Source organism: Corvus cornix, chromosome Z (genome assembly GCF_000738735.6).
Source record: "Corvus cornix cornix isolate S_Up_H32 chromosome Z, ASM73873v5, whole genome shotgun sequence".
In the NCBI taxonomy this organism is placed as follows: Eukaryota; Metazoa; Chordata; class Aves; order Passeriformes; family Corvidae; genus Corvus; species Corvus cornix.
In genome coordinates, this window is record NC_046357.1 from 16,619,090 (window position 1) to 17,772,522 (window position 1,153,433).

The 1,153,433-nt window shown below is 41.4% G+C and overlaps 4 protein-coding genes across 23 annotated transcripts; 2 read left to right on the plus strand and 2 right to left on the minus strand.

Moving 5' to 3' along the window:
- The first annotated feature begins 9,577 nt into the window (after positions 1-9,577).
- LOC104694818 (aquaporin-7-like) lies at positions 9,578-23,000 on the plus strand. 2 transcript variants are annotated; one of them, XM_010408266.4, is made up of 7 exons: positions 9,578-9,906; positions 13,607-13,732; positions 17,279-17,405; positions 19,263-19,400; positions 20,149-20,267; positions 21,647-21,864; positions 22,667-23,000. In XM_010408266.4, the coding sequence occupies exons 1-7, from the start codon at positions 9,721-9,723 to the stop codon at positions 22,824-22,826; spliced, it is 1,074 nt and encodes a 357-aa protein (XP_010406568.1). In that variant the 5' UTR covers positions 9,578-9,720; the 3' UTR covers positions 22,827-23,000. The 2 variants fall into 2 exon arrangements, with proteins under 2 accessions (XP_010406568.1, XP_019146710.1); XM_019291165.3 differs by having other exon boundaries at positions 17,279-17,330.
- On the minus strand, positions 16,348-45,960 carry TPGS2 (tubulin polyglutamylase complex subunit 2). 3 transcript variants are annotated; one of them, XM_019291168.3, is made up of 8 exons: positions 45,805-45,960; positions 41,233-41,316; positions 34,298-34,374; positions 33,147-33,234; positions 31,641-31,772; positions 29,390-29,503; positions 27,585-27,745; positions 24,524-25,987 (listed from the first exon to the last, which is right to left on the minus strand). In XM_019291168.3, exons 1-8 carry the CDS (start codon positions 45,875-45,877, stop codon positions 25,760-25,762), a joined length of 957 nt encoding a protein of 318 aa, XP_019146713.1. In that variant the 5' UTR covers positions 45,878-45,960; the 3' UTR covers positions 24,524-25,759. The 3 variants fall into 3 exon arrangements, with proteins under 3 accessions (XP_019146712.1, XP_019146713.1, XP_010406562.1); XM_019291167.3 differs by lacking the exons at positions 24,524-25,987; positions 34,298-34,374 and adding an exon at positions 16,348-18,562 and having other exon boundaries at positions 41,237-41,316; positions 45,805-45,957; XM_010408260.4 differs by lacking the exon at positions 34,298-34,374 and having other exon boundaries at positions 41,237-41,316; positions 45,805-45,954.
- A 139-nt stretch (positions 45,961-46,099) lies between these two features.
- Positions 46,100-217,993, plus strand: KIAA1328 (KIAA1328 ortholog). Of its 2 annotated transcripts, XM_039566615.1 has the most exons (11): positions 46,100-46,197; positions 50,566-50,601; positions 52,285-52,424; positions 56,190-56,284; positions 64,558-64,673; positions 114,658-114,785; positions 159,939-160,624; positions 163,400-163,495; positions 181,349-181,533; positions 188,151-188,259; positions 214,687-217,993. In XM_039566615.1, exons 1-11 carry the CDS (start codon positions 46,146-46,148, stop codon positions 214,901-214,903), a joined length of 1,860 nt encoding a protein of 619 aa, XP_039422549.1. In that variant the 5' UTR covers positions 46,100-46,145; the 3' UTR covers positions 214,904-217,993. The 2 variants fall into 2 exon arrangements, with proteins under 2 accessions (XP_039422549.1, XP_039422550.1); XM_039566616.1 differs by lacking the exon at positions 46,100-46,197 and having other exon boundaries at positions 50,568-50,671.
- Positions 217,994-261,639: 43,646 nt separating this feature from the next.
- CELF4 (CUGBP Elav-like family member 4) lies at positions 261,640-961,814 on the minus strand. 16 transcript variants are annotated; one of them, XR_002047480.3, is made up of 15 exons: positions 961,385-961,814; positions 869,858-869,940; positions 567,421-567,469; positions 366,727-366,855; positions 361,898-361,977; positions 343,066-343,209; positions 332,028-332,175; positions 327,211-327,360; positions 316,049-316,129; positions 314,972-315,037; positions 313,244-313,324; positions 306,879-307,022; positions 285,414-285,580; positions 265,020-265,107; positions 261,640-263,014 (listed from the first exon to the last, which is right to left on the minus strand). XR_002047480.3 is itself a non-coding variant. In XM_019291156.3 (14 exons), the coding sequence occupies exons 1-13, from the start codon at positions 961,662-961,664 to the stop codon at positions 285,453-285,455; spliced, it is 1,560 nt and encodes a 519-aa protein (XP_019146701.1). In that variant the 5' UTR covers positions 961,665-961,814; the 3' UTR covers positions 261,640-263,161; positions 285,414-285,452. The 16 variants fall into 16 exon arrangements, 14 of the variants coding, with proteins under 14 accessions (XP_019146701.1, XP_019146702.1, XP_019146703.1 ...); XR_002047479.3 differs by having other exon boundaries at positions 261,640-263,161; XM_019291156.3 differs by lacking the exon at positions 265,020-265,107 and having other exon boundaries at positions 261,640-263,161; positions 366,727-366,852.
- Positions 961,815-1,153,433: the final 191,619 nt, after the last annotated feature.

The following is a 1,153,433-nucleotide window of genomic DNA, read 5'->3' on the forward strand; positions in this document are numbered from 1 at the left end:
GAGTTTGACAACACCAGGATTGACAACACCAGCAAACCTCCCTGAAGACCTCCTGAAGACAGCTTGAGGAGGCACAAGAGCATGCCCAACAGGCAAGAGGAACTCTCCAGAATGCTCTACTCTCCTGGTCATCAAGAGGTTTGTCTGAAGGACACAGGCTGGGTTCAGGAGCAGGTGTCCAAATCTCTCTCCAGTACCCTCTGTACTGTGGTTCTCCCTTGGCCAGCCAGGGGAAAGTGCTGACCTCTCCTGTTCAGGTCATCACCACCTGAGAAGGTCATGGGCCTGTCTGGGAGTCTTCTGGTCAACCCTCCAATGAACTATTTCATCCCAACCAGATTAATTTCATGAACATCTCATGACACTCAGAAGTGGCCTGAAAATATGCACAGCTGTGATACTTATTTTGGTGAATTGCTGGTGAATAGGAAGTAGAGGATGTGACTTTCACTGTGACAAAATGGGACTGAAGTTGGAAAGCACAGGGTTTGCTCAGCTTGTGAGTACTGTCTATACGTCATTCAACTGGTGGTCAGATAGAGAAGGTCCTGGCACATCCAAGTCTCCAAGTGTTCCAAGGATTAAAGCATGGGGACTTGGTGGCAAGACTAAGAGAGAGTTCTGCGGGACCCCAGCATGGATTAATTTCCTGGACAGTCCCACACGACATGTGGGGTTGATTTTCCTTTCCTAATCATAGACGGAAGCTAGTGCAAACTCAAAGCAAGGTGAGTGGCACTGCTCATCAGCTGTGCAAGGCTTGAGGCTGCGATTTATCAAAATATGAATATCGATCTAATATTGATATCCAACTGACACGGACAAAAACTCTCTAACGGTTTAGAGTTAGAAAGTGTATGTTTCATTTGGCACCAGACACTGCTTGGGATAGCTCCCTAAGACACAGGGCCCTGATACAAGAAAACACAAAGCTTTTTATTTACAAAAGTTATGAATATCCAAAACACAAATGCATATTCATAACCTTAACTCCTCCCATTCTTTGCTTCATATGGAAATGAGCTTAAATGTCATTAAGCATGCCTAGTGTGTGTCCTGAATTGAGTCGGTGGTCTTGAATTGGGTCAGTGGTCCCAAAAAAGGTGAAGTAACTCATCTTCCTCATTTTGACCTTTTTGCTTTTCTGAACTTTAACAATCCTAATTACTTTAGTGACCTGTAAGTTTCTTCTTGCATGACTTTTGGATGGGTTCCCACCAAGGGAGGAAATTGGTAATTGTCCTTGTTCCCTACACCAACTTATCAATGTTTCTATTCCTTGTTCTAAGCATAGCTAAGCAAACATGCAAATAACAGATCATCAGTTATTTGGTAATCAGTTACTAACATCTTAAAACCCATTTCAGGTCCAGCTCTCCTAACTATTTTAATTAACTCTCACTGGGCCCAAATTCTTTCCTATTCCCACTAATCTCAACACAGCTAGCCTATAACTATAATCTTTATGTTTCTTCTAAAGCCGTGTTTCAGCTGGAGATAGACATGGTACTTTTTGCACTTACAAATTCCCCAAACTGACCTGAGCAGGGTTCATTGAAAGCTGAACTGGCATTTACCTGGATGCTGGAGACCACCCTTAGTGGGAATCATGGAATCATGCAGCAGCACTTCAAGGGGAAGGGGTGAAATCACCATCTCTGGAACTGTTCAAAAAAATATATAGATGTGGCACTTGCAGACATGGTTTAGTGCTGAGCATGGCAATGCTGGGTTAACAGTTGGACACGATGATCTTAGAGGTCTTTTCCAACCTAAATATTTCTATGATTCTAGAGCTGTAGAGAGAAGGATGTATTTATTATTCAGGCAGGTAAAAGTACCTGAGCCATAGACATAGTGCTCCTTCACTGCACTCCTTTGGGTGTGTAAGCACATTTTGTGTGCTTCTTTCTATGGATCAGACTCAAATGCAAAATATCCAGGAAATCTGTGCAAATAACACCAACGCACTTTCAGACAAACTTGTTAACATATTTCCTACTGCCAGCAGACTGCTTCTGCCTCATAAACAGTGAGGTGGTCTTTGCAGCCATGAAATCTTGTAAACATGAAATCTTGACCCCATTTTTGCCTCTGGACACAGTCTGGTTTCCCAGCTGGTGCCAGACGTACATGAAACAGGTCCTGGGCTGGGACCAGACATGACAGGACACAAGGCTAAGGCGGTGTGGCCCAGTTGACAGTAAGGCATGGAGGGTCAGGATGACTGAGACAGCGGTCAAGTCCCCATGGCACAAGGGTTAAGGCCAGACAGGTTGGCACTTACATTCCCCATGTCCACATCTGTGTAGAAAAGCGGCTGTCACACAGTCCTTTAAAGTCATCAAAGCAGCTTCCTGGTAAATAAACAGAATGTGAAGGCATGCTTATGCCAAACATTCCTCTCTGAAATCATGAAGTAGATCCTGGAGCAAGGAGCTTGGCCAGGAGCTGTTCCTCCCTGCTACCCCAGGCAGAAGCCCTATGTGCTGATGGAGGAGGGTACCTGCAGTGTGGTGAGATGTTGCTGTGTGAAGTGTGTGAGAACAGACCTGCCCTTCCTGCCTCTCCCACGGCAGAGCTCAGGTGTGGGGAGGACTATCTGTGCCTAGCACCTGTGCAAGGGTGGGTTCTGTCCTGGACTGCCCCAAATACAAGCTGTAATGGTGGAAAGAGCAAGTTTGGGCCCTGAGGGACAGCAAAAGAGACATTACCTGACCTCTATCACCCAAAGTGGAAGTACCTTCCCTGTTGATCCTTCCCACCCCTCCTGCTGAGGGAAGACTCAAAGCAAAAACAGTCTGGCATGGCTTGCAGCTCCCAGCAAAGAGCAGAGGGTCTGGGAGCCACCACATGTGGTCCTGGGCTTCTGTCTCTCCTAGTTCTTCTGCATAAACAGTACCACAGTGACTCTGGGCACAGGGCCCCCTGTTTCCTGGTTTTTCCTCAGACAGCCCCTCGTTTCCCCACTTCTTTCCCCCGCTGATTCCTCTGCTTTTACCCCTGCCTATTTGGGGTGGTTGGAATGAGAGCTAAGCCAAAAGCTTAGCTGTGAAGGTCGTTGCCTGTCTGAGGCCAGCCCAGAGCAGGGCTCAGAGCAGGGACCCATCCTGCAGAAGAAATCCAGCCAAGATTGCTGTGTGGAGGATGACACCAGAGCTGTGGGATCTCTGCAGTCTGGCTGTTGGCTTCAGGCTGGGGCCGAAGGCACCATTTCTGATTTACAAGCCTTCTGTGACAGAGCTTTGATCTGCAGATTTCCAGCTTTTGAATTTTTCAGGTGCTAAATGCTGAGGAACTGAGGTAGTGAACAGCAGCTCCTGAAGAAATGGGGCATACTTGAACTTGCTGGATCAGTCACATTTGGTGTCCCTCCTTGGCATAAGGCTACAACACAACCATGCTGGCAGGTTGGTTGGAGAGCAGCTCCGGCAGGAATATGCAAAACATTTTTCCAAAGGGCCTTTGTTTGCTCTCCAATCATCGCCTGAAAAAGATACTTCATTAAAATACGTTTTACTGAAACTGAGGAGGGATTGGACTGGAGCAAGGTAGTGGGGCAGATAGCTATAATGCAAGAGAGTGGCCCATAGCATGTTTAAGTCAATCATTTATAGAAACCACGAAAAGGAAATACGAGTGCAGGAGAGGGACTACAACAGACAATTTTGTGGCATTTTCTGTAAGCAGCCATTGACTGATGCTCCAGTGACTCATTCACATGGCATTTTCCCAGATCTGATAATATCCTGGACTATGAGCAACTCTCCTATCTATGCAGATTTTTTTTCTCTTAAACATATTTCACGCACCTTTGTGCATAACATAGCATCGTTATGTGTGTAATTGCATATTCGAGATCTCTATCCCCTGTTTCTATCCTTTGCTTACGTTTGCCTTGGCTTACGATCCTATCATGTGCTGAAAGTTGAGCAGGTCTGATCTGGCAGGACAGGTCAGTGCTTGAAAGAGAAACCTCTGATTAAACCTCTGAGTGCTGCAGCAACTGGTGACAGCATCTGTGAGGGATGAACTCCTTTCAGACAGGTTGGGTGGGGCACTGGGCGTGGGAGCACCATTTTCCTTACATACCTGTGGTCATCCAAATCAACCACCAGCTGAAACTGGTGGGATTTGCAGTTTTCTTCCCAGTTCTGGGTTGTCAATGGCAGGAAGAAATTTAAGGCATCAGGACTGCTTTTTCAGGACCTACCTTCATTTTAATAAGTAGATGGGTGTTGAGTTAGCTGATACAAAACTCAGAATAATGTAGATTTCGACCCTGGGTTATGGATTAGGGTCAGTCTGTTGAGAACTTAAAGATGATCATGATTCATTAATCTCAGTTTCTCTGTTGATCAGTCTTCCTATCCTGTTAGCAAGTGTGAATCACCAAATGCAAATTATGAACATGTTTTTTCCCTCAGTGCTGACAACCTAGAACATAACATGTTTATGTCACTCGTGGTTCATATCTTGCTCTATGCAGATGTTGATCAGGGCATGATGTCTCCCATCAGACTATTGCCTATGGGTACAAGGCATTGTGATGGATTATTTTGGCAGTGCTTCCAAACAAGTCAGAGTCCAAAAAATATGGGGCAATTGTATGACAGAAATAACTACTAACAAGAACTTATCCAAAACTCCTGAACAAACACATGCTTTGAGAGTCCAGCTGCAGCCCAAGGAGATCATGGTGGAGCCAGACATCTGTGTTCCCCCATACCACCCTGTGTCTCCAGTGCTGTGCCCCACACAATTGCTGGTTGTAAAATTTCCCCTTTGCTGCTTCTAAGGGAATTGCCCATGTGGGCTTTAAAAGAGGTCCTGTGAGTCCAGAGGATCTTGTTCATGTCCTAAATTTCCAGGATGGCTCATGGCAAGCCCCATGGCACTTGCAAGGGAGTGAGACCCTGCTATGATGCTCCTATTCCCTGCTACGCTGCAGCTCCCACATGGATCAGGGACTGGACTGACCAGGAGGGAGGAGGGAGCAAGTTCTCACCCTGGGCACAGAAGAGAGAGTGTGGCCAGGGGTTCTGCAATGCTCCCAGGGCTCTGGCAGTGTTTTTCTCCCCCAGGCCCTTGATGACAGCATTGTGTGACTGCAGTGTGGTGGTGTGGCATCCAAAGCTGCCATGCCATGGAACTGAGCAGAAGAGAAAGTGCAGGAGGGGAGATGGTACTTGCACAAGGGAGGTGCTCTGCTCTGCTAGCACACCTTCTCCCGTGAAGCACTGTACAAACAGCAAAGGCCATAAAATATGAGATGAACAAGACAAAGTCAGATATTTACTGCCCTAAGCATGATTGTTCCCCATGGTGAGTTTTCAAGTGCCTTTGGCTTCATGTCTGCTTTTAAATGACGCATGTGACGTGGCCTCCTCAGCTCCTGGAGGGAAAGAGAAAAAAAGCTCTACCACAGTGCAATAGATATCCCTCATCTAAAGCTTTTACTGTATCTAAAACACCATTGAATTGCTGCATTGCTGTAGGCATTATAGTAAGTGCTCTGGTGAGCTGAGGAGTTGCTCTGCTGGCTTGACCTGTTGTGGATTTGAAAGACACTCCCACTTGCCCTTCTGACCACTGACCTCACCAGTGGTGAAGTGGATGTCCTTGGCTGTCTTGGGGCTGGAAGAGGTCACTATCTGCACTGCACAGTGGAGAAAAGAGTAGTGAGAAGGGTGACCCAGCAGCTGATGGGACTTCTGGCACTCAGCTGGGAGAGGTGTTTTAGCAAGGATCACATAACATGCTGCGTGCAGGTGCAAATGTCTCCTCTGCCCACCACAGGCTGCTTCTGAACAAGGTTTTTGGGCCACTCCCTGGAGATAGGAAAATGGGTAGGGAGGAGTAGATGCTCAGGTGTCACACTGGTGAACAGTAGAGCTGAGAATATATTTTTATCATTTTCATGTCATCTCAGATCTGAGCAATTCAAGAACAGCAGCTAGTAAACTCTGCTAGTCTTCTGTTGTGTGACTTAAGTACTGAAGTGGTGAGCATCCCATTCCACTGGACAGCACAGTTAGTGGCCACTGAGATGCGTTGGACCCATGAAGAAGATCCATGAGAGTGTGATGTGAGAAGAGTATGTGAACAGGAAAATTGGACAATGTACTTCCCCAGAATTATTTCACAATCTCCAGTGATTCATGGGTCAGGGACCACTTGTGTTACAGGGCTGTCCATGTTTAATAGCCATGGGTAGATTTTTACCTTCATGAATTTGTCTAACTATCTTTAGATGTCTTTTTAGCACCTTCAGCATCCTGTGTCAAGGGCTTTTAGACATTCATTACATAGCCTAGTGCATGAACAGCAGTGTGAGCTTATTCTGAGCAAAGTCATTGCAGCAGTCACATATTTCCCAGCAGAGTCTTCACTGGCTGCTCCTGTAGGCACTTGCTGTGCCTAATGCTGCAGTTTGGAAATGCATGAGCATTTGAGGTGCCAAATTGCTACTCATAGCTTCATAGATCTGTTGTGGTTTGCATCTCATGGCTGTGTTGTGGTCAGAGGCCCATCACATCAGGTCCTGTACAAATACACCCTGAGGTGGTTCCTGACAGCTGTAAGTGGTTCATGTCGGGAGTGAGGCACAGATCCTCTGCCATTCTCATAAGATTATACATTGTTCATTTGATTGGATAATGAGGTTCTTATGAAGTCAAAATTCAGAAGGTGGTGTGTAACAGTTACTTCCTCACTAGGAAATGGCTGATAGGGATGTGTACGTTTGAGTGTCTGTGTAAAAACAAACATAGGGACAATAAAGACAGTGACAAAATTTAGTAATTGCCATGGGTTAGGGATATCTGCACTGTCAGTGGTGACTGATATGCAGTGTCCTGTGCTTAGGGAAATAAGCTGCATGTCAGTGCTGTGCTTAATATGGGACAATTCATGAAGCTGCCACTTGTGTAATCCAGGACTTGTGCCAGGAAACTACATGAGCTAGGAAAACTGCCTCGTTTTCAGGGCCCATCAACAGATGGATTTTCAGCTTCTCTGAGTTCCTCTGGGTCAATGTCTTTACATGCAGGAACTGAAAGAATGGGAATGACCAGGGAGCCATCTCCAGATCCACACCTGGCCTCTCTTTTCTCTGTCTTGAAACAGCACAAGAGGCAAAGGGGGTTGGGGGATCATGAGGGTGGTGAGGTCTAGCTGATGATGGAGGAAACATCTACTCCCACTGAAATGCCTGTGGGACTCCTTGGTGCTTGAGGAGAGGCTGGGCAGTGTCTGAGGGGATTTGTGTGCATGCCTGAAAGGAATCTGTGGCATGTCTCCACAGCTGAGATACTGGGAGCTTATCGGGGTTTCCTTTGGATGCCTTCACGTCCGCACTGGCGGCAGCCCTCTGGGCTGGGGTGGGCTGACACTGGGAAAGCCGACCCAGCCATCTACATCCCAGCATTTCCCTCCCCTGTGGAGAGACAAATCCCACAGGGCAGGCACTGCTCAGCACCAGAGTGAGTCATGCCAGATGCTATATGGTCTTCAGACACTCCCTAGCAGGTGTGATATGGGAGAGCACAGTCGTGTTCTCGAGGAGATAGCTGGGTAATTCACTGATTACACATATAGGCAATGATTACACATATAGACAATGATTAGTGTCACCAGTCGGTTCCTCATCCCACAAAACATGTGGATAACAGACAGCAGCAAAGATGGACTTTTTACAAGGGCCTGAAGTGATAGGACAGAAGCAGTGGCCTTAAACTGAAGGAGGGCAGGTTTAGATTAGATATTAAGAATAAATTCTGTGAGGGTCATAAGGCCCTGGCACAAACTGCCCAGAGAAGCTGTGGCTGTGTCATCCCTGGAATTGTTCAAGGCCAGGCTGGATGGGGATTTGAGCAACCTGGTATAGTGGATGGTGTCCCTGCCTGCAGCAGGGGGTTGGAATGAGGTGGTGTTTAACGCCCTTTCAAGCCAAAAGGTTCCATGGTTCTGTGACTCTATGGTCTGCCTATGGGTTTAGCACCATCTCTTGAAAGGTTTACAGGTGTAACTTTTATGAGTGGAATGTATGGATGCAGTACACCTGTAAGCACCTGGTGGCTGTGAAGGACTGCGTGAAGTACTACTGGCTCAGCCTTTCTCTGCTTGCTCAGCAGCAGGGGGAGCAGGCATGGGTGTGTGGCTCTTCGGGAATGTCAACACAAGCTTTTTCATGCTGCTCAAGTGGATGTTGGGTGGGTGTGTCTTTCAGACCATCCTGGACTGGAGTGCCCAGGGAAGAGATGACTTACTGGAAACTGGCCAGGGAGGCACAGCCATGCTGTGCTGTCTCTGGGTACAGTCAGAGGTGGGGAAGTGTTCAGAGCAGTGTGCTGGCATCACCATGCTCTGCAATTTCAAAACCTCTTTTCCCTGACCCAGTGTCTCCTCCCCCAGCCTGCAGCCTTTCCCCCTTAATCTCTCCTTTCAGAATGTGGGTGTTTGTGCTCCCCTAGGAGAAAGCCTGGCTGCTCTTATCTCCAGGGTGATGATGTACTGTGAGCTCTGTAGTTTCCCCAGCTTTCACTTTATCTGTGGATTGAAAGCAGACCTGAGCACATGGCTGAAGGCTCAGTGAGAGCACTTGAACGCACAGAGCCTGCTGCTCTCTGCCTGGGCCTGGGCAGACCCATGGCAGGGTCCCAGCACAGGCAGGCAGATGTTCTCACACAGGGGTATGGTGCAAGCACGCCCCTGAGCAGGTCAGGAGAACAAGATGCTCATGGAAATGAAGGATGATGGCAGATGAGGAGCCAGCATGACCTTGTTGGAAATCTCATGGGTGCCTTGTGAGACCTCTGCTGCTTACAGTTCTGGTGCCCCAAACATAAGAAGGACATGGAACTGCTAGAGAAAGTCCAGAGGGGACCACAAAGTTGATCAGAAGACTGGAGCACCTTCCCTACAAAGGCTGAGAGGGTTGGAGAAGAGAAGGTTGTGTGGAGACCTCATAGGAACCTTCCAGTACCCAAAGGGGCCCATAGGCAAGCCAGAGAGGGACCTTTTGTCAGGAACTGTACTGATAGGACAAGGAATAATAGGTACAAATTGAAAGAGGGGAAATGTAAGCTAGATATTAGGAAGAAATACTTTACTGTGAAGGTGGTAAGATACTGGAAGAGGTTGCCCAGGGAAGCTGTGGATGCCCCATCCCTGTCAATGTTCAAGGCCAGGTTGGATGGGGTCTTGAGCAATGTGGTCTAGTAGGAGATGTCCCTGCCCATGGCAAGGGTGGATTGTGACTGGATGTTCTTTAAGGTCCCTGCAAATCCTTAACATTCTGTGGTTCTGTGACCTGATCTACTCCTGTGCTCCCATTTCACTCTCTGTTAAATATTTGTGGGTGGGGGAGACTCTCCAAGGCTTTTCACAGGTCAAAGCTGGTGGGTGCCTCAAAAACCATTACTCTTTTCTCCATATAAGAATGACTTCATTCTGTCTGATTAAGTCAGACAAGGGCAGGAGGAGTGTGGCCCAGCATGGGGTGGATGGGTTCCTGGTGACCAGGAGGGTTCCACTCTGTTGCCCAACAATGAGGCCAGGGCCACCCCTGGCAACCCTGTCACACAGAGCCCTGCTCTGCCCCTAAAGACAAACAAAGTCAAGTAATTCTGCTCCTGCCAGCAGCATCACCTCATGGTTTACCTCCATCTGAGCAGCCCTGTAGTTGTAGCAGCCCGGTAGCTGTAGCAGCCTGGGGCAATGCAGCACCATGCCCAAGGCAGGACCCCACCAATGAACCGCCACATCCCTCCGTATGTCGCTCCACCTCCCTCTTACGTCCCTTCACGTCATCCTTCTGGCCAGTATGACTGGAGCAAGCCTGATCATCCTTCTGGCCAGTATGACTGGAGCAAGCCTGATCACACGGAAGAGCAGCATGTGCAGGTGATGAACCTTTGGCTGGCTTCAGGGCAAGGGACAATGGGTGAGCTGAAAGGCTGTGGAGGCTGTTATCCTGGGAATGGAGAGCAAAGACATCTGGTCAGAGACAGGTGGGGTGGGTGAGACTTGCTTGGTGCCTGCCATCCATAAAGAGGAGAAGGAGCAGACCATGAATGTGGAATGTCAGACTACAGGGAGCGGGTGTTCCAGGGTATGTCAAACAGGGTCTGCCCTGGACAGCGAAGGTCATACCAGTGCTGTTATGATCTCTCTGGCTAGGTCTTGTGTCCTGAAGGGCACTGGAGATATTTTGGTGCTGTGTTCATTTGGTCCGATTGAGGAACAAGCTGTTCTTGCCTGTGGTGAGCAGCTCCTCTGCTCAGCTGTCTGCTCGTGCTCTTGGCCTCTGGGGAGAAAACGCTCCACCAGCAGGGCTGAAACAAATGGAGTGGCAATGTTCCACCTGCTGATTAGCCCAATAAATAGATAAATGGGCTCCTGGGTGCAGAGGAAGCATGTGCACTGTCAAACAGAGTCAGAGAAATTATTCCTTGCAGAATGCCCTGGGGTGCCTGGGTACTTGTTCTTCGCAGGGCTGCTCTGGCAGGACCTAGGGGCATTGTTCTCCTGGTTCTTCATTACCATGGTTATCAACACCAGGACTGTTAGTGGGCCTTGACTGTGCCAAAACTTTCCTTTCCAAACTGAGACGTTTGTGACTAGTGCTGAAAGCACACCTGTCTTGAGGGGGAAAGTGGGTTTTGTTTAGCAGGTGGCTGCTTAATGTGCAGTGGAAAACATGGCAAAATCATCATAGGGCCAATGTTGAGTAAAGTCTCAACCTGTGAGGGAATCAAGGCAAACATTGGGAGGTGGTGTGGAGCTAAGCATGAGCAGCCAATGCTCTTCTAACAAACCTCATAGGAACACTTCAGGTGATAGCACCTGCAAGAAATAAGTTAACTCATGACTGTGACAGGCTAATGCTGCACATGGACAAATGGCTTTGAGAATTTGGCCTAAAATTAGAGGAAAGTGTCTAATCTTCAGAGCAGCAAATTCTGGTAACAGGGTCCAACAGGAGGAGTTGGGCAACAATCGTCTACCACTACAATGGAGAGTGGCCAGGTCACCAAAGGGCAGATGTGGTGTGGCTGCCTGTGTCAGTAGGGGACTGTATTTAGTGACCCCGGAGATCCTTGTCAGCCCTGCGGGTAAGTGAAACCGAGCAAGTACAAGCAGGTTGCTGTTGGGAAACCAGCAGATATTCGCAATCCAGCCCTTAGCTGACTCACATGGCTCTCACTTGCTCAAGATCACCACGTCTGGATGCAGGGAGAAGGGGCAGTCCAGCCCACCTGGCGGTCATGGGGGTGCATGGTGGAGCCCTTCACTCCATGTCCCTGTGCAAACACCAGAGGGAAAGTGCCAGTATCTAGCATGACTCATAGGTCAGGCCTCGGATGCTTATTTTAGGTGGGGAAGAATTGCCCTTTGGAGCTGCCTGTTTTTCTCTGCTGATTATAAACTCAGGCACAGGCTCACACACTTTGGGTTTGTGTACTCGCAGAGCAGAGGTGCTCTGGTGCACATGACCCACGGAAAGGTGATGGTTTTGTTACACTCCTTGAACACCAGCAAGTCTAAAAATGGCCAGCAGAACCCCAGAATTAAAGGATTCTCATGTTTTCAGCAGCCAACAGAGGAGTCCTTCTGAACACCTTAAAGGGGGAAATTAATGTCTCAGTGCCATCTTGTGGCATGACCTGTATGAGAGGACAAGCTCCTAGAAGCATGCTGGAGTTTTACAGAATTTGGTGGTAATATTGGAAATTATGCGACAAATACTATCACCAAACCAAAGATTTCTATTGCAAACTGGGATTGCATTTTTCCCTGAGAAGACTGCAAGTCTATGGGAATCCGGTGTTCCCAGAAAGTACCTATCCATTTTTCAGCCCGAATCAGAATATTGAGATGCCTAGAATTAATGCCTGAATGCAGGAGACAAAGCCCATCAGATACACAGCAGCTTCACTGTTTGCCCATAGGGAAGGAATCCACTTGGAAGGCTCCCTGAGATCTAGGAGTGAAAAACAAAGTTGTAGGTCCAGTTGTGGGTGTTACCGACCCACTGATACCTTGCCCATCTGAGAAAGGCTGTGCGATCTCCTGTATGTGGCGATGCAAGGATCTCAGGTGACATGTAAAGTCAACTGGAAATCACCATGTGCAGAAGAAACTTGAGGGTCTTGTCACCACCCCAACCTGGTGCTCCAGGACCCATGTTTGTGCTCCACCAATAAACACTTGCATGGCAGAGAACAAAGTGACCTAGAAAGGTTTATTCTGTGCCACAGCATAGCTCGCAGACCCACAGGACAAAAACCTTCCCACCTGGAAATATGCTGTAGAAACACCCTGCGAGCAACATGATTATCATCCATCATAATTAATGATCCTTAGTATCAGAGACAGGGCAGTAATTTACTGCATATTTAGCCAGGCGTTCACTGAGGTCAGTAGCTAATCTGTCACTGGAGGAGGGATTACCCCAGTCCATAAAACTCTCCCTGCCACAAGACATACAATCATCTGTGGAGAAGAGAGGAGAATCAGCTTCCCAGGTTCTTCCATACAGCTACTGAGTGCCCTGTGGGTGAAAGAAAAGCTCATGAACTTTTGCCACGCAGTAGAGAAGAGGAAGGCAAGGCTAGGGGCAGCATGAGCAGAGCACCATGTCCCCATTGGGGCAGCTGCTGATGCTTCTGCAGAGCTGTTCCCTCCAGGGCCACAGAGAAGCTGCAGCAAGTTGAGAGGAAGGTGAAGAAAACCAGCAAAGAACCAGAAAATGCTCAAGGGAAAAGGTCTTGAGTGTTCAGTGGATATAAGTTTTTCCATGATTAATCAAAGGTGCTAAAACCTTTTCATTGTGGAGAGATAAGAGCACCTGGTGAGCAGGGAGATAGACAGAGGGAATCCAGAGATGGAGGAGGAATCAGGGCAGCAATGGTTCTGCTCTGGCAGCCAGGTGAGAGGGAAGGTCTCTTGAGACCATTGCTGAGGTTGGCTTCTCCTTGCCCTACATGAGAGGACAGATGGGGTGGCTGGTAGAAAGGCTCTTTGTGAGTGTGACGGCATCTGCAGACACAGGTGCATTCAACAAGAGCAAATATTTGACCTGAAACAATGCATTGTGCTCCTCCCAGCTGCAGACAGCAGAGCACACCAGCTCCAGGCAGAGCATCCTCACTGCAGAAGAGGCATCCAAATAGTCCTGCACAGGCAAACGGTCCCAATCCCACCTGTTTAAAAAAACTGGCATCAAACCACCAGTCAGTGGGTTACAATGCAGAGCCCAAATTCCTGTTCAGTTCCTACAGAAAAGGTTAAGGAGAAAGACAGGCTTTAGGAGCGTATCAAGGCTACTGACAGCTCCACTGTTCTGGGGTTAGGCTGCTCCTGAGCAGAGGGACAGTATCACCAATGCCCTCATGACAGAAATATTGCACTCCCACCATACAGCTTTTATAGGATGACATATGGGGGGGGAGGGAAGCGGGGAAAGACTTTGAAGCTAGCTGCTGCTTTATTGGCTTGTTCATGGTTAACCAAAGGAGAGAAGGTGTCTGGGGGTGAAGAGAGGGTGCCAAGTTTCAAAGGGTAACTTGGCTCAGCGCAATGAAGTGTGCCGTCACAACAGGAGCAGCGAGTCAGCTTTATGGAGGTGGGGAGGACAATGTTGGAGAAGACTAAGAAGGCGATCAAGATTCGTAACTGTACCATGAGGGAGCTGCTGGCAGAAGCACTAGGAACATTCATCCTCATGGTAAGGAGGAGTCTGTGTGTGTGTGTGTGTGTGTGCAACCAATTAAGGCAGCAATTTGTAAGGTCAGTGGTTTCCTACCACATCCTCGGGATTGCTCAGTGGTTGGTTGCTACTGCTCACCCCTCTGCTTTGGTGGGATGGCAGTTTCCTGGCAGGCAGACCATGTGCCAAAAACCTTCTGGAGCACAAAAGTAATGCAGGGAAAGGGAGGTGAGTGCTGGGAGAGAGTGAAGTAGGTGAATCATTTCAGTTGGGAAAGACCTTTAAGATTTCAACAATTAACTCAGCACTGTCAAGGCCACCGACTAAAGCATTTCCCTAAGTGCCACATCTACATGTCTTTTAGACACCTCCAAGGTGTTATATATATGTAATATCTGTAAAAGCCACCACTTCCCTGGGCAGCCTGTTCCAATGCTTGACAACCCTGTTGGTGAACAGATTTTTCCTCAAATCTAATCCTCCCCTGGCACAATTTGAGGCCATTTCCTTCTGTCCTGTCACTTGTTACTTGGGAGAAGAGGCCACCCCTCCCCTCGCTACACCCTCCTGTCAGGGAGCTGGAGAGAGTGATCAGGACCTCCCTAAGCCTCCTTTTCTCCAGGCTGAACATCCCCAGCTCCTGCAGCTGCTCCTTATCAAACTTGTACTCCTGACCCTTCCCCAGCTCCACTGCCCTTCTCTGGACATGTTGCTCTTTCAGTTTTCTTCTAGGAGAAAATTGAGGAAGCGTTTGGGAATGAAGTCAAAGATCAGTGTCTAAAATGATTGTGCCACACCCCCTGAAAGATCCCAGAGAGTGAATTGAGGCTTTTATTCCTGCTGTGCCAGAGGTGTGGTGTAGCTGGGGAGCAGACTCTGGAAAGCAGACCCTGACTCTTCTATCACTGTCAACTGTGAAATGAAAACAGCATTCATCCATCTTCCTCTCGGGGTTGCCAGGGTAATGAACTTTCCAGAGAAATTCTCCAAAACCACAAGCCAGCATTAGGAAATATAATTACAGGGTGTGAAGCATGCCAGGATTTCACTTTTGATTTTCTTGCTGCCAGTTGAATAGTGCTTATGTAAATCATACATAAACTGCCTCTGTGCTTATGTAAATCATACATAAACGGCCCCCTTGCCTGAGGGATGTGTTTCACAAAGAAATAATTAAGTGGGTTGGAGCTCCTGGGCTGCTTCAGAAGTGTTTGGGTAGAGGACTAGGAAGGTTTTGCAGTCAAGATTGATCCCTGGTGGGGGTGAAGTACCCACTGAGACCAGAGACTTTGATTGTTGGATCAACATGGCAGAATGAGATCCTCCCTCTGAGAAGGCCCACTATCTGTCTGTGCCAACTTGCTACAGCTGGACTTAGCCTCTGCTGAGACTGGACAGAGGCTGGCATGCAAAGGCTGGGCATAACCCAAATAACTTGTACTTGGAGATTAACAGAGGAGGAAGTTAAGACTTGTGTTAGCATAGGGACCTTCTGACACAGCTTTCTGTACCAAGAAAGGTGCTCATTTCCAAGGGCAACAACTGCCTATGCAGAGCACGGTTGCTTTTTATCTCATCATTTTGCACATTTAGCTCTTCGAGTTACACTCCCAGGTAGTTTTGCACCCATAGTAAGTCAGAGTACAGACATCTGTGACTCATCTGCAGCAGCTTAGCAAATCATTTTGCTTTTTTCATTCTCTGTTATTTGGTGGTAGAAGTTCTTAGGTGACGAAGGACAACTTCAGGGTTGTCCTGCCAGGGACGCAGTATGAGGTGGAGACTTTACTCTGCACTCTGACAGTTCAAGGCAGATTTTGCAGCCTGCAGCTCACATTGGCTCTTCCATCACTGATCCATGAGAGGGAAGAGAGAAAAGGAGGGCACTGCACATGGGCTGAAGACAGGAAGCATCCAGCATCAGAACAAAGCATACAGCACCCAACTCTTCAGCAGCGCCTTGGCCCTCAGTGCAACAGGCAATGTGCTGGATGCATCTCCAGGATGCCTGAATGGCTGTTATTTGGACCACAACACTCACCCCAGGGCCTCTCAGTTTAATGGACAGGCAGCATTGGTAAGAGGAACCCGGCAGCAGGACTAAGCAGCACAAGGACTAGGGAAGAAGGAATTAAAATAAACGATGTTTTGGGACTGTGAGGATGCAGGAAAAGACCAGAGGTTTGGATCTGTGCTGAAAAACAGATTCTGTGGCCTATCATGTGTTTTTTTCAGGATAATGCTGTTTATGCTCAGTCATGTCTCCTGCCCTGCACTGCTCTCTCTGCACATGTGTGCTCTCCTGCAATACCTGCGCCTTACACATTTGTTGTCTCTTGGGTCTGGCTTTGGAAAAATCAGAGATGCATATACAGAATTTGTGTAATTTGCAGATGTTAGGGGGACATCACAAACTGTTTCTGGGGGCTTTTGCTGAGGCAGACTGAGAAGGGCTCACACTGTGGGGGCTGTAGCTTTGCGCAGAGCACAGTGTGGTCTGTGTCTACAAGAGAGATAAGAAGAGCAGCATCTCTGGAGAACAGGGGATTTGGGTGATGTCTATAAGAAATGAGGGGAAGCAGACACATGAGATAAAATTTGGATGCAGGCAGAGTAGCCAGAAAAGATCACAGTTAAACAGTACAAGCCAAAGCAGAAGTTTATATGCTGGAGAACATACTGACTTTCTTGTCTTGAAAGACATATCACCTTGGATAAACATCAGTGCAGTCCAAGTAACAGGATAAACTTTCCAAATCCTCAGTGGTTTTTTAGGCAGAAACCTGAAGAGATGCCTTGTCCTTCTCCAGACTTTGGTGTAAGAGCACGCAAAGAACTGATTTTTCCACTCTTACCACATCAAAAGCATGAAATAGAATTCCCTCTTTCAGGACAGAGCAATGCCTTGAATATATGTTTTCCTGCTGGAGAGTGTTTACTTTTAGTTTTTTTCTCTGATTCTCCTTTAGTCACTAAAAAAACATTGAAACTTTGGCTGTTTCCAAACTGAAAATATATGCGTTTAATGGAAAAGTTAAACCAGAATTTCCTTTCTTTCGCTGAAATGTTACCAAAATTAGTGCAGAGTTTTGCAAACAGCTGTACGCTGCCTAAACTACATTTTTAGTCAATAAATTGCACACCAGGAAAAGAAGGACAGTAAGAATTTGCACTCCCTCCTTCCATCTGTCTTGGATGTTGTCTCCTGGTGGTCCACAGTGATGCTCCTCCGGTTCATGTCCCTGGTTTCAGGGTGAGGCATCTGCAGTGTGGCTGTGTGAATGACCCCCATGGACCCCCAGCTCTTGGTGTGAGTGTTCGGGGTTTGTATCCCCATACCCAACCATAATGAGAGTGCCTAGTTTGGTTTGATGGGCACCAGTCTCAGACATCACTTCAATTTTTGCAGGGCGAGGTTGTTCTTTGTCTTCAGACCGTGGTCACCTTAGAGACTTCCTGTGTTTTGGAGCTCATTATTTTTGCAGAAAAAATAGCAAAGAAGCTCAGTCTACCACAGCAACAAGAACACTTTTAACACTCTTTTCTCTCTTTCTTTTTACACAGGTTTTTGGCTTGTCCTCTGTGGCACAAGTGGTATTGGGAAAAGGAAACACTGGTCAGTATCTGAGCATCAATATGGCATTTGGCATTGGTGTTACCATGGGCATCTATGCGGCTAGAGGAGTATCTGGTGAGCAGCACACTCAGGCATGGGACATATCCATGTCCCATAAAGGCCACGTGCGTTGGGGACAGGAGGAATGGGGTGTGGAGGGGGGCAGTGCCTTCACAAAAAAAAAAAGCAGTCCTAGAGCACCCAGGCAAGAAAAGCAGGAGAAGCCAGGCACGCCCAATATACCTTCAGAATACTGACCCCAAACTTGTGTTCTGAGCTGTGACAGGGCAAGTGGGATAGGGAGAGTTGAGGAGGTTTGGCCACCCCCTTCTGTTGTGGCCAGGAGAGCCAGGTTTCAGCAGCTCCCCCATTTGGCCCATGCCAGCATGGCCCAAGCAGACAGGGAGCTCCCAAAACGTGCTGCTGATATGACCCATGGAGAAGTAAATAATTTATTGCAAAGGAGAGCTTACTGCTGATGTTGCAAAAGGAATGGTATGCAAATTTTCTCCTTATCACACACACCCATGCACAGATGCCCCACATGAACGTGGGAAGTGGTGTTTTGGGGCCATGGGGTGGCATCCCCCACATGACAGGAGCATTACCTTTGCCTTCTGCAATTTCTGCATTCGTTTCCACCAGGAGAAGACATTAAGGGCTCTAATAGGCAGAAAATTAAAGCAACTTCTTGCTCTTGAACTGTTGGAGCAGACAGAGGTCCAAATTTGGGGCTGGCTTGGAAAGGAAAATTTTTCCATGTGAGCAGTTAGGAGCAGTCAGCTCTTGATTTTCTTGTCCTTTTTGGAGCTGGTGGAAACATCCTGGGGAAAGCAGACTGAGGAAAGCAGGACCTGCAGTCCCAAGTGACTTTTGAGAATGAGCTGATCTGTTGAGGAGAGAGGGCAGTGCAGAAGGGATCTCAGTTCAGTCGGCAATAGTATGGTTACAAAGCAAACTTCAGACCTTCCTGACATAGTAATTTGGCTTCATCTGTGTCACAAGATGCTTTTTGTGATCTCTGAAATGGCCGGCCATACTCACATAAGAGCAGAGGATCAAAGAAGGGATCTACCCCCATTCCAGTTATGGTTGTTGGACTGCAGCAGGTGGTACATGCACTTCACTCTGTCCTGCACTTTGATGAAATGATGGGTGTCTGCATCTTACCCCTTTTGGAGTAGAAGATGGTCATGAAGGCTGGAACATTTACTGGCCCCCAAAGTTTATACCTAGGCAGGAAAAAAAAATATTTCATTTAGACTCCTGGGGATAGGAGGCCTGAAGAACACATGCGGTTTGCACTGAGGGCACCAGACCTGGAACCATTTAGTTTTCAAAAGCACTATTGTGATGCCAACCTCCTTGACAGAAAGTGTTCCATCAAAACACATCCTCATCTACCAGTAGCCACATAAAAAGTGCTGAGGTATGGGCTCTTTTTAAGCTCAGTAGGGAGAAGCCCCTTGAGAAACTTATAGGGAAACTCATGCCATCCCAAGAGAGGTATGTCTGACAGGTGAGATGACCCACTCTCTGGGGGCAGCCTGTGGTCTACAGAATTTTTAGAAGACTAGCTAGGAGCTCTTTGACCTGCATGATTCAGCTGTTGAGAGAGAAAGGCTCATTTTGTGTCTGTGCTGGATTAAGACCCTGACCTGAGAGAGTCTTGCTGTTCTGGGTCAGTGTCTGGGTGATTACTGTGGGGCATGGGGCATAGAACCACAGAATATTTTGGGTTGGAAGAGACCTTTCAAGTTCATCCAGTCCAACTGCCCTGCAATGAGCAGGGACATCTTCAACTGCAGCAGGTTGCTCAGAGCCCTGTCCAACCTGGCCTTGACTGTTTCCAGGGATGGGGCATCCACCACGTCACATGTTCCAAAACAGCTGCACCAGTGTTGAGGCCTCTCTTTTTCTGTGATTTTGCAGGAGCTCATCTGAATGCTGCCATCACCATTACACAATGGGTTTTAGGAAACCTCTCCTGGACAAAGCTTGCAGCTTATATAACCGGCCAGTTCCTGGGCTCCTTTATGGCAGCAGCCACCGTCTTTGCCCTCTACTATGGTAGGGTCGTGTCTTTTATCACAGAGGTTGCTGTAGGTATAATTTCATTCAGCTCACACTCTTGTCAAAAATACGTCCTTTTACAGTACCTAGCATGATTTCTGGGTGAGGAGGGCAAGCTCCTGGCTTGTGGGACAGACTTCACAGCTCAAGTTCAGAGCAGGTCCCAGATATACCTCTGGGAAGGATACACAATTCCTGGAGAACACAGCTCCTTTTACTCAGGGCATTCCCACTTTCCAAAACCTGTCTTCAGCAGAAGGGCAGTAGCTGCATTTTGTCAGCATTTTGTTTCCAGGTCTGCAGGAGCTTTATTTACATGAACTACCATGCATTAGGTGCTGCTGGAGGTCTGGGGGGACTCTGCTGGTCTGTGGAACACAGGTTTGCAGCCATCAGGGGTTTTGAGCTGTGAGCAGAGGATCCACCACCCACTGTCTCTAGCATGTCTCAGTCTCTGAGGGGCAGAGGGTTGGAGGCCTCCACTGCCTGCAGACCATCCAGGCTACCCCAGGCTCCTGGAGCAGAGATAGGGAGCTGGTAGGTGTAAGGAAGCGACTGCAGATCAAAGTGTGTGGGTAACAGGTATTGGTGAGTTCATGCCCTGCGAGGAGTGTATCACCTCCATCACGTCTTCCATTGCCTTCCTTCTACCTGATGTCTGTGCTGGCTGCAACAGGTGGACTTGTGTGTGTGTGTCCTGTGGGATCAACACTGTGCTAACTTCCGTAATTCCCACTTCTCCTAGATGCTATTTACGACTACACCCAAGGAAACCTTACAGTGTCAGGACCAACTGCCACAGCGATGATCTTTTCCACTTACCCTGCTCCCAGTGTATCCTTGCAGGGAGCCTTCTTCACAGAGGTCAGTGGGAATGGCTGTGGTGTGCTAGGAGAAGGTGGGTAGTACAAGGTGCTGCTGCAAGGCTGCTACAGGGTCCCCACAGCCCTACATACACAGACACAACCACAACCTCTTCCCCAAGGAGCCCAGCATCCAGGCAGGTGCCTGAAAGGCAAGATCCGAGGCATCTTGGTGGCGGGGCAAGCCTAAAGGGCTGGGCCTAAAGGGTAATACCTGAAGGCTGCTCCATAGCTTGGTCCAGGGCCTCTCCAGACACCTTCCCTGCATGCAGCACAAGCAGTGGGAAGTGAGAAGCTGAGCTGTATCACCAGCCATCTCCTCTGGGTTCTGGGCTGAATCCCTATTTGGATTCTACACCCAATCCATGCTCCTTGGCAGCTGTGCTGGGTGTCTCTCCCCAGCATGGAGAGCCTGGGACTGTCCCCACATGAGCACAGCCTGGATTGAACCTCTATGTTTGAACAGACCCACTGAGACTGTGCAGTGGATTCCCAGCTTACAGCACAGTGTCCAGATGCCCAGAAATGGGAAAGGGATGCTTCAGGGGATGTGGGGCACTGAGACACCAGGGAAGGAAGATTCACTTCCAATGCAAATCTGGAAGTCTATGATTTTGACTCTGAGCTGACAAAACTCCTGCCTGGGCATGATGAAAAGGATGGTGGGAGTGGAAAACCCTAGAAGTGGGGAGTGGATCCCCTCAGCCTCCTGTGGACCAGGAAGTGTCCTTGATGCCCAAGAAAGCAAATAAGAGTGACAATGCCTTGACAAAAGCTGCAGTTTCTGGTTTTGCTGGTGTCTGTGCAAGCAGTCCATGTCTCTCCAGCTGCATTTTCTGAAGCAGGAAGATACAGGTGTCATCACCTCTATCAAAACTATGCTTCTTGATGTCCCAAGCACTGCAAATCTACAAATACCAGCTATGTAGTCACTGATGGGAAATTCAGTTTCCCAGGTGAGCATCTGGTATCTGCATACAGGCTGTATAAAACATCACTTCCTCTAGGGAGGATCAGGTTTGTCTCGTGAGCAGTTTGTTATGGCTCTGCTTCTATTCGACAGAATGTACTTAAAATAACCCATTTCCCTGACTTGAAAGATGGAGAGAGAGAACATTGCTGAGAAGTTTGTATCAGTCTTGGTGATGAGGCTTTTTGCTGAGAAAACCTCAGCAAAGGTGATGAGGTTTTTGCTGAGAGAATTTTCTTCAGTCCACCTGTGAGGAAGGAATAAGAGTTGGGTCCTTCCTGCCTTGACCAGACCATGAATCTCATCTCCTCTTTCATTCTGGGAAGTCTCTCCCTCTTTGCTGAGCAGGATCTTTCAGCCTTCCCCATTCTCTCTCCTGACCGGTTCTTCTCCCTTGTCTGTTCCTGCAGTTTACAGCAACAGTTATGCTGATCCTGGGCGTTCTAGTCATCCATGATGAGAAAAACAACGCAGCCTTGAAAGGCGCTCAGCCCATGCTCTCGGGTATGCTGGTCCTGGGCATTGGTCTGGGAATGGGGCTGAACACAGGCTATGCCATAAACCCCTCCAGGGACTTGCCCCCCAGGATCTTCACGGCAATGGCTGGCTGGGGAATGGACGTCTTCACGTGAGTGACCTGTTCTGCTCTTACACTGCTCAGCTTGCCAGGGGGGAGATAAGCACAAGATTAAATGTGTCATGCAGCCTTTTTCTTTGGACCAAGTGATGATACTACTGCAAAGTGTGCCTAGAGGAGCCCTGTGCATTAGGTACACAAAATTTAGAGTACCCTAATTCTCCTGCACGGGATTCCGCGGCTTGGCACTCAGATACCTGTTTGGGCACCAAATTGTCTGCCTGTTCACTGGAGATCCAGCTGGTTTTTGCAGTGACCAGAGAGCCAGAATGCAGCTGACTGAATGCAGGTGCATTGCTCAACAGGTCTCCTAAATTTAGAGTCTGAATTTGGAGATGAAACCCTGCCTTCCTCTATCTAGTAAGATGGTGTCGGGCTTTTCTTACAGTGAGATCATTACCACAGTCTCCTGTCCTGGACACCCATTTTCCTTAAATTTCCAGAAAATGTATTTGAGAACTCTGTAGAGGAGTTGCAGATGTGATTGGAAACAGGGAGGCAAAATGCCTATGTCTGTCTGAGAGTCCACTCATCAAGACCACACAGCCCATTTCTTTTGGACAAAAGAAACCTGCAGTGTAGAGCCACCTTTCCACACTGATGGGGAAAATGACCTTCCCTCCAGCAATCATGTGAGAGGACAGTGAATTTGTGTAAGCCAATTGTAGGCTTAGTGCCTGGAGTGGGACAGACTCCTCTGCTCACACAGCTCACTCCTGTCCCAGCACGATGTGGTGGCAGGGCAGTGGTTCCAGTCTGGCTCACCAGCTGCCTCCTCTGTGTTTCATTTCAGGGCTGACCATTCCTGGTGGTGGGTCCCAGTTGCAGCTCCAATTCTGGGATGTCTTGCTGGTGTTTTCATCTACAAAGCCTGCATTGGTTTTCACAACGAACCTGACCATGAAACTGAAAATAAGAAAGAAGAGGCAGGCACAGAGACTTCGAAACTGTGACGGCCACGTGCTTTGATGACACATGTGAAGGGCACATCTGTTTATCCACCATGAAGGTGGACAGACGAGGGACTAGATTTCAGTAAACCTACTCTGCTTAAATGGACAAACTTGGTATCTGAGATATTGGGCAGACCTGCACAGGGCTAGACCAGACTGTGACCTGAAGAAATTATTCAATCTCTCTGTATGAAAAAAAAAAATAAAAATAAGATAAACCAAAACTCAATCCACAAACAATCATTGTATTCTGAAGAAAAGCAAAGCAGAGCTACAAATCTCCAGATACATATATATTCATATAAATCAAAATACATGCATCAACAGTGGCAGGACCAACATGATTAATTTAATTAACACAGAAATTTTCATCTGAAATATACTTTGGTAAGAGGTAGATACTACAGTGATGGACCAGGGGCCTAGGCTTTCATTTGTGTATCTGTCACCCTAACAAACACCTAGTTTGGCAGAGCACAGAAGAGAGAAGAACAAGGACAGTCTAAAATAGAAACATGAACCTGTTGGGTTGTTTGGGTTTTTCTCATACTTTTGTTTTTTTTTGATCTGAACATTCAGGAAGCATTTGAAAAATTAGTAAACTAAACTACAGGGTCTCCTGAATCCTGCCACAGTTCTGCTGGAACATGCTGGCATCAAAGAACCATGTGTGTTACTGACACTCTTGACTTGAGCTACACCAACTACCACCACAGGAAAGAATTCGGACAACTTCTGTGACAGCGTCTCCAAAAACCTGAATACTCCCACCCCCCCAACACACTTTTTAAAAACTTTTTTTTCTACTCTGAATGCATGAGAAATATAAGAGATTGCCCTGCTGCTGCAGGAATTCTGCTACCTCCATCTGAACGAGGAATTGGGCCTGCAACAGCCTTACAGGTTTGAGGTGTCACTGGATTCAAAGCAGAACAGTATCAGAAGCTGCCTGTTCCCAGGAGGGTGACAAGAGTCAACTTTTCTAGAAAGTGCTTAAGCAAGTATGGTATGTATGTCAAGCACATAACTGCAGTTCCAGGGCTGGGTGCCATGAACAAACACAGAGATCTCCAAGAGCAGGAAGTGACAGAACATCTCTACTGCACAGAATTCCAGGGCATTTACTGGCTTTAATGATCATTCCCATCCCAATATTAAAAGGGTAACTGATGGGTTGCTACGGTATGGGGTGGGGTTGGGTGGGAGGTACTGACATGTGTGCTTTCTCATTAGAGCTGACTATATCAGTGGAGCAGCTACAACAGACCTTCACCTGTCTCAAGATGCACATGGGCTTGAGAGGCTGCATTAGAGCATTTCTTGTCATCTGAGGGTGGCAGAGAGTGGCTGCCAGGCAGTGCAGCAACTGCATTTGAATGTAGGCCCTGGGCAGTGCTGGAAGCCAGCAAAATACGCCTGAGCAGGGGCTGCTGGCTGCAGAGATTTTGTACAGTGACTGCAGGACAGAAGTGGAACAGCTGTCACACAGGTCAGTCTTTTGGCCTGTGTGAAATAAACTGGGAATTTCTGAGTAGCTCAAGAGGGATTAGCTAAAAGCACTGTAACCCATCCCTTCTCAGTGAAAGATTCTCCACTGCATTAAAGAAACACCCCGAACAATCTGTCCGGCACACTGCTCTTTCCACACATCCTTTGCATCCCACGAGTTCCCAAAGCATCTTCAAATACCCAATCACTCTGAAGGAAAATATTCAAATATTTATTAAAATACTATTAAGCATTTACAGCATAGCTTCATCTTTCTGAAGGCCATACAAATACTCATGAAAGCCTCACAACATCTCTGTGAGGTAGGCTTGTCTTGTGTAATTATGTGGTCATTTCAAAAATTAAAGATGATGCTGTTTAAATAGTCAATGCTTATTTGAAAACAGTGATTTTGATTTCTGTATTTAGGCACAAAGTATGTTGGGTGCTACCATGATTCCAGCATATTTGGAAGACAGAATAGCATAGAAAAGTAATGGAAATAATCAGCTGTAACTGAAAACCAGCAGTGAACGGGTCAAAGTGCAGTTCTAACCTGAAAACGTACAGTATAGAAAACAGCATCAGGGGCTTCTAAGACTGTAGGATCTCAGTGGCCCCTGGTGAGATCCTGCCTAACTGAAGAGTGTCAAAGGCTGTTTCAATGGCCAGCTTTGCAATGAATGTGTGACAAACCAAGGGGTCCTCCTGGCTGATGGGACCCAACACTATTGACTCTCTGCTCAGCAGTTCCCACAAAAGGGAGGCAACAAGGGATCTTGCAGCTTCTGGCTTCACGATTATTGCAAATCATGTCACCATATGAAAAGATACAGCACAAAGGCCAAAAAGTGGTCTGGGCTGCAGAGCAAGTGGCTAGGCAAATGCAGAGACATAGAAGTCCCAAGTCCCATTTTACCATGAATCTCAGAGCAGAAGCTGGAAGGAGCACAGGGAAGTGCACAGTTTGATTCTATCTGGAGTGAAAGCTACTTCTCTGTCCAGTGGGTTCCAGCCTGCTCCCACAGCATGCAAGATCAGGACAGTTTTCTTTCAAAGGACATGGCAGAAATATCTTCACACCCTCTACTTCAGCATGGGTCTGTTAAAGTTACTGTGAATTACATTTGCTTTCATTTCACTGCTGCAGTTGTACAGGAACAGAAGCTTCCTTATGGAGCAGTGACATCAAAGGTTTCTTCATGTCCTCGGAAAAGTATGTGCTGCAAGTAGCAGAAGGGAATAAAATCGATGTCTCGAGTTTTTTTTTAAGAGTCTCCAGGAACTACATCCACATGGCTGCTATATTTCATGCAAGTGCTGCAATGTGTTTTCCATGGGCACATCTATTCATGCACAAGGAACTTGGTCTGAACCACTGAGACTCTGCAGCAGAAAACATCAAAGCTTATTGCAAATGTTGTCCAGGGTCAGATCTGGCGGGCTCACTTCCTTGAAGAATTCCCAGCTAGTGAGGATGTCTTGGCAGAGGTCATGCTCGTGTGACTCTTTTGGGAGCCTGGTGGCTGTGAAGGTGGTTTCTTCTTGAGCACTGGAGTTTTGTTCTTGCTTTTAAACACTTTATTGGGGTCCAGCTTGTTCACAAAAGAATCAGCTTCTTCAGTCAGCAGTGCTGTGTTGATGGTTATGGGTTTATACATGTTAAACCATTGCTGAAAGGCAGGATGGTGGGGAACACAAGTTAAATTCAAACTGCAGTTAGACAATTCCACCTTGCTCCCCATCTTCCCCAAGACATGATTTTAATCCTATGCCACTTATGAGTTTGCAGTTTACAGGACTTGGAAGAGTGCTTGTGATAAGGATACACAAGGCATGGCTACAGCCCCAGTCCTGGAACTGCATTCCAGACAGGGAAGAGGAGAACCAGACACAACCCTAACACCACCTTTCCTGCAGTGTAACTCCTATCAGGAGCGATTCCTGATTTAAACCACAGGAGAAAAAGCAAAAGGATGGGATGAAACTAAACCACATTTGTTTAGATTCAGATAAGCACAGAAGATTAAAAACCCTTGGAATTTAAATGTACTTATAAACTGAAAACCAACTAGTTGAATTTCTCAAAATGTAACCTTCCTCCCTCTCTTCACACATAAAATAACGAATATTTTTAACTCTTTACAGAAAAAATTTTGTGTTTGTTTGTCTTACTCTTTCTGCTTCTATCTAGAAGTAATTACAATGACTTGGGTTTTTTTTGTATCATTTCTCCATTGACAAAGTCAGGAAATAATGGAGTAGGAGTTATGGTATTCCAAATCAAAGTGAAACCATCAGCAAAATGTTGAACAAGATGAACAGAACATCAATACTGAAATGTAGATAGCAATCTACTAACATACTGCTTAGTGGAAAACAGCTTTAATATACCCCCTTGAAAACCTTTAAAAATGATAATGGCTAACGAAGTAGGAGGATTTTAACCAACAGGGGCTGCACATGTTTAGGGAATAGACAAATGATTCCTCTTAAGGTTTGTAAATATACTGAACATAATAAAATACTTATAGCAGGTAAGTTGCAGAAAAGCAGAGCACAGTGCACGTACACAGCCTTGACTGATACAGTACAGTGCAGTGTAACAGGGAAGGCATCAGGAATGAAAAGAACCAAATTCTAGAGCCACTATTTGATGGGAAGTCAGGAGTGATTTTAGTAATTCTGATGTGCACACAGGACCAGGGAATGCCATGCTGGTAAGAGAGCTGTCATGTCTGGGTGAAGTGCAGGACACTCACTGATTCCCAACAGGCCTTGCTGAGGTGCACTGACACTGTGCTGTGTTCAGTAGGATCATCAGCTCCATTGCCTGACCTCTCACAGCCTGGAGGCAGGGATAAGGCTGAAGGCCCAGTCAAACAGAAAGAGAGCAGAAGCCTCTAATAGCAGGATTTTGGCATGGCAGAATAGTATTTTTAGTAATAAGTGACTGGAATGGTCATAAGGCTTTATGTAGACGTCTTCTGTAACTACCTTTAGGACTTTAAATTGACCTTTTCTGGGCATAATTTTTATCAAGGCCCAACTGCCTTGAGAAAAGCAGGATTAACACAGTATTAGTGAATTCAAATTACTGTGAAGCAAATGACTGTTGTTAACAAGTCACAGGGAAAAAACTTGTGATCCCTTCCATAGGTCACCAGGAAGGTCCCCTTGAACCTAGACACTGCTTGCCAAAAGGTGGGAAGATGTTTTTCCAGCCTATACTTATGCAAAATATTGACAAGCTGGACGCTGCTGTCCTACCTTGGCCTGGGGGCTGACTCCATAGCTGGTGAAGGCGTACTGCCACTGTGGGAGACCCAGGTGGGTGATGAGCAGGCGGTAGTAAGCTGTGAAGGTTTTGGTGAGGAAATGCCAATACAGAGCCCTGTCCAGGAACCAGATCTCTGTGTCTGGGGAGACCACTAGAATAAAACAAGCACAAATTACACTGTTGCTTTGCAGTGATAAGATTAACCCCTGGCCACTGTCAGGTGGGAGACACAACATATCAGAATGGCTGTTTTAGGTACATCCAGGGTTGCCCCAGCCCAGGTACAGAATCCAGCACTTGTCTTTGTCAAACTTCATATGGTTGGTGGTTGCACAGCTCTCTAATTTGTTGAGGTCTCTTTGCAGGGCCTTTGAGGGAGATATCAGCTCCTCCCAATTTAGAATAATGGACAAATTTAATATCCATTACAGTCCTGTGTCCAAGTTGTTTATAAAGACACTGCAGAGCACTGGGCCCAAGATGGAGTCCTGCAGAACCCCACCAGTGACCAGCTGTCAGCCTGATGTGACCCCATTTACTATAACCCTTTGTGCCTTACCCATCAGCCAATGTTCACCCACGGCATGAGGTATTTGTCTAGCTGTGTGCTGGACAATGAATACAATGCTGTTCCTTCACAACCTGGGAGTGACACGCTACATGGAACATTCTTGGACATCAGCAACTTTGGAGTATATGTTCAAAGTACAATTATGGCAAACATTTATCTGCCCCACAAAGTAAAAAGCAACTAACTCTATTCAGTAATCCAGATGACTGACAATAGAGTCCAGAGTCTGGAAGTCATGGGAGTGTGTGCTGCCAACAAAAACACATTTTGCAAAATCTTTCTACAGTGATCAAATACTTCTCTGGTGGTGACATCCTTTGTAGCATAAAAAGAAGTTATTTTCTTGGGAGAGTGAGATGCTGAACACTGTCCTTTAAACAGACTGCCCCTGTGTTGACATTGACACCTGTAACCAATGCTCCCTTTCCTTGCCCAGGTTATCCATGCGCTGAAATCACTAACACTGGAAGGCAAGAGGACAAGAACTTCCTGCCATGGCATTTGCAGTCACACCCAATGAAAGACACAAGATAACAACCCAAGATTTTTCTTAAGAACCTGTATATTGCAAGTGCAAAGCCTGCACAGTAAACACACATACATCTAGTGACCTGTGCACTGTGTCAGATGACAACTATTTTATGAGTGCCTTGGGTGTTTCACTAGTCACTCAACTGATAACAGTTATCTCTGTATCTGTCAGAAGAAACAGCTCAGCTCCCATTTCTCACCCTCCCATTAACCCTTCCTGCCACATTTTGACCTAGTTAGAGCCTGGAGGCTGTGCACCCATGCACAAGGTGGAATAACCAGTCTAATTCTGTTTCAGCTTTTTTTACCATCTACACTTTGTTTCTAAGCAGAGTTACACCCTTTCTCATCAAAATGTAATGGCTTTGTTCCGAGACATGCAAGCAACCAGAGACAGATTAGTGGAAGTCTGTATTAATTTCAACACAATTGTCTGTAGGTCACATGTGAATACTCCCCTGTTTCTATGCATGCAGAAATCATAAGTTATAACTCAGACTCCAACATTAAAAGGAGTGAAAATGTTAGATCTAGCTAAGGTTTGACTCCTGACTTCCGTGGATACAGGACATCCCAGTAAAAGTTTCACCTACAAATTGCAAAGAAGATAGACATACAGGGTAACTCTCCACGTGTGGCCTCCAGATACAACCCACAACAAGAGATAGCTAACTTTACTTTCTTCAGTCTTACCTGGTTCAGCATGCTTATAAACAAGACAGACTTTCCCATTCCCATTGCATGGGTCTAATTCAAAGATAAGACTACGAGAATCAAAGTGCGGCTTCTCTGGTTTGTCTCCATTACCTGAAACCAAGGGAAAAAAATCATGAAACATGTCTGGAAACTAACTGTGACTCAGTTGCAAAGAGTCAATCTGTTTTATACTTATTAATAAATCAGCTGATGAAGAACTGAATCAAACCATTACATTTATACTTCTTGGAAATAATTAAGTTCCCTACGTTTAAAATAAAACCAAGGAAAAAAAAAAAGTGAGAAAAATATTCATTTCTGTTAGGAAAACAAACCACAGAGTAAAAATCAGATGGCTGAAAATAGTTCCTCCCTGGCATTAAGCTTCTAGTTCCTCCCTGGCATTAAGCAAGACAAGGTTTACAGATGTCGCTCCTGAGGTTTGTCTAATCTTTTCTTAAAGTCCTCTACTGTTAGAGAAGGCACAGTCTGTAGGCAAACAATCCAAATCCATCACTTATCACTTAGAAGTTTTCCTCATGGATCCAGAATCTTCCCTGCTACAGCTGAAGCCCATTACTTCTGTTGTACATACCATTTGTTTTTTTGTCCTAATTTATTTTTTTCTAAGGAGGACAGGGAGAAAAAAATTATTCTTTTTCTCTTGGGCCAAGACATTAATGAAATTGCAGTCATATGTTTTTCTCCATACATTCCAGTGTGACATCAGCATCCTTCTCAACAACCATGTCTGACTCTTATTCAACCTGTGACCCTCAACCACCAATGAGCATTTCTACAAAATAATTTTGGGACTGTGTAGTTGCAAGTTCTTGCAGAATGCAATTTTGAAACCTAAAGCTGATGGGGAAGAAGTGGACATAAAAGCTGTACTCTTCAGAAGAATTTTCCATGAAAGTCAGGATGAGAACTTCTATGAGGTAATTTTTTCAGTGTACCTTATAAATGCATCAATGAAAGTTTAAGCCACTAAATAGAAGCAGAATTTGGTGCATTTCATTACAATGGCTAGAAGATCAGGAGCAGCCAAACTGGAATGTGCAAAAATACTTTCAGCCACATTTAGAAGCTAGAAGAGCTTATAGAGATGCAGAGACAAGACTGAAATCAAATTGCATTCTTTTAAGAAATTGGTGTGACACCTGGCTGTGTTATTATTCTCTTGATTTTTCCAGCTGGACTGTAAGAGCTCTGACAAAATGAGTGGGCTTTTTTTTTTCTTTTTTATTTTCTCCAAATAGCAGCATTCCCAGCATTTTTAGGCAGCCTGGAACACACATTACCTCATAGTTATATGCATGTACCAGTTACTTTTCCAATTCCAGCTGTCTTTTCACTACCAAAACAAAACCCGTTATCTTTTGTTCATGTAACACCATAAGCACACAAAGACTTTGGAAGCTGAATCACTGGAGCAAGGCTCAGGTGAAAGTTTAAATAGGGAAGAGGCAGAACAGGAAGGCTGACAGGCTGTTAGAAGAGGATGCAAATAACACTAATCCCCATGACATTCACAGCATACAGATCTACCTGTCAAGGCTGTAGGGGACTACATAATAGATCTAGCCCAGGAGACAGGTAGTCACGGAATCACAGAATGGTTTGGGCTGGAAATGGACTTTGAAGATCATCTTGTTCCAACTGCCTTAACACGGACAGGGACACCCTTCTCTAGACCAGGCTGCTAGACCAAGCAATTCCCATCTACCTGGAATGACCTTTTCTGTTGCTGTATGGTAGAATGGAAGGGACATTACAGATCATCTTGTTCTAATTCCCCTGCCATGGGGGATAGCTGAGGTGCTGAGAGAATTGGGTTTGTTCAGCCTGGAAAAGAGAAGGCTTCAGGGTGACTTAATTGTGGCCTTCCAGTATGTGGAAGGGAGCCTATAAGAAAGAAGGAGAGGGACTTTTTAAAAAGACACATAGTGACAGGACAAGGGGCAATGGCTTCACACTGAAAGAGGGTAGATTTACATCAGATATTAGGAAATAATTCTTTACTGTGAGGGTCATGAGGCACTGGCACAGACTGCCCAGAAAAGTTGTGGATGTCCCAACCCTGGAAGTGTTCAAGGTTATGAACACTTGAATGTTGGATGGAGATCTGAGCAACGTGGTCTGGTGGAAGGTGTTTTGGCCCATGTATCTTGTGCTATATCCTAACATTAAAAGAACAAAAGGGACGAGGCAGAGCAGCTTTTCTAGCCTGTTAACAGTGCCTTACCTTCATCATCTGTGTCATCTTCAAGGTCAGCGAGAGTTGGAGCATTAGGCAGAGTGTACATAGAGGAACCCCCAAGCCGGCACAGCTTCGAGACACTGTTAATCACCATGGAGCCCAGGGGCATTGGGGTATCTGCAACAAGGCTGATCATTAATCACATCCAGTGTCAGGAAAGCATGGGAGGTATTTCTTTTCCTCCAGACATCAACCTCTATGGCGTGAAGAGATGGTTATACCCAGCAGACCTGGACACTTAAGTAAGACACTACAGGAGCAAAAATGAGGCTTTTTCAAACACAGACTTGCACTTAGATGTGATACAACACCATCTCAGAGATGTAAAGGTATGAGAATTACACTGCTGGCCAAGACTGTGCTGCAGCTGTTAGCTCAGTCCTGTGAAAAATTAAAAATCCTGGCTACAGGATTTCAGCTACAGCCTCTTCCTCAAAGCTCTTTTCCCTGCTGCTGCCCTTCCTATCAGAAACCACCCCACACATGCACAGCTTACTGGGAAGCTTGTCCTCTTCTACTCCATGTACCTGCTTAGGGTACATCCTCTTGGTTGCCAGTTTCACAGAGGATTTTATCAATGCATCAACATGTGGGTGTTCCTGAAAGAACACTTGAGGACTTGTCACTTGTCCCTGTTTCTGAGGACTCAGACTGTTACCAGACATCAAGGCAGCAAGCACCCTGTTCAGCCATGTCCCAGTGTGATGGGACTCAGAAGGCACTGCTGGATGTTTGCTCAAATAAGACAGTTGTACCAGCAGCCTTGGTCTCTGCGCACTTGTGAGCCCTGAAAACAAGACTCTTTAGAGCTCACAACACAACAAATCCTGCTTGAAACATGACAGGAGTCACTGCAGGTGCTACAGCACTGATGTCAACTGTCTCTGAAATGTCATTTCCCCTCCTGAGGAAGACCCTGTATTTGACACCCATCTCCAGAAGTGAGCAGTGTCCACAGCCCTACTTGAGAACCCTGCCTGAAGGCAGTGACAGCCAGGATAACAGCAGCAGAGTGAACAAGCTACCTGATTTTTGCCAAACAAGGATGGAAAACGAAGCTTGGACTTTAACTGGTGGAAAGCAGAATCAGGCTCCAACATGTACCTACACATTTTAATGAGAAAGAAGCATTATCAGAGGGTGACTCTTCCTACCAATTTATCATGGGGTAATGAGCTACAGCTGTTTCTCTCTACGTGAACTACAGAGGGAGTTAAGGTATGAGGTTTAAATGACACACCTAAATCTGAGTGTCAACAGATGGTCAGTGTATTACAGAACAGTATTTATGTCATGAATAATTAGCTTCTTGCCAGTGTTCAGTGTATGCACCTCTTCTGTGGGAGCCCAGAACACACACGCAACAGATTTTGCCCTGAGAGATGTGTATCAATTGTGCAGAAAATAAGTTTGAAACTAAAGAGGTTCTGCAAAGGATGGACCGGCTGCAATGAATTGGTGTTGTCAGTGGAGAGGAACACGGGGACCCACCATCGGTCTTCACACTCCAGGTCATCTGGAAGCCATCAGTCATCAGATAGAAGTTCTTTAAATCCTCTGGTAATACACAGGAGTTTTTCTGCAAATCACAACCAAAGTGTTACGGGAAAATGCAAAACATGCCTCAAACCCTCAGAACAACTGAAAATTGGTACAGAAAAAAGTGCCGCCAAGTTTTTTTCTTAACTCCAAGGTAACTCAAATCGGCTCAAATATCTCAGTCTAAAGCCTTGAGAGAGAACTGCATATTTCTTGGGACTCTATTAGTCTTAACAAAGGTAGCTTGGGAAAATTTCACAGTGAGCAGTTAGTCATCACAAAATTATTACAGAATTGTTCCCCAGCTGAGACACTGTATTACTTCTGAGATTAGCAGCCACTCCAAGCTCACATAAATCAGAGCAATCAGCTTTTTCATATATACAAGAGTAGTAGGGTTTTGCTTTAAGTGGAATCAGACTAAACTTACCTGTTCCACTAAAGCATGTACAATATTAGCACAATGACTCTCTTCTTCTGAGGGATTTCAGTTCCAAGTAGGTGAAAGAAGCATGGACTCAAAAGCTGCACATACTCAAACAGATTTGACGTGCCACTTAACAAAAAGTATGTGTGCAAACATATGCAAAGCCAGACTCACAAACCTGCTGATCTGGCTTCATCCCTCCAAACTTCAGTGCATGGCTGGGGCTCCTAAGCCTGCTTCCTTCTGAGCCAGCAGTGAAAGAAGCAATCCCAGTGAGCTCAAGTTTCTCAGAACCAGAACACTTCTCCTATACCTGTCTTGGTTGTGGAAGGAGTCTTTCTTAACTTACTCTTCAGCTAAGCAGCAAATACAAGGAAGGAAGGATAAAGGCTTATTCCTCAGAACAAAATGAAGCCCAAAGAGCTATAGGCATTTGTAGACCCTGCTGCTGGGAACAGGACTGGCTGTAAACCAATGACCCTGTGTTCTTGCTGAAGTGTCAAGTACACACAATTAAACAGGATGGAAGCCTGCGAGTTTTAATAAGCCAAGCAACAAGCATGACTAAAGGAGTTACCCGTTGGTCTGTTTGTAACTGTTTTAGAGAAAAAACCAAATTGACTCCAGTGAATTCAAATTTAAAATAGTCACACTCAAGCCTCCAAAAAAATCAGACCTCAAAACTCAGGAGAGGGTCTGAGGATGAAGGTTCCACAATCTGTGCATGTTGACTTATCTGAGGGCTGCACCACTCTCCTTGTGGAAAAGTTTCATTTAATAAAGACAGAATATTCTAGTAACCACTAGCTAAGGAAAAGGAAGATGCACATGCAGTTCAAGTATCTTCTGCTTCACTTGGGACATTTTTTTAACATCTCAAGAGAAGCTTATCTGATTCTCCCCGACATCTTCAACTTGCATATACTCAATTATCTTTCCTAATGTTGCCTCAATGTATCTATCCAGCAGGAGCAACCTGCCAGCTGTGCGTCTAGCTGCAATGCTGGCCTATAGTCATCAGCTGCTGGCTGAGCAAGGGAAAGTGCTGGTCTCATCCCATCCACATGCCCTTCCTCCCCTAGGACCAGAGCAGCCTTTCTGCCTGTTAAAGCCTTATTCACAGCCACTTTCTTTGGGTTGTTGCAGTCTCTGTCCCCTCAACTGGGGTATACACACCATGTAGGACCCCTAACCTGCCCACAACCTTGTGCTTGTTAACTTACTTTTTGAGCCCACCCATTATTGTTGACTGACTGCTACTGACGAGTCCCAGACACTAATGGCTTTGCAGCTTGCAATAGGGCAGGTCACTTTACTTGCCTCATCGAGCAGCCTGGTCACGAGCACAGAGCTTTCCTAACCCAGGCAGGGAAAATCTTCAGGGTTCACAGGTCTTAAAGCAGATAACCTGGAACTATAGACACTGCTTTGAGAAGAATTTACTGTCCTTCAACAAGATCCTGCTCACGGCTGAGGACCTGGTGGTAAGTTTAAGGTGATTACTAAACCACACAGACATATCTGAAGTTCTTCAAACGCCTTTAACAAACACACCTTCTTCTGTGGGTTCTCCTCAGTCCTAAGTATTTATAATTTCATGCTGTGCTTTCATCACTTCCAGTTTCAAGCTGTAGCTGTAAGCACAGTGACTATGGCTAAAACTATGAAGAAAGAAAAGTATGACAGACCTTCTACAAAGCCTCAGAAGAGTACAAAACGTTTACATAATACTTTCAATAAATTTCAAATCCCCCAATTTTAACTAATGTATTGCAGCAGTAAAAACATGTATGTGAGTGGATCTCCTGGCTTTGGTGGGTGTTCTTCTCCAAGCAGGAGAACCAGATCCACTAGAATGACAAAATCTAAGATTTTAAAACTTCCACTGTAATATCCAGATAAATACTCCTACAACTCAGGCACAGACCAATTTAGCAAATATAGCTGACTAAGACAAGGGAAAAATCACATCTGAACAGGTTTTCTGCTCTGAATCTTCCTTTTGAAAAACATCAACATGTGAATGTTTCTGCAGATGGCTACTCTCCCAATTTTTTTCAGAATTCTCTTAACCATGTCCCTCTGTATGAGTTTCCAAACTATGGTGCAAAATATATGGGTAGAAAATTCAGTATCAGAGCAGGTCTGGGGTCTATAGGAAAATGCCTGTAAATAGAAAGCTTCATTAACACCCATCTCTCTCATCTGACTGACTGATCCGTCATATTGTGCTTAGTCACATGACCATATGACATCAGAACAGTAATCTTCTAACAGCAGTCAGAGAAACAAGCCACTATGTATTAAAAAAGGCTTATTAAACTATGTATTCCTCTTGCTCAACTGGCAGTTCTCAGGGTTGTGATCTCCAGCCCCATAAAATACACTATTCCTAAATAACATGACAGAACTGGCTTAACCACAGACCTGGAAAGCAGCTGTTTTCATTCCAGTCATCTGGTTACACTCATCAGCTCATAAAACAAAATATCCCAAGTGCCCAATATGGTGCATGAGGTCTATTCCTTTTGCTTGGTCTCTGTAATATCTCCAAATAGTCTCCCAAGAAAGCAGTCTATTGAGTACAGAGAAAAAATATTAAAACCAGGCTAGTTTTGCTGCCAGAACCTGATTAGAACTGGATCCAAAGCTAAAACCCCTGACATATGGCAATTCACTTGAAGCACTGTTGAAACAATGCCTCTCAAGAAATATACTAAAGAAACAGAAAGCAATCAAAACATACAGCTCTAGAGAGACTTCTCTAAAAAAATGAATGAGTTTTATCCGACTTCTGGGAGAGAAGGAAGGCATTCTCAGGGCTTCCAAGTATCAGACATCAGGAGCCAGCTTTCTCTCTCCGTAATGTCCTGCAGTTTCATGGCTGGTTTGCCTTAGCTGCCAGGGAATGCTAATGTTAATTTATGTAAGATACTGAGATGTTCTTTTTGCACCTTTAATAAATCTGACCCACAGGACTCCCAAGAGATCACCTTGATCTTCTGGGGCTGGAGTAGATTTGATCCCCCCTCCTGCAGAGAATAGGATTTAAAAGTTCTCTTGAGAATACTGTTGTGCAGACAGTTTTCAATATATTATAAAGCTTAACAAGAGGGGGAACACTGTGTAAGGAACACTGTATACTTCCCAAAAGTCCTCCAGCCTGTTCCCCATTATGCAGCTTGAAGAACACAGCTTTCCTCATGCGCTGGCCCTGCTGGATCCACTTCCCCATCACTCCCACAGTCAGAGCCACAAGGCAAGCTCAAGGTGGGTAGATCCTGTGCTCATGGGGATCAGGGATGGCAAGCTTGGCTAATGCTAAGGGAGGACAAGAAGGATGCCAAGAAGATGAGCACCCTGCTGAAGATGAGCACCCTGCATGCATACTTGGGAGTCAAAAAGAGATGCGCTAGAAGCAAGGAGGATGACATTCCAGATGTGTGCCACAAACAGTACAGAGTAGAGAGGGAGCAGCTCAGGAGTGTGTAAGAAGGGTTTGAATGAGGAACCAGGAAACTACAGGCCTATCAGCCTCACCTCAGTGCTGGGGAAGCTCATGGAGATCTTCTTGAATGCCATCACATGGCACGTACAGGAGATCCAGGTGATCAGGCCCAGACATTATGGGTTTGTGAAAGGCATAACTACGTGACCCGATCTCCTTCTATAACAAGGTGACTCTCCTAGTGGATGAGGGAAAGGCTGGGGCTGTCTGCCCAGACATCAGTAAAGCCTTTGACACCACTTCCCACAACATTTTCCTGGAGAAATTGGCTGTTCATGGCTTAGATGGGTGCACTGCTTGCTGAAACTGATATCCCTGCCCAAAGAGTGCTGGTGGATGGAATTACATCCAGCCGGGGCCAGGCACTAGTGGTGTTCCCCAGGGCTCTCTGTACTAGGGCCAGCCCTGTTACTTTTATCAATGATCTGAATGAGGGAATCAAGAGTTCCCTCAGTCAGTTTGAGAAGAACACCAGGTTGGGTGGCTGGAGGGCAGGAAGGCTCTGCAGAGGGATCAGGACAGGCTGGATCCGTGGGCCAGGGCCAAGTGTGTGAGGTTCAACAAGGCCAAGTACCGGCCCTTGGGTCACAACAACCTCCTGCAGCTCCAGGCTGGGATAGAATGGCTGGAAAGCTGCTGAGTGGGAAAGGACCTGGAGGTGCTGGTTTTCCGTGGCTGAACATGAGCTGGAGTGTGGCCAGTTGGGCAAGAAGGCCAATGGCACCGGGCTTGTGTCAGCACTAGTGTGGCCAGCAGGACCAGGGCAGTGCCCATCCCCCTGTGCTGGGGGCACTGGTGAGGCCACACCTCAAATCTTGGGTTCAGTTTTGTTTCCTCACAGCAAGAAGGACACAGAGGTGCTGGAGCATGTCCAGAAAAGGGAAGGGTCTGGAGCACAAGTCCTGTGAGGAGCAGCTGAGGGAGCTGGCGGTATTCAGACTGGAGAAAAGGAGGTTCAGGGAGACCTTCTCACTCTCTACCACCAGAAAGGTACTGAAAATACCTGAAAAGACACGTGTGGGTCAGGCTTTTCTCCCAAGTAACAAGTAAGAAGGACAAGGGAAAACAGTCTCAGGTACCTCTGTGTCCCTCTAACAAAATGCAATTTTCTATTTTTTGAAAACCAAAGCAATAATGTGAGTGACTAATTTTTGTTCTGGTTGAGGCAAAACAGAAAATGTGATTCAGGCACTGCACCAGAGTGCCTCCTACCAGTATTTTAGTGTAACACCTATTTCTAAAAACTGCATGTGGGGGGGAGTAGGGCCATTGCCAGCCTCATTTTAGGAGTGGGAAAGGGTTCATAGGATGGTACACAGTTATTAGCACTGGTTTTCTGGTGACCAGGTAGCTCTGTCTCTACTCCCTCTTCTATTGCTTGTCTCTCTTTCTTGGGGAAGAGGTAACATCTGAGTAGGTTTATATATGAGGAAACATTGAAAGACTATCTGGTTTTATTAAAATATATTGAACTGCTTACAATTTTTAGGGAAGTGATGCTTTACCCATGTAAATACACTTGGCAATCATATATCTGAAATATTTTTATGAGTGTGCTGATTTCCAATAAATTCTTCATGAGTGATTTCAAGCTTGATTTCCTGAAGTGTTACACTTAACAGCTCTTTCTGCCTTGGGAAAAATCTCTTCTGCTTTCCTACTGTCTTACTGCACTAACTCCTGTCACAAAGCTCAGTTTCCCCTGCAAAGCTTCGTGGCATCTAAGGGACATTAAACAAGCTTAAGATTTTAAAGATTTTTTAAATTTTTAAGATTTAAAGGTAAGATTTTAAAACACCATAGTATCCAGGTACATAGTAGCACAAACATGGCACAGCACAATTTAGAAAACATGGCGGATGAAAACAAAAATTGTGTATTGCCAGCATGAATAAAGTATGTTAATTAATAATTTATAATTTTAAAAAGGTTGATTTTCTTTTAAGAGCTTCTGAACACTTGGATTTTTTTCTCAGTAAAGAACCCTTTCCCTTGCAAAACTGAAATAGCACTGGTAAAATTGATTCCATTAAAAAATAATCTAAAGAATAAAGCTTTTATTTGGTGAGTCTCAATACAGATAGAAGTTGTTGGGGGAAGAATAATGTAATTTTTGTGAACAGTTTCACCAGTTTTTCCTACATTACAGAAGAAGTCCTCAAATACTTCCATAACCAAGAATGTAGAGGGAAGTTAAAAATACATACTCCGACAAAATCTTATTAAAAATCCCAACTATGGAGAAATGATTATGCGTGTAAGTATTGCCACCTAGTGGCCTAAAGCCCGATAAAAACAAACACTGTATTCAAATTCAAGAAAAGTTTGAGGAAAAATGAGGTACAAGTTCATCCTAGAAGGCTTCGTGAATTGTTGAGTTGCACTTAATCATCATGGCAGGACATTTTCTCCTGCAATTGTGAAGATTGGGTTAGACTTAGACTTCATCCCCAGAGCTCATGGGACACAAAAAAAAGAAAAATATCAGTTACCTTTCAACTTGAGAAGGGAGCTTTAATTTGTCAATGCAACTGGAACCAAAACCAAAGAAATAGACAGCGAAGTCCTTGACTATTAGAAGTCCAGCTTAACTGGAGCTCTAATTTTCCACATTTACTTCCACAATTGACTTAGTCCATTGCTGGGCAGGGGGGGAGTGGGAACTGAAATTTTGTTTTGGCTTCTCTTGAGTGAAGTGCTTTGGCTATAGCATTTGTTTGGCTTTACAATAGCTCAGTTTTGAAATAAACCCGTTTTAGTTTAGAGGAGAAGCAGCACTGAAAATGAGAGGAATGAGCACTGTGTCCAGGAAAAGCAGTCCTCTCTATTCAACAGAAGAATGAGCAAATACCACTCTGTTCCCAGACCTGAGCTGGCTCACAGTCATGGTGCCTCAAACTTTCCAGTCCAGTTAACCCAACACCTGAACAACAGCTACAGGAAACCAGGAATCAGTTTACACAAACCTGAAAAACAAGACATTTCTCCCTGACCACAACTGCTGGCTACTGGACAAGTTTCAGTAAGTAACACACACGTTTACATCACATACGTTCCAATGTGGACAGATAAATTCTTGATAAATGTCACTAATTGGAATAGGGCATCATAGGAACTAGTGCAAAACTTTTCCTCACTGTTTAGGAAAAACAGTAAATGGCAAGGTGTCAAACGGGAAGCTATTTTATGCAGTGGTAGCAAGAGCAGTTGCTGGGAGCATTTGCTTTAGGCCATAGCTAGGACTGGAGCAGAGGGAGGATGATTCACTCAACTCCATCCTCTTGCCATGTCCCTTTCCAAAGGCCAGAGAGCTTCTACTGTCCCATTTCTACACGAGTGACACCTACCAAACACTTACTCCACCATGGCCATGGGATTAACAAAGAAGATACGTATATTCCAAAAAGGGAGTGAAAATGCCACCTCTGCCCACAAGAGTCACACGACAGTTTTCAGGAGCCCTCTGATCACACAGACTGATGCATTAAGGTCAGATAATGCAGAGTGAAGGGAGCGTGTGTCCTTCATAGTCTTCTAGAGGCAACAGGACATGCCCTGGCCAAAAGATTAGGCTGGGTAGCCAAAGAGGAGGTGAAAGAAAGGGATATGAGAAATTGAAGCAAATGGCTGAGACTAAAAAGAGAAACAGATAACTGGAACAAACTGGGTAGGTCAGTGTTATTTGCCACCTTGACACCTTTACCTTTAATGGCCATGGATAATAAAGCACTGCTTCATTTTGTTTGAAAGGGAGCTGGAAAATGTTTTCAGACGTGAGTCAGAAAAATGTTTGTTCCCCACTGAGTCACCACTGTAGCTGCCTACTACAGTTATGTGGTTTCTTTTTAGAGCTGTCATCCTCAATGTACCCACACTCATGATGTTTCTCTAACAGATCAGGTGCACCTGATGGCCTAACAGAGTGATACCTGATAAAGAAAAAACCAACACCACCACCAACACCACTGTTTAGGCTGCACTGTACATCAAACTTGGTAACAAGCTGTATCATAAACAAACACAAGGTTGCCATTGCATTTGACATTCTCCATGGGCTGCTGAACATTCAGACTGACCTCATTGCAGTTTTATCAGGAAAATACTCACTTGCTCCCAAGAAACGATTGTGTGGCGTTCAGCTGGCTCTTTTTCCATGAACGTCACTTCAGCAACTCCTGGAGAAGTCTCTGAAAGGAAAAGAGGAACATGTTTGCAGCTGGCACGGGTGACGCCAACACTGTGAGACAGACAATTTTGCAAATTAATCTGAGTGACAGCCAGGGAAAAGGCATTAATGACTGGAAGCATTGTGCTGGTGACTGAGCAGTCACTTTCTTTTGTCTGTAACTCTACTCAGCATGTCTTGGCATGAGGATGTCTAGTGTTGCACAAAATCTTATCCTTTGAATTTTTTTATACATACATATGCACATACCATGATGTATCTACACATACAGTGATTTAGTGGGTGGCATTCCCCCCCAGAGTGGGAGGGGTTAGAACTACATGATCTTTAAGGTCCTTTCCAACTCAAACTATTCTATGATTCTATGGTATAAACACAGACAATTTGTCTTCAAGGTCTGATCTTTTGCAGAGGTTTCATGAAAAAAAAAAATCTGTGATGGGTTCTGAGGTAAACTCTTAGAGGGGGATGAATCTTTCTTTATAAGCATGCCCTGTGGTTTCTGTTGGGTGGGATATCCTCAGCTTGGGACAAGATGTAGTGCAGCGCTGCTGTGAACTGCTAGCAACCTTATTCCACAAGGACAGGCACACTTCAGCTCTGGATTTAGTGAGTTGGGACAGACAGAACCTGATCCTGCCAAAGGGACCTGCAGGACCAAACATTAGCTCTCTGGAACCCCAGCTGGACATATGAAAATTTGTTACGAGCACTGAGCTTGTAATCCATAAAAATCATCTGAATATTTTATGGGAAAGAATGCTATATAAATGTGAGATACTAATCCACATGGTGCTTTCAGGTGTGTGATGGTAAAACAGACTCCCTTATACTTACTATTTTATAATGTTTTTATTCATCCACAGCCAACTGAAATAATTCCCACAGAGATAATTCTCTTTGGATCAAGTCCAGAAGACTACTAACTTGTTGTGGGAACTGCAAGCCCAGCAGACAGGGCCATGGAATAGAACTGATAACTATGCAGGGCTTTCAAGACTGGCTCTGCTGTGAAAGTATTGGCCCCTAAAGCAGTCACGCACATTATAATTGCTTTCTGGTAAAACATACACAGTGCACCAGACAGGAAAAGCAGGCACTAGAAAGCTTTGGTTTGTTTTTTATCTTCAATGCCAGGCTTTTAATTCTACCAGTAGCATTGTCCTTGTCTGTTCTGTTGGTGGAAGAGTGGCACTCAGTTCAGGAAGCCTAAACTCCACTTCAGTTGGAAATATTGATTGGTACATTGGTCAGATAATTGAAAAGATAAAACATGGCATCAGAAAAACAAACTCCAAGTCAAAGACATTAAAAAAAAAAAACCATAGTTGGTCACATAGGTAAATTTGTCTGGCCAAGGGGGACCCCCAACATACAGAAGACTCTGATGTTTCACCAAATTTCACTTCTGGTAGGTGGGTCCAAGGCAGGGTGATCTGTCTCTTGCTCACATACAAGCTGTCTGAACAAGAGAGTGGAATCAATAACCTAACTGTTCTTTTCCATCTAAGCTGTGCAAACCTTATGACAAGTTGAGGAGATTATAATAACAGAGTAATTGTTATTTCTGTGATCAAAGAAAACATCAGGAATGTTTAATTCATCATGCACAACAGCTGGGCTGGGATGACAGAAGATTAAATATCATAGCAGTCAAAGAAGATGTCTAGGAATGAGAGAAATGCAACTTCTAAAGAGGTCTGAACCAAATCCAAGATCAAAAGAACGAGAAATTCCACCTTAAAAGCCCGAATGTTATATTAAAAATATCCTGTGGGTAAACTGAAGACCATGTTTAACAGGTGTGTATGGGTATGGATGGGAGCTCCACTGAACATTTAGGGTTAACTTTGCCATGAGTTGCTTTTTCATCCAGATGGAAGAAATGAAGCCACTCTGGTGGCACCTAGATACATGATAAAGCTTAACTACTTCAGGTGACTCCACCTCATTAATTACTCTGAATCAAGATCATAGTAAACTCTGCCCTATTTTCAGGACATTTTATCTGGAAGCTTCCAAAACCACTTTGCAGTATTAATCAGAAAGAGTCAAAGTAATGGTGGGACACAAGGCTGAAGCAGGAAACCACAGGATTTTCAGTCTTTACAGTACTGCTAACACTGCCTATAAGTTGGCTAAACTCTCAGCATATTTTTCAAATGTCTGAATAGTTATGTTCTTATCTAATAGAGAGTGCTAACAGTTAAGTATGGTTTTGCCCTGGGCAGTCCAGAAGAGCTAACACCTTCCATTCTGACTTAGTTATGAATAATAAATCTTTCTGGAATTTTCTATTACTCACAGAACTTCAGCAAAATGAATCATATTGGCAATAGGAAAGATCTCTCCCTTTTCCCCCTCAAGTTATAGCCTCCACATTGCTTGTAAGAAATATCCCTCCTTGGAGGGACTTCCACAGAGACTAAAGTTAAAAAAAAAAAAACCCAAACCAACAAAACAATGTCTGATTTTACTTTATGGTAGGTAGAAAATGCCAAGTGACTTCATAAGACTTTCTAAAAGATTTAAAGTAAGATAGTTTCTAGTACTACTAACTACTGAGCAAAGCATTGTTCTGAATGAGATACCTGTTGTTATTTGAAAGAAACAAGCACTGAACAGACTGGTAATGTTTCCCAATTAGCTAAGCCATTCTAATTAATTTGGTGGCACAGTTGAAATGCCTTGGACTACTTCACTGGAAAAAATGTGCCAAATTCCCTGAAGGTGTGGAGAGAGAGAGAGAGAGAGAGAGAGAGAGAGAAAAGAAGTGGAGTAAAACATCACTGTGATGGACTTTGCTGTATTGCACAATACAAGTTATCAGAGACACAGAGAGAAAGACAAGAAAACACAAACCAGGAAACACCTTCCATCTGGTCGGGATGTTACAGGACTTTCAGAGCCATACTTGCATTGCCATGTCTATCCAAAACAGTTTACATGGCAACACTACATTTGGACACAGTTCACATCTCACAGATCTTACACACCTGAGGATGGTGAAAATGTGGGCAGAGCTAGTCATTTTTTAAAAAGAGCTACTTCAAAGAAGCTTTTGCCATGATGATCATCATCGGTTTCACTCATAGAGTGATAATGTTATCCTGACCTTACAACTAACAAAACAAACAAACAGAAAAAAAAAAAATCCACCCACCCCTCCTCAAGAAGTCAAATAAGTCAGTATGACAACACTGATCAAAGATTGAGGGTGAAATCCTGTCCTCACTGAAGCCCAGAGAAAGAATTTAGCCCTGATCTTTTAATCTCATCTGTCTGAGCAGCTATCCAAACCCACGTGCAACTATAGATACACTGAGGTTACCAGGTGAAACTCACTGTCCTGCAATAAAGCATCAGGGTGAGGTAATTACAGAGCTCACTTTGGCTCTAAAATTCCCAGCAAGAAATTCCAGGACAGGAATTTGTAACCTTGTTGTACACATGGTTTAGGAGAGATGTACGGTTTTCCAGCCTTACAAATAGGGTAGTCCTGTGCTCTGTGCTGCTGAGGTATGAAAGGTCTAGTGCTGAAATCCTTTGCACATGCAAATACTTGCACAAATCCTTGTGATTCCACTGATACAAATAAAGTTTTGTCTGAGAATCCTTCCTTTGGATGCCTTGCAGTCCTGCTGAACTTCAAAAGGAGCTGAGGGGATGCAAGAAGGCTCAAGATCTGAGCAAAACCTGGAAATGGCAAGCGGGGCATTTTGTGGAACAAGTCTCACAGTGTGGGAATTAGCTGCAGGGAACCTGTTTATGAGGATCTGATCCCAAGGAGATTCACAAATTGGCCTCCTACCAGAACACTGCACCATGCTGAACTCCCCTTCATGGGCCACACTCCCTGCTGACCCCACACTACCACAAAAGATCAGATTTAGGCACAAATTGCACATGAAGAGTGTATGGAGACCTCATAGAAACCTTCCAGTATCTGAAGGAGGCCTGCAGGGAAGCCGGAGAGGAACTCTTCATTAGGAACTGTAGTGACAGGACAAGGAGTAATGGGTACAAATTGAAAAAGGGGAAATTTGGGTTGGGTATTAGAAAAAAATCTTTACTTTGAAGGTGGTGAGACATTGGCAGGTTTGCCCACAGAAGTTGGGGATGTCCCTCCCCGGTAATGTTCAAGGCCAGGTTGGATAAGGCCTTGAACAATCTGGTCTAGTGGGAGGTGTCCCTGCCCATGGCAGCAGGGTTGGGAGTGGATGATCTTTGCGGTCTCTTCCCACCTTGTAACACTAAATGATTCCATGATTTTGCATAAAACACCACCTTCTCCTCCTGTGATACTTATGAAAGTCTCAAGTCGAGAGATTCGGGATTCCTGCCGTTGCTTCCAGAAACAAGGATGTGTCTTGAGTGTGTGGAGACTGCTCAGCAACGCCATTCACAGGAGGGGCCGTGACAACCGGGTGGCTCCCCCCGCCCCCGGCCTGCCCCCGGCCCCGTGGGGCTATAGCTCAACGCCACTCACCCAATATCCTTGTGACGCCCAGGGTGAGCTTGTCCAGGTAGGGCTTGATGCCGGTGGGGGGTCTGTCCTCCATCCTCCGCGGGACCCTCCTGCCTTTGCCCAGCCCGGCAGAGAACAATGCTTTTCTGTCCTTACTGCTGCCCCGTAGCCGCGGGGTGCGGTGGGAGTAGTAGTTCTTCCGGGCGGTGCCCCGGTCAGACTATAGCGACTGCCTGCTTTTAGAGGACCACGATTCCCGGCATGCCTCGCACCCCTCCGTGTGGCCTCCGGCGCAGGCAGCCAATGGGCAGTGAGCGCCCGGGGGGCGGCTGGGGTATGCAGGGAGTGGCGGCTGTTTCAAGATGGCGGCGGCGGCCGCCGGTGCCGATGGAGGTGTTCAATGGGGCCGGGGCTGTATCCTTGCCTGGGACTCGGTGTGAGGGGACAGCGGCGGGAAGGGCCGCCAGGGATGTGCGGGGCGGCCTGTCGGGAGGTTTGGCGTGGAGTCGATGCGGGGCTGTGGGTCGGGTGGCACAGGGCTATGTGGGGGCTCCGCTGGCGAGTGTGGGGGGACTTGGCCTGGGGAGAGGAATTGGATATGTGCCTGTGTGTAGGGGGTACGAGGGGTTTCAAAGCAAAAGTGACCTGGGAGACAAGGGAGGGTGGTAAGTCCTCTTCACTGTGAGACAGCTCTGAAATCCCGGGGCAAGTAAATATATAGAAAATGGGGAAACTGCATTCAGCTTACGGGAACTTGTAAGGGAATCAGTAGAGAGAATGAGGTTGTACAGCCTGGAGAAAAAGAGGCTCAGGGGTGACCCTATCGCACTGTACAACTACCTGACAGGAGGTTGGTTGTAGCCGGGTGTAGCCGTGACAGGATAAGAGGACGCAGTTTTAAGCTTCTCCAGGAGAAGTTCAGATTGGACATTAGGAGGAATTTCTTCACACAAAGTGTGACTGGGATTTGGAAAGGAGTTCAGTCATAGGTTGGACTCGATCATCTCAGAGGTCTTTTCCAACCTCATTGATTCTGTGATTCTCTGAAAATGAGGCTAGAGGCTGAGCAGGGAAGAGATGTGTCTTTTGTGACTGGCACGTAAGCTTGACTACAAGCACAACATTTTGGGTGAACCAGTGTGGAACTTGCAGGGCTCTGTCTTTGAGGGATGAGGGTGAGGCTGGGTGGCTTCATCTGCAGAGGACCTGCAGGCTCCCACTGTGGGAGACTACCTGGGGCTGGACACGTAGATGGAGTGGGTGGTGGCTGTGGCAGGGAGCTCAGCCTGTACAAACCTGGTTAGAGAGAAATGAGTTTGTGTGGCTCAAGACCTGGTGTTGGTGTTTGGGCTTGTGTGGCTGAGTTGGAGGCTTGGTGACTTGAAGTCATCAGGGTAGAACTGACAGTCTGGCCTGGTGGAAATACAGGAGCTGACAGTTTAGCTCCAGTTGAGGGGTTTGAGGTGTTGCTGTTAGTCAGACTGAGAGTAGGATTTCAGTATCACCTGGAAGTGATTGGATAGAAGGGTATGTGTATGTGCTCTTTTATTTATATTTGACTGCACACCCACTGGGACAATGTGCAAGTGAAATGGGCCAACCATCCCATGGCCTGTTTAAGGAGCACATCATTATGATTTCCCATCTGTGTAAAGTAAAAAAGATGGTCTACAACTTTTTCCGTGCTGTGAATGGGATGAAGGTGCGTGGCCACATATCAGATTTGTTGTCACTACTCTTCTCAGTTGTGGAAGCGTTGATGCATTTATATTGACAGTTAACTATTTTTATCAGTTAACTACTGGGTAACAGGTTGTTTCTCATGACTTAAGTATGGTTTCTTGAGCCCAGCAGTAGCCTCATGTATCATGATATTCCAAGGAATGAAGTTCTTCCTGACGACCATTTCTATTCCACATGTTTTGGTGAATAGGCAGTGTTGCCTCTGACCTTGGAAAAGTTTAAATTCTTAGAAAAGCATATGGAACAATTTAAAAATAATGGTAATATATGCTTTCAGAAAAAGAGGAGTGGGTGGGGAATTTGGCAGATTGGTATAAAAGATTTGGAAAACTGAAGTTTTCTCCATAATTGTTGAATAGACTCAGCTCAGCAAGGCAGGTTGTGTATGTGAGCTCTACCCAGGTGTTGAGTTTCTCCAATGCCTCTCTCTGCTGTTGCACTGAACTTTAGCTGTGGTGGTACAAGGTTTATAACACTACGCTTGCCTTACTGGCAGTCGAGAGGCATGTGGCAGTGGACTAATGTTAAAAGGTTGATGCTGGTGCTGTCCCCAGTCTGTTACTCTGAGGCAAGGACATTGGACCTGCTTATGAATCAGCCTCTGAGTCACTGTGATTTTCAGGCCAGCTGATTGATGTAACCTGCTCTAACTTTGAGGTATTCTAATACACTGGGCTGCAAAGCTTCACCACGAGAGTGGTCCTGGTAGCTGGGGGGAGTAACAGCAACAGCCCTGACTAATCTTTGCATCCTGCTACTAGGAATCTATCCACAACAGCTGGCAATACCAGAGGCACACCCTAAAAGCAGAATGTTGTTTAGGCAAATCTTTTTATTTCCCATAGCCATGTGTTGACATGCAGATTAACCATATGTCAGTTAGTAGGAACTGCCTGTGCTGAAGTTTGTTGTTTCCTGAAGCAGTGTGAGCTGAACATACACTTCTCAGTACCCTGCAGTTTGCTGTTGTGGTTGTGCTGACACAGCTGGGCTGTGATCCAGACTCGGACTTTTGATCCACCTTGGTGCTTTTGAAAAGAGAGTACGCACAGTGCCTTCCTCATAGAGTTTGTTCAGCTTCCTTGCCTGGTTCGTGCTATGCCCCCACAGTGTGTTTTGGCAGCTGGAGATTGCAGTCTGCAGCTCACAAGTGAGAACAGAAATGCTCTCAGTGTTTGTAGAGAGAGCTGGCTTTGACAGCAGTACTCACTGAGTGTGTTTTTAAACTGGTATGAGGCTGGTGAGTGATAATTGTTTACAAGTGATAAAGTGCATTGACAAGATCTTAAGTGAGCCTGTGATCAAGCCCTTCCAGTGTGACAAGTACCAGTTGTGTGATGGACTGTGGATGTTGACTGAAGTTGGTGTCCACAGGAGGAAGCTCCTAGAGTTTTCCCAATTTTCTCCACTGTGTGGTAGTTTACTAAATTAAATTTTTGAGATGATGTTATCAGAATCAAATTGTAGTTAAGGCAAGAGTTTGTATAGGGTTATTAAAATATTTTCACAATTTTACTTTATTGTATGAATGCAGATGCAAAACCTTAAATGCATTTATCTGTCAACAGTACAGAAATTAGATAATTGAATTAATTGGCCAACCATAGAAGGTTGAGGAAAGTAAAGGGGTATAAACAAAAAATAGTGGAGGAGAATTTTGTGCCCTGTGCTTTTGTTTTCCACTTTAGTATTGCCCTGGTTTCAGCTGGAATAGAGTTAATTTTCTTCCTTGTACTTGGTATGCTGTGTTTTGTATTTAGCATGAGGATAATGCTGATAACACACTGATGTTTTGGATATTGCTCAGCAGTGCTTACCCAAAAACATGGACTTGGGTGACCCATGCTCTGCCAGCTAACAGATACAAAAGAAGCTGGGAGGGATCATGTCCAGGAGAGCTGACCCAAACTGGCCAAAAGGAGATTCCGTAACAGAACATCATGTCCAGTCAACTGGGGAGTGTTGGCTGGGCGCTCCCAGTTCCTGCTGGGGGAAGGGCTGGGCATTGGTCAATGAGCAGCTGTACTGTGCGTCACCTGTTTCTTTTTGGTTTTAATCCTCTCTCCCTCTTCCCTTTATGTTATTTTGTTTCAGTTGTTAAACTTTTCTTATCTCTACCCAGGAGGTTTACTGTTTCTCTCTGGGGGCAGGGAGTTGGACAGGGAGTGGCTGTGTGGTACTGAGTTGCTGGCTGGGGTTGAGGCACAAGAAGTATGTTAGTTATTTATGTGGGAATAAATCTTTACGTTCAGCTAAATGAAACTGCTTCTTTAAGGAAGACAATATGGTTTACACCCTTCCCTGAATTATATTGAGTCCTATTTTTAGTGGCTTCTAAGAGGCAGGGATTCAAGTTCAGTTACTGCTAACATAGCACAAGATATATGGTGCCCTGTTGCTTCTGATTTGTAAGTGTTTTCTGCGATCAAGTAATTTAATAGTTAAACCTCTGGGATATTTGAAAGTTCTTGAAACTTCTTAAAGAAAATCAGTCCTCAGGCTTTTATGTATTACTCATCATGTGATGATCAGATGGGAATAACCAACTTCCTTTGAAATCTTTTGCATTTATCTGCGTTTATGTTTCTTAGAATGTATCACCCAAAATGTATCTCATTGCAATATCAATAAACACTGTTTCAGAATTTGCCTGCCCTACAGATCAAGATGTTCCCTATATACTGATAAACTGTTTAAATTTAATAAATATTATTAGTTCATTATCTTAATTGCTCTTGTAATTGCTCTTGTAACTGGGACTGGTCCCTGGGATCTGCTGCAAAGGTGACCTCTAAGATAATCTTTACAGGCTGAAGGTTAATGCACAGTGAAGAAGGAGTAAGGCCTTTTGTTTTACCAATCGCTGTGGTGATGTTTTTTTTTCTAACCAAGTTTTCCTTGGTTTTCTTGCTCCCAAAGTGTTGACAGTTTGTTTTCTTATCAACAGCTGTGTAAAATTAAGAGACTAAATACTTCTTTTTACAGTTCAAAGAGCCAAGCTTCCTCTCTTTTTATTTCCTTTGACAAAGCCACATGCAGCTTCTGATGAAGAAGATCCACTGGTATTTGTTTCAGGTATGACCTTCTAATAGACATAAAAAAAGGTTTCTTCCTGTGGATGATAAAATTTGCAATGTCTTTTCAGGTATGTGGTTTGTGTATGTAAGTGTGTGTAAGGTAGAGAGTCATCATAAGTTGTAATGGGACATATATGATTATAGCAGAGGATTTATGCTCTGCTGCTTAGATAAGCATACTGTATAAGATGAATAGTTCCAGGGGAGTTGTTTGTGTTGCAGGTACAGCATGACTTTATCCAACTTACAAGGCAAGCTGAATTTTTAATGTGGTCTCCAAGGAATGTTGAAGCATTAGAGGTGTTCAGGTCTCTTGTAAATTTTGAAGGTATCAATTGAAATAAAGATTCATTGTGTACAGATAAAGCAATTTTTTTCTTATTAGTTCTTTTGACCTTGATTTACTGAGTGCATGCTTGTGTATATTGCTGGGGAAAAGATGAGACTTCTTCGTTCCCCTTCAGAATTCTCTTAATTGTTTTCAAATGCAGCTCTTCAAGTGACACCAGGTCCTGAAAACATATCTGGGGATGGTTAACTCTAGACTGAAGTTGTGTGTGTGTCATTCAGTAGTTCTAAGTTTTGAGGAATTGTACTCTCTGGGTTTGAGGTAGCGTGGATACCCTTTGAAAGTACTGGCCAGACATCTCTGTTGAACTACAAAACACATGCAGAGATTTTTAAGCCAGGAGATGTCGGATTGTTTTTCTCTGTTCCCTGGAAAGAAAGCATTGGTCCTAAATGATGGAAATCGATTCACTCTGGGAAGTTGTCTTCCCCTTCTGTGGAAGAGGATTTCAGGAACATTGTTTTCCCTTGTGTATGAGCATGGAGATGATACAGCTTATAATTTAGTTCTTTTGCTTGAATTGCTGGTACACTTCTGAAATTCATTACCCAAATAAATGTAATCTGTCTGCTAGTATGAAGTTAATATTTTTTGTTCAAAACTTTTTGCACTTCTGACCAGAGAAAATTCAACCCTTGAGGCAGTACCAAGAAGCTATGGGCTTTAATCTGGCCTCAGAGATTTTAATGTTAGTGTCAGTGTTGGTACTTTGTAATTGCAGCATCAGGATTTTCAGTGCTTTCATGTTCTTACCGTTGGTAGTGGTGATCTAATTCTAATTATGGCAGGAAGTGTTTGACAAATGATCTGTGGAGTGTGCACTGCAGTGTTGCCTTACTCATATGCCTGGTCCTGAAAGGAACAAACAGCCTGAGCATCAGTAGGTTGGCTGTGTAACAGAAAAAGTGGTATTTTATTATATGAGTGGTACTTTTAACAGCTTTACTGCTGGTTGGTTCCTTACTGTATTTGGGTATCAAAGCAGAAGCTCAATTTTATGCTTTTGCATCTTAATCAAACACAGTTTTTTTTTTCATTGAACCTCAGTCTGAAGACATAATGTGCATTTCAGAATTTATGAAATGTTCATTGTGGCTGGGTGTGCTTCAGTGCCACGCACCTCTTTTTCTGCTGATGTATTCCTCTTAATGAAATTTTGTATGGAGTGAGAGGATGGGGGGAACTGCAGACATATTCATGAGGTGCTTATTCTTTTCAAAAAAAAAGAGCTGCTGCGGCAAGGATTTCTTTGTGGAAGTCTGGTTATACAAGGCAGAGTAGGGCCCCTTGTCACTTTATGATCTGCATGTTCTGCTTGTCTTTCATTTACAGGAGTGTCTACAAAAGGAAATTTAAGAACAAGGTGTTTGCCAAAATATCAAACAGGTCAAACTGAACTGAAGGTGCCTGTAGCTGTTACTTCTGTTTCCATGGATCCTGATAGAGGTACAGGAGGTCTGACAGGGCAGCAGGTCAGTAAAGACAAATTTTTCTTACTCTTAAGAGTGCCCATAGTAGGAAAAATGGCTGAAAATTCTTAGATTGATAACTTCTAAACAGTTTTAGAGTACTGTTATTTTTACAGTCTCTTACACTTTTTGCCTGCTCTACATGGTGACTTTCTAGCAGAAATTATCACCTAAAGAGAACAAAGGCTGAATGTGCTAATTTATGTAAGTGGTGTGTAAGTGGGGCTATGTAAAACAGATTATTTATATTTCCATGTGGTGTGTATTTGTACAGAGACAGTGCATGTAGCCCTGGGTAGTGTCTAATTTTACTAGCTAAACATGCAAGAAGTTAGGTTCAGTTTATTCATTTTCAGTGCTTTAGTCATCTCATTTAGAAAAAACACGAGTGAAAACTCATTTTAGAGACCTTTTTGCTGAGCCTGCTCATGTTAGAAGGGTAAAAGCACATTTTGTTTTTGATAGTAAGAGTTCAAAATGCATTTTAGTAATAGAAGTAGCTTTGTCAGTTGATGTCAGCTGCTTTGAATTGTGTGTTCTCCTCCTGTGACACTAGGTGATGTTTTTCCTACAGTTTCTTGCATTAGAAATTTCAAAGCAGCGGGGATTCCTTTGGAAGGTTATTCTGTGTTGTGATAGATGCTGTGATGTTCAGAAATCTGTTGAGACATGCCGTTTTTCTAACATGGTTTGTGTAGTACAATGACTGTGTAAGTCATTTGAGTACTGTTAAGTCTCTTACCTAGCAGTCATCTTGGGCCAGCTGTAAATCACTAGGGTTTGGCATCCTCCCACTTGCAGGCAGGATCTAAAACCTTTGACTGCTTCTGCATTGCTGTTTTATTGTCATGCAGTTAAATCTTGTTCTTCATCTGAGCTAAGATGTCCTTCTGTGCCTTCTGTGTGCTGAGTAAGTGCTGTGTGCCTCACATGTACATTCAAAACTCTGATGTGAAGGCAGGTTACTCAGTTCTTATTGCTTTGACCGTGTCATTGTCCTTCAAATCCTTCAGCGTGACACATGACTAGTTATTAAACTAGTATTAATTTTTAGTGCTTTTCCTGGACTTGTACAATTTCCCTTTCTCTGTTTATCAGTACTTGCTTTTAGAGGCTGGTATGTACCTCTGCTTTGCAAATGATGCTGTTAAGTGGCATGCAGATAAATTCCACAAATAGCCCCCATTATGCAGAGTCTTTATGTAGAAGCATCTCTTCATAAGTATCTACAAGCCTGCTGCCTCACAGATGCCTTCATATGTCACATTAAAATCTGTTTTGTTGAATGGTGCATTGATTGCATTACTTGTTGTCTGGAGAGTTTTTACTCCTTTTTTGTGAAAGCCATTGTATAAATGGGTTTTGGTGTGCTTTTTTTTAAAATATAATGCCCAATATGTGAAATCTTAATTGGTGACTCGTGCTTTTATATTATTGACAGCAAAATGCGTTCAAAGCTATGTTTTGGTTTTGTCTTTTTAAACCTTCTGTTTTTTTGCTTACCTTGCTAAGTCCTCCTGGGAGCTTTGTACTCTGAAGATAAGCTTTGAATTACTTGAAACAAACAGAATAAATGTTTTTACTTATTATTGAAGAAGAACTACTTTTGCATGGAATTTTCATCAACAACACAACTTACTTTCTGCAAAGTGTTGTGTGCATGTATAGGGAGAGCTGATGGCTTTGCTTTGGCGTACAATCAGAATAGTTTGAGTTGGATGGGACCCTGAAGATCATCCAGTCCAACACCCCTGCCATGGGCTGGGACACCTTCCAGTAGTGCAGGCTGTGCACAGTCTCATCCAGCCTGGCCTGGACTAATTCTGAGTAAAATGCTCTAGGCTGGAGTAGGTGAGCTGCTATGGTCCTTTCTGTGATTCTGTATGATTTTGTCAAGCAGATTGTCACCTTCCAAGATGTGGAGAGTATCTTCTCAATACTGAGTTCCAAAACTGTGTTCTATCCTGAACTGTGTAGAAAGGACAGAAATCTGGGAAAAGGAGACAAAAGAGTCTTGGCCTCTACCTCCTTTGTCCTCTTCTTTTGATGGTTGAGCTGTTGCTGTGCATTATTCAACAGCTTCATTTTGATGTGTGTTATGGTACAAGTCTGCCTCTGAGAATTTCTTGTGTACCATCTATGCATAGCTATGGGTGATAGAAAAAACTGATATTCTTCTTCATCCCACAGAGGTTTGTCTGACAGTATGTACCTCGTTTTGGGTAGTAGGTTTAGACACCTTCTGTTGCAGTCTCCTTCACTAATGTGATCCAGCTTCATTCTCTTTTTCGAGAACTGTAACTTTCCATTTTTCTTAAAGAAGTTCCATCATCTGTCTGCTAAAAAAAAAAAAGGGTCACATTTTTAGCATGGGAAATGAAATTCCTTCAACCATACGTTTAGTTGAATTCAGTCAAGTTAGACACTCTCTCTTCATTTGTAAGTGGCATATGTTTGGGAAGGAAACTGTGAAATCAAATGCCCCTTGAAAAGTACTGAAATTTGCCTTGTGAAATTCCTTTCCCTTCACCCCTGAGAAAAATACACTGAAGTTAAGAGCGTACTGAAGGGTCAGGCGAGAGTAAGATGACTCTGTATGAAAACATCACTTCTTTTAGTAGTGGACATTTTTCTTTAATTGTTTTTAAGACACTGTTTAAGAAGCAATTAGCTAAGAAGGAGAGGGGTCACTTCTCTCTGGTGTGTGTAGATCAGCTGCTGTTACTGATAATGAGAGGAGAGAAGCCCAGTGTTGGCTTTATATTCTTTTGTGCACTACTGTGTTGACTTGGCCAAACTGCAGGGCATTTGGTGGCGTTCTTTTATCTGATGTTAAGCACTGCATGCACTTGGGGAAGTTGGTAAAAGTATAAACTGAAACTCTTTCAGATTGAGTGGAAATACTGAAACTTGCCAAAATCCTGGACAGAACATCATGGCTCTTACTGGTGCTTTTATCTTGGGGTTCGTATTTCGTGCTTACCACTAGCACAAAAGAACTGAACACCCGATCGCAGGAACTTTGGTGAATAAAACCGGTTTAGAACCGCTTCCTGCTTGGAAGCAGCCGAAGTATGGAATGCCGGGCAGTAGAGTGTCCTCTGGTGGGCACAGGTAGCAAGTGCAGCGGTTCTCTGTGTGCATTCCTGGGAATGCGTGGAAGATCTGAAGTGCTCAGGCCTGCTACAGCTCTCTTTTGACGAGTATTATTTACGAAAGTGGCAAATAAGCCTTAAAACCAAACAGTAGCCACGTGTGAAGGTGTGTGTGCTTTTCTGTGTATTAGAAAAATTAAATAAGGGATGTACTGTCTACTAACAATATTTGCTGTTTTGTATGCTTTGGCCATAAATGCTAAGGCAGCATGTTCTGTTTTTTTTTTACTCCCTGCGTTGTGATCCTAATTGATAAAGTTCAGAGTTGGATTTGGATATTGCTGCACTAGATTTCCAAGTCATGAGAACCTACTTCTCTTTATCTAGTATGAATCAAGGAGTGGTGCATGTCTTAAAACTTTACCCAGCATGTTTTAGTATTGAAGCCAGCAGCTTGCATTTGAATTACAAATCTCTTAAAATAATTCTTCACAATTTGGTAATTTGTTTCACTGAAATGTACTTACGTTTTAAAAAATATGAATTTTATTTCTAGTTGGAATTGATCTACTTTCAGCTTCTAATTATTAGGTCTTGAAATGTTTTTAATAGCTTATGAAATATTTGTTTTCTTTTAAACAGTACTTTCTAAAGTGTAACTTTAAATTTTCAGGGCACTAATGAAGGAGGAATGAAGAGTGCTTCTTTAAAGGATTTGTGTCCTGAGGACAAGAGACGCATTGCAAACTTAATTAAAGAACTTGCCAGGTAAGAAGAAGCATCACCTGAAAATGCATTAAGTTTAAAGAGAGTCATTTCTCTAATTAACATCAAGCAATGTAGAACTGCATTAAAAACCTGAATATTTGCACAAGGCAATTTTTCTTTCTGGAAGAAAAATTTTTCTATGAAGCAGCCTGGTTGGTTTTTCCTTGCTTCCTCGCCCCTGAATATATATTTAAGACAAAGGCCAAAGTTTTGTGACTAGCAGTAATTAATCTGTAATAACCTAATGATAGGGCTAGGATTATGTTTGTTGTGTGTATCAAGTGCTATAAATAAACACATTCTGCTTTTGGAAATGACAGACTTTGTTGCTATGAAACTTTGTAGTGCTTGTTATTTGTCAGGGGTAAGCTTTTATATGGAAGGCCACATTAAAGGTGCATTGCTGATCTTGTGGCTGAAACATGTTGATAATGATTTGCCTGTGTAATTTTTACTTACCTAGCCAAACTTCTTCTTGCTACCCTTAATTTCTCCAGGTTCTACCCATTCCTTGAAAGGAGAGGCAGAAATAGTGCAAGTTTCTTAGCTTTGGCACATCATTTTCTAAGTTTCATTCCAGTGCTAGTTACATTCTCAAAGGTAAAGGATATGAAAAAGAGGTTGAATTAGAGTGAGGAGATTTTTGTCCTACTCTGTCTCTAACACCTCAGAATCTCTGGAAATCTGTTTCTTACAGAGTGGCTGTAAAAATGAGGAGGAGCACATGGGCCTTTGGCAGGGTTTGCCACATCAGCGGGAAAGGTCTTGTGAGATGATCCCAGGTCCTTTGGGCTAAAAGTTAGTGTACATACTTAGACTTTTTAAAGGAAAAATTTTTCTAGAACAAAATGTAGGTTCTCTGGTAATAAGGAAATGATTTCTGACATAGATCCCTTATGTCTGTGCAATAACTGGCAAGCATTACTGTCCTTTTTCATTTTATATAGGAAAATTTGGAAAATTAGAGAAATTAACTTAACTTGCTCAAGGTCATGCAATAACTCTCTGGTGCAGCAAGGAATATTTTCTTTCTGATTATCCTTATCCAGTGAACCATTTTACCTGCTAATAATTTGTACTAATATAGGATTTCTTGCCATACAGTATTTTAGTAATTTCTGAAGTTCTTCATGCTTGCAACTCTATTTTATCATGCCTTGTGTTAGAAAATGTATAGTTAAGACTGTCATAAAAAGTAGATTGGTGGGAAGCCTGGTTACAAATTGTCAGATGTTGGAGCTATTCGGACACTGTTGCCACTGTTGATATATAGAGGTATATTCTAATATTAAAAAAAGCCTTTTATTACATTGTTCCTCATAATACACTGCTCCCTAGTGAATAGCAGTACACTAATTCATTCGAGCATGGGATTCTTCTTAAATCTCAGATGCTGTGATTTTTCCCTGAGGACAGTTTGATATTTCTGCCTGACATTTCTTTGAAGAAAAATAGAAGGTGCAGCAACATTAATTTTGAAAAGTAAAATTAGTGGAACACTATTATTTTATACTTAGTTCTCTTTTATTTTTAAACCTAATCATATTTTTATTGGATGTAATTAAAAGTCCTTTGCAGAGTAATAGGGAAGTTGAACTTTAATTCCGCTCACCTCGTCACTTTTTTAAAACTCTCCATAATTTTCATTCTTAGTTGTGCAATGATAGAGAGTTTTTACAAGCAGTAGAACATTCTTTGCTACTTTGGAGAAGAAAAAGGAACAGCAGAATGCTGAAAGTTCTACAGAAACACTGTCCTGCAGTAAATACTTGGAATAATAAAGGTTTCACTTGGGCTATACCTCACTGTTCCTTATTTTGCTACAATTTATGGATGGTAGTTGAGGCTAATTTGTGCACATTTGTTGCAGGATGGTGAAAAGAAATAGATTGATCAGTAAGTAGTTGTGTGAAGGCTCTTGTAAAGTGGTAAAATTCTGTTTGTGTGGAAAGCTGTTGCAAAATATGATTGACTCCTGGGGCTTGAATTTTAGCCAGGTCTTGCTTGAGCAGTTCAGAGTAGTGGTCTTTCCCCTACTTCTGTGACTGCTGAAGGAGTGAGCTCTCTTGTACTTTTCTTCCTCTTCCTATTTTTTACTTCTCTTCTTTCAACTCTCATTCCCACTGCACTTTTGAACATTGAGGATGTGTGTGCCAGTGCATTTGTTAATTTGCTGAAGTGTCAGACTTTCTCTTGGTACGAGTAAATTCTGATGCTGGCTACATTAATATCATTTTCTCTGAAAAAAAAAATAGTTTCTGGGCTGTAAAGATCTGCTGCTGGGGATTCCAATGGCTGACATTACCTTAGCTGTTCAGAATTTTATGGAACTGGATTTTGAGATGGGATCAAAAGAAAGGACTCAGCCGTATCCTTTCTAATCCTTCTTTCTAGGCTAAATAATCGTAGTTTTTGATCTGTGCTGCCACCTGTAAATCTAACCATTATCTTGCCTTTCTTTGAATGTATCCTTTTAAGGTGAAATGAGAATGGGAGACTGGAGCCAAAGTTTAAAACACTCGAATGTTGCAAATTTGAGCTTTTTAATTTGTGTCAGCAGAGTCTTTTTAAATTGCTTTTGTAGAGGAATTTCTGAGAAGAATGAGTCATGTCCATGAATACCAAAGTGCTTTGTGAGTAAATGGGGGATTCTTGAGTGTGATCAGTCATTATTTTCAAAGACAACCAGTGTGGCACCTTCATGTTTTCAGTAAGGTCCTCCTGGCTTGGTGGTGAAAGTGGCACAGTTAGAGCAAATTTTATCTCTCCCTATGAGCAAAGTCCTTTCAAAAGAGGCAAAGAAGACTTTCTCTGAGCTTTTATTCCTGCAGGCTGCTCCTGAAGCAGTCATCAGCTTATGTAATGAAATGAGCAGTGACACGGTGAAGACACAGAAAGGTTCTTGTGCTCGTAGTCACTGCCAATGTCAGGACATATTAGCCTCTTCTGAGAAGGAGCAGTGCAGGGCCCGCTGGGACGTAGCCAGTTGACTGTTGAACATTAAGGACTTGCTAGACACCACACTTAGAATGATTATGAAGTTTTCTAGAGTGAGATACTTCAAGTGATACGCAGATTTTGAGAGCTCTCTCTGTCTTGGCATTTGACTGAATGGAGAGGATCATAACTCCTTAGCAGAGAGAGTGAATGTGTGTGTGCTTGCAAGCATTCACTTCTTTCCTAACTGATACACAGCCATAGTTCTGTGACTTCGGGGTTCCCAGTATGGAATGTACATCATAAATACTTCTCCCCTGATCACAGATGCCTGTACAGCTCACATATGAAATTTGCCTTTTGAGTGAGCAGAGGCATTGACTAAGTGATGTAGAATGGTTCATGAAAGTTTAATTTTTGTTTTCAGTGGCGAAAATTGGTATATATTTTGCATTCTTTCTTTCTTCAAATAAGATAAACATGGAGAAAGCTGGCTTCCTGTTGTATTTGCAAACAAATCTTCAAAAGCAATTTAGGTAGAAAGGTATCATAATGCCCTTATGTGCCCATGGGAGGGAGTGATTTCCCTTTCCAAATGAGAGACAAGATGGTTTTTGCTATTATATTAGTGTTTTTCTGGTCAAGATCACAGGCATGCCCAGAATGACTTGACTCTAGTAGCTGACAGCTACTACAACAGCCTTCAGACAGTCCTTTATCCCTTTTTGACAAAATGCTTCCCTCCTTGGATTCCTAAACTCTTTGTAGGGTGCTAGCAGTTTGGGATACTAGTCTTTTCTACTGTCTTTGATATGAAGTTGAAATTGATAAACTAAAATTGAAATTCTCTAACAAACTGCGAAAATGGGCATCAAAACAGAATGTTAATTTGGTCACAGAACTGGAAACCATTGCAGAAGTTTCAGTAAAGCTATTATAGTGTGTATGTGTATATCTGTTTTTTCTTACAGTTCTTAAGATCTTTGAAGGAAAACTTGCCTGTGGTTTGTATTACAAATCTTGTGTGTTTGGCCTCTTGGGTTGCCTTCTCTCCTGAAGATACTTCATATTTAACCAAATTGTTATCTGGCTTTAACATCAAAATCTTTTCTCTTTTTTTGTGTGTTACTTTAGAAGCAATTTTGTGCTGCAGTTTTCTTAATTGGTCAGGCAGTGAGACTGCAAATGAGATATCCCTAAGCTTGTCTGGAAATTACTTTGTGTTGATAGGTAAAGCATGCCCAGGATTATTGTATCACCAATCACACTTACCTTCTGTGCTTAAAAAGTCATTTGTAGCTATAAATTCATGCTGTGAAATCTAGTTTTGTATTTTTCTGGTTGCATATCATAAAATTTATCCATTGTGTAGCAATTTCAATTAGGTTTGGGGCCCATAGCTTTTTTTTGTTATTTTTTTCTAATGTGTACAAATGACACATGATACTTGAGTAAAATTTATCAAATTTTTGAATGCTGATCCTTGGACAAAAATTCTGTTTCTGTCTCTTTGGAGTGCTTCTTCATTTGGAATACCTGGTTTCGTTCCATGACATCTGTATGTTCTGGGCTTTGCATGATGGTCTTATCTTGGCCCTTGCTTGATTTACTTCCCCCCCCCCCCACCCCCCCCCCCCGGGCTGGCATGTTCCAGATGCCATTCTTTGCTTGGAATTGAAAACTTGTAGTTTTCAGGAATGGTCACCAAACTATTCTCATCTTTGCTGGCCAGTTGGCAGATTAATACCAGATTGGCATTTATGAAAAGATTAATGTTCCCAAGGAGTGTAGGACTGGTCAGTGAAGTTTTCAGTGTCTATATCTCTAGTTTAGTTTGTCTTCTGTCTTAACTAGCTGAGCCGCAATGTCCTTAATGCATTTCACATTTCTCTTGGTAAAAGCTCATTTTTTAAGATTTTAAAAAATAGAAGACATTGTCTTTAATTTGCTTTCTCAACTTTGCTTTCAGTCAGAAAGGGCTGAGTTCTGTCCCTAGTGTAGTGCTGATCTGAGTATTATCATCGCTCTTTTTGTACATGTCAGTTTTTCATTAAACAAAAGTTGAAGTGCTGTTGACTTGTGCAGTGCTTCAAAAATTCCACCTGGAGAGCATGAGTCCTGCTTACTCAGTGGAATGAGTCAGTGTCATCAGCAAACTCCTTTATCAATTCCTTCTTTAGATCAGGCAGAAATACTAGTATCAGCAGTGGACTTGGGACCATACAATAATAATTGGAACTGGTGAAATAGGAATTAATTTTAACCCTAAGGCAGATGTCCTAGGAGGGCTTTTTGTCAATATATTTGCATGATGAGTTTTTATTTTCCGAAAGAGGCGCCTGTAAAATAAAATATTTATTTAAATGCATCTAGAATTATATAGGCTTTGAATTGTTGGATTTAAAACAAATCTTGAACAAAGATGGTGCATGTCCTGTGGCACAAGGTAGGTGAATGTGAATTGCATGCAAGAAAATGTTGCAGACACTAAATGGAAGGAACAGTTCCACTGATTCATTGTCTTTGCTCTCAGCTGTCAGTCCTCTGTTTGATCCTGGAAGCAAGAACAGTGGAGCTGGACACCAGCATGTTGCTCAGTGGAGCAGTTGTGCCCTTTGTAGTTGTGCCTTCATTCTTTCACTGCTCTTTTCTGACCCAAGTGGGTGAACAGAGGGTGAAAATACTTTTGAGGAGCATTATATGAGCCTTGTAATGTTTTTGTGCAGCATCAGTGAAGCCCTCCATAGTTCTGCTAAAAATCATATGTTCTTTACTGCCAGAAGGCAAAGAAATAAGTATATAAAAAACCTCTCACTGAGCTATTTATAGGAAGTGACATAAATCCAGCATAATCTGATGACATTCTTGTATTCCTTTTCTCTAACTTCCTTTTGCCACCTCCTGTGAGTAACCGTCTTTTGTATTTCTCCTGCCCTTTATGGGCTGTCTCCTGCTTTGTGATACATAAACACATACTGCCACATTTCTTCTAAGATCACTTACTGTTCTCAGTCATTTACTGCACAAGATATGTGGCACAATATATTCATGTGTCTGGGAGTGTGACAACTTGCTGTGATCTGTGTTAAATACAAGCACAGCACGTGAATGTGATGCACACTGATACAAGCAACAAATCACAGAATCTAGAGATGAGTAAAGCCTGCTAGGTTTAGTCTGATTTCTCTAGTGCTCTGTTCTTTCATACTCTTTTTTTCTTATACTGTTGTTCAACTTTAGTGCTATTGGGTGCCAGCATAGCCCAGTGTTTGTTACCCCAAACCTTTTTCTCATGCAGCATCACTCCTTCAAGTTCCTGAGTAAGGTTCCTTCCTTCCATAGCATCTTGGAGATGGTACTTGTTCTCTCTTTCCTTTCCGGTTCCCTGCCCTGCTCTTGTTCCCTTACTGTCTTTGATCCATATGGTCATTGCAGTCTTCACTGTGGTTTTCAAATTGACTCTTTTTGTTTTTGCATCCTTCACTGATTATGTGAAGGAAGGTCATACATGCTGTAGTCATTTAGGTGGTTGCACTGGACTCGGAGGAAACAAATGGGCCATGGTAAGATATGAAAGCCTCGGTCTGCAGCCTGTGGCAAATGTACTGTGGCTGTTACTGCAAGGATGTGTAATGGATATTCCTCAAAAGTTTGTTGCCTGCTTAGCTAAGGAACGCAGAGGTGTTGTTGTGGGTCCAGAGTTGATACAAGTGGTTCTCTTTACCACGTTTCTTTAATGCTGCGTGCACAACCTTTTTGACAGCCTGTGAATGGAGGGGAAGGGGCCTAGGAACAGGTTGAACTCATCACACTTTCCCAGGCCAGGCCCAAGGTTGTAAGTGAGACCCTGCACATTTGACTATTAGAATGCTTTTACACTAAACCTGCGTCTTTTTTTCCCTGTATTTTAGAAACTTTATGATTAATAGTTTGATCCAAGCTTTCAAACTGGCCTAATTTAAAGAATTTGATTATGTGGTATTTGTTGTTTGTCTCCCTCTAGGTTTGTAGAGAAAAAGTGTGAGTTTCAGTATTTTTCTTTCCAACTTCATGCAGTCTGCTTGAGCAGATATGGGAAGGGCTGTGGGTTGATCTTGGAGTTGGGGAATACTGCTTGTCTGTAGTTCATCCTAGGGGAGTGACCCAGTTGTGGTACTTATGACTTTTCCACTGGAAGATCAAAACAAATCTGTGCCCTCTTAAGGGAAACCATGGTATCAAATGTATGGCTCAGTCCTTGAATGAAACATTCTGTTGAGAATATGAGTCTGATGGGACGAGTGGAAGGCTTAGTCTAATACTTATATATATATATATATTTCTTCTTTCCCTCCTCTTTCCTCTTCCTGTAAGATTGTTCCACTTAAAGGAAGTTAAAATTGGAGTTTTCGAAAAGTTGTATTGCTTTGGTCTCCTGTCACCTGTGTTGTGGCAACTGTTTCATCATCATTAAAGACTGAACTTTAAGAGCCTTCAGCAGCAGAAATCGCCTAAGTGCAGAGCAATAATATTTATTAGTCTAAGCTCATTACTTAATATTTTTGTGGAGCTTTTATAGAACCATGATTTCCATGCCACGTTTTCTAGCATAGTTACAGGATCATCTGTGCATAATGATCTTCTTGCCTACGTGATACCAGAATAATTGTTTTTACAGCCTGCTCTTAAGGTGCAGAATAAATGATCATTGTAAGCCTTTCTCACATTGTCATCTTTTAATCTTGATCCAATTATTTACACTGAGCAGCAAGATACAGGGTGCCATGCCCCAGACAGAAAGGAAAATTTACTCCTGCAGCTTTATATTTGAAAATCCTCAGAAAAGGACAAACTGTTTTGTTTGGAGAAAGCTAATAAGAAAAATGATTCTTTCCTGGACTTGTACTTGACCAGTAATGGTGAAAGGATTAGTTCATAGATTAAGAAACAGAAAAGTTTTCCAGATTTTCTTCCTGTCATGTCAGCTAAGCTCTCCCATGTGAGTTTTCTGTCTTCATGTTGTAAGTTTGTAAGTATCCCAGTGAATTTTCATTATGGCTGGAGGGAATCGGACTGGAAAAACCCGATTGTGGGGTTCAGGTCCTTACTTTGTTCTTCCATGCTGCCCATTAATGTGCCTGTGCTCTACTGAGACCAGTGTTTTTGGAAAAAAAAGAGATGTATTGCATAAAGTCTGCGCATCTTCCTGTGTAATATATTAGAATAAACATCATGAGGAACTAACCTGCTTAAGGGTGGAAGGGATGTTATCCATTTACCTGCAAAGTGGCGGAGGAGTTGGAAGTCAGGCACTGTGGTTATGGGCAAATATTTTATTTTTCTCAAATTCTTTTCAGGGTAAGTGAAGAAAAAGAAGTGACAGAAGAACGGCTGAAAGCTGAACAGGAGTCGTTTGAGAAGAAGATCAGACAGCTAGAGGAGCAGAATGAACTTATCATCAAGGAAAGGGAAGATATCCTTTAAAAATATGTGCAATGGCTCACTGAAATAAAAAGTGAAATAATTGTTCTATAATTCTATATGGCATAGAATAAATCTGCATGTGCTGCCATTCAAAAGCAATCAGAAAGATGACTTGTCAGCATGTGACACTGGTTCATTTGAGCTTAAAACTGCCATCCAGCTGTTCCTGTGATGTTGTTTTGCTATGAAATAGATATTTGTCAACTAGAAATGACAATAAGGAATTTACACATTAAAATATGATTATAGATTTTTATTTCTTTTTAATTAATTCTGTTAGGTGGCCGTAATTTAGGTCTAAGACTTGCATGATATTCCATTTCTCTCCATGTCCAGAGAAAGAGAATCTACACTAAATGCATATGAACTAAATATATGTACTAGGAGGTTTAGCGAGCTTAGACTTTTTGTTTGGTGTAGGGTTGGTTTGTTTGTTTGTAGAAACAGTTAGCAGTTTCTCTTTTCTTGCAGACTGTGACTTGCATTTCTTTAAGCTGCATATCTGTAGTCCCAATCCTGGAATATCACATGCGAGGTCACTATTGCAGGAATTGCAGTTTTTCTTTCTGTTGTGTGACACAGCTTTACAAAATCCTCTTACTCATTTCTCTTCCAAGTCTCTGATATTGGTGCTTTGTTGTTGAATTTCTCAGAGGGCTAAGGGTTGGCTACAGTGGGATAGGGAAGACACAGGGCTACAACTGCAGCAAAAGCAAATAGTGTGTGATTCATTGGGAGCTGCATTTCCAATAGGGAGGGTAGTAATGCTGTTTTAAAAAGCACGATGGAGCCCAGTATGCAGTACTATTTTCAGTCCTGAGCCATCCCATGTTCAAGTTAAAAATGAAGTTAGTGACAGAAAGAGGCTGTTCAAGCTCTGGGCCAGTGTTGATAATTCAGAAACTTAAACATGAATTTAGAGGAGGGTTCTTGAAAATTCAGGCAATCCTATTTCACAGTTTAGCACTGAGAGGCTTAACAAAAACAGTGCTTTCCTTATGATGGAACTTGCTTGGCTTAGGAAAGGCATTCAGTGATGTGTGGTCTCTCTCAGCAGGGCGTTGCCCCTGATGACCTAGAACATCCCTGGTAGCCCACTGGGACTTAATTTTTTAGGAAGAATTTTGTCTCTTTGTACTAAATAATATATTTATCAACAAATTTAGCTGGCCATGAACAGTTACTGGAAAATATTAGATCTGAGGTATTTCAAGAACCATTAGGTGTGACAACAGCTCTTTGACATTGATTTCACTGGAGCCAGTATTTTGTTGTATATTAGAGCTTGTGTATTCAGTGAACTCATGAATGTGGGTGGGATGCATGTTCCCAATTTTTTTGTAATTTATCCACACAAAGCTTTCACTAATTCATACAAAGCTTATTTGGCTACTGGAAAGTAGACATGCGTGCTTGTTTTATTGTTTGGAGTTTTTTCCCTTTATTTTTTTCTTTACCAGAAATAGATTGCACAAGCATGAATACTTTTCCAGAAGTCTGGTAGACATGGCAGAAGGTTAATGCATGCAATTTTACACTTCATAAAACTCTGTAAAACCTAGATATATAAAACAAGGTTATAATTTAAAACAATGTAATTTTAACTACTGCAATACTTGCCTATCATACATGAATGATTCAAGATCTTCAGTGTAATTCTGATCACTTAATTTTTTAAAGCTTGTTGCAGAGACAAGGAATAGTAGAAATTACTTGCTGATGCTGAATACAGATTATGGCTGTTTCAAGTAATACAGCAACTTGAAATTCTTTAAGTTCTTCTGGACTGTAGTGTCCACTTGCAAATAAGATATCAGGGATATAGTACCATAAGAAAAAATCTTCAAGTCTGTTAAAATCAATTTTACTTTTGTTCTTCCCTCTGCATAGCTAATTTGTTCTCTAAAAGATTACTTTCTTTACTGCAGTATTTAAAACTGCAGTAATAAATTGGTGCTTCTGATACAACTGCAGCTGTCCAGCAAAGTGCAATTTCAAATTGGTAAGGGTTTAGTTCAGTTAGCATGGGGATTGTGTTGGGTTTTTTTCAGCAACATGTATTTTGTTGTTTTGTTTTTTTTCCTTGAGACTCTTGGAGGAGAAGTATTGTTTGGTGCTTGAAATCCCAACTTTGAGGAAAATCCATCCTTACTTTGTTGTGGTTGCTTTTTTTCCCCCTGAGAAGCTGTGAGGACCCCCTCTATTCAAATTCGTTGCTGGTGAATTATGACAGAAGCTTTGGGGGTAGAGAAATGTGTGGTATGCAATGATCTCACTACAAAACTTTGAGTAACTTAGCAGTATTTAAAAACCAGTTTCTGTCTGCAGCCCAAGCTCACATTTGCTTTTGAACTTCTCAGTGCCGTCTGGGTATTATATATATAAGTAAAATATATATAAAATAGAAATAATATATGTATAATATATATTATATATAAATAATAATAATAAGATATAATAAAAATACAAATAAATATATATATAAACTATATTTATAATATAAAATTTCATGCAGATTTAGAAGTCAATTCTACCCTTCCTTAGCAGTTGAAACTTTGAAAATTGAGTACTTGGTACTAGGGCGTGCTGTTACTGGAGAACAACAGTGATGAGCATGCTGTCAACCACAAATAGTCCAGCCTGTTGTCAGGGTTGCCAAATAATTAGTCTAACAGAATTAAGGAAAATTAGGGATTCAAATATTTAGCTGGTCTACACCTTCTTCCTAAAGCGGTATTTAAGCCTATCATCTTATAATTTGGTCAAAAGTAGATATTTTGGCTTGGCTTGGTCTCATGACATTTATACTTCAGACTTAACTTCAAAAGAAACTTCATCCAAAGTGTTTCAGACAAAGTGTTCCAAAACCAAAAGAGTATCAAAACTTTGTTTTGCTTATAATAAACTCTTTTGCTTATAATAAACTGGAAAGATCTCCTAAGAACTGCTGCTGTTCTTAGGAGATGTGGTGTTAAGGTATGCATGCTGGGATGACATCTCTTGCTGTTTTTACTGAAATTTGCCCAATTGGGCTGAACTGGATAATTCAGTAACAGCTGCTCCCACTCTTTTGATGCCCTCTTACAACTATGAAGATGAGAAAGTGTGGGGAAAAAAAATCACTTTCTGAAAGTGAAGTTTATGTAAAAAATAAAGGGAAAAATGTAAATGGAGTGTGTATTGGAAAAGTGAGATCTAGAACCTGTCTGGAAGGAAGGATTTGGAAAAGGAGGTTGGGCTGGACATGATTGATGTGAAAGCAACAAAAGCCTGTGACTGATGGTATCAGAAATGTTTGGGATAAGCAGTGAGGGTTAGTAAGAGCCAGGATGGTGGAAGGTGACATAGGATCAGTTAGACAATTTTAAGGCAGCTGATGCAGGCAGGGATGTGTCTGTTCAGGGTATTTGAGCGCTCTCAGAACTTTTGTAACAGAATTTGGGAATAACCTCATGTGAGAAGAATTGCCATGTGTAACCTCCTTTGATGTCTTCTACAGCATCCACTCTTGGTATTTGTGTTCTGTTTGCTGCTGTATGGTGACTAAACTGCTTCTAGTGGCAGTCTAAATTCTGGCATTGGCTTTGGAGTGTGTGACTCGCAACTTCCTTGTTCTTATTTGTGTTATTTCATTTGCATTTTTACAGTAAGGGATGAGCAGTGTGTGCCATGTTATGCACTTAGACTACTTGTGCTGCTTCTTTTTCCACTTTAGCTAGGAGCTGCTAATAGAAAACCTTGTGACTTTTTTTTTCCCTGACATATTTTCAGGCATCTGTTATTAATTTAGGTCCCAAATATAATTTAATTTAACAATCAGGAAAATATCCTTTGTAAGATGCCCCAATACTGTCAAGATATGTGTCTTAGGAAAAAAGTTGTGATGGGATTATTAAGAAACAAATGCTACTGATATTTCATAGCTCAAAGAAATTATGTTGTGGTCTTTAGCTTTTCTTGTTATCACCATTAGGGATTTTTTTTCATGTAAATTTGATGGTGCTGCATAAATGAAGATGAAAAAGCAGCCTTAACATTTCTGTGAAGATTTATTAATAGGTGAAGCAGGAACTTCTTTTAAAAGAATTTAAAAATCGGTTATTGAATTCTAAGCTCTGCTTGAATTATTATTATGTAGTCAAAGAATAGGCAAATAAAGGGAAGAAGAGAGGCTATTTATTACGAATTTTTTTTTCTTTTTGTAGATTTAAACTAATCAGTTGTACTAAATTGCTGTTTTAATTTATATTTAGGATATAAACTTAAGCTGGGTTGCTTAAGCTTTTTGTTGGAATTATTTTCTGACTGAACATAGACTTACAAAATAGTTTGACCCTGAAATATCATCCAGGTCCAACCCCTGGACAGGGACGCCTTCCAGTAGACCGGCTTGCTGAAGACCCAGCCAAATTCACACTACAAATCCTGTATGATTTACTTGGTTAGTCTTAAAATTGATCACAGACTCTGTTTACATATGTCCTTAATATTATAGAACTACTTAATTAGTTGGTTTTGCATGCAGTTAACATGAATATTAGTTTAACTAAAACAGTTCATTTGCTTATAGTGTTAGTGAGACATAGAATATTAATTTGCTGGAAGAATAATGAGCTTTATAAGCATTATCTAGAGACTTTAATAAAATGCTTTTAGTTTTGCCATAGTACTGTTCATTACATTAGTCTTGCATACATAAATTAGGGCCACTTACATATTTTCTCCTTTTCCTATCTTACTGTGTTAATGTAAAATTAGTAGTATTTTTCAGAAGAAAAAGAGTTACTGACTTGCTTAATGCAAAGAACAAAATGGTAGAAAAGGAGGTATCAGAGTAAAGAATTTACTTGCTGCCTTATTTTCCCTATGATGTTAAATTTGATCTTCTGAAAATATCGGCTATTCTGCTTCCTTTCCTTTTTTAATTGGACTCACCAAGTTGTCGTCACAGGTGAGGGAACAAAGGTGGTCTTGCACAGAAAGGCTGTGGCCACGTGTTTTGTTGCATGTGTGGTCCCAGTGTCCTGCGTGGCAGATTCGTGTGTGTGTGCCTCCCAGATGCTGCTGTTGGCAAGGGGACAGTCTGCACTCAACATGACAGCACAGTGTCAGGGGGAGGTGGGGTGTGGACATTAACACTGGAGTTAAGCCATCTATATATGAAAATGGGTCCTTGCCTTGATGTGCCCCCTGCCACTCCCTTCCAAAAAAAAAACCAAAACAAACCAAAACAAAAAAACCCCCCAAAAAAACCCCCCCAAAAAAACCAAGAAGAAAATTTCTGTATAGAGGCAAATTTGCCATTTGCAGGAAGCTTGTGCTTTTGAAAGTCAGGCTATTTATTTAAAACTCAGTAACAATTTTGGAGATTAACTTTGGCTAAGTCTGTTCCTGATGGTATAGTTTCTGACAAGTTATGAACTGAGGGTCTGAAATGACCGTCATTATTTTTCTTTTATTTCTTAACTTGGCTCCCTCAGCTTATCATTTTATGTTTTTTCCCTTTCTATTTTTCATATGTGAATGCATACTATATATCTTCTTGTGCATCATAATTTGTTTGAAGGTGTGTGAGGAGAATGAAAAATTAGTATTTTGCTCCTTTCTTCCATTTTATCCAACTACTTCACTCTTTGAAGGTGTTTCTCTTACTGTTATTTCAGGTATCCTACTAGTAAATGTTTCTAAGCAACCATTGTGGTCTATGGAAAAGAAGCTGCACTTATTAAAAGGCCCTGAATATTTATATGCTATTCTGTAACTGCAGTATTGGTTAAATAATGTATGTATTTACAAACTTAAATGTAGAAGAATCAGTCAAGGACTACTGGGTAAATAAGATATTTTAAATTTTTCATGAACTTTTAAACTAAAGCAAGGTGAAACATACTGTAATGTTGAGTGTTCAAATGGATCAATGGTTGGAGATCCATTTGAAGCTTTCTGTGCTTAATCCCAGTTAGTTCCTTAGAGCCCAATCTAACCACACTGCCCATGTTATGAAAATACCCAGAATCAGCAGGCAGCGTCTAAGCAGTCAACAACTGCCTCTGTAGAATATGAGCTGGACAGGCTTTTTGCCCTCAAACTCTGCGTTCAGTGATGCAGGATTGTCCATGAGATTGTAGTGTCGGCATGGAAATACAGCTGTGGAATGGGAGATGCAGATTTGCTCTGTGTTTTATACTAAGGGTGGAATGGTGTTCTGTATGTGTCTGACTGAAGAGATGTTCCCACCTAACAGCTCTTGTATAGAATTCTGGAATTTCCCTGAGGTGAGTGTTGAGGGCCAGTAGCCTTCTCTCATCTCCCATGTTTCATAACGTTTTTACACTGGGATGATCTCTACCTGACTAGAGACTTGATGATTTTGAAACTCAGTAAGATCTGGAGTTCTGCTCTGCCAGATTGTTGATAGCCATGGGTAGCTATATGGTTCCCAGACAGTGTGTCTCCTAGCTCTGAGTATCTGAAGCACAGATTTATGGTATTATCTGTATTAACTGTGTGGTGGGCATGTCAGAACTGGATATGTCTAAACTGAACAGGAGACACCTGTCACTGGAAATGCACGTTCAGCCATGGCAATCTCCTATATCAGTATCAGGTATTTTAAGAAAAAAGAAGTGAAGCAGTTCAAGTAAAAAAAATTCTCTGTAGGAGTCAGGCTGGTCAGTTTAAGTGTCTCAGGTGAAAGACAGATCTTCCTGCTTTTTCCAGATACTTGTACTGAGCAGGCTACTTACCTGGCTGAATTTTACCCCGGTTCTGTGGTTATTGCTGAAACATTTGGCTTTAGACGTGTGAGCTTTCAAAGTGATGTTGGAGTTAAATTTTTTCTTTATGATATTTGGCTCATTTGAAAACAAAGACTGAGATCTTTTAAAAGGAGGCACAAATGGGAAAATGAGATCATTAATTGTTGAAGCTGGTACTGTAACAAATTGACTAGAAATGTGGATTCAGAGAAATTGATGTACTTTGTCCTTCTAAACTAAATGAATTCTCCATCTGCTTCAGCTTCTCAACTGTAATGAGGACGTAGGGCTGACTCTGCTATTGGTTTCTCTGTCTTCCTGCACTATTTTGGAAAGTTTAAACATTTCTTGCATAATTAAATACACTTTCAATAAATCAATCTCATAATAATTGTTGTTCAGGAGAGTTCATTATTCAGTTCAGTCTTTTAAATTACTGTTCTTCTTTAAAGGATTCTTCTGACGTAATGGCTTCTTCTAAATCCATTTGCCATGCTCTGGCTTGTAATTACTTTAGATTTGAAGAATAAAATGAATGGCTTTATTATTAATCAGTAGCAAATTTGTCTTACTGTTTTTAGAGTGGCCTTCACTCATGAAATAGTTTTAATGGTCTAGATAGCAAAACACTTCATACCTCTCTTTCAACAGAGATTTAGTGAAAGCAATCAGATAGTTTTGTGGGTTTTTTTTATTCCATCTCTCTCCCATCAAACATTTGTCACAGTGACTGTCATCATGTGTTTGCTGTTGTATTCTGTGAGCTGCTGGCCCTCTGAAAGCCTTGTTTTGCTGCCTGCTTTTAGATTGGAAATTTTTCAGGCTGGGATAGGCTTTATTTTTGCCTTGTGCTGTGCATTGCACTGAAGTGCGTTGCACTTAAGCGCATTGCACTTAAGCATAACTTTAATTTAACATTGGCTTTTACAGTGGACATTGGCCTGTAAGAACTTTGTCTCTCTTCAACCATGATGAAAACTGCATCTGTTCCTTAACCCCTCTCTGCTGATGTGGGATTTCATGGACCTTAGTGACAGTGCTTTTGTAGTCGAGAATTACAAGTCTATCTCCCCATAGCAAGGTGCCATCTTGTTTTACAGTAGTTGAGACTGGACAGGTAACTGTCTTACATGAATCTTTTCTGTTTGGCATCAGTTCTTTGTCCGTAGTCTCTTGTAAGGTTGCTCAAATCCATCCTTAATTTTAAACTGCCAGTCAATGCAAACTAATATAAATGCATTTTTAGCCTTGCTAAACTTCTTAGGATCTAGTGGATGTTACACTAATATCTCATTTCCATAGACTAAGAAAATGAAAGTGGGTTAGTTGTAGAGTTATAGACACTCAGTAAATCTCAGCTTTTAATTTCTTTAGGAATTCATTACTATAACAGCACTCTGGGTTTTGTTTCCCCTATCAGTTGTGATGTTTAACCAGGGCTGAGAATTTGGAGTAACGCTGAGGAATTGGAGAGAACATCGAAAGAGGAATGAATAGCATCCTTAAAGTCTTAATTCCATAGCTCTCTAGGAGGTTATTGAAAGCGTAAGTGTAAAACTGGGTGGAATTTATCCGGATACAAGAATTTCATTGAAGGCTTTTTACGTATACCTTTTATCCTTACTTCTGTTGGCATTACACCTTCTTTAGTCTAGTTTCAGGAGTTGTAATTTTTCATTTCACATTCACAGTTTTCAGTTCAGGTCCTAGTATGTATGTGTTTATTTAAATGCATTTTTAACTGTGGAAATGGTAAGCTTTTACTGATGGCAGTATGGTCACTTTCATTGCACTTATGGCAAGAGATTTGCATAAAATGTCATCCCCTTCTTGGGACAAAAAATACCCCAGGGTTTATAGCACAGGGAGTACAGTTGTAGTAATAAGGATTATGTTGCTGATAAGTTCCCCTCAAGGCCCAGTGATGGTAATACCCCTATATTTTGTCTTTAAAGAAAACTGCTGAGAGGCAATAATTTTTTTTTGTATGTGTCCCATTTTCATTAATGCATGGTAATTGATGGAGTTGCAGTGACTTGTAACAGTAATGAGTTCTAAACATAAGAATGCACTCCTTTCTAATAAGTGAGCACTGCTGGGGTTTAAAAGCGTACTAAATCAGTTGCTTTAGTATGAATTTATTAGTTTTTTTCAGCATTAGCTTTAATAGTAGTTATTTACATAAGCGTACATCCCATTAACCGCCATCAGGGCTGGAAAACATGCTGAACTGTTCATATTTTCATATAATTATTGAACATAATGGTATCATTTGCATTTCTAAACAGTGATGTTTCTGTCAGGCTTGGAAATAGTGTCTTTACGCAGTCCCTATTTCACATCCACTTATTTGACATCGTTAAATTTTATGCTAATGTGCTTCCCTAGAATGTCATCAGTAGGACAGATGCTTGCACTTTAATATACAAATCAGTGGTGCTTTTCCCTCCCCCCTCCCCTGAACTGCAAAAGAAATAAAAAAGCATATCTGCACTTTTTAGATATAATTTGTTTCATTCTAAAGAATCTGTAAGAAATGAAACTTGGCTTTCACCCCCGTTAGTCACTTCCGAATGTTGTAGTAATAGATACCTTCATTGTGAATGGTGGAAGACTGTCCTCTGCCTGAAGGAGGAAGAGTCTTCTAAAATTCAGGGCAATTATGTTAAAATAAAAATTGTAGCCTTGAGCTTGCCACCTGTGTAAGGCATGGAGCCTCACAGAGCAAGCTGCCTGGTCAGACAGTGGTGCATGGATTTCCTGGCAGCAGAGCATCACTGTAAAGGTTTAGGGAGGGAGCAGTTTCACCTGCTAGACTCTGTCAGCAGAAGTGCATTTTGAGTTGTACATTGTCAGGTTTTTGGTTTTACTCTTAAAATATTTTTTTCATTTTGCAGACAGGCAGAGGTATATGAGCTCTTGCTAGCTAAGTATGGATGGTAGTTGTTGTATGAACAGTGCTGACTTCTTAAAAAAAATACATAAGAACTTTGATACTTGTACTGAAATCAGCACTGAAAGCAGAGCATCAAAACCCTGAGCAACATTGCCAGTAATTGTAGGTTTGAATGTGGATATGATGGAATAAAAATAAGTATAATCAGCATCACCACCAAAACCACCCTGCTTTTCTTCCATTTGAAAATGAAATAAATATGTTGCATCTGGTTCTGTATGAACTTTATCTCAGGATGACTTCCTTACCATTGCAAGTAGAGTGCTAAAGGTAGAGCAGGTGAGTGCAACCTGCAGTATGCAGTTGAGATCACAGGAAAAAGTAACTACTGAGATACAGAATGTGTTGCTTATGAGCCAGACATGATCCATGTGAATGAGCCTGGAAATCCAGTGGCTCTCCAGCCCAGTTCTCTGCTTTTCCCTGATTTACCAGATGTGGCGTCGGGCAATTCTGCTGTTTTCTCTCCTACTCACCTATTTAAAAGTTTGTAGTACTTCTTGCTGGCCTTTGTGTGACATGAAGGTTAAATGTATGCATGTTGCTCAGTTACGGCACTTCATGGACACACTCTGAAAATTTTAAATAAAACCAAGAATTTTAAGGTCAAGGAAAAGACTGAGAGAGGTATATTACACAGGTTTGCCATTTTCATTGTTTTATACATAAAAATACACATTAAAGAATACCTTTCTTGGTCATGTCTTAGAAGAGGTTGGAAGGAGGCACCCAAGTAGAAAAAGGTACATGGAGTGAAATGAAAAGGTTTGTTTTATGCATAAAGGGCTTTGTGAGCAAACTGGAGATGTACTCTGATGGGTTCTGGGCTTGTGGTGTCTTTAATTATAGATGATTAACAATTTGCTAGTTGCTTTGCAGACAAGTATGGAGACAAAATCCCCTGCTGGGAAATGCTTGCAGTCTAAGACCTCATTCTGGTGGTGTGTGTAGAGATGTGTTTTTAGTCATGAGAAGTAGCAATATTAAAACAACAATAAAAATTTTGATGATATTGTCTCAGAAAGAACCATAGGATTTTTGAAGGGTTCCTATCAGAGTTTTGAGCTTGCAATAGGACACTCAACCATTTTGTAGCAAACAATTTGGAGCCAGGTGCTTTTTGGTACACCTTTTATTCAGGAATAAAATACAGATGCACCAATGTAGAGTAGCAAACTGGTGAGCTGTGCTAATTTCAGCTGTGAAGTATTGGGAAATTTAAAGAGAGCACCTCTGGCATTCAGAGCAGACTGTTGTGCTGCAGAGAGTCTGAGCTGACCTCTTGTCAATGTCTCATTTAAATCCTGAAAAGAAGACTCTAGGTAATTGGCAAATATCCTTATTTTAATATGCGGCCATAAAAAGGTAACGTATGATGATTTTTAACATCAGAAGATTAACATTTTACCTTTAAATAAAATATGATTAACTGGTACAGAATTAAAAGTAATAGAACTGAAATATTCAAACTATGACTCTGTGGTGTCAGCTTATGCATCAAGTGTGACAGTTTAAGTACTGAAGTGATTTAAAAAATGAGTCAGCTGAAGGATGTATATTCCAAGTAGTGAGAATAAAATCGAATAAAACAACTGTGGCTATCAAAACTTTCTCAAAACACCCTGGCTGAGTGAACCAGGAGACCAAAGTGTGGCATTGTTTACAGTGTCTGGGTCTTGCCCAGGTGCCAGGGCAGGTGCAGTGAGGGAGTAGTTGGCATGCTGCTGTAATGGCATCCTAATCTGTGATTTTAAGCCACCAGGTCATGATTATGCTTAAATTTAGTAGCCAGGCCAAGACTCTTCTTGGCTTCTGGATTCATCTACCTCCAGGAAGGTTCAAATATGATTGATTTAGCAATGTTTCAGCAGTTTGCAGTCAGCCAGGCTTTTTCTTACTGCTGTACAATTTCATTTCTCATGGATTGGCACATGTTTTGATACATGAAGCTGCATGTTTGCCATCTGAATTACTTGGTGTTACTGTTTGGAAACATGAAAATGCCAATGTCAAGGTTTGTCATTTGACTTCTGCATATTTTAAGTCCTTGTTAGTAAAAATGATGCTTTTTTCCCGCCCAAGTAGTTCTGTAAACTCAGCTTGGAATTTTACCATAAAGTGGCCCCTTGCTGTCTTCTGAAGTCCTGTAACTGAATTTTTAGAGTGCAATTTGGGCATTTAGTAGTCTTGTAGAGGTTGTTCTCGGCATGTTTGTTCACATTAAGCTGTGACACTTTGAAATTGTGTAGGAAGAACCAAGAGGAGGATGGCTTATTTCAAAATGCAAAAATAAAGAAGTGGTAGAGAAAATGTATTATGGTCACAAAGAGTGGCAGGTCTAATTTTGTTTACATCCAGAGAACAGAATACTGAAGTAAGTGTGTTGCTTTCAAATAGTTTCTTCAGAGAGTAGAATTTTAGTAATCATATAAAAATGCAAGCAAAGCATTTAACAGCCTTTATAATACATGAACTTTTCCAGAGTGGATTTCTTCATATTTCATTATCTTCAGGGAGAAGTTTTTGGTTTCTATAAATATTGCTGGACACATTGATGAAAGATCCTTAGATGATTTTAAAGATGTTACTCATCATCTCTTAATGGTGCAGAATAAGACTCAAGTGAGCACAGCTTTTAATGTCCAGCTGTCACTTCAGGTAACTGGACAAATCTGGTGAGGCCTTATTGCTCTGTTTCAGTGCAAATAACCATATTTAACTTGCCATTGCTCTTTGCTTTAACCTGCTAATAAATCTATTGCATAAATTTTTCCTATGAAAAGAGGGAAGTTAAAAATGAGAAATATGTTTCTAATTATCTGCAGAGAGAAGTTATGGGAGCCAGTAAAATGAACTTACCTTCATGACCAAATTTGATTATGGAGAGGATTGCCTGGTATTGTCTCTGGTAGTGTGGGGCTAGATTTGGTAGCCCAGAAAGGCTTGTGGTTTCCCCAGAAAGCCATCTGGTATTTCCTGGGTACATCTGCTCTGATGCACACACAACTTGTGAATCCCAGTTGATTTTAATGAACTGTTTATATTAAATTTCTCTTATGTTGGAAAGGTTCATGTTAGTATATTATGCTTGTCTTTCTGGAAACAACCACAGGACAGTCCATTTATAGTATATGTAGTATATATATAGACTAGTCCATCCAGTATAATTGCATTGTTCTGACCAGACAGTGAATGCATCAGAAATTCTCCTGGCTCATCTGTGGGGAACAGATGAGTATCAGGAACCTTCTGGCCCTTTCAAACAATCCTCTTAACATATTTCTGTTCCTAAGGCTGTAAATATCTGCCTTGGTTCATTTGTTAGTTCTCTCCTCTGTGCCATGTTTTAAAGATCAGTGTTTTAGAAGAGCTTCTGATGGGTTTTTTTTGACACCTCTTAATTTCCAGGCTAGACACAGTCACAGCTAGCTTAAACATGCTTGTTCTTGTGCCAGTGTTTAGCTTAAATAGATCTTCCTCTATTTCACGTTTATGTAGAAGTGATTAGAGCAATAGGCATTCTCTCTCTCAAGGGGAAAAGAGGACAAAGTGAGAGAAGTTTCACTTGTTGTATGAATGATAGGAAGTCTTGGCTTGTGGATTAGAACGGGCTGGAAATCTGAGTCAAATGGAACAAGGCTGAGAGGGATTGTGTGACTGAAAGGTCAGAAAGCTTGGCAAAGTCAGAACAGCAATGTGGATTAATTGGGATTTGTTTACTTTTTCTTGCATATAGAAGTTGTCTTGATGAAGTTCATCTTTGCAAAGCTACATAGAAAAACTTCTGGTTGGTTTTACAGAAAGTCCCCAAAGGTCAAACTTAAATGCACAAGTATGTTATGATTAAAGGTTGGTCCTCTAAAGTGACTGAGATGACTGAGCAGACAAATTACAGTGTGACTTTAAGCAGGCCTCTTGACTTCCCCCATGGCAAAGGTGTCTTTTTGTTCTTCTCGTTAAGAATCCTGTTCAGTCTTGCTTTATCATCAGTCAGGGACATAACTGTGGGTATTCTTTTGCTTGTTGCTCAAGGCCATTGGGCTGTTGTGAATGCTTTAAATTTTCAGAGAAAAGGCATCATGTAGCTGGATTTACATTAACTGTGTAGCTAGTGGTGTCTCAGAACTGTAAGTGGTGCTGTCCACAGTAAAGTCAGGATTTACTTCCCAGCATTATGATTTTTACCTTTTAAATACCAATAATAAAATAATCAGAGGTTTGGGATTTTCATCTGCAACAGATTTATATTTTACTTGCCTTTCATGGTGTGAGTTTTCTCTGTGTGTGAGGAAATAAACATGGCTGAAATAATTCTGAAAGAAATTACAGGACAACTGATTATTAATTCAGAGTTGCTAAGTGCTGTCCTTGGGTGTTTATTTGGGCTTCATCTTTGTCTTGATCTGTCCCTCTTTTGGATGATAAGCAGCTTTTTGCCATTGCCATGTATGTTGCTCTTTGTAGGCAGTAAAATAGATTCTGATCTCATATTTCATACAAAACATATGAAAGGAAAGCTCTGCAATTAATATCTTACTGAATGGATAACTTTCTGCTGGTCCTTGAAATTAGGTAAAGTGTGGGTAACTTGAATTGCAGGAGCTTTGCACTGCAGTTCATAGTTTTGACATGCAATTACTGTGGTTGTGCTGAATCAGTGGTATTTTTGTCTCTTTTACATCTTTTTGGCCTCAAGAGCAACCCAAAATGTGTTTGTGAGCTGTAATAAAGACTTGGTTCTTTCCCCTAGCTCTCCCCTCTGTCAATACAGCATTGCTTAAGATGTTCTTCTACTTCCTTTTTCTTTCAATGTCAAGAATTTTATTTTAGTAGGACTTGTGAAATCTGGAGACTTATGGAAGATTACTAAATCTGCCAGAAGTTTATAAGGCTCATGAAAAGTATATGAGATTATACATAAACTCTTTTTCACTCTTTGGATCTCCTTGCTAGATGATGTGAAACTTCATTGCCTAGGAAAGAGACTTTCTGCTCAGGAAAATAGTATGGTATATTCTCCATATTTTCCTAGAAGATAATTAGTCTAACTGTCTTAGAAGTGTGTTCCTTAATGTGGATCTATTTTCCAATGCTGTTTATTTTGAAAGGGTTGTGTTGTGTATTGGCTGTAGGTTGATTCAGTTTGTGTTACTTTGTGTCATATTTTGTATATTTTGGAATTTAACATTATTTTTTCATGTCTGCTTGTCACTGAAGATCGTTTTTAGTCAGGAGAAGTATGGATGTAGGAGGGGGCAGGAAGTTTCAAGGGGAGGCACATAATGGTGTGAAGCACAAGGCTTTGTAGAGTTTCTTTGGGCAGCTGCATGGAGGACAAGCATTTCTGTCCGTTGTGGACTGCAATTAATGCTGTTACATCACACAAAGAGAACTAGGGATGATATCTTGAGTTTCTACTCCCGGCATTCTGACAACATCATGCTTGTGGATATATTATCTCTGGGACTTTCTGATATCCTTCCTAAGCAATAAAGATAAGTGATGACCCATGTGCTGTCCATGCAGTCTAAGTGGTGGTGAACTCCTTGGAGAGATGTGCTGGAGGCCAGTTTGCTAAATCCTGCCTCTCACCCGTGGCAGCATTTGCCTTGCCCACCTTGATCCCAGTGGCATCTGTGATCCAGTGCTTTGGGTGGGCCTGCCACTGATGTGTTCAGAGAGTGCCTCATGTGTCTGTACTGTGGGCATGTCCCAGAAAGGAGTGCAGTAGTCAGTCACAACACAAATTGTGAGTGAAGCATTTGGAATTGTTCTCTCCTGAGGAGACTCAGCTATAAATCTATGTGAATGCATGCAGTATTTCTTCATTTTTCTGCTCATCTCCCATTTTTTTGTCAGTTATGTAGTAATGAATTTACAAAGAATGGAGAAACTGAGTTAGTAAGTACTAGTTTATTGTATTAGATGCATTTCCCCTGAATTTGTTAAAAGTTTGTTGTTTATCTTTGGAATTAGGGTTCTTTGATCTCAATTTCATGTCAAGCAGAGTGAGTCTTCGAAAGTCATCTGGGTAGTGGACAGTAGTTCTTCAATGCTTGTAAACTTTTATATCAGAACAATCATCATCAAAACACTTTTTTTGTTGTGGACTGTGGACATAACAGTTTCGTGTTTACAAAGCCAATTTGAGAATCAAATGTAGTATTAAGCCTAGTGCCAAGATAAGTGTCTGATAAAAGGAGAATAACTCACTGTAACATTTTTGTGTGTTAGGCTGCACTGAACGCACATTACATAGAGGGATGGTGTCGCACTGCAGGATGTTTGTCAGGTTGTTTTCATTGGCCTGACAGAACTCCAGTATGAAAGGTACAGAGTAGGGACAGATTCAGTAATGAACTTGCATACCAAATCATCTGTCGGAACCCTGGTCAGCTGGGAACAGACTCGCTGACAGACGTGAGACTCCTAGTACAGCTATGTGGTGCTTTGTCTTACTTAAAACTCAGTTGGCTCCTTGGTCTGTAAGTTTTAATAGAGATGCAGCCTTTATTGCCACAATGTCAATTTTGCTGTAGTTTATCCTGCAGAATGTTGAATGCTATATGCCCTGCTCTGTGAAAAGGATGCATTAGGAGTCTTAGAAAATACAACAATGCTCAAAACAAATTTTGATTAAGATTCATTTACAAAAGGAGTCTCCCACAGTTTTTATAGCCTTGAACAGACAATGGTTTGGTGAATAAACTGTTATATGCAAAAATTACAACAGAATTTATAGTGGTTAGACAGCCTTGGTGCAGTGCTAGGAAACTGTTGTTAATTGATCCTAACATTTTATTATGATGGATCTTGTGTAGAAAAGAAAACAACTTCTAGTATGTTATATATTTTATTCTTTCTTTTTCAGTTATTTCTTAGATTAGGAATAGAAATCTCTTCCATCAGCCTTTTGGCTTATATAGTAGTTGTTCTTAAACAGGCATTGAAAATTAAAGACAGGCAACATTTTTTTTTCATTTAGAGCTGATCAACATTTTAAATTTCTATTTTGCAGGCATTGTTAATACTTTGAAGTGCAATTTTGTTTCACTAAAATGTATTTCAAACAAATTCAAAGATGCCATGTTTTGATTTTATGTTCTTTCATGACATAGTGAGAGACTCATGTTGTGATCCTGCTGTTCTGATGATTGTGCTCTGACATAATGGAAGTGATTTATTTGTTTTTTGAAACTATGTCAGTCTGTCATTGGCAGCGTGCATAGTGTATCAATACTGAATCAGTCATCCTATCAGACTTTCAGCTACTGCTGAAAAAAAATCATTTTGGGTTTTTTTTTTTAATAATGAGAAAAACATGACAATTTGTGATGAAAGAAAACTTCTACAAGAAAGCAAACACCTGATGCAAAATGAAAATACTGTCTTCTATGAAAAAGGAGAGTATTTTCTTAAAATTCAGCGTGTTGCTTTTCTTCTTCTGTTTGAAAAGTGATTTTGACAAAAGGTTAGTGTTATGTTAACAGCATATATTAGAAAAAAAAAAAGGGAAAGAGATCTTTAGGCATCCTTTTCTTTTCCAGCAGAGGATGGATCACTATCTGTCTTTCTCTCTGGCTCCTAGTTCTTTGTACAGATAGCCTGAATTTAAGTTTAGATTTTCATTCTGATTTGGAGGCTTTACCATAGCTGTAAGCCTTTGTCTAGAAATTTGAATTGTTTCTCACTCAGCAAATTAAGCTCTGCAGTGTCCACTGCTGATAAGCTTTTCAAGCTGTCACAGGTTTCCTCTGTCCTCAGTTGTGCTTTGTGAAATGCATTGTGGTTTGGGTACCCATCCCACAGATTTGTGGCAGGGGTCTCAGAGATGGTGAAGTTGGGCAGATTTCAAAGGGCCTTGAGTATATTGTGGGGAAAGTGATGGGTAGGCTCTTTGATCAGCATTAACTACAATGCCAGTGAACCTTTAACTTAGCTTCCATTAATTCAGCCCGACTGAAATAGCATTTAGAGTTAATGAAACTAGTTTTAACAGAATCTGCAATGCTTTCTGTGTGTGAACGTGTGACATTTTACAAGTGCATTGCAAAGACTAAATTGATTCTTAGAAGAATACATTTCTCTAGCCCAGACAAGACCTAATAGATCTTTTTCCTAGATAGCAGACTTAACTTTTTCTTAATTTTCTCTCTTGATTAAAATTCTGAATTGGGGGAGGTTTCTGCTAAATGTCTGCTCAAAACAAGCTTAGAGAAAATGGAATGTCAGCCTTAAAAATGTCACTTTAATATGGTTTGACAGGATAAGGTCCTAGAAGTCTCCTAATGATATATATGCAAGTATGGAGTATGTATGCTTGCTGTATTTGGAATCAGTGTGTGCAGGAATGTATATTCAAAAAATATTGATGACACTGTGCTGGGGAGAGTGCTTGGAATAAGGAGCACTGGCAAAGAAAAAGGACTGGCGAACACAAGATAGAGAGGTGGATGAAAGGCAGCTGAATATTCCATACAGGCAGTAAAAAGGAAGTATCAGGCTGATGGGGCAGAGGTAGATCTCCTATTAAATGGGAAAAAACAGTTCTCATAAAAAAATTTGCCCATTAATCCTTAGATTTTATAAGGGAAATGATACAATTCTAAAGGATATTTATACTTTTATATGTGAAATGGAAACAATTTCCTTTGTGTCTCAGTGCATGTGCACGAGCAGTTGTATTATTCTAACTTATTTTTTGTAGTGCTGACTATGTTTTTAGCACAGAATGTACTCTAGTTTTGGTAAGTTAATTTTTGTCTATCCATAAAATTCTGCTGACTTCTCTTTTGTGTCTAAATACTTGACTGATTATTGAATTCCATGCATTTATGTGTACTTCAGAAGTCTTATTTAACAATTAGCGTCTGGAAAATCAAGGAAAGGCACATGTCATGCATGTGCCACATATTTAAATCACACTTTAAAAAAAGCCGTCTGCTCAACACTTCATTTTTAGGGTGTTCTCTGCTCTACAGAAAAGTGTATCATTAATAAGGGTTCAAAAGCAACTTAGGTACCTATTAGGCATAGTTTAATTTTATTTTTTAATATATATCGGTGTGTGTGTGTGTGTCTGCGCGTGCGTGTGTGTGTTATTACCAGATACATTTCCAAAACACCGACAATTTAACCTAAACTCCTGAGGGTGACATTTTGCAGCTAGTAAGCAAGGTGATAGAGTCTGGACTAAGACAATAGAGCTTCACATTGAGCTGTGGGCAGTACCCACTCTTAAAACTCAAAATTTTTATTTGTGATTGTTTTTCTGCTCTTATATAGTTTGAAATTGGGTACCAATTCTTTGGAATAAGCTATGTATGCGTTTTAATAATACAAGGTTTTGCAATATTGTCCAACAGTTCTTGAATTTATTCTTTATTTTCTTGGTTTAGAGCAAGCACATTGCAGTTACACTTTGTTTATCTGAAACTGTTATCTAAAACAATATTATGGAAACCAATTATTTTGTGTTTAATGTTGGTGGGCAAATTCCCCAGACCATCTAGGCTTGTTTAATATCCCCTTGCAGTGTTTGGACAATGGACTGATGTTATTAGAAACTATGAATCAAAGTTAAATTGAGGGTATGAATCATGTTTAAACTGCAGAACAAAATCATGATGATGTGAAAGTGCAAGTAAGTAAAGGAAGCCATAGGATAAAATAATTGAAGCTTCTTACTAAAGTAGGTGCAGACTGGTTAAATCCTTCCTGATGGATGTTCAGCTTGCACAGATGATGCCTGCCCTGTGCTGCATTTGCACTGTGTTGTTGTGACTCTGTTCTGAAGGCACCTGTTCTGCAGCCTGGCCGTTGGCTGAGCCAGTGTGGGGCTCCTCTGCTCCTACCTCACATGTGAAAGAGGGGTAGAGATGCTGCAGATGGTCAAGGTGTCCCTACCTGCAGCTGACGTGCCTGATGCAGTCTGTGCTGTGGTCCCTTCTGCTAGCTTACTGTGCTGTCATTCCTACCAGGAGACACTTGAGGGGATGATATGGAGAGGGTGCAGGGGTTTGCAGGAGAAGCGGTTGTTTCTGTTTTTAGATCAAGAGGCAAAAAGGACTGAATAAAATTAAATTACTTTTATGCTATTAAGGCTTCTGTGAGTTTGATCAGTGGATCTTGGGTTAGAAGAACAGAAATAAGTATTTGTCGAGCTTACAAATTTCTGTGTTTGCTTTTCTTCCAAGGTAGGGTAGGTGATGTGGAAGCATTTCTGTATGAGCCTGATGTTTGCTTTTCCTGAAACATGCTTTTTGTGTTTTCTGCAACTGTGGAATATTTTTGTTTCCTGTTGGCTACTAGTAAGTGATATCCTTGTTTCTGCTCCTGCTAGACTCTGAGTATTTTTGGTGTCCCACTGTCTTCTTTGAGGGAGTGTTTTGGTAAGAGTTGGTTTGAGCTTATTCAACATGAAAACATGTGCGTATTTGAATATGCACAGGTATGTGTCCAAATACTTAGCTAGCAGTGCCAGAGCAGCAGGATATATGCATTTCTGCATCCTCTTGGATATATCTGTCTCTGCATCCAGTTATGGATGTCCAGAGTAGATGCTTGTTGGTGTAATGACTTATTTTCTGAACAGCACAGGCCACGTCCAAACTTTACAATTTGTTGTATCTGACTGCCTCTAAACAGTGTGAGAAGTGTTTAGTGCAAAAGCATGGAAGTCCGTCTTGTAAAGTGTTAAGTCCAAGAAGTGCAAGGAAGAGCAATGAGAAATTTAAAATAAGAAAGTTAAGTGTAATTCAAAGCCACACAGCTCTTCAAACAATAAACTTCCTTCTCACAATCTGTGTGTTAACGAATTTTGTGATTTTCAGTTGAACTCTTGATGCATGTGTGCTGATCTCTATGCAGAATCTTCTCAGTAATCCATGCTGTTATCACTGCGTTGGTTTTAAAAATGTTAGCTCTCTACAGCACTGAGCAACTGCATGGTAAACAAGCCTTTTTACTTATCCTTACCTTAGACTTTATGTGCAAACCTTAATACCTTATTCATATAAGGTCTGACCTTTCCTACAGTTGCAAACAAACCTCCAAATAAACCTTGAATTATTAAAGTACCTTTTATGTGAATGTAATGCAATTCTCATACTATTTTATATTTCTCTAGCTTCCATGCTTGTATTACAGAAGTGCATTCAAATGCCAGATCTGTCCTTCATAAGCAAAATAGGTTTGTCTTTTCCTGATTAGGCAAAAAATTCAGTCTAAAGGTTTTGTTTGACCGGAACTGAGATCCTATAATAAACATTATAGGCATAGAAGAGACTTCTATTCCCTTGTTAATAGATGTGTAAGGATCTGTTTCAAGTTGTATTACAGGACTACCATATTAAACGGTGGAGACTGATGTTATTATTTTAGAAGACAATCTTGTGACAGAAGTTCATGTTCTAGTAACTTGTTTCTGTTTAGTTATGTGCATGTGTGAACCAAATATTGTCGGGTTGCAGTGGTGTGTATATTTTTATTTGCATTGTATTAGCAATTCATGATGGGAAGGTGAAACCAACAGTCATGGGCTGAGGAGCTGTTAAGCCAAATGTAGCTTTATCTTCCTTTAAAGGCCCGCTTTCTCTGGTAGTCAGCTTCATGAATTCCTGGTCTTGAATGCCTGTGGATTGCAAATGGAACTTTGGGTTTTGTGGTGGGAAGGGAAGAGACTGTAGAGATCAGTAAGTGGGAGTGAATGTATGAGGACAGACACACATTGCTTGAGTTTTCAGTTGGGGAAAAAGAAGAGCCGTATTTCAAGTTAAGCATTTTAGGTTTCCCTTAAGTGCCAATCTGAAGCATATTTGCGGATGTTCCTGTTAAACAGTGGAAAAGTTTGACTTGCATGGTTTTTGGTGGCATTCAAAAGATTTCTGTGCCCTCTGGAAGAGTGCTGCATTCAGTTATGGCTATGGCACATGCACAGAAATGGAGATGGCCTCTATTTATGCTGCTTCATTGCATGCATCTCCTTGTTTAAGTCAAGTTCCTAATTTAAGGAGCCAGCCAGTCTCCTGAACATAAAGGAAAAAAGGACAGGAGAAAAAATTATGGTTAATGTTTCTCAGGTTGCTATGACTTCTATTAGAGGCCCTAGGAGTTGAAATTCCCTTTAAGAGAACATATGACAGTTTGGGACAGCATACGTGAAGTATGGATATGTTAATTACAGTTAATGAGAGATGTGAGAAGGAGCACGAGTTGTTGCTTGTTCACCTTAACATGCAGTAACAGGAACCAAAATACCCCAAGTTTGGGGGGGTTGTTAATGAATCCAGTCTAAGAATTTTACAGCAGCTTTTAGTGAGCTTTTTGCATATGTAATGTTAATAAGTTCATTGAAGATTTTTGATGTGTTTCCTTTTTCAGTTACACATGGTTTTATTTTACTGGTTGTAGTGAATTGTGTTGTCATACAGAATGTGTGGTATGACTGAACTCTGAATTTTTACATGCCTTGCTGCTTGTTACTTTCTTCTTGTGAACCTTAATGGTGGATTAAAATGTTTGCATTTATTTTGCCTTAGGTTTTGATATATTTTAGTGAAGTTGACGACCTTTACATTGTTGTCATAGGAGACACAGAGAAGGTATTCAGTGTCTGAAAGAGACCACTTTAGTGTATCTCACAGAAATGCTCGAGAATATAGAAGAATTTCTGTTCTAAAACTGTAATTCTAGGCTTGTCATTATTGCTTGTCTAGGCAATAATTCTAGGCTTGTCATCCTAGAAAGGCACCTTCACACATCTTTAATTTCTGGAAGTAGTTTTAATAATTTCCATGGGACCATCCTGAAAATAGACCTTTTCTCAGCTATGCCCTGGTTATGCAGGTCAAATTGATTTATTTTTTGCTATCACTTTATTTTAGTGATCTAGATAAGCATGCATAAACATGAAATTATGGATATTAAGCTGTACCTAGCATTTTATATTCTTTCCCATGGAACTTCTTCCTTTTTCAGAGGACAAACCATAAAAACAACCTGAGGAATACTTTACTTTCTGGGCATAGCACTATGCAATCTACCCTGAGAGTAAAGAAACTTTGGCAATTCTAAGAACTGTTAAGCTTGTAATTACATTGTGTAGAACTCTCATGAACTGGGAAACTATGGTGTGTCTTATTAATTGCAAAATTACGCTTAAGTTTTCGAGGAAGAGGGATAGTGTTGTAGAGGACATGGGAAATTTCAGGTGGTTTTTGTACTTTTCAGTCAAGTCTAAGAATAGCATGAAACTTGGATTTGTATGCATCATGGCTTTTTTTTCTTTCACTATTTATAAAATTAGAAAGGTGATCTGTACATATGTCTCTATAAATATTTCAGGCTTTATGAGAACATACAGGGTTACTGAATTGAAATAATGTAGTTGGAACTTCATGGAATGGTCATCTTCTTTTGCAATATAATTAGGAAATACAGTAACTTCTATTTTGTGTGTGCAAACAGAAAATGTGTGTATGGAGCCAATGGGTATGTATCTGTATTAAACTTTATATTTACTCAAACCTTTTGACTGTATTTGAATCTTCTTCTAATTTCTTTCTTGTAACTAATTTACATAATGCTGGTGCTCACTTAAAATCAGCTTGTTCTAAGGACTGATATAATGTGTTGTGCTAATCTAGGTCCTTTTGTTCAGGGAGATCAGAGTGGTTTGCAAATGCTCATAATTCTGTCCTCATTCTGTGAGTTAAAATGTATTGCTGCCATCTCATCTTCATAAAAATGAAGAAAATGAAGTAGAAATTTGAGAATTCGTTCAACATATTAAAGGAAGGTTGTAGTAGAACTGTGTTTAAAATTCAGATGTCTTTATTCTGTCACTTGTGTTTTCAGGTTTTTTTTTTTTTTTTTTGGTCTTAATATTTCCGAGCTTTCACAGTAAAACTCCATGAGAAAACTTTTGCATTTACTGAAGGCAGAAGGACTAGGACTTCATTCAAAAACATGTGAAGATGAGTTCCTTTGCCAATTAGGACAGCCTGCAGTACTGTGTAAAAATACCCTTTTGCTCACAAAGAAAGGGAACTTCAAATTTCCCATCCCATATTGTTTTTGAAGTCCCTTTCCTAAAGATGTGGTATTAAACCTGCTTATGTCAAACTGTATCATTTTGCTACTTGCAAGAACCTATCTGACAATGGTTCTTTCAAGTTACTTCTGCTTTTGTCTTCCTTTATTTTCATTTCAGACTCAGCCTTAATCTCCTCCTGGAACATTTAGGCATTTTCCATTTGTCTGCACACGGACATTAATTCCTTAGACAGCTTTAGGGTTTCTACAAAATCAAGTGGTGTAAATTGAAGCAGTGGCTTTTGCCATTTCCATGTTAAGTATCTGTTTGGATGTGTGGCTGCTGATATTTTATCTTGTTCTTGAACAACTTTATATTGCAAACTTAATTTATTGTCTAGTGGCAATACAGTAAGTGCAATATGGTATCTGTCACCTTTGGCAACACGGTCCTTGAATAGGTGGAGGGATTTACATCAGAGAAAATATCTTAATACTTGTATGTTGAAACTTTCCTTTTCCAGGCAGAGTAATTTTAAAGCACAGAGGAACCTGACTGATGTCTTTTCTGGTTTCTGTCTAGAGATCTTTGATAACTTTCCTTAAATTAAGTTACTGCAGAGTGTCCAAGAGCAACCTTTCTTTTTGTTTTAATCATTACATTTTTGTTCTCTCTGTTAAGAGGGTTTTTTTGTTGATTGGTGGCAGTCTGTGTGAGGAAGCTGCATACAGACCATGTCCAAAAGACTTTTTTGGAACAATATACACATCTTCAAAATATTTGGAGTATGCTTTTGTAATTTTTCTTTGTATGTACAATTTTTATATCTTTGCAATGATTAGAAAACATTGCTCCCTTCCCTCCTATTCAGGGAGGGAAAGAAAAGACTTGCTTGAGACTTGGTGAGGTTTGTGACCCAGCCTGCATGGTTGGTGGGATGTGCACAGATTTCTGTTTGAGCTGGAATTATGTAGTGGGAGAATTGATTAAGTGCATGATGCTAGGGCACTTTTTCTTACTTACCTCTGAGGGGAACTACCACTAGGCAGACAGACATGCAGCCTGGCGAGATCCAGGCCTAACAGAAGATCTAAATTTTAGGGCTCTAATGGAGCACTTCTAAAATGCAGAAGGCCCAGTTTGGCATATGGAGAGATGTAGTGGTTTTGGGGTATGTAAACAGTGAAAGGTATGGGAAATGTGAATTCTCTTTTAAAACTGAACACAAATTGTCAGCAGGATATCTTTACAATATCAACACTTTAGAATTATTAAGTTGATGTGGTCCTCACATGAGCAGGCAGACAGCTGTGGATAAAGAGTGATCTGAGCAATAGTCCTCTTTCCTTGATGTCAGGGAAAGGCCTTCTGCTGGCTAAAAATCGTTTGTGTAGAGAATGCAAATGAATTCTTCTTTGTTTTTGCTTAAGCCCATGAGGATGAAATTTCTGGCTCAGAATTGGAGCTTTTTGAGGACATTTTAGAGTTCAAATGAAAAGATGCCTGAATTCTCTCATTAGCAGCTCATCTGTGCAAATGCAGGGGACAATGGCATCCAACAGGCACCTTTCAAGTAGCAGCAACCCTCTGGTTTTTAATGCCTACACTGTATCTTCTTACTTAAGACTTCGAAGTTGCTAAAGTTACAACCAGTCTTGTTTTGGAAGGGAATATGTGGCTGAATATGCAAAGAGTGGAAAGGATGAGGATGAAAGATTGCTCTCCGAGCAGTGAGAGGTGCAGGAGAGTGGACAGCTACTGTGCCCTCAGCCTTTCTGTGTAGGCTAGTCTTACAGAATTGGTAAAGCACCAGTGGAGAGGGATTACCCGGGGGGAAAAATGCTTCTGTTGCCCTGGTTAAAAGCACAGTTCTTTTGCCAAAGTTATAATCGACTCTGATTGCACGAGAATGCTGTGTTGTATGCTAGAGGCAGGATGTTCTGTTCAAATGAGCTGCATTTGGTTTTGTTTAAAGTAGTCAGTTATGCTTACATATTAGTTTTGAGGTTAATACAGGGTGATGTAAGCTCTCTTGTGGTAAATGTTGAGAGTAAACACCGAGTAGTATCTTACCCCTCTTCAAAAAGACATTCCATACCTTCCGTCATTGCCTTCTCTTTGCAGATGATTTTTAAGAAAATAAGTGATGATATGATATTTAAAACTTGTTTGTCCTGTAATTTTCAAGACAGTTCTTTACCAGAGAGTGATCTTTATGATGCTTTGTCTAATTATTAAAGATGAAGGTCATAGTTCAGGACCTTCAAGTAAGCTCCAGACTGCCATACATTAATTTGCATCCATGCTTACTTTGAGCCAAATTTCAGTTAAAGCTTAATTGCCCATATTGTGTGTTCTGATCTCTGAAGGTGGCAGATTCTTTTCAGAATGAACAGCTTCAACATTATTGCTTTGGGTAATGATATCTTGTAGAAATCAAAAAAGAAGACTCTGCTGTTCATCCCACCCTGAGGTTGGGACCATTCTGTACTTTACTCAGAGATATTGTCTTCAAACAGGGTTCAGCTTTGTATTACAGTAATCCCAACAAAGATGTGTAAGGCTTTTTTTCATGGGTGTCTAGTCAGACACAGTTAAGATTATCCATGTTTTTCTACATCAGATAATACAAACATGAACTCCATGAGGCATTACCCTTATGAAACAGATTTCCTCTTTTGGGAACCAAGGGAGTAGAAGTAGATAATAATGTGGTAGTATTAAATTCAGCAAAAACACAGAGTAATACAGTTGTGGAAAATAATTCAAGTTGCATAGTAGGTATGTATTACTGGTGTCAAAAGTGTTAAACATTTCAGGCTCTCAAATTCTAAGACCTTCAGGGTTATTGAACATACTGAAAGCGAAATCTTTGGACAGAAATGTGACAAAATACCCCAAAGTGGCTAATGATGTTTATGGTAGATATTGCAAGTCTGAGTTTGAATTTCCTTTCATATCACATTACGAGAGATGTCCCACCCTTAAGGGGAAGGGAGCACCCAAGATTTGTAGATGCTCATGATTGAAAGGAACAACAGAAGTCAGAGGGTCTGCAGACAATCACAAAGTTATATTAAAAATTACACACTTGGCATGGAAGTTGGTATGTTAGTCCTTCGCCTCCTATAAGCTCATGGCAGTGGGTTTAGGATAAGGGGGTGAAGTGAAAGGGAAGAGAGAGGGGGAGAGATATGATTTAAAGAGGGGGAGAAAGAAAGGAAGAAAAAGAGAGAGAGAGAGAGAGGTCACCAATCCTGGCTCCATTGCTGATGCAGCTGATGGGGAGTGCAGGGTCCTGGGGTGCACACACACCTGGGCTTTGTGGGGGTACCTTTTTATGGATGAGTTTCTGTGCACTGGAGGTAAATTTCTCTCTTTCTATGTAATTCAGTTACTGTGCACAGTCCTCTCTCCCAGACCCTTCCAGAAATGGGCTGGAGGCTTCAGGGTATTCGGTGGTCTCCACATCCCCCTACAGTCCATGCCTGCTTCTCGACCTTGGGGTCCCCTTCTAACCCAAACCATTCTGTGAGTCTGTGACTGAGCTAAGAACGTGCAGTGTGTTACTGCAGGAAAGGGCAGATTTGTGGGGCATCGAACAAAGTACTGTGCTCTGTGGAAACATCTGGAAAAAGCTCTTTGTTTTTATATCCCCGAAGTTCACATTTGTGGTGAAAAAATAGATAAAATAAAAGGCAGAGGAAAAAAGGGTAGAGAGGAGATGGACTCACAAAAACAATAGGATGAGTAGGCGTTTTTATCCTGTCAGGATAGCAATTACAGCTCTGTGGGCTGTTGTTGGTTTGCAATTTACTGTATGCATTCAGGGAGAAGAGAATTTCTGATCTTTATAATTTAGAATCATGATGGTGATTAGCCACAGAAGAAATCAATACGTTTCATGTTCAAATTGAGTTTACCAACTTGATTATTACACCCCCTACTTGAGATTTATTTTGAAAGCCGATTGGAATATTCTGCTGGAGCACTGCTTGCTGCTTATTGCAGCCGTGTGAGCCGTGCTGAACATGGCACACTGGCGATCTCTGGTCTAGTGCCTTGTTTCACCCAAAACTTATCTTGAAGTGCTGGTGTTTTACTTTCGCAGCCTCAGTTTGTCTGTTTCAGATGTGACTTGCTTGGAGCTGTATTTTTGCTTTTGTGTTAGGCACTTGTGTTTAAGGTGTTTTTACTAGGATATTTCCCATCCAAATACCTTTCAAATCAAGATAATTAAAAATGGAAACTTAATAGATGAGATTGTAGGGTAAACATTAATGAGGAGGGCAAGCTGATATTAATGCCTATGCAGAGCATCTTTGAAAGCAGATGCAGGTCCTCTTTGAAGTCCGGAGAACAATTGGGAATAAAGGCCGAAAACATTGTGGTAGCAAGGTAGAGAAGTAAAGCACTGAAGTGACAGGGAGAGATGGAGAGGCCAAGAAAGGACAGCTGAGACACAGACACAACCAAGATTGAGCATTAGATCGAACTAAAATAATGAATTCCTATAGCTGACTGAATTCAGGATATGTTTGGGGAATCTCAGAGAAAATACAAACTCCAGCAGTTGTTTTATGATCATGATGAGGAAAGAAATAAGGTGCAAAGTTTTTCTGCGAAGATTATGTTCAAGTGTGAATTATTTGGAGCAGGTACAATCTTTCTGTTCTGCATCCAAATTTCTAAGGCAGTAGATACTTAGTTGGAGTGATACAGGCAGTGGACAGTGATGAAAGTTTACCTGAGTCTTACTTTCTAGTAAAAATGTGCATAGGAAGGTAGAAATGTGAATAGTGACAAAAAAAGGTGGTGAAAACAGTTGCAGTCAAACTGGCAGAGCCTATGGAGTAAAATGCTCAATAACAAGATGACAGTGGTATGAGGTTCCCAAGAGTTACAGAAATGGGAGAACAATTGCATGTCTTGTGGTTCCAATTAAAAATTTACAAATTGAAGAGGACATTACAGATTTAAAACAACAGAAAACACAGCAAGCTGAATGTGTTACGGAGACCTGCTGAGGGAAAAGTGATTTGATTTTGATTGTCCTCCTGACTTGTGACATTTTTGGAAACAAAGAGGCACCAGAATGAGGATGCAGGGACTGTGTGCTGTATTTAAGGATGCAGCAAGTTCATGAGGAAAAAGTGTTCTGTTTTACTTAACCAAAGGAAGACTTTCAGTGACCAAGGTCAATCTGTTGTTGGAGAATTACAAGAAGAAATGTCAAAATCAGCTTAATGATACTTGCTAGTCAGAAGGAAAAGAAATCAGAATTAGAAAGGCCTGAGTTTCACCAGTATGGCCATTTGTAGTGGCAGTATTTAGATTATTTAGAAAAATCTGCATGTGCTTTGCAAAATCTTTCCTCATACAGTTAAAGAAATAAGCCTGATGTAAGTCATCTTACTTTTAATTTTTGTCACTAGTGCTAAATCACAGGGTCTCAATTTTTAGTTAGTTTATTTATTTATTTATTTATTTTATTCCAAGTGCGTCAGGCTTGCCAGGCCCTTTCGCTTAAAATTGTAATCTAGAATAGTTGAAACTGAAGAAGTGTTAGTAGCTTGGAGCCAAGCTTCGAAGAGGATTTTGTGGCTTCAAAGCTTTGTCATTCCTGACAATCTTTGTGCTTATAGAGCTGATTGCATCAGTATTTTTAAAAATTTGATACTTCAGCTATGGCGTAGTTCTTACTACTTCTTCAGACTTCTGTTCTAAAGTGGTACTCCCAGTTGGCCAAAAGGATTTTAAAGCAACTACCATATAACTGTGTTGTATTTGAAAAGGTGTTGTGCCAAAAGTGGGAAGTTGGAGCTATGCATCGTCTGGAGAGTGCCCTGGGATGCTGCTTTGCTGCCTTCTAACAAAGCCCTTGTTTCATATCAAGCCTGTAGTACATTTTCCTAAAATATTAACCTGCTGTGGGTTTTGTAGGCTTCTGTTTCTCATTTCCATGAGCAGGAAAGGGTATGGGTGCTGTGGATCTGGGAGGGTTGCATGCCTGGGTTCTGGAATCAAGAGGAATGGTCCAGCTGTTTAGAAATGCCTTTGTGTGGGGTGGGGGATCCTCCCTGGTGCATGGGGAGGTGTGGTGAGGAGCGAGTACATTATTCAGATTAGGAGCATAAGGGCATGTGGTGGGAAAGGACATTGATGTGGCTGGTCAAATGCCTTTGGGAGGCTGTGAACTGCAGAACAGTGTAATGTCTAAGTGAGTGTGATGTGGCTAAATAGTATCTCTCAGCTGTACATGCTCTTAAGCTGAGAGTCTCCCAAGGAGGAGCTGGGCTGTAGGGGTGGGTTACTGGGAGAGAGAATGGCAGTGTATCACCTCTCCTTTAGGTAGGTTGAGAGTTGCTGTTCTTACATTTGCAGATTAAAGGCTGGAATCTAGCTCCTGACCTCTCTTCAATCTGGTTGTGAAGTGGTGTTCTGACGTGCATGGCTCTGTGTTGTTACTCTACAATTCTTGTGTTCTCTTTTGTCCTGTTCCCAATGAAGTACCTATTTCCCTTGATTATTTTACTCAGAAGAACTGGTTAGATATGAAGCTTTTTCTCTTGATTCAGATAGGTGTCTCATCCTGCTAAATTTCATGTGGCTCCGTCAGTAAGACTTGTGTGTTTGTCTGTGTTCTGTTTAAAAAGCTAGAAATTACCCGTAAGTTCCTTGGTATGTATTTAGGTAAGTTTCCGTTTGTCTGGAAGAATGCCTGTGACTTGGAGGCTTTTTTTTTAATTGATCTTGAAGCAGCCTTTAGTGGATTTAGCTGGAATTAATTTTAAAATTGCTCTTTATCTACTCACTAAAAATGAAGTGCACTACGTTTAATTCTGTTGAATATGTCTTGGTTTGAGGTTGGGGTTTGTTTTTTTTTTTCCTTAGGGGGAACAGTTTATTTAAAGTGTTCTGGTGACTCTATTTGGAAGGACTGCAGAAAGCCATAAACACAGAAAGAACAGGAACCGGAGAGGGGATTTTCTGTTTCCAGAATGATGGTCCAGGAGCTGGTGGCTGTGGAAGGGGACAATGTGGGTGACGCTCCTGAGCCGCGTTTTGCGGAGCTGGAGCTGTTTCGCCGCTCCGAGTGGCCACCAGGTGGCAGCGTTGGACAGCGAGTGCCGTGTCCAGGTATCGGGACTCAAATGATGGCTTCGGGCTTTCTTTTGTTCTCCTTCTTCCCCTCTTTCCTTTTATTTCTTCATTATCCTCTGCAGCCAGGAGCTCCAAATTTGAACAAACTGCAGGTTTCATCCGTCTCTTGCAGTGTTAATTTGTGAAAGGGTCTGTTTTTGGCCATGGTGCAACGTGCTAAGAAATTGTTCAGAGGAGAAAGAACAAAATTTCTTTGCAGGAGGGTGCAGAATGAGGGGAGACACTCCTTTTTTGCTTGGCTCAAGAAGGTTCTTTCTTATCCCAAACCACATATATCTGTCCTTCCTCTACCTACTTACAGTACAAAATGTCATCTGGAAAAAAAAAAAAATAGTTATAATGTAGCGGCAAAACTGTTGCCTGGAGAGTGTGCCTGCTGAGAGCCAGCCGCAATTTGGAAACAGTAATAAGTTTCCCTTGATAGGATTATTTTCACTCTGCTTTAAGGGGGAGAGAGGATGGAGAAGTGTTTGTTCCTAATGGGAATGCCCTTGAAAGAACAAGTAGACGCAATCAAGGGAAAAATATACATATTCTGCAGTTAAGATTGTAGTTCTTCTACAGACTAGAATAGATTCTAGTTAAATTAGAAAAGAGGTGGATTATGTGCCTAAGTTCAGTGCAGCAGTACCAGCCCCGCAGCAAATGTCAGCATCTCAGCTGTGATGAGTGGTGTGTGGTGTTTGTGGTATGAGATTATTTTAGGGTGCTTAGTCAATGACTTCATTTATGTAGCAGGAAATACAAGACACTTGTACCAAATTTATATTATCCTTAATGCAAAGAATACATTAAGCACCTTTTTTTTTTTTTTCCCCAGTCCTGTCTCTTGTAACTAAGACCCCCTCAGTTTTTTGGGATGAAAATAAAAAAGCATTAGCTACATTGCATGTTTTACTCTGGATGTTGAAAGTCATCTTTTGTTTTTGCTGCCTTCCCTGACAGTTTTGCATCCCTCCTGCCTTGAGGAAGCAGAATAAAAAAGCTATCGTCTGTTTGTGGTGGTCTATAACTAAATTGATTGCAAAATATGAGAAAATTATTTTGGTGTTCCGTGTTGTACAGTTATAATTATGGGTGGGTTTTTTGTATGTATGAGGTAGTTGGGGTAGTTCCTTTTGTTCTTTGAAAATACGTTGAGAACAAAGTGGTAGGCTTTGAGAATGGTTTAGAAACCATGAAATACCAACTTCTCCCCTCAGAAAGAGTCCAGGTAGATTTGAAGAGAGGTGAAACTGCAGGTGGGAATGGTCCTTCCTCAAGACATTGGAAGAAAATAAAAAAGAGGAGATACATGAAGTAATTTTTACATGTTTGTTACATGTTCGCATTGTAAATATGCAATGCTGTAGCTTTGACACAGTCAGTATTGCACTGGGCCTGGTGGTAACGAGTGCTGTAACATTTATCTTTGCTTTTTTGTCACTTAGTTTGTACCTTCTTTACTTTAAATAATTCCTCATGAGAGAATCCCTGGTAAATCAGGGCTGCATATTCCAAGTTGCTTATTACATTAGTGTGAGTCTGATGTATAATTCAAGCAAATCAGTAGTAAAAGATTTAAACCTTTGTCAGTTAGCTATAATGACTTCAGCCAAATTTCTAACTAGTTCACCCAAAGAAGTGCTGATCTATCTTGTACCTTTCTACAGTATATGGAAGGTTTTTCCATTAAAAGTAGAATAAGTGGGATATATTCCCTGAGTTGTGAGGAAGGTGGCAGCAGTGCAAGTGGCATCTGAAGGGGGTTGTACCGGTTACTTTCCCAAAGAAAGGCTAGTTGTGGTTTTCAGACTATTTGACTTTCTGGCATGAGGCACTAGGTGGCTCATATAGGATCCATTTTATTATTGATTATTCTGACATACATAAATCTGATTCTGCTTTGGATACCTGCTGCAGAAGTGCCAGTCTCTGTACACCTTCTTTGGTGTGGTAGTGTGGAGGCTCCCATACCTTTTCTGCTGAACACCAGACCAGGATATACTGTGTTTTCATCACTCCTCTTTTGGGACTGAGGTTCAGAAGTCTTCTCTGAAGAGCATTTATTCTGGTTTTGCAAAGCATTTTCTTCCAATTATTGGTTGCCTGACTCTTACTTGTTAAATGTGACCAGTTTTAGAGTTCTGTCCCTGCCTTTGTATATTTCTGCAGGAATTTTAGGTTTTGGAAATTAAAAACAGTGTAAGGACACATTATCCAATATCAGCGCGACGCTGACCAAATTAGTGCACATTAAATAGAATATTGCTGGTACATAATGGACTTGAAGAATGTGATTTTTCTTTTTCTTTTTTGTGCCATTTTTGTTCAATTTCAGTACAAGCTACAAGAAACAAAGAATAATTTATAAAAACTTTTTTCAACCAAAATCAGTTTTTGGTCAGTCAAGATATTTTTTTATGTGTTTTGTTCCATGTTCATGGCTTTGTTGTTTGTGAATCTGTTGTCTTGACCCTTGCTAGGAAAGATAATATTATTACTAGTTCTAGACTCTAGCTAGGAGAGAAAAGATTTCTAGTTCTGTGTTTGGCCTCAGACTCTTCAACAAATATGATCATGTTTTTTTGGGGTGGGGGGGGATTTATGAAGAACTGTGAGGATAATTACATAGTTGAGCTTAAAAAATATTTGCCATTTAAATGAGAATATATAAATTTGTTGCATTTGAACATAATTTGATGAATTTGGCATCTCACTTGCATGTTACATGGAAAAGCTGCAAGGACCGACATACCATTGACATCAGACAAGCTGGGCAAACATACTAAAAAAAAAAGCCTAAAACCCCAAATACTAATACTTTCCCAATGCAGCAGTATACAGATTTACCAGTGTCAATGAATATTGTTCTGCTAGTATATTTCTTATTTCATGCTTCATTTTCTTTTCTCCCAGAGCTAGAAGTGTCATAAAGTGTTTTGCATTCTAAGTACTAGAGATATAGTGTAGAGACAGTATTTGCCGTGTTCTTAGAAACAGAAGGCACACAGTGAAATTTAAAAAATTGAATAGACAGTTACACCTCTACCATTTTACAAAAGAAATTGGCAAGAAGTAAACATGTGGGCATTGGGAAGAAACTGTGCCTGTATGTGGATGACTTCTTTTTTTTCCCCCTGTGCATCAGAACTGAGAGATGCACTTGCCATAGTCAGGTCTATACTTAGGCTTTGCGTATTAGCCTTCACAGCAGTTAACGATATTTAGGTTCAGCCTAGCTATCAAGAGGCAGGGAAAGGAAAAAATGCAGTAAAGAAGTGGCTCAGCTTCTCTCAAATGGGCTTTAATTGAGCTTTTTGTGATGAAAAGCTAATGCTATCTGTTTCCTAGAGATGACTGATTCTGTGTTCCAGTTGTTAACTGAAGAGATAGGACTGTAGTTAGAGACAGCTTGTACCAAAATACGGTAGCAGGCATTTGGTTGTTGACTAAAGGTTTTAAATATATTAAGTTATGCTGGAGGGGGAGGAAGAAAAAACTATCTATTTTTGTTACAGGTTGTACACTTAGCTGTAACAAATAGGAACACTATGGCTGGTGCTAGACAAATATTTTTAACGTGGCTGTTTCCTGCCCTAGTTCTTGGAACAGGAAGTAAACATCTGTATCAGAGAGGATTTGCTATTACCACTGATAATTGCAATGATTCTCTTCTATGAAAGCTACTTAACTCCAACAGCATATTTAACTACGTATTTTAACATATTTGTATGGCGTGCATACAAATAAGGTCTATTTTCAGTAGTATTCTATACCTCATTTCTGCATTTATCAGCTGTAATACATTCCAAGTACTTCTGTATATCATTGAAATGAAAGATTTTACTGCAACTTAAGAATGAACATTTATGTTTCTGACTTCCTCTGTTTTTCTTGCCAAGGTTTCTTTGATCTAAATACGGTGAGGTGCAGAAAGAGGATAGTCCCAGAGACCACTGGTGTTCAAAATGCCAGTGCAGTGCCTGAAAATGTTGCCTCAGATTGGTAAGCTTATTCAGGCAGAACAAATGAGACCAAAAATGCAGATTCTGTCAATAAGTCTGCACTTCATCTCTTGCTGCAGCAGGGAACATTACTAGATCTCATGTTGTTCTGCCTGATTAGCTCTATCTGGAAAAAGGGAGCCTTTCCTGCTGCTGAGTTAGAGGTATCTGCTTTAACAGTCACAAAGGAAATGTGAAGAAGTCAGACATTTAAAATGGGTTGTAATGTTTATTTGTGAATACCTTGTGCTTAGAGCTGGGGAATTTCTCTTCTCACAAGAATTTCAGTCTAGGAAGTGGCATATTGGCAGTAGTGTTCATTTTCTTCTTATACTACAAGCTGGAAGATACTTAGCTCCTAGAACACTACTTAAGTTTAAGTGTGGGGGGTTTTTTACCCCTCTATTTTACAGCCTTGGAAACTGGCACATTATAGGCTCAAAAAGTTACACAGGAGTGGATCTCTCAGTGTAGTGTAAATGGAAGGGACTCTGTTCGTGAAAAAGGAAAACACAGGAAAATCTTTGTATCAGTTCCTGCATGGCTGAGTCTGTAGTGAGCTTCAAAGGTCTTGCATCTGAGGAAAGTGATGACATGAAGAAAGTGTTCTGTGTGGAAGATCACGTAGAGATCAAGAGAATTGGAAGTGAAGTCAGCAAAGTAATATTTCTAAAGAAAGCCTTGCGTAAGAGAGAAAATAGAAGGTAAGTTGGAAACTATCTCTAATATGAAAGGTTTTAGGAACAGAAGGCATGAAGGTGAGAGCTGAAGGAGGAACCAAAAGGAACAGTTATGGCCATAAATATGTAATGATGACTGTAGCAGGACATGAAGTGAAAGAAGCTGGGTTTTGTAGGACTGAGTGAGGAGTGGATCATGAATTCCTGTGTAAGGTACTGGGCAGAGAACTCACTGTTGAGGTGAGACCTCATCTAGCAGCTATGAAATCTGAGGGCACGTGCTTGTACTGGGGGCAGTTCTGCTATTCCATTTAACATTTCCCTTGGGGGGTGTGTGCACAGCCCTCTTGATTTGGCGCTGATTCCCCCTGTAGAGGCTGCGTATCTCAATGAAACTCTGCATCAACAGGCCTGCTGTAAGCATCTAGTCCCACTAATAGAGCTATTTCTAGCTCTTCAAGTTGTGAAGAAGGTGGCTCTTCATCTCCCAATCAGTATGCTGCTGAGTTGCATGGCCTATGGCTATGTAGACTGAAAAAATACTGAAGGAGTCCGAACTTCAGCATTCATCTCCGAGAGGTGACTAAAACTCCTTGTCCCTGTCCATCCATTTCAACAGCAGAACTTTCACTGAAAATAAAAATTTGTGTTAAACATAATTCAAAGCCTTATAGTAAAACATGTCATGTGGTTAACCTTTAATACAATGTAGCATTTAAAGAATAGTTTGCATCTTTTGCTGGTAAATTACTACATAAATATTTAGATTAGGTGTGAATAGGAATGTGGCATTATTTATGGATCCATATTTCTCTGGCATTTCAGATGCATGGTTGTTTTGCTCCTTAATAAATGCAGACATTAAAAGAACAAGCATACACAAAGTGCTAATTTTAAAGCTTTGCAGCTCAGAGGAGAAAAATCTCCCCATGTTTTGTTAGAACTGCTTGTCGTCTCCTGTTGCATGATAGAGAGAAATCACATAAAACACTAGAAGTTGCATTAAGCTCCTTTATTTCTAATACTTGTCATGGAGTGACATGTCTCACCTGCTAGTAGCAGAGCAACCTGTCAGATCTGAAGACGTTCACGCTTCAGAGGCAGATGTGATATGGTACAGTTACTGCTTTAATTTTTGTCCCTATTTTGCTTCAGTTCTTTCTCATGTTAATTCTTGGGAGGGGAAGGCAAGACTAGATGAAATGTCTTACTCAGGAAAACTTGAAAAAAGAGGAAAGTACACATGCCTTTTTCCTGGTTTAGCTAGGGATTGGACTGTTGGGGAGGCTGCCCAGAAAGCCACGTCAGCAGCATGGAGTGCAACAGTTCAGAGAATGGTGCTGACAGAATGGTACTGCAGGCTCTTGTGGAAGCACTCTTGGGTCTGATACATGTGAGTTCTCTTACTTCTGTGTAGTCCTGTAAATCACATACCTTGTCTGTAGCTTGGCTTCCCCCATACCAGATGTGACTTTCCCTGCAGAGTGAACATACAGGGATGATGACAATAAGTCTGTTGATACCTGTGAGCTGGTGAGATACTGCAATAGTGAAGGTTTCTGGCTGTTAGGAGGAGGAGTAAGTTTCCATTTGAGATGGAAAAGGTATGGATGTTTCCTTGATCTGTTGAAATTAAGGAGAGGTACCTAGCAGTTCTGCTGCAGTTTTGGCTTCTAAATTAATCCTGCACTAAAGAAGTGAATTCTTTGGGGGCTATTAGTCCTCCACAGTCTCCATGGTATTTATCAGTGAGAAAATCTGATTAAATGTTCAGTGCTTTTGTGCCCTTGCAAGGTATTCACATACACTAATTATCCTTTCCTGCTTGTTGGCAGGAAATAGGCATTCCCATATAAGCTGGTATGCAGGTTACCTTGATCACCTGTTGGTCTGGAAGATACCCCTAATTTCTCTGATTTTTCTAGGCCCCTGTTTTATAAAACCTTTCAGTGTTTGATATCTTTTTCCCATTTCCTTTTATTATACTTGGTTTGATGGCTCAGAAATTTATTATAACCACGGGAATGTATTTTACAAGAAGGCCTGTTCCATTCCTGAGTTGACTAAGCTCTTCTAAGCATCCATGGTGATCCCTGCGTTATCAGCAGTGGCTGTATGCATGGAGTCATCTCACTGTGATTCTGACTGCATTACAATAAGTAAAGAATTTGCCAAAGAACTATTTGCTTACTCAAATACTAATCCTGTGAAAGGAGGATATCTGAAAGTATCATTTTCTTGCTGCCAGTAACTGTCTTTATGCAAACTCTTTTCAGCTGTTTTTTCTTCTGATGAACACTTTTGAGTTTAGATTCAGGAGTTCCTGTCTTCAGGAGTAACAGCCCTCCAGCACTGATACCCTCAAGGCTAACACATAGCAGTATTTCTCTAAGACGAATGAAGAACTGTAGTGTGAGGGAAAAAAAGTCATAGCTATGGAGATGTTTTCTCTCTTCCCCAACAATCCCTTAGACTTCCTTGGTTCATACACATCAGCTGGATACCTTGGTATGCTCCTTGTAAGAGGCCAAGAAAACCTTCAGGATGTCAGCTAATTTTTAGTGATATTAAATGTGAGGATTTAGGGATGAGTGTTTTTTCTTGCAGGAGGTAGCAATTTCCAAAACCTCATGACTCTTTTTACCTGAAAGCATGTACAATTCCTAAAAGCCTGAAGTTCAGTGTGAATGGTTCAGTGTCACCCTGGCCTGTCCCAGCAAGATGCATTTTCTGATACATAATAACCCAGCCAGAGTAAACATCTTTATCTCCAATAACAGTAGAAAAAATCCCAGGAGCTGTACATTTGGCCCATGGAAGTTAAGTCTTTGCTATCAGTACTTCCCAGGAGAATCATTCCAGGTCATTAATTTTCTTTCTCTTCAATAAGTGTTAACCACTTGATTTGAAAACTTTTTTGTTATCATAGGGTAGCTTCAGAAAGTGTGAGGGAAAGGGAATTTTGTGAACATGCTTTCTAACAATGTACAAGGGGTAGCAATTCTCCTCAGATGGTTGCAGAAGAGGTATCTTCAGTGTTCTTAAAATGTTTTAATGTTTAACTTATTAACTGTAGTATGATGAGAACATAAAACATCTGTATTGTGTTAAAGTCCAGTGTTAAAATACGGTCAGTGGCCACAAGCATGTGGCAAAGTGTAAGGTCAGGATAAGCAAACACTAATACCTGCTCCCCAATGTCTCACAATGTCTGGAAACCTGTAATTAATAACTGCAGTCAGAATGTTTCTCTGTGTTTGATAACACTGGATGGTGGTGGTGGTGGTGTTGTTTTTGGGGACTTGTTTAGGTGAGTCCCTATAAACATTTGCAGCCTTGTGTGAAGAGCAGTTCCACAGCTTAGGGGAACTAGGGCTTGTAAACACCTGAATCTGCTCGGTTGCTGGGCAAGTGCATTTTCTCTGTCCTGATATGCTTGCAAGCTCATAACAGTTTGTGCAAGAATAGGGGCCAACCCTCTTTGGTGTACTGATAACATAAAGGTGGATATCTTTTCCTCCCCTTCATATAATTTTAAGGTACATTGTTCTGGTCTGCCCTCGTGCATCTGTGGACACAAAGGAATGTAATCTGGGAAAGTGTTGTACTGTTCTTACCTTACTCTTCTTCTCTGATCATCCAGATCTGAAGACTTTTTAAATGCCTCTTAATCTGACAAGCTATGGGTCACTACCTATTTCTACATAGGTAAACTCAAACTGTCAGGAGGAAAGGATACCATTATTCATCAGATGGGGAAGGCAGGAGTTTCCTGTCTTATGTGAACGGTCTGGGTGTAAGGGAACTGAAATAAAGAAATGAAATCCAGAGTGTTGGCAAAACAAATGATTTTTATTTTAAATTTCTCCCAGTTTTAGACAGCCCTGTTTACCTACCCATGTCTCTAATTTTGAGTTGTGAGGCTTGGTTTTGAGCCTATCACCAGGAAGAGCCACAGAACACACCCAGTTTCAGGCAATACTGTTTGAGACCTGAGTGCTGTAAATGACGTAGAAATGTGCATGTATTAACGAGGGGTATAATAGGTTTGAGTGAAAGTGGGAGATAAGATGTGTTAATCTTGTATATTAAATAGTCCTACAACAATGAACCTTACAATGAGGCTGTTATTAAATCTTTCCTTCACTGGCCTCAGTTCAGTGAAACCAGTGCTTCTGAGTTTGGCATGTTTAAGGCCAGATTTCACAAGAAAGGACCAACTTTCTGAGGCCTTTGTCATTTTGAAGTACTTATCAGAAATGTGTACAGCACATGGTGGAAAAGATCTTTCCAGCACTCCATCATGGAATATTTTCCCTTTTTTGGGCTTGTGGACACCTCCCTTAATACTAGTGTGCTGGTATGGAGTCTGTTTTGACCTCAGCTGTGTCTTAGGAAAAGGAGTACTGTGTTTCTCTCATCTGCGTCGTGCAAACAGATTGTGTTCCAACAGGGTTAGAAAGACTGTCAAAATAGCAATAGTTTTAAAGGAAAAAAAAATTTATCTAGAATGATCAGTGATTTTTACATTTGGTGCTGTTATAGCTATAGCACTGAAGACAGTTCCATAAGAAGGGCAAGGTTTCTTGGCTCACTGGTATTTATTTTTTTCTATTTTCGTCCAGCAGCATTTACAGATTTTCATCTTGTCTCTTGCACCATTTGCCAATAGTCAGATTAAAGTCTGCATGCTGCTGTCTGATTATGTTCTAGTTTAAAAGAAGGAAATAAGAAAGTTTAATTACCCAAACCTGATGCCCACTGTGGAAGATACAGAGAGGCAACCATGTTAGGAAGCAGCAAACAAAAACTTCCCCTAGCAGCCAGGTTTCCTTTCCAGTAAGGACCCAGACAAGGATTTTGTTGTTCTGAAGGTGGTGGGAGCTGGGCTGAAGGAGAGACTGCTTTTCTCCATCAGCATTATTCGTGTTTGAGGGTAAGGCAAAGGTTCTGTGAGAGACATCAAATATATAAAATTAAGAGTGATGATTGATTGTTTCCTGCAAGGAAGCAACAAGACAGACACTACTGTGTATTCTCAGGTGATCCCCATTCTGATAGTAACCAAGACCAAACCTGATTAGCTTAGTTATAAAACGAGTTGATGTTTTTGTGATCGTACATTCTCATTCCCTGCAAAGCAGACATCTTTTTGATTTAATATGCATGTTCTTTAATTGAGATGGAGGTGGTGTAGCTCTGCTCTCAGTAAGTTCAGCTTTTACATTCCATTTCTCTTTTGCCTCTTCATCCCCTTTTGTCCTTGCATCTGATTCCGAGCTCACATTTATCCTGTTAAATAACTCCTCTTACTGTGTCTAAACATAAGAGGCTGGAGCATCCTTTCTCAGATACCTCAATTCCCACCTTATCTCTCCTCAGGCTTCTGCCAGGAGCCCCATTGTCAAATTAGAGTAAGGAACATGTCTGTTTTAATATCTAGTAGTACTGAGATGACAAATGGCTTTGTGTAAACGGTGACGGTGGCTACTGTGAAAGATTTTTTTAATTCTCACAAAGGCCTGCAACTAAATCAGCAAGTGTTCCCAGTGACGGGTATGTCACGTAAAGCCGCGACTGCCTCTGCGGATGGGGGAGAGTGTATTTTGAGGAAGAACAGTGGCAGGAGGATTGCACGGTGGATTTTCACGTTTCAAAGCGATGCGTTCGATCTCTTTTCTGTAAGAAAGTGAACCCGAGCGTTTGCCCGGGCGCGCCGCCGGGAGCGGCAATACCCGGGACGGGCACACGGTGGCGGCACAGCCCCACGTTTGGCGCGGCCGGGACCGGTCAGTGCCGCTGCCGGCTCTGCAGATGCACATATGGCACAGTATTATCATTTTATGGTTACAATTATGAGCAATTTGATAGAAAATGAAAGCTAAATTATGCAGTGTTCCTTTTATTTGTTTAATTTTGCGCTCTAAATATGTAGAAGGAAAAATAGCGCCGGTTTTGTGTGGGATGGTGATAGGTACAATGCCTCCTTTTGGCTTCGTGTTCTCACATAGCGCAGGTTGTGATTATTTTCTCTCGTACATGATGAAATGTGTGGAGTTGTTCTCAGGTGCTGGGACTGTTTCGCACAGAAATTGTGTATGTCTGAATCTCCAGGCTCCTTTCTTCCATAAAAAATGCATGGTACATTTACTGGTGGGTAGACAAATACATAAGTAACAAGTTCCTTCGCAGTTTCCAGTGGAAGAGTCTGGGTAGCTGTGCCGTTTAAGCAAATGCCAAAGGAAGTCTTTAAATTCTGAAAGTCACTATAGTCATTGGCAGAGCTCCCCTGAAAGGAGCAAGTATGTTCTGACAAATTCCTTCTTGCCAGTGAGAAAAATCTCCTGCCATAGCAGTTCTTCAGCTAAAAGTAAAAATTTTCATGGCCCATGCCAGGACCTGTATCTTGTTATGATGATCTGTGCGGTCTGTATTTTGTGTATTCAGGTTTTTAGCTTATCTCTCATCAGATCCCTTATGTTCATTATTATTAAAATGCATGGTTTTCCCTGTATATGTAGTGGCATAATTTGTCTTCTGTATGTCATGTTCTTCCTTCCTTTTCAGTAAAAGAAAGTTGTTTGCAGAGCCAGGCTGTAAAATAAATCTTTGTTCTATTTTTTTTTCTTTGCTGGTAAGTATTCTTTTGTTTGTAGTAATGAAGGTAAGGCTGGAGATGTGCTTTCCACTTGGAATAGAAAATGTGAGCTCTGAGATGGTATTTGCATTTATCGATCCAGGCACATCTGTTGGCATACGATGGCGTGTGATATTTTTGTCCTTACCCACCTTTGAACCAGAGAACATGGCAGATAAGCTGTCCAGTTTGATTAGCATATCCTGTGGAAAGGATTTTCAATACATAGGATCAAATCCCCTACCCTAAACTGCTTTTGCATTTTGAAAGTATGCTAGAGACTTCTCTGAGTTTATCTGCTATATTGGGAATTAGTTTTAGGTTTAAATGCTTTCCTTGCTCTCATGAAATCATACGGGCTATCTTTTTCTTTGGCCAATTTTAGATGCACTATATTTGTATTGTGCATCTCAATATTTTCCAGAGCGTTAAAGCGAACTTGGGAATTTCATCATCTGTGTGGAGCAGAGCATCTTGGTAGATGATATAAAACTTAGGCTGTCTATAAAAGAAATTACAAAATTACAAGTACTTGGATAAATCATACTGGTGAATTTAACCAGGGTAGGAAGTTTTTTCTTTACTGCTTTTTCTTCAGGATCAGTTTTAACAGTGGCTCTACAGGTGCTGTAGAAATGGAAATGGAAAGATTATTTTTTGAAAACAACTCTTCAGCTGTTTAGGACACTGTGTTTTTTATTTCTGTTCACACCTGACATCTGTGAGTCCAGAGACTAGATTTGAATTTGAAGTTTTACATGTGCTTTGTGAAAGCTCCAAAGGACCGCCCTGGCTTTGTCCCTAACTTTCTTAACTCAGTAGCTTTTCTGTAGGTAGGTAACCATAACTTAACTAATTTGTATGCACCATATGCAGTCTCAGCTCACTTCAAAGTGTAATCAAGTCATGAACTAATTACAATACCATATTCCCAAAGAATGTAAATTTAATTTCCCTTCAAACAGAATGGGAATGTATTAAGCAATTCCTTTATATGAGAGCTGTGGCATTCAACAACATAATGCTGATGCTTCAAACAGGAGTGAAGTTCTTAACTTTTGTGGACCTTCTGACCTTTTCCCTATGCATCTTCCCTTTTTATTCTTGCATCTTGAGTTAATTTACTGACTGGATAACAACATTAAAATATTCAAGTGTAAATTAAAATGTAACTGCTGGGCTTCAGATTGGAGATCACTCCAATCTTATTGTATGTGACTTGCTTCTTTATAGTGTTTTCAGAATTGTGCTTCCTAAGGCATTTGGATCAGAAGGAAATTGTGTTTTGAATTGAAGGCTCATAAGGTTCAGACTCTCACCAGATGATTTCTTTAATACATCGAAAAGTGGATGTGCAGAAAGTTCCCTACAGGTTCTTAGCATCACTGTGCCAGGGAGTCCACATAAACTCAGTTATATAAGAATGAGCGAAGTGAAGTTGTTCATAAAACATTTTATTACCTTCAGTCTTTGCAGCAACTTCAGAGTTTAGATAATAAACTTTCATAGAAGTTACTAGTCTCTACCCTTTCTCAGAACAATGATTCACATAGAGTCAAACCACTCATTTTATTTCTCTTAATTTTAAAGGCAGAAGAAACATGTTAGGGTTGACTTTGATCCGTGCCTGGATAGTCTGATTTCCAAAATGTAGTCCTGTTGCTCTTCTGAGATGAGATTGTCAAAGCACAGGACTGTATGTATTAAACACAAGCAGTAGTTTAAAATTAAATGTGGGTCAGCTTCCAATGAAGTATGTAATTGTTAAATGCCAAAGGAAAGAGCTTAGAATATCTTAGTTTATATTTGAAAGTGTTCCTTTTACATGTTAATTCATTAATACCAGCAGTTTATTTTTATTCATATGACTTTTCATATGTAAGTAGTTGAAGCTGCATTATTTTAATCCTTTCTTTGGTTAGGAAGAAAAAAGCCTGCAGGTGGAAATCAGAATGACATACGTATTGCTTCTTTCCCAAAAGGCACAGTATCTCTCTCCTATTGATATGCAAAATATTAAGGCAGAAAATGAACCCCATTGCTTCATGTGTCAAAATACTGTGAAAAATACATGCTTGGGTGATGCATGAAAAAAAAATGTGGGTCCGTTCAAGCTGAGCACACTTGTAGTGGAATTTGTTGTGGGTGTTTGGGGCTCTGCAGACTATAATTAGGTTCCCTTGTACTATGAATGTTTAGATGTAGCTTGATCCTTAGTTGTAGCTACAGGGATAGCATAGTTTGGGGACCCAGCTACATGGGTCTTGGGCTTTGCCTGAGTTTGATGAAATGCTTTCTTACTCTTGCAGCATTCTTTAAAGTAGTTTTTGGACTACTGAGTAACTGTACAGTGAAATTTTGTAGTACATGGTGCCAAAGTTATGGATGCAGTGGTGTGTCTGTTAAACAGCTGTGAGCTTGCTGTGACATTCTTCAAGTGCCAAGCACAGGCCAGCTGCATTCTGGAAGTGGTGTAGTGTTGCTGTTGCTGCCAAAAAGACTCTAAACCCCAAACAAACCCCACAAAAACATCGAAGCAAGGTAAGTTAAAGCAGGCACGTGGTGCTTGATGCTGTGCTGCTGGGACTGTGCATGGCTCCTTGAATGGGTCTGGCACACGCACCTGCTTGGAGAGCATGCAGACAAGCTCAGTTCTGCCTGCAATTTATCTGAGTAGATTTTTCTTGGGAGACCAAAAACATCTCAGTGCTCAGTGTAGCTTCATCAACCCACTGTCAGTGACATTGCCTCAGCATCTCCTTCCTTGTCTAGTTTTTATCACAGCATTTGTCTTCAAGGGACTACCTGAGGCAGTGAAGAGAGTTAAGTCTTTGCTGAAACTGCCAACATGATGATAACTAGTCGGGTTTCTAGATGCATGTCCTTAAGCAGAAATTTAAAAAGACCAGTGTTTTGTGGCTACTGGGTCATGGTTGCAGATCCCAAAAAACTTTCTTCATCACATCACTGAAAGTTTCTTGTATCTCTACCACAAAGTTCACATTAATGCTGTCTGATTTAAATTCCGATCCAATTTGTGTGCGTTTGACTTTTTCTTTCCTTTGATTGCTTTATTTATCTTTGCATATCTCTGTAATAGCTCTGAGTCTCTAGAGAATCTTCCATTGGATATGGGGACTGATGGGACTGCAGCATCTTGTGGCTGAAGATGAGATTCATCTCCTGTGTTCTCTTCTGGCCGTGGATCAGAGAATGTAGCCCTGAGTGAGAGGAGAGTCCAAGCTGAAGCTACAGTCAGGGACTACAGGAATGAGTCATCACTGGGCATCTTGTTTGATGCTTGGGAGGTCTGTTAGGGCTTTTATGCATGGGTGAATGCAGGCAAACTCTGAGCTAATCAGGTGCAAGATGAATCTAGTCTGTTAGTGCTGTGCCTAAACTGTGCTAACTTACCCTGCAGCTGCAAGACCTGTGTCCTGGAGCTGGCTTCTGGAGCGTGTGGCTGCTGGGCTGCACCTGTGTGCTCAGACATGCCCAAAGACTCCCTGTGACACAGTTTTCCCATGTGTAAAAAGGGAACAATAGAGCTACTGCCTGACCCGAAAATGCTCTTGGCAAACCAGTGAGGAAAGTGTCACTAGGTGGTGAGTTCTCACAAACACTCTGAAAATACAGAAGGGCCTTTGTTACTAGATTGATTGCAAAGAATCTCGTTAGCTGTGTTCTCTTCCCTTGCTAGTAGCTTCTAGAAAAGTTTTTTCCAGCCTCAGTTTGCTGTGATCAGAAGCTGCTTTAAATTTATATATTTTTTAAATAAAGTGAGATAAAACTAAACATTTCTTCTTAAATGATAAAGGCCCCCAAAGAAGTCTTTCTAAGGAGAAGATTCTCTGTCTTCGGGCCCGGTTGTCTTTTTCCCTCTTACAGAAAGTGATACAAGAAAAGCAGAATTTTGGTAAATAGTCCTCATGGAGTAGCCTGGTGTTGGCTTCATTTGGAAACCTGGACCTGAAGAGACCAGCAGTTGTTTGAATTGCTGTAGCATGAATGTTGCTTGCAGAAGGATGTGGACGCTGATGTGTAGAATTCAAGAGCTTCTTAGGTAGATGCTGGATGCTCTACACTAAAACATTTCAGATTTTAATTGTATATTCACTTATATTCAAAGTGGGAGTGGAAACAGTGGAGTGGGAACAGTGCAGGAGGTCAGTGGGTGTGCTAGAGACAGGCCCTTTCCCTCCCAGTTTCTGGGGAAGCAGGAACTGCAGCTGTTTGTTCTACCTCAGCCTGTGGGAGGCTGGCAGTATTTCAGCAAGGGGTAAGCTGTGAGTACTTGATGTAGCCATGGAGCCTTAAAGCCTGAGGATTAAGAATGGAACTGAAGGAAGGGTAGGGTTGAGACTTTGCAAGATGGATAAATATTCCCAGACTGGTGCCTCTTGCTGGAAGAGGTGTCCTCTGCTCCCAGCTCCCACTCCCTCTGCTTGCCTCATGCTGGATCTTGTGCCTGGCCATCCCTTTCCCTTGCTGGGTCAGTTTGCTCAGGCCCATAGTGAGGGGTCTGGGGTGGCTGCAGAGCTGGTGTGGGTGGAAGGAGCGAGTGGGAGAGTATCTTTGGAAGCAGTTGAACATGAAGTTGGTTGTACCTTCTTGTGAAGCTTCACCCCGAAGGAAAAGCTCTTTGCCTGGCTCCCTGGATATCCATCCCTGGCTTCTGTAAACGTGTCACCACTGTGTGCTGGCAGCCCCTCTTCTCAAAGCCAACCATCTCCACTGAGGTTATTATCTCTTAAGAGCCACAAATGAGCTCTTAGTTCTTTGATTTACATTCAGTGAAAAAATTAACTAATTTATTCTATAAAATATGTAGTACTTGCAGTATGGCACGTAAATGTGGCTGTTGAAATCCTAACCTTTGCATTTCTAATTTTGATTTTTTTTTTTGTTCCCCCCCTCCACATACAACCTTAATACTTTACTAATAAACTGCATAAAAAGTATTACTCTAATGCATTCAGATGCATATTTCCTGGACATAAAACTACTGTTCAGTGAAATGCCAAGTACCACTTCTCCCAGGTAACTAGCATCTCGCAAATCCAATATTTGTGCTCCTGAACACATGAAGAATTACCTAATGTATGCATTTAGGTGTATTACTTTTTTTGGAATGCAAATTTATAGGACTATATATACTGTTTTTTCAAACTTACAACATTTTTTTTAAAGCAGATTATGAACATATTTATCATAACGTATATATTTGTCCAAAGACTATATTGCCTTAGTAGATGCATGACCTTATTATATCTGAATGACTTAAATGTTTTTGTGGCAGTGTTGTGTATTGCCCGCCTAATTTGTAGGAGAAAAAAAGAGATCATCTTGCTGCTTTTAGCAAAAAATTCAATAGAATGAGGTAGTAAGGTCTAATATTAAGGCTTTCTTTTTTTTTTTTCCGTAAAGAACACATTCTGCAGTAAATGTACCAGCACATTTTTGAGAATTGCCATACTTTCAGCTATTCTGCATATGTCTTAAACAAATGAATTCTTTTTTCATATTCAAAGCTTCATGTTTACTTAGTAAGCAAAGCAGGGCTTTAAACTCTTAGACTGTGGTGGCTGTAACAATACTTTACTTAATGTAGAGTGATTGTGTGAATGAACAAGGTTTTAATCTTCTAATGCACCAAGTTTTACTGTGGCTGACCAAATGTCACAAGAATTTCAGGGGCATCTGCCATTCAAGCTTGTGAGTTATTGCCCTTCCCACTCATGACTGCATAACTGGCCCTTGGACAATCAGGATTTGCTTGCATACTTTGCTGATGTTAATTTTGCTTGTCGTGTTTTAAATGAATTTGGCAGTCACATGCAGAAGGTGTACAGTGACGGCAGTCACATGCACATCGTGTGTACAGTGACGGCTCTGCAGTCTGTGAAGCACAAATGGGGCATCTTTTTAATGGTGCTTGGGAGTGAGGGGCAGTCTTGCCTGGCTTTCCAGTAGGACTGACACTAACACTGTGGCAAGAGTGAGGGTGGCTGCCTGGCCATCACTTGTGTGCCCCAAGGCTGTTCAGGGTACTCATTCCTGGTGCCAGCAGTGTGCTAGCTGGAGGGAGGAGAGGGCAAAATCTGTTTTGTGGGGAAGGGGTTGCTGGAAGCAAAGTGAATTAAGAGGGCTGTAAAAAATTGATAAAGATAGATAGGACTGTCCGTTTTTATATTCTGCCACATAACATGGGTTTAAATGAATTTCCCTATAATTTGTCTTCAAATACCGACATTTAACTCTTAGGCTGTATAAATGAACTGGCTTTTGCTAAAGTAAAATTCATGCCCTGCGTCCAGGCTAATATGTTCACCTACTATAAACATTACTGCCTATGGTTACAACTGGAATAAAAAATTCCTTTTATATACATCATAGCTGGCAGAGACTCCTGAGACCACCACAAATCACTTCAGCCTTTTGGTGCTCTCTGACGAAATGAACTGAAATGTAAAACAGCTCTGGCTTCAGGCAGGCTGGCTCTGGAATGCAATTAGCTTGTTAAGACCATTGTTTGTACCCTCCCATATTTCCAGGTGCTTAGCAAAGGTGTTATGAGAGCTCTCCTGATTGATTTCAACATTGGGGTTTATTAACCTTCCATTCCTTCCTAAAATGTTTTGCTTATTCTCTCTGTAGCCTTTTATTTAAAGGAAAGAAAACCAACCAAACAACAACAAAAATGAAGCCTTGGCAAGGCCACCCGTCCTGGAAAAAGAATAAAGGGGGGTGGGGGGGGGAGGGAAGGAAAGGCAACAAAACTGAACCAAAAAAAACCCCCTTAGGGTCATAACAGGGAATAACAAAGCAGTGAGTTATTTATGCAGCCATGATTGGCAAAAGTGATTGCAACATGAATTTGCCCAGAAGCAATGATTAGATCATAAAAATGTTAAGGAAATCTGTAACTCAACACCGTTTTATAGATTGAAGAAGTTTTTGTTCCCTACCTTAATTGCAGTGACTTGTTATTAAAGTATTTATTCAGAGTAATCTCTTTGGACAGCGAGCCCTTATCCCATCTGCATGCATAATTAAAAGTGAGGGGGGAGAGAGGGAGCATAAATGGTTTACCATGCTACATGAGCAAGGGAGGGAATTACACAATGACAGGTGAAGAGCAGATTTATCTCCTGTTGGAATTTCAATGCTGCAAGCAAGGCAGGACACTGTTGCTAATATCCTTGCAAACACCAAAGTTGCTGCTTCTCCAGATTACTGTCCAAAAATTATTGCTGGTCTGTAAAAGGCCTGTAGCACTGCATCTGTGACTGTGGGGTTTTGAGCCACTGGTGCTCAAGCAAAGAGATTAGATTTGGGTATGTGGGCTTGTGAATCGATGTCTGTGCTTAAAAATGGACTATTTACTTACTTGGCTGGCTATTTATTTATTTATAAATAAACACTTGTAATGGCTGGCTTTGCTGAATATGAATCAGAGGCTTGTAGTTGTTCCAGCTGAAACAATGTCATCACCTGCCTCCTGCTGCTGTCCCTTTTCCGATGATAAAAGAATTTGGTGCAATTCTTCTTTTTCCACTCTGAGTAGAAAGAAGGTTGTACTTGAACATTCATCTCTAAGCAGATTTATCATCATTAGGCGCTACTTAAACCCACGGTATCTGTTTTTAAATTGAACTGTTATGGATCTAAATCAGATTTACACAGAGTAAGTTGGTATATATTTGGCTATAACTGTTTGCTAAAGAGTGTTTTTCCCTTAACTTCTGATGTCTCACCTCTGCAGCAGCAGTATAGAGAATGCCAAGAACTTTTGAGCCTCTATCAGAAGTACCTGGCTGAGCAGCAAGAAAAGCTATCACACTCCCTTTCTGAACTCAGTGCTGCCAAGGAAAAGGAGCAGAAGGTAAGCTCTCTTTTGCCATCTCCTTTTTTTCTTTCAATGACTTAGTCAAAACATCTTTTTGTTGCTGTAAGTGTATTATCTTGCATCATAAAGTATTGAATCCTATTTTGTGATTGGTTTCCTGTGAGTCCTTCCCTTAATACACGGATTGCAGGAAAACAAACAAAAAAACCCCCACAACTTTTGGGTCAATAATATAGGTGAAGTTAATTGACCATGTTGTAATGGAGTAAGAATCATGGGAACCCACACCTTTGCCAAGGAAAAAGTTAAGATGCTCTTCTGTTTTCTGTTCTGTTATTTAAACAGGAAAATAATCACAGTCACTGAAGATATAGCCTTTCACATTGTGGCTTTTGATGATTGAAAAGGGCATTACAGATGATGTATTTGGTCAATAAAAGCTTTCTCAAGTCCGTAAAGCAGCTCATCTCATTTGAGCTATTTATAGAAGACCTATAGTTCTATATGCAGTTAAAACCAGAAAACGTTGGCTAGGGGATACGTGTTAAATTAAGTGGTAAACTGTTTCTCTGATGTAGGTGCCCAAAACCTCGAGAACATGGTTGCTTGAAATTTTTTTCTGGTAGGTAGGTGCTCGGTTTGCATCCCTGCTGATGGCAGATCATACCCTGGAAGAGAAGACTGCCTATGCAAGTGCTCTACCCCATGTTCTTGCTTGCTGTTCGCTGGTAGCAGCTTCCATCTGCAGATCTCCAGAATCCATCTTACATTAAGACCATGCCTTTTTGTAGAGGTTATGCCCTTGATCCTCTCTTCTGCTGGAACAGTCTAAAAGGCTTATTTATAACAGGGCTAGAAGTAAAGTCATCAGCACAGAGTATCCAAAAGGAGGCCTGATTCTGGCGTCTCAGTGGTTCCCTGCTGTGAGAATTATACAGCAGATCCTGCTTCTCAGGAGACTGTGCAGGAAAGAGTCTTTTGATTCTCTTCAGGAAGCAGGTAGTAATACTCTGACTTCATTGTCATCAGGAGTGGGGTTTTTTTGTCCTGATGATGTGGTTTTTTTAGGGTTTTCTTAGCTTTTTTTTTTTTTTTGTCCAACATTGTTAGACATTGAGCTGGTTGTCAGGCTTTTAATCTTTTGTAAACATTTCATTTCTATTCTTTTGTGTTTATATCTGCCATCCATTTTTGTGATGGCATTGAGTCCAAAACAAGAATATCCTCCTCCCAGAATGGGTGATGTCTGTGTTGTTGCTTGTACGGTATGCAGCTTGCTGGGGATCTCCATGGAAAATTGTCCAGAGGAGTCCATGTAGTCCAACAGCACTGTGGCAGCTGTGTTTTGGGTGATGCCAATCCTTCCTTCTGGTTTTGGCCTGAGTGTTTCATCTCTAGTCTTTCAGCTTCAAATACATTTATCCTATACTAGGTTAGACCTTTGTATTGAGGGATCCGGTGTCATCACATCTACAGAACAAAAGCATGGAAGCAGATAATAGGAAACCTTTAGCCCCCTGACTGTCAAATCGGTTCAACAATCCACGTTCATCTCCTCTTGTTCTTCTGTCTTCCTAATCACTCTATCAGTATATACAAAGAGAATTCTTTAAAGTTGTTTTCTGGTTTCATGTGTGAGGTTTTATCAAGCTCATCTTTGATTCCATTATTTCTTTTCTCTATACTTACAGGTACTTTTGTCCACAAATGCAAATTCAGATATTATATCGAGGTTTGCCTTGAAATTTCATTTATAGTTACATACTCTACAGCTCCAGCCTAGCAAGTCTGAAATTACCCTGGTCCTCTTGTTGCGTGCAAAGCTTTGTAGGTATAGATTAAAACCTGTCAAAACATGCTTCAACTGGTTTTTCTTGTAGCATGCAAAATGTTTCTGATGTTTCTAGCCTTCCTCTTTAATTTTCTCGTTCTTTTCATTTGGCTCTATAAATGGTTACCGTTTTTCACCCAAACAAGCACTTTGTGCTGTTTCTCCTCACAGCTCAGAAACTGTGGAGAGGTGAGCAAGACTGCACCACTCTGTCCGTTCTTTTCCTCACTCACTCCTTCATGGGATAGCTTTCGAAACCCAAGAAAGGTCACTGGGCTGCTTCTTGATGGACTTACCTGTTATTTTCACACATCTTTTAATACCTGAACTATGAGCTCTCACTGTCCTGATGGGTCTCTTTGTTCTATTTCAGTGTTGTCTTAACACAGTAGTTCAGGCCGGCGTTGTTCTGTCTGCCTGGATGGGGTCTGTCCCAGGGGAAACACAACAGGGGAGGGATTTTTGAGAGGAAAGAATTGGAAGAGGACAGACCCAGAACACTTTCCTGCTGTTCCGACTGCTGCCCATGCCAGTTCTTATTGCCCCGCTGAAGCTTTTTCTGTTTTAAGGTGGACTTTTACAATAGCCACCTTACTGAAATATTAGGCTAATGAAAGTCTTCCTGAGTTTTGTTTGAATCCAGATGCATTTGAAATATTTTCCTTGCTCGTTTTTGTCTGAGTTGAAGAAATCCTGGATTTGTCTGTGTTTAAAGAAAGACAACTAGTTTGCTACATAGTTTTGTCCTCAGAGAACTGTCTAGGAGACATAATCAAAGTTTCCTGTTTTAGGACACTGCTGATCTTACTGGGGTGTCTGTATTTCCATGTGCGATGTTGTTCCGATTTTCCCATGTCTTGCAGAAACCTTGGACAGCACAGTTGTAATCTGTAATGAAGCACTTCTTTGTTCTGCCTATTTTGAGCTGTTCTTTCTTGTTTCTGTTCGTTTTCCTTACTTGTTTGGAGTAATTTCTAGAGCTACACCTATATCTTAACACCTCCTGCTTCTGCTTTCACGTGCCTGTCTCCCTCATTCTTACCCTACCATAATGCTGATCATGAGCTACCACTTTCCCCTGGGCTTAGATAGGTATTTGAAAACATCTCCTTTCAGTGTTTAAGTGCCGGGTTTTCTGTCAGGATAAGATAATTAACAAGTAAAGAGAACTGCAGCATTATGAAACATCGATGGCATCGTTGTAAAAAGAGGTGGAGTTCTATAGGATGTAAACGACTGCAGTAGCTGTGTGCATGTGGCTGAAATGCAGCCCTGGTTTGTAGCTGTACTGAACTAATGCTGATGCTTTGGTGTGGACTTCTATTTTTGTCTGTTTTAGTATCACCTAACGATAGCAGTAACTCTGAAACCATGTTTTTCCCTTAGCTAATATTGCTTCATTATAATGAAAGTCAGCCCTCAAAATGTGAAGAAGCATCCTGGTAGTAGTGAAATAAAATTGCTGGGAAGATGGTGGTAAGATGATTTAAGTCAGAACTCTCATGGAGTCAATAATCAGTAACTGGAACATGGAACTTCCGTTTTTTTGTGAGATAAAGTTAATTCCATTTGAAAAGATACTTAAGGTGACATGAATTGAATTATTCAAACTGGCCTTCTCAGCATTAACTCTAGGTTAATATCTCATGATGCCTCTGGTTTCATTATAGGAGTTTTAAGTACATAACTTTTTATAATAAATTCAATACCTAGAAGCCGAACTGAAATTGGTTTACCTTCTACCAACCCATAAAAAGAAGCATTAATTGTAAAGTGAATATTAAAGTGGTCACTAAAGTTGACTCAGATTCAGAGAGATAGCACTTTGGTAAAGGAAGAGCTTTACTGCAAAATAGGCTTCTGCCTTGCTGTTAATAGAAAATATAATTCATATTAAAATGCAGTTAAACTTTTCTATCAAAAATGATTTTTGGATATACTCTCTGCAGTGCCCAAATGTTCAGTCTTTGTCAGAAGCTTTACACAGACATGTAAAGAAAATTGCCCTTGTTCTAGGTAATCATGTCTGACCTAGTTTATATACTTGCTACTTCACTGCCATCTCAAACAGTGGCAAGAATCCAGTTTGCTTTGGCAAGTACTGGCTGATGAATCTGTAGATGTTTTGCAGTGTAGGCTAGGACTTGAGGCTCTGAAGTTGGACAGGCAGATAAGTTTCTGCAGAACTGGGGCTCTTGAGCTCTATCACCTTAAGGAAGGATAATACCTGTGGTCTCGGCCCTGCTTATTAATGTTAATCTTTGAATTTACAAGTACAGCTGGCAGAGTTTGTTTCTTATTTGTGGAAGATTACCAACACATCTGCCAATTCCCTCGATTCACGAAGATTCTTGTGTGTGTGTGTGTGTGTGTGAGGCTTCAGTTCTTCCTTGTGTAGAAAAAGCATGGATATGGAGTGGGATTATAAATGGAAGGGAATATCAAGAATTTATTTTCAATGGTGTATCATTTCCCCTCTCCTTCTGTGTTCTGATGTCTGCCTCCTCTTTTGGGGGGTCTGCCAGTGGCCTTCATCAGGAGGAAGGTACTGTTCAATGCTAAGCACCATGCAAGCGTCCTGAAAAACATGGTCTGCTTTGGATGTATTGTAAAATCCTAACAAAATTGACTTTTGGGAAGGCTTTTTTTTTTTAACTTTTTTTTTTTTTAATGTTGCTATTTCTCTTTTATCACTTCTTAAAAATTGTTGAATGCAGTTGTATCACTTCACAGTAAAATCTGAAAAAAGCCATAAGCCTTGCTTTTTTTTCATATTGGAAAATAAGATTCGTGCCTTTTTTTTTTTTTTTGACATAATAAGGATGATTACATATTAAAACTTCAAACGTTACTTACTTGATTTATTAATTTTTTTTCTTTGACAAAGATATCGAAACATACCAATCTTCAGAAGCTTTTCTGTCCCTAAACTTCCCCAGTTCGATTTTTTTTTCCAGCACAGGTCACCTTTAAACACATTCTTAGCTTGCTTAAAGAAAAAAAAAAAATCCCACACATGCAAAGGGTTTTGAATGCTATAAGGTAAACCTGCATGATAGAATTGACTTTGTCTGTTTACCCAGCTGTATGGGAACAATGGATGAGCCCATCTGAAAGATACTTGAAAACTGGGATAATAAATAAAGAACTAATTTGAGTTGGGACTCAAGGGTATTGGAATAATTTTGCAAGGCCAACAGAGACAGTTTTAGCATGAGTAACTGTCAGGAATAGCCTTGCATTACCTGTGTTACTTTCTGCAAATCCTCTGATCTCTCTCTGTGCCTCTCTTATCTGTAAAAATGAGATAATGTTTTTATCCTCATTCTTTCTGTTTTTTTACTGAGAATGTCAGATTTCGGGTGCTTTTTCATGGGTGTTCAAAGTGATTAGCAGTGATATTTCAAACATAGGGTGATCTGGAATAGACTACCCTATAATAACATGAAGAAAAATAATGTTTTTTTCCCTTTTACCTCTAAGATACTAGGTCATAGTTCATTTACCTGTCTTTTCTAACAAATGTTAACACTGAACAGGAATGCAGATGGATATAAATATTTAAGCAAAAAGGAAATACCAGTATTGCAATACCTGTGTGTTGCTAGCATTCACAACAGAATTCCACCCACACTCAATCCCCTGGAATGTGTGCCAGAGTAGAACTGTTTGGCTCACCCTGTCTATTTTCTTGATGTGGATGACACTGTATTCCTAGTGATAAGCACTTCACTCTCAACTCACTCAGTTCACTGCTTAACTGAGATTGGTGCCAGTTCACCATCTCTTTGTTCTACAGTCTTTAATCAGTCTTGTCTCTAGTCTCCTTAAGATATTTTGATTTTCCTTTTGTTTTCTTTGAATATGCCTCTCTCAGTTTTATCCATTTAGCTTTAAAAACTGTCCCTCCTGTGGAAATCTTTCCTTGGGTGAGCTGTCGTGTCTGGTGTATATTTTTCTGTTGGGGGATAAATCTGGAAAGAAGACAGTGCCTTTCTTTCCATTCTCCAAGATCAAAACATCCTCTTGGCTTTGTAGGCTTCTGATGATACTGTTATACTTGCGAAACATCACCTCTGGATTTATACGAGCATTTAAATTTGCAGCAGAACTTCCTGTCCTTGAGAAGCACTTTGCAAACTCTTAGATCTGATCTTGCAATTTCTCCGGTCTAACTTGTAGTGGCTCTTGGGAGAATGCATTGTGGCCATACTCACCAGCATCCTCTCACTTTGAAGCGGGAGTAAGGCTTTCTTCAGTGGATTCAAGGCTGCATATGAATGCACTTGCTGTCAAAGACTTTGTATTATGCTACAGGCTGTGAGGAAGGAAACTTCTGTTCTATCCATCACTTTGTGGAGTTGCTGTTTACCTGGCAGTCATTAGGAGTGTAGCTGCCTAGCGATACGCTGGCACTACTGTTGTATAGTCCATTTCACCTATGCACGTGCCCTTTGATTCAGCAGTATTTAGCCTTTTTCAAAACTTGAGACTTTTGAAAATCAGTTTCTCATATACTTACATCCTCAATTCACCAGTTCCCAGTTCCTAGACGTGTCTGATTCCTCCAAGTGTGGCATGTCTTTCATATTGTCATTAACATTACCTTCCTGAACTTCAGGAAAGTTGTTCCTGGTAGCTTTCAAAGTCCAGTTGAACCAGGAACCTAATATACTTTGAAGCTTGCCTTGTTTTGGTGAGGTGTAGACCAGATAACTACCACAGTACCCATCCAACTTGAATTTTTCAGTGACTGTTGTATATTCTCTCGTCACCTGCCCTTCAAGAGGGAGATGATTCCATGAGAACATATTTTGGTAAAAAGTGAAAATGCTTCTGCGCCAGTCCAACAGTTGGAATCCTATTTCTGAAAATGCAGACAGTTAGAGTTGTCATTTCTTGCTGTTGAAATGAATATAGTCTGTAGTTCATCTAGGATTTCATAATCTAAATACCTTTATTCATCCCTGTAGATTACAGATAGCGTGATATAAGCGATTACTATATTGAAAGATAAATTGCTTGCCATCTCTTGCCTGCAAAGCACACATTTTTGTGTGTTGATCAGGGTGTTTAATTAGAAGTGTCTTTATTTAATGAAAGCCAGGTGATTATCAGTTCAGGGCACTAAAGGTTGGTCTTTGTATGGCAGAAAGATTTTTCATGAGAGCCGAGGGTGTAATTTTCTTTCAGCTAAGAAGGTGGGAATTCGTTATCTGTCTGTACCAGGATGATTGCCTGCAGAAATATCTCTTCGAGTTGGTTCTGAATACCCTAAGATTTAGCTTGAGTCTTTCATTTTGAGCTGCAAAAAGTTCAAACTTAAAGTTTTTCTGATGCACAGTTTGCCATTTGAAGTTTGTAAGGAGTCTCCTTCTGGGATTTTACCCACCATAGGACAAATTTCTTAAGTTCTTGAGACAGTTGGACTCATCTCCTTATATAAGCAGAATGTAACTGGTGAGGTGGCATCAGCACAGGCCATGCATCCACAGCATTTACTGCAAGTCTGCATACATACTGCATGTGATTTTTGGTTAACAGCAGCATGTTTACCTGTCTCTGATCCAGTGAATGCATTAAATATCATTGCATAACAATTTTTGGTTGCCGTCTATTTATGGCAAGTGCCAGAAAATGTCTGCCATGTCTCTCTCTTTGGCTTATAGTAAGACACATTGCTCTTCATTTTGAAACTGTGCTTGTATAATTTCAGATTTTGGAATGTGGGTAGAAACAGATCATGTAGACATTCAGAGCCATCATGTGCCAAAGATGTTTCATAGTACTGTCAACAGAAAAAGGGGTACATGAGTTTCTCCTGTCTATGCAAGAAAATGGTCGATCTGAAACCGAAGTATTCAAAGCTACCCACACATCTGCATGGGCTCTCAGGCTGACTGAGTTACTTACTAAGATTTAGAGTGCAGGAAAGCAAATGATGTCCTCTGACCTCTCTTGGAAGTCTGGATTACCTTGAAATTGGTCTCTGCCTTGAAATAAAGTAATTTCTCATTAATCTTTAATAGATGCATTTAATTCCATGTTAAATCTTTCCCCATCTGTTCTCCATAAATGGTAGCAATTCTATTGACTGGAGCAGACCAAAAAAATCCTTTAGGATGTCTTCTGTTTTCTGGTGTGTAATTTCAAAAACTCCTCTTACTCTCTGGAGCTGAGTCATGACCATCAGTACCTTAGTTGTACGATGCATCTGATGAATGTCTCTGCTCTAAAACTTCAGAGGAATTGTTGCAGTGGGGTCTCCTGCAACATCCATAGGCAGCGAGAACCCATGGAAAGAAATAGGGAGTGATTCTTGATAGAAGTTTCAGAGATCTTTATTTTCCAGCCACATGGCCGGGGGACTGCCGAAAAGACTCTGGAATCACCGGACAACCAGGGTCCTCCCCGGGCAGGGGAACACAAAATAACCAATGGGGAACAGGATTAGGGTACATGTGACCAGGGATCAGGGAGACCCTGTGCCTAGGCCATGCCCCTAGCCCAGGGTCCCCTCTCCCAGGACCCCATGGCAGGGGGGAGGAACCCCAACAAGGAATTTTCACAAAGAAGACCTGCTTGGTGGATTAGGCTGGAGATGGTGTCTACCTGGAATTTAGTAAAGCTTTTGACCCTGTCTTCTGCAACATTCTCCTGGAGAAACTGGCTGTTCATAGCTTGGATGAGTGCACTGGTGACTAGGGAAAAAAAAATAGCTGGATAGCCTAGCCCAAAGAGTGTTGGTGAATGGAATTACATCCAGCTGGGGCTGGTCACTAGTGGTGTTCCCCAGGGCTCAGTACCAGGACTAGCCCTGTTTTTTATCTTTATCGATGATCTGAATGAGGGAATCGAGAGATCCCTCAGTCAGTTTGAGAAGAACACCAGGTTGGGTGGCTGGAGGGCAGGAAGGCTCTGCAGAGGGATCAGGACAGGCTGGATCCGTGGGCCAAGGCCAAGTGTGCGAGGTTCAACAAGGCCAAGTACCAGCCCTTGGGTCACAACAACCTCCTGCAGCTCCAGGCTGGGATAGAATGGCTGGAAAGCTGCTGAGTGGGAAAGGACCTGGAGGTGCTGGTTTTCCGTGGCTGAACATGAGCTGGAGTGTGGCCAGTTGGGCAAGAAGGCCAATGGCACCGGGCTTGTGTCAGCAGTAGTGTGGCCAGCAGGACCAGGGCAGGGCCCATCCCCCTGTGCTGGGGGCACTGGTGAGGCCACATGTCAAATCTTGGGTTCAGTTTTGTTTCCTCACAGCAAGAAGGACACAGAGGTGCTGGAGCATGTCCAGAGAAGGGAAGGGTCTGGAGCACAAGTCCTGTGAGGAGCAGCTGAGGGAGCTGGCGGTATTCAGACTGGAGAAAAGGAGACTTGGGGGACCTTCTCACGTGCTGCAATGACCTGAAAGGAGGGTGTAGCTAGGTGTGGGTCAGTCTCTTCTCCCAAATAACAAGGGACTGGACAAGAGGAAATGACCTCAGGTTGTGCCAGGACAGATTTAAGTTGGATATGAGAAAAAATTTCTTCGTCGAAAGAGGGGTCAATCATTAGAACAGCCTGCCCAGGGAAGTGGTGGAGTCACTTCTGTATCCTGCAAACATATAGAAGATGTGTAGATGTGGCAGCTGGGGACGTGGTTTAGTGGTGAGCATGACAGTGCTGGATTAATGGTTGGACTTCATGATCTTAGGTGTCTTTTCCAACCTAAAGGGTTGTTTGCTTCTGAGAACCTTGGTCCCTTCTGTGACTAGGTCAAGGACCTACTCTTGCAGGCTTTCACTTTTAAACCTCAGCAGAAAAGCTTTTATTCACAGTCATATTGAGAACATCATTTTAGTCAGGAACCATTTAAGTTCATGGCAACAGAGAATGAGACTGAAAATTTTAACGGAGAGTTTGTCTCATTAAGTGAGAGCACAAGACTGCAAAGGTAGTTGCCTGTGAGCAACTGAAGTCACTCTTTTGGATGTTAAGTGACAGCTGTGGAGACCATTTTTTTCCTGAGATCCATATGCCGCTCATATAAAGCACAGCATTCCACAGTTAATGTGGCTTCTTTTTGAATACTTATCCTTCAGAACTTGTTCAGCTAGGCACTCTGGGACTCCTTGTCATTTGTGGTTTTGGTGTATTTGAGAGTGTCCCTTTTAATGAGTGTGTACGTTTAGGCATGGGGTTGAAGGAGACAGAATAGTTATTTTTAGCTGTAACTTTTGCATTAGGTGTGAGCACACTTCCTTGGGGTCCCTGGAGATCTTGAGGTTGGGAGGGATAGAGGACCTGGGATGCACAGTGGTGTTCTTGTATCAGCAGACATGTGGGAAGGACTTGCTTCTGACCAGCACCGCCAGTGAAAAAGCCTCCTGTTCTGTGTATGTGGGTGCATGTGCAAACATCACATGAATGAATACACTGACTTGTAAGTAACCTTGTTTTTAGCAAACCCATATTTAGCACCCATTGAAGACACAAACTTATGGCTGAAACATCAGCACAAGTTCAGCATTCCCACTTGAACTGATATGCGTGTAGCAAGCTTTGAATATAATACCCTCTCTGGTTGTGTGACTACAGTATTTTCTACTTTTTCTAAATCTTAACACAGAAATAAGTCCCAGATTAATTAATTTACTTATTTATAACTTGGACATTCTGGTTAATCAGCTGATGTCAGCCTTTTGAAACATTATCTTATGCCCTTACTATAGATTCCAAAGGTTCAGGTAAAATCAGAGCCAGGAATAGGTCTGGAGGTAGTCCTTTTTACTTGCAGAAATGAGAGCTCAGAAACACATTTAAAAAGGTCTTTAAATATTTAGGCCATTGTTTTTCATTTTTTTTCCATGGGAATATCATTAATGGGACATGAGAAGTTTTGATTAATATTTTTCATTACTTGTGCTGACTATGAGAATTCTGCATGCAAGTGTGCAGCTGGGACTGCTACTGTGGTCTACCAGGTAGGTGAGGGCTGGCAAGCAGATGAATTGGGATCTAATTCTGTTCTGTTGCTGTATTGCCATCAAGTTATTTAATTGCTTTCTGGATTAGTTTGTGGCTCTTTAAATAGGAGATGGTGCCCAGTGTTTGTTAGAGAATGTAAGCTCAGTGAATTTAAAATGCTGTGTAAATGCAAAGTTGAATTGTAGGTCTAGTTGTAAGATAATGTAAGGAGAGCTCAGTTAGCAAGTATTCAACATGGGGAAAACTCCTCCCTCCAATGCTGTATGATATAAGGCAGATGCATATGGTATGATCCATTTCATGGACGTGTTTATTCATCAGAGGTAAAAAGAATCACATCATCTGAAATGGGAGAGTATGTGCTTCTGTGAGTAAAATACAAGAAGAAAACACTGGAGTCCTTTATTAGGTAGACGCATCCCTATGCATTTTTATTATCAGTTTATTTAAGGATTAATTATACTATAACAGTTTACTGAAAACACTGTGGTTGTAATAGTGTGCTTATTTAAAAAGAAATAAATTTGGAGGACTATGGATTTGCTTTATAAAAAGTATTTGAAAACTTGCAGCTTTTCCCTTTCAGTGCTTTGTCAGTCAAGCTGAGTAACTTGGTGGACATGTACGTATTGGAAAGTTGCTCCCTGATTCCTTCTTTGTAATGATGAGTAACAGCAATGTCAGTCACTCTTGGGTCCCTGTGTACATGGCAAGAGTGAAAGTGTGGAACACCTGCAGAAAGTTACTCAAATCCAGCAGGTGATTCAGTTTAGATGAATCTGGGCATCTTCTTTTTGAAGTCCTTATTATTTTTTATTAAATATCAGGATACTCTGTTTACTTTTTCATGAATGTTTAGATGGCATAATCACTAAGATAACTAACACTGCACATAAAGTGGACAACCCTAAGTAGTAAGAACCATTTTTTTTTTCTGGTCTGGCTTGATTTTCAGAAATATTATTAAGGCTCTTTACATGTTGAACTAATCCCTTCTCTTAAAATTAATAAGTATTTTAAGTATTCCTTTTAATTTGTCTTCAACCTGTTGGGTCCATAAGTCTGCACTTCTGTATGGGAACAAATTCCAGATAGAAGGCTGCCAAACAGACCTGGCAAAGTTAGGGATCTTCATTACTCACTTTTAACCTAATAGAAGCAAGTTAAAAGATTGAATTAAGAGATTAGTGGTTCTGTTAAAATAAACACTAAATAAAAAGTTTAAGGATATTGTGAAAACACTTTGAAATGTCAGAAACACTGTAAAGTGGAGGGCTGGTCATTTTTTAAATTATCAAAAGTGTAGGAGAAACCTCTTCTTACTTTGGGTGTGATCACCAATTTTCTTTTCTCTTTGTGTTAGTGAAGAATCTTTACATATCATGGTTTGATAGACAGGTTGACCTGAGTAAGAGCTAAAGTGGAAGTTGCCATCCATCACAGTAAGATGCACTATTTCACCGTGGTAGGGGGCAGAAAAAAGTTTATCCTGGGGGCATCTGTGAGCACATAAGGCTCAGTTATTTGGATGGCAGATGCTGTTTGAAGTAGGGAACATCTCACTGTGTGTGCTAGCAGGCGTGAACTGGTGCAAGGCCAGTAAGTTGTGGGTACATGTGACAGCCCTCTGGGAACAGGAGGCCACTGTTCCCTTGGTGCCTGCACAGAGCCAGGCACAGACCTGGGAGGTGATGCTGTCAGCACAACCATCACCACTGTGGGTTTGGAAAATTTCCTTTCTCTGATGGTCGTATTGAAGTAATGAAGATTTAGACACCTCTAACAGAAAGCTGTTCCTCCCAGAAACTGATCCTCACAGTTACAGTTTTTACATGTATTTATCTCTTTTCACAAAGGGGCAATTAAACTCCCATAAGTCTGCCAAATTTATTACATTCTGTCTACCTAAATATTTCCTGTCATTTCAGTTGAATGTGGCATTTTCCGGTTCTTTTTATCTTGCAACTGCTTAACTGTCACACATTCTTTCTGAGCTGGCTAAATGTCGAGGGTGGAATAAATTATTACTCACATACTGTTATTTGTATAACTGTACTATTTGGATTGGGGACCAATATCCTCTTGTATTAGGTATGCATCTGAATTTGAATCTGAATGATGGTCACTGTTCCAAAGAAGTCACAATGTTGATGTGTTGAAGCATTTTTTTAAAATCAGTTGGATATGAAAGCTGCTTTGAAGATAAATGCAGCATGATTAAATTAAGTATTACTTACTGATATATATTTCTTGCATAAATTTGATTTTCTATTTACATTGCTTCCTGAAAATGCCATTGTTAATAGAGTTCTGACATCTTATTTCCCTTATTGCTGTCTCAGTAGCATTTTATTTCTGATGCTTTAATAACTCAGTGTAGACTGAAAGGATAAAACTGAGGGAATTGACTGAACTAATTAGACCCTGATTTGTCTGGCTGTCCAGCGCCTGACAAACGTGTCTTTGACATAAACAGAATAAAACATTTCTGCCATTAGCCACTTACAAATATCTATTTTGGCAGAGCTTTGAAACTATTTAATTCTCAGGGCATATTGTGCTGGGTAAGGAACCAATTCAGGATTTTTCTTTTGCCATTGTGACTCCCCCTTCCTGTCTGTGTTGAAATAGAGTCATATTTAGTAGCTTCACAAAAACTCAAAAACAGTTAATGCAGTTATCACCCTAACAAACTGAGTATTTCTGAGAAAGTGGAAATGTTCCCATTTCAGTTTCTGGTTAATGACACACTTGAGTATGGGATCTGAAATGTCAGTCTTTGTATTTTCGAACCTGTAGAAACTTGAATAAAGCTTATACATAAGAGCAATCAACTCTTATAGCAGTAGGCTAAATATCAATTTCTGAAAATAAATTTTATAGGAATCTATTCTCCAGACAATTTGACTTTTAAATGTTTAAAAATGTGACATCTTTATATAAGTGAATATAGATTGAGGCAGGAGCTATAAAAACTTGAAGTTTCCATGATCACCTACTTTCCACTATCACCTGTTAAACAGCACAACTGGATACAATGTGGCTTTACTACTTTCCTTGCAATAATTTACTGCCCTTCTGACCTATAAACAGATAACCATTAGCATGACTTGATACTGTTAGATGTTTGGATACATTCTCAGGTGTAATTCACGGTTTTAAATATTGTGTGTGTGGAAGGTTTTATAACCCAGCATTTGGAAGACGGCAGCATTACATTTCCTTTTGCAGTGTTTTGGGAGTAATGATTTGTCACTGCAGCCTTGTTACAGGGCTTCCTGAGTGAGCATCTTCTCACCTCCTCCTGAATTGTTGTATCCTTATGTAAGGACTATTGAAAAATTCATTAAACACCTTCCCTTTTGTCATTGCTTTCTCTGAGGGTGACTTCACTGCAGTCTGCATGCAGAAAGTTTTTGGTGACCTCAGTTATTGATTTACACTTACAGCTTCATTGCAGTAAGGGGGGGGTGGAATTTGGGAGTGAATGGAAAGTGGGTCCTTGTCCTGCATCTGCTACTGATTCACTCTGTGACCTTTGGGTAATTACTTCAGCTTTCTGTGCCTAAGCTCACTATTTGTACAGTGAGGTCAACAGTGCTTCCCACCAGCAGTTGTAAAGCTTTTCAAGTTCTGTGCTTGAAAACCACAAGAACAAAGCACCGTCAAGATTCATAACGGCATTACTCCCTTTGCACCAAAGTCCTCTATTGAAATAAGAACAGTTGGGCTGGGGCAAGAGTGGTGAATCAAGTCTGTAATCCCTTTTCTGGTTTTGAGATATAAAATAGCTGTAAGAAGTGTTCATGCAAAATGGCAAACCATTTAAATGCCAGCAGGGTTTATTAGACTCCTCAGGTTGCTGCTTTTGAGCACTGTGTCTCATTTTGGTCAGAAATAAGGTGACACATTGGTCAGAACACCCAGGTGATGCATGGGTTTTCACATCTAATTAAACTGAGGGTGCAGTATTGTGCCTGAGCTGTGCCTGTTAATGGAAATCAAAGGGTTAGCACCAGGTACAGGTGCTGACTAGGTAGTGAGCTAAAGACCAGTGAGCACTTGGTAAGGTTCATTTCATCATTGTTCCAGTCAGTTATTTAAAAAGGTTAGGGGCAGGGGAAGTAATCTTGAAGCATGTCAGCTGAAAGGGGTGTACCCTTTGAAGAAGAATGCATGGAAGGATCTTGAATGACTAGCTGAAGACTGTATGTTAGTGAGACCTCAGGTGCTTAATCCTCATTTCTTTTATGAACTTAGTTTTTAGAGCTTGTTTTAGGACATAATTGAGAAGAGGGCTCATAGTAGTCAACAAAGCCAACTTTACTTGGTAAGCCAATATAGATTAAGAATGATTGAAGATAATCAGAAGACTTCTGACATTCACGTAATGTTTACCTAAAGCACGCATTGTAACTTGTTTGTTACAGAAGTTATTGTCTGGAGATTAACAGTGAATGGGTGAAATGGGAATATAAGACCAGAATGAGAAAAAGACAAAGGGTAGGAACAGGGAGATGTGTTCAAGTGGAAGAACAGGGAGGTGATGTAGCCATGCTCTGTTGATACTTGTGAACTATGATAATGCTATTTCAGTAGATATTTCCAGAAGAAGAATACATCCAGGTTATTGTTTCTTGAGAGGGTAATCTTCTAACATAGGCATTGTGAAGAATATCTGTAAGTGCATGTAGTGTTGGTAAGAGGGCTTTGTGGATATCCAGACTTGATATTTCTCTCAAACTTGGAAGAAATTCTGTCACTTATTCTATAACTAAGAGTAAGTATGTGCATTTGCTACACAGCAGGTGTCTTCAGTTTGCCAAGTTCAGCTGCCCATCAAAGATGAGATCATTTAATTGAAAAAAGGCTTTTATACATTTGTAGTAAGCTGTAGAGACAATGTGGGTAGGGAATAAAATGATTGGAGGAGCAGTAGAAAGTATGCAGCACAGGTCAATGAGAGGTCCTCTGTAATGACAATAATTGTTGGGAACATTTTAAAATACACTTAATCAGTATTGGGATTAAAAAGATTTAATATCTGACAGGCAGAAGTTTGTACATAGCTGTGGTTAGAGAGCTTGCTTAGGAAGTGGAAGATCTCTGCTGAACTAGTGAAGATTGGGTTAATAAGGTCTGACTGTGGCCCAGTTTTACATCTTTAAGGTTTTGGAGGCATGTTGGGATTTGGTGTTGCAGTTATGCTGCATTACTGAATTGAAATTAGTTTTTCATACATCAGAAGCAAGTACTGCACACTTGTAGTTTTACTGAAATATTAATAAAAAAAAAGTCCTTTCATTCCTCAAATGCTCTTAAAATGTTCTTTCTAACAAGATAATAACTGTAACCTAACAATTTTATATGCATAACCTTTTGTAGGCCATGCAGCGTGTGCAAGCAGAAATGGTGGGTTGTAAAAAATTAGTGTGGTTGTTTGTATTGTGTTAGTGTTTCGAAGATCAAGCTCCATTCTATTAGGGATAGCATAAATATTAAAGGAAGATACAGATTTCTGGCCCATGCTGCAATTTTGCAGGAGCACAGCTTGATGCTCATACCTGTGTATGGCCTCTTTACTGGGCAGTCTGGTGGCGTTCTGGGCAACAGGGTCCTTAGCCTGGAAATATGTACTGACAGCCAAGGGAGTTGTCAGGTTTTGTGAACTGCTGTAATAAACTAGAAACAAAATTCAGATTATCTGCTTTATTTGTGTCACTGCAGAGGTGCTGGAAAATGGAGGGGCCACAATCATCAGTCTTGGAGTCATTTAGGCAGGTGCTGCACATGTAAATAAGACAGAGTTCCTGTCCTGTCCAGTTTATGGTTTGGGGTGCAAGCAGCAGAGAAATGAAAGAAAAATATGTAGTGGTGGTAGCAGAGATGGAGAGACAAGGATGTCCACAGACCGTATTGCCCTATGCTTGCTGGGAGCACAGTGGTGCTCTGTGCCTGCCTTACTGTTATCTTCTAGCAGTAGTAACCAGCAGTTGTTAGCCCTAGCGGGGCTTGCTATTCTGATTACCGTCTTGCTTTTTCCCCCTCAGCTTGGATTCCCATGTAGTTTTAGCAATATTCTTATGGAGAACTGTTAGAGCAAGATAGGAAGCGAATGTTTTATGGCAGTTCAAATTTGTGCTGGAAAATGGCTTAAAGCATTCTCTTTTAACCTGAGCACTTAGTACAATATTTGTGGCAATCAAGAATGCAGGAAATGAGGATGCTTTGTAGCAGAGTTAATGAAGAAGATTCCAGTGTGTGCAAACCCTTGGCTGCAGTTACGCTAGTGCTCAGAAGGTGCTTATTTTCCTGTCTTTCAGTAAGTCCTTCCCTGATCAGGCAGTCTTGCAGGAGGATTTTCCGTATGTGGCAGATGAGGCACGGAGGAGAGGGCCTGTGGGAGATCACATGCTGGGTCAACGGTGAAGAAACAGGATCTTTATTTGTTGTTTGTTATCAGAAATGAATTACTTGAGGGCATGGTTGTGCCCTGCTTTGGTCAGGTGCCCCCTGAACAGGCTGATACGTTGTACCACATAGTGGTATTAGCTCAGCTCCCAGAAGCAGTAGAGCTGCATCAGTAATTAGTTCTTCTCAGCAAGCTTAATTAGCAGGCTCAAGCAGATACTGCACTGACATGGATACTTAACTTCTGGTTCCTGAGCCAGCTTAAGTATGTGTGCAAGAGCCAAGCGCTGTGCAGTGTGAACTTAAAGTTTTGCCATCTTTGCTTTATTTCATTTACAAAACAGACCTTAAAACTCCTTTTAAACTTCTTTCCTCAAACTTCAGCTACAGCCAGTGCATTTAGAGGTCCTTTTTATCTGTGTGGATAAGGAATAAGTACTGCTTTAAACAAGGCCCACACGTGTCTGATAGAGAATATTCTTTTTGATTAAAATCCATTGGTTAATTATTCAAACAACTTTTTGTTGCTTTTATCATTGTTTTTTAAATCAAATCCCATTTCAGTCATCTTTTTAGGCAAGAGATGACATACATAAAATGATCTTAATGTTTATTTGAACATCCAAATGCAATAAATCTGCTCAGTATTTCAATAGCATGCTTATTAATAGAACACATTATTCTGTTCAATATTGCATTGTCTTTAAAATTTAGCAGAGCATTAGTAGTGATGAAACTAGCTTAAATCAATATATCCCTGTTATGAGCCTATCTGTGTAAGAAGAAGAAAATTCAAAAATTTGCCTGTAGCACAATAACTAGGTGATAGTTGCACAAAGAGATCTAAAAGGAAGAGTTTCAGTGAACTTTTAGTTTCTAATTTAGAGTGTGTGCAGATCACAATGTATTAACATTAATTTTAATAGGAATCTTTTTAGAACAAAAAAAATTCCTGAGAAAATACTTTGATTGCTTAGAATTAAATTTTGGTTTCACTGTCAATAATGAAAAGCTCCAACTCACTGGAGTAGGCTTTATAACTACACCACATGCAACGCCTAAATTGAGTATTGTGAATACAGTCCAGAAAATATCACAGATATTTTCCTATTCAGTTGCAGAAATTGTGTGAAAAAACAAGTGCGCGAAGAAAAACTAAAATTAGATTTAACATTCTCAGCTTGGCAATCGCACGCTTCCATTAAGTGTATGGGCCAGAATTTTTATACTTAGATGTCTAAAATTAAACCCCTGAATAAAAGACCTGATTGTAGAAAGTGCTTAAGCACAGTGTTTGTAAAGAGATGCATGCCCTAGTTCTGATAGTTTAATTTTAGTTTTCTTGGTGGGTTACTGTCACTTCATTTAACTCAGTTTTGCCGCAGAACAATGTCTTGTTCTCTTGACTTAAGCTGGTTGAGTTGAACGTCAGGGAGTGCAGGGATGTGCCCTTGCAGCACAGCGACTCAGGTGGGTGTAACTGTGTCTTACACCACTCAGTATTTACAAGTAAGGAAGCAGAGAGAAGACTATTGAAAGTCAGACCTCTCGTTCCTTCTAGGAAACTCTTAAAAATGTGAAGTAACCCCAGTATTGCTGTGGGGAAAAGCTGCCTGGTTTCCACTTTTGAGAACCAGACTAACATTCTACCCAAATTGATTCTCCAATTTCTGAAAGGCAGTTTGGGGTTGCATCTCAGCAGTGTGTTTGCTAAGAATGCTCTCATATTGAACACTTGCTGACTTTTAATGTGTTTTTCATTGTGTATTGCCTACAATTTTTTGCATTGATTTCAGATTGCTTAAATCCTCCAGAAATATCCAGTACCCACCAAAAATCAAACCAAAACAAAATAACCCACACCAAAAACCCCAACAAAGACCTCCAAAAATCCTCTCCCAAAACTTCAGCGATACTGTGGAGGAAGCAGTTTGCTCCTCTTCTCTATCATACTCCACCCATGGAGCTGAAGGTCTTTAGCAAACGTCACCTCACAGTGCTTTTGTGAGATGGGTAAGTAGTAAAGTGTTACAGATGGATATCTTGAGTCATGGATGGGTTGAGTAATTTACTGTTGAGATATCAGTGGAAGAGGCAGATGAGTGACAGCATTCCTGCTCATGAACTTGCTTGCTCTTTCCCCTTCTTAAGATGTTGAAATGTAATGAAACTTAAACATTTTTAAACAACTTCCAGATTAAATTTTAATAGGAATGAAAAATGAACAATATTCTTACAAGTAAGAAATGGTCTTCATTATTTTTTAAAGTCCATATCATAAGGAACAGCACCATTAATAAGAGGCTTGAGTTTTTTTATATTATGTACACTGTTCAGATAGAAATTTAACAGGGAATTTTAATGAAATGATGGCAGAAATCACATTTTTATTACATCCCTTTGCAGAATATTTCCTGCGAGACCAAGATAGAGAGAGGCCAAAATTAATGGCTTTTCATAGGAACTGAGTGATAAGTTATGGAAAGCTTATAGGGATAATAATTTTAGGCTGCTGTTTGGATAGCTAAACAGCCTTATGGAGAAGTGCTGTTTAATAGACATATCATGGGAATTAAAGACATTTGGATGTTAATTTGTGTACTTATTTTTGGTATAGGACCACAAAGAGAAATTCATTTTACAGATACTTTGCCTGCTGCTCTGTAGAGAGAGGAAAAGAATTCACTTATCGGATAGTTCCTGTCACTCGACCACTTAAGAGAACATGGAGAGTTGTCAGGGGGCTGCCTCTCTTTTCCTTTTTCTCCCCTCTTGTGGTTTTTAATCTGAACATAAGAGAGCATGATAAGATCTTGCCATGGTTTTGTTCTCATTAAAAATTAAAGAAATTGTTATTTTGGGAAATGAGAGTTATGTTTAGGGAAAATAAGCACCAAAAATATTTATGAAAATCTAAGCAATCTAGCATATTATGTTGACTTAGAGTCGAGCTTGTATTGCCCACTTGGCAAATATATTTTACCATATTGCTGTACAACTATAATAATAAATGAACATATACAAAAGCCCCCATCTACTATGGCAACTGGCGTTTTAAAAGCACTTCACGTGCTCAGTTTCCTGTATTTTAAATGCAGATGTTCATCCAAGTTTTAATACCAATGGGAGGCCCTGTTCAAAACCTGCATTAGAGTGAAGCACAAGGTGGCAATAAACTTAATTTGGGCTTTTATCTTTCTTGGTTCCACCTCAAAGCTTTTAAATATTGCAGTTCTGAAGTGCGAATTTCTTTTGTGTTAGTCATTTCTGTGAACACCTGCGAGCGGCTGGGTTTAATTGGCCTACAGCTGGCACTGACTGTATGTGCAGGGGCTGGGGGAGGCACTCCTGATCGGCTGCCTTCGCGGAGGGCATCATTATCTCCTCGCCTTCCTTTTCAGCTCCCCTTTTTTTTTGTCTTATATACAGGTTAAAAAGGTTTAGGGATTAGGGACCGAAAATAGAAGGGGCTCCAGCGAGATTTGATGGCTCCTGGATGAAGTAATTTCGCCAAATATATCTGCATGCATCAACACCTTATTGAACAAGTCAAGCGTGGATTTGCTAATCTTGTTAGTCAATTTGCAATACTTCTGTGGCTTTCATAGAGGTGACTGTGCCAAGGGCCAGGGAGGCCGAAATGCACAGCAGTGACAACAGGATGGAAGGAGGGAGGAAAGATTTTAAAAGTCCCTTCTCCGTGTTAGCTGTTAGCAGTGAAATGGAAGATGTCACCTTGTATATGCCTGAAACAAAATGAGTACAGGTTTGTGTATAGACATTTTTGGTGGGATGGCTTTGCTTTAGTCACTGATAGTCTCATTTCACTGAGACTCTGGATCTCAGTAATTCAGTTCAAATTAGCAGACTTTCTGTTTCCCTGAGTGTCTTGTATGTGTCCTTCAGCTTTAAAGTAACTATTGCTCTCCTTGTAGTTGATTTTTTCAGTTGATTTTCAGAAATAGGTCCTGGCATGACAAATCTTCTTATTTCATACAAGAAACTACTGCAAAGGAATTGTTTAAAAGTTAAGAGGAAGTAAAAAGTTGTTTATCAGCTGCTGCTTTATAACAAATCAGTACCTTGTTCTCTACCTATAGGCTACCCTGGGCTTTACAGATGAAGTTGAATTATATAATCTTCTATTGAAACGGAACAAGGGAAGAGAGAAATGCAGCCAAATGACTTGAACTAAGCCAAAATGTCCTAAAGGTCATATTTCCCAGTGCTAAGAAGGAGAAAATAGTCTTTATATGGAATATTTTATTCTCTACAGGAGCCAAACTGGAGTTTTGAATCTAAATTGAAAGCTGAATCTAAACTGAAAGCTATGAACAGCCACAAGCCTATAAATACAGATTTTGGATTAGTCTTTGTGTGTCCCTTACAGATGGTTTGTAATTTGGAGAAGGGTGTAGTTTGTGAATCTGGTGAGTTTACTGCATCCGCTGTTACCAGGTGTATTTCCATTAGGGGTTTGTTGTACGTGGCCTGTAAGGGCCCTTCATGCTACTGCCTTGTGAATCCTCTGTGCTTTGTAGCTTAATGGTCTTCTGCCAGGTGAGACTTACTCTACAACAAGAAGATTGCTTAAATGGGCATGAAAACTACAGAAATGCCTCTTCACTTTCTTATTAAAGCACCACATATAATACTGTAGCTAATTTCATCATTTACATGGGCCACAGTCTTACTGATGATTGACTTTGTTCCAGCAAAAGGCATGCAAGTATTATTTTTGAACAAATGGAGTTTCAAAAAATAAATGCACACTGGATGCAAAGTGAATACTAGAGAAATAAGGTCAATTAATAACCTTTCCCAACTTTAATCCTTGTTTTTTTCCCTTGTTGTTGTTTTTCTGGGATCTCACTCCTACTCTTTATGTCAAGCTTGTTGCTTCCCTTTAAAATATTTTTCAGTGCAGATGGATGCTTTAGGGAAATATCATGCTAAAGAGAGCACCATTGCTAAGCAGAAAAGTGATACACACTGGAAAGAAAGAAAGGGCAACTATAAACTGAGTCTGTATGGGTTACTCTGTTCAGATACATGGGCAATATTGGTGAGATTATTTAGGTTGGGGAGAGATGAGTACGGGAATTTTTTTCAATCTGACTTCAGTATAATGTCTTTCATCCTTCCAGGTTTCCATTAAACACAGTTGGTGTGACTGACTGCATGCCCGAGAAAGTGTAGCAGCACCCTCTAACTTCAGGACAACTTGTTCAAGTTTCCTATTTGCGTTACCCAATTGTGTTTAACTGGAATACATTAATATAGCAGACACCTTGCCTTCGTCTAACCGGATTTAGGGCTGAGAATGAGTAGAAAGGTCTTATCTTAATGAAAATGAATTTTCTTCTGTCTGAACAATAATGCAATAAAATGATCAACCTTCTTTTTTTAAGCTGTTAATTGCCTGCATGTGTAATGCTACCCAGCGACATTTTTAGCAGTGCCTGGCGAGGGCCCTGCTGTTGGTCAGAGATTTTCAGAGAGGGCTGAAAGATAACATTATTAGTAACAATTAAGACAAATGTTTCTTTTGTGGCTCGAAGAAGGCTCATTTAGCAAAATCTCTCAAAGGCAAGGCGCTGAGCATTTGCAAGGCTTTATTTATTTTGCAGGAAAGTAAATTGTTTGAGGGAGGGGAGGAACTGGAGTGTACATTAGACCCAGCATAGCAGCAGTCAAAGGCATTCCAGTAATGGCACCAGTGCAGGCCCAAGTGCAGAGCAGTGGGATTTCATATACAGTAAAGGGGGAGAAACTGCTACCTCAAATATTCTTACAGTAACTGAACGCTTTAGTTCCTGAATTAATTAATCAAAGGCCCTAGACTGCAATGTCATTATGAATAGTCAGAACGTTTTCAGCTTGGTGCTTGGCTCATCAGTCTGGCAGACACCGAACTCTGTCAATCCCTATTGAAGTTGTGCCAGTCTTCTCAGATGAAGCTGATTGATGTGAGCCCTTTCCTCACCATTCATTTGGACAGCCAGACTGTGTGTGACTAAATTCTTGGCCATCACAGACATTCAGATGAATTCATTTTGATTAGTTCTAGTTGAGACTTTGGGGAAACATGAAGACTGAATTGCTGTTCTTTTTCTCCCTTGCCCCATGTCATTCTTGAGCTCTTCCCTGGTCCATCCACAATCATTATGCTCATGCACGTGTGCAAGTGAATGCACATGCACACATCTCTGTTGCTAGGCATTAATCCATGGGTCCAGAGTTCAAGAGCTTTTTTATACTAATTGTCTTTTACCAAACTACTTCTCTTCTCTGTACAATGTGATATTGGAAAATTGTGCTGTTTTCTCAGTTGCGGCATTTTAATGCTTGCTCTGTCTTCAGTGAGTTGCTTTGCTTTTTTCCTGCTATCTGGGACAAATTTAGTGTAAATTAAATGACCAGTTCATTTTTTTGCGCTTCATAGGCTGCAGCAAATAATAAACAGCTTATGTAATCTCCTAATCATCAACTCAGCCAAAAAATGTCATAAAACTCTGCAGTATACAGCACCTCGCAATGATTTTTGTAGCCTGCAGAAACCGTATATTATGAATATGGTTTGCTATGGGTTTTTTTATTTAAATTGTCATTATCCTCCATTTGCAGAAAAGAGAAAGACTTTCTTTTCTTATTAGATGTTCCACTTTAAATCCATATTTATTGCCTTTCTGTGTGCTTGTTAATTCTACTTGGAGATTGTTGCTTGCTTTCATTGAATTGGAAAAATGATGTAAATATCAGAAACATTAGGGACGAAGAACTTCTCTAGCCTTTCCTTCTCTGTCCCCCTCCCACCTAGAGTGATATGGGCTTCTCTCAAATTTCCAGTTTCACTTTTGGTAATTCACCTTATCCTTGCATTCTCCATCTATGTGTGTAACCAAAATTTTCATCTTCAACTCCCTACTCCCACTGTAGGATTTTTGTCCTTCCAGATCTTCTTTTAAACATTTTTGTACAGCCTAAATAGCATGAAAGTTGGTTTCCATTGCTTCCCATGGGAGGCTTCTTTTGTGGTTTGCTATCACAAGGCATTTTCATAGCCATTATTTTCCATTTCATCACTTCACACCCCTTTTTAGTAACCTGTATAACTGTTGCCTATTATTTGGTATTAACCTATTAGTGCATTATGTTTTTCTTTTTTAAGTGTTTGTCTTTTAACTGGATCACTGGTGTTTTAAATTGTTGTCTGTATCTTAATACAACTTAATTTTTTTTTAATGGTAGTACTTTGAGAAAGCGTTATAAACAACATGCTCTGTTCCAGGCTCTGTGATATGAAATACAGTGTTGAGCATTTTCTTCTGAAACCCTTTTAGAGGTAATTTTTTCAGTTTTCATGGTGCTGTCATTGATGCCAGCTGTATCTCAGCCAGTCTTCCTTAGTGCAATGCATTGAAGAGAATTGATTTGAGCAGAATGATAGATACAGTCTAAAAGTTACTTTGGGGAAACTTTTTAGGGTGATCCTACAGTATCAGAAATTTTGAAATAGATTTGTGTGCCTTCAGTTATAAAGGAATACTGCCTTGGGATTCTTTGGAAGGACTTCTTTGTTAACTCTTGGAAGGGTGATTTGCTACTCCCTTGCAGGTGATCCTCTGCCATGGGAAACTGGCCCTCTTAATTCTGTTCTGTGCAGTTTTCATTTATATCTGTAGCTTACTCTACATATTTAAATATATGTTCAGATAAAGTGATTTGACATGGGCTTGAACTAATACTGCTGATTCTGAGTGTTCTTGACTCTTTGAAATTGTTGAAAGGTGGGAGCACTCAGCTCCTTAGCACCTTTCCAAACCACTGCATTGCTCAAATGTCAGAAATGTATTTTATATGGGCGGCAGAAGCTGCCTTCTGGTGAACCTTCTTCTTTCTTTATAATTTGAGCTAAGCAATTGCTCAGTGCCATTTGATGAAATTGTAGTGAATTATGTATTTTCAGGCCCTACTATTTCATGAAGGAAAACAATCTTTTAAGGTGAGCTGATAGGAGTCTGAGATGCAGTACAACGTAGCTGGGATTCATCCGAGAGAAGTAAGTGCAACACGCATTGAGGAGGAAGTGCAATGGGAATCATTTTGGAAAAGGAATTGCAAATTCCTGCCTAATGCAAGGAGAGAGGAGAGAATCCTGGCTCTCTTCTTGTGGTGCTGTAGATACTAGCAGAGAAATCCACATACAGGTTTATAGGTCGTCATTGCCTGTGGTACTCTTGCTAAGTATCTTAATAGAACAGTGTTTGGGAAAGGATACAAGTTTAAATGCTTTAGTAAACTACAGAAAGACTTAAAAGGGGGAAAACGTGGGTGTTCTAACTACCTACAGCTTTGGCACCCTGTCTGCTTGTTTAATTACTATAACACATTTGACACAGTTGAAAACTTTTGAGTCAAAAGCTTTGTGTGTATTTTATATAGAATGATGTCTTTTATATTTTCTTCTCTGGATTGATCAGTCATTTTTATTTAGGCTTTATTGCTGTAATACAGCTGTTGGTTATTTTTCTTTTTAATGCTTAGCCCTTGCCCAAGGTGCTTTAAGGGGAGGAGGAGTAGATCAAAATAGTAATTTTTCTTCTCCTAACATTAAGATAGGAGTTTTTAAATGAGTAAAGCCAATTTATTGCAGAGTAGATTCATTGCGGATACACTCAAAATCTATCGGATTGATTGACGATGCTGTTCTATCAACATGTCTGCTCCAAAAGAGAATGTGGGATAATAGGTTGAAGATTTGATGAATACCATTTTGTTTAGAGAAAATTATGTTTTGGTGCATTTAGTATATTTGTAATGTAGGAAAGACTTTGAAAGTTACCTTCAAAAAGTGATTCTAGAAAGGCCTCCATTGCTGATATCAAGCCTTGTGGTAATGGAGGGGTTTGGCATCGCTCCAGTTCCAGGGAGATCCCACTGCTGGAAAAATACAAGCAAAATACATTGCTATGGCTTTTGTAGAATGAAGGTTTAAAAAACCCTGACAAGCAAATCCGAACTTTAGTTTGAACTTGACTTGTGTAGAAGTTGTATATGCTCCTTTCAAATATTGGTGAGTTAAAGTTGTGGTAATGAAAATGTTTATAATTTTTTAGATCTCTCTTTTATAAGCAAGCAGCCTAGCTCATTGCTCTTGTGAAGTGGAAGGTGATACTTCTTTTCAAATTCTTCTAATTTATGTAATTATTTTTGTAAGTTTTATGAAATAATACATTTTAAAATTAGTGGAATTCGTGAAATCAGATGGTATAATTCCTAATAATCCATGTGAACTCTTAAGATTCACAGGGAAATAAGCTAACTGATTTCTCTTACCATTGTTTTATTGAATTGATTCTTCCATCTATACTTGGGAGGTAAAATGTGTATTAGATTGCATATTGAAAGTTCTTTTTCATCTTTTCCACATTAGTTTTACTTTCTGAAGCATGACGTCCCCAAGTTTAAATCTGAATTTAGAGCAGAGGCATATTCTGAGTAAAGCAAGTAAGACACAGAGGAAGAAAAGGTTTATTTCCAATTCTGTCTTCTTTATGGTTTATGTATAGCAAAAATGAAAGGCTTTTCCCAAATGAGCTCTGTGTGAGATGTTTGTTTTAAGTGTTTTTTGACATAGCTTGCTGATTTCATGATTAAGCTTTCTGTCCCACAAGTCTGTGGCCTGGCATTCCAGCCATCTAGGTTAAATTGGCTCCAGGCTCTCCCTTCTATATTGAGGGGAGGAAGAGTAAGGACCAACAGTTGTTGGCCCTTCCTTGGCCATCTCTTCGGCCACTTCTACTGTAGCCTTAATTTGAAGAGTCCCTAAGCTATGGCTTACTCCAGCATTTACACCTTGGTCACTGGTCAGCCTGGGGTAAGACAGAGAAAGCCATGTAAGAAGTGAGGTTGTGTTAGCAAGCAGAGAGCAAGACTCTTTGCCCTACTTCTCATGCACCTTCGATACACATTCAGTAATACCCATGGCTCTGTCTCTGCTCCATGTACATGGGAGAATGGAGATTTCAGGAGGAAATGGGGCTCTCCAGTAGAGAACAGCAGCAAAGGATTATTTAGTCCTGGTGCCCCCCTTCCAGCAATTATCATAATCTCATTTATTTTCTTCTCAACTCTGATATGGCTACTGCAGTTTTCTGTACTGAAAGAAATTATGACTATTACTTCGATTATTCTACTTGGGTACTGCCATGAGTGCTGTACACACAGATGCCATTTTTTTTTCAGTTAGAGAATTGAATTCAGAGGTTGATACTGATGCAGTTGAACACCTACAAATTTCAGTACAAAATATGAGACTCCTAGAGTTCTAGTTAGTTGCTTTTGATGAATTGAAATAAATTCATATTCTCTTATTAAAAGCCCAGAGAAGAAACTGAAATGCAACTCTGTATGCATGATTCTTTTTAAAAATGAAGGCTAAGAAAATCCCAATTGATAATATAAGACATAGCTTTTTAATTTATTGCTCAAGCATATGCAAAAAAGGCATTAATTTTCAGTAATACAAAATTCTCAATATGTAGTGCCTGGAGCTATGGTTTTGAACCTAAATTGCATGTATTTACTAAGCCATATAGCTCTGCAATGTGGAAAATGGAAGTGCATTTCAAATATGTGCAGGGGTTGCCATTACTAAAACCAGTTGCAATTTATAAGTGAGAAAAATAAAGCTTCAGATGGCAGATGAAGAGACACCTTTATTGACTCCATATGCTTGACTGCATGAGGTGCGTTCCTGAAAATGGGAAGCAAGTGCCATATTTTAAGGAATTTCAGAAGTCAAGCATCAAGGGGTAATAGAGTTGACCTCTAATTTCAGAAATCACAGGCTAACGTTTGAGAACATTTCCCTTCCAATCTTTATTTAAAGCTCTGCTTAGCACTCAGTTTTATGACAGTAAGGATTTTTGGCTGGGAGGCACATCAGTTATACTGTTACCTACCTGGCTTTTTCACTTTAACGGCAGACACCAATGGCCTCTCGGAATGAAATGCTGCTACTTACAGACTATGCAGCGGTGTGGCTGGACTGGCCTTCAGTCCTTGGTTTCAAATGCATGGTTTTGCATCCTCTGTTCTTTTTGCCTTGAACAAAGTACACCGTAGTTGTTTGATTTGTTTCCAAGAGGAGATTTTTTTCATTCTGGAAGGCTTGTTGCCTTCTTAGTGTTAAAATATTTTAACTGGCGTTTTTCTATCCCCCACTTCCTAGAGCGTCCATTATCCATTGCTGCCATATGTTATCTAAAGGCTGAGTCTTGGAATTCTCATTAGGCAGTTCTCAGCACGGGTGCTGCTCACCTTACAAAGGTGTTATGGTAATACAGGGTTTGGATGTATATTTAGTGTAGAATTTATTCCACGCTTGGTTCTCTCCACCAAGAAGTAAAGATTCAATTTGAACACAGTATTACTCTTTCCAAGATGATTGAACTTTTGCTTTCAGTACAGGTTTGTGAATTTTTAGAAAAGGGCAAGTTAAAAGTATCCATTTTCCCATTAGGTCAGAAGCTTCAGTACAGGTAAGGTAAAAACACCTGCTCTTAACTTCACCATGTTCTTGTATGTGTCTTTTTGGTATGAATAGAAAAAGTTTTGTCAGCATGGTTACTGCCACCAGTAAGATACAGGAACACAGTTAAACATCCCTTTGCATGTTCCAAGTGATTATTAGTGTAACAAACTACCCGTCATCCTTTATGAAAAATGAAGGGAGGAATTTAAATGTATTTTCAGTAAAGCAGTTTTCTTTGAGTTATTCATAAATATCCATATCTGCTTTCTGAATATAGAATTTGAGCCTTGTTAACACATAATACATAAATTTGTTCAGTAGCAAAAGATTCTTTTACCATCTGGACTCTTAAAGCGACAGGTTTAAAGATGATCAGAAATACTGTGGATGAATATAGCTTCCATTTAAAAAAATACAGTATAGGTGTAAAAGCAAATGTGGGATAACATTTCTAGGTAGGTTTACTATTTTTTGTTAAACTAGACAGATAAGCCTGGGAAAATTAATAACGTTCTGGACAGCTAAACTTCTTTTGAGATCTGAAAAAAACCCAGCAGATTTCAAAGTTTAATACAACTTGAGAGCAATTAACAGTTTGTTTAAAATCTAGTTAGGATAGTTAGAGTTTTGTTCATCAAGTGTAAAATCCTAGGTGATCTTAGAGTTACTCAGCAACTCCTTTACTAGAAGTCGTGGATAGATTTCTTATATACTACTTAAATTTTTTTCAAGTGCAGTTGTCTTGTACAGATACACAGACTATTCTGTGTTTTTAGCAGTCTGCTCTCATGCTTGATAGTGCCTAAAAGCTGCAATGCTGTTCACAGTACTGCTTGTACTCTGCTCAGATTTGGAGGAAAGACGGCATTAGTGCTAAAATACAAAGTGATTAGTGGCAAAGTCAAAAAGTTTTTTCTACTGAATTAACTCCTTTGTCAAATGGCACTTTTATTTAGAGGCAGGCCATGGCACTTTTATTTACAGGCAGGCTATTTGGACAACTCAAATGAACTTGAAACAGTCCTGATACTTCAGCACCACAAATTGGAGATCGGAAAGTAAGAGGAGAGAAGGCACCGTTTTCATGCTGAGATTCCTACCCTGCTCTACTGCTGAGGAAATGACCTGCCACATCTGCTGTGCTGTGACAAGATCTGGACAGGATATGTCCAGAAGACTGTGTGGGAATAGAATACAGGCAGATGATGGAATTGTTTGAGCTGTAGGCTATCTATGCTGTCACATTTAATGGCATCCATTCAGAATCATCACAAGCAATAGTGAGGCAGAACACAAGTATGTGAAGCAATGCTTTTCCCCCCCCCTTTTCAGAAATTAATTTCTTGTATTTTTTAATTAGACTGGTGGAGAAACACTGATTTTCTTGATAAGGGTATAGCAGCAGTGCCAAGAACATGGCAATTTAAGCATTTTCCAGTTTAGCACTGCTTAACTAAACCTGAATAAAAGAAGAAACTAGAAATGAAAGCAGGTTCCTGGTAGATGTTTTGCAGCAACCTTAAAAAGTGAGTATCGGTGTAGCTGATTGGATTGCTCTTTACATATAAAGTTACTATTGTTTTGGATCTGGGTTGCAGTTTTGATTTAATTTTTTTTCCCAGTGACTTTATATTGACATTCAGATTGATTCTAGCTATCAATATCAGACAGATTAATTTATGAATGATTTTTTTTTTTAAATATAAAAATTGTTCGTAATTATTTTTACTCTTTGGAACTGGTAAACCAGAGTAGCCCTTCTGCATCAGCCTCCTGTTGGACTGCAACTGGAGCTATGGGTTTTTTGTTCCTCCAGAATTTGTGCCACTTCAGCTCTGAATTTACTAATACCTAATGTCTTCAGCAATCTATTTGTGACTGAGATTCAGAGAGGTCCTGTGTATTCTTTGACCTCAGTGTCGTCATCTACAGAACAAGGAGAAGAGTGTTTGTTACTGCCAGGAATATATAAATACCTCTAAAGGTTACAAGTTCTCTCAAAGCGCCTTGTATTTCTGCTGATTTCACGTTAAGCAGAAAACTGTGTATATGTGTAGTAGGGGCAGTGGGGGGAGTGCAATTATCAGATGTCAAGTTTTGTTTTATTTTTGTAATGATCTGTGTGGTTGTTAATCGGCAGCTGACTCCTCAGAGGGAACTTGAGGGAGATCATGTATTTAGAAACAATCTGGCTTCTAGTATGTTTCTCTCCATTGTAGTTTTCTCCCTTTGTTCTTTTGTTCTCTATTATGAAGGACATTTGCATGAAAACAAGATTTTTGTTTCTTAAGAGTTCAACTGCTCCTGCTGCTTATTCCCCACCTGGCCATAATCTTCTGTTTGTGACATCTCAATTGGTGGTGGTGCAAATGATTATGATGTCAAAGACAGGATTATGACTTCAGGTGAGAAACAAACAGCAGGAACTGGTGAACTCAGGAGAAATACACATCTAGATTTTTCTCTAACCATTTTTATGCTAAAAGCACAAGGAAAATGCAGACAGTAGATTATGTATGCATATGTAAAATAACTGATATATTAGCAAATTGTATCATACCAGTGGGTAAAATGACAAATCTATTCTTTAAATTGCTTCATCTGTTCTTATCTAGTTTCATCTACAGAAAATTACAATAGTAGAATAGTATCCAAAGGCAGTGTGGTTAGGACATAGTTACTTGGTTTTACCAAATAACTGCAGCTCTTGTGAGAAACTTGTTTTGTTATAGCATGAAGACCTTAATTTGGTAATAATAAGGTTTGAAGAAAAATGTAGAATCAGACCCAAACTGTGGACTACGAATGAGTTAACCAGGGTCCCGGGTGACAATGTGGTTTTGGACCAGATCAAGTTGATACAGTGGGAGGTTCTTGGATTTGTCTGAGTCCTTACGCTTGTTTTTTGTTTCCTCCTATTTAATATTGCACTTCCTATGTGTTCCTGAGGCACCCCACTGTCCCCAAAACCTAATTTCCTAGAGGGTTTTTGCACCCTATCTCCTTTTGTAAGTTCTTGTCTGCAGTTTGAAGTCCTATGACAGCAAATGGCTTGCATGGCTCTGCAATCATTTGCCACTGTGCATCAGGGTAGTGGGAGGGGATATTTCCTATAAAAGCTTTACAGGTATAAGAATTACAATGCAGGGAGAGGGTGTGTGTGTGTGTATTGTAATACCAGTTGATGTAACGCCCCTGAGATTGTCTCTTCAGTAAGTTAGTGGTGGATTCTGAAGACATTGCTCCACAGAAATCCTCTCCAGGGAATTAGCTCATGTGCTTCTGCTGTTGGAGTTGTTACAGTCAGGGTTGCCACTTCTGCTAGCTAATTCTAAGGTCATCGCATTTGCAATTTTTGGTTAGGAAAAATTTCCCCTTCTGCATTATTTCAAGAATGCCTGTGTATAGGTGCGTCCTGTTCTTCTTTTGAGGTATATGTCGCTTTTTTGGATGTAGTTTGTGAAATGAAACAAAATGGAAGAAATGGTGTTATCCTATAAGCACTTAATGTCCTGTGTCAGGATGACTGGGTGAAAATAGAAGGGAAGAGAGGAGTTAATAATCACAGAAATAAAGACATGGAAAATCATCAAATCCACAATTTTGGTATTTGAAGTACCCCAGCTTCAAAGAAAGCATGGGGAGTGTTTTTGTTGGTTTTTTTTTCCGAACAGAATTGAAGTAGTTATCTTCAGGAACCCAGTAATTAAAATTAGAAAGTTGGTAACATTTTTATTGAAGGCAATTCTAGTGGTGAGATTAACATTAGATAATCTTATCATGAAATAACCAGGCACCCTGTGATGATCTGACACATGAGAGGCTGCACAGAGCTTCTGGTCCCCCAAGGGCTGTGATTGTTTTATGGTTTTATCTTATGATAACTGTTCTTTGGTTTTGCCCTTTTCTGAGAGTTTCATACGGTACACATTCCCTCCCACCCCCCTGTAAATTTGTAATTTAACACTACTCTAGGAAATGGCAAATCAGCATGAAACTATTAATCTTATCTCGTATCATGAGACAGACACTGATCCAAGAGATCTGATTACTTTGCTTCTGGTCATTATCCAGACTGAAACTGGGCTTGGGCATTTGTATCATCAACAGTTCTGCCATCAGAAAGCAAAAGATTTCAAAAACAAGAGGAAATTCTATAATCAATCCAGTTTAACATTTCATGACAAAAATACAGTGTGGAACCAAACTCCTTTTACTCATCACTTAGCGATCCTCTGTGGTATTAAAGCCCTCATTTCTGCCCTGTGTCTACAGCTTCTTTTCCTGGGCATTTAAAGCATAATAAAGGACTTGAATGTCAGGCATGAAGACTTTAAATAATCTGTAGTGATTTTAATGAGTTCAGTCACAATTTCCACAGGTTTGTCGTGCTTCATAAGTATTTCTGAGATGGAGCTTGCAGTCAAGAGTCTCTGCTGCCAAGTTGCTTTTTGGTCTTTTTGAGAAGGACGGAAACTGGCTCCTGTTCAGTCCTGCAGAACTGAGTCTGTTTTAGCTTGAACTGCTCTGGAAATAGCCAGCTGCATCCCCTCCCCTCCAATGAATATACTATGAACAAGAAATCCAGTTTTAATTTGCATTACAGTTCAGCTAATTAAAGAAAACTCATTTTAAATACCTGACTGAACCAATGTGATTTGGGTTTCTTCTTTACTCTTTTCCCTTCTTCCTTTCTTTTTCCCCTCCAACTCAGTTCTTCTAAATACTTGTGACTTTGTCTTCTCCCCCATCAAGTTTGTGACACTTCAAAAGATGTACTTATTAAATATGTAACTATGAGGGAGGCTCAATCTCTTTTTTTACTTCTCCAGTAGGCTAGAGCTTTCTGCTCTACGACAATATTTGAATTTATTTGTTTATTTATTTATATTTTTTTTACTATTTACAAATCCCAAGGAACTTTACAGATATGGAAACATGTGGTGAGAATTTCTTCTCTGCTCAACTGGATGGTTCAAGCTCTGTTCCTGGAGGGAGTGAATTTTACTGTTGACCTAATTCTGCTCCCGTTAAAGTTGGCACTGAGTGGTTTTAGAGATATTCAGCCTCAAAGTGTTACTATTCTTTGTTGAATCCAGAGTTTAAGGAGGAGAGCTGAAGTGCAGCTCTTTCAGATGGAATAAGAAAGGCTTAAGCCTGGTAATCAGAATACATTTATTAACTAACTCTATCCAAAGAAGTGGCCTGGGAACCCAGATAGAGAGTTCAACTTTGCATTAGAATTTTATCAGAACTTCAAAAATTTATACCTTTTGGCATCGTGGCCTGTCTCTGCTTTCTGCATCATGGGCTGTTTCTGCTTTCAGCATTTGTGCAGACTTACTGTACAGACTGAGTTCACAAAGTGGGGAAAGAGAAACCAGAGCAACGGTAAAATATAAAACCACAAACTTCTGTGCTTTACCCTGGGAAAAAAAATTCCCATCAAAAATTGGTTCCCTACTTGAGAATAACTAAGGTCAAATTTCAGTTGTGTTATGTATCTGCTACATTAATTGCTATCATGTGGGGAAGATATTTTTCTTTTTTTGTATGCAAGTCTGTTAAACATGCATATAAACATGTTGGAAATAGCACAAAAGAGGTATGAGCGCCTGCTTATCACAATAGAGCTCTTAAATTGGCACAACACAACAAAATAATGGTTCTCTGTTGAAAGGAAGGTCCACCTCTGCAGCTTGAAAAGACTGTAGTTTAGGGGTTCACAGCTGCAAACTGTGCTTCTGCGTCGCTGTCTGACGGCTTGTAAGCAGGGCACAATGTTTTGCTAGCTATTAATGTGAGACTATGATCACATATTTAATTCTTTTGCATATTTTTGTGTGCTTATGACCAAGGCCCAGCTTTGTGCAAGGATGTCCTTTCCTCTGGCTCATGCAATTGCTGAGACTTTGAGAGCTTTACGAAGCTGAGCTCACTTTAATAAACCTGTGTGTGGGTTTACTTGGTCTGTCTGTCCAGACTGCAGTGCTCCAGAATGAAGGCAATTGCCTCACAAAGTCACTGCTGCCCTGGAGTAGTGAAGGGCCTTTCAATTTATTCCTGTTCATGCCTTTTTAACTTAATGTTCTTCTTCACACAAGCTGGTAGTGATGGATGTCCATTCAGACAACCTAATGGCCTATGGTTACTATAGAAGAGCCTTTATATCAATATTCTGCAGCTGAGACCCATCAGGCTGGACTGTCAAACTGCTGTACAACACATCTAGCACTTTATGCAAATAATAGCTGTGACAATGTTGCTATACTTTATGGTGTTACACAGGACTGTAAAAGATCCATTTCCATAGGTCAAGAGGTAGTTGATCTTTGTAGCTTGATATATCAGAGGTTGTTTCCCTCTGTCAGTGGTTGCTACTTCCAACAATACTAAACCCACTGCAGAATGCCCTCAGCTCTTAAGGAGCCTCAGCCATACATGGAATATCTGATGGGACATCCAGTGCAGTGTTTCAAGTGTGGTGGGAATGTTGTGGAGTCAGCATCTTCATGGTGAGCTTCAAAAGGCAACAGCTGGCTTACCCCGGGAATGAGAGATTGCTATTTGCTCCATGCCTGTTCCTATTCCTTGATTCAACTTTGCATGCAGTCTTTCATTAGTTAATTTATATACCTGTTTGAGATACTGCAAGCATGCCAAAGAGAAGACATTTAATCTCTCACTGAAATCACAGCCAGTATGCCAAGAGAACTTTGAATTTTTATGTTCAGCAAGCTGAGCCTTCCAGACTCCTGTGAGATCATTTGCCTGTGTTGCTCAGAGGTCTCAGGGACACGTGTCCAATGCAGAGACTGTCAGATTAGGTAACAGATTATGAGATATCATGCTTGGGTGGAACTTCTACAGGGGTGGTCATATTTTGCACAAAACTTCCAGCTGCATATGTTGTTAGTCAAAAAAGTTCACGTTCTTTCAATATGCAGAGTGCTCTTCTTACATAACTGTAATCTAAGATGTTGACTTCTTGCTAAGGGAGGAGAATCTGACAAGAGCAGGGATATGAATTACGGGAAAACTGAAGCAGGAAATGGAATCATGATATGTATGTAATATCTGCCCATGACAGGGTTGTGCCACCATTCAGAGATGGCTTAGTGTTCTAAGCGCTTTGGTGGCAACTCACGCTTCCTTTCTATTGGTTCATTTATCTCTCTGTTGCATTGTACCCTTCAGTGTGTTGGGAGCATGCATGGTTTTTCAGTATTACTCTAATACAGGAAATAGTCTGTGCTCCCATTTCTTTGGATTCCAGCAGGTTAATTTGTAGTTTCTTCACTCCCTTATTTTAGTATGTTGTTCTTGGTAATTTAATCACCTTGGCGTGATAGCAAGTTTCCACATGACAGCAAGTTTCTGGATGTCAGCTGCTTCAGACTGGCTGTTTCCTCCCTTAGCTTCATACCTGAGAGAGATGTGAGGACCCCTCTTGTGTTGACTAGGAGTTAGCATGGGGTAAAACCACACAGGCTGGGATCTCAAAGCTCGCAGCCTCTGTGGCTAATGAGTCTGTGAGCAGTCAGTTATACAACTTGCTGTTTTCTAAATAGTATAGGAACTTTTTTGAAATGTGGAGAGGTCAAGTACCAGGGTTCTGACTTGATTCTTTTGGAAGATGCTCTTAATTTTCTGCTACCAAGACTATTTACCACGTAGCTTTGTCTTGCACACCAGCATTTGGCCAGTTAATGTAAAGCTCTGTACCAGTCAGGACCTGGTGCATTAGTCTTGTTCCAGTCTTTGTTCTGAAGAACAGCGTCATTACAAAATAAAAGAGTCTTTCTAAAAAGCTTTTATTTCTTGTGTGAAACTTCCTCTTTGACAAGATGAAGTGAGTCAGCCTGTCTTTAATGGGATTGCACTGAAATGTCTGCAACTCTTGTTGTCATTCCTTGGCATGATCGTTACTTGAGGGGCAGATTAGAGGTCAATCAGCCAGAGCCACGAGGGTGCCCACAGCTAGCCTCAGGATACTCCCTACAAATGTAAGATCAAAAGGGCAGGCATATGAAAATTACTGTTTACTTTTTATGAATTATTTCCCAGAGTTGGGATCATTAGCAGAATCTAAATCCTGCCTAGCTCTTAGTGCAAGGACACTCCTGACAGAATGCACTCGCTTGGGCACACCTTTCCGCTCTTAAAATCAAAAGATTTTCTGCTTCTGCTTGTGTGGAATTTCTTTATTATTTAAATAACTTTCTGGTTGTTTTGTGTTTGTTTTTTTTTTTTTCTTCTTTTCCTCAAAGCACTGTCCCTACTTCTGAACATGCTTTTAATTCCTAGATGTCATCTATTCCTTTCTTTGTGCAGCGAAAGTATTTCAAAACTTTCATCCATACCCCAGGGATGCTGCAGGAGACACCTGAAAGAAGTAAAACTTTCTGTAGTTGTCCTGAGTGAACAGTGGCTGTTGCTTACAATTCATCCCTGGCCAGTGGGTTCCAGAATTATCCCTACTGGAAATACAGGGGAAAGGTGATATTGGCTGTCATGGTGAGGTGCATGTTGGCAAATGCTGATTCAATGTCTACTTCTGCAGTAATCTTCACACATCAAACTCTGCACCTTCTTATCCACATAAGTATCTGGCTTCTGTTTGATCACAGTAATCAGGGCTATTTAGAAGGGTCACAGTATATTTGCCCTTTTGTCTTGTGTCTGGAGCTATGAAAGCATGACTTTGGAGCAAATGTTCATTGAATTCTAAAGAGACTGGCAGTAGCTGGGAACACGTGTAGCCTGTAATACGCTAAACTTGCGATTCCAAGTGGAAAACTGTTTGCTTTTTAAAATAACTTCGAAGAAGTTACCTTGAAGAACCAAATACATGGTGGATATTACTGTTTAATGAAAACCAATATGAACTTCCCTCTTATCGTTCAACATGTTACTACCCTTAATGTGAAATAATCAAATGCTGCCCAGTGTTGGAATGAAGCTAAATCTGGCTGCCAACCAAAATAAAATCCCTTATAGCTATTTTTGTATGTTCTTAAAATGTGTGCTGAGAGATTAGGCAGTTGTCTTTTTTCCTCTTCTCTGCTATTTTTCTTAAAAAGTTTAAAAAGTTTAAAAAACCCCAGAGAACTCTGTTGCAGCGCCCTCCTATGATAAGGTCATGGAGCAGAAAATCCAATGTTGTGTTCTTTATCTAAATCCTTATTCTTGCTAATCCGGTTAGACATTTTGGATAGGTGTGTTTTTACTTATTTGGCATGATGTTTTCTCAACATCATTTTTTTTGGCATTTATCTTGACAGCAGTAGCTAGAGAACTTCTTGCTAGTGTTTAAATGGATAAGCTGAGCATCTCCTTTCTATCTTTTCCTCTTGCTGTTGGATAGATCTCAGGAAACTTTTTAATCCTTGCAAAGCAGTGAGCAAAGGAAATGTGTGTGCAGATGAATGGGGTTGCTGGGTCCTCCAAGACAGGGTTCTGCAAGTGACCATCTGGAGGAGTGGGTCTGGGGTTTAGTTTAGTAGCCTTCAGAAAGCTGAGGCACAGGTACTATAAAAATAAGTGTGTTGGTGCTAGGTAGAGTTTAGGCTTGTACTGAGCACGCCCAGTCTCAGAAGTTTTCTGCCATATGACTTGGACTTCTCAGGGTGGATCAGCAGTAGATAGGGGTCATGTTCACAGGCTCATGAAATTTGGAGCCAGGATGTGGCATGCTTGCCATAGATTTCCTGCAGACTTCACACTGAGGCAGAATCAAATATCTAATGGTGCTGTTCATTTCATCATCTTTGTTGTGATATCTTCTTGTTTTTCTTGTAGTCATCATGGAAAACCATGGTTTTAAATGTCTCTTATTATGTCTGTGCTTTGGAGGCTGTTACGTTCACCTTTTTTTTTTTTTTTTTATGATGTGGTGCCAACTTAAACCTCTCTGAAGTGTTATGTCTTGAAGCCAGTAACCAAATCCTGATGGGTTTCCAGATCACTGGTGTCTCCAGTGCTTTTGGGACAGAAGAATGGTGGAAGTCTTTTTGCCACCCAAATGGTGAGGAATATGAGATATACCTGTCAACTGATAGCTGTTAAATTAACATTTCCATTTCCCTCTGTGTAGCCTTATCTTTATAGGCAGGTGTATCTGTGTTGGGAGAGGGGCTATTTTTGGCTCTGCTGTAGGAGAGCCTGAAGGTAATGAGTTGTGCATAGTAAATCTTGCTTACTCCATAATTTCCACTACATTTCAAATTAAGGGCCTAAATTAGGGTTAGTGTCAGACTTGCTCTTTTGCTATGTCCTAATTTTGTTTTAAAAGCACATAGCTAAGGACTTTAATATGTTTTAGATTCAAGGCTTGTAAGTTATACTAAAATCCCTAAGGGAGGCAAAATAACTTATTAAAACCTTGCAAATGTTTTTGACTGCTGCATTGTATTATTTTCTATTCCAGTGGTAGCATACAGCCTCTGCTGCTGATGGGTGGAGGAATGCAAACCTCCAGGGCCCATTAGACTTAACTTGTTTACTGCATTGATATCTATATGTTAAATGACAAGAGAGTTCAGGTTATTGAATAATTTAAAATTCAGCTCTAATTGGTGTCATATGACCTGGAAAAGGCCATGGATGACGCCAGGAGCATGCTGTGAAATTCTTATAAATAATTCATAAATTAGATCATTCATTTGCCTGGATGTCTTGTTAAATGCAGAAGTTTGTAAGTAATAACTGATGATATAACACCTGTAAGTATTTAGTTCATATGCTGGAAGGTAATCTACCTTGATGATCTTCTAGCACAACCTGCCAGAGTACAAGAGTTAATTGCACTAGGGAGAATGCACTACATTTATTTGGGATGGGCTTTGGCAAGCATACGGTGCAGATGTTGCATTACACATTCTCTATCAGCTAGACAACTATTCTGTATATGCCCATGTTAAAAATGCAGCTCATCACTCTTCTGCCCTTATTTCACATGAACTCCAAATGCACTGGGAAATGGTAGTGACCTGCTCTGCTCACAAATAGTATAGTTTTTGAAATATTTATCTAGGTCTTGAACTACTGATTCTTCGGTAAAATAAAGGGCAGAAGTAAAAAATTGAAGTCAGAAGATTGGGATTTTTTTTTTTTTTTTATTATTTTTATAATGTTGGCAGCACATTGAGTCTTAATAGTTGGACCTGGTGCTGTCAAGATTAGTGTAGTGGCATTTTTCTATAGTGCAAACAGGAATGATACAGTTTTGTTTCAAAAAGCAAATATGTTTGCTTAAATGTAGTGGCTAGGTATTGCACTGCTGTGTGTGGGTGCTGTGTGGGCTTAATGGACACTTTGCTCACAGTGACTTCCAAGACTCAACACACGGGCACCTCGCTTTAGTTTTCTTGGAGCACTGTATTATTAACTGCCTTATCAGGCAGTGTAAAACCAGTCTGCTGATCTGAAATGGGAGTCTTTGTTAGAGATTATCTACAGTGTTTGGGTAGCTGGAGAAGAAGGGTGGCATGTTTATGAATGCAAAATATACGCTTAAAGCTGAGTGCCAGCAAATGCTCACATGCTACTTTGAATGCAGGTTTTTTGTGCACCTGGCCTGCCAAGTGCAAACCCTCTTAGCAAAGAGGAGAAAAAATACTGAAGGCAGCACAAACATAGGAGGTGTTCCTCTGCTATCGTCTAGCAACTATAGATTCACTTTTTTGTGATGTGATATTACTTTTTTTTAGCTGTGCCTGTTCAGTATGTTGAGTTCAGTAGATTTTTACAGGAAAAATACAGGTTGGTGACTGTCATTCACATTATCTTTCACTTGAGACCACTTGTTTTATTCAGTGGAATGTGGCAATCATAGCTATACATAATTTCTACAGAAAGTAGTGCTTTGTTTCTTGCTTGAAAAATGGTTGGCTTACCTTAGGAGTTATCTACTGTATTTATCTTCGGTAGTGACAGAGACAGTTGTTGTACTGTTACATGGCACTTTGTAATAACTGATATTGGGTTATTTGTGGTACAGATTTTAACAAAAGATTATGTGATTTAAATAATAACATTTATACACTCCAGTAGATCCTACTAATATATTTTATAATCTTTACCCATTTTCATTCTCCCTGATAAATTCTTACAGAATCTTGGAAAGAACAGCTCCTTAATCACTAATAATGTACTTCACATAGTCCTATAATTCGATGTAATTGTTCTTAAAAACAACATTTCTGTTGCCCCAATATCCTATCTGAGCTTATTTAGAATATACACCCTCCTCATTTTGCTGACAAAAGCAAGTGCTTATACCATCGATAGACCTGAAACCCAAAGCCAGGCTTTGTTCAGATGAGACCCATATATATCAACAATGCAGAGTGGTGACTGAGTTCCAGGTTTAGGTTATATACCCTAGTGAGGGTGTCAGCTGGGTCACTGATGGAATCACAGAATTGTTTAGGTTGGAAACCACCTCTGAGTCCAACCATTAACCCAGCACTGCCAAGCCCACCACTAAAGCTTGTCGCTAAACAACCACATCTGCATGTCTCTTAAATACCTCCAGGGCTGGTGACTCTGCCACTGCCTCTGCCAGAGCTTGGCAACGCTTTCAGTGAACAAATTTTTCCTAATAAATTTTGCTGACCATGCCCAAAGAACAACTACACTGGTGAAGAGTATGTGCCCTTGGTGCTCTTTAAGGTGTTTCTGTGTATGGTAGCCTCTGCTTCATCTCTAAAAATCTTTACAAATATTTTAATCTCTGTATTTCTCCTCTGGTTGCTACTTTCGTTCATTCTCCTTGGTTTCCTTCAGAGTCCCCCCCTTAGGTCAGCACAATGGACTAGTTCTGAATCAGTGTGTTCCTTCCACTGTTTCTACCCCACCAAAAGAAACCCCTGAGCTGAAAATCCAGATTAGAGAAATGTCCTCAAGATACAACTGAGAATGATTTTACTTAATTGTCTCTTTTTCTGTATTCAAACATATTTCAGCTAAAAGCTACAAACCCAGGTGCTATGAACTGAACTCCTAATGCTGTTAACATCTCTAGCGATTTTGCTCTGCAATGTATTTTGCTGGGACCCCAGTTTTTGCCCCTCAGAATGCAGGACATCTCAAGGAAATGATTTTGGGCTGTTTCTTAAACATGTTTGTACGTGCAGTAAAATCTGTTCGTACATGCAGTAAAAAAAGACCTTCCTGTGCTGCGATTGTAAAGATCTGCCCAGTTACTAGTTCATCCCTTGCAGTACAAAGCCCTTTGTGCTGGAGTCAGTCTGTAACTGTGCTTCCTCTGCCAGCACTGTGAGTTAAAACTGCAAAGCACACAAGTTGCATTTAAGAACAATTTGCAGGATCATAATGATGCCTGCATAAAACTGGTGCACTGTTTGTCTGTTCGTAGGAAGTTTTAAGGACTGGATGTTTGTTTAAGCTCTGCACTGAATCCCTGAGCAAAAATTACTGGGGTTGCAGTAAAGACTTTGTAGACCTCCACACGTGTCTCCCTCTTTAAATCCTTCTAAAGATTATTAAAACCATTTTTAGTATCTCCTTTTTTCACAAGAGTTTCACATCAGATCAAGTCTTATTAACTGCTTACGTTGCAAGGATTAGTCTGAGTTTGTTTAAGCCTCAGTTAAAGGAACTTGTATCTTTAAATACGGCACAGCAAGCCTGGAAGAGCTCCATGGAGGAGAAAGCACAGCTGTTCCATCATGGTCCGTCATGGTTTCCATGTGTCCCATAGGCAATATCTTTCTTAAACTCATCTTGTAAAACTATCTGATTCCTTATGCTTGTGTGTCTTTAGACTCACAGTAGTAGGTGGGTCTTTGGAATATTCTTTTCTCTACTTTTCTACTTCACCTAGCCTGCATCTTACAGATCTGTCATGTCATGTACCAGTCTCTTCTGAGCCCTCATACGTGTAAATGCCAGTCCATTTTCCCTGTAACATCTACCATACAGCTGTATTTTCAATTAAGGCTTTAGCAGAAACCCCACAAATTACTAAAAAATTTGTTGACTAGTTTCTGACTCCCAATAGTTAATTTTTCTTTGGGGTTAGACCCTGCAAAGTGCTGAGTAGCCAGCAAAGGCATGTTGGAACTCAGTCTTCTGCCTAACATGACCTCCCTCCTTCTAAAGGAATAAAAAAATCCCACTCATATTCAATGACATTAATGAGAACTTTCCCCCCTGCAAACATATTGTAACTGTGAAATAACATTAAAGTTTCTCTGCCTTGTTATGAAGTCTTTAAATGTCAATGCCATTTCTGAGACCATCAGGGCAGACTTAATGGTGGCCAAGGTCAACAAATGCTAACTGGTACCTCTCTTTTAGGGCCTTCAGGGACTCTTAATGGAGTCTCAGCCATGAAGTTAATTTGCAATGTGGACCTTTATTCTGAAACCTGATGATTATTTTGTAACATCTTCATTCATGTGCTTAGATTTCTTAACATTCTCTTGTCTCTTCAGTTGGTAAACTATTAAAATAAAGGTATTTTCATACATTTCATCTTTTGAGTTTCCTTTTTTTCTGGTGTGTTCTTTTTGACTACTATTTATGGGCTGCAGAAGGACAGGTGTTTGCTTTTTGCCGACCACCCTACACTGCCAGCCCAGATAGGATGCTCTAAGAATGCCTTTAGATCTGAGACCTTCTGCTGTCCCTGGGGACTGGGAAACCTTCCACCTTGAAAACCTCTTCCTGTAGGTGCCCTAAATGCTCTATAACCAGAAGCAGGTGATGTGGGAAATGAGAGACTGCATCATCCTTTTCTGTATTGTCTAATTTAGATTAAAAGGGCTCTGTAGCCTTTATTTCTCTAGAAAATATTGCCAACAAGGATGGCATGCTACAAATAATAAATAACAAAACTCCGTCTTTTTGGCAGCATGTTGCATTTCTGCTCAGTTGCCCTGCCAGCCCCTATGACTTTAAAATATTTAGTGTCCTGCACTTTTCACCCAGTTCAAGCACCAGACTTTCCTCAGACATTTAGCACTGACATTAATGCAAATGCCTCCAACTCATTGGGCCCTTTGGGGCAAAACATGACATCCTTGACTTTCAATCACATGGCAGAGATTTTTTTGTATGCACGAAACTGGAAATAATAAAATATCAGTATTCAGGTGCTAATCCACATTAATTTACATTCTGTGAAGTCTATAAGAAACTTGTAATTGGTTGTCTTGAAGGGCAGCTGAGTATATTTGGTATTTTATTTATTAAAAAAAAGAATCTAAATTCTACATGTAAATGCTGCATAGATTTGTATTTTATCTCTCTTCTAATCATTGCTGGACGCTTGCTTGCATCCCTAAATTCGAGTATTTTGGGTCTGGCTGGCTGGCTGGCAGTCTATGTGCACAATACCTATCTATTGTAAGCATTGCCAGAGGGCAAATAATACATTTTTTTTTCTTCAGTGGATTCCAGATTTCCCTGCTAAACCACTTAGACTGCAGTGGTTTTGCTATCTTTAACAAATCTGGCTTCTGTAATTAAAAAGCTCCATATCTTTGTGGAAGGTCCCAAAGGCTGGAGGAGCTTAAATTCAGTTTGTTATTGAAATTAATGCACGGTTCTAGCAAAAGGAATGCATGTGCCTGATACACTGCTGTTGTGATGTGCATAAAAGCTCAAATGCTTAGCTGCCTAGATGAACCTTAGTGCAAAGATACTCCAGGATGTAACTACGATTGTGATGTCTGTTACATAATATCCATGACTGTAACAAAACCACTAGAATTTGCTTGTACTGGGTTGACAAATGTGAATTACAGTTGCTTGCTTTCTTCAGAGTTTTATCAGACTATAATCACTTGCCCAGCTTAATTGAAAAATCACTTACGTTTATAGCTGTATTTAAACATGTTTTGTATTTAAATGACAGCTTTTGATGTACAACCATTTTTTACAGAAAGTAGTCGGGTTTTTATCTGTGTTTCTGTAAAGATATTTCAAAAACTCTCATCAAATTTCCAGCGGTAAGTAATATCCCATTCAGTGCAAGGTGAAATGTTTTACATCAAATCTCCTGCTGTGTAATAGCCAATCAAAGAGTATTTATAGTGGCTGAATGGATTTTTTGGCTTGGTATTCAAAATTAAACATTTTCAAACCTTAACATTTAATGTTTTTTGCCACTCTTCAAGTTGATTTTATGTAACCCTAGATGCTCACAACTACTTGATACTCTGAAGTGACTCATTTTATGCTGAGGATCCTGCAGACAGTAGTTTTACATTTATTACACTTGTGTAAATGGAATGAAACATAAATTTGATAGCAAATTTGTGTCTGTGTTCTGGTAAACATTTTGTTGGGTTTGGCTGTATGTCCATCAACATGGACCAGCAGCTCTGTTTCAAAGAGAGCACGTTTACCAAGGGAAATCGGTGAACAAAGATGAATTTTAGTGATTTACAGGAAACTGTTTCTCCTATTGCAGGTATCGAGTAAGAAGAGCTTGTGCCAACAGCCTTCTTTGGGGCTGGACAGCTCCTTCTTGGGTGTTGGGGGACCTTGGACTCTTCATAAGAACAGTGGAGCATCGAAGGCTGGAAGCCCAGCCCGTGTCGTGTTGTCTCAGCCTTGCAGGAATAACCATGATTACAGGACTGAAATGCATTACAACCATCAGGAGCGTCTGAAGGAGTATCCAATGGAAAATGATTTGCACAGAAAGTGCAACAACGTTATTTCCCCAGCCAAGCAGAGGAGCCCTCACCATGTAAAGCAAGCTCAGGAGATGGACCAGAGAGCAAGTGAATTTCAGAACACATGCCCTCAGCAAGTGAGAGATGGCTGTGCCTGGAGGCATGTGGGGAGCTCAGGAAGCATGGAAGAGAGCTGCTGTGTCAGCCAGGTGCTTAGAAAACACTCTGGGACAGTTCACAAAACCTGTGATCATTCCAGGTTCATTCGAGGTTCTGGGCTGAATCACAGCACGGACTCAGGGCCTAAGGAAACAGAGCTGGCTAAAAGGTTGTATGAAGAAAGACGGCAGAAGCTGCTTCTGCAAAAAATGGAGCTGGAAATCGAAAAGGAACGACTCCAACATTTACTAACTAAGCAAGAAGCAAAACTGCTCCTAAAACAACAGCAACTACACCAGTCCCGTATGGATTATAACAGGTGATTTTGAGACTTACAATTAAAAAAAAAATCTAAAAATTTCTAATGAGCACATGGGCAATAATTGATTTAAATGGTGGAATAGAACCAAGGCAACAATAGATAGAGTAAAACAAGACCAGTGAGGCTTGTGGCACAATTTCTAACAGTGATTCAGAGGAGAGGCGACTTTTTAGTATGTTAGTGTATACTGTTGGGAAGCAGCATGACAGCTGTGGAAAGCAGCAGAGGAAAACAGTATGTGGTAGAAAGAAAGGCGGAAGAAAAGCACTGCTAAAAGACTAGGTAGGAAAAGAGAAGCAGTAGAAGAAAATGAGAGGTTGATCTTAGTGCAGGCACTTGAAAGGAATACAGACATTTGTCAAGAGGCCAGCGTGAGTGTGGATGACATAGATGTGGCATTCTCCCTTCTTTCCTTGGAAAGGTCGGTTTTGAAGTGTTGCACCTCCTAGGTTGGGACTGGGAGGAGTGTGTTTTACAGAAAAGATGGAGATCATTACATATGTATACACACACACATGCACACCCCCACGCACACATATGTATGTGTGTATATATATTTTTTTACATATGGAATGTATGTTTTTCCCCCAAACATTTAGGGAAGAGGAAGGGAGCACTGTGTAGCAAGGACATTTGCTTTCCAGGGATGTTAGTGAAAAGGGAGAATGCTAAGACTGAGGCACAATACGTGCTTACAACTTGAAGGGAAATGGAGCAGCCATAGAAATGTGAAATGTGGCTTGAGAGGCCAGTGAGTTTATTGCAGAAGGTAACACTTTTCTGGCAATGTAAATGGAGTCTTTGAGAAAGAGGGAACAACTGTTTTGTTGGTATGATGTTACTAAAGTGAGAGAAGCAATGAATGGGAGCAGGTTAAATTAGCCACTGTAACTCAGTTGAGTACTAGCATTTCAGCATTAGAAAGATAAAACGATAGGGAAAAATCTGCAGTCTTTCAGAAGAGGTGGTAGGAGAGTTTCACAGGGATGGATATTTCTATACTGTTTTAATATGGCAGCTGCTGACAGCATCCCATGAGGGTGTGCCTTAGATGACCCACTTCCTACATCGTGTACTATAACTGCGATGGAGGAATACATCACTTTCCCTTCTTGATTTCAGCCCCTCAGTTACTTTTCAAACTGTAAAAGAGAGTACTGTAATCTAGGTGGTATTTTGTTTGTCTTCTTGGATTGTTGTTTACCTTGAAGAGAATGTGTTTATATGGCTTTAAAAGTGCCTGTCTTAAGAAGGAATCACAACTCTGTGTGTTGAAAATGACTGAGGTCTCTAACAAAGGATTATGACTTCAGGTGAGAATTAAGTAGGAACAGATGGATCTTAATCATCAAATACCTTAATTCTATGCATGCATCCCTCTAATGAAAAGCAAGTAGATATGAAGGACACACAAACTAAGCTTTTTGGCAGATTTTTTTTTTTAATGGAAATTTTTCAGGTTTGAAGGCATAACAGAAAAAAATGCACCTCAAATACCTGTAACGATGTGGTTGTTAGTATCATTGTATCTATTTTACCTATTTTTATTTCTGAAAAAAAAAAATTATGATTTACAGAGCTTTAGTTACCTAAAAAGAATTCTATGAAAAATCATGTATGATCAATCTGAGGACTTTTTGTGATCTCTTTTCAGGTGTGCATGTGAAGTCAGATTTGCCATATTCTCTCTAAGAAAACAACTAGAATATAATGTGCTTTCTCTTAAAAATATTTTGTTATCTTTAGAATTAAATGTTTGATATCTAGAGGTAAATCTCTTAGGCATCACAGTTCTGTTTCAGTTCCAGATATATAATTCACTTTTGCACTTGGTAACAGGGTAATTTTATATACTGCTAACAATAAAAATTTGTTTAGCTAAGCTCAAATACCCTTTGCTTCATTGTCAGGAGATTCTAACATAGTTAGAACATCATGACAGTATAAAAAACAATACAAAAAAAATCCTTTTCCAGCTAGTGTTTATTTTTGTCTGTCCTTCTGCCTGGGTGGAGTGCTGCTAAGGTCCATTGTCATTGAATGACAAATAAGAGGTTTGACCATTTGCAATTACTGGCTATTAACTTTTCTAATCTTTTAGCTAAAGTGTGAATTGATCCCCTTTTATTTTTTGCCATGCTGCAACATAACTGCTTTTAATTTTCCACATTTCCCTATTTAGCCTTATGTGACCATAGTACTTACAGTTCGCGGTTTCTCTCCATGTGAAATAGTTGCTCAGCTATCAAAAATTGTGTGTGTATGTGCAGGCCAAGGGGTAGTTCAGTGGCTCCTCCTGGTTCAAGCCTCACTGGAGCAGGCCAGTAACAGCAAAGCTTGGAAACAGGAGTTTTAGTCAAATGAAAACAAAATACCTCTGTCTAGACTTTTCTGTCTTTGTTGGAGAGAAGGGAGAAGGTGGAGTGACCTGTTGAAAATGGAGCATCATTTGTGGGCCCATAGTTTGAGGACACACAACCATCTTAAACAAATTCTCTTCTATGTATCTTACACGTGGTGCCTTTGAGCTCCGGTGCTGTAATCTGTGAATGAAACTTTTCTGTTTCCCAGTGATAACCCTTAGAAGCAAAGACATTGGGCCTAAACCAGCCTTCCAATACAAAAGTGTATTTGGAAGTGTGAAGAAAATTGTGAAAGCTTCTGCATTTAACGTAAGTGCCCCATTTGCAGACACTTAGATCACCTTTGAGTGGTAAGTTCCTGGTGTGATGATTTGACCAGCTGCAGAACCAATTAACTCGTCTTTTCCAGGATTAGAGGCCATGTACCTGGCTCAGAAGATGTGCCCATTGCTGAAGCACCCGGAGAACTTGCTCTGATGATGAACGGCAGCAGCATGGGGTTTAGGTAATTTCTCTCTTCACTTGTAAGTGCTTCACAGGGTCGGTATATCTTCTTGACAGTGTGCTGTTGCCTGCCAAGTGTATTTGTTCATGTGTTTGTTTCAGATTAAGAGCTTTTTTCTGCAGGAAGGGTAAAATTCATTGACTGCTGTGTTTTATGAGTCAACTCAATAGTTATGCTGACCTGTTATTACTCAAAGTTTAGCGGCTGACTTCCTGAAGAGGCTTCAGGTTTTGTGTGCCACCTCTTAGCCCAGTGCAAAATGGAGTTTTCACAAAATGTTGGTTTTAGTTCTTTGTTCTAGGTGCTGCTTGTTACTTTTAAATTAAAATCAGGATGTCTCTTTAGTCTTTATTTGGACTTGATGTAAATAATACATTATCCTTTAAGTCTCAGATAGGTCTTCCATGGTTGGTGACAGTTACTTGTTTTTTAAATACCTCTGCATTGCACCTCTGCTTCAGTGTGATCAGAGCAAACCACCACTGAAATAACTGGAAGCAGAGTCAAGCCAATATTTAGCTCTTTATCTCCATCCTGCTTGCTATTTAAAACTTCAATCAGTACACTATTGTACTTTCCTTCTGTCCTACCCTGTCGCATTCAAGTTAACACTGGAAGGAGATTCAGGCTTATTAGAAAAGCAACAAATAAAAACTGTGGATTTGGCAGAGTTTTCTCCTTTTCTCAGAAAGTAACAGCTTCTTGTTCTGTGCTGTAACTATAGGTGTTCTTTTGACCAAAGAATGGTGGGCAAGATGAGCTGCTGTGCTTTCAATGACTCCTTCTTTAGCGACAGGACAATACCTCAAAATAATAAATTTTTCTGTTCTGAGAATACTGGAAGAACTGATAATTCTTTTATAAACCAAAGTTCCAATACTTTCTTTTTTCTTACTTTTTAACTTTGTTATACTAATTTTATTTTTCTTTTTGAGATCCTTTTTCACTAAAAGAGGATAAGCCTTTTTTTCTCCAGAATAACAGGAGTTGTTAGTTTCCTTGGAATACTTCACTGCTAACCAGGTGCTTGGCTGCTGTGAGTTACTGGCATATCTTTATTGTATTCTGATGCTTTTTTCTTTCATTTTCATACAAACTGAAGTGATCGAAGTATTATCACTGTAACAAAAAAGATGGAGAGTCATGACATGTTTAAGATGGAGTAGCATTAAGCCCCTTGGAGGAAAAATGTAACCTAGAACATCTGTAGGGCTTCTTGGCAACAGTTTACCAAAAACGTGCAAATATCTACATACCCTAACAGGGAAAATGAGGAAAACCTGTGCTGTTAACAAAATGAGAGTCCCAGACTTCAAAAGGTTCCCCACCCTCTCTTCATTCCCCTGGTTTAATTTACTGTAATTTTTCGAAGTTATTTTGTGTTTGAGCAGTCTCAAGGTGCCATGCCAGCTGGTTACAAAGTTTGGCAGCAAAACACTTGGAAGTTTTTCTTCCTATATGCCATCTTCAGTTTCGCAAAGGTTACCAGATGAATGGTCCCTAAATAATTTACTCTAATGTAGGGCTTAAAGAGGCTGTGGAAGACAAGTCCATTTGTCTCTTTTATGCATTTGAATATGTAAGTGATGTTTTCTTCAGTACAGAGAGGGAGAGTGTAAGTGTGTGGCTGGGTCTTAGAAAAGAGAAAGAGCTGGTAGACATACATCCTTTTTTTAACTGTCTCTTTTGGTGTTTTTTTTTTCCTTGCCTTTTTATTTTTTGGTTTGTTTTATTTTATTTTTTGGTTTGTTGTTTTTTTGTTTGTTTTTTTTTTTCCCATGGTGTGGGGCTTTTTTTCTTTTTTCTTCTTCTTCTTTTTTTTTTTTTTTTTTTTTGTGATGGTGGTGTTTGCTTTTTAATTGACCTATCAAACAGTTCTTGTTACGGCAAATGCCCACAGAACGCTAATGGAAAATCAGCCCTCGGACTTCCAGTTCATACATGAGAGCTCTTCTAGCAAATCTTACAGCATAGAACTTGATTTCAGTCTTCAAATAAGCAAAACTTAGCTTAAAAATATACTGGTATTTTAAAGGAATTGGTGAAATACCTTTAAAATACAAAATTTGCTGTAGTGAGAAGTAAAATAAATAATATAATCAAGAACTGAAAAACATTGTTTTTTATATAATTAACAGCTCATTTTGAGTTAATTATCTACAATTACAAAAATCTAATTGCAATTTATCCTCTACTATCTGTGGGAAGAATTGTAGACAAGGGAATGTGCATCACTGCCAGGCATAAATGCTGTAGGATGGGTACAAATAATAGAGGAACCCTTAATGAAAAAAAAGCAAATAGGAGCATGCACCTGTGCCAGACTATTGAAAGGTAATTGTAGTCAGAAATGAGGTATGTAGTTTAAAAGGCATCTTGTCATCTCCTGTAGGGATTATTTTTTTCCCTCATTGAAGAAAGCAAAAAAGATTCCACAAGCAAATACAGTACAGAGTTTGATTTCTGATACAGATTTTCCTCACAGTCTGTTAGTGAAAATGAAAACTTCGATCTCAGGGGCTACTACAAATTATAGCCAGATTTTCAAAGGGCTGCTTGTTTCGTTTTCTCTTCTACATGGGATATTAAGGTCTTTTCGTTGTCATTGTCAGCAAGCATTGTCCGTTTCAGCCTATTTGGTATGAATTTGCAGTGTTGGATTTGTCCTTTCCCTCATGTTGAGAAGAAATGTGCCTGTCCCTCTGCCTACTTGCAGCTGGGCCAGCATGTGGGACCTGAACCACCTTCAGATGCAGGATCTCCATTTCTCTAAGGTGCAGCAGTCAGAGCAGGTTTTATTGAGGACGGTTTTCAGTAGCTTGGAGTGCTCCTCAGTGAGCCCACAGCCAATTTGCAGCTATGGAGATGGTAGCTTGTGCAATTAATGGCAAGTTGTCTGTATAATTTCTTTTCAAGTCTGCCCCAGTGTGCAAGATGCTTTAAAATATTCAAAATAAAAACATAACCTGATGCATTTGTTTAGCATAAAACAGCCTTTTACAAAGTGCTTTCCATCTCCCAGACGCAGATGCTTGATACATGCTCAAGTACCCACTCCATGCGTATTCAGTAGGATCAATACACCCAGCACCTGCTTTTGTGTGTGCTCCTGACATCTGCATCTGGGAAAGGAATTTTAAAACTCTTTCCTCCTTCATTTAATCTTAACTTTGGATCTGAATGGCATGGAAATAAGCTGTATTTAGTGGCATCAGCCAGAGGAGACACAGTTTTCTACTTTGCAAGCACCCCTCTCCAGAGTGCTGCTGCGTGCCTAAATCTTAACATTTGAGGTTCCCTGTTTTTCTGAGTCTTAGGCTTCCTATAAGGCTCTGCCAGTGTGGCTGCCTTCTCTCTAACGGGCATCTTTTCCTCAGATTTCACACGATTCTGCCACTGAGCCTCTACACAAACCCGTGCAAAGTGTTCTAAAGAGGAATTGTTGGATACAGCAGCTATCAGTTGTGTTTACAGTTATTTGCAGGCACTCTTTCAATGTGTGCTACCTGGTGAAAGGATTCTTTCCTGGTGTATTAAAGATTTGCAGGTGGAATTTGCCACCTTTAATTTCGTTGAAGGCTCTTTATGTTTGTGTGCCTCATTCTACATCACCCGTGTGTATTTTTGCCAGTTTGTATTTTTAGTTACTTGAAAATATCAAACACAGGATTCAGCAGTGCTTCCCCTGTACTTGGATGCTTATTGCTATGGTGATAGTTCCAGGAGGGAGTGCTGTCAGGGGTCTTTTAAAAGATTTTTATGTTTATGGTGTAACTATTTTTATTATCTAGTGAGAGGAGGTGACAATTATCTGTTGCTCCTTGTTTAATGCTTTGTTATGAACTCTTTTCTGAGGCTTGTTAGACATGCAGGCATCTTTCTGTGGTGATGTGCAAGCACACTTATGTGCTTTTGTCCAAATATTCAATGCAATTAAACAGACCTGCAGAGGAACGCAGACTCGCAGCTCCCCCTGCTGTCCCAGGCATATCCAGGTTTGTTCACACAATTCCTCCCTCCAAATAATTTAAATATAAAATAAAAATCAGATGCAATCGCACGGCTCTGCCACTGCTGACCTGACTTTAGCTGGCCCCATTACTCCTGTCTTTGAGGAGAAGAGAATTGAAAAACAGTGGTAGCACCCGTTTTGTTTCCTATGAGGAGTTTTCTTCTCAGTTCTTCATTCCAGCGTGTCACCGCCCAGGTCCTGAGGTGTGTCCAGGACCTGAGCCTCTGAAAGAGAAGCTGTCACCAGAGCTGCAACTGGCTCATTGTCCGAGACTCCCAGGCTTCGAGTCATCTCTGAGTTGTCCTTGGTCTCTCTAGGTGTGTCTATAAAGGACTTGACCAACTTTTAGGAACGTACTGAATAGTTTGTTGGCATTTTTAATTTTTTTTCTATTTGCTGTTTTGGCAGACTGGCACATTAAATTGGGATGAAATCAACTGTGGTTGCAAATGGCCCATAAAATCTGTGTATCTGGAAGCTGCTTACCCACCTGTTAGTGCCTCTTTTAACAACCAAGTTACTTTCTTGTTCCAGATAATTTTACATGGAAGTTTGTATCATTTTTAGATAGGATATTTGTGGAGCGAACGCTTGTTTGGCTGGTAAAAAAAAAAGTACTCGCAGATCTGCCAATAGTGCACATGCTGAATTAGGTGCGGATATGAGTTTTTCTTTCTCTCGTGGTGGTGTCTGGCTATATATAGGCACAGCATCCTTCCAACAGATGGCTGCTGGAGTCTGCTGTGACGTATGGGAGAGTACAGTCAGACACACATTTTTGCTTCATTAGTGCCACGTGCAGACTCTGAAGGTAGTAGGTTTTTTTGCACAGGGTGAAGGTTTTTGTTCTGCTGTGGTTACTAAAAGCATAAAGGGGAGTGTGTGGCAATTTTTTACATATACCTATGCATGCATTTAATGTTGGGGGTTTTTTGTTAGGGTAGGCAGTGATCCTTATCGGACTGGAGAGAGAGGAGTTCATTTCTGCTGACCTGGTTCCTTTACTAATCTAATTTTCAGGTTTACTTTCGACTGCAACAGTGATTTCAAGCTGCCTATCTAACATTTACCTGAATTATGCTGATTCTGTTCTCATTATCACGTCTGCTGCACACAGCAGTATTACATCATTCCCATTGCAGTCCAAAGTAACCTTGAGCAGGAAGCCTACTGAGAGGCTGGAGCTTTAAGATGTAAGCAGGAAATGCCATAAGTAGTTTCTGTAGGCAGATACCCTCACCCTGTAGGTGAGGTCTTCAAAAAGCACGGACACTCAGGTGTTAGAAACACTGCTAAGCTTAGAAGGGCAGTTGGTGAAAACAGGCTTGTCAAAACACAAGTGCTTTGGTATTTTCACAAAACTTGCATTTCCTGCCAGTGTTCTGCATGGGTTTGGTTCAGTAATATCCCACACCAAAACTAAAAATGCTTGGAGAGTTTTTTCTTTGGGTTGAAATATTGAAATGCATGCATCTCCTGAAGGAGTTTGTTCCTTGCCAACACTTGCAGACAGTGAGAGACATTTTTGCTAGTCATTTGCAGATGCCTCCTTTATGGGAGAATGTAGACACTGTTAGTTTACTGCTTGAATTGAATTTTGAAAACCTGAATTCTATTTTTATAAATTGGAGTGGATTACTTTTTCAGACATACCATTTTGTTACTCTTTATTTTTATGTGTAATCTTGGATGAAGAGAATATTATGTTTAACCTAGACATTCATATGTCCCAGAAACTTATCAGTTGGAAAAGTTAACAAAAACCTTATAAAACAAAATGTTCTGGAAGGAGTTTTAAATCAGGAAATTTTAAACCCACCTGCACAACTTTCATGCCATTTAAAAGCTTATATCAGAACTGATGGGGCAGGACTAAGAACAAAAGCTATAGGTATTACAAAGTTATGCAAGAAATCCTCTGTACCCTGCTGTTTTGCCCATGATCACAACTGCATTAAGCTAAAACCCACTCCACCACCCCTCCTGTGACCTTGGCTGCACTTCAGCACACAGAGAATTGAAGCAAAAGGCAAACTTTAGTAAATATTGGGTTCTCCCACTTGGAGATTTGCAGACTATATATAAAGATAACAGCACACATGCTCTCACTCACTTCCCAGCTCTTGCTCTCTCTGAAGTGGACTTTGTATATTTGCCACTGAATTATTCTGACATAAAACTTCCCAGACCGTACTGTTGTATAGAGTTGAACTCTGTGGCTTTGCACGGGTGCTGAGGCTTTGCAAAACTACCCATTATATTTTTAAAAGTGCTAATTTTTGAGAGCCACACAGAGAAAATTTTAGATTCAGCCCAGCTGATTTGTTCTTCACACTGCTCCTGCGGTGAAGAGGATTGATTTTTGTGTTTCTTTTGATATTTGGCTTCATTTCCTCTGGTACTCAGTGCTTCAGGCCTTAATCCTTTAACCTTGAATGCGAGCATCAATGCTTCAGGAGGGATCAGGCCTTTTGATGGAGAGAGGACGTCTTTTGTTGTACCAAATGGTTGGGAGTAGTATAAGGCAAGACAGATCTCCAGACAGTATATATTTCACTGTTGTGTTAGAAGACTATAAACAGAGGGTGGGTTTAGTGGGGATTATAAATAATCTGGAGGAAGGTGGGGTATTAGAAGCAATGGAAGAGAGTTAATGACTTTTTCTTTAACATTTGACCAATAACCAGTCTATCATGACAGATGTGTACTGGGTTGCCAAATGCTATAGTCTGATTTGGGTAACGGTTCAAAGCTCAGCGTGTCATGGAAATGGCACTGTGGTCCCTGATGGAACAGGGGAAAAAAAGCTTTTGAGCTTCTCAAAGGGCAGTATTTGTGGAAGCAGATGCTTGCTTGCCCTACCCAGCATAAAGAACAGTTCTGCGGGCAGCCAGGAGAGTTCGTACTGCTGGATTTTTATAGGATCATTAATTATATGTTATAAGGCAGCTAAGCATGGCATTCCTAACTCGATGAATTCCATTATGAATGGCCTTTTCATATTCCTCATCTCATTATATTAAATGCATGTGACCTGAAGTTTAGCTAAAGTTATTGTTCGGGTTAACTTTCATTTAGTGGTTGCCCTAGTTTTAGAAACGGTATGATCTTTAGATTTTATGGAAAGTCAGGTTTTTTTATGCATGTTTTTGCAGCACTATTTTAGATAATTTCATTTGAAACTAGGTAGGAACCTCTGAGGTGGCAGGGAAGGGATTTAGTCACTCCTTGATTTGACTGGAGATTTCTGTACCCATTGGATGACAACATCCTGTTACACGGATTTGGCTATCATCTCTCTGCCAATAACTCTTAAACCCTCTGCTCTGTTCTGTCTAATCTTGCATATCTGACTGCCTCCCTGACATATAATCCCAGTTGTTTTGCCTTCAGATCATTCCTAATCTGGCTGAAACAGAACTCCTTACTTTTTTATACTGAATCTCTCTTCACTTCTGATTTTGATAATGCCACATCCTCCCTGCCACTCAGACTCATAACCTTGGGGTCACTCTTCTCTGCACTCATCTGGGCTGCTGACAGCTATTGCAGCTTCCTTCTCCCTCACAGCCAAAATATCCTTTTGGTGTGTCAACAGTTAAAACAACACCCCTTGCTCTAGTCCTTCTTCTTGCACCTTGACTACTCTGAAGTCTTCTTTCACTGCTCAGTATTCATTCACCTACTTCAAAATAAATTTTCCAAATGGGTATCTTGGCTGCTTATTCAGATCTTGTCTCCTTTGCTTCTCTTAGACTCACCTTCAGGTTCCCGTTGTCTGTGAAAAGCTGTTTCTTATTTTATTTTCTCTGCCACCATCTCTTCTTTACTCCTTCTGTTATGTGGCACTCAGAGTTTTGTTGTGTGGGATTAACTTTCAGCCATGTGCTCCTACTACATTCCCTAATTCTTTCTGTCTTTTGGAACCACTGGGTCATGTCATGGTGATTTCTGCCTCCGTCTCTCTGTTCTGACAATGTCTTTCTTGTTTTACATATACCAGTTTGAGCTTTTTTTTTATTATTTTTTTCTTTTTTTTTTGTCCTAAGCTTTTTTGGAGTGTTTTTTTCCTCTCCCTACCCTCAATGCTAGTTTGGTGAGTTTCAAACTAATGTCTTTCTTTGTGCTAAACACAAAGATGGTCTCTGCCTGGTAAATACACCTAAAATCTACACTGTGCTCAAAAGATTTCATTGGTGACCTGGGGAGAAAAGCATTAGAACCCAACCACAGTGACAAGTCATCAGCTCTTCTTTGTAGAAACATTTTCATGGGGCTCCTAGCATGCACAAGAGTTTGAAACAAAACAATTTGCAGTGTCTTCAGTCTTCTGTCAATAGTGCCAGGCTTCACCTCTTTGTATAACTACATGCCCTTCTGTTTGATCAAAGCATAGTTAATCCTTCTTTTCTTTTTAATTCTGTGTTCCCTTAATCTCCATTTACATCTTTGCATCCTTTTTGAGCAAACAATGTCTCTGAGAGATAGTTTAAGTTTATATACCAGCTGTGGACTCAGTAGGGCTGAGGTGGTTTGGCAGAACAAATAATGCAAACCTCTGAATCCACATCATGGTGTCAGAATGGCACTCATGGCATCTGCTCTGGACAGATGTTTACACCAGGTTGTAACAAACTTATGCAAAGGTAGACTTTCATGCCCAGAAATCAATAGTGGTAGCTCTAAGATGGCAAAAATCACTTATATCTGGACTAAAAGGGTTTCCAGAGGCTGGGAACTGGCAGACCAGAGCCCAAAGCTTCACAGCAAACAGCCTTGTGCCAGGATCTCTTCCCTTTGTTCTTTCTCTTGATGCTGGACATTAGAGCAATGCCAATACATATCTCAGTGGTATGTGCCTTTTAGTGAGGCAGTGGTTTCTGTCTGGTTTCAATTCTATTCTATCTGAATATTTTCTAAATATGAGTGCAAAAACATCTTAAATCTGTTCCGTAAACATCCTGGTTGAGTCAATATTTGGTGGTGCTGTCAAATTCACATAAAATATATGCACTGAAAGGAAATCTTTAGTGTGTTGGTTTTTCTGTGGGGCCCAGGCCATGGGTTTTATAGTTGTATGCCATTATTTAGGCATCTAAGTCTGTATTGCTCTTGCAATAAGTACTTGATTTTTCAGTCACTAGCCATCAAGCATGGTCTGTGAAATACGTAACTTCAGTGAATTTAAGGCAACTGAAGTGGCTAAAATTGTTATTTTAAATCTTTACCAACAGCTATCTTGTCAAATCTACATCTGTTGGGCATGGTAATCTACTAATCAAAGTAAAGTCCAAAGTCTCAACTTCTCTATTTACTTCATTTCAGGCTAAAGGATTTTTTTTAAAGCAGATCAATAAACAATCTCAGTGTTTTCATTTTACTAAGCAATATAATATGGATGAGTACTAGTGTAGTGGTAAATCATTAATATACTCTTTAATCATAGAGTGACCATGTCCCACAGATGTGATTTAATCATGGAGAAATGGCCAATGAAGTGTGAAGATGCATCATGAAGGGTGTTTCTAACTGATCTGGGATAGTGTATGACACCATTTTAAAAGATGCTGTAGTATGAGAGTATTTGGGATGCCGTGTACATTTGTAGTTAAAGACCTGGCAAAATTCTAACATGATTGGTTTTATCATTATAAAGCAAAAATCAAAACCTAGGTCAGGTTTGTTTTTGGCAGAGGAGCCAAATGGCTTTTTGGAATAAGAAAAGCACTGCAGCTTCCAGATTCACTAGTCCCAAGATTTGTAAGACTTTGACACTAACAGATCTATAACCCTAAAAACCTGTAGTAACCTGGCTTAACATGCATAATTTGATCATCCTGTGATACAGATAAAGGTGATTAGAATAAGAGGACAGAAATTTAATGGAAAGAGATGGGTCTTGCAAGGGTGCTGCTGTGTTGTTTTCAGTGGTAATAGTTCCTGGTTAGAGAAATCAGATTCTGCAGCCTCAGAAGAATAGACAGTATAAAAATTCTGATTGTGTTTGTTATGGAATTTGATTCATTCATGAAAGTCTTTCCCTGCGACATGTTCCCTGATATCAGGGGAGCTGTCAGTGACCCAGAAAGTCACCTCAGGATCCTTAGGGGTATGTGTATTTGCCCAGTTTAGTGGTTATCAATTTTCATTGCTGTTGGTGTGAGAAGAAACTTTGTTCCTTCATTTCCTCACTTAGAAACCAGGAATGAAAATTTATCTTACTGGTATCTTGAGTTTTGAAACTTAGCATCAATCAAGTGTAACTTTTTCAAGGAACAGAAGCAACAGTAGTTGTTACATCTTTTTTAACTGTTCTGATCCTCCAAAACTGCAGATTTTCTGTGCATGTATAACTTAATCCCCGCACAAAAAAGTGCAATCTTAAATAGCTGTTGCTCTAATTAGGAATTTCTTCAGAAATGAAAACCCTGTGAGTATCTACTATTCAGCTCTCATTGTGTCCCACCTCTGCTGTATAGTCACTTACCCTTGGCAATTGATTGCTCCATGATGTGATCCATGATCAGAAAAAGGGCTTTTGCAGTTGCTGCTCATTTACTGGAAGCTGCTCTTATCAACACCTATCAGCCTGTCTGGAAACTTCTATAGAGGAGAGAGTGCTTGTGTACTGATAGTCTCAGCAAAGGAAAACATGAGGTGGTTACCTGCACACCCAGACCCACCTCTGCCACAGCCTGTTTTGAAATGCAGCCCATCTACTGTGATTTTGTTCTGAGCAAGCCAAGTTGAGAAGAGATGATGTGTTGTTCTTCTATGCCTTTATCACAACCAAATTGCAATCCAATTTGGGGCATGTTTGTTCAGGAGATAGCTTGCATATGGCATTTCGATGGGTATCTTGTGATTGGGGCTGGCTCTCAGCCAAATGCTAGTGATGCTGGATAAAGCACTAAGACTGGCATTCACTTTGCTGAAGAGCATGTGATTCTCCTTCTGAAGGAGAGAGTGATGCTGCCTGATGTACTGAAGAAGTTTAGATTTAGTTCAAAAAGTTTGTCCTAAACAGGGTTTTGCATCATTCCTCGTGGTGCTTTGACTGGTGACAGCCAGGCAGGCTTTTCAGGTATACAGACACTGTTTGGAAGGATTGTTTTTGTACCTGTGACTTGACATTTACATGACTTCTTTTGTGAAGGCTGACAGCAGAGTTTGCTGGAACGACAGCTGCTCTGCTTTGCTCTATAAGAAAGGCCAAACACACAGTCAAGAGCATTTTGCCCTGCTAAAGCTTGCCCAGTCTGTTTCCTGTGGCCATTTCTCTGTGACTGTCTGAAAACCTTTATGCTATAATTTTCTTTGAATTCAGAAAAGAGATAGAAAAGTAATCACAGCTATAATTTTGCTGTTTTTTAGGAAAACTCAGATATGTTTGAAAGGTGCTGGTAGGGAGTTGAAATGTAGTGAACTTAAACCAGAGGAAGGAGAGGGCTTCAAAGGGAAGGCATGCATATAATTCTAGGTTAAATTTAGCTTAATACTTGTTACAAATGGACCTCTAACCATGCATATTAAGTGAAGTCCTGACTTCACTGAAGATAAAGACAGTGTTCTGACTGATTCAGTGGGGCTAGGGTTTCACCTATGACTGGTATGATCTAATAGGTCATCGCTAATTAAGAGTATATGTGGCCTCAATTCCTGCTGGTGGAATTAAATATCTGAGCACCAGCCACTGAGGGAATGGGGAAGGAACTGGTCTCTGAAAGAGTGGTCTGGGGAAGCTGTGCTATGGATTGCTGTACCCTGGTACAGCTTCAGATACAGAAAAACTTTTAGCGTAGGTACCGGTATAGCTCCTCCAAGGTGACAGAAAAGTAGACCAAATGCAGTAGGTTCAAGAGACAGAGCTCAACAGGGGTGGAAAAAACCCGAAAAACAACAGAGAAACCTGACACAGCTATGGGCATTACTGGATTCAAGGGCATTGAGCCTGAAGAGTGCTGTAAGAGATGAAATCTCTTCATGACAGCTCAGCAATATGTTGTCTGCATAATAACATGTAGATTGTAGGCAATCACTGTCTATTTTCTGTGATGAAAAATCCTTTTATTACAAGCAGATTTGATAATATTTGTATTTCAGTTCCAGAACTCTCACTGACTGTTGAAGTGTTTCCCTACCTGTCCCTGCCTTCTTGCCTTTTGCCTAAAAAATGTGTGAGAAGGGAGATGGACATGGTCCTGAAGACAGCTGGAGGAGAGGAGGTGCTGAGAAACCTTGACTGCACCTTTTCAGTGGTTAAAGTGGTCTTTTCAGAAAGATGGGGACAGACTTTAGAACAAGGTCTGAAGCGATAGAACAAGTGGTCATGCTTTTCAACTTAATGGACAGATTCAAGTTAGATATGATGAAGAAATGTTTCACTATGAGAGCGGTGAAACACTGGTACTGGTTGCCCAGAATGGTCATGGATGCCCCATCTCTGGAAACATTCAAGGTCACTTTGGATAGGCTCTGAACAATCTGTTCTAGTTGAAGATGTCCCTGCTCATTGCAAGGGGATTGGAGCAGGTGACCTTTAAAAGGTCCCTTCTAACCAAAACTATTCTCCGATTCTGTGGTCTCAAATGCACATGCTTTCTAGAAAGGAAAGCAGCTGTTTCGTATTGACATTCACTGGATACTAGCAGTGCCATTAACATATGCTGATGCATCTAACATAAGCCTCAAAATGCCAGGTTTCGTAATTGGCCCATGAAATCTCACTCTGGTCTTGAATATGGTCTGCAATGTCTGTATTAGAATATGACTTTTCCTGCTTCTTAAAGGGAGGAAAAAATGCTAAGCTTTTTTCTTTTTCTCTAGTGTTCTAGTTTCAGTTTGATAGGCTTTAGATTTTTTAAGAGTGTGGTTTTAAGGTTGTTGATCAGCTGGCGTGAACAGATTGGTTTTGTGGGGAGGAAAGGAAGGGTGACGGCATCCAGGGATGAGAGGTTGCCCTGAAGTTCACACTGTGCTTCTCCTCCTCACCTGCAACTCTCTTACCTCCCTTCCAGCTCTGCTCAGCTGCCCTGTGGATTTGTACATTCTGCACAAAGAAGTAACAAGTAGACCAATCTCCCTTCTCTTTCCCATGTACTGCTCTGCTGGCTCATACATTCTGATGTGTTTCTCCTCAGCTCCACTTGAGGGGACTGGAAAAGTTGTGGTTGTTCAGTAGACCACTGCCATTTGTTTTCAGATCCATGCATCCAAAGCCTGCAGTGCTTCTTTTCTCCCTCCAAATATTTTTTTTCTTTTCTATGCAGACAAACAGCCTCCCAAGCAGCCCTGCTTTGAAACGGGTGGTTTTCAAAAGTGCTGTTTGATAACAAGCTTGATGTGAACTAATATAAATTTGGACCCCTGCTGGAAAGAAGATCCTGACACCTTATCCTTTGTCCCAGTGCTTGTAGTGCTGCTGCTTTATACTGAGCTGACTCTGGAAGCTGATCTGGCTGGAAAACGCTCCCAGCCAAAGTGGCAGGGGAGGAAGCAATTTTCAGCCTGTTTGTCAAACTGTATCTGAAATGGCAATTTGGGTTCCAGCTACAAAAACGTATTGCTTGGGTTGTCTACTTATCACCAGTTTTGCATCATTAAGTGTTATGCATTCTTGGCCTGATATAATTGCAGCAGATTGCACACATGAACTGTTAATTATTTTATTTTTAAAACAGAAATTACGGAACAGGAAAATAACATTCCAGCATGTTTGCTTTTGGAGCTAACCTACCACAGCAATCTGTTAGTTTGATAATGGTTAAACTCGCAAGCCCTTGCCTCAGCAGAGTGCAGTAGGGTACCATTAAGGCAGCCATCTGTTGAACATACATACTGGAGGCATGAATTGCCTCACGTTTTGGGTTTCTGAGTAGTTACACCATAGTCTTATTCTCTGAATGCCACTGATCTGCACTGAAAAATGCATGGAAAGATCAGAGTTCAGTGAAAGGTGAGCATCCAAATCTGGGATCAAAGACTGGGAACCCAGTCAGCCGAGCTGTGGATGTGGAGCCGGGAAGAGAGGATACCTCATGAGCGAGGTAGATCACATGCTGATCGTAAGCACGGCTCTGGCAAGAGCTGCTTGGGTTGCTTAGCGATTCAACAGATCTGCAAAACTCCATTTGCAGACCAAGGCTGCCATTACGTTGGATTGATTCATCAGGATCAGCAGCTAAAACAAGTTATATTCTATCGGAGTTTTTCTGCATTAGTTTACAAATGAATTTACTTGGCTCTAAGTGGACATTTATTTTAGTATCTTGAAGAACTGACTTTCCTCTATTAAAGTAGAATAATGTATCTATATGGTGCCCTAACTTGAACAGTACATAAAGATTAGTAAATAAGACCCCATTAAAAATACTTATAATGTAAGTAACATGGGTCCCAATAGCCTTTCTAATGTCCATTAATGCTTATTCTGAGGATCAGAGCTCATTTTACTGAGCCATTTAGTCAAACCGTGTGATTATTTAGAAAGTTAATTCATGCATACTAAAATCTAGCTTAAGTAATGCAGAGGGTAGGAGGTAAAACTCTATGGAGACGATAGTCCTTTTTGTTATTTAATGATCAGCCATAATTAACTTGCAAATTTGAAATAATTAGAACAAATTAAAGGTATTTAACTTTGCCTCCCTAAAGAAAAATTCAAATTGCACCAAATGCAGCTTTAAATTATTCAAGTCTCAGAGGTCTGTGCCGGGTTTTTTTACAATGCCTTTTCTATGATGAGAATACCAATCTGCTTTTTGTCAGAAAGCATCCTATCAAGTAATTGTTCTTTGTGTCTAATAAATGACAGCTATTCTTCTTTGTAAAAGTATTTCAGTCTCTGAAGACTACATCAGCATTTCCATGGCATTTTAATTCAATAAAACAAAAGGTTAATGTTTTTCTACTTTTTAAGGAATGCAAATACTAGCAGCATTCAATGGGTCCTGAATGACATTTAAAATTTGCCATTCATGCTCAGCAGGGTTATCGCGATACGAGGCTCAGACAGGATGGAAGGAATGTTCAAGGTGTGTTTTCCTTTGGTGATGGTGTACTTGGATATTCATAATGAGGCAGCAGTGTTGAGACTCGCTTCTTTTCTGGTGACACTACATCTCCTGCTTCGGTGTAGGGTAGCTAGGTTAATAAGGTCTTTATTTAGAAAGTCTTCTCTGTTGTGTACTTTCAAGGAGTGCCATGAAAATTCATTGGATATTGTGGTGCCCTGCAGGAAGTCCTACTAACCATGGTGCCTTTGAGTGACACAATAGGTAGTTGGATATGAAAATACAGAGGAACCTCTTTTGCTGCTAAATCTCTCCAGATATAAATAGCTGATTCCTTTGGACCATATGTTGAGTTTAAATTTCCAGGTTGGATCAGTCACATCATTCGTTTTACTAATTATTCCAGAGGTGAATGAGTAATTATGTTCAGAAACAGATTTTCCTTATGTCTTCTTTGTTTAATTGTGGTAGATAGTTAATTACTAATTTTTTTTTTTTCTCTGCATTATCCCTTTCCCTCCTTGGTCTGCACACCTTTCAGATTAAGTGCCGTTTTAAGATTTGAGACTCTATCCTTACTTGAGCAAAACTTTAGCATGAGCTGTCTTCTATTAAATACTAAACAATAATGCTCTAATTGTTTATTACAATTATAAATGCAAATACACTTACTTTTGTTATTCATTATACCTTAGCTTATGTAGCTTCTTCTTGGTGTCTGCCTCTGCCACTGCATTATTTAAAACAGAACTCAGTATTCTAGAGGCAACTGCACCATGTAGAAGATACTGCATTCAGAAGAAGAACCAGTTGAGTAATCACCTCTGTATCTGCAAGCCAAAGGTCACTGTCTTCACCTGAGGCCTGTAGGCTGTAATCAAAAGTGCTTTAAACAACTCAAAAAACCATCCAAATAATGACAACCTCACTGTTTTTTTAAATGCTGTTAATCATCCAAGTACAGGCAAATGGAATATGAGGTCCTGTTTTGTCAGAGAAATGTGGTCAAGTATTACACCTTTAAGACTCTTTAAGCAGTTGCTTGTATCCAAAACCGCCTCTTTTTGCTCTTGGGGTTGCAGGAATTAGTAGGTTAATAATTTCATATAATTCAAATAAGATAATAATTTAGTCCACCATAAATTTAAAAAACACTTTGCAGTATTATTAGTGGTCACACAGTTAGAAGCCCTAAATGGAGGTTATTTGGAGAAGTTATATCCAACACTTCAGTCAGTTATTATAGGTCATAAGCCATTATATACTGTTCTGCATTAATAATACAGGAGTAATACTAATTGTCCAACAGGCTCAGTGGGCCCTATTAAACAATGTCTTATACAGCACATTGATGTGAAACTTTTAATTTAGCTATCATTTCCTATTTTTCCCTCAGATCTACAGCAACTTCAGCAGTACAAGCTTTTAGGTAAAAGATTCCTGTGATTCAGCCTCCATGAAGCTGTATCCTAACTAATACAATCTCAGTCACACTCTTTGGGTTGCCAATGTAAAATTGGTGCTTAAACAGTAAAAAGATTTATCACAGAAGTATAGAATGGTTTCGGTTGGAAAAGAACTCTAGGATCATAGAGTCCAGCTGTTAAGACTTGTTTAATCTTCTGATAACTTAGGAAAGCTGTTTGTCACTTTCATGACTGCAAGTAGATGAATATAATCTTGGGATAAATTGTATTATTTCATGTGGATAATACAAAGATACTTTTAAATATTTTTAATTTCTTTTATAAAGGGGCTTTTTTTGACAAAGACTAACAACTTACATATGTTGAGAATTGTCATTTAAAGCAGTAGTTACTTCCCAGAGAGCAGAATTTGAAAGCAGTAGGTTTACTGCTTTCAAATTCTTTCAAAAGTCTTTACTGAGAGAAATGTGGGTCTTCATAGCCCCTTGTCCACCCAGAACATTTTGAGATGCCTGTGTCTGCACAGTTGAGGTCATGATTGCTCCCCATCACCAGATTTGCCTCCTGCCTCTATCCATGCAGTGATTATGATCTTGTGTGAAGTTCATCTTGAATCATAATGATTCTGGTTAACTTTCTCTTTTCTTACTTTACTTGAGGTGCTGCACTTCTGCATCAGATGCTCTCCCACCAGTTTGCTCATGCATTCTCTATCCTCTTTAAAAGTACCTCTGTTCATTCATCTCACTTTGTCTCCTCTCTTCTCATCCATTTTCTTCTTGAGTCAGCTTCTCACCATCCCTGGAGGCTTTTAAAAAACATGTAGATGTGGCACTTGGGGATGTGTTTTTGTGGTGGTCTTGGCAGTTGTACTCAGATGATTTAAAAGGTCCTTTCCAATAAAAATAATTCTGTGATTCTATAATCTGCTTTCCTTTTGCAAACTAAAATTTCGGATTTCTCTTCAAGTGATCTTCAGATAATCTTCTCTGTTTCCGCATTCTAGCGAAGTGAGCATTTTTTGAACTTCTCTTTTTTCCAGTTTTTGCCCATTGTGCTGGACAAAGTACTTTGCATGTCTTCATCCCACTGGTCCTGTCCTAACCACTCAAGAAATCCAGGACCTAATGCTTTTAAGGAATGTGCCCAATGCCACAAAAGTCCAAATACAGTTGTCAAGAGTGCTGCTTGCTGCTGATAATCAAAGACTCCTGATAAAGTGGGTTGGTAACTCTTCAAGCCTTAGGTGTCCTGCTTTCAGAAATTATAAATGGATTCAACAAGAGCTCAACCAGCAGCATGATGTTTGTGCTTCTGGAGAGTAGAAGTAGGGTAGAGAGCTGGGTGCAGTGTTAATGGGCTGAGCGCATCATGTAACAGCACGATCTTTCTTTCCTCCCAGTGTCCCGGTGTTGAAACATGAAGATTATTTATTGAGGACACCTCCAGTGAGCAAAAACTCCAGAAAACCAGGGAGCAGTCGTGGGAGCAGTTCAGGGAAGAAAATGGTTGGCTTTGGCGCAAACGTGGATGATGGGCAAACCCCTCTAATGCAGACCAAGAGGGAAGGCACCAACTCCAGGAAAGGTAAGGGGAAGCATACTGTATTGCAGGGCTGTGAGTGTGCTGGTGTGTTCAAAAGGATATCAGTAAAATGCACAATTAAAGGAAGAGCTTTGCAGGCGTTTAAAACAACATAAGAGAAGGTGGTAGCTCCATTTAAAACAATAAAAAATATTTTAAATAACAAATGGTGATCTTGTCTGCTGTTCCTGATGAAAGAAAAAAATAGCCCTTAATCTAAGAAAGCTCCTTCGATGATTTATTTTTTAACTTTCCCAAAAGGCAATGAGAATAAGTGCAGTGGGGTTTGCTCTTTAAGTGTAATCTTTGCATTCTTTTCCTCCTTGAGTGATGACTTCACCATCACAACCTGCTATTTTGCCACACAGGGATGTCTGTACTGCTAGAACCTATCCTGCCCTTAGCTTAGTGCCTCCACTTAAGGAGCAGAGAAGCAATCTTTTCTCTCTTAGGAAGAGAAAAGGTTGGGAACAAAAGCAGCTTGGATGTTTCACTGCTTAGCATTGAACATAATCCTTGGTTCAATTATGAACTAGCTTTTTTTTTTTTTTTTTTATTTTAACTTGTCAGCCAGTTTGCCGTATATGTCAGCATAAAAATAAAGAAAACAGCAAAATGAGAAGAAATGTGGTGCAGTTCTCAAAGGAACAAATAACTTGTGTTATTGGTTAAGACCGTACCAACATTAAAAAGCAGTCCCTGTGAAGAAACTTTCAAAAGGGTATCATCAGCCTGGACCCAAACAGTGGCTGAGGTTAATCTCTTCCAAGGCACAGCTACAAAAGTTGGAAGCCTGTAAAGGGCTTGTGTCCAAAAAAATCAATTTCTAATTTGAAACAAAATCATTTTTGACTAACAGGGGTTCAGGACCCATTACTTTTGCTGTATAGTCTGCTGACATTTCACACTTTCTGTTGTGCACAATGAATCCTAATAGACATTTTATAACATTGCTACACCAATCAATTTAAGCAAGAGAAAGCCGTTACAATTCTGCAAAGTTTCAGGGGCAATTTTCACTGATGGTTTTCTTTTATGGTTTTTTTCAGCTATCATTTTTTTTCTTCTCTTTTCCTCTTCCTTCTGCCCCCCTCCTTCTCTATTCTGTAGTGATAAAACTAGGATTTTTCACAACTGGATGATGGGTTTTGTTCCTTGGATGGGGATAGTCCCCAAAAAGTAATTTATTTTCTATAGATTCAGGGGAAAATATCCAAGCTGGTCTCTTCTTCATTCATTCATTCGTTTCATTTTGTAGAACTGATGAGAAGTTACAAGTTGCATCTGGCTATTGCACATAGCAACTGAGCTGCACCTATGCTGGTTTAGTGATTGTAGTGGTCAGCATGTGTTGGGGCTCATCCCCACTGTAACAAGCATGATCTCTGAAGATGGTGGGCATCTTTTGCAAGCAGTTACTGGCATTGCTGGCTTTTATGGTGTAGAGCTGCATGGCAAAATTTGACTTACAAACATTGGCACTTGCTGTGATAGCAGATAAAGTTCAGAGGAATGCTTTCAAGCTGTGGAACAACCTCAGGTCTATTACTGATTTGAATAGTTGTTTATCACAAGGCAAATTACCTAGCACTAATCACTGAAGTTGAAGTCTTCTGTATTTAGTACCTTTTAAATTGGCTTCCTTCTGTTATATATTTGGACTCCTTTAGCAAGCACACACACATACCTGTAAAGTGTTTTTTCCATCTTAGGGGATCACCAGGACACTATGTCAAGGTTTTTAATTCCGGATAGCCTGGACTTAGCTGGCTCTGTCCTTGATTTTGCTGGGTATTCCCATCTGCTGCTGACCTGGGATTTCTGGTTCAATGCAATATGAGAAAGGGGAATGAAGCCCACAAGATGATATCTCGAGGCATGAAACTTGATGTCATTTAGACACATACCTGAAGGTGGCCTTTTGGTTGGAACACAGTAGTGCTGTGTACAGAAAAATGTTCAGCTGAAAACTTCTCGACCATCAGATGCTGACCTATTGCTACAGAGGTTTATTTTTTTTCATACCTGTATCAGTCTGGTCTATTTAAATTATATGTTCTCCAGGATGGTGACTCTATCCAAGCACACCTTAGTGCAGTGCCAGTGCTGATGTGGGCCTTTGGGCACTCTGTTACCTTGCTGTTCCACTGGGAATGGTGGCTGTATCAGTAGTAATGTCCCTCCAGAGCAACATAGGCACTTTTATCAAGTTTAAAATTATTAATCAGGAAGCTGTCCCCATCCTGGACTGGTGGAAGGCTTTCCTGCCTACAAGACTGCTCACTTGCTGTGACAACAGTGGGTTTGGAAAGGGTGATTTCCTAAGAAATCCACTTCTTCTTTCTCCCTGATGATGGTGAGTAATGGGGAGAAGAGCATTGATAATGTGGTCCCTTCACCTCCTGGAGTGGAAAGGGTCACTTCTGCTCTCTTTTCAGGGTAGAAACTCACTGGATCAACTTAGGCAATCAGTTTTTATTCCCTCACTGTTGCTTTTTTGTCTTCTGTTTCTGCTTGCTCCTTAGTTTTTATTCCTGTGCTTTAGCAGGTGTTTGTGTCTTGGTAGTCAGACTTTTCTAGTTTTACCAGCAAAACTTTAAGCAGTTGAAGCAATCCTGAAGTCTTAGATCCTTTCAGCAGTAAATTGTTTTTATTGGTGGCACCACCAGCTATGTCAATGTGTACTAAAATCTAACAACTTGTCTAGTTAAAAAGCACTGGAATACAGAAATGTGTGTTTCTCTTCCTTTCTCCTCTGGAAAATTTTGCTGTGGGGCTGGGAAACGTACATCCATTGCACTGTGCAGTACTGGGCAATTCTTTACATTTCTGTTTAAAGTATTCTTCTTTATGAACCCTTTCTGAAACATCTCTGCATTGAAATGAAAGAACTATTTTTCCCTTTATTTCTTCTTGTTGGACATAGTATCTCCATGATGTTGTATAGCATTCATAGTTTCCTTTCCGTGTGTGAAAGAAAATGCCAGAGAAGGCAAATGATTTTAGCTCATTTTAGCCCTGTACTTTTCCAGGGGCTGATTTCTCTAGATAGTGTTTGTTTTTCAGTAGTTTTTCTAATGTAGCTTCTTAGGGATTCAGGATCTTGAACTTCTTCCCTTGAGGGAAGACTCTTCCCTACAATTGAATAGAGCAATTAGTTAATATTAGTGAAGTGCTTTGAAGATGTGAAGTACTATATAAATGCTAAGTCTTATGAATATTACTTTTATTCAAGTCATAAAGATTTCTTTTATGATTATCAACCTAGATTTCCCATTGCTTACTTTCAGTCCATTGCTGCTTGAACCAGCCTCAACCATATTTCTTCATTCTTAGTGTTTACACTTTTAAAATAGAGACTGCTGTATTTCCCCATTTCATAGTGTTTTAGTTGTCTGTTTTTCAAGCAGAAATATATGGCTGTTTGAGTTTTCTCAAATGAATCTTTATCTATTTTAAATCATTCTTGTACCAAGTTAGCCAAATTGAAAATAGTATTCTTCACATTACCATTTTGGAGGCATTTATAATTGCTTTAGGGGTAGCTTGCCTTGCAAGCTCATGTCTAGGTTTTTTTTTTGCGATTCTTTGCTGCTCCAGGTTCTTTCCATTGATGTCAGGATTTAAATTACCACACTATGCAAGAGCTTTTTGTCTTTTCCAGGGGTAAATGTGTCTATTCTTTTTCCACGTTTCTTGCTTCTCTAGATCATCTGCAATGTCTCCAGTCTCATACTGTCTTCTAACACCTGCAATCTAATTAATTTGCTGTCATTTGTATCACCCCAGTTCTCTATGACTTTTCATAAATAATTACCAGTCACTTCATAAATTCATTAACTAATTCCCCTTAGCCCTGAAATATATATCCTTCAGACTAAAGACTTTGTATCTTTTTTTTTCCCCTGGTAGTTTCTTTTCATCAGCTTTATGTAGGCAGGTATTATACATCAACAGGGTCTTCATTATCCTCTACTTGCCAATTTTCCCTTCCTTGATTTTTTTCTCATAATATATTTTAAAATTAGTAGTAGCTTGGACATTTTGGGAAATATTATTGATTTAATCATCTTTATATATTTGCTTGTTCCTGAGTGTTTCTTTTCCCTCAAAAGACTTGCATGCTTTTTCCAAGATGTGTTTTTAAACTTTTTTTTTTTTTTTAGATATACATTTATTTGGGGTTTCTTGATGCTCCTGCTTTATGTCTGTGCAGCCTAACAGCCTCAGTAAATTCCTGCTGAGTTCCTTTTCTTGTTTTCTGTTTCAAGCTCTGGTAATACTTTCAAACTTGGGTCTTTGAACAGTCCCCTTTGAGGCTGGGTTGGCCACTTCTAAGTCCATATATTGTCTTTCTTCACAGAAATACGTCTCGTTTTCTGTGGATGTAGTATGTTGACGGTGTGCCAGTCCTTTCTTGAATTAGCAATTGAATATTTTCTCCCATCTTAACAAGGTTTTTATTACTTTGGTATTAGTTTCTTAAAATCCAGCTGCCTCATTCCACTGTCACATGAAGTGATTTCTAAATATCTCCTATTCGTTCATGAAGTCAGAACTCTAAGCAAGAGGCTTCCAGTCTTTATATGCATACCCACTCTTCTCATCATGGATTGGCACACTATCAAGTTACCAGGGACACACAATCAGCATATATCCCCATGATAGTTCCAAGACTTCCCTCACTGATAATTAACTCTTTCTTAGGCAAGATTTTTTCACTGCATGGTACTGAAGCACAGTTCATTCTAAAAGAGTGATAGCCCATTTTTTGTTAGCCTCCCTAAAATGCATCTTAAAATGTGTGAGTTTACTAAATTGTATATATTTGCATAACTCTTAGATCAATGCAGTGTTTTAAATAATTCCTTGGACATCTGTAAATTTTGCACTGAAGCTGGAATTACAGCTTTGTGTTGCTTCATGTTTCAGCATGGCTGAGAGATAATGCTGGTGTTCACAGAGCTGAGAAATATTTGGTCACCATAGGGTTACATAAAGAGATAAACACTGGTTTGACTTCAATTTTTGCTGATATTTAGTTTTCCCTATAATAACTCTTTAGTTAAGTGATGTTGGTTGCACACAACTAATTAGGGAAGCTTAAAAAAGCCCCAGTCCACAGGCTGTTGTTGGTAGATCAGGTAGCTCCAAATTTTCCTATTGCCCTTTTCCTCTCGTTTACCTGTATGCTATTTGTCTTACTAAATCTGATCAATGAAACTCAGTTCTCAGGTGAGCAAGTGAAAAATTGGCTGGACCAGCAGCCTTCAAGGGTTGTCTTCAGTCCAGCTGGCAGCCAGTTCATAGTGGTTAGCTGCTTAACATCAACAGCCTGGGCACCTTCAGCAAGTTTGCAGGCTTGAGGAAGCAGGCAGTGTGCTGGAGAACAGGGCACAGTATTCAAGGGACCTTAACAGGTTGGGAAAATGGTTTGACAGAACCCTGTTTAGGTTCAGCAAAGGGAAATGCCAGATCCTTCAACTGGGTTGAACTGATCTCCTGTAGCAGGACAATCCTGAAAGCAGTTTTTCCAGAAAAGAACGGGATGTCCTGCTGAACAGCAATGAGTCAGTGATGTGCCTTTGTGATGGAGTAACAGAGCCTCTTCCTGGGCCATAATCACACAATTGTGGTCATCAGAGTGCTGAAATGACACTTCCCCCCCCAGTCAGCTCTGTGAGACTGTGTCCATAAGCAGTGTGTCTAGTCTGGGACTCCACAGTGCATGGACAACAGTACAAACTGTAGGAACTCTGGCAGAGGCAGCCAGGACAACCATGGGGCTGAAGCCTAGGAACTGGGAGAGGCTAAGAAAGCTGAGTTCATTCAGCCGTAAGAAGAGATGATTCATCATGGATCTTCCTTCTTGCTTCAGCTGCCTTAGAAGAGGGTGTAGGGAAGAGGGAATGAGGCTTCTTGGAAGTCATCATCAGCTGCTCAAGAGACAACAGGGAAAAGACACAACTCAGAAAATTCTGATTAGCTCTACAGGAAACATTTTTCACTATGAGGGTGGTCAAACAGTGGGACCAGAGGAGTTGCCCAGAGAGGTTTTATCAGTGGAGACATTCAGCACCTAATGTGACAAGTAGCCTGAAAGCCGTTGATGCCGTTTGAATGGAGGATTGAACTACATGACCTCCAAACTTCACCTGTAAACCTAGATTATTTTGTAATTCAAGAGCTATTTGGAGGTGGGAAGAAGGAATGGACTCTTAGTTCTATTTTATTTAAACGAAAATACTGTTATAGTGATATTTACACTTGGAGAACGAACGTCTTATAGCACGTCATGAGAACTGCATCTGTGAAACGAGCTGAATCCTGTGGGCCACTTAAGAAATTATAACAGTGCAACTCTGTCAAACTCTGGGCAGTAAGATGGAGGCTGTAGAGTGTGTCTTATTCTACAGATTTGATTCTGCATGGTCCTGAAATGGATGCTGTCCATAGTACTGTTGACTGATGAGCTCTTTGTAATTTCTCTATGTATATTTGTCACTCAAAAACTGTTTCAGTTTTTCATCCCAATGTTCTGTAATAATGCAGAACTGAGAAACATCTATTCCAAAATCGCTAGCTCCTGATGCCTGGCTTGTCTTCACTTCATTCCACAGGGACAACTTCAGGACCTAGGAAAGATGCAGCCATATCTCCTGGGTTGATGGGCAGCAGCAAAGCGCTTGCAACCACAGCCATATCACCGATTCAGCATGACCCTTCACGGTAAGCTGCTGGGTAATCTCTGGTTTAAGATTCTGCAAACACAACCATCAAATTCTCCTAGATGCAGAGAAGTGACTGAATTTCTGTGATGTTTCATATTAGCACAAGCCGAATAATATAAACTAAAACCTACCATATCCTTTTGACATTTATAGTAAGCCTTAAGTTGCATGTTAGAATAAGAAAAGCAAGAATATGCCAAGTTCTAACATACTAATTTTACTTAGATTTTGAGCAGAAAGTATTTTATGTTGCAAGTCCTGACACATTATTTACACCTTTGTACATAATTTGAATTGACAGTGTTAACCCCATTAGGTTTTACATCCACTTGAAGATTTTAATCCCTCTGCATTTGCCTGCCTCCTCCCCCCCCCATTTTTATCAAATGGCATTTCTTTTAAAATGTTTTGTGTGAGAGTTATTTTATGTTTAATGACAAGCAACAAAATCACATTAAGTCAGCAATTCCTGATTATACTATATATCTGCACTAAATGCACTGGAAAAGCAGCATTATCACTTCTGTTCCAATGAAAAAACTGAAAGCAGCATTGTTGTTATACTTACGAGTCTGAAAACAACTTGCCTTCTTTAGGCAGGATTACATTTCTAGTGGTAAATGCCTAGAAGTACAGTGTACAATCCATGCTTTTCTTTATCATATCCCACATTTTCTCATAATAAAATCTTTAGTTAAGCAACAAAATACAAGCAGATTGAAATATGAACTTGGAGTGTTTTATACCGCTAGTTAGATAACAGTGCAGTGGCATAACAGGAATGTGCAGTCATTCATGAGAAGAGTTAAATGTTTCTTGGAGGATGAGAGGGCTAGAGTCAGATTTAATCTTCTCTTGGCCCAGTGGACTTGGAAAATGTATGCTTGATATCATCCCTGTATTCTTGGCAGCAGCTGGCAGTTTATTTCTATCTTCTGAGAGAACTTGCGATATATAATAGGTGAGAAACTGCTATCAATATTGACAAATTTGTACTTACTTGCTATGGAAACACTTTTTTTTTCTCTTCTGATGGAAAGGATGATAATTCTTGGAGGATTTAAGAACTGACTTAGACTGGGCTGTTTCCCACAAGTAGCTGTATGTTTAAACTAACAGAAACCACAAGATTGCCTAAGCATTTCTCTTAGAAGCAATGGTTACCTTTGCAAGGCAGTCATAGCAGATAAAGTGTGTGTAGAGATACTGCCTGATAGTGTCTAATAGTGCTAAGTTGAGATTCCATTCAAACACTGAGGAGTAGATATAATTATGCACGTCATATGATGACTGCTCAGAAAAAGAAATTTTATTCAAGAGGATTGATGGTCTATTCTTTTCCACAGAGGGGAGTAAAATATTTGTTGAAATATGCTGTTAGAAATCATATCAGGTAAAGCGATCAGTAAAAAGAGTCTGATTAGCTGTCATCCTTAAAGTATTATTTTACCAGTTGATGAAAAATCCTGTATTTCTAGGCACTTTCTCCCATGCTTCTTCCCTTTCTTTCTCACCATTGGTGCTGTAGGTATAATTCACTAGGTTAAACAGCCATGTTGTGCTTTCCCTTACTCCTGGCTCTCTGTAATTGAAAATGGTAAATGGACAAGTATTTCTGGGGAGACCTAAAGCTGATTCTATCCTTCATCAAAAAACCTGCTTGGGCAGCAGGTCAGTCTCAATTTATCACTGAATGGTTATAAGCTTAGACTGCAGGTTTAACTAACTAAATTAATCAATATTGAGAATTATTGCTGCTTTTGTGCCACTAAAGTAAGGGTTTGTCAGCATGTTCATTATGATCTGTGATTTGGGGGGGTTAACAGCTTAACCATAACAGTTGGCACGGATCTGAAACTTGCAACACAAAGCCCTAGCCTAAGAGCAAATTTATTTATTCAGCAGTACGTGTAAACCTAATTACTTTTGACTATTTAAATTTATAGGACTAGATTCAACTCGTGTTTGTGCCAGCTTTAACTAGCACAAACCCTGGCACCCGGCAGCAGCAGCAGTGGAAAGCCTGCCAGAGAGAAGGTGTTGGAAAGCGACAGAAGCTCCCTGGCAGCGAGAGGCATCAGGGTGCTAGCACAGCTTCTGGGAAGGGCTGGCTGGGTAAGCAGGCATGGCAGGTAGAAGATGTGTTGGCGTGATAGCCTGCCTTGGCAGGGCTCAACTGGAGGCTTCAGTGTGTTACAGATACCTCCTGCTTGAGAAAGAATTGCTGCAGTCCTACTTTCTTCTCTGTCTTGGAATGAATCATGTCATGAACAAGAAATAAGTGTCCCTAGAAAGTAGATGTAAACCTTGAGAGCCTTAGTGCTAGAGCTGTAAAAGGACCAGACTTGCAAAACTAGTGTGCACAAGGTGATTTCAGTTATATCTCTGAAAGAAAAAGAAAACCCCAGCATTTCCTTGTCTGGCCTCTGGAGATGGGCTAATAGTGTGAATTTGTTTGCCTGTCAGGCTTCTGTGCATGCCTGTCGCTGCCTTCCATAACACAGCCAAACACTGCAAGTTTGGTTATCCAGTGTTCTTAAGCCAAGTGTCTACACCTGCATGAGGCCCTTGAAATTACGTTCACAGCAGGTCTGGAAAACTTTTCTACTCCGTGTACTTATTTATCTAAACCAAAGCCACTATATTTGGGGAAAAACATCGCAGGCATGATTGGGGCCGGGCAAATTTGGAAGAGTAGGTTTGTTCCTGAAGGATGGTTACTCTGATTGTGTTAAATGTTACCTTTTTGGTGACCAGGTACATTTTTTCATAACTGGTGTTTGCCTAGAAGAGAGAGTCTGTGTTTCTGGTGAACTGAAGGGGAACTGGACAGGGGAAGTAGTGGCATATTTATGCTTTCATTTAGTAGTGAAGAAGTTTTTTACATAAACTACATCTTAACTATAATCAGGTACTGATTTCAGCAAAACAAATGTTGTGTTGCATACAGAAGTGAAACTGCTCTAAATTAAAGTATTCAGCTATTTTTGGGGGAAAAAAGGAATCTATAAATTGTACATTCTGAAATACCATTTAATTTGATTACAGCCCTGTTGCAATTGTTAGGCTCTCCCCACGTAGTGTTGAGTTTGGCACAGTAAGTCCTATAACACTGCAGAAATTGAGCATTTAAAAAGACACAGGTGAAGTTTCTTCTGCTCACCATGGAAACAGATATCTCTCCTGTAGCACTTTTCACTTTGGACAAAGTGAATTTAAGAACAGTTAGGCGAATTAAGGGACTGTGTGATAGTCTGGGATTTCAGCACTTAGTCTGTGGTTTTTTGGTTGCAGTTTCAAATCAAAGCTTTCATACTTGCTGAATGCATTGTCTTGGAGCGAAGTTTCTTGTAGCCATTAAAAGAAGTGATTTAGAAGTTCTTGCAATATGAATGCTGTATTTGAGCTGTATTATTATCTGTTAGACTACAGTGGCCTGTTGGAGTTCTCATAAACAGATTGTATTGTGTAAATTTGTGTTTAGGGACATTTTAAAAACAAAACTATTTACCCGGTTGCCCAGCATATCTCAGGTGAATGTGTATTCAGGGACTTTTAAGCAAATTAATATCTGATGTAAAATATAATGTGCAGAACTATATACTTAATAATGCACACTGGAATAGTCTAGCATAAATCTGTTGTGCTGATTGTTAGGAAATAGGACAGTGATGAGATTCAAGCTTTTGTCTTACTTATGTGGTGGTTGATTTTCACATCTTTGCGTTTGGGATGCTTAAATATGGATATCAACTTAAGATGGTCTCTGAAGTTCCTTATACTTCAGAGTCTAAGCAAGCAGTGCCAAAGAAATAGAACTGCTTTTTTGCACTTAGAATCAGACACCACTCAGGTTTTAGAAGGAGCAGAAAACTTTCATTCTAGATTTAACTATGGAACATTTAAAGAGATTAAAAGTGTGGTTGGAGTGGGGTGGTGAGTTAATTTCTGAATGTTGTAGGAGACGCTAGTTTTGCCTGCTCCCCGAGAAAGCCAGCAGTGCAAAAAGTCCAATGTAATTCCATATGCAAGTGACAAAACCAGACGTTGGCAAATTAATCTCTCTTATTCAGAGTGTAGGTTGTTAATTGTTCTCTCTGCTGGCTGTCGATATAATGTGAAATTTTCATTCCCCATTCAAGATGGAAAAAGTTGTGGCTGAAAATGTTAACATTTGCATTTTTATTTGTTGATTTATTTAAAGGACAGCCTCTCTTACAGCAATCCATCACTCAGTGACACCCCAAATATGAATAATGTATTGTAGACTTGCGGTTACAATGTGTAATAAGTGCCAGAGACAGTAGAAGAATGTTAACTATGTTGCAAATGTAATATTTATCGACTCATACTTTATTGCTTTCGAGGTTCAATAATACTGACCATAGGACATTAATATCACTTATCTTGATTTTAGTTGGGCACCTCTGTATGTAGAAATAACCCATCTATCTCATACTTACAAAATAAATGTGAATTTTACAGCTCTTTGTAAGAAGTGCATTGTAGGTTTCTTGGCTTATGGCTCAGAGTTCTCCTTTTCTGCCTTCTCATTTACTCGTATCTGACACTGATCCCCCTCCAGTTGCCTGACCCAGGTGGTGAACACCTCAGCACTCTTCTAGAGGCTTCATTTACTGGCTGCATTGTGATCTTGTGCCTCAGATAGGATTTGGACCAGGTTTCTTTTCCTATTAAAGACCAGTATGCAAAGAGTTTTCTATTGCTTCTGGCTGCAAAGGCAACAGCTGAGAGGCTAAAACAGAAATACCTTCTCTTTTGGAAGGACCCACACAGCAAATCTAAATCATCTCTTTGAGGATTACAGATATCAGAAACAGAAGTGTTTAGTAAGTTCAACATTTGTTATAGACATGGAACTTATGTACAGAGAAATTTTTACTTAGTGAATAGCAATAAGTTAGAGCAATTTGGGAAGATTGGGATTTAAAATTCAGTGGGTTTGAGAACCAAAATTTTATTGATAACCTGCTTAGGGAAAGAATTTGCAATAAGGTTTTGCCACAGTTGCAAATCCTTCAGTGGTGATTCTTCTTGTCTTTAGTAGTTTCTTGAGAGCTCTGCTTTGGAAACTGATACAACCTGGGCAAATGCTTCTCCTTATCTGCTCTGCTTGGTTACAGCCACTGAAAGCTTTGAAGTCTCGGGGGGAAAATGCAGATGTGAACCCAGGGCTGGGATCTAAACCAAATTTAACAACGGGAGATTTCAAGCTTGTGTTGAAATCAGATTTCACCTCTGAAGCCTGGCTCTTGGGAAACTTGGAATTGGGTTCGGCCATGAAAATGATAAGCCTTGATTATATTTTGTGTTGTAGACATCAAGTAAATTTTGAAGTGACATTCTGTACTTACATCTGAGGTTATCAAATTTAACCCGTCATTGGCTTCTTTCTTTACTGTGTGTAACAGGAACACCTATTTGTGTCAAAGCAGCCTACCTAATAGCTACTTTGCAATAACAGTTTCTGTGTGTCCATTGCTGACAATGAAAATCATATTGGGAAATTCTGATTCACAGTGCAAAAGGATTAATGTTAATTACCAACTGTTGGCTGTAATTGTCACCCTCATTAAAATGCAGAATTATGTATTTCTTAGTTATAAATAACCCTTCTAATTGTACTTGATGTATGCCAGTTTAATCAAAAAGTACACTTGCAGACAAGCAGATATTTGCATTAATCTAGCACTGGATCTTTGAGTCTTTTTTGATCGTCTTTTATTCCAAACTTGACTCTAGTTGGGGGAGGTCTATTACAGCTACATATCCTTTACACTTTTTTTTTTTTCAGCTCCATGGATCTGACAGGATTTTGTATTAAAATGAGGGGAAATGTCTTCTGGGAATGCTCAGTGCAACAGAAAACGTGTCAGTTTTGAAGTAGTTGGCAAGGTTTCCATCATTCAGTGGTATGGCAATAACTTGATTGTAGTTTGAAAGTAATAATAAGCAATGGAAAATAGAGTGCAAATCATGTTATGAAACTGACTTAACTCTTTGCATCATTTTCTTTGTTATTTTAATTGCTATTTTTTACAATTTTTCCCCATGTGCATTTGCAGTTTCTCAAATACCACGTTAAATCTTAAGAGAATGTTAGTTCATTGGATGTGATTCTTGTTTGCATTTGTAATCACAGCAATGAAAACAGCCTCAAAATATTTTCAGGTTCCTCTGTATTTCCTCTACTCCTTTGTCAAAAAAAATTATTTTACTGACTCTTTTTCCTGTACTGATAGCTTGAAGTGTTCTGCCTTGTACTTTTAAAAGCTTTTTTAGAATTACTGTGATGGCAATTTCTACAGAGCTTGGCAAGGTAAGATCAGTCTTGATTCCTGTCTTCATGGTTCTCTAAGCAACTGTTCAGTTCCTAGTACTGTAGTAATTTCTCATCTTTCAGAGGCATTTCCTCTTGTTTTTTTTGAGGTTTGTTTTATTTTTGAGATGGGAGGAATTGATGAATAATATATGCAGGATAATTGCATCTTACTTTAAGAAGCCTATATCCCAAAAGATGTCTCTGCCATCCTTCCACCAATATGTGTTAGTAAATTCCCTTTTTCTTCTCTCCTTCACTTTCCTGGGCCTTTCAGGCTGTCAACTCCTTAGGGCAAGATCTTGCCACAGCATGTCTCAGTGCTTGGTTGATCCATGCAATAATGGTGTTTAACTGTGATGATGGTGTAGTTAGGGTGGAATTTGTCTTGCTTATCTTGAGACAACTGAGGTAGTTACCCTCAGTTCCTTTTATGATTTATTTTAGAACCAGCTAAATATCCTTTTGGTGATACCTGTTATCCCGTGAGCTGCAAAATAAGCCTGGAGTAACGTGCACTGACACCTTACTCCTCTTGTAGCTGGATATGTTGAACTAAAAATAAGTTGTTTGTCATTCATATTTCATTATGGATTGGAGGCAAATGCAGGGTTAACCTATGTGCTGCACGGTCACTGCCCTGATTATTCATATACTTTTAATGCGTGCACTATAAATCAAAGGGCTTAGGCATCAAAGATGCCCTCCACTCTGGGAGAGGGAGTCTATATGCCTGCTTGTGAACATGCAGCATCTGTTTCAGCAGCACATGAGCTTGTGATGTGGTAACATGTTCAATAAAAACTGTGGTGGTGGAAGTTTGGCTTCTTTGCAGAGTCCTGTTTTGAATGGTTGTGACCTGGTGACGCCCTGTGACTTGAACACCGGTGACTGTGGTACTGCAGTGATTTTAGGTCTGAGCAGGGCCTTGCACCAGTCCTGTCTCATCCCTACCAGTCAAAAGTGCCATGCACCAGGGGAGGGTCTCAGCAGGCAGACACAGCTCTGTCTTCTCAGTTACTTCATCAGTTATTTCCAGCTGATGAGTTGCCTGCTTCAAAAATAAGTTCCTGCCTCTCTGTCACTTAAGGACGGTAACCAGTGCTTTATAGTGTCTGAGTTGCCCCATTTCCAGTTTTTAATGTACTTTTTTAAGCCTTTGTGATATTCTAGTTTTCTGCCCCAATAAAGACATACAGTTTTCTTTGAGCGACCATGAATAGCATGGTATCATCAGCAAAAGTCTCTTCCTTTTTTTTGTCCTTTCTCTAGTCAACTTGTAAATGCATTAAAGAGTTCAGGCTATTAACAAATTTCTGTGAGGCTCCACTGGTGACCTCTCTGGCCACTTTATAACAGGCCAGTTTTAATGTTTTCTCTTATTTTCCTGAGTTTTAACCAGTATCTACCCATTAATGGATTTTTCTCTTAGTTTATGTCAACATTTAAGTCTTTGGTAATAGATTTGCTGGAGGGCTTTTGGAACTCCAGATAGACTATATAAACTGTATTTTCCTTTTATTAGAGGCATAATAATCTTACGAATCTTGTAGAGGTCCCCAGTGAATGAGGACTTTATATTAAGTCTCTGCCAATATGTCAAGTTTATTGATTCTTTATTATAATTTCTATCAATCTGGTTGTTCGAAACATTAGACCTCTTTATTTGTAGATTTCTGCATCTTTCCAGATCACTTAAAAAAACCCAAACAAACCTGCATTTACCCAGAACTGAAGCAGTTTTAGGCACTTAGTTACATGCTAGAGTTAATAGTTCAGCTGTTTCATACCTGAGCTCCTTCAGAAGTCTGTGTGAGTACCAGCTGATCCCAGCAATTCATTATTGTTAATTCATGCAGATTTGTTCTGTAATTTATTTGCAGGACATTTCAGCTTCAAACAGGTCTTTCACCGTGTCTTCTGTAGCTTCAGAAACTTCGTAAGTTCCCACATGGTGACTGTATGTTCATCTCATTGAGCTTTTCTGCTGTGGCTTTATCATCCTGTTCCTTTGTAACTTCATTTCCTCCTAGCTTTAACTTAAACTTTGTATATTTTATATACTTAAAACCAGGATTTGTTATTGGACCTGATGCTTTCAGCAGAATAACCTTTAGTCTTTGGCTGGAATTCTTTGTGGGGTTTGGTTTTGTGGGTTTGTGGTATTTTTTTTCTTTCCTTTAACTAGCAATTTGTTTGTTCTATTTTCTTTATTTAGACCTTACTAGATGACAGGTTTCATTTAAACTGGTAAGGTTCCTTTTCATCCATCTGAAGTCTTTCTCCATAGGTTGAATCTCCATTTTTGGAGCCCTAGTATGACTATTATTTTTAACAAGCTTTCTCATTTTTATATTGTTTCCACTTCTGAAGTGAAAGACTGCTCTAGCAAATTTTTGCTCAGTAATGGTTACTGTGTATTGGTTGTCACATCTGGGCAGTGCAATGGATGGCTCCCAGATGTGTGACAGCTTTTATGGAATGAACAGCACAACTAGGACTCTTCAGCTTGGAAAAGAGGTGGCTAAGTTTAGGATACTGTTAGAATTTAATAAAATCAAAAGACCTGCAGAAAATGAGTAGGGAACAATTCTTTATTGTCTTGTCTACTGGAAAAACTGCCGGGCATCAGGCGGAGTTGTGAGATGGCACATTCAGAGGATGTAAATGAAGACAGATACCAGCAGTGAGCTCATGTCCTAACCTTTTATCATTATTGTGTTTCTTAACTCCACGTATTTCAAAATTGTTATTGTCATTTTCTCTAATTTATACAGCTTCTTAAAGTCATCCTTAATATATGGATTATAATAATGATTTTTAAATAGCTGTCTGTTTTCAAATAAATATTGTCTCTTATCATCCTTGTGAAGATGTTTCTGATTGGGAAAAACCCATGGGCTTATGTCTCAATCATACAATGTTGCATATCTGTCATGAGTTCAATAGGACATAATAACAGAAGGTTTGGGCCCTGATTTTTCCTGGATAGGGTAATGAAAGCGCCAAGGTATCATCCACATTTGTTCAGGGCAAGTAATGGTGATGTTTCAGTGTAAAGAATATTGAACTTGGAACTGCTGAACTGAATATGTTTTTATTTTGTAAGCTTAACTTTGGGGAACCCTGAATCATGTAAGATGATGCCTTTAGCTTTCAGGTACAGAGTTGAAGGAAACAAAGGTGATGTTGTAGTCTCTGGTTACAGATCTTTGTTCAAGCTGAGTGCACCAGTTTTTACTGCAGGTGTGACTTTTTTCTTCATAGGCCACATTTCCTTTTCAAAACCATGTGCTACTGATCATTGTTAAGTTTGGCTTTGTGATGGGCTGTGACTAGAGCACTGAAGCTATCTCTTCAACGTTTAGATAAGCGTTTAGGAAAACAGTGTCTTGGTGTTTTTTTTCACCATTTATTTAATTGTAGATCCTGATTATATTTAACATTTAAATTTCTCAATGCAACATGTTTCTATCTCCCCAGTAGTTTGGGGCCATGTACGTTAATTTTTATCTGTTTTGGGATGGTACTTTCCCTCTGAGGGGGAAAAAAAAAAAATTTCTTTTAGTCTGTGTGTGTTGGGAGGGAAATCATTTGGAAATATGATGGAGAACTAAACCTTTTACTGAAAATAATCTGTATTTGTTTCTACCCTGTACTAAGTTAGCTGTCTCTCTTTTAATGGTGGTGATTTATGTGTTGTTTTTCATGTTTGTTTCTTCCCACCTGTAAGTTTTGAAATATTTTGTTTTGTTCCATACAGGTGGAGAACATAGTGAAAATTACCTAGTTTAAGATGTCCCTGCTTATTACAGGGGATTAGACTAGATGACCCTTAAAAGTCCCTTCTGACCCAAACTGTTCTATTATTCTAAAGAAAAAAATTGTTGATACAGTTCTTTTTTTTTCTGCAAAAACCAATCAAAGACATTTTGGATTACTAATATATAATTTATGTATTTAACAGCTTTTAAAGTATATTCTCAAAGCCTCTAATGCCATTGTACTTTTAACTTTCGTTTTTGCTTCATCTGCGTTGAATCATCTTTTACTACTTAAAACAGAAATTGGGTTTATTGAAACATTTCAGTTCTGATTATTTTATAATAAAGATGAAGAAGTCTAACCTAATGAAATCACTGGAATGAAATGAGAAAAATTTTTAAAAAATTAATAAGCTGAAGACTTGAAGTTTTTATTAAGTCACATTTGGCTGTATGTTTCTCTGTGTGTACCGTCTTGGATCAGTAAGATGAGAAACATGTCTTGTAAGGAATGACCTTTGCACTGTTAGACTCACTTTCTCTGTTACATTTCCAGAAGGGTTACTGGAAATTCATTGCCAATAGTTCTTACATGTGTTAACTTCTGTGTTTGTGATCACAAAATAGTGGTTTGAGATGAGCAGGATTACTGAATTCCGATTCTTCCCCCACCATAGTTCAGACCTGTAAATATATTTTATAGAATACATGCATGTCTGTCAGTCTGTTGGGTCCCTGTGAAACATCCTAATGTACAAGCAACTTTATGATTTATGAGAGACTTTTCTATACTCTTAGAAATAAAATGTTTCCTGCTTCCTGCAGATTATCTGGTGATTTCCTGTGGGACTGTGTTGCTGGATCCGCAGTACGAAGGTTGCTTGCTTTGCAGGTGTCTGATGTGGAACAGTCTTCTAAAGTGTCTGTGCCCCTGTGCCTGGCTCTGCCCAGAATTTTTCAAGCTCCTTTCTTGTTCTGATGACCTTGTCCTTGCTGAGGAGCCAGTGTTCTTCCAGCACTGCCTTTTCTTTTTACTGTAACAGGTGAAGCAATTCCTAGAAGGACTTTAACAGTGCTCCAGCTGCTGCTCATCCCAGCTTCTGCTTGACTCTGTTAATTGCTCTGTGCGTCCCTGTTCTTATCCATATGCTTGGAATTTTGAACCTGTCTATCTACCTCGTTTGTAGGCAACAAACTGACCTCATAAGAGAGTTGTTCTCTCCCTCCCCCTTCCTTGCCAGTCTTTTTCTTATCTCCTAATGGCCTCTCAGCATCTAGATTTCTAGACATGAAAGAAAAGTGTGTTTTCTTAACTCAGCCTGCACTGACAGCCAGATTCGACTGTGATGAGCACCTTAAGGGATGTCTGGATCACTAGAATGTACAGGTCTATTGTAATTAGCTGTACAATTTTCTTGCTTTTGCTTCTTCTGTTTTGTTGTGAACTTTTTAGCAGCAGACCCTTTCTACCAGTGCACAAACCGTAACATCACATGACATTGACTTTACTCAAACCAGAAGATTTTTGTGCCAAGGTTGTAACATTGTATCATTACTTCATTGTATCTGTGTGAAAATTTTAATTTCACGCCCTGCGGACTTCACTGTCTCTGTGCACTCTCATCGTGTTGTTGCATAGAAGGGTAAGTCCCTGGGTCACATTCATTTTGTAGTGTATTTTTTTGAGTTTGGTTTTTTTTTTTTTAAAGTTCTGTTTCCTTTGAGAGATCTTGCTGTAAAGTTAGCTCAGGACTTCTGCCAGGAAAATATTTGCAAGCTTAAAGGGCAGATACGCAAACTATTTTTTGTTAAGTTTTTTACAGTGTGCCTATTACCATCTTATTAAAAAAGAAAAAAAATGGGTATGGCGTTTGGGCTACTCTATGATCAACTTCCATGTGAATAGTTGCAAGTGATTTGGTGGAGCATGTGGGAAAGGGAGGGAAAACCCTTGTTTAAATATATCTTCAGGTTTCCCATAACCCTGGTTTACATGAGTTGCAAACTTTTCTGGGCAGAACTCCTTGGTTAATGTTTAGATTGGTTTCTGGAGATTCCTGGTTTGCAGGCATTGGTGTTTTAAGCTTCCCTGTCTGTATCATGCCTGCACTGCATGGGGGGGTAGGTCAGTGTCCAGCCCTTGGTAGTCAGTGTTTGCCCTTTTGGTCTGTGTTGATGAACAACCTCTCTGGGCAGTCTGTGCCAATGTTCAACCACCTACATAGCAAGAAAACCTTTTTACTTCCGTTTGAATGGAATTTCTTGTATTTCAATTTGTGCCCGTTACCTCTTGTCCTTTTACTGGTCACTCCAGAGAAGAGCCTGGCTCCATCTTCTTTCCTCCCAATATCAAGTATTTATACCCATTGGTGAGATCACCTTTGAGCTGCATTTGCTCCAGGTTGAACAGTCCCAGCTTTCTCACATTTTACTTTTGTGTCAGATACATCAAAGCCTTAATCATCTTCATTGGGTCCATGTCTCTTATACATGTACAGGATACAGCAGTCCAGCTGTGTCCCACCAGTGCTGAGTTGAGAAGGAGGGTCAACTCCCTCAACCTTCCAGCAGTTCTGGCCTTTGCTGGCTTCTGTTCAGGGATTTTGTGTACCAGGACAGCAAGTATCCTGGTCCCTCTCTGCAAAGCTGCCTTCCAGCCCGTCAAACCTGACATGTGCTGGTGCCTGGAGTTATTCCTCCCCAACTACAGGACCAGGCATTTCCTGCTGTTGCATGTTGTGAGATGCTTGTGAACTCATTTCTCCTGCCTGTTGAGGTCCCTCTCTATACACTTTCTGGCTTCTCTCAGCCTAGAGTATATTCTGAAGAGTATGGGAATGAGAGACTTAGCATCAGTTTCTTGAGTTGTTAAGTGCCCTGCCTTATTTTGTAGTGTATTAATGACCTTATGTAGTTTCTAATGGAATCATGGACTGTTCACAGGTGTGTGGTTATCGAAAAGTAATCCTGCAGCAGCCGAGATCATCTTTGCTAGTTACTGCTGGGAATGAGCAAAGTAAAATTTCACTTCCCTGCCCATCTGTTCAGCAGCTGAAAGTAGGTAATTTATCTCGGTGGGACACCTACCACCTGTGTAAAGTTTTTGAAAGAGGTTGTTAGCTTGTGATGACTATAGCCAAGGGACACTAGGCCTAAGTGCCTTGTGCTCTGTGCCTCACAGCTGTTTTTTCCTGTAGGGTGCCTTACAACCCGGTACTTGCACAGTGTCAGACCTGCTCGGTGGCTGTGTTCCTGTGAAGCTTACAGTGGCTGTGCCTGCTCTGCCACACGACCTGCTCCGGTGCCGGCGGCATGCGGCTCCTTGCCAGCAGTGCCCCCTCTTTGACATGCTAAACCAGGCACCACCAACACGCCGTATTTTTTACAGCTACTGTTTTATCTCAGTGGCTCCTCTTGAATTATGTATCCTCATCTTTGATGTATGAAATCTCAGCTGATTTAAATATTACCCCAGAGAGTTCAGCACACCTGGAAATGAACAGAGTGACAGATAGTCCGGTCTTTCCACACTGGAGCACCGAGTGGGAAGTTTTACAGCAGTTGGGTACTGGAATACAATTTTTATGAGAGCGTTGTTTTTTCACATATGGTCTGCACCCAAGCAGTCAGTGCGTTGGGATGCCAAGTATTTGAGCTCAGTTGCAGTGTTTGTTCCTAGGCAAATTGGAGGGAATGAGTTCATACAAAGAGCTGATGCATAGGGAGATCATGGGCTGTTGTTCTGTTAGGAGCTGGGCCCCAAAGGTTTCTCTAGATAAGATACCCAAAATTGTGTGCGCCTGTCACTGGGAGGTGAGCAGAACCGAGCAAATGAATGCAAATCTAGCTGAAAAGCAGTTGATATCTGATGTCAGGCTTCTGAGCATGGTATGAAGATAAAAAAGCAACTGAGTATAAGCTACATATATAATGTCAGCAAGATCACAGGTATATAAGCACTCTAGCCTATGAAGCATACTTCAGTTTCTTCTGTGTGTGTTGTGGTCACTCTGCTCCCTGCCGGAATAAGACTTCAAATGAACTGCAAGAACCTATTCACCTCTCCCATGCTAGCATAAGATGATGCCAGTTACTATGTCATAAACAAAGCAATACCAATTAAAAGCTGAGAACAGCAAGCAGGACTCAAGTTTGTTGCGCAGTCTGGTCTGAAAAATGAGCTTTTTGCAAGACAAGCCATATTCAGTCTTTATATTTTGACTGTTAATATACCTTAAATTTAAATTCCTCTGGATTTCTACCCAATTTCAACTTACTAGCTCTCTACCACACCTCACTATGTGGTTACTTCTGCCCTTTCCCTTTTTCTCCCTCTTCCCTACCAAGGGACTGCTAACTCAAGGACAGGGTCTATCATCACAGCCTTGCTTCCAGGGATCAGAGGCTGGGAGATGTTTGCATTTACCTCTGGAATGTAATTCTGAATGATGAGTTCTTATCAGGTTTGTGAAGCCCATCCATCCAATTGTCTGTTTCTGTTTTGAACACCAAGAAACGATAAAGTTGAAAACGGTGTTGTAGTTTTGGAATCTGAAATTTCAGACAATGCATTTATGAATTATTTATGAGGAATGTGTTTTCAGTAATGTGCGGCATAAAATGGAATGAATGCGTATCCATACTTGCCCTGAACTCTCCAAAGTGCATGCTAATAAACAGAATGATAACCTACCATCACTTTTGCCCTGTAAGATTTACAGTGCAAGCACTTTTTTCTGTGGTTTAATTCAAGTCAGTTTGTCAAGTTAAAGCTCTAGTGTTTTGTTTTAAAGTACAACTTGGTGAGTGATTTTCTATTACTTAAAGAAATCGAACTGCTTCCCCCCCCTTTCAACCACAGTTACTGTCTAAATTTTTCTAGTCCAGTTGGCATACAGCCACCCTAAATTATACTTTAATTCACAATTAGAAAGGAAGTGGTAACTGTGCAGAGCAGCGAACCTTTCATTTAAAATTACCATTATATAAGATCATGATTCTCCAGGATGATTAAGATATTGAAGAATAATTTAGATATCCTTAGGTTTTTGGCCATTTAGAAGTGCTGGGCTTATTTAATTTTTTAAGCCTCCTTGAAACAGCTTTTTCCATAATGACAGTAATGCAGGACTCTGTATTATCACAACTTGATGTTTACTTGTATCTGAATTGTCTAATGCCAGCTTGTTTTCACTGATATAGCTGACAGGGCAGAGATAATTAAGAAACAGAAGAATTTGAGTGCTAGATTTGCTATTACACACTCCATGCCACCGCAGAAGAAATTAAGCTGACAAGCAGGAGAGGAAGGATCATGCAGAACCACAAGAAGAATTGCTGTTTAGGTACAGCAATTGATTGTATGTAAAATATTTTACCAGGATAGGGAGGAAAAAAAAAACCAAACAAAATAGAATGGTAAAATAAACTATTTCCAAGCATTCTGAGCCATCTTATTTCCAGGTTGTAAAATAGAGAGCTTGCAATACTTATTCACCCCAGCACAAGAAATGGCAGGGAAGAAAGCTAACCCCAGTGAAATGGTGGCAGAACTTCCATTGGCTTCCATAAGGTCACGATTCCACCCCAATATATACTTAAAATTACTGCAGTCTGATTTTGCTCCTCTGCTCAGTGAGGTTTTAAATCTTGCACAGCTACTTGCAGTTCTTGCCACAATGGTTAGAAAGTCAATGAAAGCTCACAGTTCAGTAACTAAATGACAAGGTAAGAAACTTTGGAATCATAAAATGGTTATAAATGCTTGACCTAAAACTATGCGCATCTCCCAATGACTGTACAACTGAAGCAAAAAGTTGATTTATTATCTGGCAGGCTGGGAATTTGGACTGAGCTTGCGAAAAAGACAGGTTGCTAATCCATGTAAATGGTGATAGACTTTGCAAGCTGTATGTGGTGGGGTTCTTTTTCCCCTAAGCCATGCCCCTTAAAATTGTTCCATAGTTATTTAATACCCACAAAAGTTCTAGGGAGAGGTAGTCCCAGCTTTGCTTAAAGCATGCTAGGAAGAAGCAATGAAAAAGGGAAAAGAAATCAAAACTTAATGAGAAACACTGAGACTGGCAGAGAGGAGGTGCAAGATTTTACCGTGACTTACATATGCAGACCTTTGTCAGAGACTTTAGTACATTATAAAAGAAAAGGCACAATTTTGAAAATGATTTGTTGAATTAGAGTTTGCTTTGAGGGGAAGGATGCTTGGGGACAAACTTGTAAGAGTAAAAAATTGAAAAGAAAGGCTGTTAAGGCAGGAGATGTAGCGGGATGAAGTATGGCAGAAAAGATGATGACAGCTTAGTTTTGGCCCAGAACAATAAAGGGTGAAGATCTTGCTGAAGATATGCTGTGATGACAGAGTGCTTAAAGGGAATAAAAGCTAAGCGTGCTCTGAAGTGCAAAGTTATTATGTAATATCACAGCAGAATCAGGGCCCCAGGTGCTGTACATACACCAAGGTTCATTTTCTGATCTGAAGAGCTTTCAGACTTGATGACACAGAAACGGGTGTGTGGGAGGGGAGAGAAGGACAATACAAACAGAGTGATTGCAGAAGGTGGTTGTTAAACTCTGTGGTAGTTCCCTGGTTCTGTAATTTCTCTCTTTTGTACAAAAACTTCATTCTAAATTATTCTTCTATCACTGGCAGATCTGATTTAAAAGGTTTCTTTACTTCCCAGCATTCATGTCATTGTTCACCCTCCCCCTTCCAGAATTATTACAACCTCAGTTATGCCAATTCAGCTGCAGCCTGCAGCCATACCTTAAAGGAAATGATCTGTGGTATTTCTTATTCTTGGTCTTCAGTTAGTTATTATTTAGCTATGAAAAACACACAGAGACAAAAACAATGAAGCAGCACTTTCAATTGTATTTGACGTGTTGGTAACACGGCAGCAGGGTCTGAGTCCAGTGGGGAAATAACAAAGGCTGAGTTACCAGGAGCAAAGAGGTAGGATAACTGAAGATTGGGAGCATTGAGATGGGAGTGTGGGTGGAAGGGTGAGGAAAGCAGGTGTTGGTCTCTGATGAGCAGGTAAGTGAAAATGTCCTGCTTGTGTACCAAGGAGGAATGAGAGCAGCAGTAACTCCTGTTTCAGTAATGACAGCTGCTTGGATGCCATCACAGGTGAAGCCAGGGTGAAAACTGGGGGGGGAAAAAAATCTCTTTATCAGCCCTGCCTTTGGGCACAAGTTTTTTGAGATGCTGTTGCTGGATCTGGTGTCCTTTAGAGCACTGGCACTGCTTGGTAGGCAAAAGGCCCGGGACAAACCAGAGTCCTCAGCCTCTTTCAAGTCCAAGTCTTCTTTAGCTCTTTACTACTGTTAACCATGCTGGGGAGGGAGGCTCATCCCAAAACGCTGCCAAGCACAGCACATTTCAGTTAGCAAAGGTGTGATACTCAGTTCCTCTGCTTCCCTCCAAATTCTCCTATGCAATGGCTGTAATCTCTGATGTTGCTTTCCACAAGGTTTGGTGGTAATTGTTAGTAACCCCAGAAAATGAGGCATTGAATTCACTGCTCTGCAAGACCTACAGGTAAAGGAGGATCTGTGGAGAAAGGAACCAGCAGCAGAAAGGCTGACTGTGCACAGACAAGCATTGCATGAGTGCTGGAGGGAGTTGATCTCCTCTCTGCTTCTGTGTAGCCCCTCCAGAGGATATGGTGCTTATTTCTGGGTGATTGCTTACTGGAAAAAAATTGTCAAAGATGGAAGGAGAGTGGCAAAATCTGTTGCAGTGCTGGAGGTATTGATTTATGAGAGAAGATTAAAATACATGTGGCTCAGATAAATGTTGACTGAGACTGGAGCAGAACAGAAAAAGCAGAACAGAAAAGTGTAACATTGTTTAAATACTTAAAGTGTATTTGCACCAAAAAAAGAAGACGAATTTCTCAGTAACATGCCAGATCTTTAGCCACAACTAGTAGGGTGAAGTTTGGAGGAAGAAAATCCTCTTTGTTTATCTCTAGGTGACTGTCAGAAGCATGTTCTTATGCGTGACACATACCTTTCCCTCCCACCAAACTCTGAAGCAAAAATTCATGGAACATCAGTGGCACTTCCCATGCTATTCTGTTCTCCTTAGTGGTATGTTATATGTTTCCCACTGGGCTTTGACTTACCTCTTTTGACTGTGTGCTCTTTTGGAGAGAGGAGTGCTCTTACAAGTGGTACTAGAGTTGGTCCCCCTGATCCTGATCAAGGCCCTTTAGGTTATACTGTGGCCCATAAATAAGTAATAATGGTAATGATAGCATGAGATATATTTGGCTGTGGAATGGCTTCCCATGGAGAGTAGCGAGAGGCTGATTGTTAGCAACAAATGTGAGGAAGCACACTGTAGGGAGCAGTTCTGTCAGCAGGGAGAGGGCTGGATGATCTAATAAGTCTTTTCCTTCTCTAGGTTATGATTCTCTGAATACTGCCTCGGAGAGCTCTCTAAAAGTCTCTGATAGTGTAAGCTCTCTATTACGTGGGTGTGGGTTTTACAGCACTCCAGGAGGGTCTTGCTGAGGACACTGTATAAATATATTCTGTTTTACATTGTGTGATATATTTTAAATAAAAGGGTCAGATCTTTTTTTAATTGCTTTGAAACATTCTGCAGTCTGATCTTTTTCTCTAAGAATTCAGAAACTCTGAAATGCTTTTGGAACATACAGACCATGCAGGTGAAGAGCATGTCTCCACCTGGAGTTGGTTTAAATACATATATAGCCCTGTTAAATTTGCCTCCTCCTGTATCCCACAGTGAAGTATCTGCTCTGAGTTCCAGCCTGCTTGAAAGTAAAATGGGAATCTCAGGCTGTCACAGTCCCTTTCTCTCATTCTCAATTTAATCTTTTTCCTTCTCTTGGTGTTTCAGCCTCATGGATTGCCCTTCACTGTGTTGGTTTTTCTTCTGTTTTGGTGTCTTGACATTCAGTAAGTGGGAATATTCCCCCAGGGTGTGTTTTGGTCACTGAAGGTGCGGTTCACCTTAAGAGAAGCTCCCTTAAGCCCCCTTATCTTGATGTGTGGCCTTTGGGGGGGGGGGGGGGGGCAGGGGGTGGGATGACTGCAAAGTCAGCTTCTCTTTCTCAGCTTTCATTTCCTACCCAACCAGCCTCTAATGTTCATTGACATATTCATCTCAGGTTTCCTGGGCCAATTATCCTGCTGGTTAAAACTTGGATTATTCTCACAGAGCAGGGAGTGGGGAAGAAAGAATCTGAGGTATCAGCTCAGGCCTATGGATTTTCAAAAGGCTTTTGCCAAGGTTCCACACAAAAAGTTGTTAAAGAAATCAAGTTTCTGTAGGATTGGAGGACAGTTCCTTCTAGGGATTTACTGGTGGTTAAATGATAGCAAGCAAAGTGACTTAATGTTCATTTTTTAGAGTTAGCAGAGGGATCCCCCAGAAATCCACTGGGCTGGTTCTTCATCAGTCACCTGGAATGAGAAGTGAACAGCAAAATCTCCTGGGTGACCTAATAAATTTGTGTGTGATACTAATTCTTTCAGGTAGTCCAATGATATGTCAGTAGCAAACAACTTCAAAAAGGCATCAAAACTGAGCGAGTGAAACTGTAATTTATCTGAGGAAGAGTCATCAACACCATGCCTACATGATACTGAACTCAGAGCAGGTGGTGAGGGTTTGTGGAGTTCAAAGCTTTCCGAAATTTGTCAACAGCTTGTGGATATATAGGTCTTGTTGCACCTATGTTTTAATTCCAGTTGGTCTTTGCCTCTCAAGAAAGGTGTAGTGGATGCTATGAATGGTACACAAAACAATTCATTTGATCAGCAAGATACAGGAGTTGCCATTTAAGGAGAGACCAAGAAGCTGTGACTTCAGATAGGAAAAGGCTGAGAAAATGATCAGGGGTGCAAAACTGTGAAGGTGGTGGATAAGTTGAATGTGCAACTGTTTTTTACCGGATTCCACCACGTGAAAGAGACTTACTGGAGTCAATCCTTAAAAAAAAACATTTGGCAACACTAGCAAGATGTTAAAACAGAAAACAAAAGTATGTCTGTCAATAGCAGTGAACTTCCTGAGCTTGCTGTCACAGGACATTGTGGAAGCTGCAGGTTGAAAAAACAATTAGGCAAATTTATGGACAGTGGGTTGATACATGGATATTGAAAGGACAAGCTATGGAGATAATCTCTTATCAAAATTACATTATGCTCTAATTTTGTATGTCAGAATAAAGATGGTAGAAAGTATTTAGGATCCTTTAATTTGGGTTGAGTTCTTCCGTTCACCAATAGAGTTTGGGTTAGCTTGGGTGTGGGTGATTAGCTGTTTCTTCCAGATAACCCCAGGATGTATCACTAGTATGGTGTCTTTAGATTTCAGGTACTTTGACTGCCCAGGCCACTTCTTATGTGCATCTGTTTTTTCTCTGCTTTTATTTGCCCTGTTTGTTCCAGTCAAACAGTGATTTGATATTTGCTCTATCATAACAATAAACTGTTTAATTTTCTGTAAAATGGGTCTGTTCCCTACCCCTTGAATGTGTTTTTAGTTGTATTTAGCATTTGTAAAGTGCTCAGGGGCAGGTGGTGTTTTATGAATACAAAATAGTGTTAGGCTTTGTACTTAGGCACAATACTGTACCGTAATTCAAAGGCAATTCATGTAACATTAGTAAATCACTTTGAACTTTATGTTGAAAATACAAGCAGTAGTATAAAAATAAACCTTTTTATTTCCTCTGGTACATACAGTTAAATAAAGTAAGCCCATACAGCTACAAAACTGTATTGCCAGTATGCTTTGTTGAAATGCCATCACCTTGCAAAGAGACATTCCATGTGTTTTATACATGTTTATGGTTAAAGAATAAATTTTCAGTGCGTGTAAATGAAAAGATGTCTCTAAATATAGTGATCAAATAATATCCGACAATGCTTGTTTGAAGAAATACATACATCTTTTACTGCCAGAGTATTTATGACTCTAATAAGTTTAGTTGTTTTGCCTCATAAGGAGATTCCCGCTCCTCCAAATATCAAACTTGTTGAAGTTGTGCTGTTTTTTTTCAGGAAGGAACAAATGATATTATTAGCTAAATGGGATTGCATGATATGAAAATACAATAGTGTAATTTAAAAATTGGACAGCGTGTAAGAAATATATTTTACCAGCAGTGGGAAATAGACCAACATTAAAAATCCATTGGCATATCCCAAATGTCTAAATAAATAAACATCACTGTTCAGCCAATTGAGGCAAGTAAGCTTTGTGGTTACCTTCAAGAGCACTGTTCTTTCTAATATCCTGCACAGTTATGAGTTCTGTGCATCACTCTTGCATAATCTGACCATTTTTTTGGTACTGTACATTGTGGGGCTGTCTGAGCTCTGATTGCCCTGTAGGTTTTATCAGAAGGAATACCAAGTGGTTTCAGGTCATTTCTCACTAACCATTCTGGGCATAAGCGGTCTTATGGTTCCCAGAGTATCAGCCATATTTGTATGTTCATCAAAAAAAAGTGAAAGCCTTCCTTCCCTTTCAGTTTGGAAACATGGGACAAAGTAAGATGCACCTGTAGATGTTCAGAGAGCTGTATTCCTGCTGCATGAGCAGTGAAAAAGAAACACTGTGGAAAGAGGGACTTGGGTCTGTGCCATCTTGTGTATATTTTTGTTTTTGTTTTTAAAATGTGAATGCTTAATGATCTGTTTTGAATCATAATGGTTTATGATGCTTCCTGTTATCTTAGTGATAGACTACAAAACTCTTTTTACATTAAGAGTTTATAAACTCTACTACATACTTCTTTAATTAAGAGCCAATGCTGAGAGTTTCTAATACAATTTCCAAAAGGGCTTTTTGGTGGCTGAGAAGACAAATTTCTAGCAGCCTGTTTTAGTAGTACAGAGGATGTGAAGGGAATGCTGTCACAGCACTGTGCAATGCCTGACCAGTTCTTCTCTGACCCGGCTGTACCAGCTTGATCCCAGTGGCACCAACCTCTCAGATTGGGCATTTCTGTGCTGCTCTCTTGAGCTGTATTTGGAGTTTTATATTCTACAATAAAAGCAAAAGTGAAACTTCTTCATTGAAAGAAGAGTTTCAAAGCTTACCTTGGCCTGGTCTCCCTGCTCTCATCTCTATCTTCTTGCCCACAGCCCTGCCTTCCTTCTGCTTTGTACACTTATTCTTAGTGTTGCCTCTCCTGATGAATTTTTTGGAGACTTTATAAGATTACTTTCACAAACTTTATCTGTCTAAATAGTTAGACTTCTAATCCAAACTTGTAGACCTTACAGATTTTCTTCTCCCATGATGAAACATGCAGACTTTCAAGCTCATTGAAGTTAGATGAAAAAGTATACATGGGGGAAGTGTCAAAAAAAAGAGATTATTTTCCAGTTTGTTGCCGAGATGCTGTGAGAGACTGGACTATTAATGATTAATGATTCAAAACATTTGCCTGTTTGTGGAGGTGCCAGGGTGCTCTTAGGAGGCCAGGTTTGCATCCCTCGAGGGAGGAGGTGAGTTTTTGGGTGTGTATATGCTAGTCTGCATGAGACAGACGAGGTGAACTATCACAGCCTGGCTCCTGCAAGGCAAGATGGTGCTTCTTACTATGCTAATTGCTCTTCCTTATATAACTCCCTCAGTTGTTAAACTGCTCCCTTCCCCCAAGGGAAGATAAGATGGGGCATTATCAGGTCGACTGAGAGGCGGCTGAGAAGGGATCATAAACTATCAACCCCCAAAGTGTCCCCAGACTAATTTCTGGGGCCTTGCACCAGAGGAATGAAAGCTCCCCCCCACTCAGGGGAGGTACCTGGGAATTCCCACTGAGCGTGAGTATATTTTAACCCATTTCATTCTAATCCACTCCAAGGAATGCATTAACAAGAACCTGGGTTACTCTCCCCTTGCTCATTGACCATCCAGCACACTGGCAAATGTACCAAAAAAGTGAGGACAGCCTGAATTATCACCATACTTAAAGGGACAGTTGCCCATGCCATCTTCCTTCTGTTTGGAGGGCAAAACCTATCCAAGCAAATGTGTGTAAGCAAACTTCTGCAGAATGTTTGGGATTTTTTTCTGGTTGATAAGCAGGAACAGTACAAGGGGACCCTTGGCCATTAGTTTGCTTGTAAAAATCATTCACTATCACAAGCCAAGTTTGCCAAATCAGTTTTCCTGTTTGAAATGTGCTGACTCTTGGGTGGCTGGTCCTGTAGCTTTGACTTCACTGAAGCTATTAAGTGTTATATCAGTAATAATAATAATGAAGCCTGTTTTTACTTATGTTGTTATTCAAGTCATGTGAAGGATACATACCCTGGTTTTAGAGAAAGTTGCATTTCAGGATTTGACCATTCTGACTGTGTCTCTTTAAATATTATGATACAAATAAATGGTGAGAAAATTCTTTGCAAGTTTCAAACCATTCTAGGTCTACTCTGTTGCCTCCAGCCAGATGCTGTCTGATGTTACTTAGACAAACCAGGGCAAACCATTATCCTGGGATTAAACACTAAATACCTGCAAGGAGCATTCTCTTTATCAGATAGCGCTCTGTTAGCAGAGTTCATTCACTTTATTGCATATATGACTGTGGTGTCAAATAGACTGATTTACAACACCTGGTCTTTTACATAATCTTTGCTATTTGCTGTGCTTGTAATCTGCCAAATCATTTAGCCTTCCCGATAGCAGAAATGCTGTAAAACTTAGATAAACTTGCAGAAGAAATGAACTCGAAGGTACTGCTTAAATCTAGGGCCTGCACATTTGCTGTAAATGCAGTGGCTGGTTTGGTTTCCCCTGCTTAATCTGTGATTGAATATGGCTGCTGGAGAAATTGAAATTTTATGATAGCACTACCGTCAGAGGAGATAAGCATTTGTATGCTAGACTAGATTAATCTAAAAAGAAGTTTTAGGTGTGGCTAATGAAAGCAGTGTATATGTTAACTGGGTTTCTTTGGGGTTCAAACCATATGTGTGTATCTGTATAGAGTCTAATCCTAAACTTTCTCCATGTGAAAAGTCTCATGTATCTGTGTGCTAGTTCTTGCTATCAGTGCAGCTTATTCCATTTTATGTTATCTTTAGATATTTTTAAGGAGTTTCAGTTTTTAAAGGGTACTTTCTGAATGCTAGTACAAACAACATATTTCTCTAAAATGATCTGGTTTGGCTACGCAAAACTCCATGTCCTTCTGAACTTTTTGGTTGGGGTAACTGAAAGACATTACATTTGCTTAAGGTTAGCCACGAACAAGATCCAATTGAACCAAAAGTTGTATTTTTTCATTTTGAGTCACTCATTTTTTGCTACTTAGACAGATAATAGAAAGACATGTAGACAAGCTTAAAATGTGGAAAAGAAATTTGCAAATTGGCTTTCTGATTGTGAGTGAGATTCAAGCTAGCACATTTGTAGGAAAATAAAACAGTCTGTAGTCAAACAGAGGAGAGAGCCCTATGAGGCAATAAGGTCAAGTCAGACTGTATTAGAAACAGTGCTGACCATCAGATTGGAAGAAACAATAAAGATTGAAGGAAATAAAAGTTTTTATAGCATAACTTCAGTAGTCACCATTACCATCAATATTAACCCATCAGTACCACTGCTAACTCCTTTGACCTGAGGGAGTAGTTCTGTGTCTCAGACACAACAATGAGTTACTTTGTCATGGACAAAGTAACTTGTCATGTCAAGCACTGGAATGGGCTTCCCACGAAGGTGGTGGAGTCACCATCCCTGGTGGTTTCCAAGAAATGACTGAATGTGGCACTCGGTGCTCTGGTCTGGTTGGCAGGGCAATGACCAGTCAAAGGTTGGACTTGATGGCCTTGGAGGTCTTTTCCAGTCTAAATGATTCTGTGACAATGTTCTGGTGACGGATGGGACGTAGCACTTACTTGTGGAGATAAAGAAGGGTGTTTTCTATGGTATGGCTAGTTCACAGAAGGAAAACCTTTTACCTGCTGCTGCTGCACAAGGCTGTTGGACAGCACAGGTGGGGGTCTGCCTTTAGGCGTAAATTGGCCACTACTAATCTCTCACATCCATAAACTGTTGTAGACATTTATTCTTAAGAATTTTTCATCCCATCTGAGTTGAGAAACCTCCCCCAGCTGTCTTAGTTGCTTAGTCTTTCTAGGTTCCTACAGTCATGAAAGAAGAATCAGAGGCTTTTCTCAAAGCAGAGAACAGCTTGAGATGTTTCCTCATGCTATGGATGAGCTCTTTTTGCTTACAAGAAAGGTACCCTATGGATCCAATCACCTGTGCTGATAGTTTCATTTGGGTGAATAAAGAGAATAATGTTTTGTGCATGAAAATCTTTGAATGTGTGAATTACTTCAGGATTGGGAACATCAGGTAGGTTGGTGCTAACAACAGCATGGAACAAAGGGGACTTTTGGGTAAAACTCTGGAGCGATATCTCTTACATATATCACGGAGAGATCACTGGAGAACAGTCTCCGTGGGGAAGCAGTGGAAATGGTATTGTTTAAGACATTTAAAATTGGACAGGAGGAAATATATTGTACTGATCAATCCTGTGCTGGTATTTAGATCAGGTCTTGTCTCCTGTGAATATTAATAGAGAGTCCCTGTCTGAAATACCTGCCATTATTCAGTGCACATTACCAGATAATATTGGCTTGCAACCTTCCCCCACATCTGCACTTGCACTTAAAGGACAGTCTGAATGATGCTTAGCACCTTTACCTTTTCTCTTGGTGCCTCAAGTGTTGATTTTGTATTACCTTGCTTAGATTCTATTCCTTCAGTGCTTCCACCAGACAGACTCCATATAGTACACGGAGATTTACAGGAAGCACATGTAGTTTGTGGCAATAATAATAAAGTCTCCTGCTGTTTTCAAATCCCCAAGAAACTAAATCAAGTGTAGAGGTCTATTCAAAAAAAACCAAACGTGCAGCATAAGTCACTTTACCATTGCTAGCGTGGGTCTGCCTTGTACCTGTTTGGTGCATTTTGCTGTCATCTCTTTGAGGTCTGTGTTCAGTCTCCAGAGTGCACCTAAGACATTACACACCTGAAATGGAAAAGCTGATGAAACAGCCTAAAATAGCCTGAGCACCCGTGCTTTGCTTGCCTCTTTTTTAGTACCTCTGTGTTGTGATTACTGACATACAGCAGTTGTGGAGTCCATACAGCAAAATTCGTTCTGTGCCGGTGGCCCCTGTCAGACAAATCTAGGTCTAGTCTGGTTTATGGAGGCAGGAAAACTGGATTCAATTCCTTCATGGTGCTGTGATCTTAATGGAGCTGTGTTTTCTCACTGTGTTTCTGTAGGTACGAAGCCTCTCTCCTTGACCTGGTGGAAGCTATGAACCCAATATCAGCCCCGGGACACCTCTGCCGAGAACCTTTTGACAGGAACAACGCGCACACGCCCTGCTGTGCGAGCCACAGGCTGTCGTCATCTTGGTGCCAGACCCCCTGCAGCCCCAGGAGCAGAGCAGATGAGCTGGAAGAGAGCCGGCTCCTCAAGGAGATCTTCTTCATTTGACACAACTCCTTGGTCTACAGCTACTCTTAAATTCTTTGAGTGATCACTGCTTGTTTTCCCTCTTCTAAAACACAGCTAATTAGCATCCAGTTTCATTTTGGATTTAGTTATCATGATGCAAGTATATTGTTGGGGTAGGCCAATCAGGAATTGTTAACTTTTTTTCCTAAACCTTTCATGTGCCAAGTAATCAATTTAAAATAGCATTTTTTTTAATCTACAACATTTTCTAATAGATTGAAGTCACAGTTTTGCCAGCCTTATATCGGAAGTATATTTCATTATCGATTTTTTTGGCTCTAAAGCAGTTTGCAAGAACTGCCTAACATTCAAGAACCAGCAGGTTCAAAGTAGATTATTTTCTAATTAAACAAGTCTGTTTAAAACCTGGCATATTATAAAGGTACAAGCACTTTAGTACTTTTTCACTGATTTTATGATCTACTTTTTCCTTCAACATTCTGATATTTAACACGCTGAGTTTTTAGGGGATATATCGTAAACTCAACTCTACAGTGTCTGATAATGTTAATAGTTGATGTTGCAGGTTGATGTACTAGGCACAGGTTTGAATTATATTCCTCTTTAAATCAGTGCTCTTTGACAGAGTTTATGTGCTGGGTAACGTAGCCCTGAAATAGAACAGAGTCAGACATTGTAGAGATCCAAAACCTATTTGATGTACTTTTCAAGATGAAATACACACTAGTGCTAGTATAAGAGCAGTCTTAAGACATATTCACTAACTTGCACTATTTTGATCCTGCATCCAGGTTCCATTGTAAATAAGACAAATCAGTAATTATTTCCACTAGCAGCTCGCAATGCACACTTTCCTGCCAGCTTTAATTATTCATGTTGTATCTATTTCAGTTTATTTAAATGCATTTCCATCTACTGCATGTACTTGGTTATTTAAAGAAATGTGCCGAATTGGTAAAAATGACTGCACATTACAGGATTAATGGTCATTTTCTCCACAATGCAGTGTTCATATTTTATTGTAACAGTAGCCACCGGCATGTGTTCCTAGAAATATGAGACTAAAATACTCATTTTGCACAGTAAAATTGCAGCGAGGGAAAGGTAGAATTGATCCAGTATGGGCAAGTTCTAGGCCATTTGCTCCCAAACACCACTTCATGGGCCAGTACTGCTTTTCAAACAGTCTCTTTAGGCAACCATGCTTATCTTAATAGCTGGGTTGAGTTGCTGTACCAATGCTTGGGGTATGGCTGCTGCCTGCCTCCCTGCACTGCTCCTGTGCAGTGTGTGATGCTCTACGAGGTGGATCTCAGATGAGAGCACCACAGCCCCTGGCAGCACCGTGCTCCTCTGTCAGTGAAACGAAAGGAGAGTGAAGGGGAAGAAGAACCTCAGGTTACTCTGGGCTGCTTCATTCAGGCCCAGTCTTAATCACAAATTAGGTGATATCCTTTCTGTGCATCCCAGCTGATTTTTACAAGCTGCTTGGAGGAGTTTAAAGGAGGGAAGCAGCATTGCTGGACCAGAAAGTTACTACTGTGGAAAGTCCTTGCATGGTCTTGTCCTGCTTTTAGTGAAGTGTTACAGTTTTTTGGAATATGTCCATCTGCTGTTCAATGTCCCTCTTGTTCTACTCGCTGAGCCTGTGAAGGCCCAGGTTTCTGCTAAGAGTCCCAAAGATGAATTCAGTACCCTGGCCCAAGCAGAGCAGGTGGGGACATAAGTTTTCTCATTCTGTTGGCTGAGTAGTCTGCTGCTTAAAGAGGGCAGGAAAAAGGAGGAGAAAGAAGAGAAAAATGTACAAAGACCAGCAGGAAACTTGGGGATAACTGTCACATAGATCGTAGGGTTTCGGGTTGTTTTATGGCTTTTTTTTTTTTAGCTTTGTTGGTGTTTTAAGTGTTGGCATTTATAGAGAAATAGTTCTCTGATATCAGTCCAATTGCTTCTCGTCTCTTTTCCAGTTTGACTGAAACTTTAATTGCCTTTTCTAATAAATGCTAACTGACCTTTCAAAACAGCAAAAAATACATGTATATTTCTTGAAAGGTGCCTTTGTGTACCCAGTTGAGAACACTCCGTGGGAGCATTCTGTTCTTTGATTCCTTTGTGGGTGCCAATATTTAACTGCTTTAGGATTCCTTATGATCACTTAGTCCATAAAAAATTCTAATTCTGAAGGTGACTTTTGGCTTGAATTGTATGTTTTGGTTGTAGCTCTTTTTAAAAGGACATTGTCAGGGTTGTGGGCTCTATGCTCAAGGTGCTGTCCGTCAGTCTGACCTACATGGGGGACACACCTTTGTGAAGCAAAGTTTTCTAGTGTAAAGATGGTTGAAACGCCTGATGGGTGAAGAGCTGTATGCTTTAATTCTCTATGAGATGTGGACAAAAGAAACAAAAGCTATTAATTCCGTAGACCCTGTGGAAAATCATTTTTTATAATGCTGGCTCTTGCTCTAGTTATCAGCAGTACATTAGGAATAGTGTTTAGCAGTCAGTGCAAGCAAAGATATTTTGCCATGAGGCACTACAAAGTTGAAGTTATTAAAACATTTATAGCCTTAGAAAAAAAATCAATGATTGTCAAATAGGAAAGGACAAAATCAGTAGTTGGTACTGGGAGGGGAATTGTTTTCCATCTGCTAAAACAGTAGAGGAAATGCAAAACTTAAACTAGCAAAAGCAATGACGTGACAGTGTCCTTTTAAGTTTGAGCTTCTATATTGGGAGCTGCTGCTGGGGAGTTGGTCCAGCCTTGGACGGTTTGTCCAGAGGGAATATTCCCAGTGAATATCCTTCAGCTACACATCAGACTGTGTTTTACATGAGGCTTTGTGTAGTAACATGACTGCTGCTGAGCCTTCTACCCACGCCTTCAGTTTGTGTCCTTCCCACGTGGTTTGTGCACACACACTTGCTGCCTGTTTTTGTAGTTTCTGCTTTTGTGCACCTTGCACATCACAGACCTGTAATAATCACACCCTTTTCATTTTTAGCCTCTCCAGTCTTGCTGTTGAATCCCATCTTGAGCACGTATTTATATGTGTGAGTTCTTAAACTAATAAATTATCTGGGGATTTAATTTATTCTTCCAGACTTTTATTTGGCTTATCTTCTGATTTTTGTCCAGCTCAGATGTCAATACTGCCATTGACAATGTGTTCCACTTCCCACATCATCACATCATATATGTTGTGAGTCTCCAGTTTGCTAAGATACATGAAAAACTTGTCTTAAGCCTTCTCTTCCTCTCCAGGACATGGGTCTTGCTGTGAGAAGGAGCAAGACCTCCTTTGGAGCATGAGGTAGGGGAGAGGTCTCAAAATACAAAGGAGAAGAGAATTGGAGAGCCAGCACCATGCTTTGGGACAAAAAAGTGAATTAAAGTGTAAGGAAGAAAGGATGGAGATGAAGGCAAGAAAGGACAAAGATGCAAGGCAGAGAACTGTACCAAAGGATCACCAAAGGTCGAGATGAAGTGGGAGCGAGCCAGAGGGCGGGGATGAGTTAAACTATAGTAAGCTGGCAAAGGAGAATTGTGTGCTTGTACTTTAAAGTGAGAAATGTCTTCAAACACTGGTTCCCATAAGAGCCTTATGACTCCACACCGTTTTCCAAATCATGTTCCTGCATTTGGGGAACTACTGTCCAAGGGATGCTTGGCAAATGAGGGAAAGATGGAAATTACCTTGACCTACCTTTAGCCTCTCCCCTTTAGAGCAGCTGGACAGAGAGGCCAGAGCACATGGAGAGCAATTGTGCAGAACCCGGGTATAACCCAGGGCATGGACTGAATTTAATTGCTAGCAAGGGATGGTGACTTAGGTGACTGAAGAATGTGAGACTGGATATAGCAAGAATCAGAATAAACAAATAAAATTTGCAGTGATCCAATGAGCTATGGAGGTTTGGTGTTAAGGAAGGAGAGAAAGGGTCTTAGCTGCACTTCAGAGAGATTGAGCCTGAGATATCCAAAAGACAGTCCTTGAAAGTGCACGTGAGCCTGGAGTTAAACTCTAAAAGCTGGAGCAGAGATTTTCTCAAATACGACCTCCAGGCTGTGTTTGAATTTGTACCATCTGTGGGGGAGAGAGCACAGCCTAGTTAGTTAGAAACCTCCTTTTTCACTGTTACTAAATTTATGAAATTGTGTGCTAATTAGTGTATGATTTATAAATTTACATAACTACATGCTACATAAGACAACACAGAATATTGAATGAGGTGATTTAAACCAGCAGAAGCAAGGAAGTCTGCTCTGACTGGGTCGCTTTCCTCTGGAAAATGCCTCTCCCGATCTGGAGCTGCTCTCTGCATCATTTGAAGGCTTGTCTGCTCACAGTAACAATAAGTGTTTTAAAATATTGTGGCTTCATGTAGCTGAGAGACAACTACCATGAGCATCTCTGGCGTGGCTATGTAGCAGAGCTTCATGGTGATCCCTGACAAGGGTGTTTGAAAGCAGAATTCATCTCAAAAAGAGCAAGAAACCCAACTTGGCCTGGGCAATGTTGATGCTTGAAGACTCCCACATTTGTTAACGGGTGGAAGAGCATCCCAATTGCAGGAAAAGGATGGGTTGGGGGGGAACTGGATTTGTTTCCCAGCTCTGGGGAAGCCGCTTTGCTTCCCTCCACAGCATGCTGTGGATTCTGTGCTGAACTGTGTTTAGTGCCACATCTCAGAGGGGCTGTGACTTATATTAGTGCCCACAGCAGAAGGCGCTGGAGGTATCCACCACCAATTTGTGAATGGTAATCTGTAAGAGCAGAAGCATATGGGCCAGACATTCCTACTGAACAGAAGCTGAAGCTCTCAGACTTCATGTATTTTGAGGCTTGAAGGAGTCATTTCAGGCACTGGGGAGCTAAACTGGATACGCTCAGATGTCACTGAGAGGTGAAGTCCTGACATACATGAGGTGAGAGATGCCCAGGTGGTCCTAGGAGACAAACTAATCCATAAGCTGCAGTGGGAGCCTAGTTTCCTTAATTCAAGAGTCATTCTGAGTATGTAAAACAAAATAATTTTCACTCAGAACATTGAATAACCAGTCTGAGTTCATTCTTTCTGGTCTCCTGTCTACAGACAAGAGGAAAGTGAAAAGCAGAAGAAAGTTATTTTTCTTGGTTGCTTACTGGCAACTACAGTAAAACCTTGAAGCATGGGTTTGATTAAAGCACTTGCCCAAACACAAGGTGTTGAGCATTGTGAGCATTAAGAACAGTGTGGGAACTCCTCTCTTCTGCTAGGCCTGATAATGAAGGAAAGGACAAGATGGATTCACAGACACAAAATCTAGTTCATTCTTGAATTAGAGTTGGCTGTGAGGAAGTTGCAGTGAAATTTTAAAAGTGCCTTGTCAAAATCTTTCAGCATGCAATTATTCTTGCTGCTACAAAACTGCCTTATTTTGAGGCTGAGGTTACCTACCTTGAATTTCCAGCCACTGGACTTCGTTGTGCCTCTGGAAACAGGATTACAAAATTGCCATATTGCCAGACTGTGAGTACTCCAAAGGCAGTGATAAACTCCTGGTCCAGCCTTCTCTTTGTTGAGATGGCATCCTTTATGGCTTGTGTCCTAATGTCTTTTCCAGCCCCTGGATGATTTGGAGGGCCTGTTTCTGAACTTTCTCTAGCATTTATGCATCTTGAAGGGTTTACAGTAGAGCAGGATACCCAGTTCCAGTGCTGCTGATGTGAAATGGTGACAGTGTGGCCTCATTTCTGCACAGCGTTTCCTTTCTGCCACTTTCAGAAGCCTTTTTTGTTTTGAGGGGCTGGGTACCTGATCTGGTTGCACTTCAGATCATGTTTCTGTTTCTTGAAGCAGAAATTCTGTAAGAAGTGAAACCAGGAGACCCTGCTGAATTTAGAAGAGTTGATGAGGAAAGAATAATGTGAAGTAGGAATACCAAGCACGAAAGAAAAGGATTGTGTGACTCAATTTGGGATGGAGCATGAACTTGTGGGTGCAGTACCTGTGAACTCAAACACCTTGAAAACAATCTGCCAGACACGTTCTTGATGGGATGGGGGAGACCCAGACAACACAAACTCTCAGAAGGGGAAGAGTGAACAAAGCACAAGGCGGTGATAGCAACAAAAACAGACGAGAAGATTTGAGCTGCAGGTGAGGAGGCGATGACATCTCTGAATTGCAGAGGAAACAGCTCCTTGTCAGTGGAGCTGGTGCCCCTCTATTTGCACTCATGCCTTTAGCACAGGAATCTCATTACCAGAGAGTTTACTGGCAGATTGGAGAGATCTCAGTGAGGAGTAATAAAAATGATCAGGGACTGCTATAATTGACATAATGAGGAAACAAGATGAGAAGTCAGATATTTATAGCATGGGTGAGAGAGACAATTAAAAGGTGGGGTGGGAGATGGACTGGATGACCTGAAAGCCTTGTCTGCTTCTAATAACTCTGTGTCGTCTGCTGAACAGAGGACTTGAATTTACCGAGGCTGTCAATCTGACTCTTAACAGCCCTAACTTCCCGTGTTGAAATGCTCAGGTGGGTGTACTCTGGCTGTATTGACACTGTCAGAATGTCACCAGTACTGTACTTTGTTTAAAAAAGTAGTCATCACCCATGTTGTGGAAAAAAATTGACGTGCTGACAGTAAAAGGAAAAAAATTAGGCTTTCATAAAGTAAAAAGCCATAGAAGACCTTGCTGAGTGAAGGGCTGCCTGGGAAGGGCTGCCTCATTGTTCAGCTGATGATGCCGAGCTCTTCCTGCTGCAGGGTGGCCTGTGGAGAAGGAAGGTCCATGGGGAGGGAGAAAATGTGAGAATTTTTCTCTGTGAGCTGGCACCCAGCTGTGCACGCAGCTGAGCAAACCCACTACTCCCCAGGACACACAGATGTGCTCTTGCTGTTGTCTCCAACAGCTGCTGAGCTCCACAGACATCTCTTAGGGCAAGTTCTGGGCCAGGCAAAAACTTGCCAGTCCCACTTATGGCTGTGGCCACATGTGAGGTTTCACTTCCCTTCCTACCTCATGCACGCGTATTCCTGTACGGGGGCCAGGGTGAGAGTCCAGGCAGTTTTTTAGAGCCCCAGGCTGGCTTTAGACTTGGGAGACTGCAGCAGGATTGGAGGCAGCCAAGCTGGAGACATCTCAGCTCCTGGGTTGCAATCAAATTAAAACACTGCTATGGAAAGCAACGGGGCTGTGTGCGTTGGAGGCACTTTGGGGAAATATCAGAGCGGTGCTTGTTGAGTCTGGTGGTGGAGTAGCCGCTCTGTTTTAATGATACCTGTGTGCAAAGGCCACAGCTGCTGTCATCTGTTTCACATTAGTCTGACTTTCACAGAGCAGACATAGCCTAGGGTGGTGGAAAGGAGAGAAAGGTGACCAAAAAAAAGGAAGAAAAAAAGCCATTCATTTTTCACCACTTTTTCCATCCTTCTGAGCTGCGATACCAGTCTCTGGCTGAGTAACAGTAATCTTATCCAGCGTACTGTTGATTTAAGCCTCTTGGATTTATATAACTTTGGAAATGGTAAACTATATTAATTTGCTGTGTTTTCAAGGGAAAGTTATTTATTGAGAGACATTTTTAACTCAAGTGCCAGGAGCCTTAAATCATTATAATAAATTCATGCTATTCAGGGTTTCTTACATTGTAATAAATTTGTTTTAAACATGAATGAGGAGATCCATGATTTCTTTAATATACTGTTATGTATTTCCTTTCAAAATGACACAGCTCACTATATCAAGTGGGAGAATAATAGTGAGAGATTTACAGCACTTAAGAATAACACAGCCTGGGAATGTGACATGTGAACCAACATGGGGCAGGGGGGCTGGAAGGTGCAGGGAACCCACCACTGCTCCTGGTGGCCCTGCTGAGGGTTAAACAGCAGCAACGGGTCAAGATCAGTGACTGAAACCCGCAGCTTCTTGGGAGGCTCCCTGCAGGGTGGGAATCACAGCATGGCCTTGTATTTGCTTCCCATTTTAATGTGCAATGTGCCATCAAAGCACCTGAAAGGTGACAAGGACCGTCTGACCTGGAAGGGTGACTGCCCAGGAGCTGCCGGACTGGGATGTGACCTGAGCCAGAGGTTTGCTTGCTCTGTATTCCCAGGGACCCATCCCCTCTGGCTGTGCTGGCATGTGGGGAGCAGACCCCTCAGCGGTGGCCAGTGGCCCTGGAGTGCAGCAAGGAAGCGCCGGGTAAGCACTCAGATAAATTTCAGTCTCTGTTCTTAATCCCTGACCCTCCACTAAACCCCCGCTGACCCTTTTGCTCACTCTTACACACATGGACAGCTGTGAGCACAGGACAATAAAACTTGCAGCTGGCTTTACATCAAGTCCTCCCAGCTTCACAGGGAGGAGGAGCTGGCACAGACACAGCCTCGGTGGCGTCAGCATCCGAGGGCTGAGACAAACCCACTTTGGCAGTGCAGTTCTGGCTTTTTTGGGAAGCAGAGCCCCTGTGCCCCACATAACATCTGCTGAACTTGTGTCCCAGCTTCATCTCATCATGGAGTGCTGCAGGGACGAGGTCTCATGTTTGTGATGACCTTGGGATCAGGGTTGATTGGGGCAAAGCATCACAGTGCCCAAAACTACAAAGGCCAGTTGGTTTTCTAGTATCTAATGAGAGCAATTACCCCCCAAGATACCTAAAAACCTTCCAGCTCCTCAAGGCACAGGCTTGCTGTAGGGAAGTGAGGAGTTGACCTGTCATGATGTGAAAATCTGCCCCTCTGGATGCCTGTGCTGGGAGGGAAGAGCATTTCCCTGGCTATGAAGGGTTAAAGGGTCTTTGGTGGGTGTGGCTGTAGCAGAGGTTATTAAATGCTTCTAGTTCCCGGGGGTGGCCCTGCTGCTGATCCTCACCTGGCTGCAGGTGAGATGTAGGACACTGAGGACTTCAGCTGCCTGGGGAGGGCTGATGGTGCACTGAGGATGTCTGTGGGCTGCTGGCATCACGGGGTTGGACGTCTTGGGAAAGGGGAGGAGGGGAAGGGAGAGGGCCTCTTGTGCTCAGAGAAGTGATGGCAGGACCTCATCTGTCAGTGCAGAAAAATGTCTGGCCAATAAACTTGCCAAACGTCCCTAATAAAGGGCTGGATGTGTTATCATGTAGAATGGTTTTATAGGGGACAGCCATAAAACGTGCACATTGCCCTTTAAAATGCCAGGACAAGGATTGATTCCAGCAGGGCGGAGAGAGAGGAGGAGGGGAAATGAGGCTAATTGGAAAAGGGGGATAAATCCAGGGGCTCATTTCTCTGCCGTGGGTCCCCAGGGCAAGGAGCAGTAACAAAGTGGGATTCACTGCCTTATGGGCTGTGCGTGAGCCTGGGCTTCTCGGCTGTGTCCCTTCCACCCCAGTGCTCTGGTGTCCTTTCTGGCATCTGTTCCTGCTGCAGGACTCTTGCTCCTCCTGATACCCAGCCCAGGGAAAACTGTGGAGATACCTCCATCAGCCTCCTCCTCATCTGTGCTTCTCCTTTTAATCCCAGGAGTCCAACACCCGTTGCTTACTCCTGCCAGTTCCAGTAGCTGTGTCCTGCCTGCCCAGTGGTCCCTTCACCAGCTTGTCTCTCCATCTCCTTCCTGGTGATTTCAACTCCCCTGTGTGTGTGAGTGCACCACTGCTGAGAGGTGAAACACAGAGGCTGGGGCAGCAGTTTTGGGTCCCCTGTTCTATAGACAGGGCACAGCCTGTCCTGGGGATGCAGGTGTGTGTGTGTGCTTTGAGCTCTGCTTGAATAAACAGGAGAGAGGAAGCTGGAGGGAGGCCCAGGGTGTGTTTAGTAGAGATCAATAAATATATTGTACTCCAGCTCACTTTTAATGCTGCAGAAAACAGGCAGTGATTTCACTTAATAAATGTAGACAATGTTGCAGAGCTACAAGAGCATTTATCCTGTGAGACAGAATTTCTGCACCACAGGGCTGCACATGACCCGTGCCTGGTGTTATCCACAGCTGAGGCTCATCTGCTGCCATGGGCACAGGGGCCAGCTTCTGCTTTTTCATTTTTTCTTTCAACTTCCCTGGACAGAGACACTGGGCAGCCAAACCTCCATGAGATCTGGTGGAGGGAGAAATGAAAAAACCCCAGTCTCCTCCTCAGAGTCACTGAAAACCTTATAGACTTGACCACTGGGTGGAAGGTGGGCAGGTACTGGAAAGATGGAAAAAGAAAGAGATGGGAAAAGCCAGATTTTTTGTTGGCCAGGACTGCTTCAAAAAAGTTCATCAGTATGGATTTGTTGGTGTGTGCCAGATCTCACTTGTCTGCCCACTCTGTGCATGTGGTACTGCTGGATTTCAAATTTGCAGAGTCCCTGGCAATCCCCATTGGAGCTGGAGGAGACACCCCTGGGAGGGAGGAAGGGAGGTGCTGCAGGCAGGGCTCCTGCATCCCCTGGCTCTGAAAATACTCTTTGGCTACCCATGGTGATTGACAGAGGTTTTGAATTCCCCAAACTGAATGGTGCTCAGGTCCAGGTCTTTCATCCCTGTTCCACAGTTGTGAAGTTCAGAACAATGTCCAGGACCCTAAGCTCTGGATTTGCTTCTTTGCTCCCTCTTGGCTCAGGCCCATCTCTACTGCACTCACCCCAGTGAAATTTTCATTGAACACAGTTTTAGTTCTGGATTTGTAATTAAATTTAAGGGCTGGTAAATTTTGCTATGAACATTTTTCTGGCTCCCTTCCTAAGCATTTAGTCTGTTCAAATAGTACTTAGTGTTTTGCAGATGCTGTTGGATGTTACACTGCCAACCACAAGTATGAAAAAAATGCATGATTTGGAAAAATACTAATGCATTTGAGGTCTTGTTTTTGCTTTTATTATTACGCTTCAAAGCTTTTTTTCAATGTTTTTTCAGTTATAAACTTATGCGGCACATGGGAATATCGTCCTAACACTTGACTCCAAGAGCTGTGACCTTTCCACTTCATCAAACTTATGATCAAACCATGGGCATGGCAGCACTGCCCATAATTGCTTTCTGAATGAAAACATTTCCTCCAATCTCCAGTAATAAGGAAAATGAAATCTTCAGGTGGGGTTTAGTAGTTCACCCTGAAAGAGTTCCATCTCATTCTAAACATTAAGCCACATAGTGATTTCTGGGCACCTCTCTGCTTTGAGACCTGTGGGAGAATTAACTCAAATTCATTTTTAAAAGGGATTAATTAAACTGAATCAGGACTCTGTTTCAACACTCAGAATTAAGATAAGTTGAAGTAAGACCCCTTCAATTAACCAAAAGAGATGAGAGACCTCTTTGACATTAAATGAACGTGCCTGTGGAGCTGCTGGTGTGGTGTGACCAGTCCTTTTTTCATATACTTTATTCACACGGAACGACCTAGTGTAGACAAAAACTGGGAATATCCACCTTCCCAGGTGTTCTGTGAGGGGACAGAAGGTGTGTAAGATGGAGGTTGCTCTATAAAAAGAGACAATCAGTCTTGGTCTGTTCAGAGTCCAGTGACGCCATGGAGCTTTCAGAGGTTTAGCAACAGACATACTCCTTAAAAAAAAATCAAAATTGCAAGTCTTTCATCAAGGATGGGAAATCTCAATAGAGAAGGTAAACAGGAGATAAGAGGTCCAAAACTTTTGTTGTCTGACCAAGTTTTGTACCATGTCGCTTTGACTGGGGTCTCTTCTTTGTTAATTTATGGGGAGGGGTTAAAGTTTAATCAGCTTTTGTGTACATTGGGAAAAATTTTACTTTTGAGTAAAGACTCAGACTCCTTTAGCTAATTAGACACCAAGGTGATGTGTGTACTGTGTACACTTCTGATAGTTTCTTTTTCTTATCTCTGCCATCAGTTACTTGGCTGTGAAGTCTGATGTCTGAAACTCTGCCAAGATTTCTGAATGGAGTCCTTCATGTGGGATTTCTCCACCTTTTAGTTCCCATTTCAGGGTATAAGAAGTTTTCTGTTTACTTTTATCTTTTTCTTTCCCTGCCTTCTGTTTTCTTCCAGCTGGGGATCTGACACGATTTACTCTCAGTATTTGGAGACACTCTCTAGGTATCCGTGGGCACTTCTTTTCAAGAGGAGAACTGGCCAACTCACTTTTCCACAGCAGAGGGGTTCAGAGTGTAGTGAGAGTAGAGGAAGCTCATGAAATTGTTCCTTCAAGCTTTGTGCCAGTGTGTATTCATATGGGATTTTCTGCATATCCAAATAAAGCTGTTAAATTCTCGAGTGGGCTGTCTGAGGAGCATCCCATGGCTCGGAGCTCAAGATCCACCCATGGCATGAATGTTCCAGTGGGCCTCAGTGTAAAGTCCAGCAGGGGAAGGACAGATTCCCACACTGCCACCCCAAAACCCACTTGCATGTCTCCTGATCAATAACCCAACAGGCAGTGTAAGACACCAGACTTGCAGAAGAACTACCTAAGTACGTCCTAGAAAATGCCAGGAAGAGGTGTGGGCCAGCCTTTGTGGTCCTTTGGAGAGCTAGGGCAGCCAAGGTGAGACATGCCAAGGCCACTGTGGACCCATGTGGATGGTGGGGTCTGGCAGGGTCTCTGAAATCCCTGAGTGGTGTGTGCTGCACTGGCAAGTTCCTTGAGGGGCTGGGGGTGCTAAGGACAGTGTGATGTGCTGGTCATCCAGAGTGATTTGCTAGAGGTCATTTAGCAGGTGCTGGGGGAGCTTAAACAAACCCCACAGGTCGCTGCCTGCTCTCACACAGGCCTGAGGATCACACAGCCTCTCCTGGGTCAGTGCTGTTGGACTGGTGCAGTGTTCTCCCACCACAACACTGAACCTGGAGCTGAAGGACACATGAGGATATCCTGTGGGTGAGATGAGGTGCAGGAGGAAATCTCCCAGAACAGCCTGAGAATTGGTGTTTTTGCTGGTCCCGAGCAGGGAGGCAGGGGACCTTCCTATCCCTTCACTAAAGGAACAGCGCAGAATTTTCTGAGCTGGAAAATTAAACTCTTTACATCAGAGAAATCCAAAACCAGGAATTAATTTTGGAAGAAGAGCTCCCTATTTTACAAATTCCAGCTGCATCTGAGCAGGTTCAGTGTGGCTTTGCTAAATGCTTCTCTGAGCCCTGACAATCTTTGGAAAGGAACATGGTCCTCCCCGCCAGCTCCCCAAGAAGGTGAGCATCAGCATGGGATGTGATTTCTACAACTTCTGCACAAAGCAGCTTAGCAATGGGCTCACTGGCTGGTGTAAAAGCTGCTGGTGCTCCACTTCATTGCTCTTTCCTGAATGTCAGCCACAGCTCTGCAGAGAATTGTTTGCAAAAAAGGCAAATGAGTCCAAAGGGAACATGGTAAATGTAGCCTTGCATTAAACTGGGGATTTTTAGGGTGAATGTACTCCTCTCCTTCTAATATTAGCACTGTCCTGGGTAGGGTGTGCTCTGGGCCAAATACTTCAGGGGCAAACTTACACTTTTCCTGCTTCCCATTGCCTACCCCTGGATGGGGTACAAGAGGCTGTACCAAGATAAAGCATGAAACCCAATGCATGAATCCAATGTTCTCACAAATAAAACCGGAGCCAAAGTCTGTGTTTTTATTTTTAAAAGCTGATATTTTCCTTCCTTGCAGAAGCAGTTGATTGACCAAAGGCTGCTCACTTGGAGTTTGCTTTGACACGAGGTTAGAAAAAGAGAAAGCCTGGACAGGGTAAGGAGTTGGGAAGCAAGAAGAAATTTTCTGAGGTTTGCAGAATGAGAATTGCTAAAGATTTAAGGGGACCTGCAGTCAAGGGCCTTAGCTGAAAATGTTTCATTTTGACACAGAGCACACAGACTCATTATGGCCTGCTTCCCAATTCTGGTTGTTGCAGAAAATTCCTCAGAGGAAAGAGCCATTCCCAGGAGTATCAGGATGCTGGAGTAGGCAGAGATGTGCTCACTGAACAAGGATGGTGAAGCTGGCTGTGTGACCAGAGAGCAGAGACATAGGTGTCTGATTTGGGTTACAAGATAATTCAGGTTGGCAGGGACCTCAGGAGGTCTCTGGTGCATCCTCCTAAAAGCAGGGCCAGCTCTGAGATTGGACCAGATTGCTCAGGGCTTTTTTCTGATGGTTCTTGTAAACCTCTAGGAATGGGCATGCCATAGGCTCTGGGATGGATAAGCTGTCTGGGCAGCTTTGACAGTGCTTGACTGTCTTCATGGGGAAGAATCTTTTTCTTATATCCATCCCAAATCTCTCTTTGAGCATAGCTCAGAGCAGTCCCTTAATTCTGGCACCACTTGCAAAGTCTCATCCTTTCTCCAAGCTGTTGTTGAAGAAGTTGTTCCAGACTGATCCCAGAACAGACCACTCCCGTACTCCTTTTGCCTCTACTTTAGAGATCTGCTGGAGAAACGGATCTTTTCCCTCCCTCTGTGTCACGTGCTATCGGCTGTGGGCGCACCCCAGATGTTCATCACATGGGCTTGGCTCATCCAGCCAAAGCTATAAAGATCCCTTTTTTGAAGTAGTTAACATCCATAAGAGCCAGCTAAAGGTGATGGCTATTTTCACCAAGTATTTGCCTCTCCTCCCCCACCCTCATTCCCTCTGCTCTCCCACCAGCAAATAAAGGGAGAAGAAACGACCACTGGAGTCCAGCTGGGGAAAGCTAGACTGAGCCATTACTAGGTGAGGCAGTCTTTATTGGGATCAGAGGGTTATGGAAAACAGAGTGCAGAAATGCTAAGAGGAAATAACAATTGCTCCCTTTTAATTTTTTTTTCCTCCCTCTCCTGTCACTGGTTTTTCCTCCTAGGTGTTGGGGTCTTTCCAGAGGCAATCGTTACTGTTAATGATTTTAGCTTGTTGGCTATTATCACATTTGTGCCTGGGGACTGCAGCTGGCTATCTGGGCTCTGGCAGGCCTTGACAGCAATCAGCTCCTTCCAGCTTCACACTAATTTTCTCGGGGGAGCTCAGAAGAAAATACTTTTTCGTTCATTTTCCCCTCCTTTCCTGCTTTCCTGCCTCCCATCTCTGGTAGCTCTGCCCCAGGACAGGGGCACACAGGGGAGTCTGGTGGAGAAATGTGCAGTGAGGTGCGGGGCATTTGGATGTATCCAGGGGGGAAACATCTCCAGGGAGGAAGCACCCCAGCTTTTGCTCCCCAGGCTGTGTTTGGGCCCAGGTTTGCATGGCTGCTGATCCCCCAGCTGTTACAGAGACAAGGGGGGATCACTGTGGTTATTTCATGAAAAGTGTATGCGGATCTTTTTCAGTGGCTCAGCCTGAGTACAGAGCTTTTACAGCCTTGAGTTTAATATTCTCTTTTTTCCCTCCATCATCATTTTATATTATTCAAAGCAAATCAGACAGCCTTTGAAGAACGGCTCAAAGCCTTTTTTCTTACTTTCTTTTCTTCTTTTTCCTTTTTTTTTTTAAAGGTGGGAAAGAGTGGGAGCCACCTGGTACATTTCCTTTCTCAATTCAGTGATTTTATTCATTGGGGAAGAGATCGCTTTGCATCTTGTTCTTTAAAGGAGTGTAGAAGGCAGGTAAGATCTGTATTTCTAAAAGCCCCAAAAGAGAGTGCTTTTCTGTAAGGGTGACCAGCGCCTTCCTAGCTCTGAAAGCAGCCTGGCTGGTGAAAATGTGACTACTCATGTGGGGACGTGCTCTGGTCTGGAACCACTGTTACACTTGGAGCTGCTTAGCAAAATCATTGCTCTGAGGCATTCCACTGACTGTCCAGACTAATCTGGCAGGCTGAGAATCTCCAAAGACCACCAAAGCAGGTGAAGTGACCATCAGGAAATGTGTTGCCCAGGTATAAGTTACCTTTTGGAGGGTTTTTGCTGGTGGGCGCTCTGTTGGCAAGGGGACCTTTTCCGAGGGTAAGTGTTTTTCCCACTGGAGAAGGGGAAACAGAGATCTGAGGCTGCAGCTTGTCAGGGGTCAAGGCAGGTGTCTGCTTTCACAGTTGTCCTGGGATCCACCAGGTGCCTGGTAAAACCCTCCCCTCCACAGTGTGTATGTGGCAGCTTTTGGCCCTGCTGAAACTTGGGCTCGTAAAGGCTGAGAGAGGGTCTGCAAAGGGATTTTACCCAATACCCCACTGAGACCGCTGAGACACTGGTGCTCAGTGGGTATTTCCTCAAAAGAACCATTTCCACCTCAGTCAGAGTTAAAACATGCTCTGAAATGTGGCATTTTAATGTGTTTAGAAACACCATGGTGTCACATCATCCCCCACCCCTTACAGGTGGTAAGGACACTGTGTGGCACTGCCAGAGAATGTCCTGCATGCTTTTGTTTAGTTGCCACCCTCCCTTTCCCCCAATGTCGTGTAGCAGAAAAATCCCTGACAAAGAGCCATGTTCCCTACCAACTCTCTACTTCATGTCTTCTTGCTCCCACTCAAAAGGTCCCTGCTTGGGGCTGTCCCAGGGCACATGGTGGTTCCACATGGTGGTGGGGGGAAAGCAGAGATCACCAGAACACTGGAAACGTGGAGATGTGGAGCTTCCTCTGGATCTTCCCTGTGCTGCTCAGGACCTTCCAGACCTGCCCAGCTTTGCTTCTCTCACCACTCTGAGAGGTGCATAAAACAAGTCATCAACCCCAAAGGTAATGGCCTCTCTGGGCATGCTGCCAGTCTTTTAATGTCTTCGCTAATCATCTAGAAGTGGGAATAAACAACATGTTAATGAAATGTGTGGGTGAAGCTAAACTGGGAGGAGCTAGAGGGGCTGGTTTGGACAGTGGAAGTAAAACAAAAAGATTTGGGGAGGCTGGAAAGACAAGCAGGGTATTATAGCTTGATGTTTGGCTTGGGAATAATGTGAATACAAGTGGGCAGGGAAGCAGAGATAAAAGGCCACGTGAGGACATTAGGCACCTGGGGGTGCAGAGCAAATGCAGCTTCTATCTGTCACACAGCTCTACTGCACACTCCTGAAAATGGGGATGCAGCAGTCTGTGTCCATAGAGGGATGGGCACAGGAGCACACCTCTGGAGCAGTGTGTGATGCCTTTGGCCAGGAAGGTGCAGGGAAGACAGGCAGCAAGGTGGAGAGAGAGCGAAATCATAAGGAATGCCTGAAACACTACAAAAAAGTCTGTGCCCCACATGAGTGGCCTTTGATGGAAGGCCTTTGAGTAAAAAACACTATCAAACCTGTCTGAAATAGCAGCACATCAGGGAGAGGGAGGTTTGTGAACAGAAAGGAGGCTTTTTACTCAAATTCACTATGTCAGTTCCCAATGGCAGGATCTGCTGACTATGGGTTAGAAAAAGAGTCACTTCACTACAGGCAGAGAGGGCCTAAAGGGTTTGGTTTCCTTAGCCCAGCTAACTGGGGGCCAAGAGAGGACCCAGTGATTCCCCAAAGATTCCCCTGTGGTCAGAGTGGAGGAAAATGCTTTGTGGAAGTGCTGGAACAGGAACAAACTGGTGTAAACGTGCCTTGTGTGAGGAATCTAGAGGCAGTTTTCCAGGCTTTTGTGATGATGGCTGGCAACAGCCTGATCTGGACAAAAGAAGGAGCAAAAAAGGAGCAAAGAAGGAGCATGTTCTGAGGATGTCCCTGTACCAGCAGTGGAAATTGTTACAGTGCTGACAGGGGCTGAGTGGGTTCAACAGTGGGTCCCTGCAAGTCCTGTGTGGACAGGGGAGTCTAGGTGTCCAAAGAGGAGATGGCCAACAGCCCAAGGGGCCACTGTGGAGGCACTGGAAATAAGATCAGAGATCGGTCAAAATCGTCTGAATTAGAATTTTCAAGTGACATTTCTGTTGACATTTTTGCCAGATATTGGAAGATTTTGAATGTGCCAAATCCCTTTCACACTTCCTTCCCTTCAGCTTTCCCTGGAAGGAAAAAAAAAAATCATATTAAAGAGAAAATGGATGAATATTTAATGAAAATGTGCAGCCAGTTCTCTGCTCTGTTCACTACAGAATAGCTGTTGCAAGGAACCAAAGCCCCTTTGCCCTGGTCTCAGCTTCCTCCTGGCTTCATAGATTGCTTTGGACTCATTTCATACCTGGTCTGGGTTACTAAAAAGATTTTCTGTGTTCCTGAGTTGGATGTAAACTTTTCCCACATATCTGAGAAGTTCCTTAGAAGAATTTTATGAGGGATGCACACAAGAAGCTCAAGAGTCTGAGTCGTGGAGGTGAGTTCTCCTGTAAGGAGTTAAATGTCTGTGCCAGAGCAGGTAAGATGACAGGCTGAAATTAGTCAGTAAGTTTGTTGTCTCCTCTTTCAGTAGGAAAACAGAAGGAATTTGTGATATAAGGGGCCTGAAAGGAGATTGATCTAAAATTCAGTCCCAGATGTGGACTCATTGATTCCAAACCAAGGGATTTTAAGGGGAGGAAGGATGGCAAAGGCTCATTTCAAGAAAATGGTCCATATAAAGGTATCAGAAGCATGCCCATGAGAGAAGGACCTCCATATGTGAGGAATTTAAAGGCAAAGCAGAGTGGAAGATTTACCAGGAAAGGCAAGACGGCCGCCTCTCTCATCTCTGCTCCTGGCTCAGGTCTTTCCATGTCCACCCAACTCTGATGCTTTTGCAGCTCTCTCAGGGAGGGAAAATAAAACAAGTCATCAACCCTGGAGATCACAGCCTCCTGGGCAGGCTGCCAGTTGTTTAATATTGCTGCTAATGATCTACAAGCAGAAGTAAACAGCATGTTAATGAAATGAGTGAAGGAGGCTGAGCTGGGGGAAGCTGCAAGGGCTGGTTTAGAGAAGAAATTAAACACAAAGGTTTGGGGAGGGCAGAAACTCACCAGGGAGAATCAGGAGAGAATTGGTTTGGGGGTGGTTCAAGGGGATATAACAGTGGGAAAGGTGAAGAAAAGAAGGATAGAACAGCGTTAGGAATTTTCTTATAGCAAGTGGCTGGCAAAGGCCCCTCAGTAGGTATGAGGAGACAGCTCTGGATAAGAGAGGTCAGGAGCTGAGATTGCCCATCAGAAGTGCAGCCCAGCTTGTTGTCTCCTCTCCACCATGGCGACTGCCCATGGATTTACCTCTCATGGGAGAGACCCTGACCTGGAGCAGAGTATAGCATTGCTCTTGCCCAAAGCTCCTTTCCATAATAACCAACCAAGAGGAAATGTACTTGCCCAGCATGGTTGCCTGGAATTGAACCAGGGAGTCTTGAACATAGCTCAGTGAGCCAGAAGTGAGGATTGTAAATTTTACATTAACATAGCAGATCTGGAACTCACTGGATTTATGGATCCTGCTTGTCTTGAGTACAGGTAGTGGGAGATAGAAGCTCTCACCAGTGCCACTACCCAGAGACAGCAGTGGGATGAGTTTGTTAGCATCCAGTCCTTGTATGGCCTGCAGGGAGGGGGAAGTCACTTTGAATAAGTGGTCCCCCCAAACGTTTCTTTTCTGCTGCTTTTTTTACCCCTCCCTCCCCCTCATTTGAAATTCATTGGCTCTAATTGCAGAGGTAGTCAAACTTTGGCTGCTTCTGAACTGCAGGTCTTCGAGGGGACCTGCATGCTAGACAGTGAGATGAATGATTTATTATTATATTATTATTTATTCATTTAAATTCATGAATGCTTATCCAAATCCAAAATTGCCCAATTTCATCCAGATCTGAATTTATAGATTTTCAGGCCAGATGGGACCGCTCTGATCAGCAGCCTGACCTCCGGCATTGTGCAGGCCAGGGAACGCCACCCAGCAATTCCCACGGTGAGGGGAAGCTGCACCACTATGTAAATCAGCATTATCAAGCTCAGTGGCTTCTCTGAAATGGTCTCTAGTGGAATCTGTGAAACTGCCAGGTGGTTTGCAGCTCTGCTTCCCAGGATGTGGCTGTGCATCCCAGAAAAGGCAGTTTCTGCTCTGCTCCTCTGTCTGGGAGACAGCTGTGGAGAGGGATACCAGCAGCACGTAAGGGCCAGGGGATCAGGCACACTTCCCTACAGCCGTGGGATGGAGAAAAAGTGCACAAAACAAATAAAAGTCCCCGTAGCGCTAATGTGAAAAAAAGTTGCTTTGGCTACAGAGGCTTCCAGGAGCCCAAGGGAAGTGAACACCCCAAGCCAAGCATGGTGTTTTCTGGCTCAGGGGAAGTCTGCATGGACATCTGAGCACAGAGAGCTGTGGCCTTTACTGTTCCCATTTCTTCTCTCTTCAGGTATATCCTTCTCAATTTCCTGACTTTTTTCACTGCCAGTGTTGAAGTCCCTGAACAGTAATACACCACTGAAACCTCAAAAGCCAGGTGGCATTTTCTGTGGATTGCCAAGAGTTTGGGGTTTGGAATGTGTTTGGGAAAGAAATTGGGAAGTCTCACAGGAAACAAGTGAGTCATTAAAGGCAGATAAACTTGATAGGAGGCAAGCTCAGAATGAGATCCAGCCTACATCAAAGAGTGGGATAAGTACCCCAACTCCCAGAAGTTCATTAAAATGTGTGTGTCCATACCCCAAGGAAGTGCTAGAAATCCAGCAGCAAAAACAAGATAAAGGAAACCCCAGAGAGATTATCTTATTTGGTTTCCAAAGACTTTGTGGTTTTGCTGTAAACCAGTTACTTGGAAGAATTTCTCCCCTCTCCAGACACTGAAACGTTGATTCCATTCTCTTCTTTGCAAAAGGGTCTGGGAAGACACCATGTCTGCTCACCTCTAGTGCCACAGATCCTGCAACCCTGGATAGCAAGTTCAGGCTGTGGAGTGGGTAGGCAGGCTGAGCAGAGAGACCAGTTTTGCCTTCAGGCAATGGTCCAATCCTGCCAGAATCCTGGTTTATTGCAGTTTTAATGAGAGGAAATCCCAAGCTGGAGAGCTGGATTTGCACACCTAAGTCGTCTTCTGTAAGACCATATTTATCTTCCCAAGTCCATTAGATCTTCCTGAGCCACCCAACTTGTGTTCTTATAAAGCACAAACTGGAAAGAGGTTTGTGCTATGCAGGTTTTTAGGTGGTTCTTATGTCTCCTTCTTGGCTGAGATTTGTTACCTGCTGCATGGCAATAATGATTCTGGTGGTTTGCTCTCTCTGGTCTCATGGAGATCAGAGCTGGCTTGGTGGGCTCAGCAAGAAAGGTGCACCAGCCTTGCAAAATGAATAATTGTTTTGAATATTTTAGCACACATGAAACACAAGCCAGATAGAAAGAAGAGACCCTAGTGGTATGTGCTGCAGTTGTATCTCATGTGGCCCTTCAAAGGAGCTCCAAAGACTTCATACACTCTAACTTTCAGAAATTCAAAGATCACCTTATCCAGGATCAAAAGACAGAACCATTTCAGTGGTCCACAGCACCAATTAAAGATTAGAAGCATTGTGGCTTTCTTTTGCAATTCAGGCTGGTGAAATTGAAAGGAGGAGGGTGCAATCATTGCCTGGATGTTGTCCAGGTCTCTGAGGCTGCATCTATACCTGTAAATTAACTGTAGCTAGGTCTGCTCTCTTGTGCAGAGGCCAGCTGGCACAGGATATCCTGAATCTGTACTATTGAATTCTCTCACCCTCCAAAAAAGGGGGATTGCATCCAAATTGACTACTGAGAATGGGCACTAGTCTGTGCTAATTCCCAGGCTGTGTCTAGGCATCATTTGGGAGCATCCTAGCTGGATTGTGCCAAAAACATGCCAGGTAGTGTTTTAACAACTTACAATACAGAAGATCAAGTTCTAATGTCCAGGGACATCTTCACAACTGTCCGTTCAGGTGGTAAAGATGTAGTATAGGAGTTTATTTTAATGCTTTACCTAGAATATCTTTGGTTTCTGTGAGTTTTGCTGCTTGGTGTCCTGTCCTCATGTCCCCTCTGAAGGTCAGTGCACTGCTGGGATCTTCTTTGCCCACAGGTTTCCTCTGATCTCCTGGTTGTGGTGCGACACATGCTTTTGCCATGCTGTGGGTAAAATAGAGGCAAAGGGGACTCAGGAGAGAATCTGGCATTGCAAAGTACTTCAGAACAGCATCGAGGCCACAGCAGTTATCAGACATTGGTCTTTCAGATCTTCAGTGTCTTTCCAGACCTCTTTATAGAGAGACCTGGGGAGTGCTGAAAATAGTCCTGGGGCACAGAGGCTTCGTGAAGGAAATTAAATAGAAACTGTGACTGCTGTGGACAAAGTTCATACTATAAAGCCATCCACTCCACAGATTTTGTGACTGCACTCTTATGTGCTATCTCAGAAGTCTCCCTACCAGGAGTGTTTCCCATCTTGTAGGAGAAGCTGGCATTTGGTGCAGGATCTGGACTGCAGTGTGCTGTAAGCTGATGGCATCTCTCTGGCCCAAACCTGGGGTTAAACGAGGGAAGGGTCACAAGTTTGGCTGTGAAAGCTGTGACGGTGGCTGTCAAAGGCTTTTTGGGAAGGAGTGGGGGTGAGCCGACCCCTCTCACCCTCGCTGACACCCTGCACCCTGCTAATGGCAGCCAGGATGACTTTCTGCTAATGCAAATGTTCACAGCTGTATGCTGGATGTTGCTGAGTGGATAATGGCTGATGAGTTTGCCTGTAGACAGTCACTCCACTACCAGTGTGTAATTAATTGCTATGTAAAGTGCTCGGAGATGCGGTGCTGCTGAAACGCCGGGTGTATAAATGCCATCCCCACACAAAAGGGAACAACATGCAAATTCTCTCAATATATTTTTAAATACGAGCATTTTTCAGCTGTTTGCTCTTTTGTAAAATTTATTAGGCCCCCTCCTGGGAACGGGGAGGCAGCAAGGGCAGTGCGCATGGATGAGCTGGCTTCCAGGGGCTCCGACTGCTCAAGCTGCTCAGCCCCAGACTCCGGGGGGTCATCTGTTTTTCTTCTCCTATTCCCTTAACCTCTGCTTAATTTTTGTTTCCCCTTTTGCTTGCTTGCTTGCATGGTGAGCTGCTGCCTGCCTGCCTGCCTGCCTGCCTCCCTGCCTGGGGAGGACAGCAGGGAAGGAGAATGCTTTTTGTGCAAAGGGCAGAAGCTTGTAAAGGCTCCAGCCTCTGTTTCCTTGTGAATCAGAGAGGTTTTTGTCCTGCTTCCTAAGAAAATGTGTTGTCCCAACTGGATGCAACCTGGACAGGGGTGGTTTCAGGCCATCGGGAGCTGCAAAGGCAGTGTGGTGTGATGGCAGCAAAGGACAAAACCCCACCTGGCTGTTGCAGAGATCTAGCACGAGTTCCAAGAAAGGAGTTGGAATGATAGAATGTCTTCCCTGGAAATATGTCACACAACGAGGCTGACAAGTCTCAGCAAGGTGGCCTGAATGGAAGGCTGCGAAATCTTGAGTGCTACTGATCACATGAAGAAGGCAAAATGACTCACTGCTTCCCATGGGGCAGAGAGGAGAGAACATCCAGTGAAAATATCACATAAAAGTTTAAAACAAAAAAGGGGAAGTTGTTTTTCTTGGGGCATACAATCCTGTTAGGGAATTCATTGTGACAGTGAACAACTAACAAGCAAACAACTTAAAAAGAAGTAGAGTAATTGAGGTCCACTGCTGACTGGAGGACCCAGTAGTTTGGTTGCCATTGCTGCTCCTAAACATCCTGCTGCCAGAAGTGTGGAGAATTTGTAGGGGTGTGAATGTGTTGCAGTTCTTGCAGTCATTTCCTAGCTCTCTGTTGCTGTTAAATGGAGAGAAATAGGATATAAAGACTATATGGACCGGAAATCTGTTTCTTTTATGTGCTGATATTTGATAGATTGAGCAATGGGTGGTTGACAGATCTTGGACAGAAATTATGAGCAGGAAATCTGTTTAATGAGCACCTTCCTATGGCATTCCTGAGAAGGCAGTCATAACTTAGATGCAAATTAATGTTTCCATCAATGGTCTGGAAATACATAAAAACAACGCTGCTGGCTAAATTGTACAGATAACCTAAAGTTTGGAGGAGTGATTAATATGGCTTGAGGATGTGTGAAAGGACATCATCAGTCCAGGCATGTAGGACATACATTTTCACAGCATCCAACTGGGAGAGAGAATAGGAAGCAGGAGGACAGATGGAAGTATGGACTGGTGAACATCAGCATCACAGAGCAGCTGAGGCTGGAAGGCACCTCTGGGGATCATCTACTCCAACCCCTTCTGCTCAGAGTAGGGGCAGCCAGAGCAGGTTGCTCAGGACCACATCCAGTTGTGTTTTGAATATGTCCAAAGATGGAGACTCTACAACCTCTCTAGAAATTTGTTGCAGTGTTTTAGCATGATCACAGTTAAAAGAGCTTTTTCTTGCATTTAAATGGAATTTCCTGTATTTCCGTTTGTGCTTCTTGACCTTTCCCTGGCACCACTGAGAAGACTCTGGATCTATCTTCTTTACTTGCACCCACCAGATATTTATACTTACTGATAAGATCCTCTTAAGATCCCCTTCTCTTCAACACACTGGCCAGTGCAGCTCTCAGTCTTTCCTCACACATCAGACGCCCCAATTCATTCATTGTTTTTGTGGCTCTTTGTGGGACTTGCTCCAATACATTGTTCACTGTCTGGTACTGGGGGCCCAGAGCTGGACACAGCACTCCAGGCCTGTCTCACCTGTGCTGGGTAGAGGAGAAGGATCCTGAAAAGATACCTTCCAGATCCTCCATCTGCTGGCAGTGATCAGCCTAATGCAGCCCTGTTGGCCTTGTTTGTGACAGGGGCACATTGATGGCTCGTAGCAGCTTGGTGTTCAGCAGGACCCCCAGGTCCTTCTCTGCCAAGCTGATTTCCAGCTGTCCAGTCCCAGTCTGCAGAGTGCCTCTGGAAGGCAATGACTCTGAAGGAGATTAAGAGGTCCTAAAGGGAGGTCCTTCATCTGGACCTGTATTTTCAGTAGGGTGGTGGGACCAGCTGATATCAGCTTGAAGGGGACTGGTGAAAGGACGGGACTAGTTTTACCTTTGGAAGGGGTCGGACAACAGAAGCCCATCTCCAGTCTGGGGACATGTGCTCTGTTAATGAAAACAAGAAATTGGAGAGGATGCAGAAACCCACACAAATCTGGGCTAGAGAAAATGCTTCCAAGAGAGCAATTTGTTCAGCTCATCAGCAAGCTTGAGTGGCAGCCTGCTGTGTGTGTGCACCTGCTGCAGAGGACTCTTAAACCTCAGAGAGAAAGAAAGGCACAAGACAGAGCGGTGCCCACAAGCCAAACACAAATACATGTGAGCAGGGATCCAGGCACTTGTTGTGTTGGTCATTATCTCTAGGAGCAAATTGCCAAAGGTCTTGGAAGACATTTCACCTGCGGAAGCCTTTGAAGCAAGGCTGTGTAGCTGAAGTTGAACCCAGTCTATCAGGTGGCTCACTGGGGTGCTGTGAAGCCTGAGATAGAGGGCTGTCCTCCCCTTGCTGTGGTCTTTGGCTCTGACTTGAATGTCCCCTGAGGGGGTCATGAGCACAACACGTGATGTATGGCCTTTGCCTACTCTCCACATATCTTCCAGGCCATGTTTAGCCCCTCTTGATGCATTTTACCCTGCACAGGCTGGGATTTCAGGTGGTTTAGGGGGAGGAATAGCAGGTGAGTTTGGTACAGAGGGTGGATTTTACGTGGGGATTTAAGAGATGCCATCACTCACAGAACAGCAAGAACCCTACAGAAGGCTTCTAGAGCACCCAAGGGGGCAGCTGGCTGTAGTCCTTCAGTCTCAGAGGACAGGAGAGACCAGTAGCAAGAGGCTGTCATTATCTTAGGCATTGATTGGGCTACTGAACTTGAAAGGAAGAAGCTGTGGCATCTTCACATGGCATAAGTGTCACTATATTGCAATCCTGGTGGGTTTCTCAATTCTGTCATGCCTCTTTTCTTGGGTTTTCCTTGGGATCTCTGTTGCTGCTGACAATAGCAGTGTCTATGGCTAGTAGTGGGTGTCCTGTGTGTGGAAGACCATTTACTCAATGATAAGCAGACCCAAAATTTTCAGCCAAGTGCCTCTTTAAGCCAACAAGGGCCACTTCCCATAGGTACTGCTGTAGCTTCCTGCAAACAAAGCAGAAATAGAGTTGCAGGACTATGATGGGGAGAAATCTATAGGCACAAATATATTTCACTTTTTCTGTGCTTTTACTCATCACCCACAACAGCTTCTATTTCTTACCCTGTGTTTAAAAAAACCCAAAACAAACCCCTGAAAGTCAATATTTATTTTTCAGTCTCCCTCTCCCCTGCTGTTCGTCTCTGAATTTAATGCTTTTGAAAGGTGAATGATTGACGATTTACTGAAAATGAAGTTAAAATATAAATAATTCCACGATTTCACTGCTGTATTAAGCAGGCATATGAGAAAAGCCCAGAAGACCAAGGTTGGCTTTTATTATTAACAAGGAAAGAAATTAAATTTAAATAAATGTAATATTTATTAAAATTTCCTTTCACGCTGTTACCTGAGGTTCATAAAACTTTTGAGCTGTGTCAGCTTTGCACTCCCCAGTACATTGAACTCCAGGGAAAACTATAAGCAAATTCTTAAGATCAATGCAAACTACTTCTCCATTACTCAAAAAAGGGAATTTTAACTATTTTTGAAGGCCCCAGGACTCCACTAATCTAGATATAAAGACTTTTTTCACCTTCAAACTTCACACTTCCAACTACCCTTTCACCTTCTCCCATCCCTACCCCAACACACACAGCCCTTTATGCACTGAGGAGAGTGACTACATATCCTTTAACTCAGTTTCTATCTTTCCCATGGCCAGTTACCAAATGAAATTTTCCAAAAGGTGGAGAAAACCTCTCTGAAGCTGCCCCTGTCCCCAGCCTGCCCCCATGGCATTGCCACTGCTGAGGAGAAGAGATGTAAGGCTCTGCTAGGTGGGGATTACCAGTTGATCCAGGTTTGGATTTTAAAGATCCTGTGGGATTTGCCTTGGTGTTTTTAATGAAAGCAGACCTGTATGAGGTAGTCTTGCCTGGAACACAGCTGCAGACCAGTCTGGGCCTTGAAAACTTTCCTACCTATGCCATGCAGATACACTCATGCTTCTAGAACTTGATAGAACATGGCTGAGCTCTTCCTTAAAATGGAAGAAATCAGGGAGTAGTTTTAACAGCTTTGAGGGTGTGGGGCTAGAGGCTTAGACCTAGTCTTGGGTCCAAATTTTCCTTCACATCAGCTGTGTAGATACCTATTCCTAGAGTATCTGTCACCTGAGGGGACCTGGGGGCTACATGGGGAGCAAACCCCACGTTGTAGCACCTTCAGCACTGCCCTGTCATGTGGACAGGCTGGCTGAGCTGTGCCCAGGCAACTGGTCTGAAAGGACTTGACAATTAATTGCCTGAGCCCAGGCTGCCTGCAGCACGGTGTGGTGGCCACAGGACCAAGCCTTCAGCATCTCTCTGGTGACACCAGCAGAGCAAAGCACTTGTTTGTCTGGGCTGAACATCCTGAATGCAGCCTCTGAATATAATGCAGCATCCACCTCTGGTTCGGCTTGGGAGGTAGGAGAAATTCAGAGATGAGGTAGCCGTCAAAATTTAGCTTAGGCACAGTGGAGTCTGCAGGAGTATCAAATACAAATGCTCTGTCTCAGAGAAATTCACCTATGAGTAAGAGATCTCAGTCCCTGTGTTAGTATGTCAATACTGCCCAGACTTTGAAAAAGATTTTGTGCACAGAGGCAAGTTTTGGTCCTGGTGAAGTTACTGGATGTGGAGAGAAATAGTGGTTTAGAGTTTGCAGGAGTGGATTCAGAAGAAAAAAAACTACTACTGAGCTGTAGGAGAATGTGCTTTGATGTTGATAAACATGCCTTGTGAAGGCGCTAAAAAAAAGAAAAAGCAAGAGAAAGAAGGATGTTGAAAAGGATGATAAAGCAAGAAAAAGATCCATGGGATTTGGAAGCATTTGAAGAAACCTTTTTATAAAGCTGTGCTAGGCACGTCCTGTCAAATCTCTCCTGCTGTGAGGAATTTTCATGTTACTTTGCAGATAAACTTGTTGAGAGCACGCTGTCTGCCTCCATGGTGACAGAACGGCATCTCGAAGTGAACGGCCCTGCATCATCATTTCTCCTTCAGTTCCAGGCAGCATCTGTCACTGCAGAGCTGGGCTGGGAGCTGTGAATTAGACCCATGTCCTCCCTGGGCTGCAGAAGCTAAGCAAACCTGCACTTGCTCCATTTTAGCCTGACTTTGTCAGGGTTTCCTTTGGGCTTGGTTGGGCAAAGCATCACTTGTTCATGAGGGACTTGTTCCTTAGGTCTCTGTTCCAAAAACCAGCTCCTGATAATCTTTTTAAATGCTGTTTTCTGTCTCAGGTTTTGGAGGGAGGAAGGGAGAAAGAGGTGAAGCTGACACAGGATATAAGAGAACCCAGGACTGGAGTCGATCAGGCAGCATGCATGAACTATCAGGCAGAGGGAGGACGGGATGTGTGTCACCAAGGTCTGGCTTCTTAAAGGTGGAAGCGTTAATGGGATTGTACTTCATGTGCCATTCAGCTGATTGGTGCCCCTCTAATGCTAACTTTTAACTCCTTTGAAGAAGGTTTAGGTAGAGGAGAAAGAAATCTCGAAGTTCTTAAGCTCCTGCATGTTTTGTGAAGAAAGGTATGGAGGAAGGGTGTCCTCTGAACTGCCCCTGATGTTCATGAGTATTATCCCTTCATAGGCCCTGGTAGGCCCAGGATTCTCATAACACAAAGAGAGACAAACACACACACACACACACATACACACACACACACACACACACACACACACACACACACACACACACACACACACACACACACACACACACACACACACACACACACACACACACACACACATACACACACACACACACATACACACACACACACACACACACACACACACAGATACACACACAAAGGGACTTGGTCCTGAGTCAAGGGAAATCAATCTTGATGCTTCAGCTCACAGAAACTTTGGGTGGCTCAATTGAAAATGAGGAGGAGAAAAAGGAGTAGCAGAAAATGAAAGCAAGAAGAAAGAAATATACAACAGCAGAAACTGATCCAAGTGAGTAGAATATTTTGGATATCAGAATAGGTAAGGTGTTTTTCATTGCAAGGGACTGGCAGCTCTGGGCTTTTCCTGTGTGTTCTCAGCTCACACCTTTTCCCTTGAGACCAGCAATCGTGTCAGTTCTCCATGGTCTGGCATTGCAGGGGATAAGGATGCTTGTCTTTACCACAGATCTGTGTAAGTCAGCTGGACAAGTGTCTTTGAGGAGGAGGCAGTTCATACCCTATCTGCCTCTTTCCTGCTCCATCCTTACCTACGTCACTGTCACTGCACTACCTTGAGAGGTCTGAGGCTCTTTCTCAGATAAATGTTTTCTTAAGGTCTGGTAGAAGAGACTGTGTTGGACATCTCTGAGTTCCTGCATGGAGCCAGGCAGGGCATACTTGGCTGGGAGGCAGCTGTTTTCACACATGCTCTGCCCTAGGGCTGTTCTCTTGTGGTGACTGTTGTATCTGTGTGATCTAGTTATTCACCCCACTACTTGTTACACTCAGCTCTTCCCGAAATGAGACCCCAGCTCTGTAAGCCAAGGATTGCTTTGGTTTAGTCAGTGATTGAAAGGCAAGTAACAGCTGACAGCCACAACTGAAATGTATCCCCTGAAAATATTTCTCATCAGAAAAATGGCTTTTTTCCATTAAATGGAATCGTTATATAAATCAGTACCAGTTCTGCAGAATTTTTCTACTTTTTTCTTTAACAAAAAGTTTTTCAGCATTTTGGTTTTCTTTCCCCTTTTGGTAATTTGAAAATTCTCTATGTTGTTCAGTTTAAAACAGGGAAAGTCCTACAGAAATGTCTTCTGGACAGAACTTCTTCACTTTTTTATTACTTTGGGTTGTAGAACAGTGAGTAGGTCACAGCTGCTCCCAGTGTAACACTGGCCTACAGAAATGTCTTCTGGACAGAACTTCTTCACTTTTTTATTACTTTGGGTTGTAGAACAGTGAGTAGGTCACAGCTGCTCCCAGTGTAACACTGGCCACTCAAAAACGAACTCACCTTCACTTAGCCAGTCATATGCTCCAAGTAAATGAATGAGGTCAGTAGTTTAATAGAGCTCTGTGTGATTTTGAGGGGATTGTTTTTGAGTTTGTGGGCTCAAATTGTCCTTTGGACTGCAAGACATTTGAGTTTTGCATTTCTTCTGAGTTTAAACCAGTACCCTGGAAAGGAGAAAGGCAAAGCGGGAACGGAAGGGATATGGCAGAGGATGGGAAGAGAGGGGACAAGAAGGAGAAGGTGAGCATGTGTAGGAACTCCAATGACAGTTTCATGATCCCTCCAGCTTGACTTTTAAGGGATCAAGTCTTCCAATTCTTACAGGATGGTCCCTGAGGCCATGTTAAGTCACCCTTGCAATTATTGTCTTTAAACAGAAAATTTGGAGCGCTTTAAGAGCGTATTCCCTCATATTAAGAGACAGTACAGATATGAAGCAGTGTGCTCCAGTGAGCTGGAGTTAACTCCCCATTTTTCCACCTCTGTGACTCTGGTACCAATCTCTGGTAATTTTGCTTTAGCAGCTCGGCTGTGGCGCGTTAACTTCTGCTCTGTGAGGTGAGAATACGGGTATTGCTGCGGACCACAGCTCTCCTGCAGCTGTGCTGAGCTGGGAGGGGCTGCAGCTCTCCCCACATGTCAGACAGAAGTGTTTCAGGCTAAGCCTTTATGATAAATTAGGGAATGTGGTCAGCCAGAAACAGCCGGAGCGCTCTTTTATTAATCTGCGGGTGGATAACAATAAAAATGATGAAAGATCTAATCAGCTGCATTATTACCTGGAGGTTGGTGGGGCCAGGAGAGAAAAGGGGTGTGTGGGTGATGTTGGTGCTGGGGAGAGTTCAAAGACAGGGAGAGGCAAGAGCATTGTCTTCAAGGACTGTCAGACAGTAAAATGGAGGGGTGAAAAACCTTGCTAGAGATGATCCCTTCAAAATTTTAGCCTTCAGCACCCCTTTCTCATTTGCCATTTTACGGCTTTTTAAAACTGGGATACATTTAGCAGACAAGTTGCCCTTTAGTGCCTGATGCTCCCTGTCTTGGTTGCACCTTCCACCAGTTCCCTTGGGCAAGGCCATGTGAGGACACCAAAAAGACATTCCCTTCCTCTCTGGCAGAAGGTGGGGAGATGCCCCTTTTCTGTACTGCATTTGTCTGGTGTGCCTTTAAATTTTTCTTCAATACTTAGGGGACTTTGGTGATAGAAATTAGAGGGGTGGGCAACTCAGTTCCCTTTGTCATTCATTATTAGCTGGAGGGGTGTTGTACACAGTGAGTGGGATGCTTATGGTGGTGGATAAAGCCTTTTGTGTATTCTCTGTGTCCCTTTTCAAATTCGGTACTTTTCTCTTTCTTTTGGTGTAGTCAGGTAAACACAATACAGGAGAGTCCTGCCTAAGTACCTGGATATGGAAGAACTGGAAGGCTCCAACTCTCCATTAAAGCTTTGATTTGGCAGCATCACAAAGTCTTGCAGTCAACACATCTGTATGCAAATGCATTATGGACAGATAAAGAGACTCTGTTCTTCTCTCTCTGTCATATTTTGCGTATTATTTGCTTACAATTCATGTCTCTCTCATAGTCTCTGTGGTAAAAGCATATTGAGGAAAGTCATCTCCTTTCCCAGCAATTTTCTCAGCTTCTCTTGATCATTAACATGCTGGAAACCACTTGAAAGAAACACTGCAATTTTTTAAGGGATTTTATTCATTTATTCATCAAGGTTAAGGACCCTGAAAAACTGCTGTCTACATCTTTTAGCACTTACTTCTTTCAAATCTCATATACATTATAGTCCTCAATCTGGAGTTCTCTTTCGCTGTGAGGTTTTCTCTGCCCGTATCTTCTGTTGCAGTCTGAATATACAATAAACCCCTTTAAAATTAGTTATACTGCTACAGTTGTCAGGAGAACTCACGTAATCTGATGAATTTAGTAAGAATTCCAGGCTGTGAAACAGACACAATGAAATTCTCTCCTTCAGCCTTCTTGCCTCATTATTAAACCTTCAGTTTATAGTGTGCAGACAGTCGTGCACTATAATTGAGGTTGAATTGCCATTCTCATTATAAATCCCCTTTTCTCACGTGCTCATAACTTCAACCAACACATGAGCTGAAACTGTGCTCTCACTTTCAGCCCACACTAGAATATTTAACTCCATGATCTATGGGCTTTAGCTCTGCTGCCATGGTCTGCTGCCCCATATATTTCACCATAACAGGAGCTTCTCTTGAGGTTAAAATACAAAAGTTGAGCATTAGCAGGTGTGCCTGGCTTAGGCACCAGACTTGCATCTGTATTTTAGGTGGCTGGTGCCCTGGAGGGGGCAGTGGCGTTTGCTAGCCAGACATCAGAGAGGGTTTTTTTCAAGACCCTATCTGACAGTTTCAGTAGAAGTTGTTTCCCTGAAGCCTTGAAATGGAGCTGTTCTGCCCCACTGGCTGGACAGGAATTTAGGTGTTTCCTTCATTCACTGCCTAGAACTTAGGTACAGGTGAGATCCAGCAAAACTATCCCCGTGCTTCCTTCTTCTGTGAGGGTGAGGTCTATAAGCCTGGTCTGAACCTCAGCAGGGGATCCAAAACTGTTGGCTGGATCCACTTGAACTCTCAGCAACTCTGGTAAGTCCCCAATGCCAGGAGCAAAGACCTCCTTTCCTCTCTGTACACTTACGTGTTTTGACTCCCCTCTGCTTTTCTGCCAACTCTGGCATGTGGAGGGAAGCACTTGGATGCAGTTTCACACACCTTGGTATCAAATCCTCTGGGAAAGGCTCAGGTCAGGTGGACAGTTCAATGTTGCATCTCGGTCTGCAGCCAAGAAGAGCAGAAAGGAGCAGCCTCATGGCTGCAGCACTCAAGGAGGAAGCGAAGGTTTGGGGTTTGGACCTCGGTTCTGGTCTTTGTCACAGATTTTGTGCATGCAATCTGATGATGTAGTCAGTTCTGATGACTACAGCTCTGCTGACCCACAGTGATGATCTCAAGCTCAGATGGTGGTATTGGCAGCTAGATGGGATAATTTCCACTATAACAATGCTTGAAGTGATGCCTGCAATGAAATAAAACAGAGTATCTACAGACAGACCATGCTGGAGTGTCCTGGGCACATGCCCACTCCATGTCTTATCCACTCTCCACAGCCAGAGGAAGAGTTCCCCTGCCCAGCTTCAACACAGTGACTTCTCTCAGGGTGCTTCATGGAGAAGACTCAAGAGCTGAGCTTTGATAGAAACTCTTACTCAGAGTTATTGGAGTGAAATGTGAAGGATAAAGAAACACTAGTATTTGTCAAAAAACCTGAGCCAAAAGGATTTATGCCAAGGCTTGGTTGTATGGTTGCTGTTTTTTTTTTGTTTTGTTTTGTTTTCTTTTCTTTTCTTTTTTGGTAGTTCTTGGTGTTGTTGTTGTTGTTTTTTTCCCTCTTATATTTATAATGGGGAGGAGGAGGTGGAGGAAAGACTTTTGCTTGAAAAGGAATTTGTTGGGTTGGGAAGTATGAGGTAGATAAACAAATGACATCTTGCAGCCAGGGAAACCATGGACCAAGACCAGTCCTGTCTGAAGACAGCTGGTGTAGGGGAGTGTTTTTGATGCCTGCTGTCACAGAGGCTGTGGCTGTTCACTAAATCCCTTCCTCTGCCCTCCCTGCCATGGTCCAACACCTGCTCAGAGAGCAGACACGAGCAGTGAGGGAAGGTGCTGCCATTTATCCCCACAGTTTATTACCAACCTTTCATTCCTGCCTGTCTCTGGGAGTCTAGCATCTCATCAATTTTCCTTGGTCAGGGCTCCAGACTCCTCTCCATCTCCCCCGATGTGTGAGGGTGCCTGTGGCAAGGGCTGAGGATGCAGGAGCACGTGGCAGGACCTGAGGACACCATGGCAGTATTTGTAGAGCTCATCTGCCAGTGCCTGAATCCCTGTTCTCCTCCAGGCGAACAGCTCAGCTTTCTCACACCTCTCCCCCACTTTCTTTGCTCTCCAAGCGCTACTTGTGGGAGTTGAAAGTGAAGTGACAGAGCCCGAGGGAAAGGGGAAAATACAGTCTGTGTCTCTGAAAATGTAAAAGGGACCCTTCTGTGTGTTTTGTTCCTCTCCTGATACTCATCCCTGTCCCCAGCTGAACCACTGTGACCAACTGCACTGAGAATTTTGCTCCAAAATTGCAGTGGAGATGAGAAAACAGCTAAGGGTGGGGGGGAAGGAAAGTGACTCCTATGCTGTTGGTACAGGGGATTTTCTTTGATGTAAACTTTATTTTGGGTGACAAGGCTTAACATTTTCCTTCATGCTGTTTCCTGCATTTCAGGTCCCCTCACTCTCTGGAAGCTGGTGGTGTTCCCTTGTGCACTACGTGCGTGTTTTGTGACGGTGTCAGACATCCTGGCATTTAGGCAAAGCACTTTCTAGCACTTTTTCCCTCCCTCACGGTGGCAGGAGGGGCTGGGCAGGAGCTCTCCAGGCGGCCCTGTATCACGGGGCTTAACAGCTCCTTTCAAATCCTTTCCCTAAGAAGTACTTCTGGCAATCACTGTCCACATAGGCCCGGGCTGGACAGAGTTTTAAGAAGTAGGTTGTGTGGAATAAGGTACCTCTGAGCTTTGCTGACAGTTATCCCTAGGAACCATATGAAGGTTTTCTGCAGCCGCCAGAGTTCTTCTGAATTTTTAATGAATTCAAAAATCATGCCTCAAACTGGGTCTGTTCCAGAGACAACGTGTAACAAAGAATCACCTCCAGTGAATGCCCAGCCCAGAAAATGAATATAGGGTGTTTTGGGTAAATCCAAGTTTCTCTCTGTTCAAACACTGCTGCTAAGAAAATTCTGCTGCTCTCCAGTTTTGACCATCTTATGATGGCTTACATGCAAGACAACTAAGGACACACCTTCTAGGCTGAGTGGTTGGCTGGATTTGTGTATAAATTTACAGGTGTGGGGATATAAGAAATATATGAAGATATGTGTCAACATAAAAGACTAAAATTCCTGTGGAATTTGGCTCACTCATCTCCACCCCATTGTCACATTCCTCTGATTGAGCCTTCCTCTAATGAACTAACCAGCCTCTGTAGAACTGTGGTAGCGAACAGGAGGGCAAAATATTGTGTGCAAAATATTGTGTCAGGCACCATCACTGGGTTGACCCAAATAGTTGGAATGCATTGGTTTTGTTTCTGTTGTTGCTCCTCAGTGTTGTTTTTAAGCTTTGTGTGCAACACCATTTTGTCTGTGTTCCTGCAGTGAAGGGTTTTAGGCACACAGAGTGTGACAAGTCATATTATGACCACTGGAGAAGGACAAATATTTCCTGGTGAAATATTTTTCACAGAGGTCCATCTTGAGTCCTTCTCTATCCTTCAACTCCTTTGTAATCACTAGTAAGAAAAGGTATTTAATTTTGAGCTTGCTGGACTTAAAGGACTTCATTATTGGTTGTGCAGGTCAAGGTCCATGTGAAGTGCTGCAATACCTGACAAGACTCAGTTTGTGTAAGCCATTCTTCCATCCTCCCATCCTCTGCCATTTGTTCTTTTCCTTCACCAAGGGCCATTTCCCATGAAATACTGGAATATCTTGCTAGCTAGCAACTTTTCTGTCAAGTTTTGCTGCTTTTGATTGAGCAGTTTTCTTCATTAAAGGTTCATATGTTTTCAATATTTTGGCCCCATCTGGGCTGAAAAATGTAGATTTTGCAGGCTGGAATTTTTTTTTTTTTCCAGTGTGGTCTGCTATGGAGATGTGTGGGAGAGTTGGCTCCTTCCTTCTTTCCTGGCAAAGTTCAAGTTGGTCAAATGCTACCATCAACGTTCTAACTTTATCTTTACTCCTTCAAATCCCCACCATCCTCCTGGACTTGACTTTACAAGTCCTTTCATGTCACTTCAGACTGTCGTAGGAGGAAGTGAAAATTACGGACCACAGGCAGGGTTCCAAAAAGTGCTCTCTCTCTCTCAGAAAGGGGCTGGCATCTTTCCACGGGCCTTCATTGTCTTTTATAGCCATACTACAGTATTTAACAGCATAATTTAGTAAGTGTCGGTACTCTGTCGTGGAGTGTGGAGAAACTGTCTTATTCAACCCCTGGCGACGTGTGCTGATTCAAATAATGCACCATGAGGTTTTCTGGAAATGGAACTGGAGTCAGAAATGTCCTTTTTGGCCATCAGCATAAATACTGTTGTCATGCTGATCAGTGAGAAGAATTCAAAACCTTTTGCCCTTAAAAGGTGACTCTCTCTCATGTTTTAATTAATACCCCACCAATATATGAAATAATTAAAGAAAATCAAAGTCCTTGCCATGGATTAAAAGTATATCCTAAAAGTATCTGAAGACCTACTGCAACACAAAAACTTAGTGAAACTGTTTCTCACCCTTTCGACTACGGTGTCTTTTCATTCCTTGTCTGCTTTTAATGCTTGGGGGAAGATAGGTCTGGCTGGGATCCTAGATTGCTATCTGATTTAGGGACGGGAAAACAATGACTCTTCTGGGCTGTCACAGAGACCATTTCATGTTTACCTCATCTGTGCAGCTGCCATCTGTGTCTTACTTTGATTATCAGGGAGGTCAGCTGTCATGGAGTAGGAGGAGGCAATAGTTGCATAAGAAGCTGGTCAGATATCATCTCCTGAAGAGATTTTAATATATTCTCCAGACCAGAAATCTGCAACAGCCCATCATAATTTCTATCTGCCTTACCAGAGCCTTACCAGACTCTGTACTCAGATAAAAAAAAACCCAAACAACCCAAACATCAAATCCATGTAAAATCATTCATCACACTTTTGGTCACAATGTCAGGCCCTTCCTGCAGAACTGGTGCAGTTTGGTTTATAGTGTATTGATTTCTGACTTGTAGCCAGGTTTAAGCTGAAGTTTGCTCTGCTTGTCAGCCAAGGAGCAGTGGAAGTTCCCTTAGCTTAGAGCTGAGCTGTACTTGGGATTGTGCCTGGAAAGTGTAAGTAGCTCGCAGATGGTACAGGTGGACTTGGCCTGGCGAGGACAGCCAGTGATGGGTTATCCATGGTACCTCTGGGAACCACCTATTCTCCACTGGGTGGTGGAGCTGCTGTGTGGGGGCAGAGTAGTTCCTCATAAGGTGCACGGAAGTCCTGGTCCCTCTGCATACCCCAACATTTCTTTGGGTGCTTGTTTTTGTGCTCACCACTCACCCTACCCACACTGGTTTTCCTGGAAGAGAAACGCAGTCCAGAAAGGAGATGCAACAAACCCTGGTTCATCTGTCAGGCTGGAAAATGGTGAGGAGAGGGGCTGCATTGGGTGCCTGTCCCACAGCATAGGTATGACTGTGGTCATACAAATTTACCTGTGTAGCCTTTAATAGCTTTAGCTTTATTTTGTGAGAATAACAAGGGACATACTCAGAAGGCCCAACCTAATTTCAGGAGGAGTCTGGATGAGAAAACCACAGAGGTCCTTCCCATCAGCACTGTCATGATTTCGGGTCTATACCTGCTCTTCTGGGGAGGTTCAGAGGGTTGGTGTCTATCATGGTAACATATGCATCTGTGCACACCTACAGCAACCACAGGACCACAGAATCATGTAACATCCCATGTTGGAAGGGACCTAGAAAGCTCATGTGGTCCAAATTTTCATGGGAAAGGGATCTTAGATGAGGTTACCTAGAACTCAGTGCAATACAAGGGCATCTTGAAAACCTCCGATGATGGGCACTCTACCACATCCCTGGGGAGGTTGTTCCAGTGGTTGATAGTTTTCCCTGTAAAAAATGTCTTTCTCGTGTTGAGAAGAAACTTTTCCCAGTGCAACGTGTACTTGTTCTGCTTTATCTTCTCCTGAGGTTCCTTGTGAAGAGTGTCCGTCCTCTTTGTAGCCACTTTAAATTAATAGTGTAATTCCTCTCTAGCCTTCATCTGAAATTGTCAAAGTGGGCAGGGTTGTATTGTAACAAGAATGAGCTAGATGGGCAATGGCCTCTGCATTTTTAGAAGTGTCCTTTGTAAATCTCAAAACCAGTATAGGCAAAGGCATATGTCATTTCACAAATGGGTAAAGTGAATTGATGCAACCCAGAAACGGTGTTGAGCAGCACTGCCACAGGCTAAGCACTGGTCCATAACCTCCTCTCAAGATGGCATGTGGCTTGGTAACTGTCCAGCTTCACCATCTGCAGAGACTGAGACTCAATTGCTGTTAACGAGAATGAAATTATGGCAATATTAGCATAATTAAAATGAGAAGAATCCTAGTTCGGGGATGATTGATACCCATGGAAAGCTTTGGATGAAGGCAGAAAAGGCAGGTCCAAAGCTGTTGGCTCAGATGTTATTTACCTGCATGATTTCTCCAGGTACAAGGGGAAATGTCCTCAAAAAAAAAAAAACAAAAAAAAACCGCAAAGAAAAAAAGCTTAATGTTGCTAGTGACTGGTATTAAATAAATGATGCATGTAGGCAGAGCAATAGATGAGAATAGTGGAAAACACATTGTGAAAGGAACCAGAAGAATTGCTGTCATAAATCTCCCCAAACTATTCCAGTCTGAGAGAGGCTTGAAACTAAGCAGGTTAGTAGGAGCATAAGGAAGGGGGCTTTAGTAGAAACCCACGGCCCTGTAGGTTCATTGACACAAGTTTTGCTAATGTGTCCACCCACTTGGAAGAGAAGGGATGGATGGCCAGGGAAAGGAAAGGGTTGTGGAAGTGTGACATTGCCACTTGGGTTGTTTGTCTCTTGGGTTTTATTTTTTATTTGAGGCAGGTTAAAGGAGCTCCAGGTGTTCTCTCTAGAAAGAAAGAGATTAGAAGGCAACATTAATCAAGTTTACAACATATTCAAACAAGTAGATAAAGAGGAAAGAAAAAAATACCCTGAAATGCTTTTGTAATGAATGCATATTTTAGCTGAAGAATTCACAGGGGTCGACATGTATATATGCAAAACTAGGGTTAGAAGACAAAGTGGGATTATTTTCAAAGCTCATAAATAATTTAACTGTTGGAAGAAAAATGCAGAGGTTTCTGTTGATCTTATTGCCAAAGAAATGACTTTAGGTCTGATAAGGCAAGGGGCTAAAGGTGTTTTCACACAGAAGAATGACAGATCATAGCTGTTCGTCTATTACAGCTTGTCACACCAATCGTGGATTTTATTGGGTAAAAGATGGGCATGTTGGGACAGGATATTCTGGCTCCTTTGACACACTAATATTGCAGTTTCTTGTTGACTTTTGTAAGGTGTTCACTGAAAACAGTTGTAAATGTTCCTATTAACTTATTTTGCTGCAGAAAGAGGCCATTGATGAATGCTTCTGACAACCCTACTTGGAAAGACATGGGAGGAGCTTTACAAAGGACCAGCCACAGGAAAAATTTGTGGAGCAGTGGTCCCTCTTCACTTGTATTTCCAGTTACCATGAAAATTGTGCCACTTCACAGTGACCAAGGCAGGTCATATAAGACCCTTGTGATCTGCTTAGCACGTGCAGTGCTGCATGCCACCCTCACACCCACTCAGTCTCCATACCAGCCACACTGTACAGTTTAGTCATGAAGTGAAACAGCTGAAGATCTCAAAGTCTCTGTTCCATATAATTTCTGTTCTTGCCATGTGATGCTGACCAATACCTGTCCCCTGGCTTGAATTCCAGTTTTGTCCCTGTTCTATATTTGTCTTTGAATTTCCATTTCCAGAGAGTGGGAGAAGCTGGATTGATGCCCCATGAATCCTGCTTTCCTGTGAACCTGTGGTCTCTTGGCCTTAACACACCTCAAGCCTGTTGACTGGGAGTTCCTGCTGCTCAGCTCAGGGTGCACAGAAACACCAGCACTTCTCTCCTGCAGGCAGAGCCTGACCACATGTGCACTCTCTGAGGCTGTTTCAAATGGTGAGTACAATCCATGGCTAATCTGTTTCACTTCCCGCTTCACTTGGCTTCTCTCAGCCACTACCTCGCAGATGAGATTTACTGGTTTCCATCTGCACAGAAGCTGTTTCCTAATTTAGGCAGGTGGAATGCTTGGCCATGACCATCCACCCGTCACCTGTGGGACAGGCGAGGAGGCTCTGCGTGCTCAGGCCCTGGAGGACCAACCACTGGGAAGTGACATCTCATGCATTTCCTGAGTCTCCAGCTGAAAGTGCAAGAAAAAAGCACCATCTGGGCTCATGAGCAGTGATAGGGACCCCTCTGATCCAGGACCACCAAAGATTTCACATGACCTGGGAAGAGGCCACTCAGGCCAAGTTTGTCCTCTCACCCCAGCTGCAGAGCTCTGCCTGCTGTTATTCACCATTTCTGATTTGTGGGGAGGGAATGTTCCTTTAAATCTGATGCATGAAAACCTGTCCTAAAATTTAGCATTTGGTTGTATCCATCCCTCCATGGAAGGAAAAATTCCCCAGTCTCTGATTAAACTGGATTTGAACTGTAAGTCTTTCAGGTAAATGTGTTGCTTTATGTGGATTCCTTACTTCTAGAAAAAATAAAACACCTTAAATGTCCAGTATTTCACTCAAACTCAGCTACCTCCCAGCACTGCAAAAGCTTGGTAACCAAGCAGAGAAAATATTTACTTAGTAAAGCTTTAAGGTCAAGCTTTTGGGCTGGAAACTGAAGGTGTAAACTAAGCCAGATACAGGACAGCTCCTGCTTAAACTACAGAGCTTAATCTGCAGAGCCACGTAGCTCTCTAGCTCTTTATCCAGTTTGGGCTTGGGTTGCTCTGTACAACCCAGAACAGAACAGGATTTTTGACTGAGTGGGATGCTTAGACTGGGCAGAGGAGCCTGATAACTGTTCCCACACATAGGGCCAGCCTGCTCTCCTCAGTCTTCTGTGTGTCTCAGTCTAAATCTTATGTTTCTTCTCTTATCCTACACTTGGCTGCTTGCTGCTTATCAGCTATCAGAGTTGTGAACAGGGACTCAGGACCTTCCTTGGTATTTGGGTTCTGGAGCACAATTAGAGGTGTTCTGGTTAGCTGTCCCTTGGGGGTAGGAGAGCTGGGTCTAGAGGGGAAAGTGTCTCATATCAGTCTCCTGGTTGCCAGTCCTCAAACCAAACCAGCCTGCACCCCAGAGCAAACTCTGCTGCACTTGTCTGAAATGTGGTGCAAAGTGCAGTTTGATGGTTATTGTGAGAAGTCTGTGTGGTCCTGCATGCTCTGGGGTTGCTACAGGAAGCAGCAGTAAGAAAACAGACCAAGTGGAAGGAGTTAAAACACGTATAAGTTGGGCTGACACTTTTCATCTGTGCTTGTGTGCCATTGTAACAGTGTCTGGGGGCTTCTATTGGCTTGGCTTAAAAAAGACATTGCTAATGTCTAACACTTGATGACAGATGGTTCACCAATGCTGCTAGGCCCATTGTCTCACTTAATAGCTCTTTGTTCTAGCTGAAAGAAGGTAATCTTTTCTTGTAGGAGTTGGTAGGAGGATCTGTGTACAATATGCCTTCCGACAACCATTCCAGTTTGGGAGAGTGTTCTGTAGCTCGCTGAAGCGGAATCGTCTCTCTTACCCTCTGTAGGAGGGACTCACAAAGGAGGCATCACAGTCATGACGGCTAATTTGTGGGTGTTTTGCTATCTGGTAGGACTCACCAAATGGAATTAGGGAATTGCATTCTCTGTGCTGTGTATGGAAGAAAATAAAATATGTGATCCGATCTGCCTCAAAGGGTGAGGAGAAGTTTAGGGCCTCTCCCTCTCCGGGGGGGGGAACATGCACCCATTTTTGGGATGTCATGCTGTGGTTCCCCACTGGGGAGAGTTAACCCACCCACTCACCAGCTGACTGCAAACCAGCATGTTTGTATCTCTTCTTTCTGAGCGCTGAAAGCAGTATCTGCAGCCCAGCAGCCCAGCAGCCCAGCAGCCCAGCAATGATTGCACCCCAAGAAAATGCCACGAGGAGCAGACTAAGGAGTACCAAGGTGAGAGCTGGTGTCCTGTATGATGTATATCATATTCAGGAGTGGTGTTAGGACCCTGGGTCTCTCTCCTAGGAGAGGTTATGGAGTCACTCACTCCCTGATTCCATTTCTCTTTCCACCTTTCTAAACAAGACAAGGCAGATCAACAAGAGGAGTTGTGAATACCTCCCTGGACTGACCTACCGTTTTATAATCAGGGCTATCTTCTGTGTCACAGGAGTCTCAGGGGGCAAACTTCATCTGGATGGGAAGGAATCTGAACCTGCTCTTCTTGTGTCTCATGTGGATGCACGGCACCCTGCAAGGCTGCTGTTTACAGGTGGAGGGCATGTGCTTACCTGTACCTGTGCAAGCAAACACTTTCCCCCATCTGTGCTTGCTTGAGGTGGTCCATGCTAAGTTCAGAACTTACCAGATTGAGACCCAGAATTCAGGATGACTGATGAATGCCATGGTGAGAGGGTGTTTGCTTTCAGGGTATTTCTTCCTACCAGAATTTGTTGTGTGTTTACCAGCGCTGATGTTACACAGGTTCCTTAGTGGCTCTGTAGGGACGGTTTCAGGTTGTGCGGGCTTTCACAGAAGCTTTCACAATGGTGAAGACAAGTGTGCAAAGGCGTGAGGTTCTGAGCAACCTGATCCAGCTGGAGATATCCCTGCTCACTGCAAGGAGGGTTGGACTAGAGGACCTTTAAAGGTTCCTCCCAACTCAAACAATTCCATGGTTCTATGAGACACCAGAGTGATCTCACACCCTTAATAAATGAAACACAAGGGCTCTGATTTGGAACCTTCTGAGTGTTTTTGGGGATGTGTTTACTTTAAAGTGGGTGTTTACTGTAGTGAGAGAGAAGCTGTGGTACTGAAACCTGTTTTAAGAACTGATTTCCTCAACAAGTAATAGACAGCAGTGCTATTCCAAAAGACATTTTCAGACTCAACAGTTGGCTGCCTTGAGTTTGCAGCCTGTCCCCATTTCATTGTCTCTGGAGTTGCAGGACAAGTCAGGCCATTTCAAACAAGCTTTGCTAAGGAGCATTACTAAGGACAAGCATCAGCAGCTACCTTCTCCAAGTGGTGCAGAGCACAGTCTTGCAGAGTGTTGCACTGAAGCACCCGGTGATGAGTATCCCCACCTGCCAATCCCCATGTGATGTGTGAGGTATTCCTGGGACCACAAACACCTTGCATGGTTCTAGGCCTATAGGACAGTCATTGCCCCCAGGTCATATTTGGGACAGGGAGAAATGTGCTATTGGAAACTGAAATACTGGAGGTGGAAAAGTCCTCACCTTGCTTTGCAAGGACATTTCCAAATGTTATTTTAATATTTGTTATACAGAGGGAAAACAGGCATAGCTCTGCAGCCTTGTTCAAAGTCCATATCATCTCTTAATAAAAGAACATTTTCTAATGGATATCTGCCTGGAGTGGGGATGGGATGGAGGTGGGGAGAGGAATCATTTCACCCTGTTGCGTGCAAGGGGAGAGTGGCTCAGTAGCTATGTCAAGAAATGCTGATATGGAAAAGAGACTCCAGAAGGGAATTAATTGCTTTCTTAGGGGTATGAAAATGTGATTTTTGGTTGAGGTGTCTCCATGGGACTCCACAAACAATGACAGCAAACCGTACCCTGTTCTTGTACCAGATGTTGCCTTCAACTTTCAACTACTCATGGGGATGGGATTGCAATTTATTATAATCAGGGTGGTACCAAGGAGAACATTGGTGAAAGATGAATATTTGACCTTTAAAAAACCCTTTAGTTTCATGTAATGTGATTTAGCAGCTACAGATTAGAGAGAGGAGCCAGCATCAAACATGCAATGGCTTTTGTAATACAGTGTTCTGTGTGCTGATGCACACACTGTAATACAGTGTTCTGTGTGCTGATGCACACACACATGCAGCTACAGGCTTTCAGGTAGACCTGGGTTCTCTCTTAATTTTCATTGTTTCACATGGGATGTTTCCTTGGTTAATTGCCTGCCCCAGCAACACAGCCCCATGCTGAGCAGGCTTGTGCTGCAATTTGTTTTGCTTTGCAGCACCTGCAGTGGAAATGGATGAACTTCTTCTGGAGAGAAGCATGGAGTCTCTCTGATACCAGCACTTAAATCAGGGCTGACGTGTCTGTACACCTTGGAGAAGGGTGTTTTAACCAGCCATAAATTCATGTCTACGTTTGTGCTTCAGCCCATTCTGTTCTAGTCTGTGCCTCTACCACAACAAGAGAGCTGAGTATGGCAAGTATCCATCCCTTGGTTTAGCCAGCAGTGTGGTGACAGCAGTGCTTTTTTTCCCCAGCACACCAGTGTAAATGAACCTCCAGTGTAAACGGAGGCCCCTTGTGGGGCCTCTCTGTTCACTGGGGGCTGAACTCAGAGATTTGACCACTTTTTGAGCTCGCAGTGTAATGCATGGGGATGTAATGGGAGAAAGGTCAGGACTAGGCATAGTCTCTCTTTTGTCACTGGTTGTCCCTGCTTATCCTCACATCCAGATTCCCCAATCCAGTTACCCCAAAGGCGTTTCTGTAAAGTGAAACATTTTTAGGGGTATTGATCTAAGCCATAGAGTCATCTTTAACAGTGTTTTCTGGTCTCCCCTTGGGAGCTGGTTGCCCTCCAACACTGGATATTTTATTTGCTGTGTATTGCAGGGTACCTGAAACAAGACAAATCTTGTCTCACAATCATCAGTCAACAGCCCCCAGCTGTATCTCATTGGCCAGAAGTGCTCCCAGCTGGATGCCCCAGGGGTGCAGCCCATCCTGCTTGGATGAAATGGATGTGTTCTTGCAGATACATCAGGATGTGACTCACACCACAGAGACAGAGCATCTACCTCGAGGAGGATAGGGAAGAGCTCTGGGGAGATTGAAGGTCACAGGGGAGGGTGGGGAAGGTGGCCTGGGAAGTGGGGAGACAATCAGGCAGCACGTTTTAGTTCTCCCTTTGCTATTCCACTTTGGGAAATTGAGTCTTCCCTGTTTGTTGTGGTGTTTTCCTCCTTCAAGTAGTGATTTTCATCAGCCCTCCCCCACACTTAATTCTCAGCCTGGACAAGGTGAGAGGTTGTGCTTTTTGTCTGTTCATCCCTGCAGCTCAGGATGGGATGCTGAATAACCTTTGGAATAGAAACCTCTTCTTGCTGGAGATCTAGTCCTCATTTTCTCTCTCAGAGATATCTGAGACAAGCTCCCACATTTTTAGCCTACTCTGTCCTCTGCAGAACATCTTTGCTGAAAAGCAGGGATGGGTTTGGTACGTGTGCCCTTCTGTATTTGCCTTTACATTTGGAAGAAAAGCAAATACTGACCATGTTCATTGATGAATACAATACTCATTGTATTCATCATCTTGTTTATATTTCATTTCTTTCTACTGCCCCGAACAGACTTAACTAACTCATAGTATTAATAATAGGAGTTTCTACTAATAGAGCTCCTTCCATCTGTGGAGTTCAAATTATGGACAAACACATTAGACTCATTTAAGAGGTGGATTTAGCCTGTGCAACGTGTCCAAATGCAGATGTGGCTGCAAGAATCAGGGAGAAAATGCAAAGGCTCCTGATCTCAGCCCTAGCCTCAGCTCAGCTGATCTGGTACAGCCATTTCAGGGGAAAGAAAAATAACCATTCTAAAGACAAGATGTGAGGGATGCTCAGGAAGAAATTGAGCCTCATCTCTGGAGACTGCTGAATTTCACAGGGTTTTCCCAAAGCAGCAAAAGGAGCAATGTCCCGAGCTTTGGCCTCTATAGTTATCAGCATGAAAAAACCATGAGCGTGAAATCAAACAACAGGCTTCAAATGGGAGCTACAATGACACTAATTTGTATGTACCATTATTTGATCTTCCTACCTACTAGGTTTAAGGTAAACCACACTGGAATATCAAGCAGACATTAAATGAAACAGTGTCATTAATTCAATCCAATGAGATACGTTTTATATAACAAAGGGATTTGTTCTGATACTCAAACAATGTATATTAATGAAAGAGTCGAAATGGATTCATTTTGTTCTCAAAGCAAACACATTAAGGAAAGCCATCAAGAAGTAAAGAACACGGCTATTTTTTTTTTTTTTTTAAACTGTGCTTTATTTAGGGCTAAGCTGGAAAGCGTCATTCAATAATTACAGAAGATTACAAGGAGTTTTAGGGAATTGAGAGTGAAAGAGCAGTTGTATGGAACTGCAGCTGCGTTACACATCTGTACTTCCTAGCTGTGGGCTCAGTTTGCTTCAGTCCTTACTCTGGCAAAATGCTCGTTATATCCCCATGAGAGTTTTGGAAGAGTAAGGACTGCACGGTCAGGCCCAGTATGTAATCAAAATTAACACTAGAAAAAAAAAAAAGGAAAAAAAAAGAAAAAGGAAAAAGAATAAAGAAAAAATGTTCGAGATTGAGATTAAAAAATACTGAGAAAAACAAGCAAGAGCATAAACTGAAATATAACAGAAGTATAACCAAATAAATAATCAAAAACAATTATCACACTGCTCAATCGATGCAAACAAGTGTGAGAATGATGTAAATCAAGTTTTAAGACTGTGAAAATAAATTATAATAAATATGATATACTTTAAAATATATGTGTTCTTAAATAATTCATTGTTTTTTCTGAGTCAGATTTTTTAAAGCAATGTCTTATTTTTAACTGCTCTAAAGTCATTTACCAAAGATAAATATCGTGCTTTCATTAAATAGTTTTCCTTGTTTTTTCTCTATCATTACAATTAAAAGTCCTACAAAATATGCAAATTTATTTACAGAAAACAGAGCCAGCATCTTTTTTTTTTTAAACATCCCCCTGTTTTTCAAAATTCCTTGTAAACAGTTTCAGAAATTCTTCAAAGAGATTGTTTCTTTAGTTTACTTTTTATGTTTTTTTTTTTTTAGGTTTTTAAAGTTTTTTTTAGTTTTTTTTTTTTTTTTCTTTTTTAAGATTAAGGTACTAGGCTAATCCCTTGCCCTGAAGGTTTCTAGAGCAAATGTGGAAGCTACTGAAGCATAGGATGATGGGATTTTTGCGGACAGCAGATCATGAAGACATGAAGCGTTTAGCTGTGTTTTGTTGTTCAAGTTAGAACTAACGTCTGATAAAAAGACAGCTGTTTTTTTCCCATTTGCATTGTCTACAGAATTGAGTCTTGTCTTGTTTATTTTTTAATAGCTGGAATGCTTGCAGTTAAAAAAGCTGCCAAAATAGCCATTTTTCTCCTTTTTCTCCTCGATAAATAACAGCATCCAACAGCAATTGGCAGAGAGTAGGAATTTATGCTCAATCTAAACTCTACAAAAATTACAGTTCTACAACATCTTTGTTTTTAGCATTAACGCTAACTTCTATGTAGTATTATTTTTTTTTTGCTTTTTTGTTTTTTTTTATTTTTATGTTGTCTAATTTTTTCTATTATATAGGTATTTTAAACTTTCTTTTTTTAAATTCTGTACAACTATTAGGATTTTAAATGGGGAGAGTTAGAAGCATTTACAAACCTTTTTGTTTTCCATTTAATATCAACCATCTTTCCTTTCTCTTTTCTATGCCTTTTTATGTACTTAATTATGTATTTATTTATTTACTTTTTTTTTGCTTTTCATAGATATCCATCTTACCTGCCTTTAACAACGCAATCCTTGCGTAGTATACAGAAAACCATATGAAAGCTTCATAGACTCTAATTAATGTATAACCAAAGAACCTCCCAAAGTATCAAAGAACTATTATCTTGCCATTTTAAAAGCATTTAAGCATTTGTAATTTTTTTGTGGCTTTTTTTTGTTTTTTTTTTTGTGGCTTTTTTTTTTGTTTTTTTGTTTTTTTTTTTTTTAAGGTTTTTTTTTTTTTTTTAGGTTTTACATATTTCATATAATCGCTCTCAAAAACTGTTTTAGGAACAGCTCAGAGAAAAGGAAAGAACTTCCATATTTTACATACAGCTACAAGTCTGCGGTAAAAAGTTTTGTCCTTTGGTCCCTATATAGCTAAGGAATGACAGATAAAGATGCTCAGTGGCTGTTACCATGGGTCTCGCATGGTAACTGCATCCTTGGTGGCAAACAGGCACTCCTTTGCCAGTATCCAGGTTTGCATCTCCTGTTTGAAGAAAAGCCGCTGTGGTGATATCAGTGTCTCTTCAGAAATCCCGGTTGATCTTCCTCCTGCTCTGATTTTACTTTATGTGTTTGTTTGTTTTCAAGCGCATGTCCTTCGAAGTCAGCAGATGTGATACTTTTCTTGAAGAAATGTTACAGTCTAAACAATCAAAGAGAGAATAGGTCTGAAGTCTTCAGCTTGACTGATATTTGCTGATATGTCAAAGGTGTAATCCAACAGTTCACTTTTTTTTTTAATATATATATACTTTTTTTTTTTCTAAATGTGGCCCATTCAGCTGCTGCCCTAAAAAATGAAGAAGATCATTGCAAATTAAATCAAAAAGGGGAGGGGGAAGTAGGGAAGGTGTGGGGGGAATATTTGAGACAGGGGGGAAAAAAAGACCTAAAAATGAAAATGAAATTAAAATCAAGCCTGTTCTTTTTGGCCCAATCCTGCTCCTGTTGAAAGTAATGGATGTTTTCTTCTCCCTTCAATTGGGACAGGATGGGGCTTCTGCTTTGGTGTTTTGCTTTTGAAGGCCTTGGCTCTGATTCTGCTCCCACTTAACATCAACAGAAGGATTCCCCTTGACTTCAGTGGGAACCGGATCAAACCCAAAGTAAGCAAGGTAGTCACGATCATGATAAAGAAAAACACAATTGTTCCTATTAGTAATAATAATAAATCAAAATAATATTAGGGCGTGTCTATGTAAATCTGTATCACTACGTATGTGAAGACAGCGGCATTTTAATTATTTTTAGGTGCCGCTTTACAACGCCAGATCACAATCTTGCTTGGCAGGCTTTTGTAGGGTGAAAGGCATCAGAAAAGGGTAGTTCTGTATTTTAATGGGGTGCCATCTCTGACAGTGTATGAGCTTTCTGTGGAGACGTAGCTGCCAATAACATCTACTCCTTTGTGAATGTCAGAAAGTAAGACTTTGAACAGGCAATTTATAGGAGGTAAAATAAAAAAGACTGTTAGAATAAACTTTTTTTTTGAAAAAAATTAAAAAAATAAAGCTAACATTTCTTAAATAAAAAAAAAAAATTAAAAAAAATAATCATGATCCGACTAGGCTTGACATTTAAGTAGGATGCTTAATCATTAAGGATTAGCTCTTATCTCCTTCTAGCAAGCAGGTTCTTCTTATACACTCGGTGATTTATTACATCAAGAAACTTAGAAACTGCAAAAGGTCCACTCTGGTGGAAAAGTGTCATGCGGAATATCAATCCATGCTGGCAGGTTTTCACACTGTTGGTTCAACAAACAGCAAACCGTACACAGCAGTCTAAACAATTACAACACCAAAAATAATAATATAATAAAAAAATAAAAAACACTCGTCAAGGACCCTTTTTCAGTTGTAAACAAAAAGATGCATTTTGCTTTTTGATCTGGATGGGTTTTTTTCCCACTCAATGCCTCCCTCCCTCTAAGCAATTAATTTTTGCTGGAGTTGCTGTAATACGGCACCTTAGAATTAGGAATTCTTGAAAAGACATACAATGAGGCTTTTCTTGGGGTTGCTTTTTTTGATTACTATAGTTTGAAAACTACCATTACTATCATTAGTCTTTTTAGTTTTGATTTGGTTTTTCCGGTTTGGTTTTTTTTTTTTTTTTTTTTTTTTTTTTTTTAATTTTTAGAAAGTGATTTGAAATATCCTAAGGGGAAAAAAAAAGGTGTCAATTGAAAAAGGCCCCAATTCTCCGGAAAAAAAAAATAATCACAAGATTTTCAGTGCAAAAAATTAACCACACATTTTTCTCTCTATATTTTTTTCCAAATTATCTGTAGTTATAACAATCCCATTTTTTTTCTAAAGAATTAGGAATCCATCTTTTTTTTTTCCTTCTATGTGACATCTAAAGAAGCATAAAACGCTGACGAGAAATCAAACGACAAATAAAGAAACCACTGCAAGCACCAAAAACGAAACGAAAATGAGCACAGCAAAAAATTGTGGCAGCACAAAGTCAAAAAAGGCACATGTGATCATGACTGGCCAATCATCAACTGATACAACATCCAAGAAAAATGCTTCAATCACGGCACCTGCACGAAACTTGACGGCATGTCATGCAACCAATTCTTAGCTTGTTACATGACGCCATCATGTCACACTTTCAACTTCGAGTTGATTTGAACTTACGGCCTGGGGAACTGTATTCTCCACTTTCATGTCATTACGAGAACTTTTTTCCTAGCTCAGCGCGAGACTGTGGTGGATTTGACTGGCTCTTGGTTGGAATTTGATTGAATGACAAAAGAAGAAAAGATTTTTTATATATATATATTTATATATAGTGTGGAAAAGGGGAAAGGTGGGGAAAGAAGATATATATAAAAATAATAATTAAAAAAAAAGTTACAAACACAGCATCAATCAAAAAATTCTAATGAAAATACTTGCCATTAAACTATAGAAAACGAAACAAGAATGAGAGCAAAACAAACTAACTGAACAGAAAAAAAGAAAGGAAAAGAAGAAAAGAAAATAAGGAAGAATGAAAAAAAAAAAAAAAAGGATGGAGGAGGCCTAGCCAGAGACACACACATAAAACACACACTTAAATGTGGACACACGGTCAACAGCGAACAGGAACAGAGCGTGATGCAGTGGCTGTTGAGGAGAGCATGCACTGAATGGATGAGCGCAGACACAGATCGGTTTGCGGAGTCTGGAAAATAAACACATTCACTGCCAACCAGAATGCTTTCGTTAGCACCGGCCTTCCCCACACCACCCCCAGCCACCTGGGCTTCACTGGATGGCTGGTCAGAGTCCTCTGGGAGCCTCTCCATTGCCTTGGATGGACTCCGGAGCAGGTACCGCTCGGATTTGGTTTACATCACAAGTTTAAAATTGTGGGGGAGTAATAGGCCAAGAGCTGCTGTGGCTACTGAGAATAAATAAATAAATAAATAAAAACCCAAACCAAAACAACAACAACAAAAAAGAAAAACAAAAAGGAAAGCAGCTACTGCTGGTTGCTGCATGTCCATTTAGCAGTTCACAGGACGGCGGGCTCTGAAACAGCAATGCTGGTATGGTGTGGGAAGCAGACTTGTAGGAGGACTCGGATGATACAATGGTCCCTAAATCAGCGTCATTAAAAGAAGGACATTTACTCCTTTGGAATTTAGCTCTGGCCTGAATTGAAAAGTTAATGGAAAACAAAAGGAATAAGAGAAAGAGAAGAGAAAAGGAGAGGAGAGGAGAAGAGGAAGAGGAAGAGGAGAGGAGAGGAGAGGAGAGAAGAGAAGAGAAGAGAAGAGAAGAGAAGAGAAGAGAAGAGAAGAGAAGAGAAGAGAAGAGAAGAGAAGAGAAGAGAAGAGAAGAGAAGAGAAGAGAAGAGAAGAGAGAGGAGAGGAGAGGAGACGAGAGAAGAGAAGAGAAGAGAAGAGAAGAGAAGAGAAGAGAAGAGAAGAGAAGAGAAGAGAAGAGAAGAGAAGAGAAGAGAAAAGAAGAGAAGGAGATAAAGCAGAAATGAAAGAAAAAAAAGAAAAAACAAAAGGAGAAAGGAAAGGAAAAAGCAAAGGACAAAGAAAAAGGAAAAGGAATAAAACCTGCCAGGGGCTGGTTGCTACAATCTGTAGAAACACCCTGTTCCTTTCCTATGAAGGAAAATGTCCCTTTACTGGGCCACGGAGTTTTGCCTCAGTACACCAAAAATCACTGCACAGAACAATACACTTGTCTCAGTCAGCAGCTATGCACCCTGTTCCTCAGGTATTGCCTTTCTGTCCCTTGGCAGGGCTCATATCTCTCCTCGCAGCCTATTTCTGAAAAGTCACTGCACACGAATGAAATTTCACCTCCTGTCGGGGTGTCACAAGAATATTGTTGGCAGTTCTTATCCTGAAGTCATGCACACTGGCTAGCGAAAATTCTTTCCCTAGCTTTTTGTTTGTTTGTCTGGGGTTTCTTTACTGTTTCTGTGAACTGAAACATGCTTTCTTGGCTACAGCAGCTATGCTCAGCTGACAAGAGATGATGCTGAACTAAACCCCTCATCTGAGCTCTGGCTTCAGCTACACACTTCCCAGTGTTGGCTGCTGTTTTGGTTGAAGCTGACTCCTTCTTGATGGCCTGGCCCCAAAGTCTTGCCCTTTGGTGATCTGAAAGTGTCAACCTGAGCTTCCTGGGGTTTGACATAGACAAACTTTGCATCTGCCTGGTACCCCCAAGGCAGATGCAAGATCTGTGTCTACAGTTATTTCACAAGCCCAGATGGGGAAAACTGTCCTTTTGAAGATGGCCCAGGATAGAATTGTTGTCATTTGTGTCCCTAGGTACCCAAGAGCAAATAGTGTCAGCTATACAGCTTCCAGAAGAGGAAAAGATCTCTGGCATCCCTCTTACCCCTCTGGGCTTTCTGGCCATGTCATAACACAGGAAAAACAAGCAGCTGGGAAAGGAAGGAGAGCTGTCAGCACCATCACAGCAAGACCTGTCTCTTTCCTTACCTCAGCTGTGCCAGTAGGAAAAGGAAGGGTTAACAAGCTTTGATTCAATGGATGGATGAAGGCAGCAACAGGAATGGGAGAGATCTGGTGGAGCAAACAATATCCTGCTCTATTCCTGGGGAGTAGCAACAACATGTCTCCTCTCTGGGGTTGTAGTGTGGGATAGCACCCGCTGCAGGGTCAGGAGTGCAGCTTAGTGGGCAGTGGGTTTACACATGGATGCTAGATCCAGGCAACTGTGCTGAGGAGCTGCTGGGGAGAGGTCCTTTGCTGTAATTTTACTGAGGAAAAGATTTAATGTGCAGAGTGGGAAGGACCGGGCTGGTGTGCCAGTGACCACTGCTTTGGAGGTGGTACTACCATCCCTCTGCCTGTCCTCCACAGACACCCTCAGACACTGCAGATGAAACACATGCGTGCACGCACACACACACACACACACACACACACACACACACAAACATTTATATGTACAGATGAAAGATTAGGACTTGCTGAGGCTAAAGAAACAGAAAAAAAAAGAAAAAAGCCACCTGAAAATATTCTTTCACACAAGAGTTACATGTGGTCATCCTGTCTGCATAACTTGGGTCTGTGTTTCAAGCACCAGATGAAAAGCGGGGGTCTGCAGCAGCTACCTTGTTAGTGGACAGGAGAAGATCCTTTGATAGTCTCAAGGGACATGTCCAAGATCTTGCTCCACTGAACAAACCATAGACAAATAAATCTGGTAAACGCCCAACTTCTTCTTGGAAGCACCTAAGTCCCTAACAGCCTGGGACTGTTCTCCATGAACACTGGAGAGAGATAAGGGCATGAAGTCCTAATGATGGGATTCAAGACATCTTCATCTGAACAGATCACTCTAGGACAGTATTAGTAGAGACACACAGGGACTGTAGGTCCCAAATCACTCCTGCTTAGGAACTGTTTCAGATAAGACTGTGAGTCATGGCCAAAAGGACCCAGTATCTCTCTCGTGGTTATAATGAGGACCCTGACTGACTTGCTGTGAAGGGGATAGTTACAGTGTAGGTCTATACCATCAGGGAAAATGAATCTTGGTTAAAGCCACGGTTAGACAAACATAAATCTAGTCATGTCCTTGCAACCTGTGCTGTCAGCACCGTAGTCCTAATGCTACAAACACCTCTGTTGCAGTAAAGCTTTTAACAGCAGTTCCTGGCTGGACTGTGAGGATAAGCTCCGCACTGTGGGAGGCACTCACTGCCCACGAGTGTGGTACTGGGTGCTAAGGGAGCTGGCAGAGGCCCTCACTAAGCAACTCTGTTGCTTATCAGCAGTCCTGTTAACCAGAGAAGTGCCAGTTGATGTAGGTTAGCCAGTGTGATGCCCATCCACAAGAAGGGCTGGAAGGAGGATCTAGAGAGCTACACATCTGTCAGCCTGACCTCAGTGCTGGGGAAGCTCATGAAGCAGATCATCCTCAGTGCCATCCTGCAGCACATGCAGGACAACCAGGGGATCAGGTCCAGTCAGCATGAGTTTGTGAAAGACAGGTCCTGCTTGACCAACATGATCCCCTTCTGTGACAAGGTGATCTGTTTAGTTGATGAGGGAAATGCTGGGAATGTGTCTATGTGGACTTCAGTAAAGCCTTTGACAGCATTTCCCACAGCATTTTCCAGAAGAAACTGACTGCTTGTGGCTTGGATGGGTGCACTGTTGCCTGGGTAAAGATCTGGATGATGCTTGGGCCCAAAGAGTGTGAGTGAATGGAATGACATCCAGCTGGGGCTGGTCAGTAGTGGTGTTCCCCTGGGCTCAGCACAGTAGGAGGCTGAGGGGGAGACCTTATCACTCTCCCTCTGAAAGGAGGTTGCAGACCGGTGGGGGTCAGTCTCTTCCCCCAGGTAACCAGTGACAAAGCAAGAGAAAACAGCCTTGGGTTGCAATAGGGGTGGTTTAGATTGGATATTAGGAAAAACTTCTTCACTGAAAGGCTTGTTGGGCACTGGAATTGGCTGCCTTGTGGTGTCACCATTCCTGAAGATGTTTAGAAAAGGTGTAGCTGTGGTGCTTAGAACCACAGTTTAGTGGTGGACTTGTCAGTGCTGGGTTAATGATTGAATTCAATACTTTTAGAGGTTTTTTACAGCCTAGTCTATACTATGATTCCATGATACCCTTAAAGCAGGTAGGTGACCTGAGAGGGGTGTGCAAGTTGCTGCATAAGCCTAACAGTCCCTGACTATCTGGTGAGTGCCACAGCAGCAGTCACTGTATATCTCCTAAGCTGCAAAGGCAGCCAGAAGCAGGTACAAGCTTGCTCTCTGCCTTCACAGGACCACAAATTTGTCCCAACTCTGCCACCATCGTGGTGGGCTACCAGGTTGAGTTCTTCCCCTGCAGAAATCTACTGCCTCCAGTTCCACATCGTTTCTACCATGTCTCTCCCCTGAGTCCTTATTAGTTAAGTCTCCACTGATCATCTCTGTCCCTCTTTTCTTGTCTTGGAGGTAAGAAACCTCCCCCTGAAGAAACTCAAAGGCTGTCACTTCTTCCAGCAGCAAAGTGACAGCATCCTGTACTCACATGGAAGCCTCTGATCGTGGCATATACTGACTTCTTCACCTTTATACAATATATAATAATCTCCATTTACACACACATGTGTGCCTTTGTACCCAAAACTGCAGTCAGAATCCTGTCCTTCTGTCTGCTGGAGCCTGTGGCCATGCACACCTACTGGAAGGAACTGGACATGTTTTTGCTGCTGGTGATAGATCTTCACAGCTATTGCCTCTGAAGCTGATCAATATTATTAAAATTCCAGCCAATGTTTTTCTCCCCTGCCTTTTGTACTGTTTCTATAGCAATTTCCCTCTCTGTTTTTGCCTTCAATGCTGGATGGCTCTGCTTTCCTTATGCCTCAGTCCTCCTCTTCACTGTACCCCAATACCAACCCACACAGATTCTCCCCCTCCGCCCCCCCCCCCCCCCCAGCTCCTCCCCGGAGTGTCTGGCAGAGGTGGAAAAAGGAGGCAGGGCTCTCCAAAACAGAATCCGTCCCTTTGACAACCACTGCTAAGGCTGTGTGGTGAGCCCAAGATTAGGAGCCCAAATGTGTTAGAGTGGGAAGGGCAGTGCAGTGAAGGGGACTTTGCAGCCATGCTAGGATTAAAAGAAGCCTGATCATTTATACCAGACATCAACACAATCAACACATTTACCTGGTCTCTTGGGGTGCTCTTTTCAGTGGGGGGGGGGGGGGGGGGGAAGAATGTTTTTGTCAGATGCTTCAGTTCTAACATCTGAAGGTTAAAAAGGAGGCAGATTGTATCTATGAGTCTTTATATACATGAAAATGCACAGCAACAGACCCACATGTATATGTACAGAGGTATTACATATACATACATATCAACAGAGACAATTGCACACACACAACAGAGAAGCCAGTGTGGTCTAACAGGGAGATGGAAGTCCCGCATTTTAAATGCTAATGTTTTCTCTGTTTTGTTTTTTTTTTTTAATATGCTCGATGACCCTGCCTCATTTTTCCCATTTATAAATTTAAGGTGATGATAAAAATTAGGTCTTAAATTGCAATGCCCTTCTTTCAAATAATTGTATGACTTACTTGCTGTACAGTGCTGTTACTAGGATTGCTCTCATTTAACTATGTTACATTAAGAGCTAGTTGAAAAATGACAATTATTTTCCGGAGGAAAATTGTCATTATTTTGGCTTTCTTTCATGTGAATATTTTAGTTAATAAACAAAACAAATCAGGGATGGGGGAGGTGGCCAGAGAAATAGATTAATTTTGCCTTTTTTTAATCAGTCTGAAAACCAGTCCATTTTTAAGAGGAATTTAGTGTTTTGAAGGCCAACATTTTTAATCAAGACAGTTATGCTTTTTGTGCTGTTTGCATTTCTTTTTTAATCTACTGGAATGAAAATTTGCTGAGGAAACATCCAGTTTGGTCAAAATGTCACTTTTTGGTCATCCCCTCCTCCCCCAGCTTGTTTGATGAAAAATTGTCAAGCAGCAATAGCTGTGCCACCTCTGATTTATCTATTTTTCTAGAGCCATTAGTCTCAAGCAGCAGATGAAAATGCACCACAACAGAGCAGCTGCTCCTGGAGAAGCCAGCTTGGACAGTCAGAAAATGTCATTGGCTCCCTGAGCAGTGTTGCCTTTTCTCACTCTGCCCCCGAGCAGTGGCAGAAGAGGTGGCCACAGGGTGGTGGGGGTCACAAGGGTGGTGGAGGAGTCCCAAAAAAGACGTGGAGGTGTGTGGTGGGAGGAAGGGCTGGGCTGGGCAGAGTGGGATTTAGGGTGGGCTGGTGCAGGAGGGAGCTCTGCCCACTGCCAGGGCTGCAGCTGGGAGCAACTAAGGGCTTGGTAAGGTCTGAGTGGTCACAGCCCTGTCCACCCTCCTCAGCAACATGCAGAATTTACGTGCTCATGCAGATGTAGCTATGGCTCTATTCCTCTCTCAGCTCTGTTTTGCCAACCAAGAGCTTTGCAGGCAAAGTTCAGTGCAATGAACTCAGGTCATTTTGAGAAGCAGCGATGCGAAAGGTCAAATGACTGTTATATGGCTACTTATCCAGCAAAGGATGCCACCTCTTTCCCTCCCAATGGCCAAGCCAGTGAGTCCTGTGCCCTGAGGAGCATTTATCCTGCCTCATACCAAGTGCTCACCCCTACTTTCGCTGCAGGTGAATATTAGGTGAGAGAGGAAATTAAGCTTCCTTTCTGCATACAATGAAAGGTTCTTTATTACAAGGGGGCCTCAAGGAGTTTTCTATCTCCTGAGCATTGTACCAACAGTTTAATTAAAAAAATGTACATGGTTGAGAACGAAGTCTAATTGGGAAGCTGTAAGAAAGCCTCTGTCCAGTCTCCACCGTTTCTGCTTTTTCCCTTTATAGATTGAGTAGACCTTATCAAAATGATGATGAAACCAGTGCTACACTCTCCTGTTTTAGTTGCTGACCATTAGATAGGGATGCCTGCTACCCTTTTCCTTTCCTCAGCAGACCCCTAGGATGACCTCCTGATCGAGTCCAGCTCGTAGATCTCAGGAGGGTCAATTAGGTTGCCTGTGCCCTCCCAGTAGGTTGCCTGATATACCCCACCAGTGGCTGCAGTACCTGCCACAAGACATGAGAGCCCCCAGCTCCTGCCAGGCTGGGGGGGGTAATAACTTGGTCTGTAGTTGCTCACCAGGTACAGGAAGGGTGTGTTGGAGTGGTGCTTGTGGGGGTTGCAAAGGGAGGAGACCCCAGCTCTTCTCCCAGCCTGACATCCCTTTCAGGAACATGTTCTCCCTCTCAAAGCTGGTCCTGTGTGACTTCACTCTCCTTCTGCCAAGGCTGTTCAGCTCCATTCCTGGTCTCTGTACCCCTTTAAATCAGAATGCAGCCAGGAACACATACTCCCAGCTTGCAACACTCAATTACTCCTTCTGATATTTTATTTTTTTGCCTGCAGCTTCAAATTACCTTCAAGGTGCACAGTGCAATTAGCTAAAAATATTTCCTGCTTCATTTTAATTGCACTAAAACTCTGATGTACCTCCAGTGAGGTGCTGTAAGGTAGAAATTGGTGCCCCAAATATTTCAAATTGATTAAAGTCCAGGATGACTCAATAAGCTTACATAGTTCTATTAATTATTGAATACTAATAATTTTTTGTTTAAAACCCCACAAACATTTTTGAAGCCAAATTCTGTATGAAGCTTCTAAAAGAAGATACTTTTACTAAGGAGATGGTTACTCTTTCTGAGTTGGAGAAAGATAAGACAAGAATTCCACCATATAGTTGGAGTGGTTTCCATCTGAAGAATTCACATCCCCTGGCAAATTTTAGTATCTCAGAATTTGATTCTGAAAACACTTATGCATGTGACTTATGTCTGTGACTCATTTCACTGCTATAGCTGAGGTATTTATATGATTCTAATTTAGAATTGGATCACATTTTTGTTTAAAGCCTTTCTTGGTGGAAAATGCAGGTGATCAGTCAAACGTTATCACTGCTTAAAAATAGTCAAAACTTTCTGTCTGAGAATTTAAAAAGAAATCCAAAACAAAACATTTTTTTTCTGAAAGCACTGAAAACCAATGTGCTGATTCCGATGATGTCTGCTTCATAAGACTAATTCAATATACGTTGAAAAGAGTATTGAAAATAAATCCCAAATTCTATTTGCATCCAGTTGAGTCTGATCAGTCTCAGTTCTTTAGGTTTCTTTTTACCTCAGATAGCCTGTGCTTATGAAGCATGTCCCCTTGTGCCTGCAGCTGTGCTGGCTTGGGAGTGCTATCATTCCCTGATCCACAGAGCTGAACCAAGCAAATTCAGCAAGTTTCTCACCAGTCTCATACAAATGACAGGATCAAGTTAACCTAAGCCTTTTATGCTCCTCCCTCTGCCTACAAATTTGGATTAACCAAATTGAGGAATGGTAGTGGGCAAGAGGTGGGATTCAGTGCTTGGCTTACCCACTTCCATGGCTGTGAAGGAAGCCTGATAGCCATGGTGGAGTCCAGGGTAAATATCAGAAAAATGCTGCCCACCCTGCAACTCTCCCTCCCTCTTTCGTGCTCACCAGGGCAAGAAAAACCTCTGACCATCGCCAGAGCAGCTCATGTCTGCAACTGATTCTTACACAATTTTGAGGGAAATTGAAGGCGTTCAGCCTCTTGCCAAAGGGCACAACGAGAAGGTGGATCTTGGAAAAAACCCAAACCCACCAGCTCCTTGCTGTTGGTGTGCAAGTCCATGCACTTTCTTCCTCTGAAACAGAACTCCAGGAAGGCAGGTATTGGCTCCTCCTTCCCCTTGGGAATACAGGAGATGGATTAAAGAGTAGGGGAAAAAAAGTTATTTCATCGTTAGCCTGCCCCGAACAAGAAAAGGTTCCTGACACCAACAAACTAATCAACGGTGAAAGCTCATGAGGTCAAGCTTTCCCTTCTCCTCCATTATTCTTTTGATTTTTTTCTAACTGGCTGGGACTCGATAGCTCTGGCAAGTCTATAAATATAAAATCCTTTCTTGTCTTCCCCTGGAGCACACCAAGGACCATTTGAATACCCATAGGGACAAGTTAAAACTAAACAAAACCAAAGCAACTTGCAAGGAACAAGTCGTCCAGCCAATCTTCAAATGCTGACCATTCTGTAAGTCAGTCCCAAGAAACTTGTCTCTTCTCAAAAGGAATTGGGAAAGGCAGCTCTCCCTCTTAAGAGCACTCCCTCTGGGTTCAGTGTTTTGTGTGGAGATTTATGGTCAGGAATGTTAATGCCTAAAAACTGAGCTGGCTGAGCTGGAACAGGGTGAGAGCTAGGCCTGAAGGAGGCAGCCCCAGACCACCAGGGTTAAGCTCTGGCAGTGTGGGCTGCCTCCAGCACCTCAATGCCTGTGCCTGTGCCTCCTCACCTGTGCTGCCTTGGACAGCCACCAGTGCACGGCTGTAAGAGTTTCCCTGACCCGACCACCAAGAAGAACTCAACCTTAGTATAATCTGAAAAGAGGGAAACATTTGCCTGTGGAAACACTGGCCCCTACCCTATAGAATATAAAATGGTCCTGAAGTCAAATGAGAATTGTTTGTACACCATCTTGGTATGGAGGGGAAATGGTAGAGGAACAGGGAAGATTTATGGCTTGTACTACATTGGAAATACCCAAAGTTCCTGTCCCAAAGCACTGCCCATGTTCTCTCCATTGCAGCACAGGGAACTTCACTCGTCAGTCTTCTCATGGCAGAGGAAAGGCTGCTCCTTGCATCTTTCCTGTCCTTGGGCTCTCTGCTGAGATCTGTGCTCCTTCAGAGCTCTGTCTGGTAGAAAAGGAGGAAAGAAAAATGCCCCTTTCCCTACCAACAGCTGACATACAGGAATCATAGCTGCAGCATAAGCTTCTCTGATGGATTCTGCCTCAGCAAAATGAAATTAAGATTTCAGCAAACAAGCTCCAATTCCATGGTACCAGTAGAACAAATGACATCTGATAATTGCTAACTCCTTTTGCTTATTCTTTGCTCTGTTCACCCCATCAGTCTCTCCAGATTATATTTTCAGCTGAGTTTAATGAACGCCATTTATTAAACTAACACCAGGGTTCTGCTTTGGCCTCAGACAGATGTGCCTGCTAATATGAATCATTTTGTTCAATTGGATTATTCTGATGGAGAGCAGATCCCTGCCACTCTGAGGAGCACAAACAAATGGGGAACAGCTCGCCTCCAGTTGTGACCAGCCGCTTGCCTTCATTAGGAGGCAGCTCCAGGCTCCGCAGGCAACTTGGCAGGATGGTGTCCCTACTGCTCCCATCAGCCAGCATTTCTGCTCCTTTCCATTTACCTCTCATGTGCAGGGAGAGCTCAGAACTCAGTGTGGCCCTGAGCCTGGCTTGTCAGGGGGACATGAACATTGCTGCCACCTTCCCTGAGTTCACCAGAGGCGTGGGCAACAGGATTCACCTCTTCCTTTTTATGATGAACATTCCTTATCTGAACACATACCAGACTCCCCTAACTGTGTATCCTTCCCTTCCCAGTATGGAGTGTCTGACCTCCTTTGCACTGACACCTGAGAAAATGTAGACTACTTATTTGCTATTGATCCTTCTTTACTCTGATCTTCTCCAATTATTTGGGCAAAGGGACAGGGATGATATGCTTTTAAAGGCTTGTATTAATCAGAAAAAAAGGAGATAAAATCCATCTGAAATCTCCCAGACAGAGATTCCCTCAGTCTATCGTTTGGGATTTTAGTGTTGAAAATTTTGGGTCAATCTCTGTAATACATTGTGTTCAGGCACCAGACATCCATCTATCTGTCTATCTCAATACAAATCCTGCCTTCTGTGAACCATAAAACTCCTATCAGAGTGACATTACCACTTCTCACTTCGACAGAACACACTGAGCACACACAACTTGGGGAAAAAATTACAGAGGCAATTTGAAAGATTAGAAGAGAAAAAGCAGAAGATTTCTGCTCCCTGAGCACAAGTGGCCAAATCCCGTGGCAAGTGTTTAGTTGGCACAAATAATCATCGCTCCCTTAAAGCCTACATTTTTTCCCCAGCTGAAGGACAGGCCCAGCACTTCTTCAGATACCTGTGAACCTCAGGACAACTCATTTATTCTAGAGCATTTCGGAAGAAAGAAATTATTTCCATTTTAATCCTAAGCAGCATCCTGGGGTTACTTCCAGGAATCCCTGGTGAGTCCCAGAAGTCAGACTCTCAGGAAGTGGGTCTGTGCTGAAAGAGGAAAGACCCCAGAGACAACCATGGTGCCAGTCTGTGTGCCTTTACTAATTACTCACAGCACATTAGCATGCTCCTCAACAAAGCCATCTAAGGACATAAATTCCTTCATTCAGGTTTAAGTGTAGGAATACCTCTCCAGGAGTGAGCTATTCTTTTACTCCTGATGAGGATCTGTACACCTTCATCTAAATTGCATTACACTGGTCTTCTTGGGTAATGGGAACAAGGCCAGTAGGAATTCCTGTTGGGATTTTGTGTAACAAGGTCTGTATGGTCTGTACTAAACAATGCCCTTGTAACCTCAGAGCAGAAGACAGAAACCCCCCAAATAAACCCCTGTCTGAAAGCACCAAGTCTCTTAAAACTGACATGGGAGAGCCCAATTTCCCACAGTTGGCATTGGTCTGCCTGCCTGGTTTCCTTTCCCAGTGTCCCATCTGCCATGATGGAGAAATATGTACCATGCAAGGAGAATGCACAGAGAAAAATAAAGAGCATGGAAAGCATTCATGTGTCATACATCACGGCAAATGGGATGCAACCTCTGCTCATGAGTGGAGATGCTTCAAGAGAGTAGAGAAAAATAGAGAACCTTATCCATCAAAGACACATTTTTAGCTGACTGTACAGCCCATGGGTTTAATGTCCCAGTTGTTTCCAAATCCTTAGAAATCAAGGTAGTGAAAACCTATTTTCTTTTGGAACAACCTGCTTTTAAGAGTCTACCATAACAACCATGGTCTACAGCACATCCAAATCAACCAAAAGATATCTTTGGCTTCAAGGACTGGACATCATAAAGCCAGAAATCTCAAAGGTAGGCATCTCGTCACTGTGAGGATTTTAGAGTGTTATTGCTCTGCATAGAACAGATGCTTCAGGCAGCCCAGCTGCTGGATCTGTTTTACACAGGAAAAAGGGATATCTGAAGAGCTGGGGAGGGAGGATGTATCTCTCAATAACGGCAAAAATCTGCTTTCTAAAGAGGATTACTTGAGTGTGGAACTGCAGCTTTCCATGGGTGCAAGAGATTTTCTTCTGTTTGCAAGTCATTATCATAAAAAGGCATTTTTAAAATGAGCATGGTGATATTTGGAGATAGGCATGATCATTCCCTAGTCTCTCTGCTCCAAGAAGATTTGAGCAGCCAGAATGGTGACATTGCATCTCCCTCTATAATTGCGAATAATTGAAACATCTCTGCTAGGAGAACATTTAGAGTTAAGTAAGTAATAGTGGGTCTGAATCCTTGGCTGCCATAAATCAGTGTCACTTCACTGGCTTCAGAGCAGCTGGTGATTGGTGCTGCTCAAGAACTTATCCTGATCATGGTTGTGGTTAGTACTTTTCCAGACAGAGCACTGAGTTTTCATTTACTCTGCTTCTTGCTTGGGAAATGACTTGACTGCTGTTCTCCCTTCCCCTCCAGCTCAGCCTTCTACCCAATATTTCAAAAAGGTTGGATGAAGCTCAGCTAAGTGGAAAAATGAACAGTTTGAAATAAAAACTCTCCTTTTTTTCATAACTGCAGTCACAGGGCAGGATGAAAGACACCTAAGAAGCAGGGTTTGTACCGTAAACCTTCAATTCTCTGCTACAGCTGAATCAAACACTTCAGAGACCAGAGTTTTGATATTCACTTGTAGCTGGCCAAAGTTACCGTACCTATGAATTATTCAAATATGCAATTATTGCATTTGATATATCACTGGGTATAACTGTGGAAACGAGAAACAGTGTTCTAGTGCAGCTGATTGTATATGCCTTCCAAACCATAAGGGCATCAATTTAAGGTGCTCACATTGATGGAGTACTCTGCAACCCCTTATTAAGATTCTTGCCAACTCCTGTAGCAGTTTTCCCCTGCAGAGTAAATTTCATGGAGTTTTTTAGCCTCCCTTTTCTTTATCTCTACAGCGTAAGTGCCAAACACTACCCCACAGAGCTTCAATTCATGGTTCTGCAGTAGCTCTCAAAGGTCAGTGACAAAAAGATCAGGTCATGTTCAGCTTACTGATCAGTGCTGCACAAGTGACCCAAGTCCAGTGAATCACATGTTGGGGCTGACTTGTAACTCTGATTTCATTGGGAATTTCCAGTTTCCCTGGAAGAAGGTCTTCTTAGACCTAGAGGGCTGTGCCCTGCCTTTGGCCTACACTGTTCACATTGTCTTTACCTGGACAAAAAAGCATGTTCATGGTGCTGATGTTTGTATTAACTGAACACACCAAAGACAGCTCTATCTGCCTTCAAATATGGGGCCATCTGAGAAGAATGTCTCTGAAGTTCTAGACCTTTCTTTGCTCTTTCCCTGAGTAGCATTTGCAAATTGATAGCATGCCCATTTCCTGTTTGCTCACTAGTGAGTACTGGTCTCTCTAGTGCTCCAGTATCAATGGATTTTGCTGAGTTGTAATTTATTTGAAGGGCCTGCAGAAAAATGACTATGCTTGTTTTCTAGGACTCATCCTGTATTTTCACAATCCTCTTTCATTGTGGGTCTTTGCCTTCTCTCATTCATTTTGTACATATTTTATTTAGCAGGGGATTCATTCTGTCAGTGTTTGCTGCTCTGCTTGAACAAAAAATTTGGCTATGGATGTCTCCTGTGTTTTTCCATCTCTTTGGCTCTCATTTCAAGTCACGGCTGTTTCAAACACCTACTCTTTCATTTTCTTATATTTTCCAGTTTTTCGTCAAGTTGCAGTTCCCTCATGCACTGGCCTGGCAAATCTCTGCTGAACGAACCTTCTAAAAATGTTCCTTCAAAGGCCGCTCTTTTCAGGTTACTGCAGCTGCCCAGTAACTGATGCAATTGAAACTCACACTGAGCTCAGAAAGGCTCTAAAATCTGACTTACTCAGGTAATTTGTGTGAGATTGTCCATATGAACTCCTACACTAATCTTGGTCAAGTGGCTGAATATGACATTACCACCCTCCAGTCAACCCTGCAGCTCTGGTGGTTTTGCTGTTGGAAGCCTTTGAAGAGGGCACAACCCTAACAAGCTCCTGGTCTTTTCACAGTAGGAACAACTCAGAAGGCTCTTTGCTGGCTGAGTTTTGGCAAAAGTTCTCACAATTCTCCAGAAGTTTACTTCAGAGTGCCAGGGCCAAGAGCATCACAGCAGGATGAGAAGTGGGACGCTGCTTTAATATCTGTTATTTAATTCTGAAGTATTTATATTATCTAACATCTTTTTAAAAGTGGGGATATGGGTTTTAGTGAAGAATTCCTGCTCCAAACTGAGGGGAAGTGTTGTGGTATTGCTTTGTGCTGCTCTATCACTCCCATGACAAATGGCGCGTATCCGTTAGTGACCTACATGGACTCATTTAGATGCAAACACAGCAATACTCCTGAAAAGCTGCCCTGCTTTGAGGAAGAACAAGTTCCAAATATTGCTGAATGGAATTCAGTCTCAGAGCAGTAATTACTGATTGTAATTTTGGAGTAAATGCAGTAATTAATTATTGTCGTTTTCCATCAGTGCATTATATTGAGTGCCAATCTTAGAATAAAATAATTAGCAAATGGGATTTTGCATGCTCTGGTATTGAAACTGTGGTTTGTAGAACAGACATGAGAATTTTGCCATAATAAAGTTATCAGTAATTTACATGGACAGACAGGTTAAAAATTATCAGACAGAAGAAAACGATTTCCTTGTCAGTCTTGCAAACGCCTTCAGGAGTCCTGTTTTAGCCTCCCCCAGTACAATTCACTTCCATTCTCTGAGTACAAGAACAACAGCACAAAGTTTGGGTTGCAAACACAGTGAGGGATGCTTAATTTAATCACGGGTGTCAGTGGAAATGAAAAACAAAAGTAATCCAAAGAACAGAAAAAAATACTGGCTGAGGTGATGTTTTTCCAGTACCTGAACAGACTTTCCAAAATTAAGCTGTGCTGATTTTTTTTCTCTCTTTATTCCCTCATATTAAAGCTTGTGCTGGAGTACTGTTTTGATGCAATTATACTAGTGCAAATTTCCATAATGTAAGCAAGTCCTAAGCAATCTAAGTGATGACTAAAAGAGGGAAACAACAATAATCTGTGCAGGTGGAAGAGGAGCTGGTTAGCATGATTGTAGGAGGCACAACTACAAGAAATGGTATTTTATCTTGAAAAAGGATATTTGGGATGAATCTCAAGATGAACAGCCTAATAGAAAACAGTGAGATCAATGCAACTGCAGAATAGCCTCTCACTAGAGGTAATAGAGAGCTATCTGAGAGGCATAAGCAACAAAAATTTCAGTAAAAAATACACTTTCACTGGACTTTGCACTGAAGCCATCTGAAATGATGAGAGAAGCCAGAAATTTTCCACTCACATATTTTTGTTCATGGCTATTTGGCATTTTGCTTGTTTGTTTATATTTGGCTGATAGTATATGCTTACTTTAAAAGAAAGTTTGGGTTGCTTTTATTTTTTTCTCTTATTAGGGAAAAAAAAGAGAAAAATGTAAAGTTTTCCAGTCTGGTAAACTATACATTCCAATTAAAAAAAAAAAAAAAAAAAAAAGAAAAGAAAAAAAAAAGGAAGAAAGACATTTATTCAGAGTAAAAATACCACCTATTCGAGACAGCTGCAAAAACATGCATTTCACACATTTTACAATAAACCACACATCAGTCTGTGCTTAAGAAGCAGTGAAGGAGGACCTGAAAATGTCTTTTTTTTTTTTTTGTATTTGAGCTTTGGCCTATGTTATTTCCCCTGGTGTTTTGGAGAAGCAGGTTGCTTGGACAGCGCATTAATTTAATGTTTTGTCGCTACTCAGGAACACAGCTAAAAAAATCTAGTTGTTGATCTTTTCTCCTTTTTTTTTTTTACTCTTCTGTTTCCCTTTTGCCTCACTCAATTTGTCTTGCTCTCACTAACTTTGTCTCACTCAGTTTCATGCCAGTCAGTGCTCTGGGTTAGTCTCACCCAAATGTCTCTGCATCTTTAGCCTTAAATAAAACTTCAGCAGCAGAGTGTCTGTCCGAGGTGGAAAACATCACTTTGCCAATGAGCAGTCACTGCAATGAAGCCACAGAAGGAGAATGGGCAGGATTTTCATGGCTCTTGTGTGCAGTGCCTTTTTTTGATCTTTGGATGCTCCTGGGCTGCTCTGCATTCTGTCCTGAGCTCTGGAAGAGCTGTGTGCCGTGCAGTTTTTCAGGCAGTGTTGTCCTCACATGCCTGCCTGTCCCAGCAGTCCCCGTGGGCCCAGGGCTCACGCACAGCCCCAGGCACTGCAGGCTGCACCTGCAACTTTGTCATAGCACAGGCCACTGAAGGACTCCTAGGAATGGCCACCTCAGGGAGCTGTGGATTTCAGGTTGGCTTTTTCTTAATTATTTTGTGCATTCACTATCTGAATGACACATGGAGTGTCTCTGAGTCCTTGCTTCCTAGTCCTAAGGGGGGATTGGTAATAGAATATATTGATTTTGGCAAAGTTGCCTCAAATGATCCTCCTCTCTTTTGCTTTCTCCCAGCCCATCCTTCCTCCCTTTTTTTTTTTTTTTTTTTTTTTTTACTACAACCACCTCTTTAATTATAAAGAAAAAAGAGAATGGGACAGCCATTTTGCCATCTAAATTCTTCAGGGCTTTCCTTGCTGGAGCTTTGGGCTTATCTGCCACATCACAGAGACCCTTTCAGTGTTCGACAGCAAGTTTAGAGCACTTGCAAAGAAAACAAAGGACTTCAAATCACTGTGGCCTAGACTGCTTGTGTCCCAAAAGGGAGAGTTATAAGTTAAAAAAAAAAAATCGTGCATCCAGAATTAAAATTTAGTGAAGCTCTTAGTGAAGCTCTTTCTTTCTCAGTTAGGAAAAAAGCACCTTGGTGGATTATATCAAACCAGGTGCTGCTTTTTTTTGTTGTTGTTGTTGTTGTTGTTGGCAACTTCTTATTTTTTGAAAGCAATTCAATAGAAAAAAGCCCTTCCTTGGAAAAATCCCAATTAAAAAGTTTCTTGAGCATCCTCTTGAAGCACGAGTAATTGCCCTGATGTCAATATGGTTATGCACATGCTTCAAATTGGAATTGAAGACACTGAAGAGCTGCATCCAAAGTAAAGATAGATGAAACTCACAGCGGAGTTGTTGTGTTTCGATCAGTTAAAGGAAGCTGCAAATCAAGCCAGCAGTGGAGGTACAATAATACTGTGCTGAGCCAAGAGCAGATGACCTGTCTCTGAGTCAGGCTTATTCCTGAGGGCTTAGCCCTGTGGTGGCCACTATTGCCCAGCCCTGGAGGGAAGCTGTCCTAAGGCCACCGTGACTGAGAATCCTGCCTGCTTCTGTGGTGCTGGTATTGATGCTCCCAAGCCCTGGGAGGTAGATGAGCTAAAGAAAGACCTGGGTTCAAGCCCTGCTGACATTCTGGGTATCCTTGCTGTCACCGAGTGTCCTCTAGAGTCTACTGTAGCATGGTTTGCCCTGTGCTAACCCAAATCCTCCCCTGGGGAATGTTCCTGCAGTGTCCTCTGGGGCCACACACACTCAGGCAATTCCTTCTGTTAGGTGGAAAAAGACATGTATAAAACTTTTTTCCTGGAGAACTCCTTTCTGCTAAAAGTCAGGTACAGCTCCTTCAGTGGGCTCAACAAGGTGCGAGTATGCAAGTGAATAAGGACCTCTGAGATACATTTTGATAGGGTCTCTAAACAAGGCTCCTCTAAGCCAAGGGTGGAAGTGATCTGGTGGTAACAACTGAATGATTTTTCTTGCCAGCAGAGCACTAAAGCCAAAGTAAAAGCCAGAAAGGCTAAAGGGCTTCCTACCTAGAGGCAACACTTCAAGAGTGTTCTGCTTACTACAGGCAAAGGAAAGGAAAAAATACTCTAAGAGAAATGTGTGGGATTTTAGTACTATTTTACCTGCTGACTCCTTTTAATATAATTTACTGGGGGGGAAAAAATACCCAAACAACAAATCTTAGTCCTACTAGTGAGTAAACTTTTTGTAGGAAACAAGCTGAGACCTCAGAGCACTTCCTGATGAGCCACAATAATAAAAAACACTGCGGACTCATACTAGTGAATCTTTAACAACACAGATATCCACAGCCCTCCATCTTCTTACACCACCATGAGAAACAAGCATAACCTCAGTGAGCACAGCTATGCTAGGACATACAGCTTGGTGCCTAACTAAGGAGACCTTTGTGTTCCTTGATCCCTTTGCAGGTGTCATGGAAAACCCCCCTGACCAATGCAGCCCCTGCTTTAACACAATTGCATGCATGCACGCCCCGCCCTCCCCCAGCAAAGCCTGCAGAAAAAAGCCAGTGTGATGAAGCAAAAAGCATTTGGATATGGCAACATGTTTTGGTTTCAAGCTTCCAAGAGGCCTTTTCATAAGCAAGGAAAAGAAAAGAGGTTTTTGAAGGGGGAAAATGCTTTTACAGTTATCTCCATATAGTCACATATAAAGGAGATTCTACACTATGGAGGCCGTTTCTTGCATATGCACCTAATATATTTACTGAAAAGTTTCTTAATCTCCTTTATGTTGTCTTCAGTGCAGCACCTCTTTCAAAGACATTTTGATCCCATTCCTGAATTCTCACTGGAAAGGATACTGCTCTGAAGACTGGAAAAAATACATTTTTCAAAGATATTTGAGATGCCAGTGAAAAATTAAAACACTCTGTTTTTCTTTGGGAAAGTTGAAGATAGGGATTTCCTGCCTGTCTTAGATGAGTCAAAAGAGGCCTGAATAAAAATCACAGAATCTTAGACATTACAGCTAAAACGACATAGAAAGGTCACCTAACTGAACTCTTTATCACTAATTCAGGAGTACAAATTGCTTAGGGCCTCCCTAGGTGCTGAGTTTATTGGGGAATCTCTGGTGTGGAACAGCTTTAACAATAGGGAGACTTCCTGTCTCTGTAAACAAGCACACAGGGGTTTATATTTCTGTTTCTCAAAGATTACCTAGTGGAAGAGCCAGCCAGTGGTGGAAAATATTTCCGTTTTTGGAAACATCTTCATTTTTGTTTTTGGTGATACATTGGGATTCCAATGAAACCAACTGCTGCTTTCTGATATTTTTGGTGTTGTCACATGTACTAGAAGTTTCCTTGGAACATCCAGCTAGCTTCTTTCCAGCAATACGTGGCACATGAGTCTGAAAACAAGACCCCAGGTCCTCACTCCAGCTAAGCTTCCTTGGCTTTGGTTGGGTTTTATCTACACACAGGAGTTTAAAACAACTGACCAAGAAGTGAACATGGATCCTTCTATTAATTTCTTGGGTTTGTGAAGAAATAAATCAGGGATTATTTAGTTGTCAGGGAGACATATTTACATTAAGTTATTATGCTGAGATGGAATTGGATACAGACTGTACCGCATGAAGAATGAAGAATGCTTTGAAACGTTTGCAACACAGAGCTATTGAGACAGACACTGTCCCAGTCCAGTCACCTGGGATTAAACTGCAGCCCAGTCCCACCTCTTAATTGCAGATTTTCTTCAAGCACCAGAAATGCTCTCTTTCACTGAGTAAGTGGAATCAGGACAGCTGCTGACTCTCCTCTAGTGACCAGAAACACTTTCTAGAGATGCAGGATGCCCCTGGGATGAGGAAGTTGTCTTATCCCTTGGTAAACATCCTTCCACCTCTTTTTCTAAAGAGACACACACAAACAGTTCCTGGTTTATGTGTGAATGTGTGTCTGAGCAGAGTGGCTCTAGCCGGAATCAAAAAGGCAGAAGATAGAGAGTCACAGAGCTCAATCTCCTTGAGGGTCTAAAACACAGAGAGACGCTACGAGTGTAGCTGACACCCCCTTCCCCATGCAGTTACCTGTGCTAGTGCTGTGTATCCAGTGGTTCCCACAACCCTTCAGTAGGGACGATTAGCATCCTTTGGCCTCTTCAGCTGCACCTTCAGCCTCTTCATGCCAATCTGGAATCCATTCATGGCCTGGATAGCAGCTTGGGCACTGGCAGGATTGTCAAAACTCACAAAACCTGTCAAAACATGAGGCAAGGCAGGGGACTTAACGAGCTGAAGGGTGCCAAGGCATGTACATGCAACGACCACTGAGAATGAACATGGGGAAGGGGGTGAGGGCGCTGAGAGGGGGAAGTGAGCAGGTAGGAGGGTGGGCAGGTGGGCAGGAGAGTGAGGAGAGGATGGCTGCCAATGTGGGACAAAGGATAGGAGGGGTTGTTACAGATCAGTGTCCCAGGACACTGCCTGGGCTGAGTGCCAGTCTGAACACTAGACTATGTGGAGCACAGGGATCCAAATGTTGATACCACAAGATTTGGGTCACCTTTGAGCTGCAAGTCAGCAGATGTAGTGCACGGTCTCAAGGCATTCTCTCTTCCTCCATTTCCCTCCATAGTGACTGGGGTAAACCTCTAGGCCTTCCTTAACTTGCCAGCATAACCTTTTCTTTGCCTTCCAATACTGATGATGAGGGGAGCCCGATACACCTACTGCTACTTCCTTATTATGGCAATATAAGTAAAATGTGAATTTAATAAATTCTCCATTATCATATTAATTGGCATGAATAGTTTGATTGTTGGCCAGCCAAGCAATATAAAGAGCTTTAATCACTGGGAATTTCTGCAGACTCCATGTTGATTCTGCAGTTGAGAGATGAACACAAGTGCTTTCCTAACATGGTTTCCCTATGGAATTTCATACTTTGCCAGCAAATCTTCCAATCAACAATGGAGCACATCCAGCACTAGAAACAACTATAGTGACTCAATATTTTATTACAGGTCACCTAAGATGTTTTTTGTCTCAGTTTGTTCTCTAACTGTCTGATGAAATAAAATAGGTCAGAACCACACAGGATGCAATGCAACTAATGCATTCAGCTTCAGGAAGGGCTTTTGGCATGGATTTACTTTTTTTTTAAAAAGTATTTTAAAAACTTTTTTCTTATGTTAGATCCAAAAAAAGGCCTCATTTGCCCAGACTGTATGTGGCTGTAGCTGGAGCAACCATGGGTCTGAGGTACTAGTGAGGCAGGGGGCCATCACACTGTACAAGCATTGCCTCTGCTACTTTTGCCAGAAATGTCCCTGCGTGCCAACAACATTTCTGAGCACAAACCTTGGGTGAGACTAGCCTGGACCAGTCTGCTCTCCAGACAAAGCCATCTGTTTACCCACCCCTGCAAGGCTCTGGCAGCACAAATCAATCCTAGGAGCCTGGTGTTGCTCAACAGACAGGCTGAAATGGAGAGATGGTTTTTGTGAGCCCCTCAAAAAGCTAATGCTGAGTGCTTGCTGCCAGCTATACACCTGCTCCTGACAACATCACCAGGCCTGGCTTACAGCTTTGGGCTGTGCTGTGGATGCATTCAGCAGCCCTTCCTCCCTGGTCTAGTTCCTCCTCAGAAGAAAGTCTCACAGGTGACACAGGGTGGCTTGCATCTGAAAAAGACACAGAGCCGTGCATGCAGAGGCACCTTCTCACTCCTGCATTAAACTGTGCTCCCTGACCTTGGCTAATAATGTAACTTCATGACAGGACATAAAACTTATGGTCTTAGTCTCTCAAAGTGATACAACAGGGTTTACTGAGTATATAGCACATGGGGTTTTAACAGGGAGGCCCATGGACTAAACAGGGAATCTTCTTTGTTCTCCCCTTTTGAAGCCAAGGCTCCGAGTAAACTGGCTGTCCATGCAGTTTTCCTGCCAACCACCTGGATGAGGAGGTACCAACACTGCAGCTCTGAAGATGAACAGACAAAAAGTACTCTCAAGCCCCACAGCAATAATCAATTTCTATGGAGAAAACTGGAGAGCTATAGTGAGTAATGAGCTGTGGTTTTATTCAATAGCAATGGATCTGCTCTTGCCATCACTTTTTAGCCAGTACGCACCTGGTGATGTTACCAGTTAACATCTGACTACTTGAATAATCTATCAACAAAGTCCTATGATTCCATCTCAGCAAAGGAATAAACTAAACACTTCCTGGTTTCACCCAAATGCATTCAGACTTAAAATACTTCTGGAAACTCCCTTGGGGATGCCTTGCTTGAACTTTGACCTTAAATATGTTGTCTGTATACTTCACATCTTTGAATATAGGATGTGGTGAAACCTATTTCTTTTTAAAAATCACATCTGGAGTGCTGATAGTCCCGGCCAACACACACCAGTCACACCTAAAAAGTAGACTAAAGTTGTGCCAGGGAAGTTCAGAGAAACTGGAACCTAATAATCTGTACTGCTGGGTTTTTTTGACTTGTGTTTAACACCAAACAATTCTTGAGCAAAGTCTGAGTATTAGCACAGAAGACAGGCTGTATTCAGTGGTTAACTTGGATGGGCCATGATGTTCTGGAAAGTGAGAGGATTTGATAATTTGGGTGTAGGCCATTTTGTGCCAGCAGTTCCTAGTGCTAGGGAGAAGTGCCAGGTATGCTTACTTTTCTAATATATGCACAGCGATCAAAACTGAGTTGGCTGCAGCTGGATGGTTGCTTAGCTCGTGTCTTTAGAGAACATACCTTGCCTGGGAACTTTGATTTCTACTCTTGCAACAGGTCGTGTTGGGATGTCCCTCCTGCTGACTAAATGTGCACACCTAGATTGTGCCTGCACATTCATCCATTTGTGAACAAGACACCTTAGGACCCTACAGTAATCAGTGGAGGTCCAGCCAATGCAGTCAACAGAGTGTAGGGCAGGATTTCTCTCTTTTATCAGGACACCCTTAGCTGTGCTCAAATCACTGGTCAGGCACCAGTGCTGGCTGCCAGTGAAGGCAGGCACCCAGCTTAAATCAAGGCACCTCTCTTGCAGGATCTACCTGGTTCCATAGTTAGGAGTGACATCTTAAGGTGAAATGTTAACTGTCTAGTACCTGGGTGGGTCACACCCCAAGGAGATGTTAGTTGCTGAATCAAACCTCTCCAGAAATTCTGCCCACTATGACAGAAGACTGTTATTTCTCTACTTTTGCCAAGACTATAACTTCGAGGGATAAGCCCTTGTGGTGGGGTGCTAATATAGTCGTACCTCTGCAAGAACCTTGCTGTGAGATAAGCTCACAAAGCTATACTAGTTTTTATAATCACTTTGCTTTTGAGATGAAATTCTAAGCCAGTTTCTTCATTCTGTGCAAAGCTGTAAATAATACAACATTTTAACAAATGGGACTAATAAGAGAGATCAGAAGAGCGTTTGCTCACTATATTTCATTTAGACCAGATAATGAAGCTGGGAGTTGTACTCTGATTTTGGTATTAGTTGCCTATAGATTTGGACCAGTTTTTTTTCTCCTTAGTTGTTCTGATATTCACTGATGCAATATAAAAATCTTGACTGGCTGGATGCTGAGGGTAGAGGAACTGAGCATCGAAAGCTGTGGAAAGAGACAGGCAAATGCCAATAACTGTATTTTCTTTGTGAGAACATTCTAGGGACAGAGCAGCTAATTACTCTAGGTTCATTTCACTGTTTTAGTTTTCAGGGGCCTTGATATGCTCAGAATTTGCTGGTGCATTCAGTTCTCCTGCTCTCCTGAGTTATTTATGTGTAGGTGTGTTTCATATTGTTGAAGGTATTTGGATGAACTCCAAAGAGAAGAAAAGCTATGGCTTATCCTGAGATTTGAGACATTACAGTGGATAAGGGATAGGCAGTAGACAGGCACGTTGGGCTAACAACAGCATGTTCCTTTCTCTTCGCAGGTCAAATACCTACTGGCAGGTTTGACTTTTGTTGTTGTTGTTACATGTAGTATTGGCAGTTAACCATCTTTGTTTCTCCTCACCTCTGTCAGCAGGATTCATGTTCCTATGACAGGTTTAAATATGTTTGACGAGGAACAGCATGTATGTACTGGGAAAATAGCTTAAATACTTGGCTCCTAAATGGCTTTAATATTTGAGCCCATGGGCTCAAAACATGATGGCAGTACTGCAGTTGCTATCTGTGTTTTGAACACCACCCCCACATTGTCATCTACACGCTTGAAGGACAAAAGAGAAAGGGAGAGGTTAAAAAGCTTGAAGCTCTTTCTGTTCATCAGGTAATTAATAATCAGAGAAATATATGTTCTGATCTGAAGACAGTTGGTAGGAGGACAGCATTTTGTGATAAATCTACTTTATGGGGGGGATATTGGTGGTTTTTTTCTTTTTTTCCTTTTTTTCCCCCCCAGGGATTATGTAAAAATGCTGTTCTAATAAATGATTTATCAAAAGCAACAGAGAATGGAGAAAGCTGCTAGGACAGCAACCGAGGGCATCTAATCTTTCTGATTCTGCACAGCATCTTCCAGGAAAGGTACTGTTGTTGGAGTTCACTACTTCTTCTGCTCTTTTCCCACAGGACTGTACAAACTACTAGCAGACAGAAGCTGGGGTAGAATTTTGGAATTGCTTTATTTTCTCCCCCTTTCTTCCACAGAAAGTCCCTGTAGTGTGGTGTGTGGAGGGAGCTTTGTGCCTTTCTCATGACACGATCACCGTTGGCTTTATGTAACAGATACAACCTAAGGGCTGTTTTTCTGTTTTAATCCGCCAGGATGATAAAGAAGGGAATTCACAATCTATCTCAGAGTACATCTGAAGACTGTTTTGCAACTGTAAACTTTTTGTTTAGAGTGCGTGTTGTCTCTGCATGTCCATGGATTAGTTTGTGCACTAAGAGCAGTACTGAATGAGCACATTGTTACGTTTTCATGGATCGTTAATTGGTCCGAGTTTTCTGTTTCTCTTTGCATCCCGCAAGGAGAATTAGTGTTTAATGTGCAAAACAGCCTCTTGATAATCTGCTACCAGGTTGGAACAACATGTTGTCTCTCTTGGGCAGGAACTTTCCTCTGGATGGAGCCCAGTGCACGGTAACTATGCTGAACTTCCCTTAAATCAGGAGTCAAGACCACAAATGAGGTCCAGATGCAAGTTTTTCATCCAGACTCCTGAACTGGGGGCAGGTGATCCTACAGCAGGTCCACTCATGTAACTAGGTTGCCCTCAGGCAGAGGAAATGAAAAGAGGGACTTCAAAGAAACGAGTATTATACTTGTCTTAAAACTAAGAAGAGTATTTTTAGCTATATTCCAGACACTTGCTGCCATCTCAGAGATAGGCTTTGCAAGAGATTGCAACAGAAACAAGTAGAAATTGCTGCTTATTGGCTCTTTTTAGGCCACATATTTTTTTACTAGTTCTGCCTATCAGAGTATTTGTCTGACTGCCATAAGGGATCTTTCTTGGTGCTTCTTGTTCCTTCAGTTAAAAAAGTCACTAGCTAAGGAGAGCATCTCTGAACTTTTTCCTTTTGACATTCAACCCATACTGATTTTACTAGAGGGAAATGAGAATAACAGAAGACCAAGGATCTGTAGCTCAGCCTGTGGGAGAGAAAGAGAAGAAATGCCACGCACATGGCCTAGGCATTAGCAAAGGAGAAGTCCGTGCCTCTTGCTTCTGTTCTGTCCAAAGTGCTTCTACCCAGGCCATAACTAGGGAGCTTGGCCAGACTAGAACCAGGGAATCATAGAATATCCTGAGCTGGAAAGGACCCACAAGGTTCATTGGGTTCAGCTCCTGGCCCTACACAGGATAGTCGCAAGAGTCACACCATGTGTCCGGGAATATTAAAATGGAGGGACCTGCGGAAAGCACTGGTAATTGGTTAGACCAGAGACCTTACTTTCCTGTCCTTCCTCCAAGAATCTGAGTCAATAATTAAGGAATTAGTTATTGATACAATTGGTTATTAATATAACTGTCCCCTTAGTGCATGGTTTCCTTGCTTTTGTTACTGACCAGTGAAAGGTGAGATCTAGAGAGGCATTCTTTGCTCTGAAGGCAGCAATATGGTGCTCACATCAAAGCAGTCTTCCTGTGGGAAGGATGTAGTTCAGTGGCTGCTGTCCATCTCTCCCATCAGGACCTGGCCACGTACTTCTCAGACCTTCCCTGCTACTTCATTCTATTTAATTCCTACAACTGCTCAGTTTCTTTTTCTCCGTGTTTATTAGTCTTATCAGAGAATGGAGGTTTTCCTTTAATTGCTTTGCAAGGTCTTTACCTTGCTGTGTTCTTTACACAATGTACTAGCTGCTGCCTCGCAATTTTTTAGTGCTGTAAAGAATTTCAGGATACAATCTGTATGTAAGTAGCTCCATAATGTATATGTGCATTGGAAGGTATTGTATTGTAAGGTGATTTATGGGTACTGGAATACTCAATAAAGGAGTGCGTCTGCAGATCAAGGGCATAGCACTTCAGCTGTTTTCTGGTGTCTAATGGGGTTGGATGACTTTTTGGATTATTTAACCTTCCACTGCTGTTTAATCATGTCCAAGAGAGATCTGTCTACCCAGCTATCCATCCCATCCATCCATCCATTTATTTTTTTAATGTATGAACAGTCAGTAACTGACGACTGTGCTAAACAACTACTACTAAATGTTTCCCATCTGTGGGATGAGATAATTGGAAACTCAGAATATTCAAATAATTGGCTCAGAAATTTGCAGAACCATTAATGTTCATTTTAGAAATTTATGGAATATTAGAAAACCTTCAAAATATTTCAGGAAAATAAAAAATCTATTATTAATTTTTAAGGGTGTAAACTAGGTGACCTGATAAACTTAGTTAAACTTTCATAAGTGTCAGAAAAATTATAAGAATTTTGATATGAGATAATATGACAAAGAATTTAAAGACACAGAATTAGTACCAATCATCCTGGTTTCATGGAACATAGGATCTATCAAATGAAACTGATTGCATGAAATTGCAAGTTTGATGAATAAAGTAAGTTATCATAAAATGTATTTAAACTTTGCTGGAGTATTTGAGACAGCACTTCTTTACAGAAAATGAAAACAGCTCAGAAATGACATCACCAAAAAACCTGTCAATTGTGACAAATAAAATTGCAGAGATTCTAGTAGGCTCCTTCAGCAGTGTGCTGAAAGCTCTGTGCTATTCACTTTCTCTAGCATTACCTGAAAGACATTTGAAGTAATTACTGGTAAAATTGGCCAATCATACAAAAATGGTGAAATAATGACAGAAGTAAGTGACCTGGGTCACTGCGTAGTCTGGACTCAGTTAAAGGGTGTTCATTTTAATCCAGTCAAATGCAAAATTAAGTATCTGCAGGAAAAAGCAAGTGGGTCACTCATAAAAAGAGGAAATCCTCGTTAGAAAAGAGTGCTTGTTAAGAAGAAGATGGGTGTCATAATAACAGCCAAATATATGAGCTCTCAGGACTGTGTTGAAATTCTCAAAGTCCCAAGAGTTAGCACAGTTTTGGGATGAAGTTGAACTCTGCTGAACAGCCTCTAGAAGTAACAAGGTAATGTTACCTCTGAGTATGGCTCAGGAAAGATTCTTACTGGAGTTCTGCATTTAGTTCTAGTGATTGCTCTACAAAACAAATAAGTTTTAATACTTATTCAGAAATAGAAGAGTAATTCTAGGTCTGAAAGAGTAATGAGAGTGACTACAGTTTATTGAAGTAAAGGTTAAACATACTTCTGGCTATAGCCTATAAATAATACCTACTAAAACATGTGGTCCCTTAGAATAGGGGGCAAAAAGAAGAACTTACTGATTTCTTCTATCTGGAAGCAGGCATTTGATGAATTTAAAATGGAAATAAGACACCAAGTCTGCATTTTTTTAAATAGTGAAGGTAATTAACTATTTTGGAAACATCTTGTTTAGCAATAGGGGTGGAGAACCTATCACATGAAACCTTGATTAAGAGATTTTCTAAAAGGGATGCTATGACTCAAGCAGAAGGTTTTAACCTGTCACATGAGCTGAAGCATCTGGCATATGTTATTTCAGAGTTCAGGCCAAAGGATCAGAACAGTCTCTTCTGATACTGCATATCTGTCTGATCATTTTGCATTTCAGATATTTAGAAAATCAGTTCTTGCCTACTAATCTGGGATGGATTGAAGTAACAATCATGATAGAGGTGACAATTGATGTTAATGCCTTATAATAAATGGCCCCAAAGTGTGGGCTGCAGACCACTGAGAGGGCTGACTGGTACTCGTTCTTCATCTTGCTTCCAGCTGAGAGAAACCGAACAGATGGGAAGGGGAGATTAAATGAAGAGTGAAAGTAGATGGCATGATTAACTTTCTCTAAAGGTCAGAACACCCAGTGCAGAAGGTAGCTTGAAATACACAAGTATCTTCCTTATGTCACCTTCCTGTCTTCCTGTGCACGAAACTACCTCTCCACATTGCATCGGTATGAGCTGGAGCATGCAGAGAAGTTGGTCCCTGTTTTCTTGCATTGCCTGTTGGATGCTCACCAGATAGAGAGATTACAGTTAGAAGAAGCAATGTCTTCTCTGAAAGCAGAGGGCTATAGATGCTGAACCTGAATATGGTAATTGAGATCAAGAAGGACTTTTCCACCTAAGAGTCTTCTCTTTCACAGTCTGTATGGTGTTTGATTGTTTTTCATAGGAAAATTGTTGTCTTGACTCATGTTGAAAGCACAAGGGTAAGACTCAAGATTAGACTAGAATTTTGACAATTTCGAGTACTGCATGGTCAGATCTCATTTGGGTTCGAACTAAAAGAAGGGAAATTTAGATTAGATGTATGAAAGAAATTCTTTACTGTGAGAGGGATGAGACACTGGCACAGGTTGCGCAGAGAAGTTGTGGATGCCCCGTCCCTGGAAGTGTTCAGGGCCAGGCTGGATGGGGCTGGGAGCAACCTGGTCTAGTGGTAGGTGAATGAGATGATTTTTAAGGTCCCGTCCAACCCAAACAATTCCATGATTCTGTGATCCAAGGTTTTGGCTCACATATACATCTGGGCACATGATCAGGACCAAATTTTTCTAAAAAGGTAGTAAAATATTTGATACAGAAAACCACAACAGATCTCTCATCATAAGAATGGAGTAAAGATTAAAACTTCTCTTTTTTCCTGTAAATGGAGATTTTCTAAAGGATGATCAATTGCTTGTCTGATGCTATGGACTACCCATTCTTAGGAGCTGAAGCCATCCAATGAATTGGTGGAAGAAATGAAGGATTGAGGCTTCAACCATTTTTTGGAGAGCCCATGAATCACATACTGGACCAGTATACATACGTGTCTGATGTGGCCAAAAAGCACTGTGGTTCTTCTATAAGAAACATAATGTTCCAGTCCAGGTGATGATGGTGATCTTCCTCACAAGGAAAAAACAGCCAGTGATGAATCACCCACAGATGAGTAATAGTATTTGTTCTCTTTCTGAATGATGAGTAGGACTGAAGCTATTTCCTAACTGCTCTCAGAAATGGATGGAACTCTTCCTGACTTGTTTTCGGATCCTTCCTTGAAAACATCTGATGTCATCATGTGCCAGTATAAGGTTTATGGGGGAAAGCAGATAAGGTTTATGGTTGAAAAAAGCAGGTGAACTTTTGAGGATACATGTTCTTCTCCAATGTGAAACTGGAAATAAAGAATGAGTATAATGCACGGTTTACACAAGTTCTAAGTAGATGCTGATGCTCAGTTAAGGATGCACTGAGATTGTTACTGAATCAAAATGAATGCTATTTTTACATTTGTCTTGTTGAAGTTTCCAATATAAACCAGATGAAAATAATTATTGAAGCTCCCCCCCAGCCATGTCACAATCTATTTCTCATCTAAATCTAATTTCTTTACTCCCAGATTCTCTGTTGGACCCTGCTTCATTTGTGACTTTTTGATAAAGAAACCATGTAAGAATGAGGCAACTACTGAAACCACCAGGGATCCTTCTTGGTCTACAAGAAACAAGCATCATAAAAAGTGACCTTCTTCTTGGAAATATCTCATTGTGGGTAAGGAAATTCCTTCCTGGACTAGTCAAGAAAAAAATTCCAAAATCCAAAAACCAAAACACCCAAACAAACCACGAAATCCTGTCAGGAAGGTGCACTGTGAACTGTACTGGTCACTATTTTTTGGCACTCCTCTCATGTCCCAGGGAGCCTCTGAAATAGATCCATTCTTGGTGCAGCAAGGCACAGAATCTTCCCATCTTGCTCTTGCTGACCATTACTTAGATGGACAACTACCCACCCTTTCCCTTCCAGTTGCTGAACACCTGATATCTTATTGTGGGTAGTTTGGGACAACCCAACAGAGATAGAAAGGCCTGAAGCTTCTCTTGTGTGGAAGTTCCTGTTCAGAAGCCAGAAGTGGTGATGAACAGTTTTTGGCCATGACTTTTGAAGGAATATTTTACTTTCTATGGAGGCGACTGTGTGAAAAACAGCTAACCAAACAAAAAGTGAACTCAACAGGAAAACAAACCTCCTCACATTCAGTGAGTCATTGGGAAAGGAAAAGAGAAAATCTCTCAATATCTAGGCCAGGAGGTTGTGAACTGGCACTGGCCTATGATGGATAGAAAGGAGAGAAAGTAAAGAGTTGTACATGTGCATTTTAAGCTGGAAGATAGTAACATTTCCAGATCCAACCAGCTATTACATTTGTGGTACTTCCATTGTCATTGTAAGACCTCCATGTTTTCAACCACCCCTAAAGGACAAGGAAATGATTGTCTGGCTTCTTTTTTCAACAACATCAATGGGAATGAAACACCATCATATTATAGCAGAGACGCTGATAGATTCCTGTGGGTCTTCCAGCAGAACATTCACCATTAGTGGCCTTCAAAGGCCTGAATCTTGGAGATCTCAGTGAAGAACCATCTGCAGTTCATCAGAAGAGTGACATTCAGTCTGTGGGACCTGAATCATATCACAGATTGACTACCTCTTGATCTAGTACTGGCTCTTGGGCCTCTGCCCAATGACCCATCTGAGCTCTTGATCCACACTTGGACAGAAGATTAGAAAATAAGCTTGTGGTTTAATTACTGAAATAAGAGGAGTAGAATTATATACTAAAAACATGGTTTTGAAAATGCCTTTGAACAGAAAAATTAAAGACCTGGGAAATTCATGATGTTTACTGATAGTTTGGAGAGGGATCTTAATTTGAAGAGATGGGGCAAAAAGCCACCCCTAAAAAAAACCAAAACAAACCAGTAGCAAAAATTCTTCTTTCCTTAAAATTTTTAAAAAGCTAGCAACACAATTATCCTTCTGGAACTTCTTCAGCCATGTCAGAAGATGCACAAAGACCTGGTAAAGGGTTTACAATTTCTGAAAACCCTTCCAGAGAAGGATTTTGAAGGGTCAGTAGAGACCTATCTGTACAATATTTAATTTCACCTTTAAATGGTCAGAACACAATCAGATTTTTAGGTCATGTTGTCCAAAATGGAGAAAATCTGTTTCCTGTCAGAGTTCACGGAGCATCTGGATGAGGCTCTTAATCATATGGATTAGTTTTAGATAGTCCTGGGAGGAGCAGGGAGTTGGACTCTGTGATCTTTATTGAGTCCTTTCCAACTTGAGATATGATTCATAGTGGTGCATGGTGGGAGAATGAGAGACAAGGGACATAAATTGAAACAACAGAGGTTCAGACTGAATACAAGGAAAAGCTCTTCCCCTTGAAGGCCAACAAGCATTGGAGCAGATTGCTAAAATCCAAACAATTGTTCGGCAATTTTCACTGCTTTCAATAACCTGCGTCTGCAAGTTTTTATATTCGTTATTGAATAAATGTATGTCTGGTACTTGTATAATGTACATACCTATGCAAATCTTATATTTTATATATATATAATGTAAATACTTATATATGTGTGATATGACAGATCAACACTAGGGAGAGCAGAGCTGATGCTGAATTGTTTTTGGGGATTTGGTATAGATGAAACCAGAAATGGTTAAGAATGATATACCTGTTTGTATGGGGATCTTCAAGTTGTTACCCTGATGACAGCTTTCGAATATGTCAATATATACTATTTGAGGATGCTAATCTTATCTGGGGATATTTTGATTTAGGTTTACTTACTTGAAAAGGGAAGACATCATATACAACCATAAATTGAAACAATGATAATGTTGCAAAATGAAGCACTCAAGTTAGAAATGCAAGAAATTATGTTACCTATAAAATTTTAATTCTGTATTGCTTTGTAGATGCATAAAGGCATTGCTTCTAACCACACATTTCTGTATTTTTCTCTTTCATGGCATCCTTGTTTTAATTACTGTAGAGAATGAATAACATAACAGGGCAAGGAAAATGGCAATGTATCAGACTTGTTATTGCAAGTGTTGGAATTTAGACAGTAAATAAGGCAGAGAAAGGATGGTTTTGTAGTTGTACAACCAGATGTTGCCTTGGAAAACTGGAATTTGTCCCTATTTCTGCCATGACATCCCAGTTACGCTAAGTACATAATGTATCACAGAATTTCTTTAGTAAGACCTCTAGGCTGTTTTTTAACAATTAAATAAAATAGAGCAGGTTCTGAGTGCCAGTGGTACACCATGGCTCGAATCTATGCCATTAAATTCTCTTATCTCTCAAAAGTGTGTGTCCCTGTCCCTTGTCATTGCTGAGTCATGCCCAAGCAAGGTCCAGCCATGGCTTAATTGTCATGGCCCAAATTGAGATAATGGCACACAAACATTAAAAATATATGTTAAATGGTGGCAGAGTGTTTTTTGAAGATGTGTAAGGCCTCTCTAGTTTTCAGTGAAGATGAAGCTTTACTGGGTGTTCCCTTGGTGCATGACCTGAGATTTCACTGGCAGAAAAGCTGCTGCCTGTACCTGCATCTGAAGCAGACAAAAACACAGCATGCCCTGCATTATGCTGAATTCTTAGAGAAAGCAGGCAAACAGACTGATCAGGCTTGTGGCAACTCAGATCAGGAATCCAAGACCAATAAAGTGTTTTGGATATCTTTCTCTGCCTCATCATCCCCTTGGTGAAATGAGGACACCTTGAGCACCATCAAAATGCTGTTACTTAGCTCTGTGAATGTCTCAAATGCTCTGCTGGGAAGGGCCTTAGGAAAACAGATGAGGAAATAAAAATAAATTTGTATTCATGGCAGAGCTTGAATATGGTGTGGAAGGAAGGCTTAGGGCCAAGCATGAAGATGTGAGGATCTATTGAACAGTTGCTCAGTAACTAAGTAGCCAACAGACTTCAAGATGCTGAAGGGCAGACCTGTGCAGTGAATGAGACTGAATGGGTGGTACAGATACCAGATAAAGAAGTTGAAGATAGATATATGGGTGGATGGATGGCTGGATGGACTGATAGAGACTCATCCATTGTACAACTTGAATTGTCCTTGCATCAGAGATCCTGGGAAAACAAATATAAATGCAGATGCCAAGGACAGACAAAATGCTGTAGTGGATCTGCTGTCTCACAAGAGTAGGAAGTGTTAAGTCTGCACTCCCCAAATCCATCACTTTGAGTTCAGAAGTGGGCCTGCCCATTGGAGGGGTCATTATTCTGACTTCTGAACAGAAGCTTCGGACTGGAATAAAAGTAGCACTAAAAGTCTTCCTCTGGTGTTAACTCTTAACACTGGTTATTTCTATTAGTCCGATAGTGACCACTTCCCCTTTAAACATCACTAAAGGAGAAGCAGTAATGAGTTCCTCCATCTAATTACCCCAGGAGTAAGAACATTTAAAATGATGGTGTAAGTGTGCATGTGAGTAGGTATGTACACACATACCCATAACAAAAATTCTGGGCAGACTTTATCACTTGTGGGGAGAGATGGATAGAATAGTGATAGACATATGGACAGCCAGATAAATAGAAGACAGATTCTGCTAACATATTCTTGTCTAATAAATTGTTGAGCTACAAAAGAAAGCAGAAGTCCCTATGTACAATGTATAGATTTTCTTTAATGTGAGTTATTGGGAAAAGACAGAGCTGTCCCTTTAACTAGAGAGCTGCAAACAGCTGTTCCTTATGCATACATGCTTGCTTGGTCTGAAAGTTTTGGTAAGTCAGTGCATAACTGACAGTTAGATTTATCTCCCCAATAAGCAATCAACATTATAATAAAGGAAAAATGCTTTCAGTGCACCTTTGAGAGTGCATCAGAAATTAATCTAAACATCAAATTAATTATAGTTTGTAAATGAATAGTGGCTCACAGCCCTAATACTTCTCCCACTCCTCCTCCTCCCCCTAAAGCCTCCCCCAACCAGCTGCAATGGCTGGAGGTGCTGTACAGTGAGTTTGATGAACAGCTCCTTCTCTTTCTTACTCACACAACTCTTTCCTTATCAGCCGGAAGAGTTCCATCCTCACTCTGCAGACCTGAAATCTCAGAGCCTGGCTGCTTTGGAATATGACAGGGAGTAGCTAGCAAGTATTAAACTTCTATGCCTCCTTCCCCTTCTCTCTGAGAGCTCAAAGCACCCCTCTGAGGGTGTCCTACTCCCCTTGAATTAGTTTCCAGCTGAGCTGGACACACCTTATGGATCTCTCCGTGGCTCTGTGCCTGTGCCGGGTCCTTCAGAGTGGAGAGGACCACAACAAACCAGTGCTGATCTGAACTGAAACATACCAGGGGGTCAGGCATGCTTAATGTGTCTGGAAAATCAGTTTTGTTTTGTCTAAACTTAGGCACTCAAATGAGTGGCTTCTTCCATTGCTCTTTGATCTTTGATCTCTAGGCTGTAGCCATATGGAAATGACAAACCGATTTTCCAGGGCCCTGAAACAAAATGAATTGCCACTAGATCATGCAAAATAAAGGACAGGCCCCAAGTCCATGGGCTACAGGGAGAAAGGATCAGGTAGAGACTTTCTTTAGGAAATTTGAAATCAGGTTAATAGTAAAAAGAAAAAAAAAAATCAAACTTAATCATAGTACTGGTAACAGCAACAAAGAGAGATACATACCTCAAGTCCTTTCTAATAATGCATCTATCTGGTGAGAATTTCCTGTTTTCCTAAAGAAGAGTCAGAAAAGAAACCCCCAAACCTTTTGATCTGATAAATAACTCTCCTCAACCATGAATCCTAAAGTCCTTTGCAGAGGAGTCAGTGTACGGCACCAAGAAGGGGAACCCAAGCTGCACAGCTAGGTTGACCCATGATCACCCATATGGGCTATGAACATGCAACTGGAATTTCCTTCCCTTACAACGCCTTACTTCTGCACCTGCTCATTTCCCTGGATGAACCCGAGGAGAGTTGTTGCCTTTTTTTTTTAAATATTTTTTTATTAAATGAGAAACTGCCATATTTGGCAGGGCATATTGGAGGCACATTTTCAGCAGGTGCTGAACAATGTTTTCCTAATGTACCTCAGGGTCCCTTGTTCCACTCCTATGTCTTGTGGAGTGCTGCCAATGCACTTTAGACGTAATATGCAATGCCCCTGGTCCCAGTGCCCTGTACAGCTTTGCCAGTGTCCTATTCTCTTGATGCATCTTTTCTCTTTCTATTTCAGCTTCCAGATTGAAACTCTGTAGATCATCACAACCTGCCTGCTGCCTTGCATCTCCCACTCCACCTTTTTTGCCACCACACTGCAGCATTTAACTGCCACAGCATGTTTTTAATAACAGGATACAAGGTCTACGCATTCCTCAGCCCTTCTCCCAAGCTTCACCCCCTCCTGTGTTCAGTTCTCATTCCTCACTGCTTTTCTCACTTTTAATCTCTCTCCTTTGTCTCCCCAATTTCTTTTCATAAGCTAGGAGGAGTTTAGTAGGGAATATAATTATTTAACAGCAAACTTAATTAACTATTATGACCCTCATCAAGTGATGCTATTTTCTCTATTTTGGCATCTTCAGAGAAGAATGGATGTTTTTCCAAATGAGGTGGCCCATTAGCAACTTTCAAATGCACTCCCTGCAGGAATCTGGAATGAAATTCAATGTTCACGTTGTACTAGGAGTCAAACAAGACTTTAGGACACATAAACCTATGGTCCTACCTAAGCAGCCCTTGCAGTTTGTAAGCTAGAATGCTCCTTGTTTTGTTTAATGTGGGTCATTTCAAAAAGGGGTGGGACACTTTGCGATGTGAAAGTGCATCTGGAATGTGCAGAAAAGGAGGAAAACATCTGGCACTCATGGGTTGCTTACACCTGGGGTGTCAGAGTGTGTCAAGCTGAGTGGAGGGAAACCACAGTGTCTCTCTGGGAATAAGACAGGTTGTTCACAGCCTTCTGGAGTCACTGTCCCTTGGGGAGAAACTGAAGCTGCTAAACCAGTGGGTATGGAGAACAGGCACATGCCAAGGAGACATGTAGGGGACAAAGCAGGGACATGGAGCAGAACTGGCCTGACCGTGTCTGCTGCTCAATGGTGTGCAAAAAGTTGGCAGATCCAGGTGCTTATTGCTCTCAGAAAGAGGTGACCGGAGCAAACCAAGTGTTCCAGTAAAGCAGTTCCTTCAGCTTTAATTTATCTACATCTTATTTGACACTTTGGAATAACCATTTGACCTCTGCTTCTCCATCCGTGTTCTCATTTTTCTAATTTCTGACATGTCTTCCTAATTAATACTGCCCAAACATGTCTTGCTCTCTCTCCTCTGTTAAAACATTTCTCTAGAATATGTCTGTCTCTGTATTTCACTAACTTAATGTCTTCAAATGCTTTCTTTAAATGTGTCTTATGAGTGAGTGTTCCTGGGCTGTGTTGTAGCATCACCCTATGACTGGGGTAGAGTTAGCCATGTGTGGGCAGGGTGAAGAGCTGCCCTTCTCACATTGCCTACTTGCCTTAACAGCCTTAATAGTGTTATTTTACTGGAGCTCTCTTTTAGCCTTGTACACAAACTATTCACATTTAAACTGTCTACATAACTGAGAGGGAATTATCACCAGAACCATTGAGACCAGCGCAAAGATGTAATCCATGTCCTGTGACATTTAGCACACCTACACACAGAACAACTTGCACACACGTAGAGGGAAGGTGAGAGACCCAGTGTAAACCCTGCCTTGTGCAGACACAAGCTCTGGGTTCCTGCAGATGTTGACATTCAGGCTGTGGCACACTTTACCTCCATGCAAGTCTTCCTAGACCAGCCCACTGTCTTCAAGGAGTGTCCATCTAAGTGTTATTTTTCCCTGAGTGAGACAGTGAATCCTGCTGCGGCCCTTCCATTTCACTGGGAAGTGATGTGCATGGCCCAGTTGGAGAAACATGCTGGCTGCAAAAGGAGTGTGTGGGCAGAGGCTACAGGTGTGAGCTGGGCATTGAGTGAAGAACAAGTGAGAGAGGAGAGAAAAGGGCAGAACGGTGAAGAGCTGTGAAGGTGAAATCACTAAGTCTGAATATAAGAATGGGGATAGGACAGTGCCTGAGGAGAAACCCAAGGGGGTGCAGATATGGTCAGTGATGGAGGCTCAGGCCATGGGGATAGACAGGGTGTTGGTGAATGGGAAGGAGAAGGATGGTCTGCATTTGGCTATGTTACAGCTGTATCAGTACAGGGACAGGGGAGAAAAAAAAGCCACAGGTTTGAAAAATTATAAGAGAAAATGAAGGATTTGGGTCTAGCCTGGATGTGTGCAGCAGAAGGAAAGTCATAGGCAAAGAAGCCTCCCAGACTAAATTACTTTTTTCAGTGAGAAGTCAGGGTTGTTTCTCAGGCAGTCTTACACAGTAGAGCAGGCAGTCCTGCTAGGGAAAACAACAGACATACTCTGAGCACCTCACATTTTGTATCTGATATTGGTGTTTGCTGTAGCTGGCATTCCTTGCTGCCCCTTGTCAGCCAGGAGGCAGTGGCCTCTAAACTGGAAACGCCAAAGGCTTTCTGACCACAGCATGGTTTCTTTAGCATGTGCAGGTGCCAGTGGTTCTCTGCAGGCTCATGGACTCCAGAAACCAGGAGAAAGGCTTGTTTCTGCTCTCATTTTCTTCCTAATACTCCTGTACCTGCCCCAACACTATCCTGCCAGTAGTGGCCAAAGGAGATAAATTTGTGTTCAAAATGCAGGCAAGAATTCATAGTCAAACAGTAAGAATAAAACTATAGAATGGTTCGGATTGGAAGGCACCTTCAAGTTCATCAAGTTCCAACCACCCTTGCCCTGTGCAGGGGTGCCTTCCACTAGGCCAGGCTGCTCCCAACTTCATCCAACCTGGCCTTGGACCTTCCAGGGATGGGGACATCCACAGCTTCTCTGGGCAACCTGTGCCAGAGCCTCATCACCCTCACAGTCAAGAATTTTTTCTTGATAGCTAAGCTAATTCTCCCCTTTCACTTTAAAGCCTTGTCCTATCTGAATATGGTTTTCTAAAAAGTTCATCTCAGCTCTCTTGCAGCCACTTTAAATACTGAAAGGTGCTATCAGGTTTCCCTGGAGCCTTCTCCAGGCTGAACAACCGCAATTCTCTCAGCCCATCCTCATAGGAATGGTGATCCAGCCCCCGATCATCCTCGTGGCCCTCCACAATTCTATTTTGACATGCTGTTGTACTCGTTCAGTTTGTGCCAGCTACTTACAGGTCGTTCAATAGTGAGACAAAGGTGACAAAGAAAGTTTTTTCTGTTCCCGTGGAAAAAAACATGGTGACATTTTTCTCCATAGAATTTTTAAAGTTTGTCTAAAGCAGGACTTCCTGACAATTTCTCGACAACCTGGGGCTAAACTCTGTTACAGCAATTTATTTGGGATCTGCATAGCAGATATATTTTAAAAGGTCATATAATAGTGGAATATCTTTCTGGGGCCAGACAGAATTGTCCCCCCAGGCTAGCACTTGGAGAGCTCTAGCTGCACTAAAAAAAAGTGAAATAGAATGCAAATGCTATGTTCTTACATGTTGAGTTTAGGGAAATGTTTAAGGAGAAAGAAGGAATTTTCTTACTTTCAAAGTTAATAAAATCCCTTCTTTTCCTTTAGGAAAAGTAATTTTTTTTAAAATTTAAATTTATTTCCTGAACAAAAATGCCAGCTTCAGTAGACTTAGCAAAACAAATGAAAGGCCTCATTTCCTCTAATACCTTTTACATTTTTACATTGCTTTAAATCTGAAGGTCAGGAGGGTGGGGAGGGTTTGAAAAGCAGAGTAACCTACCTGTGACAGTTGGCTACCTGTGCTTCTGCTATTTCTATCCTTTTGGAGGTGGTGGACGTGGAAGCACAGTCAACATATTTGTCTGAGACCAGCTGTCACAGCAGGCACTCAGCTCTGGGAAACTAGGTGAAATCCAGAGAAAACTGGGACTTGACACCTGGGACCCCAAACTAACTGGATTTGGGTATTTGTGTCTCAGAAGCTAATATAAGGTGACTAAGATCCACCAGCAATCTCTAATTCTTTCTTTTACTTGTCTATGTGCCTGAGTCGACACTTCCAAAGGGCACCTTCCTATTTCAGCCTTCGATATCTCACAGTAAGTTTTGGAGTTCACTTCATCCATCAAGCTGATGTTTAGTTTCTACCAGTAACTCAGTGCTAAGAAAGATTTTTGCTAAGACCTCTCAATTCTTGCTTAACTCTGAGCCTCGATCTCACAGTACCTCAGAAGCAGCCCCAAAACCCTGTCCACAAATAGGGTATGTGTCATGTCCTCACGAGGCCATTGTAGCCATGAGCCTTTGAACTGAGTGGCGATAAGGCTCATAGATGTTCAGAAGGCATTCTTCCTTGCTGGGCTTGTCTCTCACCTCATTTCTCCATTTACTTCTCAGTATGTGGAGAACCAGGCCCAGAATTCCTCTAAATATCAATGACAATTTCACTGCCAAACATCCATTTCTAATTCATGGATCTCTTTGGAGCATTTGTTTCACTGTCACCTAGAACTCTGCTGGTCTGCTCAACTTGTTATGAGATTTTATATATCTATATAATTATGTAGATACATAATTTATATATAAAAAGAAGGTGGGCTCTGGATTCATTGGGGCTAATTCACAGCTTTGAGTTCTAATTTGAATTTGCCAACTGCCCCTGTGTGCCAGACTCTTTGTCCTTCATTCCTCTTGTGCTGGAAACTGTAACAACCCAGTGACTCCTGGTGACTGGGAGGGCTTGTGTCCCTCTCATCAGGGGTCAGGGTTCCTTCAAACAGAAGGGAAAATAGCCTGTTCAGGCCCTCTGTGGATGGGCAGGAGAAACTGTGCATAGAGAACGGGCACAAAACTCTTGAAGTACTCTCTGACATGCACCATGGGCAGCAAGGGATGAGGTAAGAGATTTGGGAGGTGGGCTGTTCAGGAGGGGAAAGGGGAAGGCAGCATGGAAAGAAAGCATAGTGTGGAGATTGAGAGTGGTTTTAAAATCAAATGAAAACTCCAACGAGTCTTAACTCTGGAAGTTTGCCTGAGAGACAGAGTCCAGATTAGCTGCAAGTAACAGGAAAAGAAAAGCAATAGTTTGTTCTGTTGCACTTCCCAGGGAGGGTCTGCAAGAGGCACAGGACGGCAGATAATCAAAAATTACAGGTCCTGGTGGTGGGCACATGGCTGTGGGAGATCCCCTGTCCACCAGGTGTGATGGGATCAGATGTGGCAGGGTCCCCATGCTGCCACACTGCCAGAAGGGACCCTTAACAGCCCCAGCTTTGCAAATGGTGGTATCCCAGTGAGAGCCCATACATACATCACCCCATGGCTGTTGGCTGGCTGAGCCCTCCCGTTGTGGGTGCAGCTCAGGGTGTCCCTGCGTGGGGCTCACAGGCAGCTCAGGCTGTGCTCCTTCTCCGCCCCAGCTGGTGAGGTTGAACCAGCAGTGAGGCCAGAGCTATGTGATTTGGGTGAAGCTTTCAAACCCAGCCTCTTAGCATAGACTGTCAGCTGAGGCACAGGGCTACCTCAGCCTATCTGTATCTGCTGGGGTGCTGCCTCAGGTCCAGTGGGCTCAGAGCATGTCTGAATGGTATCCACCAAGCAACCATCACCCTCAGAAGACCAGGCTCTCAGCAGATGCTCAGCCCTTATCTGCTGGCAGTCTAAAGCATCACAGATGCAGGAAAGCTGCCCTCACAACTCTGTCTTCCCTTCAACCCCAGGACCTGTTTCTCCTTTTCCTTAGGTACAGAAATGCCCCTTCTGCAACATGATCCCTCTGCTGATTTCATCATTTCACCTATGCCCAGCCCCCTCCATTTTGCTCCAGGTGCTTTAATCTTTTCTGCACCCTCCCCACCTCCCCTTATATGGGGCGATATTTTCTGACCCCACCGGTGTCTGCAGCACCTTGCTGCTTGTGAGATGCCAAACCTTCACCTCTAAGGAGCGCACACAACTCTGAGCATGAGACAATCAGGAGAGAAAGAGGGAAGGGGGAAAGTATTGACAGGAGTAAATTGAGAGAAATCATAAAGCTTAAGCAGAAAGAAAGCAGTTTGAAAGGTAAAGTATTCAGAGAAAGCCCTTTCCTGGATGAATCTAATTGTTTTGTTATCTTTACCCACCAAAGCATTTACTTTGGTTTGTCGCCCGATCCACAAACACTTTCGAGGAGATGACATTACCGAAAGGCAGGAACATCTGCATCAGCTCAGCATCCCCAAACTCCTGGGGCAGATGGTAGATAAACAGGTTACAGCCCTCTGGTCCTATCAAGAGAAAAAGAAGACCCATGAATGAAGAGAAATAGGATACAAGAAAGCACATGGTGGAGGTTTACTTTGGCATCTTCTCTCTCTGACTGGTGAGTGGTCACGTTAGGAAGCAGCCTGTAGATTCTCGGAGGAATGGACAAAGTAGAAGACCAGGAACTCAAAAAGTCACCTAGATGCTATGGTAACTTCAATAGCTTTCCCAGGACACCAGGATAAAATCTAGAGAGAGAGGAATGCACCAGCACATGTGGCCATGGAAAGCACAGAGTGGAGGAATAAGAACACAAAGAATGAAAGAATATGGTTCATAGATTTTCTTTGTCCCTCATAATCTTATATAATCTGTAGAATTTTGGGTGACCCACACTATCTCTTGCCTCTTCCCAGCATCTGCATGCACAAGTTCGTTATCCTTCTTGAATCTGTCTGATGGCAATAACATCACACAGATGATGATAATAAGCAGAAAGGTACGCACAAACCCACAGGCTCATCTTTGTAGAATTCATTCCCCCAGCCTGACTCAGCCCAAAGACACCCCCAGATCTAGACAGTTAGGCCATGTCCTCCATTCTAGAGGGCTCTGCAGGAGAGATTTTAGGTGGATTTAAATCCAAATTATGAGACAAGAGGGATTGGCTTTTTTGCCTCAATTCTGTAACATATAATCTTACCGATTTCAGAGGGTGTTTTGGAAAACATCCAGAGAGGAGTCTTTAGCTGGAATGTGAAGTTAAAGAAGGGACCCTCAAAAAATATTCTGTTGAAATTGTATTTTGGGGCAGAAGGGGGCAAACCTGCCTCTGGTCAAATAGCCTAGAATGCAACTTTTCAACTTGACTTTTATTTTTATGTATGCTATCCTTGAGCAACAGTCAAAAAGGGGCAGGTGTGTCCAAGTGGTTTTGTTAAAAAAATTCAACATTTAAAACCTTTGCAGTGTTCTACAGCAGAAAACAGTATAGTTTGATGAGACAGGGATTGTTTTTTTCATTGTTTTATTTCTAAAGGTACTTCCAGCTGCTGCCCAGCTCTGCACTGACCTCGACAGGTAACTCCAGGTCTGCTTGACTCAGAGGAGTCGAGATGAAGGGGATACATTGTGTGCCCTTTGCCAAAAGGGTTAGAGGTGAGAGAGAAGGAGGGTTTCCTCCTTTCCCCTAGCCCATGTGTCTACAACCCTGTGACCTGACTCAGTCAGCTTTCCCCTTTTTACGTCTGGGGCACAGTGTGGGGAAGGAAAGGGTTTTTTAATACTCTCGTTTTCTTCATCAGGGCATAATTACAGTGTCATAACACAGCAAATTACAACTTTGCCTTTCCTGTTAGGGAGAGGAGTTCGCCTAGATGCTCCCACCTTTTATTACCCATTACTCATCCCCCCGGCTGGCAAGAGAAGTACGGCAAAGTCAGGATTCTGGCAGATGCCCATTTAAAGCTCATTAAAATTCCTGGGCCTCAGCATGATTGAAGTCACAGGCTCTCCACATTTCCTTTTGGATTAATGGAAAATGAAGCCCTAATGAATATTTGCTAAGCACAATTTTCCCCACTAATTTGCTAAAAGGACTGTCATGAAGGAACAGCTGATCCTTTGCATCTTGTTCATTTCCTAAAGGTCATGAGGATGGTAACAGGGTTTCTTCCAAATGGGGGGGATAGTAGTATGGTGGGATAATTAACTAATTAGGCACCCGGTCATCTGCTTAGCTAAATTACTTTTGAACCTCAGTGGCCCATAATCAGGCTCCCCTATTTCATGCCAAGCTTTTCCAGCTTCTCCCCACCTCCCGTCTGCCTCTTCTTTAATCTTCTCACTGAGCAACTATCCCTTTTCCAACCCTTGCTGCCATCCATTTCCACACAATATAGAGTTATTGGCATAATAAGCTAGATATGAAACAGTCTGAAAGTGTTAAACAAACACTAACCCCCTTAGGTGTCTGTTAAAATTGAGAAAATTCTGCCCAGGAGCAGACCACGGTCCAGAATAACAGGGAAAAATTTTATTCCTTCATCTGAACGTGCCCCAGAGCACTTCTGCTGTGGGATTTGAGATTCACATTATAATAAAATGGGTAAAATTTTGGCTTTGCTGCAGTTGGTAGCAAAATTCCCACTGACATCACCAGAGCCAGCAGTTTGCACTGTAAAACTGGCCAATTCTTTCAAAAATACCAGCTGCATTTCCTGGGGTCTTGGATGTGTTGTGCATGAGTAGGGATTCTGCCTGTGTGTGCTGAGAAACACCTACCAAGGCATAAGGCAGACCAGGAGGCACACAACTTTAACTGCACCACCTTTAGGCTGGGCTTAAGGAGAGAACAACCCTTAGTTCACCCTGAAAACAACTTTTCCTCACACAACTAAGAGAGCAAGAGGAAGATACCAGGGAGGGTGTGAAAAAGCAGGGACCATTCTCAAAGACCAACTCAGGTCTAAAATGTGCCTGGGAAACCTGTGCAGTGGCTTCCCCTACTGACTCAGGCATTCAAGGCCAAACTCACTTTGTTCCCAACTACAGAGGAGTTTTTCCTAACTACCAATGCTGAAAACTCCACTTGCTTCTGAGAAAAAAAAAAAAAAAATTGGGATAGTTTGATTTGTTTTGTCACCTTCACATATGAAATTTCTGCCATTAGAATTTAACAAGTGATTTTTTGTTAAATTCTTCTGTAAGTTACCTGTCACAGTCAGAGCCCTTGGTAAAGAACTCACAAAACATGATCTGTTTGCCTCAGCCCTCATAGCTTTTATTTATTTATTTATTTATTTATTTTTGCCTGATTCAAGTTACTTTGGGCACTCCATGGAAGGCTGTGTGTTTGTGTGTACGGCTGTCTTGTTGTATACTGATGTATATTTTTAAGAAACCAAAGACAAGATCATAAGGAAGAAATTCTTTACTATGGAAGTGATGAGACGCTGGCACAGGTTGCCCAGAGAAGTTGTGGATGCCCCATCCCTGGCAGTGTTCAAGGCCAGGGGGGGTGGAGCTCTGAGAAAACTGGTCTAGTGGAAGGTGTCCCTGTCCATGGCAAGGAGCTGGAACTGGAGGGTCTTTAATGTCCCTTCCAACCCAAAATATTTTATGGTTCCATTTGTTGTTCATCTCAGAATGCTTTAAAGATCTTAGTTGGTTCTCAGTGCACAAATGCAATGAGTTCTAAGGGACTTGCTCAGGATACTGCAACAACAGAAAAACCACAGCTACTATGGAAAAACCTTATTGAAGACTCCAATTCTCTTTTTGGGGAAAAGGTTCTTGTTTTGGACAGTTTTTAATGGGTTATTGGGGATTATCATACTTGGCAGTTCAGGACCGAATACAGTAATAAAATTATTTACTACAGGCTTTATTTTTGTTTTCAAATGTAGTGCAGCTTGAAATCTAACCCCCATGACACACCATCAGAAAAAATGAAGTTTCATTTCAACACTGATGTCTGCCACGGCTCTTGGTTTTACGACATGTATACATATTATGACATATATGCATTTCTGTTCATTTATATACAAGAAGCACAGTTAGCCTTGATTTGGACAAAAAGGCAAGGAGAACTTTAAGGACTGCACAGTTTATGGATGTTCTGTAGATTACAGGCAAACTATGCTGGATAATGGAAAAACCTGTGACCGAGGGCACAGAACCACATGGTTGGTTCAGCTTGGTTGGACCTGAGCTACGCCATTAATAAGCCATTGCTCTGCCCGTGCTCCTCACACTTGAGCTCATTGCCAGTTTTTTAGCACAGGGACAGCTGCAGACTCAACCTCTCCCTGCATGCCCATCAACGTAAGTGAACTCCATACACCTGTTCTGACATCAGCTGTCCATCATTGCACCCCACCACCAGGAGGCAATGTCATGAGGAAAGGCTATGATGAGGCTTGATTTCCAACAGTAATTAAAACTGGGCTGTCCCATGAAGTCAGGCTGCAGCACTATGGTCAGCTGCACACCTCACCTCTACAGCTAACACTCAGAGGTTGGAATTTCATTGCCTCTTCTGCATCTGCTTGCCCAGTATGTTTGAGTACAGCACAGATAAGAGTTGCAAACTTGTACCACAAAGTTGTACTTCCGAGTTTCAGAAACTACATCAAGATGAGTGATACCATACAAACTTAAAATCGCCTCCAAGTTTTGTGTGGTTGACATAGCCTGAATCAAGATTTTTATCTTAAGCTTTGATAGTTTTGGATCTGTTCCACCCTATGTGCCCTGTCAGCTGCAGTAGTCTCAGCGCTCGTGTGGAAGTGATGACTCATCTCTACAGGAATGTTCCAGCAGCAAAACGTCCCAGGCTTGTTATCCAGTGGGGATCTAGGAGTGGAGCTAAGATTGTTATTAACAATGTGATCACTGGTGTTATGGTGGTGCTAGGGCTGGTTCACTAATGAATCAGTGTTTGTCCACATCCTTGCAAGCCTAAAGTACTCTCCTCAGCACTGAGCATTGTTATTACTATTGTTAGACTTCCCTCTGGCTGTGCTTTCCTGTTAAATGTTAGAGACGCTTAAAGGTCTTGACCCTCTGCTAAAGGGGAGTGTTGTGCTTTAGAGAATTTCTCTCTAGCAAGAAGCAGAGAAAGCCACAGCCTCTCAACGGTGCAGGAAAATGAGGGACACTGGGAATGGCAACCTGCATTGGACTGGTGGTTCATCTCATGCTGCTGGTCCCCCATCCATGCTCATTCTCAATGCCTGCTGCTTACAGGAAGGAGCAGAGTTATAACTTGTCCACTGGGTGACACTCACTCCTAACCCACAGAGACACACTACGCCCTGTGAACCCAGGGGTCTTCAGGCAGAGGGTCTTCAAAGTGTGCACCACAGCTTTCCCCTGCTTCTGGTGGTTCCTGGCACAGTGCTTTGCTGAGCAATGATCTGCTCGCCATTTTGTCCTGTGCTTAATCTAGCCCCAGTAAGTAACAAAAAGCAAAGTCCTTCAGCATGGGGGAAACATCTCTGTAATGATACGATAGGTCTGTGCATCTGTTCTCACAGCAGGCACATGTACTAGAGCTAATCAGGAGCTGGAAGTTGTGTTCCCCAGGAAATTCTGACATAGGAAAAAAATAATTCCAAATTAGATGGAAATGACAACATTTCTAATTTTCTTACAAAATGAGATTTCTCCCCCAAAGTAGTTTTGGATCATCAGAACGCTTTAGTTTGATAGTGTAATCTAGATTAATTTCATTCTGACTCTTACACAGTATTAAAATATTAAATGTAATTACATACATATAATAACACATATAATATAGAATATGTCTGAATTAGTGATCTAATAGAGGATAAAATTTAAAATGTAACTATTTAAAATGAGAGTTGCTACACTGGAGCACCTGACTTTAATGTCTCACTTAGGCAAGCAGTCCCCTCCTTCTTGTCAAAAGGGAGCAGTGGACTCCTTGGAGGACAGCTGGAATGGAACCACCCAAGTGGGTTTCCTCTGAGGATTCCACTGCTCCCCACTGACTGTAAAGGAAATATTACATGGCACAGTTTTCTCCCAAGGCATTTACATGCAAAAATGCTAGATTCACCTCTCCTTACTCTTCATGTCTTCTGTGAAGCCATCCAGTCCTGTGCAGTAGATTACCCAGGCAACTCTCATAGTCATTGCAAAGAAATAGGAACTTTTACTGTATGATTTTTCTCATCCTGATAGGGATTGTGCTCTACAAGGTCTGATTGCTGTTTCCAGATTATCAATGGAGGCTGAAAAGCTGCAAGGACTAGATCAGCTACTCTAAATAGCAAGGCCTTGTTCTCCAAATAGAACGTGTCTGAAATGACATTACTGGCTTTTAATAGAGGGCCACTAGTGCTTTGTTTCCTGTAAAGCTCTTTATTCCAATACAGTTGCATTTTTATCTGCATTCTTGTTGCTTGTCTTGAACAGAGGCCCCCACTGGACGTTAATGGCTATGTTGCTAGGCGGTCTTTCCATGTCCCATGCACACCAGCATGCTCTCCTCCCTGGAGACTGAAGAGATCTCATCAGCAATTCCCCACATGGATGTTCCTCCACAGTACCGTTGGCGACAGTGGCACCATGCCACGTGTAGAAATGCAGAAAAACCAGTGGACCAGGGATTCAAAGCAATTGGGTGTTTAATGGACACTCTTGGTGCATGAGGAGGGAAGCCAATGAGGTGGGACGGCTTGCTGGGGTCACAAAGGAGGATATCACTTTTACTCACCTTCTCTCTGTTGCTGTGGGATCATGGGAGGTGGCTGTGGGAACGCTTGGCTAATCTGGCCATAAGCAGCAGGATAAGCAGCTACAGGGGAGAGAAAGGGAAAGAAGAAAGAAGGACAGATTTCAGTGTTGGGAAGCAAGGAGCTTTCTCTCCAAACCACCACACCAAGCTAGATGTGGGCTTTGCCCGTGTGTTTTGGGTCTGTGAAGGGCCATCTTGTGCAGCCTGAGGTGTGGCGTAAGGGACACGGTCATGCTTCAGGAGGTGCCGCAGGGCCCTGAGCGTCCTCCCTCCCTCCAGCTCTGTCAGCAGTGGCACCCAGGGCAGCCATGCAGTGTAAAAGGGTACTCTGCTGAGACCACTCCCAGCAGAGATATGCAACCATTCCAGCTGGTGAGACAAACACCTTCAGGCACGAGCTCAGTGCAGAGATGCCCATACTGACAGCCATGCGCAGAGCATGCGCACACCTTTCCCCCACGTCATCTCTGGCACCCTGATTAACTCCCATGCTCATAAAAACAGCGCACACGTGTGTTTCCCACTTCATGTGCCCACAGGCTGTATAGACACAGTTGCACGTACACTCTCGGATATACATTTTCTTTCACGCCCATAGAGACTTCCTTTCTCTCACACAAACACAGGAGAAACAGTGAGCTGCAATTAAACAATTTTCTCCATCTCAGCTCCCCCACCAAGCAAACAAGGGGAGCCATTCACTACCACAGATGGTAGATGATGTGCCTTGCTGCTAAAAATACAGAGTATGGGTTGCCTGCAAGACCAGAGCGAAGAGGATAGGGGCCATGTGTGTGCTGAGGGGTTAATTAACAGCTCAAAGGGTTGAGTTGCTTCCCATCTATCAAACCTCACAAGCAATAAATGACAATAACTAAAACACCGGCAAATGAAGCCCTACATGGAGAATTAAATTAAGTTTCCAGATACAGTGCTGACACGAGATAATAGCCATTCCTCAGCAGGAACCCATGATTGCTCCAGTTACCACAGGAAATAATGACTTTGGGGTGGCAGCTTCCTCGCAACGTTGGCCATGGACACCTCGTGAGGGGAGGCTAAACACGGCAGGGTCGTGGTCTGCACCAGGTCACTTTGGCTGGTGTCAGTCCATCAACTGCAAAGGAGCTGCTCGGCATACAGGACACACAACTGGAGGCTGACCCACGGGGAGCTGTGGTGAAATCTGCTGAGAAGCAGGGGAATGTCTGGATAGCTCTTAAGCAAGGCTCAGACTGACTAACTGGGGCAAGGCCAGCAGACACACCCTAAGAAAAAGGGTGTGGTGCAGGCATTCCATACCCTTCCAGGCACAGCAGCAGTGGGTCTGCGGGGTGTGGCTGCCCATCTTCCCTCTTTGCTGCAGCACTCAGGAGACCTGTTTTAGAAAGTGGCCTCCAAAGCAGTGGCCTGATTTTGCACTTGTGCACTGTGCTAAGGCAGACCAGACATGGTCATGCTGATGAAGCTTCACTGAGGTGCAGGTCAGTGGGAGCCTTTCCCTGGGAAATGGAGGAAGTTGTCTCCTCAGTGAGAGAAGACCCTGGGTATCTCGATGTTGTTGCAAATTGAATCTGGGAGTCTGTGGCCTCCAGCTTGTTCCTGTATCAGTAAAAACCTCCCTTCCCTCAGCCCCCTGAGGTGTGTTCAGAGGGTAATGGCTTTAGAGAAGAGAAAGGTTTATTGGGAGAAAGTGTTAATACTAACGACCTGCGTACTGCTGCACTCCAGCGTAGGCTTGCTGCAAGGGGTCTGCTGCAGTGGGGCTCTGTGCTGTGGAGACACAAGAGAGACAAGGAATTAAGGGGTTAAAACATAAGGCACTCTCCCCTTATATTTTATCATCAATATGTGTTATAAAACAGGCAGACCCAGGGGCTGAGGGTTGAAGAGGAGCAGCTCACTCACCCTATGGACAGGAATGTGGAGAACCCCCCAGGATGGCTAAGAGGGGTCTGTCCCCCAGCCATCACCCTGTGAGACCTTGGAGCAGAGGACAAATAAACCTCTCTCCTCATTTCCCAAGCTTTAATTATGGATCTGCACTGATCATGCAGATTTTTGGCACTAATCAACCCCAAAGAACCCTCATCTTAATCCAGGACTAACACTGTGCTAGGTGCTGTGCAAACTCAGATCTCAGTGACAGCTACAGTCACATGAAACTTTCAATCAGAGCAGAAAACAACAGGGGCATAGCAGGAGGAAGGAGAAGAGAACAAAGCAATGGCTCCTGTCATCCCCACATCCCTTCGAGGGGCTGTGTTGCTGCCAGGCAGCCCCCAGTGAGAGAGAAGAAGCTGCATGGAGGGGAGGGGGACACCACTTCTCTGCTCCAGGGAGGATGCTGTGAATCTCTGCATAAGGCATGCAGTCTCTTGCTGGCTTCAAAGTGTATTTTCTCTCTTTACAAGTGTGCATTCCTCCCCACTAAAACTGTTTATTTTTGTGAAACTTTGAAGTCTTGCTCAAATACAACCAAAGCTAGTTAAGATTTTTTTTTTTTTCTCCTTTGGTTGATAGGGAGAAAAAAAAGAGAGAAACGTGTTGGATAAGCTCTTTCTTTATCTGCATCAATAAAAAATTTAAAGCAAAGCTTGGCTAAACCTCCAGTCCAAATGTCACCTTGGCCCTAATATTTCACTTCTTGCTATGAGTTTAATTTGTATTTATTGGTACTGCACAGTTCTACATTTATGCAGTCCCTCCAACCTATTCCTTGTAGGATGATCCCTTAGGGAACTGCCACTTTCCCACATCCATCCCACCTTTTTTCCTTCTTACCCGCACAGAGGTGTGGCTGGAGGCAAGGCTTGGAGGATGCAAAGGTGGGGGCCTCTTGGAAGGAAATCTGGTGCCATACACCTATCCAAGGAAAGACACTGACTGTATGGCAAAGTGTGGGGGAGGTTGTCATACGTGAGTATTACATACCCAAGGAACATGGATAAAGTGTTTTCTTACAAATAGAAATACCAGCTTGAAACTTAACTTTAAAGATCACCATTGGTCATGACGGAACCTTGCAAGGTCTTGCACTTTTCTCCCAAAATACAAGGAGGAATGGTGAAACGACCAAATTTGAGGTGGCAAACCCAATTAGCTGGCTAAGGCTTGGAAGCTCCTGTTCGTTATGGGTATTACTGGATCATGTGGACTTTGAGGCTGGGGTAGTCACAGGAAGAAATAAGTGGGATTGCAGTCTTAGGCTGGAATGGTTTCCTAGCTGACTTTTGGCAAGTCCCTCAATATGTGTATGTGTGAAATGGGAAAGCGCTGTCTTACTGTAAGGATTTTCATTTCTTACAAAAGGGTGTGAGGAGAATACATTAAAACCTGTGGGAGGTCAGTGGAAGGCAGAGTAGAGATTCTACACTACATTTTTTAAAGAGTAGCTTTTCCAGGAAAATAATGGAGGTAATGTTCAGAAAATATAAAAAATGTTTTTACTTACTCCATTCTTCTTGAAGAAGAAACCAACTAAAGTCTATTCTTTTTAACCTCTGCTCAAAACTGTTTTCCTCGAAGAACAGAATATTGGTCGTATCGTTCCACAAGAAAATTGACTATCTATGGAAAGTTGAGTAATACATCAGTGCCCTCACCCCTTTAGGAGAATGGATCATAATAACTTAGACCCTTCAAGTCCTGTCAGGTAGAAGATATCTCCTGAGAAAGGTGAGGGAACCTGTGGTGAGTGAAGCAAATCTTTGTAACTATGGTTTTGCAGACTGCAGTGAAGCAGAGGATCTGCCATCTCTGACCCAAAGGCAATTGTCCTTCCTTCATTGCATAGTGGAAGCAGTTGTCTGCTGCTCAGGAAATGCAGTTACAGTATTTCATTCCTCCCCAGATGAGGCTGATTCGGGCATGCTTGTTCTCCCCCTGACCTTCTGATAATTAGCAGTGGCTGACACTTCACTGATACAGGAGAAGTCACTAGGCAGGACCTGTCTGACTGTGATCCTTTCCTTTATTCCTTGCCTTATCTGGGCACATGTGGGAACTGCCCAACCTCCCCGCTACAGCTGAGTCTATCTCCTGGATACGACCACCTGTCTCACTGCAGAGCTGCTCTGCTTATCCCACCTCTGGATATCTCACCTGCCTTTGGAACCATATTTTGACCATCAGAACTAAGACATTCTGCTTAAGAAAATTACGCTGATAATCATGGCCCACCTTTAAATATTAGAACTGGGCAAATACTTTATTTGAAGTGTTTGGGATAACAGGCTGTGAAATGCAGCCTTTCTACCTTCCACACTAAAGCTTTCAGAGTTCATTATTTTCCCAACTATTAATGACTTTCTACCAAGGGTAATATCTAACTGAGTATTTCTCACGAGGCTGCCTTGTGACCCAGGTCATGCATGGGGTTACCTCTTGGCTCATAGCGCATGTAAGCCAGTGGGAAGGCTCTGCCCTGGTTTCAGTCAGCTTTGCTCCAATCTGGAAATCACTTCCTCATGAGAAAAGAATACACAAAGTAGCTGTTCTAACACACAGGGCCCTAACATTGACCCAGCCATCCCTGGATGCTCTTGAAAAGCAGAGTTCAAAGCACCTCTGGGGAGGCAGCAACTCCTGGCTTGGGGCTCTGTTTTACTTGTAGTCTCACACCCTGCCTTGGCCATTTGGGAAAAGCAAAAGTTGTGGTGAGTCACAAGCAGCAGGAATTTAACTTGGCACCTCTTAAAAGTGATGACCTCTGCTCACTGAAGAACTCGCCTTCCTTAGCTTGAAGACTGTGTTTACTCAGCAAATGAAGATGTGACTTCAGCACAGTAGATGTGTCCGTGCTGGCCAACATGGCCTATGAAGATGCAGGGACACAGACTTCAGGGCTGGCTGGACACCCTGGCAGGAAGCCAAGGCATCTTGGGCAGCCATGAGCACATCTTCATGCTGCTGCTCACCCTGTAAATGAATCAGACCTAGTGAAGGGCATAACTGCCTGTGCTCCCAGACGTAGCATGGATGAAACCAACAGCTGGTATTGATCCAGAAATCTCAAGACACAGATTAGACATTTGAGGAAGTTGTGGCCATGCTGTGTTCTGTAAAGTGACAGTCCTCTTACATGTTAATGACCTATGAGGAGTTCATTATGGGCTCAGATACACAAGGAGCTCACAATTCAGAGTCAACCTACCACAGGGGTTAGGTTTGGCTGTAGCCCACCACGTGCTAAAATTCAAAGTGATTGGGAGATAGGAGTAATTTCTCTGTCTCAGCACCAGGAGAACATCAGGTAAGGTTGCTTTATTCCTCCATAAGATACACATAACTTCATAGGGTGGCCTTCACATAGATCATTAGTGAGAGAGTTACCCTGCCTCAGTCACCCTTTTTCCCCATCCAGCTTGCCAGTCTTCTTTGATACTGAAAATATTAGTTGAACACAAACATTCAGGGCTGGGAAAACACCTCAGCTCCTCTGTGTGCTGTTTGTGCCAGGGTGCAAGCCCACAGTGGCACACAAGGTAAATGGGTGTATAAGGGCTGGTTAGCGCTATTGATGAGAGACGTGGATGTCACAGAGCACCTTAAAGCAGCTTTTGGACCAGAATCAGCATGTATCTAAGTTGTAACATCATCCAAAGACCTTGGATGTGCTGACTCTGTGCAATTGTGCCTAGGGAGAACATCTGAAACAGCTTTCCTTGTGACCAGACCCATGGAGGTGTCATGTCCAACATACAGACGTTTCTGAGATTAAAGGTGGTGTAATGTAAATGCTGAGAATCAGCTGGTGAAGGAAAAAAAAAAAAAAACAGAGAGGGTCCTGAGAGGACAACCATCAATCATGTCAGCCCCACTGAAGTCCCTGTGGCCTTGCTGCTTTCCAGGAGCTGAGGATCTGGCCTGGCCAGGGCAAACTAAAGGTGTACTGTGAAAACAGATGCTAATAGTAACTTCATTTGGCAGCTCAGGGCAAGAGCCTTATCCCCAGACATCTCCTCTATATTAATTTGATCATTTCCATATCTCCACGGGAAAAATCTTGCTCAAATACAATTGTCTCTTTGCAAGACAATCCTGGCCAAGATGCCACAAGGTGACCATGGCAGATAACCTTCCATAAACCTGGAGACATAAAACAAGCCAATGACCTACTATATGGCCATAAATATAAATTTAACGAAGGCAGCACTTATTCATTAGGCAGAAGTCAAGAAATGACTCCCAAGTCCTTCAAAGAAAGTAGATCCGTTAATGTCACTTTCCAAATCCTCTGCCTGATGCCAAAAAGCGAGGATGATTTCCCAAGTCAGCATGAAAAACCAGTGCTTTAAAATTAACACCAGGAAACTTTCTTACTCCTGATATATCTCTAGATTGAAATCCAACTTTTTAAAGGGGCTTTCAGTTAGTGTTGGGTCTGACATTTAGCTTCTGTCAGAGAATGAATGGATGGAGGTGGCAGAATGAAGCCTGTTGTTAAAAATAAATAAAATTGGTTTAAGTGATATTCTATAAAGAATCCTTCCTGAGGTGTCAGTAGCCCGGCTCCAGTGTCTGTCCAAGACAAGCAGTTATATGGGTGTCCCAAGTGAAAATGGTTGTAGGGGACAGAGAGCTGGAGTCTGCTGTGGTATTCAGGGGTGTAAATCAGGAGGATCTGCACTGAAGTGAGTGGGCTGGTGAGGAAAAAGGATGACAGTTACTGCCTGAGCCATCAAAAGGGGCCTTCCAATGCTCTCAGTGGACTATGGGACAGCCTCCCTGTCCCAGCTCAGGTAGGAGAAAGCCAAAGTGGTCTGTTCTCTGAAACCAGAGGAGTCCAGTGCTCCTGAAAGACAAAAGCAGAGCCTGGCACATTTTGCAGCCCCTAAGGTGCCTTGTGATTTCTCTTTGGTGGAAGGAGTAGTCTTACTCCCATGTGATATTCTCTCCACTCCTTGCTTCTGATTATCTGTGCATTTTGTGACTAACATGCTCAATTCCATCTATTTCACTCTATTTTGCAGGGATGCTTCCTGTATAGGTTTGAAACAGCATATTATGAGCTCTGCCCCATCTATCCATTCCTCTCACTGTCCTGGAGGTATTCCACACCTCTCCCAGGAGCTGCAGCTTGGCCACTATCACCCTTGGGAAGGTGGATGAGGGAGGAGGGCAATCAAAGAGAGGCAGTGCTGTTCAGTCAGTGTGGGGGGGTAATAACATAATGATAGGAAAAAAAAAAATCTATGTGAAGGCCAGGATTAAAATAAATAAATAACTGAGTGGGAGGGCTCTATTCACCTTCTCCTTAAATCCAATTTAAATCACTCTCTACAGCCCTAATCTATATCCATAATTATATCATTTCGTACAACAAGCTTGCGAGAGGTCTTAAGAAATTTATGTAGATTAAAATTCATGGGTGCCATAGTACAGATTCCATATTATTAAGATTGATTAGGACAGCTGATGCTGTGATTAAAGAAGCCAGCGCTTACTGTTGTAATTAATTAGGTATTCAGACACAACAATAACTGCAATAACAGAAAGAATGTGCTGATCTGGCAGAAAACAGAGGCTGATCCTGTGTTTTATAGTCTCATTTTGCCATTTAGGGGTGGACACCACTCAGTTAAAGACATGCTGTCCCTCTGTCTTTTCCCCTACGCATCAAAAGAACAAGGAAATCCAGGGCTTTTATGTCCTCTGCTTCATCCTGTTAGTAGGAAAAAGCCCTCTTGGTAGCATCCCCAGCTACTGTAGGTGTTTGTTTGGGACAGCATATGGACCTACTATAACATTCATCTAGTTCAGTCATGGAAACCAGGATTATCTTTATTATTTTCTTTAAAGTCCCACCTCCAAGCCCCATGCCTAATCAGGTTGCTTCTGAGATGGATGCTGAGCAAAAACATGATAGGAGACATGTCTGGCAATGAAGAGCTTCCAGATAACACAGCAAGAAAGACACAGACAACTCAGAAATGCAGACAGGTGGACATGGCTAGTCAAGGTGACAACCATTCAACAGCAAAGTCAGGACCAGACTTCCCTCTCTTTGTTGTAGGCCATAATCACATATGTCAGGGTCAGGTTTTGAAAGTTTTTAAGGCACTCTAAATCCATATTTTGGGGGAGCTTAGTTTAAGTCATCTTTAAAAATAAAGCTCAAAGTCTTAACTCACATGGATGCTACTGAAAACATCAGCACAGAGCCTGATTTGTGTTTACACCTTCCTCCAGATCAGAGGAGAAAACCCTTTTGCTCTGGAAAGGCTCACACAACCGTCTTAAACAACCTCATTCATTACAGCTGCAGCATGGTCTCTGGAAGTACATGGCATCATTAAAGTGGCTTAGACTGCAACTGAAGATGGCAACTTGTTATCAAGTTTTTAATGAGTTCATTCCTCCACTTGTTTATTTTACCAGTAAAGCATAGTTTATGGCACATGGCAGATTGTTACAAATGGGTCAAATGAATGCTTCTGACATAATGATGTGTCTCAGGTGCTCACTGCTGCATTTTTGGGACTGCTGATACAAAATATGAACAGGAAAGCTCTCACGTGGAGATTTAGGGTGGTCAAACAGTACAGAGCCAGAGATTTCCTGCAGTGAGGAACTTAGCCTCAGGGCAGCTGAGCCAGGCACATTTCTAGGCTATAGTGTATGTCTGGACCAAATGCTGTGGAGTTTGGTTTTCATCCTGGACCTTCTACATGTGCAGGCAAGTCACTATTTTTCTGTTCTCCTGATTTACCTTCTCTCTAAACTCTTCTTGTCTGACACCCTTCAGGCCTGAAATATCAGGATAGACACTGGGGTGGGGGAAGCCAGTCTTTTCCTCTCCCTGCACTAGTGAAGAAGCCCTGCTCCTGCCCAGTGTCACTGGATGGTGCCTGCCATGATCAGGAATGACACTGGACTCATTGGTCTGGAGCAGCAGCCTGTCCATCAGCAGTGCTGCTAATTGACAAGCTGATGGACAAGGCTGTCATGACTGCATGCTAGCAACTCCTCCACTGCAAAATTAACTTGGGTAATGATAATAATTACAGATGGAGTCTGAATGCTGTCTCTGCTGGCAGTGGGTGAAATTGGTACCTCTTTGTTGAGCCAAGGAAAATGAACTGATGGTCATAGTTCAGTTACAAAGACATGAGTTGCTACAAAACAGGAATTCCCCTGTGAAGTACACCTTTACTGCCTGTCTCGGTGACTTGGAAAAATGTGGGCATGAAGGCTTGGCTGCCCATTTGTACTGACAGCTAGTCCTCACCAGAGAGGGCTGGACCCTGAAGAGGATATGAGGTGGAGGTTGCTGTCTTGCTAGCCCAGATGTACCCACTGTGTGCTAAAGGGAGTGGTGGTGGAGAAACTTGTGCTGGGTCTGCAGAGTGGAGAGATAGAGCCAGTCCTGGAAGGGGTGAGCAGTCAGAAACAGAACCACTGTGTGCCTGAAAATAGTAAATGAGGTGACACACTTTTAATGGATTACAAGGAACTGAGGGGAATTAGCTTTTGTTTCCTCAGCAACCTAAATCCAGACCAAATGTACTGAATTGGAATCCCAGAATATCCTGAGTAGGAAGGGATCCATATGGATCATCAAAATCCTGCTCAGGGGAACCCCAAGAGTCATACCATGTGCCTGAGAGCATTTTCCAAGTGCTTCCTGAACCTGTCATGCTTGGTGCATTGTCCTAGGGAGCCTGTTCCACTGCCCAACCACCCTCTGGGTGAAAAACTTTCTCCTGATATCAAACCCTCCCCTGACAAAACTTCAGGCCTTTCCATCAGGTCCTGTTACTGGTCACCAGAGGAGAGATCAGTGCCTGACCCTCTGCTTCCCCTTGTCAGGAAGCTGAAGAACTCGGCACCTGTGAAAGCATTCCCCATCTAAGGCTCCACAAAGCTGCCATACTACTGGCCCATCCCTGGCTCTGGACATCCTTGGCCCAGGAGGAATAAGGGGGATGTAAGATGCTATGTGATGTATTTCCACTTCTTTCTGGGCACATCACTGGATGGAAGATTATGGAGCAGTCCTCACTTTTCTGGGAGCTCTGCTTTGTTCCTTCTTCCAGTTCTCTCATTTCACTGATAGGCTGACAGGCAAGCCCTTCTCTCTCTTGTTTGCTGCCCTTCAGTCTCATGATTTTCTCATGTCTCCATCCCCTTCTCTTACCAAAGAGGCTTTATCTTTGGAGTGAGAATTTTGTCTAGTCCCTCACAATGCAATTCAGCAGGGCAGGACCTGTTACCAGAGAGCAGAATTCTGATGATCTGAGACACAGCAGAAGCCAGTGCAGATGGTCTCTACTGTTACTGTACATCACACAGGGTTACAAGAGAGGCTCTGGGCTCTGGGTGGCTAAGAAGCTTTGGCAGAAGAGTGTAATCCCTGCTACTATGACTAATGTGGAAATGGCAAACGCTCTTGTGCTGCTGCAAAGTGACTCACAAGATCATGGCACAACAGCTCTTTGTCCCCACTATATATTGTGACACTTTGCCACGTTCAATAGCTCTGCAAACTGAAAGATTAAAGGGCAGGAATTAATACACAAAAAGGTCAAATCTCCAAAGGGGCTTAGACTAGTGGAAGGGGAAATACTTATTGCCTTGTTATTCACTCTGTGGCAAAAAGTGCACTGAGGCATTATGTACTGTCTGATCTTGGAGAAGGTGAGACCCTGGCTTGCAAAGGTTATGCCTGCAAGGAATGGTTTTCTAGTGCCACTGCATGGATCCATAGCCTGACCAGATTAACAGAGAAAGCTAATTCCTGCAGGGACAGGGGCTGTGATCAAAGCCCTGGTGAGTAGGGATGTTCAAAGTACTCTGGCCTTTGCCACAAATCCATGGATAGTTTGGTAATCGGACTGAAATGATACCATGTACGTCCCTTTACCAGTCTAAGGGAATCTTAAAAAAAGAGCACAGGGGAAGACAGAAGAAAAAAAGAGTGAAATTACAGACTAAATACAATTATTCAATATGGACCTGTTTTTATAAAGACTGTGGTATTCTGGAGTCCTTTGGATGCAGCATCAAAAATACTATGGCTGGTCAGAAGAGTGAACATGTAGACAAACTGCACAATTAATGGAATTTATTAGGGTCTGAATGATATGGATGTCATGCCTCTAGAGATGTTCATTGTCCTGTTTTGCTGTTTTCAGGCAACAAAGAACATTCTGCTACAGGCTGTAATGGTGTGAACCCACATTTGAAGATTTTTTGTGGAGTATGAAAGAGTATCTGAGAGCAATATTCAGGATTTAAACAATATGTGGCGAGTCATAATCATAGCAAGACTATGATTATGTACATAATACTGCCGCAGTCTTAGCCACTTTCAGAATGAGAGATACGCCATAAAAGAAAGTTGTTTGGAAGATGCTGCCTTTGGATGGGGACTGTCATGATCTTCCCTTCTCTATAGTGTTAGTGCAATTGCCTGCTCAGCTGTAATATTTTATTTCTACCCTTGCATTTAGAGATAGAGCCATGCGGAACCACAGGGCAGTAAGAGATGCAATAGAGGAGAGTGAGAAAAATCCCATAATGATGGAACAAGCTGCCCAGTGATGAAAATTTCTTTCTAACCCCAAGCAATTAGTGGCTGGCTTATATCATAAAGCATGAAGTTTTGTGTCCTATCTACATTTTTATCCAGTCTAATATGGCTGTGGATGTTCTCATTACCCGTATAAATGTCTAATCCTTTTATTTTTTATGCTGCTAAGCTCCAGGACTGAGTAAAGCCTGTGGCAAGCAGGAGAGGTTTGGAGAGTGCATAAATGCTCATGAGAAGGAACATGATTAGATGGAGCAAATGCATGATGTAAGCTACGTGGACTTGCTTTCAGCGTTTCAGGGACAGATAGAAGCATAATGAGAGGTGAGTGTTTGACCTGCCACTGTTCCCTTTACACCTCTGCCATAACTTAAGGTGTCACTATGTTATGGGGAAGCTGAGCAATGAGAAAGACAAATATATTGCTGAAGTTACCCCAAGATAAAGCCAAACTTTACACAGCTCAGACTGTTTGGATGTCAGCTTTACTGGCAGAAGGGAGTCTCTGCCCACAGCGAAGAGGGGCAAGGATGACTGTCAGCTTTCAGTGTGTCAGCCTGTTGGTGTTTGTGCAGGGACTTACTGTGAATTGCTGCCTGAGCAAGTCTCTCCGAAACTCAGAGGGAATCAGATTAAGGCCATTGACTTTTACAAAACCATGGATGAAATACCTAACTGAAAGGCTTCTTTGATTATGGGGATAGTTGGGGATAGTAACAAAAGCTCAAGCCATTAAGATTCACCTAGAAAGAACACCTTTTCTCTGGTACCCACAGTAATGGATCATCAAAATTAACTAAATAAACCAGAAAAGAGGAACAGACATGCATATAAATGGATGAATAAGCAGAGAGATGATTGACTGGAAAACAGGTAGATACTGAAATAAATGGACAGAAGAACAGATGGCCATGTTTATGTAACCTTAAAGACAGAATGCTTTCTCAGTGCTGTGGTTGAGCTCACTGAGCATACTAAGGGCTCCCTGCAATCTTCTGATGCTTTCATAAGACTCCAAAAGCTCCCCAGCCCTTCAGCTGCTCAAACACTTATACACATGCCTAAGTTTGAGTGCAGTAAGTCACTTGATTTTCATTCTGCTTAGAGCTGAACTCAAACGACCTGTTTGCAAAGTGTTTGTTGGGAGGAGGATAATTATTTGTCAATACCTAGGAAAGATTCTGGTATTTCTATGTTATGTGATATTTTTCCATGTAGCTCAGAAAGTCCCCTATGATGATGAATCTTCTGAGTTTACAGGACTGGCTAAGATTGAAAGAATTATTTTTTCTCAGAGTTTTTTTGGGCTTTTTGGCTGGAGCATCTAACTCAGTATTTGATTTCCTAACAGACTAGATCAATCTATCAATTCCCCAGGGTAAAATACTCCTTTGCCAGCTGGTGATTAGGATCAATTAGTAACATTACTTAATTTTTTGTTGCTATGATTGTTACCATTAGTATGTATACAACAATGGTAAAAAATGTCTTTCTAGAGGAAGTGTATTGGAGGAGAGAGCTATCTCAAATCTCAAGGACACTGAAAAAATGTAGGTGCACATTAAGGAATGGTAAACTCCTGAGTTCTTGGTAATTACAGCTTTAGACTGTATGTATATTTGTAAATACAGGTACAGGGGCAGGTATGTATCCTTGAGTCTTCCTCATTCACCTCTGACTGCCAGAGCTTGCAAAATCACTTCTTTAGTGCTGGCATCTTCAAGCTGGACACAGTGTGAATCCCAGCAGCAGTTCTCCTGCACCCACCAAAGGGTTACCCTGAGCCCATTCACAGGCTGTATTGATGGAGCTTCACTCTCCAGGCCTGCTAAGGCAACAGGATTTGTGTGCTGTGAGCATTTTGGAGATCAACACCTGCTCCCTTCACACAGGAAGCCGTTTGGGTCAGCAGACATGTAGACCCTTTGGATCATCCTCCCAGAGCCATCTGGCTGCAGGAGAATTCCAGCAGGAGATACCAATGCTGCGTGCAAACAGGCTTAGCACAGCTCCTTCGAGGCTAACCAGAAGCAAGACCCTTGGGAGTACTGTGAGGGGATCTGCCAGCATGAACTGCTCAGGAGTCATGTCCATTTTCAGCTGAAGCAAAACATGCTGGTTGTCCTGACTGTATTCACCAGACATGCTATCCAGCAGATGAGCACTCAAATATTCAGTACACAGTTTTTCCACCTCCAACATGCCCTTGATGTTTATCATCCAGATTGAACCGTTTAACACTGTAGCTGCGTAAGACACAATACACCAATGCTATAATGAGCCCTGGTGGTGTGGGGTATAATCTTGCTGAACCTATGCCACAGGCTCCTGTTGGGCAAAGCCTGTGGGTGTGGACAGTATCCCTAGGACTGAGGGAGCAGGCTGTGGGCACAGGATTGGTCTGGCTTACCTGGATAAGGGTGAATGCCATTAGCAAAGACGGCTTCAGCAGCTGGCTGCCCATTAGCCTGCGGCGGGAGGCCAGTGAAACCATTCACCCCAATTGGAGATGGGATGCTAGGCACAGCTGGTGCAGTTATGCCAGGAGGCGTGCTTCCACCTGCAAATGGGGAGGACACAAGGGCAGAGCTGGTGAGTACTGCAAACAACAGCTTCATGGAGGAAACTGCCAACACAACAGCTGTGACCACCACCCGCAAAAAAAACAAGACATGAGAAAACTCCCAAGCTGTTAAGCAAATAAAGGGACTGCTTGCCACTGCTCCTGTGTTCAGAAAGCACTCAAGAAAAGCTTGAAAAACCTCCAAAAACTGTCAGCCCCAGCTTTCTACAGCAGTTCCTACAAGATTCCCTTTGGATCTCTGTGGGTGTACTGATTTCCAGGACTGCTCTGTCTGCACTCTCTCATGAAGACACCTTTCATGTGCAAACTCATTCTGAACTTTCTCAGCACTAGGGATCCTTAAAAGACTTGTCAAGTTTATTTGTAGCTTAAAGGTAGCCAGTGATACATTTTTTTAATGTCACTGTTTGGCCCAAACTTGACTTCATACAGTTTTAACAGATATCTCCCAATGAATGGGGGCAAAATTTGGACTAGATTTGTTACTTTCATGGCATCATACTTCTTTCCTTCTTCCCAGATGCATCCTGTGGGGGACTGTAATCCTGCTAGTTCAGAAGAACAAATTAGTCTTTATGTTCTGAGTGGGATCTTGTTACCCATTGGCAGAGAATTCTTAAATTTCTGGGGAGAGAATTAAATCCCTCTGCTACCTCACTGTCTCCTCCTATGTATGTGTAAAATGACTGGACTGTCTGTTCTTCTTGCAACATGTTCAGGATGATTTCAGGAACCAAAAATGAGTTTTCAATGAGCCTGAAATCATATTTTTCTCTTGCTAGGTATGCATGGGAAGTTAAACTGTCTTATCTTCAACATTATCTTTCTGTGTCAGGGTATACTACTGATTGAAAGCACCAGTTTTGCAGTAACCTCTCTTTTAAACCAAGTGAAGATACTTTCTTCACCACAGCAGCATTCCATGATGGATTAGTCCAGTAACACTTTTAACAACTGTTTAAATCTGTGTTGGTGCTTTAAGAAAGCCACTATGGATACATGAGATGTTTTAATATGTTCAGATTTGAGTAGCCCAAAAAAAAAGGCACTGTTTGAGCTCATTTCTTATACCCTGGGCAGACAAGCTGCTGCTTCCCCTTTTCTTATTTAAATCGTGTTGGCCTTTAAAAATGTCCTCTGTGGAGGTACAGGGAGCCAGCAGTGGCAACTGAAGTCCAAAGGCAATGCTCTTAGCATATGCCATCAGCTTGCAAATCACAAAGGCTACTTAAAATTTCAGTTGCTTTTCTGGATCTCTCCTTTATTTGCATAGAAAATGTAAATATATTTTTTTTCTAAAATTACAGCAAGGGATTTGTGCTTGCTATTTTGTGCGTGTCTAAGGAAGTTTAGGCATATTTACTGGAATTCTTTAATTTTCTTCTTATAAAGAACCCCCCTGGAGAGGTCAGGTCTGTAGCTGGAGTAAAACTGGCATAATGCCACTGTGGAAAACAAATGGTGGTGGTGCATGCCAGTTGTGGATTTCATCCCTTGTTTGAGGTCTCTTGCTGTAGCTACACCAGGTGCAGATTTACAACATGGAGAGAGAAGGAGGGAGGGAGGGAGGGAGAGGATGAAGGAGGAAGGAAGCCCAAATAAAATTTCATTTCCAGCCGCTCTCTGCAGGTAACAGGACAGCAGACCCACTGCCAGACCCACTTTTCACCCAGATTGTAGCAGTAAATGTAAAAGAAGAAAGGAGGAATGTAAAACCTGAACCAAGCTCTCAGAAATGTCAAATTAATTACCTCACAGTTACAGACTGTTGTGTGAGATAAACCTGACTCTTGATGGAAGACTGTTAAAATGACAACAAACAGCATTAAAGTTTTCTTGGTCTGAATTACCCACAAGGAGTGCTTATTGCACTCCATTGACTGCATTTCAAATTAGATGTCTAAGTTTTGTATGGTTAAAGCCAGGTGAGATGGATACTCTCTCTCATCTGTTAGATTTGCCTGGATCCAAAACTCTGAGCTCCTAGTTCCCATGGGGAATGAATTAATTTATGGTCATATTCCCAGGAATCCACTCTCTCAGAGGTGAGATGCACAGGAAACCAGCTGGATTAGGGGGCCTGAAGACACCTGAAGCATGAAGGCACTGTGCTGAGCCAATAGCTCCAAAGCCTCTAGGACTTCTGGGTTACCAGAATCTTTTTTTCTGGCACAATTTTTCCTTTGCTTTGGAAAGATCAAAATGCTTCTTTTTCTTTTTTTTTTTTTTTTTTTTTTTTTTCCAATGTTCCAAACACTTTTTCTAGTGCCTGGATTTTTTTTTTTTTCCTGAGAACTTTGAAATATTTCATTTTCCTTCCAAGGCAGAACAAAGATATACTTCAATGACTAGAAATCCTGCTATGAAGCAGAATGATCATTTTCCATTTGGCTTTCTGAATGCTAACAAAAGCCAGCAGGAGAATTAATGTTAGGCTTCAGATATCTCCTGGCTACTCAGAAATCGCTGCTAGTGTTGTAGGCTTGCTTGCTCAGACATTATTTGAAACATTCTCTATGCATCTTATCACATGCTTTGTGAGTGTTGTAGTAATACAAGGAGTAATTTCAAAGTCTAAACATTTCTCCTTAGGAATAATTGTCAATGGACATTTCCACAACCCACCACAGAGATTTTTCATGAAGGAAGCTACTCATTCAAGGTAAATCTGCAATAACACCAAAGTGAATAGGCTCTGTGATTGAAAATATGTCATTAGGAGAGTTCAAAATTGGCTGCCATGAAGACATCAAGGGATCATCTAAACCAGCATCTTATTTTCAGTAATGACCAGTCACGGGTGATCCGGAAAGAGTGTAAAAAACATGAGTTTCCTCTCCTGTATTCTGACAGTGAGAGTTTAACAGTCCCCTCATCCTGTCAAACACTGGAATAGGCTGCCCAGGGAAGTGGTGGAGTTGTCATCCCTGAAGGTATTTTAAAGGCACACGGACGTGGTGTTGAAGGATATGGTTTAGTGGTGGGCTTGGCAGTGCTGTTAATGGTTAGACTTGATGATCTTAAAGGTCTTTTACAACCTAAATTGTTTAATGATTTTATGACTCTGAAAGAGGAAAAGTTTACACCAAAAAAGAGCTGGGATACTTTTCATAGCTGGATATCATGGTAGGCACAGAATCTGGCTGTTGTACAGGTGTTTTCATGCCCATGACACAGAACCGATCATTTTCAAGAATATACTTATGTGTAAGAGCTTGTGCTCTTTTGTGGTGGGTCCATGGCAAACCACTGCCTGGATTCAGCTTTCCAGGCCCTGACAATATTTGAATTCCAGGCAGTCTTTGTTTGATGTTCTCTCTGCTCCCACCAACACAAAACAAATCTAGCTAATGCAAATATGATAATCTTGCCAGCAGCGGGTTTAAAGGGTGCACATATAATTAAGCCACTTTTTTATTTGGGTTTGCAGTAACTCCATCGACTTTTTGTTTATACATTTATCATTGTGTAAACATATATTTTGAAATGTGCAGTATAAGGTTTTTGAGTCAAGTGCTTTTCCTTGGGTCTCCATAAAGTCTTGTGGAGTGAGATCTGACTTTCTTACTCTCCCTTCTCCCCCCAGTCCCTCGTGATATTCTATTACAAATGGTCCTTTCAAGATGTACCTTTGAGTCCTCTTCATCCCTACCAGACTCTAGTATATTGCAAAGCTTTCCAAATCCTCACTTCTTTAAAGGTTTGGCCCCAGTTTTCCTGCTTCCCTACTTCCCTGCTGTTAGGCCATATGTCAGTTCAGGACTACCAGAGCTGGTGATTCCTTGACCTGTTCCTGACCAAATGGTAATCTTGTGCTTCAAGCCCCAAGAAAAGACAGTCCTGTTTCTGTCTCAGCTTATTTCTCTGCCTGCTGAGCCATATACTGCAGCTCCTAGAATGGGCTTCTTACAGCCTAACCAGATCCTGACAGCCCTTCACTAGCTGTCTCTGTTCCAGCAGCCAGAAACCCCCTCACCAACCACCCTCATTCCAGGTAGCACCAGATGTCTTCCTTGAGTACCTTCTGTCCTATTTCACAAGAAGGGGAAAGGCTTATGTGTCCCAAAGGCAAAATTTATCTTGTTAATGACATTGCATCTCACCAGAAACCATGTTTTGTTTATCTTTGGGCCAGCCTGGTTGTGACAGCACCAGCACTGACGCCTTGGACACATATATGCACCAATAAACCAGTGTAGGTCACCGTGGGATGTTCTGTGACGTTTGGAGGGTTCTCAGAGCTAAAGAGAAGTTGTGTACGGGATTAGATTGAGAAAGAAGTGTCACAGAATCACAGTATAGTTAAGGTTCTAAAAGACCTCTAAAATCATCGAGTCCAAGCATTAACCCACCGCTGCCAAGTCCACCACTAAGCCATGTTCCTAAGTCCCACATCTAGGTGCCTTTTAAATAATTCCAGGGATGGACACTCATTCACTGCCCTGGGCACTGTGTTACAATATTACACCCCTTTCAGGAAAGAAACTTTTTCTAATATCCAATCCAAACCTCCCCTGATGCCATTTGGGAGGGCAGACTGATCCTCACCTGGCTATGGAGAGCTAACTAGTCCTGCCAGGCGTCCTGTGGGATGTGGCCAAATTTCCCTGCCCTTTGCCCTCTCCAGCCCACTGTCCCCTTACCTGAGGTTGGTGTCATGGGGGCGGCTGCCAGGCCGTTCATGTTCAGAGCCGCCATCTGCTGCATCTGGGCCGCGGCAAAGGCTGCCATGGGGTTCAGGTATCCACCCTGCGCCACCGACGCCATGATCGCCGCTTGCTGCTGCATCAGCTGGAACAAAGAGAGCAGGGAAAAAATATCACGCGGTCACTGGCAGGGCAGCCTGTGGCACCGGCACCAGGAGGGCACCCGGTGAGGGTGGGATTCATCCCAATGTTTTGGGGTGTCAGCACACCACGCCTGTGGTACCCCCCAGGCTTGGCCGTTCTTCTCACTACAGGCACTGGAGGCAAAGGGCATCTTTGCAACTTGGGGTGTTTACGGTCCCCACCCCATCACGTGTTCCCCAGTGTGGAGGTCTCCTGTGGCCTGGACTCAGCTCACCAGCTCCTTGGTACTTCTCTGGTCAGAAAGGCAGAGAAAAGGCTTTATACAGACAAAACACTATATACCTGAGCAGAGTGGTTTCATGGCTTACACTGCTTATATCAAAATTCTGGAAAAGCCTGGGCGTTACTGATGAGAGACCAGTGTGTGTAGGACAAGGGGATTCCTTCTCCAGAGCAGGAAGTTTGACTAGTTCTCTAGGGACAGCCTGACGATTTTCCATCTGTCAGTGACAAAAATTACTTTTTCTTGTGCTGCTAGGAGGCTTCTGCTGGGTACTGAGCAAAACCATGACCAAAACTTCTAACTAGATTATACCACCTATTTCCAACACTGCCAAGCAGAGACCCCTGTAAGTGCTGTGCAAGAGAAGGGAGCTCCCCTGCTTTAGTAAGATTAATATCGTCTAATGGGAAAACCCCTTCCCTGTAGTATTGAGCTGGGTTGACTTTCTCAATTAATTTTTTTCTAGAAAGTGGTCAAAATGCTGCTTCTTTCAGGGCACCTACAAAAGTCAGAAATAAGGAACCTAGGCTACATTTTCAGGCATTTGGGGCTAAAAAAATTTTGGAGCAGAAGGCTGGTAAATGGTTATGAATCCTGGAAATGCTTCTTTCCTTAAAACTAGACTTTGTCATCATTATGTTACATTCAGAACCCAGCACACAGCGGGTGCAGTTCATGTACAGTATGGCTGCAGAGAGATTTTAAAATGGTCCTGGTGTGAAGGATAAGACAGTTTGGTTGAAGCTGCCTCTTGTGTCCTTCCCTGGAGCTGTACAAAGAGCCAGACAGGGTGGGTATGTTTGCCACTCATCAGTGACCAGTGATGGATGCTTAGAGAAAGTGTGGGGGAAAGAAGATGTGCAGAAAGTGAAACCTCACTCTGTACATTGCCCAGCCTCTGGTAAGCTGTGACTTGATGATAATAGTGGAGAAGAGAAATGTTTTCTGTGGTGATTTTTGAAGTGAGTCATGTCTGTGCTGTCTCCAGTATTGGAGTAACTCTGTTTTGCTTCTCTCTGTGATTTCACTCTCTCTCCCCAGGAAATCACCCTCTGATGCTGTTCTTTAAGCACATGCTTCTCAGAATTAAACAGACCTCAGAAGTCATGGCAAGGAACAGACTGTTCCCTTCTGTTCGCTTTAATATTGAAATATCAGCTAAATTAGCTGTTCATACACATACACAATGAAACAAACCCTTGAAATCACTGTACCCATTCAAATGCTGAAACTTTCCCTGTCACCATCCATAAACAGTCCAAAGTAAAGGGTGCTCTGACAATGACTTGCTGAATAACCATGCACAAGTTATGTAAACTTGCCTTGATTTCTCCAGCTATAAAATGTAAAACAGGATACCTGACTCCACACATCATCAGATCTACAGGTGAAATGTGTTGTACTGGATTTGAGTGTTATTGGTTTTTGAAGCCTAATGCAGATTGGTCGCAAAATGGTGGCTTTCCCTTTGATTGTTAATTACCCTTTTTTTATTATACCATGCATAAGGCACTTTTGCAATTTAATTAGTGATATTTTGCTCTTTGCAATTACTGATGGAGTGATTAGACAATCTTTTCTATTATACACTATGTTGATTCTCCTTTAAGGAGTACATTTGAACCTAGGCATCATTTAAGATTATTCTCCAGAGGAGGTACTGAGCAGGCGATATTAGGAAGTATGCCAAGGAAGTGAAGGAGGAAGGAGAATCCATCCATCTTTAACACTGTATTGACTCCAACACTAGCTGTGCTGACTCACATTTCATTTTCTGTTCTGGGTGTTTTTACCTGGATGATGCCTAAAGAATTTTTTTTTTTTATAATAGATTTTTCATATATTTGTAGCTTTGTAGATTTTTAATACATAGTTTTATAGTCTCTAGCACCTTCTTACCCTTTCTCAGACTTTTGAACAGTAACTATGTCACATTCTTGAAATCCTTTTTAGTCTTACTTTCAAGAAAATAATTTCTAACAAGGACACTGTTTTGCACGAGAACTTAAGAGACATAACAAGATGCAGGGCAAAGAAGCCCCTGGAGCAACCCCAAGGAGCTTACCCAAGGGTGGGTAGCTGGGGCAACTGGTCTCTTATTGGATGTACCTGCTAGATACACTAATTAATTAACCTCATAAAAATTGTAGAAATCCTGTATCACATATGTGCACAGCCATATTTGTGCACCTGAAAGCTCTCACTTAAGAATTGCTTGCCACTTTAACGTTGTTTGGAAAAGATTTTTTCTTTTGATTCTAGGCAACATAGGGACAGGTGAGGATGTAACTGGCTTGTTGCAGAAATGACGGCCAAAGTATGTGACTACAGAATTTCTGGAGACAAAAGAAACACCTCTCTGAGATGTTTGGTGCAGTTTCAAGGGCTGGGGACAGTTCCAGTCTGGCCCTTGATGACTTTTCCCAGTGCTTCTCCAAAGATGACCAGACCTGCATGCATAAACCCACCTCAAAACAGAGAGTGATGTATGGCTGTTCATGTGGGTGCCATGGTCAGTCCTGCTGGCAGATATCAACCTGGTACTGGAGACAGACACCTTCCAGGGCAGGCTGGGGACTATATTTTTGGCATTTCCCATTGTCAGGTTCAGTGAAATAAATACAGATGGAATTTCATGAGAGCTGGTCACTTATTATGGCTGAAGTGATAACAGGCAGAGAAATCTAGGTCAAGATTCATCTTTCAGTACCCAAATGCTTCTGGGCAGACAAATTGCAGCTTTGTTTCTCCTTATTGTCTCTATGTGGAGTCTCAGGTGATTGGTTCAGCTGTACCTACCAATAATCAGAGGAAATATTTCCCACTGCTTACCTGGCTCTCAGCAGATATTTTTGGATCTTAGTTCACATCCATTTAAAAGAGAGGTGTTTATCTTATTTTTGTGTTTCTCCTGTGTTTCTGCTTCTCAGAAACAGGGCTCTATCCAAAAAGTTGCTGCATTATCAATGGTAGTGCAAATGATTGTACTGCTACAAAGACAACCTCCGCTTTGCACTCAGCAGAGCTGGACAGTCAGTTGTGACATTAATTACAGCTTATGCAACTTCTCCTGTTTATGGATGTCTCTGAGCTGTTCAGAGTTAGCAGTGGCAGGTGTTCCTCCTGGTTTGGAAATCAGGCAACCTCAGTGTGTCACTTCCTGTGCCTTTGGAGGGATTATAAATTTGCACTGGAAGGTGCATGATTGCAGAATATGCCTTAGCTACATGCATGTTCCTTTTTGCAGTGTAATGTCATTCATGCCCTTCCGTTACAGGTCTTCAGAAAGAAGAAGGTGTTTTCGGTCTCCTTGTGAGAAGAACTAGATTATCCTGATCTACTGATCTGTGCTGAAGGTGCAGAGTCTGCATATTTCAGTGGAACAGTCATTTAAAACTGGCCATACTCCCACAGAGACTGAATTAGGACCTTGAGGAGCAAAGAGGTTAAAAAGTCAATGCAGTAAAAATAAGGTCCTAACCTGTGATTTGGGAAACTAGATCAGGTGCTTCTGCTGCAACAGGCAGAGAACAGTCATCCAATTTCTTTTATCTCAGTGCTCTGTGGATGTACTGTCCAAGATGTCCTAGAGACCTTGGGAACCCCTCTGGCGTATTGAAATGAGCCCTTCACACCATGACCCAGAGGACACAGACCTCTCTGCAGCCTTCAGAGCTAGTCCATTAGGTAAAAGTGGGATTGCCCGGAGCTGGAAGGAATAGAGCATTCCACACCTGACTCCCAACTAATGGCTTTGCTTCCTTGGCTGGAGAGGTGACTTCAACCATGTCCCAGTAATGTCTGGAAATTTCAACCCTTGACAACCCTCCTGCCACAATTCTGAGGTCACAGATCCCATTCATGCCCTTCCCACTCTGGTTGAAGTCGCTCAGGGGCAAAGTTTAAGGGGGAAGAAGAGGGGACTTATACCCAGCCCAGTGGCTGATGGTCAGAGCTTGGCTGAGTGCAACAGCACCACGAGGGTGGGAGGACGGGATCTCAGTCACCTTGAAAGAAGCTGACAGCATCAGACCTACCTCCTTCCCTGCAGGGCAGCTCTAGGGAAATTTATAGAACAAGTCCTGTAAGGGTCACCAGTCTTCCTTCTAAAACTTCCAAGGCATTCCCAATGAAAGTCACCCCACTCCTTCCCCAGCTCCTCCTGAAGACAAATGTCCCATCCACTCTCCTTTCACTTTCAAAGAGACCCAGTGTATGGTCCCAGTTAATAAAGCTGTAGAAAGTGAGGCAGTGACCCCACCAGAGGCAAATCAATAGCAGCAGGGCCCCTGGGTATTGTGTACTTTAAAATATGCCATTTGAAATGCAGATTTTCCCTGCCTGGGCTGGGGCTACAGAGCACTAATCAGGAAGGCAGCAGCCTTATTATCTCAGACTGATCCAAGGGGACAGAGAGGAGCTTTTCCCTCCCTTAGCTGAAAGGACGTATTTCCTTTTGCTTCTCTTACTTCCTTGGCATGACCTTTGCCTCAGTATTTAAAGCTTTTTCCCATCCATTTTAAAGATTCATTCCTTCTTTCCTGCTATCTTTTCTGTCGCTCAAATATTTATCTTCTGAGGAGACCAGGAGATGCTACCAGACTGGTTCCTGCCCTTGGACAGCACCCCAAGAGACAAGAGCCTGCAGTCACCATCCCGATGCTTGAAACAGGTGGAGAGGCACTGGAAAAGCCATCCAAAGCATGGGAAGGGGTGGCAGTGTTGGCTGATCGATAGAGACACATGTAAGGATTTGTCTCACACATCTTTTTCCCACTTCAAGTTGCAATGGTACTCAAGGGCAGGAAATACTGTCCTTTTCTTACAGGAGGAACAATTGTATGGAGAGATGAAGGAACTTTCTCAGAGCAAAAAAAATCCTGCTAGAAATAGGACAAGCATGCACAGCCTGCCTTCCCCACTCCCCAAAAGAAATGTGTGTGAAACTGAAGAAGGGGAAGAGGAGAAAGGGGGATTATTTCTGATGAGCTCTTTCTGAAATAGCGTGATCATTGCCCTTCAGCCTTACTCTGAAATGATGTGATGACCTTCTCCTTTTTTTCCAGTGTTATGTTCTGTCTTTGTCTCTGAACCACACAACGTTTTGTTTGACTTTTCATATTCGTCATTCAGTAATAATAATAATATTAATAATAATAATTATAATAATAAAAGTAATAACAGCATCCCACACTTCCCACTCCTAATGATCTATATAAAGACTTAGCTAATGAATCCTCATGGTATCCCTGTGATAGAAAGAGGTAAGTAAAGTAATCAATCAAGCAGTAATAGGACTCATATTTGGTAAAACGATGTAATTGACAAATTCATGTCTGCTATCCCTAACTGGGCATTGGGATTTAAAACTAAAAAATACTTTCCAAGACTTGAAACAAACACAAGATAATTGGTAGATCAGAATTGTCCTTCATACTTCCTATGTTTTCTTGGATATAGACATTTCTGCTTTGAAAATAAAATTGAAATATAATTTAGATTTTAAAAAAACCTAAACAAATATGCAACAACTGGATTAATGTGTCTTAGTGCCTTTCCGAAGTCTGACACAGAATAGCTTGGGTTCCTAACTTCCTGAGAACTGTGAACCCCCCCCGGCAAAAGACCTAAAATTTTTTTTATGTAGAGCCCAAATCTGAGTGTTCATTATTTCTGAATTACCAGGGAGCTGGTGGTCAGAAATAAGGTATTAGCCATGTTACAAAGTATTATGGCCTCAAAATAGCTTCCTCTTCTGGAACAGATCAGCACAAATAATTTGCATAACAGGCAGTATTTACCAAATATACTGTCCCATTTTGGTAATTTAAATGTAATAACTATTCTATCTGGAAGGTAGCCTATAGTCAGTAATTTTTTCCTGATTTGATAGGGCTAGCTGATTTTTTTTTTTAAGTATCTCTCCAAAATAATTTCACAGTACAAATTGAAGAAATATTGGAAAAGCGATTCTTCCTGTCAGCATTACCTCAGATCTTTTAGCAGAAATATCCTTTCATCTCCACTGGAGCTGGACAGGGAGGCAGAAGGGGGTGCCCAGGGGTTTGTGGTCAGCATGGTAGTCACTGCTGCCCTAACTTCCCAAGGAGACCACTTAAGATGATGTCTGAGAGCTCTGCTGTGCTGGACATTCCCAGATTTGTTGCAGTTATTGTCTGCAGTTCAGGAGCAGGAGCCATTTGTACTTTTTCAGAGTGAGGACAGCTGGGATTTACTGAGAAAGGACTTGTTCCAGGCCAGAGAAGAAATGTTAGCATTGTCTGTGTTGTCTCTGTCCCAGCCTGTTTTTACACACCCACTCTATGCCTATCCCCTGCTGCAGGATGCAATCAGTCCCATAGCTGGAGTTTGGCCAGAAGACTGTGGCTAACATTCCCACCCCATTTTTTATGCAAACTCGATTTATGACTTTGATCTTATCTTAAATAATTTAAAAATTAAATAATTTATACTGTATCTGTCACTTTCCAAGGCTCCTTCCTTTGTTCTTGCTTTGCTCTTCTGCATTTTCCCATCTCCCTAAACCTTTTTTGATCTGCGTACATTTCCTTTCTGCATGGTGAGACATGGCTGACATGAGACAGGCACTAAACACTCCTTGCCCCTTTCTTCACAGAAAGAAGACCTGCAGGAACTGTAACTTATTTGGGCCAGGACTAAACTGCCACCATTGACAGACTGTTTTGATTTTCACTGCTTGTGATTTTGGGCTTGGCCACCCTAAGAATGTGTGCTGTGCTGCTCTGAGGTGGAGAGTGTGCCTGCAGGTTCTTCCTAGACTGGCAGCAAATCAAAGGTGGTGCCAGGTAACATCACTCTCCTTCTCTCCAGGCTGAGTCTGGATCTATACCTCAACCTGGCCTCAGACTGCAGAAACAGCTGTCAGTACCCAGCTGATGTAGATCCACAGTAACCTGACAACAAAAAGGGCTGGTGCCCTGTACGTGTGTGAAATAAAATAAATAATTGCTCCATAAAAGGGGAAGTTAAATGATTATGGGAAGATATTGCTGCAGAGAAAAAACCAAAACAATCAAAAACCCACCCTGAAGCAAATTAGAGTAGGGGCTCTGGGAGCTTTAGGAAACCATGAAATCTGACTTGCCTTGAGCTGCATACAAAAGAGGTGAGGTAGGTCTGATGTGACTTTCTGTGTCACTGAAACAGCACACAGAGTTGGTGCCAAGCTTTGTCTGGTCTGCTTGAATGTGGCACTTGAGGAGGGGGTAGAAAACCACACAGAGTGGAGAGCTCCCTTTGCTTCCTCATTTTTTTACCTCTGTGTCTGAGGCCAGATGGCTGCTGAACCCCAGGACTGGTTGCCTGGCTGATATGAAACCGTCGCTGCTATCAAGGTTAAAGTTGTTTAAGTTGAGGCTGAGGGGGGTGGCAATGTGCAGCAGCAGGGAGAGCTGTGGCGTGGCCATTTGCTGAGCTGTAAGGGAGGTAATTTGGAGAGGAGCTGGGGCCCAGATCTGTCCTGATGGCAACACTAAAGCTTATCTGTCAAATTTCGATGGACTCGCCTCCTCAGTGGTTTTGCTGGGTTGGCAAATCCATGGCTGGCCACCACTCTATCAAACAGCCACACTGGAGATTTCTGCTGCACTGGCCACCTTGGTACATCGAGACATTTTTGGAAGCTAATCCAGCCACAGTGATGTGCAAGATACTTCTCTGGGGGAAATTCAGCAAGAAACTGCAGCGACAGGGTGTTGAGCAACCTCCCCCATGCGGACAGACCATTACAGACTGTTGAAAAACCACTATCATGGGATTGCTTGGGAATTCTTACGCAGAGACATCAGTCAGGTTTGGACTGCTGGGGGGATAGGTGGGAGGACAGGCTACAAGTACGAATCAGAGAGCCTGATGTCTCATGCTTGTGCTATTACTATTAAGCACTGAGGCAGTTCTTACACTTATGTTACTGCCATACCACTCTGAGAAAGCTCATGGAGAGACAGTACAAGACAGAGCTGTGTCCGTGAGGGAGAAGAGAAAATAAATAAATAAATCTGATCATCAGGTTTATTTGTCCATGGGGAAACAAGATCAGGGGGTCAAACAATTCAACCAATGTCACAAGAGTTGCTGGTGGCAGTGGCATCACCCATCATGACAGTCTTGCCCCTGATATTTCACCTTCCCTCCTCTTGACTTGCCTTAGCTCTTCGACTTCAGGCTGAATAAAACTGCTCTCTCCCTTTCCCTCTCCCCTATCGATTCCTCCATCTCCTGCTGGCATTTGTGAGGTGCCAATCACCCTGATATCTGAGAGCTAGCAGTCCGAGGTGGATTAATCGGGACCGAGGGAACGTCACAGAGCCTTGACGCTCCCTTCCTTCCCTTTTATGTGCGACTGTGAGATGGAGCAGATAGGGAGGCTGATTGAGAGACAGCATCTGAACACGCTCTGGGTGTACAGGCGCCACACAGAAATGTGATCCCATCATTTAGACAGCTCTGAAGTCCCTAGGGTAATTGGTGTCACCAGCTTGTCATATCCAATGGGTCAAGATCTAAAACTTATTCTTTCCCCCTTATTAGCATATTTATCAGAAAAATAGAAAAAGAGTATGGGTCCAATTCTGCTTTCACAGAAATCAACATGAAAAATATCCATTTGTTTCAAGTGGATGGAAGAAGACCAGAAATTGTTTTTACTCTTCCTTCTGCCCTAATTCCTCACCTATCCTCATAATGCACCTGTATTATCTGGTGAGAAACAGAGGAAACATTGGTGGTGTAAAGGTGCAGACTGCATCCTCTCATATCAGTGTAAACCTTATCTGGAAATTAGAACAGTTACTCTAGATTAAAAATAATGCAAGCAGAGTTGTTGGACCAGAACATCAGGACAGTGGTGTCTTTACCATCTCTCCAGCTGCCTGACCAATGTCTGTAGAGTAACAATGTCTGTAGAAGCTGCTTCTCCTGCCTGACAATCTCAGCAAATGTTTGTTCCAAGCTGTCTGTGGGTTGCCTCCTGTTAATTCCTCTGGTGCATGGGGGAAAGTGTGCTACATCCCCCTGAGAGGCTGCTGGCCACTGACCTGGGCTCATTTGGGATTTACTGTCTCTTTTCCTCTTCCTGTAGCCTTCCCTGGCCAGGGGGAATGTTGAACACAGGTGGGCTGAGGATGGAACAGCTCTTCTATAACATGAGGATGGAAGCAGAGGACAAAAGAAGAGACAGAGACTGACTTTGACTAGGAATAAAAATGAAGACAGCAAAATGGAAGTGAAAATAGAATTTTCCTGGAGGAGAGAGAATAAAAACTCCAGAATAGCACCAAGGGGTACAGCTGGAAGGAGAGGAGGAACTTCTGTGGAGCTCTACAGCACATCCTCACAACTCTGCATGGTTCACACAAGGAGTAGGCTGGGTTGTACCAAGTGTTCAGTGAGACACAGGACCATCAGAGAACAACAGAAATTTCCAGACCTTCAAATTAAAAAAAGAACATGGGGATGTGATGGGAAATACATGGTGCCAACGTGAGAAAGAAAGTCAGGGAAGAAAGAAAACCTTGTGGTCAGTGCACTGTAAGGAGCATTCTCACACCAGAGGGTGATTCCTGAGCTGGCTCTGCATATCTAGGCAAAGTTTGGGTCTCCCATTCAGGAAGATACTTCTCTGGAACATGTATTCAATAGTACTTCTGTCCTGTGCACGAATCTATCCTGTGCAGAATACAAGAGGGCCACGTTTCACCATCAAATAGATGAAGCACCTATATACACTGTCACTGCCTGAAAATCTGCTCCAGAGAAGGCAGCCAAAGTCACTGGGCAGCATTGTGCCTGTCTGCTGCAGACATCACCTCTACCTTCCTCCGAAATATCTGGCAGAGAATCCAAGTTACCTGAGCCTGATCTTGTCTTCCATATCCTTGTTAATTGTAGCCCAGGGAAAACAAGTAATGCTAGAGGCATCAGTTTCAGAGGATCATCAAGAGCCCAGGTCCCTGTACAGTCACATTTTCTCAGGGTCCAGGTTTGGTATGTGCACAGGATACCTGAAGTTAGCACAACAGGATTTTTTCCCAGTGTGCTTCAATCATACTGTCCGGGGCAGCAGGACTCTGTGTGGGCATATGTCTGTGTGTACATTTTATTGCTATCTACCATGCTTTGTGAACCTAAAAGCTTTTCTCTCAACAGCTGCTGTTTTATCCTGTAGTCACTCCAGAGGTATCCATGGCATTGCAAGGCGCAGCAGGGGAATGGTGACATGGGGCAGAGAACTGGGATAAACTGAGAAGGCTTGTTTTTTTCCAAATCCTCAAAGGGTAGTTATGCTTTTATTTGACAGCAATGGCTTAGGCCCCATAGGAAGCATTTTCATGGGTCTACACATGACCACAAGTTACTGCTACAGCACTTTTGAGACCTCTTAGAGATTCCCAGAGTCTACCCTGGATGTCATGGCTAATTTTTACTCCCATCATGTAACCAGTTTAACAGATAAGCCACCGCTTCCTCTTCTGCTGCGGTTTTTTGTCCACTCTCATGTGTTTTTGTGCATTTCTAGGTGATAGTCCCCCTCCCATGAACATGCAGAGAGACGGTGTCTATACTTACTGCCTGTGCATAGGCGCCGTAAGCTCCGAACTGGATGGCCATGGGGTTGAACATGCCCATTTGTCCTGCCATTTGTTGCATGCGCCTCATTGTACGCTCCTTGTCCGTGTCCGCAAATTTCACCACCAGGCTTGAAGAGGCTCCCTGCAGCACAAGAGACAAAAGGAGACACACAGGGAATGAGCCTGATGCACACCAGCTCATCAATCCATGCATCTAACACAGATTTAGTAGAACAGGATCCAGGTGCTTATTTTTTCCATGCAACCTGTCAGGTTGTTGATTTTGACCCTTGCATGAGGGTGAGAGCATCAGGAAATAAAGGACTGTGGAGGGTGAATGCCAGCAGCCTGGTTCCTAGTTTCCTCCAAAATTCAAGCTTCTAGGCTGTCATTTATGTTTTCTCGGCAAAAGTTGTTGCCTTTTTCTCCTTGCTCTTTCAACCTTCAGGCCGAGGATGTTGTCCTCATCAGAGGACAAAGATCTGAGCACAGTCCAGCAAAATGTAGGAGGCTTTGCTGGAGGAATGTGGTAGGATTTACGGACCAATTTGTTTTGGTGGAATGCGTGAGCTCTCTGCATTCCAGACCCCTGAACTGGATCACCTTTTCACAATGCTGTGTCTTGTAAACCCCCAAGTCCATTGAGAACTTCCTGCCCAGCCTTGGAGATGGGAATCAGTATGCTGGGCAGGGTGTATACGTCATCATGAAACAGCATGTCTTCAGCACTGCTAAATTAAGGCAGCAAAATAGTACTGCATGGACCTGAGCTTCCTCTCCATGAACAGTGGGAAATAGAGGCTACCACAAAAGAGCCCACACATTTCCAGGGAAGATTTACAATATGAGGATTATGTCTGCAGTCAACACCAGTGCAGAACTATGGATGATCATCAGAGCTGTCTCCAGAAATCTGTGAAAAATGTAGTGCTTTTGGGATTGAAAGAAATCCCTCTCCTTCCCAAAACCAGATGAAAGGCCAGTAGCTGCAATCCTTGTATTCTGATAGGAGGCAGAGATGGGAGGAAGTAATCTACTTAATAAGGAAGGCATTGGTGTTTTTTGGTCTGTCTCCAAGGTAGTCCAAACTTCATGGATTGGTTGATTCGCCACAGGGTGGCCTCCCCAGGGGTAGAGGAGGTGTAGGGGAGGGACAGTCTGGCTGCAGCCCTGACAGCAGTGGACAGCTGCCTCAGGAACAGGGCTGCACCCAGCCTGGGGAGATGGGCAGGTGAGCTGTCAGGAGACTGACAAGGGGCAGCCGAAATCCTTGTGCTCCCATGGCTTCTGTTTTGATAAACTGGTATTCACTGGTGGGAGTACTGTCAGTGAGGAAATCACCAGCTCAGCCTCTGGCTGTGGCAGTACAGGAAGAACAGCTCCATGCCAGAGGAACTGGACTGTTGCAGGACCCTCATCTTCCTGTGAAAGGTGGAATTTCCTGGGATTGCACAAGGAGAATTTTGTTAACCGGCTTACATACTCTCCTACGTACGTAACTAGAAAAAATAGCCTTGGTGAAAGCAGAATTGCTCTGCTACAAATTGGAAAGAGTGCAGTAAACCACAGCTATAGATGTACATATATGTAAGTCTAAGCTATACATATTCAATAGCCTCTTCAGACCCTCAGTTATGAATAAAGACTTGAGGAATTAACCTGCTAAAAAAAGACCCCAACAATCTAACACCACACAATGAGCGATGTTCCCTTGGATTAGCAGTCTGTTCTAGGAGAAAGTGATTTTCATCGGCAAAGAATCTTTCTTTTTGACCTGTTAGTCTCTCTCTAATAAATCTATAACCTGCTCACACAATGTGGTGAAGAGCAAGGGTTTGAGAGAAGTGCTTCAGGAAAACAAAGGGATGCAGAGATGAATGCTCCATTCAAAGATGGAGAGCAATCTTCAGCAGTTATTATAAAACCAAAACAGAAGGGGGAGTGGAAGAGAGGAGAGAAAAAAAACTGTAGCCAAAATTCCCCTGCATTTCTGTTGAAGGCTGGGTGGCTTTTAATTTTTCGTTAGATCACATGATGCAGATATTGATCCTTCCCCAAATCACACTCTTAATTGCAGCTCATCGACAAATGAATATTTTAATGCATACATTTCCTGCTAATTATCACCTGGACCAGTTCTTAATTAGATTTCAACACTCATTTAATTAACCCTGATCCAAGAGACTGTTTGGTAACTTGAATCTAATGATTTAAACCTATTTGCAGCTGTATTGGAGGGAGGCACTGGTCCACAGCAGATTAGGGTGTTCAGAGCTGCTGTTGTGATTTGCAGAGCAGGGGCTGCATCATGACGAACACAATGCAGGACGGAGGATTTTGAAACTGAGTAAGGTGGATACATATTCATCTCTGCAAAATGGGTTTTGAAGACGTGACCTGCTCTTGTTAGCACAACAGAGAAGTGTAAGTAAGTTGGTGTCTTCTTCCTTCTCCTTTTCTTTTGATCTCTATTTGCCCTGGAAGTCTCACGGCCAGAGAATTGCCTCAGGCAGTTGCTGATGCCTCACACTGTTGCTGATGCCTCACACTGTTGAAAACCAAGCTATTGTTGTAGATGGCATCATGAAAACATGGGTAACTTCCACATGAAGTGCTTGCCCCTGGAGTGTTCTTGCCTTCTGATGTGAGTCATAGTGACTGCACAGCAGCTGTTTGACCCAACGGGATCTCATATTGCTTCCTAAGAGATGTTTTTCTGGGTTGCCTGTCGCAGCAGGACTTCAGGCCTCTTTGAACATTGCTATCATATACACAGGGCAGAAAGGCCATGGGCAAATAGATGCAAGCTAGAACACACACTACAAAGAAAAAAGAGAAAAAGAAGAGATTTTTTTTAGGAGTGCCCTGCAATGAGATGTGCATGTAAGCGGTTAAAGATGTGTAGCCAGTAGAGATGCTGCACTGCTCTTGAATTTGAAGACTGACCTTGGGATTGATGCTTTCAGTATGTGGTTCCTCATGTGCAGCTCTTTCATGTGGCCCAAAGGAAATCAGGCAGTAAACTGTATCAGATCAGCCAGTGCAGGACTTGTAGCAGTGGAGCCAGATACTGCTTTTCATATACAGCAGGACAAGGCTACTTTCTACTCCAGTGACTTCTACTAATCCACTGGAAAACAACAGAAATGCTCCAGAATGGGCCAGATTTTCCACAGGGTAAAAATGCTGCAGCCCTTCACCTGGGCTATTTATTGTTTCCGTGAGGAGTTAAACTGTGGTGTAAATCAGCTGTTGTCTGCTGACAAAGGCAATAGGTCCTGTCTGCTCTGTCATTTACTAGTAATACATAATCTCCTTGCTCTCTCTGGTTGTTGGACTGGACCCCATATTTTGCCAAACCCCAAGAGAGTTACACTGGGTAAGTCAATAAAGTTTGAGATGTACTTCTGCATTTTACCGAGGAAAGGACCTGTTTATTTCTCTACCCTGCAGACCCACAGGCAGAAGAGACTATCATGAAAGTGAGTATTCCTTCTGGTGCCTCTGCAATAGGCTGCTTGGAGTCAGAATTTATCTCTTTTCCCATGAAATCAACCTCCTTTTTCAAGGTCCTTTGATATCTACTGATGAAAAGAATGATAAGGGCTAAGTATTATTATGCTTTCCCTATTCTCTCTTGGGCCAGCAAGTCTACTTAATATGACTATCTTGCTTCCCATCCCCCTCCCACACATGGTAATGAATTGCTCCCCTTAGTCAGCAGAGTCAGGTACTCTCTAGGCTGGCGGGGTGAGGGAAAAGATGGAGGAAAAATCACTCTGTGCCACACTCACTTTGTAATCCCTAATCAGAGTCCTCTGTGGGAAAAACTAATTTCCCAGCCTGTCTTGACGTGTGAAATAAAGTCATTCTTGAAAACAGTAGCTTGACAGGTCGCTTGTGAAATTTCATATTCAGCTAAAAATAAAATATCCATCCATTGATATTTCATTTAAAGGCAAAGGAAAACAAATCTATTGCCTGGTTGTTGGAACTGTTTCCCATTCGATATAGTCTTCGAAATGGAGTGTATACACAAATTAAGTAAAAGCCTTTCAGGAGCCCAAACATTACTGCCCAGCATCAGGGAAAGTTCACAGAATCACAGAATCAGCTAGGATGGAAAAGATCTTTGAGATCATTGAGTCCAAACTGTGACCAAACACCACTGTGTCAACCACACACATCCAGTCTTTTCTTAAACACTTTCAGGAACTGTGACTCCACCACCTCCCTGGACAGCCCATTCCAATGCCCAATCACCCTTTCTGTGAAGAAATTCCTCCTAATGTCGAACCTTAACCTCTCCTGGAGCACCTTGAGACTGTGTCCTCTTATCCTATTGCCTGGGAGTAGAAATTGACCCTCATGTGGCTACAGTGTCCTGTCAGGCTGTTGTAGAGAGTGATGTAGAGGTTTCCCCTCAGTCTCCTCCAGGCTAAATAACCCTTGCTCCCTCAGATATTCCTCACAGGACTTATGCTACCCTTCACCAGCTTCATTGGCCCTTTCTGGACACAATCCATCATCTCAATGTCCTTCCTAAACTGGGGGGCCCAGAACTGGACACAGTACTCAAGGTGTGGCCTAAGCAGTGCCAAGTACAGAGGAAGAATGAATTCCTTGGTTCTGCTGGCCACACTGTTCCTGGTACAGGCCAGGATGCCATTGGCCTTCTTGGCCACCTGGGCACACTGCTGGTTCATGTTCAGTCGGCTGTAGACCAGCACCCTCAGGTCCATTTCTGCCTGGCTGCTGTCCAGCCACTCTGTCCCCAGCCTGTAGCACTCCAGGGGGATATTGTGGCCAAAGTGCAGGACCCAGGATCCCATCTATTGTTGGATTCAGCCCATCAGCCTATCCAGGTCCCTCTACAGAGCACTCCTACCTTTCAACACTCCCCCACAACTTGGAGACACCTGCAAATTTGCTGATGGTGGACTCAGTCCCCTCATCCAGATCATCAATAAAACAGGACTGGGCCAACACAGATCCCTGGGGGACACCACTAGGGACTGGCTGCCAACTGGATGTGGTACCATTTACCACCACGCTCTGGGCCTGGCCATCCAGACAGTTCTTAACCAATAAAAGAGAGTGCACCTGTCCAAGCCGTGGGCTGAAGCTTTTCCATGAGAAAGTTTTGGGAGATGGTGTTGAAGGCTTTGCTGAAGTCCAGGCAGACACATCCACAGCCTTCCCCACATCCACCAGATGGGTCATCTGGTCATAAAAGGAGATTAGGTTGGTCAGGAAGGACCTGCCCCTCCTAAATCCATGCTGGCTGGGCCTGATCTGCTGGCCATCCTGTAGGTGCCATGTGACCTCACTCAAGATGATCTGTTCCATAATCTTGCTGGGGACTGAGGTCAGGCTGAGAGGCCTGTGGTTTTCTAGACCCTTCTTTCAGCCCGTCTTACGGATGCGTGTCACATTGCCACCTCCAGTCACCTGGGATCTCTCCAGTGAGCCAGGACTGATGATAAATGATGGAGAGTGTCTTCACGAGCTCACCCACCAGCTCCCTCCTCACTTTAGGGTGGATCCCATCTGGTCCCATAGACTTGTGAGCATCTAAGTGGCTCAGCAGGTCTCTAACTGCTTCTGTTTGGATTACAGGGGAGCTGTTCTGCTTCCTGCCCGTTTACTGTCTCAGGTGTCCAATTGCTTCTCCATAGAACATTATTCCTAGGAAAAGTTCTGTGAAGGTCTAGCCTTGCAGAATATATGCCTGAATTTCCTTTTCCTTTCAGCCATATAAATCTGCTCTGATTCAGTAGGTTACTAGTCCCCACAGATGATTAGATACCTTTTTCCTTCAAAACTGATTAATCTGGGCCTAATTTTACAAAGTCATTAAATTGTGTTTCACTTTTAGCTTAGTGAATCTCCTGCTGGAGGCAAACATACATTTAAGTACTTTAACACAAGGGTCTCTCATATAGGTGGACTTTTACATCTTTGTTAGCTCAAATGGAGCCAGGTACAAGTTCTGGGCCAAAAATATTTTTAAAAACTTTGTTGCATTAAAGTTCCAGTGACTAAAGCTCTGGAGTATAAGAGATCTGAATGTTCAGGTCCTATAAAATACCTTCCAAAATGTCAGCCATGAACATGAAGATGCTTAAATGAGTAGGTGCTGCTGGATGCTTCGTTTTTGGGCAATGGGTGTGTTCCTAAGTGTCACCACAGAAATGGGTTTGCTTGCGGTAGAAATTTTGCCTTAGCACTTCCTTTGTGGCTACAAAGCAGAGCTGGGAGGATGTTGACCTTCAGCAAGACAATCAGGGTAATATTTCCACACAAGGATCCTTGATGTTAAGGTCCAAAAGCCAAAGGAGGATTTCTTTGCTTTGGGCTCTGTTATCTCAGGGCATTTGGTATGATGTCCCTTAAGTCTGAAAACAAATTTGGATTTTTTTGGAAATGCCTATGCAGCTCTACTGAAAAGAGGGCTGCTGAATTAGACAGTGGGGTTTGACCCCAACCTGGGATTTTAGTCAAGGAAAAAAGAAACTACTGTCCAATTAAACTGTAGAGCAGTGGGAATTTCAGCTAGGCAGAAATGTAATTACCCAGGCTGGAAGGTGACCAAAAGACCAGGACTAACATCCCTCCCATCTTGTGAAATATGTTGTTTTTCTGCACTCAGGGCTTCAATTTCATGTCTCATCTGAAAGATGAGTAGGACAGCAGTCACTAGGAGCTATTTCCACTGTATAGTCCTGAGAGCTGGTTTAGACACACTTGAGAGTGACAGAGATGGAGAGGGGAAAGGAAGCATTCATCCAGGACTGTAGTGATGGACCCTTTGATAATACTGCTCCCTCAGTAGAGGAGATTCTTCATGCAATGTCTAAGCAGAGAGAGTTGCTGCAGGTACTTCCCTTCACAGGTCTCCAGAGCCGTTAATTTATTTGGAGTGGAAGCTTGATTTAGGTTTTATTTGCCCATACACTACTTACCAGGTATCTCTCAGAGCTAAAGTTATTGCTTTCCACAGGGCAACAGAATCATTGAGTCCTGGTGTCAGTGTACCCAGTTCTAATTAGGAAGAACTCAATATATAACCCCGGTGTTTGTAGGCCTCTCGAATCAAATCCAGATATCTGAAAAACCTAAACTTAAAAGCCGAGTTCTTCAAGCACTTCTGCATTTTTCAGCTCAGTCTATGAATGATAAAAGTCCTCACAAAATCATTCACTTTCCTTAATGCGTTATGAAACGGAAGGCGTGGCGGCCTGTTAATCCCCTGATTCTGTACGTTCCCCCTGTTCCCTCCCTAGCCTTGGCCACTGCCTCGGTTTCTCCCTATTTGCTCCTGTACCCCAACCCTGCCCAGGGATTGCCCCTGGGCCCCTGACAAACCACCCCGCACCCAGACCACGCTGTCTCTCTGCCTCTGAACATTTTGGGGATGAGGTGTGATTAAAGCCATCTCAAACCTTCATGGGAGACCCTTCTCTACCTTCTTTGCCATCCACTGCGTTGTAACGCTGCTGGCTGCCAGAGCCAGATCACAGGGCTGTCCGAAATGGACTCTGGGATGTGATTAATGGCATGGCCCTAGGAAACCCTCGCTGAGCTCTCAGGCCGCAGCAGCCTGCTAGGCAGAGTCCAGCGGTTACAACAGGAAGGTATTGTTGTACCAACAGACTCGAAATTCTTTCCTGCTATTTAGGACTATGAAATAAATAAATAATTCTTCTTTTGTCTATTTGAAGAAAAACTTAAAATCCAGAATCCAAAAGAAAATGTTGTAAATCTCCCCTTTCCAATAAGAGTAGTTTGGAAGATTAGGTATGTTTAGCTCCATATTAACTAAATAATATACTTCCCCTGAATATATCCTTACACCAAAAAAAAAGCATAATTTTTAAAATAAATATTATTACTATTCAGGAAGTCCTTGGTAGCTGCAGCATAGAGCCCCATGAATGATCTTTCCATTCAGTTAAACACGCAAGGATGAAAATAAGAGAAGTGGAATTATTCCAGAGTCATAAAGTGAATTGACTGTTGTCAAAGTGCAGTAGCATTTCAACCAGGAATGGAGCTCCTGATGCTTCAGGACTCTGCTCACAAGAGCTCCACACCTCTTTGGCAGGTCAGGATGAGGACATGAACAGCCTCCGATGACTGGGGAAAAAAAAGAGATGTTGAGGAAGGGCTGGGAAGCTGGGCAGATACATTTCAGCTGTTCATGTGACACAGAACATTTCCGTGGCACTGTGTTGCCAACAGCCTGCACATGACTGTGCATCCCAGATCCCTGTCATGCTGCAAGACTCCAGGCTATTGTGGTGTAAACCATGTTGCTCAACTGAGATAGTAAAAGATTTGAATTTCTGCAGCATATTTAAACAGAAGATCCCCAAGCACTGTCCAGCCATGGCTTGGACCAGATGAGCTTTAAAGTTCGCTTCTAACCCAAACTTTTCTACGATTCCATAGTTAATTGAGAAAATATTCTGCTTTCAGGGAGGTATCACCCATGCTTTCATATAGAGAAACAAATGGTCAAGTGAAGATGTGAAATGGTGTAAATTCAGTGAAGCTCTCCTGGCTTTTGGTGAAACAAGAAGTTGGTTTATGTTGAAGGATCTGTCCTTGCTGCGTTCCACCCCACTAAGACTGAAACCTGTGACCTTCACAAACACTGTTCCTGTGAGCACCAACCAGACGGACATTTTGGGATGGCAAGTTCAGCATGTTCTTCTACATGATTTCACTTGCCAGTGGACATCTGAGGTGGAGACATTGGTGTCTGGTAGGATGCTTTACATTCATGAATTTGTGTGAGCTTCAATTGAGAGTCTTATTTGAAAGTCATTGTTTTGATCTAAATACATCTTTGTCTTCTAAAGATTCATTTTGAGCTTTGGAAAACCCATTTGGGTAACAACTCCTGCACCACCTAATGCTATGTTTTGGATAGGGATAGCAATCTATCAGTTCCTAAGATCTTTCTGTTTTCCTCACAAGAATGTGTGTTATCAATCCAGACCACACACCTGAGCAAGGCTGGGAAGGAGCGAATTAATGGGAAAAAATGAGAAGCATCCAGCGTGACTTAATGCTGATCCAGAGCCTACTTAACTATGTAGGAAGTTCCCATGGATATAAATGAAGCTTAGATCAAAAGATACATGAAGAGAAAAGGAGGAAGAGAGATATACCCCCAAATCAAGCAGAGAGGTAAAGACAATGCTGACATCTTTAATCCTTATTAGAGGAAGGTGGTGATGCCCAGCGGAGCTACCTCCAGTAGGCCAAGAGCTCCCTTGGCAGGCAGGGACTGTTTTATGTCTCCCAGGCTGGAGGCTTATCAATGTCTCTGCTATCCCAGAAATGTCATTGCTTATGAATTATTTTAGCCCCCACACGTCCTAATCTCACCCAGAGTAGACAGAGTGGAGCAAGAATTGCAGGGGCTGCTGTTATCACCAAGATCAGGGCAACTCTCAGCAGTTGCCTGATCCTGTTCCTGCTTTCCCATGGCCACCTCCACACCTGCTGATTTAATGTCCATCTCCCACTGGACCCATGAAGGGATGGGTGGGTGCCAATTAAATCTTTTTTTCTAGAATGGAGTAGTGTCATTCACAAGCAGTTATTGCTTGTGTCCCATTTGGAGGCGGTGAATGCTGTGGGTCAGAGGGAGCAGAGAAGCCCAGGGAAGATGTCCAGTGATGCCTGTCATGTCCCACAAGTCATGTCAATGTCCTGGGGGATGACTGTGTGGTTTTGGAGATGTAACCAGAGAAGTGAAGGCTATCTTTGGTGCCAGCATGATTCACACACCCTGTCAGGCTGCCTGGATTTCTACTCTGGGAGCCAGAAACATGATAATGAGTTAATTTATGAAACTATGGGAGAGGCAGGTAACACAGTCTTACAATTTTATTTTTTATAGGAAGAATTAAGGGAAATGATGGCAACACTGGGAAGCTGCTGTCCCAAAGCTTGTAGAATCAGCAGTGTTGATGGAGGTGATGGGATGGGGTCTATGAGGTTTATTCCCCCTCCATCAGAGCCCACTGCCCAAAGGAAAGCAAAGATGGGCTATCAAGAGTCACTGGACTTCGGTGGTAGAAGTGGCTGCAAACTAACATGTAGGTATTACATATCCACTGCTTTTTTCATCCTTAAGGACAGCATACCTTTATAGATGGTGTTTAAGTAGCATATTCAAAAAATCATTCATTACTGGAAAGCGGGCCAGGCCTGCTGCTGGTGAGTTATGAACGGGTTCCTAAGGTATTACTATTTTTTCATAGAAGGAATGGGTGTGCCATGCTTTGCCCTGAGTTAAACAAGCCAGCCTCTGTGTTACACAAAGGCATTGCAAGGAGTGTGTGTTCTTTAGGGAGTGCAAGATCAACAGAAAAGAGGAAAAAAAAGGGTCAGAGTCAACATCTCCAGTTTCATCCATCAACTTCTCTAACATCAATAGTGTAAAACCAGGCCTCAGCCTTCTGCATTAATCTGGACAGGAGGACTGGCTGTGATGGTACCTCACTCTGCCCTAGACTTTGTGACTTTGGGCAATTAACTTTCAGGCAAAATCAGGTATGAATCATGACGGACACTTAGATGCTGGAATGTCATCGACCTTCAGCCTGGATTACCTTTGAAAATCTCTTTATGTTTCTGTGGTCATGTAAAAGAAAAGTCTAATGCATTTTCCATTTCCTATTTTAGTTTCAAGAAGAGGGGGCTCAAGGGGAGACCTCGTGGCCCTCTACAACTGCCTGAAAGGAGGTTATAGAGGGGTGGGGACTGGTCTTTTCTACTATGCTTGCAGTGGAAGACCAGAGGAAATGGCCTTAAGCGGAGACAGGGGAGATTCAGATTAAATATTAGAAAACTATCACTGTTAGGGTAGTCAGGCATTGGAATAAGTTGCTCTGGTGGAGTCAGCATCCCTGGAGGTATTTAGGGGGCATCTGAGTCTGGCACTGGGTAATGTGGTTTAGGAGTTATAATGGTGGTGCTGGGTTGATAGTTGGACTTAAAGATCTCTTCCAACTTTGATGCTTCTATGATTCTGTGATTCTATTTACCCTGACAGCCTGAGGGGCTCAATGACTCTCTACTGTCTCTCACATGGCTTTTATTAATTGAGGACTTGAGCCCATGCTGGAATCTCAATGAGAGTAAATTTTGTTGGTTAATTAATACTCTGAATCGTGGTCTGGTTAATTGTTATCTGTTTATACTATGGGTTTGTCTATGGTTCTCTTCAAAACTAGGATATTTTGAAGACATTTCTGGGAAGTGAGGTGGTGAACTGAAGGCTTCAGTTTTGATGTTCTTAATTCTGTATTTTCCAGATGTCAATAAATATTAAGATTTAGATTGTCAAGTGTTCACCGGTTATTACTTTTCTCCTGGAACCAGGAAAAGGAACTGCTGTCACTTGGCTAAGAACAGGCTAAACATATAGATTAATTATGTAAAAGACTAGTTTACTCCCAGACATTGTAGTATTGCTTCTTTTGCTTCTCTCATGTGTGTTGTCTATTATAGAGACATTCACATGATCTAATTGCAGCTATTTTGGGCACCAATTCTAAATCCTCAGCTACTCAAGACAGTCTCTCTCAGGTCCTAGTCCCTCTCCATCAACTGTAACGAAAGTGTAGGTGACCTTGAAGTTTTATACTTTGACTGACACTTTGAAGTAATTCATCCAGCCAGGTTAACCCCGGTCTGTAGTTAGTAAACTGCTGAGTGTAGGAACTGTCCTGTCAGAGGTTTTTATGGTGTTTAGCACACAGCAATTTCCTCTAGGAACAACAGTAATCACATTTCCAAGAGTAGTAGTCTGAGAGCATGTCTACTAGAGTTTCTAGGAGGGTGAAAAGAACGTTCTAGTTGATGTGAGACCTGCAAACATGAAGCTGTGGCTCCACACACCCAGCTCACAGATTTGGATGTCTTCCTGAAGAATGTATCTTGCTGGAAATGGAATGCGCTGCAAGTTTTAAACAGCAGCCTAACTACCCCAACTTTGTGGAAATGACAAACCCTTCTGAGCACTAAAGGCTGCCATGAGCCTGAGGGGAGAAGGGGAGTGTGCAGCTGGATGTGTGTGCGTATTTGTGAAGAAGGGAGGAGCGATGAGGAAAGTTTCTCCTATGAAAGAAATGATCTAATTTGAAGCAAGTCCCTCATGGGAAGAGCTGTGACAGAGGCTGCTCTGTTCCTGTTAATTTTCACAGTGCAGCTGTCAGCGGGTCTGTAAATAGTACTCTGCGAAGCCAACACTTCCTATCCACACATCAACCATTCAATTAACAGAAGAACAGAAGAAGGAAATAAAGTGCACCACAGCCTTCTATCACGGCTTTGATGTTTTCCAGCAATTTATGAAAGTGTACACAAATCTAATTACAAGCCCCACTGCTTCCCATTTACATGGAGCTCCTCAAGTTCAGAGCTGTTTATATCAAAATAATTGTTAAAAATACCTCAGCTGATCTACAGCGTTGTGGCCCCCCACTCACCGGAGCCACCAGGCTGCTCCTCCCAGGGACTTCCTGCCAAGTCAGCGGTTTGGTGCAGCCTGCTCCTGCAAAATCAGTTTCCCCACCAGTCTGTGAGCACAGCACCCAGACTGCAGCTTCATTGTGCCCACAAAGGCCCATTTTCCTCCTTTTCTCCACCTGCTCAGAGCTGGAGACTTCTGCAGACTCTGTGCTGCTTTCCCCTCCACTCCTAATTCACCTAAATATTCCTCTGCTGTGTTGGTGGGGGGTGAGCACAGCTGCTCAGCCAGTTTCCACAGTGGGGCTGTGTCTGAAGGCAATTTCACAGAGCTTTGCAAAGTCGTAGCTGCACCACGGGAATGCACAGCAGTAACAGCAGCCATGATTAGTGTGAGCTTGGGGTGGTTTCCTTGGTGGGGTGCCAGACGGAAGATGAGAACCCCCATTTGCCATTAGTTTGAAAGAGGCCACTGCACAGGACGAAGACACTTGTAAGTCCTGGTTTAGTGCCAGGCATCTCTGCCCATGCCAGAGTGGTGGAACTAGATGATCTTTAGGGTCTCTTCCTACCCAAACCATTCTGTGATTCTATGATTCTTGGGGCAGTGATAATCTCATAATAACGTCACTCTTACTTGATAAGCCAAATAGGTGACAAATTCCTTTATCTTAATAATGGCAAAAAAAATCTCTTACCCTATGAGGGGATAGATTCTACATTGTCTAAGGAAAGAAAGCAATTCTTTCACCTATGTTTGGCTGGGAATTTTTGTGCTATGGGTGGACTTCCAGGAAACATGATAGGCAGAGGCTCAAAATCAACCTCATTCAAGGTGTTATGCCATTCATGTTTTCTTGATTAATAAAAAGTGTAAAATACAAAACTAGAGAGCTAATCCATATATCATCTAACAAAACTGAGCAATAATTGCATAATTTAATGTAGGTGGTTCCTAAACAGAGATTTGAAGTTGTTTTTGTCATTTGTGTTGATAAGAGCTGCGCAGAAAAATATTGAAATGAAAGCCCCCAAGTTAACAAAGTTGTGCATTGCAACACTTCTGTTTCTACAAAGTTTGACTAAGCTGAATCTTTCTCTGAAAGGCAGATGTCTGCTCAGTTCTTGTATCCAAGTCTCACATTTTCCCTTTTCACAAAACCAAGGATTCCATCTGAAAAATAGTTTTCATGGAAGATGTTCAGCCAGCTGTACAGAGACTTGGGATGCTATTGCCTGGATGCAGAAGAAATACAGTGTTTTGCCCAAGCTGCTGCAGGCTTCAATAGTAAAAAGAAGACAGGATTTGGCCTGTGTGGTGGGGGAAACCACCTTACAGAAGTCTGGAGGTCCTAATGGCCTTAAACATCATTAATTAAAGAAAGATATAGAATTAACATAGTGCTGACAATTCGTGTGTTATGCAAGTTCACAGCACATCTAATGGAACAGGAGTCAGGGGACTGTGCTGCAGGATGGCTGGTTTCTGAATCCCAAATTGCTTTATCTGGGCAACAAACATCCAGGACATTTTTCAGATCTCCCTGTATTGCATGTAAAGTTAAGTATTCACTCTAAGCTGCACTGGTTTTAGCTTTAGTTTTTAAGCAGTACTGGTCCTTTTTTCACTCTAAGTTGCACTCTGGATGAAGAATCACTATTTTGGAGCTGGAGGACCATAATAAACTGATGCCTGAAATTAGCTAAAAAGCACACTTCTATTTGGGCTTGCTTATTAGTTTGACAGGTTTCAAAATCTATTTCTGTAAAATAAAATTTCTCCAGAGGTATCTATTTCCCTCTATTGATTATAATAGAAACTTAGACGACAAACTTAGATGACAACCTCTGACATAAGTTTCTTAACTTCTGGATGTCTCATATTAGGTTAGATGAGTCCCACCTTGGGTATTTAAGTCTGTTATTGAATTATCCAGTATAAAGGGACAGGCATGCCCAGAAGGTGATATTGCCCATCTCAGCACAGAAAAAAGGGAAGAATGCACAAATCTCTGGAAATGTGTTTCTCTCCTTTCTGCAGGAATCTTAGAAGATATTTAGAATAAATCACAAGCTTTCAGACTATTAAACATAAGTCAAACAAATCACACTCTTCCCTTCTTCTCACCCCTGTGCAGGAAATGTATACAGTAACAGTACCATTCTACCCCTTCCAGGAATGAATTCATAATCAAAGAAATTTTGAGCTGCCACAGTGGGTGAGATGGTGAAAAGGGTGCAACAATACTCTATTTCTTAACCCTGTGTAGTTTCTGGGTAGAATAATGGCTCCTGTGACTTAAGTGTGCATGATTCTGCCCCTCTACTCCACTCTCGTGAGACCCCTCCTGCAGTCCTGCATCCAGTTTTTGGGGCCCTAAACATAAGAAGGACAGGGACCTCTTGGATTGAATCCAGAGATCACAAAGATGCTCAGAGGACTGAAACACCTCTCCTGTGAAGACAGGCTGAGAGAGTTGGTGTTCAGGATGGAGAAGAGAAGGCTCCAGGGAGACCTTATAGCAACTTTGAGTGTGTAAAGGGCCTGAAGAGGGGCTTTTGACAAAGGTCTGTAGTGACAGCACAAGGGTGAATGGCTTCAGACTGAAAAAGGGCAGGCTTAGGTCAGCTATTAGGAAAAAATTTTTTACTGTGAGGGTGGTGAGGCAGTGGAACAGGTGGCCCAGAGAAGCTGCAGATGCTCCGTCCCTGGCAGTGACCAAGGCATGGCTGGACAAGGCCTTGAGCAGCCTGGTCCAGTTCAAAGTGTCTCTACTCATGCTAGTGGACATGTAGATGATCTTTAAGGTCCCTTTCAACCCAAACCATTCTATGATAGTTCTATGAATTGTGGAGAAGAGTTTGTTCTGTGTGGGTGGTTGGACAAGGCCATGTCTTAGATTTGTAGGATGTGTTCTGCAGAACGACTCTTCGACATTTGGCTGTTGCCCAGATATGAAGACATGGGGAGAAGGAGAAAACCAAGGTGAAGATGATGCCTATGAAGGAGCATGACTGGTAGGTAAGATGATAATATTGTCCACAGTGATTGAGAATGGAGGTGGAGGAGAGAAAAGACAGGTTTTGGGTAGAAAAGTTCAAGAGCTCTGTTTTATACATCTTGAGCTTGTTCTGACACCTAAACATCCACCAGAAGATGCTGGAAAGACAGACCAAGATTTTGGTTTGGACAGGAGTCAGTCCTGAAGCAGATAAGTTAGATCTGCAAGCTGTCACTACAGCAATAGCAGCTGAATTTGTGTTGGTGGATAAGGCTGTTAGGGACAAGGCTTGGATGAGGAAGGGAAGAGAATGATACAAGGAGACCTGTTTGCATCCCCATATGGATGGGAAACGGAGACAGGAGGGGATGGAGTAATCAAAGCTAAAAGTACAGGACATATAATTGTTATAAATATATTATGAATACAAGCAAAAGTACATAAAAATTACAATATCTTATAAAAGATGATATAGAGATCCAGTAAAACACTCTCATAAAGCTGATGATCTGGTAGAAAATATGATCTAAAAAGACGAAAAGGAAGCTCTCTTGACAGGTAGGTATAGAAGGAACTTTGTGCCTGCTCAAAATAGGGGATTTTGAGTAGCTTATTTCTAAAGGAAATGGATTGTGTAAAAATTGGAAAGCTTTAGGCTTGGTGGACCCTTAGGAGAAACAAGTGCCTTGCACAGAGAAATGGGCTTGTAATGGCTGGTCAGGCACTTGTCCAAGGTAAGGTTAATTAAAAAAAAAATAAGAAAGAAGAGAACTTTCATAAAAGAAAGTTTCCTATTGGAACTATTAGGCAACATATGTTGTGTGAACAGGAAGTCACAGTAGAGCAATAATCCTGACAGCTGTGGAGAAACAGGAGTCTGCCGCAGTAACGAACGGCTTGAGACCTGACGAGAATGGTGATGGATACCCTGTTGGTGGTACAAGAGGACAAACCAAGAGATGCTGAAATTGGCTGAACCACAGGAACAATGTAGAGTTGGCACTGCAACCGGACAAATGAGGCCAGTCCTAGCGGCGAGAGGAGTGGAAGGGGGCCGAAGGAAGATGGCAGCAATGCCCCCCTCCTTCCCAAGGACGATGGGCTGCACCTGCATCTCACCACGAGGTGGCTGCATTTCCCTGTGAACATCCAAGTAGGTCCTGAACGACGCCGCACACCCTGAAGTACCATGAAAACGAGAATGGGCACAGAGATCCCGGCAGGATTTGGCCTATCTCATTTGAAGAGCCTTAGAAATTTTGAGCCACTGTGGGAAAAACCTGTTGTGCTCCTTGCCTTACTGAGTGTTGGTCATTCTGCAGGTCCTCACGGGTCTGCAAAGATGTGGTAGCAGGGTTGCACCTCATGGGAGACACAAGGGGATGCCATGGAACTTAGCTCATACTGAAGAGGAGGAAATTAATTTAATCCTTGCTTTTCCTGTGAACTAAGAGTATGTACTGAGGTTCAGCCAATCCATGGAAACTTGTGAAGCTGTGGAAGCTTGATTCTGACTCTGGGATGGGCATCTAGTATAGGTAAAATTGTGGTGCTTTTTCAGATGCCCATGTCTGGTTATTAAAGAATATTTCTTAATGAGTGTTTGAGTCAGATAAGGCAAGAGGACAAATGGTCCCACAAAACTGACCCATGAAATGGCCAAATTCTCGGGTGTTTTTTATATCCTAAGCTCAGGTGGTACTGCCAGGATGGAGACACAAGTTTTTTCCAGGTGGTTGTGAGATGAGTACGTTTTTGTTATCCACGGGGTTCTGAAAGTAGGAAGGGAAGGGGCTGGGGAAGAATGGTGATATTTTGGGTATACTAGATCTAGAAAAAATCTTCAACTCTCCTTGGGTTTTTTCTGTTCTCTCATGTCTTCCTCTCACCTTTGTCACAGGAGTTTGCAGGATTTTTGGGATGAGCACTGACTTTTTATTAAACCTTTCTGTGGTACCACAATCCCTATTGAATTGAAATTCCTGATGTCAGCTTATAGACACTATCGTTTTGGGTCAAAGTTTGAAAGAAGGTCATTAGAAGTATCTCTTTAACCTGTCTCAGGAAAGACGTTCATAATATATCAGTATAGGATGTCAGCATCAAGCCCAACATCTGGTTTTATCAGAAGGAGCTTTTTAGGAAGAGACTCTTGAAAGTATTTAAGTACTTAAAAAAATGGAGACCCCATCTCTGAGGAGACTTTTTTTGGGTAGCGTCACGGGTAAACATATACCATTTTAAACTGATTTGTCTAAGATGCGGTTCCAAAAAAGGAGATCTTGATGGTTTGCTAGATTTAGAAACCGTTTTGCTTGTAAAGAATTTTCCATTTTCATCCCTGCAAAGATCTAGAGAAAATCTGTCGGGCCCACTTTAAACTTATTTGGATAAATTCATGAATTTACATTAGAGTCTCTTACTGAAAGGGAGATTTTACACTCTCAAATATTTTTAATTGAGCTTTCTTGTATCCTTTCCAAGTTGTCAGCATGCTTCTTAGCCTTCCATGATTTACACTGTGAATAATTAGTAATAAAAATAATACACTATTATAATAAACCAAAACAAGTTGTATCAGATCTTCTTCTTCTACTGACAGTGGAATGCCTTACATTCTTCTCTGTCTCATGATGGTGTACAAATATCTATCTGCATAGAAAATACAACCCCATTTCTGTTTTCTTGAACAATCAGTCTTGAAACCCCATATGAGTAGAAATTTTTGCCAGTGAAATGATCCCTCAGATGTTTCCTGGAAGATCCAGTAATTGGTCTGACACACTTTCAAAGGGCAGATATAGGGGACCACACTTATGCCTAGGTTGGTGGTTTTGCAGTAACAGTGAAAGGTGCCCATCACTGTGTGATTTGTCTCTAGCTCCTGCTACCACTACATGAACATGCTTCCCTCTGCTGAATGCTGGCAAAAAGTTCCTTATCCTTTGCCTAGGGGCAGGGATTCTTTGAGAAGAGAAAATGAAGAAACCCCTAGACACAAGTTTCTACTTGATTTATCCCTCTGAAACTTGAAAGGTTGTGCTAATGGAGAGTCTGACCCAAAGTTTTTGGCATGTGTGAACCATACGTCTTTTTTTCAGGGCATCAAAACTGCTGGTGACAAAACACAGCACCCATTGGGGTTCTGTGCCTGTGAGGAATGACAGTGTCATCCCAGCCTTTTCACTGATGAGTTAAGCACACCCAAGGCTCTGGGCCTTCCTGGATGATGAGTTTCAGAGCACAGATAAATCATTTCTCCCCCTCAATCAGGCCACAGGGCAGCCAGAGCTGGCCCAATCCTCACTTGCCCATGTTACAGAGCTAGCTACTCACCGGCATTGTCTGGCTGCCATGCAAGGCATTGATGGCAGCTTGGGCCTCTGCATGTGAAGAGTATTTCACAAATGCACACCCTGGAAGAGGAAAAAGAAGAGCGTAAGAAAGTTTGCATGGATACCATGAAAGTCTATCTAGTTTAGTATCCTGTCCTCAGAACTGGCCAATAAATATGGTTTTGAAAAAAATATAACAAAAAAAACGTGTCCTGGTCCTTTCCAGAGTCCAGTCATCAGCAGACTGAGGACCTCTTAAGGCTAAGCTGCTTCCAGAATTCCCACACTGCTTGTAATAAGCACTGGCAGACAAAAACTTAGCAAGTACATCTTGAATCTACCCATGTTTTGACCTCCACAGCTTTCCTTGGCAGAATCTTGCACAAATTTTACAATTTATTGGGTGGAACATCTGTTTCTTGTAATTGTATTAGACTTAATGCTGAGTGTTCCTCCCTCTGTGGTTATGAGAAACGGTATGGAAGCAAGTGTAAGTTGTTGGAAAGCTACGCATACTTGATAAAAGCAACCACACAACAATTGTACAGAAGACATTCAAGTTACTCCAAATCCACGAGATACCTTTTCATATCACTGCCTGGTAGAGCTCCATGACAGACTGCCCAGAGCTTGTCTTGGCTCCAAGCCACTTTGGCAAAGCATGAGACACCTTCTGGTGAAGTAGCAGGGGTGGGAGAGGTACCCATGTGTTGATTATCATCTGCTACCACTAAAACTTGAATCTTAGTTTTTCATAGCTGCAAAGTCAGTGCTTGCGTAGGTGTTCTCTTCTGGACATTAGAGAAATGTGGGCAGTGTTACTCTGGCCTGTATTGCTGTGTGGGGAATCTCACACCGAACTCTTACGTAAGGTTTTAGGGCAGAAAGGTGCATTTATGGGTATGTGCTGGGGTGCAAAACTGATCAACACTTCAAAGGGTTGCATGTACTTCTAGGGTGGGCGAAAGTATTGCCAACACTCCCAGCTACAAGCAAACTGACTCAGAGAGAGGAAGGATAATTTCCATATGCTAAGGCGGTTTTTGGAACAGATTTGGAGAGATCTGAGAAGTTTTGGCTTCCATCCCCTTCTATTACTACCAAAGACTTTTGAGCTTTTAATCAATTTGCAAGGCCCTCTCAGTTTCCCTGAAGGAGTGCACGTCGCAGCTCTGGGGATGCCAGTCCTGACAGTGGGATGGCTCTTCTTCAGCCCCTTTACAGCATCTTTAGAAGGTCTTCACACCCTTCTGGATCCCTACAGTGAAGGGTGAAAAATGGAGCAATACAACTCGCAAACTAGAAGAACGAACCCCAAAGGTCCCTGCAAGCATCACTGCAGGCTGATAGAAGTGCGATTGAAGAAAGGCGTGATACCCCCTTCTAAAAATAATATACATATAAAAAATATCTTACACTTAAGAGCTGTTCATTTTGCATCGCCCTCTCAGCACTCTGCTCAGGATGTATTTCAGGAAAGGCCCAATGGTTATTGCTAATAGTTGGATCTAATTTATAAGGAGCTGAGAGGAGACAATCACAAGAAAATGAGCTAGATAAACTTCGGCTGGAAACAACAGGGATCAATTATGACATAATCCCAGCCCAGCATTCCCAGGCTCCTGAGATACCACGTCTTCCTCTTCATTAATCAGCGATAATCCAGAATTAGGGTGTTTAATTATTTGCAGAGATTCTTTTGTACTTTCTGCCTCTAAAAAGAAGATGCTGATTAGCAAATATACAAAAGCTTTCCAGTTCCAGTCACCAATTTCATTTAGAGTAGGATTTTTGGCTGCAGCGTTGTTGTCATGTTAAAGGCTTCACTCTTTTCAGGTGAAATTCACCCCTGTGCTGAGGATCCTGATGGATCAGTGGAGCTGGATAAAGGTGGGAATGGAGGGAATAGCAGGCATTTATCTCGTTTAATGCCCAGGATGCTAATGGGATCCCTCCTACTGCTTCTTATTAACTGCTTCCTGTAGGTTTTGAGGTAGCAGGACAAGTGAAAACTCAGCTTTTGCTGGTGTACATGGCAAGGCAATAGTAGACATCCCAACATTTTGTCCTTTTTGTTTGTGCATTCAATGGGATGGCTTCTGTACACAACACCAAAAGTGCACATAATCTCCCTTCCCATTGTCTCCAGAACTGCCTCTAGGAGCTGATGAGCCAAGGACATGAGTCATGTCACTCTTCTCAGAACAATTTCAACAGGAGAAACTCTGGAGTGTGAAGGGATTTTGATACACACTGAGATATAAACTCTGCTGAGTAACAGGGTGATACGTGTGCTTAAGTTTTTCTTGTTCCTTTTCTTCCAGACTGGAGCTGGAAGGGCTGCCCTGACTGTTTTGTCAGCTTGGAGGAGATTGCAGAATGAGGCCCTAGGATTAAAATTGCAGAGCGTGGTAAGGGCCCTCTTGCAGAGGATGCTGTTGGAAATTTTTACTTTCTGAGTTATTGAGGCAGACTGCTGAATGGGAAAAAAATAAAAAAGGGAAAAAGAATAGCTGCACAGAGAGCAGCAGCAATGAAGACTCTGTGGGTCCTTCTGGATCCACTTCAGCTCCCTCACCTGAGAACTCCTACACTCCTGGTTGAGCACTGGTGAGCTTTACCTGGAGGGATGCAGAATCACTCCATCCTCTCCCAGGAAAGCCTGGTGCTGCATTCCCATTCAGGCTGAGACATTCCTCAGTCCCAGCTCTTCTGCCACTTGATTATGTGCTCCAGCCACTGTTCCTAGTGCTGTGACTCATGCAGGAGGTATTTTTGCAGACCCTGAAGGCTATGCTCCGTGGCTCAGAAGAGCAACCACGGCTTCAGAAAAGTCTCAGGCAGCTTTTTGGCTATGACTGGACTGTGATGGGATAAAACTGGGAAGCTGCAACCCAGCTTCTGAGAGCAGTGCTTGCACTGAGCTACCGGAAGGGTATAGAGGCTCACCACAGGTATACCTGGTGGGCTGGGTAGGATTTAAGTGTATGGGATCTGACTGCTATCTGGAATTTAGACAATCTGCTTAAATCTCAACTTACATAGAATTTAAGCCTTATGAGTTTTATCCAAAATAAGTAGCTCACAAGCAATGTGTGTCACATATGGGTTTCTAGCAGATGGAAACCATTACAGACTGGCAATAACTTTGTGGGAGTTGTGGCTTGCCTGACTGTCTCCTAAGATAAGGGCACTAGCCTTAAGTTTTCCATTGGATTGACTGCTCTGTGTGCGTGTGTGCATGCACGAAACCGTGTGTGTGTAAATTAGGAGCTTCACATTCTCAGTAAATAGCACCAGCAAATGGAAGCTGGTAATATTAACTCTGTCAAGGCTCAGTATTGATCCTGAACAACTCAGTGAAACGTCAGCCTGAGACTGCAGCCTGCTAGCGCTAATAATTAAACTGGTTAGCAATATGGAGCTGCCACTCAGACTCTGTCTCATAATGAAATCGTTTTAGAACGAAAAAAAAAAAGAGATAGAGCAAGTATGAAGACAGGTCTGTGGGTTGGATCTCCTCTGGAATTTGCTTCTTACAGAACTCAGACTTTATTGCCTTTATTATTACTCTATTTAACTCCTTTGTCATTAGATTTCATTCCAGGTGGAAGCAGACAGACATTTTTTTTTTGCTTTTCCCCAATTTGCTGATTTGTTCAGTGAATGATGTGCTTAACTGTCTGCTGTTATGATGATTGCAGCTCCTCTAGGACATCCTAGCCTACTGCTTCCCTGTGGGGCAGCCCCTGTCTTTGGGTGTTATGGAAATAAAGTAACTGCACAATTGAAGAAAGGTGCCCACAGCCTTTTTTCAGCCATTTATATCAGGAAGGCTGAGTTGTGCTGATGTGTATTGAACAGCTATGAGGCTGGTGTGAAGTATTTTTTTTGGCCACCAGTGATTTTATGGAATAGCAATATTTTTCTCCAGTGCATCACTGTGATTTAGATTTTTTGCCTCCCCGTTGCAAAAATGCGCTGGTTGATGTTGTCACTTGTCAAAATATCCAGTGAGATAAGAACTGTGTCAGCAGGACTGGCCTCTTCTCTGGTGTTGCACATGCCAACACAGTTTATGCTATATTATATGCAGATTAATATTTAAAGGACACATTATACTGCCAAGAGGAGAGGGTTTCCTATTCAGACTGAAGTTACTTTGTCTAGAGACTGAGGGAGAAAAAATGACCTTCCTGCACAAGAGAGAAGCGTCATTCTCATGCCTGGGCGGTAGCAGAAGATCTTTTGTGCTATTCAGGTAACAAAAAGTGGCAGAAGGGGGAAAGACACCCAGTTTTGCAATGAAGCATTTGCGTGTTTCAAACAGTAAATGTGTAATGAGTATGATATTTAAACTGGCACCTGTACCCTTGCAGCTGTGATCACTGGCTGCTGGGACTCCATGCAGAAATCAGGTGAAGAAGGGAAAGACCTGGGGCTGGTGGGTGAGAGATAATCAGAGTTGATGATGGAGCCAGTGAGTCAAGGTGTGAAGTACCAATCTTGGCTTTTTTCAAAGAAAGAATTGTCCTGTTCAGTGGGGCGAGGAGAGCACATCTTGAGTGAATGTAAAGGCCCTGTTCAGAGAGGAGGCTCTGCCCAAGCAGTAACAGGTGTCGGTGAGACATAGCCCATTGGAGACGTGTGTTTTAAAATGCAATCAGCTTTTTCCTCTCATGCGCAAGCAGAGAGTGACCAGCAGAGCAAAAATGTGACCCCTCCTAAAGTAAGAGATGCTGTTCTGGGGGCTATGTGATACTTTTGTCACACCAGAAAGTGATATACACAGGAAGACTGGGGTCTAGCTCAACAGAAGCCATCCCTTACCTTTGCTGTTGCCATCGGGTCCCCGAAGGATTGTGCACTCCTCAATGTTGCCAAACGCCTCGAATAGCCTGCGCACATCGTCTTCCGATTGCTGCTTATTGAGCATGCCCACAAAGAGTTTTCTGTCTTCTGGAACAAAATAAAGAGATGCTTACCATATTTCAGGAGGGATGTGAAAGCCAAGACAGCTCAGTATCACATGCAAAACAAACGGTGACTTCACCGAGGTGACACATCTCAGAAGCTGTTAGTCTTTTCAGGTGGCTGGCTCAAAAACCTTAACAGCCTCTGACTTCCCATGAGTACTTGAAAATAATCCAGCAAATTTTTAAAAAACCCAAACCACCAAACAACAAACAAAAATGGTTTGGTTATATATAAAATCTTTGTCTGCCTCTTAAAATCTAGGCACCAAAGTCTTCCAAATCAGCTCCTTCTGAGCAGTTTTTGCAGTCAGTTTTCAGTAACTGAAATGACAACATTGCTCAGACTGCAATCCAAGAGGAATGTGTATAAATATAGCATGTAGGAACCAAGTCCAAATGAAAAATAACATAAGTTAGTAGCCCTCGCAATACTAAATAAGTTGCAGGAAAAAAGTTTAGTGTAAGCTTTTTAAAATCAGGATATAACGGAAGTCACAGCCTGTAAACTGGAGATTTGTCATTCATGCCCACTCAGAGACACATATCTACAAGTTTGGATGAGATTTTTAATATATTTATAAGGTTCATTTGAAATAAGCCCAAAGTTTTTGAAACGTGTTTTTTGAAACATAAAGTTAACTTATATGTTTGCTAATATCTAAGATAGCTCCGGCAGGTGGTATTTCATGCCAAAGCAGGATGTTTTTTGCTAGTAGATAATTGTATTTTGAACAAGGATGCTCAGTGGGACCCAGCACTGTGCACTCACAGCCCAGACAACCAAACATGTCCTGGGCTGCATCCAGAGCCCTGTGGGTACCAGGGGAGGGAGGGGATTCTACCCCTCTGCTCCACTCTGCTGAGACCCACCTGGAGCACTGCATCCAGCTCTGGGGTCCCAGCACAGGAAGGACATGGGCTTCTTGGAGTGAGAGCAGAGCAGGGATTGGAACTAGATAATCTTCAGGGGCCCTTCCGACCCAAATGATTCTATGATTTATACATGGACTTATACCAAGTTTGGGGATCTTCATGAGACACCTTCAGAAAATATTGGTGAAAACAAACTAGTGATTGTCAGAAAGATCTCAGAGGGGGCTGAGTGATGCCTCTCCATCAGGTTTCTGTTCAGACACTACTACCATTACACCAAGAAAAAAAGGAAATTTACATAGTTTACATCGTGTATGTAAACAGGCCATTTGCACATGATTCATAAATGTCTTATTTATGATTCATTAAACACTATGTAAATGTGTGAACCAAGAGGGTTTTTTCAGAGCACGTTACAGAGCAGATGTAACTAATTTGAATAAATATATGTAAATATCTAAATAATTTTATTTTTTATTTAATTTTTTTTTTTAACGTACAGGTTAACCTAAAGCTGAACAAAACACGGGTTTGCAACAACCCTTTTCTGGCTGACTAATTGGGCAATTCATGTCACTTTTGTTCACCGAGAAATCGCTGGTGTAGGCAATCTGTTCTGCTTCAACCAGTGTTTGATCAAAATTCCCCCCTCCAAGATGCACCTGCACATTGGCAAATTACTTTACAGCCTTGGATGTGAATTATTTTTCATGGAGTGGCTATTGAATGAGGATATTAGGAGCTTTCAACCCTGCAGTCGAGCTATCCACGACAACAAAAAGTGTACGGCCCACAGAAAAGCAGGAGTTATGTTGCCTTCAGCTAGGCTGCTGAACTGGTAGGAAAAATAGGTTTAGGGAGATACAGATGCACTTCTGTTAAGTGAGAAGAACAGAAATAGCCTTTTGATAGACCTGTTAAAGGAAGAAATATTCCTGCTTTATGTTGGAATTGATTAAGCAGAGAGGTGTTTCGAGGTGTTTGCTGGCAACACAAAGTTCAGATTGTAGTGGTGCACAAAGCCCTACCTAACACTGTGTAGCTTGTAGGTTAGGTTGTCCCCACCTCACGAGAGGGTGATTTGGACATGTGAAAGGTTTGCTTCCCAATGGCCAAAGTGTCCTGCGAAAGAGACTCCAAGATGTGAGGTACAAGCCTTAAAGAGGCAGCTACTGGAGTTCACTGTGTGGTCTCTGGGGTATCTTTCAGTCTAGAGTGTGACAGAGCCTTAGGAAAAGAGTCCAGTCCAAAGTCCAGAGGTTTTCCAGATATTGGAAGAAAATGGGACCCACCTAGCAAATGGGACCAGCTGTCCTGCAAGATATTTTAGGAAGGGGGCAGATCAGCCAGAAAGAACTAGGAACATGGATGGCAAAAGGTTTTGCCTAGAAACTCTGTGTCTGGTAAATTATTCCAGCACAACAGAGGAGTGTTATATTCTACTTTATACAGCTTCCCCTGTTTCAAATAAGCTGCATCGGCCAAAGCACTTCTATAGCTGTGTAACTGTTTTCACCAGACTTTTTGCTAATATAAATGCATGATTAAAAAAAAAATATCACATCCCTCCTCTGTCAGCAAAACTCTCTAGTGTGGAACTGGCCTGAAACTGCCTTGTCTGGTCTAGTTTTCGCAAAGCTAAAACCAGGTGTTTTAGGAACCACTCAAATTATTATTTTTACTTCCCCCCACCCTGCATCTTTGCAGTACACTGGGACTGTACTGGCGGGCATATGATGTGGTGCTTTGGTGAGCTGCCCACGAGATGGTCATCAGACCATCAGGGACAGGCTCTGTCAAAGGTGAGCATCACCTTCCCCAGGAGCTGCTGGTCCAGGGGAGATGGAACCCCATGGACAGCCACTGCTTGGACATTACCACCAACCCCATCTAAATCAGCATCCTGTCTCTCTCCTGAAAAACAGCACCCTGTGTAGTCAGGGGAATCATTTGTTATATCTGCCATCTCAGAACTCTACACAATCACACACTAGACTGATAAAAAATGAGTCGATTTAACAGGTATTTTTACTTTCAGTAGTTTCTATAACAAAGTGCTGCATTTGCCTCTCACATTGCAGCTCTTTCAGGGAGCTCAACACTGTATTTTAACAACACCCCTCACAAATCTTGAGTAGAAAGAGAGAGGGAAGAGTCCAGCAGAAGGGACCATTCAACGTGTTCCAGGCCTTGGCTAAGGAGTTTATCCTCTGATGGTCTTTTATGAGCCTCTTCTGGGCATCATCATACACTGCTCTTCCACATCCTAGACTTGCCATGGACCAAGACAACTACTTCTGATTTGTAAATATATCTAAATAAGGCCAAGAGGTTGCAAGAATAAAATGAAGAGGGGATGCGCTGGTATCATCAAGGTGTCTCTTGAGCATGTGTGCACACCACTGGTGCTGCTCACCAGATGTTTCCAGGGTCCTCTAGGGAGACTTGAGGACACTACATCCTACAAAGATCAGAGTTTTAGGCTGCACACAAACCTGGAGCAGTCCTAGATGGTGCTGTCCCTAAACTCTGCCTGCCTGTAGGGTCCGTCTCTACCAACCACAGTCCACTCATATCACCATCCTGAGTCCCATGCTTCCTCCTCTTTCAGTGAGACATTGTTCCAACTCTATGTGTCTCAGGAACCACACCTGAATTTCAAAGCACTGGGCAGACTCAGTCCCCCATCTCCACCATTGTTCAGTGCTCACTGCCATTTCAGACTGTGGGATTATGCGGTGAAAAACCTTCAGACAGGGCTTCCTAAAAACCTTCCAGCTTTGGGTCCCAGGGCAAAGTGAATACACAGTCAAGGAGAGCAGAAATACCACTGTCCAGGGCAGAAGAGAAGGACAAAAAGAGGCCAGGCATGAGCCCACGATCTGGGACATCCCCAACATGAGCTGTGGCGTGACCTTGTGCTCCAGCCTAAACTGGCCTGTTCCCATGGAGAGGGAGTTGTACCTCGCAGTACCACACAGCCTTGCTCAATGGAGATGGGCAGCCAGGAGGAGCGTCTTCCATCTCCTCCCTGTGGGGAGAATGAGGACAGTGAGCTTATTCAGCCTGTCTAAGAACAGGTGTGATTCCATGTATCCTCCTTAAGGCCACACTTGGCCGTGCATCAAGTATTGGTTCACATCTCAGTGTCTTCCCTTTGCTTTTGTGAGGAACAACCTGTCCAAATTTCTGTCTATTACACTGTCCCAAGTGACAATTTCAGTTTCTATCTCACCTGAATACTGAATGTTAGTGAGGACACCCCACTAACCTTGCTGCAGGGACAGCCTTAAAACCAGCAGCACTATGAGCAGTGAAACTGCCTGAAGTGTTGCAACGGAACATAGCATCTATGTGAGCCTCTTCTCCTCACATTTTTGTCTTCCTTCATTATTGTACCCCCATTATCAGTCTTTTTCCACAAGCTGAGTCCATCATGCCCGCTTTGCCATGGAAATATCCAACCAACAGGTGGATATCCAACCAATGGGTGGATATCTTTTTGTGTGGTGGCACACAGGAGCCAAGGAGTTTTTTGCTAGTGCACTCTGATAATACTGAAAATTAAGGTCCTCATAGGTCTATCCCATTTTGCCATAAAAAAATCACAATGACAGAAGGTAACACCCTGAGATCCTCACAGGAGGACAGGAAGGGAGAGAAGGACTACAGCACTGGCAAATCAGAGTTCCCAGAGGTGTTCCCTTGGTGACATTTCCAATATCCCCGTGGAACCAGGCTTCTCTCTTCCTGACCACTCTGCCAGTGATGGAGGCTTGTTCCTGTCAGCAAAAGCTGGCTGCAAGGCAGCGTGGTGAAGAAATGCAACTTGTCAGATAAATACACAGCATCTATAGACCTCCCTGCAGTGTTTATACACAGCCTCGGCACTTTCCCCAGTGCAAATAGGGGTTAAATTATTCCCTGTCCTATTTGTATTTAAATGTTATGTTTCCATGATAAGTGTAAGGCAGAGGTGTCAGATGGGCCCGGGCGAAGGAGACGGCACACATGAAAGGTGAAATAATAGAGCGCTGCGAACCAAGTGCTGAGAGGAGATGGGAAGGGAGAACACTGGAGTGAGGGGGAGAAGGGGGAGGACGGGCACTAATTAAAGAGATAGAAGGGACAATGAGATGCAGGATGTTTGACCCTCTGTGGAGCAAGAGGACAAGAACAAGAATCACAGCAATTGTGGAGGGACTGGGGGAAAATTAGGGTCACTCGCAGGGAGACATGACACAAGACTGTGTTTATCTGGATAGCACTCGCTAATGTATGTGTGTGCGTGGGGGTACATTTAGATAAGAGTATATAAATACACTTGTGTTCTCCTATTCCTCATGCAAAACAAAGAGGTTGAATCCTTGTACTGGGAAAGCGCAAACCGGCTTTACCATCTAGAACATGGCTTCCAAGGCCTTGGAAATAAAGAGGGACAGATTTACCATCTCTGTCTCCCAGGCTAATTTACGTAGCTAATAATTACTTGTCCCTGCTGCTCTTCCCCTCCTTCCCAAATGTGGCTTGCACACACAGAGCCCGTGGGAGCAGCTGCAATGCCTTGGTCCTGGCATTGGGAAGGCCTTTAAGCTTATCTCCTTGGCACCACAACAAACAAGCAGCCTAGAGAAGTTTTCCATGCAGGTGTGGGTAAGAGCAGCCAGTGCATAGGACCAAGTGGCACATTTACCAGAGAGGATGCAAGAGGCAGAGCTGATCTTCCTTGCCCACTCTCCTGATTCATCCTTGGCAGAGAAGGAAGAGGAGATAGCACTGAGATGCTCACATACTCACATGGAATCACAGAAGGGTTTGGGTTGCAAGGGACCTTTAAAGGTCATTTGCTCCAAGCCCCTGGCAGTGAGCAGGCACATCCTCAACTAGAGCAGGTTGCTCAGAGCCTTGTCCAACAGGATCTTGAAAGTTTCCAGGAATTAAGAATCTACCACCCCCCTGGGCAACCTATTTCAGTGTTTTCTTGGTAAAAAAAGTATTCCTTTTATCTGGTGTGAATCTGCTCTCTTTTGTTTGAAAAAACAGGAGCCCTTATCCTGTTGGTTATATTCAGAAGTCTGTCCCCACCTCTCTTATTAGTACCCTAAAGTATTGAAAGGCCCCAGTAAAGTCTGCCTGGAGTTTTCTCCAGGCTGAACAATCCCAATTCTCTCAGCCTGTCTTCATAGCAGAAGTGCTCCAGCCTCCTGATCATCTCTGTGGCCTCCTCTGGATACTCTACAACAGGTCCATACCCTTCGTATGGTGGGGGCCCCAGAGCTGGATGTAGCACTCCATGGGGAGCCTCACGAAAACAGAACAGAGGGGCAGAATCACCTCCCTCAAATTTATTTTGATGCAGTCCAGGACAGGGCTGGTTTCTGGGCTGCAAGAGCCCATTGGTTCTCGTGTCCGGCCTTTCAACCACCAAAACTCCCAAGCCCAAGAAAGGGGATCAGGAATATGCCAAAGTCACAGTGGTGAAAAAGAGCTATAAACCTGGGTTTCTTTCAGACAGTCATGACCAAGGAATCCTCTACAGGTCAAAGATGAAAGGAGCTAGAGAGCAGAAGGGTGAGCTGCAGATTATTGAACATTATGAAAGTTTGGTTTGAGCTGTGAACTCAAATCTGCAAGCGCAAACCTGTTGCTGTCTCAAGCCAGAGTGCTCCACCACTCCCCTTAACCTCTGCTAATCAGGTGATCAATAGGCTAAAAGCAGGGCATTTCCCAGGGCCTGGGCTTCACACTCCTATTGCCATTTTCACAGCAGTCCTACAGCTACGTGATGATGATTACCACCCTTTCCACAGGGGAAGTGATTATGAATTCTGTTGTAGCTAATTGTAAATTAGCTAATTATCTTCTCCATGGTACCTTGCTGGAAAATACATGAATCTTGTAAAATAGAGGTGTTTCAAAAATTAGGATGGGGGGAAAAAACCAACAGATTCAAAAGCCCAATCCTCTCTTGAAACGACAGAAACACACTGCTACCTAACTCCAAACAATAGCAAATAAACTCTCCTTCCACTTGCAGCAGCTCCTATTTGGCCCCTTCCCCTCCTCCTCTCCATATCAAACAACACCCTCAAGGGGCTAATTCTGCTGCAGGCTTTAAAATGTTTGCTGAGTTCACCTCTTCCTTGCAGCTGGGTGTTGTGGGGCGTCCCTAATCACATCTTTACAGGACTGATTTCTTTGTACTTATCTCTCCCCCTCTGCTCTCCCTGGTTTGGTTTTACTTAACAGATCCTTTATATCCCGTATGTTAGCAGATATGATTGCACAGCTGCTGGTCTCCAACTGCTGGAGACGGAGGCTTTGAGACACCCGGGCTAGAGAGAATAACAGCTAATCTGAACAGCTGTGTGATGGGGACAAGCACAAATGAATATAAGCCGAGGTGTGGGAGCATAATTCTCCTGCGCAGAGAAGGAAGCTTCATCCCACAGGTGCGTTACTCTCCACTGTTGCATGTCAAAAACTTAGTTTGAAGGATTTCTCTTACTTAATTGCTTGGCTGCACTCTGAGCCTTGACTTGGACATGGATCCTGTAAACAGAGTGAAAGAACAGCTGAACAAGAGACAGAGGGTCTGACTCTGTTTGCTGTCTCTGGCAACAGCCAGTTGTGGATGTCTAGGGAAGAGTAAAAGAACAGGGAATTCTGTTAATCCCCCCAAACATTCTCCTAGAATTAAGTGCTCTACAATTCAGGGAATTCTGGAGTCTGCAGTGTTTTTGTTGTTTTTTTTTTTTTTTTCATATGTAGTAGTTTCTGAAGTGTCTTTCTTTGATGTAATTGTTCAGTGGACTTTTGAACCCATGTGCTCTTGCAAACATCCAGCACATCCTGCAGCAAGACATTCTGCAGCTTAAGCACACACTGAGTTAGGAACCTCTTCCTTCTGCTTATTTTGAACATGCCACAAACTATTTTCAATAGATAGAACCTATATCTTGCCTTGGGAAAGAGTGAAAATCATTCCTGATCTAGTTATGGAAGAGTGGACCCATGAGGATGTTCAAGAGATCGTCCGAAGCTGTTTTCTGTACATTTCAGACTGTTTTTTGGGACTCCTGGGTCCCATCTCAAGCTGTGCTTTGGAAATTGTGGAAAACAAAACCACTTTTCTCCTAGAGTGATTTGCTATTCCTGGTACGAAAGAGATGGATGACTGTGCAGTTACTGTTATTAAATACTTACGATATATCTCTGCCAAGGACAGCGGCCTCAGTGGAAATATGGGCTACATAAATTACCCTGTGAAAAAGGCAGCCTCAGTTTCCCCACCAGCAAAAAGACTAATTGGTGTTTCCAACAAAACTGGGCATTGGTGAGGTTTGCCACACTCCAGGAGCACAAGCAAGTCTGGCAGTAGTAATGAAAGGTTCCTGGCAGGCTGGGGATCCGATCTGTGGCTGAACCCTACAATGGTTTCTATCAGATTTAAGTGGCTGGAGCTTTCCCAACTCCTTTTCATGCAAGACAGCAGGGGTAAGTCAAGGTAGGGTTTAGTCCTCAATAAAGGATTACTTTTGTAAATTACAATGACTGAATTTTGGAGTTATCTTGCAGGGAGAGATTTTCATGTCCTGCAGTGGCGTGACTCCTAAAGACAGTGTCATGGTGATCAAGGTGCATGTGTCCAAGAGAACACAGATGTTGGCTGCTGTTTGCCCTATGAGAAACTGGAAAGAAAATTAACTTGTTGCCAGATGTTGAACCCAATGTCTTAGATTGTGTTTTTTAATTAAACACAACTGGGTTTATTCTCTACTTTCAGTGTCCTAGTCTATATTACAGTTCTACCCTCCTGAGCAAAGACCTACTTTATGGGGAAGAGATCCTTGATGTACATCAGTTGCTAAACCACGTGCAGAAATTGTCTGGGAAAGCAAGTGTATGAGCAGGATGGAAAAAAATGCAGAGCTATGATGAAAAATGGAAGGAGATGGAGAAGAGGGTTCAGAGCAGAAGGGTGGGTGCTGTTTGGGTTTGACTGGCCTGTGGTGCTGTGGGAACACCAGCTGTGTACGTGCACTGAAGTGAAACCCAGCCATAAACCGAGAGCCTCATCTGGGCAGTTCAGATGAAAACACACTCAGGCTTCCTCTGTGCACGTAGGGTAAGGACAAAACTTTGGCCACAGGCCAAGCAAACCCTGCCATGAAGACACAGCCTGAATGATTCTAACAGCAGACTCTTCTTGTACAGCTGTGAATATTATAACCCCAAGACAAATATCTGTAGTTCTGACTTGCTGAACAGCCCTATCACAACTGTCCATTGCCAAGAGATGCTATTCCCTGTGCAGATCTTAAATGACAGGTTTTATGGTGTTTGATATTGAGTCGGGAAAACAACTTGCAAAGATCCATTTTATTTGTAGCCCTGGCTTAGGAAAGCTGTTGGTGAGAGAAGTCTAAAACCCCATGCCGGCAAAGCACAAAGCCTCTGCTTCTGAACTGTGCCTTGCAGCTCATAATTCTTCCAAGTTTAGTCTTTATCTGAAACACACAACTGGAATATTTTTGAGAATTGCTCCTGAGACAATATTTTTTAGGAAAAGACTTGGGAGTAAAAATCTGGTCTTTCTAAACTCAACCTATAGCCCAAAACCACACTTTCTTTTCACAATCCTGACACGGCAGAAAGAATATCTGAATTCAAATCAACCTACCAATCATGAAAAAAAGTAAAAATCAGACTTCTTTCTGTAGATATTAGCAGCCTGTTCTTAGAGTTCCCACTTCCCAGGAACAGCCCTGGAAATGTTCATGGAAGAAGGTACCTAAGGCGACCCAGCATGGAAGAGCAAATGTGTGCAGTGGTGCTATGACTAAGCTTTGCAGGAATTTGCATGACTCTTTAGGCTCCTTCCTCCTGTGAATTCACAAATATTATCCTGGCCCGGTTTGACAGATTTCCAGAGGAAGATGAAGGAGAAGACTGTCTTGTACTATCAAATGACACCTCAAATGAACACTGAATCATGCTTTTGCACTCACCTTTCAGAGGCAGCTCAGATTTGAATACAACTCCTGCTGCCTTTGGTTCTGGGGAATTTAACAGATGTTAATTCCTATGTGTAACATCCCGTTTTCACTCTGTGGCCACACAAGGTTGAGGCTGAGCCTGAAGGGCCTTTTGGTTTTCACACTCATTTAGAGCAAAGCTTAGAAGCTTCTTGACGAACTCTGCAGGGTCAGTGGTGTCAAGACTAGTATGTCAGGAAAATAAGTTTCAGTTCCTAAACCCATCTCACTGGTGACCAGTTGAGGCTTTGAAACCCTTTCCAGAAGCCTAGAAGGCCAAGACATTAACCTGTGGTAGTACTCCAGCCTTGAGCACTGAGAACTATTGAAACAGCATAGGCATGGGCAGGAAGGGGGGTGGGAAGGACATATTTTCTCTTGCAGGAGCTGGGACGACATTTCAGATCAAATTAAACTTCAGTTTTTAAAGACTTCAGTGGAGGTAATTGAAACACTTCCTCACAATTGCCTGAACCTAAGTGTTATCTCTCTTTTCCTCTGTATATCATCCCTTTTCCCCCAAGCCTGAGACAGCCCTGCACGGCCACAGCCTCCTTAATATTAAAGACGGTGATTAAATGGGATTCGCCAAAAGACAAAGGGCTGAAAACCTGCCAATTGTTAATCCCTCCTTTGCTGTGCTTAAAAATTCCATTTTCTTCATTTGAAGAAAGGAGGGGGGGAAGAAAAGAGAATTATACGCCTATGTCTAATTTAAATTCTGGTGTCGCGGGTCCTGTTCCCTTCTCCCTCTCTTGACGTCTGAATATATTCCTTTATTACCATTATTACAGCTTTCTGATTGCATTAAAATTCATCCACACGCTTCTCTCCACATTCCACTTTTCTTTTGCCAGTTTTTTTGCTAATTCCCTTTTTCTCTCCCCCCTTTTCTCCCCACTTTCAAATTATACAGAATGTCATTAAAGATCTCCACAAAATGCCTTAACTCCCTTCTCTATTGCTTTTATAAACTTGCTGGCTTTTTTTCCTCTCCATCCCCTCATCTACAAACAAAGAAAATGAAGAAAACGCAAAAGAAAACAATAATAATAAAGGAATCCAAGCAGCACGTCTCATAGGTCTCAATAACACCTTTCCTACTTTATACAGCTCTTAGCCTAATGTTCACTTCAGTTATGAAGCTGTATTTCACCCAGAAGTTTTGTGCATTATTTGTTTGATGCTGTACCTGGAATCCTTAGTTAAAATCAAAAGTGGAGTTTGCCAGGCTGTGTATATGAGCATGTAAAGAGATAGTCTTGCCTATAACTGTAAGCAGAAAAATAAGAAGACTGGGGGGAAAAAACTAATTTCACCCTGCTTTATGGAGCAAGAGGTGAAATCCTGTAAGGATCTGCTTATGGATGTGAGCAGTGGAGGTGGGCATGCAGTGCATATGGCCAGTTGAAGGTGAATGGTACAAGATCTGAACCCCAAAAGGATCCACCCAGTTAATCCTTCAGACATCCCACTGACTGCTAGCGCACCCTGATAGTGACTTTTTCCCCACAAGGCAGATAACCTAAAAGGATGGCATAACTTTTGTTAAACCAGCTGTTAAACCAGCTTCACTCTCTGTAGGTGGAAGTGCCATTTGGAGGATTTTGCTGATAAAAATGAAGGTGAGAACTGGACTCTGCTTCTATATAGAACACACCTGTCTGATGGGCAGCTGAACAACAAGGAGGCACATGACGTGGTGCCAGCGTGATTAGGCTGGGGTGTCTGATCCTCCCAACCTGTCCTTGTTACTCTCCTAGTCCAGCTGGCAGGAAGAAGCTGCTATTGTGAAACTTTAATTCATTCTTGCCAGTTCTTCCCAGGGTGCCCAAGTAGGCTTTTTGTTATTGTTGATAGGTATTTATTTGATTTTTTTGTTGTTGCTATTATTATTTTTTCTGCTGTCACCCTCAGTTACACTGATATGATGAAATGACTGAAACTGGATGAAAAATGGATTTTTTTTAATGTAAAAAATACTGATGTCTCAAAAAATGTGCTTCCACTTTGAATTGGAGAGGCCAAAGTTCTTGTGAAATGGAAATTCTTCAGTTGTGAAATGTTACAGGGTATTGTCTCAGAGGAATAAAAAGCCTTTGTCTTAATAACCTCAAAACATAAAATATATAAAGCAGAATGTCTGTGGTTTTCAGCCAGACAAAAGAAAGTATATTTTCACACACCATATGAATAAATAAAAGACATTTCTGTCATGGGATGTTGCTGAACGCAAAAGTCATAAATTAGCTCCAAGGCAAATGAGACAGATTAGTGGTGGTTATGTCCACTCAGTGCTATAAAACATGAATATCCAGATGCAAAATCTATCTTAGTCACTAAACCTCTGTCTGCTGGAAGCCAGAGGGTATTAGGGGGAGGATCACTCTTTATAAAAGCCCTATTCCTACAGTTTCTAATGGGCACTGTTGGAACAGAGGATGCTGGACTAGACAAACCTTTGGTCTAACTCAAAACGGAAGCTAGCGGTTCAATACAATACAGACTTGAAACAAAATTAAATCAAAAAGATCCTGTTAAAATGATAGATTTGTACCTCCTGAAAAGAGAACTCAATGCATTAATTTAAAAAAAAAAGATGTCCCCTGGCAAAAATCTCATTGAAATGAACCTGTTCCAGGGGAATGCTTTTCCTGTTGTAAAACTACACGTTGGGCTAGACAACTGTTCCTTTGAAATGCTTTGGACAGCTCGACAAATGACCCAGGAAATGAATGGGTCTTCTTTAGGATGCCACCCAGCAGCAGGATCTGGCTTGACTTATGCCGTACTCTTTTAGACTGTTACCCTAAGGTGCGTCTGAGGAGGAACATCATATTTCAGTGATGTTACGCCAGTGCTTGAAATAAACATCGGGGATTCAGGGTTAGAGCTGAAGCTTATTGGAGTTAATGAAAAAGAGTGCCACGGAGCCTTGCAGGCTTTGGATCAGACTCTTGATTTGCTGAAACACTGCTCAGATGTCCCTGCCACTGCTGGGTTCTGCAGATTCTCCCTCATGCAGAATGATGTATTACACCCATGCCAGGAGAGATCTGGTGAGGACAGAGCAGAAGGACAGCAAGAGCCTGGATGATGCCCATCACACCTTTTCTGTGCCAGGGTTTGGTAGTCTGTGTGTATTTCCCAGATTCAGCCTGCTTTCTCACTCCTTTCACCATTCTGTTGCAATAAGGAAAAGAAAACAAACCTCCTGTGAAATCTCCTGCACCGGCAAAACTCACCCTTCCTCTGACTAGGAGTCTTTCCTGCAGGTCTCACCCCAGGTTTTGAAACAGCACTGCAGAGCAGTGAGGGAATGCAGTAAAATTGGGATCAGACAGGGTGGCCTGAGATGCCAGGCAGGGCTTGCAGTAGAATTTATAATCAACACACTCATAGAGGAACTTTCCTTCAGTGACAATAATATTCAGCACACACTTGTCACTAAGCAAGGCCAGCTGGACCTGGAAAGAAGTTATCCATAGAGGTGGGATGTCCAGAACCCTTTCTGGAGTCCTCCAGTCACTTTGTCTCCCTGCATTTGGGCTGGTTTCAAACTCAGGGAGACCCATCCCAATGAGCACATTGAGCCAAAGATTTCTCCTCTTGGGGAAAGCAAGGCTCCTTTGATGTCACTTAGCATCTCCCTACAAACATTTTATTGAAGATTATTTCTTCCACCCACCTTCCCACCCCCCCAGCTCTCAACTCCGACTGGCTTTAAATGCCACTGTCATTTCCATCCGCTGACAGAGCTCTTTAACTGCCGTGCCGAATGGCATTCGCTAAAACCAACTAATAGAAGGAAATGAGGTTAACCTTTAAGAAAGGTGAGAACGAGCCGGGTGCTATGCCAGCAGTAAAAAATTAGTTCATAAACAGCCTCCCGCTGCAGAGGCAGTTTAGTGCAGGCACTGGTGCTGCTGGCAGTGCTGTGGACAGGCAGGTCTCAGGAGTGAGCTTGGTCAGGAAAAGGCACAGCACCTCTCCATTCACACTTTAGACAGCCCTTGCCTGGGGAGCCTGTGGGGACAGTCCCACAGCTCTGATCTTGGCTGCTGTGGTCTGAAATCACAGCAAACAGGTGTTGGTTGTAGTGGATGCCTATGACATTACTAGTAGCTTGCACCTGCAAATCTTTTCTCCACCATCTTCTCTAGCACACAGGAAGGTGGGAGTGCTCAGGACCAAATCCTGCCTTGTCTGTCTCCTTACTGAGTTTCTCCTTTCCATCAGGCTTTTTAAATCCTTCTCAGCTCACCCCAACACTACCTAGTAACTCTAACTGACTGAATGAGGGCTCTGCTTTTGTAAAAGTAGCATAGCTGTGTGGTCTTGAACTACCTGAAGGACCATTATTGTCCTTATGTTTTGCTTCAGGATTAATGAGTTTGTTGCCTTGCTCATCAGGAGTTAGATAAAATCCTGGATTTAAACCACACCTTGATCTTACATGTGCCACTCCTGAGCTCATACCTGAGACCCTGTGCTGTGGAACTCATGAAGCAGAGCAAAAGGGAAGAGCTGGGGACAATATACCTGCAAGAGAAGGGGCATCTCTCTGTCTACCCAGAGGACTCAGGTGTTCAAGGCCAGGTTGGATTGGGCTTTAAACAACTTCGTCTGGTTGAAGAGGTCCCTGCCTGTGGCAAGGGGGTTGAACTGGATGATGTTTTTCTTAACAGCAGGTGAGTCTTACCAGGATGGGCATCAGAAGTAGGAGATGCAGCACAGTGCCATGATGGGAGCAAGACAAATATTTGTCAAGTAATTTTCTATTGACAGTGCTCTGCTTCATCTAATTTTAATTAGACTGGAGAGCCTGAAGGATGCATATACTACCAACTATATCAACAACAACTGGCAGTATAGGACTGAGTCCATATGAAGTTTGTCTCCTGTTTTCAGTCAATTTTCTCCACTCACTTTGTATAGATGCATCTCTGTTTTTCCACAGAAGTGCACTTCTGAAAGACAAGTTGGTGTTACCCCTGCACAGCGCTGCCCATACTATTGTCTTTCTCTTGCCATGGCATATTATCCATGTCAAAAGTGTTTGAAGCAGAAAATTATACACCTGGACCAAACAATTAGTAAGCATAAATCTAGAAAGCTTCCTGAAACAAGATCTTAAGTAGGTATAAATCAACATTACAGACATACACCACACAATGACAGGATTATTTGTCCCACCAACACAGCTAAGGCAAGATCAGCAAATATGAAAAACGGTTATCCCGTTCCTACTCAATGTCAGTAACAGAAGAAATTAATTGACTAATTCAGGGTAAAGTCCAAGTCTCAGAAAGGTGTTTCTAGCCACTACAGCTTTACTGTCCATATAGTCAAAAATGACCCTCTGCAGGTTCTCTCCACCTCAGATTCCATCATTGCTAATAACGCTTTTTGGCTAACAATGCTTTTTGGGGTCTGTGGAGAAAGCAGGGCAGTGCAAGCCAGATCTGAACCTGGCTCTGGTCCCTATTACTGCAACAGTACTGTAACTGTGCTAAGGGGAGTCATCTCTTCCCTTCATCAGTAGCCAGAACTCAGAGAAACAGAGAGAGGCAGAGAGCGAAGGTGCTGTTTTATAGCAAGCCTTTTCTGAGCTTGAGAGCTCACTGTGCTATTATTTTCCCTTTTTCCCTCATTTCAGGCCTTTTTTGTGTTTCATGTTTGGCCCTCGGCAGGCTGAGAGACGTGCTGACAAGTTGTAACTCTCACTCGGCTTGGTGAGGGCTTTGTTCTCTGTGTGCATGGCGCAGACTCGCTTCCTCTTTCGAAATGTGACAGTGAGCGATAACACTGACACAGAGAGCCAGTGCCTGGGCTCGGCACACTCCCCATGCTAAAGACCCTCTTCAGTGATCTGCAGCATCAGTCAGGAAGCAAAGATGGGCATTGCACAGGGAAAAATACAGTAGAGGGAAACTCCTCCTTTCTCCCCAAACCCCCTTAACCCCAGGCTAGTCAGAGGCTCACACACCTGATTGTTGAAAAGGGATTTGTAGGGGTCTAGTCTCTCCCTCTCCATACCAGAGATGCCCACAGAGCTGCCCCAGCGGGCTGAACCACTGTGCTGAAGCCATCCTGCTGCTGCCCGGCAGCCATCCCCATAGGCTGTGTTTTGGCTAAAATGTGTGCCCTGGTGAGAGGCCAACTCTCGCTACAAGGACAACAGGCAGACCTACTGACAGCATCATAGTTTGCTTTGATGTGCATCCTCTTGTGACAAGAGCCTGTCTCTGACTTCTCGCTTTAATGTGTTTGGCATCGTGCTCAAATTAGAAAAGTTTTGGAGAAAAGTGCAGCCTTTCTCCAGGTGATTAAAGTACTCTTTAGTATATAGGCTATTTTCCCAGAAAAGATACTTCCATAAGGGCCCAAGTCTCTTAGAGCTCTCTCAGGCAAGGATGAGCACAACTTTTCAAACCTGGCACTTAGAGGCATGTGTTTCATTTAGACAGGTTTTTTAAAAAACTATTGCAGTTTTAAAAAGATGAATGCCAAGCTCGGATGAGTTTTCTGGAGTACTATCTCCACCAGCGCCACCTACTAAAAAATCATCTTTGTTCTCCAGGTTCCTTGTTTATATAGCAAGAGGTCCCACTAGATGGTTTTGCCCATCACCATGCTGGGAGATAACATGGTCTTCCTCAGCCATGCTAACCACTTTTCTAGGTCATTGCCTAGGTACTTTCTAGGTTGCTGTCTTATGAAATATAACCCCTCATTCTTTAAGCCTATTTTGTAGCCTTATTCCTCCCTGAGTCAACTTAGGTTTGGTTCTGCAGGAACACGCACATAATGTCTTAGCCAGCCGAAGCTCATTCAGAGTGACCTAAGTGACTTAGATGACTGTATCAGAGCTCTGTCCTAACAATTTTCCATTTTGTGTTATCCCCAGATTTTATCAGCCGGGATATTTAATTCCACATCATTCATGACAATGCTGACTAGCGTCAGAGCTGGCTACTGATCCGTGTAGAACCCTGCTACAAATACCCTCACTCTATCATTCTTTCTCTTTGACAACTGCATTTTGAGATTTGTCCATTACCCACTTCTTAATCCATTTAATGTCCACCCTCTTGAACACTGTGCTCAGCAAGAACTACAAGGAAGTTCCAATTCTAGAGAACCTTTGCAGCTCAAGATAACTTATACTGATAAGGAAAACTCAATCAGTCAGTTTTGCCATGGGGAAGATAGGATCTCAAAGACACATAGCCCCTCTCTTTCTTTCCCTTGCCTCTGGCATTGTTCCTTCTCCCAGCATGAGCAGCAGGACTTCACCTCTGCTGCAGCACCATTCTCTAACAATAGTATTTAAGGAATACTGTATTTTCCTTTCTCCAGATATTGCTATAAAAGTTGGGCACAGACCTCAGTTATTTCTGTTCTTCCCTCTTGGTTATCGCAGCTTATTTTAAATGGCTGGTTCACGGTCAGGTTGTGTTTGCTATGTGGGTGTAGATGTTATCTTTGCAAATACAGTGACTGAACTATCCTAAGAAGGACCCTGTTCTTCTTCATTGTATTCTTGCCACTATTATGTCTGCAGGACCCTGGGATTAAATACCTGCTACAAGCTACTCCCATAGAGACTGTGAGAGCTGGAGAGACCATCAAATGAAGGAAACCAAAGTCATAATTCCTATGAGTGTTTCATGCAAAGGGAGACACAGGACAGTTTTTTCTTTTTCCCACCTCAACATCTTTTTTTCCTGGGAGCAAAAGCAATTGTATTGTATGCACTCAGAGACTTCCCTGCACAGTGAAGCAATGTAAAGGCAATAGGGTTCTTATCATTCAGCTTCCCTGAACACTTCTCTGAGCTGGAAACAAAGCCAGGTCCCAGCAGGGATGACATTTATTTAGCATATGTAATGTTAACCAAAAGATGTCAGGGAACATGCATTGAACCCTGCTTTGTCTCCTTCACCGTTTAACTATTGGCTTGCCCTGTTTCATTTTTGACCTGTTCCAGCCACGTTGTCCCAGACTGACGAAGATCTAGCCCTGGGTGGTTTGGTGGTCCTTGGTCTTACAGATAGCTACTGGGCCTGTCTTTTTTTTTCAGGTAGTAGCTCACACCTTGTTTAAGTGGAAGCTAGGACCCAGAGACGAGTAGCTTGAAGAATTTGATGCAGGCTTTCCTGAATTTTAACAAAAACACTGAAAGTTTGCCCATCAATAACCCGCTCATGAGTAAGAGACAATAGTTTGTCCCCAGCTCCCTAAGGATTCACCTTACATTCAAGAGACAGCCTTTTATCTCCCTGTTTTTGCTGTTAGATGTGAGAGTAGTTCTGGGCAAACCTCTTTTTTTTTTCATTTTTTTTTCATCTCTCTGTAGAGGGATTCCTTGTGGAATATAGGATACCCCAGGAGGGCTTGGGCATCCCAGGGCTGTTGCAGAAGTAACCCTGATGGGGCCTCAGGCTGAAAACAGGCTTGCAAGGCACCTGCTAGCTGGCAGCCTTGAACAGCCTTGGGAAAAGGTATACACTGGTCAGCTCCCCCGCTGCTTAGAGGCTTTCTCATGGGAAAGGGGCATGAACTTTGAGAAAAAGTGTAACTTGGTGTAACCGAATAATAAAACTGGAGCACGATGCTCAAATCGTATCGGTGTTCGTATCGTGACTCTGGCTGGATTCCCCTGCTCTCGGTACCCCCCCCCCCCCCCCCCCGCTACACCTCTCTACCTGCAATTCAGGAGAATTTTGGCCTTGGTTGTTTTGATACTCAATTCTGAAAGAACATGCTACCACAGCAATGATAGCAGAGACTTAACAAGGGTCTCACACAATCATTCAAACACTGCCCAAGTAATAGCAGGTGGTAGGGTTGGCCTTGATTCAGGCTTGGGGTGACTGAGACCCAGTGAAGTTAAATGACACACAACCTGGAATAGACTCTGGGAATTGTGAGCACTTCCCTTGCAGCACAACCCTGCAGAAAGCATGGTCCTTTTCTCTGGACTTTTCTACAGCATTTTTCAGAAGACTAGTCCATAATCCTGACTTCAGAGAGCTTTGCACAGGCTGCCTAAGTTATATTAAAGCACAAGATTTGTAGTTCAGTTCACCCAGAAAAATCGTATGTCTGTGTGTTTGCATATGGCTGCGTGCAGCGTGTGGGAGTGATTCTCTAAATAGGAGGCAAAGTGCCTATCACAGAGAATAGACCTTAAAAGGGTTTTCTGAGCTGCAAGTGAGAAACCAAAGCTGGGAAGAAAAAAATAAAGCAAAAAAGACAACCTTACCGCTACCACCAGCAACTCAAATTAAAAAGCAATTGTGTGTATAAGGGAAAGGAAGATTTGAAAATACAGGGATAAATGACATTTGTTGTGAAAGCCTCCCCCACTCCTGTCCCCAAGTGATAAGGAAATGAGCTGGATGCCAAGGGAACTTCACATTGGATTTGGGAGAAAGAAATATTTTCAGGTCAAGCTTCATTTGATGTTAGCTTGAGTTCCTCCATCAACTGACATTGGGCAAAGGTGTTACTGTCATCACCTTCCAAACCTGTATGTCCCCAAAACTTGATGAAGATGTGGACAAATGCGCATGGACAGGTGGCTCTTTCAAGCCTTATCCTCCAGGAGACACTACCACCAAAATGCCACCCCACCCTCTGGTTCTTGTGCGGTCCAGGGGTGTGATGGCATGCCCATCCCAAGATCCTAGCACTTCCTTCCAAGAAGCAAACCTCAGGAGGGCTTGGAAAGGAGGAGAAACTGCTCTTCTCCAGGGCAACATGTGTGACCCAGGATCCTGGCAGGACTCTACACTGTCCAGGTTCACTTTATGGAGAAGCAGGGAGCCAGGCAGTCAGTGCTGTGAACTTCTGGGCATCTGAGGAATCTGGCACTTGTCAGTCGACGCTGATACAAGTGAGAGGGACACAACCAAAAGGAGTGCCAGCAAGAGTGGTGGGTGCCTAGCATGGGCAGAGGGAAACCAGCTGAAGTGTTTGAAATGCCAGAGAGAGTGTGAGAGAGTATATTTGCCTTGTTTGTGGCAGAGTTGTGGTCACTGCCTCATCTCCACTCCCATCACCCTGTGAGTCCTCAGAAATCTCTGCATGGTGCCGGATCCAGCTCAGCACTGAGGTGTTGAAGGGCTGGCAGGATGGGGACTGCTGCTGATTTGCTTCCTCGCTGCTGTTTGGGCAAACAAAAAGGTAGGAAAGGGGGGATGATTGAAAGGAGTGGGGAGAGACAACGAAAGGGGGAAGAAAAGATAATAAGAAAGCCCCCACTGCCCTCTGCCATTGTGCTGTTCACTAGAAGACTTCCTACAGAATTACGCTGTCGTCTTGCAGGAAAGCATGTAATAACTGAAAATACAGTGTCAAAAGGAATTTTTCAGGCTTTGACAGCTCATAAATTACAGTTCGTTGACTTCTTCCTGTGTCTAGATTTAAATTAATAGGCAAGCAGATATATATTTCTTTTGCTCCTTTCTCCTGAGCAGTAGCAGTTGTGGAAGTGACGCGGTTTCTCATGTCTCTATCTCCCCTTTTCTTCCATTCCTTCCTTACAATCGGTCTCACCCTGATGCAGGCCAGACCCTGCTCTCAAACCCCAGGGTATGGCACAGCAGTCCTCCCAACACTGCCTCTCCCCAGGACACAAGTGGGAATGTGAAGGCAAAGAAATTCATGGTTCCCTATGGCAAATGGTCTCTTTTTAAAATCAAACCCTTTCAGAGGAGGTATTTGGTGGGAAATGGTCACAGGCAGTAAAGGTCAGAGATGCTTAAGTAAGTCAGCCATGGCTGTGGCATCCAAAGTGAAAGCAAGCAAAAAAAAATAGGCCTGCCTTCTAAATAAATCAAAGTGAGATGAGACAACCATTGATGAACAAATGTGCATTGCCCTTTCCATGGAAATGTAGGTGCTCATCTATAGTGAGAATAATGGTGACTGTGTGGATGGATGGATGGACGGATGGATGGATGGATGGATGGATGGACAGCTGAATGTAATAACAAACAGACTGGACAGGAGGTCATTGCTCCAGAAGCTACTCATGCTCTTAAAGGGATTACACTCTGGCTTCCTTGAATCTTTGGATGCAGTATTAGCCTGCATAGTAAGCCTGCTGGTCTGAGCTGAGCAGCTCCAGTATTTTGCTTCTGGGAGAAATGATCCAGGAAGTTGGAAGCCTGCACACCATTCATGGTGCCCTGGTGAACAGGAATGCTCAGAAGTGGAGTTGTTTGGTGGTACATCAAAGCACGGTGGGGAGCTGTTATGCTGCAGAGGGCCCCTTGTTCTTTTGTATGGTGACGCATTTATGAGATTGGGGCAGGACAGCCTGAGGTCTGTCTGTGATGTTGCTCTGCAGGTGCAAGGAGCTCAGCCTGCATCAGTGATGGCTGTGAAATTCCTAGGAGGGTGTGGATTTGCAACACGTAGGTAGTGAAATGCGTCAAGTGCTTTTGGGTCCTGCAGTTTGAAAAGGTCTCATGTTAAAAAGGGGTTATTAATAGTATTAATGATTCCTGCTACAAGCTGTAGTCTGTAGCCACCTAAGAAGCTGGGGTGAATACTGGGATGTGCTTGGCAGCTCTTGGGAAAGAGCAGCTCAGGACATGACTGTTTTTTGAGAGGGCGGCAATGACTCAGAGCTGGGAGCTGAACATTTTCCTCACTTGCCATAGTAACACAAAGAAAGGGAGTGAAAAGCACAGAGCCAGAAGGAACATGGGTCCTGGCTGCCCTGACAGCAGTGTGTGAAGGGACACGTGTGACAATCACACATTTGAATAATCTGAAAGGTCTTGGAGCTCTCACCACTGGCTGCGTTTGCGCGGGTGCTGAGGGGTGGTCATGTCCCTGTGAGGAGGCAGCTCCTTGTGAAGTGCTGTGGGTTCAATCACCTCTTGGCTCAGCATTCCCCGTGGGATGCCCTTTGCAGTGGGGCTTGGGGGGCTCAGAAGGTGGAAAGGGCACTGAGGGGCTCTGGGGCCTCTAGCTGAGCACAGGAATGGAACAGTAGGAGACCCAGCAGTCCCAGGTGTTTGCCCTGCAGGGAGTTCTCCTGTGCAATGGCACAGGGATGTTTCTTACTGACCAACTCCACCATGAAGGGACCACTCACGGTGGTATTAGGAGAGACCTCCAGTTGCTCCCGGTATCAGCTCAAGTGCAATGACTGCAATGATGCAGGAGGGACAGAAACCCAATTTCAGCTCATGCAGGAGAGAAATAGCTATTTTGTGCCTAAGGTTTCTCATTCTGCAGTTACTTAAGGCCTGAGTTTGCCTCTTTGGGGGGGGCTGCTGTTTGAGTATGCTGGTATCTTGAATGGGGAAAGTTCTGGCACTAGGTGCTTATTAGGTGTGACTCAATTCAAAAAAAGCTGTTCTGAGGAAGTCACTTATTTGCATGCCTCATTCAGAGAGGTATGGAATACCCCAGCAGTGGTGATCCTGCTTAGGGAGGTGTGGGGTGGGTGGGTGAGACAAGTGCTGCCATTTGCAGTTTAGGTGACAATTTGCGCAGCGATGGATAACTATCAGTCTCTCTCACAGTCTGACACATACCTGTATCAGCACTATTTCAACTGGAGTTATATAAAAAGAGTGTAAATTCATCCCAAATAGGAAAATGAATTCTTCAACAGATTTTCACAAACCCACTGAAGACCCTTCTTTTCCATGGCTCCCAGACCGTCACAGACCACAGCAGTGTAAAACTGGTTTCAGCCCATGGATACCACCACCAAAGAGACGACAGAGACAGCCAGCCTATGCCAGTTTGTCCTAATTTCAACTCCTGTTTCCCACCAGCTCCTGCTTCTAGTCCCTCACTAGGTCTATCTAATCTGTTCTGCCCCTGCGGCCTTCCCTGCCATACTCTGATGAATACTTGTTGCAATCCCCAGCTTTATGATTTGCAAAACAGCATTTTGCAGAGGATGCAAAGGCAGAAGTGACAGAGAAATAAGGCAACCTTTCAATCCATTTATCAAAGTCCTTGAATTTCCCATTTCAAGGAAACAATCAGAAATAGGGAGCATAAAAATTGAATATGAAATCCAGGGCATTTTAAATAAATGGAAAGGTTAACAACAAAGCCAGTTCTCCTTGATGATAATAAAATAAAATCAGTCCTGAGACCTGTTGATCATGAATGGATCTTGTTTATTAGGAAGAAGTAATTGAATGTACTGATAGAAGAAAAGCACAGAAATATAATGTTTATTAATTTCCTGTTTTTGCTGTACTAACTGGATGTTTGGTTTTGCTAAGTGAAAAAAAATGGGTCTAATATGCTGTAGTCAAGAGAGACCCATTTAAACACACTCAGTGGGTCAGTCTACATTAGGCCATGTGCTGTTGGGCTGCATTCCTCTGGAAAAGACTTCATTAGCCACAAATTAACCACCTCAGCCTCATCTGGAGATGGGAACAGGTAATGTAACCACCAGGCAGGAACCTCACAACTAGGCTTGAAATCTAAGAAGTCATGGTCACTGATTTACTCCTGCCCATTTGACTGTCTCCTGGCTAAGGAGTTGTTTTTGTGATAGTTGTCTGGCATAATTATTTTCAGGCATAGAAATATTTAAAGAATGAAGCTCAGAGGTGTGATTTTTGAGCTGAGATCTCATCTATTTAGGTGTTTACAGTGCAAGTGTCATGATCACGTCTCACCTTCAAGTTCAATGAACCAGAGGCCTTTGAGAGGTCATATTCTCTCATGTCTGTGAAATCTGTGAGGTTTGCTGTGTCTTAGTCTAGATAAAGTTTGATGCAATCTCTTTGAAGGAAAATGGTGCTGGACAATAAGACCATGGGTCCTATCTCCTGCTCATTAAATAAAGATAAAACGAGGAATAGATGGAGCAAGCCCAGACCTCTATGGGAGAGGGAACTAGTTAAATGCAAGGCAGACAATTAATTTCCCACTAGGGAATTTGTAAAGCAGCCTATGAAGAATGTGGTCTATTTCAGGAATAGTTGAGTAACAAACTTTCTTGGGCAGCAAGTCTCAGGTGCTTTTTATTATTGTTTTTCTGTAATTTTGATCACTCAGAGCCAAGTGTCACTGCTTTTTTCACTGTCTCAAGTGTCACCACTTTTTTCACTCTCTCCAACAATGACCTTCAGGGGCATCACATTGGTCTTTCTTTTCATTTGCATACCCTCCCCTAATTTCCCTTGATAACCTGCACTGTTAACATATTTTCCCTCCTTGCTGCCAGTGTTGGAGGTGGTGGTGTCTGTGCTCTGTTCCTTACGAGAGCGGATGATGATGCCTTCAGTGTCACAACTGACCACGTCACCTGTGACAGTCTCGGACAGGCAGCTGGAAGATTCAAAAGTGGAGGAGCCCATACTCCTGTCTACCCTTTGGTTTCAGGTCCTCTGGGTCAGGCCTGCAGGAGACTGTGGGGTAGCTTACCCTGCCTGTCTCGTGACTAAGCAGAGAACTGCTATGCCCAGGATGCACGGTCTGACATCTCTCACCATCATGAAATGTACTAATTGGGATTTTTTGTGTACATTTTTTTATTTAATGGTACTCTAGGACACTGAACCTGCATTACGATCAGAGGCTGATGAGTTAAGGATATGGGGAATTAGGCTCAGCTGGGCTTCTGTGCCATGGGCTACAATAGCTTTTTATAGTCTGTACAGTATTTCCAGCAAAATGCTTTGAAATCACAGAGCACCTTCTGTGTGAGGGACAGTGAACTCTTTACCATCAAGGAGGCAATGTGGGAAAGAAAGCAGGAAGCTTTTAACCCCTGTCAGTCATCTGTCTGCTTCTCAAACCAAGGCCCAGAAAATCTCCCCCTCTAGCTGATGGAATGCCTTTGCCATGACATCGTCCTGACAGCTCCACTCTCCCGCCCCCTCCCCTGCCCCCACACTGAAACACCCGTTTTCATGTGCTTGAGAGTGTGTACTTGTGTGTGTGTGCATTTAAACACAAGCAATTTGAGTAAAATCTGGCACCACCTACTCAGCACCCCTTGGATAATCAAATTAAAAAAAACCAAACCAACAATGACCCAAAAAATCTCCCCCTATTGAGGTCCTAACTTTAATGCCTAACCTAATTCCGACCCCCTACTTTCCCTGCCCTGCATTGCAGAACAAGTTGTTTGCCTTGGCACGAAGTGCAAAGGAGTTTTCAGTGCTAGATTTTGTTCCACAAGGACTGGCTGTTTCTGGGACTTGGGAAGAGACAAAATATCTATCACACAGGATGAAAGCCAATGTCTAATTCAGGAAAACTGGCAAGGAACTGGTTTGGTGTAAGGCTATCTTAAAACTGCCTTCTGCTTCTACTAGAGCACCTGGTGCTTCTGAAAGCTTGATTGAAAACAGGCTACCAAATTCAATTTCTGTTTTCTTTATCCAGTGTTGCTCTAACTATTTCACATAATTGCACACATTTATTTCCCCTCTGAGATGCTTCTGCAACCTAACTAAGCACACATGATCTGAAAAGGGGTCTGTCATCTGATTCTTTGGAGGTGATGACTGCAGGGTTCATGCCCAGCAAAGGCAGTATCTGCATGCCAGGGAAATGTAAAGCCACAAACCTGTAGACGTCATTTGGCAGGAGATGCACAAAAGCAGAGAAGGTAGTAAGGTGTGATTAAAGCAGGAGAAGGAGTACTGGTAAGAAAGAGAGCAAGAAAGGGAAAAAGAAAAGAATGAATGTGATGGGGGAATGATTGCACCTCTCAGTCCTACATTTCTCTTTTGGTACAGTGACAAGAGAAATGAAGAATTGTGTGTCTGATGATGTTGACATACAGAGCCAGGTCAGAGAACAGCTGGCTCTTTCATCCTCCTTTTTTGTGTGCTGGTCCACTGACTCAGGGTAGGGCTCTGCAGGGCTGAAGGCAAGTCCTGGGCAACAGAAGGAACTCCTGGGTCTCCCTAAATCTAGTACTCAGTTGGCTGTGCAAAATAGGTGTCACCTTCTATTAAGAAAGTATTAGGAAGAAATTCTCTGCTGTGAGGATGTTGAGGCACTGGCACAGGTGGCTCAGAGATCTTGTGGATGTCCCACCCTTGGCAGTGCCCAAGGCCAGGTTGGACGGGGCTTAGAGCAACCTGGTGTAGTGGAAGCTGTCCCTGCTCAGGGCATTGGAGTGGCACTAGAGGATCTTTAAGGCCCATTCCAACCTAAAACATTCTATGATTCTAATAAACTAGAAAACCTCCCTTCTTTCAAGAAAGTAAAGAATGGGCAGGGTATTTTGAAATGTGCTGATTTTCTGTTTTTCCTTAATTTCATAGACAGCCCCCCTGTTTCCTAGGATGCCTGCAGAGAGAACCCAGGGCTTTTAGGTGGGTTCTTGAAGGGCACTGAAGCAACACCTATGCAGCAGGGTCCAAGCACATGTTTTTATAACCCCACAGCCAGGCTGGGAAGTACGTGAATGCTGTGAATGGGAAGACCCTCCCATATTTATTGGAAATAGTTTCAGGTGAGCTGCTCATGTAACTGTTGTGCCACATCATCACACCACAGGCACATGGGCAAAGGCTTCTGCCATCTTGTACAGGCACTGGAGGGCTTTGCGCGCGCTGCAGCAATGTGGTTTCAATTGAACAGATCTGTCCCGTTGCTGCACCGGGTGAAGGCGATTTCCCCCCGTGATCTTGGAGGGTCAGAACCAATTAGCATAGTCCTTCCCACCTCCCCTGGGGGCAGGATTGGGTGTAATGTAGCCCACGACTGATCTTGCTGCGCAGTATCATCGGGGGTGACACAGCTGAGCCCCTGATGAGATGTTTGCTGACATGTGTCAGGAAGGATCACAGCATGCTTCCCTAGGTACCCAGGTGGATTGTGGGTATCACAAAGGAGGCAGGGAGCTTGTAAACATTTTCTAATATGGCATTTAAGACAAAAAAGAGTGAGCTGAGGCAGAGCAAAACAAATTAATGTAGAATGACAACTGCCTTAAGGAAGATCACATGTCCAGAGAAAATCAAAAGAAGTCTTCTCTCAAGACCCCAGTGTAAATCTATATATCTCTATCTATCTAAACATACATATGTAGGTCTGTGTGTGCATGTGTATATTAAGGCAGATGGTCAGCTGGTGCTAAATAGTAAAAGTCCACTGAATTAGGGAAAGTATGTGAAGATGCTTAAACAGTCATTACCTGTTTGCTTCCTTGGTTGAATTCTCTAACTTTTCTGTATATAGGTGAGCATGTGCAAATATCCTTTTCACTCTCTTATGGATCTGGGATACAAAATTTTTTCAAAGATTACTAGAATGGGCAAAAATTAGGAAGAAAACGCATGTGTATTTTGGATGTGGCAGCTATCTGGAGACATATATATAAGCATGGAGAGGTGGAAGAATTGAATTTTGTGATTCATGGGGCTTTGACTGCATGTCAGAGAGAGAAATTAAGGAAGAAATCTTCCACTGAATAGCTTCTTGGCTTTGAATTCCTAAAACTGAAAAATTGCTTTAAAATAAAGGAGGTGGAAATACCACAGTTTGAGAACCTTAGACACAATATGACTAACAGGCATGATGCTGGAACAGCTGAAATAGGCAGAGATAAGAACTGGTGAGTGCATGTGAGTTTCATGTTATCAAAACCTGCTGTTCTTTTAAGTTGATTTACAAACACTGAGATGCTTACAGACTACTCAGCACTGCAGAAGCCATCGTTGTTTAACTGTAAGAAATGTGGCACTCTCAGCATATCTATCTGCATCAAACGATTCAGTATTCATCCTCTTAATGAAGCCATACTTCTGAGGTGAGATTTAAATTGCAGGTTAAAATATCCACATTTTTTACCTAAAGATAATCTGGCCTTTTCGGTTGCCAGATCCAGTGGAGGGATGGTTGTACAGCCAGGGGAACTCAGTGCACTGCTCCATTTACCCTGGAGTGGACGCCTACATTCGGTCAGCTGCACTGATTTTTGTTACCTAAGAAGGGTCAGGCAAGGTGCTCTGAGCCAGTGCCCACCTCTTTCCAATGAAGCAACTTCAAACAACTACTTTAGACTTAACCATTAATATTCAGATGGCTAAATTTAGGAGAGAACAGTCCTGAGCCTAGCACATAAAATAAACACACATAAACCTCAGTCCCTCACTGTGTCTCTACGTATCTTCTTTCTGGATCATGTGCATTGTAGCTTATCTGACTGATCACAAACAACCAACACAGCTGGAATGGCCAGTATCAAATAAACACAGGGATTTTCTTTGTGATGCGATCTACAGAGGTGTTAAAAAAAAAAAAAAGAATCAAATTATGTTTCCTAATAATGACCTAAAATTACTGTTTGATGAACCCATAATCTGCTTGCACATGGTGCATGATAGAAGAACAAGTCAAAAGGAATGGGAAAAAACTGTTATTTTCAAAGTATCACACCATTAACACAATATATTACTGCTACCTGGAAAACAACTTCCTTAGACAACGAACAAAAGCACTATAAAATGGAGTGATATCTGGCAAGACACTGCAGCTCCTGAGGTTTCAAGGTATTTTAGAGAATTAATATTTTGCACATATGCAGCAGGTTTCACCTGAAGATCTCAAAGCACTTTGTAAGTATATATGCATTAATTAATCTTCACAGCATCTCTATGAAATAAGCACTGTAAATATAATTATCTTGATTTTACAGATGGTTAACTTGAGACTCAGAGCACTAAAATAACTCCCCCAAGTTCACACCATGAATCAGCAGCACCATAGTGACTGGAATCCAGTGGTTCCACTGCCACTTCTCTATGCTAACCCAGATGACAAAAGTCCCTTTGCTTAGGGTAGCAATAGGCTCCACACAGAGAAAAGAGCTGCTCTGGGACTTCACACTGTCTAGTTGGTAAAGCATTTCCCACCCTTTGAATCAGGGACATGATAAATGCACACAGTGTTATTTATTATTAATACGCTCATTAGCATCTGCATCATTACCACGGGAGGAATGTTATCGATGGTGTTGGTGAGCAAGTCAGATCCTGCCCCAGTATTGAACATGGCCAGTTCTGGCGGCTCTTTGCTGCTTAAAAGGACGATTTCCTTAATAAGCAGTTCCTAAGAAGGCACAGGCAGCAATCACGCTTCCTGCACATCTTTCGTCTTCATTTAGTGTGACATTCCTGTTGTATCTTGTAAATAAACTGTGGTTATCCCCACCGGGGAGAGGCACAGTTTGATATAATGTCAGCCTGAGCTAAAACTGAGGAAGCTGAGCCCGCCATGAAGGGGAGGGTCTCTCAAGTGCCCACATCTGAAATCTTCAGCCTACTCTTACCTTGTTAAAAAGTCAACCTGCCAGCATGTAAATGGCAGTGAACAAAAAAGGGACGACATATGGCAAGCACAGGCAGTAGTCAGGGGTAATGCCTGTGCATGGAGGAGGCACTCAGGCTGTCAGAGCTGAGGGGCATCTGCAGGGGCACCTGGTAGTCCTCTTTCTCCTTAAAGTAATGAAGGTCTTTCACAGGGTGAGTCATGCATTTTGAAAGCATTTAAAGTGGAAATTATTTACTGTTTTCATCTAAACTAGATTCCTTAGTGTCATTCCACTCAATTTTGTTCTGTTTGGATTTGTTTTTTACATGGAGCCCGTCTCTGTGTGGTACCTTTTTTTATGGCAGTCTGCTTCAACAGTGTGTCTTGATTTTCATTTTTGGTGAAAGTGATCTATATTTATATATTATAACGTTTTGTCCTACTGCCCTGGGATTTTGAAAGGTATTTTTACCCAGTAAGATCCCAGTTTGTCCTTTCAAAAATGTGCTGGGTCTGGGTGCCTGTCTGGGAATCCTGTAGGTTCATACTCTTTCAGACTCTTCCCAGTATATTCATGTCAAATGGTATTAGACCTCACCAGTTTCGCCTAGTAATGGTAGCTCAGCCTCCATTAGAATGTTTTAATATTCTCTTTTCTGATGTGACAGAGAACAAGATTAAAAAAGCATCCCCCCAAGCTATGGAGACAGTAATTTGATCTGGTGAGGGTCATCACAGGAGCATTTTAGGCTGATGTCAAAGGCCACAGACAGTTCCCACTTCAATCCAGGAAGGCATCTCCCCTGCAGCTTAGAGACAGCTGGCTGTCAGATGTTCCCCAAGGTCACTTGTGCAGGGGTCTGTGGTCACCCTTGTCCCCATACAGACACTTGACCCTACTTGGGTGAGTCAGTGGAGTAGAACCTCTCTGCCTACATTTCCTCCTGGGCATCTAAGTCTGACTGAGAAGACACTCAGCTTTACTGTGAAGGTTAGGATATGTCCTCCTTTCTTGCAAAATCTTGGCTGAGGAAATCAGCTATGTGGGCGGCAAGCCCAGAGGACACAGGATTGTGAGTGTCGTTCAAAGCCAAATCCTGCCTTGGGTCTGCATCATGCCGCACTCTTACTGTTTGCAGTCCCAGGCTCTCTGTTTTCCAAAGATGTCATGTTTTCTATTTTATTTTAGTAGAGGCTTAGTTTCAAATCCACTGCTCAGCTGTGCCTGCAGGGAGCTCCCAGCTGAGGCCAGCAGCAGGTGTGCGGAGACATCTGAAAGCAGGACATGTGCCTGAGCTTCCCCTCACACACCACACCTCTGGGGATGGACCTCGAGTACTGGGCATCACAAAGGATCCCTGAAGACAGCTCATACCAGTTATACTCACTTATCTTTATGAAAGTACATTGAGGTGAGAGGGTAAGACAGAAGAGAGAGAGAGAAAAGTGAGAGGAGCCTCCAAAGACAGAGAGCAATGTCCACAAACTGTCTGAAGCATCACGTGATTTGTTCCCTGACATTTTTTTCCCCAAGTTTGAAAGATACCCTGAGGTAGATTGCCATATCTGCATAGATTTATTTATAAAGGGGAGATTGTTCCACTGTGCATATCCCTATTAATTGCCACCTTGTTATAGGCACCTGGGGAGTCCATAAAGGAATCAAAGAATAAAAAAAAGTATAATGTAAAAAAATTTACAAACAACAAAAGCCATATTGCATTTCCTGTGAAGTCCTGAAATAAAGATTTCTCAGAAAGGAGGTTCAGAGCAAAGCTAACACTCAAACATAGCTCTTGGTGTAACAGACAACCCCAGACCTGCATCCTAATCTGATTATCATCTTTGTTTACGTGTGATCCGTCCAACTACCTTACATCATTCCATTTTATTGCAAATACTGATTGTGTAGAGAAGCCTGAAAACTGAACAAGGGAAGAGAAACAGGGCTGAAAACCCACCTCATCTCCCCAAAAAGCCGTGACGACTATGCACCTTTTCTTAAGAGCAGAAGGATTACCTCACTGTGAGCTGGAATGCTGTTTGGGTGACATAGGCACAGCCTGCCATCCCTAGAACTGGCATTTCTTGCCAGCTGTTAAAAACGAGTTGTTTCTGGACTGCTTGGCATATGGCAAAGGTGCTACAGGACCTTCTGAAAACCTGGTGCTCTTTGTCTCATGGCTCTCACTTATGACTGGAGATGGCTTTAACTCTGGAAGGTGGAACCAGTTCGCCTGTGCCTCCACCCAAACTGGCCTTGGAGGTATTTCCCTGCTGCAGGGCTGTACAACAGCGGCTGAACTCCTGAAGTTTGCAGCTCTCCTACAAAGCACCACAGGTTTGGGATTCTACCTTTAGTGATGACATCTGGTAAACTTCATCACCCTGTGCAGCCAGGGTTTTCTCTCTGAAACTGCCATGCTAGCTACATCTATCCTTTGGCTGACAGCATTTGGGGAAGTGAAAAGAGACTCCAGTGCTTTGTTTCATGATTGTACAAGTTGTCATTCTTGAGGTTCTTCGACTAACTTCTGCCTTCTCCAGGGACAAACGGTCCTGCTCAAACAATGAGAAATGCCAGTGATGCAAAACCAGAGTCTAAATATCCATGTGAACTCAAAAACAGTAGGACAACTCATGGAAGAAAAATCCATTGAAAACTACTGATACAAAGAATGTACCCCTGACTCTGGAAATCCCTGAGCTGCCAATTGCAGGAAACCAGGAAAGAATATTGCTTTTGCAATTTTCCCTCTTCTTTATGACTGACTAGGCTAGGAGATGGGATATGTGTCAGAATAACTGTTGGTCTGGCTGACTATAGTTGTTCTATACTTTTTCCTGTTTTCCTTGGAAAAAGTGAATCCACACTGCTGGGATTCAAGGAAGACTGGTTTCCAGGATGGCACTACTGTTTATTGAGACGGGGTGAGAATTGGGAGAAAAGAAGGTTTTCTTTTTTCTCCCAGCAGTTGCTTTAAATGTTTCCATGAAGAATAGTTGCAGATAAAATGCCCAGCATTCAGAATACACAAAAATCATAGAAATATGGGCTTCCAAAAAAAATCTGGGGGTTATTCATTTTTTTTAAATGTAAACCCAAAAGTCAAAGCACTTTCCAGCTGGAAGTGGAAAACAAATAACTAGATTTAAAGGGATTCTTTCGTTGTGTAAGAACAAAGTGCTCTGTTTTACAAGTGGGTCTATTTGCAGCATGTGCCTGTGAAAAGGAAAGGTTACTGCAGGTTTGAAAAAAAATTGTTGAACCATTACAGTGTCAACATGCTCATCTGGATTTGTAACAAAACGTACTTAAAAGACCATCAGACAGACAGAAATTTCTCTTTGTGAAGAGAGTCACTAAACTCTATGATTCTTTTAATAAACAGAAATTTCACTACAGCTAGGTAACAACTCCCTCCAAAAACAGATCTCTAGAAAAATCTTTCTTGCTTTAAAAGCCCTCAAAATATTCACTAAGCACCAGCTCTCGATGACTTTTTTTAGATACACAAGGATGCTACCAGAACCAGGGAACTAAGCTATTCACTTCTCTACCCCCACACTCTGGTCTTGATTGATTACAGAAAGCTGAGAAGTAGCTATTGCAAAAAGAAAGGTGGTTTAACACAGGAAGGTGAGCTGAAAGATGAGCAGATAGAGCTCGGGGTGGTTGGACTGATGTTGGATCAGGGAACTGCACAGACAAAACCTGACTTTTGAAGTCAATAACTAGGTACAGCCTTAGCACTGTAGACAATTACTAAGATAAGATGCAGTTTTACCAATTGTACATCTGTATGTCAAGCAGAACAAATGGAATCCTTGACAGTCTCTTATAGGATACCAATCCAATTTAAAGTGCATGGTACAGGGATGAGGGCAATAGACACAGGTTAAGATAAATCTTTCTGTTTTGCTGTACTTTTCCAGATAATTTATTCAGTCGTTTTATTTATTTTTTCACAGTACGGAAATTTCTGTTCATGCTCCTTCCATAATAAATTTGGGCAAGCATTGCCATAAGAATGGGGATTGACAGACTGAGTCTGCCTTTTGTGATGATTTTTTTTATCTACTCTAAGGAGTAACATGCAGTTCACTTGTAGTCCAAAGCTTTGCTGGTTTGGTATTAATTCATATTAATTGGATATTAATTTACACTGAGGATATACTCCCTTGAAAGATGCAACTATAAGAGCAAAAGGTTAACATTGCTGCACAGGCTCACAGCACAGATAAGGTCCATGGCTGAAATGCATGGGAATATTAGAGACAATGAGTTTGTTTCAATACTTTTTAGTTTCAAACTTTGCTTTTCTGCTGACTTCAAGTGGAGAGAGCTGGGAAAAAAACCTGCTAGGCTTAGTATCAATAAAATCACTACAGATTTCATGTGGGAGAAAGTTGTTTCCTGGCTCTGAGTTTACTGTAGCACAAGATATGGTCTAAAAGCAATACCCTAACTGCTAGCCATCACTCCAAGGTCTTCATTAGACACAAACTTCGACAGTGCTGTCAAAACCTTAAATTAATCAGCTGGGATCATGACTCCACTGGTATAAAGCAACATACTATTTTTTGAAATCTGTAGCTCTGCAACAGTTACTGCCACTACAGAAAAGGCTGTGCATTACTGGTGTGTAAAAGCTGCTGTGCTCTACCCCAAAGGAACAGTATTTAGAGAGCAACAAGGTGTTATTTTGCATTTTTGCCTCCTATGACCATTATGTACATCTGAGAACTTGCTTTTTCACAGTGTCATTTTCTACTTCTGTTTCACTAGTGCTTTAAAAAAACCTCTGTAACCTCTCTTCTCCCTGTTCTCTTCAGGAAAAAGTTAAAAGTCCAAAATACTTCAGTAGGAACACAACTGCCTTCCACTTGGATGAAAAACAAGTCCCATTTAGCTTCTTCCAGATGAAAGGACTTTTCTTTTGCAATTTCCACTTCCCCCTCAACAACCATTAAGTGTTACTGTCATGGAAAGCATAATGGATGCAAGGGGAAACTGGAACAATCAACTCAAAATCAGCCACCCTGCACCAGCTGTGGTCATTTGAGTGACACCAAAGTCTTCTTCTACCACCTTCCTCAAGGAGCTGCGCTAAGCAGAGGTAAGGGGTAGACCCTTCTGATTGCAACCATCAGCTGTGGGTTGGAAGTGGTGTCCCAAGTGCCCAATGTTGAAACCTCACTTAAATGTTTAATTTCGTGTTTAATTTTTAAAATTTGATTTGATCATTATCATAAACATTAAACAATATTTCCTGTTTAAATATGAATAGGCTGCATTATTTGATTGAAATGAGTGTTCAGATGGCTAATGCGTTTTATTATGGCCATAGAATTTTACTGTTATTTCCCCTCCAGCTGCTGCTGTTCCAGGGAACTCAAAGGGATTCAGTTTTCAATAAGATGGGCTCTATCAGATGGCATGGTGTGGTGCACAAGCTTGCCAAGAAGAGTCTTTCCCAGCCTGGGGATACTCCTCCTGGTAGTTTTATAATGCTGATGAGTGGCTGTTATGGTTCAATGTCCATAGAGGGACCTCTGAAAGGCTCCTCACCACCTATCGCCCCCCTACCTCACATCTCTAATTTGCTTTTGGAATGCCAGCTCTCATCTTTGGTTATCCTGTGATAACATCCTCTATCAGCCAGTAATTGAATTTTGCAGACAAGTGTCTCACTGGTTTTTCCCATGCTGGCCCTTTATTCATGGTAGGAACTCCTTAAAGAAAGTTGCAATCCCATCTCAGTTCCCTGAAATTTCTCCAAAACTGGTCCGCCTGTGCTCACGTTTGACTTTGACAACACTGCGACCATGTGTGCGTTGAAAGCACTTCTCCTCTTCCTGTGAAACTTGCAGTTTTCTCAACTCTGTTTTCTGGTTTTGTTTTTTCATCTCCTTTACTAATCTTGCATTGTAAAATGTTTGGACTTGAGCGTGCCTCTAGATGGTCTTTGTAAAATGCAGAGTCCCTCCCCATGACAAGCACTTCTCAGAGCTATCTTAATTAGGGTGAGGTGGGAAACAAGAATTCCATTTAGCAGAAAATGTCAAGTTTTCATGCATAATTTTTGTTCTGCACCAATGACCTTTAAAATATGGTTGGACTGACATCATCACTCTTCCTCCTTGAACACCCATGAGCACAAACATCAGGATAACTCAGCAGCACAGGTGACCTGTGCCATCAGTGTGGATTACATACTGGAGCACTTGCTACTGCACAAAGCCCATCCTGGAACTCAAAAACCTCTCCAATAAAAGATTTACTGAATCCTCTACTTTTGTCTCCAGAGTAGGAACCGTGGAAAATTAGCATTTTTGCCTGAAAAATTACCTCAGTCAGGACTAATTATCATGTGGATAATAAGTATTTAGGAAAGTTGCTTTCTAGCACAATGTTTCAATATATCCAGGCCAAATGTTGCTGGCAAAGCACAGTGGGTAATAGAACTGGAAATTGGTAACAGTTCTCTTTGATTAAGAAAAGAAGCATTTACAACCTTGTTAAGATGAAGGTTTAGTCCAGTTAACCCTTCAGAACCATTAGAATGAAGAAACAAGTCCTTACTACAAGATCATTATGAAACTCCACCAGAAGAGATGAATCCACTCCTTGTGTTAGGGTGCAAAATTCTAAACATTTACAGATAGGAAAGAACCAGTTATAGGTCTTCAAATCCAACATTTCTGTTGAGTGGAATTTCTCCAACTTGGAGAGGAATAGGTATTTAAGAGAGGTATTCTTCTCTGAGTTTTGCCATCTAGGAATTTACTTAAAGATGAGCCGGCCTCACTCTACAGAAAATATGGGTGGATAGAAATGAACTTCCATAAAGTGATTCATCCTCCCCAGTTTTAGAAGTGAATGAATGACAGTATTGGAAAGCATCTTTTCTTCTTTATCGATTGCTGAATGTATCTCAAATGAACAGCTGAGAATAAACACCTAAGCTTCCTAAGATGGAAGGTGCTGTAGATTAACATACTCCACCCCCAAATGACTTGCCCCAAATATTACAGCAAGAATGAGACCAATAGGAATAAGCCCTTCTTATTTCCAGACCTGTGTTCTGCTGTCTGACAAATGGTGACCTCTGCACTAGCAATACTGAGAAAAATCTACAATCTATAACATTTCCAGCCAAGGATTTTCCAGTATCTTCTCCTCAACACAATCACCATTTCTGACTGCTTTGAGGCCTTATAAAATGTATGTATTTTGGTACATCTGAATTTGTTTCATTCAAAGACAGAAGCAAATTCAAAATGTGCAGAATGAGGGCAGTAGTGTCAGACAACATTGTGGAGATGACTTAGAGTAATCAGGGTTTGTGGGCCTCTGACAACATGGCACATCTCCCCTCTGAACATTCACAAATATATTTCCTATCCTCATTTTAAGTGATCTAAATAACAAGTTACATCTCTTCTCCTTGGGGCCCTCACCCACAGTCTGAGGAAATTCACAATGAGGACTTTTCTTCATTGAACTTTTTACACATTTTGTAAATATTGCTGGACCTGATGATCTTAAAGTTTTGTTCCAACCTAAATGATTCTACTATTCTACAAAATTCCCTTTTACTTGAATTTTGCACAAAAATAGGCTTCTCCTGCTTCCTTGGAGAGTTTAATTACAGACCTCTAAACGGTCTTTTGCAGAAATTCAAGCGCGCACACACATGTGTTTGCCAGCCATGGAAACTACACACATCCTTATGCAACAGAAGATACTTGCAGCACAAAGGACATATCCTGCTGAGTCTCTGAAGGTACCAGACAGAATTAGTAAGTAGATATGATATATCACACAAAGGCAGATACCTGAAAACCCAGAGCTGAGAGCCTCTAAAAGTTTAAAGTGGGTATCCACCCATGAAACTGTGTGCTACCTGAACAAGATGTGGTCCCTTCAATAGTTGTTACAGCACTGAGATGGATTCCTTACTGCAGCAGACTGAACCAGAGAAAATCACTGCAAGTCCTCTCCAGCAGCAAGACAGATTGTGTAGTGCACATAATTGTGGTGTTCCTGTCTTCTATACAGATATTTACAATATGCACTTACATGGTGCTCCACATGGACAAAACCAGGCCTTAATTGTATTTGATAATCAAATCTGCTTCTCCACTCAGGTATTGCACAGCTGGCAATTCAGAATGAATATAACAAATAGGTTCAATTTTTATATCTATATATGTATATTTTTAGTGCTTTCCTTGATTTTCCTCTAAACCCAATGCAAAATACAGCAGGTATAAATGATCCAGGAGGCATTCCCAGAGCCTTTTATATTAATAAAAAATACTGGAAATGGGATTATGTTAATGGAAATCAGTCCCACTTGTATTCTGAAAATATCTTGTGTTCCATCGTATGAGTAATATTTGAAAAAGAACTGCTTTCTCTCTCCCTCTTTCTCTCTCCCTCCTCCCTGCTTTCTCCCTGTGTCTATTACAAGGATTTTAATAGAAAGACATTCAAATTGTAACACTCAGCAGCCCATGAGAATCAATTATTATTTTTTTTTTGGTTGCTGGTTACCATATTATTTTGTATAATTGTTGATGTCTGTCATCTATATTATCTCACTCAAAAAGCGATCTGTCTCTCTCTCTCTCTCTCACTTGCACACACCCACCCCAAAAAAATAAGAATAGCAATAATAATAAAAAAAATCTAAACCCCCTTCATGAGTCAGATACAACCTTGAGGGAAGAAAAACACAAAGCAAAAGAGAAAATAATAATAATAATAATAATAATAATAATAATAATAATATAATAATAATAATAATAATAGAACAGCCTATCTAGCTAATTCATCTGCCCAATAACTGCCTGTGTGTGGTGGATCAGATAGGTTTGATAGCAGGTGATGGGGGTCGGGGCTTTGCACACACTCTGAAAGGATTTTGATGGTTGCAATTACTCTCCCACGCTTTGACGCAGCACACAATGAAAGACTACAATTAGACAACTATTATTCCTAACTGCTGATACCAATGATGTCCACACAAAGGCAGCTCACTTTGTCACTGCATTGTTCACACTGGAGGTACATTTGTGTATGTGAATTTGTGAAGGGTGCCCGTTGCTGTTTGTATTTGTAGCACCGTATAAATTATCTAGATTTATGCACACTGTCTCTGTAAATCTCTGTTTGAGCACACAGTCATGCAGATCGCTCCTCTGCCCCTATCTGCAGACTTGCACACACGGAGAGGCAGCAGTTCTGTGGTCTGCATTCAGAGCCCACAGGAGGACTTAAATCTACATTCCTGGGGTTTGGACGAAGCCCTGGATGGGCATGTGGGAGACAGGGATAGAATTTTTGTTTTGAGCTTGTGCCTTTTCAGTCTCTCTGGTTCTTTGCACTACATCTCCCTTGCAGCACTCTGTGCTGAATGGTGGCTTCTGGATATGGTCTTCCTACCAAGAGGTTTACTTTACTGCCGAAAATTAAGACAGAAGATTTCTAAACTGATTTTAAAACAGAAACTATAACCTCTGCTCAGCAGACACAACCCAGTGCTCTTGGCAAATGTTTTAAACAGGGAGTGTGGGGACTTCTGCTCAAGTCAGAGCACACTGGCCATCGTATGCCACTGGAGATTTTGGGATATAACTAAATGAGGGGAGTTATTCCAGAATCGTCAGTTTCTAAGAACTAATATTAATAATGCTTAATAAGAGAAAGTTATTGTTAGCAAGAATATCCAAAGTCGATTAATCTAATTTGGGCTACAGTAGTCTGACTGAAAAAAAAACAGCTAGACAGGGAATTAATTAAGAAAAGCTATTCTTTGCTAAATGTACACTATACTGTAATCTGAATGAACGTATCAGTGTAGAGAGCCCTTTCAAGAGCCCTTTCGATTCATTTTATCCTCTGGTAAAGGGAATTCTAGTCAAATGTTGCCAAAAGGAGTTAAATCACCAGTGGGACAAGGCTCTGTGCTCTGTGTAGGAGTAGAGCTGCAGGATATGCCAGGGCCAGGTTTGGCCCTTGCTCTTGCCTTATCTGTGTGCACAGCAGTTCTCACTGTAGATACCAGCAAGATGATCACTGCATGAGTAATACATTGTTAGATTTATACTGACTAACTTAGGTCATGTGAAATCCCAAAGCAAAAGCAACTTAGCCGCAATTTTACAATCAATCATGTTTTTAATTGATTTACTGCTACACCATCAGGATGAAAACATCCATTGAGCCCTGCAACACACTCATATCTCCTGACAGTAAACATTTATTCATGGAGGTTCTTGGACTGCACTGAGGATTCCTCACAGGAAAGTCAGTCACAGTGTACTGCAAGTGTACCCATTAATGACCAAATCATAAGGCACAAAATAATAAAAACCAAGAGTAATAAACTTCTCCAGGGAATAGCATCATTGTTAACAAAGCAAGTAATCAATAGACCATTGTTTGAAAGTGATGCTTGTTGCATGACTGCTTAGATGGAGACTTGAATAACAGCAGCATCCTGAAAAATGCATCTTGAAAGTAGATGCTCTGTCAGAATCGTTTGGGAATCACAAAATCTAGGAAATTTAGGAGGTTTTTTGCTGATAGTAAAGATTTCCAAATCTACAGATTTTGTCTCCTCTGAAAGGCAGTACCCAACTTTTCTAGCCCTTAAAATCCAGGTTGTGATTTACCATCAGGAAACAGCAATTTGGGTACCAAAAGCAATGACGCTTCAGGAAACTGAGATGTCAGGAAGGTGCTCAGATGATCCTCTTGTGCTGGTATCTGTGCTTCTATCAGTCCTGGCTGTGGTTAGGAGACTGACCAGGGAAAAAGCATGAAAATCAGTGAGCAGGGAGTCATGGACAGGGGTGCTGCAAGGAATTGCAGCATCTCATGTCACTCCCAGAGCTGAGGATCTTACAGCCAGGGGTTTCTCCTCTCATAGGAAGAGAAGGGACAAGGAGGCGAGCTGGGGTGAAATATCAGCACCCTGTCTCTCCCTTTGTCTGCTTGCCTTGCTAGTGTCCTTTCATCGGGGCTGTTCCACCCAGAGAGCAAGCTGTGGAGGTTTCCTAACACAAGCGCATTTGGCCTGAGTCAAGGCAGTTCCTTGTCGTTATTCTCTGGGGCTTTCCGTGGGGAAGCTGGAGTTGTTAACACCACGTCTGGCTTTCCCAGCTTTCGGAATGGTTGCATCAGGTAGCAGGTGACAGGGCTTGTCACTGTTTGTACCTGTCAAGTGGGGAGCAAGGGAGACCGTGCATCAGAGTTCAGGACCAGGTAGACGTACTTTGCCTCCTGCCATCTCATAAACTGTCCAGGCTTCCTTCATCTCCCCAGCGGGGTTTCCAGCCGCAGACATCCCTAGACCTGACAAAGTGGTGACAGCCCTGCTGCTGGGCCCGTGGATACACAGCAGAGTGGGAAGGGGATTTGCAGGGACTCTTTTGCAGAAGGACATAATGCAAATAGAGCTCTGGGGGTGCTTGCTTTGACAAAGCACGTGGCACCCCATAGGGTAGCACCCCACACTGGAGTCCTGCTTCCTACACTGGGTTTTTTCCAACAGCTCCCTGCTTTTACTGTGCTAGGAGCAGAGCTCTGTAAAATGCCTGTCTATCCAACTAAAAAGTAGAGCACCATGTTTTCAGTGCTGCTGCCTAAGTACATGTGAAATGCTTTCTGCGAGTGCCTGATCCATATGAAGGAAGCTTTCCAGCTAAAATTCCCAACACTGAAGTAATGAGCCTCTGCTGGGTGGAACTTCACTAGCAAAAACACTCATCCTAAGCGCACAGATCCTGGCTTGGATTCACATCTGGGAGCAATGTGTCAGCAAGGGCACCCATTCCTCAATCTGATTGTCCAGGACATGTGTTTTCCTGCCTTGGGGAAACCTTTTGGCTTTCCAAGACCTGAGCACAGAAGCTTTGCATAGAAAAAAAAGGAACTCCCACAGCTGGTTGTACCGTAGACCCAGAGCAGCTTATGGGCATCACAGCCTGTACCCCAGCACTACACACATTCTTTTAGAGATTATGTCCCAGAACTTAAGGCAGGTTAGTCTTAAATACAAGAGCAGCTCCACTGGCTTTGGTGAGACGGCACAGGATTTAAACTATGGATGTGTTTAAGCACCTGGCATATGAGCCTTTTTCTCTAGTGCACTTCTCTCTCCCCTGGGCTTAATTTCAGCCCCTTCCACTTTATAGTCTGTGGCCTCTGCTGTAAATTTAGACAGCCAGGGAACTAATTTTTACAAAATATTTTCTGCTTGAAATATTGCAAGTAAAGAGCAGATGAGAATATATATCAGTTAAATGCTTTTTTAAAGGCATATATGACACGACATGACACGACACTGGATTTTAAAATGAAGTACAGTAACAAGGAACCCCCAGCTGGAATTTCCTAAAATATGGCTTTCCTCCTCTGGAACCACTTTTAATTTTAAGTGCTGACTTTCCTGACCCAGAATAAAGTTACAGGCAATGTTTACTAGCTGGCATAGAAGGGAATTGCTCCCTTATTGCATTCCAAGCATTCAAGCCACTGAAAATCAATATAACAAAGTAGGAAAGAAAGAATAAGAGCATACCCCTCCTCTCCCCCCTCCACACACACCGACAGACACATCCGTAGAGCTGTCTCTCTCCTCCCCACTATGACAGGTAGTGGCCCTCTCTAACCTTAGAGGCTGGCAGTGAAGAAAGATGAAGTTTGTCACATTGTTCCTGAGCAGTAAGTTGTACAGCTAGGTCACCTCCAATTTTTAGCTAGTCAGTCAAGGCTACCTTTCCATGAGCAGTGCACAGCTGCCATTCCTCAACAAATAGTGAAATGATGAGTCCAAGTCACAGGGGAGGACACCATCGAAACTCCTGGTATCCCCTTCAGTTTGGTAACATGATGGGAGATGACAGGGACATGAGGTGGGGCTGATGCGAGGCAGGAATCTCCAAAACAGGTCTCCTTGTGGAGGCAGCGAGGGGCTGACCTCTGGACATTTCAGAGACACAGGGAGCTGTGAAGGGGTGGAAGGTCACGTCTGAAAACTGCTACTTCAGGGCTGGAGGAAAGAGGCTGATCACCACTTGACACCAGAGCCTGAAGGCAGACAAGATACTCGAGGAGCAGCAATGATCCAGAAGACATCTTCCTGACGTCTTGTTTTCTTAGTGCACTTCGGTGCCAAGGTGGGAGGAAGAGGAAAAAAAGATGGAAGGAGGAATGACTCACTTGTCGATTCTGCATCAATTGCTAAAGTTTCTGCAGAGAGGCTGCACTGCTCTGAAAAGAGGTTGGATCTTTGGTAACATGGATACTTTTGATTTCTCTGTGGTATGCAGACTTCTTTGTGGCAGAAACAAACCACCCTGTCTGCAGCTTTGCGTTTTATCTAAATGCTGCTCTTTCAACACCAGGGCAGAGGTCCAGTGCAGTAGTGATACTCCCTCCTGCCTCCCCATGGCACAGTCTGACTGTGTGCTGTGCTCTTTAAGAGAGATTTTGTTTCAGGCTCGTGGGGGCCTGAAAGTGCTTTTGACCCTGGTGGCAGTCAGGACAGGTGTTTTGTGAGCCACAGGGTTAGCAACACTCACCAAGTGCTGAAATTTGTCACCTGTGGGAAGATAATGTAAGAGGCCTTGCCATCTCAGGTGTTTTTGTGCCACATTTTCTTCCCCTGGTATTGAAGGTAAAGAAGAAGAAAAAGTCACAGCCCTGGTTTTCTGGCACTGTGAACTGAAGGCTGACCAAAGATGAAGCCTGTGCAAGTTCAGCAAACCCACCCTTATCCTGAGCATCTCCAATCTACTCTTAAAACACATCCCAGGTTGTATCTCTGAACGACACAGTCCCTGCCAGTCCTTAGAGGCCAGAGCCTTGCCTACAGCCTGACAACTTTATCACCTTCCTCCCTCCTGCTCACTTTCACTCGTCTTTTGGTGCATGGGGTATTCAGGGTGATGGCTAGTGCCAGTGTTAATGGGAATAACACTTGCAGGCTGCTGGAAGGAATCAAGGCCTCTGTCTTCCCAGGCCATCACTGCTTTGCAAGCTCTGGCTCTCACCTTTAATGTGGAGTCAGCTTTCTTGGCACATGGAGGATTCACCCTGTGGGATATTTTGCTGACTTTTCTCTTCACCTTGACTCAGACATGCACAATAGAAATAGCAGCTGTGGACTCCTATGGTTTCAGACCCTGCCCTGTTTCAATTAGAGAGACATGTGGGTTTGCAGAGGAGGTTTTCAAAAAGGACGCGTGGGTTTCCTTTTGAGTCTTAACACAGAAAAAAAGAGTTGCACTGAGCTGCCTGTTTCTCCTGAGTCTCCCCAAGTACCAGCAGTCAGTGTCCTGCTACCCTCCTCATCTGATGGGGAGGAGCACAGAGTGTGCCCAAAGTGCACTACCACCTCGTCACACTGGCCATACTGACACAAGGCACACCTAGCCTCAGTTTTGGTCCCCTCATGACCAGAAAGACACTGAGTTGGAGGGGTGTATTCAGAGAAAGGAACAGAGTTTGTGAGGGGTCTAGAGCACCAGTCTGATGAGGAGCATCTAAAGGAAGCTGGAGGGGCTCAGTGTGGAGAAAAGGAGGCTCAGGGGGGACCTTCTCACTCTCTACAACTACCTGACAGGATGGTGCAACCCAGTGAGCATCAGCCTCTTATCCCAGATTACAAGTGACAGGGCAAGAGAAAATCAGGCTCAAGCTGCACCAGGAGAAGTTTAGACTGGGTATTGGAAAAATTCTTGACTGAAATGGTGGTCAGGCATTGAAACAGGCTGCCCAGGGCAGTGGTGGAATCACCATCTCTAGAAGTGTTCAAAAGGCGTGTGGATGTGGCATTTGGGGACATGGTTTAAAGGTGAACACAGTGGTGCTGGGTTAGTTGTTGGACTAGGTTGTCTAAGAGGTTTTTTCCAACCTTAATGATTCTGTGATTCTGTAAAGAGTTATATACTCACAAACTCCTGTTCTCAGGCAGAAGGACATGAGGATGACACCAAGGAGTGAAGGGCACTGTTGAGAGAAAGAGAGCTCGGGGAGGCAGAGTGCTTCTCAATTCCATGTCACCTTACCCTGGCAATCTGGGTAACACAGTGCAGGTAGGAGCATGGCTGTTGTGGTCCTAAGGTCAGCTCTGTGAGCAGTTTAGTCCTGGGGCTGGGGAGGAGGTGACCCCACAGCAGTGGAAGGCAGTCTCCCAAGGCTGCAGGAAAGTAGCATCTCCCAGTTACCCTTTCCCAGCCCAGGTACATCAGATCTCTTGGTGTGGAACTGGGCAGAAGCTGATTTGGCTCCCAGGCACCTCCTGCTGTTGTAGGAGGTGGGAAATAGGAGAGAGAGCAAAAGATGATGCCCGAACACCCCATGGTGGTCATGCTCACACCTGGAATATTCAGCTTTAGGGTATCCTTGCGTCCTGGACAGTCTCGCAGAAGCACCCAGCACAACCTGAGAAGCACTCCGTGACCTAAGGAATGAAACCACTTTGACAGCTTTTCAGAGGTGCTCTTGTTACTGAACAAGAGTCTTCTCCTGGCCCTGCTCCTCCATCTCCCTCTCTAGGCTGGAGAGAAACAGGATGGATCTTCTTCAACATTAAACACCATCCTAGCCCAGAAGAGAGAGGAAGAGAAAGAGATGCTAACTACAGAGTTGAGGAGGAAGGGTAAGCTCAAAAATAATTCAAAAAATAAAGCTAATTACTTTTACATTTAGCTATTCTCCTATTTCTTTTTGTCTTTGAAGAATTCATATGAAATTGTTCTAAAAAAAGTCAAGCTAACATCTTGCCTGAGACACTCACCTCTTGGCCCTGGGGAAAGGCTGTGTGCTCTGCAGCTTCCCACGAGGAACGTAACTGGCTACAAGGAGTAGTGCCTGCTAGAGACTTGTGACAATGATAGGGCTTAGAAACCCATCAGGATTTTTACAGCAATCTCAAGCTGTTTGAGGCCTTGCCCTCTGCTGTCATGTGCACACTTGAGATTTTTTTTCTTTCTTGTTCAATAAATCCCTGGTTTTCTAGACCTCAGGAGTGTACCAAAGTTTGAAAGTGACCCAAGTTCAAGCTAAAGGCTCAGCAGGAGACAAATAAAGGAACCTAAACTCTATTATTAAACAAGTAAAACCTCACGACATCTTTAGGTCTGACTTATATTTTCTGAGTCCTTGAAATTGCTAATAAACACCAAGAAAATGTCTGGAGCTTTGATCCTCTGATAATATTTGGGAATGTATTCAGAAATATACTTGTCAACATTTGAAGACTTTAGAAAACTCTCCACATTTTCAAGTTTGGGCAGTTTTTATACAGGAAGGGTTTTGCAAAGTCAGACTGTATTTGGTTTGAGTAACAAGGTTTTGGTAGTGGGGGGCTGCAGGGCTACTTTCTGTGATAAGGTGCCAGAAGAGCCCTTGCCAGAGCCAATGTCAGCCAGCTCCAAGATGGACCTGCCAGTGGTCAACACTGGGCCCCTGTGGTAACATCTCTGGCATAAAGTGTTTAAGAGGAAAGGGGGGAAAACTGCTGCACAACGGTAGTTGGAGGAAAAGAGTGAGAATATGTGCGAGGAACAGCCCTGCAGACACCCAGGGCAGTGCAGAAGGAGGGGCAGGAGCTGCTCCAGGCTCTGGAGCTCAGATTCCCCTGCAGTCCCTGGAGCAGCCCATGGTGAGGCAGCTGTGCCCCTGCAGCCCAGGGAGGGCACGGGGGAGCAGAGATCCACCTGGAACCCCTGGAGGAGCCCAGGCTGGAGCAGGGGGATGTCCAAAGGAGGCTGTGACTCCGTGGGAAGCCCATGCTGGCGCAGGATCCTGGCAGGACCGGGCTCCCACAGCAGAGCAGCCTGTTCCTGAAGGAATGACCCCATGGGAGACATCCATGGTGGGACAGTCTGTTCTTGAAGGACTGACCCTGGGGAGGGGATCCACACTGGAGCAGTTCATGGAGAACTGCCTCCTGTGCCTATGACCCCACAATGGAGCAGGGGAAGAGTGAGAGGAGTCCAATCCCCACAGGGGAAGAAGCAGCAGAGACAACATGCAATGCACTGACCACAGTTGGAAATAGGGAGCGAAGTTAAGCCGAGGATGAAAGGAGGGGTGGGGTGAAGTTGTTTTAAGATTTGACTTTCATTTATCACTACCTTCTTGTGATTTGATTGTTAATAAATTAAAATAAATTTCCCTGAGCTTAGTCTGTTTTGCCTGTGTTGGTAATTGATCAGTTATCTCCACCCATCCTTATTCAACCAGGAGCCTGTTGTCATATTTTTTCTCTCTCCTGCCCAGCTGAGGACTGGAATGGTAGAGTGGCTTTGTTAGCACCTGCTGTCTATCCAGGGTCAAACCATGACACAGACTTTTAGATGCATGCATTGTTTTTCATATCTCTAACATGGAGTTAGTAAGAATGAAAAACAGAGGGGTCTCAGGCAGAAAGGTAGCATTGAAGTAAGTTTCCCCCAAGGCAAAGGTCTCCTTAGTGTTATTATTTCATCTGCTGACCAGTGATTAAAAAAGAAAATAATTCTACCACATAGCCTTCAACCCATTTTGCCTTACAATCCATTTTTTGAAATGGCCTAAATAAAATGCATAGTCATGGTCATGCATAACCTTGACCTACAGATATTCAAAATATAGCTCCTACTCAGAATTTGCTCCCTGAAGGGTAGGATAAATTTAACCAAACAGTCCTTCTGACTGAATCTCAGCAAAGACCAGCACCCATTTCACTAAAGATATCATAAGGACCATGTTGCAAAATAAGCATGGCCAAACACAAACTCTGAAAGTCCATGAAATGACTTTCAGCCTGTAGAAGTATTTTGCACGTATTAATTACACTTTAAATCACCTGGCTTAAATAGGAACAGCAGAACTACTTCAAAACTAACTTTGAAGTTTTCCTGCTGTGAGCAGGAGGCTAGAATCCTGAATGTTCTCCAGACTTCTATTCCAACCAAAATGACACAATTTCATGAAAACTGTACAAAGCTGCTGAAACCCGGAAAGCTGATTGATGAGACACTGGAATTTTACAACCATGGGCCATGTTATTGGCTGAGTGTCACAGTCCAACCTTACTGCTGGCCATCCCCACCCTCCAAATGCCACCCAGTGCCCCCAGGATGAGCCCAGGGACGCAAGCTTTGTCTCTGCTGAACAACTGCATCACTTTCAGAGGAAGTAAAGCATGAGATGTTTGAAGGTGTCTCTGTCTGAGCAGATTTGCATGACCAGGTCCATCGGCAATCGCTGTCTCTGGCATGCCTGGGTAGTCAGATGCTCTTCAAAGACTTGTGGTGGGCAGTTTTAGCCATGCATCTTTTCATCTTTTATAGCCATACTCCTTGTGTCGGGGCCATTAGCAATATCTCTAAACTCCCTTTCAATCATGTTTTACAGTGCCTGTTCAGAGCATTGAGGTACCTTTTATGGCTGAGATGACACTTTCATTATAAGCTGCTGTTTTCAGTGGTTTATAACTTTCCCCCAAAATTACCCTTGAGGGTTGAAGTTTTCTTATGCTTTCTTATTAACAGGCCAGCAGTGAATTTACTTAGAAAGTTGGAGGATAATCTCCACAGCTCTTTTGGAGCTATCGAAACTTCAGGGAGAAAAACCCAAACCAACCAAACCAACTCTTTTGATCATTAAAAAGAAAATGTAGGCATGCACTTTGAACATCCTGTAACACAAAAAAATGAGGTGACCACAGGGTCCAAGAGACACCACTTTATTATCATTAAATTTAGGCAAAAAAAATAAAGACAATGAGAAATTGTAAACCACTTAGACACAGTGCAAGCCTAATAGTAAGAGATGGAAAAATGTACTTATGGTTATTGGAGGTTGAATGACTTTTTTTTGCTGGCTTCAGCATTTTGAGCTTCCTGAGCTTTGTGCAGTGGGCCCTTACTACAGCATCAATAAATGCCTTTTGAATTCATAAGCCGAACGGTCTTTTCCATACAACAAATATATGAGAAATGCAACTAAGGTTTTTATCCACTGCTCTGAAGGTATTTGCTCACTTTTCAGTACATGTGTGTTCCAGATGGTCCTTGATAATGCTTATTGATGCCAATTATTTTCAGACTTTATTTTGGCTGAAGAGCAGGAGTCACATTCTGGGCATATGCTGCTTCCAATTATGTCTACTTTTCTTTTCAGGGAAAGAAAACAAGTATTGTCTTCTTTCCTTCTCAATGCTTAAATCTGTTATCTGGGATATATTTGCTTGTTTGTGTGACAGAGGCTTTCAGCTGAAGACCTGAACAACAACAGCATGAGGCTGCTGGAGGAGATGGACACCTGCTTTGATGTAAAGTGAAATAATCTTCACAACAAACAGGTATATATTAAGGCTGCTGCAAATCTACCTGGGCTTCTTTTAGGTATATATCAAGAGGAAAATAAATATGAAGACAGATTTGGTTTAGATTATTCTCTGTGGATCTTCTCCAGTGTTGGCTCCAGCCAGTGAGTCCCTTTCCATTGGCTTAAATGGCTTTCCAATCAGGCTCTAGGGTCTTATTCTATGTTCAATGACCCAGTAGTTCATCATGAGGTTTCAGCAAATTCAAAGTTACTGGTGTTAGATATAAATGGTTCACTTTCCTCATAAATTTTACCAAAGCAGCTTCACATACAAGATCCACCAAATTAATGAGAGTTAAGCAACTCCTGCAAAAGGGGTTGCAAAATCTTGCTTGAAATTTTTAAATTTGCATTAGCCTTCTGTTGCATTTTAACTTGGTCAGGTCTTAAGCAGCATCTCCTTCAGACTTGCAAAAGCCTCTCTCTTATATGGCTAAATGACGAAATCACCACTGAGTCTAAAATTCTAATTCAGGGAACACTTAACTGTAGCCCTTTTGAGTAAAGAACTTAACTACTTTATTTTAATTTCCAAAACAAGGAAACCTGAACAAGCTCTCAAGGAAACACTCACTTAAACATTAGGTAGTGCTGAATGGTCTCAGCATGCCTGATCCAAACTGAATGAAGAAAAACCCTTGCCCCCTCATCAGAGGTCACAAAGAAGATGATGTTTTCTCCTTAAAAGGTGAGTTACTTCATCCTGCAGTATGATATGCTGTATTTAGCACTGCATTTTAAGCTGCATTGAGCTCAAATGAATATAAATACCCAATAGTCATTCTCTTTATTAAACTGGAGATACACAAAGGACTAATAATCTGGTTGCCTTGTTGTTCAGTCTAATTATAGTAGGGAGTGTGAGGTATCCCATGTGACTCCTAACTTTGGATGAAAACAATTAATCTGCAGCCTTCCTTTTTTGGCTTTTATTATTATTATTATTATTTCAGTTAATAAACTTCATATTCCACTGCCACAGTCTACTGAAGTGCACGCTGCAGACCAGAAGAGAAAGGGAAAATGAGATATTCTGCTTTTTCACATGATTTCTGCCTTGCTTTTTGGGTAAAATTTGTTTTGTATCTCAGGGCAGTGAGCTCAAAAGCTGGATCCTAGAGAAGGATATTAGAACAAAATGCTCAAAAATATTTTTGGTAATGGAGGCTGCTGTCAACATTTCTCAAGAATAGGCCAAGCACAAACCTTGAAGAGGGGCCCTAGGGAATGATTTATAGTATGGACTGATACAGTAAATGCAATTTGTTTTAAAAGTGATGGCTTATTGCATAATTCACATTGTGCTGGCTGAAATGACCGCACCAGGTAGTTTCGGAGAATCACAAGCTGTTCTCATAAATTCCATTAACTGTAATGCAGCAAAATGTTGCAGGAAAAAGAGTTACATCAAGAAACATAAATGCAATATTCCTACTTCTCACAAGTTTACACCAAAATTAATTCTGCAGAATGTCCTCAGGTTGTAGCACCTATATATTTTGAAGTATAATTTTTCATTTTCATTCCCTGATACACTTAACAAAGCTGTAAATATGGTCAGCATTCAAAACACCCAGCCAAAGCAGCAAAGGACAGCCTCGTGCAAAGGAGGAAAACATAACCCAGAGTTCATGCAGCTGATCATGGTCCCCAGAACAGCAGAGGTTGCTGTTTTAAAGAGTAATTTCTGTTTTATTTGGGAAAGGGTGTCCATCATGACCTAAGATGCCTGTGCTCTTGAGTAGACACACCAAGTCTATTCACTCCAGCTTTGGCTTTTGCACTCTCAGTTTTAGTAGCTCTCAAAAAACTCAATGTAATTGTCAGATCAAGAAGTGAGTAGTGAAATAATGAAATAGAAATACAATTGAGAAGAATTAAATTTGCCTGGGTTGGCCTAATATTGGTATTGTCTAACATTTTCAGAGACAATTTTGTCATTATCTTCTTTTAACGTCATTTTGTACTTCCAAGACGAATATCATTGAATTGTTAGGGTTGGAAAAGACCTGTAGGATCACGAAGTTCACCCATTAACCCAGCACAGCAAAGTCACCACAAAACCATGTTTCTAAGAACCATATCCACATTTCTTTTTAACATTTCCAGGGATGATGATTCCACCATGTCTTTCACAACCTGTTCCAATGCCTGACCACCCTTTTTTCCCCCTAATATCCAATCTAAACCTCCCTTGGAGCAACTTGAGCCCATTTCCTCTCACCCTGTCCCTTGTTGCTTAGAAGAAGAGACCAACCCCCACGTGGCTACATCCTCCTTTCAGGGCGTTGTCAATGTCCCCCTTGAGCCTCCTTTTCTCCAGACTAAACACCCCCAGAGTGCTCAGCTGCTCCTTATCAGACTTGTGCTTCAGACCCTTCACCAGCTTCATTGCCCTCCTTTGGATAAACTCCAGCTCCTAAGTATATTTAAATAAATATAGCAAGAAAGATAACATATATAAATATAAATGAATATACTGACCAGCATATATAAGGTATAACATAGAGACAGTATAGTATTACATATAGTATGAATAGAGGTGGAAAGAACATGGGGATCTAGAAAAAAAGGTGCCATTTAGTAGTTAAATATTTACTCTTTCAAATGAATTACATTGCACTTCAGTTACTCCAGTCCCAGAAAACCGCAAAAAAAATCAAATACTTGAAATAAAAAAACCACCAACAACAAACATCTTAGCACATCAGTGAGTTAATTAAAGAGAGAAGGGAAGGAAGGAAAGAGAAAATATCTCAGATCAGCACTGGAATTCATGATTAGATATAACCACTTTAAGTATTTCCTCAGTGAAACAATGATAATTTAAGTATATGTAAAAAGCTGATTCTTAATACTCTGTCATGGATTTAGCTTACTTAGTACCCGCTACCTAAAGCGTATGTGTCTATTCTGTCTGGGCAACAGCTGTAGGATTCCAGAAATCTATTTATGGCCTGGGGATAGGGTTTACAAACAAACAGGGTGAGCCAACAAGGAAGTGAATTTAGATGGGACCTGCTTCCAGTCTACTACATGGGGTTTGTGGCAGAAAACCAGTGTGGTACACGTTGTACTATCTGAATAACTCTTGGTGAAACAGACCCTGCTGAAACTAAAATTTCCACCTTGTCAGGGATCCAGTGGCACTGCCAGCCCAACACCCTCTGGCCGTGGTGCTCTGTGGGCACACTGGCAAATGTATTCTGCCAGGGGTTGATGCTTTAGGTTTTAACTTTTATATTTTTTAAATCTTGTACTGCGTATTGAGTAACTCTGAAGTTTTGTGTGGCCTGTTAGCTGCTGTTCTCTCATTCTGGTTAGATATAACAAACCCTCTCTAGGTTTGCTCTTCAAGGACACCAGGCCCCAAAATATGTAAACTAAAGCCTAGAGAAGGGGGGGCAAACTTGGGGTAATGACATCATTAACTGAAGTTATAATTGGAGAATTAACCCTGACATGCAAATGAACCAAACTCATAAAAGTGTGAAGAACCCGTGACCCAGGGTCCATCTTGGGTGTAGGCTTTTGGCTGCCAGGGTGTACCTTTGAAGGACTTTCAAATAAATACTTCCTTTTATTCTCTTATTCTTGTCTAATCTCTCTTTTAGGTGGCCACCTCAAGGCATCAGGGTAACTGGGCAACGGCGGAATCAGCCTGGGACGCTCCGGCAGACTGACAGCACTGACAGATGGACGGCTTGACTTGGACACACCTTTGTGTCTGTGGAAACAAAAGTGATAGGCTTGCAATGCTTGTGTTCAGCTTCAGTTTCCTCTTACAACTGGCTAATGGAATGACCCTCCTCGTGGTGTTGCTTCTTCCTTCCTTTGGTGCTTGCCTTGTCTATTTTGTTCTCTGTGTCTGGGCAGTGCTGCAATCTCAAGTTGAGAAGGGAGAAGAGTCAGGTTCAGCTGCTGCCCAGCTACAGATGTATGTCAGTTTATCACAAGCTGGTGACTGTGCTCTTTCCTTCCCCTCCCACTCCGCTGCCTCTGACATGGTGTTATCTGTTTGCCTCCTGATCTTTTTTGTGGAGCATCGTAAATATAACAGCAAGCCAAAGCTTAGCTTTGAGCAAAGTTCCTCACTGCATTATACATGAGTTTGGAAACAAGAGGAGTTTGTTCTGAATCCCACTTAGCCTCATGAACTTTCACAGGTGAATTTCAGACCTATTTGGCTGCCTAAGCTGAAGTTTGAATTATTGAAACAACAGGGGTCCGCGTTGGATCTTGTCTGCCAGGAAGGCTGAGGGAGACAGCATTTTATTTTCAGCCTTATTAGAACTTCTCTATAGAGAGGAAGTCGATCTTTTCAATTGCTCTTAATCTCCAGAGAAATCTCCCACTGATCCCTAAAATGCCGAACTTGCAATCTTGGAGCAGTTTTTAACCTGCAGTGCTGGAATGTTTCTAATGTTTCCAATACTGTTTAAATACATCTCCCTTTGCCCACTAGCCTGCTGTGGCTGGATGCTGCCAGAGCCTACCATGGCGGTAATTTGCACAAGGACAGTACTTGGTGTCCACAGACGTGTGGGACCACCTGTGACAAGCTACACTAAGTGCTAGACCCTGAGATCCCGGGTCCTGGGCTAGGGATGATGAAGTACAAGTCTTCAGCACAGTTCCAGGTCTCTGGCTGTCAGAAATAAGTGTCTCACCTAACTCTGGGAATGGGATTCAGCTCCAGGCTGTGCACATCTACTTTGGACAAATGTCTTTGTTTTTGTGCGGCTGTCTCTGGGTTTTGACAGACAGATTAGCCACATGTCCTACATCAAGGTGTCATGTTTGTCTGCAAAATGCTGTCTGGGCAGGACCCCCGAGTCCAGGCAGGCAAAGGGGCAGAGGGACAAAGAAACCGCACTTCTGGGGGAGGCTGGGAACTGTGAGAAAACTTTCCGTGATGTGGATAGGATTTCTCTCCTGCCTGTGAGCCGAGGAGTGGAGCTGAGGCTCCACTGGGATGAGATGTTCCGCCTGAGGGGATGGAAGTGGGGGAGGAAAGTAAAGGGGGGAGAATTGTCAGCAGCTAGATCAAAATGAGGTTTGCCAAGACAAAAGACAACATCCCATCCAGTAATCTGAAGGCATCGGCTGAGCCTTACCTGCTCCTTTAACGTGCCCTGTTTAAAGATGATGAGCGTGAGATTAACATCCTTTGTTTTCAGATTTTAGCTGCCTCCCTTCCTTAGCCTGGAGTGATTCTTTATCTCAATTGCCAGCTTTGCATGTCATTCAGTTCAACTTAATCGCAAGGATCCACAAATCAAGTGATTTCAGGCTGGGGCTCTGCCTTACAAAGCCTTTGCACGTCAGCAAATAGGATTTTCGTGCACTTCCTCCTGGACTTAACAAAGACACTTGCTCTCAGTTTGCAGAATTTACAGAGAGCAATTTGGACATTTCACAGTGCTGTTTGCATGAGGAGCCTTTTGAAGTCAGCGATCTCGGGTGGCCTATATGAGTGAATAGGCATTAGTACTGCATATACAATCGCATCGCGGTTGGAAAGCTCCTAATTTAATGACCAAGCAGTTAAACCAGATTCAGGCTCAAGATCTTCAGCTGATTTGAATAGGTGGAAATTTTTCACACTTAAAGGCTATGCGAAGAATTACACCAGCTGAAAATTACACCCTAATATTGGGTTATTAAAGTGAGTTATTGCGAAGCATTCACCACGATTGCTGCATATATAGCCTCACACCTTCATGGGAAATAGCCAGCACACCTCAGTGGACATGGTTTACCAGAATGTTCAAATGTGGGAGAAAATCTGGGTCTGAGAACATCGTGAAGTTGGACCCGACTGCCTCTCACTAATCATCCTACAGCAAGAGTAAGATATGCAAGATATGCAAATTAGTGAGATAAGCAAACCCGAGGACATATGGCACATGGCTGGCTGAGAATTTGTGGGGTTATTTTTGGTCCATTACTACATTCAATGGAGAGGAGAATTTTGTGTCAAAATTTAAATCATGTGATTTTGGAACAAGGAACACTTAAAAATCATAACCAAAAATATTGCCCTTCTTGGAGCAAATATTTGATCCTGTATCAAAGCACAACTGTTGGCGACTTCTTGTTTCAAAGTAATATTTAATAAAATTTGACCTGAATTCCATAAGAGCACAAATTGGTTAAATTGCCACCACATTAACCACAAATGTATATTTTATGCAAAAAGTACGTTTTGGGTTGGTCTGAAATGAAAATAGTTTTTAAAAAATTTTAAAAAAGAGAAGACTTACTCTAGAGAACACTCTCTAATGTTCAGGGGATTCATATCATTTTAGCAGAAATAAGGAGATGTAAAAAAAAGCCACAAAGACTTTCAGGCTTTCTGATCCAGTATTATTATATATCCAGCAGAGATCAATGCCTCAAAGAAAAGTGTAAAATCCCTTGAAATGCCCCATTAAAAGATAGACATTTGATAACGATTAGTATATGGATGTCTGAGGTTCCACCTCCTCTCCTTGGTAGGAAAGTCAGCCCATCCTTGTTAGGAAAGGTAGCCCCATCTCATGTGATGTTCCCCATCTGGGCACCTGGGATCACATGAATTTGTGCATAACTGCATTGGAGGAAAGTGAAGAAGCAGAGAAGGTGTCTCTATCCCCAAAAGCTGTAGGTTGCTTTTCTGTCTATGCAGTGGATGCCCTGTTCTCTCAGGATTAATCACTCTGGCCTCAAAACTCATCTCCTTCTGCAGGAGTTGTGGCAATACTCTGCCCCACCATAACCAAGTGTTTAGGGAAGGATGCAAGGTAAGATTTTGTAGCCAGTTGCTGTGGTTGTGTGAGGCTGAATGGATGTGCAGATAGGCATAATGGACCTTTCAAATTGGAATTTGGCTCTGGAAAATGCATAAACTATTGCAGCTTTCCCAGAAGTGCCATGTTATCTGTAACAGCCACATGCTTACGGTTATAGGCTGTGGGTTCTGCCAAGGAATTAGGCACTGAGCTGTTTCACTGGAGCTATGAAAACTGCTTTCTACCAAGTTGGAAGCTTCATTGTTTGTAATCATCTGAGATCAAAGACAGAGAAGTTGCATTTGTTGTTGCTTTGTCATGTCTTGCAGAGTAATGCCATTTGATTCAGACAGTCTGATTTGTCTGTCTCTGCTGACATGTTAATAGCTCATCAGACCCAGAGCTACACGCTGTAAAAGGAATGAAGGGACGATACAGGGAACTTCTGTCAGCATGAGAAAGGCCAGCATGTCTCAATATCACTATTCCAACTTCAGCACCTCTTTTACAAGTAGTGGATTGGGAATGGCAGAAGAGATAAAACACTTGTTTATGTGGATCTGTGGGATCAAAATCTCTCTGCTCCATTCAGAGTTTTAAAAACCCAGCTGGTCCCAGATCCATAAGGAAGAACTTATTTGTTGTGAGAGCTATAAGGCTTTCAGGACTCCTTTCTCGAGGACCTAAACAAACATGAGGAAGGCAATCCCAGCCCAGGCTGACTAACCCTCCAAAACAGAAGCAGACATGGGGAAAAGTGAGAATAGAGATGCTTTGCCATGGCCTCATTTTTGAATGCACACCCCATGTTCCCTGGGAGAAGGATGTCAATCCTTTTTTTTTCCACTTTTTCCCTTGCTGAGTAATAATTTCCCTCCTAGTGCAATAAATGTGGATGCAATCACCTTTCATAACCAATCAAGGCTACAGGCTCAGTTTCATGGCTGCTGAAGTGAAAACAGTGGCATTGCTCTGCCTTGCCCTCCCCACAGAGACAGCTGAAGCCTCAGTGGTCCCATCACATCCTCAGGCTTGTCAGCATAAACCCACATCCCTCAGAGGTTTCTGCTCACTCTCTGGATGAAGTGAACTGAGAAAAACTCATGCTTTCCAGTTCAGAGTGGGTTTGACACACAGTCTGAGCATATTTGGGGTGAACTGTCCCAAAACCTCTGCTTTAAGGACGCAGGTACATTAATGGACATTACAGGAGAAGCTGCTGGCAGCTTAATCGAAGCTGTTGCCATTAGAGAAACATCCCACTCTCCGAGCCACAGAGGAGCCAGTCACGCGACTTGCTGTGTGTTTGCTTTTCAATATCAGCTTTCAGGAAAGGCAGAATTAAACATTACACAAGATGCAAACATACACACGTTGTGTGCAAGGTTAGCTACACACACATACACGCACACAATCCACCTTGCCAAGGCTGGTAGCAAAGAGCATTTACTGGAGAGTGTGAACACTCCTAGTGAGAAGCCTGTTCTGTCTTTGAGAAAAGTTGCTTTGCTTTTACAGATAGGGACTATTCTTTTAAGCTTTTTTTTTTCTTTCTTTTGAGGTGCCAAACATAAAAATGAGATGAGATGTCAATCAGGGCCCAGGGGGCTGGGGAGGGGGAGAGAGCCTGAAAAATGCTTCCAATGCAGGCAGCTTGTTTAAACACAGAGGGTGTTGCAGCCAGCTGGATCTTTGAAGAAAAAGATGAATTTCTACCCATTTAAGCACGAATAAGGGGAGATGAAGTGGGGGGGGGGGGGGGGGGGATCCATGAAGGTGAAAAGACTTTTTTTTCCTTTTCCCTGGTTGTGATGGATGATTTCAGCCTAAAGTACTGAGCCTCCCAGTGAAGATAATATCTACAGTGATTTTGATAAATAAATGCTTAGACCTTGCATTTGCCACCTTGATGCTGGAAAGAAAGAAGTTTAAGCTTCATAGTGTTTGTTTTTCCATAGTACTCAGAAGGCTGGGACAATCCTCCTGCCACTCCTGCATTAGGAAGAGGAACTTAACTCTTGGGCATTATTTCCCACTGTTTGTTTGGTTTTTTTTTTAACTATGAAGGAAAAACTGGAACACTCACAGAGGCTGATCTGAGGATTACAACAGGCAAATTGAGGATGGCATAGATGAGAATGCCAAGAGCTTGGAAAAGGGAAGGAATGGCCACTCTGTCCTCCTGCAGACCTCAAGTGCTGGCTTCTCCCTTTCCCCATGTTTTTAGCATTATGCTCTGTCCTGGGTGGCATGCAGGCTGCCTGCATGGATGTGTTACCAACTACTTTTGGAGCAGGAATAAACTCCCAAACCTCAAAATGTTTTTTAGTGGAGACAGATGCACATATTCTTTACATGGATCAAGCTTGCAGGGTTTCTGAGGTGCAGGACTTCTTCACATTTGTGTTCACAAACCACATGGGTTGAGGCAGTCCCTTTCTTTTCTTTCCTTCAGGCTGTGGCTCCTTACTCAGAGGAGCTGTTTTACCACCTCTTGCAAAATGAGGTGCTTCTATGGCAGGGCATCAGGGGATACACAAAGAGGCATTATAGTTCTCTATGTTTTTGCAGGAAAATAAAGTATTGAATAGCATTGCACATACAATTGGCAAAACACAATAGCCGAAGCTGGAGTACAGCTCATAAAAAATATGAAAAAAAGGAGTTTTTAAAGCTCTACCCAGGACTTCTATTTTACAACCCAGAAATGTTCTGGAGAAGGGTGCTGGGGAAGTGCTGTACAGTCATTGACCAACTCTGATTTCTACAGCAGCAATATTTCTCCCCCTGGAGCACTCCCTGTTCTGCCTTGGCCGGATTTAACACCGCTCTGCTGATGAGATGTAAACAGATCAGAAGTGTCAGGCTATGTCTTGGAGAAACTAGACTCTGGCACTTCTGTTGGGCCCTGAATTAGAAACAAACATTGCTGTGTTTCCAACCCAACCTTCCTTTCAAAAAAACCAAACCAAAACAAAAAAACCAAACCATACCAAACCAAAACAACAAAAAACCCCCAAAAAAACCTGAAAAAAAGAGGCATTCCTTAGCTTTTGGCATACATCTACTTGTAACACTTGTCCCCTAACTCCAGCTTCCAAAGCCCATGGAGAGAGAATCCCATGGGAAAGAGCACAGGAGGGCAAAGTCATATTCAAGTGGAGCATATACCCAGTCCTTCCATTCACCACCCCAGCATAGGGATTCCTGATGAGGACAGCCGTGTTCCTACAAAAGGCAGTTGTAATTTCTCCCCCTCATTCCTGCCCAGCAATGAGGAGTTTGAGCCTGCTCAGCATGAGTGTGGAGATACAGAGAACCTGATAAAAAAGACAGAGCTAAATGGAGAACACAAACACATCTCAGAGCTACACTAATGAGAACATAACTAATATGTTGCATATTCCCAGCAGCACGAAGGAAACCGAAGGCAAGCGCAGGCATTCAGAAGTATTATTTCATTAGCTGTAAGCTAGTTTTATTCATGCAAGGGTCTACCTTTCTGTGTATTTAAGTTCCTCTACTGGTTTCTCATACCCCCCAAAATGCTCAAATTTTGAATCTGAGACTAAACGGCTTGGTTGTCTGGGCAAAGCTACATCAAAACCCGGGATCCAAGGTACAGTGGGAGGGGTGAGCTTTCTTTCAGTTAAGGTGTGGAGAGGCTCCTGAAATCCTGCATGACCCTTTTTATTCCCGCTAAAGTTTGCTCAGTTCAGTTAGTAACCACAGAGCTTCTGAGAGGCTCCAGATTCGCCCAAGCTCCAGGATGAAAGGAGGGCTGTAAGAAGGGCTATAAACAAGAGATCTGTGGGGTTTTTTTCCTCTGCAGGAAACTGTGGCAGTGGTGGCAGCAGACAAGAATGCAGATGTCCATATCATTTGCTCCCCAGTATATCACGGGAATGACAGGTCAGCACTTGGGTTTGCAGTGATTTGCATTTCTGGGATGAGGAGGGTGACAATTTGAGGTGACATGACAGCAGGAAGTGTTTGTAGCTGTATTGGCCCTTAAGAAACCAGGAGCAGGACAGACAAAGTGACATTTCATATTTGGCTGACGGACAAGGCCTTTCGGGGGGATATTTCCAGAAGAGGATGCCCATCCTAACATCTGAAAAAAGATGTGGGGATGCTTTTCTATTGGACCTGTCACAGGGTTTCCTTTTCTGTGAGAGTGAGGATAACCAGAGGAAGACAAGAAACTGAATTTAATTTTGTTCTTCCACCCATGGTGTCACATCCTTGCCAGTTCACTGTGCAGATGTGGATAAAGTACAGCCTGCCCTTCTTTCCAATTTGGCGCAGGCCCTGAGTGTGACAGGAATGCACCAAAAAAGCAACTGTCCTGGGGACTTGCTAAAATGCACTGTGTAAGATTACCCTTTTGAGGCTTTTATTTTTTCATTCCCTTTCCACCCCAGTGAAGCTGATTTGCATGCTGGGGTCAACTAACTGTTTTTATCAGTGGTTTCTGCAGGAGCAATTAATTTGTGTTAAAAAAGGGGTTTTAGTGAGAGATGAGTGAAAGCAGGAGGTAGAGGTGTGAGACATTGGAGACAGATAGGGCACAGGTGTCTTTTGGCACTGCTCTTGCCCATTCCCCCTTGCAGAGCCTATTGATGCCCGACACTGCTCTGCAAACAGCCGAGTGCTGCTCATCAGTCTTCCTGGGCTTTGCACTCTCTCCTCAAAGGACACTTGCCCTTAAACAAAAGGTCCTAAGCTGGCTGAGGGAGAGGGAAATACTGACACTGTTTCTCAGGCTGTGTGCAGGATGATCAAAAAACAAGACAAGCTTGCCATTTCAAGAACTTCTGCAAGCATATTTCTGCAATGTCTAATTGGAAGACGAGCTTTTGAGAGAGGAAAAAATTAATCAAAACTGTGAAAGTTTTCCTACCAACTCAAGCCAAGGTGGAAGATACTGTCCAAATTGAATTACATAAATCCCCCTCAGGCCTTTTGGCAGGTCTGCTAGGCAGGTGGCTTGTTGGCCAGGAGAAAAAAGGTGACACTTTACAGCCCTTACTATGCAGGCTGTAAAGGCTTCCCTGCCTTGTTTCTAGCATAGTGTTGAAGGGATTCCTTTTCTGCCCAGTGGAGCATCTCTATTGACTTATAGCAGCTGGACAGCAGACCCCTGGGCAGATATGTGGCTTTCCCTTGCTGGAGCAGCTGATGTATTCCATCCCACAGGAAATTGCCTCTGAGTACCATATAAAGCAAAACTAGAGTGTACATAGGAGCATAGCTTGAAGTCTTAACTCAAGCAAAAGCTAATGGCAGAGAAGAAAGATTTATCTGAATATGAATAAAAAATCTGTGCTTTGGGGGTTGACGAGACACTTGGGATGTGCTATGGGGAATACTGGAGTGGAAAGGACTAGGCAAATATAGGATATCATAATCATTATTTGAAAAAATCTGTATCTAGAAACCCCAGCTCTGTCATTAACTAAGACATTGGCTCAGCTGAATTTCACAGACTTTATCCCTGCCAGAGATTGGGAAGACATGGTCTTTCTTAAGCAGCGCTCAGCACATTTATTTAGTTATTTTAAATGACACTAGAAATGAATCTAATTTACCAAGCTCCCAGATAATTCAAAACATCTATTACAGAAAATAACATTAAAGACAGAGGGAAAGGAAGCCAGATTAAAGAGCCCAACTGAAGCAGGGTTTGCCTATTAATCTCCCTTAGGGAAAACAGGTCTGCACCTGAAGGACTACTCTGTTGGGCAGTGGGGTGCAATTAATTAGTGCAAAGCTCTGTCAGAGAGAAGTGTTTCTCTTTTGGGTCCACAGAAACCCATATCAGTGGGGAGGGGAGGAAAAAATCTTTTTGGGCATTTCATATTTAGGTGAGTGAGAAATCTCACTTTGTGCTGAAAAGAAAGACTGTGAGGTGAACCACTGCCTGCATAGTGAAGCACTGGGCAATTTTGCAGCCTTCACGGTGGTTTCATGTGGGTTTTTCACTATGTGATTTTTGGAGAAAGAAAAACAGAAGTATGTTGCCAAAGCTGATCTCCTGTAGGATAGAGAGTGGCTGCAGCAGAGGTCATGTCTTGCAAGCTGGGCAGAAATATTGTTTGTAGGAGGGAACCATACACTAGTCTCACCATGCAAATCTGTATCAGACCTCTGCTCCAAGCTTTTACACTTCTCCAAAGTCGCTTGTCTCCCTCACCTTTACTCATAAATACATAGAAGTGTCCAGTTCCTGTCAGGGAATTGCAGATTCCCTCTGAAATAAATTTGTTGTCCAGGTATTACAGGTAAGCAGTCACAGACAAATCTGTCAATCTGACCAAATCCATCCTTTCTATGCACTTCCTGCACTGCCCATACACTATTTAAATTTCATTTCCCATGACACGACCATGTGCTGCTGATGTGTAAAGCTGAAGAACCACTGTTGATTTCAGGATAGCTGGGCTGGATCTACACCAGCCCGAACAAACTCTGCAAGGAAGAATGTATCTTTCAGAGGCAGTTTTATAGTCTCTAAAAGAATATTTTCCATCACATTTCTAGTTAATTAGACAAATGTAACAGTTAAGGATACAAGGATCTCCCAGGTTCTCAGGCTGCCTCAGTGCAGTGAAGCTCAGGGTACGGGTAAACCGGTGGAAAATGGTGTAGAGCAGACACTCTCTTACTGCTCATCAGATATGTTGGTGGAGGACACCAGTGTGCTGGGGCTGGGTGTTCTCAGCCTTCCCCACAACAGGGAAGGGAAATTTGGAGCCTGTTTGTTTCTGCTTTGGAGAATTAAATGGCACCTGTGCATACATACACGTGTTTATGCTTGTTCTCTTTGCACACACACACACACACAAACAGCCCCAGTGTTTAGCTTGGCAGAGCCCAAAGGTGTGTCTTTGTTTCTTCATGTCTTTTTCTTCCACAATGGTGGCTTTTGCTGTGCGTATCCAAGAGATATATTTTGGTGGTTTCCAGCTGGAATGAAACTTACAGTCCAAAAGAAATAAAGAGAGATGGGAAGAGTAAGTGAGAGAAATATGAAGAGTTGGGTGCCAGAGGCTGCCATCCAGAATTTTTTTTTGCTCTCCTTTTCTAAGAAAATCAGAGTGACATAGTGCTGGGCCCCAGATTCTCCTGGTACGGAAGGGATGGCTGTTTCGGAGAGACGTCTAGGAACGCCATGAACATCTACAACTTCCATCTCATTTTCAGGGAAAGGGATTGATTGAGAGTGAGCAGGACTTTCTTCCTCCTCCTTCCCCCTATGCTATCACAGACTGGGATTTTTGGACATAGTCAGTACTGGTCACAGTCAAACAGCATGGCCCTTTCCTGTAGCATTACATGTGTTTCCCAGCAGTTATGGCAATTGGGATTTGGGAAGTTTGGAATTAGCTCTGGCTCTGACACAAATTTCTGTGGCCTGGGGCACATCACTTTTTGCTTTTTGTTACCAGCTTTGCTTACTATTCCTTGGAAATCCACAGGATTTACTCTAGCCCTGAAGTGAAGCATGTGCGTACAGACTTGGCTAGGCCCAGGAAGATTTGCTCAAAAACCTGAGCCTTGAAGCTGAGCTGGAATAGAAGTAAGTTCCATTTGGGTATTTTCAGATGGAAGTTGTGCTGAAGCAGGTGCACAAAAGCACTTCCTTCACACCTCACCACACTTTTGTAACCCATCTTGATATCACTAGAGAGGCCAAGATTGCAAAATTGTTTCCTAAAGACCAAAAAACCTTGGGCCCAATGGGTGGTGATCTTCACAGATACACAAAATCTATATGAAAGTTGCTTTTTACTGTAAAGTCAGGTAAGAGTGGTGTGCTTCATCACTCTTCCTTAGATATGCATCCAGTGAGAACTCCTTAACTGGAGAGGAAATGTTTCTCTGTCTGTACTTTCCTCTTCCCCAAATAGATGAAAGAAAGAACAGAAGAAAACTCCATTTTTGAAGAGGGCAAGCACAAAGGGGAACTGGGCTTGTGAATCAAATGATAGCGATAACAGCTAAGCAGGGCTTGCAGCATTGATGTGGACAGCTACTAAGGGCTAAACTAGGGCTGTTGGTAGATTTGGACTCAGAGTGCCTTACAGACATCCTTAACCACTGAAGAAGTCATTGCTTGGGAACCAAGAGGTAAAGGTGCTGCTTCACCATATTTCGTTCCAACTCCATAAACTTTGCTTTTTATAAGGTTTAAAAAAGATCTTGAACAGTCAGATTAACAGACAAATAAAACTTTCTGCATGACTTGATTTTTTAGGTCACCTTTTACAAATATTCAGTCGGCCGATTCATTTATACACATCTGTGTACATATGTGTAAACACATATACAAAGTGCACAATGATGTTTGTGCATCTTACATATATATATTTTATATATGTACATGTGCAGACACAAAAACATGTCTGTCTATCTATCCATCTGAAACACTTCTATTACAAGCATAATTTTCTTCCTCACCCCTGATGTCAGTACTTTTTTTAACCTCCTCTGAAAACACCTCCAGTGCCTCATTCTGGCACCTAATTGGCCTTATCATTAAGATTTTTTTTTTAACTAATGTCTAAGCTAAATGTTTCCTTTTTAGGATTCAAGTCATTGCTCCTTGTTATGCCTGTTTCAATAATGTCTACATAATATGGATTGATATGCTAGTCAGGGATGGTTTCAAAAGAAGCAAATAGCATCCATTAAGGAATGGCAATATAGGAATGACTCATATAAAATATCCAGGTATGTGTATATACGTTTCTCTCTGTGTGCAGATGGACACACAAACCATTTCAAGTACATGCACACAAATCAGACTGCTGCATTTCAAGGATTTACAACACTTAAAGACCCGTAACAGCATATTATCTCAGTCCCTGCATATCCTTAACCCACGTGCTTATTTCCTTGCAGAAGCCCAGTAAGTTGTGGCTGGCAGAAACACAGCTTGTCTGCTGCTAACTAGGACACTCATGCTCATTTTTCAACCTTGTGATCCCTGCGTTTAGATAGTAAAAGGTGAGATAAATCCCACCCAAACCCCGTAAAGCTATAGGTCTGAAACTAATCATTGTTTTAAGGATATATGCTTGTGAGATGTAGTGAAAGAGGCCTCCAGGCCCTGATTAAGATCTCTATTTGTTGCTCTAATGCAAAACAGTATTATTAATAGTGTTAGTAATAAGCAGTCCAGAATTCAAGTCCTGAGAACACAGGTTATCAAAGCCCATGCAACTTTAATGATTGAATGTTTATAATGTGCATTTTGATCAGAAAATCATAATATGTAAGGGAAGTGACTTCTTCTTCTTCTTCCTACTACTACTACTACTATTACTACTACTACTACCATCACCTCTACTCCACTAGCCATGTGTTCTTCCCCTCACTTTCCTCCTTATTTGAACATTAAGTGTTGGGCTGGTAGTGGCACCAGACTTTCCTCAGACAGGATGTGATTATGTTAGGGCTGAGACTGAGCAAGGAGGGCTATTTGCAGATGGATCATGTAGGTACCGAGATCAAAGTTCACTTTCCACTGTAGGTGGCTGGGGTGAAAAATGTGAAGGACAAAGCTAGGCTAATGCTGCTAAAAGGAATTTTTCTTATTGGTGCTCAGAAATGTTTTACGTATAATAATTAGACAGAAGTAGTGACTGTTTTAATGAACAATTTGCTGCACAGTGGTGCCCAAACTAGAACTCTTTGATCATCACAGTAGACTCTTCCCTCCTTCTGTTCCCAAAGCCCACTAGAATAACTTCCCTCACCTAAGTTTCAGCACAGTTTGTTGTTACTGGAAATTAGCTACTTTGTCCAATCCAATTTCAAATTAGGCAACATAATCAGAAGAGCCTCTGCCACTTCACTGGAAGGATCATAATTCCTCCATCAAAAGAGAATCTCATAGCTATCATGCTCTCTAAGGTTTTCTTTATTTTCAGCCTTCTCTTAATTGCAATTTATTTGATGCTCACAAGAGTGCCACATATTTGCCCCCTCACATTGATATAAAGTTGTCATGACTTTACTGCTTGAAGTGATAAATACCTTTCCTTGAAAACTTTTGCTATGCCTTTATCTGTCTTGTGTGTTCAGTTACACTCCTTTTATTTTGGCCCTCAAGAGGACAATCTACACAGTGAATAATACCACAGCTGCACCTTTGTTCTGCATATGCCAGATATTTACCACGGAGATGCTAAAATCTGGGGGCAGCTTTTTCAAAATCTTTTCACTGCTGTGTTGTTCACGGCTGATGTGTTTATGGAATGATAGAAGACAAACTGACCTCGAAGCCTGGACCAAATAAAAATGAAATAGAAATATGAGCAGTATCTTTTCCTTCTAATCTTAGGCTCTTACAGAAGTGGTTGCAAGGTGCTCCATCTCCTTCTTGCATCTGACATAAGAGGGATACAAAATGAACGTTCAGCAAATTTCATTTCTGAAGATTACCTCCTACAAATTGGAATATGAGATCTTAACTTTGCTGCTGTGAATTAATAAAAAAGCTCTGTAAGAGCAAATCATATGTGCTATAGTCCTCCAGTTAACACAGCTGTACCGTGAAAAAAACCCCAACAAAGCAAAACCAAAAAAGGAAAAAAAAAAACAAGTGAGAAATGTCACAAAGGGTTGGAACTCCAGGGTGAACCCATCTCAGTTTGGGCCAGAGAGATACAAACATCGCCACGACAATGAGGACCTTTTATGGGTGTCTGGAAAAGCACGCAGAGCTGAGATACTGAAAAACAGCATTGCTTTCATAAGACTTTCTCACACCATTGGTCAGACATCTATTAAATATTGCATTTGAATGTTATTGTTTATATTATGTGGTTTCTTTTGTTTCTTTGTGTCTGGATGGAGACTTAGTTATCTGATATTGGAAAAAGGGGAAAGAAAAAGAACCTGTTTCTACAGTAGATCATATCGACATATTGGGATTTCATCTTGCATAGCTGAATCATTTGTATCTGACAGGTACAACTACATTGAAGATGTTAGACTTCACAGATAAATTAATTCTAAGAAATGTTTATAAATCTAGAGAGCTGCACCCATTGACTTCTGCTCCAAGCTGAGGCAGAGTAACCGCGTTTTCAGAAAATGGCTTTCCTGTTGCTGTGACAGAAGAGTTTTTGGTGGAAGTCATTAATTTTTTATTGCTTGAAAAAGACAGTGCCAGGGTGAAAAATTTCACAGTAATGTTCATGATGTTAATGAACATAAATCACAGGTTGATTTCACCAGCAGCAGTGGCTCTGGGAAGGCTTTCATTAGCTAAAGGGGTTCGTGGTGGTGTGGGTATCATTTGGTTCAGAGGACATAGAAACAAGAATCAACTTTCTCCCTTACTGGTGTGCTGAAAGGCAGATGCCTCTGGCTTTGGCCAAAGTGGATGTGTGAGTGAAGAGTGTTGGAGGTAACAGGGATGCCAAACTGGGAATGTCAGTAATGGGCAACTACCTAAAAAGTGCCTCACTGAGCCGTTCACTAATTGAAGGGATAAAGATTCCCCTGGGCTTAATGCTATGGTATACAGTAGGTAACAATGGAAGTGTAATCCTTGAAATCTTACCTTTGCTCACCAGTTTGGGGATCAAGTGTTAACCACTTCTTAAAAGAAATGATAGGTACAAGAAAAAGGAAGGAATGGGAGATAGAGACAGTAAACCATACTATACATATATCATATAAAATATATCATATATCATGTATCATATATCATATATTATATGTATATATAATATATATACTATATAATTTGTATATTTTAAAAAATAACATAAAATTATGCTTCTTCCTGGTAGGCTGGAGCTGCAGCAGGATGCTTCTGATGCTTTTATTTCCATCTGAGTTGTGTCTGCTTCATTAGTACATATACGCACACACACATAGCTCCTTTAGTCTAAAACCAGCCATTCCTTCATTGAGTCAATAATCACTTCTGTTCTACTTCTACAAAATTTTCATGGGCTGAAAACAGTCAAAGGAAAGTTTTTGTCTAATTAAAACCTGTGGCTGAGAGAATCAAGCTGAGTATGAAGAAAGAGAATGAAAGAATTGCTAAGTACTTTTTATGGTCTACTAGCTAAACTACACGGACCCTCCAGCATTCTGGCAAAACCAATGCACAAATCGGCTCTTTTCTTATTTAATTTGCTGGTGAATGTGGGGGTGCTACTGTGGTCACTGGCAGCTCTCCCAGAACTGAACTCTTTGAATAAGTTCTGTAGATGCAAAGAACTACATAAGCATGCTTGTATTTTTGAGCACAGTCATAAGTAACTGCAGAGGTAATGTGTACCTTTACCTGACAGACAAATGCTCGAGAAGTTTCCCTTTTTTCCTGTGGTAACTCTTTACATAACTGGATAGAGTTACATAAAGTAGAGGGATTGTTTCCCAGCGGGAGAAGCAGAACACTGTAATATTTTCCTATTCTTAATCCCATGCTCTCCAGTCAGCACAGAAGATCTTACTCTCAGCCGATATTCTCCACAAAGAAAAACAGGTATCAGAACCCTGCTAGGAGGTTTTCATGAGCTAAAGAGTAGGTGAAGGAGGGATGAAAAGTGAAAAATAGGTAAAAAAAAAAAAATCTTACAAGTTGTTCAACTACCTTCTCAGAAAAGAGTGCAGAGAGTAGTATTCAGGAAATGTGGCTGCAAGTGCCTCAGGTGCCTCTCGAGTAGGTGGGCTTTACTGAGTGCCAAGTTCCCTCTCTGGCTAGACAGTCACCTACAGGATGCTCTTGGCTTCGACAGCATTTCTGCTGGGCAGACAGAAATCAGCAATGCTGAGAGGATGGTCCCACAGACTGGTAATGAAATGTCTTGCTAATGAGAGATGAGTTGGGCTGGGTACAAAGATCATTGCAAGGTGCTGCTGTATATGAGGACATCTGTCAAGTGCAGCTGACCTGCCAGAAATAAGCCATTTTAATTGGATGCGACTCAAACTTCCTCTGTCTCTACATGATATTTGTATGCTTTACAGAATAAATGCTTCTTGCTACCTTCGTTAGCATGTATCATTGAATATATAATGTCCTGTCACTTTTACTAGTATGTTCTATTGACTATATTGCTCCTGCAATGCTCATGTTGAGTTAATGTACCCGATTTATTTATACAATTCATTTTGCGTTATTTCCAGAGACATGCTGTGACCATACTGTGATGCAGATCCTGTGAGAGTGACTGTAATAAATAAACCCAGTGAACAATTATCTCCCAAACACAGCTTCACTGACACAAATCAGTGGAGTATAGTTCTTCACTTACATTTAAGAGCTGGTGGTCGCATATCAAATGTGGAGTGTAACCAACGGGGAGTACAAGCAATGCATTTGTGATCAGAAATGGAGGTGCAGGAGGAAAAAAACTGCCAAACAGCTTCACTAGTAATATTTTGGAAGGCAAAAAAAGTTTTGTGGTGTGGGTGCACTGGAAAAAGTAATCTTTTTGATTGTCTGTATTTTTTTCCAAGTTTTCTGATAGCTAGTTAGCTAGCTAAATAGATAGAGTGTTTTTATTTTTTTTAATGAGTTTTTTGTCTTATGATGCTTGCACTTGGAATTAAAAAGCATTTTGTCCTTTGGCAAGGGAACTACATTCTTTTTTTCTTCTGTCTTCAAATCTTTTCTTTTTGACTGGATAGCATTTACTCCTCTGCACATTTTTATTTGACTCCTCTTGTAGAAAAACTGGTCTATATAACAGCTGAGAAGGCATCAATCTATTGTTGATGAAAAGTAGTAAGTTCTCTGGAAACTGGAAGAAAGTTCCAAGAGCAGGGTGCTGCAGAAACAAAGGGATCCCACAATCACTGACTTGCCTTCTCTGTATTATTAGGTAACTCTGGGAGTGTTTAAAACTAGATGCTTCAGACCTGGAACAATTATGAAATGGATCCCAGCTAACAGCAGGTTTTATAGCGTAGGTGTGAATATTTGAGACATTGTCCAAATGGTGTCCAGACGCCCTGACAGAAACTGAGATCTCATCAATACAGTCAGTACTATGCAGGATAAAATTCTTGTGACTGAATGATGGTGACTTACTTTGAGCTGAAATAAATCTTAATCAAACTCCACTGACCATGTTGCCTAACTCCCTGTTGACATCAGAGACAGCCAAGAGAGGTTTGCTCTGGTACAGATGTATACCCTGCAGATACACATACTCAGTCAAAGGAATCACTGCCTTGATTTTGAAGTAAACAAAACAGAAGAAGATGAAGCCCAGCACTGTGCAGGTGGTTATTATTACTATTGTTATTGTTATTATTATTATACAACAATAATAATAGTAATAAGTAATCAGCATATTGGAGAGTGCTCCTTTTTCCATGACTGAGCAGTTGCTTTATGTTATCTGCATTGATGTTTGCAGTTCCTCAAGGCTTCATGGTGACAACACGGCATCAATGAGAAGACAGCAGTTTTGATTGCAAGATTGCTCCAAAGCCCTGAAAAGCTAACAAATGTCTTATCCACTGTCATTCTTGTCACTTTGAGCTTTGAGCTCTGCAGTATTTAACTCGCACTATGCTGCTCTGCCTTTGAGGAAGATCTGCTGAGAGAATGACAATATCTGCACGTGGGCGGCATCTGCCACCCACGTGAGCCCCATGCTACTCTTTCAAAAGGAATGCATTTCCTCTCTCCAGGTGTGGCTCTCTTCATTAAGTCATGTCATATTAGAGAAAAACTAGAAAAGTAGGATTAAGTCCTGTGAGAGGTGCAGGACCATCGTAGTAGGAGGAGTTTCTTCCTGCTGACACTTCTTTGGGAGATGGGAGATAAACCCAGCCACTGAGAGCTATGGCTTCTCCCTCCACCCTCTGACTTCACACACCCAGTGGGTGGGTCATAGCCTGTCCATCAGCATCACAGTATTCAGGGCCATGGTGTTAAAGGCCGTGGAACACCCTCACAATCACCTTAGGTGGGTCCTGGCCTTATTCAGCCTGGAAAGAATGGATATTGAATATCAGCCAAAGGACTCCAAAGGTCTGTCCCTCAGGCTCCTGTTAGCAGCCATGGCATGGTTTGCTGATACTGGAGCTCCTGGCAGGAGCAAAAAGACTGCTTTGCCACGGCAGTCATGCACAGCCTGTCTCCTGAAAAACCAGTGCATGGCAGGGCAGAGGGAAGGTTGGATTTCAACCTTCTCTCCAAACTGCCTTGCTTTCCTGGGTTTATGTCAGGCCCTTACCGTTATTTGAACATAGTTTTTCTGGTTTAATTTGCATAATTGATGAGATGGAAAATTATCTCAATGATTGATGGATGTTCTGCATGCACCAGAGTTTGTCACAAAATATAACACATCTGTAGGATGAGCCTGCTGCTCCTGCCATGTTATTTCCCAACTGGGCTATAAAATTCTAACTTAACCCTGCAGGTTTTTAGGTTTCTTTTATTTTTAATCTTTTACAATACAATGTGCAACATGGTAAACAAACACAAAGACACAGCATCAACCAAAGTTACCATCTTTCTTCATTGTACTCCAAGGAGGTAGAGTAATGAAAGGGAAAAAGCTGCATCACACTTGTGGAGTTGATCCAAGACTTTCCTACGTGAGGTGTTCTCACTCTTAGCAGACTTGGTCTATAGTTCTATCTATACATTTCCACTTGCTTTGGGGATAGTTTATCTCTTTCAGACATTTACATTGACAAAATTCTCTTTTAATTTGCAATGGGTCAACAGTGCATATACCACAATTCATGTGATGAGTGGACTTTGTTTTCATAATTGCTTTAGATATTTTTGTAATCAAAAGATGATGCCAACTGCAGAAGTACTCTTTGGGAATTAACAATGCTTCTTCCATAGAGAAGCCTGGCTTGATGCATTCCTGTCCAGCAAAGCATTGACACACATAGGTGACTTGAAGCCTGTCCTACGGCTGTGAGTGAGGTTACATACATGGTAAGTCCAGCATGTGTCACAGTTCCCTGCAGAGCAGAGAGCTGCATGGACACATGTAACTTCTTTGCTGAACAGTGAATTTGGAGAGATGAAGCCTCCCTTGTCCTGTCTGCAAAAGACACCCAGGCACAGCACATGTTTTTGTTGTGTTTTTGTTCATGGAATGATTTCGGAATGATGTGGTGGGTGGGGTGTGCCCTGTATTACCTGTCTAGGCTATCAGGACAAGTAGCTAATGAGCTCCTACCCACACTAAATGGTAAACCAGTCCCTCTGGGCAGTCTGAGATGCCAGCTTGAGACTGGGCCTGACATCTCAGGAATCATTCCTTTAGGGAATCAGAAAGTGAGGCACCTTTTAGTCCTACAGGGGCTATGGACAGGGAGGGTTTATAAGGAGGGAAAGAAGGAGGATGAGAAGAGAGTTTTGATCCTTAAACTGATCATGCACAAAGACTATTAACAAGATTTCCAGGGCACTTTCAAATTATTTCAGCAGACTAAAAGCATAGGTTAAGTCTAAGATTTTCACAGCACTTGAAAGACAATTTTGCAGTGTCAGATCAGTTTTTTAAACAGCTCTAGTTTTGGTATAAGTAGGACATAACTGCAGTGAGGCCAGTGAGGCTGGAAAGATGAACAACACTGGCAGTCCTCCAAGCACTTAAGAAAGGGTACCAGAATAAAGTATTTACCCCAAGAACTCATTACTGCGACAACTCATTGCACTGAATGAAAATTTGCTTCAATGGGAATTTGTTCTCCAAGCTACATATGGATTCCTCCAAACTGTGAATAGGTCTAATCTGCTTTTCTCAGTGATTTGATTTAATACACTTTAGTTCACATTAACAAGAGGATAAAAACATGTTTCCAGTATTAAGCTTGTATGTGGTACTATGCATTTTTTCCATCATACAGAATACTTCATTAATGTTCCCTGCAGAAAAAGGATAAATCAGACCAAGAAAGTGGGGGGGAACAAAAAAAAAAGAACTAGAGGAAGGCATTGGCAATATTGTGTCTATGTCCCTAGAAAATGACTCCAAACCTGAAACTACTCAGCTTCTAAGCACTGAGGTAGAAAAATCATATGGCAATGGCCACGGTTCTTTTCCAACAAGGAACTTTTCTACCAAGGAAAATGAAAGACATTCTCCCTGTCCCTGATCCATGCATGACGCTGCTCCAGTCTGAAGTGACAAAGGGTTGATTAGTTATGATCGGCTGCTACAGCTGAGGCAATACAAAACTCCAATCAATTCCCCAGCAATCAATTCGTTACACTGAACTCTCTTTCTCTCCATCTGCAGCTGCCTGACATCCATCAGGGCCCCCTTCTCCTGCCTGCAAGTTGTGGTGAGCATATGAAGATAGCTCAGTGGGCTGAAATGGAGATCAGTGGCTCGCAGTGCTATTGGGCAGGCGGGCGGGCGGCGCTAACCCTCTGGAGCTGAGCAGCTCAGCTGTGCACTTCAAGTTTCCACTGTGATATTATATTTGACATTCAATTTGAAACCCTAAACTCCTTTAATGCAATATCTCAGCACAATGATAGTAATAAGGCAGTACCACTTGCTTTTGATTTAACTACGAAAGGCAAAGTGGAGAGGGGGAGAAAACAGCCCCAATTATGTTAACCCCTTTGCTACTAACTCAGTAGGAGACTTGTTTTATAAGTACAAAATTCTGTATTAAAATAAAGAGGAGAAGAAAAAAGGCAGAGGACTGCTTTTTCAGCTAGCAGTTAAAATGCTTTATTTTGTTGTGTTTTGCTCCCTGAAAGTGCCAGAGGCTACAATTTGCTCCGAAAATTTCAACAAAACTGCATGTAGATGGGATTGCTATCTGGTAGACCTGTCACCTTGCATATATGGCAGGAGATAAACAGTACAAATCATAACTTTTTTAAGTGCACGGCCACAGTTTTCCCTCACCAAGGTCTCTCTGATTCTTCAGAATTCTTCTTGCATGGTATGGTCACCATGCCACACCAGTCAAGAAGATAGCAGTGGTTTAAAGTACTCTGAGTTCTTGTCCATCCGCAGGAATATGTGGAAAACAGTGCACCAGAGCTCAATATGTCTATTCTACAAAAGGGAAAATTGAGGTCCAGTTTTGATGGGAAATTTTGAAGGAAACTTTGTTCACTGTTCAAACTGAAATACTGACTCTAGGGGTTTTCAAGGCCCAGATATAGGGCTGTCACTTCTGGAGAACTTTGGAACACCATTTCTAGCCCAAATTTACCTCTAATCCTAAGGCACAGTAGGACTGTCATCCAGATTTTTGTCAGCCTTCCAGGATGAGAAAATACAAAGTCTGGCTGTGTTTCACCAAATTTTGCTCAGCTCTTCTATGGATATTCACCATCCCTTAGACTCAATGGATCCGAACCATCATTAGTCAAAGCAGGGGTCTGTGTGGGAGAAAGGGGATACAGACCTAATGAATCAAAGCTAAAGGCAGCTAATAGTCATACTATGCATAGTTTCTAGGATAAGGATTATTTCTTCTGGTAACTTAATTTCCTTCTCTTCCAGTCTTTTCTCACCTGTCTTTCCCTTTGCTTCTAGACAGTGTACAGACTGCTCTGTACTGTGGAGGATGGTATGAAACTTCCTGTCTGCCTCTTCCCAGCTCGTCCTTAGACACCAAGTGAATGTCAGAGATCTAGTCTCAAACTATTTAAAAACATTTAGCCAGCTTTACACAGCAACTCTTTGGTCAAACTTTCTCTGCTTTAGGAAAGGACATGTCGCCCCTCTTGGCAAATCAATTATTCAGACGCTGTGATAGTCCGAGGCATCGTATCAGTAATAAAGTAGTGAATTATTAATCACGTCTTGTGCCATTTCGATTAGATTTGGGAAATTCAGGATTAAATTTCTGGCACCCTGTGTCTCGGATTGAGCTCAGCCCAGCTGGCGTGACAGGCATGAGCTGGCTTTGTACTTCAGAGGAGGCTGGTGGATAAAAATTACTTGAAAAGCCTCAGAACTTCAATTATTATTATTAGTATTTTGGAAAGAACTGGAATGACTGAAAATAGATTTCCAATCTGCAGGGCAGTTTTGGTTTCACACAAAACTTCTGCTGTAATAGTTCAGGCTTTTTTTTTTCCTTTCCTCTGAGCTCATCTGCTTGCTGCAAGAAAGGCTAACTCGGCTCAAAAGACAAGGCAGTCTTGTGAGTCTGTGTGTCTCTGTACAGTATTTACACTTTCTACGTTTTATCTGGGCTCTGAGGACACTCTGAGAGATCGAAATCATATTAATTAGAAGAACAGGACCAGCATTCCTACTGCTCTGGCACTAGCTGTTGAGGGAGGGAGAGCCTTAATGCAGGAATGTGAGCCTTGGCATCCTGAGAAGTTGCTTGCAGCCTGCTTAAGGCTAGTGTAAAAAGAGTTTTGGCTTTATCTGCCCTGTGCCCAGCAGACAGCCATCCCCTGCAGTGCCCTGCCACATATATTCACCTGACTTCACTCAACTGGTATTGTTTAGCTCTTGCCTGTGCTTGGTGCCTGCTGTGGAGAGCCTGCTCTGAAGTGCTGGTGAGCGCTCCTTTCACTGGAGAAGTGCTTTTTGAAAACGTGTCTGCTACAGAAAGAGGAATGGGATAGGCACCTGGGAGAGTTGAGGCTGTTGGGAGCATATGGGAAGTGTCAGCTGCCCCACATGTGGCCAGGTGACCTGTGAACTGCTGGGGTGCAATGCCAGGGTGTCAAGGTTCAGGTGGTACATCTGAGCATGGCACAGGGCAAACATGTGTGTGGCAGCTTGGTACTGCAGGATGCTGAAGGGACACCAGACCTCAAACCACCTGGGAGAACTAAGAGGAGATGTTCTGGTGTGCCTTTAACCAGAGTGAAAAAAGTGCCATAGAGCATTTCCTCTCTGGTGGCTTTCATCCACGGGTGAAATTTAATCTTTCCTTGTTGCCTGTAGGCATTGCAGATTTGCAGAATTTAGTAATTTCTTCAGTAGTTAGGCTGAAAACTTAAGTAACTTTGCCCAGGCCTCAATGAAATCAAAGGGAAAACTCAGGTGACCTGACCCTACACTCACATCCTTGTCAATGTGAACTGATAGCACAGGTCTGAAATGAAGCCTGCCGGATTTCTCTCTGTGAAGTTGGCCTTTTGCTAGATATACAACTGGGGGAACAGCTTTTGCCACAAATGTAGTCCAATTCAAACCCTGAACAAGACTCAAAAGTGACCGAGTTGAAAACCCTTGACATGAAGGAAATAACATTTTACTCAGTGCAGTTTTAATTTCATCCCTCTGCCCTGGAGTCAGAGGTTTCTGAACAGAACAGGGACTGTGGAGTGCATGTGCATTGTGGGGAGGAAAGTGTGTGGGGAGATGCTTCATGTAGCTAGTTTCTTGCTCTTAGAAGCCTCCATGACTTTCGGGGAAAGGAAAAGAAAAAAAAAAGGTTTTAAAAGAGTTTTTTTGAAAGAGGAGCTGAAAAGGACATCAAAACAGATCAAAGAAACTCATGGAAGTGGGAAAAAAAAATGGAGAGAGGGAGAAAAAAAAAGAAGGAAAAGCTCCTGCAGTAACATTGGATGAAAATTAAGCTTCTCAGATCTGTTTAAAAGATATTCTGTTTGATCTTTTATATCTTCTGCTCTGATTATCCAGGTTCCTTTTGATGTTGCTGAGCCCTATAGAACTGATATGTAAAAACACACATACATATGTATTAATGCAGTGGGTACACATGCACATGCAGGGACTCCTCACACTGTCACTGCTGCCTATGAATGGGATGTGCAGAGCTAGCAGAGGTGAGACCACAGAGGAGCAAGATCCAGTGCTCTGACCCTGTGATGTATGTCCCATGCCACAGTGCCCCTGGGGACAGAAAAACCTTCCTGGCTCCTCTCCTCGGCGGGAATCACTAGAAGAAACTGAGCTCTGAGGCACACGGATTAAAGGTAGGAAGCTGCAACTGCGTGGTGACACACCATGTCCTACTCCGTGCACCTCCCAAACCCTTGGAAAGTCGTGGGGTGATGGTTGTGATGATGTACAACCATGGAAAAATATCTCTCAGAGACCGTGCAAAAAGACACCCTCAGCCAAAAGGGACACATCTACTCACTGGGATCTTGGAGCAGTTTGTGCCACCACACAGTTCCCAGCAGAGAAGCCCCACTTTGTTCCCTCCTGCCTCCTAACTGATCCCCTTGCCTTCCCACCAAGGCCAGCTCCAGACTCCTCAGCGCTTTAGGAAAAACTGACTTTTTTTCTGCTCTCACCTTAACATAAGGGAGCATGGCCAGCCCTAGGATTGGTCACTGATGCTGTCAGGAGGATGGGGAGGGATTTTGCACAAAGCAGCGGAGACCCCCATTGTGCTAAGCCCACTGCTGTTGCTGGGGCAAGAGGAGGGAGGTGGATAGAAGCTGCATTAAAATCCCTTGTTGACCAGGCAATGAGCCTACTTTGCCTTAGTGCCACCACCTGCAATGGCTTCTCACACTTGTGTGACACAGGAAGGCAGCAGGACCCAATCCTGGTGGCTGCAATCAACTCTGCATGCCCCCGAGCCCCGGCTGTGCCATGCTGGCCTCTGCTCCCCACTGCTGTGGTGCCCACACGCTTCCAAACCTTTAATCTGCTTACCCTCAGGAAGCCCTGGGAGGCAGGCAAAGTGGTCTTAAGCTCATTTTACAGCGGGAAACATGAGTGATTTCCATACAAATACTGCTCAAGTTGGCAGCAGAGGCAAACACTGCATCCACCAAGGCTCTCTACCTGGGAAGGAGGGCAGCTCTCTGCCGCCCAAATCCATCTTCACATGTTTGGCTTTGCACTGCTAAGTGCCATCTCTGGCAATGAAAACTATCCTCCATGTCCCACTTCCACATGGACCAGCATTTCCCACACTGCCTTGTCCCTCATCCCTCAGTTGTCCTCTGAGAGTGAGCACAAGGAAGCATTCCAGTTAAATTTGGGCCCAAATGCATGCTTTTCTTCAATTTTAATATGCCAACATGCTTCTAATTGTTATGTTTGCAGAGGGGAGCAGGTAGCTTGGAGCAGCAGGCACAGTATTTTCAGTTTTCTGAGCTTAAGCTGGTACAGTTAGTTGTTTCAGCCCCTGGGCTCTGGCAATCCGATCCCTCCTTGCTAGATGCTGCTTTGTGTATTTATTCTCATTTCTCCTCTCTTTGCTCTCTCCCCCACCCTCATTCAGAGGTTTCCCAAGTAGATCTGTCTATTGCCACTCCCCTCTTTAAGCTCCCAATTTAAGGGAAAAAAAAATGAGGAAAATACACAGGAAAATTATTTTTTTACAGACAGCAGTAAAATGATCAAAGGCTTATTTGCAGCTAACAGCGGATGTACACCACTCATTGAACTAAGATGGAGTGGAAGCATTTTCTTCATATCCCTACAAATGTGTTCTTTTAAAAAAAAATCAATGAAGGCAGATTTTTAATTAAAGCAGATGCTGATCCTTCCTGCCCCTGATGCTGCTACATGTTTTGTTGTTGTTGTGGCTGTTGTTATCTTATCTGGGCCTTTATTTATTTATGTATTAGCCCCTGACAACAGGAGATTGCAGCTCTGATTTCTTCCCTGGAGTTGGGGGAACAAAAAAAGAGGTGGGCCTGTTGGAGGAAAATGTTTTTGTCTCCAATCTCTTTGCTACCCAGGTGAGGGTCAAACACCTCCTTCCTTGGGCTTTCCCCTCCTCCAGCTCTGGTGCGAGATACAAAGGCTAAGCCTTGCTGTCTCCTTCTCTCCGTCCTTTTTACAGATGCAAATCCCCTCTGCTCAAGCTCAAGAGTGTCTCTGGGAATAAAATGCGCTCTGTGGTAATGCCTTCATTTGAAAGTGTTATGGAGATCTGGAACTGAACTGCTGAATGGCAAGCTTTCCTTTTTTATTTTTTTTAAATACCTTTTAAAATTTTTTCAGAAAACTCCACTGATTTAAGTCTCTGATAAAATGACCAAGAAAGCATTTCCTAATATACTCATCCTTCTTCCGCACCTAGCAGATCTGAATCTCCAATCTCCTTCCTCTGTCCTGTGCAGGGAGAGAAGTTGGACTCCATGATCCTTGTGGGTCCCTTCCAACTCAGGAGATTCCATGATTCTCTCTTCTTCAAACCCTCCCCTGGCTGTTCCCATTCCTCACAAGATTCAGGGGTTCCTAACAAGGCTTTCATAATGAATATCCAAGACAAACGTGTGCTCCCAGCCTGCCACAGCTGGGCCTAGTACTGGGTTCTGAGGGTCTGGGCAGGACTGAGCACATGGTCCATCTCCTTTCCCTCTCCCGTGCTCTGTCTGATGTCTGCAGGGGTCCCTGGACTTTTTCTCTTCAGAATCAGGTAAGTGCATCGAGGGGGGATTCCAGAAAACAACTAGAAGTGCCCAGGTATGTCAATCATCCTAAATCTAAAGCAGAGAGATGGTGCCTTAGACAATCTAAATCAAGGTTAGGCTCATCCTCCATGTCAAGCTCTCCTTCTATGAACAACGATCAGGCCATGGTGGAGGGAGATGTCCTGGGCCTGGGCTGTCCTCTGCTGCAGGCCTTTCCTGCAGGCCACATTTCAGTCCCCACAAATGCCTTTTGTCCCTGGAACTCCCTGACTTAATGCGTGTGTTGTGCCCAGACATAACCCAGGGGGCTGTCTTGACTCTTCAGGTGCAAAGCTGACCTGCAACGGCCCAAGATTTGGATAGAGCATTTGTCTTTGTGTGTGTCAGTAGTACACCAGGTCAGTGCTACAGGGCCTGAGGAGGAATTTGTCCTTTCTGTCCAGTACCATGCATGTGGCCAGGTGCCGCCAGGAGGGAGGGCTTCCGATGCACCAGGACAGACCACTGCTGGAGGCACTGTACCTGACAGGATCGACCACTGGTCCCATCTGCTGTGGCAAACTGCATCTTCCTATGGGGAAGGAAACTGATAGCTAAAACTGCCCAAGGAGTGACTTTTCCTTTCATTGATATCTATATAAATGAACATAGGATCCGTACAGGATCGTAGAATTATTTAGGTTGGAAAAGACCTCCCAGATCATCCAGCCTAGCTGTTAACCCAGCACCATGAAGCTGTGTCCCCCAAGGGCCACATCCACACCCCTTTTGAACACTTCCAAGGATAGTATTATACCACTGCCCTGGTTTTTCCAATGCCTGATCACTCTTTCAACGAAGACATTTTTCCTAATATCCAATCTAAATATAATATCTATTATATCTGTTTGATGCTGACTTCCCAGACCCCGCAGACCCTTGACCTTCACTATCCTTAAAGGCTGCCCTAGGCAGCTGTTCCCCAGGTCTGTGGGTAGGTGCTGGCAGCCATACACATGGACTGAGATGTGTCTAAATACTGGTTACTTCACTGTCCAAAATGCATATCAACAAAATAATTTAAAAAATATATTTCCAGTTTACAAGAGTGTCTCTCCTGACCCAAAATGTAACAACTTTTCATTTTGTTATGTTTTGTTCCCTTTTCATTAAAAGCAAGCAGATCAATAAAGGAAATTGAGAAAAAGGAAAAGAAATAGCTTTGTTTAAAAAAACACCTCATCAGCAAATTTTTTCACATTTTCAATCAAGTAAACGGATTGTGGTATCTTATTATTTGATAGGAGCATACATATATTTCTGTTCAGTGCTTAACTATTTTTTTCCCCAGTGAATAAAGTACTAGTCCAAAATCCTTCCTCACTTGCAATCTGGAATAGCATTTTCACTGTGTCTGAAAAGAAAACGAAATATTAACTTCAGTAATATGCAGACTAATTGCTTTTGAAAGGGTGGGATCCATTTGGAGAAATTTAAGTGTTTACTACAAGACTTGCCTCTATTTGAGATAATCATCCTTGTCTGTCTTTGGTAGTTAACAGGGATCTGCTCTGCAAAGTCGAGGGCACAACTCTGCTCATAATACGGTAATCTGCTTTCAGCCAAATCACACTTCCCTAAAAAAGCACTTTTCTCTCCATTTTCTGTATTGCAAGTCTTGACTGACTTGGGAGGATCCTTGGAAGGATCTGCATTTTAATTAGATGTCTTAGATGTGGGTAAATTTAGGGAACATTAAACCTGACCAACTAGTTTAAAAGTGAGTTTGTTCCTTAAAGCTGTTCAGGATGCTAACAGGATTATGCAGAGCCTAACAGGGCCATGGTTTCCCTAAAGCTGGCTGTGCAACAGCACATGAAAGTAAATACTTCTAATTTCAGATTGAATGCCTATGGGCAGTCACCAAATGTGCACAATAGTGCACAATTTATTTGCAATTGCAGATACTCACTCTGTAGAGGAAACACTATTAGCTGCATCCCATCTCTGCTGAACTCATCTTCATTCCTTTAATATTATCAAGACTTGAAAATGCATAGAAAATTGACAAGTGAGATATAAACAGCTTCTCTTCTTCCTACCACCCACACTTACATAAGAAAACACACTCAGAAGAGGTAAACTACATATATATATATACATATGTATATGTATATGTATATGTATATATGTACATATACAAAAGATAAATTCCACTTAAAAATGCAATCTATAATCATGACCCAGCTTTTGTTTTCATCAGGTGGCAAATTAAGACTTTCACACCAATGGAATATAAATTCTTTTAGTAAATTCTGCTGGTAAATACCTTTAAAAGTGTGAGCTGGTAAGATACTACACCGGAAAATTAACTTATATCCACCTCAACAGAGCAGGAGTGAAAACTTTTGGAGTATCTTGGTTAGGGAAAGGGGTTTTTAGGCATTTCTCTGTACTTTTCACAGTGATCTGCAGTAGGACACTTCAATCACAGTGCCTTGGTATAGATGTGTCTTTCACTGCAGCCTCGTATAACTATCCATGTTTGGGTGTTATCATGGGAGTAGCTGCCTCACTATATCCATCTTTTCCCAATTGCATGGTATCGATTGATGGTGAAGCAAAGTTTTTGAGTGATAGCTCAACAATGAAGAAGTTTCAGACACCCTCTCTCTTTCCTCTGCTAGTGGAAGGGAAAATGCCTTATCCTCAGCATTAATTAAACTATGTGAAACCTGATCCTGGCTATGGAAGACCTGTGTGTAGATTCATACCCTCTGACAACATCTTAAATTCACTGACTGGCATTTACTTGGTAAATAAATAAGAGGATCAGACCAGCACTTCTTTAGAGAGGTCAAGCAAGATCTTTGGTCTGTCTGTGAAATGCATGGGCCAAATAATTTGCTCCTGAAATCACCAAAGCTGTCCTGAAACTTACTGATTTACGCCATGAAAGGATAAGCTTCCGTAACAAATTTGCAGGTAAGGGAAAGTCTGAGCCTAAGAGTGACAGAGACTGAGATAACCAGAGGAACCTTCTGCCTGGAAATGAGAAGCTCTGGTTTATGCCTTGCCTTGGAAAACAGAGTGATCCCTAAAACTCCTGGGTCTTTTTCTGCACGTTTTTCTTTATATGTTCTGCCTCCCTGTGTTTGAAATGCACTGATTAGTGTACAATGCTGCATGCCTAAATCTGCTTTCAAATCAGACTTGCAGATACTTTATCCTCAAATTTCCAGTTTTGGTCTGTGTCCATGGTTCTGCTCAAAGGTCTGTTTGTGCTGTGGGATTTTTGGAAGGGTGAGGATGGAATTCTCAGGACACCTAAAAGGAGGACTAACTATAACATTATTTAGGTTATCTCTGCAGTAAATTGGGTGAGAAAAGTGGGTTGAAGCAATAGCCTGTGATTATCAAAAATCTTTTTTTCTTTGTTTCCCTTACAGATAAAGCATTCCTGAGTTATTTCTTCCAGCACTCCCACCCCCCTATATACATTCCTGCTTAATCAGTCGCTTCCAACAACTGCATTTCTCCCTCTTGAAAATCAAGGATTACTTTCAGCTCTCAGCATGATTGGGAAAAAAGTCTGGCAGAGATTAAAGAAAAGAGTTGCTTTTCTCTCCCAGAATCTGTGTGGGATGACGATATTGGCAAAAGCTGTTGGCCAAAATATCACTTAAGAGAGTCAAAGCTCTTCCTAGGACGATCTTTTTCACATCCCACTTACAATAACAACAATAGCCTTGGTATCATTTTAAAAGAGAGAGCAGAGAAGGTGTGGGGGTGGGAAGGACAGGAATTACAGCCCTTATACTAATCAGCTAGAAAAGCTCTGTCTCCCACAATTCTTTCATTAGCTGGCGAGACAGGTGCCCTCTGACCTCCAGCATCACTTACTTCCTTGGTAACAACTACTGCTGGCAGATGATCCCTCTTGTAGACTTCATCCATATTCAAAGAGTTGTCACGGCCAACTGATGCTAAGAAGCTAATCAAGTAGAATTTTCTTTTCCTTTGCTGTCTCTTTTTGTTCCCCCCTTTACTCCTTCTCTCATGCTAGAAAGATATTTCCCCACCATGCACTCAAATTCTTTTGAACACTGAGAAAGGACCAGATACATGGGGAAAGGGAGGAGAAATTCCTTTTCACACATGATGCCTCTGGTGATTTTTGCACTTTTACACAGGCAAGCATAGGACTGTTTTGCATTGCCATTAACAGCTTTTAAGTATTACCAAGTACAACCAGGGGCTTGACTGGGACAGCTATCTCACCACACGCTGTTTCGGAGCAGGATGAAAATTCCCCATCAAAACTACTTCGATATAGGCAATTTAATTTCCAGTGCTGACTAGGTTTTGGAACAATGTGGCCTTATTAAAGCAGTTGATTTTACAACAGGTAGAAGATGTGTTAAAATTACATTTTCTACAGGCAAGGGTAACATTTTCACTGATGTTTTCATTTTGTTTCCCTTTTCCCCCATGGTAAGCCCATCAGCTACACTATGCTTCTTTCCTCTGTTCAGAAATAAACTTGCCAGCATGGTTCTAAAGAAGCTAGCAAGAGTTGGTATGAGGATATTTTATTTGCATTTGTTGCATTTTGTACAAAAATATTTTCTAACAGAAATGATCATCTCTTCTAACCACAGGCAAAGACCAACATGAAGGAATTTCAAACTTTGAGGATGAGAATGTTGAATCTGAAACAGCAACTACATATGAAAAACTGACTCTTATATCCTTGATGAGAAAAAAGAACCAGAAGAATAATGAAGATGCCATTTCTTCACTTTTCTGTTCTGAGATTTATAGATTTCTGATCATCTGAATAACATGAATTATCTAGGGGAAAGTCTGAGGCCATTGAGTTAGATAGACAGCAACTCTTCATTCACAACTGTATGTCAATGGTTGTCAGTCAAACATGAGGGAAAGGGAATCAAAGTCAGGAATTTCTGCTCCAGAAAACATGGAGATTTATTTCAGCGTGAAAATCCAAAACACCTGGCAGATTTTATTTCCAGCTTTTGAAAATGATGTATCGTTAGATGAGAGAGAATTCCTAAAATGGTCCCCAATATTTCTGAAAAACATTTGTCAGCAACTGACCTTAAGAATCTCTAATAAAAAAAATCTATAAACAATGGCCCTGTTACAATGCCACTGATTTGTACAATTCAGAGGAAATGCTGACATCCTCCATTCAAGCACTAGTTTCAAGCCACTGAAAATGCTGTTTTCAATCCTGATGGCATCTGTTCCTCTTCCATGAGTTAATTCAAGAGGAATAAATGTGCAAAACAAAGGAAAGAAGGAAGTCAAAGGCACACTGGTCCGTCAAACATCGATCCCACAAATCTTCCTTATTTCCACCATCTGCTGCCAGGTTTCTTGTTGGAATGTGCAATGAATAATATGCTCCTCATGTTTTTCCTTCCATCATCCTGTGAGTACAGATTCTTCCTTAGGCATCCTTAGTGCCACTGCCATTCCTGTCGAGGGTGCAAACTGAAGCTGGCCGGTGGATTTACTCCCAGGAATCTGCGCTCTGCGGGATTGCTGCTGCAAATTTTTAGCAGCCTCTGTCTTCATGACACTATTTTTGGACCTCCCTCTCACTCTCTCTTGTCTAGTAATGTCTCATCTTGTGGAGACTGGAGAGCTAAGTTCATTAAAATGGAATTTGGTGGGTTATTGCACAAAATTACCTCTATTTACATCTGCTGCCTGTCACTTTCAATGCTCTATGTCTTCTATCACTTAATACTTCCACTACCCGTCCATGCCAACTTTCAGTGGGCAGCAGTTGTAAACTCAGGTTAGCATTGTTTGCTGCGTGCACTCCTTCCTACAGAAGCCCTTTACGGGGCTGTGAGAGCCCATGTCTTGGCCAAGAATATTTGTTCAGGGGTGAGACAGTGCTACAGCTGTGCTGATATTCAGAAATGCCAAGAAAATCCATAAGTTATTTTCCTAGGCTGAATTATATTTCCTATACTGTTATTAACTCTTTGTCTACTGCAAAATGTCTTCGTTGAGATCAGCTGAGAAAAAAAGAGTTAAAATGAAAGTGAGCTTTTGTCTGGAGTGAGCAGTGAACCTGACTCTTTCATATCTCAGTGGGGCTGTGCTGCAATATTTTAGCTAAAAGAGATCTGCTGAATTTTTGCCTGTGGAAGACAGCTTAACTGTGAGTTCAATGAATGACTGAATAACAAAATTTGTGCCCAGGAGACATTCATGAGGTGGAGACTCATCTGAAACTCCAATGCCTTGAATTAAAAGGCCATACCTGGTACCTGGTCAGGCACAAGGCAGACTGTGCTGTCCAATGGTTGAATCACAGCCTACAGAGCAGTGTGTTGCTTGAGTCTAGTGTGTACTCCTGATTGTGCAGCACCACCCTAGGTACTAGAAAGTCTTGAACACCAACCCATTTTCTTGTCTAACACTCCACATCCATCACCTTCACCTCTGTTTACTTGTGTGAGCAATTCAGCAGAGGCATTGAAAGGTTGAAGAGCAGCAGAATGCGTTATTTCCACAGACCTCAGCAGGCACTGGCTAATGTCCACTTCTGCAGAAGCTCAAGCAGTTACATTTTTCTTCTTGCTTGCTGGTAGTGTGACACTCAAACACCTACATGACTACCAGAGCAAAGCCAGGAAATCTGCCCCCATGAAAATTAGGCACGTACTAGCACGGCACAGCTCAGATCTGGATCAGAAATGACGGCTTTAAAGTCTTCCTAGCTCACATTTTCTTCCTGCCCTTTTGTCAGTGAGTTAACACAGCATCAAAGTGTCTGCCACCCTGATCTCTGACCATGAGCCCATTAAAATTGCATTGGAAGTTAACAATAAGGATGGAAAACAAAGATCAAATGAATAATGCATAAACAAAGAACTTCAATTAGATATTGAAGAAAATAATATAAATATATTAGATAGCAAAATATCTTGAATTATAAATTAGATGGGGAATTTGTTTTTTTTCCCCCCAATGTGAGGAAAAAATGAAAGGTAATAAAGAGATACATAGTCTTTTATTGGTTGATGGGAATAAAATGTAGGGATATTTATACTTCTTTGCTGTTCAAGCTTAGTAATTTCATGTGTTTTTGCAAGATAACACTAGGGTCATGTGATTTCATCAACCAATCGAGCTGCCAGGCTCTTTGCTGACACTTGGTAATGAAGTGATATGGTAGGGTAGGACAAAGTCACCTTATCTTTTTATAAATGCATTGAGTGGCATTTGGGATGCCTTCCTACCTTTCTGGTTCATTTGCATCACACAAGAACCCTCTAAATGCTAAAGCTTCCTCTTGCAGGGAAAGTTTGACGCTTCCAGCGGCATTCAAGGATATCTGTCTTGGAGTGGCATAAAAATAATGATGTGCAGCTGTGTGTGTGGGGACAGGGCTGTGTACGCGTGTGTGCAACAGCCGGCAGAGAGGCTCCGGAGCTGTCTCTGGCACCAAAGCAACGCGTGTCGTCCATCCAAGTTGACAGGCCTACCCAACCTGAAATCATCTGAGTGCAGTTTCTGAAATCGTTTGAAAGTGGAGTGTCAGGAAGATGTTTGCATGGCGGCTGACATCTCCTCCCGGCGTGGTTTAATGACATCCCTCCCTTGTCATAACTCTCCTCACGCTTCACAAATAATAACAGCGCTGGAAGAACTTGGCAAGACAGAGTTGGGAGCGGGAATGGGAATGCGCGGAAGGGGTGGGAGGCAGGAAAGTGCAAATCGCTGGAGACAAAACCACTTGAAAGGGCTTGAAGCATCCTGAGCGTTTGTACCTGGGAGGGCTGTGGGCGTTTCTTGCCTTCCATCATTTTCCCATCTTGTTAAACAAAGGGTAGGGTTTTATCTACCTTTGCCAATCAGCCCAACCTAGAGCAGCAGGCAAGGATGAAATCTCTCTTGGTATGGAGGCCTGTCTATAAAGGTGCTGATTTTGTCTGTCTATTCAGTGCAATACGTTCTCCAGGTGCAAGCAGGGAGACGGGAGCAAATATACCGCTGCCTGGAGAGCTTCCTCCCACCCCAGCTGTGCTTCTAGCTTTGGTGGGACTGGCAGACAGATCAGAGACTGAAAGAAACCTGTGAGAGCTTAGGGAACCAAAGTGCTGGACCGAGTTTGAACTCCTGACTTTTAAAACTGGCTCAGCCACCTTCCTGCTGCCTCAGCTTGGGCACGTTGCCCACTCTTCTGTGCCTCAGTCACCTGCTTTGTGCTAGGGTTGAGGAATGAAGATTAATCCCAGAGCACACCAAACACAGCAAGATGACATGAAACATGTTACAACATTGTCAATAGGGGGTTAACATGGTTCTTTCAAAATGTCCCACGGGCACTTCATACCCTCAGTTAAATATGATTACAGCCAGGAAAAATGATCAAGAGCTAACCAACTATTTAGCTATCAGTCTATACTGATTTCCAAAGAAAGAAGCACATTTTCCAAGTGTTTACTTGTCAAAGAATGGGAAACCAGACTTCTAGCTCCATTTTTGGTTGGTGCAGTGTGTGTGTGTAAGATCCTGTCTCTGGATTTCTGGTGGGGAATGTACCCAGCAGAATAAGCCACGTCACCCATGAAGTCTGTGTGCTGCCAGGCAGAGGAAAGACTTGTTTCTGTCAGGCATGAAGACAGTGAGAGAGCTGAGGAGCTAGAGAACCAGGTATGCTGCTTCCCGAGTCTCCAGATGGCTGTCTCAGCTGTCTTCTCAGCCATACGAGGGTGTTCAGGAACTGAAAGCCTGCACCTGCTGCTGAAAGAAACATGATTTTGTAGGTGCTCAGTGCCTGAGGATTCAATGTGCAATAAAAAGATAATTTATAGTAATCATAACAATCATGCGTGAAACCTTGAGGCCTCTAACAGTCTGCTGCGGGGCAGAACGACCACATCAGCTGTGGTGACAAGTTTGCGGTCTCAAGGACTCTGTAAATGACTGAGCTGCAGTCCAAGGACTATCTCAAGTAATAATATGGCAAAGGGATTGCAACGACCCTCCTTGCTTTAGCTAATACATCTGAGTAAGTGCTGATGTACTCCCAAATTTTGTCTTTTCCCTTCTCTCATATTTAGTGATCTTTAGCATGAAAGTTATAAGAACAGAAGGGTGGGATTTTTTCTTACTTTTGTCTAAAGACGGATATGACTGTACTTCGTAGAAAACATAACAGCTTGTTGGGCCAAATACATCTGGCATCACACATTTGAGCCCTGTGGAGGTGTCTGTTATCCTCTGTGTCCAGCTATGCAGGGGGCATCTGAGGCATGTCTACAGTTCCCCACCTCCCCTTGACCACCTCCACACACTAGGTATGTGCAGAAATCACCCAAACCCTTTTTTAAACATCTTTCCAGCTGATGTACAGTGAGCAGGCTCCTGCGAGGGTGGAAGGCATGTCCTGTGAGGGCAGGAGCCTGCATACCTTGCCTTTGGAAGCAAGGACTGACACATGTGCTCTGCCAGCCCTTTGGGAGTGTATTTACGAATTAAATGAAAGAGATAGCAGATGCTTTCACATTGTTTCACAAGGAACTGAATGATAAAGTCAAGGAAGAGAGAAGGGAGAAAAGAGCTCTGTCAAAAGGAGTGTGTACCTCAGTGGCCAGTGTGAGCTTAAATGGTCCCACACCCATGGCACTGGAGTGGTCCCTGTGCACTGAATAAGCTTTCCTTTGGATAAGTTGTTCAGCTAGCATCCTTTCCCATGCTTCTCTTGAATTCTATGGCAGAGTTAGGACCCTAACGTGTTTTACTCGTCCAGAGTACTTAGTCCTACCACTGTGCCACCATTCCCTAGCTCTGCACAGCAGACTCCTCCCTCCAAGGCCGTGTGTCAGCAGCTGTGTGGCACGCAGGGATTAGTGTTTGTCCCAACCTACACACTGCTCTGCCAGGTTTCAGACTTTGCAAGAAACACAATGAGCAGAGCTGCAGACCAAGGGATGGATCCTCTCTTCTCTTGGAGCAGGCGCCTGTGCTTGCTGCTGGTACAAATGCATCCCCTGAAAGTCCTGGGGGTGGATATGGCTCCTGGTTCCTTAGCTGTGCCATGAACATGGTTAAGGCTTGAGGACATGTTTGTGTAAGTGATGGACAACTTGGAGAAGGACACTGAAGCTTGATTTTGCTGAGAGTTTAGATGTAGACCCTAAAGGGGGTTTTTCCCTCATCCTAATTGGTTTTAAAGAGAAATCCAAACTCTTTGGATTTCAGAGAACCTCTGAAATTCATTTCACCTGGCAGCAAATACCTGAAAATTTGGAATGAAGCTAAATTCAACCATGCAAACTGTATCTATTACCAGTGGAAAGATCTAGACTCCTTGCCCCTGAGTGTGATTTCAACTGCAGATATTGAGGTATAGCATGAACTTCATATGAGAAATTTATTCAGGTTACTGGAGCAAATATACACAAACAAGAACAGCACTGTGAGTCAACCAGTAACAGCAGACACTGGAATTTTAGTTAAATCTTGAGGTGAGCTGCACAGGCACAGTGTACAAATTGTAAGTATTTCTGTTAAGTGCAGAATGAATTTAAGGCTGAAGTGGAGATGCCTGTGATTTTCTTACATGTCTTGGTTTCCCCAAGTATCTACACGACCTCAGCTAATGCTTTCTCTGCTGTTCACCTTACAATAGCAATGGGAAGAGTACAGTTTACCTATTATCTCCAGGGGGCATTTAAAGTAAATACCATACAATTCCCTGTATTTAACTAAGTCACTGAGAAGGGATAGCACATCTATCTTTAGCAATATCTTTAACAGAGAGGATACCTAATTCCATTAGAGATATTTAGGATGAAGTGCTTAGGTGCTTTAAGTAGGTGAGTATTATGTGAATTTTGGTGGGTTGTGTGCTCTATCTCTCTTCCTTGTTTGGTTTCTTTATTGAGTAAAATCAACATATCTAAAGGGGGATTGCAAACATGAGGATAGAGCAGCTCTGCATCAGAGGCACTGCACATGGGTGAGAAGGACAGCTCATGTGGAGGTGTGCTCTACGCCTCATTCCCCCATACCCAGAGCACACTGCAGTCAATATTTTGCATGACCACACAAAATCTCAGCTTTACCTAGACCTTCATTCTTACCAGAGATAATTCTGCTGTTTTTTTAAACAACCCTGCTTGTCTGATGGAGGACTTTGGGAAGCACTAACCAATGATTCTTCCTTCTGCAGCTAGAACTGCAGCAGTCCAGGCATGCTAAGGCTTCTTGTGGGCTCATTTAATCTGCACCACATTCCAGGCAAGGGAGTGAACCTCCCCACTATTGCCCCTAAAGTGTGAATTATCAGATAGTTCTTTTCTCTCTTTTTTTTTTTTTTCTGTTTTCCTCACCCTCTGCCCTGCCACCTCTGAAATTTTGAAAACTTTTTTTCATTTATGAGGAAAATTAAATAAACAAATCAAAAAAACCCCCAGAACTCAAAGATTTCTTGTTAAAGTTCTGAACATATGCTACTTATGAAAAAAAAAATTAAGTGAAATTGGCTGATAAAGTAAGAATCCCACAAAGGGCTGTTCTTCCAATCATCCGGTATTTCTCCTGTAATTTCCTCAGAGATTGTGGAATGATTTTCCAGATGTCTCTGTTCCTTCCAGGTGGCGTGTTCAACATGATTTGGAACAAGGCCAATCTTAAGCTTCTTCCTATTCAGGGGAGATGATACTGTGCAAGGTACATACATGTACATACTTCCATGTTTTTGGAAACATAAATAGCATGTTTCTTTCAGTGTGCAAGTAAGGGACAACCCAGAGGAAGGGTGGCTTTCTTGTGAGGCTGACAAAACTGCTCTGTCTGAGAAAAGCACTTTTTCTGATCAGTAAGAAGAAAACCAAGGGCAGTTTTGGCTATGGGAACATTTTTAAGGGGTCAGTATGTGGTAGAGTTTCCTGCTGCTCTTTACGTGGGCTCACATATATCCTGCTTAGCCTCAAAGCTGCTTTGGTTCCCTCCCAAATGCTATGGGTCCTTGCTTGCCTGTTGAACATGGGCTGGTTGCAGAAATGGGCAGCCCTGGAATTAGGGCTGCAGGGAGTGGGGTTTCCTCTGAGGCAAATTAAACAGTGGGTTTGGGTCAGTACATTGGATAAGGCCAAAAACCTTCGTCACCTGCAAAAGAACAGACAGCCTATGACAACCTGGATGATTCCTCAATGGCCAGGTCTGCTCTGCTTTTCAGCCCGTATTCTTCTCACCCTGCAAATTTAACTGCTTCACTGTCAGTGAGAACCATCTTTATTTTTGGAACTGGCTCGTGTCTCTGCTCTGCATTGTCAGAGAGGTTAAGCAGATCAGTACTATCAATGACTGATCCCTGCCACGGTTGGCTATGGCAGTGTAAATGCCATGGATAGATTAAAAAAGCTGTGATTTTTACATGACAAGGAGGATCCTTTCTGAGAGGACAGACAGAGCTGGATTTTGGCTGTGGCAGAGAGAGCTGGGCATTGCCCTTGAATACAGTTTTCATTTTGCCTTCTCCCAGCGTTGATGTCAGAATGAGCAGTAACGACCTATTAGGTTTTAAGATGAAAGAAGAATCTCTGTGATGTATTTAAATATATCACAGAAGCCTCTGTGATATATTTAAATGCCTCCAGCACGTCAGCATGACAAGCTCAGCGTAAGTGAGGGACCTTGGGTCTACACTGCTTCAGCTCTGCAGTTTGCTGCTGCAAGCCCCTCAGCTCAGACTCTGTGTGCAGGTTTTTGCCATTTTCACTCATGTTTTTTCAATCAAAATCCAGCCTTTTAATGGAGAAGTTTATTTCCGGCAAAGTGCCTAAATGCTGTTAGAGAGACATTTCCCTTCCTCCAGAAAATAAATGTGATATTGAGAAAAACATCTTAATATTATGCTGTCAAAAAGACCCTGCTTTAATTGAAAATTTGTATCACTAGTAGAAGGCATAGTACACATCATCTATCTGTGCTCACCTCAGCTTTTTATCCAGAAATGTCCTATAAGGCAGTTTTTCTGCTTCCATGTGTGAACACAGGTAATTTTCAAAGAAAATCAGGAAAATTAGGAATGAGGTAAGCTCTAGAAATTTCAATTTTTTTTTTTTCCTTTTCTGAATTGGGGTCAAGGTGGAGTATTTTTTCCTAAACTTCTCTTCTAAGAACAAATCTGAGAAACAAGAAAGAACTGTTTCTTAGCTCAGGCTCATGAGTCTAATCTTCCTAACCATGTGAACACCACAATGCTTTGCTACGATATTAACATTTTACTTATTTTGCCCTTTCTATGATAACCCTTTCTTCTCTGCTTCCCTACAGCTTTGCCTGCATTTCACACATTTCTAGCACATTTCTAGCACATTTCTAGTGCAGTAGTCTATGCTTCCTTCAACAACCGAAGCCAATTCAAACATTATATATATATATATTTCAGTTGTTAAAAAAGAAATTGGCATAATTTCCTCTTAGTATCCTTTGCACTGGGAAAGATGTTGAAAGCAACGTTTTGCCTTGAATTGCTTTTATTTGGACAACTAAGCTTCCCAGTAGAGTGTGGGATCCATCTTCTCCAGCTAAGGATGTCTAAAATTTGGAAGTCTAACCTGGTCATCATAAGGTTCCTTTATTTTTATTTTGGATATATAAATGCCTCTTGAGGGCAATGCATCTGGCATTTCTTATGCATTTGTTTTTGGCTGCCATGAAATTACCTCTGGAGACAGCTGTTCTTCTGTATTTATTATAAGAAAAGCCTGGAATGACTAACCCAAATTAGATATCTGTCTTTTAGGACACCTAAGTCAAGGAAGATGAACCTTGCCCAAACTGAACTGGCAGAAAATGCCCTTGAGTCCTGTTACAGACATATGATCATATCTCTGTGTGTGATACCCCTGGTATCTGCTGGCTCCTGGACATCGTTCATGGGCCAATGGGACCATGTCTTTAATCTGAGCGCAGTGGGGGGAAAACCATAGGATGTCACTTGCAATGTATAACTCGCTTAGAAGTGCTGCTGAAGGGCCAGAAAGTTTGGAGACTGCTTTCTAGCAAGCCATCAAAGTGAGCACTGGAAACTGAACTATATTTGTCACTAAACACCTCTCTTTCATTTGCACCTCAGGTTTATTTCCCCAGAGCTTGCAACAGCCGGGTTCTAATTTTGGATATGTGACTATCTTTTACTGCGACGGTCACCAAGAACACGAGATTGACAATAAGTTTTTGGATGTGGGAATCAGCGACAAATTACTTTTTGAAAGTAATTTGAGCGACTCTGAGTAGCTGATAGATTCAGGGTGCAAACACTTTCACCTGAATCAAGACAACCTCCAAAACAAATACATCAACCTGGAAGAAAAGCACCTTCTTGTTCTGGAGGGATGATTGGGTCACTGAGCATAGCTGTACTCCTTACAGACAGAAATACATAAGAAGAAGGATAAGCAGGGAGACCTGATATGGTCCAGGGAGAAGAAGGGTGTAAAGGGAGGTGCTGAGAGCGCCTGAGGTACTCTAACCTGTTGAGATCTTAAAAGAAAGCTAAATGGGATTCCAGAAAGATGAGGGAAGACAGAAGAAAGCACAGTGAGTTTGGCATCTGTGATGTCAGCTGAGCCTGCTGTGAGTCTGGAAGCAAGACTCGGACTGGAGAACTTCAGCTGTGGCTGTGGTGCAGAGAGTCTCCCATGTTGTCAGCAGAGAAGGGACAGAAAGCAATGGCCAGTACTTCCACCCTGCCATTTACTCCTCAAGAACCCCCCAGGCCTTCTGTCCCAAGATAGGAATAAAATCTGCTATTTCCCTCCTCCGTCCACTGAAGGGAGGATCAGCATAGTGAAAACAGATTGCTAAATGAGAGGATTTCATGCTTTGAGGGCTGTGGGGCCATTTTCTCTCCCAAGAGCAGCCTGTGCTGCCCTGATCCTGCTCCCAGGGAGAGGGTTCATAGCAGGTCCTCCCAAATGGAGCAGGGGCAGAGTGGGCAGCGCAGAAGCTCTTTGGAAGGCGCTGCTGATCTCATGTACAGCTGCCCAGCAGGTGAGGGCTGTCTCTTGGCAGGACCTCAGTGGCTACATCTACATTACTCTGAAAGGGCACAATCTGGAGCAGCAGGAAACACGGCACACTCCATCTCCCGCAGACTGCCTGCCTGTGGAGAGTCTGTTTGGGCCTGCCTGGTAGCACATTGGCCCTCCAGGAGTCCCTGGGCATGTGAAGTCTTGTGCAGAGGGAGTGGAGTACACTTGACACACCTTGGGCCATTCTTGCAGGCTCATTATCTGCACAGAGGGTGATTTCCTTGTCTTGAGCTCTCAGGGCCACCCTGAACAGCCAGCGTAGATGTGTAACATCAAGTGTTATTCAGTCCCACCTGTTCACAAGCAGTTCTTTCTGTCTCTTGGACAAGAAAGCATTTTACATCTCTGTCCACCTGGGTCATTCCTTCCACCTTCCCTCCACCCAACTATGCAAAACAGCACACAACATCAGAGAAGGAAAAGCTGATTTACCATAACTGAGCATAGTGTGGGTACATTGCATAAAATATGCTGTTTGTGACAGAGGGAGCCATCCAGCCAATTTGATAGATCTGCTCCCAGGGGATTAAAATACCTCCTTCATCTCAGCAGAGAGTCTGTGTATGGAAAGAACCTGAATTAAAATCTACCTTTTGCTTCAGTGCCTTCAAAACACCGCTGCCTCTCATGGGCAAAGCCAGACATAATCCTGGATTCAGTTCCCTCCCAGCATTGTTCAGTTTGTTATCTCACCTGGCTTGTTTGTTCCACTTACTTGTTGTGTACCCCTGACACAAGGATAATTAAAATCTCTGGAGGAGGGGAGCATCTTCCCTGTTGTAATAGTGGAGCTCTGCAGGCACCCTGATGCTCCCAGACAGTCACCAACCACTCTCAAGGGTTTGTGGTGGCCCCCTAACCACAGCACATGAACACATCCCCATCTTTAGCTATCAGGGTAGCTCACAGGGTACTCATCAGTACTCGTGAGAGTACTCATCAGGGTAGTTTTCTTTTAAACAGATAGTTAAGTTAAATGAATCTCATCTTAATTGACTGGATCAAGGTGACCCAGATAGTCTGTGAGAAAATAAGACACAGTTTACACCAGCAACCTATGTCCTCCCCAGCCTCGTGTTTATGCCCCTAATGTGAAACAAAAATACATCGAGGGCTACCAAACAGGAAAACATCACCTTTGCCTCAGCGATCTTTTGAACTACAAATTGAGGGAGGTGGGATAAATGCTTTAGGGAAGAATCACACCCTGCTTGCCCTGATTTTACATTTTTTCTTAGACACGTAGTCTTGGCCATAGTCAAAGATAAAATGTCAGGCAAGACAGATGTGCTGCACTGGTCTGGCCATTCTTGTGTTCCTCTCTCTCCCTTGGATTAGTCACTTAGGGACAGCCTTTTAGTAGCAACATTGTTCCCAACTTTCTATCTCAAGGTCATTTTGGAAGTCTGTGAAAGGTCTGAGAATTAAATCAGAGTTTCTCAAGTGAAATTTCTACACTTTGGACTGTCCACTCCCTGATTCATGGCTGCTACAACTACTTTCAACTGCAGACTATCAAACTTTTTCAGGAGCTGTCTCTGATTACTTGATAGTGTTTTTGGAAAAAAAAAAGAAAAAAGGGGAACATGTCAAATAAATTCAAACAATAAATAAGCCAGCTGAAATCGAGGTCTGCTCATGGATATTCAGTAAGCTGCAAAAGAATCAAAATCTGTTGGATAAATTATTCATTGCAAATTATTTGTTCATCTTGACAGTCATAAAATTATACAATCCATTAAAAAATAAAATAAAAAAACGTCCAGTCACAGTATTTGACTCCAGTCCTGTGCTACAGAGAAAAACCCACTATGTTGGTATTTTGGATAAATGATGTGCCTGTGCCCCCACTGATGGGATCTGTGGGTGTCCAGCACCTCTTAATTCAGCCTGGGAGGTGGAGAGCCATACAGATAGCCACCGACTGCCTCTGGGAGGGGGGGTTTCGTTTGCTCTTAGAGGATCTGAGGAAATTCCTTCATATTTCCCTCCCTACTTTAGCAGAAAAGAGAAGGTGTGGAGATCACTCCTCTCACATAGCTCCAATCCAAAAGTCATAGAAATCCACCTCCCTTTGTGCCAATGGACTATGTTCAAAGTAGGCTGTGTTGCCACACCTGCTGCTTTGACCTCACTGTGTCCCTTTATGCTGTTGGGCATTCCTGTCACCTCACAGTGGTCCTGTTTTATGGGGGATCCTTGGATGTCTGTTCCAACAGACGAAAGGAAGAGCAGAATTGTGCTGCTAGACCTCCCCCTGTTTCCATCCTCCTCTCTCAAATACACACCTGGGACCTTTTCTCGGCACAAAACAATAAATCTGTCTCCACACAAGGGAGGGGCACTGAGCTATTCTGATAACTCATGGCTGGGCACTCTCTTTGTGCCCACTCTGCACTGCCAGGTGTAGAAGGATTGGACTCAGTTTGATAAGCACAGAGGCCATGTCAGCTGTCACTTGGCTGCAATTCATCCTACTTCTTATGGCCCAAATCACTGAAAATACCCTTTATTTTCAAAATGAGAAATACGCAGAGCCCTTATCAACATACACCAAGGTGTACCAGAGGAGTACAGGGTCCAGTGCAGCCAGTCCCACATGGCTCTTATAGCCCACACATGGACTGAAACAAGTGGAGATGCCTTTGGTTACTTCTGCACACACAAGCACACACAAACAGGAATGTGTATATATGTGTGTGTGTGTGTGCATGTGTACAAAGACCAGTGTGATCTGATTAGTATTAGAAACAGTTGCAGACCTCAGAGAGTAAAAACCCTGGTTCAAAGGCAGAGAGAAAATAAGTTCTTCTATTCTGTTCTATCCAGCATCTTACACACCACCTTCATCACCATGGTATTTATTTTTCCCTCTGAATTTTTCTTCTTTTCAAGGTTTGATCTGAGGCCAGGTTTTCTAATGAGTTTAGTGAAGGGATCAAAGGATCTAACCATCTGCCTAAAGAAAACAATAGTATTTCCAATTGAATGATGGTATCTGGCAGGGAAGGCAGATTGCTGGGCTCCTTAGCTACACCATAGAAGAGAGATGGGAAGCATAACAGAGAAGGAAACCTTATCTAACTAGATGCCAGAGAAATTTCAAAGCTTCCCAAAGCCTACCAATTACTTTATTTTGGCAGCAAAAAGGGAGGAGTGAGAGGAGAGGAGAGGAGAGGAAAGGAGAGGAGGAGAAGAAAAAAGAAAAAAAGAGAAAAGAGAAAAGAGAAAAAAGAAAAAAGGAAAAAGGAAAAAGGAAAAAGGAAAAAGGAAAAAGGAAAAAGGAAAAAGGAAAGGAAGGGAAAAAGGAAAAAGGAAAAGGGAAAAAAGAAAAAAGAAAAAAGGAAAAAGAAAAAAGAAAAAAGAAGAAAAAAGAAAAGAAAAGAAAAGAAAAGAAAAGAAAAAAAAAGAAAAGAAAAGAAAAGAAAAGAAAAGAAAAGAAAAAGAAAAGAAAAGAAAAGAAAAGAAAAAAGAAAAGAAAAGAAAAGAAAAGAAAAAAGAAAAGAAAAGAAAAGAGAAAAGAAAAAAGAAAAGAAAAGAAAAAACCACTGACATGTGAGAAAGAAGAAGTAGATATATTTATCCTCTCCTGGAATGAGCCCCAGCAGTGCAGGAGGATAGACAGGCACTAGTCAGGAACACCAAGATTATTGGGATGAACTTGTGTGTGTCCAAGGCAGATTCTCTCCTGCCCCATTTGTTTCAACTGTTGACAGATCCCCTTAAATGAACAGTGAGCTGACTGGTTTGCAGAGCCCTGTTGCAAGGGAGTGGATGCTTACAAAGCTCTGCTTTCCAATGGGCCCTTCTGGGGTGGGGGCTGTTGTTGGAACAATTTAGTGTTTGCTTGGACTTACCAGTTGGATATTTAAAGGAAGAAGAACAATTTCAGATTTGCAACTTAAGACGCTGGCAATGGTTTGGACTTCCAAAAGTCATAAGACACACTCTTCTAATAGTGATGCCACTTTAATAGGCCTGAGAATAAAAAGAAGAACTAAAAAATTACCAGTCTATTTTATTAGTTTTGGCATGTAAATGCATGTCCTCTAGACCTATCCTAAGATAGGAAGAAGGATTTAAAATAGATTTAGACTGCTAAACAGATGGCCATTCCTTTGTCATGGACTGCTGTACAGCTGTGGTGGAGCTTTGCTGTTCACCTCAGCATTGATCCACAATTGGTGTGACCATGCCACAGACCAAGTCCAAAAAAAAAGCACCCAGAAATCTCAGACAAATGTACAGCAGCCTCAGATTCTCTTCCTACACAGAAACAAATAAAATCTGTAGCAGAAAATGTGGATGTGTGGTGATTCTTCCTAAAGAGAGATGATGGTGTTTCTGCTGTCTCCTTTCTGGCTGCTCTTGAAAAGACCACCAGTCCCAGATTCATCCGAGCCCTTTCTCCATAAGACACTGAGATAGAGGAGGTTGTGTCCCAATCCAAGATATTAGAGATCCCACCTTTGCAACCGCTTCTTTTTAAAAGGAGAATATTCCATGTTAGCAGAGTATTTGTGTTTTTTAATGTTGGCATTATCCTCTTCCTCTCAGGCAATTTACAGGTATAAAAGGGCATATGGACTAAGCAGGGATTGAGGGAAGGGGGAGACTCCAAATCCACAGCCCTAGAGAACAAGCTAAGCAAAGAGGGACTTCTCAGGGCTTTAATGCAGCATCCTCTTCCTGACTAGCTACTTGGAATTCCAGCAGGGTGGGTTAATCCTTTGCCTTTGATGAATCTTTAATCTTGGCACCTTGTGGCTGAAGCCAGCACTAACTAGGAGATCCTGGTGATCAAAGTCATGCACTTAAATATTTCATTTATAAATAAAAAGTAATAAAATAAAAAATAAAGACTTGTCTTCATAATAGCAATAAAGCAACTCCAGAGGGGTTGTTAGCGCCAATTAATCACACTCTTGGGACTGAAGTGTAGCTCCACTGCTCCTTGTAACTCTAATTGCCCTACGGGTGCAATTATCCATACCCCCCTCTTCCTCTCCCTGTCCAGTCAGACCTTATGGCTTAATTCCAGTGTAGGCATTCTATTTTTTAACCTCTGTTGCTCTAATCCACCCTCCCCATGATCCAGGCTGGGAATGGAGAGTGATAAGAGTAATTCTTCTCCTCTTGTGCATGTTCACTCTGGCCAAATGCAAGGCAGGTGTACTCACACCTGCTTCCCAGTGCACAGATCCTGGCTGCCTGTGGGGATCCTCATGGGCAGCCTTGTGCTGTAGAAGAAAATTCATGAGCATTATCTTTGTGGACAGGCTCTGCAGCTCATGTCCATGAAGGCACATAATTCTCACTTCCTACTCAGTACCTCAAACTTCCCACTGATGCTGGAACCTCTGCTCAGATCTTGGGGGCTGGACCCGAGCCATGAAATTTTGACCATGGAGAGGAGCCTCTCTCCATTGCTATTTGTACTACTTTGAACACTTGGAAAATGCTAGAACTAATCCTGTTAAAGATACTTACCTTTTTTTTTTCATTATCTGTTATTAAAGCATTTCCCAATTTGAGGCTTGGACCTGACCCACAACTCATCTAAATCTACGGATAAAGGGAGGCATGTGCAGCACTGATATGGGACTGGCAGGAACAGATGTATGGGGCAAGGGAAGAAAACGGGGCAAGGGGAACACATCTAATGACTTTTTGGGACTATTTCTATGTTCTGGGAAAAAAAGTTACACCACCTGACTGGGTCCCATTAAAAATGAATTTCCCTGGATCCATTTTAAGCATGCTGGCTGATAATTCTTTTCGATGTCCCCCAGCTGTTACACTGGGAGAAGCAGTGAATGACTATTCTCTGTTCATCTTCCCTGAGACACTCAGTTTTACATACATCTGTCATAATCTGGTTTTATCTGGAGAGACTAAAGGCGCCAGTTAGCTCCACAAAATGAAAATTAAGCATTTATTTAATCACTTTCTGTGGAACAGAAATATGGGAATACAGGGGCCTTTATTTTAGCAGTTGGGGAGGTAGAAAAAGCCAAATCCTAGAAGACAAAGTCTGACACGTAAAGAAGAAAGAAGTTACCCCTTTTTAGAGTAATTAACTCTTAGAAGCCTTTACCAAGGACAATAGAAGATAACTTGTCACTATCTACTTTAAAATGGGATTGGGTATTTTTCTAAATTACACATTTTACTTTGACAATAGAGCTTGGACTTGAAATGGGAAAATATTTCAGAGAAGTCTGAAGGCCTGTTTCATGTAGCAGTCTAGCTTAGATTGTCACACCGTTTTCTACTGGGTTTAAAATGCATGAATTACTGAGGTCTGATACTGACTCTCTAAAAAAAGGGTTGCTTTTGCTAAAAGGCTGAAGCATTTTAAAAGTTTACTTGTAGATTCTTGTGATGTTCATCACCTGCCATAGTGTAAGACCAAAGCTTTGAATTCAGGTTTTACAGAAAAAATTAAAAATCAAGGACTGGATTCAGACGGTACATGTTTTGTGACTGACCTGAAGTTGGTCACCCTGCTATGGCTAACCATGTGAAATGAGCAGTGAAAAAGAGCTGTCATACTGCAAGTCCAGAGCTCTCTAATTCCTTAAAGAAACCTGGTCTGTAACAATAAAGATTTCCTCATATTTTTGTTCTCTAATATATACTCAACTAGTAAAAAGGAGCACAGCTCCCTTTACTTCATCTGAGCTGTAGCAATTTTCCTCATCTGAGGATGTGTCTCATTTCACCACTCCATTCACTGACACTGATGGCATCACCTCTTGAGAGAATAAGAAGGCAAATTTAATGCCCATCACCGATTCATTCCTTGCTTTCACTGCTAAGGCAACTAAAAATTACTGCTGACCACACACACATACACAGAGAGATTCACAGAGAATTGCTGCAGTTCTGCAGTGAAAATGCTCTAACTTCCATAAGAATCAGAGATCAAACTCTTCCTATGTCTTGTACTTCCCTCCAGAATTTAAGGCCTGGAAAACTTGCTGGTTGTGTTGTAATCTTACCCAGCTACAGGGTATGTAACTGTGTTGCTTATTCCTCCCCTGTGGAATGTAGACCTCCATGCCTCACATCAGCCAGAGCCTTGTATGAGTTATACAGCTATTATGTTATAAGTAGGACTGATGTATTACAGAATGCTGCCATACATCCTATGAATGGCACTCAGGCTCCATTTTTTTTCTCCTTGTAGTGAATTCTGCACTTTTTTTTTGGAAATGGACACCTTCACAAGGATGCAAAGATCCAGCACCTGGGAGTGGCTCGGGCAGAATCCACAGATTGCAGGGTCAGGTGCTACTCACCTGAGCACCTCACATCCCCGCAGTGGCAGGATTTGTGTTGACATGATGACCAGCTGCCAGCTGAGAATCTACTGTCTTGTGCAGCCAAGATCTTCTGTTCCATTCCCTCACACATTAGTCCTCTGCCTGAACTGCTTTTGCCAGAATAATATTTTCCCTTGTTCTGAATTTACTCTTACCTCAGCCCCTCACTACCATTCATTCTTTTCTGCCCATTGACAGATTTGCAGGCATCTGCCCTTTTTCTAACACTCTCCTGCACAGGAGCAAGACACAGCGTGATGTTCACATACACTGGCTTTTTTTTTACAGGGTGATTGTTATAAAAGAGACATTTTTCAGGATCAAAAATCTCTGATCTTCACTAGATATGCATATTTCTGGGCTGCAATCCCATTCTGCTCTCAATTCTTTGTAACAGGAAGAAACATAAAGCCCAGGATACCCGTAGGTGGGGATTTAAAATCTCTATCTGGATATGAATTAGGCTCTTCTCTTCTTTTAATAATCAAAATTGAAGCACAACACGAATCCTTTCCTTCCATGACAATTTCATCCTCTTGGAACTGTTCTCATATGAAGTTTGGGGTTTTCTTGAGTTTACAGCTAGATACCGGGATAGGAGTTGGAATGGAGTTTGCCAACGTGAAAAGTAGTTGAATGTGCTTTTTCTTCTTTCCCAAATCTTGAAATGGGCACAAAGGCTTAGTCTTGGAATTTGTGTCTATCTATCAGCTAAACCAAAAGAAGGCATAGACCCAGGCACTGTGCTGGGGCCATGCAGATTGTTATGAGACAGGCATCCTTTCCAGGAGGTAATCTTGTTTCACTCGCTCTGTTCTGGGTGGAAGAGATTTTCGACAACTGGATAAAAGCTGTGCTATATCTCTTGTCCTGTGGGCCAGAAAATGGACCTTGGCTGGTTTAACTTTCTAGAGTAGATATATGTTTTAAGATTGCATCATGTGGTAATGATAACAGGACAGCGAGACATGAAAGTTTAAAGATAACCATATCTTCCCTGCTAACAGCCCGCTGTGACTCCCCTGTATCTTGCAGTCCACTTTCCTATTTCTTTACTGTATCTTCTCGCCTTCCCAAAACCCGGTTAACATGCACTTTATAGTTTCTTACTGGATGCCTGGAAATGGATTTGGAAAAAGCTGGGTTCTTTGCTTAGAGGAACTGTGGGGTTTGGGTGTATTTGGCACTGCCTCTGCTCCAGCCCAACTAAACATCCAGCAGCACAAAGAGTGAGCAAATGAGGAGTTGTAAAACCATGATGCAGTCCCTACCTGTCACATCTGATCTAGAAAATGAAGTCAGATGGCCTTAAAAAAAAGAAAAAAATAAAATAAAATAGAATAACCTGTACTTCTGTGTTGGAACAGAAACATTAACAATCAGAGGAGAATATTGAAGAAGTGCAGCCAGCACATCCATCTCAGACACGTCAGACCAAATGGAAATCCATGTCCAATATATACAAGGAGCCTAAATACCTCGATGTCAGTAAGATAGACTCAGCCTGGTTACAGGGAGGCTGGTGAGGTGCAGCAATGGGGTCATAGAACTGGTGTGCAGAGTGTTACGAAGGCAGCTCTGACCAGGGGCTGGGATCTGAGCCTGTCTTAGTTGTGTGAGGCACAAGGGATTAGGGAATGCAGGTCTTGGAGATATACTGAATTTGTCTCTAAATAAATTAAGATTGTTGTTGTTGTTGTTGGTTTGGTTTGTTTTTTTTTCCCCAGAACTCCAATGTATCTCTTATTGCTAATGAAATAAACCGTAATAACATGTGGGGAGGACTCACTAGAAGGAGGGGAAGGAGAGGGAAATTATATGGAAAAGTATTTGCTTTTATCTGTCTCAAATCTTTCCATTTGACTTCTTTATTGGCTTTATTGGCTTTATTGACATATTTGACCTTATTGACTGGTAGTTGGGATAAAGCAGCACTCGTACTCCACAGTGAGTGTTACAAATGTGGCCTGAATCAGGGATAGGCAAAGGAGCACTGGCCTGTTTATTTTCATCCACTTGCCCTGCATCCCGTAAAAGTATCACAAAACCTGATTTTGGGAAGTTTCTATCACTTTGAAGACACATTTATAAGATTTTGGCAAAACTTCTCAGAAGTAAATTTGCTAAGTTCTGTCTCAGCTTTGACCCTGAGTTCTCCTGAATCTGGATAGAGTTTAATTTCTAGCTATAGATTTTATCTATGTTTTACTACAACAAAGCCCTCCTTTTAATAAAGGGAGGAAAAGAGAGATGTAACAGGGGACTTGATACTTTTGTGTTTGTCCCATTGGGTTCAGAAGCAGAAAATGAGAGATGGAATAAAGAGAAGGTAGAAAAGGGAGAGGAAATCACAGCCATCTTGTCACACTAGCCTATTTCTCCATCCTTTTAAGATTTATCTTTTTCTTCCTTTGTTGCTATGGCCCTGAAGATGAAGGCAGTGTCCTTTCTGGGTTGTACTCCCATGGCTCCTGCTTGTGGAGCATCTCTGAACCTCTTGCTGATACAACCTCGTGAAGCTTCACAGCACCTTGTGAGAGGGCTCAATATCATTAAGGACGATTGTACCTCACAATACATTTCCTAATGCCCCATCTATGCCACAATTAATCTCCAGTTCCAATCCCGTATTTGGCCTTCCAAGGTACACATTTACTTTCCAAAGCATGTAGTAATGATTTTCTGTCCCTGGCTCTGACTTTCTGGTGGTGTAAATCTATACAGAGCCTGCTCTGGCTCATTTTACACCAGCCCATCATCTCAGACTCTCTCTCTGATATTTGTTGTCTGGTGGTGTTGCGGGTCATTAAGATAGATGCTTGTGGCTACCTCGGGACGGACGGATGTCAGTGTTGGGAAGATGTGTTTCCTCATATATGGTTTGCTGCACTCAGTGGGATATTTCAAGGTGGGAAGAACTATCTGAATACAAAGTGGAATTGAGTTCACAGACTGTCACAACTGTTGGGCTTGAAGGCACCCAGAAAGAGCTCATTTTTCTTGTGAGAAGACAGGATCAGCCATATATCTACATGGTTACAGACAAAAGTTTGTTTATCCTGCTCTTCTGGGTCTGTAGTACTGGAGCAGCTGTGTGAACAAAGGATTTCAGATTTCTTGGACTTTGCCATTTTACAGTGTGTTGTTGGCATGAGTAAATTTTACCTTATCATAAATGTTATCTTTTTTAGCCATTTTTTTTACACTGGCACCTCAATCCTGTCATAAAGAGAGCATTATATACTTATTTTTGCATTACGTTTTGAAGCACCCAAGTCACTAGATCTGCCTCTCACCCTACCTCTCAGCTCTTGAGGGAATGAAAAAAATGAACATATAAGGCCAGACATGATCCAAAGTCCAAGAATGCCTCACGTGTCTGTTAGAAAGCATCTCAAGAATTTAAGCAATTTTTGTGCTTCACTAAAGCTTGATTCCTGATTTTGAGTGTGTAGGATCAGGAATTCTACAGTGGGAGCCAGCAAGGAAAATCATGGGCCAATTTACGTGCTTCATGCATGTGAGCACTGAGTGTTACCCTGCCCAAACTGGAAGTGGACAAGCTGAACAAAGCATCAGTGACAAGACATGAATGCAGCTGTCATTCAGGTTCATGGGTACAAACTGGGAAGAGGATACAAATGTTCTCCAGCTTTTGGCTAAGTTTGTGATTCGAACCCATCTGGAGTCACACCTTCACCCTCTGAAAGAGCATCCATAGCTCACATTGAGATGCTGGGGAGCTCTTTGCCTGTGTCTGAGGGGCTAATTGGGATCTTAATTGCCTAGCATGTCTGCATGAGAAAGGTGTATGGTAATAATAATGCAGCAAATGAGAACACTGGCTATTTGAATATCACTTCCTTTGTCAGCTTTATTTCACTTAATAATGTGACATGGCTTGGGGAGGGAAAAAAATTATTGACCTTGCCATTTTTAGGCCTGAATTACTAGCAGTTTTTCTGCTGAAATTCATGTCCTTAACTTTCTTTGATATCTAAGAAATTCTTAGTTTAATCTCCATGGAAGACTGTTTCAGGAGGAATAAGAGCCAAGTATTTTTGGGGGGGGAAGGAGGAGAACACAGAGCAAGCCATGATTTCGGAATTGTGTGTAAAGTAGCCTGGCATTGTTAAAAGAAAGTGGGAGGGGAAGTGTAGTGAAAATGAGTGAAAGAACGGTATTGTAATCTGCTTTATTGCATCCCGAGATGCTTGACTTAGCCTCATTGTCATAGCAAGATGATGTGTACCCTACGAGTGTATAAAAATATATGAACTCCTGGGACAATATAGTTCAATCTGCTCTGCTATTACCCATCATGCTCATCTGAGCACACTACAGCTATTAGGTCTGTTTGTGAAACAGCTGAGCCCATGGATGGATCTCCTGCCACGGAGCTTGAATGTACAGTTGAGACAGGGTCTGAATGTACAATACATGGAAGGAGAAACAATGGAAAATAATGTACAATGGGGATGACTGCACAATGGGAGGTGCAAGAGGAATGAATCTGCTCCTACTGTGGGTATGTAATGGTAAAATAGACAGATTGCCATCTATAATTCATGGTGTTTGCTTCCCCCTTCCCCTTGTCAGATAGCCCTCAATCAGTTTGACTTGCAGAAGCTATCCTTCACAACTGAAAGTTGTTAAAATGCTGTCATGTTTAACCCCAGAGGTAGCTGCATTTTAAACACAGGAACGGAGCTATGCATGTATAGAAAACCATCTCCTGTCCTCCTTCCTTTTCCAGAGGGACCAAAGAAGGGCTACCCCTGGATGAGGAACAACGATACCAAAGCCAAGATCCCTACTGAAATTATTTTAAAGGTTAAGAGTATATGCACCAGAATATATGCTGTATATGTTCTTGTATGAAACTTTACATTAATATTCTTAAAGGGGTGCCATCAAAATCCTGGTAGCAATTAATTTTTAAGGCCCCTGAAGATAAGTACTGTGCGATACCCACTACTAACACTGCTAACACTGATGCTTGGTTATCAGTGGCACCATGGAGTAATTGAGTCATGTTCTTCTAATTCCACATTGTGACAGTTTTTACAGATACACAAGTTTTTATAATAATACTATTTCTGAACAGAGTGAAAAATACTATGTTTCCACACATCTGCATCTTTGTATTTCTGTCTGTAAGTAAATTTCTTGCCTTCAGCTTAGAAGAATTATAAATGTTCAAAATGCATTTTTTTCACTATTCCAGCAATAGTACTCTTCACCAGGAGAGGAAAGAAGAGGGGAAAAAAAAGGGCAAATAAATAAAAGCTTGTCTTGTTATTTCCTTCTCTGGGTAATTGCATTTTCCATACCTCCCCCTTCAGAGGCATTTACAGTGAGTTCTGCCTTCCATTGCTTCTATTGATTTGTAGCTCTGCAGGGTGAAAGCCAGACCTTGGCAAAGCCAAAGGGAGTTTTGACTTCATTCTTTAAGAACAAATCCACCGGTGTGCTGAATCAATGCAAAGAGTCAGAGCACTGGCCTGTTAAACTGGATTTGTAACTGCTGCTCAGAGCTACAGCCATGCAAGGAGCCAAACTGTACTGCTGAATTTAGCATTTACTTTTTGGATGCCCTTTTAATGGCCGGGTAACATGTGTTAGAGGGGGGTGAAGGCCTGGGACATTCCTTTTCACTCACACAGTTTGTTTATGGGTTGGGAGTCACCTGCTTGGTTTAGTTCTGCAAGCGGGAACCTGTTTCAGAGCTGCCCAGAGGGGCTTTGGGATACCCTGCTGTGGGATACCCTGCTGTGGGCAGAGTTAAGGAGGTGAAGCAGTGCTGCCTAGTGAAGTGCAAAGCCATATAAATTGTCTCAAGCACAGCTGCCCAACCTGGCATGTTTTGTATGACAGAAGATAGATTTAATCCCCCCAAAAATTCCTAACTCCCAGTACAGCCAGCAGAACCCCAGCAAACAAATCCATGACAGAGGAAGGAATGGAGCATCATCTTGGAGAACACATCAAGCTTAAGAGCTGAATAAGCTGTTGACCTTGGCCTGTTTGTTGGCTATATCATCAGATCAATTCTATACAATGGTTAATAGCATAGCCTAATTACTTCCTAATTTCTTCAAGAGTACCCCAAGCATAAGAATTCAATTAACTGCAACTATACAGAAAGTTTGAAGTCTGAGCTATTCTCTTATTGACATCATTTGGATGAAGAGAGTGTGAGCACAGATGATACATATCTTATAAAATCCAATTTTAATTAATTTTAACTTATAATCTAATGAACAGGTTTCTCTTGTAAATTCTCTGAAAATTTCTTTCCTCCTCCAAAAGTAAGAATGCTAAGTTTCAGAAGAATAAGCTGCTGTTTGCTTGCAAAACAATAAGACAGAATCCCTTCATTGTAATGCAGAAAATTAATTTTTAAATAACCAGACCAAGGCTATATTCCTGCTTTTATTAGACTTCCTTATGCTGTATGCCTTCTCACCAAATGAAAAATATAAAGTGGTTAGATGCTTCTAGAAAAATATATGAGATTATAGTATCTGGTAATGTTTTGCCAGATTTTCATTCTTTTCCTCTAAGTTTTACTCTGCTTGACAATGACTTGGTAATGCAGTTCAGAGTGCATAATCTCTAAAACACTTTGATGGCTGCTGAAATTCACAGCACTGTCCTAAGATACCAGGGAAGAGATTTCATCCAATGTGTCCACTGCAATTTACTTCTAGCAATCAAGATTCCTGGGTTTTGCAGGAAATCTGTGATGGAGAGCAAAATGCACCGGTCACAGAAGCCCAGGTGGTGTAATCCGAGACCCAACACAGGTAACATCATCCCCTGGTGTCACTGCTTGGGGAAACTGCTCACTGAATGCTCACTGAAGGTGCTGACAAAGAGCACATGGGTGGCCCTGCCCTTGTGTGATCACTTGGATGAAAATCCCATTGAAGTCCTTCTCTCCTGGACACTGCACTGGGGTACACACACAGAGAGCTGAACTCAGGGGAGACAGTTTGTAAATAATGGTCACTTTGGTTAAGTCTGAGCCAGAGGTGCTACTTCACCCCCTGTTTGGGTAAATGTGCCAACACACTGAGGCTGCATACTGTAGGAACTGCTGCCATGAGGATCAAAAGTGTATTATTGCCTCCCTTTAGGCCTTGGGATGCTGAGAAACAGCGAGGTCCTCCTCCTCTTGCAGTTTCATATGTGCGCAGCAATTTGGGGAGGGTTCTGCTTTGGTTTGCACTGCAACAACCATGGTACCACACAGATTTTTATTAAGCCGTGGGAGCTAATGCCCATGGTACTGGCTTAAAAGCCTCTTGTACTCTTTCCCCACGTGCTTGTTTTGGCTGGTGTGGAGTTACCTTTCCGCACCATGGCTGTGTTTCGTATTTGTGCTGGAGATAACATTGACAATACAGGGATGTTTTAGTCACTGCTGTGTGAGCACTGCAGAGCATGGAGCCCCTTTCTGCTTCTCACCCCACGCCACTAGCAAGGATGGGGTGGGGTGAGGTTGCACAAGAAGTTGGGAGGGGACACAGCCAGAACTGCTGATCCCAAATGACCACAGGGATAATTCCTAAAAAGCTGGGGGAAGAAGCAGGAAGGGTGGCACATTTGGAATGATGGTGTTTGTCTCCCCAAGCCAATGTTCTGCATGAGGGAGCCTTCCTCTTGGGGAGATGATGGAACACCTGTCTACCCATAGGAGTGCTGGTTGAATTCCTTGCTTTGCTTTATTTCTGAGTGCAGCTTTTGCTTTACTTTTTAAACTATCCAAACCCTTGAGTTTTCTCACTTTTACTTTTCTGATTCTCTCCTCCATCCGACTGGCAGGGAGTGAGTGAGCAGCTGTATGGGGATGAGTTGCTGGCTGGGCTTAAGCCACAACATCCCAGCAGGAGGTTGAACTACTTGGGTGTGCTGGAAAATGAAGCCAAAACAACTTTAATGCAAAGAGAATGCCCCAGGACTATAGGAAACATTACCATAGGTCATAAATAAAAATTTAAATCATAAATAAGAGTCTACGTAGAAGGCCTAACTGTAAGTTTCCCAGGCTGGGCGTTAGCTGTTTATTTGCAGCAGCACGAATGACAGTGGAAGGTTGCAAAAAAATCCCACTGAACTGCTGAAGATGTCACCAGGTTTTAGGATGTCCTCTCAGTAGATCTCAGCACCTGGCTCAACTGAGCTTCATACTTGAAGATTAACATCCAAATTTATCTCTTTTCTCCTGTTTTGCTGAAGTTTGACCATAATACTGTCAACCTTTTTTTTTTTTATTCTTGTAAAGAGTGACAAAAGAACATTTTTCCTGTCTGGAAAACTGTGAAATGTGTTTCCTTTTAAGTTTTGCTACAGAAAGAGAAACCCAGATGGCCTTTGAACCCTGACACAGAGGCAATTCTCACTGAAGATAGGTTGATTTCTTCACTAGATTGCAGAAAAAGGAGGAGGCGAGGGCAGAGACAAGCATGTCAAGATGTGGTAATGAAAATGCCTACAGGAAATATGTTAGATCAGTAAATACCCTCTAATGGCATTTGCACTTATTTAACATCTCTTTTACACATCCAGTATGGCTTAGGGAAGCCTTAATATGAATGTGAATTGGGGTCACAGCAAGAGAAGTAGATACAAGGAAATGGGCACAAACTCACGACGATGTTCTCAAGTGGGATGCATTGGCACAGCTCCTAATGTGTGGTGGGTAAAGTTTTGGCCATGCAGTGTATTCCCACACACCGATGAAGACACACACAGATGCACGTACTTTTCCTTAAAAATAGCAAGCTTTCACTGGGCCCCACTTCCCATTAAAGAGGACTTACATCCTATGAAAATTCATAAACTCTGCAGGCGTTTCTACGGCGATTTGACGGAGTAATCTCCCGTCATCTCAGCTTCTTGGTGACAATGACAAGAGGAAGATGGATTTATCAAATACACAGTGACATGTTTATGACCCTGTTTTGCATAAGCAGGAACCTGAGCCAAAGGCTGTGCAGCTTGAGATAGCAAGAGGGTTTTTATAAATATTGTGACAAGCAGAAGTGATATTTGGAAGAACATGAAAAAAAAATCTTACAGTTTTTTTTTTTTTTTTTTTTGAGACAGACCGCATTGTGGTGGGGCGAGGGAAGAAAGCCTTTTCCCACACTTCTCCACAGTTCAATTTCTCGAGAGCATGAAGGCTTAGCTTTCTGTCTCACCTTGAAAAGTTTTTCTGTTAACCCTTCTTCTCCCCCTGTGCAGAACACCCTTTTAATAAAAGTGTTGTTAGGAAGGGGGTGGGGGGAAATTCTCTCCATCTTTCAGCCATAGGAAAGTAACATGGAGAAGCTACAGGAACACAGATGGCAACAAGAACTCCGTGTATGACATGCACGTGAACATGCCAGTCCCAGCTCCAGATGCACTGCTGCCTTCCCCAGCACGGCTCTCAGATGGGGAGCACCTCTAGAGGGCCCACACACCAGCGGAAGGGTTTTTGCCCTGTTCTTGCCCACAAAAACCTTTCTGTTGTGGCATTACTGCAGTTCCTAACCAGTGGTCTAGGCAGCTCACAGGGTACCCCCTCAGGTTGCTTGAGTCTGTATAAAGTTTTTGTCTCTTGGAAGCAGCGCTGGACCTACAGAGTTGTGAAAAGGCTTTAATGGCCATGTTAAACAGGGTCTTCTCCAGACACCAGGTCTTTGCCACCAAACTCACCCGTTCAGTGCCTTAGGCTGAGCACTGAGAGATGAGCATGGGATCGCCTCTCAAATCTAGGGATGGATGAACCCTTTTGCTGCATTGCCCCCTCAGCAGCTCTGCTGAGAAATAGACCTGTCAAGGGCTGTCGGAACAGCTTCAGCCTGAGGTGTGTCCACCAGAGGCCGTGGAGGTGCTCCCAGAGTGGGAGTCTGTGGAGTGCTGAGGTTTGCACAGCTGTGCCATGCCCAGGAGGATGAAAAGCGAAGGCAGGAGCAGGGAATGAGTGATGTTGCAGAGCCGAGGACTGAGCCCCACAGTTTTACATTCACAAGTCCCACTGCAGGGGATATCCAGAACACTGCCAGATACTCTTCTGGAGGCTGGCAGGGAGATAATAAAATGCTTGAGCTGTCTTTCAACTTCTCATAAAACCAGGAGGGCTGGTTGAAAGTGCAGTAAATGAATCACAAACAGCTAAAGAAGGGAAACATGAGTAAGAAATGTGCTTGGATGTGTTTTTCCTCTCTGGATTCCATCATTTTTGTGATAATTTATACACCAAATTAAAGGCTGAAGCTAAGAGAGCAACCATGTGGAAGAAAGGGTTGTGGGTACCCAGAGAGCTCATGTGCTAGACAAACTCAACCAAAACCTGCAATTCTTAATGTGAAGTACAGTCTTTGTTTTAAGTTTGTTTTCCTCCCTCCTCCTTACTCTACTTTTTTTCTTCCTTCAGATAAATATATTAATTAAATGACCCTTCCTTAGAATTACACAGAAAAGGGAGTTCAGGAACCTTTATTGAACCAACCTGTAAAACTAGAGCAAACTCAGCTTCTCTGTTGTTTCCCCTAAATGATTTTTCCATTGCATTTCACATCTTATCAGGGACTTGTTTGGGCTTGAAACTCTGAAGCTTTTTCTGTAGGTCAGTTCAATAAGGCACTCAAAGCTGCTTTTCTCTCCATTGATTGGGGTGTTTGGCATGGTTTTCATTTTCTTTTTTTTTTTTAAGTAAAATAATAATCCATGGTTTTTGGTTCTTTTTTTTCCCCCTCCCTTTTTTGTCATTTATTCCTTTTACCCTTAAAGAAAAATAGACATTTCTTACTCTTGGTCCATAATAAAAATATCCCCTTTCTTACAACAAACCTGTCCTCTTTCTTTACCTGATATCCAGACTCTAGTTTCTTCACTAAAACTGCAGTGTTATAAAATTTGACTGATAGTTTCGATTCAAGCCGTTATTTTAACCAGACATGAGATAGGAACAAAACAACAGCTTCACCAGCCATTCTACCCCAGGGTAAACTGTCCCCTCTGTTTTTATAACCTGCAGCCTGTTGCACAAAGCAGTTCGTTTGTTCCAACTTCTATTTTTGGTGCCGTCATATCTAAGGAAGAGATGGACACAGGCTGAGATTCAGGGGAATGGGCAGCATGTGAAGATTTTTAGAAATTAAATAATAATCAGGGGACAGGCAGTACATGGGGAGATGAGGATGACTCCACAGATCCCTGGGATCTTCTCAGGTGCTGGGTAGTGGTGAGCGTTAAGACAAGAATGTACCCACAAGTGCGGAATCACCCGTCTCCTGCTCCCCTCCAGCCACCTGACTCCAGGAACAATAGTTCACCACAAGGTCAGAGATGGGCTCCCGACTCTCATCTCTCCTTGCTGCCATTTTTCTTCAAGAGCCCTTCTTAATTTCACCCCTGGTTAATCCTGTTCTCAGAGAAGAACCATGGTGTGGTTTCAGACAGACCCTGGCACATCCTCAGACAGCTTCTGGGCCTGCAGTGATGAGCAGGGATACCTGAAAACCTAAGGAACCTTTGTGACTTCCACAGGGATTGTCTGGGAGAATAAAATCCTAGAGCCCCTCAGATAACAGCACTACACACAACACAGCTCCTCCCCACAGCCTCTGTTCCAGCTTGAGGCAGCATCCCAAAATCGCAGGTGGCCAGATTTGAAATTTCTATAGGTCTTTAAGAAAGTCACCTTTCTTTTTCGGGCATTAGTAAAAAAATTCCTACTTCCAGTTGACTGATTATATATTTTATGTTTTATATTGTATTTCTTCTTCCTCCCCCCTCCAGCCTCTCTCCCTTCACAGCAAAGAGTTTCATGTAAACTTTCTAAGATTTCTGTGGGGAGTGGTAGGCAATAGAACTCTGTTGTCTAATGGGACTTCCACCAGCATTTGGCATCCTTCCTGGCATTTCACCCTTCATATTATAATTTATAGTGTAATGTAATTTTTTTCATATCACGCTATAACATAAATTATTGCCAGTTTGTCCTTAACACTCAAGGAGACAGTCTAGGGCTTTTTGAACCAGGAAAAAGAATGAGAGAAAGAGGCAGAGGGAGAAAGAGAGATGGAAGGATGGAGGGGGTGGGAGAGAAGGGGGGAGACGAACAAAGAAAGGGATGGGAGAGAGGGATGAGGAATGGAAGGAGGGAGAGAGGGAGGAAGGACATTTATTTTTTAGAAGCAAAACTCCCAAAGCTAAACCAGCTTTTCTAAAGGCAAACTTAGTAAATAAAATTAAAGAGGAAAACTTTTTGTCCCAATAACTTATTATAATGCTCTGCTTCAGCCTAGAATATGTCAATGAGTCCTCAGTGGATCAGACAGGAGAGAGTCTGAGGAGGAGACCATCAGCCTGAAAAATACTATATTTTTAAGTTTCCTTATCTTTCTCACTAGTATGTCCCTTAAATTATTAAAAGTGAAAGACATTTTAATATCATTTGGAGGCTGTTTGTTCATTTCTGGCATCTCATTTCACCTGGAGAATAACATTACAGAAGACAGCTTTACTGTCTATTTACTTTATTATTGTAAGTTATTTCCATTACGTGCGCCGTTAGGAGCCCCACTTGGGTAGGTGCTGCACAGAAACGTCCCAAGGCCTGAGCAGCCCATTTAGCTAAGGAGACTGCAGGGATGTGCTCATGTCCCCTCCTCTCTGAGCTGGCACAACTCCACTGGCACAGCCATGCTCTGCATGCGGCAATGCTGGCAGAAGACTGCTTCTGCGTTCTTCATTTGCATCACTTGAAGAAATCATCACACTCCACTGACTAAAATGCCCTCCCTCCACTCACATATCCCCTGCCTTCCTCTGGAAGCTCTGCCAGAGCAGGCAGAGAGAGCAGCAGAAGTGCCCTTGTGTGGTCAAGCCATTGGGGACACTCCGTGAGCAAGTCCCAAAGATTGCCACATTCTTCCATAATTAATGGATCTCAATAAAGAAAAAAAGAAAGAAGAATGGAAACAAAATGTTTTTAAACATACACATGATTGAGGCTTGAAACTATCAGGCTAGAAAGAACCGTTTGACTCCTGACTGTGGTTTCCTGTGTCTGACAGGCTGGTCTGTCTCCCTGCATGGCAAGGCACAAGCTGGTCTCAGCCTGGGCTGTCTCTGCCGTGCTGCAGGCAAATGTGATGCTGTGTGCCAGGTGGGCATGCTTGTGAGCTGGGACAGCCTGGAGATAAATGCTGCAGCCAGCTCCTGCTGACAGCAACCTGGGCTGTTATACCAGCATTTGGTGCTGGAGCACATCACACTTCATTTTCCTACACACCCAGTACAGGGGACATCATGAGAGAAGAGGAGTTTTGGAGGAAGCACAGAATTACAGAATGGTTTGGGTTGGAAGCGACCTTGAAGATCATCTCGTTACACCCCCTGCCAGGGGAGGGACACCTTCCACTAGACCAGATTGCACAAAGCCCGGTCCAGCCTGGCCTTGAACATTTCCAGGGACGGGGCATCCACAGCTTCTCTGGGCAACCTGTGCCCAATGCCTCACCATCCTCACAGTAAAGAATTTCTTCTTAATCTCTAATCTAAACCTGTTGTCTTTTAGTTTAAAGACATCACCTCTCGTCCTGTCAGTACATGCTCTTGTAAAAAGTCCCTCTCTTGTTTCTTTCTAGACCCTTCAGTTACCAGAAGGTGCTAGAAGGTGACCTTGGATCCTTCTCTTCTCCTCATTGAACAACCTCAACTGTCTCAGCCTCTCTCCATAGCAGAGGTGCCTCAGCACTCTGATCATCTTTGTGGCCATTCTCTGGACCTGTTTAAACAGGTCTTTCCTATGTTGAGGGTCCCCGAGCTGGATTCAGCGCACTTCAAGTGGAGTCTCACAAGAGCAGAGAGGGAGAATCGTCTCTCCCTACTTATTCATCACACTGCTTTTGATGCAGCCCATAAGCCAGTGCTTGTTTCCCCTTTTTGGACAGCATTCATGAGGCATTAAGTGCTGGGAAAATAGCTGGGCTTTTGGATGCTGGAGCCCAGCTCTCCTCCTTCCTCTTGCTTTCCTCCCTTTGCTCCCCTTCCCTCCTGGTTTTCAGCAGTGGAAGCGGAGTAGAGGGGTTACAAAACTACCCAGAGCCTCCAGCTGCAATAATCACTCAGGCTTGTGTAGGATTTGTGCTCTGCAGTTGTAGGATTATGTCTATAAACAGCTCTGAGAAAGAAAATAAAAAGAAAAAATACTTTGCAACATCCTTATCCCTCTCCTTTCTCCATGCTCTGCATTCCACACCTCCCTGGCCCAGGACCTGTGAATACGCATCTTTGATGGAGTCTCAGTGATTTTAAGTCTTCTTTCCACTCTGTTCTCCTCTCACAGCCTTGCTCAGTTACTTGAGCACAGTGTTTTAGGGCAGCACCTCACGTATGACTGCTCTTGGTATATGGTGTGTATTTGCCTTTTTGCCCACAGATTGTGCAGGATGCCTGTGGTTTAGTAAAGCCAAACACTTCATCACATGACAATCAGCCAGATGCAGAGTTTGACACCTTTCTTTCTAATGGCCTGCTCCAAGAGCCATACAACTTTTGCAGGGTCTGTTTTGTAAATATCCTTGCAAATATGAGCAGCTGTGTTAGAAAGGTACATCCAGTTTGCCTCCAAAGAGGAAGCAGTAGCAATGGGTGCAGAAGGGTCCTGTCACATCAGCCTCAAATTGCCTGGTGGAAGAACCCAAAATAGTGACAGCACTGCGGGAAGACTCTCTGCTTCCTGGAAGTCCCAGGAGTCTCTTACCAACTTATGCATAAAATCTGCCTCCCGCTTTTTCCAAATGTAATTTTCCCAGACACATCTGGTCATCAAGCTTTGCTTGTGGCAGATCCAAGCCCTTCCCCTGTTTCACGACCAGGAGGGAATTCAGGTCCTGTTCTTGTTCTGCTTAATCTAAGGATTTATCTGGGTTTCACTTTCTGCCTGATTGTAAATGAAGTTTGTCCATCCTAATCTTCTCTGGAGGCAGATCATGAGGACCACATATGTTCAGATGGTTTCTGAGCCTGTAGAGACTCTCAGAGGAAGGATTGCAAGGTGGAGTTGCAGTCTTGAGAGGGTCTATAGTAATAGACACACCTGTATTAATTAATTACTCTGGTGAAACATCACACATGCCTCAACTGATGCTCGCTGAATGGACCCAAACTGCATTCTTTTACTTCTTTCATCTCATTTCTTAGCAATATTTTTTCACTCTCCAAACCCAAGTTCATGTCCAGACTTGTTTCCTTTTTTTCCTTTGTCTTCATACCCTGAGCAGAATTTAACTTAATATGTTTACTTAGACATTTTTGTCAGCCAGCTGAGCAGAACCACTACACAATAGGAACATATGTCAGCCTCTCATGGACTTATCCCTGTGTTTTTGACATGATGAATTCAATCGATTGGTAAATGGATAAATAGTGAGAGAAATTGCTTTCTCTCATTACTCTGCATGGCTGTGTCATTACCCTTTAATATTACATCATTATTGACTGATGCAGCCTGTCAAGATATGGCCAGCGGGATGTAATGCAGTGGTAGGAGATGTGCAAAATATTACATCCAAAGTTTACCTGTGTATGTATGGGTGAGAGAGAGTGAAAGAGGGAGAGGAAGTGAGATGTGAAACCCCAGCAACCAAAATGGACAAGCCTGCTCCTCACTTTGTCTTGGACTCCAATCTGTGATGAACACTTTGGGGGAAAGTTGCCCCACACTTTATCAAAAGGACCAGATCTCATTTAAGCCATGCCAGCAAGACTGGATATCCCCTATCTCGTCCTGCCTCTGACATTCCTATTCCCTATTGTAAGAACTCCATGACTTTTCCCTTTAAATACTATTATGGCTTGATTTAACCAGTTAGATGTGATCCAAGAGATATAACCCAGAAAACCAAGATAGGTTTCTGTTCTTGCTGAACTTCCTAGCTCTGAGAAATTTAAAAAAGGAAGGAAGGAAGGAAGGAAGGAAGGAAAGAAGGAAGGAAGGAAGGAAGGAAGGAAGGAAGGAAGGAAGGAAGGAAGGAAGGAAGGAAGGAAGGAAGGAAGGAATTCGGAAGGAAGGAAGGAAGGAATTTGGAAGAAAGGAATTCGGAAGGAAGGAATTCGGAAGGAAGGAAGGAATTCGGACGGAAGGAAGGAAGGAATTCTGAAGGAAGGAAGGAAGGAAGGAAGGAAGGAAGGAAGGAAGGAAGGAAGGAAGGAAGGAAGGAGGAAGGGAGGGAGGGAGGGAGGGAGGAAGGAAGGGAGGGAGGGAGAGAGGAAAGAAGGAAGGAAGGAAGGATTTATTTTTCTCCTAAATTTTGGACACTGTATCAAACCTTTGCAATCTGCTGTCTTAATTTCTTTATTTCATTTGATATTTCCAAAACCAAATTTCTGCTAAATACATTAGTAAAAGGACAGAGAAATATATTAAAAAGACATTTTAGCTATCAGTTAAGAGAGAAAGAAACATATAAAAAAGAAATATTGTCAAAGATTTCACTCTCTGCCTTACTGTTGTATTTCCCCTTTCCCTTGCTCTCTTAGCTCTCCTTCGGGAAACAAGACACGTCAAATTAAAGATGAATAAAAACTCATTAAGAAACAACAGGCCTAGATGAAATTGCTACTGGGATTACACTGATGGGGTGGTCTTCCCCTACCTTTACTTCTGTTCAAAGATTGCAAACCCTTTTCCTCCTCCAGGGCTCTTACCTCCATCCTGGTCCTGGCTAACTCCACTCCTGCATGAAACCCTGGGCTTGAAGGGTCCGTGTGGGGAGACAGTAGGAGAGAGAGGGAATTGCTTGTTATGCTTCCTTTTGTTTTTAATTAACCTCTGGTGTTTTCTTTGCCTAGAGACCAAATCCTCTCACCCCAATTTTTTACACATTCCTGCATTCAGACTGCAGAAAAGTGAGATCAAGAGAGAGAAAAATGGAAAAAGTTGGAGGGGAAAAGAAGCTACTCCGTCAAAAGGAGGAGCATTGTATAGAGAGGGAATTGCAATCTGTGTAAGATGTACAGGCCAATCTTTGCTTATTAATCCTGGTATAAAGCAAGCTCAAGAGGAGAAGACACATTCACAGATAGATAGCGAGCTACCAGGCTTCTGCAGCTCAGGATTCCTGCAGCAAACTCTCATTCCAGGGTCTTGCACAGGAACACCTGGGTTGGTCTTTAACACAGAGATGTGCAACACAACCCTCCCTCTGCAAGGCTTTTCTTGCTCTTTAGTCCACCAACCTCTTAAAGATGGTGATAGTTCAGTAAATAACAACCCTGAAATGCCTGAACTTGTCTGGATGTCTGAATGTCTGAATCCAGCAGATCTAAGATTATGTCTGAAGCACAGAGGGGTACTTTTATCCCCCTTTGTGGATGGACCAATTAGCGGTCAAAGCAAGCTATGAAATATCAAGCATGCCAGTTTAACAGAAAGACAATCAACATGGCTAAATTCTGGTCTGATTGTGTTTAGAGAAGAAAAAGGAATATCTTAGATATGTATTGACACAGAAATAAAGGTGGGTGGCAGGACAGGGAGATTTTTGCTAAGCAGATTAACCCAGGCGAAACCAAAGGCTGGAGTAATAATTTACACTTAAACCTTTGTTCCACACAAATGTAGATTGAAGATATCTGCAGAAACTGAAGAGCAGATTTTGATAAAATCCTCATTCTGTGGACTTGTTTGACAACAACACAGCATTGCGCTGTGGAGAGGCTGGTCACTTCAGCACCCTGAGTCTTTCCATGAGTATTAGTGTCCTCGCCTCGTGTTTTTTGGTCTCTCTACTTTGCCAGCAGTGCTGTTACATAAGGGGACACACCAAATAACAGCTTTCCTGTGAAAAGCATTATCTTTCCCAGGGAGAGACAGACCAGCAAAAAGCTTTCTGTCACTTTCAATAGGAACTTTGGGCTAAAGTCTCAGCTCGTGTAAATCAGTGTAGCTTCACTGAACTTCAAGTTGAAAAATCAGATTGAAACCACTTGACGATCATTGTGGAGAATCCACAGCAAATGGTGGTGCACTAGTCATGTATTAAAATAATAATGGTAATAATGACAGTAACATAAATGGAATTTGCTGGGGGGCCTCTGGAACACCACCAGCAAGCTGAAAACATGGACAGCGTAAAGAGTTGAGTATGAGTTTCCTATTTTGTAGACTAGAGTTGCAAACTCTACACTTTGTGTATCTTCTCTTGGTATGTAATCATTCTGCTACTGTCTTGAAAATAGTGAAATTTGGAAGTAAGATGAGGGATATGATACAGTAAAAATAAAACTATTCCAAATATTGTGTAATTGAGTCCCTAACTCATTCACTATGTGTGCTAGGACAAATTCAAGTAGGGAGTCGCCTATGTTCATTATCACTCATGCATATATAAATATATATATGTATATATATATATATGTATAAAAAATACTTGATGCCCACAGAAAATAGTAATGAAATGGTTAGATTTTCACTTCCACAGACCCGGACTTCTTTCCCTTGCTCTAACAGAGAAATCCAGTCAGAGTTAATGATAGCAGGATCCTTACTGTGACAGAAAAACAGCCACCACAAAAAAAAGTTATTCATGCACAAGGCAATATTATACAGGTGGGCTGCGTGAAGCATGGAGATGCTTATGGAAGCCTTAGATCTTGTGAAATATAGCACACTTCCCATTCTTATGATGCACTTATAAACTTTTCCTCCTATTCCACACTTAAGGACAGTTCCATGCCATCCCAATTTCTTTGCTCTTTGGGTACCAAACAAACCCTGAGGGCTGTGAGGGTTTTCAGAAAGCCTTGGGTCTGCTGCCCATGAAAGAAGGGCCAGAACCAGAGCAAAGGTTTGGCAGGAACCTGGAGAAGCTCCCTGCTCAACTGGCACAATGCAGAACCACCTTAAAGTGTGTTATTACTGACAGATACATTTCTCCCATTTTTAACTGGCCTCCAGCAACAGAGAGCCTCAGACTCCCCAGACCACCAGTTCTACCTATATAGCTTCTTTCCTCCTCATTAGAAAGGATTTCTCTTACTCAAAATCCTTCTCCATTCAATCCTCTGCCTCTTTCCAGTGGCAATAAGGAAGTGAATAGATCTTCAGACAGGTAACAGAAAACCTGTTATTTCATTAAAGATGTCTGTTGTAACACCCATTAAATGGCTGGTGCCACAAGATGCAGACATTGATACAGCGCAGTGAGTTATCCTGACAGGGACAAGGGGAAGGACATGTCCTTCCATTTTCTTTTTCCAAACTTTATCAGAGCCAGTCTTTGAAAATTCAATATTCGTTCTAAGCTCCTGCTTAATAAACTTGGCAAACATGACATTTTTAAAACAAAACAAAACCATGCTGTTCACTTTCCCTTTTCATTCTTAATTGGCCCATCTAAAAGCAATCAAGTGAACATTTAGCTGTGGTAGAAAGAACTGCAGGACACCTCTCCTCCAAATGCCATTATTCAGGAGTGAGCAGGAGTGTGGATATATTTATGGAGAGTGGGAGGCACTCTGAAAATTCTCTCTCAACAGTGACAGAGGAGCAGGAGCATAGCCAGGGTTGGGACCAAGGGGAAAACAGACACGCAGTGCCTGGTGTTGGCAACTAGCTGTCCAGGGGAAGTCACAGCCTGCTCTGCCTGTGGCTTAGGCTTCTTTGATGGTGTAAGGGGAAATTAGGCATTAAAGAACAAACTATACAAACAGCACACTGAACAGGGAGCTGCCTAAACTTGGCTAAAGAAAACACCATGGAGAAAGGGATCTCTTTCAGCGGGTCTCAGCACCCTTGCCTAGGGGATTGGCTTGCTGGGATTTAGATGTGTTACCCTCTTCTGGCACAACACATCCACCCAGAGGAGGGTCCCCTCTCAATCAGCTGCTCCGTGAAAGGAAAGGTGAATTCCAGGCTCTACAGCAAGAAAGAGTGAGGCGCATATAAAGCATGGCTGTCAGCCTGTCTCCCCCACAGCTGAAATGCAGACCTGCTGAAGCACTTAATCTGTTTCACCTGTTAATGGGTTTGGGGGTATGAAATCCTGTCTCAGCTGCTTGGGGTGTGTGATGAAAGACATCAGTTGTAGATCAAACTAACTTTGCACAGCAGGTAATACAATTTCTAGAAATACATACACAAGTGTGTCTAGGGCAGGAATCAGATTTCAACAGTGGAACCATACAGAACGTATAATTATATTTTGCATTTTTAATAGACTTATTAGCATAATAATACATTAGTCTAATAGAATATTAATGTGATGCAGAAATATTAGCATATTATAGATCCTTATTCATTAATATATTAGACCCTTATTGTATTAGTGGCACAATCTACTAGAGAAAATGTTGCTTTCCGTCTGATATTGCAATCTCAGAAAAAATTGAGATTGACAAATAAAGAGCCTCTCTGTGTCACAGGCATGCATGAATCTAAGAGCTGAAATGCTTTTGCAGGCAGAAAGCCGTTGATATTTGAGTAGTTTTCCCACATTTTCTGAATTCAACCTAAAAACTTTTTAAGCTGTTTCCATGAAAAAGAAAAAAAAGCCCTCTAAATCCTAAACTCTTAAAAATCTCAGGGCAGGAAGAAATAAATTCCATTTTCTGGCTTTCAGATGCCCTCCTAAAATGTAGGGAAATGGGTTCAGATCACTGGTCTCCCACTGTTTTAGACTTTGGGGAAAGTCTGCTCTGGGGACCTGGTGGCTTTCCTGGTGACCAGACTCCATTTCAGAATCTCCTTGTCTCAGACTCTTCCAAAAAGATTATCTCTGCAGCTCATACCCTGATACCCCACAGAACTGATGAGCAACCTGACTACCTGTTTCTCTGACTTTCTTGCATTGGCCCCCTTCTCTAAGCCACCCACCAGGATGGAGAAGACTGTCCTGAAAAGCACTTAATTGAAAACAGTAGCATCCCATGAAAAGACCTGGCAAATCCTATCAAATTAAGGCCCCCAAAATTCCTCTGTATCTTTGTTAGGATGCTGTCAGGCTGACAGCAGCCCTGGAGTCCCATCACTTATTGCTCTCCCCATCCACCCTGCAACAGGAGGGAGGCCTTTTTGAGCACGTGTTGCTGTGCATGCCTTTGTACTGGGGAAACAGACTCCAAGGGCATTTTTAACGCAGGCCCCTCAGACAGCCAGAATGTCAAGCCAGGGCTGCTTTCCCTGATAGGGACTCGACTCCCCTACGAACGGGGCTGAACACTGCGGTTGCCTGCTCGAGCTGCATATCAGGCTGCATGACCCCGATGTCCTTATGGCAACTGAATAAACATTCTCTATAAGCTACAGAAAACAAATATCATCTAGCGACTTAATCCCACATCTCTCATTCACAGACAGACTGACAAACAGGACTAATTCCTCTTATTAATACTTTGGGTATAGGCAGCAGCACTGACCAAGATGACTCATAGGTTAGATTACGTGCTTTTAGCAGAAGAGGAAAATGTGTGAAACAGAAAAATGAGGAGTGTCAGGAGGGATGCAGAGTTTTGAAGTCTGTTGTTTCTTTTCTTCTTTTGAGGAAACGCAGTGCAGCTCTTTCCAGAAGCAGATATTCTCCAAGCTCCAGGTAACCCTCCCAACTAAGGACAACAAAGAGAAGGTGAAAATCATAACGTTTACTCTCCAGAAAGCATTTGCTTCAACCTGGCATCTCTGTGGCACAGGCTTGTTTGAAATTCCTTCTAAGGAGCTCAGCAAAGTAGGAATTTTAAATTTAAAAATAATATACTAGATCCCCAATAAACAAAGCTCTTGAATTGAACCGACCCTAGTGCATTTTTTTCTGTCTTACATTAGACCCAAGAGGCTGTTTTCCTAGGCTTTTTTTTTTCCTTGATGCATTTAAACAGCAGCTTTCCTCTTCTCCTTGTGATCATGTTAAATGTTTAATTGCTCTTTGCATTTGCTGACGGCACAACATAAGCCCCTGCAGTAAAAGAGATTTGTGCTAAAACTCAAGTGCTTAAGAAATAAGGAAAGGGGTTATATTTTGGGTCAGTTCAATTATCTCTATTTTTTTGGAATTATATATTAATTTTAATATAAATTGCAGCACAGAAGTGCAATTAGCATTCAGACAATGTGAGAAAGTCTTGCATGAAGTTAAGTGATGTGTAGAATCCATGCAGGGAATTCAGGGAGGTTAGGCAGTGCAGCTCACTGACATAACACAGCTAAGCCAGGTCCTCAGATGGTGTAAATCAGCACAATCAGTGCCATCCTGATTTACACCACGTAATTATGTCTCCCCACTGCTATTTGAGATGGGCTCAAGATGACAGCACTGGGATCACTGCTGGAATAAAGACTTTTTCTAAGTTCCAAATTACATTAAAGCCACCCAGTTAGACTGAGATCAAACCTTTTATTAGCAGCTATCCACCACTCAGAACCAATGCCAGACACTCCCAAAACCCCCTGATTTAAGCAATAAGGAGAAAACCTTGCCTCCCACTTTCACATCTGTCCAAAGCATATGCTTTTACACCCTCCGTTTTAAGTTAAACCACTGCACTCCCTGCCTGGCCTAAAAGGAATGCTGAGCACGGGAGGGCCAAACTACTCTGGAGGGACACATCTCCTTCTAAATTAATGCTTTGGGCAGCAATAGGCAGATGTGTATCCTCCTACCATATCTGTCTCGTCACACCTAAATCTATTTTAACGCCTTAGCTGGGCTGACCTGAGAATTTTGCCAAGTTGGGACCTTTGTGTGGTGAACAACCCAAGCAGACCAACACCCTGTGTTTTCAGTCTCAAAACTCCCAAGCAGTTCAAGTTGGAAGGTTTGTTCAGCGGTTTTGAAAAGACTCCTTTCTGACAGAATCTGTCTAAGCTCAAAGAATTAATGAGCTTGTATTCTGCAACAGGCTGTGAAAGGAAACCATCCAGAGAGACCCTTGATAGGACCCTTAATGCTGCTTTGTTACTGTCCTTTGTTCAGCCCCCCAGCAGACTTGGGCTCTGCTGCCTGGTGGAGAGAGGGCCCAGCTGATCCTGAAATGCAATTAATGCATAACAGCTTCAACCAATCCATCTAATTTAATGCCTGCATTTCTTCTGTGCTTGCTTTTCCCTTTATTTTTACCTCTCATCATGAAGAATAGCTACTCCTCTTAAAAAAAAAAAAAAAAGAAAAAGAAAGAATAAAGAAAAATAATGTGGTGGGGTTTTTATGCTTTGTTTTGTGAGGGGGTTTTATAGTTTTTTTTTCATTTGTTTGTTTTCCCTGGATTCACCCTGCCTGAATGCTGTTTTGGGTCTCTTTTTTTATTTAACAAAACAAGGTCAGCCCATCAGCAAAAAAGCTGAGAGTTTCACGGGGTCCAAGACTGCTTCCATCTACAGAATTACTTTTTAACACATTCTGAGTAAAAATTATCCCCTATGAGCCAAATGCAGATTGACAGCCAAACATAAAACAAACACATTTTGTTAATTCATTTACAGAGGTGCAAATTCCTAATCCAACACCACTTTGCTCTGACACCACAGCAGCGTTTTTGGGCTGTCTTTTTTTTTTTTTTTTTTTTTTTTTTAGATTTTTGGGAGTGAGACGCTTGTTACTGTTAAGGGAGAAGACAGGATTCCTGTGAATCCCTGGGGCTGTGGGATTGCTCACCAACATCTCAAGTCTGTTTTGCTTGTTTATAGTTCAGAATGCAGCTTTTGTGTCAAAAACTGAAGCCTTTAACATTTTCAAAGCCTGTCTTCCTCTCAGTTGTGGTGCACATGCTGATGGAGCAAAACAAGGGCACCCAGAGTTCAGTAGCTCTTATAATTGGACCTAAACTGATTTCAGTCTAAGGACAATTCAAAGAGGAGGCTTCAGGTGCCATTCAGAAATGACAGGAGAGCCCGATGTAAGCCCTAATATTGCAGGAATAATGCAGCACTGATCAGTTGGAAATCACGGCTGGAAAGTTGCTGTTGGGATTGTCTTGCTTGCCTATAACCTATGGATCTAGATTATTTAGAGAGACAGGTAGTCAGACAGACAGATATGGGTAAGGAGATGAAATTCCATCCTTGTCACTCGGTGATCCAATTTAACCTGATTTTCCTCTATTTAATTTTGTGTGCGTTTCTACAAAGGTGTCTGTAACCTCATTATCTAAGCATGGGAAATGTGAAATTAGACTAATAGGTAATAGAGATAAATAGTTATACCATTCAGCAGCTGTGTATTTTCCCTTACCTATCATTCTACTCATGCATGCATCTTTCAGTTTTCAGAGGTGTTGAAAAGGGAAACATTCAAGGCTTAATATTTGTCCGCATTTTTTTGAATTGGTCGATACAAACACTGATACACTCACAGCTCTGCAGCAATCTCAGTCCTCTCGAAAATGGTTCATTGAGCGCCTCTGAAACATCAGTGTGAAGGCATTAGATCACACAAGAGACACTCGAAAGCTGTGCCCAGTGTTGAAAATTCACCTTCCTTATTTGCTTCTGCCTCGTCCTGCATGTAGAAAAGCCACCACTCCATGACCTGACCATTAGAAAATATCTGATTCTCACTGCAGTTTTAAGATGTGGGGCCATGGGGTGGGCTATTGTTTTTGAGCATAGACAGCAGCAAATACAGAGGAAATTTATATGGCATGGCCCTTTTCCAAACTAACAGGTGACTTGGTTGACATCAGGCAGGGTTACAGTGGTGGAGCTGAAAACTGTGCCACCTCTTAAGCAGAAGAACAAATTCCCACCTTCCACTTCATCTATCTGTAAAGGAAGAAAGGCTCACAGGGATCTGCTGCCCACCCACTGTCCTAAGGACTTGGGGGCTGAGTTAATCCCATCACACTAACAGAACATAACAATGCGTTGGGAGTACTTACCACATTCCTTGAAATTGAAGAAAGTTGCCATGGTTATTAGTAGCTCCTAATGATATTTGCATAGATTAACAGACTTTAATGCAATCATGAATGCTACAATCCCGGGGAAAATAATGAAGAAATCCATTATGAGGTAATAAAATAACTAAGTCAATACAGTAATAATTTGATCCCATATTAGTAATAATTTCATCTCCTGCTGCAAGGCAATTTTAACGCACATAGCATTTCTGGACAGTTTTATAAATATCACCTTTGTTTGAGATAATTAATTAGCAAAACCAAAAAATATATTGCTGGTATTTTATACGATAAATTAGTCATTAGGTTTAAACTGGCAGGCTGTAATAAAACTTATTAAGATAAATATGCTGGATTCTTAACACTTCAGAGAAGCTGTTCTCTGTCTTAAGGCTCTTCTGGTGCAAAGCTATCATCGCTGCTGGATGGTTTCTATGTATGTTAAAACCCAATTATGAAAATCATGTTTATAACCCCGACTTGCTTAGCAATAGGAGCCGAATGCATTAGCCCATATGTGCCCATGGACAAGGCTAAGGTGAGGGTGAGCTGCTGAGGGCCCTATTATCTCACTTTCCTCATCACTCAGAGCCCAGAGCCTCCTGCAAGACTAAAGCAAACTAACTTCACTTCACAGGAACCCAGGTCCAGGTCATTCTGCCAATAGAGAGGGAGGTTTGCAGTGAGAGGTAGGGGAGAGGGAGAATATTAATCATTAGGTGGCTGCTTACCAATTTTAGTTTTCCACTTCTGCTCTAATTTTGTGATTACTGAATAATTTTGTGCCTTCCAGAAGTGCCCAGAAATTACAACAGACCTCAGCAACATCTGTGACAAAGTGGCCACTAGGGCCAAAAGCTACTGCACTTGACAGTGACCACTCTTCCAGCTCTCTGAAATATTGCCTCTGTGTGGCTGGAGCTCTGAGAAGGGCTTTTCTGTGTGTTTGGGGAGCTGTCCCAGACAGATGGCACAGGTTGGCTGAGACTGTCAAAACTGGATGGCGACCAGCTTCTTGCAAGGAGCACAGATCTTGCAGTCTAATGAGCTGATCTTGGCTCCCTGGAAGACTGTGCTGTGTGGCCAAAGCAAGGATTGCCATCCTGGGCTTGATGACTGCACTCTCCAGGAACAGGGGTATTAAATCATTAGATTGCCTTTGCATAGGGCATCCTTTGGGCTTTGCCTAAGCTTCTCCTGAACCAGTTTACTGTCCCCTTCTCAAGGCATTACAAATTTCCCACTCTCACCAAACTCGGCCGTTTCGCCACAGTTCTGCATCTAGCGAGGTTTCCAAATCCTTGTCACTTTGAATTTGGAATGGTAGTAAGTGACACAAATTGATGATACATCAAACTCTGGTCCTCGTTGTGGGCCAATTCTTAATGCAAAATAAAATGTCCCCAAAACTTCATTCTCATTTATAAAAAACAAGAGTTCAAAGTTTAGCTGGGAGTAGGCCATGAGTGCTGTTGGAAATTACTATTAAGCCAATATTGTAGTAAGTAAAGAGTCAAAAGACAGAGGAAGTGGCCAAAACCATTTCTCCTCCCATTCAGAAAACCACATCAGTTATAATACCATTAGGACAGAAAGACACATTATAGAGCTAAGAAACTCACTCTACTGTGGAAGCACTCCCTTTCCTAATACACCACGGGCATCACTCTTGAAATAAAATTATAGAATCAATACTTAGTCATACTTTTTACTTCTTTGGGGAGAACATATGTTTTTCCCCACCATGGAGCAAATGCCTTCATTTTGTGGATACTTTCTCATTGAAAAGTGCTTTATGTACAAGTTTGATTTAGGAATCCCATAAGCTCTGGAGTGCAAAACTCTTCCTCTGGAGGAAGAGTAAGTGGGGCAAAAATGATTGTAGCAAGCACCCTGCCCTCAGTTTTGTTTTTAAAGCATGCTTTGCTGGCCAGTGTCGGGGAAGGTTGTTGGACTACAAGGACCTTCGATGTGACACAGAATGGCTGCTATTATATAATCATATCACATCCTAGTGCCAATTGGCATGGTCCATGGAATTCAGCTGGTGGGCTGTATGCCTTGCTTTTTAATGAGACCTTGTTAGACCTGAATTTCCAGTCCTGATATTGTGTATATTAATTGGAAAGCTATTTAAAAGTGCTGTGACATGAAGAGGACTGCAAGTCTAGGCAAGACCTTAGAGATTATTCAATTTGCTGTTATTTGTGGATGCATGTCAACCCCACTGCACTCTCTGTTCTATCATCTCTGATTTGGTGCCTTACAATACTCAACATTTGCTTTGACTGCTCCAAGAGGAAGGCAGATTTTTTGAGGACCAGATTTTTTGAGTGTAGGTTTCCTCAGAGTGGTCTGAGATTTCTAATTATCCATTGGAGCTATTTCTTTGGCTGATCTCCATTGTGCCAGGCACACCTCACCCAAATTCTGCTCAGTGTCTGTGACCCACAAGTGTTCTAGTGCCTCCAAAATTATGTTTCAGTGATTCTGTTAGGTGGGTCCTCTGTTGGCTATTATACTTCTCTCCGGTGTGTGAAATGCAAGCACAGGATAAAAAATAGGACCATTTTTGTAATTATCACATGAAACCACTGCACTTGTGACTGATTTGTCTCTCATTAAGACCTTGTGGCTCCACAGGATGTGGTGAAAAAGCACCTAAAGACACCTGGGCCAGCCCTGTGGGGTTTACCCCATTTTGGTCAAGTTGGAAAAGTCCCTGCATAGTTGGTCATTTTGGGATTAGCTGGATAATGAGACGTTTGGGGAGCCTTGAAGCTCAGTTGTCTTTGGCACCAGGGATCCTCAGCTTCACAGACTTCCCAGTACCACTAAATCAAATGCCCTCAGGGGTGAGGGCAGTGAGGAAAAGGCCTTCAGCATCTCCTGTGGAAAAGTGACTTAAGCGACAGGCGTCTCACAACTGCCATTCCCACAATCGTTCCCCTTGTCAATACCATGACCTTTCTGAGGCGGAAGCTCCTTTTTATTACTCTGTGCACTGGGGTAAACCAGGCCACGTTGTGTTATCTACCCAATTTATCAACACTATTTACAGCAGGTCCATTCCACTGTCTGGCTTAACTCAGTGCCCAGAGACTCTGCATTGAGAGAGGAGGCTGCTGCTGAAGAGAAAGAAATGTCAATTCCAGCCTAGTCCCCTAAAGTGAAATAAAAGAACTAAAGTAAATAAGTAAAGGGAAGTAAATACAGTATCTCCAGGGTGATTTCGTCTTTCTACTCCAATACAGGCAAGCATGAAACCAATAGAAACACCATCTTATCCTCTTAGTTATCACCACACACAGAATGTCATCTCTTGGTGGCCTAAAAAGAAAGACGTGTGCCACATCCATCTTTAATGAATACGACATATCTCTCACCTGCTTGTATTTCAGCAACCCCAAACTGCTGAAAAATGAGATGGGAGAGTATGTTCTTCTTGCTTGCCCTGAATCATGAGGATAGATTAAAATGGTTCTTGTTCTGCTTTGTTTTTCAATGATTTCTCTGGGTAATTTTGTTTTCTTTTTGCTTTCTGGGCTCTAGGGTTCAGGTTTGACATCAGTTCTCCAGAACTTGTGATCAAGATGTAATCTTTTACTCTTTTTACATCAAAGAAAATCAGGCTGTTATGTGCACAAATACTTGTGAGAGCTGTGGGTAATTGGAAAGCACTGAGTATCGTGAGAGTCACTGTCAAGTCACAAGGGTGGCAGTGTGTTCTCCATCACACTCATATCATTTGAGCCTTGAGCCTGCCTTTCTAGCAGGTCCAAATTCTCTGATATGGCAAAAAGGTCATACCCTTACTCTGTGGCTTTGCTGCCTGGTCTGTAGGGATGCTCAAGCTGTGCCAAGAAGGGGATGCTGCTCTGATACTTCATCACATGTCTCAGCAGATAGCTCTTTACATCATGTCCCACTCCTGTATGATCTGTACTGCCCTCTTCCTTTCAACAAGGATCGTGCCATGCCCATCCTTACATCCTTCAAATGATTTATATATTTATTATAAGTTTATCTGTCTTACTCCTCCCCAGCCTGGATTGATATCAGTCCTTGATAGCTACACTAACTCAAGACTAAACAGGTAGTCATCAATATCTTGGATTTTGTCTTCTATTATTTAGGCCTGTATTGAACCATCCCATGGATGCTCCATGGGGACTGTGATGAGCAAAAGAATTTATTTGTTTCCCTACAGCTGAAATATGGCCCCCACAAACCCCACAGCTGTGATGTATCACAATGTCTGGACACAGTCAGAAATCTAACTCAACCATGTCCTCGCAGATTTACAAATCAATCAGAGCAAAATCAGGGGACATGGTGGAGGCTGGTTTCTTAAATCATGTTTGAAATGTGGAATTAAGAAAATAGCAAGAACAAAACAGGAAAGAAAAGACCTGTGTATAATGAGCAATTGAAACAGAGTCCACTGAAACTAAGGGCTCTGTTCATGTTTCCCATTATAATTACACTTGATTGCTGCCTCTCCCTGATGGCTGCCTACAAACCAGCCCTTGACAGCCCTCCCTCTAAAGCAGTCTCTACAGTTTATTGCCCTCCTGGAGCTGGGAGCTGTACCTGTCTATGTGAAACACCTAAAGAGAGGACTGGCTGAGGCCCTAAAGAAACATCAGCTTGCACATGCCTTCAAGTCAGAGCTTCCTGCTAGCCACTGTGGACTTTGGCCATGAAGGTAATACAGCAGATGACAGGAAAGGAGGTGACCGAAGAGATCAAGACCACAATACTTTGATGCTCGTAAGAACTTCACAAGGGATAAGGGATCCAGGTCAAGATAATGATTCATAAGGGTGAAAGCCCTTAACACTGCACTAGGTTTGCTCACAGCATGGCTGTTGATAACCTCAGGTTCCCCATGGCAGGAGCAACAAGGCCTGGACACACCCAAAGGCAAAGCAGAAAGAATTTAACAGGACTAGATTGTACCTATTCCAGAACAACCATCCCTCCTGTGATTCCTTTTGTAACTCCCTCCTTGTTTACACTGGCGAGCAGAATGCTGCCTATCACTGGGTGGGTTGTTCCAGGGTCACTATCATTCAGCTTTTGCTCGGTGGCTCCTAAGAGGCTCATGGTCATTTAGGCACTGCCAATATTATGAGATACCTTTAACACTCCTATCTGATTGGCAGTGAAGTGTGACACCACTAGCACTGAACTTCTGCAGTGCCTGTTAAAGATAAGGGGGGGAAAGAAACTTGAATAATTTATGTAGTTAGTTTAATTTAAATAATTTATATGCTAAGCATTGCAAACAGAGCTGAAGTTGATAATGAGTCCAAGAAGCACATTTTGAACTCAGTTGCAGATTCTACTGCATTGTAATTCTTGCAGGATACAGGATTTCCTAGCACTATAAAGGCCTGGGAGTGTAAACAAGAGAGTTGCTTGAAAAAGAGTCTATATAGATTCCTTCCTTGCCAATTACCACCAGATCATCTTATGTTCTCTACAGTTTGTTCAGTTTGAACCTTCTAAAACTATCAAAAGCTTCATGAGTTTTCCTGAGCTGCAGAGAGAAGCCTGGCTCCAGTGTTTGACAAATAACAGTTTGTAACTGGTGTAATCTGTAATCAGGAATCAATTAAAGAGATATCAACAGGAAAGGAAAGATAAGGGAAAACCAGGAGAAAATCAATGAACAACATAAGGGAATTGATCATTCAAAGGGTCTTTCTTGAACCACTGGGTCTTTTCAGAGGCATCTTTGCTGCACATTGCTCAGGTTTTGTCTTATCTTCCTCAGCTTCTTTGGTCCCTTTTACACGAGGAAACCCTTCTCTTTTGCAGTAAAGGGTAAAAAAAAATATATATCCAAGACCCCCACCTTCCAGGTTCACTGAGTGGCCACTGCCTTTTATACTTAGAATGCAAGAGAAATACATCTGAGAGGTTGCTTAGAGCTAAAGAAAATTGATGCTAAACTTTGTGAATTCTTGCATGAATTCACAGGGAATATCTCCAGGACCACTTTAGAAGATGTACATATTCTCCTCAGGGATGCAAGCATCAAAGAGATCACTAGCACACACCTCATGAAAAATAATTTCCCACAAACCCTTACACAGTTTAAGAACCATCTTTGTCATAGCAGACCAGCTATTTGCTACTGGCTTCTTTTATCAAGATTTTTTTTTTCTTCTTGAATTTCTAACGTTCTTAAAACCATACTTACTAGTTTCAAAGAAGCCACTACATCAGTGGTAATGAATCCAAATTACCAACTCCAGCACCTGCTTTGAGTGTCAGAGTATTTTGCATTGATCCATGACTCCTCTCAGAGTTCTGCAGTTATGTGTACAAATCACAGGTTTTCAGTTAAAAAATAAATACCTTTCCAGACATGAATTGCTGTGAACAACAAAGGCTTGAAAATACAAACCAAGTCCTGAGCCCTGAAGGCTTGAAAATTACAAGAGAAGTGATAAGAAGCCACAAATGTAACCACTAAGAAAAAAAAAATGTTTTTAAGCTGATCAGTGTAATGATTTTTTGGGGGTCTTATTCATCACTTTTGAACATTTGTACGTTGGCACAGCTGTGAAACCATGAAATGTTTTGGAGCTTTTTCCTGTAAAATGACAAGATTTTTGTCATTTCCTCTTGTTGATTGTACCATAGTTAGGGAATTCATATGCCCAGTGAAAACAACACTGATGGGGAAGCATAGAACTGGTTTCAGGGTCTTTTCAGGATCCCAAGGGTGTCAAAGACAAAAGTTAATATGAGGAAGTCTAGGGGACACCATCAGACTGCCGAGGAAGACAAAGGGAGTCCAGGATCTCTTTGAGCCCTACAGGTAGGTTTGGGAAAGATCATACAAGTACAGAAGACATGGTTGTGGTAACAGCTGCCTCCAGTGAAGGACCTAGCTGCATTCCTAAAAGTAGGAAAAGTTTGGGAAGCTGGGGTCACCATCTCTGGGAGCAGATTTTACTAACTACTAAAATGTGCATCTTCTTCTATCTCAGCCAATGCCAAAATGAGGACTGAGCATTCAGATAAGAGCTCCTGCACACCATACCTAAACTTTCTCTCTGAGCCCTCTACCCTTTGTTTGAAAAATCATATACTTCAGTATTTGAAGAAATATTCCATTGCTGTCTGCCACCGGCTTTTAGGATCCCACGTTTAACAGGAGCCAGAAACTTTTTGGTAAAGCCAGTGCTTTACTTTTCTAAATGAAGTGTGGGATAAATGACAAGGAAACCTGCTCTTTACTAGCCAAAAATAAAAGCAGCAGAGTGTAGCTAGCTCCTCTTTGTTCTGGCAGTTTATCTCATAAATCAAAAATACCTCCAACCCCTCCTGGTGCTGACCTAGATGAACTCCAGAGATCATTTCCAACCCCAACTATTCTGTAATAAACTGAACCTAGTTGAACTATCTATAGAAAACAGGGGTGGAGAGGGGGGAGACAAGGAACTAGACAGCTCGGTATGTTTCACAGCACTTCGGCATATAAAAGTGCCTAGAAATAAAACTTATCTGTTCAGTTAATTTCTTGTCCAATTTGTCAGCAAGTGTTCTGAAGAAAAGGAATTTGGATTTACACCACTGCTCAGATTTCATTCTAGCCAAGGATGAGATAAACCATGGCAAAGAGCAGTAGACTTATCTACTTTAGCATTAAACATTTTGGGTTTTGGTGGATGTCTCTCCAGGTGAAATACTGTGACAACAGAATTTGCTGCACTGGACTTTATAGTGTTGGTCCTTGTCTTCTGCCAGGTAGTGCTTGCTGCCTTGGAAGATGGTGTTCTCCCCATTTCACCCTCATAATTCACGGGGTCAATTATGCAAAACTAAACAGAGAGAGTCGGAAAATTATTTCCTGACTCCATGCACCGTCAGTTGAAAGATTCCTTTATCTTTAGCTGGTGATGTCTTGATACCAGCAGAAAGATATTGCAAATGCTGGTAAATAAAGGCATTTAAAATCCATTATAGCAAGGTAAGTAGTAAGTTTTCTTTCCATCAAGATCTCTTTGTTTTGTTCAAAACACAAGCAGGGATGAGCCTTTCTCCCAGTGGTGGGTGGTAACAGCCAGAGCTCCTCTGACCTCTTTGCATCTGACAGCCCTTTCCCTCTGCCCTTTAGGGAGGGAAAGGCTGAAGGTCACCTCTGCCTTTCTTGCTTCCTTCCCTGATCCTCTCTGAGAAGAAAAGGCCTGAAATTCATAATGGTGATATCAACTACAGGGTCTTCTGTGCACTTTTAAATTAACAAAACATCCAAGATTGTCTCTCCGCCTCTCTCTGCTTCTTGGCTTCTCTCTTCCTCATTCAAAGCTAAGCTGACCAAGCATTTCCTCTGCCTGATTCCCACCTAGGACTGAGCATCCCTGCTCTGCCCTCCACACAACAGGCTCATCTTTCTCCATTCCTCACTGATGATGGGACCTCAGCAGAGCAGTGTGAGAAGAAGATGGAGAAAAAGCTGATCTCATGCGTCTGTCTCTCTCAAAACACCCAGTACACCTCTCAGTGTCTTTCACAAATCTGCATTTCCACACATCTGTGTTCCTAAAAATGTTTTCCATCCCACCCAGCTTTTTGCCATTTCCTTTTCCATTTCCTCAAAACCCCTTAATAGTCTTTTTTTTTTTTTCTCCTTCTCCAAGGGACTAGAGGAATAAGGTAGAGTTCACTAAATGAAATATTTCACCATCTTTCTTCCTTCTCACAAAACTTCCTATCACCACTAGCACCACCATCACCACCATCACCACCAACCTGGATGTATGGTGGTGTAAACCTGGCCGACCCAAGAAGGAGAAAGTAGAAGAGGAGAATGCACAGCTAAAAGTCACCATGGCAGGTTTTCTAACCACTTCCACTTATTGGAAATAGCAAATGAAAAAGAAATAGGGAAGGAATTAAAAGAAGCATGGACAACATTTCTCTACAAAGAAATGAGAGAGCTGCTGTAATTCACTTGCAACTACTGCTCTTTTGCTAGAATCAGGAGCCTCACAGACATGACATAACTCTTTCCCTTCTCCTGAACTAATGCATTCAGGACACGTGCATGATGTACATCTACAGCTCTGAAGCCTCTCACTTTGTAAAGAATATTCATAATTTCCTTTTTTTTTGTTGGTTTTGTTTTGTTTTGTTTTTGTTTTTGAGAAAATCCTACTTAAAAAAGCAACCTGAATTGCTCAAGTCACTGAGTTTCCTCAAGCCTGAGGACTGCATTCATTACTATTATTGCATTTAATTAGTAATAATCATAAATTATGCAACAGAAAATAAGTCGTGATCCCTGCCATAAATGTCTCAAAATCCAGTAGACTAGTAGATTCTTAATGAAGAACACTGGTCAAACTCACTGACATCACAAACATCACATCAAATAAACCATTTGTGTGTGCTGGTGGGGGGAGAGGAGAGGGATGTGTTTTTGTTTTGGATTCTTTTGTAGTTTCTTTCCTTCCCCTTCAAAATTAATTCACAGAACATTAATTCTACCTTTCAAGAATGTGTTTTAGGTCAAATGTCCCCTTTTCTCTGCTAAACCCACGTATCATTTTCTCCTTCAAATGGGGATAATTATCTGTTGTTTGAAAAAAGGTAATTGAAGGACTTCTGATGAAAGTGGGATCTTCCCACAATTCAAATAATAGTGCTGAAAGCCATTTCTTGTGAGAGCAATAGTTTAGCTGTCTTACATCCCCATGCTTCACAGGGCTGGGCTCCCCTGCCATGCTAAAATCCCACGGTGCCCCCCATCCACAGCATTTGCCTGAGGCTCCACGACAGCTCAGGTCTGGCCGCTTGGAAATTGAATTTCAATTTGAGGAAAGTCTAAATGTTTTTCTTCAATCAAAGATGTCAGACTAAAAAAGTTTCAGTGTTTCCAGAACTCCTGGTGCCAAGATGGGTTTTGATATTCTGCCTCTTCATTCCAGTCCAGAACAAAACCAAATGTTGACAAAACTGTAATTGCTTAAGTCAGCTTTCCTATTTGGGTTCATTTTGTTAGAGAAAGGCAGAAGGCTGTGAGGATATTTCCACTTTTGCTTAGTTCACTCAGAAGTTTTAAAATAAGGTGGAATCTGTTGCCCTCTTAAAGGAATATTAATGTTTGGTTTAACTATTTTAAGTAAGGCCGTGGTTAAACGTTATGCAGGTACATGGCACCAGCTAAAGGATCACAAAAGCTTCAGGCACATGAAATAAAGTGCTGATCTTAGATACTGTTACTTCAAATGTCTTTGATGTTTTTGATGCTTTAACTGTGTTTCAAAAAGTTTCAGACTCAACCTAGGGTTCAGAAAGATTCTGGGATTAATGCCCAGTTGCAGAAAATCTATTTTCTATTCTTCTACACAAAACTAATGTTAAAACTTGAAGACTGTAGCAGAGCTAGCTGTTTCACTGATGTAATTTGACTGTGTGCTCACACCTCATCTGGACATATTAACACCACAGTGTTTAATGAACAGCTCCTATATTAGAGATTTTCGTGCCATACATATTTAATTGTCCTCTTTCAGTTGACCTGATGTAATTCATCAAATAGGTGTCCTTAGATCTGCCACCCATGCAGGCAGAAGAAGCCACAAGGAGCCTAAAAGGTGGATGGCAACTCATAAGCTTTGATAGCTGGATAACTTCAGACCATGTGCCCACACTTCCATCCAGTGTGATTACACTAGTACAAGGCTGCTGCAGGTTCTTTCCTGATTTTAGAGCCACAGACAAAAGTAACTGAAATATCAGATACCTGTGAGATGGCACCAGTAATATTTAGTCACCTCCAAGTTAAATATAGATTTTCTTAACTGCTAACCCTGCCCAATTAAATTGTGATCTGAGCACTAAAGAACCTGTCTCAGTTTTTGACATAAATGTAAAGAAATAAACATGCCATACTTTATAGCCTGCAAATGGCTGCACAGGGAGAGCCTGTGGATCCAGGCAGCATGTCCTATCTCTGACAAAGGCCAGCAGTAGATGTATGGAAACATTCCATAAAAGCAGGTGCTGATGCTACCTGGGGATGTCTTCCTAGCCTTGAAACTTAATTGATAAATTTATTGACAAGGTGCATGATGCAGGGTACCATCATCACACACTTTTTCTTACAGGGAGACTGACAAAGTGAAACTATCACCCTTCCACCAGGGATGGACTTTGCAACACTCCCTCGGTGACTGACAGTCCGTCATTGGGCTTTCACATTGCAGCAAGGGAAGGAAAGGCATTTCAAAACATGTTTGTGAGACAACAGAAATCAGCAAAGGATACTCAAGGGCAAACACAGCACCTGAAACTACTTGTAATTCACATTTTGTTCCTGAGGAGGTAGAGCATGTTGGCAGTGTCCCTTTAACTGTATTGACACCGCAGAGCCAGCAGCAACAGACTCTCCCTGCCAGTAACCAAGTCAGCAGTGACTCAAAGACACACTGGATTAGGGAAAAGGCAAGCATGTTGCTCCCAGAGCCTGCACTGAAATAGCTCACTCTTTAATAATATTGCTCTTCAGTACCCTGTTTCTCAGAGTACTTTGTAACTGGACTTCCTCTGCTCCCAAAACACCCCTCACAAAATATAACCCATTTCCAGTGAAAACAGAAGATCAAATACCTGTCCTGAATTCACCTGAGATGCAGCAGCAGGAGGTGTGCACCTCCAGGATAACATGGGCTTGGATGACAGACATCCCTTTCTTTTAAATGCTTGAGAATAGCTCCATGTATAATTGAAATATTTCTGCCAAACATTTTCATCCCTCAGTTGATCCTGACATATGACAGCTGCTAACTCAACAAGTAACATGGACAATAGCACAAATAATGTTTTTTAAAACCAATCTAGGAACTGAACAGCTGAAGCAAGGCCTCGTTGTATTGATGATTATGCTGAGAGAGAATGAAAAGCTGCCTGAACTGTACAGAGTTCAGCTGACCTGTGGTCTCAATCAAAACTCCTCAGAGAATCTTTTAAATACCTAAAGTTGATGAGGTTGAAGTGCACTTAGAGATACACTTCTGACTCGTTTGGAGGAACTAGCTTGTGTTCCCAGTTTGTAACAAAAAGCAGGGCAGGGAGAATAAATCTTCCCATTTACTCTAGTGATTTTGGAAGATGCTCTTGCAGAACAGAAGTGACCTTTGCAGAGCTGCACAAAGTGACTGCCTGATAGTTCTATTTTTGCACCTTAAGGGAGGCTGTTCTTGAGTCTGTGTGGCATGCATCCTCTGCTCTCTGCAGACCACCACTGAAATCACCTGAACCCATGCACAGAGAAGACAATGCCACCTCCAGTCATCTGTTCAGCACAGAGGGCAACAAAAGAAGACAATCTTCTGTCCTCAGCACAGGGATAGCTGTGGTCTGAACTCTAGCAAAGACGTCTCCAGGATGAGCATTAAAGATGGAGGGTTTGGCTATGTGTTAGCACCCAGGAGATTTTAGGGCAATTTACCTGTCTGTGCAGACAATTTCTTCTTAGAAATGCCAAGGACTGTATCACTTCACTACTGCTAAAAATATCTGTTAAAGGAAAGGATGGAGACTGATGGAGAAATGAAAAATGGTTATGAGCCATGTTCTGGCCATTTACTGACCATTAACACCAGTCTAAAAGAAGTCATGCTCTATTTGGGTGACATTTACCCTCTTTCCTTCGACAGTCAGAACCCAAATGCATCACAGCCCAACAAAGCTAAATATACTTACGGGCAACAGTGACAGTCAGCCTGAACCAGTCATGGGCACTTTGGGTGCTGAACAGCCAAGCAAAGCTTGCAGGAACAGTAGCCCACCTTACTGAGACCAAAATAGCTGCCTTAATGAAGGCAGGAGTGTTGTTTGAGAGCATCTTCAGCAAGGCACACCTATCAGGATGGGCAAACAGCCAGGGTGACATGGCCCTCAGTGGAGAAGGGGACCTTCACAGTCCAATCTAGACAACTGAGGTGGCAAGGAAAGATATTAACCCCAAATTAAATTGTTGCGGTCACCACAAGCGCCAAACTTCTTTCCACTCTCTCTTAAAGTACAGGGTGACTTGTGAGCACTGTACTGCTTTCAGTGGGAAAATCAGTTTTCTGACTGCATGCGAGAAAAAAAAATCTGAAACCAACCAACCGGAAAAAACCCCCAGGGAGGCAGTAGGGGAAGAAAGGGGTGAAGGGGTCCAAGTGTGATGGTAAAATGTATATCTGTCTCCCTATACAGAAAAACACCCTACCCTATCTTCTGAACCAAAATCCTGATGTTGGAAGGCTTGCAGGCTCAGAGGAAAATAACTGTAATTTGTGTGAAGAAGGCATTTGCAGCAATTCATTATAATTCCTTGCTTGCTGTCACCTGTCTCTAAAGTCACTGGCAATGCAGTACTTGTGTGAAGTTATTAAGGCCAAACTCTCTTTAGATTCATGGCAAGTGCCGAATGACAAGGCGAGAGCCCAGGCAGTGATAAAGTGAAGTGACATGCCATACCCCCTTCCTCTCCCCCACCCCATCACCACCATGCCAAGGATGAAAACACTGCAGATTTTGCAAATGAGAGCCACCTCTCCTCTCCCTGCCCTGGGCTGAGTTCTGCCTGACACGCACACATCTCCTTGAAGCATGCATCCAGAGGAGGGAGCAGGAGGGAGTGGAGAAAGGCAAAGGAAAATGTGCTTTTCCTCACTTTCCTTCCACAAAGATCACACAGGTTTCTCTCAGAGGTTCCCAGACAGATGGCATATATGTGAGATAGGCAAGCTGTGCAGAGGAGAGATCCAGGTGGGAACTTTTCAGCTATATGAGATAAAGGCACCTCTTAAAAAAAAAAAATTATATATCTATATATATAAATTGATTGCCAACTTCTCTATATCTAGGTTTATCCCTCTATCTGTGTTTCACTGCCCATTTTAGTAACCCCCAGACTACACAGGGAATAGGTGAATTTCTTACAGTTGTAGGACTTCCAGCAAATAAAATGTGTAAGGAAAAGGTGATCACTCTGGAGATCAAGGCTCCTTTCAAACTGCTTTTCTCTGTCCCCTCCTGTTTTTTTTCTTGCATCCTTGGCCTCTATGTTTTTCCTTCCTCTGCCTGTCCCTTCTTTTCCTAAGCTAGGCAGAAAAATCAGCTTAAAGGATAATACCGCTCAGCTTTCAGTAGGATAACACAGCCAGCCCACGGGGAAGAGAAAACCTCAAACCCAACCAGAATGATGAAAACAAGCAGGTTATTAAAGGTCCTCCTAAAGCAACAGCTAAACCCGTGTTTGCAGATACTCACAGGCTGTTGCTCAGCAGTGAGGATCTCTGGTTCAAATCCGAATGCTTGCCAACAGCAGAGTTGTAGTGGGAAAATATCCTCTCCTCTCTCCTAGTCCCTTACTCTGGAAAAGCCATATGCTACTTTAGCAGCATAGGGAGGCTCTGAGCACAGTCTGTCAGAAGCCAAAGAGGAATCACCTTGCCCAAAAGAGTTCTAAAAGTTAAATTAACCTGCCTATGTTAGGATTTAAAACTGCAGCAAAACCTATATTGCCAAAACTTTAAACAGATGAGCAAAGCCATCAAGAGGCATCTGATGGGACTGGGTGTATAACTACAGTTCACCACGTACTGGGTCATGGTCATCCTTAAGATGTCCTTCACACTGTTGTTCTGATGACCCATCTCACCTTCCCTGAGGCTGGGGAGAACATGTAGACCTTTTGAAGTATGTTTGAAAATTCAACCATTCAAAATCTTGGGAAAGCAGGCTTGCAAAAGCCTTCCATAATCAGTGCCTGCAGCCAGGGAAAGGTCTATCAGCAGCTGCCCCTCACTGTTCTCCTAGCAGGAAACACCAATGCTGTTGGCTCTTGGGATCTTAGCAGGGAGAGAGGTTTTGTCCCTCAAACACCTGAGGTTTCACATGAAGTCACCTGCTTGACTGGACCAGATAAGTATACGAGGCATGGATGTTCCATGACAAGAAAGAAGAGGGGCCCTGACTCCCCAGGGAATCAGGGAACTCTTACTCCACTGAATTCAACAGGAGCTGGGTCTTGTAATGTACTGGGGAACCTAGAAGTGAGTTAACTCTGAACCAAGATTTAAGGCTAGGGCACAACATAAATGTGCCCACTTGTTTAAATTAAAATTGCCCATAACCCTTTTATTTCCTTGCATCTGATTCTTCCCTGGCAGATGACAAGAAATTGCCGGTCGTTTGCGGTTTTTCTTGCAGTGAAAAGCTACAATCAATCACGCTTTCTTCTGACCCTGCAGTTATAGGGAAACAGAATGAATTTGAGCTATATTTTCAGACTCCACAGGTTGCTCTGACTCTGTATTTGGTGCTGCATCCTCCCTCTCTGCTTCCATGTTATAAAAGATCAGGACTCTCTTTTATAAAATAGTTCTGGCATTTCCATTATCACACATGCCTGAGAACAGGGATGCGATTGCACTGAATAGTGTGAAAAAAAGAAAGGAGAAGGAAAAAAAAGAAGAAAAATCAAAGCACAGCTGAGTTGATTATTTAAAGAGCTGGGTGAAATTTGCCATCCTTTTAAAGCATCCTGAGCTCTGGAATATCACTGTGTCACTTAATGTTTGCAGTTAAGTATTTACAGATCTGTTTCCATGGCAACCAATTCTTCAAAGTTACTTTTACAATTCTGTTTTCTAAAATGTGTTTCTTTGGTTGATTGCACAGGGATATTTGGAAAGCAGCCAGGTCTAATTCATGATTTTTTTCCCATTAAGGAGAGGTCCTTTCTAATCATGTTTAGTTAGTTCTTCAATGGCTTTATCTTGATTCGAAAATGTATTTTGTTTTTTTGTTAGCAGGTGGGAGAGGGAAAGGGGAAAAACACGAACAAGCATCGTGGGACCTTAGCAGAAAAAGAAAAAAATAGTGTTGGAAATTAGGAATGTGAAATAACCTTGTCTGAGTTGATTTTATTTATCCTTTCCTTGTTTAGGAGAGTAGGCCTTTAACCACAACAAAATAAATAAATAAATGTCCCACTGACAGCTTGAATGCATTTTGAGGCCACAGGAGAAGATGACTCACTTATTAATTAGTCAGGGAGATGGCAGCATGGGGCAGGATGATGAACACTAGAAACAGTGCAGAGATTGAGACAGGTGGATTCTGTACGTGCGAGGATTGGCTTCCCCCAGCTGTACCCAATACCTGAATAGGGCAGGTGAAGGTTGGTCCCATCAGTAATGAGACACGTCGAGAAACAGTAGCAGGGAAACAGTCACGAACTCTGCCTCAGCTTCCTTTGCAGCTGTGGGCAAGGTAATTTGAAATGTGTCTTTGTGGAGATGTGAAAACTATCTTGAGTCCATGGACATGTGCTCTTCCCATCATGGCAGCAGCATCTCCCCATCCCTCTGTCTGGGCCCCCAGTCCTTCCCAAGTACACAAAAGGGAGTACAAGAGCTCAATCTAGAAAGCAAAATCTGGAGTGGGATAGATGGGGAAGGGATGTATATATTTCTTGTCTTAACATATTGTCCCTACCTGAAGTCAGAGACAAATTTAAACTTGTCATGATGAATGATAAAAGAGTGTGCTTAGCAGTGGTTAAGGAAAGGTGCAAACTTTGGGCACATGTTGGGGGAAAAATCAGCCCAGATGTGCTTGTAAACCCCACCACAAGTAAAAAGTCCTGCAATGCTCAGCAAGCCACCTCCTAGGAAATGTGCAATGTCAGGTTGGACTAGGCTCTGAACAACCAGATCTAGCTGAAGATGTCCCTGGTCATTGCAGGGGTGTTGGACTAGATGATTTTAAAGGTCCCTTTCCACCCAAATTATTCTGTGATTCCATGATTATATGATTCTATGTCCCTGCTGATGGAGAAAGGAAAAGTATTAAGTTCTTTGGCTGGACTTACTGGTTGAGGTAGCTGGAGGTGATCCTTCAATATCATTAATAACCACTCTGGTGCTACAGCAGGTGAGGAGGAAAATCTCAAGGGAAAGGTTAGGACCAGAAGACAGAGTATTACAGAGTAATCAGAGTATCACAGAGCATTACCCAGAGCAGATTGGTGGGGTATCTGGCATTGATAAAGTAGATTAAATATGGACAAGTAATTAGAATAAGATGAAGAGGGATGGGGACGGAGATAATCTGATCCATATTTTTATGTACTTTGTGTGAGACAACATCAGATGGTCAAATCAAGGAATGAGGAGTCAGGACTCTCGGGCTCCCTTCCTCTCTCTGCTACTAATTAAGCATCTGAACACTCAGGCACTCTGTGCCTCCAATCACCTAAACTTTCAGAATTGTTGTCAGATTCAGTTAATTACTGTCTGCAAAGAGCTTAGAAACATACAGGAGAGATGTTAGACAGGTATCCTGGTTTTAATGTTAAAGTTCAAAATATTATAATTGGAGAACTGAACAGGGGTGTGTGTCTGAAACTGAAGCAACAGAACTAAAGGAAAGCTTAAAAAGTGAAAGAAAGCAAAGGAAGAAAAATCCGAAAGAATAAAGAAAATAAAATGAAGACTTCTAGGTAGGTGACAGGCCAGGTGAATTTTGGCTGACTGAGATAATAAGCCACTCTTTTTAAACTTTTTCACTTTTTCCTCTTGCTGCAGAAATGCTCCATTAACTCTCAGGAAGATGATTGACCATTTGCCCTTTCTAGACAGAGCTGAAATAGTGGAAACATCATAGCAAAACATATGACCCAGCTTTTGGCACACCCTGTGGCTCCAGACCTTTAATGCATAACAGTCTTGGAATCTGAAGGGAGATGACAAAGAGACACTGCCTTGCTACAATGTTTATTAAGCGGACAATAGCAATGAAGAGGACCAGCAGAAGTTTCAGGAGGATGTTCCTTGAGGAGGATAGAGGAACTTGATTTCTCCTGATTTATTTACCCTTCAGTGTATTGAGTGAAAAGAAATCTTCATAGTGCATGACTTTGAGAACAAGGAAGAAACAAGAAGTGGGTACAGTCACTTCAGTGAAAACACAGAAAGGAGGGAGGAGGAAGGAGAAGAGGAAAGGAAAGTCAAAATTAAATGTAATAATAATGGAGTTTGGTAGTTACCCACTATATTTTTAATTTTAGCTGGCTGGTAGGTGTTCGCAGCCTCATAAAAGGGTACCCAAATCATGAAAACAAGCGGTGATAATAACAGGCCTTACATCTCCTCTTTCTTTCCCAAGTCATTTGTTGGCTGGTCCAGTGAGTAAATGCTGGTGTATGAAAAGGGAAAGACCTGACCAGCTCTCAGTAACTGGCTCTTGAGCCTCCAAGCTCAAGACCACCGTTGGAGAAGGAACAGAAAAGCGTATCAATGATCAAAGATATGGATTTTCTGCTGCTGGAAACTGTCCCTTCCCTCCTAAAAGCAGCAGAGGCATGTCTTCATGTCTAAATAAAACAGGTCCAGGGATGATTCTCTAGCGCTATGGCCAGCTGATGTATTCCGACCACACCCACAGTAAACAGACCTGTTAATTTGTGTGGGTTCTGCTCAGAGTCACAGGAAAGAAACCCCACATAACAGAGCAGTGTTTGCAAAGCCTGGAAATGAGTGGATGTGCTAAAGCCCTGAGGTGTGGCAGGAGGATGTATCAGCACCCATAAGCATGCAGAGCCTGTGGAAACACAGTGGAGGGAAGATCAGGATGGAAGGAAACAAACCTGCCAGAAATTAATTCACATGGCTTTTGGGAATGGTCCTTGGAATGACGTGTGCCTTCATGTAGGGACCCGTGGTCAGCTTGGACACAAGCCAAAGCTGTCAAGAGATGTGCTAATGGCTCATCAGTGTGGGAAACTGTAGGGCAGGGTGGATGCCAGCATCCTGTTCTATTCACAGGTAGAGATGTAGGCATTGTTGACCAGATGACAGCAACCTGTTAGCCTTCAGCTGGTCCTTGCTTTACACACCGTGGAGAAACTCAAAGACAACAGATACCAGTGTGTAGGTTTTCTGGGGCTCTCTTTAAAACTGTACGCTATTATTTCATTAGGATACAAGTATGTATTTTTTTCTCCTTGTTTATATGGGAAATATGTCAGAGAGGAGTCAAGACAAACTAGGCTTTCTCTCATAAGCTATGCTTTATAACACATTCATTATTTTTATGAAGACATCTTGGAAAGAAACTTTTCTAAGCCAGCGACTCTTTAAGACTTTCATATACAGTGTAATAAGTCTTTGTCCAGTCCTTCTGGAATGAAACAAGTTGACTTCACTAATAGTCTATTGAGTTCTCACATCTCTATTATAAATAATTTTAGTTGCAGACATTTAATTAATGTTGTAAATATACTATTTATGATGTGCTTTGGGAAATGACTAGTTCTCTCATTATACATCATGTTCTGTTTTATTGTTTTACTTTGCCTTGCTGCAGTGGCCAGGTGCCTCACAGTTTCCACAGCAATCACAGCCCTTGCTGTGGGGGCTCTGCCTTCATATTCACTCGGTCACTGGAGAGATGGGAGTTTACTGTCTTCCTGGGGTCTTTAGGCACCTAATTTAAATGCAAATGGAGTGAATAGATGAGGTTCATCTAAGGATTAAGTGCCTAAGCGTTAGATGCCTACCCTGAGCTTGTCACTTAGCCTCCCTATGCAGTGAAAGGAGAGCAGCAAAAACCTGGATATCCACCTAGAACACCTAGAACCCACCCAACTTGGTTGGGTACACATTCATTGCCTGCCAATTTTTCTTTACTGGTCCTAAAAGAAAACCAGCTCAGACCTCTTCTCCTGACTTTTAAATGCTTAAAAATAAAAGGAATAGGAATCCTAGTCCTATACAATGAATAGATACAAAGAGGCCTCTATATTTCACAGGATTTTCTTCACATAGCTACAGCTAAACAGCATGAACACTCCCTTCTGTGTTCAGGCTTTAATACACCCCTTTAGCTCATCTCAGAAATGTGCTGTCAGGCTTGGATTTCCAAAGAGAAGCCAGAGGACTGAAAAACTTTGTTGGGATGAAAGTGCCAATCCGGAGCAATGAAAAGCCAGGACTGAGTTTTCAGGATAATGCCATTCCTGGGGTGGTAGGATTGCATCCAGCAGAGAGGAGTTTGTAACAAATAAGTTTGTTGGCTACATTGACTAAGTCCTCACCACGTTTTATGAAGCAATTTCCATCAGAGGATCTGAAACTTCTTACAAAACTCACTCTAGTAGAGCTGAAAACTCATGTGATGTTTGGCATTGTCATGACTCAGAGGTTTCTTTTTTTGATTGAGTACACTAAGGCACATTAGGTTATGAGGCAACAAGGAGCACACGATGAGCCAATAGAGCACCTGACAAAATATAAAGCTGCATAGATGATCATGCAGTTAAAGCACCCACCTGAGATTTACATACATACACACTGTAAACCAGAATATTTAATTTTATCTAATTAAATTGCTAATTCCTCGCTGTACAAAGTGTGGTGGTGTTCCTTGTGCTTGGGAAAGCTGCCCTGGTGTGTTGGTGGAGCCTGTAAGGCTCAACACGTGCGACATGCACACACGTACTCACACACACACACTCACAAGATAGAGTCTTCTGCCACTTTTTATCTGGCAACATATTAATCTTGCGTTTCGCATTCTCTAAAAGCTTCACCATTATAACATAATTACTGCTGAAATTGACCTTTAAAATATATTCCAAATTTCAAATGTCTCTAAACCCCTCAGTGAGCACCATTTTTCAATTTCACATATTGTTTTCTTTTTTAGGAGAAGTGGGACAAAAGATGGGAAAGAGCATTAGAAAATGAATGTCAGCATGTGACATATGCACGTAGTGATAAAGCAAAATCTTGCAAAAATTTACCTGGGCATTCTAATATCCAATCTTCAAGCAGTTACAATTTCCCTTAAGCTAAATTAAAATGTAATAAGACTAACTAAAATGTTGCATTTGTGTCTCACCCTTCCCTAAAGTAATTCAATCAATCAGTTTAGCTTCACTAATATTCAAATGTTCTCTGAAACTGGCAATATTAAAGTTCAAGCACTCCTCAGCCTCTAAATACATTTAAACTACCTTTATTAGCACATGCACTTTCCTAAATTAGTATTACTACCTAAAATTGGTTGTGTTTCTAACTACCCTTAAAGGAAAACATAACCTTGCCTGAAAATGAGATGCTGAACTGTGTGTGGAGGCAGATTTCTGTAACACAACATCTAAGACTGAAAATGTGCATATAATAATGCACTGATGAACTTATGTGCTCACATTACTGTGCAAATAAGAAAATATAAAAGCACATGGTGCAACTTCCACCCAGCAGCATTTGCATCCATCTTTGTTCTTTCGGTCTCCTTGCCCCAGGAAAGGGAGGGGACCTGGACGAGAGGGGAGAAAATCCCCATCTCCCATGGGGTGGGTATCCAGGGGAAGGACTGCTGAGGAAAGGCATTGTCCCTTTGGCCAAAGGAAATCTGACATAGGTTTATTAACATGCTTTTCAGTTGTGGGGTAACCTGAGGAAAACCTGTCTGGAAAAGATGGCTCGTGAACCTCTCACCCTGTCTTCTCCCACGCAGACAAGTGTATGGTCTTCACACAGGACCCCTTATGCAGATACGGCTCTGCTCACCCTTGGAAGTGTACACTCAAAGAATGCTTCACAATCTGAAGCTAACAAAGGCCACTTAGACTGGGGTGGGAGGGAGGGATAAAAAGCAAGAGGCAATTGTACCCTCTGAGGGCCCCGGTCTGTGAAGAGCTTGCTGCTCTTCAGAGGTGGTTTCGAGCACACACCAGGGCCAAGTATCTGAAGACAAGTGTAGCTCTGGCTTTACACTCAGCTCTCAGGACCCTTGTGGGGTCTCTGCTCTGTCCTATTGACAGAACTTTCTGCAATTCTGAGCAAACCCTGGGCCTGAGTCACACCTGGCAGAGGAGACAAGGTACCACCTACACGCTCTGCAAACATTCATAGAATCGGAGAATGCTTTGGGTACTGATGTCTTTCCTAAGGCATCAGTAGGAACGGATCATAAAAATCATCTTGTTTCAACCTATCTGCCATGGTCAGGGACACCTTCCACTATCCCATGTTGCTTCAAGCCCCATCCAACCCATCCTTGAGCACTTCCAAGGATGAAGCAGCCACAGCTTCTCTGGACAACCTGTTCAAGTGCCTCATCACTGTCAAGTTCTGTGCACACCTTTTCCTACCTGACCAAGAAGGTGCTGACATGCCAAAGGGATGCAACTTCAGGGGACCAGCTCCAACCTTGGGAGCCATGTGGGCAATGACAGGCGGAGAGTCACACACGGGTCATGCAGCTCCATGACAGACATGAAAGAGGACAGCCTCACTGAAAAACACTGGGTTTGTGTCCATTTACCCCAGCTGAGGATCCAGTCCATTATTTCCAATTAGGTTTGATGGAGGATTAATCCAATCTTAAGTGTCAGTGTTCTGCCCCCTGACAGCTGCTTACGGTGTGACGCGCGTGCTATAACCTGCTGGCCCACCTTACCTCTCGCTTTATGAAAAAAATGCCATGCAGAGTCAACCTTGGTAGAAATGAAGGCAAATGAAAATCATTGGAAATCTCATTAGTGACCATCCAACAGCTTAGGTGAAAGGTAGAAGGTTTTTGCTTTCCCTTGCACACACCTGGTTAGGTTGTGCGGTTTTGTTTGCATGTCCCACACTCACACAGACGCACCCCTCCTCTTTCATCCCTTCTACGGGGTGGTGAGATAATGCAAATAGATTGCTCTGCCTACTTTGCACAAAGGTTTACATATTGTTCTGTTGATAACGTTTTTGGGATGCCTAATAGATGTAAGGGGGAAATATCTGTCTGTAGCACTTCTAAAGTTTGTGTGTTATCTAACTAGCTCATACTGCTTTAGAGGCTTTAAGCCCTCCATAAGAAGTCCTTTTGCCTGTGAATCTTTTATGTTACACCTAGGTGTCCTCATTATAAGGGCTCTACTATTTGACAAGCAATGCTTGTCTCTACAGTCGGTGATGAACACAGCATGACAGGCAATGTGTGCCTCTGTCCAAAGCACTGAATCACAATAAAATGGTAAATTACTGTCTGTCATAGCTAGAAACTGCAGTGAGTAATATTCAATTCCCTATTCTACATAAGATGAGGTGGTGGCGGGGGAAGGGTGCACTCATTTGGTGGCGGTGGGAAAAGCTTTTTTTTTTTGAATCTTTGCAGTTGAAGATATACCTGGACACTGAGAAAGAAAGCTAAAGGGGGGTTGTAGCAGGAGGAAAAGGATGAATTACTGGCAAATGGAGTTATCATTGAAATATTTTTGGACAGCATAGAATTTGTTATTGTTTAGAGATCATCAGGACAGAGATATTTGCAAATGGGATTCACTCTTCTCACTCTCTGGCAGACATACGGAATTCAGTTTCGATTAAAATGCAATAATAATTGTGAGTTGGACTGTGTGTCACTGCTCCTCTGAAAGGCCCCCATTAGAGGAGCCTCTATTTTAAAACAAGCCATTCATCATCGGAGTATAATTTCCAGTAAATATATTGTTTGTTCAACTGTATTGCTAGAGATAATGTTTAAAATTCTCTCCTCATATCTCATTATGAAATAATTGATAGCAACATGGCCATTTCTTTTCATTCGTGAGGCTTTTTTTGTTGTTGTTTTTCTCCCCCTCTTCCTTTAAGGCAAACTCTTGAAACAATCAATATCAGTAGTTTCAAAAGTGTGATACAATAAATAGATCTCTCAGACAATGACAGAGAACATCCTTATTATAATAAATTTACCATAAATAAAACTGTGTGTGAAATTCTTAAGAGCCATTTTACATGAATGCCTTCAAATTTTGTGCAAGGAGAGAGAGGAAAAGGAGGGGGAGAGGACAAAGATGTGTATTCAACAAATTGCTTCATTCTCAAAATATCTTACATTTGGCTGGCTGTATGGTGCATGAAAAGAAGACTCCTTCCCCCCTGCAGAAACACACTGCAGTGTTTGGAGTTGTTTAGTTAATACTGGCATTGGTTGCCATATATGAACTTTTTTTAAATAAGACACATTGCTACAGCAGAGTTTGTAACTTAATTGCTGTCTCACAAAACACTATTGGAATCTTTATTTTGAAACATTGTAATAGACTAAAATCAATAATGACCTGCTGCTTTTGCCACCGAGGCCCAGTTTTTAAGTGACCCAGCAATAACATACCAAAGAGGTTTAAATACCAGCACAAGTCTGAAATGTAGTTTATATCCTGCTTGGTACATACAAAATTTCCTATTTTGCAATCTTTTTTTCTCATTTCATATGCCACAATCTGGAATTTCATGTGAAGTTGAATTTTCAGAGAAAATTTCTCCACTCCCTCTCCTTCCCATTCCCTCTGGCTCTCAGTAAAACTGGGGCTTCACCAAGAATCTGGCACCCAGCTTTCTCAAGCCTAAAACCCATGCTTTAATTTAAGTAGGTATGTAAGAGATGTAAGAGAGGAGGAATTGACTGTATTGTAAATCTTACAGAGATGTTTTCCTCAAATTTGAACACAGTGCTTCAGATGTCTGCACAAAACACCAGAATAAGGAAGGGCAGATTTTTGTGCAGGACTTGTGATCTGTTAGGATTTCATATTGGCACTGGGATAGCACAGTACAGAGGTGGTAATACAGGCAGAACCTAAGAAAATGAGCTCCTCTGAATTTTGGATTGCTTAGATTGAAATACTTTGCTGAAAATCTTATGCTTTCCTTCTGGCTTTTGCTGGTGTAATCTGAACTTCAGAACTATATCTTTTATGGGGAAAAGAAGAAATAATACCTGGTAGGTGGTATATGTTTTGTTATTAATAGTAATACTTGGCACTCAGATGTCACTTTTCATCTCCAAAGCACTTTACATAATTAACTAATTCATCTTCACCATCCCTGCATGAGATGGAGCTTTTCACTGAGGCAGCACAGCAGCTCATGTGTTCAGGACTGACTCTGCTCACAGGGACCAATTTTGGGTGAAAAACAGCTGACTTGTCCTAAGGACAGGGTTGTCTTAGGAGCTTGTGCATGGATAAGTAAAAGTTTGAGACCATCTAAGGAACCTGATGGTGCACAAGTCCATGGAACCTGATGAGGTGCATCCGTGGGTCCTGAGAGAACCAGTAGGCAAAGTAGCTAAGACACCATGCATCATTTTTGAGAAGTTGTGGCAGCCTGGTAAAATTCCCAGTGACTGGAATAAGAAGGTAAAAAAAGGAAGGCTGATCTCTTTGTCCAGAAAGATCATGGAGCAGATACTCCTGGAAACTATGCTAAGGCACATGGAAAATAATGAGGTGATAGGTGACAGCCACCATGGCTTCACTAAAGGTAAATTGTGCCTGACGTATTTCATGGCCTTCTACAGCTGGATGAGAACCCTGGTGGATAAGGGAAGAGTGACTGACATAATCTACCTGGATTTGTGCAAAGCATTTGACAATGACCCACAGAACCTCATTGTCTAGACTTCAGAGCCATGGGTTTCACAGATGGACCACTCAGTGAATTAGGAATTGGCTGTATGGTTGCACTAAACGACTTGAGTCTTTTTGGTGCCCAGTTGAAGAGCAGTGTTGGGTGGCATTCCTCAGGGGTGGGTTTTGGGACCACCACTGTTTGGCTAAAGGAGCATTTTACATGAAAATATTGGCATGTGGAATCCCAAGAGACACCCCAAAGCTCTGCCTACCAGTGTAGAGAGGGATACTGTGCAGAGTCTGCCCTAGTGACTCCCCTCTCCAGGACTGTGCCTGTGTCCTGATGACTCCCTGGCCCTCTGGGTACTTGGGGATGCGTTGCCAGTCTCATCAGTTTATCCACACCTGTAGGACCTACACAACCATTCAGAGTCATTCTCTGCTGTCAGTGGGATCTGTTGGAAACAGGGTGCTGCTTGATTCAGGTCTGTTTTCAGAACCCACACGTGAGGAAGACTCCTGTGAAATCTGCCTTTCCTTGTGTTTGGATTAACACCAGCCTTTTTAGGCAAATCACAGTGACAAAGGGCAACCTGTGGAGTTCTCTGGAGGCTCCATGTATTTGCTGACATGATTATATTATCTTCTATATTTTTCTTTTTCTTATATGATAACTTTTGCATTAGGACTTAATCCAAAGCACCTTGAAGTCTGCTTTTCTGCCCTTTTTGCAATGGGCATATCTATGGGCCAAATATCTCCATCCTCTCTGCAGATAGTTTGGGAGAATTGGTTTAATCCTGCCAAGAGCTCAGACATGCAATGATGACTTCAGTGGCACACTACCTGAACCGTAGTGCAGGTCCTGACTCTGCACTATGGCTCATAACAGCCATCTCCCAGTGCTAAACTCTGGGGAACAAACAGAGCAAAGCAGTAGAAGCTAGTTCTAGGGGACAGCAGAGGGCAGAGATTCCATGCAGGTACCCTGCTGGATTCTCCTTTGTCCCCACCGACAAAGAAGACTCACAGACAAATGACTTTTGCCACAGGCTCCACAGAGTGGCACCAAAAATTAGGCTGCATGGTCTCCCCATGGGTTTAGTGCTTTGCTGACTGTGGGAAGTGATGAGTTTTTTCCTGGTGCGTGGCCATCCGCATGTGCATGGGAGGACCTCTCCGCCAGAAGGTGATTTTTCAGAACTTGCAATGAAAGTCAAACCCTGCAATTATAAGGAGTGGCTGTACTTAAAAGAGAGATGTAGAACACCCAAGCACGCGCTTGGATTTATCATATTGAAGGAACATAGTCCTTCTATGCAGTTGCACTTTTTGATAAACGGCCTACATTAGAGTACCTCAAAGGTGCTCTGCATCATTAATTACCAGGGTATATGCTGAAGAGGAAGTTAATAAAACTCATCTCTTGCATGGAAGTGAGAAATCTTACTACCTGATGATTCCTGATGGAAGAAGATGTTTCTGAAACCACATGTCCAACCTTGTACAGGTAATAATAACAAAACACTCAAGGGAGTCTTTTGTATCTGAGGATGTCATTTTTCTTTTTGATTTATAGGATATTAATGGCTTTTCTCCTTTTCTTCCCTTTTTTTTTGAGCCAAGCTCTATGGTAAAAATCAACTGATGACTCTCAGATTCAGAGAGTAAAAGAGAAAAGAAAAGAAAACAGAACAGAATAAAATGGGACAAATAAGAGTCCCTCTGGGAGGAATGCCAGCCACTAGTTTTGCTATTATTATACTGGAGAATCTTATAAAACTCTAGCCATTAATAACGGGCTCTGCCAGATATTGATAATTTATTCAAATTGTAGGTCTGGATTTGAGGGAGCAGATGTTCCTCATGCAGACACTTTCAGAAAATGAATTCCAAAGAAACAAAATAACATTCGGTGCTATCAGTAGAGAGGAAAGGCAGTATTTTAGTGTGCAGTCAACATCTGGACTGCCTTCTCTTTTTATTGCCTCTCTCGCCCCTGTTCTTTCCTACCCATCTACCCTTACCGCTGGATGATTCTGTTGCTCTTCTTCTTTGATGTCAAATAAATAAATAAATACTATGCTTAGCCTCCTGCCTGCGTTAGAATAGATCATAACAGATTTCACTAGGAGTAATGGGACCTGACCAACTTCAAATCACTTTGAGCAGGAGCAAAACCTCCAAACAAGCCACCTATTAGGAAGAGTAAAAAATAATTTTGATTGAGAACAATTTTTTTTCCTGGTCATTTCAGTGTTTATGATGATGCTCTACCCAATAGGCAGCTTGGTTTTACCCTCCAGCAAATTCACAGATGTTCCCACTTTCTTTCTCTCTCTCACTCTGCCTTGCTAGGTTGGAGGAAGGCTGAGTATTCATAACCCCAAAATCTCACTGTCACAGATGGTCCAAATTGAAGCAAGCTGTTCTATCACCTTCTCCAGTTGTTGGCTGCTCCATTTGAAACCACCCTCGACATGGTGCAACAGAGTGTGCTGTGTGTCCAAAAACTGTTAAACGTATTTCCTTGGGCACAGTGACAACTGTTGATGAACACTAAACTGCAATGCTTTCTACCAGTAGACCTGTTCTCTCCAAAAGAGAAGCTAATCTCTAGATCCAAATCCAGAGGTCGTAGTGAGATCATGTTGGCCAGATCTTATCCCTGGGAGATCACTTTGCTTTCTGCAGATCTGTGTGGTTCTGCACTGTTTGGAAACATAAGTACGTCCAAGACTGCCAGGGGAGCTAGGACAGTGGTCTAATTTTCAGCTCTTTGCAAATGACTGTACAGAATTACACTCCCAACCAGTCCCATTTTACAATTCCCATCCATTTCCAGTTAATCTCATGCAATAACTTGTCTTCCAACTGGTCACACGTTGCCATCTGTCTCTGCTCCTGACTGATCCCAAGTTGCCATCTGCCCCTGGCTGGCCTTTTTTTAGCTCTACCCCATTTGGAGAGGTACATAAATGATGATGCTGAAGGATGTCAGTCCTTCAGGCTGCCCAGTCCAACCCCCTGATGGACTCCTGGCTTTCACAGCCTGCAGACACCAAGGCACAGCCCTCCCCATCACACAGGCAGCCTCCCTCTTTGCAGTAACTGCTACACAGAAGTGTTTGCCAACAAAAAGAACAAAAGAAGGCTTAGTACAGGGATCTACACAACAGGATGTGGGAAGTACCGGGGAAGGGAAGGAACAGTCACAAGCAATTTAGTTGCAAAGGATGAGCAGATGTGGTTGTGGGTCACTGCACATGGCAAATAACCCTAAAACTAGTTAAGAGTCCCTCTGCTTTCTCCCCAGTTTCTGTGCCCATTGTCTGCAGTGACAGGCATCCACGGAAGGCTCTTGCATGGTAGGAGCCTAAAAGTGATCATATCTAATTTCCCTTCAAAGCTTGAGTTACGGCTTTTGAGACCTTTCCATGAAGAACTCGCACTGCTTCTGAGGCTGTCACTCTTGGAAGTATTTTCCTTTTGTGAGAGAAACAGAGCGTAGCTGTTGCAACATTCCTCTGGGGTAAATTGTCTCCTTTTTGTCTTCCCTGTGTTTAGGTGACAGCAAAAACCTCCAAGTTTCACTCTGATGGTGACAGCACTTCACAGTTCAATAGTAGAAGGGGAATGGAGTCATCAGTTCATTTCCCATCCTTTGCAACGCTGCCTTGGCCTCTAATGCTGCACTTCCCATGCATGACGTATGGGAACGAGTGGAAGAATCAGAGCCTAAAAAGTGTCTCCTAATTTTTCCTATGCCCAGTTACCAGCTGCTTCTAACTTTGCAAACTTTATTGACTACTGCTGTGTCTGGTGCTAAGTATCTTCAGACTTCATTCCAAGTAATAGGAAAAAAAAACCGAGGGGCAATCAGCTAGTTCCATGATGAATGAAGCCCATGTCACTCAGAGAAAATGAATATTTCTTTGCAATAATGACCAGATGGTAGCAAGACTCAGATCCAAATTAAAACATGCATGATAAATGCCAAGAAAACACAGAAAGACAAAAACCCAACCTGGAGTGAAATCTCTCTATAAATCTTTCCCCCTTACAACACAGGCACTTCTAATGGGAATTAAATTATTAAGAGATGTTGCAAGGAGAATACAAATGTGAGACTCTTCCTCCTTCTTGGAACTTTTTGAAAGAGTATTTCAGCACAGCCAGCTGGCTTTTCTTCTCTGTATGAGACAGCACTGGGCTGAATAGGATCTTTTCATGTAGAAGCACAGGCAAAATACTAATCCAGAAAATAAATTATACATTGGAGTTGGCATAGAAATAGCATATATTTTGTCTTCTCTAGAGTTGACCTATGGAACTCCTTGCTGCAAGAAATTATTGCAGCTGAAGGTCTTTGAGGACTTAGAAAGGGGGTACTATTCATAACTAGATGATCTTTAAGGTCCGTTCAAACCCAAACAATTTTATGATTCTCTGATTCTCTGATTCTCTGATTTTCAGATAGTAATAGCATTCAAAATTATACTAAATAGAGGAAAATGTGGGGAGTGGTTTTACAATATCTTATTTCCAGGTGGGCAGTAAAAGTAAATTACTGGTGTTAGAAAGAAATGCTGTTATGAAAAATGTAGAGTCTGCAATTTTTTCTGGTATTTTTTCATGAGGTGTGTGATATTTGAAAGTGCTATGATCATGACAAAGGACAACAAGTAGTGCTGGACCTGAACTAATATGGCATTTGCAGAGATATTTGAAGGAAGTCTGTGTTTTGGCATCCTCCTGAATGTCTTCTAGGTGAGCCAAACCAAGCCCTTCCTTGTTCAAAAAAGCAATACCCTCAGAAACTTTATTTTTTAACCTCCTGTTTCTGATCCTACATGATCCCTTCTATACCCCCTTCCTTCTATTTGCAGATCTCATGGTGACACAAAATAGATGGTCTCTCATGGGGATGTCTGGCCTCTCCCTGTCGGCATTGACACCTTTTCCCAGCACTAAGTTAATGAGAAATATTAAATTACAGAGGCACACACACACTTTGGAAAGAAACATGGTGTTTGATCCCGCCAAACTGCCAAGCTCTACTTAAAACCGATAACAAATGTTCTTCCCCAGCAAGATGTGATTAGCTTTTATACCTGTGCAGATTGTACAAACACACAGGAGGGAGCTTTTAAATATCATTGATTTGCCTATTTGAAATTATTAATTTCAAATTCGGCTGGAACAACCTTTGCTAAATTACACTGTGCCAGTGGGAGTTAGAGGACCCACAAGTCTAAACTTAACTTTAGAATGGGAGGAGGGAGGGCTAAAGAAGAAGGAAAAAAAAAAAGCCTGAAACAACTAAAAGTCCATTTAAACTCAGTAGGTTTCCAGTTAATTACATTTTCACACCTATCTCAGTAGTTACAGATGTATTTATAATGTATGGCTGCCTCTGTGGTTACTGAATACTGCATTCTCCACGGACTCTAAGAGCCAGGATTTCTTTTCTACATCTAAAAGACCTTCCATTTTAGTTGCAGTCACATCCAAATACTGTCTGGGTTCAATTGTAATGGCTCAAAATAATTTTCCTCACTTCCCATTTCCCCCCTTTTCCTCCCTCTCCTCTTCTCATATAAAAGGAGCAGCTGGATATCCTGTGGGGCGACATCACTGGTGTCTGGAGAAGGACACAACCATTGTTTGACTGTGCAGTGGGATAGACGGACTCAACTACTCACCACAACAATCCCTCCCCATCCTCAAACGTACCTGAGCTCTTTTGGATAGGGATACACTAATTCATCCTCTCCACAGCTCCTTCCAGGATGAGGATGCACCCCTTTCCTCCCTACAGAATTTCTCTTCTTAAACCTCGCCCGAGGTAGAACCATGGGTTCTGCTCTCCAGGTTGTAGATCCCACAAAAGGGGCCACAGCTGAGATTCAGCCCTTCATCTCCAAGCCACAGCTTGTGTCCCACAGCTCTGTAGAGTAACACAGGTTCCTCCAGAAGTCAGTTACCCTGTCTTTTTTTCAAGGAGATGAACTACCACCTGGAATAACTTTTCCTCTCTGCTGACTTTTAAAGGAGCCATGGGCGACTATCTCAGTCCCAAATAAACTTCCACAATTCACAAATTCTGGCAGAACTTAAGAGACTTGTCAGGGCTATTTGATGAGGCTGTTGGTGAGGGAAGAACTCAGTGTTAGCACACTTCAGTTTTACTGAGCCAACTCTGTTCCTGCAAAGTGTTCCTACACCTTTGGAGTGAAGGAACAAGGAGTGGAGATAGAGATGCATATTGTCTCCACTCCATTTTCTCTTCCTGTGGAATGATCAACTTTTTGTGAGCCTGACCCCTTGGGCCAGAAGTCCCCAATTCTTCTGTGGAGCTCTGGAGGAGAGGCCCATTATGGCGTTCCTCAGCCTGTATTAATTTCACTTCTCCAAATATCCTGCATATTCACCTGGAGCTATATGAAAAACAACTTCCCACTGGACTAAGAGACACTGAATGACAGTGTCAGATCGGAAACAGCCCAAAAGTTTCTCAGGGGCTTTGCAGAAGCAGGTCTCACAAAAAAATGCATCCATCATAGACTGCAGATATCTTTTAGTTGTAGAACTAGGGACACTTTCTCATCTTGCCTTCTCTACTGTATGCTCCAGGAGCAGACATTGAGACAGACTTCAAAAATAAAACCAACGGAACAAAAGTGATCGTGTACCTAAATTTGTCCCCCTAAGAAGAAAATGTTGGAAGAGGCTCTTTGGAGAGAAACTGGTCATATTGCTTAATGCGTGACTGGAAGGCTCTCTAGCATGCTGGTGCTGAGGATGGGATGAAAAACTATTTGGAACAGAACCACACTCAGGAGATTATTCACAGCTGCAGGATAAACAGTGAAAATTTACTAAAGTATATAGACCACCCAAGTATGCAGTAAATGAGCTTCACAGTAATGGAATTGCCATATCCCCCTGAATTGTACATCCGTAAGGCCACCCTGCTGTTTCAAAAGCAAATTCAGACTGGATGTAGGTGCCCAGGTGATTAGAATACAAGCCATGGTGAGAAGATAAACCATCTAACTTGATAAGGATAGCGTAGACTGCTCTGACACAGCAAAACCAGTGTGAGCATTCAAGGAGACAAATGGGTTGTAGAGCATGGCAACAGCTAAGGTTTGCAGAAACACTCACCTGAAGTGATATCATACTATCTGGAAAACCAGCCTGTGATTGCTGTAAAAGGCAGCTGTTCATCTGGTGTCAGTCTGCACAGATCCATTGATGTCAGCTTATTTTCTCAGTACTGTAATGTGCTGTTTCTTTGCTAGAATAACACAATATAATTTCAGACTTTTTAAAACTTCAGTGGAGTTACTCGACTTCTACCAAGTGAGGGTTAGGCTGACAGCCTTATGCTGCACATTCAGGAGAAGGCAGTGTTAAGATGACAGAAGCCACCTTAACCTCCTTCCCTGACATCTGAATGTTTGACTGCAGAGCCACAACATTACTGCAGTGAGGTATTCTCCCAAAACACATTGGCCCCTCCCAACTATTTCCATTTACAGTCCTCTCCCTGCATATCTTGAAGAGCCTTGTTAACACAACTGAATGCAGCCTTCCTGCCCAACTATCACAGCTGATCAGCAGGTGGCAAAACTGATGCAGTAAGATGTTGGCTGGTTCACAGACATCACACAGGTTAACCTCTTTTTCTTACCAATTTTTCACTTTCTCCCTGATTACACTTTTATAAGCAGCAGTCAGCATGAAGCCAGAGCCAGCAGCTTGTTTTTTGTAAGCTGAGGGAGGTCAAAGCACCATGGTCATCGCATTGTCCAAGGAGGCAGTTTGGGCTCAGGTGTTTTTCCCTTGTCGTCCCTATTGTTTTGTTACTGATGTGGACTGGCACACTGCCAGCCCTGACCAGCTAGCACTCACAGTTAATACCTGGGCATGGTTTGGGGTGTACCACGAGCCAGGAACCATTCCCAGTAGAAAAAATGGATGATGCCATCTGGCTTTAGGGAGAAGAATATTTCTAGAAGTGTGGGCATGAGTTATGCTGGTTCACCTGCCTGCAGAGGAAGTCTGTGGCTAGAGCAGGGGTAGCTGCTCAGCCATCCCTCTCCTGGCATCAATGTCATTGTAGTGGCTTCACCTTTTTTTTAGCCAGAGCTGTTTAAGTGAAGTACCTCTGATGCCATGATGATTTTTTGCTGTTTCTTTTATACCCCTTTTATAACTTTTTGTAACTTCTGTATCCTTAGTGGTTTTTTTGCCTACATTCTTGGACTTGTTTGTTTAGCTAGGAGACTAAACACTTTAGAAGCTTCGTAGTTAGGGATCAAAATGCCCCAGACCCCAAGGTCCTCTCCAGAACACATTCTGTAAACTAAGACAGAACCATCCAGGGGAAGGCTCCTTGGGGAAGGGGGCTCATTTGAGCCTCTCACTGGGAATCTTTGATAGATATGCTAATTAGTAAAACCTATTATGTTATACCAGATCTTCTGTGGGGTGTGCATTGGGGTGTGCATTTCGGTGCATTCAACCTGGACGTGGTGCACCAAAGGATCCTTAAAATAAATACCAAGGTAAAATCCCTTTTTCCCTTCTAACCGTGTTAGGTTCTTGATTTTAAGACCAGGAAAAGGCATCACCTCTACTAAGACATAGCGAAAAAGTCCTGCACAGAGGGATTTGCAACGGGAAGGTGCCTCTTGTTGCTGAGAACATCCTGCTTCTGAGATGCTGCTCAACCAAGGGGGTGGATTTTGGTGTCCCTGCTGCCAGCTCTCAGCTCCCAGATGGTGAGGCCAGGAGTGGCTGAGCAGGACGGGCTCCCCCTTGGGGGACAGGGCTTAGCTACTGTTCTTGGCTTTGAGTGCTTACTCATCAGAGGAGGGGAATGTGAGGTGGGCAAAGACAGCAAGGAGGGAAAGCAAAAATAAACCCTACCAAACCAAACAAAAATGTTTTCAGTTCCAGTCAGGAAAAGAAAGATTGAAAATGACATCAAGTCAGCACTCATTGATTCTCTTTTGTTATAACCATTATATAGAGCCTTCCAATCCCTTATATTCTCCTGACTGGCAAAAGCTGTCTGAGCATCTTAACCCAGAGTCTCTGGGCCACCCTCTCCATCTTCTCTTTTAAAATTATTATTATTACTCTTATTATTTTTTTCTCATTGTTTTTAAATCACTCTCTATATAACAGTTGTTTTTCACATTAAATAACATCAGATGAGAGCTCACCATAGTCAGAAGAATGAAACTGTCATCTCTAATTTGCCTGGTAGAAGCCGCGTTGACAAGAAGTTGTCTGTGGTTATTTAGAAATAAAATAATGCTCTGAGGAGAAGTGCAGAAACTTAATAGGACTTTAAAAACAACAGGAGCCATGGGGACTGCAGATGGTTCCTAGGCCTAAGGACTAAATAAACAATGATTTTATAGGCAAGAATGTAGCCTAGGGGAGATGGCCTCTAAAGAGATGTTCACACATATTGTGTCCAACATCATTAGACTGCCCGGTGGGAGCAAACGTTCGGCAGTTAAAGACAATTTGAAAAGGAAAAATCAGCCTCAAAAGATGCTTTAAATGAACAGGAGGTGGAAGAGCAAGCCGTCTAAAGAACTTCGTGCAGCTAAATGACTCACCAAACATCTGTCTCAGGGACCAATAATTTGAAACTGATTGACTTACTGGGTATAAAATATATAGATAAATGTAGAGGAAAAAAGAAAAGTAAAAAACATCCAAAGGGGAAGGTGGGATTTGCTGCGGGAAAACAAGAGATGGAGGTTGGCGACGAAGGGGGGATTGGGAGGGGGAGATGAGAGATTCATAAATAAATAGCAGTAAAGGCAGCAGGGATGAGATCTTTCAAAGGTCCAGAACACAGCTCGTATTCTCTCTCTTTCTGAGGTTTCATTTAAGCCTGGCACGTCTGAGTGCAAAGAATAAAAAAAAAAAAAATAAAAAAAAGACAACCTGATATTCACTGATTGAAAAAGCAAACACAGGGACCAGCTTTGAAAGGGATCCAGTGCTGTGATTTTGAAAATAAGGGCCTTGAAACAGCAAGTGCAATCTTCTACCCAGGGCTGCTAAACCCTTTCTGTCAAACCATTTACATTCATAAGGCCTTCAATCATGTAGTGGTTTTATTTTTTTCCCCTTTCCCCACTTCCCGCCTCCCACCCCACCTCCTCTCTCCCTCTCTTTTCTGCAGAACATTCATTTCAGACTCACTCTTTTGTTACACCTGTTTGCAAGTGGGTATTTTGCAGTTAACTTCAGCTGGCCTCTTCATATTTATGGCTTTCAAGAAAGGCAGAAGGTGGGGTGAGGGAGAGAGCCAAGAAAGGCTTTTTGTAAAGAATGTGGTAAATTTTGCATCTAGCATTTTTTGGCTGGAGGGTTTGCTGCAAAGAAAGGAATGTTGATGTTGCAGCTGCTGCTGGAGAGACCTTTTTCTGCTATGGATTGAGAAGAACAGCGAAATCCCTATTGTGTTAAAGCCAAATCCTTATTTTTGTATCTTGACAGCTGTATATACAAATCTGTTAGATTCTACACATTTTCTTGTATTAATTACCTGGGAATAAGATTACTTTTCTAAAATAACAAATTCTATTGTAATGGGAAAGAGCACATTTTTTTTTATTTGGCAGCAATGTCAAAATACAACATTTTGACAATTTTCTGAGATTTTTCTCTGGATTTTTTTTTCCCCCAGATGAAAGACACTGTTTTCAATGATCTGGCATTTCCTAGCAAACTTAGTAACAACAGAAGCCAACTCAAGCCAAGCAAAATTCAATTTAATGGAAAATTACCAATCCTCTTGCTGGACAAGGTCTGCTTTTGTTATCCAATTTTACTTTTCAGCCTTCCCTTGGAGCTGGCAGTTTAATTGATGTGAACCAGGTTGACCTGTTTTTTTTGCTCATCTGAGGGTACTTGGATCATATTCTGTGTCCCTTGAAGCAGTAGAAAAATAGCACCAGTGCTCTTGAAACTAACAGGATGCTCATCACCTTGGGTTTGTAAGACGAACACCAGATAAAGAGAATCAATAATCTATCTCAGAGCAGCAAAAACATCGGAGCAAGCCCTTCCACACAGCCCTCAAAGGCTCACAGTGAGTCACCATCAGCAAATGAGGATCTTGTTTATGCCTCTCACACTATCAGGATAACACGCTAGAAATAACACTGCTATTTAGATCTTGCGTAGCATTTGTAGGAGGGAAACAAGCCTCTCAAAGCTCTTGGCAAAGGTGGTTGAAGCATCACTATTCCCATTTTGCAGACTGGGCAAAAGTGTGACCCTCAAAAAGGGTCTGTGAGCCAAGCTGGAGACTCCCATGAGCAGCTCAGTGCCCCACCACCCCTACACCCCCTTGTCACCGCAGCCATCGGTGAGGATGCCAGCTTTGGCTGAGGACACTTAGGGTGGACAGCCACTGCAAACCCTCACCTCACTCATTTCCACAAATACTCCATTCGCAGGAGTCAGCTTTAGCCATGCCAAGACAGAAAGGGCGATTCCTAACACCAAAGGTCCAAAACACCTCTAGAGAGGAAGCAAGTGGTTGCTCCTGATTGAAATGGGTGTTGAGGAGCAAGCTCGGCTCTGCCCTTACTGCTCAGCCTCCATCTCTGCATGTGACTTTCATCCTCTCACCTATACCAGTGTTCTCAAATGTGGGTCCCTGAAATTACATGTCTGAATCCTTACTCAGACATCAAAATAGTTGGCCATCAGCTCAAAGTTGCCAAGCAACCATTGCTCATGTCGGAGCTGACTGGACGTGCAAAGATGCAGAGGTACCATCTCCAAACACGAAGTGATACCACCTCTGGCAAGCAGGTCATCCCTCTGTTCCCTAAATACTGAAGAAATTTACTGCCTTTAAGCACCTGAGGATGAACTTTCTGACCTTAAATTCTTTGTGCCTTGGTCCTCCCTGCTATGAAATATTGTTGCACCTCACTGAGCATGGGCAGCTCAACTGCAGAGAGTCTGCAAAATGACCCAGACTGGTCGCGTGAAAGAAACCACAGCAGGAAAGAGGCAAAACAGGACAACAAAGCAGGCAAGAGCAAGTGAAAACCTTGATGCACAACAATGCAACACTGGGGCAGTGCAGGGCATAAGCAGCTTCTTTTCTTTCTGTGGCTGTGATATATAATTAAATCCTTGTATTAAGAGCTAATACCTCACAGACAAAACCCTGATAACTTCATATGCTGATGCAGAGTCCTATAATAGGTGTTTGGAAAGCCATGTATAGGGGCTAGGGTGGGGAGGTGGGGGCTCACAAGCAGCTATGAAATTCAAAGAGATTCCAAAAAACATCTGGTGTGAGGGTGACCAGTCTGGGATCTAGCTAAAAAGTTTATTTGCATCTGGGCAGGCAGACTGACCAAAATGCAGTGTGCTAAGACAGTTGGTGTCTGAGGGATGGAGCATGGCCCCCAGCCTGCTTTTAGTGATGTATGAGGGTGTGTAAACAAGCATGCATTGGTCTGCCACCCTAAATACCTCTTTTAGGATTAAAGTGGTTGTGGTTTAGACTTCAGTGACACGAGGTCCTCCATGTTGGTTGGCCTCAGTGATTGAGAGAGATCCCAGCAACATTAACAGCCACCAGAAAGTCAAGAATCTGGGCATTTTTCATCTAGTACGATCTCCTGAATGAAACAAAACTAAATATTTTACCCATCAGCTTCTGTGTGCAACTGGTTTGCCTCTCTTTAGGAGAACATTCAATGGCAAAGTTTGTTCATGGTTTCTTCTGTTGTCCCCAGGGCTTCCATAGTATCAATCAAGAGGATCTCACTAAAACAGCTATGAGGCCATCTCCTGTCTTTGTAAGTAGGGTTAGGAGAGGGAAAATGCTCCATGGTTCAGATCAAGAAGAACCTCAGTTGAACAGGGGGCAATGATGAGCAGCAGGGATTTAGAGTCTGCTCCACGTCTGCTGGGTGAAGCTCAGTCCTGTGTGGATGAGGAGAGTGGCGTCTGGTATGAAGAAGCAGCACGGGATACAGTACATAGCGTGGTGCACTGTGGTCAGTAGCAAGTAAGAAGACAAATGAGTGTGGCAAGAAATGAAATGGGATGAGGGACATGATTAGGGATATTATTATGGCCCAAAGAAGAATCAAAACACTTGAATTTGGTCCATCCCAGATTGCCTGGCCATTTCAGTGAGATTCTTGTTTCCTTGCTCATCCAGGACTTTTTCCTAAACTCATAAATTCCTTCATTGTTATTACCATTTTCTGTCTGCCTTTGCCATGTCGACCCAAAACTGAGCTTAAGAAGTACAGGAATCTCAAATAAATGAATATACCCTTATTTTAAAAGCACCAGATGTAAAGAAAAACTGAGGTTGGTAGCAGAAATTTGGGTACATTCTTACTGTTGGCAGACTCCAAGGCAAGAACGTTCAGTTGCTTTTTGTCTGTAGCTCCAGCTCTCTGGCCTGAACCCACTCTTCCCCTCCCCTCTCTTCTGGAAAATAAATTAAGAGAGATTCTGACGAGCAGGAACAGGAGGAAGCTGTGACATGTAAAATGGCAGTCTCTGCCAGGCTGTGCTTGCACAAACAACCCCCCCAGTGCTTGTGAAGGGGACAAAAGTGGGAAGAGAGAAAGCAGGAGCTATAAGCAGCCTGGCTATTTTCAGGTTCTGTTCCAGACGAAACTGGTACTAAATTATTTACCAACCAATTGTGTGAAGGACTCAAATCCAGTGGCATCCACATGCGGCACTCATAACCTACTAACTGCATTAACGCAGCTGAGGATTAAGGGAGATTTGAATCAAAGTAATGGGAAAGAAATCATGTGCTGAAGTATTTAGATGTAGTCACTTTTCATGCTGCCTTGATGCCTAGGGACTCATCTTTCCCCTTCCCTGGCAAGTGGCTGCAGCCAGCTACTAACCATCGGTGCTGACAGCTTCCAGCTCAGCCAAGCTTCCATTTTGGAGATCGAATTTGCAGAGATGCAGCTGGGTCCAGGAGGAAAAAAAGAAAAATAAAACCAAAAAACGCACACCACCAACAAAACCAAGAAAACAGACGAACAGAAAGGAAACTAAAATAAACCCCCAGTGCTTTGGGGACTGTTTGAATTAGTAGCAGGAGGCTGGCAATGGGAAGGGGAAGTCTGTTAAGGGTCTCCCAACTTTTCCCAGATGATTCTGCTAACCAGCTGACATCTTTTACTGGATTACTGCCTGATGGGATGGGGAAACGAATATGAATAGTAATAAGGCAGAGAGCTGGAGCAGTTAATCTGTGAATGAACAGCCAACTGCTGCGGTTCACCCTTCCCCTTGACTGAGGGAGGAGGAGGAGGAGGAGGAGGAGGGAGGGGATATTAGAATTTGGGAAAGAATAGGGGAATTGGTGACTACCTTTAAGATTCCCTCCTGCAGTTTACCAGTAGCAGAGAGCTGCTACACCAAAGCAGGACTATAAAGGTGCAAATTTAATAGTGATATCTCCAGTAGTGATAGGCAATACCAGTGCTGCATGGTGAAGGAGAGAAATGATCTTGGGATCTCCCTTATCTTTTCTTTCTGCTCCAGAGTTCAGCCATGCTGAGGAAGAGCTATGTGAGTGAAACAGTGAGAAAAATACGATGGAACAAATGCAGCACACAGAAGTCACAGAGGTAAGGGTTAGGGTTCAGGCCAATGCTGAGTTACCTGGTAAATATCCCCAGCACACCTTTTTTTTTATTGTTCATGGGGACAAGTCCAGACTTTGTAATCAGGCAACATCTCAACGCAGAGGATACTCAAATGGGTGTCAGAGAGCCCCTGGCTTTCAGAGTGAGTTTCATCTCATGAATCACCACTCAGACACTGCATGCAGCGGTGTTTGGTGACAGTGGTCGTGAGGAGGAGGCTTGTTCCTGCAGAGTCAATAAACCAAGGACACAATCTGCCCCGGCACAGATAAACCCTGGAAGTCATAAGCTCAGCTCACATCTGGGCCTTGTGTTAGCACGAGAGGGGAGTTTTGGCAAAGACATTGAGGTGACATCTCCTCTGGGAAAGTTACACTGGGATCTTTTTAAGCTCTTATTGAGCAGCAGCCAGCAGAGACAGGTAGGACAAGTGAGCTCTGGTCAACACTTTATCTGAAGGACACCAGTGCTGAGGATGCAGACCTGCACTATGGGGCAGTCAGGGGTTGAGGGATGGGAGCAGACACCTCTCACTGAGCCATCTTTACTGCAGCCTTTGTAAAGCTGAGCCTGAAATCTTTATTCACTCCCAATACTCTATGTAACGTGGAGTTTTTACATGTCAATCATTGTGACAGTTTCAAAGGGCAGTGTTTACTCTTGCTAGTAAAAAGTGTCAGGATCAGACCTTAATGATGGAAGAGGAAGGAGTCAAGAGTTTCATGCTGGGATTGAAAGCTCTGAACATAACAACTGGTCTGGACTTCCCACATACCCAATAGTAAATGAAATCCAATGAGACTTTTTATTAATTTTAGCCTTCAAATATTTCTTTTCCTCTCTCTTGTGACAACTCTACCAGACAGATCAATATGTGTCTCTTGTACTTTGCATAGTTCAGGAAGCTGAGGCATGGGCAGGAAGAAGAGGGGCGCGACTTGCTCTGGAGAGCCTGGATTCAGACTGGTATTTTAACCCTGGCACAGGAAGTTGCCAGGACTGACTGAAGTCCCAGGAGCTGGTCAGTCTCAGCTGCAAACAGGGCTGCCTGAGGGGTGAGAGAGATGCACTTTAGGTATAGGGTGTAGGGAGAGCCATACCTGCACCTTTACCTCAATATATGCAGCACCAGCTACAACAACACATCTTCCAAACTGCCCAACAACCCTCAGCAAATCTTGTTTGAAAACTACAGACTGTTCCTGTCTGTGTGCATGATTAGTGCTATGGACTTGCACGTACAAACAAGGGCTCATCAATATCTTTAAATGGTGATGGTTCTCGAATGCTTCACCTAATTTCAATGAATTTGCAAACCCCATTTCGTTTTACTTGAGCCTGTCCCTCAAGGGCTTACGTTGTGCAGTTTCTCTGAAAATGTATATTGCTTTAGATCTGTGCTTTGGAGCTGGTTAACCACCTACTTAGCCTGTCACTTGGGAAATCTGGGTAGTTTCTTTAAAATAGTCTTAAATCTTATCAAAACATGAGTCCGAAATAAAATTCCTTCTGCTAACTACCAGTCATGGAGTCATTATTGGAAAGGGCAGCTAGTGGAGGATAGCAAAACTGAGCTCAATGTTCCTATTTGGAGTGGACAGCTTTGGACTTCGTAATAAGAAAAGTCAGTGAGTGTTTAAATTGTGTTTTCCTACATCTCAGCATTCAGCCTGATCAGAGTTTGACTTTCCTGTAGAGTGAAACAGTTGATTCAAAGCCAAACTGACCTTCTTTGGTTAATAATAATAATAATAATAATACTAGTAATAAATAGTAATAATAGTAATAATAATAACAACAATGAAAAAAAGCAGTGTTCATGGGCATCTCTTAAAAAAAAGGAAACATTTAAATTCATGCTGGTGCCATTGCATTCCTTTAAGCCAAAACCTTATGAAAACAGGGTTGAAACAAAAAATCCCAGAACTTTTAAGCAGAATAGACTCCTCATATATTTTAACTTTTAATCATCCTATCAAGCTGATTAAATAAACAAAGAAAGTGGTGATTTATTTGGCTGAGGGAGGAAGGTGACAGGGAAACTTTAAACACATTCAAGGATTGCATGTGATGAAAAACCAAAAATCAGGTAGAGAAGGAGGTACAGCTCTAAGTCAGTCCTTCCTTTGGACTACCTTGTTTCTATCTGACCTGTAGTGCCTTACTGTGAACAGATCCCAAATCTGCAAATGAAACACGGTTTAACTCACAGCGGAATTGAACTGTCTGCCTCTTCTCATTATTTGGGGTACTGGAGAGTGTGCAGAGGAGAGCAACAGAGCTGGGGAAGGGGAGGTTCAGTTGGACATCAGGAAGAATTTTTTTCACATAAAAGATTGTCACGCGTGCTTTCCCAGGAAAGCCCAGGAAAGTTCTGGAGTCACCGTACCTGGAGGTATTTAAAAGATGTGTAAGTGTGGTGCTCAGGGACATGGTGTAGTGGTGGAATTGGCAGTGCTGGGTTAACAGTTGGACTCAATGATTTTAATTTTTTCTGACCTAAACCAGTTCTGTGATTCACTGAATCTATTCCAGCACAATACCTGAAATCCTGGATATAAAGCCAGCAAAAAAACATTCAGATCTGAGTTCTCATTTCAATGTTTTTGTTATTTTTGGTCCAAGTAACCATCTTCAACTCTGGTACAACTTGGAACAAGATCCAGGAAAAACCTTTACTCTTCATATTATCAAATCTCCATCTGCTGTCAGATATCACTCTTTAATTTTGTTTTTACCCCTTGCACTTGAGAGTTACAGTTTGAGAAACAAAAGCCATAGAAAACACAGATGAATCATGCAGGCAGGTTAGGGTGAACAGCTCTTGTATTAGTCACAAAAGCCTGAAAAACGAGATGAATTATGTGCATGCCAGTTGTTGGGAGAAGATTCATGAGACGGCTGGGCCTTGAGCTTGGTTAAAATCACACCCTTTTAAATCACCCTGGAGAGGTTTTCTGGTGCTGGAGACAACTCACTAGAGAGTGACTGAGAGCATTGGGGTCTAGGCAGGCTCTGACATGGTCAGCAATATGACCTTGGAAAAGTCATTTCCACCTCTGTGCCTTTGTTTCTCCTCTCATCTTCTCTAACCTGGCAGAATCTGCAGATCAAGAACTAGTGCACCTTATCAGGTTGAATTGCTTGGGACCCACGAACCGCTTGCAGAAAGCACCTGGAATTGCCACCAGAAGGCAAATGGTGGTGCTGACCTCACACATGCACAAAAAGGCAGAGAAACCACAGTACCAAGGCATGATCCCCAATGCAAAAATCTTTCAGAGTGACAATGTAGTGAGGGAATTGCACTGGTCTTGCGAATTAAACTGGGGTTTAATTAATCATCCCAACACAAACTGAAGAGAGGGAGGAAAAGGGGAGCTAAGCCCTTACCTGCCATACAGAAATGGAGGCTGGCCCAAAAGCTGCAGAAATTTTACAAAACTTTCAAGGACCAACAAATACACAAGCCAGAGGCTGCATGTAACCAGCAGGCAAGATGCAAAGAGCTTGTTAAAATGTTAAGTATAAACAAATACAAAAAATGAAATTAAAAAGAGAAAAGATCTGAGATCAATACTCTCTCAAATACCTATCTTATCAAGCCTGGCAAGTTGATTGCAGTCCAGCCAAAATGACCTGCTGTGAATGATTCCCAATCATCTTCTCCTTCATTTTTATTTTTTCATTCCCAAACTCAGATAATCTTTTATTGATATGATACATGCTTGTAAGAACAATGCTGCAGAGACAGTGGGCTTGCATCATTTCACATGCAATGTCATGTTCAGGACTTTTGCATCCTGCCCACCAAAAGTACAGTGACACAGGCAGGATTTTCAAAGGACTCTAACCCCAAACCAAACAGATTTAAATAAGAGTTGTAAAGTCCAGGAAGGCAATTAAATTCACACTGCAAGGGCTGTTTGGAAACAGGTAGGAAAGGTGTTTTTGTGCTCAGTGCTGTTAATTTACATCAGGGGATGATCTGGCTCTTCGTTTATTACTTCCAATTTAACAAAGGTGAGGCTCAGAGAAACTAAATTCAGTAGGAAAAAACCCCTATAGCCACCTTGTTGTCACTGAAGAGAATTAGTGAGCATAATTAACCAGTGAGGATAATTAACTATTGAGACTAGGGACTGGGAAACCTCTCCCTTGCTATGAGACTTTTCAAGGCAATTAGATGCCTCTAGCTGAGCCATACGCTATGGGACAGATGCAAGAGTCACTATCTGAAATTCAGCACTGTGTGTGAGGCCAGGCAGAAGTGTCAAAGGCTACTCTGGCCTTCAAACCTCCAAGGAAGAAGTGCAAAAGTTGGAAGTGTTGTTGCTACTTGTGTCAGCCCTTTGCTTTATACTCCCAGTACAAGAGACCAGAGCTTATCCATACAATTGCAGCTCCATCTCTTTTCTGACTAAGGAGTTGCAGCTTCTACATAGATCTGGATTTTCTGAGTTTTCCATCCAAATTTTCTCCCTTGAAATAGAAAACAAAACAAATAATTCCTCCCTGCCTCAGGGACTCCTTTGACTCTCCATCTCAAAGGAATTGGGGAAGGAATGTCAAAGAAACCTATTTAAATGGCATTATTTGGACACAGTAACCAATATGATTCAAAGTAAATGAATACATGAATGCTTTGCATGTGTTCAACAACTCATGGGCCATTATACCTCTAATTGTGTGAGTCTGATATGCTGGATGTTATGAGGCAACATCATGGAAAACTTATGGAGCTGAACAAGGCAGAACCTGAGGTCTGAAATACTTCAGATCTAGAGGATGTTTTGATTTGATTCAAAATCATGCATAGCAGTCATGGTCATGGAAAGCCTTGGTCATCCCTTGGTCACTTGGATGAAGGACGTTTAGGCAGAGATGGCTTTTATGTCCTTGGAGCAGCAGCCTACATTCATTAGTGTTAATATCTTCCTCAGCTGCCCTTTGTGATAAAGAAGTTCTTCCTCATATTGTCATCTTCATCAAATTCACCATTGTTCAAAATCTTCATCATCTTGTCAGCCCCTTATGCAATCTCTTTTTACCCCTCCAACTATCACCACTTATTCACCTTTAACTTCACTCATTTAGCAAGACATTACTTGCCAAATGGAAAGTGTTGGCTCGTACACACGATTTGCCATCCCTAAAGGGTGCATCTTGGGCCTGCAGCTCTAACATTTCATTCATAATTTGCCCAAAGCATGCTGAGATGAGACAAAGGACGAAAGAGTTGTCCTTCCTGAGAGAGCTACTGGACTAAGGGCACCAGATTTCTCTTTTCAGTCCTCTCCTCTTTCTAAATCCTCCTATCCTCTTTCACTTAGGATGAAAGAAGGAAGTGAGAAAGTCCACAAAAGCATCACAGAAGCTTGGAAAATAAAAGAAGCTCTAAGAAGAACCTGATAAAGATGATGAGGTTATTCTAGGAACAAGCCTTACCCGAAAAGAGGCCTGAATTTAACCAAGACACAGAGGGATGAGCTCCAAAAAAGATACCAAGTGGCATCAGTGCATGTTTTTGTAAGAAAGGCAAATGCAGAGTGGAAAGAGCAGTGCAGCACCCCCCTTCCCCATTCGCCATGCCCCCTGGACCAAAAGCAGCAAGTAGCAACCAAAAAGATGCCATCCAAGCAGCCCCAGCAGAAGAAGCTACTTAAAGCAACTGCTGTGTGAGAACCCAGCCAGCACTGATCTCCAAAGACAACAACCAGTTGCATCCCCATTTTTAATGCAATTATTTTGCATTATTTTTCCATTTTTATACTGTATAAAAATGAAGTCCTTCCCTTTTCAATTTAAATTGAAAAAGGGTGAGATGGGGCACCCTGTTAACCCCCTGATTCTGGGATACCATGTTCCCCCTGTTCCCTGCCCCAGCCTTGGCCACTCCCTCTGTTTCTCCGTATTGGCTCCTGTGCCCCAACCCCGCCCAGGGACCGCCCTTGGGCCTCTGACAAAACTACGCTGGACCCAAATCATAAGGTCTCCCTCTCTGCTTCCGAGGGCGCTGGGACAAGGTGTGAGTAAAGCCATCTTACCAACCTCATGGGAGACCCTTCTCTACCTTCTTTGCCGTCCACTGCATTGTAATGCTGCTGGCTGTGGGAGCCAGATCGCGAGGCTGTCCGAAATGGACTCTGGGATGCGACTGATCGCACGGCCCAGGGAAACCCCCGCTGTGCTCACAGGGAGCTGCAGCCTGGTAGGCAGAGTTAAGCGGTTAACAGGCTGCCACAGCAGAGAGCTTGGGATCACGCCTGATTCTATTGTAGAGAGTTACAAACATCCCTGTCACCGAATAGAGTTAAGATGGTATTACAGTTTACACTATCACTGTTGCCCAGTGGATTGGATAAGCTACCCAAGAGCAGGTCAACTTCAAACGAATGTGGCAGGGCCCAGGACCACCACCCAGCTCTCAAGTGCGGGCAGAAAGGGTAGGACACAGGACCAGTCTTTGAATCAGTGCAGACTAAGATTGTATCACCCTGCAGTTGTCATCCTTCCAAATATAGAAGGGAATTCACTGACAAGCTCAACTTCTTATCTCTGCTGCTGACCTTTACTGAGTTACACAATTGGTTTCCTGAACTGAAGAGGACTCAGATTCGCAGTTTACTATGCACCAGCTGTCTCCACTTTTATGGTTTGCACTTTTACTTTATTATCTTTAATTTTCTTCTTCCAACTCTTGAGTGGGTATTAGAAAGTCAATACAAAACCTATTCCGGCCTTTTATTCTAAAATAACAGCACTAAGCTTGTTTATTTACACTGAGACAAGATGATATTTGTGACAGCCTTGTCAATAGTTCAATGGCATGACGCTAACTTTTTTCTTTAAACTCAAATGCACTTTATTTATGTGTGCTTGTCTGTCTCTCCAGATTAACTCCTGTTTTCCACAATCAATATCAATATTCTCCAAAGAGCTGAATAACTTCTCAGACAACATCTGGTGAGCAAGGCATTTGGCCTTTGAACGCTCACCCTAGAGTAGGGATGTGCTGATTCCCATGAATGAAGGGTCAGCTACCCCGCATTTGCAGTTTTCAACTTAGTTGAACAGGACCCTTTGGCAGCTCTTACCAGCCATCAGAGACTCTTCTCTTTTGGTGCTACACCTTAAGTCTAAGTCCTATATGCCTTTCTGTGCCTCAGTTTCCCACTTGTAAAAATGGATGGATGCAAAACAACGCATTGGCTGTTTATAGCTATTAGATGATAACACCATCCATATTTTCAAATGTTAACAGTTTGATTTTCAGTGGACCTGCACAGACACATTTCCCACAAAATCAATGGAAAATGTCTTCTAGCAGTGGCAAAACCCCGAAGCATTAATAGTGTATGCAATAGTTTCCCTACAAAACTTAGTGTTGGGGCTAAAGCCAGCAGCAGGGTTGCTCATCTGAGCTACGCAAGGCCCTCAAGCCTGAGGAATGGGTGACTGAATAGAGAATGCCCAGCTAACTCCGGTCTTCCTGGCTGATATAAAGAAAATCCCCAGCATATTTTGTCTTCAGAGCCCCAGGCAGCTGTGATGAATACTGGGACACTTTCTTTTGCTTTCTTTGTCCCTTCATAGGTGCAGGTTATCCATGCCTTGCAAATCCCAGAGAAACTCTTGGTTTTTGGTTCAAACCTGGCAACTAGGTAGTCACCAGCCATGGCTCTGCATTTTATTTGAACACCTTGTAAATAAAATTAGAGTATTGCTTAAATCCAGTCCATTTTCATTCCACATGAAGTTTGGGGGGAAAACAAACCCCTTAAGATAACATTCACGCTTAATCATCTAACATTTGGGACATATAATCCCCATGTCCAGTTCAAACATAAGCTATACCTTCCTAATCTCACTTGTTCCTGTGCACTTTTTCATGTTGTACCCATCACACACAAGGATTTTTGTCCCATCTGCTAGTCCAAGGCATCATTTTGTCTGAAGTTTGTCTTAGACCAGGGACCTGCTTTCAAAACTTATTGGGTTTCTGTCCTGCAGGAAGAGTTTCCCATCCTTGTTATACCCTGCTCCAGAAGCAGCTGCCTTCTGGTGCCAGCTCCAAACAGCTTTTTGCCAGCTTCTGTATGGACACTGTGGAGAGAAGGTGTGCAACAAGGGCAGAGGTAGGTTGTGAATTATTTTCGAACTCTGATTAGTGGTAAAGTGGTGCCTGGGAATAAACACTAACTGTGGAACTCAGATGTGACTGAATGATTATTTCTCATCTCCTGTTGACCCTAAAAGTCAATAAAGCTCCTGTACTGCCCTTCTTTGAGAGTCCTCTTTACAGCAGTGTGATTAAAATTCCCTAGTTCAGGTCCAGCCTATTTGGATGGTGCCATGTGCCTCTTCCCCATGGATTTCTTCAACCTGGCTGCCGGCCAATCAAGGCTTCAGCAATCTGATCAGCTGCATGATTTAATGAACCCTGCTTTCGTGGGGAAGGGCACATTCCTTTATAAAAACTGGTGAGCTATCACATTTCACAGGATGACCTCTACTTTCATAAGATGATGGGAGAAAATTGGTTTTGGAAATCGAGGAAGATTGCATCTTGTGGAACAGAATCCAGAGAGTGACACAGAGACCACCTTTCCATTCCAGTCCATTTAATTTTCAGGTTTTGGTTTTGATGGGGAGCTAAATATAGTTTGGGTCACTAGACCAGAAGCACAAATAATTAACAATGAAAGAAACCCCTCTCCAACTCCACTTCTTTACTCTGTGAAACTCTCAGAGCAGATGTACTATGCTCAAAGGTGAATACAGAAAAAGAGCTTGTCCTCCATGCTCCTGCAAGAGCAATCTTTGAGGGGAGAAGTGTACTTCTATTAACAATATCCTGCAATGTTGTCCTGTGGCTATTGGTCTTCCCAAAGGGCAGATTTGAAGTGGCAGAATGCAATGATCCAGGCATTAAGACTTGGACACAGAGATTATGTCTGTGGTCCAAAGTTTGGGACCCATGTAATTTTCAGGGTGTTATCCTTAATTCTTGGGGGAAACGGCAAAAAATAGTTAATTATTAGAACAAGTAGAGATTAACTTTGAGAGTTGTTTAGAGAACTTAAGAAAGATTCTCTTTCATGAGGTCATAAACTTGATGCTCTAGGCTAAATAGAGTCTGACAGGCGTGTTTGTTCAGGATATATTTATTACTGAGCTATCCAGGGACATCCACAATTACTGTCAGAAGTCGTCTGATGATTAAAGAGCAGAATGAGCAAAACGGAAGATTAAAGGCACAGAACAAGGTGCAGTGATGTCTGTCTTCACTGAGAGTACCCAACTGACAGGAAATTTTGAGTCATTCAGGAATCTGTATGTGTGTGGGTGTGTGTAAACTGAAATTTGTTGTACATTTCTTAGACAGTAACTGCCCTGCTTCCATAACATTTTACAGGTGCAACAGACCACCAAAGGGCACAGATCCTGTGGTCTGCACCCTTGGTTCTTCACAGATCCCATTGTGAAGAATTTGGACATTAGGAGGGACGTAGTAGCACTGCCGCTCAAGTGTTAGCTTTTCTGTGATGCCTTCTGTAATCCCTACAAAATTTCATGCTCTTTTCACTGTCAGGATTCCCAGAAGAAAACTGGAACTGGCAGGAGTACCATTATTTTCTGCTACTTTGTGTCTTTCTCCAATATTTTCTGGCTTCCAGTTTACTCTAACCCTTTTACAGTGATAGAGGGTGAACCCTTTTGCAGGGGTGTTGCAGTCATACTTTCCTTATGGTGGAAGTGCAGTGGCTGGAGTGGGGAGAACATGCCAGATGCCATTTGAAATGAAGGAAGAAAGGTTTTCCTTGTGTGTGTTCATTCACTGCCGATGTGGAGCCAGACCTACCAGGACTTTCTTCTCCTGGGGAACTCCCTGGAGATGTCTTAACAGTGATAAAACCTCAACATTTAAAATGGGATTTGCTTGAAATGTGTACGAGAGCCTGAAAGTATGCCAACCCCTATAAAATCATTAGGATCCATTCTGAACAGCCAAAAAGAGAGGAAAAATTAAAGAAATAATGTTCAATCTGTAAACTGTGGAGGGAAAAGAGGTGTCCCAAAAGTTTTACCTCTGGAAATGATGAGATGACAATGGAAGAGGGATGTTTTCTAGTACAGCCTGCAGCTGAGACAACTCAGTACATGTTCACCTATTCCTTTAGACATCCTTCTCTATCTCAATAGAGAGATCCGTGCAAATACATCCTAGAAAAAGTGTGGGGAAACTCATTAAATGGCCTTTTATGGACATAGCATGTGGAGGGCTGGATTATTTAATTGTCTGCTAATATCTACCTGTCAATTCTTCATTCCTCAAGGAATATTTTCCCTTTGTCCTTACCTAGAATGAGCCTGGAAGGCACCCTGCCTGCAAATGGGTTTGAAACAAATAGAAGAATAAAGAAAAAAGAAAATCCATGTCCCCAGAGTCTCTTCACCTGTGAACACTTTTCTTTCTGTGTGTGCATGGCTACATATACTACAACTTTATGGCTGCACTGGGTTCCCCTGGGGAGCTTCAGACTCTCTTAATGCTTATGACCGCCAGTCAATTTCCATCCAGAAATACCCTCCATAGAAAAGATGAGAAATAGGCAAGGAAAAAACAAATACTCATTACTCGAGGAGTTAAAGTAACATCCATTTGGATTGCACATCTGTAAAAGTCCAATAAATTGAAGGCAATGCACATAATTATATTACAGGCCAATCTGAAAAAAATGATGTATTCCTCCAGAGCAATTTGCTGTTGCTGGGGTTTAGAAAAATTCTCCCTTCCTGCTGCTTCCAAAAGAAAAAAAGAAAAACAGAGAGAGAAAAAAGATACTTCTTTTTTTGGATGTTGATGATTAAATAAAAGAACGCTGAATGGCAATAGTCATTAGACCGGCAGGAGGAATAAATAAGGAACATCACTGGTAGTAGTAAATAATGGATGCCGTTTTGAGCACAAAGCAACACATCTGGTAATTATTCTCAATTCCACTCCAATTGCTTTGATTTGGCGGTGCAAGGTGCCACAATGAATTCTGCCTTTATTTATTTATTTATTTATTTGCAAATCAGCATTTAATTGTGAATTGTCTCAGAGGAATCAATGGGATTTATTGCTTCTGCCTTGTGAGGTGTGAAATGTTTGCTATTACTGAACAATGGACTATTTTTTAATAATCTCTGCCTAATGTCCTTTTTGTTTGTAATAGGGTTGTTTTAGCATGGGCAGAAACTGCTTTTGATCCTCCCCTTTCTCTCATACTTACACTTTTTGTCTTGCTACTAGCACGTGTTTATGACTGCTCACTTGATATGTTATTAACATTATTTCCTTTATTAAAATAGACTTTAAGCAAGGCTTCTCTGCTAAAGCCTCTTTATGTAACCTTTTGCAAATTACTTTTAGGCAGAGGTTTTAGAGGGGCATGTTTGGACCTAACCAAGGGATGTATTTCATTAGCCAAAAAAATATGATTTTGGGGGTCTGTTCTTAGCCCTGATTTTTTCTTTTTCCATTAAGATTTGTGTTTGTGTTTAGAAAAAAAACTTTCTATTCTTTCTTCTGAAATTCAAGATAAAATTCCTTCTCTCCAAAACAAAGGAGTAATGAAGAAGGAAGAGCTTTTCTTATCCTTTTGAGTCATTATTAGGAAACTTGAAAGAAAAAGTAATTTGGAAGAAATTTTAATTTTTAAATGAAAATGGCTTTGACTCCTAACATTTGTGGATGTCTCTTTCCCCTGTCAAGAATTTCAATTTAGTCTTGCACATAGTATAGCCAAAATGACACCAGGGGTGATGGTGACTTGGTGACTATAATATCTTTAAAATGTCTCTGGGCCTTGGTTTCTTATCTATGACACAGTAATAAAGGACTTTTTTTTTTTTTTTTGAATTGTCTGCTGAGATTATAACCATGCCAGGACTTCTCTTCTGTTACAGTGCTTACAGTACTTAGCAGAACAGGGACACAGTCACAGTTGCTTTCTCCAGATGATACTGTAATTACCACATTAATTTGTATAACAACCTTCAATCCTCTGGCTGGGACACTCCTTCCCTTGAGCCACACTTATTCCTGTACTAAGCTGACACATCCTCCCTCCTTAGGATAGGACTCAGTTCGGTTGAACCTGAAATGCTTTATTTTTTCTTTTTTGAAAAAGAGTGTTGGGAAAAAAAGATATTTTGTTTTTATTTTAATAAGGAAGCATTGATTTTCATGACATTAGCTTTACCTTAAAACTAAACAAAGAAACAATCCCCTCCCTCCAGGCCTGTAGCATATCAGTCTGAAGCTGATCTCTCGGGAATCAGAGCCCAGGTGGTTGCAGGGACAAATTCCGAGACTGGACTGCAGCTCCCCAGGCTCCAGTGGAGACCAGCAAGCCCCAGGAAGAGTCTCAGAAAACCAGAGGGAAGGGGAGGACCCTCCTGTTTGCCAGATGTACAGACTCTGCTCCCCTGGGGATGACTGGAAAACTGCCTTGTTGAAAGCCACTCTTGTGCAGAACAGCAAAGTCGCTGGTGCTGGGCACAGAATCCCCTCTCCCTCCGGTGGCAATCACTGCACGTTTAGCTCCGCTGTGGAACGGAGCAGGCGAGCTAATTAACACAATAAGTCATAAAGAGATGGTGCCAGTGGGGAAAATGGATTTGGGTGAGCTGTCTGTGTTTGTGCCCGGCGCAGTCCTCTGTCACAAGGCTGTAAGTATATGATTAAGAATGACAAGTGTTAACCCCTCCTGTCCTGGGGTCTCTTGGCTCTCCTGCTGCAGTGCTGTCACCCCATTTTCTTTCTCAGAATTACAGCAATTACTGACAGAAAACACTTATTAATTCTTCTATCCCACACACTTACTCAGCTCCCTGGACGGAGCAAAATGAATCCCTGTATTCAAGCAGTTCATTGTCCAGCCAATTTTTAAATGTCTTGAACAATGAGGATTTCTTCAGAAAGCTGTTTCATTGACTAATGTGTCTCTCTCAGACTGATTAACTCCCATACTTGAAAAAGTAAAATTTATTTGGGGAGGGGCTGAAACAAACATTCTCCTTGTAGAGCATTCACCAGACGGCTCCTTGGGGCATGGGTTAATCCTCTGCTCAGCAATCATATGTTTTGCCCATGGGTTTTGTTTTTGTGTCCAGTTGACATTTCCAGATCTGGCACGCAACTTCTGATGAACCACAGAGGCAAAACTGGAATTCACACTGCTGTAAAACAGTTCTCTGGTAGCTGTTTTGTTTCAAACAAAAATAAATTGGCCGTGGGGGTGTAGAGGGAGGAAAACCTCCAGAGAATGGAAATACACAGACCTGATGATATTCCCTCAGCATGATTAAGCTGGGTTCAGGAATGAGTGTGGCCAGAATCCCAGAGTCACATTTTCAATGGGTTTTTGTTATGTATTGCAGTAGCTGAGTGTGTGGGAAGGGAAGAAGGGAAATGAGCATAGGAGAATGGAAGGAGAAAGCATTCAATCTGTTGATCCAGATTCATCCAAACTCAGATGGGCTCTCAGACCCTTTTTTCCCCCTTGGAGGAAATGAGGATAAAGACATTTGTTATGAGCAGCAGAGTGAAAGAATCATCTTTGATATTATTTTTCTTGGAACAAATGTCCCTGTTTAAATTCTACAAAATAATAATAATTGAAGACACACAGAAGGGCTAGGTAAATTCCTTGCACAGCAACCCATTGGGAGTGAATGCTGTTTTCAAGTAATATTTGGTTTTACATTTGCTTTACTTCTTTTTAGCTAACATATTTAAATATCCCCTGAAGGGAAGAAAATATTAAAACCTACAGCTGACATAAAGGAAAGGATTGAAAAGAACACCTGGCTAAAGTGGTTATTATTATTCACCTTCATACACACTCACACACACACATAGATATTAATTCTTAGCAAGCTCTGTAATAGCAACTTCTCTGACAGTTGAGAGGGTTCTACCTCAGTAATAATAGTTTACTGTATTTTATCAATAACAAGATCAAAGTTGCCCAGGATTGTCCTTTCAACTCCAACAGGCATGTGTGCACCCAGACATTCTGTAAAATTTTGCAGGCTCACTGATAGTCACAGTAGTGTTAACATGATCTGTACTGGGTGTCAGGTGAGACCTTCAGGTTTGTTTTCCATCCTTGCCCATGAGAAAAATTAAAAAGAATATTAAAATGAAAGCCTGATCCTGGCAAGAGAGACAAATCCTCAGCCCACACAGATGGAACATTTTTCTAGTGGATTATAGAAATTGAACAATTTGGAGGAGGGAGAGAACTAGGCATTTTACCTTCAAAAATAAGGAAATAAAGTTTTTCTCTAGGATAGCTCACTCCTAGAAATTTCCTAAAGAAATTTCTTTATCTGTCTAACTCATTGCTTACATCACCAGAAGACAAAAAGTTGTCCAAATCAGGGAATGTTGCCCACCCCAGATACAAAGTGCTCACTGATTCCATGCCTTATGAGTAAGTCTGAGCAAACACAACAAAAGCCAAGTGAGTAAAACAATTTTTTCCAAGGCCCAACTGAATTTCATCCTTAATGAAACCAGAGACCTACAAATGAGTATAACATTCACCTGCAAAGATAACTGTTTTAGGTGACCATGGAGGAGTATGTGGGGTCTGGGGCTTCAAGCCAGGACTTCAGCACTTGAGTTAGAGAACAAACTACTTCTGCAGGTCTTCTGCCAGGAGTGAAAAATAAGAACTGTTAGAAGTTGTTCAGGCAATCTGGATAAAATTTATTGAGGGCTAAGACTGTACTAAAGCATGACCTGTAGAAATCTAGTCCCCAAACCACCAAGGATAATTTAGGCTTGGGAAATAAGTATTCCCACTAAAAAAAAATTTATTCTCAATCCGACATCAGAACAGGTACGGCCAAGCATGGCCTGAGGGAATGCTGTCACCGTGGTATTGCCCCTGGTTTCCTGGCTCAGTGGTGTGTTCAAAGACTCACTGTAAGATTGGGAACTGGGAAGAGGAGCTTGCATGAAATATGCAAAGGAGGTCTACAAAACTTTCCCAAGGCCCCAGGCTTTTTTTTTTCTCTCTTTTATTCCAGAGAGCCCTTCCAGGTACTGGATGGCGTAGGGACTTCATCTGCTGTATGGACCCGGATACATTTATGTCCCTTTACCACAGAGTGTCTCACAGGGGTGGACATTAATGGTCGTGGACAGTCACAGTGGTGGACATTACCCTCATGGTGTATCAGAGACAAGTAATATTACTGTCTTAACATCAGCTGAGTGCACAGGTGATTTCCCCTTGTGTTGGCTGTGCTGCTACGTGGCAATGGCTAAAATCTGATCCTGCTTGGCTGGGACATTGCTCCCAGGTCATCCTCCCCACAGTGAGGCTAAGCTAAAAGTAATATTCAAAAGGTTTAGATAACTGGAAGTAACTCTGCCAGCCTGTGTCCTCCTCTTGACTTGTTTCTTCAGGAAGTACTAGAGACACCTGAGACAGGCATTCCTCATGTGATTCCTAGCTTGATGTTTCACGTGAGGAAAACAACATTACTAGGGCCAAATAATTAAATTGTAAAGGCTGGGGTGAATAATGGTCACAGAAAGGGGCCTCCCTTCAGAAAATAAATCTCAGCTTCTGCATTGTTACCACGTTGGCAACATCTCCTGCTGCCAAGCTGCTCTCTCTAGCCTGGTTCATCACTTGGCACACATCCAGCTATAAAGAGGGTGGTCCACATCAGGACAGAGCACTGGGCAGAATCTTTGCAAGCAGAAATGCCCTCCTGGTAGAATTGTCTCCTCCTCACTCCCCGTCTCCTCTCTTCTCCTGTTTTCTGCTTCGATTCATTCTGAAGGGACAGAAACCAGCTTTATTTCAGCTTCATCCTATTGGTCTTCCATACATATAAACAACTTCTCTGGCAGGATAATGTATACCAGAGCCTGCTCTAATGTACCCCACAGTAAATCAAACTGACTTTTAAGAACTTATGTAGAGTTACTGCTTAGTCACCACCATTTAAAAAGAAGAAAGGCTGGTCCTATTCTTTTGCCTGCTTGTTATAGCTTCTAGAAATTATGATGATATTACCTAAGAGAGAGGCAGGCAGGCAGGTGAAAGAAGGGAAGAAAGGATGAAAGCCAAAACCAAAAGAAATAAAGAAGGTAAGAAAGAAAGAAAATAAGATATTTTACTTCCATCAATAAGAATATGTAAATGAAGTCTAAGGAAAAAAAAATCCAATACTTTGACAAATTGAAAATAAACCCAATATTTTTTCTGTAAAATTGCCACTGACTTTTAAAACATCTAAAAAGATATAGGACCTGAACAATGCATGTGCACACACAGCCCACAGAGTACCTAGTTATGTGCAATCCACATATTCAAATTAGTGTGATTTTCTTTGAAAGGAGGAATTAAACTGACTTCTCTTTTATCCAGAATGCTACAGTGAGAACAAATAGTGTAAGTACACATATAAAAAATCTTGATCTACAGAAATAATAGGACAGAGCATTTTCTGTTGCTCATACAAAGCAGTAACTCTGACATGACATTAATTTTGAGTTATCTTTCTTTGAAACATAGGTTTCCATATGACTGGTACCAGCTGGGGGTATATTCCAGTTATCATTAAAAGCTGTTCTTGCAAAAAAAGTTTATATATACATATATATACATATACATATATATGTATATGTTTTTTAAATGTCAAATCCACTCCAAAAATCTTTGTTAGAGACAAAGACCCATAGTTTGGCTGTAGTACATTACACTGTATACTGTGAGCACTTCCATCCACATACCTCTGTCCACAGGTATGCTTGGGTAATGGCCAGAGATTTGACATCCACCCAGGAAAGCACAGGGATTTCAGAACTAAAGCTGAAGAACCATCTCTCCAGTTGCTGCATGCACTGCCACACGTCTAGAGCTTTTGAGGTCTGCTTCAGAGTGTGCTTTCCTGTTTTAAACCTAGATGCTTTGAGCAACAGCTCAGATTTCTTTGTTCCACAGAACAAAGAAAAAAAAATCAACACTACTAATGAAAAAGGGTTTGAAAGAGGAATTGAGACAGTCTGGAGAATGTTAAATGAAATTAAGGTTTGTTCTCACACCTTTCTTAATCCTGAAGTCTGTTCTGGATAATCTGAAGATATGATTGAGTAACAGATACCTGTTTAAGTTTGAGTACGACTTTTTATGATGATAGACAGAAAAATTTCAAAAGACTGTGCTGTTTTTCGTGTTTCCTTCAGGTGCTCCTCACTGAAAAGCAGCCACCTCTGATGTTGTGCTACTTGTTAAACATTGTGCAGAAACTCTCCCCAGTGGCTTTGGCTGAGGAGAGAAGGGAAATGCAACCAGCAGGCTGACTTTTCTGCTGTGTGAAGCATTGTTGAAATCAGCAGAAAGGAGCTAAGAAATCTGTCTGACATCCTGTTAAAACCAAGAAGCTGTTACTACAGGAGGCCTCTTGACAGGGTATCAGAGCTCACACACTGAAACAAGTTGCTTCATGGGCAGCCAAATGTGTAAACCTTCTTCCAGTGTCCCTACCCCCATGAGTTCATTGATGTCTAATAAAAGATGGGCTTATGAACACTAATGAGAACCCTCTGCTCTGCTTGGCTGCCTATTTTCATGAAATTTATAGGAACACAGTAGCTTTGGGACCTCTTCCACCCCATCAACGATAGGTTAAATTACCCAGTGGGTTCAAAGCTCAGAGAAGGAACCCTTGACAGATTGACTGATAGATGGACCCAGACATGCACATACAAACAGCTTGACTGTACAAGTCTGACTTCCTTTGGCAAGAAGGAGCAGGGATTTTATTGGTCCTAGCCAATAGACTGGATAACTTACAGCAAATTGCTTCATATTGCCTTCTGAAGATGTTGCTTTAATATCAACTCAATGGCAAAACACTTTCTGAAATTTTAAGACATCACTTTAATATCTCCCTGGGCTGAGTGTCCTTGCTGAACTTGAGAAGCTATGATACCATCACTGGCAAAGGTGGTACAGCTGCAAACGTGTGGAAAACAAAGGTCTGGAAAAGAAGGAGAGCTTTTCAGAAGCATGTCCTTCATTTTAAAGGGCAAGATTGTGGCTTTGAGAAGCTGAAAAATTTCTCTGAAGCACGATTTTTGTTTGTGCTGCAGGGGTATTTACTGTTCTAAGACTTCCTGGCATTTGGGTGGTGTAGGTAGAACAGATTTACATAAAAGGGGGGAAAAAATTCAAACCTTCAAAGGAGATTTAAAAGGACAATATCTAAACTCACTCTCTGTTTGGGGGATTTTATTTGGTCAGAGCTGTTGCTGAGCCTTTCGTGACCAGATATTTGTACATGTTATGCTGCATGTTTGCACGGCTGCACGCAGGAGATAATATAACTAACAAGAGAGTGATGATTAATTCCTACAGCACAGAGGATGCAGGGAGGTCAGGAATGGGGCTACATCCTCCCCAGCATTATAGCACCACCTTTTCTTTTTTTTTTCCTGCAATGCCAGCAGCAAGGTGCTTCCCATCCACAGGAAGATGCACACGGGTAGGTGCTATGTTGCTGACAAGCTGGGCCCACAGGGAACTCCCCTGCAAACTCCCTGCCCTTATGCACTCCTATGCCCTCTGATTCACTTTCCAGCACATTTACAAGAGGCAGAAGACTCATGCAAACTGAGGCAAAGAAGGAGGACAAAATGAATGAAGAAGACCAGATATAAGTAGGGCACTGAACAGGATTTAGAAGACATGAGTTCAGCTCCAATCTGTGTAGTGATGTGCTGTTCCCAACCACATTAATCACAGTTCCTCAGTTTCCTTATTCATACACTGAGCAAGGTGAAGAAGCTGATTACATCTGAAGGAGGCTTTGAGAGTCACTGACAGAGATGCAGAAGTGCTAATATTATCTGCATCATCCAGAAGAGCAGCATCCATTTTAAATCCATCTTTCTGCCCTTCTTCACTATCTGGATAAAGATGAGTTGCTTTATGCTACTGCTACAGCAATGGGGGTGGGAAGGAACTGCAGTTTCACTTTGCATCCAACTCTCTTTTGGTCTAAGGTTAGCAGTGGGTGTGTTCACAACTGGTGTAGTATTTAAGAAATGTCCATAGGAAGCAATGTCTAACTGTGGGAAGCTACAGGAAATGCAGGACAGAAAAAAAGAAAAGAAGAAATAATCCAACCAGTTGGAAGCATGCACACAGAGGGAGAAACCCTTCTGCAAAATTTCTATGCCAGTTTCCACTACCCTCAACTTATTCTTTTTAACACCAACTTGCCAAAATAAACTATAGTTTGCATTTTCAGTGGTTGCTTTTTTGGCTCTAACTTTTCCTATGCTCAATTTCAGCTCTAAATACATTTGCAGGAAGGGAAATGAATGTGTGCCCTTCCTGGTAGCAAATCCACTAACTGTCTCTGCACTTCATCAGGCTGTGAAAGGCAGACTTCACACTGTGAGAAACAGTCCAGGATAAATCAGCCCATTCACTCTCTTCATTCATCTTTTAATGTCTTTTGCATGTGTTCAGATTGTATCATGGTGTAGATAATGCTGAAAGTCTCTTCAAGATTCGCTTTTAATTATTGGCTGTTACAGTGCTCAGCTTTCAGTGAGGGAACATGATAGCTGTTGAAAATTCAAATAAGCAAACACCAAAATGGTGGTGAGAGGATACCTAAGGCTCAGGTCCTCAGACTGTTCTAGAGGAACACTTCCATAGTGGTGTTGGTTCAAAGCCTAGTCAGACTCCAGAAGTCTGATTCTGAGTGGGTTTTGAACCAAATCCTAAATAGTTTCATGAGTACATCCTGGTTTCAAAACTTGTCTTTGTACCTCTGTAGACTTAGGAATTTTCCCAGAGTAGAGACAAAACTTTACCTCCATTCGTGACCAGACTGCTTGCCTTGGTTGCAGAATGTCCTGCTGACAGAGAAAGCAGTTGCTTACATGTAGAAAACACTGTTGGGAGACTAGTTCATGCATCTAACTTGTCCTTTAATGTGTGGAAAAAGAGCCAGAAACAGTCACAAGAGAGAGTGCGCATCACAGCTTGTCAAGAAACTCTACCAAATATAAACATTTATGACATGCTTCTGCAGGAGTAACTGATCATTTGGATTATGGATACCCAAATTGCAATTTTTCTAGGGTACCAACTGGTGAATGTGAGGGTTCCCTGGATTCCCATCTTTACTCTGAAGGCAAAACATATATGATCTTTTGGCTCTGCTGGTTCATGCAACCAAAATGGGTCCAACCAAAGGCCACGCATTTGTTTATGAGGTGGTCAAGAGCTACTTCCTGATATAAAACCAGCAGAAGTGTGTCCTGCACCACCACGACTTTCTCTTTTTAAAGGTGCAGGAGAGGACAGTTTTGTAGCAATCTGCTTGTCCCATGCCTAATGCGTGACAGAGCAGCCCACGGCATCCCCCTGAGGTGGGATCAGGAAGAGTCCTGCAACCATTTGTTGTTTTTCCTGCATTTAGTAGCAGGATCTTGAAAACAGCTGCTAGGAGTAATGGAAACCTTAGGGCTGGATTGGCTTCAGAACTTTCCTTTGAACACTTTGTAGGCAGGAGGACAAGTTTATCAAACAAGAATCGTGTCACGTATAGTATTCTACCCTGGCACTGCTAAATAACAATACTTGTGATAACTCTTTCCCATTCTGCTGACTGAAACAGCAGCAGCAGGTACCTATATGCCCACTAATGTAATTCTTTCTCCTGTAGGCAAAGGGAAAGGTCTCACACAGCATACTGCCTTGCATGCTTAATCTTCACTGCACACTGAGCTACAGGGAGGTACAGATGTAAAAAGCAAGCAGTGACGTCCCAAAGGAGCCCAGAGATATGGCCAAGGTAACTCAGGCTGTTAGAGGCAGAGCAGGCAGTTGAACAAAATGTTCAGGTTGAATCTTTAACTTCTTGGCTGTCCTTTCCTGCTGATAACAGAAGCGAGTGACAGAAGGAGCCCAGCAACATCTACCAGCTTAATAACAATCATTACTATGCTGGGAGACCGGATGGATAATGCAGTCCCAGAGCATGGACGTGAACTAATGTCATCAGCATTGGTATAAATAGGGTGTCTGCATTTAATTAATAAATAATAGGCTGCAATGCTAATCTCCTTCTGCTAACTTTTTCTAAAGGTGCAATCTATTAATCACATGTCACTGCCAGCCTGGTCACTTCTTTTTTTAGATTCGAGACAGAATAAAAAAAAAACAAAACAAACAAACTAGCCAGAAATAAATGGATCCTAAATACAGCAGGGCAATTGAATAGCACAGCCAGCATTATGATCCACTTCTGATTTCAATCCTTAGCTACAAGTTTTTCTCCCTAAGGACGGATATAATACTTTAAAGAGTGAGTGAAAGCTTGCGATGTTGTTAAAGGTCATCATGTTACTAGTGTCTGCAAAATGGAGGGTTTCTCTCTCCTGATTAGTTGCCCATGGAAATTCTGTCACTCCATGATGTCTGTGGACATGCAGTAACAACAATTTGCGTGGTCACTGGCTAAGGCAGATGAGATATTTCCATTGAGTTGGGGGCAGCATAACTTTCTGAAAAGCACTGGACATATCTCACCTCTTTGGCACATGGTCAGACTAGAAAGATAGAAACTGAAGAAGGAGAAACATTCGTGTTTGTATGCAAATGTGGCAAGAAGGAAATGACAGCACTGGGACCACGTAGGAGGAGTAATGCAGATTGCTTCCTCTGCATGGGAATATCTGCTTTCCAGGAGACTTCCCTTTTATTATTCTGAATGAACTCCATTGTCCATAGACATGAATATTTCCACTCATTCAGTTTTAGGAGAATTACCCTGTTGTGTCTTTTCAAGGGTCTCTTTAGAAAAATCTGGAAAATTTTACCCCAGGAAAAGATTACCCCTTGTTTTTTTGTGGGGGAAACTGGGGAAGGCATATGTATTTAGGTATTTGATGGAAAAATATATTCTAGTGTCTCTACTTGTTACATGTAATTGATCACCAAAATGTATCCTTACTAATTGAACTGATTTGAAAAACTATTAAAAGCTTTTTAGAAGGTTCATCTCTGCAATTCCAACCTGTTTGATATGAAAGTTGTACTGAAGGCTCAAAAGAGTAATTCTCTGGCTAAATTTCTTTATTCTTCAGTCGAATACAAGCCAGAAGTCTCAGCACAGACCATCTGGGTGAAATTTTACGGTCAGTTTATGCAAGAGGTTAAATGAGATCTAATGATTCCATCTAGATCTAAACCCTGTTCATTTCCCTTTTATCTAGACAGAAACACCAGAAGAATGGCTACTGCTCCAGTGTTTTGGCCTTTCCTCTCAAAGTCCAAACTTCAAAAAGGGAACATTAGAGGCTCTAATAAAAATCCCATTGCCTGTAATAGCAGGGAAGAGTGTGGGATCACACACTGAGATCAAGGAGAGACAGGGGTAAATTCAGTTCATTGCAGACACTGGATTTGCATTTCTGTTGTGAGACATGATTTTTGACCTCCGTTTTGTTTTAAGTGGCCTTGGTCCCTTTGAAGGGCTCTCTCTAAAGATACAGTTGGTATTTAGGGACATCTATATCCTTGCTCCCTTGTTCCTACCATGATACCCACAGACCTGTGTCCTCTGTAGGGAGTGGCATGGTGACATAACAGGCTCCTTGTTATGTCCCTCAGATATCTGCTAAATCTCAGTTTTTTATTCCTAGCTGACTTGTACACCAAAGGCAGCTGTTTGGCCTTAGGTGTGATCATATTCACCAACCCTGGGGTGTGGGAGTGTAGGAGAATGGTTCTTGTCAAGAAAGAGGCCGTGATACTGGCTTAAACTCTTGTGTATGTCATTCAGGATGCCACTTGTTTGCATCAGAAGGTGTGTCACCCAAACAAGCCTTGCTTGAAGGCCATCCTACTGCTTTCTTGCCCCGGGCAGACTCTCTACAGCCTCTGACCTTCACACCCAGCTGTGCAACCCAACACAATGCTTTTTGTCACATCTGGGAAGACACTATATGACGGCTCTGTATCCAGACACTGCCTCTGGTCATCTTTAGAGACTAATCTTTCAAGGAAAAGATGACCTCTGTCTGTTCTGTGTTGTACAGTGAACCTGGTGTGATGGTTCCTGGCTGCTCTTCCAGGCACTGCTGCAAGAAAGATAATAAATAATTAGATTTCTGATCTAGGGAGTGGAGAGACTGTGTTGGTTTAGCCCAATCTCTAAAGTCAATAAACACACACAATCTTCATTCCCCCTTGCCTGTGGTTCTGTGCCATTCTTCCACATCTCTTTTTCATTAGCTATTCATAACAATAATAATAGTCATAGTCATTTTGGGAAAAAAAAACCCCAACAAGAAAGCAACACATCCAATGTACCTTACATTGTGGCAATATAATTTCACGTTAATTGGCTGTCTGCTTGGAAGTGTTAGTATTTTGTGGTTTATAATCAATGGGTCTGGCCATTCATCAGTGACTCCAGAGATGGATAAAATAAAGATTTTTGGGAATTAATTACCATTCAAATGGCAGTTCATGGGCAGGAAGTATTTTACTATCATTCCAGGTTCCTTCATTCCAGGTTTGATGCTACATTCCCTAAGGCAAGTCCTAAGATATTTAAGTTACTTTTCCCTTATTTTTAACACTCTTCCAGTCCTGTCCATTGGGCAGCTTGTTTTATGAAACAAACCTCCCCGGCACAGAATGTGTCCTCCTCACTTTCCACAAGCATTGGTAGGCAGCTTCTCCTATGGGAAAAAGATCAAGCTGATTCCACTGTAAAAATGTAAGGAATCAGCCCCACAAAGCTGGCTCCAACTATTTGGAAGAACATCATTATTTGGGGAGATTTTCAAAGGGAATATTTAGACACCCAAGGCCCATTGACTTTATGTGAGATTTGAGCAGTGAAACACATTTGACACTTTTGAACACCTCTATTTATCTAACCAAGTTATTTCTGTGGAACTAATGATTAGAGAACCTGAGCACCTAATAATCTTTAATGCATGTATCCTTGCAGCACCAATATTATTTTATAGAAGGAAACTGGAGTCAGAGCAAGATGTTCGGCCAATTTTACGTGTATATTCAGACAGTCAAAGGTAATAATAGTCACCAGATAGAAATGGAGTGAAAATAATAGCCTGATCCTAAGTAACCTCCTGAAGGTCGAGGAGAATATCTGTGGCAAGGCAAGAATTTAAGCCTCAGTCTTCCAAGCTGCAGTCTATTGCCCTGTGTAGAGCTTTCTCTTCCTCTGTGCAGGATCAGGCTGCAAGACTGTCCTTAAAATTGAAAAGAAAGGAAACAGTCCCTCACTAATTGAAGCCAACTGTTTATCCTCCCTGGGGGAAAATGTTTCAGTGCAGTGCTGCCTTGAAAATTACCTCTCTACAAATGATATTACAAGGGGCCATATTCATTTTCTATCACAGATTCCAAAGCAAGCTGGTTTTAAAGATAAAAATATTTTTTTAATTATGAAAAGACATTTTAAAGACACTGATGCTACACACTACTTTTAATTTTAAGTTTTTGGGAGTTTTTTTGGTTCCCTTTCTGTCCTGAGAATGTGAGTGGTAGCAAACCAAAATACATAAATGAAAATGGAAATTGACTTTAAAGAGGAATTAAAACTGATCAGATTACCTCTATTGCTCAGGCTGATAGGGATGCAACCCCTCCTACTATTTCCCTGATATTGTGAAGGAAACACTTTAATGGAGAAAGATAACTTTTATTTTTAGGACAAACCCCCAACTTCTACAATCCATAGTTTTTATATAGCAATTTTTATTCATAGATCTTGCCTAGGGTTTCAGAAAAATCAAGTATCATCCTTCATATGATACAGATAGAAAACTGTAGCCTGAAAAGGTGAAAGTTGTGATTCATCTTACCTCTCTTTAGGTGTCTAAAAGTGAGATATCTAAATCTAAGTTAATTGCCATGGGTTCGTTCCTGATTCAGTAAAGAGAGAGAGAAGGGAAACTTGGAAGTACCATTTATCCCACCTGTCTTAGGACAGGATGAATCATAGTTTGGAAGCACCACTCTCTCTCCACTGTCCATAGGAGGAGACTAGATGACTTAGACTATATGCTTAATACTTTTGTGACAAAGGTAGAAAAAGTGAATTCTGCCTGAAATAACATTCTAAGAACAGTGGAGTAGTATCCCTATTTAAAATTTCTTCTGTCCCTAAATCTCAGGCTCCTAAGAGGTCCAGATTCTGGGTAAAAGCATTAAATACAGTTTACTCAGAGAGCTAAATTATTTACATAGAGTGATTTTCTGCCTCCCAAGCTGATTTCATGTACATACTGCAAAATATATATAGCAATTGGAAAATGCTGTGTATGTCACGAAGAAAAGTTTTCTTGACCTACAGTATTTCCGGCGTCTTGAAACTTCTTGCAAGCTGTGATACTCTAATCTGGGATCTCAGCAGGCAAGAGGCAAAACCCTCCTCACTGAAACTCGCACTCAAAGAGGGTTCAGTCTGCATCAAAACTGGGTTGAGCCAGTCTGTGTGCCAACAGCTGAGGGTACTGCCCATGGTGCAGACATTTCCTAGCTCCTGCTTTCCAGAAAGACCCTAAATTACTCTGGAGTCAAGGGTATTTGCAAGTCTACAATAAACAAGTGACAGTTGAGAAGAAGCAGGCACATATCACATATCAGAATAACAGAATGTTCTGAGTTGGAAGGGACCTAAAAGTCTAACTCTTAAGTGGATGGCCTATATGGGGATAAAACCCACAACCTTGGCATTATTAGCACCACCCTCCAATCAACTGATTTAATCCAAAAAGCCACCACTCACCATCTTTATGTGCTGAGCACTGGATTCAGTTTATACTATGGACAGCAGTATAACCATACCAGGTCTGAAAACAACAATCTTGTTTACCCAGATTCAGGATTTCAGAAGTGTTTAGGTACTTGACTGACATTGATCACACTTGGGGATATTTGGATAAACAAATGCACATTAATTACATGTCTATGCCAGATTCATGCCACTCTAAGTTCCCAGAAAGATCTGAAATTCAGACCTAGGGTAATGGTGGCAGGCAGGAAAAAAGCTCTGGGTACCTTCTTAGGTTTTTTGTTGCTAACTATAAAACACGCCTCTTTAAAATGACAGAAAAGAACCCATATGACAGGAGTTAGGACAACACAAGCCCCTCATATCTAACGTGTTGGTGACTGCATAGGGGTTGTTAGAACAGCACTTCTCCAAGAGCTGGATTTGGACTCAGTGTAAAAACATTTTGATTCTTTGTGAATGTCAGACCAAATACTCAAGGAAGAAGCTTGGAAAATTTCAACAAGCAAATGAAATCTCTAAGGTATGAGCATCAGTCACCCTCACTTTATTCAACATGGGCAGAAAAATGGCCCATACATTTATTTTCCCCCAAATGTTTCTTCTAAAGAACAGCAAAACAGGCCTTACTTATTTTAAAGAAATGTCTGTGTAACCATAACTAGAAATTCATCAGTGGAAAAAAATACATAATAAATGACTTGTTATTTCGACTCTTTTGTGAGACAGGTCATTAGAAACTTCATTTGTCTACACAGATTGCACTTATTCAGCTGTATTCTAATGAAATGCACATTGCTTCCAATAAAGGGAATGCATTTGCTATTGATGTGCTATAAACTACTATACAGAGAGGTGTTATTATATTCCTGTGTAATAACAAGCCAATTACAGTGATCAGCAAAACCTTTACAATAAAGTCAATGCACGAGGAGTGATTATCATAACGCATTCTAACTGTTCAGTGCCATAAATGCTTTGCAATTAATTGTGGAGCGTATATATAAATGTATTATTAATGCCGTATAAAACCCCATTGACAAGCAACCTTTACATTAAGAAAAAGATACTGGGATTGTTATGTGTCCCCAAGTTCACCTAGGAGGCTGAACTGCATTTACAAAGGTAGGATTTTTTATAGGATTATATTTTTTATTTCCTCCACTCTTCTCCTCCCACTGCTTCTCCCATTTTTTCCCTGTAATGGAAGAAAGCTCCAAATATCACTCTGCAGTATGAGGACCCTCCATCACCCACTGCAGCTGATTTTTGGCCCTGTACACATCCTCCTGTGTACAGCTACAGGCTTTCATTGGTGCCTTAACCCTTTGACACTGACAGCCTGTGCATGAATGCCAAAGGAGCTATCTACAAGAAATAAGCAAAAAAAAGCATATCACAGCCTAAGCAGACAATAAAGGAAGGGTGTGAAGGAGAATGCAATCAAAGCTACATAATTCATCAAAGGTAGCAAGAAACAGAACCAATATCAAAACCTCGAGGAGATAAGCTCCCCAGCCTCTCTCTCCTCCTTGTCAGTACATTGTTAGGTTACAGATGCTTTATGAAAAATGTGCAATATGGCTTTTGGTTTTTGGTTTTTTTTTCCCTTTTATTCTCCTAATACTTGATTTTAAAAGGTTGTCCTTAGGACATGTGCTAGAACACAATGTCCTGTGGATCTTTTCCAGTTTCTATTGATGGGCACACTTCCATCGATTTCAATCACCATGGGAAGGGCAGACGTGAACAAAAGTTTGATGTCCCTTATATTCTTTCAGCATTTGACTATGGAATGGAGCACATCAGCCTTCAGCAGAGTCATCAAATATAAAACACTACACATGAAGATCTGCTGAAGCCCTTTTTCTCACCCAGAATTAAGTTTTACCAGAGAGTGGAGAGCATGAATGGGGTCATCCAGGGCCACTTTGATTTAACTGATCCATTTGCATGCTGGTACATTCTCTCTGCTTGAAAATACAGCTTTCTGACAACAGAGGACAACAGAGTGTCAGCTGTCAGGAGGGTCACATAGTGCTGAAAGTCCACAATAAACCAAGAGATTTTGAATTCCCATTGATTGTAATCAGTCCTACAACCAGCTACAGCTAGAAAGACAAGATTTCCCTGACTACTAAAATGCTGTTTCTAGATCAGGTTTATCTTAGGGCTGAAGGAAAAACATTACAAATTTGAAGAGATGTTCAGACCTGAAATAAAATCCAATGGACAGGTTCCCAGACTGGTGCTCAAGATTGTGAAATATCTTAAGTGACTCTCGTGGTCCTGGGCCCTGCTCTTTCCCCAACCCTTGACAAGACAGGCAAACAGGCTTCAAGGCATTGACATCTCTCCCAGTACTGCAGCATCTCCTACAGCCATTCCTCAGGAATATCTGACAATGATACCAAGGTTTGTTGCTGGTCCTGACACTTCCCCAGCCTCAGAGGTAAGCAAGATGCCTCCCACTTTAATATTAAGATCTTTGCCTAAGTTCTTGCTTTTTCCTTTTCTTTTTTTTCCCTGTTGATTCATGAGCTCATCTCCACTCCTGATAGACTTTTTAACAGAGTATTAGTTTATTTTTAACCAGTCATTTCTTCTCTTTACCCTCCACACAGATATACTGCAATTCAGCACCAGTGGGTAATATTTGATATATAATTAATAGAGAAAAAATATTTAGATTTGGATGTGGGAGTATATTTTTTTAAATGCCACCTGAAAGAAAAGTCAAAACCAGCTGATCAGGTTTGGGACAAATCTCTGGAAGAGGAGATGTATGAGACTTAGGAAGAGGATTTGACATGGAGCTGGAAATCTCCTTTCAAACTGCAAGAGTTGGCAAGAGCTGACAAGAGTTGACAAGAGGGCAGAGAGATGCTCTTAACACTGTTGTGAACACTGAGGGAAAGAAAGGGGAAAGTGATACCCTGGGTGTGGAAAATTATTTTTCTTGAGTCCAGATTTCATGCAGTTTGGAAATGTTGCTGTACAACTAGTAGTCTGCATCTCCAGTGAAACATTTTCAGCAAAGACTGGGATTCGTGTGTGGTGTGACCTTTGCAAGTCCTTGTCTGTGCCGTTCTCTACCTGAGCTATAAAAGATCAATGTGGGCCATACTGCACTCATTGTGAGGTTGAAAAAGTTAATGGAAATGTGTTCATTGAGATCTTTCCCTCAGCTCTGAGAAGGGAGGATGTTATCTTCTTCCCTAAATATCTGGGCAGAGCCACCTGCTTACTCCTGCTGAATGGGTGTGTAGAACATAAAAGAAAAAAACCATGAGGAGTTGAAGAAAAAGCTGTGGCAGGCCACATAAAGGCAGGTTGTATGGATTACCACCTTGGAAGAGGACATTCCCTCAGCCTGCTCTCCAACCTCTTGGGTGGGAAGTCTTTTAAGGCAAGAGATTGGAAACAGCTAGTAAAGTGTCTTCCAAAGAGCTTGATGTTACAGGCAACAGATGCAGGTCAGAAATAAGGAAGAGATGAGAACTGCAAAGGTACAACTCTGACACATGCATAGCCCCAGACTTCAGGACTTCTTGCACACAGGCACAGTCAAACCTTCAGCAGGGCAGAAGAGAAGATGCTGAGCTCTGTCAAGATTGCCCTCTTCTTTCTTATCCTTAAATTTCTTCAAACTTCTCTGGTCTAAAGGTCTGAGCAACTAACCTACCCTTTACAAAGGGCTCCAAGGAGGAAGGAAATCATTCCATGTGGCATTGTTATACTAGTGTGAAGCCAAACTTAGATGAAGATAACAAGTCTTGCTTGCCTGCAGCACCTAAATAGACCTAGATCTGGCTCGTACCTGGATGGAAAGCTTCCTGAGTGGTTTTGGCCATCTGCACAACCTGTGTAATTCTGATCAGTTAAGTGGAAAACAACTAAATAACAAATAGTTACTGGGACCTTGGACAGATTACCCTGCCATCTGCAGCAGAGAGCTAGCAAGTTAGAAATTACCTGGATTAAGTAAGAATCAGACCCAGGCTTTTGTCCCAAATGAAAATGGGGCTTAGAATATGTGGAGAGGCCATTCTGACCCTATCATCATTACTAAGCCAATGGAAGGGTATAAAAAGAAGCAGATCATTGTGCATGAGCAAGGCACACTGTTTTGCTATTAACTGTAATTCAGTTCTTGAACATTTTGCTCTGAATCTGGAATAAACCATGACCAAACAGATAGTTTCAGACTCTGCACATCAAGTAACAGGCAGAAAAATGCTGTAAGTTAGTTGAAATATGAAGTCCAAGCCTTCCCTCTGCCAAAAAAGCAGAAAATGGCACAGCACATGCCGCCCTCAGACAGGCACAAAAAGATAATGTGCTTGAAAGCACAGACAGAAACTTTAGCAGATTTCTTGCTTGCAGAAAACACTGCAATACAATGCACCACAGCCTCTCCTGTAAACCTCTTTGCACCCTCTCTTCAGGACACTGCACCCTTTCAACTCTAAACCACCTTCTACTTTTCCTTTCTTTAGTCTGGGAGCCTTCTGTTTCTCTTCCATAAAATGCTGGAGGACCCCAAAACCACCGTGAAACACTTTTTGGTAGTGACATTTACACTGAGCTGGGGTAGCACACCGTGTACATCTTTGCATGTGTTCCTTCACGGACCTTCCCCTGTACTTTGAGAGGAATGTGGGAGTAGTGGAGCATCTAAGCATCACTAACGGACTGCAACTGGAGCAGCAGGAGAGTCCTTTCCTTTTAAAAAATATTACTGCCTGTACAATGTAGTGGGACCTCGGGGCTGCGTTTATCATAGGTTAACCCTGCCAGCTGCAGTGAGAGTTGCCTAGCGAGAGCTGGAGATATTGTGGATGAAATAAGAAATGGCTCCAAACTTTTGCCCCAAACCACAAAACAGATTTGAAATCTTCCTCCAAGTTCGAGAAACTTTAAGTGATGGATATCTATAGGATATTTTTAGAGCTTAATATCAGACCAGGAACCAAGGAAAATCACCTCCACCAAGATGAAAATAATAGCAAATTCTAACAGTTTAATTGGGATTTTTTATGTTCAAAATTTTGATGTGGAGTTATAACTTACCTCCCTAAAACTATATTGGACTAACTAACCTCTGGCAAAGTAATTTCCATATAGTCAAGGTAAAATTTGGCCAAAACAAAACCAGTTTAAGAGTTTTTAAGAAATTCTTTATAGAGCTGGACTTACTCTGGTTTTTCAGAACCAAACACTGACTTGTTCCCTTTCTATCATATTCTATCCCATTAGTGTTAAAGTCTCTATAAAATCTCAAAGGACTCTGACCTTCTGATCAGGTATTTGAAGCTTCATGAAGCATTTTGTAGAAGGAGTACTCCTATAGAACATTTTGTACCTTGACTATATGCATACATGCAACAAACAGGCAGGAATGTAAAATGCAAAATTTTTCGATTAATTTAGACTATTTCCCTAGAGAAATATGTTGAGGACACATTCATTTCTATTTCCCATGAGATTAGGCAAATGTAAATAATGCCAGTTTTTGCTGAAAAGTTTTTCATGCTTTGTCTTGCACCTAGTCCAATATGGAGATTAACAAACAAAATAATAAACCCAGCAAAACTAATAAGGGGTACTCAGCATATCCATTTTGATGGGTTGAGTGTAATTTGTGCCAAACAATATATTGAACACTTTCCCAAACTTAGATGGTCTAAATTCTTGTTCATGCACACTAAATGCTAACACCCACTTTCAGTTCAAGTGAGAATTAGAACACAGGGAGGGTTAAAGACCAAAAAAATCCAGTCCAGAACAACTGGAAAAGCTGAGCTGAATCTGGTTGAGGGGGAGAATAAATTTGTGACTCTCATCACCTTTCAGTTGTGGAAGAAGCTGCTGGAAGATTCAAAGATTCACGTTTTAGCAAAATGCAAGTATTTGTCCCTAAAGAAAACACAGTCTCCCCTCCTCAAGAATACTGCTCATCTTTTTCAGTCACAACCTCCTTGCAAACTGCAGTTTCAGAGAGCCCTGCATTTTTTCATTAACACTGTGGCCTAGCACCAGAATTCCCCATGATCCAGGATGTGTATTCAGAGTGTGGACTTTGGTGGGCCAAAGACTTGTGCTGTGTGGAAGAGCTGCCTCATCTTCCAAGCCCTCCTCCTCCCCCATGTCCCATCCCAGTATATGGACAGGGTATAATAAGCTACAACTTAAGTTTCTTTGTTGTTGAAGTTGACCTTTATCTTGCAGCCCTAATGAAGTCTTTAGATGTCCTCCTAAGGTACATGGCCTCCTTTTTAGCATTCTGTTTGTTGTGCCTGCTCTAGCTGGTGGGCTCTTGAAGAACGTAACTTTTCATACAATGCCTCCCTTGGGTGCCAATTGTTCTTTTCTCCCATGGTTGCCCTTGAGTCATGCCATCCTGAAACATCACCAGCCCAGAAGCAGCTCGTCAGTGGGGAATTAGGACAACGTGTCTTTCACACCAAGGATGAGCGCACCCGCTTGGCCTCTGCATTATGATCAGCACTGACAGAAGAAATATGGGAGCAGACTGGATGGGAAAAGATGAGGTTTGTGCGAGATGGGGAGATAATTAGCTAAAATACAATGGGGAGGGGGCCACTGGTGTGACGGATAATATGGAATCAAACTGCCACTGGAGCCCTTTGCAGTTCAAACCACCGCTCCTGAAAGCAGCTGCTCTTAGCAAAGGAGTTTGAAAATCCTTCCCAGAAAGCCAGGCATGTGTTTTCTATTACTGATTTGCATTAAAAAAAAAAAAAAAAAAAGAATGATTGGGAGCTACATACCCTGTAGGCGCACTAAGCAAATTGGCCAGCCTAATTATTATTTTTTGGTATGTCTAATTAAATAGACAAAAGGCCCTCCCTTCACTCTCGCTGTCGGCACGAACTCCACTGGAATGTGCATAATGTCCCCTCATTTGCCCAGGCAGCTGAGCCTTTCTGTTTTCCCCTAGGAGATCGGCATTGACAACTGCCCATGGCTTACCCAATCCTACTCAGACACGGAGCCAGATCATCAGACAGGGAGGGAAAGGGGAGGAAATTGACCTGGTTCTGTTAAAAAACACCGGACAATACTGTAGGATGTGACATGCCTTTGTTGCAAGTCAGGAGTGTGCCCTGGCCCTTGATAGCAGAATTTGCCAGATCCCATCAGAAAATTTCTGCCCAGTATTAACCAAATTCCCCAAATTTCTTTTTTGAGGCTCTGAAAGTGCAATATTTATCCCTGAGATTTCTGGTGTTTTTCCAGCACTCAGCTCTCCTGTTCTGCAGTTACAGGGTACCACAGCCATTCCTTACAGAGCCTCTCTCAACCTGTGGTTTCAGCGCCCCATAACACCAACTCTTTAACTACAAGCTACGTACAAAGTCTTCCAATGACTTGAGTCACTGGAGAGTTTCAGCCTCATACTGATGCAGCCATAGTCCCTGAAACCCACAGCTTTCAAGTGAAAGGAGAACATGGTGCCTTTTGTCTGTGAGGCATTTTTCTCCTTTTAAGTAGTTGGTGCTGGAGATTTCCACTAATGCCAATACAAATGAAGTGTTTATATTTATGTTGGAAATTGAAGAGTTTTCAGACATCTAAGAGCCACATCATTACTAAATGACAAAATCTACTCCCACATTTATCTGATACATAAGTACTAGAGGTTTTTACTGAAAAGATGAGGAAAAAACTCTCTATTCTTTTCCCAGAGAGATAGGGATAGAGAGGAAGAGAACATGTCATTATATATATGTGTGTGTATATATATAAATGCACAGATACAAGAAAAAAAATAGCAGGATGGTAATTTATCCAGCATAACAGACCATCTCACACTCTCTCAGTGAGCTGTGTGTTTGATCTGACAAACAGGCTCCTATTAGAAGAGTACGGTGAAGTATCACCACATCAGTTCAGGTAAAAAACCTTTTACAGGAAACACCTCATCACTGGTGATTTATTGAACAATCACTTAACAAAGCCTTCCAAATCCACTGTGTGGAATGGAAAAGCAAAAGACCAGCTCCTGATTTCAGCTACACCTGTGCAAATCCTGAATATCTCCCCAGGTCTGAGAGAAGTCTTCAGTTTCCCCAACAGGTTTATCCAGATAAGCTGATACAGGTGCAGAAAACTGCCAGCTCAGAATTTGCTTTCCAAAAGCAGAGTTGCTTCAGTGCAAGCAGAAACAACTTGGTTAGAGAAACCATAAAATATTTGCTTTATCCTAACCAAATTAAACACCTCTACAGCTCAGCCTGACATAGGTCTGAAAAAACCCCCATTGCTGTCCACTGCTGTTAAACTTTGTTAAGTCAGTGCCTGATGCTTCACTTCTTAACGAGGCAGTTATTTGTTTCTCAGGCAATCGCTGGCACCTGCCTGCCTTTTAAAATCAAATAATAATTGAATATGAGGAAAGTGAGACAAAGTAAAGGAGATTTAATAAAGAAAATCTTTGCTGCGGAGGGAATTTCTTTGGCAGTGATTACGTTACTAATTGATCAGCACATTGCCTGAGAGAAGCAAGAGACAACAATTATATTTAGCACTGTGGCTGAAAGCAATGCAGTCAACTACCTCCTCGGCTTTCGCTGTCCGCTGGCTTCACCTGGATCGGTCTGTTCATCTGTAAGGAAGAACAAAGACAAGTAATTAATGGGGGAGTCAGACATTCATATACAGAGGTTTGCTTTGCTTCTTTACTGTGTGTCATAATTAGCACCAGATTTTACTCCACAAGGGGGGAAAAAAGCAATTAGTAAACAAAGAACTAACCATGGAGTGCAGGCTGCTGCTTGGTCTGAGGTAAATAAATCAGTGTCACTCCTCTTACCTGACAGTGGCTTTGGGAGAGGGATCTGACTCATGCCACACAGGTCATGAAATTTTAAACATAACTTCTAAAATTTCTAATAGTTTCCTTCGGAAACACTGGTGCATGAGAGCAAAAATGCTTTGTCAGAACATCAGGATTGCTGAAACTTAAATTGTAAAAATTTCTTGAGATTGGCATGATGAAAAGGAGGTAGAAAAGCTAATTCCACTTCTACTGCTAGCTCAGTAGGATAGCCATGTGTAACATAGCAGCCTCCATTTCAAACTTGGGGAGAGGGATTTGGATCTAATTTGTCCACATGCTGCAGGAGTATTGGATACTGAGAATTTCCTGGGAGTAGAGGACCCTTCTGTTCCTTTTTCAGATATCTTTTTCCTTTCTCACGATATAAGTAAGGATAAAAACCTTGCTGCTGTGCTGTGAATTGGTTTTCTGTTATTCGAATTATCCCTCCCTCACTCAACAAAATCATTGGGGACCATCACTGTCCCCAGAGCTGCTCACTCCCAGGAGAGAGGGCAACAGATGCTCACAATGTTCTTCACTGGCAGTGCCTAACGTGATGTGGGTGTCTGAAGAACAGGGATGAGGATATTCCTCTCCTGTCAATAGCCAGAGAGGCAGATTTGATCAGAACCAAGGACTTGATCTGAAAGCACTTCCCTGCCTCATACTCCTTGTCACATAAAGAAATCAATACACTGTGCAGATGGACTACTCAAAATATCTTTCTATGTGTGACCACCTCTGAGCAGAATGAAAATGTCTTTTTGATTTGTCAACCAACAAAGAAAGTACAAGTTCAAACAAGCATCACAAGGAGCAGGAGGTCAGGAGGCAATAGGAATCTCCCAACATATGTCTTTGCAATAAAGTCAGACCACAAATTGGCTGATGAATGTCACAGGATGCCTTCAGGGAATACTATCCATCCCTTATTTGTAGCTAATCTCAGTTGGGCAGCAAGGCCATTAGTTTTATATTTCTTTTTTTTTCCTAATTTCTCCCCCCCTTTTTTTTTTCTTTTGAAAGTGGTTCATAATAACTTAGATTTATTCTAATTGCTCTGCACACATATTTAGTAATAACAAGTTATCAAGCTGGCTGACAAGAAGGTTAAGATGATGAAGAGCCTAGCAGATCATGCTGTATTGTTGTCTCTAGAGGAAAATGTATTTATCCATAAACTGACTGCAGTTAGACTTACACTCTGGAAGAGAAGGATCAATGGCTACAGATGCTATTTCTGCTCTCCTCTATGCCTGTATCATCCAAAAAAATCCAGACACCTGAAGTGCTAAAACCAACAAAGAACCTAGGTAAACCTTGTATCAGCCCTTGCTTCTGCCACTGCAAAGACCTGGTCCTCAAATTCTACAAGATATTAGCAGGGCAGAACTGTATATGAAGCAGCAGCAGGACAGACATCCTGCCACAGGGCTCCCACATGAGAGCAGCTAGCTGTTACACACATTCAAAGATCTGACATCACACAGGTGAGGAGAGTAACTTAAGTCATATAACTCCAAATGTATAGAAAGTGTAACTTCGAACCACTCTTAAGCTTGGTGTTTCCGATGAAAACACGTTCTTTTGCAGTGCCTGTTCCTCTCTACTGATCATGAGGGTCGTCTATGCATTTAGACTTAGGTGAGATGAACCCCATCTTGCTTCTCATGTGCAGGACAACGAAACCAAGTTACCCAGTTACTTCCCTCAGCTGCTCAATCGCTGTGACTGTGTTTGCAGCAGGTTGGTGTTGGCACCAGCCATGTACCAGTGTCTGACTTGAGACCTGGTTACTTTTAACACTTGCACTCTTGTGACATATTATGCATTCCTAATGTGGACCCTATGGCTGATCTAACTCCTATGGTCAGAGGAGGGTGGTCAGAGGTGCCTGGTGCTCATTACACAACAGCCAGAACCTGCATCCTAAGCAGTAGGTAAGAGAGAAAATCACAGTAGCTAGGAATTTATAGGAGGTGTGCCGAATACAGCCTTGAGAGGCAAAGTCTGGAGTCCAAAAGGACACAGCCTTGAGGTGCAGAATATCCCATAAATCTACCAACACAGGCACTGATCTGAAGCATGCTAAAATGAAAAATGAAAATTTCCACTGAACTCAAGTAACTTTTGGGTCCAGACTTTAGAAAAACTAGACAGAGCTCTTCCTTCTTTTTGAGCTGGATGAAGTCAGTTTGCACAAGGCAGAGGACATTATCAGACCCTTTGGCAAAAGTGAAAGGAGACAAATATTTGTTTGGGCTTCGGTTGTTTTTTTTTTTGTTTTGTTCTGTTTTGATTTGTTTTGGTTTTATTTGGTTTGGTTTGAGGTTTTTTTTTTTTGAGATTGAGGAGTGAGAAGAAGAAGTCAATGCCTAAAAAAAAGAGTGAGGGAATGAGCATCCAACAGAGGAAGAAAAAACTGGGGAAATTAATAAGTAAAAGGCTAGTATAATTTAATGTACACTATGATTTATACACTTGACAATTTCTTTATAGACCAAAGAGAAAGTGCTGCCTGAACGGAGCCCATAATACAAATAGAGATCATCTTGCCATGAAAGACACCAATTATAGGGAGAAACGCTGAGAGGAAAATAATTAAGTTTTCTTTCTCTGTCTATGGATTTTTTTTTTTTTTTACACAGACACTCTGGGAGCAAGGACCTGTCATGGGGACCAGAAGAAGGCTAAGTGGAGAAATTAAATGGGAGAACAGTGTAGCTTCCCCAGTCTGGGGAAATACCTTCTTGGGGAGAAGGGAATTCAGAGATTCAAATTCCCTGTTTATTCTTTATCTGGAAATTACCATCAAGTTAAGTGGAATGAAACCAAAGTTTATACTCCAAAATGCATCCTTCTGAAAAGTGTTTGGGGAAATGCTGATGTGGACATCTTTAATATCTGTCCTGTCTTGGTGGACCTGTGGTGGAGAGTGTGACAGGAGAAAGAGTATTTGCCAGATAGCACATCTGATTAATGCCATCAGGAAATCCACCTGGGAACATCAGAACTACAAGTGTGGCTGCAAGGTGCTATTGAACCCTATCACTAGAAGGCTTCAAAAGGGATTTGGCAACATGGGAAAAGACCTAGGCATGCTGACCCAGCATTTGAACAGACAGATGGAGTGAGTGTACTATTAGGCTTTCCTCTAGGATGTGCTACACTCCTGCCCATTCAGTGGTCCTTTCTTCTGCCCATGAATGCTGTTTGTGCTCTCCTTTGAAATAAGATCATGCTTCCTTGTTCTATGTTATCCCCGTTGAGGTGCCACTGGGAAAGCAGTAAACTGTTTTACCATTAGTTAGTCCCAAAAGTGTTTATCTCCTCTTTAGCTTCTCTACCATCCTTTCGGTCCTGACTAAAATTTTTTATTCTCTGCATAATGTGAAGATGTCTGACTTTATGGTACCAGAGTGCTCTATAGTTTTAAAACCATTATAAATCAGGAAAATGTTTATCCTCATTCATGACTCAGAGCCCCATTTGGCCAAAAAATTTACTTTGAAGTGCATCACTCAGCAGCAATTTTGTAGCAAAGATATGCTGAGGACCACTGAGGCACAAAGATTTATGCAAGAGCCAAGTAATTGAATTTGGATTTCTGGATACATATATAAGCACAGTTTTCAAAGAGGTGGCAAGGGAGTGGGACACCAGGGTTTTATTCACATCTTTGTCCCAGTGTGGAGTCAGGAAAAGCCTGTGGCTCAGGTTGCCCATCTGTACTGGGAAGAAGTACCACTGCAGCTGTGAATAGGCCTATTTCAGTAAGAGAGGTTGTGTGTCCTTTTCTTACAAATGCCATAAATATTTATGTTGATGATAGAGTTAGAACTTTATGTGCATCACACTTCTCATTTTCCTGTGATTCTTTGCATGTTCTTCTCTGCTGAATACCACCTTTACTATCACTGTTGCACAACTTAGTCAAGGTGATCGTACTTGTTACGTTTCATATCCTTCATTTTGGGCTGTCCTTCCCTTTTTTTGCCTAAAACCAACGCATCCAAATTATGCCAGATGTCACCATCTCACACCAAATTGCCACTGCCCCACCTACCCCCACCCCGATTCTCCCAGCAAGTAGAAACACAACATCATTTTTCATGTCCAATTACAGCCACGGTGGTGCCACCGTTAAAAGACAGTGCAGGTACCCCTGTCAAAAAGGGTTTGAGTTACAAGAAGCGATGAATTATAGCAAGCCCTTTTTCAATTCTCCACAGAAATGAAATGTCAGAGCTTGCTGCTGTATTTTTCTCAGCACCATCAGCTACAGGCCACTGTAGGAATTAGACAGGGGACAGACGCTTTTCTGCATCATGATTTTTCTTTTCCTAAGGCTGTCGTTTTTTCCCCCCACCAACCCTTTTCTGCTCCCTCTGGCTTTGATATTAATTTAGAGCAGGTAGAAGGATCACCTGGGAAAGAAGAGTAGGAAGCAGAGACAGCTGATTTCTCACTGTCTCCATCTTTCTTCCTCTCACTGTTCCTACTACCCTTTTCCTTCTTGCCTCGCCACTTTTTCATTGATCATCAATATACCTTGTGCTTCTAAGTAGATCTAAAACTCTACTTGAGAATGGAAAAATACAGAGATAAAAAAAAAAGAAGGCATGGAAAAACCCCCCCATGAATATGGCGATTATCCTGAATAGTTTAAAATGTGCTCTGAGAGAGGAAGAAAAAGGGAAAAGATGAGGAGATTACTGAAGATGAATTAAATGCCACTAATAGTTAGGAATATCATGACCAAGCAGAAGAGAACAGTGTTGGAGATAATCTGCTGGTTGTGCTTAAGGATGACGTCACTTCAGGAGACAAAAGGTTATTCTGGAGCTTGTATGTTCTGTAGGACTCTTGAAGATCATCCTGGTGATCATCTAAATAAAAATAATACTCTTTCCTCCCTCCTTAGAGATCTTAAAAAAATTGAATACTCCTGGAGGACGTACTGGGGCCTTTGGTTTGTATCAAAAACCATGCTGCACATGTTTCTGGAAGTTCCCAAAGACTGTAAAAAAGTAGAGGTGCTAACGTCTGGCAAGGTCTGTTTCCAGCTCTACTCTGGCTTTCTGGATAATTTTGGACACATCATTACATTTGCCTCTTTCTCAGCTTTTTCTTCTATATAATAAAGATGAAGATATCATAATGTACTGTGAAGGTGGCCAATGAAAAAAAGTATCTAAATTCTGGTGTTAAACAAACAAACAAACAAACAAACACCCAGTCATTTCTATGCCTAAATTATGTGGACAGATACAATGGCAAATAACGAACTCTTCTTGTGCACTGATGTTCTGTTGTGTTTGGTATTGTTCAGGCATCAGCCCCCTAAATCAATGATGAAACACAGCTGTGACATAATCATGAAGGATGTGAGCTGGGAGGTCTCAGCAAATGCTTATTGGACACTCCTGCATCTATGTAGTTGCTGGTTAGCCTCATGGAAAAAAAAAAATCCCATCCCAGAACGACTTCCTCCCTAAAAATAATATGCAGTTCTTGATGATCTCATGACATAGCTCAGATGTTAATTGGAGGTAGGAATATTTTAATAACTGCTATGAAATTTTCAGAAAATAGTTTTTTTTTTTGTTTAAAATCTCTTCCCAAAACACTAAGAGGAATTTCATTTTACCACTTCTGCCAACTGAATCTGCCATGAGCCTTTTTTTGAATCTGCCATGTGCACAATAGTAATTTCTCTGAATTCAATACAGCTATTCATGTGAGCAAAGGTATTGGCAGGAATGTGTTTGTAGGAGTGGGTCATAATTTTTAAAGCATTGAACAAAATCTGCCCTGATAGAGGGCCCTAAGGAAATGCAAAGTATATTAGTGTCAAAGTTGGAAAAGCCAAGAAAATCACCTACAATTGAATTGTGTCTGTGTAATTGCAAAGTTCAAGTAAATCACTCTGTACCTGATTCTGAGTGACATAATTTAATAACAGTGATCTAAACTAGATAGCCATAAGTGTGAATCCAAAGCAATCTCCTTTCTCTGAAGCAAAAAAACCCAAAGTTAGGGTGCAGGTTCTCAGGGAAATTTCTCCAAATGCTGCAGAATCAGGAAGGTTTCTCACCACAGGTTAGCTACACAAGCAACCTCCTGTATTTGTCTATTTGAGCTGTAATGCATAGAGCAAAAACCTGTTCCCATGGGACTAGAGGTAAGTGCTGTGTTTGCATGGGTTGATGGTAATTACACATTAACCACATTTACTGTGGGCACTCTGAATTGATACAATGTTGGATTAATGGAAGAGTAAGGAGAGGAAATATTTTAGAAATTTTGTTAAAAAAACCCCCCCCGATAACATTGGTTTACCTCACTAGTAATGCATTCCCTCTGAAATGACTATCCTAAACCTCATCTGGCTAAAGGACTCTTAATTCCTCCCCACCACCATCTTCCCTGCCCTTCCCATGGACACATGTCCATAGATATGTACACAAACAGAGGAGAAGACCTGAAATGGCAATGTGTGAAACATAAAGAAAACCCATTGAAGGTTCTGACCATTACAAATCAGTCAATGCTCTGGTGCCTACCCCTGAGAGTGATTGCTACCAGCCATCCCTGCTCTCTGAGAGTATTTTCTATATAACATATAAAACATATTATAATCCATCTGTCTAACTATTGATTCACCTTTCTCCTTTTCCCCTGTGCACAGATGAACCTAGAGGGTTCATCTGAAGCCCCTAGAGGGGCTTCAGTTCAGTTCACACTCAAGTGCACCAGCCTATGGCTTCAAATATAGAACTTCCTCACAGAACAGTTTGGGCTTGAGTTTGAAGAAACTGCTAATCTTGTCAATAGGCAAATAGAGCCTTTCCAATACAACAAATCATTTGGTTTGTTCCTAGGGTAGCTGAGCATGTAGTGTTCAACCTTATGGTGTCTCTGGTTTTAAATGAAGTGGGGTAGGGTAAAGGGAGAACTTAGTCTTCAGAAGGTTTGAGGACAAAACACAGGATGCTTGTAACACAGCCTCATTTCCAAAATGAGAGAGACAGGACTTTTTTTTTTTTTTTTTTTTAGTATTTATATCTTAGAAATATTGTTTTATATGAAATTCTGCATGTGAAAGAGACAGCAGGAGACTCCCTTAAAGTTTTGGGCAGTCAAACTGTAGAAGTGGTGTTCAATAGGTCAATTTTCACTTACTAGGCTGTGCTTCCACACTGCCTTGGTGACTAAGGACAGGAGATGATGCTCTGATCACCCAGATGGGAATTTATTGCACTCATGGATCTTACTTTGGTCCTGCACTTTACCTTTCTTTCCTGGAAAAGAAGGGTGTCTTGTGGATGATGACTTTTGAAAATGTGTCTGTAGCCCCAGACCCGTTACATGAATGAGAAGTCTCTGAACGTGTAGTGAGTGTACTTGAGCATGTAAAGAGTCCCAGGACTGGCCCTCTGGTCAGGCTAAGCTACATAAAAGGGTCTATTTTTATGTGTATCCTGACAGCAGAGGTATAACTCCTGAATGGACATGCTGCTCATTAAATCTCATTCCCTGCTGATACCATGATACAGTGTGAAATTCTGTTCATAAACACACCAAATTCTAATATAAAACTAAGTCAGTCTTTTGCTGTCCTTTCCTGCCTTCTTCCCTAGTATCAGTAGGCAAACGTTCTTCCACAAAAGTTCTTCCATCTTTCTTCTCATTTCCCTCTTGAGTTTATTTCAAGATAATTTACATGCAATTTTAAAATGTGCCCATACACCTTTTATAGAAAATCATTCTTCTCTATCCCTGACTTTTTCTATTAGCCAGCTTAGCATGCATTGAGTAGAAACGACTACTACATCCTCTACTACTACTCTATTACTACTACATTCTCTTTCAGCCTAGACACTGTGATTCCAAACTCCTTCAAGGCAGAACAGCATAGTCATAGAATGATAGAGTTATTAATGTTGGAGAAGATGTCTAGGATCACCAAGTCCAGCTGTTAATAATATGCTGACAAGTCCACCACTAAACCATGACTCCAAAAGTTCCATCTACAAGTTTTTTGAATGCTTGCAGGGATGACTACTCCATCACTTCCCTTGGCAGCCTGGTGCAGTGATTGACCATCCTTTTGGTGTAGAAATGTTTCCTAATAATCAACTTCAGCCTCAGCATAACTTAGACCATTTCCTCTTGTCCTGTCACTCATTATCTGGAAGAAGACACCCCCACCTGGCAATGACCTCCTCCCAGGTAGTTTGAGAGACTTACAAGGTCTCCCCTGAGCCTCCTTTCTTCCAGGCTGAGCATTCCAGTTCCCCCAGCTTATGAAGGTAGTCCATATAGACACAACAGACAGCCTTACACTAACAAGCACTGATCCCCACCCTGCTGATGGCTAAATGCATGTACGAGGCGCTGCAGTATTTAAATGAGTGATGAGAACATGTGCTGAGCATCCTGGATCAGTTTTGATGTGTGTGCTCAGCTCAGGTGTTTTTGGTTGTGCATCTCTCTCTTCCTGCACTGCCCAGCTCAGACCTCACATCTCAGCAGTCCCATAGGTGCTCTTAGTGCTTTTCTGCTGCTGTCTGTTGGGCGAGTGGGGTGTTCTCTGCATGTGGGGCACATCATGATCACACAGAGCCCAGGGACAGCATGGACATGAGCAGGGCAGCAGTCAGGTCAGAGACAGATGTATCCCTGAAGGCAATGTAGACATAACCCTTGTTCCCTCACTAGGAGATGAACATCTGCTCTTGTCTCTCCCTTATCCTGAGCCCATGACCTCTGGCTATTGGATCTTTCCTGCTGTGCTCTTCACTCTCTGGGCTTTATCTCTTCTTCTGAAGCAAGACCCAAACGTTGCCTTTGCCACTAATGGTTGCTTGGCTTTACTCTACAGACTTTAGGCAAGGCCAAGCTCCATTGACTTCAGTGCTTTGAGTGCAAAAAGACCTTGGCCACTGTCCATCCAAGAAGATTAGACCTTCTGTGCTTGTAGCGTTGTATGCCTGGCCACAAAGATAAGAACCACAGCCAGCCCTTTTGCCTATGGAGAAATGCTTGCCACAGCACTGCTGTTTAACAAACAACTGAGTAAACTGTGTAAATTAACTAGCTGCTTTCACCCACTGCCAGGACCATGAAATACAGGCTCTCTCACCGATCTAAATGTGCAGGTAGCTTCAGAGCGTGACTTTAAACACAGCCTCCCCAGGAAGTGAAAGAGGCTGTCACTGGGTAAAGATTGCAAGCAGGGTTTTCCTGGGTACTGGGCTAGATCCATCCTGAGCCAGAAAGAGTTGTTCCCCCACCACTGGTCCTGCTTTCAAGGTTAGTGTGTTCACTTACTTCCTCCTACACTAATTTCCCTTTTTCGAAAGGTTGAAGTCTCCTGCTTGCTGCAGCATAACAGAGGGCAGTCCCTTACCTCAGTTCTGAATGCCAGGAGGCCCAGACCTACACCTATTCCAAGTGGAATGCTCTGGCATTTCTGAAGCACAAGAGCCTCCTTCCCAAGGTGTATCCTTGTCGTATGCAGGTGTTATGACTGTGCTCTCCCTACAGTTGTATTAACAAACAAAGTCTAATTTTTTTAGGCAACCTGAAACAAGTTCCATTTGAGCATAAGAACGCCCAGTGGCCATGCCACCTTATCCACTGGTTTGCCTAAGCTGGTTTGAAATCACACCTCAAATTAGATGTGTGAGCACTTTGCTCTGATGATAAGCCCCCTTAGCTGTGCCCTGGATCAGGGCTGCAGCTGCCAAGCTGGCAAAAAGGAAATAAAAAATAATTTTACAAAAAAGAAAACAAACAAGGAAAGATTCAGAGAAAGAATAAGATTATCTTAATCTTGATAGTACCCCCTTTAGAGAGAATCTTCTGTGAAGGGACTTAGAATATTAACTTTTTCTTCTGCCCTTCTTCACAGCTATGAAATGTATACAGGGTGTGATTTTAAGCCCATCCAGCTGCTCAAGTTAGTCCTCAGTTTTTAACAGTAAATGAATAAGCACAAGCTGGAACCTTCCAAATTTTAGTAGAGGCTTCAAAATATAAAAAACAAAGATCTATAGATTCCCAAACATTTCTTGAATTGGGAAAAGGATGGAAGGCTTGAAAAAACCCCAAAAACAATCAATGAAACTAAACCCCCCAATCATTCCAGATTTCAGACCCTCACTGTCAGTGCAATTCTCTGTACCAGTTTCAGCCTATATCAGGCCCTCCAGTGCAAAAGGAGTTACCTCTCACTCCCATCTATGTATAACTGGTATCATCTGGTCCTATGTTTAGACAATTATCTGTAACGTAATTACCAGACTGATGAGTCTTGCTGATTAATTATGCCATCCTTCAAAGTTGATCTGGGTACTTAAAATAAACAAACACCCTGGTTGGGTAACAAAGGTGATTTTCTCTGTCTGTTCCAGCCAACAAAGGCTAGCAAGCTCATTCCACTACGTATGGATGTGGTCAGAGACTCTCAGGGATTCGTTTCTGATCTGTTATTCATGTGAAGCTGCTTCACTTCTGGTCCCTGACTGCACCCTGACCTCCCCCCTCCTTAATGATAAATATTGCCCCTCTGCTGAGAGCTATCCAACAAAACTGGTGTCTGATACTAATGCATCACTGATGCTTTCCTCTCTAATTATGACTAAACATTGCCTTTCTTTCTTTTCTGCCTTGAACGACCACTTTTTTCTTTTTCTTTTTTTTTTTTTTCCTGCATCAACATGTACCAAAGCATTAAACAAGACATTCCATTAATTTCTTCATCATCATAACTTAAGCCTGGGACATACCCTTTAAATATTCATTCAGCTATGAAAACTGGGCATTAAAATTTTAATAATGTCAAGCTCATTTGAACTGAGCTCCTGGGGGACTATTACGATACAATTAGAATAAATATGATGATTGATTTTGTGTAAAGGTTCACCTGTCCACATGTGTTAGTGGCCGGAGGCAGCATGCCACCTCTGGCATCACAGCCAATAGCTCCAAGTTATTTAAAGTTATTTTCTCCCTTCCTCATCACCCCAGTTTTCTTCCCACTTGCTTGCAAGCTTGACCCCCTCACTTGCTCACATAGAATGTTCATCTTGGATTAAATTGGAAGAGGCAAAGCAGAGAGGCCTCACTGGGAACAGCATCAAGCTGCACCCTCCTCCTTCCTTCCCCTGCTTGTGCTGTGGCCCTTGACTGAAGAGGGAGAGTTGGTCAAACACACAAGAAGTTCAGCTATAAACTTTCTGGCGGATGTGGCCATTAACCTTTTGCTGCGTGTATGTCTGAGCTCCCAGGCTTTGATGCTCCTGGGTGCATGGGTAGCAAGCCTAAGCAACACTGACATGTCTGAATCACCTCGGAGGAGGACAAGCCTTGCTGCTTCCTAGCAGGATCTGTCCGAAATCACAGCACAGAGATAGTCTGGAGACGTGATGCTGAGAGTAAAAAAAAAATGCAGAGGGGGAAACCGAGCAAGAAATCACACTACTTAAGGAGCCTTCTGTTTCAAAAGCAGGATGTTCTCAAATGCAGAGACAGATAATTAAAAGATTTTGGTCCACTGGGTGCTGAGCATATTTGAAAATTTGGGCCAGATTGTACTTTCTCTCTCTGCAGTGTGAGTTGGGTGCTACATGGTGTAAATAAGAAAGGAGATAAAATGGAGCCATCACCACTGAGAACAATCATAGGGCTTTTTTTTTTAATCATCTACTTTAAATAAACTACTCATTAATTCTTTGAGTAAGGGTATAATGAAAACCTCTCTGCATTTAAAGGTAACCCTGATCTAGCCCTGCTTACAAGCAGTGCCAGAGCTTCTAGCTTTTGGGGCTTTACCATCAGTCTCCTGACATATGGTGCTTTCCTTAAATCCTCAACTTCTGGACCTGAGCAACTTTTTAACAAAAATTTTAATTCCAGAATAAAAGAAAATCCTTAACGCTCAAAGTATAGCTTAAAGAAAACAAATATGTGAAAATGAAAATTCTCTTATTTATAATACCACACAGGATTGCTTGAGATAATGTATGACTGATGAATCTTTACAGTTGGCAATGTTAATTATTAGAAACATTGTTTGATTTTCACTATTTTAAGCTGTTCCTTTCCTCTCAGAATTTTGCTAAAAGCAGATCTGATCCTAGAACTGTCACTTTCTTTTTCAAATTCAAATCAAGTCCAGTTCCTTTTCCTATTCATCATCTCAATTTCTATATGATTTACTTTTAATAATAGTATTAGCTTTTAGTAATACGTTGGTGTTATTTACTTTTACACTCCTACCCCTACGCCTTCCAAAATAAAACCCCGTATTTTTTAAAATTAACTCAGCCCATTACACATTACAATATGGAGACAAGAAAGGGAGATAATGGTCACTTGGTGTTGATTTGCTCAGAAGGAAAGCAGCAATTTGGGGAGCCTTCTGTGAATGCAGACCGTGGAAAGATATGGCCTTTTACTCTTTTCTAAAGTCTATTACATATCATCTCCTTCCCCACTAAGTTTCCTCCACAGAAAAAGGGGTTAGACAGTAATCTTTGCCTTCAGGGCCCATTGTGAGGATTAATTAGATATTATTCCTACAAAATTGTAAAGTTTTAAGATGCTATATGAGCTCTCACTGTTATTATAACATGCCTTACCTGCATAACGTCTACCACTGCAATATTACCCCTTGGTTGTTCAAGACTACAGAACTGCTGCTTCTAATTGAGTTAATGGCTTCATAGGTTGGTAATTTAATAAAAGAGACTGCTTAAACCAGCAAGGTTTTGATTAAATGGGGTGTGTGCTAAGGGGAATTTATATTTGTTAGAAGCTCCATGAATCCAAGGTATCAGGGCACGGATAATGCTGGTATAACAGTCTGTTATACAGAGAGGAAGGAAGGACAGAGCTGAAAGCCATGGAATCATGGAAAATCCCGAGTTGTAAGGGACCTGTGATGATCATTGTAGTGTACCTAACACTCATCTGTATGATTTGGAGCATTTTTTTGGATGCTCCATTAACTATGAGAGGCTTGGTGCTCTTTTGAGCCTGTCCCAGTGACCAGACACTCACTCAGTGAAGAACCTTTTTGCAATGTTCAGGCTGAACTTCCCCTGACGCAGCTTCATTCCATGAAGGAATGAGGAGGTCAGCACCCCTGTCCTCTGCCCCCCTTGAAAGAGTTGTGGGCTGGTGTTGCATCCTGCTACAGTCAGGTATTCTGGGCTGGTCTCAGGTGTGTGCACAAGTGTGTGATGGTGTGCACATACAGATAAGGCACTGCGCTTCTGCCACTGCTCTCGGTGACGAGGAGACCTACCCTAGGATATCATGTGCCTTGCCTGACTTCAGGGAGAAATTCGGTTGTTTCTTCCCAGCTGGTCTTGCCCCCTAGCTTAGCTCTAGTGCTGGAAGAAAAATTGGAAAATCTGGGGGAGAGCCTGGATGGAAAGGCTTAGCTTGTGCTGAAATCACAGATACATCTTGAAAGTGCCTTTCTGAAGCAAGTGGCTGGCCGTGCCCATTCAGAGGAACGGGCTGCTTGGAGACCTCCAGAGGGAGCTCTTGGCTGCCTAAATTTAAACAACTAAATTATGCAAACCCAATTTCCTAGATGGAGAAATTAAGGATTTACTCTGGGAAGCCTGCTTCATTAGGTACTTAAAATGTACTCAAAAGTTAGTTACTTCGGTACACAGACTGGATCGCACCTCTGACTCCAGTGATTGCCTGTCTGCAGTGATTTTGGACTGCAGGAGCGACTGCAGGTGCTTCCACTGCCGGCTGGAGTCAGTAGGAAAAATTGTCTTGATCTTGGAAAAGCAAGGGAAAGAATCCCTGCATCCTGACACTTTTCTGTGCTGTAAATGCCAATTTATAGCTGCTTCTGTATCATGGGTCAGCGCCATCGAGAGTTAAAATTTTGTTCTTGCATCAAGAGCACCAGTCAGGCAAATCTGAAACCAAAGCAATCCTTTCTTTCATCCGTCTGACCCTGAGAAAACAAGGAATCCAGGCACAGCGAGCATGGCTATTTTGTGTATAAAAAAACAACACTCACACAGCTTTATGGCTGTTTGTAGAGCACTGATAGATTATCAGGGACAGGTCCAAGCTGCAAAGTTTCACCTGCCAAAAGCTGGGCAAAAACTTTCCATAATAAGGCCCGGGCACAAAATTCAGATGCTGACACAAATGCAGACATCTTAGGAGGGCATATGGCAATTGTGACAGTAGCTGGAGTTATACCTCATTCAGAAATCTGGTTCAGCTATGCAGGTACTTGCTCACAGCTTTATGTGACCCAGCCAAGCTCAGCAGCTCAGATAGCTGCCCTTCCACAGGCCTCCATTCAGGCACAGCAAAGTGTTGGGGTTTCATCGGGGCAGGTGGGGGGTGGTGCCTGACATTTTGGATCCAGGGGGGCACCTGAGGCCAGCCATGAGCCCTGAGCATGCTTTCCAGAAGGGTGACCGACACTTTGTGACTCCAAAGGACCTGATGTCAGCACTTCAGAGGGGAGCAGCTGGCTCAGCAGAAAGAAAAAATAATAGGAAATTGGGAAGTCTGACATCAAAAGTGGGTGTTTTTCCTTTTCCCTAAATGTTGTGCTCTGGTTCGGTGGCAGGTTATTGGTCCGGGTAGTTGTTAGTCTCTAGACTGCCTTATGGCAGGGGTTAAGCTGCTTGATGAAAATTGTCCTCTTCAGCCTTAAAATCTGTGAACTCTGCTGAAGCTCATGAAAGGTTTGTGCTCTCATGGAGCCTCAAGTAAGACTTGGGACAACCTGCTCTTGGATCCGGGTATTGTGCTTGTTCCCCACAAGAATCTTATTCAGAGGATCCTGAGAGACGTTTTGATTAACATTAATTTCATGCCAGGCCAAAATGCCCCTGTGACAAGCTCCATTGAGCCAGTGCTGAACAAAGGAAATTCAAAATTCAGCTCCTTCACGTGAGATGGTGTGTGCGTGTGTGTGTGTGCTTTAACTAAATCATTTATGGTCAATAATGCCAGGTTATTATAGGTCAATAACTTTCCATTATTCACTAGCCTTGCTGTGCTCCCACTGTCAGGCAGCACAATGGCATGTTGGCTCTTGTGAAGCAAAAAGCTCCTGATGGGAGCTTTGGAAAAGCAAGCACGAACACAGCTTGAGCAGAGAAAAAGAAAACAGGGGAGGGAGAGAGTGTGAAAAGTTCTAGTTGCTCTCAGGAATGTCTTGGGGAATGCGTGTGTGACATACTCTCTATTTCTCATACAGGCATGCACACTCAGCCCCTAAATTCATTATTCCTCTGCTCCCAGCTGGTCGGATGTGAGGCAATTCAGATCCCAAGGCTGCATGACCACAGAGCTGGTCCTGAGCAAACATTATCTCTCATTAAGGTCTACAAGCTCAGGCTTAATGCCACAGTAGCCTGCAGGTTGTCTAAGCTGTGTGTGTGGACAGTTAACACTCACAGCTGCCTGCTTTGTACTGGGTACCCAGGAGAAGGAGAGTATCAGGTTTTTTTTTCAAGTCAGGGTGCAAATGTCAACAAAGAAACAAAAATGAAGAAATCAAAAATTTCAGGACAACATGAAAATTATATTTGCCCCTGTCGCTACTGAACTGGTACGGATGCTCTGCCCTGTGTCTCATGAGAAAGATGGGCAGGAGCCTGGAACTGCAGGCATATGTAAATAATAGTCTGACTCCGTGGAAACTGCAGGAGGCAAAAGCCAGCCCTGTGGTTTGGCAGAGACTCCTTGGTGCTCCTGCCGAGGGTCTGAGATGCTGCTCCCAACCAACCATTTTGGGATGACAAGCCAGGACATGGGAGCTGTGGGATGGACTCATCCCTTGTAAAGGGCAACCAGTGGAAAATGAACTTCTGTGTGGACAGTTGAAGGGGTCAATAAGTAAAAGCCTGTGAGAGGAGACAAGGAAGAATAATGCTGCTTTTTCACTGAAAACAGGTTATCTAAGATTTTTTGCCTAGAAGCCTTTTTGGCCCTTTGCTGAGCAGTACATTGACCCTACTTCCATCTAGCTCTGAGATGGTGCCTCCTTCATGAGACATCTTGGCACTGATCACCCTGCACATGTGAGAGACTCAGCTTGGGGGAAGAGTGTTGCCTTTTCCTGATGTTCCAGGTAGTGGCCACTGCTGGAGATAACATCCCCGGCAGCCTTGGCTGTTTTAACTCCCATGTCTGCACAGCTGCCATGGGCAAGGAGGAGTTAACAGGAGCTCTGAAGAGCTGGTCCATTTTGAATGTGAATAATGGGAATACTCTCCTTCAATCGGTATTCAGCACAGGGATGTACAGAGGTATAAAGTTAATCACTAGCTGGGCCACCCCTATTTCCAGAAAAAGAACTTTAATACCTTCTTTATCCAATGAAGTACCATTGTTATACCTGCATATTATGAAGGGTTTATTAAACCGGTGATAATCTATTCAAGATAAAGTGATCTGTATGGCCAACTGAGCACAGATCAGACAGAATGATGGGAGGTTATTGTTAAAATATGCAAATTCACATCCTATTGAAATGCAAACCCTCCAGATAAGATTTTTTAATAAATCTGGTCTTTTTTCACTGCATGAAGGTAACCTAATGTTTATTGACTTCAAGACCATATAATGGAACGTAATATCTATTAGTCAGATCCTTGCCTCTCTTTCGATTACTGGAGGTACATGTTCTGGCTCCCGAAGAATTTTTGTTTTATAGTTTGGTACAAAAGAAAAGAGATTAAAACCCCTGAAATTAATTAACTTCTTTTTACACAAAGCCCCCCTTCCTCCTCAACTGCTGTCATTAGTTACTCAAGTAAAAGGAAGCCTTACCCATCAGCTGAGAAACTGTCCACTATTTTCAGCATTAGAAAAAACAACCAAAAGGAGAAATGCTATTTGAGAACACCTTTCTACAGCAAAAAACATAAATTAAGACTTTTGGATGCCTTCCTTGGGTGTACTATTACCACATCAGAGAAATTTGAGTGAAGTTTCATTTCACTCTTCTGTAAAATAGGACTATGAAACAGCCTGACCTGAATTCTGTATGTGTGTTTCTGTGTATAAGACTTGTTTAAGGCATATATTCAGTGTATATTTATGATTTGGGGGAGGGGCAGGTGGTTACAGAATCAGACACAGTTTCAGATACCAAAGTGCCAGATGAAATAAAGGCTTTTATTTTAGTGAAATGCCAGCGCTGTGATAGCAAAAGTTGAGAACCCATTTCTGCTAAAAGGTCACTTCTCCTCAAACCTTGTAAAATTTACATGCTGATGTAGATTGATCTGAAATTTGGTGTGTCTGGTGAAGGTGGAAGGTTTGTTTCTGATTCCAAAATGAAGGTCAACAAAGTAAAACTATCCTGAAATAGGAGCTTCCTAGCTCCTTGGAAAAGCTCTGCCCATCTCAAGGAGACTTTGTAATGTTTCTGTTAGGCTCTGCCAGCTTTTTGTGGTCAAATCAGGACTGTGATCGTGTCTAAAATGGTCTCATCCACTCAACATTTTACTCCAGCTGTTTCTTGGTGGTCACAGAATGGAAGCAGTGAGACAGGTAGGGTCTGGGCAGGTGTCACTGCAGGGGACGGGGCAGGCAGCTCAGCTGTGGGCACAGTCAGGAAGAGCCCAGTAGGCAACCAGAGATGTGTAAGCCAGGGTGTGTGAACAGCTGCCTGCACTTGGAAGCATCTCCAGCTGTTCTGACCTGTGCTGTTCTGCCTACACAGAGCTATACAACAGCTCAGGGATAAGTATGGCCAAAAACCTTTGTAGGACTGGTCCTGTCTCCCACTGCAGACTTCTGGCTTCCATCACAGCTGAAGAATAACCCAAGCTAAACCCTTCTGGACACTTTGCCTATGAGGCTGATGGGGATGTGCATAAAATGTGCTGCCTGCCCGAGTGTCTGCAGTGGGAGCAGCAGTTTCCATCCCCAGTCTGCGCTGCTGCCAAAACACAGACTCTCAACCCAGGCACCCTTCTCATCAGTCACTTCATTGGGTATACCACCAGTTACAAATTAGCACTTAATCAAGATAAATCCCATAGGAAGGATATGGATAATATGCAATGCATTAAGCCTGCAAATTAAGATGGTCTGATTTAGCCCTGGCTTTAAAACTCCCAAGCTTGCATTAGGACTAATGATGAATGGATGTACGTCCCTGGTTGGACAGGAGCTCTGTCAGGACAAGGCTGCCCAGAAGCGACAAAGCTAGTGCAGAACAAGTGCTCTGCTTAATGTTCATTAGGCCTTCCACACTGTCCCTGCTTGGGAATGTGCTTTCCCTTGTCGTGGATGGTTGTAATACTGACACTTCTCCAGGATCTATTGACTTATTGGTCCTGGAGTTCATTAATAAAACCTAGCTGAGGGCAGTGGCTGCTGGCATAATTTGCACACTGATCAGAGAGAGGAAACTGAGGCACACAGCATCATATTTGGAAAGGCTGACCCGCACTGTGCCCAGGGCTTTCCATTCACTTGCTCTAAACCAGACCCTGCACGTCACCTTGCTCAGGCAGTCTCAATCATGCTTGGAAGTCTCTTGTTCTTTCACTAACTAGCTGCAGGGATATAGGTGGCATTTCAGCTCTGAAAGTGTGGCCCAAGGTAGTTAAAGCTCAGTGGCCTGAATTGTCCTAGCAGATTAGTGGAGTAGCACAGCAAGGAAACTCTGTCCCACTCCATCTTGTGGGCTGCAGCACGGGTGATGCAGCAGGATTGTACCTCCATGTACAAATACAGCAGTAGCTAATGAGTGCCCTGCTCTGGGGTGCAGCACACTTTGCAAATATAAAGTTGAAGGCTGTTTCTGTCCCTCTGTGACTGGGAATTCTGGTTATCCTCTCCTGCCTCAGCTCCTGCAAGGCCTGTTATTGGGCCTCACATCTACTATATATAGACCAGAAATTAATCTCTGCGTGAGATCAGGGAAGAAGAAAACCCTTTATCAGCTTGTTCACCCATCAAGGTCAGGGTCCACATGGGCTGGAGTATACCAAAATATGAGTCCTGCAAAATGCAGGGAAGCTGCTATTTTAAGGGTGGATGGCTGTGATGCAAGCTTCAAGAGGAATCAATGTTAAGATTCACAGCTGGGGAGCATCAGGAAATGGCTATGGTCTGCCAAGGGTTAAAGGGCTTTGTTTTGGCTGCAGGAGTAATTTAGGGAAGGAAAACCCTTTAAAATAACAAACATGGCAACATCTGTGGTTTTAAATTTTCTTTTCTCCAGATTTGCACTAGTGTTCAGACTTGTCACAATAGGGTATCTTTCCTGGATGTCATACTGCACTTATTACTGGGAACGACTACTTTCCACAGTGCGTCTCTACTTTATGGCTTTTTAAGATATGGATGCTGTCATCATATTCCCCAGAGATGTGTTCTGGTTCATGGAGAGGCTGTTTTATATAATCTCCCGTGAAAGATTAAAACAACAGCAGCAGGAACAACAATAATGCAACACACTACCTCCTGAGAAAAACTACGGAGTTGTGGCACAGGCGACAAAATCTCCTCACCCACTGCAAAGCAGCAAGTTTAATTCACGTGGTCCAACTTCACTTTCCACAGGAAGATTGCATCACATTCATTCCCAAGAGGACCATGCTGTCACCCTATCCTGGGAAGAGCCTTCACCAAAGCTGCCATTTCTCCACTGCTCTCATACCCTACAGCATCAGCTGTCTGCTTTGTACTGACATCCTCCCTGGTGTCTCTCCATCCAGCAGCTCGGACCAGGTACCAGTGAGTGGAGCTCTGCCAGCGAGCACAGCTCCTGAAATGTCCTTTCTTCCCTGGCTAGGAAATGTCAAATCTCACATTTTATGCCTCTCTCTGCTCTTGGCAGAGCAAACCCAGTCAAAACAAAACCCAGAAGTGATGGCAGGAGAAAAACCTGGGGAGAAGGCCCAATATCAATTAATAGAACACTACTAGTGAGTAGTACAAAAGATTACCCTGGGGTACCTCAGTCTGTGATCCAGGGTGTCAGCTTGCCCCAGTCTAAGCCGAAAGTAAGAGGAACTGTGTCCAGTCAGGGATGCACAGTAATTTGGCCAGGAATTTCCAAGGCCAGAGGTTATCTTATCAGTGTGACTTTTGATTTCCAAACAGCACTTTAAGCCACTTATCAATAACAAGAAGGTTGGTCTGAAGCTTATGCAAGAGTAGAAAGGTGTCTTTTTTTTTTTCCTTTGCCTTTCTTTTACTTACTTCACCTCCAAGATAAGAAGCGAATAGCTGTGGATCCAGATCTGCAGGAACAAGAGGGCTTTGTGATGAGTGAGCAGGATTAACGTGGCTACTTGTTAATTTTGATAATGCTGAAGATAGAGCTGAAGGAACAGGATATGGCTGTGCCCTGGGGGTGTGTGCATTTGTGTTTGTGTGTCTCCAGCTCGCTGGCTGGAGAAAAAGAGGCCAAGCAGCAGAGATCTGTGTGTACTCACACTGGACTGTAACATGCTTGTGGTTTTACTCCAAATCCAGATTAACCCCATGGCTTTGAAAGTTTGACCACAAGCATGTGAGTTAAATCCTGAAGGAAAACTGGTGAACCCATAAAAACATTGAAATGCAAGACCTCTGATGAAGGATAAGGGAAATGATGTCAAATGAAAGCTAAGAACCAAAGACTTGTGGTATAAAGGAGCTGAAAGAGAGAGGTTGAAAAACTCTCATAAAAAAAGTATAACAAGTGCTGTCATGGATGATTTTAAGGGTTTGAACCTGTCACCCACAGCAACAAGAGCACTGGCCTTTCTCACTTGACCTGAGGCGATAATGCTGTTAGCTGGGGTTAGAGAGGGCAGGTGATGTGTCGCTGTTCAAATACAAAGCAAAGATGTCCTTTCACTCCAGATAATTAAACCAAAACATAAGCACACAAGGCCTGAAGTTGTGGAATTGCCTGGCAAAGACCCTGAAATCCCTTAGAAAATGTTGCTAGACCTTCTCATCTTGACAGCCTCCACCCATCCTTATGAAATACTATTATCTTGAAGATATTCTATTCCCTGGTGTCTGTTTAAAAAATACCAGTCTAGACAGAACCAAACTGCACCCACAATGACATCCCAAAATGTCCTGTGGTACTTTACAGTAAACTGAATTCATAAGAAATTTGTGTGAGGCATTGCTGAAATGCAGTCATTTCTAGAAGGTAACATATCAAGAGCCATGTGAGAAGGTAAATTCCCTTTTCAGAGGACAGGACTGAACTGCTTATAACATTTTGTTTACCTATTTTGTGCACTTTCTGTGAACAGTCAAATGGTTGTTCTCTATAGCAATGAATTCAAGAATACCCCAAATTTCCAAGACATATATTCAAATATTAAAGGAAGATGAGTACTCCATTTTCACACAGAGATGTGTTCGCTTATTGAATTGGGAAAATGAAAGACATTCACCATATGATTTTGCTGATCAATCACAACTCACCAAAACAGCCTGGGGAGTGAATATGCATAGATAACAATTCAAATATGCAAAAAGGGAGAGAAAATGCAACTTATAGTTAAGAATAATTACAAAGAATAATTGAATTAACAATTAGCCAGTCATTACTATAAATTCTTTGGGATGAGGAAACAGACCAACCAGCTATGAATATATTTAGCCTAGAAGTAAGGAAGAGGATTATCTCTCATCAACAATAAGCAATCCTAGCCTAGCCCAAAAAGTGAGGAGCAAGATACAAGATCATGTTCAAGATGAACCTTGACAAGTCCATGCAGTGGTAAGGGATCAAAGTTGCTGATCCAGGAAGGTTTTTCACTATCATGTGTTTCTGCTCTTTTTATACTACTTTTGATTTTATGCCAGTGCTTTCAGAGCAAGGGTGGCTCCTGCAATACTGTTGTCAGCACTGAAGCTTGGCTTAGAAATAGCTCGGATTCTGAATTCTTCTTCATTTGAAAGTAAATGTTGTTCAAGCTTTCCTACAAATATGGGTTGATAGAAACATAAGTTACATTTAATCATTATTAAGGTGAATCAGCACCAATTCACATGCCTCCAAAGGCAGGAGATTTAGGAAACCGATTAGCAAATGTTGTTGTTGTTGTTGTTTTAATGATAAAAATATTGTGAGAACTGGCAGAATGGCTCAGGAGTTTCAGTTTTCAAAACCAGTTTCCAAAAACCTGAACAAAGATGTTTTGATTATCTCTTCATCTGTTCACGATACTTAGTTTTCTCATTTGAAAGTCAAATAAGCCCATGTAATTTGAAATGAGAGACACTGCCTGACGCATATGAATAGGAGTCAAGGATTTCTGAGCACAGTGGTTCAGAAAACTGCCAATTTGTGTGCACGCAAAAGTAGTCACTGCCCTCTTGACAAAGCCACTGAGTTTGAATCAGGGACCTCTGGAGTGGTGGGCTCCAGATCCACAGCTTGTCTTGAAAGGCTGGTAGATGCCAGCTGGAGGCTTTAAAAACTCACATGTCCTCAGAATTGGAAGGGACGGGGCTCATAACACACCAAATTCTGATGCTTTTAATTGCTCACACATATTTTGGGAAGGGACAAGGAGGAGGCTTTGGAAGAGAAAGATTCAACAAAAAACCTAAAACGAGCAAACTATTTTTTCCAGTTTCTGGCAAATATCTAGATTATTATTATTATCCATAAAGAATGATAAAATTAGTAAATGCAAAGCCATTATTCTTTTAGTTAAAAGCTGATTTTCTTTCCTGAACTCACCTCCCCTGGTATTTCATCAATTCCCAGACACTTCAACTTAAATAAAACAGCAGCAATAAAGGCATGTATTTTATAGAGTTTATTGCATATGAAAAGCCATGTTTCATACTCATACATGCCAAATTTCAATCAACACTTTTTCTAGTGCTGATGCTGTGTTTATATCTCAATCCCAGTATTATCTTTTATACCTGTTTGTCTGCAATGAACATCTTAATCACTTTCCCCTTTCACGGGTATTCAATTAATCACAAACTTTTTCAAAGATGAAGAACAGAGAAGCAATCTTGAACCCTAAGTATTTACTTTGGTGTCTGGATATCAGTTTTGAAGTGTGGGAATTACATCAAATGTTGTAACATTTAAAATCCAGGGATAGGGATTTGTGGTGGAGAAATAACCTAATGATCAATACAGCACAAAAAATATAGATGGATTGAGAGATAATTCCTAGACTAAGAATTCGTAACGCCTTAAAAAATAGGGGGAAAAAAAAGGAGGAGAGGAAAAAAGGAAAAGAGTTAAAAAGGAAAAAAAGAAATACCACTGAGATGCGTAAGAGAGCTGCCCCCAAGCAGAAGGCTGCTTTAAGACTTCTCTGTAGGCATGATTATTCCTGGCTGGGAGAAAAGCCCCATTAAAAAGCTTTTCTGCTCCCTCCCCTGGTTATGGGATACCATCCTGAAGAGAAATCATTGACAAGCCTGTCTTTTTCTGAAAGGGTTAGTCAAACAAATTGTCTTTCTCTCCAGAGCTCCTCTCCCTGCTTCTGCCCTTTTGTCTTTCTCTTTTCTTGTTATAGTTAGAAGTGAACATTTTGGCACGTTAATTAAAAATAGTAATAGTTGCAACAGAGGAAAGAAAAGGAGGGTAAGGTGGGGGAAGCAGAAGGGGGATGGTATCTGCAGCCCTAATTAATAGAATTACTCTCAGTTGAAAACCAGTCTGTTGAGGACTCTTGTCCTTGAGTAAACAACTCCCTGTGTCTGCGTATGTATGTGCATATATATAGATAAATGTACATGTAAACACAGCTATTCTGTTGCTTAGCAGCCAGTAGTGTCCTTTCATGAAAAAACAAAATATATGACAAACAGTCTCAAAAACATGAAGTTCCGTGAGCATATTTCTTTTCTCATAGCTATTCAGACAAGGTGGAGAGTGGCCCTGAAATTAATGTCTCATCCAACGGACAAAGGCAGAACTAAGCTAATTGGATTCCCATCTGTTCCAAACATAGTCTCAACATCACACAATAACCATAAATAATATGGTAATCATGGCTAACAATTAATCTTTTAGTTTAGATTTTTTACAGGGTGCTGGATGGATCCTCATTTCACACAAATGTAGATTGTTGTCTGAACATATCCTCTGGACTAAAAGAAAAAAGATATCATAGCCTAATCAGTCACGATCATGTCGGATCTTTGGGTATATTTCAGGAGAGCAGAGGCCGTCTGATCTAAATGCCTCCTATAGCCAAATGCAAGCTGGAACTTAACAGAATCTAATTTTGATCTAAACCCCAACCAAATGTGAACAGAACTGTCAAAGGGCTGTGTAAAGAGACATACGTGCTCCTTATTTAAAAAAATTCTGGGAAGAGGAAGCACTGCGTAAAACTTTCCCATTTCACCTGGGGAGGGGAGCAGTCCCCTGGGGCTCACAGGGGCTCTCAGCACACCCCTCACTGCCTTCTTCTCTCTTTATAGTGGCTTTACCTTCACTATCCCCTGGTTAAGTATTTTAACTGCAAACTGGTAGTCCCAAATACCGAATTCCATTTCTGTCTTGGTGGTGCAATTGTAGCTTTAACTCAGGACTTCAGAGAAATACAGATAGTAAAGAGCAATAAAAATCTGAACAAATTTCTTTCAATAAGCCCGTGAAAGATTACAGAGCCAACATCCCCTGATGATGTCCAGTTGAGCCTGTCCCAGCTTTTGGGTCATCTGTGTGGGCATTGTTATAGGAAGACTTACACAGACACCCCAAGCTCAGCTGTGGCATAAGGGGGGTCTAAGTCTGCTGACAGTAATGTCCCCAGAGCCATTGCATATCTCTGTGGCAGAGGTGGATGTGGAATCAAGATTTTCCATGAACCTGTGAGCTTCCCCAAACATCTGTGTAAACTTTTCACATCTAAGCAGCTGCTGGCGATGAGGTGGCTTACTCTGCTTTACTACGCGAAAATCACCTCATCTCTTTTTGACCTGATTCGTGAGCAGCTTCATATTCTGCTCCCTAGTTTTAATTTGTGCTGAAGTCAACAGAGCTATGGAAGAGAAGCAGGGGTAAGCCATGGAGTTGTTATTCCACACTGATGTGAGCTCTTAAACATCAGCTACACCCTTTAGTGGTGAGAGAAGTGCTCTGTGTAAGGCTATATCTGTGAACAGATGGATAGATATAAGGTGATGTGTGGAGCTGGAACAACCAGTTAGTAAAGTTTATAAAGTACTTTGGGAGCCTATCTGGATGGATGGTACTTTATAAATGTAAGGCCATTATCAGTGCCTCTTAACAGCACCCGACCATCACTCAGCACTTTTTGGATGGACAGTTAAAGAAAACACATAAAATATATTCCTCAGCAGATATTTCACCCAGACTATTTTACTTGTAATAGCGGAGAGATCTGGGCTTTTATTTGTACAGACCGTTCCCATTTGCAGTCACAGGGAAAAATCCACAATAGTTCAACTCATGAAGCTGTTGGATTTGTTACGTTTGAAGAATGAGGCTTCACAGCACAGCCCTGAAAATAAATGAGTGGCTTGGGAATTTGCTAACGGCAGGTCTCTTGCAGAAGTAGGGGATAGGATAACTAAAGGGATAGTAAAGGGAGAGGCATAGGTTATTTTTGTGGTGGGTTTTGGGTTTTTTCCTCCCCTCAGGGGCACTACCCAGAATTAAATTCGTGTTTAATTTCCTGAACAGAATAGATGACCATTCCTGACAGAATAGATGACCATTCTGGTGACAAGGGGTGCCATGTATGAATATTGGACACCAGCAGCAGTTATACAAAATGCTCATTTTCCTTGTGGTCTCCCTGGCTGTCCTTGGCAGTGTGGCTATGAAAGAAACTGGAAGGTATTGCTCCTGCATATGACTTGGAGCCAAGCAGGATGATCACAAGGATCTCATTGAGACTCCTCCACAAGGTTGTGACGATCTTATTCCTCATAGCACTTCTTTGGCTAGAGAAATCTGGGGGCTAAGTGGGTGGCTGCATTCTGGAGAAAGCCTCTCCTCTTGGGTCTTAATCACCACTTAGTGTGAAATCAAGGTGTTTCTTCAGAGAAATTTAGTGTTTGAGCTCTATGTTTTTTTCATGGAACAAATGAGGTGTCTATGGAGAATCTTTTTTTTTTCCCCTTTCATATCCCAAACACCCCAAAGATTTCAGTCTGGAGATTCTGCCAGAGGAAGTGTATTTTCATCTCCTATGCTGCCATCGTACTCTGCTGTGAGATGGCTTCCCCAGATGTACTAAGCCTCTCAGGATACTTTGTAGGCAAAAGTTCCCATGATGAACTCTCTTTTTGCACTGAGACTAGAGACTATTACATGTACCATATCCATGGAGTCTAATTTAGGATTATGGCGTATGGAAGAAGATATAAGCATCAGTTACCCAAATTGCTATTCACAGCATGGTGGCCCTTTAAAGTATAAATAAATATTTATGCATTCACTTATTATTTGTCCATGGAATCAAAATATTCCATGGATAAATTTTGAGGACCTCATATAATTGTTTTTGTCAACTTATTTTTTTTTTTATGAGGAAAGGGAGTATAAATGAAATTGTTTATATTTTTACTGCAGACCTAGTTTCTCTCTATTTGTGTTGCTTCTGATGTGGCGTTTAAACCCTTGTTAAGAGATAATGTTGCAATAAGCTGTTTCTATGCTTAAACTCAATTTCCAGCTGCAGTATCTTGCAGGACTGGTAACAGAATTGGCCACTACTTATAAAACCATCTTTTGGGGCTTGGGGATCAGTGCACTCAAATCTTCATTTCATTTTCAGAACTTAGACACTCTCATTAACTGTCAAGATGATGTCAGCTGAGATGAAGACAGTAACTTCTCAGGGAGGTCTGCCACGAGAGACCAGCATTAACTTGTCTTTTGACTTCTAAAAACCTGTCCATCTGCCTTTCATTAGCCTGGCTTAGGGATGGAATGGGGAAAAGTAGACCTATTCTGATAATAAGGGAGATACACAGGTGGTCTAGCTTTTACATTTTGGAATGTTTTTGCATTTGACAACTAGGGGACTTTATTGCACGCAAGTAGATGGGAGAGCAGACAGACTCTAAATTTTAACAAAGACATATATAGTCAGAGTAGTAAAGTATGAAGAAGGTAACACACATGGTGGTCCAGTTCTCACAGGTTTAGAGCCATGGTAGGAAATATCAGCATGAGAACATTTATAAAGGACCCACAGAAATATCAGTACTTAGGTGCTGAGTAAAGTTAGTGCAGTATAAACTAGCTTGAACACCCAGAAAAGCTACTGTGATCTCACAAGAACTGCAGGAGGAAGACTGACAGACTATATACAAGATATATACTGTATGAATGATTGCCTCCAAAGAGGACAAAGAGAAGGACAAGGATGTCAAGGTCAAATTATTATTATTTTTTTTACTACAGCAGCCAGACAGCTCTCAAATGGTTGATTTGAACAGCTCTAATAGAACAATGTAATTAAAACCCAACAGTCAGTGCTCAGGGAACAACACTGCTGAGTCGCTACCAATGTCTTGGCAGGTGAATATGAAGGTTCACACCATTAATGACTAGCATTTGTAATGATTGCTTTATTTCTTTTCAGCAAATGTTCCGTTTCCTAAGGAACTCCAGGATAGAGATGGGAAATTGAATCAATGTGCATTTCAGGCTCATGTAACGCAGCAGCCTTTAGCCTGGTCAGAGGAAGATCAAGCAGAGACCTCTTTCTGCATTGACGGTCAGCACTGGACATTGCTGTTTCAATGACTTTCACACCTGTGTCTATTAGACTCATTAATACTCAGCATTTGCATTGTGAAATGGATTCTGGTCCCCCTCTGTAAAGACACAATTGCCTGCTCACCATCAGTGTCATGACCTAGGTCTCAGATTCAGCAGAGGGCTTCAGCTTTTGCCTAATTTCAAACACGGGTATCCAACTTATTCAACTCAGCATGATGAGAACATGTATTGGACGTGCAGCGTGGGGCAAGGAGGCAGCAGATGGGGAAACTGGCACAGCAGAGACTGACACAGCATAGCTATGTCACAGACATAGCTACGTGTATTTTGGGTTATTTATACCTGTAGGGATGAGTGGGGAGGGAATGAGGGAGATAGGAGGAAGCAGGCACAGCAATGACAGGAGGAGGAAAGGAATGAAATCAATACACTACATGACCAGGCAGAAAGATTGAGAAAAGTTCTCTAAAGATTCCCCGGTCAGATTTGGGTATTTTTTTCTAAGTATTTTTCTTTTATTATAGTGTCATTCAAGTAATACAATGGGATGCTGAGGCTGTTTGCTAATAGGCATGCAGAAGTTTAGTCATTGGAAGAAGACGCCAAGGAATAGGAAGGATGGAGAGAATGTCTTTTGGGGATGACAGTGTTCTATCAAAACTAACTATAATGTGTGGAAAAATTCCTATTTCATAACAAGCACCTGCTAGAGAGAAGTGAGATACTCGAACTAGTATGTGAATGTCTCCCAGAAAGCTGAGTGCATACTACTGTGCACAAAACAGGTAGCACCACACTCACCACCACCGGTGCTATCTGATTAAAGCATATTTGTTAGCAAAACATGACAGGAGCTGCAATCATCTGCCTCATGATTCCACTCTCATCCCCACTGTGCACAGCTTCCCTAGGTCTAGGTGACAAAGCCTTCAGTGTTCTGTCTTTCCAAGACTAAGTGCTCTCTTCAAGTTACTTGAGAATGGATTCTGACCTTGTGCCATGTAAAAATGTGGTCCCTACTCAAGCCAGTGAAAGCAGAATGTTGATACCGTCATTGGTAGTTCACCTAGTCATGGAATCAAAAGTTACTTCCTGCTCACCCAAGGTAGAAAGTGAAGGATTAACTGGGACAAGTAGGAAGCAGGTTAAGATGGCAATGAATATCCCACTGTTCATTTTAGAAGCACAGAATTGTAGAATGGTTTGGGCTGGAGGGAACATTAAAGATCATTTTGTTCCAACATCCTTTCTGTGGGCAAGGACGTCTACCAGAAGACTGTGTTGCTCAGAGCCTCCAACCAGGCCGTGAACACTTCCAGGGATGGGCCATCCTCAGCTTCTCTGGGCAGCCTGTGCAAGTGCCTCACCACCCTCCAGCTCTTCTAGCTCCTGGCACATGCTGAGCACTCTCTTCTGCAGGGTTCTTCTGATGGTTGGCTGATGCTGGGGGTAAGAGTGATTTAGTTCTGATTTGCTCTTTTGCCCCAGAAACAAATTCCCACCAAGGTCATACCTTCCCCTTGCCAAGAGAAAAGTGTCAAATACAAGAAACAAATATTGATGCAAAAAATGAAATACCCTACATAGGTGATAGCAGGAGAAGAGTGGGGAACAAACAGAGCCCTGCAGATTAATGTCCCTCACAGGGGTGAAGAAAGGAATTGAACCAAGTGCAGCAATCCACAATTTAAGACTCTCCCTGCTAGATCAGGAGGGGCCTCTTTGAGAAACACCTGCCAGGAGCTTGTTTGCAAGGTACTTCATCACTGACCCCAAAAGCCCCTGGGAGTGAGCTGGGTACACTTTGGAGAGCCCTGCTGATGCCTAATCTCTGTGTGGAACCAGCTCTGATAAAGACTAACTCTGGTGGCCAAAAATGATGCAACGATTTTCAAGCAGACTACAAGCTAATCCCCAGGATCATGATTAACATGTTTATTTTTCTCAGTTAAACAGATTCTAATGTCCAGGACTGGCTGTAAGCATTGCTAAGAACACAGTCAGTAAGCTGCCAACTTTGGCTTGCCTTTGGTGATCTAGATGGCCACACCTGACTCTCTAAAAACACTGGGATTCTGGAGAGTGAGGAAGTGGTTTTTTTTTCCCTTTACTTTATGTATTTATTCATTTATTTATTTGATTTTCTAGAACTAAACTCTGCTCTGGTCCGCCATTGAGCAGTCTTCCTAAATACAAGACCATTATTCTTTTTAACTAGTCAGCTATTGTCCTAGATTTAGGCAGCATATTTTTCCTCTCATTGCTCATCTTAACAAAATTTTACAGGCTAGAAAAAAAGCTTTCTTCTCAGTAAGAAGAAAATAAATAGTGAAAGATGCAGAAAATAGCTTCTGTCTTCTTACCCAGTTGCTGCCAGGTTCTGTAGTAAAGGTTCCCCATAAGATAGGAAGTAAAATGAGCTTGGTCTATAGGACATTTGTTTGCTTTTTGCTTTCACATGAACAATTAAGCCACCTGACTTTTAAATAATAAACAGTTCACTTAACAGCCACTAATAGGAAACACTCTTACCATCCTCACCAGGTATTTCTTGGCTGAGAGATGGGGTATTTGCTCTTTTATGACTTGTTTTACATGACCTACATGTCAGTGTACATGACTAGTGGGGGTGGCGGGGGTGTCCTTTGTGCCCCCAGGCATGTGGTGAGAGAAGAGGGAATAAAGACTGAATCAGCTTTCAGGGAAGGCACAAAGTAGAGCGATATCAGGACAATCAGACCTCATCTAGGGGTCATGATGTGCAGAACAGGAAATGTTCTCTTGTACTTTCTGCAAAACACCATCCTGCTTCTGACATAGTCCAGATACCTCTGAAGCTTTCCGTGTCCTTTGGATACCTTCCCACTACCAACCATTAGAGTGTGCTGCACACAAACAGTCACTAATTACATAGAGGAAATCTGAGCTTAATTTGAATTGCACATGCAATGCCAGGACCTCTCTTCTCGTCTTGGTAGATCTGGGCAAAACAAGACCTCTGCCTTCTCATGGCATCTGGTGGCCACTGACATCCTCCATGGTCCCTGATGCTCTGCACTGTCCTCTTCTGTGCTCCACGTTCCTCACCATCCATTTCCCATTCTCTTTCAGGCTTTATGTGCTTATATAGCCCCATCACCACAATAGCCAAATGACTCAAGGGTTACAGGCTCAAGGAACAGCACAGGCAAAACTACTCCTGATTTGGGGCCTTAAGGTAAAACAACCTTTGTGTAGCTCCACATTTCATTTCATGCCTTATCTTCCCAAACAGAAATTAAGAAATATGCTCCAAATAAACAGAAAAGTCAATTGAAAGTTAAGTTTTAGGGAGATCTGAGTAAGTCAGAAATTTGGTCGACAACCAGAATACTTTCTAGAAAAAAAAAAAAAAAAAGAGAAAAGATCTTTGGAAATAAAAAAGAAGTGATGAGATTTATCCTTGTTTCAAAATAGCATGTTTTTTCTTTTAAACTGTAAGGGAAGGACTGGACTAACCCCTGAAGAACATTTCCCTGAAAATCAGGAAAATCTGTCAGTACTTTTACTTTTTCCTTGATATAGCTTTTTTTTTTGTCTTTCATTTCCTCTCTTTCCTCAGACCATCATCTCTCTTTACATGACAGCATTTCTGGAGTGGGGAGTACACCACATGTTCACACCATCCTCCACATTTTCAAACCTAGGAGTCACTGAAATATCTCTTTAAGGGTTAAGACCCCGAGTTGATGTAAACACAGAAACTGCAGAAGAAGACGGGTCCAAAGAAATGCTAGGCTTCAGCCCCTGCTCTTCACGGACTTTTTTGTGTGATCACAGGCAGAAACTGGGCTTTAGTCTATAAGAGCACAGTACCATGACTTTTCAGCACAGCCAGGAATGTCCATGCTGTCCCCCTGTTATCCTTTTCATTGGGTATGATATGGGGCAGGACAAATGTCTTTGTGGCAGAGAAATTCCTGCATGGACCAGCAGACTGGTCCATAACTGTGGTCCACTTACCCGAATACAACAGGCTGAAGCCTGTACACTGAAATTTTGAGCCCAAACTCAAGTGGTTTAAGTGCCCTAGCTCAGCAAGGGCAACAGTCCAGTGGAAGGCAATGTCACACTCAAACCACAGTGTGTTGACCCCATGGTAATAAGTCATTTAAATGAATATCTGGCTAGATAGGTTTTCATTTGTCAAGCGTATGACTTGGAGAACAAACAGCCATTGAAAACATCTAGAAAAGCCTGGAAGAGTGCAGCTGTTAGCATTGCACACTACATTATCACCATATATTTAGATTGTTATTAAGTCAACTTGAAGTAAGGCATTCTCCATTTGTCATCTTCCCCCTGGTGAATTCAGCTACCAACATTGATTCTTTTCTTTTTTTTTTTTTTTAATCTGAAAATTTGTCTATTAACTTTTCAAAACTTATTAATTGGTTTTCACTTCATTGGTAGTAGCTTCCCCCCACCCTCTACTTAGCTTGTTAAAACTCAGAGTTGATTAAATATGACACAACAGTAAAAAATTACATAGGCTCACAAGAAAATTTTTATTTCATTATCAGCACAAAGTGAGTCATCTTGAATATGACACTGGCTTTGGCTCCATTTTCTCTCAGTTTTTTGCTCTGGTTTTATATTTAATCACAGCTTTTTTTCTCCCTCTCTTTGCACTTACGATTTTGTTTTTCAAATCCACAGCAGAATGATCCAACTTTGTTCTTACACTATTAATTAACACCACGCTCTAGTTTCCCACATACTTAAATGATGAATAAGGTTAAATTCCAGACAATGTTCTGTACATTGCCATCAATTAACAATTTTCGAGGCAGCACTTCATTAATAAACACTGATCAGCAGAGCCCTTGTGTGGAGTGCATTGGAGCTGAGAAACTGTACCAGAGCTTCCTTAATATGTGAGCTGGTATGTGTGGTGTGGCTGAGCGTGTGCACAAGTGCGTATGTGTGCATGTGTGAAAAAAAATCAATGCAATATCCTAGGAAACTCATCAGCACATCATCTCCTTAAAGGTTAATTAAGAATTTGAGGAAGAACAGAGGGGCTGAAGCAGAGGTGATGGACATCCGTGTCTCTCCAGATCATTAAGTACTAATTAGGTTTGGAAAGTCTATTGAGCTTCTTTGGTCTCATCAAGCCATGTGATGGTCCCTGGATACCTCAGTGTGAAATGCCATCAGCACTATATCTCCCTTTATGAACAGGATGCACTTTAGTCTCAGGTGTGCCTGCTGTCTCTCACTCTGTGTGTGTGTCTGTATGCTCCTTTTGGTGTGGTGTCTGATTAAGCTGTTTTATGTACTGCATAAAAAGTGCATGGAGGATACAGACCCTTTCACAATCGTGTAACACAGCATTTTTGCTAGAAGGCTAATGAGGCAAAAAAAAGGGGGTTAAAAAAAAGGGCACGAAGAGTTCCTGTTAGCTGCAAACTCAGAATGAGCAGAGGAAAAACTTCCAAGTTTATGTAAACCCTTTTTCTCTGCTAGAATCTCATTTAGGGAGGAATTCCAAACTGGATTCCCTTTACTTATGTTTCCTGAGTTTAAGATGGAGGTGAGTCTAGACAGGAGCTCTGCAGCTAAAGTTATTAGAGCGAGACCCCACCATGCAGCTTCAAAGAGACCGTAATATGTATTTTGTTAATTACCTCTTTTAAAACTCTGAGCAAGAAGTTCTACACAGCTAAATCCCAGAAGTGGTGACAGGTTTTTTAGAAATGGTTTCCATGGAATGTGAGACGCTGCTTTTATCTTAATTTCCTGTCTTTTCAGTATTTTCCAGTCTAGGGGTCTTACAGGGACAGATTTTTCTCTGGATGCTTCCTTTAAATTGGATTGGAAATACAAATTTAGATGCTCAGCTGTGGACAAGGATCTAGCAAGCAAACCAATCTGTGCCTGAAAGAGACCTTTGAGGTGCCCAGAGACTGAGGCAGCTCTCAGTGCTAATGTACAAAGTAATTCAAACCAGATGCCAGTGATCAGATAGATTCTTCTGGAAACCAGCCTTGATGGTGTTATTAGTAAAGCAACACAGCTGGCTCTGTTATGAGGGTTCCCTCATGGTAACTAAATAAAATTTGTTAATTCTAGGTTTTAGGCAGTCTTAAGATAGCAGGATGGCATAAAGCTGCTGAAAAGTAGAGGAAGAATAGGCCTGGTAGTACTTCAACCCTGTCAGTCCAAAGAGATCCTTATTCAGGAATACGCAAGAGGTGTCTTCTTCATATATAAAGAGCTAACCCATGCTCCTACTCCCTTTTTCAGCGTGGAGAGAAGAAAAATATGCCTTAGATATTAGCACCCATTTAATAAAATCATACCAGAAAAGGTTGTCCTCTGGGCTGGCACTTTCGAGGGGCACCTGGTATAAGTGACGATGGTGACACTGGGGCTAGTTGCCATTGCCTTTTTGAGCCCCAGCGAACCCTGACTTTGCACACAATGGGATGGAAGTTAATGGTTCACTGGCTCAAACTGTTGCCCTGCCAATACCGTGCTTTTGACATTTTAGTTATTAAGAGCAAGTCTAGTTGCATTAGCAACATCACTGGGGGGAAGGCAGCAGTCTGGGAACTACTGGGATGTGGGTTCTTTAGGATGCATCTGGAATTAAAAACAACTGCCTCCCACTCCCACCACTACTGCCACCCAGTTTTCAGCAGGAGATGCCTGAATTGAAAAGCTACTGTTAATGTTGCAGCCTGCACGTCTGCTCCAGAATATCAAGGACCCCTTGATAAACCCACTGCAATGCCTGGAGCACTTCATCTGCAGGCAACTTGCTCTCTTCAATATGGAGAGGATTGCCACTAATCCTGGTGCATTACTGTTCACTTGACAGAAGTCGCCTGAAACAACTTGCGTCTGTTCTTGTCCTGATTTGCTGTCGGTATTTATTAAGAGCAGTGTGTTTAAAATGGCACACATTGTAGCCTGCAGATAACATCTTAAGCTTCCTGCCTATACCAACAAAAATCCAAACACCCTTTCCTGAGAAAGTCTTCTCCGAACACTGCCACGCCCCTCTTTGCTCAGCCATGTTGACGCTGTTTCTTCCTCCCCAGGAGATCCCTGTGAGAGTAGTGGTGGTAGCAAGAAGCACCTTACTGATCACCACACCTGACCTGCTCTGAAATTATTTTATATGTAACTGAAGTGATGGAAAACGAAATGTTAACCATTCAAATCTCTATTTCCATGACTTCAGTAGAGAAAAATGTTGAACTGACAAAGTCTCGGGTTCTCGATTAACCGATGAGGCCTTCATGTTCCTCCCCTTTCTGCCATGACTGAACATCAATTTCCAAGGATGTAAAGATGTAACAGCTTCTCTGAACCTTCAATCTTAACCACGGTGCTTAGAAGTAAACAAGATTCACACTTAAATGCTGAACATAGTGATGGTTGTGTGATGTGGGCATTTATTTACTAAGGATGTGGTTTGACTCAATGCCACTGACTTGTCAAATTGACTGGATCTACATAGTTTGACTTTTTACATGGCAAAGATGGTGAAACTTCCCCACTTACTCCTACTCTGATTCTGATGGATGTGTGGACAAGATTGTAGAAGTACAGTAAGTCCTCGGAAGAAGGAAACAATGACTACTAGTAAACTTTGGTTTGCAACATGCCTTTTCTAGTTTACAGCAAAGGCCCTACTGTATTTGCAGATGACTTGGTGACAGCCATTTCTCCTGGTTTTTGAGATCTCTTGGTTTCAATATCATCACAGACAAGGAAACATTATTAGCTCAAGTAGCAGAGGACAGTTCTCAAGCGCACGAGCAAATAGAATCTGTTTTTCTGTCTCCTACACAAAAACTGTGGTTCTTCTGCCAATTCAACTGACATACAGAAAAATAAGTCTGGGAGGAGATGGATAATCAGTTTTCCTTTAAATTAGGAATATACTAGAAAATGAAAATTATGTCCTCTCTCTGTTCTTCCTCTAAAGGCCCTTCAAGATTTTCTCTTGCTAAACTGATTTTGTTAGAGGACAAAATGTTCAGACCTATCAGGTCCTTAAAAACCTATTTCTTCTATTCTTGGATGGACAGTATGCTCAAGAATTTAGCATCAAACAAGCTTTTTCCTGATCTTTTGTGGTCCCAGCACATTGGTCTGAAGAAAAATTTCATTGCTTATGCATGTGAAACATGTGTGTGCATGTGTGAGGGTATGCATATGCATAAGTCTAGCATATTTTAAATCATTTTATATGTCAATATATATGTGTCTATATCTGTATTTGTGAAGAGGAAATACTCTTGTACCTGGTCTGGGTGTTTCTGTACTTGAGGCAGTGTGCAGATAGAAAGTGGTATGAGTTAAAAAAGAAGGTTTGTTTTGAGGTAGCATTCCTGAACAGCAAAAGGAGTTAATGTATAGTAATGTGACTCTTCTGATCTCAGTAACGTACCAGAAGACAAAGTAGAAGACATTTCTGTCTTTAAAATAAAGGACAGATTTGCAAAGCAAAGCCCTGTACATCAACTTAGTCCATGCAGCATCCTAACATTTGTCTGGGACAAGCAACATTAGGTATGGCAGACAGTAACGGTGCTCTCAAATGAGGGACAGATGGCTGTCCAACACTGACACTGCAGGTGTTCAAGACTTTTAATTCGGTTTCATTCAGTGGACCTTTTGCTCTCCAATCCCTTGCTACTGCTGTCAAACTTTTCCAGAAGCAAGAAAGAGTGTGGGGACAATGTGATAGAATTACAGAAGGTGGTAGAGTCTTTTGCTAATCCATAGGGGAAATTAGGCCATCAGACAACAACCTGCTTCACAAACAGATCTCTGGGAAACAGGTGTGTGTACTCTGTGTGCGTGGTTGTGTGGGTAGTGGTGGAAAGCTATGGATGCAGGGGAGGCGAAAAGGAAGAGGACTAGCTAGTGCGCTGGGGGCTGGGGGGTGACAGACGTGACAGCCAGATACTGATGGGATGTAACAGGGTATCCAAAAGAGTAAGACATAATGTTTGCTAAAAACCAGCCTCCTCTTGGTTTCATTTGAAAAGCTCAGATCAGAGAGGGACACAAGTTCTCTGGCACCACAGAGCCTCCTCTGTCAATGTCCTTGTGGAAGTGGATGAGATGGAGAAGAGTAGACTAAAGGCTCCTTTGTACTTTTCTTTATCCATTCCTGCAAAGAGCACAGTGCTTGAAAGCTTTAAGCATTTAAAGTTACAGATGGAGATGTCCCTGTCAGCATAAGGCAAATTCCTTGGTAACCCTAGCTCTGGCCCTGGAAGTGGAAGGTGAACTGTATTACTTTTGTGCAGTGATGGTCTTTTCATTGTGATGATCCTTCTGGGAATGCAAACCTGTCTGCAACTGCATATTTCTGGAGCCCCCTGTGACACCAGGTACTCCTCAGCATGGCTCATGAAAGTTCAGGTATGGAGTCACCCTAAGCAGCATTTCCTCTCAATTTTCTCTTGCCTGTACAAGCTGGTTCAATGCTGTTGGCCACTGTGTAACTCCAATGAAGTTACTGAGAGCTGGAAAGGGACAGGGAGACTGCCTTGGCTGGCTACAGCATTTACAAAAAAACTGCCTGTGAGCTCTGAAGACAAGGAAACCTGTCTTCCTAATGGTTTATACTGTGAGGCCCGACCTTGTCTGGATTTTCTGGTGTGCAGTGAGTGGTGTGCTCCAGCATGTCCCCTCTTTCTGCGTAAGTGTGGTGCTCACAACTCCACATTGCAATGTATTCCTCAGTAGAGGCTATAGATCTAAATCACTATATGCATCTACTCTGCCTGAGGAGAGTGAGAGGAAGAGGGAGGGATCATAAATTGATATGTGGAAGTTTTGATTATTTTTAAGGAAGAATCCCCCATTTTTTTTTTTTTTTTCAACTTTTAGAGACAGCTTTTTCGAGTTTTCAGGAAATATCAAAAGAATTTCAAGAGCACCTTACTAATGACAGGTTTGTTTGGAAATATATTTTCCACTGAAAAAGAATAATGCAAGTGCCTTCTTTTGACCATCTTTTGGACAGAGTTTGCTTTGAATTGCCCATCCTAGATACCATGTATTTCACCTTTGATGAAATTATATAAATAGATGAACATTTTTCTTTGCATTCCTTAAGAATAACTGTATTCCCTTGTTCTGGCTGCTGGGGATGCTAAGCTGTCCTGCTTCTGCAGGGACAGGCAATGCTGCAAGGGTATATTCCCACCCTTATAACCAAAGTGCAGAACCTCCTTCAAGAATTGTTCAGAGAAATTGCATATAGCATTCTGAAAACTCATGTTCTTTACACTACATATGAGCTAACCCAACTTTACATCAGCAATTTGTCGTGATCTCTGCAACTTTTATTTTATTTATGGGATGAAAGGAGTCATGATTTGATCAAATGTGAAAGTTCAGATGCTTTTTAGTTTTCTGCTTTAGAAACAGACCTCCCAGACTTCATCACTTTTGTCTGTCTTTAGCTGAGGTGAACAGCCTGATTCAAATTTTTGTAAATATACTTCAGCTGGTCTCTTAGAGGTACTCCGCACTGCAGAGGAATGAGTCACGTTGTTGCTTTCACTTTTACACTGGGGATACTGCTCCTGCCAGATCTTGCCATTTACTTGGAAAACTAGTCAGCATTCCTTTCATATTCCAGATTGTCATCCTTCCCTTCCCTTTTCCCCTTCCTCCATCCTCTGGGAGCTGCAGGACAGCATCTCTCTATTGTCCTGTGGAGATAGACCTCAGCTGAGTGAAACTGCCTGATCCCTGGAGAAGGAAGGAGGGAAAACAAACCCCCAGCAAAACAAAACCTGTTCCCATTCACACCCCAAACCTTGAATATTATCCCTTTGTGCCAGCTGTACCATCATACTACTGCATTCTATCTTGCCATGAGTTTTTTGGTGGAGAGCTGCCTATACAATCTGTGAGCACTGTTGGCACAGCCCAATTTTACAAGCATAAAGTATTATGATTGCATTGATTTCCATCATAAATCATATTTTCCATCCTCTGTCTCTCTTTCCTTGCACTGACTGAATTAAGCCTTGGTGTTTTCTTTAGCTGCTGCCAGAGCTGAGGCTTGAGATGATATTAGGGTAATGATGATAAATTTTAGCCTCAAGCCAAACCATTTCCACATTACAGATAATGTTTTTTTCCAAATAAGTTCTGTTATTGGAATCCAGGACCCACCACATCTGCAGGCTCAGAGGCTGCCTCAACGAAGTCTCTTTGCTGTAATGGGTTTATAGATTGAAAATTTGCTCTAAACAATTAAATGAGAGAAGAGAGGGAAAAACGAATGAAGGAATGGAGGAGAATCAACCAAAAGGAGGAGAAAAAGGAGAGAAGGTAAGAAGGAAAAAAGGGAGAAAGGAAGAAGACAAGAATGAGGAAAAGAAGAAATGGAACCATGAGGGGAAAAGGAAATAAGAAGAATTACATAATGCACACAGAAAAGTGCTAGCCAGCCTGCCACCAGCTGTGGGTATTTAGGAGCAGAGCTAGTCCCACAGACAAGCACAAGTGCCTTGTACCAGCACCAAGTTCTGCAAGCATGCAGACCCACAGCTCTGTGTTTCAGATTTCACCCCTGCCTTCTTACAAGATCACTCCCTGTCATCTCATTTCATCTCATCTCGTCTCAAAAAGGCCTCAGACAAACTATTGTAATATTCCTGCAGAATTTCTGTTGTCCCCACAATGGACCAGGATGAAACTGAGCTCAGCCTGACCCAATATTAGTATCTCTGCTAAGGCTTCAGTCTCAGGTGGTGTCTTACTGGTATAAAATGATTCCCATTTTCTGAGGCTGCTACAAAGCAGGTCACCTTCCCACTTTTGTCTGAGGGGAATTCAGTCTGTGTAATCAGGCCTGAAGGAGAGTGTCCCATGCTTGGGAGAGTATGGATTGTGGGCACAGTGACCTTCAGGAGAGAAGCTGAGGGAGGCCAAATCCATTACTTGCTTGTTCTTCAGCCACTGTAAAAGGAGGCAGTTCACCATTTCACTGTGGTACTTTACAGGGTACACATGTACAACCCTGTATAACCCTGGATCCTGTGTCCCTCACTAGTGCTCTGTCCCTGATTTGGAGCATGGATCAATAAATCTCGTGCTCCCTCTGTGGCTTGTAAGCACATAAGTGTCTCCCTGCTCTGGTCCTCCCATTAACCTGCTGGAGAGGTTTTTGTTTGTTAGTCTACTGAGTGAGTGAAGTCCCCCACAGAGGAGCCCAGGCAGGGACGTCTGCTTCAGCAGCAGGCGGCTGGTGGAAATCATTCTGGCTCAAAGCAGTGCAGAAGTTTTGAGGAGTTCTGGTTTGGGAAATCACCTACAGACAGAGACACTCCAGAGGAAAAAAGCACACCTTGGTTCCTTACTCTATTTTTCTCATGGTTTGCCCTGGCGGGTGAGATTTTTACAGAGCTGCTTAGCACCTGCCACCATTTGTACATGCAGGCAAACAACAGTTCCAGATTCTTCGTTCATCTTGAGCTGTAAAATTGCACCTCATTAGCTCACACTGTGAAGGTGGGATTCATCTGAAAGAAAGCAGGTATCTTTCTTCACGCCCCAAGTTCCAGAAAAGCAGAGGAATAACTAATATCCTGATTCATGTTCCTTCCTCTGGAGCTCAGCTGTTATTGTTCTTCTCAGCTCTAAGTCAGAAGCCCTTGCTGCAAAAAGCCCGGGCAATGCTGAAATACAGCCTGATGCAGACGGTAGGGGCCAGCTCTGGTTCTGACCAACATATTTACAGCCAGGAGAAGGGAAAAAAATGGACCTGCAGATAGGTAGGCAGGTGGCAGGCAGTTTATTTCGCTGGCAGTGCTGGAGTGCCTACTTCACGGGATGCTAAATGCAGTAAGTGGGGAGGAGAACAAATTTAAGAGGGAAGAAGGAGGCAGTGAAGCAGTCAGTGCTCTTCAGGGTATGAAGGGAACATCCTGCACTTCTAGAGGAGTCTCAAAAATAAAAACACCGTCAGGATAGACCCTTTGCAGGGTGTCTTTATTATTCATATCAGTCCCTAAAGAGGTTTCTCTTTTCTCTTAGGACATCCAGCAACCCTGCCACATCCCTGCTGCAAGCGTGGGTTTGCAAAGACAATGTGTCCTGTGCTAAGAGTGACAAAAGATATGTCCTTAAAATTGGGCTAAACCATTCTACTTGCTCACTTTGTTTGGGTGAACCAAACCATGATCAGTTCCACTTCACCAGACTAACTGGTGGTCCTGCCAGCAGCCTACCATGAAAATGTACCTGGTACCCTGCTGCTGCAGCCAGACCCACCCAAAATATGTGCTGTCCTCTGTCACTCCTCAAGGCTGACTGCTGACTACCCAGATTGGACCTCTAAGCTGAACCTATACTCCTACTCCCAAGTCCAAAACTCTCTGAGAATGCAGCAGGATGCCAACACATAGGGCAGGGCTCAGCAATACACTTTCCTCTCTGCATTTCTTATCCCACAGTGGAAAAATTCAGCAAAAATTCTTTACACATGTTGTTTCACCCATGGATTCCCTCCCTTTTCACTCTACTCACTGCAGAAAGGAAGGGATCACAGCTGAAACGTGGAATTTCAGTGCAGTAATGCACAGCTTACAATGCAGGACTCGTTTCAGTGAATGGATTGACCACAGGGGAGGTCAGCAAGGTGGGCAATGACAGCTGATGCTGGAGCTGCGAAAACTGAAGTAGACATAAAAGCAAGCAGCATGTAGGCTAAAAAAATAAAACCTATGCACCTGTAGGTAGGTAGCAGGACCAACCACCCTAAGACAGGCAAGGAAAGTGTGGAACAAAATTTCCAGAAATGTCATGTCCCAAGCAGTGCTTCTACACAGTTCTCCCTTCTCTGACTACAAAAACTGGCCAGAAACAAAGGTACATTTTTTGCCTGGTAAGTTTGCAGCAGCAAAGGCTGCTGTTTGATTGCCTTTACTAGGACCTCATGGACGAGGTACATAAGAGGACAAAATCACTCTCACATTTACTAACAACGAGTGTTGCTGCTGGCAGGCACACCGCAGGGAGAAGGATTAGATAAAGCACAGAGAGCTGCCCCATCTTCCACCTTGTAAAGAAGCATTTAAAAGTCGGTGCACTGGAGCATTTATAGTTACTGTGGTTGCACCAGGCAGCTCCAGTCTGTTGGGCTGTGATACTGGGCCTGGTTTGGAATGAAAAGAAATACTAAAATATAGTCAGACTATTTCATGGGTAGTATTTTATTTTATTCCATTTGAACAGTGTTTTGGTTTATCTTGCGTTTAATTTGAAGGATTGAGCAGGTTCTCAATAAATCCCATAGTAAGGTCTACATGAGAAAAACACTTTAAAAAAAACCCCAACCCAACAACAACAAAACCCTTTCTTCTGCTGCTGCTGATAACAAGGCCTATTACTTCCCAGCCTGTGTTTGGTTTCAACACTGTATAATCTCTCAGTTGCAAACAAGAGACCAAGACAGCTCTGACCAGAGCTACCCTATAAATGATTTTGTCCTCAATGTTTGTTCTCACTGGAGAGATGCCAAACTCCCTGCTCATGTGGTTAGGTACAGGTGGTGAATAGGCTTTTTGGCTGGTTCATAGGTAATTCACTGGGAGTTTGCTAGGGAAAGACAGGTTTGCACCCAATGAGAAAACAAAACTCTCTAAAAAACCTGTGTGCTGAGGTTAACGTTTCAGTTCATCATACTTTATCCCTGTTTAGACCGAGCAGATGGTGTCCCCAACCTTGTGGGGATTTTTTTTTAGCAAAACACCTAATCTGAGCAATAAAGATTCCATGAGGTTATATGGACATGTAGCATACAGGGAATTACATCCGTCTTTGGCCATTGCCTCTCCTAAGCTCTTGATAACATTTCTCCCTTGGTGTGACCCAAGGCTGACAAAGGCTGACAGCAAACTGGAGCTCCTTGGATGCCCAAAGTGAGGGAGTCTCTGTTTAAACTAATGGGGTTGGATTGTCTGTGAGTAAATTTAGTCTAGAAATGAAGAGGAGACAGAGATGTGGAAGAGCCTTCCAAACCAGAACAAAGAATGGGAGTGATCTGAACAAATGCAGATGCCTATAACAGAGCCAGGCCCCTTCTATTCAATGGAGAGAATGAAGCATCGCTTATGAATCATCTACCCTAATGAGGCATCCAAAATAGACCAGATGAATCACAATCCAGAAGCACCTATTTTTCTCCCTGTGCTGTGAGAGCCCAAGGTAACTGAGACAGAGACATTTATACTGTAGGTGGTTAAAGTTAACTGAGATGAATTTAAAAAAAAAAAAGAGTAAAGAAAAAATAATCAACAACAGAACCCTAAGAGTTTTAGGTGCCACAGAACACTTGCATGAAGGTTACCTGACACAAAAGGATATAATTGAATGAGATGATACAAGGAGTCCACTGCAGGTCAAATGGGACAAGTCTTATAACAATCTGGTAAAAAAACCCCAAACTTCCTTGATAGAAACTGCTTGCAACTACTGCTATAAAATACAGCTACTTCCCTTTGAAACCAAAACAGCAATTCTCAGTTCACACTGGGGTAGTGAAGAACTGCATCTTCCCTGTTAATTTGAATTTAAAGCCTAAAGTTGACAGCATTTCTCTTCTGTCTTAATTAATCTATTTTTATCCAATATTTCTGTAATGAACAGAGGTGAGTCAAGGGTTTTGTTTAAATAAGGAAGAAGCAGACACTTATTCAAGAGTGACGGTTCTCTTTATACTCTTTTCCTCTAATTTGTCTCAAATATCACCTTCCAAAACTCCTTTCCCCATGAGTAAAGCCAACTTTCCACATGGTGATTGCTGCTACCATCACGGCCTCAAATCTCATAAAAAAACCACTATTGCTTATGAGAGACTTCACTTGCCAAAACTAATAGGAAACAGTGGTAGGTGATGCACAAGAAAGATTAAGAACCTTTTGTGTTCTGAGTGGCTCTTTTTAGCAAAACCACTGTGACTGTTTTTACAAAAAAGCACCAGGACCTCTGGTACAGTTTGGATCCCGAGTGCAGACAGCAGTGGATCCCATCCCAGCACAGATACCAGTTAACTGAGCCATAAAGGGAGCCAGCACACACAATCACAAAGGTATTGGTACCTTCTCCTACCCAGGATGAAGTCCTGCTTGCCTGCTTTCACTGGGATTTGGCAGAATTAAATCCCACTTATGAAAGTAGTGTTTGGGTTTTTTATTTTCAGGGTGAGGCAGCATCTCAGATCTGGCCCATGTATTCTGCTCTTGGTGTCTCTGTGTTGAACCAGATTCTAGTTCTGAAGGGCAAATTTTTCAAACAGCTTGAGAACTGTATTTTTGAGGAATCTTTACCTCAATTCAGAAAACACCACAATCACACATGGAGGACCCCTGGTACAAAAATTCCAGTTACTCTAAGCTTGAACCTACAGCTGAGTGCTTTTGTTCAGAGTTTGGCATCATCACTTGGGTGAGCAGATCCTGAAACCAACGACTAAGTGATGTAATTTCTAATTGTATTTTCTTCCTTACTCACATTTTTTCCTCATTCTGCTGTGTATCTAGCTTTAACAAAGGAATCTGTGTGAGCTGCCTGGCTTGTCCAGCATTTCAGATTTCCTGCAGATTCCCCTACACCTCTTTCATCTTTCACAATAGTGACCAGCATGCTCTGATCATGGTTACTTTCTGACTCCACCTGTTCTGAAAGCCCCATGCTAGCATCATTCCTGCCACAAATGAGATAATTCAAACACCAGGTTTTCATAGGAAATGGGATCTCTCTACACTTCCATCAAATTAAGAACCTGAATTATCTGAGCTTGGCCTTCTACTAAATAATAATAATAATGTATTTTTTCACATATTACCTGGTACTCCAAGTGCTGGGAAAACTGTTTAGAGGAAGTCTGTCGAGGTTTACTGGATGCAGGTGATTTCACAGTATCAGCTGAGTCCATTCAAAATTAAAATTATAGTATCACCAGTAGCCATTCATGCCCCTGACACATGGGTAGAGTCTCATAAGTTGCTCCTTTTTCTTTTCCCTCTTTCCCTGTCTATCCCGGTCTTTACAGGGTAATCACCTCGTTTGGGGGAAATGTAACAAAAAACCGGCTTCGTGAGTGAAGAAGCCACAAGATGGCATTATAGAGCAATTAAACGAGAAATCTGCACTGGAATCTGCTTTCCCCCTCGCCGGCAGAGGAAGGATGAGGAGCAGGGAACAGTGCTCGTTGTAAGAGGGGACAGGTGTTTCTAGCAGCCTCCAACACAGCCACTATCCCTTCTGTTGACGGTCTCACCTGGTTAACTCTTATTAACATTTCCAAGATTTCATATGAAAGCCCTTCAGGAAGGAAAGGAGAGCACATGCCTCTTCAGCTAGCCTTTACTAGTGTTATTTTCCTATTAGTGTGCTGCTTTTTTTAGCCCTTCCTCCCCCCCCCCCCCCCCCGCCTTATTCACAGGTCTATGTGCTCATATGTGTGCTGTTCTTTTTGGGGGGTGTGTGGCAGATCAGCCCGCTGTCCCTTGGCTCTGTGGGTGTGACATAAGCTCCCTGTTTGACCACAGTGTGCGCTAAAGGTGTAAGTATGTGAAGACAGGTTGTGGGCCTGATGGGCTGAAGGAGCAGGGAAGCGAGGCAGTGCGTGGGGTGGGTGTGCTGTGTGAGCAGCGTGCACACACAGAGCTTACACCAACACCCAGAGGTTACGTGGCTGAAACACACATGTGCAGGGTGAGGTACTGTGGCTTTACTGTGGCCGCCTCTCTGCAAAACAGCAAAAAACTCCAGAGGGAAATGATCCTGGGGAATGGTTGTAGGTGCAGAGTGTACCATTTTTGTTGTGCTGTGGAAAGCTCTGTAGCTCTCACAGTGTGCTGCGAGCCTCTCTGGTTGCTTGCGGGCCCGGTGGCAAGAAGCTGAGTGTGCCTGTGCTGTGGTGGGTGTTAATCATTAAGGCAAACTGTGCCTGTGTGGCCATCCTGGACACAGCCATGCTGGCTGGGCTCTGCGGAGTAGCAGGGAGTGTGTGTGCAGCAGCACTCCCGTGTTTCGTGTTTCTGTGGAGCGTGTGATTTATGCGTGCAGGGACATGGTGGAGGGCACATACAGCTGGTTTTGGGCAGTCACAGCCCACTGCAGCACGGAGAGTGGGGAGGGGGAACCCGTAACATTCAGCCTGATCCTGCAGCACTTGCCGGTGTTGAGGGGGAAAAACAGGGATAAAAAGAAATCAAACCCCTTTGCTGACTTTCCTTGCAGCTCAGCAGAGAGTGCAGCACCTGCAGGAACAGCTGCTCACCAATACCTGACACGGACTAGCTTGTTTTGTAAATAATAAAAAGTCCCCTTTATTTCAGATCGTGCATTGTTACGGGCCAGGTCACTGAATGCATTAGGGCTGATTCCTCTGAGTATCCTGCAAATGAGACAGAGCTCAGGCTGCACATGCTTGAGAAATAAGCTATTCAAAATAAAAGCTGTAATCGACAGACCACTCCAGTGTTTCCTTTCTTTTTCTTATGGTCAGTGAGGGCAGGTACTTCACTTGGTGTCAGCTGGTGAACAAAGAGATGCAGTGGTACAAATGTTGCTGTTTTACAAGCAGTACTATTTGAAGGAGCGTGTAAAGAAGCGGTTTTCCTTTTTCTTAGAAGTCATCTTAGTATTATTATTTTTATTACTCCTACCATTATGTTTATAATTGTTACTATTATTAAATTACTTCGTAGTCAAATTGGCTAAGGGAATCTTAGATTTTTTTCCCATTTCTTTTCATTTTTTTTCCCCCAGCTATAAAAGAGCTAATAAGTTGCCGCATTGGGGCTCCAAGGAATTGATGAGAGATTATTCCCTTATGGATTACTCTCTCAGTGCTTTGTCCAGCTTAATTTTAATATTACTCATCATTGTTTCGTATTTGCATTGTGCTCCAGTCAGGGCTCATTTCAGCTCTACATTTCCTTAAACATAAAGCTCCCAAAAGCTTAAAGGCAGAAAAGTGCACAAGGGTGAGGCTTTTGGTGTACTGAGGTGCTATTTTTCATTGCAGTCTGTGCCATGGAGTTGTTCCTTTGATTTGTTTTTCATGCCTGAACCCCTCTGTTTTGGAGTGCACCTGCGCAGGGTAGCTGCTCCTGGGTTTCAAATTCCTGCCTTGGTAAGGCCAGTCCCTGTCCCTCACCAAGCTGCTCCCTTGGGATCCTGCTGCCCTCATCTAAGCCAGTTTTGGTGTTTGTAAGACACAAATATGATTCAACCTGTTAGCCCTGTAAAAAGCTAACACCTCTTTTTAGTTTTCCCCCCAGTGGTCCTGGTAATTTCTGTCAGTTCAGTGAGCTGATTTTGCCTGGATGAGAGAGGTAGAGTGGAACTAGCTACCAAGAGACTGGTTTTTGGAAAGGTTCATGAGAGCTGACATTGAGCCCTTGGAGTTCGTCCATGTCCTTTAAGGGAAAGACACAGAGATCTCCCGCCATGGGCACAAGGACACAAAGAAACCAGAGGGTTAACACAGGATGGACAAGGGAAAACCAGTACTCAAACGCAGGGAAAACACAGCGCAAGACAGTAGAAGAACAAACTGCAAAGAGCTGTAGGGAACTACTGCAAATGAAGTGAATTGTTTACTTTGTGACACACTCACCCCAAATGTGGGAGGATCCAGGTTCTTATGTGGAATCCCAGCCCCTGTGGTGCTACTGCTATGGCTAGAGTGTTGCTGCTGCTGCAAAACACAGATGTGATGTAGAGAAACAGAGCACAAGGGAGATGTCTGGGGAGCTGAGGTTCCAGTAAAATGATTCCTCGGCATAACTAAAAGAGGAAGGTATCTCTAGCACTAAGAGCCCAATATCCTGGTTATTCATGTGATACGAAGAGACAGCTCTGCACAACGCCTTAGAGAAGAAATCCCCTCCCAGGAACACTCTGAGGTCCTGATTTAGCACAGACTTAAAAATGCATTTGAGTCTCACTAGCTTGAGTGACGCTCACTTGTGTGCGTACACCATGGCTTTCAGACGCTGCACCAGAGCACAGCGTACACCCGAGGAGAGAGCAGACATAGGCACAACACAATTATTGAGACTGCAGATGCAGGCTGCATGAGAGCCTTCCCTTTAGTGTCTATCTCTTTGCTATACACAGTATGGGGAGACCTTTCTGGTAGGGTATCATCTGCTTCATGCTGAAAGAGCCGAGACATTTACAAGAATGAGATGATCACCCTCATATGGGAGATATCTGCTGAGTCTCTTCCTTGGCTCTACTCTTGGGAAAAGTTCCTTTCCACCAGGCTATCAGCTACACCGTGAGAGAGGAGAGAGAGCTGAACCCTCTGCCTCCTAATACTGTGGAATTGGTGAGAAAAGACAGAAAGAATATATAGAGCAGAAGAAAGGGGAATGACAAGGGTATATCTCCACAGCTCAGAGATTAGAGAGCACACCTTTGAGTGGGAAAGTTAATGCATTTGCCTTTTATCCAATGCTGATTTCATGCAAAATACATTCAGAGATTTATTTTTAAGAGAAGAGTGAGAGAGAGGTTGGGCTATTCTTCAAGAACATAGCCTATGTATATGGTTACAAAATAAGGAAGAAATATTTTATGAAATTATTATAGAAGAGAGTATGATTAGACAGGCAGAGAAAGACAGAAAGAGGCAGACAGGCAGAAATATAAAAGAAAAAGCCAGGGAGCTTGCTAGCTCTTAGGAAAGCTGAGTATTATGAGAAATTATTGTGTAAAGTAGTAGTCATGTAGAACAATAGATTAGGGAGAAAGAACCCTTAGCCTGTCACTGGGAAGGAAAAGCAGCGCAAGTTCAGGATGCAGCGAAGCATCTAAAGGATGGTTGAGTGGGTTAATAATGTCACAGTGACATAATCAAATTAGTAATGCTATCTTGGTGATGTGGTCTAGTCTATCAAGGCATTTACCTGGTTACATTGTTCAAAACAATAACATTCTAGAGGCAGAGGAGTCCAGATGTCCTGCCCATCCTACCCGGGCACACACCATGCCCTCTTATGTAAACCCTCACTGCAGGGAGAGGGGAGTTAATGGGGCATAAATCACTGCCTCCAAGTGCTGTGCCCTGGATGCCAGCTTCCAGCAGCCTCACTGGGGCAGAGGTTCGGGGCCCCGCTGACACAGCAGCATGATGCTCTCCCTTAGACAGCCCTGCAAAACGGGGCTGGCAGCAGGGAAGCGGCATCAGCTTCCAGGCACGGGTAAAGCCAAGGTGAAGGGGATGAATGTCCCTGAAGTCCCTCCTAGACAAAAAAAGATCTACCTGGGGAAGGATTATAAGTATTATTAATTACCTCCTCCCCTCTGACTCGTACCAAGCAGCGCAGCCTCACCAGGGCTGCTCTCCTCGCTTTTCTTTCCCCATCATCTTCTGTGATCCTCTGACTAACAACTGCTCTGTGGCTTCCAGCCTGAAAGTAAGGTAGCCTGGTGGAGCTAAGATGAATCTAACTAGTCAGGGGAATGAGATAAGAATAAGGGGATAAGGACTGATCTTAAGTGGTGTGTCACTATTGCGACACCCAAAAGATGAAGCAGAAGAAAAGGTCTGGGGATGGATGGGAGGGATAAATTTATTTCACAAGAATGGGTATGACCAAGCTAGAAATTTATATAGGGAAGGGAGAAGTAAAGACAGATTTTAAAAGGACAGTGACTGGTGAGAGGAGGAGTATTTTTACAGTTTCAAAGAACTCATTTGGACTTCTGCATTATAAGAAGAAATTCCCATGTCTCACTTTGTCAGACTGAGATTAAAATGTGTTTATAGGTACATAGTTATCTTTCGTAGATGTGTTTCATTTAAATACATATATGTGGTGTATATATATGTATGTACAAGTATATAGAAAAAAGAATCAATAGGTGCGAGGGTCTTTTCTTCAAATTTCCACAAACTAGAAAGGACCATAAAGGCCACTGATATCTGTGTGAGAAAAGGTCGGCCCCAGCCCCCTCCATCTGCTCTTCTCTTCCAGGGCAGCAGGAGGAAAACCAAAGAAATGCAATTCTCCCTGTTCCACTTCAGTGAGGAAGAAACAGCACAAAGAGTCCCTGTGTCTGTCAGCAGGATTCAGAGGTGGGCGCAGGGCTCTTGGAGAAGGAAGTAGAAAATAAAATCAAATGAGGCTTAATCCAAAAAGCAAACGTTTGCTGGGACAAAGCCACCGCAGGGATTGTCATTTCACAAATTGTATTAATCTGGGCAAATAGTGCTTCAGAAACAGTAACCGTGGTATTTATGTTTAGTTCCCCTTCCTGACCTTATCTTGCCTCCCTTGCTCTCCCTTAATATGGGACAAACTCTTATCACTTTGCACCAAAGACCTCTTCCTCAACAGGGCAATCACACAAACATGGAATTTGTGCATGAATCTGATAAGGAAAAGAGATGACTGAAACGTGCCTTTTTTTCCCCCTTTAATTTAGCAAGTAGGGGTAGAGATTAGTGTCACAAGATGACAAAACTGGGCACCCAAATCCCCATGGAGCAGTTCCTGCAGTTTGTAGAGGCCGTGCGTTGGTAAGTAGGATTGTGTTATCACACTCTGCATCCTAGGTCCAAATAAATGTACAAGGCTGAGCAGGTAGAGGAAGGCTTGGAAAACTAGACCATACGTAAGTGAAACACTGTAAGCAGGAAAGAGCAAGGAAATAATTATAACCAGGCTTGCAACACTTCCTACGCTCCTTTTTGGTCCAGCCAACACATTGGCCACCTGTTTGCCTTGCAAGATGCTTTGCTATAGCTGTAGTCTTTCATTTCAGAAGGGAAATGAGAGGACAGTTTCTTGGGTTTTTTCTGGAAGCTGATGGAATCTCTCTCCATTTGCCTGCCTTGTTATCTCTCCTTTGGCAACCAGACACCTACAGATCCAAGTTTCTCTATACAGCTTTTACATGAGGAAGAACATAATGGGAGCTTCAGTTCTATGGGTGAGACAGAACAGAAACAATAAAAGAAAATCAGCATTTTTTTCCTAGTAAATAGTCACAAAATGATGCTGGGAAAAAAAATTTTTGGCTTGTTATGATATGGAAATCTACCAGACCAGCTAATGAGTTGGAGAGGTGGGGACAATTTTTTTATTTATTCTGAAGCCACTAAATATCATGGTTTTAACATTTCAATTCAATCTCTAAAGCTATTGAGTTCATGTTCTGATTAAGAGAAGCAGTGAACAAAAGAGCAGAGAGTGTGTGGGGGAAGGAGGTAAAAGAATAAGAACTAGCACAGTGAAAAATCAGGCAGAGTGAAAAATATATTGAAACTGTGAAAAAAAAAGCTGCAGAAGTGTGGAAAGAGCAAAAAGTTACAGCAGCGAAAAAAGCTATCGACTATGTCTACCCAACAGTTCCCCCTAATCTTATCTGTCATGCTAATTACCAGATTTAGGTGCTTGTACCAGAGAGGAGGATGTGTGTGAATTGTGAGCTCGTGTGCTTGGCTTCTGACAACTCACACACACAACCTGCTGATTCCCCCCTTTAGCTAGAGCAAAGATTTCTTTTTCCTTTTTTTTTTTTTTTTTTCAATTGAATCACCATCACAATGAGCTGAATTACAGGAAAGACAAGGTTAGGCAGCTTTTGAGAAATCCAATAAAAAAAAAATCCAAAGGAATCCCCAAACCCCAGAACTGCAGGAAATGTGCTAGTTCCTGTGTATTACATGGTTTCCTTCCCAACATATTAATGTCCAATACCCAGAAAAATGCAATGGCATGTGCTGCTTTACCTTTTCTTCCTAAGGATTTCACTCAGCCCGCAGTTCTGTACAGTCTTCTGCACCCCTCTGGAGTTGCACCGAGTTTTGCACCCACATTTACCCCTTCTGCACCCCAGAAATTACTAGTCGTGCTTAAACTGTGCTTTAGGATGTAAATGGAGCTTAAACCAGGGAAGGTGTGAAGAGGGCAGCTGATGCTGGTTTAGTAATTCGGTGAGGTAGCATCAGCTCGAGTGACAACTACTCATTAGCCGCTAATCCAATCGCTCCTGCTAATCCAATCGACTGGAGGAGCTGGAGTCATTGTTTTCCAAGAGTGGTCATCTTGCTTATTCAAAAATCCCGGGAAGTTAAGGGAGGACTGAAGGCACACCGAGCTGGCTGTGTGCACCCAGCAAGTCCCGTCCCCGCACCGGGGGTATCTCCTAGAAACCGGCCTTGAGTCGGTGTGGCAAAAGAGAGACAAGCCAAAAGTCAAGGCGTCCCTTACAGTCTCCGTGAAATATCACAAACAGGCTTCTCACTAGCTTACTCTGACTGCTAGGGGCTGGAGTCTGGCTGGGAGGAGGAGGACGATGAGATGGAAAGGGTTAACATACCGTTGTCCCCTCCCCGGGGCCCCCACTCCAGCAAATTGCAATCCAGCCCTGAAAATTTTCAGCAGCCGCATCGATATCATTCCACTGTGCCTTCATTACCTCCTGATCTCTAAATAAGGGCCAGCTGGGCTCAGAAAACATTATGTGGTGCTGTTACGACTGACATAAACCACCAAAATGGCATTTTGCAGATGAGAAGAACGAGCAAAAGCCCCGCAAAATCCTCTGCAGTTGGGTTTAAACGAGGGCTGTAACTTCTTACACATGTCCTGCTCCCAGTCTACAGGAAGAGGCTGATTAATCCTGCATGTGTTAGGCTGGAATATTGCATTACTGGAAGCAAAGAAACCCCTTAATCATATTGCTGGTTATGCTAGAGGTCTGTTTTCTCTCAAATGCATCACATTAAGAGCCATCCCTGGGCTACAGCACCATCCCAGTCTATTTTTCAGGTTGCAGCACTACATACAGGCTTTTTCATTCTGGCTGTGTTTTAGGGGGTGGCTGGTTGGGTTGTGGTTGACCTTGAGATAACCAAGAGTGGCGAAGAAGTTTTTGAGAGAAGACAAAAATGGTATTTTATGACTTCCCATCTCCAAGAGAAATACAAAGAATCTGTGAAGAAGAGCATTGCTCCCAGTCTTCCTTTGCTGCTTGCTCTAAAAGCACTGGTGTGGAAGAGCTAACACCACACACAGGATGGGAAGCAGTGCTCTGTCTCTCTCCTCTTCTGCTCTGCTTTTCCACCCAGATATGAAGAAAGAATTTCACAGGGAGGATTGCTGTCTGCACCTTCAGGCCCTTTTTGAGGGCACAGTTCAATACTAGCTCACAGGGCATCCCCACAGCCTCATTCTTTCCCAGTGTTAAGGCTGGTCATTAACGAGAAGAAAACAAACTCTCCGAGACCATATTCACTTGGGAGATCTGGAGCTTTGGGCATCTGCATCTCTTCCCTAGGGCCATTGTGGGAGTGTACAGGGAAACAAGGAAACTGTCTTGTTGACACAGCCCATCCCTAGGAAGCCCAGGGGCGCACATGAGAAATACACACGTCTTCTGGGATGGCACACAATGCACCTGATCTCAGTCCCCTCTCCCAAAACAGCTGTGGGAAGGACACTTCTCTGTGCCAAGGAAGAAAGGTACTGCTTCTGATAGTACAGAAAAGTTCTTGTTCTTTGTTTACACCACAGTTGAGGTTCATGCATCTATGACTGGTCTCCTGTAAAAGCAGGATGTGCCCACATCCCCCCAGATAATCCTGTCCTTTCCCAGCTAGGTCAGTTTCAGAGATCCAACAACCAAATTAAAAACAAACAAACAAACAAAAAACTTCTCCAGCATGGGAAGTTCTGGCAGCAGCTTCAACCATTACAAACACAGAGACAAGATCTGTGACAATAAATGATGTCCTGCAAAGCATGAAACTAAGCAGAAATATCTTTGGGGATGGCTGGTTTTTGCACTCAACCCTGGGGAGGAGGAGGCGACAGAAGGAGAAGAGCCTCTGTACAAGCCACTTTGGACTTTCCCTTTGAACAGGGCACAGGGGCACTGAGTCTTACAGCCTTTTTAATAGGAGCATCTGCTCCTGTTCCCATCCCAGCTGGATGGCACCTATGAGTGTTTGCTGTTAGCGAGTTGTGCCATGTGTCACGAGGAGGGGTGTATCCTGGGCAGGGATCACATGCACATCTTGGAGGCCTTTACACCATGGCAGCAGGTCCATTTGTTTGGCCTGGGCACTTGCTTGGGGGCAGCAGCTGCATTCTCCATCTACTGTGCAATTTCCAAATGGTAAAGCCCCCAGGGGTGGTTTTCATTAACAGGGTAATGTGTGTGCAAGCAAGGGTGTGGAGGGAAAGGGCTTCATCGGTGGCTTACACTTTATCTTATTTTATTTTACTTTACTTTATTTCTTCCAGTGACATCTGGAAATGAGAGCTATCTCACTCCCACAGACCCTCTGAACTCAGGCCATCTGTGGGACCATCTTTTCCTCCCCCTCAGTGATGACCTGCCCTGCAGGAGGTTGATGGTGATGGAGAGGGAGTATAGGAAAAGTCACAGGGATGTCCACATGGTCAGTAGCAAATTTGCCAAAATGGGATTTCTGTCTGTTTCAGAGGCTTGTTAAACAGCTCTTAACACTTTGGTAGGTGTTCACAGGGATAGAAATGCCAAAACAACCCTATTTATTTTCACCTTCTTCTCCTTATTCCATGCATGCATTTTTCCTGTAGAAATGTCTGCTAGCAATTTGTAAAATGCTCACATTTATAGGGCGAGTGGAGGCAGATGAAGTAGTTCACCCTATCCTACCACTTGTAAAGTATTCAGGAGCCCCATGGAGACCTGCAGCAGTCTCCTCTGCCCATCAGCGGCAAATTTAACTGCCCCATCTGCCACCCCAGCCCTCCAACAGAACAGAAAGTGGGCCAGCCCTTACAGCTGAAGGACAGATCATACACAAACTACCATATGCAGGGGCTATTGCAGGGTTTAGTCCAAATGACTGGCATGCAAGAGCAGCCCCAGCATTGTCAGTCCCCAAATTTGAAGTAAGAGCTTGCACAGCATGGGGAAGAGTTTCTGCTTAGTAAAGAAACCTGTGCCTGAGAAAGCTTACTATGAGGTTTGTAAAAGGAGCCTGCATTGATTCAAGCTGGGTGTTAATAATAAATCCGGAGAGTTACAGCACTGGCTTCCCGCCACCCACCTTGGCGAACCCGGCTGAACCGAGCAGACGCACATACAAGACAAACTCTGTGGGCTGGATACACAACAAGGTACTGTTGTCCCATCTGTAGCAGTGTACATGCCAGTGGATATCAGCCTAACACAAGGCGAGGAGATACATGGGGAAGCAGTTGCTTTTCTCCTTCCTTCCCACCTTTTTTCTGCTCTGAGCTGGGAAGGGAGTCTGGAAGTCAGTGCCGTGTCCATGGTGTTCCCAATAGACTGGCTTTGATACAGCAAACAGAAGAGGATGCTCAACATATGCTCTGTTTGTGCTACGACACAGGGGCAGACGTTGTGGGACTGATGTAAGCACTACCTGTGATGCGACACCCCAAATTGCCCTCTGTGCCTCAGGACACTGGCAAACTGGGCTCCCGCTGCTTAAACACCGGGAGTGTGCTTCCATGGGGAGCCACCAGCACCCACACGAGAGCCAACACCCCTGCAAGGGCCGGTGTGAAATTTGCTGGACATGACCTGGTTAGTGTCTCCGAGGCCTAATTGGCATCCTCTGCAATCGGTCTGGCTCCGGCTGCCAGGAGAGAGTAAAGCGTCTCCTCCTTTCACAGATGGGATGGGGGAAGGGGTGACCACCGCGTGTCTGTGTGTTGGTGTCAGGGGATGGCAACAAAGGATGTCAGGAACGTGGTGCTGCCAAGGGGCTTGCATATTTGGCTTATAACCTGATGAGTACAAGGCAGGTGGCAGAGTCTATGTCATGCCCTGTGGGGGGTGGAGAGGGAAGGGAAAGAAAGGAGGAAAAAATAAGACTGGTGCAGATGGGAAGTGCCAGCTCTTCTTGCTGAAACAGAGCTGTTCGATTGGGAAACCCAGCCAGAGAAACTTAAAAGGACCAGGACGGGAGAAAACAGAACTGGTCAGCGTCAGCAACCGCCTCCTGATCCTTTCCTACAACCTACCTCATTGCTATTTTAAAAAGCACATTTTGATAGAAAATTAAATTAAAACCACCACAATTTAAAAAAATGGAGAATAAGCTACATCTCAGAGATTTCAGGTAAGTAAGTGACATGGGTGTGTGTGAAGGAAGGAAGGGAGAAGGAGAGAGAGAGAGAGATTAAAAAAAAAAAAAAACAACCTAGAAAAAACTTCTTGGAACAAAACACACACGAGGTAATGCCAAAAACTTGAGAAGGAGAGTGGTTACACACTAATTTAATTCTCTAATCCCCCTACTCCTGTCACTGTTTACTCACTGATAAATGCGCAGTAGCTTCAGCAAGACAGCCACATTTGCAGAAACTGACAGCCTGACTCAGAGACTATTTACCTAAAGACCATGAATATTAAAACAGGTTTCCAAAAGGCCCCCGTCTTGAAGGAGAAGATTAGCATGGGGCCTCTTGCTGACAGACTCTTCCCTCTCCACCCCTCCTTCCCCCATTCCGTGATGCATCTCTTGTTCAAACACTCGAGAAGTATCACCTAGCTGAAGAACTGAAATATTGGAACAATGCCCTGGAGCTGTGCATTCAGCCTTTATCCTGACAGCAAAAACACCCATCCATCCAAGACAGAAGTTAGGGTTAGATTTTTGGGGTGGCTTTCGCTTTTGGTTGTTTTTATTTTTTTATTTTTTTCCTTTTAAATAACTGATTGAAAACAAAAATAAAACCCATATAATTTTTTGCCATTTCCCCCCCTCCTTTTGGAAGGTGAACTACGAGCGCAGAGTCCTTTAACAGAATTAGAAAGGCAACAAAATTATATTCCAAAGTCATGATCCTTAAATGAGTTTGACTCTGTCTCCTATAATAGTGCACAGAATTCACCAGAAAGATAGAAAAAGAGTAAAGTAGAACTCGAAAGGGCAGAGAAAAACATGGCTTTAAAGATCAGAGGGAAAGCATAGTTTCTATGGGATGGGGAAGATGAAATGGTCTAGATAGCCCAGCAGAAATGACAAAACAGAGTGGAAGCCAAATCGATTTATATAAAAAACATAAATGAAGTGTCAAAAGGATTTTTAAACAGACAGTTAAGAGTCACTTATTGTAATATAGAAGAAGTTAAACTATATTTGAAATCAAAGAATTATTGCTTATTTATGCCATGTATATTTTACTGGAGGAACTCTTTGCCACAGAGCCTTCCGGGGGCCAAAGTTAAAACTAGATCCAAGAAAACCTTAAGAAATTTCTGAAAACAGTGCAAAAATTTCTTCTAAAGGCAGTGAATCACAGTCTGTTAGGAGAAAGGCAAATTATGCCTGCCCTACTTGGCAATGGAAGTAGAAGCACAATTGATTTACATGGACTTATATTTCTTTCTCTCCTTATTACTCCTCCTCTAGAGGGATACTCCCTTTCTGGGGAGAAACACTGAAACAGGGGTGTGCATGTACAGGCTGGGTGGGCACTGAGTGTGACTCCCACAATGTACTAACACATCTCTGAGTGCCTGACACACCCTAGTGAAAGCAGGGACACCACACCTCTTACAGTGGGTGACAACACTACACTGATGCACTGTCCTGACACAAACAGTACTGCTTATCCCTGGAAATGGGTAAATATCCTGACTCTGGAGACAATGACATCCAGTCACCCTCTCAGGTTGGTGAACTATTCAGACAGAATTAAGAATTTGTGATTTCCCATCCTCTCAAGTGACTCTAAGATCTCCTGATGTAGTTGCTCATCTGGCATGGAATGACACAGCCCTGTTGAAATCAGTGGAATTACTCTGTTGGGGTTGTTTATCCCCACCTGAGGATCAGGTGTTTCACTGCAAGCCTTTGGGAGCACTACTGCCAACTGCATAATGGACAATGCTAGCACAAGGACGAGCACATTTGGCTTTGAGGGAAAAGGGCAGCCAGCATCCCTGGATACCTTCCTAAGTGCAACCAGGCAGTCCATGCCTGGAAAACTACTGCCAGTGAGGCTGCCCCTCAGCTTTGCCTTTAGCAAATAAACAGACTTCAGTAGAGCAGTGCCAGAGGCTGCTTGGTCAGAAAGGCTTTGCAGACACCTTGTGACTGAGCATGCGAAAGGGTTAATCCATGAGGCCACCTGGCACACAGCCTTTCTCTGACCATCATCAGGCTTCTGCCTCCACAGCAGTCCCAGAAACAAGCACAGCCCCTTCCATATTCATGGTTCTCAGCTGCCATGAGGCTAAAATTACATCTACCCAGGAAGATGAAGACTCCCTGTGAGCATACTGAAGGCTTCCCAAAGACGTGTTTATAGGGGGTGGGGTGAGGCAGGAGACAAGTGAATGGAAATCTTTGCTAACACAGATGGAAATTGTTGATGAACAGTTTTCGCAGGCTGGATTTGGTATCTTGTTGAAAAGAAGAGTTTAATTATAACCAGAGCTACTATAATGAACAGGCAAAGGTGGAATATTAGGAAAGATTCCTGGAATCAGAAATACAAGATAAGAGTGCAGATGAAATGCATGTCATTCCAGTCTCAGAATATGGCCCCAGGACAGAGCGGCTTCTTCAGCACCCCTTTAGAGCACCTGTCTCTGCAAAACCTCTTCCTGTCACCTGAATTCACACCACTTGCTTTAGCAATCACAGGCTTTTAGTAGAAGCTGAGAAGCTCTATCATGATTCTAAGCATATACTTGCACAGGCGAATCAAGCCTACTATAAAAACAAATTTTAGTCCATGCTCAAAGGTTAAACAACAAACGCTATGAAGATTAGAAGGTATGAGTAGTGTTTCTTGATGACCTCGCAAGAAAACATTTTACTTTCTGGTATACCTTAAACAGAAGAGGTTTTGGACACACTGTGGTTTTGTGTTTGCCAGAACCTTGGAGTGGGTTAATGCAGGGAGGCGTCACTCCATGCTACATTTGTTTCTTAAATGCTTCTTCCAAGCATTCACTTTTAGATCATTGAACAGATGGGTCTTGGGTATGTCTCTCCCAAGGAGGCTGAACAGGTATGATTTTCTGTATTGATTGATAGCTTATTGTGGACTTAATTATTTGGGAAGACCTTGTCTGTATGTTGTTTTCTCTCCATTCGATACACATGTGGGTATCTACACACGTGGAATTACAGCATCTCAGAAGTATAGGCAACATCCCCTTGATTCGGGAGTGGCCTGCAGTTTTTATGAAGTAGACATATGCCTTGATCCCCAAAGGCTGGACAAATCCGCTCTCAGTCCCTGCCCAGGTGACTCATCCGTCTCACTTGCAGTGGGTGCTCTCCTGTTGCATACCACATTTTGCCTGTACACTGAAGTGCCCCAAGCCCTTTCCTGCTCAGTGTATCTGTGTGTTCTGCCACAGACAGACCTACTGTGGACTTTGGGCTGTGTCTCTGTCTGTGTGAGATGCCACAGACATCTCACATCAGCCTGCAAGCTGATGTATCTCCTAGCCCAGCTCCTGTCTTGGAGGAGCTCCTGTGTTGGCCAGTAATGATGCTGTGCACAGGCTGTTGCTCTTGTGATGTGCCTCAGCAGAACAATCACACGTCCTTTTATACATTTGTGTGCTCCTCAGGCAGTTATGTACCCCTGATCCATGATAAGACCCCATGCATAAAAATTAACATGATGGGAAGGGAGAAACTTGAGTGATCTGAAAAGACATAAAGGTCCCTAACTTCCATTTAGATATTTTATGCCCGATAAAAGGAAAGAAGATTAGGGTCCTAAAGAAGAATTTAAACACATAAACATTTTCATGGGTGTAGGAGGCTGTCAAAGAACATACCACCAAGACTCTGAGGAAATAGTTTCTGCTTTAACACCTGCAACCACGCACTCATCACCCAGTAGACATGCAGACAGTCCTTCTCTTCCCTCTCCCTTCCCTCATCTACGGCAAAGCCGCACTATTCAAACTTTTCCACTATCAGTGAGAGAAGCTGCCATTTACACATTTACTGAGCAGCAGACACAACACCAGTTTAATGATATAAGGAGGGAAAGAAGTAAGGAGCAATCTGTATATAATGTATACACATATATTTTAAATACTCAGCAGGAGAGACTCTGCTGTGAATTTAGTTTATTGAGAAATAGCTAAATATTAAAGAGAGATGGGGCTGATGGAATTGGATGGAAAGTTATATCTCTGAATCTATTTGTAATCACCTGTGTCTCTGCTTCTTTTCTCATAATACCTGCAAAGACATGACATACTGCTAGCTACCCCCAGAGCATCTTACAAAGAATGCAAGGGTTTTTCCAGCCTCGGGCACTCAGGTGATGTTGGACTGGAGCACATGTCAGCCCTGATAAAGAGGAGGGAGTTCAGACCAGGCACTTCCAGTGTTTGCCCAGAGTGGGAATATGTGATGGCTACTCTACGGGAGGGCTCACGTTGTCAGCAGCAGTGGTCTGACTGACCTGTGTGACTACCAGAGGCATTTAAATCTCTCCCTCTTTCCTGATGATCCACTCTTGCTTCTTGCAGCTCCTGCACTGAGACAAATCCCAGACTCCTGTGCCTCCCAAGCTCCCCACGTGTATGCACCACGTGCATTTCCTTATCTGTGTGCACCCGCCCTTCCCTCATCCTTTCATAACAGCTCCAGATGGGTGTGATTAAAACCACATAGGCCTTACACACCTTCTGTGGGAAGTAGTTTTCAGCAAATTTCCCCAAATTACTTTAATTTTACAGGTAGGCAGAGGGAAAGTGAATAACACAAGCCATGCAGCACCCCCAGTGGAAAAAAAAAATGGGAACAGAATGCAGATTTGCCTCTTCTTATATTTTTCCTCTACCTTCCAGGCAACACAGTGTCCTTTAATACTGGTGTTATAGGTATTACTGATATTTTAGAAATCAGCCACAGCAGAGGAGTTGAGAAAAGACTGAGAGGCTTTCTGAGATTTATTTTTTTTGTCTCATACATATGCCCTCTTGGAATTATTTTTTGAGTATGTACTGACTATTTTTTTTTTAAGAGCTATTCACAAGGGTGCATGGGAGGGACATTTCTTGGACTACAGACAAGTGGAAGACATTTGTCATCAAGGCAAAATGTTCAATACCCTGCTGTAGTGGATGATTTTGATCAGAGAAGGAGTTTAGGTGCCAGGATGGGTACTAGGTTTTACACCTTAGTTCAATTCCTAGCTCCACCTAGTCCGCTTGTCCTGTCCCTAATTCCCCACAACTGGCCACCAAGTTAGTAATTTTCTGATTTTCCGAAGTTTTTGAGACCGTAGGTCAAGTAATGATCAAGAGGCACTCCACAGCCTGGCACAGGGAATATGAGAACCTAGGCAGGCAGATAAATTGTTTGTGTTCTCTGCCTGGAAGAGCATAACTTTTGCAGTTGTGTGTTTCCAGTAAGAGCATTGGTAATTATGAATTCAGCAAGTCACTGCACTGTGCATATTCCACAGTGGCTCATGGAGAAATCATTGTCTGTGAAAAATGATTCTTCTATGCAACAGGCATAAAAATTGAGTGCAAACTGGCCATGAACAGGCAGAACAAATTCAATTCGGGAGTCACAGGGCTATTGTGTCCTGCACAATGGTCTGTTGTCACAGAGCTGTGCTTAGGCACCAGGGACAGACACTGGAAACTTTGACTTAATTTTCAAATTATTTTTAGTTTGGTTTCCTAAAGAAATGAGGGATTTTGTGATTATTCTATATCTTAATGTCTATTTACATCTCTCTCTCTTTTCCCTCAATAACTTTGAACCAGTTGGTGCAGGAGGTTTCATTTGCAGCTTGACAGACATGAGAGAAAGTAATCACAAGAAACTGCAAGGAAATAGGTTCTGCTCTTTTTTCATTTTCCAAGGAATGCGTGTTTCTGAAAAAATCTTTTTTGGAAAAGTGAAAGTGTTTTTGAATATTGACTTCTCTCACCATTAAATGCATAGTGAATAAATTGAGATCTTTATTTGAAGAAAGTTCTAAGCTAAGACAGCTTCTATTAGTGATTTACCTGGTCCATGTAGGACAGAGCAGAGATTCTCCAGCCCTTTGCTGATTGGAAGATCAAGGTATGGTGCCAATATTGTCTCCAGTACTTGGTCTTAACAAGCTACTCCTTTAGTCTCCCATCTCTCAGGCTGATATTGAGGGGTCTAAAAGGCAAGGGGCTCTGAGCTCAGGCTAAGAAACATTGGCTTAAACTCATCAAAAAATCATTGGTTAGGTAGTCCTGTCTACTGCTCTATTGCTAGTTAGTGAAATAATCAGTCTGGCTCTGGAAACTCATTGAGTGATTTAAGAATAATTTTACAGTCATCCCCACAACTGACTTAGGTATCCCCATGTCGTTTCAGTCCTTAAGGCTGGTATAAATAACAGTAGCCTTCATGCTGCTCTAACTTTTATGGAGGAACAGGTTCAGTCAAAGCCCGATGTAAAGAATTTACACAGCCCATCTCCTCCCTCTTTCTGTACACACTTCACTGACAGACCAGTCCTGACCTTGCAGCAGAACAACCCAGTAGGTGAAGAACCAGCATGGGACTGAGCTGTAGATAAGTCATTAGCCATTTTCAGCTGCAAGCTCATTAATTTCCATAGGTGCCTAAAAAACTTCCGAGATCCGTATTTCTGTGCATCTGTGCTTTGGTTTGCCACCCACCAGACAGGAGGAAAACACACTGGTCTGTGCACAGGAGGATGGATTTCAGCAATGAGTTCCCATCCTGTAATGCCCAGACACCACAGAGACGGCAGTGCTGTTTAGCACTGGTAGCCATGCCCATGCATCCTTGTAGATTCTCCCCTTGCTCCTCAGGGAAAAATAAAGGAAGGGCAGAGCAGCCTAGACTCAGTCCTTAGCTGGAGTAAGCTGAGGTGGTCTCATGAACTATCATTTTATACCTGCCTGGCTCTGGAGTATGTGATGAGCTGTGCAAGCTGGGTGTTCCTCCACACTTCTAGGAAAACCAGTCAAGCAAGAATTCAGATTAAGAGAAGTGTGCACAAATGTTTTCTTAATAATAATTAATACATGATTAATAGGAACAAATTTTGAAAATAAATGATTATAAGATGTCTCTATAGCATGCCACCAGGATGATGGGGATAAATGATGCCGAGACACCTGAAAGTTGAGAGCCCATTACTAAGCATTTATAAATGAGAATGCATAAAAATATTTATCTGCGTCTTTCTGAAACATGCTCTAATGTGTCTTCAAGCAATTTATCACCTAAAAAGTAATTTTCATTAATCACTTATTAATTATTAATAAAGTGTTTGTAAGTGTCACCTTAATTTAAAGTGCTTCTGAGTCAAGGTGCACTTCCTGACTTTCCTTGTCAAAGGAGATCTTTTCTCCCAGACCAGAGTCCTTCATACTCAAGTGACCTTGGTGCATCCTTCTTCACCCAGACCACTCTTGGCCTCTGCAACTGTTAGGCTTGCAAATGGGACTAAGTCATGTTTCTGGAAACCACAATTTGTCATTTCAGAAGGAAAGTTGATCAGATCCTCTCTCCCCACTCTCAAAGCTGGATGCCCAGACCTGGGAACGCAGCATTCAAATGTTTCAATTTATCATTACAGTGGAACCCTGAAGAGATCACATCTGCTAAGACCGTAAATTGGACAAGATCCCACTTTAGAAGGAGCAGGCTCAGCTCTATATTCCCATTCTTGAACAAGGGACCAATTAGGCAGGCTTATTTACCTACCATAAAATGAGATGTTAGCCAGTGGGAGAAGTCACTTAAGGACAACAACAACAACAAAAAGTCTTTCTGATCTCTCTCTTGGAAATGGCCAGCTTAAAAACCTGCATCTCTCTACCTTCTCACTTCAGCCTGTATGTCCTCTGTTCCTCCTGTTTCTTCATTCTTCCTTTCACGTCTGTCCCTGCCCCTCTCTGCATTTTCCCTTTTGTCTTACACATCTTATCTTTTTCCATCCCTTCTGTCTCTTTCTCTTCACTCTTCTTTTACTTAATTTTTCCTCCTCCTCCTCCTTTTCTCTCTCTTTTTTTTTTTTTTTTCACATGCACACATCCAGATAAGATTTAATTTTGAGCTTTTCTACTGAACTAGCAATCAAAAAGGTCTTACATCTTGGAAAAGAACCTGGGTTACAAAATGAGCAAATTGCTCACACCTCTTCCCCTTCATAAGATTTTACAGTGAGGATTGGATCTTCCTATTGCCAAAAAGTGGATTCAGGCCCCAAGAGACACTAAGGGGGAAATCTTCAGGCTTAAAAAGTGATATTTTTTGCTTCTCCTCATAACTTTAAATCTGCTTCTTCTCTAGATGGATAATGGTGTGCAAGCATCCAGAGTGGAAGCAGAGAGAAGCAGACACACATCTGTCAGGGATGGTCTGTGCACATTTATCCTGCCTCCGTGCTGGGGGATGGATGAGATGACCTCTTGAGGTCCCTTCCAGATGTACTCGTCCATGAGTCCATGATTAATTGCCATCATGATCTGCAGTTTATCTATCCAAAGAAATAAGCCTCAAAATCTCCTGCAAATACATATCCGTGGGCTAGCTGAGGATATTGCCCCTCCATGCTTGGAGTGTTGCACTCTAATTTAGACTCCACAGATGAGATGTTTCCCTGCTGTTCCCTTCAGAAAGGTATATCCTTTCACACCCAGTGAAGGAATTAAGAATAAAGCTGATTTACCTCAACAAAGAAAAGAAAGAAAATGTAGGCTTTAAATGAGAAAGAAAATTTCTGTACTCCACTTCCTCAGGAGACAAAGACAGGGAACAGGTAACTGGATCTTGGTGAGGACTGCTGATGCCTTATTCTGGTTTCCCAGAACTGCTTCCCCACCAGTATATGCAGGATTAATCAGTGTCTGCCTTTCTGGGGCAATGGTATGGCAGAGAGCACCACCATCCCTGCCAGAGGGGAGCCACAGCAGAAATGACTTTGACCCCTTATATTTTTTCAGTCAGAGGTTGTCCTGTGGTCACACTGAAGCAATGTTCATCCACGTGAAGATGACTCTCTTTAACACGTTCATCCATATAAGGATGGACATGAAAAAAGCAGACATATTTTGCCAAAGTGGGCGAAATGAAGAAGCAATGAAAATAGTGAAAAGGAAAGGAATGATAACAAGGAAGGAGGGGATTGGAGAGAAAGCTGACATAAGTGTCCTATGAAAGACAGATATGAAGGTGGGAACTTTTGTCTATCTGGAGATAAAATCTTGAACACCTCTACCTGAACTACCAGACATCTCCATCTGATTTATCTCAGGTATTTATTTAACACTGAGAGTTATTTAACCCCAAAATCATCTTTTTCTCTTCACAGTCTGTTGCAGAGACTACTGTAACACTGACCTTTGTTCAGGTATAACCTTCCCAAAAAGAATTTAAGATGTCTTCACTATGGCAGGGGGGGTTTGTAAGTAGAAGAGTGAGTCTTTCTGGAGAAGCTGTTCATGCAACACTAATTTACTGAAAAGGTTTCTGGTTAATGAATATAGTGTATAATAAAGATATTCAAGACTTAATGTGGCATTTTTACGTTGGTCAGATCTAGGATATGAGGAGTTTATATTATCCTACCTTTTCAAGAGTCATGACAAAAATAATAGAGGAAGTTGGTTTGGTATGACCCTTTTTGTCTCTTCTGAATCATCAGAAATCAAACTGAGTTAAAAATCAATAGGGATGAGCTTCAACTCAGTAAACATAGATACCTACAGTACCCGTGTATATCTCACCTAGTCACTCTCAACTCCCTTGCTAGACTAACAAGAGAATTAGACATTTCCATGCACTTCAGCAATTTATTTCTTCCTAACATACGTATCTAATACAGAGATCGGGGAATTGTATTAAAAATATCTTATTTCCATACCTTGACTGTAATGGGAACTTATAGCAAGCAGTTCAGATAGAGATTTCTAAAGCTAGATCAGATTTCAAATTTGTAAGTTACAAATAAAGAAAAAAAGTATAGAAATGATTCTCCCTTTCTACCCAGTTTATCAGGAAAATAGTGTCATCTTTATGGTTCACTTTCTTTAAGAGCTAGAGAGCAGAGGTATGTTTTTAAACTGCGTAGTTCCTGGTCATATGCAAAAACCTCACAATTTTAGCTTTCTATTTTTAAACTCATCTCTCCTGACCAATTTTTCATTACCTTTCTTATTTCTCTCGTTCTCCCTGTCTCCTTCCAGCAATCTCACCACTTGTTTCTCCACTTCCTTTTAATCTTCAATACAAAGAGCAGGCTGATCCCAGCTCTGGCCCTGGAAATGTCAGGCTGCAAATGTTACTCTTGGAGTGATTTGCATGCATTACAAAGTGACAGGTGACAGGAGCACACAACCTCAGCTAATAGATGATTAATGATGTGATGTTGGCCAGCACTGTTGACTCGTTTTCCTGCTCTTCGGGAAACTTCAAAGGCAGCTGGCATTTCTGTTGCCTTGTGACAGGCTCATAGGTGAGTGTAATTGTTTAGTCCATATGTGCATAGAGTAGAAGTAACCGTGGGCATGTTCATGGAGCGCATTTGTCTGCGTGTGTGTGTGCATGAGGCAATTTGCAGGGCCATATGCATGAGCTCCCGTGTGCTTCTGTGTGCATACGAGCTCCTCATATACAAACTGCCTGGTTTCGGCGAGTTGCTGAGAGCATCATTATCCAGCTACTATATTCTGAATAAAATACCATGGCCCATTTGGGGTTACAGTCTAAAGGAATGAGGGAAACTCACTGGAATTTTAATCTGGATGGAGAAAAATCAGCCCTAAAGTAAACAGTATGTTTGGAAAGGAGCCCAGTAAATAGCAATCAGAACAGGATTAGAAATAGGTCAAGGCTGTAAAGTTGGATCTTTTTTCACACCCTTTTTTTTTTCTTTTTTCTCAGCAAAATTTGGGAGGGGTGAGGTCATTAATGAGATTAAGGCTACTTCAGATTTCAAGCCCACCCAGATTTCAAGGCATAGCCTGACTTCTGATGCATACATTATAAGTCTAGATTTCAGTTGAAGAAGTATTTGGAGTTTTCTAGAAGATTATTCTTAGGCAGTATCCTCTCAACACGTATAGATGCCAATGTTTGGATTTAAAATCCTTATACTCAGTAAAGGTGAAGGAAATCTCATTTCCTACTCCACACATGAGCACCTCTGCCTTCTGCCCTGGGTTTCCTATTCCCCAGACCACTGTATTCACGAATCTCTTTCAAAGTTGCTCAGCATTAGTGGAAAAGCAAGGAAACAAACTGTAGAGGACGGTCAGGGTTTGCAGTTGTGAACAAGAATCAGCCAAATAGACTCTTTTTTTTAAACGAAAATTAGTGGTTCTCTGAATCAAAATCCTGCATCAAAATGTGTGTGTTTTCTTCTTTAGATGGAAAAGAAAAAGTCTGAAATTTGAGCACTCTTTAAACCAACAAATTTCTGGATAATCAATAAAACAGGAAGCTGCCATAGCATAGAGCAAGGATGTAAGGAGAGATTAAAACAAACAGGTTTTTACCTTCCTTCTTCCAATAGCTGTCATTTGGGAAAGCACAATGCAGATGTCAAAAGCTAAAAATGTATGTTCCTAAAACCAGAGACAAATGGCCAGAGGAGGCCTTGAAAGATTTGTATCTTCTGTTGATTAAAAGGGGGATGTTGAAGAGTCCCTGACTGAGATAAATCTTCCTGCACAGAATCATGTAAAATTGGATTTGAAAGGTCCTCAAGAAATCAGCTGGGTTCTGGGCAAGAAACCTGTCCTAAGCAATTGAAGGCCATGCCTGAGCTCTGAATGAGCTAAAGCACAGGATATACTCAACGAATCAGCTGGACCCAGGACAGATTTTGAGCCTGTATCTAAGTGCCTGCAAGAGACCCATCCTACAGTGGTTTCTCATCTCTTTAACTTTGACACAGAGGGGAAAGGAGCAAGCTGGTCTCAGCTTGAGGCAAAGGCTTCAGTGCTTCTGAAACCATCACTTTTTTTTTTGATTTCCCTTCCCTCACAGATCGTTCCGTTTGTTAACTCAATCTGAAGACTTGCCATGTCCACTTCACATTTCTCAGCCCTCACTAACCCTTCAATTCACAGGGCATCACCCACTCCAATCAGACGGTGCTCCAGACAGGGCAAGACACTAAATGCCAGAACACCAGAAAGCAGAGAGAAAGGAAAGAGCTCATAGGCTTTGATCTATTTCAGACCTGTCAGATTAAGTAGGTCTGGAGGTTTGGGTGATGGGGCTTGTGCTTCATGCTTGCTTAAGCTGAATTGCCTTGGAGAAAGCTGAACATTCTCTCATGGTGAGGTCTGTGTCACCCTACCTCTATCTACAAGCAGCAGCAAAAACCATCTCAACACTCTGGGCTTGTGAAAACTGCAGTTCCTAATTTGTGGCATTTGTGACATCTATTTCACTGGATTACAGGTCAGCCTGGGAAGATGCTAAAGATGGGTGTTGTTTCTATTGCTCCTGGAAATGCAGTTCATTGTATCTTAGTCAAAGTCTGTCGAATAACATGCATGCATGCGTGTGTGAATGTGTTCAAGGGGAATGCCAGAGTGACAGAAAAATGGCAACAGCCAACCCACAGAAATAATTTCTTTAGCTTTTCAATATTGCTATGGCACATAATAGTATAGGTACTGTCATGGTAGAGGCATAGGGGCATATACACCCGTAGACTAAAAGACAGAGAGACCTGACCATTCTACAGTATTGCTGACATTTTTTGTGATACATTAAGTAGTTTCTTGTTGCTTAGTACTGTGAAAAGCTGCTTTGAATACTTTTCCTTTGGTTACTGATATGTATTAACTTCAGGTACCTGTACCATACAGTTAACTTTAAAAGCCTGAAAATTTAAAACTACGAAAATCAATTTTCTTCCAAATGCGCTTTGTGAACTCTAGTAATTTCCGAGAACAGTTATAAAACCAGAAAGAAATCGAGATTGAAGTTTCTGGCTTGCACTTGCTTCTAACAGAAATTAAGACCAGTAGCAATGGAAATGCTTTTTTTCCTCAACACATTCAAGAGTTTGCCTTTATTTTATCATATTATTTTAAGGAAAATTTGAGCGGCAACATTTAAGATGACTGGCTGTCTAGGTTATTTTATTTTCCTTGCAATGCTTGTGCTGAGCAAACGAGACAGTTCTGATTCCACACAACCTTGATGGTTGTCATTAAGAACAGGAATTTGCAATTAAAGGTAAATTGTCTTCACTACTTTTTCAGCAAGCATAAAAGAGAGAGTTTTAGTGGTAAGTTGGTTAACTGGTGATTGCTACTGACACTTGCTACAGTGCCAGAGTCACAGTTCATCTGCTACAGAATTGTGGCCACCTCAGGGTGGGATGTACTAACAGCTGTAAGTCCCAGTCCTGTTGTTTAAGGCAACAGGGGTTCTGGCATACCCTCAGTGGAATCAAGATTTAACTATTTATCCCATGCAGCAGCTGGGTGCATAAGGAACAGCAATTTCTTTCAAAGTATTTCTACATCTGTTAGAATTAGAAAGTTTCTGTTGTGCTCTAAGACTGAAACACTTATTTTCCAAAGCCTTCTGCTGCTGTGGCTTCCTCAACTTCAAGAGTGATAGTGGCAGCACTGAAAAACAATGGAGGAGATAACAAACTCTGGAAACTATCACAGAAAGAGAGATGAAACATTTTGAAGTTTCTCCTGTGCTCTCAGTTGCAACTTCATGCGGTTACATCCTCTACAGCCCGGCTCCAAAGGGCTGCCAAAATGCTGCTCATGCCTTCTAGACTGTGTGTGTATCTGATCAATCCATTTGATTTGTAGGTTAGGACTAAGCCTTGCAGTCAGACCCAATGATCTCATTGCTGCCAGCATGAATGCAAAATACTTTGAGCGAAAACAAGGGGATTGATCTAAAAGGACACAGGTAATTTAGAGCAGAAGTTGGGCTTTTGTGTATTAATTAAAAAGTTCTCTGTAACCTATGGGACACATCAGCTCTCTTGCAAAGGTTGTCATCTCTGCACAGCTAGCCATTTGTTTTGTTTGCTTCCGAGAGAAACTTGATTTTTGTGACGGGCTATGCTTTTTGCTACTATATCCTCTGGGAGAGAGGTCTGGTCAGATGATTAACATTATCTTCTCTCTTAAACATTACATTATTAAAATTGGGCAGGCTTTTTTTTTTTTTTTTGAATAGCAACTGACTAATTAGCCCCACGTCTCATCTCAGCTGTCAAAAATCTCTGTTCATTGACAGTTTACTTTAAGTGGTTCAATTAACATAACAAATGACTCACCAAAAGTTCTGTAGGCATCCTATTGATTAATGTCATTTATCTTGCAAACCAGCAGTAGATGCGTGAGTTGCTCCTAACAATTATTATATACATTTATATAGGTATATAATAAGTGCCTCAGAGAAGCAATGCAATTTAGGTGTTATTTGCAGACATTTAATAGCAATAAAGGGCTTTAATCAGCAGCAATAAGATGGATAATTTCCCAGTTAAGAACCAGGTAGAAGACAGGGCCGTGTTTCCCTGCACATCACACTGCATGCATCCAAGTGATATAAAGAATAGAAATTTCTATGAGCATGTGATCAGACTGAGGAGGATAGAGACTGATCAAGAGCCAGTCTCTTCAGTACATTGGTGAGCAGTATATTATATAATATTTTGTTCACGCTTTATGTATTCTATGGGTGATGCACAGAAAAGAGAAGAGCTGGGTTCCTCATTTTCGGCTTTGAAGACATGCCTTGGAACTTTTGCTCCTAGAACTCTTACGTGGTTTTGAAGGCCCAGTGTCCTTAGACCCTACGGCCAGAACTCATAGCAGATCAGGGGGCACAGTACAGCAACAGGACAGACAATTTCCTATTTGAAAAGGATCTTTAACCAGTAACAGTACAGCAGTACTGGGCAAGTGGGGGAGAGGAAGGGTTTTTCCCTCAACTCTGCCCCTCCTTTGGCACTCACTTTGGCCTCACTTAATCCCCTCTCTCCATTGTTTTCCATCCACTTTGATTTTATCCATGCTGCTCATGAGGTCTATGCACTCCTTGCCACCAGGACAGTCCCTCACTGAATGTTCATGCAGTGCCTTAACCTACATAAGGTCAGAGCCTCAGAAACCCCCATGATATAAAAATGCAACATTTTGCCACAGAACAAATTCCAGGTATTCACCACTGGGGGGGAAAATGGTCTCCCATCAGTTAGTGATTTTGATCAGATGACAATGTTCTGAAATTTCTGCAGAAGGAGGTTTTCTACCAATGAAATCAGAGATGTCCATATAGTACACTGAAAGGCATTAATATGGGTGCCTCTGTAATCATAGTGAAAAAGTATGTGTGTGTTTCAGTTGTTTCAAAGCGCTTCTAGAGGAAGAAGCTTTTATGACTGAACTCTTTAATAAGGGCTCTTCCCACCAGTCTCAGGAGGGGCAGTGCAAGCTTTAAAGAAAGTACAGCAAGTGCTCTTACTGCTGAAGCCACTAGGAATATATTTTATAAAGCAATATTAAAGAAATACTGAAAGCAGAATAATTTAATCAGATTCATGAAATCAAATACCCCCAAGGCACCGATGAAGATGCAGCTCAACAGGTACTGGCATTTCATTCCACAGGAAGAGGGAAATTCATCAGCTCTACCTTTTTTATTTTCTTTTTTTTTTTCCCCTCTTTTCTCTTTACAGAAGTAAAACTTGACACTAAATAAAACTAAAGCCAAATAACCCTAGGACATAAGGATTAGTGCAAAGGCACCTTGGGCCTATGTTCAGTTACACTCTGTCTGTTCTTGTTTGGGAACTGGAAACTATTCATTACTAGGGAGTTGGAGGAATGCTGTCAAGTGTTTCTTTAAGTGGCATTTTTTTTTCCTGATCACACGACCAGTAACTGACAAAATATTTCATCTTTTCTTTCTTTATTTGCATTATATTGCCATGACTGCATTCTCTTCTGATAAAGGGCAGCACAGCAGACCTTTATTTCAGCCTGGAGTCTCCTCATGCAGCAGAGAAGCATTAACAATATTATGTGAAAATCATCTCGAAAAATCAGCACTGGAAGAACCCTCTAAAACTTGAAATTTAGGGTTGCCATGCATCCTAATTTTCAAAAATCTCCTGCAGGGAAAGTGATTATAGTTTTTGTTCTTTCATGCTGTTACTTCTGCACAGAGCTGATGGCTGGTGGCTTTCTTAGAGTTGTTGTAGGAGCAGTGTTTCTGTAATTATATCAGTGTAGGCTATGAAAGTGAGGAGTAAACTGACTTTGATGCAACTTGTAATATTAACTAGGAGATCTTGGGAAAAGCTGTTGGAGGACAAAAAGGTACAAATCCTCAGTATCTACTGTGGCCTCACTGAAATACCAACTGAGCAACAACTTGGAGTGCACATATCCTTCAAGCATCTCCGGAGAAGTCAGACCATTCTCATCTGTCAGGTATGCAACTGAGTGATAGATTCAGCTCACTAAAATCTAACCAGAAAAACTCAGACACCAGGTTTGTTCTAGGCATCTCCACTTGCAGAATCATCAACAGGGAGTCAGGTGCCCCATGCAGTGAATCATTCTGTGGTGCAAGAGGCGTCATCCAAAGGCTTACAAAGGTGCCTGTGACTCCCTATTGACGATAGAGAGCTATGAATAGTAACCTCGATTGAGAACCTTCCCTTTTACTAGCACTAAAATTAGCTGAGAAGATTCCCATCCAGCTGTCTTCTCCAAACTAACACAGGAGAAAGTGGATAGTAGAGAAAATGATGCCTTCAGTTCACCAGGCAGATGTGCTGTGCAGGGGATCACCCTTCTTTTTCATGTGGACATCAAACTGACTCTGCAGTGAGGGGATGGAGTTGAAACATCCGATCTGTGTGCCTGAGGTCTGGATGAATGCAGACCACAAGGACTGAAGTAATTTGGAGGAGCTGAGCAAGTACAGAGGAATGAAACATTTAGGTAGTGCACGATCCTGACAAGAGGCAACAATATCCCTGAGACAGATTTTTGAAGAGTATGGAGAGAAGAGCATTCAGTTTATGATGCATATTTAACAGCTAAAATATAGCAGCAGTACTGTCCTGTCCTGCCTCATGGCTTCTTTCTCCAATGAGGCCATCATAAATTGTGCCTCGGGCAAAGCACAACTGATTGGACTCAATTTATTCTTCTTTAAAACACACACACAAACACATTCACTAGGGAAGGATATAGAAGTTCCAGGAAAGAGCCGTAACTCAATTGCCATTATAGAACAGAAAGATAATTAAGTAAATGTTGGCAGGGGATAGCATTGAATAACTTTAGCAGAATGAGTTCTTCCTTGCTTTGCCCTTTGCAGAAAGTATACTGCATTCTCCAGAGACCCCACCCTAAATTGCTTTGGAGAGCTTCCTTTTCCCTGAAGGAAATCAGAGACAACAGGGCTGGAAGGGAGCTCCAAAGCTCGGTAGAAGGCAGGATCAACTCAAGCTGAGCTAGTAAAGATGTATGTTTGCCCTGCTGAGGGGCAGGAGGTCAGTCCTGTATGGGTATGCAGCTAACCCTTCCCATATTGCTACCTGGAATTTAGGAGGAACCAGATAACATCTGAATCACTTTGATCTACAGTTTGGAGCAATGAGAAATGTCTTAGAGAGAAATTAATAATAAGTGAGACATAAGTAGACACCCTGAAATGTAACCATCTTCTGCTCATGTCTGAATATCCAGAGTATAAGGGAGATATGAGCTGCAGTTACTAATTAGCTCCAAGGGCAGACAAATAGCAGCTCTGCTTTTTATTCATCCCATGTGGTGATCCACTGGGTTTGTAGACTTTGGCACATTTTAGGTCTGAAATTTATCATGAGTTTATAGCCAGACAATAAGTTAACAGAAGAAGAAAAACAAAAAAATCCATCATTGTAAATCTTATAAGACTGTACTTTTTAAACTAGAATATGAGAGAGAAAGATCATATGTGATAATGAAAGGAAGAAAACAGAACAGTAAAATGTTAAATTAGCATGTCTGAGTTCATTCTTGTTGAGGCAGGTAAGTTTCAAGTCAGAGAGCTTCTCTTTAATGTCAGCGGCTTTTGGACAATGCATTTCTTCTTTTTGAGTTCATTGAAAGAATTGTGTGCAAAATTCTATGTGTATAATATATAGGCAGCCACCTCTAAAATCTAATTATTTTAAAACAAAATCTTTGAAATATTTTATCTTACTGTCTATCATGGAAGGTTACTCAAGCTTCTTGGTAATGAATCTTTGTCTAAAACATATTTGGCAATCTTTGCATAATCATGTCACTGTATGTCATAGACTACACCTTCAAGAATCACCACATGATGTGTGAAATGAAGCAAAAATAGCAGATATCCTTAGAGTGACTTTGGTAAAACGTGCTAATTTCTCAACCTTCAGAAAGATCAATGTAATCTCAAAGTTTCAAACATGTCAACAAAAATATCTTTGAGGGGGAAACAGAGATGCGTAAGTGGGCTGTTTTCATTTAATAGGAAAGTTAGCACAGAGAAATTTTGGGCTGTCACCAAAACTGAAATGTATGGTAAACTCGGGATGAGAAGAAATGTTTCATGATTGCACAATAACAGGCATTTCCAGCCTTACATGACACCTTTAGAGCTGCATTTTGTGTCTTAGGGTCTGCTACGACAGCACCTGTTTAAAAAATGATACTTCCAACAATGCTGTCCTGTGCTTGTAAGGGAAAGAAAAGACGATCAATAAGAAAAATGGGTCTGAATCAGAAAATATAGAAGCAGAAATGTCATACTTATCCAGGCACTGGATAAAACAGACACAGTAAGAAGTGTGTGTATTTAGCATATGATTCATTTAATCTCAGTCAATTGGAATTTTAACAGTGCAGTATTTAGTTTAACCTAATCATTCCAACTCCTTCCATGAACAAATAAAGAGATGCACATATCTCCAAAGAAAGCTTTCTTTTGTTCTTAGTCATAGTTTCATAATATACAAGAAAAACTCTATTCTGTGATGGTCCTTTTCCTTCATTGTCTATAGAAATATCTAGATGACCAGATTAACCTTAGCACCTTACTTGCAGACACCTAAAGTTTATGTGTGTTGAATGTAATCCAGTAAGAGCTCTCATTTTAGCCTGAAAAGGGTAAGATAACAATGGTTGAAAATCAGCTGAAAAACCATATATGTTTTGTTTAAATACAATATTGGAGAGGAGAGATGACCTTAATATAATTTATGATTTATATTTTAGTGCTACCAGGAAGCTTAAGCTGCCTAAAGACTCCACAGTGTAAGCAGAGATGATGGATAGGAAAGGATGGAAAGTTACAGGAACTCTAGCACTGAGATTAAGTGACTACATGAAGGTCACAATAGATGAACACTTTTTTCACCTGAGTATTATGAAGGTACAGATAGAGACAGTACAAAAATGGGCAGCTGGAGAGGGAATGGAGAGTGTTGGACACAGCCTTATGTTTCCTGAAGGATTTGAATTTAACCACAGTTTTCTTTAGGCAAGACACCTAAATTAGTTGTATTAGGCTTCTTCTGGTGGTTCCTCACAAAATAATGGCACTTCTTGAGAATAAGTCAAATTGCCAAGGGACTGAATTGCAGCCTGAGTTAAACTTAATACTGACCCCAGTTAGAAATACTGAATAAAGTTTGATGAGAAGAAAGTCTCTATGAAGATGGGATGAATTGATAAATAAATGATTCAATGGGAATCTCCATAATTTGAGAATCATCATGTGGATGAACAGGGTTTGGGCACAAAGTGTTGCCAGAGCTTTGCCACTGATTTCAGCAGAACCTGGATTTTACCAGTATTGGAGAATCCCAGAGGAAGTGCTCTGGAGTTTACAGATAGGGTTGCCACAAGTTGTCTGATCTTGGGACAGGTGTCCAAAGGATGAATAGGACATCTACAGGTGGTCTAGGTTTAAAATAATCCTCTAGGAGAATCTAGCAGATGATATCTGTAGCTGAGGCTTATCTGTTGTAATTTCTTAGTAAAGAAGGAATGAGGGAAAAGATCTGCCAAAAATACATAAGATGGATCAGCCAAATTGTTTCTAAATGGTACCTTAGTCAGAAATCTCCACAGGGGGCCAGCAGCCAGCTGCACTACACTATAGAGTAAATGTTTCTGTTTTGGAAAAGAGTCAGTGGCAAGTGATTTGCATTAAACATTTTTTTTTTGTTGTTGTTGTTATTGTTGGTTTCGTTGCTATTTTTGGCTAACACAGAAATGCATCAGCATTTGAAATTTACAGAGCAAGTACCCAGTTGCTGATTTCCAGTACAATTTTTGTCTCCATGCTTAGAGATTTTGCTCCCAAAAGGCAGGGAGGAGGGGGAGACTAGCAGGGTAGAAGTGGTGATAGGGAATCCAAAAAAATCAATCAAACAGAGAGACATCCAGAACCACAAATGATTTCCATTTTCCAACAATTTCTTTTTAACTCAAGAATACACAGAAGTCTGTGAATTCAGAGTGCCTGCAGTTCTCTTGCCTTGGAAAGGAGAACAGAAGATGGAACAAAACCTATGTTGAAAGCCGCTGAACTCATGAATATGAACAGGGGGCTGGAAGAAAATGAAGCCCAGGGATTCATGGATCTCGTCATGGTCTAGAGATGCTTTCAGCATATGTCTAGCGTGCAGCAGGGTCTGGCAATTTTCCTGGTATTTAGGCTGCTTTTGGGACTGCTGCTCTCCTGCACATGTTTGTCCTGGAGGATGGTTTTCACTGATATGGTGTCATGAAATTCCTATCTAAACACTTGCAGGTGTATGTAGGGATGGCTCTGGCCAGAAACCTGGTCGCTTGCCCAGAGAAGAACATTGCTAGGGGCAGCTAAATGGCTCTGCCCCTCCACCTGCCTCCTCTCATCTAGGGACAATTTGGGTGTGCTGGAAAAATGATCCACTAATTCTGCATCCATCACTCTTCGAGGACTGCAAAGGTAAAGAGGAAGATCAGTTTTTTCAAGGATCTGCCCCCAGTTCCATTCCTTCCCTCCTGTAACAGAAACAGCCAGGCCAAACCCAGCCCCTAATCCTTGGAGTGGAAAACACTTGGGTGCTTCCGAGTGTTGTCTCTATGGATGTTTTTCACACACCCAGACACACATGGATTTTTGTGTAAGCGCAACCACAAAAACAAGTGTAATGATTGCTATAAGGATAATTGTACAGGTAGTTATCTACATTAACATTCATCACACACATGGATGCATATGAATGGATTAGAAACACAAGCAAATACAACAGAAGATTCAAAAAAGTTAGGGCCAGAAGAGACCACAGGAATGATCCAAGAGTTTTTCTGCCTTACATTGGCCAGTCATTATTATCTAAAGCAACCTCTTCTAGGTGGCACAAGATGCTGAAATTGTACAGTGTGATGAGAAAAGAAACAAGATCAAACCATGAAATATTTAATATCCTCTAGTGGCACTGATGCAGTCTTTAAGCACAGGGCAGTGCATTAACACTGTTCACTACGCCGCCTAACTCAACTGGCTAAAACTAGACTATGGCAGAAAAAATATGAACAGTTTTTACTCCCTTTTGTACTGAAAAAGCCCCAGCTGAACCAAGGTTTGGCAGTCTCCTTGAAGAAATGTGTGGATTGATCAGTGAATTCAGAAGATCATGAGTTAGAGGCTGAGAAAACACTGTCCACAAGAAACAGTTGAAAGAATTGTTCCTTCTTAGAGTGCAGAAGAAAAAAATTAGTAAAGGTATGACAACAGTATTAAAGCAGTTCACTCAGAAAAAAATTTAGCTCAGTTATGAGGAAGTTTCAGTTAAAGCATCAGATGATTTTGGCCAGGAAAAGTTACATGTCTTAGGGTAAGATAGTTCCTGTCTTCCTGAGATGTCACTTTCTCTCTGCTGCTTGTGGAACAAGTTTAGTCAATACTCCTAATTTTTGTGTGGGATGATGAGGATACTTTACAGGCGTGGCAGCACTGCCCAAAATACAGGTGTTTAATGAAACAGTGCCATCACTGTCAGGCTACTTTCTTTTTGGTACCTTTTCCCCGAGTGTGTGTCACTTGCCACAGTCAGACATTCTGCTAGTCTGTCAATCTGCTAGTCTGTCAATCTCTAATTTGACTCAACAGGATTCTACACTTGTTGTTACATAAAAAGCCCTACCAGACTACCATGGAGTTTACTGTAGACTGATGTATGCAGCATGAACACGGAATTGTATTCTATTTGACACCCCTTGCCCCACAGACAGACCGTAAGGATGGAATTAATAGCCAAGAATCAAGAGCCGCATTTTAAATATCCTGAAAATTCCAAGGATTCCTGCACTCTTTTACCAAATTAATGAAATTTTGACTTCTTGAATAAGATGATGGTCACCAAGTTTTACATGGATTCATTTCCTACCTTTAAAATGTTCCTGCAATCATCCATAGGTTTTGATGCCTTACAGGGGAAATGCTGCTGGAAGGATTTGGTTGCCTTTTAAATTGGTTTGTTTGGGTTTGTTTTGGTTTGGTTTTTTTTTTGAAGTTCCAAAACCCAATCTCTCCTCAATGAAATTTTGTTTTTTGTTTACTTCTTTTTCCTTGCTGTAGGAGAAACACGTTTACAAATCACTAAAACCAATTAAAGCTCTAGTAATGTGCAGGCTTCCTTGACCTGCCTGAAACACAGTGCTTGTGTGCATGAAAAGGATGCGTGTACAGTGGTTACCAGATCTGATGTTCAAGCAGACCTTTTCTTTCTGGGTCTACTGGTCCCAGGTGACCACTCAAGACAGACTCAGAAGAGTATGGCATTCACTGTAGCAGAAGGATCAACTTAAAATTCAAACACCTTAGTCTCAGCTGACTAAAAACTCTTCCCCCCTGAACACCCTCTTGACCATCTAGCCACATCTCCAAGGTGTGTACCTCAAAGGCAGGCAGGAGCTTGCAGACACTCAGAGCAGATTTGGTAAATGAGATCCAGTGCTCAGACTGCAGGTGAGCTAATTCAGTGCCATTAGCTGCAGCCAGGACTTCATCTCCTCATTAGGAAAGAGATAAATTATGCAAAGTGTACTCTCAGCACAAGCAGCAAGAGCAGGCAAAGCCACAGAAAAGATAAATGGAAGGAAAAATAGTCTGCAAAGCAGGGCAGAGCAAATGCAACACTGCCCTGGAAAGGGTGGGAGGGAACCCTCATCTTGGGTCAGCCCCTGGATGGAAGCAAAAGGCTTCACCTTCTTTGACCTCCTGCCAGCTGCAGTGACAGTCAAGCTGGAGCAAGGCCTCTCCCTTCTGTGCTTGCCCATGCTCCAAAGGGCCCTCGCTAGTTACTCCTATTGTACCTTAAACTTTCATAAGAAATTGATTTACATGAAACTGCAGAGCCCAAGAAGGAAAATATTTATCTCTTATACCCCAAGCAGATCCTCCACAAGGGATTCTCTTCCCTGACAACACTTTGCAGAGTCTGATTTTTTTCCGGATGGCTGTTGCCTGGAAGCATGGCATCAATGAAAGCTCTTCTTTGGTATAGTGCTTATTTTATTTCCAAAAAAAAACCACAGCAAGGAAGACAGTGACTGTGTGAAATATCCTGCAACCACCTGAGCAAGATAAAATATCCCAGGTATGGGCAGGAAAAAATAGTTGACATTCGCTTAGATACCAGACCCCTCTCAATCCTGGTCCCTGCAGGACTGTCAACATGGTGACCAACCATTCTGACACCCTTCTGTGTGAGGGAAATCCTGCCAGGAATTGGGCTGGACTCACATTAATTTTCTCCTGGCCAACAAAGACTGACCAGATTGCAAAGACTGTGAACTCACGACCTTGATTTTTTTCCTCTCCAACAGCTTCCAGAAACGTTTGGTTTCTCAGCCTCCTCTCTGCCTCCTCCTTCTCTTTGCTCAGGAGCCATCACAGGGGCAGATACAGCCCTGACAATGCACCCTGGGTGTGAACCAGCCCTGCGGGGTGCAGGAGGAGCAGTGGATGCCAGCGAGGCTGGAGTCCCACTGTCACCCCTTCAGCATGGGTAGAACCAGGCTGGAAGGACAGCACAACAAAGACAGACTACATTTAGCTGGATACTTTCCCTCAATCACTGCATTAGCTTTTCCTGATCCTATAGTTAAAAACAGCTATTTATTCTGTCACTACATGCTGGCAAAGATATATTGCACCAAGTCAGCGCCTACAATTATTATAGTACAGAAAACCTTTGCTGTAGCACGTTTAGTGCTGCTATTTATCAGGCACAGCTATTACATCCTGGCTCCCAACAAGGCTATACAATTCTGGCACCCAGGAAGACAGCAGGTGCTCTGAATTAAACCAGGGCCCAAAGACGTTCCCTTCACCTTCCTCTGGCTTTCCTTAATAGCCTAGCAAGGGCTGGGGGCTATCAGGAAGGAAAAGGGTTGCAAGAAAGCACTCTGCTTATCTGACACTATGTCTTAGTGTCACAAAATACCATGTGTAGGGGGGAAGACATTGCTGTTTTGTGAGGGAGGTGACAGGATCTCTAGAAATTAAAAGAAATTAGAATCCAAGTAGGTCATACAGTTCTTCAAGGTGCCAAAACCACAGTATTTAATTGTAACAAATATTTCTTTGTGAAATGTTTATCCTATACTAACTGATAGCCAAAGATATTGCACATCATGGTCCACCTGCCTATCCAGCCATCAGAAAATGTACTGATACCACTGTTACTGATACCTCTAGTGCTCCATTCATATACAGTCTTAGGGCTCTGGGTATATTTTTCATATCTTTGGTATATCATCAAAACCTTGTTCTATTATTACCAGCAAAACTGTCTTGCCAATGGTCTGCACTTAAGATTGATTTGAAATCATGTCTTCCAACAGAATGGTATTTTAAAAAGATGTTTCTTATACAATCCTCTCAAATTTTCTCGCTTGTTGTTAGCAAACTGAAAATTTGACTCACAAAGTACACAGATTTATTGTAATGATTGAAAAAAAAAGAGAAGGAAATGCTAGAGAATAACAGGCTGATCAGCAAAAAAGGAATTTTTTTGGATAACTTCCTGAAAGCCTGCTATTCCAGAGTTCTCTCTCTCCCACTGTCACTAATGTTCAAAAGAAATTCAAGCCTAGGAGACTTCCCTGATGATTTCTCTTGGGGGAAAAAAAAAAAAGGCATTTTTTTTAAAAACCATGATTTTTCAGTAGAAAAACGCTGTCTAAATTACTTTGATCAGGCCTCTCCAGCATCTTTGCAGCCCAGAGTTGCCAGCAGCTACATCGAGTACTGTGGGTGTGTCTCGGTGGAGCTGCAGAGAGCACTGTCACTGGCTATCGTGCATGTTCAGGGTGCCAAGGCACTCGGTGTCTGTCAAGGATAAATGTTTGTAGGGGCAGAACCAAAGCTGGAGAACTTCTAAGTTCCATATGAGGGCCCAAAGGCAGAGAAGACTATACAGGAATAGCTGAATGGGGATCAACACTCCGCCGAGTACTCAAGACTGAGTAATAATGCAGAATATTTTGGGTCACTGCTTTCAAGGATATTTTCCTTAAGAGGTTTTTGGGGTACTTTGGATACACAGATTTAGCTTTATTCCCACCAGCTCCCACCCAAAGGCATCTTTTTGAATCTGCTTTGGAAAGTCTTAAGCTCACGAGCCTCCTGTTGGGAGTAAGAACATTGTCATCACATTATGGAGCTGCTACTGACCACAGCTGCCTGATTACTTTGCCTTTGCAACATGGGTAGAGGTGGTTCATGGGATTTGGTGTGATTTATTTGTTTGGGTTTAATGTTCCAAGACAACAGGCTCATTTTTTTAGAAGGAATAAACACAATAATCAGATTGTGTGAGAGAGGATCAAAGAGAAAAGGAAATTAAAATATTCTCAATAATAATAGTAATATTAATCACTAATGCAAAAGGAACAATTTGCTTCTGGCCATTGTTGCTGATGTACAGGACATCCACACTGAGTGGATCTATTGACCTGATATTCCTGCTTACTGTGCAAGTGGTACTAATGTTAGGAGGACTATATTTAAGAGACAGCAGCCCTTAAGAGGCATCTACTGATGGAGCTGCAGACACCACCAAAGATTCATGCTACAAACTAGGAGAGGGACTCAGACAGTGGAAATAATTTGCTTAAAAGCATGTTGATTTGGACATCACTAATCTCAGCATTGATCTTTGCCGGCATTAACTTTGCTGTTAATGCAAATAACTGAAAAGGATGCCATTAATTGTATTGATATAATGGAAGGCATTGCCCTTGACTTCAAGGCCCCCCTCTTTGATTTAGTGCTTGCCAACGACTCAACATTTTTGTCTCCTCTCCCCTTTTCTGCTTGTCCAAAATGATGTTTCATTCCTTTTTATATCCCTGTTATGCTTGGAACATCCTGTCTCCACGTTCCCCTCCTTCAAATGCTCCTTTCTTCCTGAAGGTCCTGCATTCACCTTCCCTCCTTTCCCCAAACGCGGTCTCACAACTATAACAGGAAGAAAGCAAGAGTGTGTATATGTATATATATCTCTCTCTATATACATATATATATATATAGATACCTATATATCTATATCTATATCTATATATATATCTATATATCCAGAACACAACAGCAACAACACACATGAAGAATTCAGGCTGTACTGCCAGCATGGCAAATTCCCTCTGTGATTTCCTGGACCAAAAGGATTGTGAGTTCCAGGAGCAAAGGCTTAATGAGGAAAAGGAGACAAATGTGACTTATCCATAGGGCTTTAGTGAGGGTGTTAAATCAAAACAATGCTTTTTCCAACTGCCCATTTTACAAACTGAATAGTGATAAAATGTGAAGGCTCTGGAAGAGTTAAAAAAAAAGAGTGGAGGCCGTGAAACTTTTTTCAGAAATAGATTTAGGGATGCTATATAGGTAACTTCTGCAAAGGAAAGTTAGGAATTTTTTTTGCCCTTTATTTTTATCTACTAGAAGAAAAATTGTCTGATGGCAGGGGGCATTTTAGTCTAGGAAGTAAAGACAACACAGAATATTACATTAGACAAAGTAAGTCTAAAATTACAGTATGGTTTATTTTGATCGAGTCAACTCTCTGAGTCTTAAAATCTTTAAATCAACTTTAATTTTCTACACGGCATGTTCAAGATATGAAGAAAAAAAATAATTATACATTTGGGAGAAAATTCTTGTTTTCCCAACAGAAGTGTTAATTTAGACCAGAAACTTAACAAATACGTATGAGAATCACTTTCTCTGGCCCGAAGACTTAGCAGTGCCAAAAGGGAAGACACAAGAAGAGAAATACTATTGCAGATCTATCATGGGCAACCACAATTTTCATTGAATAATAGAACAAGCATCAATTAACTTTGCATTTTTCTCAGCCATTATTAATTTTTTGATTTCCCAAGGGCACTATCATGGTAGAAACTGGTATTGAGTGGATCTGAAGAAGTAAGGGTATGGGGAAGATGTCATATGTGTAAGTGGCTTCCTGGATCAGGAGGCCTTCAGGCTGTCTTTTTCAACCAATCACCACAGCTTCGTTTAAAACAAGGTTGCTGACTGTTTGAAATGCTGTCAGCTTTGAGATAATCAGAGGCATAGCCTCTGGAAACTAGCACATTGTGGGACTGCAAAAGGAAGCCCCTGCAGGGGAGAGTAGGAATAGTGTACGTAGCAGCATTAAATTGGCATCTCTTTGTCAAAAACATCCTTTGCCACCTCATTTCTCCAGCAAAAATATTCCACTGCAAAAAAAACCCCACACTCATCCTCCAGTTCCTCAATTAACATCTGAATTGTAATCAACAACTTAGCAGTCAAGGAATCTTTGAAGAGATGAGAAATCAGATGCTGTTTTTCAAGCTGAATGTGAAAACACTGTGATGATAGTGGGATTATTTTGGAAATACATGGCCAATAGAAACCTTGGAGGGACTTGATCCATTCCAAATCCAAATCCGTTTTGGTCCCTTAATCCACAAACCTTACTAGAGAAGTATGCTAGTGCTAAATAGTTGTGCTTAAGATTTGCAACTGGATTCTCCTGACCAGTTGTCTGTCATCATACATCTATAAATGTGTGTTCAATAATTACTTTGCACTTGCAAAGGTTTTTCTCTGTAAATCAGTTGAAAAAATGTTAATTTTGAATAGAATAGCAGTTCTGTGAGTGGGACATATTTATTAGCTTTATTATACGGGTTGGAAAATTAAGGGACAGAGGGTTAATTGAGCCTAGTTTTAAAAAAAAATCTAAATTATTTTAATCAAAAGAACACATAAAGAGGCAGATGTGAATCAAAACCCACTTATAATCAGGACCATAAAGAAAACAAAGAAAAGAGAATTTCTGTCTCAAGTGTCTTTCACCCTAATTACAAGACAATAATAGTGTGGACAGGTGGATTATCACAAAAATAACGTGAATAATGGTTGCTTTGTTCTTTCCTTTTCTTCTGACTGTATGGTATCCTTATGGGTCTTAATGTCTCCTGATTTAGTGAAAGTGACAGGAATTTCCTGGTAAACTGAGGAAATGGGTGTATGCCATCAATTTAGACTTGACTTACTACCATGTGGCTCATGCCACAGGTCTCATTTACCCTAAATTATCATCTTGTAGTGTAGGCTATGAGGAACGTAGTCTGGGATGCTCCTGCCCAGCAAAGCAGCAGGATATTTGTAGCATCTAGCTGTTCATTATTACATAGAGTATAACATGAGCTGTCTGTCCTTTAAACTAAGAAGCAAGCCAAGCCACTCAGAAGGGCCAAATTTCATGCTGCTTCACTCCACCTCCACTTCAGCTCACTTCATGCTGCTTTAGCTCCACTTCAAAATCCAAGACTTAACTGGGGACCCCAAATACGCCACAGATCAGTCAAATTTCAGTGGTTGCACAGTTCCTGAGGAGGAGGAACAGATGGACAGGAACACAAAGAGGCTGATTGCATAAATTCTGTTTCTTAAGAAACTAGACTAAAATTAAGTGTTTTAAAATCCAGATCGAGGGTTACTTTTGTTCGGAAGTAGGTGCCTGAATACTAACACATATGGTTAGGACAGTAGCTGTTTCTGTTGGTGTTGTCAAAGCTGCATTCTCATATACCAGATTCAGTTCTGGTAATACCATTAGGGACTGTTACATCATGAGATATACTTTATGGCCCTTTCCGCTTCAGCCATGTAACCTGCTAACAGTAACTTCTGCTTTCAGTCAATTACTTTATAATTATGCTTTAAAATGTCATGTCTGATTTGAGCCAAACACTTGGCTTCTAGCCTTCCCAAGAAAAAATAAAGACAGTGATATGAAATTGCAATATTAAAAGCAGATCCTGTGCCATCTATAGATGTACTCACAATCCAGGGCTATATTTCTACACATAACTTGGGGCATAGTTCCTCAACAGATATCCTTCCACTGCAGAATGCTCAGAAATGTCTCAATTTAAATGTTTGATAAATGATCAATTGGCAAAATAATAAGTATCAAAACAAACAAAAAATATTGAACCCTCAAAAATCCACACCACTAAGCCCCCCAATCTTAAGTAGGAATGTCCCCAGAAACAGTTTTAATTTAAAGTTCATCCAAACAAGAATTTTTGTTTTTAGAGATGAGAAGAAATAACCTCTAGGAGAACAGTGGTGAGGACAGGAGATGCTAACACAGAAATTAGTAATATATGGTGGTTATGTATATAACCTCTTTCTGAAAGCCCAGAAAACAGTTGCCTCTTCTGCCGCGTATTCCAGCTCTCAAAATGCCAGAGAGACTCCTTCTTGGTTTCCTTTTCTCACCTATCTAGATGAAAAGTTTTGTCCCAAGATGAATTTGCACAGAGTTACGGAGAAGGTGAGCCTCTCTACCACTGCTCTGAAATATGCATAGCATGCTACAGAGTCAGAAGCTGCTCCAAACCCCGCCGCAGCTGCCACCTTACAGGGCTCCCACAAATCTTCCTCCCATCAATTCCCCCAACATTCCCCACTACATGTCCCAATAAGAATCATGTTTCACATCAGGAAAGAAGGTGAAATTTCCTGGCGTTACCTACTTGTGTTGCTTTAAGGACTTGTAGGAGTTGTAGCTCTGAAAATACCCTTCCTTTCACAAGTCCAAAGCTCTCCTTGCTGGGTAATCCATTAGAACTGCTGTTAACTGTGCATTCATGGCTCTCACACCCAGCTCAAATCTCCATTGTGGCTTTGAAAAATCTACCCCCAGTGTTATTCTGATGCGGCTGTTTGTCTCCTTGTGAACTTATAATGATAATAATGATACTAATGATAGCAATAATGACTGACACTTATATAGTACCCTTCATCCAGAGGATCCCAAAGTGCTTTGCAAACTGATTTGCAAACAACCGCACACCCATATTAAACACCCCATCCCTGTGTTAATGCAATGTTAATGTTGCAAATGTGAAGTGGCAAAAATATGGGAAGTGCAGAGATTGCAGCTTCAGGAGCAACATCCATACACTGCGCGCCTTGCCTATGAGGGTCTATCATTTACAGCATCACCTGGAAAATGCTGTACAGCAAATAATGCTTCCCAAACTGAAGGAAAGGTGATCAAAACCTTGTGCATCTGGCCATGAAGGTAATTGGCTGGAAATTTCGCTCAGTCCCCTTCCTCAGGTGCTGATATGGAAAGCTGAGTTCTCTAATTTTCTATTTTTATTTGCTGCAATTGAGAGGGCAACATTAGATGTAGATGCACAACAGTTAGAAGTAATGTGGCTAACGATGCTGCAATTGGACAAGGGAGGGAATGGAAAGAATCCTGCTGACTTCAGTGAATGTTGCATCAAACATTTGTTGAATTATCTGAATGTTAGCAAAATTCCACTCTACCTTTTTTTCTACTTGTTATTGACATTGTGGGTTGCTTTGTGTTTTTGCAAAGGGGGAAAAATGTTCTTTTCTTTTTCACACCTTTTTTTCTCCAGAACTCTGGGTAATGTCTTTTGGAATCAGATCTCACATGACAAGTTTCAGCTGCAAGGCATTTTGCAGCCATTTGGGCTGTGTTCCTCTGCTGATAGAATAGATCAGCCCCATGTTAATGGTGCAAACGGTGCTGTTTTCAATGCACAATTAACCAAGTCAACACCGTGATGAATAAAAATTAAAGGTGGCATCAGGGAAGACCCCATAGAAGTTAAAATCAGTTGTTCACGTGCCTATGACTCTGAAAACATCCTTATCTTTCAACAGACATTTTTGTCCCCCATGTAAGGTCAAATTACCTGCATCAAAGGACTGAAATATAAGAGTTTGAAGGAGAAGAATCTCTGTTTGAGAGTGAATGGATTAACAAAATCAACAGCCTTAACCTTTTTGACTCCAACCACCTGTGAGTTGCTATTTTGGACCATCTGGACAGAAAGGAATTTTTTTATTTTTCTTTTTTTCTCTATTGGAGCATGACCTGCTTAAGAGGGTGAAACTGCACACCAAAACACAATAGAAACTGACTGTATGCACAGGGCAAACACCCACCAACTCATTGCTACAACTCATTGAAAGTAAATATTAAAACTAAGTCATCTGTTAGGGCAGTCATTTCTCACATACTGGAGAGTGGATTCTGACCATGCAGATCATTCAGTGGTTCTGGCAGGAGTTTGGCATTAGTCTGGACTTGTCTGTCTGAGCTTCTGCCATAACTTTTATTGCAGGATAAATCTCTCAACAGAGTGGAGAAATATAAGTGCAATTTTATCTATCAAGTTCCTTAAGGCTTTTCTTTCTCTGTTTTGAGAGGATATTTCCTGCCAGCTCTGTTTATCTTCACACTGAGATGGCACCCAGAAAAAAAAAAAAGGCACCAGCAATATATAGAATATAAATGATTTACTTTGAGAAGAATTTCAACCTGTGTTTGCCTCAACATCTGCTTCAGCCCAGAAGGGTTAAAATTCCTTCCCCTGTAACTGTTGCTGTCAAGGCAGGTGGCAGACTGGCTTCCCAAATATATTGAAGTTACCCTGGGGGTGAATTGAGCTTATAATTTTTGCACCGTGAAGGCTTTCACCCCACCTCAATGAGACAGTGTAGTGGCTGGCTTTGATCAGCTCTGGGAGAACAGTAGTTAATAGTGTCATTTTGGAATTTCTTATTATCAGGCCAGCAAAGCTGCAAGGTTGACAGCACTATTAAATATGACAAAGTCTTCTTCAAAACACTGACTGTTTGACTGGTGGGAGAAAAAAAAAGTCATGGCATGATTTATATCCAGGTGCACAAGTCACAGACAATCCTCTACATCTTGTGTCCATGGAATGAATGCTCATCTATAGTCAGCAGTGTCCTCACACAGCTCATCACAGACGGCTCATCTTGACTCTGAAACTTGTTTGTGTGTCACCCTGCACCTTTCCTGGGCAAATCAACCCCTTATGGCCCCCAGCTCCCAGGATGGTTTCCTCTGAAATCAAAGTGTTTACAACTGATCCTTATGCTGGACAGCTGTTTGTTCTGGATGAAAATGTCTTAGCAGTGAAGGACATCACTGTTTGGGGTGAAGATTTCATAGCAGGATTGATAAGGTGGGAGGCTATCTCAAACCAGAAGGCCACTTTCAATTGGAATTGAAGAGCTTATTAAAAAAGATTTTATGTGTATACCTGGGAGGTTTTGAGACACACAAGAAAAATGCATTAGGATTAGATTAGATGAGATTAGATTAAAAAAGCACAGAATTAGAGGACCAGACCAACAGTCAGTCTTAGTTCAATAGCCTGTCTCAGACAGTGGTCAATACCATCTGCTTCTCTGCAACAGACACGGCACCCTTCAGTGGGCAGCTATGGGGATAACATACTCATAAGGACAATGTCTTCCTAAACCCCATTAATTAGAAGTTGGTTTAGGCACTGATGCAAGAAAGCTTTTATCCACTCTGAAGCTCTGGTTTTTTTTTTTTTTAATCCTCACAATACTAAATCTGGATGTTCTTGCTACCTAATATAAGTCTAATCCCATTCTCGCCTTCCCCTCCTCCTCCTCCTAAACTGTCAAAATTTTGGTCTCAAACAGTAATTTGTTTGTTTGTTTCTTTTTTTATTTTTAACTGAATTGTAGGTTTTTCTTGGACAGGACTGAGAAATTTGTCTAAAAGCTCATGGCAGCTCTCCCTGTCTTAAAACAAAAAAGGGAGAAGAATTACCTCAGAAGAATTACTGAAACCAGAGATGACCAGTTTTTTGTTATCTGGCTGTGATCAGTAAAGCTGCCTGAAAAATGCCCTTCCATGTATTTTCACTTTTCACACTTAACACCCATTTCCTTTATGAAACAAGTCTTGTAACTAAACCAGCTTGGAAGGGATCCAGGGGACATGTTTAGCATTCTGTATTTCAGACATCTTAAGTGCATGTTTCTTGGCCGGTCCACTGTCTTTACACCCCATTTGAATAATACAAGGTTTTACTGAGAGGAAGAAGAGGTATTATCCAAGAGAAAAAGGAGGTACATCAGCTCTGACTCATTCCAAATGCCAGTCCACTGTCTCATTTTGCTGGATGAGTTGCATAAGGTCAAGAACACAACAACAGGACACAGAGGAAGGAAATATTTGTAGTATTTCTCCACAGGAAGCTTCAAAAAGTTTAAAAACACAATGAAATACTTTTTAGGCAATATCTTATAATGGCCATGCAGTTGAGGTTTGGTTATTTTGGCCAATGTTCACATTTCACAGAACCTTGAAGTGTTTGTGGAGGTTTTAGTATTGGTCTGGGGACCCCTAAAGAATTAAGAGTGTGAGGTACTCTTCTTTGACACAACACTTTTTTGGTTGGTTCACTTTTTTCTAGTCTTATGCAACTGTTAATTTGGTCACCTGTAAAACCTTTCCAACAGCAATTTGCTTCCTGAGGAAAACAGTTGGGTTTTTTTTTTGCCTTGCAGAATTTTTACAGAAGAGCCCAAATATTGTGATAAAAGTTTGTTCCAATGAGCTAAGCAGTAGTTGCCAGATCTCCTTTTTCCTCTCTGAATAGTGATCCCCAGGCAGACTTCATGTCTGGCAATGAATTGCCCCTTTTAAAGCAGAGGAGACAAGCAATGCAACGTAGAGATAGAGTTAAACCTACAGAGATAAATAAGAATATGAGTCATTTGAACTTCCACCTGGTGTTGCTCTGACATTCTTTAATAAAAAATTAGAGCTTTCAAATGAAATACCTTATTTAAAAAAATGTACTTGTACATGAAATGTTTGGGGTTTTTTCTTTTCTAGTGAAAGGGGAACATATTTTGAGCAGATGAATTCTTGGTATTTGCCTGCTGAGCTCCAGCTTCTGGAAGACAGGGCTTCCCATCCTGCCATTTAATCATGAGGAGGTAGACAGGATTTAACAGTTCAGATCCAGAGTGGTATAGAGGTCCTGGGAGATACCTGAAAATCTGTACCCGGAACGAATCTGAAGAACGTGTCTCTGCTTATCTACGGTTGCATGTATATGTGGGGTTTTGTTTTATTTTATAACAAGATATATTGGCTAACTGGGAGCATTTTATTAAAGAGAAAAGTCTGGGTAAAGTGAGCAAACTATTCACTGCCAAAATTTACCCAGAAGTACCTGTGTAATTGAATTTGGCCAGCACTAGCAAGATATTTGATTTTCTATAATTGGATTGGCTAATGGGGGGAAGAGGGTGGGGAGAGGGAGGAACTGGAAAGTTATCTATCTCCCTTGACAAAATGATCCAGTGAGTTGGGAAATTTCTCTTCCCTCAGGGGAAGAAGGGCCAGATAAAAACAAGAAAACAAAGCAAGTGATAGACTGAAGCAAGAGGTAGGGCTGGAAAAGAGGGGTTAGTCCATGGCTCTGCTACAGACTCCTGAGATGCTTGTGGGCAAGTCATTTAATCTTCCTGTGTTTAAATTCTCTACTCTGTGCCTGTCTTATTTCATATTTTGAGTTCTTTGGGTTGCAAGTGCCTCGTGTGCTACATCACATAGCAAAAAATAAACCAAAAGCCAGTAAGCGAATGAGAATGTAAAAAAGAGTTTTTGAAGGGCTATCATGTCTCCAGCATACATCTGTTTCTACCATATTATTGCAACACATTGGATTAGAGGACTTAGGCAATTTATTTTGGGCATTCAGCCATCCTGGATGTACCTGGAGTGTGCAGCTCTGCTCTGTGTGTGTATTTGACACGAGGTGTCCTGAGGTTTCCCTTCGGCTCATTTCCTGTGGTGATGGATGCCATGCTCCTATCACAGGAGAGCCATGATACTAAATATTTTCAAGGAATAAGGCCACTTCTATTGGATCATACAATAGGTCCACCCAGCTAAAATTCCTCTCATCAGAGTTGGAGCATAGGGCAAAAAAAGGTAAGAAAGATTATATTTACCCTGAATAACCTCCTAAACTCCAATCATTTTCAGTTCAGAGGGTTCTTGAGATGCAGCATGTGTATAGTCAGCAGTCTTCACTGCATTGTGACATTCATCCTGCATGCTGGGCCGGTGATAAACAGGGAAAGCAAGACAACCTCACCTTATCATACAGCCATGCGACTGCCAGAAACATGACTTTTAATAACATGGAGCCCCAACTTGTCACCACAGCAAGATCAGATGGGACGGGAGCAAGAATTCAACCAAGAGGATAGAGACTGACATCTTACCTAAACCCTCCCCACCTGTGTATACAAGTAGCACTTTTATACTGGAGTTATGAATAGATTATTTTGGCGGTATTGTGACACTTTTGGGTAGCAATATCTAGAAATACTCTATTGCTGTCCTTATTCTTCATTAAAAATGCAACATTTTCATTTTAAGGGATTTTAAAATGTCTAATCAATCTTCTTTAAAACATGAGATAGATTTAAAGCCAGGACAGAATAAAATCTTTGGTTCTTGGACACAGCTGTAGATTTAAATGATTGCTAGAGTCCTTTTTAGTAAGTAGAGCTAGGTTTTCTAAAAAAATGAAGTTAATGTGATCAAGTTTTGTGTGTGTTAGCCTATGACTCTTTCCTGATTACATTATTGCATGATTCAGCTGAACAGAATAAATTCTATTTGTTTTGCAGATAGATGAGCTATTACACTGAGGATTGTAAAAGTTTTTGAAATTAAAATAGATAGAGGAGGAAGAAAGAAGAAGAACACATACCTAAATCTTTCCTTAAGATTTAATGACAGTCTACTTCTAAGAACAACCTGTTGGGAGGGCTGGTTTTATAGCCCTACAAAACTGCATCCTGGGTTACCCTCCGTATACCAAGCCTTGCCTACCTGCACTTTGTAGGAAATTGTACCCTCCAGTATCTATATACATGAAGTCAACTTCCTTAATCAGTTTAAAAGCCTTTTGAAAATGTATTTTGTGGGTGTCTCGCTAGCTGAATCTTTTATTTATGGGCTTGTACTGGGATGGTCATTTGAATTTTTGTTGTGAGTCCGTATTTTATTATGCATTTTATTTGTTTTTTATTGAAAGCTTTCTGAAGCACTAGGAAAGATCCTGGGCAAGTGATTGAATAAAAGCAAACTCATTTCAAAACCCCTCCCTGATTTTTCATCCTCTTCCCACTGCAGATACATGAACACCCAGATTTCTGCCCTCTATTTCACAGCATACACTACTTTATTTTCATCTTCTATGAAAACCTAGCAATTTCTGTTATTTCTAAAAACAGCCAGCCATCACAATGCTAATAGATGTGATAGGAACTGTAGTATGTTTATTTCTTTTTTATTAAACCTGAAGAAACACAGGAGCCTCCTTATTTTCTTGAAAGTTTAGGATTCTTTTTCCCATCAGGTTTCTCTCTGTGAAAGAAACTTCATAAAAATGAATTAAACATAGCTTAAAGATTTTTTAGAAACTTTACAGTTACAGAGAAGGTAATATTGAGATCATGCTTTCTCCAGTTTTTGAAAAGGAATTCTTAATAAAACTACCAAAATTTTGTGGGCAAAAAATACATTTTTCTTGAAAAGAGAGTGAAAGAACAGTATGTTCTGTTTTCTGATTTGCTTTGTGTTTTCTTCTGCTGTTCCCCATATACCGGCAATTCTTCAAAATGGGCTATTCCACTGACAAATGAAGTTACAGTGTCCAAGTGCATAAAGATACTTCCCACTCAGACTTCTGGCCTACTCTCACTTTCCTTTGGAAACTGATGAAAGGTAAAATCTTAAAGGAAGCCAGTGATCTGTTCCAGAGCTTTTTACTACTGGCTGACCAAGCTACAGGAGAAAATGCTGTCCTGGGTTCCAAAATGCCATCAGTTTTGAACAGGTAATCTGCTGATAGAGTTACACACAAATACAGGAGGAAAAATGAAAGACATAGATGCCAAGGAGAATTTTCGTAAATGAAAGTATATTAGGTTGTAACCACCCTGGGAAATAAAGAAAGCCCTTTTATTTAGGATTTTGAATACTCACTCAGACAGATCTAGAGGAAATACATAACAGGAAACAATTTGCAAAATTGCATTCTGCATCACCTGATCCATCCTCCCAGCTCTTTTTTTACTGGAGTGTTGAGATTGTTGGTATCTTCTGAATATGGCTGTCCACAGCCATGTTATAGGATATTTATATGCCATAAGCCTCACCATGCAATTCCCCCTTTATTCCAAATCATCCCACTTGGAGAGCCCTTTATATTTATATTTATATTTTACTTAAAAGACTGAGTCAATATCCTTTAGCACAGTAATCTATACTATGTATATCCAGCTTATAAAAACCCAGCTTTATAGGAACACCTTTCGTAAATTCTGTTACCCACATTTTGTGGGTCTATAGCACCAATGGCATGGCATGCGTGATTTCAATGGTTTTAGAGCAGTGATCTTATAAATTACACAACCTTGTGATGAAGAGCAGAACAGGCGATTAACTGCATTAACCACACACCTTTGACCAGGTCACCTGCACTCTGTGCACTGATTTATCACCCCTGTGTCAGACAAACAAGCCTAAGATTTCAAGAAAACAGTAGAAATGCTGACAGATCTATCCCCAAAGTGCTCAAATATCAGCATTTACTTCAGCACTTGCAACTAAGAGTAATTCATATACTGAAAACAGGCAGATGAACTCTAACTGTACTTTAACATCACATGGTCCAGCAGGACACAGATCGATATATAGTTCATGTTTTCTTTTTTTATTACTATTTTTTTAACATGGGAAGAAAAATATAATCTTGAAAGCCTGAACACCTGGGAAGTTGTGGTACACTATTTGTACACAAATAAATGTTTCAATCTGACTGAGCTAAAAGTCTTGTAAGAACATATTTCTCCTAAACCTTTTGCATAACACTTAGGTCAGGAGGAGCTTTTCATCACAATACTACTTAAAGCCATGAATAAGATAGCTGGAGATTAAATATTCTTTGGAAAAAAGCATCCTTGAACTGGCAGGGGGTGGGTACTTGAATGCTAAAATGATGATCGTGTTGTCACCACACAAGCTGATTGATATCTTTACAAGATGAGGGCAAGCTCAAGCAAACCATCTCCATCCCATTTTGGTAAAGGAGAAGCCAGGGTAGTACCTAGGAAATGTCTGCATGGTTTTTTTTTTTCACATATGGATGCAGTTCCACCTTCACTAATTTCCAAGCACACAGGAATCTTTGACATCATGGATATCACAGCTCTGTAATGAGTGCTGCTGAGGAGTAGGAGATGATATTTTAGGTTTGGTTCCTCAAGAACATTTCTCCTCCAGGAGGATGGAGTGAATTTAAGCTTATCCAGGCAGATGTGGTCACTGAACACAGATTACTTCATCTGAGTGAGTCAAATTTGATATTCTCTATAATCAACAAAGAGAAATGTGTGCTTTTGGGACACAATTCATTTGACTGACTTTAGATTTCAACATTAGGATGAGAGGAATCACATCATAACAGAGTGCACTTCTCTCTACCGACCACAACAGAAGACCATGCTGATTAGCTCAAGCGTAGGTTAAAAAAAATAAATCTCTGTAGCTAGAGATGATGTGTAGCATGTGTGTATAGACAGACTGTAATGGGAGTTCCAGTAAGAGAAGGTGTGACAAGGGAGTAATTAAATAAAATCTCATCTTTTCTTATTCAAAATTTAAATATAGAATATGGCAAAGTGGTTGAACAAGAATTAACTGACAGAGTTAATGAGATGGGGGGAAAAACACTCGAAACAGAATGAGCGCTAGGCTTGGTATATCAGGATTCCTGTGTGTACCTTGCAAATTTACAATGTCAAATTGACATAATTTGAAGGAGATGGCGGGCATTATCCTAGGAAAAAAAAAAAGAAAAAGCAGCCCATTTCTAATTTGCATATGCATATTTATTTATCTGATATAGCAGCAAATTCTGCTGTTCTCTGAGCGGCACCTTTGCATCTTACAAATTTTTCCCCATTTGCACAATTAGTGCTGGCAGATAAATGTGCTGGCTGGTGAAGCATTCCCTTCTATACTTTCCCCTGCCAACAGCAGCGGCCTCAGATATTTTGCTGAAATGCAAAACAGGAGCACATCCCTGATAGGCTAATCTGCAAATTTGGTGTGAAACTTTTTTGTGGGTGATGTAGGATGGGGGGACCTCTAATGTGTACTCACCAAGAAGGTGTACATATTGGATAACTTGGAACAGGCTCATCAGAAAAATCATAGGGTGACCATCCCTGGGAGTGTTCAAAAAATGAGTAGACATGGCACTTCATGATATGGTTTAGTGGGAACTGTGGTACCTTGGTCAAAGGTTGGACTTTATAGTCTTTGGGAGTATTTTCAAACCCTAGTAGTTCTGTGATTCTATTTAGACTCTAACCTGCATGGGCTACAAAGAGATGTGTGAGATCCAACAAACACAGATGAGCTGAGCATGTGGTGTGAATAGTGGTTAGGGCTGCTAGGTGTTCATCTAAAACATCAACACCCTAACTGCTCGATAATCCAAACCTCAGAGCTTCTGAGTTTGGCTTCCAGCTTTGATATTTTTTGTTCATTTGTTTGAAAAACTTGGATTTCTCAATAGTCTTCTTTCTTCTTTGGTACAGTAGTTCAGTGCTGTACTATGGGATGTAAAGCTGAATGGTGGTAAGTTGTTCCTTATTGCTCATTCCCAGAACAATCAAACTCAAAACATACATTTCCTCATACAAGACAACTTTTCCCCGTATTCCTCTTTGTCCCACTGCAGAGCATGCTCAGAAGCTAATGGAGATATCATCTGTAGGGGCCGAAACTACCCCATGTCTTTTTCTCCTAGGCCACATAGACCTCTCCAGAACAAGGAAGGGATTTTCAATTAGACATCAAATTAATAAGACACTTCTGATGCTCCTTTCCTGCAGGAAGACATTAGTAATTTGTTTGTTCCAAAGGCGCTACTCATATTCACACAAAATGGCATTTAAATGTTAATCGAGTCAGGGGATGGGGAGTGCTTGCCAATCACTACGCAACTTAAGGTCAAGGTTTTTGTCTTAAAGGAGGACTCAATGTTAATTTTAAATTTAAAATTCTTGACAGATAGCAGGTTTTCAAATGCCTGCTACAATCTGGCTTGTTTGATTCATTTTAATGAGTAAGTAACTCCTGGCAAAATGAAGGTTTTCCCATGTCTTCAAGGAAATGGAAGGGCAAAGAGGCACAGTGGACTAATCCTGCAACCACTACAGGGAACAGGAAGCAAAACCAATTTAGACTCCCATTCATCTCCTTGCTTCCCACATAGAGACCAAAAAGAGTAATTTACATTCCTAGGAACACTAGGCAATTATTGGAGGTTTCAGTTTAAGAGGAAAAGAAAAAAAATTCTCAATATTAAATTCAGCTTTGACTCTGTGCTGGAGAAACATCTTATGCGCGTGTCTGTGGTTTTGTTGCTTCTGTGCTTTCTTTTCTTTGATGGCTTTGGATTTTTTGGATTTGCTTTGTTTTTTTTTAACTTTCAGAATGTAATGGCCAAATGGTATAAGGAACCTGTGATCTATTCCTCCCTTTTTTTATCCCAATGTGCCAGTCCCAGAAAAGAGGCAGACGGCTTGGCTGTATTTACACCTGGCTGTTGAAAGCTGGATTTAGGACTGACATGTCTCTAAGGCAGTTCTCACCACCACTGCATAGATGTGTGACAGACTGACAGACCTCCCAGGCAGCCTTGCAGGAGGTGATGTATTCAGATTGCCACTAGCTCAAACTTGTGACCTCAGTCATGTAAGAAGGTATAAGGACTGCTTCTGATTAGAGATTGGAATAGAATGAGAAGGGCTGTGAGTGACCAGTGCAATCACTGAGATAACAAAAGCTGAGCCGTTCAGCAACCTGGTGTAGTGGGTAACACCCCTGCCTGTGGCAGGGGGGTTGGAACGACATGATCTTTAAGGTCCTTTCCAACCCAAATCATTCTATGATTCTGTGCTTATAGATGGGGGTTAAATAAAACTCTGTATAATTTCAGGACAGAAATAGTCTTTCTAGCATACAGTGCCTGCAGTGGTAGATGAAGGAGGACACATGGATCTCATCAGTGAAAGAGGCCTTAGGAATGTCACAAGACCGTTTCTCTCTGTTGATGACCTCTTCCATACATCTAACCCACGGGCTGTCAAGTTAGCTGAAATGAACTTCATATTGACTGTTGAAAGTAACATTGTAAAAGAATTTATTTTGTTATCTTCTTACATCAATGAAGCTGAGTTCTATGCTTTGCTGTGTTTAAACTGGAGACCCATGTCTGCCCCACTGGTGCGTGTTTTGCTGGTGTACAGACACGGATGCGCAAAACTCATGGTACTGGATGCTTGGCACTGTCTCAACATTTGTGGTCCAATCCCTCCCTATTCCATTGCCATCTCCCCCCCCACCCAACTCTATAAATTAGAGGAATAGCATTTCCATGACTAACCAGAACACTTAATGGTGTGGACATGTTCAGACGCCCAGCAATGACACCATTGTGTTAGGCAGAGGGTATTTGAAAAATGAAGAGGTTTGACTGGTTTTCCACCTTTTGACTTCATCAAAAATGGAGAGAGATGGTGAGATTTAGGCCTCTCCAGGTAGCTTTGCAGTCCAGGATCTGAGGCAACCTCCAAGAATATCAGACTCCTCTGTCAAGTGGAATGAATCTGGACATTAAAAACTGAAGGGTGCTGGAGCTATCTGTCCATTATGTAAACATGTAATCCTTGATAAAGAGGCCTTCAAACTGTCATCTTGCCCTCTACATGTTTAGACAACATTTCACAACCCCATAACACACGTCTGTCTTGTTCATATGCTAGCACCATAGGATGTGTCCTTTCTGTGGTTACATGGAAAACATACTTTCTCTCACAGAGTTGACATGCAACCGTATTCAACTGAGTTGTTGAAAATCTCGCAGGCCTCTTAAAATATGAGGGTCAGGGAAGTGGTAAACCCCCATAAAACTAATCAAAATCAAACACACAGAATTGGAAGTAATCCCAGCAAAAATAAACAGATCCATTTTACGAAGTCACATAGTCCAACCTTCAGCTAATGCAGAACTGTACCCCAAAAATATACTCCTGTAATTTCAAAGCAACCAAAATTCTTGAAGTTCCAGCTTTGACAGTCCCTGATCTGTGTGATGGTGCTTAGTGAGAGCTTTCTATGGATATATAGTCCCCATCTATTGGCTTTTATCTGTTTATTTATTTATTGCTATTTGTTTTATTTTCCCTTACTGTGCAACACATTCTAACTTTTTGTGCAATTTTACCTTCTTATACTGCCACATCTCTTTATGGAGTTACCTAAGTTCTTAACATTTGTTCATAGAATGTGTAAGTTCAAAAACATAAAAATAAATTCTTGGTCTTGAATACTTTAATTTATAAATGACAGGTCACTTACTTCTTCTGCAGAGTAAGTACCGGTAAGATGGTAGGATACAGAAATATGGCACTAGTAAGTGTCACCACTGCTATCTGTGCTTCATTTCTCATTTAAGGAAACTAAAGGAATATCCCAGGAGGCCTAACTGACAAATAATGATATAAAACTCATTGTTTAAGGCACTAGTAGAACAACTGCTTTGAATAAAATGAGATCAGTCTATGATTTTTCATTCCAAGGAAAAGGAAATCTATAGGCTCCATCAGATTTGGTTAGTTGCAGAAGCAGTTAAATCATGTCAAGCTCTTAATGTAATTTGAAACCTAACTACTGCGAGTTACCTACAAGAATTTCTAATCGGCACCTTCCCCACCTAAGTTTTACATCATATTAATGTCTTTGAATAAGCCTATGTTAAGACTAGAACTAGACCGGAAATCAGGACAAAAAAGTTCCCTTCCAGCTTGTCACTTACCAACCGTAATCCTGGGAAACAACTTTCTCCCCCTTTCCTCATTTATTCCCTGTCTTAATCCTAGTTACATTTACTTGGAATTGGACTGTTTTTCAGTGGGGACTGTACTTGATCAAATACACACAGATCACTTGGCAAAGTGGGATCTTCATCTTGATGGTGACCACTGGATGCCACTGAGATTCAGATCAATAGTAACAGCCAGAGAAACTCTCCTGCCTCCCTCATTCCATCTTCTCCTGCTTCAGAAACAAGTAAACCAATGAACACTAAACCAGGCTAAATAAGTGCATAAGTTAAAAACATAATCTGTTCCTTTTTCAGATTTTTCTACCATGAAAAGAATAAAAAAAAGAAAAATGGGAGATTTTCAGATATTAAGGTTGGAAAATTTAAAATTCAAAGCAAAGTGACCCCATCAAATTACCCTAAAATAAGAAATTTTTGCATCTGATTACTTACATTCCTTGTTAGACTTTGGTTTCCCAACTTCTTTCTGATGTCCATATCATATTTAGATGGTTTTCCATGGCCAAAAAATGCCCTGTTTTTTTTTTTTTTAAATCTTAATATATGTAGTGTCCTGTAGCCTGAAATACTATCACTTCTTGAGAAAAGGAAAATCTAGGGCATCTTAGTCAGTATGGGAAAAAAATTATTTTTGCTTTATCTGGGGAAGCAAGAACTGAACACTTGAATGCACTGTGCCCACTGGGGTCTGGCTGTACATTCATTATACAAGGTCAGGGTCTCACTTCCATTCCTCCTAGTGTAATTTAGGTAAAGGCACCACACAATGCCTGACCTTTCCATGGGACAAGCTCCCTGTCTCCCTCCTGACATGCTGCAGTAAATTTGTGTGTAATTAAACACAGTGTTCCGACATGCTGGGTCTCTGCGGCCATCTGGCCTCCCCTCTCCAGCTGACCTTTCAGATTGAATCCAGCACAGACCACCAAGGCCGGGAAGTGGCTAGTCTTGGAGAGTGGCACAGCAAAGCAAAAAATGTCTGCTCAGATTAAAACATGCTCCCTGCTGATCCATGCGGAATCAGGAGCAGGAGTCATGGCAGAAGAGTAGGAATCCAGCTTTGCTTCTCAGTGATGTTTCAGCTACACCTTGGGCACCTGCATCCAGGTCCCAGATATGATGAGAATCCAACTGGCAGAGGAGTAAGTAGGGAAGACCAGGTTCTCCTCTAAGGAGTTTGTGATCTGAAAAACCAACTTTGGAAGGACTGAAGGCTCTCCGCAGCAGGGCCCTCTCAAGGTTACATGTGTCATTGGTGGCCTGTACTGATCTAGTTATCTACCAGACAGCATAAAAACTCTGGGTCATGAAGATGGAAGGAGACAGGGAACAGCCAGACTGAGAATCCAACTACAAGAACGTCCTTTATCCTACAGAACAATACCTAAAACCAGAACTCTGTCTAAAGGAAGCTGTGAAAAAATATAATGGTATGGTGTGATATGCCATGTTTAGAAATACAGTTGCCTTGAAAAAAAGCCCCATGACAAAACTAAATGGTAATACTGGGCATTTAAAGGCATTCTCTGCAGGTTGTAGATATTGTTCTGGAAGAACTAAAAAAGCAAGCAGATGATTCACAGGACTTGGTTACAAGACTGCAAGTCAATTCACCTATCTTCATTCCTCTATGTATTTGAACTAATCTTCTATTTTATAGTCAAAGAAAAAAACCTTAAAATTCCACCCATCTGACCAGTCTGGACAGCTGTGCTGGGTAGAGGTTTCAACCATTCAGATTTGTAATGAACAGTCAGAGAAATCCCACCTGGACTTCTTTATTTACCCACATACCAGTGAGCACCATTGTAATGATACAAGGGGATCTTGAAAGTCCTTTAGGGCCCTGAAAGTCAGACTGTCTGTTCTCAGCTATAACAACCTCAGTATATTTAAGAGAAATGACCTCTTTGTGCATCAATTTTTTCTAATAGAAAAAAAAAAAGACCACAAAATAATAATATGAAAAACTGTGTTCCTCTAAATTACAGAAGGGTATTACCACCATCTCTGACTAGCGTTGTCTAGAATAATTCAAAGTGTGAGAAGCCTAAAAATGAACAATTTTGAAATACCATTCCCTCAAACAAATAGTACTGCAAATCTGGATACATCCGTTGGAAACATTTCTCTGCCATGACAGGCATTTAGGACTAAGATTAACTTCCAGTTAGTAAGAAGCATCATTATCTTGCTGGTTCTTTTCTGCATCAGGAATGACGACACCACAAGGGAAAAGGCATGGCAATGTACTTTCAGACCAGTCTCCATCATTAGAAACTCTACTGTTTATCATCGCCTTCTCCCACAGACAGTCCTAACAAGGAAGAGGTGGTATCTTAGGCATCTAAATGACCTTTTGGGTTCAAGATTTTCAGATGTACTCTATCAAACTTATTACTAAAATCTTATCACATAACCTTCCCTCTACTTTGTCTTTACACTGATGTTATTAATTCTCAACCCCATCTTCCTTACGGCTCATGATCCCATTGTCCTCTAGAAGTTTCATGATATTTTCTCTGTCTGCATATTCCATTATTTTAATGGGGAGAAAAGTTAGATTTATAGGACAGTAATTGCCAGGACCAGGAGTAAGAAAAAGACCTATTTTTTTGTAGGTCATCCAGCCATTTCTATTGCCAGTGTCTGAATGTTCCTGCATATGTTTCCCTGTTTTCTCAATGTGCCTTGAGGTCTTGTCAACTTTGGATTTTCTACCCTTTCCTTTGGGAGACCATGGCTTGATATACTTCACTGACAGTAAGTGTTTTATTCTTTATTGCGAGTTTTTCTTTGCCTAATTGTATCCCATTATTCTTAGTTATATCCCCGTGGACCATCTTAAATAATTCCTTCCTTCATTGGCAACTTTCCCCTTCAAGTTTGTGTATTTATTTCTTGTCCTTTTAATCATCCCTTAAGAAAATCACAGTCTTTCAGTACCTTCATCCATGAGATATAGAGGAGATGTCTCCACCTCTACCAGTTAGGGTAATTCTTCCTGTACTGAAAACCACAGAGATTATCAAGGTAATTTCTTTTTCCTATAACCACAAAATACTTAAAATGGAAAAGCTTTACCATACAGTGGAAGGGTAAGAGTGTTAGAAGGAAAAGCTGAAAGAAAAGGTTTTACACTAAAGTGACCTAATGCATTTAGTAAGTTAAAACCATAACTAGGGGAGTTCTCTGCAGGATCTTTGGAAAAGTGACCCCCGTTGAACTGACCTCCTTAGTAAACTTTACTTGATCCTACATGGTGAATGATATGCTGCAACACTCCTCTAAAAGATAGAATAAAACCAAGGTCCCGAAAAGAAAATTAAGCACTTCAGGACTATTAAAGCAAAATAGCCACACTGAATCCAGCACTTGGGTTCTTTCTGTGCTGTCTCCTTCCTGCAAATTAGCTGTTTCGAAGTTTCTCTTATCTAGGCTCAGAGAGAAGCAAAGTTCTCGCTGGATGAAAAATCTGTTTCCTGCCCACTTTGAGTTTTAAGTCAATATTTTGCAATTTATAAGGACCAAAAATATAGGATTTCAACTCAATTATAGGGTGCCGATTTGGTCGCACTTTGCAACTGAATCTTCAGTATCAGTACCATCATCATATTTCTTATTATGTCACCAGGGTGCAGTGAGGATTTCGTAGTTAATGCCTGTAAAGGACCAAGAAATGCTGTTTAAATGTTATTCTTATGAGCTCTTTGGTTTTTGGGACTAGTTTAATTTCTGTTCAAACTGTCACTAATACTTCGTTGACCTTTTGATTCAGCTGCAGCACCTCTGGCAAGAGAGCTCACTTTCGAGGATGATGATATTTCATCCATTTGATTTACCCCTGAGCCTGAAGCACAGTTATTTATAATCAGAATTAAAGCACTGGAAAAAAGGGCTGTGGAGTTAGTTCTTCAGCCCTGGTCAAAAATCTACAGCATGAAAATTGTCAAAAGAAGAGGCAGAAAACAGAGACAAAGTGTGTTGGTGTCGAGTCCTTCTTGTCAACATGCTCCTTTTGCAGCTTTTGATGTGGGAGGAAGAGATGTAAATCAAATCCAACGGAGTGTTAGATAGAGTAGAACTGACATTTGAAGCTGCAATACCTTAAAGTCAATATCATTATCTCTGATATTTACTGTAGCACACAATGCTTGGATGAAATGGTAAAGTTCACCCATTCTTCCCGTACACACCTCATTGTCATATGTGCTATTACAGACGTACACACACACACACACACAGAGAAATTAGAAATAGCTTCACCTAAATGTCCAGTGTAAACTTCCATCTAAGGACATCTGCTGCTCAGGCTCCTCAGAAATACTGTGTTGGTGGGTGAGACACTTTTTGAATATGATTTGTCTTACATATATATATAGGTTATCTCACTTAAATGCCATTTTGAAACATAAATGCTGGTACTATTTGGGATGAGTGGTTGGTGGAGAAGACTAAAATGACTAAAAACATAGTATCTGAAGGGGTCAGGTTTTGGGGACTTCTCAGGTGGGTGCAAGATCACAGGAATTTCACTTTCACTTGGACATCTGCATTCAGACTGTCAGGACTTTATGTTGGTAGTCAATGGAAAAAAACAAGCCAGCCCTGGAAACACACAGTTGAGTTAATTGAGATGTGTATCTCAGGATGTGATGAAACACTCTCAGGAGAGGACTATTTCTCTCTACTGTCCATAAAGGGAGTCTAGTATAACTAGTCCAGATGTTGATGTCTCTCTTTTGGCCTTCAAGTTTGGGACAGATGGGTCTAATCCCAGGTGGTATTTTTTCTTTAGTGTGGAAAGATTAAAGATCTTTAATATGGGGGAAAGGGAGAGTATGGGACCAAGAACTCCTGCAGTTTCTTCCTAGCTCTGTAATGAAACTCTGGAGTGGTCTTTTGCAAATTTAGGCACTGAAGTCATTGAGTTATTTCTAAATATATCCATCAACTTTCTACTTTACCAATGGGGTCTGCTGAGTGACACTAAAGACTTCCAGAGGAAAAGCTTCATTCATTTAACCGCTGGACCAGTACTGCTCATGTCACAAAACTGTGTTTGAGTCCTCCTTTCAGTGATTACTTCCTTCTGCTTACTTTTTATGTCTTTAAACAACATACTCTACACTGTTATCTCTCATACTGAATGCTTTCTCTTTTAATGCAAATCTCACCTTGACACCACTTGTGCCAAGCTGAACTAAAACCTTCCTTCTGCAGCCATACAGGCCACAGACCAAGATTTCAGGAAGTCTCTGGTGTCTCAGACACTCACATCATATTACTGCCACAATTTTTTTCTCAGAAAATACCCAAGAATTTGGAATAGTCCCACACTTTTGATATATGGGTACTGCTGCTGTCAGTGGGTAAAGGCTATGTGGAAACTTGTGGACCATAGTAGGGTTTCAATCTCCTGAATGATGACCTGAGAGGCAAGAGTGATGTAGGCTGAGAGCAAATTATCTTGGTGATTAGACGAAATGACTGTGAGAAGAATTTATTTGAGCAGATACGAATTTTATGGCTATTTCAAGGGATGCCAGTGTTTCTAGGTGCCAGAATACTCCATACTCCAAGTGTTTTAGGTTGTTTCTTCCAAGAAGTGAAAAAAATTAAAAGAAAAAAGCCACCCAAAAAAAGAGCTTTCCCTAGGTTCTCAGCTTCATTATTAATAAACTCAGTTGCCTCCCTGAGAAATGACCACCAAGATGACTTAAACTGTCTTGACTTCAAAAGGACTCCTGCTCATTTTCATGCCTTTGTAATTTTACATGAATTAAACACTTTAATGTGATCAAGAGATGCATTCATCATGTATGGCATTATCTTGGGAGATGAAGGTGTTTCCTTTTTCCTGTTTTCTTGGCAGAAATGTTTCCCCTACTTTGCTGTTGTCTGAAGGTTTGGCCTTCAAGAATAATCATTCCTATTACCATAGCACCATCCAAAGTGGAAATAGTAAAATACACACAGAATAACAGAAGACAACACTGGAATGAACAAAAAAATCCTGCAAAGCACCTTCAATTTTTTAGAGGGGATTTGAAAAGCTGTCAATTTTCTGCTGCTAGATGACTAGTTCTCTCTACCTCTAGCCACAACAAGCAATAATAATGAAGCTTTCCGCTTCCTATTTCTTTACCTGAGCTTCTCAAAAGTCTTGACTAAATCTGAACCTGGAAGCCTGGCATCTGGGAAAGCTAGATAGGCTTTGTTATGAATTCTTGGCTGTTTTCAGGATTCATTATTCAAAGACATGCTCTTGGATGACAGGAGTTGACTTTTTACAGGATAGAGGGCCGGTGCTGGAGTTGACTTGTATTTCATGACAGGGAGCAAAACAAAATGTATTGGAAAATGGTGTTACCTGCCTCAGACACATCAATTCCAATGAAAAGAAAATGGTCAGAGCTTCTTTTCATTTTTGGTGATACCAGTGCTTATACAGGTACTCTTTCCCCACAGCCCCTGGATCTCAGTTTTTAATTTAAAGAACTTTCTTTGCTTTAAGCGTGTTCTAAAGGCTGGGCACCAGTTTACTCTGTCCTTGTTTTCTCTTGTCTATTTACAAAACACTGACTGGTATTCTCTGCTGGTGAGGGTGCCTTCTAACTTCGACTCATTCTCTAAACAGCAGAGGTTCTCTTATATTCTGCATCGCAGATTGCCTTCAAATCAAGCTTGAATTTTAATTTTCCCTGCAAAAATGGGACTACGCCTGGAGATTCTGAAACTCAATTTATGTTTAATCTGTTAAGGATGCTCCACTTTCTCACTGCCCCCATCTTTAGGGAGCTGATATTTCATTCACCTGACGTGTGACAATTTTTAGCTATTCTGGGACACCCATTGCTTGGAAATTGCTCTGCAAACTGTTTTGTATTTTAAAGTTCAGATTAATGTATTCCTTGTAAGAGTATCAGGCCCTTTACACGATATCATTCTACTTGTAAGGAATGCAGTCTTGTTTTACTGAGGTTAGTCCATCACGTCCAACTGCTGTCAATCCTATCGACCCACTCTAGAAGTCTGAAATAGTTTTACAAAGGGTGGAAATTCCTGACTAAGAAATACATCACACCTCCAATAGTAGGAGAAATGTAGTGTGGTCATGCAGCTCCTCATACACCTCCTGATGGAGGTATGGAAAACAGAACCAAAGCTGCAAGCAAATAATGTTTCTCTAGACTTGCCGAGGCATCCTCCGGCCTAATCCCAGCACTATACTCCTGCTTCTTCAGGGTCACTTTCCTAAATATGGGAATATGGAAACAAACAAGAACCAGGGCGTTCAATTTTTGTGCTGAGACTAAAGCCCACACATAATACCAAACTTTTTGGAATCACTTGTCTGAAACTCTGCTTTTCTCAGAAAACTGCTTTCTTCAAAACTCCCCCAAATCCCTGTGTGTGCTCCAAATCAGGAAGGAGAGTGAATGGGTGAACATTCCAATAATCTCTGTTAGTTCATCCTGTAGCCCTTACTGGTTAAGTTAAAGGTTTGAGAAAGCTCTTCCCGTTTCTTTTTCTTGGACAACATGTGTTACTTTGCCAGAGAAGAATGAGGCACAACAAAAGAGACCCACAGGAGGGCTCATTACTTTCTAATGCCAGCGAAAAACTGAAGAGAGAGACTGAGCAGGCCAGCTGGCTGATGTTTGCAGACAGGAGAGGGCAAGGAGTGCTAAGAGACTCACTAGTGAACAAAGATCTAGTTCACCAGGACATGTGGTTTCCTTAATAGAATTTTAGGTGACCTTTGCATTCTGTGACTTGGTTGCCCAATCTAAGAAAAAATCAAAGCTAAGGTATTTACTGGGCAATATAACTGCCTCAAAACAGATCCTAGCCTTGAGGAGCATATTAGCAGCTTGATAGCTCCCAATACTATGAGGCCTTGATTCCAATTAAACCCATATCCTATGGAATTTAGTGGGAATATCATTGGCATGCCTTTTATGGAATTCAATCAGGTTTATAGTTAATAAATCTATGTGCAAGGGGGCTAATAAATAAATTACTGAAAGAAAAATCTGGCTTTCACAGCCAGAAAAGGGCCCCAAAACAATCCAGAATTTTAGTTATGAGAACTGCAAAAAAGGATTTTGTAGATAAAATACAAAAATACACCTTTGGCAGCATTTTATTTACCCATTTAATTGATATTCACTCTCTAAGCTGATGCATTTTCGTATCAGAGTGGGATGATCTATTGCTTAGCAAACAAAAATGATCTAAAGTAGAGATGGAAGAGATCTACAGGGACAGATTTTCAAGCAATTTATATGCACTCTTATATATACAAAATATGAGCACTGTTGCACACATAACTATACATGCAAGCCTGTATCAATGCATATGCAAATAAAGCTATTGTGCAGGGTATTATGCCCAATCAGCGATTCAATTGGTGCAATTAACCAATTTCTACACAGAACTCTTGTAACTGGGCAGGCAAATTAATGCAACTGCATGCAAAGCTTACACCAGCACTTGTGTACCTAAACGTTCTTTGTCTCTAGCCCATTAAATAAGGGTCTGTTTTAATTAGACTGTGTAATTCAAGCCAGACCAGATCACAGTGTACTTGGGACTCCAGTAAATAGAAGCAGAAACATATTTTCTGCTATGCTTTGTCATTCAGATACACCATGGAGCCCCCACTCTTTCCCTTGGATTATGAAATTGCAGTCAGAGCCTCTCAGGCCTTAATACTGGAAAAATATTTCTCCTGATGTTCAGTCTTAATTTTCCCTTGCTTAACTTAATCTTATATCCTCTAGTCATCCTCCCACTCTAAACACCATCTCCCACAGAACCACAAAGTGGCTGCTGTGTTTGCTTAACTCAATACAGTATTTCTAGGAAATGAATTTTTCCTGTGTGAAGAAAACAGAAGATATAGAAGGGGGTCCTCTTCCTTGGGTCTTTTTGGTGACAAGAGTCCTATTTTGACAAGTTTCGACAGGGTCCAGTTCAAGCAAAGTTAACCTTGAGTGGCCCCATTGAAATAATTATACCCTAAACTTTTCCTCAGTTCATCTCAAAGCCGGGCTCTGTGGATGGAAAAAGTAAAGCAGAGAAGAGGAAGTCTCTTCCATGGGGTTTCACTGTAAATCAGTAACCAAGAAAGAATAGAGTCTAAATCTCCTGAGACCAAGGACAACAACAAAACCCAGTGACTGAAAGGATTTTCCAAGAAATTGTATCCAAAGCCCTTGTTCTTCAATTGCACCTACACTGGTAGGTCATGGCAAGCTTAGACTGTGTGAATAAACAGTGGACTGATCCCTGAATTCATCATAGGAGTCCTTAAAATGGTACAGTTCAGCCCTAAGGGCTGCAAAATTCCAGAGGCACTTTATTTGGAAAGGGGTGATTTGGTCCAAGCTCCATTTGAGCAGCGCCAGCTAGGATCAGGGTCCCTTCCTTAACATACATATATATATTAAGATGATTTTCTAAGTTTCAATCCTCTGATAAATGTGTTTTTTACAAGTATGGAATGCTTATTTTGTTAATGCAACCATGCCATGATAAAAGGGAAAAAAAATAAAACCTTCAAAGGTAAAAAACTTGTCCAGCTGCAAAGATGAGGTTTATCTACGGATTTTCCTTATATGGGTGATGGTGTTAAACCAGTATAAACTCAGTGGTACACCACTGAGTTAAACCCTTGTCACCACAAAACCTGCTTTGGCTAATGGCTTAAAAACATTCTGCTTTATCAGGCTTATGTAATATTATGCTTTGCAGATCACATATCTTACAGCTGTACTAGAAGCACTTATTCTATGTTCAAGGTCGCCTTTCCTATATATCAAACAACACAATAATGAAGAATTATACTGAGTTGCTAAAATATTAGAGGGCGAGAAGGAGGGAGAAACACATTTTTGCCATGTTTTGAACCTAGTGTCAGTGGGAATTTTTTAATGCCTAAGAGGCAGAGTAATTTTGCTCCAGTTCCACATTAATTCCTGCACAATATGCATTGGAGATATTATTTTTTTACAAGACATTTTAAAACCAGGCCTGAAAACAAGCAAAATCCATTACTGACTTACAGTAAATTCCTAAAGGATTCTCTGTACTTCTGTTCCTACTTCAAAATGGCTATACACACACACACACACACAAACAGATTCAGCAAACGTGGCAGTATATTTTAAGATTAACTACCCTGAAGAAAATAAGACAAGAAACAGTAGACCCCATTCAGTAAATTTATTGTACTTCCTTAATTTCCAAACCTCAAAAGCACAATGGGCATTCACAGTGCATGATCATTTTTAATTCCTAGAAAGTGATTTAAGATGGGAACATTCCTAATCATGACTTCCAACAAACCATTCAAACATGGCCCTGTTCCTAGATTTGAAGACTCTGGTGAGACTTGCAGCTTTGTTGAGGCTCCATATTTAATGTGAAGTAGAATTAAACTTTTAAAACTGTTCTTTGCCAATAAGCCAGTAGAAGTTAGTAGCTGAATTATATATCTGTGACAATACACATATATAGGCATATATATATATAAATACATGCAGGAAAATATTCAAAACATGTATAAGTATATATATACATATATAAAAATATGTATACACACATTGTGTAATACTGCAGTAATGGCAAAGATAAGCGATGAAAAAAGTTTCCCTTAAATAAAAAAAGAAAAGGAAAAAGTGAAAGAAGAGATACAATGTTATATTTCCCAGTGTTATACAGGTAAGGAAGAAAAACTGGAGAACTTTTTTAGATGCCTATTGAGGCTTTTCCTTGGGATTAAAGGGATTTGGATCAGATCCTAAGGAAAGCTGTGGCTGCGGAACTGGGAAACAATTGGAAGGCTGGTGAATGAACCTCAGACCTTCAAAAGTTTGAGAATGAGGAGAGGACTTTGCATACCTGATGGCCTGAATGCTAAAGAACCCCTCAACAAAACAACAAAGAAAGCAAGCTGCAAATATCACAAAATTTTTTATTATCTAGCAAGAACAGTTTTGCCCATGATATTTGGAAGTGCTGTAAATTCTGCAAAGATACATGCAGGTGAGAACAAAATGGCACAAATATTTAAGGTCAGTACTGTCTAATTCTTATCCCATGTGATTTGGCTTAGGTTGAGGATTACCCAGGCAGCTAAATTTGCAGTCAGACTTCCATGGTTCTTTGCTAGCCATCAGGAATTAGAATAGTGAGCAGCAATTTTACCAACACTGCTCATGCCCACAGAATGAAAGGCATGGTAGATAACTGCGTTACAGAAGCCTGCTTCTGAGATTGCAGATGGGAAGATGAGGCCAAGAGAGTTGGTTTTTGAGGTTTTGATTGCAACTTTGGACACCCAATATGAGTGTTCTAAAGTCACTGATTGTCCTGACTTCTCTCTTGGCTCAGATTCCTGTTGCTTCTCAGAATCTCACGTTCTCTTTTCTCTGCGGTGGTTTATGTTTTCTCCTTTCACCTCAAGCGTCCCTCTTTAAAGCATGCAAAATCAGAACCTAACCTGACAGATATTGCTCAAATTTGTGAGTCTGCCATAAATACAAGGAAAATCTCCAGGGCTGGGATTCTAATTAGGAACCTGCCACCTTTTTTTGCTCTAATGTCCACAGATGTGGCAAGAGGAGAACTTTTACAAGCAAAAGCTCTCTTGGATCCTTTGTCACACCACTCAGTGTGCATCCAAGGCATTGGGAGACACAACACCTCCAAAAATATATGCACATATATAACCTCTCTCTATGTGCACATTTCACACTAAGCCAAAGTTTTGGAGATTAGAAGAAGCGGCAGTGAATTCAAGTGGCAACAGCAGAATAGAAAGGCATTTTGATGTCACAGGAAAGATTTTTGCTCTCTCTCCTACTACTTCCCTGTAATGTTTTATTAATGTACAAGCAAAATCTAAACAGCCACTGAGATTTCCCCATCAAAAGCAGGGGAGGAGGAAGACTTCATCTCAGTTCTATTTTTAAAGCAAGAGAAGGAGGGGGGAAGTGACTTTATATTTAGACTTTCAGACAAAGAAAGGGAAGATGGAGTGAGTAAAATGGTACCTTCAGAGTACATCAGGTTAACGTGATGCTGATTGTGCTTCCCCTCAGTCTTACAAAAATAAAAGACCCGTGGCTCATTCTGTAAATTGCTGAGTCGTTTACATATAAATGACTCCTCTCTATTTAGCTACCTCCTCTTTTTTTTTTTTTTTTAAACTTTGGACTTTGTATCATCTCTATCTATTCTGCCAGACAATAAAACAGCTGAACTCATCATCAGAATTTATAGGCTAAGGATTTGCTCTGGTCACCAGCCTAGGGCAAAGCAACTCAAAGAGATTCAGTCAGGTCTAAAAAGAAGGTACATGAGTGTGTGATGGGGCAAAATTAAAGAGAATTTTTTCCAGTGATAATTCTTCTATACTTACTACCAGATATATGCCTTATATGAGCATGGCCTTGTATAAACAGTTGAAGCTGGCTTTGTTGGGCAGGAGATCCCTTGGTGTCCTATATTCAACTATACTGGGAAGTAGTGAATGTGCTGCTAGGTAGAAGCCAAGTTTAAGTCTACAAACAGCATGGAGTTCCTGTGGGAGGTGTGTTCCTGTGCTGCTCTGTCCAGCAACGTGCAGTAGGGTAGGAGGTTATATTCTGGTGTCTGGGATGTGTGTTACAGCCACACATCTACCAGCACTCTCTGGCTCACCAAAAGGTCTTTGAGTACAAAGCCTACATGCTTGTCAGAAAGTTTGTATGATCACTGGCGTGTGTGTGTCTGTGTGTTCAGGCACGTAGGGATACACACTGACTTGCATATGGTTATGTCACATTGTTCGAGTGCATTTTGCCTTGTTCGAAAGTCTCAGTGAGAGTGTATATATCTGCCTTTAAAAATTGCATTGCCGCAGCATATAAATATTTATATATGTAACTGTCATAAATCTGTCAGCTTGGCAAATGTATGAGTCGCCAAGGTAACTTTGGGAGATTTTTATTGAAGAACTCATAAGCTGGAGTTGAGGAATGGCTGAAGGAAATGAGAATTAATGGCTACTCAACATCACTATCATAAAGTTAGTTATCCCAAGTTCCAGAAAATGAAACAGAGAGCATGTTGGTAACCACAGGTACAGTTTAAGTACACTAGACTTGCAAAAAAGCTTAATATTTTGACTAAAACTAAATCAGGGTACTAGGTCAGTGTACAGTGTACTGCTGGGGAACCCTGGGCAGCCACACTTGAAAACCAAAGGCTGTTGTAATCCTGCACTACACTAGGAATGCTTCTGGAAGAGCTAGCAGAATTTTCAGTAGGTTTTTGAATGTGTGGCAACTTACCAAAAAATCCATCAAACAGAAAATATCTCCTAATTGAAAGCTTACTTGCATGTAGACAAGCAATCTTTTGTGATTGTACCGTTTTTTAGAGGCAGTTGGTGATGAATTTAGCTTTGCTAAGTTTTGGTTAAAGGCAATGCAGTGATATTGCAGAGATGCTACCAGAAACTGAAAATACTTTTTCCTTAGGGCTTGTCTACACAGGAAGGTCTTTCCAGAGAAAGCTGGTGTCTTGCTCTCAGCTGGGGTAGAGTTAATTTTCTTCCTTGTGGTTGATATAGAGTTTCCTCTTGGATTTAGTATGAAAATAATGTTGATAACACACTGATGTTTCAGCTGTTTCTTACTAGTGCTCACTCTGATCAAGGACCTTTCAGCGTCCCAAACTCTGCCAGCAAGCAGGTGCACGAGAAAGTGGGAGGGAGCATGGCCAGGAGAGCTGACCCCAACTGGCCACAGGGTTTATCCATACCACAGGTTGTCATGCCCAGTATAGAAACTGTGGGGAAGGCGGGATGGGGGACTTGTATGGCTGGACATCAAAAGGCTAGTGGTGAGAAATAACAGAAATTATTTTTATTATTATTATTATTATTTATTTTATTTTTATTTTTATTTTTATTTTTATTTTTATTTTTATTTTTATTATTGGGGGCATTGTTTGTTTTGGGGCTTTTTGTTTGTTTTGCTTTGTTTTGTTTTTGTTTGTTTGATTAAATTTTCTTTATCTCAAACCACAAGTTTTCTCACTTTTATTCTTTTGATCCTCTCCCCCACCCTGCTGGGTTTTGTGAATTTATAAGTGGCTGTATAGAGCTTATTGCTGACAGGTGTTATCCATGAGAGCTGGTCAGTGTTTTTTTCACCTGTGGCCCACTGGCCTCTTCTGGCTCACATAAAAACTGTTTCTTAAGGCTTAGTGTTCCTGAAAACTGACTTGATAAATAATAATAATAACAATAATAATAATAATATCAAAAATCCTTGTAGATTCCATAGGAGGAAATAAGAGACTTTTGTAAACTAAAAAAAACCTTAAAAAATTAAAATATGTGCTTACACTTCCAGTGCACTATCCCAAGAAGCACACCTTTAAAATCTGCCAACACAGCTGGTGTTGGGTTGTTCTACAGCACTGAATACAACAGCAAGCACACAGAACCATGGGCCTTGTTTGCATAGGAGATGGGTTGGTGAAAATTTGGACCAAATCCTCTAGGATTTGTAATTAGCACAGTGATATGCAAGACCGACTATGTGCACCCTGAGAGACTGTGCAGGGATTCACCTCTCCAAAAACACTTCTACATCTGGGGGAGACCTCTGCAGTGGTGCAGATACAGCTCCATGTAGTCAACTAATTTCCCTTCCATTATAATTATTATTATCATTATTATTATCATTATTATTACTACTATCATTACTTTTATAAGACATTCACTAGGACTCCTGTTTTCTGTCTCAAGATGAATTACTGTCTCACAGACATCCTTCATTTTTCATTTCAAGAACTACCTTAATTTGTTCATTTTTAGTACATATTCCTCTTGATGTCTTGACTTTGGGTAGCAAAACAGAAATCACGAAACTACATTGTTACCTCCCTATATATATATATTTATATGTATGTGTGTGTGTGTGTGTGTGTGCATTTGTAAGGACTTTAAGAGTACAACTGCCTGTCTCAAATACTGACAAGGCCACAGAATGAAGTTGCCATAAGACAGCCACAGGGGAAACTTGAGGTGAGCACAGGAGGGGGGAATTTGTGACAGGAAGGTGTTAATTCCAGGCCTGGTGGACGCAAGATCTGCTTAGTACGTGATGGTTAACACACTGGACAATGATTCCCTCTGTGGCAAACTGTAGGAAAGGAAGCAGTGGTTCATTCCCATATCACCCCCAGTTATGGGAACAGCATCTGCGACCACCCTAAGGATACTTGGAATTTGGACTTTGTAAAGGTGGTATCCCCAGAAAAACAACTCCAGGCTCCTCACCACCAAGAAGTTCATGGTGAAGAAGGACCAGGGGGATGTTGATCAGTCCATGGGTGGTGACTTTTCTGCCTTCTCTCTCTCTCTCCCTCCTCACCCCCTCCTCTCTTCTATTTCCTTCTATCTGTCTACCTCAGACTTATTGTTAAATAAAATCCGTGTAATTTACTTTGGCATGTGGTCTCATTTGCACCTTAATTTGGGCAAGGGCATCTTTCACTAATTGGATCATGGCAGCATTTGTATGTACAAGTGTACAGAGTTGTGACTGCGTGTACATCCACATTCATCCACTAGTATATGTACACACCCACACACAGAAAGAAGCATACTTCTACAAGTTTGAATCTAAGGAAAAAGCTTTGATGGGCTGGAGAGTTGTTTGTAGCTGGTGAGAACCTTCCCTGTGGTCAGGAGCAGGTAAGAAATCCAAGGATGCAGGAAATTGCCATTGTTTTCTCCCAGTAGTTTCCTGAGCTGTGGACAGGTCCAAACCCCAGGCAGTAAGTTTGCCTGTGGTGGCTGCTAAACAAAAACACAGCCATCAGGGACAAACAGCGGAGGAATGCCAGAAGTCTCTGGGATCATGATGCTGCTCTCCACCTGTGCTTGCAGGGAACAGACACCTTTCCTGCCGGCCTGGTCTGTCTGGCTGAGCAGAGCCTGCCTGCGTGGCACTGCTGTACAGGGCCTCACATGGGAATGGCTGGTCAGCAGAAGAGAAGAAATTCTAAGTTTGAAAGCAGCTTTCATCTTGATTTCCATGAAGTTAGGCTTGCTTACTATTTGTCAAACCTCTATCCTGTGCTTGCCTTCCTCATCAGTGACTGGCCTATCATAATCCGCATGTAACAGAGATTATCTTGCTAACTGGGGAGCACAGTAGAGTGGGGGGAAGGAAAGAGAAGATGTTTCTCGCCTTCCTTCTTCCCATCTCACATGCAAAGTTCTCCTATTTCTCTGTGATGAAAACAAAACCAAACCCCAGGCCCCACCACTGAAAAATCCAAGGATTCAAGTTTTCAGACGGCAGCTGAGCAGTGCAGCATTATATCAAGTTCGATTTACGGCATCCCAGAGTGCAGGACAATTCCTTAAAACACACTCACAGTCAGGAAAAGTGACTGTAATGCCATCTGGGCTTTCCATATTTTATTCTCTCTCTCTCTCTCTCATAAAATTGCCAGTTTGAGTTTGTTAAGTCAAAAATAATTTTTTTTCATTTCCAACTCAGCTCTGGCACACTCCCCTTAAGGATGGGTCATGCATTATCTAACTCTTACACCACCTTAGAAGAGAAAGATTCTGCCAAAAAAAAATGCAGTTTGATAGTTTTCATCCTTACACATTGTCTGTCACCTTGCAAACCTATGGAATTTCTTTCAGAAAGCAGTGTGAGGCTACATAAAATACTGCTTTGAATCTACTTCACCCAGAGAAAATTATTTTTACTAAAAGGCATACAAAAAGTAGAAGAATTGGAATTTCTTTTGCAGATATTTTAAAGTTGAGTTGCATAAACCTGCTATTTTAAATTTTTTTATATTATAAACAGCTCTCTACTGACTAGCTAAAAATGTTTAAACCTGAAAACTGTAAGACTATATCAAAGGTACACTGAAATATTTATTTTAATGTGCTGAAACAACATACAGCTGTTATACTAGCAGGGCTATGCATTGGGTCAATGCAAAGATTTTAACATATTTGCCTAATCACAAAAAATTAATACCAAGAAAAAATAACTCATTATTCCTTGCGTCTTGTAATGCTCCAGTGTGGAACCATGAGAGGAATGAGAAGGAATCAATGTTGCAGCCCAGTAGGGGAAAAAAAAAAAGTAATTTCTTAATTAAAAATTATGAATGTAACTTTTGTTGTCTAGAATTCCCCACAGAATAGCTCAGATCTTCCTCACTGTGTCTTCCAATAGCTACTTAGAAAGCTGGCCTCGACATCAGTACAATTATGATCTTGCTGGCTAGCTAAAGTGAAGCAAGAGGCGTCTCTTTGTGCATTGAGCCTTTAATTAAGCAATAATAAATGAGATCTACCCATAGTTCTGTGTGTCAGGCTTTGGCTTAGGAAATACAAAGACTGAGGAGCTGTGATTCATGTTCAAATATAATGCATGGTTAGGTAACATCCAAAGTGATCAGAGAGGGGAGCCAAGGTCCTGATATAACCCAACCATTCATCACTTATCAGCTCTAACCTCTTGACAATCAGAGCACCCCTCCCTCCTTTGGTAATAGGTTAATTAATTACCAATTTAGAACTAATCTTACAAATCAGCTGTTGCCCTTGATAAGAATTAATTGCAAATACTTTTTGGGGAGGAACATATTAAATGGACCTTTCTTTAAAAGAAAATATCATCAGGAAACAGATGAGGAGCAAGACTCCTTGAGTGGTTTCAGAGATAGGAGGATCTGAATCCTCTTCAGTGGGGATGTGGATGACAACAGAACTCATTAATTTTATTTATTGAGGAATTACCAAGATAGCGATAAAACCGTTCTAAGCTCATTTACAAGCCTCCATAGCCCACCCAAGTTCAAATCCCTCTGAAACAGACAGTTCACCCACCCCTCCTTCTGGTGAGGGATTTAAGTGCAACCTAGCTCCCTTTCTGCTGAAATTAGCCAAGATTTTTAATTACCAGAGGATGTGAACCTGATGGAGCGAGTCCAGAGAAAGCTACAAAGATGATCAGGATGGAACATCTCTCCTGTGAAGACTGATTGAGATTTGGGATTGGTCACCCCGGAGACCAGAAGGTTTACAGGGAGAACCTATAGAACCTTCCAGTACCTAAAGGGGACCTATAAGAGACCTGGAGAGGGGTTTTGACAAGGCCTTGATTGACAGGACAAGGTGGAATGGCTTCAAACTGATAGAGAGCAGGTTTAGATTAGATATTAGGAAGAAATTTTTCACTATTAGAGTAATGGGACACTGGAACAGGTTGCCCAGAGAAGTTGCGGATGTGCCATCTCTGGAAGCAATCAAGACCAGGCTGGATGAACAACCTGGTCTAGAAGAAGGTGTCCCTGCCCATGGCCAGGGGGTTGGAATGAGATGATCTTTAAGTTTCCTTCCAATCTAGATCACTCTATGAGTCTGTGATCTTGGGTAGGATTCCTGTCACTCAAGTTTACGTACCTGGAAGATGTGTAGGCTTCTCCTTTAATCAGTGGAAATCTCTTCAGCTTGTTCACATGATGAAATGTGAGTGTCCACTGCGGGGTGAGATGAACTGTGGTGTAAAATTCAGTCACTGGCCTGTTTACCTACCCACAGAATCTAAATCAGCCTTGGGTCACATGAAGATAAATTGTAGGTAGACCACTCTTTTTGGACAGCATTCAACTTGACCTTTTTACCATGTGTTAACTTTTTTTGCTGTGCTGGTGACATTAGAGGAAATAGAGGAAAACAGGCGCCTTCCAGGATGTCTGCTTTAGTATGGAAATCATCTTGCAAGTGCTAATTCTCCCTGTGGAACACAGAGGTTGTTTAGACATGTAGGTAATGTGGTGTCTACACTTGCTAAGATGAATCCCAGCCTAGATTGGCCCAATGCCAAATGTCTTTAAATAAATAACTTGGACAACTAATGTGCTTGAAAAAATACTTCTATTAGTCTGTTCCACTGTGTTGAGACTGAAGTCTCATCATTAACGACCACAGGCTTAGACTGATATTAGCACAAACCATGAAATACAATGTAATCAAGACAGTAGCTGATGTCAGACTGTATTACTGAGTTCCAGAGCCAGGTCTTAAAACTGCCAGCTTCTTCTAGCTTTCAGAGGCTTTGAAACTGGAGACCCAACCCATTTAAAAAACAGGTACCACCTATACAGATTTCAGTGATCTAGGTCTAAATTGTTCCAGAGTTGGAAGGGCTTTTCACAAGTAGAGTAGTCGTCTCTAATAAGAATTCAACCTCCCTGGACCTCCTGATGTTTATCCATTACTAGAAAAATATATGCTTCATTTCCCATTCCCATTAACATGGATAGCTGTGGCAAAGGTGCCTGAGAACCAGCAGGTTTATAGATCTGTAGCCATATGAATTATCAGCAAGATGCTTCAAAGCCACTGGAGTCCGATATTTACATCTCCTGCACAGAGCCATCATGAAGTCTATGCATCACTTGAGTCCTACCTAAGCACTCAGCTGGGCTCTGCTCCCTCCTATCCTGTGCTGCAATGAGATCAACCCAAACTGTTGTAACCATCAGCAATGTCTGGTTCAAATTTTCAGAAAGAAAAAAAAAAAATTGAAGATTGGTTCTTTTTTTATGGTTGAGAGTTTGAGTATTTCTTAGGACAACTAACTAAATAAAAAGAGTGGCATATAGCAAAGTCTTATACCTCAATATTATATTCTCTCATTGGGTAATTATGTTCTGATTTTTCCTTCCATCACATTTTGGTGTTTTGTTGGTCAGAAAGAACTGAAAATACTTGCAAGAAAAATCTGCCTAAAAAGAAAATCCCTCAACTTTTGCAGAGAAAATTGAAAAGAAAGTAAAAATGTCAACAAAATAATACCCCTCTCTTCTATAATTTGAAATTAATAATTATTCAATAATTGTAAAACAGGACATATTGGGTGAATGTCACTAGAAAATTACTTTTTGTTTTGAAATTGTTGTTCATAACTAAACTACAATTTAGTTCATAGTATGAACTCAAACTCATTTATAGTATGATGAAAAGAAAACTAAACAGTTTAAACTCATGGTTTTAAAATATATTCACCTGATCCTGTCTGATTTTTGAAAATGTTTATTTGCCACATTTTCCCAATTTGACTTTTTATCACAATTGGAACAAAAATATTAAATAAAAGGAATATCAAAAACTCTTCTCCAGGGGAAAAAAACCCCATTTCCCTCCCAACTCTGATGTGCCGTTTCCCAGTTTCAGATATATGATTAGAACAATATTATTTATCCATTCTGCTGCTAATGAAGATTCTCCTTTATGTCAGTGGTAGGGGATGGTGTTTGTGCTGCAGGAAACCTATTTTTTGAGGCTCCCTGTAACCATGAATCTAAGTATCCACAGCAAGAAGAGTAAGAAACACCAGGAAGTCACAGACACCAACAGGTCTGTTGCAAGAGCATTTGCTGCTACGAATATGAATAGCACTGTTTCCATTACTAACTGCAGCATGGCTCCCAAAATGTTTTCCCTGGAGCCATGCAAACCTGTTGTTGCAAGCAAAATGAATGTAAACTACGTTTCTCTAGGTGGTGGTGTTTGCTTTTTTTTTTTTTTAACTTGATCAACTCATGGGGCTGAAATTTGGCTGCTATATGTTTAGAGATTTCTGAGATTTTTGATATATATATACATGTAAAAAAAAAGTAGGTCTCTGATCCAAGAAAACCTTCTATTAGTTCTTGGGCAAGATTCAGAGTTTTGTTTCATATTGGGAAAACTCTGCTGGTGAAAGCCAACATCTTTATGAGTCTCAGAGCAAACGGATGTGAAATTAAAAAAAGAGATTTTTTTTATTTTTATCTATGAACCTGTCCAAAACTGGAACATAGCCTTCTCTGAGTAGAATCCCTAGAGATTCACAGTCCCTACTAACCCTTCAGCCCTGCATTCCTCACCAAATAGATGTCATACATCATTTCTGAAACTCAGACTGCAAATGGGAGCATTTCCTAGAGGCAGGAGTAAATGATTCCCCTGATATCTCTTTCTCATATATGGCATTCCACCACCTATTGTCCACTCCGTATGCTTCCTTCTCCCTGGTAATACCCCCAAGAGATGGCTGATGTCCCCCAAAATAACCAGAGAATGCATCTTTAATTGGGTCCAGAAGAAACTTTATTACCCTGTAGCTAGCTTCTTTGGTTTTTTCTATAACAAATTATCCTAATGATCTGACCCAGGACCAGATGTTAATTGCAATGGAAAGTAATCAATTTCCTTTACTGAGCATGAACTCATTTGCAAGGTTAGTCAGTGAGCAGATATGGAGTTCTTAATGAGGCAAGAACCTAGCAGACCTTCTGGGTTCCTTGTGTCAATTCCAGGTTTACTGCATTGCACCCATTTTCACTCAACCCTTCTTTAGCCAGGGCACCCTATAAAAAAAAAAAAAACAAAAATCCCCTGCAATCTGTCTCTGATCACTTGGTAAGGGATGGAAAAAAAATAATAATGCAACAACCACAGCCATCTGAGAGCAGTAGATTCTGAGAGACAAAATCACCCTCTGTATATATAAAAATAAAAATAATAAATATGTAGATCACACGGGAAATTATGGCTAACGGCATGTTGTTTAATAGAGGGTATTATTATAAATATGGGAGATGCTCAAACAACAAATTAAGCCTGCAGTATGCCGCAAAGGAGCTCAGAGGACGCAACCTAAATTCTAACTTGGCTGCTGTGTTTGGTGCTTCTGCGCTTTTGTCTGGGTTTTATATTACCACTGAGCAAAGCTTTAAGAGGGAAAGGTTGGGCCATCAGAGTGATAAAAATATAAAGAGGGGAAGGCGATAGTAGAAGGAGGTATTTAATCTTCCAGTGAACTTCTCAGAACATGGTTTAGCAAGAAAAAGAGCTTTTGGTGGGATTGGATGGGAAGAGTATTTTCCATCCTGGGGAGGATAAGAGGTTGTATGTTCAGCAGCCACCAGGATAGCTGCAACAGTGCAACCTCTGGTGTATTTGCACCAGTGGAGCTGAAAATTGGCGTAAACACCATTGTTGTGAAGAGCAATTTAGGCTGTCTACCTAGGGGTTGTCTACCTAGTGCGGCAACTGCTGCTACTGCTGCTTATAGTGAGTCTCTAGCCTGCCCCTGCTCTGTGAAACAATGTTCTTAAGTTTTTATTTATTTTTTTTTAATTTAAGAGAGGATAGCCTTCCTGTCCAGCTCTCTCTAAATTTCTAATTCTAAAGCAAACCCTCCTGCTTTTCAGCCCGATTTTAGGTGTTAAAATCCCATATCCACCATTTTATGTGTGAAAGTGGGCCATAAATTTAAATCAAGGCCTCTTACAAGCAAACTTGGTTTTAAAATATTTAAGAATTAGCCCCACAAGACTGAACCTCATATTTCTGTTAATCAGTAAACCTTAGCTACGAAATCAAATAGTTTTTTCTCACAGGGTAATGTTCTACAAAATCCTCCAAGGTATACCAGCTATCAGAACAGTCTCTATCCCAAGGATATATGTGAACAAGAAGAAGAAAAGGATGCTACCAGGTGAGTGGTAACAATGCCTGGGACAATCATTCACTTGCAGAAGAAAGTGTCTCACACCTACAGTGCCAGTCCAAATGATTCTTGGAATTCACATTTTTGGGACTGGCAGCACCACTCCTGGGAGATGACCAAGTGAAAGCAGACATCAGGGCAATGTGCTATGGAGGCAGTGGAGGCAGGAGAGCAAGAGAAATCTAAGGGAAGAATGATTAATCAAAGAGAAGGAAGGGGAAAAAACCAACTCCAAAATATATTTTTATACATATCTGTTATAGCATCTAATTGCAAAACTGAAATCTCAGTGGCCCCCAGTGGAGTTACATGAAGCACTAGTAATTTTCAGTGCATTCAGCTAGAAAGGGGTATTGAAAGGTACATTCTGCACCTGTCTACATCAATAAATAGTGGTTCAGTAAGAGATTTTCTCAATGATGAGGTCACCCCCATGTTGTGCCTATATTAGACACCCCTTCAAAGTGCACACTTCAGGTTGTTCTGCTGCATCAAGAACAGGGTTCAACAAAGCCTGTATCTCCCCAATTTGTTTGAGGTGAACACAGATCCTGGAGGTGAGGGGGTGAGCCATGAGAGAGGAGGAAAACCTGCTTTTCACTGCTGTCTCACGTGTACTTTCGGGGACAAAATCTGAGCAGGGTATTTAACATGGGGTGTCTGTCCCACCAAATTGAGTAAATTGGGAAGGATGCTTATAGAGGAAAATGTATCACCACTCTGACTGAGAAGAACAAGTGTACATCAGCTCTGCTCACAGCTCTGTGTATGCCCTGGAGTCATCTGAACTCTTGCAGCAGGAGAAAACTTACTTTAGTAAAGTCCTTTCCTAGCAGCCTTTCAAGTGTTCATCTGGCCTGTTTGAAGTTGAAGTGGAAATCAGAGGATCAAGTGACTGTCACTGAATTTTTGAGAAGATGGGCCTGACAGCTACTTGTGGTGTTGGGCAGCTGAAGAATTTGGACCATCATGCTGAGGAGGCAGCTTTGGATGCAGACAGATCCAGCCCTTGATTCCCCCATGCCCCTCTCTGGCTGCAACAGGGGAGAGAAAATTGCCCCTGGGGCTATCAGGTACAGAGCTGCTTTCACCAAATTAATAACTGCAGTGAACACCTCAAACCTCTTCACCTGGAGTCTGACCTCCTCTGCTCACAACTCTGCAAGCCCAGAGCCCGTTCATCTGCCTGTCAGACGCCAGCACAGATATCTGCATGAGTAATCACTGCAGATCCAAAACACTGCATGTGACTTAAATGACACTTTCTCCCTTGCTTCTCCTCTCCCCATCTCACCCAAAATAAAAATGACACGACTATTTTCATCTGCCCCCCAGAAGAGATATCCAAAAGCACTTTCCTGTCTACTTATCACCTCTCCTTTCTCCTCAGACTCGGTCTGTGCACCAAGGAAGAGATGCTTTTTTTCTGGACATTCAGAAAAACATGCTGTCACTTTTGTCAGGTTGCTTACAAAAAACTTTTCAGCAGAGAATGTTGAGTGTTACCAGGGAATGCACTAAGTCATTAAAATAAATCTGCAAAGAAACTGCAGGAAGTATCACAGGTTCATAACCTGTACCATGAGCCCCAGACCCCACACAAACATATTTTCTTGTTCCACAGAGGGTCAGCTTTGGACAGGGTCAGACAAATTGAGCCAGGCTTATTAGCCTGGGCTCCCAGCCAGCGTGCTGGAGCTCGTGGCAGGGTGCAGAGGCAAGGTGTGGGTGGTGCAGGAGGTGGGAAAGTGCAGATAGCATGGGAAGAGGGAGTGAGAGGCAGTGAGAGGAACCTGGGGCACAGAGTGAGAACGCAGAGGGTGCTCAGGCAGTGAGGAGGAGAAGCACACAAGGAGATGGGGTCAGAACCAAAGCAGAGGGAGCACATGGAGGAAGAAGAGATGGCAGCAAAGCGTGGATGGGGAGAGTGCCATGATGCTGGCTTTAGTCACCCACTCCACTGACAGCCAGCGTGCTGGTGTCCCCCCCAGACACAGCACTTAGCCAATTGTGCAGTGCTGCATGTGGGGAAAAAGAAACTTCTTCCTGACCCCTGCAGGCAATCAGTTTATGCCCTGAAGCATGAGATTTGATTAGCCTCATTATCTCAGCTTACATAACTGTAAATGTTATTAATGGTAATAAAATTATCTAGCCTGTTTTAATAATACAGCCACAGTATTTGTCTCGATGACCTCCTGTGGCTGTAAATCCCACAGGGGACTGGCACATAGCATAGTGGTTCTTTTTATTTATTCTAAATTTACCAGCCATTAATTTCACCAAGTCACCCCTTGTTCTCCCGTTATGGGACAGAGTGAGAAGAAGCTGATTATGTCTCAGTGCACCTTTCCTAATGCCAAGAACAAGTAACTCCAAGTCTGACTAATAAATTTGGAAGTAGACACCACCAGGCCTTCAAGACTTGGGATTAATCCTCTGTCCCTCGCTGTCAACTAACGTATTCCCATGATATCATGGGACTTGGCCTAAACTCCTTAAAACTCACCACGCAATTAAGGAGATTTAGTATCCTGAATGTGAACTCATCAATTACCTGAAGACTGAGATACAAGTTTGGCTTCTAAGTGTCCCACAGCAGCAAAACTTCCCTGATCTCTGCAGAGAGCCCTTCCCAAGGGAGAAGCAGCAGCACCACTTCAGATTTCAGCCATAGTATCTTATTCCAGCTCTGATGTTCTGCTTTCTGCTTTGCAGGAGCAACCAAACCACAGTGCAAATCTCCCTCTCCCAGTGGGTGATGTTTCCCCCAGAACTCTTCCCCCAACTGGTTCTTAGGGAGTGCTCAAGAGAGGAAAAGCTGGAGATGGCTACAAACTCTTCCTTATTTGATGTATGCTTGCTTACTATGAGAGATGAAGGAAACTCCTGCCTTGTCTCATCTCATGCTGAGAAATAGCTGGACAAATCAAATAAAGAACTAGAGAATAACATGTTCCTTGTCTTGCCTGCAGCAGACTGTACCTGTCTATATAATTTTTACAGAAATGCTGAGAATCTGTTCCTGTACTCACACTTTTAAATATAAAGGATGGTATTATGGGACAAAGTTAGGGATAATTTTGAGAAGAGAGGAGTAATAAAGAGTTACTATTCTATTGTGCTTCCCTGTACAGTGTTGCAGTGTTCTCACACAGGATGTGGGGGGAAATCATAACTTCAGAGTCTTCTTTTGGGAGCAAAGATACAATGAGATAATTCAGATTATTCAGGTTGTTTTTTTTTTAAACTAGGTTCTGCCAGCTTGATAAAAATACCCAACGTAAACATTTGCTCATTGTCACAAATGAGGCTGTCCCTAAGTGACTAAATCAAAATGAGCCTGGCTGAAAACAAACAGTAAGGTCAACAGGGAGGCTGTGCGGTAGGTTGGCCCAACATAATTCACATCTTAGCTTAAACCCTTCCATTTCTTGCTTCTCCATTTGGAGAAACCATTTGTAGAGCCCTGCTGATTCAAATGAGAAACCAGGGTGAGGTATTGCTGCAGTTTGTAGGAAATTCTTCAGAAACAATGCCAGGGGCAGGGGAGCAGCAGTGGGGTGAAGGATGAATTTACTCTGCACACCGTGACTGCAGCATTTGCACAGAGGGTGCCATCCCATGGGCTGTTGTGTGCTATTTTCTCCTGAGGACACTACTGGTTTTCATCAACAAATGGTGTGCAAGAGCCAGACCTGTTGTAACGAAATGACACCTGAGACTACTACACGCTCTTTGTAGTTTTGGGAGGAGGGAGTTTAGGCTCCTGCTGAGGCCATGGCTGCTACTATTGCCAAAGGGCTGCCTCCCTTTCACCTGTTCAGCCAACAACTCTTTAATGCCAGAGCTGAGTCCAGCCAGTGTCCTCAGACCAGGCAGAAGGGGGGTCCCAGTTCCTCAGTAAAAGCAGCGAGGGACAGGACAGGTCCCACAGACCCCATCAGCTTTCAGAGCAAAGGTGGGTCTGGGTTAGCCTTTTGGAGAGCCAGCATCCTCCAGGCCTTCCTTGTGCAAATGCTGCTCCTCAGTACCACCACGGCAGCTCAGATCTGTGTAGATAAGCTCTCCACACTGAAGGCAGAGCTGAATTCCCAGTCCACAGCATTGACCTACTAGTTAAGCACTGCAGTGCCGTTTGCTGGATTCCCAGTGCAAACATATGCTTTCAAACACAAATTGGGATTTTTCTAACAGATTAAAGCTGTTTTCCTTCCCTGGAAAACAGCCCGTGAGGAAGGGAGCTAAAGGCTCGGCTGCCTCACCATGGTCCCTGGCTCAAGAGGATTTAATATTCAAGTTGCCAGCCTTCCATCCCCCCTTCCCCTCTGCCCGCCCCTTCCCCCCCCACCCCCTCCTGCAGACCAACTCCACGTCTGGTGCCTTCCTCCCACCGATTTCCCTCAGGTCAGAAGAACTCTGTCATCAATCCCCCACTGAGACTTATTTCCAAAGATCAGCACTGACCCAGAAGTCACTTGGCACTGCACCATCAGAACAGCATGTGCCGGCGCTGCTGAGAGGAGAATCTCACAGAGACCGGATTCAGGATGTCGGGCCGTCTGCTAAGCACTTGTCAGGTTCCCATATTTCAGAAAGAAGTCTTTATGTGGCTGACCTGGTGACTGGAGGATGTATTTATAAAACAACACGCAAGGGTCAGGCTGGTTGACCCCGTCGTAACACTCTGCGTTGCTGAGCAGGAGGGACTGGGCTGATTCCCAGTGCTCACTGTTCTCACCCAGAGGCAGGAGCAGGGCAGGAGATGGATGCTCAGAGCTTGGAGATGGGGATGGGAAGGCAAAGACAGTCAGAGTTGGGGATGTGCTGTGGGATGAATGGCTATAAGGAGACTGGAGAGAGATGCATGTGAGATACCAGATGACTTCTTCACCTGCTTGTGGATGGGGCGCCCTGGGGCTATGTGGAGAGGAAGGACCTACACGTCAGTGTTGATATGAGGTAGGGACTAGGTAAAAAGGATTACTCAGCCTAAGAGCTGTCACTAGAAGCCCTACACAGCACAAGGTCATCTTTCCTGCTCTGGGACTTCCACTGCCACTCAGTGGACTACATCAGACACCTCCATCTGATAGAAGAAAGCCCAAGGAAAAGGGAGAAGCAACAACACTGTGCTGTAAATTTACTTGGTCCAGGAAGCAGTAGGGCAGTGCCCACATGAAGGACAGTTTTGAGCATAAGTCAAAAAGTAGCTTAGATTTTGTGAAAGGAAGAAGAATAGAGCTCTATGCTACAGCTTAAAGAGGACTTTCCTAAAAGAGTAGACATTGCACAGGGATACCTTGGCATGGAGAAACCAGTCCTTCTACCTATCCCTTAGAAAGGGATGGCTGCACCCAGCTCATAATCTCCCAAGGCAATGTAATCCTTGCAAAGGAGGAAGTCTTCTCCACATAAACATCAAGTACAATCAGCAGACATCACTCATACAACCTCTGCGGTCAGAGCCTGGACAAAGTGAAATATTTTTCATCACAGACCAGATACATCCCTTGGTGCCTGCCCGCTTAGAAAACACAGAGCTTTCCCAAATCTGGGCCACTGGATTGCATCCTGCATGGAGGTGTGGGACAGCTGATCCCACAATCAGAGCAGGGCAGATAGAGAAAAGTGCTCAGCTTTGGACACATAGGTGCCAGCCATAAAGGAAACTTGTGACACGATGTGACCACTCTGACTGTGCTATCTGAGAGTGTTCCTTTTCACTGCATACAGGGAATCCATGACACAGAGCATCAGTGCTGACTTCATCAGTGTTTGCTGGTGTCCCTAAGCAGTCAAGCACCAAACAAAAGTGTTTATTCAACCATTATCGTGGGTGCAGATCTGAAATTTGAATCACAGCTTTTCTCTGCGGTTGGTCAGAGAATGACACACGCTGTTATGGCCCTGTCTTCCAGGGTGAACTAAACACATTTTAGTGGTGATATTTCCAGTTGTCATGCTCACAACTCTGAATTTTGAATCCTCTGAATGCTGTTAAATCCTCAAGGGCTTAAACGTTCAGAAGAAGGGAAAAGGCCACTAATGGGAGATGGAGAAAGAATTAAAAGGAGACACAACATAATGCATAGCTAAACACAAGCACACACAGACATTGGCAATCAACTGAGTCCTACTTTGAATGAAATCACTCTGGGAAGAACAATTCCTTTCACTCCAGGAAATACTGGGTGAATTTCTCCAGCCCATGTTATGTAGGTCAAAGCAGATTATTGCAGTAGTCCTCAGGGCTTTAACATCTATGAATATACCCAGCTGATTGCTGAGCAGGCCTGTGGAGTGGCTTGGTGTAATGTGTGCTGATACTGTTCAGACACAGAGGATGGGTACATGCCTGAGCTAAGAGACTGCATTTTTTCAGGCGTAACCCACAATTTTCCGTGCTGAGATGCTGTATTCTCATGACAGCCTTTACTTACCTTCCCAGCCTTCACTCTGGCTTCTGTACAGTCTGGGAAAGGGATACAAGACTTCAGTGTCAATGTAGATCCATGAGACAACACTTCTTGGCAGCAGCAGCCAAACATTTTTCCTACCCTTTTCTCAGGGTGGCACTGGTGCTTGTCTGACACCACCCGGGTCCCACACCAGACCTGGTCAGCTGCATGAGCTGGTTCACCTCAGGAACTCTTCAGGAGCTGGAATCAATGAACCTTGTGGGTCCCTTCCAGCTCCGGATATTCTCTGATTCTATGATTGTGATAAAACCCTCAAGCCTGATGAGTGCTACGCTGGTGCAGCAGAGAGAGCATAAACAGGCAGATGAGGGCAGGGGATGACATTGCCCCTCCCTGTGGCAGCTTGCCATTGGAGCTATTTACTGATATAACCAAAACATGTCCTTCGCTGTCCTGTCTTTGGAGCTGTGGTGATTGATATGGGGCTGACTTCAGACACCGCTCCCCTCTAACCCAGCGAAGTGCCTCACCAGTGATGGCAGAAGGGCTGAAGATGCTTCCTTTCCCAGTGTCTTGACAGAGGATGGCTCCAGCAGGAACCAGACCTGGCATCTGTTGCATGTTGCGTTAGGACCCCGGGCTGTGAGCTGTAGCAGCATGGAGCAGACATGCCTTCTGCTCCACTGCCTTGTCTGTGGGGAGCAGCAGACGCCGGGGAGAGGGGGAGAGAGGCACTGCTATGGATTCGTTATCATAAAACACCAGGAGCCTGGAGTCAGGGCATGGGCCAGGTCTGGAGACATTTTAATCTGCACTATCCTAAGCATGCTTCCAGCTAATTTTCGGTGTCCTCTTCCCCCTCTTCCCCCTGCACATAAGGGCTGAGTTTTCAGATCCTCAGTATTTATCCCACGGTACAGGTAAAACCAACATTAATTCTTTGCTCTCCCATCTCACAATTTCTATTTCAGCACCTCTCAGTATCTTGGGAGACAGCCCTTATACTCTGAGCTTAGCCCACAGCTAAATCCTCAGAGGTGGCTGTTTCCACTCTTCCTATGCCCATTGCTCTAAGAAAATATAATAAGAAAAAATAAAAAGATGCCCACATTAGTATACAGAGAGAGGCAACTTATACAGGGTATTAGGCATGCAGAACAAATGAGAGTACAGGAAGAGAAGAGTGAATGGTGAATGTTTATGGAATAAGTTAACAACTGGGAATGATGTTGCATTTTCCATGCAAGCAGACAGACAGATATAACATGGTCCCGATAGGGAAGAATAAATCCCTGTAGTTTGTGGCCTACTTTCAGCTTCATTAATGGAATAAAGGCCAGGAGGCATGATGTCATGAAATTAGCTTCCTAATTAAACATTGCCTTTGCCTCTCTTCCCCTCCCCTCTCTGGATGAAGTCAGTGGCTTTTCTGGCTCAAAGTGCTTGCTATTTGTCAAAGATTGAAGCTCCTTCTGAGCAGGGTCTCATCTCTTTACATGTCTTTACCAACAGCTCACAACAGCATGACCTACAGTTTGAAGCCCAGAGACTGGAACCCTGGCTTCTCAGGACTCCTAGAAAGCCCAAGGACTCCTCAGACATACCCAAGTTCTTTCACACACCTGCCCATGCAACTTTCTCCAAGAACCTCTGAAGGAATGTGCTATGCATAGCTATTAAGGATCTTGAAGCAAATTTGCTGGCTGGAACCATTCAATGAACAAGTTCTTGCTCTGAATTTGCTCTTGCATCTCAACTTTTCACATAAAGAAAGGTCAGAGCACTCACTGTAACTTTGGACTGTTCAACCCAACTGAGTGATGAGCCTGCCTTGCTAGGTAGCAGGAGATTGAGTCTTTGTTGTCCTGTCCTCCCCTTACTAACCCATGTCCATCGTTGGTGAAGAACCAGCCTGATGGTGTGATATAGAAATAGATTAAAAATCCTTCCTTCCTTCCTTCCTAGACATGTACAAAGATATTGGGAAGCTGAGTCTCCACCTCATAAAAAGTCACCAGAATCAGGTTGTACACATCATCTCCAACCCTGTCTGAGAGCAGTGAAAAAGTAAACCCAGAAGAGGTTCTGCTAAGAAGGAGGGGAAGATTTTACCTTTCCTAATTTTGCAATCTGTTAATTAGTAAAACCATCTCCACAGTTTGTTCTTAAGGTAGGCAACTCATACACAGAAGAAAAAATAATATTTCCCCCAATTCTATAATAAAATAGTTTACAATAGTAACTCCAGAAAAAGACCAAAGTTCATTGCTATCATAAAAAAATTGGACAGAGGCTTCCAAACTAATCCAAAATTTGTGGCAGACTTGTAGGTCCTTGTAATGTAATATCTTTAGACTAAATCCTTGTAATAGTTATAACCACAAGCAAACCATACCTCTCCTAAGTTTCTGTGCATCCACCACTGGCCTGAACAAGTTTTTTACTCTTTTCTGAATCTACAGTATGGGGAGTGCACTGACCTTTCTCCCACAAAATGTCCATAGCCTTACTTTGTCCATTCAGCTAAAAATGCTGCAAATACAGTATGGCCATGAATAATAGAGAGCCCAAAAGTAGATGTTGCCAAGAATGGGTGACTCAGGAAGTGGTTCAGACATATGCATGAGAACATTTAGCCCTGCAATTCATCAAATGTGGACGTGTTGCTCATATTTATCATTTTTATTCCAACACCAAAGCAGAATCTACTATGTTTATTTAAGAAGTTACAGCTTCTGCATTTCTAGCTTCTTGAAGATGAGCACACCCCAGCGTGAGGTCACTATCCCATTCTCCTTTCTTTCTTCACTCAGGTGGTGTGATGGAAGGTGTACTGATACATCTCTGTGTTATGGCTCGTGGTGTGGGGCAGGAGTGGAGTGGAGTTTCAGGTGGGACAAGGCTCTAGTTTGCTCATCTTAATCCCCATATATAGACCCCACAGGCACTGGAACCACCCCATCTTCTAATTTATCACCTGTGGGCTGCCTACTACCCTTTAAATTCCACGTGTAAAAATGTGGCGATTCAGAGATTAACTGAACTGCCCTGAAAAGGTACATCATTAGAGTGTGGCTGATATTCAGGCACTCAAATTCCCTCAGGCCCAGCTGTCCACCCCCACTTCATGAACTGCACTAGTACTGACAAAGTGAGACACCAAGCAAGAGGGATGCACAAAAGGTCGTGAAAGGAAGGGGTGATGGGGCTGTGTGCCAGTGATATAAAACATGATCTATACTGTTAACCCCAAAGCAAACATCCTCTCTACCCTGCACCTCTCCTCCTCTCTCCCCTTTCCTGCTCTGCCATACAAGTCCCAGTGTGATACTACTACAGGGCATCCCTGTAATGTATGTTAAGTAAGTGTGTGTCTCCGGGTGCGCTTGTCTCCCATCGAGATGGAGTTATTTTCTCTCACTCGGCATCTTTTGTGCAGGTGTATGCTTTACAAACAGAAAAATCAGCACTCTGCAAAAGTGTTTCTGTTAACATTTATCACCCCTTCCCTTAGTCATCACCACAGCAGCCCTCTCGGGGGAATGGGAATGCTAATTCAAGGGAAGATGTAATGCCAGGCCGTTGGGAGCCCTGGATTAGAACAAAAACATGAAAGAGAGAAGGAGGAAAAAAGAGAGAGACAGGAAGGAAGAAAGAGTCCTAAAGACAGAGGCAGAGAAGGAGTTGAAGTCTCATTCCCTTTTATTGCAGCCCCATGCTTTTTAATTGTTCCGCCTGAGTAAATCCTTCCTCTGTGATCCTGTTGTTAATGAAAAAGTCCATTGCGGTCACTCTGATGGCTTTAAGCTTATGCTTGTACAATGGTTTCTTGAATCCCAGAGCTGTTAATATATCTGGAGTGGAGCAGCTGCAGGGCAATCTATTTCTATGATAATGTGTATATAGAGGTTTCTATCTTTTTTTTTTCTTTTTTTGGGATAGGGGGGAAGGGAAGACAAGAGTGATTCCTAACTGTTATCCTCCTTTGCCTCCTTCACCTCTGATCTTTCCTCTAAATATTTCTAGATGGTTTACCCAGAGCCCCAGGTATTACTATACAACTTCAGTTGTGATAGGCCACTGTTAAGGGCTGAGACATTATCTATAACTGGGTGGTATAAAGCTCACTGTTGCCAGTGTGAAATCATAAGTGTACAATGGTTAATCTGTATTAAGGACTATGCTGGTAAAATGAAAATCCCAAGATATCTCAAAGTGCTTTCGAACTGCAGCAAAACCTCTGGTTCTGAATTCCAGGAGCAAAATGATTTCACCCTCTGAGTGTTCCCATGGTACATAGGGATTGAAATTGAAATCTGGAGTTTCACCCTATAAAATTGTAAAATGTTACTAATATGAAACCAAATAATTTTGCAGACTCTGTCCAAAACTGACAGCACTTAGGTATCTCTGTTATAATACCACATGGAAACCTATTATAATTTATGCCTATGTAGTTAAATTTAGTGCTTATTTCCCTGCCACACAGGTTGATCAAAAATTATGTTCTCTTTTTCCCTCCATTCCTCTTTCTAATGAAAGTTTTGAAAATTGACATGAAATAAGTAGCTGAAATCTCCTAAAATGTGTCAGCTGCTCCTGAAAAGGCAACAAACCTTCAGCTCCATCCATCAACTTCTCCCTTTAAAAAGTCAAACACATTTTTGATGGAAAAAAATTAGCTACAGTTTTCTAGTACACAATATTCCTATTTTTAGCAAGAAGCGTAGTAGAGTGAGGATTGCCCTACAAAGCTAAGCATGACGTGTAAAAAAAATCAGCACATTGAGACACAGAACTTTGCTGTATTATTTGTAGAGATCTGTTTGATCTAATTTGTATTAAAAAGCAGAGACTCTCTTCAATTATATTCAGCAAAAGCGCATTCAACTTGCAGACACACAATATCTTAAAATTCTGTTGAAAACAGAGAGCCCTTTGCAGGCAGTGAAGATGTCAACTCATCCTCTTTTTACTTTTTAATATTGTCCAAATCCAAATTATCCAAACCTCAAACCTTATAAGTGTTGGCCTCACAATCTTAAACTCGGTGAAGGGTGTGGCCAAAACACAGCAAAAAATCAAGCTGTTTCCTTTTTTGTTCTTTGGCATACTATGAAATGGATGATTGCTCTAACTTTCCCCTACCCCCTGTAATTATTTAGAAGATACTGTCACAGAAAGGTCAGATAGCAGAAAGCTTGACTCAGTCTCTCATAGACATACGTTTGGGGCTAAAAAGGGCAATGGCACTTCACATATGTTCACTGAAGAAAAGAACATTTGGAGATCTTACTCAAAGGGTTTTGTGATACAAAAAAAAGTTGTATTCACTATTAAAAAAACCCCATGTAGCAATATATATTTTTATTTTCTTCCCCTCTACTTACATATGATAAGGCAAATATTCTTCTAGTAAAGCAAGGAAAATGAAAAATTCAATGACCAGCTTCCGGCAACTATGCATTTTTTCAACCTAAAGACAACACCGTGTCAGGGAAAGGTCTTGTTTGAGAAGCTGGAGACCTGAAGATTTACATTTTTAGGCAGTGTAAAATAGATGGCTGATAAGAACAACTGAGAAAATGAAGGGAAAATTTAATCTGAAGCTTATTCAAATACTCGACCTCTATTTAATCGCAGCCCAGCTAAGATCCTTAAGAGTGCTCTACCTGTCCGGTTGTTGCAGGTTATACTCTGCTAATCATTCCCCATATTGAATTAAGTTGACACTGTACCTGCAATTTTAAAAAAAGTGACGTTGCAAGGAAGCAAGAGGCTCTTATTCAACAAAAACAAGCAGTGATTCATTTGTAATCTTTTGTATCAGGCACACCACCTTTACTGTAGTGAGATGTGCTTCTCAGTCAAGCTTCTGTTGACATGTTTTGACAAAATTCCTTTCTTCAGGTTGTTTGCTTGATCCTAGAGAACAAAAGATAGAGCCCTGCTGTTTTATACATTGTATGAGCTCCTAATAAGGAACGTGGTCTTTTCCCTGGAGGACTTAAACTAAAAGAGACATGACAGAGAATAGGAACAGCAAAAAAAGCAAAGACAAAAGTTGAAGGGCATAATTTTCAGAGAAGGCTTGGATACTAGAAACTTTCAAGGCCAGTTTTTTGATTGTCTGGAAGAGGACAGAGGAATCTGGTGCAAATGCCAGTTCTGGATAAGGGGACAGGACAGCTGGGTTTGCTGCTGTGTGGACATATCTCCTGGCTCCAAATGAGCTCAGCCATTTGTACCTCAGAGCCCCCTCTGGTGCAGACATTGCTTGGAAATCACTCCCAACCTCTGGAGTCACTTTGCGCCTTTTGGAAATCTTTTTAAAAAACTAATGCACAAAGCTGGGTATGAATTTTTGCAAATGAAACCGGGGATGGTGAATGGTGTTGGATAGGACTGAGCTGCCACACACACTGCAGGCTTGGGGCTCTATTTGCAGCTCAGGTAGCTTTCTCCAGAGGTCAGGTTTTCTGTTCTCTAACAAAGGTACAAAAATTCACTTCTAGAGTCACCACTGGTGACCATAGAGTTTTGATTTCAATGACATCAAAACAAAAATGATAAAATGATCATGGATCAACTAAGACTAATATATCTGGCTAGTTTAAGGGCCAGGTCTTGGCACCCTAGCTGGATCAGATGGTTTGGAAAAAATATTTGTATTGTTAACCTACTTCTGTATGGGCCTTGAGTTGAAATGGTGATGCTTCCAGGAAATATGCAGCTGTGTACAAGGAGAACAACCACTAACTCAAGCCCAGATAGTGATATCCAGCCAACTGAGCCAGTCTGTTTCCTCTTCCAGAAAAAAAAATACAAAATGTGTTGACTTGATGTCTTGGGGAGAAGAGAAAAACAAAAAAGATATTTACCAAAAAAAAAAAAAAAAAAAAAAAAAAAAAAAAAAAAAAAAAAAATCAAAAACAACTGAACCAAAAAAAGCCCCCAAAAAATGCAAAAGGAAGCTGGACTCACACCAACTGAGCCTTTACAAAGACCAGGCTTGGCCTCAGCCTTGCTGCAAGACAGAGATGAATGGAACAACTCTCTCTCCAGAGAGCCCTACCAGCACATATCACAATGGTACCAGCTGAACTGCAGATGCTTTGTAGCAGGTTGCCTTTAAGGACATGGGAAAACAGCCCACTGCCTTATTGAGCTATTACCTCCTATACAAACATTACATTTACTATCCACATCCCTACCAGAGGCACTGCAGTTTCATTCTGGCTGCCAGGTACAATGGCTGCTGCTCCCCTCTAGAGCCTTTTCGATTTCTCTGCTCCCCTGTCTCCTCGTCCCTGCTGTCCTCAGGAAAGATGGAATCATGCTGCTTCAAAACCCACGGCTGTCTACAGATCAGTGCAAAACTGTAGGCACATGCTTCCATTTGGCCATTATTGTCTGCTCTAGATGAGTAAAACCAGATTAGCTTTGCTCCTACCAGAAATTTTAGACTTTGAGAAAGCAAAAGCATTCCTGCCTTTAGTCTAAAATTACAGCGAATATAACTTTATACACCCATTGCAAAGCTACACTAAAGCATCTTGTCTCTTTAGCTGCTGCAAGAACAGCAAATAATAATGCAGCTTGCATGTTATAATTTTCAATACAGTAGTTGCTGGCTCAGGCAAAGCAAGCAAAGGAGAAGGGGGGGCAGAAAACCCTATAGGATTCTGGGTATTTTTTTCCTTTTACCTCATTAAGCTTTGCTTCCAATTACATTTTAATGATGCTTGATGTCTTCTGTATGCTAGCATTTACTGCAGTCTCTTTAAATTTAATCGTCTTGATAATGGGTTACTCTGACACTGCAAATTAGGGGCTGAAAGAAACCTTTTGCCACATCCAGAAAAAGCTGTATGTCCACTCTGCAGCCTGTTGCTACTCAGCAAGAAATAGCAGGCTGGCATTGTAGTGTTCCTTCTGCCTCATGGCTTCCTGCTTCCTAAATGGTGAATTAGGATGAACAAATCACATGTGGGGGGTAGGGGGGAAGAAAAAAAAGGAGGTTTATTTCTGGAAACTTGTTTTCTACCAGCACGTTTGAAGCCACTTTGGGGGATGGGGCATCTTTTTGAACAGTTTGTTTTCTCCAATTTTCTCCACCTTCTTTGGGAGCCCTAATGGTTGCTTTCTTGCTGTAACTGGTAGCTAAGGGGAGTTTATGGATTTATTTTTGAAGACAGTCTTACCTTTTTCCAGTACCTCTCATTCTCATACAACAGGCATCTAGATAGTATCCACGCAAGCTGTAAACTCACAGCCTCATGTGGAGAGATGAAGAGTGTAAAATTAGAGGCTCATCACCCACATATTTTCACACTTGCTTGTGCTGTATTTTTGATACTGCTTTTGCTATCGGTTTATATGACTATCCATCATCAAAACATCTAATCACCTAGCAACCACTGGGTCAAAACCCTTCCTAGGAGTTGAAAACTTTCAGATCCCTTCTCATTCTAGGAGCACAATAAATAGGAAAATGTCTGGAGAAAAAGAAAAGAACAGAGACAACAAGAAAGAACACTTGGAAAGAAGTAAAAAAACAACTGCAACAAGTCATAAGTAAATGTAGTGGCGTATTGGAATTTAGGTCAGGCCTAGGTTCTGCCGAGATCTAGAGTCTCCCCTCCCTTAATGTTTAAAATATTTATTTAAAAAGCAGCTCTGAGGAAAAAAAGTGTTTCAAAGGTGCTTTATGGATTTGGCTATTAATTCAGAAATTGGTTATATTTCCCTGCTTTCTTTTGGTAATTGTTCACCCTGACTAATTATTATTTCAGTAGAAAATAACAGAATCTCCAAACCACATGGTATCCTTGACTATACCAGTGGAATAGGTGCCTCTTCAGCCACAGACACAAGCAGGGAAATAGTGCTTCGTTAACACATCTTGTTTGCCACTGGAAAAATGAACCCACAGTTTTAGCTTAATCCCTACCTTCTGAGTGTTCCTCAACACAGAACTCACAAATTGCACTGACAATGGTGCAATAGACTCAAAAAAGAGAAAATTAGGGCAAAGACACCAGTTTCTCTCCAGCTGTTATCTTCCACTGCTAATGGAGCTCAGTAATGGAACAGATAGAATGGTGAAATCGTTCCCATTCTCCATCTCATAACAACATCTCCTCTGGTAAGAGTGGAATGTCACTGAGATGAGCACACAATTTTGGTTCAGAAGGTGTCAGACTGGTGCAAAAAATGCAGATACTTCTCATTATGTTTACAGAAAGTAACTAGTTCGCTTAATGGCTGTACCATTAAAGACAATAATTAAATAGATTATGGAAGCTGAACTAATCTAACAGCCTCTATGACAAAGACAAACATTTATGCTATAAGTCTGATGGATCTCTTTTTTTTTTTTTTTTGTTACTACTCCTTCCTGTCTTTTTTTCCTGAAGGAACTGTTCTAGTATATCAAAGGCTGTAATTTCAGTCATCTCTGAAGCTCATGGTGGAAGAGATTACTCCAGATGTCCCTGTGGACACCCTGTAAAGGACTAGGTAGCTTATATTTACAATATAGTTCTCAATTGATAGCTGATTTTTCTAATTGTGACTTTCATAAACTCTAATCTCTATAAAATTGACCAAACTGCTTACCTTATTTTCTCAAACTGAGGGAAGGTCTCTACTCTGATCTACTATCCTCACACCCCCACCTTGCCCTGCTTTCTTATAGAAACATGAAAGCACAATGAGATGGCTGTGAATAAAAATACATTTGTCAAAGTGTCTGAAATTTCTAAAATTAGTATGAATTTGTCTCTGTAAGTTGGCAATTTTTCAAGTGGCTCCATCCCTAGTTTTTTCCAGTGCGTAATTTTTACCTCCATTGTTTTCCTTCCAACTCAACTCTTTTATGCTGAAATAAATTTAGAAAAGAGAAAAAAAATCCATCCAAAACTCACAAACCTTCTGATTTTAACCTTATAAATGAACTTGAAAGAAAATAATATACATTACTGCCAAGATGTCTCTCTTACAAGCAAGCACTACTATTTTAGGGAAGCAGAATGTGCGGAAGGAAAATCCTGGCCCTTCTTCTCAGTCCTAAAATAACCCTTTATATATATTTTGTTGTTGTTGTTGTTGTTCATTGGTTTTATTTTTTTTTTTTTTCATTAGCAGTTGCTTTTGTTTGTTTTTAAGGATCTGATTTAGGTTAAGAACGGCATAAAAACCCAATCAATATCTCAAGGAAAATGTCTCACTTCAAACAATGCTCAGCCTAACACATCTCCATTTGTTCACCTTCCTTTCCATTTCAGTGCTATTTTAATGGGGTCTCCTCCCTTTTGCTCTAAAACAATCCCCTTACATCTTTAGAATCAATTTCTCAAAGGCCCCAAATGCCATCCTGTTACTTCTCCAAAACCCTCGGAAATGGACTGGAAACCAGAGAGGGTCAGGCTCTCTCTCCAGAGGTTTCAAACGCCCACAGATTCGAGCAGGCATTTGCGTTATTGAGGAAGGCTATTCTGCTCAGCATGTTTGTATTTCTGTGTAAGTGCTATGCCAAGAACTTGCATGAAGGCATAAAATATAAAATAAAATAAATGGAGTATTTTGTCCAGTGCTGGGGCCCCCAACCTGATAAAGATGTTGATCTGTTGGAGCAAGTCCAGAGGAGAGTCACTAAGTTGACCAGAGGGCTCAAGCATCTGTCCTGTGAAGACAGGCTGAGAGAGTTCAGGTTGTTCAGCCTGGAGAAGAGAAGACTCCAGGGAGACCTTATAGCATCTTCCAATACCTAAAGGGACTACAAGAAAAATGGAGAGAGACTTTTCACAAGGACTTGTAGAGATAGCATGAAGAGCAATGGCTTTAAGTTGAAGGAGGGTAGATTTAAATTAGATATTAGGAATAAATCCTCTGTGGTGGGGGTGGCGAGACACTGGTACAAGTTGCCCAGAGAAGCTATGGATGCATTCTGTAACACTTCTCTTCCGCTTCCAAAGCCAAAAGTTACCTCTGGGTCACTCTTCTGGCTTTGGATGACCATGACTTTAATGAATGCAGCTTTCACCTGGGCTCAGGATCAACACTGATATATGCAAGAAAAGTCACCCTGAATCCATGAAAGTTTTGCTTCTTCATCAGCTACAGAATTTGTGCTTACTTGTGCTATCCATTTCTATTTTGCAAAAACAACCATCTCCTCCTATTCGCAAGTGGGGAAGTTAAGGGATTTGGCAAAGTGCATTAAATAAATCTGTTGCAAAATTATGACTAAACCTCCATCCTCTGTTCTGGTCTTTTTCCTCTGAGCCTTGCTAGGTGATAAACTGATCTCCTATCACCTGTTGATGTAGGGCCCACATTCTCTTAATTATCATCTGGGCTGCTATTCCGGTCTAAAATAAATAAATAACTAATGAGGAAAAAGGAGTCTTTCTACAGATTCCCACTACCTTGAGTCTCCTTTTTCCTCTCCGCCAGCCCATTTATCATTCAGGGAACATAAATAATTGAAAAGAATAGTACATAAAATTAATTGTAGAAAACACAGGCTTTTAAATTCTCATCTGCATTAAAAAATAAAACAGGGTTGCTTGAACACTCCATTTTGTAAAGTCACTTCCAGCAGACTTTCTGCATCTGCATAGAATTAGCCGCCAGACTTAGCAGCACCATTCATCCTGTGAAGATGTTCTTATCTGGCACCCATAGATCTATATCATAGAAAAGCATTAATTGAATATTTATTGACGAACACCAGAGAGGGGCGAGAAAGAGGCTGACTGAGGATGGAAGAAGACAGAAAGAGGGGGAAGTGATGTAGGAAAAGTGGGAAGAGAAAGCTTATGCAGCTTTCCAGGACATACTGAAATACTGTATGTTTCAGGACGTAGAGGTATATATTTCAGGGCATCTGAAATGTATAAAAGGGCCTGAAGAGAAAGGCTGCAGTACCTTGTGCTGTTGCGCTCCGCACATTCAGACAGAATGAACCTGCCCAGCACACCCAGTTACAATGATTGCTTCCAAGGGAAAGCTCAGACACTTGCTCTCCACACAAGGAATCAGTAGAGGCAGTGATCAAGCCCACCACAGGACCAGGCTGAATCCCGGACGTCCTGTTTTACCCAATTTTCCTAAGGAAACAGGATTTACGGAACTGTGCTAAGTTTATTACTGATCCTTGTCCCATTCTTTCTCTGCCAATATATCTTATAACAGCTGAGCAATTTTAACCAAATTTGACAGAGTGAGAGAAAGAAAATTCTTCAAGACAAAAAAAAAAGACATTACTTTTCATGGATGTTTATGAGACTAGACAGCTGAGTGAAGGAAAGCTTTGTAAACCTCTTTTGAGAGAAAACTGAAGTATATTCACTTCTTTATACTAGACATAGGGGAATCTACAAAAAGGATGTGATGAGAGAAGGGAGGGAGATTTGCTAATATGGAAAACTGGGCCCCACTCCTTCTGCTGCACAAAGATGTTACTTACATCATCAACCCTTAGCTGCCTTCCAGCCGTAAATAAAGCAACATAACTGATGTCTGTCAGAGGTGTTTTGTGCCTTCTCTTTTCTACCTTCCCCACCCAAGGCAAAAGACTGTGTGAAGACTAAAGACTTTTCTCTGAAAATTTTGTGGTGTTATGGGCTGCTGTAGATGATGGGCTGATGAAGGGCAGCTGGAACAAAATGCCTCAGGATACTGTGGAAAGGGGAAAAACTAGAAAGGGAGGTAGAAACTGGGATAAAGTAAAAACCAGGAAATAAGGAAGGGATAAGTTGCTAAGGTTAATGTGTGAATTCTGTTTGGGTCAAATAAATAGACTTAGGGTCAATGAACTCAGGGCTGTCATTGGCTGTCATCTGAACCTGCAGTTGTGTCACAGGCTTAGTACGGATGCATGGTATCCAATTTTCTCATCTCTCAGGAGCTGGGTACATGTAACTGGTTTTCAGATAGGTGTAGAGGCATGTTGGGCTGGAGGAGAACAGCACTAGGATGACTGAGAACCACCACAAAAATGCCATTCAGTACCAGACCCAGATCCAGAACCAGTACCAGAACCAGAACCAGGATGTTCTGAAGTAATTTACACCAATGACGGTGTATTGCAAGGAGTAATGGTGTGACACCACGAGAGGGTAAAATGCAGGAAGACTCATGGAAACAAGATGATGTACTAGGCTCCTGAGAGAAGCAGTGAAGGCTACTTGAGATGTTAAAAACCAAGCCAAATAAAATACTAGAAAAAACACATTGAGAGATACTCTCACGTTGTCTTGACTTCACTATAACTCTCCTAGTGACTTTCTAACTGTTGGTGTAGAAACCTAGCTTCCTTCCCTACACATCTTTTCTTTTTTTTTTTTTTTTCCTGGAAGATCTCCCAAACTTTCTTTCAGAAGACATTGAGATTCTCACCTCACACGCTGCTATTGACAGAAGACCTCAGGTTTGTTTGCATCTTGACTGGGAGTCAGATAATCCTGACAAAAACATTTCAGAGACACGGCAGATTTGCTCTTGCCAGCAAACTCACTTATGTGTGGCCCAAGGGTGTGTGTGCCATTGTTGTGCTTCTCTTAAATCTTTGTTTTTATAGTGAAGGCATAGCAAAAAGACAGATGATGCCAGCTCCAGCACAGGGAGTGCGTGCCTACCCCTCTCCTCTCCACAAATCGCTTGGGGTCGTCTCTGCTCATGAGCCTCTGATAAAGGGACGTGTCCCTCTCCATGTTGTTGTCCATGGGCTCACTTTTGCTCAAAAATTCCTAAGGGTTGCTAGGAGGGAAGATGCTCCAGTGGTTAAGGGCTAACCAAAAGCTCAAGAGATGTGGTCTTAATTCCCTCTGTGGTTTCAGGCAAGACACTTAGCCCGACATCCACATAGCAAAATGTCAAAACACTGCATTTCAATGCAGTCAGAGACAAAGTGCTTCATGGTGGAAATGCCAAAGGAAAAAAACAAAACCTTTGTGTTTGGAAATTGGGCTTCTCTTTTCAAAATATGTTTGAAAAAAAATTTCCCAAAATAGGGGCAATTAAGAAAAAAAAAACCCAAACAATAATTACATAACTTTCCAACAGCTGCCTTGTATGAAGCAAGGCAAGAACAAAGCATTTCACATCTATCCTGAAAGAGCTTACATTTTTTCTTTTGTTTCATACAGAAATTGTACATTTTGATTCATCTCACTCTGAAGTTGGGTTTCTCCTCGCTCCAAACTGTAATCCTGCCTTGACCAACTAGCACAGAATTCAAGCTCCAACTAGGAAAGGATAAAGAAAGTTCAGGAGAACAAAGAAAAGAGTTGACAATGAGATAATTTCAAGTTGTTTCTTGTTTTGATAAACATGCCATAGATAAACAAAAATAAGCCAGGAAGACAAATCTAATAGGGATGAGAGTCTCTTTGAACATATGTTCTTAACACAGAGATTTCTGAAAAAAAAAAAAAAAAATAGTCTGGCTATCAGCCAGTTTCTCTGCTTAAGACTGATGTGACAACTAATTAGCTGAAATTGGGAAATATATCTTTAATGCACCAGTTATGTACGTGTAACTTGCTCTGTTTATTTATCTGTTCATTTTCTCCCCCTCTTATTCTGACCCCCAGACTACTCTCAGGAGACACTTTAAAGGCCCATTGCTTGGTAAGATTTTGATCACAACTTTCCTGTGGTGGTGGAAGAACTCTGGGAGGGCATTCAACATTTCATCCACAAAGCATTTAAAGGAAGAGAGAGCGAAAGACAGAAAGGAGGACAGAAAGAGAGAACTAAGGAATTCAGAGGGATGCATTATTCAGCACGCTTGGAAATAACCCTTTTCACTGGCTCCACTAAGCCCAAATGCCCTGGAGGTTTTCGTTATCTATCTTTTTCCAATGCAGCTCAGAAAAAAAGCTCACATCTGTCAAGATCACAGTTTCAAGAGTCCCAATTTATTCAGCTGAATGGGATAAAAATGCCTGTTGGAAAAAGATTTGAAAGGGGGGTGGGGGAGGGAGACTGTCCAGTTCTTACATCTATCTTTCTAACTCTGTGTGCATGTGTATAAAACACACTCATTCAAATACCCACAGAGGCAAAGCTGCCTGCTCTCCTTCCAGCACAGAACTGTTTCTCCAACTTCACGCAGGGCAGTTCTGCAAATCTCACATCTGTCAAGAGCTGGGCAGATTTACATGCATTGACCTATAGATATGCAACCTAAGCACATATGGATATGGTATAAGGAGATATAGATATATACAGGAGGCTGCAAGTGTGAGGAGAAGGGAATATAAAGGAAAAGCTTAAAAATCTTGTTGACTTTTTTAAATCTCTGCCCTTCTTTATCTGGTAAATGCTGTCACAAAAACATTTATTAATATGCAAATTCTAAGTAGCAATCTGGAGCCAGTCAGGTTGCGCTAATTTGCACATTAATGTCCCTCTTCTGGTTTGCCTTTGCTCTCCAGCGGAGGAGAGGAGACAGAGGAATCTCGTGCTGTATCCTTTTAAAAGGCTGCCACGGCGGTGGTCCAAAGTTTCATTTGAAATGCTGATGCACATTTGAAGAGAGAAACACAAACACCATCTAACTCAGATGCAGAGAACAGTCAGAGAGAGAATGGAGAGTGTATAAGAGAACCCATTGCCAGATGCTTTTCCCCGAATCCCATAGCTGCAAAGAAGGCAGCACTATAATAAAATTGCTCTCAGAAAGTGGCTTTGGAGTTCTGATTGTTCTCTTCTGTGGGCTGATTTGTGTTTTCTGTGGCCTGGTTTTCTTCTGAGTCTGGTTTTCCTGTAGTTCATACCTTGAGGGGTGGGAAGGGAAGGGAAGGGAAGGGAAGGGAAGGGAAGGGAAGGGAAGGGAAGACCACTTCTCTAAGGAGGAAAAGAAAGAAGAGAAGGAAGACCTTCCTTAAAAAATTAGTGCCTGAAATTTGTTTGTAGCAGAATTAGCATGCAGTAGGCTCAAAAATATAGAAAGGGAGTTGATTGTATAGTACTTAGACTTATGAATCAACTTGCTCCTAGGTACAGGTATGAAATACCTACATAAATCCAAAAGCCATGGAGAATTCAAGGAAAAAAATAATCCACCCAATCTTCCTAACTACAAAGGGCTCTCCTCAGAAAATGCCTGAGCCTGAACTTGCTGCAAGGGTGCTGACAGTATTTTGTAAAATGTTTTTGCCTTCCTCTTTATCTGAACATATACTTACAGTCAGTGGAGGAGAAGCTGCTGGACAAAGTGGAGTTTTGGTCGGAGTCAGTAAAGCTCTTAGGAAAGGTGGGGTTTTGCTTAGGTGAGTAAATATGTGACAAAGCCTATGAGTAATCATACGAGCTGTACACTAGAGTAATAAAGTGGTTGACCCAGTACTTATGGGCACATTCCTGCAACTTGCTTAGGTAATCCTGCTCCTATGTGTGGTGTATTTCTTCTTGGAGAAGGCGAGGCTGGGGAATAGAGTCTTGAATTAGTTATCACACTTTATTAAGGTAGCTGAAAGTTTTAGACTGCCAGTGTTGGGAAATGTTTAGTTTAAAAAAAATTGCTTTTATGGGGAAACTGAAATGATGAAGCAATAGACTGGCAGATTCTCTAATGGTCTTTCAGACCTTCTTCCAATCTTATGCCAAACTGGAAGATTAAATAACTGTGTTCTCTTGCATTCAGTCTTAAAACCAAGAGAAGACTGGTTTTGTGATGTGAACCTAGTCAGTCATCCCTAGTATAACTTAAATTGATTGAGATCTCCATTCCCTGGACTTATTTCTCTGGAGACTACGCTGTGACCTTCAGCTTGCTCCTATCATTTGATAACAGCCACTTTTGCTCTTGACTGCCCTAAGTCAAATGTAGTCCAGAGACCCTGAGGTGAAAAGATCCCTTCCAGCCAACTTGATCAATAGCCTGAGTCTGTTTTGTGAAATTGTCAGGCAGATTTGCCAGTGAGGTCACCAAGTATATTTACCCAGACTTTCATTCATGGTGTTGATTGTAAAGCTCACAGTATTTTATTCACATACTGTAAAATAAGAGTTCTGTTATGGGCTGAAGCCATGAGGTCTGTGTTGGTACAAATTCTTCAGTCCCCATTAACAACTGTAATTTTCTGGTAAACTCTTGTAACATTGTATGCCTTTACTTTACACTTATGCTTAAAGATATAAATGAGAGGTGAAGAAATGGATCTACTAATCTCATTTATAAGTACAAGGCAGAGATAATGAGGATGAAACACATCTTGCTTAATTTTAGCTGCCTTGAACACAAAATATCTACCTTAACCTCTATAGTTCTCCTAGCCTAAATGAGGAAAACACCTCTCTTGGAAGAGATTTATCCTATTCTGAGATAGTTACCTACAGTGGGTGTGAGAGTAGAGGTACCTTTCTCATCACTGGCTGCAGAAGAACAAGAAAATCTAGTTTGGATTGCATGCATTATCTTGAGCAGTCTGAAATCTATTGATATGATCATCCCTCCTTCCAGGAAGTAAAATGCCTGTTTTCTTAATCCTACCCTTTGGCTCATGAGGACCTGCACCTTGTTCCAATGTTTATCCTAGTGCAAAGTCAATGCCAAAATGCCAGCAAAAAAGAAGGTTGTTGCTTTCTTTTCCTTAGGACTATGAAAATAAGCAAGGGGAGGAAAGCACAGGATTAACTATTGCTACCATGGGGGCTGATGCAGAGATAGTTAGAGAGGGAGGCGTCTTTGGTGAGAGCTGGACCTCCTGACAACAATCACAGACAAGCAGGGGAAGGTGCAAGGTCAACCTGTAGATCACTGGAAACTAAGCACTTCCAATCCATTAATTAATTACACAGATGGAAAGAGGGGACTGTAAAAAAAAAAGGTGAACACAATGACATTGCTGACAACAGGAGCCCTCTATTTATCAGTCATAATGAGCTTCTTCCGCCCCCCTGCATCCTCCCTCCCCCAGTGCTACAGCTGCACTGATGTGACTGAGCACTTGGGCTCCCCTCTCACTCTCCAGCCAGTCCCCTCCTTGCCAAAGTGAAGGTGACTCAGTTATTCATATCAGTGAGGCCTAGGGTATCTCAGTCTGTACCAGGCTTCTTGGAGAGTAAACACCGCTCCACCGATGCAACACATGTGCCTGCTCTTTTCTTGGGATCCTTTGCCCAACAACTCCTTCCCTCCACTCTTGACATCTTGTGGAATAAGCCCCTGCCTGGAATTGAAGGGGTAAAGACAAAAGTGCTACCGCCTGCTCTGAATACTTGAAGCTAATGAAGTGAGCAGACAAGCACGTTGAAAGTAAAAGCTATTTTTTTCTCCCTGAAGTGTTATAGAATTAAATCACTTGTTGCAGGAGATGCTGAGGCAACCAACAAAGTTCAGAGAAGTTCAGAAAGACAAACCAAACAGATTCACAGGCCAGTTAGTATCTACTGAGCCAAATCACTTCAGAACAGGATGTCTTTACAACATCCATTTCAGTGGAAATGTTATTGCCTACTCTTGTGTTATGTCCCAGTCACTGTAACTGTTTTATAAACAGGACAGTAGGATAGATGTCTTCTCACCTTCATCAGACCTATCTTTAAGCTAGTGTGCCACAAACCAACACCCATAGCATGTGAGACACAACTTAAACACAACTCCAGCATTTGTTTGGACACAGATTTTTCCTTCTGGACTTGCCTAGCAGAATACCCCACGGTGTCCTGTTGCTGGGGGACAGCCTTATTACACATAGGGAAACTGAGGCAGAGCCAAATGATGCATGATGGTAGGAAGACCTACTTTTTTCAAGACAGTGCTTAGAACAAGCTGCTTTCTGAAAAGTATACACCTTTTGGTTAACACAATCTCTCTCTTCCAGTCTCAACTTCATTAGGTAGCTTGGAGTTCACGCTGGAGAGGAGAAACATATAACAGATCAAATAAAATGGGATATTTCCCAGAAGGGAGCTCCAAACTCACGAGTGTCACCCCTTAAGAACAGAAGAGTGGAAAGGTGTGGACTTGTCATTTAGGAGAGTGGAGCTGGGGTACAGATGGTACAATTTTAATAATATCCTCTCATTTGCAAAGGCTATGAAAAAGAACAATGCCTACTACTGTCTCCTGCTTTACTCCACACTAATGGATGCCTCTGAACTAGCAGAAGTAGTTCCCATTAAATTCCTGCATTATCAGGCCATTACTTGACAGGGCAAAGATTAATCGCAAACTTTCCGGGGACCATTTATTCCATTTGCCAATCTATCTCTCCCCGTTACGCTGCTTTGGTTGTGTTGTCAATTTTTCAAGTGCCAAGGAGTTTGGACCGATCCAGTTTTCTGTCCATCCATCTGTCACACACCTGTCAATCTGGTTCGATCTGAATGCTCTGTTTGCTCTGGGAAAGTCAGAGGGGGACGGGAGGTGGGCGGGATGCTGAATGGTGTAGGAGGCAGAAAGCCTGCTTTTAAAAAATAAACAGAAAACAGATTAGCAGGCTGTGTTAAATAGAGAATGGAGGATTCAGAGAAACCATAGAGGTAAGAGTGAAAATTTAACAACGTAAATTTAACATCTCCCCCAGTGCTGCAGGCTGACTCATATTGTTAGTCTGAGAAACTATGAATGGGCTACCTCAAAACACCCGTGGATTTATGATTATAGCTCATTTTATTGTTCTGCTTGGTGGAGGGCAATGTGTGAAATGGATTGAATGGGAGAACAGATCTTTTAAGAAAATAAACTTTTAACTCAGTGGTCTAAGTCATTATTCAACGTCTTCAGAGCTTAGCACCAGGAGTGCTCAGGAAATACAGCAGAGGGAAAGTGAATTGTACAAACACTTGAGAGAGGAGTTAATTACCCATCCTGATTTCCTTTTAATCGGTATGCATTAAGGCAGTGAGTTTGTTCGCCATTAGTTTGGTTTTGAAGAAGACGACCTTTCCTTCCTGAGCTGTTCTACTTCACCACCAGTGAATTTGTCCCATGACTAAAAGGTATTCTCACCTCACTGGTGGATACCACAGAAGATCCTGCTGCTCAGCTCAGCTCAGAAATTACACCTTATGCATTGCCATGCAGTTTGTACAGGTTTGTGATTTGGAAATGGTCTTGGTTCTGAATTACAATCAGGGTAAAATCCATCTAGGTTCAAGAGTGATTTGGTGGGACACAGTGGCCCAGACCCTTCCATGTATTTAACTAATATACTAAAGCTTAGAGTGCGGCTATCATGAGCAATTACTGTAGTCAGTGGAGAAAAAATTAACAATTCAAATATTAAGTGGCTGTATTCCATCTGGAAAATAGCCCCTTCCCACCTTTAACAGACTTTGGTTATTAGGAAACCAGTATAAGTTTCTCTAGTCATTGTCAAAGCTAGATAAATTGAGACTAAGCCACAAGTCCCTCTGGGATCCACCTCTAGCTCAAATTATCCTGATCTCCAGAAAACAGGAAAGCCTAGACTTCAAAGTCTGCAGCAGCAGTTTTAATATCTGGAACTCTTTTGGCACCTTTTTTCATTCACTCTTCTTTCACATCAAACTTTTAGGAAGCACGTGGCAGTGATTATCTTGTTCCTACTATGATAATTAACCAGGCTTTGCAAACATTCTAGTCATGTCTTCCTTCGAGTAGTTGTCCCAGAAGACTGGGGACAGGTCCCTCAACAGGGTCATGGAACAGCTATTGGTTTAGGATTGTTTCTTAGCATGACAAAAAAGTAAGACCTAAGTTTTGCAGAAGCATCAAATAACTAACAAATTAAGGAAAGATGACAAAACTTTGCTACTCATAGAATCCTGGTTCAAAAAGTTTTTCAGCAAGCTGCCAGGAATTATGCCTGGAAACAAAGATGATGATAAATTCATGCCCCTTTACAGAGGCACAGAGTGGTATCTTTCAAAAGCTTTGGGGTGGGGGAGAATAAATTTTTTTTTAATTTTATTTTTTTCAGTTTTCCTCCTTTATCTGCCCACAACAGCATAGACGAAAAATTCTGATTTTTAAAATGCCTGACAGTGAATGACCTCTATAGAGGTTGTGCTTGGGAAGATCACTGTTCAGAATCAGCCCTTCAGAATCTTTACCCTTTCCTTTTTGCTTTTTCCCCATCTTTGAAACTGAAGGTTAAAAATGAGACAAAGTGGAACGATGTTCTCATTCCAAGTTTGAAAAATCAGACCTGCCAGCTTTATCCCATTGCTGTGGAGTGCCAGCTCCACTTTCACCAACCCACATTAGCGGTTTCTCACCCTTAGTCCATTTAATCCAGGGAAACCAATGAAGGCAGGTGGAATAGGACACTTGATCTAGCATCTACAGGAGAAGATTGGGACAATCCTTCCAGCAAGGACTTGGTGGAGGTGGAAAATAAAATAAATAAATAAAAAATAGTTCCTTTTTCATTCCTGCTGATAACCATTCCTCTCAGCTTTCACTACTGTTTTGCGTGAAGTATCAGAGAACAGTGTCTCCATTTCTGCCTTCTTGCATGAAAAAGCTCTTTTGTAAAATGAAAGAAAGTTCAAGGAACCTTGGGATATTTCACACTTTTAGGAAACTTGCAATCATACATTACTTGTTTGAATCCAGATTAATGTGACTAGCAGGGTCTATGGGAATATTGAGGCAGCCTGGCTGGAGTAAAGTGGGCAGGAAGGTTCTAATGGAGAGCTCTGGAGCTGCCTCTACTCCTAACAATGCACACCACATTGCAGTCTTGACAAAGCTCCAGGAGGACTGTGGGAGAGAAGACAACTAGCTAATCACAGTGTTAAACATAAGTCCTTCAGGATGGGGCTGAGATAACCTGAATGTGTCTGTCTGGAGAAAAGCAGCCTGTTTCGAACACCAGTCTCCAAAACTAATGACCTCAAACCATTCATCAAAAAAGTACATGCTCGGGTAGGATATTTAGGAAAGAAAAAGTTGGGACAGCAGCAAAATCTTCTTCAGAAATCTGTCCAAAAATTGTCTTGGTGTCAAGTGAAGGCTGTACAGATGTACAGCTGCCTCCTGTCGGGTCCTCCTCCTGTGCCTCGAGGCTGGCACCATGAAATATCCCGAAAGAGACTTTCTGAACATATCAGAGCTACCTGTCACTGTTTCCTTTCAGCTCTTTCCATAACTGCAGGTCCCCTCCTCTCTGCTCCCTTTAAGGGGCTGTTTTTTTGGTTTTTGTGGGGATTTGTTTGTTTCTTTGGGTGTGTGTTTCCAATTATACTTCTGATCTTAACAGTTCTTAACAGTCCTTAACAGTCCCTTCTCCCTTCCATTCAAAACTGACATTTCGTGCCTCTCAGGTTTCTTTCTAAGCATTCATTTCAGTTCCAAGCTGATTGCTACCTTTGTTTCTAAAGCAGACTCCTTTACCCATTGATGAGTCCAAGTTTGTAGTTATTAAGTGTTTTTTCATCAGAAATGACAGAACTTTAAGGCAATGCAATGGTGAAAGTTTCACATTTCTTCATGATGAATAAGGGAAAAGACTAAGAGAGGTATGTAACATTCATCAACAATTTAGAACAGGAGAGGACTTTGATTCCTCGATGCCAGTATTAACAAAAGGATAGGATGTGAAAGCCTGCCACACAGCTGAAACAGCAAATGGTGCACTAGTATTGCACACACAGGAACAGTAAGGGGCAAAAGGTGTCTAGTTCCCTACTCTCATACCAAAGCTGACTTATAGCACATTTATATTGTTCTAGTCAATATAACACCAAGAGTAAACTTGATTTCTGAGTCACTAGATACCCACACAACAAATGTCCTAGTATGCAGCAACACCATATTTGCCCAGAACAGTTAGAAAAAGTGATGCAAACTCAAGCCCTCTGTACAGCTCCATGATTTAGACTGTCCATGTGCAGCATTTCAGGCAGTAAGAAACAGCATCACAAAATGTCTCTCAGTTGTACCTCACCATCTCTCTGGCTTTATTTCAGTGCCAAGCCACCGTCATTGAAAACAGAGGTCAACAACTGATTGTGCAGGTGCCAAAGACAGCACAGAATAAGCCAGAAGACTGGGGAGACGTGGCTTTTTGAAAGACACATTTGTGAGAGACAGGTGCCTCACATGGAACAAGATACTGCTGATCAGTTGCCTGTGTCTTTCACTAGCTGTCTCTTGGATCCCGTTGGGTTTCTACCTGTACATGTAACCTCCAATCTTGGAAATAAAATGCCTTACACTGAAAAAAAAAAAAAAAAATCAACATGTCGCTATTTAATGGTTGCTGATTCCATAGTTTAATTCATTGTTGAAGTTTCACCTTGCTCTGAAACAATTAGGAGTGCTCATATGATCAGTTACCAAGTCTCAGTTGGGAAGTAACAATTTATGGTTGAGAAGCTGGAGGTGACAACTTCTGAAAGTGCCTTTCAATTGCATCTCCCCTCAGTTGTGATAAATGTAAATAACAATGCAAATACATAGCTAGGGAAGAGAAAGTTAAGGAAGAGTGATGCTTCACAAGAATCACCACCGATGGTGCATGTTGATGTACAATGTATGCATGTGTGATGTACAATGGTGTATGCTGCATCATGTGCTGCATAATAAAATACTTGAGCGTGTTCTCAGAGAAGGCAAGGGCCGATGGAGAAATCTAAATTAAGTCCAGTGCTATATTTGAAGACGTATGACATGGTATAAAGTCATTTGTAAACTGGCAGTCACTGCAGGCTTGAGGTACTGAGGGAAGACACCCCATGAAGACCAAACATTGGTGAGAGAGGGGCGAGCAACTAAATTTACAAGTGCCACAACAGGAACACACACTGCCCCCACCCTTTTAGCTTGGCAGAGAGAGTTAAATTTGCTTCAGGATGGCACCAATAACCTTGCCCAGCCGTTCTTGTGTGCTGAGCTCCCACTGGAAACATTAGAATAGGTTCCAGCAGGGTGGGGATGAGCAAAGGGGGAGCAGGTTTCTCGTCTTCAGCGATACTCTGTTTATCCAGCTTAGCCATAAAGCAACGTAAATCAAGCATGTCATCCTACCTAATTGTGTGTTCATATAGGACTTAATTGGTAATATTCCTGCAACCCAGCTCCTCAACCTTCATGTTGCATTGAGTTCTTCTCAGAGACTAATGAGCTTTATACAACAACAAACATTTAGGTCTGTTGTTCTAATTCATTAACATAATGGGCAATACAATGAGCAGTTATGATAATAAACACTAATAAGAGGCACTAGCGACACTTATTTCTAGCAATGCCAGGGCTGTGTGGTGTGTTTGTATGTTGGCAATACCATGATATAAAGGGGGCACAGTCCTTCCAGGTCCTCTCTCAGTAACTACCCAGAGTATCAGTTCCATGTCTGCCAGTTGACAGTGACAGTGTTATATAAATAATTACTATCATGGTGAAACAGGACTGAAAAATCACAAATAATTTTTTTGTTGTTGTTGTTTTTGCTTTTTTTTTAGGGAAAGAAATTGAGAAGAGAATATGGAAGACAAGGGAAACAACTCTTTTGAGTAATTTTGTGAAATACTCCAGCCCATCATAGTAGCTGTGGACTTGGCTACTGCCTGAAGAAACTTGAGCTGTTCTCCTGTTTGTAAACGTACTTCAGTATGTGCCAGAAAACGAAACACCAACAGCATGGAAATGTCTTGTTTTTTGTCTTTTTTTTCTTGTCACTCAAGTCAGCCATCTTTGACTACAATTATTTTTCCATGAACAGCTAACACTGTAATTGACCACTGGGACCATCTGGTCCCAAAATGCACATGTATGTGCACACACAGACTTGCAAAATTTTTTTTAAGACTCCATTGAACATCATATTTGTTCTCTGCAGCTTAGTCCACTCTTTACCAAACTCTTAGGGATTTTGGTTTATGTGTAGAACACCATGTTGCCATCAGAAAAGGTCATTCCCTTTTTTACTTCTCAGATAAAACTATATAATAATGAGGATCTTGCTGAAAAGTGCACTACCTGATACTGATAACCTTCAGCACAAATCCATACCCACCACTCTATTCCGTTTTAAGCAATGATCTAAACAAGTTCAGATGTTACACTATCAGGTTCCTTCAAATTTTGTTAGTCTCTGTCCTCTTCCTAATGGGAGAAAATGTTTACAGGTAAGACCGACCTATAGAGTCATATTTTGCTTTGTTAAACTAAACATCTTAACAATCTCGTACTTGGGGAGCAAAGAATCTTTTACCTTTTAACTGATTTCTGAAAATGTTATCTCGTTTACAAGACAGACTTCTTTTCCTACCCTTTTTCTCTTCTTTGAGAGAACCCTTTCATTTCTACAGTCATCCTCAGGTTCTCAATGACAGACATTTCCTGAGCAAAGAAATATAAGGCTACAAAAATGTATGATTTCTGAAATTTATGGCCAGAACTTTATCACAATGGAAATATTTTTTTCTAATTGAAGTCTATGCTGCTGTTATGACACTAATTCAATTATTCCTTATATTACATTTATCATAATTTTATCTTCTTGTAAAAGAAGAATCACTTGCTTCCCTCACACTGGTAGAGTTGACTAAGGAAGAAAGGGGTGAATCTGCACTCTAATAATGTCTTTCTGCAATTAATCATAAGGGCAGTATTAAAATGCATTCATAGAATCATTTAGGTTGGAAAAGACCTTAATATTATCCATTCTAACCATTGACAATAAAATAAAACAGAATAAATCTGTGGAGTAAATATTAAATATCCCAAAGGCTTATAACAAAAGATTATGCAAAAAGCCTTTTAACAGTTTAACATAATATTCCTGAGAATCTGGATACCTCTTTGGAACAGTTTGGGTCAGAAATATACTGGAGTTTAGAGAAGAAAAACTTTTTGCTGCAGTAAATAAGAAAACCTTTCAAACAAATCACCTTCAAAGATTTCTGAGTGATACTGAGAACCTGTGATATGCCGTGCATGGTATAAAAAATGTCTTGTGCTGGAGGAAGATCATCTATTACAACTCTGCTATCCCTCATGGTCCCTACATATGTCAGGAGTCTGTAAAATGACTCAGATTTCCACGTGCTTCCTGCCAATAAGCAGTGTTTCTATACAGGCAATGACTTTAACTATGGCGGGAGTTTATATCTGTAAGGACATGAAATGACCACTCTGTTGACAGTCTCAGATATTTATCTTCCATGCCTGTGACTCATGCATAACACAGTTTCACCCATATGTTTGGCCATGAAATTCCCCCACTGAGTAACAAAATGCTGAAGGTACAGATATTTTTCGCATAAAATCACCAATGACTCTCTTCCTATGAACCACCCAGGGGGAAACAAGCTGAGGAGGCTGGTTTCCTGGTTTACAAGATCCAGAGAAGATAGGGAAGAGTGTCTTATCTAAACTATTCAGATTTTAAGCCTCTAAACTAGTCATATAATGCAACATTCTTATCATTAAACAGTGATCTTTAATTCAAGAACATTTGAATTGAATCATTCAATTGAATGAATTGAAGAACATGAATTCCATCCTAAAGTTGATGATATCTTAAAAATACAGGTAATTGTTTTTATATATCTCTCTGGGCCTCTTTAGTAAGGAGAAAACCTAGCTTAGTTCCATAGGAAGATGGGAAAGGCACCCACAGCAATGCTTTCCCTGAATGTCTCTCTTCCATTCCACAGTGTATCTTGTAGGAAACAACCTCTTCCAGGCAGGAGACACCTTTTAATGTGATTTCACAATCTGCATGAAAACCCTCTAACAGCTATGGTCATCAAACCATGCCACCAAGATACAGAGACTTATCAGTTCGTGTACCACCCATTCAAAAATCTGCTCATCTTTCTCACTTGGACTGTGATCCACAGCAGCTGAGGAGAAGTGAGATCATGCCACACCTCCCTTGGAAGGGATTTTTTCCCAGCCTTCAGTCAGTGTTTTTTACTGACCTGCAGCAGAAGCAAAGTTGTGATTCAAGGAGAGAGCTTATTTCAATTAATGGGGTACAAGCATGGGGAAAGACATGTTCATTTGTAACCTGGGAATTCTGAGAGGTACCTTTGTTTCAGGATCAATATAGCTGGAGCCACAAATGCCTCTGCCATGCTGCCCTTCCCTCAACAAAAACATGCATCATTTTTCTTCCTCTCAGGTCTACTTTCTCCTCATCTCAGAAGCTTTTACAAGTCTTACCCCTTCCCATCAAAGCAAACTACTAATGGAGTTTGGTCTTGGAGAAAGGGGAGTAGGGAGAAAAGTTGATTGTTTTAGAGAGGAAAATTATTCTCTGCTTTCTCCTATCACAACCCTTTATTTTCTACCTGGAAAAAAATACACTGCCCTTGAAGAAAATAATATTAAATAATATTATTAAACAAAAATCAGAAGATAAGGACAGAACTCATCAGTAACTTTGAATTCCATCTTTGACAATCTCACCATCCATTTATCCGCAGCTTGACTGTAAAAGATGTATTGGTGGCAGCTCACTTAATGATTTTAGAACTAGTACTGCTGGTGCCCCAAGCCAATTTGCCATTAAACAGCAGCGACTTGGAGCCTTTCCACTGTACAGTCTAATTTCTGGAGGGAGAGGAAATGGGAATTGGTTTCTCTGTGTGCAATGAAAAGTTGATTTTTATGAGTAAAGATTAGAAATCTTAACAGATCTACAGTTTTCTGATGTATATTTTAGAGACATTTGACATTATTTAGAGTGTGGATCCATGACATACAGAAATGGAAAGCTAAGCCTAGCCAAGAAGTGTTAGCTGCCATAAGAGCCAATAAGCAATATTTATTTATTTATTTACTTATTTATTTGGGCAAAGTGGACCCTAGAGTTACTCCATAATACTGGCTGTAGCTAGAAATCAATCTTTCTAGACAACCATGTAACAGAGACATAAATGCAACTTAAACCTTCAGATAAGATGTCTCTGCTATAATTGCCAATTTGTGTGGATATATGTTTTACAAATGTTGGCCTGTTGATAAAGCCTGCTGCTCTTCTCACACCCTTCCAAAAGGACCCTGACTAAAACACTGTAGTTATGTTTCCAGAAAGTAAATGTGTTCATTCAGAAATGCATTTGCTTCTGAAGACCTCTAGATCCTTGAAATGAAACTGAAAATTTTTCATGTGCGTCTTGCCAAATTTGCTTGAAACATGGCAGCACAGACCAGCTGGTGTCATTCCAGGCCTCCTTCATTGCCAGGCATAACACCAATGCCAACTGTCCTCCATCACTGTTTTTGTCTGACCCTCTACATATAACTGGGCACTGATTTTCCCAATTAGATCTTTATTAAGTGCAATGACTTTTAAAGTTGAAATTTGTCTTCCAAAAGATCTCTGTACTCTTTTTGAAGAAAGTATTTTAAAATACACCGCTTGTTTTTCAATAGGCAATTATACCCACTGCTTAAAAAAGAAAAAATCCATTTATCTAATTTCAACTTGTGGTCTTTTTTTCTTGAAATGCTTATTCCCTTAGATTGAAGGGTCTTTTATTACTGCATATTTTCTTCTTTCTGAGGGCTGGCGACAAGGTCATGAGCCAAGAAGTCAGTGCGTTATGTATTGAGTCACCACCACAGGGTTGTACACGTGCCTTCAGCTCAGACCTTTTACTGCTGTGTGATAATGGTATGGCTGGCTGGCTGCTGTGTCTCACCAGGATGGTGGTGACTTCTTCAGTGGCAAAAATACTGTTTGTGATCATGTAATTGGGCTCAACTCCTTCCCCTCTGTCTTTGCTTCCCCTCCCACTCCTCATCTGTTTGTGCATTTGGACATGTTGTTCCCCACTTTTTTCTTTTTAAGATGGACCTCTCTGACACCATCTTCTCCTCCTCCTCTTTTCCCTTGCTCCATGACTTTTCGCTCCTCCAAAACCTGCTTGTCTTGCAACACCACCTCCTCAGCTCCTGCTGGTGGGGCTGGCAGTTCTGTTTCCATGAGGAGTTAATGTTAATAATGGCAGAAAATCTTATTAGCTTGGAATTTGTGATTTCATTTTAATGCCAGTGAGCTACATTTCAGTATCAGTAGCCAGTGATTTAGACAGCAAGCTCTGTGAGACAGGGTCTTTGGTATGCACAGTTATGGCATCTCCTCACCAATGATGGTTCTTATGACTTCTGGGGTTCAGTAAAATATACAATAAGTGATTAAAGTGATGATCTGTGTAAGTAATTAGGTAGTTGTCACTTCCCCTCACCTTCCCAGGGCATCTCTGCATGTGATCCCTGTAGCCTTTGATTATCAAAATTGTCAGGACCGTTTCTGACTCTCATTGAACCTGGATTAATTCAGTCTGTGTCTGCCTCACTTCCTCATGGGCTGAACAATTATGATAGCTGATGCTTCATGGCTGTGAGGGCTAATGTTACAATATTTGCATCATGGTTTAGGATCCAGCACAAGGGATCAGGATAAATGTAGTGTTCTGTTGTTACAGAATCAGAATACTGCTCAACCTCAATATTTAAATTTCATTTATGTTTTTGACATTAGTGGAATTTTTTTCCATCTAGGAACATATTTTCAGCAGCTGCAAGGAAAGACAGAAAGGTAATGGCCATTGAGTTTTACTGGAAGATGGGAAGTCCCCCAGTTTTACTCCTTTTGGAAAGCTATTAAGTATTAGACAAAGACTGGCAAATCTGATAAAAATTTCTGGCAATAAATGAGTGATTCTGCTTTCAGGTCAGAGTAGAAAAAACTCAACCAACAATAAAAGCCATAACCCTCTGTGAAATGAAAACAAAGAACTGAATTTCATAAAATTTTTGTCACTAATGTTTTAACATGACCACACTAAGAAATTCACTGGTACGTTCAGTCCTAGGGAATAGTTTATGTGTGGGAAACACTGAATCAGGAGTATGTAGAACAGTGATACTCAACCATGATCAACTTCTGGCATGTTGTGACTAGAGCTCACTCATATGCCCTGGCAAATAATTTGTTCTTAAGATCAAGTAGAAATTTCTGAAGATTTTATACTAGATATGATTAGGGTTGTGAAAATCAGGAAGTTCTGTGTGAACTTGAAAGGAAAATCCCTAGACCTGTGTTACTCTAACAGATTTTGGCTCTCAGGCTTTATTTGATTTTCAAATCTCTTAAGATCTTCCCATTCCTTTCTTTTATACATTTTAGCTTTAAGAGAAAATTAACCCTTCGAAATAAATAAAGGATTTTTAACAAGATAGACGCTTATATCCTGTACATAAGTGATGTTTGATGGGAGCCTTTGGCAGTCCTTGTCTAGTTTCTAGGATAATGAGATGGATGCAATTTTTATATTGCTATTGCAATAATAAGAATTATCATCATAAATTTATACTCTGTTCACCTTCATCTAAACTGTTTGGCACAGATCATTCTGTCTTTCTGGTGCTGGTCTAATTTAAGATTTGGGAAATATCTCTTTCAAATCATACCCAATTTTAGGCTTGACAGATAAAAATTTTTGAAATGGCAGCCGTGGACCAAGAACTTAACATATACCCCCCCGAAAAGTATGGCATATACCTTCAAATGTAAATGGTACCTGAATATTAGTATTAAAGAGACAAAATACCAGAATGAAATTTAGGATAAATATGAACAGCTATGGGAACTGATGGAGGAAGATTGGGTTATTTCCTCTATTCTAGTACCAGAGATGGAACAGCTCAGCAGTTCTTAACTTATGCAAGATACGCAAGAAATGTATAAGTTTCTTATCAGCAGCGTTACCCAGCTTGACTTTGCTATCCATATTTGAATTCAAATCTTTTAGATATTTTTCAGAGGAAGACGAACATTTATCTCCCACTTTGTCTTTCACCAAACTATGATTAAATCTTATTTTGCTTGAGTAAGTGGTGATTTCTGCTTGAGAGGCAAATGTTGGAAGGCAGAAGGCTCTGGTGTATCATTGAACAATGACAATTATATTAAATTCATTTAGTGCACCGTAAAGGTAATGTGCCTAATTGGAACATAAGGATAGAAGAAAGAAAGGAAAAAAGAAATGCTTGTATTATCCCTTCTGTTTCTTCTCCTTTTCTTTTTAAGGATAGACTATCATTACTCATCATGAAAGCTCTTGGTGGCCACTGAAACAGAAGAGGGACCTTTGACACAGCTTGATCAATCCTAATTGAATATACCAGAGGGACAGAAGCCAAAAGGAGGGGACCCATTCTTTGCATTTGACAGCCTCGTCCTTTTTAGTTTGTCAGCTGTCAGAAAACATTGGGGCACTCTCAGGGTGCATGAGAATGCTTTAAGTTGTCATAAAGCTTTTCCCACATGAAGAAGGTTGTTTTAAGCCTTGAAGGTGTCTCTGAATATCTAAAATTCTAATGCTGGGAGACACCTGGCACAGTCAGTGAAGTAAAGGGGAACTTCACTAGGTAAGGACTTACAATATTTCCTCAAATTAACAGAAAGTTTCATTCCACTCCCCATCCCTTATACTCCAACCCAAGTTGTTCATCACCACAAACCCCACCTGGTAATGCTTTCTGTATACCTCTGCCTTTCCCAGAAAAAGTTAATAGCTGAAGAGAAGACCTGAACTCTTAAAAAACCTGCATGTATTGTGCAGTATCACTGTGATTTTATGCTACAAAAGAACAACATTCTTTTGACTTCTCAGAGGCTGTCTTACACAAGCCCTAGTGCAACTATTGCTGGACCTGAATTAATACTTCTAGGAATATTGAGCTGAGGGAAGAGAGGGGATAGAAAATCTCTGCCTTTAGTCTTCCTTCCCTCTCATCCTTTTTTCCTCTGCTGTGCTGGTATGATGTTACTGCAGCCAAGGAAGTGGTTTTCCACGAGAAATTTCAAGCAGTAAGTAGGGGAGTAGAGCAGGGAGATCTAGGGTTGGATCAAAAAAGAAGAAAAAGTCTTAGATTAAAGATGATCTGTTGAGGCCTCTCCTTCACACTCACAACAAGCACTTCCATATTCAGCTTTTTACTAGTGATCCCTTTACTTGTGATGACTTCACAACCTCCCCTCTTGCCCTCCACTGCAAGCAGTTTTTTGGGATTTTTGCCTCTTTTGTCTATGCTTTGAATCCAAGCACCAGACCACTAAAGGAATTGGAATTCACTGCTTTCACATTGCTTTCAGTTTGATGAGGAGCTCAAAATGCTGAAAATCTCCTCAGAAACTTCACCCTAAATGGGTCTCCATCTCAGTGGTGAAAAACCAAGCAACTAAAATTGCTTGGAGGTGTTACTATCTTCTCAGTCTAGGTTAGTCAAGGCTCACACATAATTGCATCTCATTCCTTCCCTTGTATTTTGACAAATCAGAGGGGAACCTAAGAAAGGTCCACTGTTGTCACTTCCTGATCACCTCCCTCACTGCAGTGCTTATAAACCACACTTTCTTTTTGGATGTAAGGACTGCCTCAATCATATATTTGGCAGAGAAAATGTGCATGAAGATCACAGTTCCTCTAGCCATCAGCTGCATCAAAAAGACACCTTCTTCACAAGCTGTAGGGGAAGTGAAAATTGTCACATTGACAGTTCCTCAGGGCAAAGTTTGGGATTTTGTATCTATTTCTACAACAAAGGATTTGCTCCAAACTCTTGTTCTTGTACTGTTCTCTAAAGGACCCACCTCTAGGCAATCAATGCACTGCACAACATTAATATAATTCAACCAAAGGAGCAACCACTACAGAAAACGAGGAAAAAGGAACTCTGATAGGAGGAATGAATAACTTAAAAAAGGTCAAAATGGTCATCAGCACTGTCATCACTGCAAAGGTCTTAAATAGAGCCTTCACAGCCATAGAGGGAGTTGGCAGACATCCACAGGGAATGTCGGAAGCCAGGCTGTGATGGTGGAAATTCCCGTCATATTCTAGGAAGTGTCTTAACACTGAAATCCATGTGAACTCAGCTGCACTGAGAGCACCATCTGAGCTCTGAGAGGTCATACCTAACTCTTAACATAAAGAATTCACAGGGATCTGCTCTCTCACTATTCAGCTTATGCTGAGGGAGATGAATTTCACTGAGTTGCATTGGTTACTCCTGTGACAGCTGAGTGGGTTATGTGTCCAGGAACAGCAAAAACCTGTATTCTTATACTGTATTTTCACTGACAAACATCTTTCACTGTGGCAGCTTCATAGGATTTTAATTTCCGCCTACAGCAGCACAGGTACTGACATTGGTCACCAAGTCCCTTTTAGTCCCAGAAAGGGAAGAGGCCATGAGAAAGGTAAACAATTTCCAAACACATCTCAGGCTGTAATTTAGAGTATGTGGGTCTCTGCTGAATTTAGTCCTCCAATAAATAAACAAAAATTATGTGGTTTCTTCACCTTGGTGTTTTCAACGGAAACTTTTGATTCTCCAGTTGCCCATGATTCACAAAGATGTGTTGAAAACCAAGACCCAGCAGAACTGAGTACGCCACCACATTCAGCCAACTGTGGAGATTCATGCCAGTGCTTCTGCCACAGGACAGATGATGAATGGCTGTTGGTGTTTGGGAAGATTCTGCAGCCCAGAGCACATTGCCTTGATCCTCAATGTCAACGAACAGGTCGTCATACTGCTGGAGATAATCAGAATGCCTGGTTCTTTTACCCCTTCTTTTTATCATAGGAAAGTACTTTAATATAGGGAAAAGCAGAAGGGAAGTGAAAGGTTTGAAAGTGGGTGGCTCTGAAAAACTACTAGCATACGTTGCTGGGGTTGCTGGCAATGTTTCCTTCCAGCTTAAACAGGAAATTCAAAGGTGCAAGACAACCCTGTCTATAAGTAACACATCTCACACTCTGGCTTTCAGGAGAAAACTCATTTTTCTCAGGATAGAGATACCTGATGGAGAGAGAAGAAAGTCATCTGTGAGTGTTGCCACTGACGGTCATTGTTAAATCATGAAAGAGTTCCTATATGTATAGACTATTCCATGTGGATTGTCCACCTGCTGCAGGAACTGGGACATCACTCTCTACAGCCTCTCATGCACAGAAACTTAAAAATATAATATCCATTACCTCTACTGACCTCGACAATGAATAAAGGACATGTTGAGATATTTTCATGCATGATGACATTTTCTTTCTTGGTTGTGACCATATTGGATTTTCTCCCATCTTTCCTCACATACACATTTCTCAAGTATTTGAGTGTAAGAGTCTTGGCTGATATATAAACATCTCATGGTGCTTTGAAGCCCCTCAGCAAGGAATAAAGTTCCCAGTCCAGATTCTCAAAACGCACAAGAAAGAGAGAAACTATAGGAATAAAGCTGTGTCTGTCATACATATGGAAATATCATGAGGGCAGGACAAAGAGAGATTTAGAAACTGGAATGAGCTGTCTGGAGAAGGCACACGCTGAGTGACAGATGGACAGAGAGGGTCTGTCAGAAGAAACCCAAAACAGCTGCTTTACAAAGGACACAGGTTACAGGAAAACCAAAAGAAAGAACAAATATCTTTTTTTTTTTTTTTAATTTTAATAATTCATAAATAAAGTAGTTCTTATCTCATCATTCCTCTCCTTGGACCTCCCACATCCCACTACTGCTCTGTTCAAGTCCAAAGATATATGCACCACTTCTTGCTAGTTGTAGCACTCCTTCAAAATCATACATTAAAAAAAGATGAGTTAGGAAGAAAAAACTTACAAAAAAGAATGTAGATGTGTGCAGTGATTATCAGTTTACCATTGTGGGCAATTTGGATTTCATTGCCATGGATCTGTGATGTTCTAGAAACAACTATAAGAATTTGGTAGAAAGTATTACTTACTCAAGTATTCATGGAGTAATTCACCAGTTTCATAAAACTGAAAGTTTTATGAAACTGGTGAAGAATTACTGTAGACTTTATTGTGAGGAGAACTTTTGATAATATTGAAGTTGCCATGTTTTTAAAAGTCAACTGAGGAGCAGTAAAATTTGGTGTAATTGAGAAACAGTTGCTTAGCGCATTACAAAATCAGATGTGCTATTTTGCAGAAATTAATGTGAAGACAAAAGGAAAAAAAAGAGGGAAAAAAAAAGACAAGAGAATCACTATATGGCTCATTACAAGTAAATTTGATTCTGTTCAAACAACCCTGACTACAGAGACATTTGAATCAGCAAAATGAGATACTTAGCAAAGGACTGGTATATCTCTGTCTTGCTGGACTGTCCTAGCTCTTCATCCCTGTAGTAGTAATCAGTTGAAAAGACTCATTCATATTTCACATCTTCTTATTACAGAGATAGTATTTGTGTTAAGATTCTGAAAGTCCTAGATATGCTATTTCTAAAGCAGAAACAGAATAAGAAATGACATCCTTATTCTACAAAGCCAAAAAACCACCCCGTGAGCAAATTCTTACATGATGTTCTCCTGTAGTTAGAGAAAGGACTTTTTGTATATTTTTTGTTGTGTCCCTCCCCCTACCTTTTGCACGGCACAAAGCTGCATTGGTTTCACTCTATTTTAGTGATAAAATCAGTGTTAGCTTTTAATTTCACTCATTCAAAAAAAAATTGGGGAAGAATGAAATGTCAGTTTTCTTCGAGTGGGAGCATATTTTTTCTTGCTCTGCTTCGGAGGTTAACTGTCCAAGAAAGTCCATGGGAGGAGATTCCTAACCCAGCTATCAAAACCAATACTGACAGGCTATAACTTCTAATCAAAGACTGACCTCAGAGTGTATAGGACTCCAGGGAAAATCTTGGGAACTACAGACTGGTGAGTCTGACTTCCATCCCTTGAAATATGACAGAGTCTATAATAAACAGTAAAATCATACAGTACATGAACTATATTTTCGGTTGGGCAGCATGGCTTCTGCGAAGAGAAACCCCACCTCAAGAACTTGCTGAAGTTCTAGCAAGGGGACTGTAAATGCATGGATGAAAGGCAAGGAATATTAAAGAGAAGAGACTTTTCAAGAGAGAAGTCAATAGGGATTGGTCCTGGAAGCAATTTTATTCAACATCTTTGTCCATGACCTGGAGAAAAAATAATGAGACGAATATCCAAGTTTCTAGATACGATAATCACTTTTCTGTTAACAAGGAGCTGCAGACAGATCTCATAAAAGCCTACAAATGGTTGGCAAACAAACTCCAATGTGGATAAATCTAAACCAATGCAAGTAAGAAAAAAACCCCTAAACAGACACTGAAGGTTCATAAAGCTGAACATGAAACTGGCAATTATAGTTCAGGTAAGAAATCTTGGCTTCATGTTATCAGGTGTCTGAAATGTCTGAATCAAGTTGCAGTGGCAGCTGAAAAAGCCAGTGAGATGCTGGGCACCATCATGAAGGTGTTGATAGCAAGATAAGATACATATTTTTTTGTATCTAAAAGGTACTGTGAAATCACATCTTGCATTTCTGTGCTTTTTTGGCTTACACAGCTCAAGACAGACATACTGAAGTTAAGAAAGGTAAAATGAAGGGTAAGTATTATGATCAGGGTGATGGGGTGGCTGACTCTTGAAGGGAAATTGAAAGGCTGGGACAGTGCAGGAATCTGAGATGTGATACCATAAATATTTACAAAAGATGAAAGCATTGGCTGAGCTGAATGTGGAAATGTTGCTCAGCACACCATGCAATAAAAAAGTAAGGAAACAATGAAAGTAGTGTTAGGTTTGTTTAAAACTGACAAAAAGAAAAGTTTTTTTTATGCAGTAAGTGGTGAATCTCTGGAATCTGCTACCACAGAAGATGTGTGGAAGGACAATATCAGCCAGTTTTTTAAGAGACTATTTGTTCACAGACAGTATGTCTGTAAAATGCAGACCAATAGGATGAGCTGTGGGAGTACAAAAGGAATAGCTTGCAGATAGGGGCTGGTTTTGTTTTCTCACCTTCAGTAGGATCTCTGGTGAAGACTCAACTCTCGGATTGATGAACAATTGGTCATTTCTTATTTTTCTTACATCTGTGTACTAGTTTAATAGTAGACATGATGTCCATGGCCTATTCTATGGCAGGCCAGTTCTGAAAAAAACCATGTAAGCAATGGTTGATCAAGAGTTTACTCCGAGCTGAATAGCTGTAATGAAAATTAGGGAATATAGGGCCAAGCTCAGCACCATGCTAAAGCACCTGCTTAGTGAAGACTGATACAGAAAATATTTCATGGTTATATATCTCTAAAATATTATATCTCCAGGGTCAAAGATCTGCAATCTCCTGTGACACTGAGTGAAATCATCTGTTCCTGCAAACACATCATTACCCAAAGCAGGAGTAAGTTTAAGGGACTTACTTTTCTGGGAATTTAGAAGAAGTCAGTGTGATCCATTCTGGCTGGGATATATTTTGTGAAAACTTAGCTCATTATTTACCTTCTGGATATTTTATACCCCAGGTGGGCCAATAGCATGAATATTTCAAAAGAGTTTAGCCTTTAGTTTATCACTCAGAGTTTATCACTCTGAGCATAATATAAGAAAAAAAATGGCTGTTCACAGAGGCAGCTGCTTCTTCTGCTCCAAGAGTTTGGGATGTAGATGACATTTTTATAAACCTGGTCAGCAAGAGCACTGGAGTCTAAATGATACTGACTGATACTATGGAAATAGTTTGTCCTTTGTGAAGACATTTTACCATAGCACTCAGAGTTGGAAGAGTGAGCATATAGATCCAAAGCAGAGACTCACCAGGGAAGTCCTAACTGTGCTGTTAGAAAATTCTTCTTTCTAAAAAGAGGGTAGAAGTTATGACGTATTTTTGGTACCCAGCACGTGACTGGGAATGAGAAATGGGTAAAATTCTAACCTCATCTAAGGCTTTGTGAGTCCTGGAAGGAGTGAGCCTTGTTCCATTGCAGGTATGGAGAAGAGCCTGACTGGGGTCTGCAGAGCAGTGGACAAAGTTAGGATCTGTTCAAGAAATGCTCTGAGCTTGTGCTAGCCAAATAACAGGTGGACTCCTCCTCACCATTTTTTTTTAAGAGGAAACTTAATTTTGGGCTGCTCTTAAGGATTTAGACTGGCCACTGCACTCCCTCTGTGCCTTGCATCTGCCTCTCCAGAAATGTAAGCCTTATTCACCTGGTATGTACACCATCACCATGCCTGAGGAAGGAGAATACCTGAAAGCCTCTTGTGGTCCACATTCACTAGAAGTTCTGCATGAAAATACATATGTAAAATGCTGAGTTCTATGTTTCTTCCCAAGAAGACAGAAAAAAAAACCAACCCAAAACCAAATCTACCTTAAACAAAGGCATCAAATTCTGTGAATAAAACAATAGGTTAATTTCACCATAGACTTTGATGGTCCCTCTTAAGAACAAAACACAAACAATATCTTGCAGTTAACTGGTAAACAGCACGAGGGAACCTGACTGGTTGCATGATATTCCACATGCAGTTTTTGAATATTTTCTTGGAATGGCCTGAAATTCAGAGGATTTAAAAGGAACTTAAGGGACTATCTTGCTACATACTTCTGCTTTTCATACTTCAGACTGGGAGACAGACCAGACTGTTATGTATGCTGACTGGATGTACCACAGTTGCATCAAGAAACCTATTTCAGCTCCGGCATAACATGTTGCTAAATCTACAGTGAAGATAAGGCTTGCTATGCACACTACAATGCTCATCAATAGACAGCACGAATACTTATAGTAGAAGATATTTTTAAACTGGCCACGTTTTGATGCATCCTCTCTCATACTCATTCCTCAGAACCTCAATAATGATCTGTGAGAACTCCTTTAAAACCCACCAGGCATAAAATCATTTGCAACAGAGTTCATCAGCAAACGGTATTCTGTCATAAATAGATAACTTCTGAGTCCCATTTTTGATGTACGATTTCTGAGATTGCCTCTGCATGCAATGATGATAACATGAGAGCAAAAGATGTCAGGTTGTAGGAAAAATTTGGGTTAATAATTTAACCCTGAAGAGGTATGGGTTATTTTATGCATGTCTTACACACATTATAATTTTTGTTATGATAGTGGTACTTCAGAGTCATTCATTTATCTAAAGACTTTTAGATTTATTCCAGTGAGATCAAAAGGAAGACAAATTAAACTGACATCCAACAAATAGCCTTCCAAATATGTAAATCAAGAGATACGAATCTGCAGTTATTGATAGGTACAAATTACCAGTAATTGGCCAGACGAGGTAAGAGCTTTGTCCTGTTCCACTTACTCTTTCTCAAAATTCAGAGGAAAGAAATTCAATTAATCAAAAACTTGAAAACACCTAAGTACTCATCAGTCTCTTTCATTTATTCTAAGCATTATTACAGACAAGTCTTACCAGTGTTATTACTCACTTTGATTTAAAAAAAGAATTGAATACTACAACCATTAAATTTGTCTGAAAATGGGTAAGGACAGCTAGCATTAAAAAGTCTGGTTTTGACCACTTACCACCTTCGCTGCATGGACTGGTAAGTTTTGAACAATTGAGTCAGAGAAGTGTTCAACTTCTTGAGTGACTTATACTTGCGAGTGAACCAGTTGATGTTTGGTTATGTGATCAAAAAAAAAAAAAAATCCTGCTTCTTGATTTCAAATATTGTTTTTCTTCCCAAAGGGTGAAATACAGGATGCATAGAGGAGTTGAACCATAATAAGTGTCAGAGACATGCAGCATCTTAAAACCCTGGAGAAGTCCTAATTTGAATTCTATTCTGAACTTCCTGGCTTAGGCCTCTGTCTACATCCTCCTGCTTTTATTCTCTTTAGTTGTGCACTAACAACTTTAAGGCTCGTGCAGCATGTAAGCTGATTGCTTTGAATATAAATGGGTAGACTATTAAAAGCAGAATTTAGGCTTCTACTCATAAATCATAAAAGGAAGCATAAATTCTGTGTTTTAGTGGAGATTTAAATTCCTAAATGGGTTTTATAGGTGCCACATAAGACCTATTGACAATGCCCCTTTATGATAAAAAGTAAATAGAAGTGACAAAGTCAGAATTCAAAATGCCACTGCTTAGCTCCCACTAGCCTGAAGAAGACCAAAAAAATGGCTGTAGGAAATCTCAGAGGGAAACAAACGATAACATGAAATTAAATGTGTAATATTCCTTTTTATGCTGTGTGGGGGAAAAAAGCACTCAGAGAATGAGCTCGTACATTTGCATAACAAAGGAAATCAACAACAACAACAAATTGCCATCGTGTTCAAAGCTGATAATTGCACAGATGACAACAAGAAAGCTCCTTTCTTCTCAGCTCTCTAGGGGACAAGCCTTGTCGAGATGAGGAAAAAAGGTGGAAAGTGACCCCACTTGCTTTCATGAAAATTAGCAACCTCAGAAAATGTCTTTGGTGCAAGGGGGGTGGCCAGTGAATGGTGTGAATGCTAATGAACACAACGAGGGCAGAGGCTCAGCCAATGTTCCCATCAGCTCCATCAGACAATCAACAACTGGCAGCAGACTCTTCTTCAAACCACCCTCATCCAGCTTACTAACGTCCAACTCACCTTGCCAAGAAAGTTTTTTTTTGAGACGTTACTTTGTAGGGGTTTCTGGTTTTTGTGTGTTTGTTTGTTTTTCCTCTGATATTTTCTTTCAAATATGAAGTGAATTTCAATTCTTTGAGCCCTGTAAAATGTGGGAATCTCCCATGTTTCTGTACAGCCCCAAGTAATGATCCTCAGTTTTCCCAGGTCAGTTATTTGGACCTTATCTCACCTTACTGGGATCAAGGGCAAGGTATTTGCAATCACTTTCTTGTCTGAGGTTCCCAAGCCCGAGCAGATTTCTCACTCTGGAGAAAGAGGTGGTACTTTAGGCACCAGCAGATCACCAATCGTAACTGGTTGTGTCAGCATGAAAATATGTATTTGCTTCCTCTGCAAGATGAAACATAATTTGATTTATCCAGTGACTTCCTAGAAGTACTGTGACTCCAGAAGTCTACTAAAAGTGCTGAATAGTGGTGGGTTGTTTTTTTTTTTTTTTAATTATCCAGTTTTAGGGCGTCCTTGAATAGATCTCTAAAACTCTTTGAAAGTGTGTGACTGATGCTGAAAGTCCTAGACAGAAAGACAGGCTGTAAGAGACCAGAACCAACTGATATGTCCCTGTTTAACTCACCAGTCCTTACTCTTTTCCATCCCTGCATCAATAATGCAGCAGGCAACAAAAATGAACAAAGTCACAGAGTTTCATTCTAGTCCTTCTTATTTCGGACCAGCTCTAGTAGAACAAAAATAGCTCCCATTGGCAAGTCTCCACAGACTTGAGAGGTTTAAATCCCTGAAATCTGTCCTTTAACTGTATGAGAAATATCTATAAAACTTAAAAGAGTTAACACCACTTGATTTGAGAAAAAGTCCTTTCAAACTTTGAAGAGTTTCACATAAATAAAAACAATTCTAGAGAGATAAATTATTAAAGTCAGTGTGTATTCTGTAAGGCAAAATATGTGCATGCATTTTAAAGTCTTTGCTACAGAATTCAACAACAGTTTTAATTTTCTGTCAATAGGATTGATTAAAACACAAACAGCCCCTCTTTCTACACCTCCCGCCCCCCCCCCCCCCCCCCCCCCCCCTTCCATAACACAGAGAAGAAAATGTCTAAAATCAGTCAGGTATTGTTTTCTTTTTAAATCCCCTGGGATTTTTGTATTTGATGTCTGATGTGTAGTTTGCTTTTATTCATTCCAGAATAAATGGATGGCAGTCAGGGAGACCTTGAAGAGACAGACAGTTTAGGTACTCACATGAGATCCCTGGGTTCAAGCAGACAAGACAGAAACTTTTGCCTGAGGCTTTAACATCCTATGTACCTTAACCTGTCAGTCCTTACAGTGGGAACAGTTTTATCTTTTATACATAATGAAACATTTGTGGGGAATGGGGGTGCAGGCATGAAAGCTCTGTCATTGGGGGACTCATTTAGGAAGACTGAAGGCAGAGATTCAAATCCTTCTTCAGCAAAGGAAGAAAAGAGCAGGTAAAAGGCTTTCCTACCACCTAGACAAATGCAGTGAGCACTGGGCAGCACTCAATCTCTCTCACGTGGGTGGATTTACCTACCCCACCCTTTTCCTTGTGGACAATAAATATGGGAGATCTTAGTATTACTCTAAATAGTCATTAAAATATGTTAAATCCTTAAAAATCTGTAACTGGGTAGAAATCTTTCATTGCAGTCCACACTGGGCTCTTAGAAGCAAAACTGGACTGCCATAGAAACTGATGAAGAGGTGACAAGGAAGGGGAGGAACACTCATGTGGGACTGTGGTGTCCCATAGATAATTCTCATAGATCCTCTAGCTATCTTCAGACTCTGCTCATATTTTTGTCTAAACACATTCAATTGGAAAGCAGCTGAAGGAAGTTGCTGTAGGACGAAAGAAAATTTTACATCTACCTGTTCCTTTTTCAGCCTCAGATTCTTGTGACTCAGGACCATCATCATGCTACAGAGCACAAGTAGCTTTGTTTCTGTCTCTGGTTCATCTCCATCCATCAAATGGAAGAGAAGCAGCTACTAGTTTCTCATGGGGCCTAGGATGCAGTCTCAGATATTCACTGGTTGTACAGCTATGACAAAATGAAAATATGAATCCGAATTTTCTGAACAGAACCCAGGTGTAAAAAGTGTGTGGAGTCAAACGCTTTCTGTGGTGTTTGTTTACTTTGTTTTGGATGAGTTACAAGAGTAAGGCATTCTTGTCTGAAGCTTGTAGAGCAGCTCATCAAGACTGAATCGGGTAAGTGGTTCCTTTCTTGGCTGACTTTCCTGCCTGAAGTGGATAAAGCAGCAACTGGCATTTCTCTGGGTGCAGGTTCCACTAGATGCATCTTTAAGGTGTTAATCCTGCCAGGTTTCAGTTGAAGAAGCAAGTCTAGGGTGTGCAGATAGATGAGTGTTTCCAACTGAGGAGAGCAAGTGCGCAGAGTGGACTGTGAGAACAAGGGAAATGGGACTGGCTTGCATTGGTCTTGGCTGAGTGCAGCAATCTGAACCATGGACAACTCTCTCTTATGGGCAGTGAGAACTGTGCTGAGAGGCATGAAGTGTGGGACAGGCAGAGGGAAGGTTGGAAATACTTGAAGTGAGAATCAGCCTAAATCCATCGCAATGCACAATCAAGTACATATGCAAAGCCAATCTTGAGGTGCTGCCTAGAGGCCCAAAAAATCAGTTGTCTATGCTGATCATTAGCAAAAGGTTGATTTGTTAATGCTGTTAATTTTCAGTAGTGTACTTCAGCTTACTGATAGAGCTGGAAGCTGCTTCCTCAATATTTTAACCTAGTTCCTAAATAGGAACAAGTTATTTCAGACTTTGTGAAATTAATGAGGACTGTTTGCAAATGGCTTGCTTGTGACTGGATTCTCTGATGTCTAATAAAGGACAACATCAATTAGCTGTTTCTTCAGTGGAAGCAGTGGTAGTGCCTTTTGCTCACCATTTTACCTGTTTCCAAAATTCATATTAAAGCAGAATGCATCTGAGTCTTTTTACCTCCACTGCTTAATTTATCCAAAATCAGCTGAGTTCAAAAGTTGAAGGACAGACACAGACTGTGTTCCTTCCCCTTGAAGCCAGATTTATAATTTTAGATTAAGTTGGAGCTGCTTAGGGATCTCCATGGCAGTACTATATAATTTCTTCAGTGAACAGGTTGAGATAACAAAATTATCATGACCACTCTTCTGCTGAGCTGATTAGCCCATGCCTCACCAACAACGCCCCTCTCTGAGGGTCTGATCCCATCATTTAGTTAGACCCTGCCTATGTGTATAAAAACATACTCCGCTATAATATTTGGAAATGTCTGGCAAATGCTAAGAAATATCAGTCTCACAAGGGAAGGAACTGGGGTTTAACTCCAAGGGACAGATAGTGATATGAGGAAAAAAGGAAAAACAGGTTACATGAATAGTCCAAGGAATGAAGAAAGATTGTGGCATAAACCCACTTTTAGCTCCCACATATTAGCTTAGCACATTCAATAATATCCCACCTTTAAACACTGATGATTTGGTATTTGGGACAATCCTGCAGTACTTGGAGGGTTGTGTCTAGGATTTCATTGGGTTTTGCTTCCCTTAATCCAAACTCAGATCTTCCAAGTAATAGTTTACAGCAGGATCAGGGTTATTACTTTTCTCTCATTAATTCATCCACATAACCAGACCAGACCATTTCCACTGTACAAGAAGAATTTAAACTCCTGCCATGTGCCCTCCAGGCAAAAATCTAACCCTGTGCCGTCACTAGGTCAATTTCTAGCAGAACGGTGAAGACAACCATATCCATGTGCCTGTTCCTCCTTAACACTGGATTTCTCTGTCCTTTGTTTATTTCATTTCCTGTGCTCACCATGCAATGAACCTCTCCAAGTTCATTCATTCATTTCATCTTGGCAGCATGTCACTATGCAGACAATCTATTGAGGATGAGATTGAAATAATATTACGCTACCGAGCTGATAATACCTGACTTTAATATCTCTTAGCAGCATCTCCATTGTGCTATGTCAGTGAAACAGATCAGACAGTCTAGTGCAAACCAAAGGGAGTGTGGGGGGAATACTTCTGCTATCAAAATTAAACTTCTTATACATCAGCAACAGAAGGTGAAAGGGCAAAAGAATTGCAAGGGAACAGATCAGTTAGCTTTCAAGTAGCAGCTCTGAGAAGGTAGGTAATAAACATCGGTATTTAACTCCAAGCACTTTTCCTCCCTCTCTTTTCTCCCATCTCCTTGTCTTGTCTGCTCCCAATAATACACCAGGTTGATCATATATAGCTCATTTTAGTGACATCATAACCATTCCTTTGGTCATTATCATGTTACTTAAACAGATTTACAGTCGGTGCATTTGAATAAAAAAAGGGACGAAGGGGAGATGTTCGAGGAGCCATGAGAAAAGATATTCAAGAAGTGTAGTTAAGACAGCCCTAAGAAGCTCTGTGAGTGGCTTTGATCTCTAAATCCAGTCAGTTAAGTCTGTCTTGTAGGTAGGAGACAGGGCAGGGAGCTGGGACAACCTTAGTATAGCTCTTGATCCTTCTGGTTTTTGGCTATGTAGCCTCCAAGAATCATTTAGCTTTTATCACTGTTTCTCCATCTCAAGTTTATGTGTGAAAGAATATCTTCTGTGCTTTAACAGCTAGATGGACGGGTTCATGTTAAGAATATTCATTCCTCTGCTTCAGTTGGTATGGCAACAGGGGAGAACTCGGCTCAACAGTTGTCTCTAATAGACCCAGATCATGGGTCAGATCTGATCCTGAATGCTGATATTTCATCTGAGGAAGAGGATGAAGTTGGATAGAGGGGTATTTCAAATTCATTAAATATCCTCTGCTGCCTCAGCAAGCAGCTTATCAAGGGAATCATTAACAGCGTGAAATTTTTAAATGTCTGTTTACAAATGAATCTATAAAGAAGATGCCTGGAAGAGCCTTTCAGCTCTTCCAGGTGAATTTCAAAGGCCACATCAGCTATGGATAAAATCCAAGAAGTTGAAGAGGTCAAATGTGAAACAAATGGACCTCTGTTTAACTCTCCATGTCCTGGTGATGCTGGCTGCCTTCCTTCTGCCTCTCTAGCACTGAACCTGCCTTTCTGGTATTCCTCTTTACATGCTGATATCACAGCTTATCCCTCCTGCACCTATTGCTGGCTGGTGTTACCACTGCTGTCTATATCTGAGATTGTGAGCTATAAGTGTGAAATCAGGGGCCAAAGAAGAATTAAAATCCTGCATCTCTCTTTCTGCAATTGCCTCATACCTATTTCTAGAGGAGCAGTCAGATTGAGATGATCCTGTTTGCTGTATTACAAGCCTTGTTAAAAGTGTGAACGAGAGCAGTGTTAAGGCTGAATAACTTACCAGAGAGAAAAAGCCAAAGGAAAGAAAATAAAAAATAAAGTTTTTAATGGGTTTCTGAACTTTCTGAAAGGCTGCAGACACAGCATCCTAGTTTTTGAAATCTACGCACTGATGAGTTTTCCCCTTTTTCTTTTGCTGTTAAAGTTCCTCATGCAGCCAAAATACAAGTGGTCCCTCGGCACTGATTTATATTATTTTTAGATATGTGCAGGCAGCAACAGTTTTAAGCCCTCGAAGCCTAATAATATTTTTTCCTTTAAAGAAGAAAGAGAGAGAGAAAGAAGTGATCCTCCACAGCAGATCGGAGCAGGAGGAGGTGACTGATAAAAGTTGTGACTCGCAGATTGAGCACACTACCCTAATTAGGTGTGAACTTGGCATTTGCAGTGTGACTTCTGCCCTGCTAAAGTTCTTCTCTGACCAGAGGAGGGAATAAATCCAACATCTCTTAGAATCTTCATGGTCTAAAATCTGTTCAGCTCTATGAGAAACCTCAAATTTAAATGATTCTGACTTCAAACTCTGAAAATAACATGTTCTGAAAACAGTTAATTTTAAGATTAAGGTACTGGAATAAGATTGAAGATGCTTCAGCCTTATTGCCAATTCTGTACCAAAATTTCAAAGTCACAGTGGGAAAGGTACATAACTTCAGTCACATTTGTCGAAAAGGGATGTTCTTTTGCTTGTCTTTTTCCTTTACAAAAAAACCCCTGGCACTGGGAGGGGGTTTTCTCCTGGCATGCAGGCCCTGATCTCAGGCTTCTCTATAGCATAAACAGCCAGAAGCATTTCAGGACTGGCATATCTTCATCAAAACACTGGTAGTAGACTCATTGGTACAGATTTAGTCATCTACAGTATTGGCATTTACATCTGAGATAGTCATCTAGGTCACCTTCACAACCCATGAGAAATAGTCAATTCTAGAGGACGATCCATTTAATTCAAATGTAGATGTCAGGAGAATCACTCTCTGGAATTGCCTATTTCTCTCCACTGACTGTGTACAGAGTTTAGGCAGTTAGGTCAGATGTGTATTCATTATACACATTTACCAATGAATCCCAAGTTCTGACACCCTGCAGAAGGCATCCTCCTCAAAGCATCTAGACTTTCCATGGCTGGGTTTGTGGTTAGTTCCTGAATGTGGGATCTTAGTGACCTGTGGAAAATCCTCTCGAGGCTCACCCCTTGCCATGATCTGCAATAGCTCAGAGGCTTAGAATAGGAATGTGTGCTGATGAAGGAAGTAGATTTACGACCGTTTTAGGCAATAACTTTTGATTTCTTACCTTGTATAAAGACAAGCTTCGCCCACCCATCTCCAAAGGCGAGCAATTCTGTCTGTAAGGGAAGTAATATACTTTGACTTGTGAAATATTTTTTCATGTGTCAGCAATGGTGGGCATTCTCCAGTCTACTAAGGCATCCCTTTCTCAAAGCTGGATAGCAAAAGAAACAACATTTCCTTCATTTTGGAACCTGATTCCCCAAAGCTGTCCATAACTTCACATTTAATTGGATCTGTCCAAAGAGTTCAAAGGTTAAAGCTGGGGACAAGGCGTGAAGGAAGACTAAAAGGCACAGAGGAAAAGATTGCTTAAGAAGATGTGCTGTAGGAAAAAAAGTAAAATGAAAGGCAAAGAACATAATAAAATGAACAATCCAGCCTGGAAACCACCTCAGTGCCCCAAAGGAAGCCATTCATTTACATTCGCAAGAAACGCAACAGCAGCTGGAGGTGTCTGGGCACTGCCATTCCACAGATGATGTCAGGCCTGCAGAAGATTTTTCAATTAATCTCTCTTGACCCTGTGTCTTGAACCCTCATTCCTATTTTTAACAACCCCATTCTGTTGAATGACCTTGGGACCTAGTGACCAATAATGCCCATTTAAGTAACTGCGGGGGTGTCAGTAAGTATGCAAGGAGAATTTGCAAAGGGCTCATTATATAAAGAGTTAGTTACCACAAAGAAGGACTCTCTCTCTCTCTCTGTCTCATCCTTGCCTGTAGGCTAGTAGTTGGGGACCTTAAACAGAGGCTCGGTCACACTAAACACACAGAAAAGGCCGTTCTGTGTGTAGATGGCTGTAGAACTTGGAGAGAAGAAGAAAGGTCATATGAACACATACAACTCAAACACATCAGCATCATGGAGAAACCATCAAAAACTTCATATTTCTTCTTTCCACTAAAATATTGGATATAAAAGAATTGCAACTAAAACAAGACCAATAGAAGTGCCAGATCACCTTTTACATCACAGCATGGAACCTACACTAGTCCTGTTAAACATTTGGAAAGACTAACAGGAAGGATGTGGCTTCGAGTTCATGTATGTACAGCAAATGGAGAGAACAATTCTGTCTGAGTCACAAGAAAATAAAATGCACTGAGCCATTTTGCCTCATCAGTGTCACAGAAAACAGTTTTATGTCCACAAGATACATACTTCAAAACATCCTGTTAGAGGTACAGCAATACATACAACAATTATTCCAATATGAAAATATGTGTGGTACTCTTGTAAGCATTGTAAGGTTATGAACATGTTCTCGTTCCTGTTTTTGGTACATGTGTTATGTGTTTGGCAGGCTGAAAAAGAATATGTTTCATTGTTTTCTAAAAAAAAAAAAAAAATAGAGGAAATTATCCTCTGTTAGATAGTGCTATGATGACAACATGGGAATAAAAACTCAGTGTACTGTGGTGTTATGCAAACCTCTCTGTGCTCCTCTGCTGATGGAATGACCACCATCTTGGCCCTCCAACTAGGTTTCAACCATCTATCCTTTCAGATAATGCTCTGGATCCAAGAGGGGGAATAACAGCAGATAAGGCAAGGCTTAAAGAAAAATGAATGATAAACTTGGTAGACTGGGTTGGATTTAAAGCTGGATTCTGCTGCAAGGGAAAGAAGCATTTTCTTTGTAGTGATCCCACTCGTGGGGTTCTGGTAGGTAAGAGCCAAAGAAGAGGTAAGAGGATTTATGGGAGTTGGGGGAGATGTTGGATTAAAGCTATTAATCAGAACGTAAAAACTGTCATTCTGGGTCAGACTAAAAGTCTGTAACAAAATAACCTGTTCCTGACAGTGACCTGTAACAGATGTTTGGGGAAAGTGTATAAAAACCATAGCAATTACAGAGTGATCTTTCCCCTGGCTGTACTCTTGAGTCTGAAATCAGCAGTTTAGAAACTTCCCAGGTTTTTGTTTCTCAAACTTTCAGAAGGTTTGCAATAAAAAGTTACAGAAATCCACCAGGAAGTCAGGCATTGCAGATGTGTACTGGTGAAAGATGTGTACTTCTCTCTCTTAAGAATGAACAGCTTTATAATATTACTCCAAACAGTTTTATTCCATTGACTAAGACCACCACCGGCATGTAAGTGAGAGCCTGTTTTTCTCTGGGATGCTATTTCAGCCCCACACCCATCAGCTCTTACCAAAATGCATGAAGCTACCAAGATATATGAACCTAGCGAATTACATGCTGAAGGGATGGATACAGGACTAGAGCAGGAAAATTTCGAGGCTCTCTTCTCTGCAAGTTCATTAATTATGATAAACCTGTTCATCCAGCATCTCTTGAAAAACTCCTCTCCATGTAATGTCCTTGTACCACTCTTGCTGGGTCATTGACTAGCAAGGCGTCCAACACACCCTGCCCCAGTAGCGCTACAAAAAACTGATCCTAAGCAGTGATCAAAGAAAAGCAGAAGGGCAAAGAAACAGGAGAACAAAGAAGATAAGGACCACAGAAATCCATCAAATTTTAAAATGCAATGGATGCACTAACATCTCAGAGGAGACTCAGATAAGGACACAAGTATCTCTTCTTACATATTGCTTCAAGGCTGAGCTCTGACACACAGTCTTACTTACTCTCCAACAGGTTTGTTCACCTCTTTGTTCGTTCAGCCTTTCTCTTTTAGCGGAGAGGTTTAATTTTGCTGACCTCCATTGATTATTAATAAAGAAGAACTAAAAATCAAAATGCTGCTGTGTGTACTTCTCCACCAGTCACATGAATCTCACTTGCCTCTGTGAGCTCCTATCACCCTAGTTTCATCCAGGACAGAGATCTCTTGTGTGTGTCTTTAAAACAATCTTGTCACTGCTATGTTCAGACCTTGTTTCTGTGTTGTATATTTCCAGACATCAGGCAAACCCTCTCTTTTTTCTTGTCTGTTCCAATTAGTTTCTATTATATCTTTTTTCTTTCCTTTCCTTATACCTTTTAATTCCCCTTCCTCTTTAATACACTGTCTCTGTACTGTTGTTGCCTAACTCCCAGGAAGTGTTTTGGGACATACTTGATTAAAAAAGATAGAAGAGATTAAATTCAAGCAGCTTTGTATTTTTACTTCGGTACTTCCACTTTCCCCTGTCAGTATAATATCTGTAATAACTGAAGTATTTGTATCTTTGGTAATTTAAAAATATTTTTTTCTGTCAAAATATTCTAAATTAATTGTTTTAAACATAAGAGGTAGAAACATATTTGATGGATCTAAAAATTATTCTAAATTTCTTCTTTTAAAACATACTGTAGTGTTTCAATTATATTATTATTTATATAACAGTCCTCACGTTTTCTGGACATTTAAAATAAATCATGTTATAGTTATAACATTTCTTTGATGCCATGTGGAATGCCTAAAGTACTTTGGGTTTGTATGTCTTTCTTTTAAAGCAGAGTTTGAGGTACTAATGGAATTGACTTATTCACAGAACTGGAAGTTTCAGGAGAAAAAAAATAGATATGAAGCTTTGGTCATTACAAGTTTAAACCTCAGATAATCCTCATCCTCCTTAACTGAAAACTCAAATTTAATAGATTTTATTTGAATTTCATTCTGTATATGGAAAGGTGGGGCATTTTTTCCCCTCCTTAAAAAGCTGTGCAGCATGGCAGGGTGTTGGAACCAGATGATCTGTAAGGTCCCTTACTACCTAAACTATTCTATCATTCTATGATAACCCTGATGGGGAAAAAAATAAAAATCAGCCTTCCACCTGGAGTTTTGACACATATTCTCTTTCCTTCGAGCCTGACTTATTTGTAAAAACTTCTAATAAACATGAGTCTGACAGTCAGCCTAATATGCTGGAATCAAAATCTATTATTGACTTTGCCATATTGATCAATGGTGGCCCAAGCCCCGTAATAGATTATGGCGTTTCTCTCTAAACACAGCTGCTCAGCTGTTCCCTCTCTGCATTAAATGAATGCTCCTCTGACAAGAGCTGTTAAAATGAACTGGTTCAGAGCCTCTTGCTCCAGGCCTTGCCCTTCCATAAATACATGGTGCACTTCCAGGACCATGCAAACACCTAAGCAGCAGCTTGCTACTTCTGTTTGGATGTGGTTTCAGGTGTGGTTCTTTGCCACCCAATCCTGTTTTATCCCTTCTCATCAATGCCTCCATCCCCTTTCCCATGGCGCATCTCACCAGCATTCCCTGCACTTGTACTTTGCTGCTCTGCTGTGTGCTGTATCCTGACTGCATAGACTGGGAACGGAGCCACAGGGAGGCTAATTGCCTTGTCACACAGAAAGCTCATGCCTAAGAGGGAGTTTGAAGCCATTTCTTTCATGTCAGCTGCGGGTGTATGAAATGTTGACTAGCTCCTCTCTCTTTATGCTCCTCAAACCTACCTTCTACTCCCAGTTCTAAATTTCAGCCTCTAGGTGAGAATATCTTCATGTGCTTGGAGTACGGTAGGACAGCTTTTCTGTGACATCAGTCTGAGCTCATAGGAATATGGAGAAGGGTTATCTTAAGCACAGAGGTGAGTTACGCTACAGCAGACTGTGCAGTCATGGTCTTCCCTCTGCTACCTGGAGGTGATCACCCCAATAAGTCTGGGAATGACACCAAACCCCTCCAATAAGCAACAGTAACAACCACCTGGAAGGCAGTCCCTGTGTTTTTCATGGTTCTGGATGGGTTTTGGGACCATGATCAGTCCAGCTAAGGTCCTTGTGGAAGCAAACTTTCGTGAGGCATACAAGGATTCAAAAAACACAGGAAATTTTGCTATTTCTACAGCTGCCACTTCTCTTGAAGCCAATTAAAAAAAAAAAGGGCAACAACTACACATGCTTTGTAGAAATATGCAATTCAGAAATGTTTAAATGCAGGGATGTCTAAGGAAAATTTCTTCTTCTCTTCTAAACAAAAAGATGTAATCTGTACTGAACAGCCAGTTGCAAAAAGTGTTTCAATATTATCTTTTCACAGGAAAAAATTATACATAATGCTGAAGAAAAGTGAGATGAACACATAAATGCTGTTTTCAGTGACACCTTATATTTTTCACAGATTGCTCTCCTAAATTAGAATATCTCCATTGGATTTATTCAGAAGAGAAGCCAAAGATTAAAAAAAGGCAGAGAGGTTGAGTGCTCCACTCAAGACAGGTCATGGTTTTTAAGTGAGACCCAAGAACGTCAGGAGCAAGGTGTGTACAGGAGCTAACCAGAGGAAAGCTAGCATTGGTCTTCCCTGAGAGTAGAGCCAGAATTTCCAGATCTACAAATAAACAGCCTTTCGTCAAACTGGGAGAAAACAAAACTGTGCTGTGAAACAAACAATGGACACTGGTATTGGAATGAAAAGGATATGGAGAACATGAGAGTTTTAGAGCAGGTGGCATCAAACCCTTCCTGAGCAAGTCAAGGGCTTGGTGTCCCCAAAGCAACTCGACAGAGAGATCCCCAAAACAATCTCTTACGAAGTCTTCTGTAGTATGCAAATTTACTGAAATACAGTCCCCTTTGCCTACTGGGAGATGAATGCGCTGTGATCCGTCCTCTCAACCCACACTGACACAGGCAGCTGACATTGTGGTTTTGAAGATTTCCCTTTTGTTTTTACTGCCAGCTCGTGGGAGGGGGAGAGAAAGAGGAAGGGGAAAGAGGAGGATGTATCGCGCCCGCGAGTGTGTGTAGGCAGGCCAAGAGAATCTGTGCCACTGAACACCCAGATGGCAGGAAAAATTCACCTTTTACTAACTGGATCCCTGGCAGATTTTTATAGCGTGTGGGTGGGAGAGAGGGCAGGGGCTGAGAGGAGGATGCAGGAAAGCAGAGCATGTAAATGCACATATGTTTGCACCAGAAAAAGGGAGAGAATGGCATGCAGTGAATTAAGAGGCTTCTATCTGCATGTACAGAGTGACAGAGCTGCACAGGGAAGAGGAGCGGAGTTATGGCGATGTCCTTCAGGAACAGAGATCCAAACACCCAATAAACCTTTCCTTTGCCCTCTTCTGCGCAGAGGCACACAGGAGGCCTCTAGCTCCTGGTACCCTTGCAAGGTATGTCACAGCAAAATTTCTTTCTCCCAAGATTCCCTGAAATGGGCTTTGAAAACAGAGAAAAACTGCCTGTCTTGAGCTGAACTTTCTCTTCATCCCTTGAGGTGACACAGCTCATATGCAAGTCAAGGTTCACATTCTGTGACTTCATGCTCCTGACCATGAGGCTGTGCCTCTACCTACACCTCTTTTCCATCTGAATTTCTGGCTATGGGAAGAAATGAACCAGTGGAAATCTTTCCAAACTACTTTTCTGAGCTCTCAATATCTGTTAAAAAAGAAAACCAGACCATGGACTGGTTCTTTAACCTTGTGAGCATGAAGCCTTGCTCACATGTAGTTAAATTCCCTCCTTCTCTTCAAAACTGAGCGGACTGAGTTTCACTTCCAGGGGTTGGATCACACCCGTAGTTTCCATTTACCTGAGCTACCTGAGATGCTCTATGACTTGTGGTTCTTGGCACACAAACACAGCTCAGAGGGACAAGAAGTTTGGCTGGAGCAGGTGAAGTCTGCTTTGGGAAGAATATGGGATACACATAAACAGTTCCACAAAGACTCAATTAAATACTTAGAAATATCCCACATTATTTGCATTCCTGAATCTGTGCTGATGCTCATCCTAAAGGTATCTAGAGACCCCTGAAATTCTCTCCGTGATAGGAAGTGTAATGAAATGCATGCAAGATAGCTTAAGGCCATGACCATCTCACTTTGGGGGCGTTTCTTAAAGATTTGTAATTGAGTCAGATCTGTTAAAAGACTGACAAGTATTTCCAGGGAGATTTGACCTGACTGGGGAAGATGTAAGCCTTTTGGTGACTGAAAAAAAAAAAAAAAAAAGAGAGAGGGAGCATTTAAAGCTCATTTGGAGAAAGGATGCAAAACTATACAAAGAAAATCTGATAAAGAATGATCTTAAGAGTCTTCGAGACTGTATGCTGTGACCTAACATCTCTAATGTCCTAAAGCTATGGGTCCTGGGTGTTGTGTTTCAAGCCAGAATGGACCATCTGGATCATCATTTTGAATTCCTGGTAGCAGAATTTAAGTCAGTAATTCCCAGAATGACTAAGTGTCCTCTGTATCCCTCACTCAGCAGAACAAACAGAACCCTGTGCAAATAGAGGTATTGTGCCCACCATTTATTGTCTGATAACCACACAGGAAAAGACTAGGCTCTTTATTCTTGATTTAGCCCCAGACACCAAAAGGATTCCCTGCATTGTGCTAACAGACAGGTAGGTAAAGACAACTGGCATGTGCCATGGGGGAAATCATTGGGAATGCCTCGACAGTGACTATCAAGGCAAACCTTTTTCAATGCCTTCAAGAGAAACCAAAAAGCAAATGAATATGGGAAAAAAGTAATCCCCTCACACTTCCCTCTCTGAAGGCAGCATGTGCTTTAAAATTAACGACACAAGGTCTGCCTTGTAGCAGACAGTGGGGCAGAGAGGGTGGCTCTCCTCTGCTCCCCAGGCCTGCTCCCAGGGATTGCGTCTGCCTGGGCAATTTTGGCATTTCCATATATCTGTGTGATTGTTACGTAGATATTTGGTACAGGCAGCTGCTTTTGTTCCCTGGTACTCCTGCTGTGAGGGAGGGAGCCTTGTGGGTGGCAAACAGTGTGCTGCACAGGCCATTTGTAACCTACTTACTGGCCAGTGACCAGGAGCTGCTGCAAGCCCCATTTCCATCTGACTCCAACACTTTCACATGCATTTCTCTGTCTAGAGATTACAAACATGGGCTTGCCTGTCCATCCTCCCTCCAGCATTCTTTCCCTGGCCCAGAGTGAGGTTATTTCCCCTGAGAGGAGACACCCAGCTCTAGAGTTTGCTGTGATAGCAGAAAGGGGTACCAGATGACCAGTGCCAGTAACCGAGAGTATGAACCTCAACCCTCTTCCCAGTGATTCTCCTGCTCCTGTGAAGTCAGAGTTGGGTATTTCCAGCTCTGCTTGTCATGAGCCGCACCTTAATGAGGGCCTGCTTCTAAGTACCCTGAAGTCATCCCTTTATCCTCAGGAACTTCAGATCAGGCCCATGAGACATCATCTGTGTAGGCAGTAGACTGATTATTTGATGGTACAAATCAGTGCAATGGCACTGACTTCTACAAAATTAAGCCAAAGTACATTAATGAATAACTATTTCAGAAGCTTTGTTAATGAAGAAAACCAGTATTTTTGTTAAAAAATGAAAAAAAAAGCTGCAGCACCTGGACTGCAAAGTCAGTCCAGGCATTGCTGTGTCTCTCAATACTTTCCACAAAGTTCTGTGCCCAGTTTTGATCTCAAAAGGGATCACTTAACATATATGTGAACCTCACTTGTAGAGTGCTTATTTCTCTGCTTTTGGAAAAGTACAAACAAAAAAAAACCCCAACAATTTTTGTACTACTGTAACAAAATATATTACAGTTTACTTGGGTCAGATGGACTTGTATACATGTGGCAATGTGCACAATCCATACCTATAAATACTTATTTCAAAGAAATACATATAGGTACTTACCTGCCCAATCTGACCTCTTTTATAGCACTAATGAAAAGTGCTGTGAGTGTCACTTACTGGGTGAGTTACTCTTGGGCCCAGACCCAAGTGCCATAGGGTATGACAGTCCTTTATAACAGGTTACCATCCTTTCTCAACACTTATGATGTGGTCACAGACATGCTAAGTGGACCATCAAGGAAGCCACATTCTCAGCAGATCTCTTCCTTCTCAGTGTTGTCCCTGAACACTTGTTGTTTTACCAGCTCATGCTCTTATTTGAGGATGCATCCCATAACACTAAATTCTGGTCATATAGAACAGATTTCATGAAAAATGTATTTTACACTTTCCACTTCATCCTGAACCAGAAGGGAAAAGTCAATTTTTGTCTTAAATACAAATATTGTGCCCTTCTGAGGTACTTTGCTCTTGACATCTAAACCTTTGATATCTGAATTTGAGATACTCATCCCATTACAGATAAATCATTTTGAATGGATTGTCACTGGACCCAAGTGCTTAGTATGATTATTTTAACGACAGAGAGGCTGTTCATTCCCTCCACTGACCACAGACGGGGTGGAGATAATAATCTCAGATGTGAATATCTGTCTGTTAGACACTTAAACAAATATCGTCCCTGAGGCTCAGCTTGAGTGGGCACATGGAAAAAGCTTGGTTTGTGCTGGAGAATTCTGTGGGCAATGCTACAAGCAGAAGATCCCTGATCCTCGCCATGATGCAAATGAAGCTACTCCAGCCAGCTTGATGTCTCACTGAGCCCATATAGGGAGTTTTTGGCTGTCTCTGTACTGTGAACAGATTTACTGTTGCATCTGTGTCTGCACCAGGAAAGCTTATCCTAGTTTCTGAGTTGTGTAAAGGCTCCTATCATGGATAAGACTGAACTGGCATTCATGGAACTAAAGAGAAGTTATCACCAGAATATTTTAATATCTCCCTGGATGCACTGATTTTGTGTCCAGGTTCAAGCCAAACTCACCAATATCTGAGCTCAGATGCACAACACAGGATAGGTTTGACAGAAAACTGCACCCCGTTTCATGCGAAATCAGCCAGAAGGAGAAAAAAACCCAAAACAAACACAAAACCAATGAACCAGGACAACAATAGCAAAAACAACAAAAACAAAACAACAAAAAAGAGCTGACTTAAAAACTAGGAAGGGAAAGTATCAAGCAAAGCAAAACAGCTGTGCTGCAAATAACACTGGTGTGTTTAGTTTCCATACAGAAAGTTCCTTTCAACAAAACAAAATTAAATTATATTTATCTGTATAATATCAGGATGAATTCCAAGATTCTCTGAGTACATGGGTAATGCTCTTCGTTTGGGGTCCAAACCACAAGAATATCTCACTGTGAAAAAGGGCCGTAAGAGATTGGGTAGTGCAGGAGTAACCTGAGTCCTGCCTTATGGGTTTGCTATCCAGATTTCCCCAGGCATTGGTGCAAACATCTGGGCATTCACGTGCATGGTGACATTTATTTCTTTATTTTTAATGCCGCAGGGAATTGAGGATTATGTTTGTTATTTCCACTAACCAGGCATTAAAATACCTCGAGCCCATCGCACCCTCACTGAGTTTTCACTGAGAAGCCCTAGGCAGAGAGAGGATGACACAGTCCTAGGAAATACTAAGAGAGATTAATGCAAACCACAGCGGCAGCACAAACAGTGCCCAGATGTAAAGCACTGAGTAAACAACTTTTCTTTTCCCTTCCTTTCACATCGTAGTAGATGAGCCACCAGAGGGAGTACAAGAGATCGCCAAGAACTGCAGGATAAACAGCTCTGCTTTTGGCAAAATAAAGGTAATTAAATATTTTCTACCAGGGGCTGCAGAATTCAAACCAGTGTGAACCTCTTTAGGTCACTGCAAGATCTGCATCACAGCAAGATTTCTCAGAAAACCTAAATTGGTATTAATTTACAGTTTAACTTCTCCAAGAAAACAAAGGGAATAAAGAAGCAAGTTGATATTTTTGTATCGTTGATGATAAAAATTTCTCCCGTGTATTTCTAATTAAATATTATTATGTGTTTCTAGATCAATTGCATAGAAGAGAAGGTCAGGTGACCGGAATCCAAAGGGCAAATGATGCCTTATCTGTGTCACTGTACTCTTGCTCACGTGTATGGAAATACACAGATATTTAAATACAAGTACATTGTACACTGCTCAGTCTTACTGTTTGGTATCAGAGGGTGAGACATGAGGTTTCACACTGCCTTGTATCTTCTATTGTGACTTAAATGGTGGAGGAGGAAAACAGCTCTCCCAGGGGCCTAGGAACGGGCAAAGCATGGCACAGGCAGCTCTTTATGGCCGTGATGGGGCTTAGGGACATGGTTTTGTGGTGGATCTGGAAGTGCTGTGCTAATGGTTGAACTCTATTTTAAAGTTCTTTTCTAACCTAAATGATCCTGCAATTCTGTGTCAGTTTAGAGAGACACTACCACGCACAAATTAAATCATCACCCTTCTTGTAAGACAGGGCAAAGAGTAGCACTGCTGGGCCACAAAACTGACATGCCAAACATGTTCTCTGTTATGGAGTTTCTGTGGAACCACATAAATGTAAGAAAGAGCTTCTCATTCAGATCCTACTACTCTCCTCTGGTCTAAGTTGAGACCATCAGCTTAATGTCAAAAAGCTGAGCATTTGCTTTCAACACTGAGCTACAAAATTCTCACCCTTACATTCCTTCTAGAGCAAGTTGGCTGGAAAGCCAAAAAGTTCCTTTTTCCTTCTGTCTTTTGTCCTGCCATAATGAAATCTTACAAGACTGGTCTGAAAACAGACGGGTTTCTGCAGAATATTGACATTTTCAGCAGGAAATGCATGCATATGTGGAGGAGGAAGGGACTCCTTCTATTCCTGGGTAATATGGAGCAGACTGTGTTTTCAATATCGTGATGGTAGTGGTAACTGCGCTATTCCATCCAAAAACATATAGTCAAAAGAGATGAAGCAAAGGAAAGGTGAAACAGGAGCTGAGGGATGTGACTACGGCTGTAGAGTGGATTGGGGACTGAGTACACCCTTATCCACTACACTAGAGGCTGTTCCATTGCTATCTTTGAATTTTCTCTGGTTAATACCTCACCCATGGTTGCACTGGGTAGAATATGATATTTCCACAGGCCTCTGTACAAGAGCAAAGAGATGAGATTAAAAAAAAAAAAAAAAAAAAAAAAAGTGAGATTGTCAGTGATTTGGGAGCACTTTTTCAAGGAGATCAGGCTGTGGTTGGAGCCAAACAAGTGGCTCAAGTAGCACCACCTGGACCAAAATGCATCCAAAGTCTATGAGGTGAGACTTGAAAAAGAAGCCTGACCTCTTCCTCCTGCATTTGGAGTGTGAGATAACATTTGCTGTCAACCTGCCTGTTCTCTGGATCAGCAGATTAGTTGGAATGATTAGAAGAAAATAAAGGATGTTTTCCACTCAGTTATTTACAAATTGTACCTAATGAATTATTGATCAGGTGAGTAGCCTTCTGCACCGCCCTCTGGGAATCTATCCTTTCCAAGTCATGCTCATGGCCCTGTGGCCCAGAAGGGCCAATGGAGATGTTTCAGCCCTTACCCTAAGGGGGTATTTGGCCACTGAGGCCACTTTTGTTTTTCTGTTGCTTTCTCAGTGAAAACTGAATCTCATTAATTTAGCCGGAAAGCAATAGTAATGGGGAAAAAAATCCAAAACTATGCATCTGTATAGGAAAAATGTAAAGGATAACCACTACTCCAGACCAGAAAAACAATTTCCCCATTGTTGAAGGAGGTGAAGGATGAACACAGAATTCAAATTCAAGGGACCTGAGTTCCTTTCTTGTCTCTGCCACCGAAACACTGAGCAGGTCACTGACTGTATCAGCCAATGTAATTACCTGTCAGCAACAAGAGTGCACAGCCTGTGCAGGTCTCAGCCATGGCTCTCCTCACAGCCACTGGGGATGAAACCAAGAGCCCCACCAGTCCGGAGTGCAATTTATCCAACTAAACACAGGTATCCGCTCAAGGCCAACATGAGTCATGCCCTAAAACTTACCATCTGTCTTTCCTACCTCTCCATTAACTATGAAGGGAACTGAGAAATAGAAGCCTACACTGAATGGACCTACAGTTAGATCAAATGAACACCACCACTGATTTATGTCTATCCCAGTATTTCATGTTCTTTTCTATTTTGTGTCTGCATCTCTGTGTAAACCCTAGGCCTTATTGTCATCTCCGCACAGGTTAGGACAAGACAGTTTTATCGGCATCCTTGTGTTTCAATGCTTCTTTGAGAAAGGGATTAACTAAAAATACAGGCATCACAATCTGTACCCTGGACAGAAACGTGGTCTTGAATTCCACTGTACAAAACACATTGGGGCCCCATGGCTGTCCCTTAGCCTGCACTCTCAGACAGGAGCAACCTGAGCTGTTCCATGTTAGACCTTCCACCAGCACAAGGCAGTATCATGGTACTGAATTCAATGGCAACACTTTAAACTACATGTTTGAATATCTGTTTATAATCTACACACAAAATTTTATGCCTCATGTAACTTCAGGCTTTTTTTTTTTTCCAAGGGAAAATAATAAGTTTTTATTTATTATTATTATTGTTTTTTTGCATAGCTGGCAAGAAGGGTAAAGTCAGTCTCTTTCTCTCTCCTCCGCTCTGAGTACCAGCTGTTCTTCATGAGGGGATATATGAGCAGTTTTATACAGTTTTAATATCCACCAGAAATTACATCTCACTGCTTTGGGGACTGAACCTTTAAAATTCAATTTCAAATAAATATAATTATAAAATAAGGCAGGAAAAAAAAAATATAAGGGCAAGAGAAGGAAGAGAGTATCAAAATTCAGCTCGTTGCTATAAGAGCTTCAGGGCACAGCCAGTAGGGCTGTGTTCTTTAGCAACAGTAAGGAAAATGGCCTAGGGCTCTGAGATTAGCATATTAATGTTTTGGTCACCACTCTCTATATGAAGCCAGAGATGGAAAATCCCATGCTCCAAAGAAGGAAGGGGAGCAGGAGGTTTGCAGAGAAGTTTTTGTATCTTCCCCAAATTTCTCATAATTGGAGAAATACAAAAAGAGGAGAGATAGAAAAAACAACCTGAAAATGCTGGGAGGAGGAAAGGAGGACTCCTGAAGTATCATCTCAGGGTTCTTGTCCCCAAAATCAGAGCCACCTCTAAGCAAACTAGGGTCTCAGAGAGCACTGTTGTAATTCTGGCAGGTAAAAAAACCAAACCATAAGCACTGAAAAAACAACCATTCCAAGGCCCAAAGTTCTTCAGCTTTTTAATTTCCTTCAAAAGTGATGGAATGGATGATCTTGTTGTTAAAATTTAAGACTACTGTAACAGTGTGGACATGTTAGCCCTAAGAGAGGCATGAATCTTATGTGCATGTGCAGTGTTTCTAACAAGCAATAATTTTTAACTGGAGAAGAATTCACCTTAAATTAAGAAAGCCCTTGCTTACAGGTCTGAACAGACCTGAGCTGATAGGTGTTCCTTCTGCTTAGTGAAGCTAAGGAAAACAAAACATATTTAGTATTTTGCAGCAGTGGTCTGCTATTTATTGCTAATAATACATAAGACTGTGCTGCAACACCTGTTGGGACCCCAGTGAATGCACACCCTGAGCACAGCAGCCAAGCAGGAAATGCTAGTAGGAGAAACAGATGCACAGAAAGTGCAGGTAGCTGATACAGAGATTGCAGTGTACGTGACTCTTAGGGTTTTGTTCCCTGTCTGTCAGATTGCCCTGCATCCAGGGAGCACAGACATACCAGGAAAATAATTTGAAATCTGAGGATGGGCTGGTTACAAATATGGCTCCCTAGTCTGGTTGGAAATATAACTGGTTCTAGGGAATCTATGTGGAAATTCATGCACACCGGCAAAAGTCTTGCTTCAAATAAGTACATAGAAGAGACTTTGAGAGGTGAAGATCTGCGTGCACCCTCCACTCTGGAAACAGATGCTCAAGGCACTCAGCAATGTGCAAGACAACTTTTGCGTGTAGGTGCCCAATTCTATGCCCTGCACCTCCATGTGCGTCTCTGCCTTGCTTCTTAGGAGCGATCTGCTGTATCCAAAAGGCAACAGTAATGCTTTAGAAGTGATGCACATAGTCACAGACTGTTTGAGCCATGTGTAGGCTGGGAACCAGCAGCTCACTTCTGATTTTCTGAGCTAAATCTAAGACTCAATCTCTGCAAATCAAGGCAAAGAACACTTTTTCAGAAGAAACTTTTCCATTCATGGACAATTCTCACATTTTAGGCCAACCAAAACACATAGTTGTGGAAGACTGAGCGTTCCTGAGGGTTTCTGAGAACTCAAAAATCCCATAGAAGGAGGGAATCAGGTTTCATGGTCACAAGTGTAATTACTAAACAAGGAAATAAACTGAAAAGGTGAAACACTTTGGATCAGACATCTTACGAAGAGGCCCAGGTCTTGACTACAACAGATTTTGTTCTAAGAGCTGTTCTGGGATACAGTGATTCAAGAAAACCTTTCTCTTTTTCTCTACCAGTTTTGTCAGTTGCTGCTGGGACTTCAGAGGAAATCCTTGGAAGCAGATTTCCTCTACAGCCTTTCCACATCATGCTCCAGTGACCAACTTTGCTCTGTACAATCTGCCCAACCACAGCAGGACACAGTCACAAATCAGTCGGCACTTAAGGAGCCCCTTCACTTTTATCTCACCTTGCTCTCCGTCTGCTCCCTTCCCAGGCCTTGTCCTTTCTTATACAACTTGTGTATTATCAGATAACCAAGTAAATATCATTTCGGAGAGCTGCCCCCTCTTGCCATGCATCTGAATGAGCACCAGGTTTGCAGTTATTTGTTTAGCCACTGAGCTGAACAAATTAGATTAACACAACACATGCAGCGAGGGGAGGAGGACACGAGGAGGGGGGCCCTTCTTACAGAGACTGGAAAGATGCTGGGGAAGTGCTGTTGTCATGGCAATTAACCCTGTCTTGGCAACGGTGTTCTTCATTCCCCCAGAAAATCTGCTAGGTGATTCCCCTTTCTTCTCTTTTCTGTGTGCTGCAGAACTGGGGCAGAGCTGCACAGGATCAAAGCTGTGCTTCAGAGCTCAGGAGGTTGTGACAGTTGCAGTTGTGTGAGGGGAGATGTGTGGGAGAAGCTTCCTTCTGCTAAATTTGGTGACACACTGTTAACAAGACAATACAACAGCAGGGTTGGTTGCTGTTTCCTCTCCCTTTCTCTATTTTTTTACAGCCCAATGAGACCTTTCATTATATTTCAAATGTGTTTCCTTTTAAGCTGTTGTGAAGATTCCCTCCTACTGCTTACACTGCTCTTCCTCTTCTCTTACTGCAGCTGATAAGCATCTCACTCTATTGGGTCCTGTTTTGTACACGAGACACACAGCATGGGGTTGAGGCAAAACAGCTTGCTCTCCCCCTTTTGAGAAGGGCATTTCACAAGAACTCTGCTCTTACACAGCCAACTAGTCACCCTCACCTTTAATTTCAGGGAAACTTAGTGTGTTCTTCACCCACAGAGATGGAAAACACGTCAAAAACTTTCCAAGGCAGACTTTCTGCTGGCGTAAATCAGTACAGCTCCTCTGAAGTCAAAGAACTTACTGTCAAGAGGGACCAGATTAAAGCGTGGAAACACCGGGAATGTTGCTGCCCTTGTTTTATGGATGGCACAGCAGAGTCAGAAAAGGGTGGTTCACATAGAATCGCTGTCCTGGGAGCAGCCAGAAAGCTCCTGCATCATAAACCAGCAAGTCAAACACAGAACATCTCTGGTGTGAAGCAGCAGTGACCATCTTCAAGACAGTGTACCAGAAAGTGTACCAGAAAGCCTGGAGACTGGTGCATTTTCCAAGGAGAAATTACCAAAAAGACCATAGGGAAATTGGATTTGTCAAAAGATAACTTTGACTGTGTTCTACAACTTTGACTTGGAGCTGGTATTTTTTTCAACTCTGCCCCTCTCATTGAAAGGTCTGGAAGCAGTGACCTCTCACTGTTGGAAACACAGCACTGAATTGTGATTTTCTATTTCTGAGGTAAACTCCTCTGCAAAGGGGGAAAAAGTGCACCCAGCACACAAGAACATCTCAGTGATTCCTCTTCTACCACAGAAAATACCAGGCAAGTGCTTAGGTAATTGGAAATAGGATGAATCTAATTGCAAGAAAAGCTTTACGAGATTAATCAATTTAATGTCACCTCTGATAATTCTTGAAGCAATTCCATGTAGATAATCAGGATGTATTGATAATCCAAACTAATCAAGAGGTGTGGAGTGATGGAAAAGCCTTTTCCCTCAGTGTACTATTGTTGCAAAAAGACACTTGAAAGACACAAAGAAGAATTATTTTTTTCCCCCCCTTTTAATGAAATCTGTCTCCAGGAAGTTTTAGGCTGGTGGAAAAGGATTCAAATAACTTTGTTTATCTAACTAAACTGTAACAGGCCTGTTCTTTTCCAGGACACTCACAGATTCTATACTTTTTTCCAGTGTTCTTCAAACTGAAGTAGGGACCAGCAGCCAGAAGGAATTAACCAGACTCTTGGCACCAATAATATTAGCAGCAAGAATTCTCTGTTTCTCAGTGGAAATTTCCAGGGGGGACTAGTGGAGATGGTGGCAGAAGGCTGAGCTCAGACAAAACCTGTGGGGTGTATCAGCTGGGAAGCCTGGAGTCTGCCCCTGTATGAGGCAACAATGCCAGAATGAATTTGCTCTGGGGTCAGTGGAATGAACAGTCTTGGAGAAACCTACCAGCTTTTGGCCACCGTGGCTAAGTTCATGCCAGGCTTAGGAGGGATGATGGGGTGTGAAGAGTGGCAGAAGCAGCAGGGTGAAGGTGACCATTTCTCAGCACTCTGGCTGCTGCAGGTGTAGAGGAGGGTGTTAAATGGAATGCCTGAGAACACAAAGCCCAGAGTTAACTAGTTTGTCTGCTGTTTGCAGACTGAATGGTCCTCAGAGGCACTGGTATTTAAAGGGGCTTCCAGCTCCTAAATGCCACTGCAGAGGGGAGTTCCTGAACCACTGTGTTTATATATAGATTATTATGCTCCCTCCTGCCCAGAAAGATGCTGCATGGCTTCCTGCACTGGCTAGAGAAGAGAGTTGACAATGAGGGGGCAGATGCATACTATGGGGCTGACAACTCCCTGCCTTTAACATTTAACAGCTGAGATCACAGATTCCTCAGAGCAGTGGGAAGCAGAACTGATGTGGAACTTCTGGTCATGTTTTTTGTTTTTTTATTTAAAAACATTTCTGGGGCAAAGCCTTCAAATTCTCAGGTTTTTTTCCCCAACATTTAGTTTCACTCATTTTTCTATTGTCCCATCTTAATCTTCAAAGAAACAAGTTTCCCTGGGAAAAAAAAAAAATAGTGATTTTGCTGTTAGCAGATATCACGGTGTCTAAAATGGGGGGGGGGGGGGGGGGGGGGGAAGACTGGCTTAATCTACTTGATTTCCAAGATGTAATTTCTCTTAGCCGTGTTCAGCAGAAAATCTCTGCACTTTTCCATAACCCTGTAGGCTGCATAATGATTGTACTATAGCAGAAGAGAGGGAATGCAGCTGATGTCTAAGGGAGGCATCTGGAGAGTCATATTCCTAGGTTTTGTGTCTGCTCCCATCACCAGCCTGGCAGCACCACTTTTGTCAAATCTCATAGGGCAAAACTTTCAAAACCAGAGTGCTTAAACTCAAACACTTCCATAGATCTTCTGAGATCTACAATCATCAAACCTAAGGCCTTTGTGCACCCTGTGAGTGTCAAACCATACACAAAAGCGTTTATATCATGTCTCTGATATCACCTCTAGGCAGCTCTGTTGTCCCCAGTTCTAAAAGGAGGTTAAAAGTCTGTACCCCCAAAAGGCTACTGCACGGAGCTAAAAGGCTTGCAAGTGGCTTTGCAGGAAGTGCCAAGAGGTCTGAGAAGTCACCCTCCCTCCCTTCCTTTGCATTCTCCGAGAGTAAAAAATACTCCTGCAAAGAGAATGTACAAAGAAAAAAATTTGGAGTCCTTAATTTGTGCTGGATACTCCTCAGCAAATGCTATTCCAGATGCCAAAGGCCAGCTGCAAACTCCAGAGCAAGAGCTGAAATTAATTTGCAGCCAAAGTAAAAATGCCTGGATATCTGTCCCTGGTTTCTTCGCCTCCCAGCAAAGCCATGAAATGAGCTACTGCCTCTGGTTACATGGTTAATTTCAGAAATGAAAAGTCCAGTAGCAATAATGGCATCTCTGGCTACGTATTGTGGAGCTTGAGAAAGAAGATGCTGGTAGCCTTTGCAATCCAAGCTGCCATATACCCTCTTGGAAGCAATTTCCTCCCAGTTTTCAGAAAAAATAGAATAGAGCTACTTCTGGGGAAGAAATTCAATCTTTGAAACATATATTCAGGTGACTGAGGAAGGGCTGAGATAAACAATAGTCAATATTGCCGAGGGGCAAAGAAAAGGGACAGAGATTATAAAAATAATGTCAAAATTTGAGGCATCCAGAGAAGGATCTGCAAGATGAAAATATTTCCCACTATGACATAAATAAAACTGGCCTTCAGTGTATCTGGAAGACCGGCATTTTATTTTCCTCTCTCCTCAGATTTAGAACAAAACAGAAGAAGGAAACTTTGTTTTCACAGTTGACTAGAACAGTCCAAATCCTCTGACTGTGCTAAATCCAGCAAGAGCAAAGCCTGATCACCAGTACCACATCAGCCATTTGACACAGGCTTCTCAGAGACCTTGAACACCAGGAGCCTGCTCTCCTGCTAAGTGAACTGTTACATTTCATGTTCACTGTTCCTGCCATTCCTCTGTCATTTCAGGATGAAAAAGGCTGGACTCACATACTTTAAGGAAGAAGGTGAAAATTTGAGAGATTTTTTTTAATGTGGTTGTTTTTGGTTTTGTTTTGGGTTTTTTTGTGGTTTTTTTGTTGTTTGTTTTTTTGTTTTTTGTTTTTCGTTTTTTCTATTTTGATGAACAGTAGGAGAAAAACAGGAGAAAAGAAATGAAGTGCCTGGCATCCAGGAATATGCTACACTTAGTCATCTAATGTTGCTCCAAGGGGAGTTCATTCCTGTGCTGAGCACCAGGGGAAGACATGTACACTGAGGACATTTCCCATCATTTAGGTGACGAGCAGGACGTGTTTGCACCAGAGATGGGATTCTGCGCCGAGGCTGTGCCTAACCACACTACTCCTCAGGCAGGAATGAAAACACCCTCCACATCCCCCCGGCATGTTTTATATCCTGAAAATTGACTGCTGCCCAATGCCGTTATATTTCTTTAACAATAAATAAATAAAAAGAGGTTTTTTTCCCCCACACGGTCTTCCAGAGACTATAGCTTGCCCCGGTATTCCCTTCTCATGACTGTTCCTTGATGTCCCTGCAGGAAAATACACTTCAGTTGGTACTTTGTACCTCAACAGAACAGTTTGGAGACCTGTAATCCTACCTGTCCAGCATGGAGACAAGAGAAAACACAAAATAGAGAAGCTCCCTGAGTTGCTGTATGGACTTACTCTGTCGAGGGAAACCTTGCTCTTTAGGGTATTAAAATCCAAGTATGTCCATGCTGAAACATCCCCTCATTTTATAAATAGAAACCAAATACAAAGGTAAAGGAAGGACTGTGATAAAGAGGGACTAGATCTCCCAAATCTCAGGCTGGTACCTTAAACATGAAACAATTTAATCCTCAAGGGTGTTTTAGTATTTCTTTCTCAGTTCCCTCTGTGTAATTCATTAACAATTGCTTCTTCATACAAGGGGTCAATGACTGTGTATCCCATTTTGGGTTACTTCTCCTTTTCCCCACTGAAATAGTAAGTAGCTGCCCCCAGCCTAAGTCTGTGCTGGCAGCATCACAGGAAGAAAACTTATACATCAATGGAAGAGCTTAACTCCTTGCACGCAAAAGATATTGCTCCAATCCAACACCATTCACCCTAATCACCATCAGCTGCCTGTTTAGAAATGTGATCAAAAATTAAACTAAGTGTGGAGGTTTGACAAAAGACCAGAAACTCAAGGGTCCCAAAGAACTGACAAAGCTTGGCTGTGATTTTCTCTGAGATCTGAAGCATTTCAGACAGCTGTGGATCATGCTGTTCACTGAGCATCTTTGGCATGACCATTTTTAAGACGGTCAGTCTCATTCATGCTGCAAGCATCGACTTGACCTGGTGTCTTGCCCATTGTGCGTCAACCCTCCACCTCAAAATGTAGTATTTCCAGACTTCCCTGTTGAATATGAAAGCTCTTTAGGGCAGTTCTCAGCTCCTCCTAGATATCTGAACCATGCTTACTGAACTGGGGCTCTGATTATTGGCATGTTGGCTCCAAAACACCACATCACAATTGTGAGGCAGGAGCTTGTCAAAAACATATACTCAAGCAAGCAGAAATAAATACTCCTTTTTGGGATGACTTTTACCATATTATGAAATAGTGAACAAATGAAATAAAATCCTGTGTTAACATTTCTGAAGTGTTTCAAAGGAAAACACAAAAGGTGGGGAAAGGAAAATGCACCCCTACTCTCTTGCATTATTAGTTTCCAGAGATACTTCTTTCCTTTTGTGTTCTTCTGGAGAAGTGGGAGTGGTGAGAGAGAGAGGGGGAAAAAGTAATATAAAGTGAGAGTTTAACTCCATCAGGACCTCTTTGTAATGCTTGCACAGCAAAGTCTGTGGAGGCAGAAATAAAAATAATGAAAATCTTTGTCCCTCTGTTAAACTGACACACCATGTTTTACAAGCATTTCAGATATTTTCATTGAAAAATTGTGTTTCAGCAAAAGAAAAGCACAAGACACCCCGACAAGGTTTACAACACTATCCCAAAGAATTTTTTTTTTTTAATAAAAAAAAAAACTGTTAAAAAGTTGCCTTGTGGTACTTTTTCTATTCTTTCTAACAATTTTGGTGATGATTTTACTTTTTTTCAATTTTTCTTCGCTCTGACTTTTTCTGGATAAACCTTCCCATTCTGTTTCCCAACTGAGAGTAAAGGTATTACCTTTGATTCCAGCTTGGGACCAGTATTTGCAAAGCTCGAATGTTATTCAATAAATTTTAAGGTGCTTTAAATTTGAGGACAGCATCTCACCTTGACTAACATTTCTGAGTTTTTTTCACTCTTCCTTACTCCCCCCTCCCTTTTCTTCTAATGCAGTTAATCTGTTCCTGGGTTTTGCTACAATAAACTCTCTAGATTGGTATTATTAATAAAACCTTACCATCCTCCCCCTCATTCAATTAATCTATGCATCCTTTTTTTGTGTGAAGGTGTCTGATGTCAACTTTGATGATTTAAAGGCCATAAAAAATAAAAATAAAATAATAAAATCACCCAATAAGCTCTTAAAAAATAAGGGTGGGGGGGAGGAGTGAGGAGAAGGATGCCCTGTGGTAAAAACTATAAAAGGTTAGATTAGACTTTAGCAGAAAAGTCTCTGTGATAATTACTGTTATCTGCTGATCCATAAACTCTTCACACAAACTGCAACAGTAAACCAAAAAACTGACACTTTAATAGCAATGTGCTTTGTAGCGCGGGGACATCTCTCCTCCTCCTTCCCACGTCTCTGTGCCTCCCAATGCTTCATTTCCTCACAGCCCTGTGACAGGCGGAGCTGACAACCCGGATTCCCAGCAAGCAGTGAGCAGCTAGAAGTTGGCACTAATTATTGCTAAACTTCTGCAGACTCACAGCATGATCTAGTTGGGCAAGGAGGAGGAGGAGGACAGGGTGAGGCAGACCATCACTCTGGTAGTTTGGGATTTTTAAAATTTCTTTTGGAGGGGAGGAGGAAATAAGGGGATGCTACGAAATTCTGGGAGAAAAGAGCTGAATGTGTCCAAAATGCAACTCCCAAAAAGGTGCTCCACTCCCTGCTGACCCTCAACTGGTGTAAAGTGTCCCAGTCCCAGCAGCTTGAGCTGGTTTCCATCACCAGGTTGGTGCCATTCCCCAGCATCTGTGGTGCAGCCCTTTTGTGGTTCACAGCAGGAGGAGGTCTATCCACCACACAGATGGAGAGGGAGAGTTCCAGAAGCATCAGGAAATCTTCCTGGACTTGGCTTCTGTGACACCAACTAAAGAGCTGCTTTATCAATGCCAACTTAAGGATGCAGCTCTGGACAGGAAAATTGAATGCTATGTTTCTCATGTTTGAAAATCGTTTTATGAGTGGCAACTTTGTACTGTTCCTGTAGCTTCCCACAATGCCAGCCCCTTGCAGATACCACGGCAGGAATCAGATAAAGTTAGGGAGGAGTACAGCTGAGAAAGGGCAAACTTTAAAGAGAGGGTTGGAGTCAGAGGATTGCCCTACATGTAGCCGTGAAGATAATGATTCTATAAAACAATTAAGAGGAAATTGCAAATTTAAATTATAATTGAAGACGTCAGCTGGCATAAATCACTAAGGGTAAAAAGAACTCCACTTCCTTCCACAGGCTCCATCTTTCTCTCATTTCTCAACACGTTAGAATTTAACAGGAAACTATCAGCCATCCCTAAATATTTTGAGCCATCATAACACTCAAGAGAGACTCATACCCAGTTTCTCAAGTCCTATAAGAATAGTGAAAACTCCCCCTGAAAAGATCTTACTTTCTATTTTGTGGCATCAGGTTTATTGACTCATTTCCTATAGAAAACTTAAAATCTGATAACATCCTACTCAGTTCAAGGAGAATATATTCCGAACAACATCTTCTGCAACACTTTAATTTAAAATAATGTTATATGACCAAAAAACTCTAACCAACCAAAAAATTTGCAAGTGAGTAACGACTGGGAAAAAAATGGCTCAACAACTTGGAATTAAGGTTAAATTAATTAAAAATAATAAGCAAAAATATTTTTTCTATATTAAGACACTAGGAATATAAGGAGACACTGTTGTTTTTAGTCTGACGTCATATAAAAAGCATCCTCATAGGATCTTACACTATAGTGTCTGCATCGTGTCCCTCTATTTTGTCTCATCTTAAAACACAATCCAGTGCTCATATGAACATCCGTTACTGATGGAAGATCCATCATGTTCCCAGATACACTGCCCAGCAGCATCAACCCTTTTGCATATTCTTTTAAATCCTTTTTTTTTTCCCCTTTAACTCTGTGATTAACAGTTTAATCACCTGTAACTCTGGGATACTGTTACCTAAACTGAATGTGTAACTAAACCTAATTTTTTTTTTTAATGTGGCAAGGGTATTCAGGCAAACACATGTTCCCAAAATATGAAGAAACAGGTGCCTAGAAAGAAATTTGTGACATCAGAAAGCACAATCCTCATTCTTCCAAGAAACCATTATCATGATCAGCAGTCTTTCTGTGAAAACCCTGCATAAAATATATATGCATATATTACCAGTTTGAGGGAGTCTCAGCAAGCTGAAAGGGGGAATGAATCTGAAGCCGACAAAAGATTTTTATTTATTTTTTAACTACACTGCATAATTATCCTGTGCAACAAATTGCCACAAGTTTCCATGAAAGCCAAGACCTTACCGTAATTCCAAATAGGATTAGAAGTTTATACGCATAATGAGAACACCCACAGTTGCACTGTCTTGGATAAGAAATGCTAGGGAAATAACCCTCATGCTTCCAGGAAAAAGTCAACAGCATGGGAACAAAGTTGGGAAGAAATTTGGTTTATTCTGTACTTACCCCTTAAGTGGATTTTAGCACTTGTCCTGTAACACTGAAAATGGAGGTAGGAATAGACAGTGTGTTCGATCAAGAAGTTCTAGCAAGAGCAAACTACACAAGTGTGATTTTCAAGTAACTGATGGCACACAAAGCACCGTTCTCCCCGGACTGATTTTTGTCACTTACGTAGCTATTTTGTGTATAACTGATATCCATGCTGTCTATGGATATAGGATAGAGGAAACCTGGATGTCCACACATCTATAGAGTTGAATTGAATATGATCCTAGAAAAATCTTTAGGATGTATCGAAACATCCAGAGCTATCTATCCGTAAGATCAAAACATTATCAAATGATTATATGCCCTCCCAGAGCTGTTTCTATAAAATCCTGATGATTTCATTCCTATTGAGTGTTGTAGGGCTTTGTCATAGGAAACTGATATGTCAAGAGTACTGAAGACTTGGTCTCATTATGCCTGTAGTTTTCATCAACGGCTGAAAACTCAATTAAAGGGCTATTTTGAAAAATTAAAGAATACATAGATTTGAAGGCTGCAGTATGATAACAACCCTACAAGACTGGGCACTGGGCTTCCTTGTTGATTCAATCACGCTCTGGGCTAGAGCCCACTTCTGCTTCTGTTAAGGACATGAATCCTCCACTGCTACCAAGCAAGATTTAAGTTTTAGTGAGAGACATCTTAGGTTATGAACCACACAGACTACAAAACTACAGACAGATATGTGTCCATTGTAAGGGACAGCAGCCCACATCTATCCTTTTGTTCTAGCCTTGCTCTCTGCAAAGGGGTCAGGCAGAAGGCTTTCCAGCAGTGTCTTTTCTCTCCATCCTAAATGTCACGCTAGTCTTTGGCAAGTATTCCTGTCTTTTCTTCTTGGGTCTTAGAAGTCTGACTTGCTTTTTCTGTATGGATTTAGGCTGGACATCTGGTTTCCCTGAGCTCAGTACACATCATGAATAAGTGAACTATAACAAACAATGTGAGAGAAAGCAACACAGAGCAATTTGCTATTCGACCAGTTCAGTTTTGTGCAGACCCCAAGACTGCATTTAAAAACTCTCATTATCACTAGCTGCTTGATTGTTTCTAAATTGTGAGGCTGTAACAAAACCAGCCCTTAAAATCATCCTCCCTTGCCCAGCTGGTACCCTACAATGCACACAAGCCCTGAACACAATAGTCAAATCTATCTTTGCCCTTGCTCTGAGCTTTCCATCATACGAAAGTCTCATTAGTCCAGACTGAGATGCAAAAAACAGCACCCAGCAACCAGCAGATCCTGCTCAGCGATGAAGCAAAACAACATCAGGGGGGAGGAGTGAGGGGTTAAAAATATCTCAGAACCTCCGTCTCTCTCCCGGGCAACTTTCAATCCCATTTATTTATTTATTAATTAAAATCATTTAAGCCACAGAAAAAATCTCTGGAGACATAGAGTCTCATTTAGACTTTTTGTTTTGTTTTGGGTTTTTTTTCTGGTTTTTTCTTTTTTTTTTTTTTCCTTCCTCCTTGCTTGGAGCACCCTGGAATGATCTCTGTGTGCCTCCTGAGGGAAGACATGGCACTAGCAAACCCAGAGGCAATTTCCAGGCTCTTGTTAGGCTATGAAAGTCCCACAAGAGAGAGACTGTTTTTTCCAACTTTTCTGTCTGACCACAGTCTAGGAAATAAGCTCTGAAGTTCTGGCCCCACTGAAGTCAATCACAAAATAGCTACAGCTTTCCTGGAAAAAAAAACAACTATAGTCAAAGCTCCTCAGCTTTGAAGATGGCCTCACAAGCAAGAGATAAACTCTGTCCACCTTCTGCTACCCCTTGAAAAACAATCTTGAGGCATAACAGCATTAGAGTAGTGGAACTAGGTCTTGTCTGAGAAATAAAATAGAAAATATAACACCCAGGTTCAAAATGCAGTGTGACTTCCTGAGATAGAGTTGGCCCAGCAGCCACTGACAGCAGAAACGAAGGAGCCAATAAAAAGCCAAATACCCAAGAAGTAGCACAGTAAATGGCTTCATACATTTAGTTTGCAGCTTCCTAATTCAAAGCTATGACCCTTCCTCATGCTAGCAAATGAGGCAGGAAAACACTGGAAGAATAGCTCTTGATTTGGATGTAATAGTCACACATCTTAAAACTGCATCTAGACCTGGCTCCAGTCACCAGCAAGTCTCCAAGTAGCTCTTTTCAGGGAAAGCATGAAGTCTGGAAGGGCTGGGGAAGGGATTGTTTCAGTTCAAATCCCTGAGACAGGTGGGGAGTAGAAGAGGAGGAAAAGTGGCTGCTAAATCCACTCCTGATGTATGCTTAAGGGGAAACTGAGGCATGGAAATATGTGCAGGTACTGGCCTGAAATCACTGAGAAACAAGGAACACCACCAGGAATACAACCCCCTCCCTCTAACTCTTTGTTTAGTGCCAAGATGCCAACACCTTCAACATTCTTTCAATGAAGACACATCTTTGTCTCTTCCTGAAAGCTACTTTGCTTCTGCTTTAGCTCTATTCAGCTACATCAAGTCCTTTTCCAAGTACAGGGATTACTATACACCTTTGACAAAAAGCTCTGCATCACCAAAGTGCTTTATAAGGCCCTTCCTTTGCCTACATCTCATTCTTGTTTTTCCTTTCTCTTCTTTTTCCTTTTTTTTTCCCTCCACAGCCCCTCACATTATTCATCATAATCATAAAACATTCATTTGTGCTTCTGACCAATTGGAAGACCCTCACGGGAGGCCATAAAGGGGGGGTGTCAGGGTTATAATGAATGTAAATGCCAGGTGTTTAAGCTGGATAATGTGCAATTTGCAACTCAAGCAATCTGCACAATAAGCAAACCTAACGTTATGGTACCTGATAGGGGCACGATGGCCATTCTGAGAGAATGAAACATTTTACGACCTCTATGTTGCCCTGATCTCATGATCTAATAATAGTCCAGACAAAATTAGTTCCTGCTATAATGTCTTTGAATGTTTGGGGGGAGGTGGATGGGGAGGAGGGATTGCAAGGAGTTGGAGAGGGGGATGAAAATTATATCAGGTGGCTGAGCTGAAGTTTCAGAGGATCAAAGGGAATTGTGAGCTGGATGTGCTATTTAAGACAATAACCTTCTGCTGAAAGTGAGGAGGTCAAAGACAGGTCTTTCATAACTGTCTCGCACACACATATAGATGCGTTCACAGAACTGTTCCCCAGGATTTGGCTGCTGATGAATTAAAAATAGGTTGATCGTTGTGAAAGGACTGATTTTCTGGCAGTGTAGAGCTGGACAGCCAATTCCCCAAAGCCTAATGGAGCGTCATTGCTCAGAAATTAGCTAATCTCGGACTGGAAATAATGGTGAAGTGGAGTTATTCCCATCTCCCTCCCCTGATCCCAAAAGCGAGTTTCATTTTCTTTCTTCCCTGCATGACCAAGTCTGGCTCAGCAAGGGAAGGAGAAAGGCAGGTCTCCATCCATTCCTCTCAGCCCACCAAAGAAACAAGTGTAGTGTCTGCTCTGCTCTGGTGGAAGGGGCACCCTGAGAAAAGCCTCTCCTCTTTTCTCTTCAGTCTGTGCAGTGCTCTTTAAAATACTGCTCAGGTTGTGAGGAACATAGGAAGGAAAGACAAAGGGAAAAAATATCTTCCCAACAGATTGTTGAAAGCCTCAGAAAGGGCAGTTCCCTTTGGGGAATTCAATCAGGTTTGTTGCTCTAACCCCCATGATATAAACACTTTGCTCTGATGGTACAGCAACTCCAGACAGTGCTCACTGCACCTCCACAGAGCAGGAGGGGAGTGCAGAGGCTAACCTGCTGCCTAGGGAGAGCTGTGGAAACTGCAGCCTGGCTGAACACCACCAAAGAATCCTGCTTATCCTTTCCTATCTCCACTTCTTGGCTTCTCTTTGTCCTGCCCTGCCCAGCCATTGCTCCTTGGGGTGAATCTCAGGACAGGCACACGGCTTTGGGCACTGTGGTGCTCAGCCACAGCCACTTTATCTATCTAACTTCAGCAGCTGTGGAAATGCTCCCTGACCTTTGGATATCACTGTTTCTGCCCACCCCATACTGCAAATGCCACTTCATAAAGGCATCAAAAGCATTTCAGAAATGGTAACATTGTTTTTTCCTCTCTAAAGTAATGTCACAGCTCAGCACAGCCTTGTGAGCACTGTCCAGCAAGCTGGATGTAGTCCAAGTGTCCACATCTATTTAAATTTCATTTCACAATGTGGCTTTTATATATATATTTTATTTGATTCTAGAAGAGAAACATTAAAGTTGTTGGTTTGGATTTGTTTCTTTATTTTTTTCTTTTCCCTAAACACTTTATGATAGATTCTTCCTCTATGTCACTCATGTTTCCTGTTGAGTAGAAACATGTGTATGTGTGGCAGGTAGATAAATATCCCACCTGTCTGACAGGGCCAGGTAGTTGGGTTTGATTATGATGTTGCAGAACTGAGTTTACCACCCCCACTCTTGAGGGAAAACTGACATTCTGCTCTCACAAGACTTCCGGTTTGCTTATCATAGGGAACTCACTTTCAGGTAATTTCTATTGGACTAATCTAATTTTAAATTTACAAGTTTTTGCACCAACCCTCATTAACATTTTTAGAGTTTTAGGAGAGAAATAATGATAATTTAGCCACAAAGTCTCCCTGAGAAGTTCCCATCAGAAATTTCACGCATACATGAATACAATAATTGCCAAACAAGCTGTGATCAAATTTGGCTTGATATAGTTTTGTGGGTGTGTTTTTTTCCCGTGAACCTCTGTAAAATCAAAGGAAGAAGCCAAATGCAAAGAAGAATTTGCCATGGGGCTGATGTGTTTACCAGCATCATGCTGCATTTTCTACTTGAGGCCTCTCAGAATTCCCTCAACCATTTTTTCTTGCTGAATTTTTCAAAGATGTGGATCCAGGCTCCCTTCCTTGCAACTTTCTTCTCCTTCTGAAGTCTGTAGATTTAGTTCTGAATGCTATTTTATAGACTATATATCAAATTCTGCAGCCTGGCATACCTTCCTTCCATTCCCAAATCCAGCTTCCCACAGGTCTTTCCCCTGACGTTTGCCCACCCTTGTGCACTTAGCTCTCTCAAAACCTGGGGAAATCAACTGCATGCCATTGCACTCCAACTTTTACTTTAGGTGTAGAAGACAGAAGATGACCAATTTCTTGGTTATGGACTGACCCATGATGAGATCCCTGAACCTCAGGCTGTTCTAATCCCCTTTACCACCTGAAACCTCTGAATGCTGAGGTCTCAGAAACCACTCAGTGCTGCAGCTGGTCTCTATGAATTCATTAACTTCAGGTGACCTGCAAATAATAACATATATTTGCACCCAGACATATCTCTAGAGTTCTAAGAAATAAAAATCCTGGGAGGGGCAGAATTACTGAAGCTGTTTTACTAAAACTGTTGTAAATTTGAAAGAGATACCCATTCTGTGGAACACAGGATATAGGCTAAAGTTACTTCTAGTCCTTCAAGCTCCATCTAAGTCCTTGATGAAAGAGTCTCCTTCCCAGATCAGCATCAGGTATCTAACGTATGCTGGCAAAGGGATTTAGGCACTGAATAGCACAACGTGGCAAAACTAACAACTCCTTTCTTGTTGACCTGTGTTTCAACGACATAGCCCCAAGTGACTGACATTTTACCAGAACAGGGATGAAAGATAGCTTGCCTGATTTTCTCTTATAATTTCCTGGTTTGGCTTTTTAATTGCATGTGTGTGGGAAAAAATATATCAGATCTTGGCAGGGAAAAAGTGCCCCTTCAGAACCTGAATTTTGCAGATTTTATTTTCTGGAGCAGATGATGGTCTTTGTTTATAAGAAAAATTAGGCCAAATCCAACATTTTCACAGATGGAGGAGCCTGAATTATTTATCAGAGGTTCATGATTTTTCTCTCCTTTTTTTTTTTTTTTTTTTTCTAACTGGTAAATAATCAAGTCCAAAAAGGCTGATATTTATTTCAAGACTGGGATCAACTCCACACCAGCAAAGCTAAAACAATTTCTCTTCATTTTATTCCCTCTCTTTTTCTCTCCCTCGCTTCTCTTGGAGATATTCCACTTGTATAAATAATTAAAGATTCATTGGCCAAGAAAGAAGGAGGAAGAGAAAAAGAGACACTTACTTTTTGGTGTTGCAGTTGAAACACAGAAAGAAAAAGGTTTCGTACAATTGAGAACAAACAAAATAGCATAATTTAGCTAGTTCCAGCTGTTTCAATTGAGGACACAAGGAACACTGAAGTAGAGACTGATGAGATAATATGTTCCCATGGAAACTTTCATCCTAATGCCTAATCACTGAAAGGTTGGTTTAATTCATGCTTTTGAAAGCTTTGCATTACCCTGTCTTAAAATGTTTCCCTTTTTTTATTTACCAGCTTCTATATGCATTTTTCTCTTCTTTTCTGTGTTTAAAGCCTATAAAAATTATTCTCATTGACTGTAATTGTATAGCAATGAGTTCCTCTGGATCAGAGTCTGGAGAGACACAAACATCCCTGGAAAAAGAATGGGAAGTATGTTTACTCTAGGAGCCAAATGAGTTGTAAAAAGTTTTTATTTTATTTTTTAAACCTGTACACTCTCCCAAAGCCAATGAAGTTGTAGAATATTTTGGGAAATTGAAAGAGGTGCTACAGTAGAAGGAACAAAGAAAGAAAACCAACTAGGAACCCTTATGAATTGAGGCTAATGTGAATTAATAAGTAATTTGTAGTGATACCTTACACTGGGGTAGAGATGCAGGTTAGGTTATATTCAGATTACTCATGAGGAATGCTGGACTAAGCCCCATGGGAAAATGCAATCTGAATTAGCTGAATCTACCCATATCATACCAGTCTGGAGATTCCCAAACCATCTTCTTGGGTCTACATCTAAGTTTTTAACTCTGCTCTACCAAAAAAGAAAACAACCAACCAACTGCCTCTAACATATTACTGCAGATCTCACACTCAGAGAAGAATGGATCCAGTTAGCAAAGATCAATTTCACAGGAAGGAACCAAAAGGCGGAGTTAGCTAAAAAAATAATAAATAAATAAATAAAATAATTACTGAATGTGAAACACCTTATTTAACTCTAGAACTTACTCTTTGATGAAAGTGGATTATATATCCACAAGAAAATACTTGGAGAAAATTGTGCGATTACTGTAGGTGATGCCTTGGTGCTTGAAAAGAAATGCAGGACTTCCTTCACTTTGAAGAAAGGTTAGAACCCTTATCTTTGCCACAGGAGTGTGACATGGTAGCCCTCATTCATACATGTAAGCCCAGTCTTGGACAGTGCCTCCTGTGAAATATCCAGTAACTTATTTTTAGCACAAAGCACAAAGTAAGGGGACAGTTGTGAGAGATCATTACCTGAAATTTAGCAAAGACTTGGCACAACAACCAGAAAAAAACCCCAACTGATCAGTCTGTCCAAAGTCCTGCAGATGCACTCCTGTCAAAGCAGCTGAAACTAAATTGGTTTTCTCTTTGATGGCCATTAAACCTTAGTTATGCTCCACTGATTAGTTGATCTAATGGAGAGGTCAATTTTCATGAAAAGTGGTGGATAGGAGAGCTAAGGAGATGGGTCATTTTTCATTCAAGTATCTGGCTTTGGTTTTAAAAGAAATTGTCTTGCAAGAAAAGTGAGATAAATACAGAAAAGTTTAATGAATGTTCTAACCTCTTTCCTTATAAACTTCAACTCTATCACACCATTATGCTTTTCTTAATCTCAAAGAAATAACCTCAGAAAAAAACAGGGTGATGGCTGGACTAATCACAATCACAGTGCAACAAATAATACGCTGGCCAGTAATTTATCAAACATCCCACTTGAACTCCAGAAACTTTTTCCCAAGCTCATCTTTTTGCCGAGCTCTGCCAGCTCCCCTGGAGAGGGGGAAAGGAGTGCTTCCCAGAGATGCGTGGCAAGGGAACGTTTCCACCTAGATAATTGTGAGTTTTCTCACCCAGGGATTAGGTACAGGCTTTGCACACTGTTGCAGAACAAGGAATTTGGCTATTCAAATGGATTTGAGAACACACTAATTAAATAATTCTTCCATGCCAATTTCATCAGTTTTTTTTTTAAAGATACAAAATCAAACCAGGATATTTAATTTAGCAAAAAAGGTAGATATATTTTCTGAGATCCAAATAAATAGCAATTCCAAGTTAAAAAATGAAAAAAAAATCATAGATCTTTGAACTATCAAATAAATTAAAAGAGCATTTTGTAATTAAACATGCATTTTGTCAAGGATAGCATGACAGAACCAACTGAGTAGCACTCCTCTGCAAACATTTCTGCTCTAGCTGACTGTATCTACAAAACTAAAACTTTGTGAGATTTTTTCTTTGAAAGAAATGTCAGTGATAAACTAGGATAAAACTCAGTATGTAGCTAAAAGGCTCTTATTACATACCATTTAACTGTCATCACTCAGTAATTGCAATTACAAATTACTGTAGCTTTACAGTCACCAATCTGAGATTAAATACTTGGGAAAACTACTGAATGGACATCCCAAAGCAAATGGTCTCTGCCCTAGTTTCTTAATAATTTAGTCATTGAAATGCTGGGACAAAACAGAATGGGGTTGGTTGAGAAGTCTGGTACAGTGAAAGGAAAGGAATTTGCTAGGCAATACAAAATCACAAATTGTCACTTAATCATCAAAGGACACGTGGTGAACACCTCAAAGGCACAGACTATTCAAGTGGAAGTGTCCTAGTGCTGTACATTATGGCCTGTATTTGACAGGCTTTGAAAGCTCGACAGACTACTCTCCATATGCGTTACTTAACCGGGAACCACAATTTTCAAGACAAATATAGTATTTCAGAACAAACACAGGAATGAAGGAGCACTCTGGACACATCAATTTCTTGTAGCAAATTTAACTTGCTCCCTCAAATGTTCACATGGAGCAGCACATGGGTTGCAGAGACAGAAACAAAAGACACCCTACCAGAACACTGCCCCACTCGCTCTGCTGGGGAGATGATGACAAAGAATATTAGCTACAGGTGACATAATAGACCTCCTGATCTGGGCACTTTTGGAAAGTGTTTGGATACAGCAATGACTAGACAAGAAAGCTGGAATTGACAAGAACAGCATGACTGCTAAAAGTATGCTTAAGGAGGAATTTGAGACAAATAAGATAGGAGATTTGGAAAAGGTGATACCAGAATAATCCAATCTGGCTCAGCATCCTTGGTGTTCAGGGGACACTCCTGCTCCAGCCTAGAGCGGACTTCACCACCTATTCGTGCTGCTCTGCTTTCCAACAAAGTGCAAAATCGGCGTTTGGGTTTGAAACCCCTATTCCAAAGCACCTGAAATTTGTATTTGCAATTTTAATTGACTGAGAGACCCTTAAAAGGAGGGAGCTAAGCATGGCCTGCAGGTACACAATGCCCGACAGCCAGTGTTAACAAGGACATACTTAGCTTGCCTGGAGAAACAAACAAGGACAGAATTGATAACTATTTCATGAATGAGCTGTAACATGTTTCTCTAAAAAGATGCTGTCAGAAGAAAGATACAAACAAAACAACACATGTTATTGAAGGGCAGTTGCTATTATCTGGGCTATTAGCAAATGGAAAAAACTATTAAAGCAGAAACAGTGTTAGAAATCTAATTCACTTTTCAGCATTAACACTATTTACTGCTTCACTCTTCTCTTAAGTTGGAACAGAGAAAACGGACCAATCAATTTTCTGTCCTAGTGCTAACACAATTTCTTAGCAGGGCCTGAAACTGTGGTTTTGGACTGTATACTGAGAGCTTACAAAGTAGACAGACATGATCTCAGCAGAGAAAAGGGGTTGTAATGGATGGGGGAAGTTTAGAAGAATGTTGACAACAACATGGGGCTCAGTTAATGCCATCATTTCTGTGGAAATTTTAAATTTCCTGTAATTTACAGTAATATTTTATTTTCCATTTCCATTTAGAGTGTCAAAAAATAATCAGCAATGATCAATGCTCCACACTGTTCCCAGAACAAAACATATTCTCTCTCATTCACTCTCATATATATAGACAAGATACCTAATCAATTTGTGAAACCAAATACCACCCTTCTCCTTAACTCCTCCTTTTCATAATGTTTTCATGTTCCACTCAGGATTTCTAAAGCAACTCTGTGGTGCAGACAAAACCCATCTCCTGACTTCTGTTCCTCTAAAATCTCATTTCTTATGGTCATAGCCAACTTGATCATCAGTGGACCCTTTGACTGGTGCTGACTATAAAAAGGAAATGAAAAAAGAAGAGGTAACATGGCATTTGCGGCAAAGAGAGGAAAAAAACCCCATAAATTAAAATATGGATTTGTAATATTACTGACTTTCTATTTCTAAAGTTTGAAAATGTTTATGCTGAATTTAAGTTCGTGTAAAATCATGAGCATTTGAAGCACAGGATAAGCACTTTAAATGCAAGCCAAAGGAAAACAATATGCCCTTAGTACTATTTCCATTTAAACTGCTTAGCCACACACTTGCAGACATGAAACAATTCCACTGAGGTCCTCCTGCACTCAGGAAATTCTTCCTGGGTCACTGACCATCATTTAAAGGGCACATCTCAGCCCAGTGTCCAGCGTGAATTTTTCAAATTAGCCTACAGTTGCTGCCTCTGCAGAACACAATTGTGCTCAAAATCCCTGAGCTTTTCAGAAAGGCCCTTAAGCCCATTTAACATTCAAAAAAAAAAAAAAATACACAAATATATGCTTGCTATATTTCACATGCTGTGCAAACACGTACACAGGTCCTATAAAAGTGAGACACCATCTCCCTTCAAGGCTCTCTGTTAGGCTTTCACGCCTTTCTGAGAGAGCTGCTGTGATTCAGCCCAAGTGACTGGGGCCTGGTGCAGGAATCACTGTAATCCCGTGGCCTCTACTACATCCAGAAGGTCAGGATAAATGATGTGCTCTGTCCTCAAAATCCTCTGAGTCCTTAATATTGAGGTAGGCATGGGAGAGCCTTTTGCGACGGTTGGTTCAGATAAACATCCTAACAGCATGATAGTGTTGGCTTAACCCCAAAGCTATGTCAGCTATTTCTACTGTCCAGAGACCTTTGTGTACCAGGGATGTGAAAGTCCTGCCAACATCAGAGGCATCTACTACAGAGTCCGCCTCGTCATCCCTCCTTGAAACTCACCTTTGCAGTGACACTTCCAAACCACTCAACACCCACGAGGCAGCCAGTGTGCTATCACTGCAACTTCCCAACCAAATCATAATCCGCTCTATATTACCTTGCTCTCCCTCCATCTGTTTGCTGTGGCCTCTCTCAGGCGTTCACATCTCTGAGCAGTTCAGGTCAAGGACCATCTTTTCATTTTGCATGTGGTAAGCACTTAGTAGTCCTTTTACCTTCAAACAGGACCTCCTGCGCCCATTGCAATGTATGCTATAACAAACCAACAACAGCAGCAGTCCTGAGGACTGGCCCAGCTGTGAAGTACGACAAGAGCAGCCCTTGCCAGCCTCAAATTTCTTCAGGTTATCCTCTCACTGTTGCTCACAGCACAGCAGAGATGCTGCAGTGACACCAGAGCAGTTTCAGCCCCCAACCAGAAGCATGACACACACCTCACAGAAACAGAAGGAAATCCGTCCCTCCTCCTGAGCCATGCCCTTGTCCTTGGTCCCTTTGGACATCACTTCCATCAGTTCAGTGCAGTCAGGACTGGAATCCTTGGGTCTGTGCCAGGAGTGAGCGGAAAAATCCATCAAGTTACTAATGTGGATTTAAAAATATCTTTACACTAATATCCCACCTTAAAAACAACTGCAGCAATAAAAACCACTACTTTCTTATTTCCCTGCCAGATATCTGAAAACCTGCACCACTAACTAAAGTCCCCATTTTTCTTCTTCCTTTAATTAAAATGAAACAAACCCCTTTGGTCATCTATGATTTAAAAAAAAAAAAATATAAAAAAAATAGTTGTGAAATTACATTGGAGAAGTTATTTTATCCTGTTCCAGTACACTGAAAGCTCCATTTTCTCCAGAGGAATAAATTAAATAAGATCTTATTCTTCTGTTTATTTTAGAAAGAATAAGTGATGGCTCAAATAAGCCCTTTAAGAAGAAGGTATCATGTTCCCCCGAAATTTTGCAGGTACCCTCTCCTCTGGTCTGTATCAGGCCAGCTCTGCCCACTTCAGAACAGGTAATATCTTTCTCCATACTTTCTCCATCTTTCTGCCTACTTCCATATTAACCTTTCCAGAAAAGGCTCTGACTTCTACATATTTTTACTGTATCTACTTCGGCAGGTCTACACCCATGGAAAATTTGGTGTTCCCAGATTTTTGCTGGTGTCCCATGCAGGGATTACCACCGTTAAACCCAAGGCATATTCATATGTTTTTTTAAGGCTTTGTAAGATACCAAAGCAAAGGGCTGCAATGGGATCCAGTTCTACTCTCTGGGAAGCCCTGTCCACTCACTCCAGTACAGACCCCAAGAACTTGGCCTTGAATATTGTGCCCACAGAAGCCCAGGTTTAGATCAAAGTTGTACCTGAGTAAAGTTTTCTCTTTTCAGGATATGCAAGTGCATGTTTAGCAATGCATACAGCATGTGTTTCGGTGTTGTCCAAAAAAGGTTTGATTTCCCAAACTAGCGCCGCAATTTATAGGGAGGACTATGCTGTTCACGTGACTTTGATTTTCTTTTTTTCTCCTAAATCCTTTGTTTTACTACCACTGCATGTACACGGAAAGGCAACCCTAAAAAGGCAACCTTAATATTAAATAGTATTTCTCCTATATATTTTACAGTTTCAATCTGATGATTTTTAAACCAGCCTGGTGATTTTGAGCTCCCTGACACCATTCTTGCTTTCCAAGCTGGGGATTCAAGCATGCCACCTGGCAAACACAGCACCAACCCAGGTTTTGAGGCAGAACTGCCAGCGAGTCTTTGGGTAACACTCTTAAATCAGCCCCAAACCAGCTGTCCCAGACTGTGAGGAAGCGTGCTGGGCTGCTGAAACTCTTCTCCTGAGCGGACATTAAACTGAGTCGTGTCCACTTGAGGGTAGGAATGCTGCAGGGTCTTTTGCACAAGCATGCCCCAGTGATCGGGAACAAATTCTTTCCTTTCAGTCTATCCCTCCGGATTCTATGCACAGGGTTATGACTGTATAAATATTCTAGGGACCTGGGACTTGGGGGCTGAGTTAAGGAGTAGGAAGCTAAAGAAAATACATTTTAACTAGCAAGGACAGTTGCTTCTCCTCTTTCTGTCACCTTGTGGGCTTTTGCAATAGAAGAGATATTTTATTTGTATTTAATAAAGCCCAGCAGTAGAGCTGCTTATGAATCAAGCCGCATCATGCATGGAGCTAGAAAAATATATATTGGGATTTTCTAGCTCGCTAGAGTTATTAATCTGGCTCAAAGCCTGCAGTAGGATTTAATATATTAAGTGAAATTGCAGGCCTTTGCCCCTGTCTTTTCGCTAAGACAACAACATACATACGCCATATTAGATTCCATTTTTTGTACATTTCAGATAAGGAGTGGATTAAATAATGAATGAGATTCCCATTAGCTTGAAATTTTGCTTATTTCAGGCAACCTCCTCCTCCCCCCCCCCCTTTTTTTTTAATCAAAATGACTCCACTGTGGAATATTTTTGCATTGATTTGAAAGGGTTTTTTTACACGCTCATTAAATTTGCATTTACACATCTGACAATACCTTTTTTTTGTGTCCCAGACACTGAACACTGCACTAGGAAGAAAAAAAAAAAAGAAAAAAAAGAAAGCCACTCTGCTTTTGCCTTGAATTGTGTGAAATCGTTCTCTGAAAAGGCTTGGAAGGTCTTTGGGATTTCCCTTTGCTTGACAAAGTCAGGAGAATGACACCAGCATGGGTTTGAGGGGCATCAGATGGGGGTCACTGTAATTGATATGAAACACAGAAGACGCTGCTGCTTTCCATCCTACATGCTCTCTCCAGATCTGTATGGCACTGTCCCTTGCAAAGCACATTCTGGTATTCCTGCCTCCAGGACCTCAAGAGCTGGCTTTCCACCACCCTACTAAGAAGATATCTTTCCTTGGGCTGGTGCTGGAAAATTCCTGTTACGTTCAGAAAGCACTAATACAGAGCTGTGAAGTGAAATGAAGTGATCACAGGCTGGAAGGCTGAGATTATTTACCAAGTAAATGGCATGTTTTCCAATGCTATTCTGAATATAAGTCCCTGACATGAGACGATAGCCACATCTTCTGCTGGAGCTACCCAGGAAAAAGTTCAACCAATCTGTTTGTCTTCAGAAATATCAGCAATAGCTGACCAACTACTGGCTAACACACCACTTGACCAGGCAAAATGATCAAGATCTCTCCAAGTTACTACTGCCAGAGTTCCAAAGCCATTTATGGTTAGACAAGGATTTTAGCCATCTCGGCTTCACATATTGGAGGGAAAACTTTTCCTTCTCTGCACTAAGGATTTTATCACATAGCAGTACAGGGTGGAAAAAAAAAAATGACTCTTCCCTATTGCCTTGAAACACTGGATGCAGGAATCGTTGTGCCACCATTCTCCCATTCTCACTATTAAAATGCTATATAAATATTTATCATTGTTATCATACCCTTAACAAAATTCTCCTGATATTCAGCTGAAAATTTCCTTTGCTTAATTTCCTACTACAACTTCTAATAAATCTTCTTTTGTACTATCATAAGCAGTTCATCTCCTGGCTTGGAATTTACATCCTTGTATGTACATGGAGATAAATATCACACTCCCTTCCTCCCCCCAACCCCCAGTCATCCCTTAGCCAAGCTACACGTATTTGGTTCTTTTTAATCTCTCCTCATAAGTCAACATCTCACAGGCCCTTCATCATTTTTGTGGCTCTTGTCTGAACTTCCTTCAATTTGCGCACATCTTACTGGTGAGAAGATGCCAAAATGGAAAAAAATGGGATAAAGCCACTTTCTGTTGTACTGCAGACTTGCTACTGACACTCTGCAAGGATCTCTGCATAACCTGTGGGGCAGGTGGAGGTGTCCTGGAGGCTGGTTCCTCCATCAGGATATTCAGGTGACAGGAAATGGCACTCTGAAACTTCACGTGAAAATAAACCTCTCCTGGTCTTATACCAGTCATGGATTTTTTTTCCTCCCAGTCACCAAAACAACAACAACAACAAAAAAAAAAAAAAAAAAAAAAAAAAAAAAAAACAAAAAACCAAAACCCCAAAAAACCCAGCCAAACTAAACCAAAACCAAACAAAAAACACCTCCCAAAAAAAAAACCCCAAAAGAAAATGTGATCTAGTGCTAGGAATAGGAACTAAGGAGCAAGCTATCTTAGGGAACAACCACACCTGGGCTCTGTCTCTCCCTTCTCCACTTAAATATCCTTCTGGTCCAGGACTGTGCAACTCAGTGACAAAGGAAAAGGTCCTGAGTGACTGCATTTCTCTTCATTTTAGGGAGCTGCAGGCTTGGTTCACTAGAGCAGATAAAGCACTGAGATCCTCAGCCACGCGTGCAAATCCTTTCTTAGCTATTGGGATATACTGGCTTCTCTCAGGCTGCTTAAGGAACAAATGCAGTCAGCACAGTAATGACCTACCACCCAACACATAATTATGTATTTTCACCACTGCAACGTCCTCAAAATATTCTTTTTGAGTCAGAAAATCTCTGTGTTGGGTGCTACACAGGCAAGGCACAGAGCAAACAGCCAGCTGCCTCTCCACACACACAGACTGTTTCGGCTCAGTGCCAACAAATGGCAGAGGTGTACAAAAGGACAGTTTTGTTCAGCCTGAAAATCAGTGATTTCCACATGGTGCCGGCTGACTATGGTTACTGGAGTTTTATTTACAGCAGTATGAGAGCTTTTTAATTGTGCAGGAAATAAACTACCAAAGGGCTCCTCCTCTTTATCTCCTTTTTGCAGAAAAAAGATTTAGTTTACAAATCTAGCCTGTAACAGATCCTTTGCACTTTTATTTTTCCATCCAAAGATATACTGATTATTTACAAACACAATTAAATGTGGAGAGGAGGGACTGTAAATTGCAGGTGCTCAAGAGAAAGGTCTACCAGCCCAAATTTAAAAGCTGTATTCAGTGAGTATAAAGTGCAGCAGCTCCCACGCACTTTAGTGCACAACCACTTTGCAAAAAGGAAGAGTACAGGGTGAAAATCATAAGGAGTTGGAGAAGTCAAGTCACCTGGGTTCTTTCATGTTTCAGTCACCGTGTGATAATATTAAGCCATTTACCATCCTTGGAATTTAGCAATTTTGCACATAAACAGGCAGATCTTCCCTCCGCAGAATGTTTTAGAGGTAAATCAAATGTATTAGAGAAGGCAGGGTGAAAGTTAAATGAATAACCTGTGTTTCCATGCCTCCCTCTATTCCTACTTGGCTTACATGTGGACAGTTTAGGGGTTCAAATACATTCAGACGCATGTGCCACAGGACAAGGAGAAGGTTTGTTTCTGGAGTTAGGCTGAATTTCCCACTGATCAGGATGGCCAGGTGTCTCCTTGGGCCCATAAGCTTCTGCCCAGGTGCCACCATGGACTTGCACCCACAGTTCACACTACTCTTTAGAGCTGAAATTCCCACACATTTTCACTGCTGCCCTCCTTAGCTGCAGTCCCCAAAAATCCCATTTGGGAGCTGCATTTGTGTGGTGGTGGTGAAAAGCCTCCACTCTACAACAGCCAGAGGAGAACACACTGTGCACTATGCTCCCTTGAGTCCCAGGCCTTGGTCCACTAATGGGTACATCCAGGTCCTCTCAGGGCTGGCCAGCTGTCAAAAACAGATGTGTCATGAATTGGAAACAAAACCCAGAGCAATAAGGTTAATGTCTATTAGCCCGAGCCAGAAAGACTGTGGGTCTGGGCGAGGCATTCCTGAGGTGGCAGCTGATGAAGCTGAAGCCAGTCCTTCTTAAGGAACTGATAAGTTCCTTCTTAAGAAGCTGATAAGCTTCAGCAGCAGCAGTTTGGAAGACCAAATAGGTTATAATTATGCATCAATTAGATACGTCTGGCCCTGCCTTGCAGCTGAACAGAGACACATTTTCCAGATCCCTAGCAACAAGTGCACTGTAGTAGGATTTTCTTGATATTGATTATCTGCAATGTGAAGCTGATATATAGAGTGAGAAGGGGATGGATAGACAGAAAAAAACTGATTTTAATTTGCATGAGTGTTGGAAAAAAGGTCAGTGAGAGCAACAAGGTGAGGGGAAGCTCTTTCCACTGCCAGATTTGAGCAAAGTCTTCCCTGTGTTTCTTCTTCCTTTCCTTGCAGAAAAGAGACCCCTCTGCAAATCTCAAAGGCAGCAGAACTCTTTTGTAAGAAATCAGGAAATGAGTAATAAATACAGCTCAAAAGCAAAGAAGCTGAGCTAGCAACTACTATCAGATTGTTCAAAAACTGCTATTCACCCAATAAAAAGGGATGGGAGGCGGGTGGGAATGGGTGAAGGGAGAATCCACTGAAATGAAGACAAATAGATAAAAGTACTGTCATTTGCTTTCATTTTGTGTTCATGATATGCTCGTGTTTCAGATTTCAGTGTCCCACACTACCAGCCCTATTTTCATTTACACACCAGAAAAAGAGCTGTTGGAAAGACCTGCTCTGTCCCAGCACCACAGTGTTTCTGGAACATCCTGCTCACCATGGACACACCATGTTTCTACTGCTCCTCTGACATGCTCTGGGGGAGTTCTGGGCAGTCCCCTCTGTGCCTGGGCCTTTCACTGTCCCTGTGCACATGTCCCAGCAGCTACATCAAAGGAACGGGGGAGAGAAAGGAAAGGAAAAGAAGCTGGAAGAGGTTTATTCTCTACTGTTCTTTCCTTTTCCCCCACCACCTCTGTGGGTGGCCGTGGAAGAAAAGGTATCCTACTGACTGATCAGCCACCCTGGGGTAAAGCAGCTCTCCATATTCCAAAACCTTAGTGGGGAATATCATCCCTCCTGCTCCTGCCTGCAAGGGCAGAGTGCACTTTTTGTCCCCCGGATGCTGAACACCAGGTTCATTGCAGTGATGCTTTTGCTCAGAACAGCAATGGAGAGGAGCCAGAGTCAATTCCTCCTATCAGGCATCTGACCAACAGACCCTCATAACAGGTACATTTATCCTGGAAATAAGGAAAAAAACCTGTTCATATAAGGTCATACAGTCAATGCTGCCTGGAACAGGTTTCATTATCCTTTCTTTATCTTTTCCAGGCAATATCTGCACTTTTCAGAGCAGTACTGTGTTCTGAAGGGTAGGATGAAGCATGCAGTGCCACAGGAACAAAAGTCATCCTGACTTTGAATGGTGCTTGGAAAAGCTTTGGGCTGGGAACACTGGATTTCAAGAGAGTTCAAAGCTTACAGGGAGCTGTGACCACCATTCTGCAGAGATGACAAAATTGTTGGTACCTTTCCTGTTAGTGATGCAAAACCTCTCAGGATATTGCTGATCAGTTACTCGGTAGTTCCTCATCACTGTGCAGCAAGTTATAAGCCACTCCCACTGAGTGCTCATAAAAATAATTTTGTCTTGAATTTGAAAACAGAATTATATTTTGCCACAACACTGATATAGGAGACTCTAAACTCAGCAAAAGTGCTTTTTTTCCCCCAAAAAGTTCACCACAGATTTCTTTCAAGAGGTCTTTTCAACTCTCATTTCCTCAGTGTCCCCACTCACATGTGGGGAAGTAACAATTTCCACTCTCTCCTCAGAATCTTAGTAGCATCAAGACATTGAAGACTACAATTGACATCAAGTTCTAAGGAAATCTGCTACTGTTCTCATCAAGTTGCCTTTCTTAAGCAAAATGCTTCACATTTTCGCAAAACATTAATATTTCAGATAACTTTGGAGTAGTGAAATATTTTATAATGTGAGAAAATTGTATTACCAGATTTTTCTTGTTTTCACAAAGAAATAACTGTGGAACCACAGACAGCCTAAATCAATGAAACTGTTGATGTCACTGTTGCAATAATCAGATTATTATACACAGGGAACACTTGGCCCCCTGGTAATCACTGCAGTCTTCTCTTAACCTGCCTCACTTTTGTTTTAAACACACCTTTACAGGTCCTACAGGGACACCGCTTGCTGGCTGCCTGGTGGAAAGTTGTCCTGCTTTTATGAAATGTGAAAGTAGTTTCTTTCCCTGCATGCTTCTCTGCTTAGCCCCTGGGAGAATGCACAGCTCTTCAGATCAGGCCCAAAGGAAAGTGTGTCATCAGGAGGAAAAATTTTGCATACTTAAAATACCCATGACATTATTTTTAATATCTGCAAAAGGGTTAATGGCTTCCTCCCTGAATTGAAGGTTCCAATGCCTGATTATAAAGGTCATCAAAAATCTGCCTACAATTACCAGTTCCTCATCCCACAGCAGCTTTGTCAATCTGTCCATGGCTCCTTCCCAATGAATTCTGTTCCAAACTTCAATCCTTCCCTTAATAATAGTCAGAATACCCAACAAATGAGGATGAAATAATGCATACAGTAGGGCTAGACCCAGCTAATGACTCTTCAAGTCCAGCACCTATTTCAGATAGTAATTAGGAGATGTTTGAGGATGAAGAAATAGAAAGAATACAAGTCAATCACCCCTAGTCAGAGCCTCTTATCCTCAGGAAGTCAGCAATTACAGAAATTTCTCAAAAATGGGTTACATGGGTAACCATACTTGAGAGTCACCACAGATGCCTTCTCTGGAAATTTTGCTAAACCAAATTTGCCTAGTGCTCTTATTTATTTAGTTATGTAAACCATCCACTCCAGGAATACCTCTTGATCTTCACAATGCCCTGAAACTATTGGTTCAACATTTTGCCTATTGCGTGGGAAGGACTTCTTCTTTTCAATAGAGAAGCTTCCGCCTCATACTTAGATCTTAATGCCTCCACTCCAAGCTATCCTGATGTTGCCTAGCTAATTTCTCCTCTCTTTGTCTCTGTGCACTCAGGGCTGACTGTACATACCCTGGATCTTTCAATGATACAGGTATTTTCCAAGGACATGGCATTTTTCTAAGCTAAGCAGCACATCCTCCTTACACTGTGAAAGCTTCAGAAATAATAATTGCTTTTTCAAAGTATGAAGCCAAGCTAATGAAGCTTGGCTTGCTACAGATTTGTATCTTAGGCCTCCCGTGCTCTCCCATCTTGATAAGCCAGCCTCCTCCTTAAGTTCCACTTTGTCCAAAAGCCTGTGAGCTCTGTGGCTCATGCAGGGTGTGACACATTCCAGCAGTACTGGCTGCAACCTGGCTGCAGACTGGAGCTTCTGCCCTGGGTGGACTCTGGCCACCACCTCCTCAGAAGGGAAATGCACTGGTATCCCTTTCCTCTGACAATTTTTACACAACCACTGAGACCACAATTATCATCAAGAGTTTCAGGATATTTTAGACGTGGTTGAAACCAGCTGACAGGTTAAAAATATCTTGGGGGAGTGTAGATGGAAACAGGGGTACACAAATTCAGGTGGACAGATGTGGGTGGGCTGTGTGAATGAACAGGCTCTGTTTTCTTTGGAAACAAGACCAAAACAAGCTCAAATCCTGGAAAAAATGAAGTTTGCTTCAATCCATTCTTCCCAACAGAGCACTCTGCATCTGGAACCAGTCTGAATGTTTACTGAATGTCCTTGCATCTGTACAGCATACTGCAGCTGGGCAAGCAGGAGTGAGAGGGGGCAGAGCTTTGCTCTAGCCTTTTCTGAAGACTGGGGTGAGCCCCTTTCTCAACAGGGAGCAAATCCTTCCTCTCTCTTTTGTGTCTGCTGTGTCAGATATGTCCTCTCTCTATACCCACTGATGTTTCTTCTGAAGATGAAGGACAGAGATGAAACTCTGTAGCACATTTCTGTATCACAAAAGTCCTCCCAGAGTGTTTAGGGAAAGGACAGATCCACTTCCAAAGTTCCTAACTATGTGGAACTCCCTACTAGCATGTTCCCATTTTTAATTCCTTGAGTGGGCAAATATTTGGGTGGGTCAATAGGAAATAGAAGAAGTATGAAGAATTTAATCCTGTGCGTTTTCCAAAACATACCACAAAATCTCCAAACAGAAACAGGAGTATTTTAAAGAAAAATGAGGGAGAAGGAAAATAAAGAAGGCTTGGGATGGATATCTTTTCATTGAAAGGACTGCAAGAAAAAAAAGAAAATCAGCATCAAGATTGAAGATTTCAAGCTAAGATAGTGACAGGTCTCAGTTCCCACCATGCCCAGTGGTTGGATCCCATATCTTCTCCCTCTCTGAAGTTCTGCTGTTTGAGACATTTCTTCAGGGTCTAAGTATAAAAGCAATAAAAGCAGTTGATTATGATGACAGTAAAGAATCAGGAGTGTCCTTTTCCTCTAACATGGAGCCTGACTATAGTAGGGAAAACTGTATTATCCCAACAGTGACTCTGTTTGTGCCAATAAGGTTCTTGCCGCATTTCCTGCTACAGGTTTAAAGCAGCAACTTGCATCCTTCACAGGTTTCTCTCTATTTCTCCCACTTGCAAAATTACCACCTGAATCAGCAGGTCCTGCTTCAGATAATCTCTGTTTCTCCCCTCCTTCCTCTTAGTCTTTCTTATCCCCTCTATCAGAAAGTGTAAAACAATGGCCCTTTAGGTCAAAATCTTTTGTTTAAATCTCTGAAAGATGAGACTCAAAATGGATTTTAAAAAGGTCAGAGATCTAAGCTTCCAATTCTCTGTGAACATGAAAAGCCTGAATCCGCTCCAAGATTCCACTGAGCAGAAAGACAGAGATGGGTAAAAATTTACATGGAACCGCTGTTCCTGAATCTGCTTTATCATTTTCCCCATCTTCCCCACCTACAGCCTCCATATAGAAGCCACAGCAGCTTCCCTCTGCAAATCACAAAAATCAATAGTGAATGGGGAAATTTGTATTCTTCCTCTCCATGCCTCACTCTTTATTCCCTTTTTCTGTAGTGGCAGTGCACAATACCCCACTGAGATACCTGCCCTTAAGGACAGCTAAAGCTAAAGAGAAGGAGAGGAAGAAAGAAAAAAAAAAAAAGCAAACCTGAAAATAAAAGATGGAGGGAAAAACCAAAAAAGCTGGAATCATCCAACAGAGAACATATTTCACAGGCTTTAAGGGGTTCAAATCACAACTGTACGTGATTACCACGAAGTACATCACTCATTTTAGAACCAAATTTACCCACACAAACTTGGTGTTCTTTCCCTGTTTATTACTGTAAGTTATTGCTCTCTGAAATGCTGACTCATGAAACTCAGCTTATGGAAAACATTCTGTATGTTAAGGCAGCAAATCCTCACACCATCTCAGCTGCTGCACTTGTCTCTCCTACTACAAGTGTCAGCCAGGACATAAAGCAAGGGATTTGGTACTCTCTGTTTCTTATTCTTCCTCCTAACACTGATGATTTGTACGATAACAGGCACAGTGCTCTAAATTAGACTTCACCTTTATGTATATAGTTCTCCATATAATCAGAATTAAGCACCCAGGACTCTCAAAACCAAATATTAAGAGATATTGAACTGCTTCCCTCAAAATGTAAGGTCATTATAAGTTACATTTTTTCCTTAATTTGAAGAGTGTAGAGGTTAGAAATTTATTCCTAGAAAAGATGCCAAATGGAAACTCAATTTCTTATATAAACATGTGTCTAGCAGGAGAAGCCTTATGGAAGGTCCAAATATCATTATGCAAGTGAAAAATATATGCAGACTCAGAGAGGGGGAGAAGGAGAAATGGCAGATCCAAAATGCTGTCCCTCAACAGAGGAGTTGTCAGGTCTCAACAGTTAATGTTGTCAAAAGTGCTTTGGAAGACCCTCAGGAGAAAGGTGCAAAAAAGTGCACAATGGTTGTTATTTGCTTTCTGAAAGCTAAATATCACATTTTAAAGGCCAGAAATGCATGAGTCCAGAAAGGTTGAGGCACCAAGAGGGAATCTCTTCCAGCCAAGCCCAAACAGAGTAGAACTGGAGAGACCTACTATTTACATCTGCTTTGCAATTAAGCAACAGTACAAACATAATGCTACTGCTTCCCTCAGCTGAGTGCTAAAGCTCCTGGTCCCCATCCTGTGTGGGTCTCCTGCACATACTTAACTTGGGTTTCATTGAGTTCAAAAGGATTACTCATGCATGTAATGTTATTCATACGAGTGAGTGCTCACTGGATTCAGGGGGGAAGAAAGCAACCCTTTTCAAAGATTCAGAATATTCAGCAGCCTTTATTATTAATTATTACTCTGATTTACTTTTCATTTAATATCACGCTGCATTTCTCCTTCGTATTTTATAACCACAGACACACACAGATCAGCATCTGCCACGGTGGATTTCAGCAGGATCAAACCCAATAAGGTACCACAAGAAAGACAGTTCCCAATTTTAAGTCCGGGTCAACAAAACCTAGGAAGCCCTACAAATCACACCTGACAGAAACCTCCTAAGCGATTTGAGTCAACAGGGGTCTGGATTAGGTCTGGCTGGGAAACGGACTTTTCTATATGCTCAGATAGAGAAACAGAAAGATTGAAAAAGTAGCATTTTAATTGGACTGAGTCTATGGCAAGCATCAATTTTGCATTGAAAATCAAAATTATTTATTTTTTCCAAAACTTGATTTTCTTCACTGCTTCCCCTTTTAATTTACCAATGCTAAATCATTATTTTCAGGGATGAGGAAAAAGTCTTTTCATAAAAAACTGGAAAGGTCAAATACCTAATTTCTCTCTAACACAGCTCCAATAAAACATTTGTGCTAATCCTAATTTGTAGACAACTTACAAACAATTCCTTTCTTCATTTATGACGTCCTTTGCTCACTCTTTCCATCTCATATTTTTCTGCTAGGAAAGCTGGAAAAATCAGGCCTCTCTTTTTTTACATGAATTCTCACTGTATTTTCAAGCCTGCCTTGCTGTTCTGACACATATGTGGTCTTACACACCTTCAGAATATCAAAATGTGGGGCTTGGAGCTGGTTAAGAGGTTCTGTTCTCTAATGGATATTCTCAAATGAGCCATCTTTCAGAAATATGGGAAAATGTCAGTTCCGGTGACAAATTTATTTGGTGACAGAGCCAGGCTGAAGATCCTACAGTCCCTTAGAGCTCAGAACATGCTGGTAAGGTGGGCCACCTTATAACTGAGAGTAGGTTTTCCCTGTGGAAATGGGGTTAGCATTGCTGTCTCTTCCCAGAGTGCAATCCTGACAGAGACTCCCACATGTGCTTTATACAGACTGCATTGGAAAAATCATGTTCTCCACAGGAAATATCACCAAGTTTGTGCACTGGAAGCTTTTCCTTGGGAGAATGAGGTACTTTCCACTACCTGTCCATGGAAAGGAGGGACCTCCAACACCAGGATATGCAAACACTCCTTCCTGATCCTCCTTGAAAGGCAGAGTGATCCATCCCGGTCACACACTAAGCCAGTGGAAGTCTACATCTTCCGAGTCCCATCCCAGTGCCTTCTCCACAGCTCTTCCCTTTGTTTTAGCTGATGCCCTTTAAACAGACAAGCCCAACTTCCAGAGCCCTCCTGGCCCCGTCTGTCATCCCAGCTGAAAGAAACTCCATTCAGGCTGTCCAACTTGGGCCAGCATGAGCAAGCAGAGCTCACAGATGGTTAAATGCATTTGACATTTCACTGCAGGGCCTGCAGCAGAAATCCTTGCCTGCTGTAGCTGGAGCCCTGGATAGGAGCGAATCAAGGCTCGTGGCTCCAGCACTGTGTGTGCACACTCTGCTGTGAGTTAATATTATTGGCTCGCCCCTCAATCATGCCTTTTCCAGCTAGCTGCTCCTGTCAAAGCACATCTCATTAGGCCTGAAGGCTCAATGAAATGGAAATTCATGTTTAAATTTAAAAACAACATATTGACCCTGGGAGCCAGTGATGTCTACATTTTTAATAACTTACTGAGAATAAAAGGAGTGTATGTGTGTGGAGGGAGGGGGAGGGCCGGGTGGCAGGAGGAAGAGGGAATGTAGAAGTGGAGGGAGGACGAACGGACAGGGCAAACAGCCAGCCAAGGACTCTGGTCCTGTCCACTTCCCTCCAACCCCATTCTCACTTTTTTTGTCCCTCTTGCTGTGTGGAGAAGAGCCCAGGCTTCACTTAAAGGAACCTCATAGCCTCAAGGGGAGAGCATGTCCCTAATCTGATACTAAAGCAGTGAGGGAGGAGGAGAGCCCTGTCTCTCTGCACACACAGACATGCATGCCCCTCCACAGACACGTGCACACACACGTGTGAACCCTGGTCCCCGAGCCCCGAGCATCCCAGCGAGCTGCATTTCACTTGTACAGAGGAGTAGTGTGCTGCAGAGCGCGAGTAAACACGGAGCCTTTTGGAGGAGGATGTGAAGACAGCTACACTGCATGTGACTCGCCATGTGGCACAACCCCAGCCCCCCCTACGCCTCTCTCTGACATCATTCCCTGAGAGGCACGTACAGCTCCTGCCACCACGACGGGTTAGGTAACCTGGGGGGGAGGCAGAGACAGCGTGTCTTATCCTGTGTGATTACAGGAGGAGTGATGCTCGTTTCTGCTGGGCTTTATTGTTCCCTGGTAGCACCCAGGGAGCAGCGGATGGGGAGGCAGAGGTGGGAGGTCCTCTTGTTGTGTGATCACTGTGGCCCCCATGGCAGTGTTTTTTGTTTTTTTTTGAAAACAAGTGATCTGACAACGTCATCTTTGGCTGGCATCCAGCTTGGGGGATCACAGGCTGTATGGATAAACCTGCTCTGGCTGCTGCGTCTCCAGACAGAAATGGGTTGCTGTGCTGCTGCACTATAGCAAGAGTCTCCTGGTGGAAACTACATCTTAACAGGAGGTGAAAGTCAAAATTGCTAATATCTAGGGAGAGTACAGCAAGGTGAATTTGCAACAAGCTTTGTATGGAACTGCTATAGATGAGCAAAGCATGCCTATCAAACCAGGGAGAGCTGAGATCACTTTCCAAAGGGCTTGCTGATTTCTCCTGTGCTCCATTCTGTTTCTCAACTCAATATTCCAAGAGTACTCAGCAATCCTCTGGCGATGTCTCTGGTCTTTGATTCCAACATAATCTTCTGTCTGGCTCAGTGCTTGTCTGTGTACCAAGAATATGAGCAGAGCAGGACTGAAGACTTCCTGACCTATATTCCCACAAAGCTGTCCACTGCAATCCAAATGAGCCTAAATATTGTAGGCGTATGAATTCCCCATGTTTTCCACACTTTTAAAATGAGATTCCCTATGTTCTACCACTTACCCCTCTGTTGTCCTGAAAATTACCTTGTCCTTACTTCTAGACTGCTCGCTGTTAGCCCTCAGTTCTGAACTGTTTTCTGTCTTTCTTACTTGCCCTCTTCAAACACGCTGATAGTTTCTCCAGCATTCTTCATATTTACACTGATGTTTTTTGTTCCATACTGTTGCCATTTTCCAGATGTATTTAAAGATTGTGTTCAAAGAGTTTAAGGCCAGATTTCTCTAATCTCACCTCGTTAACATGATGCACCACAATTTCCACTCACTTACTGAACACCTTCCCCTTGGCTAAAGCATCTTTTCTAGGAAGGAATCCAAATGCTGATTTGAAAACTTCAAGCAATGAAAATTCACCCATTTTGAGTTATGACAAAGTTCAATTACACTCACTGATTACCAAAAAGAAAAGCATACTTTACTTATCATTTTTGTCTGGCTTGCTTTCACAGGTCTTAGTCCTTGGTGTCATTTTCCCTGATAAACTAGAGAAATTTTGTTGTTCACATCATCTAAGCTATGACACTCTTAAGCACTTTTCATCTTTTGCAAGCTTGCTCCATCTGCCTCACCTTCTCTTTAATTGCTCACTGAGTGATTCCCCAGCCGTAACGCCTTTTTCCTCATGTTCCAAATACCACTACAAGCCATTTCTTGTTTCCTGTCACCCAAGACACCCAGCTGCTCTGGTGAAGACTGGTTCATGTACATAAGGACCTGGTGGTGGTGTTTCAGACTACTGTGAATCTTCTCTGCAGGTCAAATGCCAGGTACCCTGGAGCCTCTTCAGTCAGGAGACTGCACATCTCACCAAAGGGCTACAGAAGTCCTTGGAGCTCCTTCTGCAAGCAGAAGAAGAGGGAGGGGGCAGAAAAGCTGCAGGGGTCACATGAAAAAGCTATTAAATAGCCTTTGGCCTTCTATTTTATTTATTTATTAAGCTAGACAAGGAGCACAAAAAGGCATGGAGGCACTTTGTTTCTCAATTTGTGTCTATTATCTATCGAAATTTGACATAATGTCTCCACAGTTCTCCTTAATATCCCACTGTATGTAGAATGTGACTAGCTCCACCATCTAATGTGACAGCTTAGGAAGATTAAAAAGAAAAGCTAAACTAGCAGTAGTTGGAGATGAGGAAAAGTAGCACATTTATGAATAATTTCAGCTGAATTCTAACAACATTGCATTCCCTGGACAGGACACATTTATTATCTTATTCACCATGACTACTGCAACATTAGTGATTTGTTACTGAATCAATTATTAATTCATATGAGTGAATAAGGCTCTGTCACTTAACTCTTCGGCTGACCGTGCCCACTACACACTGATTGCAATTTTTAACTCTGTTTTCTCTCCTCGTATCTTTACTCTCCCTGAGCACTCATATTGAAACAGAATGATGCTTTCCATTTCAGAAATTCATTTGACAAAAGCCACTTGTTTTCCATTTATGTGTGACTCTCCATTGGAAAGCTCCCCTTTTGACACACCAGCTTGGTACTCAAATTGCCAAGGAGTCAACTGGTTGGGTAATGACTTGATTTGTGAAAGAGACTGGTTAAAAAGACAGACAAACAAAGACTCTTTCCTCAAAAGCTTCTTGTGTTCCCACCATCGTGGTCTAACGAGTGAGACTTTTAAAAGGTTTGATGTGTTTGGTCACTGAGATATAAAGCTTGCTAGAATAAAACATTAAAACATGTAGAAGGCAGATTTTATCCTCCAATGGTGAGATACAGGAACAGACAAGATCATGGACCCAATCAAGGCCACAAATCAGAGCAGAAGGAAAGATACAAGTAATACCCACACCATCTGATCTCACGCTTGCAGCTAATACCACTCTGTCTGTCAGCTAGCTAGAGAACCAGGCAACAAATTTGAAGAGATGGACTGTAATCAAGGCTCCATCATGGATTTACTGCCATGGGCAGTGATGGTCATATCTGAATTTCGTCATCCTACTGCCGTTGAGAAAAGGCACTATGAAGAAAAAGGACCATGCTAAAATCTTCCCAGTATCTATTACAAGCAACTGAAATGACAGTCATTAACTTACTCCTTGTCATGTGCAGAGCACGACCTACCTCTCAATGGCCATTTGCAGAAAGTAAAACCAACCATTTTAACAGTTATTGTTAATGAAATATATTGTAATTAGGCACTAAGCTGTGCTTAAACTTCATGTGTATGGTGACAGAAGAAGGCAAGATTCAGGCCAGGAGTATTTTTTATCTCAAATCCTCCTACAGTCCAGCGGCTCATTTCTGATTGACACAGGCAAGATGCACCCTTAGCTGCATTCCTGGTCCTCCCAATCATACTGTGTCACCTCAGGGTGGCAATTGATCAGCCCTTTGTGTTGACCAAAACACTCACTGTTGTATGAGTGAAGGATGAACATGTAGCACCCTGTCCACTCCAACAAGCAGTAATGTCTTGCCCTAAGGAAAGAGAAGGTTCCAGCATCCCATGAGTGTTCTGGGATCTGTCAGAAAGCTTGGACCTATTCATGTTCATCATTCCACAGCACTGTCTTCAGAGAGTGCTATAAAATGATGTGAATGGTCACCAAGCCCCAATATGTCTGCTGAAACTTGCTGGTTTTCTTAGATAGAAGAGTGCCTCTCACATCCCAACCCTTTGGAAAGGTTGAAGGGTTTTCTTTTTCTCCTTCATTCTGCCCTTCTCAGTCCCTCACCAAAAAAGTTTCAGCAGAAGTGATTAAGTTTCAAGACAAAGAAAAGTGATCTGGTGTTAAACCTAAGCCAAGACCTCTCAAAGGGACTTGAGTATGTTTACTGAGAAATTGGTTTGCAGAACATAGAAAAAATGTTAGTTTCTGTATCAGACCTTTGAAGCACATTGACATAAAGCCATCCTTCAGCAGTGATGGCTGAAAATGAAGTGCCTTCCAATATCTATCACAGAGGGACTGAGTAATGACACCCTGGCATCCTCTGGATTATCAGAATTACCAGGGTAGCATAGGTCAGGAAGTCATACAAAGCCAGGAAGATAACGCTGAAATCAACAGACATCTTCCAATTGACTTTACTGCTCCCTCAAATGAAGCTTTCAGGGCATATGACTCACACCCTTACTACCAAACTGCATTTCTCTCAGTACAGTGTACATTGAGGGTCAATACAAAACCTTAATAGCCAGGTTTTCCAGGATAGCACTTACATGAAAAATTTCCTCAAATTATGCTTTGTAGTTCTTTAATGAGAGACCAGAGAAGCAAAATAACATTTTTAGAGAGGTGATTGTACACTGTGCTTACTCACAGCTAATGTCAGGCTGTTCCCCTCAGTGTTATCACCTGATGTAAAGGTTTGTACTGCCATAAAAGACTAAAGGCATCCAACTTAAGAATAAAATCTCTCTTCCTCCATCCTTCTTTGAACTCACTGTCCAAGCTGTGAGCACCACAAGAACTAAAGTAAATAGCCTAAATGATGACAGGTCAATTAGAGGATTGAAATCATGTCCGATTTCATAATCTGAGGCGTTATAAGTAACACAGAAAGGATTTGTCTACACCCACAAGAGTAAATATTTGATTTTTATCTTGACATTGTCCTTTCAAGGAAAGTCAGAGAGGGGAACAGAGAGAGATTATAGAGAGGATACTAATGCATTGAAAAGCCAGTGCTTTATGGATAATGGTGAGATAGCAGAGGGAGAATGACACCAAGTCCATCTAATTGCTAGAAAATGGGACCAGTCTTTACAAAATGACCCATTCTGTCTACTAAGAGAGGTCTAAAAAGCCTTGATTAATTACCCTGTGCAGCATCAATCTTCTGATACAGTCAAAACCAATATTTCTGCCCCACACATAGTGCAGCTACACAAGGTAGGACATGGATACAATACACATTGCATTGCTTGACTTGGTCAGAGAAAGAGTGTATTTGAGATAGTCACATGAGGAGGCCAATAGTAAAAGAAATAATGCTCAACCCTCTACAGTCCTATTACAGACAAAAAAGATTGAGATCTGTTTGCTTTTTTTGTCAATTTTTTGTTGTTTTGTTCCAATTTTCCCCCCACACCTGTCTCAATATTCTTCAATATTCCAATTCTCTCTTGGTTTGACAAAGTAAAGGAGATTTAAGTCTTAAAAGTAATTTACAAGAATTTCATTCCATGCTCCACAAACTGAAATTCATCTCTCATTTTGCCACAATACTCATTGCAATTAAGGTGGCTGTGAAAGACAAGCAAGGTCTCTGCATCAGCTGAGCTGGGTTGATGCGCACCTCAGGAAAACAAAGCTACTCATGGAAAACCTTTGTTTATAAAAGCCTAAAAGGACAAAAACAAAACAAAACAAAAAATATCCTCTATCATTTAAGCCTGTCCATAAATCCCAGTAAGACTGCAAAGTTGCAGCTTGCTTGGTATATTTTATAGACAGAGATCTTGCTGAGTTGGCTGACACTAGCTAGGAGGCGGGGAAGGCAGGAAAGTTGAGATTTGGGGTGGGTAAACATTCCCATCCATCAAGTGATTGGATTTGCAACTAAAGCTGTGAAAGCCACATCAGATTAATGTTGTCAGGGCAGGAATGATATGAAAATCATCCGTCTTTAATTCCAGTGACCGTATCAGGGAATATACACTTGGGGCCAGGGCAGTTCTGGACCCTCAGTACATTCAGGCCAAGGTGCAGGGGGGAAGACTCCCACCTGATCCACACCATGTGCATGACTGAAACATCTCAGCTCTTTGCACTTGGTGCAGAGCAGGGAGGGGAGGGTGGAGGACAGGGTCCAACAACCAGCCCTGCAATTTCCTTTCAGTTTCACATCTTTTGTTCAGAGCAAGATGCCCCAATTGTGCTGAACCGTGTGAAAAAAAAACCTACAGAGGCTTTTGTTCTCCGAAATCTCTCATCGAAGGAAAGAGCTGAGACTGAGCAATTTAATTCACTTAGGACTTTTGTGTCTTAATCCACAGAGCAAGGTTTTCAATCAGCTGTGGGGTGACAGGGGAAGGCGGCTCTGTGTGGGCTCCCCAGGGTGCAGGCGGGTGGGTGAAGGGCAGAGAGGGAGGCGAGGAGCTGAGCTGTGATCCGTCACAGAGCTCCCACCCAGCCCGAGAGGAGCCAACCAGGCATTACTCCACTCCAGCTTTCAGGAATGCAAAGCAGCTTATGCGTGTAGGTCATTTCAGGACACTAATGATAACTAAAACGAACCCTAAAATGCACTCACACACCAAATGACGGCGGGAAGTAGAGTCTGTGGGTGAAAAGGGTCAAACTCCTTCCTAAGGGGGCAGATGGAGGATGCACAGGAAACAAATTAGCTTTAAGAAAACAACACTTACAAGGAGAATCTGTGGGAAGAAGGAAGCTAGGGGAAAAAAAACCCCAACAATGAAACTAAACAATCAAACAAAACAACCCAGACAACCAAACAAAAGAGGGATATCACACATTTGGACTGTGAAAACAAGGAGACAAAGAAAACTAGATGAGTGACAGCCCAGGTTGCATCACTTGGGCACTACCTCAGCATATGTAGGAGTCAGCTGCTTTCCATCCTCAGTCCTTTCACACTTATGTAGCCCTGCCAGAGCAGGGACCACGAAACACCCTGACACTGAAACGGGTGAAAGTTTACCGGGGTGTGGGAATGACCTCCACTCTCACGCAGAATAGGATGTGCTTCTCTCCCTCCTCACCTACACCCTGACCAAGCTTGTTTCCAGCTACCAAAGTGTTACTGCTTGTCCTCACTGTCTACAGATTGTCTCCGCAGCAAAACGACCAGAGACCAAGATTTGTACAGTGCCTTGAAATCAGAAGTCATCTGAGGAGACAGAGCAAAATTTTCTTCGTATGGGTGATCCCTATATATACACATTTAAACCCATCCACACACATACAAACCTGTTCCCCTACATCCCTGGCTTTATGAAAGGTTTGCTTCTACTTTAAGGACACAGTTAAGGAAGGGCAGCTGTTGAATCACATTTCTCCATAGAGCACGCCGCTCTGAAACTAAATGTTATCATGAAAATCCCTGTGGGCTGAAGCTGGGAAGGAAAAACAGACTCCTGACCTGCAGTTGTTAAAAATGGCTTTTTGCAGAAGGATGGTAATGTGAGGCGCTATCTCACAGCGGGTAAAAAAATAACACCAGGAACTCAAATTGTGCACACTTTTGGTACCCTGAAAACCAAAATAAAACAAAAAACCCCAGCACTGCATTTAATCACTATCACAAAGTAGTTTTGGGGCAGGCCTGTTGTGTGCTGAGAGCCATGCATCTGCTCTTCAGATAATCTGACTGTGGTACCATGGTTAGAAATTGTGTATTGCTGCTCAACCCAGCTTGATCTCTACTGCACCATGCACAAGCAGGTGTGAAAGGGTGTGAAGGAGAGAAGTCCAAGTAAGACAGAGAAGGAACTTTCTACCCTGCTCTGGTGAGACTCCACCTGGACCACTGTGTCCAGCTCTGGGGTCCCCAGCATAGGGAGGGCATGGACCTGTTGTAAAGTGTTCAGAGAGGCCACAAAGATGATAGGAGAAGTTGAGCTCTTCTCCTATGAGGAGAGTCTGAGAGAGGTGGGGATGTTTAGCCTGGGCAACAGAAGGTGACTTTATTGTGGCCCTTCAGAACCTAGAGAGGGTTTACAAGAAAGTTGGAGAGACTTTTTGAATGGGCATTTAGTGGCAGGACAAGAGCGAATGGCTTTAATCTGAAAGATAGCAAAAATATTCCTTTTTGTGTGGGTGGTGAGGCACTGGCACAGGTTGCCCAGAGAATAGATGCCCCATCTCTGAAAATATTCAAGGCCAGGCTGGATGGGTCTCTGAGCAACCTCACCTGGTGGAAGGTGCCCCAGTCCACAGCAGGGGGTTTTAGAGAGATGATCTTTAATGTCCTCTCAAACCAAAACACTTCTGTGATCCCGTGGTTCTAGACCTGGTTCCTCCCAAGATCTGAGTGCTGTAGAGACACACATTTAACAAGGCTTGAGAGATCTGGGTGGGCTGTTCTGATGGTTTTGAAGCAGCTGAGCCCATGACACCAAGATTTGGTGGCAACTAGTCAGTACGTTTGAAGATTAAAGGCCTGGATGGTGACACCAACACCTTCTATCAGAGCTCTCTCTGCCTCCTTCCCCCTAAACGTGAACAACCAGCATCTTTCCTCCTTCCCACTGACCTCCTCTACCAGAAACTAGGACCCGTGTAATATCTAGAGACAGATCCTGCTCACTCAAGATGTTGTCAGGAAACTTGGCAAGTGGTGAAAATTTCCACAGAAAGAGAAAGCCAGCTCAGTGTTACTGTAATCATTAGAAATGAGTTGAATTCAGATGTTACAGCTACATTTACAATTGTGAGGTGGAAACAGAAACGCTGCTTACATCACGTACACTGTGCCTCTGACAGACATATCGGCTCCTTCTTGACAACTTGAGAAGAGAAGTAACTGTCATCCATGGTTTTCAAAAAGAAATCAAGACCCCTGTGAGGCCAGACAGCTACTGAAAGTCTGATCTGAATTTACTGCTGCAGACGGAGGGGGAAGTAAATGGCACTTTATGAACTCCATCATTTATTGACTCACCAACATTGTTTGCTTTTGGGGAGGCTGGTGATGCTTTTAAAACCTACTTTTCTTCACACTGTAAAGGGAGTTGCATTTGTTTGACTGACTGCACTGGCCTGATGGCAGCATCACCACCTCATGTGGCTAAGCAAGCTCCTTCTCCCTCGAGTACTGAAAACGCTCCATTTCATAGCCATTCTACTTCAAGCCTTCTGACAACTGTTATAAAGATATCCCCTAGAAATCCCATGTTTCTGCTGGTCCAGGAGCAAACTGTTGTGCATTAAGCAATAATAACTGGGAACACCCAGAGCTCTTGGGAGCCTCCAGAGAGAAGACAGTGTCCCTCTGCAGCCTGTGTTGCTGAGCATGGCCACACAGAGCTGTAGCAGGCATCCACCTCAGTCCTTCCTACGTCTAACACTGGTCTAGCAGAATAGATCTGGTTTTAAGATCGTTGTATGACTTCATGAAAATTGGCTCACATGGGAATCCTGACTGCAGCCAGATAGAAGTTGGGCCATAGTGGGTTGATCCTGGCAGGGCATCAAGTGCCCACCAAAGCTCTTTCACTCCCCTCCTCAGCTGGACAGCAGAGAGAAAATATAATGAAAGGATCATGGGTCCAGATGAGGACAGGGAGAAATCACTCACCAGTTACTGTCTCAGGAAAAATGGATTTGACTTGGGGAAATTAGTTTAATTTATTACCAATCAAATCAGTGGGAAAAGGAGAAATTAAATCTTAAAACACCTTTTTCCCACCCCTCCCTCCTTCCCAGGATCAACTTTAGTCCTGATTTTCTCAAACACAGTGGCACAGGAGGATGGGAAATGGGGGCTGTGGTCGGTTTGTCACATGCTGTCTTTGTTGCTCCTTCCTCCACAGGGATTGGATCCCTCACGCCCTCCGCTTGCTCCAGCGTGGAGTCCCTGCCACAGGAGGCAGTCCTGAATGAAGTGCTCCAGCGTGGTCTTTCCCATGGGTTTCAGTTCTTCACAAACACTCCCAGTGTAGTCACACCTTCAGGAACAGGTTGCTCCAGCTTGGGTCCCCCAAGGGATCATGAGTCCTACCAGCAAACCTGCTCTTGCCTGTGCTCCTCTCTCCAGGGGCCACAGGTCCTGTCAGGAGCCAGGCTAACACAATGAGGGTTTGTTTCTTCTGCAGGAAGTTAACTGATGGTCCTTCTCTCATATTAAGATGAGAAGAGTAAGAACTAAATAACTTTTAAAAGTAATAAAAAAAGTGCTGTCAAATTCCTCTCAAACCTAGGAACAAGTTCAAAAGATACTTCATGGGAAAGGAAGGTAGGAAGAGATGGAAGGAGAAAAGAGGCAAATAGAGACATATATGCACCAGAGGAGGTTTAGATTGGACGTTAGGAAAGATTCTTCATTGAGAATGTTGTCAAGCACTGGAGCAGGCTGCCCAGGGCAAAGGTGGAGTCACCATTCTGGTATTCCTGTAGAGATTTAAAAGACATGTAGATGTGGCACCTGGGGACATGGATTAGTGGTGGGCTTCGCAGTGCTGGTTGGACTGGATGATCCTAAAGGTCTTTTCCAACCTTAACGATTCTGTGATAGGGAGAGTTGGAAAATGAGGCATTTATGAAGGAGCATTTCTACACAACTGGTAAGTTACACCAGAAAGAGCCAGGGATGGGAGAATCACCGGCAATATCAGCAAGAGGGTCCATGGGCTCACAGCCTCCAGGCCAGCCCTGTTCCCCCTAGGAATGCCATGCCTCTGGGGAAGGTGTGGGAACAGTCTTGCCAGCTCGGTGCTGAGGGACACGTCTCTGCTCCGCTCTTCATGTCCACTCTCACTTAAGCTGCCACAGAATAACCTTGTGCTCCCCACTGTGCCACTGTGCAAGGGCTGGCAGGGAAGGGGCTCGGGGATAATGAATGAAGCTCTATATTAGCCACAAAAGCACAGGACAGTCAAATGAAAGGGTAAAAGTATGGTCATGAAAGACAAGCAGTCACTCTGACTGTGTGCTGGAGGTAATTACTGCTATATAAATAAACCAGAGGGAAAAAAAATCTTTTAAAAATCTAATTACCATGCAGGACTGTGGGTTTCAACCTTGGTCAAGTACAGGCAGACCTGATTTACGCTCCATCATAAAATCCTAAGCACGAGGCTGGTCTCCCTCTCTCTTTACAATATGAGTCAGGGAATCAGCACAGGACACTTCCCGGAGAGGAGCTGCCTGATAGATAGATGTGCCCGTGTCTGGGTGGGTCAGCATCTCCAACAAGACCAGGACTACACAAGTACACCACCTGCATGTCTATTTATCACAGTTTTCTCTCTGCAAGAACAACATCTCTTTTTTAAAATAAAACAAATTCTCTCAGACCTCTGTTTCACTTGACTTTTAGTATTTCTGATGATTAGTATTTCTCATGACCCTGAGTAAGGATATTTCTCTCTTGTACAGATCTGTCTTCTCTCTTTCAAGCATGCTATGAGGCATTTCTATGAAACTCCTAATCGTGTAGGAAAGGAAAACTGAGGCAGAGGCTAAATTTATCACTGACACTTTTGTCTCCTACTCAAGCAAGAGTTTTATACTCTGTTTTTCTTAAATCTCAATATGAATGTTTGCCCATCATCCCAAGACAAATAATCACCCAAACTTAGATCTTTATTTCCTGTGCCTTTACTTGTTGCCAGACAGAAATCATCCAAGAGCAGTGGGTGAGTCAAGTGCAGCAGCTAACTCTAAATGCATCACCATTTTGAACTTGCAGAATTGAGGCACATTCAGTAGCAGAGCAAAGTAAATCCTAAAGCACATCTGATTCTCCTCATGTGGAACCAAGTGCTACACAGCAGCTTCTTAACTGCAGAAGCACTTCTGAGAGCAATCAAGTCCAGGCTGGATTTGCAGCTCCGTATTCAGAGCTGTTGATATAAGTGGACAGGAAGCAGATTTCCCATCATGAGCAAACAAGAGATGTGTTTTTCCCTTTCCAAATTGAGGGAGAAAAATCAGAACCTATTAAGTCAATAATTTTTTTCAGTAGACAAGCATGCATACATATACACAAATGTGTTAGGTCGCTGAAATATCTCGTACAAATTTAAAACTGCAACACTCTTTTTAAAAACCCTGCAACTTTGCTCAACAGATTTCAAATCTCAGCGTTGGTTAGATCTGAAAGCTAATCATTTTGCTTAAAGCCATATCAAAACAATATGCTTCAATAATTCCTAAACATAAACACAGATCTGAAAGTGCTAGGACACCCTAGGGAAATAATAGCTCATTGTGTCATCTAATTGTTTTCAGCACTTTTGGAAAACAAACAGTGAAACCAGAATAAGTATTAAGCAGTAACAAAACTTAGGAAACAAGCACCGTGAGAGTTCAAAAGTAAGACAATTTCCCTATCATCGTTAATGAGATTTATTACCCAGCATCTGTTATCCTACCTTTAAAAAGTCAAAGCCCACTTCTAATAATTGCCTCTTGCCTTTATACTGTATCTGGCACTTGCACAGTTTCCTTGATTAAACCTCAAAGCAGGTTAGCACTGTGATTCAGAGAAAGGAGGATTCAAAGGTAAAACAAATCATTCATAGTTTCAGAGAAATCAGTGCCAGAGCAAAGAATTAGAGGTTCAAGCTCAGATCCTGTACAATAAACCACCCTGCAGCTAAAGCCTTGGCTACTGTTGCCCACCATCAGCATGCATTTTGCAAACCTGGTGGCACTGAAACCTCTGTAGCTGTAGAAGTTACACACAAATATGAACAGCCTCATCAGAAGAGCCCCTGGATGTTTAAATGGACATGGGAAAGAAGGTGGGTACTGCTGCTTCACATGCTGGTCGTGTATGGCACCATCAGGGAAAAACCAATAGGTGCAAGCATCTTTAGACTTGAATGTTTGTGACCCGCAGAGGAAAAAAATTCTTGAAGAGCCTGAGTGAATTAATTCCCAGCTTTTCCAAGGGCGGTGCTGTGGCAGCAGTGGAGAGGAATGGGTAACTGAGATGCCTGACTTGATCTTATATTGAAGATGTTATGGGAGGATGAGTGATGTGGGGAAATAACACCGTCTTGTACTCACTTCTAACAATCATCTTTTTTAGCTTTTTAAATTAGGATCTAACCCCATTTTGATGAATTTCTTATTGGGCAAAGCAAGCAAAAACATTTGAGATTACATTTTACTAGCTGTGAAAATCTCAGCTGTAGCGTTCCTGTAGCAACAATTCTTGAAATGTGTTTTATCAAAACTATGACCCATGCCTCTAAATTTCATCCTATCTTCCTGCAGCCCTTTCAATAAGGGAAAATGTTAGCAGAGAGTTCAAACTGTCACAGATCCACTTACACTAGATTTAAAAGTAAAAAGAAGGGGACAAATATTAAAATTCTTCCACACATAGAGAAACACAGAGAGAGCTCTAAAAGCAACTGGAATAGCTCTTGGGAACAGCTCTTGTCTCTTGAATAAATACCTTGCAGTTTACAGCTTTCTATAAAAAAAAAGAAAAAAAGGATATTTTATCTTTTCCACCTTTCTTCAAGCTATACACGAGCTTATGTTGTAAAAAAACAAGGTGTTTGTTAAACCCCAGAATAGGCTTCCTGCATGTGCATCTGAGTATGTGCATTTATAGACTGGGTTCAAGAAAAATGCATGTACAGCACGTGCCACACACCGGGGCTGCTGCTGCTCTAAAAACTTTGCTACATGCCCACAATTCCGGGAGTGCATGAGTGGCGTGGCTTGGAGCTTCACAGATGAAAGACAGCAGTGGAAGGCAGAACTGCAGGGACATCAAGAGAAACTCAGATGATTCTCATCAAACTGAAGTACATACTCTTCCTTCCTCTGTTCTCCACTCTCACATTCCTTTCTTCCCCATTTGGCTGTGGCCTCTAAGCTCCTCAGTATCTGCAGCATTTGCAGCGTTCACAATTTACTGAACTTTTCCTGGATAATACTTTTTGTTTGCCAATAGGGATTTTATTTTAAAAACTAAAAATAGAAAAAAAAATCCTTCATGTTAGCGGCGCAGGAAAGGTTATTATTGCTCTAAAAAAAAAAAAAAAAAAAAAAAAAAAAAAATTACAGAATCTAATTTTGAGGAAGACAGGCAGTTGTCAGCTCATAGCAGAACAGCCCAGTGGTTGCACATGGCTAATTCTCTTATTGGGGTGATCCTCTCTCTACAGACTAGACAAGGAAGAGTTTTGCTTACTCCTGTCTGATTCAGCTGACCTCAGGCAACCTTCCCCCAACTTGTCACAGTGTAACAGTCATCAAGCAAAGAAAGTGCAGTGTGAATTTTGCGGAAGTTCAAAAGCACATCAGAGATTTTGACTTGTTCTTTTAAAGAAATAGGATGCGCCACACTTGAAAATGGTCCTTTATGTTCCTGAAGTGCCTGAAAGTTTCAAGTGTTTAGCTCCTACTTTACTATACTGAGTAAGTGACAGAAGTCTTTCAGGCAGAATATCTGAACGATAGAGGCTGCTCAGTAAGAGACAATCTCTAGAAACAAATGCACAGGGACTTTATCTAGGGCAAACAAGGCTATGCATTTAATATCCAGGCTATTACTGTTACTCTGGTATGTCATGTAACTTATCCTGTGATGCAGTTTTCCCATCCTGGAAAAAAGGGATAATATATTTACTGTTTGTTTTAATCTCGCAGTTATGTGACACAATACAACAGAATTTGCTGTAAATTGTGGTTGAATTTATGAAAAAAAAAACCCAAAACAAAAAAAAACCAAAATCCAAAACAGCCTTTAGTCTGTTTCTTAAATGTCATTAGATGTGTTAAATAAAATTAAATATGTTGACCTTTAAGATGACTAGTATTCTTGTTTCTTTTTTTACCACAATAATATAAGTTTTTAAAAGTAAATTGAATTTTTCATAGTTCTTCTTGGATGTCTCTAATATTACACAGGATTAATAATAGAAATTCTGACTTGCAGAAGAGAGAAATAAATTCTAAATAAAAGTATAATTTAAAATGTAAAGGGACAGAATTAGGCAATAAGAATTATACTCTGAGAGCAGGAGATGTGCGTCCAAATCTGAGATGGAAACCTGACCACTGAGTCACAAGGCAATACTCAAATTTATCAAACCCTAAAATTAATGTATTTATTCCAGTCTTTACTGACTGCACCATGGATCAGGACAATACATGCACTACTGATTCTGCAGTAATTCCCTAACCAAGGATGGGAGGAATGTTTTGAAACTGGTTCACTTGCACAGTTGCAGAGGAAAGCACTGAGCTACAACACTAACTTCATGGGGGATCTGTGCTCACAGGGCTATTGGGATTCAATGGAACCAGGTAATTTAACAGCAGTGTCTTGGAGGGACGAAAGCCTTACTCACTCCTCACTCACAAAACTCACAATTTAAAACAAGCTTGCTCTTAAAACAAGCTTAGCTGGGTTACAAAGGCTTAAAATGTGCCTTTAAATTCCTTCTCTCTTTCTTGCAAGGGCCCTCCAAGCCCTGTGGTGGCATCCCAGTGTTGCACCTGCAGCGTATCCAGCTAGTCACGGGAGATTTAGAGCTGTGTCAGGCTGGCAGAGGCTGGGTGAAGGCGGCCACACAGCAGTGTATTTACTGTGCATCACTTAGGAGATGCGGAATATTGCTTGGACACTTTAATAGATGCATCAGTGTTAACTGATTTGCTCTGAGGCACCATATGCTAATCAAATGGGGTGCGATGCATAATGTCTTATTAATGTCGTAATAAAGGAAATCTTGATGTGTTCCTTAATGTCTTTATGATTACCTTTAATTTTAGATAGCTAGTGAAGGAATGTGTGTTCAATACCTGGATCTGCTGTCTAATTACCTTGGATATAACAAGAACCAAATGTACAATAAAAGGCCGCGGTTTTTACTGGAGATCGCTGGTGACAAAATAAACCATAAATAAGTCTTACAATCTGAACAAGCCTGAAACACCACGTCCAGATCGGCACATGAGATTGTTTTAGGCATATTTTGATTTCTTTTCATCTTTAGTCACCAACCTGGAGAAAGAAACTGCACAGACACAGAGGTATATAGCTTCAAAGCTTCTCCCAGGAGGTTTGAATACACGGGTCCAACAGATGTTTTACATTTACTTCTACAAATAAACACACACATACTTCTGTCACTCAATTCAAGCCACCCCTTATGCTGACGACAGCTTTTCAGGTAAAGTTACCGTAAGCCTGTTCATCTTTTCATAAATGCTCTTACTACTTCCTTTCTTAACACACATACCCTGCTACTACTTTGAATTAGCTTCTGAGAGTTTGAAGCCATATGGAGAATAAGCTCTTATTAACAGCATTTGGATTTCAGGTGTTTTCTTTTATGTAATTTGCCTAATCCTCAACGTATTTTGCATAGGAAAATGGTAGCTATTCCCCTTTTATAACTGGGGAAACTGAGGCACAGAGTTCCAATAACCTGACATGTGTGACAGCACTTTGAATGTGGGATTAGGCATCAGGTCTCACAAGTTCTAAATCAGCTTCTGAGCAAATAAGCACTTGGAATGGAACTCCTCATACCAAACAGCATTGCTAGAAAATTTTGGTTTTGTTGTGTCAGGTAAGAGAACTTTCGGCAGTCTTGTACGAAAGAAGAATTGATTAAAACTGACATCTTTGCTCTATCAAGATTCTCACCCAACACCAGGTGCTTTTGCACATATGCAAATATCACCCTTTCACCTTTCTTTTATAGAACAGGTATTTAAACACAGACCCCAGAGGAAAGATTTTGCATCTGAGGAAGGTAAATTGGAAACAGAACACACCTGAAAGTTTATGCATGACCCTTCACAACCAGAGCTGCTCAGTGGTGACATCTAACCCCTTTCATACCGATAGGCTCCAAGGTGGCTTGTCCCTAAACACATTCAACAGGTACACACAAACAGTTATTTTTCAGGCAGGTGTTGATGAAATGAAGATCAGCATCTGGCCATTGTGAGTGAAATGGAGAAGAAGGATTGGAAAGAGTGAATTCAGGATCTCTGAGTGAACTATAGATTGCTATTTTAGCATGAATCAGAGAAAAGCCTCTGTAGGTCAGTGGAGTCACACCAGGGTAGAAGTAGTAAAAAGCTAAATGAAAACCAGGCCCAGGAATTAGAGCAGCAATGCTGCCTGGGCCCTAAGAGACAGCCAGAAGCCCTTTGATAGAGTAAAGTCCTCGTATGCTGCCAGAAACAACCTGCAAGAGAGTTCCCTATCGGCATCATTAATGCATTCCCCAAAGCAGAAATCAGAAGGCTCTTTCCAGAGGAGGGATGCTATAGAAAGAGGCTCCTTGTTTAATGACACCACTGAATGTTTTGCCTGATGTGGAGACAAAGAAATGAGCATTCTGATTTGATATCTGTAACACAGGCTGACACAGGCCCAAAATTCATGATCAGAATGGGTGCTAGGGAGGTTGAGATGGGGAAAGGAGAAGTCACTTCACCAGTGGGATAACTAGAGAGTGGTTTTACCATTCATGATCCCTTCTAGCCCTTTAGCTTCCTGGAACATGGGATTCACCTTCATTATGATCTGTTTCTCCATCTTTTGGATTTATGGAAAATAGGGAATTGGTGCTCAGGATCAAGCAGAAGAAAATCAAACAGCCCTGGGGACAGCCATGGCCCCAGACAAGAAAGAGAATTGAACTGTGCAAGTAGGCTGAGAGTCACATTTTCAGCTGTTACATGATTTTAAATCTGAACTTGTGTTCCAGACCAGCTGAAAAAGTTATTACAAGGGACATAATATTTCCTTCTCTCTCTTTTTCAAAGTTCAGGTCTCAAATCAGTGTTGCTGTTTCTTAAGCTAGTGATCAGAGATGTGAGGAGTCCCAAAAGATCTGCTGATCCAGAGGGAGATATTAATATAAAGTAGGTTGTGGATGCTTGTCTAATATAATCTTCACAGCTTCTGTAGACTGAGACAGCACAACAGTCCGGAAGAACCCTTGTGCTTAACATCTTTGCTGGGCAGTTCCACATCACAATAGCTTTCTGCAGCTCTTTTCCTATTTATTGAAACTTACTGTTCCCTGTGGCAGTTGTAAACTCTCTGAACAGAGGAGTTATCAACCTCCATAGAAGCACATCTGCCTGACTTCCATAAGACAGAGGCCAAAACTGAGTTTGTCTGTCATTCTTAATTTTTTTCCTGCTCCTACCTCTAACCTTATATTTAATTATTTTATTTTCCCTCATCTGATGAATGTTACTTTTAAAGCTTTTATGCCACAGACTGTGTTTATATATAAAGTCTAATTTGTATAGAGATGCCTTGGTTCTTGACCTCTGTGCGCTGCCACAGAGCTGGATACCAAGATATCACTTTCCTCCTCTTATTCAGATTGAAGCAATTTGTCTCTCTGGTACACCTGGACTTCTCAACATTAATGCTGCCCAGGGTGACTTGGAAATAACCCAGAAATGATAGAAAGGACAGATAGTGGAAGAAGCTAGAAACAGAAACAAACAAGGAAGAGGAATTGTAAAAATATTCGAGTGTTAGGTCTAGTTTAAATTTTTCCCCCAAAACAGCATTGAAGCACTCTGACCAATATAGATTCCACAGTTTCTGTTTATCCTATGAATATTGCCTCACCAGAGTAAAAAAAAAAAAAATATAAACATAGCACTTCAGACCGACTCCAGCTGAAACTTAAGATCAACCTGAATGTCTCTGGGTTTGCCTAACCTGTATTCCTAATGCTGTTTGCTCTAAGTCAGCAAACCCTCATTTCTACAGGGAATGTTTGAACTTAAGTCCTAATCCATATGAACGATGGCAAGAACACATAAGAGTGGGAATCGTAAATCTAAAGCCTTTTATTTTATTTTTCATTCCCTGGTAGTTCCATAGCTCTAAGCACTGTGACTTCCACAGAGGGTAGCAGCACATTGCCAGCAGCATACCTAATTAATTCCTCCTCACTTGTTCCATGTGGCTTCCTTACCCCCCATCCAACTGACCTATTGCTACTCTTCAAGATAGGCTAAATTAATGATGATGAAATTAAGAAAGAAGTAAATTATTTAATTCCAGAAAGTATCAAACCTTACGTGATCCAAGCTCTGACTAGGCCAGAAGGATCAGTCCATGCCCTGGGGATTGTTTTTCTCGCTCCACCCAGAGTTCTCATAAAAATCGATGGGAATTTAGCCTGGTCTTCAGTGGGTGACCTTTTGATTCTCAAGAGGTGCATAACACTTGGCATTTACTCTGTGCAGTGTCTTTCATGAGAAGGGCTCAAAAAATCTCTGTACACCAAGCCTCACAGTATCCTCAAGGGGAAAGTAAGCATTATCCTCATTTAATTAATGCATTGCCAAAGGCTAAAATATGTACTAAAGGAGGCTGATCCTTCAAGGTGTACAGCTTGTTCATATTCTGGTGAAGCTGGTGGGGAGATGAACACACTGAGCATCAAACTGGATTAGCCTCCAAGACCAAGGTCAGTTTTCAGATCAGATATTCTTGCCCATCATGCTTCATCCTGCGTTTATATTCAGTGCCTTCACCCACTGCTGCATCAAGATCCAAGAGATAGCAACAGCAAGAAATATTTTAAATTGATTGTAGTGGTATGTGTACATAATCTATCAAATCCAGAAGCACACCAAGCAGTGTGGCCCCTTTCTCCTGTCAGTCAGCACGGCACAGAAAGCAGAAAGTCTCACTAGGAAGCCACCAACCTTTACAGGACTTGGCTTTATTCCTGCACTAGCCAGGGCTTGGCATATGGCCCTGAGGTAAGTCACCACTCTCAGATCATCTGTTCAACTCCTATCTATTACCCTGACACTAATTATGAGTATCTTGCTATCAGCAGTGTGCTGCCTAAAAGCAAGTAAGCAGGAAGGGGAACTGAGCCATAGACAAGCTAAGTAACTTCTAAAGTCATGTAGGTTGTCTACTGCAGCCAGGGAATTCAACAGAGTTGACTCAGGTCTTTGTGGAATTAAAATTCTGTCCATTGGACCGTAAGGAAAGAACAGAGATGTAAACTTCCCTCTGCCTATCCTCATCTGCCACCCACTCTCTCTCCTCCTTTATGGTCATAAAGCTTCTTACTTTCATTACATCCTAAGTATTTCCAGTCTTTCTGTACTTTTGAAGAAGACTTGATGGCTTTATTGAGACTCATAATAAACATGTAAGCAGGCAGATCCCTAAATTAGCCTAAAAATCCTTGATAGATGCGTTGTCATAAGAAAAGAAAACAGCAGTGGGGGTAAAGAAAACTTTACCATGATGAAAACCAACAACCAAATGCCTAGAGTTGCACTGAAACACAGCATCATTTTTTTTTTTTTTTTCTTCATAGCAGCTGTAAAATAGAAATAAGATAGCATGTCACTGAAAGTAGGATCTCTCCTATGGGGGATAATGCCTACCATCATCCCAGAACAATGTGCTTCTCTATATTCAAAGAACTCCTCAGTCTCTACAACAGGCAGTCTGATTGCAAACATTTGGTGTTAATGTTTGACGACCAGAAGCACAGCAAATCCAAGGTGTATTTCAGAACAGTATGTGAGTTTTCTTTGCTTCTGGGGCTGTACAAGACATCCATTAGAAGGTGATGAGCTAACGGCAATATTCCTGGAAGGTTTTATGACTGTACAAAGATTTAAAGAGTTGTTGCTAAATGCACCTCAGATAGGCCCAGGTGTAAGACCAAGTCACATACAGATACTCTGACAAAGTCACTTTGAACTGGAGAACCAGGATTTCAGGATCTGAAGCCAAATAAAAGTGGCAATGAAGAGGAGGGACAACTTGATAAGTCAACCACCAGTTATAAAACTACTGAGCATGTGTGCTGGAGGTGATTGAGCACAGCCTTGAAAATGTTAGTAGTGGAGAAAGTGTATGAAAAAAACATCCTAAAGATGTCAGCTTGATTAATGCCAAAAGGTTTCTTCAAAACTTGATTCTCCAGGTCTGTGTTTGTGTTCTCTTTGGACACAATGTCAGTTGCCAGTAAAATTCTGGTTCTGCTGCAACAAAATCTCAGCTCTAAGAACTTGCAAGTCATGCAGAATTTTAAAAAAATTAAAATCCAATGTTTCTGGAATGTTAACAGGTTATTTTTTAGGGTTATTTTGCTGTGTTTTTTTTTTTTTTTAATTTAAGTAATTCTCTGTAATCTTTTACACTTGATACTGAAAGATATTTAAACAAACACAAAGTATCTTTTGACAAAAGTTTTCTATACTTTTTTCCTTTCTTTAACCTAACATTCCATGAGCAGGCGACTGTATTTGAACATGGTTAGTACATAGAGTTTATGAAAGAAAAGGACTCATGCAAATCTTCTGGCAGAGTATTTTCCTTGATTCTTAGTTAGGTATTCTTTAGTGCATGCTCCAACCAGGAGCACAGTTATAAGCCCATAAACAACATGACCCATAAAAATTCAACACTAGCTCCTAGTTATATATTGTTACTTACTATTTTCTTTATTATATTAGACATCTCCCATGCTCCAGGTATTTTGCAGCTCTTAGGATAGTTAATGCAATTTAAATATATATAGTGACTGTACTGAGTTCTCGTTCGGGGAAGGAACTATAATCTATCAGAAAAAAAGCTAATTACAGTTTATCCCATTGATTTATATCTCCCCAAGCCTCCCCTCCCAATTTTTTTTGTAAGTATTAAAAACCTTAGGTTGTAATTTTGATATATGCTGCTAGATAGATTAAATACCAACTAATTCTCATATAAAACTGGTAGTTTGATCAATACAGTTAAAAGCTTCATTCCTCACGTATGTATTTCTCAGCTTTAGAACTATCAATTTTAATCTCACATGTTGGGATTAGATAATAATCAGACCAGAAATTCAGCTCCACAGAATTCAACAAAACCTCCTGTACAAATTCTACAGAAAAGAACAGTTGGTCCCTCTTTGGAATAAGGAAGATATGCTGGATAACCTCACCAGACTCTGTCCAAGGCTACACCCTGCACTTCTATCACCAACCCCTTGCCTTCCTCTCTCTCCCTCTATTCCTTCTCTAGTAAGTAACCTCCTAAAGACAGATATGAGAGAAAACACCCGAACCAAGTTAGAAAAAGCAATTTCAAAATTATTTGCTTCCCAGGCTCAGAACACAGGAAAAGGCACTGGAAAACCACCAAGAAGGTTTGCCCTCACATTCTGCAAGCAACTGAGCAAATCTGTTTTGCCCTTCCTGTATGATACAAATGGATTTCTCACTGAGTGAGTCATTTCATTTCCCAGATAGCCACAACGTCCTTCTTATGAAGGAGGGCACAAGAGAGAAGGGAAGAAACAATAAATAAAAGTCACTTCAGTAGCGATGGGTGTGATGTGGGAACCTGATTAGAATGTCATAATGTAGCCCTGATGAGAGTAAGCAGCCTACAAAGATTTTGGTTTCAAATAGCTTTTTTTGTCATGCTAGGAAAAAAAAAAAAGAAGGAAAAAAGGAGGAAAGCAACAGAGCTGGTGCTGGACCTCCAAGTGGTTTTCTACAATAACTTTGAAGAAGGTCGTGTGAGGAAGAGAGGGAACTGAAGCCCTTTCCTTCCACAGAGGAAAATAAATGGGTGACACTATGCTAATGAAGACAATTCACTCCCAGAATGAGTCATTCAGCAGAACCACAGTCTCTGTCCTGCCTGTTGATTCATATTCTTTTCCCTCCAGCATCAAGAAGTTGTCTTAAAAGGGTTGTCTGTGTGACCTACCCACTAACAGGTTTGGGTTTAATTTTGTTATTTATTTGGTATTAGCATAGTGTCACCCCCAGGAGATTTTCCCTTCAGTGGCGTCTCTGTCCCTCAGTCTCTGAGTTATCTTCTGTGAGGTGGGATGGAGGGAAGGTTGAAGAAAGACGTGATGCCAGAAGGACTACAGAATAAGTGAGCCATGAGCAGGCAGAGTGTCTTTGGGTGGGAAGGTCAGCTTGGCCTCCACCTCACAGTACAAAAATTAAGGCAGGATTTTTTTTTTTTTTTTATGCCTTGAAAGCTCACTGTGGCTGTATGAATAATTCCTAACAGCTCTATTTCTCTCCCCTGCTTTGACACACAGGAGCTTTTAAACAGACCAGCCCCTCCTATGTGAGAGCTCATATCTGAACCAGCACACTGATGGAATAAATGTCCAATTATGCAAAACTTCCTTGGACAAAGTTGTTTAAAAATAAAAATAAAATGAAGATGTCCACAACATTGGTTGTAAAAGGAGTATCAGCTGCACAAGGGCTGTACATCTGACCTGATCAACTGCAGTAAAAAAATTATAAACTTGTCCTTTAGAACTAGAGCATTTTATTTTCATTTAATGACAACCATGATGGTCTTTTTAAGAAGCAAACAAAAATTAAAGTATTATTTTTAAGCATGTATTTTTCAAATGTATCACTTTATGGAGACATTACTAACCAGATAGCTGGTATAAACTGTCATATTTCTAGTGGCTGAAGACAGCTGAATCAATACTTCAAACTAGGCTCAATATTTGAATGCAGCTGTAAGGAAAGTGGTGTAATCCACTGTTATAGATTAGATGGCATGTCAATCTTAAATTGCACATTACAGAAGAACCAGTTAGAGAGACTTTACTCTAAATATAGCTGGTTTTTTTTCCAAATGGTAAATATTCTTTGTGATAGGTTATTTAGTCCAAGTTTTTCATGGTGTCCTACAATGCAGAATTTGTCTCCTGCGTCTATCACGTTGCCAAAAACACTCAATAAAACATCAGATTAATTATCAAAAAGTATTTAAGATCAAAATCTTTGATTGTCTGTAATGAGATGTCCAATGATGTTAATTGCAGAAAAATTATCTGCTTAGAACTAACCATCAGAAACAGATTTCAGTGGGAAATAAGCAATGATCATTATGACAAGAATAATAAAAAAATGAATCAATTATATATATTGATATATTATACAATATATATATAAAGATATTATACAATATCATTCACATATATTAAGCAAGCACTCATATATTAAATATTCATTTTATGCTTCATATTCACACCTGTAACTTTGTAAATAATTTTTAATGTTTATTGGGGATTTCTTAACTTTCAGAAGTGAACTGTTGAAAGGAAAGCACAAATCTATTTAGAGAGCTCTTTGAAAAGTTGACTTGCAGTGCCGTAATTCAGACAAATACTTTTCCTCCAAGTAGTAAGTACTTTTTAACTTTGATAAAAAGAAATCTGTCTTCACATTTTATTCCCTTCTCTTTAAAATATTTATTTTCTGTCGACCAGGGCCCTGATTCTGCTCTCCACAAAATTAGAGGCAAAGCTCCCATTTGCTTACACAGAAGCACAAGGCAGACTCGAATTCATGATATATTGTCTCTCTCAACCCATCACAAAATCCTGCACCATCTTTCCTGCTAGGCGGGCTGGTGCCACATTGCTTGGGCAGACAGCTGAGAGACACAGGCTTTCAGAATTACACGATCTATTTTCCCATCTTTGACCATACCTGTGAGAGTCAAACATAATGAAGTGAAAACTGAGCTGTGCTACACCAGGTTTACCAAGTCTCAATGGCAGCAGCACTTGGCTCTGATATTACCAATGAGGCCTGAAGCCAGGAGTAGAAAGATCATTCATGATGGGCAAAGACTAGGTGCATTTTGGAAGCTTCTTTCTTCCCTCTTGTTTGAATAGCAGAGGTTGTGCTTGCCTGGAGCTGCTGCAGTGGAAACCCATAGATTGTACTCCTTTATATCATCATTAGCCTGAAAAAGCATGTGATCTGTGCTCCAATTTACCAGTAAGGATTGGATGGATGGCTCTGTTGATGGCAGGAATATCCTGGCAGCCTACTGCTGCAGCAGTGAAGGGTATCTTCCACTCAGGTCAGATCATCAGATCTGCTCTCTGTGAAGGTTTGGGGTGCAAAAGGACACAGCAGATCCTACAGAAAAGCTAATTTGTTTGGATGGGGGTAGGTTGAGAAGGACATTTTGGGTGGATGGGACCTCACTGGACTGTGCTCAAGTTACATGTACAAGTTTGACCCTTTTAAGAGTCTCCAAAAGTCCCTCACCCTTGGGTGGGCTCCTGTCCTACAGCTCTGTGCAGAACTGCTGGGTGCTGCTCTCACACCTGCCACACCCCACCGCAGGGTCAGCTCCCATGGGAACCACTTCTGCAGCACTCTCGGGTCAGTGACACCAATCCCCATTTGTTTAAAAAGAAAGAAAGAATTTCATATGCAGTTCCAACAGTATTTTTCTGTGCCAGTAAATTGCTTGTCTCTGCTCTCCATCCCATGGGCCCCAGGGAGGTTTGATGAAAGGTGCAGTGATTTGCCCTAGTATAAGTTCTTACATAAAAATCCTGGTTTAGAATTGGCTTGTGATAATAGCTAAGCCAGACTGGTCATCCAGGTGAAAAGAGTGAAATTTTGTTAAAAATTAGGATACAGTTCTTATTCTTATACCTTTTTAAATTTTTTTAAAATTGTTTACTTATCTAATATTACCTTTCTGAAGGAGCAGATAGCCAGGAAATCTGCATTTAGGTGCACAAATGGTGGAACTACTGAACATTAATTTTTCCAGGCTTCCTCCCAGTTTGGATTCTCTACTGTCAAAGTAATGTTCTTAATCTCAACTAAGGCTTTTCCCTCAGTGGGAATCAGGCTTTCCCTCCTCTATCCACAGCCTTATTTTTATTAGGTTTGTAGGAAATGAATACATTTGAGAGGGCTTATTCCAGAAAAGGTGGGAGAGAGAGGAAAAGAGACAGAGAGAGAGAGAGAGAGAGGGACTTGGCTAGTCAGTTCAACAGACTGAAAAAGGCAAGAACGGAAGATAGAGGTACAGTAAAAATGTTTAAGACTCATGTTCTCAGAAACCCAAGCTTAAAAGAGAATCAAAAGGTATTGTGGTGATTTCAAAGATGTAGCTTCTTGACCTCTACACTATAATAATATTTACTCTCATTTTACTCACTTGTTTTAAAAAATGAAAAGTATAGAAAGCAAATAGATTAAAAATATGAGTAAGAAAAATGGATGACAATTTAAAACAAAATAACCAGTTACACTGGTCAGCTGGTTAAGCTGCATACGTTGGCAGCTCCTGAATCCTGACGCTGTAGTCTTCTGACTCCTATACACACTCTTGTGTATTTATCAACTCCTTTTGTTATTGCACACACTGATCTTCTAGGTCTGGCACACTTTCTAAACACTTCTGAAGCTCTTGAGCCTCATTTGCAACCAGTGGCAGCATTGTGCATAACCATGGCTCTTCTGCCCTTGTCTGTGAAGCACCAGGAAGTAGTGTCAGGAGTGCAGGCACAGAGCAACAGGAAAAGTCATGGCATCACTAACGCAAGGAGGGCTGAGTCCTGTCTAGGATGAAAAATGTCTCTGTATGCCTGAGATGGAAATCCAGCTCCTTTCAAGGCAGAAGAGCCTCTGGCCATACACAGTGAGTTCAAAGTGCCACACTCACTGTCACATTGCCATGAAGAATGGAGCTTATCTTTTGGAGGGCAGCTTCATCCCCGGTTCCAGTGGGGTCACTCTGGGGAGGGATTGAGCCTAGAGGTGTGGCACCACACTGGAAGCAAAAAGTACTGTTGCTAAGGAGCATGTGGAGAAATAAAAAATTCTGTTCCTCTCTTCTCTCTATAAAACTCTTCAAGTAAAACACTGTTTCCCTGTGCAGTGTAACAAAAATGACAGCAGCCTCAAAAGTTTTGTTTTGTCACTTTTTGTGACATCTCCTGTCTGCTCAATTATTCAGTGGCCAAAGGGACCAAACTTAGTCTGTTCTAGTTCAAAAGCTCATGGTCTGCTCTGGTGACCTAGAGAAGAATCTTTTATTCACAGGGAGCTGAATGGCAAAGTTTCTCTTGAAACAGAGGCCTCCTACGGCCAAAAAAAGTGCAATATTCTGGAGAGATAAACATCCTAGTATCACATTTCACATCTTGTTATTCTCCAAAATGGCTATAAAATCTAACCCTAATTACTTAAGCCCACATACACTCGATAAACTAAAAAAATTAACTAAAATGTCCAACTGTGCCCTTAAATCACTGGGACACAGGAAAATCAGGTTTGAAATCTTGGTTTCATCCCAGGTTTTCTGTAAAACCTGTAAATTATATGAGGAAATTTAATGTGCATCATACGTTAGCTTGCACACCCCTCTGGATCATTCTGGAACCCCACCATGCAAAAACACTTGCAATGCCTCAGCACCTTGAAATTTGAGTCCAAGGTGCAAAATCAGGAGACGACAAACAAGAAGGAAAAAATGAGACAATGCCAAAAAATTATATTATGTATAAAACATTCCCCTCCCCGTGCTGCTGTAGATTTTGTCTACATATTTTAAAAAACACCCAAAACACCAGAATAGACATTGTCTATTATTGAATGCTTACTGCACCACAAGCACAACAGATCACAATGCCTAAGCAACACGAATAGTCTCAGCTCTTGCCAATGAGACCTTTGAAAATATGTACCTGTTTCTAGATTTTACAAATTTTGGAAAACACACAAAGCATTGTGCTTTGTAAGAGCAAACGTGCACCAGCCAGTCTTCTCTACTCTGCCATCCCTTAAATGCTGAAGAAGAGAGAAGCTCTCCTGTGTTGGACATCTAATTCTTGTGTTCTGCAGGTTCTACAGGGACCCTGCGTTCTTCATCGCAGTTCTCTGTCCCACATAAGCCATGCTCCTGCAGTAGGCAACATGAAACCCTAAAGATACACTTTAGTGTAAAAAAGACTTTCCTCTTCAAGGGGAAACTAAGCTACCTTACAGTTTGCCAGAGTGACATCCTGCTAGGTGGGGCAGAAGAGATGAAGGTCAAAACCACTTACTCAGGGCTAGAATGGCTGATGTACTTGAGTATCTGTAGTCAGCAGCAGAGTAGGCTGTGGCTACCACAATGTCCATGCACAGGGTAGACACAGAACATCTAAGTTCATACGTGTGTTTTTTATATGGTAAATGACTTACCTGGAAAACTTTTCAACTCACTGCTCACTTGTTAGTTGTGCTATACTCTTGTAAGTATTTGACAGAACTGTACTCACAGTTCTTCTTAAAAGGCAGCCTTTTTTTTCCACCTATGGCTGACTTTTTGATCCATGCCACTGCTATCAGACGTGCGCAGCAAATTTCTAATCAACACATTTAATCACACTGTCTCTTCAGAGAGGCCACTGTAGTGATCATGTAATCTCCTTTGTCTGGGTTCCTGGAAATTACTTGGAAAAACAATGGTTGCAGCTGCAGAAGTGCTGCAGAGTGAATAGAGAGAAGAGGTGCTCCAGCCTCTTTCTCAGCTCCAGCATTTCTCCCTCAATTTAGAAAATGCAGAGGATCCAATTAGCAACACTGAGTATAGTTTCCAGAGCTATTGATGGGGCTCTGCATGGAGCACTTCTCCCAGCTAGAGAAATAGCATATCTAACCAAAAATACTACTAAGACTTTTATATTATATTGGCTAACTGGTGTTGGAGAGACTGAAGTCATCATTACCATTGCTTAGGGTTTGTCATGCTGCCATACCAAATGCACGTTGGAGATTTCAATGGGCAGAAGTGACAGCAACTTAAAGGGGCACCAACTGTTCAATTTATCTCATTAACTTCAAGCTCTTAAGTAACCTGTCCTTCAGAAACGCTTCAAGAGATTTCATTGACTGCAGAGTGAGCTGAAGGAGATTAGCTCCTAACTTGACACCTCAGCTGGAGTGAATCAGGGACCAGCAGTCAAAGACACAAGGCTGAACCACCAGTTCTCTTCACAGTTGTACTGCTGGCTGCTGGTGAACAAGCCTTCCTCTACCCCATTTCTCTGCCACCCCTCTCCACTCCTTCCCCACACTGGAAAACTCCCAAAGGCAAAGCTCATCTCTGCACATTCATGAGACACTTAACCCTGCAGGGTCCTGCCTCTCACTGAGCCCAAAAAGCAATTATTGATGCATAACTTTACAATCTGAATTACTACATCACCAGCAGAACTCCTTTTGACAAGGCAACAGTTCACATTTAAAAAAAACCACCCTCTGAATTAGATGATTTTAATGGAAGTACAATCTTCCACATCTGAGTAGAATATTAATACAAAATTGGAAACAGCATCTTGGTATTAGGAGTCTACTCCCTAAGTTCACTATGTATTGAATGAGCAGAGATTGGCATAGCCAGATGGCAATTCAGATCCTAGGTAGGCTGAACTGACCCCTGGAAGTGTCTGTGAATATTAACAGTTCCCTTTAATGATTTGGAAAGCACGTCTTAATTCATACTGAAGCCTCTAGCGTATTTCTTTCCTTTCCCACCCGCCTCACAAAATGTTGACATAGAAGACACCAAAGCAGAAAATCCCCCCAAAGAACTCTAAAAAATTTACTTTTATCTTCTTCTATTTGAAGCTGTCTATGCAACAGATTGTTTTCACCCACTTAGTAGCATTTTCTGAACAAAACCATCATTAAAAACTGATATTTTATAATTCTGATTTTCAAGAAATAGATCAAAAAAAACCTCTTAGGTGCCACATAGTATAACAAAAAGGATAAACTCTGCATCCATTGACACAAATGTCAAGGGTCTCATTCTTTTGCAGGTCTCAGCTTTAAGTGGTACCTGCTACCACAGCAGTATTGTTGGAACTGCTGTAAATGATGGAGGAGATGAAAAAGAACATGAAATGAAGTTGCCCTTGCACTGATATATCATTTTTCCTTGTTTCTACAGAGCATAACAGTTGAAGAGGGGAAAGCTGGACATAGGCCTATTCATATGAACAGCTGCTCCTGCTAATTACCTGTCGGTTTCTAAACTCCTCATCGGAAGATGAGGGAACAGCATTCTTACCACTGGAACTATTAAAAGATCATCTGTTTCTATCATCAGACCAGGAATGGAGACTCATCTCACCAGGACGCTAGTAAGGATATTTAAGAGGGAACTGTAGCAGACAAGGATTCATTTATCTCAAATTCTGCCACTGTGTGTCTGCCCAAGACTTCTTCTATTCCCACCTGTGGTGGGGGATTCTGTTTTCATGACCAAGCTCCCATTTAGGGACTGCAAATTCATGGGTAGCATAGGAAGGCAGTGAGACAGGAGCGTATGTGAATGGCCAGAGACACAAAAAAACAATTGTGAGTAACGTTTTTTGAGAATAACACTGTCCTCCACTGGAAACTGACCCTGAGATGTTTTTTTCCACTCTCTTTGTGTGGGTTTTAAGTTAGAAGGAAAATCTCAGGCTGCTTGCTTTCATGGACCATTCACAATGGTGCTAAGGATTCCTGCTAACATCAGTGAGGTTCGGATCAGGCTGGCAGCTGCTCACCAGTCATTTGCACCAACGACTGATTAAGACCCTACTTTAGGCTACAATTTAAAATCAGAGGGGTTTTAGGGAGATACTTCAGTCATCTTCTGGCTCAGACTGAAAAATATATCCAGTCTCATCCAGTTTATGTAAAGAGCAGGCATCATGAAAAATATAATCAGCTCTGTAAAATCTTAGTATTAGCCACTGTTAAAAGCCCAGAATACTTTTGTTCATTATCAAGATGGGATATGAAATCCAACAGAGGAGAGGGTTGGTGGATACTGTATACAGTATGGATTTTTCATGCTGTCAACCATTAATTTATCCCACAAATTAAACACCTTTCATATCATTTTATTAGGGAGATACCAACTTGCCATCAGTAAGGTCTTTTGGCAATGTAATTTATACATACTTTTTACCCATCTGTTAGCACTAAGGCTTTCCATTGTTTTGGTGGTGTTTTGGTTTTTTTTCTATATCCTCTTCCAACTCTCCTTGAAAATTGAAGGGGATTAGGTTAGGATTAGGTTAGTTTTTTAAAGTAAAAAGTCACAAAGATGGATGAAGATACTTTCCAAGAGACAATATGCTGGGGATTCCTTGCTGCTAAATGTTCCCAGGTGGAAGGATTTTTCTCTATTTTTTTTTAATCTCTATATAGTTTTTGCTTCTTCTGTCAAAGTAAACTGGCCAAGGTATCACTTAGCTTCATTTCCTGAGGCCTGACCAAGGGTCAGAGATTACCTTGAACTGACGTCTGACATTAGCAAATAAACAATCTCCTCTTGTTTCCCACTTGGTGAATCAGCAGTCCCCATGCTAATCGTGTCGACAGGTTTTTGCTAAAGCAGAGGAAGGGGAATTCCAGGTTGACAAATAAGTCCCCCGAGAAATGCACCTGTCAGTTACAGGAGAGCCTGCATGGCATCTCAGAGTCAAGAGCAACAGGACGGATCTGTGCCACTGAAAGTGATATTCACAGGGTCATGGCAGGAATGAGCTACACTGGTGCACACAGGATACCAAGGCAGCACAAAAACTGTTGGTATTATCCACCACAGGCCCCAGAAACAAAAACCAAAGCAATGCATCTTTTAAAAGCACAGCAGTGCACACACAGGAGATGCTCTGGCCAACTGACCTTTTGCTTCTTGTGTTGTTTCTTGCTGTGTTGCTAAACAACATCTACACAGCATCACATGCCACTAGTTCCCTGCTGTCCATAAACTTTCCTCCACTCAGTTGTCCCAGAGAAAAAATGCTAAATCATCTGTAACTTTATGCCTTCCACAAGGTTCCTTTCAGAAATATTTCAGAAAAAATGCCCTCTGTTTCTTTCCCCCACTCTTTCTCCAAATAGGGTCATTACTTCCCCTCCCACAGTGAGCACAAATTGGTTGTTAGGCCAGATTCTAAACCAGAACCAAGCCTGTGAGGATTCAGTCATGCAAGAAGGAAACCTAGAACCACTGTATTATTCAGCGTGGAAAGAAAAGGACAGACAGAAAGAGCACTTTTGTGACCTGCTGTGGAAAATGTGATTTCAAAAAGAGCCAGATGAAGGGAAACTGGGGATAGGAAGGAAGTAGCTGGGTCATGGTTTGGTGTCTCTCTTTGCCTCTTCCTCCCTGCTCCCAGTAATCTCCTTTCTCTCTGTCACACCAAGGCAAACTGGGTACCTGGCTGGAATCCGAGACAATTTCGTCCCACTCTAGGACCTGCAATGCTGAAACTACAAAATACCTCTCTTTACTCAGAAATCTCCATTGACTCCCCACTCCTGTGGCAGCTCTGGTTACTGCAGCACTTTACCAGGGAAAATAAGTATCACCCTGGGCTAGGGAGATCATCTGGCTGACATCTCCTCCCCACAGAACAGGAGACAAGTCTGAGCAGTCCTAAAACTACAACCTGGCAGGACAAGGCAGAGTGAAGCACAATATTAATAGCACCAATATTGCCATTATCACATTAGCACAGGCTCCAAATCCTTTTGAATTACAAGACCAGGCTGGGATCAACCTTCCCAAACAAGTAATGGAAAAGCAGGGAATAAACTTCCCCTAGCTGTCAAATTGTGCTCTTCTCTCAAGCAAAATGTAATTTTTGCTTTCAAAGAAGTGAAAAATATATTCCATGGGAGGTAAGCATTTCTGGTTTAATAATGAAATTTACATCAATCCAATTTTACTCATCAAGAACAGAGAGGCTTTGAGAGTGCCCTGAATTTCCAGTATTCAGGTGGCCACTGATGCTCAAATTAGCTCTGTTTCACAGCTGTTATTAGTAGTGCTTTGTGCCTGCTTCACAACTAACAAAACCGTTTTATATTAACACAGGGACCTATATAGATTTGTCCATTAAATGCTAGTACATTAGACCCAAGGTGTCCCTTACAAGTATCCCAGTGGAGTTTTCTAAACAATCTTGGCTAGAGCAACATTGGGAGGCAAGTTTACTGAGAAACATCACTATTAATAATAACCCTTCCAGGGCTGAATCCAGGGTCTAACAAAGAGCTGTTTTGGAAGTGTGACTAAAGTTAGACCATCCTAGTGGGAAGAGGGTAAAATAAACTGTTAGAAGTAAGATAAAGAAAAATAAAATCTCAGCAGAGAATGATACGATCAAATATTTAGATTCAAAATCCATTATATTACGTAGAATCCTTTTCCCCTCCCCCTGTCCCCACTCTGACAATGATATTGCAAAGGCAACAAAAATATATTCCTGACAGATCTAAATAAGATTTTTATCTCTAGAGGGGAAGAGACTTGTTAATTTTTTGGTGGGCTGGGCAAAGCAATGAGATCCATATTGTTGTAATTATTAATTTCTTCAGCAAAGTGATAAATCTCCAGGTACTTTACATATTGGCTACATTCTTTTTTTGTATTTCCAGCAAAGCTATTAATTTAATACCATCTTCTCAAAGGAAAGAAATCTTAATGGAATTAAGGATGCATGATCACAGCTAGAAAAATGAGCAGAGACAGGAAGAGGGACAGAGAGAAAAAATTAAAGCTCTGATAGTTTAGTCTGTTCAAGAATACCAGTAGAAAAGTGTTCTCTAGAATGTTAATTTGTCCTTATTTAAGTAGATTCTCTGTCCTGATCAAAGCCATTTTTCGAACTTTGGTTGTGCCAATAAGTAGATATTGGCTGTATCCGACCAAAGTTATTCTCTAGAAAGGGATATTCTTACAAGATGATATTTATCTAGAAATGTCATGCAAACATAGCCAATCTGAGTACAAATATGCATGTATATCATTTGTGCCTACAATTCTTTCCTGGAAGGCTTTGATTCCTGCTAAGGCACACTAGGATCAAGGGCTCTGTGACTGCAGATCAGTCCCCAGCCAGGGAACACAGCCTAGTCAGAGAAAGGAAGGCTGGACAGAGCATCACTGTCAGGAGGTCACCATCACCATCTCTCCCTACACTGCACCCCAGGGAACAAGACTCATCCAGGTCCCTTTTCCCTGGCTCTCACATGCTGTGACCCCTTATGGAAGGATGGACCATTATGGGAGGTCTGGGACCAGTGGAACACCTGCTGGACAAGGGGACCACACTGCAACAACGCCCATGCCCCACCATCTGCTGGACATGTGCAGGAGAAGGAAAATCAGGGAGGTAAATCCAGACTCACTCCATCCAAAGCAAGGGCCAGGCTAGAGAGGATAAAAGTATCACATTAGGTGATGCACTGACAGCAGTCTGACACTTCTGGTAAATGTCTGAAAAAACCTTTAAGTCCCAATTAAGGGATTTGCTCAGCCCCAAAGTTTTTGTTTTGTTTTGTTTTAGTTTATTGAAACTACCAAGATGATTGTGCTGGGGGACAAGCCAAAAGGTTTTGCTTTTAATCTTTTATTTTCCTGTTTCCTTTCTTCTTTTTGCTTGCTCAGTGGTATTCATAAAGCATTACCACCTAGGGACAGGTTGCAAGGGGTTCAAATGTGATGATAGTTTCCATATCACTACCTGAGACTAGGAGAGGCCAAGGGGGATCGTGCTTCCTACTGAGCTTAATATTTTCAAGGAACAATGCCTGTTACAAACCCACAGTGCCGCTGGGCCCCAAATTCTCCTTTTATTAAGAATCAGTCAATGCAGCTCCACCTTGGGAAAATTCAGTCTCCAAGCCTCAGCCACGAGTCTTTCTCAGAAAAGGGGGTTCTTGCCATGCCTTTCTGGTTCCCTCCTTTGGCCTCACTGCAGCAGACCAGGATGTTAATTGGAAAAGCAAGGCTAATTAAAACCAGAGAGGCAAACGAAACTGTGGGGGGAGTGAAGGGAGGAGAGGGAAAAAAAGTTAAATTCAAGCACATAATAAAGAACATTTCTGCCCTGCTGTTCCTAGGAGGAATCTCATAACAGTGGTGCAACAGCCCAGAGGCTACAAGGAAAAAAATTAAGCTACTGTGTATAACAATGAAAACATCAAACCCTTTGTGTACCATCAAAATGGAAACCAAGAAATAAAGTTAAGATGCTAAACATGTGTTTGAAGAGCACTGAAGCATGTGGCATGTATTTGACTTCCACCTTCTGGGGCGTGCAGGGAGGCATGACTGAGATCTATTAAATCCAATGATGGCCAAATACTCCACAGGTGCATACGGCTCCAGTCAGGGCACAAACCTTGAAGTACATACACACAGATTTTAGAGAGTCGTGCCACCAGGCAAACAGGGTGCCTCGCTGGAGAGGAGGATCTGTCATCTCTTGGGAGAAGGTCTCATCACCTTTGCTCTCTGAGGATGCTTAGAGGTGCTACATGTACTCATTCTGTGACCCAGCACTTGCCTCTCTCACTCTGGGACCAGCCTGGGACCCACCCACCACGGCAGGAGGTGCCTTTGCAAGCAGGACAGTTTATAAGAAACCTCTCCTAACAAATGTGACATCCCACTTCCTCACAGCCACCAGGGCACTGGTGCACACAACAGCTTGCTGATGGAAAGTCGAATCAGCAAGGGCCAGAAACAGTGAGTAACAGGATTTAAAAGATCAGAGACATTGTTTTTCTCATCTCTAATTAAAGACCTTCTTTATGCTTTATGTCTCCAAGAATGATAAGACCAAGCTAAATCTCAGGTGATGCAGACACTTTTCTTTTTTGTCTGGCAAGTCAAAGGGGCTGCAGAAGGAAATGAGAGGGCTAAGGCTGATGTCCTCATTTCCCTCCTTGCACATCCCCTCCTCCCTTTCCTTCAGGAGAGTTTCACATCTTTTGCAGAGTCCCCAAGTGCCCTCAGAGTTGTTAACCCTTTTTCTGGCTGCACACAGAGCCTGTTTTCTGCAGGTCACTGGATGCTCCACATCCCAGCCTGCACAAGTGAAGGAAAAGCTTGTGGCAGCAAACATGGACAAGGTTGTATTCCTGACCATTTTCTTTTCAGCAACCCAGAGGTGACTTCTTCCTTCAGAAATACAGCTTGAGACTCATTTTAAGGCCATTCAGACACAAGGAAATTTAAACTTTCTCAAGTAAATCAAAAAGCCTGTAAGAATATAAACAAGGTTCTCAATAAGCGGGTAGGAAAGACTGAATTTCCCCTACAAGACCACTTTCATTTCAGCTGAGAAAGAGACCTGAATATTTGAAACACACACAAAATACCAAAAGGAAAACACAGCGTACAATTCCCTTTTTTATTCTTTTACTCTCAAGCTCACTTTTGTTATTAGCTTAAAAATTTACCTTATTAATTGGCTGTGGCGAGGAACACCATTCACAAGACATTTAGCTACTGTGAGTAGGAATAAAAAGAAGACAGATAAAACAATATATATTGAGAGATTGAACACTACTTTGCATCACAAGAGGGTACAATAACTTGAAGCATTTCTGTCCCCACACAGTGAAATTGCCCTTCCCCAACCTGCTTCATCAGCTTACAAAAAGTTCCTGTTTCTAAGGGATTTTGACCTCTCTCTCTTTGTTTCTTCACCAGGATCACAGTAAGTGTGATAGGACCTTAAGGACAAAGAGAGGAAAACAAATAAAAGAAGGCAAGGACAATTGCAGAGCGGCCAGTGTTAATGTCACCATATAAAGGGTCTGTCAGCATTTCCATTAGAAACTCCTATTTTCGAAGGTTTATAACTTGGCCATAAAAATTCACTCTGAGCAGCAGCTGGAAACTTGGCAAACAAAATCTCACTCAGCTTCAATTGATTTTTCTTTTCTTTCTTTCCCCCTGTTCCCCATCCACCTTCATCCTATATCTCCTCCACTCCCCCCTTCTTTTATCCTCCTCCTAGACAGTAAGTTTGAGTTGATTTAACCAAAGGATGCAAGAACAGGCATCCTGTTTCACGTTGTCAGATGCACTAACACTGCTCACTTTTTGCCTTTTCTAGTCCCTGGTGCTTTGTTTATAAGGCCTGCAATCTTTTGGGGCTTTTGTTTTGCTTCCAATTTTTTTTAATAAAGCATTTAATAAAGACAGATCTCTACTTTGGGCTGACTGCAACTACCCTGGATCAATATGTAACCCCCCCCCCCCCAAACTTCTTTGAAGAGAAATAATTAATTAAGAAGAAGCTCGTCAGGAAAGTGTGGTTGCAGTCAGTCCTTTGTGGCATGTGAAGTCTGGTCAGAAATATCAGGATAGTTCAGCTAGAAATAGGAAATGCTGTGTCTCCTGGTTTGTGCTGGTTTTTGACTCACCAAATCACTTCTCCTGTCATACAAAGGGCTCATCTACATGGGATGTTTAAGTGAATATGACAGCAGCCATCTTGGCTGACACTTGAGAGCAAACTGGAGACTCTAAGCATGATGCTGTGCAACTTGAATTAAATTGCCAAGGCGGACGGACCAGGCACGGAGAGGGGATGCATAACATATGCTGAACAGCAGGAAGGCAGCTCTGTAGGTGTAAGGAGTGACTGGAATTAAATGCAGTTTGCCCTGGTACAAGTCACTCCCCCAACAGCAGCTCTGAGTATTCGCAGATGAAGAGAGTGAGAAGGGAAAGGAAGTAGGAGGAGTGAGGAGGAAAGGGAAAGAGGGGCATTGCTGTGGTTGGATAGGGAGATTTCAAAAGAAGTCCCGTTGAAGGTAGGTTTTAATGTGATGCTAAGCAAACAAACATTGTGAAAGCAGAGCAAGGAGACTGAAAAGTGAGGTGTGAAAGGCTGAGAGTTCAGGCTCAGAAACATCCCTGTGTTTGAGATGCTTCTCTGAACTGCCTGAGTCAGCAAAAGGGAGAAGATGATGGGGAGGCACTGGCCTCTGTCATGAGATTTTCCATCCCAGTTTTCATTGGCAAGAGCAAAAACTCATACACAAAATCAAAAACAAAAGAGAGATTAAATAGGAGGAAAAAAAGGCAAAATATTGACGGTCTGAATTTTGGGACATCTAATATCTGTGTGTGTGTGTGTGTGTGTGGGATTACATTCATGCCTGTACACTGGCTGTTGAATTCCACTGAGCAGTGTGTTTTTTCCACCACGTGTCACAATATAATTCAAGCTGGACAAAGTGAGATGACAAGACCAAAATAGCCACAGAATGATTTATGGATCACCTGAAATATTCAGTGCACTCTTTCTATTTTTACGTTATTCTAAGAAAAATAAACAATTATATTAGAAGCCTATAAGGAAATTACATCACTGCAGAAGTAGCCTCTATACCATGATCTCATTCTTCAGACTCTGCACAAAGAATTATCTATAGAGTGAGGCATCTCCCTCTGCTTTGTTTTGTACATACTAAACTGCCTAAGAAAAAATTTAGGGCAGTGTCTCTGTCTTCCTCCAAGTGTTTTATAATCCTGCATCAGTTAAACATGAGAAGCGAGTTTAAATGTGAACAGTTGGAAATCCAAGCTTTTGTCAAAATTAATGTTCAGGGTGTTTTATCTAAATTCCATACAATCATGTTTTGTCAATGTCCTAAGGTATCAACCTACCTGCTCAGTGGCTTAGAATTTATCCAACAGAACATATGAGCTCATCTAATTCAAACTTGTGCATCTTGAATACCCCACATGCAATTGAGATAACAATACTTATCTATCCTTTGGAAGAAATGCTGCAAAAATTGGTGCTTTAAAGAAAATTTTAAAAGTCAGCTTCAAATTGAACAAGAAGAAAAATTTAGTTAAAAATCATATGCTAACATTTCTGCTAGAGTACGTAAGCTCGGTAAATGCTTGTTTTCCCCTATTAGAGTAGTGGTGTCCCCTAGCAGCAAAAGAAAGGGCAAGTAAATAAAATGTCAGAAGAGAATTGGGGCTGCAAGAAAGCTCACAGAGAAAAGAAGGAACACAGTAATTAGGAGAAGGACTTAGGGAAACAGTTGCATCATCCCACGGAGTAAGAGATCAAGTGGAAAGGAGAGGAACCAGGAGAGACTTTGTTTTTGATGTTTTTAATTGATGCAATGCATGGCTGATGCCTGAAGATTTGCTACCAGTTTTGTTATTCTAATTAGCGAAGTGTACAGACAGGCAAACCAACATCAAAACCCTGATCCAGTGCCACAGACCTCAGGCAGATTCGGCAGCAACTGAGGAGATGCGTAAAGCACTGTGACACCAAACACCTACACACTGTAAAAAAAGGGATTTATGGGCTAGCATGCAAGACTGGCAGGGAGACTGTCCCTTTTTGTGGGATGGAGGCACCTCTGGTGAGTTACAGCTTCAGCAGAAGCAAAGCCAGACTTAGCACAGGCACACCTCTACTGGCTTAATCCTGCACTTGAGGGGGAAGGGGGTGTTTGCTTTTTTTTTTTTTTGACAGAGGTTCATGAATATGTTTGATATGTAGATGTAGATTTATATCAGTTAGGGTAGGCTAAGTAAAGTTACTGGATAAGAGAGGCTAAGGAGGTGTATGGTTAGGGATTAGAGTGCTGTGATAAATGGTAATATGCTTTTGTAATTAAAGCAAATCTTATGTTAAAAAGGACTGGAGTCTGTTTGACTGGTAGATAGGGGTTTGGGTCTATTTACAGTCCAAAGGCACATTTAAACTGTTGAATCTCCCAGTTCCAAGTAGATCCTTTGACTGTGTGATAAGAGTGTTTTTCATTTTCTTACTACTGACTCCTCCTTATTCAGGGCACATCCTGGTTTCTGAAGGAATGAGTTTTTTCTTTGTGATTGCTATCCAGAAGCTGAGCTTGGAAAATGTGACTTAGTTCTGTAAATATTTGACCTCTCCATCCCTTGCACATCCCATCCTCACCTTCCTCCATCTCTCCATACAACCTGCCAGCGAAACACTTTCCTCATGGTGTCATCTCTCGTGGGGTAGGAAAAGGGCAGCACAAACCCAAAACTGGCACACAAAAAGTAGTGGTGCTGATGTTTTCTCCTGACCGTATTCACTTTGCACTTCACAAAATGGCTACCCAGATATAAAACATCAGTGGGGGATTTAAGTATATCATATATATATATATATATATATATATATATATATATCAAGACAAAATAATCTTGGATATAACTGGGTATATCACAGTCCCAAGAAAATTACTTGAGGCATTGCAGCTCTGAAGGAAGCTAATCTTGGTATCATATTATCCCAATTACCAGTTTATTATTTCTTCCGCTTCCATTCAGAGATGTATTTTCCAGTCTGATAAAGCATATGCCAACTTGAAATTAGGTGCTGGAGCTATTCATGTGTAAGAGTTGGACCTGAAAATCATTCTTTGACATCCAGAGTTTGGAATTATTTTAGCAAAAATGAACAGTCTTTGTGGATACAAAAATGATGCTAACAAGGATTTTCTTGCTATTTTCTAAGTCTGTGAGAGACTTTTCTCTCTCACAGAGAGGTAGCAGGGAATGTAAACAACCAAGCCACCTGCAACCTTGAAAAGTCTTGTTTATGGTATAGTAGAAAAATATTTTAACAATGGATGTTTTAGGATTTTAGCCAATCACCCCAAGGGGTGGCTGATCCTTTGTCCAATCAGACTATGAAGAAAAACGTCTATAAAAGAGTTTGTAAAATAATTAAATAATTCAATATTGCTGCACAATTCCTGCCTGCTAGATCTTCTCTCCTCCTCCTCCCTACGGCTGCGGGACACGGTGATATACCCTAAGGCCCAGGCCTGTGGTAATAAGTCTTCATAATCAGTTTCTGTTTGGTTTGGTGGGGATTTTCTGGGGAAAGAGACCGGGTGCAGGTGGAGGGAGAATATGTTTTGATCATTCATAGAATTCTTCAAATCAAAACCAATACAAATTCCTCTAACAAAGAGCTCCCTACTCTGCAAAGGTCTCCTACTCCCTGTCACCCCAATCTTCCCACCATTCCAACTTTTTTCCCCCCTTTAAATGTCTTCATGAAATTTCATTTATTTTGTTTAAAACCTTAAACTCACCTCTCTCCCTGAGCAGCACTTCCCTCACATAAATACCACAAAATGCTGAATGTATTTTTTCCTCTGAGGAATCATTTAGATCACTGCTAAAAGTACAGCCTGGCATTCAAGTTGTTCTAAATCCTCTGGATTCAGGCTAACTTGTAGCACACCACTCCCACTTTATCTTGCAGCTGTAGCTAAACCCTTACCAGCGCCCAGTGCAGGACACCTGTACCTAGGATGTGGCCATTATTGTACCCAAGCCTGAACACATTCCAAGTTGCACACACCTGTGGGCATATGCACACATGTGAAACACATTCTCGGAGGATTTTTAAGCATCTTTTAATCCAAACACCTAACTCATTCTATGCAATCACCTCCTATGGAAAAAGAAAAAAAAAATTAAATGTCCTGACACAATCTCTTGCAGTGGAAACAGGAACACTATGATCAAAGAGACCAGAAGGGAGTGTGGGATTGAGTCAAAGAATTTCAGGCGAAGTGATGCCAGATGACTTGCCTTTCTGCAGCCGGGCACTCAAAACAGAGCTGCAAAGACTTATCTGACCTCTGAGAGCTGTGCCTTTGACACAGGACCTTCTGGATATAATCACACACTGCCAGCTTCTCTGCCTGCAGCCTCCCTCTACCTTGTCCCCCGGGCAAAAAGCATTCAGGGACATAACCCCGTTCACTTACTCAGGGGAAATTCTGCATTCCCAAAATGGAGATCCCAATGAGATTCCTTCCCAAACCAGGAAGTTCACAGGATCCCTTGGCGCTTATAATTTCACACACACAAAGGCAAAGAGCAGGAGAACACAGCTGTATTCACCAGCTCAGATTATTATAATTAAAAAAAAAAAAAAGCAAAACAAAAACCAAAGGCCAGCCAAACACAGTCTGGACATCCACATTTGTATGGTTTACAGCAGGTGCAAACCTAGAGGACATTAAAAAAAACAACAACAAAACATCTAGATCTTAGAAGATATGTCCAGAGCTTGTCTTTTAAATAATATTGTTGCCTTCATTACTCTGTATTCACTCTGTGAATCATCTTTCCCAAAAACAGTTCTTCATGTTTTTACCTCCTCATATTTTCTTTTTTTTTTTTTCCACAAATGGTTTACTTGGGCCCTTTACCATCAGTTCCCGCTGAAACTGGTGTCATCTCTGGCAATTTATACAGATACTAGAGAAGAACTTTATTATTTATGAAATTTCCTATGCTTTACTGTATCCCTATGGGCTCCATGAAGAGTTAAACTCCTCTGCTGGAAAGATGTGTATCTAAACTTGTGTGGGAGTCTAATATATTCACAGCCTCAGACAAGTTACGTGTGGCATCTCACAAAACCCCACATTCTTCAAGAGCCACACTCACAGCAGACATGTTTACCTTCAACACAACCAACTGAACCACTGTTTATTAGGTGTCAATTCTGTAACCCACTGTGACACAATGAAAGGTCTTCACGTCATCCAAGTAGGCCCAATGCAGCCTCTTGCACAGGCAGGAAAAGCCAGTGAGCTCAGACGGGTGGTCTCATGGGTGACAGTGAACATACCTGCTGTAGGTAGCTCTCAAAAGGTTCTTGTCCCTGTTGGCTACTGAGGGACATCAGTCCGGCACCTATTTTTGAGTGGTCTGAGTATCCATTCCTGCTGCTCCCATTCCCTCTCCAGTGAGAGTGATGCCTTAGGCTTTAACTTCTGTATTTTTCAAATCCTGTACTGCTTAGTGTGAAACTTCATACAGCCTGTTAACTACTTCTCTCATGCTGGTTAGACATAACAGACCCTCTCTGGGTTTGAACTCAAGGACACCTTGTTATCCCAGGCACCAAAATATGTAAACTAAAGGCTGTGACAGGAGGAGTAAACTTGGGGTAATTACATCATTACCTGAAATTATAATTAGAGAATTAACCCTGACATGCAAATGGACCAAACTTATAAAAGTGTGAAGAACTCGTGACCCAGGGTCTGTCTTGTGTGGAGCCCCTTGGAGGCTTTTGGCTGCCCAGCGTGGTCTTTGAAGGCCCTTCAAATAAATACCTGGTTTTAGTCTCTTAATCTTGCCTAGCCTCTGTTTTCAGGTGGCCATGTCAAGGCATCAAGGGGACTACCTGCAGCAACTCCTGACCTCTGGTGTCCACTGCCCCAAGGACGCAGTCAGAGCAGCACTGACTGCTCTGGGATGAAGAGGGTCCACACCCAGCCTGGAGACATGGCACTCCGAGGAGCACAGTGTCGAGGCACGGCACAGCACACGCTTACCATTCTGAGTGCAGAAGCAATGCACGTGAGCATGGCTTCCTGCAGGAAGACAGGAAGAGTTGCCTAAAGGTTAAGTGACTTATTTCAGAACCTGATGCATCTGCAGGAGACACTTAACTCTAGGAAACAGCTCCTATTTCCTCCTTAATAGGAACAAAAATTACAGTCTCTATCAATAACCTGAAAAGATGTTGGAAACTCTAACCCTAGAGCAGGGTTTCTTTTTCTTGGCTATGAATATTTTTTTTTCCACACTTCATTAAAGAGGGATGGTTGTAAAAGGAAAGGCAATAGAGAAGCTCTGGTGCTTCAGCATCCTTAAGAACAACAAGATCTTTTCAAATTTCTTTATTCAGCTCAATTAATATGGAAGTGCACAGGGGCAGCAATTTAGGTGTGGGTTTATGTACAGCTAGATAGATGCAGATATCCTCACAGTAAACTTGCATGTAGATATATATTTATCTATGTGTGTGCGTGAGTGTGTGTATATATATAAAATCTTCAAGACAGATAAAATGCACACAGCTGTTAGCAGCTGAAACGGGCCTTAATTACACTCAGGTTGTCATGGTAACATCTGACAAGCTTTGCCTTCCTGGATGGGAGCGTTTGCCCTCTTGGAGTTTCAACATACCAAGAGAGAGGTTCTAAGGAAAATTAGAATAAATCACACAACTTTCCCTGGCCTTTGTGTCTTCCTGCCGAGGCCAGAGGAGTAGGAAAGAATATTGCTCCACAGGCCTGACGCATCAGAACAAGGCAAAAAGCAAAATGGTACAGGAACTTAAAGGATAATGGCACTTAAAATATTTTGTTTTGCTGAGAACTAGCATCCAGTTAAGATTTCAAAGCATTATCATCATTATTTTTTAACACTTGTAAGGCCTCATTAATGTCAATAAGTCTGGTACATAAAACTGTCAGTATAACATCTGAACTTTTGTTTCTTTTATTCAGATAAGATGACTAATGGAGAAGGATGTTACCCATTTCACCCATCATCTTGTATCAAACCAGTGACACAGTCAGGAAGGGAACTTAGGGCAGTTCTAACTATGAGTCCATACTCTACTTAAGGGCAGCTGGTAATATGTATTTGTTGATGTCTCCTTACCTCAGCTTTTGCCTTTCTCTTTGTGGGAATCAATATTTGTTTCCCTTCAAATACCTTAGAAAAATAATTATTCCTATGAATAGGGTGTTCAACTAGCTTCCCCCTCTTCATCCTTTCCATGTCTTAAAACCTAAATAAACCAAGCCAAACAGGAGAAGGCATACTTAAATCACCACACATCAAGGCTACTTTAATCCATCTGGCCCACACACATGTTCTCCTCAATAGCTGGCAAAATAGCAGTCCTGTGGTGCACAACTTCAACAGAAAGCATCCATCTGGTGAGAGTGGTTCCAGCAAGTTCAGGAATCACAGAGTGGGATTCAGTGATCTGAACTCCAAGTTCGAGTTATTCAACCTAGACTTCCTTTATGGGCAGTGCAGACCAACAGACAGAGGTCAATGTGTCTCTGAAGGTTCCTGTCCCTTTCCTGGCTATAAAACGGGTCTAAGACAGCCCAATCATGCATGGACAGTTGACTTTCAAGTGCTGTAGACTGGGCAAGATGAATCTCCTTTAACAGCTCTGCAAATGCCAGGATACAACAAGTGGCAGCTCTGCTTAAATCACGGAGATGTGGCTCAACAGCTCTTGCACAAAGGGATGTTAACAATGCAGAATTCATGTGTTTGTACAGCAGGCCTCCAAATACTGCTGTAATACATCTAAGAAAGAAGAACTGAAAATCCTAATGAAAGCAAATTTGCATACAAATGAAAGTTATTTTTGCACGCACTATTCCCCCACCTCCAGTTTCATTCTTTTCTCAGAACCTCAAAGATGCATAAGACACGAGGAATTACAGAATTACAGGACAGAAACCTTGTTTCCCACAAAGAGAAGAAACAGCAGAATTTCTCACAAAATGTGCTTGGCTATGTCTATGCACTGATGTATTTAAGGAAAAAGAAGAGGGGGACAAAAAGATTTATCTTTTTTCTGTAACTTAAAAAGGTGGAAGAATAGCATTTGAAAGTGGAAAGTCAAAACGCTTCAGTTCAGAAAACTGAAGCAGAAATGAGAAAAGGGATAAACCCTCTGGGCCGTCCCCAAAATTTCAGAGGGCACAATGCTCTAAATGGTTTTATTGCAAAATGGCATTTTTACACTAAAACCTATCTTTAAAGCCAAATTATATTTTAAAAAAAAATTATTATTCTTTATGCAGAGCACTGGATGTGTGTTATTTTGTCTCTGAAGGATTCTCACATATTAACTTAGAGCTTTTTGCATCAACCTTTCTGAGGAACCTGTGTTTCTATCTTTCATTCCTCTCTTTCTCCACCTCCCCCACTTTAATTTTATTATTATTTTTTTCTTTCATTTCATAAGCTCTTAGCTTTTTAATATGAGAGCCTTTTATTTCTATAAAACTGCAGCTGCTTTCATTTAGTTTTATGGATTTAATGTATTTAGAGGTTCCAAGAGAAGCTTGGAGCTGGTGGTATTATCCAGACATTTGCTGCTTAGTGCCTTTTCTAATGACAAGACTTATCTGATTCAGAACATTTCATATCTGTAGAAAAATTAATTCTCTCTCCCTTTGTCTTTAGGCCTCAAGATTTAATTTGTTCAGGGGATTCTTTCAAGCACTTTTTTTTTTTTCCCCTTTGCAGATACCCTGATGACTTACTTCCAATGCTGATGTTGTTCTTCCTGCTGGCATTTTAGTCTGTACCATTTGCAACTTGGTGCTTGTGTGCCTTCCCATCACCACAGCGTTTGAGCTGCTCTCAGTATTAAATTAAACTCCTGCTCTGTGAGGTAAAGGCTGTCATTCTCTCTATTTTACATACATGGAAACGAAGTAAAGAGAGAACCAGAGCTGGTATCTCCAATGGATCCATGTTGATTTCAATATGAGTCACCTATCCCAAATACTCTTTTGAGTGTAATTCAAAGTGCTTTAGTCTAGGCTGAACAGGAAATTTTCTGAAGGAGTGTAAGTGAACTTGGGCATGATATTAAGGTCACCATCCTTTCAATGGGTACCCCACACCAATCTGTGGTATGATGTCCCTGGAAACATTGTTTATGTCAAGACAAAGAAGCATATCCATCAGAGAAAATCAGTCAATGAATGGTTGAAATTTTTTTTAGACATCAACTTTCATAGTGAGAAACACAGTACAGCAAATTGTGTCATTTAAGACGGCTCCAGAGGCAAAACTAAGTGAGCTACAGCTGTCCTGTGCGGGTTGCAGGTGAACAGCATGTGAGGTGGCCTATCAGCATTCTGAAAACACCATGTTCTTTTTGTGGGTTGGATCATTAGACAAGTATATTCAATTAAGACTACTTTGTCCTCTCATCAGAGTAACCCAAGGACAGCAGCAGGATGCTAAGGCATGGACCAAGACTTTGCAATTACTGAAACACCAATTTAGTTATCACTTGCTATTACTCTGTCACCTCTGTTGCACAGGAGAAAACTGCACCTGTTCAGAAGCACAGTTATTATCCATATCTACTTTCTCTATTTCATCTCTCTGCTTTTTGTCCTCTGCAATAACTCCTGAGGACCTTTAGAAGGCCTCATACTAGCCTTCTTCTTCACCCCATCTATTAACCTGATCAGCAATGAAAAAGTTCATTGCAATATTCATCCATCATTTTTAGGCTTTATGGTTATATCCTTTAATACTTTTATGTGGAATTTACGCCTTACAGAAGCGCCACTTCTAATCACTTAGGACAGTTCACTGTCTTTCTTAGAGTTAAACTCTTCCTGCATTTTTCTTGCAATATTAAGAACCAGACCACTGATCCCTTATGTACCATTTTCACATATTTATTTTGTCCACCCTATTAAAACAAAAAACCAAACAAAACCAAAACACCATACATATATTTAAACATTGGTTTTGAAATCTACACCTGAAAATGTGTATTTTAAAAATTGACAATGGTAATTAGATCTGAATTTAAATTTCTGAAGTTGTGAAATGATTGCAAGAGCAATACTGAAGAAACAAGAAACAAACCTTAGGATCAGATGACAAAATTTCTCCAAAGTCATCAAAACTTTTATGTGTGTCTTTCAAGTCCTTTTCATAAAAATAGTAACCGTATAGGGATCTGAATTTGAGGTGACTAGGAATGGGATGGGGTTTAGAGATCAGAACACAGAAAATAGTAGCAACAGCAAAATAAAAGTTAGTGCCTTCCCCACCCTCATTAAGACTTCTGGAAACTTAAAATTTAAAATATTGAGAACACAAGACCGACTGAGAAGGAAATATATTCTCATGTTTTTGCTTCCATTTCTTCAAAGATCTGGGAGGGAAAAAATTAAACTCCCTATATGTCAAAAACCAGCCATCCCTATCCCTTTAAAAGCTCATGTTTATGAGGCATTTCAGTAAAATGAAGAGGAAAAGATTTGCTGCTTTGCTAAAGAACAAAGCCACAAAAAATACCTTCATGTTTACATACCATAAGGCAGCTAAAGGGCACCCCTCAAACCCTACTAAATGCATTCCCATGTACCTACTTTCAAGACTTTTGATGGGAAAGCTCATAAAAAGCTTGTGTTTTATCAATTGATGGGGCAGGCTAATTGTAACTGCATGTGCTGCCACCCCTGAAACAGAGGAAAAGACAAGGGGTAGGTATAAGACTGGCTCTGTATTTCCCATCTGAGTCCCACAAGACTACTAAATATTAAGTATGTGTGTTAGATGCCTCACTGACCACTGAAGAAAGATTGTGCTAGGCACTGCACAGGGACAGACAGTATCTTGAAGAGCTTACAACCCAAAAAGGTGAGACAGCAAATGGAGGTGACAGCAAAAGGAGGTGACAACAGGCTGCTTTTCAAGGATCGCTTCAAACAGATTAAGCAAAAGATGAAGTGGAAGCAAAACCCGAGTTTTCAGCCCAAAGTTGGGTAAGTTGTATAGAGAGATAGTGCCTGTCTAGCTGCTACCTCTATATACAGGCACCTTCCCTGCACACACAAGTTTGGGGAGATCTCGTGGAGGGAGGTGCTTCTCCAAGGATTCTGGAGAAATGGGCAGCAGAGGACAGATCAAGATGAGACACACAGGAGTTCTCCCTGGGAACCCGCAGCTCAGACTGAGCCATGTCTCTCCAGGCCAGTTTTTCACAGTTTCCATTCAGGGTTCAGAGGATGGGGAGTTTGTTGTCTTGGGGAGGAGGCAACACTGCAACACAAGGTAGAGGGGTCACAGCAGTGGGTGTTTGAACACATCACTGACCCCCAGCTCTTCTAGAAACACATTCTCCCTGGTTTAACTCCCCAGCAGAGCCACAGACAGCTGAACTCCATACGCTCCATTTCATATCCCTTCCCTTATAAACCTTTATTAAGGCTTTATGTTACACAACTATCACCGATACAAAACTATTGCATTTAGGCTTCCAGGAGACCGAGTGCATTAAAACTCCTTGCGTGGAATGGCAGGAACCAATTCCTCATTTTTACTGGCTGGGAACTGAACCTTAATAGGCCACAGTGCACAAAACTCATAAACCATTGGAGTAAGGGGAGGAGGAGAGAGGGGGAATAAGGAGGGAGGAGGGGGAGAAGTTTGTTGCTGAGGTTATGAAATTATTACAGAACAAAACAAAAGACGTGAAGCAGGGCACAGCGAAGAATTCTCCCCACCCATGGCAGAGTTAAGCTTGCCACTGATGCCCAGCAGCTGGAGGAGAAACAAAAAAAGCAGGACCATGCTCTTAACAAAAGAAAGTATTGTTCCTTGCACTGGAACAGCAGCAACCTTCGTCTCCAGCTCTGGTGCTCCTCAGGAGAGGTTGGGGATTGCTGGCTCAGGCAGGAGTTGCCTTTGCCTAGCAACCAGCACAAAGTCCGTCTGTCAGCCTGCTCTACAGTCGCTTCATCCTGCCTTCCCCCTGCTCCAAGCACAGAGCAGGGTCTCTGAGCTCATTTGTCAGACTTCAGCTCCATCCACCTCTAAGTCCATCTAAAGAGAGTGTTCTCCTGTACCAACTGCAGGTAGCAAGATGGTTTGGACCTTTGTGTATTTCACCCCGTTCCCCTTCATGTTATTCTGCTGTTGCAGCCCCTCATTGGGAAGCTCTCAGAGGAGGGACCACCTGCTCTGAGGAGATAGTTAACCCAACATATTCACCTAGGGGAAAGGATTAGGCAGTTCTGCAGCCACACATCTCTCTCTCTGCCTGGCTGTGATGTTAAAATACCTGTTTCTGCTGATGGGAACATTCTAGGTGCAAGGATGCTTTTAAAGCAGGATGTGGAACAAAGCAAAAAAACCACCAAAAAACAGAACACCAAACTCAACCAAAATCCCACAACAGCTGGAATTTGATTTCTAAGGGTTGCTTTCCCTAGCATACATCAGGTTCTTTAAATGCAGAAACAATTCTGCAGATTGCAGAAGAAAAGTCAAATCTACAGCTCAGAACACTTCCCAGCTGAATTAAATTCAGCAGCCATTTATTTTGCTACAGAAAGTTGCTCCCGGGATCCCCCCCATGTTGTGTCACTCTGACCTGAACCACTTGAGCCAGGGATGATTGGACTTCCTAGAAGAGTGAGAACAGATTTCACTCCCCTGCCCAAGAAGAAGAACTTATTAGGAAATTAAACAAGCTGAAATGTGCAAGACAAGCCTGGTAAATGCAATTGTTCTCCAGTCAGAGTCAGAAGAAGTGGCTGCCCTCCAAAAGTTGGAGCAAGTTAGTCCCTGCATCAGGGTTTCTTCAAGTCAGAACAGAAGATAATCACCCATTCTGGGCACGAGAGGGATATTTACTTAATGTGTTCTGACTTTGGAAATGGAAAATTATGAGATACATGGCAACAGTTACCTTCCAGAGCTCAAAGTTATCATAATGTCATTCTTCTAATTACAAGTCGGACTCTTAATACCAAAGGGCCAAAATGAACCTGATTCTAGAGGTAGGAGCAGTATCAGCTAATATTACTTTGGAAGCTGACTGGTATCAAATCACAGCCCACCATCAGGAATCTTCTCCCCTCACCAATGGGCACCTCTTTTAAAGTATTTTTAAAACTCATAGGAAGTAAGTTTCAGCTACAAAATCTTTATGAACAGGGGAAGAACATCTGAAATCAAGGAGGGATTTTTTTTTCCCCTCTCTTTTCTAGAAATATTTTACATTTGAAAATAAAATACTTTTTTCTTCTGGGAAGGAAAATTGAGCAGTACTGGGAAGCTGCTGCACAAGTCAGTACTTGGGATGTACCAGGTCCTGGGAAATTGCAGCCACAGCCCAGTCTAAGCACAGTGGTACAAGATGCTGGATTCAGCCGTGATAATCCTAGACAAGCATTGGCAAGGCTGAGACAGATGGTTGGTTATTCTCACTCTGTTGGGTTACTAGGACAGCACCAAAGTTTCTCATTGAAAAGCTTTTCTCTAAAAAAAGGTGGAAGAGACAATAGTTTTTTTTAACATTTTTAATGATATCAAATTCAATTGAAACGAGCTACTTTGTCATCACGGCTTGTTATCGATTGCAAGCTGAACATTCTTGGCAAAACTGGGACAAGCAAGAGTAAATCTTACATAAAAAGCACAGTTCTATTGATCACAGCAGCCGCCACTGGCTCTCCACTGAAGCAACAACCAGCTACTTTAATAAAAGTGTAATTCTCCAGTAGAGAGGAACCCATCTGCCTTCCAATCCACTCTGCATCATACTCTTACAAACATTCTTGAGAGAGAAAGTAGACCAGTTCATCCCCCTGATAAAACACTATTACTATGCAGTGACACCATCACACTTGATTTAAGTACATCTGGCATTTTCAGGTGTAATGCCTGAAGCAATAATACTAAAAAACCAGAACAACCCTAGTTACACCCTCGGGGAGTTGCACGTGTGTGAACTAAGTAACTTATAGAGTTCCTATTTCCATAGTATCAATCTCTTTACATTCTGAAATGTATTTATCCTCCTACTCAGGGGAAGGAGAGATCATTGCTGCTCCTTTTGCTTTCCCAGTGCTTTCTCAGATCTTCATTTCCTGTGGCATGGGAGTTGGAGACCTGAATCTTGGTGTGGGCTTGAGGCTTGGCTGTGGTCATGCAGGAAGGGGGTGCTGTGTCAGAAATCTGGCTTTGACACCAGTCACAGGTCAGACCCCCGGGCTCTGCTGGGAGCCATTTGGTCAAACTGACTGTGATAATTACAGCAGATGTCCCTGAAGATGTACTGGGACTTATATCTCCATTTATACCACTAGGAAATCACATCCGGTTCTGAAGAGGCTGGTATGCATATTTCCCTTACCACCACCCACAAAAATATGCACTTTTAGGATAAGAATGGGGAAAAGGAGGCGCAGAGCCCCCATTCTTTTACTGAGCCCTATGAAAAGTCCCTCCCCTCTGTTACAAGCTGGATCCTTGCACAATAAAGGACACATAGCTCCTGCGCGGCGGTGTAATTCTGGTGACTACAGGGCCTCTGCTCAGCAAGCTGAGGAGTTAATAGAAGCAAAACAAATCCCCCTTATTTGCCTCAGGGTTAAGGGTCAGTGTAAGTAAATCATTAATTAACAGGCTGGCACCTCAGTGCTATTGACAGGGTTTTGTGTACACAGTGGGACTGTGGCACCCCCTGCAATTAAGCAGGCAGTGAACTTTTCTCCTCCTGCTGCCTCCCACTTGGCTTGAACAGGCTCACTCTCCCCTGTCCTCAACAGAGGCTCCTCTTTATTCTTCCTCTTAACACAGGTTACCAGCTGCCCCCGTGCTTTTGCTTTTCTCCTGCCCAGCCCAGCTGCCTTCAGAAACCAAGTCCCCTTATTTTGTTGCTTTCCAGCTTCATGCAACACCTGCTCCTTTAAAAAAACTCACTGGCTATGCATCCATCAACTTAGGTGTTTATTTTAGCCCCCTGCTCAGGTAAAATGCACCTACAGGCTTGAAAGTGTTCATATGTATGTGGTGATAACTTTTTAGCCTTAAGACACTACAATATCTCAGAGGGAAAAAATATTCTTCACCTCTCAGCCTCTAGATTTAAACCAAAATTTGGGATCCTAATGCCTTACTAATGACACCTGGATTTCTTCTTTTTTTTTAATTGTTCTAATCAAAACAGGTCTGTTGACAGCCTGATTTCTATACCAGATGGGAAATTGCCATAAAAAGAGCAGTCATTTCAGAGACTGCAGTCACAGACCCTCTTAAGAATCAGGCCTATAATGTCAGAGGAACTCCTAAGAAACTTGTTATACCATTTTCTTTGCAGAGTAGTCAGCTTTCTTTTGGTTGCTTTGGGTTTCAGAAAGGTCTTGGCCTGCAGTCTGAAGGTCTGAAGTTGATAACAAAGACCAGCTGCCTCAGAGCTACATCATGCTGAGATCAACACTGACTTTGGAGCTGAGCTTAGAGTCCCAGGGAACTTCAGCTGGAAACCCAAGATCAATGTTTCATCATTCTCGAACTCAAAGTTAAACATCCCATCAGTGTGACCTGATGGCACAACCTGCAGTCTGCCGGTTCCTGCACTACAAATCAGAGTCTGCCCTGGCAGAAACTTAATGTATATTTATGTGGCTCATAATCCAAACTAGTTACAGATGCTCTGATCTACTCAAACTTTTGAAGCAGAAACATCCGAACAACCAACTTTCTCCACTCCTGAAGCATTGTATTAGTTCAACATTGTCTTAAGATCTTTGGCATAATGTTTCACTTCAGATAGAAATGAGATGAGAAACATGATTGTAACACAGTAGGAGTTCAGACCATCCCCCTCCCCAAACACCTACAAATTGCTGTCATATTAATCTGATTCCCACAATGGCTTGCCTCCCCCACTTTTTTTTTTTAATTTATGCAATTTTGTAAGTGCCCTGTCATTGCTTCATTATACCATTGAGAAACTACTTTGGGAACACAGTGCAGTAAAGGTCCTGTGGTACAAAGTTGATTAGCTTTCCACAGCACTTTCTAGAGGCAGAACAAATAGCACAGTCCGCTTTTCTCTCTTTCAGTTGCAGGCACTGGAAGAGCTGATGAAAACTAGAAGGTTGAAAAATAGGGCTGAACATTTCCAGAAATTGTGCAACTGCTTTGCTCAAATTTTGAGACACCTTTAGCTGTGACAGATTAGCATGTCCTCAAGAATTTAGATAACTCACAAGTCTGTCTTATTTCAAAGCTTGAATGCCAAGATACTACTAAGTTTAAAGATGCCTCCAATGCAGTAGAGACAACTGGTATTTTAAGTATGCTGATGGAACTAGCCTGTACTAACCTACAACTCCCTGCCCTGCCATTGTAACCTAAGTTCTTTCTTCTTGCTCTTGAACGTAGTTATGAAAAATGTTAATGTTCCTATCTACATGAAAAGTGTATATATATACCAGCAAAATTTGTCTGTGCAGTGTACTTGTGGATCATGCATCTTAGCATTTCTGGACACCAGGACAAAGGAATCAGGACTTTCCTCCTCTTTCTGAGGGCTCCACAAGTATATGCTGCCTTTGTCTTTCAGCATCCAGTTCACAGCCCTTGCACTAGTTACATGCAAATTCTACCCTGTAAGGTTCCCAAATCAAATGGATGTTAAAAGCAGAAAGCTGCTAGCAGCCAAATTAACAGCACATAATTAGTCTCGTGCATAAAGCACTTTAAAAAGTGCAGGGCACTTGGTGTCAAGATTAGACAATTAACTTTGTCAGAGCACAGGAGAATGCACTGAAACGCTTACATTTGCACCGATGTATAAAGTCTGCAATTCTCACTGGGACTCGTGTGAGTAAATACTCTAGGTCAAAGCCTTGACAGCCTTATTTAGATTTTGCTCACTTAGTGCAGGCTCTGCTCAAGTAAAGACCACATATAATCCAAGGAAAGTCTTGGCTCTGTGTTTTGACAGCCTATAAAAGACCGGCTGGAGCATAAGCAGGATCAGCAAAAGTAAGACCTTCATACAAAACTCTGTCTGAAACCAGTGCTGTTTTACATGCTAGCCAAAACATGACTGTTCACTGCAGCACATTCTGCAGTGCCCCAGCCAGCCAAGATTTAAAAATATCCAAAATCGAGAAAGGGCTTCAGCCAATTCCATTTATGGTGAGATGTGTCATCAGTAGAATGATCCATCAGCAATTCATGTCTAGGACCAAATGGGCTCTTTCCCTGGGGAGTGGCAGGCCCAGGGAGATTAGCACCTGTCTCTCCTCTGTTTATCACTGGCAGGTGCTTAACTGAAGCAAGATATCGGCTCTGCTATAGTGAACAAAGCTCCCAAAAGATAAGATGGATGTGCTGGGCCACTAAGCTAATGCTTGGTCAGGAAAGAGAGCAAATGAGTCTGTTTATCAAAGGTGGCTTTGTGAGCTGATAGGAGGAACATGGTAATTCATTAATATGGGAGTATTCAGAGTCAAGGAACAGTTACTAGTAGAAAGCCTTCTGCAGCACAAACAAAAGAAATCTACTGGTCCTGCAAAACCTGGGGACCTTGGTGACTGTACCACATAAGGAGCAGGCTGGCACAGGGTGGCTCTATTCAAGGTAATCCCTGATTAAGGAACGCCAGGGCAGAGCCCTCTCTGGTTTGGAGGCAGTTTGGCCACATTCATGCAGCACCTCTGCTGACAAGCCTCCCCAGATGGCACTGTTTGTAGCTTAACTCCATCAGCTAGATAAAGCAAATAGTAAATCAGCATTTGGGAGTAGAACACCTAGGTTTCAGGTGGCCATGTGGCTAGAAGAGGATATGGCTATGAGCATAAGGAATGCAAGAGGAAAAAAATATTCCCCTCGTTTAAATTTTGCTGAGATATTATCTAGACATCTGTAGGAGCATGTTTCTTCTCTTTAAATTACTGAGCATATAGGTTGCACTCATTCAACCTGAAGCAGAGGTTTAGAACTCTGGTGCTGCTTTCTGCACCACTGAAGTCTCCAAATCTTCAGGATTCAAAGACTTTGCAAACACATTGACTCACAAACACTGAAAGACTTGCCTGATATGAGAATGGAAATGTCTGCCAAAGGCCTCACCCAAAATACTGATGCCCAATATCTTTGTCGAAAATGTATAATCCTTTAATGTAGGAAAAGAAGTAGGTGTCGTTTTTTATTCCCAGTTGAGAAAAAACTAGTTCCTTGTGAATTTGTTTAATGTAAATAAGCCTTCTATTTGTCTTTAATAAATTCATACATTATTAGAAAATCCTTTATACAAGAAGACCCACTGAGCTATATCATCTCATTTTAAAAGATTTCCTGTTAGTGGAAAACAAAGCAGCCACCTGCAAGGGCCTAGTGCTCAAAAGGATTTAAATAAACACACACAGATAATTAGATCAGTTAACCTTGCAAATTAAAACAAGCACATTGCATTATCTCCAGTTTATCCTAAAAGAAAATATGAAGTTACCTCAGATAAATTGTTTAATAAAGACAGTGAAGAGCTTATAACAAGCTGCATAATGCTAAATCTTCTAAGCATGTGGGTTAATAGGATGAAAACCACTTTCTGACTAGCTTCATTTTGGAGACCTGGCTACTGATTTGCCTGGGACCAGGGGATTAATTCATGAACCATGCTGTCAGAGCAGTTTCACCTAACATCACTCGGGCAGCCTTAGCCTTCAGGTCACTCTCCATTAAGGCAAAAGAAAAGATGGGATGACTGGCCACACTCAACTACTACTCTGCAATGGCTGTAAGAAGAAAACCAAATATTTTACCTTCATTAGGCTGAAGTTAGGAAGGGTGAAATATAACCGTGATCACAAAGTACCACCTTGGTTGGCCAGAAAAACATTACTACATTTAATGCACACTTCAAGGCTATAGAATTTATTTCTCTCCTGTGAAGAGAGAACTGATATTTTAAGAAGAGAAATGTCACTGCATATTATCCAGTGATTAGATGCAATTTAGAGGAGAATTTTCTACCAGTTTCAGAGTAGATTTACTTACTGGTTTGTAACCCCATGTGTCATCAAAACAGGATAAAGGGAAGTTGTTGGTCAAACTACTGTTCTGAATCTGAGATACCATCCCAGTAAGAAATATGCCGAAAGCAATATTGTTTCAGAAAACATTTCAGTGCTTTCCAGGAGAATAACTTTTGTCTGCTAATTTTTCCATCATCTCTGCTCATTAAATTTGTCAGTGTCTTGTGTTTTAAACAAGCAAGGATGCAGCCTACATTTTAACAGTGAACTTAACTGCACTTCAGATCCTGCACACAGGTAGCTCCTCATCACAGGCCAGTTGCTCCTCTCTGCTGGTAGATGATGGGTGTTGGTCCTGCAGCCAGGAGCTGCTGTTATTCTGGCAGTTCTGTCACTGCAGTGGATGGCACCCATTTTACATGACCAAAACTGCTAAATTCTCAAAAATGTTTGGTGAAAACCTGATTTCCATGACAGTTTTAAGGCTTTTCTGGTTTTGGTTTTTGTTTATAGACACACACACACAAACACACACATATATATCTAATAGAAAGAGTTGCAGTGAATACCATTCAAACACCAGGAACAAACAGGTCTTCTGGCTACAACAATGCCATTTTTTTTGCCTCAGTATTGACACCAAATCAGGACTGTTGAAGATTCAGAAACAAGACCCTACGTGAGGCTAGTTCAGAGAGCTACAGAGATATAAGGTGGTGCCCCAAACAAAATAAATTAAGTTTAGACTGAGCACTTGCTGCTGTATCACCTAATCTGATGTGCTGTGTCACGTGGGTCACAGAGGTTTTTTAAAGATATTGCAAGCCCTAGCAGAAATTGGTACCTACAAAAGTAGACTTTACAGAAGTAAACTGTGAACTGAATGGACACAGGGCTAAACTGATTTTTTTGTTGTTGTACACAGTGCATTTGGGTTGTACACCAAGAGTAAGCCAGACTCTCAGTTTTTTCTTCAGTCTTGTTTCTGTACACATAATGAAATTTCTAACTCAAGTCTTGATTACCCACTGCCCTTGGTTACCGAATTGTTCTGGTTAGCCTAGAAAACAAGCCCAAATTTGCATCTGCTGCTCTGCAGATAAATCCCCTGGGCTAGCACAGGAGAAGGTCATGGCATTGGGAGTGCATCCCTTAATGCCACAGGCTGTACTATGAAGCCCTGTAAATAAACCCTGTAAATAAATACAAGGTTTGGTTAGCAAGACTATCTCTTTTGCATTTTGCACCGTAACTTGAACATTAAGAACAATAATATAGAACAAAGTAAAAACCAAGAAAACTCAACCTCAAAATAAAACAAAACAAAACAAAATAAAACAAAACAAAACAAACAAAAAAGCTGGAAAGTAATCTGGCTGCTTCAATGCTACGGAACAGCTCTTCCCTTGTCTATTTTACACCCCCGGCTTTCTGCTGCAGATCCAACACACTCAAGTTTCATTTCAGAAAGTGAAGCTGCTAAGCAGCTACCAAATGACCTTTGGCTCTTGGATGAGTATTTATGGCAGGCAACACATACATCAACAACAACAAAAAGTTTCCCCAGTAACGAAAATGTTTCTGCCAGCAATGAATCTTTTACAAGCTTGCAAGATGTATCGAGAGTCTAATAATCAGATTAAAATTACATCAAACTATGTTGGGAAGTCAAGGTGAAAGCCTTTGGATTGTTCTCATGAATAGCCCTATCCAGACCCACCAGGTGATGATAAATTCAGGTTTTTGCTTGGTTGGTGTTTTTCAAATTTATTTTAAGGGCTTACAGTTTTTAAAAGCCAAGAGGTGGGAAAACAGTTGGTGTTTTAGCAGTTCTTGCCAGCATCTGACAACAGTGAAATGGTTAAGGAAAAAAAAAGAGATTTCTCCTGTGCAGGGGGAGCAGGTGACTGGGCAATAAAAATGTGATCTTTTTATACCATTTTGCAAAAGGCTTCAAGAGCTTTGTCTTCATTTTATAGGTGAAAGCCCAAGTCTCAGAGAGGCAAAGTAATTTGCCCAATATAATCTATATTTCTAATAGTTAATTTGGGAACAAATTTGAAACCTCAGGTCCAAGCCTGTGGTTGGCATTTCCTCCCAGGATCACTGGGAACCAAATTAGTGTATAGGTTTTCCATTTCTATTTACTTCAGAACAAGAATGGTCAGCTTTGTGTTGCCAAGCACCAGAAGAAATGCTGAAGTCCCAGTGCTTTATTTCCATCTCCCATGGATTGCTTTCCTGAAAGTCTGGCTTGAATCTTTCCTCTCCAGATATACACCATCCTATGTATATGTGCTTGAAATAAATACTATGTCCATGTTGCTCCCTGCTTTTCCCTCCCCACAGAAGGCCCCCTGGGACTTACAGATGACCATTGACAAAAGAAACCATGTCATCTGTCAAGGTGAGCTATTAGGTGTGGGAACTGGAGTTCAAAGTGTTAATGACTGCTCTGGAGATGTAAAGAATAGTGAAAGTTTATCTTGGTATATGTGGTACCTAAGGTGAGTAGCTTCTAGCCAGTTAGGCTACAGATGAGCTACAAAGACCTACCCAGCTCATGAGAGCAGTGCCACAGTCACCTGGGCATCTCTCTGCACTACAGGGAGGCAGTAATCTTAGTTTCAGGCTCAGATTAATCAGGTTTGTACAAATCAGGAATTCAAATAACTTCAGCCACCCAGCTGCTTGTGCAGAAAGACACTTTGGGAATATTCAGGTGAGACTGCAAATGGGCGATAATCTCCTTCACCCTGTCCACTCTGCTTTCCTTGAGGACAGCTTCCCACACCATGTAGGACTGTGCATCAGGTCTCTCTACATTATAAATAGGTCAATGAACCATGGGAAAAAGACTGTAAGAATACACTTAGGAAACTGCAGGATGGCCTTGAATGTCTGTAAGGATGCCTACAGCTAACCCAAAATACCAAATCCCAGGGAGAGAGTTTTTGAGGTAGGGAAGGGTTAATATCTGGATAAAGAGGCTGAGATCAGTGAGCTCACACAAAAACACTGAGATACCAGAATATTGCTCCCACTTTAGTTTAATCTGAAAGTCAAATCACATGACTGCATTTTCCAGTTTAACTTGCACGTCTGCCACTACCAAGCCAGCCTCTGAGAATTGTATTCACCTACTCACTGCACAACTCCCACCAGCTTCCCAGTATAAGAAAAACAACATCCTTGGAAATAAAAGAGCTCTACCATCAGCTTACTAAACCCTGTTCCACCTCCTCCCACACATACTGGGAATGGACATAATGGATAGCTCACATGAAAAGAGGGGTTTATGGTGTCCTTGACTTAGCTCTACTTTCTGGGAATCCAGATGAAGATTTTTCACTGGTTCCAACTGAGAGCAGAACAAAACAGATACTGAATACATATATAAGAAAAATCTACCCACATACTGACAGTAAATCCAATCGACTTCATCCCTTCCCCCAGTACTAACTTGGGTTCTCTGCACTGAGTCATTTGTAATTGACTAATTCGCAGAGAGAGATCAAAACCAGCAACAGACAAAGCCTGAAGAGCCTCCTCATTGCCTTCCCTTTGGAATAGTAAAACTGTGCTTTAATTCCAACTTCAGAAAGCCTCTAGTTTTCCCACACAACTGCTTGAAACTGTGGACTCCCAAGATGACATCAAATAAACACCAGTGGGGCTTCACCACACAGAGAGGCAACCTCTTGCAGACACGTGAGCGCGGGTTGCGGAGGCACCGGTGAGTCAGCAGCGAGCAGGAATGTGACGTGCACACACGGGCCATATGCTACTGGATGTCTCATCCTTCTGTAGTAGATCCCACAGGCTCCAACACGTGCCTGCTGCTCCCCGCCTACCCCAGAGAGAAGCAGTCCCTCAGATCACAGCGTTTGTACCCAATGTGGGCATCGATATTGTAGCCCTGGATCACCTGAAGGCCTGGCTGAATGCCCAAAGAGCCAAACATTATGGAATAGTTCACCCAGCCCAGCACCCTGAGCTTCAGAAAGGAAATTGGCAACTGGTAAGAAAGATTCAGTGGTGCAGAGCAGGTCTTGGCCTGGAAAGACTTGCCTGTGGTAATGAATAAAGGTGTAGAGAAAAGTTGTCAATGCCTCCTGCTTTAGCCCTTTGAGGACTGTGCTGAGCTGGTCCACACAGTCTGGGTCCGCATCTAGAGAGCTTAATGTAATAGGGTGTTACCAATCTCTTCCTGTTAATGTCTTCCCCCTCCTCACTGAGAGTTGTTTCAGCCCCTCTTGGTGTTTTCCAGTTTAGGAAGGGTCCTATTTTCTTTTAAATCACTTTAAGATCATTCTTTTGGTTATTTTTCATAAATTGAAATCTTAATGAGAATTACATCAGTATTTTCATTTAAATGAAGCTGTTTTCTTTGCATGAAATTGCTTCAGTGTACTTTTGAAGGAGGTTTCTATAATGCTCATTTTCATAGAGAATCCGAAAAACTATGAATGCATTCCTTTCAAAAAAGGTAAGATTTTAAATCCATTTAACCATACCATATTTTCCATAAAACCGTTTTCCTAGGTTTCCTTCTGAATTTATTTCTTTGAGGGTAGGCAAGGAGGTGAAATTATAATCCAGATGTGGAGAGCCACATTTGGAATGGATTTGAAAATTTTTTTAGATTTTCAATGAACTTGTTGGAGTCCACATCAATTTTCTCTATGCTTCCCATGTATTACTCACATTTCCTCATATTAAAGTGCATACGTACACACTATGATTTGTTGTGTAACCATTTCATTCCTTGTGGAGGTTTGAACTGTCACTCCAATTTGTGAATTCATAATTATTTTGCTGACTTTTTTTTAGTCTGTGATGCTGCACATGCATCTGAATTACTCTTGAGTTACCACATCAGCTGTCTGTAATGACCCACAGGGATATTTCTTAGGAAAGAAACTTGGACATTACTTTACTTTGTGAGGAAAGAATTTGAAGGAGTTGATGGTGGGAGAGAAAGGCACACTGCATCTCCCTTGTGGTGATAGAGGACTTTCTTTCCTGATTGTCTCATCCAAACCAATAAACAAAGAAACTCTTCAGGGGGAAACCAGCACCTCCTCTCTTCAGACAAGACAGAAAATGCTCTCTATGTAGCAAGGAAATTAACAGCTATTTACCCTGCATGCACTCCAGAAGAGAGGCCATTGAGGCAAGCTAGCAAGTGTGTGATCCCATAATGGGTAATCACAAGCTGATGTGGGTTCGTGTTCTTGCTTCCTGACAAACAGTTTTTCGGAGCCTATCATCTACATTTTTCACATCTTCTGAGGACCCGTGAGCCAGCTACTTGTACCCTAAGAAGAGTGGATGTTCAAAATTAGAGAAGAAATACCAGCTAGGAATGAAACTAAGACTCTACCAGCAAATAAACAGACCCTGATGAAGTGGGCATCAAGGGAGTAGTTCTAATTTTCTTCTTGAAGGCAATATGTTTCATCATGCCACTTATAAATAAGTGCTTTTTTCCATCTCTGTGATTCAGGATGAACCAGAACAGTTCCAAACCCAGTAACACTATGAGTAAAGAGTAACATTCCTGAACTTAATTATTAAAAAGAGCTTTATACTGATTGATTATTTAATAATAGAACGTGAATTATGGAGTATGAGGATTATTTGTTCAGAAATATTAATCAGCAATTATTTACCCTAGCAAAAATATAGATTTTTCTTCCATTAATGTGGAGAGGGGTATTACTTACTGTTTACATTTCTTACTTTTCCATTTTTCTGACTGTATAGAAAGTGGCAAAGAAAATACGTTGTTGGGATTTTTTTCCAAGGTCCAAGCAAAATTGTCTTTTGAAAATAATTTAAAAGGGATTTTTATCAAATGGTCCGAAAAATAAAACACAACAAAACCTGAGTTGTGCAGCAAAGAGCGTTCTCGGAGTACTGGAGACTAAAGTGAACCTCTGCAAATGGGATTTACAAAATTAGTATTTGCATTCAATTTACAGCATCTACGTCACTTAAATTTTTAGAAAGCTTTTCAGAAGCCCCAAAAGATAGAATACAAAAGATACAAGCTAGTCAGAAAATTGTACATTAATACTTATAATTTCACTTCATCCCCTTTGAAGGTTTTCTTGAAGCTGTACAAAGACGGGACTCATAGGAAATATTTGCCCACAGTAACTAGTATCCTGTATTGAAAGCGATTTGTCCAACTTTCAAAACATGCTCTGGACCCACCTGTCACTTCAAACATCAGAGGTTGTACTGAAGGGATATTTGAACAGGAAAAACCTTATTGGGAAGTGAGGACCACAAGATATTAAAAAATACCATCAGAATGATGTAAGAAACACTCAGGCAAGTGTCTCAGTCCTCTCTCTTTCTTGCTTTTTACATTAGATACATTCATCCTTCATTAAAGGTCTCTGTCTGCTACTTGATACAACAAATAAAGCATACAGCACTGGAATATTAAATCTCTCTCCAAAGTTTTAAGAAAGCCCATCTCCCTTTTCTTCTAGGTAAAATGAGTGGGTTTTTTACCCTCCCCCTCTGTCTGAAGAACTGGGGGGAAGGGCAGTGGAGATTTCCTTGTGAAATCAAAAGCTACCCTTGAATCAAGTCTGATAGGCTGCTGAAAATTCAGCACAGAAACGTGTTTCTGTCAGTGAAAGACCTTGTTTGTAACTGTAAGGATTGTATGCAGCACATTGTTTGATCCTGAGAGGACTTTGATCTATGCTAGCATCTAAAATATAGCAAAGGATGTCACTAGGCTTTGGAAAAAGAAGGTGAAGGAGAGACAGAAAGTGAGGGAAGGTGCACTTGTGAGGTGCCAAAACAGGTAACACTGAGTTATTGAGGTACTGGTCAAGTGAAAGTGGGTTTGTACAGAGGAGAGCTGGGTGTTGCACTTCTGGGCAAAATTAGATTTCACTGTTTACTCCAGAAAACCCTATTCAGGAACAGAAAAGGTCCAGCCAAAGCACAGCAGAGCAACTTTGGGCATTAAATTCAGAGCAAATAATTCCTTTACCTACATGACTTGTCTTCTAAGCCTTTTATGAGGTATGAGTGTAATGAAATCAGTCTCCCCTCCTCCTTGTTTCACATTGTCTCACTAGAATTGGAACAGGTTTGACTGAGGCTCAGCGTTGAAAATATTCTTGACCACCACAAACGTGCTGATAAACAAAAAGATGGTTATACAAAGGTACTCCTGAGCCACCACAGTGCTGTGGGTGCTGATCCAGAACTATTAGGGCAAGATGTATGAAGCACTTAAGGCCAAGGGCCATCTCCGGATGTGAACAGGTCAAAGGTGGGCGTAGGTCTGTGATCGCACATGAATTTTTCTGGTGTTGGTGGACAGTGTAGAGCTGTAGCAAGAAATCTCATTGCTAAGACAAAGCAGATAGAACATTTTTTACATACAAGTGCCTGAAGTTTGTGCACATGTAAACAGCATGGGACACCTTAAGCAAAAAACACTGAAGGGAAGTTGCCTAGGATCATTTCTTTCATATGCCAATGTGTGGTTCCCTCATCTGTCCACAGCATACTATTCATTCACACAAAAAAGAAACAACCCAACATACACCCTCTGCTTAAGAATAACAAGAAGAACCTGAAATTCCCCTTGACAAAAGCACCTTTTCCCTGCAATTCTCACCCACAAAAGTGGAGAGGAGACATATGATCACACAAGACAGTGGATGCTCCACTTTTCCCTGTGCTCATTGATGCTGGAGCAACTTGGAGGAGTTTTGCTGCCTGCTAGCCATCTCCCCTTTCCATGCCCTTTGGTGAGATGTGGTGGAACATGATAGGCATCTTGTACTATGTCTTGGAGAGAAGCAGAGAGGAGAGAAGTGAGGAATACTTAATATGATGCAGAGGTTCGCTGCAGTGACAATAGTCTCTATTATTCTTGACATGACCCTAATGCAAGCACAGGGCTGTTTGTAAGATGCCTCTTTTTATCGACAACTGTATCTGACCCAAATTTTATTAAAGATGTCAAATACAGTATGAAAAAGTACAGCATGAGTCTAAGGGAAATTCTCCTTTCTTTAAAAAAAAATATAAAAATAATGCAATAGCAAGAGTGTCATTCCTTCCTTATTTATTTTCAGGTCAATCATGAGAAATGGAAGAGAAAGAGAAGGACAACCCCCTTCTGAAAGGCAAGAATCATACGAGCCATTGACTTATATTGGAGGAAAGCTTTTCCCTCCATACAGTCATCATCCTTTGTCAGCATCACAGGAGTGTCTAGGACACTGTAGTCAAAAGCAGGAGCTGTCACTGCTAAACACTGTACACAAATACAGATGCATATGAAAGGAAAAATCCTTATTTGGAGGACTCTAAATGTCTACTAATCAAAGAGATAACACTGGGGGAGGGTTAATTAGCTCCATTTTGTAGGTAGGATATCAAGGCAAAGGTGCGTTCGTTGACTTCTGTTACGTAGGCAGGTATTGAATCTAGAGTTTGGAAACCCTGGTGTTGGTTCAGCCCTCAAAACTTCTCTTTATCATAGGTATTTTCTCTCTTCACTTTCTCACAGCTTCACTTTCCCACCTCTTGGAGGACAAAGGAGACCAGAGACAACTGAGGAGTTGCTGACGTCTTAATGAAACCTGAGGTCATGTGCAGCAAACCTCGTCTGTGTGCCTGGTCCCCTCTCATCACTGCAAGTCAATAACCTATATATTCATCTTAAAATCAGCCAGGTCTGGTGTTGTCCCTCAACGACCCTTACCAAAATATTCATCCACTCAAAAACATCCTTAGCATTTCTAGAAAATTACTTAGCAATTTCTGTAAAAATAGAGGGCAAAGAGGAGAAAATAAAGGAAGCACCTATGCAAATATCTTCAAATAGCCAAGGATCAAGCGCGTAGGAAATTTAGCTGAGGAGGGCAGAGAAAAGCCAGAGTCTGTTCACTTCTTAGTTTGAATTAGGTAATGCAGGGATTTGTATCAGGGAATCTACGTATGTCAAGCAAATGTCATGCCTGCCTGTTTGGGTTGATTTCTGCTTTTCTGGCCTTTTCATTTAAGCAAGAATTTTCTATCAGATCCAAAACTCAGTCTCACATAAATGCATGACCAAATCCACTATGATCCCTCAAATGAAAAGGTCTCGAATTGACATTTTCTAGAGAAAATACTTTCATTAAAAAAAATCAACATATCTATATAATAATAAAAAAATCCACCCCACAAACAAACAAGCCTCTCCCCAAACTCTAAGCCAACCAGAAAAAAAAAAAAAAATAAGGCCCTAGCAAGGGTCTTATGCATTATCAAGCACAAGGTCTAGGTGAAGACAAAAATAAAAAGAAAAAAAAAAGGGAAAAAAGGAGAAGCCAGATCATGAGATGACAGAGGCTAGTGGACCTCTAAGTCAATACAACAGTGCTGATTTCCTCTAGATATGCAAAATTGGTATATAAGCAGAGCATTTGAGGAAGAGATACACTTCTTAAGGAGACATAAAGGTTTGGATTTTTATATCCTTCAGTCAAAGGAGAAAGGTTATGAAGTGTTCATTCTGGAAATTAGCCTTTCCTCACAGGTTGAGAAATAATTTTAGGATGGAAAAACATATATGCAACTCACACTCCAGGTTCAAAGAGCAAGTGGACAAATGGGTGATTTTAAATTTGCATGATTAATACTATGGTCTCCCTGCTTTAGGATTTCTGCATGTCACGGACATGGCTACTGCTTCAGAAACTAAGCCCACTCACAGAAAAACAGTTTTCTTTAAGTGGAACAAGAAAAAAATTGGAGGACAGCTTCTGTAAAACTGGTAGGGGTCACAAAGGAAAGAAATAGGTGTGCAAGCAGTTGGAAGTAGTTGTACATTGATGTGATCCATGACTGGATGGTTGTGCAGGCTCTAAATGCTGAATGGTGTTAATTGTTAACTGTTGTCTTAACTTTAATTTTATTGAAGCAAGTGCTTCATGAGTAGAGTCATTGGAGAAAATGCTCCAACCACTTGGGTTTTAAACAAGTTTTTCTGGGGAGTTGTTTTGTGTGTGTATGTGAGTATGTGTGCATGTGCGCACAGGATATCAGAAAGAGAGTGATAAAAACCCAAACGTATTTCTAAAGGAAAAAAATTCTGCGATGGAGTAATAGCTTTCATTTTTAAACTTTTTTTTCTCCTTTTTAACAATGTTGAGTCCGCTTGGTACAGCTCTGATTTTATCCGAGTTGATTTAAGTGCTTAAAAATGAAGTAGGGGAAAAGGATCATTCACTTCGATTAAAAGGGCATTAGGCTAGATTTCAAAAAGCCACAAGGTAGCATATCATCTTAGTCAAAGTTCAAGGTTAGAGATGGTATTAAAGAGCAAAGCAAGTGAAATCAAGAGGGTTGCTGTTAAACTTGGCTCTTATAATGGTGTCGGCTTCTGTTCAGAATTCTCTTGGCCTCTGGACAAGATACTGCAATTCAATAACAGCTAGCAGAGACTTTCTAGGACTCTCAAGGATGTTTTCCGAGTTTCAAATGGAGAGACCTCCAGTGGCTCTGATCTGTATCATCAGGCCACCATGGATAGGTGCAAGACTTCAAGCAACATCTCAGGAGCAGTTCTGGCTGACTGGATGGGCTATGAATAACCATAATAACAACGATTATAAAGAGAGTTTGCACATCAGTGCAAAAGAATGAGGAGCAAAGAGGATAAATGTGACTCTTAATCTTCAGCTATCTGCATAGGAAAGTATGATTAATAACTACAGAGGCTTAACATAACCTCCTCAGATAACGAGTGAGGTGGCCTTCTCCAAGCCCTGATTATCCTCTTCTAATGGGCTTCATTTATTGTGTAAACTAATAACCAAGGCCTAAGCATTGCACACTCCAGGGTCTGCAGGAAAAACACTGGGCCCAAATGTGATTAAGTTGGTGAAAATTGCCCAGCAACACAGTATGCTCTGCTTGAGCAGAGGGGGGGACGGGGAGGAGGGAATGAGAAGCAATGTATCTTGCAAAGAAATGAAGCAGAAAGTAGCGGCAATCTCCCTTTTAGTATAGATATGCTGGTATAAATCCCTTGCCTTTCGACTGGGATTGTTATGAGTTTTCAGCTGGAATTAGTGGAAAGGCAGGGCACAGCCACAAGGTGTTAATACAAGGAGGAGAGGCACTGGTAATGAGGAGATCTGATTGCAGTGCTATTCAGAAAGTCAGCAGCAATGCCAGATCTGGACAGTAACTCAAGTTTTCAGTCAGTATTTCAGTGGTGGAAGGGAAGAGATGCTCAGAAAAAGCTGAATTCCCTAAAGTGAGAGTTCAACAATACAACCCCAGCCCAGGGAAAAAAAAAAGGGAAAAGAAAGACCTTCCAGCTCTCCTGGCTGTATTTCTAAAACACAAGTGCAGCTGAAGGGACTCAGCTTTATAGGGCATATATGGAAAGAGGACGAGATTCTCATTTGAGCTGCACTGATGTAAAGAAGCTTAAACTCTGCAAGAGCCCATGGAGTTACTCTGAATTTACATCTAGCCAACAAGAGTACTGGATGACAGCTCCTCCTCACTGGAAACATATTTCTTAGCTGAACAATGAATATCACATTAGATTATCCAAACTGAAATAATTGTAAATATTCGATTTATCTGGACCCATTTGTCTGCTTAATTGTTGCACTTTGCTCAACAAGGACAATGAAATTAGTTTGGACAAGCTCACTTTAGAGGCATTATCATTGTGCTGTTGCAGGTTGGGTTCAGAGTACTGGTGGAAAAGGTTTAAGGCTTAATAGACTAAAAATGAAAGAGAAACACATATCAGTATTCATAAATTTGGGACCTCCACTGGGACATGAGACGCTGTCTTTGAAGGGTGTCACATCTGTACTCTTTGTAGTGTACCCACATTTGTAGAGCCTGTACTTCCAAAAAAAACCATACAAAGACTTCAAATATCAGCATTTTCTCAGGCTCCTCTCAGAAGTTCTGTGCTTGTTGAATGCTAGCAACACATGCCCAACTTTCCCAGGAGTGTCTTAGCCTCTACCATCCCAGGTGAAAGCGTGAGTCATGTCAAGCAGTGTGAAAATACAGTGGTAGAAAAAATAACAAGGTGGGAGCAGCAGGCTGCTACCAACAAAACAGGCACCCTGAAAGGTTCGAACGGTTCACCCCCTGTGCGTTCCACCCCCCCTTCCCTGTGCAGGACAAGCACAGACATGGAAATCAATCCCCAGGCGCTCCCCAGTTGCTCTGAGGAAGAACAGACAAGAAAACACAGCATGTACAACTCTCTCCTGGCTGCCTTGTTTCTCTTGGGCAACATGAATATACACTGAAAAACCCATACACACTAAGCCTCATAATTTCAAGAGACATCAGATTTAGGACAAGCCAACTCTGCAATCTATATACGTGTGGTGTCAAAAAATGTGGAAACATTCACTAAGCTGAGTCTCTCCCTTTGTCTGGAGAAAATATGTGCTCTCCCAGGCAGAAGTAGTTGGGAAGCACGGTGTTCCTCCTCAGCAGCTGTAATCTCAACTCATTTCACCAAGCAGGCATTACGGGAACACAGGGTAATGTTTCCAACAAATCTACAAAGGAGATAAGAGATGGCAAGGACAGACATGCAGGATGAGAAGGGATGTAGGAGAAAAGGAGAAAATGATGCTCGGCCAGACAGGAAACATTAGTGTGACTTCATTGAGAAAGGACACTACAAAATGACCTGAAAGACAGAAGCAACATCTCAAATGTTTACCAGGGAAGATCTTGACAGAAAGCTAGCCATAAATAAAAAGACCAAGAAAAACTGATTCCAGTTTTACCACCTTGAAAACAAAGTGCTCTTCCACTGATCAAAGCTGTAAATGAAATCAGAAACTCACGCCAGCATGTCTTATCAGTTACATATTTACCGTGCAAAGTCGACATAGTAGCATAGAAATTATGAGCCATTATAAGAACAAGAGAAAAATAAAATTTCTCCATCTGTTTGAAGGAACAAACTGAGCTTGGAATGGTTTAGTTATAGCTGGACAAAACTTGCTCTGCCAAAACCTGCCTACAAAGCCAGTGATCAAAACACTCATTTTTTGCAATATGTCAAAGAAAATATGCACTAGAAAGTGGCAGAGGATTTTAGGATTGTAGTTTACCATACCTAAGAGGAAAGTAAGAGAACAACTTCATTCTAGCACCATAGGATTCATTTGGTGCTGAAAATGAATGCATATCAAGGTTAAAAATGTTACAGAAACCAAAGAAATTTGAAGGCACATGTTTTTACAAGAAATTGTATTTTAACAAGCTTTTCTTTTTAAAGGAGTGACATGGTGGGAAGGGGAGGGGAGAAAAAGTGTGGACACAAGATATAAGAAGTTCCCATTAAAGAGAAAAATGGGAAATGCACATTTCTTCTTTGAAAAATAGGTTAAGCTTAATTTTGTCCTTGTACTTACAGAAACTAATCAGAGAGATTTGACATTGCTGGGAACCTGCCAAGTGCAGCAATTCATACATGTGGTGCCACTGTAAGTCTCTCACTGCAGCTACTCAACAGAAAGTCACTTCAGATACCTGCTCGCCTGAACTGATAGTGCAATCTCATGGTCAGTCACTCCTCACCACTTTCTCCCTGCCAGAGACAGAGCGCAGCAGAAGGGAAACATGGGAGCTAAATGGGTTACATCATGTCAAGTTCTATCAGAAGTTATCCGTAAATGGAGAGACGGGACAGTTTCTGTCACTCCCAAAAGCATTCCAGCTCAGATAGTTCTTTAAAAGGTGCTCTTAACTTAAAGAGCAGTTTTAAGTCTAATGCACGAATCATGCTCTTAGACTATTTAATGCAGGAAACACAGCTTTTCTTAAAAGATCTGCAGCCAGTGGATGGATTTCACATGGTAAGGCTGGCAGCCTGTCTACTCTGCAACTGAAATGTTTTCAACAAGCATAGATGTTCTTAACCTACATAGCAAAAGTAGCGCTACCAGAAATAATGTTTCAGGCAAGATTCAAGTCCTTACTGTAGGATTGCCCACCACGAATTACAGGCATGGAATGCAGCTGCTCCACAACACCCAAGTCCATGGTTTTATGTTTTCATTGTTGTTATTATATAGACTATTCAAATTAAATTAGATCAAGACACAGGTCTGTGAGTTTCAAAGATAATGATTTTGGAGGCAGACACATATATCTGAGCCATCACTCTTATGCATGGTCTTCAACCTTTGTATTTAAAAAAAAAAAAATCATTGTCACTGAGCGTCTGAAGGGTTTTAAGGGATGTATAGGCAGCATGAAAAACATTGGGCAGACAGCTTGCACCAGGGTAGGCTATGGGTAGTACAGCTGGTAAAGCTATAGTATAGGTGGGCGTATCACCCCAGGGGGAAATCCAAATCACATAACTATACAGGATCTTCTACCAAATGCTTTACTAGGAACTTACACTGGCCTCACAGATCACAACCACCACATTCTTTGTAGTGCAAATATGGGAAGTGGGTGTTTATGGAAAGGTTAGCCTATGAACAATGACTCCTGGGCTATGTAATGTCATGCACTATCATCCACATGACTGAAAAAATGAAAAGTAAAGGGTGCCTGTTCTCTTCCTCTGTCTCTCTGTGACTGGGAACATGGGGTGAGGAATGAAGGTTTACTGCTTTCAAGTTATTCCTGGGTGTATCCCATCACTGCTGAATCAGTAGGGTGATGCAACTGGCAATCCAAATGCTTAGGATTGATCAGTATCTAACAGTTAACACTGTTGAAACACCAAGACACCAACCATCTTTAATTCCTACAGTTTGGAGCTGGGACCTCTCTCTACCAAAAAGGCCATGGGAGCTATGGAATGGCCCAGCAGGTGTCAGGGATGCTCAGTGTTTTGTGAGATCACGTATTCCCATGTAAAAATATGTTTCCCCATTTAGAGCTATGGTACTTTTCACGATGACATCATTTCAGCAGTGACAAATATAGCTGAGTCTGCTCTTTCCTACGCCATATAAATCCCTTGACCTCAATCAGATCATTGCTGATTTACACTTGTGTAAATGAAGTCAGAATCCAGCCCATGGTATTCACAAATGTAGGCCAGAGTAAGCATTACTCACAGACAAGAGACAACCCTTCAGAGGAAGGAAAAAAGATCATTTTCATGCAAATATCCTTAATAATAAGGAACAAGAGTTAGAAATAAGAGTATGAATGAAATGCAATCAAGAACTGCTCTGAGATCAGATTTGCTTCTAACTTTGTGATGCTGCATCAGCTGCTCTTAAAGCAGCTTAAGCCCAAAATTTGACCTACCTGAAACTTGTTATATATAATTTTTCATCAGGGATCTGTGAGCTAACTCAATCCCTAGGCTTGGCTTTGAAGGTAGCTGGAGGTGCTCAGCTACTTGCAGGATTTAAAAAAATTTGATTGCCATGTTCTATGAAAATGGAAACTTTTTTTTCCCTGATATCCAGCTTTGCCCTCAAATCATTACACATTATCTATTTATTTATGCATAAACAGTGGCATTATGGTTTGGAGAACAGGGGTCCTTTGATGGGAGGTAAGCTTGACTAGCCTATGGGAGTTTACTGCTATGCATGTAAATGAGGACGTACATACAAATATGCAGAACAGACAAGCGAAAATATACAGCATCTCTTTAAAATGAAATACTTTGATTGCTCCAATCACAAGAAGTTGTAAAACTACCCTGAAGAATTAACAGCCTCAGTACATGCTAACTACATCCATCATAAATTCGTCTTTAGTTTCTGTTATCATATCACTGTCTCTTGGGACCCCCAGTCCTGTCATCATTTGCCCTTTATAATTTATTCAGCTTGTACTTGCCTGAATCCTTTCTACTTATCATTCATCTTTACAGTTGTACATAAAATTAGATTGATCCTCCTATGGCAGACACGTCAGAGAGAAAAGTTGTCATTGAATAACACATAAAGCAAATGAAGGTCCAGCTAAAGCTTTTGTTAAATAACTTGGAAATCATCCTTTGAGATCCAGAAGGTGTCAAATTAAAAAGACAAGACAACTGTACCTTTATAATTTAATTTTTTGCACATCATTTTTCAATTGCCACCAAATCTCAGGCGCTACTGAGAAGCCTTTTTGCCATTTTACATCTCAGGCTGAGCTTGGTTAGCCACCACAAAGGTGATGAATACACCAGTCTCAGCTGAGATAACAGTATGCATCCAACACACTGGTTCTGTCAGGATGCTGGCACTGTGCTCTTTCTCTGCAAAGCTCTTTGGACTGGGTAGCAGAGAGGGAGTTTACTTTGTATTCTAGAGGCTGCCTTATAGGGATACAGAAGCCAATCTTTAACTAGTGAAATGGAACTTTAATGTTTACCAAGCAGATAGGACCCAGGTGTTTCATCTCATCTGGTGAACAGAACAGCACTGTCAAACTACAGGGGTTTTTAGCAAATGGAAAGTGCATATAGCTTCCTCTTTCTCTCCTCTCCCCTGCTTTACCCAAAGCAAGATCCAAAAGTCCTTTTACTGGCTGCTCACTCTGAAGGAAGAAACAAGGAGTAAAAAAAAAAAAAAAAAAAAAAAAATCTCTTTAAGCATGACATTGACATCCAAAGATTTAAACAGAGAATTTCTGGAGAATTTCTGAAGGACTGGGTTTTTTTCTTTTTTGTTTTTCTTTATTTTTTTTTTCCAAGTCTCTTACCTCAAATCTGGTTTTATTCCTTTTCATCTTCATTTTTAACTTCAGAAAACAGACATGTTTCTCCTAAGGGAACAATTAAATGTGTTTTCTTTCAAAATCTAAAGGGCATGGTGAGCAGGCTGTGTGTTCAGCAGGCTACTTTAATCAATGGAACCCATCCAGCCTACCACTGCTGACCAAATTGCAATTTACATCAGTAGAGAAAAAGTTTTGAAATGGGAAGTTGTGGGAATATAATACCATTTTTGGCACAACACAGCATGCAGGGTGATATGTGGTTTAATGGTTTTCTAACAAGCTTTTGGAAAAAGCTTTGAAACACAAGAAAGAAAAAGATAAGAAGACAGTAAAATTTCAAGGTCTGCTTAAACAGTGAAATCAATGCTATATGTGCAGGACTTCTGAAGTCCACATGACACTTATGTCTCATTTAAGCCTTATTACAAGGATTTAAGAGAGGCAAGACCTTGCAAGATACCCACCCTCCTCTCTCCTGTGCTCAAATATCTTTCCTTACATATACGTACGAATTTAAGTCAGGTATGACCGATAATGTTGGAAAAACCTTTTTTTTTTTTTAACTGTGGGCAAATGTAGTTAGATAGGGGTTTTTTGCTTCTTTAAAAAATGGGTTTAATATGAGTTTTATGAGCTCACCTGTCTTCTAATGTTAAAGATGCATATTTTTGCATATGATGAATAAAACAGAATGCATTTTTTCTAGATGGCAAGAAGAGACAAAGAATATCAGAACAGTTAGGGAGAAAACTAATTATGTTACGCACTGAGAAATTTAGCATACCAGTGGTACCACTGTCTCTTTCAAGAGGAAGAGATACAGTAAGAAAACCCAGCCTATTTCCCAGACTGAACAGGCCCTGCAGATTGCTGATGTTAACAGCTTCGTACATACTTAATTTCATAGTTATTCTTTGCAAGTCTTACAGGAAGGTTTTAACTCTGCAGAGACAGTGCCTCCAACCAAGTATACATGGACTGTTCACTCTCGTTGCCTGAGAGAGACACAAAGAACTAGGGGAAGAAAAATGCTGCTGTGCTTATCGTACAAGAGCTCAGTTTATTTGTGCTATAAATAAAAGTAGATCTTGATAGCGTAATTACATTTCTCAGCATTATCCTCTGCCATTCACTTCAGAAAGAAAAAAGAAAGGGGAGAAAATGTTCGCTTCACTATAATTTGTAATCAAAATGACTACACTTAAAACATAATTTTATTTCCCCTATTTCATTTCCTGTGGAGCTTTGTGGGGCAAATAGATAATATTATACAAAATCTACAGGCAGATAATTCTCCCATATGTTGCACTGTCATTGTCTAGATCACTGTTTCCCCCTTGCCTTGCTTTCCTCAGGATCATGGCCTGTATTTTTGATATTGCATTTTATCATTGCGGGGTATATCAGCATCAGATATACCAGGGGTGAATCAACTTTTACTTTCTCTACTTTCTCTCTCCTGCTCCCCCAAATTACTCTTCCTTGCCTTAATTCACTTTTTATAATGCTATGTAAAAAAAAAAAAAGGAAAAAGAAAAGGTGGTTTCCCACTATGAAGGATTAGCACAGATTATGGTGAACAGTGTTAATTATAGGTGAGGAAAAAGAATAGTGCATCTCTCCAATCTGTTCTTGATTTCCCCCGTGTCTGTCTGTCTGGTAATAAGCCTCCTTTAATCTGGCAGTCCCCTTGGTGAAATCAGCGCCATGGACAGCAATATTGATTGCTTCTGAGAAACCATCACAGCTGCTCAACCAAATTACCTTTGATATGTGACCTTTAATGTAATTACTGCAACATCAAAGCATTTCTATAAATTATTAAAGAACTAATATACTTCATCATCCAGCCACTCTATTATATGTAAAATAAACAATCACAAGTAAACACTAGAATTTGAATTGTCCAACAATCACAAAGTGCTCTTTACACATACATATACACTCTGCTACATTAACCTTCCATTTCAGGCAAAACAATTCCAAACTCTCCAAAAGAACCTAATTTACTCATTCAGATGAAGAAGATCCAACTGATAGTTTTATGTTTTACATTCCATTCTACTTGCTTCAAAATATCTATCATGATTCCTTCCCACCCAAAAACAAAGTGCCGTAAAGACTTTATTAATCAACACATACCTGCTTGGAAGTCTTTTGATTATTCCACAGGATGAGTTTATGTCCTACATATAACATAGAAATATGTGAAACATATTTCTGTCATCTTACAAAGCACATCCAGAAAGTAATTACTGTAAAATATGTGCATGTAGCCACTCCACTAAAAACAAAGTGATACATAGCTGAGAGGCAAGGCATCTGAATCTGGACAAAACCTCTGCATGCCTCACCATTTCCATACATTAACATGCATGTGCATATTATTAAAAATTAGGCAGTTCTGTGCTTTATAATAAAAAGAACATAAACAGCAATATTGCAAGAGCAGGAAAATGTGCAGTTTACTGGGAAATGGGAAAGAATGGCTTAGTCTAGTACTATTTATTTTTTCCTGTACCATGCCTGTTAATTGCTTTTGATACCTCCTCAGTCATGCTGTTTGTGTCACAGACAGTGGATTGTCAAGAGAAGATGTTATATATGTGTCATTTGTGAAATTATGTGAATGAGGACTTAGACCCCTGACCCTAAAAATGCTTCTTATTTTATGGTGATGAACTATGGTTGATATTTTTGGTGCATGTTATCAAGAACAGTCAGGTAAGTCATAAATAATTCCCTTCTACTCTGATAGGAACCATAAAACAGTATCCAGGCATGATAGTTTATCAAGAGACAAGACTGGTTTCCTTAAATAAACTACAGTGACATCATTCAGAGGATGAGTTCAGAAACTTGGCAGAAAGCTGCCTGCAGAGGGTTTGCTGGTGGAAAGTAAACCTTTGTCCTGAGACAAATAGAACAGGAAAGGAAAGGAACGGGAAAATCAGTGTTCAGAACTCTAAGAAACCTGGCTGCTCTTTTAGAAAGAGGACTCACTGTTCACAGTTCAATCAGATCCTGATATGTCTCCTGAAATTGTAAAAGGGCAAAAAGAAAAGCCTTCTAGAGCTTCTAGAGCCAGTGTGTCCAGCTTGGAGTATATGTAACAGAAATTACACAAAGCAAAGAAGAAATTGTTTCCCTGTAGTCTAGAATGAGTCAGTGCAGCCTTTGAAGGAAGTCTTGATCCTAGACCAAACGTTGGTTGAATTTTGCCACTGTCCAAGAGAACAGTTTTGACTTTAAGAGTTTCGTGATTTGAAGTCTCTAAAACAGAAGTTGAGATTCAGAATGGTGGACTTGGAAAGAACTTGGAAAAAAAATAAAATCCTAAATCATCACTTGCCCTCCCTCTCCAACTCTGAGTCCTAAATTTCACTGACCCACTGTCTTCTTGAAGATAGCACCATCATACAATTTCAGGATGAGATTTTAACCTCATAGAGAAGATAGAATTCCATGCGCAAGTGAATGGTCTGGCTCCCAAAGAGAAGAGCAAACAGTCTGAGTGGAAAATCTGGAATTTCAATTAGTCTTTTTTAAATACAAAACACCCTATTCATCACATCTCTAGTTTTGATAAACAGATGTTTTATTTCTAGCATATTTCAGAAAAAAATAAGTTAAAATGTTACCTGAAACACCCTTATTCAACATATCCTCATTCTTTTTACATCCAGTTTTATCATTCAGGAAAGAGAAAAGCAAAAAGAAAACACTGGAAGGGGGAGGGGGCAGAAAAACTTAAACCCCCCACAAGACTGAAGTTACTTTCAATCTGCTGCTAAGGAGTTTCTAGAAAAAAAAATAATTCAGAGGGAGTTGTCAGCTGATAGAAATATTTTTAGGGAATGAAGTATGTATATATTTGCATAAGGTATGGCCTTTTAAGCAAAGATAGATGTAGATGAGCAAGTGCGTGGGCATCTCCATACTGGCAAGGTGGCTTAGAAATAGGTAAATAGACCCAGGATGATGGAAACAGGCAGAGCAGAATCAACACTCTCCTCAGAACACAGAGCAAGGGATGTGTCTTAGATTTGTGGAAAGGTAGGTTAAGCAACACAGGAATCAATCACCCAACAACAGCTAATAAAGACACATTTTTAGATAGATTTCCTCTCAGTTTCGATGCAACCTGGAACCCTCAGAAGCCCGGTCTTAGTTAAGTGATCACTGACTCCTGGTCATTGTGAAACTAGCCCCATTCCAGCTACAGGAGCACTTCGCTGTTCCCAATCCACCTTACTCTGGCTGAATCTAAATAGTGTCTCCCCCTCCTCTGGGTAACGGCTTAACTAGAAACCCATCCAGCAGGGCAGGTCTTCCCCACATAATGCTGATTCTATTTTTAGTTCTGCTTGTGTTGTCTGAACCTTAGATCTTGCTCATGTGAATAATTTTCCTCATTATCTCATGTGCGTCTTACCTCTCTCTCTTTTCTCCTTGTCTCACCGCCTTTCCAATCTGCTACAGCTGCTTGAATACTAAAGTAACTGAGTCAAACCACTTTGTCATCAGGAATATGTTTTCATTCTGTGATAACTCAATAATGTGATCTGTTTCTTGATTTCTTGCTGCCAAAACTTGCTTCAGAGAAGAAAAACAGTGAGAGGAAGCACATGGTGAGGACTTCTAACATTTTGTTGTTGTGGTCAGAATCCTAAAGCACATCCTCAGCTAGGTAAGACTGGTAGAACCCAGTCCACAAATAGCTGATTACTGTTTTCCTGACTTCCCACAAGGGTAAAAAGCTTTTCGTTTTGTGCATGGAAACCATTTGGGTGGGTTGGTGGTGTCTTGATTTTATTAGCACAATGCAAATAGTGAATCATCCAAACAAACGGAGACTTTATACTTCCAAATCTGAGATGAGAGCACCATATGTAACCCATTTCGGATTTAAAAGGAAAAACAAAAAGTTATCAGTCTGGACTCACCCCTGGCAGTGTCTTCTGTTCATGCAGTGCGCTCTGGGCCTTTAGAGCAGACTCCCTTTCGCAGTATGTTAGGAAGGCACAGCCTGCAAAGAAAAAGAAAAACCTCAGTAACAGTGGTACTTCAGAGAAGATCCTCCTGAAATTGATATATAGAGCAAACCACTTTCCTGTCATCATCCCGTTCCCAGTAAATCAATCATAAAATCCTCTCCTTAGTATGTCACTAGTAAAGAGTCGAGAAATGAAGCTATCATAGCTTCCTCTGAGCCCTGGTGGAAAGTGAGCAATAGTGTACCTGTGAGTGCTTATTTTTCCTTCAACACATGCTTAAGTGTCAGATACAGAAGGCTGCACAGGATTAAGGATCTGAAAGGTTCCACATGGTGGCAAGGTGGGGCATGAGATCCCAGTCCCGCTCCAGCAGCAGCACTGGGAACAAGTGCTGCCATATGCTGAAAGGTCTCATGTCTTTCTTTCGTACCAAGTACTTTAAGAAAAGGGCATACAAGGACTTGGAACTTCCTACTGCAGAGGAATATTTCTATTGTTTAGCCTGACCTGCACCAAAAACTCGCTGCTCTTTTTGCATCACACCAGAAAGGCACCACCCTGCACCAGCTGCTGCAAGGACTCACAGGCTTCCAGTCATATATCATGCCACACGCAATCATGCCAAAGCCCAAACAATCACTCCAAAACATCCCTGACCCACAAATCATTTGAACTTCAGGGGTACACCAATGGGTTATATCTTTGATTCTTTCAAAAAGTTGTCTTATCCACTACAAAGGCTAAAGCCCTGTCAAGGTAGAGCCCTGCTTTTCTTTCTTTCCCCACCTCCATGCTTCCCTTCTGGTAAAACTGGTTGATGTTGCAATATCAGTTATGTGTCTGATGTGATCAAATTATTTCTTCTTACTGCAGTATACTGAAAACCTGCCAGTTCCTGCAGCAAAAAAAAAGGTGCTTGTTATGCAGAAGACATTTCCTCTGAAATTACTACAGAATGTCTCCAGCTCCTTGAAATGGAGGTATCATAGATTTCAAGGTTCAGGCAGCATGTGCCTCAAACTGAGAGTGTCTTTCAAGAGCAGCACAAGTGCAGAGAGACTACCAAAGAAACAAACATGTTCCATGACCTCATCTTGACTCACCCGCCCTCTCCCCAAGCATATATAAAGTACGTAACAGGTGAGTAAACAGTAGGCTGTAAACTTTTTTTCAACTTTGATTGCCACTGTGAGCATTTTGTCCATGCAACGTTCACTGTTTTTTCCAAATTATTTCCTTAGATAATATTACCAAAGAAATACACACTTTTATTTTTACATGCTTTTAATAGATTAATATATACAATAAAATAGATTTTTTTTTTCTATAAATATGCATTTTTTTCTCAAGGATTGTCTTGTGAAAGTCACCTTACTCCTCTCACAATGAAACTATGATATGGCATGAAAAAGAAGAAAAAGAGCAATTTTTTTCACTATCTCTTATCCTGTGTTACTTTCTGGAGGTCTTATTACTTTCAGTTTATTCAAGCCAATTTATTATGTCTCCATAATTGAGACTCAGAAGCAGAAGGTGACAGTCAAAAAAGGAGACTGAACATCATCAAAAGTTTGCGTACTTGGAATTATTTTGATTTGTTCCCCTCTAACTTTAAATGGATGAGTTTCAGTTAGTCTGTATCTACCAAAGAAGAGGAAGAAATCGTGGCAGAGAGTTTACAGCTAGCAGAAGTAATGGATTGAAAAGGATCCTTAAAAGTCACCCGTAGCCTGATAATCAAATGGGAAACTATGCTTAAATTTAATTTCAGTGCTAAATCACAGGCTGAGAGCTCTCTGTTTACTAGACACAATAAGAAAGTCTTCCTTTAGTAGCAGACATGGAGCAGCTGATACAGTCTAATTAGGCACATCATAGCACACTGTTATAGAGATAAACTATGCAGTGTAAAGCTCTCATAATGATAGCTATATCTTTCTCCTCATTGTGATTGCCATGATGACAGTTCAGGGTAACAATGTCCTGCAGCTCCTACTGTACTATGACTGTAATTCAGACAGAGTAGGCAGAAGACGACTCTTCTCTGAAGGTGCAAATTTTCCATCCAAGATCCACAGTAAATGTGTGTGTGGAGGCAAGTTCTCACCAGGGAGAAACCTCCATTAAGTCCTCTCCAAACCTGTTGTAAAAAGTGGTAGAAGTGCCAAACTCCCCAAAACAGTACTTAGAATGAATCAAATTATCACTGACATACCAAACACAGTGTTACGGACAAAAAGATTTTGAAGTGGAAAATAAAACTACTCTCTCATATGATCAGACAAAAAAACCCCTCCTGTTTTCCAGGGACAAAAAAAATGCTCTGTGGAAGTGTTTCTTTTTCCCTTTTCATTCATATATCATGCACACGAATTACAATCTAGCCCACATGTGTTGGGCAAAAAGTAATATCTTTATGAAAAAAAAATCTCATTTATTTTAAGTAAGACTTAGTTGCTTAGAGACACTAAGAAGTTCCATCCCAGCAGCGGCCAAATGAAATAGATTCCTGTTCATAGCAGGCCTCAAACCTGAACTTGAAAAGGACAGTTCAGGGTTTTTTGTGTTCCCTTTCCTTACCACAAGATTGCTCTGTAAGGCACATATGCAGCATTAGCCGTCAGCTAAAATAGTATTTTTCAAAAACATGTGGCCTCTTATAAGATGATACGTATCCATTATTCCATCCTGCAAGAATTTCTATATTTCGTCTCCTTGTGCATTAGGATAAAAGGCAGTGCTCTTTCTTGCACCACCCCTCCTGCCTCCCTGAAACACCAAAATTGATCTCTACTTTGTACTATGGTGTTTAATGGAGGAAAACTGTAAAACCTCTTTCAGGTGTTACTTTTCCAAGGCTACCTCTTTCCATGTGCCTCCCTATGACCCCTCCAAAGGTCTCTTCCTTCCTGGAGAACACAGCATTGAACACTCAGGTTAACACTGTGGAGTACAGCACTCTAAGCCACTGAATCTTGAAATAATGTCATATGATTAGCTATGTTGGTTTTTTTGTAGAGAAAAGAAAATGGCAAAAAAAATTGTGTTTTGGTTTGCTTGCTTTTTTTTTTTTTTTTTCATTTCGATTTGCCAGATGGAACTCAATTTCAGAACAATCAATTTTCCCTGCTGAACCTTATGATTGTGTACAGAACCACTTATTTCACTGGGAAAAAACCAGAAGTTTTTCATAGCAAACTCTTAAGTAGCTCCGCTTAACTGCTCACTTGCCATCAACTGTTTGCTCCAGATGTGAGCAGGATTTCTGGGTGAAAGGCTTCATATTCCATTACAAATCATTTGCACCATCCATCCCCTTTTAATTGCCCAATCTCAGCAGTATAATGAACATTTCTCAACACATCTCTTAAGTAAAGATAGTGTGAGGGCAATGCATTATTTCTGTCCTCCACTTCTATGGGTGGTACTGACTGAGTCAGTACAGTGCTTGTGAATTATATCTGAATTGGAACAAAAATTCTAATTGACTAATTATTGATAATGAAGGACTCGCTCCAAACTGTTCCTAATTTCAATTCCATTTCTCTCAAACATGCTATGCATTCCAGACATATGTCAATCAACTTAAAGATGCTTTGTTTGGATTGCTTCTTTCCAGCTGTTCACTTACTACCAGTGGACAGCTTTTTGGGCAAGCACGTAAACATCTGGAAACTCCCACCTGCCAATTAACTCTAACCTATTGAACTACAGTCTCTTGGAAGCATGAGGACATATCAAGTTGTCTCCTGGGAAACAGGATTGTTAAAAGAGATGGCGGGAAACAAAACCAAAAGTTTGAGATGGAAAACAAATTACAAAAGATCTATTTTAATTTTATCTCCAGAGAATTCAATAGTGTAAATAATAATTGTATGAGATACAGATGGATAATGATTGTGGTTACGGCAACTTCAACTCCACAGTAAGTCTCCAGAAGATTTTGCACAAGTCTAGGAGGCAAAACTATCAGGAGATACACTGTGAACTGAACACAATAGTTCTGAAAACTCAGAGCCAGTCACACAGCCGGAGTTGAAGAAGGCAAAGGCAGGGACTGGCAGAATGAAGAACAACCCACTTTAGCAGAAGATCAGGTTTGAGACCATCTAAGGAACCTGAAGATGCACAAGTCCATGGAACCTGATGAGATGAATCCATGGGTCCAGAGGGAACGGGCAGGTGAAGTGGTTAAGCCACTGTCCTTCATATTTGGGATTGACAGACTGGCAAAGTACCTACTGTCTGGAAAAGAGGAAAAAATCCCTATTTTAAAAACAGAAAGCCTCAGGGAACTGCAGGCCATGTTGGGCAAGATCATGGAGCAGACCCTCCTGGACAACATGCTACCTGGAAAATCAGGATGTGCTGGGTGACAGTCAACACAGCTTCAAAAATGGCAAATGGTGCCTGACAAACTTGTGGTCTTCTACAACAGGGTTGCAGCACTGGTGGAAAAGGAAAAAGCAACTGACACCATCTACCCGGATTTGCGCAAAGCACTGCCTCACACAACATCCTTTTCTCTAAAATGGATTTCAGGGATGGGTCAGTGGAATTGGCTGGAGGGCCACACTCAAAGGGTTACTGCCAATGGCTCAATGTCCAAGTGGAGAACAATGACAAGTGGTGTTCCTGTTCCCCAGGGTCTGGTATTTGGACTGTTGCTGCTAAACGTCTTTGCTGGCAACATGGATACTGGGTTTGAGTGCACCTTCAACAGGTTTACCAACAAGAAACTTGGTTTGTGGTACAGTTGACACTCTGGAGGGAAGAGATTACATCCAGGGGAATCTTGACAGGCTGAGAGGTGGCCCTGTGCAAAACTTGTGAAGTCCAACCAGACCAAGTACAAAGTCTTTTATCCATTTTGGGACTAACCTAAGCACAAATACAGACTGGGCAGAGAATGCACTGAGAGAAGCCCTGCCGAGAAGGACTTGGAAATGTTGTTTGGTGTCAGCAATGCACACTGACAGCCCAGAAAGCCAACTGTGTCCTGGGCTGCAGAAAAAGGACTGTGGTCAGCAGGTTGAGGGAGGTGATTTTCCCCTCTAGATCACTCTTGCGAGAGCCCACTTGGAGTACTGCTTTCTTCTCTGGAGTCATGAAACTAAGAAGGATAGGGAGCTGTTGGAGAGAGTCCAGAGGAGAACATAAAGATGATTAGAGGGCTTGGGGCACCTCTCTTGTGGAGACAAGTTGAGAGAGTTGAGCTCATTCATCTTGGAGAAAAGATAGCTCTGGGGACATCTAACCTAAGGAGATGCAAGAAGATTGGAGAGGAACTTTTTACATGGCCATGAAATTATAGAACAAGGGGGAAGATGGCTTAAAACTTGAAGAGGGTAGACTTGGATCAGATATTAGGAAGAAATTTTTTAGTGTGAAGATGATGAGGCACTGTAACAGGTTGCCCAAAGAAGTTGTCGATGCCTTATATTTGGAAACGTTCAAGGCCAGGTTGGACGAGGCTTGGCACCTTGGTCTGACAGACCCTGTCCATGGCAGGGGGGTTGGAACAAAGTGGTGAAATTACACTGATGATTTGAATCATAATCCATTGCCTCTCTTGGAAGAATCCTTGGCTCAGTTGCTCATCTCAGCCACAATATTCCAGAACACTTGGGATAACCCTAGGCATTGAGAAGGCTGGCTCGAGTGATCTAAGCCAATTTTTGATTCACAAACTTTTGTGACTGTAGCGTATGCGCTCAACGAGTTATCACAGCTCGGCTGACAGGTGATAACTTCTGAAACTACAGCCCTTCCAATACTTGTGAGTGTAACTAAAATCAGAATCATTGCCCAAAAAAAGATAAAACTTTCACAAGGCTGTCAGGTTTTTGTTGGTTTTTCTTCTTGGAGTCAAATACGTTCTTGCTTTTGGTTACAAATATATTAGCTAGCAGTAAGGATTTCCTTAACTAGCCTTCCTGTGCTGTTTTATGTTAGAATTCTGCACAGCACATGAACTAGTGAACAAGATGGTCTTCTGTAACAGAAGAAAGAACATGGATCAGCTCATAGTGTCTACTACTGTGGGACCTTTTCCACTACCATCTTTAGAGTACCTCACACCCTAAAACCCCAAAGCAGAGAAATCAAGCGCTTTACTCCAGCAGACCACTATGGGCTTTCAGCAAGCAAGCTGCAATCCAAGCCCAGCTCTACAAGAGCTTCAGGCTGTATACTGAAAATGGAGGAGGCTCTAGTAATGCTGCATACCTTGGGTCACAGGCTAGTGGTCATGCTCCAACTTAAGAAGATCCACAGTCTTCTAGAGGAGCTGGTTTGACAGCAAAAAGCTCACATCACTGCTAAAAAAATAGGAGCTCTCAACTGGTCACAGGTCTAAGCATCACATTTAGTGATGCCTCAGTTTCTCTGTGCCCTAATTACCTTTGAAAAAATTAGACCAAGATATATGAGTTGTCTGTGGTGAACCAGAGATCTGTGCCCCATTTTCCAGTCTCCTGGTTTGTGTTTTAAGAGAGCTCCTTCTCTGGAAATAAAAAAGTTCATTGCTTCAAAATTCTGAGATCTGTAATATAGAGAAAGATCATGGTTCTTAAGAAAACTCTTGCCTTAAAATCAACGTCTCAGGTTACATCTCCCAGCTACGATTTCAAAGTGAAAAAGAAATCTTTTTTCGCTTTAAGTATCTTAGCTCTACATGTCTGGTTTTGAAACAATTCTCATTTGCTCTGTCTACAGTGGACTGCCCAAGGTTTAATCACTTGAGGGTTTCAAAGATTGAGCTGAATTTTCTTGAGGGAGACACAATCAATAAAGACTTTTGGAACTGGAAATGTTTTATCCAATTTCTTCATCTGTTTCTCTCTCAGTGATTAACTACCTTCTGACAAAAGTTAACATCTTTGCTGGTAAAGAACATTCACTTGGCTAGAACTTTCTTTTTCTCCATCTCCCCTGCTGCACAACAACTGAACACTAACTGTTTAGAGAAAAAGATAGGAATAAAAATCTTCCCAGATATCAGCTTCCCTGTCAATTATATTGCAAGGCAGATTAACATCCGAAATGCCCTGCTGTGTGGAATGCTAATTTTCTTTTTCCTCTTATGCTATTTTCCATTAACTATTATGATGCTGTAATATTCCTGCTATAGATAACTTGATAAGGTTCTGTGTGTTAAAAGCATACAGAAGACCCACTCATAGACACCCATGAACCAATAGTAAAAAATAAATTAAGAGGCCAAATATGCAAATGCAGAAGTTAACCATATTTACAGAATATTAGCTTGCTTAAAATGCATTTATGATAGTTCAAAATGAGACATTGATATTCACAGTCCAAATCAGAGTCAGTCCTCGTCAGTGTTTAATTATATTTAGCAGTGTCCAGGCAGACAGCAGAGACTTGAGCATCTGTTGGCATATGTAAGCATTTCAACAACACAGGCAATGGTTTCATCCTGATTTTTGATAACTAGTAGTTTTTTAATGAGGGCATCAGTTTTTAAAAGTCAGAATTTCTCATAGAAATTTTTAATGAAGTAGTTCACCAAGTTTCCCATCCCCATGATACCATTTCTGACAAGAGCCTACAGCAAGAGTAATTTTTTCCAGGACTGCTAGTAGTCTGGACTGTAATCTAGATCAGGCAAACAGGGTCTTGAGTGCAGAGATTTGACACAGGAGAGCACATTGTCACTGGCAGACCCCCAAGGCTTCATGCCTATTTTTTGAGTAACACCACAGTTACCTCGCTCCACACCACTGCAAAACTGGAAAGCTTTTGATCTGTCAAACTTTCTTCCCCAGGATGGAGGAACAGTTTCTGGCTCTGATTCACACATAGATGTTTTTTTTTTCCTGGGGTCCTGAAAGTTCCTTGCAAAGTTTCTTTGAACAATCCTTTGCTGACTGGTACACTCAAGGTGCAGAATGAACCACTGATTCGACATACCATGTACCAGGTCTTGTTCTCTCACAACTGCCAATGTTTCAGCTTTAAATTTCATCCTGAAACTTCTGAGATAATTTTGATCATCCCAGTCCAAGTCAACAGAAGACTCACTGCTCAAGTTTCTGCAATTCTAACTACCCAGAGCATTTTCTCCCCAGAACAGGTGTCTAATTTCCATACACACAAGAAATGGCCAATGAATAGACTCTCCATTAAAGAAATCAGAATTTAGATTACTGGTTAAGATAGTTGTCTACCACAGAAAGTGCTGGTGTGCGTAATAAAGCCTGCAAATATTTAATGCTTTGAGTTACAGTAGAAAACTTACATTTAAACAGACCAGCCTCCCTTCAATTTCTCATTTGTTGCGTAATACCTTTGGACTTCATGTTGTAAGGAGAAGTGTATGCCTTCAGGCCATATTCATCAAACAATTAAGGCACACTTTTGATTTTAAAATATAAAAAGAAAAACATTAAAGTGAAAATAATAATCAGGTGGTTTTCTGGACCAAGCAAGTATTCCCAGTGTTTCAGAACTCTGTCACTGATGAGAAAACCATGAACAAACTCTAGAGATCACTCAAGTGAGAATAAGTAGGTTCCAGCTTCTACTCCATAAGGATACATCAAGTTTGAGTTAAAATCCTGATAATCTCTAAGCTTGACTCACTTCAACCTACCTATTACTTCAAAGAAAAATCCAACATAATTATGTTACCCATTTTACTTTGCAGCCTCAGGAAAAAAAAAAAGCTTGAAATCTTCAAGATTTCTTGTTTGCAAGAAAAAATATAGAAGTTGGGATTTTTTGTATCTTGTGATTCACTAGTGAAAGTCAGGTATATAGCTGGAAACAATCCTGCTGTTTAAACAGTACCACTTACATTCAGAATATTATGGGTTAAACCTCCTTAGAGTACGTGCATTAATTAGACTCTGTACCTGCTGTTCTGGGTCCTGCCTTTTGAGTTCTTTCTATTGTTAGCAGCATATGAATAACTCAGTGGATTTTCTAAAACATTCCCTATTTCAGAAACTTTTCCTCTTTTTCATTTTGTTTTGATTTTTGGATTCACTTCTTTTGGGGAGACTTCTTCAAGAATGCTCAACTAGTCTCCAGAGGTTATGCTACTGTTAAACAACAATCACTTTGAATACCTTGAATCTTAGCAAAATAAATCTAAAGCAAAACCATCTCTAAACTAATTAGACTGCTCTGCTACTTACAGCTTTGTCCAAGCCTTTCTTTTCTACATCTATATACAGTGAGTTTGGGTTGCTTTCTTCTTTTCTTTTTTTTTCTTTTACTGCTCATTATATTTCACAAGGGCTAGGAACAGACATTTCTTGGAAAATAACATCAAGTCTATGTGCGGGAAATGTGTTTGTACTTTTGCATAAGAAAAGTTGGTATTTTCACCCTTAAAAAAATGTCAGGGCCATGCAGAAAACATCTTGTCGATAGCATCATCAAATGATTAGTTATTTATGCTTTTGTCTCAGAAACATGTAAGTAGCTTGTTCTAAATACAGACTCGTATGCTCTCTAAACAACCTCATATTCTTTATTCTCTCTGACAGGGCACAAGTGTCAATACAGATTTCTGACATTTCCAGCTCAAGGTTGAAAGCAAAAGGCACTAAAACAACTGCAGAAAAGAGCTATTATTAGATAATTCCTAGCCCATTCAGAAACAAACTCTTGCAATTATCTCTCTAGAGTTATTGCTTTTACTGACTTTTCCAGCCCACATTTTTCTGATTAAGGAAATTCAGATTCAAAATGGAACCTCAGAACACCTCTCAAAAGCAACCTTACTACTCATAGTTACTAAATTTTTCTCCACACCATGTGCACAAGAACTATAAACAGGACAACATTAGAACCTCTTTACTAAGTTCCACAAGGTTTTGTTGAGTTGGAATTCAGGGAAGAGCATCCAAAGCCACCTTAGGTTTTTTATGTTACAAAAGCAAATCCAAACCACAAAGAATATATTTCCTGGTTCCAGCTGATATAGAAATGAAAATCTTTAGGCAGTAGCTGCTCCTACAAGATGATCACCCTGAGACTAGAAGTCTCCAGAAACTTGTAAGAGTCACAATATGAGCCAGAGAAAACTCTACAATACCAGCTGGCTTCGTGAGATTTCTGGAGAAAAATTTCAGCTGTCAGAACAATTAACATCCAAGCTCCCATAACCAGATGCTGTTTTCCATATGTTTTGACTTTGAATAGCTTCTTCTATCCTCTAAGAGATGTTGGGAGCAAATAAGTGTTGTCTCTTATCACCTATATCTTTCTCCTTATTCTTCTTTATCAATTTAACTTGTTCTTTAAGTATAGATAGCGGAATGGTATGGAGTAGGATCAAGTTATTCTGCAAGATGCCAGTGATGAAGTAATCTTCTTAATCAACAGACCTCTATCTACTCAGGGCTGAGAACCACGAGGCGTAATCCGTGTGTGTGCATGAGAGAGAAAGGAAGGTGAAATGAGGTGCTCTGGGAGCATGGCAGGAGAAAGATGGAAAGGGCTTCTTAAAGGCCCTATCAATCAATTATAACATAAAGGAAGCGAGGTTTGTGCCAAGGGCAAGGGCCTCCACTGCCTCTCTGGTAAAAACTTCTAAGATAAGCCGTCACTGCATGGTACAATCTTCCTTTAAGAGCCTGGCTCATGCATAAGGTACTTAGGAACTAGACAAGGCAAGCAGAGACTGAAAGAAGATTTAACCACCTGTTCAAAGCCACACAAAGAGTTTGTAGTAAAAGTCAAACTTGAACCCAAAAATCTCCCAAGACTCCACCTAGAGCTATGAAGGCCTATCAGTCTGTTTGTCTTGAGAATGGACACATTCCTATGCAGGCTCACAAACATATTACATTCCCAGTACATTATCTCAAAACAGCAAACTGGGAAAACCTTACTGTCCCTTGTATCCAGGTGTATTTTCCCATCTGCTACTGTGGGACTAAGTTCCTGGGTAACAAGTTTAAAACAAACTGAGTGAATTTAAGCCTAAAACTTCAGATTTTTACAAAAGGTATAAGGATGTAATCTTTGAACTGAAAAAGAAACAGTGAATTTAATTAAAACAAGATCTGTGCAATTTACAAAGCTTCAGTGCACTGGGTTTTAAAACGGTTCTTGTCAGGCTGAAGTAAAGGAGGTACAATTTCCTGACAGGTACAATTTCTGTAGAGAACAGAAGGAAAAGTGTGTAGTAATCAACCATCAGAGACATATTTTGATCACTTTTTTTGTTGATCAACTTAAAAATTAGTGAACGCTGAATATATAGTAAATTGTTTCAGTCAAACATTTGAAACAGCTTATAGCAGGAATTTTTTTGCTTTGAGAACTGAACTCCTATTACATGATGAACAGTGTAGACCACAAAACACTGAGGGCTGCCAGGAGGAACGTGCATGATGTCAGTTGTAGAAGAACTATCTAAGAAAGCAGGAATTCTGATATTAAATTTAAACAGCACAGCGAAGAAGACTTCACACATCAAGAAGAATGGGGAATAAGTTGCAACAGATCCTAGAGGGTGCTGAGCCCCTTAATACCGTGGTTGGTCATCTGAATCCCTGCTGGACAGGATTAGCCATGCCTAGAACCTTGCATGGTTCAGCTCTGGAAATGCAGGTAACGAATAGCCACAGAGGCAAGTGCTCAACAGGAAAATGAAGCTGAAAGGCAGTGCTGTCAAAAGACATTTTCAGATGACAGTGGACAATATCACATATAATAGTGTGTATTCCTCCTCCAGATCAAAGACACCTCCTTCCTTTGGTGTCAGTAGAAAACCCACATCTAAAATGATCCTGTCAGCTCTAATCACCTAAAAGTGTTCAGAAACACATGGAAGGAAAAAAAAAAAACCAGAAAAGAAAAGATGAATTTCAGAGGTGAGTTATAGAAATTTCTAATGGACTGGGAGGACTGACTTAGGAGAGAAGATTAACTAAATGTGTATAATTTGGGTAAATGATGACTCAGGGGGATATGTGATAACTGGCTGCAAGTTTTGAAGGTATAAGCACAAAGATTGGAGAAAAGTTGTTCGTGGTGATACCAGGGAGCAATAACTGGTAGTAACAACAGGAAATTCAACACCAGAACATTTAGCCTGAGCTTTAGGAATGTTTCCTAATTGTTTGTTCCTCCTGCACAGCCTCAGAGTGGCTTTTGCATATAAACAATTTGCTAGTTGGAAATATACTTAATTTAATTTTTATTGGCATTTATTTACATGAGTTTAGTGCATGACCACATAACCTAGGGTTTTCCAGATCATACAAGTTCAAGGGAAATAGTGGAATAATCTCTTAAATCTGATTGAAAAGTGTCTATGTCTGTGTGTGTTGGAGGCGGAGATGGAGAAAAAGCAGGGAGGCAAAAAGCAGAAGTGTTAAATAAACATGGAAGGGCAGAGGGTGCTTCTCAATGCAAACTTTTAACTCGGTAATTTTCCAACACCGTTCTTTGTCACTGTTCCATCTGACTGTTCTGTAAGGTTTTTGTCTCCTTAATCTGCTAAGAGGCATAAGGAGAGAGAAATTCTTGCATCCCTGGAACAGAATCACAACCACAGATTCTTATGCCATTTAGGACAATTGCAAGCTATAAGATGGAAGTTTATGACCCTACAGAAGGTAAAAGTAAACATTACTAACTGTCTCTCCCAGCCATTAGAGCAAATCAGTCCTTCATGGAACTTTTATTACTTAAGTGACTTGAAATCATAAACAAAAGCTAATACTGATCCAAGAGCAAATGCATTCAGAGAGCCTCGATTTCCCCCCTTCTCCCTATTTCTAACTTTAATGATTATATCCAAAAGTTTAACATATTTTCTAACCCAAGAAAAAGCCCATTTTTTAAGAAAACAGTTTCAATAGCCTTTCTTGGTAAAAACAAAAAAGAATGTGAACTGACTGTGATAAAATTTGCATTAAAACACAATTCCATCCATGGTCAGCTGGGCAATTGCAAGTTATTTTCAACGGGTTGGACAGAGCTGAGCAGCCAGCCAGTCACCAAGTTTTTCTGAGTGGTATAATGAGGGGAAAAAACTGAGAATAAATCTCTCTCTCTCTCTCTCACACACACACACAATCTTTTATAATTTTACTAGATAATGTTTTTAAATAAAAGTTTAATATGACATCTTTCTTGGTATTTATTTAGCCACCGATTTAATATAGATTGAGAAGTTCGAAGGCAGAAATGAACAGAAAGGTATGTCTGTACCAACACAGTACCAGCAAATAGTTCACAGTGGGGAATTATTCAGACTGCAGAGCAGTCTCCTCAAAAGAGACTGTTGGAAGCCATTTTGACCAAGACATTAAAAGATGGATGAAAGAAACTTTCTAGGCTACCTCATGAATACAGTGACCTATCAAAACTTTCCCTGTTACCAGTCAATGAATCAGTGGATAGTGGATGCCTGAAAGCAGACACACATCAAAGACATGGTTACATTTTACTATTTTTTTTCCATCAGGAAAGCTAAAAATAGTGAGCCAGCTGCTGAGCATCTCTGGGAGGCTAAAACTCACTGGAGAATCCCTGCTGATGTCAGAAAGTAGGAGAGTAGAGTTTAATGAGTTTAAAAATCCCAAACAACTACTTTTGCCTTCAAAAGTAGTGGACTAGAACATTATATAAGGATGATGGTACTAGATCAGACAAAGTCCACCTCAGTCAATATCCCCTCTCCAATGGTGGCCAGAAGCAGATACCCTGAAAAGATTATAGGCAGAGGATGTGCATCATGCTTCCTCTGGGTATTCTCAGATTTCAGCCTTGTGGCTCAGGGACTTCTGGTCCAAATGTGATCTCTGCATATTCAGTAATCACTTGATGAAACCGAATCTCTCATTTTCCACAGCCTTTTGCTGTGTTTTAGTATTTCCATTTGTGTGGTTTTTTTTGTTTTGTTTTGTTTTTCTTTTTCCTCGTAAACAGATTTAAGGGTGCTTGCTTGTTTGTTTTGCAGATTTTCTTATCATTTATAATGCGTAAGTTTTCCAGGAAAAGTAGTAGACTCCTGCCTAGTAACCTTCCATCTTAAAAACATTCATTATAAAAGCCTACTTCCACCAATAATCTGATTTTATTGAGCAGTCCAAAAGGTGAATCAAGAAGTTATAGACTTAGAATTGTCCTACAGGGTCCCCAGTATCTTACCAACCCATTTACAGACCCAAGTATTCAAGATCCAAGCACATCAGCTGGCAGAAACTTTGAAGTGAAGCATTTCTCAAATATTTTGGTTCCTGTAAAACAACATTGCTCAATAGGGAACTAATTTATCACAGAATTTCTTCTCTAATCTACCTCTGCTGATAAACCAAATTTCTCATGATAATACATTCTGCATGATAATGGGATAATACCCACAGGAATGCTATTCGAATTTCTCTGACCCCAGAAATAAAGAAAGCTTACATACACTCCGTTCACCTCATCCCAGCCTCCCCTGGCCAAGGACTATAAAATCACTGTAAGGTTCTTACATTTTCAAAATACAAGATTTTGAGGTAATTTTTTATAAATGGAAATTAGAAGCCAGGAAACAGCAGAATTTAAATCGTGTCTATAGCAAAACTATATTAATAGATGTATGCTTTATAGAAGATGTCAGTTATATGATTGCACTCTATTTTTCCTTTCCTTTAGCTTCTCTCACCGGACTGTCTTTGTCCCGCTCTTGAACAGATCCCAACAGATCAGCATCCTCATCAAAATAAATCCATGCATGCACTTTCTTCAATATAACTGGAGTAATTCTCCATCTGAATTGAAATGTGTGATACCATCACCATATGATTTAATTGCAACAGATTAGGTTTATCAGGATATGCAGAATGTTATGTTACAGCTAAGGCAGCAGGAATTCTTACCTTGGGAAAGGGACAAAAGCGGCAAAACCAGAAATTTTTTATCCAGCTATTTATTATTAGATAGCCCAGGTGCTGGATGGCTCTGAGAGGCACACATCTTCCTCCCAACCCCTGACAGGCATACAACCCTTCCTCACACCACTCAGACTCTAATTGTTCAGTACTTTTTTCCTTCTCATCTCTCTACAAAAAGATTTCAGAATTGCTTCTCACCAGGATTCATGCTGCAAGAATTTCAGCACCAAAGATGATGAGGACATGTTTTGTGGATGCATGCTGCAGCTTGAAGTTGCCTTACTAAGCTTAAGAGCTAAACAGATAAAATGTAGCATCAACCGCTCATGCGATTTAACGTCGCAGTGTGTTAACACGACCTTTGATGACTCATGGTCAGGTCCGTCCGACAGAAAAACCCTCCTTAGCGACAACCCGCTGACACGCTGGACTAGCTAATGGCTGTGTTACCTTACCTCTTGTCTTTGCCCTCTGTGGAGTACAGCCAGGTATCCACAAAGTCTTTCATCCGCTCTGCATTTCCATGTCTAAGACTTTCACAGTTTTTGAGCGGATGCCCTGCAGCCATATCACTGCCCCTTTGGCTATGATTCCTGCAAACTCATGGAACTTTGTGTCCCCAGAAGAACTCCACTTGTGAAGGCTTTACTTGCAGCTCACATCCCACACCAGGAAGGACTACATGACACTGGTCTTTCTCCTTACACATGGTTTTGTACTGTGTACTGCTTTGTGAATGGAAGGGCAAGGACAGAGCTGCTTGCAGCTACTGTTTGTCCTGGTTTTGGTCAGCATTCAAGATTCATGGGCAGGTCTTTGCAAATTTGGAGAGCGCTTGGAAAGGTGGTGGAGGAGGCAAGCCTCGTGTGACGGGAGGTTGTGACACTTTGAAATGCACATCTGGGGGTGTCTGTGTTCCAAACTGTTTGCTTGGGTATGATTACGTCCCTTTCTTCAGGTGCGAAAAGGAAAGGAGAGTGTCTTAATCTCAGTGTGTTTCTCTAATGCTGTTTCCAGTAGTAAGAAACAAGGCATGTGTCAAGAAGGGTGTTCAAAAATCAGGAAAAAGGGTACCACTGCCATTAACGAGGCTGTTGGGAAGGCTCAGCATGAAGTGGGGTGTACCATTCCCTACACATGTATTTCAAGAGGTGGAATACAAAACCTGGAGCCAGAGATGTTACCAAATTCCTGTATTATGCAGGAAATAAGAGCTTGCTCTGTCTGGATGGAAAAATGGAAAAAAACTCCACATAGATAGGAATGCTAGCTACATCCCCACAGTAAATATCAAGGAGAAAAGTAGCATTTAAAATAAAGGACAATGTTGCACAAGGACAAATAAGTATAAATTGACCATGAATAAATTTGATCTGGGAATTAGAAAAAGGTTTCTAACCATCAGAGGAGCGATGCTCTGGAACTGCTTTCCAACAAGGATAGAGAGAGCAAACGACCTAATTAGTTTAAAGATGAGGCTCGATAAACTTATGAAGGGGATTATGTGATGTGGTTGTCTGCAGTAGTAGGGAACAGATCCTGATGAGCCAGGATTTCCCCCCAGTCCTGTGTTCCAGGCTGCATCCTGTCAACCTAAATCCTCCTCTGCAGTGCAGTGATTTACCAGCCATCTCAGAGACCACCCGATTCTAAAACAGGACTGGCATCCTTTTTTCCAAAGATCATACATTTCAACTTACATTGAAAGGGAACATCTACGACTGGAAATGCAAGAAAAAAAGAGAGAAAAAAAAAGAACAGGAAAAAGCCCCTAGAAATCTTTATAGATGGTGGGAAATGAGGAACTTAGACATTTGTAATTGAAGTAAAGGTGGGGGGAAGAAAGGAAAGATTGTTTCTATTGGAAACTTGGGCAAAGTACTCCATTACTTTGATAAATAAACATATACACAGGAAACCATTTTGATATTTAATAAAAATCAGTCCATGCATTTGGAAGTTTTGTTGCAAAAGGTCTAGATAAGAATATTAGTCATGCAAACCATATTTTCTATTCAACTCTGAATAGTGAGAGCAGCGCTCTTGGCTACCTAGCAGTTTCAGGTGAATCACAGAACTGTCAATTCACACCAATTACTATGAAATGGAACCTGTGAGGTCAGCTCATCCAACCAGCTACCAAAATGCATGGCGTACGTAAAGCATTTAACATTTTTTGTCCAATCCTTTCCTAGAAACCTCCAGAAAAAAAAAAAGAATCTACATTTTGGAATCATAGTGCAATATAAATTGCCTCAGTCTGAATCCTATTAAATATTAGGGTGGCAGGTGAAGAAGATTTAGAATATAACTACTCCTCCTTTTTCAATAAAGAAGCCTTATGCTACATTTCTGCAAAGTTAAAGCTGTCCCAGGATTACCCCAACAGCAGTCCTGATATTAGCCATTATTTTTTCCTTAAGATAACTGATAAAGTTCCCAGGAAAGATCAGTCTTGATATGCAAAGCAGTTTCACACTGCAAAGGAAATTATTTTCTGATAAGAATATAGAGCAAGTACCGCTAGGGTCTTGAGAGATCTTAAGGGTGTCATAGACTCACCACACAGTTCACAGTGGGTTTATGGCTGACCACTCCAACAGTGTTTCCCATCCATGTTTCTCAAATCAGATCACTTCGATCATGGCTGTTAAAGCCATAGGGAAAAACCTCCCTATGTCTACCATTTCTAAAAGAAAAACAGGCTGCACAGATACAGTCCAGGGTGTCAGATCTCATCTCAGCCTTCACCTAATGAAACTGTACGATATACAGAAGCACAATAGCTGATGAGTACAGCGTATTAAACTTCCTAAGATGTAAGGTTTTCTAGCCATGTTGCATGATTCCTCTTCTGTATCAGTGCCACTGAAAAGAGAGAAATTGTTATCCCTATTTCATAGACGTTGGAAGAATGTCTGGAAAAAAGCAGAACTCTGACTACCTTTCTCATCTATACATACAGAGTACTTAGTAGGTCAGGACTGTTTATCCTAGATACCAAGTTAAATCCAGTATTTTGCCTCTTTCAGCTTTTCCCAACTTGTCCATAGTGCATTTTACCTTCTCTCAACTGAGTCCATAAAGAGATTTGGGATTTTTTCTGAAATGGAAGATGTTCTACAGCTACAAGCTGTTATAGCAACCAGCCTGCCTACTGCTCTCCTGGGCACCTGCATTATGCAGAGCTTGGTGTTCTCACTCTTCGCTTCAGGATTTGGTGTGACACTTCTGAAACACAGCAGACTAGAGATAGGATATTTAAAAGAGATAAAAATCCTTAAGATTAGCTTCAAAAACTTAACTTTTTCTGAAGTTGCCTGGAAGAGAAGATTTGAGACCTAAAGGGATACAGATATGTTGGAGAGAAGTGCAGAGAGTACGATGGATGTAAAGGAGTCAGGATGATCCCGCAGCAAACATTAATGTCTGCACACCTTGTCCCTCCTGCTTTGGTTTTACATATTAAGAAACAGAAATGTGTTCCTCTGTAAAACCTGTCCTCCAGCTCACTTCCAGTATGCACGACCAGCTCTCAGTCAACAGATTAACCACATCTCCCTGATTTTGGTCTGTTGAACAGGACTGATATTTTCAAATGCCTAAACAGTTCTTGAACCTTTGAACTCCTCCACAAAGAGCAAACAGCTCCTTCCTTCCCTCCCACTACAATGTCAACTCTTTTCCTAACTCCCTCTTACTTCTGCCACATGACATTCCCGAGTTTTACTTTAAAGATGAGCCTGTTCTGGAATCACACACACACCCTCCCCATTCTTGCAGGAACAGAATAACATATATTCTGAAGCACACTTAAAGATGTTTAAATGTATGTGTAATGGCTCATCATTCTGTATCTTTATGAGACAAAAAATGAATGTCAGAATCTTCTTTAAATTTTCAAACTCACTTAGGAATCGCTTTCTCAAATCACTCTGGAAACTTCACCCAATGTTTTATGCCTTTACTTATGCCCTTTTAAAAGCTGCCAAGCTGCATCTTTAAAGCTTGGGCTTTATTCCACCAATTTTGTGAACACAAGCCATTTGTGACTCAATTCCCTTAGGCATGCAAGAGTCCAAGAATAAAAACATACACTAACCCAGATGATTTCAAGGAGGTTACTTGGGAATAGGAAAAGAGAGGGAAGAAGGTGCAAGGCCAAAACAGTGGCATTATTCCTGAAAGAAAAGTCACAAATTTGGTGTTTGTAAGGAGCTTTGTTCTAAATCAAAAGACTGTGATGAATCTTTCTGTCCAAGGAAGGAGGCAAAGGGACCAAAAAATCTCTAAACAAAGCTTCATTTTTGTGCAAGTTGTTTCTCTGTCTGTGTCAGTAACCTACTGCTGCATCTGTAAATTCACATTGTAGACAAAGAATAATTTCTATTTTCACCTCTGAACTTAATTTGTTCTGAAATCTTAGTGTTAAGTTTTGAGCAGCTGAAGGACCATTCTAAGAAATCTCTGGAAAAGGAATAAGTGGAGTCCAATCCACCCCCAATCTTGCAATTTTATGTCAATGACATTAAACACCAAGTAAAGACTTACAAAATATGGAAGTCACTGCAAAGCGGCATTCTACTTAGCTCAATACTATTTCTGAGAAAGGAGTTCATGCACTTAAGTTCAGGCATTTCAGACTAACTACTGCTGAAATTAGTGGAGATGCAAGGATGCTCTGCCACTGAAACTATGTACTTGCTCTTATGATGCTTAGGTCAGCAAAAAGGTTGACAGGCAATTCCTTTCCTGCCCACTATCCACCCTTCCATGTTCTGGCTTGAGGCTTTGATTCCTGATGTCTACTGACAGAGAGTTGATTTAGGACAGGTTGCTTACAGATCCCATCTGCTTTGCAGCAGCAGATGTCGGACTCTTTCAAGAAGGATTTGGCAGCATCTTCTCCACTATTTGGTGTGGATCTACCACCATGGCTGCAAGAAACATTAAATAACAGAAAGAGAGCATGAACACAGCAGACTGGTCTGTCCATGACACTCATAAATACACACTTTGAACAAAAAGCCTTTTTTCCCTCTCTTTTCCCTCTGTCCCTTAAATCAAGCACACCATGGGATTGCACATGCCTTGCATTGATGGCCAGCAGGTTGGAACTCGAATGCAGGCTTAGATCCAGGTTCCTTACACAGTGCAGAGGTACCCTGAGGCATTTGGGGAAAAGCTACAGTGAGAAAAATCCACTTGTTTTCAGCACAGAATATAGACAAAGCGACAGATTATCTGGATGGGGAGCAGTTGGCCCTGTTATAGAGTGTGGGGAGTGAGAACAAAACTAGGCTCTGGGACTGACCAAAGTTTGGCTCTAGTCCTCCATGGCTTTATTCCTGCTGCAGCTACAAATGTGTGAGTCTACAATTTAGTAATAATACACTTCTTGACTGACCTTTTCTGGCAAGTTAATGACAGGAGGGAGTAATAAGGACATGCTTTTTAATCTAACATCAGTCAATAATAGTATACAACTAATAGACTTAGACATCATACATTCAATAATTGTTTTTACTTAAAGCCCTTACAGTTTGCCCACTGAGACACAGCATGTCAGCAGCAGTTGCTGCCTATTGATAGGCACTGGTGAGACATTTATTCATACCTCTCTGGCTACTTTATCCTCTCCCGAAGCATCCATCACTCGAGGACCTAGGCACTGAGATATACATTCATTTATATACACACACGTTTTGGCTCAGATGCCTCAGAAGCTGGGATCATTATACATTTCTCAATAGAAAGCTAGCTCCCCTACAAGTACACCCATTTATTTCACTTCATTTCAAGAGGAGATTATTTATACCTTCTAATACCTAGAAATCTCAACCAGAATCAGTACTTCCTTTGTGTTAAGAGGCACACGCATACCTGGGACCACATTCAGATAGGTTAAACACAAATCTTTTTCTTAAATCAATGTGTCTTGATTGCTATTCAGAGGACTAAATAAAATACTGAAGAGGGAGAGAGTGAATAAGAAGCACTCAGAACTCCAGAAGGAATGAATCAAGCAGGGTATGACCTCAGTCAATGGCCAAAGAGTTGAGGGATCCCTGCACCAAGTCCCATAATGCTATGACAGAAACATTTCCTCACCCAAAATCACCCATCTGGGAGCAGGATCAGAATTTTTTTGTCACCCAGAACTGGTCCAGAATACCCATCAGATATAATTGCCACTCAAGCATCAGTAATTTTAGAGAACAAGGAACATATTACCAGGGGTTCAGTTAGAGCTGAGATACCTAGCATGACTACAATTAACTATTTTCTGTTTTCATATGAGCATTATTCTTTTTATTCCTTTTGATAGGGGGCAGGAGAGGCACATTAATAGTTAGTTATTTAGATAGTAGCTGCCCTGGGGTTAAACTGCTAAAAACACCCGTCTTGCTTGTTATCCTTATTTTGTTGGAAAGATTAGGTTCACCTCATTTTGCATGGGAAAGATGAATGACCCAGTTCACCAGCAAGGTCTAAATTGCAGCCTTTTGGATGCTGAAGTCTTCCACCACTTACTCTTGTCACAAACAGCACCCTGAAATCCATTTAGTTTCATTTACAGCAGATTAATTTCTCTCTGACCTTTGCCTCTGATGCCAAATAGGCCTGAGACAGACAAGAGCTTTGGAACAGTAAGTGCATTTGATGATGTCAATCACTGGACCTCTGGGATATTCTTAACTTCTTATGTGCCATAATGCCACATAGAAAACTTTTCTCCTGTTCTGGATGTCATTGTCCACACCAAACATGTTGTTGCCAAACAAGCCCAACACAGGCCCCACAACTGCCTATAAATGAAGATGGAATGCAAATATTTTACTTATTTTAAACTTATTTTCAAATCTCACTCCACACCTCTGACAATTATGTTTATTTTATTTAGATTTAATTTTGTAGGCAAATTCTCTATGACAAGGGTCATACTGCTCAAATTGCTACTACAGCAATTTTACTGCCTTATTGCCATTTGCCTGCCGTTACCCAGTGGGCCTTGAAGCATCATTAGTTTGCTTTGAAGTCTCCATCTCTCAGGAAAAGAACAAGTTATAGTCATTCCTCATAAGGACAAGGACAGCCAAATTCAACGACTGCCTGTCATATTCCATACTATAAAGGTCTTCCATTCACTTACACCAAGAGTGAAATCATCTGAATTGGATTCACACTGAATGAACGGATTTCAATTCACTAAGTTCACACTGAATGAACTGAACTGAATCCAGAACAGAGATTTTGCCCAGAAGAGAAGCAAGACAGTTTTCTTTCCCAGGCACAAGGACTGTGTGTGTTTGGAGGCTAGGAACTACTTTGGTACATATTCCTTCCAAAGGGAGAAGAAGCTATTCACATCCACTGCCAGAGTTCTACTCATGGCTGGACTTCCCCAAGACAGAAATCAAGGCTAAAAGAGAGGGAAGGCAGTTAAATTACAAGGTGTGGTTGGGTTCATCTGCAGTACTTCTCTCCCAGCTCAGCGGTGCTCATGAGCATGACGGGAGTTGGACTCCTCGCTATTACCAGGGCACCACCTGGCAGAGCCGCAGGACTTCTCATGTCACCTAGCCTCAGTGCCAGCCTCTTCCTGCAGCACTATGCAAGTCCTTCAGCTTTTTTTCTCTCCTCCATGAATTTTTCATGGGGACTTCAAGGTTTACTGCAGCAAGTTAGACATTTCCATTAAAGAGAACACCCTGAGTGGAATCAGAAGCGTCTTTTCAGTCTCTGTTCAGGAAATTCTTTTGCAGAGTTGGAAATTGCTTGTGGAAAATTATTTTCCAGAGCACATTCAGACCCTCTTCCTCTAGCCATATGCTAAGACATCACACTTCATAGTCTGAAAGGCCCAAAACGATTTGAAGGTCTGTCATTTCTCCTTTCTCACAGCTGTAAAAATTCTTTAAGTAAGACCTTGATTACCAAAAGAACATATATTATTAAAAACAAACAAACAAACAAACAAACTGAAAACAAGAAAATAAAGGCAGATTTGCACAACTGAGTAATTTCTTTCAGAATGTCTCTTGAAATTAATAATGTTCCTCCTCCAGAAGATCCAATTCCTCTTCTTGGAAAAAAGTGCATTCATGTAGATAATTCTCACCTTCATTTTTAACTGCTGCTTGTTACAGTTGGGACTAAACTCAAACATGCAGCAATGGGAGCAGTTTTTGCTATTTATCTGTTTCAATAAGTACTCTCTCATCACTTTACACTTTGAGCAATGTCTCTGACTAGTTCTTCACTGTCTCTTCCGTTTACCAATATTTCAGAATTCATTTTGTTTAGTAACTAGTACAATATGTCCACTGATTTCAGGTGGTCCTCCACCACTTCAAAATGGTAGGTTAAAATGTTAATGAAATCTGAACATAAAAGTGCATTTTCTCAAATACTCCACTATATATTGTTGTGTATAGAACACCTGATTGCAGTGAGTTTCAAGAAACATTATTAGCCTTCAGTGGAGATGATTCCTTTAACTTAAAAGAAACCTTGCCAGAGATGGAATAGAGTTGTTTCAAAACTCTGTCAACACTTTTCTAACTTCCTATATCAGGTTTTTAAGCACATGAGAGAAGCTCTAAGCGTATTGTTCTCCTTTACAAAAGGCCCTGAACAAATCTGCATAAATATTATTGACAGTACCGTGTAATATTGTGTGCCTGTGGATTTATATGCAAGACACTCCAGGCATAGAAATTCATGGAGAAACAAGGATACGCAATATTGTACCAAAATAGTAATACTTAGAACTAAAGTAGTGCCTTTTAATAATAATTAAAAAAAAATTAAAAACTTCCCATAGCTGATGGAAGATTCGGATCATAATTATGACAGAAAGAGCAGCCAGAAGTTCCATGCTCGGTGCCAGCTGCTAGGTCATACTGAGCCATCTGATGAGGTACGGTTGAGTTGACTCCACCTTCTCCTCTAACCGGGAGTTTGTGTTTCTCACGCACACATGTGAAAAAGAGATCAGACAAGGCTGAGTTTGTTTAGAGTTCACCAAATACCTACCCATTTCGTACTCTTCTGACTAACTGCTCTGGGAAAGTTGTTTTATTTTCAAGTGGCTAGATACATTCAAGGGTAAAATCTTGCCTGCACCACCAATACATGCCTGTCTCTCACTTTTATCTGGAGGTTTCTACAGCCTAGTTTATAGAAGCAGTTCTGTTTTCACATGTGAATTGGAGTTTTGTTGGTTTCCCCTTGGGGGCTGCTTTCCAGATATGGACAGTCCTTCATGGTGCAGAGCCTACAGAGCAATTGTGGAAGTAGAACTGAGAAACGGAAAAAAAATTAAAGTGTCTTGATAGAAAAGAGTTTAGAGCATTCTCAATCTGATTGCTTGAGAGGTTGTCCCTCTTCTCTACCCATCTCCAGCTGAAGAAATTTGCCACAGACCTACTACTCATGTCAAAGTTACAAAAACTATCATATCTATCACATGTTAGACACAATACATATCCACAACAAGAGAAGACTTCCAAGTTCCTCCACCGTTATCATCTACAAGTAAGAACTGGACATTTATCAAGAAGTTCTACTTTTCCCTGGAATGAATAACCTAGAAACCAGTGCCGAGTCTCTTGAATCCCTTCCCACCCCAAAGAAATCCAACATACAAGGGTAGAAACAAGTATCTTGTTTCCACCTTGGAGCTGCATGATTCACTTCTAAGCTCTGAGGTGGCCAAGGACAGCTGACTTGCAAGAGACAGTTGACATGCAGGAGATTTGCAGGGAGCAAGGTAAGGATGAATCTTTCATTTCTCATGGGGAAATCTGAAACCTCACTGCAGTCTGTAAAAACTGTTTCCTGAAGCCTCTGCACTCACTGTTGCTTTCATAGGTATACTCTGTGCCATAATAAAACTATTTCAGGCCCAGAAAAACACTGATCCCTCAGCCTCACTGCATTGCTACGGCTGTTCAGGAGACTGTGCTTCAAGTCTTAAGTAATGCTACCCCACCTTGCTTCTAGATCTCTTCTGACTTATTTTCAAAGGACAGATCTTGGGTTCTGAACAGTGGCCGATTCTGTAATTATGTACATTTAAATATGAAGGGGGGAATCAAGAGCAATTTTAAGGGCATGTGGATTTGGTCTTCTGCCAAAGTGCTTTATTCTATAATGAACTCTTCCTTTTAAGCCACTTTGCAGACACTTTGGTCTGAACCCAATATCAATAATATAGGTTAAATTTCACATGCTTAACAATATTTAACCCTGGGGCCTCTTCTTGGGCTGTTAAACACCAGACAGTACACCAGCCTGGGCTACCGGGACAGCAGGTGAAAGCCAGGAAGGCAGGCCACTGATGGGTAACTAAAAAGAGGAAGGAACACCTTCACCTGTGCCATATGAATTCAGCATTACAAATGGTAAAGCAGACCTTCTCTTTCAGACTCTTTGTAGTCACATTTAAATAGTCAATAATTCATCACTTACAGCTAGAATGTTAAATGCAGAAAGCAGCAGAATGTAAATTGAAATGCCTAATCCTTTTTAGCATGATCCATTAACACCAAAATATTAAAGGTGAATGAGAAGAGACTTCATAGGTGAGTGCATTGGCCTTATGCCTCTGAGGAAAGGTCTGTACTCAAAGCTTCATTAGGTTACATGCATAAGTGGATCACGCTGGTCTAACAGACATTTGTCCATATCACAAAGCCAGTGATGGTCTGCAAGTACAACCTAGAGCCTCCTACAAAGCCAAGGTTACAAGAGGACCCTGTTCAAGTCTGTGCATCCCCCAAGCTGTGTGTGGATCTGAGCACACTGCTTTGTTTCTTTAGCTCTGCCTCCCATCTGCAAGGGGATAGTAACTGCTGTGCATCTCCATAGTGCTGGAAGAGTTAGAAAGTTAAACCAAGTGCTTAGGGATTGTCATCATAGGGGAAGGGAGAGGATATTAAAAGTGGAATTGGCACTATCTAGAATAATGATGTCACTCTATATGAAAACTGGGATGTAGCAGCTGAGCTGGAGAGTAAAGCAGCAAGAGAGGATGGAGCTTAGGATGCAGTTTTACACTTTTACTGTTTTTGTTTAAAATCCTACAGAAAAGATTAAAACCCTAACAGAATAGTGTGAAGTCAGAGACAAAGCAGCTTAACAAGTACTCCCTGTTGATTTGGCATGACAATCTCCAAACCCTTAAAGCAAATCAAAAGATCAACTGTCCCATTTTAACCAGGATGCTGAAAGACTAAAGGACCAGCTCTGAATGTAGGCGTTATAAACTTTCAGAGCTTGAGCTTAACCTATTCAAATTGAACACTGACATCACCTCAGATGTTCTCTGCACAGCCAGAGGTTTGGTGTCAAAATAATGTTTTCAATTGTTTGTTGAGATATTAGACTTCTAAAGAAACATTCTAAAAAAAATGTTACAAGACCAATATTTCAGAATGGAGCCCAAGTGGGCTTTTGTGGACTTTGGGTGTACTCATCTGGGACTGTGCTCATTCATCTTCTCTTCAAGACAACTTGCTTACTCCAAGATTTTTTTGGGTGTTCATGATTTGGGAACCTACCACTGCACCACCACTTTCGCTTGTGAAATCTGTGCTCTGAAGCCATTTCTAGGCAGTGCTCCAGAACACAGCATTTCTGCTGGGAAATGACGACTACAAACAAACATAGCATCTACTTAGCAACAGAGAGAAAAAGAAAGAGAAGTGGGTTTTCTTTTACTTTTTATAAAAGGTGCAATAATCTCTCTCCTGAAGAGTAGTATAAGTGCTTCTCATAAAACATCATAAAACAATACAGTCCTGTAAAACCAAACAACATGTCAAAGCCCTATTTATTCCTTTCATTAACCTGATCTAATCCCAAGAAGTTTCTAATGGAACATGCATTGAATTGATGAGTCTTCCTCTAGATCCTCAACTTACCCAAAAGAGATGGAACAAATATAAATATATCTACACTTTACACTCAGTCTTAATTTGTTCAAAGCTTGGAAGAGCTTAAAAACCCACTAGTGTCTCATGGAAAGCTAACAAATATTCCATTTAGAGAGGTTTTGGCTGCTTACACCCTTGTTTTTCCAGTGGCATTCCCTTCCCCCATAGCAAGGACTCATTCACATTGAGGATATGAAAATTTTAGTGATATTTGCAGTGGAAGGGCCCTGCCACCTAGCCCAGACCACTCTCTGCTAATGGACAACTGTTGTCCATAGCCTTCAGTTGTGGAATAAGTAATTAGGTAAATGATGCTTCCCATTTTCAAGACCTCCCCACTCACCATACAAAAAGAAAAAAACCAAACCAAGCCAACAAACAAAGAAAACCCCAACAACAAATAAACAAAAACCAACCAACAACAGTAACAAAAAATCCCCAACCAACAAACTGCCATGCTTCTTTTTTCCCCATGAGAAACATATTTATCAGATTTGATTAGTATGTTCTCCCTGACCTCTATAATATTCCCCACAGTGTTTCCTGCTGTTTAGTTTCATCCCCATCTCTTCATAAGCCCCAGTTCAGAACACACCTCCCATTTAACTACATTTTTTCAAAGGTCTTGCTGCATTAGATTAGGCTGGAGGAAGGCAGGATGTGATAACTGGAAGGGAAGGGTCCTTTGAGGAAAGAACCCCTCAAATTTTAAGCAGGGAACTTTGTGTTGGAAAATAAATGGATGTGTTTGCTCTAGTTCAACCTGGGAAGAACAGGCAAACATGCTTCATCTCTACCAGAAAGCAAACGTTAGCAGGGGTGTTGCTCTGTGGAAGGCAGCAAAAGTATATAAGCAGATGGTGTTTGAGCATTTAACCACCGCAATCCAAGCATGACTTGGCAGTGAGCATACTCGAGGCCCTGTTTACCCTAGAGCTTTGGACAGCGCAGCTGCTACTCCAGTTCTGGTTGAAATTTTCAAACACAGGTATGCTTTGTGAGGGACATGGATCACTATCCTGGACAGGGAAGAGGCACTGTCTCCAAGTCAGCAGCACACTCTGTACACAATCTCTTCAGGCTCTCTCCATTGCTGGTCTACATTCTAATCCTAACTGAGATAGCTGTTTAATTGATATTTAAGAAATAAGTGGTATTTGGTCTGTACACACTCAGTCGACCAGTATTTAAGGAGCTGGCTGCTTTCTCAGCAATCAGAAATGTAAATGTGTTTTAACTGCCCAGCTGTAAACTTCATTCTACTCACACCCTTCTCACCCATTTCTTCTCCACTATCTGCATGAAACTGAGAAGACAATCTTCAACAGAATCCTGTCTTCTGCCCATGATGTAAATAGTTATGGATGTTTGGAGATGCTACTTAAATGTATCTAAGGATGGGAAGAAAGAAGGATTGTCTATAAAGGAATAGAAATCAGGGAAATAACCAATAACTCCACATGTTCAGGCAAGAACACTATTCTCTGAATGAATTGACAGTGATTTAGTCTATTTCAGCAAACATTCTACTTGGGCATAAAGGCCAACCTGATAGACCACTTTTCCTCTACTGGAAAGTCGCACCCTAACCTCCAAAGTCAGATCCCAAATACCCCCTATTTCTTAAGCAGCCAAACATAAACAAGTACAAAAACAAATCCAAATTGCCTTAACGTCACATTGCCTGCAGTGCAATGGCGAGGTGATCCCTTGCCTCCCATTACCCACCCCAATAATTCTTTTATATGGAGTGTGAAATAATTAGGAACAGCAAAAATAATTTAGGAAACAAGAAGAAACTAATTGTATAAGCTTGTTTTGGGAAAACACAAAGGACAAAAGCAAACCTGGTAGAGATGCTGACAGATACAGTACCAGTATATTAAAGCCCACACATGTATTAATAATAAGCTAACTAATGGTCCCTTGCACAATACACAATGAATTTACTACACAGCAGCCTGCTGCTGTGCTGCACTGTGACTACACACCACAGAGAAGATCACGGTTTGTGAAGCAGGAAAGTTTAATATTGTGTCCAGTCCAATGACTTTACACTGTGGTTTGGGAGAGACCAAGGTTTCAGAGTGCAGCTCTGGGAACCCAAAATCTCCAAGCCGGAAATGCTGCTGATTACATCCTCTAAATCTGGGCAAGTTGCAATCTACCTCAATGCCCACTGCCCCTAAGTTATATTCACACACCAAGATGCAACATTACTCCACAGCAGCACTGCTCAGGCTTTTAACTAATGCTGTGGCTAAAACTCCAGGGGTTAAATTCATCTTCCTGCCTCCCCATCTGAACTAAAGAATACTCTCCATCAATAACACAAGTCAATGGAAACATATCTAAGGTCCTCTTCCTTTCCTCAGAGCATGCTGGTGCTCTGTGCTTGCTGGTAGAAGCATTTCACTTGCTAAATGGGGAAACCGAGGTACGGTGGTGACTGGAAAACTCATTGAAAATCACACAAGTGGTTGAGGTTGTGGGCATATGAATCAACAGTTAGTGCACCCATGTCCTACCTTGACAGATCAAAGGTCTTCAAAAACCAGGGAGAAAGACAGACAGCTCGAGGTCAGCATTTGTCCCTGACTGCTAAGCATGACACCTATTTGACTGGACTAGCAAGCTCTGACCTTAGGCAACAAAACTTAATAGCAGGTTACCAGTAGGCCAGACCACATTATCACTTTAAGACAGACATTTGCATTCTCTTTCACACTGTATTGCACCATCTGCTTGTGAGCAGAACATATAGATACAACTGTGTGGCTTTGCAGATGTTGACAGGGGTATGACCTGCTCACAACTATTCTGAAAGTCCCTGTGTTCCAGGGCAAACAGTCCCACAATGAGGAAGCTAAAAGAGACAGCAAATCTGGCACTTGTCTCACTGTAAAAACCAGTCTACTTAAACAGATATCCTTTTGGGGGTCCAGTCCTGTACATTTTATACTCAACCAATGCTAAAGTTGCTGTCTATACAGTCCAGCTTTGATCTGCTTGCAGGATGTTGTTTTCTCCATCAGCTCAACTTCACTGGCTGAGCTTAGCCTGTATCCTGAGTTTTAGCTGTTAAAAAAAGCCCTCCGTTCTTTGAGTCCCTCTCTCAAAGAAAATTGCCAAGTACACTTGATCCTCCAGAATTAATTTCCCCCATTGCAAGCTTCCTAGCTCAACACATTGGTTTAGAAACAATGCACTAACATACTTTGAAAGCTCCTTCAGTTTTTTTTTCTGAGCTAATGGCATTCACTGAGGCCTGTTCTCAACCTCACCCAAGTTGCCTACCCAAAACTCCTCAACCACTTCAGTGCATTACTCCTTCTTTCTCCAGCACCCACTGCAGCTGCAGCTGCTGTTTGTTTACCCACCTGCTGCAAATCACCCCAGCAGTGGCTGATTGTCAGTGCCAAAGCTAAAGGTCTCCTCTGCACGCATGCAGAGTTTTGCAAAGCACTTCAGGATCAAAGGTGTCAGTGAAACACAAGGATATTATAAAAGCCCAGAGTTTCCTCACAGCCAGCTTGTCAACTAATTACAGTTGTGTGCTTTGCTGAGAAGCTCAGAAAGGTATCAAGAGCAAAACCCCATGGCATCCTCTGACACTGACAATGCTGTAGCTGGGAGTGCTGCCATTTTTTATGCTTTTGGGACTGTCTTTGAACTGAACGTGAACTTGCATAGATATGTGCCTGATGCACAAGTCAAGTGCACCAGTGCAGTGATCCACCACACTTTCCATCACTTTACACTTAACTGCATGCCAAGCCTCCATAAATTACACTTGCTGCTTTCCAGTCTGCCTCTGACAAGAGCACAGTTGACCTCCGTGTCACTCGTGCCAGCAGCGCAGAGCACAGGCACAGCTTGGATGGAGGACTGCACAGCAGAGCTACTCCTTCTGGAGGAGCCATCACAAACACTCTTTTTCCTGCCTTGGCCTCTCTGGAAAGCTGCAAGTGCAGCATGGATGGACCGACAGTGAAGACCTTGTAAAGGAAATTGTTTGTCTGGGGTTGCTTAGGAAGACTCCAGGACAAAGACAGAAGCAGAACTCAGTCACATGAATCTCAGTGCAGCATCTGAAACTGCTACACTGTCCTTCTCTTCAGAGAGGACTAGTGTATCAGCACCATCGTTTCACTGATCCTGCCTGGTCTGACACACATGGGTTACACCTCCAAGCAGATGACTGCATGGGTTAATTGGGGAAAAGAAACCAAGAGAGCCACATCTTCCTGCTTCTTATTCTAAGTGCTCTAACAACACGTCTCCATTTCTTTGCCCTCTATGCAAGAAACATCAGGGGATGAGGGTTTTTTTCCCTCCCCCACCTCTCTCACAGTCACTTAAAAAGGGATTATTCTGGCTTTTAACAGGTAGTTTATGAAAGGAATTAAATTATGTGGTTGCCTGCTGCAATAGCAGGGGGCCAGACTCAGTGACCCAGGGGATCCTTTCTAGGACTGTGTCAGCTTATGACTAACGTCAATAAAAATGATTTCATCCCAGCTTTTACGTGTAGGCAGGAGAGCAAACAACAAATTAATGAGAACAAGAAGCTCAGAAAAGCTGGAAAGAGGGGGATGGAAGGGAATGGCAAAGCACATGTGCAATATTAGGTAAGGAAAAATCAAGCGTTCAACTTGGACTAAAATATGAATTATGAGGCTGTTGATTTCCACCCATACTCCCATGTACCTGATGGGAATAGAATTTAAGTGTCCCAGCTCTGGCTTTGTAAGTGATTTGACAAACTGTTTTCTGTGCTGCTGCCACAGTCACCCAAAATAGGTAAAATATTTCATTTTGGAAAGGAAAACATTTACATGAGGACTTGACCTTTAACTCAATGTCAGAAACTCCCCAGGTGGGAGGTGAGACTGATGGGAGCTTCAGTAGAGTCTAGAAATCTCCTGGAGTAATCACTGTCTCCATGGCAACAAAACACTGACATGGGAAGAGAAGGAAGAGGAAGGAGGGGGTTATGAACCTAAAAACCGCATGGGTTCCCTTCTCCATACGACTTCCAGCCATTAAAGGTGGCCTGTTCACTCTTCTGGAGCAGAAAGGGCTTAGGCAGCCTGGTTGGGTTTCCCACTTGGTTGAGGGAAGGATCTAACATGGATGGACCTTCCAAGTGCCGGGTCCCAGGAGAGAAACAGCTTCCACCCTTGCTCATATCTCAGCTTTCTGCTGAGACCCTCACACAAATGTTGAAGAAAGACAAATTCAGAGAAGATTCTACCAGCTCTAGGAACCTCATTTCATCCAGAAGTGGAGGTACAAAGCAGCCAAAAAGCCTGGAGACAAATTACAAGTTTTTAATCAGAAGAACTGAAAAGCATTCAATTCAGAGAAAAAAAAACCCAAACAAAAACCAAACCAGCCATCCAAACAAACATACAAAAACTACAAAAAAACCAAAACCAAACAGAAGAAAAAGGTAGCAAAACATTCTTTCAGAGTACTTTTGTCCTGTTCTCATCATTGCTTAACAAGCCAACCAGACTAACTGAGTTTTAAACGCTTTACCATGACATTAGAGTTTCTGGCAGAGAATTTCCACAGGCCAAGTCACCAGGACAGAAATCAAAACTACACCCTCTCAAAACCAAGAAATTGTGAGTCAGAGACTGAAATATTATAGTCTATGACTTAAACATTTTCTTGAAGGACGTTTAAAACTGTATTACAAAAGCTGTAGAGAAGACTACCACACCCTGAATGGGGCCCTGACCGAGGCCTTACACAGCTCGCTGATGAAGGTAAGATAAAGTAACAACTCAGGGCTGGGGACATTCACTGAGCACAGGCTTGACACCTCCAAGATGAGGACCACAGCCCCAGGGCTATCAGCTGCCAGGCTCGCACAGACCCTCAAACCAAAGGGCGGGAGGGAGGAGAGGCTCTGGGTATCTGGGAAAAGCCTCTGGTCAGAGACACAGTGACTGCTCATCCTCCACTGTGCAGAGGAGCCCAGCTGAGGGGTCCTCACCAGGAGAGGGAAGCTTATCCACAGCAGAAGGGGTGACATGGCCCATCACAGGGGCCCCCAAAAGGGGTCCCCAGACCCTTCATCAGAGATGAGGCAGCAGACCCTGAGAGTTGCAAGGGACAGTGTCAAGCAAGCCCCTGCAAGGGGAGGCACGTGGGCGTTCCCACCTGGCCCAAAGTGTCTATTAATCCATGGGATTCTGCACTCTTCGGTGTGTGGTCTGGTGGCGCGTGGTGGTGCGTGGTGGCGTGGCATGGTATGTGGTGGTGGTCATGGCGGTGACAGGGGACCCTCACCACCAGCAGACCAGATGGAGGGGAGAAACAAGACGTTGTCAGGACCCTCAGATGGGTGATTTGCTTCCACCTAACCCCGTCACCTCTCCCTGTCCCCACACCCCCCATGCACACTTCTTCTTTCTTTCTTTTCCTTCCTTCCTTCCTTCCTTCCGAATTCCTTCCTTCCTTCCTTCCTTCCGAATTCCTTCCGAATTCCTTCTGAATTCCTTCCTTCCGAATTCCTTCCTTCCTTCCTTCCTTCTCTTTCCTTTTGTCCTTTCTTTCTTCCTTCTCTTTCTTTCTTTCTTCTTTTCTCTTTCCTTCTCTTTGCCTCTTTTACTATTAAATAAAATACATCAATTTTGTGGCATCAACATCTAACCTAATTTGGTTTAAATCTTGTTTCTGGGAATATTTTGAACCTTCTAAGTTCCTTCCGGTTTACTCACAGAGATGTAGCTTGCTTTGCTTTTTATGGGTTTAAACTGTATCGTAACAGTATGCACGTTGATGACCATCTTGACTGATAGAATTGCTGATGCTGGGAGGGGATTCTGGAGATCTTGTTGTCCAAGATGACTAAGCTCTTCCCTCTCCTTGGATTGTATAAACTCATTCAAAACCTGCAGAGGTGATGTAGGGTCTGTTCTGACTCTAAAGACATTCTCTATTTAGGAAATGCCATCTGCCACAGGAGCAATGCTATGTCCAGGTCCTATGTGACCCTGTGTCCTCAAGTCTCTCAATCCATATTCCTTGCAAGTGGCTGGAAGTTCTTTAAGGGAGAAAGGAAGATGGAGGGGGAGGAATAAGAATTTTGCTTCCTGATGTTTTAAGATATTTTTCATCTTGGTGCTAAGCAACAAATGTTTTATCTTCTTCCATTCAAGGTTTGTGTTTTAAGCCTTTTTGTTCTTTTTACTCCCTTCTCTTCCTCCCCCTCTCTCCATTTACTTACAAAAGCTGTTCCATTCAGTCTAATTGGAACAGATGGAAATATAGAAAGTTCCTTTTAAAAATATAAATAAATTATATACACATGCACTACTTATATTATGATCTGGAGAGGGGAAAAAAACATCAAAATTTGAGAGCAAAGAATATGAAGAGCTAGTACTCATTGTTCTGATGCTGAACTCTAATTTTAGATGTGTTTACAAATGTGTGCCTCAAAAAAAATTTGCAGAAAGTGCTGCTCCATGATGTATGGTTTTGCTTCTCCTGCAGCTAATGCTTTTTTGCTAGAAACTAGCAGTTGGAACCTTCACGCAATGCGATTCCATCCTTCAGAAGATGTGGTCTATGAAGTTCAGCAAACACTTCCCCCCACACTCATACCTTCCCTCTCCACCTAAACAACTTACCTCGTTTTCCCACCACCCCCTTCTTTTGACCTTGGTACATTTAACTTTGTCTGTAATTATACATTTTGCATCTGAATTTAGTGCTTCTGACAAGTGACAGCTACTGGATTGACAGCCTGAGAGAACTGCATCCTATTTACCCAGAAAAGGGTAAAGCTCTCAACCTACCATGTTAATCCCACCATGGTCTTAGAAATTATCTTACCTGAGTACGTCTCAAAGCACATAAGGTCAGCATCTTTATTCCATTTGCTAATGAGAAGACAGATAGTTGGAGAAATATGAAGTGACTTGGCCCAACTTAACCAGGAGAGGGGTAACAAAGCTGTGTAAGAAATCCACCTTCCTCAGGGTCAGCTCCCTGTCCAGCTGCTCCCTCCCACAATCCCTCCTTTGCAGAAGGCAACACATTACCTTCATCTCTTGCCCCAGCCAAAGTGCATTTTGAGGTCAGATAAACACACTATGGACAACACAAACCGCAGAAACCACTGGAGCTGTCAAAGGCTTCTTCATGGTGTCCCTCTGCTCACCATAAATAGTAAGACACATACTCCCACTCATTTCCTGCAGGCTATTAGGCAGCAGTTAATGGTATTACTGCCATAATGAATAACCCTGATTTTATATATTACCTCTTTTTCAGGCACGAGGAGGGTCAAATGTGCAGGCAAAATAGAAGTCTGAAAAGTCTACTTGCATATCTCCTCCCAGCACCACTGAAGACCTCTGAATAAGAACATATCATCAGGGAGATGTTACCGGTCTGCTGAGAGACACTTTCATTTTTTTTGGGAAGCAACTTTTTCTTGTTTGCCTTCCAACTGTTTGCTGAAGGATAAAATTCAGCTTGGACGATGATTTTATGAGAAATTGTGTTCTTTAATGTAAAAGTTAAATATTGTCTTTTTTGGGAAGTTCAGATGTGAAGAATTTGTTTCACTATTTAATTCAATGGTAAAAGTTTTACAAGTAGCAGTGTCCTCTATTTATGAGTCCTGTTGACTACCAAAGCTCTTTGTTCCTATCATAACCAGAACTAAAACCTCACAATACAGTCCAAAAAGCAGAAATATGAAAAATTAAGGGGGTGAGGGTGGGGAAATTAAGTCTAAATCTAGTCTCATTTGATATGTTTTGTTCACCTGAAGTCACTTGATATCTTTCTATCTGCACTGTACTGCAAAAAATGTTAGATTTCCCAGGATCTGCAGCTGTGAGTCAGAAGTTGCTAGGGGTACACACTTAATACTGGTTAAGAAATTAAAAAGGCTGATCTTTCTTTTTTTACTAGCCCTTTTTCAGCAAAATTTTTCCAACTACAAATCTCCCAAAGGAGCAGAAAACCTGAGGTCTAAGAGACATTTCACCAGCTGAGGCTAGTGAGACTCATATGTTGATCCTTGAGTCTTCTGCAGAAGACCCAGAGATTGTCCAGAAGGATCTCTGACTCACACTTGAATCTGGTATTGAGACAGACACAGGAGACCAAGACTTGTACTAGAATTTTGTTGAAGAAGGTTCAGAATTGATCTGGATGAGAAGTGAAGCAGAGGTACTTGGATCTTCTGAGAGTTCAAGTGGGAGAAAGAAAGGCAGTGGACAAGTACATGTTAGATGTAGACAGGCAGAAAGATCAGACTCCATTGTTCCCCCACACATGAACCCCTAATTCAGAAAAAAGAGTTTTCTCCCTCTGCCTCTCAAGCAGTATGTTTCAACCACCACTACGGAAAACAGTACAAACAAGACAAAATGCAATGGGACTGGTGTCTCACCACCCTTCCTGTTCTTTATATAAAATTTTGAAACAGTTGTATCATTTCCATACCTTTCTCTTGGGTTTTCTGTGACTTTCTGCAAGTTTGCATCACTAAGCAGTTTCCTGGCTCAGGGAGATGAGAGGAATGAATGTGGGTTTGCATTCCCTTGACACCACCCTAAACTAACCCTCTTCCTCCTTGAAGTTGTGCCAATCATTTGTGACATCAACGCCAGCCGCCTGCTGATGTGAAAAGTGTGGCTTCAGTTCCCTCTTCACCAAAATCTTTCTAGGTGGCAGGTGGGTTTTCCTCTCCCCTCTGTAAAACAAGGATTTAATTTCACTTCCCCACTGGGAACTCGAGAGCATAGAACTGCAATGATGCTTCAGCAGCTCCAGTTCAAAGCTGGTGGAAATCTTCTATTAGAAATACTTTGGAACTGGGTGATGGGAACTATTTACCTGCCATGCTAGTAAAAAAAATCTCTACCACCTCATTTCTAAGTTTTCTGTAAAAATGAAGAAGAAATTCCAGCAAAAGTTGCAGGCAAAGAAACTTCACCTATGCATGTCCCCAGGGCCAATTTATTCAACAAAAATACTTAGAGCCGTTTGAAGATAATTTTTTTAATAAAATTCTTGTCCCTTTTTAGAAAAACAGTACATTCTGGTCATTCCCTAAGACAGGTAAGAGCCTTTCTCTCTTTAAGATATGTCAAGACAAGCATTCTTTTTTCTCTATGCTGACAAACAGCAATGTGGAACTAATGGGTGAAGAACAGAGAACTTTTCCTCTAAGCATGCAGGGCCCACAAAATCAGGAGTTACGAGGTACCAGTTGAACACCTAGATGAGACAGAAAGGAATGTAATTCCATACATAGATAATCTTAATCAGACAATTTAAAGATGCATTTTGTCTCTTCTTCTTAATTGGGGATGAACATAAATAACAAAGGTAACAAAATCATCAGTGGTCCCTGTCTCCCCAATTACCTGCCCATGAGCTCTAAGAGAAGAGAAAGCATGAAAGAAATGTTGGCATGTTTTATTTTGGACCATCAGGCAGCAGTTTGTACTGATAGATGTATTTTTGAGAGCATACAGCTGCCTTATTCACTAATTAAGGCTTCTGAGAGTGTAAAGAAAAACTGTGTGATTTCACTGCATGGCAAACAGCCAGCACAATTTGTTTCAGATCTACAGAAGATATTTGAGTTGCAGATTATCTGGGTTCTGGTAGGGTAAGTTTTATGCAGGTGTGCAGCAAAGGCAAGGGAAAGGGGGCTGGCCCTACATTCCCAGCACATTTGCAGATCCTGCCATTGGAATTTCTTCCAGAGGAAAAAAAAATCACAAAGCACTAGGTTCCAGTGTAACAGCCCTTATCTGAGCAGTGAACATATGTACCTGATGGTAGCGTACATAGGGAACGTACAAAAGGAGGAGGAAGAACAGTTATGGTAAATTTTCAAGCTAGCCTAAACTTTGGAGTATGTAAAAAAAAAATATTCAAGGAAAGGGCAGGATTATGGCTTTCCAAACTTTATTATGGTCTTTCAGTACTTGAAGGGGGCCTATAAGAAAGATGGAGATAAACTGCTTAGTAGGGTCTATTGCAGTAGGGCAAGGGGTCATGGTTTCAAAGTAAACAAAGGAAGATTTAGATGAGGCACAAGGAAAAAGTTTTTTAAAATGTTTTTTAAAGAGGTGGAGGGTCCCTCCTCCCTGCAAACATACAAGATGGGGTTGGACAGGTCTCTGAGCAAACTGATCCAGTTGAAGAAGTCCCTACTCATTGCAGAGCTACTAGAATAGATGAACTTTAAATGTTCCTCCCAACTCAAAATATTCCGTTATTCTATGATTCCTTCTTTCTCTGTATCTGGTATGAAGGTGCCGAAACATCAAACATTTTGTGTTCTTCCAACCAAAGGGAGGAGAAAAGCCTCTTTCATATTGTGAGAAGGGACACCTATAAAACTATTCAGGCTTGCTCAAAATTGAGCAGCCCTCAAACAACACAGTTCTGACAAAACAGTCTCCAGACAATGGATGGTGTAGGCACACATCTCCGAACAAAGTTAATATTTTTACAGTAAAAAAGACAGAACTTAGTCAAGATGCCAAGACCAGGAACTCCAAGAATTGCTGACAGGTTAGAAAAGTACTAATTCCACACTAGCATCTATCCTAGAGCATCATGTCAGTCTGTCACCCTGACCACCCTGGCAGAAGCCATGGGCAAGCAGAGAGTGTGAAAGATGCACACCATCAAATTTACATACATCAAGAAGACAACAATATGACCAAAATTAAAAAGATACTAATGTGTAGCAATCTGCTAAATTGAAATTCTGGACTCTTTGGGTATCCAAATCCATGTCTGTATCTGTTATATTATGAACATATTCTCTGTGACTACCAGCAGCTGGAATATAATAGGTTTGTTTTCCTTGGTATTTGGAAGACAGCCTCACTCTTTATCCCAGTGCTCCATAAACAACACTTTTCCCACCATACTGTCTTCCTATAATCAAGATTATATCCCAAACCTTCAGTCAGAAGCCACTGGCTTTTAGATATCAAGGAGATTACTGATCCATGGAGAGAAAACCTACCAGAGAACCAGATTCCTCTCACTGATGAATGTATTTTTGGAGATAAACCTCAGCTTTGGACACATTTTTGACAATCTGATCAGTATAAGGCAAAGTTGCTACTAAAACCACTCAGGATCTTTAAGGGAAGGCATTCCTAGAAGGAGAGGCAATAGGCAACTTCTTGCAGGTTCGTTTCAGTTTAGGAGAGATGGCAGCCGCTATCTGCATCTTTAGCTACACAGTTTTAGAAGTCATTAGGAGTCACTGGAGTTTTTAGAAAGGCTGTTGTACTTAAACTTGCTGACAATTCATTTTTGGGAGGGAGCTTGGAAAACAAAAACAGTGTCAAGTACTGGACACCCCTGTTTTAGCAGGTGCTTAAAGGCACCTTTCACCATTAACATAGCTGCAGGGAACAGTTGCACTTCTTTGGTAAGTTTGTTTATTATTTCCAAAACATAACAGACTTTTGTTTGGGTTTCAAAATGTTTCTTTTGTTTAGATGCTTTTCAAAGTGATTATTTGCTACACAGAGACAATTTCATTAGAACTTGCAACGAATTTGTTTTCTACTTTTTTCTGACCTCAGAATAAAATCTATTTTTCTGCCTGCCCTTGCTAACAGTGATATCAGTCAACTGTTCCATGTCTCAACAAACCACAGCAATTAGCAACAAACATCACCACAGCACAAACATTTCTAAAGACTGTCCACAAAACATGTCCAGAGACAATATTCAGAACACATGAATCAAGAAGCTCTTAACACACCAGTCATGGGAAACCTAATTAATCTGATTCAAAACAAACACTGCAGCCAAACATTAAGTGACATTAACCAGGCTGGAAAAGACTTCTGCAGGAGCAAAGTGAACCTTTGACATGGTCAGTGAAGCAGTACTGCGATTTAGAGAGGGAGGAGGGTTTGAGGGATGGATTGGTGGAAGCCACAGCATGGCGAGAGTAAATCAAACAAGACAGAAGCTCCTGTTCAAAACACTGAGCTCCATATGATCCTGGTCTAGGTATATCTTGCCATAACGTATTATGGGAGGAAGACATTAGCACTCTCTCTGAAGGTATTATTTGAGAGCTTCTGAGCACAAAGATGCCACCACTGATTTTTGGTGGGATCTTCTGTGTGTTAGGTATCTCTGAAAGCCAGGCTGCATGCTTTGGTTCCTATATAGAGCACTGCAAGTCTAACTTTCAGAACATATTTAAAAATAAGCTACAGAGATTGGAATGTCTCTTCCCTCCTTTGAGAAAAGATTTGGAACCCACTGGGGGCCAGCACTTTCACTGTCTTTACAAATCCTATTGCCCCCCTCAAAAAAGTAACATTCTGTTGCTGCTCCTGTACAGACTGTAGGAAGGCACCATGGGCTTGCCTTGGTTTAGGCCAAACAAATGCATCATGGTTATGAATGAATGAGGAAACAAAGGCACCCGCCTCTATTACTGAGAAATATGTCAATATTGGGATCATGGTCACCACCAAAGCCTTCAGCTCTTTATTGTGCTGAGGCCACATGTCCTTAGCTACTACCTAAGGAACAGTGCCCCAGCACGGTTTAAAAGCTGTTACCCACCACCCCAGAGTGGATGCATTTCCCTTCTTAAATAAAAAATAAATTAAAAGTCTAGTTTATAGTGAGAATGGCAGGTCACCTTGAACACATCAGGAAAGAATACGGCACTTCCAGCTTTATGTGATTTAGAGATGTTAACTAGTGACTTTACCAGACTGCACAGCTTCTGTAGTATGTTAGGTGCTTCAAAAAGTTTATGACATTGCCTGTTTTTAAGCATGATAATATATGAGGGTATTACCTCTGAACAACCACTGTACTTCATTTGACAGAACAGGTCATAACGAGCCTTCACTTTACACCTTTGAAGCTTTGAATCAAGGGTAGGATTTTTGTCTATTTTTGTACTAAAGCTGTTAAAATTGAGGTTCTTTTCCTCCCCTTACTACAGAGCTTGTGTTTTTTTCTACAGTTCTAAAAAAAGTGAATACTCTCAAAACAGGGACATATGTTGTTCTAAACCCTAATATTAAGCTGTTACAACAGTGAAGTATGAAAGGATCAAATATATTGTTGCAGTTGCCCCACCGATGAACTAAGGGTTTATAGTCATTCAGTTTTCTTCAGTAAACAGTTTTGCATCACTGAAAGGGGGCAAAGCAAATATACTGCCTTGCCCAACATCACTTCTGGGGTTTGGAGAGCATTTGTCATTCACAATTATGGTTTTAGTTTTTACTCAACAAGAGTAGACCCGGAGACAGAGATTCCCTCTACTTCACTTTAGATACATGGCTTAGGCTCTCAGAACAGACTGTTATGGTTCAAAGTTATTTATGCAGCCAGTGAATGCTGAGAGAAGGGTCTCAGGAGGGCTGTTTGTAACCACAGCCTGCTGGGTCGGGCCCAATTCCTATTTATCCCAGTACCCCGTCTCTGGCAGTGGTCAGTAATGGCTATTAAGTGAAAAAGCACAAGAACAGGACAAATATGTATGCTCTCTTCCTAGTATACTCTCTTAACCTCTGCTATCCGCATCTCAAAGATATGCTGACTCCAAAGCAGCAACCTTAGATTAAAAAAAAAAAGCAAAACACTCAAGTGGAGTTATCTGAACATTTGCCTAGTCACTTTGAGATAGGAAACTTCTTCCAACTACATCATGCTGCAAAGATAGGCAGTGATGTAGAAACCAGTGCATAGGCAATGATGTAGAAACTACTGCCATAATATCATTGCTTCAAAATCTTAGCAGGGTGCTCATATCAGATGGCAGGATATGAGTAGGTATAAGTAAAAAACCTCCAGGGACACTCCAGCCTCTGGGAGCAGAGGTAAAAAGGCCACAGAGCCAAGAGCAAACTACTTTTTGAGCACCCAAGTAAAATGCAGAAGCACTATGGGCACTTCTGATAAGACGAGCCAACAGCATTCATCGTGTTTTGCTTGTGAGGGGCTGACAGGGTGTCTTGCTTCAAGGTGCAAAGAGTTAGAAAACAGTGAGACCCTCAGCTCAGCTGTGTAATCCCCAGTCCAGGGACTGGGATGCAGTCCAGACATCTCCTCTCAGATCTACAGCAACTACTTAACAGGAGCAAAACCACTGCTGCATGCTAGAGAGGTTTCTGTGGGGCTTCCTGGGAAACTGAGATACTGAAATGCTATTTTCAAAGATGGTTTCTAAGCAATATATTTAGCTTTATCAAACTCAGTTTAAAGCCCCAAATTTATTACAGGGTTAAAAAAGAAGACTGAAAATAGACAGAAAGTCTATTGTTTGACAAATTTTTTACATCTTTTTTTTTTAAGCTAGGTGCATACACACAGTTGTAGCATGCGCCAAAAGGCATGTAAATCACTTTCAGGTTCTACTGCTTTTTACTCCCAAACTGATCCAGTAATCAGGTATCATGTTATCTGTTTAGTCTGTCCAGTCAATACATTGCTATTTAAGTTGCATTATCACTGAGATATATTTGGTACAACATCTGCAGAGATTGCATTACAGAACACTTAATAGGTTGCATAGCCAAATGCAGGGCTATTCAATCGGCCCTATGCTAGTCAACAAGAGACCTCAAAACATGACCCTGTCTCACCCATACCTGCATTGCTTTCCCAGACTGCTGTAGGGGCAGGACCTGATCTATGTCTTCTGGACTCCACTGCTGGTTGCCACTGCAGTGGACTGCAGAAAACGTAGTACTTGTACACACAGACCTCTCTGCACTGCACTGGAAATTATCACAGAGCTGCTTCATGCTCTCGCCCTCCATTAAAACATAGGCTGTGTTGAAAATGAGCCTGTGGTGTCCAGTGTGATTCATAAGCAATGCTTTAGGCCAGAGGAAAGGAGGAGAGCAGAGCACCTCTGCTCTCACCTCTGGTACAGGGCTAAAATTCAAAAGGCAGAATTCAAAGGGGTGTGGGGGGGAACAGTGTTTTAAATTAGCTCTAAATTAGCAGTGTCCAGCTGGAAAAAAAAAAGGAAAAACACCCAGAGACACAGGACAGAGTACCTCTAGCTGGATCTGCTAGACAGGCCATGACATAAGGGAAAAATATATTACTTTCTGCTTTGCATGAGTTGATTATTGCCACATTTCTCCAAAGTCTCCCATACAGGGGAAAACATCTCCCACTGTTGGGAGTGACACACATGCTGGGACACTCACAGTTGCAGGTACCTGCTACAGAGATGTAAAAAGACAAATCCATTCTGCACCTGTGACCAAGGCTTGTGGCTCAGCCACTTCCAGCTTGCTGCTGGCAGCCTCGATATTACCTCTAAGATAAATGAATAAGAGTTTAAGGTCTTATTGGATTACTGTTTATTGAACTTTATAAATTCCAATTAACAGACCCCTGAGCAATATGAGACATGTAGTGTACTCTTCATTTTATAGTGCAATTATTACTGAGTTTATCCTCAGCTGAACAAGAGGTATTAATGGATAAAACATGGGAAAGAAGACATACTAATAGATAAAAGCAGATATTGGAGACACGGAGATAAACAGATACAACCAGGAGAAAATGCACAAGGCAAGAAAGAGCACACGTGTTCAGCTGATTAGGTTATTTCATTGCTTATACTACTACGCAGGAGGCCTACAGGAAATAGATGAGACAGTTGCACAGATGAGTAAGTGTCCTAAATATGCAAGCAGAAGAAGAGAGTTGGGGAGGGGGGCAGGGGGGAAAAAGAAGAAGAAGAAGAAAAAAAAAAAAAAGAGATAAAAAGCAGTCGAAATAGGACAGATTTTGGAATTTATCATTTTCACAGTTGCTCTAGAGGCATAAACATGTTGAGAAAGATCTCCCAATTCAGCATTTTGCCAGCATGCAGAGAAAGTTGTACTAGTGAATCTTTGGTACTATTTAAGATAAGAAAACATGTGCAGGGTGTTCACCCATTAATTTATACAATCAAGATGCAATGTAATCTCTCCTTCCCCACCCGAATATGGGACAGAAACCAAGTTGCTAACACAAGATCTGTAGGAACTCAGCTGCATTAAAAACCATGACGAAAGAAAGTGTTTTTAAAGCTGCTACAGATATTTCAGGCTTTTTTTGTCCCCCTTCTCATTCCCACATGCCTTTTTTTTTTTTTTTTTAAATTTATTGAGCCTGTGCATACTGTCCTTTTCAGAGATAAGAGGAGTATGTATGTGTATAAACCCCAGCAGTGACTAACTACATTGATCCAGTCCGTGTTGCCAGCGCTCCGTGGTACTTTCACATGCCAAATATAAGAGCTCCCCTACCTGTTTTCTGCAGGTATTATGAAGTGGATAAAGGAAACAGGTTCATGTTGGCTTCATTTCATGCTTGAACTTTCACATTATGATTCTCTGTTGGTGGGAATATTATTAGCAAGGTGGTTTCCAGTTCCTTCTCCCCCATCCCACCACGGTGTCAGAGCCCAGGTGCTCCCCACAAATTTAAGTGTCCCTCAGAACTCACAGCTTAGGAGATAACACAAAAGGTGAGTTTTGCTTCCTAAAGTCAGCTACTTAATTCAAAACAGGACTGAAACAAAACAGGTGATTTTTAAAGTTGGATGACTTCTTCTTGGCCCATAGAAAAATTGACCCAGAAACACCACAGCAAGCTGAAGGCATGGTTTCATCAACAATCTTAACACTCTCCTCCCTGGGAACCAATGTCAAGGGAGATGAGGGTTGGGGAGATAATTAGACATGCTACAGCATCACTAGCAATTTAAAATAAGGCTACACCCATGTGTTGTGTGTACTTGTGATGAAAGCCCTGAACCAGCAACACAAGGCTTGCAAAGGAAGGACAGGACAGCAGAGCTGCACACAAGGAGGATCACCATTGTTATGGTATTTAGATTTTTCCCCACCTGTGACTGAGCTTGATCCTAATTCTGTCCACCCAAAAAATATTTCATCTTGTCATACAAGAGTTGTTAGGGAGAGCTGGCAATGGTCTTGTTCAGTCCCCGCTCCTCGAAGGAAAACAGGTTTGGTTGTTGCAGCCTGGTCCAAGTTTTGTCTTCTCTTAAGGGTCCTGCATGTGAGGAGCTCAGTAGGTAATGAACCACGGCAGCAGATACTGCGGTAAAAGATCAAAACCTCCAAATTCCTCTCTGAATTCTATCTGCAAGCTACTGCCCATGAAATGAAGGGGCAAAAATGTTGATTTAGTATTGCCTTAAATGAATGAATCTTTTCTAGCAGGAGAAAGAAGATACCAAAAATAACCTCAACCAAGGCTTGTAACTGTTTTTCAAAGCCATTCTCTAAATATCAGGGTGATTTTACCAGAATATCGGTACAATCAAGTTTAAGAAACCTGTCAACCTCAACACTCTTCCTATAGCTCCCATCCAGGGACATCAATCATAGGAGTAGCTTGCCTTCTCGACTCCTTTCCTGTGTTCCCTTCCCCTTTAGATTCTTGGAAGCTGTAATACCCATCCCCTTTAAAGCTATTAAGTAGAGAGTGGAAGTGAAATATTTCTCCAAGAGCACCTCTTGCTGATGAAATACAACCTCCTTATGCAGGCACTGACCCAACACGGGGCCATCAGCAGAGCTGCAAACTCTCCCTCAGGTTACAGGTTGCACAGCTCCTCAACAGCACTCAAAAAGAAAGACAGCAATCGAGTCCCAGGTCAGGCAGAGTTAATCTACTCAAAGGGCTGAACATACCCAAGAAAGTAATGCAAACTTAGAATGGCCACCCCCCCGCCTACCCCTCTTACCACCCCCTGAGCCCCCCACCCTGCAATAGATCATACAGAATGGATCACATTAATTTTCTATAAACTCTATCAACTTGAGTGGCATGTCCTTAAGGGTTAGGTGATTGATATCCACAATGAAGTCTTATAATCTAAAATCATATTAATATTAATATTAAAGATTTTCTGTCCTTTATGTACATCATTAAATTCTGAGTATAAGGTGAAATTGACAACATACATTTTGACAGCTTATCTATAATAAATATGCAAATCTTGATACCAGCATGTCATCACAGACTTTGCTGCTCCTTGAAATATCAGAGAGATCCTTTCTTTATATGACATTTACAGTGAAAGATCAGATATAAAGCATTTTGTATAACTGAGATTTTAGTTGGCTTGGTCCTCAAGTACAATGATAGGGGCTTCATATTCCATTGGCACCAGCATTATCCCTCCTTCCTGTCTCCTCTTCATGACACCAAAGTGGGGAAAAATTTCAAGTGTTTCTACCCTTTCTCTGCACTCCTTACAGAAAACGAATTTAAAAAAATGTGCTCTCTTAAAGAATCTTAGAAATGTCTTCCCTTAGGCTCACAGACACTACCAGAAAGGTGATGATTCAACACAGGAGGGTTGTATTTAGCCCAGGAGAAGAATTAAATGACTTAATAGACAGGATGCCAGCTGTCCTTAACCCTGTGAGTCTACCTCAGACTGTGCAGTGCCACCCCACTCCCACAGAGGGTTTAGAAGCCCAGACTTGATGAAGGCAGTACTTCGGAGTAGGACCCTGCCTGTTCCAGTCCAATATTCACGCAACCCCAACCCATGGATGCGCGCTCCATCCTATCACCTGGTACGTGCACCTCATGCTCCTGTGTTCTCAGGAGTCCAGAAGGCTGGCAGCAAGATCTGAGTTTTCAGCCTGTCGCTTGGTGGGACTCTGCACATGCAGTGTGAGGCAATGTCACTCCTGGGCCACAGCACTGGCAGGGAAAGAGATCCAAACCAACTGCCCTATGATGACTTTTATGCATTTTGGAGCCCTCAGCCTTCTCCTACCTCCATCAATCCTTATCAGATGCCGCTGCCAGACAACAGTGTCAGGAATGTTGGGAGAAGAGGGGTGGGTGTTGTGAAATTGGTGTGACTAGCAAAGAAACCATCTATTTTTGATTGGGAATTTGAAGCATAACTAATCTAAACAAATAATCACAAATTTTACACTACCTTTAGAGAGAGTGTGTACATGTCCATGTACACATGCAACAGATCTCATCCTCTCCTTCCAAATTAGTCCTTGCATATTCTTGTAGAAAAAGAATTGAAAGGAAATATAAGGAGATTTTCAATGAGGACAATAATTCATAAGAAACCAACCCAAGGCTATGAAATTTATTGTTTCGAGGTCTGTTATAACCATTTATTTCTGTCAAGGGCAGGGCACAGGTAGAACAGGAACAAAAAGATCAAAGAACACTGAGCCATTTTTACTTCTTTTGTCTTCTGGTCACAGCCTAGTGCTGGCCATGAAATGTGGAATATGAGCAGGGCAACAGATAAGCCAGAAGCCTGTGATAAAGGCTTCACTGCATAGTCCATATGTGTGTATGGACAGTTGTGCTGAATGAGAATAATAATGGAAGGTAGTTTACCCTACAGTCATTGAAGGATTCAATGCTGAGCCATTACCATATGGCTAAAGCACAAACCCCAGCAGTTTGGAAAGAATAGGACCCCTGACCTTCAGGTCAGACAGAAGTTTTATAATTTATTCAGGTCCTGAAACCTTCAGGGTCTTTTATTTTCAAAAAAGAAATAGGGAATGGCCAGGGAAGACCAGCCCCTTTTTCCACGGACTTTTCAATGTTGCCAAGTCACCCCCCACCTTTCACCAAAGTCACAGGACCCTGTATTTAATAGCAGATAGCTTTACTCAGCAGCATTCTCCCTCCCACAGCAGGTTTGCATGCAGAGTTTTAATGCTTCAGAAATTTCCACTTCCCAGTATGGTTGTTTGGAGCCTGCAAGGGAAATCCTTCTGCCAGAGAATGAAATCTGTGTCAAAGCAGGCATCTCCCAATTCATCCTGTCAGCAGCCAGCCTCTGCTCACAGCCACATCACACAGCAGCTGCAAGCCACGAGATGTGGCTGAGGGCTGCCACCCTGCCTGCTGTGTAGGAGGCCAAGCAGGAACTTCCTACTCTAAGAGGTGCAACTCCAAAACCTGGGCTATAAAGAAAACGAGTTCCACAGGAAGGGGATGCAACCTCTGCGAACTAGAGTCATGTCAACACGATGTCAATACTGACCCCAAGACAGGCTGTGTCTGCAGAGAAGTAGGGGATAAATAAAGGAGGTTTTATTTATTCTTTTCCTGCATCGTTCCCACAATTAACACTCAGCTCCCGTGTTGCATTCATCTCTGACTAATCCTCCCCTGCATTATTTTTTATTTGTGTTGACTTGACACACCTTAATCCCTGAGTCAGCTCCTATTTCTTGCTAAACCAAAGGTAAATTATACCAAGTCTACCCAGCAATGTTAAAGCCAGCGGGATTTATAATGCAAAGTACCTGCTAAAAATACCCAGGCAAGCACACCAACTGCAAGAGCTTTCCACAGCACCAGAGACAAACATGTCACACCCAGAAGACGCGGAGCAAGACAGGGGTAAAGCAGTGAAGCTTATGAGAGACCAGGTCTCTGTCCTGCTCCCAGGATCCAATGAGGTATCAAAGGCAGGAGAATTTCCCTCTTTGCCCCTGCTAGTGCAACGATTTCTCACACTCCCATCCTCTGAAATCACGGCTGTGTCACGAGTATCACCCATGTCACTCACTACACCACGCCTTCAGAGCAGGCAGAGTGCTCTCTTTCAATCACACACGTATTTCTGCTCACTCTCAGGGGACTCCTCACCCAGGGCACTGCCTGTGTGTACTCCCTCAGCTCACTTCACATACATTCCACCAGCACCATGCTGCTGTGCTTTATTTTTGCCTTTCTCCCCATTCTTATTACCCTGCCCAGCTCAGCCTCTCCCACTCGTCCCACTCTCTCTGCATCCATGTCCCAGGCACTGAATGTCACTTGTGCTTCCTCTCCCTTCCTCCTGCCTTCTCCCTCCAGTCTCCCTTTCAAGCTTACAGAAGCCCATGTGCCAGGTGGGAAGACAGTTTTTTGATTCATCCACATTATCAGCAAAGTGCATCCAGATCTGAACAGCCCTGTCAGCTCTTGAGAAATGAAACAATAGCAAATATCTGGTGAATTTCATGGTTATCAACACTCCTAATCAGGCAGATGAACTGTAAAAAAGAGCATTCATTACTTTGAACTAATGATTCCTTAACATCTTTGCTTTTTGAGACTTGACTCTCTTCCGGTTCCTATATTTATTTTTAAATGAATTGGAAATCCAGCCCTTTTTGCCCAGGAATTTCTGCAAAATCCTGGAGCCTGAAGTCTCATTCCCTCCTCCCCCTCCTCCAGCTTCTGTTTGCAGAGCATCATTATCATTATGTAATGATGTTTCTGTTGAGCTAGCAGAACTGCATAGTAAAGCGCATTAACCTGGTGATAACTGATCACTTACATTTTTTATCATGATCTATTGCCGAGTTAGCACACCGGGCCACTTCCAATGGCACTGCGCGCTCGATAAATTAGTGTGCTGGCCTAGAACCTGTGATGGAATATTGTTTGGATTTCTGGTGTCTCTGCAACTAATTGTATTTTTCCCCATCTGTTTGCTTTGCCTTGACTCAGGGCTGTCGAGGGAGGAAAGTGTAGGGGATGAGCGAATAAGAGAATCGTCTGTGTAAGATTTATCCCTTGGCACTAATTCTCTCACCCTCTGCTTCATTAGGACCTCTCCCATCAACTTATCCCCTGTTGGTAGCCTCCAACTCTGCCTGATCCAGGCCAGGTGCTGATCCTCTCCTTACTCTTTGTAGGGAGACAATGTTTTCTCAAGGCTGTGTTTCCTCAAGGCTACCAGCAGTGTCTGTATCCAGATCAGCTCAAAAGCCCTGCATCTCTGAAATTTTCTCAGAAAAATCTGGAATAGAATTGGGCACTCAAAAGTTTTGACTTAATACAGTATTGGTCTCATTTACAAACCCACATGCCTCAGGAAAAAAAAAAAAAATCCACTTCCAAAGCATGCATCAAGCCAAGGGAGAACTCAAACTGCTTAAGTGACCAACAGCAAAGCCCGTACAACTTCTAGGACTTCACCCAAAGAAGAAATTATAATGTTTTTTGAAGTCAGTAGTTTTTTGTGAGGTTAACACTGGAGATTCTTCCCAGGTTCAGTCAAGACAAGGTCCCCGTACAATGATGACAGGAGCAAGAGATGGATACCTGCAGCTCACCTGACAGCCCAGAGAAAGGAGACACATATTGCTATACCCTCTTTGCTCATAGCTTCTGCAGTGCACACCCCTGATACAGAAGGGCTTTTTTGTTCTTTTTCTTGAAACCCTCATTTGTTTTCCTTGAACTTCAGCAATCAGGGCCAAAAATAAATCATATTGCCACTACTTACATTGGACCTACAAAGCCAGATTATGGCACCGGGTATCTCTGTGCATAGTCCTTTGAGAGCTGCCCTGTTATTACTGCAAGCTAAGCAGGTCACTAGAGAGACCTAGAGGTCCCAATTCTGGAAACTTATGCATGTAATCCTTGTGCCACTGCTGACCACAACAAGTTTATTTGTGTACTTAAAGTTAAAAAACTTCATGAAGTGCTTGCAGGATCAGAGTCGTATTTCCCTGGATGGTAGTTCTGCTGCTGGTAAATAAGTGCCAGGAAATAGAGCAGAGACATGCTGGTTTGTGCATCCCCAGGCACACAGAAGACAGAAGCAAACTCTAATATTTACCAACCTGAAAAAACTGTAAAAACCTGGAGTTTCCAGCTTCCCTGACAGTACTAGCAGCAGAAGAGTGAAATAAATTAAATAATCATGCCATAAATACTAATTAATTGCCATTAAAAAGTACTCAAATCGTTTAAAAGAAAAATGCAGCCATTAATCAGAATAGCTCAGGTACCTAAATAAATATTTACTATTATGCGTGCATATTTAATCTACCTACCCATCAAAGACTAATGCTTTCTTCCTTGCCAGTGAGGTTTATTAACATCCTAGAGGGATAAAACAGCGTCCCAGAACAGTGCAGGAATGTGGCATAGGGATTTAGGAGTAAGACAGTTGCACAGGGAAACACATAAGCTGGCCCAGGTGGTGCTATATATAGCCATACATCCAGGAATAGCCTCATCTTATTACTTGTGTTTAAACTAACAGCTCTAGGCCCTAATGCACAAACTCATTGTCCCAGGCAAGCCCTTCTTAATGGACAGATCCCATTCTGAGCATCTCCTAAGCCTACACATCAAAGTCTTCTTGAGACTGGGATTAAACATATTGTATTAACAAGAATTACTTCCAAGGAACTGTGCAAGAGTGGGTCTATCCATGGCTTTCAGAAAACAACAACCAAAAAAAAAAAAAAAAAACCAATCCTCCATGTTTGAAGTCTGCTTAGAGATGATTTTTTAGGGGGACAGGTTGGAACAATTTTCAGGAGAACAATGATCATCTAGGGAAGAAAAACATAAGTACTAGCCTTTAAGTGGGGGGTGAAGGCATAACTAGGTTTGTTTGAGGACACACAGTCCAACTCAAAGCTCACAAACAAGAAATAAGGATACTCCCAATATGAAACAAAGCAATTTAGCAGTCTGCTACCTACTGGAAAATAGACTCTTTAGGGCTTTTGCTATGCTTCTACCCCTTGTGTTAAGAAGTCATCCCTCCAAAAGGTAGGCTGGAAAGTGCTCTCACAGAGGGGAAACCTTGACAAGATACAGCATGTGGGAAGGAAATGATAAAAAGAGAGGACATTGGGACTTGTTTAGATGCTATTATGTGATGCTTCTGGTGCTGTCCTGAACTTGTATCCTCCTACTTTTTGAGTAAATTGCTTTTCCAAGTGTCTTCAGGGGAAATTAAATATAAACAATTAATAAGTATTGGAAAGACTATTTTTAAGTGTTCTCAGGAGAATTTGCTATAATTGCTGTTATTTTTAATAAAATAACTGAATGAAAAGGTTTTGAGGTTTCTCCTGGTTTTGTTTCATTTTGGTTTTTTTTTCCTAATTGGGTTTTGATAACTCCGCCCATGAAATACAAATAGATACTTCAGTAGTGACAAAACTAAGAAAGACTCAAAGGGCAAGCAAGTCAGTTAAGCTTTTAAGGAGGGCTTGCTGAAAAATTTTTTTTGGTACAGTTGTATAAAACCCCTCCTAACTTCTTATGCAGAGAGAAATGTAAAGGGTTATGTAAAGGGTTGTGGACAGGAAGGGGGTACCTCAGGAGCTAAGCTTTTTTAAACACAACTGCCTGTAGAATAGCAAATACTTCTCCCGCTTCCTAACTTCTCTGATGTGATGTTTGCTTCTGTTGAAAATGAATTTCAGAGCTTATACATTCCTTAGCAGTGAAGGAGTTACTACCCTATAGCTCCAACTTACCAAGTTCCATTCCTATTCTTCCTGAAGGAAAAGAGTTAGACTACCACATCCTAGGTGGGCAGCATATGAACTTATGCCCATAAATGAAGAAACAAGGAAGTACTTCCTTTTTAGTGACTAAGGAGCTCAATTCAAAACTAGAGTCAGGTGTATACCTTCAAAGGGATTTCAACAAATCTGCTATGTAAACATTTTAGATGCAGCTCTACATCACCCTCTCTGTGGATGGACCAGTAATTCACACAGAATAGCTCTAAAAAGGAAAAAGTTAAAGAAACAAGAAAATGGCTTTACAGCTAACACTTGGGCTGCTGCTTTATTGACTTTGCAAAGTAATGTGAGTTTGTAGCAGCTGGGAACCTGCATGACAAATATAGTGAGTGGGAACCAGGTCTGATCTTACAAGGAGCTCCTGCCTCCATGTGAAATCACTTCAGCCTGGAGAGCTGTCAGGAACAGGAGCAGAGCTTTGCAGAGGAGCCTGCCAAAGTCCATCTTCCTTTCTGAGCAAAAAAAAAATTGTATCCCCTCTCCAAACTATGCAAAAGAACCCCTTTTTGTCCTAATCCTGTATTGTTGCACATTCTCTAGATAATCCTAAGAACAAGAAGAGCAATTTTCAGGAACTAATTTGGTGGGCTTTAGGGGAAACAATAGAAAGGGCTAAGACATCAATTGCCTGTCTGGTACTTTCCCAGAAATGAAGTGGGGTTGCCAGGAGAATAAGAAACAGTAAGAGAGAAAAAAAAAAATAAGCAAGCAAGCAAAAAGAAAACCATTGACTCAAAGGTTTGGGTACACCTGCACTAGAGGAATTTTGTAATGGAAAGGCCTATGAAGGTGTTAAGGAGCACAGACATGAAATATCTGTTGACAGCATGTGGACAGTGTCTTCTAAACCTGCTGTTTATTCTGTGACTGCATAAAATTGATATTCCCTGTTCACAGGTTGCTGTGGTGGCAGCTGAGAGAACCAGTGCTGTCGTGGTGCTTTCAAAAAAAGAAGACTCTCTTGTCACTCACCTTTCAGCAGTGCTGAAGAATCTCCTGCTTTCACTGATGACATTGTGTGTTTGTTGGTTTGTTTTCCGAACAGCATATATGCTGCTCTGCCCTGTGTTGTGGCTCTGTGCAGCCAAACAGGGGAGCAGAAAATGGAAGCAATTCCACATTGTTCAGATGCAGTCTGGGACTTGCATATGCAAAGCTGGAGCAGGTGTGACTGTCACTGTAACTGTGTGGGGTCTCTTGCATGAGCAGTCCAGCGTGTATGTCTGTCTCAAATCTACGTCAGCCTTCCAGCTGTGATACTTTCCAAAGATGTTTGCAGGAGGGGGATAAGCTAACCTTGGTGACTCTGGCATCCCCTTGAGGAGAAAAGTCCTCCTAGGATGTTTCAGCAGGAAGACTTTAATGTGAGCAGTTTAGATTTACTATAGAACTCCATAAGTTTTGATATCTTGTGGGTTTTTTGCTGATTCTTTCTTAGGATTTATTGTCTTTCTCTTTTGCTTTAAGTGTAAGGCAGGTTCAAATCAATGTTTTAGAAAACAGCAACTTGATTCTTTGTCCTTGGCCCCAGCTGGTTTTCCTCTGCAAAAAAGCAATGTTGTTTTATTTCTGTCAACTGTTAGAGAAACTAGAAGCTTTGTGTTTCCGTGACCTAGACTGGTTTTTAGTGCCAAGGAGATTTTAACAGAAAATCCTCAGAAAACCCAGTGCCCTAAACATTTCAGATAAATATTTGTCTTGTATATTTGTGTGGAGAGAGAGATTTTGGTTGGGGATCTCAGGCAGCTGATCTGGGTGTGCTGAGCACTGCCGGGGATGTTGGTGCTGGAGGTGGCTCTCTGGACCAGTGCAGGTGAGTGAGTGCCCCACCAAGTACATGGCAGGGATTTGATGTGACAGCTACTACTGTTCCCAAAACAAACAGTGTGCACTGAAAAGAATCAAGGTGGTGCTTTGGATGCTGCAATAGGAGGAGATAAAAATGTTTTGCTGCTTCTTCTGTCTTAATTCTGGACCAGAGATTTGAGAAAATGATGCTCTGGTAAGGGCATTTATGTGACTCAGAGGAGACCTCAGATCTGGGCCCTGTTCCAAGGTATGGATTCGTTAGAGAAGCAGTATTTATGCTGATGGAATAGGTGCTTTTGGGGTTGAGTAGAAACTGAGCAGGGCCTTTGAGGTTGGGACATAAGCACCACAAATTATGGTCTAGACATGTTTATTTATTTATTTATTTATTTATGGCTGTAGCTCCAGCTTTTTCCTATATCTCAATTTCTCTTATGTAACTGGGAACAGAAGTAGCTTTTACCTTCTAGGGGCAAAATAAGGATATAGTCTTTAAGGGGCTCTTGCATGATGATGGTGTAAAGTGCGTAAATATAAAACTCTCTCTGACCTCACTGATGGCACAGAGAATGGTGCAGCATAAGGAACACTGGGCTGGTGGTCAAAAAACTTAAGTTCATTTTTTCCCTTGGCTGCTGAGTTGCTGCACGGCCTTGAGTGTATGACTTCCTCTCTTCTGTTTCTTTTGGCTTGTGTTTTTGTAAAAGAATGAACAGCACCTTGCACTGTGGGGCACTGATTGCAGCTGAGTTTTCCAAACGCAACCATATTGCATAAGGCAAACTTATGAATTATTTCTGTTGGTTGTCTGATAGAAAACAAATTTATTCTTACTCTTGTAGTAGAATGTCATTACTATTGCAAGGAAATGGAGTTTCTCCCAGCTGTGCAAAGCTGGTGACAGAACTAGGCAGCTTTGAACTTCCCGTGAATTTGCTAATGCATGAATCGTCACTGACTGGCAAGTAGAATTTTTCTTCATGTTGTTTGTGGGTTAAATTCATTCCTGTTTAGGCTTATACAGTCATTTAAGGCTGAGGCTGACATAGAGGGCTTAAGGATTTCATAGGTGTGAGATTGCTCTCTGCAGAGGAGTTCAAGCTTTTCATCTCCTATCTGTCCTTAGTTTTCTGTAAGACGGATTATGTGCTGTTAATGTTAATTTGGAGCTAGAATCAGAGTTGCTGTGAAGAGTCAAAGAGTTGGTGGGGAGAGTTAAACAATGATTTCAGTGGAGCGTCATCTATTTACAGTCGTGTTCTGAATCAGACACTGGGAATTTAGTTCAATGACTCGTGGCTTTGCATTGGTTGACTGGAAGTCACATAAACTGTCTCTTGCCTGATGTAAGGCCAGAAAGAACAAAAGAGCTGCTTCCTGTTGCATCAGCTTCTTTTCTAATGCTAGACAGAGACACTCATTTAAACCTGGACCTCATGAATCATTTCTTAAACACAAAGGCTAGATAAAGTCTGTACTAGTGGAAAACTGAAAAAGGTTTCTGGATTGCTCACAAGAAATTCAGGGTGTCCTTGCAGATTACCAGGAACTCATCTGTGGAGAGGGATAAAGACAGCTTGAGGGGCAACCTTCTTGCCAGCTAATGTTACTTACCTATCTTCTCTCCTTGAAAAGAGGGTGTATTTTTAGATTAGTTTTCAGAAGACAAGGCTACTGATGGTGCTGTTACTGTCTCTGACTCTCCCCTACTTCACTCCGATGACTTCTGAAAATCTATTCAACCTCAGAAAACTTGACTAGGTCAAAAATCTGACTGACTGAACTGGAAGAATTGCTATGAAAATGGGTAGCTGAGCAGAAAGGAGAGATTTAAATTAAAGGTGCCTTAGTGAGACACCACAGAGATGGCTCAACTATGTTAGCTGAAATAGTTCAAGTTCTATTTTGGCCACATGAAGCTCCGTGTCTGTGGCAGAACACTTCATCCTGCTGGACTAACTAACTTTTTATTAAAAAAATAAAGGCAGCAGCTGGAGTAGTGTACTTCTGCTCTGAGGTTGCTAAAATCATTGTACCTAACTTGGTCTAGGCTCATGAAGTTTCCCTGAGTGCTTGATGATTCAACAGCCTGTGTACCCTGCTATGAAACACACACAGAACTCATTAGGAAAATGTGCAGGAGCTGGAGTGTGCCTTCCTCATCAGGGATGCATCTGTATGAGAACACGCAAAAGATGACTGGCAGCATTTATGTCAGTGGTACTTTTAAGCTGATTTCTTAGTGAAATGTGTTTTTTTCAAGCACTCTGCTGTCTGCCTACCTAGGCCTGGCTCTGTCTTTCAGTCTGTCCTTCCAGTGTAACCCTGAAAATTACTGGGCAAATTCAACATGATATGATAGAGAGGAGAGGTCTCAGTGACTGTTATAAACTTCATTAATGGGATGACTGATAGTGAAATCACTGAAGAAAAGGCTACTAAGCTCACCCTTTAGTAGGCATTAAGGAACCTGCATGAAGAGCAAGGCATCAAAAGTGAAAATCACCAGCTTTCTCTGCTCTCCAAACAACTTGTTTTTAGCTGTGCTGGACCAGAGTGAGACAGGGGAAGGACGGATTTAATTCCCCCTCCCTGGCTAGGGAATATGCTTAGCCCCTGACATCACTACAGACGAATCCCTCCAGGGATATTAAAGATGGAGAGCATAGTTCAATCTTGGTGGCGTCATGTCCAGAGGGCCAGTGGGAGAAATCCTCCTTGCCTAGTTAGGCTTAAAGGGAAACTTAACATGAGGAGGATGACTAAAGTGCATTTACAGCGAGTGATTTATGTAAAACTATAACCTTTATAAAATAGGATTAAGTGCCAATGTGCTTGCATTTGGATGGGGAACGCTTGTTATTTGCCCTGCAAGAGTTATGGCCAATAGGTCTCTGGAACAGAGACCGAGCAAGAGACAGAGAGTCTCAGTCATTTTTTCTTTTTCCCTTTCCTTCTGCTTGCCCCCCTCCTTGTTTCATTAAAGCTACACATCATGCGAAGTGGCACCAGCCTCAGAGAGTCTCTGACAAAACCATTGCATGGAGCCTCAGGACAGAACTTGCTGCCGTTCATGTTCTCTCCCCCTGCCCTCACTCTCTGCCTTTTGCTTTCCAAGTGTACATCCAATAAGTCAGATGAAACTTAATCTTGTTTGCTCTGTTTCTAATTCTCTCTTGCTTTCTCTGTTCTCCCTTTCTCTTGCTGCTCTTCTTCCTTGTCTCTCCTCTGCCCTCCAGCCTCTAGAAGAACAGCAGCACTTTTTGGGCTTGCCTTTATCCTTTACTGTTTCTGGCCTTCTCCCTTAGTTGCAGATCAATAAGTGCAAATAGTGGGCAAGGGAACATCAATGGAATAAAAATGAATTGATACCATTCATTCCTTATTTTCTCCCTCTTAAATTGTTGAGCAGACTGATTTTACAGCAGAGGTGTGCTTGGAGCAGAGGGGGCAGCTTGCTTTTTTGCTCTGAGACCCACAGAAATTGCATACCTCTGCTCAGAGACCCTAACACCCTTTTCAAGATGAATCCCTTGCCCAAGAGGTACAGGATGTCAAGTGAAATGATGCTCTGATCTGTGATTACTAGGGAGTTAATATCCACTTGCCACCATCTCTCTTTTCCTATCACACAACCCTGGGTGCTCTGGGATCTGCTTTGTTTGGGTTTTTTTTTCCCGTTTTGTCAATTTCTGGGTATCTGTACAAATTTACCAACAGGCGATATGCTCCTGCAGAATGAACTCAGCTCTCTAAGAAGATGAGCAACCATTATCTTGCATTTTTAATTGCTTCTTCTTTGGTTTTGTTTTATGCTTTTATTTTTTAAATTTTAACCCCATTATTTAATTAGCAGACAAGGTGTCCAATAATCACTGAAGTGTGAACTCAGCTTGTATTTTTATTTCTGCGCAAAAACTTGCTCCTTTTTAATGTCTTCCTCTATGGATAATGGGATATATCACCCACCTGAAATGATGGAAGTGGGTAGCTCAAACCACTTAAGAATAACCGCTGTCCAATGAATCTGACTCCAGTAATTTCTTGAGTTTAGGAAAATCTTTCCCTTCTCATGCCGGGAGGAGAACAGAATTATTGGTACTCTTTGCTTTTCACGTCCACTGCTGCTATCTCAGAAGGAAATTGTGAGTATAAATCAGTTGTGGGCTCTGATCCAGTGATTCTCTTCTCTTTTTGAGTGCAGATTGCTATGTTTTCCTCCCAATGAAATGGGAATTAGACTCATGGAAATGCAAGGCCTGTAAAGCTGATTTTTATCATGCTCCAGTTTTCTGCTGATATTATTGCAGTGACTTCCGTGTTCTTTGCTCTTGGTATATATCAGGATTTATGAAGATAAGGGTTGGTGCAATAAAGTTTCTTAATATTAGTGAGAAAATTAATTTCTATCTGTGCCCTAACATGACATGTGCCAGTTATTGATGGATGAATAGTAAAAGGGGCAGAGGCTTTGCTCATTTTGAATTCTTGCTCCTCCAAACCTTTCCAATATACTTTCAGCTTTAGCCAGGAGCTGTAATGTTGCATTTCTGCAATAAGTCCTTTCTCAAATTTTTCATCTTGACTTAATACGACCTCTCTCTCAAATGGTTACTTGCAGCTGTCAGGATTAGGAGCACTGATCTGTTCTCGAGACAAAACATGAAGATCCTTTCAGGACCTGATTTTCTCAGATTTTCTCATTCTCGTGGCTAAGCTGGCCATGGTCAAACAACAACTTTTCTTCCAGTGACTCTGCTTTGGTACTGGACCTCTAAGCCCTGCATTGAGCAGGGAGCCAGGAGAGCATCGAGGTAACTGAACCTCCCCCCTCTCAAAACCCAAGACATCCCAAATCAGTTTGATTACAGCTTTGCTTGAAAGCTGCTGGGTCCCTTAGAGCCTAAACGGTTGTCATGTTTTACAGATGGATTGTTCCAAATCCTTAGGGAAGGGACAAAAATTAACAAGGAGGATGAAGGAAAAAACCACTGCTGCAACCATCTCACCAGCTCCAGCCACCCGATGGCCTCCGCTGTGTAACGTGATCCCCGTATGCGGTGCATTACTGATTTCCAATATGTGGTAATATTTGCATTAACATTAGGACACCATCAAACCTTTACTTATCCACATAGTTAAAATTGTTATCTGTATATGAACCCCAGAGATGATATATCTAATTGTCAGCAGTGACCTGATGATAATAGCAGTACAATTTAGTTACACTATACAATATCATTAATCATCCAAATGTAGCATAAACAGAATGGACCATTTGCTAAGGTCTTTCCAGGGGTGGGAGGAAGATCCCTCACTTTTAACAGCTGTATGTGCCGGAGGCTTCCCTAAGGAAAGAGGCTGGCAGGATGGGGGGGGAAGATTTCTCTATTGAAATCAGAATCACCTTCAAGGGTGGTACATGCCTCTATTTATTAGCGTTATGCTACATATGCTAATGGCAGACTGTACACTATTTCTGAGCATTAACATCTGCTCAAAGCAACAGACTTTCACTTACAGAAACTGATTTAAACTCAGTGAAGCAGATAAACACAGAAATCTAAGCAGGTGGCTGCAACTGAAGGAAGAATTCTCAATTCCTGCACTCAACCAATGAACTTCACTAAAACCATAATTAATATTCAGATAACTGTATTCCAACACAGAGAATAAACAAGATCATTTAAAGGATGCAAATGTGTACCTGGGATGAGGGGAGGCCAAGGCTTGGGTTTGGAATACAGAGTGGTTTGAATAGAAATCCAAAGCACTCCTTATTTTTTGTACTGCTGACTTCAATGTTGGCCTGGGCCAGAAAACACAAAAAGCAAGAGGATGTTATTGTATTGTTCAGAGGCACAAAGTGGGAACTAAACTTTTAAATGAGCATTTTGTGTAAGGTGATGATAGAAATTAATTTTTCCTTGTAGGATGTTGAATGGTCTAAAGATTTTGTTACAGAAGTGCTGGTAAATTTGGTCGCCATTTTTATTACCCCAACCTTTCATTTGGGAAATGTTGTAAAGGCATGATAAAAGTATGAACAGAATATAACCTTTTCTGTTCTCTCAAGTCACACTTTTTCAAGTTTTTTTGAGCACCGATAGCTGGTTCCAAGTGAAAAGCTCACCAGTGTTTCATCTACAGGTTACTGTTACAAAAACAAAAGTCCTTCCTGTTTCTCTCAAACTTCAGGCTCATCCAAAAGATCGGATGGACTTTAATTCTAGTCTAGCTGACCCTGAAGCTTGGAGTGAAACATTAAATGGGAGTGAATTTTACATGTATTCAGCTTTTTTGCAGACATTTGATCTGGCTCCAGATGTACTGTTTCTCCAAGGAATTATATGATCGCTCTTTTTCTTATATTAGTGGTATATATTCCTAAAATGCCAGCCCTAAAAGGCAAGCCTTGCCTACTCCAGGCAGGTTTCTGGACTGGTATTTCCTCTTGGGTTCTTCCAGAAGACTCTGCTCAAGGTTTTATTGTGCCCTCTGAATTACTTTTCTTCTCTCTACTGACCAGATGCACAGATATAGATGGAATATTTCATTCACCTATGGTACAAGGCCTTCAAGAGTAGTGGGTTGGAGCTGCATGATGATGAAATAGCTCATTATGGCTCACTGCAGAAAGAAGTGAACAGCTTCAGGCTTTGGAAATCCCTTGGGCTGAAAATGGTGAGAGCCTGGGAGAATGTCTAAGGGAGGTGTTGCATACACTTGCCCTGTTCTTCGTTTTCTCTGGGCTCGTGTTTATGGCCCCTGCTGGTGGCAGAATGGCGTTGTGAGCTCCATATGTCTTAGTCGGGGGGCTGTACTTACATTCTTAAGGAAGCAATGTCTTTCTTTTCTTTTTATTTATTTTTCCCATTATACCCTTAATGCTGAAATGGTTTTCTAAGCAACCCTCAAAGGTGTCAACTTTGTTTATAAATGTGATATCCGTGTTCACTGGACTCCAGGAGAAGATGAATGGAAATGAATAGCAAGCAAAGCAAAATTTAAAGGATAATTTTGAGATCTGACCCTGAAAATAACTAAATGCACCATGTGCATACTCAAAGAATAATATTCCTGTTCTTTTTTTGGTTTTGCTCTCTCTTCTAGTTCCTCCAAGTCTGATGTGCTTTGCTCTGCTTCCTCACAATCAGCTCCAGAATGTGTGAGAATATATGAGAATCTCAACTTTTTTTTTTTTTAATGTACATTTTTCAGCCTGTGTGTTAACTGAGAAAATCTGAATCTTATAGATTGAAATATTGCAAAACAACAATTATGAACCTCAGAATGTACTGTTTTGAGCTAAAATGATTGAATGTATTTTGTCTAGAGATTTTCAGTCCAGCATTATAATTTTGGATGATCTCTTCCATATTTCTGAATGCATCAGAGCTGAAAATAAAGCCCTATTAACCTTAAAACTTCAGTTTGTTTTCTTTGAAATCAAAAGTAACAACTTTGTGGCCTTCCATACTCTAATAGTAACTCCCTCTTCTGTGTACACTGGGAATCACAGGGTATAACTGTGTTGCTCTGATCTTTTGGGAGGAGGCCTAGGATTGTTGGATACCTAAGATACCTATATTACTTTGAAGATTTGAGATTTATTCCTGCTGATCCAGCTTCTTACACTGTCACTCCCCAGATACAGGTCCCCCTGTTGCCCCTCTCTGATTTCTGGGTATTGGATTGTGTTAAGTGGGGGGTTTTATGTTACACATTATCAGAAATGTGGGGGCAAATTCTGCTACACCTGTGCAGTCCATTTGACTTGAGGAAGGCTGCACCACATCATCTACTTCATCATATGCTCAACAAAGTCAATAATAAAGCTCCCACCATCATCAGCTGTGCAGGGGCAAATTGGGAGCAGAATATATGGCATTACTCTAGCTTTGAAATTACTAGCTTTCATATGTTCCCAGATTTGTTGGTATGCAAAATGATTGTAAGAGGCATGCATAATTTTTTTAAATTCTGCTCAAAAGCACTTGTTGCTTTACAATATTAGATGTCTGGAGGATTTTTTCAGATGAAATTATCAGGCTGTTGTAGCTGTAGCTTTTTCCTGCTTCCCCCCCCCCCCCCCTTGTGCTTAATTGTATGCATGTAAATGGTTTCATTGACTGCTTTGGAGGGGTGCAAAAAGATCTGCCTGAAAAAGTGTTCTGTATAAAATCACAAGGGGGAAATTAAAAGAATGCCTACCAATCTGTTAAAAAAAATAAAATCGCCCAAGTGTGTGGTATCAATTTCCAGGGTGTTTTCAAGAGGCCCTAATGCAGTCCTAAGTAAGTCTTCACTGCCAGTTTAAAAGAAGAATTTGTCTGAGGAAAAACAAAGCAAGAGCAACCACCAAAAATGGAGCATGCCTGAAAAACCAAACTTTCTTTGAAAAGTGTCCTTGCAGCTTTTGTCAGACCATGCTGCAGAATGTGACGCAGTTGCAGCCATCTTTTCCCTCCTGAGTGCCCCTGCCTTTTTCCGTGTCTGTATTAAATGCCTGGCTATTGACCACTCAGCATTGCAGGGTCACCAAAGATCGGGTGATATTCTTCTAGTCTGCCATGAGTGAGCGAAATCCAGCGTCTGCATTTAGAGATGGAACCCTGGTTGTGCTCCATCAGGAGGCACGGATTCCTCAAACAGGAACAGGAACAACCATGGGGTTAAAGCAAAAGGTGTGGAGATGTTTTCAGGACATGGGCTGCTGCTACAGAGGGCAGGAAATCGTGTGTAAGGTGGGCTGACTGCAGCTAAGCCGCCCTGCTGCCCTGAATATGTGAGTTGCTCTGTGCCAGGGTACCCCTTTGGGTAATGGGAATGCCATCGTTTTCCCCCTTTCTGCAAGTGAAGGAGAGGCATAAGGTTTGCCAAGCAGTCAGAAATCTCCGTTTCAGCAGCAGGACAGCTGTACGAAGATGTATGGTTATTATAGACATATATATAGCAAATAAACCCGACTGGAATCAGGACATCAAAAGACTGATGCTCTCTCCCAAGTATTCATCCTTTAAGTACTGCGTCTTTCTTTCTTTCTTGTTTTGTTGACTGCCTATTAGTGTGCTAATCTCTTGGGGGAGATTACTGAACAAATAGCTGTTGGACAAAAATAATGACAGGGAAGGAAAGCATAAAAAAAAGGGTAAGAAATGGAGGAGGGGCCAGTGATTGCAGAAGCAGAGATGTATGAAATCACACACCAGTTTCAGAGTGAAGGAGGGCAAAGAGAATAATTTCCCTATAGGTCAAAGAGAAAGAGAAATCAGCTCTGTACAGAGGGAACTCAGCACCCTAGCAGGATCTGTCCATGTCTTCCCCAAAACCATGTAAAATCACATCCTATGTGAGAACAGCAGCTGTCACAGTCCAATTCCCCTCTTCACTGTTCCTGCAAGGGTGAGGGTTGCTGTCCCTGTGAATGCTCCAGATTAAAGCAAAGACTTCCTGAGCTAAAAAGCCTGAGTGTGAGCAGGGACAGAATCACATCCTCCATGGGTCTGGTGTGGATGGAATGCAGGCAGCATGCCCCAACCCATGGGTGGTTCTGGTTACCCTGTGGACCTTCACCAGCCCCGAGCACAGCATCCACAGCCCCCAGCCCTGGCCTCAGTGGAGGCACAGCTCAGTGTGAGGCAGAGCCCTAACTGATTTTCCATCTAACTCATTCAGAAAACAAATCTATTGTCCACATTGTGTGCCGCACAAATATTGTCGCTTCCTGGGAGAGGCTGTTTATCTATATTTGCCTAGGATTGCTTTTGAACCGGACATTGAACCCGTTTCCATGCAATGATTAACACTGGTGGTGGAGCAAACAAAGAGAACTAGCTTGGAGTGAGCTGGGTTTAAAAGAAAATAAAAAGAAGCAAAAAAATCCCTGTGGACTGAAAATGCTACAGTCAAGGGAAGGCATTCTGTAATCTGGGAACAGTCCTATATATAGCAATATGCCTGAGTGCCTCTGGGGAGCTGAAGCACTTATAAATCTCACGTATTAGATGGAGGCAGAGTACAGCACTCTCTCTGTTCATATGGAGGTGGCTGTTTCTAGTGGTTCTTGTGCGTCTTGGAGTAATATCCCCATACTCCAGGCTGATGCTTTAAGAGAATAAATCCTTTTTGCTTTTGTTCTGGTCTCTTTGGCTCTTTCCTAATTTCTTTTCTATTTTGTATACTGTTTGCTTAGTTTGAAGAGACTGAGAGCAGACTGTTAGCTTGATGACTAGACTTGCACAGTTTTTTTTGTCAGCTGATATTTGTAGAGGAAAAATAGCTTAGCAAGAAGGAAATCTGTTCACAGATTTGGAGGAAATTTGGCAAGTTGTTTCAAGCAGGACATAAAAAGGATAAATTCAAAACTTTTTTTTAATACCTAAAAAAAGTTTATCTGTGGGAATAATTTTATTTTTCTTAAATGGGTGTGACCTGGTTTTGTTATTATATTTTATGAAATGTATAAAAGATGTCCCAACAGAGACATGTTAAAAAATAAAATACCTGAGGGGTTTGGTTTTTTTTTTTCATAGAAAAATAACAAATTAACTTTCAAGTTTAACCCAAACTTCTTTTCTCTTCTTTTTAAATTTTTTTTTTATCCCCACAGGTGAAATATATCCCAAACCTTCCAAGCAAGACTTGATTAAGTGTGTGCAGTTCTGATTTCTCCCTGGAGCTGCAGTCCCTGGCTTTCACTGCAACCTCCGTCACTAATGTGCCCTACGTCCTTGGTCAAGTCACCAAATCTCTCACTAAAGATTTCTTTCTCATCGCATGTGTGTGTAGTGCCTTGCACAGAGGGGACTGGTTTTGGTAGTAACCTGAAGGTGTCACTACTACACAATGAATACTGGTACCCACCATGTCCTGCTCTTTGGCAGCAGGATGGCTGCACTGCAGCTACAATGAATATGCAAAAAAAAAAAAAAAAAAAAAAATTGCAATAGGTATCTCAAAGTACAATTTTAGCACTTAAAAGGCACCAATATATTGACCCACTCGTGTCAATATTTACTCCTTAGCAGCTGCATTACCTCAGCTTGTAAGCCCCTATCTAACTTCCATTAAAATCAGTGACAAACTCCCATTGACTTAAATGGTGCAGGATAGAGCCCTAAATCTTTAATGTAGTCATGTGCATGTTCCCTGTTTTTTCTAGATAATGTAACCACTACAATGTAAAAATATATCGATTATATGCACTTTGCTCAATTATGTGTAAATGTGACAGTAATCACGCTTTCAAATTATACGCTGTATATCAACAAGTTATTTCTATTTAGTAATAAAGAAAAAAAAGTTCATAAAAAGTTCTTTTCCAAGAATGCAAATGTACCTCTGTGTAGAAATTCCCAGCTAAGATGGTCTATAAATATTAATTCTTCATAACATCTACCAAGTCTGTCTCACACTAGAAATTTCACTCCGAAAGATTGAATCCTTGCGCAGTCACTGCATGCAAATTTTCCTCGGTGCCTTTACATCCGCTCATTAACAGCATCAACTGGGTTAAAATAAGGCTGGCACTTACACCGAATGCTGTCACCGAGGATGGCAGGTCCTTTTCAACCTCCCTGCAGCCCAATCCTGCAGTTGGGATCGGGTTATGGACAGTTTTACTCGCCGTAATCTGCAGCTGCTCCTGAAGCACTTTCCCCGCTGCTGCCCCACAGTGTTATTCCCACCCGGTGGCAGGGAGGGCATCTTCTGGACTGCCACGGCTTCCACAGGCTTGGTGGGCAAAAGATGTCACACTGGTCCCTAAAAGTCCCCCCTGGCTATCCTCACAAGTCTCACCCTCCCCAGTGGGCGAAAGATCAAGAGATTGACCCTTGTAGCTGCTGAGGGTTTGGCTCAAAGGAAAGAAATGGAGGAGAACATTTTCCCTAGATGTACTTGCAGCCTTTCTCAAACACTGCCAGCTCCCCCTTATTCCTTGCCCACATCTGCAACTCCTGATTCCTTAAAAGAAGGGTGAAGGGCTGCAGAGGTTTCTACTAAGTGAAGATACAACAGCAAAGGAGACCTTTTCAGGCCAGGAATCACCCCAGTGCTGCTGTCAGAGCAGGCAAGACCCAGGGACATACCTCCCTCCTGGCATTTCTCAAGTTGCGGTAAAGAAGAGCAGGAAGGGCAAGAAGGGACCTGGTGGGTGACATCCCAGGATGGCTGTCACATTTTCTGGGTGAATTAGCCAAGACCAAAACTCCCTCGGTTGCTGCTGAGCCCCTTCTCACCCCTGGCTCTTGCCTGGGAACCCAAAGCTGCAGGGTGGGTGGGATGGCTGCCAGCCATGTTGCTGAAAATCGTCTCAGCACCTACTCACACTTCCCCTGTCTGCCGGTATCCATCTGCTGTCTCCTGTCCCCTGCATGGCATCCCAGCACCTTGAGGCTGGAGGTTCTCTTTGTCCCCCCCTGTGCAGCACCCAGCAGTGAGGCTCTCAGCCCCAGCAGAGGTGACAGACTCATGCCCAGAGTCAAGGCAACCCCAAGGTGCGACCATGCCACATGAAGCAGGTGGGTGCATTTAATGCAGAGAGGAGGCTTAACTGCCCTGCATCTCTTTCCTCTCTATACAGCATCATGTGGATTTTATTACACCCTAAGAGGAAAGACAGGCTCATCCTGTGTGCACCCCAAAAGCTGTCTCACTGCACCCTCTGAGGAAGAAACACCCACACAGGAGTGGAGACAGTTCGGCCAGCAGTAGTGTCTTTAGGCCTGGTCTGCAGTTGGATTTGAAAGATGGGAATTAATATGCATTAATCCTGCAGCCTTCTTGAAGCAATGTCTAAATAGCTTATACGTATTAAACGCTTGCAGCCCTGACTGCCTGAGCCTGTTACTGCCTTTCAGCTAATGCCTCTAGAGAAAGTCCTAACCAGGCACCAAGACAGAACACAAAATAAAACTTCAGACAGCCTGATCTTAAGCAAGGATTTTTGGAGAGGGAGAATTAGGGACACAGATTGCATCTCAAGTGATCCTGATGCTCTTTTAACTGGCAGGTCTCCTGTTGTCCTGGCAGGTAAGTGCACAGAAAAGCATAGCCACAGTGTAGTGACTCATGGTCCTCTAGAAAACTCTCCCTGCATGCTCCAAATCCTCACTTCAACCCTGCAGTATTAGAGCCAGCAGGCTGGTAGGAGATAACTGAACTTAAATCAACACCTTCAGCATAATTTTTTGGGTAGGCTTTGAACCTGTTCTGTGAATCAAAGGAACTGTATCGGCATAAGGACGGCCCCACCCCACTCCCCTATATAATTGCATCCACGCCAGTAATCCATCAGGGCTGTGATCTTTTTGGAGAGTGTAACACGCACATTCAGCCTGTGCAACATCTTCTGGTCTCAGTGACTTTGCAGTGGCTGTCAGAAGGTTTGTACCTGGCCCCTCGTGTTGTTCTGTATCTGCCTCTCTAGTTATGTGAATTTTAGTGTCTAGGGAAGGGAGATGGAAATGGTCCCCATCTGTCCTGGTTCTGAGAAACTCGAGCCTGATCCTTCTCTGAGTAGCATTGCCCTGCCAGCCCATCCCAGGCAACAGGGAATTATTTGCGGGGAGTAAAGGTGGAAAAGGAGAATGTCAGACAGCCCCTCCTGGAAAGATTTATAAATGCATCATAACCGAATTCACAGGCTTAGTGCCTTGGAGAGTAATTGAAAGAGATGTTCCATATTGATCTTTTCAGAAAGTTCAGTTTGTCTCATCTATCCCCTCCCTAGAGCCGGGTGAAAAATGTTTGAACTTGTAGTGCTGGGGTTGGATTCTGCTCTCTGTCACCTGGGTGTAAACCTAGGGAGGAAACTCTGAAGACCATGGAAGTTTCTATGGTGTAAAGAAGAGCAGAAGCCAACCCCAAGCACGGAAGAAGTGTACTGGTGTGTGTCTGTAGCTGGGCTCGGTTTGAGGAAAACCATTTTTGTCATTGCAGGTTTCCAGTGATTTGATGGGGTGGAGATTGTGTATCCATGTTGTGATGTGAATGCTGGGGATTTATTGCACAAAATACGGAGAGGAAAGATGATTTTGTGATTAAGAAATCAGACTGGGACTTGTATAATCTGTGTTTAATTCCCAACCCAGCTGTAGATTGCTGCTCTGCCCTTGGATAAGTTATTTATGCTCAGATCCATAAAGCTATTTAGGTATCTAACACCCATTTATTTCAATGGGAGTTGGGCTCTAAGTGTCTTTAAGGATCTGAGTCTTAATCTCAGCGCAACTCAGGGTTAGGAACCAAACATATTTGATCACAATCTGGTGCTTCTTGTCCCCTACTGGATGTGTGCTTGTTTGTGTCCATTTGGAATATGGCAGGTCTGTAAATGCCTGTACACTGTCTAGCACAGTGCGCTCTTTATCTCAGCTGTTGCTGAAAAAGTATTATACAAATGTGATTACAATTGCTAAAAAAAACCAACCCAAACCCCCAACACATGCTAAGAGCTAAACTGAAAGAAAAAAATCTAAGGACCTTAATATTACAGTCTCTTTGTTAATGTTCTCTTGTGCTTTGAAAATTATCAGCAAATACCATGTATTTTGCTGTGCATTGATCTCCTGTGGCCTTTTCAATTATTCAGCCCTTCTACTGACCCTTCCTCAAAACATCTCAATTATTTTACAGGTGTAAACTAGGCTTTGCATCCTGCTCTCCTGGACATGGGGTTATTACCTTGCTTACTTTTCAGTCCAGGAAACTGAGTCACAGAACTTTGCCCCAGACAAAGGATGCACAAATAAGCACTTAGGTCTTGAAACAGCAAAACACCCCCATAAATGCGGTCCTGGTGCCTGTTGTTTCAGTCAGATTTACAAGTATCCCAGTTTTAAAAAGGTGCCCTGAGATGAGAGTCATGTTCCACTCCTCTGGCTACTAAACCACTCCTTTATACCACCTCTGTCTGCTCCTCACCAGGTTTGTTTCTCTAATAACAGCGCTCTGCACCCTAAAGCTGTCCCTCTCCCCTGGTAAGAGCAGGTCCTTCATGTCAGTAGGAACACAGAATGAAGCAACCACAGAGAACACAGTGTTTTCTGGGTTTGTAGGGTGTGTGAATAAGAAACAGTTTAAACCTCGTGGCAGATACACCGTCGGGTGTGTGGCAGAGGACTGCAGGTGTATCCTTTGATAACAGCCGCCAGGGACAGACGGGGCAGGAGAGTTTTCTCTGTTCTCATTCCCTTGGGCTACTCTGCCCTGCGCAGGAGGTGTGGGGAAATTCCCAGCCTGCAGTTGAAGGTTGGGGTTTGCTGGGACTCTGTCACAGCTGTTTCTTATCACACTTGAACATGTTTCCAGGAAGTGTAAGCCACTTCCATGGATAAGCACTGGCATCTTCCTGTCTGGGGCACATCTTCCTCAGAAATAGCAACTATTTTTGATATACTTCCATTTTTTTGAAGTGCAAATTTCTGAACTTGTGGCAGTTCCCTCCTGTTCTTTGGATTTCAGTATCTCCAAGGGGCAGATCCTCTCTGAGGATGCACTGCGTGGAGGCAAACCATGGTGTCTGTGGAGCACTGAGGATGAACAGGGAGCCAGAGACATCCAGTGCTTTCTGGCTGTAATGTTCATATCTTCCTAAAAGAGCAAGAGAGATTTGAAGGAACTACTATGGCCTTATTTTGAAACAACCTTTCGGTACAAAGCAATGGATTAATTTGCTAAATTAAAATGAGCCTTGGAATGCCTAAGTGGTGTCGCAATACAGCTAAGACTTGCTTAACCAGGATGACGTGGGGAGAATCTCGCCAGGAGGAAGCCATTATCCTTATCATATCCAGGAAAATGGGAGCAGTTCCACCTGGTGTTTCATTCATGTGAGTGTTGCTGGTGAGCTTAAAGCTCTTTTAGTTTTCTCATGTGTATAGGGAAAAGGCAACAGCCAATGTCTGAACTCTCCAAATAAATTAAAGGACTTTCTTTCCTCTACTTAGTCACCCTCCTTGTCACATCTTTTTGCTCTCTCTTTCCTTTCTCCCCTATAAAAAATAATCAGTGCAAAACAAACGAGTGAAAAGACAGCATCTTACCAAATCATCTTTGTGCAAAGGTTTAATTTCCTGTCCTGCTGTGTTTTTGTGTGTATATGTTCTTTTTTTCCTCAAAGGAAGGAAGGAAATAAGAAAAAAGGAATGGTAGAAAAAATAAAGAGGATCAAGAACCTGACAGACAAAAAAGAGAAAAGATTTTTAGGAAAAGAGTGGCCTAAGTGCATTTTTCTTGCACCAAAATCATCACCCACCTCTGTAAGGATCTGGAGAGGAGAGTAAAACAGGTGGTGTCTGTCTGAGGAATTAAGTTTGGCATCCCTACACCCTCCCTTCCAGCTCAGAGGGTCTTGGCTAGAAGCACTAGCTGCCATGCAAGACAAGCTATGGGAGTGCACAAGGGGCTTGTAATAGATGACCACTGTCAGAGGGGTCTTTTTTTTGGTCTCAGGCTATTGTGGAGGCCGGTGGGGCTGGATGGCATCCCCGACCAGGCAGTGTGAAAGTTGGAGTCTCACTAGTCCTCCCTGGAGAGAAAGCTGGGATGCTCTCTGGCAGGATGAGAGCTCTGGGTGAGTGTGTGCAGCAGAACAGATAGGAAGGAACCACAAAGTGGCAGCATTGTATCTGGTGTGTGGAAGAGACAGCCAGAGTCAAGCGAGCCTGACCTTGGTCCTGCCTGTATCAAATTCGACCTGACTTGTTGGGAGAGGGTCAGTGTTGAAGGCGGCATATGAGGAGTAAACTTTGTTCTTGGGTACTGGTGCCTCAGAACTGCCCCTCTCTGGAGAAGAGGGGGAAAAAAAAAAGAAAAAAAAAAAGAAATTGGGGTGGCTTGATTATTATGCACCAAAACAAGCTGGATTCACTTAAGCAAGAATCTGGCAAAGTATTCCTGTTAGGAAATATCTGTTTACACAGTATGTGCAAGTCCAACAAGGTCTGATTCCTGATACTTCAAGTGACTGTCAATTGCTAACTTTTTGGAAAATCTCAAAGTTTTTATAGGGAATTTTTATTTATCCATTTTTGTAAAGCAAGAATCAGAAAGGCAATGCCAACAAGTTAAGTATCTTGAGATTTTTAAACCGATCTCAAATTTACAGTGTCCAGCTTGAAACACCAATAGTGCTAGGGACCCCCCTTCCCCAAAGCATGTACGTAACAAGCATACAAAACAAGTAGGCACTAAAAAAAGTGACAGACAGTTTTAATATTTCTCTAGAAATTACTAGCTCAGCGTCTACAGAGTAAACCAACAGCTGAGCTAGGAAAAAAAACAAAACAACTATGTCTCCTAACTCTCAGCTCTCAACAACACCATGTGTTAAAAGTCTAGAAAGGGCTGTGAAACACAGGCCATGCCTGTGGAAAGACCTGGGTGAGGTGGGTGGCTTTTCTGGGTTCACTCCAGCAGCTCACCTGGAACAGAGGGGGAATGAGCCACCGAAATAGCCCGTTTGCTCATGAGTGTCATTTAGACTGCAGCTCCTCAGAAGAACTCCTGTGCCTCTCTTTCTCCACCCCTTAGAGAGAGAATGTGTCCCATTGGGGCGGGGGGGGAGGGGAAGGAAAATGCATTTCGGTTGTATAATTTGAGCACGAAGCTGACATAAAAATAAGGGCTTCATCATTTGGGCTTGGCGAGGGAGGGGAAGAGGGAAGAATTGGAGGAGGGGTAAGGAAATAACAATTTGCTGTCTCCTGAAGTATTTTTTAATGCTTTACTTAAAAACGCTGACAGCTTCTGCACAGCTGTATCCACGATAGAAGCAGCTTGCTGGCACATTGATAAAGTATTAAGACGAGCACAGATCTGGGCACGATACAAAGGGATGAGAGCTCCTTGCAGCTGAATTAAGGCAGCGCGCACAAAGTAACTGTTACCTGGCAAAGGATCGTTTTGATGCCGGCGTCTTTTGTTTTGATTCCAGATCAAAGGGAGGAGGATAGGTGGTTTAGGGCTGGCACTCCGAGTTGCATGGCTAACTTATCTGTGCCATTAAAGCAGGCATCACATTACCTGCTTGTAAGCAGAGAAAGATCTGAAACACATGAGGGAGGGTTGGGAGACAAGGGGGAAGAGCAACACCAGCGCCATTCTGGGAAGATGTGCTGTCTGGAGTCCTGCAGAAGAGTGCTTAAATTCCTGCCTTTCTTCTTTAAAAAAGTCTGGCTGCAAAGTCCTCCTGCTGTTCTCAGTCTGGAAAGTCTCACTCCAAATCCAGATCTAAGGTTTTCTCTGCTCTTAGGAAGCCCTGGTTCCTGTACTGGGACACCCTCTGGATCTGCAGAGCCAGTGTAACACCAAGTGGTCACGGAAAATATTATCCCAGTGGAGTGGCCACGGTCATATTGGTTTAAAAATACCTAATGCCAGCCTGCTTTTACTTTCCTTTCACATTTTCTATATTTGTGTGTATGTCTGTGTACTTATATGCAAGTGTAACCATTTCTATGTAGATACTACAATGTCTCTAACAGAGAAGTTTTGTCATCCTGATCTTGCTGCTGCAGTTAAAACAGTGCTGTTTTCTCCTTCCACGGACCTAAACACAATCCTGTAAGATGTCAAGCCCTGTCAGTTCCTGCTGGCTTCAAGGGAACCACAAAGCCTCTTTCCTGAGGGTCTCAGCAATTCTCTCTGCACCCCAAAGGAGAACTGGGCCCCAGGTTAATAAAAAATAAGGCAGCCTTATCCTATCAGCTGTCTGAGAGGGTGCCTGGCATTTTGAGGAAGAGCGACAGAGAAAATTCAAGTTACCAAGGCAATGGGAAACCTCAACATAGTGAAGATAGATGTAAAAAATATGTGCTGGATCCGCACAGCTGCTCTGAAACAAATGCACTGCATGCCTTGCCTCGGTTTCCCTTAGGAAAAAGCTTCCTTTAAACCCGCTCTCTCTAAAGTGTGAATGGGTATCTGGTTTGCATTGCATCGAAGTCAAATAGATTGTTTTTTCTGCTGCCTCTGCTGGAGCTTCCATGGAAATGAATTCTGCAGTGAGATCCCAGCCCAGCCCATACACTCTTGGAAAGGAGAAAGTGAACACCGACTCTTTCCCTTCTTTCTTTCTCCCACCAGACTGGGCCAAATCTCAGTCCCATTTATATCACAGTAATCCCAGAAGAAATTCACGAGAGTCAGTTCCTCTAGATTTGCATGGATATAACCAAGAGGAGAATTCATCACCAAGTCTTCATCGATGGTTCATAAGCAAGGAGAATATTAAGGCCTCCTTTATCTTGACAGCACAAGATGGCTCAATAAATGTAAAGCACATGTTACATAACAGTAGAATAATCTATGGTATTGAGGGCTCACAGATTCTGAAAGTCTTTTCCACTTGTAATGGGGGGGGGGGAAGGAATTAAATAAGGAGAAAAAAATATATTGAATAAAGTGCTTGTTGCAGAATATTTTTTTTTTTAAATACAGAGCTGTGAAACCTAAAGTAGGGCAATACCCTCCCTTTCAACAATACTTTGACTTCCTACAGTCAGCAGATGCAATATGCATAGGATTCAGAAAGATCCCATTAAAATTCATTAAACCGTGTTTCCAGCTATTTAGTAAATTTTAAAGAAAATAAACCTATTGCTTCTTCTGCTCCATACGATGCCCTCTTTGAATGCAATTAACCCTTCATTCATGGGTCCTTCTATCCAACTAATCTCCCACCCCGTGCCTTCCGATGCATTTTTAATACCGCAGCTAATACCGCCACCTAAAATCCTCCAGCAGACACCATGCAATAGAGCTCTTTGCACAGGCAAGGAACTGTAAATCTCCATAAACAGTGCTTGGATGAACAGCAAATTCAGATAAGTGATGTGTTCTTTTTCATGGCTTCCAACTCCAAATGGGGGATGCTCTTCATCCTTCAAGGTAGATTTTTATCCAGGAATTATTGTGTTTTCATACCTGCCCAAGGGATTTAGCCACTGGGTTTGGGGAAGCTGGGCAAGAAAGAGTGTAAAAAGGTGGAAGGAAGCATAAGTAAATAGTGAAACAATAAAGAGAGACCTAGTAGTACACATTCAAATAAATATTTGAAATTTAAAAAAAAAGGAAAATAATTGAAAAGAATAAAAGATCCAGAAAAATCAGAAGACATTACATGAAGTGTCAGATTTATCTGTCTGAAGTGTAAAACTCTGTTTTCTTTATTACATGGTTGACAGAGACTCAGGACCCAATCTGGTCTCATCCTGAGTTCGATAAACTGTGACCAATTTCAGATTGGAGCTCCTATTTATGGAGGTGCTAAGTGGAGAGGGGGATTATATCATGCAAAACAGAAGCAACCAAAAATATTCCTATTCCCCCCATCCTCTTTTCCCATCTGATAAATGAGCTGGTTTGTCAAAACAGGGAGTGGAACTGGAGGGGCCAGGGAAAAAGATTTGCTATAAAAAAAGAAAACAGAAGACGAGAACTGAAAATATTCTGTGTTTCTGTTTGCTCGAAGCAAATCCCATTCCCAAGCCAAATCTAATCAGAATCTGTCCATGAAGAAAGAATTCAAAAAGGAAATATTTTGAAATATAGAGGTGGTCTCAGCCTGATCCACCCTGCAAGGTGTTCAAGGTACACAGTGTTTCTTTCATTATTTCACTGTTCTGTCACAGCTATGAAGGAGTGTTATTTCTGAGTCACAGAATTATGCTTTTCACTTGGCTTCTGTAACACCCCTACGCTTAATTATTTCATCTGAACTACAGATTTCCACAGATCCAGCAAAGCATTTAAGCACCTGCTCAACTTTAAGAACCTATTGCGTTCTGGGAGGCTTTCCACAATGTGAATTAAGCACACACTTTGCTGGATGGACAGCTCTATACCATAACTACATTACATCTGGAAGAGAGCCATACTCTTTCCCAAAGGGTTCGCTGCTGTTCAACGTATCAGTCTAAATTTTTTCCATAAATGTATGTGCCTTTTTTATTTGAAGATTTTGTCATATTTAATCGAACCCTCGCACGATGCTTGTGATGAGTCTTGGACAACTTGGAAAGGACTGATTCTGGCACTTCAGAACGGGACAGAAGCATTACAGTTTGTGTATCGGATGCGAGTATCACCCTAAGCCACTGGGAAGCCAATCTGAAATCTGCCTGCTTAACAGAGAGGCACTGCCACTGCCTTGCTCTGCCAAATCAGGGTATTTTAAAGAGAAAGCAGAGTGATTCTGTTTAAAATTCACAATGCATCTGTACAGGGGATGAGAATTTCAAAGTACAGCAGAAGTCTTACTTTATGGGGAGGTATTATTCTCATTGTTCTTCCAGAGCTGGGAAGGGAGGAGAAGAAAATGTATAGGAGCTCAACTCTGCAAAATTTGTGGACCTGAGTGGCAGGCTAAGAGCTACACAGCAAGCTGTGGAAAAATATCAGCAATCAAAAGCCAAAAATCTGGTCTCCAAGCTTCCTGTTCAAAGACATGTGATGTACTATCCTCCTACCCAAGAAAGAGTGGCAAGTGTGCACTAAAAATTTAGAGGTTAAATACCCAGGTAGGGGGATATGTTGACTACCTTACACTCCGCTGGCACTGGGCATGTTGCCTGCAATGCCATGGAAATGTGTATACAATGAACAGCAAAGTTCAGTTGCTGCGAGAAGATGCGTATGGATTCATCCACTTTAATTGTTTCCATGATTTAAGCATTAGGCACCAGGAAATTAATCTGGGCAATAGTCAAGACAATCTGCAGAAAGCTGGGTCCAATGTTGCTAAAACAAGCTGGCTGAAATGAAAAAGTGCAGCTGTGACTCTCTTCCTGATACCAACACACAAACACACGCATGCACACAAAAACCGGCCCTTATTCTTATTATTTATGGACACAGATGAAAAGCCAAAGGGGGCATGGTAATGCACACAGATGCTGATTAGCTGGAGATTATATTGATGATGCAATAAAAATTCACTTTGTCTCTTAAGCTGCACCAGGACAATCAAAGAGAGATTAGATAAAAATCAGAAAGAATGAATAATAGAAGGGAGAGGTAACATTGTAAACCATAACTCCCTGCAAAATGTTCTACCTTTGACTGTCCTCAGTCAGAATAAATAAGAGCTGGAGGGTGTAAATACAGCCCAAATGTACAGAAGAAGGAGGCAGATGTGGCTTTGTAAGTGTATTATTTATCAATAAGCAGCCAGATACGCACATTTACCTGAATGGGTTTGCAAATACACACATACGCATATCTACATGCACGTACCTTTCTAACTCTGTTGAAGAGATGATGAGAGGGAGTGCAAGAGAGAAAACATTGTGTTTGGAGGGGGACAGATGGACAGAGAAATGGATGGGATGAACAGTTAACAGCATACAGGAAATTATCTGAGTGAGAAAGATATGAACTTGTGGGGGAAAATCAAGTCAGTGTCTACTTGATAGGGTAAGAGACACGCATTCAAAGATCCACATGCACATCTATTTATCCAGACATACACCCATGTGGATCCCTCTCTGAAAAAAGAATCCCTCCAGCCGCAAAAGGTCTCCATCAGAGAGAGACAGGAGAGAACTTTCCCCTCTCAGAGTGCTTACTTGAAAAGGAACAGAACTCCTGCACATCTAACGTTGGTTTAATTTTACTGACCATGTTTAATATTTGATTAAACCTTTGGCATAGCTGACTATCCTGATCTGAATAGATGATCCGACGCTTTCCCTGGTAGTAAAGCCAAGCATAAGTAATAGCTGTCCTCTGACTATTGCTGCCTTATGCGTACGAGTCAGATTTTGCTGTGTCTGAAAACCTGCTATCTGCTTCTGGATTCTTTTCTGCTGCTCAGTATTTTCAGATATACTTTACGAAATCAAACAAAAAACCAAGCAAACAAAAAAAAAGAAACCCACCTAAATGCTTCTCCCAGCCATGGAGGGGGCGGCAATTTATTTACAGGTGTGGAAAAAAACCCTTCCTTCCAAAGTCTTCCCTGGCTTAAGCATTTTACCTGTTCTCCTTGTCGTACTTTTTGCCTGTGGTTTGCATTATTACTTGCTAAATACATTAGAAAATGCTCATCAGCTTGCTCGGCAGCTTGGGGATGTTTGTGTGGTTGCCCACACACATACGCACACACACATACACGCAGCAATTTTATAAATAAATTACAGTCACAGGGGTGAGGAGAGGGCATGTGGTGCTTTGGAAGGGAGCAGAACAGTAAAATAGGAAGGACATCTCCAGGATCAGAAAACAGGGGCTGTCAGAGCTTCTCTGCACCTCTCAATGCCTGTGAGATGACCACTGCCGCTGATCACAGAAAGTGAGAGACGGGGACACCAACCTGGGGTGTTTTTACCCTATCCACCTAAGTGAGGAAAAGTCTAATCCCTCAGCACACACAAAAACCAGGCCTAAATTACCAGCGTACATGCTTTACACCTCAAATGAGACAAGCCTTGCTGGGAGAGGTAATATCTTTTATTAGACCAAGTGATACAGTTGGAAAAAAATAGACAAGCTTTCAGGCACACAAGGAAGTCTGTCTTTTTTTTCCCAGCTGTATCAGCTGGACTAATAAAAGATATTACCTCTCCTTACAAATGTGGTCTCATTTATAACCTTAGACCATCACTGCTAAAGCTACAGCATGACTTCTGCCTTAAATACACACAAAGCTCTTTGCAAAGCTGGATATCATAAATTCCTCTTTACACATAGCAAACTAAGGAAGAACAGGTCTAGGAACAGGATCAGGTATGATACAGAAGGTTAGTAAGAGGACTGGGCTAGAAATAGGCTCCTTCCTACCTAACTCTGAATGAAGAGGACTCTGATGCAACACCACATCAAATGCTTATTTTGCCTTCTCGCAATTATTTGGGATTGCTACAGAGAGGTTCTGGAAGTGAAGGGTAGTTATGTTTCAAAACAGCAGGGAAAAATATTTTTGCAAGAAGCTGAAGTATAGTCCTAGAATGCACTGCCAGGGATAATTAAGAATAAGATCACAATTTTAAGAATTCAAAGGGAAACGTATGCAGGATCTTTGTTCAGGTGTGAGAAACAAGCTGCTGATTTAATGAAAAAAGAAATGTTAAAAAATAAAAAGGTGCAATTGCCTTGGTGAAATTACAGGTTTACTGCATTATTTCTTTTTTTTTTAATGTTTAAATTTAAAGAGGACACTGAATTTTGAACCTCAAAAGGAAAAAAAACAACAACTTTTTATGTCTACTCTCTCAGTAGTTTATGTACAGAAATGCGTCTGTTGGTGTATCTGTGTTTGTGCTTACTTCATGAGTGCAGGTCTTTCTGCTACTACCCGTGGCTGTTTTGCTTTCTGAAAATATGGCCAGCATGGCTTCCATTTCCCAAAACTTGCTAGGGAAGGAGATGAGAAAGGAGAGGAGAGACAGCTAGAGTGGTCTGAGAGGATCCAAGTGGTGACTCGCAGCATGAACCGGTGAAGTGCTTTCTGCAAGGGACAGCGTGAGGGCAGAATGTCTGCGCAGAGCTGAACCAAGGGAAGAGGAATGTGAACAGCAATGGTGAGAGCTGGGGAAACAGATCTGTAGCCTGTCTATGGAAAATAAACAACTCATGGGCACGGTAAGCTGACAAGTGGGAATGGGCAGCAAGCCTGGAGTGGCACCTGGGGAAGGATCCTGATCCCAGAGTGGATCTAAAGCCTGTGGTCTACACATCCACACCTGTACCTGCAACCAGGCAAGGAAGGCTGGGAAGCCAGGATGAAGAGCTGGTCTTGGATGCAAGCCCAGCCAGTGAAAGCCTTGGTGCTGCACTTGAAGAGCAAAAGCAGAAGCCAAGGATAGAGGTCCGAGCTGGGGAAGTGAGCTGATAGCCCAGCAGTCGGACCTGTATCTTTTGTCACAGCAGAGTCATCTAGTTTGCCGGTGGCTCAGCTATTTCTTCTTGAATTAAGAAGCTGCTGCCAGAAGTCCTGTCCCTGGATCGGCGCAGAGGAAAAGACAGGGAAATGACACACCTATTGTGCAACTCATTTTATGAATAAACTCGTGAAATCTAATTCTACCAGCACCTTTTTGGCCTTTTTCAATGAGCCGGTCAGTAACAAATGATCAATGAGCAGAAATCAGCCATTATATGGGAGAACAGATTGAGGCTAATATAACGCATATTCCCCTCCAAAGAAGAATCCAACATTCCTTCTTCAATTTTTTTTCCCCATCTGCAAACACTGTCAGTAAAGCTGAGTAAATATATAAATAATTAAACAAACAAATACTTTCTCTGCTGCCTCCAGGCCTTTGAAACTGAGACTTAGCTGGATTTCAGGCAATCAAACAGCATCGCGTTCACGCACTTACACTGCACGCACGCTTCCTCTCCACCTTTGACAGAATATCATTGACTTGAGTGCACTGTGATGATTTCAAATAGACTAGGGGTTAGATAATCGACTCTACACACACACATAACTGCATGCACACTCCAGATCCTTCATTTATTTCATAAAAGACATGAGCAGAGATGGGATGGGGACACCAGAAAAGATCCCAAACAAACAAAAGAATCCCACGTACATTGCTATTGATGAACGAACTAAAACTACAACAGAAATAATTTTAAAAAAAGCAAGAAGCCTGATTCATTTGTCTGTCAGATTTTTCCTATAGGACATCACCTGAAACTGTCCTCTCTGATGAAAACATTACTAAATTAAATTTTTTGTGGCCGGATAACTAAGGACACTGGGGTGTTGTTTATCCTCCACAACCTACACCTTGGGTATCAGCAATGAAAACTCCCTTCCGGGCTACCTTGCTCTGACAAAGTCAGGGATATTCACATCCCTGTTTAAAGATTCACACAGTGTCTGTCTGTTGTTTGTGAGGCTGGGTCAGAGTCTAACTATTGACTTCAGAGAATGTTGGGTCGGTGCTAGGCAAATGGGTGACGACTGCCAATTCCATCTGCCTGTACTGAGGGCAGGAGTACACTTGTCTAGAGGGAACTTGCTCTTTTTACTGACCCTGTGAAGGCAGATACCTTCAGTTTGATCCAAACCATGTTGCAAACATTAGGTTTGGATCAGGCCCTTAAAGGAGAAAGGTGGGATGCAGCCCTTCATCAAATCCTTGCTTTGCAGCTCCCTCAGTTGCCATAACAATGAAGAGTATGTATGTGATTCACTAAAAGAAGGAAAAAAAATATAAATCAAGATCCTGAATCAGTGAATGATGACATTCCTGTAGACAGAGAAATTACAAAGGTTGAATCCTACTCACACAAAGAAAACTGGCAAAATTGCCATTGACCCTTTCCTAGCAAAGCAGGGACAAATATGCATTTACAAGTGAAATCAGCAAAGCTAATTTTCCATGCCCCCACTGAGTGTTTTTTGAAAGCATGTTTTCCGTATCTACGCTGAAAAGGGCTCTGATGTAATACATTTACCATCAGAGATACACCAAAACCTTTACACAGAAATAAGTAAATGCCAAATTTATCCATTACCTTCTCCCTCAAAAAAAAAAAAAGAATAAAAAAAAATAAATTCCAGATAGCCTAATATTGCAGTTGGGGAAATAAAAGATCAATAGCTCACTAGAGCCAATGGGAATCTTTCCATTGATTCAACAGGTTTCAGTTCAGGCCTGAAGGCACCGAGCTTAAGTGACTCCATCAGGGAGTGTTGGTGAGTAATTATCCACGCTGTGATTAGAACCTAGGCATCCTCACCGCCCGCCCTCACCCACCAGATAATGCCCTTCCTTTGAATGAAGCTGCAGGCACAGGCAGCAATTTAAACGGAGCAGCTCTGAGGTGTATTAGCTATTACAAATAATTCAGAAGGAATGGCAGTGCTTGCGTTTCTTGTTTACTTATTTGTTTGTTTAATTTGCTGTTAACTTTTCCAAGTCCCTAGCAGAATGTAGAAACCAACACCACTCTAGTAACCTTGTCTGCTGTGAGATCTTTAGGTGCATTTTCTGCCAGTGTTCCTACGGGTTGACTCACTTCTTTTTTTTCCTTTCTCTGTCAATGACTAAACTTGGAGTTAAATAATTTCTAAGATACTCTTTTTTTTTTTTTTTGGTATCAAAATTGGCTGTATCCCCTCTTGCAAATAAACATGAAGCAATGGTATGCTTTTAAAGGATTTGCCAAAGGATTTTTGTTGGTTGTCTTGCCCATTCCTCACTTCCACTCCTACTTTTCTCATTTATTGCCAGTATCTTGAATGAGATTTCTTTTTCTAAAAAGAAAAAAAAAATCCATATAAATAATAATAAAAGAAGATAGCAGAAGGAAAACAAAGTAAAAAAATGAGCAAGCTCCCTCTGAATGCACAGAACAGAACAAATCCCACAGAATAGCATAATTGAGTAACAATATATCTTTATAAAAGAGGGTGAAAAATTGCATCCTCATCCATGTATTATTGAAGGTGGAATATGATCAAATAAATCACGTTTAAAACCAATTAAATGCTCACAAAAGAAAAACACTTGCCCTGTAAACTGAAAAAAAAAAAAGGCGTAATGAAATGCAAACCTTCTTGAAACCACCATACGGACACTGGAATGAGATGGTTGAAGCTGAATAGTATAGCAGAAGGAGTGAACTAGCTTACCTAGATAAGGCAGCCTATTGTTGCAGAAGGAGTAGTTAAGAAATTCGGATGGAGCCAGGTCTGTGTGTCTGGGTTTAGGTGAGTAACCATCTTAAGTCAGTCACATCGCATGTTATCGGCCGCTCCTGCTTCAACCAGCGGCATCTCACAGAACTGCCCGTAACTTCAGGCCCAATCCAAACACTGCTGCAGGCAAGGTAGAGTTTTTCTGGACTTCAGCAGCCTTTGGAGCAGGTGTGTGGCTGCTCTGCAAAGTCCTTTCTTGTCAATTATAGATTTTACACAGTGTAGAACATACGTTATTTCCACCATGTTTTTCCCCCCATCCCTTAAATGCTGATAAGGGTGTGGGCAAAAAAAAAGAAGAAATACTTTCATTGCAATTCTATGTTGAAAAAGAGCTCTCTAGGATTAATCCTATTTTGAGGAGGGCTGAAGTTGTAGACCAAAATGCTCCTTGCTGAAAGAAGTTTCTCAGGTCCCTGGCTTTTGTGCACCTGCCGGGCCAAGACCCAATCATAGAGAAAAACAAATCTTGTTTCTGTCTGCAGTGGGTGAAAAAATGGGCAAGAAAGAGAGCATAGGCAAGAAAACAGAATTTTCTCTATGTTAACTTTCAGAGAGGTGCAAACCAATTCAATCTACTCCGCAAATGTATCTCACTCTCGCTCTGCTTCCATGCACTATTTCAAAGAAATGTGTCTTTACCTTATTATATTATTAGAATCAATCAATATTATTAATATTACATGTGGGCAATTCTGTAAATTCTTCATAGTTCTCCTCCCCGCCTGTTAACAGCAGGTACATTACACAGTCTCTGGTTAGATTGGTCAACTAAGCTATCGATAGTCTTAAGCAATACCTGCATTGTGACCTTTGCTCACAGAACTGAATCTCTCATATAGGGCTGTCAGATTCCTTAAAGAAGTATTGATAAGCTTATTACTGTATTGCTACATATAATTTTAGGTGTGATTTTCACTCACCCTGAAGCATCTAGTAACCTAATACTTTTTTTTCTCTCCTAAAGCATTGGCCCTTTTACAATTGATCAAATAGTGAATTAGAGCATTATAGAGAGGAAACATAATCAGGGGATTTCTACAAGCACACTGTGGTATATCTTTTGATCTGCTGACAACCTTCATCCCTCTCGATCCTAGGAAGGAAGCACTGTTTTATAGGGATATTATTAGGCTGATGCTGCTTTATACTCTACCTGCAAGAAGCTACCGAGTCCGACAAAGATATTTGTGTGCGTTTGCAGTGAGTGATGCATATTATGTGATGCGAATCTATCCTTAGGGACTGGGAAGGAGAGGAACTATGTGCAAATGTAAGTCTGCCCTTTCCATACATGCAGGCATACACAGTCCCTGTGTAGTATATACACAGGCATTTGAATTAGAAACAGGCCAAATATACAGTCAGATCTTATCAGACCAACTCTGACTGCAAAGCTCCGTTTTTATTCTGTTTGAAGAAGCTTCATGTCCAGAGTTATCTGCCCCGATGCATAGGGAAGGCAGCCTGGTAGCCTCTAAAATATTTTGGAGACTCAGACACAATGTAGAAATAAACCAGAGATTAATTAATTGTGACTGTATCATTAAAATAGGATAATGAGCAAATGGTTACGTATCATATTAAACTCTGCATAAAATTCCAGGAATACCCTGTTAAGTCACCTGCCACTTTCACATAAGAGTATGTTCTCTGTACTGTCTTTCAGAAAGGAATTATTTAGAGACCTATATTATCCTGTCTGTACTGAATGTATGTTTTCATTAACATGCACATAAAATAAACAGTTGCATGCGTGTGATATACAAACATGTCAGGTACACTTGTATCTCACTGCATACGCAGTTTTCATATAAAAGTTCGTTCTCAACTACACTTTTTTTATGCTTTTTTAAGGTTCTTACATTCTTTTCATGTTTTCTGGGGTTTAAATAAGGAAATTAAACACCTCAGATACATAAAGGGGTAAGAATACTCTGCACTGCAAATTGAGTCTGCACTACACCTTGGTCTACCAAACCATATGCAACTTTCTGTTGGCAAAATACTTTGAAAGACCTTACAGTGAAGGTCCTCATCACCACAACCATATGCCCCTGGAGGCATCAAAATTGCCAACAAAGTCATCTACTAAATAGTTAATGTTAAACAATGACTTTCCGTGTTCAACAAAGGAGGGAGAAATAAACAGATAAGGGTGAGGTAGATCGAAATCTGCATGCCTCATTGGCTGAGCTGTCGGATATTTCTAATGCATCTGAAGGGTTTGTTACTAAGAACCTGTTAAGTATCTTTAAACCTTTGATCTGTAGCCAGTCTTAACAAAGGTGACAATTAATTACAGGAGAGTGCATTGCAATAAAGTTACATCGTGGTCAGTTTATATATACTGTCCAAAGCTGGTTCATAGAAGTCACTGTCAATTAAAGTCTTCTTGGAGTCCAGTTCATTATCAATTTTTCCCCCTTGCCTTGATCAATATTTTTGGCTGCTTCTGCTTGACAAACTTAACACAATGTCTATATCTATATGTCTTGCCATTCATTTACATGGAATAGATGGCCGTATATGATTTATTTTTAGCTACTACATATGGTCAGGCACTTTATTTGAGAGGTTTAGAGCTCTCATCCATCTTTATTTTAAGGAGCGACAATAGTAAGCCCTCTCTTCCTTCAAGGGGATGTCAGTTGGATATAATGAATGCACATTAAAAGCTGCATTCACCTGTATGTGCATTCAGGCTGTGGCTCACTGTGAAAAAAGCAAACAAATGCAATCTCTGTGGTGACATCCTGACTCCAGACCACACCAAGAGATGCAGCGCAGACAAAGTGACTCAGTAGATCCTGAGATCCCCAAAATGTGATGATGGCTCTCCCGGACGTAGAGGGAAAGAGAGACCATTGTAATATATACCCCAACTCAGTAAATGGAGCAATGGTGATAGAAAACCATAACTTTTACTCACCATGGTTTATACTTTTCCCTTTTTCTACAGCAGATTTTAATGCATAAGTGTCAGTCCACCATGACAAACCCTGGCAACAGTCATACAAGCATAAGTGGAATGTTTAAGTGAGTGAGAAATGTGGCAAAGATCAGGCTTTTGTCAGTTCCTCACATTTGTTTTAGTTTTAGTTTCACTTACAGAAGTAAAGCTAAGTTAAGGCACAAGCCAGCAAGTGCAGAAATTAGTAGCATTAGCTGCAAGTGTTGAGGTTTGCTACGTAAACCCATAATCCAGAATTTTAAAGGGAATCTGAAACACTCAGTAAGTGCAAACCTGCAGCAGGATTTCCAAATGTGAAGCGACCGAAGTGATGGCAGAAACCTCACTGAGTTCTGCCCAGCAAGGAGGCAACAGGCCTTTGCTCCCGAAGTAAAGGTGATGCAGGGATTAATGATTCAGCTTAGTTCGCTTAACACCTCACCTGCTTAGTGCAAACTCTTATGGGGCAGGAACCACACAGTACTTGATGGACAGGTCACATTGAGCTCTGCAGCCCCCTGCTTTTTTTGAATATTACTTTGAGGCTATAGCCAACACCTACATGGGTCTTTGGGCTTCTGATGCTTTCTCTCTATTTTAAATGCAGGTAAGCGGTCCAACAGCCTAGATCATCTTCCCCACTTTTTCTCCCTTGGAACCATTACTGCCTGTCGCATAAACCCGCCTCGGTTCACACTTGATTGACGGGAGGGACAGTAACAGCTCCTTTAGTGTCGTTATGGTCTGTCGGGTCAGTGCGGCTGGTATGCATGCACACAGGGTATGCATGATAAAAAAACACCCTGATGTCTTGCTGAAAAATGTGGCTGCATACTTCCAGCTCTTAGGGCTGGAGGAGACCCTCCTTGATCATTCAACCCCATCCGTCCCTTGCTCTTGACCACCATGAACAGAGACTTCTCTGCCTGTCCTCCCTGACTGGTACAATACGCTTTTTGGTTGAGCACAAGACACTTTCCGCAATCTCGCTCACTCTATCAATTTCCAGGTAGTTTCTGACAATCTCCTTCAAAAGACTACTCCATCAGCTGTCTGGCTTTTATTATGCTGTGCAATTTGAATCCTCTGCTAAAGAAAGCCCTGTCGGTGGCACTGGCCACTAGCTGATGTGGGATCCAGGACCAGATGAACCACGCTTTTCATGCAAGGTGACAAGGATCCTCAATTTTTCCCTCTACTTCAGTGCTGAAATTTCGGATCTTTTCTGGCTCAATACAGGAAAAAAAATACTTAAAACTAAACCAAACCATCCCCTGTTCCTATTGTTTTTTTGCAGAAATTAGTGAGTTTCTGATACACCCCTTAATTAAAACCTTGGTAGGGACAAGTAAATACTATGAAATTTGGTTGTTGTTGCTAATTAGTTTTTTTTAAAGAAAATAATAAGTACCCGTTTTTATCTCATGAAATGCCCAAAGGCACCAGTATATATAGATATTGAGAGACAGAAGTAATCGTAACCTGTAAAAGTGTAGGAAATGTAAGTCTAACCTGGAGAAACGTAAAAGAAGAAACAAAAGCTGTGGACACACAAACTTTAATTTCTTTCTATTTTCCGCATTAATGTAACTTTTAAACAAATCCATCTTGTAAGGATGATTAGTTCATATAGTAGTGGGACTAGCTGAGGAACAGCTTTCAGTGCAAAACTTGACAGGCAAGCAAGAGATCCCAGAAAATTGGAGTTTGTATTGGAAATGCTGACACAACCGTAACAACAGCATCATAACTGGCTGCAGCTGCTTTTAGAAACCAGAATCCATGCCCAGACCCCTGAAAAAAAAAGAGTTAACATATACCCTTCTAATTTATGAAGCAATCTGGGCTATCTGTTTGACATTACCAAAACACATAGACGCTCATCTGTACAGGAGATTTTAATGTACAGGGGGTTGCTTTTTTCCTCTCTTCCATCAAGCTATCCAATTGCATTGGGATTGTTTTAAGGGGTTGTTCTTTAGACCTAAGGCATAAAGTCTCCTCTGTTTTATTCCAGTTTATTTGCACATTTACCTCCCTAAAACTTGTTTGGTTTACTACCATACTAAATGCTGTATGTGTTGCTTTCAGCCAGGCAAGTCTTATGTTTCAATTATGGAGGAGTTTATTCAGCACCTGTATTGCGTTGTGCTTCAACTAAATTTCCATTTCCCAAAGGCTATACACATGAATGTGTATACATCTCTTTTTCTGTATGTATACACACACACAAACCTATACATTTCTACATATAAATAAATACATCATCTTAATTGAATGCTCATTTTCATCATGCCTTTGAATTTCTGACATATCCACAACCTTCATAAACATCCTTAAACTTAACAAGGTTCTAATTTTTCTATCATCTATCTTTGTAATCAAACAGAACAGAATACAACGAATGGAAGCCTTGTTTCCCTACCCCAGAGATGTCTTAAATTTTAAAATTATTTATACTTTTCAGAAGGTAAAGCTGTGAAAGAACTAAACTATTCTCTTCATACTGCGTTTTTCTATCTGCTTTGAATGCTGATAGAGTGAGGTTCGGGTCAGGTAGGAAAAACACCCTAATCATGGGATTGCAGCGGTGGATTTCAAGGAGGTTTTGGGGGGTTTCTGCTTTTTCCACCCCTAAATAAGGGTTTGAAGAGTGTTGTTGGTCTCAAGTCTATACAAGACTCCTGCTTTCCCAGTGCACACTATCTCCACACTTTAAGTGCATTTGCCCGCATGTGTTTCAGTAAATCTCAGTTAAGGGTGGAATGCTGATTTCTTCTGACTTCCTAAATAGAATATTATGGAGACCTGGGTGTTTTAAATTAAAACATTTCCCAGGCCTTGGGTACAAGCAAGCTCCAGTAGAAAAGGCTGTTTAAACCTATGGGGACAGTCCTATATTTAGATTACATTAATTCATAAATATTATACTAAATACCACTTAAATTGGCCTTAAATGACTTCAAAGATAATGCATTATAATATGGCTGTCCTGAGAGCACTAACCTTTATATCTCCCAGTAACTCAGCCTTTAAGCATACTCCACTGCTAGATAAGATGGGGGGAAGTTATGAATGAATATCTTGCTAAATTGTTAAAGTGTGATTAGTTAACTCCGTGCATGTGTGTGAGTGTATATGTGAGCGTGTGGGTGGGTCAGCTCAGCCCCGGTAGATTTCTACCCGTGGATCTCAGCACACAGCCTCTTCCCAACCCTACAGCAAAGTACCAGAGCAGGAGCCTGTTCCTGCCCCGTGTGGAGAGAAGTGAGGATGGGGGAAATATGCAGCAGCTACGCTCGTGCCATGAAAGCTTATTTTCTCGGGGATCTGGCAAGCCTTTCCCACCTTCCCCCAGATGCTGCTTCCCCCGGACCCTTTCTCTCTTTGCGTATCTATAAGAGAATCATAATCCCCTGCCTCTTTGCTGGTATCTGTACTGGTATCAGCCAGAGATGCTGGTGAGAGAACCTGGGACTTCACTCTCCTTTTGTGATAGTTTTTCTCGGAGGAGGGCATAGTAATGTACTTTAACTTTAGGTTCTTAATTTTCAATTTCCTCCTTCTATGCAGGGGCACCGCAATTGGATGTCTTCATAACATTTTCAAGAATACACATCCTTTGATCTCATTTCAATGGATTTACACCTGAAATTACTCTGGTTGCTGGTTTTTTACTTTAAGCTAATTCCTGTCTCTTCCCTCCTCCCAGAACAATCCCACCTTCTCCCCTCCACACCCAAGGTCTGCTCTCCGTACACTTAAATAAACTACAGCCTACTATTAACCCTTCAGGGTATACCCCTGCCACAGCCTCATCCTCTGAATTAGGAATGAAATCAACTGAGAGTGATGGATCAATTAATGTATAAGCATTATGCACCTCTTATGGAAAGCATCTTGGGGTTTTGTATTGCCAACCTACCCCTGTGAGCCAAGTTGGACTATCTTTATGCAATTCTTCACCTATGCCTGCAAAGCAAAGCCAAAATAAGGACATCTGAGTGAATACAATGCTTCACACGACTGCATTTAGAGAAGGGAAAAGAGAAAAAATAGATTAAAAATGAAATAAAATGAATAAAATAATAAAAAAAAAGGCAAACACAACCCTCATCCTTCAAAGCCCCATCACCCTTTTTGACTTAATAGTAATTAATCACTACTGGCAAGAAAGTAATTTTTTTCCAGGTAGCCAGAGGCATATTTTTATCAGGATTAGCTAATAAATCAGCGGCATCGCTAGAAAGGAGTTCAAACTCTTCTCGGATGTACTAAATAAAACCGATCTCTAAAATTCTGGCAACTCGGTGTCTACTAAAGCTTCGCTCAAACCCTAGCCTGCAAAATAACAATCATCATCATAAATTTTCTTTCAAAGTCCAAAACTTATAGCAGGTTAAAAATGACTGTTTTGAGATGAACTCATGCAATTTGGTTTGATGAGGCGACAAGATTCCCCACCTGGCTTTTTTCCTAGGTTGCAGCTTTACAACAGAAATGAAATGAAGGGAAATGAAGTTAGTATCTTGCTTAATTCAGGGATATGTGTTAAACACATCCAAGCAAGATAAATGATCCCTCTCTCTCTCTTCTCTCTGTCTCTCTCTCCCCCTCTCTCTCTCTCTCCCTCTCTCTCTCTCTCTCTCCCCCTTCCTGAGTTTGTCTCTGTGAATACAGGCATACAGTAAAAGCAAAACTGAACTTAAAGAGGGAGAACTCAAATCTCTGAAATAGAAATTAAAGTTAATGCATAGATTGACTAATTTCCGGTTTAAGATAAAATATAACAAAAGAATAAAATCTCATCAACAAATCACAGTAAACTCCCAGTACAAAAAAAATACTTTATCGAAGTGTTAGCTCAAAGATTTCCTCTACACTATGTTGAGTGATTCTCTTCAGTGTAGCTTTTACTGCTGTTATTTTTCTTTTACAGAAACCTTAGGTAATTTTTTGCAAACACATGCACACACGCGAGCTCAGTGTCTACTCTCACTATTAGATAAAATCTCCCAGGACCTTTCCTCCCCTGCACTTCTTACTATTATTTTTATTGCTATTATTAATAATTATTATAGTACAGATGTCATGTTTAAGTGATGCCAATCAGACCTTGATGTGGCTTCTAGGAAGCCAGTCTGAAAAGAAAGCAAGGTTCGAAAGAGCTACACTGATCATTTTAAAAATGAGAAGGGTGTTAGAAGCGACCGGCAAGAAAGGATGGAAGAAATATCCTATAACTTGGACTGAGTCCCTAGTCCCCGAGCCCTGAACATTTTCTCCAGCCTGTGTAAAACTGGCACTTTGCACTGTCAGGGTATATTTTCATTCGCGTTTCCTGAGTGGAAGCAAGGAGGGGAGTGAGTGGGAAGGGGTAAGAGATGCCTGCTAAACATGCCGTTAAGTTCAAGATTTACAACTCGCCAAGGCACCTGGAAAGCTGGGAAGCCAGTAATGCCATTACCGGTGACTGTCACTGCCAGGAGTCCACCAAACCGGACTAGACACTGGTACTGAAGCTGTCCTGTAAAAGATACAACTTCCACTCTCCCTGTGGCCCCATGCAAAACGCTTTCTCTCCTGCACTAAATCTGGAGTCACACCCCAATCACTTCCAACCCAGTCTTTTTCTTTTCCCTTTTCTTTTTTAAAAATAAATATAAACACACACATACACACACACACACGTATACAGAATCTGAGTTAATAAGGCGGCTCATATCTCTCCTGGTTCTCTCCTACTCCTAAGCAGGGCTACCATGCAAATTATCTTCAACTTCTCCCTGCGAGTCCTACTTTCCTACCCGAGGATCTGAGCATCTCTCCCCCACTACACACACCCTCCCCCACCCCCAAAACGGAGCACCATCTAATCTGAGAGGCACCTCCAGACAGCCTAAGCTGAGCAGGGAAACGAGCGGGCAGAGATGGAGCAAGTGAGGCACCGTGTGAGGAGTACATCTCCACTACCTTTAGAGAAAACCTAAAAAGTTCCCGGCATGGACTTTGGGCACATTAAAGTAGTGCTTGGAATCTGCCTGGTCAGGGACTTCTTCCCTCTGGAACTAAGCTGCCACCTGTCCCTTCTGTCTTGCCTTCTCCCACATACTCACACATAATCGTGATTTTGTGCACACACCCCTGCCCCGCTTGAGATGGGCTTCTTTATTGTTGTTGATATCCCTGTTCCCGTGTTGAATAGAACTAAAATGAAATAGCCCCCCGGAGCAACTCACTCTCCTCCACTTCTTGTTTTGTAGAGGACTACAAATAATAATTGTGACAGCAGTAAAAATAAAAATTGTCAAAAAAAGATTATTAAAAAAAAAAAGAAAAAAAATAAAGAAAGAAAAGAAAAAGAAAAAGAAAGCCGCCGGTGCCAGATACAGAACAGTTGTAAAATAGGGGGTTGCCAGCAAGCCCAGGGACAGACAGACGGACACACACACCCCTGGGCTGACGATGAGCGGCTCCTGAAGGTAAATACAGAGCACCCGCTCCCGCTTCAGCACCGCGGACAGCTGCCGCCGGCCCCGCGCCCGCGCCGCCGCTCGCCCGGCGCTCCCCGGGAGCTGCCTCTCACCCCTCAAAAAAGCGGGGAAAGAAATAAAAATACTAATAAATAAGCCAAACGGAGCTGACTCCCTGCCCTGACTCTCGCTCTTCTCTTCCCAGGATGGGTCTATTATTTCTTTCCCTGCCCCCCCAGCCTGCCGCCTCCGCCCCCGGGCCAACCAAAAATGAAATAAAATGAAATGAAATCGAAAGGAAAGAGAGAGAGAAAGAGAGAGCCACGGAGGGAGAAGGAGCCTGCCTTTCTCTCCCGATCTCTCCCGGGAAAGTTCAGGAGGTAACTCACCTTTGTGCATGCCAGTGAACCTGTCCTTCAGCACCGTCAGTTCATAGATCTTCCCGAACTCCTCGAAGAGCGGTTTGAGGTCTTTCTCGTCCAGGTTACGGGGGATCTGCCCAATAAAGAGCTTAATGGCATCGTGGTCCTTCATTGGGATGGTGGATGGGTTTCCGGGACTATGGTTTAATCCGTTCATATGCCCGTTGGTGCTGGGGTTGCTGTGATTGCTACTCAGGCTGGTATTGTCTGGTTGTCCGTTTGCTAACGTGGCCATCTTTATATACATAGAGAAAATCTTCTTTCCTTTTTTTCCCCCTCTTCTTTTCTCTCTCCCTCCCTCTCTCTCCCTCTCTCTCTCCCTCTCTCTCGCTCTCTCGCTCCCTCTCCCTCTTTCACACACACACACACACACTCACACACACACACACTCCTCCCTCTCTGTCTCTCTCTCTCTCTCTCTCTCTCTCTCTCTCTCTGGGTCTGATCTGATTTTTTTTTTACATTGAAGATCTGTGTCCTTTCCGTTTAAACAGGCTGGATCGGTTCAAATTCCCAGCCAGACTAGGGGGTGGGGTGTGAGTGTGTGGATGTGTGTGTGTACGGGGAAGGGAGGCTAGGGGTGGGGGATTGCTTTTGCCTCTACTCTGGCTAAACCCCCTCCTCCCATCCAACCACCCCCCTGTCTGTCTGCCCGGCAGAAGCTTAATGGTATCTTCCAACACAGCCCCTGGCTATAAATAGCACTAGGCGCATGGCTCTTTGAGAGACAGTCAATTTCTATTGTGCCAAGTGAGCAAAGGGGAACGGTTGCGTTTTTAGGACCAATGATGATGATTTTTTTTCCTTTTCCTTTGCAAGCCCTCCGATCAATCGCTGTCGTTATAATTTCAGTGATCATCGGGAAATCTACCTTTTTATTTGAGAGGGAAAAAAACCCAAACCCAAGGTGTTCTGACTTCTTTCTCTTATGATGATGTCTCTTACTTATTATTTACTCTTATTATAATTTCGCAAATGATAATAAAAAGCAGTTCAGATACGGATGAACCCCCCGGCTCAGAGGTTGCTTTTGCTGTTGTTGTTGTGATTGTGATGTTACAAGCTCTCTTTACTATATCTGTTCATGTTGCATCTAAAAAAAAAAAAAAATGCATGCTCTTTAAGCTCTTTTTCTTAATATATATATAAATTATGTTACTGATGACATCAAACTAGGAAAGCGCAAACTATGTTATTGTTGAGCTTTGGAAAGAGACAAAAAATATCGAAATGACTGTCGTTAATTTTCGTGCTGCCGATATTTATTTTATGTACAGCCAGCGCGGGCGTTATCTCCTATACCGGCTGTGCGTGTGTGTGTGTGTGTGTGTGTATGCGAGTGTCTATTGGAAAGGGATTGATTAGGTAAGATTTTCTTGCCCGACTTCCAAGCCATCAGGATATTCTGTCTGTCTCTGATGGAAACATAAATCGTATTTTGTAGTCATCAGTGATCGGGAGTTGCTTGTCCGAACAATGCTCTCTAGACAAAGTGCACTGTATGGTGGAGACGAAATCAGCTCTTCTTTCATAGCATGTGGGGATGGGGAGGGCAGGGAGCCTCGGATTAAGGACACAACTCCCCCTTGTCCCCCAAATAATAATAACAGTAATCCGGACAGTAACAAAACAAGGCTCTGCGTGCGCTCAGAGCAATTTTTCCCTTGTTGTTTTTTTCTCCCCTTTCCCTTTTCTCGTGTTCTCCCGCTTCTCGTGCAAGCTGTGCGGGAATGAAGCTCGGAGAAACACCACCAGGCGAGCTCGAAGCAGCCCGCGAGTTACCTGGCCTGAACCCCCGCTCGCCTCCCGGCCGGGCTGCAGCCGCCCGGCGCCCGGCCCTCCCCCCTTACCCCGGGGGTGTCCGCGGCCCCCGCCGCGCCCCCGCCGCCCCCGGCCCCGCGGGGCCCCCGGCCATTGTTCCCGGCGCCGCCGGCTGATCCCCGCGGCGGAGGCGGCGGCGGCCCCGGGGAGTTGGCGAAGGGGGGGAGCGCTGGGAGCGGGACCCCCCCCCGGCCGCCCGTCCCCCGGGAGCGCAGGTAACACGTGTGACTGCCGACGGAAGGGGCAGCCGCGGAGAAAAGAGGTTATTAGTTTAAAATTTCAACCTTCCTGCCTGCTTTACTGACCGGGATTTGGTTTTTATTTCTGTTTTAAAAACAAACAAACAAGCAAACAAACAAAAGAAAGGAACAAGCTTAACCGCCTTTCCACTTTATTTGGCTTTTGTTTTAATAACAGAGAAGGAAGGCAGTGTCCTGCCAAATCCCCCCCCCCCACCCCACCCCGCCCCGTCCCCGTCCCCCGTCCCCTCCGCCTCCCTTAAAAAAAAAAAAAAAAAAAAGCGTAAAAAAAGAAAATCACCCCATTGCAGGTGGCTCGGCTATTCCAACTACTCCTGTGTCTGAAAGTGCTCCCGTGTCCTGCCAGCAGAGGAGCGGGGGTGGATCGGGGGGGAGCAGGACTGCGCCCCTCCCCGGGGCCACCGCGGATCCCGGCGAGGGGAGCGCTGCGGGCGGGGGCGGGACGGGGCCGGCCCCGAGGAGCCTCCCTATCCCACCCTCCGGGGGCCCGCACCTGGGGGCGACACCCGTGCGAAGCCCCCGGCAGCCTGCGCTGCCGTTTACGGCTCTTTAAATATCTCCGGGCGCTGATGGGTAGCAGCGGCTGTCAGCCGCCTGGTGCCGGGCTGGTGGCAGGCGGCGCGCATTGTCTGCCGTCTGACCAGGCGTGCCGTGTGCTGGGGTCCAAGCCGGGGGGGTGTGGGGGTGGTCTGCCCGTCTTCCCTTCCTGGGCACACTCCTACAACATTTAAAGGCTACAGACACGGAGATCTGACAGCCCAGGAGCTGCGGGGAGGGTAAAACCCTCAGACAGCCCCACTCCCAAATTCCCAGCCCCGTGACTCACCTGTTTTCAAATCCTGCCTTGTGCCTTGGACTGTGATAAAAGAATGACAACAACAACAAAACCCGCATGAAACAAAATCTTTCAGCCCTCCCCCCGCCCCTTACAAATCCTAATATCCGCTCTTTCTGATCCCTAAAACCACACCCGTGATAGAACTAGGAGGACTCACTGAAAGAAGACCTAAACCTATTTTTTTTTTAAGAAGGAATGTCCACCATCCGGCACTGATCCATCCCAGGGATAGCTCTGTTAACACCTTGTCCACTATCAGGCCACTCTGCCTGCAATCACGGCTTATCCCAAATGAAAGCAAATTAAAAAGAACAGGGCAGTAAAAAGAGTCATTTTGCTGCTCAGTGCGGGTGTCCCTTTTATAACAATCTCTATTTTTTAAAACTTTGAGCTGGTCCACGCCCCGTTTTCACAGAGCCGTAAGTATAGTCATTTAGAAATGGATGCTGTTCAAGTACAGCCCCCTGGTGCACAGGAACAGCTGTGAGGGGTGGCAGGATGAAATAATACGGACACAAATATTGCTACAAGGGCTCCAAGATGAACACAGCTGCTGCTGTGGGTGGAAATAAGCTATACCCCATAAGCACCTTTACACATGTACAAGGGGCTGTAGCAGATTTTAAACAGATACAGGCAAAGCAGGAGTGAAATTGTAATCTATAAACCAGCTTTTGCTGAACAGCTCCCCAGCGAGAAATGTTCCCAGTGTAATCCCAGTGGGTCCAGTTCAGCAATCCAGAAGTCCACAGGAATTTTGTAAGGATAAGGTCTTTTGTAACAGGCTTCAGTTTCTCCAGGAGAGTAAAAATTATTTATCTGCTTGGGACCAAAATAAAGCACTTCGCTTTTTTTTTTTTTTTTCCTTGTACTTGCAGGGGAAAAGCAGCCCCCTTCCACAACTACTTGCAGCCCTATTTTCTCCTGCTTCTCACTCTGGTTAGTGTGTCTTTTTTTTTTTTTTTTTTTTTAAGAACACAAACATAATTTATTTTGGGTGTAGATGGCCATCAATTTTTACCTCCTCAGAAGAAATGTTACCCCAAATCAGCACGGATGGAAAAAGGCACCAAAACAGGCAGGCCGGGAGCAGAAGGATGCAGCAGGACTAGCCACAGGTATATATATACACCTCCTGTGAGAAAGGCCTTGCTGACCAGGCTTTGGCTTTTAATGTGCCTTTCAAAGGCCTTGATTGATTGCTGTTAATCCTGTGAACAACTTCGGTGTTGTTAACAGGACTGGCCGCATTAGTAAAGGTACTTGCATGCATTAGTATGCTCCTCATCCCCATGACGTCAATAGACAACTTTCCAATGACTTCCAAGAGGGCTGGATCAGGCCCTTGCTAGCAGCAAGTTTTTAATGAACACCGTGTGGTGCAGGCAAGGGGGACACAGCGATACATCAGTCCTGACTGTCTTCATTCTCCAGGAAACGAGCAAGTAAAGAAGAAAGGCAGGAATAGGCCGAAAGGTTGCTGGAGGGGGATTCTTCTGCTGAACTTCAAACCCCGGGACCCATAGCACACAAAACCGTCAGTCACTGTATGATGTAAAAAGAATTGCAGGCAAGTTTTGTTCCAAATAAATAGGCAATATATGTGAATTTTATTTTTAAATAGATAAGCTAAGTAGCAGGAAACTTTTGCTCCAAAGAAATAAAAATACATGTGACTTTTGTTTTTAAATAGCAATTTCTCCTTCTTTAGATCTAGTTAGCTATATCAGCTCATATACTCACAGATTTTCTGCTCTCTTTTTTTATTCAGACTATTTCTAAATGAAACATGAGACTGTTAATAGCTAAGACATTCTGATCACAAATCAGACACAGCTCACAGCTGCTATTAAAGGGCCCAATCCTGCCAAGTCTTCTAGCTCAGCTGGAATTGTTTACTTCAGCTTGTTAGGCTTTGCGGGGAGTGCTGACAGGATTAGGGCATATTAACTACGTAATCAAATGAAATAATTGAGAGCTGCATGTGGGCCTCTAATAATATCTAACAAAAGAAGAGGGACCATTATCCGCTAAACTTTGGGTGAGAACCCAAGCATCAGGGCATGGGCCCGATCCTGAAAACCTTAATCTGCATTGTTGTTAATCACTCTGCTGTGGTCAGAGGGATTATTCATCTGAAGAAGGATTACCCATGTGAACTTTTGCAAAATTGGTCCCTGAATTAATGCATAAGTCAGTGTGGGTTGGTGGGATTTTTTTGGTTTTGTTTTGGTTTGTTTTTTATTTCCTCTGCCTTAGTTAGAATCAAGAAGGTTGATTGAGAAGAGAAATGAAAAATTATTTGTATCCAAAGAAGCTTAGCACACGATTGTAGGCAAAAAAAGGTATCACTGTTATAAAATAAAAGTGTTTGTTTATGGAGGCATTTTGTTATTAAAGGAGCACTCGTGAGTTTGAGGCAGCAGAGGGAGGGCTGCAAAGAAATCCATGGTTAACAGAGGACAGAAAAGTAGAAGAGAGCGTGCATGCACATGTTTGCACGTATGTTTAGACACAGGATTTGTGCAGACTCATACATACACATCATTACATTCCACACAATGGATTCTGCCATTTAAACAGAGCTCTCCAGAATATTCCTATTGCCTGTGCTGCGCACGCTGTAAACATGTTGGATTAGTCCTTTGAAAAGAGTATCAAGTTTATTATCTTCACATCCCTTTTCATGATAGGTATGTCCCTGTACCTAATGAGTAATGAAAGCAGGCAAGCCTATATTGTAGGGACAATAATGCTTCATGTTAATATGGTTCTTTCCATCATCAAGTCATTGTGCAGTCATTAACAAATTAATGCTTACAGCGCCCCTGTGAGGAAGGGAGATTTCACTTTAATAGGATCTGGTAGCACCACCAATTACAAAGGTTGCCTCAGCCTACTAAAATCCTGTTCAGCTTTGATAAACTGCACGTGTTTGGGCTGAAACTCTAAGTTGGGCACCAGCATTCAGTTCAGATTCTTTAATTATTTCCCAAAAAATTTGTCTGGAGATATTTGTCAGTCCCTGAGAACAACCCATAGGAGAACTGGGTTGGTTTGATTTGAGTAAAACGAGATGCTTTGTAAAGCATCTCCTATCATGCTTTACAGCATGATACTAAAAGCTGTCAGGAGGTGAAGCTCTTTCTCAAGTTTTTTTGCCATCTCTGGGAAAATCTGCCCCAAAGTGGCCAATTAAAAGCCTGGGGAGAATGGCATTTCTTGGACACTCACTAGAGATGCAGATTTCCAAAACCAGATTCCGCAGTGACTCGGCTCTCACCGGGTTTGCTACAGTAGACAAGAGTTATTCCTATCATTGCAGCTCGGGGCCAGGACAGGCCAGGAAAAAATGGAGTCTGGATACGCGAAACAAAAGCAGGGAGCGTGTCTTTCCTTTGCTTTCAGGGGCTGACAGAGTGAGACTGGAGCACTAAACTAAGGAGAAACAGCTGTGGGGAAATTCAGGTAATTTGGAAAGACAAGGAGATTGGAGTATCATTGGGTTGGATTCAGAAAGGACTCAAATGGGGAATAGACTGAGGTTCAGATTCAAAGATAGTATGTGTAACAGGAAATGAATGACCAAGTTCAGAGTACAAGTTTAAGAAAAGTATTAATTTCCTTAATCTTAGCACAGTCTTAGACAGGTTTGGTCCTTACCAGCCTCCCAGGTACCTTCTGGGTGCAGCTTGGAGGTCATCACAGACTAATGTAGTGTTTTCAATAGGTGCTACAGATAAGGATAACATGGGGTTTTTGTAATGTAAAAGAGCATTTAGCCATATGGATAGTTGGTGCCATGCCACTTGGACCCAGGGTTAAAGAATTCTCCTGTTATTTATTTGTATTGACCCAGTTAGCCACAGAGACCTTTGGAGGAAGGGTTGTGCTGAGACACAGCAGTCTGCTTCTCAGTAGGAAGAATATGGGAAAATGGAGAGAAATGGGAGGGGAGATAATTCTAAGGGCAACCATCTGTGGCACAAAAATAGGGAGAGAGGTTAATATACAATATGTGATACAAGAAAACATCAGAAAAAAACCCCTCTGGTAAAGCACAGAGGATCTGAAATATCTGGGACTGGTAAACTAAGGGGTAAGGCACTGAAAGACTGAGGCAAGATAAAAGAGACAAATTGAGAAAGAGCCAAAAAGTGAAATTGGATACAGGACTGGAACAGGGAAAAAGAATACAGAGTGAGACGGGGTGGATGGGAGATGGGGATGACTTAAAGAACAGGAGGTCTTGCCCGAAAGAATATTTCCCCCTAAGAGCCCACTCTTCTGTGTACTTGAAATATGAGGCAGAGTCCCTCAGTCCTCTACAGTCAACAAACAGCACTACACATGCCATCTACTCTGTGCATGATCGTGTAATTAAAGTCTGAATTAGAATGCATCTGTACAACAAAGGAAAATCCAGGTTGTGCAAGTAACCTCAATTCTTGGAGCTCTTAATATTTAAGTGCTTGTCTTTGCAACCAGAATAATTTTCTTTAATTAGGGCTTGTGTGCAAGAAAAAAAACCCAAAACAACAAAAACTCTTTTTTTTTTTTTTTTATATCCAGTTTGGGATTTGGGGACTTTAACTCAATTTAACAAGGTTAAAGATGGATTTTAAGCCAGCTTTTGGAGAGTGTTGTCCTCCCAGTATTGTAGTCACAGCCAGTGTGTATTCTTGAAAATCAGGCCCAACTCTGAAAAAATACTTTAAGCAGCTAATTCATATTTGGGCACCCAGCTGCTTGCTGAACTTTAGAGAGAATGAAGCGTGGAGATTAGGTGTGTGACGTTAGTATCCCAAATCACTGGTTCCTTTTCACACGGACCTTTACAGCCTCAGGGGAAAAAAATGGCAAAGTCAGAGCTCAGATTCAGAACACCCTGACATCCTGTGGCACGTTTTACTTCTGAAGCTATGCCCAGCCTTGCTTTGAACAACACATGTTGTAGGCACAGTCTCAATGCTGTATTTGTTTGCATGAGTGAATACTTGTTTTATAAAACCCATTCCTGCTCCTATTTTATTCTCCAAGCGCCCAGAGGGAATGACAGTCAGGGTCCAGCATTAATGCTGCTGATTTCATGTGCCTCATTCTAACACAGATGCATGGCAGATGACGAAGTGCTGACAGCATGTGTGTGTGTGTGTGTGTGTGTGTCTCTGTGTGTGTGTGTTTTTTGGGGGGGCTGTGAGCCCATATAGGAGTGCATCCACACATGTACACGTGTGGAAATACTGTAGACAGAGAAGGGTATTCTACAGCCAAATGTGCAAAAATACTCCTCATCAGTTTTCTTCTAGAATTTCACAGAGCCCTTAAAGATTTGTTTTCCTCTCTCTGCCAGTCTTTCTGCCTATTTCACTCCCTTTGTGTTTGTCTACATACCTACAAATATATCAGTTGTTTGCTCTCTGATAGAAGATATCTCTACCTGCATTATTTGTTACTGGTGTTGCAAATATGCTCAGTTTCCTTAATGGTCAAATTTTTAAATCTGTCCTAGAATTTATGAATGTAATAAAATGTAGATCTGTTCTTACATATTTTTAAACTCCTATTGATTATTTCTTTTTTGTCTTTTTCTGTCCAGAATAGTAAATCACCTGTACAGTGAGCTGTCTTTTGAAGGCCAGACATGCAGGCGGAGACAGTAAAGGAAATAAGCAGGGTATTCAAACTGTCCATGGCTTCAACAGCAGTGGAGAGAATACTCATGGTTCTGGTTAACTGTGGGGCTAAGCCCACGTTGATAAGCTTGTGGAACAAATACAAGAGGTTTTCTGTCTGCTGTGTGTGCGCTCAAGTGATCATCCTCTAGAAAAGTGTAGGGTCTTGGTCACTTCAAATTGACTTTTCCACCTGGACGCTGGTTTTCTCTCAGACAGCCTTCCAGCATCTCAGGAAAACTGCATGTTTCATGTACCTCCCCGTGATCTGAAAGTAATAGTTGTAGTACAAGTGACAGCATAATACAAAGATTCAGACTCTGTTTGTTCCATTGACTGAAATAAGAGGGTGAAGAGGTCTTTTCCTGTATTTCCAGCTGGTGGGTTGCTCTGGGCCTGAAATTAGAACAGACAATTTTTCATCCTTTGTGCTTTCCGCATGTATCCATTTAATTTAGGAGCCCCAGTTACATCTGCAGTTCATGCTAAAAGATAGGTGTTATTGAGGGCTGTTCATCTCTCCAGACCTTTAGCTGAAGAGGAAATGGTAGATTATAATTCAGAAAGCAGAAGTGCCAGATCTCTAGGAGGCAGCAGATGAGAAAAATGCTTAAAGAAGGTCAAAAGAGGGACTGGGAAAGGGAGGTAGAGAGGGGAAATTGAGAGGAAATGCAGGGGGGAAGTCACAGTGCAGGCAGAAGAAGGTAAAAGAACTACATTTCCTGGAAAAACTAGAAAAGTCTTGGTGAGGATATTTATTGGGATAAAAAAATGCAGAGTTTATCAAAAAAGAACTGGGTAGGTGAGGCTACTGAGGTCTTTTGAGGAATGTCTGAACAAACCCTTAAGGAAACTAGATGCAAGAGCCTGGAGGGGTAAATGCATAAAGTCAAAGAGGTCATGCATGGGGGGAAATGGCAAAAAACACATAGGCACTTCCAGAGTCTGTAATGGAGTAACAGGCCTCTGAACCTTGCCATAATTCCATAGCTCTGAATTAATCTAAGAGTCTGAACAAAATGTTCCAGCTCCATCTACAGCGGCTCCTCATGGAAACCTTCTATCACTATTACGTTGTGATGGGAAATGATGGAATGAGTGTAAAGATATCATGACCTTTGTGAATTTATGTACAACAAAAAAGGGCATAAGATGAGCAGAGAAGTTTGTACATGTATTTCCATGTGTATTTTGACATTAAAACTTTGGATACACCAGCACCAGCTTCACACACAGTTGAAAGCCAGCTTTTTTTGTGTGAAATAAGGGGGCAAGCTTAAATATTAGTTTCAACTTCCACCCACTGGACTGGTTGGAAGGTCTGTTATCAGAATAAACAGCAAGTCATCTCAAGCACATAGAACAAGTCAAATGAAACACAGGTATCCAAAGTAGGATCAGCTGGAGATTCAGAGGCAAAATGGGAGAGTTTCTGTCCAGGACTTCTGTTTCTATGTGCTGGCAAACAGCCAGAGAAGCACTAAGAAGAGACTGAGGAGAGCCCTGCTAGGTCCCAGACTGTCAGAATCAGCCCTTGCTTTCCAGGGGCAATTGATTTTGGATAGAAAAGGCCTGGTCTTCTTCCCAGTCTGTGCAGAGGAAAGCAAATACTGTATTTCTTCTTGGTTTTAACTGTAGGAAGTGTCCAACTAACTGGCCAAAGGAGAGCATGGTGTCTCCTTGCTTGCAGTGCAATTTGAACAGAACCAAGACATCACAGAATGGGACATAAGGGCGAGGTTATATCAGGCTTTATCAGAGATATACAGCAAATGCCAGCCACGTGTATTATTACTCTTGCCTATGAAATCAGTGGGGAGAGAGGCTTTCTTAGTAATGCCTGTGAGGGAGAATTCTGATCCCTTGATCAGAATGCCAGGATCAGGCTATGGGAGAAATTGGCTACTTTCAATAATTTTACATGGCTGATAAACATGTAATGAGCTTACAACCCTGCACATAATAACACATTCAGTGTCTTTGGGGTTCAGTTGTTCTGAAATGGAACATTTTCAGCAAAGGGATTATCTATCTCTAGGTGATCTTTTTTTTGCATCCATACAGCTGAATCAGTTGAATTTCTGTAACTCCATATAGCCTGTGAGCCTCAGGACTGGCGAAGCTTGTCCTACTGATATGTAGTCAAATCAGGCGGTTGGAGCCTGAAAGCTTGGTTGTCTTCCACAGTCACCTCAAGGGGTCAAATTATGACAAAAGCCCTGCTGGTAGCTTGTGAGTTTCCATTACATAAAGTGGGCTGGTCTGGATTTCAGAACCCACAGTATTTTGTGTTTAACTGAAGATGTAGGATATAGATTTGGTGTCTGTGTTCTAAAGGAAATTTGCTTCCCAAGGGAGCAAGTGTGGCTGCCCAAAGGACAGCAGTTTCCTCTGTATCTACGCCTCCCAAACTTTACAGAAAATTTAGATCAGATTTCACAGCCCATCCCAGAAAAAACACAGCTTTTCCATCTAAAAGGAAGAGCTCTCTTATGCAAATGTGAGTTCTGTTTAAATGATCGGTATAAAATGTCTTAGTCCATATCAGGTAAGGATCTGCTCTTTCATGCCAAACAATTAAATAAGAAACCTTGCTGCTGTTCAAATCCTCTGTTCTACTTTTTAAAATGAAAATAAGAACTGTGGGGTCGAAACCTCTGCCTAAGCACATAAGACTCAAAGACACTGTATGGACCCCCACCATGCCCCTCAATTTCAAAGCACTAAAACTCATCTCAAGTGTTTCTTAGGGTTGAAAGTTGCAAAAAATTCTTTATCATTACCTCTCAAAAATGTACATCAAATGTATAAGTATGCATTTCAAAGAACTCTTTTGGCTGCCATATCCCCTTTCCTTTCTTTCAAAGCAGTCATCTTGGTCAGCAGCAGATTAAATACCAAATCATCCCCAGTCATCATACCTCATTGATTTTGCTATACTTGCCATAGAATGTATTGAAGGTTTGAAAATCACGGATTCTAATATAGAACTCAATAATGTCAGGTGGGCTTGGGAGAGAAATGTGCCTTCTGATAAATCAATACATCAGCTGAACAATCTGTGCACCCTAATACTGACCTTAGTATTCTGGCACATTTCTCCACATACAGCTTTCAGTGGTTTTAAGTACGGTTGTGACATTAGTAGGACCATGTTCTTCTTGCACTTAAGCTTGTGTAAACTGGAAGACACTGTTATGAACTGATTTAGATGTGAGCTGGAGTCAGGCTGAGCAGTATTAGTTCCCAAACTTAACTGAGCACAGAACAGCTTGTAGACCCAACAGTGTTTTTGTGTCCCTGAGCTCATATAAGGATGAGTTTCAGGACTGAATCAAGGCTCCCGTGCCATGGTTTCCATGCAAAGAAATGTGGGACACGCAGTCTGGATGGGAATTGTATGGTTTTTCAGAGCCCCCTGGTTTGAGCAATCAGGGAGTTAGAACAATGGTGATTTAATAAAATGAAGAAAATTAATAAGTATTTGGTCATCAGTTTGGATACAGTCTTTAAATATGTTGGCTTAAACTGAACTCTAAAGCACTCAGCAGACTTTCCAAAGTTCTGACACAAAGCTTTCATTGTGCTAGAAGCGAAGGATGTGAATGATAAGGATGGAATCTCATTCCTGACTTTAATGCTGCTCACAGTAGGGACATCATCTATCTATGCTGACCTCCAGCTTCCCATTTGATCTGAGTAACAGACAGTAATAGACACTCTGTTTTTTCAAAAGTGAGGAATTTAGATTTTTGCCCACACAAGACCCCAGACAACAGGAGGTGAACATCCAACTGAATCTCCAGATGCCATTTTATACCTGACTAATCAAAATTGGCTGGTGGAGATGCTTTTATCGATTCAATAAACACAGAGTGTGACACAGAAAGACTCACAACTAGTCACTAGCTTGAGTGAATTCCTGAAAGTAGGTGGGAAAATTTCAGTTCCAAGTTCGTAAGTGGTCCATGAATGCACATAAGAATGGTGATTATGGTACATAAATACCATATGACAAATAGCAGTTCCCTTGGACACAATAATTTCCTGGGAGGTAATTTGCATGATGGTGGACTGAGATTCCTGGGAATCTTAGCAATGATGGAACACTCTTTTGCAACATGACTCAATGCATGCAATGAATGGAAAGGGCTGAGTATAATGCTGTTGTCGGCCCTTATCCAGTCTTCTGATTGAATAACAGTCTAATATCCAGCACACACTCAATCAGACAAGGTCCAAGATGGAAGAAAATAAAGAAAAGACCAGTTCAGTCATAACTGTGCTGTGAAATGTGAGTACTTGGAAGTGATAATACCAGGGGTTTTTAAAGAGAATGGAAACTGTGATGCTCTTGAAGCCATCCTCTCAGAGGCTGTCCAAGGAGAAGTTCAACATTCCTTGGCAATAAGGAAACAGAAGAATATAGAGTTAATAATGTTCCCAAGACCATTCTCCTGCTGAAACAGATTCTAATATAGAAGGCTACATGTGAGCTATTTTTGTGCCTACAATGACTTCTGTGTTTGCCTCTACTCCTGGCATCACCCTCATTGTACTGTATGTAAAGCACTTTAGGACACATTAGCTATGAAAGGAAGTTCAATTTGTAAAACCAAATTCTATTTTACCCTCAGTCACTGCACACTGAGCCAGGTCAGCTCTGCATTCATTTCACTTTTTGTTTTTTCCAGAATTTCCAGCTCCTGCCTGCCTTCAGAGTTACCAAGGAAGCACACACATGATTTTATATAAGTCATACAGATATTACGGTTTTATGTGTAAAAATATATACACACTTACACAAACACAGAGAGACTCTGTAGAGATGACTCATAATGACAAGCAAGAGACAGGGAAAAATATCAGTTCATGCCTTCCTTTGCTTGAAATTTTCTGTTGCTTTTCTGCTGAATGATGTTCCTTTACTATCTACATAATGAATACCCTCTTTCTTCAGATAATTAAAGAGATGCTGCCCATATCCAGCCAAAATTATATATTTACACATGGCGACTTTCTATTAATAAACATGTGAGATTGCTGCAACTGAACAAAACATCACAAGTCTTCATTATTTCCCTCCACTTAGAGTCTTTGTTATTCTTCTCCACATGTGTTTAGCACTGGTGAGAGAAGCCAGAGAAACAGTCTCAATAAAAGGACAAGGCAATATTGTCTGCTTTCTCACACCTGGAGTCTGATGATTTGGACTGACTCCTTGGTTCTGATCTCTGAGGTGGCTGTGGGCCACTTTGTTTTATGTTTCATGAGCTCTAAAACGGAAATAGCTTTATTTCTCCCTTACCTCACTTCCCCCTCACATAGTCTTTCAAGGAAACAATATAAAACCATTGTCTTTTTTAAGGTCAAATACTCACACTTGGAATATCACTGTTCGTCTCCTGACTGTGATCCTACGCCCACCACCCCCAGCCTATGAAAAACATCCCTCTAAATGTAGGTGGTGACCCATTTTGGATTCCAGTTTTGTGGTCTTCCCTGTAACACTAGAAGCAGAGGAAGTTATATTAGACCAACAGGTGAAACAGGAAAAAGCCACACAGGTCAGCCACCAAAGCCCAAACCCCAAAAAACTCAGTTACAAGAGCTTGAAGAAGACCTTGGAGAAATCTGATGGGTAAGGAAGTATTTATTGTTAGGTTTTTGTTTTGTTTACCTTAACAATATGGCTGGATTAATAAAATTAATCTAATTCACCTTATTCTTATGCTTAATTAATTCTCACTACAAAACAAATCACATATTGCACCTCTGGAAGATAAAACCTAGCCACACTCACCTGTGTAAAATAGTCTACAAGGGAACAGACTTTTCTCCACCTAAAAAAAAGGCAAGCATACAAAGCACATGTTGCAGCCTGCCATCTTCCCCGCGTGCTGAGGAACCTGAAAACAACGGTTCTTGCTCTGTAGTGGATGGACTCAGGTGACCTGCAGGATGCAGAGAAGGAAACTAGATTTTATTCTTTGTGTTTCTCATTAAACAAATACATGAGCAATATTCTCATACATGTCTCTTACTTTTAGCATGACTGAGGTCGACTGAGGTCAAGAAAAAATGCAGATAATCAATCATGGCTAGTTCACATTTAAACAGTATGTTATTTACCTGTTTCCCACAGCCTGGCCTCAAACCCAAGCAAGAGGATTTGCTCCACTCCCTCTCCTGCTCAGCATTCATCATTTCATCTCATCTTCCTGCTCTCCTGCTAAGGTGTGAGCTGGTTTTTGTATGATTGCTTTCTTTTTTCTCTGTTAACAATCATTTATTCTCTTTCTCCTCTCTTCCATTATACTGGTCCCAGGAGTTTGATTTTCTTAAGGTCTAGTTTGGTGTCCCTTGTTTTATTGTTTTAACTCATTTGGTAGCCAAAAAACATTTCAATTCACATTTGATTTCCCCAATAAATCCTATTATCTTTGCCTAGTTGCCAGCCTTCTCACTCACTGTCATTATCAGTTACATCTTATTTGCCCTAATCTAGTTATCTAGTCTTTTTATCAGCTTATTTTATAGCCCACACATAAGCAAAACTCCTTTGAATGCAGTAGAAGGCAAAGGCAAAGGTGCTCCTGTCCTCTTTGGAGTGGATAACTCAAAAACTCACAGCATGTGACAATGCAGTTCTGAAGGAAGACTTGGAATCAACATCCATGCAAAATATCTCAGTGATTCTCCTCAGAGGCCAGGTAGGCTAAATGATTCCACCCAAGCCATGCTGCAAGCAATCATGTGGGAGCAAGACCTCCAAGATTTTGCTTTATAACATCATATATAACATAGCCAACAAACCCCTCCACTTCTCCCACAGCTGGCAGCAGTGCATTTCTATAGTTGCCCACTTTCTAGCCTCTCACAGAATCTTCCAGGTACTCACTGATGAAAAGCACTTTCCTGGCAAAGAACATTTCGGCAATCCACACAGTGTATCCTTATTTCCCACAAATAACAGTATTTCTCATCCGCTCTTATGTGTATTTGAGTCTGGGCTAATTTTTTTTTTACTAAACTATTACTTCTGATTGTCTAAAAGACACGTCTTGAAATGTTTGAATTTTGTATGTAAAACACCAACTTTCACATTTCAGATCCCTTGGGAAATCTGCCCCATAGCTCTCTGTGTTGAACCAATAGCCCAGAAGTGTACTGCAATGGCTTTCACAGGTGAGATGCAAAATTGTGGTCCTAAGAGGACAGAGACTGTAAAGAACAGTGCATGTTTAACAGCAGCTAGCAACCAGGCAAAGTTTTAGATCTGGGAGTCAAGGAAAAAATTCTTGACTGATAATGCAGGATCAGTACATGGAGAGTAACTGTGATTATTGCTTTTGATCTTTGGATAGGACAGGCTCTGTACCAGTAGCCAGGACTTCATTTGATATCTCATTTGAAGGAAGGCATCTTCAAGATCACAGTATCCTTCATGGCCTCAGCAAAGCCCTCCTTGGTAACTGGAATGAAGTGGAAAAGGAAAGAGGTCTTATATTGACTCATTCAATTTCCTGAGCAGAGTCACAGCTAACTATTATTCTAAGCTTGCATTAGTGGCAATACCATAGTTAAAAATGAGTTGTGATATCTTACAATGCAAATTTCTCCTGCATTACACTTCAGTGATTTAATTCTTTCTCCAATCTCTGACTGAAATTAATCAAGAAAAGTATATTTTCCAACATTTATTTTCTCTTTGACATGAAGACACACTGATGCCTTTACTGACTTAGAAAACCTTTAAAGACAACTTCTCTAGAAATGTGAATACCTTTCTTTGGTTTGGTTTGGTGTTTTTTTTTTTTTTTGGGTTTTTTTTTGTTTGTTTTTGTTTTTGTTTTTGTTTTGCTTTTTAGTGGGGGTTTTTTCCGGTATTTTTTAAGCACATCCATTAATTTAAAACAATCTCTCCACACTTCCTATTTCACCCTCTGACTCATCTTTAGGATTTCTCAGTCATCTGCTGTGTAGTGGGAGTTGAAATAATCAGCAGAAAAGTTGGGCTCTTGTCTCCCTTTTCTTTTTTCCTAATGCCATAACTGAATTGAGATATGTCAAAGAAAAATGAAGGACTTAACAAAGGTGCATTAAAAAAAAAAGGTATAAATAATCTAGTGTTAAACTAAATGAATGCAGCAGAATCTAATTAATAGTAATATTGTTTTTAAACCTTTGCCTGTTGGGCAGGCAATCAGTTCTAAAATCATAAGAGGGAACAATTCAACAGCTACAACCTAGGAGCTGGAGACTCAATTTCCTTCTTGAGCACAAACTCTCTGCGTGACTGTTTCTGTTGCCCATATGTCAGGGAGGAATTATAGCATCTCTTTCCTTCACAGGAATGTTGGTAGGATAAATACATTGAGGACTGGGAGGCACTCAGGTCCAGACTCATCCCACTTAGCTGTGACACCTTTCTGAGTAAACCAAGAAGTTTGGTGATTCAAGGATATATAAATTAGAGGGAGAAGGAAGGACACCTGCAGGTGGATCAAGAGCTGTTTATCATTTTCCATTGGATTCACAACACCATGTACCTGGGGAGGGGTTGCAGTTGTCTGAACACTGGTATCCAGTAATCTCTCAAATGCCCTACAAAAGCTAAGACATGTGCTTGGGGCAGATAGATATGACACAGGACTCCCAGGACAGAGTGGATGTCCCACTTCTCTTCCTGTGACAGTGGATGTCTATGTTGAAAAAACTGAATTTTGACCAAGTGTTTAACATAGGTAAATAAATGCCTACAGCCTTAATAAATGGCTGAATTCCTTTCCTGAGGTGCTATCTCCATCAGCCTAGGACACCTCTGCACCCAGCCTAGGAAACCCAGCTAAATTACAGCTTTGTAGGCCACAGTGGTTTAAAAAATCATATTTAGAAGCTCTGACAAATTCCTTCCTCAGCAGTGGAGATGCAACCCTGGTGCATCACAACGCTGGTTTCTTTTCCCATCTCTCAGCTCTGGAGACTTGCCTCTGACTTGCTGAATGTGAAAGATTATAAACTCTCTTCTCCATCCTCTTGATTATTCCTTCCAAACTTGCTAATAGCTGACCAGCTTTCCACTGTACTGTAGCACAGTATATAATAACCTGCAATTATTGTCCATTTAGGCCTTCCCCTGGGTCTGCTTTATTCCTGCCATCAGTGGACCCATACACTGCTTTTCTGCTGATTTTACTACCAGATTCATTGCTGCTGAGAAGGAAAAAAAACCCACAGATGATCTACAACCTGTTATATAATTTTTCCGTCTGTTGTTCTTATCCCTTTTTTTTTTTGCAACTGCGTACTGTAGAGACTTTATGAAAATTGCTTTATAATAGGCCTTGCTCAGCTGTTGCATCATGTTTTGTACTGGATCATTCCTAAAGTTTTTTGCTGCTGTGTTTTGCATTTCTGTACAGCAGTTAAAGTTTACAGGATACCTGGAGGTCATTATACACAACAGCTGTGTTTTCACTCTCTTTGACTTGGCTACTTCACCCTCTTTTCTGATCTGGACAGCCAAGGTGCACAGAATCCTAGATTGATAATGCATTTTATTGCTTTTAATTTTCATTAGGAGGGAGAAAATTTTTACACCAGGTCTGACCTGTTTCTTAGTATCTCCACATGATATTTACTCTCTCTCCAGAGCTTCTGTCTCCCGTCTTTCTTCTCAGTCTTGGGCTGTGCTTCAGGCTTGGGGTATGTAGGCTAGTAAACCTTTCATCCTGTGAAAACTTTGGTTTGAAATATAAAAAATTTCTCAAGGCAAAGTCAGGAGGTTGTGATGAGACTTATAAGTCAAAGGGTTATTTGTGGGAGCAAAATTTCTAAACAATTCAGAGAATCCAGCCTACTGTACACGTGAATTTACAGAGGCATGTTATTGCTATTCTCACTTCTTTAATGTCTTTTGATTACTTTTTTTTTCCAATATTGCACTCATTAATTCTACCATTGTTGAGTTTATCCAGTTTGCTCCTGTAAACATCACAATTAGTGTCTTGTGCACCCTCAGTCAGATCCATATGAATGCTGCCCAAAGGGTTAAACACAAACAGATTCTCGCTAAAACAAAACCAACCTCTCCCTCAAATCATTAACATATATGCATAAATACCCTTCTTTATCTCTCCAAAACCACACCTAGGCTTGGTTAATGGGAATGTTCATCCATGTCTAGATCCAGCTGGTCCAGGGGTGACTTCACTGCTGAGTTAAGCAGAGGCAAGGAGCTCTGTCCACAGCCCCTTGCTGCTGCTTCTCCACCCCGCTCCACCTCTCCTGTCCCCCGTGGTCTTCCTGGGGGTCCTTGGACCTTCGCTCCAGGAGGCTGTTTGTGCTACCCTCTAGTGGCCAAAGCACAGAGAAAACAGCCAAATTAGGAGCACAGACAAAATTTTATGTGAAGGTGATCACAGATTTTATTTTTAACAACATGAAATCAAAGCCAGCAATTTTGGAAAGTGGAGAAAAAAAACCCCACCAAACCACCCAACAAATAAATCTGTTTAAAGTTGAAGGTTGGGAACGAATCGGAACTTCTAAAATATGAGTGTCTTCTCACATTTGCATAATACAAAACCTTGATGAAATGGAAGGTGATTTTGTAGTCTAGGCAGGGAAGCAGAGTATTTTAAAACATCAGAGATTTCTTGTGTGAACAGAAGGCAATAGTTTGATGTTCCCACTCAACCTCAGAAAAATATGACAAAAATACTGTTTCCTTCACTATTTGTCTCTTTTGACTATAAATTTTTCAGCAACAGAATCTCTCCTACATTGTTCATACACCTCAGTGAAGTTCTTCTCTAGGCCTAACCCTACCACAACAGTGAAATGAATAAATAATGTTTGATGTGTTACAAGGCTGTAGAATAAGATGAGATGGAACTCAATGGTGGAGAACTGTTGGCCAAAGACAGATGTCTGAGAGCAGTGGGGGAGAAGGAGACAGGGTTTCCAAAGTACCTGATCCATCTGAGGTTCTGGATTCTATGGCAAGACTCACATAGGGCAAGGGAAAAAATTCCGGTAAAGATAAGGAAGGTTAAAGGGGCAATTCAGCTAAGTGATCTCTGAAGAAGAATATGGCAAAGACATGAGGCTAAGTGCTGTAGCATCACAACTGGCACTGAGATTTAGCATGTACAACAAAGCAACTAAACATCCCCCATTATTCCGTTCCTTTCTAGCCCTTACCAAGAATTATTTGAAACACTCTAATAGGTGCATTTTTTGCCTATTCTGACTCTTAGAAAGTCACAGATTTTTGTAGAGAAAATAGGCTCAATAAAAAATATGTGAAATGCTAGAGGACAGGACCAGCAGAAATCATGTTCTTCCAGCCTTGCTTTTCAAATCAGTAGAAACAACATTTGACGGAAGACCTGTTTCAATCCAGACTTGAAACAGGGACTTTATGGCTATTTGTAAAGTTGCTGGGAGCTATAGTAGAGGTGCTCACACATATTACTGCTGGCCTTATGTTCTTCCAAAAAGCTGAAGGCCTTTTAGCAAAGTTTCAGACTTCTCAGAGGTTCTGTCTGTTCATTTACACTGAAGAAATTTAACTTCTAGTTATCTGAATATTCAGATGGTTCCAGTTGTTTTCAAAACACCTGGCAGTGACTTCCAGAGACATGTGTTCTCAATTGGGATACTACCAAATTACAGTACAGGTGACAGAGAAGCCACTTAGGTGGAAGTTCAGACCAGTAGTTTAAGGTAAAAAAAAACCAAAACAAGCTTTTTAAACTGGTTTAGGTAGAGTGAGGCATCATCTAATTGTATTTCCTGGTAGTTCATAATTATCTTACAGTGATAATTGCCCAGGCAACTTTATTTCTACTATTAAGCAAGTGGAAGAGAGTTACCATTTTGTTTGTGCTGTGCTACTGGAGACATAGGCCCTGTGAGGCTATTTCAGTCTCATGAAATAGTAACCCTTAATTTGAGGGGCTTGATGCAGCAGGCAAAAATCAAAGTAAGACTTACATTTATAAAAAAATTATGAGTTGTCAAATAGAGGATAAGACAGCAGCTGAGAGTTTTGAATGGTTGCTTAGTGTTTGTCTTGAAACACTCCCAGGAAGGAGGGCAGGCAACCTAGATATAAATTGGAAGAACAGATTAACCCTGACATTTCTAGGTCAAGGGAATAACCGAGGTCATGTCTTTCCCAGGCCTACCAAAGTCACATCTGCGCTGATCAGGAGAGCTCATGGAAGTACTGATACAAAATTCAGGAGGGCAAATGGTGCAGCTACTCTTCAAAATGCAACATGTTAACAATTACTTCTGTTTTCACTCACTACATCACTGTGCATGTTCTACCCTGTCTCTCTAAAGCAATCTTATAAATCATTGAAGAGAATGGTTCTATTTTTGCCTCAAATATCCTAGCCTCAAAATCTCATGAATATTTTCCAAATTAGGTCTTCAGTTTACTAGATCATATGCTTGTCTCCTGGTTCTGTATGTTACAGAGAGTTTCTGTTTAAGAAGAAACGAGAGTCGACTCTAGTTAGTAAGACATGGAAGATAACAGTCACGTCGCATGCTAGCTCAAAGAGAAGCCTGGAGGTCTAGCTGTGACTCGACTGGTTTACAGTGGCTTCAGACAAAAAGGCCAGAAAGGAATGAGCTACTCACCTGAGGGAGCTGTCTCTGAGTAGGGTGTGAGGGCATGCAGGTGGAGACGAGGAAGCAGAGAGAAAGGGCTCCTGGTATAGGTTTGACACAGAAGGTTTATTCAGGTGAAAGGGTAGGGATGAAGAGCCAAGGGTGTGAGGGTCTGAGGCTGTGGGCAGCCGGAGCAGCTCGGCTCCCCCTCTCCAGTAAGGCCAAGATTCAGCTGAAGCTGCACCACTGTCCGGCAAGAGATCATATGACCAACAGAGATAAGCGAAATTCCAGCTGCAAGGCCTAGGTGAGATTAACCCTTTTAGTGCTGTGAAGAGCTGAAAACCTGAGGGAGAAGAAAGAGGAGATGCTTGAAGCTGAAATTCTGTTGTAAAGCTATGATGTATCAGAGTACCCGTTGTAATTTCATGAAGGCATGGGGGGTGGACTGTTCAACTTTTACTTGTGAGCAAAAGCACCTGCGCTGAGATAAGCAGATACTGAAGCAGCTATTATTTCATGAGAAGTTTGAACAGGAAGAGATGGAAGTGATGAGGACTTTTGCTTCAAATGGAAAAGGAGAAAACCTCAGTTCCTAGAGATGCTCCCAGAGATAGTCCTAGAGATGAAGGTGAGGAGGACCCTTTGCTCCCAGGGAAGGAGGAGGGCCTCTGTTCTTAGAGATGAAATGGTCCCAGAGATGGGTGAAGAGAACTTTTGTTTCTGAACGGCTCAACCTTAAAATGTACCCAGTAATTCAAGAGCAGACCCTTGAAAGCAGTTGTGGGAAAAGCTGCAAGTTGGGGAAGGGACTCACATGTGAGCAGAGAACCAACCCGGGCGGCTGTCTTGTTGTGATGTTTTCATAGCATGGGCAAGAGAGACTCCTCTTCCTAAATGGACTGAACAAGGTTATTATGGCAGTGGTAAACAGACTGAACATCTTAAGGGTTGTCTTTTTACATTGCCACTGGGAGAAGGGAGAAAGGTGGGGGGGAGGAGAAGTGTTCTGAAGGTGTGGTATGATTTTTTTTTCTTCTTTTAGGTCTGTTAATAAACTTCTTTATATTCTTTCAAGTTTGGTGCCTGCTTTGCGTTTCTCCTAATTCTTATCTCACAGAAGATAAATAGCAATGAATATTTTAGACCAAACCACTACAGCATCCCACACTTGCCAACAGGACAGGGGATCATCGAGAGGACTAACCAGACACTAAAAGGACTCCTTGAGAAGCAGAAGGAAGGCTTTGAGGTGAGCACACCCCTCATAAGACTGAACCAAGCCCTTTTCACCACGAACTTCCTCAACGGTTCATTCGAGGAGCCCAATCTGCCTGTCCTGAGGCACTTCTCCAATGAAACCCAAGCCAAACTAAAGGAGAAGGCACTTGTGCTCATCTGGGACCCAGAAACTAAAGAGGTACAGGGACCTTTTGACTTACTTACTTGGGGATGGGGATATGCCTGCGTCATCACCCCAGCAGGGCCCTGCTGGATCCCCAAGAAGTGGGTAAAACCATACGTACCAGCCAAGGCAGTCAAAGCCAGCCCCAGGAAACATCAAAGCCCTTCAGCCAACAGCGAGCCCAAAAATGTCACCATGGCTGCATGGAGAAGGAAAAGACGCCCCGTTGATGACGATGTCACAGATCTGCAAGTTTCTGCATTTCCCTGGTCCCTTCTACCCTACCCTATTTTTTAGTTGAACATTTTATATAAAGGGGGGAACCTATGGGAGGTTTTTGGAAAGTCGGGTTTTTCTGGTTTTATGGGTTTCTTGATTTTCCTGTTACGCACTTTAGAAATGTTAAGCTTATATGTTTCTCCAGAGAAGCTCCCCCAAACACCTTGTGCCCGCCATGTCCAGCCTGTCCTGTTACTTTCTGCTCCTGCCGCTCTTGAACTTCGTGATCTCCTGGATGCTGATACCAGCTTTGGTGTGGATGGCCCTGTGGCCCTGAAGAAACATCTGGGTCACCCTGGCCAAAGCGTCGAAATCGGACTATCTGTGCCTCCTGATGGTGGACATGGACGACCGCCTTTCGGCCTGTCTGGTTGGGATTCCTCTTGCCCCATCCATCTAGCCTGCTCCTAAGAGGAAGCCACCCCCACCTAGCCCACTGGACCAGTGGGATGTGTGGACAAGGACTTGTCCACATGCACCAGAGGAGCCCCAGGAGCTGGTACTGCTGGGATTCTCTCCAGCCCCCTATTGCATTAATTTCTATTACCAGGGGGCTAGACGAGTCAATATCGTTATTAGACCATCCTGTATTGAATATCACTCTGAACACTGGTGCAATCATACCACCAGAACACTGTCTGCGTCCATGGATAAATCCATTAGGCTCCAGCTGGGTGATTTCCTCATTTGTGGGGACCAAGTTTGGGCAGGAATCCCCTCTCATATTCAAGGAGAGGCAGGCACACTGGGTCGTGTGTCCGTGCTTGTACCCAACAAATCTCAAATTTTCAACTGGCAGAATGAAACAGAACTGACCACCCAACAATCCGATCTAAATTGTGATCTTGAAATCATTAGTTGGCTACACAAAAAGGAAACAACAAACTCCCTCTCCCTGCCTTGGGTGGTTATTACAGCTGGTGGTGGGGTCCGAGGCTGTGACCCAGGAAGAGGTGAAAGGTCCGGGGAGATGGTCCCGAAAGATCCTGCCCGAGGTCCGGTGTCTTCCTCTCAGCTGCTGCAGAGGAGCCTTGCAGAAGCTTCAGCTCTTTGTGATATCAGCTCGTGATTCCAGCTCAGCTCTGCAGGCTGCCTCTAGGCCAAACCAGACCAGAGAAAGAGACGAGAAGACCCGTATGGCTGGTTCCGCATGAAGTAGCTTATTGTGGGTTCCCTCCGGCGAAGGGAAGGCAGGGACGAGTTCTCTCTCTACAGAGGCGAGCTGGTCTTCTTTTATAGGATTACAGGGGATCAGCAAGGGGACCAATGGATTACAGAGAGTCTGGGATAGACCAAGGGTTACAGAACGATCTGCAATAGGGTCTCCCAAAGGATTGTGGGTCTACTTTCTTCACCATGACTCCAAAGTCCTTTCCAGGGAGTCCTGCTGGGCGGTTGCGAAATCTCTTATCTCAGCAGACATCCCTCCAGGGCAGTGGCTGGGCATATCCCACAGGTGGTGGCAGTGAAAGTAATTGGGAGTATTGAAAATACCAGGTGCTGGCTTGAGAGGCACGTCCATTCAACATCCCAAACATTGGCTGGCCTCCTTGAAGATGAAGATATTGCCAGACATACCACCTTACAAACCGCCGCCATCGACCTCTGTTTATCGGCACATGGCCATGGGTGCCAAGACCATGAAGGGCTGTGCTGCTTTGATTTGTCATCAAATGGACAGTCGATCCACGCCTCCCTCCAAGAGATCTGAGACCAGTTTCATAAGATCCAACAGGAGACAAAGGACTGGATGGACAGTTTATTTTCAAACTTTGGGTTATCAGGGTGGGGGGCTTCTATTATTAAATCCATTATTTGGTTTATATTAATTTTCTTCCTTATCATATTTGTTTTAAGTTGCTTTAAAAACTTTCTTATTTCTGCAGCGACCTAGTCAGTTTTAAAACAAAAAAAGGGGGAGATGTGGTGGTGCAAGTGGCTGCGGCCACCCTGACCCCTGAGGATCAGCCGACACCAAGCTGTGGTGGTCAGACACCGAAGCTTAATGCCTTGCTCTTGGTTAGGGTGAGAGCCCATAATCCTCCAGTTCCACAGCTTACATATTTTTGTATGATTGGTCCATGTTTTCCCCTCCCTGTTTTAGGTATAAGTGTATGTATATTCAATTCCCTCAAGTTAATATGTATAAGTTCTAGAAAGTTCTGTAATACTCGACACCCCATTGGCTCCTTCCCTTAGTCCCGCCTATGTGTCAATCTCATTGGTTCCCTTTCTCTCAACCCCGTCTCCTATCCTGTATCCTATTGGCTGTATCCCTTATCCCTGCCTTTCCTATCCCCACTATAAAGACCCTGGAAACCCTCAGACCGTTGGCTCTTTGTCCCTACCCTTTCACTTGAATAAGCTGTCTGTGTGGAACCTGTTCCAGGAGTCCCTTCTCTCTGCTTCCTCGTCTCCACCTGCATGCCCTCACACCCTACTCAGAGACAGCTCCCTCGGGTGAGGAGCTCGTTCTTTTCTGGCCTTCTTGTGAGAAGCCACTGTAAACCAGTTGGGTTGCAGTTAGACCTCCAGTCTTCTCTTTGAGCTAGCACGTGACATGATAAATGGCACCCAAACAGGGATAGGGACTCTTCTAGGGGGATTCCCTGACCTACCTACGCCAGTTCTGAAACACCCAGGACACGTGCTTTGGGAAAGCCACTTCCCTCCTGTCGCAGCACACTGCTTTTTGGTCAGTGGTGCTCCAGGAGGCAACAGTCTCAGCTCGAGACCTTCAGCGGAGGACTTGGGCAGCAGTTTTTTGTTTCCAGGACATATTTTTGTGTGGTGAGTCTCAAATTTTTTGTGGGGTTCCCGGGGTGGTATATTTTAAGTTTTTCATTTTCCTGCTGCCAGGGGTGAAGTAGGGTGAAGAGCAGCCCTCTTAAACTCTCACTGCACCAGAGAGAAGTATATGTCCAAGTTGGGGATTCCCTAAAGGCGGGTGGGATTCTATATGAGGAGTCCCTTCTCTCTTCTTCTTCGCCTCCACCTGCGTTCCCTCACACACTGCTCAGAAATAGCTCCCTCAGGTGAGGAGCTCATTCCCTTTTGACCATTTTGTGTGAAGCTGCCCTAAACCAGTCGGGTCGCAGCTAAACCTCCAGGCTTCTCTTTGAGATAGCGCACGACGTGACAGATAACTCGGGGTTCGAATGTAGAATCATGAAGTAATCTATTCCTTTGTCCTTCTAAGGCTGATTTTATGCCTCTTTGAGGCCTGACATTATGTTTTAAAGAACCTCCAGAAATGGAGTTACAAGCTTCCCAAACAGTTTACTCAGATACTTAACTATTCCATATCAGGAGAATATATTACTGGTGTCTACTTTAAATCTTTGCTGTAATTTAAGTCCATGCCTTCTTTTCCTGATCGTGGTGCCTCTGAAAAATAATTCATCACACTTGCCTTGGCAGCTCTTGAACTGAAGAACCATTATTTTGCCTCCCGTGTTTTCGGACAAAGTACCCCAGTTCTTCAACTTTTTGTTTGGCGGACAGGTGTAGCTTATCCATGTAACACCATATTTATGTCCATAGTATTCCATTCTGTTCTTTTTGCTTTAGGTTTTTTATTGTTGGTGTTAATTCTTGTCTCACACAACAATGTAAATAGAAATTATTTTATATTTGGCCCTGGTTACCTGTAACTCTGCATCTCACCCTTTGCCCTCTGACAGCAGTTTAGAGAAGGTGCTATGGTACTGTAGCTCTGGTATGACCAGGTGCAAGGATTTCAGGAGCTGTGCTTTAGTCTCTGTAATAAATTACTGTAGGTTTCAGCACAGTGACTGCAGGTTTTCCATCTAAGACTCCATGCTATGCCACCCAGTAAGTGAGGACTATCCTGAAAAATGGTGAGCCCTGCCAGTGGGCTAATACTTTATTTCTAGGACTTATGGAGTGAGAGCAAGTATTGTCCTCACTGCAGATTACGCAGAAAACCCTGTTCAGCTGCCTTTTTGCTACCTGTATGACTGTGGGTAAATCATTAAGCTTTCTCTTGACTAAGCTTTCTCTCACTTTAAGATGGAGAAGGAGATTTCCAGACCTCATAGGGAGAAAAGAATTTAAAACTGCATAACGGTACTAAACAAATGATAAGATGCATAAGCACCATTATGGAAAGAACAACTGCTCTGTAACAAACTCTGAAGAGCTGACACTCTTCAGATGATGCACAAAGATCTGGGTACACAAAAGCCTTTTACTGTTTAACTCATAAACAAATGCATTTGCTCCAGGTGCAAATCATAATATGTATAAAAAATACATGCCAGTTTACCTCAAATGAGATTTCCCATACATATTAATTTTACCAAGAATTTATACTGTAGGCATTTCTTATTTTACAGGGTATACTTAGGTACCAAAATCAGGATGAGAAATAAATACAAAAATTGGTTTCTTAGCACAGCACCACTTTAAATGTCCATTTCTTGATAGCTTATATGACTTGTGAATTTGTCTATTTTGTGGGCAATGTGGAAGACTCAGTGCTTTCAATAGGTAAGATTTTTAAACTGTGTGATTTGTAAACTATGCAAACGATGGCAATTTGCAACTGTAATTATTCCTTAAGTGGAGAGTTTGGCATTTTGTAAAGCAGATAATAGTTCAGATAATGGATTCATTAGATGTCGTTGGGTCTTGTCACCTCGAAAAAATAGGCCATATTCTCTCAGATAAACAGCTCTGGTTTTCCCGTTTCTTCCTAAGGTTCATGACACATTATTTGGCCCTAAATCCAGTTCCTTACAGCTCTGACATCTTGGGTATTTGCTTGTCCAAAAAAAAAAATAAGCAACCAAGCGAAAGAAAAACAAAAACCAATGAAAACCAACCATCAACCTCAGCTTCCGCCACCCAAAAAAAATACCCCAAACAAAAGCAAAACCAAAAAAATTAAACCAATCCAACCCTCAAAAAGTCCAAAATCACTAGGTTTCTTTTCAGATAAAAAGACTAGAGAAAAATATATTGCATATCCTAACTACCGATTTCTGGTAATATTTTGTTAATTAAGCTCTAAAGCTCTGATAAACTGCAGTAAAGATTCAAGATGTCAGTGGGTCACTTGTTGTGACCAGGACTTGACTGATGTACAGGCCTCTAAAACCGACAAGCTCATTGAGCTCTTTGAGATATTTTAAATTTCAGCTGCTAAATTCAATTTCAGCTCCAACTGCAGTTTGTGTGGTGTGCTGTGAAACTCAGCATTTCAGTACCTGAATGCAATGACTCTCCTGTGCTTTCCTTGGTATACATCCTTTCTCCTCTTCTTGAGTGAGTCTTGCAGGAGAAGATCAGGAAATTGCTTGCTGCACATATGAAAAAGAGAAATCTGTCATGAGAATGTTGGAAACAGCTCAGGACAAGAAATATATATGGCAGGAAAAAGGAGGAGAAGTAATGAAAAATAAATCGGAATTAGGTCCTGATGAGAAGGAGAGGAGGGAAAATGGACAAGACAGTTGATGCATCTAACTAAGAATTATTGGGATGTGGGACAAAAAGGCAAGAAGGGTCTGAGGATGGATGCTATGCTGGGGGCAGAAACCACTGTAGGCAGACAATATATGCAAGAAGGGCAGTTATCTTAATTGATGAAAATGCTGAGTCTTCAGTGACAGGTGAATTCACCACAACTGAATTTTGAACGTGCAGAAGGGAGTACAAAGTGAACCACACTGTAAGGTCAGGTATTGGCCATTTTCATAGAGTATCTGTGATTTTAAACTTTAATATCTCAGTGCCTCAGTTTCCCACTATGTAGGATATGCTATCAAAGCAAGAACTGTAAAGTAATCTCTGATCTATCCATACACTGAAAAGGAAGGCAATTTTTTTTAAAAAGCTTTTTAAAATAAATAAAAGGACCCTTTTAGTGCTTTTCCTCCATCCCCCCTCCCCCCGCCCCCCACAATTAAGGTGTATTATGAAAATAATTACCCTTTCACTATGTTAATAAAACAACTTTTTAATATAATGTTTTTTTTTAAATTCCCCGGGAGCAAAATATCTGAGTAAGTTAAAAATACACCTCTGTCCTTCACATGAGTATTTTATTACATAAAAGACTTCAGTTTTCAGTTCTACTCATCTATGCTGCCTGTTTTCCTCAGAGTTATGTGAGAGGAGCTCAAAATAAAACATAAGTCTGTGAATCTTTCCTGTTGCAAGCCAGGAAGCTGCCAGCACAGTGCTCCTTGATGCAACCGGGAGTGGTGGTTTTTCCGAGACGAACGTTTGCAGCATCAAAACTCACTTCCCCAAGCAACCATCAGATGGTAGCAATGCTTGTTTGCTATCTACCATGGGCTAGATTCAAAATGGGATGCAGAAGCCCAGGCATTACCTCCAGCCCCAGCAGCCACCCAGTTGCCTTTTGAGAGTGCCCTGGTGTTTGCATTTCAGAGGGCATGGAAAGCTGCAGACCTGAGTGCTAATGCTGAGGTAGACACTATGCAAAGCAATCTGATCTTATATGCACAGAGTTGTAGCCAATAGCCCCATGCATGAGGGAACAGATGAAACCCAAGGGAAATGCAGATGTCCTGTCCCTGGGTTTGTTCCCTGGGTTTTCGTTTGCTGCAAAGGAGGACTCCAAGGGGTGTGGAAATGAAAATAGCAAGAAAATTAACTTGGGACCTTGAAACTAACTGTAGTAGAGACTCTCAGGAAAATCGATCCAGTGTTGCAAAAGGGTGATAGAGCAGACTCCTGTAGCATGTAGGAGTCCTTGGTGAAGTGATAAAAAGCTTTCTTATTGAAGGCCTGGCCTAAGGTCACTGAAAAGGTCATGGAAAACAGCTGTCTACTAGGGATACTGTTAGTAAAGCATCATCCTTGAGGCTGAGGACAGGATTCAGTGCCCCTGATTCTAAATGTCACACAGTAAGACACTTAAGCCTGACTTTCCATCTGTGTTCCCTGTATAGTTCATGGGGAGACAGAGGAACAGAGAGAGAAAAAAACCTTTCCCAGTTTAGATTCCTGTCTTGAGGTGTGGAAAAGCATCCTATGAAGGTGTCTGTTTTTCTCCATGAGAGAGAAATGGATCTTGTTTTACTCGCTTAGATTTTGATTCTGATGTTAAGTGTCTAAGGTGGTATAAATCAAAGCCTGTGTTTGCCATTGAAAGTTGCAGTTCTCAACATTTGTTCTGCTTTACTGTCCTAGGCAAAAGGAAAAAAACAAACAAAACCTACTTTATAATATGTAGGCAAATGACATCCTGTCACATGTATCTGTAACCATCACATTTTCTTTGTTTTTAAATTAAAATTTTAAATTTAAAACTAATTTAGGTCTCTCTAGTTGCTTAAATTACTGAGTTTCTCCTGAGATATCAGTGGTATTGGGACTTTCATCAGTACTTAGAATCTGTGCTTGTTCACTCCTGTGATTTTTGCCAGGACTGACTCCTTTAACCAGTGCCACTGCTGCCCTGAAGTACCAGATCCAGCTGTCCTGGGACAGCTATCTTTTTGGGTTTTCCTTGCTTTGCTCTTTGGTGCTTGTTTGATGGTTTCTTTGGCAAAATGTCCCTTTTATTTTGCCTCTGTGCCCTGTCCACTTTGTCTGCACATATCTCCTGCTCAGTCTTCCCGAGGTTGCTGAGGTGAGCAGCTCTGGTCCTGGCAGGATTGGCAGCAGAGTACCCTGGTCAGTGCACAACAGAGCTTCCAGAACTGGGGGAAGCTCAGGAGGAGCTGGGACAGCTGCTGGAAGCCCACAGATCACCTGATTTTGGATGACAGGACCCAGGTGGGGCCAGTGGCAATGGTAGCCAAGCCTCTGCACCTATGAAATAAGACCTTAGAAGCACTTGCAGCCAGAAGTGACACCACCAAGGTGGGAAAACAGGGCAAGACAGAGCCGTCAGGGCATGGCTTCGCAGTTTGGGTGGCAGTTCCTGGAGAATGGCATGCAAGAAGGGCACTGAAGCCCTGCCAGCTCTACCAGGGAGCAGTGGTGTCCACAGGGCAGAAAGCCATGACCTCTGTGAGCTCCATACCCACCATGACTGAGGCAGTGACCCAGGCAGAGCTCTGGGGGAACACCCAGGGCTAGCTGCAGGGTAAGTCCTGCTCTCATGCCAGTGGGAGGTCATCCAGGCAGAGAAGCTCCTGTGTTTAGTGACAATGCTCCAGGATGAGAGGAGTAGTTTGAGGAGTGCTAGGGAATGTGAGACAGACTAGAATTGAGCTCTGCCTTCCCTGAGACAGGCCTGACAGACATGACAGACATGACAGACATCCCTATCCTCTCTGCACCTGACTGAACACAGTGACTGAAGGGACAGGGGGAATGGGGCTGAATTCCTGCCCAGCAGAGCTGGTGTGTCCATGACTGCAGACCAGGCCCATTCCGTAGGGAACGCTGCTGCTGCCCTTGGGCCCAGTTAACACAAAGAGAAAGCCCTGCTCTGGTAGGGCCCTTAGATCAATATTCACTATTGATTTTCCCTGTGGGCACTCATGAAGTTACAACAGGAAATCTGACGGCCACCAGGAGAGACTTCAGGGCCTTGGTATGAGTGGCTAAGGGAACAGGAGCACAAACAGTGTGCTTCTCTATCCTTCCTGCAGGGAATAGTGAGGGATTAAACAAGAAGACACATGGTTTGGCTTCTTGAACCACTGGCATGCTGCAATGGATGGCTTTAAGCTCTTCAGAAGGCAAGGAAGGAGAGGTGGTGGGGCAGCCATGTATGTTTAGGGAGTGTTTTAAGTGTCTAGAGCTTAATGATAGCTGATAATTTATGGGTAAGGATCAAGGGGAAGGCCAAGGCAGATAACAGCTAGGACTGGTGGGTGATAATGGGGTCACAGAATGGACTGGTTTGGAAGGGATGTTAAAAACCCCCCAGTTCCAACCTCCTTGCCATGAGCAGGGACACCTCCCACTTGCTCAGCTTGGCCAGAGCTGGAGGCAGTACTCCAGGTGGGGTGTCACCAGAGCAGAGTAGAGGGACACCTTGCACCTGGCCTTGTTAAACCTCCCGAGGATCCCACGGACATCGTCCTGGCTGGGCAGCCTGTAGCAGACTCCCACTATGGCATCTGCATTACCTGTTTGTCCCTGGCCATTTACCCAGAGGCTTTCAACTGTGCTGTGGCCAGCTGTGAGCTCCTTCTATTCCGCACAGTACCACCCCTCCACCTCTCCTGCCCCATCCCCCTGGAAGTGCCTGTAACCACCCAACAGGGCAGTCCAATCTTACCGGGTTTCACTTAAACTGACAATGTCAAATCTCTGGGACTGAGCGAAAGCTTTGAGCTCATCTTGGGGCAATGGGACAACCATTCAACCAATTCCATATCCATCTAGCAGTTCACTTGTTGAATCCATCTCAATTTGGAGAGAAAGATGTTGAGGGCCACCATGTCAAAGGCTTTAAAGAAGTCCAAATGAATGACATCTATATCCCTTCCCTTGTCCACTGATGTAGTCACCCATCATCAAAGGCCACTGGGTTGGTCAGGCAGCTACAGCTGGTCAGTGATGTGATGGTCAGAGGCTGCGCCAGTCATAGCAATCATGGAATAATAGAGGTTTTGATTCTTGCAGAAGTAAGGAGGATGGGGTTAGCAACACTGACACTTGGGGCTTCTGGAGGGAAGAATGTCCTGCTTAAGAGGCTTGGCTCCTCACAAAAAGAAAGATACTGAGGTGTTGGAGAGTCTCCAGAGAAAGGCTGGGAAAGGATCTGGAGCATAAATCTGATGTGGGGCAGTGGAGAGACCTGGGTTTGTTTAGTCTGGAGAAAAGGAGAACTTACTGCTCTCTGAAAGTACCTAAAAAGAAGTGGTGCTTATTCTCTCCTACCAAGTCACAGCAACAAGACAAGAGGAAACAGCTTCAGTCCGTGCCAGGGGAAGTTTAGATTGGATATTAGGAAAAATTTCTTAATGGAAAGGGTGGTCGAGATTTGGAATAGGCTGCCCAGGCATGTGGTTGTGTCATCATACTTGTAACTATTTAAAAGGCATGTAGATGTGGCTGTTAGGAACATGGTTTTGTGGTGGACATGACTGTGACTCCATGTTCTTACAGGTGTTTTTTCAATATAAACAATTATATGATTTTATGGTTCTAAGGAGACAACTTCATTAAACCACAGGATGGATGCTTGGGGCCTCTTTACTGCTTGATATATCTAATTCCCATCAGTAAATTACAAAACTGTAGCCCACTGTCAGACTTTCTGATCGCAGGTGTACTATATTTAGCAAAAATAGATTTGGCATATCTGATTACCTGTTTAGCCGTAATGTCTCCTAGTAAGCTCTCAGGGAAGTTAGAATAATATTCTAGAACAAGTGCTTTATTTTCCTCTGTCAGCGTAATCAGACCTATGTCAGCTTTGCTCCAGAGAGCCTTTTTGTTTTTTCTCCCATTGCAGTGGGGAGTCCTGCAACATGCATTAGACAGCGAGGCCCATGGAGAGAAATAGGGGCCGATTCTTGTTAGCTATTTCAGAGATATTTATTTTCCAGCCACATGGCTGGGGGACTGCCGAAGAACTGAGCAATCAAGGGACCACCGGGCAGGGGAACACAAAACAAACAATGGGGAATGGGATTGACCAGGGAGTAGGGAAACCCCCTAGGCCCTGCCTCTACTCCAGGGTCCCCTCCCCCCGGACCCCATGCCAGGGGTGAGGAACCCCAACGTTCTCCCTCAGTCATTGACATTGGATTTTTTTTGACTTGGACTGGACTTATATTTGTGGCATGTATAGCAAGTCTTGACAACTTCTTAAATGTCGATTTATATTTGTCTAGCTGTTTGTTGTTTTGTTTGTTTTTAATATATCTTTTAACTTTTTGTTAGGCTTTTCAATTCTTAACTGGCCCTAGTGGATTCCCAGAATTAATTGCAATGTCTGGGTGCAGCCATAATGTGGGACAAATGGAGATGGTCTGGACAAGTTACTTTTACCCTACATGCTCGTCACCAGGCAGCACAGTCAGCTTCGTCACCCTGGTGTTGTCTCACCAGGGCTGGGATATTATGTTTTACCTCCCAACATCTGCAGTTTCTCTTTCAGAGTTGTTGTTTAGCAAGTACAGTATGATTTTTTTCAGGCATTTGTTAGTCTTAAAGAATAAGCTGAGAGGAAACCTCTGCGCTGTGTTCCTTCACACTTCCAGCAGGTGTTCCAGAGACAGGGACTGAAGTTTTAGCTGTCTGCAGAGTTTAGCTTTACCTCGCAAATCATATCAGAACCAAAAATATGTATTTCCAGCATGACGGTAGGAAGTCATGAGATGGGTACATGTGGTTTATGGTCAAAGTGGAAAGTAGTTGCCTCTTACTAAATAAGTACATGCTGCCTTTCATACTTTGAGCAACTTATGGCTGGGCTGTTGTAAATGAATGTGTTCTGTCTGCAGTTCTTTACTGAGACTTGATCACATTAACATCCAGGTGGCTTCTCTGCCTGTCACTGGTTTGGATAGTTAGACTGGTGGTCAGTTTTCTAGATTGGTCAACTGTGCAATTTCCCTTTTTTTTGCAGCAGAATGACTAGTGATGACTTACACAATTGGCTTAAACACATCAGATTAAATTGTGTATTTGTTTTCATGCTCTCAATTGTTTGAGGCTGCCCAAAGCCATCAGTTTTGGAGTTCTAGTGTCCCATGACAGAACCATCCTAGGTCTGCAGACCTCTCTGCTGTCCACAGTGTGGCTTGTTTGTAGGGAGCTGGGTCAGGGGTTGAAACCAATCGAAACATCAGAGTGGGGAAATGATGCCTCATGGATATGCAGAGATATATGGCATTTGTAGAAGCACATGCCAAAGTTCTAACTCATTAAACAGAAAATATTTTGCATGAACCCTAACCTTTCTTTTCCCTGTTTTCAGTCTTACTTTTCTCTTTAAGGATGACAGGACACATTTCATTTTTGTGCAGTTTGGAAACACCTATAAGTGGGAGGTATTTCCTTCTTCCCACTATCCCCATTTGTCCTTTACTCACTTGAGCAGTGTCATGGCAATTAGACTACATAATCTTTTCTTTTTAGCCTCCTTTTTAACAAGAAGCTTTGCTTGCTGATAGTTGCAATGGCCACAAAGTTCACCTGTGTCCTGAGAACTTCTCTTTCTCTCTTCATGGATTTCCAAAATTGTTCCAGTCCTCTAGGTTGTTTTTTTATCTTTTCTTTTTCCCAAGGATGTGACAATTGCCACATATCAAGCATTTCTGATAAATGAAAAATCTTTTGCTTGTGTGACATTGTGGAAAGCAGAAAACTTGGAAGAGAGGATGATGCAATGCTTTGGTGACCTTACTGCATAGCCTGAAGGTGGAGAGTTCCTCCCCACAACTTCTCTCTGTCCCAAACACCTAGTGTTTTCACACCTAGAAAGTGAGCCACAGCACTTTCTGAAAGCTAAACCTGTTTTGATCTCGTTGATGTCGTCAAAGGGAAGGAAGTGGGTATACATAATGCAGGTGCTGACGATTCGAGCAATGTTTCTCCTCTTGTGGCAATGACAGGGCTTGTGCTGTGATGTGGCTTTGAAAGCCCCAGCTGTATCTCTGAGCATGATACTTTATGAGTCTAAGAAAATTGTGGAAATTGTATTCTTTTGACTTCCAACAAGAATAAAAGCAGCTGATATATATCAGACCTCTATTTTAGCCAATTTTTTTCTGTTGTTGTCAGAGTGATGACTAACGTTTCTTTCTTGATGGACAACAAAATAGGGTGGATAGAACAGTGAAAAATTAAATCAAAGGCATCTGTGGTTACTAAAAAGCACCATTCGACAGAAGGAAAAGAGATTGAAAATCTGGGATCTCTTAGATTTTTGCCTTTGGTTTAAATGTCAGTCATCAGCATGGTATTTTTCTGAGTCTATAGAATTTAGATTCTGAGTCTTTAAAATAAGGTAAATTAAATTAAAATAAATTAAAATGAAATATAATTTCTGAACCTTTCTGTTCACTGACCCTGCCCCTGTCAAGAGTCTCATTTAGCCCTCACTCAGTTATCCAGTGTAAGTGGAGAATGTTCAATGACCTCAGTGTAGGGTCAACTCATGCATGAAGAGCAAGGCTTCTTCTCCCTTGAGGCAATGTCCAAGGAAACTTCAACATCTCAACCGAGATGTTGAAAGAGGTGATTCATGGTTTGAAGAAGCTGTAAGCTGTTCAGACTTTTTTTCCAAATAATAATGGAAAGATTATAATGTACAAATTGAAAACCATACATAAATGACAGCCATCTGTTTGTCTTACAATTTAGAAACTCCCAGAACATTACCCCTCAAGTAAAATAACTCAGCTATGTGCCAAGAAACACAGAAAGAGATTGCTGCTTCTTCACTGTTGGTAAGACTTATACCCAGTTTCAAAAGATAATGTATTTGGAGGGAGAATGGGAACAGGGAAGCCTTAAGAGGGGAAAATGTGGTGGGCAAAGAATATCCACTGTCATCAGTCAAACCAGGGCAGTTTGCTGTCTGTCCTACAAGCCTGTGAGTTATATCAAGTCAGATTTCTCCATTATATTGGATATACTTTATTTTAACCAAAGAAAATTCTCAGATGCCTTGAACTGATTTTGTGGTAAACACAAACAAACCTAAATAGCTGTTTTATTATAGCTTATTGTGCAAGTGTTGGTTCATAATAAATCATTGTACTCTTTAGAAACAAGCTTGAAACAAGTGCATAAATATTAAATGGCCCCAGGAATAAAGACATTTTTAGCAAAATTATTGAGTGTGGTTTGCCAAATCCATTGGGTAATCCAAACTCCCCATAGTCACTTAAGGACCAACATGTACTACCATTTATAGTAGTGTAAATCCAGTGTAACCCTGTTGAAGTCAATTGAGTTATTCGAAATTAACATAAAAAAATAGTTTGGTCTCTAAAATATAAACAACATAATTGCCTGAAATTCCATCCATTAGGATAAAAGAATAAAAATTCTATACCTCTGCAGAAATGGGAACTAAAGTTATCTGTATTATGTGTGTAAATTTAGGCAAAAAAGATTATACTGATTTCATTCATGTAATAAAGCTCTTATACCCTAATCAGAGACATTGAAGCAGAAGTTATTAATTTAAAAAATAAAATGCTATTCTACATTTTAATAATTCCAGCAGAAAAAGAAGAGGATGAGATCTGTGGCTTTTGCAGAGCAGAGATATTCAGACCAAAATTACTGCTTTTAGAAGGAAATAATAGAAAAAAAGGCACAGTTTCTGATAGTCCATAAATCTCCTACATCACTAGGGATTGGCCCCTTGGCAATTGCCCCATGTTGTGCCTCGGTTATCCAAATCTTAAATCACAGCTGCTCAGATTGTCCTTGTCTCTTCTCTTACACAGGCTTACAAGATAAAGTTTGCCTATGTGATGGGTAGGCAGAAATGGGAGACAGCTGAGTCCATGAGAGACATGAAACTTCAAGGTATCCATCTACAGCAACACCAATTATGGTACAGTTCTGATAGCACAAAAGAAGGACCAAAGACCTGGGGCTCCCCAGTGTAGCACATGGCAGTGCCCTGGGGGACTCCCTAAAATGCAAACTATTGCCTCAGAATGGCACTGACACCGAGAGTGAGCAGAGACCAGGTAGTGTTCCTGACCCAGCATGGAACTACTGGTCAGGGACTGTCAGAATGGAGAGAACATCCTGGGGTTGAACATCCTCCCATTTACTCCTGGGCAGCAAATGGAAGTTCATTAGTGCTCTTCTGCCAGGGGATGCTCTTTTTGTGGAGGTGGTGTGAGAAGCAACACAATGGTGAAAGAAAGCACTTACTCAGTGGTGGAATTAGAATTCCTGTTGGAAGCTAGAGTGGAAGGAACACTGAGCAGTATCATGTTCCCCTCAACCGTATTTACTTGTATATTGATAAGCAGTTACAGCTCATTTCAGCCCAGCAGGTCTGTACTACAGACAGTGTGCATCTTGGATGCTTCTACAAAAAATGCACACTAAAGCTTCTGGGGTGCTTCTACCCAGGATCATCACTTGAGGTCCAAGCAGGGCTCCAAGGTGCTGTGGGCAGCACAGCAGACACCACTGCTGAAACTTCCCCTGCTAGGACACGACTGCTGACTTACTCCCTACCCTGCTATCCATCAGGAACAGACTCAGTCGCAACTACAGGGGACAGGGGACGACTTCAGGACATTGTGTCGTATATTTGAGTGCTTGATTTATGAAACATAGCAAAGGCAAAACAAAGCTGGAATGACTCGTCTATAGGAAATCTCCCTGTGCTTCAGCTAGGAGACGTGCCTTTTAATGCAAAACATTAACCTCAAAACATTTATTATAAAATGGAACAATTTGTATCGTATTCAATAATGTTTTCAAAGGACTGTCAACCTCTGTCTGCAGGTGCCTTTTCTTACAACATATAATCTATAACACTCATTCCCCCCCCCCCCAACTAATCATATTACGGAGATATGCATTACAGAAAATGTGTATAGGTTTGCTTCTATTATAGTCATGATCAAAAGGCTGTGATATATTGAAATATTTGCTTTGTACAAATACATCTGTTATCAGAGGGTTTCTTAACATAAATGGTGTATTTTCTATAATGTGTTCCTTCTAATGAATGGTTCAGCAAAGGCATGAGAACCGAGCTATGTGGGGAGAATGCAGTAATTTCTCTTTAGCGTGCAGGAATTCTGAATAGAAGTAAATGCATGCCAAATTTTATTGCTTCTAAATCTGAATAATTGTATTTCTGAGCTGTGCATCTGGGTAGATAATAAAGCCACAAAACAATTTAATGAAACATATAAAAAATCAAATGACATTACTAAATATTATAATATGCAGAAAATATATTTTGCATATTGTCACCTAATCTTTCATCCACATACTAACAAATAATGCAACAATAATTGAAAGTCTTATTATCCATCTACGTAAATTGAGACCAAATTTACCTTGTTTCCTTTTCTTTGTGTGTGTGTGTGTGCGGACATAAAAGTGAGATTGATATTATTGCTTTATGTTTACTACATTTTTTCCATAATAACTAAGGTGACCAACATAAGTCTTTTCTCCATTCAAATCAGTCCTCAACTCATATTGTGATTATGTTACCTATCCAAGTACTTATAAGAGGCAAGACTTGAATATGTGGACTTCATAGTTTCCTGTGTTTGATTCTGCAGGAATGAAATCTGGAATACCCTAAAGAAAGTGTGAGTCCTCATACATAAATGCAGCGTCTGAAGTTTACAGGTGTGGACTGCCCTCACCATCCGTTATAGTCAGAGGACAGATATGGGTAATGCAGAGGGCAGTACTGCTGACTCATTCCCAAGGGCTATTTTAGGATGAGGTGAACTGCCCTTTTGGAGGTTTGTGTTTCTTTCAGTTGACTCTTAAGGAATCATAAATGGCTACCTTAGACTTAGATGTCTAACTTTCAGAGGATCATGTGAGGTAACAAGAATCTCATCTAAAGAGGTTAAGATACAGGCTCCAGGAGGGAGGGATCTCTTTTGTTCTTGCAATGATTCTAGCACTTTGTCACTGATTTATTCTGCTCTGCCATGGGAGAGGTCATTGCAGACTTCCAGCTGGTTGTAATGTCTGGATTTAAAGGACAGCGATCTGAACTGTCTGCCGCAAAACGTCTTTTGCAAAGGTGAACCTGTATCATCAAAGGCCACACAAACAGTAGGAAAAGGACTGAATTTCCCGAAGACCAGAGCTAGGTAATGTTGTTCTGGCTTTACTCAAGACAGCTGTCTCCCCTTTCTTTCCTTGTGATGTGTTGGCCCAGATTCTGACGTGCTTGAACGGGGAGCTTTCCCCTAAGAGGTCCTGTACCATTGGAGGCTCAGTGGAGGCCAGTGCAGGAAATTGTACAAGGTTAAAAGTGGGTAAGACTTTGCCGTGTTTCAAGAATATATAACCAACTGCTTTTTGGTAATTATCATCTATATATACCTATCTGTGCTCCTGAAGAAAGGTTACCGCCACCATCCCATCTATCCTTTGCTCCCAGAAGGAAAACATTTATGTCCTCTCTTCCTTACTCTGTTTTCATACATCAAGCTCAGAGTCTTGAACCTCAATTTATAGATTATGGAAAGGCAAACCTGTGACTGATAAACACCCTGAGCCTATTAGTGCAAAGACTTCTTGTGAAAGAAGGAACTGTCCTCAGTTTTTCTGAAATAAGAAAGAGCCATTGTATAAATCATAAAGCTTTCCACTCTGGGTGTCAAGTGCACTTCTGCATTCCTTCTGCTGGTCCTAGAGACAACTCACACTGCCTTGATATAAAAAGTAATTTAAAAAATTACAATTTTCTTACCAGAAGAGGGAGTAAGAAAGACCAGGACCTAACTAACCCTGGTGGCCACATTCCTTGAGGTGTTACTGGAATGAGCAAAAATGCTTTTTTAAGTATATAAGATTAAATATGCTGAAAACAGAGATTAGGAATTGTCATATAGAGTTTTCCTACAGTGAAATGCTGAGCAGAATAATCAATGCATACAAAAATATTCTGCTTCCTTGATCTAAGAATCAAATGCCTGTAGATGGGTTGTCGTCTCACTTATAGCAGTCTAATTTATTGTGCTTCACAGAATGCAGAAGAAAACTTGGCCCTTAATCTGTGAAAGGAAGTTTTCAGGATGAGGAATTTGATTTGACTTCAAAGAATATGAATCGGTTCTTTCTGTTCTGTAGTCAATTATTCCCTCTCAGTGCAACTGCCTTTGGGAATAAAAAGCTTTCTCTGATGAGGTTTAGCCTTATAGTCCACTGCAATCCCCCTGGATTCAGCCTGGACTCTGAGATTCTTTCTTTGCCTGCCTTTCTTCCCTTCCTTCCCTTCCTTCCCTTCCTTCCCTTCCTTCTGTCCATTCTCCCTCCCTCCTTTTTTCTTTCACTATTCCGCCTCTTCTTTCCCTGTTTTTCTACCTCCTTCAAACTAAGATTTTCCCAACAATTTATGGGAGATTTATTTAGACAGCCACTACCTAAATCAGAACTAAAATTCAGGTAAAGAGTCATGATTAAATCTTTGAAGCTTAAATGAAGGAAATTACATTGTCTAGTATGTCTAATGGGAGATTTATGCTTCAGATATTTGCTTTATATATGATTTATGGTGTCATATAATGTTGAAAAAATAAAAATCCAACAGGTCAAGATCTGGGGTTGAATAGCTGTCTGCTTCCTAAAATTAAAAAAAAAAAGAAAAAAACCTAAAAATAAAATAAACAGGTAAAACCACCATAACTCATTAATTCCTAAATAGGATTCTTTATTTGAAAGAGTAGTAATGATCTTTATTTTTTTCATATTTTAAAATACAAAATGTCATTATGTAAATAATATATTTTTCAGCCAGCATAATCATGGAGAATGTGTGTCTAAAATAAATCTCCCTGCAGTTACCCTTTGTGATGGTATTGATGTGGTGACTACTTTTTGTTTGGTTTTTATTTTTTTTAGGATTAATATGAATTAGTGTAAGTTTTTTAATGTGGACTAAATTACAGGATTTTACGGATAAAGTACATTTTCAAGTGAACATAATCATAAAGTTCAATCCTAGATTCAAATTTGATTGTTTTTTGGAAGGTTTGAAAGATAAGATTTTTCAGCTAAATTTTCAAATAACTTATTAATTACTGAGCTCCCCTCCCCTACTTTGCTCTGGCCAGATGTGACCACTTTTAGGAATTTAAATGGAAAGAGAACTATTTAGGAAACATTTCTCATAGTTGTAAACACAGAGTTCATAGCTCAGTTAAATGGACACTGTAAATTTAGTTGAGGATTAATATGTAGGTTTGATACACTTCTATTTTCTGTAATTTAGCTATATCTACTCCATCTTTCTCTCAGCCATAAAATTTCAGAAATATACTCTAGAGGAAATTAAACATGGGCTATCAAAATGATCAGAACTTGTAAAGGAGATGTCATTTCTCTGTTTCAAAGTGATGCATAAGTGGTGTATGGTGCAGAAAAGTAGAAAAAAGTGGAGTTATTTTTTCCTAGTTTTTATGTATTTCTAAACTTTCCTAACAGTCCGTTAAAACTGTCACTTAACCTACTAGATAGGAAGTGTTAAATATCTCCATATGATGCCTTAAATGCAAACAACAAAATATTCCAAAATTGTAATTGGAAATGAGGAAGTGAAATAGATTGTAAACGTGAACTTAAACTGATTTTTCAATTTCAGTGTCCCATTATGTGGAAGCGTAAAACACAACAAAAAGAAAAAAGGAGATCAGATTCTTCATTAAAAAATTGAGAACTAAATTACTCACTCTGGAATCACTGTCTGGAAAGGGGGAGGGTTGCAGACAATTTGGGGGATTCCTATGGTTGCAGACAATTTGGGGGATTCCTATGGGTAGAAGCTATGCCTCTTTTTTCCTTTTTTATAGGTGAGAGAGAAGGCTTGGTACTTTTTGTTCTTGCTATATACCTTCAAGATATTGAAAAAAGGGTGATATTCTGTGATCGAAGGCGGAATTTATCCAGACAGGGAAACATCTCTTTTTAAGATGCTCAGCTTTTCTTTCATATTTTTACCCGTTAATGTTAAATGGGTCACAGGACTTACACTCTACCCACCTTTTAAAACTGTCCATGCTTCCTTCTCTTGTCTGACTTAACCAGCAGTGATTAGAATTGCTTGATATTTCAGGCAGAGGTGTGGGGTGGAAATGCTCTAGCTTATTGGTAAGCAAAGTAAGCTGCGCTGGTCTCACTGGTAGCAGGAAGATAAGTGGTTTAGCATCAGACATTATATACTTGGAAGAAATAAAAAAAATCAGGAAAAATATAAATAAAAAAGAGTGCAAAGTTTTATTGTCAAGTGCGGCTGTCACTTCATGAAACCAGAGTCATATATAAGATATATGTGACACACTAATAGGAAGTAATTTACCCAAGGATGTTTTTGTGCCTTGAAGTGCCTTCAACATTTCTGCTTTGAAAACTTTGCAAGTGTGTATGCATCAGAGCAGTTACCGAGGCGCTGAAGTTCCCAATTTGTGCACAATGTGACTTTTATAATGCTATTAAACTCATCTCATGGAAAGCGGTGTGCACAAAACAATGATACATGAGATCTCAAGGAGGCTGCTGAGTGGGGGAGAAGACTGGAATGAGGAGAAAGCTTTTATAAAGTCACTTTGAGAATGCACCTCTGCTGCAGAGACCCTCTGTTTATTCTCCTTGGGAATTGTCTCCTGTGCTTTGGGTGGAGATTCATGCATGTGCTGGTTTTGTCTGGAGTAGAGTTAATTTCCTTCACAAGGCTCTACCGTGGGGCTGTGTTTTGGATTTTTGCTGAAACAGTGTTGATAATTCAGAGATGCTGTCACTATTGCTGAGCAGGGCTTGCAGAGAATCGAGAACTTTCCTTCTTCTTATCTCATCTCAGCAGTGAGTGGGTACACAGGGAATTGGGAGGGGACAGAGGCAAGACAGCTGACCCCAGATGATCACAGGGATATTATTGTAGTCATCATTCTCAGCATACAAAACTGAGAGAAGAAGAAAGTGTGTGTGGGGAGTTTGGAGTGATAGCACTTGTCCTCCCAAGTCACTGTTGTGTGTGATGGATCCCCTGTTTTTCTGGGGTTGTTCAGCACCTGCCTGCTGATGGGAAGTGCTGGAAACATTCCTTGTTTAGCTTTGTTTGTGAGCATGGATTTCTTTCACCTGTTAAACTGTCTTCATGAAAAACCGATGTGTTCCTTCACTTCTGATTCTCTCCCCATCCCACCACGGTCAGGTAGTGAATGAGTGGCTGTGTGGGGCTGAATTGTGTTTAAACCACGGCAGTGCTGCTTGCATTCCTCATCCCTCAGTATAATAAATTGCATGCATCTGTTTCTCTCATTAAAGTAAATTGATTGTGGTACTCATCTATTTACCTCTAGCATGGGGCAGAGACAGCCCAAGATTCTCTCTGTCCCATGAGGTCTAACTTGAAGGGATGGCCTCAGATAAGTATGTAGGATGTGTAACTCTACTGGTCATGCAATCAGAAATAAAAGCTCACCATTTTCCAGCTGAAGCGTGACTCTTCTCTCGTACCCTTGCTCCTGCCTTGCCTACCTGCCCTGCTCTTTTCTCATCTGTCTTGTTCTGTATCCTGACTGTAAATTCAGGAGAATTTTTGTCACCTGTGTGAGCAATAGCATGCCCAGTTCTGGGCAGTGGTTTTCAAGGAGTGTATTGGAACACAAATTATGCCCACAGTTTTACAGCTGAAAATGCCCTCCCTCCTCCTTTTTGTGTGCTGGGACAGTTCTGAGCATTACTTTTGCCCCATGGGAGACAAACTGAGGGCACAGATTAATTTTCTACTGAAAAGTGGTGAGATGGTGGTAGACCTGGGGAGAGAGGACACAGAGATTTCCCTGTATGATGGGAAAGTCTAACCCCATGATTTTCATTTGTTCATTCATAAAATACAAAAAAACTCCTTGACAACAAACATACAGACATTTTGCTTCAAAATAAAATTCCCTGGAGGGAAAAGGGGAGGTGAAGGTCAGTCCAAATACCTTGCTGTACTAAATTCAGAGCATTTAATTCACAGTAAAACTATATGATTTTTTTAATGCACTAAACCAATGATTTTTTTCTAAGCTATTTTGAAATTTTAAAAGAAATATTCCATGTGGAAGCTTTTGCCACAGTACAGTTTGTCACCGTCACTGTGTTTCATTTGTTTTCCTCCTCACATGAAATTTTCTTGAAAACAATACTTTTTTAGGGATTTTGAAAAATAAAATTTTCCTCACCAGGCAGGCATTCTGACAGCAGTGTTTCGAACAGCTTTAAATGGCAGTGACTGTGGCTCTGAAATGCTCTGCCCAGCTTAAGGCATCTAAGGTAGGAGTGCAGAGAGAGACTCCAAACTACTGAGGCAGTGTGGCTGTTTTACTCATGAAGACTTAGGCTAGATAGTCCTTAGTCATAGACTTAAATATGTTGGATGTACCCAGGCTTGGATTCAACAGCAAGGAACAAATAAAACCCAATACAGCTGGGTTTAGATGTAGGAATATCTGTTTAGTTAGGAAAAGAAATAGGCTTGGCTCTGTCCTCTTTCTCCAGTGGCCTTCAGAGCTGACGTAGCTCTGCAGCAAATAAATGGCCTTGCATTAAAGCAAGGAAAAAGCAGTGGAAGAAGATGAGCCATGATAACTTAAGACCTGGTCCCGAGGTGGTCCAATTAATACATTTTCTTTTATCCATTCCTCTTTCCACCTGAAGACACAGCTTTAATCTTTGTCTGGGGTGTGAATGTGAAAATATCTATATGTGAGCTTGTGCCCCTGTTTCTCTTCCCTCCCCTTCAATTTTCTTAATGGTATTCGGGGAGAGTCATACTTTTATTTTTCAAATTACACCAAGGCATTGTATTAAATACAGGATTTGGGACTTGGCAAATCAACAAGCACATTGTACTCCTATGGAGACAAAAAGTGACTGAACAGTTTAGCCAGCTGACATACAGGCAACAGTAATGCTCCACAGTAAGAGGATTGCTGGCTCTATTGTTGGGCCCACAACAGGAACCAACTTATTGCAACATTAATTTCCCATCTCACATGGAAGTTATTTAAGGGAGAAGACTAACAAGCAAGCAGTGCCCACAGTTTAATCCTATTGTCACCCTGATGGATTTATATTTGCTGCTGGGCTGTAGAGGTGGAATGAGGCTGCTTTGTTATTATTTCAACTGCATTTGTTGGGGGAAAAAAACAACCCCAGGATTAGGAAAACATGGCTTCTGCTACCTTTAGATAGTCAGGAACTGCTGTTCTGTTAGTGTAGGTATAAGATGACTAAAATTATATCTTAGTGATGCAGAAATTCTTCACTCAGGAAGGACAGAAATATTTTTAACTGCAATTAAGGCCTGCGAAATGTCTTTTTTTTTTTTTTTTTTTTTTTGCTACATCTGTTCGTATGACTTCATTTCTCATTCGCCTTTTTTAAGTTTGTATAGCAGCAGTCACAGCAGTACATGGGGCCAAGTGTAGTAGTTATTGCATGTTTCCTGCTCTCTGCATCTTGGGAATATTCGTAGACGTTCATCTATAGATGTGTATTTCCTCTGTAACCCAAAGGTGAGCCTTTAGTTGGTTTTGCAGTTACAGGCAACTACTTTACTGATGTTGAACAGCAGCAACAGACGTCTCCAGTAGACCAGGCATTCAAATATTTAGTTCTCCAGATTTGGACTAGGTGTCAGAGCCTCTGGTGATCCTTTTTAGCACAAAGCTGCTTGACCTTACATGCACAGAAAGACAGTCACAACGTTGGATTACCAGACAGAAATACTTCAGATCCAGTTTAGCCAAATCTTCTGCTGATGTTGATCGTCATAATTACACTAAAGTCAGAAAGTGTCACAGTGCTTTACATGAGAAAGACAGCTACACCTGTAGTTTTTGTGGCTTTCTTGAAAGAGATAGCTCCTTTTCAAGGTATTCACAGTCAGAGTGAGTAATACAGGAGGAAGTCAGGAGTACTCATTGTTTCTGTTGAAATCACAAATCTGGGTCATTTACAAGTAGTCACCATTTCTTGTGCTTAGGAATTTCAGGAAAGTTTTATTTGAGAACATGAACGAAACCCCACATCTTTTGGAATGAAAATGACCCCCAATTTTTATTTTTGGTTTTCCAGAAATGCTCATTATTTTATTGTTTTTCGGGATTTTTGTTGGTGTTTTTTTGTTGTTGTTGTTTGATTGGATTTTTTTGGTTTTTTTTTTTGTGGTTTGTTTTTTTAATTGGGCTTTTTCTTTTGTGGTGTTTTTTTTTTAATTTTCAATTTGCTGAAACCCATACCTGCAAGTGTACATTGAACTCTTTTTTATCTTGATTAGGCTTACAGGCAAACTATAGAAAATAAACCCACTCCCAAATTTTTAAATTGATTGTGAACAGTGTTTACTTATTTTTTTCATCCCGTATTAACTGAAAATATATTTTTGCTGACAGGCAACTGGCCTAAAGCAGAATCTTTCTTCCTTGACGCACATACAAATGCTGTCTTCCTCTCCACTTCATTTGATTGCATCAGTCTAGCATTCAGAATGGCACCATGGCTCTTCTTAATGCTCCTCATTATGTCATTTAGTTATGTACGTTTTTTTCCTTGCGTATGCATATTATATTTTTTGCTGCTAAATACTCTATTCCATACGGATGGAACACATTCAAGGGCCTGTCAGCCTGACAGTCTCTCTCAGTCTTCTTTAAAAATAATCTCTTTTGGTATTTCTTGATCTAGATCTCTGCCTTATGCTCTTTGGTGCAGGGAACATATCTGATTTTTAAGTACAAAGAGTTCCTTCTACAATTAGTAAACCATTTTCAAGGGTGAAATTTGATACACAGTTGTCAAAAAAGACAGAAGTATGCAAAATATCAACTAGTCCTCTTCTCATAATCCTGGTGCTAGCATTTTTATACTCCCCAAATACCTTCCTTCAGATAGATTTGAGGCAAGTCTATTGGAAGTGTCTGTCTAGCACCATTTTAAGTCCTGTGTGAGGTCCCCAGTTTCCTCTTATAGCTTGTTCCTGAACTTCAGCAGCCATCATCTTTCAGCCCAACTCCGGAATCTTTGATCAGAAATTACTGCAGATCCCTGCTCAGTGGCTCATTTGCATTTAATATAACTATAGCTATTTAAAAATTATGAATTTGGGATTCATTTCACCTAATTTTAGTTAACTGCAGGGTAAGTGTCTACATAAGAGCTAGTTTTCTGAGCTCCAGTTGCTAAAATTGTGTGACTCCTCAGAGGGACTCCTCTGATTAAATGCCGTGCCTACTTCAGGCAGAGCTTGATTATTCACCAGAATACATTGGCTCTCCCTGGAAAAGGATCCTAAGCACGAGGTTCGTATTGCAGGACAGGAGGCACCTGGAAGGTTCTGCGTGCTGTCCACCAGCCCAACCTGGATGCCTTGGATCATCAGATGTCAGTACCTGCAAGTGAGCTCATGAATGTCTGGGAATTTCTGAGCTGTCGTGGTTCCCTCTGGAGTCAGCAAGGAGAGAGAGCTGGGAGGACTTTGTTTTGGGAGGTGGGTATTTCTCACCCTTTTCTGTACAGGAAAATTATGTGCCTAAATTTTAAGTCAGCTGAGGTGGTCCACAGTGAAGCTCACCCTTGGATAGTCATGGCAGATGATGTCAATCCTTTAATAGTGCTTTTAGAGAAACATGTCATTTTGTCATGCCTTGAAAGTGAATCTTAGTCTACTTTGGTTTGGAAGGTTGTTTCTGCCCTTGATTTGATAGGAGCCTAGGGCAGTTTCCTACTTATTTCAGTGTTTCTTTACCTGAGCAATGAATAACAATCTTAGAGGGATTTTATTATTTATTATTAACACTGATACAGCACTGATTATATACAGATGTATTTAGTATCACATTATGTTAGATGTTGTAAAAATAAATCAAATGACACAATTTCTATTCCACAGAATTTGGAGCCTGAAAAAAAAAATACAACAAAAGTGTCCTAATAAAGATGTGAGGTCGGTAAGAATGAACAAAATTAATCATACAAAATCCGTAGTCCATCAGAAGTAGCAATTATAACTCATTACCTGATATTTTTCAGTGCTTTTACATGTTTGGATGAAAGTCTCTAGACAGGCTAATGCCAGTGTAAGTGAATCATATGGGGGATGAGAGTTTGTAAGCAGACTTGCTATATTTGGGAGAATAATTGTTTGTGTTATGCCAAAAAAACCCAGAAAAAAACTCCAAAAAACAACTCAAAAAAACCCCCCATATTTGCTTTGAAATATTTGGAATAGAATTCCATTTACATTTAGTAAAATTCATTGTTATGGAAATGAATTGCTTTACATTTAATGTGCAACAGTTCAGCGAAAGATTATGAAACTATTTTGATTTTTTTTTTTTCTACAAGAAACATATTTTTGCAGTGCCTATACTAAGTGTAGTCTAGTGGATTTGATTGGAGAAAAAATATACCATGACAGGAGAAACAGATTAACTGTACAGGAGAGGGAATGTATATTGGACTAAAGCAAACAAGCCAAAGACACACAGAAGTCCAGACCAATTTAACACACAACCTTCTCTCTAGAACAGTGCCATGCTGTCATGCACTAGGTGCTAAGGCACCCATGTGCAGTTATCCTAGGCAACATCCACAGCTATCAGAGAACACATATTGAGAATTTTTTGCAGCCTAGATGAATCTCAGCCCTAAGATTTGATGCTAAAAAGACCAGGTTTTGTGCATCAGAAGCTGATGTAGCTTATTTAATTGGACAATATGCTTTAATTTACTAAGTTGAATGCACACATACGCACTCACCTATGCTGAACTGGGACCTAAAGCTACAACATAAGCAAGCATGATAGATTGCAGCACCTGTTTAAGAACAGGTTCCTACTCACATACTGTCTTAACTGTTGAAGGGTCATCTTCACTGTACAAACTTCAGTTTGTATCTGGTAGTCTGTAAGTGAAGTATCCAGATAAATGAAAAAATATATATGACTGATCTGAAAAAAAACCCAGGGTATGTTATGAGAAAAGGCTGAGAGAGTTGGGATTGTTCAGCCTGGAATAGAAAAGACTTCAGAGTGACCTAATTGCAGCCTTCCATCTTCCAAGAAAGTCTACAAGAAAGATGGAGAGGAATTTTTTACAAGGGTATGTACTGATAGGCTGAGGGGGAATGGCTTCAGACTGAAAGAGAGGAGGTTTAGTTTATATATTAGAAAGAAATTCTTCCCTGTGATGGTGATGAAGCAGTGGGACAGGTTGCCCAGAGAAGTTGTGGATGCCCCACCCCTGGAAGTGTTCAAGGGCAGGCTGGATGGGGCTCTGAGCAACCTGATTGGAAAGAACACTGGTAAGGTTGGAACAAGATGATCTTTAAGGTCAATTCTAACCCTGGCTATTCTATGATTTTGACATCTATGATCAGTGTAGAGAGCACAGGTTTACTTTTCCAGTTAGGATTGCTGAGTGGGTTCTTTCTTCCTGTTGCATAAAGATGCAGCCATTCCTTGTCCTGGCTCACTGTGCAAAGAGAACTGCACAACTGCCAACCTAGTGCATGGATGGAAAATCTAACTTTTACCATTTGCTAATTTTTCCTTCCATAAGTACTCAATCTCCTTAGAAAATTGCTGGAAAGCAGCTATTCCTCAAAGTTGCCTGAAATTGTAAGAATAATTTGAAGATTACAAATCAAAATATTACTTTCTTAACTTGTGTCTTATGTGTATTCTTCTCTCTTGCCCCTAAAAGTGTTCCCTGCTTTACTCATTAAAAATGAATCATTTAAATAGGCAAAGTTGGGAATGGGTAGTGTCTCAGTCTTGCCTATCACAACGGAACACGTCTGTTGGTTATTCTTCGGGTGTTAACATACTGTATCTAATAAATAGTAGTGACAAACTGCAAACACCATGGAAAGTTGCATTGATTATAATATTAATTCAAGAGCAAACAAGACAGATTTTTTTCTTTAATTCAGGGGGAACAAAACAGCATAGAAATTGAACATAAACAGAGTTTGGATCTGCAATTCATTTTTCTTGTTTACTGGGAAATTGGGCCTAGTTAAGTTTCAAAAATGCTAATGAGGAAATAAATTAGGTAGCAATTTTCCAAGGCAATATCTCATTGGATTTGTATTTGTTTACTTTTATCTATATTTGTCCTTGTTAACCCCTTTTTTCCCAGCCATTCAATTTCATTCACTATGTTTTCTTCCTCTTTCTATATTTGCATATTTGTTTGTTATGATAGCATTTATATGTTTCCAAGAAATTAATATCCACACTTCGTAGAAAAGAGAGAGAGAATCCACTTTGAGGGTCCTGTACTCTACTCTTGTCTCATTGTCAAGTGAATGACACATCAGTCATACTGGATTTCCAAAAAGCTCCTGACATTTGACTACTTCTATTCACAATAAAGTTAACGGTAGTTCATTGAAACCAGTGAGATCAGACTTAGGCCAGCAGTAATTACTTTTGAAAATTCCATCCTTAATCCCAATAGTTTCTACTGACCTTTGTGAGATGCTTTTCTGGAAGGAAACTTTAACTGTAATGAACCTTAAAAACAAGAGGCAAATTAAGATACTATTTTCTTAAGGCTAAACTATATACTCAAATTTAAATATAACTCTCCTGTAAGTATGTTTGGGGTTTTTTTTAAAGTGAGAACCATTTCACCCTCATAAGAAAAAGTTTAAGATTAATTATTGCATGACATTAAAGGTATATGGCTCAGTGTAATGCCATTGCTCTGTAATTCCCTTAAGTTTTGCTCTGGGCAACATACTTTTTGCATGGGCATCAATCTGGATAGAGAAAAGACAATGCACTTGCATCAGAAAATTCATCTGCAATGCAATTCCTTTCTGTTTCACAGGACTGTCACCATTAAGAAGTCAATTTTCAAACCCCATATAGTGACTTTGAGAATGGCACTCGAGGACCTGCTGATATAAAACCTATCATTATCAGGTCAATCATTTCCCAAAGCAGTGACAGATATTCAACATTATTTTCAGAGATAAATGAATAGTCTTCATCGCAGCTCCTCTCCTTGTTGGCAATTTCAGTAAAGAGGCCAAGAGGTGAATAGCCTGCAGAACTGGTTCTCTTTTTTTCATGCCTTGGGTTGACTTTTTTAAGTTAAAGACCTTTTGGAGAAAGTTTGCCCTCTCACAGCCTTTTTTTGCAAAAAGTGGCCATGTATGTGAATTTCGAGCAACCAGCAACACCCATGGCTAAAGGGCAGGAGCTAACCAGGGAAAGGTCATTCCAATTCACAAAGGGCTTTGATATTTCAGAATAACTGACTTTGTTATGAACTGAAGGAGAACCTCACATTTCAAATTCTTTGTGTAAAATAAAAAATGTCATGGTCTTCAGGAAACCCACCAGAAGAGCCATCCTGAAGGTATGAACACTGCAAGCTCCTGGGAGGGTGGCTGTACAGAGGCTCCACAAGTTTTGTGTTTTTCTTATTCTACACATTTAAAATGGGAAGCCACTTCGATATGTAGCAAGGTGAGGAGGGGCCAAGGTATTCAGGAACTGAAGATCCAATAGCTCCCAAGTTTTCATCTTCCCTTCCATGTGAAGAGGCACAGTGGGATCCTGGCATTCCCCATAACCAACGGATGGAAAAAATGGAGAGAAACAATGACCAAAGAGAAAACAACCTTTTCTAATGGAACCCAGTCTTAGATTCCAACACAGCTCTATCAGCATTCAACAGCTGTCATAAAACATTCATATTTTATGAATTTTTATTTTATAAATTATCACCTCCTGAGGGAATAGTAGTATTATTCAGGAACTTTCTACTAAACAATAATGAGGATAAAGCACTTCTAGAAGTTTTGTTGTTGTTTGTTTGTTTGTTTTTAAATTTTACTGTTATTCTATGTTAACTGCTTATACATAAATTTAGGGGCCACAGACCCAGCTTCAATAATAGTTTCCACACTTACTCATTCTTTAGTTTGTTTTCCAATACACTTTGCTATCATGTACTTGTATTAGCATATTTGTTCAATGTCAAATATAAGGTAAATTCAAAAATGTTTTGTTGTTTGAGTTATTTTGGGGTTTTTTTTGTTTTTCAGAACAGGGAAGTGAGTGTGACTCCCTTCTGTGCTAGAGGTATAACTGGGAATAGACAGAAAAAGATTTCTAAAAATAAGACTTAATAATGTTTTCTTCAACAGAGTTACAGACCTCTAAGATATGGGAAGAAAGAAAAAAAAATGACAGCTACATGAGAAAACATAGGGTTTGGTAAATATTATATTTCTGTTTTGATTGTTGCCTCTTGCATGTTCATCATCCCATACATAATTAGTTTTTAAGCAGGCTTTTATTCCACCTTTTGTAAACCCTCATTCCTCTGAAATGAAATAGGTCAATGTAAGTTTCACATGTAAACATCCATTGCCTGCCTGAAACCTCCAGTAGAGGCCTTTTTGCGTCTGTCATATTCCTCTGACAAAGTCCAGATTGTCACAAACTGAGGATGGCCCTTTTTTATCCTCTGCTGGGGTTTTCCCCTACAAGCCCATGCCTTCCTGCCTTCCTTTCTCTACTCTCTAAATGCCTGCACCAAGACCTCGTTCCTTGAAAGAAGACGCCCGTTCCCTGCTAAGCACCTCTTTAACAAGCCTTGTTCTAAATAAACATCATCCATCACATAACTGTGTGATTTATACTTTTCATCTACGAAGGTGTGCTGATCCAGGCACCAAATGCAGACTAAGCTCCCTTAGGGAATGAATTCATCCTTATGAAACTTCCTCTTCAAACTCCATTTCTCATTAGAATGAGTGTTTTCTTTTTCTTCTTCATTTTCTCCCACATTTTACTGTCTCCCTTCTTCCTCCCATGCATCAAATAGTTCTACATTACTCTTCCTACATTAAAAAAGTGCTTTGTTACAGGCAACCTTTCAATTAAATTTCTAAGTAAAATGACTGTATTAGGCAAAAGTTTGTGTAGTAGCCAATAAAATGTCAGATAATATTGAACACAGGCTCGGACTAACCTTGCAACCAGTAAGTTATTATGTGTAAATGTTACAACTTGATTTTGAAGAGAATACACATGTATGATGAAGCCATTTTATGGCTAAGTTGAGTGATTGATTACAGCATTCTGATCCATCTCGACAAGATAAACTCAGATAAAAGAATCTGGTGATATTTCAGACTTGACAATTTATTATCCAAAGACTCCTGTAAAAATGATTTTATAATTCCCTTCATTTAAGTGGGGTTTTTTGAAAGTAATAAAATATATTTTTCAGAGTAACTGACTATGATCAGAAACTCTTTTTGCTCACTAGCAGCAAATTCCTCTAAGAAATAAAAATGAGATGAGACAAAAACAAACATAAATGTTTGTCCTAGCTGCTTCTTGAAGCTGCTTTATGAAAGCTAGTCAAATGGGAACATGTTTGTCTGTTAAAACTTTAAGCTTTTTATTACACTTAAAGTCTTGTTATGTGCTAAAGGGAAATGCAGTGAATACATGAAGTCAAGAACTTATTATTAATAAAAATGAAATCTTAATGGCAAAGCCAGACAAGTGTTACTGGTTCAGATTTATTTATTACAGGAAAAGAAAATAAAGAATATCTGTACCCAGAAAAAGGTCTCAGCACTGTAACAAAGCAGTTATCATTGTTACACACACAATAGTACCTATCCCTTTCATGAACATTATGGTCACCCTTCCGCTGTCCCTCTGTATCCTCTACCACACATCTTGCTCAAGAAAGGGAACATTTGGATCCGGCCATTAGTGTTCCAAGTTCACAAATGGGAAAAATGAGATGTTAATTGATTTTCTTCATTATTACTCCTTTTTGGGGAAATTGGCATGGGCTATTTTTATATTTTCTAACATCCTTATACTCCTTGCTCGCTCTTCCTTGTTTGCACCCCCATATTACATCCCAGTTTACTACACCTAGTGTGTTCTATATATGTTAGATATCTGGTCTTTGATGTCTTTGTTGCCTTAAACCTAATTTCACCCAGCTCCAAGACTTCATTTCTTTTACCACTGGTGACCTGACCAGAACTAACCTGTAGAGCAGGATTCTTTTCTCCTAACTTAACCTTTTAAGTTAGACCCAGTCTTCCATTAAGGAGAATGATAGAGCACTTTCAAATGACCAAAAAGGAGCCTAAAATGTATGGAATTAATTACATACTGGAGGCACTTGTCTTCCTTACACTCTGAGAGTTATATGCCCTTCTTTTGGCACCAGTTACATGTACTCCTTACTTCAGCGCAATATTTAACATATAATGGCAAGATCAGTCCATCAATCCACTGTGCTTTCATTGTGGTAATGTGGATTCCAGATTATTATGAAAATATGAGAAGATTTTCTGAAAACTATTGCAGGTTACACAGTCTTTCCCTCATCTTCAATACTGGCAAGTCTCTTTCATTACCCTCAGAGTAACAACTTCAGTTTAGTTGAAGAGAAACAAACCCACCAAACCTCCAACCCAAAATAATTTTTTGGAAAGCTCCTGTTGACTTGTCTGAGAACTGGATATTCTGCATTTATGGATGCATTCAGCCTTCCTGGATTTCAGACAAATGTTTTCTAAACTGACTCTGTTGATGTGAAAATCAATCCATTTTGGTGATACGGCTGCAGAAGTAAGCCAGATACCTACCACTGGTACTTTTTTCATCTATCGCTTTTAGTTCTGTTTGGTCTCAATAATACAGTGAAACATATTGTTCTAGAAGCAATTAAAACCAGAAGACTGTGAGTCCCTGCTCCAACTCATTTTCTCTCCTTAACCGCGGGCAAGATTTTTAATTATTATTTCCTTCCATCTCTAATATATAAAATGGGGAAACTGTTATAGCCTGGTATCAAAGATCACAAATGTCAAGAGTGTGGAACTGTCTAACTACCATATGAATAATACTCTGCATATATTCCCTACACATATTAATAATCATAATAAATGTCATAATAGGTAATAATGCATTTGCTAGCTGTGCCTATTCTTTCAAATAGAGTACAACCAGAAGAACAGCAGTAATTGGTGTGAGTAATCAACCATTGCAACAATGAAAGTTTCAACTGAAAATAAGTACCAGATGTTGAATGAAGAACAGTGTAATAAATAACCCAGAGGTGTGAAAAAGAAGCAAATTTCATTTCATCAACAATTTCTGAATTGATTAAGTTATTTTTTTTCTGAACTGTATAAAATACACCAAAAAAGTGCATTAGCAAAAAATAATATCTCAAAGATATTTAACAAAATAATGAAGTTCTACCTCTAGATAAGTCACTAAAATCCTGTCAGCATCTAAGACAAAATGTTATCATATTATGAAAATCATATTGGAACACAAATACCAAGTTTTTGTTCTACCAGTACTGAAAAGGGATGTTACAATGCCCTAAGAATTCTTCCTATATTACTTTAAATTAAACTGTAAGTTAAATCAATCTTCTTCACTAAAACTTAAGTTTATGCAATTTGTCAGTTTATAACCCCAGCATAGGAAGGACATGGACATATTGGAGCGGGTTCAGAGGAGACTGCACAGATGATTGGAGGGTGGGAGCACTTGTCATAAGAGTAAAGACTGATTGAGTTGGGATTGGTCAGCCTGGAAAAGAGAAGGTTCTGGGTTGAGCAGCCTTACGGTACTCAAAAGAAGCTTATAAAAAAGATGGGGACAGACTTATCAGCAGGACCTACAGCAAAAGGGCAAAAGGGTCATGGTTTTAAACTAAGAAGGTAAGATTTAGTTTAGTTAAAAGAAAGAAGATTTTTACCACGAGCAGTAAAACACTGCCATGAGTTACCCAAACCTGGTCGATGCCTCAACCGTGGAAACATTCAAGGTCAAGCTGGAGATGGCTCTGAACAAAATGATCCAGATGAAGATGTCCCTGCTCACTGCAGGGTTTTGGATAAGATGACCTTTACAGGTCCCTCCCAACCCAAACCATTCTATGATTCTTTATTTATGACCAGATGCAGTCATAACACATATTAAATATGTCCTGTTTCTGCCAGCAACAGGAGAGAAGATTGTTCTTCGGCTGATATTACTGCCTGTGAATGACATGTCTTAATTACAGGGTCTGTCACCCACTCTTGCCATCGCACTGGACATACTGTGACTATCATTCAGCAATTCACATGATATCCCTCTGGAGAGGGTCACATCCCTTTTGTTGACTCTAGGTGGAGATTAGACAATCTTGTCTCCTAGTTTAAAACCTTATTTAGACTATAAGCTTTGGCAAGAAGCATATAAGATCCCTATCTCATGTTTTAAAGATTTCCAGTGATTCATTTCGGTTTTGTATCAGTACTGGAAGTCACCTGTTCGGTTGCAGGAAGTGTTATCATGTAACTTCTGGGTTACTTGAAAATTAGCAAGATTATGCCCACATTCACTAATCATTAAATCGATAAAACCTGCCTTTGGAATTATTAGTCAGCAATATTTAACTGCCCACTAGTGAAGCTTTATTCTTCTACCCGTTGAGGAGATCTGAGCTTTTGTGAGCTTGGGACAAACAAGCAGACACACTCACTGTCTTGAGCAATTTCTAATAGTTTAAAAGCAATTGCTATGTGATACATCTGTTTAGTTCAACTATATAATTGCATCTCATTACCATCTGGAAATGCCCAACTGTTTTGACCCATTTTCAGTTTATTTTGAGACAATTCATTCTCACAATCTCAGTTCAATGAATCTCTGTCTCTACCATTGTGAGTGAAGCTTGATATTAAAACTTTGAATTCTTATGAAGAAAACTGTTCATTTCACTCTAAAGCAGCTGTACCTTGAAGGAATACACTATCCACTGCTTTGTCTTGGCACGTGCATTGCTGTCATGACTTAGCATAGCCACGGAAGTGATTCTCTTGCAAAGAGGTGCTTACAGCTTCCTCTGTGACCTAACAGAACCTATCAACTGGCTAGTTTGAATATTGGCAACTTTTAAAGCCACTTAAGAAGCTTGACACACCTCTGTGATCCACATTTAAGAACAAACAGAGCCTGGGAAAGCTCTCTTGTTTTCTGGCTTTCGGACAGGTGGTGGGGTGGGGCGGGCGGCCTGTAGGCGACCCAGCGTGGCTGGGCCAGGCCTTGCTCGGCCCGGCTGGGTCGGCTGTGGCATGTCCCTGTTCCATCCACGGCTCCCCCACAGCCCTGCTCTGTGCAGGCGGGGTGGCCTGGCTCCCCATCCCTCCCTCCAGTGCGGCCAAAGATTCATCTGAAGCTGCCCTGTCTGGCAAAGATCATGTGGCCAACAGCGATAAGTGAACTCCAGCTGCAAGGCCTGGGTGAGATTAACCCTTTTTTAGTGATGTAAGTTTCCTCCAGAACAGATGAAGGGAAGCCTGCAGACATCAATTCTCTCCTGAGTCAGAGGAAGAGGGAAGGTGAAGGCATGTGAAAAAAAAGAGACACCAAAGTCAGTAAAGAAGGAAGAGCTGAAACCCTGAGGGAGGAGAAAGAGGAGATGCTTCAAGCTTAGAAGCTGAAATTCTGTTGTAAAGCTATGGTGGTGATGGACTGTGATACATCAGAGTACCCGTTGTAATTTCATGAAAGCACGGGGGGGTGGAGCGTTCAAATTGCAATTGTAAGCAAAAGTACTTGTGCTGAAATAAGCAAGTGACAGTAGCTGTAATTTGATGAGGACCCTTGCTCCCAGGGAGGAGAAGACCTCTGTTCCTAGAGATGAAAGTGATGAGGACCCTTGCTCCCAGGTGAGGAGGAGGGCCTCTATTCCTAGAGATGAAGATGCTCCCAGAGATAAGTGAAGAGAACCTTTTCTTCTGAATGGCTCATCCTTAAAATGGTACCCCAGTAGCTACAGATTGGACCCTTGAAAACATTTGTGGGAAAAGCTGTAAGTCGAGGGAAGGGACTCTCACATGTGAGAAGAGAACCAACCCAGGCGGCTGTCTCGTTGTGATACTGAAGCCATGAGAGAACGGTTCCTCATGGAGATGTCTCCATAGCATGAGCAAGAGAGACTCCTCTCCCTAAGTGAACTGAAAAAAAAGATTATTATAGAAGTGGTAAACTGAAAATCTCAAGGGTTGTCTTTTTACATTGTCAGTGGGAGAAGGGAGAAAGGTGGGGGGAGGAGAAGTCTTCTGAAGGTTTAGTCTGATTTTTTTTCCCTTCTTTTAGGTCTGTTAATAAACTTCTTTATATTCTTTTAAGTTTTGTGCCTGCTTTGCTTTCTTCTAATTCTTACCTCACAGAAGCAAAATAAGTAAGTGATGTATATTTTGAGCCAAACCACTACAATTGCTCATCAGGCTGAAAGAGGTACAGCCATTTCCTTTGCAGGGTGTTTCTGGGCTGTGCTGTGTGGGGCCACTGAATGTGGTCAAGACTGGAGTTGTTTTATGCTGGTCAAGAGCTTCTGCCCTGTCCCCCCAGCTGGCCTTGGAAACAGCTGTGCAGAAAAGAACTTGGGGGGCCCTGGTGGACACTGAGTTGAACGTGAGCCACAATGCATCCTTGCAGAGGTAATGGCTAACCACAGACTGGGACACATTAGCGAGACCACTGATGGAAGGCTGAAGGAAGTGATTATTACGTTCCATTCGGCACTAGTGAAACTAAACCTGGAGTACTATATCTCCACTGCATCTTCAAGATACTCAAGCTTCTCTGACAGGCAGCTGAATGGTGCGAGATGTCCAGACTGTAAGAAATACAAAAAAGTAATTGAGAGAGCTGGGCTTACTCAGTCTTCAGAAAAGCAGAATAAGTAAATGTCATTAAATATGAGTTAGGCTGTTAAAGAGGAAGTGAGCCAGGCTCTTTTGGAAGGTAGACATATAAAGGACAGGAGGCAATGGACACAGGTTACAGAGTGGAATTATGGTTAGAAATTAGGGAAAAAAACCACCATACAATCAGGGTGGTCAAACATTAAAGCAGAAGTCCAGACAAGAGGTGAAATACCCATTCCTGGAGACATTCAAAACTTGGCTGAACAAGGGCCTATGTCAAATGATATAACTTTTAAATTGGCCCAGCTTTGAGCCATCCTGACCCTTCAGGTGCTCCTTACAACTGAAATTACTCTATGATTCCTTGATCTCAGATATGTGAAGCTGGAGCTCAGAAATCAGGTTATCTGGCCTCATGGGTACTGACTCAAAGGTCTAACTGTATATATTTACTGAAAACCGTAATAACTGTAGAAATAAGCATAAACTCATATGTTTGAAATCTGTCCATATCAAAATAAAATTAAAGTCCTAGTCAAATAAATAAGATGAAAAAACCCCAAACTTTTAACCTAAAAAACTGCAAAATAAATGCAATAAATTTGGCCCTCAGGAAGCTTCAAAATATTGCATTAAATAAATAAAAAACAAGTGAATTACAGTTTTATCCTTAAATGAGCTAATTTTAAATAACCTAGTTGAGCCTTAAAAAAGAAAAAAATCTAGAAAACTCAAGTGTAAAAAGACTTGGAAGGCAAACATTTTTTTGAAATATCTAGATGACATACGAAAAGAGCAAAAGCGAGCCCAAATCACTAATGTTTCTCATTTCCATAGCAGCAACCCTAGGAAGAAAAACTATGTTTCTTGTCTGATTACATTCCCATTTCTTGTCCAACATTTCAGCTTTTCTGAAATGTCTAGCTTTACAAAAGTTCAGGACAAGTCTCTCTACTCTTTGATAGCCATGAAGTCTGTAAAGGATGTTTCAACAGATCATTTATCTCTCAAGGCAGACTGTAAAAGAAAAAAGGGACACAAATCAGAAGGCAATTTCTTTTTAAATTTTTGATGTGGAAAGGGGGAACCTCTAGGATTTATGGGGCCATGACCAGGAAAGAGCATAAAGTATTTTGTCTCAGAAATACTTGACTTCTGTCAGATGACTTTGAGCTGGTTTTATACCTTCTAGTGGGCAGTGGGTTCAGTGGGATACACAACTATCAAGCTCTACTGCTTGTATAACATTTGCTGACATGAACACACATTTCAGCAGTTCAAAAATGTTCTGAGGTAGCTGCACATATTCATGATAACAACCTGTATCTGATAAAACAGCATGATGTATGGTAAGTAAGAAATATTACCCCTCTGTGACCAGTATTTCCTAGATCTCACTGTCCAGTTGCCATTTAAGACTTGTGACGTGTCTCATTTTGTCTCTCGTTACCCCATTATAAGTCTTCCTGCTCTCTTCTGGGGTATGAATTTGTGGTGAAGTTTTATGCAGGAAGTGCAGTAGATCTCAACAACTGAGTCCTGCTTATCTTCTCAGCTGTTCTTCTGTGGAATACCCCATAACCAAAAGAACATATAAGAGTACATACTAAAAAAAGCCTCCTTCTAAGGAATTCAGAGCACCCAGTTGTGTGAACAGATGTGAAGGTCAGTGCCTTGTGACGTGCTCTGGGTTTTATATGCAGATGAATTAGGAACTAATATTTAGCCTACCATATTCCAGCCTAGACTGAGAGACTCAAACTGGCAGGTAGTCTTTGACCTCATGCAAAACTTCAACCCTATTCAATTCAATTAACCTTTTCCCTGGGATAAGGACAGCTTTTTTAACAGTTTCAGGAAATCTGGTAAATCTCTTGGAGAGTCAGGCTCTCCTTTGTGTTGCAGGTGCTTGCTTTTCCCTCCTTCTAGGGCCCAGAAAACCCCAGAATTGCACCTCCCCTGCTGTGCATCCACAGCCAGGAAACTTGCTTTGAGATGTAGTTTCCAGCCAATCAGTTCTATCAGAACCCTATTGGACATTTCTAATCTGATGTGCAGAATCCCTTGGCTCTGCTCAGATTCTCATTAGAAAAGAGTGAACCTGTCATATAACTTCACGGACATTCACCACATCCATACTTCAACTAATATTGTCTTCCCCATGAATGGTACCACTTCATCATGGCTGTCTGAAGATAGAACTTTTCACTTCCCAGGGAAGCAGTTAGAAAGACAGGCTCTTAGTCTTTTCTGGCCTGCGAGGGGAAGGACCAAAAAATGCTGCATTTACTAGGAATATGAGACAGAATTTCTTCAAGGCAGTAAAGGCATTTAACATGCTCATCTGTCACTAGAATTTGACTGTCACAACAGGGGCAAATTTTTAAGTCTAGGGACTGTAGGAAAGCCGTGACTGTGGAGAGGTTTAATAAATGTCCCAGACTGGGTAAAGAAAGATGTGTCATGCTATTTGTTCTGATCAAAAGAAAACAAAAAAAAGCCCCTGAATATACTAATTCTATCCTGTAGCCCACATTTCCCTGGGAAAGGGAAATGTAAGCTACAAAGAGGGAGCAAATGGATCCAGTGCAATCAGATATCCTGTGGCAAAGAATACAGGGTGTAAAAAGTGAATGTCTCTAAGAGTGTGTCATAACAGAAATACTTTTCACAGCAGTTGTGAGCATTTATAGTATTAAGCAACACAGTGAATAGGAGTCACGAGGATCAACCAATGGGTAAGCATCTTTGTTCAAACCTATCACATTTGACTTCTTTTATAATTAAGTGAAAGTACTAGTATATGCAAAAGGATGGTTTATTTAATCCAAAACCAGGTAGCTAAATTAGATCAGCTGGGTTACCAGCTGGACATGCCACCTTTTCTTCAATGACTGTGAGAGCCTAAATTGACCTGTACATCTAAGTTCAGGTCCCTAAATATAAGTGATAAAAATCCCACCAATGTGACTTTCACAATAACACCAGTCATTTAATTTAATGATGGAGTGAAACAGTCTAAGAGTGTAGTAGAACAGCCATAATGCTGGTCATTTCATGAAATATCTGAAAATTTCAGTTATTTCATGAAATGACTGCTTTCACCATCTGACTGTAACATACAGCTAGGATTAGAAATGAACAAGCTACAACCACGTTCCTAGTTACTGCATTTGTATCTGAGCACAGTCTCTCACTGTGGCCAAATCCTTATGTAGGTTCTTATCAGGAAATTTTGCTATTACAGTTCCTTTTTAGCAGATAACAATTTTTGCTGTTCTGTTCTTTTTTTCCCCCTATTGTTACCAAAATAAAAATGATTATAAGCATCACTTTAAAAGCATGCCATGCTAGGGATGGCTGTGCTGCAATATATCATTCTGAACTCTACCGTATTCACTTATGGTGAAGCATTTTATATTAATGTTTCCATTGCTTATCACAGACACTGGCATTATAAGTGCTTGAGTCAACTCAGCCTGGTTATTTATTAGGATAGGTTTCACTGCCATTTCCTTGAATAAAATCCTCCCTGTCCCCATTCAGTGAAACTGGTTTATTCCTGCCAATCACTGCTTCTTGACTGTCTTTACCCATTACACAATTCAGTCCATCAGCATTAAATAAATTAATAATACATTGGGTTTCTGGCAACTAATAACTGTGTTTTTCAGAAATGCAGATTATATGCACAGCTTAAAAACCTCACAAGATTTATAGTAATTAGAAAACAATCCAGCATCTGAACATCCAGTCACATGTGAAATTTCAGGAAACCTCGACCCTTGAATTCCAAGTTCAGCACTTCTGGGCTGTACTGATTCTTGTTATTCCATACAATTACCTGAAATAACCTTTCTGTTTAAGGCCTTGACCTTTGCTGATGAATATTAACTGGTCCAAGGCAGCACACAAGAAGCTGTGCTTCCTCGTATTCCTTGGCAACTTCCCTGTGCATCAGTTGTTATTCTTCCATAGTGAACAGCTCAGGTGGCAGCAGAGAGATGACTTTCTAAAATTTTTTTTTTTATCTGATCCTTTGCCTGTAAGCTGCCTTCCTTAGTCTACTCTTAAATGTGCATTTCATTCTCAGGTATCTGTTACCGAGTGCCTCCCAGCTGAGAAGATTTTGTACCGAGGTCTTCTCTGTTACAATGAGAAATTCTTATGCCGAACCCAGCGGAGCTGGACTACTTCATAGCAGCTGATGTTTTGCCCCCATGTTATTACCTCTTCACCTGGCAAACTCATGTACTTAACCGGGATTAATTACGTGTTTTGTGGTTATTTGAGCATATTGACACTAAGATGTTTAATAGGTCGCAATGTAGAAATATTCCAGGACAAAAATAGGTTTTGAGAAGGAATTTGTAGCTACTGGAAAAAGAGGGACAGAGAAAGATCATACAGAATGTTCGTGCAAGTCCAATCTGAAGTCGGTAAGATATTCTTTAGCCTCTAAATATCTTCTTATCAGGCAAAAACAAACAAAATAAGTCCAACTAAGGTGTGAGAAGTTGAATTTGATGGTGGCCAAGCAGACTCTCACTAAATGAGGAGGTCAAATGGAGTTTCACTTGGAGATTTCATGTAAAAAGAATGAGTGTTGAACCTTCTAGGATTATCTTTAAATCACTTATTTTTTTTTCCCCAAAAGCTATACATACCTTTTTAAATACAGACGGAGTTGCTTCTCCTTCTTCTCTTTTATTACATTTTTTTTGTCTGCACCTTGAAGAATGGTGCTGAAAATGCTACTTTGTCAGTAAAGATGTAAACAAAAATTCAATGGTATTGTGTTCCATGATATGTCCTACTGTGGGGAAAAAATAACAAAAAGCATGCATTGTCTGATAGCTAATCCTAACAAATAGCCAGACCCGTGTAACTAATTGATTTTTCACTTGGCTGATAGACCCAAAAAGATTTTTTTTCTTTTTGTCACTGAAAAAACTCCCAAAAAACCTTAGAGAGAAACAGAAGACCAATTTGGTTTGTTTTCCTATCCCTTAACTTCTTTGAAATGACCAAAGCAGTTTTTTAAAAAAAATTAAGTTGTATTTTGGTTTGAAAATACAGAAAGGAAATAACGTAACTTGTCCCTTTCTGGAGGCAGGGAATTAATTTCCTTCATTATGACTCAGTGTGTAAATAGTTCTTGTACTGCAACATCTCAGGCCACGGGCTGAGGTCCCATCCTGTCCCCAGGGTCCTGCCTGGTAATGCATTTATATGATTTAAGTTAAGAAGGTGCTCAAGATCTTTGCTTGGGGACGAATTTTAGGGGAACTAATTTACAAATTTTGTAAAAATTAAAAGTATCTAGTGGCATAATCTACTAATAATGGGCACAATCTGATAGAAAGTAATACTGGAAGTTCAGCAGAAGAAATTTCTGGTATATCAAGAGGCACAGTAGTTAAGTCTTCTATTTTCTGGAGAAAGAAGTATTAAAAGAACAAATAAACACCTTTTCTTCATGAAGGACTGCTTTCAGAGCACAGAAAGGGCTACTAGTTCGTAGGGCATGTGTCATTATTTGTCGAGATCAGCAGTAATTGGTTTAATTTTATCCAAGAAAAATACTTTGGAAAAATAATTGAAAATCTGGAGAGGTAACAGAAAGGGTGGAAAATGACTATAATATTGATTTTTTGAAATAAAAAAAAAAAGAAAAAGAACGATCATGGTAGTTACCACCTTCTAGGCCCAGCTGAAAACTGCACTGAAATAATGGATTTAGTACTGCAAAATAAAAATTACAGAATTTCTGAATAATTTTGTGAGCACAATTAGCACAATTAGTGAGTTTATTAAATTAAAATGCTTGAGACTCATAACTTGACTCATCACTGCATCACACCTAATATAGATTCCAATATCTATGCAAAGACAGAGAAAAACAGATTGTCCCACTAGTAAGCAAAGAGTTTTCCCTGAAATGCTTATAGAGCCATTCACAGAAGGTGTCCTGAAGCTGTGGGAAGAACCTACGTCAAAATTCCTCTGCTATGCATTTTGATAAAGCTGCTGAAACATGTATTTTTTTGAAACAGAGAAGTGTATCACAATTTCTGAGTTTTATCATTGTTCAGATGTTAAAGAATAAAGTGTTGGCTTCCTGTTATGAAAATGAAGACCTTCTGAAATACTGAATATAGCCAGGAGATGGTAAGAATCTTTCTTAGACTTCTAATTTCTGCCATTTTTTCCCTCACCAGTAAATTGATTTGGAGTGCATCCTTTGTTTTGGGCACTGTCGTATCTCTTGTAACAATCTTGGATGCCACTGCAATAAAGAATGAGTCATTTTGCATGTGTATAACTGTATAGCAGCTAGATTTTGGAAAGAGTTTTGCTGTCTACCTTAGATGGGAATATCATCAGTCAACTTGATCCTTTGTCTGAAGGTGTAAACCCATGCTGGCAAAAATTACACATAGACAACAAGTTCTTCTCCACCCCACCTCCAAATAAAAAATACCTAAACTGTAGCCAAGTGGCATCAAACTATCACAGCTCTTCCATCATCAAAAAGGGTGCTAAATTATCTGGGTTGTCATAAGGCCTGATGGGCTAAAAAAAGACCTTCATAAAGAAAAAACAATTTTCACTTAAATGCCACATTAAACTTCAAAAATTGAAAAAAGTTGACAGATATTAAACAAGTCATACTTATTCATGTAAACTTCTCAGCTGAGCAGTTTCTACTGAGGTTCATAAAACCATTCTCAGGAGTAAGTGCTACCTGATGAAGTAAAAGTTGTCAGGACTGGGCCTTCACTTTCATCACTCTATTCTGAACTGCAGAAATTGTATTAAGGGTCATTATTAATCAAAATCTAACCAGTGGGAAAACTGACACATCAAGAATTGATTTATTAAAGGTCATAGAATAAATCCTGGTTGCAGAAGCTAGATTAAAAGCTTTCCAGCTCTTTTCTTTAATATAAAATTAACATTTCCCATCATATGAAATTCATGTGCATGCAAAGATTCTTAGAAATACAATAATAAATAAGTAAATAAATAAATGACTGCATGTATAGGTATGTGAGATCTTAGGGTTCCCAAAGCAGAAACTTCTCTCTTGCTTTAACTCCATCCACACTAACTGGCTCCCAGTAGGAATGCACTTGGCTGTTAAGAATTACCAATTCAAATGTACTCTGCGCCTATGTGTTTTTGGCTAAGAAGGAGGAAGGTAATAATCTACTTTTCAGTTAATTTCCAAGGTCACAAGAAACTCCACTTGGATAATTATCTGCATTTCAGTGTGTGATGGGCCTGTGGGGTTGTCCCATCTGAAACCAGGTTATCCCAGACAAAACCAGGATACAGAAAATGCATTACGAGCTGCAAGGAAAATGAACAAATGACGATAAATTCTTTGGTCTGAGACAGATTGAAAGCAAAACATAAATAGCCATTTAGCTAACAGATATGTCCACAAAGGGCTCAAAAGGAGGAGTTTACAAAGAGTAGGAGACATTATAGTTGTGAGTTTCCAAACTTCTATCAAAATCGATAGGAATGGGAAGGACTACAAAGAAATCCACTAAAAATCTCATTCCTCATTCCAGGTGAGAGTCAGGTATGATTTCTGCAAAGTATTTGAGATATTTATAGTTGCGGAGAAAAATAAATAAGAACAGATATGCTTCAGAAGACTTTGACCAGAGGTGTGTTATATAATATTTTTAGCTACAAAGCCATCTATTCTTGAGGAAAAAAAAAGCAAAGAATGAAGAGAATTTCATCAAACAACCAACCGATGAACCTGTATCTCCCTCCATGCAAAACGGGGAGAAAAGAAAGCTTGGAAAAGTTTAACAAGGGACCAATTTTTGGTGTAAGTTGCTAACTCTGCTGAATTCACTAGTTGAAAGGTGCAGTTCAATGTAAAGAAGAAGGAAAAAAATATCACTATAATGAGTTTTTACATAGATCTCAAAGCTACTTCCTAAGCTTTGTTCTTTGGGAAGCACCTGGCACAGTCTGGGGTCTGCAATAACCTAAAAAGAAATAGGAAAGGATGAGTTCTATGGAGGTACAGTGACTTGGAAGGATGGAGGAACCTTAGCCAAGATGCTGATTACTGGATGGTTAGGAAAGAAAATCAATAACATATCCCTAAGTCATATTACAATGTGCAAATGCTGATATTATTGCGAATCAACACGTAATACTGCAGCATTAAGTTTTAGCTTGTAGTCTTCTTAAGGAGGCTTTACTTCGTAAGCTCTTTTGGGACTTAAGGGTAAGTTCCTTCTCTGTTCCAAGCACAAGACAGTGCTCCAGAGTTTGCCAAAGGCCTGGGGTTTTTCAGCAATAACATAGCACAAACAGTTTTGTGGTAGTATCTTTAGCCTCATCCAAGACAATTACAAGTTTTGGGTGAGTCAAATTCCATTGTCTGCTCCACTAATGCAGTCCCTCAGAATACAGTAATAAAATGCAATCAATGACTACAATATTATCTCTGTTCTTGCAAGCAGAAATCCTGGGAGATACTAGATAAGCTGCAAAGAATCTCAGAGGATGGAAAAGTTGCTCTGGACTTTGCACAATTCTGATTTCTAACTGAACTCTTACACTGACTTTAACTTTCGCTTTAAGGTTTTTTCCTTCCATTTTTTTTTTTTTTCTTCCACTGATTTTGCCTTTGTCAGAGCAGCTGGATAAAACTAAGGATGCTGAAGAGGCTCCATGGTCTTCCACTGAGGCAGACTAAGAATGCTCTCCCTACCCTTATTTAAAAATATGATTAGACTAAACTCTGAGTTGTTACAAGGTGACATTCAATGAAAGGTCAGCCTGTTCCCTGAATTCTGCATAAACTGTGTCATGACAGAGTAAAACTACATGTGATAATGTCCTAACATCATGTCTTTCTCCTATTTGGCTTACCCAAAAGAGAGCAGAATTGTTTTTTCCACACTACCACCCTCCTCTGTACAAATATATTTGAATAGGAAAACAACCTTGCAAAAAACTCTTTTTACTTGGGTCCAGTGGTTTCTTCTTCCTCTGAAGGATGCTCAAATTTGACTTTGGGTATCAAATACATCATTGTTAAGTGGGAAAGAGACACCAAGAAAAAGAGGGGATTTGTGGAATCAGAATTGCCTCTTTTGTAAGTGTAAAAGTGAATAAAAATGTGTCTGACAGTGAAAGACACAAAATTTGAAATTCAACTGCATACCCAGTGATCTTGGAAGCATCTCTTGGAGCCATAGGAATTTAGAGATGCCCCACAAATGTGGGCCCATGCTGCCTCCCTGCAAAGAATCACCAAATGTCAGGACAATACCTAAATTATTATTTTCACTCTGTCCATATGTAAGATCAGAATTACTAGGGAAGCACTTGCTAGTTATTGCTGATTCAGAAAGAAAAGCAAGTGTGACATGATGTAAAACTACGTGTTGAAATCAGGGTGTACATGGATTTGCTTTTAAGCTCGGCCTGCTTAGGGACTGTGTAGTTAGGGCAGAGTAAAATCCCCTGGGAATTGTTAGCCACCATCACATCAGCCCAGATTTTCTTGATTGACTGGCTTTCTAAAGCTGAAGCAGAGCAAACAGAAGCATTTTCCTGTATTCTGATTTCCCCTTGCTGTTACAATTGGATATATGGGGTTGAGGACATGCATCCCAGTGAAACCTCTTGGTGCCTGGTAACAGATGTTTCTATATACAGGCAAGTGGTACCATATTATTCTCTACATCCTCTGTGCAGGGAGAGGATAAAGATAGACTATCTGGAAAAAAAGGTTGTATTCATTATTTCTTGGCCTTAAGAAAATGTGCCTATCAATCCATCAAAAACAAATTTTATGCTGTAGTATTAATGTTTAAGGCTATGCTCTTCTGGCGTATTGATTCTCCATAGGCAGAAGAACTCTGAAATGGAAACAATTTTAGAAATGTAGTTTTCGGTTTCCTTAATGTCGTATGTTCCTGTTGCGAAAGAAAATGGCTTTTCCTTCCCCTTTCTCTCTTTCTGTGCTGTATATATTAGTCATAGGAAAGTGGGCCAAGTTTATCTCTTGCACAAGTCCAAGGACCTTACATCTCTGTGAAATTTCCACAACCAGTTTGTTTCTTAAATAATTAAATACCACTGTGTCTTTATTTATAAATATTTCAATAAAATCCTGGCCCAAAGTCAGGATTACAATTATGATTTCTTTTTTTATTTTTCACTGAGCCCCCACATGCAGGGCAACAACTGAGTCAGGATGCTGGTTAAACATATGCTTAAGTTGGGCTGTGCCCTTTAGGAATTTAAACATTTACTGCTTCTAAAAGATGGAGTTAAACATTTGCTGAAAGTTTTACTTAACTTGTATAATTGGGGGATGTTTGGGCAATGAAAAGTAGAATCTTCAACCACTTTGGAACCAAAATCTTGTATTTGAATGAGCACTGGGGTAAGCGTTGGAGAGTGTTATGGAAATAAAAGGTGCAGTATTGGACAAAGTTCTGGGGAACTAAATTCTAGATCTCTAAAGTTGAGACTGGAATTGAGATGGCAACTAAAATCTCACGTCTCTACATCTGGTGCCTCTATATCGTGGCTAACATACATGAATGCTTCCATTGCCAGTGCTTCTAGTATGTGACGTGGTTCGAAATCTGTTTTTCTCTGTAGGGGAACAGAAGGTTTAGGTCTCCAGTTCTGTCAGTTTGACACCTCTTGACAGCACAGACCTCCCACTTTGGCACTGTGTTTTTTAGCTTTTCTGTCAAACATCTCCTGCTTTTTGAGGAAAGAAATCACTTAATTCATCATGGCTGAAATGCAGTCCTCTACAGATAGCCAGCATATGATCTGTGCAACCCTGGGGTATTGTCTGCCAGCATCTAACACAGGGCCTGTAAAGACTTTGGAGACATTTCAGAGGTGAATGGATCTGGTTCTGGGCCACTGCCTACAAGAGAACTTCAGTGTAAGGGAAGAAAATGCACATGAAATAATATCACAGATTTCATCCAATATGCTGTTATTTATATAACAGCTACTGATAACCCACAGAAGGTCTCTAAGCATGGCTTACCAAAGGAGATCATGTAAACAGGAATGCTTGATAGACAGCTGTTCTCTTGAGCCAATAAAAAGAACAAATGTAGCTTGTTTATAAACTCTGCTAAAAATGAGATCTAAATGGCATTAAAAGAAAAAAGAGAAGTCCTATTTATAAACTCTGCTTCCACACTCAATAAAAGTCTGCAGGCTAAAAGTGTGAAAAGCCTTCCACCATACGGGTTTGCAAAACACTTGGAAAAATAAAGATGTGTGTGTTTACAGAAAATATCCCAAACTCTCAGCGCCCTGGTGATGATCACAGTTGACAAGTTCCATGGTGTCGCTGTATGACTCATTATGTCAAGCATCCATCTTGGCTCAAAGATTTCCTACATTCCTGATCCCATATCGCTGCTGAAATTAATTCTGCACTTCACAGGAGGAAGAAGTGCCGTGCAGAGAAGGCAACAAAAGTTAGGTGGAAGGAAAACTGGTTCCAGCCCTACTTCTGCAGTGCTGTGGGAAACAGGATTCCTGACACCCATCTATTATTATTTGTGGCCAGCACCAAATAGGTATCTGTGAACAATTACTCCAAGGTGCAATTGCACAGTTTTGAAACGTCACACAGTCTCACACAGCTTCCCAGTTTGTCCAGCTTAGTCACCAGATGGATCCTAGTACAAAGAAGCTCCCTAAAGTTTAGGCTTTTAGTTATGTGAGCGTGATAAAACACTGAATTACTCACAGTCCATTCCTGTATCCTTGCTCTGGAGCTCGCAACACAGTTTAGGGTGGCATCTGTTCCAAGGATGACACATATTTTCATGTAATTTTTTTTAGCATCTATAGTATGTACACTTGGCAATATTTTAGAAGGTGGATTGACCACATCTAAATTAGAGATATGTTTGGGAAAAGGCAGCAATGCCTGATGCTTAATCAGGAGAGTGTTACAGGGAGAAAACCATTGCTGCAGAGATGTGTCTTTAACTTATGCCAAATGATTAAGTGGTGATTAACCAGGGGTTGAAATTCTGAGCTCTGGACTTTAAATAAAGTGTCAAATAAAGATTAAAAGGAAGAAGAAAGAATAGTCGTAGAAGAAACTCAGTAAGCTTCTATTTTATTACTGTCTTTTTATTCAGTGTAGATTTTTTTAAGTCCTATATATTTGTACTTTCACGTAAAATCCTGTAATAGTGATGGACATTTAGGATGCAATATTCAAACACACTTAATGGATTTGAAAGCCTGACTGTTATCAGGTAGTTTATCATGTTACCTAACTTTGCAATGCATTAAATGGAATCCTAACTATTTACAGTATCACTTTTAAATATAAATAGATATCTTTGTTACATCATTTGTCTTAGCTATATTAAAACTCCACTGCAAAGCACTTAGTAGCTCCACAAACCACTGATCACACTCTTCAGGTTTTACTCAGCTTGGATAACAATTACTTGGGAAAACAGTGTTGCTGAAGTCAATGGACGGAGACATTGGTGCTGCTGTGCTACGAATGTGGGTCATGGAATCAAAACCTGTGGTAGCCAAACTACCTTACAGACTCCAGGAGACTTATTAACATGCATTGGAAGCTCTCAAGGTGGTTCTACTCTCTAGAGCCAGTGATTCATGCTAGCTATTATCATCATGTTTTGAGGGCTGTTCGACTGCAGTCCATCTAATCACATACAAAGAATTTAAATCCTGGATTGCACCATAAAAGTTTTAACTCCTCTTTTGGACAGGCAGATGTTGTAAGTACCTAAAACCTAAAAGTTCCCCTTCAAGAAAAAGCAAGAAATGAAAAGTAAGAAATTACCTGCATATTTTTTTCCCAACCTCAGGACTGAGCCATCATGGGAGCTTGAAAAACCAGGCTCCAGTTACTCCTGTTTCTGCATGGTGTAAAGGTGTCAAATTACTTCTTAACAGCCCATGCGCAGCTGCTTTATGGTGGTTCCCAAATGTTTCACTGCCAAGGGAGAGGAGGACTATTAAGCATTTTCTACTAAGTGAGGACTTCTAGCATGGGAACTGTTGTGGTAATGTTGCGAGTTTACCAGGAACTTACCATGCCAAGTGAAATCTGAAAGACCATCCAAAAAGTAAAATATCAGTTACAGCCACACTGACTAAGAGACTAAAGTAGGAAGGCATCCTGTCTGGAAAATCTATGGCTTTCATGACTGAAACTTCCGTGAATCTTGTTAATTTTCATGAGTGTAAAGAATGAGTGAGTACAAACACTCTTACCATGCAGTGAAATAGGTACTTCTTGAAAGTGTGATGTGGAATCTCTACTTTCCTTGCTTCAGATGTCTGGGGAAAAAAAAAAAAGATGCTTTACTGAACATGGAGAACCTTATATTTGTTTTACTTCTAACACTAAATTTACCTGTTGGGTTGAAGAAGGGTTCAACCTGCCCTGTGTTTGAAAAGTGGAAAACCTACCCCTACAACTAACGAAAAGAAATGCCACAGTGAGGCTCTGACAGCTGCGGTTCAAGTCAAGCATAAGATTTTGTGTAGCAAGAGTGTTAAGTGAAAAGTAATATTTATCATGATCTTGATGGAATCTTTTCCACTTTTGATCATCCACACCTCTCTATATCTCTTTTTGGTCACCATCTGGATTAAGAAAATTCTAGCATCTGGTTACTGGAACTCACAGAAGTCACTCACTTAAAGGGTTGACTCTAATAAATCTGCTTTGCCTCTATTCCAAGTTCAGATGCAAAACCGATTAACACAGACATTGTCACTAAGAAAATGGTAACTGACTATCCATAAACTCTACAAAAAATGTGCTTTTCTCCTATTGTAGTAGTTAGATCAATTTTTCTTTCCTTTGCACTGCAGTCCTGCAAACTTTCTTTTGATGAAAACTTGCTTGGCTTGTCTTCTACTGCTGGGAATATACACATAACACTGCAGTGAAGAAGTGCTGAAGTCAAAGAAAAAAAGTTTCTTCTACATAACAAAGATATGAAGAATGTTTGCTACCTTTGCCTACATGCATTGCTGATTCCTGTTTCTTCTAGTTTCCAGCACATTGTTCTCACAGGAACGTGACTTTTAACAGAAACAACCATTGCCTCCCTGATCTTAATTTCTGGATAGCTTGGGGGATTGTGTTCATGCTCTCCTGTTGGAAATAGCTTTTTGAAAACAACTCTTTTGTGTTGAATTGCTTATTGCACTCATGTAATATCAGCCCGAGATGAAACCTGTGGCCACTGTCAGAGACATACCTTTTGTTTCATCTCCCACTGCCACTTCCTGGCCTGCATTGCTGGGCACCATTATCAGGAAAGACTTGTTTGGATAAGCAGATGTTATAGAGTAAGAGTCACAGCCCATTTACAAATCCAACACAGTTGGCTTAACATAATAATAATAATGAAAAAAAAAATCAAACATAAAATAATGGGAAAATATGTGTATTGTTTGCTTTGTTTGACATCATGAAAAAGGTGCACACTTGGGATGCTTATGCCCCAGATTGTTATTTTCTGATAATGTACGTGGTTAAAGTAAAGTTTTCCCTCTGGATGCATATATAACGCTTAGATAAGAACAATTCACAAAATCCTATTATAGTGCTGGTGTACACAAACACATTTTCAAATGCTTCAGATAACATCAGGTACACATATACAAGAGGAAAAGGTATTTCTAGGAATATCATTATTGGTGGCATATCTGTTTAAGTTCCCATATGTACTGGTGGCTCTATTTTTGAGTCAGACATTAAAAACATTAAAAAAAAAAAAAAGCATTTGACTTTTTGAAATAGCAGTCTTCTTTATACATACAAACAAAGAAACACAAAGTTTTAGTATTCTTCCTCTCCTCTAGCTACTCTATTCCATCTTTATACCCAGGAAAAAAATCATCACCTTTAGATCTCCAAGATATTCTATTCCTTTTACTATATGTTTAATTCCATCCAAAGGGAGAATGCATGAAAATTTTCAACTGTCAGAAAACAAAAAATGTAATTTTTTCCTTGTTTTTGAATAGATATCTAAATAAGTAAAATGACTAGATCTTATACTCTGGGAGACATTGGTTTATTTCTGTAGCACTTCCCCAAAGGAGAGCAGAATTCTAAAAGGGGTGTGCAATCACTGCTGATCCTTGAGTACCTGTAGATAGCACTGGAACATATGATTAGCAGAATTTACTCTGAGTGGTTAGTAGCTTGCCAGAAAATTTTAAGATAGCTTTGTAATTGTTTTGAATCTCGTATGTTTAAAATAGGTTTAAAAGTATCTGGGTGTGTATTTTACTAAAATATTTAGGCTATTCAAATATTCAGGCTAATTAAAAATAGTCCATTCTGATCCTATTTCTTTCATCCAGGAATCAGCTGTACATGTTAAAGGAGGATAATACCACAGGCTATAGAACAGCCAGTATTATATGAAGTCTGAAAATCAACTTGTATAATTATAACATGTTTTAGCTTTCACTGTCTTCAGCTATTCTTGGCAATATATTTATAAACATTGAATATTTTATAGCACTTACGGAAAAAAAAACACTTTCAAAAAGAAAATCATTAACATCTTTTTAGTAGGTTTAAACTAGAGCTTAAACTCGAATTGATATAAGCATTATATTTTTTACTTTGTATGGAATATTAAATAAAAGCCCATAATTATAAAGTTGCAAATGCAATGCAGTTATAAAACCAGGAGCCATTTGGTCAAGAATCAAGCTACTAACATGAATGTCTCCTCAAAGAACAAGACTCCTTGTACTAGACATCCAGCTGGTAGAGACATTATCATAATCTCGCAAAAACAGATTTTTATAAAATATGCTTTAGAAAGAATCCTGACTTTCAAAAACGTAAAGAGCAAAGAGTAATGTAGGGATATGTTAACAGAATATATCATAAACAACTCTCATTCCACAGTCTAAAAAAAACTTCTTGTTGAAATAAAATCAACTCTTCCTGATGATTTCTTATTGAACATGTTTTCTTCTAAAAATGCTCTAAACTTTTGAACCTTCAGAAGCATATATTTATAACTCAAAAACGCTTTAGAGGAGAAGGCAATTACTTCTATAGTAAATGTATTTTCTCTTATTCTTATAGATGCTTCTTTGTTTTGATCACCCGATAACCATGAAATAGTAAAATTCTTCCAAGACATATGTCTATAAATATTACATTTTAGTTTGTACATGATATGAGCCTAACCTTTAACAGTAACTGAGGCAGTTATTGTAAAATAAAATTGTGATTAATTTTACCTAAGAGAAAGAAGTCTAATCTAAACTAGCCTCACAGGCTCCCCCTGTAGTGAATACAGGATGTGTTCATCCCTTGTGACATATGTCATTTCTTTGACACATGACATGAAGCCACCCAAAGCACAATCTCCTGCAGCTGCCTGTCTGACACAGGGGACATCTTAACTGACCAATCCAGTGAGATGCTAAATCCACACTGTTGAAGACAAGTGAGATGAACTTTCCTGCAGGTCAATAAGAAAAGGTGTGTATCTTCATAGGGTTCTTTCCAAGGGGAGATTGGGACCAGATACCTTAAACACCTAAACTTGCATAGACTTTGTCTTTATTTAACGGCTTTTAAAGGCTTATTTATTTCTCCCAGGGAAATGAGAGACTGTTCAGTGTGTGGTTTTGGGAGGCAAACAACTTAGGACCATAAAAATTTGCCTTACCTTTGCTTACAAAGCTTACAGAAACCTTACCTGGCCTCATGGACAGAGAAGAACTGCACTTGTGAAGTGACTGGTTATTATCAGGAAACCTTTCAAATACAAGACTGTGTCCTGTTCTGTAGTGTGTACAATACAAGATTAATATTTCAGTAATTGTATCTTGTTTAGCACTGGATGTACTAATCAAGGTATATCTATGCTGAAGATTAGGCTGAAAAAGGAGAGAGCTTGTTATGCCCATTGTTCGGGCAGAGCAGAAGTCTGCTCTACTGAAGAGAACGTCGTGTTCCTTCCTAGTTCTGCTTATTCATTTAGGCTTAGTGTGTTTTACACAAATCCTTACATATTCTAACCAACTTAGCAGAAAAGTTGAACCATTGTTCTTGCCTGCAACTGATGATATAGCTATAGCCTTCCTTACCAAATGGGAAATCAAAAGACAAAAAAAGAACTCAAGCTTGTCCACACAGGTTAATAAGGTAAACAGCAATGTTTTTTCATGGTCATTCAATTTGGAAAGCCCTCTTGAAAACCAAGTCTTAAAAGACTTTTATGAGAAGTGTTAGACTGTTCTCTTATTCTTTTATAAAAGGGAAGTTAACTGCAATTTACTTGAAACAGAATTTCAGCTTGTACTGAGCCTCATGTAACTAAGTGATCAAAAAATGCAAAAAAATTAAAACCTTGCCTCAAAAGGAACTCTGAGTCATCCTTTCCAGATACACATACATACAAAAGCGAGTTAGAAGTGTCCTACATACGTATTAAATTGACTACATAGTCCTGAGCTATGTTTCTAAAGCCATGGAGGTGTTAAGGAGCAGATGAAAAGAGCTGATTTTGAATCCAGTGAAACCTGAAAGAGATGCACATTTTTCCCTGCCTAAAGTAAGAGAGAAGGTTATAAAATCCTCTGAAATAAAGAGGCAGCTCTCCTACTGCTCAGCTTTATAGTATGGCCAAGAGCTTTTCCAGTTCACTCCTGGGAGTTTTCAGCAACCAGAGGCCTAAGAAGAAGGACTGAGAACAAAAGATAGTACAACTCAAAATAAAACAGCAGTATTCAATAACTCAGCATTATTCCTACCATGTGATGACATCACTGAGGTGACATTTGAAGAGGTGATGTGCAGCTGGAAAGTTTTGCCACAGAACTTAATTTAGATTCTTTTTGAACAGGATGTGGAAGTGCTATTGCCATGCCAGGCTGAGGGCTTTTTACTTCTTTTTTGGAATATATATTCCTGGAGAGGGCACTAGGCTAAAATTTGGTAAACAAAGATAAGTAATGGGATTTAATACAGATTTAAGGTTCTTGATATTCATTGATTCACCTACCTCAAGACAACTGCTTGACTGGCTTCTTTTGATTAACTGACTTAAAGGCTTTCTTTGGTTTCATAGGATTTATTTAAGATTAGTTACATTTGCCCATTTATAAATTGTTTAGGTTCTCCATGATACACCAAATAGGATTCACCAACCCTTTAATGCATTTTGCCCATCTATAAATTATTTTAATTACCTGTGATACAGTATTACTTGCTTGCTACTAATTTTTATAATAGAGTATTTGGTTCCATCAAGAATCAGCTGACCCTCCAAGGTGTAATATCTTTCAAAAACCCTTTATAAAGAAATAGGCAGGAGACTGAGGTAATCACTGTTTGTGTACTGTTCTCCTTTTAATGTAATTCCCTTTTTCTGAGAATAAAATGATCATAGCAAAAAATCATCAATTTTTCCTTTTTTTTCTTTAATTATGACATGATAAACAACCCAGTTCAAGAGACTAAATGAAGGGAATCAACCCTGATTCACCATCCAGAGAGACAGATATTAAGATTTAGTTTCTACCTTTAATGATTTCTTCAGATTGTAAATAGCCTGAAAAATTTTAAATAAAATGAAGTTATGCTCAGTAACTTGAAATAACTCCTCCTTCTAAACTCACAAGTGTTATTAGCAATCAAGAGTACTCCATGGTCATCTTTAATTTGATTATTAGTTCTTGCTAAAGAGGAAACATTTTTATCAGGGATTTTTTTTTTTCAGTTTAAGAAATGGGGAGCTGCAAACCAGCAAGTGTGCCACAGTATCAAGCTAATTGGAAGGAACTGTAATCAAGAACAGAACTGGCAGGCAAGTAGATGGATATAATGTAATGTGAAAGAGGCAACACAACTTTTATAGGAGGTAGTTATCCCTTACAAAATTTATTACAGTGCTTTTAAAGAGTCAGTAAACATATGGACGGATAAAAGCACACTTGGATTTTTGAAAAGTCCCTTACCAAAGGCTTGCAAAGAAACCAGGGTACTGCAGGAAGAAATAGGAAATGCTTTTCTTGGTTTAATAACTGCTTAAAGAAGTAGGCATGAAGTGCAGTAATAAATGGTCAAATTTTATTGGAGGCAGGTGACCAAAGGAGTCCCACAAGGATCCTTTCTGTTGCAGCAGGGACAAAAAATCTGTTGATGGGATTGAGATAGCCACGGAACCTAAAATAAATCTGACAGCTAGAAGCACAGATCTTACAATGCTGAATGATAGGGAAAAAAAATGGCAGGTGAAATTCAATGCTGATAAATGCAAAGTAATTAAAAAGGGGGAGAAAATCCCTAATTATAGAGACACTGTGCTGGGATGTGCTTGGCAGTGCTGGATTTTCAGTTGGGATTGTTCTGAAAGGTCTTTTCCAGCCCAAATGGATCTATGATTCTACAAAGGCAACAAATGACAGTACTTGACGTAGTAAGTCCAGTATCCATAGCAAGATATTATATGATCAGGAAAGAGATTCAAACTTTTACTAAGTATCAGAATGACAATTAAGGAGTTGTTAGATACTGTAACAGGTATCCCCAGAGCACTTGTGTGCATTTAACTCATGCAAACAGACATGTGCCTGTAGATAAAAAGTATGAGGATGACTTATTTTCCTTTCCGCACAAAAGTTTGTAGTACATAGATAAGAAAAATATATATCTATGAAATGTTCACCTGCTGTGTTTCTCTTTATACATGCCTATATTTATATGGGCTAACAAGGAAAGCTTCAGCTCCTGACCTTCTGAGGTACTCAAAGCAAGGATTTCAGTGGGTTGAGGACTCCAGTTTCTGCTAGAGGGAGAGAAGGGCTCTTTTTTGTTCTCCTTTAGTTTTGAATGATATGCAGGAGAAAGATGCAATGGGCCAGCCATCAACCTCCCTCCCACCGAGCAAGCCGAGAGCAGCCATACCAAAGGCAGCCACATCATTCCCAGTGTGCAGCAGCTGAGCTGAGAGTACACCCTTGCCACACAAAGTTTGATGAGCGCTTGCCACCACAGAGCTTCTGGAATAAGAGATTACAGTCATGTGGCTTAAACTCTGAAAGTTTCTGACATTTAATATCAGTAATTAAGAGTTCAGATTGGTGGCTGGATCAATAACCCCTTGCAGTTATTGATCAGAAGCTGCCGCCCTGCCAATCACGGAGCAGCGCTGACCTTATGAAAGCTGGTGTCTGCTTCTAGCGCTGTCCCCGTACCACCTCCTTATGGCCTGTGTGCCTCAGAAGTGCTTAAAAGATGTGAGGATGTGGTCATCAACATGTGCTCTGATAGGAGGCTTTTTGGGACACCCAGCAGCGGCTGCCTGCTGCAGCTCGCTCAGGTATGGAAAAATCTACAAAGGCACGGAAGGCAGGACTACTGGAGATGGGCTCCTTCCCCCAACTGCCTCCCAATCTGCCCCTTACCTGCTGCCAGCCCAGAGCAGCTGTCCCCCCTCCCCAGACTGAGGCAGGACCATCCTTTCTCTCCCACATGTAAACACAGAAGTGTCCAAGGCAGCCTCCGCAGCCTGGAAAAGTTCACAAACTGTAGGGTGAAGCCTCCCTGCCATCCCTCCTTGCTGATTGCTGCTGCTGAGGCACCCCTGGGCTCCTCATGACAGTACCACATTCCAGCCTGTGGATAAGGACACTTTGGCAAGAAAAAGGCACTTAGGTGGAGAAAACACCCACAGAAAAGTTTAGATGGGCAGCCGAGTAATTTTTTTCACTGTTAGATCTCTATTGTCTTCCATAAGATCTCCCACCTGAGATGCAGGAGCAGCAGAAAACTGCTGTTTGCCAATGGTTTACAAAAAGTAGTATACATATAAAGATACACATATGCAATACATATATATACATAATAATAATAATAACAATAAACCCCATTATTAATGCAGTATCACAATGTAATATTTTGCAAAAAAAGTCTTTTTTGTAAACATTGAATTTTCTTTCACTAATAATAATAATTTTGTGGAACAACTGTGCCTCCCCCTCTCCTTCCCCCCAGTTATATGAGCAAACACAAATATCTTAATTCATAGATCTGGCTCTTGGACTGTCTGCCTGGTTAGCTGTGTTCAGGGACTCTTTTGCCTTAGTATCTACTCTCATAGCATGTAGAAGCTCTGAGGTGCAATGGGAAATGTAGTTTAACCAGACAATTCAGCCAATTAAGGGGAATGAACACACTAAAAATCTCACAAAAACCTGTGGAACCTGTGACTTCTATGAAAATGTGTGTCAGGTGACATTCTGAATAAAAACTTTTCAGATCTTTATTTTCAAAAATTTGTAAAAAAAAAAAATCAGAAAAAAAAGAAACCTACAAAGCAAAACCACAAAGTCCAACATGTAATCCATTTTTCTTACCAGCTTCAGTAGTACTAAGCAGATCCTGTCATCCTTGCCATTTCTTCCACTGTAGCCTGCCAAATGGGTCCTAGCCAATTAGCTTGGAGTTCTAAAAAATTCACAAGCCAGTGTTCAGATTCTTCCAACTACTAAATAGTACACTTTATCTTCCTGCCTTGTGCTGTGCTATGAGTGGTATGAGATAGTGTTTCGCATCCTCCTTCACACAATGCATCTCTACAGCCTGGTTTAATACCTGGCCCTGAAGGGGAATTAATAGTTATTTAACATTTTGGACTAACAGTGGATAAGTATTTTTAGACTTGGAGATATCTGTAGATCTGGATTTTAGTCTTTAGAGATATTAATGTCACATAAGGGCTTAGATGTTAAAAGAAAAATTGATTAAACTTTAAATTAAGAAATATCTGAAGAAGCAGGTGTCTGTGGAAAGCAGGAGGGGAAGGCATGGAAAAGGAACAACACTGGTTATCTTTCCTCTCTTGAGACAGCTCCCCCTGAGCTGACCTTTCTGAGATGGGACCTGCACTCAGTGCACCTCCTTCAGCAGGCAGCTGGGAGCAGTAGGAGCTGGAGAATGCTGTGAGTCTGCCCAATTAGCTAATGAAAATTAGCTCTGCTGATCAGGTTCAACATGTTAGTGGCTGAGTGCAGTGAGACTTAGTTATGGATGAGGAAAAGTCACTGTGTTTGTCTCCACTGTATTCTGCCCAATTAAGCCCAGTCATTATGTTTATCCTCATTGAGCACTGAGCTTCACCTTCCCTTGGCAAAGAGGAGAACACGCAGCAGCAGCATGGAGGAGAAAGGACAGGCTGAAAATGCTTTGAAAGGTTGCTTCATAGGCAACATCTTGCTGGCATGTGGTTGGACTACATGATGTTTTTAAGGGTCCTTCCAACACAAACCTCTTGGTGATTCTATGAGCTCAACAGTCTAAACCAGAACCTCAGTGCTCACTGTCAGATACAGTCAATCACACAGGGGCTCTGCTTCACCATAATGTGTTTCAAATGAGAAAAAGACTCAAGATCTGAGACCCGGGCCCAGCCAGACAAACATAATTATTTGGTTGTTTCTGTGTACCACAATACGCAAATATTGAGATAAAATCCCTGCCCCCACAACAACTTAATAAACAGGGGCAGAATCTACAGTGTAGTGAAAGGTTTCCATTTTTCTCAATGATTTTCTCAGTCTTTAGGGTACAGAATATTTCTACCATGGACACCAGGCATCCCACCTATCTCCAGTTACCTTAGTCCAGACTTCAGGAAAGGAAAAGATTTTGCTTCAAATCACTTCAAAAAGACTGAGGATTGAAAAGTTACTGTATTCCTGTGTGAACATTTTCTTTTCTGTACTTCTGGATAAAAGAGAGCTTTTTCTAGCCGAAGAATTTGTCAAATGCTTTAGGATGTTTATTGAACATGACTTAGATGTGAAACAGGCACTCAATGGTTTAGCATCCCCAGGACCTCGTCAAGTCTAGGAATACATGTGGACATCCTGTGGCACTTTATATTAGCAAACAGGATTCTACCAAGAGCTCCAAAAGCTCTGTACAGAGAGATGTGTGTCCAAAGTTAAATGTTCTCGATTTTCTGCCAAAAATAGTTGTAGGTACTAACATCATCTGCGTTTGTTACACTCCTTTTTTGTGCAGCGGCCCATCTGGGACAAGGGATGAATGTCATCTCCTGGAGATGACACTTGCCTGGGAATAAGCGTGCTTTTGTCTTAGGTGGTAGCTGAGAGCTTGAGTCTACCATGGATGATGAAAATTTGGTCTTTCCCATGTCTGTGTGAATGCACCAAAAAAAAGGTTTTTTACAGCATACTTTAAAAGCTTTCTTATCAAGCAAGGAAACGGTACAAGAAAGATATCATGAAGTCATGCCTTTTTTGGTTTTGGTCTTGGAATTAGACATTTAAATTACCGGTTAACTCCTATGGGGCACGCACAACCTCATTATTGGTGCTGGCTATTAATTCCTTAGAAGCCTCCTGTCTCACAATGCTGTCTGTGTGCTTTGGTAAGGTCTCTCAACCAAATCGGGCTGTTCTCACAGTTTCCCTTGCAAAGAAATTAGAAAGGATTCCCAAACAGGAGGAGCCTTCACCAAAACTCACTGAACAGGAGGCAAGTCTCAGGAGCCAAAGGATGATCCAGACTGTGAGTGGGCCATAAATACTTGTTGTCCATGATAACCCTTCCGTTGTCATATGCTCCTTGTTTCCATTACCTGTGATAAGGAAACACAGCCAGCATGCGTGTGCCTTTCCTTATGCTGTGAATATACCTTAATTTTGTGCAAACACACACTCAGCTGTTCTGTTCCTCAGCACCCCATCTGCAGAGAAGGAGATGACAACACTTTCCCACCTCAGAGATCCTCATAGTGGAGGCTGTCGTGATTTCAACAGATGGTGCCTTTGAATTTAGGGGAGGAAATCAGCTGGTAATCTGGATTTAGAGAGCTACATACACTTCATTTCATGCATCACATTGGGACAAACCTCCTGGAGCCTGTTCCTCAGGTTGGGAGCTTGCCCAGGGGAGGGCTGTGTAGATATTCCATTTCCTACAGTGGCTATTTCAATTTTAGCCCCTTTTCTGAGCAGGGACAAATGTCTTAATTTTACGAATAATGGCAGAATGTGTCTAAGGCAAGACAATTTAGATGGATGGATTTTGGCTGATATTTAAGAACTGTAATAAATAATCTCCTCCTCGCCCACGCCTCTCCTAGAAATCTACATACCTTTGTGCATATATTATAACAAACCCTAATAAAGAAATAATCCAAAATGGCACCTGTTAAAAAAAAAAAAAAGAATAACCCCAAAATGTAGGTTATTGAAATATGAGTGTAATATAGAAAAGATAGCAGTGCTGATATTAATGACCTATCTGTCTCCTGGTGCACTTAAAAAGTCTCTCATGTATTTTATTTTATTTTTTATTAGAAACTGTATCATTAGCTCTAAAGATCTTCCTGGGAAGGGCGAAGAGAAAGATCTGACTTTTTAAAAGCCAAATTCAGCTAGACTTTTTTTCTCACTTAAAAAAAAAAAAAAGATTTTTTCATAAATATTTTTTCCCCTCTGGCTGGAATATTAGGACAGTATATTAAATTCCTGCCCCCAATTCCACAAAAGGAAGACCCAACTACATTTACATAATAATGTCCCTACTGTGCTTTTGACAGATGGGTTTCATTGACACAGACATACTGTTAGGGGCCTAGCAATAGATTAAAAAAACAACAACAATAGATTGTAACATAATAAAAGTGTATTGTAATGTACATCATAACTTTTGGCCAAAGTTAAATATCCAGTTGGTGTATGAAAGTCGTATTCCATTAGACAAAATAGATGTCACGCAGCAAAACATTAAAGATGAATTGACTGAGCCATTTGTTTTTATTTATATTACATTATATTTTCCTTGATTCTATTTATGCAGTAAGTTAGGGGAAAAAAAAGATCCTCTCATCCCCCTTTCTCACCTACACCACTGCACCACGATGTTATTGACAGTGAGTGCCTCCATGTGAGGCTGCCCATGGTGCAGGGTGCTGCACAAACCCACAAGATCCACCTGCTGAAGTGCCAGAACTTCTGTGTGGATACACTTGAAAAGCCTGAGAGCTCTTACATGGATAGCAAGCCAGACACAGCACCACCAAGCTCACCAAGTATCAGCCTCTGCTTATGATTTCAGAGTCCATGTTGAAAGTCACTTGCTGAGCTGCCATGAGGTCCCTGCTGCCCTCACTCCTTGCTGTCTGCCAGAATAAGTCTGACAGAATAAACTGATTTGTAACATAGGGACTCTTAGAGGTATTATCCAGGCAAATTCACTGGGGTGCCATGTGTAATGCTACTCCAGGAGTCCTGTCCACTGCAGTGCTCACACTGTGTCAAATTACAGGTGGGTTGTGGTGTGCACTGTTCCCTCCTTACGACGTCTCTGCAGCTGCCTCTAGTCCTCAGGAGATTCTCCCAAAGCCTCTGAAAAGAGAGCAGCATGTGTCTTATTTTTATTGTTGTTGGTTCTTTCCCCTTTCCTCCCCCCTACCAGCTCCAGCAAATTTGTGCCTTTCTTAGTAATGGCTTTGTGCAGCTTCACGATAAAAGTCATCCACCAAAGAGACAGAGCAGTTTTCTCTGCATGTCTCCCTGAAAGGTGCTCTTGGTTGTGAGAGCTTCACAGCCTCTCTTTAATGTCAAGTTATATGGTTTTGGGGGCTTTCCCAACTCCATCAATCCCCCTGACGGCATAGACACTTTGAGTGGAGTGGTGAGGACAGAACTGATAAACTGCTGCCTCCTCTGGTACTGGACTCTCTCCAAGGAGACAATAATGCTCTCCCCAGGAAGCAGTTTTTGCTCCATATAAAAACACTTTCCCACCAGGAGGTGGTAGCCAAGATGCACATGGGGACAAGTGCCACCAGGCATCAAGTGAGGCTGACCTCACTGGTGACACCATCCTTCCCTTAGCAGCTGGGGCAGGGGCAATGGCCTCCTCGAGTTGTTTCTCACATTGTCATGACAAAACATAACCAAAGGGTCTCAGCCTGCCTTGGAGAAGCTGTTGTGCTGCCCAGAGCAGCCCAAGAACAGAGAACTGTTGTGGAGCTCACTGACAGATGCCATTCACCAGAAAGGAGGGATGAAGAGAAGGAAATGCAACCTCTAACAAATTAGGAACTGACAATTCTGTCACTCCAGGTTTTCGGTGGTATGTACCTACTGGGGCTACAGAGAGTATGGCACAGGTAGAGGGAGTTCTCATGGAAAGCAGCTCACAGCCTAAGGGAATGGACCTGTGATAGAAGACAGGAAATGCATTTTGTTGCTCTGCATGAAGGAGGCAGAGATAGACTCAGCCCACTGAACAGTTTACACTTTGTGTCTGCAGAAGATCAAGGAAATTAATTCCAGATCATCTGTAAAGACACTAAATATATTCTTGCTTTTATTCACTTCCAATGAACTCCAGAAGTGATCCCTGGAAGAGTAAGAGGTTACCTGGACAGGCAGGTGTTCCTTTTCTGGTCCTAACAGTCAGACAGAGAGACTGTAGGTACCTGTCCACTAAAACAAGTCCTTGGGATGGATATGCACCACACAAAGATGTAGAGGCAGTAGGTTTTATTTTCCCTTCCTTACCTGGTGCTGTAAAGTAAAAGAGGTCGCACAACATTTTGCCTATTTCCAGACTCCAACTCTATGCTGTCAGAACACCAGGATCATGTCAGAACTGCCATATCCTGAATTACTTCCCATCCTGGAAAGAGACACTTTTCCTGCCATCACATTGCAGAACTTGATTTCTAACATTAAAAATTAAATATGGAGAGATCCATGTTTTGCAGTGGGTTAACATAGCACTAATCCAAACTACTCTTTATTCATAAGTATACCAGAAGGAAGATTTTTGTTTGTTTGTTTTTATTTCTTAATCACATTCTGAAGAGGTCATATGTGAAACACAGCTGCAAGAAATTTTATTTTTCTTTGTTTTTTTATCAGTCTTCCTCCTCATTTATTCTTATAAGATTATATGGTTATCTGCTTTAATTTCCTATTTAAAGCATGTCTCCAACTTGTAAATAAATAGGCTTTTTCTAGTTCAGGTCAAATTTTAGTCTCCAGTTAATGAGGAAAATGCATTAGACATCAATGCCCTCTTCTAGGGTTGTTGGTAAAGTAAAATCTAATTATATTCTGGTCTTTGCACTTGCTGGAGATATTCAGAATTTGTTTATACTTAGAGTCTTGACTAAAGGTAAACTGACACATCATGTTTGTGTTTTGAGAACCTACATCTACTTTCACTGACTGAAGAATATTTTTGTGGTCTAGCATCTGTCTACACAGGGATGCAGATAGGGAAGAAGAGGGAGGAAGCCATTTTTGCGATGTGTTCAGTTTAACCAGGGAAAACTATGACCAGCCATTTGAGATCAGTAGAAAACTTCCACATAAATCCATGTTCATAGATCCATGACACTGGGATAAGCACCAGTGAAGGATCCAGCCATTCTGATTAATGTGTGGTTCAAACTGGCAAGTAAATCTCTGATGAAGTTACGGCTAGTTCTTTCCAACAAGAGAAGGGAAGAAATTCAGCAAGGTCTAGGAAGTACTCACTGTTGCCCCAGGACAGAAAACAGCTTTTGTTTCTGTACCTAAATTCTGATATGCAGTGGGTAAAAAGAGAGGCGTCCATGCAGATAAGATCCTCAGATGCTGCTGCAGGGCTAACTCAATTGCTTTCCTCCTGTGTTTGCTAAAATTGGTACCTCCTGTGCAAAAGCCATGATAAACAAATAGCAGTATCATTCCAAATATACTGTCATCATCATCATCACAGGCCTCCTCCTGACCACTACACGATGAAGACCTGACCTTAAAAATGGCACCCCTGGCTCGGACCAAATGTGACCACTTTTGTCTGTGCCATCTGTCTATTCATCTTGGTGACAGGCAGCCCTGGCTCTGCTCTCTACCCAACCACTATGAATAGGCAAGTGACTGCAAATGAGCTTCACTTAAACGGAGAGAGTTGATACCAGCCTCGGGAAAGTATTTCACACATCACAGTAGGAAAGGGCCATTGTTTTTGTTCAGATATGGGTTTTATTTCTTGCTGAGCTTATAAGGAAGGAAATTTTGTTCCTTGGGGGTAATGCAGATGTTTGTATGGGTAGTTAGTTAAGGGACAATAGAACAGTTTCAGGGATGTGGTCCAAGCAGAAGGGGCAGCATGGGGCAAGAACTGAAGAGACCGGTGAGAGGAGCAAATGAGTGGATTTTTTTTCCTGAGGTAAATACTCAGAAGTAAGACCATAGGGAAGGTAATAAGTCTCTGGAAAGCATTTGGGATTTGTTTTGAAAATCATTTGATTAAACCATGTTCCTCACGCAGCCAGTAAAGACACAGCTCTTTTTTTTTTCTCACAAAAAATCTTACCTCCTAGGAATTAATGAAAATTTAGAGACTGGAAATCACAGTGAGAGAGGAAATAAAGAGCAGTGATCAAGATGCAAAAAGAACTGAATTAATGTTTCTGTTCTGTCATAAAGCGTCTTTTATAAATCTGGACAAAATTACCTTTCTAAACTGAAGTTTCACAGGTAAAATAGACATAACAACACTTATTTACCTTTCCACAGCTTGGAAAGGGCACACAAATGTGAATAATCTAATATATGGGCATCGCTTTTGGTGACATCATTATCTTACTATGCTGGGTCACAGATTTTGCCATAAGCTCACACTGGTTTCTATTTCACAGAATCACAGAAGTGTTGGGGTTGGAAGGGACCTCTGGACATCACCCAGTTCAACTCCCTGCCAAGGCAGAGTCACCTGGAGCAGGTGATACATCCAGGAACACATCCAGGTGGGGTGTGAATGTCTCCAGAGAGAGAGACTCCATGACCACCCTGGGCATCTGTTTCAGTGCTCTGCCACCCTCAATGGAAAGAAGATCTTCCTCATGCTGAGGTGAAACCTTTTGTGTCTTAGTTTATGACCACTGCTGCTCGTCCTGTCACTGGGCACCACTGAAAAGAGTCTGGCACCATCCTCTGACACCTGCCTTTGAGATACTTATATGCACTAATGAGATCCCCTCCCAGTGTTCTCTTCTCTGGACTAAACTGGCCCAGCTCTCCCATCTCTTCTCGTAAGAGTGAGGCTCCAGATTCCTTATGCTCCAGATCTTTATGGCCTCTGCTGGACCCTCTCCAGTAACTCCTTGTGCTGAGGAACCCAGAACCAGACACAGCTTTTCTTCCAGGACTGCAGCTGGGCATGATGTGTTCCTTGACCATATCATACTGATTCTGTAGATCCCTTTTATTCTAGATGCACAGTGCAGTACATTATCCGATGGAAGACGGATGAGAAAATGGGATAGGTGTTAGGAAGGATGTGCATGGAATATTTTGGGAGGGGTATGAGGCAACCAGGGGAATACCACTAGTGGAATAGGAATGGGGGAGGAGAGAAGGCTGGATTAGACAGTAGACTGACTGAGTGGTAAAGTGAGCTGTGGCTCCTGGGCGGGAGTGAGGAGGGTGGCTCAGACAGCAGTGTCATTGTGTGCTGCTTGGCTGCTTCTCCAGATGGAGACTTTTGGAGCCAGGCATCACTGACATTTTGCCCATAAGTGGTGTGCCAGTGCCTGAGATATTTATTAAGCCAGGACTACTAATTCCTCACACAAGCACTTAAGTTCACTGACAATTGTTTAAAAGTCATGGATAACATTTAATGGTGGTAAGATGATTAGCTTTTTGTTTCACCACTAAGCATCATTAATGTAGGGGACAAAGCCAGAGGAATCCAAAACAGCCCTCTCATTGCTACAAAAATGTTGGTATTCTGTTTTCAGAGTGATTATTGTGAAAGCGCGAGAAAGTGACAAGGAACAATATAAAAATCCCCTGTTTACTAAAGTTCTGTTTAATCTACATCCATAGACTTCTGCACCAGTATGCAACATGCCTGTCTGGTGTACTAGAGCCAAAACACATGGCATCATGGGATGAAGAGACACTTCCTTGATTGCATTGTGCAGCTCTGCTCAGACAGTTGGTCAGATTATTCAGGAAAGATTATTCAGGAAAGTCCTCCCTGGTTTTTTTCCAGATCCCACCATGACGTCTTTGTACAACAACACAGTCAAAGAATCTTTCTTGTAGCAGTAATCTGTTGGGACAGACCTGGCTACTATGTACAGAGGAGAGGAAGGACACCCATGTTGGTGTTTAATAGCTCAAGCTGCCTCTGTGTTGGCCTGAGAGTCTCTGTGTGGTGACTGGATCTAGAGGTCTGGATTATGCATAATATTCCCAGATAACATTTGTGTGCCTCTACTGCCCATTTGAGGCTTCAGAAGTGCGTGGGCAGGGAGCTACACATTTTAAAATGTGTATCAAGGAAAATACAGGCCACAAGGGTGGTAAATCCAGGCCTGGAATTCAGAAAGAAAAGGAAACATCACCTTAGCAAGGAACTGAGATCTTGCTGCAAGCCAGAGTACAGCATTTTAGCACGGCACATTACCTAGATTTAGGTGGCAGTTTGTCACTGTGGGACCTTGTGCTGCCTCTCTGTTGTGACTAATGAGCCTGTATAGCCAAGTGGGCTCCTTGCACGGCTACCAGAGAGGAAAGAGAAAGGTGATCTTAGAGTTTATGGGGTTTAATAAAGCCCTCGAGCACACAGCCTCTCTCCTTCCTCCTGTTGCTGTTCCAGATTCCATTTTACCTTATAAGCAGAGAAAAGAAATGCAAAGAGGGGAAAGTCATTACTGTTTCTGGGTTACACATATGGAATAATGGTGGAAATTGGACAGATTGGCCCAGAGGTGAGCAAGCATGGAAATCTCATGGCCTTGGCAGAGGCAGGAAGTTCCATGAGTGAAGTCTGGTCTTGGACCCATAACCTAAACAAGTTACTCGAAGGACCAGCTTCCCCCTGCGTGACTACACATCCGATGTCTCTGCTGATGAAGTAGAAAGGAAGGGCTTCAAATCAAACTGGTCTCTAGGATTGTATGTGCTTGGCCTAGGGATCATCTCTGTAGCTGGGGGTTATACTTTGAAACCTCGATGCAAACAAGTAGAAAACATCCATTTTAGTGAGGGAGATGCTCATTTCAGATGGGGTTTTTGTAGTATTGTAGAAATTTGCTGCCAAACCCTTTTTTTTCTTTCTGCCTGTATAAAAAATGACTCTGAATGCAATAAGAACAAGGTGTTCTAATTAAATAGATTTGTTTACATCTTGTAGCATGAAAAACTAATTCAGTCTGATATACTGTAGGTTCTTGCACTATCTCTCTCCCACTTCATATAAAATTACCCATTTTAAGTAGTATTTTATTTAAGAATATTTAAAAAGTAGACTTGATTAAACAAAAACTGATTTAAGTTCCAAAGTGTTTATTTCTAAAACAAAGATTTCACTTCAGAGTGCAAGAAGATGGGAGGGGGAGAGCAGAACCTGTGCTATATCTCACAATATTTTCTCCCTGTTTTATTACATTGCAAAGGTCCCTACCTTTGCTAGTCATGAGAACTCATAGCCTGTGGCTAGAACACATTTTTATTAAGTGAAGGTTAAAGTCAGGGCCCAAACAGATCCACTGTAATATGGTTACAAACATAATATCCTGACCCAGACCTGTGCCACAGTATCAGCTCCAGATCAGAAGCAAAGGCAAAAGCTTCCTGACCTCAACTGTGTTCCTACCAGTGTAAAGAATTCTGCATGTTCTCTACCCACACAGAGCTGGATCACCCTTAAAGGTACCACCACATGAATTATGTGGAAGATAAAGACTGCAAGCTGAAAAACCATGTAAGAACAAATCTCAGCAACTCAGACCTGCCCATCAAGCAATTTTTGTAGGTTTATACAGTAAGGCTGGATTAAACTGTCGCAAGTAAGAATAATATCCCAATTAATTTTATTTCTCAGGTTGTTGAAGCAAGATAAACAGGAAACTTTACTGCCACTTAGAGAAATTTCACTTCTGGAACAGGGAGCTGAGAGGAGAAGAACACAAACACCCAGTCCATCCTTGACCCAGAAAGACAGCAATGTCTTCAGGCAGCACCTATCAAGCAACAGCCTTCTGTACGTTATATTTCCATCTATGTGAGCTACAAGTGGTGAAGTACTGGCCTGCTTAAGAAGTAGGGCAAGTACCAGATTGGCCAGTATTCTTTAAGAGAAATTCCCCCTGTAGAAAGACAAGAATAGGACCACTTCCTGAGACCACCAAGTGCCATAGTAGGAAGATAAGGAGGCTCAGAACCCCAAATAAGTAATTGCTGCACTATCCTTTCGTTCCTGGTACTGAATATGGCCCCTGTAGGCAGCTGTGTTCATCCTGAAACAGAGCTTGGGAACTGGTGGCTGCAGAGAGACTTGGTCAGCTCTCAGCCACAGGAAGAGGACTGTCTCACTGTGTAACCCCAGCTGACAAAGGTGCAGTTCTTAGGACATCAAAGTCACTTTTAATATAATAAATTCATTAATATGTATCAAAGGAAAATAAAGTTTTGAAACATCTCTTTTTTTTTTTGTTAAATCCTTTTACCTAAATGATAAAAACTGTGCTAACTTGCAAAGTTCTTTTTTTGAGGGGTAAGAAAATTGCTTTTGCAAGTTCTCACTCTGCTCCAGCTCTCTGGCAGCCAGTTTCAGGAGATGTGGGGATGCTAAGCAACTTGGGTTTGTGCCTCTCTGGCAGCTGGAGCTGTAGGGAGACTGGGATCCATGCAGGAGCTGGGTGCTCAGCCCCTGGCCCCCTGCCTGCCGCAAGGCTCCTGCTTTCATTAGTTGTCTGTCTGTGCACAGAAAGCTAAAGTGACAAAAAACTTCTAGGGGGGAGGATAAAGGGAACAGCCAGGCAAAATCACAGCCATCTCTCCAAAATCAAAAGAGAATTATAAGAAAAAAGAGAAAAGCCTCAAAATTTTCACTGATTTGAAATTTTCCACGGGAACATCACTTGGTTGGAGAGGGAATGTTCTACCAGGAAATCATTCCAGTGGGCAAGGGAAGAAGTTGAATTATGCAAAACTGTCCCAGCCTTGTGATGGTCTCACTGAAATGTGCCCACCACCTTTCAGGAAAATGATCAGCACTTTCTAAGAGACACTCTGCACCTGCTGAGAGTTTTGCCTTAAATTTGGTGTAACTTGGAGATAAGGCACACAGAGAGTAAGAGCTCTGGGGAAGAGTAATTTTCACCTTTCCGGTGCTTACAGCATAATAAAAAACTTTCCTCCGTGCTTTTGAATTAATTCCTCAAAAGTTCCAATGCCTGCACACCCATTTGTTTCCTCATTGTTTTTATTAAACAAGAAAGGCGAGCTTTATTACTGCGCAAATGAAAGCATCACCAGAAGATAGATACTTCCCAGATTCTTATTAATCTCTAAGACTTATGAGGCTGCCTAAGTTCCACAGAAATTAACATACTCTACAGATTTCTTCCTGCAAGTCACTGAGTCCTTGCTACCCTCTATGTGGAGTGAAGGGAAGCCAAAAAAGCAAATCCAGAGGAGAATAAATCTGTATTATTAGGAGGTTGTTCCAAGTCAAAATGTGCATGTGCATGCATGTCTTTGTCTCCAGATACAGGGCAAGGCTCTGTGCTATGGTGCATCATCTACAGCACCATAATAGTAATTTACCATAGACTGTGGCTGTACAGTTTGAACTGTATGCCACAAAGTAGAGGTCATAATCATAATTAAAGCCCAATTGGATTTGCAATTCAAAATAATTTAAGACTAATCTCTAAGACTGCGACTGTGGAAATTAAAAAGGCAAGGCATTGAATTTATTCTTTTTCCCCGCTTTCCACTGTAAGACTACCTGTGTCTAACTGCAGGCACACTTAATGCCTGTGTGGGAGCAACATTTAATATCCCTAGCAGAGACCAAGGTCCCACAGCAGCATCAGTTATACACAGTATCACTTATGCAGACCCTACCCTGAACGTAACAGTCAAGGAAGAACTCAGAGGCATAGCAGACAGGAAACTGACTTAATCATCCAGGTCAGTGCCTGAACACCCAGTTAAATACCAAAACCAGAACATTCTACCTCTAATGACTCAAAAAACAGAGTGAGAAGTAAAGAGAGAGAAGTACAAACAGTACAGGAAGCCCTGTTCAAGCCCAGGAATAAGGCACATGCAATTAGGGCAGAAGAGACTTACAGCACTGGTAATATTCTTTGTATCTTTGGCTCTTTTGTAGTGACAAATTCCATGTTTTGTATCTTTTGGTTTCTTGTGGTGTGGGGATGCATTCAGCTAGATAAAGATGTGCAATGCTGGGAAGGTTTTTATACCTTTTTTTTTCTATTTGCAGTAGATTTTTTTTTTTTTTTAAATTCTTGTCATGTAAGTGGCTAAAAAAATTTTTCTGAGAGAAGACTGAAGTATATGTTCCTCTTGGTCTTCATGTGACTTGTGCTGCCCAGTTATTATGTTCTCTTTGACACTTCAATTTCCGTAAGATCTCACCCATTCTTCCAGGTTTAATCTATGCATCACATATTTTCTACAAGTCAATACTGGTCAGCCAGTGAGTGCAAAACAGAGAATGGGTGTGGTGGTTTTGGCTGGCCTAAGAAGAATTTTCTTCCCAGTGGCTGGTATGGGGCTGTGTTTTGGATTTGTCATGAACACAGAGTGGATAATACATAGATGTTTTTGTTATTGCTGAGTAGGAGTTGCACAGAGCCAAGGGCTTTCCTCTCCTACTGCCAGGCTGGAGAGGCTGGGGGTGCTTGGGAGGCTGGGAGGAGACACAGCCAGGAGAGGTGACCTCAACTGACCAGTGGGACATTCCAGGCCATGTGACATGGTGCTCAGTGTGTAAAGTAGGGGGAAGAAGGAGGAAGAAAGGGGATGTTTTGGAGTTTGTCTGCCCAAGTCACAGTGGAACATAATGGGGCCCTGCTCTCATGGAGATGGCTGAACACCTGCCTGACCATGGGTGGCAGTGAATTAATTCTTGCTTTCCTTGCCTGTGTGTGTGGCTTTTTGCTTTCCCTATTAAACTGTCTTTATCTCAACCCATGAGGCTTCCAGCTTTTACTCTTCCAGTCCTTTCCCCAGTCCTGCTGGTGTGGGAGTGAGTGAGTGGCTATGTGGGGCTTGGTGGTCACAGCTGATGTACACAAAGGTCAGCTGCCGTCTATTTGCCCCAGGACATAGAATTACAAAGATGACCTGAACTGCAGTGACTTAGAATCAGCTAAACCTACATTTTCAGGGCTAAACTGATCTCTTTCAGCTGAAAATCTGAATCCTTGGTAACTAATTTAAACTTCTTCCCAAAGAAACAAGACACCAAGACATAATTGTTTGTTGTATATTGTCTTGTGTGTTTCTTTGGGGATTATTTTTTGGGTGGAAATTGTTTTTTGGTTGTTTTTGGTTTTTTTTTTTTCTTTCCTCCCCTTCCTCTCTGCTCTCTTTGATTTTGGGCTGCTGAGGTTAGCATTTGCAGTGTTCTTTCTTTAACAAAAAAATCCAATGTATACGCATTGTGTTCCTCATTTATGCTTCCCCACTACCCAATTAATGTCACACTAAATTACATACCTGCAACAGATTTAATTCCAGACCACTGAGCTGTCGCTTTTTAACCCTCTGCATGTATCTCTACAATATTTATGAGAAAGCTGTAGTTACTTTAACAAGTAATGAGAGATTTCGATAGGTATTTAGCAATTCAATTTGTTATAAGAAAGAATATATTCCTCCACTGAAATCTGTGGGATGGTTCCAAATACATACAGAAGGATTTTCATATCTATTCAGTTCTCAAGGTTTTAGAGTAGTTTTCCAAATCCCTATTATGCTGTTATGGAATGAAAATGGATGGATCTATGGCTAGAGTTAAGCAGAGATCTGGGCTCATTTCCAAGATCCTTTGAACTCCTCTCAGATGACCTTGAACAAAGCACTTGAGATGCGGTCCAGAGTGTTTATTTCAGTGTCCAAATGGGGCTTTGAATGAACTTAAAACCTTAAATTCCAGGAAGCTGTTTTCAAGGGATTGTCTAAGCTTAGAGCCTCACAAATCTCACTGCAGATTTCCATGATGCCTGACCTCAGAAAGAACAGGACAATCATGAGTTGCCTGGCCTGAGTCATTAGACTGCAGTCAGGCCCGTCACATACCTGGACTTCCTTGAAAAATTCCTGAACATGAAATGCCTCCCACTACTCTGTTATTCAAAGAACAACTTGAATAACAGAGGGAAACAAAAACACAACTTGAATAACAAGGGAAAACAAAAACAACCCCCCAAAAAATCCAGCAATATCAAGCCCTCAGCTGATTGGTGTGCACTGATTTATGCCTGTATTTTCTGTAGAGGTTTGGCAGTGGCCATTACGTGAATAACTTGGAATGGAGTCTGTCATCATTCTGCTTTTAAGAACTGAGCCTGTGAGTGGGCCATCCTCTCAATAACATTTTTGATGTACTGGAAAGAGATATTTCTTTCCATGTAGTACCAAGCTATTGTATACTCAGCGTGATGAAAGCAGGTTTAGTTTGTGGAAGACCCTGGAAGTGTTCAAGGCCAGGTTGGATGGGGCCTTGAGTAACCTGGTCTAGTGGAAGGTGTCCCTACCCTTGGTGGGGGGTTGGAACAAGATGATCTTAACCACCCAAATGATTCAATGAATGAGGGGCTAGGTTCCAAATCAAGGAGTGAGCTATTTTTACAAGAAAGGTGTATCCCTAAAAAGTCTACAGGTTGTAGGTGACCCTTGAACACTTCCCACAGAGCCTCTGACATGAGAATCAGGTGCTCTCCCTGCTCAACAGCCAGCATAGGATCAATGAAATTGATTTTTGGCCATTATGATGTGAAAGTGAGTACTCTGAATATTGCTTTTAAAGTTTATAGCTACATCTCCAAAGATATTGTTGTATGATGATTTCAAAAGGAAGTAGGAGGTTAAATACCTTTTTGGTTTGGCCCTCTCTGTCTCTGTTTCTTTCATGTAAAATTGAAACAAATGTACTCACTACCTTCCATAGCTGTTGAAATGGAAAATATGTGTCACTTCAAAGAAATGAAATCACATGAATGCTATTTCTGAGAAAAAAAAGCAATTTATGTACATAAACACTGTTTGGTTTTGACACAACTAGTTTTCAGAGGACATTTTCTGTAGGGAGGCACAAATAACCTCTAATTAGGTAAGAATGAGCACTTTCGATTCTTGTACAATCTTTTGAATAGTTTTTGACACTTCTGTCCTATCCTGTCCAGTGCATGTTCTGCTTTCTGCAAATTTTTAGTATTCTTGTTGTAGTTACAGTCTTTCAACTTCACCAGACTTATCTGAAGCTGGTAATCAAAACCTTGTTTGTCCTTTATTTAACAAGAAAACAAATTGTCTCCTGGTATTGCTTAAAAACAACAACAAAACCACCCAACAACAAACCAAAAATACCCAACAGCAAACAAAAACAAATCCCCCAACAACAACTGCAAAAATTAAACACAAAACCCAATAAAAACAACACCCGTAAAAATGCCAAAGCTTGAGTAAACACTTTCAACAAGGTAAAGTCTACACATGCAACTGCATAGAGCTGAATGTTACTTTACTCACCTCTCATGCCAAAGCAGCCTAGAACAGATCTGATTCAGATCCTTGTGCTCAAGCTTAACAAGACTTTTAAGTGTTGACACAAAGCTCTAGTAGTAAGGTTACCCAAATCTTCAGTCAGGTCTGGCCAGTACTGCTTTCCAGGTGGAGAAAAGAAGCCACTTCTGTAGCTGTCTCTTAATAGAATCACAGAATCATGGAATATCCTGAGTTGGAAGGGACCCACAAGGATCACTGAGTCCCACTCCTGGCCCTGCACAAGGCACTGTCCAAGCATTTCTTGAACTCTGTCAGGTTTGGTGCTGTGACCACTGTCCTGGGGACCCTGTTCCAGTGCCCAACCACCCTCTGGGGGAAGAACCTTCTCCTGAAATTCAACCTAAACGACCCCTGACACACTTAGCTTGATGACAAAATAGAGCAATCCATCTTTTGAAGTTTTGATTGATATTTCATTATTCAGAGAGAAGAAGCAAATCGCCACATACATGAAGCTTCTGGTTTTTTTTCTTCAAAAGCCCAGTTTCTGATTTTTTAATAATTTTGTTGTTTTGTTTTTTTTAATTCCTGCAATTCATCAAAGGAGAAAGTAGTATGGTCATCTACTCTTTCCAACTAAGCATAGATGAAAGCTCAAAGAAGGCTCGAAAATGATGCAAAGGTCCTGTAGTTTTCAATTAATTTACCTTAATTAGGAATCTAAAAGTTAGTGGTGTGATTAGGCTCAGGGATTAAGACATCTAATTTTAGATGTCCGCATGCAAGATAAATGGCCAGGTAGCCATTAAAGAGAGTAGAGGTCTAGTCAATACAATTAGTGGTTTAGAAAGAGATGAAGCAAATGTCTATATCTGGTCAACCAATAGCTCTCCAAGCTTAGACACCTAGCTCATATGCAAACACCTAAATTTAGATATATAGTGGCTTGAGTCAGTTGCCTGAAAATAGAAGTCTGACAACACTTGAAGTGTCCTTGCATTTTGGAGGCACCCACACAGAGCTAGCCCACGTGGAACAGGACTTTAGGGAGATGTCTAGAACCACCTGCCACTGGGAGCCAGGTGTCATGCCCTACCACCTGTTTGTGGTCTACTGAAAAGGTCCCCCAGCACTGAGCTTAACCTGGGACTTTTCAGCTGATCATGTAAAAAGTAGTAACACTTGAAATGTTCTAGGCTAAGACAGCAAGAAGGACTGGCAGATACCACATATTATCAAAAGGATGCTGCTCCCAGAAAATAGAGGTTGATCAGAGTAGGCAGGGCCTAAGTTTAAGAAATTGCATTGAGCTGCAGTTGTTAAGCTCATCATGTGGCTCTTGTTTTCATAGTCAGTGGAAAGAAATACAGAAAGAAGCTCATCTCATTCTAAGATGAAGGTCAAAGGCAGGTCAGATGAATTGCCCTCTAGATTTCACTCCACTGACAGTAAAGAGAGACCAGCATGGCTTGTCTTTATTTCCAGCCTGGGAGACAGAGTTGGTAAAGATGCAGGTTGCATGGGAGTCCATGTAGCATCCTAAGCAGCCAGGACCCATCATCCTACTAACAAAATATTCAGATAAACCATATGCATTTATACTGTCACTATATGCCTTTCAAACTCTATTCCTGACAACTGACTGAAGAGACTGACACACGATGTGTATTACAAACATCTATATTGGGATGGAATCCCTGGCAACAGTGCCCATCAATATAAAACAAACCACCACATCTTGCAGTCCTGAATAAGATCCAGTGTAGAGATAGCGTATGACAAATTTGCAGACAGCTTTTTTATGATCAACAGGCCATTTTTTTCTGTTTGCTTTACAAGCTAGTGCGGTTATACTGCATGGACTTTTTCTCCCAGAATGATCCCAAAGCATTTCATAAATTGAAAAGATGCAAAGGAGCTGGGGGGAGAAGGTGGAGGAGGAGGAGGAGGAGGAGGAGGAAGTAAAAAAAGTTTCACCTCTGCTTGGAAAATGAATTCCTTTTTTCCAGTGGAGGAGTCTGGCAGTTAAAATTGGTAATGGACATTGGCAGCAGATATCATCTGTGAGCAACATCAAAAGGTTGGTTCTTCTGAGATGTAAGGTTGGATCTTTTAGTTATATGATATGGCACAGACTGGAGGGGTAGGGCCAGAGGCATTTCCTGGGTTTGATTTCCCCTTTGATTTCCCCCTAAGCAAAAGGTCTGATTCTTGTTGTACCTTTGAACAAGTTCAGTTAGGGAAGGGAAGTATAGTCCCAGCAAACCTTACATGCTTACAGCTAAAGCCATATGCAGAGGGAATCATATGCCTTATACAGTTGACCAGAGGTTGGTGTGTGTTATTTCTCATTTATATTTAGTGTACAATGCAATACAGTTTATGTTTCTCTATGCAAATTCCTGTCTTCAGCCTAAAAATCTCTGTGTACATCCTACTTTCTCATACTGACTGAACTGTCTTTCCTAAGGTTGTGGCTGAGCATGTGTCAGTGCATGTCATAGATGGGTAACTAAATTTCACCTGCCTTGTTACTGGTTTTTACAGGTACTGAGCTTCATGATTGCTTGGAATTGGCAGATTCCCTTTTTCTTTTTTGGTCTGAGTGTTCTGTTCACTCGTATTACTGCACCAAGAGCTGTTATAGCTGCTCTCAGAACAGAGATAATCACTGAGTTCATTAAAGCCAGATACTGTGTTAGGCATGATCTTTCCAATTCAACAAATGAAGCAAGAAGACCTCTTCCTGCAACAAAAATAACAAGGGATTAGAGCTCTAGCATCCCAAGAGATGGATGCATGAGAGGCAAAATGGGGAAGGTCTCTGGCCCAGAGTGTGGTTCTTCAAACCCAGGACTAAAGGTTTGTGTGTGTAGCCCATGTGGTGGGAGGCTGGGCAAAATCAAACTGGATCCAGAGAAAAATCAAAACCACAGTTTAAAGTTTATTGGGAGATGGAAGCAAGGATTTAGAAAGAAAGAAAATTCTGCAGATAGACTTGCTGCCTGTAGGAAAATGAGGAAAATTCCTCCATATTTTGTTTCTTGTAGGACATCTGAGTTCTGCCACAGTGGTCTCCTATCTATATTGTATGTGATCACCTCACCCAGAAGACAGAGGCTGGTGAACTTCTGGTATGTCTGGTCTCCTTTGATTGACACTGCCATGTCAACTGTTGCAGAAACAGGAATACATCTGATGGAGGAAAAGACTATGTAGTGTACGAGTTAAAATAAATAATACTCAAACGGGGCATCGATGTCAAACTGATGCAGCAGCCTCATTCCAGGGGTCTAGCCCAGAGTCTCCACTTTGGCTCAGCCTGATAGTTCTGATCACCCACCTGGCAGCTCCTCCTGCTTTGCCCAGTGGGCAGACAGCTCTGTGTGTCCCCAGCCTCTCACCACGCACACTACTCACAGAGCACCAGCTCCTCTCTCTGCTCCGCTCCCACTCAGCGCCCTGTGCTGCAGCAGGAAATCTTATTGCACTGGTGACATTTCCTTGCGCAGGCTGACATTTCCCTTTGGAAGAAGCTACTCACTTTACAGTCCCTTTTATTTATTGTTGCTTTGGCTCATGGGCCACTACAGAGGTTACTTTAACATAGCTGTAATTAAGGATCTATGATGATAAGGTCCTTTAAGTAGGGGTCTGCTATTTTTATTCTACTGTAAAAATTACATACAGCCAAAGGGATTGTGAAAACCATAAATATAGACATGGTTGTGATTCAGAGCTCAGCAACAGTGGTGTAAATCACAATAAAAGCACTGTATTTAGGAGAGTCATACTGCTTTAAATTAGAAATAACTCCATATAGTATTAAGCATTCTAAATGTATAAATTTTGAAAGACTGTGGTGGAAAAGTACCATCTTTTTTTTTTTTAAAGGTGGATACAGAAGCTCTAGGGTCACATTCCAAGTCAGTCTGATAAAGAAATTAATTTTTTTAGTATTTAGGATAAGAATTTGTATTTTGGATTAGTGGAATAAGTAACTGATCGGTAAAAGTGCTAGAATACCAATTGTTTTTCATTTTTGCACTTGAAGGTTGAAATAGAAAACTACAGAGTTGGAAAGAAGGAAAGCGTATCAATATGAAACTGTTCTCTTTATTTTAATTTATTTTCTTTCAAATATGAATACACAAAATGAAAAGTACCACAAATGGATCACTGAAGAAAATATTCAAATAAAAAAGTTAAACTTTTTCTTTTATTTGGAGATGCAGCAGGAAGGAGAGGATTAATCTTTCAAGGGAATAACAGAAATGATATTTTGGAAATTGAAAGCTATAATGTTTCATTCTAAAATATGTCAAAATATGGTATCATAACAAAATTGGCACTAAAAGTTTATTTTTATTCAGATGATTTTTTTTTTCATAAAACCAAAATAAAATAAAACAAACACATTTAAAAGTAACAAGTAATAGGACAAGAGGAAATAGCCGCAAGTTGAGTCAGGGGAGGTTTAGATTGGATATTAGGGAAATAGTTCTTCATCTAAAGGGTTGACAGGCATTGGAACAGTGTGTTCAGGTTTGAGTCATTGTCCAGTTGTGGGGCCTAGGGACATGTGGGCTTGGCAGAGCTGGGTTTACTGCTGGACTTGGTGGTCCTAAAGATCATTTCCAACCTAAATTACTCTATGATTCTGTAAAAAATCTTTTGTCGGTGTCTTAGAAATTCCTTCTATATCCAGATTATTTAGTAATTGTTCATTAAAAATACTTTTTGCTTTCTATAGAGCAACATAAGATGTGAAATACTGAATTAAAAGAGTTTAGAATCTTTAGTACACAAATTATTGTGTCCTTATGACTCATTTCAGATTACTTTTAAGGCCTTGATTAATAAATTTAGTTTAAAAGAAGAAGTGATCCAATACATGTTGCAATTATTTAGCTACCTACAAAATATATTGGTTGGGAGACATCTTTTGAAGCCTCTAGTCCAGCTGTCTATTTGAAGTAAGAAAGTATTGTGTTAGGCAAGGCACAATTTTACCTATCTGGTCTTGAAACCATCTAGGGATAGAACCTCCTTCAATTTCTTATGTGATTATCTCCAGGGCTGCACAATCCCTAATAGCAGACATTTTCCCACTGTCCAGCCTGGATTGCTCAAGTTGCACTTCCAGTGGATCTGTTAGCTATAATTTCTTTAATATTTTCTAATATTTTCAAAATAAAACTTAAGGTTAATAGAAGAAATTCCACATCCCCCTGTATAGACTGTTCTTTGATGCTCATGTGCTCTGTACAGTGAATGATGTGTCAAAATAAAATAATATAAAAATAAAATAAAATAAAATAACATCCTAGTACTAAAACTGTCTCTTATTTGATTAGAAAACATGTAAAGTAGAGAATTCTAGACAAATTTTTACTGCATAAGGTTTCGTCAGTTTCTCTTCGGGTCATTTCAGAAGGTTTTACATCAGGTTGGTGCATGACTTGTAATCTCAGGCAGAAGTTCTCAGGCTTAAACCAGTTCATTTTTAAGGAATATATGGAGTTTTCCTGAATCCTTGGAAAATTGACTCCTTGAGGACTTATAAAGTGAAACAGGCTAGAAACAAGGAGAATTGATGCGAGAGTTTTCTAGTGTTACTGAAAATTGTGAGACATTTGAACAAAACCAAATGAAAAAAATGTTGGTTACATCTATCACCCTTTACATGTTTTTCATCTCTTCAGTCTAAGCTTCATTATTTTGAAAATACATTCTCCACATGGCACAAAAGTAAGTTGGTAATTGTAAATTCTTATTGAAATCCTAATCCATACACTCTTAAGTCAAAGATTTATTCCTGTAGAAGTTGCTGGCCTTTGGAAAAGGTCTAGCAATAGCTAGTTCTACCTCAGCTGTAAAGTCTTTGGTGTCACCATTGCATTGTGTGTCTTTGGTGTGGGTATACCTCAGAGGAGACTGAGACCTAACTGGGGACTCCAGGCCATAATGATATTCCTGTCATGATCTGATGTTTACTGTTTCTTTATAACCTTGACATCAATTGTTTCAAATGACTTAACATTAATTCTAGTAAAAAAATGGGGAAAATGCGTTATTTATCTTAAAAGGCTGTTCTGAAATCAGAATCCTCTCTAATGTAGTGAGAAGGCAAAGAAGAGGCCACACTTTAATAACATTTTTCCTGTCCACAAATTTGAAGTGTAATAAATACTACCTTTCATTGAAATGGCAACCATAAACAGTGAACACTTATAAAAAATAATTAAACAGCTAGACTAAATCTCTTAGATACTGAATGAATTTTTAAGCAATTCTTGAACAGGAATGTAGTCCTTCTTTAGAACTGCACAAAGAAATGAATGTAAAGTTGAAGCTTTTTTTTTTTTTTTAATCTTCACTTTTTTATATTGTTCTTTGGAAAAGAAAAAATCAGTTCTGCTGGATAGTGACCACTCTGAAAATATCAAATACAGATACTAAGAAGGGACTTGTGCTTAATCACAGAATCACAGAATGGGCTAGGTTGGAGGGATCATAGTGGGTCATCCCAGAGCACATGGCACAGGGTTTCATCCAGACTTTTCTGGGGTATTTCCAGTGAGGGACACTCCACACCCTCTCTGCTAGTAAAGAAGTTCTTCCTCATGTTCAGGTGGAACTTCCTGGGCATTAGTTTGTGCCCACTACCCCTTGTGCCATTGCTAGGCACTACCAAGCAGAGCCTGCTCCATCCGCTGTCACCTCCCTGTAGGTGCTGACAGAAATGGATGAGGTCCCCTCTCAGTCGTGTCCTCTTGAGGCTGAACAGCCGCAGCTCCCTCAGCCATTCTTCATGACAGAGACGCTCCAGTGCCCTGATCATCCTTGTAAGCTCTCCACTGGAATTTCTCCAAGAGCTCCACATCTCCCCTGTCCTGAGGAGCTGAGAACTGGACACAGTGCTCCATGTGACACCTCAACAGGGCTCAGCAGAGGGTCAGGATCACCTCCCTGACCTGCTGGCAATGCTTATCCTAATGCAACCCAGGGCACCATTGGCCTTCCTGGCCCACAGGGAACACTGCTGGCTCAGGGGCAGGTTGTTGTCTGCCAGGACCCCCAGCTCCTTTTCCACAAAGCTGCTTCTCAGCAGGGAGGCCCCCAGACTGTACTGGGGCATGGAGTGCATGGGGTTATTCTTCCTCAGCACTGCACAGCACTCTGGGGTATCAGCAAATAAATAAGAAAAAGGAAAAAGTAAAAAAAAAAAAAAAAGTGAAGAAAAAAAAAAGAAGAAAGAGAACATTGTGCGATGGCATTAAAATCACAACAAAACAGAGCCATCTGGAAATAATAGAAGGAGACATAGTCTGTATGATCCTCATCCCTGGTATCTGTTTTTCTGCTTGTAATGAGAAAAGTAGCAAGTGTCTAGCAGCATATTAAAACTCATGCCACACTCGTGCGTGGTACATCGGTTTCCTGGAATAACTGGCTGAGAAAATGGCAGCAGTCCCTTTATTCAAGACATTGCAGCTAACAAATTCAAACTTCTAGCAGCACAGCTCACATTTTATCAATCTATTTGAGTTTAATTTTCTAGTTCTTTTGTGTTGTGTCTTCCATTTCTTCTCTGCATTTCACTAAAAACCAAAGAAACAAAAAGAAAAACCAAAAAAAAAGCCCCACAAAACAGCCAAAGCAAACAAAAAGACTCAGAAAGGAGATCTAGAGCTCAATTACTTAATGTTATTCACACACATATATATATATTTAAAGTAGAATATTGATCCTTAAAATTGGAAGGCTGAGCTCTGTGAACTGTAAACCCTGAAACTAAAGTTCTGATGTTGTATCTGACCAAAGTTATGTTAATATCCCATCTCTTTAGGGATATAAAACATATCATTATTTAAAAGAAAGGATGTTTCCGTACGGTACTGCACATAAAAAAAGACAAGCTGCATTTCCTGGTGCCAACTGGAAAGCATAAAAGGCTCTTGAGACTGGAGCTTTAATATATGAGCCAGATTAGTTAGCTCAGGCTCATCCCTGTGCTAACTACATTCACTTAGCTTTTTGTCATCTCAGTGGACATCAAGAGACCTCTCCCACCTACCTGTACCATATCAAACCTGCACAAACCTGGGCTGAGCTATGCTCTTTTATTAAGAAATAAAACTTCAGCCAAAACAGATCTGAAAAAAAACCCCCACCCCAAAACTGTCTTTTCTGATTTGGAAGATACCAAGCAACAGGGAAAACACTGTTTCCCTCAGTAGTTTGTGACTCTGGTTAATCATCTCCTCCGTTGTGCCTAATTTCTAATTTGAATTTGTCTGGCTTCAGCTCCCAGCCATTAGTTCTTGATGTGCCTTTCCCCACTAGATTAAAGAGCCCATTAATACCCAGCGTTCTTCCCCTGTGAAGGTACTGATACGCTGTACTGCAGTCACCTCTCAGTCTTCATTTTAATAGGCTGAACAGATTGAGCTCTTTAAGTCTCTCTCTGTGAAGCAGTTTCTCTGGACCTGAAATCACTTCCATGGCTCTTTTCTGCACCCAGCTCATTTTTTTTAATAAACTCTTTATTTTTATTCATGCAGATGCCACAATTGTCTCAGTCCTGTGAATGCTGAATGCTGAAATGGAATATTTTCTCCACTCTTTCCTACTTCTTCTCTTTTTATGCAGCCTAGCATCACACAAGCTTCTCTTCTATCAGTGCCTCTCTTAAAATCATCATTTACACTTAACCTTTTCAAAGTCTTCAGTTTCCAGCATCCTGTGTCTGGGGTGCATTTCTTGTTCCCAAATATATGATTACATTTAAAGAACCCACATGCCTTTGTATGGCTGCTTGGATATTGTTAATATTTATCCCTCAATCAGCTAAAGGAAGGACAAATATTGTGTCATCTGCACATTTCACCAGTAATGACGTTATATTTCCTTCCAGTTCCCTGTTTAAAATGTGGATGAGCACAAAACCATTTTTTAAACTTCTCTTATTCACTGGTGATTCTTTATCGATAACAATTTTTTTTTTCACAGCTGCCAGTTAATCAGCAGGGAGGATAGCACAGAGAAGTGTGTGTGTGTTGTTGATACTCTGAAGTACATATTTTTAATCAAAATGGTGTGCTGAAATAAGGAATACTTTAAAGTATAGCATAGTAGCAGAATTATTCTTATTAAGCAACCTGTAAGCACCTCCAAACATTAAACCAGGTTTGTTTTATGGAACCTATTTTCAATAAAACGTTATTAGCATTATTATTATTATTGTTGTTGTTGTTATTGTTAGTTATCGATCATAATCTACCAATTTTCTACCGATTATATATATTATTCAATTTTCTATTTTCTGAGTGTCTTGTAAAATTTTCCATTGTCTTACCCAGAACTGATATCTAATTTTTTTTAATATAATGGAACAATAGTGCTATCTTTTTATAATCCTATGGTGGTTTTGTGTTATTTTGGGTTTTTTTTTCTAAAAAAATAATACAAATTTACATTAACAGGAAGATGGGCACTTAGGACACACACTGACATTCATGAGATGAGAATTACAGATCAGCCCCATGATCTGTAAATGTCTATGTCTAGAAATAATATTTCTCTATCTTTACTGGTTACTACTGGACTGAAAAGTGCTTAATTGACCTCATCTGCTACAAGTACTTCATATTGCCTCTTTCAAATATGAAAGCTAACTTTTCATATAAAATATATCATTTTTTCCATACTTGTTGTCATTTTTTTATTACTACTTAATAATGGAAATATTCCACTCTTCAAATCTTTTTTACTCCTACTACACCTGAACATTTTTTTTGTTTGTTTTTTTTAGTGTTCTGAGCCCTGCAAGAAACATAATTTTACTTGAGACCTTTATAAATATTCTTTATATTTTAGTTTCTGTTCCAAACAAACCAGGATACTCATAACTGGGATATTTTGTTAGCACACTGTTAGTGTTGGCTGTACCAGGTTCAGATGAACTTCAGTTTAGTACAAGCACTGGGAATGTCTCCAGGATTGAGTCACCCCAGATACTAATTTTTCAAGCTTTTCAATTGCTAATTGAATACTGGAACATGCAAAAGAGTAGTGTTTTTGACTGTGATGGCTCTGTAGTGGAAAACACATTCTAAAATTTAAAAAGCAAATGGATATCTATGGTGAGCAACCCTTTTTTTTAATTTATATTTTTGACCAACCTTTTATCTTACATTTGGCAATTTTTTCCTACTTAGAACAAAAAAGACAAGAGACTTAGGAAATTAACATCTGCCCAAGGAGTGTGTGTGCGCTTGGGTTGCTGGACACACACATTGGTAAGGCTATCTGGAAACCTAAAATTGACCTACTCATCGCATTTTGGAGAAAGCAGCCTCAGCTTCTGTTCCAGATGTTAAGTCAGTTTGGTTAAATAGGGAACACCTCCAGATTCCAGAGAAGCTGTGGATACCCCATCACTGGAAGTGTTCAAGCCCACGCTGGATGGAGCTCTGAGCATCCTAGTCTAGTGGAAGGTGTCCTTGTCCATGGCAGGGGGTTGGAGCTGCATGACCTCTAAGATCCCTTCCAACTTAATTCTATTATTCTGTGATCTCCATGATCCTTACTCATTTGCAACCCTGATTCCCATGAGGGTCATGTATAAATATTTAAAAAAGGAAATATTTGCGTTAGCTAGCAGCTAAAAATCAGAAAGAACTCTGAACATCTCCTGAGGTTGTATTGATAAACATGTTGAAGACATGGCCATTTTCACAAGGATTTGATGCTTATTGTCATCATCATGATATCTTTCCCTTAAATTTCAGTGTGGCAATATCCTGTGATACCAGTTCTTGGGCCTGGGCACTTTAGTTTAGGATAGCTTTGCTTTGCTGTGATAATTGCTTATATTTTTACTTTGTCCCGACATAGCTTTCATCTTTTTGATAGATAGGAGAGAGGTGAAATATGAAAGTATTGAAAAACCCTATCCTAATGCTCAAAAATACACAAACCCATGTAATAGTAGGAATTTATTATAGCCCTTTGACATATTTACCTGGCATATCTCTTCTTTTCCTATGTTTATACATGTGCATATCTACACGTATCTGCATGTATTTGTAGATATACATATGAAAAAAATATGTACATGCACATAAATAATTTCAGATTGAATATGCATCAACCTGATATCTCTCCCCTTCTCTCACTTCTTCAGATAAGAGTAGAAACACATCTGTTTTCCTGAAGTTGTGCTTCCCAGATTGCTCAGGGAAGACTATAAGACCTGAATTTCCTTCAAATTGTCCAAATGAAGGGCTGTCTGAGGGACTGCAAGAACACAGTCCACACTGACAAAGTAACATGTGAAAGAGAGTGAAATGAGTGGTGAGAGAACAGGTACAGGAGGTATCTGTCATTTCATCTTACAGAGTCTCTCTTGATATTTTTGCTCTTTATATTCTCAGCCTTAACATGGCTTGAACTTTTGTGGAAAAACCTATGCAAAGTGGGATATTGCAGCACACATGTGATAAATGGGATGCCTCTCAGGAACATAAATCTGTGCTGGTGCATCCTGATGCAGAATTGGTGTTGATGCTAACGTGTCATTTTCCCAAATGCTTCAGAGTCCTTTGGGCCTGCCATGAAGGTAAGGATTTATCTTCTAATCTCAAAACCCTTTTCTCTGTCTGGATTAGCCATGAGCAGGAAAGTCATTAACATTTATGAACTGGGATTAATAACACTCCAGAGCATATTATGTGGTCTCTTTATCCCCTGGCCAGCCCCTTAACCTATGTCAGAGATAGGCAGGAAAAAATGGTAACACAAACCCCTACTCACTTGGAAACTTAACTCAAACACAAAATAGCTGAGGTTGACGCGGTCTCTAGAGATTGCCCAGTCCAACTCCCTGATCAAATTAGGGTCAGATTAGGTCCAGAGGGATTTTGAGTATGTCTGAGAATAGAGAGTATGCAACTTCTTTAAACAATTTATTGCAATGTTTGATCACACTCACAGTTAAGAAGGTTTTTTTTGTGTTTAAATGGAGTTTCCTGTATATTGATTTGTGCCCATTGCTTATAATGCAAACTTGCTGAGGGTTCATTTTTCCACCATTCAATTTGTTAATACAGATTTTTAAACAGTATTGGTCCTCATTTTAGACCCTTGGGACATACCACTAGGAAGTGGCCTCCACGGATTTTGCTGATCACCAACTCTTTAAGAACAGAAGTTAAGCAGATTTCAGACTACCTCACTGTCTAGTTAACTGGCCCGAATTTCATCAGTTTGTTAGTGGAAGAGTTTTGTCATAAATTTTGACATAATCATGAGAAACCAAGATTCACAGCTTTTCCCTTGTTCACCAAACAGTTCTTTTCATCTTAGATGGTTATCAGGTTTGTCAGGCATGATTTCCCCTTTTCTAGGTCTGTACTGACTACTCCAAATCACCTTGTCTTTTGTGTGTTTGGTTCCCTGATTACTTTCTCCATCATCTCACCAGGGATCGACATAACACCAAGCATCCTACAGTTCCTCAAATCCCCCTGGTTGCCTTTCTTGACAGCGAGGGTAATGTTTGCTTCCTTAGCAACCTCCTCCAAATGCCACGACATTTCAAAGATTATTTAAAAATGGCTTCACAATGGCATTGACCAGGACCTCAACATTTGCAAGGTTCTTCCCATCAGGTCCCAAGTTCTTATGTAAGTTCAGACTCTTAGAAAAAAGAAAGGGGAGACAGAAAGGGTGGAATAGAGTAGAAAAGATAAGATGATCCTCCTCCACCAAGAGTAAATCTTCCTTGCTCAGACTTTTCTACTGCTCCTGGGGTTGCCTCAAGACCCTTGGAATTCCCAAAGAAAAATCTCACCAGTAAAAAACCAAACCAAATAAAGTGTTGAGTACCTCAGCCTTCACCACATTGCAAATCCCCTACTCCATTCAGAAGCAGACTTAAACTTTCCATAAATTCTCCTTTTGTTGATTAAAAACTCGTTCTTTTTGTCCTTCATTTCTCTTGCCAGAGTCAAATCCACTGAGTGGACTTTTCTAACATCATCAATATGAACTCAGTCTGTATATTCCTCCCAGGTCACCAGATTGTGCATCAACTTTCTCTACACTTACTTTCATATCTTGAGTTTTGCCAGCTTACTGTCAACCCATGCAGACCTTTTGATGCCTTTTCTTGGTTTCCTACTAGTCGAGATGAACTGTTTTAGTGGTTGGAGGAGGTGGCCTTTGCAAAATCAACCGGCTGTCCTGGACCTATTTTCACTTCAGGACTGTTATTTCATGGGATTCCTTCAAGCAGATCCCCAAACAGATCAGTGTTTACCAACTTGAAGTCCAGGCTTTCAATCCTGCTGTTAGTTTTTTTTTTACTTCCTCTTTTGGTCCAGGAGTCCATCATCTCATAGTCAGTCTCTAATTGAAGACTCAGTCTTAGAAAAAAAATGAATGAGAAGTATTGAGCTTTCTGTTGTATATTAGCGCTGGACCTCTTCTGAGATATTCTAGCAGAAATTATTATGAGCCCAATCCAAAGGACATGGAGGTCAATAAGAAGATTTTCAGACTTTATGCTCTACAGATTACATTTCATGACCTTTTTTTCAACACAGAAAATAGAGGACATCAAATTCAATCATTAAAAAGCAAACACAAATCTAACAAATCAAGAGTGTTCTGACTGTAAAGACTAAAAGCCTGATGAGTTGTTGAACTCCCTGCTGCAGGAACATTTGAAGATTAAATATCTATATAGGTTCATAAAAAGCCCTTCATGAAAGAAAAAGCCATCAAGGCTAACATAAAAAGGCCATCCCTTATCTTAGAAATCTCTGCACTGCAAATTGCAGTTAGCATTGGAGACTGAAAGAGTATACTGACAAAATGCAACTATATGTTTATCTTACCTGGGCAACCACCAATTGTCAGTATTAGAGGGGCCACATAGTTTGATCGATTAGAATATTTAAAAATATTGTCACAGAGTCCTGGTGTAAGCTTCTGAGGTGCTTGGGGCGAAACATTTGAAATGGCTGGGACATTTGCCACTGTTTTCAATTGAGTTGAGATTCAGCTCTCAACAATTCATTTTAGGAAATCTCTCATATTTTGATATAATTGGCAAAAGACCTGTGGATCAATCCATTATGGCACTGTGGGCCAAATTTGCAAATTGTTTTTTATCTATTAAAATTTCTTAAAGAATGACATTTTTGGTGCTTTTTGGACACCTGTCCCATCATTAAAATCTGGATTTCTAAACAAAATGGAAAGATTAAAAGTGCTACTCCTCACAGCATACATCAAGAGTAAATATAATGCAAGTTCTTTAATCCTTGTGTTTATGTATGTATAAAATAAAGAAATAATCCCATTCTGAAGTGGTTTGCTGGTTTTCTTTTTAGTGCTTCTTTTATACAAGTAATTTTGTTGGTCCAGATTAATTTCTGGTGCAAGTCTACAAAAAGCTCTGCATCAACAGAAGGGATAGATTTGTTGGGTAATCTTTTTCCATTCCAGTCAATGATAAGCCCAGCACTTTACTCACTGTTTCTCTTTGTGAGTTAATACACTGTATTGAATTTCCTCTTTGTATTCTCATTCTTCCTTTGTGTAGGCATTTGTTTTTTTCTTTTCTTTTTTTGCTAGTTTCCTTGGGGGATGAGGCAAAGGCATCATTACCAAGAATGCTTTCAAAAAACAGCTTAGAAAAAAAGCAAAAAAGTCTGTTTGTCCTTGTTTTGAGCAACATTTTATAGCTAATAATTACTGTTGTATGGATGGATTGGATATTGGAATTATTAGTAGTCAGAAGACAACATATAATTATAATGCAGTAAATCACAACTGGATTGAAGAAAAGAAAGGGGAGACAGAAAGGGTGGAATAGAGTAGAAAAGAGAATAAAGGACACAGACAAGAAGAGCAATGGACCATATCTTTCACTGTTGTGAATCATACATATGCTTTTATTAACAAACTAATTAGCAAGTTTCTGGTCCTACTTACTATTGTGTGACTCCAAAATCCTTACAGAGCTGCTCTATTACAACCAAGATCAGAATCAGGATCACGTGGGAGCAGTCAATGACACGTGTCCTGTTGTACACTGAGACACTGTCCTGTTCTCTCTGCTTTGTTGGCTGAGGATAGCATTGACATTTTCAGTTTTGTTTAACATGTGCAAAAAGGTAAAACTGAATCTAGCTGAGGTTTCTTAAACTGACCTGAGAATTCAAACAGTTTTCACCTGGCATTGCATGCTTTTAGTGACAGGGTAACAGTGGTCAGACTTCTGTTATATTGCACAAAGAAGAGTGTGGGGTTTGGTCCAGAACAGCAGAACTAGGTGCTAAGGAATACAAATAAACATTCTTGAGTTTTGAGACAAGTTATAACAACAAAAAGACCAAAATAAGATACTCATAACCCTTCCTGCCCTGTGTTCTTATTAAAACAAGGTCGTTCTCACTGTAGTATTTTCTTTGCATTTCTTTGCTGAAGAAACAGAATATATAACTATATATCTGCCACAAGAACTTCACACCATTCTAAGACACATGAGATAAATCCTGTGGTGACACCTATTTTCCTCCATGGATCCCAGAGATAGTCTAGATACTTTCTTAGAACTATTCATGTCTAACAGTAGATGACATAAACCCCACTTCATGTATCTAAAAAATTGCTCACTCACGGTTTGACCAATTTGCTTTTAAAAGTAGAACCTGGCTGCAAATGTATTTTCTGTTTCACAGAAAATTACATTATCCCCATAATTTTCACTCTTTTTAGCTGGATAAAAATAATAGCAGAAATATGAAATTTACTCCGGAATATGAGCCTGAAATAAAATAATGATGATTTTTATTTGAAACCTGCTTTTTCAAAGAAAGTGAAATGATTCATTTTAATGCTCATGTTTGATTTTATACACTATGAACAGGTTTAAAATGATATACACAAAAGGCTGTACTGAAATGGAAACATCTGAACATTCTGTTCCATTACAAGCTCATCAGAACAATCTTCTCAGATATCTTAATAATGAAATTTTATTAGAATTGATAGATTTTCACACACACATGCAGTTTTGACAAGCATTTTCTGCAAGAAAGAAAGAAAGGTTGGTAGAGGACATTCTGGCAGTTTTATTTAAAAATCTCTGTATTATATTAAAAGAAAAAAAAGGAACCCCACCAAAAAATAGCTAATCAGTTCATTTGAGTTCTCGCTAGACACTTATCTACTATAGCTCTTCTACAGAAAGATTTAATTACTTTGTACCTAAAAATATTTTTCAATTTAAGGAACTTTACCTCATGTACATTTTATTCTCAAAACAGCTCCAAAGGGTAGTCTAATATACTTGCACTTATCTTCCCACTAACATGCTAAGATATGGAGATTCTAAATTATTTGCAAAAAATGAAATGAGTTTGATGCAGAATCTGGATTGAGGCATCAAATAAGGCACCATTATCCACCCCTGCCTCTCTTTTTCAAAATAAAAGAAAATTCATCTTTTTTGGATAAATGTTACAGTTCAGGCATGTGCAGTATAAAGGGAAAGATATCATGCTAAAGAATTGAAGAAACACTTATGAGGAAAAAAATATAGTGGAACATCCCATTTTTGCTTCTCCTGCATAAATAATGCAACCCAAGGGCAATTAGCATCTGGAGAGTGGTTTCTTGTCATATCAAGCACCACTTCAGCAACCAAATGATACAGACAAGTCCCCATTACAATGGAAAACACAGTGGGACAAAAGAAAATACTTCACTTCACTGGGTAAAATCCTTTATATAAAGGCCAGCTACAAAAGAGACAATGATCTTTGCTCCTGGACACCTACTAGCTCTTAATGGAAAAGTTCTTCTGAAAACATACACATGCACTTACAACTCGGGCTCTAATGAGGACTTTGCTGTTTGATGACGACACATCTGGCATGCTTTCAGAACTCTGCAGTCCCAATTATAAAGATGTCCAGCAGGAAGACCCATTACAGATCTGAGCTGTCAGACCTCTGAAATGAGGTTGAAGAAAAAAAAAAGAAAGAGGCAAAGGAAAGGGGTTAAAGATGTAGGGAAAAAAAAAAAAAAGAAAGGAAAAAAAGGAAGAAAAGCAAGGAAGCTAAAGCTCGATTTGGTGGGGGGAAAAAAAAAAAAAGAAGAAAATAGTGAAGAGTAAAATGCCTTTAAAGAAAACTTGTTCCTAGAGCCCCCATAATGTTACAGAGCTAATTTGTGCTTTTAAAGATCTAAAGAGCCTGCTAGCTGCAGGTACAAAAGAGGTAACTTCTGGCCTGGACTGTGGGCATCAGATAACATAACACAGAAAACTTCTGTCCCCCATGGAAAAGTTAATGAGATCAACTCTTTTAGGATCCCCTAAAAGAGTTCCTTCAAGCTCACCCCATCCACATCTCATTCTTGCAGGCAAACAAAAAGTGTCTGGTTGAGTTTAATTGGCCAGCCAATACTTTGATATCTGGGGTTTTTTCCTTGTCCTTGGGATTACTCAGTGTAGCAGAATTAGGCCAACTTGCTGAAATATGAAGACCACTTTTCAGCCTTTTTTGTTTGTTTGTTTGTGTGAATTTTCACTGCTATTGAAAATCTAGATTTGGTAGTAAATTTTAATAAATAGAAAACCTTTTAAATCTGTTAGCTTTTTTGGTGTGAAGTCTCATAATTTCATCATTCCTAGTGAGGTCCAAAGATTCTCCAAGGCATGTCTAAGCAAGGAAGACATGTCTAAGCATTAGAAGAAGAAATGGTGCATATGTTTAATGATGTGATATAATCTATTTCATATCTGTAAGAGATATAATATTATGCAACTCAACTATTATGTCCAAAGTGCATTAAACATGCAAGTTATGGAGTCACAACTTGGGGATGACTCCATCACATGGAGTTGTTGCAAGATGTCCTGTTTGTTGTAAATTCATAAAACAAACGTCACCGCACAGAAAAACTGAACAAAACAATAATTTGGCAAACTTATTCCACATTCCAGAAGCCACAATATCGGTCTCTGTCACAGAACAAGAGATCAGATATATGAAGCAAGGAGAAGTCTATATAACCTTAAATAGTGGTCTCACTTAGAACTGCTGTCTCAGTGGTGTCCTTTAGCACACTGATCACTGGAACAGTTTTTCTTCCCACTATCAGTTTGTTTCAATAAGTCAAAGCATATAAACCGACTGAAAAGGTCTGAACTCAGAACATGCGCGGAAAGGATGGACTGCAGGGCATTTAGTCCTGACTGTATATTTTCTGTTCAGCCAGTGTGTCTTCTAAGAGCTTGGTTTGAGACAACAAAACATTCTTGGATGCTCCCCAGAAGGAGAACTGCAGATCTTGGCCCCCATCCATGCCTGCCTGGAGTCCGTGTATAAAACAGAAAGTCTGGGTTAGAACCCAGCCTTTCCCAGCAGAGGACTATAGATATCTTTTTGTGAGTCTCAGGAAGTGTAGCAAGTTCTCTGATGTACCAGCCTCATGATGATATTCTTGTTCAATCTTGCTTGTCCAGGTAATCGCTACAGCTCAGCTGTCTAGTTCCTCTGTAGCTCTCTTCACAAACTCTGCTTTCCTCTGGCCTTCAAGCACCCTTCCACTCCTGTTCTGTACATCCTTCAGACAGAAAAGATGATGGTACCCCTTTACCCACCCCTACTGTCATTTATCCAGGCCATTCTCCCCTCTGTCAAAGGTACTAAGGGAAATCACCCCTCAGTGTAAGAGGCCTGGAAGTTTAATCTCTCTTCTTTTTCACCTCTTAGGATAATGTGAAAACATTTTCCTTCAGAAAACATGTTTATGCAGCATCAGCATCAAAAAGCCATTTTCTTGTTTTCCCTAATGACTTTATCAGACACACAGAAACACAATGAAAGATGTTGTTATTCCTTTTCCTTTCCTTGATCTTTATATTTTCATGGAAGCATCATTAGTGAGGATAATATTTGCACCAGAATATATTCAACACATGGGCCTGTCACTCTCGCTCTAATGTATCACCAAGACTTGGATTTTTTCTTGACTAAGCTCCCCAGCATTCATCAAAAGCCATTTCAGAAACAAGCCCTGTGCTGCCACCATTTTGAGGGGTGGATGACAGGATTTATAGAGAGCTTACAGAATTCATGTAGTGGGATTGGTATATGCAAAGGCTGGTAACATCTGAATTATCAGACTTGAACTCAAACTTGAACTCAAACTTGAACTTTCTCTCTGGAGAAGGAGGGAAGTTGGTCTTCACCAGCTATGCTGACTACCAGTATTATGACATATGATCTCACTCCAAGTGCTGACAGAAAGCTCTACATAATTAAAATTACATAAACAAACAAAAATTTAAAAACAAACAAACTCTCACAAAACCTAAATTCCATTCTGGTTTTTTTTTTTTTTCCCTTTTTAGCCTGGTCATTTTATTAGCAAAGGTTTTTGCACTCAGGAGTGGCTGTTACAGGATGCCAGTCTATGTCCCAGCTTTTCTAAAGTATTGAAACCTATCACTAGGATGACTTTGCTGAGAGGTGCCGCTGCCTTTCCTTTGCTACTTAGCAGCTGCTGGAGAAAGCATGACTTGAGTCTCACTGTGCAGTCATTTTTCTGGGAATTATATACCAGTTTTAACCTTCTGCATCTCCATTTCTCTGTGAGATGTTAGCAAGATATGCCTTCAGAAAAATCAATATCCAAAGAAGAAAACAGAGCTCAGCTGTAAGGCAGAGGTAGCTCATGTCCTCAAGAGTTCAGAGACCTGTTAGAGAGTGGAGACAGAGAGTAAATAAGGACATAGTGTTACACACACAGCAGTCTCAGGGAGAATTCACTTCCCCAGCTCCCAACACAACACTGGTTTCGTGCACTTAGGACATGTCTTTGGAGAATAAACTTCCAGTAGTTTATATTCAGAAACTATGTTACCTAAACTTTGTATGGAAGAGTCCAAATAGATGAGCTTTACTTTTCAGGGCTTGCTAGCTTGCAATCGGCGGGTTTATTCCTTTTTGGATTGCCACACAGGAAGGAAGCAGGTCCATGTCTCTGCCATCAACTGATTTATCATCTTCCCCTCCACAGGCTCCCTCTGATCTCCGATGGCACCTGCTCATCCATAATCCTTGGTTTTATGCTGGTGAGTGTGTATATACGGAATAGTAATGGCTAACTGCCATTTGAGTTTGCTGCAGGAGGTCTCTGTTTCCTTAACTTTGCAGGCTAGTTTGCAGAGAATTATGGTGGGAGTTTGTTTTGGGGGGTGTTATTTCCTCAATGGAAAAGGGTAGAAATGCACATTTTATTTTTGAGCACTTTCTTGGCTGGTCTCTTAAGAAGAGGCTCCTTCAAGTCTTCCCCTCAGCAGTAAGCCTTTCTCTCTGTATATCACTGAGTCCCCTGCTCACAGTTCATCTAGAAGAGAGCAAACTGCTCAGCCTCACTTCATAGCTCTCAGGTCCCAACTGAGATCTATTCATGAGAAACTCTACAGTACAAATCAAGGGACCCTTAGGGCGCTGTATAAATTCATAACAAGGAATAATCCATCCTCAGCATTGCATGCAATAACACTTTAAACAAACCCCAACAAAACACTGTAGAAAACATTGGAGGAAGGCAGAACAGCAGGGGAATTGCAGACTGGTGTCACAGAAACACCAAATCATCCTACCCCCAGTGCTGTCAGGGTCCCTGAGCACCAGGCAGCACAGGCAGGAGCTGGGCAGTCTCCTTCAGAGAGGGGAATGCAGGCGCTGTGGAACAGCAGTTGGTATCAATCCACTTTCTTTGAGAAATGGGATTTTCCTTGGTGTTCTTCAGAGATAACGCTGGGACTTGAGACTCCCGTCCAGATCTGGACAATGTTCCAGAGAATTCTCTCTGTCTCTTCGTTAGGTTTCTTGGGGGGACAAATAGGGTAGTTAATCATCTAAAGAAGATAAACCTAAAAAATTAAACAGCATTACATGGCCCCAAGACCGTTATCCAAAATTAAAAGGAAAAATTATGATAGCACTGAAATTATGCTCCAGTTTACCAGGCTCCTGAGCAGACTGTAATTCATTTTTCAGTTAGAGCCATTTGCCTCATCCTGCCTTTCTTGTCCTCTCTGTTGTAACACAGAAATAAAACCCTGTAATGTAACACGATCTTGGGACACAACAAGGTGACTGGAAAGTTCTATGCTGTAAAAGAATCCTGGAGCAGCTTAAGGAAGAGCTAGGTTTATGCCTTTTACAGAGACTTGTCTCAGATACTTGGAAGAAACAGATTTTCATTGATGAGTAGTTAAGAAATGCTGCTTCTTCCACTGTGTGGGGCTCATTAAACAGTCCTTGTATGCTGAGTTTGCCTAGAATAAACAGGACTAGCTCAGAGGGGCTTCTAACCTGGCCAAAGCCAAAAGACTTTTGTGATGGCCGCACAACAGCTGAATCTCTCTGAGACAGAAAGTTTTCAGGTCCTTGCTCTTTCACTAAGCGTAGTACGTTCAACGTGTGCACTGTTAATTCATACATCTCTGAGCACAGCAGGCAGGAAAGCTGGTCATGGACTGACTGTGCACTACCAAGTGCTATTCAGTATTTCAAAATATGGAAGATTTTTGTGTATGTGCTTAAAATGTCTCCTAGCTTGGGTTTATTAAGCATTCTATATTCAAACTTGCTCAACTGTCTTTATCCAAACTCAGTACTGACAGTTTAATGGCAGCACTACCTCATGAGACTTCCAAGAGTTTTGAAATTTATCTAGGAATGTAAACTCTAAGTTTTGGGGGTAAAAAAATAATGAAAATTTGACCAAACATTTTAAACTATTAAAAAAATCCCCAAACTAGTTGGATTCATAAGAGAAAAAAACCCCAAAAACCACAAGTAAACATTACCAGGGAGTAATTTTCAAATTATGAAGTTGAGTTAAAAACAATGCACTTTTTGTTCTGTTAAACAAGAGAAATCCATAGAGCTTTTACTTTTTGCACAAGTTCATAATAAAAACATAAAGAGATTTTGTCCATATTCCATGAGTTGTAAATTCCTCAAGAACTAAAAAAAGTGACAACAGGGAACAACAATGAGGAACAGGCTTCATTACCACTTTAAAAGGTGTTGTAGCTCCTAGGAGTTAAGGAGCTCCAATTATAAGCAAACAGTTATAGTGTTTTCTGGGAAAATAGTTGGTGGTATCACAGAAACATAGAATGTCCTGGGTTTGAGGGACCTTAAAGGTTAACTAGTCCCAACTCCCCTGCTGTTGACAGGGACACCTTGCACTAGACCAGGTTGCTCAGAGCCCCATCCAGCCTTGAACACTTCCAGGTATAGGGTATCCACAACTTCTCTGGTCAACCTGTGCTAGTGCCTTACCATCTCATAATAAAAAAATTCTTCCTAATATCTAATCTAGACCTGCTTTTTTTTTTTTTTTTTTAATTGAAGCCATTTCCTCTTGTCCTGTCACTGCATGCTCTTGTATATAGTCCTTCTCCACCTTTCCTGTAGGCTTCCTTCAGGTACTGGAAAGCCTTATCTTTTCCAGGTTGAAGAATCTCAATTCTCTCAGAATTTCCACGTGGGAGAGATGCTCTATCCCTTTGATCATCTTGGTAGCCTCCCCTCTGGACTGGCTCCAGCAGGTCCCTGTCCCTCCTGTGCTGGGACCCCAGAGCTGGATGCAGTGCTCCAGGTGGGTCTCAGCAGAGCGGAGCAGAGGGGCACAATCCCCTCCCTCCCCTGCTGCCCACGGGCTCTGGATGCAGCCCAGGACACGTTTGGCTCTCTGGGCTGTGAGTGCCATGGCCGGGGCATGCCCAGCCTCTCACCCACAGCACCCCCAAGTCCTTCTGGGCAGGGCTACTCCATCTGTTCATCCCCAGCTTGGGGTGACACTGAGTGTGCAGATTCATCACCTTGCACTTGGTCCTGTCAAACCTGATGAGATTCCCATGGGCCCCCTCCTTGAGCTTGTCCCCATTCCTCTGAATCAGCACTAAAGACCTCATCAAAAGTCCTCTTAAGTCAATGGAAGAGCTGCTTTTAGATTTACTAGGCTTCAGTTGGCTTTGAACTAGGCTTTGAGTTCAACTGCTTTGACAGGGATGAAGGGAAAGGATGAAAAAGTCCAGAATAATAAAGAATGGAGCAGTAGTGTAGTGGAAGATGTAGTCTCCAATAGCAAGACACAGGAAGGAAGTTGGGCTGGTGAGGGGACTGCTGAGCTGTGTGTGTGAATTTACACAACATCCATTCACAACCATTTCTCAGATGCTCACTTTTCCAAGCAGTAAATTCAGTCAGCATTTTTTAAAAAAATATATATTAATTTATTTCTAGGAAAAGAAAAGCATGATGTTGAATATTGGTGACTCCAGGATGCTGAGTGGGAAGGTAGTGATTTATAATACATTATAGGAGTGGGCATGATAAAAGTCTGAAAAAAGATTCTATTGCTCTGCAGCCTCTGGTCTCTGCATAACTTAAGCAACAAGGTGCCTCTTGCAGACTGCATGGTTTTAACCTGAAGCTATTACCAGCATTTGAGATAACATATTGTTTAATCCTTCTAACTTCAACATGAATCACTCAGAGGAATGAGGGGAGGAGGGGAAACCTGAAGGGAGGGAAAGAGAAGAGCTCTTATAGGAATTATTAGAAGTGTGAGGTGCAGGATCTGATGATGAGGCAGCCAGGGCTGCTGAGCTGTCTGAGTAGGGAAAGTAGAATGCTACGTGACAGCTCTTGGGGATCTGCAAGCACATCTACCAGGCTGGGAAATGAGAAGCACACAGTGGCTTTCCCATAGGATTTGCTCTCTGTCAGGGGGTATTTGAATCCCTGGCCAGTGATGTCTCTTTTGAAGCCATTTATTTTCATTCAGCAGTGACCACTGCTGGTGTCACTGCAGCACTGGAGTCTTTTCCCCATGGTGGGTATGCCTCCCATGGTGAATGTCTCAGTACTGCCAGTCAGTGCCACATCAGAGTTGAGCATGCACCCCTCATCTCATACCATTCCTGTGGGGTTAGGCAGCCTTTGGGCTGTCCAGGGCTGAGCTGAGGCATCAGGGTTCACAGCCAGGTAAAATCTTGGAGAAGACTATTTGCATGCAATTACCAGCAGGTTATCCTAAAACATTTTTGACTGAAAATAAAGGGAGTTACCTTATTCAAGTCTATATGTCCATCTCACTGGGACATTCTCCGCCTTTTCTTTGGCCCACTCTCACAGCCACTTGGCTTATTTATTTCTGCCTTAAGAGGATTATAGAATGCAACTTCTGGTACTTTCTTTACCTACGAGAAGCCTCCATTTTACTCGTCCCCAGCCTGTCAAGTACTTTCTTTTCAGATCTTTGACACAATCCAGCTGTTATACTGCAAAGAACAGCTTGTTTCCTGTTTTTGCTGAGCCTGAAGGATATTTTTTGGCCAAAACATTAGCTTTAATACACCAATACATTTAATGAGATTTGTATCTGCATCCAAAATTCACCCATTTGGGTGGCCTTTCAGCCTTTCAGTCAGCTGTTGGCAGCCTTGTGGTCTTGACTATTTGTTTGAAATTCAAGCTTGCAAAGAGTGTTTCTACCCATTAAGGTGACATGAATTAAATATTCCCTTGGAGTTTACTTATGCATAACCAAGAAAATACATTTTTTTCTCAACACAGGACAAACAAGCCACAGCAAGTAGTTGGGTATTAGTCTTATACATTCCCCTTTCTCAGTCCTATTTGTGGCTTCAGAATAGAAAAAGACCAGCATTTTTATTTTTCACCCTGAATCAAGGTGATTTTACTAAATTGACCCATTGATTTTAAATTGCAATGAAGAAGAATCCTTGATACCAAGAGATTTTCTAAGTGACTTATGTGCAGATAAAACTTGCATATATGATGTTTCTGTTCATTGTGTAATACCTGAGTCCGTGTGTCTGAATACTAACTCCTATGCTCTCTTGTACTGAACAAAATATTACTTTGGGTAGCCAATCTCATGGAGATCTATTTTTTTTTTTTTTGGCATTAGTAGAATGAACTACATCTTCCTTTCTGTCATTTTTCCCCTTCCATTTCAGTAATGATATTTTCAAGGAAAAAAAAAAAATCAAAGTTTGGAACACAGGCTCATTTTAGCTCCATTATGATCATTATTATTACTACCAGTAGTACTACTTAGCTCTTAATAGCTTTTTCTTGTATATATCTTAGAGAACTTCATAAAACAGGGAAATGTTCTTATCCTGGCTTTCCTGAGGCACCGAAAAAAATGAAATAATTTGCCAACAGTTAAAATGGAGGTTAGTGGAGTGGCTGGAAATAAACCATAGCTCAGACAAAGTTCAAGGGTCAACAGGGTAGAATAGCAGTTTCCAGTGTATGTTCGTCAAATGTCTGGCAAAGTGCCCTGGTTTATATTGGGATTTGTTTTTTAAGACAGAAAACTCTGTTTCAAATGAGAAGCAAGAATATGGGGCAATGGGTGAAGGGAAAGTGTCATAATACCATGTAGGAAGAGAAAAGACTCTGGACCTAAAAGGAAGACAAATGTGGTTGGAGAAAGTAAGTCAGATATAAGCAAAAAAATATGAGCAGGCCCATTCTAGATGATGTTATCTCTTACCAGAAAGGGGAATTTAGTCCCTTTTTATGGAGGATGGAAAAACATTCACACATGACTCTTCAGCCCCTTTATAAACATATAAACACTCTTTATGCTGAAACCAGAATTTTCTCTAAGCATATTTTAATCCTCGAATATCTGGTTCCTTTCTCAATCCCAGATATATTTAACAAAAAAATAAAAAGGGGGAAAAAGCAGAAAAAAAAGCCTCTACACACTGCCAACTCCACTGGTATCAGTCACAAATGCTTACAAGGATTACAGTGCGGTAATGAGCTTTTGTACTAATGGTACATCTTTTAATAACTGCTATCTGCACTTCCAGTTGTAAGCGATAAGTGAGGCTATATTGTTAATGACAAAATGCCTCACCTTTCCCCCACCCCCTCCTGATACTTCATCTCTCTCTGAATTCCTCAGCTGAAGGTTGGAGAGAAATTAGAGTTGATCCTGAAGCTGTTGTATGTGGCTGATGTAGTCCAGCTGATCACAGGGCTGAGTTCCTGCTCTGCTGCTCCCTCTGGGCTGAGGTACTAGGCACCTGCACAGGAGCCTTGGGAGGATGGCCAAGTGGAAAACAGTGAAATGCTTCCAGCCATGGCAGGGACCGAAAAAAGCGTAATAATAATAGTCATGTTTCAGAGGCAGAGAGAGCTGTGAAAGAACAGGAGGATCAGAGCGTGGCACTCAGGCAACGGCTTCAGCTTTCTGCTCTGCCTTCCTGTGTGATGTTGGCCAAAACATTTATTTTTTCACTGTCTCCTCCAAAGCAAGGCTAACAGCATTTCCCCATCTCACATGAAGGATTGGAAAGGAGAGGGAATGGGGATACAATCATTCAGTGAATGTCAGGTCATTACTTCTTGTGATGGAGACACAATGTTGTGAAACTTTGTTGCTTGGGAGCTTTTTAAGAAGAGATTAGACAGTGGCAGTGCCAGACTGGATTGCTCATCCTCCCTTGGGTGCAGATGGGCCTGTGTCCTGTGATTCTGTAGCTGCAGCTACATCTTTGTTCAGGCTTTATCTTCCCTGTCTCTGCTCGTGTGGAGGCATTCCTCTCAGTGCTAAGCCAGGCACTCTGGGGTCTCAGTCTATAACTGCATCCCCTCTCCCAGCACAGTTTACAGTCTGTACCCATGTAATCTGTGATACCCTTGTCCCTGAACAAGTTGTATTCTCTAAGAAGGAGTCTATGCAGCAGTGGGGGAAGATGTTGGAAAATTCTTTCAACTTTAGCACATACTGAATGATCCCTATATTCGTGGCTGATGCTTAGGTTTGTACATAGAGTGCTTAGTGCAAATGCCAGAGATTAATGTGGCCTTGTGTTAACTCCCTACGTCGTGACTAATAAGTCTTGTTCCAGCTAATGCTTCCTTGTTTACTTATATCAGTGACTGATATGTACTAGTACATATCTTAGTTTTGAGAACAAGGATTGTACGTCAGAACAAAGAATGATAAGGAAAGTACATTATGATCTGACCTCCTGCTTGAAATACTCTCAAGGAGAAAAGAATAATCAGAAGATCCAGAACCATATCCAAATAAGTCCTCTGGAAAAAATTAGCATATATGCATGTATTCAGAAATGTGATGAATATGTATTAATTTCAGGAATATAACCTGATCTCTTAGGTTACTGGGCATGAATGCTTTGATGAGAATTCGCCATGCATCTGATGCTGCTAATAAAGTAATTTTGGCTCTCTAACCTAGCAAATTGTTTGGAGAGTTTATTTCCCAGTATTCGGTGACACCCTTTTTTTTTTTCATGGTCTCTCTTGAGTACATGAACATTTCTACTCAAGTCTCAGAAGTCAAAGAGATGCTAGACTTCTGTCTGAGAACCTGGCTGAGCAATATCCTCTAACTTGGCACTCTGGTCTGGCTCATCAGCTCCAGCAAACTTGGTCCACACCATGGAAAACTGTAAGAGAGGCAGAGCTGGAATGGACTCACCTAGAAACAATAAGAACAAAATTAATAAATACAAATAATAAAGGATTTGGCTTCTTTACAGGGTTGGTAATGATAAGGAGAATGAAACCTTTCACAAAGGACTTTTCATGGGTGGAGTTGCTACCCAAACTTGTAACAGTTTGGGTAGATCATCTTCTCATTATGGTTTATAATAAAAGAAAATGAAAGCATTAATAAATGTACTTTGTTCTTTAAGTGATGCATAGAATTCACCAGAAAATGTATTTTTCAGAAAGATTTCAACTCTTAAACACTTTTTTTTTTTAAATTTGATTTTAATTTAGAACAAAATGTAGTCTGGAATTTCATGTGAAAGAGAATATTTACAGAGGGAAATGTCAGAATCACAGCAAACACAGCTATCACTACCACCTGGAACTGTTTAAAAAAATTTTCCATGGAGAATTTTATCAAACTTAGCACATTCTGGAAACATTTTGTTTTTGCTTAAATGGCATTTTCAAGCAGAAAAGAAAAAAAAAAAGTTCTGTAAAAAATAGTTTGAGCAGTTTTATGGGTTATTTTTTTTCCCAGTAAACTCATTTGCTTGGATTTTTAAAACTAGAGATAGAAGAAAATCACTAGACAATGTAAGTGCGGATAATAATCCTACCCCGGGAGAGAAATGGAATATTTTAATAATGTGAGGTCCTTATGATCTCTGCCTGCTAAGATTATATGGTAATAATATTTTTTTGATGCAGAAACAAGTGTAAATTCTTTCCTGTACAAAATGACATTGCAGAGAAACAGTGCCATATAATATCAACACAAATCTGAAAAAAATCTTTTAAAGAATTCCCTTCTAGAAATATACATAAACATACTTGCTTCAAGTTTGTCAAAACATTTCAAAAAATGTATAATTCTGATTATCTGTGCATTTATGTATTCCATACTAAATAAGGCAATTTTCTTTGTTCAACTGTATTTTGGGATATTAAATTTAAATGTTCCATTAAGATGTTCAAAAAGAGAATGTACTACCCAAAGTTTCTCCTAAGATACTTGAAGCAAAAATATTCATCAGTGTTTCATTTCACAGATGTACATACATACACACATGTACACACAGAGAATAGTCCTATTGAAATAACATTTCTGATGGAATTCAGTTTTAAAAATCTTTTTCTGACCAGTTCCACTGAAGAGCTATAAGGTGAGAAATGTTGCATGAGAAGAGGGGAGTTCTGTTTTTCCTAAATATCCTCCAAGGATTTCTTGTTTCAGAAACATTTCTTGTTCCTGTTCCAACAGGCAGTATCTTTGGGAATAATAACTATCAACAATTTTTCTACTCATTCTGTCTGTTTTTCAAAGCCATAGGAATTTTAGCATACCCAACAACCTGTGCTAAGGAGTTCCAAGAAGTGCTTCCTTTTGTTCATTTCTAAATTCCCATCTGCCAGTTTCATTTCATGCCTTAGCTTGTATTTTGAAAGATCCCATAAACATTGTTTTCACAGACCCTTAGCATATTGTCTTTCAGTCATCTCTTTATTTAGACCTCAGAGTTTCATGCGTGGATGCTATTTCATACCTATGATCTCTCTTGTTGCCTTTCTTCTATATCTTCTCTAGTTTTCTTACTTTCTGTAAGAGATGAGAAAAAGTAGAACTGCACACAGCATCGTGTTAAGGGATGCTGCAGACTTGCAGTGCTTTTCTCTCTCTTGCATTCCTAAATTTAACAATTGGTGAGATGATACTTTCTTAGCACTATCTTTTATCATCCCAAGACCTCATTTCCAAATAGCTCTGAACCCATCATGGCACAAATAAAGTGAAGATTTCTGTTCCCATGTTCATCAGCAAAACCTGGGACTGAGTTCTTTGTGTGAGGAAAAGGAAAGTAAGGGACAAGAAGTTCTAGATACAGTAACACCTTTAGATAATGATCCTAGGCAAGATGTTCAGAGTGAAAACCCTCACAGAAAGCTGTTATCTACAAGAAAGGCTGAGTGAGCTGAAAGATGATGAAGAGCCTGATGCCAAAGGTATAATTTGTTGGAGAATAAAAGATGGGGAAAGGTTAAAAAATGAATTAAAGAAAGATTAGCATTGTTTGGAAACTATGTATAGAAAGTAGTCTGCTAAAGGAGAGCACTATGGTGAAAAAACATTCAATGTAAAGTCTGCTTATCCAGGAAAAAGGAAGAAACTGAGGAATAAAGTGCCCAGAGCTAGACACTATCATCTCTGCTGCAGCACTGGCAGTTCATTTAATAACTTTCAATCCTATGTCTTGGTATTACAAGCTTTAAAAGCTCCAGCTGAAAACAATCGTTATTAATAACCACCCTGCTTTGCAATATGAAAGCAGCAGGTACAACAGAGAGACACCTATAATCCCCCCATGTTAGACAGCAGCAGAACAGCACTCAGCCAACCATGGAGGAGAATCCTATAAAAATACCCAAATCCATCTCTCCATGATGGATGGTCTTTGTACAAGCACTAAAGTGTATTCCCTTTAGTACCACTGTCTATTGATGCTGAGCTACTAAGTAATCTGAGGGAAACTAGGAAGCGATCGCCATGATAAAAAATAAAATGGATTGGGGATAAAGATGGAATTTCGTCAAAACCATCATGATCAGAACAATATTGCCTGAGAAATGGGGAGCTTTATATCTGTCAACATGTCAGTGTTTGGACAGGAAACCAAAGCCTTGGAGATTGGTGTCAGAAGAGCGATCTTTTTCTTCGATAAGCACCATGCATGTACCAACATGAAATACAAATGCAATCTTTCTGACTAGAATTCATGACAAGTAGCTCCTGTGAGAACAGTCTGAAACCATAAGACTGCTCAGATATTCCTGGATGGCTTCTCATGTTCACTAAGCATTTACTCAGCCTTTACTCAAGAAATACATCCTACTAATTCATAGGACTTTTCTGAACCATTCAGGATTTATTTCTGATTTTTGAGTTGAGCCGAATCTTATATACTTTATCTGGACTAATGAGAAGGAATCATTAATGCTGACAAAATGACTTGCAGGATTAAAGGTAACAGGTAGGATCAAGTTCTACACAAGTACTAGGACTAAAATGCTAGTAGCATTAGTGGGATTGAAAGCTAACTTAAAGAATTAACAAAAAAATTAGGAAAGATGTGTTGACACCACAATTTTGAGAAAGAAAAACTGTGAGAAAAGTCCCACAGAAAAAAGTTAACTAGTTGGGATTTGACAGCTGGGGGTCACAGTATTTCTGAACAGTATCAGCACAGAGACGAATGATTTCCAAGGAGAGAAGCAACTGTTCAGAAGGAATAATAGCATGATGCCAGGAAAGAAAAGCAGACTGAAACTTATTTCCTCTCTGCATGTGTTAGGTACTCACAGCCACGAACAATCATAAAGTCACAGAAAATGGGAGAATGGAAGGAGGCTCTGGAGTTCCTCTAGTCTTACCCCCAGCTCAGCAGGGTCCCCTTAAACAAGTTGCTCAGGACCATGCTCATTTGGGATTCCATCATTTTCAAGAATGGAGATTCTCTAACCTCTCTGGATAATTTGTTGCACTATTGGACCACCCTTTTAGTTAGAAAGTTTCTTCTTGTGTTTGTTTGACTAGAATTTCCTGTGTTTTCATTCATGCCCGCTGCCTCTTGTCCTGTTTACTGTGACTTCTTTACTTCTCCCCTGAAGTATTTATACAGATTGATATAAGATCCCCCTGAGTCTTCTGCCTTCTAGGATGAACAGTTTCAGCCCTCTCAGCTTCTCTTCGTATGCCAAATGCTCCACATCCCTCATCATCGTTGTGGCCCTTTGCAGGACGTGCTCTGGTATATCCATGTCTCCATTTTAGGGAGCCCAGAATTTGACTTAGTACTCCAAGTGTGAGCCTGATTCCTTTTTTCTGCACTAGAACCACTTTATGTCTCTGAACAAGAAGGGAAAAACCAAACAACAACCAACCTGTGGAATGAGTTTTCATAGCCTTTTATCAGGAGGATTTAAAATAATTCAATAGAACCACAGGGAAGAGATTGACAGCGAAGAAGAAAGGGAAAGCTGTGTAAGCAACTCTTACACCAACAAGGGAAAATATTGTCCAATTTCAGTTAAAATGCTTTTGGAAAGAAATTGATTGAAAACACATGGTTTCTGAGACTTCCAGGCTTTTGAAGTCTGCAGAGGGACATTCATGAGTTGTAAGGCTAGAAATGTTCAGCTGCTCTGAACTTGATCATTTGCTGCAGAGTTCCAGTGCCTCTCATGAGAGTATTGTCTGGTTAAACTCCGACTAAGACCCTTACAGTGTAGCCTTAGCACCTTTACCAGTTTGAAAAACTTTTGGCATGGGAAAAATTTCTCTAGGCTGAAATGTGTCTCACTTTCTGAGCTGAATAGTTTGGTATTTATTTTTTTGTTCACAAAATGATTTAAAATCTCATGGTTTGAGTTATCTGTGGCGGGGGAATTGCAAGCGCTTTTCGTTCCTGAAGACCATTTCAGATGCTTTGCTTGTGCACAAGTAATTCAATGGTTGGGAAAACACAATCTGTGCATGTTGATCATCTGCAGCAAGTAACAAGACTGTAGCTTCTTAATAAGAGGACAAGAAATTAAAAAAAAAAAAAAAAGAAAATATTAAGGCCATGGGGCTGGATAACCTGTTTCTCCTAGAAGATGTTATGACTCAAAGGCTGAGACAGATGCTCAGATAGGATGAATACCAACAATTATAATAAGTATTTACCAACTATCATCTTTCTGTGTTTAAGAAAGAATTTTCCTGGGGGCAGGTTAATCATTAACCCATAACAGCCTTTTTAAATCTGGATTTTTTTTATTTATGATTATTTTCTGTCTGGTGTTGATGCCTGTGATTTTTTTTTTTTTTTTTTTTTTTTTTTTTTTTTTTTTTTTTTTTTTGAGTCAGGCAAGTCTCTTTTATGGGAGACAGGACACTGATTCCATTAGCTCTTTTTCTGAGCCAGTAGAATGGGCCCTGTGTTCATCTATTATGCATTATCTGCTTTTCTTCATATGGATCTTCCAAATAAAGCCAAAACATGGAAAAGGATGCACAATCACCTGTGGCCTGCAGGGAAAACAGGTCAGATTTTTGCCAAGGCTTTTCACACTTAAATGCTTTATCTAAGATGGCTCACCTAGGTTCTCCCAGGATTCAGCAGCGGGATGTATGCAGTGATCTACAGGTCCTATCTTGGACAATGATGTCAATCTCTGTTGAATCCTCTATTACTCTTGATGTTTTTTCCATTGATATCATCGCTGCTTGAGCAATTTGCACAGATTAAACCACTAGTGATATGAAATCCATTCCAAAACTTGCATGAGTGTATAACCAACACTGACATCATATTAGAGGATGATAAGAAATGTGGATGCTTTATGGAATACCTGCAAGAGAGGGGAAAGGGAAATAAACATCAGGGACAAAGAAGAAACTATTAGGTTAAAAGGCATTCTTGGCACAAGGGTATCTGGAGGTAAATTGGCAATGAATAAATGTGGGATGGAAAAGGAAAGAACATTCCTGACCAAAGAAAAAAGCTAATTTATGTGCATAACATGGATCTCCCAGCCTTGTAATATGAAGATTGGGAAAAGGAAACCTAATTCTCTTTTAATTCAATAAATAATGAAAGCAATTTTAAGATGTAGTACCTGCATTTTGTGAACAGAGTCTGTACATTCTTGTGGTAGTGATTTTGTAAGAAGAATTTAGTTCATATAAATTTATTTCAATGTATTTCACAATTTTTATGGGTACTAATATTTTTTCTTCATTAATGTGAATATTCATTGCAGATTTATTTTATTTCACTGTTTAGATGTTAATAGAATTGCAACAAACTCAAACAAACAACAGAGTACCATATTACGTTAACAGAAGTAAAAATTTTGACTGAATTTTTAAAGTGTTTAAATTAAGCTAGTGAGAACTTTAAAATTCAAAATCAGGAGCTGGTGTATGCCCAAGCCATCGAGGCTGTCAAGCCAGCTGGAAGCTCCAATTTTCCTAGTGGAAAGGAAGGATATGGATAGTTGTCATATTTTATGGCATTTGACTATTGCCCCTCAGGGTCTCCAGGCCTGCAGGGAGAAGAGCTAATGAAAATAAGAAAATTGTGTTTCAGATTAATTTCTAGGAAAGATTTGGGTTTTTAAGACTCAAAGGATCATGGGTTGTGTTGTAATGACACTCCTGAGAAATAAGATCTGTCAGCAAATCTTTGCATTGAACTGGAAGGTACAATGGAGATAAGGTGAGGAGCTTTACATGCCTCAAACTGGTTAAGAATAAATTTAGGCTGGGTTCTACATATCAGTGTAGAGATCTTGCAAGATACAACATGAAGAAATGAGATCAGCACAGTAAACCTGAGCAAAAATTTTTGCTTTGAGATATACATGTAAAAATTACTGAGAAAAGGAAAATTCTTAATTCCGTGACTTTTATGCATAACAATTTTGCAGCTCTATAGTTTCATTGCTTTGAATTCATTATAATTTGGAGGTTGATTTTTTATAATGTTTTCAGTTGCTTTTGTTTTTTGAACCAAGTTTGGATGCTCGGTGTACAATCTCTTTTCACTGCAGAAACCATAGCAAGATCAATCTGTGTAACTAACATGTACAGGAAATTAAGATAGAGTTTTCATAATTCGTGGGCTTGCATACAAATCTCCAATTTCTGAAACACAGACAGCACTTCCCTCCCTCAGAGCTGAGGATAAAAGCCTGTGAGTGATTCTGAGGTGCTAAAATATGATGGAGACAAGGAACAGATAAGAATCTTGGTAGATAGGATAGACAGATATAAACACTAACCCTGGGTAAGATTTCAAGCAAAAATCTAATCAATAAACATATGGGCAAATGAAAATGCAAATGAGCCACAGAGGTATAAATGTTCAGGAGGAAAAAAAGATTTCTGTAATACTTACCCACATTGCATTGACTTCAAGTAGCCCTTAAGTGGAACTGACGGTATTACAAACACAATAAGCACTTCTAGACAAACTGGAATAACAATCACTTCAGGAGCCTGGAAGCATTCACAATTCTGCTGTTGTCAACTCTTTCAGTGGCTTTAATTTTCAATGGTAAGCACAACTCCTATATAGTGTTGTCAAAACCGCAATGAAGTTATGTCATTGAATATTAAAGCGCTGGCCTGCGGAATGCCAAACACAGAGATTTGAATTTCATGCTTTCTACTAAACATCAAGACAAATATGTCTAATTTCATAAAAACCTCACCAGCCCAGAAAGGCTGACAATCAGGCCCAGTGTTGCCACTTTTCCAGCTGAAATCAGGAGTTTCTACTGTAAAAACCTCTTCCCATGAGATCAGGAGAGGGAAGAAGCAGCATAGAGTTAGGATTCATGGATGTAGCATGAGATCAAGAATGAAGAGGCTGGGGTGCTAAAGGGTACTCTTCATCACTGGAAATTCACCCAGAAAATTCACATATGAAAAGATTTTCCTTATGTTGTTCAGAAAAGTTTGGGAGACAATACAAGAATTGCATAAGAAAATTGAATTATATACGAAAAAATGTAGGAGATTGATTTGCTGTGGTGTTTTCCCAGTTCCAGCCTTGATTTGTAACCCTTGTGGTGGCTTGTTTGACAGGAGGAGCAACACACCTCTGCCCCTCACCAAAATCCAGTAGGTTATTGCCTCCCTTGTTCTTCCTGCCAATGTTACCTTATGCTTGTAAGAGACGGTCCGAAGATCCCTCATCTGCCTCACGATCATCGCTGAGGACAGAGACTGAACACAGGAGTCCTGGCCTGGCTGAGGTGGGATGTCTGCCAAGTGCTGCCTACGGGTGTGCCCACTGGGAACTGGTACACATTCCTGAGGAAAATTAGTGCAGGTCACAATGGACTGCGCTGTTCTTGCTGCCCAGGCGGGAAGGACTGTGCTGGAGCGGAAAGGAATGGCCTGTCCTGTACACCTCTCCAGTACACCTGTCCTGTATGTCTGTCCTGTACCTGTTTCCCAAAGCAATGGACCCCATAACAACGGCTGTAGATTTCCCAACCTCTTGGCCAGTTGCCCCTCGCTTCTGAAAAGGACTATAAAGGGACTTTCTGAAATAACCGAGTCTGAGATCTGCCCACGGAAAGAAGACGAATCTATTGGCGGAAGACCACGAGGACTTCGTCTCATCCGTTGGTAGCTATTGCCCCTCTTTTTCCCCCTCTTTACTTTGTTTTTCTCTCTCTCTCTCTCTCTCTCTGTCTCTTCTATTGCATTACTGTGTTGTGGGCACTTAATAAAGGTGCACTGTTTTGATTAAAACTGAAATCTCTTGTGTCCTTCTACACTCTGAGATCGATAAACGAACCATCATGACCCCCGCTTGCATTAGCGGATCGTGACAATGCTCCAAGACATACCCAGGGCTTCTGTCTTTCCCTGTCTTTCCCTGTCTTTCCCTGTCTTTCCCTGTCTTTCCCTGTCTTTCCATGTCTTCATAAGACCTGAGGTAATGTGGTAGTCCTTTGGAAGTTTGTAGTCTCTCTGTTAAACGTACTCATGTCGGAAATGAGCTTTTCCCTTTGGGGTAGGTTTTATTCTGTCTTACAAACAGTAGTGGAGGGCTCTGACCACTGGAAAGACCTGTGAAGCCATATGAACATGAAATTCCTGATAACCTCCAGACTATAAAGGGAATTTTCTTCTGGAATGTTTTCCAAAAGTACTTGATTTGACCTTGAAAGTAAAATTTTGTACCTGTTTTTACTGGATGAAATAGGTCTATTCATGGAATAGAGACCCAAAGCTTACCAGTTATACTCAGATGCTCAAAATAGTCTGGACACCAATATTCTGGACAGAATGAGTTCCACACTGAAGTATTTCTGGCAGGCAACAAAAAAGAGAAAATTAATTGCTCAGTCTTATTTGGCCTACAGTTTATAGATAGCACTGTGAAAAGAAGTGTTCACTATTCTGTATTTGTGCTTTGTGACCTCTCCAGCATGAGACTGAATGAAATCCACCAAACTCTTTTCACTAAAGTATCCTGAAGCCTTGAAAATTAAAAATCATTCATTACCCTGACTGTATTTTTAGTGCCTAACAAATAATCAACAATTATAATAATTTATGGAGTATTTTTGTTGCTCCATAGAGAACCAAAAGCATATTAGAAAGAACACATTTCTCCCAAAGTTACATTGGTTTCAAGATATTTCCCTCTGACTACTTTATTTCCTTGGGGGGGCATTTCTGTGCTCACAGAAATCTTTTGGATGCTCTGTTTTACCAGTGCTTATGCCCTCTGAGATCCTGCATTATTAATAGTACTAATTATTGCAATTATTTATTATTAGATTAAGGATAAGAGAGTTTCCAGAAATTCAAAAAGCACAGAAGAGGATGTAAGCCTTATCCTGTAAAGGCTGTGGTTGAACTTTCAGACCTCTGTGCAGTGAGAAGCCCCTGAGAACGAGGACTTGTACTTAGCAAGAGCATCTGCTAAATGAACATGGAAAATAAATAAAGACCTCGTACATCGCTGGACTTCAGACTCAAAAGGTCCCACTGGGGGGTGCTGATAAAAAAAAAAAAGTATCCAAGATTTTGTAATAATCCAGAGTACAGATCACTATCTGAAGAGGTCGATTAACATATGATAATTTCATGAGTTACACTTCAAATTTCTGTCTATGACCTTTATCTGTTCTGGAGGACAGAGAAATGCCTGGTCACAAAGAGGAAGGTGTTCTGAATGTTTAACCGTAGCTCCTAGTGTGCACTGTTATGCAAGTTTTCTGAGCTAGAGCAAAGATAAGAGAGATGCTTTATCTGCAGATGCAGAATCAGAGCTCCCAAGCCAGTCAGAGACACCAAGTTCAGATACCAAATAGCTTAGAGTAATGACCCAGGATGGCACAAGGTCATCACACAGTCTGACCAGCACAGCGCACAGCCCTAGTCAAAAAGAAAAGTTCACATCTCGAACTTGCAAAAAAGACTTTAGTTGTTATGTATAGACCATGGCGAGGCCTTACTTGGAGTGCTGTGTCCATTTCTGGGCTCCTAAGGACAAGAGAGATATGCAGCTCCTGAGGTAGATCCAGTGGGGGGCTACAAGGATGATTAAGGGGCTAGAGCACCTCTCTTATGAGGGAAGGATGAGGGAGCTGTGCCTGTTTATCCTGGAGGAGAGAGAACTGAGAGAGGATGTTACCAATGTCTGTCAGTATCTGCAGGGAGATGTCTGAGGATGGACCAGGATGGCTCTTCTTAGTGGTGAAACAAGAGCTTAAGCAGATCTAGACAAACTTTTAAGTTTTTATGTTTCATCTTCTAATACTCCCTTCTATTTGTTAAGCGGATATCTGTTCATCACTGCATAATTCTGATTAGATAATTTAAAAGAAAGTGTCTTGCTCTTCATCCAGAACTGGAAAGCCAAAGATGGTTGCTGTAGATCAAACGTTGTGTCTTCAGCTAGAGAAATGCCACCTGCAGTACCCCATAGCAAATCACATGAAGAGACCAGTGACAGAACACAGACAGAATCATCTCTGCAACTGTGGCAGTGGCATTTGCAACCTACAGAAGATTTTAGGTATTGCTTCTCCCTTCAAAAGATGGGCATGCTTCCCCTTTCTGACAGATGCCTTCTTATTCAAGCTCAGAGCAAGTGATTTTTATATCTGAAACATGCTCAGTAGAATAAAGAACAATAGATGTACAATTGGAAAAAGATCCAATCCAGTAATCCAAAAGGCTGCTTTTGAACAATATCTGAATTGGGAACTTTTAAAAAAATATTATTTACTTATTAAACCAATTCAGAAACAAAGATCTGTTTTGTTTTAGTTTGTTTTGTTTTTCAGATGGACTTACTCCCACTTCCCTTTATGTTAAAGGAGGAGCCCTGTTTTAGATTCCAAATGCCTTAATGGCAGTGGAGTATGTATTAGATGCAATCACAGAAAAATAGCATTGCAAGGGGTCTTAAGAGGGTGTGTAATCCATGTAGTTCTTTCCCCAAGGCAGGATCAACTACTCTAAGCCATTTGCAAGAGAAGATTGTCTATCTCTTGTTCTCAGTAATGACCAGTGATGTATTGCAAACCATGTACTTAGATCTATTACACCAGAATTTGGAGAATACAGGCCAGATTAAAGTCTTACCAGCTGACACTGTGCAAACTCATAGGAAGAAGCAATTCCAGTTCCAAACAACCTTCGGTCTCAGCAGAAAAAGCAGCCAAGGGAAAGAGAAATAATGTGTCATCGTGGTTATTTTATATGGAATTTCTAACTTTTTAGCATTAGCCTAATCCATCTTTTTTTTTTTTTAACAGCTAATAGCAAACCTCCAGCTGACCACAACTTGTGTTAACAAAAACCACTACATATTGCACAAATAATATGCCGAAAAGAAAATCTCCCTATGGGACTCCTGTATAACCCATCTCTCTCACACATTCAAAATGGCAACAAAGACTTGTATACCCAGCACGACGTTTTTTTTCTGACTGCACATTTGCAAAAGAAAAGATTGCCTTTAAAAATAAGTAATAATTAGAAAAGCATAGCACATAATGGAGTTTTCCCAACACAGAAAACAGCTGTGGAGCCAAACAAGCTTATCCACATTCCCTGAGTGATGGTTTATGTTTTGACATTGACTAACTCATCCATGCTCAGGGCACAAGCACTCAGACAATCTCCATCACCAGTCTCCCATTAGAAATCTTGATCTCTGCTGAAACAAGCTCAATTCCCTTCATTATTTCCCGGCTGACAGACGGCTTGAGAGGGAGGATATTACAAGTGTCAGTCTCTTTGCCTCCGGACAGGCCATGGATGACACAAGAAGGAGAGAAACAAACAAATAAAAAATATCTCTGTTTGTGTGGTAACTTTTAATGTGTTTGCTGTACCGCTATGCTTCATTCATTCTCTCAAAACTAGTTTAGCTGGATTATTTTCTTGGAAATCCTTCAGTGAAGGTGTTCTCTATACCCTTTTTCTCTGAATTTTTGTCAGGCTCTTTTCAGAGAAAGAAAGAGGCAGCAATCCATCTTGAAGAGCTATTTTGTTATTAGAAGGAGTTATAAAGCTCTTCAAATTAGTAATTTAATAAAATATAGGAAATATTTTTGAGAAGGATGGTGTTTTTGTAGTAAGAAAAAGAAAGAGAAGAGGAGCATTAATGTAGGCTTTTCCATAAATATCTTCAGAAGGATCACTTTATCTGTATTAATAATGGCATTGTTTTAGCAATGAGAGTTCAAGATCAAGATCCATAGGTTAACAAGAATCGTCATAACTTCTTTAGCCACGACAGAGGTATGATGTTTTGTGCTAAGAGTTAGTCATAAGCATAGTGAAAAATAGTCCCCGACCTGGAAACTGTACTGTTTGAAGGCAGAAAATAGGCAAAATGGAGAAAAAGCATGAAGAGCAAAATGAAAGTGTGTTTTCCATTCAGTACCAGTCATTTGAGAATACAAACTGGTCCTAAACATGCATGTAACTGTTCTCTCATTCTCTGGTCTCACCTCAGTGCGTTTGTGGGTTTATCCCATGGTTTTCTGTGTGGAAGTGCTCAAGCACTGTTCTTAGACAATACCATTAGATGTTAATTGAACATTTGTTGGTCTATTTCTTTATGACTGAATGTCATGAAATGGGTCTCATCCACATTGCAGCTATTTCTTAGCTTTTAAAACATGACTTTAACTGCCTACTAAGAACAGTCCCTAACCCATACTGGTTACATGCCAAGGAATAGCTCTGGAGGCTGATAATTGTCATAATCCAAACCCATATCTGGAGCTGTTCTGTTTAGTAGTATCAGTAATCATCTTCTGGTGTCCATGAATGTTGCCAGGCAGTGTTTGGCTTGTTAAGGTAACCATTCCCTATCTGTCCCCTCAGGGGAGCTGTGTGATGGCCACAGAAAGAGCATCACGGCACATGTGAGTTTTATTAAATGCATATGAGTAATACCATCTGAGAGGAAAGATAATAAAAGATTGGTAATGTAGGGATGTCACAAGGGTAGTTATTGCCAAAGAGGATCTTCAGCCTCTGGAATATGAAAATATGGATCACATTAAAAATTAAAAAACCTTCCGTTAGATGTTAACATTAACCATTTTGAGGAAAATTTCCATTAGAAAGCTAATATATTTTTTTTTCAATATAGAATAAAAGGCTCTAGTCACAAGGAACAGAAACAAAATATCAATATTCTGTCATTAAAAGATGAGAAAAAAAGAAATGCAAAAAATAAGGTAAACAATGCAAAATAAAATAAGTCATGGAAAATGAAGGGAGGATGAGTGTAATGTCTCAAGAAATCTAGTAATGACCTGCTAGAGGATGGAGGAGAAGGAGGTGAACTTTGCTTTATTGTGTATTTCTGTAGAGTGCAGTAAAAGAAAATTCTACCATCTGTCATCTTCAAGAATTTGGCATGCTATGACATTGGACAGGTTTGTTCATACTTCCAATCTGCTGCTCGCTCATTTCTGCTGAACAGTTTTGTTCTCCACTTCTCCCACATAGTTTTTATTTTTATCATTATTGTTATTATTTGGAAGTTGGATTATGTTCCATTATTCTTCTATAGCTTGAATTCAGCGAGCTAAAATAAAATAAAATTATAGTAATAAAAAAAGAACAACCTACCAAAAAAAAAAAATTCTACTCTGCCTCCATTACCTGGCTCAATCTTCCGTTTTGATTTTTCCAGATGTCATTTAGGTATAATTTTTATGGTGATTAGGCTTTTCCAACTCACTGTTTGGGATACAATAGTAAATTAAATGTGTCATAATGAACTTTAATGTAACACTAATTTTTACTGACATTAAAGTCCATAAGTAATATATAAGAAATTTATGTAAGTAGGTTATATTTCCTATTAGAGAAAGTATATTTCTTCAGGATATAGCAGGAAAATTTCTCTGTCAGAAGTTCAGTTGCAAATCCAAAAGACAGAATTTCCTTGCTGTATGTCATGGAAAACCCTGGATGTGGGATTTATTTAACCCATCTGGCCCAGCTGGGTGATAATGTGGATATCAATTCTCAACTGATCTCCCATCTGGAGAGATCCCTGCCACCACTGTATGCTCCAAACAGAGGCCACCAACAGAGAAGAGCTTATCGTTTCTCACTGACAACCAGGAGGACTTAGACAACCATTTCAGGGTTGACCTTTTCTGTAAATACTAGAGTAGACACATCCATTCCTAACTCACGTCAGGAGAGCCATGTTCCTAAATCTGCTAGATTGGAGCTTTGAAAGGGAAAAATTTGTGGCCTCATAGTCCAGGATACAGATAAAATTTCCTTGATTTCCTCATGTCCCAAAAGAAAAAAAAAGAAAAGGTGTTTAATTACTGCAGCCACTTAAGCTTTTGTTAGAATTTATCTCCTACTTCATATTCCAGATAGCCAAGATTCATGCATCTTCCTATTTCAGTCACAATTTAACTAAAAAGCAAACTTTAGGATTGTCCACATGGCTTTCAGGAGAAATTTTAGAATCAGTATGTAGCTTCAAGAAGAAAGAAGTTGTTTTGTAGGAAAAGTAGAAAAAGATTTTTTTGTGAATTGCAGAATGAAGAATGTCAAAATGCAATACATTTGAAGTAGATTACTAAAAGACCACTTCACGGGTGTTTCAGTAAAATATGTTTTCAACATTTTAAAATTTATTTATGGGTAAGATTTCTTACTGGTATAAATTAGGACAGTTAAAGCGACTTTGGTGAACTGAAATTATAATTATATAATTAGATGAGGATCTAAGTTTGAGGGAAACAGATATTTGTTCAGATTAAGGAATACTTTGTATGGTTTGATTTTAATTGAAGAGAAAGGATGAGGATTTGGGATTATCAGGAGAGGCAAAGAAAAGCAAGAAAAGGATTCATTAGGCTAAGAAGCATATAGACCTGCAGGGAAGCACTTGAGACTCGAAATATTGAGAGTGGTGATGACTCAGGGGAGTTATACTAGACTTGGAGCAGTGAGTTTCATAGCACAGTTTGGCCCACAGCCTGGAAAGAGTCTTCTTGCTGTCTGTCAATGTTCAAACGAATATTCTTCAAATTTAGCACTCTCTTTATAGTGTCTTCCATCTGGGGATCTGTAACATCAAGGTGTAAGAGAGATCAAAATTTGGCCAAGTAGTTTATAATTCAGGGGAACGTGCTTCTAGCCTGGTGACACATGCTATGTAATCAATAAATAACAGTATTTACAACATCTGTGTGAAGAATTGTCTTGGTAATTAAGATGTAAGTAGACATCTTTCTCATAAGTCAGGTTTAACAGATCAATTGTATGAGCAATAATGATGGAATGTAGATTTTATTTGGTTGGTTGGTTGCACTTTGTATTTTTTGCTCTGTTGTGTGGCTTGGTTTCTTGGTGGATTTTCTTGTTGTTGTTGGTTGGTTGGTTTTTTTTGTTTGTTTGTTTGGCTTTTTACGGGGGGATTGGAGGGCGTAAGTTGACTTGAAATTGAAGTTAGAAAATGCCATTTGTGGAATTTTCAGGAAAAATAACTGACTTCTAGAAATTTCATCCAGTGAAAATTGATAAAAGCAAAGCAGAGAAATTAAGAAAAAACACAGAATAAGGAAAGATGAGGGTAAACAGCTTGATTTGCCATAATCTCCCCTGTAAAGAGTCTGTCTCAACATCCTTTGCATGCCATGGTGCAATATTTGACCCACCACTGGAAGTACAGAGGTTCTCCCCATTGTATGTATGAAACTCTATAATCTCAAATAATCTGATCCGCAAGTCATCGTGTATGAGCCACTCCAAGGACTTCTAAAACTCACCTCTTGTTCTGTTCCCTTCCTCTAATCAGCCAAAAATCCAGTGAAGACAAGTAGCCTAAGAGAAAAAAAAACAAAGAGTACTTTTTGTTCCCCTGGTGACCTTCCTAGGGAAACATGCCTGTCTCCAGGTCCAGCACTGAGTATGACATAAGAGTTAACCAATCAGGAGGTGCTTCAGCACCATTCTCAGGTTTTATACAAATGCTCTCATTTGTGATTGGTAGATGAAGTTCAGAGAAGTGAACAAAGTAAATTATTCATTAAATACAGGTGGAGAAAACGGTGAAGAGAAAAAATCTTTCCTTGTCCATTCAGGTAGTGAGAAGAAGTCATGAAGCATGGGATTAGCATATACCAGGAGACAACTGTCATACTTCATACCAGCATCATTTTTCTCATTAAAAAACCCCTTGTTGTTCTGACTGTGACAATACTTGGTTGGCCTTTTGTTATGTTCTCATCTGCTTCTGGTTATCTAATCATTACCCATCAAACTCCACTGTCATGAGCCACTACTATGCAATTTTTTTTTTCACTGTGGGTCAAGGATAACAAATATTTTTGATTGCATCTTATTTTCTTGGTGGCTTGGAGGGGGGAAAAACAAACAGTTAATCCATTTAATTTTACTGATCACCATGAGGAGTTCTGGATGGGTAATTTTGTGTCGTTACTCTGTCCCCATCTCATAAAGTTTCATTTACTGCCTTTTTAAACAAATGATGACTCCAAATCTATTTGTCACACAATAGCTCTCAAATATGCCAAAAAATAACTATTACTATTCTTGGCTTGTTTGATCCAAATGGCATTTGCAGACATTATTCGTCCCTTCTTCTTGATATGACTTGAATAGAAACCTTTAAATAAATAAAACAAAACCCAGAGCAAGCCTCGAAAACAATAAACCAACATACAAGCCCTGGAAAATAATCACAAAGCAGTGGCTATTACCTTATAAGTGGGGAAATCCAATTATGAGATGTCAATATTGTTCTCCTTTCAATTGCTTCAAAAAGACTCATATGTGTATAATTTTTAGGGTGATTTCATCGGCTTTGTCAAAAGAAACAGAAATTATGTAGCTGAAAGAGGAGTTAACCCCCAAAATTCTTCTTGTACCTAAACATGCAAATACACACACACATATACAAACACACACACACAGAGTGGTCGATACCAATTTTCAAATGTACTATTGATTTCAGTAGCCCTTAATTTCAAGACAAACAATAGTTTCTTTTGTAATTTCCATGGTGCTGATATAACTGCCATCATTGCTGACCTGTATGTTGTCAAATAATATTGATTGGGCATGAAATGGAGCAAGAAGGAGCTGGCAGCAAGGTGTGTGGTGGGAGGAGTGAAGACTGTGAGTGCCTTTTCATTAACTAAAGGAATAAATGACAGGGATGCAACAACTTTATAGTCAAGCAGCTGAGAGCTTGGGGTCCTCAGGCTGGACTTAGATCTCCATTCTGAATTTGGCACTCTTCTCTGTGCCTCTGTCCCCACCCTCTCCCATGTTGGATTCTCCTATCAGTTCAAACTACAGATTCATGAGAGGTTTTTCAGCTTGAATTCGTTAAACATATTTCTTAATTAAGCCAGGGAAGGATGCTTTTTATGAGCAAACCACTGGGGACTCCAGAGCCACAGGGTTTCTCTCTGCTCTACCAGTGGCTGGTGAATCCAAAATCTTACTTCCAAATTGCTGACCGTTCTGCATGGTCCTTTTGCACCATCTTCATTCTCCAATGCGTGGCTTCAATTTCTTTGTCTGCATTGTCCTTTAAATTGTACAGTTTTTATGATAAGTGATTGAGTCACTTCAAACAGCTCTTATAGGGCCATGTCCTTGAGCTTCTGGAGGCTGTTGGGCTACCAATACCTTTCTGGAAGGGCTGCAGCTGTGTCAAATGCCATAACTGAAGTTGCACAGCCTACAAAGAGGGAAGCTTCAGGACTAGACTTCAGAACTCATTCAGGTGACTAGAGCCTTTACTGGGATTGTCAGTCCTAAGATTTACTTTGCAGGGCTCTATCCAGTATCTTGTGCTCTCTAAATCAATATTAAATCCAAAGTATCCTCATAATCATGTCTAAACTTGGAGTTATGGATATTTGAAAGAAGCCTCTGGCTCTCATGCAGAAAGGAGAATATTCATTCACTTGCCTAGACAACATGCTGACTGGTGTAATTATATTCTACCAGCTCAGATTTCTCCTGCAGTATCTGCTGGCTTTGAAATCATTCTTAACTTCCTGTCCTGAGCTGCTTTGTAGTATGGCTGTGTGTTTTAAATCATCTGAATCAGCCATGTGTCTGCAGTGATGATACCACATCTGACTCATGCATTAGTGTACATACCTCAGCCCAATTAATCTTCCTCCAAGGAAACTGCATAAATAACATCTTATGACTACATGTTATCCAGGATCTTTCATCTTAAAACATTTTGGTATGTCTTACTAGGCTATATGTACACACACTTATATACATTTATGTATATGGACACGAAGTGAGAAAGGAAAGGCCAGTAGTGCAGTGTCAGGATCCAAACTTGGGTCATAGCTGAAAAAAATCCAGCTCTGGGGTATTCTGGTAGTCTGTGCACTTATTTACTCTAACATTTCACTTAACCGACTCCATTAGGATTCAGGAGAATTTAGATGAAATATACCAGGTTAATCTATAACATAGATATGAGCCTATGGGTAAAATCCCAGGCCCCTTTGGAATCACTGTAGGAATTCCCAAAGGATTGAAAACTTCTTTCCGTCTAGGAATCATTCCCTTCGGCACGACAGTGCACCCCTCACTCGAGTGGGAAGCAGCTGCAAAGCTTTAATGAATGAAAAAGAATATAATATCCAGCTAAAACTAGAGTGGGAATTATAAGTAGGCAAATCAACCAGCAGTTACTCAAATTTAAATCTATCGAGGATGCTGGGGTTAATGACTAGTTTATGCACTACATTTCCTTCCTTTAATATTATTTTAATATTGTTGTATTTTATTTTAATTACATTCAATCTTAGCTTTTCTGTTACTTTATAGAGGAAGCACATTTGTGCTCGCTAGCTTGGAAAAAAGCAAGAAGCAAATGTCAAACTTACACCACCACATGGGATCTAAAGCTTGGTTTAATTCTGGTTAAGACACTTTCCTTTCCCTGTGGACCCCTTATTTAAAGATGACAGGTCCCCAAGTGTGTGTGTTTGTGAGACTAAATGTTTTGCTGAGGGATCACAAGCAGAGCCCAAGAGAAAAGTAGATAAAAGAAACAAATAGATGTAATGAATGATTTCAGATACTAAGACTTGTTTGAGTTTCCCACCCTCTTGAAATGCATCTGTTCCTCTTGTTCTTCGTGAGGAGGTCTTTTACCTTTCAGTGTGAGGACAGCAAACTAACTATAAGAATCACATGGTACATGGAGAATTGCAACATGCATGGAGAGAATCTGTTGTGGAAGTAACTGGTCACAAGACTTTAAATTGTGTATTTAAGTGTATGAGAAAGGAAATCTTGCATAATCTAAAAAAATCAGTACTGTATTCTCTAGGGATTCACTTACTTAGTGATAGGGAAATTGCAAAGTATTCTGGAGTCCCACCAAGATAAAACTCTCAAATATTAGATCTTGGTAGCTAACTGCTGAAAGAGACTGTTCAAATTTTGCTGCATTTATACAAATGTGTGCCAGTAAGGACAAAATGCTTAAACAAATAAAGTAGATGTGAACACAAATGTGAGCACGAGGCTGTTCAAATCTCCAGAGACATCTGACAGCTTGGTAAAGAAAGCTCTGTGGACAAATTCATTTTCCCCAATCCCTTAACTTCATGTGGTGGATGAATGGCATTCCTTCACAGTTTTATCAATAGAATGTAATTCTGGCCAGATCAGTCTGTCAACAGGGAACAACATCAAACCATTTTGTCCGTATAAATAAATCACTTGCTCTTTACTATTTTTCTTTCTTTGTGGATGAAACTGGGCTATTAAAATCCCTTCTGCATCCCTACATAAGAATGGGGGAATATGCTTCATTCTAGACAAAGCACATAGTGAAGACAAAATTGCCATCATACAAAGAACTAGAGGATGAAGAAGATGCAATAAAATGAATACAAAGAAATCTTTGATTGTCCGGTGCCTGATTTATAAAATAGATCTGTGCTAAAAGTGATGTTTTGTGGCTCAATTGAGCTCCCTGATATAAACACAGTAAACACACACAATAAAATCACAATAATTGTTTTATTCAAGGGCTTGAGAGACTATTATCACCCCTGACTGATATGTAAGAAAGCTATGAATATTCACTTCAGTGGATATTCTTAGTTAAATGCTGTCTGCTTCTCACAGAATTTCTATATTTCTAATTTCTCATGAAAGAAAAATTCTTAGGAAAGTTCAGACGTATAAGAGAGTGTTGATTGATCAAACATCTTTTCTGCATTGTTTCCTCAAACTCAGCACTATAGGAGGACACTCCTTTTTCCCCACTCACAGATTGCTAATTCCTGCCCCTTTCCATCTACTTCTCAACAACCTGTGGCCCCATCAAAAGAATCACAGAAGTCAGAGAACTTTTGCTAGTACTGACAAAGCAAAGAAATGTGGTAGAAGATTAAAACTTGGGATTTTTCCAAATGACATCGTTTCTATCCAGAACCTACACTATTCTGGTTGATCCAGGTTTGTGTACTTTCATATGCCAATGGGAACATCTTTGTCATGATCTGGAATTCTACACAAACTATAACTGCCTTTACATCCTTGTAGGTCCACAGAATTGGGTCAGATAACATTTTACAAGCTGTGTCTTACGTCAAACAAGGACAGGAATATTGGGAACCTATTTTGCTAAACAATAAGCTATATGCAATCACAAAAAACCAAAACAAACCCAAACCACGCTAAATCAAAACCAACCAGTAGATTCATAAGGGCAATGACTTTCACATCATTAGATAAGCCAGGACAAGGACTCACCAGGATACTTGGTAAATCACACAAGAAGAAGAAATAGAGCTAGCTGTCTGTAAGTCAGGGTGAGCACAGGTCTTTGAACAATACTTGTTCTCAGTACCAGGAGATCTCAGGTACTGGGACTCTGTGAAATTAATTTTAACTCTCTACAGGGCTCTAAAACTTCAAAGGGTACAATGGCTGGAGTGATGAACACAGCAGGACCAGGTTTTACATCAAACTGCAGCATGCATCGAGGGTACAGGGCCTAATAAGAAAAAAAGATAAATATTTGAGTTCATGTTCTCAGAGCACTATGCATGCAAACTAGTCAGTTGACTTAAAGTTGCTTTTCTCAGGAAAACAGGTGCCTAATTCTGGATTGCCTGTATGATTGCCACCTTCTTCCATTCACAGCCACAAATGCTCTTTCAAGTTTAGCCAAGCTGATAGCTGTAAGCTTGCTGTAATCTCAGTAGCTGGATCACAGTCTAGCTTCCCTCTGTGTTTATAGTGATTTAAATTCAGACCTCCTCAGTTGTGGATGACTGTACTAGCTTCAAGACAATGCATTGTTTCAGGCATGGAAATATTATATTTGGGCTCAGAATTTCTCAGAGATGTTCATGAATAGACTGAGAAAGTCAAATGATCTGAGAAAGCTTCAGGCCAGTCTTTTCATTTTAGCTAGGCTGCCAAAGAAGAGGTTTTAATGACATTCCCTAGGTAAAACATGCTTTTTGGTACCTTCTTAATCCTTCCAATATTTAAAAAATCTGTACGAAATGAAACAATTTCTAGCAGCGGACTTGAGCTCAAGCCTGTCCAGTGTCCATGCTGTTGGGCTATAGTGGTAGGAGATTGGTGTAGGACAGATTCTTATGGGCCTAAATGTTGTTATGATGGAGAATTTGGACCCAGACACTTTAGTGATAACGGGCAAACACTAACCACAGACTACTTCCATTAATCTAACTCCGCACCAAGCAGCTGACCACTAAACGCTGGAGGCTCTTAGCCTGAACCAGCTGTCCCTTAGACAAGAGTAAATATATCAGTTGCCTGCAACCTGGCTGCTGCTCTGGAAAAGAGCCAGAGTGGGGTGGGGGAAGAGCAAATGATCCAGCCAGTAAGTCAGGCAGAGGGCCTTTCACTCTGGATGATTGGAAGGCTGTGCTCTCAGGGCAGAGACCCTAGGGAAGGATAATGGTTCCCTGTACCCCAGTCTTCCTGCCTCTGGATTTCCGGGTAATATTTCTTTTTCTCATTTTCCACACTCCCCCATGTTTGTTGGCAGGTGTAGTTAATGTGAATACAAACTGTAAATTCCTTAGAGTAGTTTTTTTTTTGTTGTTTTTTTTTTCCTTTTTTGTTGTTATTGTTTTGCTTTGTTTTGTTGTTGCTTTTCTTTCTCACATCCCCAAAGAAACATCAAAGTACAAAGGAAAGAAAGCAATACTGAGAATAAGAGTGAAAGCCAAACAAAAAGGCAGAGAGAAAAAAAAATAGAAGAATCTAGTGGTGGCCCTGCAGAACTTTTTTCAAGGGGGTTAGGTTTCCTTCGAAGAAAGTTTAGATATATGTTTGTTTGTTTGCATTTTCAAATTGGGGCTGTCGGTGCACATTCAGAGGAGAAGAACAAAAGCAATGCAAATTTCAGGGGAGGTGATCAGTGCAGCAGGCTGCTGACAGGGCCACCTGGCTACTGCAAGCAGCCCATAGCCTGCTGTGCTCACCTGCTTAAATATTAACAACGAGGGGGAAGGCGGAAATGTATCAATTAAACATCAGGACTGTCTGAGCAGGAAGATGGATGGTTTTCAGGACACAATGCAGGCAGTCGCATCCCCTGACTTCTGATCCTGCCTGCCAAACCCTCTGAATGTTAACCTATGCTAACGTGTTTTATCTCCCTCTTCACCCTTCCCTACCAGAACGTGATCGTGACACATAAAGGGAACGGCATTAATTTTCCAAAGGTGAGGAACAGAGATTCAGTATTAGCCCAGAAGCAGACCTGCACTGACTGCAGCTCCAGACCAGAACCTTGCACCTTTCTTCTACACATATTCCTATTACCACAAACACCTGGGTTTGAAACATCTGCTTATGGGAAGTGTCTCCAAATTGTGGCACATTTGGTGAATTGGCTTTAAAAGAAGTTAATCTGAAAAGTCTAAAGAAAAGGAATCTCCTGTACAGTGACCTGGATGGGTGATGGCTTGCAGTTGTGTGCAATGCTACTCAGGCAGTGGGAAACATGCTATCTCCGACACAAATTCACCCTCAAGCTTGGTAGGCATTATGGCAGATGGCCTGAAATAAGCTGAATCCTTCCAGCTCTTACTAGCACCTTAATTTCATATTGGCCTCATTTTGGTTTGAATTTCAAGAGATTTAAAACAGAACATTTTTACCTCTTCAGCTGGGCCATATAAAATACTTGCTGACAGTTCAAATCTGCAGATAATTTACTCTACCCGTATTTCTAAGAACTAATTACCTGTGTGTATAAAATGATGAAATCTCATTATATTTTCTTAAAAAAAAAAAAAAAAAGCAAACTGCCATGCATTTCATTACATTATCCAATTACTGCTGCACTTGTACAGTATTATGTTACTGCCCGATCACAGGCTATTTACTGTACAGATGTGTTACTTTAATTAAACAAATGTAACTAGTCATACAAAGCAACAATAATTCAGAATGAAATTCTCAAGTACTAGCCATTGATCCTGACTTTAGTTTAACCAGTGAAGGGTGAATTCAGGGTTTTGTCTTGCAGAAAGATTGGTCTTTTGGTTTCCATAAACTTTTAACTGCAGTGTTTGCTTAGAGTTCCTTCAAATCAAAGCTGACAGTCTAATGCTGGATAAAAGGCTTTTGTGCTCAATCAAAACCTAGAATAACGTATTTTAAATTACCATGATTATATTTTCTATTTGCTGTGGTGAAATCAGATAAAGAAAGGATGAGTGAAAACATGAAGCAGAGATATCTGAACAGTGAAGATGAAAAACTGTTGGAAAGGAGAAGGGGGGCAAAGAATGACAAAATCAGTTGGCCAAGGACCCTCACTAAGTCAGTTACACAGGAGATGAACCTCAGGTCTCCAGAGGCCCAGAGTATTGTTGTATCCTCTTGACACAGCTACAAACTTCCAATCATCCCATACCACCAGCACATCAACTGGGAAAAAAACTACTGATGACTTCCAAGAAGATTCTCTATTTTAAAACAGATGAGAAATTGGACAATAATAAGCATTTGCAAAGAAAACATACAAGAGGGTTTTTTTAAGACATTGAGTTACATTGAACAGTGCTACTTCTCATTTCAAGCTGATATCTTGGTCTTGCACATATCTTGGTCTTGCAGCCGAAGGAGGAACTCATGCCTCTATATAAGGGTTCAGCTTGATAATGTATTGATATTATATATGTTACTTATTTAACAGAACTTAGCAAATCAGAGTTTGGACCATCTGGCTTTCAGGGACTCCAAACCACTTCCCAAAGTGCAATTCTCTGTTAAGTCAGAAATGCTATGACAAGAAAAACCCCTTCCTGAGCTGTTTACCACAGCTTCCCACAAAGGAACTGCAGCAAAGATCTAAGAATGATGCAGCATTTCTAAAAAGAGAAACTTGCCACTACTCCAGTGGCACTGGCACCTCCTGAGGCTGTGTGTGAGTGCCACCTGCTGACCCCTGCCATGGGGAAATGAAGCAGAACTCTTTGGTCACCTCACTGATCCTTTGGGTCTGCAGAAGCTCCCCACTCCATTAAGAGCAAACCTGTTACCCTTCCCTGTCATGTAACATATTATCTAAGGGAGATGCTTTCCTAGTTATTCCCATTCCTGAAGATCTCACAACTCTACAATTACTCATCCACTCTAAGATGCAATGATTTTTAAGCTAAAAGCCTTTTCCAACACCCAACCTTTACTTACAGTCTTGACATGAGCCCAAAGGTTTGCTTAGGTCCTATGAACACAATGTCTGCTAGAGCTTCCTGCAGCTAGGGCATGCCTTCACAGCATAGCGCCTTCATAGTGCCACCTCCTTTCTGTTATGTCATATGGGAAAAAATTAGCACAGTGGGACACCAAAATCTATGCATCCTATAAATTTTGCTTATATAATACATGAAAGATGTTGCAGTAATAAATCATCAAACTGAAGTTGAGTCTGACATTGGACTTGTCACTGAATCATTCAGTCACTCAGGTCTCTCTTTGTGAAAAGGGGAATGGGACGATTTCCTCTGTTTTCCTGATCTGGGTAGATTGTGAGCTTGTTAAAGCAGGCACTTTTTCTTTTTATTCATTTCTTACAGAATCTGCCACAGCATGTTCCCTCTGGCATTGTGAGGACTGCACAGCTGCAGTACATACAAAAATATGGTAACATTAATTTAAAACTCTTTTGAGGACTCACATAATGCAGTTTTTGGAAATTCTCCTTTTTCTTTTTTTTTCAAAAAGTCTTCTTCGCAAGGGAAATTTCACTCAGAAAGAACAATAGATACTAAATTAAGCTGTGAGACCACTGGGAGAGATTCAGCCATTTCCAGTAACTGTATTGGTATCTATATGCATGATCTAGCTACTGTGGTCTAGGATTGACAAATCAGCAAAAATAGAAAAATTGTCTTAACTTACAGAAGCAGCAGCATTCCACCTTGCTCACAGTCCTTACTTGTCAGAGTAAATATTCCTCACTCAGATTACCTCACTTTTTGGATCATCCAGAGCCTTCCCCACACAGCATAGGGTCTAAACAAGAGCAGGGATTTGCTATCCTTTTCCCACATGCAGGAGTTGAAGGCCAAAGAGCTGAATGCACATGCCCAAGTCTTCAAATAGGGCCAGGCTGCCAAGAACGGGAATTGAACAGAGACCTTGCCCAGATTACACTGCATAGAGACACACACGCACCCTGAACCAGCAGTATTTACATCTGTTGGTCCTCTAATACCGTGTGATTGTGTTTGCACAGAGCTGAGCCCAGGTGAGCAGGCTTGGCCTTTTGGCTGGGCTCAAAGTCTGGGGCATGATGACACATGACGTGTATTTGTGCAGGTTTTAGTTGGCCCAGAACACATGCAGAGAGTGTGCTGGCTGCAGCCCTCAGTGTACAGCATCAGCACATCCCAGCTATTAAACTTTGGACACAAGATCCGATTTTAAGTATTTGCTTCTTTAAGGCAGAAGAGCAAGTCAAATAATAAATTTCTTCCTAAAAAGCCACAGAACAAAGTGAGAAAGAAAAAAACTAACCCTCCCTCCCAGCTCCAAACAGCAACAAATTCCTGCCCCTGTAGGCACCACATTTCCAGCCTTTAAATAAATAACAACAGCGAGGCCAACCTTTCCATCTCCCCTATGTAAGAGGAGAAACATTCCGGCTTTGCCACATGTCCTGTAATTATGGGTCGAACCCCTGTTCACAGGGGTATCGATCTGCTGCTAGCTGAGTCTAACTCATTAGGTATTCCTTCATTGTTTCCTATGCAAATTAAGTTAATGAGAATTAGGAACATAATGGAGCCCATTCACCGTTCTAGTTGGTGGAAAATGGGTTTGACTACCAATTTTCCATTACAGCTGTTTTGTAATTACTCTGGAGCACTCTGCATTCTAATGGAGATCCTGAGCTGATCTGACAGTCGCTTAGCTTTCTTTTTTCTCCTCCTCTCTCCCATCTTCTTCTTCTCAGAAAAAAAAAAAAAAAAGAAAAAAAAAGTGAGATTTTTTCCATTAAAGCTCTGGAGTTTGATTTCTACTGCAGTTAAAAAGGGAAAAAAAAATCGAACAAAATCCTCTTTCCTTGATTTTTTCCCCCCTGGAATAGCTTGCCCCTTTCTTTTTCCCTGAAGTCTGACGTCAGGGTTGCTCTGCTTTTAGTGCTGGGGTTAGTTTGCCCTGGGAAAAAAAAAAAATAAAACAACAAAAACCAAAATTAAACCAAAAGCATCATGGATTTTATTCTTTTCACCCAGGTTTCTGAAGGAAATGAGGCTTATCATGGTCAAAGAGCACACTCATCTCTGCCTATTTGTCTGTCTGTCTCACTTTACAGACTGATTAGCTCATTTCAATCAAATTTAGCTGAGGGTTGGAGGTGTCAAGGATATTAAATTACTATGAGCTTCAGTAAAGAGGCATCTGAGTAGCAGAGAAACACTCTATGAGCACAGCCACTAAACACAGGCTGCAGCATGAGCCCACTCTCATTAGACTCTAAAGAGCCCACACAGAAGGAATGTGGTTTTGAACATCTCAGCCCCAGGATCAGGGTTTGCACCTTCCCTGACACAGCACGGTCTAGCCATGAGACACAATGCCAGCGAAAATCAGGCTTCATTAGTTCTACTGAACACAGAATGAGTAGTTTTTAAGCCATCAAATCTAAAGCTACATTTAAAGCTGCAAAAGAAGTTCAAGGCTTCAAGGCTTCAAGCCTTGGAAACTACTCTCAGCTATTTCTCTGCAGAACATATATTATTAATCATCTTAATTACAACAGTGTGTATGGGCCCATCAGATAGGGGATTCCACTCTGCAATTAGGAACTGAATAAAAATCGAAGAATAGCTGGCCCTTTTAGCCAAGTCACACATGAGGCTGGGGAGATTTTGGAAAGTGTAGACATAGATATGGCAGTCATGGTGCCCCATCAAAGCCATATCTCATTTCTGTAGAGGGTGGAAATAGCTGCCTTCAACTCTTTCTCTTCATCATGAACTCCATTGGCATGCTGGAAATATTCTAAATACTAACGGTAAACTTCCTTATATTTTTCTACTTCAGAAGAGAATGGCTGGCATGTGATCCTGAAATAAAATTAATATAATTCTGAAGGATGATATAGTAAAGAGCTTTCCTATTGTTTTCACACAGAAAAGAGAAAGTTGCTAACACCAAAAATATTTTTGCTATTAATAACAAATTTATGTGAACAAAGATCATAAGAGACTTGGGCATGTTCTGGCAAGCTGCTGTGCTTAGAAAAACAGAGGTGGTTCCTCTACATAGTTCTTACAAATTTTCTCTTTGGGCTTCACCTCAACTCTAGGGCTCTCTGGGTGTTCAATAAGGAAACTCGAAGGAGGAACACCTCCAGATTCAGGGTCCACAGGCCACCTAGGAAAGAACAAGCCCAGGTTGTTTTGAGTGTTTACCAACCCTTACTTCAAAAGCTGGGCACATCCAATCCCACATGGTTTCATTTCCGGGTACTGCAAGATGCATACAAGACTTGTCTGAGTAAGTAGAAAAATCCTGATCTTTCTTCATGGGAGTAAGTTGAGACCGAGATTTAAGAAAGGGCGACGGCTACAGGGAAGAAGGCACCAGGAACACAGCTGGATACCCTTTCTACAGGACCAAATGAACACAAAGTATGTTCTACCATTTGGATTACAAGAGAGGTTTAATTGAAATGCACAAACCAAAAGGGCAAATTCATGTAAAATTTAAAGCACATTTTTATTACTTCACATGGACCAAATTGTAACTTTATATTGCCTTTAGATGCAATTTTGTTCAATGAAATTATATTAAGCTAAAATAAAACACGCCCTTTAAACTGTTAAGATGAAATATTAGGACTTATTATGGGTGGAAAGAGATTTTGATTTCTCTAATAAATACTGAGGAAAATATTTGGTGGAAAGTACAGCCACCTAATTTGAATTAATACAAATAAGAACTATTAAGTTTAGCTGATTAGCATATTCATATGTACTGTAGGCACCACATTTTCAAAATAGTCTCTGATTACTAACCTAAAGGACTACATTTAAAAGCAGAACTTGTGAACCTCAGAATTCACAGGTCATTATATTTGGAACGTGATGCAAGAGCAAGGATTTTGCAAAGAAAATAAAGTGGAACACTTAAATTTAAAAATGTCGAAAGAAACATATATGAGGTAATGCTGATTGTTTTGGAGATCTTTCACTTTAAATGGAATAACAAAATGAAAGAGAACGTTGTCAGGTGAAAAGAAAATCACAAAGACAATATGGATTTGGTATCTTGTCAACACGGCATCTGGACTTTAAGAGATTTTATTCTGATAATATTTTAAGATAATGGAAAAATTATTACCCTTATTTTCACATTAGAGGCTGGGTAAATGAACATACACCACTCATTCTAGCAAACTGCTGTGGTACATATTTTCAACTATCTGAACCAGCGGGATTATCTTAATAGTTCTGTCAACTCCACTAAATCTAGTTATATTTAATGATCTCATACATCCTAAATACTTTGATATATCATGATATAAAATACTGGCAATTTCAATCCTTCAGTTACCATTCTAAACTGCTCTTTTGTAAGTGTAATATAAAAACAAACATCTTTTGGCTTAGGTTGCTTTAATTTATCTCGATTCATTATCTCCTTTTCTTCCAGAATCAGGATGGTTTAAAGAGCCCTTGCCCTATCATGAAGAAATAGAGGGGGTAAGTCACTCCTGTGATCTATCCAGACCTTTAAGGAAACGAACAGTGAAAAAAAATACTTTTTTTTTCTTTCTTTTTTCCCCTCCAATCATATTTAATGACAGTGCTGATCTGGGATGGCTATTTCAGAAAACTGACATGAAAATTCCTTGAAAAGTATGGGATGCTGACACTCTGTTCTCTGCTTTAAGTTTTCCTTTGAAAGAACTGAATAACTACTGGACTTCCATTACTGAAAATATTTTATAAATTAAGAAGAGGCTTCAGGTTCCTTGCTGGACCTTTTTAATTGAATGTGTAGAACTTAGGAATAGTGAGTTCCATTTAATCGTGAGCTTCTCACATTAGCATATCAGCAAAAACTGGACTTTCAGATCTGGTTGCCCTGATGAAATCCTAGTATTGTTTTAAACCTGTGATTTTAATAGGAGCTTGGGAGATTTTCCCCTTCCTTTTTTATTATTATTTTATAAGGCAATCATTTCAGCCTTCAATTCCCCATCATCACTGTTTTTTGTCTGTTTGTTTTTTGATTAACAAGGAAAGTGAAACAATTTTCACAGGGCTACTATGGGTGCATTCAGCCACTGAGATAAGATTCACCATCAGAGATTTAACCCTCAGATTTGTATTTTCATCTCCCTCTTTACAATAGTTATATTCAAATCTGGCAGTTTCTATCCGAAAGATTAGACCTCCAGCTGTCATAGCAAATTTAACTCTAATAGAATCTTAGGCAAAAATAACAACAGCAACAACAACAAATTGTCCACGAGGTAATTTTCATGGTTCCACTTCTCTGCCCAACATTTCTGGAAACTGGATAAACTGCTGATGGAGAATGTGAGAGTGAATCACTGAAAAGTACTTCAGAGAAGTCCTTCTTGGCAAATCCTATCCCAGATAAGGGAATAAGAATTCACAGTTAGAGAATTTCAATGAAATCCGTAATACCAAAATGTATCCAACACTACCGTTGATGCTAAATCTCCCAATGGGGAAAAAAGCCCCAAAACCAAAACTATTGGTAAGTGCATATTACACCGGATGTAGCCAAAAACCTACAAATATGCATATGATAAACAAATTAGACACACTAAAGGGATCTGAGTGTATACTGATCACATTTTCATAACATTTGTACACCGTTACACCCATCCTCACATCTCACAGTTATTATCATTCTTGCTTTGCATGCACCGAGTCACAAAAAAGCATCTCTCATTCAGTCCTCAAAGCTTAAACAGTACCTTCCTTCCTTTCAGTAGAATTCAAGCCAGCATGACCAACACAGATTTCTCTAGAAAGAAAGGTCCAAATCCTGAAAAGTAGAAGAAACTAAGCATTTAGTAGGGTAACTTTTCTGCTGTGGAGACGTCAATGGGAGTCGTAGGTTGCAGCATCTTTGAGGATTTAACCTGTCACTTTCGAAACAGGCAGTGTGAAGCTTATTTTCTCCTGTCCTCACTCACCCAGACTCTGCTTTGTTGAGGACTCTATATTCAGAGCAAAGGATAGTTTTGGATTTTATACTCAAAAGCTGTAACTTGAATTCCTGAGTTAATTGAACCAGATGAATGGTTTTCCCCTGTACCTTACTGGACCTTTCTGGGATCAAAACTAGTCATTTTTCATTTCCATTAATGAGATACCACAGATATACACTGGCAGCAATTCTGGCAAGAATGAAAGTGGAAAGGAGAGCATATGGTCAGACCATCCTTTTTAAACTTAAACTCTGAAGGCTGTTAGGGAACTTTTCGTTCCCTGCCTTACTACTGTGGATTTTGTTGACACCTCCTCTAAATAATCTACCATTCATCAGAGAAGAAAGAGTTCAGATGGAAAAACACAGATCTATTAGGGTATCTTTTACAAAAGCTTCTACACATCCTGTTTTCCAATTCTTTCTTTCACAGAACAAGACAGACCTAGGTGTCACCATATTTAGCAAAACTGAGCTTAGAATTCCTCATTAAGTTTCAGCACTTTTCCCAGCACAGCAGAAAGTTTGGAGAATCTAAAGAGGGCTAGAGCTTCACATCAAAGTCAATAAAACCTATTTTTGTTGAGGTTGATGGGGAAGTGAGAAAAAAAGTATCCCTAGGAAAGAAAACAGGTTGGGGTATTTATGTTGTATTTGTTTGTTTGTGGACTTTTGTGTTTTATTTGTTTGTGAGGTTTTTTGTTGTTTCTGTGGGAGGGGTTGTTTGTTTGTTTTTAACTTTTTAGGGTTTTTTAAAGAGAAAATTAATTATAATAGAGGGCTTGTAGTAATTATTTGGTGTATAGCCCAAGGATATGCTGAAAGGACAGTTTGATTGTAAGAAATAAACTGGCCATTTGAAGTTAATTTACACTAGACCAAGAATCTAGGAGAGTTTTTGCCTTACATTTTGCACTAGCACAGACTCTGATCAGGAGAAGTACTTTGAATTGCCTTTAAAAGCCATGCTTGGAGGAATGCAATTTCCTGTTGTAGCAGAAATGATGCCAGTGGACAAAATCATATGATTCTTCAACAGGAAGCTCTCTAGACTGAACTCATTGAAATGTCTCAGTGGTTAAACAGGGTCAGGCAGGATTATAAGACATTTGTTTTCTGAAGTTCTGTCTCACATGAGGGAAAAGGCAAAGTGAAGTTACTTGGCATTTCCACCAAGATCTCACTGCTGTTCTCTACAAGAATTGCCCATGAAGGATGACAATGTATTTCAAGTACTGTTAAAGATTTGGCTTCCCCTCCTCTATTAAAATCGGAGACAGTAAAGTACTCCTCTTGCCACCAATACTGCTTCCATTCCATGTTCCTCCGAGCTGAGTAATTGTTCCTCCAACCATGATTAGTACTGCCTTGCGATTAGAAATGTAAGACTGGAGCTTCTGTGGGAATTAGTCTTTAACTTAGAACTTAATCTAGTTGATAGCAATATTGCCCATTATTATCCATTTGATGGGAACCACCTCTAGGTCATGAGAGACAGTTCTCCCTGTCTCTTTCACCCACTGTCAGATGTTCCAACCATACAAAGTCAGGACGTGTCTATTACCAGTGGCATGACCCAATTCTGCTAGAGCTTTTATTTTTCTATGGCCAGAAGCTTTCAAAGAAGTCTCGAGCATTAATTTGTTTGTGGAACACCCTTAAGCAATGATAATTTTTGGACTTTGGGCTGAAATGAGTAACCCTCTTTCTATAAAAAACTCCAGAGACAAGATTAAGAGTGGGACTGTAAAACTACAATGTGTAGCTACAGGGCAGGTTAGTGCCCCTCTTTTAGACTAAGGCTTATTCCCTGTCACATTCCAGAGTGCAAGTATATATTAAATGAAGCCAACCAGAAAGTGGTGTAAATTGGTACTGTGTAGTCCTCTGTGTGCAGTAGTCAAATGACAGCTGGGGACTGAATAGTCTGTCCCTAGGTCCATGGGATTCATGACTTTGAGAAATAACATGTAAAATATATCACAAAATGTCCTCCAGGGAAACATTTAAGTGCCAAACTCTATTTTCTGCCCAGGGCTGCTTGGAAGCATTAAATAACATTCCTTCAGTTTTGGGGGCTTTGAAGAACTTCCAGGTTTTTATTTCTAAAACTCATCAAGACAGATGTACCAAACAGTTTTTTCATAACGGTATCCAACTCTCTTAGTCCTTTGGCAAGAAAATTCCTTCTTTCCATCATCTCAAGCTAGTATTGACTACAATATCTCCCATCCAGAAGTTGCACTGTTTGTAGTCAGTAATCTTTCCAATACCAGTGAGAGTTGGTTTTACTATACTCAGTATGAACTTATCTTTAAGTGAAACAGGTAAGACAAGCTTCGGCAAAAGAGAAAGAAAAATTATCTCATTCACTGGGAGGCTGCCACTTAGTGTTGGATCTTGTCAGCAATTATAAATGGAGGTGCGTCAGCATAACTGCGGAAATATTGATTCACTTGATATGTCTGGGGTACTTAAAAAAAGAAGACATATAGCACAAACCAGGCCACATCTTCAGTTAGGAGAAACTGTCATAAATGTACAGAAGAAAATAGAATTACCCTTGTTTACATTAGTGAAGTCTGGTTTATTATAAATGCAGAGAAAAATCTAAACAAAAATTTAAAATATTTGCATTATTTACATACACATATACATATAGCTAGATGCTACTTATGGAATTTAAAAGGTCAAACACTCAGGCATTGGTAAGCATCAGAAATAAGGTTGCTAGTGATATTTGCCTTTTCTCTCATTGTGTCTGTCAATTATGAAGGCACTTTTAATTACATGAAGACATGTTGTTCACTCCATGGGTGTCCTGCCTCATTCAACACTCAGGTTGAATAGGTCTCATTTTGTACATAATGATCCTATATGTGCTTTCCCACTGTTGATTAGCAACCACGGGATTCACCTCACCTCCTTACAGAGATCCCACACGTATATGTTTATATCTCAGCTAGCTCCTCCAGGCTCCCCCTCTAAACAGGGGGAAGAAAGAGGTGTTTTAAGAGGTGACCCATTTTAAATGTGTGTTTTAGAGTGAAATGAATCACCCCCTAAGGAGAAGTACTTTTCTCTCTTGACTATAAAGAGACTTTGACTAGTTTAGGTAGAGCCCACTGCACTGTGGGTGCATCCCAATCCCTGTGACCCCACTCTTATCTAGCACTTAGTCTTTAAACCCTACTTCAAGCAGAGAGATATTATCAGCCCTGTGGGTAGTCTGGTGGTCCCTGTAACAAGAGCTGAATCATTCCTGCAGCACATCCACACTGTAAGCAAGAGGGTGCCAGTCACCCAGCCGCCTGCACTAGAGCTTGGTCACAGAGCTATCAAGCCCATGTATCCCCATCCCATCAATAATCAATGGAAGGAGAGAGTCTTCTCCGGAGAACAATTTTGCACCAGCTCATGAGAGGGCACAGGGATGTATTCAGTGTTTAAAGCTGAGTGAACTGAATAACTCTCTCACCCAGAACTTTCTTTTTTTGTGTAACATTTCACATGCTGAGTGCACAGTCCCTCTTTCCTCTCATTACTGCTCTGACCCAGCACACACTATCACAAATCAGACCCCAGGGCCTGAATCCAGGCACCAGAAAATGAGGAAGAAGCCATTAGTGACCACACCTGAGAAGTTCAAATCTTCATTGACAGCACACACAAGGTATAATCCTGATCTCCAAAACAGGTCAGTATCTTGCCTTTTAGCTCCACATGTGCTTTTACAACAGATGAGAAAGAGATTTTATTTGAGGTTCACAGTGCAGTCTAAACACCAGGATATATCCACCATTTTGGACAAAATGAAGCGGAGATTCTTAAGGCCTTGAACCATAGTTAATTTCTCACCATTTGCCTTCTTGTGACAACAATGTAGGGTTATTAAACTGAAAAAAAAAACCCCAAAATCAACAGGAATAATGCCAACTTCCTTCTTTGTCAGGTATGGCATGAGAATAAGTAGACAGCTGAGGGTGAGAAAATATACATGAAGAATAGACCCACAGTGAATCCACCACAAATTCAGACACAAGTAGAAATGACAGTATATTCATATGCTCCATGTCCCTGAAGCTTTTTTCCTTATATGTGTATATTTTTTGGGGGGGTGGGCTCTCTTTTATTTCTTCTCCACCCTTGTAACTTTTTATAGCTCTGAGCATATGCAGATGCCGTGTATGGCCCAACACACACAAGAATCGCAGCTATGGAAAAACGTGTACAGAAATTGGAAGATAAAATATGGAAGAATCACCAGGAACTTAAGAAGGAGATCAAAGAGAGCCTTTTCCAAATCTCGGCAGTACCGATCAGAGATTCTGCTATCAAATGCGGATGTTCCCCAGAGGGAAGGTACATCCCACGAAGTGAGCTGTGGAAATTCCTGTGTGACAAGTGGGGAAAACATGAGGAGGTGGGGTGGACAACACACTTCTGCTCTGGCAGCACGAGTGCGTGAACTGAAGGAGCACAAGTCTCAGAAAGGAAGTTCTACCAAAAAGGAAGTAGTTCCAGTTGCCTGTAGCCAAACTGCCGGAAATGATGGAAAAGATGATGATGTGTCCGATTCCCATTAAGGAACCTCTAAGATGCCCAGGGAAATAAGGATAACCAGGTATAGAGGGGCCCTGCCTCTAGCCAGGTAGAGGTCAGGGAAAAACGTGTTTTTTGGACTGTGTGGATTCGTTGGCCTGGTACATCAGAACCATAAAAATATGATGCCTTGGTTGACACTGGTGCGCAGTGCACAATAATCCCATCACAACATGTGAGGGTAGAATCTGTTTCTATTTCTGGTGTAACAGGTAGATCACAAGATTTGACCCTGGTGGAAGCTGAGATGAGCCTGACTGGAAATGAGTGGAAGAGACATCTCATTGTGACTGAGGCCCAGAGGCCCTGTGCATTTTGGGCACGGACTTCCTCCGAAGCGGGTATTTCAGAGACCCAAAGGGACTCAAGTGGGCTTTTGGAATAGCTGCTGTGGAGACAGAGGGCATTAAGCAATTGAACACCTTGCCTGGATTATCAGAGAACCCATCTGCAGTAGGTCTTCTGAAGGGGGAAGAACAAAGAGTACAAATTGTCACCTCGACAATGCATCACTGACAGTACTGGACAACTGCCGTGAAGAGCTCGTCTCTGTCAGCCTTGAACAAAGAGTTTTTTAAATTTAGGGTTAGGGTTAGGGTTAAGTTAGGGTTAAGGTTAAGTTAGGGTTAAGGTTATGGTTAGGGTTAGGGTTAGGTTTAAGGTCATAATAGGGCAACCTATAATTAGGGTTAGGGGAAATAATCCTCATCTTTCTATTTAAAGAAAGCACAAAATATCTTTGTGCCTCATCATTAATTGAAATATAAACAAAAGTGGGAAAATACAAAAATATTCTTAAAAATTCATTTAAAAATTGAAATTTGAGAGGAAGTCTTTTCCCAAGAGAAATTTCCAGAAACATGAAATTTAATCAAATATTAAATTTTTTTTCATTATTTGTTTTGTTTTCGTCTAGTAGTGTAGCTTTGCCAGTTGATCAACCTAAGAGCAATGTTTGGGTGACTTTAGCTAATGATTCATGGTTGGATACTCTATGTTTGTCTACCACAACTCCAGAAAATCCATTTTCAACTTGTTTTCAATGTTCCAATAGAGAACTGGCCAATCCCAGAGAAGATTGATAGAGCCTTGTGAGGCTTTGATTTTTTGCGGGATCAAAAGTTTGGGAACACTGTACCCCAGTAAATACATGGGAATAGTGGATTCCCTATCTTCCTAAAGTCTCTGATGACCCCAAGAATTAGAAATCCTTGGTTCTGTAAAATTAAAATTCTGTGTTGAATTCAATTCTACAAACACTAATCAATCAATGATGAGAGATGTTTTTCCACATAACCCTGTATACAAGAACAACTTCTTTTGGTGTAATAGTACTTTTGTAGTTTCATCTGCACCTAGCTCTATTCCTCTGCAATTACCAAGAGGAATGTTTTTTGTATGTGGAGATGGAGAATGGCCAGCTATCCCTTCAAACATTAAAGGAGGTCCATGTAAGTTGTGAGAGCTTACACTATTTACTCCTAGTATGAAGACAATTGCCAACATGAGACACAGATAAAAAAGATATGTTCTCCATTAATATGGAGCAGAATGCAGAGATGATTTCACCCCATGGGGCTATGGAAAAAGCCTTGAAGCATCTCTTCTTATGCCACCAATTGCCTCAGTAGTTGCGTTAAAGCAGTTAGATCAACTGGGATGTTGGCTGAGTAAAAAATCTAATGCCACGTCCCTTGCATTAAGCGGCCTTTTAAGTATCGGAGTAACCTAACCCTAAACCCAGCCCTAACCCTAACCCCTAACCCTAACCCTGTAAATAGTGTCATTTGTTTTTTTCATTCATGCACTAAGTCTAGTGATCTTCATCTACTGAATTCCTGGTCCCTACCTATGTCAAGAGGTGCTGTGCCCTATTAGTTTCAACACTCTATCCACTTGGTATTCAAAAGTTGGCTCAGGTTTATTCCATCCATTCTGTTGGACAAAATGTATCACCCAGTTCTGGGTCCAGTTCACCCTGAATTCAACCAGAGACTTTCTACTTCTCTACAGTGCTTTAACAGAGCAGAGTGAAGGCAGACCATTTCCCTGTTTGGAGAATATATCCAAAACGAACTTCTTTATAGCTCAGATAACAAAAATGAACGTATCCTAGGTCCAGACTAGATCATGCCCAACAGAAAATGATCAAGGTATTTAGCAGCAAGAATATAGTCCCACATAACCTGTACAAACTGAAATTTTCAAATATATTTGATTTTGCCATATTGGGGAAGTCTTTGCTGTCTAGAAAAAGAGACATCACAGTGAAGGGAATGTTCTGTTATCACCAAATTTTGGCCACAGTTTTACCAAAGCATGGAGACTTTCAATCTTTTTCAAAACAGATCAACTTTTCATTCAGGAAAAACACCAAACCAAATCAAACCAAAACCCAAACAAACAAACATACCAACCAAAAAGAAACCAGCCCCAAAATGGTGGTTTTGTTTCCTGCTTTATCCCTGGAATAATGAACCTTGTTGCCTGAGTTCAAAAATTAGAAGGAAAAAAATCAGATCTTACCCATACCTGGAAGTAAACTCAGTGCTGGGACAAATTCAGTTACAGAAACTTAAGTTTAGCAATTATTGTTAGGTTTTACAAAAGCTCATTTTCAGACCACCACACAGTAGCAGATAGAGAACACAGCAGGTGGGGGAGCTCAAATAGTGCACTGCCAGGCTACTTCCATGCCTGTCACAGAGTCCATAAACCCATTAAACACCCATGCCCACAAGCCCAGAATACCACAAGGGTGCAATGCCAGACAGGGACCCAAATCAAGGACTTCCTACAAATAAATTCCCTATCTGCCCCTCTGACCCAAGCTGTTCAATAAAGCCTTTGCCCCCCTACACAGTTATGACACCCATCACCACAAGGCATCAGGAGCAGCTCTTGGGATCACCTTCCAGATGAAAGAGGAAGCTTCTGACGAAAAGTGGGGGACATGGTAAAGAGTGGAGAAGAAAAGTGCTTTGGGATTGCACCACACCTGTTATGATATATTACTGTCTCTGCCTGGCTCTGTGGGGTCAGTAATATAGTTGGTAGCAAAGAGTCGAGAAGAGCATTTGTGTGCGCTCCGCCAGGAGCATTTATTGCATCCACACTGTCAAAGGTTGCAGACGCAAGTATGAACATGATCCCAAAGCTCAGAGTTTTATCCGGGGGCAGGGAAAAGGCGGGACTAGGGAACGGGGACCAATGGGGAAGCTCTGGGGGAGTGACAAGGGGGTAGAGGCCGACAGCCAACCAGGGAATCCAAACTGGGACAGCTTAACATAACAGAACAAGTATCCTGGGAGAAGCGTCTTTCTCTCACCTTGACCGGTAAGTCTCTGGCACCAGAGACTGTCTTACCAAGAGCTCTCTCTGTCCCTTGTGCCACAGGCCAGTTGGCCACCACAAGGATATATCTAGGAATTAGGTGATTTAGGAAGGAAAAAAAATTAGGATTTAGGAAGGAAAAAGTTCAGAAAAATAGAGGAATTAAAGGTTAAGAAATAGTCAGTCATATGTAAATTATTTGCTGATCAACACACTTGTCTGACTGTTCCCCCCACCCCCGCTTTGGTCCCGTGCTGCCTAGCACAATGTCCTGGGCACTGAGCAATCTTCGGCCTGCCCCTAGCAGGGACAGATGGAGTCTGATCGAAGCACGCGGGAGAGCGGGCGAATCCCCAGCTCGGGTTTGCCTCGCATCCCGATGGCTAGTGTGCGCGAAGGAGGTAGGATAAAGCAGAGGGACTCCTTTGTGGGGAAGGGGTTTATTCCAGGGTAGAAATCCATGGAGAAAGACCAAGCCACGTGCCTGGCAGGACAGTTTTGTACCCCGACAAGCAGGCGTGGAAAGCACATGGTAACCAATGATACTTTAACTAGGGGGTATTACAGGGGCAGAGAGAAGGGATTAGAGCCAATGGGGGAAGGGGTAGGTGGGGAGGAGTAACAGAGACCAATTAGCTGCTGAAGAACCTAGATCACTCTGGAAAGGCAGCCAGATGTGAGAAAAATGGGGAAGGGAGGCTTGCTGCTAAAGGTAAGGCACGGATCACGGCCTCTGGGGTGCTCTCTGCAATTTCAGGGGTTTTGGACTGTGGAAGGATCAAACCAGTGGACGCTCTGGTCCCCTTTATCTGGCTGACCCTGGCTTTGGCCATGGCTCGCTGCAACACCTGCCTGAAGCACAATCTGTCCTGTCTTCTTAGAATTACAGAATCACAGAATCACTTAGGTTAGAAAAGACCATTAAGATCATTGAGTCAAACCTTTAACCTAGCACTTTCAAGTCCACAAGAATAATTCCTGGATTAATTTAGGGCAGAATGCACTCCTAGAGAGATACTTGTCCGAAGTCTGAAGGCAGAAAGAGCAATCAACATAAATTAAAAAAGAGCTATAAGACAACCATGTAAATACAAGCAGATGATATGCACAAATTCTTCGCCAGTATTACTAGGACAGAAAACTGCATCTAGAAATCCAAAAGGATCAGTAATTCATATTTTGTACCTTCTGTGAGCCACAACCAAGTTGCAACTTTAGGTGATAGCCAGAGAGGCACGCTGATAACCCCTGGGAACACAGACCGCCTCTGCAAGACCTTTGCATATGCAATGTGGACCCTTATCGCTAAAGAGACCACTGATGCCTGCATTTACTCTTGTTAAATTCTTTTCTCTCTCCTGAGCGAGGTCTGCTGTGCTGTGTGTCCATGTGTTGGCAAAGGCATAGAGTAGTTTGTTTCATGTTTCATTCTCACACAGTCCAGATATGATCAGTGAAGCTTCTTTTTACAGACATGACTCTTGAGTCAGCTAAGGAGGTCTTGGGATATTGGAATAAAATGGTACAAGCCACTAGACTGAAGCTGGAATAATCTAGAAATTAAAAAAATATATAAATTTGTCACTACTCATTGACAGGAAGTGAAAGAGCAAAAATTGGTATCCATGTTATGGAGGCTGTTTGTTTAAAGATAAAGTGATACTGTTTTTTTGTCTGGAGGTGTCAGACTCTCCAACTGATCTGAGTCAGGAGGGAGATGATTAAATTATTAATAATATCTTAGCTAAATATACTTGGGAAGCTTTTTAAAGAAAACAATTTTTCATTATTTATCGAATTGTTTTGTTTAACCTGTTTGTTTCCTCAAAGACTGGCTTTGAACTGTGACATTTGCTAGGATTTCCCGTTGTGCAGCAGGTACTCTGTAGCCCTCATCAAATCAAGTGGCAGCTTGTTTTTCTCCATCTGATGAAGACACCTCCATCTCAGGCTGGAGGGTAGCTGGATCTTTGGTGTTGAAATCTGTAAGAATTACCCCACCCCGTTACAAATGTCTCTGGTTAGAGTGCTTGGAGAGCATAGTCACACCGTGGTTTGGCGTTCTTTAGGTCATGTGCATTGTGATGCTTTTTCTGTTTGCAAGTACTTTTTTAGAGATAGATGAATAGTAAAAGCTCCCTTGTGTGGCAGGAGGACAAGGATGAACCATAGGCAGAAAATATTGAATCATAGTCAGCCTGGTAAACTAAGAGGGAAAAAAAAAGAAAAAAAACATCCAGGCCTGTCATGTCAGGGCTGCAGCTTTAACCAGGGCTGACTGATGGTCCCTGAGGTCATGTTGTTCTTCTCCATCTCAGATACCAGCAGGGAATCAAGGAAATGAAGGCTTTCCAGGCAAGAGTTGTCAAGTACGAGGGAAGAAGAGGACATGGAGAACGTTTGAAACGGTTCTTAACTCCAGTGCAGGAAATATGGATCTAACTGACCCAGGAAATCTGTAAAAGAAAATTCTAGCCCACCATAAGGAGTAGTCAATAAGGGCAAAAGAGAAATAGACAAAGACACTTCAGTAAGACATAAGTGCTACCTTATCACTAACCTGAATTTATATAACAAGGACTGCAGATTATACTTATATATGTTCTCATCATTCATAAGGACAGACCATCTTCTTTGTCTTTAGAAAACAAGATAAGCACCTTTCTTTTCTCTTTCTACCAGTTGTGTAGGAAGGCAAAGACTAACTCAAAGAAATGTAGCAAACATTTGAGGAATCTTGAAAAGACTTTTAAGTTCTCCATGAATTTCAATTTTCTCTATTAACTCTTCATTGTCACTACCAACAAGAATGTGGAGGTTAGATGAGCAATTTTCCCTTTACAGTGCATTTCACAGAGATTCATCATTATGAATGGCTTTCAGAAATGAATGATTATCTCAGGAGACTTTATTCACCTTTTTTTTTTTTTGCTGGTTAAGACCCTACTCCATTTGTTATGTCTGTGGCACAAATACAAAAACAGGATAAACAGGAAGATTTCTAATGAAACATTTCACAACTTGAAATAGTTAACCTGAAAAAAGAATCAACATTTAGTGTGGGGATCTGAGTACTTTCATTTAGCACACAGACTTCTTTTCCCATCTGCTTTCCCACAAGTTGCAAACTTAACTTTTTCATTCTCCCTTAAAACAATTTTTGAGACATTCCGGAAATCACTGTTATCCCTTTTGTTAATTCTATATTTAATGGTATTTCTGATCATTTAAGGGCCTACAGTCTAAGAAACTCATTATTGCTAGCAGTGACTGGATGTTACATACTGATGTGGACGTTGGTATTTGTATCTCTAAAGCAAAATGAGTTTAGTGTTTCCAGGCATTTCTCAAGATCTTGCATGTACCATGGAAAAGAGAAACAAAAGGATATAAAGCGACCAATCTGTTCTCCGGTCCAGGTGGACAGGGCAGGTCTCCGTCCACTACTGCTGACACTCACACACTGACTATCACACCCTGTATATTCATCAGATTTCCTTTTAGATCTCTTGGGCTTCTTGACCTTCCTGTTCTGGTTGAATAATGTTTGGATAAATAGATATATACATAAATGGACTGTCAGAGAGTTGAAAATAATCTGGGCTGATTTCCTTTGCTGATGATCTATTGAATATACCTGATGCATTCTATGTGTTCATTGACTTTTCTATTTGTTTCATACTTGTACTCATTTTTACTGATCACCATCCTGCCTTCTGTAATGTCAAGATATAATGAAAAATATTCCACCAACAAAGGTGTCCTTTGATATTTCTTATAGCTTATATATCTTTTCCCTTTTGCCCCCCCATTCCCCCCCAGATCTGTGCCTGTTGCTTTTTGATGAAGTTTCAAATGCAGAGCACACAGTCATAGCTCGAGACTTGGTAGCAGCTGGGGTATTTTGTCCTTCCTTTAATTTTTTTTTCTTTGCTGTTTTATTCAGAACTGACATTACTGTGTGGAATATTTATTAAGGTTATTCATGATATTGTTATTATGTAAGAGGAAACTAACAACTGGTTGGGTAACTGCACTATGGAAAATATAAATCTGGATGTTGGTCAGTTATTTTGTTACTCAAATAATTGTCAAGTGGTATAATATTGACCAGAGCAATTTATCTACTTAAGAAAGGTGGGAAGATTTCTCTTTAAAAGGTATCAGTGACTTTGCAGTGCATTTGTGTCAAAACAGCTTATCTGAAACAGAAGCTCCTCATACAATTTAAAGGCTTTTTAGAAACTGTTTTCTAAGTGCACCGGTTTGTTTGTTTTGTTGGGTTTTTCTTCTTATTCGTCTTTGTTTTTCCTCTTTTTTTCTTCTCCTTCTGTATTTTTATTGTTTGAACATGGAGGACAAAAGGACCCTGGAGGGCAGACTTAAAAGTGGTGTTTTGTCACCTTCACGCACACTGCTCTGTAGTGGAGGAAAAGACTTAGAGCAGCTCTCCAGGGAGGAGGAGAAGAAGAGTTTATAAATGGATTTTCTCTAATATTTTACATCCTTCTTATCCAAGGGGAAAAAAAAAAAAAAAAGCCTGATTCAAACATCTGCAAATTAATATGCAAGATATATAAAACAGAGCTACCTTGCTGGGAAATGTCCTCTTTAAAAGCTACACTAACCTGAAAAGCAGCTGCGTGTGTCTGTCCTTCTAGAGGGGAAGGCATCCCAAACAGAAACAAAACTCTAACTTTTCTGGACTGGCACCCTCAGTAACAGTCCCAGTAGCTGTGAAAAATGGCAGTGATCTGGAAGGTCTGACACCCCCAGCCCACATGGATGTGAATCAGGGCTACAGGTTCCTGTGGATTTATCTGTGGGCAAACGTGCTGTTCAGTCAGGATAAGGCATTTGTCTTAGGAGGCATGTTTATTGGGTGCTGTACATGAATTACTGGGTGAAGTTCCTGTAGCTGTACTCTGCAAATTGACTGTGAACTCCCATGGTTTCATTTCATTTCTCATTATAATTTTTTCTCTTTAAACACCTGCTTTCTGTAGGTATGTGTTTTGGAAAATGACTGGTTATATGCCTGTCTTTTCCCAAGTAATTTGTGTGTCTGTGGCTACAGAATTAGGTCTATGAACATGGCATGAGAAGATTCCTCAAGAAAAATGAGAATAAATCACCCAGAGAAAACTAGGAAAGTGTGTGTCAGCACAGTCTCACAATTTTCAACGTGTTTCATGATTTGTTAGGAGGAGGAGCTGAATTTAGGTATTCATATTCCTGAATCTTGGAGCAGTGTGGGTGAGCATTATAATATCTGGTGCCTCAAAATTCATATATATAAAATATACATTTATACACAAACTTCTAAAGGTAATGTTCTAAAGAGCATTGAAGAAAAAAAGAACACCTGGGTGATAAAATTTGTTTTGCTTGCACTCTGACTGTTCAATGAATAGAGGAAGAGTAACAGTCTCTGTGGTGTCAATCTAGTAACTTTTTTTTTTTAGCTAGCACTAATTAATTTTGAACACAGAGGAAAATGATTGAAGTAAAAAAAAAAAAAAAAAAAAAAATCTTGGGAGAGCCTGCCTAAATGTGATTAACTTTCTTTTGTAATTAAATTGCTAAGAAGTGACCTTAAGTGCAGTTATGTAGGCATATACTTAATTAATACATGATAAATAAATATCCTGAGTCATAATCTGACTTCTTGCTAGAGGAATAGCAGATCTTGGTAGACAAAGTGGTTGAAACAATGAGGGATAGGGGAGAGTGTTGCTTGTCTCTGTCTGTTCTTTACATTTGAATAGAAAAGTCATAGGCCATAACTTCACTATTTGTTGTTAAATTGTTGTCATCACAGCATCTCTCTGCTAGTCAAGCAGGGTCAACTCTTGATACAGCATCTGGGTACACGTCAGAGCGGGTCTGCACCTCTTCTCAGGGAAGCTGTGATGGGAGGTCCACTGGTTTTGTTCTCTCCCTTTCCTGCGGCTGATAGAAACTAAAGAAACACATCCTTCAGGCACCTCCAGACACCGGGAAAGGAAGTGTTTCCACCATGGTGATTACAGACCAGGACTGCAAGATTATGCTGTCACTCACCATCACAGTTGTCAGAGAAGAACTGTGAGACTCAGAGCTGTCCTATGTGCTCAGACAATGGAGGCTTGGTAGCCTCCAATGTAGTATTAAAGAACAAGATGTGTATGCTGCAAGGACAAAATGGTAATACATATAGTCATTAGGAGTGGAGCAATTTGCCATAAATGGAAGGAATAAAAGGAGTTGACTGACCCACAGATTTTTTTTTTTTTTAATTTGTATTACTATTGTAGGTTTTCAGAAAAGAAAATTAACTTTTTTTTTGTTTTGAAACCATGTCCGATTGTTTATTGAACACTTCCAGGGATGGTGACTGCACCACCTTCCTTGGCATCCTTCTCTAATGCCTGACCACAATGTCAGTGCAGAGATCCTTCCTGTGTCCAACCTGAACCTGCCCTGGCAGCTTGAGGCTATGTCCTCGTTCCCTGTTGAACAAACAGAATTTTTTTTTTGAAACACAAAAATTTTGAATTGTGTCATCTTCTAGGGAACAGATAACTTAGTCCCTTTTCTAGTTGCAAATACAGTTGCTAAAGTGCTGGTAAAATTCTTATTCTTTAAGTCAGTGCACTGCTTTCATGAGTATGATTCTTGTATGATCTTGGTAGGTCAAAAGGTACTTGCTCAGGTTTTGTTGCTTTAACTCAGATTGATTAAATGTTTGAAGAAGTGTATCTCCTTTAGCTTCACAGGACTGAGTTGGAAATTGTCTTCACATTTTGAATGAAGCTTCGAAGAAGGTAAAAGGCATTGTGAGTTCACTCCAGCCTGCAATTATACTGCTGATAAGATGTTAATGAAGAGAAATACTGAATAGTCTGCAAAGTAGTTATAATCAAGTCTTCTTGTAATTAAAATTGTCAACAAATTGACAAAGACTCTTAGTGACTTTTACTAAAACTGTTACAAAAGTGAAGCTGGGAGCATCTGTGCATACACTGAGGTCACTGGTGGACACATTGCTTTTTTTCAGGATGGCCTTTTCCTTAGGAGATCTTCCATATACAGAGTCAAACAGAAAGTCCTGTTAGCCTAAAGCATCAAGTCTACCTCAGGCCAACCACATCTGTTTTGTGAAAGTATATAAAAATGTCAGCCAAGCACAGAGTGAAGCTTTGCCTCCTTCCTCTCCTGACAATGCAGTGTTAGGACTTTATGATCAACACTTTGTACCTGATCAAGACTTGTGCCCAAACTTCTGGATACTTATAGACCAACAAAGGAACTGAACTTTCTGTGAGCTGAAATAGCTGTGTGCGTGTTTGTGTGCATATCTGCACCTCTGTATTTCAGTCTACTTGTAAAAAGCTTGCTGTGTACATGGCTCACTTTAACAAACACAAGTCCGGATGTGTAACATCAACGTTATGTGCATATAAGATAAAAATCACATTCGTGCAGAAGGGATCTCAAAGTCTTTTAGAGTCTCTGTAGAAAAGCGCAATTCAAGTAAAAATATCTATGGTGATTTATTGGCAGCAAGGGCCCAACCCAGAGAAAATGGAATCAGAATATTTCACAAGGAATTGGACTGGAATTGTTTAGTATAAATGGCCAGGCTACAGATGACTGTAGATTTGGTTGTCTGGCTGCAGTTTGTGTGAGAGAGGTCATCTCTTCTTAGTATAATACTATATTTTTTCCCTTCTATCATTACATCAAAAGTTAATGGAAAATCATTAACAGCTCTTTCACACCCTTCAAAAGGTATCGCCACTTTTATTCCTCTGTAGAGGGAAACACACTATGTAACTCTCAGCCTTTCATCCTCAAGTACTTGCCACTTAAAAACAAGTTTGAAAGCAACTTAAATGTACAACACATTATATAGTTATAAGACAGGAGTAGAAATCCAACAGCCTGGGCTTGAGGGAAGGCTGGAAATAGCTCACATCTATTTCTAGACATAGATCCTTTAGCATATGGCACATAACCTCTGAGTCAAAAAGATTCTAGCGGGAGGTGTGAAACAACTCCATGCTTCTGAATAGGGCAAATGCAATATGATGTGATTAAAAGGATGATTGTAATATTGTATGTCCCAAAGCATTAATAAGCTGGTATTACAAATACTCCCTCATAACTGGTTTTGACATCAGCATTATTAAGTCTTAATCAAGGATGAGGAATCACTAGATAAACATTAAGCAATAGTGATCATAGATTGTTAGTAAACGTGAAGGAATGAAGGAAGCATGTTCTTACACATGGCTAGAGATGGAATCTACACTTTATTTCTTTATCATTGTTACTGCTTCTCTGCTTTTTTGACTGGCTTGAGACACTGGGCATTTTGGTTGTGGGAAGTGGAAATGAGAATTCGTTTTTCTGCTTAAATTTTGCTTTGTTTTGGAGCAAAGTAAAAACCTTACTAGGAAGATTTGTGAAGCTTTGAAGTTTCTAATTACTGCTTGCAAAATTTTTAACACTTTCTTTAAAGACATCACACATCAGTCTTCCTAGAAGTTAAAAGTGAAAAGGGATGGAAGAAAGTTCTGACTAAGGATGTTTTCCTATTTTTTCATGTTATTATTTTTGAAACTCAATCTGAACTTGGAAAGAATGTTTTCAAAGTCTGAGTTCTGCAAACAGAGTTATTAAAAAAAAATCAACCAAACCAAGAAAACCAGACCAAACAAACAAATGAATGAAAAAAAAACCCAAACCTTTTTCGTACACCTAGTGAAAACAGCATTATGTTTTTTCAGGATTAAAGGTAGCCAAGTAAAAGACAAAAGGAGGAAAAAATAAAGAAAAAAGTGGGATGGTTCCTCTTGGAGTGGGACAGAAGGGTGACTTTACAGCAGAATTCCTTCCCTGCTCTGCTAGTGGCTTCTCGAGGCTTAAACATTCTGAAGGCTGTAAAGGAGCAGCCGCACAGTTTCTCTAACATACACTGATTGAACATTTCTGTTAGCCTGAATTCAGCTGAGAGATATCGCAGTCCTGCTCGACTTCCTCCTCCTTTCTACACCACGGACATGGCCCCCAGCCTGGGGGGCCTTTGTATCAGCTATGGATCCTCCCCTGATGGGGAAATTCTAAATTAAGGCAGCTGGAGCTGTCCTTTAAAGCACTGTGGCAATTGAAAGAGGATAGTTAGTCAAGACTGTCTAAATTTTACTTAGGAAACTTGGTTATTTGCTTGGACTTTAGGGACAGAACAAATGAGACAAGGAATGGACTTTCTTCCAAACATGAACTGTGTTTTTTCATGGTGTTTCTTTTTAAGATGTTTTTTTGACAGTGAAATCACAGTTCCTCCTCTATCAGTGGGTAGCTGTTTTGTGCATATTTGTCAATAGCTGTCAAGACCCATAGGACAGGTGCATTTTCCAACACTCCCTCGTACAGATAAAGGTACGTATTTCTGGTTGCCACTTTCCTCTGTGTTATGAGGTGCACAGCTTACAGTGTTGCAGTGGAATGAGTGTTGAGTTCTCCCAGACAAAGGCTTGAATCAACAGCCAACAAAACAAAAAATATTTATTTTGCATTTCAGAGTACATAATTGAATAATGCAAACCCATTCAATTTAGGGTACATAATCTGGACCTGCTACAGTAAAGGGGTGGCCAAGTCTTCCATGCACAGTCTCCACTTCATTTTTCAGTGCTGTCTATTTCTTGCAGCCAGGCAACTGGAGATTTTGTCTGTCTCTTATTTAAAGCAAGTGACTCAGGTTCTGTACCTAAGCCCTCTGAGGCTGCACTCTAGGCAAGGACCATATCCATGCTTAGGCACGAGGGAAAAGTTGTCTTGATGCAGTCAATGCCATGAACACAGGGAATTGATGACTTGGCATTCAAGTGCCGAGTCATCAATCATAAAGAATCAATCTTCACTCCCTGAGGAGCTGGCCCCAGGCAAACATAATTCTCTCTCACTGCCACAGACCTGATAGCTCTTGTCCCATTTGTAGGGATTGTATTTGTTCTTATTTCAACATTGATTCACTTGGCATTCAGAAGTATTTTCCAGATTCCCAGACAATGTCACCTAATTCATCCTCTCTAAAAAGGGTGGTGATGACTGTATATTAGAGGACCTTAATACTTGTTTTTTTCCTGGTGGTACTTCAAGAACTGAATGGAAAACAAGATCCTGTAGGTTCCTCTATTGCCTTTTGTGCATGTGATTTGAGGAAGGGGAATGGTAGACACACAAGGAGGGCTGTTAAAAGCTTTTGAGTGCTTTTAACTCAGTCAGGCTTTTTATGCCTGTCAGCAGGTAGGTTAATCAGTAAGCCTTATTATTTGTATTCCAATGACAACTCAGAGGGATTGGTCTGGACTACAACACCATTGTGAGCCAGGACCTATACTTACCATAGAATGAAAGCTGGGCCCTAAATGCTTAAAGCTTATGCACTAGCATTAAGATTTGACTTTTTTTTTTACTTTCCCTAGGGCACAGTGTCCTGAAAAATATCAAAATAAGTAAGCACACTGAATTCCAAGAATTTGGAGCACTGCTCAGGAGCATAGTTGCTGTACTCATAGGACAAGGGAAAAAAGTGGGTTTGTTTACTTCTTCCTTTATTTTCCTTTATATTATTCTTAGTCCTAGACAGGGACTAGAAAAAAGCCAGCTTCCAAGCACCAGTATATGCAATTAGCTAATTATATGTGAAAGAGTGCAGTGCATTTATAGTGTTCTTTTCTGTATAGGTTCTTATTGTAATTTGGGACTTGAAGTCTTGAAAGCTGGTATTTGGAGCTTAGAAATCTGCATCAAATTTTACTTATTAGAAGCAGAGCTGGTACTAAAAATCTGCTGGGGAGAGCACTTTTCCAGAAAATGCACAACTTTTTACAGTGTTCCTGCCATGCTGAGGGGAGTAGGAGAATAAACTCAAAAGCCAGTCCCAGTCACCGATGCACAGAGATTCAGGAGGTTACATTTCTCTTTCCACTTGGCCTGACCTGATCTAACATTGTGCTACAGGCTAAAAGGGTGATCTCAACCATCCCCAGCTCCTGACTGTGATCTTCTGCTATTACCTTACGTGAGTTCCAGAAATCATGCAACCATGGAGTGAGATGATGCAGTGCAATGTCCTGGCTGAAAATGATGTGGGGGAAAAAAAAAAGAAAAACCCTAAATGTTTGATTTTTCGTCAGAGAAGCAAACTGATGAGATTCACTCTGTGACCACCAATGTGCTGAACCTGGAACGAGGTCAGGAAATGGATGTAGAGGATGGATGGATGGATGGATGACTTCTCTCAGGCACAGCTGGCATTAGGTCATGAAATGACAGTGCCCATATTTGAGGTATTGTGTAACCAAGGCTGGCAAACTCATGGCTTTATAAGTGGGTTGTGTAAGGGGATGCTCAGGGGATAAGAGGTCTTGAAATTTCCAACACTGCTGCAAGCACTAAGCAAGGTAAACCTTCCTTAAAAAGGCAGTCATCCAAAACGTTCTTTCCTCTCCTGACTGGATAGTTGGCCAGCTGTCTAATCCTGTTCCTTATTTCCTACATTTTTTTTTTTTTTTATTTTCCACAAAATAGAAAATATTTAAATATTTTAAATTTATTTTTTAACATTTTTTATTTATTCTTTAAAGGAATTATGGGTAATGACTCAAATAAGTAACACTCAATTGGAGCATTTAAGCGCTTGAAAGAGCCCAGACTTTGTTGTCATTTCTCAGAGTAAGACACACTGAAGAGGAGCTAGATTTTTTTTTTTTTTACGGGGGAAGGATAGAAAACTAGAGATTGTATTCACGCTAGATGAAATTCATGTGAGGAGTATAATGGCAGCAACTTAACATTCAAAATTTAGCTCAAGAGGGACTTTCATAGCTTGGGAAAATTATGTGGACTGTGGGTGTAGGTCTGAAATTCCCTTCTCACAGATAAACTGGGGTAATGATAGTGAATTTGCACCTTGTTACTCCAGCACTAAATTCCTGATCTACAGGGAACTTGACGATCATATTTAACTTTGCTAGAAGAATTTTTCATCCAACTGCTTTGCTTACCTGGAATAAATAATTAGTAATACCAGAATTTAATGAAAATCTAATTTATTTTACAGACATAAGAGTTCTAAAATATGTTTTTGTAAAGTTTGGGCAAATCTCTTAACCGAACCTTCGAACCATCCGAGTTTTGTTCATTCTAAGCTTTAATGCTTGGGAAAGTGACCAATGAGGCATAAAGCAAATCTTATTGCTTCATCAGATGGTGAGTGCAATTTATGATCTACTGACAAACCCAGAAGAGAATGTTGAAATATTGTGGTCACACCTAATAAAATAGCAGGTACAGCCTGCAGATAGGGCAAAGACTAATCCCAGCTTCATGCACTAATCTCTGTTGAAGCCAATGGGAGTAACCTTGGCCTCAGTTCAACAAAATATTTAAGCACATTTTTAAGTCTAGAACTGTGGCTGAAGTGATTGTAGGCTACAAATGATAGAAAGAAGAAGCAAACTCTCAGTGAAACTGGCCCACTTCACTCCTTTGACTAAAGCTCCATAGGAAGAGCTCTTAAACACTGTTTAAGTTTCCTTTGTAATATTTTTTTTTCAGATTTGAAATGCTCTCAAGTAAATGCTTTATGCTGAGGTTTTCCTTTTAGTTAAATTAAGGTTTGAATAAAAAATTTGTTCCAGAGAACTGGGGCACCGATGATTCTGCTGGCCAAAGAAACTCACATTAGATTTGTAAAAAGTGGGTTAATTAGCCAGAAAGTCTTCAGGAAACCCAGGCAGACATTCACAGTCCTTGCAAAAACAGAGATGCAGAGCCTTGCTGAGACAATAAGGGACCTCCTTGCATGATGAATCCATGATTATCTTTCTCTCCACACATTTTTGCTTGTCCTTCTCACCTAGCTTAGGAGAGCTCTTTTCAGAGAGAATTTCAAGGGCTGCTTTATTTGTTAGGAGACAAGGAGGCACTAATAAATTCCTCTGTGTGAGGTATTTAATTACATAATAATGTGTACACTAATCAAGGTAAATGTGTTTGTGAAAACACCTTGATATGGGAACAGTTAATCACCCAAGGCATTGCTTCTTAACACACCTTGGAAGTTAACTTAATTAAATTAATTAGAACAATGAAAAAATGAACTGTTTATTGGTCTACAATGGCCTGAAGCGAGTGCTTTCCCACCAATGCTAGGAAATCTCCCAGACTGCAAAATCTATTTTTTTTTTATTCTGCACCTCTAGTTCTTGCTCTTACGGCAACTTGTGAAGAACCTGAAATGGGTGGTATTTTCCTCTACGGCCCTGGCATGTGATCTCCTCATCTGCAGGAACCAGATGATTCGTACCCAGAAGTGCTGTACTTGCAGCCAAGGTCCAGAAAATGAACACATCTGTGAGCTGATCTGTGCAGCTATGTGCTAGTTGGAAAAGAGCAGTTAATGCGCAGGGGATGTGCTTGTTCACAGTCAAAAGCCAGCAGAGATGTGTGGAAAGGCACCTTCTTACCTCTAGTATGCTTTGCACTGTCTCTCATTATCCATTATTGCTTTCTACTTCCAAATATTGCATCCAATGCAGCCATTTGCTGTCCTGTTTTTCTGGGGACCTAGCTGACAAATATGATTATGTTTTCCCCCATGCCTTCAGCAAAATTTTTGTTGACCACAGCTCTGACAGATGCACAGCTGGCCTGTAAGAACATGGTTCTGTGTTTGGTCACACATGATTCTGCTGTTCACTGTGTGGACACCAGGGCTGGCTTAAGCTGCAGATTCGTGTATAATTTATCCTTCTGTCAGGACAATATTGATGTGGAAAAAAAGCAGACACACTCTTCAAAGCCTTTCTTTCCTTCTTCCTTGTCTCCCCCTCTTTAGCACTGAAGAAAAAAAATTCTTATATCTCTATGGACAGACAGATCTGTTAGATGAAATATATGTATTTTGTTTGCATACCCTGGACCAAAAAATCACCTTGACTCAATTCCCAGTGTGGCCACACCAACGTTTGTTTTAGCAGAGTCTGGGGAGGATATGCCACAGGAGGTTGAAGAAAAGGTTGGATGAGGATGTGGTGAGTCTTCTGAGGGAAAACAGTACCTCTGCTGACCTAAATCCTGCATGAAATCAGTGTAGCAGGTCACAATGAGTAATGTAAGCAGTAGGGTTGGAAACTCAGGAGGCAAGTGGTTGTTCATGGCTTTTGTCGTGCACTGACCTTTTAGAAGTGACATGGATTGCTCTCTTTATGGCACCCAGGGAGGCTGGTCAGGGACAGTAAGGATGGCTCAGGACCCTGACACCTGTGTGTCATTTGCTCTCCGATGAAGCAGGGGAGAGAGAGTTTCTTCACTGCGATGGAAGTTGGTCTTTCAAGCAAAAGACTAGCCCTTCTTTCTTCATCATGGTCACCTGTTTGCTCTGCAAAAGAGAAGACATAGTTTCTGAGTAGACTGGTTTAAAGAGATGTATGTAAGTTATCACCAGTGGTCAAGGAATGGGGCAGGACTGCCTTGCTCTAGGCATTTCACCAACATTAAACAAAACAAAAGGCTTTGCTCCAAACTGGTACTCCAAGTCCAGCTGAGGTACTAGCTGGATTTTAAGCACCCTTCCAACCCAAGGCAGGCTGCTTCATAAACATGGGGCTGGTTTTGTGTTTGCCAGTCTGAAGACTAGAGTAGTACTGTGCACTTAGAGGTCCAGCTCCTGGTCTTTCAAATTTGATTGCACTTCTTGATAGGACATAAATGGCAGCTTCCACCTCTCTATGACAACTCAGTTTTTGTAATTCCCAAGAGTCTAGTAGCTGGTGCTACTGTTCATTCAGAGTAAAACCAGTATGCTCCCCCAGATGGATTTCTGTACATTGTGCATCCTGGGAATTTGCGCAGATGCGCAACTGAATCCAGGAACAAGGTAGCTCTGTCAGTGTGGTTTTGAATCCCAATCCACATGTTCTACTGCTCAGTTTTGCAGTTTGAATGCAGACATATGTTCATACATCCAGATTAGTCCCAACTCTGGAGCTGACACAACCAACAGCAGCCCAAGGCTCTCCTCATAACGCTGTTTTGGTGGGTGCTGATGAGACTTGTGGTATGGAGAGCCTGATTTACTGACTTCAGTCTTTTAGTGGCTAAGTCAAGGAAGAAAAAAAAACAAGCAAAAAAACCAACTGTGAAAACAGTGCTGGTATTTTCAAAAGCAATTAGGTATTTGGATAGATATTTACTTCCTACATAGCAATAATTTCTGCCATTTTCTTTGCTTATCAGGACAACTGAAACCATCTTCAATGAGGTTAAGAAGTGAGGACTGTGAAGAAATGAGTTGCCGGCATACTTCTGGCCTTCATTTTTTCAGCCATGTAAAAGTGTTCCATGTGTCACTGCAGTACCTCCCTGTTACTCCTTACTCACCTGTATGGGCCAGTCTGTCTTATCATCACAACTGGAACACAGCATGTGGAAAGAAGGGAAAAGAACACATTCTGTGAGTATGTGGGACTAGTGTTTTCTGCTTGTATTTCCTAATTGTGCTGATTGTGAAATCTCTATTTTCTCCTGTTTCCAGGTTTTATATGCACTGGTTTTGTATGCAGGTGCCAGTTGTTATGACTTTGCTTACTTGTTCTTTTTTCCCCCCTTTCTTTATGTATGTTTTATTATCTTAGAATGTTTTTGTTACTTTGTGTACATGTGCAAACATGTTAATAATTTTCTTGGGACTCTTTCATCAGAACCTATTATCACAAACCTATGTTGTTGCTATGTAACAAAGCTGCACGGCTGTTTCAACACTTTTTTTTTTTTTTTTTAATCTCTGTGCTTCTTTCAATTCTTAATTCTTTCTTTCTTCCAGACATTTCTCTCTTCCTTCCTCTCCCCTGAAGAAATCCAAAACGCCTACACACACACACCCCTATGCACACACAAACAGAAGGAAACACTGGGGGAAAAATACCCTTCAATTCCTCCCATACTGTTTGGTGACTTATTTATTTAATTTCAAGGTCTCTTCTGAAGATGAGAAATAAGACACGACAAGGCATGTGTTATACTGAGATAACATATACCTTTGGGGAAGTGTGAAACACAAGGCAAAGAGGAGCGCCTTCAATGACCCAAGATGAGAGTTATCTTGTGGTAACACACACCTAGATGTGTCCCATTATGGCTGTGAAGGATGGGGATGCAGAAAGTGGAAATAAAAGAAATACTAGGACTTAAATTCCTTTTATTGTTATTATTATTTTTAAGTTAGTCTGCAGTATGTCCTTCTATCATAAAAAAGAGAGTAGGATTCCAGCCAACAATCCTGTGGGACATCCATTATAATACAAAATAATACATGCGGAGATGATAAAGCCAGAAGGGACACTCACATTCACTCTTACTGTGGATAGTTCCATATCGCAATTTATTAAATGTCACAGAGTTATTCAGTATTGAATTCAAAGTATTTAATTACATTCCTTCCCAAAAGGCATCCACGCTACTTCTGAAGACATCAAAACACAGGGAATCTATTACTTATTGGGTAATTTTTTCCAATAGTTTGTGACCCCTGCTATTAAAAAGTTGTGCCTTCCTAAGAATTTGATTGTCTGCCAGTTTGAATATGTCCAATCATTCTTGCTTGTTCTGTCATATTGCATAAGATTACACGACATATCCTACCTTGTCCTACCTGTGTTGTAATCCAGTCAACTCCTTTCTTTACAGAAAATTAAGCAAATTGATTTATTTTAATCCTTCATTAAGAATGTGTTTGAAACATTATGATTATTTTTAAGACTTCTTTGCCCATTGCTTTATGTCAGCAGCTTCTGTGCTGGTTTTGCTGGGGTGAAGTTAATTTTCTTCATAGCACCTGAAGTGGCTGCATTTTGAATTTGTGCAGAAAACAGTGTTGATAATATAGAGTTGTTGACTGTGCAACAAGTCCAGTTTCACTAATACTTTGTTTCTGTTTTGCAAAGTGTTCAGGGCCTTCTTTCTAAAGAAGACAAAGACATTTTTTACCTTCTTTTTCCAGGTATAATCATGTTACAGTGAATCTTCTATTTCTATGGCTGCCATTTTATGAGACAGCCAGATGGTTTTTCCTGTTCCCATCCTTACTTACCAGCCTGTCAATCTCTGTGCCAACTGCAGATTTTAGCTGTAGTGATTTCTTATTTACTTATTGATGAAAATATTGAATAATGCTGCACCAATTACTAAGCCACATTAGAAACAGCTCCCTCCTAAATCCTGGGATCATACAACATTAAGTACTGCATTTTGAGACCTTATAGTTAGACAGTTCTTAATCCAATTAGCATATGTTTTATTCATATTGTATGGGGATAATTTTAAAATTAAACTCTTTTTCAGTACTAAATTCAATGTAGCCAAATGTATTGTGAAAAAATAATGGGATAAAAGGAGTCTTACCTTTTATCAGACCTTTCATCAATGCGGAAGTAAAAAACAAAACAACAAAAGCCAAACAAAAACAAAACAAAAGGAAACAAAACAACCTGAGAGGTTCAATTTACATTTATTTGCTTAACAAGTGACTCTTCTTTTTAAAACATCAAGCCTTTGAAGTCACTAGAATTTCTCAGAGATTTAAAAAGTGTGCTGATCCAAGCAAAAGGTGATAAAAGATTGCTGTGGTCCTTTCTTTAGTACATGAACTTAGCTGATACCACGTGCAAATTCTTTCTAAGTGTAATCTTAAAAACAACTGTTTTCCTGTGTGACCTGGGTGAATTGAATTCAGTATTTGTTGTAGCAAATTGTGCACAATACCTAGTAGAATGAAATCCTTAGATTAATAGATTTTATGGCTGGAAGGGAACATTATGATTATGTGCTCTGACCTCTTGCATAGCGCCTGTCATGGAATTTTAGCCAGTAATTCTCGCCTCAGGCTCCATATCTTGTGATGCATAACAGTCTATTACTACAGCAAGTGTTGGGCTTCTTTGGTGCTGCCTGCATGAGAGTCAGCCCTTTTCAGTATCAGTTTGGCAGTAACGTGAGGGTGGCTGTGGAAAGGGATATAAAATAGCATATATATTAATGTTTCTTTTTTAAGGGAAGGTAATGTATGTCATATCCATATTCACATATGTATACATGCATGCACATAGAATCATAGAATCATGGAAGCACAGAGCTGCCCAGGTTGGAAGGGACCTCCAGAGATGATCCAATTCCATCTTCAGTGTGAAAGGGAGCCTGGATAAAATTATTTAGCATTCTGTCCTATTGCAGCTTGAAAGCCTTCAGTGATGAGAGGGTTGTTCTGAATGGTTTACTGTGAAAAACTTATGTGAAGGTGAAACTATACCAAGGTGAACTTGTTCCCATTGCTGCTTGTCTTCTCCATGTGACTCCTCATGAAGAGTGTCCTCTTTGTAGCTATTCTTTAGGTTCAGTAACACAGTGATGAAGTTGCCCCTGAGCCTGCTCTTTTCCAGGCTGAAAAGACCTAACTCTTTCACTCTTTTCTCACAGGGCAGCTTGTCCAGTCATTTTGATCATCTTTGTGGCTCTCCTTTGGACTCTCTCTTGTCTGTCCACAACTTTTTTGAGCTGTAACAACCAAAGCTGGATCAGGTGCAGCCTTAAAGGGTCAGAGTGGAATGGGATGATACCTCTCTGTCTCTTTTAGTAACAGACCTGCAGATGCAACCAAGGATTTTATCTGCCTTTTTTTGCTGCAGTGGCACACTGCTGACACATATTTAGCTTGTTTTCCACCAGATCCCCCAGACCTCTTTCAACAAGATTGCTCCCCAGCCATGGGGAACAGAGCTTGTACTGGTCTCCTTGAATATGTCAGCCCAGGACATTTATATTTTGGAAACTTGCAGAATTATGGAGAGAAATGCTCTAGCTGACTGAAAAGCCTGAGGACCTGACTTGGGTCAGGGTATTGTCTACCCTGACAATTCAGTTTGGATCAGGACTGTATTTCTGAAGTGACCTTCTGGACCTTTCTCAATTATTATGTCTTGCACAAAGTGAATTTGGAGTGTATGAACAGGATCTTGTATGGAAAAAACTGATGTCAGTGATGAACTTTAATCAAATATCTGATGTTCTCCTGCATCTTGGGTTTATGGGACCACTCTAAGGCTACTATAAACTAAAAAAAGCCCTAAAAGATATATAGTGTGAATGCTGGGCCCTCAACAGCAGCTGATTCTGTATATCTACTGAAGTTGCATCACCCTGCTTGACTGTGTGAAGCTGTTCTGCCAGATTAAGACCTGATGGCACTGACTAGCAGTTTCCTGGGGTACTCAGAAACTTATTTAGAGTACCTACTTTTTACATTAAAAAGAGAAAGATGAAATGGTAGGGGTCTTAGAAACCTAGAAAAGAATGAGATTTTCAATCTCATGGTATGTTAAAACCATGATTGCAGTGGTCAGTGACTGGCCCATGTGGAATGAATTTCCAGACTCTCTGTTTCTTAGGATTTTGGGGCAGACATCCAAGTTGACATCCATGTAGGTAGTCCCAACAGTTCATCTCCAGTTCATATGGGAGTATATTCTGAACAAACTATGTACACTAGAGGCTGGATGGAAATTTTCATGCTGTGACAAATGTGCTTTGTGAGCCAGACAAGGCTTTGAGCATTCAGTGGGACCGATGCACCTTGTGTAACATACAGATAACTGCTAGCAATTTTTCTGAGTGCCCTTTCCTCAAGGACGATAAACTTATTTCTTCACAGAGAAAAGAATAGACCTCATATATGCCTTTTTTTAGTTCTTCACTTGTTTCTCGGGGTGCTAGTCAAGATGGCAGCCTTTGCAAATATGAACAGAGTTAAGACACAGTAGGGATGTAATGAAGTGAATTCTTCAGCGTGTAATAGTAGCAGATTTTTATACCAGTCCTGCCAACAGCTCTCACCATGACTGACGTGCTCAACATTAACTTGTATTCCCAGGTACATAATACTTAAATTCTTTTGAACATGCTACTGGAAACAGGCATGCTAAGGAGTTGTCATTCTACTGACTAATAATGCCATATCCATTATTATCTTAAAATGCCCCCTTTTAGAACTTTGCTGATCCCGTTGAATATTCTGGGTAGCTGAGTTTTCAAAACATATTCATTCCCAGTAGAGCTCTATGCTCTGTTGATTGGCTGCCTCCTTTCCTGATCACGCTGTGAACTTTAGTGGATGAAATTTTATACATAATCACGCTGCATTCTTTGCTGATTGAGCCATCTATTATCACTGTTTATATAGCTATTACATTCTGCATTTGCCAGTCCAGTTTCAAGCTTGTTTTTCCCCCAATATATTATGCAAAATAAACTGAACAGGAATTACAGTATTTCCAACCTGCTGTGTCTTCAGAATCTAAGATAGCAAAATGCTTAGGTTTTCTTTCAAATAGTAGGATAAATGCTTCCCCAAAGATTGAAGCTGCTGGTTATGGAAAGCTTGTGCCACTTACTATATGCAAAACAGGAAGATTTACAAAGAAACTGATTGCATCTTTATTTGCTTTATCAAAGAATCTAAAACCATAGCTGAAACTATAGAAAATGCACTTTAGTGATCTTAAAACAAATGATATCCCCAACAGATTTGTCAACAGCTTAGCATATAAGCCCTGGCTGCTGAAGCAAAAAGCATCTGGAATTTCTGCTGCTAGAATATGCACCTTAATAAGGAAAAGATTCAAAAGTTCAGTTCCTGAATTGTAGAGCTTGGTCAGCGGAGCTTTGCAGCTGAACAAGTGTTGTCTGTGCAGCTGGTTTTGCCAAAAATAAATAAATAAGGGGAATGAATAAACCAGCGCTCAAAACTGTGAATCTTCCCTAATAATAAAATATGCAAAAATGATAGTAAACTCTCTCCATTTATTAAATTAAATTATGCATCTCAATCAGCAAAGTGTGCAACAACTGCACTCAAGAAGGGCGTCACTAAATCATGGGAAGACACAGCCCAATCAGGAAAATTTAACAACTCCATCATTAAATTAGGCAACATTATCAGAACCAAGGTAAATAAAATGGAGATAAACTCTGCAGGCTGATCTTTGCTGGCCAGAAGACTGAAAGGGAGACTGAAAGACACCGTTTGATAATAAACAGGGCAGTCTCCCTGGGGGCAACAGACCTTTAGGAGATGTAAATGATAATTGCTTTAATGAAGTCACTGGAGCTGAATCTATTCTTTTAAAGTAAATACCTGGTACAACAATTGTGTTGTGACTCTTTCTTTATAGAATGCTAGCTCCTTTGTACTCTGATGAACAGTATCCCATAAGGACCCTACTCCAACAGGTAAGCAAGGAATTGCAGTTTAGTTTTTATTTGTGTAGGAGTCCTCTTTTTGCACCTTTCCCCAAATAATTTTCTGTTAAGGGGGGAAAAAAAATTAAAATAATCCGTGAATATACAAAATTCAATGTAAAAGTCTTCCCCCAGTGATAAGAAAAAAAGATTGTACTTCATACTCACATGTTTTCTGCCAGCCTTGCAACAGATAACCCTGCAGGGCAGTTTGGAGTAGGTGTTAAAATTGGCTACAGGTGACTAAAAGGTATACGGTGGAAGATCTGAATACAAAGAAAAGGGCAGTGGCTCTAAAATAGTAACTCCTGGAAATGAACAAAAAGTTTGAAATTGGTTTGAATGTGAGAAGAGACATTCCAGGCAAGACCTGCTGATTATTTTTAGCCCCTAGTCAGACCTATTGTGGGATAGTATACCTGGATGATTCAAGGGTCATTGGATATCGCAAAGAAAAGAAAATAATACAAATAGATAACATGGTAGCAGCCCTTGTGTAGCAAAAAAGGCTTATAGACTGTATTGGCAATAAATATATCAGCCTTTACCATTAACTTCTAAGTTAAATCTGACCTATTAATGATTGCTGTGAAGGGGATATGACTCTGCACCAAGAGGCAGCCACTGCCCTGGGGTGCCTGCAGTCCACAAAATAGGTCAGATGAAAGAAAGAGGAAATATGAAGTGATCAAATGGGTAAACTGAGGAACAAGGGGAAGTCAGTGTCAAAGCTGCTGAATCACTCTGTCCTGACTCAGTCTGTAGTTCTGTAACCAGGACTTCCTAGACTGCTTTTCCCTAACCTGTGTCAATTGTGAGCTGTCAGTCCTTGCTGATTGGCATCCTGTCCATTTGTGAGGATTGGGAGCCTGGATATTTACTCAGGGGCTTTGGTGGGTGCATATGAGTTTTCCCAGCCTGTGTCAATGTGCCATTGCTATTATCTTTACCTGTATCAAGCAGGCTAAAGGCAATCTGTTCTGAAATCGTCTCCATTTTGCTGGGTAGACATATGCTTAGTCAAATCCTTAAGGAAAGCTGCCACTAATGCAGTGTACGAAGGAGCTGAAGTTACTGAGCATTACAGGTGTTTGTTTAACCTTGGCATACATGGGAAAACTATAATGATTTGTTTTGTATCTGAAGGCCCAGAGAGGATTATGCTGCCTGTTACTGTCTGCATGTGAGGTGTGTGAGCAAGGCAACTTTAAAGACACAGCCAATTTCTGTGCTTCATCAGGATCAAACATTTCCATTAAAATACTAACTTTTAAACACTAATATTAGTCTGAAATAATTATTGAGGATTTCTCCCTGTGGCCATTATATCCTTAAGTGAGACGAGGTAATTTCTGCTGTTAGTGTTCTGAGCATTATTTTTCCAGCTTTCTTCTTCAGCAATTCTTTTCAATAAATTCAGTGCACTTGAAAATCAGATACTAATTTAAAAAGCCTGAGAAGGAAGGTACTAGAGAACACTGAAACACAGACATACATAAAAATGTGCTCACACATATACACAGGCAATAAATGCCCATAATACACACAGGCATGCAGAATCTCCTGAGGCTTTGTGTTCTTGATGGTTCCATCACATATATTTTACAGGTCACGGGGCCATGAGAAAAATGCATACACAGTCTAAATTCAGTTGCCACAAACTGGCAGATGTCTGAAGGAACAATAGTTTCAGAGGGTGACAGAGTTATGATTCACAGGGGTTTAACAAGCCTCTGAAAAGTAGAACATCCTTTTCAACATCTTCGTGCAGAATGGTAGATTACCATTCTGCTCCCACTTGGATCTATAGGAGGTGAAATATCCAGCACCTCTGGGGCAGGGCTGGGTGCCCACAAGTCATTGATTCGCCAAACACACAGGTATGTGCTTCAGAGCCTCCTACTTCAATAAGAACTCAGCTCTTATTGATGCCAATGGCTCTGAAGCACATGCCTGACACTGATTCGGATACAAGCACGTAGACATCTTGAATTGACTTAAAAATCCCACAAAATATAGACACACTCATTTTGCCACTTTATCATGCCCTGAAAATCAAGGCATTAGGAAAGAGAAGAGCTTCTCTATAATGCTGGATAATGGAGGAAAAGGTAAAATACATATGATATGACACAGTTTTACCTGAAATTATTCCTTAAGAAGCATTTGGCCTTTATGTAATGGTGCAACCACTTGTTATAATAAGATTTGGAAATTTGTTTATCCATTCACTTATTTATTGGAGAGTATCATTATTTAACTTCTGAAGTGCCACGCTAGGGACATATAGGATTGGGAAAAATTTGCCCATTTTCTAGATGAGATAGGAGGGAAATTTATGTGTACGATTGGGGAAGGATACTTAAAAAAATGTAAAATGTTTCATTAAACAGAAACTTACCCCAGCTGTTCATTTCATTTTTATACCTCACAGAAAGGAAGCTTCTGCTGATAGCTGTTCAAGGCATCTGGTGTCTTTATTTGAAGTAGTTAGTTGCGAATGGACAATCAAACATGTCCATGTATTGGGGAGAGTTTGTAAACCTTCCTCTGACTGGCTCTCAGCACTGGAAGCATCTGCAGACTTTTATAACCCTCAGTTCACTGCAGTGACTTAGTCCTTTGGTACCATTAATGAACCATCAGAATATCATTAGTGCCAGGAGAGAGAGTTCGATTCATCTCGCAAAACACTGAGGTTTATATATGAGGTGGCCAGTTCAGGACTTCCATACACTCAGTGGGCAGAAACACATTTAGATCATGTAGATATATAAATTGGTGTAGTAGACTTATGCTTTTTATTTTAAATCAATGCAAAAACTCCTCCATGACAGACACTTAAGAAGGAAAGGGTCAGAGTTAATGTTTCAATGACAGCTCTTTGAGAGGAGTACAAACCCATTATCTTTTCCTTCAGCCTCTTCTTCCTCCTACTCTTCCCCTATATACACTCTAAATCCTTCTTATTATAATGGAGTAATTCTTCTATTAAGAGAAGATGTGATGAACATTTTGACTTTTAACTGTGTTATTATCTGATGGATCAGTTTATGTACTGATGTAACAGGTACAAACTCTGCCATTCAGGACTGAGTGTTTTTTTTAATTAGAAAATTATTTAGGTTATGTTAAGCTTTTTCAAATTTAAAAGAAAAAAAAAAAGTACTAATTTTTGAGTACTTAAGTTTGTGACTTGGTAATATTCTCTTGGCATGAAGTGTAATTTGAATATCTTGTGCATTCATGTATTGTACATTTAGAAGGCCTTTTTTAAAACAGACACTGCTCTGAAGAGTAATTTATTATCACAATACTTCAGAAGCTGTTTCTCAGAAATAGAGAGTAATTTTTAAAAGGAATAATTTTTCATAGAAAGTCTTACTTGACCATGTCTCTTCCAGTATGAAAAAGTGTAATTACTTTATTTTTTCATGTGACTTAACTTCAAACTGTCTTTTGAAAGTATTACTTTTACAAAGTACGTATGCAATTTCTTTAAAATATATTGTTAAGATGTTTCTTTAATGAGAATCTGCATGCAAAATTTATAATGTATGTTGCTGTCATTATATATCTAATTGGCCAAGTGCAAGGAAATGGAAAATGGAATTTTTTTGATGACAAATATGTTTCCAGGTGTAAAGTATTTAACCATAATAATCTACAGCTGTGTAATTGTATTGCTGAGTCAAACAAAGTCTTGTAGTCATTGACAATTCATCTTGCCATTTAATTCCAAATCTCTGCATTAACTGTTCCATTTTCCCTATTATTAAATGTTAGCTTTCCTTTTGAAGACAGTCCCTATATAAGAAATCCTTTTCACGTAAGTACTCTCTGTAAAGCATAATATGCATTATAAGATGCTGAGGACAGGATTTATTTCACTTACTGTTATTGTATGAAAATTACATACTTGGTCTAAGGCAGATAACTGGACCCTTTTTATATTCAGTGGAGAGGAATGGGTACCTCAGAGACTGATTTGTCCTGTCTGTGTCAGACATCTGGCTTAAGTTGGGACAAATCACTACTTGGAGTTGTCTGTTTTTCTCTGCTGACTGCAGAGAGACCCTAGGTGATTATTTTAGGCCATTCACCTTTCAGACAGTGAAGGTTAGTTGAGATGAATCCCATCTCTAATTGTAGAAACCCAGATGGCAGGGAAGAAAAAAAAAAAAAGAAAAGAAGATGAAGCAAGAGAAACAAACCAACAACATCTAAAATATGTTTCTTGCATTTAGTTGTGAAAGAGCAGGGCAGTCACACACTGTACCTAAAACCAGATCATAATGTTGTATGTTCATCATGTAAAAGCCACAGCAAGGAAATCCATGTTCTTCATGTGTGTGGATGTGTGTAAAGGGATTAAGCAGTTTAACACATGCTTATGCTTCCAAAATATCTTTTGGATTGGACCAAATTAAATTTACCCAAGCCCAAACACCTGTTTAAGGCTGTGATGACACTGCCATATGATGGGTCAGTTGCTGCGCACATGCAGTCATGATCAGGTTTATTTGGTCAGTTCAAGTAATAATACCCCAGACACTCAACCCTGGCCCTAGAGCGTGGTTTTGGTACATGAGATCCATAAGATTCACATCTAGGCTTCCCTGATAGCCTAAGCTATCTAGGGCTACCTGCCTTTGGTACGGTAACATCTTGTTTTGTGGAGTTCCCTGAGGTCTGACTTACGCTGCCACAAATTTTTTGGCAACACAGGGTGAAAAAGCCTTATCTTCTACACATTCTGCCTCACCTCTGCCTCCTTCTCCATGCTTTACCAATATCAGTGTGGTACTCAGTGTAGTCTCACCTGCATGTTTGTAAAACCTGAAAAGTAACAATAAATACATTCACAATTTCCAAGCTTTGGGGTTTCCTTTGTACTATTTTTGGTCTTTTATCAAGCACAAAGGAGACAGAATGTGATGTCACACACCCACCCTGGATGGCTATGTCAGGCACTGTAGTGTGATTTGAAAAAAAAAAAAAGGGAAGATCAAAGCAATTGGCATTTACAGAAGAAGAGTGGTTTCAGCAATGTTTTTAAGAAAAATAGTATAATTAGAAATCTTGTTCCTCTTGGACCATAATTAAATGCAAGCACAATTATAAAACTACTTAAAAATAGGGGAAATTATTTTAAATCAGTTAATTCAGGATTTGGAAGTAATTTGCATTTCACAGAATCAAAAAAGCCCCAAAGACAAACCTAAGCCAGGGTATATTTCTATTGATATTTTCATTAAACTCTAAAAAAAGTTGGTTTTCACGGAAAATTAAGCTGTAGTGCAATGCATTTACAATATATTGATTACATTTTTTTTTCCTGAAAAGTATGGACGTCAGAGCAATCTAATAAAAACCCTGATGTTTGTTGAGGGTTTTTTGTTGTTTGTTTTTGTTTGTTTGTTTGTTTGTGGGTTTTTTGGTTTTGCTTAGTTTTTTTTTTTTAAGGAACAAAACCATTTTAAAGTAGATTTTTGGCAGGTATTCCACCTGTAAAATGCCTGGCTTTATGAACTGCTGTGAGTGGATCCAAATGAGTGTGTAAAAACCCTTGAGACTGTTGTTGTAGGTTCATTTGAAGTCACATTGACTGCAGTGTGTGACTATGATACCACAATGATGTGCACTGACAGCATTTTACTCTTACTTTCTGTATTAATTTTAGTAGTAAAACATGAGTTCCTTTAAAGTCAAAAGAAGATTTGCCACTGACTATTTCAGCTTTCAGTCTTTCAACTGGACACTTACCTGTCTGACTTCTCAATTTAGGGTTCCCTTTCTTTCACCAGAAGATGACAATCCTTGTGGCTTTTTTCTGCTTTGCTAATGATCAGACAATTTGGACATCATTCATGGGGGTTAAACATGAGATTTCCATCAGTGCAGGTCGCCTATACTCCCTCATGGAAAGAAAGAGAAATTATTTGGTTGCAGTCCATTTCATATCCTAAAATTGCTTATTTCTCTAGTTGACTGTACAAAAGTCTAAGACAATTGGATTAGTGTTTGTTTATCAGATTGAAATAACTATAATTACACTCAGTGAGTCCTACCTCTTCTCTTGTCTCATCCCCTGCACTCCAAGATGAAAAGTATCTTTTCCCAGCCTCGCTTGCTCTGTGCCAGTCATCAGAATTGATTGAAACTTGATAAATGGGCACAGGGATGACATATGGTATAAGAAAGCTGTGGTTGCAACAGGTTGGTTTGGACTCAGTTTGACTCCATAGCCCTATACTAAAAGGCTGAGATTTCAAAATGAACATCTACTGGGGAGAGTTACTAGAAAATCATAAATCAGCTCCTTGATGAGATATTATCTTTATCTATGATGTCTTGTAAGGTGAATGAAAGAAATCTGTGTAGGCAAAACAGATGGTGTTTAGAACCTGATGGCCACAGCACAGACACTTCAAGAGTGTTTGCTCTGAGTCAGTTGTAGTCTGAACCCACAGACTGCAGGAGTAGTGCCTCTGAAGATCTCCAGGAATATATCCTCTGGTCTAATTTAACCTAAAAGGAATAGTATCCATGCTCCAGGACTGTCACAGAAGGCAAACAAATGCATGGTAAATAAAGACAATTGGGAAATTTGCTTTAGAAGCACACTTCTGGCCCAAAGCAAAAGACTGATGCTTATAAGTGTGATTAGGGCTTATTACTATACAAGCTGTGTGCATTTACCTGCACTAACGTGTAAGTCAACAATGTAAAGGCAATAACTTTATTGATGAAATATTTTCTGATTAATTTCTCTAACCATAGGAATGAGTTTATTTTTGTAATCTCAATTGTTTACCCATTGAAGTTATTATATTTTCAGGAAGCAAATCCTTTTTGTTAAGAAATCTGATTATACGTTTGAGTTATTGACCTTTTTTTTTTGGAACACTTTTTTTTTAGAGATGCTCATTAAGATCTTTTGTCTACAAAACAAGTGTGTTTTCCTATGCCATAGAGCAGCCAAATTCTAATTGCTGGCTTCATTATACAGAAAAGTAGAAGTGTAACAATCAAGAGCCTTATTACACATACATAATTGAGTTTCATTACAACTTATGAAAACATAAACTGTCTTAAACACACTTGCAGAAAGTGTTGCATCATCAAATCAACACTTTTATTATACAAAAGTAATTGTGTTTAAAGACACCAAACATATGTTACATATACAAGAGAAAAAACACAACAAACAGAACTCTAATACGACTCAGAATTTTTAGCAATTCTCAGATCTTCAAGAGTTGTTTTTATTTTGTCTTTTAAATTAGTATCCCACAAAATGAAGGTAGGTGGAACTCTCACCAATGAAACAGAATTCAGATGCTTTTGGACCAAGGCATTTGAAAAAAGTCTCATTTGATACAGCATACAGGATTCATTTAGAGTTTGCAAGGTAGTTATCTGCAGCTGAGTTTATTGTTT

Bases quoted from the DNA above. Each gene is read 5' to 3' on its own strand.
- LOC104694818 (XM_010408266.4), top strand. From the start codon at position 9,721: ATGCAGCACCATGCCCAAGGCAGGACCCCACCAATGAACCGCCACATC. The intron at 17,406-19,262 runs GTGAGCAGCACA...GTGATTTTGCAG, and splicing joins TGCGGCTAGAGGAGTATCTG to GAGCTCATCTGAATGCTGCC. The intron at 20,268-21,646 runs GTCAGTGGGAAT...CTGTTCCTGCAG, and splicing joins AGGGAGCCTTCTTCACAGAG to TTTACAGCAACAGTTATGCT.
- TPGS2 (XM_019291168.3), bottom strand. From the start codon at position 45,877: ATGGAGGACAGACCCCCCACCGGCATCAAGCCCTACCTGGACAAGCTC. The intron at 34,375-41,232 runs GTATTTTCCTGA...TTCCACAAGGAG, and splicing joins CGTTTCTTGGGAGCAAGTGA to AGTGGTGCAGCCCTCAGATA. The intron at 29,504-31,640 runs GTAAGGCACTGT...CCTTGGTTTCAG, and splicing joins AGATGACACAGATGATGAAG to GTAATGGAGACAAACCAGAG.
- KIAA1328 (XM_039566615.1), top strand. From the start codon at position 46,146: ATGGCGGCGGCGGCCGCCGGTGCCGATGGAGGTGTTCAATGGGGCCGG. The intron at 46,198-50,565 runs GTATCCTTGCCT...AGCCACATGCAG, and splicing joins TGTTCAATGGGGCCGGGGCT to CTTCTGATGAAGAAGATCCA. The intron at 52,425-56,189 runs GTCAGTAAAGAC...TTAAATTTTCAG, and splicing joins GAGGTCTGACAGGGCAGCAG to GGCACTAATGAAGGAGGAAT.
- CELF4 (XM_019291155.3), bottom strand. From the start codon at position 961,664: ATGTATATAAAGATGGCCACGTTAGCAAACGGACAACCAGACAATACC. The intron at 332,176-343,065 runs GTAAGTATAGAC...TCTTTGTTCCAG, and splicing joins ACGGCGCCTATGCACAGGCA to CTGATGCAGCAGCAAGCGGC. The intron at 285,581-306,878 runs GTGGGTAAAGAT...ATGTTTTGACAG, and splicing joins AAACCAAAGTAAATGCTTTG to GTTTTGTGAGTTTTGACAAT.